The 1,111,655-nt window shown below is 44.3% G+C and overlaps 3 protein-coding genes across 26 annotated transcripts; 1 reads left to right on the plus strand and 2 right to left on the minus strand.

The window, feature by feature from the left end:
- Positions 1-59,413: 59,413 nt before the first annotated feature.
- grb10b (growth factor receptor-bound protein 10b) lies at positions 59,414-332,012 on the minus strand. Of its 13 annotated transcripts, none has more exons than XM_068010950.1 (18): positions 331,862-331,939; positions 271,741-271,899; positions 256,730-256,842; positions 254,412-254,502; positions 227,804-228,020; positions 190,270-190,408; positions 132,495-132,651; positions 124,409-124,530; positions 96,504-96,578; positions 92,731-92,868; positions 89,066-89,176; positions 79,463-79,561; positions 74,376-74,453; positions 74,069-74,185; positions 66,568-66,634; positions 66,367-66,454; positions 63,976-64,069; positions 59,414-62,228 (listed from the first exon to the last, which is right to left on the minus strand). In XM_068010950.1, exons 3-18 carry the CDS (start codon positions 256,814-256,816, stop codon positions 62,082-62,084), a joined length of 1,827 nt encoding a protein of 608 aa, XP_067867051.1. In that variant the 5' UTR covers positions 256,817-256,842; positions 271,741-271,899; positions 331,862-331,939; the 3' UTR covers positions 59,414-62,081. The 13 variants fall into 13 exon arrangements, with proteins under 13 accessions (XP_067867051.1, XP_067867058.1, XP_067867041.1 ...); XM_068010957.1 differs by lacking the exon at positions 331,862-331,939 and adding an exon at positions 331,783-331,861; XM_068010940.1 differs by lacking the exon at positions 331,862-331,939 and adding an exon at positions 331,173-331,298.
- A 68,583-nt stretch (positions 332,013-400,595) lies between these two features.
- Positions 400,596-960,208, minus strand: cobl (cordon-bleu WH2 repeat protein). 8 transcript variants are annotated; one of them, XM_068011098.1, is made up of 17 exons: positions 960,097-960,206; positions 959,300-959,950; positions 818,912-819,103; positions 701,909-702,119; positions 701,155-701,383; positions 698,533-698,580; positions 674,497-674,591; positions 608,579-608,767; positions 563,384-563,495; positions 560,509-560,724; positions 480,501-480,852; positions 474,981-475,075; positions 470,108-471,166; positions 469,134-469,345; positions 468,895-469,014; positions 434,751-434,987; positions 400,596-401,516 (listed from the first exon to the last, which is right to left on the minus strand). In XM_068011098.1, exons 2-17 carry the CDS (start codon positions 959,341-959,343, stop codon positions 401,427-401,429), a joined length of 3,501 nt encoding a protein of 1,166 aa, XP_067867199.1. In that variant the 5' UTR covers positions 959,344-959,950; positions 960,097-960,206; the 3' UTR covers positions 400,596-401,426. The 8 variants fall into 8 exon arrangements, with proteins under 8 accessions (XP_067867199.1, XP_067867146.1, XP_067867150.1 ...); XM_068011045.1 differs by having other exon boundaries at positions 469,134-471,166; positions 960,097-960,208; XM_068011049.1 differs by having other exon boundaries at positions 469,134-471,166; positions 480,501-480,849.
- A 69,691-nt stretch (positions 960,209-1,029,899) lies between these two features.
- hus1 (HUS1 checkpoint clamp component) lies at positions 1,029,900-1,073,092 on the plus strand. Of its 5 annotated transcripts, none has more exons than XM_068011124.1 (9): positions 1,029,900-1,030,008; positions 1,039,812-1,039,939; positions 1,041,040-1,041,084; positions 1,046,124-1,046,276; positions 1,054,820-1,054,927; positions 1,060,856-1,060,930; positions 1,064,981-1,065,080; positions 1,066,489-1,066,620; positions 1,072,300-1,073,092. In XM_068011124.1, the coding sequence occupies exons 1-9, from the start codon at positions 1,029,957-1,029,959 to the stop codon at positions 1,072,380-1,072,382; spliced, it is 876 nt and encodes a 291-aa protein (XP_067867225.1). In that variant the 5' UTR covers positions 1,029,900-1,029,956; the 3' UTR covers positions 1,072,383-1,073,092. The 5 variants fall into 5 exon arrangements, with proteins under 5 accessions (XP_067867225.1, XP_067867255.1, XP_067867265.1 ...); XM_068011154.1 differs by having other exon boundaries at positions 1,072,345-1,073,092; XM_068011164.1 differs by lacking the exon at positions 1,060,856-1,060,930.
- Positions 1,073,093-1,111,655: the final 38,563 nt, after the last annotated feature.

Genomic DNA, 1,111,655 nt, shown 5'->3' on the forward strand with positions numbered 1-1,111,655 from the left:
TTTCTGGACTGAGATGAAGAGAAATTTCTTCACCCAGAGAGTGGTGAGCCTGTGGAATTCGCTACCACAGAAAGCAGTTGATGCCAAAACATTGTATGTTTTCAAGAAGGAGTTAGATATAGCTCTTGGGTCTAATGGGATCAAAGGGTATGGGGCAAAAGCGGGTATAGGTTACTGAGTTGGATGATCAGCCATGATCATAATGAATGGCGGAACAGGCTCGAAGGGCCGAATGGCCTACTCCTGCTCCTATTTTCTATGTTTCAACAGATCAGAAAGCTCTGCATTCCTGCCACATCCAGTTGTGAATGGTGGTGGTCAATTAAACAACTGACCGGGGGAGGAGGAGGTTTCACAAATATCCTCATCCTCAATGATGGGGGAGCCCTGCACATCAGTGCAAAAGACTAGATTGAAGCATTTGCATCCATCTTCAGCCAGAAGTGCTGAGTGGATGATCCATCTCAGCCTCCTCCTGAGGTCCCCAACATCTCAGATGCCAGCCTTCAGCCAATTTGATTCACTCCAGGTGATATCAAGAAATAGCTGAAGGTACTGGATACTGCAAAGTCTATGGGTCCTCACAACATTCTGGCAATAGTACAGGAGACTTGTGTTCCAGAACTGGCCGCGCTACTAGTCAAGCTGTTCCATTACAGCTACAACACTGGCAGTTACCTGACAATGTGGAAAATTGCCCAGGTATGTCCTGCACACAAAAAGCAGGGCAAATCCAACACAGCCAATTACCGGCTCATCAGTCTATTCTCGATCATCAGTAAAGCGTTTGAAGGTGTCGTCGACAGTGCCATGAAGCAGCACTCACTCAGCAATAACCTGCTCAGTGACGCTCAGGGCCACTCAGCTTCTGACCTCATTACAGCCTTGGACCAAACATGGACAAAAGAGCTGAACTCTTGACATCACAGCAGCATTTAACTGAGTATGGCATCAAGGAGCCTGAGCAAAACTGGAGCCAATGGGAATCAGGGGAAAACTCTTCATTGGTTGGAGTTATACTTGGCACAAAGGAAGATGGTTGTGGTTGTTGGATCATCTCAGTCCCAGGACATCACTGTTGGAGTTCCTCCGCGTGGTGTCCTAGTCCCAACCATCTTCATCTGCTTCATCCATGACCTTCCCTCCATCATAAGGTCAGAATTGGGGATGTTCACTGATGATTGCACAATGTTCAGCACCATTTGCAACTCCTCAGATACTGAAGCAGTCCATGTCCATATGCAGCAAGACCCGGACAACATTCAGGCTTGGGCTGATAAGTGGCAAGTCGCATTCGCGCCACACAACTCCCAGACAATGGCCATCTCCAACAAGAGAATCCAACCATCTTTCTTTGTCATTCAATAGCATTACCATCGCTGAATCCCCCACTGTCAACATCCTGGGAGTTACCAGTGACAAGAAATTAAACTGGACCAGCCATATAAGTACTGTGTCTACAACAGCAGGTCAGAGGCTGGGAATTCTGCGGTGAGTAACTCACCTCCTGACTCCCCAAAGCCTGTCCACCATTTACAAGGCACAAGTCAGGTGTGTGATGGAATATTCTCCATTTGCCTGGATGGGTGCAGCTCCAACAACACTCAAGAAGCTTGACACCATCCAGGACAAAGCAGCCCACTTGATTGGCACCTCATCCACAACCTTCAACATTCACTCCTTCCATCACTGATCCATTGTGGCAGCAGTGTGTACCATCTACAACATGCACTGCAGCAACTTACCAAAGCTTCTTCAATGGCCCCTTCCAAACCCACGACTTCTACCACCGAGAGGGGTGAGGGCAGCATGGGAACACCATCACCTGCAAGTTCCCTTCCAAGCCACACACCATCCTGACTTGGAACTATATTGCCGATCCTTCACTGTCACTGGGTCAACGTCCTGGAACTCCCTTCCCAACAAGCACTGTAGATATACCTACACTACATGGACTGCAGCAATTCAAGAAAGCAGCTCACCATCACCTTCTCAAGGGCAATTAGGGATGGGCAATAAATGCTGGCCTGGCCAGCGACACCCACATCCTGTGACAGAATAAAAAGTAGCCAATCTATGTCCTGTTGCAGTTGATTGGTATTATCCTCACTGTCTGCCCTACCTCCAAGTTTGTTATCATGGGAAAATTGTGAAATTTTGCTCTGTATTTCAATATCCGAGTCATTTAAGTATATCAAAAAAAGCAGTGGTCCTGGCATTGAACCTTGGGGAAAGTCTACCATCCTCCAGTCAGAAACAGAATCATTTACCATGACTCACTATTTTCTGTCATTTTGCCCGACGTCATTTTGACAATTTCCAGTTTCCTGGTCCCAACTGCCTCCTCTTCACTATGGACGTCCAATCGCTCTACACCTCCGTCCCCCACCAGGATTGTTTGAGGGCTCTCCGCTTCTTCCTGGAACAGAGGCCCAACCAGTCCCCATCCACCACCACCCTCCTCCGCCTGGCTAAACTTGTTCGCACATTGAACAACTTCTCCTTCAACTCCACGCACTTCCTTCAAGTAAAAGGTGTCGCTATGGGTACCCACATGGGTCCTAGTTATGCCTGTCTTTTTGTGGGATATGTCGAGCATTCTTTGTTCCAGTCCTACTCAGGCCCCCTCCCCCAACTCTTTTTCCGGTACATTGATGACTGTATCGGTGCCGTTTCCTGCTCCCGCCCCGAACTGGAAAACTTAATCAACTTTGCTTCCAATTTCCACCCTTCTCTCACCTTTACATGGTCCATCTCTGACACTTCCCTTCCCTTCCTCGACTTCTCTGTCTCCATCTCTGGGGATAGGTTGTCTACTAATATCCATTATAAGCCCACCGACTCCCACAGCTACCTGGACTACACTTCTTCACACCCTACCTCCTATAAGGACTCCATTCCATTCTCCCAGTTTCTCTGTCTCCGACGCATCTGCTCTGATGATGCTACCTTCCATGACGGTGCTTCTGATATGACCTTTTTCCTCAATCGAGGATTTCCCCCCACTGTGGTTGACAGGGCCGTCAACCGTATCCGGCCCATTTCCCGCACCTCTACCCTCACCCCTTCCCCTCCCTCCCAGAACCGTGACAGGGTTCCCCTTGACCTCACTTTGCACCCCATCAGCCTCCATATCCAAAGGATCATCCTCCGCCATTTCTGCCACCTCCAGCGTGATGCCACTACCAGTCGCATCTTCCCCTCCCTTCCCCTGTCAGCATTCCAAAGGGATCGTTCCCTCCGCGACACCCTGGTCCACTCCTCCATTACCCCCACCACCTCGTCCCCATCCCATGGCACCTTCCCCTGCAATCGCAGGAGGTGCAATGCCTGCCCAGTTACCTCCTCTCTCCTCACTATCCCAGGCCCCAAACACTCCTTTCAGGTGAAGCAGCGATTTACTTGTACTTCTTTCAATGTAGTATACTGTATTCGCTGCTCACACTGTGGTCTCCTCTACATTGGGGAGACCAAGCGCAGACTGGGTGAACGCTTTGCGGAACATCTCCGCTCAGTCCGCAAGCAGGACACTGAGCTTCCGGTTGCTTGCCATTTCAACACTCCCCCCTGCTCTCATGCTCACATCTCTGTCCTGGGATTGCTGCAGTGTTCCAGTGAACATCAACGCAAGCTTGAGGAACAGCATCTCATCTACCGATTAGGCACACGACAGCCTGCCGGACTGAGTTCAATAATTTCAGAGCATGACAGCCCCCCATTTTACTTTCATTTTTAGTTATTTTTTCTTTTTTACATTTTTTACTATCTTTTTTTTGCATTTATTTCATTTCATCTTAGTTTGTTCAGTTTGCTTACCCACTGTTTTTTTTCAGGTTTGCACTTGCTGCTGTTCAATATTCAGTCCGTTAACACCTAATCTGTACTAATGCTTTGTCTTTCAACACACCATTAACATATTGTTTGCCTTTGCTCCATGACCTTTTGGTCAGCTATGTGGCCTTGTCCAATCTACACCTTCTCCTTTGTTATCTCTTGCCCCACCCCCACCTCACTTGCTTATAATCTGTGACTTTTCTAATATTTGTCAGTTCCGAAGAAGGGTCACTGACCCGAAACGTTAACTCTGCTTCTCTTTTCACAGATGCTGCCAGACCGGCTGAGTGGTTCCAGCATTTCTTGTTTTTATTTCTGCCTTTTACAAATCTGTGCTGGCTCTCCTTAATTAGCTCAAACCTCTCCAAGTACATGTTTTTTTTGCTTCTTTTTGATTTTTCCCATTGTGAAAAGCAAGTGGTGGAAAAGAGTAAAGGAAGTATTTTTCATGAAGCTGCCCGCGAAAATCACAAACAGAGAACCATAGAAAATGGGAGCAGGAGTAGGCCATTCAGTCCTTCAAGCCTGCTCCGCCATTCATTATGATCATGGCTGATCATCCAACTCAGTAACCTGTACTCGCTTTCGCCCCATATCCTTTGATCCCTTTAAACCCAAGAGCTATATCTAACTCCTTCTTGAAAACATACAATGTTTTGGCATCAACTGCTTTCTGTGGTAGCAAATTCAACAGGTTCACCACTCTCTTTGTGAAGAAATTTCTCCTCATCTCAGTCCTGAATGGTTTACCCTGTATTCTTAGACTATGACCCCTGGTTCTGGACTCCCCCACAATTGGGAACATCCTTCCTGCATCTACCCTGTCAAGTCCTATTTGAATTTTATAGGTTTCTATGAGATTCCCCACTCACTCTTCTGAACTCCAGGGAATATAATCCTAACCGACTCAATCTCTCCTCATACGTCAGTCCTGCCATCCCAGGATTCAGTCTGGTAATCCTTCGCTGCACTCCCTCTTGAGCAACAACATCCTTCCTCAGAAAAGGAGACCAAAACTGCACACAATATTCCAGGTGTGGCCTCACCAAGGCCCTGCATAATTGCAGCAAGACATCCCTGCTCCTGTACTCGAATCCTCTCGCTATGAAGGCCAACATACCATTTGCCTTTCTTACCGCCTGTTGGACCTGTATGCTTACCTTCAGCGACTGGTGTACGAGAACACCCAGGTCTCGCTGCATATTCCCCTCTCTCAGTTTATAGCTTTTCAGATAATAATCTGCCTTCCTGTTTTTGCTACCAAAGTGCATAACCACACATTTATCCACATTATACTGCATCTGCCATGCATTAGCCCACTCACTCAACTTGTCCAAATCACCCTGATGCCTCTCTGCATCCTCCTCACAACTCACCCTCCCACCCAGTTTTGTGTCATCTGCAAATGTGGAGATATTACATTTATTTCCCTCATCTAAATCATTAATATATACTGTGAATAGCTGGGGTCCTAACACCGATCCCTGAGGTACCCCACTAGTCACTGCCTGCCATTGAGAAAAAGACCCATTTATCCCTACTCTTTGCTTCCTGTCTGCCAACCAATTTTCTATCCATCGCAATACACCACCCCCAATCCCATGCGATGTAATTTTACACGCTAATCTCTGATATGGGACTTTGTTGAAAGCCTTCTGAAAGTCCAAATAAACCATATCCATTGGCTCCCCCTCATCAACTCTACTAGTTACATCCTCGAAGAATTCTAGTCGATTTGTCAAGCATGATTTCCCTTTCGTAAATCCATGCTGACTCTTTCTGATTCTACCACTGTTCTCCAAGTGCTCTGCTATAAAATCTTTAATAATGGACTCTAGAATTTTCCCCACTACCGACATCAGGCTGACTGGTCTATAATTCCCTGCTTTCTATCTCCCTCCCTTTTTAAATAGTGGGGTTATCCTCCAATCTGTAGGAACTGTTCTGAGTCTGTAGAATCTTGGAAGATGACCACCAATGCATCCACTATTTCTCGGGCCAGTTCCTGAAGTACTCTGGGATGCAGACCATCAGGCCCTGGGGATTTATCGGCCTTCAATCCCATCAATTGCCCCAACACCATTTCTCTACTAATACTGATTTCACGTTATGTTCTTCTTCAGGACATTCACTTTATGCTTTTTAAGCAGCTAAACATCTCGATTGAAAAATTACAATTCTACAAGTCAAATTTCTCATCAGCTCTGCAGTATGTGGTTCTGAATTTTAGGATGGCAACTGCTGCAAGAAGGAAAGAACTTATATTTATACAGCACCAATCACAAGCTCGGCACATCACAGAGTAATTTTGAACTACAGGCACTGATGTAATGTAGGGAAACAATACATAGTTGTGCACTGATATTGACCTGATAATTTGTTTTAGTATTGTTGATTGAAGGACAAACTTTGGTCAGAGCAGTAGGAGAACGCCCTGCTCTTCTTCAAATAACAACAACTTGTATTTATGTTGCAGCTTTAACAAAGTAAAATAGCCCAAGGCACTTCACAGGAATGTTATGAAACCAAATTTGATGAAAGCCACATAAAGAGATATTAGGGCAGATGACCAAAAGTTTGGTCAAAGAGGTAGATTTTAAGGAGTATCTCAAAGGAGGAAAGAGAGGTGGAGAGGTTTAAGGAGGGTATTCCAGAGCTTCATTCCTTGGCAGCTGAAGGCACAGCCAGCTCTGATGCAGTGACTAAAATTGGTGATGTTCAGGAGGCCAGAATTGGAGCACAGATATCTCGGAGCATTATAGGGCTGAAGGAAAATACAGAGATAGGGAGGGGTGAGCCATGGAGGGATTTGAAAACAAGGATGAGAATTTTCAAACACAAAAATTGCTTAACCGGTGATGATGTAGGTCAGCAAACACAGGGGCTGATAGGTGAACTGAACTTGATGTGAGTTAGGACACAGGATGCAGAGTTTTCAATGACCTCAAGTTTATGGAGGGTAGAACGGGGGAGGCCAGCCAGGAGTGCATTAGAATAGTCAAATCTCAAAGTAACAAAGGCTTGGATGAAAGTTTCAGCCAAAGATGAGCTAAGGCAGGAGAAGAGTCAGGCGATATTGTGGAGATGGAAATAGGCCACCTTAGTAATGGTGAACGTATGTGATTGGAAGCTCAACTCAGAGTCAAATATAACACCAAGATTGCGAACAGCCTGGTTCAATCTCAGACAATTGACAGGGAGAAGGATGGAGTCAGCGGCCAGGGAATGGGGTATGTGGGTGGACAAAAGACAATGGCTTTGGTCGTCTTGATATTTAGTTGCAAGAAATTTCTGCTCATCCAGTACTGGATGTTGGAAAAGTATTCTGACAATTTAGAAATAGTGGAGGGGTTGAGAGAGTCGTGGTGAGATAGAGCCGAGTGTCATCAGCATACATGTGGAAACTGGCACCATATTTTTAGATGATGTTGCCGAGGAGCAGCATGTAGATGAGAAATATAAGGGGACCAAGGATATACCTTTGCGGGGCACCCAAATTAACAGTGTAGGGGCAGGAAGAGAAGCCATTGCAGGTGACTCTCTGGCTACAACTGGATAGATAAAAATGGAACCAGGCGAGCGCAGTCCCAGCCAACTGGACAAGAAGGATGAGGATGTCACCTTTGTCACAGTCATATAGGATGTCATTTGTGACTTTGATAAGAAACATTTCAGTACAGTGGTAGGGGTGGAAACCTGATTGGAGTGATTCAAATATGGAGTTGCGGGAAAAATGGACACACATTTGGGAGGTGACAGCATACCCAAGTGCTTGAGAAGAAAGCGAGGTTGGAGATGTGGTAGTAGTTTGCGAAGATGGAGGAGCCAAAAGTTGGTTTTATGAGGAGGAGTGATGATGGCAGATTTGAAGGGTATGGGGACAGTCCCTAACAAGAGGGAACTGTTAACAATATCAGCTAACATTGGAGCCAGAAATGGAAATTGAGTGGGAATAGGATCAAGTGAGCAGGAGCTGGGTCTCATGAACAAGATGAGCTTGGAGAGGGCATGAGAGAATATAAGTTGAAAGTTAGTCAAAGAAGTGAGTTCAGGGATTAGGGCAGGGAGTGCCTGAGAGGAAGTTAGGCCCTTTGGGCTAGGTGAAGGAGGAAAGCAGCAGAGGTAGCTGCTCAGATGGTCTTAGTGTTCGTGACAAAGAAGTCCATTAGCTACTCTCGCATGTTGTTGGAAGTGTGCGTGGAGGTTTAAGAAGATGGTTTGCAATAGACAAAGGAAACTGCAGGTTATCTCTGTATTCCAAGATGATTTGGAAATAGTGAGCGGTTTTGACAGACAAGAGCAGGATCTAATAGCGATTTATGTGGTCCAGCCAGTGCTGGCAGTGAATGACTAAGTCAGTTGTACGCTAAGAACATTCAAGCCTGCATCCCTTGGAATTAAGGGAACATCGATGAGGACCGACCAGGGTGAAAGAAAATCATAGTTTTATTGAGAACTAGGGTATCAAATGTGTAGGTCAGGGTGCAAGTGAGCCGAAATGTTATATATATATATATCCATTCAAGTGTGTTTCAGTGCTGTATCTCTAATCTAATCTAATCTAATCTAATCTGCATCCCTTGGAATTAAGGTAGCGGAGATGAGATCTGAACTGGGTGAGCATACAGGGTGACAGCAAGTACTATTTTTAATGGGAACCAGGGCATCAAAGGTTGTGGTGAGGGTGTGGTTGAGAATATCAGTAGCCGTAGAAATGTTGTGGTGAATGGAGGGCTTAAGGCGAAACAGTTGGGATTTTGAAAGTGCAGTTCGAAGAGAAATGTGAGAGTTACCAGGGCACATACAGAAGGAAGTGGAGTTGAGAAGGGGAAAGGGAATGTGGGTGGAGAGTAATACAAAGAACCTATCAGAGATGGCATTAAATATGATTGACACAATGGGAGTAGCGAGGCCACGAGATGGGAAGGTCAAGGGGGGGGTGCCATGAATATGGGTTGGGTAGTTTATATAGAGGGAGAGATCAAGGGAGAATAGGAGGGCAGTAAACTCAGAGGAGGGAGAGGATGATGACTTGAGATGGAGGTTGAAATCAGCAAAGATCAGAATTCATTGAGTGCAGAGGCTGAGGGAGAAAAGCAGTGAAGATACCTCGGTCAAAAATTGTTCATGTTATTTGGGTGGCAGTAGAGAATGATGATTTTAAATGAGAGACATGGAGCGGTGGAGCAAGGTGAGATGATCAAAGGAAGAGAAAGTGTCAGAGGAGTAGGGGGTCAAGCCAAGGCATAATTTGTTGATAAGAGCCACACAGTTGTTAACAGTGAGGTGGAGTGTCTTGGGTTACAGGAAGATATCGAAGGGATGGTCAAATGGGCAGAAAAGTGGCAGATGGAATTTAACGCTGAAAAGTGTGAGGTGATACACTTTGGAAGGAGTAATGTGACACGGAAGTATTCAATGAATGCCCTGACACTGGGAAGTTCTGAGGAACAAAGGGACCTTGGCGTGTTTGTCCATAGATCTCTGAAGGCAGAAGGGCAGGTTAATAGGGTGGTGAAAAAGGCATATGGGACACTTGCCTTTATCAATCGAGGCATAGATTACAAAAGCAGGGAGGTCATGTTGGAGTTGTACAGAACTTTGGTAAGGCCACAGCTGGAGTACTGTGTGCAATTCTGGTCGCCACATTATAGGAAGGATGTGATTGCACTGGAGGGGGTGCAGAGGCGATTCACCAGGATGTTGCCTGGGATGGAACATTTTAGCTATGAAGAGAGGTTGGATAGGCTTGGGTTGTTTTCACTGGAGCAGAGAAGACTGAGGGGTGAGCTGATCGAGGTGTACAAGATTATGAGGGGCATGGACAGGGTGGTTAGGGAGAAGCTGTTCCCCTTAGTTGAAGGGTCAGTTACGAGGGGTCACAAGTTTAAGGTGAGGGGCGGGAGGTTTAAGGGCGATTTGAGGAAGAACTTTTTTACCCAGAGGGTGGTGACAGTCTGGAATGCCCTGCCTGGGAGGGTGGTAGAGGCGGGTTGCCTCACATCCTTTAAAAAGTACCTGGATGAGCACTTGGCACGTCATAACATTCAAGGCTATGTGCCAAGTGCTGGCAAATGGGATTAGGGAGACAGGTCAGGTGTTTTAATGCATCGGTGCAGACTCGAAGGGCCTCTTCTGCATTGTATGATTCTGTGATTCAGTCACCAGAATGGTCTGGGTGAGGCAAATAGTGGAAGGTATAGCCATTTTGGAGGAAGATGTCATCACCCCTCAGCCAGGCTTCTGTCAAGGCTATGATGTTGATACAATCGTCTACAATAGACTCATGGATGGCAAGGGCCTTTTTCACAAGTGAACAGACATTCTGGAGGGAGATGAGGAGAGAGGCAGTGATCGCTGATCCTTTGACAAGGTCCACAGCGTCAGCATCGTGAAGGAACAGTTGGACAGGAAGTAGATTGTTAAGATTAGACCCCAGTGGGCGCGCTGGGCTGGAAGTTTGGCAGGACAATGGAATGGGGCAGTTGCAGTGCTGCTTGACAAGTGCCTCGATGGGGTCCTTCAGAGGATACCAAAAGAGGCATCAAGGGAAGATGTGGTTGTCACTGGCAATGCCAGCATTTATCACCCATCCCTAATTGCCCTTAACCGAGTGGCTTGCTAGGCCATTTCAGAGAGCAGTTAATAGTCAACCACATTTCTGTGGATCTAGAGTCACATCTAGGCCAGGCTGCATAAGAAAGACAGATTTCCTTCCTTACAGGACATGAGTGAACCAGATGTGAGTTTTTTAATGACACTTTAGTAGCTACATGGTCACCATTACTGATACTATCTTTTTATTCCAGATTTAGTTATAGGATCAGAGAACGGTTACAGCACAGAATGAGGCCATTCGGCCTGTCATGTCCATGCCGGCTCTCTGTAAGAGCAACTCACTTAGTCCCACTGTCCCATTTTCTCTCCGTAGACCTGAACATTTTTTCCCTTCATATTATTGTCTAATTCTCTTTTGAAAGACATGATGGAATCTGCCTCCACCGCAGTCCCTGACAGTGCATTGCAGATCCAGACCACTCACTGCATAAAAATGTTTTTCCTCATGTCGCTGTTGCTTCTTTTGTAAATCACCTTAAACTGGTGCCCTCTGCTTCTCGATTCTTCCGCCAATGGGAATGGTTTCTCCCTATCTACTCTGTCCCAAGTCCTCATGATTATGAGCACCTCAATCAAATCACCTCTTAATCTTCTCTTCTCCAAGGAGAATAGCCCCAGCTTCTCCAATCTATCCATGTAACTGCAGCTCTTTGTCCCTGGAACCTTGCTCGCGCATCTTTTCTGCACCCTCTCTAATGCTTTCACATCCTTCCCAACGTGTGGTGCTAAAAACTGGACACAATACTCCAGTTGAGGCCGAACCAGTGTTTTATACAGGTTTATCAAAACTTCCTTGTTTTTGTACTCTATGCCCCTATTTATAAAGCCCAGGATCCCATATGCTTCATGACCGCTTTCTCAACCTGCCCTCTCACCTTAAATGATTGTGCACATATATCCACAGGTCCCTCTGCTCCTGCATCCCCTTTAAAATTGTATCCTTTATTTTATATTGCTTCTGCTCATTCTTTCTACCAAAATGAATCAATTCACACCTCATTGCATTAAATTTCATCTGCCACTTGTCTGCCCATTCCATCTGCCTGTCTATGTCTTCTTGAAGTTTATCACCATCGCCCTCACAGTTCACAATATTTTCAAGTTTTGTCAGCCACAGATTTTGAAATTGTACCCTGTACACCCAAGTCTAGGTCATAGAGTCATAGAGTTTTTTTTTATTCTTTCAAGGGATGTCGGTGTCACTGGCAAGGTCAGTATTTGTTACCCAACCCTACTTGCCCTTGACAACTGACTGGCTTACTAGGCCATTTCAGAGAGCAATTGAGAGTCAATCACATTGCTGTGGATCTGGAGTCATATGTATGCTAGACTAGGTAAAGTCGGCAGATTGCTTTCCCTAATGAACCAGATGGGTTTTAAGACAATTGTTGATAGTTTCATGGCACCATTGCTGGGACGAGCTTTCAATTCCATATTTTTATTAATCAATTAAATTGAATTTATTAATTAAGTGAATTTAAATTCCACCAGCTGCCATGGTGAACTCATGACCCCAAGGTATTAGCCTGGGCCTCTGGATTATTAGCTTAGTGACATTACCACTATGTCATCGTCATAGAGTCATAATGGCACAGGAGGAAGCCATTCAGCCGATCAGGTCCATGCCAGCTCTCTGTAGAGCAATCCAATCAGGCCCATTCCCCAGCTCAATCCTCGTAGTTAAGTTCATTTCATTTACGTTCCCATCCAATTTCCTTTTGAAATCATTGATTGTCTCCATTTCCACCACCCTCATGGGCAGTGAGTTCCAGGACATTACCACTTGCTGCATAAAAAAGTTCTTCCTCACATCCCCCCTGCATCTCTTGCCCAAAACCTTAAATCTGTGTCCCCTCGTGCTTGTACCATCAACTAATGGGACAACATTTCTTTGTCCTCTCTGTCCAAACCTGTCAGAACCTTGACCACCTCTATCAAATGTCCCCTCAATCTCATTTACTCCAAGGAGAAAAACCTTAGTTTCTCCAACCTAACCATGTAGCTAAAATCCCTGAACCCTGGAATGATTCTGGTAAATCTCCTATGCACCCTCTCAACAACCCTCACATCCTTCCTAAAGTGTGGTGACCAGAACTGGATGCAATACTTCTATTTGTGGCCTAACCAGAGCTGTTTAAAGGTTCAGCACAACCTCTCTGCTTTCGTACTCAATACCTCTATTTATGAAGCCCAATATCCCATGTAATTTGTTAACTACTCTCTCAGTATGTCCTGCCACCTTTAAAGTTCATTGCACATGTACTGCTAGATCCCTCTGTCCCTGTACACCCTTTAGAATTTGCCATTTAGTCTATATTGCCTGTCCCTATCCCATTTGTCAAAATGCATCACCTCACATTTCTCTGTATTAAATTCCATCTACCGCTTGTCTGCCCATTCTGCTAGCCTATCTACGTCCTGTTGTAGTTGATTGGTATCATCCTCCCTGTCTGCCACACCTCCAAGTTTGTTGTCACTGGCAAAGTTTGAAATTTTACTCTGCGTTCCAATATCCAAGGCATTTATGTATGCCAAAAAAGCAGTGGCCCTGGCACGGAACCTTGGGGAACACCACTGTCTACTATCCTCCAGTCTGAAACACAACTATGTATCATCACTCACTGCTGTCTATTCCTAAGGAATTTTTCATCCAAGCTGACACTGACCCTCCTCTTCCATGAGCCTCAATCTTGATATGCAGCCTTTTATGTGGTACTTTGACAAAGGCTTTTGTTATGACCCTGTATTTTTTTTTCTGTGAAGAATGTGGTGTACCTTTAAGGCTGGAAAAGGAACAGTACTGCTTTCAGGCAACAAGCTCCAGAGACTGAGTCAAAGAATGCATTCTTGTTGCTCCGGGATACAGCCACTCAGAGACTGTGATTCAAAGAGTCCATGCTGGTTGCCCTGTGATACAGCCGCTCAGAGACTGAGGATCGAGAGATACATTGTGCGGACATGTTGTGATGAGGACATAAGGGGATATAGATAGGCTGAGTGAGTGGGCAAAAACTTGGCAGATGGAGTTTCGTGGAGGAAAGTGTGAAGTCATGCACTTTGGTAGGAAGAATCAAAAGGCAGACTATTATTTAAATAGAGAGAGACTCCAAAAAAGTGCAGTACAGAGGGATCTGGGTGTTCTTGTGCATGAAACACAAAAAGTTAGCATGCAGGTGCAGCAAGTAATTAAGAAGGCAAATGGAATTTTGGCCTTTAGTGCGAAGGGATTGGAGTTTAAAAATAGGGAAATCTTGTTACAACCGTGCAGGGTGTTGGTGAGGCTGCACCTGGAGTACTGTGTATAGTTTTGGTCCCTGTATTTAAGAAAGGATATACTGGCATTGGAGGCAGTTCAAAAGAGATTCACTAGGCTGATTCCTGGGATAAAGGGGTTGACTTATCAAGAATGGCTATGCAGGTTAGGCCTTTAGTCATTAGAGTTTAGAAGAATGAACGGTGATCTTTTTGAAACGTACAAGATTCTGAGGGGGCTCGACAGGGTAGATGTTGAGAAGATGTTTCCACTAGTGGGGGAATCTCAAACTAGGGGACATAGTTGCAGAATAAGGGGACACGTATTTAAAACTGAGATGCAAAGGAATTTCTTCTCTCAGAGGGTAGTGAATGTCTGGAATTCTCTACCCCAGAGAGTTCTGGGAGGCTAGATCACTGAAAGTATCTAAAGAGGAGGTAGATAGAATTTTGAAATATCGGTGAGTTGAGGGCTATGAGGAGCTGACACGAAGGAGGAGTTGAGGTCTGGGGCAGATCAGCCATGATCTTATTGAATGGCGGGGCAGGCTTGAAGGTCCGAATGGCTGACTCCTGCTCCTATTTCTTATGTTCTTATGATTGACATTTGAAACTAATTGAAAAACTGGCTTTTGAGACATAGTTAAGAGACAGACACAGACTGTCAGCCAGCAAATACTGAAGAAAAAGAGAACTCTCTCAGTTTATTTAAACCCTATTTATTATACTCTCAGAATTCTGATGTCAAGCCAGATTAATTTCTTAAAAGAAAAGAAAAATTCCTTGAACTACTGAACTGCAATTGTTGAAATTAATCGCTGGAGAAGAAGAGCATCAATTCAACTGCTGAAATAGACTACGGACTGTTCTACTGTTGAAGAACCTTTTTTCCCCCATTGAACGGCTGTGAGGACTTCAAGCAACGTTGGACTATTCCACATTGGATGAGTTCACTTCGGCAGGAGCATAAATATGCAAGGGACACTAATGTTTTCTATTTTAATCTTAGTTGTTTATATCTTAGTAGTGTTTACAAATTTTGTTTTTGCTAATTTAACAATTAATTTGTTGATCTAAAGGCACCTGGTTTGGTCAGCCTCATACGGGGGTTAATAGATGGTACAATTTGGCTGGGTCTTTCTTTAATTTGGATAGTTTAAAATGAAACGTTAGGTCATCTGTGGCACAGCGTGACTGAATCAACAGTGCGTTTCTCCCACCACAATCAGAATCGTATATTTTGATTGGGGGCTTTGACTTGAGCAGTCGGTCATAACATATTAATTGGGGGCTCATCCAGGATTGAATCATATTTAATTCAGTGGCTCGTGTCTGGGATCAGAATCACACTGATTTGGGGGTCTTGCGTTTGGCCTCATATTTAATTGCTCTCGCGTCTGGGATTATATCAATTGGAAACTCGATTGTTGGAATCTAAATCTAACGCCAATTACAATGAAATAAAAGAAACAGGTCTCTTGTATATAAGGGACAATCTATACTATTGTAATGGCATAAGTGTTTGTAGCAGTGTATTTGGGAAAGCAGAATGTTTCCCTGAGTGACTTAATAACTTTAACTAAGAACAAGTTAAAGGAATTGGCAGCAAAATTGGGGTTGGAATTGAAATCAGGTGCCAAAAAAGTAGAGATAATTGACATAATAGTCGAACATCTGGAATTAGTAGAAAAAGATGATGATGATGAAGATGAAGGGGAATATGCGGAACAGGAAAGGGAATACGAGAGACAAGAAGGTAATAGGTCCGAGAGTGATGCAGTGGTATTGGCTAGGATTCAGTTAGAAATGAAAAAACTTGAGGCAGAAAAAGAATTAAGAAAACTTGAATTGGAAAAAGAGGAAAGGGAAAAAGAAAAAGCAATAACAATAAGAAAACTTGAACAAGAGAAAGAAACAGCAATAGCACTGGAAAGTCCTAAGCTTAAATTCCAGAAAGAGGAAAGGGAGAGAGAGAATTTAAGTTAAGAGATGGAACTAAGACAAAAGGGTAGTCTTGAATCCAGGGAAAATTCGGGTCAGGAAGAATCTGAATTTTGATCAGGACTCAGCGAAATTTTTAAAAAATTTAAACAGGCTTTTCCTAAGATAGAGGCATTTTTCATATCTTTTGAAAAAATAGCCAAACAGATGAAATAGCCGAAAGAAAGCTGGACACTGCTTATTCAGGGCAGGCTGGTAGGCAGAGCTCATGAAGCTTATGCCATGCTTCCTGAAGAGGATTCTGCAGATTATGAGTTGGTAAAAAAGGCTATTCGCGCAGTGAATGAGTTAATCCCTGAAGCTTTGAAATTTACGGAGATTCTTTGGGAAGACATATTTAGAATTTGAGACGGTGAAGCAAATGAATTTTGACTGTTGGTTATGGGCATTAAAGATAGAAACCACAAATGAGAACCATCGAGAATTGATTCTCTTAGAAGAGTTTATAATCTCCATTCCTTCAGTAGTGAGAACTCATATAGATAACCTGAAAGTTTTGAAAACTAGGCAAGCAGCAGAGATTGCTGATGATTTTGTGCTTGTGAATAAGCCAACCTGTTTTGTCTGTCACCCCTACAAACCCGAGAAGGATAGAACGTGGAAGAGCGAAAGGAAGGCAAGTAGCCGTGGACAAGAAGGAACAGCTGGGAATGCCCCAGGATCATCTCCTCGATTCAGTAAAGAAGCTGCTGAGGGTAGAAGTGAGGGTCACAAGCCAAAGTGTTATTATTACAACAAAATGGGTCATCTTTGTTCAAAGTGCTGGAAATTGCAAGGTAAACCCATAGGACTTGTTGGGGTATGCAAAGTTAGTGCAGAGGAAAAGACTCAGACGGAGAGTATAGCAGACCAGGCGATAGCTTTAACAACAGCTGTGAATGTGAAACCAGATACTAAAACTAAAAGGAGTGTAGAGGTTAAGAATAAAATACCTGAGAGTTATAATGAATTTTTGTCAAAGGGCAGAGTGACTCCATATCCTGTAAGTGTGGCAGGAAAGCCTATCATTATACTCAGGGACACAGGAACAACCCAAACACTCTTGCTGGGGAAAGATATAAGGTTTCCACCAGAGAGTGCCTTGAATGCTAAAGTTTTAGTTAATGGAATTGGTGAGGAGTATATACCCATACCTTTGTATAAAGTATGCCTAGAGAGTGACTTAATATCTGGGATAGTAACTGTAGGTGTTGGCCACAGTTTACCATTAAAGGGAATTAATCTACTTCCAGGAATGATTTGGCTGGATCAAAAGTATCAGGTTATCCTATAGTTACAGAGGAACCAAGTAAATCTAAGGAAATGGAGCAATTATAGGAACAAGTTCCAGGAATATTTCCTGCGTGTGTAGTTACCCGAGCAATGGCTAAACAGGATCCATTGTCGGAGGTGAAAGGAGCATCACAAATAGATAGTCAAGTATCTGAAATCTTATTTGGGGATTTAGATAATCCAAATGAGATGTTTAACAGATCGTCTATCATTACAGCACAGCAAGCTGATCCCGAGATATACCGAATAGCACAGACGGTTCTGTCAGAAGCTGAGGCAGAAGGAGCTCCAGAAGGCTATTATATGGCAAACAGGGTTTTGAGGAGGAAATGGAGACCGCCTCATAGACCTGCCGATGAAGACTGGACAGTTGTTGAACAGATAGTGGTACCACCTAAATATTGACAAGGATTATTAAGGTTAGCACATGGCATTCCTTTTGCAGGACAGGGGAATTCGGAAGATCAAATCACACATAAGCAAACATTATTACTGGCCAGGTCTTACAAAGGATGTGAGACAATTTTGTAGGACATGCCATACCTGTCAAACAGTGGGAAAACCACAACCTACCAGAAAACTAGGGGATGATGTATTTGTGTTCTTACCATCACAGGGAGAACCATTAAAAGCACGGTTCAGTGGCCCATATAGAGTGATCAAAAGAGTGGATAAGGTAGATTATTTGATTGACACCCTTGATCACTGGAAGAGGAACCGGTTGTGTCACATTAATATGCTCAAACAATACTACCGCAGGGAGGAGGATAAGCCACTACAGGTATGTCAGGTAATCGGGATTGTTGAGAAGGAAAAGGATAGTGAGGATGAGACAGAAGCAGGCCGAGGAAATTCTCAGACTGAACCTCCAACTATCCAATTAGTGAATGCAGAATTGCGAGGAAAATTAAAGACTTTTACACTTAGAGGAAAACAGCGTGAAATCCGAACCAGGGTTTTCACAACATTTCAAAAAGTTTGTAGGGATAAGCCAGGATGTACAACCTTAGCCACCCATGACGTGGGTATGTGGGGAACCATTTCTTTAAAACAACTTCCTCATCGCTTAGGTCCAGACAGACAGGCCCAAGTGAAAGCAGAGGTGCAATGCATGCTGAAAGGCAGCTTAGTTGAACCTAGTCAGGACAGCTGGAATTCGCAAGTGGTCTTGATGTCTAAACCTGGTGGGTCAGCTCAGACTTGCATAGACTCTAGAAAATCCACTGTGGTAAAGAATGCAGACTCGGACCCAAATTCTTACTTGAAGGACTGTCAGGACAGAGTGGGCAACACAATGTGTCTTAAAGAGACAGATGTGTTGGAGGGATACTGTCAAATTCCTTTGACACCCCAGAGTAAGAAGAAATCAGCTTCTGTTACACTGGATAGGGCTTTCCAGTGTCAGGTGATGCCACATAGGTTAAGGGGTACTTGAGAAACTTCTTAGAGAATAGTAAACCCAGTAGTGGCCACTTCTCCACGCTGTGCAATTCACCTGGCTGAGGTGATGGACAATATGGACATTTGGAAGGAAAACACAAAATAACTGGAAGAAAATCCTTGGAAATTTGAAATGAGTTAATTGGGACAATCTTTTTGCAAATTTAAAGCTGATAATGTTCTGGTGGAACTTGTTGTTGTCGTCCTAATATTTTAGAAAGTGTATGCCTGTAAATGTGGGAAAAAAATGTGTTCGTTTTTTTTCAAATTAAATTTTTTTTACACATTGTAATGAAACACATTTCAGGAATGGCATTACACTCTGCTGGGCGGAGGTGTTATGATCCTTTAGGTTTTTTTTTCAAAGGAATGTGGTATACTTTTCAGGCTAAAAAAGGAGCAGTTCTGCTTTAAGGCAACAAACTCTAGAGACTGAGTCAAAGAATACATTCTCTTTGACCCAGGATACAGCCACTCAGAGACTGTGATTCAGAGAGTGCATTCTGGTTGCCCTGGGATTCAGCCACTCAGAGACTGAGGATCGAAAGATACATTATTGCCGATTGACATTTGAAAAACTGCCTTTTGAGACACAGCTAAGAGACAGACACAGATTGTCAGCCAGCATAAACTGAAGGAAAAGAGAGCTCTCGCTCAGTTAATTCAAACCCTATTATGCCAGGCCAGCATTTATTGCCCATTCCTAATTGCCCTTGAGAAGATGGCGGTGAGCTGCCTTCTTGAACCGCTGCAGTCCATTTGGGGTAGGTAGACCCAAAGTGCTGTTAGGAAGGGAGTTCCAGGATTTTGACCCAGCGACAGTGAAGGAACGGTGATATAGTTCCAAGTCAGAATGGTGTGTGGCTTGGAGGGGAACTTGCAGGTGGTGGTGTTCCCATGTATTTGCTGCCCTTGTCCTTCTAGTTGGTTGAGGTCGTGGGTTTGGAAGGTGCTGTCCAAGGAGCCTTGGTGCATTGCTGCAGTGCATCTTGTAGATGGTACACACTGCTGCCACTGTGCGTCGGTGGTGGAGGGAGTGAATGTTTGTAGATGAGGTGCCAATCAAGTGGGCTGCTTTGTCTTGGATGGTGTCGAGCTTCTTGAGTGTTGTTGGAGCTGCACCCATCCAGGCAAGTGGAGAGTATTCCATCACATTCCTGACTTGTGCCTTGCAGATGGTGGACAGGCTTTGGGGAGTCAGGAGGTGAGTTACTCACCTCAGGATTCCTAGCCTCCGACCTGCTCTTGTAGCCACGGTATTTATATGGCTACTCCAGTTCAGTTTCTGGTCAATGGTAGCCCCGAGGATGTTGATAGTGGGGGATTCAGCGCTGGCAATGCCATTGAATGTCAGGGGGAGATGGTTAGATTCTCTCTTGTTGGAGATGGTCATTGCCTGGCACTTGTGTGACGCGAATGTTACTTGCCACTTATCAGCCCATGCCTGGATATTGTCCAAGTCTTGCTGCATTTCTACACTGACTGCTTCAGTATTTGAGGAGTCACGAATGGTGCTAAACATTGTGCAATCATCAGCGAACATCCCCACTTCTGACCTTATGATTGAAGGAAGGTCATTGATGAAGCAGCTGAAGATGGTTGGGCCGAGGACACTACCCTGAGGAACTCCTGCAGTGATGTCCTGGAGCTAAGATGATTGACCTCCAACAACCACAACCATCTTCCTTTGCGCTTGGTATGACTCCAGCCAGCGGAGGGTTTTCCCCCTGATTCCCATTGACCTCAAGGGCTCCTTGATGCCATACTCGGTCAAATGCTGCCTTGATGTCAAAGGCAGTCACTCTCACCTCACCTCGAGTTCAGCTCTTTTGTCCATGTTTGAACCAAGGCTGTAATGAGGTCAGGAGCTGAGTGGCCCTGGCGGAATACAAACTGAGTAGGTTATTGCTAAGCAAGTGCCGCTTGATGGCACTGTTGATGACACCTTCCATTATTTTACTGATGATTGAGAGTAGACTGATTGAGAGGAGGGCGGTAATTGGCTGGGTTGGACTTGTCCTGCTTTTTGTGTACAGGACATACCTGGGCAATTTTCCACATTGCAGAGTAGATGCCAGTGTTGTAGCTGTACTGGAACAGCTTGGCTAGGGGCGAGCAAGTTCTGGAGCACATGTCTTCAGTACTATTGTCAGAATATTGTCAGGGCCCATAGCTTTTGCAGTATCCAGTGCCTTCAGTCGTTTCTTGATATCACCTGGAGTGAATCTAATTGGCTGAAGTCTGGCATCTGTGATGCTGGGGTCTTCAGAAGGAGGCTGAGATGGATCATCAACTCGGCACTTCTGGCTGAAGATTGTTGCAAATGCTTCTGCCTTATCTTTCGCACTGATGTGCTGGGCTCCCCCATCATTGAGGATGGGGATATTTTTGGAGCCACCTCCTCCAGTTAGTTATTTAATTGTCCACCACCATTCATGGCTGGATGTGGCAGGACTGCAGAGCTTCGATCTGATCCGTTGGTTATGGGATTGCTTAGCTCTGTCTATTGCATGCTGCTTACGCAGTTTGGCATGCAAGTAGTCCTGAGTTGTAGCTTCACCAGGTTGACACCTCATTTTGAGGTATGCCTGGTGCTGCTCCTGGCATGCCCTCCTGCACTCTACATTGAACCAGGGTTGGTCTCCTGGCTTGATGGTAATGGTAGAGTGAGGGAAATGCCGGGCCATGAGGTTACAGATTGTGGATGAGTACAATTCTGCTGCTGCTGATGGCCCACACCGCCTCATGGATGCCCAGTTTTGCATTGCTAGATCTGTTCGAAATCTATCCCATTTAGCACGGTGATAGTACCACACAACACAATGGACGGTATCCTCAATGTGAAGGCGGGACTTCGTCTTCACAAGGATTGTGCACTGGTCACTCCTACCAATACTGTCATGGACAGAAGCATCTGCAGCAGGCAGATTGGTGAGGACGAGGTCAAGTATGTTTTTCCCTTGTGTTGGTTCCCCCACCACCCGCCGCAGATCCAGTCGAGCAGCTATGTCCTTTAGGACCCGGCCAAATCGGTCAGTCATGGTGCTACCGGGCCACTCTTGGTGATGGACATTGAAGTCCCCCACCCAGAGTACATTTTGTGCCCTTGCCACCCTCAGTGCTTCATCCAAGTGGTGTTCAACATGGTGGAATACTGAGTCATCAGCTGAGGGAGGGTGGTAGGTGGTAATCAGTAGGAGATTAACTTGCCCATGTTTGACCTGATGCCATGAGACTTCGTGGGGTCTGAAATCGATGTTGAGGACTCCCAGGGCAACTTCCTCCCTACTGTAGACCACTGTCCCGCTACCTCTGGTGGGTCTGTCCTGCCGGTGGGACAGGACATACCTGGGGATGGTGATGGCAGTGTCTGGGACATTGTCTGTAAGGTATGATTACGTGAGTATGACTATGTCAGGCTGTTGCTTGTCTAGTCTGTGGGATAGCTCTCCCAACTTTGCCACAAGCCCCCAGATGTTAGTAAGGAGGACTTTGCAGGGTCGACAGAGCTGGGTTTGCTGTTGTAGTTTCCGGTGCCTAGGTCGATGCCAGGTGGTCCATCAGGTTTCGTTCCTTTTTATTGACTTCGTAGCAGTTAGGTGCAACTGAGTGGCTTGCTAGGCCATTTCAGAGGGCATGTAAAAGTTAACCACATTGCTGTGGGTCTGGAGTCACATGTAGGCTAGACCAGGTAAGGACAGCAGATTTCCTTCCCTGAAGGACATTAGTGAATCAGATGGGTTTTTACAACAATCTACAATGGTTTCATGGCCATTAGGCTAGCTTTAAATTCCAGATTTATTAATTAAATTCAAATTCCACCTTCTGCTGTGGTGGGATTCAAACCCATGTCCACAGAGAAATTCCCTGGGTCTCTGGTCCAGTGATAATACCACTACGCCACCGCCTACCCAATTCAACTGCTGAAATAGACTACAGACTGTTCTACTGTTGAAGAACTTGTTTATCCCCCATCAGACAGCTGTGAGGACTTCAAGCAACCTTGGACAATTCCACATTGGAAGATTCCACTTCAGCAGGAGCATAAATATGCAGAGATACTAATGTTTTCTATTTTAAATGTTGTTTATATCTTAGTAGAGCTTAAGAATTTTGTTTTTTTAATTAAACAGTTAATTTGTTGATCTAAAGACACCTGGTTTGGTTAGCCTCATTCAGGGGTTCGTAGTTTGTACAATTTGGCTGGGTCTTTCTTTAATTTGGAAAGTTTAAAATGATATGTTAGGCGATCCAAGGCGGGATGGAACTGAATCAACAGTGCATTTTTCCTACCACAATCAGAATCGTATAAGTTGATTGGGGGCTTTGACTTGAGTGGTCGGTCATAACACTTTAATAAAATCCATATAGACAACATCCATTGCTTTCCCTTCATCAACCTTCTCTGTTATTTCATTAAAAAATCAACAAGATTAGTCAAGCACAATCTGTCTTCGACAAATCTGTGCTGGCTCTCCCTAATTAACTCAACTCTCTTCATGTGTCTGTTGATTTTTCCCTGATTATTGGTTCTAAAACCTTACCCAGCACAGATATTAAATTGATCAGCCTGTAGTTACTTGGAATGGGTGTCACTTTTGCCACTCTCCAATCCTCGGGCACATCCCCCATATCTAGGGAAGATTGGAAGATTATGGCAAGCCCTTCCTCTATCTCCACCCCCACTTCCTTTCGCAACCTGGGAGAAAAGCATCCAGACCAGATGATTTATCCACTCTAAGCATAGCCAGCCTTTCCAGTACATCTTGCCCATTAATTTTCACCTGATCCACTACCTCTACCATCTCTACTTCTACTGATATTTTGTCAGCATCCTCTTCCTTAGTAAAAATCGATACAAAGTACTCATCAAGTATTTAAGCCTTGCCCTACACCTCTAAGCATAATTTAATTTCAGAATTGAATTTTTTAAAATGCAAACCAAATGAGAACACCTGGTTTGAGAAGCCAGGAAACAAGCCTACGGTGGTTACAAATCAAAGTGGCCGATGTTCATTCAGTAAGGTCATATTGGGAAGTATAAAGACAATCTCACTTTGAAGAGCTGGAACGTGTCATCGCCACTAAGCGCATTGCACCGTTGAACTACAAGAAAGCCCCCAGTGAGTTAACATCTGTAGCACTTAAAGTAGCCAGACGCGCTGCACAAAGAACAGCCAGGCGCCGCGCAAATGACTACTGGCAATACCTATACAGTCGTATTCAGCTGACCTCCGACACTGGAAACATCAGAGGAATGTATGATGCCATTAAGAGAGCTTTTGGGCTAACCATCAGTAAGATCGCCCCCCTCAAGTCTAAATCAGGGAAATGATCGCTGACCAACGGAAGCAAATGGACAGCTGGGTGGAGCACTACCTAGAACTGTACTCCAGGAAAAATGTTGTCACTGAGACCACCCTCAATGCAGCCCAGTCTCTGCCTGTCATGGATGAGCTGGACGAACAGCCAACAAAATCGGAACTCAGTGATGCCATTGATTCTCTAGCTAGTGGAAAAGCCCCTGGGAAGGACAGCATTACCCCTGAAATAATCAAGAGTGCCAAGCCAGCTATACTTTCAGCACTCTACGAACTGCTTTGCCTGCGCTGGGATGAGGGAGCAGTACCACAGGACATGCGCGATGCCAATATCATCACCCTCTATAAGAACAAGGGTGACCGTGGTGACTGCAACAACTACCGTGGAATCTCCCTGCACAGCATAGTGGAGAATGTCTTCTCTCAAGTCGCTTTAAACAGGCTCCAGAAGCTGGCTCAGCGCGTCTACCCTGAGGCACAGTGTGGCTTTTGAGCAGAGAGATCCACCATTGACATGCTGTTCTCCCTTCGCCAGCTACAGGAGAAATGCCGAGAACAACAGATGCCCCTCTATGTTGCTTTCATTGATTTCACCAAAGCCTTTGACCTCGTCAGTAGACGTGGTCTCTTCAGAATACTAGCAAAGATCGGATGTCCACCAAAGCTACTAAGTATCATCACCTCATTCTATGACAATATGAGAGGCACAATTCAACATAGCGGCGCCTCATCAGACCCCTTTCCTATCCTGAGTGGCGTGAAACAAGGCTGTGTTCTTGCACCTACACTGTTTGGGATCTTCTTCTCCCTGCTGCTCTCACATGCTTTTAAATCTTCAGAAGAAGGAATTTTCCTCCACACAAGATCAGATTGCAGATTGTTCAACCTTGCCCATCTTAGAGTGAAGACCAAAGTATGGAAAGTCCTCATCAGGGAACTCCTCTTTGCTGATGATGCTGCATTAACATCCCACAGTGTGTCTGCAGAAATTCATCGACAGGATTGTGGCTGCCTGCAACGAATTTGGCCTAACCATCAGCCTCAAGAAAACAAACATCATGGGACAGGACGTCAGAAATGCTCCATCCATCAGTATCGGCGACCATGCTCTGGAAGTGGTTCAAGAGTTCGCCTACCGAGGCTCAACTATCACCAGTAACCTGTCTCTCGATGCAGAAATCAACATGGGAAAGGCTTCCACTGCTACGTCCAGACTGGCCAAGAGAGTGTGGGAAAATGGTGCACTGACACGGAACACAAAAGTCCGAGTGTATCAAGCTTGTGTCCTCAGTACCTTGCTCTACGGCAGCGAGGCCTGGACAACGTATGTCAGCCAGAAGCGACGTCCCAATTCATTCCATCTTCGCTGCCTCCGGAGAATACTTGGCATCAGGTGGCAGGACCGTATCTCCAACACAGAAGTCATCGAGGCAGCCAACATCCCTGGCATATACACCCTACTGAGCCAGCGGCGCTTGAGATGGCTTGGCCATGTGAGCCGCATGGAAGATGGCAGGATCCCCAAGGACACATTCTACAGCGAGCTCGTCACTGGTATCAGACCCACCGGCTGTCCATGTCTGCGCTTTAAAGACGTCTGCAAACACGACATGAAGTCCTGTGACATTGATCACAAGTCGTGGGTGTCAGTTGCCAGTGATTGCCAGAGCGGGCGGACAGCCATAAAGGTGGGGCTAAAGTGTGGCGAGTCGAAGAGACTTAGCAGTTGGCAGGAAAAAACAGAAGCGCAAGGGGAGAGCCAACTGTGTAACAGCCCCGACAACCAATTTTATCTGCAGCGCCTGTGGAAGAGTCTGTCACTCTAGAATTAGACTTTATAGCCACTCCAGGCACTGCTTCACAAACCACTGACCATCTCCAGGCGCTTACCCATTGTCTCTCGAGACAAGGAGGCCAAAGAAGAAAAAGAAGAAAGGCCATACACAATGGGAACCCTTCTCAACTTCTTGATGGTGATAGTCTGGCTGCAGCTTCTGCTTTCAGGGGTTAAATTATTTGTATAATTTCCCAGAACAAAGAGAAGATTTGGAGTTGGTAACAATTAGTCTAAATTGCTATCTGGGATATCCCATATGTACCACTTGCCATGGAGATACATGATGCAGAGGCTGCCTGTTGGGTTTTTGATCTGTTTGCTTGCAGACATAATGGGCTGAATTTTACAAGTCTGCCGCCGATTTGTTGGCAGCCCGCCTGTGCGGGCCGCATGTCGAAGCCAGGGCCAGCCGCTCCCCCCCAATCACGTGGAGAGGCGGGCAATCCATCCCTAGCAATGATGTCAGCTGCCTGTGGGCAGGCGCTGACACCATTTTTAAAGGGCTTTGAGTCCTACCATTAAATTTAAATATTTAAAGTTGCAGCGAATAAAGAAAAATACGTTTACTTTGCTACTCTCTCACCCCTCCCCCCCACCATAACCATAAAATTAATTACTTGCCCTCTCTCCTCCCAAAACAAATACCTTGTCAACCTGACCTTCCCCCCACCCCCCAAAGCATAAACTTTCACCTCAAACCCTTCCCTCCATCCCCTAGACCAATGAAGTTACTTTGACCCCATTCACCCACCTCCTGCATTGATAAACTTACCTCATCCCCTCTCGCCACAAATGTTCCGTCTCGCTTCCCTGGATGGGGATCGGAAGGCACGGGAGTGCCGGCCAGTGGAAGAAAGATCGCAGGAGAACGGGTGTGATCTTTGTATCACGAGAAAGTTGTCGTGTTAAGTTTTGCTTTGTTTAGCTCTTGCACAGTAATATTTTTGCTTAAAACATAAAATATTGTGGCATAATTCTTTCAGTAATAACTGGGAATTCAACTTCCTCTTTTTAAAAGTTAATGGTCCCTAATGGGATTGTAACAAATTGGGGACTTGTCCGGGATTTTGGATCCACAGACTGAGATGGGTATACTGGAATTTTCTAAAGTTTAAGCAAACAAGATTTCATGGTGGATTTTACTGCATTTATTGAGAAGTAGATGGCTTTATCAATTGCTAATACTTTTCTAGGATGGGAAGATTTATCCTGAGTGTTTTGCAATAATCAACAATGGTTAGGTTGATGGCCTTAGCAGAAGAGTTGAAGATAGAGGTAAAAGCAGGGGCTAAAAAAGCAGAAATAGTGGGCAATTTAGCACAGCATTTGAAATTTGAAGAGGAAAAGGTTGCGCCAGATAAAATGCAGATTGAGTTAGCTATGATTCAGTTGCAAATGAAACAACTTGAATTGTAAAAAGAAATGAAGCAACTCAAATTGGAAAGAGATAGAGGAATGCAAAAAACTGAATTAGAGGTTCAAAGAGAAAGGGAAGTGAGAGAATTTGAATTGAAAAGAGAAAAGCTTTGTATATGTGGACAGGGAATAACTGATAGTTTGGAAGATGATTCGAGTTCAACTCTGGGTTTTGATTTAAAAAGGAATATTCCCCTAGTGCCTAAATTCAGTGAGGAAGGGGTTGAGAGAAATTTTGCCTCTTTTGAGAAAATTGCTGCAAGGTTAGCATGGCCATGACAAACATGGACTATTCTTTTGCAAAGTGTTTTAATAGGAAATGCATTGGATGTTTATTCAAGTCTTTCAGAGGAAAAATCTGCAGATTATGAGACAGTTAAATATGTGGTACCTAATGCGAGTTGGTTCCAGAAGATTATCAACTAAAATTTAGAAATTCAAGGAAGAGATAGAATCAAACTTCTGTAGAATTTGTTAGATTTAAAAAAATGATTTTTGACTGTTGGTATCATTCAATGAAACTTGAACAGAATTTTGAAAATGTGAGAGAGATGTTGTTAAAAAGCTAGTCTAATGGTGATCACAAAACCATTGTCGATTGTTGTGAAAACCCGTCTGGTTCACTCATGTCCTTTAGGGAAGGAATTCTGCTGTCCTTACTTGGTCTGGCCTACATGTGACTCCAGACCCACAGCAATGTGGTTGACTGTTAAATGCCCTCTGAAATGGCCTAACAAGCCACTCAGTTCAAAGGCAATTAGGGACGGACAATTAAATGTTGGCTGAGCCAGCGATGCCCACACACCCATGAATGAATTTTAAAAAAGGAGGAATTTAAAAATAGTGTTCCAGCAAGTATTAGGACATGCTTAGATAACCATAATGTTTTGAATATAAGAGAAGCTGCTGTTTCAGCTGATGGGTATGATTTGTCCCATAAACAGCTATGGGGTAGCAGATCCTCATTTGCAAACCACACAGGTGTTGGAGGGATGGGCAGAATGTTATTGAACCAGTTTCTGAGTGCAAAGAGGGGGATGGCAGGAATGAGAACATAGTTGCTTCCCAAAGTGGTAAGAAAGATTGTATGGAGGACAAGAGTGAGCTAAAAAGACTAACATGTTTTCATTGCCTTAAGGTTGGACATGTAAAAGCAGTGTGTTGGAAGTTACAACTGAAAGCCATAGCTTTCACTGGGCGGCACAGTGGCGCAGTGGTTAGCACTGCAGCCTCACAGCTCCAGGGACCCGGGTTCGATTCTGGGTACTGCCTGTGCGGAGTTTGCAAGTTCTCCCTGTGTCTGCGTGGGTTTCCTCCGGGTGCTCCGGTTTCCTCCCACATGCCAAAGACTTGCAGGTTGGTAGGTTAACTGGCCATTATAAATTGCCCCTAGTATAGGTAGGTGGTAGGGAAATATATAGGGAACGGTGGGGATGTTATTGGAATATGGGATTCGTGTAGGATTTGTATAAATGGTTGGTTGATGGTCGGCACAGACTCGGTGGGCCGAAGGGCCTGTTTCAGGGCTGTATCTCTAAACTCTAAACTTTAGTGAGCTTGGGTAATGTTTCTTCAAAGAGTGAGGATGGTGAAAAATCAGTACCATCTAATATATTTACAGTGGGTTTTATATTTGAAGGGGAATTCACTCCATTTTTGTCTAAAGGAAAGACCCAGGAAGAATGTTATCCTGAGAGATACTGGTTCAGCTCAGAGTTTAATGTTAGAAACAGATTTAGACTTTTCTTCAAAGAGTTTGCTGAATAAAAATGTATTGATATGGGGTATCGATGGGAATTGTGTGTCCATCCCATTGTATAGAGTGAATTTAAACTGTGATTTGGTAAAGGATCTGTTATTGTTGGTGTTGTGTCTAAATTACCCGTTAATCAGGTTGATTTTATATTAGGAAATGATCTCGTGGGAGATATGGTTTTGCTGTTTTCTGGAATGGTGGGCAACTCTTGCTGTGGGTAAAGAGCCCTCACCTATTTGCATCCTTTTTGGGCTAGAGAGTAAATTAATTAAAGATACCGGTGTATCCGCACCATTAATGGACTTTGCAGAGGCAGCAAAAGCACATAAAGAATTTCAAATTAAAAGTTCTCCCCAAGAAGGACTGAGCCTTCAGACTAACCCTGAAGGGTGAATGGGACCTGATACTAAATTAAAGGTGCCTGACAATGCTGATACAACACAAGGTACAACAGCAGGAATTCAAGCAAATGGGCCGGTTACAGGAGACCATTGAAAATCCCAAAGTGAATGGGATGATATTATCTAGGAGTTGCATGAAAAGACCACAGTATTAGAACAGAAAGTGGAAGTCCAAAATGAAGAAGCTATCAACCGCACTTGCAGAGTTTTAAACAAGGCTTGTTCTGAATGGGATCAACAGAAATTGAAGGATTAGAACATTTTTAAGGATCAAACCAAACAGGAATATCAAGCATTTTTATTTAAGAATCAGGATAATTTGAATAACCTTCTTAAAGTGGCTAAAGAAAATTTTGACCAACTAAAGAATGAGTTGCTTGCACAGAAAGAAGCAATTTTAAATTTGCTATCTCAAAAAGAGAACCCTGAATGTTTGGCTCTGGGGAATTGACTTAAAAATAAAGATACATATGCAGTTAAGCAGAAGGAGGACAGTTTAACTATGGAATTAATTGGAACATTCTTTCAAACTTGGATATGCACCTCAAGTGCCATAAGCTGCAGGGCTACGGACCAAATGCTGGAAGTGGGAATAGAATGGGTCAATCGTTTTTTTGGCCGGCACAGACACGATGGGCCAAGTGGCCTCTTTCTGTGTCTTAAATTTTCTATGATTCTAAACAATGAAGAACCTGGAAATAGGAAAGAGAATAAAGTTCAGAAGGTGACATCTGAATCAACTGATTCAAAGACGGAGTTTGAAAATTTGCATGTGGATGACCATGAGAAATCACTGCTTACGGAAGAACCTAATGGATTGCAATTCACATCTACTGGGATGCAAAAGGCAGAGGGCTATCAGAATCATCATTTACCCAGAGACATGGTAAAAATTTGGATATTCATACCCCGAAGACAACTTTCAGAAAACACCACAAAATGAAACATTAAGTCTTAATTGGATCATGGTTTCTGGTTACGGATTCAGCAAAGGAATATTATCAAGATGGACTATCTGGTGGACAATGGGGAAGACTGTTATGTGTATGTCATGTGATAAGGTAGCTGCTTAAGTGTACAGCATACTATATGTTATTTTATGCTTGTTGGGGTAAATGAAAATACATCACTATGGTGATGAATTTCCATTTTATCCTAGGGGGATGGTGTTACAATCACCTGGTTCATGGTTTGTATTAATTTTCAAGAGGTAACTTTTAATTTGGGAATTGAATTTTTTAAAGCAAGACTAATGAAAACACCTGGTTTGAGAAGCTGGGAAACAAGCCTAAGGCAGTTGCAAATCAAAAGGTGACCCATGTTTAATTAGTAAGGTCACATTGGGAAGTATAAAGACCCGACACAATAGAAACTCTTCTTAACGTCTTGATGGAGACGGTGTGTCTGCAGCTGTCATGATCATGGGTTTAAATTATTGATATGATTTCCCAGAACAAAGAGATTTGGAGTTGGAAATAATTAGTTTAACTTGCTATCTGGGACATCCCATATGTACCACTTATTATGGAAATAGATGATGTAGGGGGTGCCTGTAGGTTTTTGATCTGTTTGCTTGCAGACACAGTCAGTTGGCTTTTGGAAAAGCAATTGCCTTTTGGACAAACTGTTGGTTTCAGACAAGCAGTTGGCTTTGGAAATCAGCTGGACTTAAGAGCAAAGAGGCCTTTGGAAACCAGGGGCATTTCTGTTTTGAGTAAGGCCCGTACTCAAGCAGGGAAGTCCAGATTCGGGAGGTGATCTCGTACCTCTGAAGACAGCTGAGAAATTAAGGAAATTGAAGTAACTTCCTAAGAGCTGTGATACACTTTGCATTAGTCCCAGGAGAAGTGAACAAACCACCAAGATCGTGTGAAATATGGGGATTCCTGGGGTAGAAGTAAATGTCAAACAGAAGTGTTCCGTTAGATTTTAATTTTAAAATATAACTGTCTCAAGTTAGTGTTAATAGTATTTTACTTTGTTTAACTCTTGTACAGTAATGTTTTTGATTAAAATGTAAAATCTTGTGGCGTAAATCTTTCACTAATAACTGGGAACTCGACTTCCTCTTTTTAAAAGTTAATGGTCCTTAACAGCATTGTAACAATATATCACCCTCTTTGTCCCTAACAAGCACCAACCCCCCTCTCACCACCCCCACACCTCTTACTACCTGTTTAATATTTACATGCCAATAGAATATTTTTAGGTTCCCTTTTATGTTAAATGCCATTCTATTCTCGTATGAACACAGGAACAAAGGAGCAGGAGTAGGCCATTCAGTCCATCGAGCCTGCTCCACCATTCAATTAGATCATGGCTGATCATCTTCCTCAATGCTGCTTTCCTGCGCTATCCCCATATCCCTTCACATCATTAGTATCCAGATAGCTGTCGATTTCTGTCTTGAACTTGCTCAATGATTCCACAGCCCTCTGGGGTAGAGAATTCCAAAGATTCATCACCCTCTGAGCAAAGAAATTCCTCCATATCTCAGTCTTAAATGGCCTACCCCTTATTCTGAGACTATGGCCCGTGGTTCTAGACTCACCAGCCAGGGGAAATACCCTATCTACATCCACCCGCCCTGCCCTGTAAGAATTTTGTATGTTTCAATGAGATCACCTCTCACTCTTCGAAACTCTAGAGAATACAGGCCCAGTTTCCTCAATGTCTGCTCATAAGACAATCCTACCATCCCAGTGATTAGTCTGGTGAACCTCTGTTGCACTCCCTTTATGGCAAATATATCCTTCCTTAGATGAGGTGACCAAAACTATACATAATACTCTATGTGTGATCTCAACAAGGCTCTATATAATTGCAGCAAGACTTTACTCTTGTACTCAAAACCCCTTGCGATGAAGGCCAACATACCATTTGCCTTCCTAATTGCTTACTACACCTGCATGTTAGCTTTTAGTGACTCATGAACAAGGACACCCACAGCCCTTTGGACATCAACACTTCCCAACCTCTCACCATTTAAGAAATAGTTTGTTTTTTCTACCAAAGTGGATAACTTCACACTTTTTTACATTATATTCCATCTGCCATGTTCTTGCCCATTCACTTAGCCTGTCCAAGTCCCCTTGAAGCCTCCTTGCATCCTCCTTACATTCCCACCTAGTTTTGTGTCATCGGCAAATTTGGAAATACTACATTTGGTCCCCACATCCAAATCATTTATACAGATTGTGAACAGCTGTGGTCCCAGCACTGATCCTTGTGGTGTTGTAGGGTCTTCCCAAGCGCAGAGGCACCTGCAGTAAATATCATACTGTTTAAATATTATTTGAATAACTAGTAACATATATTAATGAACAGTGACATTTCAAATAATGAAAGTGTTTGTAGTACATATGGTCAGTGGATGTTAGAACAAACGAAGGAAAATTGGAGGCAAATTGGTGCAGGACAGGTACCAGTTTGGATAAATTACACCCAGTTGGAGGATTTAGCTAGTCACACAAATGATAAAATTACCAGGTGCCAAATCAGAAAATTTAAAGTATGGAAAGATCAGGAATGTGTAAATACAGGATCTATGAGTATTGGAGTAGTGTTGGGAATACCTGTAATTCTGAGAGATAAGTTAGGGATGCAATTATACGATGTAGAAAATACAATGATATTTTACCCTATGTTATGGAAATTGGAAAAGAGGTAATTGGAACAATATTGTCCATTGTCTGAGTGTAGTCTGGAAAACCAGGTGGTCATATGTCCTCATCCTATAGATAAAATGGCAGAATCATTTATCTCGTCAATCTCATCTTGTTGCATCTTCAACTGTTGCTCCAAATTGTAGTACACTACAGCAATGACTTCTAGCTGCTGTCTCTCTTTACCCAAGCGTGTGGGCAATGGCTGAATAGTCAAATCCTCCTTAATACTTTCTGTCACAGTTATTGTTTCTGTCTTTTGCTTATGTATCTGTACCAACTCCATCTTCCCTACTCGGGTTGGTATTTGTGGGTTGAACCAAAATGTACTGTTGCTCACCGGACAAGTCCGTTTATGTCCATACTGGTACTCCTTCGCTGTGGTGGTTAAGCGATATCTCCCCTTTCCCATATAGGTCACATGGGTTAGCTCTGACAATGCTTTCCTAGTCTCCATGGTGTAATTTACAGTGGCATTAAACCCACATTTATCCAATTCTCCCTGTCCCACTGAATGGGGACATACTGTAATGTCTCCCCTCTGCTTACATTCTGTAAGTGAAATTCCATATAGCGTGTTATTTCTAAGTATGGCACAGGCTTCAGTTAGATAGTATCGGAGGGAGGTGTTATCACGTACAACCCCAATATTTTCCACCTGGTAGTGGGGGAATGGCCCAGAGTCCTGTGTGACTATAGGGATCATCAGGACCATTCCCACTCCGGTGGATTTACCCAACTCACAGTCTGGGATCACTGGGTACACTCTGGTGAGTCCTTTCAGTGTACAGTTGTCCAGTGTCCCTTTCCTCTCGGCCAGCTGAGCCAAATGTAGGCTGTCTATCCAGTCGGGCACCTGGTAATTTTATCATTTGTGTGACTAGCTAAATCCTCCAACTGGGTGTAATTTATCCAAACTGGTACCTGTCCTGCACCAATTTGCCTCCAATTTTCCTTCGTTTGTTCTAACATCCACTGACCATATGTACTACAAACACTTTCATTATTTGAAATGTCACTGTTCATTAATATGTTACTGGTTATTCAAATAATATTTAAACAGTATGATATTTACTGCAGGTGCCTCTGCGCTTGGGAATACCCTACAACAGTGGTACCCCACTAGCAACAGCCTGCCATCCTGAAAATGACCTGTTTATTCCTACTTTCTGTTGTTAACCAATTCTCCGTCCATACTAGTATATTACCCCCAATCCAAATCTAACTTCCTGTATGGGATCTAATCAAAAGCATTCTGAAAATCCAAATACAGCACATCCACTGGTTCTTCTTTATCTTTGTTACAAGTAACATCCTCAAAAATCTCCAACAGGTTTGGCAAACATGATTCCCTTTCATAAATTCATGTTGATTCTACCCAATCATATCATTATTTTCTAACTGTCTAGTTATCATATCCTTTATAATAAATTCTAACATTTTCCCTACTACTGACATCAAACTAACAGGTCTGTAGTTCCCTGTTTTTTCTCACCCTTCTTCCTTAAATAGGAAGGTTACATTTGCTACTTTCCAGTCTGCAGGAACCTTTCCAGAATCTATACACTTTGGGAAAGATAACCATCCACTATCTCTATAGTCACCCCTTTCAACACTCTGGGATGTAGCTCATCTGGTCCAGGGGATTTATAACTTCAATCCAGTTAATTTTTTGTTTACTGCCTCTTTATCAATATCAATTTCTTTCAGTTCCTCATTTTCACAAGTCCCTTGCTTCCCTAATATTCCTCCGTGAAGACAGACACAAAGTAATTGTTTGGTTTCTCCACCATTTCCCTATTCTGCATTATAAATTCTCCTGTTTCTGCCTGTAATGGACCCACATTTGTCCTTGCTAATCTTTTCCTTTTCGCATACCTAAAGCAGCTTTTACAGTCTGCCTTTTTGTTTCGCGCTAGCTTGCATTCATATTCTCTTTTCCCTTTATTTATCAGTTTCTTGGTTATCTTTTGCTGGATTCTAAATTACTCCCAATCTGGGGCTTACCACTTTTTCTGGCAACTGTATAAACCCCTTCCTTTGATCCAATGCAATCCTTAACTTATTTTGTTAGCTACAATTGATTCATCTTTCCTGTTGTGTTTTTGTGTCTTAGAGGAATGTTGTAGACCATGTAATACTTCTTTAAATACTAGCCATTGCATGTCTACTGTCAAATCTTTCAGTGTATTTTCTCAATCCACCACAGCCAACTTGCCCCTCATACCTTCACAGTTTCCTTTGTTCAGATTTAAGACCAAAGTTTCAGAATGAACTATCACTTTCAAACTTACTGTAAAATCCTATCCTTTTATGGTCACTATTTCCTAAAGGCTCCTTTATGGCAAGGTTATTAATTAGCCCTTTCTCATTAAATACTAAATCTAAAATAGCCTGATCCCTAGTTGGTTCTTCAATCTACTGCTCCAGGAACCCATCTCGTACACATTCCAGAAATTCATCATCTACAGTATTAGCGCTGATTAGGTTTACCCAGTCTATATGTAAATTGAAATCACCCATTTTTACTGTATTATCCATGTTACATGCACCTCTAATTTCCTGATTGATACCATGCCCAACATTACCACTACTGTTAGGTGGCCTATAAACAAATCCCACCAATATTTCCTGCCCCTTACTGTTTCTTAGCTCCACCCAAATTGAGTCCACATCTTGATCCTTTGATGTAAGATCCTCTCTCACCAATGTACTGATCTCATCCCTGATAAAGAGTGCTACCCCACCCCCTTTTCCTTTTTGCATATACTTTCTAAATGATGAATATCCTTGAATATCCAGTTACCAGTTTGGTCACCCTGTAATCACATCTCTGTAAAGGCAATTAAATCATGCCTATTTACCTCTATTTGTGCCTTCAAATCATCTACCTTGTTGCAAATGCTGCATGCACTCAGACAGGGTTCCCTTAACTTTGTGTTTTTAACATTATTCTACATTGTGATCCTATTTGATGTGTGCCTTCACTTCGTCTGTTTTCTAATTTTGCTTACTACTTTTCTACTTCCTGTTACCAGTTTTGCTTCTCTCCAATCTTCCCTTCCTGCCACACTCAGATTATCAATTCCTTATTGCTACCTTGCTCTCTTGCCTTCTCCTCGCTCTTTAAATTATTAATCTTCCCTCACTTGATCCCTCACCCCCACTATTTAATTTAAAGTCCTCTCTACTACCCTGGTTGTACGACTCGCCAGAACACTGGTCCCAGCACAGTTCAGTTGAAGACCATCCCAATGGTCCAGCTCCCACTTTCCCTAATACTGGTTGCAGTGCCCCATAAATCGATGTTGGCTATCTATCTATGTTGTTGGTACCTATGTGGACCACAACATCCTCCCCCTTCCACTGCAAGTTCCTCTCCAGCCCTGACCAGATGTCCCGAACCCTGGCACTAGGCAGGCAACACAACCTTCTGGACTCTCGCACATGGCTGCAGAGAACTGTGTCTATCCCTCTGAATATACTGTCCCCAACTACCATTACATTCCTATTTACTCCCCCCACTTGAATGGCTTCCTGTACCACGGTGCCATGGTCAGTTTGCACCTCCACCCTGCAGCCCTCACTCTCATCCATACAAGCTGAAAGAACCTCAAACCTGTTGGGAAATTGCAATTCCTTCTTTTGCTAGTCTTATTTTCCTCTTCACCTCCCCTCGCAACTTATTGTATTTGGCTTGGTTCTCAGTCGAAGAATTCACCTGCCATGCATCATCCACCATCTTTTTTTGTTGCATCATATTCTCTCTCTCCCTCATCATCCAAGAAGCTCTGGCTTTGGTTCCCCTACATTTCACCCATGTTGGAATGTTCCGAGCCAGTACCTGAATCATATCCCCCTTAAAGATCACCCATTGCTCCACTATATTTTTTCCTGTCAATCTTTGGTTCTATTTTACCCTGGCTAGATCCCCTCTCATCCCATTGAAGTTAGCCCTCTTCCAATTTAGAAGTTCTATTTTAGGTTGTTCCTTGTTCTGCTCCATTCCTCAGTTGAACCTTATGATACGTTGATTACTCTTACCCAAGTGTTCCCCCACAGACATTTGGTCCACTTGGCCAGTATCATTCCCCAGCATCAGATCCAGCAATGCCTCCTGCCTAGTTGGACTGAGAACATAATGGTCAAGGAAGTTCTCCTGAACACATTTCTGAAATTCCTCCCCCTCTTTTCCCTTTACTCGAACATTATCCCAGATGGTATTTGGGTAATTGAAGACCCCAATATCACCACTGTATAGTTCTTCCACGTCTCTGTCATTTCCCTGCAGATTTTTTCCTCCATCTCTCTCTCTCACTATTTGGAGGCCAGTAGCATGATCATCCCTTTTTGCTTCTCAACTCTAACGAAATGGATTCTGTCTTTGCCCCCTCAAGTACATTGTCTCTTTCCAACATTACAATGTCTTCCCTATTCAGTACTGCCACCCCACCTCTCTTTTTTCCCTTCCCTATTTTCTCTGTACCTTTTGTATCCTTGAATATTAAGTGCCCAGTCCTCACCATTTTAAGCCATATTTCTGTTATTGTCACTATATCATACTCCCACACAGCTATTTGTGCTTGTAGCTCACCTATCTTATTCACCACACTTTGTGCATTTACATACCTGCATTGTAAATCTGTCTTTGTATTTCTCACAGTCCTTCTTAGTCTGCTCCTATCTAATATGGCACTACTACCTTCTCTAGTACTATCCAATACTCTCACTCCTTTATGCATCTTATTCCTCTTTTCTGCTTCCATATGCTGGTGTCCAACCCCCTGCCAATTTAGTTTAAACCCTCCCCAATCACGCTAGTGAAGCTCCCCATGACGTCATTAGTCCCGTTGTTGAGGTACAACCCATCCCATTTGAATACGTCCCTCCTACCTCAGAACTGGTCCTAATGATCCATGAATCTGAATCCCTCCCTCCTACCTACACATTGATCCTCCCTATCTTCCTATTTCTATTCTCGTTAGGGCATAGCACTGGGAGTAATCCAGAGATTACAACATTTGAGGTCCTACTTTTTAACTTCCTCCATCATTCCTGAAAATCTGACTGTAAGACCTCAATACCTGCTCTCTCTATATCATTAGTACCGCCATGTCACACAACCTCAGGCTCAGTCTCTTCCCCCTGCGGAATATTATGCACCCTCTCCCTGATGTCCTTTACCCTGGCACAGGAAGGCAACACACTATGCGGACTCACGATGACAGTAACAGAAATGCCTGTCTGTCCTCCTAACTATGGAATAAAAGCAAAATACTATGGATGCTGGAAATCTGAAATAAAAACAGAAAATGCTGGATATACTCAGCAGGTCTGGTAACATCTGTGGAGAGAGAAACAGAGTTAACGCTTCAGGTCAGTACCTTTCATCAGAACTCAACCCAAACTATGGAATCTCCTATAATGAAAGCATTGTTACTCTTTGCTGTTATGTCTTGTGCAGTCCCACACCAATTGAGGCCACAGTCCGGACTGCACTCCTTCAAAGTGTTGTTACTCCCAGCAGTCTGCAAAGCTGAGTACCAGTTTGAAAGTGGCACACCCCCCACCTCCCCTCCCACCCCCCACAAAGACTCCTGCTCTTCCTGCCTCTTCCTTCTTCTGGATGGCCACCTATCTAATTAGATTAGATTAGATTAGAGATACAGCACTGAAACAGGCCCTTCGGCCCACCGAGTCTGTGCCGACCATCAATCACCCATTTATACTAATCCTATATTCCTACCAAACATCCCCACCTGTTCCTATATTTTCCTACCACCTACCTATACTAGTGACAATTTATAATGGCCAATTTACCTATCAACCTGCAAGTCTTTTGGCTCGTGGGAGGAAACCGGAGCACCCGGAGAAAACCCACGCAGACACAGGGAGAACTTGCAAACTCCACACAGGCAGTGCCCAGAATCGAACCCGGGTCCCTGGAGCTGTGAGGCTGCAGTGCTAACCACTGCGCCACTGTGCCGCCCTCCTGAACTCTCACTGTCTGTGGGGTGACCACCTCCTGGAATGTATGATCCCTGATGCTCCACAGTGATTCCAGCTGCCGCTCAAGATCAGAAATTCTGAGTTTGATCTAAAGGAACTGGAGACACTTTCTACAAATGTGGTCCCCCAAGACACATGAAGTGTCCTTAAGTTCCCTCATGGTGCAGGAATTGCAAGCAACAGGTCTCAGCTGCCCATTGTTATGAGTGTTTCCATTTTTTGTGTTAAAATTTGAGAATTTGTGTTTTTAAACTGAAAAGGATTCCATAGATGCTGGAACTTTGGGTGTTTTTTTTTAAAGGAGGGCACCAGAAGGTTTGGACTGAGTTTGAACAGTAAACAGCTACTGGAGGGAAACTATTTTCAAATAACCCAGCAGGGGTTGTTATTGACTCAGAGAGATGTTTACAAAGGAGTGACAGGCTAAGAGTTATGGATGTCAGGAGACTTGACTTCTGGAACCCCAGAACAGTACCTCTTCCTTCACTGACCAAATTCCCCGAGTGACGTACTCTGTTGCAGCAGTAATCCATCAAGCTGGACTTCATGCTATTTTGTGCATGAGCAAAAACCTCCTGCATTTATACTAGTAGAAATTCCAAGACCTGTGTCAGCCCTTGCTGACCAGGTAACCAGTTCTATCTAGCCACCTAATTAACTAACTGTGCAGCTGCCATGAGCAAGCAGCTTGTTTACCACTGACTGTGAAAGAAAACAACATTACTCTCTGCTTCCTGTCATTCAGCCAATTGCTTGTGCATGCTGCTACTGTCTCTTTTATTCCATGGGCTCTAACTTTGCCAACAAGCCTGTTATGTGGCACGTTATCAAATGCCTTTTGGAAGTCCATGTGCACCACATCAACCACATTACAGTCATCAACCCTCTATGCTACCTCATGAAAAATTACATTAATTAAATGTGATTTGCGCTTATCAAATTTGTGCTGGCTTTCCTTAATTAATCCATGCTGACTTTCTTCAGTTAATCCAAATTGTCCAAATAAGTATTAGTATTGTCCTGAATTATCATTGCTAAAAGCTTTCCCACCACAGAGGTTAAACTGACTGCTCTGTAGTTGCTGGGCTCATCCTTCCACTCTTTCTTGAACAAGGATGTAACATCTGCAATTCTCCAGTCCTCTGGCATCACCCCTGTATCTAAGGAAGTTTGGAAGATACGGCCAGTGTCTCTGCAATTCCACCCTTACTTCCCTCAGTATCCTTGAATGCATCTCATCCAGATCCAGTCCTCGTGACTTATAACAACAACATCTTATATTTATATAGCGCCTTTAATGTAATAAAACGTCCCAAGTCGCTTCACAGGAGCATCATAAAACAAAGCCACAAAAGGAGATATTAGGTCAGATGACCAAAACTTGGTCAAAGAGGTAGTTTTTAAGGAGTGTCTTAATGGAGGAAAGTGTGGTAGAGAGGTGTAGGGAGGGTATTCCAGAGTTTGGGGCCTAGGCAACTGAAGGCGCAGCCACCAATGGTGGAGGAATTAAAATCAGGGATGTTCAAGAGGGCAGAATTAGATGAGAGCAGATATCTCAAAGGGTTGTGGGGCTGGAGGAGATTACAGAGATAAGGAGGGACGAGGCCATGGAGGGATTTGAAAAAAGGATGAGAATTTTAAAATCAAGACGTTGCTTGACTAGGAGCCAATGTAGGTTAGTAAGCATTGGGGTTATCAACCTTCAGTACAAACCAGCCTATTTAATGCATCCTCTTTATCAATGTTTAGCCCATCCAACATCTCAACTATCTCCTCTTTCACAATGATGTTGCCAGCATCTTTTTATTTGGTAAAGACAGGTACAAAGTACTCATTTAGCACCTCAGCCATGACCCTGGCGCCATGCATAAATCCCCTTTTAGGTCTCTAATCAGCTCAACTCCTTTTACTGTTTCTATGCCTGTAGAAGACTTTTAGATTCCCTTTTATGTTAGCTACCAGTCTCTTCTTATACTCATTGCTTTTTGTCCCACATAAATTAATTGAATTTAAACTCCTCAGCTGCAATGGTGGGATTTGAACTCACATCTACCAGATAATTAATCTGAGCATCTAGCTTACTAGTCCTGTAACAAAACCACTAGGCTACCATTCTCTCAAAGAGAAACTCAAGCCTGAGAGGGCAGCAGGAGAGGAAGAAGGTCAAGGAATGCTGAAGGATTATGGTAGAGATATGGAAGGGCAGAGTACCAGAGAGGGGAGAAACGAAAGGAAGCATGGCAACAGGAGAGAGGGATCTTGGAGGAGTAAAGAGAACAGAAGGAAAAAGGAGAAATAAAACTGATGGGTTTGGTTTAGGAGCAGCAGCCAAAATGCACATGTGAATGGACATAGGGAAAATTCAAGTTATATAGGCCTGGTTATGTACTATTTATTGGGATACATATATCCTGGTAGTAATAGTGATGAGACAATAGGAGGGAGTACAGGGTTAATGTCAGAGATTCCATGGTGGGACAACATAAATGTAGATAGTGTAGAGTTGGCATGGGGCATTGATGAACTGTTGTTTATGTTCAGAGACAGTTGCAGTGGGCAAGTGCAGTCGAGAAGCTATTTGGAGGGTAGAGTATTGGAGGAGACACTGATGGAGGTGTTTCTGTGGGAATGAAGATCCAGAAAGTGTGCAGAACCAATTGCAGGACAGAAAAATTCTGGTGAAGTTGGAGGTCACCATAAGATTGCAGAGAAATGCACTTCGGCCCAGGACTGTGAAACTCTAGCCAGGAACCAGACCTTAGCTGAAGCTGAAAAGCCAGTCAGCCAGTTATAGGCTCAGCAGGAAACAGCAGCAGTGGGGGAAAGGCTGTAAGCTGATCAAAGTTACTATAAAATTTAAGCAAGAGCAGATCAGAGTCACAGCAGCTGAATCTAATGGGGTAGTTTAGTACAGAAGGTAGTTTTGATGTCCAGAGAAGTTCAGAAATTTGGATGCCAAATTTGAGAAAACATCAGTGCTCACTGAAGATAGGAAAGAGCAGTTATGGTCAGGGGATGGACAGTGGTGGTTTAAACTAGAGGATAACTAGTAGCGAGGGAAAAAATGCACCCATTATTAGAGCTGGGGAACTTAAACAATGGAAGAGATTGGGGGATAAGGGGCAAAGGATGGCAGCAGATGGTCAAGGATAGAGGGTGCATAGTAAGGAACTCCCTAGGAAACTGACCATCCAGGAACCATTGTTATATTCCTTCCATGCATGAATAGTATCATGTGATCTTTTATGTCCTGCTGAGGTGGTGAAAAAGATTTGGGACTTCCTCAGTACATGGAGTGGGACTACAGCTCGCAACCTTCCAACGCAGAGGGGTCAATGCTTTTACTAAGTCAAAGCTGCACATTACATAGGAACATAGGAACAGGAGTAGGCCATTCGGCTCATCAAGCCTGCTCTGCCATTCAACTTGGTCATGGCTGATCTTCTATCTCAATGTCATTTCCCCGAACTATCCCCATAATCCCTTGATATCTTTAATATTTAGAAATCTATCGATCTCTGTCTTGAACATATTCAATGACTGAGCCTCCTCAGCCCTCTGGGAAAGTGAATTCCAAAGATTTACCATCCTCTGAGTGAAGAAACTCCTCCTCATCTCAGTCCTAAATGGCCTATCTCTTATTTTGAGACTGTGTCTGCTGGTTCTGGACAGCCCCAGCCAGGGGAAATATCCTTCCTGCATCTACCCTGTCGAGCACTGTGCACATCTTTCCTTGACCATCTGCTGCCATCCTTTGCCCCTTAACCCCCAATGCTTCAATGAGATCTCCTCTCATTCTTGTAAACTCTAGAGAATACAGGCTCAGTCAGCTCAATCTCTCCTCAGAGGACAATCCCGCCATCCCAGGAATCAGTCTGGTGAACCTTCGTTGTCCTCCCACTATGGCAAGTATATTCCTTCTTAGGTAAGGAGACCAAAACTGTACACAATACTCCATGTGCAGTCTCAATAAGGCTCTATGCAATTGCAGCAAGACTTATTTACTCCGATACTCAAATGCTCTTGCAAAAAAGGCCAACATACCATTTGCCTTCCTAATTGCTTGTTACACCTGCATGTTAAATTTTAAGTAACCTATGAACAAGGACACCCAGATCCCTTTGGACATCAACACTTCCCAATCTCTGCATTTCTGTTTTTCCTACCAAAGTGGATAACTTCACATTTTTCCACATTATATTCCAACTGCCATGACTGCAACAACTACCGTGGAATCTCACTGCTCAGCATAGTGGGGAAAATCTTCGCTCGAGTGGTTTTAAACAGACTCCAGAAGCTGGCTGAGCGTGTCTACCCTGAGACACAGTGCAGCTTTCGAGCAGAGAGATCCACCATTGACACGCTGTTCTCCTTTCGCCAGCTACAGGAGAAATGCCGCGAACAACAGATGCCCCTCTACGTTGCTTTCATTGATCTCACCAAAGCCTTTGACCTCGTCAGCAGACGTGGTCTCTTCAGACTACTAGCAAAGATCGGATGTCCACCAAAGCTACAAAGTATCATCACCTCATTCCATGACAATATGAAAGGCACAATTCAGCATAGCGGTGCCTCATCAGACCCCTTTCCTATCCTGAGTGATGTGAAACAGGGCTGTGTTCTCGCACCTACACTGTTTGGGATCTTCTTCTCTCCTGCTGCACTCACATGCTTTCAAGTCTTCAGAAGAAGGAATTTTCCTCCACACAAGATCAGGTGGCAGGTTGTTCAACCTTGCCCGTCACAGAGCGAAGATCAAAGTATGAAAAGTCCTCATCAGGGAACTCCTCTTTGCTGACGATGCTGCAGTAACATGCCACACGGAAGAGTGTCTGCAGAGACTCATCGGCAGGATTGTGGCTGCCTGCAACGAATTTGGCCGAACCATCAGCCTCAAGAAAACGAACATCATGGGACAGGACGGCAAAAATGCTCCATCCATCAGTATCAGCGACCACGCTCTGGAAGTGGTTCAAGAGATCACCTACCTAGGCTCAACTATCACCAGTAACCTGTCTCTCGATGCAGAAATCAACAAGCGCATGGGAAAGGCGTCCGCTGCTATGTCCAGACTGGCCAAGAGGGTGTGGGAAAATGGCGCACTGACATGGAACACAAAAGTCCGAGTGTTTCAGTACCTTGCTCTACGGCAGCGAGGCCTGGACAACGTATGTCAGCCAAGAGCGACGTGTCAACTCATTCCATCTTCGCTGCTTCCAGAGAATCCTTGGCATCAGTAGGCGGGACCGTATCTCCAACGCAGAAGTCCTTGAGATGGCCAACATTCCCAACATATACACCCTACTGAGCCAACGGCGCTTGAGATGGCTTGGCCATGTGAGCCGCATGGTAGGTGGCAGGATCCCCAAGGACACATTGTACAGCGAGCTCGTCACTGGTATTAGACCCACCGGCCGTCCATGTCTCCGCTTTAAAGACATCTGCAAATGCGACATGAAGTCCTGTGACATTGACCACAAGTCGTGGGAGTCAGTTGCCAGTGATCGTCAGAGCTGGCAGACAGCCATAAAGGTGGGGCTAAAGTGTGGCGAGTCAAAGAGACTTGGCAGTTGGCAGGAAAAAAGACAGAAGTGCAAGGAGAGAGCCAACTGTGTAACAGCCGCGACAACCAATTTTATCTGCAGCGCCTGTGAAAGAGTCGGTCACTCTGCAATTGGCCTTTATAGCCACTCCAGGCGCTGCTTCACAAACCACTGACCACCTCTAGGCGCTGACCCATTGTCTCTCGAGACAAGGAGGCCAAAGAGAAGATGTTCTTGCCCACTCACTTAGCCTGTTTAAAACCCTTTGTAGCCACTTTGCATCCTCCTCACAACTCACATTCCCACCTTGTTTTTGTCATCAGTAAACTTGGAAATATTGCATTTGGTCCCCACATGAAAATCATTGATATAGATTGTGAATAGTGATCCTTGCGGTACCCCACTAGTCACAGCCTGCCAGCCTGAGAATGACGCGTTTATTCCTACTCTCTGTTTTCTGTCCATTAACCAATTCTCAATGCATGCCAATACATTACCCCCAATCCCATGTGCTCTAATTTTGCTTACTGACCTCTTGTTTGGGACCTTATTGAAAGCCTTCTGAAAATCCAACTACACCACATCCACTGGTTCCCTCTTATCTATTCTGCTAGTTACATCCTTAAAAAAGTCTAACAGGTTTGTCAAACATGATTTCTCTTTCATAAATCCATGTTGACTCGGCCCAATTCTACCATTATTTTCTAAGTGTCCAATTATCACATCCTTTATAATAGATTCTAGCATTTTCTCTACTACTAATGCCAAGCTAACGGGTCTGTAGTTCCCCTTTTCTCTCTCTCTCCTTTCTTAAATAGTGGCACTTATACAATTTATACCATTTTACAGCTCTTCCCCTCTGCATCTTCCATGCTCATTCATCACACACTATTTTAACTCATTTTTTCCCAGGACCTCAAAACTCAAACTTCTTGGCCTAAAAATTCAGTCAAGCTGTTCATTTTTCTGGCACCAAACAGGCTAAGCTTCCAATATTGCAGGCAGAAAGCACATGCTCATCGCAAGTCAGACCCCCATGCATATGCAAGTTTTGTTTTCCCTGTGGTAGAAATCTTGGACTCAGGAAAGCCAGCTCTACAAGCAACTTAACAGATAGCCTTTATGATTTTAAAATATACTACCTGAATGTGCAGCTGGGAGCAGCACTCCACATTCGGAAGAATGTGGGTCTTTGCTGCCTGTCTCACCACTGCCCCCCACCCTCACCTCTGATTGTTATGGCCACCACCATTACCTCCTGACCCAGTTGCTCCCCTTCATTACTTACCCGAGGGCAACTACTGGCTTTGCAGCAGCCCGAGACTCAAACCTGCTTCACTGATAAATTGCAAATGCAACACTACTATTCAAGAGAGGGAGAGAGAAAACAGGGAAATATAGGCCAGTTATCCTGACATCAGTCATTGGGAGAATGCTGGAATCAATTATTAAGGAAGTCTTAACAATGCACTTAGAAAATCATACCTGCTTGACCTAACCCTCACCAATCCACCTGTGGCACATACAACTGTCCATGACAGTATTCATAGGAGTGACCACCGCACAGTCATTGTGAAAATGAAGACCCAACTTCACAGAGGATGCCGTCCATCGTCTTTGTATGACACTACCACCATGCTAAATGGGCAAGATTCAGAACAGATCTCACAGCACAAAACTGGGCATACTGTGTTACGACCAGGTGAGAAAGAGGTCTAGGGGTCCCTTTCAGCCTTCACCTCGTCTTACTGTAACAGGGTTTTATTTTTAAACACACTGTTTTTAGCTCCCACTTGGTGAACCCTTGTTCATCGCTTTCCAATTATAAGGCAATGAATGAAACGAGCACAAACAGGCTTTATTAGGTTTAAAGAAGGTGAAATTTTATTAAACTTAAACTCCAATTCAGTTGATGCCTACGGATACATGATGCGCCCATGCTAGCATGCATACGCGATACACACATGCAAATAGAGACAGAAAAGAGAAGAAAAATAAAGTGGAAAGTTTTGAGCAATATCTGAAGAGTTGTTGTTACGGTTCTTCGAGCTCACTGTAGAGTCCTTGTTTGTCGGTGGATCTTGCTTTTCGTTGGGGCCCAATATTCTTCCTAGACCTTGTTCACTGTAGGAGACTTTTCTCTCTTGGGGTTCATGTGGCTTCAGTCGGTTTTTGGAGTTCCGTGAAAAAGAGATGGGAGCAGACAGACAGGCTGTGGTGAGCCAGCCAGGTCTTTTCAATTCAGGAGCAAAGAGCTTTCTGTTCAAACTGTACAATTCAGAAAAAAACCCAGACTGCCAGAGGTTAGTGATGTGAATAACTGGTTTGACTGTGTCTGTTTGTGGATTGTATTGGAGCAGGGGGTAGCTCTTTTCTTCCAAGCAGTGTCTGTTAATATGCAAAAATGTCTTTCCAGCCAGGGGCCTGGCAACCCCTTATCACAGGCCTTCTCTTCTTCCCAGCAACAATTTGAAATTTAATGTCCATGTGGCGAAATTTATGTGCCCCATTCATGGTAGGTGGGGGCCTGCATGACACCTAGCACAAAGGAAGCTGGTTGTGGTTGTTGGAGGCCAAACATAAAAGCTCCAGGACATCACTGCAGGAGCTGCTCAGGATTGTGTCCTTGGCCCAATCATCTTCAGTTGCTTCTTCAATTACTTTGCCTCCATCATAAGGTCAAAAGTGGAGATGTTCATTGATGATTGCAGTGTTCAGTAACATTTGCAACTTCTCAGATACCGAAGCAGCCCGTGTCCAGATGCAGCAAGCAAGATTGGGCAAAACAAATTAGCAATAATACTGCAGAGGAGGAATTCCTGGAGTGCATACACGATGGTTTTTTGGACCAATATGTTGAGGAACTAACTAGTCAACCGTGTCTGACCCATTCCCCTCCCTCCCAGAACCGTGACAGGATTCCCCTTGTCCTCACTTTTCATCCCACCAGCCTCCATATCCAAAGGATCATCCTCCGCCATTTTCGCCACCTCCAGCGTGATGCCACTACCAGTTGCATCTTCCCCTCCCTTCCCCTGTCAGCATTCCGAAGGGATCGTTCCCTCCGCGACACCCTGGTCCACTCCTCCATTACCCCCACCACCTCGTCCCCGTCCCGGGGCACCTTCCCCTGCAATTGCAGGAGGTGTAATACCTGCCCATTTACCTCCTCTCTCCTCACTATCCCAGGCCCCAAACACTCCTTTCAGGTGAAGCAGCGATTTACTTGTACTTCTTTCAATGTAATATACTGTATTCACTGCTCACAGTGTGGTCTCCTCTACATTGGGGAGCCCAAGCGCAGATTGGGTGACCGCTTTGCGGAACATCTCCGCTCAGTCCGCAAGCAGGACCCTGAGCTTCCGGTTGCTTGCCATTTCAACGCTCCCCCCTGCTCTCATGCTCACATCTCTGTCCTGGGATTGCTGCAGTGTTCCAGCGAACATCAACGCAAGCTCGAGGAACAGCATCACATCTACCGATTAGGCACACTACAGCCTGCCGGACTGAACATTGAGTTCACTAATTTCAGAGCATGACAGCCCCCCATTTTACTTTCATTTTTAGTTATTTATTCTTCCTTTTTTTTACATTCCTTTTTACATTTTTGACAATCTTTTTTTGCATTTATTTCATTTCATCTTAGTTTGTTCAGTTTGCTTACCCACTGTTTTTTTCAGGTTGTTTTTCTTCAGGTTTGCACTTGCTGCTGTTCAATATTCAGTGTATTCACACCTAATCTGTACTAATGCTTTGTCTTTCAACACACCATTAACATATTGTTTGCCTTTGCTCCGTGACCTTTTGGTCAGCTATGTGGCCTGGTCCAATCTGCACCTTCTCCTTGGTTATCTCTTGCCCCACCCCCACCTCACTTGCTTATAATCTGTGACTTTTCTAATATTTGTCAGTTCCGAAGAAGGGTCACTGACCCGAAACGTTAACTCTGCTTCTCTTTCCACAGATGCTGCCAGACCTGCTGAGTGATTCCAGCATTTCTTGTTTTTGTTTCAGATTTCCAGCATCCGCAGTATTTTGCTTTTATTTTAGTGTTTAATTCACTGCCACTTCTCTTCCAGGAATGCCTACCTTGAAGAAGTTCTGCTCCTCTCCGACGGGATTTTCGTTTGTCTCTTTTACCTTGTTCACCTTCATTGCTTTCCATTTCCCTCCTGGTGTTTGATAAGGTATCTACCAAAACTCGTTTTCACAGCCACATCTCCTTCCTCAGTGACTGTCTCCGGCTCCGACTTATTCCACGTGGATTCCAACTGCAGTTTCACCCATCATGCTTTGAAACCACCCAGGATCACAGGTATCTCCGAGAAATACAACGTTCCTCGGACTGCTACTCTCGCCGCATCCTGAGATCCACACTCAGTGCTATGCACCGCCACATGCACACACTGGACCTCTCTCTCCAGCAGCACCGTCTCACCTTATCTCAAAGCTGTTCTACTCCGCAGTTTCATCTCATCTTACGTCTCATCCAACGCATTAACAAAAAACTTTTTTTCTTCCTTTCAGATGTTAAGGAACGCAAGCTCCAGCAAATGATGGAGACTAATGCCCCTCCAGATCCTCCTTCCGCTTCACTTCCCTCTGACCCCACCCCTTCTGATCTTACCCCTTGCCGTGTATTCACTATACTCTCTGACATCCCCCACTCTGATGCTGAGCGTTCTGTACTCAGCAAAGGTCTCAGTTTTATCCCCTTACGCCCCCACCTCAATGAATTTCGTGCTTGGCATGACGTTGAGCTCTTCTTCCGTCGCCTCTGCCTCCGGGCTCACTTCTTCGACCAGGAGTCCTCCCCCCGACCAGCAGACCCATTCACCCGCCTCCAGCATTCTCCCTCTACCTGGACCCCTCCCCCTGGCCTCTTACCCGCTCTTGATCTCTTCATTGAAAACTGTCGGCGAGACATTGGTCGTCTCAATTTCTCTGCCCCCTCACTCACTCTAACCTGTCCCCCTCTGAACTTGAGGCACTCCGTTCTCTCAGGTCTAACCCCGACATGGTCATCAAATCTGCAGACAAGGGTGATGCTGTTGCTGTATGGCGTACCGACCTCTACCTTGCAGAAGCTCAACGCCAACTCACAGACACCTCTTCCTACCTCCCTCTGGACCATGACCCCACCACCGAACATCAAGCCACCGTCCAAAGGACTGTCACTGACCTCATCTCCTCTGGAGATCTTCCCTCTACGGCTTCCAACCTCATAGTCCCACAACCCCGGACAGCCCGCTTCTACCTCCTTCCCAAAATCCACAAACGGGACTGTCCCAGCAGACCCATTGTGTCAGCCTGCTCCTGCCCCACTGAACTTATTTCTTTCTATCTAGACTTTAGGGTCATGAAATATCTTTAGCAAACAGGGTTAAAGAAAATCCCAAAGCCTTTTATTCATATATAAGGAGAAAGAGGGTAACTCGAGAAAGGATTGGCCCACTAAAGGACAAAGGAGAAATGTTATGCTTGGACTCAGAGAAAATGGGTGAGATTCTAAACGAGTACTTTGCATCGGTATTCACCGAGGAGAGGGACATGACAGATGTTGAGGTTAGGAACAGATGTTTGATTACTCTAGGTCAAGTCGGCATAAGGAGGGAGGAAGTGTTGGGTATTCTAAAGGGCATTAAGGTGGACAAGTCCCCAGGTCCGGATGGGATCTATCCCAGGTTACTGAGGGAAGCGAGAGAGGAAATAGCTGGGGCCTTAACAGATATCTTTGCAGCATCCTTAAACACGGGTGAGGTCCCGGAGGACTGGAGAATTGCTAATGTTGTCCCCTTGCTTAAGAAGGGTAGCAGGGATAATCCAGGTAATTATAGACCGGTGAGCCTGACGTCAGTGGTAGGGAAGCTGCTGGAGAAGATACTGAGGGATAGGATCTATTCCCATTTGGAAGAAAATGGGCTTATCAGTGATAGGCAACATGGTTTTGTGCAGGGAAGGTCATGTCTTACCAACTTAATAGAATTCTTTGAGGAAGTGACAAAGTTGATTGATGAGGGAAGGGCTGTCGATGTCATATACATGGACTTCAGTAAGGCGTTTGATAAGGTTCCCCATGGCAGGCTGATGGAGAAAGTGAAGGCGCATGGGGTCCAAGGTGTACTAGCTAGATGGATAAAGAACTGGCTGGGCAACAGGAGACAGAGAGTAGCAGTAGAAGGGAGTTTCTCAAAATGGAGACGTGTGACCAGTGGTGTTCCACAGGGATCCGTGCTGGGACCACTGTTGTTTGTGATATATATTAATGATTTGGAGGAAAGTATAGGTGGACTGATTAGCAAGTTTGCAGATGACACTAAGATTGGTGGAGTAGCAGATAGTGAAGGGGACTGTCAGAGAATACAGCAGAATATAGATAGATTGGAGAGTTGGGCAGAGAAATGGCAGATGGAGTTCAATCAGGGCAAATGCGAGGTGATGCATTTTGGAAGATCCAATTCAAGAGTGAACTATACAGTAAATGGAAAAGTCCTGGGGAAAATTGATGTCCAGAGAGATTTGGGTGTTCAGGTCCACTGTTCCCTGAAGGTGGCAACGCAGGTAAATAGAGTGGTCAAGAAGGCATACGGCATGCTTTCCTTCATCGGACGGGGCATTGAGTACAAGAGTTGGCAGGTCATGTTACAGTTGTATAGGACTTTGGTTCGGCCACATTTGGAATACTGCGTGCAGTTCTGGTCGCCACATTATCAAAAGGATGTGGATGCTTTGGAGAGGGTGCAGAGGAGGTTCACCAGGATGTTGCCTGGTATGGAGGGCGCTCGCTATGAAGAGAGGTTGAGTAGATTACGATTATTTTCATTAGAAAGACGGAGGTTGAGGGGGGACCTGATTGAGGTGTACTAAATCATGAGAGGTATAGACAGGGTGGATAGCAAGAGGCTTTTTCCCAGAGTGGGGGATTCAATTACTAGGGGACACGAGTTCAAAGTGAAAGGGGAAAAGTTTAGGGGGGATATGCGTGGAAAGTTCTTTACGCAGAGGGTGGTGGGTGCCTGGAACGCGTTGCCAGCGGAGGTGGTAGATGCGGGCACGATGGCGTCTTTTAAGATGTATCTAGACAGATACATGAATGGGCAGGAAGAAAAGAGATACAGAACCTTAGAAAATAGGCAACATGTTTAGAGAGAGGATCTGGATCGGCGCAGGCTTGGAGGGCCGAAGGGCCTGTTCCTGTGCTGTAATTATCTTTGTTCTTTGTTCTTTATCTCCGCTGGTCCAGTCTCTTCCCACCTACATCCGTGACTCTTCTGATGCCCTACGCCATTTTGACAATTTCCAGTTTCCTGGTCCCAACCGCCTCCTCTTCACTATGGACGTCCAATCGCTCTACACCTCCATCCCCCACCAGCATGGTTTGAGGGCTCTCCGCTTCTTCCTGGAACAGAGGCCCAACCAGTCCCCATCCACCACCACCCTCCTCCGCCTGGCTGAACTTGTTCTCACATTGAACAACTTCTCCTTCAACTCCATGCACTTCCTTCAAGTAAAAGGTGTCGCTATGGGTACCCGCATGGGTCCTAGTTATGCCTGTCTTTTTGTGGGATATGTCGAGCATTCTTTGTTCCAGTCCTACTCAGGCCCCCTCCCCCAACTCTTTTTCCGGTACATTGATGACTGTATCGGTGCCGTTTCCTGCTCCCGCCCCGAACTAGAAAACTTTATCAACTCTGCTTCCAATTTCCACCCTTCTCTCACCTTTACATGGTCCATCTCTGACACTTCCCTTCCCTTCCTCGACTTCTCTGTCTCCATCTCTGGGGATAGGTTGTCTACCAATAACCATTATAAGCCCACCGACTCCCACAGCTACCTCGACTACACTTCTTCACACCCTACCTCCTGTAAGGACTCCATTCCATTCTCCCAGTTTCTCCGTCTCCGACGCATCTGCTCTGATGATGCTACCTTCCATGACGGTGCTTCTGATATGACCTCCTTTTTCCTCAACCGAGGATTTCCCCCCCACTGTGGTTGACAGGGCCCTCAACCGTGTCCCACCCATTCCCCGCACCTCTACCCTCACCCCTTCCCCTCCCTCCCAGAACCGTGACAGGGTTCCCCTTGTCCTCACTTTTCATCCCACCAGCCTCCACATCCAAAGGATCATCCTCCGCCATTTTCGCCACCTCCAGCGTGATGCCACTACCAGTCGCATCTTCCCCTCCCTTCCCGTCAGCATTCCGAATGGATCGTTCCCTCCGCGACACCCTGGTCCACTCCTCCATTACCCCCACCACCTCGTCCCCGTCCCAGGGCACCTTCCCCTGCAATCGCAGGAGGTGTAATACCTGCCCATTTACCTCCTCTCTCCTCACTATCCCAGGCCCCAAACACTCCTTTCAGGTGAAGCAGCGATTTACTTGTACTTCTTTCAATGTAGTATACTGTATTCGCTGCTCACAGTGTGGTCTCCTCTACATTGGGGAGACCAAGCGCAGACTGGGTGACCGCTTTGCAGAACATCTCCGCTCAGTCCGCAAGCAGGACACTGAGCTTCCGGTTGCTTGCCATTTCAACACTCCCCCCTGCTCTCATGCTCACATCTCTGTCCTGGGATTGCTGCAGCGTTCCAGCGAACATCAACGCAAGCTCGAGGAACAAATTTCAGAGCTTGACAGCCCCCCATTTTACTTTCATTTTTAGTTATTTTTTCTTCCTTTTTTTACATTCCTTTTTACATTTTTTACAATCGTTTTTTGCATTTATTTCATTTCATCTTAGTTTGTTCAGTTTGCTTACCCACTGTTTTTTTCAGGTTGTTTTTCTTCAGGTTTGCACTTGCTGCTGTTCAATATTCAGTGTATTCACACCTAATCTGTACTAATGCTTTGTCTTTCATCACATCATCAACATATTGTTTGCCTTTGCTCCGTGACCTTTCGGTCAGCTATGTGGCCTGGTCCAATCTGCACCTTCTCCTTTGTTACCTCTTGCCCCACCCCCACCTCACTTGTTTATAATGTGACTTTTCTAATATTTGTCAGTTCCGAAGAAGGGTCACTGACCCGAAACGTTAACTCTGCTTCTCTTTCCACAGATGCTGCCAGACCTGCTGAGTGATTCCATCATTTCTTGTTTTTGTTTCAGATTTCCAGCATCCGCAGTATTTTGCTTTTATATGAGACAACAGGTCATCCTGCACTGGGTATTGTGCAATGAGAAAGGATTAGTTAACAATCTTGTTGTGTGGGGGCACTTGGGGAAGAGCGACCATAACATGATAGAATTCTTCATTAAGATGGAGAGTGAGAGAGTTGATTCCGAGACTAGGGTCCAGAATCTAAATAAAGGAAACTATGAAAGTATGAGATGCGAGTTGGCTATGATAGACTGGGGAACGTTACTCAAAGGGTCAACAGTGGATAGGCAATGGCTACCATTTAAAGAGCACATGGATGAATTACAATTGTTCATTCCTGTCTGGCGCAAAAATAAAACAGGAAGGGTGACTCAACCGTGGCTTACCAAAGAAATTAGGGATAGTATTCGATCCAAGGAGGAGAAATATAAAATAGCCAGAACAAGCAGCAAACCTGAGGATTGGGAGCAGTTTAGAATTCAGCAAAGGAGGGCAAAGGCATTAAGAAGGGGGAAAATAAAGTATGAGAGTAAGCTTGTAGAGAACATAAATACTGACTGTTAAAGCTTCTATAGATATGTGAAGAGAAAAAGATGAGTGAAGACAAATGTGGGTCCCTTACATTCAGAAATGGGGGAATTTATAATGGGGAACAAAGAAATGGCAGATCAATTAAATACATACTTTGGTTCTGTCTTCACAAAGGAGGACACAAATTACCTCCCAGAAATGATGGGGAACATAGGGTCTAGTGAGAAGGAGGAACTGTATGAAATTAGTTTGAGTAGAGAAATGGTGTTAGGGAAATTGATGGGATTGAAGGTTGATAAATCCTCAGGACCTGATAATCTATATCCGAGTACTTAAGGAAGTGGCCCTTGAAATAGTAGATGCATTGCTGAACATTTTTAAAAAATTCTATAGACTCTGGAACAGTTCCAATGGATTGGAGGGTAGCTCATGTAACCCCACTATTTAAAAAAGGAGGTAGAGAGATAACAGGGAATTATAGACCGGTTAGCCTGACATCAGTTGTGGGGAAAATGCTGGAGTCCATTATAAAAGATGCAATAGCAGAGCACTTGGAAAACAATGACATGATCGGACAGTCAACATGGATTTACGAAAGGGAAATCGTGCTCGACAAATCTACTGGAATTTTTTGAGGATGTAACTAGTAGAATCGATAAGGGAGAACCAGTAGATGTGGTGCATTTGAACTTTCAGAAGGCTTTCGATAAGGACCCACACAAGAGATTGGCATGAAAAATTAAACCACATGGGATTGGGGGCAACGTACTGACATGGATCGAGAACTGGTTGGCAGACAGGAAACAAAGATTAAGAATAAACGGGTCTTTTTCCGAGTGGCAGGCAGTGACTAGTGGGGTACCGCAGGGATCAGTGCTAGGACCCCAGATATTCACAATATATATTAATGATATAGATGAGGGAATAAAATGTAATATATCCATGTTTGCAGATGACAAAGCTGGGTGGGAGTGTGAGCTGTGAGGAGGATGCAGAGAAACTCCAGTGTGATTTGGACAGGTTGAGTGAGTTGGCAAATACATGGCAGATGCAGTATAATGTGAATAAATGTGAGGTTATCCACTTTGGTGGCAAAAAAAGGCAGTTTATCTGAATGGCGATAGATTGGGAAAGCGGGAGGTGCGGCGAGACCTGGGTGTACTTGTGCACCAGTCGCTGAAAGTAAGCATGCACGTGCAGCAGGCAGTCAAGAAGGCAAATGGTATGTTGGACTTCATAGAGAGGGATTCAAGTACAGGAGCAAGGATGTCTTGCTGCAATTATGCAAGGCCTTGGTGAGACCACATCTGGAGTACTGTGTGCAGTTTTGGTCTCCTTATCTGAGGAAGGATGTTCTTGCTATGGAGGGAGTGCAGTGAAGGTTCACCAGACTGATTTCTGGGATGGCAGGACTGACGTATGGAGAGAGATTGGGTCGATTAGGCTTGTATTCGCTAGAGTTTAGAAGAATGAGAGGGGATCTCGGAGAAACCTACAAAATTCTAACCGGACTGTGAAGACCAGATGCAGGAAGGATGTTCCCAATGGCAGGGGAATCCAGGAGGGGGTCACAGTCTAAGGATAAGGGGTAAGCCATTTAGGACTGAGATGAGGAGGGATTTCTTCACCCAGACAGTGGTGAACCTGTGGACTTCACTTCCACAGAAACCAATTGAGGCCAAATCATTAAACATATTCAAGAAAGAGTAAGATATACTTCTTAGGGCTAAATGAATCAAGGGATACGAGGAGAAAGCGGGAAAAGGGTAGTGAGTTTGGGCGATCATCTATGATCGTATTGAATGGCAGTGCAGGCTCAAAGGGCCAAATGGTCTACTCCTGTTCCTATTTTCTATGTTTCTAAGATCCAGACAACATTCAGGCTTGGCCTCATAAGTGGCAAGTAACATTTGCGTCACACAAATACCAGGCAATGACCATCTCCAACAAGAGAGAATCCAACCATTTCCCCTTGATGTTCAATGGCATTACCATTACCACCAACATCTTGGGGGTTACCATTGACCGGAAACTGAACTGGATCAGCGATATAAATAACGTGGCTACAAAAGCAGTCTGAGAATTCTGAGGTGTGTAGCTCACTCTTGACTCCCCAAAGCCTGCCCACAATCTACAAGGCACAAATCAGGCATGTGATGGAATACTCTCCACCTGCCTGGATGACAGCAGCTCCAACAACACTTAAGGGGCTCAAAAACATCCAGGACAAAGCAGCCTGCTTGATCGGCACCCCATTAACCACCTTAAATATTCACTCCCTCCACCACTGGCATACAGTGGCAGCAGTGTGTACCATCTACAAGATGCACTGCAGCAACTCGCCAAGTCTCCTTCGACACTACCTTCCAAACCCATGGCGTCTAGCAACTAGAAGGAGAAGGACAGCAAACACATGGGAACATCACCAGCAAGTACCCCTCCAAGCCACACACCATCCTGACTCGGAACTATATCACTGTTCCTTCACTGTTGCTGGGTCAAAAACCTGGAACTCCCTTTCTAAACAGCGTCGTGGGTGTACGTACACCAGATGGACAGTGGTGGTTCAAGAAGGCAACTCACCACCACCTTCATTTGGGATGGGCAACAAATTCTGACCTTTCCAACGATGCTCACATCCCATGACAGAATAAAGCATCAAAACAGTATCAGATAAAGTCAACATGGTTTTACGAAAGGGAAATTGTGTTTGACAAATTTATTTGAGTTTTTTTTAGGATTAACTAGTAGGGTAGATAAAGAGGAACTAGTTGATGCAGTATATTTCGATTTCCAAAAAGCATTTGATAAGGTGTCACACAAAAGGCGAATACGCAAGTTATGTGAGGCAAGGGAAGAGATTGTAGGGGCACTGACACATTTTCAAATCCTCTCTGGCCACAGGAGAGGTGTCAGAGGACTCGAGGACAGCGAATGTGGTACCATTATTCAAGAAGGGTAGCAGGGATGAACCAGGTAATTACAGGCGGGTGAGTCTAACATCAGTGGTAAGGAAATTATTGGAAAAAATTCTGAGACAGAGGATTAATCTCCACGTGGAGAGGCAGGGATTAATCAAGAATATTCAGCATGGCTGTGTCACGGGGAGATCGTGTCTAACAAATTTGATTGAATTTTTCAAAGCGGTAACTAGATGTGTAGATGACGGTAAAGCAGTTGCTGTCTACATGGACTTCAGTAGGGCTTTTGATAAGGTCCTGCATGGGAGATTGGTTAAGAAAGTAAAAGCCCGTGGGATCCAGGGTAATTTGGCAAATTGGATTCAAAATTGGCTTAGTGGAAGGAGGCAGATGGTGATGGTAGAGGGTTGTTTTTGTGAATGGAGGCCTGTGTCCAGTGAAGGCAGCAGCACAGGTAGATAAGGTAGTTAGGAAGGCATATGGGATACTTGCCTTTATTAGCCGAGGCATAGAATATAAGAGCAGGGAGGTTATGATGCAGCTGTGTAAAACGCTGGTTAGGCCACAGCTGGAGTACTGTGTACAGTTCTGGTCACCACACTATAGGAAGGATGTGATTTCAATGGAGAGGGTGCACAGGAGATTCACCAGGATGTTGCTTGGGCTGGAGTTATGAAGACAGATTTGGATAGGCTGGGGTTGTTTTCCTTGGAGCGGAGAAGGCTGAGGGGGGACCTGATTGAGGTATACAAAATTATGAGGGGCATTGATAGGATAGGAAGAAACTTTTTCCCTTAGCCGAGAGGTCAATAACTAGGGGGCATAGATTAAAGGTAAGGGGCAGAAGGTTTAGACGAGAGTCGAGGAGAAATTTTTTCACCCAAAGGGTGGTTGGAATCTGGAATACACTGAAGAGCTGGTAGAGGCAGGAACACTCACGACATTCAAGAAGTATTCAGATGAACACTTGCAATGCCATAACATACAAGACTACGTGCCAAGTGCGGGGAAATGGGATTAGTTAGGATGGGTGCTTGATGGTCAATGCAGGTGCGTTGGGCCGAAAGGCCTGTTTCTGTGCTGTAAAACTCTATGACAATAGATGAAGAGAAGAGTAAAAAAAAAGCAAAGCAAAACACAGAAGGGTGAAAGTTAAAAAGTAATTATAACTAAGTTAAAGACAGTGAGAAATATTCTCCCATTTGTCAAACCAGTCAGATAATTTACAGATCCCTGTCACAAATAGTCCTTCCTTCAGGCATGTGGAGTAAGTGCTATAGTTTGGCTTTAAAAATGTTTTATTGGGACAGCACTACATGGTGTATTACCAGCTCAGACAGACTAGAAAGCCCTAACTTTAACCCCCAGTTTGTGCTGAGCAAATTAATTTCAGCTAGGATACAAGAATGCCACAATTACATTTGCAACTTCATCAAATGAGGAAGTGTGGCCAGATTTCCAGTTCTTTGTTCAGAAACTACTGTAGGAAAGTGCATTAGCATGAATGTCAGGTCAGGACAAGACTCAGTTTAGACATACAGGCTAGAATTTTACATCGGGGCACAGGCCCTGCCCACAGGCCAAAAGGTCAGGGGAGAGCTGCCTCCACTGGGTCTGGAAGCCACACCATGATTTTACATGGCCCAGACCTTTAATTGATCTCAGTCGGGACTTCCACCCCTGAGGCAGTAAGTCTCGTCTCCAAGAGCTGCCAGCCAGACAGCTCTTCAGTCCCAGCAGCACCCCAGGAGCGGTGTCCACTGCTGGAACTATGTCCAGTGTGAGGAACAGCAATGGAGGCGGCCCCGGAATTAAGGCAAGTGTGCTGGGCCTCGCTGGGCCCAGGCAAGGCAGTGGGGGGGGGCAGCTTGTGTCATGGGAGGGGCCCTCAGTGGGGCACAGGCTGCCTGATCAGGAGAGCCCCCCCAGCCTGAAAGGAAGCCACCAGGTTTTATTGGCCCATGGGAGGAGGCCCTCAGGTGGCAATTAATTGGCCACCTAAGGGCCTTCATTGGCCTGGGGCAGACAGGCCATTTGTCACCTCCCCCACTGTTCGTAAAATTGCAGTAGGGGTCGGAATGCGACGGGAATGGCACCCCCCCCCCCACCTCCCACTCAATTTTTCTGCCACCCCTGCTTCCAGCCCACTCCCGTGGGGATAGTAAAATTCCGGCCGATATTCCCTACGAGCATGTTGGCCTGCCAATACTTACTACCTTGGCTCACACATGAACAAAAGCATCCAGTGTCCACAGAAAAATAATCTAACATTGAGACAACTTCAAGAATAGAGGGGATTAGGAGAGAAAATGGTAGAACATAAGGGAAAAATTATCTCTCGAATTGAGGAGGACCAAGGCATATTTTCCCTGCTCGAGCCACCACTTTGTGCTTGAAGATTCTCTGAAGATTTGCACAGAGATGAGACAAAATTAAGTTATAGGAGATCAAAAGGAAGAGTCCAAAGATCTGAACCAAGTAGTTGTAAATGAGTAAGTTTGCATTAATGTTTATTACTAATTACAATAAACAGAATATATCAGTCCCTTATTTATACAAAAATACCTGAACAGTTACAGTTAAGTTCACAAGCCTTACAGCTATTTACATCAAGAAGCAAAGCATATTATGAATACAGATTTTCATTTAAAAAGTTAATACCTTCAAGCATTCCCTGAAAAAAGGTTTGCTGTATTCCATTTTATAGTCATCAGTTTTTGCATTGAGTTAAATTTAATCTGTGATAAGCAAATCCTATCACTGGAAAAGGTGCATTGATTGGTCAAATGGCTGGTTAAATCCTCATGCAGAAAAACAATGAGGAGCAGATAAATTGAAGCGCATTACCTATTTTCAGTTTGATAGGTGAATTAGCTTGCTGTTAAAGGTAGACACGCAAGTTAACAACCAAAAATGTTTGGTACATTCTTCTTAAGCCAAATATGATATGGTATTTAGTTTTCATCACAGGCCAAGAAAAAAAAATCAACAGGCTTCATCAACCCTGAGAGTCCCCTTTTACTATACATTCATAATCACAAATACAAAAATAAAATATCAGTCATTGGCTTCTGTACTGACAGCTGACTGAACCTGTTGAGCCCAGTCAAATTGAAGAGCCTGCCATAATTTCTGTAGAGGAACTCCGTTAAGCTGATAAGAAGAATATAATTAATAGTATATGCACATTATCTGCTGAACTAATAGATAAGACTAATTGATGAGTAACTATTGAGTGTTCAAACCATCAGATACCACACTTTATCATAAGGCATCCTAAACACCTTTTCCTCCTCTAAATTTAAATATAGTTTACATTCATAAATATGCAAAAAAGTTGCAATACTGATTTAAAAATTCTGGCTAAAAGTTTACAAATAAAAGGTATCTGGAGCCCAGTTTCAAAAATACTTGGCAAGTTTTTAAAGAGTATCTTTTTTGGAACCAGTGATATTTTGCTAAATTCAAATGCCTTCAGACCAGCATTGGTTGTGTGGAGCAGTTTATGCAAATTATTACAAAAGCGTGTATGTACATTCTTGTGTGGAGGTACATTAGGCAACCCTTTCTTTGAAAGGAGTACTTTGCAACAAACACAACACAGCATAAAACACATGACAACTATTTACTTGTAATAAAGGCAAGTGTACAATGTCCTTAAACTAAAATCAAGCCTCACCTTCAATAAGTTGACAGGTTTTGAAAGAAAATCAATACAACAAATACTAACTGAAATTGCAATTTGTAAACTATAGTGTTCTACTTCTACACATTCTCTTAAAACAGGGCTGCCTTAATAGTTGCTTCATTAGAATTGCATTTGAAAATCAGTTTGGTAGTTTTATAATGCTGTTTCATCTAAAATACATGAGCTTGTAAAAAATATTATAACATACCAATTTTAAGAATGGGTTTTGTACATTTTGAAAACATTTGTTTGATAGTGCTCCCGTGCAATCTAAATAATGAAGTTTTATTGCTGTGGGCCAATAACAAAAGGTCACTAAACTGCACAACATGAATGATCTTGATTAGCAGGGCTAGACAACAGAACTCTCTTGCAGATAGAACACTGCAGTAAATCAACATGTGGTTAAACAATTGGTTAAATCTCAGCAGAATGGCAATGGTATCTAGTGCTGAGGAGCAAATTCTCAAAAGAGCAGATTAAATCTGAATACCTGTCAAAGATCTGGACTAGTCCAAGAGTGTTGGAGGCAATTTTCACTTTGGGTAAACTGGCAGTTGCCAATTGGTCTCCCATTTTACATCGCATGTGATTTTCCACTCCATTGAAGTCAATGATGGGCGACCAATCAGCAACTGCCAGTTTTCCACCTGCACATAAAGTAAAACTTACCCCTGTACTGTCTAAATCAATAGTTATTAAATATTTGTCAGCTTTTCAGTTGTCTCCAGAAAGAAAGTACTTAAAATTGATTTAACTTTAATGCATCATTGTTTCAAAACTTGATTTAAACACAGTAGTTTATAGCAGTAAAATGGGTTGGATCTGCATTCTTCCTCGACCTGCTCTATGACGAGAGCGTACACATTGCAAATGGCTGTACGTTAACCTCCAAAAGCAGCAGTCATATGAATTGTGCTATTCTTTCATGATGTCTACATTTGAACATGACTCACAATAAGCTGCATTCAGGAAGTAAAAGAAACATTAAGTGCTGTAGGAAATGAAATTCTCTTTAGCAATAAGGTGATGTCTATGATGTCTAGTTTTCGTATTTTGACTGAGCAAATGAGTAGCCCATTTAAAAAAATACAAAGTCACTTCTCTTCAATTCAAATACAGTATCAAGATTACTACACAACAGGTGCTATGGTCAAGTTTCTGTTGTAATGAACTTTTTTTTGTTTTAGTTCATCTTGCAGATCTTTCTCAGTTTCTACAAAGTGACTATTAAAACTTGCAAATACTCAATTGCTGAGCCCATCTTTTCTTCTGTATTACTACATATTTTGTCAACAAGAAGTTACAGTCTTAATTTATTTAAGTCTTCAATTTATGCTTTTATTGGATTTCACAGTTCTGTTAAATGAATGCAGTTCATTTTCTTCAGAACCCTCCAGAGTTGACGCAGGGAATCAGGTGGCAATTCCAGTCTGTTACAGTTAATTCAAATCAGTAAACAAAAATCAATGGTTATAAGGAAATCTGGGCACAGTAATGCTTTAGTTTGCAAGGAAGGATTCCTCGGTTCAGTTGATAAAATTCAACAAGCTGGATAAGATCAGTAAATCTGGTATTGCCATCATCAAGGCTGAAGACAAGCTGTCCATTATCTTCACACTAGGAAAGAATAAAAATTGACCGAATAAAAAAACATATGCAATAAATATTGCAAAATCTATAAATGCTTAAAACTGGTATCACACATATAAAACTGCTGTGATTTATAAGATAGACACACACGTTTTATTTGTTACAAGAGATGACCGAATCCTACTGACAGAAGAAATTTGTTAACTAAACTGTAGACTCATATTGAACACTCCTTATAGAGTATAACATATAGATAAGGTTAATATCTTATTCCATCAGCATTAAAGTGTATAAAATAGTATGTCTTAAGTTATAACGGATTCCCTGAAGATAATGACTCAAAACACCTGCCGCAAGTAACTCACCTCCTGTCTACCCAATGTCTGTCCATCATCTGCAAGGCACAAGTCAGCAGTGTGATGGAATACTCTCTACTTGCCTGGATGGGTGCAGCTCCAACAACACTCAAGAAGCTCAACACCATCCAGGACAAAGCAGCCCATTTGATTGGCACCCCATCCCCCACCTTCATCACAGACGCACAGTGGCAACAGTGTGTACCATCTACAAGATGCACTGTAGCAACTTGCCAAGGATCCTTCGACAGAAACTTCTAAACCCGGGACCTCTAGCACCTAGAAGGACAAGGGCAGAGATGCATGGAACACCACCACCTGCAAGTTCCCCTCCAAGCCACACACCATCCTGACTTGGAACTATATTGCCGTTTCTTCACTGTCGCTACCTAAACCCCAAAGACTGCAGCGGTTCAAGGCAGCTCACCACCACCTTCCCAAGGGCAATTAGGGATGGACAATAAATGCTGGCCTAGCCAGCAATGCCACATCCCATGAATAAAAAACCCCCCACAATATTTAACTATCAGTACAGGTCCTCAATTCCATCAATCTCTAGTTCATGCACTATTGAAGAGGGCAAGAGTATTTAAACACCCTGAGCTTGAGGCCCTCCCCAGGCCAAAAGCAGAATGTATCAGATTGCACACAACCTTCCATCCATCCACCAAACCGCCATCGCGCCCCCAACAGAAATAAGAAGCCAGTACCCTTAAACTTTCAAATGAGGCTCAAAATATGATGAAGTGCCTCCTGGGTGTTGTTAAAAATCACAACTCTGATACTCCCAACCCTGATAAAATTAGTTCACAGATCCACAACCCATCAATGATGCAAAATAGTCACAGCAGCCCCCCACCCCCAGCTCTTGCACCTCCTTCCTTTCTCTTTTCCTTTTCGTCTCCCCTCTGTTTCTCTACTAGTCTCACCCCTCGCGCTTCCTTTTCCCCCATCTAAACTCATCTCACCTTTTCACTTCTTTCCCTTCCCCACTTTCCCCCCTTCCATTCATTCCCTACACTCCTCAACCCCTATATTCCCTTCCACTCCACTCCCTGATTGCTTCCCCAGTCTCCCTCCCCCATTGGCATCCTTACCTTTCTTCCTATCTCACCCTTCCTTCCTCTACCCTCTTTTTTCTTTCTCTGCCCTCCCAACATCTATACCTCTACTTCTCTCCTCTCTGCATTCCTTTCCTCCTCAACTCCTCTCTCCCTTTTCCTTTCCTCTCCCCCTCTTCTTTCATCTTTCCCCCTTACATTGGTTCAATTATCTCCCTGTCCTCTAACCTAGAAATACCCACTGGTCTTGACTCTGTTTGCAATGCCAGAGATCAAATAGTGAACTTAAATAAGCAAAAACCGACCATACTAAAGAAAAGGCTGAGAAATGTTAAGTGATAATAATCAAAAACTTACTGGTAATATCTGGAAATGCCTGATCTTCTGTTGGCAGTACAATGTTAGTACAAATGTCTTTGGGTTACTCTGACTATCTCTCAAAAGAAATAACCTGCATGAACAAAATCAAAATTCTAATCACTTGTTAAAATTGTAGGTACAACACACTGTACCGTACTGAAAAAAAATTCCAGTGAAGGCAGTATACAGAGCAACAATGGCCCCATTTGATGCTACCATTTCTGAATTAAGCAATACCCAAAATACCTTGGTAAAAATGGTTAAGCAATTGAATATATTCTCTCCTCTGCAGCTCGTGGGAGAAATGAGGAAGATGTTCTCAGACTTCAGGAATATTGCTAAGGTTAGACTACGTGGGATGAGTCAGTTGAATTTTGTTTTGTCTTTAAAATTATTTCAAACTGGAGATATTTTTGGGATCAGCATCTCATACCATTCATGGACTGAGCTCTTGCCCTTTATGTTTCACAGAGCGCTTTCACTTGCCCAGATATCTACGCAAATTTATAGCACGTACAGGGATCAAAGAATTCTCTTTATTTTGGCTTGCTGATTTTATTTAGTGACCTTTGGCAATCTCCATCGACTTCACAATGCAGCAGAATAACGCATGACTTTGACTTTAATCGTCAAAAAATTGTAATGAAAGAACAAGTGAAGAGTTATTTTTTCCTCACCACCTACAAAGGATCTTTTGTTTCACTGTATTTCTCTGAAGATTTCAGAGAGACTCTTCAATTTGAATCATAGAGGTTGAGAAATACCTTCCAAAAACAAATTTAAATAACTATCTGCTAAATTCCAAAAGAGCTGCCAAAAATACCTTTATTCAAACCTGCCCCATAAAATGTTTGTATTTAAATTCAATAGCTTGTCACCTCTTTTGGGCATTTGTTCATACAAATGACTGATTGCCTCGTTGATTAAGTGAAACTTGCTTTGAAACACCATGACAGAATTAGGCTTATGCCAATACCTACTCCAAATATATACCTACCTGTGCGTGTGCATGAGGGCTAAGAAAATAAGGAGCTTTAATATCTCAATTTGTAGATAGAATTACTTCATTATTGGTTAAGACTTGGTTTTTATAATAAATAGTCAATTTTGTTGTTGATTAAAGAAACCTGGTTGGTGTGCTTTATTCTGGGGACAAATAGAGTATTTAATCATTTTCGGTAAGTGGGAAAACTTATTGATGTGCTGTGACCCGTGGAGAAGTAGGACTGAATTAACAGTGCACACCACCCACCTTGGTCATAACAGTTCACAGGATGAGGTAACCACCAGTATCACAAGGGTAGCTGCAGAGTTATCTCATGACAGAACATGAAGAGGTACAGAACAACTTCCATTACAGAATGGATGCCATTGTCCCATTAATTGCCTGTGGATGTGATAAAATGCTATAAAAATGTACCTATATTTTAAAATGACAATGATCACATAATATTTACTGAGTTATTTCATTGTGTATAGGCTAACAAAACTGGAAGTGCATTGGACAGCTTAGGCACTTGGATAAATAAATAGGAATGGCATACTAGACTTTCTGGCTGCAACTCAGTTTCATCTTCTACTGTTGATCGTAGCAGTTTGGCCTCCTAGTCACCTTCTCCAAGCTAACTGCTGTTTGAAAGGCAAAGTTATGCAAGATACATGCAATGACTTTGGAAAACTTTGCTGGTTTAAACACAACATCAGCTGAATCTGTTTTAACATGTCAACTGTATGATTAACCATTTGGAGACCAAATGTTGCGTGCAGCTGCAACTTAAGGTGCAAAAAAAAAAGTGGAGGAAGAGTGGGATAAACAAACAAAAGCAAGCTAAATTAAACCTACAAGTAATGCAACAAGAAATAATCCATACAACTAAAAGGAACAAACTTCAGCTGGAACAGGAAATATAATAATTAGAATCCAGTACTTAGGGACGAAAACATGCAGTCCCTCCAGCACACAGTAAAGGTAACTGTGCAAAGCTGTGAACACATTCCCAGAGAAAACTATGCCCATTTTTGTTTTTGCTGCCATGAGATCATGCATTATATGGGTCAGGTGAGAATCAAGCATATGGTCTAATTTCATAATATTACAGGCTCCCAATCACTTTCATTACAAATATACTAGCTTGGAAGATTTTTGAAAACCGTTTGTTATCAATTGAAACATTAATATAATGTTTAAAGAGTAAAAGAATTACATTTCGAATAATTTGAATAATGTTTGTGCAAACAATGCAAATTAAGTTTCTATTGAATTACTGATCTTCAATAACTTCCTGAAATGTTTGCTTTCAATTGATAACAGAGTACGTGGACGCAAGTTGCAGAATACAGATTTTTTGGACTACACTGTTGTAATTACTGTTTTGTATTTCTCCTTACCCATCCACAGGCCCCTGTTTTTCAATCATGCTATGAGCCTCTTTTCGAGAGATGTGTCCGTGAAACCATGGTTGAGTTCTGTGAATAGCTGGATATTTAAACAAATTAGTGACACAGGTTTCAAGTTTCATCAAACTTTCAGTGTGGATTTCACTAAGAAGTAGGTTAATAACAGAAATTTTCAATTTACATGCAACTTACTGTGACCGAGTGTGGGTGGATGTAAAGGACTTGAACTACCCAAAGTGTTCATCCGTTGACTACGTTTCTGTAGGTAAAACCATTTGAAACATCGCTGTCATTATACCATTACAAAATACTTTATTTTAACATTTAAACATTAACAGTATTTTAACATATATTTAAAGGATATAAGCCCTTTCAGCTGGCTCAGTAGCCAAAGCATGTGGAACTGAATCACACAGAACAGTAAAGATCTCTTAAGTTCTGATGAAAGGTTATTGACCTGAAATGTTAACTGTTTCTCTCTCCACAGATGCTGCCTGACCTGCTGAGTATTTCCAGCATTTTCTGTTTTTATTATATGGTAAAGATGTCTAGTTTGATCCTTGGCTACTTCAGTGATAAATGTGCCAACCTATGAACAATTTTTTTAAAAAAGCATCACAGCTTGTTACGCCCTTTTCGCCTCATTTAAAATAGTTCTCCACTGCTCACCCAAGTACAACAAATTTCTCACCAAAATATATTATGTTCTTCCCTCAGACTCTGCACTGGGCAACTTCTCATCCTCAATGATTTCAACTCATCATGCTCTCTCTTCTCTGAGCTCACTGCCCTCTTACTCTCCCTTAATCTCCCCCTCCAAATAAACTCCCCTATTCATGATTGACACAAAGGGAATAGTGAAGCCGTGTGAGATGGCCATCCCCTTTACCTTGCAATCACAAACGAAGTTCTCTTTGATCACTTCACTGTATTGCTCTCCACCCACATTCCCCTTTCAGCTCCATTTCCTTTCTCTGTGTCCTCCCCTTGAAAACACTCTTCCCTAAGGCACTTTCAAATCCCCAAATGTCCAGCCTGCCATGCACCATAACATTTCCACTCACTCACACACTCACCTACACCTTTGGTACCCTAGTCCCCATTAAAAGCATCACTCTCCCTCATCCTGGTCACTCCTACCTATGCTCCCTCAAATCCAAAGGATGCAGGCTTAAATATTTATGGCATATAACTGGCTTAGCCATTCATCGCCAGATTTGGGTGGACCCCATAAAGCATGATTGGGCCCTGCTCTCCTCTGTCACAATTGCTCTATTTCAGGATTATCATGAAATTCAAAGAAAGCCCCGGATTCTCTTCACTACAAACAGTGCTCCCTCCATCCTCATCTCCAACAAGTGCAAGGAGCGCCTGTATTTGTTTGTCACTAGGATTGAGACCACCCATTCAGCTACCTTCACTGCTTCCCTGCCTTCCGCTAGCTCATCAGGCCAAACTTCCTCTGAGGTTGCTCTGCCCTACTCCTGAACTCGCATCTTTCTCTAGTTTCTCTGCCCTTCTTTGCCAAAGTCCTTGAACATGTTGTCACCTCCCAAATTTGTGCCCATCTGTCCCGGAATGCCATTCAGGTTTCCACCCTTGTGGCACAGCCCTGAAATGGCACTGATCAAAGTCATGAATGGCATCCTACATGACTGTGATTTTTGCCCTGTCAGCAGCCTTTGACACGGCTGACCACACCATCCTCCTCCAAAGTTTGTCCATCGCCCAGCTGGGTGGGATTGCTCGCCTGGTTCTATTCTCATCTATTCAGCGTAGCCAGCAAATCATATGCAAGGGATTCTCTTCACGTTCCCGCACTGCTACCTCTGGAGTCCCCCAAGGATCTATCCTTGGGCCCCTATTTCTTATTTACATGTGACCCCTTGGTGACATCATTCAAAAATACAAGGCAGATTCCACATGTCTGATGACACCCAGCACCACCTCTCTCCACTGCTCCACTGTCTCTAAATGGTCAGGCTGCTTGTTCAGCATCCAGTAGTGGATGAATAGAAATTTCCTCCAATTAAATATTGGGAAGGCCAAAGCCATTTCCTTGCTGCTGCCCGAATCCTAACTCACCACAAGTCCCATATACATATCACTTCTGTGCTCACTGACCTTCACTGGTTCCCAGTTGGGCAATGCCTCGATTCAGAAATTATCATCCTTGTTTTTAAATCTCTCAATGGCCTCACCCCTCTGTAACCACCTACAGCCCAACAACCCTTTGAGATCACTATGCTCCTCCAATTGTTACAAGGTTTTGTTTTTGTATTAATAACAAGAATTGTGTTTTAAAAAATCTGAAAATAGGATGTTCAGTGGACACTGAGGAAACCTGCAAATAGTTGGAATTTTTGCAATGTTTTGAAAGCAAGTTCATAACAAAAGCTGAACTTTATGGGTGCTTTGAAAGGAGGTTGAACTTGTACAAGGACAGGAAAGCAAGCAATTTCAAGGAAACCACAAGGGTTTGATCTTCCTCAAAGCAATTTTTTGAATAACAAGGGAGAATCTATGTCTGGACATGTGACCATGTTCAGGAAGATTTTTTTTCACTTTGGACCCTTTAAAAGCCAGTGAGTTGGACGAAGAGCAGGCAGTTGAAATCTGGCTGTGACCTGCCTGGAGAGTGGAGAAAAAGACCCAGAGAAAAAAAAGTGTTACTTCTCTCTGTAGAGGAAGACTACTTTTCAGAGAAGAAACCCCTGTATGTCAGAGGTTGCAGATTCCTACTGCCTCCAGTCTTTGAAGAATTCCCGCCTCAAGAGTTATCCTGTTGCCTCCTCTGTTTTGGGAAATCCTAAAATCTCAAGAAAGCTTCTACTGCTAGACTGCTGCTTCAAAACCCAAGCGGACCTGTTGCTGCACCTTTGCTGAAAGACCTGTGTGACACCTGCTGCAGACAAATTGCCTTGAACGCCTATCCATCACAGACTGTTCAACAACCTCACCTAGAGAGACTTCGAGTGGCATCTGACAGAACGTGATAACTCAATTATTTTTATTATTCCTTCGATTCCTAACAGCTGTAAACCACTAAATCCTTTTTCCCCAGTTAATCATTTTTTTTAATGTATGTGCATATGCATGAGAGTGAAGGAAATAAGGAGTTTTTCATATTTATAGATTTATCTCATTAGTAGTTAAGACTTATTATTTCTTTTCTAATAAATAATGTTGTTGTTTAAAGAAAACTGGTTTGGTGTGCTTTATTCTGGGGGACAAAGAGTGTCTAATTTTGCTATTCTTTGGTAGGTGAAAAATTTTCTTGATATGCTGTGACCTGTGGAGTAGTGGGACTGAATTAACAGTGCATTACTCTCGCCTTGGTCGTAACACAATTCTGGCCTCTTGTACACCCCTATTTTAATTGCTCTACTATTGGTGGCTGTGCTTTCAGATGCCTAAGCTTTGGAATTCTCCCCCAATCCTCTCCACCTCTCTCTGCTCCTTTAAGATACTCCTGCAAACCTACCTCGTTGACCAAGCTTTTGGTCATCTCTCCTAATATCTCATGTGGCTCGGCATCAAATTTTGTTTGAGAAGGCTCCTGTGAGGTGCCTTGGAATGTTTTACTACATTAATGACGCTATATAAGATATAGGAACGTAGGAAGATAGGAACGTAGGAAGATAGGAACAGAAGGAGGCCATTCAGCCCCTCGAGCCTGTCCTGCCATTCAATGAGATCATGACTGATCTGTGGCCTAACTCCATATACCTGCCTTTGGCCCATATCCCTCAATATCTTTGCTTAACACAAATCTATCTATCTCAGATTTAAAATTAACAACTGTTCTAGCTTCAACTGCTGTTTGTGGGAGAGAGTTCCAAATCTCTGCTACCCTTTGCGTGAAGTGCTTCCCAACATCTCTCCTGAACAGTCTGGCCTTAATTTTTAGACTATGCCCTCTAGTTTTAGAATCTCCAACCAGTGGAAATAGCTTATCTTTATCTAGCCTGTCTTTTCCTGTTAATATCTTGAAGACTTCGATCAGATCACTCCTTAACCTTCTGAATTCTAGCGAAAACAGGCCTAATTTGTGTAATCTCTCCTCGTAACTTAACCCCTGCAGTCCAGGTACCATTCTTGTAAACCTACGTTGCACTTCCTCCAAGGCCAATATATCCTTCCTAAGGTGTGGTGCCCAGAACTGCTCACAGTACTCCAAGTGGGGTATAACCAGGGTTTCGTACAGCTGCAGCATAACCTGTGTCTTTATACTCCAATCCTCCAGATATAAAGGCTAGCATTCCATTAGCCTTTTTGATTATTTTCTGCACTTGCTCGTGGCATTTTAAAGATCTATGCACCTGAAGGTTTCCATCTGAGGGTGTTAAAGGAAGTAGGGGAGCACATTGCAGATGCCCTAACTATAGTCTTTCAGAGTTCCCTAGATTCAGGAGTGGTCCCTCTGGATTGGAAAGTTGCACATGTCACTCCACTTTTTAAGAAGGGTGAAAGGGGGAACCAAGGAAATTACAGATCGCTTAGCCTGACATCTGTGGTAGGAAAGTTGCTGGAGTCTATAATCAAGGATAGGGTGACTGAACACCTAGAAAAATTTCAGTTAATCAGGGACAGCCAGCATGGATTCATGACGGGAAGGTCATGCCTGACAAATCTCTCTGAATTTTTTTCAAGAGGTGACTAAGGTAGTGGATAGGGGAATGTCTATGGGTGTTATTTATACGGACTTCCAGAAGGCATTTGATAAAGTCCCACATAAGAGACTGTTAACTCCATGGGCTTCTACTTTAGTTGAGGGGAAATTATTGACGTGGTTAGGAAGTTGGCTGAGTGGTAGGCGACAGAGAGTGGGGGTAATAGGTAAGTACTCTGATTGGCAGAATGCAACTAGTGGTGTCCCACAGGGATCTGTGTTGGGGCCTCAATTATTCACATTATTCATTAACGACTTAGATGATGGCATAGTAAGTCATATATCCAAATTTGCTAATGATTCAAAGTTAGGCGGCATTGTAGACAGTCTAGATGACAGCATAAAATTGCAAGGAGATATTGACAGACTAGGTGAGTGGGCAAAACTGTGGGAGATGGATTTCAATGCGGGCAAGTGTGAGGTTATCCATTTTGGACCAAAAAAGGATAGAGCAGGGTACTTTCTAAATGGGAAGAGGTTAAGTACAGTGGATGTCCAAAGAGACTTGGGGGTTCTTACCTATTTTTGAGAACTTACCTATTATCCCCACTCTCTGTCGCCTACCATTCAACCAACCTCCTAACCATGTCAATAATTTCCCCTCAACTCCATGGGCTTCTACTTTAGTTAACAGTCTCTTATGTGGGACTTTATCAAATGCTTTCTGGAAGTCCATATAAATAACATCCATAGATATTCCCCTGTCCACTACCTTAATCACCTCTTCAAAACATTCAGTGAGATTTGTCAGGCATGACCTTCCCGTCATGAATCCATGCTGGCTGTCCCTGATTAACTGAAATTTTTCTAGGTGTTCAGTCACCCTATCCTTGATTATAGACTCCAGCAACTTCCTCACCACAGATGTCAGGCTAATTGGTCTGTAATTTTCTTGGTTGCTCCTTTCACCCTTCTTAAAAAGTGGAGTGACATGTACAACTTTCCAATCCAGAGGGACCACTCTGAATCTAGGGAACTTTGAAAGACTTTAGTTAGGGCATCTGCAATGTGCTCCCCTACTTCCTTTAACACCCTCAGATGGAAACCTTCAGGTCCTGGGGATTTCTCACTCTTTAGTTCCATTAATTTCCTTGTTACTGATGTTTTACTTATGTTAATTGTATTAAGTCCCAGTCCCCTATCAGCTATTAATTTTTTTGGGACTTCCGGCAAGTTATCCTCCTTTTCAACTCTAAATACTGAAGCAAAGTAATTGTTCAACATGTCTGCCATTTCCCCATTATCAATGACAATATCTCCATTTTCTGCTTTTAGTGGGCCTACATTGCTCTTGACCACCCGCTTGCCCTTTATGTAACTATAAGATTTCTTCTTATTGATTTTGATGTCCCTTGCTGCTTGATTCCACTTTTACTTATCCAATCAGAGCTTCTCCAGCAATAGCTTCTCTTTCCACCCCTGAACAGTCAACTCTAGATCACTTAGAATGAATCTTTTTCTCATCCACATGCTGTCCCTTGGTGTGATCAACCACACAGAGGTTTTTAGACACACAGCTCTACCTCTCCTTTCCACCACTGACAGTGCCATCTGACTGCTTGCTCGACAGCAAATTTTGAATGCGGGAAGACTGAAACCAATGGCTTTGACAACTGGCACTCTGTACCCTTGCTGCTGACTGCAGCCCCTCCCCAACCACTATTTCAGGCTGCATCAGACTGGTCATAATTTGTTGCCATATTCAACTCCAAGATGATTGTCTTACCCATATCATCTCAGACTTACGATCATCTTAACTGCACCTATAATAGTACCTCACCTGCTCCTACACCAGTCCATCTTTAGCTTGGACTCTCGATCATTCCAGCGTCATCCCCTATATTATTTCAATGCTCTCTTAATCGGCTTCCCATCCTCCAATCACCATAAATCTCAGCTCATTTCAAACTCTACTTCCCGTATGCTATCCCAACACCAAGTCCCATACATCCATCACCCATGTCCTCACTGACCTACAGTCAGTCCCGGTCCAATGCTTGAAATTTAAGCTGATCACCCTGGTGTTTAAATCTTTTTATTGCCTCGTCCCTGCCCATCTCTGTAACCCCACAAACTTCCCACACCCCCACCCACAAACTACAGTTGCCTGATTTCAGCCACTTGCAAATCCATTCTCCCTTTGCCCTGCCATTAATGGCAATGCTTTCAGCAATCCAGGCCCCATTCTCTGGAATTCTCTCCTTAAACTCCACTACTTATACACCTCCCTTGCATCCTTAAAACCCATTTCCCTAACCAATCTTTTATTCACTTGGCCTAATCTTTAGTCTTTTGCCTTGATAGCAATTTTTCTTTATGCCTCTGAAGTCCTCAGTTAAAGGCACAGTGCATCAGTTGCCTGCCATGATTATTAGCTATGCAAAAGTTGATACATTTGAGGTTGTCAGCTGAAAACTAATCACTGAAGCACAATACCTTGACGATGAAAGGCTATCATAAACAATCTAAAGTTGGACTTCACAGACTTTCTGTTCTCTTATGGCAAGGATTTCTCCAACACATCAGTGAACAGTTTCATGATATTAATTATTCAACCAGTCAGTAAATTCTGGATATTGATTGGAATGTTGACAATTCTAGGCAAGGCTTGTGGGAGGCTGACAGGGGGATGTACATCGCACTGTCACAGGCATCATTTGAGACTTTTCCAGTAAGTTGCAAAATATTCTCAATGAAAGATATCTTTATGAGTATGGTCTGAGAGCATAATACAACCCTACATGCAGCAAGTGTTAAAAATAAGGTTCTTATGAGAAAGCAAATAACACTGCTGCTAAAAAAGACAACTTTTTATAGTAGAGGATAAAAGATATAACCACTCAGTCCTAGACTGACATTTTCTGGAGACACCATTCTTGTGATTCTTTCAAAGATATTCATATAATATACGGAATGCAACAAATGAAGGCAAGACTGAGCTGCTGTCGTCTGAAATAGACAGACTTTTGAAACTTCTCAGTAAATTCCTTTGAACAGAAAAAAGTTTGTGAATGACTCTACCCTCCATGTTTGGCCCTCTTCCATGGCAGCACTTTGGGCCTCTGCAGGATTTTCAATGACTCGACCTGTGTGTCCAGAAAAATCCATAGCCACCAAGGAATTTTCTGATATGCTTCTCTGAAAAGAATGACGACATAAACAAAGTAACATTATAAAAGTGCATGATTCACTGAACATTGCAAATACTTCTTAAAAAAATGAATAATTTAAAGCCTTCAAAAATATACCGCAATAATGGGAAAGAGAGAAAAAATCAGGAGGAGGGGACAAAATAGAATCCATAATTTCTTTTGAAAAGGCAACCTACCACTGGTGTGGAGAAGTGGGATAATAAAGGTTTGCTTTGTTGAGGAATCCGATAGTTCTGGTACAATAGGATGCCATACTACAGAAAAAAAAAGAGAAAAAAATGCTAACTGCATTCTTTAGAAATAGGAAACTTTTAGATATTACAATGACTCTTCATTTATTTCCTAACCAAAAAGTTTAATCATTAAACATACCAGCGCAAAATTCGGATGTGCAATACTGAGTGGCCTCAGAAGTCCAACTGGCGCCTGCAATGCGTGCATAAATTTCTGGTGCGAGTCACATGGGAAGTCATATTGGTTTGGGCATTAGCCCACATCCAGCTGGAAGTATGCAGTCTTGATGTCAATCAGCGACTAATGCTGATTTGACATGAGTGCTGCCATTTTGGAGCTGAATGCTCCAATTAATACCCTCTCTTCATCACGCAGGAGTAAACATATGTTCAGAAACAGGAAGAATCTCCACCAGCGTTGTTTAAAGGGATCATGAACTACTTTCAGGTCAGTTGCTTAGATCGTACAAGCTTGGTGCTTTCTAGAGTTCTTTAAAGTTGCGAAAGTCTATAGAGAGTGGTGTGGTGGTGTTGAAGGACTTGGACCTGACTTCAAGGCTTCTGAACAAATTAGTTGCTCACAGACATGGGTGCAGAAGTAGGCATTCCCCTTTGAATACAGCATGACTGGGAGAATGAGCAGAGGGAAGGCAGAGCAGAACAAGCTGCTACAGGAGGGTGGAGGTTGGGGAGGTTTGCTCTCAGCAGCAGGCCAGACCCAACCAGGGTGTTCAGGGAATTTCTAAATCTCAGCAAGTAACAGTGTGAGACATCTGAGCTTCAGAAAGTCTGTCTTCGCTGAAATCTGCCACCTCCTGTAGCCATGACTGCAACCTCAGAGCAGGGCAAGGACCACATTGCCAGTGGTTGTGTAGGTGACTGGGGTCATGAACCTTTATGCATTGGGTGCCTTCCAGGCTGGAGCTGGGGATACATGCAACAACTCACAGTTTGCTGTCCACTGTTACATAAGGGAGGTCAGTAGCGTTCTGCATTCAAACAAAGCAGATTACATTTCATTCTATCTTGCCAGAGAACAGCAGGCGGAGCGAGCACGTGGCTTCACTAGGATTGGACCTTCCCCAAGTTGCAGGATACCATCAACTGCACCCACCTCACTTTGCAAACGCCCTGCGTCAACTGAGATGTACCACAACTGAAAGAGACTCCACTCCTTCAACGCCTAGCTAGCATGCGATCATACAAAGCAAATCGTGCAGGTCAATTCCAGGAAACCTGGCAGCAATCATGTTGCTTTCACCTGCAGCAGTCTTCTGTGCCATTTGCATCTGAGCCACCATAACAAATTAAAAGGGGTGGCTACTGGTCAACAAGGGCTATCCTGCTGATGACATGGCTGATGACTCCAGTACGCAACCCTCGCACACATGCACAGCATCTTTTTATTATTCGGTCTTGGGAGGTAAGCGTTGCTGGCAAGGCCAGGATTTATTGGCTATCCCTAATTGCCCTTGAGAAGATGAGCCACCTTCTTAAACTGCTGCAGTCCATGTGGTGTAGGTACACCCAAAGTTGCAGTTTGATACAAGCGAGTGGCTTGCTATGCCATTTCAGAGGGCAGTTAAGGGTCAATCGCATTGGTGTGGATCTGAAGTCATGTGTATGTCAGCTAATGATAGCAGATTTTCTCCCCGAAGTACATTAGTGAACCGGGGAGTTTTACGACAATCCAGAAGTTTCATGATCGCTATTAACATAAACATAGAAAATAGGAGCAGGAGGCCATTCGGCCCTTCAAGCCTGCTCCGCCATTCATTATGATCATGGCTGATCATCCAACTCAGTAACCTGTTCCCGCTTTCCCCCCATATCCTTTGATCCCTTTAGATCCAAGAGCTATATCTAACTCCTTCTTGAAAACATACAATGTTTTGGCCTCAATTGCTTTCTGTGGTAGCTAATTCCACAGGCTCACCACTCTCTGGGTGAAGTAATTGCTCCTCATCTCAGTCCTGAAAGGTTTACCCCGTATCCTTAGACTATGACCCCTGGTTCTGGACTCCCCCACCATCGGGAACATCCTTCCTGCATCTACTCTGTCAAGTCCTGTTAGAATTTTATAGGTTTCTATGGGATCCCCCTCACTCTTCTGAGCTCCAGCAAATATAATCCTAACCTACTCAATCTCTTCTCATGCGTCAGTCCCGCCAGTAAACCTTCACTGCACTCCCTCTGTAACAAGAATATCCTTCCTCAGATAAGGAGACCAAAACTGCACACAATATTCCAGGTGTGGCCTCACCAATGCCCTGTATAATTGCAGCAAGACATCCCTGCTCCCGTACTCGAATCCTCTTGTTATAAAGGCCAACATACCATTTGCCTTTTTTACCACCTGTTGCACCTGCATGCTTACCTTCAGCGACTGGTGTACAACACCATCCAGGTTAGGTTGCATATTCCCCACTCGGTTTATAGCCGTTCAGATAATAATCTGCCTTCCTGTTTTTGTTACCAAAGTGGATAACCTTACACTTATCCACATTATACTGCATCGGCCATGCATTTGCCCACTCACTCAACTTGTCCAAATCACCCGAGGCCTCTCTGCATCCTCCTCACAACTCACCCTCCCGTGTTATTCAGATTTATTAATTGAATTTAAATTCCACCAGCTGCCATGGTGGGATTTTAACTCTCGTCTCTGGAGCATTAGTCTAGGCCTCTGGATTATAAATCCAGTAACATTACCACTACGCTACCATCCTGCTATTGTATACATGCATACAATGAAAGCCATGCTGCCACATGGAATGCGTTAGAGCAGACCAACACCACTTGCTGAAACAACACTTCTGCTGCCTGGACTGCTCTGAAGGAGCCCTTAAGTACTTAGCAGATTGGGCACCAAGATTCATGGTGGTCTGCGGTATGCTGTACAACCTCATCATGTGGGCATGACCCTTTCTACCAGCTAAAGCACAGGCAGCTGAGGAGCAGGAAGAGGAAGGTGAAGGGAGGAAGTAACCTGGACAGCCCCTTTCTGGCCGGGCGGTCAGTGAGCAACTCACACAACTGTGATACCAGTGGACGCAACCCCAATTCTCCACTCACCAATAGTCCCACACCTTACCTTCCCTCTGTCACTAACCATCACAGTGTCTGCTTGGCCACAATGAAAAAAATAAACTAAATTTATAAATCAAATCATGTTATATTGTGCATTCCCTTACTGCTGGTCTTTCATGCGTCTGTCCTAGTGCTCCTATGTGGTGCCAACCCAGTGGCTTCAGCATGGCTAGTGAAAAGCTGCTGACTTTCAGTGCAGGAGATTGCAGATTGCCTTCGAGAGTGTTCTTGAGCAGCTCTGGGCTTGCACCACCTTGGCATGGGTAGCAGCAATCTGGGCTCCCTGGCTGACAGGCAACAGCAAAGGCACTGGGCAGAGTGGCAATGGTATGAGTATGAATGCTGAGATAGGACAACAGGTTCGTGCTCCATGGAGCCACTGCCACTCCCCTGGAGTGTCACTGCAGTTGGCCGACAGATTGCTGGGTTGTTGAGACACCCGGCAAGCCCCTTTGAACAGTAGTATCTGCAGTCATGGTGGCAGCAGTCTCAGCTTGCACATCGGCTTTATGGCAGGCTTGCTAATGGACCGAGCAGTTCATTGTGCATACCCATCAACCTCCTTCTGTCACCTGCCACATGGAAATGCTCACTTGGGTCCTCTGCAGCAGAATTTGTGTGTGATGCCTGGGAAGCTTGCATCTGCACTATCCTTGCTCCCTGCCTAGGTGCAGGCCATTTGCACCCAGTGGCTTAGCAAGTGTGCATTCCGTCTCTTAAGTTATCCTCTAATTACACACAGTGTCATATCTAAGCTGGTGGCTGTGCTTGAGCGATCGAGTGACAGTGTTTCTTTACCATCGCTGTCTTCTTGTCCTTCCACCTTTGCCTGGCCAGATTGCAGCTCTTGGATATATGAAAGGAGAAAGGCACAATGGTAGGGTTGTGGTGAGAGGAGGAAGGGAAAGTAAGCAATGCATGCTTACACCATCTGCAACTTCTAAACCAGGAGAGATTGCAGGATGAGGAGGATGTGGGCAGTGTGGAGGAGCGTTAGATATGAGGAGATGGTCATTTTCTATAGTTTCAGCCTGGCCGCTGGCCACAGCCATGGCCACTCCAGTGATGTCAAGCACCATCTGCTCATTGAGGGCAAGGAAATGCAGCCCTGTGTGAGGGTGAGGTGAAACAATGAATGTGAAGTATGAGTCCTGATTGATCGAGACTGTTGGTGGATGAGTAACAGAGGGGTGTGGTGCATTAAGTAGTGTCTGGGGCTGCTGGCGCTCTAGGTGGGGTATGGTACTTGATGCATTCACTGACACTGACCACTCGTGTGAGGTCATTGACCTTTGTACGACACTGCACCCAGGTCCTCAGGACTTGAATCCTGGCATTGACCGGCATGGCTATCTGGTCCCACTGCCTTCGGACCGTTTTCCTGGAGGGCTGCCTAGTTCCCTGTGGACAAAGTACATCTCTTCTTCTCTGCCCCTCCTTGACCAAGGTTTCCAGTGCTCTTGCATGTGGGTGCCATTCTTCTGTCTTTCTCAGCTCAGCATCTATTATAGAATGGCCTCTAGCACCTGCTCGAGTCACAATGCACACCCCTTTAAGTGGTGCAGGTTGGTTTTAACTGTTGCTAGCCTCTCGCAATTTTGAGTCCTCTGCTGAGGCGTGCAGCTAGTCAACAGCATCATTAGTGCTGGCTGCATGCTGTCATCATGTTAATTAGCAGGCAGCATGAAATTGATGTGTTGCCTGTATCGGAAACAACCAAATTTAGCCCCTTACATTTATAAAACACAAAATATTGTTACAAATGAGCAAGGGAGAACCAAGCTGTATGATTTTATTAAACACCGTTTACAAAATGTAATTTAATAAGCAGTGAAGTAGCAAGTGGACTAGCTTAATTTAGATGAAAGAAACAGAAAATTTTAAGAAGGATATGGTGATCGCATCATTGAGCAGTTACAGTAACAGTAACAAAGGAGTACCTTGAGGAGTCGAAAGGCTGTCATCCAACATGTCCTGCTCTGCTCATCATCTGCACATAATAATCGAAGGTCCCTTGTTTCATTCCTCATTTTTATGGGCTGCAATGGACAAGGAAAACTGCAGTCACATATACTATTACTTCTTACAGAATGCAAAAAATTTCATTTTAATACATTCATGCTGTGAATAAGCGTCCATCAACTTTCACTGCTCAAATCAAATTATAAACTAACTGAATCTCTTCTAAAAAAAAAAAATGATGTGAACCTGACAGCTGTGCACAGAACTGGAAGTATCTACTAAACAGAATGGCAACAGGAATTTGGTGCAGAGGAGAAAGGAACTCCTAAGTGCTTTAAACCAAGGGGCAACAGTAAATATATAAATATTCAAAGTAATGTAGATCCAAAGGAATTTTAGGCAAAATGAGACCCGCTGCCTGCAATTCCTGTGCCACGTGGAAACTTCAAGATGCTTCATGTGTCCCGAATAGCCATGTGTGCAGGAAGTGCCTCCAGGTTCTTGAACTTGAAGTCAGGATTTCTGAGCTGGACGAGCGGTTGGAGTCACTGCAGGGCATACGGAAGGCTGAGAATTTCCAGAAGTGCACGTTCCAGGAGGTATCACCTTGCAGCTACAGAGGGTCCATGAGAATACTAAGTGGGTGTCGATCTGACAGGATAGGAAGAGGCAGGCAGTGCAGGAATCCTCTGGGAGTGTGGCACTCTCAAACCAGTTTTCAGTGCCAACATTGGTGAGAGTGACAGAGGGCAGTCAATGGGGCAAATGACTGCACAGTTGGTCACAGAAAAGTGTAGAAATGGAGTGGTCATAGAGGATTCGACAGTCAGGAGGGTTGACAGCAACCGTCGATTTGAATCCCACAGGCTTTACCGTCTCCCTGGACCATTTTGTGCATTTAAGGGTGGGGGGGGGGGGGGAAAAGAGAAGGGGAACAGACAGAAGTCATGGTCCATGTGAGTACCAATGACACATGAAAGGACTGAGGTCCTGCAGTTAAAGTTTAAGGAGCGAGGGAGGAAGATAAAAAGCAGGAACTCAAAAAGTAGTCATCTCTGGATTAATCACAGTGCAATGTGCTAGTGAGTAAAGGAATGGTAGGTTAAGACAGGTTAATGTGTGGCAGGAGGAAGGGCTTCAGACTCCTGAGGCATTGCAACCTGTTCAAGTTGGACGTGTTGCATCCTAACAGAGCTGGGCCCAATGTCCTCGTTAGAAGGTAAACTAGTACCATGTAGGAGAGTTTAAAGGAATATGGCAGGTAGCTGGGGCATCAGGATGACAAATTAGAGAGCAGAGACAAGGTGCAGAGGACTGGGAAAGGCAAATAGCACTAGAGTAGAGTTCAGAAATAGAAGGCATCAGACAAGGGAAAATTGCAAAGCAGTCAAAGATTGGTTTGGAGTTAATGCACATAAATGCACAGAACATGGTAGATAAGGTCCAGTAGTGGTAGTCACAAGTCACTACATGTGATTATTATATAGTAATAACAAGAGAAACCTGGCTCAAAGAGGAGAAAAATTGGGAATTTAATACTCCTGGCTACAAGGTTTTCAAGAAAGATAGGGAACAATAATAAAGAGCTGGGGATGGCAGTTCTGATCAAAGGATTATAACACTGGAGTGGACAATGTAGTAGAGAGGCTAAAGACTGTCAATTTCGTTAGAGTAAAGAATAAAAGAGGAGTTATTGTGATACTAGGTGCATACTATAGGCCACCAAATAGTAGGACAGTGATGAGAGAAATTTTGCAGGAAAATTACAGAAACATGAACTAGGAACATAGGAGCAGGAATAAGCCATTCAGCCCATCGAGCCTGCTCTGCCATTCAATATAATCATGGCTGATCATCCACTTCAATGACATTTTCCCACACTATCCCCATATCCCTTATTGTCCTTGGTATTTAGAAATCTGTCAATCTCTGCTTTAAACCTACTCAATGACTAAGCATCCACAGTCCTCTGCGGTAGAGAATTCTAAAGATTCACAACCCTCTGAGTAAAGAAATTTCTCCTCATCTTGTTCCTAAGTGGCTTCCCCCTTATTTCAAAATTGTTTCCCCTGGTGCTAGACTACCCAGCCAGGGGAAACATCTTACCTGCATCTACCCTGACAATCCCTTTAAGTATTTTGTAGGTTTCACTGAGATCACCTCTCATTCTGCGAAACTCTGGAGAATACAGGCCTAGTTTCCCCAATTTCTTTTCAAAGAACAGTCCCCCCATCTGGAAACAAGTCTGGTGAACCTTTGTTGCACTCTCTCTATGGCAATAATATCCTTCCTAAGGTAAGGCAACAAAAACTGCACACAGTACTCCGGATGTGGTCTCACCAAGGTGCTAGACAATTGAAGCAAGACTTTGCTACTCCTGTACTTAAATCCTCTTGCGATAAAGGCCAACATACCACTAGCCTTCCTAATTGCTTGCTGCACCTGCACGTTAGCTTTCAGTGACTTTCTGACGAGGACACCAGGTCCCTTTATACATCGATGCTTTCTAATCTCTTAGCATTTAAGAAATACTTTGCACATCTATTCCTCCTACCAAAGTGGATAACCTCACATTTTTCCACTTTATATTCAATCTGCTATGTTCTTGCCCACTCACTAAGTCTGTCTAAATCCCCTTGAATCCACTTTGCATCTTCCTCACAACATACATTCCTAGTTTTGCGTCATCCGCGAACTTGGAACCATTACATTTGGTCCCCACATCCAAATCACTGATATCTATTGTGAACAGATGGGGCCCAAGCACTGATCCCTGCAGTACCCCACTAGTCACAGCCTGCCAATTCAAGAATGACCCATTTATTCCTACTCTGTTTTCTGCCTGTTAGCCCATCCTTAATTCATGCCAGTATATTTCCTCCTATCCCATGTGCTTTAATTTTGCTAACCAACCTCCTGTGGGGACTTTATCAAAAGCCTTCTGAAAATCCAAGTATACTATGTCCATTGACTCCTCTTTATCAAGTCTGTTAGTAACATCTTCAAAAAACTCCAACAGATTCGTCAAGCATGATTTCCCATTCATAAATCCATGTTGACTATGCCCAATCAGATAATTATCCAAGTGTCCATTTATCACATCCTATAGAATAGATTCTAACATTTTCCCTACTACTAATGTAAGGCCATAAGTCTGTAGTTCCCTGTTTTCTCTCTGCCTCCCTTCTTAAATATCTTCCAATCTGCAGGAACCATTCCACAATCTATAGAATTTGGAAGATAATCACCAATGCATCCACTATCTCCACAGCTACCTCTTTCAACACTCTGGGATGTAGAATATCAGGTCCCGGGGACTTATTCAGCCCCATTAATTTCTCCAATACAACCTTCTTACTAATACGAATTTCCTTCAATTCCTCATTCTTCCTAGTCCCTTGGATCTCTAATTCTGAGAGATTTCTTGCATCTTCCTCAGTGAAGACAGAACAAAGTAATCATTTAGCTTCTCTGCCATTTCTCTATTCCCCATTATAAATTCTCCTGATTCCGTCTGTAGTGGAACCACATTTGTCTTAGCCAAACGTTTCTTTTTTATGTATCTATTTTTTATGTTTTTTTGCTAGTTTACATTCACATTCTATTCTCGCTTTATCAGTTTCTTGGTCCTCCTTTGCTGTATTCTAAAATCCTCCCAATTCTCAGGTTTACTACTATTTCTGGCAACTCTATAGGCCTTTTCTTTTAATCTTATACAATCCTTAACTTCCTTTGTTAACCACGGTTGACTGACTTTTCTTTTTGGGTTCTTGTGCCTTGAAGGAATATGTAATTGCTATAAACTATGTAATAATAGTTTAAAGACTATCCATTGCCTATGTAATGTCATACCTTTTAATGTGTTTTCCCAATCCACCTCAGCCAATTTTCCCCTCATACCGTCATAATTTCCTTTGTTCAAATTTAATACTCTGGCTTCAGATTGAACTACCTCCCTTTCAAACATAATGTAAAATTCTATCACATTATGATCACTCATCCCTAAAGGTTGTTCTACAAGATTAATTAGCCCTTTCTCATGACATAATACTTGATCTAAAGTAGTCTGTTTTCTAGTCAGTTCCTCAATATACTGCTCTAGAAAACTATCCCTAACACACTCCAGAGACTCATCCTCCACAGCATTAGTGCTCATTAGATTTACCCAGTCTATATGCAGATTGAATTCACCAATGATTACTGTATTACCCAACTACTGGAGTAGTCATAGTGGGGAACTTCAGTCATCCTAATATGGACTGGAATAATAACATTGCGAGCAGCAAAGAGGGAGGAATTCTTGAAATGTGTACAAGAGAACTTTAAAAAAAAATCAGTCTAGTTCCAGCCTAACAAAGAAGGAAATAGTGCTGGATTGAGTTCTAGGAAATGAGTCGGGGCAAGAAGAGCATGTTTCAGTGGGAGTATATTTGAGGAACAGTGATCATATCATCCAGTTTAAAATAGTTATGGAAAAGAACACTGTAAAATCAAGCATCAAAATACTTAACTGGAGGAGGGCTAACTTCACTGGGTTGAAAAGGTATCTGGTCCAGATGCACTGGAATCAAAAACTGGTAGGCAAAACAACAAACAATGGGAGGCCTTCAAAGAGAATCCAAAGCCAGAGTTCCCTGGATGATTAAATTTGTTTACACAGGGCCAAGTGGCGCTATGTAGACTACATCAATTCCCCAGGTGCAGACAGCGCCACAAACTGCCACCTGAGTGGCCCATGTGGGTTTCTTCCAAGATATCAATAAGGAACACCGTGCAGGCTAAACAGGTGGTAGTCAGCAGCACTGTCTGCCCTTGGGGCATAGTCTATGTGCAAATGAACTTATCCCCCATTGAGGTTAAAATGAAACTCAAAAAAAGGAGGCTTATGGGCAATGACAAGGTACCTAATAGAGTGGAGAACCATGCTGAACACAGAAAGTACAGAAGAGATGCTAAAAAAGGGAATAAGAGGGGTGAATAGATATGTGGCTAAAAGGGAATTGGATAACTATCTTAAGAGAAAAGACTTGCAGGGCTACAGGGAAAAGGCAGGGGAATGGGACTAGCTGAGCTGCTCTCGCAGAGAACCTGCGCAAACACGACAGGCCGAAAATGACTTCCTTCTATGCTCTATGATTCCATAATATAAAAGGGAACCCAAAAGGTTTTTTTTAAATAAACAAGTAAACAGTAAAGCAAGTCAAAAGATAGGGTGGGGTCGATTAGAGACCACTAAGGAAACTAAATCCCGGTCCAGTTGGGATACAACCTAAGTTACTGAGGGAAGTTTAGAGTGGAAATTGAAGAGGCTCTGGCCACATTCCTCCTTGGATATGGATGTGCTGCCAGAGGGCTGGAGGATTGCAAATATTAACCCCTGCGGAGAGGAATACGTCCTACAACTACAGGCGAGTCAACCCAATGTAAGCAGTTGAGAGACTTTTAGAGACAATAACACAGGACAAAATTAATTGGCATTTGAAAAAGTATGGTCTAACAAATGAAAGTCAGAGATTTGTTAAATGCAGATTTTGACAAAAGTAACACAGAGGGTTGCTGAGGGTACTGGAGTTGATATTGCTTGGACTTGCAAAAAACATTTTAACAAAGCACCACATAATAGACTTGTTAGCAAGCTTAAAGGCCATGGCATTAATGGGATAGTGGCAGCATGGATACAAAATTGGCTAAGGGACAAAAAGCAGAGAGTAGTGGTCAACAGTTATTTTTCAGATTGAAGAGAAGTATCCAGTAACGTTCAGTATAAAGATCACTGCTCCTAATGTATTAATTACCTGTACTTGAGTAGACAGGGCATAATTTCAAAGTTTGCAGTTGATATGAAACATGGAAATGTACTCAATGACAAAGAGGACAGTATGAGTCTTCAGGAAGGCTCAAGACAGACTGGTAAAATGGCAGACACATGGCAGATAAAATTTAACAGAGAAGTGAAACATTTTGGTAGGAAGAATGAGTAGAAGCAATATGAACTAAATGGTATAATATTAAAAGCGGTGCAGGAACAGAGACCTGGGGAACATGTACACAAACTTTTGAAGGTGGCAGGACAGGTCAAAAAAGCATGTGGAATTCTTAGCTTTATTAATAAAGTAGATTTGATAGAAATGTTGAGAACATAAGAAATAGGAGCACAAGTCGATCAGATGGCCCCTCGAGCCTGCTTCCTCTTTCAATACGCTCATGGCTGGTCTTCTGCCACAACTCCACTCCCCCGCCCACTCCCCATATTATTTGATTCCGAGAGAGCAATAAATCTAGATGCCTGGAATATACTCAACAATGGAGCATCCACAAACCTCTTGTGTAGAGAACTCCAAAGATTCACAACGCTGAGTGAAGAAATTTCTCATCTCGGTCCTAAATGCTCGACCCCTTATTTTGAGACTGTGCCCATGTTCTAGATTCTCCAGCCAGAAGAAACAAACCCTTCAGAATCTCCTATGTTTCAATGAGATCACCTCTCATTCTTCCAAACTCCAGAGCATATAGGCCCAGTTTACTCAGCTTCTCATTATAGGTCAACCCTCTCATCCTAGGAACCAATCTGGCGAACCTTCGCTGTACCACTTCCAATGCAAGTATATCCTTCCTTATATATGGAGACCAAAACTGCACACAATATCCCAGGTGTGGTCTCACCAAAGTCCTATAAATTGTACAAAGACTTTATTATTCTTGTACTCCAATCCCCTTGTAATAAAGGCCAACATGTAATGTGCCTTCCTAATTGCTTGCTGTACCTACATGATAACTTTGTGTTCCTTGTATGAGTACACCCAAGTTTCTCTGAACATCAAATATATGAAAGTTCCACGCCTGTTAAAAAGTTTTCTGCTTTTCTAGTCTTGCTATCAAGGTAAATTAACCTCACATTTCCCCACATTATACTCCATCTGCCACCTTACTGCCAACTCACTTAATCTGTCTATATCGCTTTGCGTCCTCCTCACAGCTTACATTCCCACTTATCAGTGTACTGTCAGCAAACTTGGATATGATACACTGTCTCTTCGTCTAAGTTATTAATACAGATTGACACTCCACGTCACAGCCGGCCAACTTGAAAATGTCCTATTTATTCCTACGCACTGTCTCCTGTCTGTTAATCAATTCTCCACCCAAACTAATATATTACTCCATACTCCAAGAGGCCGTATCTTGCATATTAACCTTTTCTGTGGTACCTTATGCAATGCCTTTTGGAAATCAGAGTATACTTCATCATCTAACTCCCCTTTATATAACCTACTAGTTCCATCTTCAAAAAACTCAAATTTGTCAAACACTATTTCCCTTTCGTAAAACTATGTTGACCCTGTGTGATTATACTATGATTTTTTTGAAAGTCCATTGTTAAGACTTCCTTTATAATAGATTCCAGCATTTTCACTATGACTGATATCAGGCTAATTGGCCCATAGTTCAGTTTTCTTTTTCCCTTTCTTGAATAGCAGTATAACATGCTAACTTCCAATCTGCTGGGACTATTCTAAAATCTAAGAAATTTTGGAAAATCATAACCAGTGCATTCAATCTCTCTGCAGCTACCTCTTTTAGAACCCAAGGATATAGGCCATCTGGTCCTGGAGATGTGTCAACCTTTCGTCCCTTAAGTTTCTCCACTACTTTTTCCTCTGCTGATATCAATTATTTTAAGTTCCACTCTTATTAGTTCCTTGGTTACTCTTTATTTCTGGTATGTAATTTGTGTCTTATACTGTGAAGATAGACTCAAACTATTTATTCAACATCTCTGCCATTTCTTCATTCCCCATGATAATTTCTCCTGTTTCTGCCTCTAAAGGACCAACATTCTCTTTGGCTACACTCCTTTTTATATACTTGTAATTGTAAGAGATTTTACATTCCTGGCCAGTTTATTCACATATTTTCCCCTTTTTATCAACCTTTTAATCTGGTTTCTAAAATTCTCCCAATCCTCAGGGTTACTACTATTCATTGGAACATAGGCTTCTTTTTAATTTAATCCTTTACTTAACTTTTCTAGTAAATCATGGATGGATCTTCCTCGCTGGATTTATTTTTTAATGAAATACATTTCTGTTGCAGATTTTGAATAATCTCTTCAAATATTTCCCACCATTTATTTACCACCATAACCTTTAGCCTATTTACCTAATCAATTGCAGCCAACTCTCTCCTCATACCTATGAAATTGGGTTGCTTTAAGTTTAAGATTCTTGTTCAGGATCACGTCATGTATGATTTTGATACAGTAAATGAGAAGAAACGGTTTCCAGTGGCAGAAATGTCAGTAACCAGAGGGCACAGACTTAAGGTGGTTGGCCGAAGATCCAGAGACGACATGAGGAAACTTTGTTTTCAAAAAGCACAGCGAAATGTTGTGATCTGGAAGGTGCTGCCAGAAGGGTGGAAGCACATTGAATACTAACAAACAGTCAAATGAGAACAGGATAAATATTTGGAGAAAAAAATTTACAGGGCTTTTTATGGGGAAAAAGCAGGGCAAGTAGGATTAATTGGATACTTCTACCAAAGAGTCAGCACAGGCATGAATTGCCTCCTTCAGTGCCGTATCATTCTATGACTCTGAAGTACTTCAGTCAAAATGAAGAATTTATACTTCCAAATAAAATGCAATCTTCCAAAGTGTTTCAAACAATTAATTATTCAAAAGTATTGACTGATTTAGTCAAACATGGCAGCTATTGTGGCTTCCAGCAATTTTCACTAGCTGAAGATGGCTCGCCCTATCAAGACAACTCCCAGTTTCTTGTAAATATTACCATAGGATTTTTAATGTCCATTAAAACTGTTGGAACAGGCAACAAGTTGTATTTATATAGCACCTTCACCATTTTAAAATATCCCAAGGCACTTCACAGGAGCATTATAAAGTAACATTTTACACCAAACCACATAAGGCAATACGAGGGCAGATGGCCAAAAGCTTGGTTGAAGAAGTAGGTTTTAAGGAGCATCTTAAAGAAGGAAAGAGAGGCAGCGAGGACGACAGGTTGAGGGAGGGAATCCCAGAGCTTATGGCTTAGGCAATTCCTCACACTTGTTGGAGGTGAGGATGGAGGAGACAGAGGAAAGGGATTGAAGAAGACAGTTTGCAGTAGAGAAAAGAAGCCTGGGGTTACCTTGGTATCCCAGGTAATTTTAGCAATGAGAGCAGGACGCAGGAGTGTTTCACCTGGTCCAGCCAGATCTGGCAGCGAATGGCTAAACCAGTTGCATTAGATTTGCAAAAATTATTCATTCCATAGCTGTTTTCACCAAAGCAGGCCAAAAAATGCTTTCAGAATACTTCATGTGGCATGGACAATTAAACGAATATTTGATCGAATGTAATAGTGAAACATTTCATCATATGCTCAATATGGAATTCTGAAGTCATGGGAAATGTACAGAATAGAGAAGTAATTCACTAAATTTCATTTTTATTGTAGAAATTCAGTTCTGCACGGAGGAAAAATTAGATATTTATACATAATTCAAAAATCGCAGGTTTATATGTGAAACAAAACACAATGAAGTATTTTCTCAAATAATCTAGTTAGAAAAAGTACCTTAAGACAAAAACCATAGTCAGTTGGTGCACTGTATGTCTTTTTGCCAGCTACTAAAGCAAATACATTATTATCTTCAATGTCAGCTAACAGCTGCAGATGTCTTGGTTCCTATGCAAATGACAAGATGAAAAACATTTAGCATTTGTGAAATAGTTGTCATAATTAATACAAACTTTATTTTTTATTCATTCATTGGATGTGGGCACTGGCAAGGCCAGCATTTATTGTCCATCTCAAATTGCCCTCGAGAAGGTGGTAGCGAGCCATTTTCTTGAACCGTTGCAGTCTGTATGATATAGGTAGACCCTTGTGCCGTTAAGGAGGGAGTTCCAGGATTCTGACCCAGCAGCAGTGAAGGGAAGGCGATATTGTTCCAAATCAGGCTGGTGTGTGACTTGGAGGAGAACTTGCAGGTGGCGGTGTTCCCATGTGTCTCTTCACCTTGTCCTTCTAGGTGGTAGAGGTCACAGGTTTGGAAGGTGCTGTAGAAGGAGCATTGGCAAGTTGCTGTAGTGCATCTTGTAGATGGAAGAGACTGCTATGACTGTGCACCAATGGTGGATAGAGTTCAATCAGACAGGCTGCTTTGTCCTGGATGGTGCTGTGCTCTGTGAGTGTTGCAGGAGCTACACTCATCCAGGCAAGTGGAGAGTATTCCAACACACTCCTGACTTGTAGATGGTGAACAAGCTTGGGGAGTCAGGAGGTTAGTTACTCGCCACAGTATTCCCAGCCTCCGACTTGCTCTTGTAGGCACAGTATTTATATGGCTGGCCCAGTTAAGGTCAATGGTAATTCTTCGGATGTTGATGCTGGGGGATTCAACAATGGTAATGCCTTTGAACGTCAAGAGGGGATGCTTAGATTCTCTCTTCTTGGAGATGGTTGTTTCCTGGCATTTGTGTGGCACAAATGTTACTTGCCACTTATCAGCCCAAGCCTGAATTGTTGGCAACGTCTTGCTGCATGCAGGAACGGACTGCTTCAGTTTTTTAAAAAAAGAGTTGCTAATGGTCCTGGACCCTTTGCATTCATCAGCGAGCATTCCCGCTTCTAACATTATGTTGGACGGAAAGTCATTGAAGAAGCAACTAAAGGTGGTTGGGCCTAGGACACTACCCTGAGGAACTCCCGCAGCAATATCCCGGACTAAGGTGCTAGGTATGAATCCAACCAGCAGAGAGTCCTGTTTCCCCCCCAACCAAACTATTCCAATTGACTTCAATTTTGCTTGGGCTCCTTGATGCCACACTTGGTCAAATGCTGCCTTGATGTCAAGGGCAGTCACTCTCATCTCACCTCTGGAAGAGAGCTCATCTGTCCACGTTTGGACCATGGCTGTAATGAGGTCTGGAGCGGAGTTGCCTTGGCAGAATCCAAACAGAGCATCGATGAGAAGGCTGTTGCTGACTAAGTGCCGCTTAATCGTGCTGTCAGCGACACCTTCCATCAACTTGCTGATGGTTGAGAATAGACTGATGAGGCGGTAATTGGCTGGATTGAATTTGTCCTACTTTTTGTGAACAGGACATACTGGGTAATTTTCCATATTGTTGGGTAGATGCCAGTGTTGTAGCTGTACTGGAGCAGCTTGGCTAGGGGCATGGCTAGGTCTGGAGCACAAGTCTTCAGTATTACAGCAGGGATGTTGTCAGGGCCTATAGCCTTTGCTTGAGAAAGTGACGAACAAAACACACTTTTAAACTTCATGCAATTGTGCAACAAAACCATCAGTTTTCCGACTTGAGCATTCAATTGCCAATGAAGTGATTAATGTTTACAGCAAGCAAATTCTTTCAAGTTGTACAATGGAAGTATTTAACAGTGATTAAATTATTAGATCCACTAGCAAGCAGTATGGTATCCAACATAGGAATTACACCTCAGACCTAAATTTAATATTTTCTCAAACTAAATTTTTAGAATACAAAAAAGTTTTCCATCATAACTATTTTTTTTTTTATAAAGAGTACACTTTTGATTGTTGGTATTAAACTGTCAAAAGTTCTGAAACTGAGTTTAATGTTTGTCACGGGAAAAGGCAGTATTTCTGTTCTCTTCAAACCTTTATGTTGTTGGCACAGACCTTGCATTTCTGAAAATATAAAAAAGTAATCCTCATTCCTAAAACAACAAGTGTCCTACTTTGAACCTTACCCTCCTTTTATCCCATCCCTCTCCTGAAGGTGGTGCTGGAAATCCTTTGGTACCAAACAATGATTTACATATGTGAGGCTTAACAATGATGGTCAGAAAGTGATTCAACTAAGAGACTTCACGGGAAATCGGACTCTGGCATCAACGCATGTTCATTTCCAGAAGGAAGTCACCAACACTGCTGTCCTTTCACTTTATAAGGTCCTTTTTGGCAAACACCTTGTTGCCTTTTCAATTTTGACTGATGAATACATTATTTTGACATTCATTTCTGTGCAAGTTATCGAGAGGTGAAGCCCAAGTACTGAATGTTTATAACATTTGAACTGAATGCTACAGAAACGATAATAAATCAACTTCTTTGAAAACTACACAAGGCATAATGTTTCCCCAATTTTACTGAAAACTCTGGAAATGAGCACATGTCACTGATCACATGGCAATTTTCAAAAAGAGCAGGGAGTTCTGAGTGTCCTCCTTCAACTACTAACAGGAAAAATTCTTGTCAGTTTGTTGTTTATGAGACCTTGCTGTATATAGATTGGGTGCCCCATTGCCTATATAATAGCAGTGACTATAGTGTCAAAAGCGATTAATTGGTTGAGATGTACACAGGGACCTCCTGAGGAAGTAATAAAGCATAATAAAAATGCAAGTTCTTTCTTGCTTTATGGATGGGGTTTTGATTGATATCTTCTAACCACGTGGTAAGCCACCACATAGTTAGTACAGACCAGTCAGAAAGCAAGTAGGAAATCCAGCGCAGACACTAATGTTATAGTAATGCAAAATGCCACAGCTTAATGCACGCTAAATTCCAGTTTTAACAGCACTCCTTCTGATAAAATTGACTTCTCCAAGCAAAGTCAATGAAGGCCAATGAGATTAAGTGACATGGAGCCCATATACAGGTCACTGAAACAACAAGCACTAGTTCTCTATGCAATGCATACACCAAAGGTTTCCACTGATCATATAGCCCAGTACCATCAAGAGAAACTGCAGATTTTTAACCAGAGACATAGGAATGCAGCTGTCACCTTATTGGCCAGTACAATCCAATATTTTACCATGTGGTGTATTTAACCATTGAATCATCTGGTGAGTTCAAGCCTTTAGGAAAAAAGTTTAGGGCACAATTTTGATCGAATATACAATTTCCAGAATCAATTTAAATGTGCCCATGTTATGTACCTCAAAACTGAACAGATCTGTAACCTCTCGGTTTCCCCTTACTCCTACAGTCCACAGGCTCCTAGAACTAAAATCTTGCATCATATTGCAACAGCTTTCATATTTGGCTTATCAGATGTCATGGAAGCACACAAGGAGGCCATCTGGCCCATGAAGTATGTGGTGGCTCTTTCATTCACTGTCCTATTCATTTCAACCTTGGTACTATCCTCCACTCTGAGCCTTGGGCTCTCGGTGACAAAAAAATCACTAGAAGTAACCCGCATGCTCAAAACCTTTCTCAATTTCAAACACTAAAAACTGTTGCTTACCTTTGAAGTTCCTTTTGAGGAAAAGTAAAATCCTGATCTTCGCAAAAATACATACAGTTTCTTCCAGGACTTTCGTCCCACTTCCCTTACATGCAAGGATCCTTGAATTTCTGGGCAACTGCTAGAGTTCAAGAAGTTCTGTAACAAGATCAAAATATAAGTTGTCTTTTTCCAGAATGAACGGTCAGAGTCCAAGCAACAGAAACTTACCATCACTATACAACTGTTGAAGACTGGTGGAAAGTCTTGACCTGAGGCATCAGTAACCAGCAATAGAGTTTGTGGACAGCAAACGTATACCACATGCGAGATTTAATAGACCCGTAGATCTCTCATTACATTGCTCACAGTCAATTTTTTTTAATATTACTCTTTCATGGGATGTGGGTGTCACTGGCAAGGCCAGCATTTGTCGTCCATCCCTAATTGCCCTTTACAACTGAATGGCTTGCAAGGCCATTCCAGAGGACAGTTAAGTGTCAGCCACATTGCTGTGGGTCTGGAGTCACATGTAAGGCAGACCAGGTAAGGATGGCAGATTTCCTTCCCTAAAAAACAGTGAACCAGATGGGTTTTTACAATAATCGATGATAGTTTTATGGCATCATCAGATATTTAAGAGCAAGGTTGTCATGCCAGGGAAACTGACCTACATGTATAGAAGCGAGCCTCAAGCATCTGGGAGCACTGGGATACAGCACTGAGATGGAGTTTTACAGTCTAGCTGTATTTTGAGGGCAGCTCCAAGGTCCAGAAGCACACTAGAGTTACAGGACTTTGGGTATAATGGAGGGGAAACTTCAAGGAAGGTCATCCACCTGAAAGGTTAACTCTGCTTCTCTCTTCACAGATGCTGCCAGATATGCTGAGTATTTCCAGCATTTTCTGTTTTTATTTCAGATTTCCAGCATCCACAGCTTTTTTGCTTTGGTGAGGGGTTTTGCAGTAGGGAGAAAGAGACTAGCAGTATTTGGAGCTGCTGGGAACTGGCAGCATTGAGGATTTAACAGCCCTGTAGGGGAGAAGCTGGTCACGGACCACTGTCTCAAGTGGAGTCAGACTGTTCACAACCTCAGTGCTGTATTTGACCCCAAGCTGATCTTCTAATCCATATTCTCTCCATCATAATTACATCCTACTTGCATCGCCAGACCTGACTATTCCAATACAAAAGCAAAATATTACCCTTCTCTTTCCCGATAGCCCTGCAAATTTCCTACTTTTTTCTTCATAAACTTGGGAAGCAATATTAATAAAAGATATCAATAAAGAGCAGGAACTGGGATTAAAAAAGATAAAGAGCTGCCATAGCAACACAAGCAGGCTCAGTGGACGAAATGATCTGTTCTTATATCCCTATATCTGGGAGACTCTACTTCATAGAATAGTTACTGTACAGAAGGGGGCCATTCGGCCAGTCGTGTCTGTGCTGAGGGGATGTGCGAGGCATGTTTTTTTTTTACACAGAGGGTGGTGAGTGCCTGGAACTTGCTGCCAGGGGAGGTGGTGGAAGCAGATACGATAGCGATGTTTAAGAGACATCTTGACAAATATATGAATAGGAAGGGAATAGAGGGATACGGGCCCCGGAAGTGCAGAAGGTGTTAGTTTAGGCAGGCATCAAGATTGGCGCAGGCTTGGAGGGCCGAATGGCCTGTTCCTGTGCTGTTCTTTGTTCGACTCTCTGCAAGAGCAACTCACCTAGTACCACTCCATCATTTCCCTGCAGCCCTGCAAATTTTCTCTTCAAATAATTATCCAATTCCCTTTTGAAAGCCACAATTGAATCTGTCTCCATCACACTCTCATGTAGTGCATTCTAGACTGTAAAAAAGATTTTCCTCATGTTGTCATTGCTTCTTTTGCCAATCATTTTAAATTGGTGTCCTCTGGTTCTTGGTCCTTCTGCCAACAGGAACAGTTTCTCACCATCTATTCTGTCCAAACCCCTCATGATTTTGAACACACCCCTATCAAATCTCCTCTCAACCTTCTCTTCTCTAAGCAGAACAGCCCCAACTTCTTCAACCTATTCACATAACTGAAGTTTCTCATCCCTGGAACCATTCTCATGAATCTTTTCTGCACCCTCTCTGATGCCTTCATATCCTTCCTAAAGCAGTGCCCAAAACTGGGCACAATACTCCAGTTGAGGCTGAACCAGTGTTTTATACAGCTTTATCACAACTTCCGTGCTTTTGTACTCTATGCCCCTATTTATAAAGCCCAGGATCTGTATGCTTTATTAAACTCTTTCTCAACCTGCCGGCCACCTTCAATGATACCTTATATTATCGCTTATTTCTGGACAGGATACTTTTGTCCAAATTGCAGTCCCTCTCACCTCTATCCTCACTCTCGTTATTTCCTTTGTTTTTCTGTATTTTGTGGAGATAATGGATGGCCCTGGTCTGAAATTTGTAATGTTTCTTTTAATTATTTAAAATTAATCTATACATTCTTCCTGCTAAATCTTCACCGTCTTGGAAATCAAGTCTTTGCACAAACTCCTGCTGTATCTCATTGTTTCACAGAGCCCTAAAATTGTGCAATCCTTACCTCCCTCGGTCTTGGCTTCCTCCTAGATTCTTTAGGCATTTAAAACTCATTGTTGTTTTCATCTAATCACTGCCTCCTGATTTACCACAATTTCTTTCAAGCTTACTATATATTGTGATGGACAGGTGGGAGAGGATAGGTATGGCTCTCCTATTTCACCTTTCAACTGAATGCAGAAAGTGTTTTGAGTAGAATTGTGTTTAACCTTTGAATATTTTTAACAGTCAATAGACAACTGATATCTTTCTTTAAACCTACAAGAAAACCTAAGTGTTTATTAACCAAAAACCCGAAAATTTGCAACTTCACCCGCTCACACATGCACACACACAAGAAAAGATAGAAATTTAAAGACAGAATGCATTGAGGTCTGGTATTTCTAAAAAGTGTTCACTGCAAAATTTTATTTTCCTGGGAGGAAAATTTAAACAGGCCTGGCTTTGCTCATCCTGGTTCACTGAAGTCAACCTTGGAAAGTTTCAGATGGACAGATGCTTCGCTGCAGACTTCTTTGGTTAAATCTCAGCAATAGTCAGATGGCGAAAAATCCTCTCAGGTAGCGAGTTTTCAAGGTCACCAACCATCTCTGCCTTGAGATTGTTCTAAAATGGTACTAGGGCAGGGTCTTCTTTTTCTTTGCTGGAATAGATCCCTCTCAGCCTCCTGGCTTCTGGCTTTCTGTTTTAGCAATGTTTTTAATTAAAACTTCCTTATCACGGGCTTGGTTTCTGTCAGGTGACCAAGGTTTCTCTCATTGTGTTTTCACAAATGGCTTGATGGTGTGGCCATTGTTAGACAATGGATCCGGATGTTCCTCATCTCTATGCCATCTTGATATAGTGCTTTTTCACACCTGTTATCCAGAGTTTGAGTCTGGAGACTCTATGTCTGCAAAGTCATTGTTCGTCCAACTGCTTGAAAAAGGTGGCCATTAACATTGAATGGGCTATTACCATTTTTAATCTTCAACACTTGACCAGACCAGAGTTCCGGTTCAGAGTTCCAGCAGTTACCAACCATATTTACAGTACAGGAGAGGTCACCTGACCTCTTACTCCATTTTGTCTTGTAGTAAAAGTGTCCATTTTGGAGTTCAATTCCTCAGTTCATTATTGCTCCTTGCGTGAGTGTGACAATACCTTGCCTTGATTAGCAATTTTAAAAATTCCAGACTCTCAAAAACAATTTGTGCAACATACCCAAAACCTTCTTACCTGCAAGAACTGCGAATGTGGGTTACTTCCATTTAACTCCTGGCAACAGGCCACCATTTGCTCTGGAAAGAAGCTCTGTCCAAACAAACAGTATATTTCAAACGCTGGCCAATAGACATGTTTCATTAAAGGCTCTACATTTTTAATCAAAACTCCTTACCAGTAGTTAGATTTAATTAACAAAAACCTAATAAACTCTAAATCATTTAATTCAGCCGAGGAGGTGGTTGCCTCCCAACTTATCCATTCATCTCAGTAGAACATGTTTAACCAGGGCATGCAGAAAAGATACTGCAAAGAATTAAAAGATCATATCACAAGTAGGTGATTTGACTTCCGTCATTTATCCTTTACAGAGATTAGGATAATGTCAAAGACATGCCATAAACTTGAAACTAGCTACATCTGATTTGATGCTGAAGCTTCAGTATATTTTAGCTAGTGGTGAAAATCAAGCGCTCTTGATTGCTATCCAATAACCTCAGCTGTAAAGTACATTTGCATGGATTGGTTGAAAAATTCCTAACATGTTACAAGAAAACAGCGACTTCAACTGCAGGATCTTTCATAATAGCTTTTCTAAAACCCAATTCTGAAAATTAGATCCAATACTCTATCCTCCATACAATGTCCATTAAGAAAATAAGGCATTGAATAGAATCATAGAATAGCTCCAGCTGGAGTATTGTGTCCAATTCTAGCCGCCACTTTAGCAAGGACAAGAAGAGTTTGGAGAGGGTGCAGAAGAGATGTGCCAGAATGGTACCAGGGATGAGGGATTATAGTTATGTGGATAGAAGGGAGAAGCTGCAGTTGTTCTTTTTTGAGAAGGCGGCTAAGATGGCCTGTAATTACCAAGTTTATCCTCCTCTCTTTTTTGAATAAGGGTGCAACATTTGCAATCCTTCAGTCCTCTGGCATCACCCCTTATCTAAGGAGGACTGGAAGATTACTTCCCTCAGCAACTAGGATGCATCCAAACCAGACCAGGTGACTTATCCGCTTCAACTACTGCCAGACTTTCTAGTTCCTCCTTTTTATCTATTTTTATCTAGTTCAGTTTCCCAACATCATCCTTGTTTACTGTAGCTTTGGCAAAGTCCGCTTCCTTGGTAAACACCTAGGCAAAGTACTCAATTAGTACCTCAACAATACCTCCCCTTCCTCCACCAATAGATCTCTATTTTGGTCCCTAATCGGCCCTACCACTCCTCTGACAACTCGTTTTCTATATGCCTATAGAATACCTTTGGATTCCCTTTTATGTTGGCTGCCATTCTTGTACTGTCTCTTTGCCTCTCTTACTTCCTTTTTCACTTCACCTCTGTACTTTTTATATTTAGCCTGATTCTCCCTTGCATTACCAAGCTGACATCTGTTATATGCCCTTTTTTTTTTAAAGAAAACCTTCATCCTTCTGTCTAACTCCATCACCCAGGAAGCTCAAGCTTTGGTTACCCTTCCTTTTCCTCTTGTGGAAATATACCTGTATGGTACCCGAATCATCTTTTTGAAGGCTGCAAATTATTCCATTACATTTCTGGCTGCCAGTCTTTGACTTCAATTTATGCAGAACACATCTCCACTTAATTTATTGAAATTAGCCATTCTCTGGTTAAGTGTTTAGTCTGGATTGCTCCTCATTTTTCTCTGCAACTCGTATAAACCACATGATAACTACGATCACTATTCCTGAGATGCACACTGTGAAATTCTCCACTTAACCCACTTCATTCTCCAGGACTAGATCCAGGAATGCTCCCACCTCATTGGACATGAAACATACTGATCAAGAAAATTCTCCAGAACACATCTTAGAAATTATTCTCCCCTTCACTTAATACAATCACTGCCCCACTCAATATTCAGGTAAAGTCCCCTATTACCACTACTCTATAGATTTTGCACCTCTCAGTAAGTTACTTACAAATCTGCTCATCTAAAAACATAAGAAAAAGGAGGAGTAGGCCTCTTGGCCCCTCGAGCCTGCTCCGCCATTCAGTAAGATCATGGCTGATCTGATTGTGGCCTTAACTCCACTTTCCTGCCTGCCCCCCATAACCCTTGTAGATCAAAAATCTGTCTAACACAGCCTTGAATATGGCCCAGCCTCCACTGCTCTCTGGGAAAGAGAATTCCGAAGATTAATGACCCGCTGGGAAGAAATTCCTCCTCATCTCAGTCTTAAATGGGAGACCCCTTATTTTGAAACTGTGCCCCCTAGTTCTAGATTCCTCCACAAGGGGAAACATCCTCCCAAGATTTACCTGGTCAAGCCCCCTCAGAATCTTTTGTTTCAACAAGATCACCTCTCATTCTTCTAAACTCCAATGAGTATAGGCCCAAACTTTCCTCATAAGACAATTCCTTCACCCCTAGAATCAATCCAGTGAACCTTCTCTGAGCTGCCTCCAATGAAAGTATATCCCTCTTCAAGTTGAGGCCAACTGTACGCAGTACTCTAGGTGTGGTCTCACTAATGCTCCGTACAGCTGTAGCAAAACCTCCCTACTTTTATAATCCACACCCCTTGCAGTAAAGGTCAACATTCCATTTGCCTTCCTAATTATTTGCTGTACTTGCACGCTAACTTTTTGTGATTCATGCAGGAGGACACCCAGATCCCTCTGTACCGCAGCATTCTGCAGTCTCTTTATTTAAATATTATTCTGCTTTTCTATTCTTCCCGCCAAAGTGGACAACCTCACATTTTCCCACATTACATTCCATCTGCCAAATTTTTGCCCATTCAATTAACCGTTCTGTATCCTTTTGCAGACTCTGTGTCCTTCTCAAAACTTGCTTTCCTTCATTTCTTTGTAGTGTCAGCAAATGTGGCCACAATACACTCTGTCCCTTCATCCAAGTCATTAAGATAGATCGTAAACAGTTGAGGCCCCAGCACTGATTCCTATGGCACTCCACAGTTTGCCAACCTGAAAATGACCCATTTATCCCAACTCTATTTCCTGTTAGTTAGCTAATCCTCTAACCATGCTAATATATTATCCCCAACACCATGAGCTCTTATCTTGTGTAATAACCTTTTATGTGGCACCTTATCAAATGCCTTTTGGAAATCCCAATACACTACATCTACTGGTTCCCCTTTATCCACCCTGCTTGTTACATCCTCAAAAGAACTCTAATAGATTTCTCAAACACAATTTCCCTTTCATAAAACCATGTTGACTCGGCTTGATTGTATTATGATTTTCCAAATGTCCTGCTACTACTTCTTTAATAATGGATTCCAGCATTTTCCCAACAATAGATGTCACTGGGGAGTTGCTGCAGTGCATCTTATAAATGGTACACACTGCTGCCACCATGCGCCGGTGGTGGAGGAAACAAATGTTTAAGGTGGTAGAAGGGGTGCCGATGCAGCAGACTGCTTTGTCTTGGATGTTGTTGACCTTCTGTTGTTGGAGCTGCACTCATATAGGCAAATGGAGTGTGTTCCATCACACCCCTGTATGGTGCCTTGTAGACAGTGGAAAGATTCTGGGGAGTTAGGAGGTGAGTTACTGCAGAGATTCCAGCCTCTGATCTGCTCTGGCAGCCACAGTATTTACATGGCTAGTTCAGTTAAATTTCTGGTCAATAGTAATCCCCCCCAGAATGCTGATGGTGGGGGATTCAGTGACGGTAATACCATTGAACGTCAAAGGGAGATGGTTAGTTGCTCTCTTGTCGGAGATGGCACGACTGTTACTTACCTCTTACCAGCCCAGGCATGAAAGTAATCCAGGCCTTGCTTCATGTGGGGACAGGCTGCCTCAATATTTGCGGAGTTGCAAATGGTACTGGGGTTATGGGCAGGAGCGTAGCAAAGTAGAGGAACAGTGAAGAGCTGGGGTATGGATTTAGCTTGGCAAAGTACTCAAGAGTGGAGAAATGAAAGGTGGTATGACTGGGTGACGGAAAGGGGAAGAGACAAGAGGGAAATGCCCAACTGCTGCGATGAGAAAGGAGAAAAGGGAGATGGAAGGAATGGGTTTGGATCTAGAGCTTCACCTAGATACTTATTTTGAAAGTCAATAGGTTAAATTACTTGTAATTTTACATCTACCAACTAGTTTCTTGGTCTTTGAACCCAAAGCGTAATTCGGTCAACTTCATCCCGCCATAGAACCTCCGCCTTTTACCTATGGACTCTCCCTGATCAGCTCCTCCCTATCCTATATTTACAACCAGGATATATTCATCCTACCCTTTTGCCATGTCTTTTTAACCTTAATTTTATGTTATCAATGCAGGTGTGGATTTTGGTTGCTGCTCTAGACCATCTCTTTTGAATGAGTCCACAGTTTCCCACTGTGTCTCCTGGCTTTCTTGGAAGGACACCAAGACACTCATCTCTATCTCCATACGAGAAGCAACCCCAACCGCTCCACCCTTTTTTATCCCCCCAGAGTACTTGATGGGCCTAATCTCACTGGCCTCCTTCCTGTCTTGCTCACCAATTCCACCATCAGCGAACCCTTCGGATCTGCCAGACCACAAAACTCCACCCCTCACTTCATCTCCAAAACTGCCATTCATGCCCTAATTGGGGATGATTGCATCGACACTAGACCCGTGGCAAATAGCCAACTGTTCACGGCCGACACCTTTCCCTGACTTATGCCTCACCAACTGACTACATTTTTTACCACCTGCCATACCCAAATAGGCAGCCATGCGACACAAATCACCCAATAGTTGTGGATAGTGCGAAGGATGTTGTAGGGTACAGAGGGACATAGATAGGCTGCAGAGCTGGGCTGAGAGATGGCAAATGGAGTTTAATGCGGAAAAGTGTGAGGTGATTCACTTTGGAAGGAGTAACAGGAATGCAGAGTACTGGGCTAATGGGAAGATTCTTGGTAGTGTAGATGAACAGAGAGATCTTGGTGTCCAGGTACATAAATCCCTGAAAGTTGCTACCCAGGTTAATAGGGCTGTTAAGAAGGCATATGGTGTGTTAGCTTTTATTAGTAGGGGGATCGAGTTTCGGAGCCACGAGGTCATGCTGCAGCTGTACAAAACTCTGGTGAGACCGCACCTGGAGTATTGCGTGCAGTTCTGGTCACCGCATTATAGGAAGGATGTGGAAGCTTTGGAAAGGGTGCAGAGGAGATTTACTAGGATGCTGCCTGGTATGGAGGGAAGGTCTTACGAGGAAAGGCTGAGGGACTTGAGGTTGTTTTCGTTGGGAGAGGAGGAGGAGGAGAGGTGACTTAATAGAGACATAAGATAATCAGAGGGTTAGATAGGGTGGATAGTGAGAGTCTTTTTCCTCAGATGGTGATGGCAAACACGAGGGGACATAGCTTTAAGTTGAGGGGTGATAGATATAGGACAGATGTCAGAGGTAGTTTCTTTACTCAGAGTAGTAGGGGCGTGGAACGCCCTGCCTGCAACAGTAGTAGACTCTCCAACTTTAAGGGCATTTAAGTGGTCATTGGATAGACATATGGATGAAAATGGAATAGTGTAGGTCAGATGGTTTCACAGGTCGGCACAACATCGAGGACCGAAGGGCCTGTACTGCGTTGTAATGTTCTAATTCAATACCTCACGCTGGTCTCTTTCTCCTATTCTCTGGCACCTTCTCCTTCTTTGTGCACTTAGTGCAGAATTATTACAGTGCAGGAGGCCATTCTGCCCATTGTCTGCGCACCGGCTCTCCGGAAGAGCTATTCACTTCATGCCATTCCCCCGCCTTCTCCCCGTAACCTGCACATTCTTCCATTTCATATAACAGTCTAATTTCCTATTGAATGCTTCAGTTGAACCTGCCTCCACTGCACTCAGGCAACGCATTCCAGACCTCAACCACTCGCTGCGTGAAAAAGTTTTTCCTCATTTCGCTTTTGCTTCTCTTACCCATTACTTTACAGCTGTGCCCTCTCGTTCTCGATCCTTTCATGAGTGGTAACAGTTTCTCCCTATCTACTATGTCCAGGCCCTTCATGATTATAATACCTATATCAAATCGCCTCTCAGCCTTCTCTTCTCCAAGGAAAACAGTCCCAACTTCCCCAATCTATCTTCATAACTCAAGTTGTTCATCCCTGGAACCACTCTCGTGAATCTTTTCTGTACTCTCTCCACTGCACTCGCACCTTTGCTAAAGTGTGGTGCCCAGAGCTGGATGCATTACTCCAGGGAGGTCAAACTAGTATCTTATAGAAGTTCAACATAACTTCCTTGCTCTTGTACTCTATGCCCCTATTAATAAAGCCCAGGATACTGTATGCTTTATTAACCGTTCTCTCAATCCGCCCTGCCACCTTCAATAACTTCTGCACATATATATCAAGGTCCCTCCGCTCCTGCACCCCCTGTAGAACTGTACCCTTTATTTTATATTGTCTCACCAAGATATTTTCACTCACCTTCTGCACTGAGCGACTCCTCATCCGCAGGTGATTGCAACCGCCACCTCAACTCACCTGTCCCTCTCTCCTGTACTTCTGTAACCTCTTTCTCGATATAAACTCTCCTACACCTATTCATGACCGCCCCCTCAACCCTGTAATCTCACGTGGCTTCTCTGTTCTCATGGTCTTGACAGACACAGCCATTTCTAATCATGTCCTTGTATCCCTCATTGCCGTCATTCCTGTCTCCCTTATAACCCACTTCATTCTACATCCACCCCCCAAAAAAACTCTCAAGTCATTTCCAACTGCACATTCAAATGCCTAGCTGGCAAGCTGTTGGCCCCCTGATCACTACAATACTCTGCAGCTGTTGATTTACTCAATCACTCCCTCACCTTTGCCTTTGATGCCAGTAAACCACTTACTCTCTCATACTCTGGTCATTCCCTCAGTATGGCCCCTACCTTAACTCAAGTCCAAGAGCACAGACCTGAACACAGTTTGTTGCCCAATTGGTTCAGCCCTTCATTACCAGAGCTGGTTGGACCAGATGAAGCACTAACAGATCCTGATTCCTCTGCCAAAACTACTCTATTCCAGCATTATGCTGGAATGCAAAAATAATCTCTACTTCCTTTCCTCAACTAACAATTGTCTCCTTAAACAGCAACCCACCCCCAACCTTCATCCGCATCTTCAAAAAGCGTGAGGACGTCATGGAGTCTTTGGTTTTAAAAATAAGATCATTTGTTCAGCTACCTCTGCTGCATCCTTCCTTTCTCCACCATGTTCCTAAGGTTTTCCCTGGCCTAGCCTGAAGCCCTCATCTTTCCCTAGTTTCTCCCCATCTCCCCTCATGCCCTCTCCAAAGTTACCTTGCTCATGATACAAGCCTCTCGCTTTCTCAACTCTATTCCCACTAATGTCTTCCCTGGCCCCTATACTAGCTGACACTGTAATCAGTAATCCAAAATGTTCTGTATGTATATGGTAACACCCAACTCTACTTGCCCACCATCTCTCTCGACCTCTGAGTTGTCACAACTGCTTTTCTAACATCCAGTCCTGGATGAGTCAAGACTTCCTCTACGGTGGGAAGACTGAAACCAAGGTCTTCGCCCCTCCCTCCACTACTGATACCATTCTTTTCCTCAGCCACTGTCTCAGGTTGAATCAGACGGTTGATAAATTCAATGAACTACTTGACTGAGCTGAGCTGTTGACCCTAGATCCTTTCCATCACAAAGATCACCACCCCATATCATCCATCTCTGCCCTTTTCTCAGCACATCTGCTGTTGAAACTCTCATCAATTCTTATGTCACCTCCAGGTTTGACTATCTCAATACTCAGCTCCTATCCTCCACGCTCCATATAAAACTAGAGTTCATCTGAAATGCTGCTGTCACTATACTAATCTGTACTCATTCCCACTCACACATCACCCCTGTCCCAGCTGATCTACATTGGTTCTCAATCCACCAATGCCTCAAATGTAAAATTCTGATCCTCATGTTCAAATCTCTTCATGGCTTTGCCCATCCCTAGCTTTTTAACTTTTCCAGCCCCTCAATCCTCCCAGAAATCTGTATTCCTCCAATTCTGGCCTCTTAGGCATTCCGCACTCGCTTTGCACCACAATTGCCAGTCATGTTTTTAGTCTGGTCCAAAACTTTGGACTTTTCTCTGGACACTTCTATGCCTCTCTCCCCTCCTTTAGGATTGCCTTAAAACCATGATGAAGCTTCTCATCCTCTAATTGGCTAATTTTACTAATAAAATTAGAAGTGCATAAATGATGATGCATTATAGATATCCAACGTTAATCCCTATTTTCCCTGTTTGGCAGCGCTCTGAAAATTGCTTCAACCAAAAATTACATACAAAATTACAACAGGGAAACAGGTCACTCAGTCCAATCAGTGTATGTTGTTGTTTGTCCCCCACATGAGCAGTAGCACAAATCCCAGATGCTTTCTCTGCTCTCATCACCCATGTCATCTAATCTTAGTCAGCCCAAAACTGAACACAGTAATCCAACTGTTGGTCTTATAGATTCACCACTACATTTCAATCTTTATATTTTACACCTCTTGCCATAAAACCTAGTATTCTTTAGCTATTTTTATGGCCTCAAACCACTTGAAGTGCTTTTAATACCCTTGTCTGAATGTCAAATTTGCCTGCTCTTGCACACCAACAAGCATTCTCCCAGAGGACTTTTTTGAACCAAAATTTACTGAAATTGAATTCTCTACCAATTTTTTGCCCATTCCACCATTTTTTTTCAGAATCCCCTTGTCGCTTGCCTTGATTCTCAGAATTAGTCACTACCCTCCTATTTTCATGCTGTGTGCAAGTTTAGTCCCAATACTTACTACCTTATACTGAAATCACTGCTGCACAGAAAGCCCCCAGTGAGTTAACATCTGGAGCATTTAAAGTAGCCAGAAGTGCTGCACAAAGAACAGACAGGCGCTGCGCAAATGACTACTGGCAATACCTATGCAGTCGTATGCAGCTGGCCTCCAACACCGGAAACATCAGAGGAATGCATGATGGCATTAAGAGAGCTTTTGGGTCAACCATCAAGAAAATCGACCCCTCAAGTCTAAATCAGGGGAAATGATCACTGACCAACACAAGAAAATGGACCGCTGGGTGAAGCACTACCTAGAACTGGACTCCAGGGAAAATGTTGTCACTGATACCACCCTAAATGCAGCCCAGTCTCTGCCAGTCATGGATGAGCTGGACGAACAGCCAACAAAATCGGAACTCAGTAATGCCATTGATTCTCTAGCCAGCGGAAAAGCCCCTGGAAAGGACGGCATTACCCCTGAAATAATCAAGAGTGCCAAGCCTGCTATACTCTCAGCACTCCATGAACTGCTTTGTCGATGCTGGGATGAGGGCGCAGTATCACAGGACATGCGCGATGTCAGTACCATCACCTTCGATAGAACAAGGGTGACCGCGGTGACTGCAACAACTACCGTGGAATCTCCCTGCTCTGCATAGTGGGGAAAGTCTTCGCTCGAGTCATTTTAAACAGACTCCAGAAGCTGGCTGAGCGTGTCTACCCTGAGTCACAGTGCGGCTTTCGAGCAGAGAGATCCACCGTTGACGTGCTGCTCTCCCTTCGCCAGCTACAGGAGAAATGCCGCGAACAACAGATGCCCCTCCACATTGCTTTCATAGATCTCATCAAAGCCTTTGACCTCATCAGCAGACATAGTCTCTTCAGACTACTAGCAAAGATCGGATGTCCACCAAAGCTACTAAGTATCATCACCTCATTCCATGACAATATGAAAGGCACAATTCAGCATAGCGGTGCCTCATCAGACCCCTTTCCTATCCTGAGTGGCATGAAACAGGGCTGCGTTCTCGCACCTACACTATTTGGGATCTTCTTCTCACTGCTGCTCTCACATGCGTTCAAGTCTTCAGAAGAAGGAATTTTCCTCCACACAAGATCAGGTGGCAGTGTGTTCAACCTTGCCCGTCCTGGAGCGAAGACCAAGGTACGGAAAGTCCTCATCAGGGAACTCCTCTTTGCTGATGATGCTGCACTAACATCCCACACAGAAGAGTGTCTGCAGAGACTCATCGACAGGATTGCGGCTGTCTGCAACAAATTTGGCCTAACCATCAGCCTCAAGAAAATGATCACGGGACTGGACGTCAGAAATGCTCCATCCATCAATATCGGGGACCACGATCTGTAAGTGGTTCAAGAATTCACCTACCTAGGCTCAACTATCACCAGTAAGCTGTCTCTCGATGAGAAATCAACAAGCACATGGGAAAGACGTCCGCTGCTATGTCCAGACTGGCCAAGAGGGTGTGGGAAAATGGTGCGCTGACACGGAACACAAAAGTCCGAGTGTTCCAAGCCTGTGTCCTCAGTACCTTGCTCTCCGGCAGCGAGGCCTGGACAACATGTCAGCCAAGAGCGACGTCTCAACTCATTCCATCTTCGCTGCCTCCGGGGAATCCTTGGCATCAGGTGGCAGGACCGTATCTTCAACGCAGAAATCCTCGAGGCGGTCAACATCCCCAGCATATACACCCTACTGAGCCAGCGCCGCTTGAGATGTCTGGGCCATGTGAGCTGCATGGAAGATGGCAGGATCCTCAAGGACGCATTGTACAGCGAGCTCGTCACTGGTATCAGACCCACCGGCCGTCCATGTCTCCGCTTTTAAGACGTCTGCAAATGCGACATGAAGTCCTGTGACACTGACCACAAGTCGTGGGAATCAGTTACCAGTGATCGCCAGAGCTGGCGGACAGCCATTAAGGCAGGGCTAAAGAGTGGCGAGTCGAAGAGACTTAGCAGTTGGCAAGGAAAAAAGGCAGAAGTGCAAGGAGAGAGCAAACTGTGTAACAGCCCTGACAACCAATTTTATCTGCAGCGCCTGTGGAAGAGCCTGTCACTCTAGAATTGGCCTTTATAGCCACTCCAGGCGCTGCTCCACAAACCACTGACCACCTCGAGGCACTTACCCATTGTCTCTCGAGACAAGGAGGCCAAAGAGAAGATAAAAGATGATGCACAGTAAACAGAAGTGGTCACAGAACAGAATCCTGTGGACCACCACTACCCACTTACAACCAGTCTGACAAATGACTCCTTCTCCAATTCTCTCTTGCATGGCACCATGTCTAAGATTTTCCGAAAGCATTTGTACATCACATCTATCGCATTTCCTCAATCAGTATATCTGTCACTTCCTGAAAGAACGCCATTGTCCAGCACTATCTTCTTTACTGAAATTTGTGTTGGCTGCTTCTAATTATTTTCTCTTCAAGATATTTAGTAATTTCACCTTAAATTGAGGATTCCAAAATTTTCCCAACCACAGTTGTTAAACTAAATGGTCTGTGACGACCCAGATTAACTCTGTATCCCTTTTTGAAAATGATTAAACTGGCCACTCTCCACTCCTCGGCAGACACTCACTCTCAATAGGATTCTAAAATGTTACTTCTAGACTCTCCGTTATTTCTTCCCCCATTTCCTTCAGGATAAGTGAATGCATCTCGCCAAGTTGTGGCACAAAGCTCTCCTTTAGCCTAACTAATTTCCATAGTACTTTCCCTTTTATTATTTTAATATATCTCATTTTGCTTTAAAACAATTTAGGATTTGCCCGCCCCCCAATATCTGCTGTCGTGTAAACACCAAAGCGAAGTACTTGTTAAGTATGCCCACCAATTTCCATTCACCCTCTTTGAACTCATCCTCCTCTCCTTTTAGGGTCCCACCTCATAATTAACAATTCTCTTTCTAATCTATTTGTAGAACAATTTAGTATTTTGTTTGGTTTTTATCCTCATTCTTCTTCCTTCCTGTCCTCTCCTCTCTCAACTGGTCTCCAATTTCTTATACTCTCTTAGTTATTCTACCCATAGGCTCCATATGCCAACTTGTAAACTTTTGGTATGTTCCTAATTTGTATATGAGGGGATGTAGCCTTTCATCTGAAAGCAAAGTTGATTATAACAGAGAAGAAACTACGTCAGTCAATTGCTGGTGTCATGCTAGGCCCCCACCTGCCAAGAATGAGGCACACTAATTTTGTCATGAACATTGATTTTAAACTGTTACTGGAGTGAAGGAGACTTGTTAAACAGCTCAGCCGTGGCTGGAAAAGACATTTGCATATTAACAGATTGTGTTTGGAAGGACAAAGCAGCCATTCCCTGACACATTCAACCCACAGTGGACTTTTGATCACCAGATGCTGAAGGTGGGGTCCTCGCATTCCAAGTTGTCTGCTAAGATGGCCGAACACACAAACAGACATGGTCAAACAAGGTAGTCACATGACTAACCTGCTGGACAACTTGAGTGTTTTCAATTTGTACAAACAGTTTGGGGAGAAAGCTGTTTGCTCCTGTAAGATCTCTCTCCTGTCTGCTCCCATCTCTTTCTCACAAGCCTCTGAATCCACTGAAGACACATGAACCTCAAGACAGAAAAGTCTCCTACAGCGAACAAAGGTATAAAAAGAATACTGGGTCCTAACGAAAAGCAAGATCTACCTACAATCAAGGACTCTACAGTGAGCTCCAAGAACTGTAATAACAACTCTTCCGATATTGCCTCAAACCTTTCCACTTCATTTTTTTCTTCTGCTCTTTTCTGTCTTTATTTGCATGTGTGCATCGTGTCTGCATGCTAGCTTGGACGCGTTGTGTATCTGTAGGCGATAACCCAATCAGAGTTTAAGTTTAATAAATTTCAACTTTTCTTCTTTAAAGGTAAGAAAGCCTGTTTCCACTGGTTTCTTTGCCTTATAATTGGAAAGCGGTGAACAAGGATTCACCAAGGAGGAGCTTAAAAACATGGTGTGTTAAAATTAAACCCTATTACGGTAAGACCAAGTAAAGGCTGAAAGCGAACCCTAGACCTCGTTCTCACCTGGTCGTTAGTTGCCAAGGGGGAAAGAGATGAGAATCATAGAAAAGTTACTGCACAGAAAGAGGCCATTAAGCCCATCGTGTCGGCGCCAGCCGCCCATTCTAATCCCATCTTCCAGCACCTGGTCCGTAGCCTTGCAGGTTACAGCACTTCAGGTGCAGGTCCAGGTACCTTTGAAATGAGTTGAGAGTTCCTGCCTCCACCACCGATCAGGGCAGCGAATTTCAGACACCACCACCCTCTGGGTGAATGTTTTTCTTCATGTCCCCTCTAATCCTTTTACCAATCACCTTAAATCTGTGCCCCCTGGTAATGGACCTCTCCGCTAGGGGAAACAGGTCCTTCCTGTCCAATCTATCTGGGTCCCTCATAATTTTGTACACCTCAATTAAGTCACCCCTCAGCCTCCACTGTTCTAAGGAAAACAACCCCAGCCGACCCAATCTTTACTCATAGCTACAACTTTCAAGCCCTGGCAACATTCTTGTAAACCTCCTCTGTACTCTCTCCACAGCAGTTATGTCCTTCCTGTAATGTGGTGACCAGAACTGTATGAAATATTCCAGCTGTGGCCTAACCAGCGTTTTATACAGTTCCAGCATTACATCCCTACTTTTGTATTCTATACCTCAGCCAATAAAGGAAAGCATTCCATATGCCTTCTTCACCACTTTATCTACCTGTCCTGCCACCTTCAGGGACCTGTGGACATGCACTCCAAGGTCTCTCACTTCCTCTACCCTCTCAATAGCCTCCTGTTTATTGTGTATTCTCTTGCATTCTTTGCCCTCCCCAAATGCATTACTTCACACTTCTCTGGATTGAATTCCATTTGCCACTTTTCCGCCCACTCAACCAAACCACTGATATCAGTCTACAGTTTAAAGCTATCGTCTTCACCAACTACATGGTCAATCTTTGTGTCAACTGCAAATTTCCCAATTATGCCTCTCACATTTAAGTCCAAATCATTAATATATACTACAAACAGCAAGGGACCCAACACTGAGCCCTGTGGAACGCCACTGGAAACCGCCTTCCGTCGACCACTACCCTTTCACTGAGCCAATTTTGGATCCAACATGCCACATTGCCCTGTATCCCATGGACTTTTATTTTTCTGACCAGTCCGCCATGTGGGACCTTGTCAAATGCCTTACTAAAATCTATGTAGCCCACATCCACTGCACTACCCTCATCAATCCTCCTTGTTACTTCCTCAAAAAATTCAATTAAGTTAGTAAGACATGACCTACCCTTAACAAATCCATGCTGACTATCCCTGATTAATCTGTGCCTTTCTAAGGGGCAGTTTATTCTGTCCTTCAGCATTGATTCTAATAATTTAGCCACCACTGAGGTCATACTGACCGGCCTGTAATTATTTGGCCTATCCCTCACACCCTTTTTAAACAATGGTACAACGTTCGCAGACCTCCAAGCCTCTGGTACCTCGCCTGTATCGAGTAAGGATTTGAAGATGATCCCCAGAGCATCTGCTATTTCCTCCCTGGCTTCCTTTAACAGCCTGGGAGACAATCCATCCGACCCTGGTGATTTATCCACTTTCAAGGATGTCAGACCCTCTAAAACTTCCTCTCTCAATATGCTCATCGTATCTAATATTTCACACCCCTCCTCTTTTACTACAATGTCTGCATCAAACCTCTCCTTTGTGAAGACAGAGTCAAAGTACTCATTAAGACCCCTGCCCACACCATCTGCATCCTCGCATAAGTTCCCTTGTACATCTCTGATAGGCCTTACCCTTTCCTTAGTTATCTTCTTGATCTTAATATACTGATAAAACATCTTTGGGGTTTTCCTTGATGTTACCTGCCAATAATTTTTCATGATCTCTCTTTGCTTTCCTAATTTCTTTTTTTAACTTCACCCCTGCACTTTATATACTCCTCTAGGCTTTCTAACGCATTAAGCTTTTTGAGCCCGTCATAAGCTTTCTTTTACTGCTTTATCTTACCCTGTATGTCTCTAGATATGGCCGTACCACCCTTTATCTTTGTGGGGACATGTCTACACTGTGCCCATAGAATATTGTTTTTGAATGTCTCCCACTGGTTTGCCACTGATTTTCCTTCAAGTAGCTGTATCCAGTCCATTTTTGCCACATCACCCCTCAGCTTTGTAAAAGTAGCCTTCCCCCAATTTAGAACTTTTAGTCCTGTTTTATCCTTGTTCTTTTCCATGATTATGCTGAAACTAACTATATTATGGCCGCTATCTCCAAAATGGACACCCAATGCTATTTCATATACTTGCCCAGCTTCATTTCCGAACACTAAATCTAGAATTGCACTCCTCTCGTTGGGCTTGTTATGTGCTGCCTTAAAAAGTTCTCTTGAATGCAGTTCAAGAATTTTGAGCCCTCTGTACCCTTCACACTGTTTGTATCTCAGTTGACATTAGGCTAGTTGAAATCCCCAAATATTATTGCTCTATTGTTTTTGTTCTCAGAAATTTGCCTATACATTTGTTCTCCTATCTCCCTCTCACTATTTGGGGTCTATAGTACAGTCCTAGTAGTGTGGCTGCCCCTTTTTAAATTTCTGAGCTCACCAATATGGCCTCATTTGATGATTCATTTAGCATATCATCCCTCCTCACAACTGTTATTGATTCTTTAACCAATAATGCTACACCCCCTCTTTTTTAATCCCCCATCTCTATCCTGCCTGAAAACTCTATATCCAGGGATGTTGAGCTGCCATTTTTGCCCCTCTTTAAGCCATGTTTCTGTTGTAGCAATGATAACGTGTTGCTATGTATCTATCTGTGCCCTCAGCTCATCGGCATTATTTACTATACTCCTTGCGTTTAAATACCTTTTAACACTGCCAAATTCCTTTGCTGTACACTTTTTAACCTTTGCTTCTTCTGTCTTTCAGAGTCACTCACTAATCAGCTGCCTCCTGTTCCCTGCCCTGAATTTATCCTATCTGAAGTTGCCCTCAGGTTCCCATCCCCCTGCCAAACTAGTTTAAACCACCCCCAACGGCACGAGCAAACCTTCCTGCAAGGATATTAGTCCCGGTCCTGTTCAGGTGTAGACCATCCGGCTTGTACAGGTCGCACCTTCCCAGAACCGGTCCCAATGTCCTAGGAATCTGAAGCCCTCCCTCCTGCACCATCTCTCCAGCCACGCATTTATTGGCATATTCTCCTATTTCTCTACTCACTAGCATGTGGCCTTGGGAGTAATCTGGAGATTACTACCTTTGAGGTCCTGCTTGCTAATCTCTTTCTTAACTCCCTAAACTCAGCCTGTAGGACCTCATCCCTTTTTCTACCTGTATCGTTAGTACCAATGTGGACCACAACCTCTGACTGTGCACCCTTGCCCTCCAGAATGCTCTGTAGCTGCTCGGTGATATCCATGACACTTGCACCAGGGAGGCAACATGCCATCCTCGAATCACGGCTGCGACCACAGAAGCGCGTGTCCGTTCCCCTAATTATAGAATCCCCTACCACTATTGCTCTCCTGTTCTTTCTCCTCCCTCCCTGCACAGATGAGCCACACATGGTGCTCTGGTCTTGACTCTCACTGCACTCTCCAGAGAAACACTCTCTCCCATTGGTACTCAGAACTGAATACCAGTTTGAAAGTGGGATGCCCTCCAAGGACTCCTGCACTACCTACCTTGTCCTTCTTGTCTGGCCTCTGCCACCCAGTCCCTCTCTGCCTATGCTCTCTTAAGCTGCGGGGTGACCACCTCCTGAAACATGCTATCCACTTAGTTCTCTGCCTCATGGATGCACCTAGGTTGGGAACACAACACCAATGCTTAAAATAGGGCATATGGGTGACCAACTACAAACCACTGAGGCCAACATCTGTTGTGGGTCAAGTACATAGGAACAAGACTGCAGCATTCAACCCCTCGAGCCTGTTCTGCCATTCAGTGAGATCACAGTTGATCTTTGTTAACTTTATCTACCTGCCTTGGCTCTAGAACCTTTTATATCCTTGTCTGGCAAAAACCTATCAATCTCAGATTTAAAATGATTAATTGAGCTAGCATCTGCTGCTGTTTGTTCGTGAGTGTTCCACTCTTCAACCACCTTTTTCTCCTGAATGCACTAGCTCTGATTCTAAGGTTGCCTTGTCCTTGCTCTAGACTCTCCCTCCAGTGGAAAAATTTTCTCTTCACCTACCCTTTCAAGTTCTGTCAAAATCCCAAAAACTTCAACCAAATCACCCCTTAACTGCTATATTCCAGGGAATACAAGCTTAGTTTGTGTAATCTCTCCTCACAATCTAACCCTTGCAGCCCTGCTGCTCTCCTTCCAAAGCCAATATATCCTTTCAAGGTGTTACGCCCAGACTGTGCACAGTACTTCAAATATGTCCAACCAGTACTTTGTATGATGGCAGCAAAATATCCTCCCTTTATATTATATGTTAAAGGCGCACATTCCATTTTTTGTACCTGACAACTACATTTTAGTGATCTGTGTACATGGACCCCTAAATCTCTGGAGTATTTGTAAGAATCCTAACAGAGTAAATAATGAAATACCTAGACTGGTGTGGAATGATGAGGGGGAGTTGGCATGAATTACAGAAATGGAAGGGAGGTCTTTTCTAATAAATTTACTGGAATAAATATGATGAGCACTATTTGCTCGGTTAGAGGGTACATGTTGATCTGGACTAATTGCATTCTAACCTCTATGTATTCTCATCTCTTTATCCATGACATCCTAAAACTTGAAGTAGTCTCTTTCTTTGTTAGTCTGTGTATCTGTTTGGCATATTTTCAATCATTTTTAAAACTATATTTACAAACAAAAGTGAAAAATTAATAAGAGACACTGAACTATAATCAAAAAGGTGATATCAGCAACTGGAGTTCACTTAAGTTAAGGTCTTGGAGCATCACCAGCAATGACTGATGTGTAGAATAGCACAGGAGCTTTTATTTGCCTGGAAGTAAACAATCAAGCTTTTTTCTGCACAGCAGGAGGGAAAGGTTGGCCTTGGCACAGAGGCAATTGGTGACAAATGGCCTGGTCTAAGCAGCACCGCAGGAACGGTGCCCATTATGAATCAGTTACTTGGGCAGAAGAAATGAGCAGTTAGTCTGAACAGGAAGCCTGTAATTGAGGTGCGTCGCTTATTGAAGACAATTTGCAAAAAACACCTTCCATCTGCATTACTAATGGCAGTGAAGGCCACCAATGACATTAACTTTTGTGTCATAAAATCCATACAAACAACCACAGGAAATATTTTGAGTGGTCAGCTGCTTCACTGATTTATGCACCCAAATAATTGTATGGCATACCTAAAAATCATCGAACTACGCAAGAAAATACTACCTATCAATGCATAATTCTGTGGGTAAGATAATGCTTTCTTTCAGAGGTAATTAAGTGTACTGCAGCATTTTGAATGAAGAATGAAAGAAAGGCGGTCTTTCTTGCAGAAACTTGCTAGGCACGTCAACCATGGCTGATGACTCTTCTGCATAACGCTGGACCTGAACAATCACAGTTACAAGTAACATTGGGTTTGATTCAACATAGATTTGGAATGACATTACCCTGGTAATATGTCCCATATGTGCAAACTGAGAGTATTCAGGAAGCTGTACCATATCAACTAATAAGCAACTGCAAGCAACGGATAAGCTGGGCAATGAAGGTGTGCAGTGAACTAACTAGTTCATGGTATAGTAGATCCACTGGTGTATGCTAAGGCCACGACTCATTGCTGTTGAACTTCTGTAACTTAAGGTATTGTGTCCATTCATGTGTGCATTTTGGCTGCCACTCTGGACCCAAATCCATTACTTCTATCCCACAATCTCCTTCACCTCCTTGGGCCTCTCTCCTTGGCTTTCTGTTACTCAGCCAGGTGTCCTTTAATTTCTCCTTTCTTAGTTTCTTTGCTCACCACATCCCTCGCATCATCCCCCGCCCCCTGCCTTCCCACACCCAATCCTACCCCAGTCACTATTTGTCTACCTCCCTACTCTCTTGCCACCAAACTAGGCTCGACTCATCAACCTTCCCATCCAGCATATCCGCGGGGGCTAATCATATCAACCTTCTTCATGTTCCACTCACTGTGGACTTTATCAGCGGATCAACAATCATCAACCCTCTCCAAATCCCCCGCCAGAATGGTCCTGCACTTGAGAAGGCGGCCCTTGCTGTTCATGAACTAATTGTGGATGAATGCATTATCATGGCCTTGAAAGAAACTTGGCTCACAAGACGCCTTTCCCCTTACTGAGGCCTCACTGATTGGATCCACTGCCCAAACTGCTGTGGCCTCAACACCAATTCCATCCTTGTCTCTCCCCATACAGCTCTGGCACCTTCTCTTCCTTTGAGCAGGTCAAATTGTTCCTCCCCTCTCTCCTCTCCTTTAAAATCCTCATTCCGAATAGCCCATCAAAGCCACATGCCATGTTTCTCACCGAGATATTCTCATAGCTTTTCTCCTTTAGCCTCTGAACTTAACAATTCCTTTCTTCTTCTTTGGGCCTCCTTATCTCGAGAGACAATGGATATGCGCCTGGAGGTGGTCAGTGGTTTGTGAAGCAGCGCCTGGAACTTAACAATTCCTTATCCTCTGTGATAACAGCCTCTATATTAAGGTACCTTGCCATCTCTCCGCCGAATTAATTACACTACACTCCATGCAACTCCACATAACTTTGCCTAGTCAATGAGGGCCATCCCCTCCACTGTGCCACCTTACATGGCTTCTCTATTCCCGCCATCTCAATTACAGATGAGGTCATCTCTGATCACTACTTTGCATCCCTGGTTGCGCCTTCTAACCCCACTTCCTTCTGCACCCGCCCCGATAAAAACTCTTTCCCAAGTCACTAATAACACACTTTCAAACTTAAAATTGTCTAGCTTTTAACCCTCTGTCCACCATGTAGTTATTGCTTGGCTCAATTACACCTTCACCTCCATCTCTAATGCCCTTGTCCACAGTAAAACACTTTTTCTCTCCCACGCTGATAGTTCCCCTGGGTACACCCCTCATCTTTGCTCCCTTAAGTCCAAGGGCCATACATTTGAATGCTTATGGTGCACAACTTGTTTTGCCATCGAGCACCAGATCTGGCTGGACCATTTCAAGCACTCGGGTCCTGCTCTCCACTGCTAAAACTTCTCAATACTTCAGAATCATCCTGGAATACAAGATAACGACTGCCTTCTTTTTTCTACCAACATTCATCTCCTTAAACCCCTCTCACCTGGCCCCTCCACCCTCACCAAGTGCAAATAACCTGTGGACATTAGTCAATGATCGACTTAGCTGCCTCTGCTACACCTCCCCTTCCCCTTGGCCATCAAGTCAAGCTTCCCCTACTGTTTCCCTCTGCCCTAGCCTTAATGATGCATCTTCCTCAAGTTACTTCCTCCCCTGCCCACACATACTCTTCAAAGCTCAACATGCATTAGCCAAGATTTCCTCCAAGTAAATGCTGGGAAGTTCATAGCTATTGTCTATGGCCCTGTCGCAAATTCTGTTCCCTCATCACCGATTCATTGTTTCTCTCTGGCTAGTATCTCAGGCTGAACCAGACCGTTCAAAACCTTGGCGACCTATTTGATCCCGAGCAGTGCTCCTGACCACTACAAGGTTGGCCTATTTCCACCTCTGTGATATCCTATGCCACCTTCCCTGCCTTTGTCCATCCACTGCTGAAACCGTCACCCACCATATAACGGTAGAAGTGAGAAGATAAAACAGTGTAGCGATAGGGGTAAAGACAAACAGATGGGACAGGTAGGGACAGAGAGATTAACAGTACTGGGAACATTGGATCAGCAGCAGGCCATTCAGCCCATCGAGCCTGCTCTGCCATTCAATACGACCATGGCGGATCAGCCACTTCAATGCCTTTTTCTCACACTAACCCCGTATCCATTTATGTCATTGGTATTTAGAAATCTGTCAATATCTGCTTTAAACATACTCAATGACTGAGCTACCATAGTCCACTGGGGTAGAGAATTCCAAAGGTTCACAACCCTCTGAGTAAAGAGATTTTTCCTCATCTCGGTCCTAAGTGACTTTCCCCTTATTTTGAAATTCTGTCCCCCGGTTCTAGACTCCCCAACCAGGGGAAACATCTTAGCTGCATCTACCCTGTCTATCCCCTTTAGTATTTTGTAGGTTTCAACAAGATCACCGCTCATTCTCAAACTCTAGAGAATGCAGGCCCAGTTTCCCCAATCTCTCTTCATAGCACAGTGCCGCCATCCCGGAAACAAGTCTGGTGAACCTTGGTTGCACTCTCTCTATGACAATAATATCCTTCCTCAGGTAAGTTTAGAGATACAGCACTGAAACAGGCCCTTCAGCCCACCGAGTCTGTGCCGACCATCAACTACCCATTTATACTAATCCTACACTAATTCCATATTCCTACCACATCCCCACCTGTCCCTATATTTTCCCTACCACCTACCTATACTAGGGGCAATTTCTAATGGCCAATTTACCTATCAACCTGCAAGTCGTTGGCATGTGGGAGGAAACCGGAGCACCCGGAGGAAACCCACGCAGACACAGGGAGAACTTGCAAACTCCACACAGGCAGTACCTGGAATTGAACCCGGGTCGCTGGAGCTGTGAGGCTGCGGTGCTAACCACTGCGCCACTGTGCAGGGGACCGAAACAGCATACAGAACTCCAGGTGCGGTCGAACCAAGGTTCGATACAATTGAAGCAAGACTTTGCTACTCCTGTACTCAAATCCTCTTGCAATAAAGGCTAACATACCATCAGCCTTCCTAATTGCTTGCTGCACCTGCATGTTAGCTTTCAGTGACTTATTCACAAGGACACCCAGGTCCCTTCTGTACATCTACACTTTCTAATCTCTTACCATTTAGGAAATACTCTGCACATCTATTCCTCCTACCAAAGTGGATAACCTCACATTTTTCCACATTACATTCCATCTGCCATGTTCTTGCCCACTCACTAAGTCTGTCCAAATCCCCTTAAAGCCACTTTACTTCTTCCTCACAGCACACATTCCCATCTAGTTTTGTGTCATCCTCAAACTTGGAAATATTAGATTTGGTCCCACATCCAAATCATTGATATATATTGTGAACATCTGGGGCCCAATAGTACATCAGCGAATAAAGTCCATGCAAAGATTAGTAGTAAAAAAAAAAGTAAAGGCTCTTTATCTGAATGCACAAAGCATTCGCAATAAGATTGATGAACTAGTGCCACAAATAGATGGCACAAATGGTGCCATCACGGCAGTACTTGGAGAGAATATCCCCGGGTGAATGTCCAGCGAGGCCATATGGGTAGAACGTAGAAATAAGAAAGGGGTGATCACTTTGATGGGATTATACTACAGGCCTCCAATAGTCAGAGGGAATTGGAGGAGCATATATGTATGGAAATCACAGATCGGTGTAGGAATTATAGGGTTGTAATAGTAGGTGATTTTAACTTCCCTAATATTGACTGGGACTGCCTTAGTGCTATGGGATCAGATGGGGAAGAATTTGTTAAGTGTGACCAGGATAATTTTCTGAAGCAGTATGTGGATGGCCCGACTAGAGAAGGGGCTACACTCGACCTCCTCTTAGGAAATGAGGATGGGCAGGTGGTTGTGTCAGTGGGGGAACACTTTGGGACTAGTGACCATAACTCTATTAGCTTCAAGATAGTTATGGAAAAGGATAGGACTGGTCCTCAGGTTGTAGTCCTAAATTGGGGGAAGGCTAATTTCGATGGCATCAGACAGGAAATCTCAAAAGTTGAATAGGAGAGGCTGTTTACAGGTAAAGGGACGTCTGGTAAGTGGGAGACTTTTAAAAGTGAGATAGGAAGAGTTCAGGGCCGGCACGTTCCTGTTAGATGGAAGGGCAAGGCTGGCAAGTTGAGGGAACCTTGGTTGACGAGGGATATTGAGGGTCTGGTCAGGACAAAGAAGGAGGCATATGTCCAGTATAGGCAGCTGGGATCAAGCGAGTCCCTCGAGGAGTATAGGGGATGTAGGACTACACTTAAGGAAATTAGGAGGGCGAAAGGGGCAATGAGGTTTCCCTGGAAGATAAGATAAAGGAGAATCCTAAAAGATTCTATAAGTATATTAAGAGTAAAAGGGTAGCTAGGGAGAGAGTAGGTCCCCTTAAGGATCAGTCTGGTAATGTGTGTGTGGAGCCACGGGAAATGGGCAAGGTCTTAAATGAATACCTCTCATCTGTATTTACCGTGGAGTTGGTCATGGAAGCTAGTGAGTTCAAGGGAGGGAACAGCGATATCCTGGAGCATATCAACATTACAAAGGAGGAAGTGTTGGAGGTTTTGAAGCGCATTAAGGTGGATAAATCCCCAGGGCCTGACCAGGTGTATCCTAGGATGCTATGGGAAGCAAGGGAGGAGATTGCTGGGGCCCTGGCAGAGATTTTTGTATCGTTAGCCACAGCTGAGGTACCGGAAGACTGGAGAATATCTAATGTCGTGCCTTTATTTAAGGAGGGCAGCAGGGATAAGCCAGGGAACTACAGACCGGTGAGCCTTATATCAGTGGTGGGAAAGTTATTGGAAGGGATCCCGAGAGACAGGAATTATATGCATTTGGAAAGGCAAGATCTGATTAGGGATAGTCAGCATGGCTATGTGTGGGGGAAATCATGTCTCACGAATTTGATTTGAGTTTTTCGAAGTGACCAAGAGGATTGACGAGGGCAGGGTGATGGACGTCGTCTACATGGACTTTAGCAAGGCCTTTGACATGGTCCTGCATGGTAGGCTGGTCCAGAAGGTTCAAACACATGGGATCCAGGGTGAGCTAGCCAAATGGATACAAATTTGGCTTGGTGATAGGAGGCAGAGGGTGGTAGTGGAGGGTTGTTGTTCAGATTGGAGGCCGGTGACCAGTGGTGTGCCGCAGGGATCGGTGCTGGGCCCTCTGTTGTTTGTCATATATATTAATGACTTGGATGTGAATGTAGGGGGCATAATTAGTAAGTTTGCAGATGACACCAAAGTTGGTGGTATAGTGGACAGTGAAGGTGGTTGTCTCAGGTTACAACAGGATATAGATAAACTGGGAAAGTTGTCAAGGGATTGGCAAATGGAATTTAAATGCAGACAAGTGCGAAGTGATGCATTTTGGGAAGTTAAACCAGGGCAGGACATATACAGTAAATGGCAGGGCCCTGGGGAGTGTTGTTGAGCAGAGAGACCTTGGGGTGCAAGTACATAGTTCCCTGAAAGTGGCAACACAGGTAGACAGGGTGGTGAAGGCGGCGTTTGGCACGCTTGCCTTCATCGGCCGAGGCACTGAGTACAAGAGTTGGGACGTCATGTTACAGTTGAACATAACATTGGTTAGGGCGCTTTTGGGAGTACTGTGTGCAGTTCTGGTCGCCGCACTACAGGAAAGGTGTGATTAAGCTAGAGAGGGTGCAGAAAAGATTCACAAGGATGTTGCCTGGTTTGGTGGGCTTGAGTTATAAAGAGAGATTGGATAGGCTGGGTCTGTTTTCCCTGGAGCGAAGGAGGCTGAGAGGCGACATGATAGAGGTATATAAAATTATGAGGGGCATAGATAGGGTAGATAGCCAGAGTCTGTTTCCCCTGGTAGAGGTGACTAAAACTAGAGGGCATAGATTTAAGGTGAGAGGGAGGAGGTTTAAAGGGGATCAAAGGAGTAAATTTTTCACACAAAGAATAGTGGGTATCTGGAATAAGCTGCCTGAGGAGGTGGTGGAGGCAGCAACAGTAGCAACATTTAAGAGGCATCTCGACAGGTACTTCAATGAGCAAGGCATAGAGGGATATGGAATTAATGCAGGCAGGTGGGATTAATATAGATAGGCATTATGGTTGGCATGGACACGGTGGGCCGAAGGGCCTTTTTCTATGCAGTATGACTAAATGGTTTCGATCTAATCATCGTTACCAGAGGCATGGTTACAAGGTGACCAAGGTTGGGAAATAAATATTCCAGGGTACACAACATTTTGAAAAGACAGACAGAAAGGAAAAGGAGGAGTACTAGCCCTGATAGTAAAGGATGACACAAGGACAGTAGTGAAAAAGGATTTTAACTCAGGTGATCAGGAAATAGAATCAGTATGGGTGGAGATTAGTAATAGCAAGGGTCAGAAAACACTGATGGGAGTAATTCATAGACCTTCTTTGGCCTCCTTATCTCGAGAGACAATGGATAAGCGCCTGGAGGTGGTCATAGACCTCCTAACAATAATTATACCATTAGATAGAGCATTAAGCAAGAAATAATTGGTGCTTGTAACAAAGGCAACGTCATAATTGTGAGGGACTTGAACCTTCATACAGACTGGACGAAATTGACAAAGGTAGTCTGGAAATTGAGTTTGTAAAATACTTTCATGACAGTTCCCTGGAACGATACATTGTGTAACCAACTAGGTATAAAGCTATTTTAGATCTAGTATTGTGCAATGAGGCAGGGTTAATTAGTAATCTCACAGTTAAAGATCTGCTGGAAAAAAGTGATAATACAATTGCGGTCCATATTAAGTTTGAAAGCAAAAAACAGTCCCAAATGTTATGGTAGTAAATAAACAGTGAGAAACATTGAAAGAAACAATTCAAAATGTTCAACAAAAATACATTCCATGAAAAAACAAAAACTCAGCAAGAAAGATCCAGCCATGGCTTACTCGGGAAGTTACGGTTAGGATGAGATTAAAAGAAGAGGCTTATAACGTTGCAAAGAACGGTAGTAAACCTGAGGATTGGGAGAGTTTTAAAAACCAGTAAAGGGCAACCAAAAAGTTGATAAAAAGGGAAAAATAGAATGACAGTAAACAAGCCAGGAATATAAAAACAGATTGTAAGAGTTTTTACAAGTATATAAAAAAAAGGAGTAACTAAAGTAAAAGTTGGCCCCTTTTAGGCAGAGCCGGGAGAAATTATCACGGGGAATGAGGAAACGGCAGAGACATTGAACAAATATTTTCTGTCTGTCTTCACAGTAGAAGACACAAATTACCTACCACAAATAGAAGGTAACCAAGGGGCTAATAAGAGTGAGGAACTTAAGGTAATTAATATCAGCAGAGAAAAAGTACTGGAGAAATTTAAGGGACCTGATGGCCCATACCTTAGGGTTCTAAAAGAGATAGATGCAGAGATGGTGGATATAGTGGTTATGTTTTTCCAAAATTCCCTTGATTCTACAACAGCCCCAGCAGATTGGAAGCTAGCAAATGCAATACCATGATTCAAGAAAGGAGGGAGAGAGAAAATGGAAATACAAGCTAGTTAGCCTGTCACTGGGAAAATGCTGGAATCTATTATTAAGGAAGTCTTAACAATGGACTTAGAAAGTCACAGTATGATCAGACAAAGTCAACATGGTTTTACAAAAGGGAAATTGTGTTTGACAAATTTATGAAAAGGTTTTGGAGGATGTAACTAGCAGAATAGATAAAGAGGAACCAATGGATGTAGTATACTTGGATTTCCAAAAGGCATTTGATAAAGTGCCATACAAAAGGTTAATAAGCAAGATAAGGGCTCCTAGAGTTGGGGTAATATATTAAGAGAGAGAGGACTGGTTAACTGACAGAAAGCAAACAGTAGGGATAAACGGGCATTTTCAAGTTGGCTGTAGCTATTCGAGTGTTGCAAGGATCAATGCTGGAGCCTCAGCTATTTATAATCTATATTAATGACTTACACAAAGAGACCAAGAGTAATGTATCTAAGTTATCTAACGATAAAAAGCTAGGTGGAAACGTAATCTGTGAGGAGGACACAAAGAGGCTGCAAAGAGATTGACAGGTTAAGTGAGCGGCAACAAGGTACAGATAGAGTATCATGTGAGGAAGCAAGAGGTTATTCACTTTGATAGTAAAAATAGAAATATGTTTTCAAAGGCATGAAACTTGTAAATGTTGACCTTCAGAGGAACTTGGGTGCACTCTTACAAGGAACACAAAAAGTTGGCAGGTGCAGCAATCAATTTGAAAGGCGAATGACATATTGGCCTTTATTGCAAGGGGACTAGAGTACAAGAAGGAGGAAGTCTTGCCACAGTACAAAGGGCTTTGGTGAGACGACACCTGGAGTACTGTGCGCAGTTCTGGTCTCCATACCTAAGAAAGGATATACTAGCATTTGAAGTGGTACAGCGAAGGTTCACTGTGATTCCTGGGATGAGAGGGTTGTCCAATGATGAGAGGCTGACTAAGTTGGGCCTACACTTTCTGGAGTTTAGAAGATGAGAAGTAATCTCATTGAAACCTACAAGATTCTGACGGGGTTTGACAGAGAAGACACTGGAGAGGTTGTTTCCCCTGGCTGAGGAACCTAGAACATGGGGACACAGTCTCAGTTTAGGGGGCCGATCATTTAGGACGGAGATGAGAAGTTTCTTCACTCAAAGGTTGCGAATCTTTGTAATTCTCTACCCCAGAGGATTGCAGCTTCTCCATTATTGAATATCTTTAAGGCTGAGATAGACAGATTTTTGGTCACTCAGGAAATTGAGGGATATGGCGAGTGGGTGGGAAAATGGAGTCGAGGCAGATGATCAGCCATGATCGTATTGAATGGTGAAGCAGGCTCTAGGAGCCGTATGGCCTACTCCTGCTCCTATTTCTTGGGTACTTATAGGTATTCTGGTACATTTCACATTTGAAAACTTCAAGATTTAGGTCTTTTTAAATTTTTAGAAAAGTATAGCAAGCCACTGATGACTCAACACCTGGAATACTCAACGATTGTAAGCCTGCGTTATGCCGCAAGATTCAAACCTGCACATTTGTATTTTGAATAATAAATCTGACTTTTCAAAAGTCAGAATTGATTTAAATTGAGAAATTAACTATAACAGGAATAAGTTGAGTCACCTCAATTTAACTACTTGTGCAGGCATCTTTCCCTAAATAGATCCACAATATTGCAGAAAAAGATACTTCCCTAATGTCATACCAGCCGTAATCCTCTATGATACAAGTCTGTTTAAAAATATATACTGAATCACGTTCAAAAACAGATGACTAGTTGGGGTATAAATGATTTAAAAATATGGCTAAGGCATTTTAAATTAATTACATAATGAAAAGTTACTCACCCCTGGATGTTTAAAAAATTCATATTTGGCATAGTTTTTTCTGAATAAAAATCTGCTTTCATTTCCCATTATCCACGTGGATTGAACTTGTATTACCAATTCATGGTCTTCCAAACATCTTTCTGGAAAAATGATTAAGGGAATTTGTGTGGTGAATTTCTCTACTGAATACGACAAAAGGAATCACGAAGATACTTCCCTATAAATAATAGATATTACACTACCATGCATAGCAGCACATTTAAGATAGGTTCACACAAACTGGTGTCCATGTTAACCCACGTGACTTTTTATTGGAATCATATATATAGTTTCTTTATTCATGTTGGAACAAACATATATTTTGTACCCCACAGTCAATCATAACTTAAACAGCTTGATAAAAAGTTATTAGGAAGTTATGAAGTAGCGGACCAAGTTTTACATATGTAAGAAACCAACTTCAAAAGGACTTTTTAAAATTCGTTCCTGGGATGTGGACGTCGCAGGCTAGGCTAGCATTTATTGCCCATCCCTAATTGCCCTTGTGAAGCTGGTGGTGAGCTGCTTTCTTGAACCGCTGCAGTCCATGTGGCGTAGGTACACCTACAGTGCGGTTGGGAAGGGAGATACAGGATTTTGACTCAGCGACAGCAAAGGAATGGCGATACAGTTCCAAGTCAGGATGGTGTGTGACTTGGAGGGGAACTTGCATGTGGTGGTGTTCCCATGCGACTGCTGCCCTTGTCCTTCTTGGTGGTAGAGGTCACAGGTTTGGAAGGTGCTGCATAAGGAACTTTGGTGCATTGCTGCAGTGTATCTTGTAGGTGGTACACACTGCTGCCACTGTGCGTCAGTGGTGGAAGGAGCGAATGTTTGTGGATTCGCGTGCTAATCAAGCAGGCTGCTTTTTCCTGGATGATGTCGAGCTTCTTGAGTGTTGTTGGAGCTGCATCCATCCAGGCAAGTGGACAGGATTCCATCACGCTGCTGACTTTTGCCTTGTAGATGGTGGACAGGCTTTGGGGAGTCAGGAGGTGAGTTACTCGCCACAGGATTCCTAGCCTCTGACCTGCTCTTGTAGCCACAGTATTTATATGGCTACTCCAGTTCAGTTTCTGGTCAATGGCAGCCCCTAGGATGTTGATAGTGGGAGATTCAGCGATGGTAATGCCATTGAATGTCAAGGGGAGATGGTCAGATTCTCTCTTGTTGGAGATGGTCATTGCCTGGCACTTGTGTGGCACGAATGTTACTTGCCACTTATCAGCCCAAGCCTGGATTTTGTCCAGGTCTTGCTGCATTTTTACACGGACTGCTTCAGTATCTGAGCAGTTGTGAATGGTGCTGAACACTGTGCAATCATCAGCGAACATCCCCACTTCTGACCTTACGACTGAAGGAAGGTCATTGATCAAGCAGCTGAAGATGGTTGGGCCTAGGACACTACCCTGAGGAACTCCTGCAGTGATGTCCTGGAACTGAGATAATTGACCTCCAACAACCACAACCATCTTCCTTTGCGCTATGTATGACTTCAACCAGTGGAGAGTTTTCCCCCTGATTTCAGTTTTGCTAGGGTTTCTGATGTCATACTCGGTCAAATGCTGCCTTGATGTCAAGGGCAGTCACTCTCACCTCACCTCTTGAGTTCAGCTCTTTTGTCCATGTTTGAACCAAGGCTGTAATGAGGTCAGGAGCTGAGAGGCCCTGGCGGAACCCAAACTGAGCGTCACTGAGCAGGTTATTGATAAGCAAGCGCTGCTTTATGGCACTGTTGATGACACCTTCCACCAATTTACTGATAATTGAGAGTAGGCTGATGGGGCAGTAATTGGCTGGGTTGGATTTGTACTGCTTTTTGTGTACAGGACATACCTGGGCAATTTTCCACATTGCAGGGTAGATGCCAGTGTTGTAGCTGTACTGGAACAGCTTGGCTAGGAACACAGCAAGTTCTGGAGCACAGATCTTCAGTACTATTGCCGGAATATTGTCAGGGCCCATAGCCTTTGCAGTATCTATTGCCTTCAGTCGTGTTCTGATGAAAGGGCACATACCTGAAACATAACTCTGCTTCTCTCTCCACAGATGCTGCCAGACCTGCTGACTATTCCCTGCACTTTCTATTTTTATTTCAGATTTCCAGCATTCGCAGTATTTTGCTTTTATTTCTACATCTTCAAAATATTTGACATGAAGTGTCACCTCACACAATTTGTTATTAATTTCATGCAAGTTCATAACCACAACCTTACTACTACCGAATAGAAGCATTGCAAATGACTCGTCACAAGCTTGTAGCACCACAATACGAGATCTAAGATAGCTTTATCTCTAGTCGGTTCTACAATGTATTGCTTCAAGAAACTGTCACAAAAACATTCTACAAACTCATCATTGCAGGTTGATAGGTAAATTGGCCATTAGCAATTGCCCCTACTATAGGTAGGTGATAGGGACAGGTGGGGATGTGGTACGAATATGGAATGAGTGTAGGATTAATATATAAATGGGTGGTTGATGGTCGGCACAGACTCGGTGGGCCGAAGGGCCTGTTTTAGTGCTGTATCTCTAAACTAAACTAAACTAAGCAATTTGTGCACCACTGGAAATGCTTTCATGGGGTCATGATGAACACAAATTTTGCAACAATCAAATGAATCAAATTCCTGTGCACATTTCACCAATGGGCTAGAACTGATTTGAATTTTTTAGCTTGTTAATTCCTGTAGCATGGCCAAAGCATTTTGAGCCGAAATGCTTCATGTTTCCATATTACAAATAGAGGTAAATGATCTAGATCTATTTGCCATTACTGAGACATGGTTATAAAAGGAGATCAAGGTTGGGAAATGAATATTCTAAAGTACACAATTTTTCGGAGAGACAGACAGAATGGCAAAGGAGCAGGAGTAGCCCTGGTAGTAAAGGATGACATACAGACATTAAGGAGTGGGGGGCGGGGGTGCGGTGGGGGAGATCTGGCCTCAGAAGATCATGAGGTAGAATTAGTTTGGGTGGAAATTAGGAATAGCAGGTGTCAGAAAACACTGGTGGGAGTAGTTTACAGGCCCCCTAACAGTATTTATATTATTGGACAGAACAGTAAACAGGAAATTATTGGAGCATGTATGTGGGGGACTTTAATCTGCATATAGACTGGGATAATCAAATTGGCAACAGCGGTCTAGATGATGAGTTTGTAGAATGTTTTTGTGACAGTTTCTTGGAGCAATACGTTGTAGAACCGACTAGAGATAAAGCTATCTTAGATCTCGTATTGTGTAATGAAGCAGGGTTAATAAGCAAAGTCATAGTAAAAGATCTCCTGGGAAACAGTGACCATAATATCATTGAATTTCATGTTAAGTTTGAAAGTGACACATTTCAATCACAAAGAAGAATCTTAAACTTAAAAAGTCAATTACGAAGGTATGAGGGGGGAACTGGCTAAGGTTAATTGGGTGAATAGGCTGGAAGGTATGACAGTAAATGAACAGTGGGAAACATTTAAAGAAACAATTCAAAGGGTTCAATAAAAGTGCATTCCGTTCAAAAACAAAAACTCGTCAAGAAAGACCAATCCGTGGCTCACTCAGGAAGTTAAGGAGAGTATTAGACTAAAAGAAGAGGCTTACAATGTTGCAAAAAAAGTAGCAAATCGGAGGATGGCAGTGTTTTAGAAACCAGCAAAGGGCCACCAAAAAGTTGATAAAAGGGAAAAAGTAGAATGAGAGTCAACTAGCCAGCAACATAAAACAGATTGTAAGAACTTTTATAAGTACATAAAAAGAGACCAGCTAAAGTAAACGTTGGTCCTTTGGAGGCAGAGATAGGAGAAATCATCATGGGGAATGAGGAAATGGCAAAGGCATTGAACAAATATTTTGTGTCTGTCTTCACAGTAGAAGACACAAGTTCAATACCAGAATCACCACATTATAGGAAGGATGTGATTGCATTGGAGGGGGTGCAGAGGCGATTCACCAGGATGTTGCCTGGGATGGAATATTTAAGCTATGAAGAGAGGTTGGATAGGCTTGGGTTGTTTTCACTGGAGCAGAGAAGACTGAGGGGTGACCTGATCAAGGTGTACAAGATTATGAGGGGCATGGACAGTGTGGATAGGGAGCAGCTGTTCCCCTTAGTTGGATCGGTGTAGACTCGATGGGCTGAAGGGCCTCTTCTGCACTGTATTATTCTGTGATTTAAGTGGGCGGCACAGTGGCGCAGTGGTTAGCACCGCAGCCTCACAGCTCCAGGGACCCGGGTTCGATTCCAGGTACTGCCTGTGTGGAGTTTGCAAGTTCTCCCTGTGTCTGCGTGGATTTTCTCCGGGTGCTCCGGTTTCCTCCCACAAGCCAAAAGACTTGCAGGTTGATAGGTAAATTGGCCATTATAAATTGTCACTAGTGTAGGTAGGTGGTAGGGAAATATAGGGACAGTGGGGATGTTTGGTGGGAATGTGGGATTAGTGTAGGATTAGTGTAAATGGGTGGTTGATGTTCGGCACAGACTCGGTGGGCCGAAGGGCCTGTTTCAGTGCTGTACCTCTAATCTAATCTAAAATCTAAATAGGCAGTAACCTAGGGGCTGAAGAGTGAGGAAATTAAGGATATTGATACCAGTCAAGAAAAAGTATTGGAGAAACTCAAGGGACTAAAATCTGACAAATCCCTGCGACCAGATGGCCTACACCCAAGGGTTCCAAAAGAGATAGCTGCAGAGATAGTGGATGCCCTGGCTATGATTTTCTAGAATTCCTCAGATCTGGGATTGGTCCCGTCAGATTGGAAGTTGGCAAATGTTACACTGCTTTTTAAGAAAGGAGGTAGAGTGAAAACAGAGAACTATAGGCCAGTTAGCCGAACATCAGTCGTTGGGAAGATGCTGGAAACTGTTATTAAAGAAGTCTCAACATCGCACTTGGAAAAGCATAGTATGATTAGAACAAGTCAGCATGGTTTTACTAAAGGGAGATCCTGTTTGACAAATTTATTAGTTTTTTTGAGGATGTAACTAGTAGGGTAGATAAAGGGGAACCAGTAGGTGTAGTATACCTGGATTGCCAAAAGGCAAATCGATAAAGGTGCCACATAAAAGATTAATAGGCAAGATAAGGGTTCATCGTGTTGGGGGTCATATATTAGCGTGGATAGAGGATTGGTTAACAGACAGGATGCACAGTGTGGGCATAAATGAGGCATTTTCAAGTTGGCAGACAGTGAATTGTGGGGTGCCGCAAAGATCAGCGCTGGGGCCTCAGCTATTTACACTCTATATTAATGACTTGGATGAAGAGTCAGAGAGCAATGCATCTACGTTTGCTGATGATACGAAGCTCAGTGGAAATGTAAGCTGCGGGGAGGACCTAGAGAGACTGCAAAGAGATATAGACAGGTTGAGTGGGCAACAAGATGGCAAATGGAGTATAATGTAGGGAAGTGTGAAGTTGCTCACTTTGATCATAAAAACAGAAAAGCAGAATATTTTTAAAAGGAGGAGTGAAACTGGTTAAGTGTTGATGTTCAGACAGACTTGGGGGTACTCATACAAGGAACGCACAAAGTTAACATAAAATAAAAACAAGAAATGCTGGAACCACTCAGCAGGTCTGACAGCATCTGTGGTTCCTGCTGAGTGGTTCCAGCATTTCTTGTTTTTATTTCAGATTGCCAGCATCCGCAGTATTTTGCTTTTATTTTAGCACAAAGTTAACATGCAGGTGCAGCAGGCTATTAGGTCCCTCATCCCAGAGACCAATTTAGTAAATCTTCGCTGCACCACCTCCTTAGGCATGCATTCTGCTTCCTGTCTGTTAACCAATCCTCTATCTATGCTAATATATGACCCCCAACACCATGAATCCTTATCTTGCCTATTACTCTTAAGTGGCACCTTATCAAATGCCTTTTGGAAATCCAGGTTTACAACATCTACTGGCTCCCCTTCTTAAATGTGGAGACCAAAACTGGACACAATATTCCAGGTGCAGTCTCACCAAAGCCATGTACAATTTTAGTAAGACTTCTTTATTCCTGTACTCCAATCCCCTTGCAATAAAGGCCAACATGCCATTTGCCTTCCTAATAGCCTGCTGCACCTGCATGTTAACTTTGTACGTTGCTTGTAACCTCAAGTCTCTCTGAACATCAACACTTAACAGTTTCACACCTTTTGAAAACATATTCTGCTTTTCTATTTTTACGACCAAAGTGAACAACTTCACACTTCCCTACATTATATTCCATTTGCCAACTTGTTGCCCACTCACTTAACCTGTCTATATCTCTTTGCAGCCTCTCTATGTCATCCCCACAGCTTACCTTTCCACCGAGTTTTGTACCAGCAGCAAACTTAGATACATTACTCTCTGTCTCTTCATGCAAGTCATGAATATAGAGTGCAAATAGCTGAGGCCCCAGCACTGATCTTTGCAGCACTCCACTATTCACAGACTGCCAACTTAAAAATGCCTCATTTATGCCCGCACTCTGCTTCCTGTCTGTTAACCAATCCTCTATCTACACTAATATATGACCCCCAACACCATGAATCCTTACCTTGCCTATTACTCTTATGTGGCACCTTATCAAATGCCTTTTGGAAATCCAGGTAAACTACATCTACTGGTTCCCCTTTATCTACCCTACTAGTTACAGCCTTAAAAAACTTTAATAAATGTGTCAAACAGGATCTCCCTTCAGTAAAACCATGCTGACTTGTTCTAATCATACTAGTTCCCTGTTTTCTCTCTACCTCCTTTCTTGAAAAGCGGTGTAACATTTCCCAACTTCCAATGTGACAGGACCATTCCTGAATCTAAGGAATTCTGGAAGATCATAGCCAGCGCATCCACCATCTCTGCAGCTATCTCTTTTAAAACCCTTGGGTGTAGGCCATCTGGTCCTGGGAACACATCAGATTTTAGTCCCTTAAGTTTGTCCAATATTTTTTCTCGACTGAAATCAATTTCCTTAATTTCTTCACTCTTTTTAGCCCCTAGGTTACTGCCTATCTCTGGGATGAGGGGATTGTCCTGTGATGAGAGGCTAAGTAAATTGGGCCTATATTCTCTGGAGTTTAGAAGAATGAGAGGCCATCTAATTGAGGCATACAAGATTCTGAAAGAGCTTGATAGGTTAGAAGCTGAGATTGTTTCCGCTGGTCGGGGAATCTAGAATGTGTGGGCACAATCGCAGGCTAAGGGGCAGATCATTCAGGACTTAGAGGAGGAGAATTACTTCATTCAAAGGGTTGGCAATCTTTGGAGTTCTCTACCCCAGAGGTCGTTGATACTCCATTGTTGAATATATTTAAGGCTGGGATGGATAGATTTTTGGACTCGCAGGGAATCAAGGGATATGGTGAGCGGGCAGGAAAGTAGAATTGAAGCCCAAGGATCAGCCATGATTGTATTGAATGGCAGAGCAGGCTCGATGGGCCATATGGTCCACTTCTGTCCCTATGTGTTCTAATTGGTGAAAAATATTAAAATGCGTAACTTAAAAATGATTATATCACATGTACTTTGGAGGTGGTACACAAGAGTCACAAAAATCTCCATGGGGTACTTCAAAGATTTTTCAAGCTACCAACTCCATGCCTTTTGTTCCCGAGTATTATTTTACCATCAATACCATTTGAAGAAGAAACTTAAAATAATAAATCACTGGTCCCCACAGCCTGTGGGACTCCATATATGATGTGAACTCAGCTACTACTCCCTGATGTACACCATCTCAACTACTAGGTAAAAAAGCAACACTAAACCATGCACCAATAAGTGAAAAAATGACAATTCAAATAAAAAGGTTCCAAAATTAATTTCAAAATAAATTAGATGCACAAATACATGGTGTAAACAGAATAAACAAATTACAAGTTAAAATGTATTCCAAAAAAAAAACACTTCAGCCCTAACTCACTTGTGCATACAGTACTTATAACCTTAATCAACATCCATAAATACTGAACTGCATTGATGTGAAAAATATCTATGAAGCCATGACAGAAAGTGGTTTTGTGTAAGCTTTACTTTTCTACACTAAATGAGAAAAATGAATGATGGTTCCTAAATTCATTTATTATATGACATTCTTACCTAGACCTAGATGTGGATGATGTTCGATTAGTGTCCAGCTGTTGTCATCAACACAATGACATTTATATATCAACAGCTGGCAGACATCTCTGGCAGTCATGTCAGATGGAAGTTCAATTGCCTTGCTTGTTCCATCTTCGCTGAAAACTTTAATGACCTACCAAAAAAGAGGAACCACTGATTGTTATACAATAAAAGTTGAATAAGCAATGCACACTACATTGTTCAATATTTTAAATATGGCTATTGGAATAATTAAATCAGGTAATGCTAGAAACACAGATGCATTTTTACATTATCCCATGGTTCAAAATTTTGAAAATAATTTCCACTCTATTAATTTTATTCAAAACCACAAGATTCACAACTGCAGACAATGCTTTCCCTCTTCCATACATTTCAAATGAGAGTCATTCTACAGCACTTTTAAAGAAATTTTTAAAACAGTCAACTGTGGTAAACTAATCAGCTGCATGGAAATAATTTCCTTTTCTGTCCCCCTCCCCCTGATAATTGTAACGGAAGGAAGCCATTGAGTGCTAATATGAACTGGATTTAGACAGTCTTTTCTATTTCTGCTAGTATTATCAGCTCACACCAACAAAGACACATGACATCAGAACACGAAGGAAACTTTAAGGGTAATTTGCTGTGAATATCTTACCTCAGCTTGGAAAAGGTAGCAGTTAGGAGAACAGGATGGCATTTTAAAATTAAGCCTGCTGCTTTAGCTAGAGTTCTTTGTCTCTTGTAAACCCTTTCAGTAATGTAGCACACTCAGGATGTTATAATGTATCAAAGGATTACTGTACCTGTCACATACTCCAAGCACTGACTAGTATTGTAAGAGATTACATTTCTCTAGGGTGTGTACAGGACTCAGTGAGCTCCACAAAGGGTTAGTGCACACAGTCAGTTAGGTAGTGAATCAAACCATGCATGCTGACCAATCAGAATAACCTTTTCTGGCTGATGTAATCAGTTCCCACACAGATCATTACAGTGTTCCAATTTACTTTGCCATTCCAGCCAATTTGAGAAAATGGTTTCAAGAGAATCCACATATGATGTCATGAAGAATCTCAGACTTATTAACACATTAATGAAAACAAAAAGGTTTAGAAATCAGTATAAAAACAAACTATGAACTTTACAATCTAGCATCTTTGCCAACTTTCCCACACAATGGAAGCTTTGTGGTAACTAATGTAATCAAAAGCAATTCAAGCACCTGCACTTCTGCAGCAGTCAGGTTTAGTCACCTGTAGCACTAACTGATTCTGGATAGCTAGAAATCACAAACGATTAATTTATATCCTTTGCAAAACCAATGTAAAAACGCACCCTTATTTCACTTTTAAGCAGCAACTGCACACAGCAGTTAGGTACATTTGAATATTTTGTTTCAAAACTGCCCTTCCCTACCTACATAAAATTAAGGACTGGAAAGGATGAACTTATTGTTGAATTTGGCTTGTTTATACTGTGTGATGCATTTGCTAACAATGGATAACTAAACATGGAGGAGATTTAGAGTGACCCATAAAGGGCAGCGCAGTGGTTAGCACCGCAGCCTCACAGCTCCAGCGACCCGGGTTCAGTTCTGGGTAATGCCTGTGCGGAGTTTGCAAGTTCTCCCTGCGACCGTGTGTGTTTTCGCCGGGTGCTCTGGTTTCCTCCCACAGCCAAAGACTTGCAGGTTGATAGGTAAATTGGCCATTGTAAATTGCCCCGAGTATCGGTATGTGGTGGGGATGTGGTAGGAAATATGGGACTAATGTAGGATTAGTATAAATGGGTGGTTGTTGGTCAGCACAGACTCGGTGGGCCAAAGGGCCTGTTTCAGTGCTGTATCGCTCTATAACACAAGAGTTTAAAGCAACTACGCATGTGAAATTTACCACTTTGTCAGAGCTTTCCTTGATTTCAAGGAAAAGTCTATACTGGCCAAATTCAGACATTTCATTAAAATAAAAACAAAATACTGCAGATGCTGGAAATCTGAAATAAACCAAAAAGTGCTGGAAATACTCAGCAGGTCCGGCAGCATCTGTGGAGAGAGAAGCAAAGTTAACGTTTCAGGTCAGTGACCTTTCATCAGAACTGATGGGTTCTTTGCTTCAGAAACTTCATTGCTGGACTAACCGAGTAGACAGAGATGTCAAGAGATCTAAAACCAAAGTGGCAACAGTAAACTATTCTCCACTTTTTATATTTTCTGCCAATATACACTTGGAAGCACCAGCAAAAAAACTCTCTCTTAAGGGAGGTCTAGATGCATCTGTGTCAGATCTCCAAGATCTAATCTACTTGAGTTGGTACTAGACTTTTCTTAAAAATACCAGCTCTCCAAAATTTCTAAACACAAACAGCAGATGACCAAGCTCTCTGTGCTGGATTAACACGCCATCAATTTTTTTTGTGGAGTTTCTGGGGGATAGTAAGAGTGTGACCTCAATTTTTTTTTGTGCAACTGCGCACATGCATTAACTTAGAGGCCAAATTGTAGACAGCATAGCGGTAATGTTAGGGACCAGTAATCCAAAGGCCTGGGATGAATGCTCCAGAGACATGAGTTCAAATCACACCATGGCAGCTGGGGGAATTTAAATTTAATTAATAAAATCTGGAATACAATGCTAATCTCATTAACAACAATCATGAAACTATCAGATTGTCAAGGGAGGAAATCTGCTGTTTTTTTTTAACCCGGTCTGGTCTGCACCTGACTCCAGAATGACTCTGAACTGCCCTCGGAAATGGCTGCGATATCAAGAAATGGTTGAGTGCACCAGATACACAAAGGCTATGGAGCCCTGACAACATTCCAGCTGTAGTGCTGAAGACTAGTGTTCCAGAACTAGCCGTAGCCATAGCCAAACTGTTCCATTACAACTACAACAGTGGCATCTACTTGAAAAAGTGGAAAATTGCCTCACAAAGCAGGACAAATCCAAACCGGCCAATTATCGCCCCATCAATCTTCTCTCAATCAGCAGCAAAATGATGGAAGGTGTTGTCAACTGCGCTATCAAGCGGCACTTATTCACCTAACCTGCTCATTGATGCTGGGTTCGGGTTCCACCAGGACGGCTCAGCTCCAGATCTCATTAGAGTCTTGACCCAAACATGGGCAAAACAGCTGAATCCCAGAAATATTGAGAGTGACTGCCCTTAACATCAAGGCAGCATTTGACCCAGTGTGGCATCAAGGAACCCTATTAAAATTGTCAGTGGAAACTTGGGGTGGGGGGGGTGGGAAACGTCTGCTTGCTGAAGTCACACCTAGCACAAAGGAAGATGGTTGGAGGACAATCATCTCAGCCCCAGGATGTCACTACAAGAGTTCCTCAGAGCAGTATCCTAGGCCAAGCCGTCTTCAGCTTTTTCATCAATGGCCTTTCCTCCATCATAAGGTTAAAAGTGGGGATGTTCAGTGATCATTGCACAGTGTGTTCAGTGATCATTGCACAGTGTGTTCAGTTCCATTTGCAACTCCTCAGGTAATGAAGCAGCCTGTGCCCACAGGCAGCAAGACCTGGACCTTGGACAGATAAGTGGCAAGTAACATTAGTGCCACACAGGTGCCAGGCAATGACCACCTCCAACAAGAGTCTAACTACTTCCTCTTGACATTCAATGGTATTAACACCGAATGTCCCATCATCAACATCCTGGGGATTACTATTGACCAGAAACTAAACTGGAACAGCCACATAAATAGTTTGGCTACAAGAGGGCAGCATTTGTGTATACTTCACAAGTAACACCTCCAAACCCCCCAAAGTCTTCCCACCATCAACAAGGCACAAGTCAGAAGCGTGATGGAATATGCTCTGCATGTCTCAATGAGTGCAGTTCCAACACTAAAGAAGTTCAACACCATCCAGGACAAAGCAGCTTGCTTGATTGGCACCCGATCAGTCACTTTAAACATTCACTCTCCACAACCAACACACCCTGGTCGCAGTGTATACCATCAACAAGGTGCACTGCAGCACCTCCCAAACCCACGGCCTCTGCCGCCTAGAAGGACCTAGTGCAGCAGGTGCACGGGGACACCACCCACCTGCAAGTTCCCTTCCGAGTTACACACCATCCTGATTTGGCAATATCTGGTTGTTCTTTCATCGTCACTGGATCAAAATCCTGGAACTCCCTATCTAACAGTACTGTAGGAGTACATATACCACATGGACTGCAGTGGTTCAGAGGCAGCTCATCACTACTTTCTCACAGGTAATTAGGGATGGGAAATAAGTGCTGGCCACGCCAGCAACATGCACATCCCAAAGAAAATTGATAGTTAAAGAACCTCTTCTTATGGTAGAGGACAAAAGCTCCAAATGCAGACATCAACTTTTATATGAATGTAAATTTTTTTAATGCTTTCATGGGACAAGTGTAGCTGGCAAGGCCAACATTTGTTGCCCATCACTAATTTCCCTTTAGAAAGTGCTCGTGAACCACCTTTTTGAACTGCTGCAGTCCTTCTGGTGCAGGTACACCCACAGTGCTGTCAGGAAAGGAGTTCCAGGTTTTTGACCCAGCGAGAGTGAAGAAATGGCAATACAGACCCAAGTCAGGATGTGAGATTTGATGGGAAACTTGCAGGTGGTAGCATTCCCATGTCCTTTTAGGTGGTAGAGGTCATGGGTTTGGAAGGTGCTGTCGAAGGAGGCTTCGCGATTTACGGCAGTGCATTTTGTATATGGTACACAGAAACATTGACAACTTCAATACATACTATTATTACAGAAAGATTAAAAAGTGGTCCAAGTATTCATTTATATAGTGCCTTGGCACATCTCCAAAAATGTATTGGCATTTAAGAAATATACTTTGTTACGTAGGCAAGTACAGCAGGCAATTTGCATGGAGCAAAGTACCACAAATAGCAATAAAATGAATGCCCAGTTGATCTGATCTTCGTGTCAGTTGAGGAATTAATTTTGGCTGATATGAAAGTGATGGACTGGAAAAGACTTACTGGTCCAATTAGCCTGTCCCATGTAAGAACGATGCCCTAAGCATCATGATACAGACACTTCCTATCCATTTGGAGCCATTTAATCTCCTGTGAGAGGCAAAGAAACTGATTAAAAACTCAAGCCAATTGGGGAAAAAGAGCAAAATTCCTCTCCGACCCCTTTATATGATTGCGACCTCCTGGAACAGTTTCATTGACCCTGAATTATATCTCATGGTACTTACCTCTTGTGCACAGTTTCCACCCCAACCAAAAACAGGCCCATCTCTCAAAAGAATACAGTGAATCAGCATTCACCACACAAGCTGCCAATCTGATCCACAGGTCTACGACTCAGAAGAACACAACATTCAACCTAGTTCTGCCTTTACTTGTAAGTGTGGCCCCTGGTCCTCACTAACTAGTCCAATTGAAATAATTGCCCACTTAAGCACTATACTAGTCCCACCACTGGGAGAATCCGTTGCTTTTCTTCAACTAGTGACCTGGGATCTTTAACAATTCTATTAATCTCTTATCTAAGGGACAGCACTTGTAATGATGCAGCACACCCAGAGATGCACTGAAGTGTCAGTCTAGATGACATGCTTAGGTCCTGGAACAGGATTTGAACCCTTATCCTTCTAACAGTGCTACCAAAAAAGCTAAACAGATACTGGTCATTAATGATTGTTAGGAATAGTTAACAAACTGTCCAGATTTTTTCTAATGTGTAATGTTGTCAATGTACAAACATATCACAGTACACTGCATACTATGAAACGTATAACTGAATAACTACCAGATCCAAAGCTAATTGATTGTGTTGCCATACTTACTGTAAGAATAGGCAATCTTTAAACCAGTTTACTCTGTTACCATACTTTATTTTGCAATTGTTTAAACTCATCTGAACTCATTTATACATTTAAAATAAAGTTGCAATTATATAGTATTTTTCACAACCTCAGGATGTCCCAAAGCACTTCATAGCCAATGAAGTACTTCTGAAGCATACTCATTGCTATATTGTAGGGAAATGTGGCAGCTAATCTGTGCAGAGCAAGTTCTTATTGACAGTAATGAGGTAAATGAGCAGATAATCAGTTTTAATTGTGGTGGATGAAGGATAAATGTTGGCCAAGACATGAAAATATCCCTGCTCTTGTTTGAATAGAGCTATAGGATATTTTACATCCATCCAACAGAGAAAGCCAGCTATCTGTTTAATGTCTCATTTGAAAGACAGAACCTTGAACATTATAACACTACCTCAGCACTGCATTAGATCATATGCTGGTGTCTGGAATGGGGCTTGAATGCACAACCTTCCCACTTCGAGGCAAGAGTGTTACCAAAGCCAAGTTTGACAACTTCATTTAAACCAGTTGCTGTTATCTGTTACTGTACAGTATTATAGACTGCTTAAACAAAGTCAGTGAGTCATCATAAAAATACAGCCTATTGCAGTTACTCAGTAACATGATTTCACAGCATTGTGTTCCTCGCAAAGTCTCAATTTTTCAAAATTTTATTGCATTAATCTCCCGATAGAGGGCTTTGATAGATCGAGGTTTTCTTGATTGTTGTATTGACATTTTCTCCTTAGTCCTTTAAACTTTAATATATAGAGATTGCACTGTATAGAGGTCCAGTTTAAAAACTTGATAACAGCAAAAAAATGAGGAAGGATGCATTGCTGGATCTGGGTCTGTGGAATGAGGTGGGTCAAGTGGATGAAGTGTCAGTACGGGAACATTTAAGGGACAGTGACCATAATAACATAAGGTTTAGATTAGCTATGGAAAAGGACAAGAAACAATCTAGCATAAAAATAATTAGTTGGGGGAGGGCCAAATTCAATGGGGTGAGAATGGATCTGGCCCAGATAAATTGGAATCAAAGACTGGCAAACAAAACCGTAACGGAACAATGGGCTGCCTTTAAAAAGGAGATAGTCTGGGTACAGTCAAGGTACAATCCCACGAGGCGGAAAGGTAGGGTAAACAAATCCGGAGCTCCATGGATAACGAAAGAGATAGAGAGTAAGCTGAAGCAGTAAAAGGGTGCTTATGACAGATGTCAGGTTGCTATGTGGCACTTTATTAAACACCTTTTGGCAGTCCATGTACACCATATCAACTGCATTATCTTCTTCAACCCTCTCTGTTATCTCAGCATAGATACGAAATTGGCAGTGACATCACAGGGTCAAAATCCTGGAACTCCCAAACTAACAGAGGGTAGCAGAGAATAGTTGTTTCGTACCAAAGCATGGTATAGTAGAGTTCCCCAGGGACATGTTAGGATCGCTGCTTTTCTTGATTTATATTAATGACCTAACCTTGGGTGCACAGGACACAATTTCAAAATTTGCAGTGACGCAAAGCTTGAAATGTTACTGTAGAATCAACATTCATGGCAGATTTTGACTGAGAATGAACACTAAAACAGGCCTTACTTTCCAAATAAGCAAACTGTAAACACATCACCCCTCCCAACACACAAAATAGTGCCAGAAATGCTTTTTCAACAGATTAATATATTATGAAGCATTTGTTAATCATTAACTCAGTTCAATAATGATAATTCTGCTTTCAGCAAGCCTCTCAAACTGGCATTGCTCATCACATTACGAAATGAACACATGAAAGGAGCATCCCAATGATTACCTTTCTTTCTCCACCCACCAAAAACACCAATGAAAGAATTACAAGAAAAAAAATCTAGTAACACACCTCCAAAAACTCAATGGAAATAATAGCTAATAAAAGACACAACTTTTCCAGTCTATTTTACTTTTGTTACTTGAGAAGTGGTCTGGTTTACTGAGAAACATAGTGGTATTGGGAATGCTGAGAATTATTTGTTCAATGCAGTCACAATTTTTTTTTCAGCACAGAAGGAGGCCATTCAGCCAGTCGTGTCTGTGCTATCTCTCCAAAAGAGCAATTTACCTCGTGCCACTCCCCCTCCTTCTTCCCGTAGCCCTGCACATTCTTCCTTTTCACATAACAATTCAATTCCCTCGAATTCCTCGATTGTACCTGCCTTCATCACAAACTCAAGTAGTGCATTACAGATCCTAACCATTCACAGTGTGAAAAAGGTTTTCATGTTGCTGTTGCTTCTTTTGCCAATTGCCTTAAACCTGTGCCCTCTTGTTCTTGATCCTTCCACCACTGGGAAAAGTTGTTCCCTATCTACTCCATACAGACTTTGAGTACCTCTACCAAATCTCTTCTCAACTTTCTCTTCTCCAAGGAAAACGGTCCCAATTTCTCCAATCTATCCACATAACTGAAGTTCCTCGCCCCTGGAACTATTCTCATGAATCTTTTCTGCACTCTAACGTCTTCACATCTTTCCGAAAGTGTGGCGCCACAAGTGGACACAATACTTAAGTGAGTCCGAACCAGTATTTTACAAATGTTCACTGTAACTTGCTTGCTTTTGTGCTCTATGCCCCTATTAAAATCAAGGAGGTCGTATGCTCTATGAACCCGCTCTCTCAATCTGTCCTGCCACCTTCCATGATTTATGCGCATATACAATCAGATCTCTGTGCTGCTGCACCCCCTTTAGAATTGCACCCTTTTCTTCCTACTGAAATGAAGCACTTCACACTTCTCTGCATTAAATTTCATCTGCCACTTGTCTGCCCATTGCACCAATCTGTCCACATCCTTTTGAAGTTCTACACTATCCTCCTCACAGTTCACAATGCTTCCAAGTTTCATATGATCCACAAATTTTGAAATTGTGCCCTATGCACTAACGTCTAAGTCATTAATATACATCAGGAACAGCAAGCGTCCTAACACCAACCCTTGGAGAACTCCGCTACAAACCACAGAAAAATTATGGCACAGAAGGAGGCCATTCAGCCCATTGTGTTTGCGCCAGCCAGAAGAACTAGCCGCCCAATCTAATCCCACCTTCCAGCACCTGGCCCATAGCCTTGCAGGTTACAGCACTTCAGGTGCATGTCCAGGTACCTTTTAAATGAGTTGAGGGTTTCTGCCTCCAACATCGTTCCTGGCAGTGAATTCCAGACACCCACCACCCTCTGGGTGAATAAGTTTTTCCTCATGTCCCCTCTAATCCTTTTACCAATCACCTTAATTCTGTGCCCCCTGCTAATTGACCTCTCCACTAGGGGAATCAGGTCCTTCCTGTCTACTCTATCTAGACCCATCATAACTTTGTACACCTCAATTAAGTCACCCCTCAATTTCTCTGTTCTAAGGAAAACAACCCCAGCCGATCCAATCTTTACTCATAGCTGCAACTTTCAAGCCCTGGCAACATTCTTATAAATCTCCTCTGTACTCTCTCAGATTAATTATGTCCTGGTCACCACATCACAATAAAAACGGTACGCAATACTCCAGCTGTGGCCTAACCAGAGTTCTATACAGTTCCAACATTACATCCCTCCTTTTGTATTCTATAACACGGCCAATAAAGGAAAGCATTCCATATGCTTTCTTCACCACTCTATTTACCTGTCCAGCCACCTCCGGGGACCTGTGGACATGCACTCCAAGGTCTCACACATCTTCCACCCCTCTCAATATCCTCCCGTTTACTGCGTATTCCCTCGCTTTGTTTGCTCTCCCCAAATGTATTACCTCACACTTCTCTGGATTGAATTCCATTTGCCACTTTTCCACCCACTCAACCTTCTTTCTTCTTTGGCCTCCTTATCTCAAGAGACAATGGGTAAGCGCCTGGAGGTGGTCAGTGGTTTGTGAAGCAGTGCCTGGAGTGGCTATAAAGTCTAATTCTAGAGCGACAGACTCTTCCACAGGTGCTGCAAAAAAATTTGTTTGTCAGGGCTGTTACACAGTTGGCTCTCCCCTTGCGCTTCTGTCTTTTTTCCTGCCTACTAAGTCTCTTCGACTCGCCACACTTTAACCCCACCTTTATGGCTGCCCGCCAGCTCTGGCGAACGCTGGCAACTGACTCCCATGACTTGTGATCAATATCACAGGACTTCATGTAGCGTTTGCAGACGTCTTTATAGCGGAGACATGGACGGCCGGTGGGTCTGATACCAGTGGCGAGCTCGCTGTACAATGTGTCTTTGGGGATCCTGCCATCTTCCATGCGGTTCACGTGGCCAAGCTATCTCAAGCGCCGCTGACTCAGTAGGGTGTATAAGCTGGGGATGTTGGCCGCCTCGAGGACTTCTGTGTTGGAGATACGGTCCTGCCACCTGATGCCAAGTATTCTCCGGAGGCAGCGAAGATGGAATGAATTGAGACGTCGCTCTTGGCTGACATACGTTGTCCAGGCCTCGCTGCTATAGAGCAAGGTACTGAGGACACAGGCTTGATACACTCGGACTTTTGTGTTCTGTGTCAGTGCGCCATTTTCCCACACTCTCCTGGCCAGTCTGGACATAGCAGTGGAAGCCTTTCCCATGCGCGCTTGTTGATTTCTGCATCTAGAGACAGGTTACTGGTGATAGTTGAGCCTAGGTAGGTGAACTCTTGAACCACTTCCAGAGCGTGGTCGCCAATATTGATGGATGGAGCATTTCTGATGTCCTGTCCCATGATGTTCGTTTTCTTGAGGCTGATGGTTAGGCCAAATTCGTTGCAGGCAGCCGCAAACCTGTCGATGAGATTCTGCAGACACTCTTCAGTGTGAGATGTTAAAGCAGCATCGTCAGCAAAGAGGAATTCCCTGATGAGGACTTTCGGTACTTTGGACTTCACTCTGAGACGTGCAAGGTTGAACAACCAGCCCCCTGATCAAGTGTGGAGGAAAATTCCTTCTTCTGAAGACATGAATGCATGCGAGAGCAGCAGGGAGAAAAAAATCCCAAAAAGTGTGGGTGCGAGAACACAGCCCTGTTTCACGCCAGGGGTCTGATGAGGTGCCGCTATGTTGAATTGTGCCTTTCATATTGTCATGGAATGAGGTGATGATACTTAGTGCTTTGGTGGACATCCAATCTTTTCTAGTAGTCTGAAGAGACCACGTCTGCTGACTAGGTCAAAGGCTTTGGTGAGATCAATGAAAGCAATGCAGAGGGGCATCTGTTGTTCGCGGCATTTCTCCTGTATCTGACGAAGGGAGAACAGCATGTCAATGGTCGATCACTCTGCACAAAAGCCACACTGTACCTCAGGGTAGACGCGCTCAGCCAGCTTCTGGAGCCTGTTTAAAGGACTCGAGCAAAAACTTTCCCCACTATGCAGAGCAGGGAGATTCCACGGTAGTTGCCGCAGTCACCGCGGTCACCTTTGTTTTTATAGAGGGTGATGATATTGGCATCGCGCATGTCCTGAGATACTGCTCCCTCGTCCCAGCACAGGCACAGCAGTTCATGTAGTGCTGAAAGTATAGCAGGCTTGGCACTCGATTATTTCAGAGGTAATGCTGTCCCTTCCCAGGGGTTTTTTCGCTGGCTAGAGAATCAATGGCATCACTGAGTTCCAATTTTGTTGGCTGTTTGTCCAGCTCATCCATAACTGGTAGAGGCTGGGCTGCATTGAGGGCAGTCTCAGTGACAACATTCTCCCTGGAGTACAGTTCTAGGTAGTGCTCAACCCAGCGGTCCATTTGCTTGCGTTGGTCAGTGATTATGTCCCCTGATTTAGATTTGATGGGGGCGATCTACTTGATGGTTGACCCAAAAGCTCTCTTAATGCCATCATTCATTCCTCTGATGTTTCCGGTGTCTGAGACCAGCTGAATATGACTACATAGGTGTTGCCAGTAATCATTTGCGCAGCGCCTGGCTGTTCTTTGTGCAGTGCTTCTGGCTGCTTTAAGTGCTACGGATGTTAACTCGCTGGGGGCTTTCTTGTAGTTCAACAGTGCAATGCGCTTAGCGGCTATGACAGGTTCCAGCTCTTCATTGAGATTGAAACCAGTCTGCATTCCTCTTCGCACGTTTGCCGTAGGTGGTCAAAGCTGACTCATAGATGGCGTCTCTGATGTGAGCCCACTTAGTCTCAGCATCCCCTGTGGGAGTGTTTTGAAGGGCTGTTACAAGTGAATTTAGAAATTTTTGTAACAGCTGTGGATGAGAAATTCTGCTCGTGTTGATGCGCGGGTGGCCCTTCTGCTTGGAATGATGCAACTTCTTTGGTCTGAGTCTAACCTTGCTGCACACCAGGGAGTGGTCGGTGTCGCAGTCCGCACTGTGGAAGCTGCGTGTGATTTGAACACTGTTTAAGGAGGCTCGCCTTGTGACGATGTCTAGCTGGTGCCAACGACGCGATCTTGGGTGCCTCCATGAAACCTGGTGACAGGGTTTAGTGTGAAAGAACGAGTTGGTGATGCAGAGGTTATGATAGGTACACAACTCAAGCAATCTCTGCCCATTCTCATTCATCCTTCCAACGCCATAGCACCCAAGGCAGGAGGGCCATGAGTCATGGTCGGCCCCAACCCTGGCATTAAAGTCCCCCAGCAGGAACAGGTGTTCGGGATGCTACTAATGATATTATGGAGTTCCTCGTAGAACTGGTCTTTAGCTTCAGGTGGGGAGCAGAGTGTTGGAGCATAGATGCTGAGTAGGTGTACTGGGCCAGAGGTGGTGAGCAGTCGGATGGACAGTATGCATTCCGAGCCATTTGAGGGAGGCTCCATCATGCTGAGCAAGGGGTTTCTGATGGCGAAGCCCACTCCATGCTGTCTTGGTTCTTCAGGATCCCTGCCCTGCTAGAAGGTGGTGTAGTCTTGCTCTGCTGGAGATCCACTCGCGGGGAGGCGCGTCTCCTGAAGTGCTGCAATCTCTGCATTGAGTCCACTGAGCTCGTTGTTAATGATGGCAGTCTTCCGAGAATTGTTGATTTGTGTAAGGTCTTCCGACAGGCCAGGACACATAGTTCTGACGTTCCAGCTTTCAAAGCGAAGGGCTGGTACCTTCTTTCCTTTTTTCTTGTTGTTTGGTGCGGTGTTGCAGTCCACTTTTCGGGCAATGACCCTGAGCTCCAAGCACCCATTGAAGCAGGTGGACTGTGGCGGGACAGAACCTTATTGACTGGGGGCTGCCCGGTTTGAGGCGGGCGGTAGCTGTCCATTGAGGTGCGATGATCTCTCCCACTGACAAAGGCAACCCGTGGCGCCCAATCTCTATGCCAATTTAGCTGGACTTATAACCTGTAACTGCTGCCTTCCGTGTTGTTTCAGTCGCTGTGAGGCGACTATTGAGTGACCTCTCCATGGCGCATGCCTGGGCGAATGTATGGAGGTTGAGAGTTGCCCAAGCGTCAAAACCCCCCTCTCGGCCTTTCAGGTGGGGTCCAAAGGAGTGCAGAGCACGATGTTTGGCCACTCAACCAAACCACTGATATCAGTCTGGAGTCTACAGCTATCCTCTTCATCAACTACACGGCCATTTTTTTGTCATCCGCAAATTTCCCAATCATGCCTCCCACATTTAAGTCAAAATCATTAATATATACAACAAACAACACCGAGCCCTGTGGAACGCCAGTGGAAACTGCCTTTCATGCACAAAAACATCTGTCGACCACTACCCTTTGTTTCGAGTCACTGATCCAATTTTGGATCCAACCTGCCCCAATGCCCTGTATCCCATTGGCTTTTATTTTTCTGACCAGAATGCCATGTGGGACCTTGTCAAATGCTTTACTAAAATCCATGTAGACCACATCCACTGCACTACCCTCATCAATCCTCCTCGTTACTTCCTCAAAAAATTCAATTAAGTTATTAAGACACGACCTACCCTTAACAAATCCATGCCGACTATCCCTGATTAATCTGTGCCTTTCTAAGTGGCAGTTTATCTTGTCCCTCAGAATTGATGCTGATAATTTATCCACCACCAAGGTCAGACTGACCGGCCTATAATTATTTGGAACAAAAACAAGAAATGCTGGAACCACTCAGCAGGTCTGGCAGCATCTGTGGAAAGAGAAGCAGAGTTAACGTTTTGGGTCAGTGACCCTTCTTCGGAACTGACAAATATTAAAAATGTCACAGGTTATAAGCAAGTGAGGTGGGGGTGGGACAAGAGATAACAAAGGAGAAGGTGCAGATTGGACAAGGCCAGATAGCTGACCAAAAGGTGATGGAGCAAAGGCAAACAATATGTTAATGGTGTGTTGAAAAATAAAGTATTAGTACAGAATAGGTGTTAACGGACTGAATCTTGAACAGCAGCAAGTGCAAACATGAAAAAAAAGTGGGTAAGCAAACTGAACAAACTAAGATGAAATGAAATAAATGCAAAAAAAAGGTTGTAAAAAATGCAAAAAAGAAAAAACTAAAAATGAAAGTAAAATGGGGGGCTGTCATGCTCTGAAATTATTGAACTCAATGTTCAGTCCGGCAGGCTGTAGTGTGCCTAATCGGTAGATGAGATGCTGATCCTCGAGCTTGCGTTGATTATTTGGTCTATCCCTCACACCTTTTTTAAACAATGGTATAACATTCGCAGATCTCCAATCCTCTAGCACCTCGCCCATATCCAGTGAGGATTTGAAGATGATCCTCAGTGCATCTGCTATTTCGTCCCTGCTTGCCTTTAGCAACCTGGGATGCAATCCATCCGGCCTTGGTGATTTATTCACTTTCGAGGCTGTCAGACGCTCTAGTACTTTCTCTCTCATTATATTTATCGTATCTAATATCTCACACTCTTCCTCTTTAACTACGACGTCTGCATCATCCCTCTCCTTTGTGAAGGAAGTGCCAAAAAACTCATGAAGAACCCTGCCCACATCTTCTGTATCCAGCATAAGTTTCCATGTACATCTCTGATAGGCCTTACCCTTTCCTTAGTTATTTTCTTGCTCTTAATGTACTGATAAACCTGCCAATAATTTTTCAAGACCTCTCTTTACTTCTCTAATTTCCTTTTTTACTTCACCCCTGCACTTTCTATACTCCTCTAGGTTTTCTAATGTATTACGTTTTTTGTGATCATCATAAGCTTTCTGCTTTAACTTAACCTGTAAGCTTCTAGAAACCCAAGGGGCACTAGATTTGGCTGTACCGCACTTTATCTTTATGGGAACATGTTTACGCTGTGCCAATATAATCTCTCTTTTGAATGCCTCCCACTGGTTTGCCACTGATTTTCCTTCAAGTAGCTGTAGCCAGTCCACTTTTGCCAGATCACCCCTCAGTTTTGTAAAATTTGCCTTCCCCCAGTTTTGAACTTTTACTCCTGCTTTATCTTTATCCTTTTCCATGAATATGCTAAAACTAACTGCATTATGGTCACTATCTCCAAAACAGTCACCCACTGTTATTCATCCACTTGCCCAGCTTCATTTCCTAAGACTAAACCTAGAATTGTGCCCCCTCTCGTTGGGCTTGTTACGTGCTGGCTAAAAAAGTTCTCTTGAATGCAGTTCAAGAATATTGTGCCCTCTGTGCCCTTCACACTGTTTGTATCCCAATTGATATTAGGGTAGTTGAAATCCCCAACTATTATTGACCTATCATTTTTGCACTCAGAAATTTGCATCCACATTTGTTCTTCTATTTCCCTCTCACTATTTGGGGTCTACAGTACATTCCTAGTAGTGTGGCTGACCCTTTTTTATTTCTGATCTCCACCCATATGGCCTCATTTGATGATTCATTTAGTATATCATCCCTCCTCACAACTGTAATTGATTCCTTAATTAATAATGCTACACCACCTCCTTTTTTATCCCCCTCTCTATCCCGCCTGAAAACTCTATATCCAGGGATGCTGAGCTGCCATTCTTGCCCCTCTTTAAGCCAACTTTCCATTATAGCAATGATATTGTGTTGCTATGTATCTATCTGTGCCCTCACTTCATCGGCATTATTTACTATACTCTTTGCATTTAAATAGATACCCTTTAACACTGCCAAATTCCTGTGCTGCACACTTTTTAACCCTTTGCTTCTTCTTTCTTTCAGATTCACTCGCTAATTTTCTGCCTCCCTTTCCCTGCCCTGAATTTGTCCTATCTGAAACTGCCCGCAGGTTCCCATCCCCCTGCCAAACTGATTTAAACCACCCCCAACAGCACAAGCAAACCTTGCTGCATTTTTGTCCCAGTCCTGTTCTGGTGTAGACCGTCTGGCTTGTACAAATCCCACCTTTCCTCGAAAAGGTGCCAATGTCTAGAAATCTGAAGCCCTCCCTCCTGCACCATGTCTCCAGCCACGAATTCATCTGGTGTGTATTTTTCTATTTCTATACTCACAAGCACATAGCCTTGGGAGCAATCCGGAGATTACTACCTTTGAGGTCCTGCTTGCTAATCTCTTTCCTAACTCCCTAAACTCAGCCTGCAGAACCTCATCCCTCTTTCTTCCTATATTGTTGGTCCCAATGTGGACCATACCCTTTGACTGTCCACCCTTGCCCTCCAAAATGCTCTGTAGCAGCTCAGTGATATCCATGACCCTTGCACCAGGGAGGAAACATACCATCCTTGAATCACGTCTGTGACCGCAGAAACACCCATCTGTTCCCCTAACTATAGAATCCCTTACTATTGCTCTCGTCTTCTCTCCTCCCTCCCTGCACAGCTGAGCCACCTATGGTGCTCTGGTCATGACTCCAGAGGAACCTTCTCTCCCATAGTTACTCAGAACTGAATACCGGTTAGAAATTAGGATGCTCTCTGGGACTCCTGCACTACCTGCCTTGACATTTTTGGCTGGCAGCCACCCAGTCCCTCTCTGCCTGTGCTCTCAAGCTCCAGGGTGACTACCTCCTGAAATGTGCTATCCACGTAGTTCTCTGCCTCATGGATACACCACAGTGACTTCAGCCACCGCTCGAGTTCCGAAACAGAGCTCAAGCTTCTGCAGCCAGTGACACTTCCTGCACATGTGTTTGTCAAGGACACATGGTGCATCCACGACTTAACACATACCACAGGAGGCACATTTCACTTGGCCCAGCTGCCCTGCCATTACTTAGCTTTACAAAAAATTATTGCGTATGTAATAAGTAGACTAACTTAGCAGTTACTTGCTAATCAGCTTCTTCCCCTGTATTGTGGAGGGTGAAAAGGCAGAAAAGACTGCAGAGCACCTCCTTCCCCTAGTCAGTAAAATCCCTCATTCACATCCTTACTCTCTGTCCAAACAGCACTATTCTAATTAGTAATTATTAATAAATTACATTAAAACCTTAGTAGTACCAACCTTACCACTTACAAGATAGCTATTTGAGGGTTTTAGAAACAGTAGGCATCTGTTGGAGCCTGGAACTTCATTTTACCTCTGATCTGCTCCTGTCAATGAATGCAAGGGAGATAAGGGTGCAGCAGATCGGCATGGTCACCCAGCATTCAACTCTTGACTTGCTAGATATCAGCAAATAATGGGTGCATGGTGGGCTGACGCAAAATGAAGACATCATGCCTACTGCCAGAGAAATGTACATTCACGTGCCTTATTCTGTTAATGACACCACAAAAGATAAAAGCTGATCAAATGGAATCCCCTGCTTACAAGTATGGGATACGGATATTTGCGCAGTATGTAAAGAACAGTCCCCAGTACATGAACAGTCTACTGATGTTCAGTGTTTAGGCATAGATATCAAAAATGCTAACATGCCATCATTCATGATTTGCATTTTTAGAGCATTTTATATCCTCAAGACATTCCAAAGCACTTCACCACCAATTAATTACTTTAGTGCAATTACTGTTTTGTAGACAAATACAGCTGACCAATTGCACACCTTACGATCCCACAAATAGGAAAAAGTGTTGGCTGGGATACTGGTGATACTTGCTGATCCTTTTCCGAATGTGCCCTGGTATCATTTACGTCCATCTGAGCGGACAGGTAGAGTCACAATTTAACATCTTTTGCTGAAAAATGCGTGCCTGAGAATGCAGCACTCCCTCAGTAGAGCAGTGATAGTGTCAGTTAAAATTATGTACAAGTCTTTTAGGAATTAAACTCACTATCTTGAGGAAAGTATGCCACTAACTGAGCCAAACATCATTAGCAAAGATCCTTTATCTCATCTACATGAATACCCAGTTTCCACAATACATTAACTGAGCAATAATTAGTTTTCAAAAGAAGAAATGTGAAATGATTTGAAATTGTAATGTCCTGACACAAGCAAAGCTCAAAATAACTTTAAAAAGAGAATGCAGTGATAGAAAAGCCAAACAAGGTATGTTGACCCTGATTTTAAAGTCAGGGAGCAGGAAAAGTGCAAAGTTGGGAGCGAACCTAGGGTATTTTAGCTGAAGAACCACATTTGCAATTGGTGAAAGCCAGTGGGAATGATGTAAACAGCCATTGGGTGGGAGTGTGAATTAATGTGAGAGCCTGTCATCATCGGGGACCTGAAGGAATGAGCCCTGGCATAAAGTGAACGCTGAGGATGCGGGAGCTTCTCAGACAGATACCAGCATGGGAAGGGAGGGGGAGGAGACGGCAAGAGATAAACAAGGATTCCTTCCTACTGCTCTTGGCTTCCAAGGGTTCTGACCAAGAATTTAAAAAAATCTTACCTGGCTTGATAGCTTCTGGCTCCCCAGCTGCATCTCACCAAGTTTACTAGCAAGTTTGACAGTAAGTCATGGTTTAAAAAAAAAAATCATTGCAGCACTGATGACAGGATCGGACTTTTAAATTTAAATTAGGCATTGCCTGCGTTCAAAGTCAGTGAAGATCTGGCGTCACGGGGAAGAATGGTGGGGCCTTGGGCGGTTAACTGGACTCAGCCTGATCTTAACTCCTCTCACCCACTAATCTTACTATACAAGAGGAATTAAAATCGAACCAGTTATGTCTATTATTAACCAGAGAAGCTGATTAAGTGAAGTGATGAATGACTAGATTTGTAGGAATGATGTGTACCCAAATTAATCTGGGGATCCATAGGTGTACAAAATGATTTCAGTTCGTCTACAAAAAGGGAGGCGGTGGCATAGTCGGATTGTCATTGGACAAGTAACCCAGAGACCCAGGGTATTGTTTCAGATCATGGTGGGCCCTTTTTATTTTTAGTTATTTTTTTTTATATTTGCTTATTTTATTTTATTTCAGTTTGTTTCGACTGTGCCTACCCACTGTTCTTTTTCATGTTTGTGCTTAGGACCAGGCTGTTCATTTTTCTTTCAATTAACATCCTCTCTGCACTAACGCTCTGTCTTTCACAACACCATTAACATGCCATGACCTTCTGGTCAATTATTCTCTATGACCTTGTCCTATCAACACCTTCTCTTTGGTTATCTCTTGCCCCACCCCCACTTTATTTGCTTAAAACCTATTACATTTCTAATATTTGCCAGTTCTGACGAGGGGTCACTGACCTGAACTTAACCTTAACTCTGCTTCACTCGTCACAGATGCTGTCAGACCTGCTGAGTATTTCCAACATTTCTTGTTTTTATTTTATATTGCTCTGTGGACATGGGTTCAAATCCCACTACGGCAGAAGGTGGAATCTGAATTCGATTAATAAATCTGGAATGAAAAGCTAGTCTAATGATGGCCATAAAACCATTGTCGATTGTTGTAAAAACCCATCTGGTTCACTAATGTCCTTTAGGGAAGGAATCTGCTGTCCTTACCTGGTCTGGCCTAAGTGCGACTCCAGAGCCACAGCAATGTGTTTGACTCTTAAATGTCTTCTGAAATGGCCTAGCAAGTCACTCAGTTGTATCTAACCGCTACAAAGTCAATAAGGAATGAAAGTGGACGGACTACCCTGCATCGACCGAGGCACTGGAAACGACAATGGCAAACCCAGCTCTGTCGATCCTGCAAAGTCCTCCTTACTAACATCTGGGAGCTTGTGCCAAAGTTGGGAAAGCTATACCACAGACTAGTCAAGCAACAGCCTGACAGTCATACTCACCGCCATCACCAGCCCGGACACGACCTGTCCCAACGGCAGGACAGACCCAGCAGAGGTGGCGGCACAGTGGTATACAGTCGAGAAGGAGTTGTACTGGGAGTCCTCAACATCGACTCCAGACCCCATGAAGTCTCATGACATCATGTCAAGCATCCATCTACAGCCAGAAGTGCCGAGTAGATGATCCATCTCGGCCTCTTCCTGAAGTCCCCAGCACCACAGATGCCAGACTTCAGTCAATTTGTTCACTCCACATTATATCAAGAAACGACTGAAGGCACTGGATACTGCAAAGGCTATGGTCCCTGACAACATTCCAGCAATAGTACTGAAGATCTGTGCTCCAGAACTTGCTTCGTCCCTCGACAAACCGTTCCAGTACAGCTACAATACTAGCATCTACCATGCACTGAGTGCTGCTGGAGGGCACAGAGTGTGAAGAAGGGAGTTTCGTAAGTGAGGGAGTTCGGGAAGGAGGGGAACTATAAATTAAGAAAAAAAAAATTGACTGCACTCAGTCGGAGCAGAGCGAATCAGTGAGACCAGCGGGGCTAGCTGTCACCTGTAACCAGTCGGATCCCACATCCGAAAGAAAAAAAAAAGGTGAGAGTTCACAGGGAAGCAGGTAGGTGATTGGCTGGTGAGTATTGCAGCTTAGGGTGGGCGTCTCAACAATTGGCATACTAAAAACGAGAAAAAAATTAAGTATTAATAATAAGGAACAAGTGCGTAGCCAGTGAGTATTATCTTTTTGGAGTAAGGTTAATCTTAACTAGTGCACTGTAATGTTTAGTATTCAGATTTATCGGTACTAGTAAGGCTTTATTAATAGTTGTAAGCTGTTTCAGTATTGGTAACATTTTTTTTTAAGCAGTAGCAAAGGGTCAACTAATAAATAAAGGTATGGCAGGGTTGCTTCAACCTCGAGAGTGCACCTCCTGTGCTATGTGGGAGCTCCAGGATGCGTCCCGTATCCTGGATAACCATTTGTGCAAGAAGTGTCGTAAATTGAAGCAGCTTGAGCTCCGGGTTATGAAGCCTGAGCAGCAGCTAGTGACACTGCAGTGCATTCATGAGGATGAGAACTACGTGGATAGCATGTTCATAGATGTGGTCACCCCACAGCTTAAGATTATGCAGGGAGAGGGGGAATGGGTGACTGCCAGGCAGTCAAAAAGAAATGTGCATTTAGTGCAAGAGACCCCTGATTGCATCTCACTCTCCAACAGGTATTCAGTTCTGAATGTTGATGAGAGTGATGGTTCATCTGGGGAGTGCAGCCAGAGCTAAGTCCAAGGCACCATGGGTGGCTTAGCTGCACAGGGGGGTACAGGGAAGACTAGAAGAGCTATAGTGATAGGTGATTAAATAGTCAGGGGAACAGACAGGCATTTCTGTAGCCGCAGACATGAATCCAGGATGGCGTGTTGCCTCCCTGGTGCCAGGGTCAAGGATGTCACTGAGCATCCTGAAGGGGGAGGGTGAACAGGCAGCAGTCGTGGTCCACATCGATCGAAAGAGGGATGTGGTCTGGTCCTGCAGTCAGAATTTAGGGAGCTAGGTAAGAAATTAGCAAGCAGGACCTCAAAAGTAGTAATCTCCCAGTGCAAGTGAGTACAGGAAGAGAAGGATAAGACAGATGAATGCATGGCTAGAAAGATAGTGTAGCAGGGAGGGCTTTAGATTCTTGGGACATTGGGACTGGCTCTGGAGCAGATGGGGCCATTACAAGCTGGATGGGTTGCACCTGAACTGAGGCGGGGCTGAGTTCCTTGCGGGACATTTTGCTAGTGCTGCTGGGGAGGGTTTAAACTAGTGTGACAGGGGGATGCAGACCTGAGGGTATACTCACTTGGGACAAAATCAGAAATGAAAATGGAAGGCAGAAAATTAACGGATGAGTCAGGAAGACAGAGGAAACAAATATTAGAAAATAAAAATAAAAAGTTTGGCAGTGCTCACGGATATCAAGGAGTATAGCAAATAAAGCAGATGAGCTGAGGGCACAGATAGACACGTGGCAGTATGATATCGTAGCTATTGCAGAAACACGGCTTAAGGAGGGACAAGAAAGGAAGGAGGGGGGAGTGGCAATTTTGGTCAAAGAAACTATTACAGCTGTGAGAAGGGATGATATGTTGGAAGGTCCATCAAATGAGGCCATATGAATTGAGCTAACAAAAAAAGGGGCAACCACACTGCTGGGACTGTACTATAGACCCCCAGTCAGAGGGACACAGAAGAACAGATATGTAGGCAAATTTCTGAGAAGTGCAAGAACAATAGGGCAGTAATAAGGGATTTTAACTACCCCAATATTAACTGACCTAGTTTTAGTGTGAAAGGAATTGAGCAAGTAGAATTCTTGAGGTGCATTCAGGAGAACTTTTTTGGCCAGTATGTAGAAAATGAAGATGGTCAGGTGAAAGGGGTGGCAGTGACCATAATTCAGTTGGTTTTAACATAATTATGGAAAAGGACAAGGATAGAACAGGAGTTAGAGTTCTCAATTGGGGCAAGGCAAATTTTACTAAGCTGAGGAGTGATTTAGCCAAAGTGGACTGAACACAGCTACTTGAAGGTAGTGTCAGAGCAGTGGGAGGCAAAGGGGAGATTCAAGGGATTCAGAATAAACATGTTCCCACAAAGAAAAAGGGTGGAATGGCCAAATCTAGAGCCCCACGGATGTCAAGGAGCTTACAGGGTAAGATAGGGCAGAAAAGGAAAGCTAACGTGTGACACCATGAACTCAGTACTACAGAAAGGGGAGGAGTATAGAAAGTGGAGGGATAAAATCGAAAAGGAAATTAGAAAAGCAAAGAGAGGGCATGAAAGAATATTGGCAAGCAAAATCAAGGTGAACCCAATATCAATACATGAAGAGTAAGAGGGTAATTAAGGAAAGAGTAGGGCCCATAAAAGACCAAAAAGGTAACCTATGTGTAGGGGTGTAAGATGTTGGTATGGTTCTGAATGAATACTTTGCGTGTGTCTTCACAAAAGAGGGGGACGGTGCAGGTATTGTAGTTAAGGAGGAGGAGTGTGAAGTATTAGATGTGATAAACATAGGGAGAGAGGAAATATTAACAGAATAGCATGCTTGAAAGTTGATAAATCACCACGGCTGGATGAAATGTCCCCAGGCTGTTAAAAGAAGCAAGAGAGGAAATAGCAGAAGGTCTGACCATCATTTTCCAGTCCTCCTGGGATACAGGTGTGGTGCCGGAGGATTAGAGGACTGCTAACGTTGAATCTCTGTTTAAAAAGGGAGCAAGGGATAGACCAAATAATTTTAGGCCAGTCAGTCTAACCTCAATAGTGGGGAAATTACTGGAATATATTCTGAGACAGGATAAACTGTCACTTAGAAAGGCTCAGATTAATCAAGGATAGTCAGCATGGATTTGTTATGAGAAGATCTTGTGTGACCAAGGTGATCGACTTTTTTACATAAGTAACAAGGAAGATAGATGAGTTGATATGGTCTACATAGATTTTAGCAAGGCCTTTGACAAGGTCCTACATGGCAGACTGGTTTAAAAAAAAATAAAATTCCATGGGATCCAGGGAAATGCAGCAAGGTGGATACAAAATTGGCTCAATGGCAGGAAACAAAGGGTAATTGTTGAAAGGTCTTTTTGCGACTGGAGGGCTGATTCCAGTGGCGTTCCGCAAGGCTCAGTACTGAGTCCTCTGCTTTTTGTGGTATATATTAAAGATTTAGACGTAAACGTGGGGGGCATGATCAAGAAGTTTGCAGACGACATAAAAATTGGCCGCGTGGTAGATAGTGAGGAGGATAGCTGTAGGCTGCAGGAAGATATTGATGGTCCAGTCAGATGGGCAGAAAAGTGGCAAACGGAATTCAACGTGGAGAAGTGAGAGGTGATGCATTTGGGGAAGTCAAACAAGGCAAAGGAATACACGATTAATGGGAAAATACTGAGAGGTGTAGAAGAAGTGAGGGACCTTGGAGTAAATGTCCATAGCTCCCTGACAGGACAGGCTGATAAGGTGGTTAAGAAGGCAACTGGAAGCCTTTCATTTATTAGCCAAGGTACAGAATTATAAGAGCAGAGAGCTTATACTGGAACTGTATAAATCATTGTTTAGGCCACAACTTGAGTACTGTGAGCAGTTCTGGTCACCTCATTACAGAAAGGATGTAATTGCACTAGAGTAGTACAGAGGAGATTTATGAGGATGTTGCTGAGACTGAAAAAATGCAGTTTTTATGAGGAAAGATTGGATACGCTGGGGTTGTTCTCATTGGAACAGAGAAGGCCGAGGGGAGATCTGATTGAAATGTACAAAATTTTGAGGGGCCTGGATAGAGTGGGGGTGAAGGGCCTATTTACCTTAGCAGAGAGGTCAGTGACGAGGGGGCATAGATTTAAGTGATTGGTAGAAAAATTAGAGGGGAGATGAGGCAAGGTTTTTTCACCCAGAGGGTGGTGGGGGTCTTGAACTCATTGCCTGAAAGGGTAGTTGAGGCAGAAACCCTCAACTCATTTGAAAGCAGAGAGATTCACCAGGATGTTGCCTGGGCTGGAGCATTTCAGCTATGAAGAGAGACTGAAAAGGCTAGGGTTGTTTTCCTTGGAGCAGAGAAGGCTGAGGGAGGACATGATTGAGGTGTACAAGATTATGAAAGGCATTGATAGGTTAGATAGGAAGAAACTTTTTCCCTTAGTGGAGGGGTCAAGAACCAGGGGGCATAGATTTAGGGTAAGGGTGGATTTGAGGACAAATTTTTTCACCCAGCAGGTGGTTGGAATCTGGAACGCACTACCTGAAGAGGTGGAGGAGGCAGGAACCCTCAACATTTAAGTAGCATTTAGATGAGCACTTGAAACGCCATAGCATACAAGGCTACGGGTCAAGTGCAGGAATATGGGATAAGAATAGTTGGGTGCTGGATGGCTGGCACAGACACGATGGGCCGAAGGGCCTGTTTCTGTGCTGTACAACTCAATGACTCTATGAAAGAGGTCTGGATATGCACCTCAAGTGCTGTATTCTGCAGAGCTATGGACCAAATGTTGGAAGGTGGGATTAGAATGGGTCGATCGCTTTTCGGCCGGCACAGAAACGATGGGCCAGGTGGCCTCTTTCTGTGCTGTAAACGTTCTATGGTTCTACATCTGGCAATGTGGAAAATTGCCCAGGTATGTCCTGTACCTAAAAAGCAGGACAAGTCTAACCCGACCAATTACCGCCCCATCAGTCTACTCTTAATCATCAGTAAAGTGATGGAAGGTGTCGTCAACAGTGCTATCAAGTGGCACTTGCTCAGCAATAACCTACTCAGGTGATGCTCAGTTTGGGTTCCACTCAGCTCCTGACCTCATTACAGCCTTGCTTCAAACATGGACAAAAGAACTGAACTCAAGAAGTGAGGTGAGAGTGACTGCCCTCGACATCAAGGCAGCATTTGACCGAGTATGGCATCAAGGAGCCCCAGCAAAACTAAGGTCAATGGGAATCAGGGGGAAACCCTCTGCTGGCTGGAGTCATACCTCGCGCAAAGGAAGGTGATTGTGGTTGTTGGAGGTCAATCATCTGAGCTCCATCACTGCAGGAGTTCCTCAGGGTACTTTCCTTGGCCCAACCATCTTCAGCTGCTTCATCAATGACCTTCCTTCAAAGATTAGGTCAAAAGTGGGGACGTTCGCTGATGATTGCACAATGTTCAGCACCATTTGTGACTTCTCAGATACTGACGCAGTCCGTGTAGAAATGCAGCGAGACTTGGACAATATCCAGGCTGATAAGTGGCATGTAACATTCGCGCCACACAAGTGGCGGGCAATGACCATCTCCAGCAAGAGAAAATCTAACCATCTCCCCTTGACATACAATGGCATTACCATCACTGAATCCCCCACTATCAACATCCTAGGGGCTACCATTGACCAGAAACTGAACTGGAGTAGCCATATAAATACTGTGGTTACAGGAGCAGGGCAGAGGCTAGGAATCCTGCGGCGAGTAACTCACCTTCTGACTCCCCAAAGCCTGTCCACCATCCACAGGGCACAAGTCAGGAGTCTGATGGAATACTCACCACTTGCCTGGATGGGTGCAGCTCCAACAACACTCAAGAAGCTCGACACCATCCAGGACAAAGCAGCCCGCTTGAGTGGCACCCCATCCACAAATATTCACTCCCTCCAGCACCGACACACAGTGGCAGCAGTGTGTACCATCTACAAGACGCACAGCAGCAACACACCAAGGCTCCTTAGACAGCACCTTCCAAACCCGCGACCTCTACCAACTAGAAGGACAAGGGCAGCAAATGCATGGGAACACCACCACCTGCAAGTTCCCCTCCAAGTCACACACCATTCAGACTTGGAACTATATCGCCGTTCCTTCGCTGTCACTGGGTCAAAATCCTGGAACTCCCTTCCTAACAGCACTGTGGGTGTATCTACCCCACATGGGCTGCAGCGCTTCAAGAAGGCAGCTCACCGCCACATTCTCAAGGGCAATAAATGCTGGCCTGGCCAGCAATGCCCACATCCCATGAATGAATAAAAAAAACCTCTCCACTTGCTTGGATGGGTGCAGCTCCAACAACACTCAAGAAGCTCGACACCATCCAGGACAAAGCAGCCCGCTTGAGTGGCACCCCATCCACAAATATTCACTCCCTCCACCACTGATGCACAGTGGTAGCAGTGTGTACCGTCTACAAGATGCCTGCAGCAACGCACCAAGGCTGCTTAGACAGCACCTTCCAAACCCACGACCTCTACCAACTAGACGGTCAAGGGCAGATGATGTATGGGAACACCACCAAGTAAGGGACACAAGGGATAATTTGAGCACAGACTAGAATAAGCAGCCAACTCCTTCATAATTATACTATCAGGTATGCAGCAAGTCAACAGTTGGCCACTTTCACGGTCGGAGGCAATCTTCTCTTGTGCATATGCGCATCATAGGTAAAGCCAGTGTCATGACCGAGAAAGAGGCAGAAGTCCACTTAATGCCGCTGGCCATATGATACAGGCTTTCAATCATTGTTAATATATCAATTAAGGAGTCAAGAACTTTTCATAGTTGGGAATTCTTCAAACACCACCTTGCTATTTCTCTTCCAAGAAGATTTTAAAAAATACATTTATTCCTGGGAGGTGGGCGTTAGTGGCAAGGCCATTTTTATTGCCCATCACTAGCTCCCCAGAGAAGGTAGCGATGGTGGACCTTCTTGAACCATTTTAAGCTCTTGTGCTGATGGTACTCCCACAATAGTCTTAGGAAGCTCATTCCAGGTTAGTGATTCAGCATTGATGATTGAACAATGAAATAACATGCAAGTCAGAATGGTGTGTGACTTGAATGTGTATTTGCAGGTGATTATGCTCGCGGGATATTGCTGCCTTGCCCTTCTTGATGGTAGAAGTTGCAGGCAAGGGAGGTGATCTGTTTGGTGTTACTTGGTTTAACCAGTCAATGAAAAAAAGGAAATGGCAGACATGTTGAATAATTACTCAGTGTCAGTATTTACAGTAGATGCTGAGGTCAGCATGCTGGAAATCCCAAGGAAATTAATATTGAATCGGGCAGGGACTTGCCAAAATTATCAAAATAATAACACAATGAGGAAAACACTGGCAATGAAGAGTGACATAGCCCCAGGACCTGATGGTTTTCATCCCAGGGTCATAAAGGAAGTACGTGAAAACATCGAACCATTATAGTTACGGCATTTACAAAGTTCTCTTGATTTGAGAACCATTTCTTTAGATTGGAAAACTGCATAGGTCATTCTACGATCTATGAGAAAGGCAGGAGAGAAGAAACAGGGAATTTAGACCCGAGAGCCTGGCATCTGTTGTCAGGAAATTACAAGAGTCTATAATTAAGGATAAGGTAACTGAACACCTTGAAATTTTTTTTCAGATCAGGGACAGCCAACACAGATTTGTAATGAGTAGATCATGCTTGACAAACCAGATTTAAATTTTTTGAACATAAGAAATAGAAGTAGGCCATTCGGCCCCTCAAGCCTGCCCTGCCATTCAATAAGATCATGGCTGATCTGTCCCAGACCTCAACTCCTCTTTTGTGCAGCTCCTCATAGCCCTCAACTTCCCGATATTTCAAAAATCTATCTACCTCCTCTTTAAATAGGTGACTGAAATAGTGAACAGGAATGTCTCGACATTATTTACATGGACATCCTGAAGGAATTTGATAAAGTTTCTCATGAGAGGGTTAGCTAAAGTTGAAGCTCATTGAATTGAAGGCAAATTATTGACCAAGTTAGGAAACTGGCTGAGCAGCAAGAGACAGTAGGGATAACGGGCAGGTAACTATTTGACAGGATGTGATCACTGGCGGTCACAGGGATCTGTGTTGGGGCCTCAAGTATTCACCAGATTTATTAGTGACTTAGATGATGGGATAGAGAGGCATATATCCAAGTTTACCAATGCCACAAAGACAGACGACACTGTAGGCAGTGTAGACGGAAGCATAAAATGACAATGATAGGAACAAATTAAATGAATGGGCAAAACTGTGGCAAACAGATTTCAATGGAGGCAAATGTGAGGTCATTCACTTTTAACCTATAAAGTATAGAAAAGAATGGCGAAAAGCTAGAAACAGTGGAGCTCAGAGACTTGGGAGGGTAGCTTGGGACATTAGCCTGGGCCTCTGGATTCAGTGACATTATCACTACGCCAACGTCTCCCTATGATATACTGATATAAATGACATACTGGCCTTGGAGGGAGCGCAGCGTAAATTTACCAGAATGAGACCTGGCCTCCAACGATTAAATTACAAGGAGAGATTACACAAACTAAGGCTGTAATCCCTGGAACTTAAGGTCAATGGGTGTTGTGATCTAAATTTAAGATATGAAGGAGAACAGATATTTTTTCTCTATCTACCCTGTTGCAGGTTGGGGAGTCGAGGACGAGGGGAAATAGCCTAAAAATTAGAGCCATATCTAGAAGTTTAGAGGCATTAATCAGGCGTGCAGAGAGATGTTTATCTATATTACAAAGAGATATCTATATTACAGCAGCAGACCTGGGTGGAGAATGAACACAGAGACCAAGGAGTTAAAGCAGGAAAGAGAGCCTCCAGCAAACTCTGACAACAAAAGTAAAACAGCTATAGTGAAACCCCAACCAGGGAAGGAGCTGACAGGCGAGTAGCTGGCAAGTGTCTACTAATAGTCTAGAAAGTAAAGGCATGGCAGGAAACCACAGCCCCGTGGAACGCACATCCTGTGTCACATGGAAAATCCTAGACAACATGTGCAGGGAGTGTCGCCAGCTAGAGCAGCTCGAGGGGCATCCGTGAGGCTGAGGGTATGGGCAATTGCCAAAAGGACAAGGACGACCAGGCAGGTAGGTGGGGCAGGTATCCCATGAGTGCATCTCGCTCCCCAACCAGTATTCAGTTTCAGTTCTGAATAACAGAGATAAATAGCTCCTCTAGGGAGTACAGGCAGAGCCACATCCACAATACCATGAGTGGCTCAGCTGCAGACGGTTTTTGTGGGGGGGGGGGGGGGGGGGGGGGTGGGAAAAAGAGAATGTGGTGACAGCGGTAGGGGATTTGACAGTAAAGGGATCAGACAGGCTCTTCTGTGGCCGCAGACATGACTCCAGAATGGTATGTTGCCTATTGGTGCCAGGGTCAAGGATGTCACTGAGTAGCTGCAGGACATTGAGAGGGGGAGCGTGAACAGCCAGAGGTCATGGTCCATATCAGCAACAATGACATAGGCAGAAAGGGTGATGAGGTCCTGAAGGCAGAGTTTACGGAGCTGGGAGAGAGATTGAAAATCAGGACATCGAAGGTAATAATTGCTGGTTCCTGGTGCCATGTGCTAGTGAGTACAGAAATAGGTATAGCTGATGGGTGGCTGGAGAGATGGCGGAGGAAGGAGGGCTTTAGATTCCTGGGGCATTGGGACTGCTTCTGAGAAAGGTGGCACCTGTACAATCTGGACTAAGTTTCTTGCAGGGGTTTTACAAGTGTTGTTCAAGAGGGTTTAAACGAGCTTAACAGGAGGATGGGAGCCTGAGAATAGAAAAGTTGGAAATGGAAGGCAGAAAATTACTAAACATGTTTGCAAGGTAGAGGAAAGAAAGGGTAGGCAATAGGCAAGGGAGTTTGGCAGTACCAAAGAGGTATATACTTCAATGCAAGAAGTCTAGGGAATAAGTCAGATGAGCTGAGAGCTCAGATTAATACTTGGGAATACAATGTTATAACTATTACTGAGATATGACTGAAAGGGCAGGAGTGGCAGCTCAACATTGCTGGTAACTGGATTTTCAGACGAGATAGAGAGGGGGATAAAAAAAAAAGGGGGGAAGGTCGAAATATTGATTAAAGAAACAATTATAGCTGTGAGGAGAGAAAATATGGTAGAAGGATCAAATGAGGAGATATGGATTGAACTGAACAACAAAAAGGGGCAATCACACTACTGGGAGTGTATATAGACCCCCAAAAAGTCAGTGGGAGATAGAAGAGTAAATACGTAAACAAATCTCAGAACACAAAAACAATAAGGCAGTAATAGTGGGGGATTTCAACTACCCGAATATTAACTGGGATAGTAATAGGGTGAAAAGCACAGATTGAGCAGAATTCTTAAAATGAATTCAGGAGATTTTTTTTAAGCAAGTACATGGCAAACCCAACAGGAGAGGTGGCAGTTCTCCACTTAGTTTTAGGAAAGGAAGCTGGGCAGGTGGAAGGGGCATCAGTGGGAGAGCACTTTGGTGGAAGCGATAATTCAGTTAGATTTAGGGTAGTTATGAAAAAGGCCAGCTATGGGCCAAATAATAAAATCTTCGTCAGCTGATGGCATGGAAGGACACAAGCAGTGTCAATGGACTGGATGGTGATGGAGAAAGTGCAAGTGAGGCTCACCAGCTTGATTAGCAGCTTATCTAGAAGGACAACTCCAAAACTAAAATGTACATCCATGCAGCTGCTGCGCTTGTGGTGCACGTTGCACCAGTAAAGCATTAGCTGCCTTGGACAAGAGAGTGGGAGCGGCTTTGCACAACCCTCACCACTTAAATATAATCATTGTGCAGGTTGTTCAGCAATCAAATCAACTAACATATCAGACTACCGAGCCCTGTGGCGATAGGGAGGGGTACAGGATGCTACAGACAACCTTCAGTCATGACCCGGCGCATAGATGGCCTCAGCGTGATGGTCGCTCTGCAGATTGGGACAGATGTGGAGTTCATATCCTGCTAAGACGACAGAACAGACCTTTTTTTTTGGTACAGTGCTGCTCTCCCCAATCTGCGGAAGGGGAAATAAAGGAACCCTAAACACTGCCTGCCCTCCTTGCACCTGCCAGATCACCAATCACTGCGGTCAAAACAAAGAAAACTCAAATTCAATTGAATGACTCTCGCCTTATGGAACATCAGAACGCTTTTAGACAATAACACAAGACTAGAGTGTAGAACAGCCCTCATTGCCAGAATGCTGGGCAGGTACAATATTGACGTAGCCGCTGTAAGTGAATAAAGGTTTGCACAGGAATCTCATCTTGAGGAAGTAGGCGCAAGCTAGACATTCTACTGGACGTGCAAGTCCAAGGACCAGCCTTCGCAGTCAGGTGTGGGCTTTGTCAGTTGATCTGAATTGGCACGTAAGCGCGACTCATTTCCCAAGGGTATCAACAATCGACTCATGGTACTTTGACTAAAGCTGGATAGAAATGCAACACTCATCAGTGCCTATGCGCCAACAATGACACTGTCATTCCAACGCAACGTGCAATTATGAACTTATAAAAATGAACTGATGGATTAAACTCCCAATATGGACACACATTTGTGATAAGACAAAATGGAGTAAGAGGTCAGGTGACCTCTCCTGTACTGCGATTATACATAGTGACTGCTAGAAACTGAAACCATCATGTCTGGACCAGCCTTAAGAAAGCATTAGAAAAGTTAATGGCCCATTCAAAGGTAATGCCTACCTTTTTCAACCTTTGGACTAACAATGACCTTTGCAGTCATAGAGTCTCCAGATTCAAACTCAGGATAATAGATGTGAAAAAACACCACTTTATCAAGATGAGCAACATTCAAACAGCATTGTCTAACATTGGCTACACATTCAGAGACAAAATATCAGGGGAGAGCAACTTTGGTGACCTGACAGGTTTTTTTTTAAAAAAGACTTTCTGTGCAGAAAGCAGAGAAGACAGAAAGCCAGCAGCCAGGAGACAGAGAGATCTATTCCAGCCAAGAAGAGGACCCTGCCGAATATCATCTTTAAAAACTACCTAGAGGCAGAGGTGAAAAGGTGACCTTTGAAAACTCTCCATCTGAAAGACTGAAACAAGATCTTTTAACTGAAGAAGTCTGCAGCAAAGCATACATCCATCTGGAATTCTCCAAAGCTTGAATCCAGTGAACCAGGAGAAAAGGGAAGACTAAGCCTGCATAGTTTAAATTTTCCTACCGGCCAGTTCTGATGAATGGTCAAAGACCTGAAATATTAACTGTTTCTCCCTCCATAGATGCTGCCACGCCTGCTGAGTGTTTCCAGCACTTTCTGTTTTTATTTCAGATTTCCAGCATCCACAGTATTTTGCTTTTATGAGATTCTCTCAAACTGGGCAGAGCGTTTTAACGATTTCCTGAACCAAGAATCCACAGTGTATGATGACACCATTCCACAGTATTGTGTTCTAGATGAGCTTTCCCTCTATCTATCTCCGGCTGAAGTCACCAAGTCCATAAAGCAACTGTCTGTGCTTAAGTCTCCATGAGCTGATGGCATTCCATCTGAAGAATTTAAGTAAGGAGGAGCTCACATGCTTAGGAAACTCATTAGCCTCTTCTGCTTAATCTGGAACTAAGGCATTGTGCTCCAAGATTACAAGGATGCTTCCACAACTCACCTCTACAAACAGAAGGGAAGCAAGTCCACGTATGACAATCATCGCACTATTTCACTTCTTTCCACAGGGGTAAAAGTGTTGCAAGGGTTATTCTCAACAGGATTGTCACTCATCTTACAGACTTGGTGTACCCAGAATGAGTGTGGCTTTCATGCTGGAGGACTATATCAACAATTTGGATGCGGGGACCAAATGTAATATTTCCAAGTTTGATGACACAAAACTACATGGGAATGTGAGTTGCGAGGCGGATACAAAGAGGCTTCAAAGAGATTTAACAGGTTCAATGAGTGGACAAGAACATGGCAGATGGAATATAATGTGGAAAAATGTGAAGTTATCCACTTTAGTAGGGAAATCAGAAATGCAGAGCAATTTTTTTTAAAGAGTGAGAAATTGGTAAGTGTTGATGTCCAAAGGGACTTAGGTGTCCTTGTTCATAAATCACTGAAAGCTAACATGCAGGTGCAGCAAGCAATTAGGAAGGCAAATGGTATGTTGGCCTTTATTGCAAGAGTATTTGAGTACAGGAGTAGGTCCTGCTGCAACTGTATAGAGCCTTGGTGAGACAGAACCTGGAGTATTGTGTACATGTTTGGTCTCCTTACCTAAGGAAGGATCTACTCGCCATAGAGGGAGTATAACAAAGGTTCACCAGACTGATCCCTGGGATAATGAGACTGTCCTATGAAGTGAGATTAAGGAGACTGAGCCTATATTCTCTCGAGTTTCAAAGAACGAGAGGTGATCTCATTGAAGCATACAACATCCTTACAGGGCAGACAGGGTAGATACAGGAAGGATGTTTCCCCTGGTTGGGGGTTCTAAAACCAGGGGGCACAGTCTCAGAACATGAGGTAGGCCATTAAGGACTAAGATGAGGAAATCCTTCACTAAGAGGGTGGTGAATCTTTGGAATTCTCTATCCCAGAGGGCTGTAGAGGCTCAGTCATAGAGTATATTCAAGACAGAGATCATAGATTTCTAGATGCTAAAGATATCAAGAGATATGGGGATAGTACAGGAAAGTGGCGTTGAGGTAGATCAGCCATGATCTAGATGAATAACAGAGCAGGCTTGAGTGGCTGAATGGCTTACTCCTGCTCTTATTTCCTACGAGCCTATGAACCGAGGGCTTAATACTGCAGAAAACCTAGAGCAGTATAAAAATGTAGGGGGGAATTTAAAAAGGAAATTAGGAAAGTAAAGAGAGGGCATTAAAATATTGGCAAGAAAAATAAAGGAAAACCCAAAGATTTTTTTATAAATTTATAAAGACCAAGAGGATAACTGAAGAAAGAGCAAGGCCTATTAGTGACCATAACATTAAACTGTGTTGAGGCAAAGGGCATTGATGCGGTTCTTAATGAATACTTGAGGTCTGTTTACACAAAAGATGATAAAGACATTGCAATCAAAGAGGAGAGTGAAGTATTAGATGAAATTAACAGTGAGAAAGGAGGTTTAACATCTTAAGGGGTTTAACATCTTTAAAAGTGGATTAATCCGCAGGTCTGGATGAAATTTTTATTTTATTTTATTTATTTAGAGATACAGCACTGAAACACGCCCTTCGGCCCACCGAGTCGGTGCCGACCAACAACCACCCATTTATACCAATCCTACATTAATCCCATATTCCCTACCACATACCCACCATTCTCCTACCACCTATCTACACTAGGGGCAATTTACAATGGCCAATTTACCTATCAACCTGCAAATCTTTGGCTGTGGGAGGAAACCGGAGCACCCAGTGGAAACCCACGCGGTCACAGGGAGAACTTGCAAACTCTGCACAGGCAGTACCCAGAACTGAACCCGGGTCGCTGGAGCTGTGAGGCTGCGGTGCGAACCACTGCGCCTAGGCTGTTAAGGGAAGCAAGAGAAGAAATAGCAACGGCTTTGACCATCATTTTCCAATCCTAGCTGGATGTTTGTGTGGTGTCAGAGGACTGGAGGACACCTAACATTGTACCATTGTTTAAAAAGGGTGAAAGGGCTAGACTGAGTAGTTACAGGCCAGTCAGCCTAATGTTGGTGGTAGGAAAATTATTTGGGTAAAATTCTGAGGGATTGAATAAATCTTCATTTAGAAAGACAGAGATTAATCAAAGAGTCAGCACAGTTTTGTGACAGGAAGGTTGTGTCTGAGATGGGTGAATTTTATGAGCAGGTAAAAAGGAGAGGTGATGAGGGTAATGCATTTGATGTAGTCTATATGGATTTTAGCAAGGCTTTTGATAAGGTCCCACACGACAGACTGGTTATGAAAATCCAAGGCAAAATGGCAAGTAGGATCCAAAATCGGCTCAGGCAAGCAGCAAAAGATAATGGTCAATGGGTTTTTGAGTGACTGGAAGGTTGCTTCCAGTGGGGTCCCACAGAGCTCTGTACTAGGTGCCTTGATTTTTGTAGTATACATCAATGATTTGGACTTGAATGTAGGGGGTATGATTAAGAAGTTTGCAGACAATACAAAAATTGGCCGTGTGGTTGATAATGAAGAAAGCTACAGACTGCAGGAAGATATCAATCAACGAGTCAGGTGGGTAGAGTTCAATCTGGAGAAGAGCGAGCATTTGGGGATGGTTAACTAGGCAAGCCAATACACAATAAATGGTAGGATACTGTGAAGTGTAAAGGAACAGAGGGACCTGTGTATGTCCACTGATTCCTGAAGGTGGCTGAACAGGTAGAAAAGGTGGTCAAGACGGCATACGGGTACTTGCTTTTATTAGCTGAGGCACAGAATATAAGAGCTGGGAGGTTAGGCTGGAACTCATAAAACACTAGGTAAGCCACAAGCTGAAGCAATAAGTGCAGTTCTGGTCACTGCACTATAGGAAAAAGGTGACATCACTAGAGAGGGTACAGAGGAGATTTACAAGGATATTGCTTGGACTGAGGAATTTTAGATATGAGGAAAGATTGTATAGGCTAGGGTTGTTTTCTTTGGAATAGAGGAGGCTGTGGGAAGACCTAATTGAAGTGTATAAAATTATGAAAAGTCTAGAGAGAGTGGATAGGAAGGCCTTGTTCCCCTTGGTTGAGGAGTCCAAAAGCAGGGGGCAGAGATTTAGCGTAGGAGGTTTAGAGGGGATTCCAGGGGAAATTTTTTCACTCAGAGGGCAATTAGGATCTGGAACTCACGGCCTGAAACAGTGGAAGAGGCAGAAACCGTCACAATATTGGAAAAGTACGTGGATATACGTACTGTGGTTAGCACCGCAGCCTCACAGCTCCAGCAACCCGGGTTCGATTCTGGGTACTGCCTGTGAGGAGTTTGCAAGTTCTCCCTGTGACCGCGTGGGTTTTCACTGGGTGCTCCGGTTTCCTCCCACAGCCAAAGACTTGCAGGTTGATAGGTAAATTGGCCATTATAAATTGCCCCTAGTATAGGTAGGTGATAGGAGAATTGAGGGAAGGTGGGGATGTGGTAGGAATATGAGATTAATGTCGGATTAGTATAAATGGGTGGTTGATGGTCGGCACAGACTCGGTGGGCCGAAAGGCATGTTTCAGTCCTGTATCTCTAAATAAATAAAATAAATATACACATAAAGGGTTGTAACCTACAAGGCTACAGACCAAGAGCTGGAACATGGGATTAGGCTGGATGCCTAGTTGGCAGCCGGTGTAGATACAATGGGCAAAATGGCCTCCTTCCGTGCTGTAAATTTCTTTGATTCTATGATCTTTCAGGAGCGAAATTAGGAAACACTTCTACACGCAAAGTTTGGAACTCTTCCCCATAAGGCAGTTCATGCTCAGACAACTGCTCATTTGAAATCAATAATCTGGTAAGATGGGCGGAGCTGTGGCAAATGGAATTTAATCCTGAGAAGTGTGAGGTGATGCATTTTGGGAGGACTAACAAAGCAAGGGAATATACAATGGATGTTAGGACCTCAGGAAGTACAGCAGGACCTTTGTGTACTTGTCCATAGATCACTGAAGGCAGCAGCACAGCGAGATAAGGTGGTTAGGAAGGCATATGGGATACTTGCCTTTATTAGCCGAGGCATAGAATATAAGAGCAGGGAGGTTATGATGGAGCTGTATAAAACGCTAGTTAGGCCACAGCTGGAGTACTGTGTACAGTTCTGGGCAGCACACTACAAGAAGGATGTGATTGCACTGGAGAGGGTGCAGAGGAGATTCACCAGGATGTTGCCTGGGCTGGAGCATTTCAGCTATGAAGAGAGACTGAAAAGGCTGGGGTTGTTTTCCTTAGAGCAGAGAAGGCTGAGGGGAGATATGATGGAGGTATACAAAATTATGAGGGGCATTGATAGGTTAGATAGGAAGAAACTTTTTCCTTTAGCAGAGGAGTCAATAACCAGGGGGCACAGATTTAAGGTAAGGTGCAGGAGGTTTAGAGGGGATTTGAGGAAAAAAATTTTCACCTAGAGGGTGGTTGGAATCTGGAACGCACAGCCTGAATAAGTGGTAGAGGCAGGAACCCTCACAACATTTCAGTAGTATTTAGATGAGCACTTGAAACGCCATAGCATACAAGGCTACGGGCCAAGTGCTGGAAAATGGGATTAGAATAGGTAGGTGGTAGGGATTATGGGATTACTACAGGGTTAGTATAAATGGGTGGTTGTTGGTCGGCACTGACTCAGTGGGCCGAAGGGCCTGTTTCAGTGCTGTATCTCTAAATAAATAAAATAAAAAATAAAAAAGGTGCTTGATGGCCGGCACAGACATGATGGGCCTAAGGGCCTATTTCTGTGCTGTATAACTATGACTCTATGATAGATTTTTGTTAACCAAAGGTATTAAGGGATATGGTACAAAGGCATGTATTTGAAGTAAAGGCATGTATATGGAGTTAGGTTGCAGATCAGTCACGGCCTCAATGAATGGCGCAACAAGCTCAAGGCATTAAATACCTACTTCTGGTCCAATCTTCCGTAACATGAGGTTTTCAATTGGTTACAGCACCATCTGCTGGTAACTTCAGCAACGAGATCAGTCACCATTTTAATATGCATCAGAGAGGAAGTGCTAAATTATGATATTTCCTGCTTAAATTTCATTGTATCCATGTGCACCCAAAAACAGGTTTGTCAAAAAGCAAAGGACTATGGTTTTCAGGTGTTATCTGAAATAAAAGGAATGCTGATTAGAAAGTAATGTGATGGACTAAGTGAAAGAAATAAATATAGGAATGAAATTAATTTGATTGAAAAATGAAATTACATTGAATACTTTACGATTTACATACAATTTAAGGTTTATGAATAGGCAATGAATGCAAATTAATAGAAAATATCAAGTTATATTTTGAATTTGCATATCCATTTATAATTTCCACATTTTACACATTAACTATATCTAAGTACTTAAATTCCATTAAAAAATTGAGTGTTAGTCTGCCTATGTTGTATTGATGTTGATGAGCTTCGAACATTGAGTGCTTTTAATACTTCCTCAACTCCATGCTTCTCTTTTTTTTAAAAATCTGATCATGCTTCTGTGAAGCGCTGACTTGTTTTCATACACTAAAGGCCCTATATAAATGCAACTGATGCGGCAGTATATTGGAACTTTGGTTTTCAAAGAGGATGGCATCATGTTGGAATTTGTTAGAAGAGTTCAAAATTGGGTTGAATGATGGAGAGGAATAAAATCTTGCTGGTAGGAGAAAGAAAGCATCTGGAAGCAGTGTGGTTGTTGGTGAGTGGGAAGAGGTTGGTGGTGAATAGGAGGGGCTTTGGGTAATAAGCAGGTAGTAAAACAGGATTTGAGTGAAGGGGATGAAAATGATGGGTTCCACTGATTTTCAGTGGATGCAAGAGACTGGTGGGATGAGGTGCAAATAGGAAGCAGAGTATTACAGAGTAATAAAGCAGAATTTGAATGGGTGAGAACTTGAGGACAATTCTAGTTGGGGAGAAGTTTCAAGGGTAGGGGAGGACTTGACAAGATTGCACGGGGTGGTGTGGGGGTTGCTTCACAATGTGAATAAAGCAAGTGATGGCTCCCAGATCCCAAAGGCCATCCTAAATACTGATAAAACAGTGTCCCTGATGATACAATGTTATAAAACAGGGTTGTCCAACATATGGCCCATTAGCAGAATTTGGCCTGTCAAACGTGCAACCTGTACTGAGGCCATTACTCATCCTCGCCAGGGCTCCATGACTGGAGATGAGAAATCTCCCATTGTCGTCTTCTTGCAGACCGACCTTTTTAAAAACGTTGCAAGTCAGTTTCACAGCTGACAGCGGGAACAGCCGTTCCCCAAATTTGGGTTTTTTTAAAAGCCCGTCGGAAATCCCCGAATCTGTCCGAAGTTGGGGAACGGCTGTTCCCACTGTCAGCTGTGAAACTTGCGATGTTTTTTTTTTAGAAAACTGATCAACCATCTGCTGACTGTTCCTGCTCTCTGCAACTTGAGAGAGAGGGAGAATACAGAGATAGAGTGATCAAGAAAGTAAGTCAATAAATTAATCTTCTCATTTAAAGCTTCTTCACAAAAATGTACATTTGCTGCTGTTTTGATTAATAGTAAGATAAATTTTAATGCCTTTATTTTTCAGAAATTGCCTCACCAGCCCCCCATGTAAGACAAAAACTGTGATGCCCCTCATGCGAAAAGGTTGGACAACCCCGTTATAAAACCTCCAACTGAATGAACAGTGCCACAGATCCACAACTATTTACACATTAGCACTCTTGCATCTAAATCCACCTTGTTATGCACTTACTTTCATCAGTCACTCTCCTGTCATGCTATCACCAACAGAAAGTTGGTGACCAGGATGGAGTAAGTAAAAAATGTGACCTGACTAGTGTTGCTCACATGCCAATTTTAAAAAATGCACTGTTATGGAACAGTAATGCAATGTTCTTTCTGTTCTTCCACTAACAGCAATTGACACCAGATAAATTGTTACTTTAAAATGAGAATGATTTTCATTAAGGACAGAGGCAGGTATATGGAGTTAAGTCGATCAGCCACAAGCTCATTGAATGGCAGAACAGGTTAGGGGGCTAATGGCCTGCTCCTCTTCTCTACGTCCTATGGTTCAGAATTGGTAAAGAACGTTTGAATATACCCAATTTGTTTGGTTAATGCAAGTCACCCAGCAACAACAAGCACTTATTTGCATCTTTAATACAGTTAAGCATCCCAAGGAGCTTAGAATCATAGTAAGGTTATGGCACAGAAAGAGGTCATTCAGCCCATCATGTCTGCGCTGGCTGAAAAAACTAGCTGTCCATTCCAATCCCACCTTCCAGCACCTGGTCCTTAGCCTTGCAGATTACAGCACTTCAGGTGCAGGTCCAGGTACCTTTTAAATGAATTGAGTGTTTCTGCCTCCACCACTGATCCGGGCAGCGATTTCCAGACACCGACCACCCTCTGAGTGAAAAAGTTTTTCCTCATAAATCCTCTAATCCTTCTACCAATCATCTTTAACCTGTGCCTCCTGTAATTGACCTCCCTGCTATGGGAAATGAGTCCTTCCTGTCTACTCTATCTAGGTCCCTCAGTTTTTTTACACCTCTATGAAGTCACCTCTCAGCCTCCTCTGTTCTAAGGAAAAACAACCCTAGCCGATCCAATCTTTCTTCATAGCTGCAATTTTCAAGCCCTGACAACATTCTTGTAAATCCCCTCTGTACTCTCTCCACAGCAACCATGTCCTTCCTGCAAAGTGGTGATGAGAACTGTATGCAATAATCTAGCTGTGGCCTAACCAGCATTTTATACAGTTCCAGCATTACATCCCTGCTTTTGTATTCTGTACCTTAGCCAATAAAGGAAAACATTCCATATGCCATCTTCACCACTTTATCTACCTGTCCTGCCATCTACAAGGACCTGTGGACATGCACTCCAAGGTCTCGCACTTCCTCTACCCCTTTCAATATCCTCCCGTTTATTGTGTATTCTCTTGATGTGTTTGCCCTCCCCAAATGCATTATCTCACACTTCTCCGGATTGAATTCCATTTGCCACTTTTCCATCCACTTAACCTAAACATTATCAGTCTGGAGTCTACAGCTATCCTCTTCACTATCAATTACACGGCCAATTTTTGCGTCAGCTGCAAATTTCCCAATCATGCCTCCCACATTTAAGTCAAAATCATTAATATATACCACAAACAGCAAGGGACCCAACACTGAGCCCTGTGGAACGCCACTGGAAACCACCTTCCATTCGCAAAAACATCCGTCAACCATTATCCTTTGTTTCCCGTTATTGAGCCAATTTTGGATCCAACTCGCCACATTTCCCTGTATCCCGTGGGCTTTTACTTTTCTTACCAGTCTGTCAAGTGGGACCTTGTCAAATGCCTTACTAAAATCCAGGTAGACAACATCCACTGCACTACCCTCATCAATCCTCCTTGCTATGTCCTCAAAAAATTAAATTAAGTTGGTAAGACATGAGCTTCCCTCAAATCCTTGCTGGCTATCCCTAATTAATCTGTGCCTAAGTGACAGTTTATCCCATCTCTCAGAATTAATTCTAATATTTTGCCCACCACCGAGGTCAGACTGACCGGCCTATAATTATTTGGCCTGTCCCTCGCACCTTTTTTAAACAATGGTACAACATTCGCAGAACTCCAATCATCTGGTACCTTGCGCCTTTTTCCAGTCAGAATTTGAAAATGAGCCTCAAAGCATCCGCCATTCCCTCCATGACTTCCTTTTTAACAGCCTGGGATACAATCCATCCGGCCCTGGTGATTTATCCATTTTCAAGGATGTCAGACCCTCTAGTACTTCCTCTCTCATTATGCTCATCATATCTAATATTTCACACTCCTCCTCTTTAACTACAATGTCTGCATCACCCTCTCCTTTGTGAAGACAGAGACAAAGTACTCATTAAGAACCCTGCCCACATCTTCTGCATCCACGCATAGGTTACCTTGTATATCACTGATAGGTCCTATCCTTTCCTTAGTTATCCTCTTGCTCTTAATGTACTGATAAACATGTTTGGGTTTTCCTTGATTTTACCTGTCAATATTTTTTCAGGTCCTCTCTTTGCTTTCCTAATTTCCTTTTTTACTTCACACCTGTACTTTCTATACTCCTCTAGGCTTTCTAAAGTATCACTTTTTTGTGATCATAAGCTTTCTTTTTCTGCTTTAACGTAACCTGTATGCTTCTAGGTAACCAGGGAGCTCTAGATTTGGCAGTACCAGACTTTTCCTTTGTGGGGACATGTCTATGCTGTGCCCATAGAATCTCTCTTTTGAATGCCTCCCACTGATTTGCCACTGATTTTCCTTCAAGTAGCTGTATCCAGTCCACTTTTTCCAGATTACCTCTCAGCATCGTAAAATTTGCCTTCACCCAATTTAGAACTCTTACTCCTGTTCTATCCTTGCCCTTTTCCATAATAATGCTAAATCAAACTGTATTATGGTCACTATCTCCAAAATGGTCACCCACTGCTACTTCATCCACTTGCCCAGCTTCATTTCCTAAGACTAAATCTAGAATTGCGCCCCCTCTCGTTGGGCTCATTACGTGCTCGCTAAAAAAGTTTCTCTTGAATGCAGTTCAAGAATTTTGTGCCCTTCACACTGTTTGTATCTCAGTTGATATTAGGGTAGTTGAAATCCCCTACCATCGTCGTCCTATTGTTTTTGCCCTCAGAAATTTGCCTACATATTTCTCCCTCACTACTTGGGGATCTACAATACACTCCTAGGAGTGTGGCTGCCCCTTTTTTATTTCGGAGATCAACCCATCTGGCCTCATTTGATGATTCTTGTAGCATATCATCCCTCCTCACAGCTGTTATTGATTCTTTACCCAATAATGCTACATTCCCTCCTTTTTTAAAAAAAAAATTCTTCTCGCTATCCTGCCTCAAAACTATATCCAGGAATGCTGAGCTCCAATTTTTCCTCCTCTTGCAACCCACTTTTCGTTATAGCAATGATATCACGCTGCCATGAGTCTATCTGTGCCCTCAGCTTATCAGTTTTATTTGCTAGACTCCTTGCATTTAAATAAATACCCTTTAACACTGCCAAATTCCTGCGCTGTACAAATTTTAACCTTTGCTTCTTCTGTCTTTCAGAGTCACTCGCTAATCAGCTGCCTCCCATCCCCTGCTCTGAATTTGTCCTATCTGAAACTGCCCTCAGGTTCCCATCCCCCTGCCAGTCTAATTTAAACCATCCCAAACAGCACTAGCAAACCTTCCTGCGCAGGGATATCCATCCCGGTCCTGTGCAGGTGTAGACCGTCCAGCTTGTACAGGTCCCACCTTCCCCAGAACCGGTCCCAATGTCTAGAAATCTGAAGCCCTCCCTCCTGCACCATTTCTCCAGCCACACATTCATCTGGTGTATTCTCCTATTGCTGTACTCACCAGCACATGGCCTTGGTGGTAATCTGGAGATTACTACCTTTGAAGTCCTGCTTGCTAATCTCTTTCCTAACTCCCTAAACTCAGCCTGCAGGACCTCATCCCTTTTTCTACCTATATCGTTGGTATCAAAGTGGACCACAACCTCTGGTTGTGCACCCTCACCTTCCAGAATGCTCTGCAGCCGCCGAGTGATATCCATGACTCTCGCACAAGTGAGGAAGGACAACATCCTGGAATCACGTCTGCAACAACAGAAACGCATGTCTGTTCCCATAACTATAGAATCCCCTACCATTACTGCTCTCCTGCCTTTTCTCCTTCCTCCCTGCACAACTGAGCCACCCATGGTGCTCTGGTCATGACTCTCACTAAAGGCCTGCTCGGGCATGAAATTGAAACCCGACCCGACCACATCCAACCCGAACCCGACCTAGGCCCAAGTCCTTTGATTTTTTCTCGCGCCTGACCACTGTAATAAAGTTAATTATATAAAACAGGTTATTGTGCTCTACCTTGTCCAAATGTTGTGATCATCCATTCTGGCATCATGTTTCCCGCCTTGACGTCCCAACTGAATGTTCAAATTTTGAAGATTACTTCCCTCCCCGAGCAAGGCAGCATTGTCTCCACGTCTAGCCCGACCTTACCCGAGCCCGAATGCCGGACCCAGAAGAGAGACCCGACCCGACCCAAATCTGATACGTCATCAGATCTGGTCGGGTTCGGGTAGGGTAGCTATGCTTTAACTCTCGCTGCATTCTCCAGAGGAACCCTTCTCTCCCATTGGTATTCAGAACTGAATACCGGTTGGAAACTGGAATTTTCACTGGGGATTCCTGCACTACCTGCCTTGTCCTACTTGTCCGTCTGGCAGCCACCCAGTTCCTCTCTACCTGCACTCTCTTAAACTGCAGGGTGATCACCTTCCGAAATGCACTATCCACGTTTCTCTCATCCTCACAAATGCACGTCAGCGACACCAGCTGCTCCTTGAGTTCCAAGATTCAGCACTAGAGTTTTTGCATTTGGTGGCACTTTCTGCACATGTAGTTGTCAAGGACATTAGTAGGGTCCTGGAGTCCCCACATGGCACAGGATGCGTGTTCGACAGGTAAGAGCAGCCCCGCCATGCCTCAAATTATTTATTTAGTACACTAAACTTGGAATTTCAATAAATAAAATGGTTAGAAATAGAATGAACAAACGAGTAACCACCTACCGACGACTGGTATTTCAGCTTCTACTTAGTAGATAGATTTAAATAAAAATCAGCAAATAAAATAAAAACCACCAGTTACTCACTGACTAGCTCCCCGTGCCTTGCTGCTCTCTCTCCCCTCTCGCGCTGCTTGTAGCTCCGACGTTTTACCCAGCTAATCACTTACCTGTTTCCTGTGATGTCACACCTTTCTGATCGTATGCTGTGCTGTTGGAGATGTGGAGATGTGCTCTACTGCTGTGTCTCTGACAGTGGTTCCCGTACTCATTTTAAACTGCTCTCTCATGATGTGCTCTGCTGCTGTGGCTTCACAGGAGGGTTCTCAAACAAAATTCGACACTTAGCAACATAAGGAGATATTAGGACGTGACCAAAAGCTTGGTCAAAGTGGTACATCTTAAGGACCATCTTAAAAGGAGAGAAAGACAGAGAGGTTTAGGGAAGAAATTTCAGAGCTTCAGGTTTAGGCAGCTGATGGCACAGTAACCAATGCTGCAGGATTAAAATCAGGAATACACAAGAGGTCAGAATTGAAGTAATGCAAAGATCTCAGGCGAGGCAGGTGGTTAATAGGGCTGGAGGAGGTAACTGTATTAGGGAGAGACAAGGCCATTAAAGTAGGAATTTTAAGAATCTAGGCATTTCTGGACTGGGAGCCAATGCAGGTCAGTGCGTAAAGGGATGATGGGTAAACAGGACTTGGTCAGAGTTAGAATATGGCCAGCAGAATTTTGGATGAGTTCAGTGCATAGTGGGAGGTCAGCCAGGACAGTATTGGTATAGTTGAGTACAGAGGCAACAAAGGCATGGATGAGGTTTTCAGCAGCTGAGACAGAGGCAGAGACAGGCAATGTTACGGAGGCGGAAGTAGATGGTCTTGGAACTGGAGCAGATACGTGGTTTGAATCTTACAGTAGGGTCAAATAGGATGCCAAGGCTGCGAACCAGACAGAGGTCGGGGAAAGGGATGGAGTCGGTGGTTGGTGAATGAGATTTGTGGCAGTGACTGAAGGCAAATCTGGTTGTTATATAAGAGTGATACAGAGACACTGAAAAGTGTGTAAAAGAGATTTACAAGGATGGTACCAAAAATGACTGGTTATACCCATCAGGAAAGGATGAATAGGTTGTGTCTATTTTCTCTTGAAAAGAGAAGGCTGAGGGTGAACCGAATGGAGGTCCTTAAAATTATGCAAAGTTTTAATAGGGTAGAGACAGTGAGTGTTTCCACTTGTGGGGAAGAGCAAAACAAGAGGTAATAAAAATAGTTACCAAAAAAACAAAATGAAAATTCAAAAAAAAAAATCTTTACCCAGAGTGTCATGAGAATGAGAGAGAAGGGATTAGAGGGTCATACTGATAGAGTTAGATGAGTTCAGGCAGGAGGAGGCTCGAGTGGAGCATAAATGCCAGCATGGGCTGGTTGGGCTGGAGGGTCTGTTTCTGTGCTAAATATTTTATGTAATTCTCCATACTTAGTTGGAAGAAATTGCTGCTCATCCATTGCTAGATGTCAGACAAGCAACATGACAAATCAAAGGCAATGGAGATGTCGAGTGATGGTGGTGAGATAAAGCTGGGTATCATCAGCGTACATATGGAACCTTCACATTTTCTCCTTAGACGAAAGTGTACTTTTAATTCTGATCTGGTACCATGTACCACAATTTCTTTGACCTCCTAAGCGCTTGACATCGGAGCTTTCACCACTTCTTTTCACTACTGATGCCTGGATAACAGCTGCAGTATGAATTGATTCTGCATGATTGTAAGCATGTGATTTTATTCAGTTCAAGGACTGTTAAAAAACTGAACTATAAGTTACAGTTAAAAATCCGAGATGAAAGCTACAATATTGAGGATCGTATCGCTGGAGTAAATGCATAGTCTGAACTGAGCCTCATTTAAAAGTGAATCCTCATATCTGCTCTCAGCAATTTACAAAGTTCAATCATGGTACAACAGAATGTAAGAAAACTAGAAACACAAGCCATTTGGACTTATTTAAGCACATATCAAACTTTTTAAACCCACATAAGTCACCAGGTCTATTTCTATGCTCTGGCTCACTCCCCATATATGGCCTTCCAATATTCTTTTTCAAGTAACTACTTAATTCCCATTAAAAATCATTTACGAACTTTGCTTCATCAATAGCCTGGGACAGAATTTCCACTTAAGATATTAACTTGGGACAAACAGATGCATTTATATTAAAAATTACACTTGTATGAATAGAAACTAATGCAGCGCATGTTTTTTCCAATATTCCAGATGCATATTAACAGGTAATCAACTACAATTTGAGCTGGCATACACACCACAAAATAATTTTAAGCTTACCTAACACAAAACAAATTAAAGCAGTAAAAAGTCTAATCAATAGTGTTATCAATTTAATTAAAATAGAACCTCAAAAATTTCAAATAATCAGTTTCAATAAGCAGTCTTGCTGTAATAATGTTGCATTTTAAATTGAAACTTTACTTTTGATCAGAACTCTGTTGAAAGATCACAGAACTGAAACATTAACTCTGCTTCTTTCCACCACAGATGCTGCCTGACCTGGTGAGTATTTCCAGCACCTTCTGTTGAAATTAGAGAAAAGATGGACTTTTCATTTTAAGAGTTTTTTTTTAATAAATTGATTTGCTATTAAATGAAAGGTGTTTTTTTTTTTAAAGTTCACAAAGACCTCCGAGCAGGGTTTCACTTGTTGAACTATTCTGTGATGTCCCTGAACAACACAATAGCAATACAGCTAGTCTGGGGCCTTAGCTATTCACATTCTATATTAGTGACTTAGACAAAGAAATCAAGACTAATGTATATCCAAGTTTGCTGATGATACAAAGCTTGGTGGGATTATAAGATGCGAGGAAAACACAAAGAGGCAGCAGAGAGATATAGGCAGGTTAAGTGAGTGGGCAGCAAGATGGCAGATGGAGTATAATATGGGGAAGTGTGAGGTTATTCACTTTGGTACTAGAAAAGCAGAATATTTTTTAAAAGATGAAAATTTTTTAAATTTTTACATTCAGACAGACTTGGGTCTACTCGCACAAGGAACAAAGTTACCATGCAGGTACAACATGCAATTAGCAAGGCAAATGGCATGTGGGCCTTTATTGCAAGGGGACTGGAGTGCAAGAATAAGTAAGTCTTGCTATTGTTGCGTAGGGCTTTGGTGAGACTGCACCTGGAGTACTGTGTGCAGTTTTGGCCTTCATATCGAAGGAAGGATATACTTGCCTTGAAGAGGTTACAGCGAAGGTTCATTAGATTGGTTGCTGGGGTGAGAGGTCTATCCTATGATGAAAAACTAATAAATTGGGCCTATACACTCTGGAGTTTAGAAGAATGAGAAGTGATCTCATTCAAACAAACAAGATTCTGAAGGGGCTTAAAGTCAACATTGAGAGGTTGCTTCTCCTGGCTGGGAAATCTAGAACACGGGGGGCACAGTCTGAGGATAAGGGGTCAAGGAGAAACCTCTTCACTTAAAGAGTTGTGGAATCTTTGGAATCATCTACCCCAGAGGGTTGTGGATGCGCATCGTTAAGTAGATTCAAGGCTGAGACACAGACTTTTGTTTTTTCATGGAAACAAGGGATGACATGGGGACTGGGCAAGAAAGTGAAGTTGAGGTAGATCAGATATGGTCATAGTAAATGGCGGAACAGGTTCAAGGGGCTGTATGATCTGCTCCTGCTCTTATCTATGCTCTTAATGCCACTGCAAGTGGTTTAATATTTCATCCCATACATATAATTTTCAGAACTCTTTCCAGAAGCCTGCAGAACTCCAAGGTGCAGAGGGATCTAGGTGTTCTAGTGCATGAGTCACAAAAGTTAGTATGCAGGTACAGCAAGTAATAAAGGTGGCTAATGGAATGCTATCCTTCAATATGAGAGGAATTGAAAATAAAAGGATGTTATGCTTCAGTTATACAGGGCATTGGTGAGACCACATCTCAAATACTGTGTGCAGTTTTGGTCATATTTAAGGAAGGATGTGAATGCATTGGAGGCGGTTTACAAGATTGATACCTGGAATGAGTGGGTTGTCTTATGAGGAAAGGTTGGACAGACTGGGCTTGTTTTCACTCGAGTTTAGAAGAGTGAAGGGAGACTTGATTGAAGTGTACAAGATCCTGAACAAGGTGGATGTGGAAAGGATGTTTCCTCTTGTGGGTGAGTCCAGAACTAGGGAGCACTGTTTTAAAATTAGGCATCGCCCTTTTAGGTCAGAGACGAGGAGAATTTTTTTTCTCAGAGGGTTGTGCGACTTTGGAATTCTATGTCTCAGGTGGAGGTGCAGGCAGGGTCATTGAATATTTTTAAGGCAGAGGTAGATAGATTCTTGTTAGGCAAGGGAATCAAAGATTAATCGGGGGTAGATGAGAATGTGGAATTCGAGACAGAAATAGATCAGTCATGATCTTATTAAATGGCGGAGCAGGCGCGAGTGGCCGAATGGCCTACTTCTGCTCCTAATTCATATGGCCGTAGGACTTGGACAATAGTTAACAATGCCAAACAACATTTTCTTTCATTAAGAACACACCATGTAAAATACGTCATTTTCCATCTGAACGCGCTTTTAAACAAATAATGCTTTCCCAGAACCGAAACCATAAAAATGTGATTTTAAAAAATAAAAATCAATGATAAATAAGTCAAGCTAATGCATCAAAATTCTATGAGTCCTCTTAAATCACTTCTAGTGAAAAATGGAGAACCAATGCAGATTTATAAGTTTTAACTTCAAGGTCATTATTTAAACGAAAACTGATTAATTTTCAATATAAATTCAAGCTTTTTTCCCCCACAATGAGATTTCAGATTGCCTAGTATACTGCCAAGTGGCTTTTTATATTAATTGCAACCTAGAGATCAAAGCAAAAATCATTTATTCAATAAACACATAGAGCATTTGAAAGAAATTTCAGCATCTAAATATATAAACAACAGCAGGTAAGCCATTTTGTCAGGGTAAAACTTCCACAAGAAAACAATTCCATTTCCAAGACTAGTACTGAAATATAAATCTAGAAACTATTAAAATTTGCATGATAAATGAATTTAACACATATGTAACTGCAGAGCAAAGAAATGTACAAGTTTTTTTTTAAATGTACCAAACAGATGATTTTGATTCAATGGGGGAGAAGAAAAAGAAAAAGCCTGACTGGAAAGAGGGTGCTACATGAATTGTCTAATTAAATATTATCAGCGAGCTTCAGGCTTTGACTGAATGCTCACCAATTGGTGAGTGAGAAATAGCATATAGCTGCAGAAGCAGAAGGCTTACAGCAGTAAGCACCCGTACAATTTTAAAATTTGCAAGCTAACAAGCTTAGAGAAAAAATGCTTCTAAGTGGAGTTGACCAGCACAACTGGCTCCAGAACCATCAAGCTTCTTCTGCATTAAGTAAAGCCATGGGGTGAGTCTCAGTTTGGCACTTGGTTCCAGATCTTAGCACTTCAACTTCCTTTGGCTTGACTAACTTCCGTAATATTTGAATTTTACTTATTGGCCTGGATTTTGCGATCAGTGGTGAAGCATTGCTCCTTGCCATTGATGTGGAGGAGAGATGCCCACAAAGATCAAGCAATCTCTATGGCATGGTTTTCACCTTTCCCAAAGTTAATTTGAATCTGGCGCTAAGTCAAGGGATCTTCAGGCCTCCAGCAACAGTGATGTCATCAAGTAAGATAGGTAACCAGTCATACTGAAGAATTCTCAGACAATAAAACGAGGAATTAAAATTATGCTTCACTCATTGTAAATCTTACAGAGCAAAATAAATGATTGGGACATGCATGTTAGGATACGGGGTAAACCTTTCAGGACTGAGATGAGAAGAAATTATTTCACTCAGACAGTGGTGAGCCTGTGGAATTCACTACCACAGAAAGCAGTTGAGGCCAAAACATTGTATGTTTTCAAGAAGAAGTTAGATATAGCTCTTGGGGCGAAAGGGATCAAAGGATATGGGGGGAAAGCGGGAACAGGTTACCCAGTTGGATGATCAGCCATGATCATAAAGAATAGGCTTGAAGGGCCGAATGGCCTACTCCTGCTCCTATTTTCTATGTTAGAAGCTGAAATACCAAAAAGCATGAAATCAGAATTTAAAAATGACATTACACAAACATAAAATTCGTTTTCCAAGGTGGAAAGACTGCAGCAGCAGCTATAACTTTGCATGTAATTAAAAACCAAGTTACTCCTCATTAACAAGGGGTTTTTAGCTGCATTATAGGATAACAGGGAAATTTCTCATCAGTATTTCTAAAGATTGCCATCAGTGGAGACAACAGCACATCCTGTGGAGGAACAGAAAAATTACTGACCTAATCAGAGACATCAGTAACGACAGTAAAGGAAAAGCTCTCCTCAAACCCCCCACCCACCCAACCCCTTCTCTCTCTCGCTTATCCTCTGCCGCCCGGTGGGGTTGGGGGGGGGGGTTGTTGTGCCCACAGAGAGGAAGGGGTGGCAGGGTGAGGCAAACAAGCAGGGCAACAGCGTGGCCCACATCAGAGACACCAGCAGCGGTGGCAGGGAATGGAGAGTGAGAGGGGGGAGCAGCATGGAGCTGATTTGTGTATTTCCTAAAAAGTAGATAATTGCTTGGTGATAATTAGTTTTTAAAAAAATCTAGGGCAGTAGTTTAAACTAGGACCGGGAAACTATACGGTACAGTAAATTTATAGCTTAACTAGTTAAACTAATGAATAGAAATTTCAAATCAGGGTCCATAGAACAGTAAGGGAATTAGTATTATGAGTTAAGTTGGAGAAGTTGGAGCTGTTCTCCTTGGATCAAAGGAGATAGAGGGAAGATCTGATTGAGGCATACAAGATTATGACAGGTTTAGATAAGGTAGACAAAGAAAAGATGTTTCCATTAGCTGATGGTTCATGGACTAGGGGACACAGATTTAAGGTTTTAGGCATGAGATGCAGGGGGATGTGAGAAAGAACTTATTTATTCAATGAGTGGTAATGACCTGGAACTTGCTGCCTACAAGGGTGCTGGAAGCAGAGACTATCAATGATTTCAAAAGGAAATTGGATGGGCACTTGAAGGAAATAAACTTGCAGGGCTACAGGGATAACGCGAGGGAACGGTACTGATTGGACTGCTCTACAGAGAGCCGGCATGGACTCAATGGGTCAAATGGCCTCCTTTTGTGCCGTAATGACTATGATAAAGAAAGTTCTTGATTTCCACCTTTAACTGCAAGTGTGTGGGTGCCAGAAATTGCTGTTAGCTTCACAGCATAACAGCAGCAAATGCTGACAGCCTTGCTGTCATTACAACTGCAGTGCATCTTTCAGTTTGCATTGAACCAATTCATGATTAAGTTGTCCTCGATATTCTCTTTTGTAAGAATTTAAATCAAGTATTTAAATATTGCCACCAACTTTCATTTTTACTGATTTACACCTACACACCCACAACGCATGCACGTTGTTACAACTGAGATGGGAGTAATGCACTCCCAATACTCCAGAGTATTAAAGTTTTCCCACCTAACCAGAAAACAGCCAAATTAAAACACTTTAGTAACCCCCAGAATAAAACAGACCAAACCAGATATCTTTAAACAACAAATTAACTAATTAATAAACTAAGATAAATTTATGTTTAAAGACCTTATAAATTCTTATTTAACCTCACCCCCATGCTCACACATATCATGATGCTAGGCCCCCAACTGCCTAGAATGAGGCACATTAATTTCACCACATGGACATTAAATTTCAAATTGTTGCTGGGAACAAGAGAAGGCCTGTGACAAAGGGTGGCCAGCCCCCTAGCTGGAAATACATTTTGCATATTAACAAACACTGCTTGGAACAAAGGAGCTATCCCCTGCTCCAATACAATCCACAAACAGTTGTGGTTGAACCAGTTAGTCATATGACTAAAATAAAAACAAGAAATGCTGGAATCACTCAGCAGGTCTGGCAGCATCTGTGGAAAGAGAAGCAGAGTTAACGTTTCGGGTCAGTGACCCTTCTTCGGAACTGCATATGACTAACCTGCTTGGCAGTCTGTTTTTTTTCTGAATTGTACAGTTTGAACTGAGAATCTGCAGAAAGCTGATTGCTCCTGGATTGAAAAGACCTCTCGTCTGCTCCCATCTCTTTCTGACAGAACTCCAAAAACTCACTGAAGACACATGAACCCCAAGAGAGAAAAGTCCCCTAGTGAACAAGGTTTAAGAATAATACCAGGCCCTAACAAAAAGCAAGATCTACCTACAATCAAGGACTCTACAGTGATCTCAAAGAACTGTAACAACTCTTCAGATATTGCCCCAAACTTTTACACTATTTTTCTTCTGCTCTTTTCTGTCCCTATTTGCATGTGTATTGCATGTGCATGTCGTATATCCGTAGGCATTAACGAAATTAGAGTTTAAGTTTTAATAAATTTCACTTTTCTTCTTTAAACCTAAGAAAGCCTGGTTATGGTCATTTCTTTGCCTTTTAATTGGAAAGTGAAGAACAAGGATTCACCAAGGGGGAGCTCATCAGTGTGTTTAAAAAAAAACCCTGTTATAAGAAGACCAGGTGAAGACCCCTAGACACCTTTCTCACCTGGTCCCAACGCTGTGCACTGATGGTGCCCTGGGTACAGTGTATTATTGCTCTTAAAAAAAAAAACCTTAATTGCCCAACAACCACCTTGAGACCTTGCAGGCTTTTCTGGAATAGTGAACTACCTGAAAAAGAAAGTATTGTGACAGCTGCCTTGGAAGATGACATGCATTATGTTCTGATGGCCATGGACAAGCTGGACATTTAATATTCAATGTAGATCATTTATATTTCGAACACTGGTCTTAACACTAACCCCAGGTGATCAGGCTGCCCATATCCCTCCAATTTAAAAACATCTACTGAACACTATCGCTTCCTATCCATGTTGCTACAAACCATTTAATACTATGCAGCTTAATATCAAGAACCTTTACACGCAACATCTTACCAAATCCCTTTTGAAACCTACATAGACAAAATCCTATTTTTTATCTTCATCAATAACGGATTTCCTCCAAATATGCTAACACATTTCCCAGACAAAACTTTTGTAAGTGATTATTTACTTGGATTTCATATGGTGGCTTTTCGAAGTTCGCATGCAATTCATCTTCGGTTAGCTAATTTAATGTTACGTGATTTGCGCCCGTCTACCTTGAGTGTTTCTACACTGGCAACCTTACAATCGTCTGGCACAACTTCCACATACTGGCTGGTTGAAAGATTGTAGTCAGGGCCTCTGCTTTCCATCGTGACCTTACCTCAGCATTTCAGTATTATGGCCTGGTCCCTTTTGAACTTAGCAACACTACCTCTTTATCTACAGTCATCTTATCTGGTGCTGTACCTTTACCTTTTGTACCCTTGCATTTCCACCACACATTGAATACCAAGGCAAAGTGGTCATTTATGTATATCTGCTTTTTCTTTTCTGCAAAGATCTATCTTTTCAGTTTTACTCTTTCATTTTGCATATGACTTCATTTTTTGTACTCATCTTTTAAAAACTCTTAACCCTTTATACTTCACTGTCTTGTTTCCTACCATTCATCCTGCCTCACAGCAATATCTGGTCACCTAGCGAGGGCACTGGTCCCAGCACTGTTCAGGTGAAGTTCAACCATTGAGCATGGGCCAGTTCTGCTGAGAACTAGTCCCAATATCCCAGGAGTCTGAACCCTTTCCTCCTAGACATTCTCTCCAACTACACAAAATGTTTTCAATTCCCACATGTGAATCAAAAAACTGATCTTGTGCTAATTACAATTAGTTGGGGATTGTGTTAGCTTGTGGGCCTCCATTTGAGGTGGAGATTTTTTTTATTCTTTCATGGGATGTAGGTGTCATTGGCAAGGCCAGCATTTGTTGCCCAACCCTAATTGCCCTCGAGACGGTGGTGGTGAGCTGCCTTCTTGAACTGCTGCAGTCTATCTGATGCGGCTACACCCACAGTGCTGTTAGGGAGTTCCACAATTTTGACCCAGTAACAGTGAAGGAATGGTGATATTTTTCCAAGTCTGGATGGTGTGTGACTTGGAGGGGAACTTGCAGGTGGTGCTGTTCCCACATGCTGCTGCCCTAGTCCTTCTAGGTGAAAGGAGATTGGAAGGTGCTGTCAAAGGAGGCATGGTGAGTTGCCGCAGTGCATCTTGTAGATACTGCTGCCACTGTGCGTCGGTGTTGGAGGGAGTGAACGTTGAAGGTGGGGGATGGGGTTCCAATCAAGTGGGCTGCTTTGTCCTGGATGGTGTCGAGTTTCCTGAATGTTGTTGGAGCCGCACTCATCCAGGCAAGAGGACAGCATTCCAAAACATGATGGAATGTCTGATGAAAGGTCACTGACCTGAAACGTTAAACTCTGCTTCTCTCTCCACAGATGCTGCCAGACCTGCTGAGTAGTTCCAGCATTTCTTGTTTTTATTCCATCACACTCCTGACTTGTGCCTTGTAGATGGTGGACAGACTTTGGGGAGTCAGGAAGTGTGTTACTCGCTGCAGAATTCCCAGCCTCTGACCTGCTCTTGTAGCCACAGCATTTATGTAGCTGCTTCAGTTCAGCTTCTGATTACCCCCAGGATATTGATAGTGCGTGATTCAGCAATGGTAATGCCGTTGAATGTGAAGGTGAGATAGTTAGATTCTCTCTTATTGGAGATAGTCATTGCCTGGCACTTAAGTGGCAAGTAACATTCGTGCCACACATCAGCCCAAGCCTGAATATTGTCCAGCTGACATAAGCACATAAATAAGAGCAGGAGTAGGCCAGTCGGCCCCTCAAGCCTGCTTCGCTATTCAATAAGAGCATGGCTGATCTGATTGTAGCATGAACTCTACTTTCCTGCCCGCCCCAATAACCCTCGACTCGCTTGTGGATCAAAAATCTGTGTAATGCAGCCTTGAATATATTCAATGACCCAGCCTCCACTGCTTTGTGGGGTAGAGAAATCCAAAGATGAACGGCCCTATCACGCCCACGCGAAGTGCAGTGACTGAAAATACAAGAACTCAAACTGAAGCGTTATAAAAGATGGATTTTTCTTTTAAAGACTGGACAATGTGCTGGAAAAAATGGACGCCAAAGGTCAAAAGACCTGGCCTTGCGTATTCAAACTGTCTACTGTCTGGCGAGGACAAAAGAATACTTCCCAAGCTAAGAGGTGTCAATTATACCCATCCTGAACCAATCAAGAGACTTTTTTGAATTGAATGGGTTCTTATGAAACAAAGAAGGCATGAAGTAGCCACATCCGCACATCCTATTGTCATTCACCACTGTGAGAAAGACAGAGACAGGCGAGAGACCGAGCGCGGGCACCCGCGTGAGACAACCACCACCAAAGACTGTCCAGCTGAGAGCTGGGGAAAAAAAATACAGCAAGCCAAAAAGAAGATGCCCTGCTGTGAATTCTACACTTCAATTGTGCAGCAGAGAACTGGAAGTAATCTCCTGCCTTCAGACGGAAATTTCAACCAGAGAAATCTACAAACAACCCAGGCCTGCAACTTAAAAGAAAAATTGACCTCCGAGAAGATTCAATAGGTTTACCATGAACCCCGAAACCTGATCTCACTTCAAACCACTAATCCCTTTTCCTCTCTGTTGTTTCTCGTGTGTATGCGAGTGAATGCGTGTGCAAGTTCAGTTGCAACCATTTCGGGAGTGAACATTCCCTCAACAGACAATCTTCTGTTTTAAACTTACAAGAAAACCTGTCGCTGTCTATTTATGTGACCAATAAAACACAAAGGGGTTATAACCGTAGGCACAAAAACACTTGCTATAGTCAGTTGGGAGTTGAACAGCAGGGACCACACACACCTCTCCCCACGAGGACATAACACTTACAAGAAATTCCTCATCTCAATCTTAAAAGTTATTCTGAAACAGTGCCCCCTAGTTCTAGATTCCATGAAGGGATACATCCTCTCAGCATCTACCCTGTAGATGGGCTTGCCCCCCATCAGAATATTTTATTTTTCAGTTAGATCACCTCTCATTCCTCTAAAATCCAAACAATATAGGCTCATTCTTTCCTCTTAGAATATTCATTTTAAATGGAATGCTTACAGCCAGCAGAAAGAGTAGACTTTCATCCCATGAATCTCAATTCAGTGTAAACACATTGAATCATAGTTTTTCCACAATACCCTAAACGCCAGGGACATCGGAGTCTGCCCAGGTAACATAGCTAGACTACGTGGATTAACAAAAAATCTACGTCTAAGCACACGCCTGTGAAGAAAGCCATTCAATGCTCCTTCTATTAATTTAAATGGAAACAAATACAACTGAGTTCCTTTAGAGGTGTCCTCCCCCTGCCCAATCTTCTGATATTCAATGTACTTCAGCACAGGCCCAGGAAAATTGCTCATTGATAAACAAAAATGTATGACTTTTGGAAATCTGAAGTTGGAGATACACAACACTATCGGAACAAGTTAAGTAAATATCAGAACAATCCTTCATCAGATGAGTTCTGTGTTGACGTCTTTTTCAAATGGTATATTGAATTTATATTTTCAGTTTTTATTTCAACGTTAATATCAAACATACACAATGTATCTTAGATCAAAAGAGCATGAGTTGGAGGAAACGCAAAATGGGAACTCGACAGCATTATCTCTTATCAAATGGATCGGTATTAACAGTTGCCACGGTCAACCTTATTGCTTCATAAACTCATTTGGTAGCGATCTTCTGCATTAAAGGAAACCTGCGACAAGTACCTGGAGATACAGAACTAATAATTTGATTCCAGCAAAAATGACAGAAAATTCAAGTTGGCTCAGTGGTGCAAGGTGAAATGGACTGCTTGGAAACTGCCTTACCGTCCAGACTCGGCGATCTGATGGCTAAGTTCTGTTCCAACAGCTTAGCACAAAGTTCAGTTACTCTATTCCAATTTATATATAACCAAGAATTCTCTAAACTCAAAGTTTTGAGAGGTACAACTATATTGATAATTAAATCCAACAATCATTGAGTAAAAGCATCTACCACTGAAAATAACCAAGAGCAGACGAGACAGCATTTAAACTAAACATGGTTATATACAGTACAAATAAGTCACATATATGACAACTTTATTAATACAGATGAGCTGCAGAAAGACTGCTGGAACGCAGGAATATTCAAGAAGATGCCATTATTATATACACAAATAGTCACAAACAACATGACATTAGACCTTAAGAGGAGTCACCACTGCCATTTTGTCCCTGTTGACCTATTACATTCACATTTTACTAAAAGCAAATCATTTGTTTTCAACGTAAAATGAAAATGTTAATTTAAAACTTCATAGGTATGATCAGGAAAATGAAGAAATTAGTTATAGCACTCGACATACGGTGATTCATGCATCTGGAAAGCAATTCACATTTTAAAACAGCATTAAATGCAGATATACTCACATGATTATGGGTAGGTGGATTCTGAGGCATTGAACCAGGAGTCAACACTGGAGAGCTGGCAGGGCTGCATAGCTCTGGAAAAGGGTTTGGGATGGCAGGCAAAGATGATGTACGGAATTGATCATCTTCCTGAAGTCTTCTGTACATTAAGATTGCACACAAAAATTGAGCTGAATAATTCACACAAGTCAAATTTTGCATTAATCTGTGGGCATCAGCACAATTTACATTGTTCTACCACCTGTAATACAACTTATTTTTGAAAAACCTTGATACAGGCCAGTGAGTTTAACATCAGTGGTAGGGAAACTATTGCAAAAAATTCTGAGGGATAGGATTAATCTCCACGTGGAGAGGCAGGGATTAATCAAGGATAGTCAGCATGGCTTTGTCAGAGGAACAAATTTGATTGAATATTTCAAGGAGGTGACTAGGTGTGTAGATGAGGGTAAAGCAGTTGACGTAGTCTACATGGACTACATTCAGTAAGGCTTTTGATAAGGTCCCGCATGGGAGACTGGTCAAGAAGATAAGAGCCAATGGGATCCAGGGGAATTTGGCAAATTGGATCCAAAATTGGCTTAGTGATGGTCGAAGGCTATTTTTGCAATTGGAAGCCTGTGACCGGTGGGGTACTGCAGGGATCAGTGATGGGATCCTTGCTGTTTGTAGTGTACATGAATGATTTAGACAAGAATATAGGAGGTACGATCAGTAAGTTCACACGAAAACTGGTGGTGTCGTAAATAGTGAGGAGGAAAGCCTTAGATTACAGGATGATATAGATGGGCTGGTAAGATGGGCAAGCAGTGGCAAATGGAATTTAATCCTGAGAAGTGTGAGGTGATGCATTTTGGAAGGACTAACAAGGCAAGGGAATATACAATGGATAGCTGGACCCTAGGAAGTACAGAGGGACCTTGGTGTACTTGTGCCTAGATCACTGAAGGTAGCAGCACAGGTAGATAAGATGGTTAGGAAGGCATTGCCTTTATTAGCCGAGGCATCGAATACAAGGGCAGGGAAGTTATGATGGAGCTGTATGAAACCTTTGTTAGGCCACAGCTGGAGTACTGTGTACAGTTCTGGTCGCCACACCATAGGAAGGATGTGATTGCAATGGAGAAGGTGCAGAGAAGATTCATTAGGTAGTTGCCTGGGCTGGAACATTTCAGCTATGAAGAGAGACTGGACAGGCGAGGGTTGTTTTCCTTAGAACACAGAAGGCTGAGGGGGGACCTCATTGAGGTACACAAAATTATGAGGGGCACAGATAGGGTCGATCGAAAGAAACTTTTTCCCTTAGCGGAGGTGTCGATAACTAAGGGGCATAGATTTAAGGTAAGGGGCAGGAGGTTTAGAGGGGATTTGACGAGAAATCTTTTCACCCAAAAGGTGGTTGGAATCTGAAACACACTGCCTGAAAGGGTGCTAGAGGCAGGAATCCTCACAACATTTAAGTAGTATTTAGATTAGCACTTGAAACGCCATGGCATACAAGGCTATGGGTCAAGTGCTGGAAAATGGGATTAGAATAGATAGGTGCTTGATGGCTGGCACGGACACGATGGGCCGAAGGGACTGTTTCTGTGCTGTATAACTATGACGACTCAATTTTTAGGTTTTACAAAACTATTTGAATGAGCAACATCAAAAGGGGAATTGTGTTAAAAGTTTGAATCAAATTGTTTCAATTGAGTAATTCTGAATCAAGAGCAAACTGTAATGCTCTCCTGTGCCATTGCTCATGTTAAGTAATGAAACAATACAGCATGAAACACTTTATAAAATATAATCAGTTGATCTTGTGGCAAAATGTATGGACAAAATATTTATTAATTCTGCCACGCTACTGCATGTGAAAAACTTCAGTTTAAAAAAAAAATTTGTTCATGGGATGTGGGCATCGCTGGCAAGGCTAGCATTTATAGCCATCCCTAAGTGCGCTCGAGAAGGTAGTGTGAGCCACCTACTGAACCGTTATAGTCCATGTAGTGCAGGTACACGCACAGTGGTATTAGGAGGGAGTTCCAGGGCTTTGACCCAGAGACGGTGAAGGAACGGTGATATAGTTCCAAGTCAGATGGTGAGAGACTTGGAGGGGAACTTGCAGGTGGTGGTATTCCCATGCAACTGCTGCCCCTGTTCTTCTAGGTGGCAGAGGTCACAGGTTTGGGAGGTACTGTCGAAGAAGCCTGGATGAGTTGCTGCAGTGCATCTTGTACATGGTACACACTGCTTCTATTGTGCACCAGTGGTGGAGGAAGTGCCAGTTAAGCGGGCTGTTTTGTCCTGGATGGTGTTGAGCTTTGAGTGTTGTTGTAGCTGCACTCATCCAAGCAAGTGCAGAGTATGCCATCACATTCCTGACTTGTGCGTTGTAGATGGTGGGCAAGTTTTGTGGAGACAGCAAATGAATTACTCACTGCTGAGTTCGCAGCCCTGACCTGCTCCTGTAGTCAATGTATTTATGTGCCTGGTCCAGTTAAGTTTCTGGTCAATGATAACCCCCCCCACCCATGGATGCAGTTGCTAGTGGATTCAGCAATGGTAATGCCACTGAATAGCAAGGAGATGGTTAGATTATCTTGTGGGAGATGGTGACCAGCTGGCTCTTGTGTGGCACAACAGTTACTTGCCACTCATTAGCCCAAGCCTGAATGTTGTTCAGATTTTGCTGCATGCAGGCATGGAATGTTTCATCATCATGAGGAGTTGCAAATGGGACTGAACACTGCAAACATTCCCACTTCTGATGGAAGGAAGGTCATTGATGAAGCAGCTGAAGATGATTGGCCCTGAAGTACTCCTGCAACAAATTCCTGGGGCTAAGATAATCAGCTTCCAACAACAAAAACAACCATCTTCCTGTGTGCTAGGTATGACTCCGACTAACTAGGAGTTTTTCCCGATTCCCACTGACTTCAATTTTAGTAGGGCAAATGCTGCCTTGATATCAAAGACAGTTGTATTGGTATCGTCACTGGACTAGCAACCCAGAGACCCAGGGTATTCCTCTGCAGACATGGGTTTGAATCCCAACACAGCAGAAAGATGGAATAAATCTGGAATTAAAATCTAGTCTAACGATGGCCATGACACCACTGCCGATTGTTGCAAAAACCCATCTGGTTCACTAATGTCCTTTAGGGAAGGAAATCTGATGGCCTTTCCTGGTCTGGCCTACATGTGACTGCAGATCCACAGCAATATGGTTGACTCTTAAATGCCCTCTGAAATGGCCTAGCACACCACTTAGTTGCGTCTAACTGCTACGAAGTCAATAAAAAGGAATGAAACCGGACGGACCACCCAGCATCGACCTAGGCACCGGAAACTACAACGGCAAACCCAGCCCAGTCGACCCTGTGGAGTCCTCCTTACTAACATTTGGGAGATTGTGCCAAAATCGGGAGAGCTGTTCCACAGATTAGTCAAGCAACAGCCCGACATAGTCATACTCACGGAATCATACCTTACAGGCAATGCCCCAGACACTGCCATCACCATCCCCGGGTATGTCCTGTCCCACTGGCAGGACAGACCCAGCAGAGGTGGTGACATGGTGGTATACAGTCAGGAGGGAACTGCCCTGGGAGTCCTCAACATCGGCTTCGGACCCCATGAAGTCTCATGGCATCAGGATAAACATGAGCAAGGAAAGCTCCTGCTGATTACCACCTACCGTACTCCCTCAGCTGATGAATCAGTACTTCTCCATGTTGATCACCACTTGGAGAAAGCACTGAGGGTGGCAAGGGCGCAGTATGTGGGGGACTTCAATTTCCATCAAGAGTGGCTCGGTAGCACCACTACTGACTGAGCTAGCAGAGTCCTAAAGGACACAGCTGCTAGACTGGGTCTGCGGCAGGTGGCAAGGGAACCAAGAGGGAAAATCATACTTGACCTCGTCCTCACCAATCTCCCTGCCGCAGATGCATCTGTCCATGACAGTATTGGTAGGAGTGACCACTGCACATTCGTTGTGGAGATGAAGTCCCGCCTTCACATTGAAGATACCCTCCATCGCGTTGTGTGGCACTACCACCATGCTAAATGGGATAGATTTCGAACAGATCTCGCAATGCAAAACTGGGCATCCATGAGGAGCTGTGGGCCATCAGCAGCAGCAGAATGTATTCAACCACAATCTGTTCGTTCACAGTCCGGCATGTCCCCCACTCTACCACTACCATCAAGCCGAGGGACCAAACCGGGTTCAATGAAGAGTGCAGGAGGGAATGCCAGGAGCGGCACCAGGCATACCTCAAAATGAGGTATCAACCAGGTGAAGCTACAACACAGGACTACTTGCATGTCAAACTGCGTAAGCAGCATATGAAAGACAGAGCTCAGCGATCCCATAACCAACAGATCAGAACTAAGCTCTGCAGTCCTGCCACATCCAGCCGTGAATGGTGGTGGATAATTAAACTAACTGGAGGAGGTGGCTCCACAAATATCCCCATCCTCAATGATGGAGGAGCCCAGCACATCAGTACGAAAGATAAGGCTGAAGCATTTGCAACAATCTTCAGCCAGAAGTGCCGAGTTGACGATCCATCTCGGCTTCTTCCCGAAGTCCCCAGCATCACAGATGCCAGTCTTCAGCCAAATCGATTCACTCCACATGATATCAGGAAACGACTGAAAGCACTGGATACTGCAAAGGCTATGGGGCCCTGACAATATTCCGGCAATAGTACTAAAGACCTGTGCTCCATAACTTTCTGCACCCCTAGCCAAGCTGTTCCAGTACATCTACAACACTGGCATCTACCAGACACTGTGGAAAATTGCCCAGTGACACTCAGTTTGCATTCCGCCAGGGTCACTCAGCTCCTGACATCACGACAGCCTTGGTTCAAACATGGACAAAAATGAGCTGAACTCAAGAGATGAGAGTTACTGCCCTTGACATCAAGGCAGCATTTGACCAAGTATGGCATCAAGGAGCCCTAGCAAAACTGAAGTCAATGGGAATCAGTGGAAAAACTCTTCGCTGGTTGGAATCACACCTAGCACAAAGGAAGATGGTTGTGGTTGTTAAGGTCAATCATCTCAGCTCCAGGACATCACTGCAGGAATTCCTCAGGGTAGTGTCCTAGGCCCAACCATCTTCAGTTGCTTCAATGACCTTCCTTCAATCATAAGGTCAGAAGTGGGGATGTTCGCTGATGATTGCATAATGTTCAGCAACTCCTCAGATACTGAAGCAGTCTGTGTAGAAATTCAGCAAGACCTGGATAATATCCAGGCTTAGACTGATAAGAAGCAAGTAACATTCGTGCCACACAAGTGCCAGGCAATGACCATCTCCAACAAGAGAGAATCTAACCATCTCCCCTTGACATTCAAGGACATTACAATCGCTGAATCCCCCACTATCAACATTCTAGGGGTTACCATTGATCAGAAGCTGAACTGGAGTAACCATATCAATGCTGTGGCTACAAGAGCAGGTCAGAGGCTAAGAATCCAGCGGCAAGTAACTCAACTCCTAACTCCCCAAAAGCCTGTCCACCATCTACAAGGCACATGTCAGGAGTATGATGGAATACTTTCCACTTCCCTGGATGGGTGCAGCTCCAACAACACTCAAGAAGCTCGACATCATCCAGGACAAAGCAGCCCACTTGATTGTTTGTGGATGGGGTGACATTCACTCCCTCCACCACTGACGCACAGTGGCAGCAGTGCACACCATCTACAAGATGCACTGCAGCAACACACCAAGGGATCCTAAAGACAGCACCTTCCAAACCCGTGCCCTCGACCAACTAGAAGGACAGGGGCAGCAAATGCGTGGGAACACCACCACCTGCAAGTTCCCCTCCAAGTCACACACCATCCTGACTTGGAACTATATCGCCGTTCCTTCACTGTTGCTGGGTAAAAATCCTGCAACTCCCTTCCTAAAAGCACAGTTGGGTGTCCCTATCTCACATCAACTGCAGCAGTTCAAGGCAGCAGCTCACCACCACCTTCTCAAGGGCAATTAGTGATGGGCAATAAATGCTGGCCTAGCCAGTGACACCCACATCCCACTACTGAATAAAAAAAAACCCTCACTTCTCGAATTCAGCTCTTTTGCCCATATTTGGACCAAGGCTATAATGAGGCCTGGAGCTTTGTGATCATGGTGGAACCCAAAATGAGCAAGGAACAGGTTACTGGTGAGTAAGTGCTACTTGTCAACAACACCTTCAATCATTTTGATGATTGACAGTAGACTGATGAGGCAGCAACTAAATTGGATTTGTCCTGCTTTTTGTGGACAGGGCATACAAAGGGCAATTTCCCACATTGCCAGGTAGATGCCACTGTTGCATCTGTACAGCAGGGGCATGGCTAGTTCTGGAGCACAAGTCTTCAGTACTACAGCTGGAAAGTTGTCAGCAGCTCCGAGCCTTTGCTGTTTCCCGTGCGCTCGGCCGTTCCTTGATATCACGTGTAGTGAATCGAATTGGCTGAAGAATGGCATCTGTGCTGCTCAGGACTTCGGGAAGAGGCAGAGATGGATCATTCACTCGCCACTTCTGGCTGAAGATGGCTGCAAAAGCTTTAGCCTCATCTTTTGCACTGACGTATTGGGTTTCACCATCATTCAGGATGGGGATGTCCGTGAAGCCTGCTCCTCCTGTTAGTTGATTAATTGTCCACCACCGTTCATGGCTGGATGCGGCAGGACTGCAGAGCTTTGATCTGATCTGTTGGTTGTTGTATTTCTTAGCTTTCTATAGCATGCTTGTAGTCCTGCCATATTGTTGCCTGTCATATCCGCAAGAGATCAAAAAACCTCACATCTGACAAATTACTTTTGAAGCGATCATTTATTTTGAAGAACATGATAGTCAATTCATGCACAGTAGGGTTTCAAACAATGAGATACATTACGCTAATCTGCTTTCGTGATGATCTTTGATGTGTAAGTACCATCCCCCACTCGATCTTTCACATTTTTCTCTCCATTATTTCCTCCTTTCTGATGCTCATTTGTTCAGTTGTTTTTTTTATTAAAAATCTTTAAAGCATCTCCATACCTTCTCTTCCTTTTGTCTTGCCCAATACATGATGCACTAGGTTTTAAGCCTCACGAAAGAAAACGACAAATGCAAATGACTTTTCCTAAGATTCGCTGAATCTTTCCCTTGAAAGAGGAATGGATTAAGACTGACTTGTCAACCATCCTGTTCAGTGTTCAATGAGGAAGGAAATCTGCCATCTTTACCTGGTCAGGCCTATATGTGACTCCAGACCCACAGCAATGTGGCTGATGCTTAAATGCCCTCTGATATGGCCTAGCAAGCACTCAGTTCAAGGGGAATTAGGGATGGGCAATAAATGCTGGCCTAGCCAGCGATGCCCACATTCCATGAACGAATAAAAAAAGTGTTGACTGAAATTACAAGAGAAAATCTCTTGTGGTCAACTATGACAAAAACTTATATTTATATAGTGCCTTTAATTTAGTAAAACGTCCCAAAGGGCTTCACAGGAGCGTCATCAAATTCAACACTGTCACATAAGGAGACATTAGGGCAGATAACCAAAAGCTTGGTCAAAGGAGGTGGTTTTGAAGGAGCATCTTAAAAGGAGAGAGAGATTGAAAACGCAGAAATGTTTAGGGAGGGAATTCCAGAGCTTACAGCCTTGGCATTTAAAGGCACGGCCACAATGGTGCAGCAATTAAAATCAGGGATGCCCAAGAAGTGAGAATTGGAGGAGCACAGATATCCAAGGGTTGTGGGGCTGCAGGAAATTACATAGATAAGGAGGGGTGAGGCTATGCAGCGATTTGAAAACAAGTGAGAATTTTAATATTGAGGTATTGCTTAAATGGGAGCTAACTTTAAGTAAACAAATAGAAGCGAAAATGTAGTAGTCGGTTTCAGTTATAAAATAGTTTACACAATTGTTCCAATGATTTGGAAGCACAAACCTCCCACCACTCGCCCCACGCCCCCTCCACTTGCTTCCCCTCCACCATTAAATACTGGCAATTTTCTCTCTCTGCCTTTCCCAAAGGCAGCAAGGCCTAGGGGACTTTTTGGGTCTATTTATACTGACTACTTCACTATCTTTAATGTTAACTTGTTTCACAACTTAATTATCTTTTGGTTGAAAAAGCACTGCCTAATTTCCTTATTAACTTTTAACTTGCATCTCCTACTACTTGAACAATTCATGTGATGTGATTGAGGTTTAGCAAATAATTGTTATTGCTGGTTTGATACAGATGTGATTTCAGTACCGGTGGTGGGAACAAACTAATTTGTTATGAGGTGATGACATCAGTTTCATTTACTACAAGCAACTGTAATCTACCTTTGATTTACCTTCTCAAGTACAACTTAAAATGACAATTTCAATTTGCAAATGTTTATAGGGCCTTAACAAGCCATTGATGCAAGAATCCACAAATAAAATTCCTTAATTGTTTTTGCCCTCAACATTACCATCAGTGCAATTTTGAGGGAGAGCTGCATTGTCGAAAGTGCTGTCTTTCTGATGTGTGAAACGGGAGTCCAATCTCCTCAATAATAAAAGCAAAATACTGCTGATGCTGGAAATGTGAAATAAAAACAAAGTGCTGGAAATAAACAGCGGGTCTGGCAGCATCTGTGGAGAGAGTTAACATTTCAAAGTCTTTCACCAGAACTAGCAAAAGTTGGAAATGTAAGAAGTTTTGAGCAAGTGAAAGAGGGAGGCAGGGAAGAACAACAAAAGTGAAGATGTGTGATAGGCTAGAGGCAGGAGAGATTAAATGACAAAGATGTCATGGAACAAAGGCAATAGTTGGAGTGAAAGAAAGCATTAGTCCAGAGAAACTGTTAATGGCAGAATAATGAGCTGCTCTGTCCAAAAGCACAAACATGAAAAACAAGTTTAAGACAGGCACAGTTAAAAAATAACATTTAAAAAAAGCCGGTCAAACTCAAATTGTTGAACTCAAGGTTGAGTTCAGAAGGCTGTCGAGTACCTTATCGGAAGATGAGGTGCTGTTCCTCAAGCTTCCGTTGATGTTCACTGGAACACTGCAGCAGGCCGAGGACAGAAATGTGGGCATCAGAGCAGGGTGGTGAATTGAAATGGCAAACAACAGGAAGCTCGGGGTCAGGTCTGTGGACTAAGCAGAGGTGTTCCGCAAAGCGGTCACCCAATCTGCACTTGGTCTTTCTTGTGTAGAGGCAACCACATTGTAAACAGTGAATACAGTACATTAAATTGAAAGTACAAGTAAATCACTGCCTCACCTGGAAGGAGTGTTTGGAGCCTTAGATGCTGAGCAGAGAGGAGGTAAAAAGGCAGCTATTACACGCCCTGCGATTGCATGGGAAGCTGCCGTGGGAAGGGGACGAGGTGTTGGGCCTGATGGAGGAGTAGGCCAGCGTGTCGCTGAGGGAACGATCCCTTTGGAATGCTGACAGGGGAGGGAGGGGTGGTGGTATCATATTGGAGGTGGCAGAAATGGTGGAGGATGATCCTTTAGATGTGAAGGCTAGTGGGGTGGAAAGTGAGGACAAGGGGAACCCAGTTGCAGTTTTTGGAGGGAGGGGAACACGTGACAGCAGAAGTGCAGGAAATGGGTCAAACACAGTTGAGGGCTCTGCAAACCATAGTGGGGAGTGGTGGGGCAGCCCTCAGTTGAGGAAAAAGGAAGAAATATCAGAAGAACTGGCGAGGAAGGTTGCATGATCACAACAGATGCGTCGGAAATGGAGAAACGGGGCGAATGGAATGAAGTCCTTACAGGAGACAGGGTGTGAGGAAGTGTATTCAAGGTAACCATGGGAGATGGCAGACTTGTAACGAATATTAGTGGACATCCTATCCCTAGAGATGGAGACAGAGAAGTCGAGAAAGGCAAGTGTTGGAGATGGACCATGCCAAGGTGAGAGAAGGGTGGAAACTGGAAGCAGAGTTGAAGTTTTCCAGTTCGGGGCGAGAGCAGGAAAGAACACTGATCGAGTCATCATTGGATACAGTCCAATCTCCATTGTTTTAAGCACATTTTCTGTGTTGGGCGGCACAGTGGTTAGCACCGCAGCCTCACAGCTCCAGGGACCCGGGTTCGATCCTGGGTACTGCCTGTGCGGAGTTTGCAAGTTCTCCCTGTAACAGCGTGGGTTTTCGCCGGGTGCTCCGGTTTCCTCCCACAGCCAAAGACTTGCAGGTGATCGGTAAATTGGCCGTTGTAAATTGCCCCTAGTGTAGGTAGGTGGTAGGGAATATGGGATTACTGTAGGGTTAGTACAAATGGGTGGTTGTTGGTCGGCACAGACTCGGTGGGCCGAAGGGCCTGTTTCAGTGCTGTATCTCTAAATAAAAATAAAAGAGTCCATGACAATACCTAAAAGAGCTGGGAGCTCACACCCTGTGTCCTGGTCAACATTTAACCCTTTAACACCACCAGTGAAGCAGATTAACTGGCCATTTGCTTCTGGTTGTAGAATCGTATGTGTAAACTGGTTGCCATGTTGGTCTGCAGAGCAAGTAACTACTTCAAAAGTGCTTTCTTGGCCACTAAGTGCTGTAGGACATTCTAAGGATGTGAAAGGCAATATATACATGCAAGTCTCCTACAAATTAATTTTTTTTTTTATTAGTGTCGTAATGAAGCAACTGGCAAAACACTAGGTCAAATGTAACCTACTTTTGTTGCTCTGACAAGCATCAAACTGGGATGAAAAGGTCCTTTTGCTAAATGCATCTATTTCATGTACTAACCTCAATAGTTTTATCTGAAGACAATTCACAGGCCTGCTATTTTCAGCAACTTGGGTACCTTCACAAAACAATGGTCCAAATTTTGCAGTTGTAATCATGACAGAACAGTCAGCATCTGTCATTACAACTGAAACTGACAGCAACTTCTGATGTTGGTACATGTAGTGTTAAATGCAGAAATCCAGACGTTGTCAATTATTCCCTGCTCCTCCACATTGCGCCAATAGAAATCTTAGATATCACTTAACTTAATGTAAACTTCCTCTTTTTTGGCAATTAATCTGGTCATAAAATCCCTTGATATAATTCTGGGCTTTTAGAGGCATACAGAGTCATTCTTCCTGAAAACCTAATTTTATATATGTGGAATGTCAAATTTCTCAATGATAAATTCCAGAATATTAAAATATGTACCTTTTTGAAGTTTGATATTTCAGTTTTTACCTTAATTCCATATGTATGTCACAATCTTTATTTTGCTCTTTGTAGAATCATTAAAAAGTGAAGGATAATCAGTACTTTTTAAACTTCCTGGCTTGCTGTCTGAGAGAATTCTTCAATGTGATTGGCTGCTTATCCTGCTTGATGACATCACTATTGCCGGATGCCAGCGATCCCCACAGCTGATACCAGAATGAAATTAATGTCGGGAAAGGTAGAGTCTATATCAGAGAGATCACTAGATCTTGGTAGGCAACTTTCTTCAAAGTCAGGGATGAGTGCTGTCATTTTACCGCTGAACGCAAAATCAGAACCAATTTCTCAGATCTTTGAGCTGTAGATCACGCAACTTGCTCCAGAACAAGGAATTCTACTTCCTAGCCAAAATTTCATAGGTGAAAAATGTTTAAATTAAGTAGATTCCTCAATATTTCAACTCCACAAAAAATAAGAAATCCTCAATCATTGGGAAAGTGCCAATCAACAGTCACATCTGATGTGGAAAAATGTTCTGTCTCAGCTCCACTTGAACTAAAACCTCAATTTGAAGTAAAACCCCAGCTCCTTTGTCAATAATCATATCTCAGTCTACACAGAACATCTTCTCCCCACTGCCTCCACCCCGAACACTGTTTCTTTCTCTCCTGCCTCATCAGACACATCATCTCCCCCAACAAGATACCTGTCTGTCCATTGCATTCTGACCCACACCCAACAGGGTCCTCTAGATATATAGCTAATTACCCCTTTATGGTGGATTGTGGTATTGCTAAGTGCACTTAACACTCACTTTAGTTTTACTCCCTCTTCAGTTTTATTTCTCTATGCACTGGCTGTTTAAATTATGTTTTTTTCTTGTTTCTCAATTTATCTATTTCTAACTGTTTCTCAATTTATATCCAGCTTATTCAGTATTGTCCTCTTCCCTCTAATATTTCCCAGCTCCATCTGATCTGTTCTTAGCATATTTCAGTATTTCCTTCTAGTTTCTATCTCCAGTGCCAATGAAGCTTTTCACTTTCAGGGGAGTTGCTGAAGACACATTTCAAAATCCTTCAAATCTGTTGCGACCATTATCTGAGACAGATAGGCGTTTTAGCAACTGAATTAACACCTACGCAATCAGATGTTTTTTCACTTCCTACCTCTGCCACAAAAACCTATGATCTACAAATTCAACACTTCCAGCAGAGCAGTGATACCACAGGGAACCACTCAGCACCGTCATTTTGTTTTAAAACTATTTCTTCCTGGGATGAACATTATTGCCCATCCCCTGTTGCCCCATGCTGGCGATGCGCCATCTTCTTGAACCACCAGAGCCATTTGGTGATGATGCTCCTAAAATGACAAAGTAGGATACTATAGGATTTTGACCTACAATGAAGGAATGACATCATGTGCCTGTGATAGAGTGAACTTGCAGGTGATTGAGGTTGCTGTGCACCTTTTGGTGGAAGAAATTGCAGAGTTAGGAGGCAGTGTTGAAATAAGCTTGTAAAGATCCTAAAGTACTTTCTGTATATAGAACCTACTGTAACGACAGTGCACCAGTGGTAGAGAGGATGGATACTGAGTTCAGTGAAGGAGGAAGGGCTGATCAAACAGAAGACTTGGTGCTGGATGCCACTGAGCTTGTTCAGTGCTGTTGCAGCTATACCCAAGTGGGCAACCATTGAGTATTTCATTGCACTCCTGCCTTCAGCCTTGTAAATAGTGTAGAATTTTTTTTTTTAAATGTGTCAGCAGTTACCACCCAGCCTCTGCCCTACTTCCGTAGCTACAGTATTGATGCTAGTCAGTTCAGCTTTTAGGCCAATGTTGATTCCCAGGATGTTGTTGATGGGGATCCTGTGGCAGTAATGCAGTTGAAGATTAGGGAAAGGCAGTTAGATATTTTCTTAATGAATATAATTATGCCAGAATTAGCCTTGACTAAGTGGTAATACTCTCACCTCTTGAGCTGACGGTTGTTGGTACAATACCCAGCCCATGAACTTAAGCTCTGTTCGAGGCAAGCACTTCGGTGCAATTGAGGAACAGCTCCACTGTCAGAGAGGGTCATTTTTCAAATTAACCTATAAATCAAGGCCTTCTTTCTCAGGTGGGCATGAAAGATCCCATGTTATTACTCAAAAGAGCAAGGAGTTCTCCTAATGTCCGAGCCAACATTCATCCTTTTAATGAATACCACCAAAGCAGATTATCTGGTCATTGTTCTCACTGCTGTTTGTGGGACCATGCTCTATGAAAATTGGCTACTACATTTGCCTGTAAAACAGTATCTACACTTCAAAAGACTCAAACTGTGAAGAACTTTGGAACTTAGAGAGCTAGCATAGATGCCAACTTTTCCTCACACACAGATGCAGACTGTTACACTTGGAGTCTCATGGAGCCTCCCATCAGTTTCCTGATTGTCCATGACTATTCTCAACTTGATGATAGGACTAGACCCTCACTCAGATCTCTTCGTCACGGAACCGCTTAGCTGTCTATAGCCTGCACTTGTGATACTAAACTTGCTAATAGCCCTGTGTTGTAGTTTCACTAGGTCAGTGCCTCATTTAAGGTATGAATGGTGCTGCTCTTAGCACACCCTTCTCCCCTCGCGATTTTATTTGGGTTGATCAACCAACTCAATGGAGATGGAGCAGGGGATATGGTGGGTCACAAGGTTACTGAATGCAGTGGTATATAATTCTGCTGCTGCTGATGGGTCTATAGTACCTCGTGGATTCCCAGTTTTGGACTGCTAGATATGCCTGGCTCTGTCCTACTTAGCATAGTGGTCTACTTCAGTAATATTACCTACTTACATTCCTAAGTTTCTTCATCTGCTGCTGAAACCTTGGTTCATATCATCAACTCAAAGATTGACTTCTAGAATGGGATTAGCAGCCTTTCCTCCTCCAGCTTTCACAACTCTTAGTGAATACAGAATTATGAGACTGAGTCCCCTCTCACACCCCAAAACTACGCAACACCCCCAACTCATTTTTTCTTGAAAAATCTTTCTTCCCCCAATCGTATCATTTGCGCTCTTGCCCTCTCCTCTTAATCATTCCACCATTCCTCTACTTGCTAGTGTTTTATCCTGTTTCATCATCTGAAGCTGCTGCTATAAGTTGGCTAGAGTAAATATGGAGATATAGCAAAACAGAATGAAGAATAAGGTAAGCCAGAGATGATATAATTCTGTGGAAAGAGCAAGAACTGAATGCAATCACAAAACTATAGTTCAAATTTCTTGAAAGATACAGCACTGAAACAGACCCTTCGGCCCACTGTGCCGACCATCAACCACCCATTTTATACTAATCCTACACTAATTCCATATTCCTACCTCATCCCCACCTGTCCCTATATTTCCCTACCACCTACCTATACTAGGGGCAATTGCTAATGGCCAATTTACCCATCAACCTGCAAGTCTTTCGCATGTGGGAGGAAACCTGAGCACCCGGAGGAAACCCACGCAGACACAGGGAGAACTTGCAAACTCCACACAGGCAGTACCCAGAATTGAACCCGGGTCGCTGGAGCTGTGAGGCTGCGGTGCTAACCACTGCGCCGCCCCCATAACCGTGTACACCTTTATTTAATCTTCCTCACAGCATTATAAATCCAATAGTTGTCACCTGGATATAAATTGTCGCCCAAATGCTCAGCTGGTCAGATTCCTTCTCAGAAGGAACTGAAACTTTTCCCAGACAGCAAATGTGCCAATTTTTATCTATCTTCAAATGACTGCAGGGTCTGACATTGGCAAGTAAAATGGTAACCTTCCAATACTATATTAAATTATAAAGCTTATCTGGCATGAACACTACTAGAACTGCCCGGAATTAATGAGGACAGATAATCTTTGGTGTAGCTCGTACAAGCAGTGGTAACAAACACTACAAATAAACAATTATTACACCTACTCACTATTTATTTACCCTAAGATGTGCCTACAATAGCAATCTCCATTTGGAAGAAACCTGGTATATATTAAATATACCATTCAATTGGTTATGCAAGGACCACAGCTCCAGGCCTCATTATAGCCTTGGTCAAAACATGGTCAAAAGCAATGAATTTCAGAGGTGAGGCGAAAGTGGTTTCATGCTATCAAAAGCAGCATTTGAGCAAGCTCGGCAACAAGGAACCCGAATAAAATTGAAGTCAATTGGAATTGGGAGGAAAGTCCCCATTGTTAGGAGTCATACCTAGTACAAAGGAAGATAATTGTTGTTATTGGAGGCCAATCAACTCAGATGCAGGATATCGCAATAGGAGTTCCTCAAGGCAGTACCCTAGGCCCAACCATCATCAGCTACTTGAGGAATTAAGAGGGCTAAAAGGGGTCATGAAATATCTTTAGCAAACAGGGTTAAGGAAAATCCCAAAGCCTTTTATTCATATATAAGGAGAAAGAGGGTAACTAGAGAGAGGATTGGCCCACTACAGGACAAAGGAGGAATGTTATGCTTGGACTCAGAGAAAATGGGTGAGATTCTAAACGAGTACTTTGCATCGGTATTCACCGAGGAGAGGGACATGACGGATGTTGAGGTTAGGAACAGATGTTTGATTACTCTAGGTCAAGTCGGCATAAGGAGGGAGGAAGTGTTGGGTATTCCAAAGGGCATTAAGGTGGACAAGTCCCCAGGTCCGGATAGGATCTATCCCAGGTTACCGAGGGAAGCGAGAGAGGAAATAGCTGGGGCCTTAACAGATATCTTTGCAGCATCCTTAATCACGGGTGAGGTCCCGGAGGACTGGAGAATTGCTAATGTTGTCCCCTTGTTTAAGAAGGGTAGCAGGGATAATCCAGGTAATTACAGACCGGTGAGCCTGACGTCAGTGGTAGGGAAGCTGCTGGAGAAGATACTGAGGGATAGGATCTATTCCCATTTGGAAGAAAATGGGCTTATCAGTGATAGGCAACATGGTTTTGTGCAGGGAAGGTCATGTCTTACCAACTTAATAGAATTCTTTGAGGAAGTGACAAAGTTGATTGATGAGGGAAGGGCTGTCGATGTCATATACATGGACTTCAGTAAGGCGTTTGATAAGGTTCCCCATGGCAGGCTGATGGAGAAAGTGAAGGCGCTTGGGGTCCAAGGTGTACTAGCTAGATGGATAAAAAACTGGCTGGGCAACAGGAGACAGAGAGTAGCAGTAGAAGGGAGTTTCTCAAAATGGAGACGTGTGACCAGTGGTGTTCCACAGGGATCCGTGCTGGGACCACTGTTGTTTGTGATATACATAAATGATTTGGAGGAAAGTATAGGTGGACTGATTAGCAAGTTTGCAGACGACACTAAGATTGGTGGAGTAGCAGATAGTGAAGGGGACTGTCAGAGAATACAGCAGAATATAGATAGATTGGAGAGTTGGGCAGAGAAATGGCAGATGGAGTTCAATCAGGGCAAATGCGAGGTGATGCATTTTGGAAGATCCAATTCAAGAGTGAACTATACAGTAAATGGAAAAGTCCTGGGGAAAATTGATGTCCAGAGAGATTTGGGTGTTCAGGTCCACTGTTCCCTGAAGGTGGCAACGCAGGTAAATAGAGTGGTCAAGAAGGCATACGGCATGCTTTCCTTCATCGGACGGGGCATTGAGTACAAGAGTTGGCAGGTCATGTTACAGTTGTATAGGACTTTGGTTCGGCCACATTTGGAATACTGCGTACAGTTCTGGTCGCCACATTATCAAAAGGATGTGGATGCTTTGGAGAGGGTGCAGAGGAGGTTCACCAGGATGTTGCCTGGTATGGAGGGCGCTAGCTATGAAGAGAGGTTGAGCAGATTAGGATTATTTTCATTAGAAAGACGGAGGTTGAGGGGGGACCTGATTGAGGTGTACAAAATCATGAGAGGTATAGACAGGGTGGATAGCAAGAGGCTTTTTCCCAGAGTGGGGGTTTCAATTACTAGAGGACACGAGTTCAAAGTGAAAGGGGAAAAGTTTAGGGGGGATATGCGTAGAAAGTTCTTTACGCAGAGGGTGGTGGGCAACTGGAACGCATTGCCAGTGGAGGTGGTAGATGCGGGCACGATGGAGTCTTTTAAGATGTATCTAGACAGATACATGAATGCGCAGGAAGTAAAGAGATACAGAACCTTAGAAAATAGGCGACAAGTTTAGAGAGAGGATCTGGATCGGCGCAGGCTTGGAGGGCCGAAGGGCCTGTTCCTGTGCTGTAATTATCTTTGTTCTTTGTTCTACTTCATCAACGACCTTCCCTCTATCATACCAGAATTGGGGGCGTTCTCTGATGACTGCAGTGTTTAGCTTCATTCACTACTCCTCAGACAATGAAATAGTCCGCATTTGCATGGAGAGAGACCTGGACAACATTCAAACTAAGGCTGATAAGCGGCAAGTATCATCTGAGCAACACAGGTGCTGAGCAATGACCATCTCCAACAAGAGGAAGTCTAAAGCTCGCCCCTTGACATTCAATGGCATTACAATCACTGAAACCCCCACCAACAGCCTGGGGGGTCACAAGTGACCAGAAACTTAACTGGATCAGCCACAAATACAGTGGCTACAAGAACAGGTCAGAGGTTGGGTATTCTGCAGCGAGAGATTCACCTCCCGACTCCCTCAAGTGTTTCCACCATCTCCACAAGTCAGGAGTGCGATTCTCCACTTGCCTCCATGACTACATTTCCAACACCACTCAAGAACCTTGATACCTTCCAGGACAAAACACCCCATCCACTTCCTCAAACATACACTCCCTCCAACAGCAGCGCACTGTGGCTGCAGTGTGTATCATCCACAGATGCAATGCTGCAACTCACTAAGGCTTCTTCAACAGTAACTCCACCACCTAGAATCACAAGGGCAACAAGCACAGGGGAACACCACCACCTGCAAGTTTCCCTCCAACTCACACACCATCCTGACTTGTAAATATATCACTGTTCCTGCATTGTCGCTGGGTAAAAATCCTGGAACACTCTACCTAACAGCACTGTTGGTACCTACACAACATTGACTGCAGCAGTTCACCACCATATTCTTGAGGGTAACTAGGGATGGCAATGAATGCTGGCCTCATCAGCGATGAAAATAAAAAAAAAGATGTACAGTGAGTATGCACCCAACAACTTGAATTTATATAGCATCTTTAATGTAGATAAAACTTACCATGGTATAAAAAAAAGAAATGGAAGTTGAGTCAAAGTAGTAAAGACTTGGAGGGGCTCAACAAACCTTGTTCAGAGAGATGCATTAAAACATGGGTTTAACGGGGACAGCGAGATGGGAAAGCATATCTGTTTAGGATAGGAATTCCAGAGAGTGGAATCTAGGCTGCTGAAAGCATGGTTGGCAACGGTGCAAAGAAAAAATGAAAAATGGCAGGACGAAAGAAATTAGCGGGCACATAGATCAGTGTCAAAGAGAAGCGTGTTTGCTGAGATTTGTTGTCCTATCCAAGACGACACTACCATCGGTTTTAATATTTAGAATTTTATTGCACATAGAACATCCCACAGCTGGAAACTTCATCATTCACAAGCGTGTAGGCCGACATGAAGTAATCATTTAATAGCTCAGCCACAGCCTGGGAATCTCAAGGCTGATCAGGGACTCCTCAAATGATACAACTGCTGAATCAGAAATTCAACCAAGGGGTTCAAACAAGCTATGACTAATGTTACATGGTGGCACTCCAGACACACTGGTGCCATGGTAATCAAGGCTGAACTATAATCCGCAAATGAATTCCCTGAGCATGATCCATGCTTACATACAATTCTCTATCTAACCTGGGAATGGAGGAGTGCTTCTGAGTTGTACTAAACTCCATTATGTCTCAATACAAGAATCATCAAGCTGTGACACTCAACATTCTGGTCTTCATAACTGTTTTTTTTGCAGGCAAGTTAAGCACAGTGAGCCTTTAATGCTGAGTCCAGAGCAGACTGCATATTTCATAACTGTGTATGATGGAAGACAGTGAAGAGTCAGTTGCTAGGAGTGCTGTAGCACTGACTGCAAATTTAAAAGCCAGGAATTGGGAAGTGCCAGCAGCTACAGTGGAACCGACATGCCAAGAATCCACACAACGTATTTAAATTGCTAGCATCCAACAGCAAGCTAATATGAAGGGTAACAGCTTTCTAGAGCAAACAGACATGCCATTCCCTTTTTTGGTAAAGATTAACCATGTTATTGTTTTGTAAAAGATCCATTAATATTCATTAAACTCTTCAATCCAGTCAAGAAATTTGGAGGTTGCCATTTAAAGGCCATTATTGGACAGGTAACTATTCGGCTTTCAGAAGACAAAGGCACGTGGGTGCAGACAGAAGTGGAAAACAGCAACTTGTTACTTCTGAACATCCTTGTTTGCATGATTCCACATTCTGCAAGTTTAAATAATTCTCTACATTGTTATGGGAGTCCCATTTATTGTTAAAACTTGGAAAGCTATATTTAAAAAAAATAAAAACAGGATTTCGTGGACATCTGGAGATGGATGAACTTTGTGGAGTTTTTTTTTAAAAAGAAAAAAAGGTTTGGGACTAAGTTTGACCTGAGAGTGGAATGTAAACAGTTACGAGAAAACACTTGTTTACAAAGAACCCAATTGGGGCGGGGGGGAGGCGGCTGCTTTCTGACCTGAAGGGACTGATGTTCAAAAGCAAGTGACAAAGGAGTGATTTATGGTGGCCATGTGACTAGCTCCTGGAAAAAACGGAGTTTCATTTTCAACTTTAAAAGTGGATTTGGACTGAAGCAGGCAATTGGAATTTGAAATGGACCTGCCAGGAGATTAGAAAAAGAACCAGACAAGTATTACCTTTCTGTAAAGAATCCTTGCTCTTGAAAAGCAAAAGCTTGTATGAAGTGGTACTGTTGCCTCCTACGTTTCTGAAGAAACCCTGAATGCTTGCAGAAACTTGCATCTTAAAAAAAAAACAGACTTTTGCATCGAATGTGAGAGAGAACTGACAACTGTTGCTCCACACCTGATGGAAGACCTATGTGAAGCCTTCTACAGCTGACTTTCTTTGAACACCTACCCAAACCAACTGCTCAACAACCTCACCTGGAAAAATTCCTAGTGGCAGCCAACTATTCGACTTTGGGACACCTCGCCAAACCAAAGAACTGCCTTCCAGATCATTGCAGTCTAAGTTTTTGTTTTATTCTTTTTATTCCTTTGAAACAGCTGTAAATAAAAATCCTTTTATTTTCAGTTAACCTGTTTTTGGATATACGTGCTTGCGCGTGAGGGCTAGGACAGTAATAGGGGCTTTAATATTTCGATTTGCATACATATTTACTTCATTATTGGTTAAGGCTTGGTTTTATAATAGATAATGCTGTTATTTATTATAGAAACCTGGTTGGTGTGCTTTATTCTGGGGACAAAGAGAGTATCGAATTGGCTGCTTTGGCGAGTGGGAAAATTTATTGATATACTGTGATCTGTGGAGAAGAGAGACTGAATTAACAGTGCACTCCTCCTGCTTCAGTCGTAACATATTAATTGGGGGCTCATCCGGGATTAAATCCAAAACCGATAACGTTTAATTTTAAATGGAGTAATAATAATTGAAAAAGGAAAATAAAAGAACCAGGTTTCCTGTGTATTAGGGTACCGTCTACACCACTGGAATATCTGTTGCAATTGCTGAAACTTGTCTGGGGAAGGAGAATATATCCCTCAGTGATGTGTATCTCAACTCAAGTTAAACTAATGGCACTGGCAGTGCAATTGGGGTTAGAATTGAAATCAGGTGCTAAAAAAGCAGACATAATTGAAGTAATAGCCCTACATTTGAATCAGCAAGTCAGAGGGAAATGCAGTTGAATTAGCTAATTCAATTACAACTGAAACAACTTGACAAGGAACAAGAAACGGGAAAACTCAGGCTTCAACAGGTAACAGAAAACTTAACAGAATTAAGAAAACTTGACATGGGAAAAGATAAACAAATAGAATTGGAAAGACATAGGCTTGAATTTCAAAGAGAAAGTGCAAAAGAGGCAAGGGAATTTGAATTTAAAAAGATGAAACTAAGACAAAGGGGTGATCTTGACTCCAAGGAAAATTCTTGTCAGGTAGAATCTGAATCCAGCCCAGGAACCAGCAAAAAGCTGTCTAAATTTAGACAAGTTCTCCCTAAGGTTGCGTAAAGGGACACAAAGGCATTTTTCACTTCTTTTGAAAAGACAGCCAAACAAATGAAGTGGCCAAAGGAAATCGGACATTGCTTATGCAAAGCAGGTTGATGGGCAGAGCTCATGAAGTTTACGCCACGCTTTCAGAAGAGGCTTCTGCAGATTATGAGATGGCAAAAAAAGGCTACTCCCGCAGCGTATGAGTTAGTTTCTGAAGCATACCGAAAGAAGTTTCGGAACCAGAGATTGGCTGAGCAGACTTGTATAGAATTTGAGAGGGTAAAGCAAATTACTTTTGATCGTTTGATACAGGCACTAAAGATGAAAGCCACGTATGAGAACCTTAGAGAACTGATTCTCCTGGAAGAATTTAAAAATTCACTCCCTCCAGTAGTGAGAACTCATGTCGAGAACCAGAAGGTTTCAAGAGTTAGATAAGCAGCGGAAATCGTTGATGATTTTGAGCCTGTGTATAAGCCTAAACCGTTTGTCCGTCACCCCCTACAAATCTGAGAAGGATAGAAGGTGGGAGAGTGAAAGGAAGTCAAGAGGCTGAGGACAAGAAGGAACAGCTGTGAACGCCCCAGGAGCCCCTCCTCAGGCCAGAAAGGAAGGTGCTGGGGGCAGAAGTGAGATCTACAAGCCGAAGTGTTAACATTGTCACAAGGTAGGACATCTTCTTTCAGAACGCTGTAAGTTGCGAGGTAACCCCATGGAACTTGCTGGGGTACACAAAGCTAATGTAGAGAAAGGGGCTCGGACTGAGAGTACAGCAGATCAGGCTGTAGCTTTGACGGCACCTGTAAAGTTGGATACAAAAACCAATGTGAGTGCATGGGTTAAGAATAAGATGCCTGAAAGTTACAGGGAATTTTTGTCAAAAGGAAAAGTAACTCCTCATCCCTCAAGTGAGGCAGGCAAACCTATCGTTATACTTTGGGATACAGCAGCCACCCAAACTCTTCAGCTGGGGTAAAGCATAACAGTTTCACCAGAGCACAATGAATGCTAAAGACTTAGTGAATGGTATTGGCGGCGAGTATATACCTGTACCTTTGTATCGAGTGCAACCAGAATGTGACCTAATGTCTGGGATGGTAACTGGAGGAGCTCTCTATAATTTGCCAGTAGATGGAATTGACCTACTCATAGGGAATAATTTGGCTGGAGCAAAAGTATTGGTTTCTCTATGAATACGGGAGAAGCTAAGTTAAAAGACAGAACAGTTACAGGAAAAAGTTCCAGGAACTATTCCTTCGTGTGTCGTCACCTCAGCAATGGCTAAACAAGTTCCATTGTCAGAGGTAAAATTGACACGACAGACAGCCGAATATCTGAAACTTTCTTTGGGGAGTTAGATAACCCAAATGAAAAGTTTAATACATCACCTCTGATCACAGCACAGCAAGCTGATCCAGATTTAAATAAAGTGGCACAATCAGCTACGACAAAAGCTGAGATAAAAGGAGTTCCTGAAGGCTATTATGTTAAAGATAGGGTTCTGATGAGGAAATGGAGATGGTTGTTTAACAGGTAGTTCTTCTTTGGCCTCCTTGTCTCGAGAGACAATGGGTAAGCGCCTGGAGGTGGTCAGTGGTTTGTGAAGCAGCGCCTGGAGTGGCGAAAAAGGCCAATTCTAGAGTGACAGACTCTTCCGCAGGTGCTGCAGATAAAATTGGTTGTCGGGGCTGTTACACACTTGGCCCTCAACTTGCGCTTCTGTCTTTTTTCCTGCCAACTGCTAAGTCTCTTCGACTCGCCACGCTTTAGCCCCGCCTTTATGGTTGCCTGCCAGCTCTGGCGATCACTGGCAACTGACTCCCACGACTTGTGATCAATGTCACAGGACTTCATGTCGTGTTTGCAGACGTCTTTAAATAGGAGACAAGGACGGCCGGTGGGTATGATACTAGTGACGAGCTCGCTGTACAATGTGTCCTTGGGGATCCTGCCATCTTCCATGCGGCTCACATGGCCAAGCCATCTCAAGCGCTGCTGGCTTAGTAGGGTGTATAAGCTGGGGATGTTGGCCGCCTCAAGGACCTCTGCGTTGGAGATACCGTCCTGCCACCTGATGCCAAGGATTCTCCGGAGGCAGCGAAAATGGAATGAATTGAGACGTCGCTCTTGGCTGACATACGTTGTCCAGGCCTCGCTGCCGTAGAGCAAGGTACTGAGGACACAGGCTTGATACATGCAGACTTTTGTGTTTTGTGTCAGTGCGCCATTTTCCCACACGCTCTTGGCCAGTCAGGACATAGCAGAGGAAGCCTTCCCCATGCGTTTGTTGAATTCTGCATCGAGAGACAGGTTACTGGTGATAGTTGAGCCTAGGTAGGTGAACTCTTGAACCACTTCCAGAGTGTGGTCACTGATATTTACGGATGGGGCATTTCTGACGTCCTGTCCCATGATGTTGGTTTTCTTGAGGCTGACGATTAGGCCAAATTTGTTGCAGGCAGCCGCAATCCTGTCAATGAGTCTCTGCAGGCACTCTTCTGTGTGAGATGTTAATGCAGCATCATCAGCAAAGAGGAGTTCCCTGATGAGGACTTTCCGAACTTTGGTCTTCGCTCTGTGACGGGCAAGGTTGAACAACCTGCCACCTGATCTTGTGTGGAGGAAAATTCCTTCTTCTGAAGACTTGAACGCATGTGAGAGAAGCAGGGAGAAGATGATCCCAAACAGTGTAGGTGCGAGAACACATCCCTGTTTCACGCCACTCAGGATAGGAAAGGGGTCTGATGAGGCGCTGCTATGCTGAATTGTGCCTTTCATATTGTCATGGAATGAGGTGATGATACTTAGTAGCTTTGGTGGGCATCCAATCTTTTCTAGTAGTCTGAAGAGACCACGTCTGCTGACGAGGTCAAAGGCTTTGGTGAGATCAATGAAAGCAATGTAGAGGGGCATCTGTTGTTCACGGCATTTCTCCTGTAGCTGGCGAAGGGAGAACAGCATGTCAATGGTGGAACACTCTGCTCGAAAGCCACACTGTGCCTCAGGGTGGACACGCTCAGCCAGCTTCTGGAGCCTGTTTAAAGTGACTCGAGCGAAGACTTTCCCCACTAGGCTGAGCAGTGAGATTCCACGGTGGTTGTTGCAGTCACCGCGGTCACCCTTGTTCTTATAGAGGGTGATGATATTGGCAACACGCATGTCCTGTGGTACTGCTCCCTCCAGGCAAAGCAGTTCGTACAGTGCTGAAAGTATAGCAGGCTTGGCACTCTTGATTATTTCAGGGGTAATGCTGTCCTTCCCAGGGGCTTTTCCGCTGGCTAGAGAATCAATGGCATCACTGAGTTCTGATTCTGTTGGCTGTACGTCCAGCTCATCCATGACTGGCAAAGACTGGGCTGCACTGAGGGCAATCTGTGACATTTTCCCTGGAGTACAGTTCTAGGTAGTGTTCCACCAAGTGGTCCATTTGCTTGCGTTGGTCAGTGATTCTGTCCCGATTTAGATTTGAGGGAGGCAATCTTCTTGATGGTTGGCCCAAAAGCTCTCAATGCCATCATACATTCCTCTGATGTTTCCAGTGTCGGAGGCCAGCTGAATATGACTACATAGGTGTTGCCAGTAGTCATTTGCGCAGCGCCTGGCTGTTCTTTGTGCAGCGCTTCTGGCTGCTTTAAGAGCGACGGATGTTAATTCGCTGGGGGCTTTCTTGTAGTTCAGCAGTGCAATGCGCTTAGCGGCTATGACAGGTTCCAGCTCTTCAGTGTGAGATTGAAACCAGTCTGCATTCCGCTTCACACGTTTGCCATAGGTGGTCATTGCTGAGTCATAGATGGCGTCTCTGATGTGGGCCCACTTGGTCTCTGCATCCCCTGTAGGAGTGTTTTGAAGGGCTTTTCCAATTGAATTTAGAAACTTGCATAACAGCTGTGGACGAGAAATTCTGCTCGTGTTGATGTGCGGGCGGCCCTTCTGCTTGGAGTGATGCAGCTTTTTTGGTTTGAGGCTAACCTTGCTGCACACCAGGGAGTGGTCGGTGTCGCAGTTCGCACTGTGGAAGCTGCGTGTGATTTGGACACTGTTTAAAGAGGCTCGCCTTGTGACGATGAGGTCCAGCTGGTGCCAACGACGCGATCTTGGGTGCCTCCAAGAAACCTGGTGACAGGGTTTAGTGTGAAAGAATGAGTTGGTGATGCAGAGGTTATGATAGGTACACAACTCAAGCAGTCTCTGTCCATTCTCATTCATCCTACCAATGCCATAGCACCCAAGGCAGGAGGGCCATGAGTCATGGTCGGCCCCAACCCTGGCATTAAAGTCCCCCAGCAGGAACAGGTGTTCGGTGTTGGGGATGCTACTAATGATATTATGGAATTCCTCATAGAACTGGTCTTTAGCTTCAGGTGGGGAGCAGAGTGTTGGAGCATAGATGCTGAGTCGGTGTACTGGACCAGAGGTGGTGAGCAGTCGGATGGACAGTATGTGTTCCAAGCGATTTGAAGGTGGTTCCATCATGCTGAGCAAGGAATTTCTGATGGCAATTTCTGAACCACTCCATGCTGTCTTGGTTCTTCAGGATCCCTACCCTGCCATGAGGTGGTGTAGTCTTGCTCTCTCAGAGATCCGCTCGCAGGGAGGCGTGTCTCCTGAAGTGCTGCAATGTCCACATTGAGTCTACTCAGCTCATTGTTAATGATGGCGGTCTTCCGAGAATCGTTGATTTGTGTAAGGTATTCCAACAGGACAGTACACATTGTTCTGACGTTCCAGCTTGCAAAACGAGGGGCTGGTACCTTCTTCCCTTTTTTGCTCGTGCTGTTTGGTGCAGTGTTACAGTCCACTTGTCGGGCATGACCCTGAGCTCCAAGCACCCATTGAAGCAGGTGGACTGTGGCGGGACAGAACCTTACTGACCGGGGGGCTGCGGGCGGGCGGTAGCTGTCCAGTGAGATGCGATGACCTCTCCCATCGACAAAGGCAACCCCGTGGCGCCCAATCTCTACACCAATTGAGCTGGACTTATAACCCGTAACTGCTGCCTTCCATGTTGATTTGGTCGCTGTGAGGCGACTATGGAGTGACCTCTCCATGGCGCATGCCTGGGCGGATGTATGGAAGTTGTGAGTTGCCCAAGTGTCAAAACCCCCCTCTCGGCCTGCCAGGTGGGGTCCAAAGGAGTGCAGAGCACGACGTTTGGCACCGGAATGGCTACAGGAACTGCCGGAAACATGCCAAAGGTGACACATGACTGCCTTCGGGGTTCCACTCCGGATTTTGTTAGGGTTTACTTCCTTAGCCTTGGTCTCTCCCGTGATGCCCACAAGGCAGTGGGGTTGTTAGTGCCCCTACACAGGGGTAGGTGGATGCCGGTGGGAGGAGGTGGGGGAAAGGGGGTGCGAGAAGGAGGGGTGCGGTGGGAAGGGGGTGCGAGGGGGGGCTGGGAAGGGGGCTGCAGGGGGTGCAGGGGCAGATGGTGCGAGGGGGAAGCTGGTGCGAGGGGGGAGCTGGGAAGGGGGTGCGAGGGGGGAGCTGGTGCGAGGGGGTGCGAGGGGGGAGCTGGTGCGAGGGGGTGCGAGGGGGGAGCTGGTGCGAGGGGGTGCGAGGGGGGAGCTGGGAAGGGGGTGCGGGTAATATAAGATTTCATCAGCTCCCACCATTGTCCCTTTTACAATGATGTACTGCTACTGGGATCAGGATCCGGGAGCCGAGCCGGAGTTGTGGGGAAAGTTTGTGTGATAACAGCGCGGAGTCGCAGAGCGAGCGGGAGCCGCTGCCGGGATCATGTGGCCGCTCTTCCTCCTGATCGCCACCGTGGACGGGCTCCCCGAACACAGCCATGTGGCCTTCCTGTCCAGTTGGCCAAGCTTTGTCCACTGGCAGGGTCTTCATCAGCATTTCTATCCCGGATTGCCAGCCGTTCACCCAGTGGTACCAAAGTAGCACCGGGAATTAAGGTTAGCGCATGAAATTCCATCGCAGGTGTTATGACCCGGTGAGAATGGTGTCGAGGGGTCCTTTTCAGCCTTCACCTGGTCTTATTGTAACAGGGTTTTATTTTTAAACACAGTGTTTTGAGCTTTCTCTTGGTGAATCCTTGTTCACCGCTTTCCAATTACAAGGCAAAGAAATGAGCACAAACAGGCTTTCTTAGGTTTAAAGAAAAAAAGTGAAATTTATTAAAACTTAAATTCTAATTCAGTTAATGCCTATGGATCCACGCCGCACCCCACACTAGCACGCACATGCGATACACACATTCAAATAGGGACAGAAAAGAGAAGTAAAGTGAAAAGGTTTGAGGCAATCTCTGAAGGGGATTTGTTACTGTGCTTCGAGATCGCTTTTCATTGGGGCCCAGTATTCTTCTTAAACCTTGCTCACTGTAGGAGACTTTTCTCTCTTGGGGTTCATGTGTCTTCAGTTCCGTGAGACAGAGATGAGAACAGGCAGGACAGGCTGTGGCAAGCCAGCCATGAGACATCTTTTCAGTCCAGGAACAAACCGCTTTCTCTCAGTTTCAAACTCTGTGGCAAGTTTAAATTCAAAAAACTCCAACAGCCAGTTAGTCATGTGATTAAACTGGTCTGACCACATCTGTTAGTGTATTCGGCCATCTTAGCAGTCAACCTGGAATACCAGCTCCTCCACCATCAATGTCTGGTGATCAAAAGTCCATTGTGGATTAAATTGGAGCAGGGAATGGTCCTTTGTGCCCTTTAAGCACGGTCTATAAATATGCAAATGGACTTCCGGTCAAGTGTCTGGTGTTGCTTTCTTTTAAAAAGCAAGTTCTTTCTTTACTCCATTAACAATTTAAAAGTCAATATTCATGTGGTGAAATTAATATGCCTCATTCTTGGCGGGTGGGGTCCAGCATGACCCAGGATATATGGGGATCCGGAAGAACAAATCACATATAAGTCAACATGATTACTGGCCAGGTCTTACCAAGGACATGGTGCAGTTTTGTAAAACATGCCATATGTGCCAGATTGTGGGAAAACCGCAACCTGCCATAAAACCGGCACCTATAATTCCCATACCAGTTATTGGGGAACCATGTAGTAGGGTGTTGGTAGACTGTGTAGGACCCTTGCCGAAAACAAAAGTGGGGCACCAATATATACTCACTATCATGTATATGGCAAGTCGATTGCCAGAGGCAATTCCTTTGAAGACAATAACTAAGGTGGTAGTGGTAGAGAAGTTTACCCAATTCTTTACTAGATATGGATTTCCAATTGAAGTTCAGCCAGATCAAGGTTCTGATTTCATGTCTAAAATATTTCAAGGAAGTTACGGGTAATTTGGGTATCTCACAGTTACAGTCTTCAGCATAGCACCCAGAGACACAGGGGTCTTTAGAAAGGTACCATCAAACGCTCAAAACAATGATTCGGGCATACTGTCATGAATATCCATGATTGGGAGAAAGGATTAGATTTTCTTTTATTTGCCATGAGACTCTCACCAAATGAGTCTACAGGTTTTAGTCCTTTTGAATTAGTCTACAGACATGAGATAAGAGGTCCTCTAAAACTAACCAAAGAAAAGTTTTTAGAACAGAGGGATGAATCTTCTATACTCGACTCTATATCCTTGTACCAGGAAAGGCCCACAAAAGCTTGCAATGTGGCTCAGGAACACCTGAAAGCATCCCAAACCACGATGAAAAAATGGGCAAACAGATGTGCCAAGACCTGAACATTTCAAACAGGGGATGAAGTATTAGTATTATTACTTTTACAGGGTGAATTAAAAGCATCGCTCAGTGGTCCGTATAAAGTGGTTAAAAGAATTGATGTAAATTATTTGATCGCCGGAAAAAGAGTCGACTGTGTCTGTTACGGCCAGGTGAGAAAGGGGTTCCCTCTAAGCCTTTGCCTGGTTTGACCATAACAGGGTTTAATTTTTAAAACTGTGTTTTTAGCTCTCCCTCAGTGAATCCTTGTTCACTGCTCTCCAATTGTAAGGTGAAGAAATCAACCAGACAGGTTTTCTTACATTTAAACAAGGAAGGTGGAAGTTTATTAACCTTAAACTCTAATTCGGTTAACAACTACGAACACGTGACGCGACCATGCATACAGAAAAGACACAGGCAGATAGAGACAGAAAAGTAGAAAGAATGAACGGGAAAAGTTGAGGCAATAGCTGGGATTTATTTACAGTCTTCTGAGTTCGATGTAGAGTCTTTGATTGCGGCTAAGTTTTCCCATTTCGTTGGAGACCAGTGCATGCTTTAAAACTTGTTTCGATGCAGGAGTCTTCTCTCTCTTGAGGTTTAATGACTTCAGTGGATCTGGAGATTCGTGAGAGAGCACTAATTAGGAAAGAGGCTCTCTTCTTCCAAGTTCAGTTGTAATCTGACCCAAGCTGTCCTGTGAGCAGTTCAAAACCAAACCTGGGCCAGCAGGTTAGTCATGAGTCTAGTTGTTTTTTTTTTTAAACAAACTCCTGCGTTTGTGGATTCTCCATCTTATCAGACACCCTGGAATGCTGGCTTTCTTAAACATTCAATGTCTGGTGGTCAAAGTCCATTGGATCAGGGAACTGTTCTTTTGGCTCCAGGCACTGTCTTTTAGTATGCAAATGTTTTCCAGCCACTGCTGATCTCTTTAAACAAGTCATCTCTTCCTTCCAGCAACCGTTTAAAATTAATGTTCCTACGACGAAATTGATATGGCTCATTCTTGGAAGGTGGGGTCTTCATGACAGTGTCATATCAATATGTTAAAATATCACAGGGAGGAGGATAAGCAAGTACAGGTATGTCAGGTAGTAAGGCCAGTTAAGAATGAAAGGGATAGTGAAGATGAGGCAGGAGGCGGCCTAGACAATTCTCAAACTGAACCTCCTACTATCCGGTTAGCTAATACTGAATTGCCAGAAAGATTGGACACCATGATTTCATATTTAGATGCAGAACAAAGAAGACCAAACAAGGCTACTCACAGCATTTAAAACAGTCTGTAGGGATAAGCCAGGATGGACAACCTTAGCCACATATGATGTGGATGTAGGGGAATATGTTCCTATAAAACAGCATCCTTATTGCGCAAGTCAAGACAAACAGCCCCAAGTTAAAGCAGAAATCCATACATGTTGGAAAAAAACTCAACTGAACCTGGTCAGAGGAGCTGGAGATCACCAACAGTATTGGTGCCTAAACCTCATGAGTCAACCAAACTTTGCATAGACTGCAGAAACGTCAATGCAGTCACAAAGGGAGGCTCCTACCCAATTGCTCCACAAATATCCCCGTCCTCAATGACGGGGGAGCCCAGCACATCAGTGCAAAAGATAAGACTGAAGCATTTGCAACAATCTTCAGCCAGAAGTGCCGAGTGGTTGATCCATCTCGGCCTCCTCCTGAAGTCCCCAGCATCACAGATGCCAGTTTTCAGCCAATTCGATTCACTCCATGTGATATCAAGAAACGACTGAAGACACTGGATACTGCAAAGGCTATGGGCCCTGACAACATTCCAGCAATAGTAATGAAAGACCTGTGCTCCAGAACTTGCCACGCCCCTAGCCAAGCTATTCCAGTACAGCTACAACACTGGCATCTACCCGGCAATGTAGAAAATTGCCCAGGTATGTCCTATACACAAAAAGCAGGACAAGTCCAACCTAGCCAATTACCGCCCCATCAGTCTACTCTCAATCATCAGTAAAGTGTTAAAAGGTGTCATCAAGAGTGCTATCAAGCAGCACTTGCTTAGCAATAACCTGCTCAGTGAAACTCAGTTTGGGTTCAGCCAGTGCCATTCAGCTCCTGACCTCATTACAGCCTTGATTCAAACACAGACAAAAGAGCTGAACTCAAAAGGTGAGGTGAGAGTGACTGCCCTTGACATCAAGGCAGCATTTGACAGAGTATGGCATCAAGGAGCCCGAGCAAAATGGAGTCAATGGGAATCAGTGGGAAAACTCTTCGCTGGTTGGAGTCATACCTAGTGCAAAGGAAGATGGTTGTGGTTGTTGGTCATTTGGCTCAGCTCCAGAACATCACTGCAGGGGTTCCTCAGGGTAGTGTCCTGGGCACAACCATCTTCAGCTGCTTCATTAATGACCTTCCTTCAATCATAAGGTCAGAAGTGGGGATGTTCGCTGATGATTGGACAATATTCAGCACCATTCGTGACTCCTCAGATACTGAAGCAGTCCGTGTAGAAATGCAGCAAGACCTGGACAATATCCATGCTTGGGCTGATAAGTGGCAAGTAACATTCGCCCCACACAAGTGCCAGGCAATGACCATCTCCAACAAGAGAGAATCTCTCCTTGACATTCAATGGCATTACAATTGCTGAATCCCCCATTATCAACATCCTAGGGGTTACCAATGACCAGAAACTGAACTGGAGTAGCCATATAATTACAGTGGCTACAAGAGCAGGTCAGAGGCTAGGACACCTGCGGTAACTCACCTCCTGACTCCCCAATGCCTGTCCACCATCCACAAGGCACAAGTCAGGAGTCTGATGGAATACTCTCCACTTGCTTGGATGGGTGCAGCCCCTAGACTCAAGAAGCTCCACACCATCCAGGACAAAGCAGCCCGCTTGATTGGCATACCATCCACAAACATTCACTCCCTCCACCAGCAACGCACAGTGGCAGCAGCAACACACCAATGCACCAAGGTTCCTCAGACAGCACCTTCCAAACCCGCGACCTCTACCAACTAGAAGGACAAGGGAAGCTGATGCATGGGAACACCACCAACTACAAGTTCCCCTCCAAGCCACACACCATCCCGACTTGCAAGTATATCACCGTTCCTTCACTATCGCTGGGTGAAAATCCTAGAACTCCCTTCCTAACAGCACTGTTGGTGTACCTATCCCACATGAACTGCAGCGGTTCAAGAAGGCTGCTCACCACCACCTAGCCAGTGACACCCACATCCCTTGAACAAATAAAAAAAAAATCCTTGCTTGGAAGACTATCGACAGAGTGGGCAGTGCCATATAGAGTCAGAGTCGTACTGCATAGAAACAGGCCCTTCGGCCCACCGCTTCCATGCCGACCATAAGGCCTATCTAAACTAATCCCACCTACCTGCATTAAATCCATATCCCTCCATGCCTTGCTCGTTCAAGTACCTGTCCAGATGCCTCTTAAATGTTGCTACCTCCACCACCTCCTCAGGCAGCTCATTCCAGATACCCACCATTCTTTGTGTGAAAAATTTACTCCCTTGATCCCCTTTAAACGTCCTCCCTCTCACCTTAAATCTATGCCCTCTAGTTTTAGTCACCCCTACCATGAGAAACAGACTCTGGCGATCTACCCCATCTATGCCTCTCAATTTTATATACCTCTATCATGTCCCCTCTCAGCCTCCTTCGCTCCAGGGAAAACAGACCCAGCCTATCCAATCTCTCTTTATAACTCAAACCCTCCAAACCAGGCAACATTCTTGTGAAACTTTTCTGCACCCTCTCCAGCTTAATCACATCTTTCCTGTAGTTCAGCGACCAGAACAGCACACAGTACTCCAAATGCGGCCTAGCCAACGTTATGTACAACTCTAACATGACATCCCAACTCTTGTACTCAATGCCTTCTTCACCACCTTGTCTACCGGTGTTGCCACTTTCAGGGAACTATGTACTTGCACCCCAAAGTCTCTCTGCTCAGCAACACTCCCCAGGGCCTGCCATTCACTGCATATGTTCTGCCCTGGTTTAACTTCCCAAAATGCATCACTTTGCACTTGTCTGCATTTAAATTCCATTTGCCAATCCCTTGCCCACTTTCCCAGTTTATCTATATCCTGTTGTAACCTTAGACAACCTTCTTCACTGTCCACTATACCACCAATTTTGGTGTCATCTGCAAACTTACTAATCATGCCCCCTACATTCTCATCCAAGTCATTAATACATATGACAAACAACAGAGGGCCCAGCACTGATCCCTGTGGTACACCACTGGTCACCGGCCTCCAATCTGAAAAACAACCCTCCACCACCACCCTCTGCCTCCTATCACCAAGCCAATCTTGTATCCAATTGGCTAGCTCACCCTAGATCCCATGTTTTCGAACCTTCTGGACCAGTCTACCATGCGGAACCTTGTCAAAGGCCTTGCTAAGGTCCATGCAGACAACGTCCATCACCCTGCCCTCGTCAATCCTCTTGGTCACCTCCTCAAAAAACTCAAATTAGTGAGACATGATTTCCCACGCACAGAGCCATGCTGACTATCCCAAATCAGACCATGCCTTTCCAAATGCATATAAATCCTGTCTCTCAGAATCCCTTCCAATAACTTACCCACCACTGATGTAAGGCTCACCAGCCTGTAGTTCACTGGCATATCCCTGCTGCCCTTCTTAAATAAAGGCACAACATTAGCTATCCTCCAGTCTTCTGGTAGCTCACCCATGGCTAACGATGACACAAAAATCTCTGCCAGGGTCCCAGCAATCTCCTCCCTTGCTTCCCATGGCATCCTAGGATACACCTGGTCAGGCCCTGGGGATTTATCCACCTTAATGCGCTTCAAAACCTCCAACGCCTCCTCCTTTGTAATGTTGATATGCTCCAGGAGATCGCTGTTCCCTCGCTTGAACTCGCTAGCTTCCTAGACCTTCTCCACAGACAAGAAGTATTCATTTAAGACCTCGCCCATTTCCCGTGGCTCCACACAGATTACCAGACTGATCCTTAAGGGGACCTACTCTCTAGCTACCCTTTTACTCTTAATATGCTTATATATTCTTTTAGGATTCTCCTTCATCTTATCTGCCAGGGAAATCTCATGGCCCCTTTTCCCCCTCCTAATTTCCTTAAGTGTAGTCCTACATCCCCTATTCTCCTCGAGGGACTCGCTTGATCCCAGCTGCCTATACCGGACATATGCCTCCTTCTTTGTCCTGACCAGACCCTCAATATCCCTCGTCAACCAAGGTTCCCTCAACTTGCCAGCCTTGCCCTTCCATCTAACAGGAATATGCCGGCCCTGAACTCTTCCTATCTCACTTTTAAAAGCCTCCCAACTTGCCAGACGTCCCTTTACCTGTAAACAGCCTCTCCCATTCAACTTTTGAGATTTCCTGTCTGATGCCATCGAAATTAGCCTTCCCCCAACGTAGGACTTCAACCTGAGGACCAGTCCTATCCTTTTCCGTAACTATCTTGAAGCTCAGAGTAATGGTCACTAGTCCCAAAGTGCTTCCCCACTGACACAACCACCTGCCCATCCTCATTTCCTAAGAGGAGGTCGAGTGTAGCCCCTTCTCTAGTAGGGCCTTCCACATACTGCTTCAGAAAACTATCCTGGACACGCTTAAATTCTTCCCCATCTGATCCCTTAGCACTAAGGCAGTCCCAGTCAATATTAGGAAAGTTAAAATCACCTACTATTACAACCCTATAATTCCTACACCTGTGATTTCCCTCCATATTTGCTCCTCCAATTCCCTCTGACTATTGGGGGCCGGTAGTATAATTCCAAAGTGATCACCCCTTTCTTATTTCTAAGTTCTACCCATATGGCCTCGCTGGACGTTCCCCCCCAGGATAACCTCTCTAAGTGCTGTCATGATGTCCTCCCTAATCAATAGTGCAACTCCCCCCTCCTCTCTTACCTCCACCTCTGTCACACCGGAAGCATTGGTACCCTGGAACATTGAGCTGCCAGTCCTGTCTATCCCTCAACCATGTTTCCGTAATAGATATATCACAATCCCATGTACCGATCCATGACCTGAGTTCATCTACCTTACCTGTAAGGCTTCTTGCATTAAAATAAATACAGTTTAGCCTACCTGACCTTCCACGCTCCCTGTCCTGCCCATGCCCAGCCTGCCTACTGGACTTGCTTGCTTTAACCTCTACATTTGCCTCAACTATCTCATCGGAGAGACTACTACTTTGGGTCCCACCCCCCGCAAGACTAGTTTAAACCTTCCCGAATAGTACTAGCAAACCTCCCTGCAAGGATATTGGTCCCCTTCCAGTTCAGATGCAACCCATCCCTCTTCTGCAGGTCACCTCTGCACCAGAAGAGATCCCAATGATCCAAGTAGCTGAAGCCCTCCCGCCTACACCAGCTCTTCAGCCACACATTCATTTGCCTTATCCCCCTATTCCTACCCTCACTAGCACGTGGCACAGGAAGTAATCCTGAGATTACAACCCTAGAGGTCCTTCTTTTTAACCTTCTGCCTGACTCCCTATATTCACTTTGCAGGACCTCATCTCACTTCCCGCCTATGTCGTTAGTACCAATATGGAGCACGACCTCTGGCTGTTTCTTATAAAGATAGATTTGTTAAAGGAATACTGGCAAGTTCCTTTTACATCCTGCACCCCGAGCTGAAGAAATATCAGCTTGTGTCACATTGGACAGGTTTTTCCAGTGTCAAGTGATACCATACAGGTTAGTGGGTACTCAAGAAACTTCTCAGAGACTAGTGAACCCAGTAGTAGCTAGTGTTCCCAATTGTGCAGTTTACCTTGCTGAGGTGCTGGTATATTGTGATTCTTAGAAAGAACACATGAAACAACTGGGAGGCTATGTTTTGAAGGCTGTAATTGGCTGATTTGGATAACCTTTGTGGAAAAATTTAAAACCCTGAATGCCAGAATATTCCGACAGTTTACTGTTGCAGCTCTATCTCTTAAAGATTGCCCATATTTCGGGTAAAAATTTTATTGCAGATGCTTTGTCGCTAATCTAACCTTGATGAGTTATATGAGTAAAGATAATACAACGCAAAACTGTATTAACTATAATTATAGAGTGAATGGGGGGGGGGGGGGGGGGGTGAGTGTGGAATGTGTTTTAAAATCTTTTATTACATTGTAACGAAACATTTCAAAATGGCATTTCATTTCGCCAAAAGCAGAGGTGTTACGAAAGTTCAATTTTTTGTTAAAACTTGGGAAATATATATTTAAAAAAAAACTAAAAAAGAATTTAATGGACATTGAATCACCTGGAGATGGCTTAACTTTGTATTTTTTTTCAAAGAAAAAAGGGTATGGGACTGTGTTTGACTTGAGGGTTGAATGTAAACAGTTACTGGAAAACACCTGTTTACAAAGAACCCAACACGGGGGTTGTTTTCTGACCTGAAGGGACAGATGTTTATAAGCAAGTGACAAAGGAGTGATTTATGGTGGTCATGTGATTTGTTCCTGGAAAAAATTATGTTTCATTTTCAACTTTAAAAGCTAGTGGGTTTGGACTGAAGCAGGCAATTGTAATTTGAAATGGACCTGCCAAGACATCAGAAGACGAACCAGAACAAGTATTACCTCTCTGTAAAGAATCCTTGCTCTTGAAAAGCAAAAGCTTGTATGAAGTGATACTGCTGCCTCCTCCATTTTTGAAGAAACCCTGAATGCTTGCAGAAACTTGCATCTTTAATAAAGGACTTTTGCATCGAATGAGAGAGAACCAACACCTGTTGCCACACACCTGATGGATGACCTCTGTGAAGACTTCAACAGCTGAATTTCTACCCAACATTCTACCCAAACCGACTGTTCATCAACCTCGCCTGGAAAAATTCCTGGTGGCAGCCAACTATTCGACTTTGGGACACCTTGCCAAACCAAAGAACTGCCTTCCAGATCATCGCAGTCTACATTTTTAAAGTTCTTTTTATTCCTTTGAAACAGCTGTAAACAAAAATCCCTTTTTTCCGGTTAACCGGTTTTTGGATGTATGTACGTGAGGACTCGGATAATAATACGGGCTTTAATATTTTGATTCATGTACATATTTACTTCATTATTGGTTAAGACTTGGTTTTATAATAAACAGATAATTTTTTTGTTTATTAAAGAAACGTAGCTTTATTCTGGGGATAAATAAGAGTATCTAATTGGATGTTTCGGTAAGTGGGAAAATTTATTATGTTGTGACTGTGGAGAAGTGGACTGAATTAACAGTGTACTCCTCCCGCCTTGGTCATAACAATATGCAAATATTGCTTCGCAATTACCTTCTAATGCATCACTAACTTACAAATGAGGTAGTTCAAGGTTATACCTTCAATACTTTACTTATAGTGCCTGTACATGACAATTACTACACTAATTCCTGAATGATGCAAAATATTCAAGTAAAAAAATCAGCTGGGGATAAGAAATTTTATCTTATGAGTGTGTGAAAATTAGGGCTTCACTTTTAAGTATTCTTTTAAGTGACAAGAACTTATACTATTCTTCCAATTGTACATAAATGTAAACTAAATACAGTAGAATAAGGAAAAATTGAGGTGTTGTCTTACCTGACTGCCAGAATGTGCATTGGCTGAGAACGTCGCAGCTTCTGCCTTGGTGATGTTGGCTGTGGTGAATTAGTCCCTGAATTTGCCAAGTGACTACAGGTAAGCTGACCATTTTGAATAAGTGGGGCTGTTTCTGACTGAGTACAGCATACAGAATACAAACTGTCAAATGAAGAGTTCATGTCATTCACCAAAGCCTCCAGGTCTACATCATCTTCTGGAAGTTAAAAAAAAAAGTAGCATAACATTTTTAAAGCTGTTTTAGTATGTTACTGATAAATTATTTTATTGAATATTTTCAGTAAACCACTTGCACTAGGGAGTGTCCTTATTAGAACCTTTCTACAGTTCATTAATCTGTACTCACACTTCACACAAGCTTGTGTGGTCAACAATTGTTATTTGGATTGGTAAGAGTCAACCCATCTTAAATGCTCAAGTTCCATAAGCAAAACAGTACTTCCATTTTTTTAATGAAAGCAGCATCTCCATTTCCTGGGACAAATACAATCTATAGCAGAAAATTAGATTTGTAATTTTATGACTGCATCCAAGCTGGAAAGGAGGAGATAAGATGAATCTAGACCCTCTGAGCAAAGGTTTATCACAAGGTGTCCTAGATTAACAAGGATCTGACAAGCTTGTTCACATTAAATCAAGCACTGCCTTACCTCAGTGGTCACATTCTCACCTTTGAATCAGTCATGCGTGCATGTCCCACTCGAGTCTTGAACTAGATGGACATTTCACTGCAGTACTAATGGAGTGCTGCATTGTTACAGATGGCATCTTTTGGGCGGGATGCTAAACTAAGACTTTGTCCACTGGCTCAGGTGGAAATCAAAGATCAGACAGCACTATGTGAAGAGGAACAGGGAAGATCTCTGGGTGCCCAGGCCATCATTTAACCTTCAAGCAACACCATAAAAAAAATTATCTGGAATTTCTCTCATTACGGTCTGTACATAAGCTTATTTCTGCAGTAGTGACTACACTTCAAAAAGTATCTCATTGGCTGTGAAGTACTTTAGGATGTCTCAGTTGTGAACAGCACATTTACATGCAAGTTCTTTCTTTTTTTTTTTAATAGTCTTTAACCTAGTCATGAACTTGGATACTGTTGAACATTCACAAAATAATTCTCCTTTCGAAACCAACATGATAATAATTCGCAAAGTCACAGGAAAGCCAAAGACATATCTCTCCTGTCAGCAAATGTTCCCAAGCCACATCAGGAACAATTGTGAAAGAATACAGAGCTCAAGTAATTGAGACAAATATAGATACATTTAAGTGAAATAGTTAAAATGAGGAAAAAAAAAAGAATAGGACATGTTGATAGGATGTGATGAAGTAAAGCATGAGGAGCCCCTGTGGAGCATGAACATAGGATTGCTGGGCTGAATGGATTTTTTTTTTTGCGCTGTAAATACTACACAATATAGGGCAACACCCTGATCTTACTTGTTTGGGAAACTGTGACAAATGAACCAATTTCCCCAAGGGAATGTGAAATGGACGACATCTTTTCAAATAGAGCATCTCCATTTAGTTAAAAATTGAATATATAATTTTTCTCTGTTCATTTTAGCTTTCAATGAAGAGGAATTCATGGTCATGTCAATGAGGCAAGTAGCTGAGAAGAGGTGCTGGAGCTGCAAATAAGAAAATCAATGTTATCTGGCACAGTAGATAGTGAAGTATCCCCGAGTTTCCCTCTACATCTGGACATTTTTCCCCCCAAACATTTGAGAGGTGACCAAAGTGAGAACAGTGTTCAAACAGCGACCCACAATTTCATTTATGTCTTATAGGATGAAAACCAACGACTGAGGAGGGAAATGCAATCCAGCTCCATGCATTTAGAGGCAAGGACAGGTTAGTTTCCAACACAATAAAAATGTGAATGATCCTATTTTATATTGTGTATGCATCAATAACATACAACATTTGATTGTACTTTGATAGAAGTGCCTTAAATTTCCTTCAATTTAGTCAGCTTTAACAACTTCCTCAAACTAGTAACAACAAAAATCACTTTTTACATACAACAAATATGAATAGTGAATAAAAGGACAATGATGATTTTTTTTTTAAGAAAGGAATCCAGAATGTTGCCATTCCTTATAAGCTCCTGAAAGAAAACAAAATGTAAATATTTCTGATACATGCAAAATTTACAGTTCAACTAAAAAGGAGTTATTTTACTTCCGTGTGAAACCATATTTACTCTCACACAGTAAACACTATAATGCACCTTACCTGTGTAGTATGGCCGAGATGGAACACAAACAGGTTGAAGAAAAACCATTATTATTACTATTTCCCGACCTACAGTCACTCATCTATCCAAAAAGAAACAAGGTGCCTTATGTCTGCCCCACAAATTAATCTTACTGAGACTGGGCTCTTTTCATGTTTGATGCAGCAACATTTCAAATTAATACTTGTTAGATATATTGACTTCCAAAGATCACAAATATCTGTGTATTACTAGGAGACAATCCAATCCAAAGGACAATTTAGATTTAGCCAAGCAGGAGTGGGGACATGGCCCGTAGTAAGGGAGAAAAAGGGCAAGAGTGCAAGGGGGGGGGAGCAGAGAGAGGGAGTGAACATGCACCATCACATACCCAACAAAATCTTGGTGACAACCTTCACATTGAGTTCAATCATCCTCTAGCGGAAAGTAGATCAAAACAAGACCACCCTCTTGAGCTTACAGCAGCTCTTCCATGCCTTTGACATAATTCCCTCAACTTACTCGACTGTCCTCTCATGTTCATTGAAAAAAAGGTGTGCAGTTGAGCATGGCTATAGAAGTAAAGTTTCTCAATGCTAATGTGTAGTTGAGTGGGATTTCATCGGAATCCATGTTGAGGCATTTCACTTAGCTGAAATTAAACTGGACTTGTATTTGAAAAAAGTATTGAATTTGGCTGATGACCCCAAATAGGGGGTATGGCCAATGGAGTCATAATTGTGAAAGAGTAAAGGGACAGGAAACACACTAAGTGACAAGACACTAATTGGAGTGCAGTAGCAAAGGTACAAATTATGAAAAGTGACAGTGCAAACAAACCAAATCACAGAAAGGCAAATGGAATCACGGATTTTGTATCTAGAGGCATTGAATACAAAAGCCAAGAAGTCTTGTTGAACTTGTGGAGGGAGCGAATGTTGAAGCTAGTGGATGGGGCCCCTCGAGCCTGCTCCGCCATTCAATAAGATCATGACTGATCTGTTTGCATTTCAAATTCCACACTCCCATCTACACCCGATAACCCTTAATTCCCCTGCTTAACAAGAATCTATCTAACTCCATCTTAAAAATATTCAATGTCCCCACCTCCACCACCTTCTGAGGCACAGAGTTCCGAAGTCTCAACCCTCAGAAAATATTTCTCCTCATCTCTGTCCTAAAAGGACGTCCCCTCATTTTAAAACAGTGCCCCCTAGTTCTGGACTCACCCACAATAAGAAACATCCTCTCCACATCCACCTTGTCAAGACCATTCAGGATCATAAAACTTCAATCAAGTCTCCCCTCACTCTTCTAAACTCCAGTGAAAACAAGCCCAATCTGTCCAACCTTTCCTCGTAAGACAACCCGCTCATTCCAGGTATCAATCTAGTAAACCTCCTCTGAACCGCCTCAACGCATTTACATCCTTCCTTAAATGAGACACCAAAACTGAACACAGCATTCGAGATGTGGTCTCACCAATGCCCTGAATAATTGAAGCATAACATCCTTTTATTTTCAATTCCTCTCGTAATAAAGGATAGCATTCCATTAGCCTTCTTTATTACTTGCTGCACCTGCATACTAACTTTTTGTGACTCCTGCACAAGAACACCTCGATCCCTCTGCACCTTGGAATTCTGCAGTTGTTCTCTGTTTAAATAATACTCTGCTTCTTTCTTCTTCCTGCCAAAGTGAATAACTTCACATTTTCCCACATTATACGCCACCTGCCAGATTTTTGCCCACTCACTCAACCTATCTACATCAATCTGCAACCTGCTTATGTCCTCTTCACAACATACTTTCCTACCTATCTTTGTGCCATCTGCAAATTTAGCTACCATGCCATCACTCCCCTCATTCTAAATCATTGATATAAATTGTAAAAATTTGAGGGCTCAGCACAGACCCCTGCGGGATTCCACTCGTCACATCCTGCCAATCAGAAAAGGACCCATTAATGCATACTGTCTTTTCTGACAGCCAGCGAATCTTCTAGCCATGCTAATGTTACCCCCTACACCATGAGCTCCTACTTTGCACAATAACCTTTTATGTGGCACCTTGTCAAATGCCTTCTGGAAACCCAAATACAGTACGTCAATGGGCTCCCATTTATCCACAGCACATGTCACTCCTTCAAAGAGCTCCAATAAATTGGTTAAACATGATTTCCCTTACACAAAACCATGCTGACTATTCCTGGTCACCTTGAGTTTTTCTATGTGCCCAGCTATAACCTCCTTAATGATCGATTCTAACTTTCCCATGACAGACATCAAGCTAACTGGCCCACAGTTAGCCATTTTCTGCCTCCCCCCTCATTGAATAGAGGGATTATATTTGCTACTTTCCAGTCTGATGGAACCTTACCAGAATCTAGCGAGTTTTGAAAGATTAACACCAACTACTACCTCATGAGCCATCTCTTTTAATACCCTAGGATGAAGCCCATCAGGACCCAGGGACTTGTCAGCCTGCAGCTCCCTGGTTAGTATCGCTTCCCTGGTAATTGTAATTTCACCAAGTTCCTCTCTTCCTTCCACCTCCTGATTTACAGCTATTACTGGAATGTTTTTTGTATCCTCTATAGTGAAGACAGAAGCGAAATATTTGTTCACTGCATCCGCCATTTCCTTATTATCTACTATTAGCTCCCCATTCTCACTCTCTAGAGGACTAACACTCACTTTACTTACCATTTTCCTTTTTAAATCCCTCTAGAAACTTTTGCTATCCGTTTTTACATTTCGAGCTAGCTTCCTCTCATGCTCCAATTTCTTTCTCCTAATTAACCTTTTAATAATTCTCTGCCGGTTCTTTATATTTTGACCAATCATCTGAACTGCCACTAATCTTTGTGCGCAATTATATGCCTTTTCCTTTAGTTTGATGCTTTCCTTAACTTCTTTTGTTAACCACCAATGGTGGGTCCTCCCCTTAAAATTTTTCTTTATACTAGGAATATACTTATTCTGAGTATTCTGAAATATCCCCGAACTGTTTGCCACTGCTTCTCTATTGATCTATCTCCAAGCCTAGTAACCCAGTTCACTTCAGCTAGCTCAGCTTTCATGCCCACATAGTTGCCCATTTTCAAGTTTAAAATACCAGTCTTAGACCCACTCTTCTCTCTTTCAAACTGGATGTAAAATTCAATCATTGTGGTCGCTGCTACCTAGAGGTGCCTTTACTCTGAGGTCATTAATTAATCCTGTCACATTACACAATACCAAGTCCAATATAACCTTCTCTCTGGTTGGTACCAGAATGTGCTGCTCGAAGAAACTGCCTCGAAAGCATTCTATGAACTCCTCATCCAGGCTACTATTGCCAATCTGATTTTTCCAGTTTATATGTAGATTAAAATTACCCATGATTATTGCTTTGTCCTGGATAGTGTCAAGCTTCTCGAGTGTTGTCGGAAATGCGCTCATCCAGGCAAGTGGAGAGTATTCCATCACACTCCTGACTTGTGCTTTGTAGATGGTGGACAGGCTTTGGGGAGTCAGGAGATCAGTTACTCGCTGCAGAATTCCCAAACTCTGACCTGCTCTTGTAACTACATTACTTATATGGCTGGTCCAGTTTAGTTTCTGGTCAATAGTAGCCCCCAGGATGTTGATAGCTGGGGATTCAGCAATGATAATGCCATTGAAGGTCAAGGGGAGATGGTTGGATTCTCTCATGTTGGAGATGGTCATTGCCTGGCGCTGGTGCATGGGCACCGTGTGGAACGCAAATAGAATACAAAGGTGTAGCACAAATATTACCAGGGGTTAGGATTTTCAAACAAAAACTCCATGTAGGTAATGCTGGAAAGGCTGCATTTATTCCCTACCCTGTCCTGAGGTGGTGCTGGTAGGCCTTCATGAACTCGTCTTGGATTAATGGTGCTCCCACAATGGTGTTAGGTAGGCAATAAGAAACACAATTCATCAATAATGAAGAACTGATGATATACATCCATGGCACGACAGGGTGTGGCTTAGAAGGAAGCAGGAGGATTTGTGTTTCTAGGATATTACTGCTCGTTCTTTTTGATGATAGAAGTTGAATGGACTACAAGGTGCCACAAAAATAAGCTTGGTGAGTGGCCTGTAAATTGTACATGCTCTAGCCACAGTGCTGGATTGGGTGATACTGAGTTCAAAGGCAGGAGTATGTAGCATGTAGACTATTGTGCTCTGGATAACTAAGTTTTTCAGCTACATCTAAAAATATGAGTATTCCATCACACTCTTATTTTGACCCTTGTAGATAGTGGAGTCAGGTTGTGAACTACTCAGAGCAACTGTCTCCATCATGTCTCGTAGCCAGCGTTGATAGAATTGGTCTAGTCAAGGCTCTGGATGTTGATGATTGTGGCGCTGAAGGTCAGAAGCAGTGATCCAGCCTGCCTCATATTAGAGTTGTTAATTGCCTGCCACTTGTCAGCCAAAGCTGGATGTTGTCCAGGTCCTTCCGTATGCTGCCATGGGCTGCTTCATTCTTGGACGTGGTATAAACTGAGGGAGGTGGTGGCATGCTGGCATTGTCACTGGATTAGTAAGTAACTCAGAGACCCAGAGTATTGCTCTGGGGACATGGGTTCGAATCACACGAAGACAGAAGGTGGAATTTGAATTCAATTACTAAATCTGGAAGTTAATAAAAAGTTAGTCTAATGATGGCAGTAAAAACCCATCTGGTTCACTAATGTCCTTTAGGGAAGGAAATGTGCTGTCCTGACCTGGTCTGGCCTACAAGTGACTCCAGACCCACAATAATGTGGTTGACTCTTAACTGCCCTCTGAAATGGCCTAGCAAGCCACTCAGTTGTATCTCTACAAAATCTAACCGCTACAAAGTCAATAAGGAATGGAACCGGATGGACCACCCGGCATCAACCGAGTCACCAGAAAAGACAACGGCAAACTCAGCCTTGTTGACCCAGCAAAGTCCTCCTTACTAACATCTGGGTGAGCTGACATAGTCATACTCACAGAGTCCACCTTACACTGTCCCAGAAACTACCATCACCATCCCCAGTTATGCCCTATCCCACTGGCAGGACAGACCCAGCAGAGGTGGCAGCGCAGTGGTATATAGTCAGGAGGGAGTTGTCCTGGGAGTCCTCAACATTGACTTCAGGCCCCATAAAGTCTCTCAGAATCAGGTCAAACATTGTCAAGGAAACCTCCTGATTACCACCTACCGTCCCCGTTCAGCTGATGAATCAGTACTCCTCCATGTTGAACACCACTTGGAAGAAGCACTGAGGGTGGCAAGGGCACAGAATGTACTCTGGGTGGGGGACTTCAATGTCAACAAAAGTAGCTAGGTAGCGCCACTACTGACCGAGCTGGCCGAGTCCTAAAGGACATAGCTGCTCGACTGGGTCTGCAGCAGGTGGTGAGGGAATCAACAAGAGGGGAAAACATACTTGACCTCGTCCTCACCAATCTGTCCGCCACAGATGCATCTATCCATGACAGTATTGGTAGGAGTGACCACCGCACAGTCCTTGTAGAGACAAATTCCCGTCTTCACGTTGAGGATACCCTCCATTGTGTTGAGTGGCACTACCACCATGCTAAATGGGATAGATTTCCAACAGATCAAGCAATGCAAAACTGGGCATCCATGAGGCACTGTGGGCCATCAGCAGTAGCAGAATTGTACTCGACCACAATCAGTAACCTCATGGCCCGGCATATCCCTCACTCGACCATTACCATCAAGCCAAGGGATCAACCCTGGTTCAATGAAGAGTGCAGGAGGGCATGCCAGGAGCAGCACCAGGCATACCTCAAAATGAAGTGTCATCTAGTGAGTGAAGATACAACCCAGGGCTACTTGTGTGCCAAACAGCATAAGCAGCATGCGATAGACAGAACTAAGCGATCCCAATAACCAACTGATCAGATCTAAGCTCTGCAGTCCTGCCACATCCAGCCGTGAATGGTGGTGGACAATTAAACAACTAACTGGAGGTGGCGGCTCTACAAATATCCCCATCCTCAATGATAGGGGAAGCCCAGCACCAGTGCAAAAGATAAGGCTGAAGTATTTGCAACAATCTTCATTCAGAAGTGACGAGCTGATGATCCATCTCAGCCTCTTCTTGAAGTCCCTAGCATCACAGATGCCAGTCTTCAGCCAATTTGAATCACTCCACATGACATCAAGAAAAGACTGAAAGCACTGGTTATTGCAAATGCTATGGACCCTGACAACATTCCGGCAATAGTATTTAAGACCTGTGCTCCAGATCTTGCCGCACCCTTAGCCAAGCTGTTCCAGTACAGCTACAACACTGGCATCTACCCAGCACTGTGGAAAATTGCCCAGGTATGTCCTGTGCACAAAAAGCAGGGCAAATCCAACCCAGCCAATTACTCCCCCCACCAGTTCTCAATCATCAGTAAAGTGATGGAAAGTGTCGTCGACATTGCTGAGCAATAACCTGCCCAGTTTGAGTACCGCCAGGGCCACTCAGCTCCTGACCTCATTACAGCCTTGGTTCAAGCATGGCATAAAAGAGCTGAACGCAAGAGGCGAGGTAAGAATGACTGTCCTTGACATCAAGGAAGCATTTGACCGAGTACTGAATCAAGGAGCCTGAGCAGAACTGGAGTCAATGGGAATCAGAGGGAAATCTCTCCAATGGTTGGAGTCGTACCTAGTGCAAAGGAAGATGGTTGTGGTTGTTGCAAGTCAAGGACATCATTGCAGGAGTTCTTTAGGGTAGTATCCGAGGCCCAACCACCTTCAGCTGCTTCATCAATGACCTTCCTTCAATCATAAGGTCAGAAGTGCGATGTTCACTGCTGTTTGGACAATATTCAGCACCATTCGCGACTCCTCAGATACTGAAGCAGTCTGTGTAGAAATGCAGCAAGACCTGGACAATATACAGGCTTGGATTAATAAGTGGCAAGTAAAATTCACACCACATAAGTGGTGACCATCTCAAACAAGAAAGAATCTAACCCTCTCCCCTTGACAATCAATGGCATTGCGATCGGTGAAACCCCCGTTGTCAACATCCTGGGGGTTACCATTGACCAGAAACTGAACTGGGAGTAGCCATATAAATACCGTGGCTACAAGAGCAAGTCAGAGGCTAGGAATCCTGCAGCGAGTGACTCACCTCCTGACTCCCCAAAGCCTATCCACCATCTACAAAGCACATGTCAGGAGTATGATGGAATACTCTCCATTTGTTTGGATGGGTGCAGCTCCAAAAGCAATCAAGAAGCTCGACACCATCCAGGACAAAACAGCCCGCTTGATTGGCACCCCATCCAGAAACATTCACCCCCTCCACCAACAACGCACAGTGGCAGCAGTGTGTACCATCTACAAGATACAACGCACCAAGCTCCTTAGACAGCACCTTCCAAACTCGCGACCTCTACCAACTAGAAGGACAAGGGAAGCTGATGCATGGGAACACCACCACCTGCATGTTCCCCTCCAAGCCACACACCATCTGACTTGGAACTCTCTCACCATTCCTTCACTGTCACTGGGTCAAAATCCTGGAGCTCACTTCTTAACAGCACTGTGGGTGTACCTAGCCCACATGAACTGCAGCAGTTCTAGAAGGCAGCTCACCACCACCTTGTCAAGAGCAATTAGGGAGGGGCAATAAATGCTGGCCTAACTAGTGACACCCACATCCCTTGAACAAATAAAAAAAAAATTCCTTGCTTGGAAGGCTGTAACAGAGTGGGCAATGCCATGTTTCTTATGAAGATAGATTTATTAAAGGCATACTGCAAGTTCCTTTAACACCCTGCACCCCGAGCTGAAGAAATATCAGCTTGTGTCACACTGGACAGGTTTTTCCAGTGTCAAGTGATACCATACAGGTTAGTGGGTACTCAAGAAACTTCTGAGACACTAGTGAACCCAGTAGTAGCTAGTGTTCCCAATTGTGCAGTTTACCTTGCTGAGGTGCTGGTATATTGTGATTCTTAGAAAGAACACATGAAACAACTGGGAGGCTATGTTTTGAAGGCTGTAATTGGCTGATTTGGATAACCTTTGTGGAAAAATTTAAAATCCAGAATGCCAGAATATTCCGACAGTTTACTGTTGCAGCTCTATCTCTTAAAGATTGCCCATATTTCGGGTAAAAATTATGTTATTGCAGATGCTTTGTCGCTAATCTAACCTTGATGAGTTATATGAGTAAAGATAATACAACACAAAACTATACAATAGAGTGAATGGGGGAGCGTAAGTGTGGAATGTGTTTAAATTTTTTTTTTATTATATTGTAATGAAACACATTTAAAAATGGCGTTTGATTTCGCCAACAGCAGAGGTGTTACGAAAGTTCAATTTTTTGTTAAAACGTGGGAATCTATTTTTAAAAGAAACTAAAAAAGAATTTCATGGACATTGAATCATCTGGAGATGGCTGAACTTTGTATTTTTTGTATTAGCCAGCGACGCCCACATCCCATGAATGAATTTTTAAAAAAATGGAGCTACACTATGAACAGCACTACTTTTTCTTACGATGAGGACATCCATTGAAGGTGCCGGTGGTGCAACTGCAGATGAGGCTCTGGGCTGCAATGATTGGCCGTGAACCGCCACAAACATCTTTTTCATCAGGTAGGTCTCCAGCCGCTGGAGAATTTTCCTCATGACCCTCACTGACTTTGGTTTCGGAAGGGCTCCCTGGTGACAAGGTCAGTCAGTGTTGGCTTGATGTCGAAACCATTTATTGTCCGCTTTCCTTTGATATTCAGCTTGAGTCTATAACTGGATGGAGGCTGAGAGATATGGATTGAAGCGGTTCTGTTAGTACCCAAGCTGAGTATCAAGCAAGTTATTGATGAGCAGGTGCCAGCTTACACTCCTATCGATGGTTCAGTTATCACTTTGCTGCTGAGCGGGAGAAGGCTGCTAAAGCTGCAATTCACAGAGTTGGGTCTGATCTGTTTTTTGTAGATAGGACAGACTCGGTTTTCATATTGCAGGGTAGATGCCAGTGCCGTAGCTGGACTGCAAGATCTCCGATTCAGCTCACAATTTGGCTGGTGTGCAGGTCTTAAGCAACACAGATGGCACATTTTCAAAATCTATAGTTTAAGTAGTGCCCAGTTTACTCAAGCTCTTCTCAATGTGGTGGTGTAAACTGGATTGGCTAGACAATGGCATCCATGATGATGGAAACCTTGAAAATGGGCCAAGTAGGATTGGCCACTTGTTAATTTTCTTTTTTTTTTTAAAAAAGATGCTTGAAAACACTTCATCCTAGTTTCATGCAGTGTGCGCTAGGGTCTGACATAGCTGAGGAAGGAGATCTCAGTTAGTTACCTTACTGCTCATAACCACACTCAACTAAATGCAATACGGCTATAGCTTTGTTTGCACTTAGAAACTATATCAGTTATGCCTTTTTTCAGTTCAGATTAAAAGCAGCTTCAGATTATGGAAAGTCTAATACTGACCTGGCAGGAAAGCAGTCTCCCAGGGACAACTAAGTTCTGAGTGTGAAGATCTTCGTCGGCGGTGGCAGATTGAGGACAGCGGCGAAGACGACGTTTGAGCTATGGCTGCCTGAGCTCCGGGCCAAGGGGTGCGCAATACTGTCAGGGTGACAGAAAAGACCTCGGCCGAAGGAGTGCCCGTGGACCACACCTTCTTTGTAAAGCGGGTCCTGTTGAAGTGCTGTGGGTTTGAAGCCACGGATATCTTCTGCCTGCAGGATTTCCCCAACGCTGCATACCTTGATGTAACATTTAAAAACGTCGCGGTGTGCGTCAAACTCCTGAACACTTTCAAGCAGAAAGGAAGCCAGGCACCATTGTCGATCCTCACTACGGAGCCCTTGTTTAGTTTGTCAACACAGCGAAACAGAGTGGTGACCATTCACATGTATAACCCCCATATCCCTGTGGTAGATGTGCTCACCTTCCTCAGCTGGTAAGTTGAGGTGGCTGGAAACAGTACAGAAGTCAAGGACACTTTTAGGATCTGACAAGCAAAAGGCAGGTCACTGTGACGTTGAAGGTGGATGCTAATGGAGCCATCCTCCATCCTCTTTCCAGCTTTGCCATGAAGAAGTCGAGGTTACTTAGTATATGCGGGGCAGCCTGCGGCAAAACTGTGCACCTGCGGCAAAACTGGTCACTTGGCAGTCAACTGCAGTGCAACCTTTTGCCGGAACTGCAAGCAGGAAGGGCATTTGACAAAGGACTGCAAAGACAGCAAGTGCTGCAACCTGTGTGGGGAAGGTGGCCATCTTTACAAGGCCTGCCCAAAATGCTCTGCAACCTATGCGCAGGCCATAAAGGGAGGCGCAACAACCAGGGCTGCTGCGATGGAGATTCGCCCACCCCACCCTCCACCTCTAGTGCACAAGGTAATGGAAAAGAGAGCATGGCATGCAAACAAAGCTCGAAGTACACTTCAGAAATTGGCCACAAACCCCTCTGTTTCCTCCAGAGAAAGCAGATTCAATGGAAGAGGCAGTACCAGAAGGAGAGTGGAAAATAGTTACAAGGAAATATACAAAGACGACGACAGAAAAGAAAGGGAAAGCCACCCTGCAAAGTAACAGCAAGAAGCGGCTGATGCCCCTGATAGATACCAGTGGCTGTTCCTCCTCTGATGAGGAAGGGCAGGAGGGCAGCCAACAAAAGAAGCGGCAAAACACTGAGCAGACAGAGGAGACAAATGGCCCCAAGCCGAGAAACACTGGAAGCAGTGAAGGACCCAAGGAACACCCGTTTCGGGACACCAGTAGCAGCAATGCAACCAGCGCCCCCCAGCTCCAAGAAACCGGGAGAAGCAAAAGCCTCGGCGAGGAGCAACATGAAAATACACGACCACCTGAACACAAGGAAACTCTTCCCGAATACATACCCTCTCCTCACCCCCCTGACGTCACTCAAACGGTACAACTCTCCTGTGGTACAGCATATCTGTTTTCTCAGCCCAACGGCTGTGGACAATTTCTTAACCGCCACAAGTATTGCAGGAGCACACCCAGGAGCTGAAACTTGCATAGACATTTGAATGTATAATCTAAAATGGGTTTAAAAATTGCCTCTATTAATGGGTGTAGTGTTACATCCACTACGCGATGTGTTTCGACCTGAGGTTACCCGGTCAATGTCAAGACTGACCTGCTATTTTTGCAGCAGTGGGTGATACTGCATCTCAGCACTTACAGGCAATGGTCAAGGTGGTAGTCCCATGGGTCATCAATCTGGTCAGGGGGAAATGGTTCCTGTTCCTCTGGCCTGGGTATTCTGCTGTGGGAGGCAACTTCATCTCTGAAGTTAAGGAGGCAGTGGGCAGTCGCCTTCTCGTAGCAGAGGAAACATACACCAATGCTGCGCTTCGGTTAATCAACATGTACACCCTGGTCCAAATATGGTGAACAGCTGACTGTCCTTCCGCAGCTCCCACTGCTGTGGCGACGTCCAGGCCGGTCATTCTAGGCAGTGACTTCAACTGCATCATCGATGCAGCTGGACCATCAGGCAGTGACATCAGCAAACTGGATGCTACATCCAGATTCCTAATAGAAACAGTAGAAGATGCCAAGCTGAACGATGTCTTCAGAAACCCTGCGGATGGAGCACAGTGTAAGATACACCGAGTCAAGACTGGAGGGGGTCTGCCCGTTCCAGGATTGATTTCTTGTTTGTGTCCCATGCCTCCACGGTCAGATCCACCGAGGTCAAGCCCGTTTTTCTCTGACCACTGCCTCCTACTGGCTGATTGTCACTTACAGGATGACCAGCGGGTTGGCAGGAGGACATGGAAGCTGAACATAAAACTGCCGAAGAACACTGAGGAACTCAAAAGGGATTACAAAGGTTGGAGAACCCTGAAACCCCTCTGAGTCTCTGGCGCACTCGTGGAAAGCGATCAAGGCAAACATCATGAGGTTCTATATCCTCAAAGGTGTTCAGAGGGTGAGACAGAGGGACAATGTCCAGACTCCAGAAAAGAATGCAGAATCTGCTCCTGCTGCAGTCGATGGGGGTCGAGGTCAAGGAGGATCTATCTCCAAGAGGCGAACAGCCAGAAGACCTCATGCTTTGTCACGGAGGCCTCCAAGATCATCTTCCAGTTCACAGTCCGCTCCATTGAGCAGGATGAGACGTGCTCGCGTTTCTTCTTCCAAAAGGTGCACAGAGTGCTCTGTGATCAGCAGCTGAAGGAACAGGACGGCTCAGTAACGTCATCGCAGTCTGACACATTGAGTATCAACAACTCCTTTTATGCTGGGCTGTACGACATGAAATCCACGGACAGCACAGCCTCCCAATCCTTCCTGTCCTCTATCACAGAGGTCTTAGATGACTGTCCAGACTCTCCCGCGTACTAACAGCTAACTCTGGACGAGCTGACAAAGGCAGTCAGACGAGTAAAACTACTGGAAGCGACAGCTTGCCAGTTGAGTTGCATTCAACTTTGTGGGACTGGATTGGCCCAGACCTGCTGGAAGTGTACGAGAATATGCTTCTGGCCGGCAGCATGTCAGAATCCAGGAGGAAAGGCATCATCAACCTCATCTACAAGCGGAAGGGGGAGAGGGCAGAAATCAGAAATTGGCAGCCCATCTCACTGCTTACTGTACACTACAAGATTCTATCCAAAGTCATCGCCAGTTGGGTCAGATCTGCTCTGGAGTTGGTGATTCACCCTGATCAGACCTGTACTGTAGCTGGCAGGAGGATCTCTGATAGCTTCACGCTACTCAGGGATACGATCGCCAATGTGCAGGACAGGGAGGCGGATACCTGCCTCATCAGCTTGGACCAGGAGAAGGCTTTTGACAGGATATGATGGATGTGCTCTGCAAAATGGGGTTGGGGAGGGAATCCGCTGGATCAAACTGCTCTACATAATCAGTTGCACAGTCTCAATTAATGGGTGGGAATCAGAGAGTTTCCCGATCAAATCCAGTATCAGACAGGGCTGTCCTCTCTCCCCTGTCTTGTTTGTTTGCTGTATCGGACGTTTTGCTGAATCCATTAGGAAGGATGCAGGCATAAGAGGGGTGACAATCACAGGCAACGGAGGCACTCAGGTCAAAGCCTCTCTGTACATGGATGATGTCACCGCCTTCTGCTCAGATCCGCTGTCCATTCGCAGGCTGATGAGCATCTGCGACCAGTTCGAACTGGCCTCGGGAGCCAAAGTAAATCACGGCAAAAGCGAGGTCATGTTCTTTGGGAATTGGGCGAACTGATGCTTCACCGTCAGGTCAGATTATTTGAAGGTTCTGGGGATATGTTTCAGAGGGGCTAGGGCATGCGGTAAAAACTGGAAGGAGCGAAAAGCCATGGTAAAATATAAATTGAGCATGTTGGAGCAGCATTCTATCTCCATTGCAGGTAAGAACCTGGTCATCAGGTGCGAGGCGCTCAAGTTGTTACTGTATGTGGCGCAGGTCTGGCCCATACCCCCATACCCCACTCCTGCACCGCGGCAGTCACCCGAGCCATCTCCTATTTTATCTGGAGATGAAAAATGGACCGGGTTCGCAGGGGCACGATGCTCAAACCTCTAGGTAAAAGGGGGAGAAAAAAAAAGTACCCAAAGTTGCCCTCATCCTGATGGCCAACTTTGTGTGCGGCTGCATCAAGCTGTGTGCAGAACAGCAGTATGCAAACAACAAGTGTCACTACATGCTGAGGTTTTATCTGACCCGGTGTTGCGAAGGATGGGTCTGGCCACATTGCCACTGAATGCTCCATTCAGTTGGACTGCGCCATATCACCTGTTCATCGTGGAAAGTTTGTGGAGAAAAACAGCTTTGACTGCAAATCCATCGGGTAGCGGTCTGCACGGAATGTTCTCAAGGCCCTATGGGAAAAGGAGATGGATCCTGTCGGATGGTTCCCAGAGCAGAATGCCAAAATCATTTGGCAGAATGCCTCATCGCCAGAACTCTCAAACAAACACCAAGACATAGCTTGGCTGGTGGTGAGAAGGGCCCTCCCCGTCAGATCATTCCTGCATGCCCAGAGTCTCACTACCTCCGCAAGCTGCCCTCAAGGTGGCTGTGATGGGAAAGAGACCGGCGACCACCTCGTTCTGGAATGTATAAACAAAACCTGCTGGAAATACTCAGCTGGTCAGGCAGCATCTGTGGAGAGAGAAGCAGAGTTAACATTTCAGGTCTGTGGCCTTTCATCAGACCTGGCAAAGGTTTGAAAAGAATTAGGTGGGGAAGAGAACAAAAGGGGAAGTGTGTGATAGGGACGGAGAGATTAAATAACAAAGGTATCCTAGGACAAAGGCAAAAGTGTGTTAATGCTTGTGGTGAAAGACAATGCATTAGTCCAGAGAGAGTGTCAATAGCGGAATAATGAGCAGCTCTGTCTTGATGAAAAACAGGCACATGGTTGAAAAATAAAATTTCTGAAGTTATTGAACTCAATATCCAGTCCACAAGGTTGTACAGTGCCTAATTGAAAGATCAGGTGCTGCTCCTCGAGCTTGCATTGATGCTCACTGGAACACTGGAGCAGGCCAAAGACAAATGCTGGCAGGAAAGCGGCCAGGCGGGGGGGGGGGGGGGGGGGGGGGCGTTGAAATGGCAAGTGACCGGAAGCTCGGAGTCATGCTTTCGGACTGAGCGAAGGTGTTCCACAAAGCGGTCACCCAATCTGCATTTGGTCTCCCCAATATAAGAGGTGACCACATTGTGAGTAGCGAATACAGTACACTAAATTGAAGGAAGTACAAGTAAATCACTGCTTCACCTGGAAGGAGTGTTTGGGTTTTGGATGGTGAGGAGAGAGGAGGTACACCTCCTGCAATTGCATGGGAAGGGGACAAGGTGTCGAGGTGATGGAGGAGTGGACCAGGGTGTCGCGGAGGGAACGATCCCTTTGGAATGCTGACAGAGCAGGGGAGGGGAAGATGTATTTGGCGGAAATGGCAGAGGATGATCCTTTAGATGTGGAGTCTTTTTTTATTCTTTCATGGGATGTGGGCTTCACAGGCCAGCATTTATTGCCCATCCCTAATTGCCCTTGACAAAGGAATTCAGAGGGCATGTAAGAGTCAAACACATTGCTGCGGATCTGGAGTCACATGTAGGCCAGACCAGGTAAGGGCAGATTTCCTTCCCTAAAGGACATTAGTGAACCAGATGGGTTTTTACAACAATCGACAATGATATCATGGCCATCATTAGACTAGCTTTAACTTCCAGATTTATTAATTGAATTCAAATTCCCCCTTCTGCTGTGGTGGGATTCGAATCCATGTCCCCAGAGCAATACCTGGGTCTCTGGGTTACTAGTCCAGTGACAATACCAGTACGTCACCGCCTCCCCGATGGTGGGGTGGAAAGTGAGAAGGGGAACCCTGTTGCGGTTTTGGGAGGGAGGGGAGAGGGGAGAAGTGCGGGAAATGGGTTGGACACGGTTGAGGGTGCTGTCAACCACAGTGGGAGGGGGGAAATACTCGGTTGTGGAAAAAGGAAGACATGTCAGAAGCACGGTTATGGCAGGTTGCATCATCGGAACAGATACATCGGAGAGGAAGAAACTTGGAGAATGGGATGGAGTCCTTACAGGAAAAAGGGTGTGAGGAATTGCTCTTTTACCTCCTCTCTCCTCACCATCCAAGGCTCCAACACTCCTTCCAGGTGAAGCAGCGATTTACTTCTACTTCCTTCAATTTAGTATACTGTATTCACTGCTCACAGTGTGGTCGCCTCTATATTGGGGAGACCAAACGCGGATTGGGTGACCGCTTTGTGGAACACCTCCGCACAGTCCGAAAGCAAGGCCTCCCCGAGTTTCCGGTTGCTTGCCATTTCAACACACCCCCTCCCGCTTTCATGCTAACATTTCTGTCTTTGGCCTGCTCCAGTGTTCCAGTGAACATCATTGCAAGCTCGAGGAGCAGCACCTGATCTTTCGATTAGGCACTCTACAGCCTTGCGGACTGAACATTTAGTTCAATAACTTCAGAGCATGACTGGCTTTTTAAAAAAAATACTTTTCTTTTTATTTTACTTTTTCAACCATGTACCTGTTTTTCATATAGACATAGCTGCTCATTATTTCGCTATAAACAGTCACTCTGAAATAATGCTTTGTCTTTCACCACAAGCATTAACACACTCTTTGCCTTTGTCCCAGGACAGTTTTGTTATTTAATCTCTCCTGCCCTCTGCCCTATCACACACCTCCAATTTTATTCTCTTCCCTACCATTCCCCGCCACCCCCCCCCCCCCCCCACCCCAACTCCCTTCACTTGCTTAAAACCCAATTCTTTTTGAACCTTTGCCAGGTCTGATGAAAGGTCACAGACCTGAAATGTTAACTCTACTTCTCTCTCCACAGATGCTGCCTGACCTGCTCAGTATTTCCAGCACTTTGCTTTTATTTCCGATTTCTCGCATCTGCAGTATTTTGCTTTTATTTTATCTTTCTGGAATGTGCCTTTGCAAAGCATTTGTGGAAAGAGATGCAGTGTTTTTTGTCGAAGTTCATCCCGAGCAGCTCCGTAACGGAGGACTCTGTGCTCTACGTGCTACTCTCAGGGATGCACACCGAGATAAACATCAACTGTTGCTGGAGGACCATCAACTCGGTGAAACGCGTTCTTTGGTCTGCCAAAACTTGCTGGTTGCAAAGAGTTGTCTATGACTGAGTGTTGCAGTTCGGCACATTCCAAGGTCTAGGACTACGTGTTGAGGGACACCCTAAAGCTTGGAGCAGCTGCCGCACGGCTGTATGCACCAAAAGTGTTTTTGCATATAAATTATACATTGCATATAAAATGGAATGACAAGAGTTGTGAGGCAACTCATGGTCTGTATCGAAGGTATCTGATTTCTATTGTACTTACCAAAATGTGAAATTTGAACAGTTTTATGTACTTTTCTTTTACAAATTTATGAATAAAGTATATTTTTGGAAAAAAATTATGGAAAGTTAAAAGGTAAACATTGATACATTATTGTCTCAGACGTGTGGAAACAATGAGGATACATTCCAACAGGGCAAAAGGTAAGGAACCAAAAATAGGGCTCCTAGGATGACGAGGGAGATAGAGATTATGATGAAACAAAAAAAAAAGGTGACGACTTCATCTGACATGCATTATACAAGTGATACAATATAGTTGAGAGGGGAGGTGAAGAGGAAAATAAGACTGGCAAAGAGGAAAATAGAATGGCTGTCAACATAAATGGAACCCAAAAATTTTCTGCCAGCATGTAACTAGTAAGTGGGTAGTAAGAGGTGGAGTGGAGGATATTAGGGACAAAGAGGGTAATATATGCTTAGAGGCACAGAGCAAGGTTAATATACTTAATGAGTACTTTGTATCAGTGTTCACTAAGGAAGTGGAATCTGACAAAACATCAGTAGAAGCAGTGAGAGTAGTGGCAATGGATAGGGTAAAAATTGAGAGGAAGGTGGTACAGAAAAGGCTAGCTATACTTAGGGTAGGTAAGACAACTGGTCTGGATGGCTTGCATTACCAGGTTGCTAAAGGAAGTGGAGGTGGAGATAGCGGAAGGGCTTGCCATAATCTTCCATGAATACGGGGGCTGCAGGGGGTCAGAGTGGGGAGAGAGGGACAACTTAAGAGAATTTAACCTCAGAGAAAATTCAACAGGTTTACCATGAACCCCAAAACCCTACTTCACTTAAAACCATTTACCACTTTTCCTCTGTCTGTGTGTGCGCGCAGCACGAGTGAGTGCATGCGTTTGCCACAATTTCAGGTTAAGTCATATTGCTCAATAAATAATTAATCTTCTGTTTTAAACCTACAAGAAAACCCATCGCTGTCTGTTTATTTGATAAATAGAACACAAAGAGGTTAAAACCCTAAGAACAAAAACATTTGCTGTGGTCAGGTGGGAGTTGAACAGTGGGAACCACCCACACCCATCACCATGCGGTAGTAACAGTACCACATAAAAGGCTGGTTAACAAAATTGAGGGTCATAGAATAGGAGTGTCAGTATCCAACTGGTTAAAAAAAATTGGCTTAAGGACAGAAAACAACAAGTCATAAATTGGTTGTTTTTCCAGACTGAAGGATGGTGGTAGACAGCGGTGTTCCCCAAGGGTCAGTGCTGGGACCATTGCTTTTTTTGCTATATATAAATGACTTGGATCTTGGAATACAGAGTAGAATCTCAAAACTTGCCGATGACACCAAACTTGGAGGTGTGGCAATGAGGATATGAACTGCCTGCAACTGGACATAGATCAACCAGAATGGACAGAGGGGTGCCAGATGGAACTTAATACTGACGAGTGTGAGGTGATGCATTTTGGCAGAAGGAATAGGGAGAGGCAATATATGCTTAATGATACAGTTCTAAAGAGTCTGCAGGAACACAGGGACCTGGGGTGCATATGCATCGATCTTTGAAGGTGGCAGCACACATTGAGAGTGTGATCAGCAAAGCATATGCGACCTTGGGTTTCATAAATAGAGACACGGAGTAAGAAAGCAGGGAAGTTATGCAGAACCTTTATACATCTCTGGTTAGACCCCAATTGGAGTACTGTATCTAGTTCTGGTCAGCACACTTCAGGAAAGAGGTGATGGTCCTTGAGAGGGTGTGGAGGAGATTTACCAGAATGGTTCCAGGGCTGGGGATCTTAATTACAGGGTTAGGTTGGAAAAGCTGGGGTTGTTCTCCGAACAGCAAAGGATATTGAGGGGAGATTTGATAGAGGTGTACAAGATTAATGACCAGCTTAGATAAGTTAGACAAGAAAAAACTGATCCCATTAACTAATGGTACAAGATTCAAGGCTTTGAGCAAGAGATGCAGGGCGAATATGAGGAAGAACTTTTTTAAGCAGCAACTGATAATGACCTGGAACTCGCTGTCCACAAGGGTGTTAGAAGTGGAGACAATAAATGACTCAAAAGGAAACTCAATGGTCACTTGAAGGAAATAAACTTGCAGGACTACAGGGATCGAGCAGAGGAGTGGGACTGACTGGATCGCTCCATGAAGAGCCTGCACAGACTTGATGGGCTGAATGGCCTCCTTCTGACTCTAAATGACTATGACTCTAAATTTATGATCAAAAATAGGTTAGAAAAAAAAATCTTTACACAGGATGAACAGAATGTTGAACACTGCCACAAACCACTGCTCAAGCAGAGCTCAAATTCTGTCTAGGAGAATTAAGATAGTTGCTACCCATGTTCATTTTGAAGCAATGAAGAAAATCTAGCCAAGACTTGATCAGCCAAATAGCTTATTTCTGTGCTAGAATATCCACAGTTCGGATGCTGCCAAGTCATTGGACAATTAGTACAAATACACCTTCATCCGAAGTACTGAAGTCAGATTTTGTAGTCCATGTTAACGATAGAAATAATTTTGATTTCAGGCAAAACATCAAAAATCAGACAAACTTTCAGATCATGCCAGCTAAAACAAACAGGAGGAGGAACTGGTTAAAAGTTGGCTGGAATACAGCTTTTAGGATCAGATTTAAAGCTAGTGTAGGTTGACTCAATTACAAATCTTTACCATCTAAATTAAATTGTGTTAGGTTTCCTAGTAAACGTATAGCATGTTCTACCCATAATTCAACAATTTGATTTTACCCAAGTGGTAATGCGGATAAGAGGCCTGGCAATGGGGGTGAAAATTCCTGCACCATGCAAACAAGACATTACTGGGGCAGGACAAGAAAGTTTTACTTTGAAACCATCTTATGACACGCAAAGAAATACAGAATCAACAGTAGGCCATTCAGCCACTACAGTCTGTTCTATTCTGTTCAATTAGATCAGAGATGATGGGCTGAATTTTACCAGCACACCTCGCTCCACGGTGGCGCGCTGTGAAGTCGGCAACTTTCCAACACGGAAATGCCCCCCGCAATATTACGCACGGGGTCTCATTTAAATGGCGGGGGTGGAGCGGCCATCCCCTATGACGTAGAGGGGGCAGCCGCCATGCCCCCGGCAACAGCGTCCAGTGTCGGCACCATTTTTAAAGGGCTTCAAGCCCTTAAGAATATATCTAAATATTTAAAGGTGCCGGTGTGCTAACAAAAATGACTACATGTTTAATGCAACATTGAATCCCCTCTCTCACTGAGGCCACAATACATAAATTGACCTATCCCCCTAAAAATACACTTTTTGAAATTACGAACTTCTCCCCCCCCCCCCGAGCTTCAGTATCTTTGACCCTCAACCCCTTCCCACCATCCTCACAACCAATAGGAAGTTTTCCCTGCTCCCCCTCGTCGCCCTGATAATTTCATTCCTCCTGCAATGGAGTTCCGGAGGCACGCGAGTTGCGGCCAGTTGGCCGTAAAATCGGCATGGATAGCTGCCGTTGGCAGGTATGTTCGTCTGCATTTTAATTATTCTCATTTTAATATTTTAATGAAGGTTCCACCGCTATGCAGCAGGGGGGGGGGGGGGCTACACCGAGGCTCGCCGCCGCCGCCACGCCACTAATATCCGGCGTGGCCTTCTCAGCGTCGTGTGTTGTGGCAGGCCATTCCTGCCAGCATTTTATGGGCCTCCCCGCCACAACCCACGGCGTCGAGGGGCTGTTAAAATTCAGCCCGATCTGTACCTCACTTAGATTTACTTATCTTTTGTTCCATATGCTTGCATAAGGTTTTGAAACAAAAATCTATTGATCAGGGTCTTGAAAATTTCAATTCACCCAGCATCCACAGCCTTTAAGGAGATAAAAACAGCAAGTGCTGGAAATACTCAGCAGGTCTGGCAGCATCTGTGGAGAGAGAAGCAGAGTTAATGTTTCAGGTCTGTGAACATCAACTCTGCTTCTCTCTCCACAGATGCTGCCAAACCTGCGGAGTATTTCCAGCACTTTATTTTTACTTCAGATTTCCAGCATCTGCAGTATTTTGCTTTTACTTTAGGGAGATAAATCCAGAATTACATTATCCTGTGAGAAAAAAATGCTTCCTCTTTTCACTCCTAACTGGCCTAGCTCCAATTTTAAAATATGTTAAGCAAGGAGTCAGGAGGCCTAAAGGGGTTCTGAGAAGTCATTGGCAAACAGGATTAAGGAAAATCCCAAGGCTTTTTATACGTATATAAAGAGCAAGAGGGTAACCAGGGAAAGGGTTGGCCCACTCAAGGACAGAGAAGGGAATCTATGTATGGAGCCACAGGAAATGGGCGAGGTACTAAAGGAGTACTTGGCATCAGTATTCACCAAGGAGAAGGACTTGGTGGATGAGGAGTCTAGGGAAGGGAGTGTAGATAGTCTCAGTCATCTCATTATCAAAAAGGAGGTGGTGTTGGGTGTCTTGCAAAACATTAAGGTAGATAAGTCCCCAGGGACTGATGGGATCTACCCCAGAATACTGAGGGAGGCAAGGGAAGAAGTTGCTGGGGCCTTGACAGAATTCTTTGCATCCTCATTGGCTACAGGTGAGGTCCCAGAGGACTGGAGAATAGCCAATGTTGGTCCTTTGTTTAAGAAGGGTAGCAAGGATAATCCAGGAAATTATAGGCCGGTGAGCCTTACGTCAGTGGTAGGGAAATTATTAGAGAGGATTCTTCAGGACAGGATTTACTCCCATTTGGAAACAAATGGACTTATTAGCGAGAGGCAGCATGGTTTTCTGAAGGGGAGGTCGTGTCTCACTAATTTGATTGAGTTTTTTGAGGAAGTGACGAAGAGGATTGATGAAGGAAGGGCAGTGGATGTTATCTATATGGACTTCAGTAAAGCCTTTGACAAGGTCCCTCATGGCAGACTGGTACAAAAGGTGATGTCACACGGGATCAGAGGGGAGCTGGCAAGATGGATACAGAACTGGCTCGGTCATAGAAGACAGAGGGTAGCAGTGGAAGGGTGCTTTTCTGAATGGAGGGATGTGACTACTGGTGTTCCGCAGGGATCAGTGCTGGGACCTTTGCTGTTTGTCGTATATATAAATGATTTGGAGGAAAATGTAGCTGGTCTGATTAGTAAGTTTGCGGACGACACAAAGGTTGGAGGAGTTGCGGACAGTGATGAGGATTGTCAGAGGATACAGCAGGATATAGATCGGCTGGAGACTTGGGCGGAGAAATGGCAGATGGAGTTTAATCCGGACAGATGTGAGGTAATGCATTTTGGAAGGTCTAATGCAGGTGGGAAGTATACATTAAATGGCAGAACCCTTAGGAGTATTGACAGGCAGAGAGATCTGGGCATACAGGTCCACAGGTCACAAAGTGGCAACGCAGGTGGATAAGGTAGTCAAGAAGGCATACGGCATGCTTGCCTTCATCGGTCGGGGCATAGAGTATAAAAATTGGCAAGTCATGCTGCAACTGTACAGAACTTTAGTTAGGCCACACTTACAATACTGTGTGCAATTCTGGTCGCCACACTACCAGAAGGACGTGGAGGCTTTGGAGAGGGTACAGAGGAGGTTTACCAGGATGTTGCCTGGTCTGGAGGGCATTAGCTATGAGGAGAGGTTGGATAGACTCGGATTGTTTTCACTGGAACGATGGAGGTGGAAGGGCGACATGATAGAGGTTTACAAAGTTATGAGTGGCATGGACAGAGTGGATAGTCAGAAGCTTTTTCCCAGGGTGGAAGAGTCAGTTACTAGGGGACATAGGTTTAAGGTGAGAGGGGCAAAGTTTAGAGGGGATGTGCGAGGCAAGTTCTTTACACAGAGGGTGGTGTGTGCCTGGAACTTGTTGCCGGGGGAGGTGATGGAAGCAGGTACCATAGAGACGTTTAAGAGGCATCTTGACAAATACATGAATAGGATGGGAATAGAGGGATATTGACCCTGGAAATGCAGAAGGTTTTAGTTTAGGCAGGCATCAAGATCGGCGCAGGGTTGGAGGGCCGAATGGCCTGTTCCTGAGCTGTACTGTTCTTTGTTCTGTTCTCTTGTTCTGAAGTGGCACTTGAATCTATGTCCTTCTGACTCAGAGGTACGGGTGCTAGCATTGAACCAAGGCTGACACCCAGGTAATCTATTTTTTCCTTCTAATTGCAAGATCCGTTATCCACATGACACTTAAGGTAATGTCATCAGTTTGTGCTGAATTATAGATGGAAGTGCGATCAGTTTACTAGGGTACAGATGTACAACTATACAAATTTATTGAATGCAACTGATAAAAGCTTTCTCATCTCATCAGTTTGCATTAGTTTCAAACGCTGACCCTAAAACTGAAAAGAGAGAGATTCAACCAACCTCTGACCAGTTTCCTCATCTGCTTATGTTAGAGGGCATTATGAATGTTGGACCTTGTGGCATTATGTCTTAATAAATTGTGATTTTTAAAAGTTCAAGATGGAGTCCAGTCAGCTGACCTTACCTCAACTCTGCCAAAGGTTACCAGGATAACACAGATTACAGGTCAAACACAGTCTTCTAAAAACAGAAATTACAGCACTAACACCTGAAGTTTCACCTTCCCAGACTTTCAGGTCATAAAACAAGGAGTCAGCAATTCTGAACATGCAAATGAACTGTGCAGGTGTTGACACCTGGGGACAATGGAAAGCTCAGAGTACCTTTGTGAATGCAGACTGATGACCTCTGCATTTTGGAGCAGAACAACGAACTACTGACTTTTAAGTCCACATAAATTTTACAGACTTTCTGGAGAAAAAGAGGCCACAAGTGAAGGAATCAGTGGTTTTGGCCTCAAACAGGATGCAAGAAGGGAACCCATCAGGGTGCGGCCTCAAGGCAAGCTGTAAGAGAAGACACCCAGCAGTGACAGCTGGAGAGAGAGAAATGCCTGCTCTCTGAAGATTTACAGCCGAAGGTTGTGAACACTGGAACCTGCTGTAGAGAGTCGAAGCTTGCGGAGGGTCCACGGGATCACCAGAAATCACATTATCCATAGATGTCCGGGTCAGAAGTGCTTGGAGAAGTGAGCAAAGAGAATACTGATTTTTGTTCAGTCTGGGAGATTCAACGCACTGCAACTGCAAGGAGTTTAGGGACTTTCAATCGCAAAGAATTTTGTAATCAAAAAGGACTGTGTAAAGTATAAGTGGGGTGCAAGATTTTCAAGTGTTTGAATAAGTAAAGAAAATTCTTTTACTCGTAATAAGCTACTTACAAAGTACTAATTAGTTAATTGGGGATTTCTTTTAGTTTAGTTGTTACAAGAAGTCTTAATACGTGAAATCTTGTTGTGCAATTTGTTAAATTGCTCTGGGGGGGGGTTCACAGCTTGTATTTTTCACAATAACTGGCTCTGAGGTCATAACAGAGGGCATGATGTGATTGTTTTTCTTATTTTGTTTCTTGACCACGGAATGCTCACTTCTGCCATGGGTCCCAAAGATTTCATTATACAGTACTGACAATCCCTCACCAGAGATTTTTTTTTAAAATCATAATCACGCTACCAATACTGACCTTGATGATTAGGTGAATTTTGACTGCAGGTTGCTTGAAAACTAGGTCCAATCGCTTCTCCAGGCCTGAGGGGGGCCCGGTCGACATTGTCCTGAAACAAAAAAGCAAACAATAAATGCACAGCCATGTTTAAAAATGTATTTTAAATATCACAAACAAACCAGATCTCCCATATTGTTACTTGCAGTGACAGAGTAAACATTTTATGATGGAATCCTGTTACAATTTTTTTTATTAAAAGTGCATTCATTAGCACCATGATTCATTGCACGTGAAACAAAAACACACTTGCACAAACGTCTGTTTGAGGTGTGAAAAACTGTATATAATGCTGCTCATAAAAAGAGCAGCCATTAAAAAATATTGCTTGCGCAAAGAGAATTTTTTTTTAAAACCAAGTACAATACCACAGCCAAGGAAAATTGGCTTTTGTAGAAATGGCGGGGAATTTTTGGAATAAGTAGAAACCATAATTGTGTATAAAAGAACAGAGAATGGGGGGGGGGGGGGGGGGGGACATATGCACGTCCATGGGTAGCTCCTGGCTGTATGGCAAAAATTGCCGTCCGCAATACTGAATAAACAGCATGGAGCAAATAAAAATGGGGGCAGTAATCTGGAGTCAGCCACAATCGCTGAAGCACAGAAGTAATTTTTAGACTGTGGGTAACTTCAGTCTCTCCCCACGACCCCAACCCAAGTTATTGAATTTTCTGTTTTTAATCTATTTTATGTGAACAGTACATCTAGAAAAGCCTTCCAAAGCACAGGACTTTTACAAATTTGTGCAATATATTGATAATTGATTCAAGTTTGCCCTGTCTTTATATAAATCTGTTCAATGTGATTATATACAAATTTATTGATTGCAATTCTTATAAAACGCAAATTTCTTAAAAGGAAAGGCATACCAAATGGCCCAAATAATTTTTGATTACCATTTAATTGTCATATTGCTGCCAGCTCCCAGGACCATGATCTGAGTGCTACTACAATCTAATACCCATTTGAATGCTGCTGAATCCCAGAACCTTCCCATTTTCTTCAGTGCTGAACACCCCATACCAACCTCCAACCTGGTGCCTTACCTACTATACTGTTGTGCATTCTGGTCTTTCAAAAAAAGATAAAATGAAATAGCATGTCTACATAAAGGAAACATGTATAGCAACAGCCACTGGTAATTCTTTTAGGGAGAACACAAGAACACGGAGCAGTAGACGACCATATGACCCATCGAGCCTGCTCCGCCATTCAATATGGTCATGGTTGATCTTAAGCTGCAACTCTACTTTCCTGCCCACTGGCCATATCCATTGATTCCCTGAGACCAAAAATCTGTCTATCCCAGCCTTAAATGTATTGAACTACGGAGCATCCACAACCCTCGGGGATAGAGAATTCCAAAAATTCACAACCCTGTGAGTGAAGTAATTGCTCATTTCAGTCCTAAATGATTGACCCCTTATCCTGAGACTATGCCCCCCATGTTATAGATTCCCCGACCAGTGGGAACGATGGCCGGAATTTTACGCGACCCCAGCGAGCCGGATGGTGGCCGGTGGGGGGGGGGGGGGGAAGGGAGGGGGACAAAATTGAGCGCGAGGCTCCTGGAGGCCTTCCCGTCCCGCTCCCGCCTCCGCACTACTTTACGTGAGCCGGGGGCTGGGGGGGGGGGGGGGGGGGGGTGTGGAGGGGCGAGAAACGGCCACCCGCCCCAGACCAATCAAGGTACTTAAGTGGCCACTTAATGACCAATCAAGGGCCTTCGTTCAACTCCACGGGGATTTTACCCATGGCAAGCGGGTGCCCGGGAGACGTGAAAGGCCACCCAGTGAAAGTTGGCAGCCTCTCAGCGCCCCAGGGGTGGGCCCTGACAAACGGGCACAGGGTGCCCAATTGAGGGCTGCTCCCACTTCCCCAACCACCCTCAGGACCCAAGACGCCCCCCCTTCTCCCCACACGACCACCCTTGCCTCGCCGGGACGCGACCGATCACCCCAGCGAGGCAACTTTAACTTACGTGTAGCCCAGGCTCCATGTCTTCGGCTGGGCTGCAAGCCCAGCAGCGGCCACCGCTCCCAGTTACTATTTTAGTGTCATCTGCATATTTGGCTATAGTACCTTCCATCCCTGCATCCAAGTCATTAATATATAGAATATAAATAGTTGGGGCCTGAGGACCGAACCCTGTGGCATATCACTCGTTACATCTTGCCAACCAGAAAAGGACACATTTATCCCGACTCTTGGCTAACCAACAGAAAACAATCCTCTATCCAAGCTAATAAATTGCCCCTAACCCCATGTGATCTTACCTTGTGTATTAACCATTTGTGCGGCACCTTATCAAATGCCTTCTGGAAGTCCAGATATACTACATCTCCAGGATCCCTGTTATCCATTTTGCTTGTTACATCTTCGAAGAACTCTAGCAAATTAGTCAAACATGATTCATCCTTCATAAAACCATGCTGACTCTGATGAATTGGGTTTTGATTTTCTAAATGTCCTGTTATTACTTGCTTAATAATGGATTCTAACAATTTCCCAACGACAGATGTTAAACTAACTGGTCTATAGTTTCCTACTTTCTGCCTCCCTTCCTTTTTGAATAAGGACGTTATATTAGCATTTTTCCAATCCACTGGAACCTTTCCCGCATCCAGGGAATTTTGGAATATTAGAACCAATGGATCCACGATCACTGCTGCCACTTCCTTTAAAACCCGAGGATGCAGGCTATTAGGCCCTGGGGACTTGTCTGCCTTCAATCCCAATAGTTTGCTCAGTACTTTATCCCTAGTGATGATGTTGTTCTAAGTTCCTCTCTTTCTATAAACTCTGCATTACCTGTTACTATTGGGATGGTACTAGTGTCCTCCACCATGAAAACAGAGGCAAAATACTGATTTCGGTGTCTCCGCCATTTCTGTGTTCCCCACTATTAACTCCCCAGTCACATCCTCCAAGGGACCAACATTCACTTTAGCTACTCTCTTCCCTTTTATATACTTATAGAAGCTTTTGCTATCTGCTTTTATATTTTGCGCTAGTTTTCTTCCATAATTTACCTTTGCTCTTTTTATTACTTTTTTAGTAACCCTTTGTTGATCTTTAAAAGTTTCCCAATCTTCCAGCCTGCCACTGGACTTTGCAATATGGTATGCCTTAGTTTTTGTCTTTATGTTATCCTTAACTTCCTTGCTTAGCCATGGATGTTTTTCCCCCTCCTACAATCTTTCTTCTTCTCTGGAATATATTTTAGTTGGGAGGAATTGAATATTTGCTTAAATATCTGCCCCTGCTCATCAACTGTCCTACCTTTTAGTCTTCCTGCCCAATCCACTAGGGCCAAATTTGACCTCATGCCTATGTAATTACCTTTGTTCAACTCTAGAATGCTAGTGTGGGACTCTAGTTTCTCACCCTCAAACTGAATTTGAAATTCTAGCATGCTATGATCACTCTTCCCTAGAGGATCCTTAACTATGTGATCAATAATTAATCCCACCTCATTACATAATACCAAATCTAGAATGGCCTGCTCCCTAGTTGGTTCCACAACATATTGCTCCAAAAAACAATCTCTAATACATTCAATGAACCCTTGCCAATTTGATTAATCCAGTCTATATGCATATTAAAATCACCCATGATTATTGCTGTACCTTTCTTACACGCCCCCAGTATTTTCTGGTTTATGCTGTGCCCCACTGCAGAACTACTGTTCGTGGAGCTATAGATTATTCCCACCAGGGACTTCTTTCCCTTGCTATTGCTTATTTCTACCCAGACTGATTCTACGTCTTGATCTCCAGTGCCTATATCATTTCTCACTACAGCACTGATCTCTTCCTTAACTAACAAAGATACACAACCTCTTTTTCCTTCCTGCCTATCCTTACGAAATACTGAGTACCCTTGGATATTCAATTCCCAAACCTGGTTTCCCTGCAACCACGTCTCAGTAACTGCCACTAAATCATACCCATTTGTCTCTATTGCACTGTTAACTCATTAATTTTATTCCGAATGCTTCGTGCATTCAGATACAAAGCCTTTAAGTTTGTTCTATTATCAAATTTCCCTACTCTTGTATGATTCCTTGGCGCAATACGACGTTCACACGTTCTCTCCCTACCTTTTATTTTCTGTTAACAATCAGATCACTAACCTGCACTTCTCCCTTCTCCTTAAACTTTGATTTCCTAATTTCCCATGCAACTGAACCCTCACCCCAACTATTTAGCTTAAAGCCAGAGTTATGCGATTCGCCAGGACTCTGGTCCCAGCATGATTTAGGTGGAGCCCATCTAATCGGAACAGCTCCCTCCTTCCCCAGTACTGGTGCCAATGCCCCATGAATTCGAACCCCATTTCTCCCACATATTAAAGAAAATGTATGCATAAAAACTTGGAGGGAAATGTAGTACAAGGACCTGAAAGCGTTGATGTTGGAGACAGTCAGAGCAATCCCTCCCACACTAGTGATGTAACAGTCACATGGTAATGGGCTTGGGAAGAACAGGTTAGCAGCACGAAGGATGCTAGCTAGAGAGGCTTGTGGAGAGTATAAATAGAGATGTGTAAACAATAAGATATTAGTTGACCTTATCCAGACTCCGAAACTTTAATAATGCCTTAGCGTGTCTACAACTAAAACACAATTTTTATTTTAAATGACAAATTGATCAGTACACCAGAGGGCGCTCATTTCAAAGATTTCTCTCAATTGTGAAATTAAAATACCAGAATGCATATTAGTGATACAGTAATTTGAAGTTTCCTTCTGATCTTTTGCCACAGTAAGAGATTAACTAACATTTACTTTGATTTAAATTCAGGGGACCTTCAGTGCTACTTGTCTGCACTGAGTGCTGCTGGAGAGTACAGTATGTGAAGAAAGGTATTTGGTAAGTGAGTGGATTTTACAGGTTAATCTCTCAAGTATAGTTTTTGTTTTGATACATTAGCAATTAAGTGAAATTACTCTTAAGTTCAGAGGCAAGTTAGGTTTCTTACAGTTTCAAACAGGGGTATACAAACTCTGAGTAGCTGCAGCTGGTTAATTAGGTAGCTGACACATCAATGTTTTCAGAGGGTATAAATTCAGGGGGCTCTCAGTGCTGCTTGCCTGCACTGAGTGCTGCTGGAGGGCAAAGTGTGAAGAGGGAGTTTGGTAAGTGAGGAAGTTTGGTAAGGAGGGGAACTATAAATAAATTAAGAAAAAATTAATTTAATTAATTTAGTACAATAGGGATGGCAAGACAGGTGATCTGTCACAGATGCAGCATGTGGGAGTTCCTGGATGCCACTGCAATCCATGGCAACCACGTCTGTGCTAAGTGTCTGCAGCTTGAGGAGCTTGGGCTCAGAGTCATTGAGCTGGAGGCTGCGCTGCAGACTGCGATGCATCGGGGAGGTGGAAAGTTATCTGGACACTTTGTTCCAGAAGGCCGTCACACCCCTTAGTAGAGGGTAATCTGTTTTGGTCAGCGGTCAGGGACAGGAGGATGTGACTGTGAGTCAGGCAGGTAAGGGGATCAAGAAGGACGGAGCAGAGACGCCTCAGCCCTTGCAATTGAGCAATAAGTTCAAGGTTCTGGCAGCATGCATGGACAAGAGCAAGGGCGATAGTGTGGATGAGCAGACTGACCATGGCACAGGAAGCCATTCAAGTGGGGGGTGCAATAAGGAAAGTAGCGGTAGTAGGGTGACAGCAGAGTGAGGGGGATTGACACTGCTCTCTGCAGCAAAGAGCGAGAGTCCAGAAGGCTGTATTGCCTGGCCGGTGCCAGGATTCGGGACATCTGCTCAGGGCTGGAGAGGAACTTACAGTGGGAGGGGGAAGATCCAGTCGTCGTGGTCCATGTAGGTACCAACGACATAGGCACGACAAGGAAGGAGGTTCTGCATTGTCAGTGTGAGGAGCTGGACACCAAATTAAGCAGAACTTCAAAGGTAATAATCTTTGGATTATTGGAGTAGAGCAAATAGGATTAGAGAAATGACTGTGTGGCTCAAAGACTAGTGTGGGAGAAATGGGTTCCGGTTCGTGGGGTACTGGCACCAGTACTGGGAAAAGTAGGGGCTGGACCGTTGGGACAGTCCACACCTGAACCGTGCTGGGACTGGTGTTCTAGCGAGTCACAAAACTAGGGAAGTAGAGAGGGTTTCAAACTATATAGTGGGGGCAAGGGATCAAATTTGGAAAGACGTGGTAAATCCAAGAGTAGGGACAAGGCAAGAGAAAGGTATTAATATGGGAAAAGATAAATGGACTGTGACAGGAAGGGACAGTGATTACAAATCTAAGAGTAAATCAGCAGACAAGGCTAGAGGTTACAAAAATAATTCTTTGGCCTCCTTATCTTCAGAGACAATGGGTAAGCGCCTGGAGGTGGTCAGTGGTGTGTGGAGCAGCGCCTGGAGTGGCTATAAAGGCCAATTCTGGAGTGACAGGCTCTTCCACAGGTGCTGCAGAGAAATTTGTTTGTCGGGGCTGTTACACAGTTGGCTCTCCCCTTGCGCTTCTGCCTTTTTTCTTGCCAACTGCTAAGTCTCTTCGACTCGCCACACTTTAGCCCCACCTTTATGGCTGCCATCCAGCTCTGGCGAACGCTGGCAACTGACTCCCACGACTTGTGATCAATGTCACAGGACTTCATGTCGCGTTTGCAGACGTCTTTAAAGCGGAGACATGGACGGCCGGTGGGTCTGATACCAGTGGCGAGCTCGCTGTACAATGTGTCTTTGGGGATCCTGCCATCTTCCATGCGGTTCACGTGGCCAAGCCATCTCAAGCGCCACTGACTCAGTAGTGTGTATAAGCTGGGGATGTTGGCCGCCTCGAGGACTTCTGCGTTGGGAGATACGGTCCTGCCACCTGATGCCAAGTATTCTCCGGAGGCAGCGAAGATGGAATGAATTGAGACGTCGCTCTTGGCTGACATACGTTGTCCAGGCCTCGCTGCCCGAGAGCAAGGGACTGAGGACACAGGCTTGATACACTCGGACTTTTGTGCTCCGTGTCAGTGCGCCATTTTCCCACACTCTCTTGGCCAGTCTGGACATAGCAGTGGAAGCCTTTCCCATGCGCTTGTTGATTTCTGCTTCTAGAGAGACAGGTTACTGGTGATAGTTGAGCCTAGGTAGGTGAACTCTTGAACCACTTCCAGAGCGTGATCGCCAATATTGATGGATGGAGCATTTCTGACATCCTGTCCCATGATGTTAGTTTTCTTGAGGCTGATGGTTAGGCCAAATTCGTTGCAGGCAGCCGCAAACCTGTCGATGAGACTCTGCAGACACTCTTCTGTGTGAGACGTTAAAGCAGCATCGTCAGCAAAGAGGAGTTCCCTGATGAGGACTTTCCGTACTTTGGACTTCGCTCTTAGACAGGCAAGGTTGAACAACCTGCCTCCTGATCTTGTGTGGAGGAAAATTCCTTCTTCTGAAGACTTGAACACATGGGAGAGCAGTAGGGAGAGAAAAAAAAATCCCATAAAGTGTGGGTGCGAGAACACAGCCCTGTTTCACGCCACTCAGGATAGGAAAGGGGCCTGACGAGGTGCCGCTATGTCGAATTGTGCCTTTCGTATTGTCATGGAATGAGGTGATGATACTTAGTAGCTTTGGTGGACATCCAATCTTTTCTAGTAGTCTGAAGAGACCACGTCTGCTGACGAGGTCAAAGGCTTTGGTGAGATCAATGAAAGCAATGCAGAGGGGCATCGGTTGTTCGCGGCATTTCTCCTGTATCTGACGAAGGGAGAACAGCATGTCAATGGTCGATCTCTCTGCACGAAAGCCACACTGTGCCTCAGGATAGACGCGCTTGGCCAGCTTATGGAGCCTGTTTAAAGCGACTCGAGCAAAGACTTTCACCACTATGCTGAGCAGGGAGTTTCCACGGTAGTTGTTGCAGTCATCGCGGTCACCTTTGTTTATAGAGGGTGATGATATTGGCATTGCGCATGTCCTGAGATACTGCTCCCTCGTCCCAGCACAGGCAAATCAGTTCATGCAGTGCTGAGAGTATAGTAGGCTTGGCACTCTTGATTATTTCAGGGGTAATGCTGTCCTTCCCAGGGCTTTTCCGCTGGCTAGAGAATCAATGGCATTACTGAGTTCCGATTTTGTTGGCTGTACTTCCAGCTCATCCATGACTTGTAGAGGCTGGGCTGCATTGAGGGTGGTTTCAGTGACAACATTCTCCCTGGAGTACAGTTCTTGGTAGTGCTCAACCCAGCAGTCCATTTGCTTGCGTTGGTCAGTGATTATGTCCCCTGATTTAGATTTGAGGGGGGGCGATTTTCTTGATGGTTGGCCCAAAAGCTCTCTTAATGCCATCATACATTCCTCTGATGTTTAATAAGACATAACTAAAGGCACTGTATCTGAATGCACGTAGCTTTCGAAACAAAACAGATGAACTGATAGTGCAAATACAAATAAATAAGTACGATCTGATAGCCATTACAGAGACATGGCTGCAGGATGGCAGAGATTGGGACCTGAACATGGAAGAGTACATAACAGGAAGCTAGGAAAAGATGGAGGGGTGGCTCTGTTAATTAATGATGGTATTAGCACAATAGAGAGGGATGACCGAAGTTCAGGAAACCAGAATGCAGAAGCGGTTTGGTCGAGATGAGAAATGATAAAGGGAAGAGGTCACTTGTGGGAGTGGTGTAAAGGCCCCCTGACAGAAACCACACAGTGAGATGAGCTTTAAGGGAAGAAATAATATGTGCTTGTCAGAAAGGTACAGCAGTAATCACGGGGGATTTTAATCTACATACATAGAGATTGGAAAAATCAGATGAACAAAGATCGCCTAGATAAGGAGCTCATAGAATGTTTTTGTGATAGTTTCTTAGAACAGCACGTTCTGGAGCCAGAGAGCAGGCTATACTCGGACCTGATATTGTGCAACGAGATAGGATTAATGACCTCATAGTGAAGGCACCCCGAGGCAGTAGCGATCATAATATGACTGAATTCACATTCAGTTTGAGGGAGAGAAGAGTGGGTCATAGTGTTAAACAGCACAGAAACAGGCTATTCGGCCCATTATGTCTGTGCCGGCCATGAAGCACCTATCTATTCTAATCCCATTTTCCAGCACTTGGCCCCATAGCCTTGTATGCTATGGCATTTCAAGTGCTCATCTAAATACTTCTTAAATGTTGTGATGGTTCCTGCCTCACCACCTTCAGGCAGTGTATTCCACATTCCAACCACCCTCTGGCTGAAAATACTTTTCCCCAAATCCCCTCTAAATCTCCTGCCCCTTCCCTTAAATCTATGGCCCCTGGTTATTGACCCCTCCGCAAAAGGAAAAAGTTTATTCCTATCTATCCTATCAATGACCCTCATAATTTTGAATACCTCAATCAGGTTCCCCCTCAGCCTTCTCTGCTCTAAGGAAAACAACCCAACCTATCCATTCTCACTTCATAGCTGAAATGCTCCAGCCGAGGCAACATCCTGGTGAATCCCCTCTGCACCCTCTCCGGTGCAATCACATCCTTCCTATAATGTGGTGACCAGAACTTTAACAGTACTCCAGCTCTAACATAACTAGCATTTTATACAGCTCCATCATAACTTTGCTGCTCTTATATTCTATGCCTCAGCTAATAAAGGCAAGTATCCCATATGCCTTCCTAACCACCTTATCTACCTGTGCTGCTGCCTTCAGTGATCTATCGGCAAGTACGCCAAGGTCCCTCTGACCCTGTGTACTTCCTAGGGTCCTACCAACCATTGTATATTCCCTTGCCTTGTTAGTCCTCCCAAAATGCATTACCTCACACTTCTCAGGATTAAATTTCATTTGCCACTGCTCCGCCCATCGTACGAGCCCATCTATAATCATCCTGTAATCTTAAGGCTTTCCTCCTCACTATTTACAACACCTCCAATTTTAGTGTCAAATGCGAACTTACTGATCATGCCTCCTATATTCACGTCTAAATCATTCACGTACACTACAAACAGCAAGAGTCCCAGCACCGATCCCTGCAGCACACCAGTGGTCACAGGTTTCCAATTGCAAAAACAACCCTCGATCATCACCCTCCGCCTCCTGCCACTAAGCTGGTTTTGGATCCAATTTGCCAAATTGCCCTGGATCCCATCTCCAATGTGGGACCTTATCAAAAGCCTTACTGATGTCCATGTAGACTACATCAACTGCTTTACCCTCATCGACACACCTAGTCACCTCCTCAAAAAATTCAATCAAGTTTGTTAGACATGATCTCCTCCTGACAAAGCCATGCTGACTATCACTGATTAATCCCTGCCTCTCCACATGGAGATTAATTCTGTCCCTCAGAATTTTTTCCAATAGTTTCCCTACCACTGCTGTTAGACTCACCGGCCTGTAATTACCTGGTTTATCCTTGCTACTCTTCTTGAATAATGGTACCACATTCGCTGTCCTCCAGTCCTCTGGTACCTCTCCTCTGGCCAAAGAGGATTTGAAAATTTGCATCAGCCCCTGCTATCTCCTCCCTTGCCGCACACAACAGCCTGGGATACATCTCATCTGGGCCTGGGGATTTATCCACTTTTAAGCCCACCCAAACAGATAATACTTCCTGCCTTTCAATGCCAATTTGTTCAAGTATATCATAATCCCCCTCTCTGATCTCGACACCTACATCTTCCTTCTCCATCGTGAACACAGATGAAAAGTAATCATTTAAAACCTCACCTATATCCTCCGGCTCCACACACAGATTGCCAGTTTGGTCCCTAATGGGCCCTACTCTTACCCTGCTTATCCTCTTGCCCTGAATATACTTGGAAAACGCGTTTGGATTTTCCTTTATCTTGCCCGCCAGTGTTTTTTCATGCCCCTCTTCGCTCTCCTAATTACATTTTTAAGTATCTCCCTACACTTTCTATACTCCTCTGGGGCCTCTGCTGTTTTCAGCGCTCTGAATTTGCCATAAGCCTCCTTTTTTCCCTGATCCAACCCTCTATATCCCCTGACACCCAGGGTTCCCTGGATTCGTTGGTCCTACCCTTCACCTTTACGGGAACATGTTGGCCCTGAACTTTCACTATTTCCTTTTTGAATGACTCTCACTGATCTGATGTTGACTTTCCTACAAGTAGCTGCTCCCAGTCCACTTTGGCCAGATCCCGTTTTAACATATTGAAAATCGGCCTTCCCCCAAATCAGTACTTGTATTTCCAGTCCATCTTTGTCCTTTTCCATAACTACCTTAAATTTTAGAGTTATTGTCACTATCCCCGAAATGTTCTCCACTGACACTTCTACCACTTGTCCGGCTTCATTCCCTAGGAATAAGTCCAGTACCGCCCCTTCTCTTGTCGGACTTTCTACGTGCTGGCTCAAAAAGCTCTCCTGTATGCACTTTAAGAATTCTGCCCCCTTTAAGCCTATGGGGGTCTAAGACTAGTATTTTAAAGTTAAATAAGAGCTACCAAAAATGAACTGGCAAAGTAGGTTAAGGGATAGGCCAATAGAGTTGCAGTGGCAGACATTTAAGGGGACATTTCAGAATACACAGAAAAGACACATTCCAACAAGAAAAATTCCAAGGGAAGGACCCACCATCCGTGGTTAACTAAAAAAGTTAGATCGTATCAAACTTAAAGAAAAAGCATATAATGGTGCAAAGATGGGTGGAAGGTCAGAAGATTGGACAGAATATAAAAATCAGCAAAGAACGACTAAAAGATTAATAAGGAGGGAAAAATTAGAGTACGAGAGGAAGCTGGCGAGAAATATAAAGACACATAGTAAGAGTTTCTTTAGATATTTAAAAATAAAAAGTTAACTAAGTGAGCGTCGGTCCTATAGAAAGTGAGTCTGGCGAATTAATAAGGGAAAATAAGGAGAAGGCAGATGAACTGAGCAGGTATTTTGCATCGGTCTTCACCATAGAGGATACAAGTAACATCCCAGAAATAGCTGTAAATCAGGAAATGGAAGGGAGGGAAGAACTAAAGAAAATTACAATCACCAGGGAAGTGGTACTGAGCAAATTGTTGGAGCTGCGGGCTGACAAGTCCCCGGGTCCTGATGGACATCATGCTAGGGCCTTAAAAGAAGTGGCTAGTGAGATAGTTGATGTGTTGGTTTTAATTTTCCAAAATTCCCTAGATTCGGTGAAGGTTCCATTTGATTGGAACATAGCCAATGTAACTCCTTTATTCAAAAGAGGGACACAGAAAGCAGGAAACGACAGCCAAGTTAGCTTAACATCTGTCTTAGGGAAAATGTTAGAAGCCATTATTAAAGACGTTATTAGCAGTGCACTTAGAAAAATTCAAAGTAATCAGGCAGAGTCAACATAGTTTTGTGAAAGCAAAATCATGTTTAACCAACCTATTGGAGTTCTTTGACGAAGTAACATGTGCTGTGGATAAAGGGGAACCGGTGGATGAACTGTACTTAGATCTCCAGAAGGCATGTGATAAGGTGCCACATCAAAAGTTATTGCGGAAAATAAAAGCTCATGGTGTAGGGGGTAACATATTGGCATGGAGAAAAGATTGGCTAGCTAACAAGAAACAGAGAATCGGCATAAATGGGTCATTTTCTGGTTGTCAGGATGTAACGAGTGGTGTGCGACAGGGATCAGTGCTGGGGCCTCAACTTTTTACAATTTATATAATTAACTTGGATGAAGGGACCGAAGGTATGGTTGCTAAATTTGCTGATGACAGAGATAGGTAGGAAAGTAAGTTGTGAAGAGGACATAAGGAGGCTACAAAGGAATATAGATAGGTTAAGTGAGTGGGCAAAGGTCTGGCAAATGGATTAGAATGCTGGAAAATGTGAAATTGTCCATTTTGGCAACAAGATTAAAAAAGCATATTATCTAAATGGTGAGATGCAGAGGGATCTGGGTGTCCTCGCACATGAATCACAAAAGGTTAGTCTGCAGGTACAGCAAGTAATTAGGAAAGCTAATAGCATCTTATCATTTAATGAGAGGGGAATTGAATACAAAAGTAGTGAGGTTATGCTTCAGCTATACAGGGCATTGGTGACACCACATTTGGAGTACTGTGTACAGTATTGGTCTCCTTATTTAAGGAAGGATGTAAATTGCTGAAAATACAGACATGCTGTCGAAGCTTTTCGTCTTGCACTCATCAGGATAATCCTCACGAATGCGAATGTAAGGGAAACAACAACTTTATACTGTATGAGAAGAGAGTGCTGATTTGTTGGCAAGTGAACTCTGGTCGAGGTGTTGCCACAGAGAATGCACCAGTTTACGGTGACAGGTAACTGCCAAACTTTGTTTGAAATTTAAACCAAGTCGCTTGACTCTGATTGGTCAAGGCGTTGCCCTGAGGAATGAACCAGTGAATGGCTGTCACTTATTTTGTTTAGCTGAAACAAGTGCAATGTTTGTACATGTTCTTTCTGTCTACAAAGAACAGGGCCTTGTGTATTAATAGATGTAGCTTCCAGTACACGCAACTGCGCCATACTGCAAGCCCTGCTGACAATCTTAAATTGGTTGTCAGCATAATTCTTAGCACACTGAGGATTATTTAGCAAATGTTGCCCAATCGCGGAATCACATCTAATGTTGGACACTGTGTTTTGAGTTTTGTAAGCACGAGCTGGTTGGGTGCAGGCTGTACCTTGCCCGTTGCGAACAGCGGCCTTATCGGCAATCTCGTACATAGGGCCTGAGCCATTTGCTCACCATGCAAGCCTGATACTGAAATATGGCAAATCAAAGACAACCTGTGAGACAATGGCTACTCTGAACAGATCATTTCTCACTGTATATCGCACAAACTGATGAACGGGCCTAAGGCCGTAATTTTCAACCCTGAAAAGTGCACAGTCTACCTCAAATTACCCTAGAAGGGTAATGTACCCCAAAAATTTGAGCAACAGGGAAGCTAACTGTTTCACACTGCTACTATGCAGTCGCAACACGTGTGGTGTTCGCCACTAACAGGATGCTGTCATCAAGCCAAAAAGATGTCCTGCCTATAAAAAAAAAAAAATCACACAAATAAGTAATGTGATATATGAATTTCAATGCCAGTGTGATGCTAGGTATATAAGCCATATGTCCCAAAAACTGGCAGATTGTAACAATACGTCCCTTCCGCTGTTCACAAAGGGCAATGTACAGGCCCTACCCAACCAGCCCATGCTTGCAAAACTCAAAACACAGTAAAGGCCGGCAAGGGTCTGCAAATGAAACCCGACTCGAACCCGACAGAAGCACATCCGACCCGAGCCCGAACCAGCCAGAGTCCTTTCATTTTTCCCTGCGCTCGACCTGACCATCAGTTAACCTACCTTCCGTTTTTCACTTCGTTACTTATCTGCACAAGCTTAAAAAAACTGTAACTAAACAACCTTTCTAGTCCAAAATGTACATTAACATTGGAGCCACTTACCGGAGTGGTAGAGTGTGTCCGGCCTGGCCCGACCCGAGCCCGAATGCCGGACCCGGAAGAGACACCCGACCCGGACCAGACACGTCGATGGGTCCCGTCGGGATTAGGTCGGGTAGCCATGCTCTAAAATACAGTGTCCACCAGTATATGTGACTCCTCGATTGGACAATATTTGTTAAATAATCCTGTGTGCCAAGAATTACGCTGACAACTAATTTAAGATAGTCAGTAAAGCTCGCAGTGTGGCACATTTGTGCGTACTGGAAGCTACATATATTAATACACAGGGCCCTGTTCTTTGCAGACAGAAAGAACATGTATGAACATTGCGAATAAGCGACAGCCATTTGTTGGTTCATTCCTCAGGGAAATGCTTTGACCAGAGTGTCAAGCTGCCTGGTTTAAATTTCAAACAAACCTTGGCAGTTAACTGTCAGTCACCATAAACTGGTGCATTCTCCATGGCAATGCCTCTACTAATCAGAATTCACTTGCCAACCAATCAGCACTCTCTTCTCATACAGTATAAGTTGTTGTTTTCCCTTACATTGATATTCTTACTGATTGTCCTGATGAGTGCAAGATGAAAAGCTTCGACAACACGTCTCTATTTTCAGCAATACGCAAGTTCTGTACTACCAAAGGATGTAAATGCGTTGGAAGCAGTTCAGAGAAGGTTTACTCGACTAATACCTGGAATAGACAGTTTGTCTTATGAGGAAAGGTTGGACAGGCTAGGCTTGCATCTGCTGGCGTTTTGAAAGGTAAGAGACGACTTGAATGAAACACATAAGATTCAGAGGGGTCTTGATAGGGTGAATGTGGAAAGGATCTTTTCTCTTGTGGGAGAATCTAGAACTAGAGTTCACTGTTTAAAAATAAGGGGTCGCCCATTTAAGACAGGTGGGGAGAAACAGTTTTCTCTCTGAGGGTTGAGAGTCTTTGGAACTCTCTTCCTCAAAAGGGGAAGCAGAGTCGTTAAATATTTTTAAGGCAGAGGTAGATAAATTCTTGATAAGCAAGGGGATAAAAAGTTATTGAGGGTAGGTGGGAATGTGGAGTTGAGGTTACAATCAGATCAGCCATGATCTTATTGAATAACTGAGCAGGCTCGAGGGGCCGACTGGCCTACTCCTGCTCCTAATTCGTATGTTCGTATGATTTATCTTCAGTTTCATAATTATAGTACAGAATGCAAATATGTAAAATACACTGATTAGCATTTCTGAATAACATGACAATCAGTCTGGAAACTGAACCAATCAGATCTGATGACTACTGGTGAAGTTATGGGAAGTACTTTTTGTTGAAAGTTTTCCCACTGTATATTCAATGTATTCAACATTTCAAAACTGAAATATTATGCTCCAGCCAACAGTTAGAGGAATATAGGAACAGGAGTAGGACATGCAGCTGCTCAAAGATCTTTCACCATTCCATGAGATCATGGTTGGTCTGTATCCTAACTCCATTTACCTGCTTTGGTTCCATATCCCTTAAAACCTTAGAATTGAAAAGCTATTGATAATAGATTTAAAATGTATTGAGCTAGTATTGTCTGCCTTTTGTAGGAGTGTGTTTCACAGTTATATCACTCTGTGTAAAGTAGCATTTCCTAACTTCTCTCCTGAATGGTCTGATGATTTAAAGATCATGTCCCCCTGTCCTAGACGCCCCCATCACTTCTGGAATGCATGTTGACTATTACAATCAGCTTTTAGATATTCTATTACATCTTTGAGTAAGAATTTCATCCATCTTTCCTACCAACGTTAAGCTAATTGGTCTATAGCTCCCTGGACTTGTTCCATCTCGCCTTTATAGGAATCACATTCACTGTCCACCCAAACTTCTTTTAACGTAAGGATGCAATCCAACAGATGAGTAGTTTTATCGTCTTTAGATAGGATTTATCTATCAATTATCACCCTGCTTTCTATCTTAAATGTCATCATATGTGTTTTGTTCTCTTTTAATGCCATGTCCACTATGTTAGTCTCCCCGGTAAATAATTACTTTGTCTCAGTATTTAATTCCTGGTATTTCTCCAATTACCTGTGAGGTTATCAGGTGCATTCCTTAGTGGTCTGAAAAATGATCAGGAGAGGGTTGTATGTCTGTAGAATACATTTATACTCCTTGATAGTTTAATTTCATTGTTTCTCTTTGCTTTCCTAATTGTTTATTTGACTTTTTCCCCCCCCCAACATTTTCATATTCGTTTTGTAATTCTCTCCTTTATTATCTATGCACTTCGTGTATGCATGTTTCTTCAGTTTCAACTTTACCTACATTTCTTTGCTCATCCATAGTATGCATTACTGGCTAGTTTGTTCTTGCTTTTTCATGGGATGTCTCTCTCCTGGACTCATCACAATTGTAAATGCTTTCTACTGCTGTTTTATATCTATTTGTGCTGAATTTTTTCAGTTCTTTCCTTTGAAATCAGCTTTCTCCAATTTATTACTGTGGACTTTGCCTTATTTTATGTCCTTCTTAATCTTTATCTTAAACCTTATGTTGTGACCGCTGTTGTCCAGATGTTTCCCTACACTTCTCTCAACTTGTTCAAATCTTAGAACTACACGGAGATACTATTTGGAATGTTCGGCACTATACCTTCAAAAAGGGAAAGGTTCACTAAAGGGGGCTCAACTAAATGACCAGGATAAATTTTGAACTCAAGTGCTTTAAGTTATGAAAAAATTTGCAGAGCTTCTCTTGAAATCACAACTTCAGTAATTTTTGAATCACAAGTGGGCGTTTCCACAGGCTCTGATGACTAGCAATTAACAGAGCTAAGATTAGGTAGCCATTATCCACGATTATTTATACATTCATTAGTTAAGAGGGTATAGAATAAAATATTACACTGACAAATATAAATAAGTAATGGCCCAACCTGATAGTAAGGATGGTGCAGAAACGAGTCTGGACAGCCAGCCAAAGCCATGTTGATTTCTCTCTTCAACTAAATTTCCCACATAAATGACATCCACGTCGTACAGCAATATTTAGAATCTGGTAATTTTGAAGGAAATGGAATGAATCAGGGAGTCACCTGTCGAAACAGACAACATTGTGAATTTATACTTCTTTACAGTAATGATTTGGCTACAAGGATAATGTTAACTTTTGACCATGCAAATGGTTCAAAAATACACTATCTGCTTATCGGAGATGAGCACAAGGTCAGGATGAATGGGTTGAAATTTTTGTTCAAGGAACAGCTATTCTTAAAAACCAGGAAAAATGGTTTCATGCTGACACTCAGCAGGCATGTAAATGTTTCACTTTCCATGCAACTCTTGAATTTAGTGTGAAGTACATCATTCAATAGCAGCTTACCAGACAATCAACGTCATGGCTACAAGAGAAGGGCAGAACCTTGGTTCTTAGCAACTAGTGACTACCCACCCCTGACCCGCTCAAACCTATAAAATCTATAGGGCTCAAGTCAGGAAGACGATAGAATACTCACCTGGATGGCTGCAGCTGCAGCAATCCGAGAAACCAGACACTATCCAGGACAAAAATATCCTACTGATTGGAATCCTTGCCTTTGGACTTAATATCTCTACTGCCCACCGCTGACACAACGTGGTTGCAGTACGTACTATCTACTGAATGCAATGCTGCAGCTCACCTAGCTTACAACAGTACTGCAGACTCCCATGACCTCTACCAATACAAAGGCCAAAGGCAGCAGGACTTTGGGAAAACTGTTACCTCATCTCGAGTCACATGTTGACTTAACTTGCACATTTCCCATTACTAGATCCAACAGTGTTCGCTCTCTCAAACATTTACATACTGAGTAATAAAGGGGCCCTGCACAACTTCTAAAAATTTAATTCCTCTAACCTTTTTCCAACCTAACAGTTTATTTGGGGGTAGTTAAAATATCCCACAATTATTATTCCATGTTTACCTAAAGAAAAGAGTGGGCATAAAAAGAAATGAGGATTGATTTAGAAGTAACAGTTAACAGCTCAGTTATCTGATAGATTTGTTTTGGGATAAGTCATAAAATTAACCACGGAGAGCAAATACATAGAAATTTATTTGGACTTTTTTTGAAGGCATTTCATAAAGCTGCACGTGAGAATTTTGACGAGGATCAAGTCTCAAATTATATATCGATTCGACTACTTGGCTGCAGCCCCGAGTCCTATAGAGTTCATACAATAGAAAAAGATATTAAATTTCACTTTATAACCAAGCTTTACGCTGAGGTGAAAAACAAAGTGAATCCTGACAACGCAGCAGCCCACTGACATCATCAGAGCGCTCCAAGCTGCGCACATGCACAAAGGGTCTCCTGCGCTCAGTGCGACGCTGCGCATGTGCAGCCTGTATCTTGCCAGTACTAACTGGCGCATGTGCAGGAAAACACTAACCCCCCCTCGGCCACACGCTCCAGGCTGCTCGCTCCCCCACCCCACCCGCCTTCCAGGCACTCGCTCCCCACCGCCACCCTACTCTCCAGTCGCTCGCTCCCCGATTCCCCCCACCGCCCCCAACCTGCTCTCCGGCCGCTCACTTCCCACTTCCTACCAACCTCCCATCCTTCCAAATGCTAGCTCTAGGCCCCACCGCTTCCCTCCTCTCGGCCATTCAGTCCAACGTTCGATCGTTCTTCACCGCACGGCGGGCCGCGAGGGGTGATGAGGAACAGGCTGCATTTGCGCATGTGCCAGTATTCCGCCACCTAGTGGTTGCGTTGTCAGGAAACACAGCCAAAAACAAATAGATCAAGTAGCATCCAAAAAAGATCAATGTTAAGAAAAATGGGCAAAATTGAAATTCCCATCCAGCACCATTGGTACCAAAACTACAGTGGTTTAAGGTGGTGTCTCACCACCAACCAAGAATAACTAGGGATGGGCAATAAATGCAAATTTGCCAGAATCACAGATTCCATGAATAAAGTAGGTCACTACAAAAGGTTCTGGGAAATTACATGAGCACGCATCGGAAAATGTTAAAAATTTCCTTCTCAAGCAGAGAAGCTAAATAGTATATTGCCTCTGTCACAGTACCAAAATGACTCTGAATGTCACAACTGACATCCTGTATGACTGTGACACAAGTAAACTATCCCTCCTTGTCCTTCTTGACCTGTCTGCATCCTTTGACAGTTTTCCTACACAATCCTGCTCCAAAGCCTCTCCACCATTGTCCAGCTGGGAGGTACTGCTCTCACCTGGTTCCATTCTTATCTATCTAATCGCAACCAGAGAACCACTTGCAATGGCTTCTCTTCCTGCTCTTGCATTGTTATCTCTGGTATCCCCCAAGGATCTAAACTTGCGCCCTATTTATCATCTTCATGCTGCCCCTTATGATCATCAGAAAACAGTAGGTTTTCACGTGTATACCGATGACACCCAAATGTACCTCATCGCCACCTCTCCACTGTTGTTAAATCAGACAGTATGTCCAACATCCAGGACTGAGAACACCAAAGCCAGCGCTTTTGGCCCACACTACAAACTCCACTCCCTAGCTACTGATTCCATCCCTCTCCCTGGCAACTGTCTTGAGGTTGAATCAGACTGCGCGCAATCTTGGTGTCATATATGACCCTGAGATGAGCTTCCAACCACATATCTGCGCCATCACTAAAATTGCTTATTTCCACCTGCTTAACATTGCCCAACTCCACACTGCCTTAGCTCATCTGCTGCTGAAACCCTCCTCCGTGCCTCTGTTGCGGCTAGACTGTTCCAACAGGCTCCCGGCCAGCCTCCCATATTCTACGCGATGTAAACTTGAAGTCATCCCCAAAACTCTTGTGTCTTTACTTGCACCAAGCCATGTTCACCCATCACCATTGTCCTCGCCGACTTACACTGGCTCCTTAAAACCAACCTCTTTGACCAAGTCTTTGGACACCTGGCCTAATATTGCAATATGCAGCTCAGTATCAATTTTTGCTTCATAACGTTCCTGTGAAGTGCTTGGGACGTTTTATTACTTTGAAGTTGCTATATAAATACAAGATGTTGTAGTAAGAGCTAAGGGTAGTCTTTTCTATTTAGCATGTGGTCATAACAATGTCACAAATTAACAAAAGCAAAATATTGCGGATGCTGGAAATCAAGAACAGAAAATACTGGAAACACAGATCAGGCAGCATCTGTGAAACAGATTTAACGTTTCAGGTCAATGACTGTTCAACAAAACCGAGATGTAAAATGTTTTAAACAAGTAGAGGCAGGGCAAAACAGGGGGGTGGGAGAAGAACAAAAGGGAAGGTCTGTGATAGGGTGGAAGGCAGAAGACATTAAATGACAAAGGGATGATGGTGCAAGGTAAAAGGGGCTGGGATAAAGGGACAAGTAAAAAACAAAAATAAGAGCAAAGCACTGCGGATGCCAGAAATCTGAAATTCTGACAAAGAGTCATCGACCTGAAATGTTCATTTTGTTTCTCTCCACAGATGCTGTCAGACCAGCGGAGTATTTCTGGAATTTTCTGCTTAGATTGAAGAAACAAAGGTGTGTCTAGAGGTGGTGTAAATGGGTAAAGCATCAACAGCTGCCATCCAAAAACAAAAAAAACCTAAATAATGGGAACAGTGGTTATGATCTGAAATCACTGAATGCAATGTTAAGTCCAGAAAGCTGTAAAGTGCCTAATCAAATGATGAGGTGCTGTTCCTCGAGCTTCACTGCAATAGTATAGGAGGCAGAAGACAGAAAGGTTGGACTGGGAGCAGAGAAATAAAATTACAGGCCACCAGAAGCTCAGGGTCATGCTTGCGGACTAAATGGGGGGTGTTTTGCAAAGCAATCACCCGATCTGAGTTTGGTCTCCACAATGTAGAGGAGACTGCATCATAAGCAAATGAATACAGTATGCTAAATTGAAACAAAGAGTAAATTGTTGTTTTAACTGGAAGGAGTGCTTGGTGCTCTGAATGGTGAGAAGGGTGGATTTTAAGGGGCAGTTGTTGCATCGCCTGCGCTTGAATGGGAAGGTACCATGGGAAGGGGAGGGGCTGATTAAGGAGAGATGGGAATGATCCCTTCGGAATGCTGAAAGGGGATAGAAGGTAAGATGTGCTTGGTGCTGGCATTGTGCTGGAAATGGCAGAGGATGATGCATTTAATGTGGAGGCTGGTTGGGTTGAAGATGAGGACAAGGACCACTCATACACAGACACACAAATAAATAAAATAAATAAAAGTCTTGGATATTGGAATACAGTAAAATTTCAAGATTTGCTCATACCAAACTTGGAGGTGTGACAAACAGTGAGGATATCAATTGAATGCAACAGGACAGATAGGCTAGCAGAATGGGCAGACAAGTGGCAGATAGAATTTTATACAGAGAGGTGTGAGGTGATGGATTTTGGCAGAAAGGACAGGGAGAAGCAATATAGACTAAATTACAGTTCCAAAAAGCATACAGGAACAGAGGGACCTGGGGGGTACCTGTGCATAGGTATTTGAAGGTGGCAGGACATATTGAGAGTAGTTAGCAAAGCATGTGGGATTTTGGGCTTCATAAATTGAGGTACTGAGTACAAAAGAAGGGAGGTTATGCTGAACATTTATAAAAGCTCTGGTTAGGCCACAACTAGAGTATGATGTCCAGTTCTGATCACCACACTTCAGGAAGGATGAGAGAGTCCTTGAGAGGGTGCAAAGTAGCTTTACCAGAGTGGTTCCAAGGATGAGGGATTTTAGCTACAAGGTTAGGTTGGAGAAGCCAGGGTTGCTCTCCTTGGAGCAAAGGAGGTTGAGGGGAGATTTAATGGAGGTGTACAAAATGACAACAGATTTAGAGAGAGACAGAGAAGGTGTTACCATTAGTTGGTGGTACAGGACTAGGGGGACACAGATTTAAGGTTTTGAGCAAGGAGGTACAGGGGGATGGGAGGAAGAACTTTTTTTTAAAAAAAACAGTGAGTGGTAATGACCTGGTACTTGCTGCCTGCCAGGGTGGTGAAAGTGGAGATGATTAATGATTTCAAAAGGAAATTGCATCACCACTTGATTTAAGGTAGTTATGGAAAAGGACAAAGACAAACCGGAAATAGAGATACGGAATTGGGGGAAGGCGATTTCAGCCTGATAAAACAGGATCTGGCCAAAGTGGACTGGGAGCAGCTACGTGTAGGAAAGTGTACATCAGAACAGTGGGAGTCAAAGAGGAAATAGTGAGAGTTCAGAGCCAACATGTGCCCGTTAAGGTGAAGGGTAGGACCAACAAGTCCAGGGAACCCTGGATGTCAAGGGATATACAGGATTGGATCAGGAACAAAAAGGCAGCTTATGGCAAATTCAGAGTGCTGAAAACAGCAGAGGCCCCAGAGGAGTATAGAAAGTGTAGGGAGATACTTAAAAATGTAATTAGGAGAGCGAAGAGGGGCATGAAAAAACACTGGCGGGCAAGTTAAAGGAAAATCCTAAGACATTTTATAAGTATATTAAGGGCAAGAGGATAAGTAGGGAAAGAGTAGGGCCCATCAGGGACCAAACTGGCAATGCATGTGTGGAGCTGGAGGATATAGGTGAGGCTTAAATGATTACTTTTCATCTGTGTTCACTATGGAGAAGGACGATGTAGGTCTAGAGATCAGGGAGGGGGCTTGTGATATACTTGAACATACTAGTATTGAAAGGGAGGAAGTATTAGCGGGCTTAAAAGTGGATAAATCCCCAGGCCCAGATGAGATGTATCCCAGGCTGTTGTGTGAGGCAAGGGAGGAGATAGCAGGGGCTCTGACACAAATTTTCAAATCCTCTCTGGCCACAGGAGAGGTACCAGAGGACTGGAGGACAGCGAATGTGGTACCATTATTCAAGAAGGATAGTAGGGATAAACCAAGTAATTACAGGCTGATGAGTCCAACATCAGTGGTTGGGAAACTATTGGAAAAAATTCTGAGGGACAGGATTAATCTCCACGTGGAGAGGCAGGGATTAATCATCGATAGTCAGCATGGCTTTGTCAGGAGATCATGTCGACCTAACCTTGATTGAATTTTTCGAGGTGGTGACGAGATGTGCATATGAGGGTAAAGCAGTTGATGTAGTCTATATGGACTTCAGTAAGGCTTTTGATAAGGTCCCGCATGGGAGATTGGTCAAGGTGGTAAGAGCCCAAGGGATCCAGGGCAATTTGGCAAATTGGATCCAAAATTGGCTTAGTGGCAGGAGGCAGAGGGTGATTGTCAAGGGTTGTTTCTGCGAGTGGAAGCCTGCGACCAGTGGTGTACCGCAGGGATTGGTGCTAGGACCCTTGCTGTTTGAAATGTACATGAATGATTTAGATGTGAATATAGGAGGTATGATCAGTAAATTCGCGGATGACATGAAAATTGGTAGTGTTGTAAATAGCAAGGAGGAAAGCCTTAGATTACAGGACGATATAGATGGGCTGGTAAGATGAGCGGAGCAGTTGCAATGGAATTTAATCCTGAGAAGTGTGAGGTAATGCATTTTGGGAGGACTAACAAGGCAAGGGAATATACAATGGATGTTAGCACCCTAGGAAGTACAGAGGGTCAGAGGGACCTTGGTGTTCTTGTCCACAGAAGGCAGCAGCACAGGTAGATAATGTGGTTAGGAAGGCATATGGGATACTTGCCTTTATTAGCCGAGGCATAGAATATAAGAGCAGGGAGGTTATGATGGAGCTGTATAAAATGCTAGTTGGGCCACAGCTGGAGTACTGTGTACAGTTCTGGGCACCACACTGTAGGAAGGGTGGGTTTGCACTGGACAGGGTGCAGAGGAGATTCATTAGGATGTTGCCTGGGCTGGAGCATTTCAGCTATGAAGAGAGACTGGATAGGCTAGGGTTGTTTTCCTTAGAGCAGAGAAGGCTGAGGGGGGACATGATTGAGGTATACAAAATTATGAAGGGCATTTATAGATTAGATAGGAAGAAACTTTTTCCCTTAGCGGAGGGGTCAATAACCAGGGGGCATAGATTTAAGGTAAGGGGCAGGAGGTTTAGAGCGGATTTGAGGAAAGGTTTTTTCACCCAGAGGGTGGTTGGAATCTGGAATGCACTGCCTGAAGAGGTGGTAGAGGCAGGAACCCTCACAACATTTAAGAAGTATTTAGATGAGCACTTGAAGCGCCATAATATACAAGGCTACGGGCCAAGTGCTGGAAAATGGGATTAGAATAGGTAGGTGCTTGATGGCCGGCACAGACATGATGGGCTGAAGGGCCCGTTTCTGTGCTGTATGACTAACTCGAGGGAAATAAACTTGCAGGGCTATGACTATGAGAGTGGAGAGTGGGAATGAATGGATTGCTCTACGGAGAGCCGGCATGGACTCAATGGGCCGAATGGCTTTTTCTGTGCCGTTATGACTACAACCTCAAGTTTACGGAAGGTAGAATGTGGGACACCAGCCAGGGTGTGCTGGAATAGTCAAGTCTGGAAGTAACAAATACATGAATGAGGGTTTCAGCAGATGAGCTGAGGCATGGGCAAAGTCAGGTGATGTTATAGATGTGGAAATAGCAATGGTGCAAGTGTGGATGGAAATTTATCTCGAGGTCAGATATGACCCACAGTTGCGAGCAGTCTGGTTTAACCTGTTTCCTGACAACTGATTGAGTTTGGAGCAGGGACCAAAAAATGGCTTCAGTCGTCCCAATATTTAATTGGAGAAAACTTTGCACATCCAGTACTGGATGTCGGATAAGCAGTCTGATCATCTACTGACAGTGGAGGAGTCAAGAAAGATGACAATGAGGAAGAGCTGGGTGTTGTCAGCGTATGTGTGAAAGCTAATGGCTGTGCTTTCGATGATGTCACCGAGAGGCAGCATGTAGATGAGAAACAGGAGGGGGCCAAGGTTAGATCCATGGGGGATATAGGTGACAGGGCAGGAGCAGAAGAAGCCAGTGCAAGTGTACCCTGGCGATGAATTAGGAAAGCAGATGGTATGTTGACCTTTTATTGCAAAGGGATTGCTGTACAAAAGTAAGTAAGTCTTGCTGCAATTGTACAGGGCTTTAGTGTGCCAAAGTACAGTTTTGATCTCCTCACCCAAGGAACAAAACACTTGCCCGAGAGGAGGTACAACAATGGTTCACTGGATTGATTCCTGGAATGAAAGGAGAGATCAAGTTTAGAAGCATAAGAGGTTCGTCAGGGGAAGGAGAGGGAACCAGCAGGCAGTGCAGGGATCCCCTGTGGCCGTTTCCCTCAACAACAGGTATACCGTTTTGGATACTGTTGCGGGGGACGACTTACCAGGAGTAAGCAATGGGGTACAGGTCTCTGGCACAGAGTCTGTCCCTGTTGCTCAGAAAGGAAGGGGGAAGAGGAGCAGAGCATTAGTCATTGGGGACTCCATAGTTAGGGGAACAGATAGGAGGTTCTGTGGGAACGAGAGAGACTCACGGTTGGTGTGTTGCCTCCCAGGTGCCAGGGTTCGTGATGTCTCGGATCGTGTTTTTGGAATCCTTAAGGGGGAGGGGGAGGGGGAGCAGCCCCAAGTCGTGGTCCACATAGGCACCAACGACATAGGTAGGAAGAGAGATGGGGATTTAAGGCAGAAATTCAGGGAGCTAGGGTGGAAGCTTAGAGCGAGAACAAACAGAGTTGTTATCTGTGTTGTTGCCCGTGCCACATGCTAGCGAAGCGAGGAATAGGGAGAGAGAGGAGTTGAACACGTGGCTGCAGGGATGGTGTAGGAGGGAGGGTTTTGGTTTCCTGGATAATTGGGGCTCTTTCTGGGGTAGGTGGGACCTCTACAAACAGGATGGTCTTCACCTGCACCAGAGGGGTACCAATATCCTGGGGGGGGGGGAAAAAGAGATTTGCTAGTGCTCTTCGGGGGGGGTTTAAACTAATTCAGCAGGGGAATGGGAACCTAAATTGTAGTTCCAGTGCATAGGATGTTGAGAGTAGTGAGGTCAGGGATAAGGTTACAAGGACGCAAGAGGGCACTGGCAAGCAAGAACCTGGTTTAAAGTGTGTCTACTTCAACGCCAGGAGCATCCGGAATAAGGTGGGTGAGCTTGCAGCATGGGTTGGTACCTGGGATCTCGATGTTGTGGCCATTTCGGAGACATGGGTAGAGCAGGGACAGGAATGGATGTTGCAAGTTCCGGGATGTAGATGTTTCAGTAAGAACAGAGAAGATGGTAAAAGAGCGGGGGGTGTGGCATTGTTAATCAAGGAGAGTATTACGGCGGCAGAAAGGACGTTTGAGGACTCGTCTACTGAGGTAGTATGGGCCGAGGTTAGAAACAGGAGGGGAGAGGTCATCCTGTTGGGAGTTTTCTATAGACCTCCGAATAGTTCCAGAGATGTAGCGGAAAGGATAGCGAAGATGATTCTCGACAGGAGCGAGTGTAACAGGGCAGTTGTTATGGGGGACTTTAACTTTCCAAATATTGACTGGAAATACTATAGTTCGAGTACTTTAGACTGGTCAGTGTGTGCAGGAGGGTTTTCTGACACAGTATGTAGACAGGCCAACCAGGGGCGATGCCACATTGAATTTGGTACTGGGTAACGAACCCGGCCAGGTGTTAGATTTAGATGTAGGTGAGCACTTTGGTGATAGTGATCACAATTCGGTTAGGTTTACCTTAGCGATGGGCAGGGACAGGAATATACCGCAGGGCAAGAATTATAGCTGGGGGAAAGGAAATTATGATGTGATTAGGCAAGATTTAGGATGCGTAGGATGGGGAAGGAAACTGCAGGGGATGGGCACAATCGAAATGTGGAGCTTATTCAAGGAGCAGCTACTGCGTGTCCTTGATAAGTATGTACCTGTCAGGCAGGAAGCAAGTTGTCGAGTGAGGGAGCCGTGGTTTACTAAAGAAGTTGAAGCGCTTGTCAAGAGGAAGAAGGCTTATGTTAGGATGAGACGTGAAGGCTCAGTTAGGGCGCTTGAGAGTTACAAGCTAGCCAGGAAGGATCTAAAGGGAGAGCTAAGAAGAGCAAGGAGAGGACACGAGAAGTCATTGGCGGATAGGATCAAGGAAAACCCCAAGGCTTTCTATGGGTATATCAGGAATAAAAGAATGACTAGAGTTAGATTAGGGCCAATCAAGGATAGTAGTGGGAAGTTGTGTGTGGAATCAGAGGAGATAGGGGAAGCGTTAAATGAATATTTTTCGTCAGTATTTACAGTAGAGAAAGAAAATGTTGTCAAGGAGATTACTGAGATACAGCCTACTAGGCTAGATGGGATTGAGGTTCACAAGGAGGAGGTGTTAGCAATTTTGGAAAGTGTGAAAATAGATAAGTCCCCTGGGCCAGATGAGATTTATCCAAGGATTCTCTGGGAAGCCAGGGAGGAGATTGCAGAGCCTTTGTCCTTGATCTTTATGTCGTCATTGTCGACAGGAATAGTGCCGGAAGACTGGAGGATAGCAAATGTTGTCCCCTTGTTCAAGAAGGGGAGTAGAGACAGCCCTGGTAATTATAGACCTGTGAGCCTTACTTCGGTTGTGGGTAAAATGTTGGAAAAGGTTATAAGAGATAGGATTTATAATCATCTTGAAAAGAATAAGTTCATTAGCGATAGTCAGCACGGTTTTGTGACGGGTAGGTCGTGCCTCATAAACCTTATTGAGTTTTTCGAGAAGGTGACCAAACAGGTGGATGAGGCTAAAGCAGTGGATGTGGTGTATATGGATTTCAGTAAGGCGTTTGATAAGGTTCCCCACGGTAGGCTATTGCAGAAAATACACAAGTATGGGGTTGAAGGTGATTTAGAGCTTTGGATCAGAAATTGGCTAGCTGAAAGAAGACAGAGGGTGGTGGTTGATGGCAAATGTTCATCCTGGAGTTTAGTTTCTAGTGGTGTACCGCAAGGATCTGTTTTGGGGCCACTGCTGTGTCATTTTTATAAATGACCTGGATGAGGGTGTAGAAGGGTGGGTTAGTAAATTTGCGGATGACATGAAGGTCGGTGGAGTTGTGGATAGTGCCGAAGGATGTTGTAGGTTACAGAGGGACATAGATAGGCTGCAGAGCTGGGCTGAGAGATGGGAAATGGAGTTTAATGTGGAAAGGTGTGAGGTGATTCACTTTGGAAGGAGTAACAGGAATGCAGAGTACTGGGCTAATGGGAAGATTCTTGGTAGTGTAGATGAGCAGAGAGATCTTGGTGTCCAGGTACATAAATCCCTGAAAGTTGCTACCCAGGTTAATAGGGCTGTTAAGAAGACACATGGTGTGTTAGCTTTTATTAGTAGGGGGATCGAGTTTCGGAGCCACAAAACTCTGGTGAGGCCGCACCTGGAGTATTGCGTGCAGTTCTGGTCACCGCATTATAGGAAGGATGTGGAAGCTTTGGAAAGGGTGCAGAGGAGATTTACTAGGATGTTGCCTGGTATGGAGGGAAGGTGTTACGAGGAAAGGCTGAGGGACTTGAGGTTGTTTTCGTTGGAGAGAAGGAGGAGGAGAGGTGACTTAATAGGGACATATAATATAATCAGAGGGTTAGATAGGGTGGATAGTGAGTCTTTTTCCTCGGATGGTGATGCAAACACGAGGGGACATAGCTTTAAGTTGAGGGGTGATAGATATAGGACAGATGTCAGAGGTAGTTTCTTTACTCAGAGTAGTAGGGGCGTGGAACGCCCTGCCTGCAACAGTAGTAGACTCGCCAACTTTAAGGGCATTTAAGTGGTCATTGGATAGACATATGGATGAAAATGGAATAGTGTAGGTCAGATCGTTTCACAGGTCGGCGCAACATCGAGGGCCGAAGGGCCTGTACTGCGCTGTAATGTTCTAATGTTCTAAAAATAAAGGTGGTGATCTCGATAAAATGTAAAGTGCAGATCTTAACAGGGTAGATGCTGAGACTGTTTGTCATGGCTGGAGAGTCTAGAACTGGGGGCATCGTTTTCGGATAAGGGGTCAGCCATTTAGGTTTGAAAGTAGGACAAATTTCTTCATTTAAAGGGCTGTGAATCTTTGTAACACTCTACACCAGAGGGCTGTGCTCAGTCATTGAATATATACAAGGCTGAGATCAATAGATGTTTGGAGCCAAAAGGAATCTGGGGATCAACCGGAAAAATACAGCTTGTGAAGATCTGCCACAATCTTACTGAATGGCGAACAGGCTTAAAAGGATCAGTCTTGAGACCCACCTGTGGCATTTTATACAACAGTGGTGCACTTATATTTTGCATGTGAAAGTTAAAAAAAAAAAATCACTTCAGGTTATGTTCTGCATGTACTACTTTGCCTTGAGATGTGGAGGTTGTCAGTTTTGTAAGGTTTTAAACTCTCATTTGGTGATGAACAAGTCCACTAAAGTACAAAATTTACCTCCTAGTCTAACCCTCTTTTGTTCCCAGCCCTTGGACTGGAAAAGATTGCAACCCAGACTCCCCATGGCAGAAGTGCTCTTCTAACCCACACAGCACCGCAATTTGGAAATCACCGAGTGGTAGAACAGGAGGAGATGTTTTTAAATTCTGAAATCATGATGGCAGCGGAGTCCTCAGATGAAGGCAATCCTCATCTTAAAAGACAACTTATTTCTTATATGAGCAGCATCCTGGTGATATGCTGAACTGTCATGGTCCTGTAGTTTTTTTTTCCTGGATGTGTGGTTTGCCTTTAAGGCTTGCAAGGGATCAGTATTGCTTTAAGAGCAGGCAAGCCTTAGGAGTTTTAGGAAGGTGCATTTTCGTTGCCTTAGAAACAGCCATTTGGCGACTGTGATTCAAAGGGTGCATTCTCGATACCATGGAAACAGCCACTGGGAGTGAGCCTGATGCGATACATTTGTTACTAACTGCCTGTTCAAACTGAATTTTAAGACGGTTTGAACACAGACAGAAGACACAGAGGACACAGCTGTGATGAGCACACCTGAAAAAAGAGAGCTCGCAACCATTTCAACTGAAGGACGAAGATTTTAGTCTGATTATCATCTCAAAATTCTAAAAACATCAAGCAAAGACAGATCTCTGGTTAATTCAATTGAAGAAAGGTAAGTTAGACTGTGAATCTTCTTTCCCTCAAAAACTCTAAAGTCAGATTGATTCTATTGAAAGTGTTCGCGAGTCATTAACTGTTGAATTCTGCGGGGACTTCGAGCAACATTCCACAGGGACTTCGAACAACATTGGACTGTAATTTTGCAAGAACTCTAATTTTTCTATTTTTAAATGTTCACACTGTTTAAGAATTTAGTTCTTTTAATTAAAGAGTTAATTTATTGATTTAAAGACACCTGTTTTGGTTACTCTCATTCGGGGGTTAATAGATGGTACAATTTGGCTGGGTCTTTCTTTAATATGGAAAGTTTTAAATGATATGTTAGCCAATCTGTGGAACGACGGAACTGAATTAACAGTGCGTTGGTCCCACCACAATCAGAATCGTATATTTTGATTGGGAGCTCTGACAGGTGGTTCGTAACAGAACCCATCTCAGCCAGAAATGGGTCCTTTTAAAAAATTCTCCAGTGTTCTTTTTCTGGTTGCCCAAAATAGGCATTCCATTAACCTTGTATAAAATATTTAAACAAAAATAAAACAGAGTTCTTCCTTTCGGAGAAGTTCAACAGGGTAGAGTTTCCACTTTGCACACAATCAGGACACAAATTGTGCTAGTTTTGAGATGTGCTATTTTTCCTGGAGTTCCTGTCACAGACAAATGCAAAATCTGCCATGAACCAAAACAATCAAGCAGGGTTTTAACAAGTTAAAAAAAAACAATTTAGCTTCAAATATTCTGATATATTGACAAGTAGTACGTTGGTGCAGATTGGTTTATACCGAAGTCAGTTTAACAAAAAAAAAGTATTTTTAAATCAGTGTCAATCCGCCAGAGTGTGACAATTTTAAATACGGAAAATATACAGAATCACAAGCGCAGATGTGAGTTTCAGTTTATATATTTTTTAAATTACATTTTTTTTTAAAAACTTTTAAAAAGGTGCTTAATAGTGTCCTCGCACCCAAAAGAACCACCTTAATTTTTAGGACTTCTTTGAAAACCTACAAGGAAGTGCCATGAGGAGAAACTCCCAATGGTGATTAATTTATCCTGGAGGCATGACCAGTTGTGGGGGCAGGGCCAGCTTCCACCACTGTGCTTTTTTTAAACTGGTGCAAAAGATGGCAGAAATTTGATTTGCACCAATTGTAATTTGCGCTCGAAACACCTCAATCTTTTGCATGGTTGCAACAATTTTGAGCGGGAACTGTGCAAACAATGGGTAAACAATGGGTAAACAATGGGACAACGTTAGCAGTCTTCTGACACTACGCCTGTAACGGGAAGAGGTTTGAAAATGACAGAACCGCTGCTGTTTCCTCCCTTGCTCAACAGTCTTGGGATACATTTTATTGAAACCTGGCAATTTATTCATTTTCAAAGATGCTAAACACCTTTAATATGTCCTCTCTTACTATGTTTGTCCTTTTCAATACATCACCCTTCTCAACGATAATGTTTGCATCATCCCCCCGTTTTGTGAAGACAGACTAGTATTTATGAAGAACCATGCCCACATCTTCTGCCTCCACACAGAAGTTACCTTTTTAGTCTCTAATCGGCCCTACTCATCCTTAGATATCCTCCTGCTCTTATGTATTTATAAAATATTTTGGGGTTTTCCTTGATTTTACTTATTTTCTTCATGCCCTCTTTGCATTCCTAATTTCCTTTTTAATTTCACCCCGGCACTTCCTATACTCCTCTCATCTTTCTGTAGTACCGAGCTCTCAGTATCTGACATAAGCTTGCCATTTTCAGCTGAACCTACTCTTATGGCATTTAACATCCAGGGAACTCTAAATTTGGAAGTCCCACCCTTTTTCTTATCAGCAACGTATTTATTCGGAACCCCACCATCCCTTCTCCTCCTTGAAAATGCATCTCCCCACCACCCCACCCCGCTTTGACACTGATTTACATCACCTGCCCAGCTTCATTCCCTAAAACCAAGACCAACACTGCCCTTCTCTTGCTAGGCTTGTGATATACTTGTTTAAAAAAAAAAGGTCTCTTGAATGTATTTTAAGAATTCTGGACCCACACCTGAGGTGCTGTAATCTGCAAGACTACCAACCAGGTGCTGAAAGGTGGAATTAAATTGGACGGCCAGTCTTTTTAGCCAGCACAGACACAATGGGCTGAATAGCCTCTCTGTGACGTAACTTTTCTATGGTTTTAACTGTGTGGAAATCTATTACTGCCCTATTTTTTATGCACTTCTCAGCAATTTGCCTACATATTTGCTCTTCTATCTCCCTTTGGTTGCTCCGGGGTATATTGCACACTCTAAGTAGTGCAACTGTCCCTTTTTTTGTTCGTCCCATGTGGCCTCATTTGATGATCCTTTGAGCATATCATCCCTGCTCACAGCTGAGATTGCTTCCTTCACCAATATTGTGACTTTTTTTTCCTGCTCTCTATCCCCTCTGAAAACAGTCCAGCCAGGAATGTTGAGCTGCCATTCCTGTTCTTCTTTAAGCTATAGCATTCCTTCAAGTATTTATTTCTGCCCTCAACTCATCTGTCTGATTCACTAAACTCCTTGCATGCAAGTATCACTCACTGAGCAACTTTGCTGTCTATTTTCTAGCCTTTGTTTTCTCTGCCTTCCTTATCCGCTTACTAATTTCCTGCCAAGAGCAACGTCTCAATTCATTCCACCTTCGCTGCCTCCGGAGAATCCTTGGCATCAGGTGGCAAGACCGTATCTCCAACACAGAAGTCCTCGAGGCGGCCAACATCCCCAGCTTATACACACTACTAAGCCAGCGGCGCCTGAGATGGCTTGGCCATGTGAGCCGCATGGAAGATGGCAGGATCCCCAAGGACACATTGTACAGCGAGCTCGTCACTGGTATCAGACCAACCAGCCGTCCATGTCTCCGCTTTAAAGACGTCTGCAAACGCGACATGAAGTCCTGTGACATTGATCACAAGTCGTGGTAGTCAGTTGCCAGCGATCGCCAGAGCTGGTGGGCAACCATAAAGGCGGGGCTAAAGTGTGGCGAGTCGAAGAGTCTTAGCAGTTGGCAGGAAAAAAGACAGAAGCGCAAGGAGAGAGCCAACTGTCTAACAGCCCCGACAACCAATTTTATCTGCAGCACCTGTGGAAGAGTCTGTCACTCTAGAATTGGCCTTTATAGCCACTCCAGGCGCTGCTTCACAAACCACTGACCACCTCCAGGCACTTACCCATTGTCTCTCGAGACAAGGAGGCCAAAGAAGATTTCTAGCTTTCCTTCTCTTTTTTTCTGAATCTACCCGCAGCTCCCCATCCCCGTGCCAAACTCATATGAACCCTCTCAGACAGCATTCGCAAACCTCTCCACCATGCTACTCATCCCAGCCTTGTTGAAGTGCAAGTCATCCGACTTGTATAGGTCCCATCTCCTCCAAAACCGGTCTCAAATGTCCCAGGAATATTCAGCCCTTGCTCCTGTACCAGCTCTTCAACCACACATTCATCGACACTATCCCTTGTACTCAATAGTGCATGGCCAGGAGTATTCCATAGATTACAACCTTAGAAGTCTTACTTTTCAATTGCTTTCCTAGCTCCCTATAATCTGCCTGCAGGACTTCATCCCTCTTCCTTAGAGGATGGTTGATCATCGCCTCTGTACAATGGCTTGGTTCACAACCAGTTGAGGCTCTGTCACTCTCCTTGAAAGCCATCTATACCCAAGAGAATTCGAAGGAGGTAATGTAAACACCATAGTGCCAGTTGGAAATGAATGAAATGGTCACAAATAACATTATCAGAGTTAGAACACGATGGTTAAACTGATTTGTGACCAGTGCTGCAGTAACTTGTGGTTTTTTTTTTTAAATCCCTGCTGCCTGCCTGCACAGCTTGTGGCAGCTGGCCGTGGGTACTTTTAAGACTGAACATTCTGCACATACTGCTTCAAGATTGATTTTGTGTACAACTTGCATCATGCAACTATCCTCCACTCACTGCATTTTGCTTGAGAAATAATCCTGCTTTTCATGTCCACAACAGAACTAATCGGATTGGCCACAGTCCTTTGACAATGAAACCCAACCTTCACTCTGAGGACACACTCCATTGTGTTGTGTGGCACTACCACTGTGCTAAATGTGACAGATTCAAGACAAATCTAGCAACTCTAAATGGGCACCCATGAGGCACTGTGGGCCATCAGCAGCAGAACGATATTCCAGAACAATCTGTAATCTCATGGACTCTCTCTCAAACTACCATCACATCACCATCAAGCCAGGGGACCAAGCCCGGTTCAATGAGGAGTATAGGACAGTATGCCAGGAACAGCACCAGGCAATACCTATAAAAAAAAGGTGCCAACCTGGTGAAGTTACAACACAGGGCTACATGCATGTTAGCTGTATTTATAACATGCAGTTTAAGAAATCCTACAACAAATGGATCAGATCAAAGTCCTGCAGTCCCGCCACATCATCGTAAATGGTGGTGATGGTTAAATAATTAACAGAAGGAGACGATTCTGGAGTAGCCACATAAATATCGTGGCTACAAGAGCAGATCAGAGGCGCTCGTGGTCGCCATCCAGCTGACGGTAGAGCTTCTTTCCCGACTCCTAGCAGTGACGGCGGAAGGACGACCGAGGCTGGATTGAGGCCCTAAGCCTCGACGACCGCCTCAGGGGCGATCGGGCTGCCTTTCACCCGGCATCCACCTATCCCTGAGCAGGGGCCTGAACAACCCCACTACCTCATGGACGTCTCGGGCGAGACCAAGGCTGAGGGAGTAAACCCCAACAGAAAATCCAAAGCGGAACCCCGAAGGCGGTCATGTGTCACCTTTGGCATGTTTCCGACAGTTCCTGCAGCCATACAGGTGCCAAACGTCGTGCTCTGCACTCCTTTGGACCCCACCAGGAAGGCCGACAGGGGGTTTTGATGCTTGGGCGACTCACAACTTCCATACATCCACCCAGGCATGCGCCATGGATAGGACACTCCATAGTCACCTCACAGTGACCAAAACAACACACGAAGGCAGCAGATTCTGGTTATAAGTCTAGCTCAATTAGCGTAGAGATTGGGCGCCACGGGTTACCTTTGTCAGTGGGAGAGGTCACCGCATCTCACCGGTCAGCCACCGCCTGCCTCAAACCGGGCAGCCCCCGGCAGTAAGGTTTTGTCCCGTCACAGTCCACCTGCTTCAATGGGTGCTTGGAGCTCAGGGTCACTGCCCGACAAGTGGACTATAACACTGCACCAAACAGCATGACAAAAAAAAAGGTACCAGCCCTTCGTTTTGCAAGCTGGAATGTTAGAACTACGTGTCCTGTCCTGTTGGAATACCTTACACAAATCACCAATTCTTGGAAGACCGCCATCATTAACAACGAGCTCAGTAGACTCAATGTGGACATTGCAGCACTTCAGGAGACACGCCTCCCTTCGAGCGGATCTCTGAGAGAGCAAGACTACACCTTCTTCTGGCAGGGTAGGGATCCTGAAGAACCAAGACAGCATGGAGTGGGCTTCACCATCAGAAACTCTTTGCTCAGCATGACAGAGCCACATTCAAATGTCTCGGAATGCATAATGTCCATCCGACTGCTCACAGTCTCTGGTCCAGTACACCTACTCAGCATCTATGCTCCAACACTCTGCTCCCCACCTGAAGCTAAAGACCAGTTCTATGAGGAATTCCATAATATTAGTAGCATTCCCAATACTGAACATTTGTTCCTGCTGGGCGACTTGAATGCCAGGGTTGGGGCTGACTATGACTCATGGCCCTCCTGCCTTGGGCGCTATGGCATTGGTAGGATGAATGAGAATGGACAGAGACTGCTTGAGTTGTGTACCTATCATAACCTCTGCATCACCAACACGTTCTTTCATACTAAACCCGGTCATCAGGTTTCTTGGAGGCACCCAAGGTCATGTCGTTGGCACCAGCTGGACCTCATCACAAGGCGAGCCTCTATAAACAGTGTTCAAATCACACACAGCTTCCACAGTGCCAATTGCGACGCCGATCACTCCCTGGTGTGCAGCAAGGTTAGACTCTAACCAAAGAAGCTGCATCACTCCAAGCAGAAGGGCCACCCACGCAACACTAGCAGAATTTCTTATCCACAGCTGTTACATAAGTTTCTAAATTCACTTGAAAAAGCCCTTCAAAACACTCCTACAGGGGATGCAAAGACCAAGTGGGCCCACATTAGAGGTGCCATCTATGACTCAGCAATGACCACCTAGGCAAACGTGTGAAGCAGAATGCAGACGAGCTTCAATCTCACTTTGAAGAGCTGGCACCTGTCACAGCCACAAAGCGCATTGCACTGCTGAACTACAAAAAAGCCCCCAGCGAGTTAACATCCGTAGCACTTAAAGCAGCTGGAAACGCTGCACAAAGAACAGCCAGGCGCTGCGCAAATGACTACTGACAACACCTATGCAGACGTTTTCAGCTGGCCTCCGGAAACCTCCGAGGAATGTATGATGGCATTAAGAGTGCTTTTGGGCGAACCATCAGGAAGCTCGCCCTCATGTCTAAATCAGGGGACACGATCACTGACCAACACAAGCAAATGGACTGCTGGGTGGAGCACTACCTAAAACTGTACTCCAGGGAAAATGTTGTCACTGAGACCACCCTCAATGCAGCCCAGCCTCTGCCAGTCATGGATGAGCTGGACAAACAGCCAACAAAATCGGAACTCAGTGATGCCATTGATTCTCTAGCCAGTGGAAAAGCCCCTGGGAAGTACGGCATTACCCCTGAAATAATCAAGAGTGCTAAGCCTGCTATAACTTTCAGCACTCCACGAACTGCTTTGCCTGTGCTGGGATGAGGAAGCAGTACCACAGGACATGCGCGATGCCAATATCATTACCCTCTATAAGAACAAGGGTGACCGCGGTGACTGCAACAACTACCGTGGAATCTCCCTGCTCAGCATAGTGGGGAAAGTCTTTGCTCGAGTCGCTCTGAACAGGCTCCAGAAGCTGGCTGAGCATGTCTACCAAGGCACAGTGTGGCTTTCGAGCAGAGAGATCCACCATTGACATGCTGTTCCCCCTTCACCAGCTACAGGAGAAATGCCACGAACAACAGATGCCCCTCTACGTTGCTTTCATTGATCTCACCAAAGCCTTTGACCTCGTCAGCAGACGTGGTCTCTTCAGACTACTAGCAAATCTGATGTCCACAAAAACTAAGTATCACCACCTCTTTCCATGACAATATGAAAAGCACAATTCAGCACAGCACCAGCTCAACAGACCCATTTCCTATCCTGAGTGGCGTGAAACAGGGCTGTGTTCTCGCATCTACACTGTTTGGGATTTTCTTCTCCTTGCTGCTCTCACATGCGTTCAAGTCTTAAGAAGGAATTTTCTTCCACACACGATCAGATGGCAGGTTGTTCAACCTTGCCCGTCTAAGAGCGAAGTCCAAAGTACGGAAGGTCATCATCAGGGAACTCCTCTTGACTGACAATGCTGCATTAACATCCCACACTGAAGAGTGTCTGCAGAGACTCATCGACAGGATTGCGACTGCCTGCAACTAATTTGGCCTAACCATCAGCCTCAAAAAAACGATCACGGGACAGAATGTCAGAAATGCTCCATCCATCAATATCAGCGACCACGCTCTGGAAGTGGTTCAAGAGTTCACCTACCTAGGCTCAACTATCACCAGTAACCTGTCTCTCGATGCAGAAATCAACAAGCGCATGGGAAAGGCTTCCACTGTTATGTCCAGACTGGCCAAGAGAGTGTGGGAAAATGGCGCACTGACACGGAACACAAAAGTCCGAGTGTATCAAGCCTGTGTCCTCAGTACCTTGCTCTCGGGCAGCGAGGCCTGGACAATGTATGTCAGCCAAGAGCGACGTCTCAATTCATTCCATCTTCGCTGCCTCTGGAAAATCCTTGGCATCAGGTGGCAGGACCGTATCTCCAATGCAGAAATCCTCGAGGTGGCCAACATCCCCAGCATATACACCCTACTGAACCAGCGGCGCCTGAGATGGCTTGGCCATGTGAGTCCAATGGAAGATGGCAGGATCCCCAAGGACACATTGTACAGCGAGCCCGTCACTGGTATCAGACCCACCGGCTGTCCATGTCTCCGCTTTAAAGACGTCTGCAAACGCGACATGAAGTCCTGTGACATTGATCACAAGTCGTGGGAGTCAGTTGTCAGTGATCGCCAGAGCTGGCGGACAGCCATAAAGGCAGGGCTAAAGTGTGGTGAGTCGAAGAGTCTTAGCAGTTGGCAGGAAAAAAGACAGAAGCGCAAGGAGAGAGCCAACTGTGTAACAGCCCCGACAACCAATTTTATCTGCAGCACCTGTAGAAGAGTCTGTCACTCTAGAATTGGCCTTTATAGCCACTCCAGGCACTGTTACACAAACCACTGACCACCTCCAGGTGCTTACCCATTGTCGCTCGAGACAAGGAGGCCAAAGAAGACGACAAGAGGTCAGAGGCTAGGAATCCTGTCGCGAGTAACACACCTCCTGGCTCCCAAAGCCTGTCCACCATCTACAAGGCACAAGTCAGGAGTGTGATGGAATACTCTCCACTTGCCTGGATGGGTGCAGCTCCAACAGCACTCAAGAAGTTCGCCACCATCTGGGACAAAGCAGCCCGCTTGATTGGCACACCATCCACAAACATTCACTCCCTCCACCAACGACGCACAGTGGCAGCAGGGTGTACCATCCGCATGATGCACTGCAGCAACGCACCAAGGCTCCTTAGACAGCACCTTCCAAACCCACGACCTCTACCACCTCGAAGGACAAGAGCAGCAGATGCATGGGAACATCACCACCTGCAAGTTCCCATCCAAGTCACACCATCCTGACTTGGAACTATATCACCGTTCCTTCACTGTTGCTGGGTCAAAATCCTGGAACTCCCTTCCGAACAGCACTGTGGGTGTACCTCCCTCACATGGACTGCAGCAGTTTAAGAAGGCAGCTCACCACCACCTTCTCAAAGGCAATTAGGGATGGGCAATAAATGCTGACATAGCCAGTGACACCCACATCCCATGAATGAATTAAAAAAAACATCCTCAACCTCAATGATGGCAAGCCCAGTACAAGTACAAAAGGACAAGGCTAAAGTGTCGCTTGCGACCATGTTCAGCCAAAAGTGCTGAGTGAATGATTCATCTCTGCCTCCTCCTGAGGTTCCCCACAATTACAGAGGTAGTGAAGACTGGCTTTGATGTGATAAAGGAAATGGCCAAGCCCATTGGATACAGCAAAGGCTACATGCCCCATCATCCCAGCTTTAGTGCTATGTGTGTTCCAGACATGCTCTACCAGTACAGCGAAAACACTGACATCCACTCGACCAAATGGAAAACTGCCCAGATCATATGCCCTGTCCACAAAAGGCAGAACAAATCCAATCTGGCCAATTACTGCCTCCATCAGTTTATTCTCTATCATCAGCAAAGTGATGGAAGGAGCCTTCAACAGTGCTATTCAGTGGCTCTTACTCAGCACTAACCTGCTCAACGATGCACAGTTTGGGTTCTGCTAAGACGACTCTGCTGCAGACCTCACTACAGCCTTGCTCCAAAAATGGACAAAAGAGCTGAATTCCAGAGATGAGGCGAGAGTGACTGCCCTTGCCATCAAGGCAGCATTTGACAAAGTGTGATACCATGGAAGTCTTGTAAAATTGAAGTAAACGGAAATCAGGGACAACTCTCCACAGGCTAGTCAGATCAAGCACAAAGCTTGTTGGAGACCAATCATCTCAGCCAGGAATTCCTCAAGACAGTGTCCTTGGCCCAACCATCTTCAAGGTGTAAAATTAATAGGGTAATAACAGTTGGGGATTTCAACTTCCCCAATATCAACTGGAATAGTCTTAGTGCAAAAGGCTTAAAGGGGGTGGAATTCTTAAAGTGCATCCAGGAGAGATTTTTGAGCCAACACGTAGAAAGTCCTACAAGAGAAGGGGCGGTACTGGACCTAATCTTAGGGAATGAAGCCAGACAAGTGGTACAAGTGTCAGTGGGCGAGCATTTCGGGGATAATGGCCATAACTCTAAGATTTAAGGCAGTTATGGAAAAGGACAAAGATGGACTGGAAACAAAAGTACTGAATTGGGGAAAGGCCAATTTCAAAATAATAAACAAAATAATAAAAGCAAAATACTGTAGATGCTTGAAGTCTGAAATAAAAACAAGAAATGCTGGTAATACTCAGCAGGTCTGGCAGCATCTGTGGACAGAGAAGCAGAGTTAATGTTTCAGGTCAGTGACCCATCAGAATTGGCAAAGGTTAGAAATGTAATAGGTTTTAAGCAAATAAAGCAAAGTTGGGGCAAGAGATAACAAAAGGCAAGGTGTTGACAGGACAGGGTCGCAGAGAAGAACTGACCAGAAGGTCATGGAGCAAAGGCAAACGGTATGTTAAAGGGGTGTTGAAAGACAAAGCAATAGTGCAAAGAGGGTGTTAATGGACAGAAAAATGAACAGCCCTGGCCCAAAGCACAAACATGAAAAAAAACAGTGGGCAGGCATATGGTAAGAAAAATGATGAAACATACTAAATTAAAAAGTAACTGAAAATAAAATAGGGCGGTGGGGGGGGGGGGGGGGTGGGGGGTCCATCATGCTCTGAAATTACTGAACTCAATGTTCAGTCCAGCAGGCTGTAGCGTGATAACCGGTAAATGAGATGATGTTCCTCGAGCTTGCGTTGATATTCACTGGAACAATGCAGCAAGCCCAGGACAGATATGTGGGCATGAGAGCAGGGGGGTGCGTTGAAATGGCCAGCAACCGGAAGCTTGGGGTCATGCTTTTAGACTGAGTAGAGATGTCCTACAAAGCGGTCACCCAATCTGCGTTTGGTCTCCCCAGTGTAGAGGAGACCACATTGTGAGCAGCAAATACAGTATACTAAATTGAATGTAGTACAAGTAAATCGCTGCTTCACCTGAAAGGAGTGTTTGGGGCCTTGGATAGTGAGGAGAGAGGAGGTAAATGGGCAGGTATTACACCTCCTGCGATTGCATGGGAAGGTTATTATATATTGGGGCGGCACAGTGGCGCAGTGGTTAGCACCGCAGCCTCACATCTCCAGCGACCCGGGTTCAGTTCTGGGCACTGCCTGTGCAGAGTTTGCAAGTTCTTCCTGTGACCGCGTGGGTTTTCGCCGGGTACCCCAGTTTCCTCCCACAGCCAAAGACTTGCAGGTTGATAGGTAAATTGGCCATTGTAAATTGCTCCCAGTGTAGTTAGGTGGTAGGAGAATTGAGGGAGGGTGGGGATGTGGTAGGGAATATGGGATTAATGTAGGATTAGTATAAATGGGTGGTTAATGGTCGGCACAGACTCAGTGGGCCGAAGGGCCTGTTTCAGTGCTGTATCTCTTTATGACTCTATATTATTAAACAGCATCTGGCTAAAGTGGACTGGGAGCAACGACTTGTAGGAAAGTCTACATCAGATCAGTGGGAGTCATTCAAAAAGGAAAGAGAGTTCAGGGCCAACATGTTCCCGTAAAGGTGAAGGGTAGGACCAACAAGTCCAGGGAACCCTGGATGTCAAAGGGATACAGAGGGTTGGATCAGGAAAAAAAAAAGAGGCTTATGGCAGATTCAGAGCGCTGAAATCAGCGGATGCCCTACAGGAGTATAAAAAGTGTGGGGGGGTACTTAAATAATTAGGAGAGCGAAGAGGGGACATGAAAAAACACTAGCGGGCCAGATAAAGGAAAATCCCAAGGCGTTTTATAAGTATATTAACAGCAAGAGGATAACCTGGGAAAGAGTAGGGCCTATTAGGGACCAAACTGGCAATCTGTGTGGGGTGCTGGAGGGCGTAGGTGAAGTTTTAAATGATTACTTTTCACCTGTGTTCACTATGGAGAAGGATGATGTAGGTGTAGAGATCAGGGAGGGGGATTGTGATATACTTGAACAAATTGGCATTGAAAGGGAGGAGGTATTAGCGGTTTTAGCGGGCTTAAAAGTGAATAAATCCCTAGGCCCAGAGGAGATGCATCCCAGGCTGTTATGTGAGGCAAGGGAGGAGATAGCAGGGGCTCTGACACAAATTTTCAAATCCTCTCTGGCCACAGGAGAGGTGCCAGAGGACTAGAAGACAGCGATGTGGTACCATTATTCAAGAAGGGTAGCAGGGATAAACCAGGTAATTACAGGCCGGTGAGTCTAACATCAGTGGTAGGGAAACTACTGGAGAAAATTCTGACAGAAAGGATTCATCTCTACTTGGAGAGGCAGGGATTAATCAGGGATAGTCAGCATGGCTTTGTCAGGGGGAGATCATGTCTAACAAATTTGATTGAATATTTCGAGGAGGTGACGAGGTGTGTAGATGACAGTAAAGCAGTTGAGGTAGTCTACATCTACTTCAGTAAGGCCCCGCATGGGAGATTGATCAAGAAGGTAAGAGCCCATGGGATCCAGGGCAATTTGGCAAATCGGATCCAAAATTGGCTTAGTGGAAGGAGGCAGAGGGTGATGGTCGAGGGCTGTTTTTGCGATTGGAAGCCTGTGACCAGTGGTGTACTGCAGGGATCGGTGCTGCTATCCTTGCTGTTTGAAGTGCACATTAATGATTTAGACGTTAATGTAGGAGGTATGTTCAGTAAGTTCACAGATGACACGAAAACTGGTGGTGTTGTAAATAGTGAGGAGGAATGCCTGAGATTACAGGACGATATAGATGGGCTGGTAAGATGGGCAAGCAGTGGCAAATGGAATTTAATCCTGAGAAGTGAGAGGTGATGCATTTGGGAAGGATTAACAAGGCAAGGGAATATACAATGGATGGTAGGACCCTAGGAAGTACAGAGGATCAGAGGGACCTTGGTGTACTTATCCATAGATCACTGAAGGCAGCAGCACAGGTAGATAAGGTGGTTAGGAAGGCATATGGGATACGCCTCGATTAGCCGAGGCATAGAATATAATAGCAGGGTGATGATGATGGAGCTGTATAAAACCATAGTTAGGCCACAACTGGAGTACTTTGTCCAGTTCCGGTCGCCACACTATAGGAAGGATGTGATTGCACCTGAGAGGGTGCAGAGGAGATTCACCAGGATGTTGCCTGGGCTGGAGCATTTTAGCTATGAAGAGAGACTGGATAGGCTAGGGTTGTTTTCCTTAGAGCAGAGAAGGCTGAGGGGGGACATGATTGGGGTGTACAAAATCATGATGGGCAGAGATAGGGCAGATAGGAAGAAACTTTTTCCCTTAGCAGAGGTGTCAATAACCAGGAGGCATAGATTTAAGGTAGGAGGCAGGAGGTTTAGAGGGAGTTTGAGGAAAAAAATGTTTTACCCAGAGAATGGTTGGAATCTATAACACTGCCTGAAGGGGCGGTAGAGGCAGGAACCCTCACAACATTTAAGTAGTATTTAGATGAGCACTTGGAATGCCATAGCATACAAGGGTATGGGCCAAGTGCTGGAAAATGGGATTAGAATACTTGATGGCCGGCACATACACGATGGGCTGAAGGGCCTGTTTCTGTGCTGTATAACTCGATGACTTGATCTGCCTTCCACCACGAGGTCCGAAATGGGGATGTCCGCTGATAATTGCAGTGTTCCATTCACAACTCCTCTGATAATGAAGCAGTCCGTGCCGCGTACATCAAGACCTGGATAGCATTCAGGCTTAAGCTAAATGGCAAGTAACATGCGCACCATAGAAGTGCCAGGCATTGCCCATCTCCAACAAGAGTGTCTAACCACCAGCCCTTGGCATTCATCATTAGCATCACAAAATCCCCAACATCTGGGGGGGCAGGGTCACCACTGACCAGAAACTTAACTGGACCAACCAGTGTGGCCACATGAGCAGGGTAGAGGTCAGATATTAGAATCATAGAATGAACATAGAACATTACAGGCCCTTCGGCCCACAATGTTGTGCCGAACCTTTAACCTACTCTAAGATCAAACTACCTACATACCCTTCATTCGACTATCATCCATGTACCTATCCAAGAGTCGCTTAAATGTCCCTAATGTAACTGCTTCTACTACCACCGCTGGTAGTGCATTCCACGCATCCACCACTCTCTGTGTAAAGAACCTACCTCTGACATCTCCCCGAAACCTTCCTCTAATCACCTTAAAATTATGCCCCCTGGTGATAGCCCTTTCCACCCTGGGAAAATGTCTCTGGCTATCCACTCTATTTATGCCTATCATCTTGTACCCCTCTATCAAGTCACCTCTCATCCTTCTTCGCTCCAATGAGAAAAGCCCTAGCTCCCTCAACCTTTCTTCGTAAGACATGCCCTCCAGTCCAGGCAGCATCCTGGTAAATCTCCTCTGCACCCTCTCTAAAGCTTCCACATCCTTCCTGTAATGAGGCGACCAGAACTGAACACAATATTCCAAGTGTGGTCTAACCAGGGCTTTATAGAGCTACAGCATAACCTCGCGGCTCTTAAACTCAATCCCCCTGTTAATGAAAGCCAACACCCCATATGCCTTAACAACCCTATCAACTTAGGTGGCAACTTTGAGCGATCTATGGACATGGACCCCAAGATCCCTCTGTTCCTCCACACTGCCAAGAATCCTGTCTTGTAGCCTGTATTCCGCATTCAAATTCGACCTTCCAAAATGAATCACTTCACACTTTTCCAGGTTGAACTCCATCGGCCACTTCTCAGCCCAGCTCTGCATCCTGTCAATGTCCTGTTGCAACCTACAACAGCCCTCCACACTATCCACAACTCCAGCAACCTTTGTGTCATCGGCAAACTTACCAACCCAGCCTTCCACTTCCTCATCCAAGTCATTTATAAAAATCACAAAGAGCAGAGGTCCCAGAACAGATCCCTGCGGAACACCACTGGTCACCGAGCTCCAGGCTGAATACTTTCCATCTACTACCACCCTCTGTCTTTTATGGGCCAGCCAATTCTGTATCCAGACAGCCAAATTTCCCTGTATCCCATGCCTCCTTACTTTCTGAATGAGCCTACCATGGGGAACCTTATCAAACGCCTTGCTAAAATCCATATACACCACATCCACTGCTCTTCCTTCATCAATGTGTTTTGTCACATCTTCAAAGAATTCAATAAGGCTTGTGAGGCATGACCTGCCCCTCACAAAGCCATATGACTATCTCTAATCAAACTATGCTTTTCCAAATCATAAATCCTGTCTCTCAGAATCCTCTCTAATAATTTGCCCACCACCGACGTAAGACTGACTGGTCTGTAATTCCCAGGATTACCCCTATTCCCTTTCTTGAACAAGGGAATAACATTTGCCACCCTCCAATCATCTGGTACTACTCCAGTGGACAGTGAGGACGCAGAGATCATCGCCAAAGGCGCGGCAATCTCTTCCCTTGCTTCCCGTAATAACCTTGGGTATATCCCATCTGGCCCCGGGGACTTATCTATCCTCATGTCTTTCAAAATTTCCAGTACATCCTCCTTATCAACCTGTTCGAACATATCAGCCTGTTTCACGCTGTCCTCACAAACGACAAGGTCCCTCTCACTAGTGAATACTGAAGCGAAGTATTCATTAAGGACCTCCCCTAGCTCCTCTGACTCCAGGCACAAGTTCCCTCCACTATCCCTGATTGGCCCTACCCTCACTCTGGCCATCCTCTTGTTCCTCACATAAGTGTAGAACGTCTTGGGATTTTCCTTAATCCTATCCGCCAAGACTTTTTCATGTCCCCTTCTAGCTCTCCTAAGTCCATTCTTCAGTTCCTTCCTGGCTACCTTGTAACCCTCTAGAACCCTATCTGATCCTTGCTTCCTCAACCTTAAGTAAGCTTCCTTCTTCCTCTTGACTAGCTGTTCCACATCTCGTCATCCAAAGTTCCTTCACCCTACCATCCTCATCGGGACAAACCTATCCAGCAGTCGCAGCAAGTGCTCCCTAAACAACCTCCACATTTCTGTCGTGCATTTCCCAGAGAACATCTATTCCCAATTTAAGCTCCCAGTTCCTGCCTAATAGCATTGTAATTCCCCCTCCCCCAATTAAATATTTTCCCATCCCGTCTGCTCCTATCCCTCTCCATGACTATAGCAAAGGTCAGAGAGTTGTGATCACTATCACCGAAATGCTCTCCCACCTGGCCTGGTCCGTTACCAAGCACCAAATCCAACATAGCCTCCCCTCTAGTCGGCCTATCTACATATTGAGTCAGGAAACCTTCCTGGACACACCTGACAAAAACTGCTCATCCAAACTATTTGCACTAAGGAGGTTCCAATCAATATTAGGGAAGTTGAAGTCACCCATGACAACAACCCTGTTACTTCTGCACCTTCCCAAAATCTGCCTCCCAATCTGTTCCTCCGTGTCTCTGTTGCTATTGGGGGGTCTATAGAAAACTCCCAATAAAGTGACTGCTCCTTTCCTGTTTCTGACTTCCACCCATAATGACTCAGTAGACAAACCCTCCTCGACGACTTCCCTTTCTGCAGCTGTGATACTATCCCTGATTAGCAATGCCACTCCCCCACCTCTTTTACCTCCCTCCCTATTCCTTTTGAAACATCTAAAACCCGGAACATCCAACATCCATTCCTGCCCCTGTGATATCCAAGTCTCTGTAATGGCCACAACATCGTAGCTCCAAGTACTGATCCATGCTCTAAGTTAGTCACCCTTATTCCTGACACTTCTTGCGTTAAAATAGACACACTTCAACCCATCATACTGGCTGCAACTTTGCCCTGTCAACTGTCTAACCTTCCTCACAGACTCTCTGCCCTCTGTATCTGCCTGTTCAACAGCTACCCCATCCACTGGTCCGTAGCTCCGGTTCCCATCTCCCTGCCAAACTAGTTTAAACCCTCCCGAAGAGCTCTAGCAAACCTCCTGTAAATCTAAGTTCTTTTTGCCTTCAGTCTGGTTCAGTAAATATACCGAGTTGAATGTGTAGGTAAAATCAATTACTTTATTTGCGCATTTAGCCGGCTGACTTACTCTAATACGACACTGACTCCACCCAGAGTCTGTCTGGTCCACTAGAGTAAGTGTTGTTCGTGATACAGATACTACTGTTTATACATTAAGATTCATGCTACACCCCCTTGTTTAACCAATCAGTGTGGTACAATTTAAATTTCAACCAGGTGATAACGTGGAGTACATTTGTTACTGAGGTTAACAATACCCTCTATTCTCAATACATACTTGCTACTAACATAATATTGTTCTGCATCAGCAAGATAAAAGAAAACAGACAAGCAAGATAATTAGCAAAAGCAGAGGTATGAGAAACAACATTCTGGTTTCGCTTCCCACAATTGTCATGAGTCCTGTGATCCTGTTATCTTTATCAAGTTGCAGCCTGCAGTAACACCAAGCAGTAGTCGTATCATATACGAGGGGCCCTATATTCCTCATCATCACTCACAGGGATGGACAGCATGTTTCACAGGAGTCCATTTGTTTCAAACCACAGGGAGTCACACAATCAGGCCATAAAAGAACCGATGTCCTTGCAATTACCAGTGTCGGCTAGTCTTTACAATCTCTCACACTCTGCCTTTACTTGTAACTATTTCATTGTGGTTTCTGCCACTTAAAATCAAAGCTTAGCAAAGCTACTATTCCTAACTTGGCTATATTTCCCATTAAGCATAGGGCCATGCCTTTCTGCTCACTTCCACACTCCCACCCAGGATATTGGTGCCCCTCCAGTTCAGATGCAATCCGTCCTTCTTGTACAGGTCCCACCTTCCCCAGAAGGTATCCCAATGATCCACATATCTGAAGCCCTCCCTCCTACACCAGCTCTGTAGCCACGTGTTCAGCTGCACTCGCTCTGTTTCTAGCCTCACTAGCACGTGGCACCGGTATCAATCCTGAGATTACTATCCTGCTCGTCCTGCCTTTTAGCTTCCAACCTAACTCCCTATATTCGCTTTTCAGGTCCTCATCCCTTTTCCTAGCTATGTCATTGGTACCGATGTGTACCACGACTTCTGGCTGCTCCCCCTCCCCCTTAAGAATCCTATAGACTCGATCCGAGACATCCCTGACCCTGGCACCCGGGAGGCAACATACCATCGGGAGTCTCGTTCGCGACCACAGAATCTGCTGTCTGTTCCTCTAACCATTGAATCTCCTATCACTAATGCTCTCCTATTCTCCCCCTTCCCTTCTGAGCCACAGAGCCAGGCTCAGTGCCAGAGACCTGGCCGCTGTGGCTTTCCCCTGGTAGGTCCCCACCCCCAAACCATATCCAAAACGGTATACTTATTATTGAGGGGAACGGCCACAGGGGATCCCTGTACTGTGCGCCTATTCCCTTTCCCTCCCCTGACGGTCACCCAGCTACCTTTATCCTGTAACTTAGGTGTCACTACTTCCCTATAATTGCTCTCCATCACCCCCTCAGCCTCCTGAATGATCCGAAGTTCATCCAACTCCAGTTCCCTAACGCGGTCTGTGAGGAGCTGGAGTTGGGTGCACTTCTCACAGGTGAAGTCAGCAGGGACACAAGTGGTGACCCTTACCTCCCACATCCTGCAAGAGGAGCATGCAACTGCCCTAGCTTCCATCCCCTCCGCTGTAAATTGACAAAAGAGAGATATAAAAAAAAATAAAGGAAAACCTTACCTTACCAAACCCTCCACACAAAAGAGTCCTTTTTTTTTTTGGTTCGAGGAGGAGGATGGTTGGGAGACACTAGACGTGTCGCGTTTCGGGTTTAGCCACTGCCCGAATATATATGTTCACTTATCCAGCAGTCCCCGTCCGCCGAATCACGAGGCAAGTACGTTATAGCTCAACTTACCTTCCCGGCTGCCCCCTGGCTCGCGCTCTTACCGCTCCCGCTGCTCAAATGGAAGAAATACCCACCTATCACTTACCAGCTCTCCTGTGACGTCACACTTCAATTTTTGCTGGTCAAGCAGGTCCACAGAACAGAACAGGGCGCTCTTGCTGCTGCTTCTGGTCTCTGGCTTCAGCTCCTTTTATCTCCCGGCTCCTCTCGCCAGTTCCCGCTCTCGCTGCCGCTGCTCTCGCTGCTGCTTCTGGTCTCTGGCTTCGGCTCCTTTTATCTCCCGGCTTCTCGCCTGTTCCCGCTCTCGCTGCTGCGAGAACGGTTACAGCAGAGGAGGGCATTCAGCCCATCCCGGCTCTCTGCAAGAGCAATTTAGCTAGTCCCCTCCCCCACCCTTTCCCTGTCGCCCTGCAATTTTTTTTCCCTTCAGGTGCTTATCCAATTCCCTTTTGAAAGCCACAATTGAATTTGCCTCCACCTCACTCAAATAGCATTCCAAATAGTAACCACTTGCAGTGTTAAAAGTCTTTCCTCATGTCACATTTGATTCTTCTGCCAATTAAATATGTGTCCTTTGGTTCTGGACCCTTCCACCAATGGGAACAATTTCTCTCTATCCACTCTGTCTAGATTCATGATTTTGGACAACTCTATCAAACCTCCTCTCAACATTATCTTCTCTAAGAAAAACAATCCCAGCTTCTCCAATCTACCATCACTGAAGTCCCTCACACTTCAATCATTCTCATAAATGCTTTCTGCAACTTTTCTAAACACTTCACATCCTTCCTATAGTACGGTGCCCAGAATTGGACATAATTCTCCAGTTGAGGCCGAGCCTGTATTTTATAAAGATTCATAGCCTTCTTGCTTTTGTATTCTATAACTGTATTCATAAAACCCTGGATCCCATTTGCCTTTTTAACCACTTTCTCAACCTGCCCTGCCACCTTCAACAATTTGTGCATATGTACCCCAAGGTGTCTCTGTTCCTGGACCCCTTTTACAATTGAACCCTTTATTTTATATTGCCTCTCCTCATTCTTCCAACCAAAATATATAACTTCACACTCCGCTCCATTAAATTTCATCTGCCATAGGTCTGCCCATTCCACCAACCTGCCTATGTCCTCTTGAAGTCTATCACTATCCTCTGCATAGTTCACTATACTTTCAAGATTTGTATCATCTGAAAATTTTGGAATAGTGCCCTGTACACCCAAGTCTAAGTCATTAATATATATCAAGAGAAGCAGTGTTCCTAGCAACCACCCCAGGGGAACACCACTGTATACCTTTCTACGTTCCGAAAAACAACCATTCACCATTACTACAACAGCAAAATACAGCAGAAGCTGGAAATCTGAAATAAAAACAGAAGAGGTGAGTGACACTTCTTCTAACTGCCCAAAGCATTTCCACCATTTACCTGCAACCTCTACCACTAAGGATGACAAGGGTAGAAGGCGTGGAAATATATTGTCCTCCATTCTTCATCACCGGGTCAAAATCCTGCAACTCCCTAACAGCAGTGTAGGTGTAGCTTGATCACACAGACTGCAGCAGTTCAAGGCTGCTCACCATCTTCTCAAAGGAGTTCATCAGGATGGACAATAAATGTTGGTCGTGCCAGCAACATCCATCTCCCATGAATGAAGGAAAAAATTAACTTGCATAAAACATGCTCTTTTGGGTCACATTCAGTCTCCTGTACATTTTCAGAGCATTACATTTGTCATCATTTATTTTGTCGGAACCTACGCAGGTCAGTCAGCCACTCAAGCTTGTTACACCATTCAATTAGTTCATGATTGACTTTTACCTCAACTCATTTTCACACCTTTTGTTGCATATCCCTTCAGAAAGTGCGCAAACAAAAATCTTGAAAATCTCAATTGACCAAGCATCCACTACCTTTTGTTTAAAAATGCTCCCTGATTTTACTCGATTACCTAACTCTGATTTTAGATACAGCCCTCTTGTGGATACTTGTACCAAAGGGAATAGTTTCTCTGTATTTACCTTATTGAATCCTTTTATCATAAATACCTTGATTTGAGCACCACTCAGTCTTCTAAACTCGAGGAAATAGAATCCAAGTTTATGCAACCCGTTATCACAATTTAACCCTTTAAGGCCTAGCAAACTTTGATGCACAATTCTACTTTTTCATCAAAGTCATTTACGTGTGTGTTAAAAAAAAAAATTGAGGCCTCAGTACAGATCCCCAGGCAACCACTTGCCACATCTCATCAGAGAACGCTCACTTCACTCCCAACCCATCTACTACCTTCCAACCAATTACAGATCCATGTCATAAGTTAGCTCTAATTCTGTGTGCTGCTGTACAGAACTTACCAAAAGCCTTCTGGAAGTCCATATAGATAACATCCATAGACACTTCCCTATCCACTATGCTAGTGACCTCCTCAAAACATTCAACCAAGTCAGACATGACCTACTTTTCACAAATCTACACTGATTCTCTGATCAGCTTATAACTGACCAAATGCTCAGTCACTATCTCCAATGACAGATTCCAGTAAGTTCCACACAACAGATGTTGAACCGACAGATCTGTCGGTTGCAAAATTTAGTTACACTGCTGCTAGACTCCACCCTTTGAAGCTTTTTAGGCAAAACAGGAAGAAACTAAACTTAAATAAAAGCAAAATACTGCGGATGCTGGAAATCTGAAACAAAAACAAGAAATGCTGGAATCACTCAGCAGGTCTGGCAGCATCTGTGGAAAGAGAAGCAGAGTTAACGTTTCGGGTCGCCAGAGCTGGCGGGCAGCCATGAAGACAGGGCTAAAATGTGGCGAGTCGAAGAGACTTAGTAGTTGGGAGGAAAAAAGACAGAGGCGCAAGGGGTGAGCCAACTGTGCAACAGCCCCGACAAACAAATTTCTCTGCAGCACCTGTGGAAGAGCCTGTCACTCTAGAATTGGCCTTTATAGCCACTCCAGGTGCTGCCTCACAAACCACTGACCACCTCCAGGCGCATATCCATTGTCTCTCGAGATAAGGAGGCCCAAAAGAACAAAAGAATCAATCGGACAGGCTGTCTTGGAGTTCATACAGAAAGAGATTAACTTTATTGTAACCTAAAGCGAACTAATAAAATAAAAAAACCGACAGCTTTCACTCTCGCACACACTCAAATAGGTTACAAAGTGGAGAAAGGTAGATTGGTTGAGTTAATGTCCACAAAACAAACATATACACTCTGGAGTTTGGTGATTCAGCTGGCTTAGAGCTAAATTCAGTGGTGGGCGAGGAACGAGTGGGAAAGTATGGGCGGGCGAGGGGCGAGAGGGAAAGCGCGGGCGGGTGAGGGGGTAAGTGCACATATGCGCGCGAGAGGGAAAGCGAGCAGCCGAAAGGGCGAGAGATACACGTTGACTACCTAATTTTCAACACTCCATTGCAAGGATGATTTTGCTGGCAGCTTTTTTTTTTTTAAATGTCTTTTAAAAAATATAATTTCATATCTCCAGTCCCTGGGTTAAAGAAAATTTCATTCAGCAAAACAGATCGGCCTAACACTGGGGAATCAAGAACACGGGGTATAGGCTCAGGATAAGGGGTTGATCTTTTAGGATCCAGATAAGGAGAAACTTCTTCTATCAAAGGGTTGTAAACTTGGAAATTCTCTACCCCCTCGGGTTATGGATGCACTATCATTGAATATACTTATGGCTGAGATATGAAGATTTTTGGTCACTCAAGGAATCAAGGGATAGGGGGAGTGGGCAGGAAAGTAGAGTTGAGGCAGAAGATAGGTATGATCGTATTGAATGACAGAGCAGTCTCAAGGGGCCATATGGTCTAATTCTGCTCCTATTTGCTTTAAGTGTGCCCTGCTGCAAGAGAAATGGTGTGTGGTAATAGTGTAGTGGCTATGTTAATGGAACAGTAATTTAGATGATCCAAGTTCAAATCCCATCGTGGTAGTTTGAGAATGTGAGTACAGTTTAAATAATCTGGAATTATAAATCTGGCATCAGTTAAATTAAAAAAGGACCATGAAGCTGTTGAATTGTTGTAACTTAATTGATTTATCCATTTCCTTCAGGGAAGGAAACCTGCCACTCTTAACTGATTTGGTCTATATGCGACACTAGCTCCACACCATGGTTGACTCTTAATTGCCTTAAGTGACCTAGCAAGCCGCTCAGTTCTATCAAACCACTTGCAGTGTTGCAAGAAGACCCATCACTACTTTCTCAGGGAACCTAGGGTTAAATGCTGGCCTGGTCAGTAACATCCATATACCAAGAATTAATATACAATAAAAATTAGTTGTTTATTTTTGTGGGTATGATTAGAATACCGCATCTGTAGGGAACAAGTACTTGTGGTCATGGAACACAACACTGAAGCAATCCATGGTAAGAAATGTGGTAATTACACAGGAAAGTTGTGTGAAGAAAACTTTCTGAAATAGCAATCATTGGAAAAACAATGTTTACTATTGCTTGCCATCTAAGTGGTATTGCTGTTTAAGCAAGCTATGTGATTGTAAAATTGCTGTGGGTGACAATTTGATCGAGCAATTTGATTCCACATTTTATAATCAAGATCATAAAGGGGAAATGCAATGAGGATATGCAAAACATATAAACCACTTTGGGCTGTAGATATAGTGTCCAGTTTTGGGCATCTTTAAGAATGTCGAGGTCAAGGAAAAGATGCAGAATAGATTACACCAGGTATATAGGACATTAGTGAGGATACACAAAAAAAAAAAACTGGGGTTTGTCATTTGAAAAAAAAATTAGGTTGATAGATACATGATTGAGGTGTACAAAGTTATGACAGATGGTGATTCGGCAAATTGGGAAAAGCTATTCCCAGGGGTCTGTAAATTTTCAAAAGAATGGAAGGGAGAGATGAGTAATTTAAGAACATAATGGGTCATTAGTATAGAGTGGAAATAATGGTTAGAAATAGCTAACTAGAAACAGTGGAAACAGAATCCAAAATAATTCTTAAAATAAATGGATGTGTATTTGAAGACAATTTTACAAGGGTAGGTGAATGGGACGAAGCCGATAGCGCTTCCAAGAACGCTGGCAGAGACAACAGGACAAATGGCCACCTTTGGTAGTCTAAATCTCTGATTCCACCAGGCACACGCCATTAAATGGTAAGATGACTGAAAAATCAGTTTGTAACACAAATGAGGTTACTAAATATATCTTCCCTCCTTCAGATTTCCTGCAAACCCTGGGTATGAGGAAATTCAAAAATTGCACAACACACAATTCCAAGAGAACAGAGAAACTCTCACAATCTTCATGCTAAATTGTTCACTCCACTGAACAGAAAAGCAGAAATTGGGGATGCCAAGAGGTCTGTCAATGGTTCATTCAAATCTCATATTCTAGCCTAGTTTACTTTGGATATCCTATTTATTCAAGAGAATTTTTATTAGGTCTCAGTATTTGACATTGGTCAGACCATGGGTCATCCTGAAATAATGCTGGTCAGTCACTGTCTTTAATCATTGTGGTTCTTGTGGTGACAGTTCTAGGTAGGGAATTAAAGGATGTTAACTCAGGAACAAATGAATGAACAGCATTATATGTCCAAGTGAAGATGGATGTGATGGTATTCCAATTATATTACTGCTCTTGTCCTTCATGGTGATAAAAGCTGAATGCCATCATTCAGGATGGCAAGTTGCTGCAGTGCTGTGCATCAATAGTACCTACAGTAGCCATATTAAGCTATAGAGATAGTGGATGCATTGGTGGTTATCTTTCCAAATTCTATAGATTCTGGAAGGGTTCCTGCAGACTGGAAAGTAGCAAATGTAAGCCCACTATTTAAAAAGAGAGCAAGAGAGAGAAAACGGAGAACTACAGACCTGTTAGTTTGAACGTCAGTAGTAGAGAAAATGTTAGAATCTATTAAAAAGGATGTAATAACTGGATACTTGGAAAATAATGATATGATTAGGCAGAGTCAACATGGATTTATGAAATGGAAATCATGTTGACAAACCTGTTGGAGTTCTTCGTGGAGTTTACTTGTAGCATCGATAAGAGGGATCCAGTGGATGTGCTGTATTTGGATTTTCAGAAGGCTTTTGATAAGATCCTATACAGGTTAGTAAACAAAATCAGAGCACATGGAATTGCAGAAATATACTGCTATGGATTGGTTAACAAACAGAAAAGAGTAGGAATAAATGGGTCACTATCAGGATGGCAGGCTGTTACTAGTAGGGTACCGCAAAAATCAGTGCTCAGGCCACAGCTGTTCACAATCTATATAAATGATTGTGATGTGGGGACCAAATGTAATATTCCAAATTTGCTGATGACAAAACTAGGTGGGAATGTGAGTTGTGAGGAGGATGCAAGGAGGCTTCAGTGGGACTTGGACAGGCTCAGTAAATGGGCAAAAACACGTGTTACGACCAGGTGAGAAAGACGTCTAAGGTTCCCTTTCAGCCTTAACCTGGTCTTACTCTAACAGGGTTTTATTTTTAAACACACAATGTTTTAGCTCCCCCTTGGTGAATCCTTGTTCACCACTTTCCAATTATAAGGCAAAGAAATTAGCACAAACAGGCTTTCTTAGGTTTAAAGAAAAGAATGTTGAAATTTAAACTCTAATTCGGTTAATGACGCGCCCACGCTAGCATGCATATGTGATACACATATGCAGATAGGGACAAAAAGAGAAGAAAAAAAGTGGAAAAGTTTGAGGCAATCTCTGAAGAAGGTTTTTTTTTGTTACTGTGCTTTGAGCTCACTGTCGTCCTTGATTGTAGGTAGATCCTGCTTTTCGTTGGGGCCCAGTATTTTTCTTAAACCTTGTTCACTGTAGGAGACTTCTCGCTCTTGGGGTTCATGTGTCTTCAGGGGGTTTCAATTCCGTGAGAAAGAGATAGGATCAGACAGGCAGACAGGAGATCCTTCTTCAGTCCAGCAGCAAACAGCTTTCTGCCAGTTCAAACACTGTCTCTACAACTGAAAACTGAAGTTGGCCTGCAGTGTGGTCACGTGTCCAACTGGTTTGACCAGGTCTGTTCTGTGTATTGTCTGGGAGCAGGGGATAGCTCCTTTGTTCCAACAGTGTCGGCTAATATGCAAAAACGATTTTCCAGCCAGGGGCCTGGCAATTCTTTGTAACAGGCCTTCTCTTCTCAGCAACAATTTGAAATTTAATGTCCATGTGTCGAAATTAATGTGCCTCATTCTTGGTAGGTGGAAGCCTGAATGACACACGGCAGTTGAAGTATAATGTGAATAAATGCAAGATGATCCACTTTGATAGAAAAAACAGAAAGACAGAGTATTTCTTAAATGGAGAGGGGTTGGGAAGTGTTGATGTCCAAAGGGACTTGGTGTCCTTGTTCATGAATCACTGAAAGCTAGTATGCAGGTGCAAACAAGCAATTAGGAAGGCAAATGATATTTTGGCCTTCACTGCAAGGCGATCTGAGTACAGCAGTGAAGAGGTCTTGCTGCAATTGTATAGAGCCTTGGTGAGACTGCACCTGGAGCATTGAGTACAGTTTTGGTCTCCTTATCTAAGGAAAGATATACTTGCCAAAGAGGGAGTGCAGTAGAGGTTCACCAGACTAATCCCTGGGATGGCGGGATTATTTTACGAGGAGAGATGCAGAAACTGGACCTGTATTCTCTAGCGTTTCGAAGAATGAGAGGTGATCTCATTGAAACTTACAAAATTCTTACAGGGCATGACAGGGTAGATGTGGATCAGACGTCTCCTCTGGCTGTTGAGTCCAGAACAAGGGGACACAGTATCAAAATAAGGGACAGACCGTTTAAGACTGAGATGAGGAGGAATTTCTTCACTCAAGAGGGTGGTGAATCTTTGGAATCCTCGATAGATTTTTGGATACGAATGACATCAAAGGATATGGGGATAGTGGGGAAAAAATGGCATAGAGGTAGATGATCAGCCATGAACTGATTCAATGGCGGAGCAAGCTCAATGGGCCAAATGGTCTACTCCTGCTCCTATTTCCTATGTGCCTATGTTTCCCTTGTAAACACTAAAGAAAAGTAATTAAGTGTTTCTGCCATTTTAACATCACTGCCTGTGATTCTTTTTATATAGATACAGCACTGAAAGAGGCCCTTCGGCCCACCGAGTCTGTGCCAACCATCAACCACCCATTTATACTAATCCTACATTAATCCCATATTCCTACCACATCCCCTCAATTCCCCTACCACCAACCTACACTAGAGGCAATTTACAATGGCCAATTTACCTATCAACCTGCAAGTCTTTGGCTGTGGGAGGAAACCGGAGCACCTGGCGGAAATCCACGCAGTCACAGGGAGAACTTGCAAACTCCACACAGGCAGTACCCAGAGTCGAACCCGGGTTGCTGGAGCTGTGAGGCTGCGGTGCTAACCACTACGCTACCCATTTATCCTATCCATTCTTTAGTGGCCCTATTTCCATCCAGACTTTACATTGGGGAAACCAAATTAAAAGGAGAGAAAATGGCAGTGAACAGCAGATGCGTATACCAAGTCTGAAGTAGAAGTCAGAGTCATAACTGCACAAGAGGTCATTCGGCCCATTGAAAACATGCCAACTGAAGCAATCCCATTCCCCCTCCCTACCCCCGTAGCCTTGCAAGTTTATTTCACTCAAATGCCCATCCTTTTGAAATTGTTCATTGTCTTCACTTCCACCACCCTCATAGGCAGTTAGTAAAACCCTATTTCACCAGGAAGGTGTGTTTGGGGCCCTCGATGGTGGGAAGGGGAAGGAAAAAAGAAACATATCGGAAGTGCTGGTATGGAAGGTGACATCATTGGAAGAGATGCAATGGAGAAACTGGGAGAACGGAAGAGTCCTTACATTAAGTGGGGTGAGAGGGAGTTTAAGTATTGTACCTATGGGAGTCTGTGGACTTGTAGATAGTGGTGGACAGTCTATACCCACAAATGGAAATAGAGAACTTGAGGAAGGCAAGACTCAGATATAACATGTGGAGGCAAGGGAGGGGTGGAAATTAGAAGCAAAGTTGATGAAATTTTCCAGTACAGGGAGAGACCAGGAAGCAGCACCAATGTACTAGAAAAGATGAGAGAGAGGACCAGAGTAGAACTGAAGAATGTTCCATGTATCCCACAAAAAGACAGGCGTAGCAAGGACTCTCAGGTTCACACAGCAGTAGCTTATATTTGGAGCAAGTGAGTGGAGTTAAAGAAGTTGTTCAATGCAAGAACACAGGGGTGAGAGCGTGGCTAAGACCAAAAGGTCTGAAAATTAGTGGCCAAAGATAAAAAAGCCTGAATTTTTTTTGACAAGGAACCATGTAATTATAAGCACTGTTAATGATTATAAATGCAAATGCTTCCAGGCCACTTCAAATGTGCAGAAACACTGGCTTTCTGTTTACCTTTGATTACAGTCAAGATGGTGGAACAAAACATTTACATAAAATCACCAAAGTGACCTCAGCATTTAATAGCACATCATCTAATTATGAAGGATGAAGTAAATTTTAACACCAGAATTGTCAGTTCCAATTTTTTTTTTTTTGAAGGCCCGCTGGAAAGCACAAAGCTCTCCCAAAGGTCAGAAGCAACAGCTGCTTCTCAGCAACTGTCAGTTCCAATTTTTTTTTAAATAAAAGAATTGGTCTTTTGGGTCTGACGGTCAGAAACTGCAGGGGTGTCCAACCTTTTTGTGTGAGGGGTCACATTACAAATTTTGTCCTACATAAGGGGCCAGTGAGCAAATTTCAGGAAGATAAAGGCATTAGGAATTTATTTTACCATTATTTAAAACAGAAAAATGGGCATTTTTGTGAACAAGCTTTAAATGAGACTAAATTATTTACTTACATTCTCGTCACTATGTTGAACACCGAACTGATTTGGTGAGATACTTGGCATTGACAACTTGTGTAAGCCAAAATAACATCCGATACAGCAATGTGGATTATTCTGGATAGATGTCAATCTGTCAGGAGTGAGCTTGATCGCTCTCTCCCTTCCCCAGTGTCCGTCTCTCCCTCCACACCACGCCACCAACAACCCCCCCGGCCCCACCAAGTGTCCGTCTCACTCCCTCCCCGTCTGCGCGCCCGTCTCTTCCTCCCTCCACATCCATCCCTCCCTGCCCTTGCGTCTACATCTCCCTCCCTCCCCATGCATCCGTGTCAGTCTCTCTCTCTACTCCCACCCCTGCTCACAAAGAACAAAGAAAATTACAGCACAGGAACAGGCCCTTCGGCCCTCCAAGCCTACGCCGATCCAAATCCTCTATCTAAACCTGTCGCCTATTTTCTAAGGGTCTGTATCTCTTTTCTTCCTGCCCATTCATGTATCTGTCTAGATACATGTTAAAAGACGCTATCGTGCCCGCGTCTACCACCTCCACTGGCAATGCGTTCCATGCACCCACCACCCTCTGCGTAAAGAACTTTCCACGCATAACCCCCCTAAACTTTTCCCCTCTCACTTTGAACTCGTGACCCCTTGTAATTGAATCCCCCACTCTGGGAAAAAGCTTCTTGCTATCCACCCTGTCTATACCTCTCATGATTTTGTACACCTCAATCAGGTCCCCCCTCAACCTCCATCTTTCTAATGAAAATAATCCTAATCTACTCAACCTCTCTTCATAGCTAGCGCCCTCCATACCAGGCAACATCCTGGTGAACCTCCTCTGCACCCTCTCCAAAGCATCCACATCCTTTTGGTAATGTGGCGACCAGAACTGCACGCAGTATTCCAAATGTGGCCGAACCAAAGTCTTATACAACTGTAACATGACCTGCCAACTCTTGTACTCAATACCCCGTCCGATGAAGGAAAGCATGCCGTATGCCTTCTTGACCTGCGTTGCCACCTTCAGGGAACAATGGACCTGAACACCCAAATCTCTCTGTACATCAATTTTCCCCAGGACTTTTCCATTTACTGTATAGTTCACTCTTGAATTGGATCTTCCAAAATGCATCACCTCGCATTTGCCCTGATTGAACTCCATCTGCCATTTCTCTGCCCAACTCTCCAGTCTATCTATATTCTGCTGTATTCTCTGACAGTCCCCTTCACTATCTGCTACTCCACCAATCTTAGTGTCGTCTGCAAACTTGCTGATCAGACCACCTATACTTTCCTCCAAATCATTTATGTATATCACAAACAACAGTGGTCCCAGCACGGATCCCTGTGGGACACCACTGGTCACACGTCTCCATTTTGAGAAACTCCCTTCCACTGCTACTCTCTGTCTCCTGTTGCCCAGCCAGTTCTTTATCCATCTAGCTAGTACACCTTGGATCCCATGCGCCTTCACTTTCTCCATCAGCCTACCATGGGGAACCTTATCAAACGCCTTACTGAAGTCCATGTATACGACATCTACAACCCTTCCCTCATCAATCAACTTTGTCACTTCCTCAAAGAATTCTATTAAGTTGGTAAGACATGACCTTCCCTGCACAAAACCATGTTGCCTATCACTGATAAGCCCATTTTCTTCTAGATGGGAATAGATCCTATCCCTCAGTATCTTCTCCAGCAGCTTCCTTACCACTGACGTCAGGCTCACCGGTCTATAATTACCTGGATTATCCCTGCTACCCTTCTTAAACAAGGGGACAACATTAGCAATTCTCCAGTCCTCCGGGACCTCACCCGTGTTTAAGGATGCTGCAAAGATATCTGTTAAGGCCCCAACTATTTCTTCTCTCGCTTCCCACAGAAACCTGGGATAGATCCCATCCGGACCTGGGGACTTGTCCACCTTAATGCCTTTTAGAATACCCAACACTTCCTCCCTCCTTATGCCGACTTGACCTAGAGTAATCAAACATCTGTCCCTAACCTCAACATCCGTCATGTCCCTCTCCTCAGTGAATACCGATGCAAAGTACTCGTTTATAATCTCACCCATTTTCTCTGACTCCACGCATAATGCGCTCTGTCTGTCCTGTGCTCTCGCTCTGGGCCCCCGGACCCCTCCCAGCCCTTACCTCGCCTCCCCCTTGTTGCCCCCCACCCCTCTCTCCCTCTTCACCCCCGCCCTCCCTCCCTGTGGTTGGAGAGATGGTGCAGGATGAAGGGTTTTAGATTTCTGGTGCATTGGGAGCTGTATAAGCCCGACAGTTTGCACCTCAACAGGGCTGGGACAAATATCCTTGCAGGGAAGGTTTACTCGTGCTGTTGGGCAGGGTTTAAACTAGCTTGGCAGGGGGATAGGAACCTGAGGATGAAGTCAGATGGAACAAAACCAGAAATGGAAATGGAAGGCTGAAAATTAGTGAATTAGTCTGTAAGGCAGAGCAAACAAAGGTTAGAAAGTGAGAGAGTTTGGTCATGCTCAAGGGTATAGCAAATAAAATCAGACGAGCTGAGGGCACAGATAGAAACTTGGCAGTATAACATAGCTATGATGGGCTGGCAATTTTGGTCGAAGAAACAATTACAGCTGTGACGAGGAATGATATGTTTGAAGGATCATCAAATGAGACCATATGGATTGAGTTAAGGAAAAAAGGGGGGCACACTACTGGGAGTGTGCTATAGTTCCCCAAACAGTCAGAGGGAGATAGAAGAGCAAATATGTAGGAAAATCTCAGAAGTGGAAAAACAACCGGGCAGTAATAGTAGGGAATTTTTAACTATCCCAACATTAACTGGGATATAGTTTTAGTGTGAAAGGAATGGAGGGAGAAGAATTCTTGAGGTGCAACTTTTCTGGCCCATATGTAGCAAGTCCAATAAGAAATGGCATGGTTCTGGACTTAGTTTTAGGAAATCAAGCTGGGCAGATGAAAGGAGTGGCAGTGGGACAGCATTTTGGGGTAGAGATTTTAATTCCGTTAGTTTTACATAATTATGGAAAAGGACAAAAAGAACAGGAGTTCAAGTTATAAATTGGATAAGGCCAATTTAACTAAGCTGGGGTTTCGCAAAAGTGAACTGGAAACAGCTACTTGAAAGTCAATCAGTGTTCGAGCAATGGAAGGCAAAGGGGAGATTCAGGGGATTCAGAGTAAACATGTTCCCACAAAGAAAAGGGTTGGACAGCCAAATCTAGAATTTCCTGGATGTTAAGCAGCACAGAGTATGATGAGGCAGAAAAGGAAAGCTTGTGTCAGACACCGAAAACTTAATATTGCAGAAAGCCGAGAGTATATAAAGTGCAGGGGTGAAATCAAAACAGACATTAGGAAAGCAGAGAGGGGGTAAGAAAGAATATTGGTAAACAAAATCAAGGTGAACCCAAAGATGTTTTATCAATACATTAAGAGGACAACTAAGGGAAGAGTAGGGCTCATAAAAGACCAAAAAGCTAACCTTTGTGGAGTAGCAGATGTGGGTATGGTTCTTAACGAATACTTTGCATCTGTCTTCACAAAAAAAGAAGGGAGGATGCAGATATTCTAGTTAGAGAAGAGGGATGTGCAGTATTGGATGTGATAAACATAGGGAGAGAGGAAGTATTAATAGGATTAGTATCCTCGAAAGTGGATAAACCACCAGGGCCGGATGAAATGTGCCCCAGGCTGTTAAAAGCCAGAGGAAATAGTGGATGCTGTGACCATTTCCCAATTCTCAAAGGATGCTAGTATGGTGCCAGAGGATTGGAGGACTGCTAACGTTATGTGCCTTTGTTTAAAAAGGGAGTGAGGGATAGACCGAATAATTACAGGCCAGTCAGTCCAACATCACTCGTGGGCAAATTATTGGAATCAATTCAGACACAGGATAAACGGTCACTTAGAAAGGCACAGAGTAATCAAGGGCAGTCAGCATGGATTTGTTAAGGAAAGATTGTGTCTGACTAACTTGATTGAATTTTGTGAAGAGATAACAAGGAGAATGAGGGTAGTGCAGGTGATGTGGTTTACATGGATTTTTAGCAAAGGTTTGAACAATGGCAGACTGCCATTGGCAGAATGGGATCCATGTGAATGTAGCAAGCTGGATACAAAATTGGCTTAATGGCAAGAAACAAAGGGTAATGGTTGACTGGTGTTTTCGCGAATAGAAAACTGCTTCCAGTGGAGTTCCATAGGGCTCAGTACTAGGTCCCCTGCTTTTTGTAGTATATATTAACAACTTCCACATAAATGTAGGGGGCATGATCAAGAAGTTTGCAGGTGACAAAAACTGGCCGCGTGGTTGATAGTGAGGAGGGAAGCTGTAGACTACAGGAATGTATCAATGGACTGGTGGGGGCGGGGGGAGGGTGGCGGAGTCAAAAAAAGTGGTAAATGGAATTTATCCTAGAGAAGTGTGAGGTGATGCATTTGGGGAGGTCAAACAAGGCAAAAAGGAATACACAATAAATGGGAGGATACTGAGAAGTGTAGAAGAAGCAAGGGACCTTGGAATGCATGTCCACAGATACCAGAAAGGTAGCAGGACAGGTTGCTAAGGTGGTTAAGAAGGCATTTGGATCCTTTCCTTTATTAGCCGAGGCACAGAATACAAGAGCAGGGAGATTATGCTGGAACTATATAAAACACTAGTTAGGTCACAACTTGAGTACTGCGCAGAGTTCTGGTCACCTCATTACAGAAAAGATGTAACAGCACTCGAGAATTTACAGAGGAGATTTATGGGGATGTTGCCAGGACTGGAAAATAGCAGCTATCAGGAAAGATTGGATAGGCTGGGGTTGTTTTCCTTGGAACAGAGGAGGTAAGGGATATTTGATTGAGATGTACAAGTTTGTGAGGGGTCTGGATAGAGTGGATGGGAAGGACCTATTTACCTTAGCAGAGGAGTGGGTCAGTGACTAGAGGACATAGATTTAAACGTGATTGGTGGATAGATTAGAGGGGAGATGAGGAAAAATATTTACACCCAGCAGGTGGTAGGGGTCTGGAATTTACTGCCTGAAAGAGGAGCAGAGGCAGAAATGCTCAACTTTTTGTTTAAAGGAGGTGTCTGGATATGCACCTGAAGTCCTTTAACCTCCAGGGATATGGACCAAGTGCTGGAAAATGGGATTCGGATGGGCGGCTCTGTCGATCGGTGCAGACACGATGAGCAGAGTGGCCTCCTTCTGTGCCATCAATTTTTCAACATTTTCTCAATATTTTTTTTATTTTTTATTTATTTAGAGATACAGCACTGAAACAGGCCCTTCGATCCACCGAGTCTGTGCCGACCAACAACCACCCATTTATACTAACCCTACAGTAATCCCATATTCCCTACCACCTACCTACACTAGGGGCAATTTACAAGGGGCAATTTACAATGGCCAATTTACCTATCAACCTGCAAGTCTTTGGCTGTGGGAGGAAACCGGAGCACCCGGCGAAAACCCACGCGGTCACAGGGAGAACTTGCAAACTCCGCACAGGCAGTACCCAGAATCGAACCCGGGTCCCTGGAGCTGTGAGGCTGCGGTGCTAACCACTGTGCCACCCAAATTCTAAACGTGAAAATGAGGAACGTGCAGGAAGTGGGGAGGGGGCAGAGTGACAATACATGAATTGCTCCTTAGCAGAGTCAGCACTGACACAATGGGTCAAATGGTCTTCTTGAATGCTGTAAAGATTCTATGATTCTAAGTTCAGCGAAGAGGAGGGGGGTGGTGGGAAATGCTGACTGTTTGGGCCTCCATTTAAAGAAAGCAAAGTGACTCCTGGCAACGCATCCGGCATGCTAACGCATCAAAGCACTCCCAGCTGCGCACATGTGCAGAACAGTCTCTTGCTGTCAGTAAGGTGCTGTGCATGCGCAGCCTACGTTCTTGCCAGAACTAATTCGCGCATGTGCATGAAAACGTCATCGCGCAGCCGTACTGGAACGTCATCCAGCCCCACCACCCAGCAGGAACCCAGCTTCCCTCCCTCCACCAGTCTCTCGTTCACAATCTCCCTCCCCTGCCTATCCCCATCATGGCCACTCGCTCTCTCTGTCTTTCTCCCCATTTCCCCCGTGGGGAGCAGGAGCGGGGGGTGGGAAGAAGTGGGAGGGAGCATGCGGAGGTGGGGTGGAAGCGGGAGGGAGCAGGAGCTGGCGGGGGTGGCAGGAGTGAGCAGCTGTTGGAGATGAAGTGGGGAGGCATGGAGTAAGTAGCCGATGACAGTGGGGGGGGTTGGGGGCAGATGATTTGAAGCGGTGAGCGGAGCGAGCGGCTATGGGGATGAATCAGCGTACAGGAGCGAGTGGATGACACGTGTGGAATTTGAAGCGGTGAATGAAACAAGAGGCTGACGCGTGATGAATCGGCAAGGGGGAGCGGGTGCCCGCCTCGTGTGGGGGAGTTTGAAGCGGGGAACGAGTGGCTGGAGGAAAGGCAGCAGCGAGGCTGGGAGAGTGGCAAGCAGAATGACGCAGGAGGCAGCACCGGGGAAGAGAAGCAGGATATTGTTTGGAGTGGGATTGCAGCGATTCAATTTAATTTGGTTTTTTTGAGATAAATTGAGCAGCAATACCTTTAATTCTGGCACCTGCCTAAAATGCTGCAGGCAATGACATTTTAGTGCATGAGGCTGCATTTGCGCATGTGCAACTACTGCACCACCTAGTGGCTGCGTTGTCAGCAAACATAGCCTTGAAGAAAGCAGCAGAGAGAGAGGTGGAGAGCATGTATGCGACAGCACATGGCGTCCAGTGTGGATCTCGAAGTGCCGAGAACCATGGTTCGAAGAACACAATATCATGGGAGGCAGGTAGGCAATGGTGTAGTGTTAATGGCACGCGACTTCTAATCCAGAGGCCCAGGCTAATGCTCTGGGGACATAGGCTCAAATCCCACCACAGCAGATGGTGACATCTGAATTCAATTAACAAACCAGGAATTAAAAGCTAGTCTAATGGTGACCATGAAACCATTGTCAATTGTTGTAAAAGGCCATCTGGTTCACTAATGCTCTTTAGGAAAAGAAATCTGTCGTCCTCACCTGGTCTGGCCTACATGTGACTCCAGACTCACAACAATGTGGTTGACTCAAATGCCCTAGCAAGCCACTCAGTTGTATCAAACTGCTACAAGGTCGAAGAATAGGAATGAAACCGGATGGACCACTCGGCATCAACCTAGGCACTAGAAATGACAACAGCAAACCCAGCCCAACCGACCCTGCAAAGTCTTCCTTACAAACATTTTGGGGGTTGTGCCAAAGTTGGGAGAGCTGTCCCACAGACTAGTCAAGCATCAGCCCGACAGTCATACTCACGGAATCAGAGATGGCAGCACAGTGGTATAGTTGGGAAGGAGTTGCCCTGAGTCCTCAACATTGACTCTGGATCCCATGAAGACTCTCAGCACCAGGACAAACATGGACAAGGAAACTTCCTGCTGATTACCACCTACCATTCACCCTCAGCTGATGAATCAGTGTTTCACCATGTTGAACACCAATTGGAAGTAGTACTGAGGGTGGCAAGGGTACAGAATGGGTGGGGATCATCAATGTCCATCACCAAGAGTGGCTCAGTAGCATCACTACTGGCTGAGTTCTAAAGGACATAGCTGCTAGACCGGGTCTGTGGCACGTGGTGAGGGAACCAAGAGAGAAAAACATATTTGACCTCGTCCTCGCCAATCTGCCTGTCGCAGATACATTGTCCATGACAGTATTGGTAGGAGTAACCACCACACAGTCCTTGTGGAGACAAAGTCCCTTTTCCACATTGAGAATACCCGTGTTGTGTGGCAGAACCACAGTGCTAAACGGGATAGATTTTGAACAGATCTAGCAATGCAAAACTGACATCCATGAGGTGCTGTGGGCCATCAGCAGTGGCATTATACTCAACCATAATCTGCAACCTTGTGGGCCAGCATATTCCCCACTCTACCATTCCATCCAGCCGAGGGACCAAACCTGGTTCAATGAAGAGTGCAGGAGGGCATGCCAGGAGCAGCACCAGGCATACCTCAAAATGAGGTGTTAGCCTGGTGAAGCTGCAACACAGGAGTACTTGCATGTCAAACAGCAAAAGTAGCATGTGATAGACAGAGCTAAGCAATACCACAACCAACAGATCAGACCTAAGCTCTGCAGCCCTGCCACATCCAGTTGTGAATGGTGGTGGACAATTAAACAATTAACAGGAGAAGGCTCCACAAATATCCCCATTCACAATGATGTTGGAGCCCAGCACATCAACGCAAAGGACAAAGCTGAAGCATTTGCAACAAGCTTCAACCAGAAGTTCCAAGTGGATGATCCATCTCAGCCTTTTCCTATGGTCCCCAGCATCACAAATGCAAGTCTTCAGCCAATTCAATTCACTCCACGTGATATCAAGAAACGGTTGAAGGCACTTTATACTGCAAATGCTATGGGCCCTGATAACATTCTGGCAATAGCACTGAAGATTTGTACTCCAGAATTAGCCGTGCCGCCAGCCAAGCTGTTGCAGTACAGCTAGAACAGTGGCATCTATCTGGCAATATGGAAAAACTGCCCAGGTATGTCCTGTCCACAAAAAGCAGGACAAATCCAATCCTGCCAATTACTGCCCTATCAATCTACTCTTAATCAGTAAAGTGATGGAAGGGGTCATCAACAGTGTTATCAAGCCGCACTTGCTCAGCAATAATCGGCTCACTGATGCTCAGTTTGGGGTGCGCCAGGGCAACTCAGCTCCCAACCTCATTAGAGACTTGGTCCAAAAATGGACAAAAAAAAGCTGAACTCAAGCGGTGAGGCGAGAGTGACTGCCCTTGACATCAAGGCAGAATTTGACAGAGAACGGCATCAAGAAGCCCAAGCAAAACTGGAATTAATGGGAATCAGGGAGAAAACTCTTTGCTGGCTGGAGTCATACCTAGCACAAAGGAAGATGGTTGTGGTTGTTGGAGGTCAGAGGGCCAACCATCTTCAGCTGCTTAATCAATGGCCTTCCCTCCAACACAATGTCAGAAGTGGGGACGTTCACTGATTGCACAATGTTCAGTACCATTCACAATTCCTCGAAGATACTGAAGCAGTCCGTGTCCACATGCTGCAAGACCTGGACAACATTCAGGCTTGGGCTGATAAGCAGCAAGTAACATTCGCACCACACAAGTGCCAGGCAATGACCATCTCAAACAAGAGAGAATATAACCATCTCCCCTTGATGTTCAATAATTACCATCACTGAGTTCCCCACGAACATCCTGGGGGTTAACACTGACCAGAAACTGAACTGGCCACATAAATACTGCGGCAACAAGAGCAGGCAGCTGCGAATTCTGTGGCAGGTAACTCACCTCCTGTCTCCCCGGTGCCTGTCCACCATCTACAAGGCACAAGTCAGGAGTGTGATGGAATACTCTCCACTTGCCTGGATGGGTGCAGCTCCAACAACACTCAAGAAGCTCGACACCATCCAGGACAAAGCAGCCCACTTGATCGGCACCCCATTCACACCCTCCACCACCGCACAGTGGCAGCACTGTATACTATCTACAAGATGAGCTGCAGCAAATCGCTAAGGCTCCTTCGGCAGCTTCTTCCAAACCTGCGAACTCTACCACCTAGAAGGTAGAGGGCAGATGCATGGCAACACCACCACCTGTAAGTTCCCCTCCAAGCCAGACACCATCCTGATTTGGAACTATGTCGCCATTCCTTCACTGTCGCTGGGTCAAAATCCTGGAATTCCCCAACACCGCTGTTGGTGTATCTAAACCTCAAGGAATGCAGCAGTTCAAGAAAGCAGCTCACCACAACCTTCTCAAGAGCAATTAGGGATGGGGCAATAAATGCTGGCCTAGCCAGCGATGTCCACATCCCATGAACGAATAATTAAGGCTGGACCCAAAACATGAAGAAAATGAGGGAATGTTGTTACCCATTGTACTCTCGCATTAATCCCTACCAACCTCAAAAGCAACGGGGTAGAAGACACAAAACACATTCCAGAAATAGAAGTGAATCAAGGGCAGAGTGGAAATGGAACTGAGGGATAATAAAGAAATAGTACTAAAGGAATTAATGGTACTTAACAGTCCTGCTGAAAATCCCCTGGACCTGGTCACTCGCATCCTAGGATTTTAAAAGAGGTAGCTATAATGATAGTGAGTGGATGCATTGGTTTTGATCTTCAAGAATTCCTTCCCAGTTAGCCTGGCAACAATAGCGTGGAAAATGCTAGAATCTTATGAGGGACACAGTTACAGAGCACTTAGAGAAGCATAACACCATTCAGGCAGGGTCAAAACAGATTTATAAAAAAAAAAGGAAACATTTTTTTTTAGGTTTTTTGAAGTTGTAACGGATCCAGAATATTTGGATTTTCAAAAAGTATTCGACAAAGTACCACACAAGAGGGAGGTACACAGATTTAAGGCTTCAGTTTGGGGGCAAAATTAGCATAGGTTGTTTTCTGTCGATTAACCAATCCTCAAAGAGGAGGAATAAATGGGTCACTTTCAGGTTAATTGACCGTAACTAGCATGGTACTACAAGGATCAGTGCTTGGGCCTCAGCGATTTACAATCTAACTCAATGACTTAGATGAGGGGGCTGAGTGTAATGTACCACATTTACTGACGATACAAACTCAGGTGAGAAAATATTCTGTGAATATCCCCATTCTCAATGATGGGGCAGCCCAGCACATCAGTGCAAAAGTTAAGACTGAAGCATCTGCAACAATCTTCATCCAGAAGTGCAGAGTGGATGATCTATCTCGGCCTCCTCCCGAAGTCACCAGCATTTATTGCCCATCCCTAATTGCCCTCGAGAAGGTGGCGGTGAGCCACCTTCTTGTACCGCTGCAGTCCATGTGGGCTAGGTACACCCACAGTGCTGTTAGGAAGGTAGTTCCACGATTTTAACCAAGCGAGAGTGAAGGAACGGTGATACAGTTCCAAGTCAGGATGGCGAGAGAGACCTGGAGGGGAACTTGCAAATGGTGGTGGTCCCATGCAACTGCTTCCCTTGTCCTTCTAGGTGGTAGAGGTCGTGGGTTTGGAAGGTGCTCTCTAAGGAGCCTTGGTGCGCTGCTGCAGTGCACCTTGTAGATGGTACACATTGCTGCCACTGTGCATTGGTGGTGGAGTTAGTGAATGTTTGTGGATGGGGTGCCAATCAAGCAGGCTGCTTTGTTCTGGATAGTGTCGAGCTTCTTGAGTATTGTTGGAGCTGCACCCATCCAGGCAAGTGGAGAGTATTCCATCACACTCCTGACTTGTGCCTTGCAGATGGAGGACAGGCTTTGGGGAGTCAGGAGATGAGTTACTCGCCACAAGATTCCTAGCCTCTGACCTGCTCTTGTAACCACGGTATTTATATGGCCACTCCAGTTCAGTTTCTGGTCAACGGTGACCCCCAGGATATTGATAGTGGGGGATTCAGCGATCGTAATGCCATTGAATGTCAAGGGGAGATGGTTAGATTCTCTCTTGTTTGAGATAGTCAATGCCTGGCACTTGTGTGGGGAGAATGTTACTTGCCACTTATCAGCCCAAGCATGGATATTGTCCATGTCTTGTTGCATTTCTACACAGACTGCTTTAGTATGAGTCATCGCGAATAATGCTGTACATTGCATAATCAGCGAACATCCCCACTTCTGACCTTATGATTGAAGGAAGGTCATTGATGAAGCAGTTGAAGATGGTTGGGCCTAGGACATTACCCTGAGTAGCTCCTGCAGTGATATCTGGGATCAGATTGACTCCAACCAGCTAAGTGTTTTCTCCCCAGTTAGTTGTTTAATTGTCCACCACCATTCACAACTGGATGCAGCAGAACTGCAGAGCTTAGATCTAATCGTTGGTTGTGCCACTGTGCCGCCACCTCTGCTGGTGGGACATTGTAAGATATGATTCCGTGAGTATGACTGTCAGGCTCTGCTTGACTAGTCTGTGGGACAAGCCTCCAGATGTACATAAGGAGGACTTTGCAGGGTCGACAGGGCTGGGTTTGCCGTTGCCATTTCTGGGTGGTGCATCCCGTTTCATTCCTTATTGATTTTGTAGTGGTTTGATACAACTTAGTGGCTTGCTAGGCCATCTCGGAGGGCATTAAGAGTCAAGCACAGTGCTGTGGGTCTGGAGTCACATGTAGGCCAGACCAGGGAAGGACAGCAGATTTCCTTCCCTAAAGGACATTATCGACCCAGACGGGGTTTTTTTTTTTTTTTACAACAATCGACCATGATTTCATGGCCATCATTAGATTAGCTTTTAATTCCAGATTTATTAATTGAATTCAAATTACACCTGGAATATGTACCTGGAACCACGACACCCACCCCCCCCCAAAGTCTCTTTGGACCTCCAGTTTCTAGCTTTTCACCACGGCAAAAGTACCCTGTTCTATCCTTTTGAGGTCCAAAGTGGATAACCTCACATTTGCCTACACTGAAATCCATTTGCCAGAGTTTTGTCCATTCACTTAAACAACTATCTCAATGTTATGCATCCATCTCCATTGCTTACAATGTCGCCTATCTTTGTCTCATCGGCAAATTTAGCTCTGTGGCCAACTTGCCCACCATCCAAGTTGTTTCTAAATAGAGTGAATAACTGAGGACCCAACACAGAGCCTTGCAGGACACCACCGGATATATCCTACCAATTGAAGTACCTGTGCATTATCCCTATTTGTCACCTACTGCTCAGCCAATTTCATAATCAGGTCAATAATTTGGCTTTGATTTTAGCGAACAGTCACTCATGAGGGACTTTATTAAATGCCTTCTGGAAGTCCATATCATGAACATCCATAGACATTCCACTGTCCACTACTTTAGTCACCTCTTCAAAAAAATGTAATCAGGTTTATCAGGCTTGACCGACCCTTTCCAAATCCATTCGAACTCACACCGATCAGTTGAAAAAATAGGGAGAATTTTTTTTTTTCAAATGGCAAAAGACTGGGAAATGTTAGTATTCAGAGGCACCTGGGTGACCTTGCATATGCATCACAAAGTTAACATGCAGAGACAGCAAGTAATTAGGAAACCAAATGCTGTTAGCCTTTATTACAAAGGGGTTGGACAATGTACGAAGCAGTCTTCCTGCAATCGTTCGTATAGGATCTTGACAACACCTGGAGTAGCGTACAGTTTTGGTCTCCTTAACGAAGGAACGATATACTTGCCTTGGAGGGAGTGCAAAAGAGGTTCATGAGACTGATTCCTGGGATGAGGGAATTGCTCTATGAGGAGAGATTTATTTATTAAATGCTTTTGAATTGCCCTTTAGGAAGGACATGATGGCTTTGGAGAGAGTACAGAAGAGATTTATTAGAATGGTCCCGGGGTAAGGGATTACACAGTTCCACGAATAGACTGGAGAAGTTGGGGTTGTTCTCTTTAGAGCAGAGAAGGCCAAGAGCGCATTTGATAGAGGGGTTTAAAATCATGAAGGGTTTAGGTAGAGTAAATAAAGAGAAACAGTTTCCAATGGCTGAAGAGTCAATAACCAGAGGGCACTGATTAAGGTGATGGCAAAAGAACCAGAGGTGACATGAGGAAAAATGTTTTTATGTGAGTGGTTAGGATTTGGAATGTCTGCTTAATAGGCCGGTTGATGCCAATTTAACGGTATCCTTCAAAAGGGAATTGAATAAATATTTGAAGGAGAAAAAGAAATGTGAGTATATGAGGAAAGCAGGGAAGTGGAATGAAATGGATTGCTTTTCAAAAGAGCCTCGACGGGCTGAATGGCCTCCTTTTGTGCTGTACTATTCTACGATGCTCAGAGTCCAAGTAGACTGGGCCTATATTCCATACAGTTTTGAAAAATGAAACCCGAGATCTCATTGACAGATAAGATTCTTAAGGGGCTTGAGGCTGAGAGGATGTTTCCTCTGTCTGGGGAGTCTGGAACTAGGGGGTCACAGGCTCAGTTGGCCATTTAGAACTGAGATGAGGTGAAATTCCTTCATTCAAAGGGCAGTGGATCTTTGGAATTTTATACCCCAGAGGGCTGTGGATGCTCAGGTCATTGATAAATGATTGGACACTTAGGGAATTAAGGGAAATGGGGTTAGTCCAGAAAGATGGAATTGAGGTAGATCAGCCATAATCATATTAAACGGTGAAGCACACTCAAAAGGGCTGAACAGCCTACTTCTCCTTATGGTGTAAGGCTGAGAATCAGGTTGTCTGCAAGGAATGTTAAGCTCATGGAGACAAATGGATGTCTATTTTTATTTTCCCACATTTTCAATATACATACAAAAATTAGCACCTATAAAAGTTACACGTTACTACATTCTTTATTGAAAAACTATTGCTAAGCTTCACCGTTAAACCAGCAATATTTTTCGAATACTGTATGGTATCAATTTCACATCGGTTCTGTATAATGAATGTATTACTAATCTTTGTGCTAGAGATTCATTGAAGACAAGTGAAATCACGATGCCAACCGCAGCACAATAGTTACCGTTGTGTCAAAGTTCAAACTCCATTCTAAATTATACTTCCTTTGAAAAAAAGAGAATTGACAACTGAGCAATTAGCTCAAAGTAGTCTAAAAATCACAGTGAATGATCACACTTTTGTGATGACATTTAGAAAAGAAATGTTCTTTAGCAGTTATGCTTAGGAATCTTACATCATTGATCACAATAAGGATGTCATATGTTCAGGACTATCCCAATTGACCATTCTTTTGTGGTAAAGTGAGAACTTTTGAAAAGGGAAGATGGACAGAACATCAGGAAGCAAAAACTAACACTCCAAGATACTGAAGATTTAAAGTGGCAATTAAACACTAACCAGCAGTCATATATATATATATATATATAGTCGAGAAATTGAAACGCTGACAAAGCTACATTTTTAGAAGCAGCCATGAAAATTTTAAACAGCCGCAAAAAACTGCATAGGTAACACTAACCGACTCCAGCATAGTACCCATGCTTGCAGCACACGTCCTTGAACAAGTTAAGCCATTTCAAATATTAACTAATTAACTGTTCGTTTATGATTTTCATGAAAAAATTATAACCCCACTGGTATGGCAGCAGTTTAATATGGAACTATAAAAACTGTGACATGACAATCTCGACGTCAATATACAGAACTGTGGAATGTCATCTCCAAATTGTATCATTCACCTGGTGTTTAAGTACCTTAGGTAATTGCTTGATTGTCACTCATTTACTTTCCATTAAACTAAGACAGAACTATTCTCTACAAAACTGTTGATTCGGCTGTTCTTTTGAACCAATATACATCAAGGAACAAGTTGGGAAATACTTTTCCGGCCTTTGAAAATTCCTCAACAAAACTTTTTTTTTAAGGCTTCATAAAACTAACTCTGTATTCAAGTTTTTTAAAAAAGGTAAATAATTAAGATCAGTAAATATGCACTTTTTAAAGAGGCTCCCATGTGAAACAGTTTGGCTTCAGTACCTTGAATCAATAGTTCCACAATCTTATCTACCATTGCCAATCTTCACTTTACTTATATCCACCCCCAAAACAAACCAAATACAATCAAGGGAAAGTAGAACTGACTGCTTGAAACATAGCTTCATATAGTCAGACTTTTTTCAAATAAAATTGTCTTCCATCCATTTTGCACCTATAAGCCCACATTCATCACCAAGTCTGAACGTCAATGATACCAAGGGTGTTTAGCGAAGCTTCAGCTGTTCAAAACTTAAATTGTCATTATATAGCTACCAATTCCAGTCCTTTGCAGTTAATAGCTGCAGTCTGACTTCATTTAAAGGATATCAATATCAAATGCAGCTTTCCACCCAAGAGGAAGTGACGGTAAAGTTTTTAGAACAGAAGTTGTTTCTTCATTTGCTGTAACATGCAGTCACATTCTCCACAGTAATGTGCAATTCAAACATCACACATCATGAGTAAAGAAGTTAGAACCATAGAATGTTTAAAGCACAGAAAGAAGCCACTTGGTCCATCGTGTCTGTGCCAGCCGACAAGCGATCCACCTATTCTAATCCCACTTTACAGCATTTGGTCCGTAGCCCTGCAGATTACGGCACTTGAAGTGCATATCCTGACTCCTTTTGAATGAGTTGAGGGTCTCTGTCTCAACCACCCTTTCAGGCGGAGTTCCAGACCCCCACCACCCTCTGGGTGAAAAGGTTTTTCCTCATCTCCCCTCTAATTTCTCTACCAGTCACTTTAAATCTATGCCCCCTCATCACTAACCTCGCTGCTAAGGTGAACAGACCCTTCACCTCCACTCTATCCAGGCTCCTCAAAATTTTGTGCATTTCAAGCAGATCTCCCCTCAGCCTTCTCTGTTCCAAGGACAACAACCCCAGCCTATCCAATCTTTCCTCATAGCTGCATTTCTCCAGTCCTGGCAACATCCTCATAAATCTCCTTTGTACCCGCTCTAGTGCAATTACATCCTTTCTGTAATGAGGTGACCAGAACTGTACACAGTACTCAAGTTGTGGCCTAACCAATGAGTTATACAGTTCCAGCATAACCCGTGTTCTGATGAAGGGTCACTGATCTGAAACGTTAACTCTGCTTCTCTCCACAGATGCTGCCAGACCTGCTGAGTATTTCCAGCATTTCTTGTTTTTATTCCAGCATAACCTCCCTGCTCTTATATTCTATACCTCGGCTAATAAAGGAAAGAATTCTTTTTAACCACCTTACCAACCTGTCCTGCTACCTTCAGGGAACTGTGGATATTCACTTCAAGGTCCCTCACTTCCTCTATACTGCTCAGTATTCTCTCATTTATCGTGTATTCCTTCGCCTTGTTTGACCCCTCCAAATGCATATCCTCACACTTCTCCAGGTTGAATTCCATTCGCCACTTTTCTGCCCATCTGACCAGATCATCAATATCTTCCTGCAGCCTGCAACTGCCCTCCTCACTATCTACCACACGGCCAATCTTTGTATCAACTGCAAACTTCTTGATCATGCCCCCTACGTCCAAATCATTAATATATACCACAAAAAGCAGGGTACTGAGCCCTGCGGAACGCCATATTCCCACAAAGAAAGTTAGGCTTTGTAAGTAATATCTTTGATGTCACTAAAAAAAACGCATATATGAAGCAGGTTAACCCTATCATCGCTTCCCTTTTCCTATTTCAAAGCACCAAACAGTACGCTCCCTCGTTATTCTAGGGCCCAGTTTGTAAACTCCGTTGAAAGGGATACCTGTAGTATTTCAGATTCACGAGGCCCTGCTCAGGCTCCAATTAACGAAGAATCTCAAAGTCACGCGAATACGTTATCGCAAAACAGGTTTGCGGAAAAAAGTTTTGCCGGAACAGCACAATCCGGAGTAATTAAGCCTCCTTCACCAGCGTAACTTTTCTTGCTCCTTTTCATCTACCCGATAAAGTCAAAAGCTTGCTTTAAAAAAAAAGGTTTTTTGTGTGCACGCGCTGTATTTCTTTAAACGAAGATGAATTCAGGTTTGTAGTTCCACTGGATGCCGAGTGTATCTCACTAAGCCCTGCGTACGTGCAGTGACCGCAGCAGCGCCTCTTCACCGAAACTGCATATGATGCGGGCTTTTAAACACTGCGAGACACCCTTCACCACTACTACTTTACACACTGCACACAAATAGCCGGACATTCCACAATGCACCAAAACACTTTCCAACTGTTCCTCTCCTCTCAGGCACACACACGCTCTCGTGCAGATTATTCACAAGGGAGCAAAAAGAAAGTAAAGATAAATTAAAACAAGCACTTACTTAAACCCTGGTTCCTAGTCCTGCCAAGATGACTTTTTTTTTAAATCCTTCCTTGCCCTGAGTGACTAACCGCCTGCCCCTAAAAACCCCTCACTCTCCCTCTGGCTCGCGACTCACTCGTTAACTCCTCCTCACCGCGCGCATACCCGCGCGCTACGGCCAGTTCAAAAAGAAAATGACGACGCCTCGTCTGCGTGCGCGCTCAACCACCCTAACTTTTTTTTCCCCAAGAAAAAGTAACTGCCGCTGCGCGTGAGCACACGCGGCTGAAGCAACTGACCCCACCCCGCGCGGCCAACAGAGAAACTGCCCCCGAGTAACTCGGGGAGAAGGATGGTCACCGTGCGTTAGCAGCAGCACCCTGGGCACATTCACGGGCTGAGGGAAGGGGAGCGACAGACGGAATAAACTGTATCTGAAATTAATCAACCTTCTCCCACTGCTCCCTCCCTCCCCTCTCCTCTCATCAAAAATTTCCTTGCTACAAATGGTGAAGAAACCTGGTAGCTGCATTATTTTGTTTTCCACAACGCGTGGGAAATTACACAGTTAAACTGAGGGGCGCACGCCGAGGGGGGCAGGGGTTAAATTGTGAAGCTTTCCTTCTTGCCTTGCAAAATGCCAGTGGTGATGGTGCAATTTCAGGAGAATACGTATAATGTGGTGTCCAAGACGTCAGCATCGCTCACCTCCTCGAATACTTGCGGTCGGCCGTAGGTGTAATGTAGAATTTCCTGCGTGCCCAGATCTGAATCATGTACGTATATGGTTACAGTCGCTAAGCTCCACGTCTTAATGCTTCCCTGTAATAGTCCACTCTGACATATGTTTGGGCTTCCAAGGTTCTATATTATTTTTCCGCTCTGCTTTTTTCCCTGCAAATTTCCGGTTGAGTTGTGCAAGCACATGGCAGCATTGCAGGCATCCTTTGGAATAAGGCGTTAGCCCCGAGAATAACCATATCCACTACGGGACAGTAATGAGCAGCCAAAAAGGACAGCAACACTCAAGTTTATCCTGCCTTTAGAGCTCTTCCTATGCAGCTCCAACGGAAAGTTTCCTTTCGGGTCCAAAAGTTTAAACCGAGCCATAATTGACCATATCTGGAACGGCCCAGTTATAAATTCTCCGCTTTACTCTTTTTCCAACTCGGATTTCCACTTTCTTAAGACCCCAGAATTCATTTGCACGGAGGTTATTTATCTCTGATTTGATAGCTCTTTCCAATCGCCTTGCAGACTCGGCGTGTTAGTAGATTGAACAGTTCTCCAGCAGTCGACGAATTACTACCAGCTGGGGTCTGCTTCTCTGACGTCCATAGTTGATGCGAAAAGACACTTATTCGCTGTTCTAGTCTCAAAAGTAAATGTGTTTTCTCCGTCAAGATTTTAAAAAAAGATAGGCCAAACGAAACCTTTCAAAAAAAATTACAGAATAAACTAAAGTGTGTATTCTGAAGGTTATGCTGTTTTGTAAAGCTACACTATAAAAGCAGTGTTCATTTTGAACGATACGTCGATCTGGCTTCACAATGAAGGTCAGTAGCAATATCCTGATCAATGTGTAATCAACACAGGGAGAGCTGTGAACAACTCAGAATTGACTGTCTAAAAGGTAAATTAGTCGTCACCGTTTGAGGTCGGTGTGGATATATTTCCAAACGTTAAACTATCATGGAAATATGCTTGGTAGATTTAAATTAGCATAACATCCAACTATTAGAATGATAGAAAACTGCGCTTTTTACTATGTTCTCAATTGATCTCAGATACTAGTTGCCCTCAGCACTGCTAGATTTGGAAAGGGGAAAAAAATCTCCTGGAAAGTGTGCATGTGAGAATATTAGATGAGAATATAACCAGGTTCAAGTGTGATGCCCGTTCACAACTGAATAATCTGCACACATCCGCTCATGTGATTTAAAACCTACTTAGCAAGAGGGCTGCTGCGGGTCTCCTGCAGGAGAGGGGAGAAGTTTTTATTTAAATTAGTTATCAGTTTTATTTTCAGAACCGAATTTAAACATAAAACATTGTTTAGTATGTTCCTGATAAGTTAGAAGTGTCTATGCGTCAAAGACGAAATTAGCCCCTTTCCGAAACAAATGTCTAGCTCATGAATGGAGGACCGGTTGATAACAACCAAAAGTTATAAGTGCTCTCGTTTGAAAAGCTATTACTTTGTGAATTATTTTTTAAAAAAAATTATAGGCAGGGAAATGGAACTGTATCATGAAAGCATCACCATTTACTCTGTAACCCCTTCTTTTGGCCTCCTTATCTCGAGAGACAATGAGTAAGCGCCTGGAGGTGGTCAGTGGTGTGTGGAGCAGCGCCTGGAGTGGCTATAAAGGCCAATTCTAGAGTGACAGGCTCTTCCACAGGTGCTGCAGAAAAATTTGATTGGCGGGGCTGTTACACAGTTGGCTCTCCCCTTGCGTTTCTGTCTTTTTTCCTGCCAACTGCTAAGTCTCTTCGACTCGCCACACTTTAGCCCCGCCTTTATGGCTGCCCGCCAGCTCTGGCGAACGCTGGCAACTGACTCCCACGACTTGTGATCAATGTCACAGGATTTCATGTCGCGTTTGCAGACGTCTTTAAAGTGGAGACATGGACGGCCGATGGGTCTGATACCAGTGGCGAGCTCGCTGTACAATGTGTCTTTGGGGATCCTGCCATCTTCCATGCGGCTCACATGGCCAAGCTATCTCAAGCGCCGCTGACTCAGTAGTGTGTATAAGATGGGGATGTTGGCCACCTCGAGGACTTCTGTGTTGGAGATACGGTCCTGCCACCTGATGCCAAGTATTCTCCGGAGGCAGCGAAGATGGAATGAATTGAGACATCGCTCTTGGCTGACATACGTTGTCCAGGCCTCGCTGCCATAGAGCAAGATACTGAGGACACAGGCTTGATACACTCGGACTTTTGTGTTCCATGTCAGTGCGCCATTTTCCCACACTCTCTTGGCCAGTCTGGACATAGCAGTGGAAGCCTTTCCCATGCGCTTGTTGATTTCTGCATCTGGAGACAGGTTACTGGTGATAGTTGAGCCTCGGTAGGTGAACTCTTGAACCACTTCCAGAGCGTGGTCGCCAATATTGATGGATGGAGCATTTCTGACATCCTGCCCCATGATGTTCGTTTTCTTGAGGCTGATGGTTAGGCCAAATTCATTGCAGGCAGCCGCAAACCTGTCTATGAGACTCTGCAGGCACTCTTCAGTGTGAGATGTTAAAGCAGCATCGTCAGCAAAGAGGAGTTCCCTGATGAGGACTTTCCGTACTTTGGACGTCGCTCTTAAGACTTCTGAAGACTTGAACGCATGTGAAAGCAGTAGGGAGAAGAAAATCCCAAAAAGTGTGGGTGCGAGAACACAGCCCTGTTTTACGCCACTCAGGATAGGAAAGGAGTCTGATGAGGAGCCACCATGTTGAATTGTGCCTTTCATATTGTCATGGAATGAGGTGATGATACTTAGTAGCTTTGGTGGGCATCCAATCTTTTCTAGTAGTCTGAAGAGACCACGTCTGCTGACGAGGTCAAAGGCTTTTGTGAGATCAATGAAAGCAATGTAGAGGGGCATCTGTTGTTCGCGGCATTTCTCCTGTATCTGACGAAGGGAGAACAGCATGTCAACGGTCGATCTCTCTGCACGAAAGCCACACTGTGTCTCAGGGTAGACGTGCTCGGCCAGCTTCTGGAGCCTGTTTAGAGCGATTCGAGCAAAGACTTTCCCCACTATGCTGAGCAGGGAGATTCCACGGTAGTTGTTGCAGTCACCTCGGTCACCTTTGTTTTTATAGAAGGTGATGATATTGGCATCGCGCATGTCCTGAGGTACTGCTCCCTCGTCCCAGCACAGGCATAGCAGTTCATGTAGTGCTGAGAGTATAGCAGGCTTGGCACTCTTGATTATTTAAGGGGTAATGCTGTCCTTCCCAGGGGCTTTTCCGCTGGCTCGAGAATCAATGGCATCACTGAGTTCCGATTTGGTTGGCTGTATGTCCAGCTCATCCATGACTGTTAGAGGCTGGGGTGCATTGAGGGCAGTCTCAGTGACAGCATTCTCCCTGGAGTACAGTTCCAGGTAGTGCTCAACCCAGCGGTCCATTTGTTTGCGTTGGTCAGTGATTATGTCCCCTGATTTAGATTTGAGGGGGGCGATCTTCTTGATGGTTGGCCCAAGAGCTCTCTTAATGCCATCATACATTCCTCTGATGTTTCCAGTGTCTGAGGCCAGCTGAATATGACTGCATAGGTGTTGCCAGTAGTCGTTTGCGCAGCGCCTGGCTGTTCTTTGTGCAGTGCTTCTGGCTGCTTTAAGTGCTGCGGATGTTAACGCGCTGGGGGCTTTCTTGTAGTTCAACAGTGCAATGCGCTTAGCGGCTATGACAGGTTCCAGCTCTTCATTATGAGGTTGAAACCAGTCTGCATTTCTCCTCGCACTTTTGCCGTAGGTGGTCAAAGCTGACTCATAGATGGTGTCTCTGATGTGGGCACACTTGGTCTCTGCATCCCCTGTGGGAGTGTTTTGAAGGGCTGACACAAGGGAATTTAGAAATTTTTGTAACAGCTGTGGGTGAGAAATTCTGCTCGTGTTGATGCGCGGGTAGCCCTTCTGCTTGGAATGATGCAACTTCTTTGGTCTGAGTCTAACCTTGCTGCACACCAGGGAGTGGTCGGTGTCGCAGTCTGCACTGTGGAAGCTGCGTGTGATTTGAACACTGTTTAAGGCAGCTCGCCTTGTGACGATGAGGGCTAGCTGGTGCCAACGACGCGATCTTGGGTGCCTCCATGAAACCTGGTGACAGGGTTTAGTGTGAAAGAACGAGTTGGTGATGCAGAGGTTATGATAGGTACACAACTCAAGCAGCCTCTGCCCGTTCTCATTCATCCTTCCAACGCCATAACGCCCAAGGCAGGAGGGCCATGAGTCATGGTTGGCCCCAACCTTGGCATTAAAGTCCCCCAGCAGGAATAGGTGTTCGGTGTTGGGGATGCTGCTAATGATGTTATGGAGTTCCTCGTAGAACTGGTCTTTAGCTTCAGGTGGGGAGCAGAGTGTTGGAACATAGATGCTGAGTAGGTGTACTGGACCAGAGGTGGTGAGCAGTCGGATGGACAGTATGCATTCTGAGCCATTTAAGGGAGGCTCTATCATGCTGAGCAAGGTGTTTCTGATGGCGAAGCCCACTCCATGCTGTCTTGGTTCTTCAGGATCCCTGCCCTGCCAGAAGAAGGTGTAGTCTTGCTCTGCTAGAGATCCACTCGCGGGGAGGCGTGTCTCCTGAAGTGCTGCAATGTCTACATTGAGTCTACTGAGCTCGTTGTTAATGATGGCGGTCTTCCGAGAATCGTTGATTTGTGTAAGGTCTTCCGACAGGCCAGGACACATAGTTCTGACGTTCCAGCTTGCAAAGCGAAGGGCTGGTACCTTCTTTCCTTTTTTCGTGTTGTTTGGTGCGGTGTTTCAGTCCACCTTTCGGGCAGTGACCCTGAGCTCCAAGCACCCATTGAAGCAAGTAGACTGTGGCGGGACAGAACCTTATTGACTGGGGGCTGCCCAGATGGCTCCTGGGCTGTAAGCTCCCTAGGAAGCTCCCTTGCTGTTCAACTCTATCCATGGCCACCTGCTCCCATTCTTAGTGTTTTCTCCCCCAATCTACCCTCTTAAACTGTTTAAACTCCCCTGACTCTTTAAATCAGTTCATTTCAGCCCTAACTAAAAGCTAACAGTTAGTTTAGTGTATGTTACCTGGATCCACTGACCTCCCCCAGCCACACACCTGCTCTTTGTTTTCTCAACGAAATTGATCCGGACCAAACTGGAGAGCACAGCTGTCGATACTTTAATCTCCGATCCTGCTGTCTTCACCGCCCGGAGTGTCTGCGGCCACGGCGTGCGGTAAGTCCATTGAGGTGAAGAAGGAGCAGCGGGACCCTAGGGAAGCCTTGAGAAAAGGTGCTCTGAACACCCAAAAAATCCATGAACGGCTCCTCGGCCGCAACTTCAAAGCACCCGCGGGAGATGGCTCGGAGAGCATCTGCAGCGCACTGTCGACAATGTAGTATGCCTTTATTTAAACCACATCAAAAAACCCTTAGCAAATATAACAACCTTTGTAAGTCTGCCCAAAGATGCTTCACCTCCCGAAGGACGCGGATGAGCTTTCCGGACGTCGATGGTGGGAACTGAGGAAATGGCTTATTACCTGCACCCGCTTTCCCCTCCCTTCCCCTTTCCACCCCCCCCCCCCCCCTTCCCCTTCCCCTTCCCTGCTCCACCCTCTTAGCTCACCCCCTCACAGCCCCCCCCCTCGCACCATCTTCCCCCGGCTCCTCCTCGCACCCCTCCTCCCACTGGCATCATCCTACACCTGTGTAGGGGCCCTAACAACCCCACTGCCTTGTGGGCGTCTCGGGAGAGACCAAGGCTAAGGGAGTAAACCCTAACAGAAAATCCGGAGCGGAACCCTGTAGGCGGTCATGTGTCACCTTTGGCATGTTTCCGGCAGTTCCTGCAGCCATACCGGTGCCAAACGTCATGCTCTGCAGTCCTTTGGACCCCACCAGAAAGGCCGAGAGGGGGGTTTTGATGACTGGGCAACTCTCAACCTCCATAAATTCACCCAGGCATGCGCCATGGAGAGGTCACTCCATAGTTGCCTCACAGCGACTGAATCAACATGGAAGGCAGCAGTTACGGGTTATAAGTCCAGATAAATTGGCGTAGAAACTGGGCGCCACGGGTTGCCTTTGTCGGTGGGAGAGGTCATCGCACTCTGTAACCTCTATTCCTAATATTCACATAATGCAATGGGAAGTGTATTCAGAAAAGGTCTGATCTAACAAAAATAATTCAGTAGCGCTCAAGCAGGAGCCCTTAGAGTTGGTTAGATGGGTCAAATATCTTCCCCATCATCCTGAGATTTTAAACCTTTCTCGCTCATGAAAATAAATGCAGTGTATAACCTCAATAAATTGAATTCTAGAGTTCCCTGAAGAAGATGACTTTTCAGTTGTTTAAGACTGTGCAGCTCACTGGTCAAAGCCAGTGACAAATATGTGAAATTAATGACAATGTGAATGATAATAAGAAATACATTGTTAACACCACATAATTTTGTTTTACATTTTTCTTATACTTCAGAACCATTTCATTTGGCTCTCATTTGCTTTTATTATCTATTTTGATTAGTTTACTTTAGTGTACTTTTTTTTAATGAAAAACCCTAAATTCATATAACTGGAAAAAGAATATTTAGAAAATTGTTTGCTGGAAGTTAACAATATGTATTACATATATTGTTACAATCGAGGCAGGAGGAGTGCACTGTCTTTTCTAGTTCCACTTCTTTACAGGTCACAACATCTATTTAAATGTTTACCCAGTTACCCATACAGCCGATCATATACTGTATTTGTTATCCCAGAATAAAATACACCAACCAGGTTTCTTTAATAAACAACAAAATTATCAGTTTATTATAAAACAAGACTTAACCAGTAACAAAGCAAAGTATTAACACACCGATTAAAATATGAAAGTTCCCTTTTTAAAAATTCCCCAATTACACACACACACACACACACTGGAAAAAATACAGAAATTCACTCTGCAGAGGTTTGTTACTAAAAAAGAGACAAATAATCTACTTTAGTCAAATACTTGCTAATTCTTGACGAAAAAAGAAAGAAGATATAGAAGGAAGCCAGTTGTCCCTTTTTTGGTCTGGCATCCAAGGGTGGGTCATTAGCATCATTTCAGAAGCAGTCCGTTCTGGAGATGTTGAGAATTATTCTAGTAGGCTTTTGAGGAGAAATGTGGTATCAAGGTTTTTCCGCCAGCACACACTTGAATTGCAGGATTTTATTTCAGCTGTTCAGGAGCTATATGGCACCAGAATTCTTTTGCTCTTCCACGCTGAATCTTGGCAGGATTTCTTCAAAAAGGTAGAGAAGGAGGTGAGCTGGATGATTTCATTTTCCTTGGCAGGGAAACACCAACTGTCTTCAAACAGTTCACACCACAACTAACTGAAAACTCCAAACCCCAAGTCAAAGAGTTGACCTCCTGACCTCCGTAACCCTTGACATGTGGCTTCTCTGTAACCATTTTTCCCCAAGTCACCAAGGGTTCTGCTGTTTACTGAGCCTAAATGACAGGTGGCCTCCAGCAGAGGTGACTTTCAAATAACATCTTGTACTGTTGGTGAACTTGGTTAAAAAAAAACACATCCAGGGAACCTCTTCAGTTTTAACACAAGTCCTCAAAAAAAATTAAAAATAATGGAAGCACTTCCCGAACAATATATTTGAAAATATTCCATTTAACATTGATTATTTTTGATCGGTTGTTTCAGTTGAACAATTATGGTTCCACGCTGCCAAAACTGAGATAATTAATAAGTAACAATGGTCGCTGATTGTTTTGTTGACCATTACTTCTTGGACTGCTATGTGAATGTTTTAATGAACTTGACAGTCTGAGACTGGATGAACATGCCTTCCTTACTTGAAATAAGTGCATGCGTCCTATTGTATGGAAGTAAATAATTTCCATGGTGAATGTAGGATGCAGTTTAAGCCTTAGGGGCAACTGGTTTTCCAAGCACAGTCCTCCATTCTCCACTCAAAGATTTAACATATCAAGAAGCACTGAAGTGTACAGACAAGCAATTAATACAGGTGACGTAAATCTGAAGCCTCTAGTGGTGTCACAGGTGTCAGGCAAACCCCCCCACCTGCCTAGACTGAGACCACATTATTTCGCCACATGAACATTAAAACTTAAAATTGCAAGCCCTGACTGGAAGGACATTTGCATAGTACCAGACAATGTTGAAACAATGGGGACCCAGCAGTTGCTTCCCCAGTACACAGAAGTCACATGACTAACTGGCCGTTGAGATTTGAACTTCCAGCAAAGGATTTGAACTCAGAACAACATGTGCTCATGGACTGAGAACATCTCTCCTGTCTATCTGTTTCCATCTCTTCCCACGGAACTGAATCTTGTGAAAACACCTGATGCTCAAAGAGAGAAAGGTTTCCTACATGAGCAAGGTTTTAAGAAGATTACTGGGCCCCAAAGAAATGCAAGACCATATCTTCAATCAAGGACTACAGCGAGCTCAAGAAACAGTAACAAGATATTGCTTCAAACTATTCTACTTATCTTTTCCTCTGCTCTTTTCTGTCCCTATCTGCATGTTTATATCACGTGTGCATGCTAGCGTGGGTGCGTCATATATCCGTAGGCGTGAACCATGTTAGAGTTTAAGTTTAAGGTTTAATAAATTTCATCTTTCTTCTTTAAACCACAGAAAGCCTGTTTGTGCTCATTACTTTGCCTTATAATTGGAAAGTTTTGAACAAGGATTCACAAAGGGGGAGCTCAAAACACAGTTTGTTTAAAATTAAATCCTGTTACAATAAGATCAGGTGAAGATAGTAACAGACCCCGTGACACATTTCGCACCTGGTCATAACACAGGAAAACAGGTATTGAACTACTGGATTCTCTCATTGAATATTGTGTGGTGAATTACAATTCAGACTGTACCTAAAGACACTCCTAGTCATAAAAAGTGCTCAATCAAGAAGTCACTACTTCTATGCATATGTTGCTTCTGTTTATCTTGCTTCTTACCCTGATCCAATCAAAGCCCATTGGAGCCTGAAAATCTATGATTCACACAGCTGAAAGGGAGGAAACCATACACCATATTTAATTATAAATGGAGACCTGATGGTACCTCATAATACCCACAAAATTCCAGGTCTCTTCTAATTGGGTCTCCAAAGCTCAGGTCTTTAATATTAAAGAGTGCCATCAATTTTAGGAGTGCCATGTTTGTGATCAACAGTATCCTTTCAATGTAATATTTAATTAAAGGTGAGTCTGTAGGACAGCTCCTTTCAAGCTGAACCATCTTGGCTATCCATTTGCAGAACTGTTGGCCTTCTGAATACTGAATTCTCCAAAGTAGATGATCAGACCTGATGTACTATTTCCAGAGGTAGCAAGCATTAGGCATGTGTGGTTTTCAATGGATAGATGGGATAGGTTCCAATAGGCTTTTGCTGAAATCTACAGAATTCCAAAAAGCAATACAAACAATACACTTATATCCTAAAGTTAAGAGTATTCCATGCTCAGAGCACATATAGTGCCTTTTTAATATTACATATTAATTTAAAATAGAATTGGTGATGGTGATCTTGACAAAAATGTCATGCAGCTTCTTGAAGGACTCTCTTGGAATGAGAGCAACAAAGATCTGGTGGGTTCCGCTTCACTCAAGAAAGTTTTTGTAACAAAGCATGCAAAAACCCCAATGGTTGTACCTCAGTATCAAACTTCTGTTTTGGATAAAAGGCTCAAGCTGATAAAAGCACTTAACCATGTGAACGATGTCTTTGATTCAACTGTATCATTTCGTTATTAATATATGCTATCATTATAGAGGGTAGAACATTGTGCCTGCTTTCCAGAGTCTCTGAAACCTGGAAGAGAACTGGAATTTTTTTTCCCCATGACAAATCATTCCATCTACTATACCTGCATGATGCAAGCTCATGTAACCATGCCTGCGATTGTCTATAAGCTGACAGACAGTTTGTTCATCCTCCAGCTAATTTAACAAGTTTCAGCTAGATTATAATAACCCGGATATAATGAAGGTCTGTGAATCTCTCCTCAGTAATGTACCTCCCCACCAAAGAGTGTATGGAGACAGGTTTGTGAGTTAGCAATACAGAAGACTATTGTTACGACAGAGGTGGGAGGAGTGCACTGCCTTTTCTAGTCCCACTTCTCCACAGGTCACAACATATATTTTAAAACTATTTGCCCAGTTACTGATTCAGTCAGTTATATACTCTTTATCCCAGAATAAAATACACCAACCAGATTTCTTTAATAAACAACAAAATTATCAGTTTATTATCAAAAAAGACTTATCCAGTAATGAAGCAAAGCATTAACACACAGATTGAAATATGAAAACTCCCTTTTTAAATTCCCCAAACACACACACTGGAAAAAATACAGTAATTCTCTCTGCACAGGTCTGTTACAAAAAAAAAAGACAAGAAAAGAATACTTTGGCCAAATACCTGCTAATTCTTGAAGAATTTTTTTTAGAAAAGATATGGAAGGATGTCAGTCGTCCCTTTTGGTCTGGCATCTGGGTATACAGTGACAGGTCACTGGGGCCTTTTCTAAAACTGTTCTGATGAAGAATCGCAGAGCTGAAACATTAACACTGTTTCTCTTTCCACAGATGCTGCCATATCCGCTGAGTATTTCCTGCATTTTCTGTTCTCATTTCAGAGTTCCAGAATCCGCAGTATTTTGCCCTTCTTTTCTAAAGCAGTTCTTTTCAGGTGGCATTGAGAATTAATCTGGCAGGTTTTTCCAGCTTCTTAGGAGAGATGCAGCACCAGGGATTTTAGCTCTCCCACATTGGATCTCTGCAGGTTTTCTTCAAAGAGGTAGAGAGATAGGTGAGCTAGGTGTTTTTTCCTTGGCAAGTTTATCTCCAACTGTCTTCAAGACATTTCACACCCCAACTGAACCAAAACAAAATCTCAGAAGCAAAATCCACAAACAGAAAGTCCACCTCCTGACCTCCATAAACCTTGACATGTAGCTTCTTTGTAAACATCTTCCCCTGGTCACCAAGATTTCTGTTGTTTATTGAGCTTAAAGCACATGATTTCCAACAAAGGCTGTTTTCAAACAACATCTCAGTATCCTTTCAGTGACCTGTCAAGAACAAAACAAAATCCAGCTTTTATGAAATCTTCAGCCTTCCAATGAATCCATCTCCACAATTTAAATATGAGTCCTCAAAAAATACTTAACAAAAAATATAGAAGCACCTTCATAACACTATGTGAGAAAATATGAATTCTAATTTATAAAAAGGTTTATTAAAGAACCTAACATCAGTTGGTGAGACAGTCAATTGCAACATTAATTTTCCAAGGAAAAGATAGAAAGTACAATCTTATTTCTGGTAGAGAATCCAATTTTTATATCTAAATTTTGTTACAGTTAAACATTTCAGTAGGATATTCATCAACTATTAAAGCAACATTTACCTTAATCCCCAAGTAGAAGACTACAGAATTAGCAAGATCCCTCTGTCCCAGTTAAAGGGAGACTTATCATCGCCTCACTCCAATAGTCATACCTTTTACTGTGAGAGGTGTTGGAGCAAGTTCAATGAATCTAAAAATCCAACGTGTGCTTCCAATATTTATACTGTTCTTCAAGTTGCATAACCTATTTCTTACGTATTGGGGTGTTACCTCAACTGTAAGTAAGTTCGATCCCTTTATTCCCCAAATAAGGCTGTATAACTGTTAATTTCTAGGTAAGGTCTATCCTCTTTGATTCCTAAGGAAGGTTGTATAACTATTAATTTCGAGGTAAGGTCTGAGCCTCTTTGATTTCTAAGGAAGTGAAACTACAAGCCTCATGATGGTCAATTTTTCATTAGTCACCTAACTCAAGATTATAATTCAGCTTTTGGGTTTGGTTCGCTTTGTCAAAAATTCAGTTGCCTGTGGTTTAGGGCTATCAGCATAAAACCATCTTATCAACTATTACACTGATTGGTTTTGTGACAGTTTGCAAAACAATGTTATCAATGTTTTACCGTGTGGTGAGGTTTGTGACATTAGGAGTGAAGTATTATAGAGATGAACTTTTTTAACCTTTTAGGAAGATTAACCCTTTTTAAACATTTTTAATCCATCATAAATAGGAAAATAACTCTTCTAACCTTATAACCCCTTAGTATGGCTGGATTCCTTCACACCCCTCTCTTGACCAGCATGAGTATGAGCAGCAAGGGCAGGCAGTCTTAACCAAGTGATGTCCACAAGCAAGACAGTTAACAGAGTGCCAGTATTTATCAAACAAAGTTTATCTCCGCACTACTGCAGGAAATTGCATAGTGCAAGGTGTTTAAGTAATAAGACATTTCTGGCATTTCGCATGCTCTGCCTGTGTCTGGATAGTCTTTAACACGGAATCGTTCAGTACCATTGGAATTCCAATCACAGGGCAGGCAAGATCCATCAAGACAATACTTATCATTTGACAAATTGGAATTTTTTGTCTTGCAGTCGTCAACGAGCATTTGATCGATCTCATCTATCCTGTCATAACTCCAAGTGTTCTTAAAGGAGTCAGAGTAAAATTTTGAGGAACAAAATATTGTGAGGAAATCTTCCATCAGCAGGGAGTAAAATCATGGGTTTATTATGCTGCCAATGATGGAGCTGAATTAGAAATTACATATTGCCAAATAGGGGGAGTGGATCTGAACACACCTGATACTTGGGGTCATTCACAACGATTCCAAATCATTCCCTTATCGAAATATGTCTATATTCATGAAGATGTCATAGTCGTGGGGAAAGCAATGGTCAAAGATGTAGACGGGGGATGTTTTCTAATCCCGTCAGTGTGAGGATAATTTTTCTGCTTGCCCCAGTCAATGAAGTAGCAATGTCCCACCTGCTCAAAGCATTACTCATGCCTTGTCTTTCCACCAGGGTCTCCAACTGACATCTGGAAGGCTGGGTTTTCTTTTTGAAGGTTGCTCATGGTTGCATTGAGTCTTGTAACTTGTTCATTTTCCTTTTGAACTGATTTAATTTCAAAAGTCTTAGCTAATATTGTGGTGTCCAACTCGACTTGTGGGGGCTGATAAATAGAGCCATGTGACAACACAAGTGGTTGAGGTATTGAAATGATGCCAAAAGGAAGTGAAACCTTGGTAAGGGGAGATGTGTCATTATCAGTTGACGTAGAACGACATGGTCTTGAAACAAATCTTCTGTCTCTTGAGTTTGGATATAAGCACCATATTAAGCTATAGTGCAGGAGGGCATGCCAGGAGCAGCACCAGTCATACTTAAAAATGAGATGTCAACCTGATGAAGCTACAACACAAGGACTACTTGCATGCCAAATAGCAGAAGCAGCATGCAATAGACACAGCTAAGCAATCCCACAACCAGTGGATCAAATCAAAGCTCTGCAGTCCTGCCACATCCAGTTGTGAATGGTGGTGGATGATTAAACAATTAACAGGAGGAGGAGGTTCCATAAATATCCTGATCCTCACTGATGGGGGGAGCCCAGCACATTAGTGCAAAAGAAGAGGCTGAAGCATTTGCAACCAGCTTCAGCCAGAAGTGCCAAGTGGATGGTTTATCTCAGACTCCTCCTGAGGTTCCCTGCATCACAGATGCCAATCTTCAGCCAATTTGATTCACTCCACGTGATATCAAGAGACGGCTCAAAGCACTGGATACTGCAAAGATTATGGGCCTTGACAACATCCCGGCAGCAGTACTGAAGACTTGTGCTCCAGAACTAGCCATATCACCAGCCAAGCTGTTCTAGTACAGCTACAACACTGGCATCTACCCAATAATGTGGAAAATTGCCCAAGAAGGTCCTTTACACAAAAAGCAGGACAAATCTAATCTGGCCAATTAACATCCCATCAGCCTCCTCTCGTTCATCAGCAAAGTGATGGAACGTGTCTTCGGCAGTGCTATTAAGTGGCACTTAATCAGCAATAACCTGCTCACTGATGCTCAGCTTGGCTTCTGCCAGCACCACTTGGCTCCTGACCTCATTACGGCCTTGGTCCAAACATGGACAAAAGAGCTGAACTCAAGAGGGGAGGTGGGAGTGACTGCCCTTGGCATCAAGGCAGCATTTGACTGAGTGTGGCATCAAGGAGCCCTAGACAAATTGAAGTCAATGGGAATCAGGGGGGAAAACTCTCCACTGGTTGGAATCATACTTAGCACAAAGGAAGATGGTTGTGGTTGTTGGAAGTCAAATCATCTCACCTCCAGGACATCACTGCAGGAGTTCCTTAGGGCAGTGCCCTAGGCCCAACCATCTTCAGCTGCTTCATCAATGACCTTCCCTCCATCAGAAGGTCAGAAGTAGGGATGTTTGCTGATGATTGCATAATGTTCAGTACCACTTACAACTCTTCAGATACTAAAGCATATGCAGCAAGAACTGGACAACATTCAGGTCTGGGCTGATAATTAACAAGTAACATTTGCGCCAGGCAATGACGATCTCCAACAAGAGAGAATCTAACCATCGCTCCTTGACATTCAATGGCATTACCGTCGCTGAATCCCCCACTATCAACATCCTGGGAGTTGCCATTGACCCGAAATTGAACTGAACCAGCCATATAAGTACTGTGGCTGCAAGATCAGATCAGAGACTGGGAATTCTGAGGTGAGTAACTCACTTCCTGTCTCCCCAAATCCTGTCCACCATCTACAAGGCACAAGTCAGGAGTGTGATGGAATACTCTCCACTTTCCTGGATGAGTGCAGCTCCAACAACACTCAAGAAGCTTGACACCATCCAGGACAAAGCAGTCCGCTTGATCGGTACCCTATCCACCATATTAAACATTCACTGCTTCCACCACCGATGTACAGTGGTAGCAGTGTGTACCCTATACAAAATGTACTGCAGCAACTCACCAAGGCTCCTTCGCCAGCACCTTTCAAACCTGTGACCTCTACCACCTAGAAGGACAAGGGGAGCAGAGGCATGGGAACATCACCACCTGCAAGTTCCCCTCCAAGCCAAAACACCATTCCTTCACTGTCGCTGAATTAAAATTCTGGAACTCCCTTCCTAATAGCACTGTGCGACTACCTGCACCAGATGGACTGCAGTGGTTCAAGAAGGTGGCTCACCACCTGCTTCCCAAGGGCAATTAGGTATGGGCAACAAATGCTGGCCTTGCCAGTGACACTCACATCCCATGAAAGAATAAAAATAAGTATTAGCCTGGTGACCCAATTTCCTGAGCATTAACCTTAACCACTCATTATAATTAGTAGAACGCATAGTATTACACCTCGAGCTATCACAGAACATGTAGACGCGATACCATAGGTGCTCTCCCACGGTTCCATAGGTGCTCTACACCATTTCCCAGTAGTCAAACTTTCCTAATTTACTAATTGCATGCCCTCCTGCACTCTTCATTGAACTAGGGTTGATTCCTTGGCTTGATGGCAGTAGTAGAGTGAGGGATATGCCAGGCTATGAGGTTACACATTGTGATTGAATACAATTCTGCTACTGATGATGACCCAAAGTACCTCATGGATGCCTAGAGCACCTCATGGATGCCTAGTTTTGAGTTGCTAGATCTGTTCTGAATCTATCCTAATGGTTTGAGAATTCACAGGAGCATTATCAAACAAATTTTGACACCAAGCTACATGAGATACTAATGACCGAAATTTGGTCGAAGTGCTAGGTTTTAAGGAACATACGAAAGGAGGCGGGGGAGGCGGAGAAGATTACAGAAGAAATTCCAGATTTTAGGACCTAGGCAGCTAAAGGCACAGCCTCCAATGGTGATTTAACATTGGGGATGCATCGGAGACCAGATTTGGAGGAGTGCAGAAATCTCATGATGGTTGGAGGAGATTACAGAAAAGTAGGGGTGGGGGGCAGGGTGTGAGGCAAGATCATGCAGGGATTTGAAAACAAGAAAGCGAACTTTAAATCTGAGGCATTAGCAGGTCGGGAGCCAGTCAGCAAGCACAGAGGCGATGGGTGAATGGGACTTAGTGCATACAGTAGGCTAGGGTGCACTGTTACTTCTACTCCAATATCTGGATTCAAATTTAACGCAGACTTCATGCCGGTTCTTTCATGGGAGAATACCCTGTTGATTCTTGTCTGATGTCAGTGACGTCACAGGAAAACTGTGACCTGATTGGCTGGTAGGGAATCTGCACTGAATTTGAAAATAAAACATTGATTAAAATTGATTAAAACCCCAATTAACTAATTAATTAATAAGTAGAGGAGGAACTAAACCGGAGGGAGGAGATTACTGTATTTAGCATTTAATATTTATAGTAGAAATCTAGCGCTAGGGACCATATAGTTAATTGTAACTTAATTTAGTAAGGATTTAATAAGTATTTAAGTATTTATTTTAAATTAACTTATGAATTATTGCTAGAAATGTCGTTTCAAGCGTTTCACCTGTGAGATGTGGGAGGTCCGTGACGCTTCCAGCGTTCCGGACGACTACATCTGCAAGAGGTGTACCCAGTTGCAGCTCCTCACAGACCACATGGATCGGTTGGAGCAGCAATTGGATACTCATAGGAGCATGCAGGTGGCAGAAAGCATCGTAGACAGGAGTTTTAGAGAGGTGGTTACACTTAGGAGCATGCAGGTGGCAGAAAGTATCATAGACAGGAGTTTTAGAGAGGTGGTTACACCCAAGGTGCAGGCACATAGATGGGTGACCGCTAGAAGGGGCAGGCACTCAGTGCAGGAATCCCCTGTGGCTGTCCCCCTCTCTAACAAGTATATTGTTTTGGGTACTCCTGGAGGGGGGGGGGGGAGTGGGGGGGTGGCCTATCAGGGGAAAACAACAGCAGCAGCCAGAGCAGTGGCAGCACGGCTGGCATTGTTGTTCAGGGAGGGACAAAGTGCAGAAGAGCAATAGTGATAGGGGACTCTATAGTCAGGGGCACAGATAGGTGCTTCTGTGGACGTGAAAGAGACTCCAGGATGGTATGTTGCCTCTCTGGTGCCAGGGTCAAGGATGCCTCTGAACGGACAGGGGACATTCTGAAGGGGGAGGGTGAGCAGCCAGAGGTTGTGGTACACATTGGTATTAACGACATAGGCAGGAAGAGTGACAAGGTCCTGCAGGGGGAGTTCAGCGTGTTAGGTAGAAAGTTTAAAAAAAAAACAGGACCTCTAGGGTTGTAATCTCGGGATTACTCCCTGTGCCACGTGCCAGTGAGGTTAGAAATAAGAGGATAGTGCAGCTAAACACGTGGCTGAACAGCGCTGGTGTAGGAGGGAGGGTTTCAAATATCTGGATCATTGGGATGTCGTCCGGGACAGGTGGGACCTGTACAAGAAGGACGGGATGCATCTAAACTGGAGGGGCACAAATATCCTGGCTGCGAGGTTTGCTAGCGTCACTCAGGAGGGTTTAAACTAGTGTGGCAGGGGGGTGGGAACCAGAGCAAAGAACAGTACAGCACAGGAACAGGCCATTCGGCCCTCCAAGCCTGCGCCGATCTTGATGCCTGCCTAAACTAACACCTTCTGCACTTCCGGGGCCCATATCCCTCTATTCCCTTCCTATTCATGTATTTGTCAAGATGTCTCTTAAACGTCACTATCGTATCTGCTTCCACCACCTCCCCTGGCAGCAGGTTCCAGGCACTCACCACCCTCTGTAAAAAACTTGCCTCGCACATCCCCTCTAAACTTTGCCCCTCTCACCTTAAACCGATGTCCCCTAGTAACTGACTCTTCCACCCTGGGAAAAAACTTCTGAGTATCCACTCTGTCCATGCCGCTCATAACAGTAGGAGAGCAGGTGGAATAACTGAGGGGGAGCTAGTAAATCAGGCCAGTAAGACTAAGAGGAAGAGCAGGCAGGGAGATGTTGCTGAGCACAGCGGGACTGGTGTTCTGAAATACATTTGTTTCAATGCGAGAAGTATAACAGGTAAGGCAGATCAACTTAGAGCTTGGATTAGTACTTGGAACTATGATGTTGTTGCTATTACAGAGACGTGGTTGAGGGAAGGACAGGATTGGCAGCTAACTGTTCTGGGATTTAGAAGCTTCAGGCGGGATAGAGGGGGATGTAAAAGGGGTGGGGGAGTTGCATTAGTGGTTTAGGAGGATATCACAGCTGTACTGCGGGAGACTTAGTAGTTGGCAGGAAAAAAGACAGAGGCGCAAGGGGAGAGCCAACTGTGCAACAGCCCCGACAAACAAATTTCTCTGCAGCACCTGTGGAAGAGCCTGTCACTCTAGAATTCGCCTTTATAGCCACTCCAGGTGCTGCTTCACAAACCACTGACCACCTCCAGGCGCGTATCCATTGTCTATCGAGATAAGGAGGCCAAAGAAGTACTGCGGGAGGACACCTCGGAGGGCTCATGCAGCAAGGCAATATGGGTAGAGCTCAGGAATAGGAAGGGTGCAGTCATGATGTTGGGGGTTTACTACAGGCCTCCCAACAGCCAGCGGGAGATAGAGGAACAGATATGTAGACAGATTTTGGAAAGATGTAAAAGCAACAGGGTTGTTGTGGTGGGTGATTTTAGCTTCCCCTATCTTAACTGGGACTCACTTAGTGCTAGGGGCTTGGATGGGGCAGAATTTGTAAGGAGCATCCAGGAGGGCTTCTTGAAACAATATGTAGATAGTCCAACTAGGGAAGGGGCCAGACTGGACCTGGTATTGGGGAATGAGCCCGGCCAGGTGGTCGAAGTCTCAGTAGGGGAGCATTTCGGGAGCAGTGACCATAATTCCGTAAGTTTTAAGGTACTTGTGGATAAAGATAAGAGTAGTCCTCGGGTGAACGTACTAAATTGGGGGAAGGCTAATTATAACATTAAGAGGCAGGAACTGAAGAATTTAGATTGGGGGTGGCTGTTTGAGGGTAAATCAACATCTGACATGTGGGAGTCTTTCAAACGTCAGTTGATTAGAATCCAGGACCAGCATGTTCCTGTGAGGAAGAAGGTTAAGTTTGGCAAGTTTCGGGAACCTTGGATAACGAGGGATATTGCGAGCCTCGTCAAAAAGAAAAAGGAAGCATTCGTAAGGGCTAGAAGGCTGGGAACGGACAAAGCCCTTGAGGAATATAAAGAAAGTAGGAAGGAACTTAAGCAAAGAGTCAGGAGGGCTAAAAGGGGTCATGAAAAGTCATTGGCAAACAGGATTAAGGAGAATCCCAAGGCTTTTTATATGTATATAAAGAGCAAGAGGGTAGCCAGGGAAAGGGTTGGCCCACTCAAGGTCAGAGGAGGGAATCTATGTGTGGAGCCAGAGGAAATGGGCGAGGTACTAAATGAGTACTTTGCATCACCAAAGAGGAGGACTTGGTGGATGATGAGTCTGGGATCTACCCCAGAATACTGAGGGAGGCAAGGGAGGAAATTGCTGGGGCCTTGACAGAAATCTTTGCATCCTCATTGGCTACAGGTGAGGTCCCAGAGGACTGGAGAATAGCCAATGTTGTTCCTTTGTTTAAGAAGGGTAGCAAGGATAATCCAGGAAATTATAGGCCGGTGAGCCTTAAGTCAGAGGTAGGGAAATTATTAGAGAGGATTCTTCGGGACAGGATTTACTCCCATTTGGAAACAAATGGACTTATTAGCTAGAGGCAGCATGGTTTTGCGAAGGGGAGGTCGTGTCTCACTAACTTGATCTAGTGTTTTGAGGAAGTGACGAAGTTGATTGATGAAGGAAGGGCAGTGGATGTTGTCTACATGGACTTTAGTAAAGCCTTTGACAAGGTCCCTCATGGTAGACTGGTACAAAAGGTGAAGTCACATGGGTTCAGAGATGAGCTGGCAAGATGGATACAGAACTGGCTCGGTCAGAGAACACAGAGAGTAGCAATGGAAGGGTGCTTTTCTGAATGGAGGGATGTGACTAGTGGTGTTCCTCAGGGATCAGTGCTGGGACCTTTGCGCTTTGTAGTATATATAAATGATTTGGAGGAAAATGTAGCTGGTCTGATTAGTAAGTTTGCGGATGACACAAAGGTTGGTGGAGTTGCGGATAGTGATGAGGATTGTCAGAGGATACAGCAGGATATAGAGCAGTTGGAGACTTGGGCGGAGAAATGACAGATGGAGTTTAATCCGGACAAATGTGAGGTAATGCATTTTGGAAGGTCTAATGCAGGTGTGACCACCTCTAGGCGCTTACCCATTGTCTCTCGAGACAAGGAGGCCAAAGAAAGAAAGAATGCAGGTGGGAAGTATACAGTAAATGGCAGAACCCTTCGGAGTATTGACAGGCAGAGAGATCTGGGCGTACAGGTCCACAGGTCACTGAAAGTGGCAACGCAGGTGGATAAGGTAGTCAAGGCGGCATACAGCATGCTTGCCTTCATCGGTCGGGGCACAGAGTCTTAAAATTGGCAAGTCATGCTGCAGCTGTACAGGACCTTAGTTAGGCCACACTTGGAATATTGCATGCAATTCTGGTCACTACACTACCAGAAGGACGGTGGAGGCTTTGGAGAGGGTACATAATGCTCTGCTCCTCTTACCCCTTCCCTTCTGAGCAACAGGGACAGACTCTGCGCCAGAGACCTGTATCCCATTGCCTACCCCTGGTAAGTCGTCTCCCCCAACAGTATCCAAAACGGTATACCTGTTGTTCACCAATGCCCTGTATAACTGAAGCATAACATCCTTACTTTTATTTTCAATTCTTCTCATCATAAAGGATAGCATTCCATTAGCCTTCTTTATTCATTGCTGCAGTTTTGGTCACCTTATTTAAGGAAGGATATGAATGCGTTGGAGGTGGTTCAGAGGAGGTTTACTAGATTGATACCTGGAATGAGCGGGTTGTCTTTTGAGTAAAAGTTGGACAGACTGGGCTTGTTTTCACTGGAGTTTAGAAGAGTGAGTGGAGACTTGATTGAAGTACATAAGATCAAGAATGGTCTTGACAAGGTGGATGTGGAAAGGATGTTTCCTCTTGTGGGTGAGTCCATAACGAGGGGGCACCATTTTAAAATTTGGATTGCCCTTTTAAGACAGAGATGAGGAGAAATTTTTTCTCTGAGGGTTGTGCGACTTTGGAGCACTCTACCTCAGAAGGTGGTGGAGGCAGGGTCATTGAATAATTTTAAGGTGGGGGTAGATAGATTCTTGTTAGGCAAGGGAATCAAAGGTTATCGTGGGTAGATGGGAGTGTGGAATTCCAGACACACACACATCAGCCATGATCTTCTTGAAAGGCGGAGCAGGCTAGAGGGGTCGAATGGCCTACTTCTCATAATTCGTGTTCGTATGTTTGTATCATGGGATATCTCTCCCTGCTGCACAAACTCCTTAGCATTAAATGTGGCCATTTCTTTTGTTCCTAGCACTGTAGAGGAAAACAGAAGAGTACAAGAAAACCTGTTTGTTTACCCTTCCACAATTTAGAGGTCAATTTTCCCTCCCGTTTTCCAAATTTCCCGTTTGTCTGGCAGTTCAGATCCCAGACAAGCCCCCAATTGGTTACGGCCACCTGGTGAGGGTGGTTTGCACTGTTCAACTCCCACCTGACTGCAGCAAGTATTTTTTGGTTATGAGGGTATAACCCTAACTTGTTTTATTTGTCAAATGAACAGCTGCCTTGTGGGCGTCTCGGGAGAGACCACGGCTAAGGGAGTAAACCCTAACAGAAAATCCGGAGTGGAACCCCGTAGGCGGTCATGTGTCACCTTTGGCATGTTTCCGGCAGTTCCTGCAGCCATACCGGTGCCAAACGTCGTGCTCTGCACTCCTTTGGACCCCACCAGAAAGGCCGAGAGGGGGGTTTTGACGCTTGGGCAACTCTCAACCTCCATACATTCGCCCAGGCATGCGCCATGGAGAGGTCACTCCATAGTTGCCTCACAGCGACTGACACCACTGACCACCTCTAGGCGCTTACCCATTGTCTCTCGAGACAAGGAGGCCAAAGAAGATTAAGCTATAGTCCACAGGGTAGTAATTTATTCTACAAGTAGAAGGGTAAGTAAGGCTGAAGTAAAACAACAGCATCTCAGTATTTTCCTCAGTCGAGGGTTAGTCCCATTATTAAGAGACTTTGGTTTTCTTTTTCCTCTTTCAGGCCTTGCTAGAAGCATGGGTGATTTTTCTCATCCTATGGAGCATTTTCTTTCTTCATTGTCATGACTTGTTTGTCTTGTGTCAATTGTGGTTTCCGCGCTATTGCCAAGTACTGTGTAGAGGAGGGGGAGTCAGTTATACTGTCGTCAGTAGTTCAATCACTTCTTCTTCCTGTATTTCAAGCTGGGTCTTGGAAGACAATGTATGACTGCACCTTGTACTGTTCCACCATTCTTGTATCCCTCAGAACACCTTTTCAGATTGTCTACAGAGACAAGTTTAAGAGTTTGCTTGCCATTTGGCTGATCAGTGAATATTTTTACAGTTCTTTCATTAATAACAATGCATTTGAATAGGCTTTTTCCACTTAGGTCTCAAACTAGGTCTTTGTTTGAACTTCCTTTGATAAACCCATTCCCCTGCTAAGGGCTGCTGTGCTTTGTTGGTTAACTGTTTTTGCCTATTTGTCTCCCTTATCCTCTGATCTATCTTATGTATCTCATCTGTTATTTCTTGTTTTAAATCTAACTGTTGCTGTCAGGTCAAGGAGTCAGAAAGTGTACCATGGGTGTATGCATCTCAACTTCATATATTAAATAATATGGAGCTTTAGGGGACACTGTCCCTGATGCAGCTGAGGGCACATTATTAAGCGATAGTTGCACTTCTGGTATGATGGTGATGCATTTATTTCCCTGATTCTCAACAGTTTGACCAATAGTTTTTTACTTCCTGGCTTTTATGTTTTTATGTGCTGTACTCTAACCTAATACCCCTTTGTTTACAATAGTCTTTGAAGACCTTGGAAATAAAGGCTCTGCTTTGATCGGAGTGCAGGATTTTAGGTGCACCAGCTACAGTAATGATGTCAGTAATAGCATTGACAAGTGCATTTCTGAAACAGTTTTTGTGAGGACCAGCCAACAGAAGGAAGTGCATCCATCAACATTAACAAAAACATGTTTATATCCCAATGATGGGGAAAGTGTACCAACGAAATCAATAAATAATTTTTCCATTGGTTTAGTAGGCTTTACAGGAGCCAATGGCGGTGGTTTAATAACTGATAACTTATTAGTTAAATTACATGACTCACAATTAGCCTTGTAGGTTCACACACATTAAGAAAGCCTGGCCACCAACATAAGTCAATTTGTGGAATGTTGTTTTGGCACCACAATGTGCTTGATCTATACCTCATGAGCTTCTTTTTCAAGCTATTCTCGTTTGTGACTCAGGGGACTTCTTGATTTCCCTTGGGCAACTTAACTACCACAACACCAGTAGGGGTCTCCAAGCAAAAGTAATTTGGTGGATATTCTGGTGGATTCTCTTTTGTTGGGACTAATAGTCGAATCAGTTCCTCATCCTGATTAGCTGCCATATCTGCTCTAGTGAAAACACTAACTTTGGCAGGCCCCTCTTGAGGGGATGTCATGTAGTCCAAACATTTCGCTTGTTCATCTGTAAGACTGTTGCCCTTCGCATGTACTGTCCCAGTGGTATGCCTGTGTACATGAATTACCTGACAATATGGAGCAACCTTCCTCAGCAAGATCTACCAGCAGACATCCTTTGGATCAAGGAATGGGAAACACGGGAAGTTACTAACAAGTTCCTTGTGACAAACCCCATCTGTCGAATGGCAGGCTTTAAACTACCACGGCGAGAGTGATCCTTGCTGAACAGGTTCAGGACAAGCAGGGCCCCTGCGCAACCAACCTCCACCACTGATGCCTCAGTACAAACCCCTTATGCATTTGTGGAGAGACACAAACAATGCTGCACATTACCAAGGAGTGTCCCCTCTACAGACTAAGTGTGGAACTGATCACCTTAAATTCAGAAAATGAGGAGGCTCCAGGGATTTGCATCACTAAATAAATACCCGACAATTTTGTTTTTCTGTCCTCCAACATTTCCACAATGACTTATGTTGTATGGGATTACCCTTATGATTGGTAAATCCTGTTTGTTCCCAGAACACTAGGTCCTAGTTGTATCCTCTTTTACAAGAGTCGCTATCCGTACAGATTAATATGCGTTTAATAGGGTCTGCCTTTTCTAAAGCATACTGCAGTGCTGCTGCTTCAGCATATTGTGCTCAAGTAATTCTTCTGGATAAAAAGAACAGGAATCTCAAAAAGTCCCGACTACTATCCCCATCCCAGCTGAGGATTGTTGGGATGTCCCTTTTTTAGTCATCATCGACGACCCATCACAGTAAATAACTTGATGGTATTCTGTAAGTGACCTCATAGGCAGTTGTTTGATTCCCTCCTCCATACCATCACCCTCAATAATGGGGAGGTACACTAAATCCATGTCTGAGGATAGGAACTTAAAAATGAGTGTAGGATCATTCAGGAATGATGCCCATATATTGCATCAGATCTGGGTGGCTCTTTTTTCATCAGAGGCCAACCTCAGTACTGATCTGAAGTCAGGTAGCTTAGTATAGATAGTAGTGGGGTGTTCCGTTTGAAGAGTTCTTGCCTTAATGAGGCATTGGACTACCATAGTCATGACCCTTTCCTTTTTTTATACACCTCCTTTCAACATTGGAGAAGTTATAAGAATGGAACTGAACCAGCACAATGTTTTTTTCATTGTAAAAACAGCAACTGCCACTTTAGGTGACATCCTGATGTGAATATTGAGGGGGACTTTTAAGTCCCTTTGTTCCAGGTCTATAACCTGTACCTCTCAGCATAATTGCTGCAGTTCTGAGTAATCATCTGGTGAAAATATGAATGGTCCTTTCGCTGCTTCGCCCACTCTAACATGGGGTGTTGAGCTCGGCGAAGGTTAACATAAAAGATCTAGCTAAGCTTAGGAGTCCTAAAGTTGCTTGTAGGTTTTTCAGAGTTCTAAGGTATTGAATAGTGGCCAATTTCACTTTATAGGATTGAGTTAATCCTCTACTGTTTCCGGTTATTCGTAGGCCCAGAAAATCTGCCTCTTCCCTAACCAGTTGACTCTTTTTGATGTTGATTAGGTACCCAGCAGTAGTAAGTCTGAATAAAACTCTATCAATGGTTTTCAAGTGATCTTGGGAATCGTTGTGTGAAATGTATATATCATTTACATAAGAGTTGATTTGGGTAGGTCTTTCAAAAGATCAATAACTTGAGCAGGAAAGAGATCAGGGCTGTTTTGAAATCCCTGGGGCAGTCATAGATGTTTTTGGCCAATCAGTCTGTTTGATTGGAAATGACCAAAAGCCATTTGCTAGGTCAATGCAAGATTTATATTTCTCCCTCTTGATTTCAGAGAGAAGGGCTTTGAAATTCTGCTGTTATTGCAGTATGTCTGGATATCACCTTATTTAAGGCTATATAATAATATGCATCTCAACCTTCCATCTGATTTGGCAACACCAAACAGTGGTGAATTAGTTCTAGATCCAATTTTTATTAGGACACCTTGTTCTAATTCTTTAATGGTTTTCAGGAGATCCAATTTTCCCTTGTGGTCCTGGATGGGCCACTGTTTTTTGGGCTTGTGCCAGCTGGCATCAAGTGAATGAGGTTCGATGTTTACTTTGCAACATTGATTTGGATGGAATTGTAGATAAGGGTAGTATTTATTAATGAGTTGATCTGGAAGGTCTTTTTCTCCCCCCTCTAGGCAAGTTTGATTATTTTGGGTCTGAATGTGTTATCACTTGTGATCTTGGTCTGTGAATGCTTCCAAAGGCCTGGTTGAGATTTTACAGTAATGTTTTATGTCTGTTTGTCCTATAATGAGAGACCAGGCCAATTTTGGTACCAATCCTACCTTTAGGGTAGCTGTGATTCCACACACTTAAATAGATATTTTGGCAAATTCAATTATTTGTGTCTTACATTGTGCAAACCCCCAATGGCATTTTGAAAATTGGGCTCCCCAAATCTGCCCACTAAGTTTTTATAATTCTGCGATCCATTACGTTGTAATCAACTCCTATATCAAACAGCGCCTCTGCTTGTTCGTTGGTGAGCAAGGTTGTTAAGGCATAGGGAAATTCAAGAGGCCCTGGCTGGGTGTCAGGCTTTCAATCATGAGATTTGTAATCCTCAGAATCCTGAGTTTTATTTTTGGTCTTGCGTTCGACCATTTTGACTGATTTTTGTGCCTTCCTTAAGTTCGAACAGGAAAAAGAAATGAAAAAAACTTGAACTACAATTTCAAAAGGAAAGAGAAGAGAAGCAGGAGAGAGAAAAAGAAAGAGGAAAAGAAAAAAAAGGAGCAAGAAAGTTCGAATTGAAAAAGCTAGAGCTAGAAAAAACTGGGTGGCTTTGACCGATGAAAATTCTGGTGAGGAAAGAACTGACTCCTGCCCAGGACGCAGTGGAGAGCTGTTTAAATTTGTGCAGGTTCTCCTGAAGTTTGAGGAAAGAGACATAGAGGCATTTTTCATTTCCTTTGAAAAGATAGCTAGACAGATGAAATGGCTGAAGGAAAGCTGAACACTGCTGAGGCAAAGCAATTTGATTGGCAGAGCTCATGAAGTTTATGCCATGCTTTCTGAGGAGGCTTCTGCACATTATGAGATGGCAAAAAAGGCTATTCTCACTGCTTATGAGTAAGCCCCTGAAGCTTATAGGCAGAAATTTCAGAACCTCCAGAAACAGCCTGGGCAGACTGAGATAGAATTTGTGAGGGTAAAGCAAATTAACTTTGATCGTTGGATGCTGGCACTAAAGGTAGAGGCCACGTATGAAGCCCTTAAGGAAATAATTCTCCTGGAAGAATTTAAAAGTTCACTCCCTCTGTTAGTAAGACACCATGTAGAGAACCAGAAAGTTTCAATAGCCAGAAAGGCAGCTGAGATCACTGATGATTATGAGCTTGTTTACAAGCACAAACCCTTCGTCCGTCACCCCCACAAACCTGAGAAGGATAGAAAGTGGCAGGGTGAAAAGAAAGCAAGTAGCCAGGGACAAGAAGGGGTAGCTGGGAATGCCCTGGGATCTCCTCCTCAGGTCAGAAAGGAAGATGCTGAGGGTGGAAGTGAGGTCCAAAAGCCTAAGTGTTTCCATTGCCACAAGGTGGGACAGGGTCGTGCAGAATACTGGAAGTTGTGGGATAAACCCATGGGACGTATTGGGCTACACAAGGCCAATGCAGAGAAAGGAGTCCTGACCAAGAGTACAACAGAGCCGGCTATAGCTCTGACTGCAGCTGTAAGGCCAATTACAAAAAACGCTGTGAATGCGGAGGACATGAACAAGATACCTGAGAGTTATAGGGGATTCTTGTCAAAAGGAAAAGTAACTCCGTATCCCTCAAGTGAGGCAGGTAAACCTATAGTTATGTTATACTGAGGGATACAGGAGTCACCCAAACTCTTTTGCTGGGGCAAGGCATAACTTTTCCACCAGACAGCATACTGAATGGCAAGATTTTAGTGAATGATATCGGCAGGAGTATATATCTGTACCTTTAAATCGAGTGCACCTGGAGTGTGACCTAATGTCTGAAACAGTAACTGTAGGAGTTGTCCATAGTTTGCCTCTAGATGGAGTGACTTACTTCTGGAGAATGATTTGGCTGGAGCGAAGGTAGTAGTTTCTCCAGTAGTTACGGAAAGCCCAAGTGAAGTCAGAGACACAGAGCAGTTGCAGAAAAAGGTTCCAGGAATTTTTCTTTCATGTGTAGTGACCTGAGCAATGGCTAAACAAGTTCCATTGTTGAAGGTCAAGTTGGCACCACAGAAAGATAGACAAATATCTGAAACTTTCTTTGGGGATTTGGATAATCTGAAGGAAATGTTCAGTCAATGTTCTCTGATTAAGGTTCGGCAAGTCAATCCAGAGTTAAGCAAAGTGGCACAATCAGCTCTAACTGAAGCTGAAGCAAAGGGAGTTCCGGAAGGCTACTATATTAAAAGTGGGATTCTGATGAAGAAGTGGAGACCTCCTCACAGGTCTGCGGATGAAGAATGGACGGTAGTGCACCAGATAGTGGTACCACCCAAGTATCACCAGGAAATATATAGCCCATGAAATTCCTATGGTGGGACAAATGGGAATCCGGAAGACCCAATCACGTATAAGTCGACATTTTTACTGGCCAGGTCTTTTCAAGGACATGGTGCAATTTTGCAAAATGTGCCATATGTGCCAGATTGTGGGAAAACTGCAACCTGCCATAAAACCGGCACCTCTAATTCCCTACCAGTTTTTGGGGAACCATTTAGTAGGATGTTGGTCGACTGTATGGGGCATTTACCAGAAACAAAAGTACGACATTAATATATACTCACTATTATGGCTACCCGGCTCCCAGAGGCCATTCCCTTGCGAACAATTTCTGCTAAGGTAGTGGTAGAAAAGTTAACTCAGTTCTTCACTAGATATGGATTACCGATTGAGATCCAGTCGGATCAAGGTTCCAATTTTATGTCGAAAATTTTTCAGAAATTTATGAGTAATCTGGGTATATCACAGTTAAAGTCATCAACCTACCACCAACAGATATAAGGGGTTTTAGAACAGTACCATCAGACCTCAAAACAATGATCAGGGCATATTGTCATGAATTATCCCCATGATTGGGATAAAGGGTTGGAATTTCATTTGTTTGTCACCAGGGATTCTTTTGTTGGGGAAAGGCATAACTTTTCCACCAGAGAGCTCTAATGAGTCTACCACTTTTAGTCCTTTTGAATTAGTTTATGTACATGAGGTAAGACTAATCAAAGAAAAGTCTTTAGAACAGAGGGCTGAATTTTCCGTGTTAGATTATGTATCCATGTTCCAGGAATGGCTCATGAGAGTCTGCAAAATGGCTCAGGAATACCTGAAAGCTACCCAAACAACCTTGAAGAAATGGGCAGACAAGGATGCCAAGACCAGAACATTTCAACTAGGGGATGAGCTCTTAGTATTATTGCCTTTACAGGGCAAATCACTGAAAGCACAGTTCAGTGGACCATAGAGAATAGTCAAAAGGATTGGTAAAGTAAATTATTTGATTGATACCCCAGATTGCCAGAAAAAGACTTGACTGTGTCACATCAATATGTTGAAACAATATCACCACCGGGAGTTGGATAAGCAAGAACAGGTATGTCAGGTAGCAGGGACAGTGAAGGATGAAAGGGATCGTGATGATGAGGCAGAAGGAAGCCTGGACAATTCTCAAATTGAACCTCCTACTATCCAGTTAACTAATACTGAATTGTTAGGGAGATTAGGCACTATGCTTTATATTTAAATGCGGAGCAATGAGAAGGCCTAACAAGGCTACTTATAGCATTTAAAGGAGTCTGTAGGGATAAACCAGGATGTACAACCTTAGCCGCACATGATGTGGATGTAGGGGAATCCTTTCCGATAAAACTTATCACTTAAGTCCAGAGAAACAGGCCCAGGTAAAAGCAGAAATCCAATAAATGCTGGAAAACTGCCTAATTGAACTCAATCAAAGCAGCTGGAGTTCCTTAGTGGTGTTAGTGCCTAAATCTGATGGGTCCACCAGATTCTGCATAGACTACAGAAAGGTAAATGCAGTAACAAAAGAAGACTCCGAGCCAATTCCTCACTTGGAAGACTGTATTCACAGATTGGGCTGCGCCACGTTCCTTACAAAAATAGATTTGTTAAAAGGACATTGACAAGTTCCTTTAACACCCTGAGCTGAAGAAATATCGGCCTTTGTCACACCAGACGGTCTTTTCCAATGCCGAGTGATGCCATATGGGCTAAAAAAAAAATGCACCAGCAATCTTTCAAAGGTGACAGGGAGAGCGAGGTGGCAGCTGGGTAAGTGAGTTTCAACTTATATAAACTTACCTTTTTGTTTCAGCAGTTTCTTTTTGCAGCGGCGACAGGGAGAGCGAGGTGGCAGCTGGGTGTGAGTTTCAACTTATATAAACTTACCTTTTTGTTTCGGCAGTTTCTTTTTGCAGCGGCGACAGGGAGAGAGAGGTGGCAGCTGGGTAAGTAAGTCCTATATATTTGGGCAGCGGCTGAACCCGAGACACTACACCTGTAGTGTCTCCCACCCGCCCTCCTCCTCTAACCAAAAAAATAAAGGACTCGGTGGTGTGTAGATAAGGTAAGGCTTTTTCTATTTCTTTTTTTTTTCATGTATTGGTAAAAGCTTTTCGTTCCTTTTTCATTTATCTAAGTTAAGACTAAGTTAAGCTTAAGATTAAAAATGGCAGGAGATCTCAGACCCATATTATGCTCCTCTTGCTCAATGTGGGAGCTCAGGGACACGGCTGATGTCCCTGACTCCTTCACGTGCTGGAAGTGTGTCCAGCCGCAGCTCTTGTTAGACCGCATGACGGCTCTGGAGCTGCAGATGGACTCACTTTGGAGCATCCGCGATGCTGAGGAGGTCGTGGATAGCACGTTTAGTGAATTGGTCACACCGCAGATTAGGATTGCTGAGGGAGAAAGGAAATGGGTGACCAAAAGGCAGAGAAAGAGCAGGAAGGCTGCGCAGGTGTCCCCTGCGGTCATCTCCCTCCAAAACAGGTATACCGTTTTGGATACTGTTGAGGGAGATGGCTCACCAGGGGAAGGAAGCAGTAGCCAGGTTCATGGCACCGTGGCTGGCTCTGCTGTTCAGAAGGGCGGGAAAAAGAGTGAAAGGGCTATAGTCATAGGGGATTCGATTGTAAGGGGAGTAGATAGGCGGTTCTGTGGTCGAAAACGAGACTCCCGAATGGTATGTTGCCTCCCAGGTGCACGGGTCAGGGATGTCTCAGATCGGCTGCAGAACATTCTGAAGGGGGAGGGTGAACGGCCAGTTGTCGTTGTGCACATAGGCACCAATGATATAGGTAAAAAACGGGATGAGGTCCTACAAGCAGAATTTAGGGAGTTAGGAGCCAAGTTAAAAAGTAGGACCTCAGAGGTAGTAATCTCAGGATTGCTACCAGTGCCACGTGCTAGTCAGAGTAGAAATGAAAGAATAGTAAGGATGAATGCGTGGCTTGAGAGATGGTGCAGGAGGGAGGGGTTCAGATTTTTGGGAGATTGGGACCGGTTCTGGGGGAGGTGGAACTATTTCAAATTGGACGGTCTACACCTGGGCCGGACTGGAACCAATGTCCTTGGGGGTGCTTTTGCTGATGCTGTTGGGGAGGGTTTAAACTAATGTGGCAGGGGGATGGGAACCAAATGAGGAGGTCAGTGGACAGTAAGGATGTCGTAACTAAAGCCTGTAAGGAACTAGATAATGAAGTCAGCGTGACTAAGGGGAAGAGTAGGCAGGGAGCAGATGATGAACGCAAAGGGACTGGTGGTCTGAGGTGCATTTGTTTTAATGCAAGAAGTGTAGTAGGTAAGGCAGATGAACTTAGGGCTTGGATTAGTACCTGGGAGTATGATGTTATTGCTATTACTGAGACTTGGTTGAGGGAAGGGCACGATTGGCAACTAAATATCCCAGGATATCGATGCTTCAGGCGGGATAGAGAGGGAGGTAAAAGGGGTGGAGGAGTTGCATTACTGGTCAAAGAGAATATCACAGCTGTGCTGAAGGAGGGCACTATGGAGGACTCGAGCAGTGAGGCAATATGGGCAGAACTCAGAAATAGGAAGGGTGCGGTAACAATGTTGGGGCTGTACTACAGGCCTCCCAACAGCGAGCGTGAGTTAGAGGTACAAATATGTAAACAGATTATGGAAAGATGTAGGAGCAACAGGGTGGTGGTGATAGGAAATTTTAATTTTCCCAACATTGACTGGGATTCACTTAGTGTTAGAGGTCTAGATGGAGCAGAATTTGTAAGGAGCATCCAGGAGGGTTTTCTAGAGCAGTATGTAAATAGTCCAACTCGGGAAGGGGCCATACTGGACCTGGTGTTGGGGAATGAGCCCGGCCAGATGGTTGAAGTTTCAGTAGGGGACTACTTTGGGAATAGTGATCACAATTCCGTAAGTTTTAGAATACTCATGGACAAAGACGAGAGTGGTCCTTAAGGAAGAGTGCTAAATTGGGGGAAGGCCAACTATACCAAAATTCGGCAGGAGCTGGGGAATGTAGATTGGGAGCAGCTTTTTGAAGATAAATCCACATTTGATATGTGGGAGGCTTTTAAAGAGAGGTTGATTAGCGTGCAGGAGAGACATGTTCCTGTGAAAATGAGGGATAGAAAGATTAGGGAACCATGGATGACAGGTGAAATTGTGAAACTAGCTAAGAGGAAAAAGGAAGCATACATAAGGTCTAGGCGGCTGAAGAAAGACGAAGCTTTGGAAGAATATCGGGAATGTAGGACCAATCTGAAACGAGGAATTAAGAGGGCTAAAAGGGGTCTTGAAATATCTTTAGCAAACAGGGTTAAGGAAAATCCCAAAGCCTTTTATTCATATATAAGGAGCAAGAGGGTAACTAGAGAAAGGATTGGCCCACTCAAGGACAAAGAAGGAAAATTATGCGTGGAGTCAGAGAAAATGGGTGAGATTCTAAACGAGTACTTTTATTCACCGAGGAGAGGGACATGACGGATGTTGAGGTTAGGGATAGATGTTTGATTACTCTAGGTCAAGTCGGCATAAGGAGGGAGGAAGTGTTGGGTATTCCAAAAGGCATTAAGGTGGACAAGTCCCCAGATCCGGATGGGATCTATCCCAGGTTACTGAGGGAAGCGAGAGAGGAAATAGCTGGGGCCTTAACAGATATCTTTGCAGCATCCTTAAACACGGGTGAGGTCCCGGAGGACTGGAGAATTGCTAATGTTGTCCCCTTGTATAAGAAGGGTAGCGAGGATAATCCAGGTAATTATAGACCGGTGAGCCTGACGTCAGTGGTAGGGAAGCTGCTGGAGAAGATACTGAGGGATAGGATATATTCCTATTTGGAAGAAAATGGGCTTATCAGTGATAGGCAACATAGATTTGTGCAGGGAAGGTCATGTCTTACCAACTTAATAGAATTCTTTGAGGGTGTGACAAAGTTGATTGATGAGGGAAGGGCTGTAGATGACATATACATGGACTTCAGTAAGGCGTTTGATAAGGTTCCCCATGGTAGGTTGATGGAGAAAGTGAAGTCGCATGGGGTCCAGGGTGTACTAGCTAGATAGATAAAGAACTGGCTGGGCAACAGGAGACAGAGAGTAGCAGTGGAAGGGAGTTTCTCAAAATGGAGACGTGTGACCAGTGGTGTTCCACAGGGATCTGTGCTGGGACCACTGTTGTTTGTGATATACATAAATAATTTGGAGGAAAGTATAGGTGGTCTGATTAGCAAGTTTGCAGACGACACTAAGATTGGTGGAGTAGCAGATAGTGAAGGGGACTGTCAGAGAATACAGCAGAATATAGATAGACTGGAGAGTTGGGCAGAGAAATGGCAGATGGAGTTCAATCCAGGCAAATGCGAGGTGATGCATTTTGGAAGATCCAATTCAAGAGTGGACTATACAATAAATGGAAAAGTCCTGGGGAAAATTGATGTACAGAGAGATTTGGGTGTTCAGGTCCATTGTTCCCTGAAGGTGGCAACGCAGGTCAATAGAGTGGTCAAGAAGGCATACGGCATGCTTTCCTTCATCGGACGGGGTATTGAGTACAAGAGTTGGCAGGTCATGTTACAGTTGTATAAGACTTTGGTTCGGCCACATTTGGAATACTGCGTGCAGTTCTGGTCGCCACATTACCAAAAGGATGTGGATGCTTTGGAGAGGGTGCAGAGGAGGTTCACCAGGATGTTGCCTGGTATGGAGGGCGCTAGCTTTGAAGAGAGGTTGAGTAGATTAGGATTATTTTCATTCGAAAGACAGAGGTTGAGGGGGGACCTGATTGAGGTGTACAAAATCATGAGAGGTATCGACAGGGTGGATAGCAAGAAGCTTTTTCCCAGAGTGGGGGATTCAATTACTAGGGGTCACGAGTTCAAAGTGAGAGGGGAAAAGTTTAGGGGGGATATGCGTGGAAAGTTCTTTACGCAGAGGGTGGTGGGTGCCTGGAACGCGTTGCCAGCGGAGGTGGTAGACGCGGGCACGATAGCGTCTTTTAAGATGTATCTAGACAGATACATGAATGGGCAGGAAGCAAAGAGATACAGACCCTTAGAAAATAGGCGACAGGTTTAGATAGAGGATCTGGATCGGCGCAGGCTTGGAGGGCTGAAGGGCCTGTTCCTGTGCTGTAATTTTCTTTGTTCTTTCTTTGTTCTTTGTAGTAGTAGCCAATGTTCCTAACTGTGTGGTTTATCTTGATGATGTGCTGGTGTACAGTGACACTTGGAAGGACCACTTGGAACAACTATAAGCCCTGTTTCGAAAATTACAATCAGCTGATTTAGTGATAAACCTTGCCAAAAGTGCATTTGGAAAAGTGAGAGTAACCTATTCAGGCATTTAGTAGGGCAAGGACAAGTGTTGCCAAGAATAGCAAAAGTACAAGCATTGTAGAGTTCCCTCCCCCTAGGACTAAGTGAGAAATCATGAGGTCTTTGGGGATGTGTGGCTTCTACTGCAAATTTGTACCAAATTTTAGTACTATAGCTGCTCCACTGACAGGTTTGCTGCAAAAAATGAAAACTAAGGTAGTGTGGTCAAGGGAATACCAAGCATCTTTTGAGAGACTGAAAGCCACTTTGATTAATGAACCAGTGTTGACTGCTCCAAATTTCACTAAGCCCTTCAAGGTAGCAATTGATGCTAGTGACCTGGGGGTCGGTGTAGCCCTGTTACAAGACGATGAATCAGGTACAGAAAGGCCAGTGGGATACTTTTCCAAAAAGCTAAATCGACACCAAAAATGATATTCAACAGTGGGAAAAGAAACCCTGGGCTTACTACTAGCTCTTAAGCATTTTGAAGTCTATATCTGCCACGACTACAGAGAGACTCAGGTATATACTGATTATACCCCCCTGGCCTTTGTGGAAAAATTCAAAAACCAGAATGCTAGATCGAAGGAGTTTACTATTGCAACCTTATCACTTAAAGATTATCCACATTGTGGGAACAAATAATGTAATTGCTGAATCTTTGTCTAGGATCTAACTTTGCTTTGAGTTATTAGTGCAAAAATAGCTACAGATAAAGAGTGAATGAGAATGAGTGTACAAATACATTTTAATATTTTTCATTTTTTTTCACTCTTTGTAATGAAACACACTTAAAAATTGTGTTTCATTCCACCAAGGATGGATGTGTTACGAAACTGCTTCCATTTTTTAATATTTTATTTTTTGAGGATTGGTGTTAAAACGGAAAAGATTACATGGATGTTTTTTTTTTAAGTTCACTGAAAGGACACTTGAGATGTTCGAAAACAACCTGTGCTGGAAATCATGTGCTTTAAGCTCAATAAACAACAGAAACCTTGGTAACCTCGTCAACTATTTAAAGGACCAAATACAAAAATGGAATTTGTATGGAGCTAGGAGGTGTTTAATATGAATTAACGAAGAACAAGGCCAGCACCCAGATTCAATGATGCTTCCCTTGAATTACTGCTTGGAGCTGGAGGGACATATTTTCCCCCAGAAATGGGAGGAAGAAACCTGCTGCTATTGCAAGAAGGTATGGTTGGAGATGGCTGAACAGCAGCAGCATTGTGTAGTGCTCAGTTCAATGAAAAGTGAGTACAGTTGTTGATACTTACATCCTGTTGTATGCATCCCCTTCCTACCCACATTTGTCAAGTGTGCTCCATCACATGATTCCTCACACCCACTTTAGTTTCAGCAGCACCCATCCTTCAATTTCTGTGCATTTTTTAACCTCTCCATTTATGCATCCACGGCTGCTACTCATCCCAGTCCTTATACAATGCGATGCATCTGTCTGATATTCACCCTCACCAAATGCACAACATCCATTCAGTGACCCTAACTCAATCAGTCCTTGTAGCAGACGAGAGACAAAACGCAAGGGAGAGGGAGATGACTGTAGGTGGCCCACCACAAATTGCACAGCTCACAGATGCAGAGGAGGAGGCCCTGGAGAATATCAGCATTGCTATCAATCAAAGATGGGGACCCGAAGAAGTTACAGAAGCCTGGTGACAGAATTAAAAATATCTTTGACCCACGTTGACATTATTTCATTAATGACTGAAGAAGCCCGATTATGGTGATTATCAAGATTGTTACTTTGCCAGGACTAATTCATGTCTCTTTTTGCCTTACAGGGCTTTCCCGTGCAGAGAAGAGTCTGCCTGTATGACGACGTTTCCTCAGAGGATCTTATCCCTCTGAGGATATACCCTCACAGGAAGTACAGTCATGTACCAGAGCAAATGGTCACACTTTGGTGGGTCCAATTCGTGAGTTAGTTGGGTTTTCACCAAGTGATTCACAAGTGAGCACAAGCAGACATTGTTGGCAGTGCCAGCCATGGAGAGTCTGTGTCGGCTGGAGGATGATGCACTCCTCTCTGTTTTGTCAAGCTGGGTACAGACGCTGAACCCTGGGTGCCATCATTGAGAAGGAGAGGTACAGCATCAACTTTGCGAGGTACTGAGAACTGCAGAGAGCTGGAAGAGTTCAACTCCAACAGCAGTGGATTGGTGTCGCAGGTAATTGCAAAAATATTTACCATGGAGAGAGTGACCGCCTCCATGGAGTTTCAAGCATGCCATTCAACTGAGTCTATGTGGATGATGGCCACACCCATATGGGAGATGTCTACTGCCTTAAACAGGATGGCATATACCCTGTAAAATCATAAAAACATAGAAATTTTATGGCACAGAAAGAGGTCATTTGGCCCATCGTGTTGGCGATGACCGAGAAATGAACCACCCAGCTTTAATTCCACCTTCCAACATTGGGTCCATAGTCCTACAGGTTAAGGCACTTGACGTGCATATCCAGACACCTTTTAAATGATGTGAAGGTTTCTGCCTCTACTACCAAACGCGTGAAGTGGAATGCAGACTGGTTTCAATCTCACTTTGAAGAGCTGGAACCTGTCATAGCCGCTAAGCGCATTGCACTGCTGAACTACAAGAAAGCCCCCAGCGAGTTAACATCCGTAGCACTTAAAACAGCCAGAAGTGCTGCACAAAGAACAGCCAGGCGCTGCGCAAATGACTACTGGCAACACCTATGCAGTCATATTCAGCTGGCCTCAGACACCGGAAACATCAGAGGAATGTATGATGGCATTAAGAGAGCTTTTGGGCCAACCATCAAGAAGATCGCCCCCCTCAAATATAAATCGGGGGACATAATCACTGACCAACGCAAGCAAATGGACTGCTGGGTTGAGCACTACCTAGAACTGTACTCCAGGGAGAATGTTGTCACTGAAACCGCCCTCAATGCAGACCAGCCTCTGCCAGTCATGGATGAGCTGGACGTACAGCCATCAAAATCGGAACTCAGTGATGCCATTGATTCTCTAGCCAGCGGAAAAGCCCCTGGGAAGGACGGCATTACCCCTGAAATAATTAAGAGTGCTAAGCCTGCTATACTCTCAGCACTCTACGAACTGCTTTACCTGTGCTGGGATGAGGGAGCAGTACCACAGGACATGCGCGATGCCAATATCATCACCCTCTATAAAAACAAAGGTGACCGCGGTGACTGCAACAACTACCGTGGAATCTCCCTGCTCAGCATAGTGGAGAAAGTCTTCACTTGAGTCGCTTTAAAAAGGCTCCAGAAGCTGGCCGAGCGTGTCTACCCCGAGGCACAGTGTGGCTTTCGAGCAGAGAGATTGACCATTGACATGCTGTTCTCCCTTCGTCAGCTACAGGAGAAATGCCGTGAACAACAGATGCCCCTCTACGTTGCTTTCATTGATCTCACCAAAGCCTTTGACCTCATCAGCAGACATGGTCTCTTCAGACTACTAGAAAAGATCGGATGTCCACCAAAGCTACTAAGTATCATCCCCTCATTCCATGACAAGATGAAAGGCACAATTCAGCATAGCGGCATCTCATCAGACCCCTTTCTTATCCTGAGTGGCGTGAAACAGGGCTGTGTTCTCACACCTACACTGTTTGAGATTTTCTTCTCTCTGCTGCTCTCACATGCGTTCAAGTCTTCAGAAGAAGAAATTTTCCTCCACGCAAGATCAGGTGGCAGGTTGTTCAACCTTGCCCGTCTAAGAGCGAAGACCGAAGTATGGAAAGTCCTCATCACGGAACTTCTCTTTGCTGACGATGCTGCATTAACATCTCACACTGAAGAGTGTCTGCAGAATCTCATCGACAGGATTGCGGCTGCCTGCAACAAATTTGGCCTAACCATCAGCCTCAAGAAAACAAACATCATGGGACAGGACTTCAGAAATGCTCCATCCATCAATATCGGCGACCACGCTCTGGAAGTGGTTCAAGACTTCACCTCCCTAGGCTCAACTATCACCAGTAACCTGTCTCTCAATGCAGAAATCAACAAGCGCATGGGAAAGGCTTCCACTGCTATGTCCAGACTGGCCAAGAGAGTGTGAGAAAATGGCGCACTGACACGGAACACAAAATTCTGCGTGTATCAAGCCTGTATCCTCAGTACCTTGCTCTACGGCAGCGAGGCCTGGAGAACGTATGTCAGCCAAGCGCGACGTCTCAATTCATTCCATCTTCGCTGCCTCCGGAGAATCCTTGGCATCAGGTGACAGGACCGTATCTCCAACACAGAAGTCCTCGAGGCGGCCAACATCCCCAGCTTATACACCCTACCGAGTCAGCGGCGCTTGAGATGGCTTGGCCATGTGAATCGCATTGAAGATGGCAGGATCCCCAAGGACATATTGTACAGCGAGCTCGCCACTGGTATCAGACCCACCGGCCGTCCATGTCTCCGCTTTAAAGACGTCTGCAAACACGACATGAAGTCCTGTGACATTGATCACAAGTTGTGGGATTCAGTTGCCAGCGATCGCCAGAGCTGGCGGGCAGCCATAAAGGCAGGGCTAAAGTGTGGCAAGTGGAAGAGACTTCGCAGTTGGCAGGAAAAAAGACAGAAACGCAAGGGGAGAGCCAACTGCGACACAGCCCTGACAACCAATTTTATCTGCAGCACCTGTGGAAGAGTCTGTCACTCTAGAATTGGCCTTTATAGCCACTCCAGGCGCTGCTCCACATATCTCTGACCACCTCCAGGCGCTTACCCATTGTCTCCCAAGACAAGAAAGCCAAAGAAGAAGAAGAGAAGAAGAAGACCCTTTCAGGCAGTGAGTTTAAGACCCTACCACCCTATGGGTGAAAAAAGTTTTTCTCATCTCCCCTATAATTTTTCTACCAATCACTTTAAATCTATGCCCCCTAGTCACTGATCTCTCTGCTGAGGTAACTAAGCCCTTCACATCCACTCTATCCAGGCCCTTCACAATTTTGTCCATTTCAATCAAATGTCCCCTCACCCTTCTCTGTTCCAAGGAGAACAACCACAGCCTTTCCAATCTTTCGTCATAGCTGCATTTTTCCAATCCTGGCAACATCTTCATAAATCTCTTCTATACTATTCTAGTGCAATTACATCCTTTCTGTAATAAGATGACCAGAACTGCACACAGTATGCAAGCTGTGGCCTAATTAATGATTTATACAGTTCCAGCATAACCTCCCTGCTCTTATATTCTATACCTCAGCTAATAAAGGAGGAGATTCCATATAAAATAAAAACAAGAAATGCTGGAACCACTCAGCAGGTCTGGCAGCATCTGTGGAAAGAGAAGCAGAGTTAACGTTTCGGGTCAGTGACCCTTCTTCGGAACTAGTAAATATTAGAAATGTCAAAGGTTATAAGCAAGTGAGCCGGGGGTGGGGCAAGAGATAACAAAGGAGAAGATGTAGATTGGACAAGGCCACATAGCTGACCAAGAAGTCATGGAGCAAAGGCAAACAAAATGTTAATGGTGTGTTGAAAGACAAAGCATTAGTACAGATAGGGTGTTAACGAACTGAAGATTGAGCAGCAGCAAGTACAAACATGAAAAAAAACAGTGGGTAAGCAAACTGAACAAACTACAATGAAATGAAATACAGTTCAATAATTTCAGAGCATGACGGGCCCCCCATCTTACTTCTATTTTTAGTTATTTTTTCTTTTTTACATTTTTGTACAATTTTTTTCTTTGGTTTATTTCATTCCATTGTAGTTTGTTCAGTTTGCTTACCCACTGTTTTTTTTTCATGTTTGTACTTGCTGCTGCTCAATGTTCAGTTCGTTTACACCCTATCTGTACTAATGCTTTGTCTTTCAACACACCATTAACATATTGTTTTCCTTTGCTCCATGACTTCTTGGTCAGCAATGTGGATTTGTCCAATCTACACCTTCTCCTTTGTTATCTCTTGCCCCACCCCCGGCTCACTTGCTTATAACCTTTGACATTTCTAATATTTGCTAGTTCCGAAGAAGGGTCACTGACCCGAAACGTTAACTCTGCTTCTCTTTCCACAGATGCTGCCAGACCTGCTGAGTGGTTCCAGCATTTCTTGTTTTTATTTCAGATTTCCAGCATCCGCAGTATTTTGCTTTTATTTTAGGGGATTCCATATGCCTTCTTAACCACCTTATTGACCTTTCCTGCTACCTTCAGGGATCTGTGGACATTCACTCCAAGGTCCCTCACTTCCTCTGCACCTCTCAGTATTCTCCCATTAATCATGTGTTCCTTTGCCTTGTTTGACCTCCACAATTGCATCACCTCACAGTTCTCCGGGTTGAATTCCATTTGCTACTTTTCTGCCCACCTGACCAGTCCATTGATATCTTCCTGCAGTCTACAGCTATCCTCCCTGCTATCACTGCACAACCAATTTTTTTGTCGTCTGCAAACTTCTTGATCATGCCACTACATTTACATCTAAATCGTTAATGTGTACCACAAAAAGCAGGGGACCTAGGACTGAGCCCTGCAAAATGCCACTGGAAACAGTCGTAAAAACACCCATTAACAGTTACTCTTTGTTTCCTGCCACTGAGACAATTTTGTGTCCAGCTTGATACATTTCCCTGGATCCCCTGGGCTTTTTTTTTAACCAGTCTGCCCTGTGGGACCTTGTCAAAAACCTTGCTAAAATCCATGGAGATCACATCAGCTGCACTACCCTCATCTATCCTCCTTGTTATTTCTTCAAAAAATTCAATCAAGTTAGTCAGACATGATCTTCCCTTAACAAATCCATGCTGATTACACTTGAATACTCCATGTCCTTCTAAGTGACAATTTATCCTGTGTCTCAGAATTGATTCCAATAATTTGCCCACTGACTGGTTAGACTGACTGGCCTTTAATTATTCGGTCTATCCCTCAATCTCTTTTTAAACAAAGATACAGCATCAGCGTCCTCCAATCCTTCAGCACCACATCTGTATACAGTGAGGACTGGAAAATAATGATGGTCAGACCCTCCATTATTTCCTCCCTGGCTTCTTTTAACAGCCTGGGGTATATTTCATCTGGCATTGGTGATATATCCACTTTCAAAGATGCTAATCCCATTAATACTTCCTCTTTCCCTATGCTTATCACATCCAATACTTCACACTCCTACATAACTACAATATCTGCATCATCCCCCTCTTTTATGAAGGCAGACGCAAAGTATTCATTGAAAACCATACCAACATCTTCTGCCCCTACACATAGGTTACCTTTTTGGTCTTTTATGGATCTGACTCTTTCCTTAGTTATCCTCTTACTCTTAATGTATTGATAAAACATCTTTGGGTTCACCTTGATTTTGCTTGCCAGTATACTTTCATGTCCTCTCTTTGCTTTCCTAATTTCCTTTTCGATTTCACCCCTCCATTTTCTATACTCCTCTCAGCTTTCTGTAGTATTGAGTCCTTGGTGTCGGACATAAGCTTTCTTTTTCTGCCTTATCTTACCCTACAAGCTCCTTGACATTCATGGGGCTCGAGAGTTGGCCATCCCACCCTTTTTTGTGGGAACATATTTACTCTGGACCCTTTGAATCTCCCCTTTGAATGCCTCCCACTTGTCTGTGGGCTTACAACACTTTACTGATCTTCATCAAGCTGCTCTCCAGCAGAGTGATGGGAGTAGTGTGGGCAAGGCCAGGGAGAGGGATGAAAGGGGAAGGAAGTGGGAAATCCAAAGTGTTCTCACTTCTCATCTGTTGCCTTCCCCTTAAGCCAGTACCCAACAGCCTTGTCTCTCCATGGCTGAGTCTGCCCCTGCACAGGTGCAGATGGAGCAGTCTTTGGCAGGGCCTCCAAAACCTGAATGACGAGCAAATTGGCACAGGGTAAATGTGATCAGAGAGTTGAATGTGTGACTCGAAGGTTGATGTGGGAGAAATGGGTTTTGATTCATGGTACACTGGCACCAGTGCTCAGGAAAGAGGGAGCTGTACCGTTGGGACAACCTTCAACTGAACCACACTGGGACCAGTGTACTGGTGAATCATATAACTATGACTGTAGAGAGGGCTTTAAACCAAATAGTGGGGGGCAGGGGGGAGAAGGTCCAGATGAGGGGAAATTTAGGAAGTTAACGAGAAAGGACAAGGCAATAGTGCAAGGTAGTGATACGGGTAATGATAACCAGAGTGTGACAGGAAGGAACAGAGCATACAAACATCAGAGTGCACCAGCAAAAAAGGTCAGAGTAGGGAAAAGTAGTAAAAAGACAGAATTAAAAGCTCTTTATCTGAATGCATGCAGCATTCGTAACAAGATGGATGAACTGATAGCACAAATAGAAATAAATGGGTTTAATATGATAGCCATTACAGAGATGTGGTTGCAAGGTGACCAAGGCTGGGACCTAAATATTCATCAGTATTCGACATTTCAGAAGGATAGGAAGAAAGGAAAAGGAGGTGGGGTGGCTCTATAAGCAAAGATTGAGATCAGTACACTAGTGAGAAATGATCTTGGCTCGGAAGATCAACATGTAGAATCCGTTTGGGTGGAGATAAGAAATAGCAAAGGAAAGAAGTCACTGATGCAAATAGTTTATAGTCCCCCAAACAGTAGCTACAGTATAAGGCAGAATGTAATTCAAGAAATAATGGGGGCTTGTAGGAAAGGTATTGCAGTAATAGTGGGTGATTTTAATCTTCATATAGATTGGATGAATCAAATTGGCAAAGGTAGCCTGGAGGATGAGTTCATTGAGTGTATTAGGGACAGCTTCTTAGAACAACAAGTTCTGGAATCAAGCTATTTTATAACTGGTAATGTGTAATGAGACTGGATTAATAAATTACCTCATAGTAAAGGATCCTCTAGGCAAGAGTGATTATAACATGATAGAGTTTCACTTTCAGTTTGAGGGTGAGAAGTTTGGGTCTGAAACTAGTGTCTCAAACTTAAATAAAGGCAATTACAAGGGTATGACAAGAAAGTTGGCTACAGTGGACTGGGAAACTAAGTTAAAAGGTAAGATAGTAGAGAAGCAGTGGCAGACATTTAAGGGGATATTTTATAATTCTCAACAAAGATATATTCCATTGAGAAGGAAATACTCTATGAGAAGGATGCACCATCTGTGGCTTAACTAAGAAAGTTAAGAATAGTATCAAATTGAAAGGAAAGGCTTACAATGCTGCAAAGGTTAGTGGTAGGCCAGAAGATTGTGAAAATTTTAGAAGCCAGCAGAGGATGGCTAAAAAATATATAAAGAGGGAGTAATTAGAGTTTGGGAGTAAACTGACAAGAAATGTAAAAACCGACAGTAAAAGCTTCTACAAACATATAAAAAAGAATAAAGATGCTAAAGTAAGTGTTGGTCCCTTAGAGGATGAAACTGGGGAATTAATAATGGGAAACAAGGAAATGGCAGAGACTAAACAAGAATTTTATATCTGTCCGACTGTGAAAACACAAAAAGCATCCCAAGAATAGCAGAAAATCAAGAGGCAAAAGGGAGGCAGCAACTTAAAACAATCACTATCACTAGAGAAAAAGTACTAGGAAAACTAATAGGACTAAAGACTGACAAGCCCCTGGACCTGATGGCCTGCATCCTAAAAACAAGTGGTTGCAGAGATAGTGGATGCATTGGTTGCAATCTTCCATAAATCCGTAGATGCTGGAAAGATCCCGGGGATTGGAAAACCATAAATGTAACACCTCTATTCAATAGAAGGTAGGGGTCAGGGGGTGGGGGTGGGGGTAGGGGCATGGGGAGGTGGTGGATGGACAACAGAAAGCAGGAAATTATAGTCAGTTAGCCTAATAGCTGTCTTTGGGAAAATGCTGGAATCCATCATTAAGGAAGTAGTTCCAGGACATTTAGAAAATCATAACACAATCAAGCAGAGTCAGCATGGTTTTATGAAAGGAAAATCATGTTTGACAAATCTAAAGAGTTCTTTGACAATGTAACAAGCAAGGTGGATAATGGGGAACCAGTAGATGTAGTGTATTTGAATTTCCAAAAGGCATTCGATAAGGTGCCACATAAAAGATTACTGCACAAGATAAGAGCTCATGGTGTTGGGGCAATCTATTAGCATGGCTAGAGGATTGGCTAACTAACAGGAAACAGAGAGTCAGGATACATTTTCAAGTTGGCAAACTGTAACAGGGATCAGTGCTGAGGCCTCAACTATTTATGATCTATATTAATGATTTGGATGAAGGGATTGAGTATTGTAGTCAAATTTGGGGACGATACAAAGATAGGTGGGAAAGCAAGTTGTGAGGAGGACACAAAGAGTCTGCAAAGAGATGTAGATAGGTTAAGTGAGTAGGCAAAAATTTGGCAGATGGAGTATAATGTGGGAAAATGTGAAGTTCTGCACTTTGGCAGGAAGAATAGAAAAGCAGAATATTATTTACATAGAGAAAGACTGCAGAATGTTGCAGGACCAAATATCTGGGTGTCCTTGTACTTGAATCACAAAAAGTTAGCATGCAGGTACAGCAAGTAATTAGAAAGGCAAATGGAATGTTGGCCTTTATTGCAAGGGGGATGGAGTATAAAAGTAGGGAAGTCTTGCTACAACTGTACAGGGCACTGATAAGCCCACACCTAGAGTACTGCATTTTGTTTTGTTGTTCTTACTTAAAAAGGGATATACTTGCATTGGAAGCAGTTCAGAGAAGTTTCACCAGACTGATTCCTGGGATGAAGGTGTTGTTTTATGAGGAAAGGTTGAGCAGGTTGGCCCTATACTCATTGGAGTTTAGAAGAATGAGAGGTGAGCTTATTGAGACATATAAGATTCTGAAGGGGTTTGACAGGGTAGACGCTGAGAGGATGTTTCCCCTTGTGGGGGAATCTATTACTCATGAGCACAGTTTCAAAATAAGTGGTCTTCCATTTAAGACAGTGATAAGGAGGAATTTCTTCTTATAGGGTCGTTGATCTTTGGAATTCTCTTCCCCAGAGAACAGTGGAGGCTGTGTCATTGAATATATTTAAGGCTGTGTTACAGATTTTTCATCTACAAGGGCGTCAAGGGTTTTGGGAGGCAGGCAGGAAAGTGGAGTTAAGGCCACAATCAGGTCAGCCGTAATCTTATTGATTGGCAGAGCATGCTCGAGGGGCCAAATGGCTTACTTCTGCTTCTATTTCTTACATTCTTATTTGGAAGCCAAAAGCATCTCAGCAGTCAGGGCAGGGATCTGAGTAGCCTGCTTCTACCTCTGCTGAAGCCACATGGGATGCACCATATAGAAGTGGTAGGAGGCAAACATTAAAGCAATTGCAATTCTCCAAGGGTATTCACATGGATGTTTGACAATATGTTATGTTGGTAAGTTTCCTTACTTTTGTAATGACACATAAAATTTATTAATTAGCACCACTTTCACCTCTTACCCATTGTGTCCCAAGTGCCAGCTTGCCCTTTCACTTGCTTCATGGTGAATGTCAATACATGATGAGGCCCATTGGTTAGATGTGCAATGGGTGTATGGGTGATTGAAGGACTGTTTTATGCAAAAGGAGAGAGGAGGATGGTGGAATGGTGGTCGATCACATCAGAGGTGAGTCACCACTAGCTAAACTTTCAAGCTATTAGGGCATCCCAGGCAGTAATATACACAGCTGGTCTGGTGATGGGAATCCCATCTTAATATTGCTCCTTGTTCTTCTCTTCTTCAATGTTCTCCTCATCAGAAGATACTTGATGAGCACCTTGTTTGACCTCCACCTTTAATCCTCTCTACTGCATACTGCTATGCAAAACACAGCAACCACTATGATTCCGGAGACCCTTACTGGCGAGTACTGAAATGCACTTCAAGACCTATCTAAGTATCAGAAACACATCTTCAACATGCAATGGCTTGCTTGATGACATACCTTATGGTCATGTGGTTCTGGTAGCACTCTTGCACCTCACTTGTGGGGTTCCTTACAGAGTGTAAAGCTAAGTTTAAAGGGGTATCCCTTTTCTCCTACAAGCTAGACCTTAATTCTGTTTTTTCCTAGAATTGGGTTGGAATGTTGGATTGCTGCAGTATAATAGTATCATTGAGAATTCATAGGGATTATGGTGCATAACTTGTGGTGCACACCAGCTGTACCTTGATGCAATGAAATCCTTGGGGTTTGATAAAACACTGCTGGTTAATCTGGTGGCTCTTGTATTGCCACGTGTGTGCAATTGATGGCATCCTGTACCTATGGGAAGCCAGCCAAGAAAGCAAATCCAATTGCCCATTCCGGCTATTGTCATCATGAAAAAGTTGACATGTCAATGTCCTGACAAACAACCCATCTGTCATGCAGACCCCCACCTGCCAAGAATGAGACACATTAATTTCGCCAAATGAACATTGATTTTTAAACTGTTACTGGAGTAAAAAAAGAACTTGTTTTAACAAAAAAAAAAGCATCAGACCCTTGACGGGAATGATATTTGCATAATAACAGACAGTACTTAGAAAGGACAAAGGGGCCACTCCTTGCTCCAATTTAATCCACAATGGACTGTTGATTACCATACATTGTAGGTGGAGAGGTGAGTATTCCAGGTTAACTGCTGAGATGGCTGAATACACAAACAGGTGTGGTCAGACCAGTTTAGTCACATGACTAACTGGCTGCTGGAGTTTTTTGAATTTGAACTTGTCACAGAGAACTTGAACTCAGAAAGCTGTTTGCACCTGGACTGGAAAAGACCTCTCTCCTGTCTACTCTCATCTGGTTCTCACCAGCTTTGGAATCCATTGAAAACATGAACCCCGAGAGAGAAAAGTCTCCTATAGTGAACAAGGTTTAAGAAGAATACTGGGCCCCAACGAAAAGCAAGACTACCTAAAAAAGGACGACAGTGAGCTTGAAGCACAGTAACAAGAAACTCTTCTGATATTGCCTCAAACCTCTCTTTTTTTCTTCTGCTCTTTTCTGTCTCTATTTGCATGTGTGTATCACCTATGCATGCTAATGTGGGGCGCGGCATGTATCCATAGGCATTAACCGAATTAGAGTTTAAGTTTCAATAAATTTCACTTTTCTTCTTTAAACCTAAGAAGGCCTGTTTGTGCTCCTTTCTTTGCCTTATAATTGGAAAGCGGTGAACAAAGATTCACCAAGGGGGAGCTCAAAACACAGTGTGTTTAAAATTAAACTCTGTTACAATAAGACCAGGTGAAGGCTGAGAAAAACCCCTAGACACCTTTCTCACCTGGTCGTAACACCATCCTTCACCTGCTTTATACATTTATATGCAGCTGACTGAGAGACTCATGAGACGTCTCTGGTGGCACACTGGAAAGAGCCAGAGGCCAAGAAATTAAGACGGTGGTGACTTTCACAACAACGGGCAATATGTGGCCACCAGGGCCAGCAGGAAGCTTCCTGAAGGATGCTGCAGGTGTCTGCGACCACCTGCCATGTCAATCTGTCCCTGCAGAAGCACTGTAGATAGGTCAAGGAATCTGAGCCTCTGTATGTAGGCCTTCTCATGTGGGTAGCACATCCTGTGACCTCTGCCCTTCTGTTGCTTCCCTCTCTGCTGTTCTCCACTCTCTATGCTGTTTTCCACTCTGTTCTGCTCTCTGTTGTTCTTCACTCTGTTATGCAGATTTGTGTTTGCCAGCTTTGTGTTGTGCACCTCTCCCTTGTGCATCTGCAGATCCCACCACAGTACGGCATTGTTGCGGAAGATGGTGTTTTCCTCATCCGATGTCCTATCAAAGCAACCATGGTGCCCGCCCTCCACAATCCTAATGTTCCCTCTTTGAAAGCCTCCAAAGTTCTTAAGAACTTCTATCTTCACAAAAACCCTTCACAAAACATTTGCCTGATGTAACTGACAAAGCAGTAATAGGTAATGAGCCTTCATTTAAATTGGACAATCTTAACTTTAAACACCCCGTGAAGTGCTGCTCAATCTTGCCTCCAATTCATTGATGAATTTCCTGAGCCCTGGGAAAATCATGCTGGGGCATTAAATTCAAATCCCAGTTCCAATCATTCGAAAATCGCTTCATTATCACGTTGACACGCAAACAATAAGTGTGATGATACAACAATCATTAACAAAATCTGATGAATTATAAAAATGAATGTCTTTTAAAAATTAATCCTTCTTTTAAAAAGTGAATAATACTCCAGTATGGCAGCCAAGGAAAAAGGCTTGACCTTTGTGTATTCAAGCTGTCTGACAAGGACAAAGGACAAATGTTTAAAAATAAGTGGTTTCAATTGAACCCATCCTACACCCATTCTAAAACATTCCAGAATTGAATGTCTTCTTCTGAAACAAAGAAGGTGTGAACTAGCCATGTCCTGGACTATTGTGCAATTTCCATGGGGAAGAGACAAAGAACAAAGAACAGTACAGCACAGGAACAGGCCATTCGGCCTTCCAAGCCTGCACCGTTCTTGATGCCCGTCTAAACTAAAACCTTCTGCATTCCGAGGTCCGTATCCCTCTATTCCCATCCTGTTCATGTATTTATCAAGATGCCTCTTAAACGTCGCTATCGTACCTACTTCCACCACCTCCCCCGGCAGCAAGTTCCAGGCACTCACCACCCTCTGTGTAAAAAACTTGCCTCACACATCCCCTCTAAACTTTGCCCCTCGCCTTAAACCTATGTCCCCTAGTAACTGACTCTTCCACCCTGGAAAAAAACTTCTGACTATCCAATCTATCCATGCCACTCATAACTTTGTAAACCTCTATCATGTCGCCCCCCCACCTCCATCGTTCCAGTGAAAACAATCCAAGTTTATCCAACCTCTCCTCATAGCTAATACCCTCCAGACCAGGCAGCATCCTGGTAAACCTTTTCTGTACCCTCTCCAAAGCCTCCACATCCTCTGGGAGTGTGGCGACCACAATTGCACGCAATATTCCAATTGTGGTCTAAGGTTCTGTACAGCTGCAGCATGACTTGCCAATTTTTATACTCTATGCCCCGACCGATGAAGGCAAGCACGTCGTATAACTTCTTGATTACCTTATCCACCTGCGTTGCCACTTTCAGTGATCTGTGGACCTGTATGCCCAAATCTCTCTGCCTGTCAATACTCATAAGGGTTCTGCCATTTACTGTATACTTCCCACCTGTATTAGACCTTCCAAAATGCATTACCTCGCATTTGTCCGGATTAAACTCCATCTGCCATTTCTCCGCCCAAGTCTCCAACCGATTTATATCAGGTGATCAGACCAGGTGACCCCTACCAGGAGGTGAGAAGTAACACAGCTGGACATTTTTAAAAATGCAGCCTAGCGAGAGACTCCAGAGAAAGAGAGAGCAGAAAAGCAACATCCAGCAGCTTTTTTTCCATTAAAGCAGAAGGCACATGCCGTGCTGTATAATCCTACATCTACACTAGACAACGGTGAACTAGAAGTGATTCACTGTCTTCGACTGAACTTTCAATCAAGAGAGAAACCTACAGTCATCTCAGGCCTGCACCCAACGAGAACGCGATTTCCAAGAGAATTCCACAAGTTTATCTTGACCTCCCCCTACCAACTAAAAATCACACTCTCTGTTCTTTCCTCTCTACCTGTCTCTTGTGTGTGTGCAAGCAAATGTGTGAGTGGATGTGGTTGTGACAATTTTGGGATAAGGCATATTGATCAATAAAGAACTGATTTTCTGTTTTTTAAACCTGCAAGTAAACATGTCGCTATCTGTTTATTTGACACATAAAACACCAAAAGAGTTAAACCCTAATAACAAAACACACTTGCTGCAGTCAGATGGGGAGTTGAACAGTGGGAACTACCCACATCTTACCATGTGGCCATAACAATGTGCTAATGATTGGGCAGGCTGGTGCTCAAATGGAGAGGAACTTTGATAGTGGCTTTTACAATTTTAGGTGACAACACATCTAGATCCTCCCCTCCATTGACTGCTCATGTGCCAAAAAACAGGCAGGGCTATAGAACCAGACCAGAGCTCATGGACCAAGCCATTTACAAGAGCCTTTTGCTGCACAGCATCTAACTATCTCACATAGTCCTGCCCCTGGGGACCAATAGAGAAGGAGCATTTAATTATGTTGAACACATCAGTTGCACACTCTTATCAAGGGGAAGCACAGAGTGTCAAATACATGTACTACACTGTTCACAATTAAGAACTAAAATTTATTTGCACAGAAGCAGTGCTGTTTCTGGAGATTGCTCTTGCTATGGTGTTCAATAATGCATCCTCAATAATATGGCAGGGCCAGTATCTTTGCCATTTCAGCAGGAGGTGAAGGAGTCTTTGTTGAGAGTGTCATGAAGAGGTAAGGGAGAATTGTTCATGCAGTGAATGTATTGGTTGATTATATTAAGGCAACCTTAAAGAGTGCTTTGAAAACAGTCTAGCAGTTGCCAAAGGTAGTTCAGCATTTGCTATTCATCTTCCACCAAGTCTACATTGTCTTTCTATTCATATTGACGCAATTATAATGCAGCCGATTATACTTTGAGTGGGTTGTGTTGTGGGACACTGCATGATCTAAGCATTTCAATCTCTGCTTTAATGTGCATGTAGTATGTTTGATAATGACTCTGGTAAATGGATTGTACTTGTGCTCAGCAATTGTATGTAGCTTTCATAGAGATGTCATAAACCACTTTTGTCACTGGTGCTAGGGGAATTGATTTAAAATTAAGGCATCATGACTACTGTTTGCCATGAAGACATTCATCTGCATGATCTTGTGCAGATACTGACAAATCTTGCAACTTACTGCACAGTTGTTGTGTGAAGGAATACTTAGAACAAGCATTTGTGGTTGCAATTGATGATTCCCTGGGCTTTGAGGAATCCTGCAGCTTGGAAAACAAAGTTCTCTCTGATGTTGTGTCAGGTTCCCAAGGAAAAGTGAAGAATTTGCTAATATTGGTTGTGATGAATGCTGGACCTTGTAACATGATAATGTTTTAAAAATTGTGATTTTTAAAAGTTCAAGTTGGAGTCCGGAAGGTCGGGTGGCCTCACCTCCACTCTGCGAAAGATTACCAGGATAACAAAGAATACAGATCAAAGACTTTCTTTTGAAAAACAGGCTGCAGGGCTAACACCTGAAGAACAATGGGTTTCACCTTCCCAGACTTTCAGGTCGTGACACATGCAGTCACTAATTCAGAAGATGTAAATGTACCAGATAGCTGTTAGCACATGGGAACAATGGAAAGGCCCGAGTGGCTTTGTGAAACCAGCCTTCTGGACTATGCATTTTTGGAACAATACAATAAGCTATTGACTCCTGAGTCCAGATAAATTTAACAGACTTCCTGAAGGTTATAAGAGAAGAAGCCAGTGGTTGTGACCTCAAGGCTGGCTGGAAGAAAGGAACTCAGTGGTTATCGCCTCACAGCAGGTTGTAAGACAAGAACCCTGTGGTTGCGGCCTCGATAGAGAGAGGAGACACCTGCTGTCGGAAGCCTGTTACAGTAAAAGGCAGCAAAGACATGAACCTGTATTGAAAGTTGAAGCTTGCAGAGAAGTAGAAGACTAGCAGGATCACCAGGAAATGCCTTATTTATGGATGTTTAGGTTGAAAGTGCTTGGAAAAGTGAGCAGAGAGGACATTGATTTTTGAAAAAGTCTTGGAGATCCAACCCATTGCAACTTGGAGGAGTTTGGGACTTTTAACTGCAAAGGATTTTGCCATCAAAAAGGACTGTGTAACATATAAGTGTGGTGTGAGGTTTTCAAGTATTTTAGTAAGTAAAGAAAATACTTTCTTTGTAACTTGGGGTATCAACAACTTATAATAGTCTTTTACAGCACTTCTTGTCCACTAAGATTGGCAGGTGTGCTCCCCTGTCCCCTCAATGAAGCCTTTGTTGATTGCGGATTCCCCTCTGCTGACTATCCGCCCCCCCCCCACAGGCGTTGACCTCTCTTCCTCCCCACTCTTGAGCTCCAATTGCTGATGTCTCCATGCCACCGTCACAGCTGACCTTGCCCATCTGTCCCCAGCACTGAATGCCAATCTTCCCCCTTCCCAATTGCTGGGGACTGTCAGTAAGTGTTCCTGGCTGCAGCCTTCTGCTGATGGTGTTCCTTCCCAGCCACTGGCCAAGCTGTCAATTTGGCTGGCTTCCAGGCAGGAAATAGAAGAAAACAAAGATAATGAGGAGTAAAGACAGAAACTGCTGGAAATACTCAGCAGGTCTTGCCGCATCTGTGGTAAGAGAAACAGAGTTAATGTTTCAGGTCGATGACCTTTCATCAGAGCCCTGATGAATCTCTGGGGAACACCACTGTATATTTCCATCCAGTCTGAAAAACAACCATTCATCATTACCGTCCCTTTAATCCCATGGGTTTTAATTTTACTAACACGTCTATTATGTGGTACTTTGTCAAACACCTTTTGAAAGTCCATACACATAACATCGACTGCACTACCCTCATCAACTCACTCCATGAACTGAATTTTCAGGCCCCGTCGAGGTCGAGAACAGGGCCCGAAAATACCGGCACTGGCTGGCGTGTCCTTTCCCGACGCTGTTCCTGGTACTGGCTATGTTCACCAGGGCGGGAGGAGAGTGGCCTTGCGATCCCGCCAGATCCCTCATTAAGGCCAATTAAGGTGTTTGAAGATTACATTAAAAATTCATTAATGGAGGGTGTGAAGAGCTTCACGGGGGTTCACGGCCTACATGCGCTTTCTGGGGCAGATCGGATCAAGGGAGGCGGGTACACAGTGGGCCACCCCAGACAATTATCCCGGACACATCAAAGTTTAAACGGTGCAAAGAGGGACTTGGCCATTGAGCAACAGGTGCCTTGGACCTGCGCAAGGGCCGGGCACAGCGGACAGCAAGCACTGGGGCAGTGCGGGGGTTGTCACCCTCCTGGCGGCATGGGGGCAGAAGAGAAGAGAGCAAGGTTTCCAAGGACAATTAGGCAACTGTCTGACCACAAGGAAGGCAGCAAATGGCAATGGGGGCATGACTCTTGAATTTTGGGCCCAATGGCAATGAGTAGCAAGACCTTTCACAGGAAGGACAGAGCCCCAGGCATTAAGAGAACAGGGGAGAGGAACGAGTGGCAGGAAAGACACCGAAGCCGTACCTTCTGCATAGGATTTACAGCTGAAGAAGGAGCCACATGGAGATGACCAAGAACCAGTGCCACTGCACACTGCGACTCTCCAGGTAGATGGTCACCAAAATCTGTGCCCTCATTGCCAAAGACCACACAACTAGCAGCAATGGTCATCATGCCCTGCCAGTAGCTGTCAAACTCACTGTGCCTTGGAATGTCTTCACTTCTGGCTCCTTCCAAGTATCAGCTTTGAACCTTGGTGGCCTTTTGCAAATGGCTGCACATCAGTGCATCTTGCAGGTCACTGATGTCCTATATACCTCAGCTGGACAATGCATTCATTTCACAACAGATGAGGCCTCACAGGCACAGAGGGCATAGGGTTTCCCTGCCATTGCTGGATTCCCTCAAGTACAGGGCATCATCAATTGCACCCATGAGACCATCAAGGCACCAGTGACTGCCCAATCAAGTTCATTAACCAGAAGGGCTTCCACTCCTTCAACGTCTGCGAACACAATAACAGCTTCCTCCATGTGTGCTTGCTTTCCTGGCTACTGCCATGACTCCTTCATCATCCGCCAATCCAGCTGCTGCAGATCTTGACTCCACCACACAAAGTCTGTGGATGGATCCAAGGAGACAAGGGATATCCCTTGAAGAGATGGTTATTAACCCCTCTAGGAAAGTCCCAACTCGAGGCACAAAAGCAATAGAACCATTTCCACATACTCACGAGGGCACCCATTAAGGAGGTCATTTGGCTTCTCAAAATGTGATTCCGGTGCCTGGACCAGTTGGCTGCTGCTCTCCAAGACACTCCTGCAAGGATATTGCTCATTATGGTAGTCTGCAGAGAGGTGTGGACCTTGAGGGTGGTGAGGTCCTAGAACCAGATAGCTCATCGGAGGAAGTAGGAGGTGAGACAGAGGAAGTGGAGGTGGAGGAGGAGGAGGCAGAACAACTAGGTGCCCCTGCTACACAGGAGGTGGCTGGGCTCGGCATGAGGTGCGAACGTTTTGTCAGGATGTCATGAATGTCAAGGATCCTTTGATCCAGGAGTGTTTCAACTGAGTCCCTTTGTCTCAGGATGAAGAGCATGGTAGGGAAGGCAGTCTGAGTTACCTGTGCTAACACATCCATTCAAGATGCTGGCTGAAACATCTAAACTTACTGCCAGTGCATGATGCACATTTGCCCAGAGGCTTTGCCCTCAATGTAGAGGAACCCTTGATCTCCTTCAGCACGTCATACCACTTTTCTTGTCACGTCAGCAATGAAACTTGTCTCAGATATGTGGCTTAAAGTGTCATCATTTATGCTGTGCAAAGAAAGGGAAATAGTGCACAGAGAAAGAAGACAGCCTTAATGAACCACTCAGTGCTCCACACGAGCGGTAGCCTCCGTGCTCAGCCACTCCTATATGGTGTTCCCCTTGTGGCCTCGGAGGAGGTGGAGGCAGCCTGCTCACGTCTCTGCTTGCAGCTGAGATGCATGTGGTGGTTGTCTTCATCATAGAGGTGGCTCTGGGGGCATCTCCAGAGGCTGCTGCACCTGCATCATTGCAGGAGCAAACGCTGTCACTTAGCCCTGCTGCATAGAGGCTCAATGTCAGAGAGGCCAAGGAGGCTTGGACAATGAAGGCACGCTGTGAGGGGTGGCACACTCATACTCCTCTGTGACATCCACAGCCCTTGGCGGGCGCACTGGATACCTAAAGGGGAACACCAGCTAGGACGCAAACATCTCTGCGCCACCAGTGCCATGGAACGGTCCAGTCTACACAGTGTAATGTGCATCCTGCAGACATCAGTGTGCATTTCCTGCATACATTCCAAGTGCTGCTGCATATGGCTTTCCAAGAGATTGGCCACTCTTTCAATGGAAGAACTCATGCGCACATAGCCCTGAGCCTCGGTGGCGCATGTGGATTAACTCCTTCATCCTCAGTTCATGACCCTGCACAGCGTCAGGGAAGTCTTGACATGTGAGAGCACATCTCCTGCTGCTGTTCAAGGTACAGCTTCCATTCGTGTGATGCCTGAGGCCCTATATCTGTGCCCAGCTGAGCAGGGCTATGTCCGTCCTCCATCCTCCAAGGATTCTGGCACTTCCTCCTGCCCACTAGTGCCATGCTGCTCACCCAGTGACAAACTCTGTAACCGTGTGTGAGGGCCCACCGAGGTGGCAGTATTTGCACTGCTGGACGGTGCACTTGTAAGGTGTGATGGTGCTTCTTCTGTTTCCTGCTGCTGCTCTTGGGCCGCTGCTTGGTAGGGAGAGGGTCTCCATGGATGGATGTCTGCACCTGTGGGAGACATAAGAAAAGATCATGAGGGATGGCCTTGGAGAGCAGAAGCCTGTGCAGTGCTGAGACTTCCCAATGCAACTGTGTTTGGCATGCTGTCGGACGCGGTGGAGTGCAATGCACACACTTAACGAGTGCATTGCTCTCTCTAATCATCATCTCCACCATCTGTGTCCATTTTGCTAGGCCTGACTTCCTTCTAGTCCGCGATATTGGCTATTTCCATCACTTGATTGTCCATGAGCATTATCACCTGAAAGTAGGGGGCACCTGCTCCCCTTTGGGCCCTCTCCCTGGCATTGTGTGCCCATTTCTCCTGCAAGGACAAAAGAGAATGAGATAAGGCACTGCTGTCCCGTATGACAATGTCATCCGCTTCTATTCATTAGCAGCTGCATTTTTAAAAATTTATTCCTGGGATGTGAAAGTCACTGGCAAGGCCAGCATTTGTTGCCAATCCTTAATTGCCCTTAAGAAGGTCTCTGTGGTGACATGTCCTCAGCAGCACTATGGCCGTGCACCATTCTGTAGTGTCATTAAGTGCCTGGGAATGCACTCCTCCCATTTTCAGGGGCAGCATGTGCCCTGGGACTCCTCAGCAGCTGCATTTGCTGGAGGGTGAATACCCAGGGACCTGTCCTCAGGGTTGGGGGTGGCACTCATCTTGCCAGAATGTATGCGGTCATTGAACTGTTTCTGGCACTGAATTCAGGATCTCTGGATGACACCACCATACCGGTTAGTCTGTTTACCCAATCAACTTTAGCCAGCTCTCCCTTCATATCTATCTAATTTGTTTTGTTTAAGTTTAAGGTTCTTGTTTTGGACTGGAGTATGTCACTCTCAAACTTAATATTGTTAAGGCCACGTGATGAGGGGTGTGGGTGGTTCCACTGTTCAACTCCCACCTGACCGCAGCAAGTGTTTTTGTTATTAGGGATTTAACCTTTTTGTGGTTTATTTGTCAAATAAACAGACAGCAACAGGTTTTCTTGTAGGTTCAAAACAAAAGATTAATTATTTATTGAGCAATATGTCTTATCACAAAATTGTCAAAACTGCACTTACTCACACACACACACACACACACACATACAAGAACAGACTGATAGAAAGGAGATGGTGTAAGTGGTTTGAAGTGGGGTAGAGTTTTGGGGTTCATGGTGTACCTGTTGAATTCTCTAAGAGGTCAGGTTCTTTTTAGTTGCAGGCCGAAGGTGTTTGTAGATTTCTCTGTTAGTTGAAAATTCAATTTGAAGACGGGGAGCACATCCAATTATCTGCTGCACAGGTTGAAATGTAGAATTCACAGCAGGGTATCTTCTTTTTTGACTTGCTGGATTTTCTCCCAGCTTTCAGTTGAACAAGGTTTGGTGATGCTTTTTCCTGGGTCTCCCATTCTCTTTCCAGAAAGCTACCTTTTAAGATAAAAGTCCCTCACATCTCGCCTCTGTTGGGAGACAGAGATTTTCCTCCCTGTGGTGACTGAAAATGGCCCAGGATGTGTTTACTTCACGCCTTCTTTGTTTCAAAAGAACCCATTGTCATGCAGACCCCCACCTGCCAAAAATGAGGCATATTAATTTTGTCATATTAACATTGATTTTAAACTGTTGCTGGAGTGAAGAAATGACTTGTTTGAAGATCATCAAACACTGGGCTGGAAGGACATTTGCATACTAAGAGATGCTGCTTGTTGAGACAAAGGACTATTCCCTGCTCCAATTAACCCAAATGGATTTTGATCACCAGACAATGAAGGTGTAAGGAAGCACATTCCAGGCCCTACTAAGATGATACAATCCACAGAGCCAGGACTGGTTAAACCAGCTGGTCACATGACTAACTGGCTGGTCCAGGTTTTTTTAACTAGCCACAGGACAGTTTGAATTCAGAAGGCAGTGTGCAACTGAAGCTGGAACAAGGAAGCCTCTCTCTCGCTCGCTTTCTCCCAAGCTACCAGACCCACGGAAGACACGTAAACCTCAAGAGAGAAAAGACTCCTACAAGTTGAAGCGTGAACAAGGCCCAAACGAATTGCAAGACTTACCAGCAACCAAAGACTCCACATTGAACTTAAAGGACTGTAACTACCAGATATTGCCTCAAACTTTTCCCCTTTATTCCTTCTATTTTTTCTGTCTCTATCTGCGTGTGTTTATTGCGCATGCATGCTAACATGGTCGTGTTGCATATTCATAGTCATTAAGCAGATTAGAGTTTAAGATTAATAAACTTCTACCTTTCTTGTTTAAATGTAAGGAAACCTGTTTGATTTCTTTGCCTTACAATTGGAGCAGTGAACAAGGATTTACTAAAGGGGAGCTAAAAACAGTGTTTTCAAACTAAACCCTGTTATGGTTAAACCAGGCAAAGTCTGAGAGGGATCTCCTAGACCCCTTCTCACCTGGTCGTAACACCATTCAATTCAAAAATGTCTTTTTATGGGTTCAGGATGGGTGTAATTGACACCTCTTAGCTTTGAATGTATTCTTTTGTCCTTGCCAGACAGTTTATATATACAAAGAGGTCTTTGGACCTTCGATGGCCATTTTAAGGACTTTGTCCAATTAAAAAAAAAAGTCAATTTTTATAACTCTTCAGGTTGAGTTCTTGTAGTTCGAATTACTGCACTTTATGTGACATCACAATATGGAGTCCGAGTAATCTTTTGGAGGGCAGATTGCAGGACTGCTGTGAGAGCCTGCATGCCCCTTTGAGTACTGGTATCTGCAACTATGATGCAGCAGTCTGAGCCTGCATGGCATCAAGGTATACTTGTGTGACCACAAGCATTGATCTCATGACCTCAGTCTGAGCTTTCACTGCAGCATTGTGACATTGGGTGGCTTCTGCCTGTAGTGCAATGGAAACTAAGACATTGGTGAACAGATGTTGCCTCACAGCTGGGCCCTTAAGTGCTTTCATGGAGTTGGCCACCACATCCACACTGGAAAGGATGAGCTCCAAGCTCTGTGTGAAGCCCTATGCCAAGTTTGAGCTGAACTTCTTCATGCTCCTTGACTGTGACAAGAGGCTCGGTGGCATGTCTGTCAATGCACCAGGCATCTCTGTGTGCATGCCTAGTTATCTTCTCCTGTATGGCGCACTATCGAAGTCCTCATCTGAGTCTTCTGCAGCAGAACTTATGTGACCTCGCCCTCAAGTGAGATGGCACGTGTGCTATCCTTTCTCCCAGCCTGGCTGAAGTCCAATCATGCCCAAGGAGTAACCATGTGTTGATCCCACCTCTCTATTACCCTCTAAAATATGTGCAGTTACTGTATCTGAGCTGGTGGCTGCAAGCGTCAGATCAAGTGACAGTGCTTCTTCCAAAGGGCTCAGGAGATACAGGCATGCCTATTCTCCACCAGTTCTCTGCTGCTCCCTTCTGTTAGCTGCGAACTTGTCCTGCAAGATGGAAGATTGCCAGTGAGTGTATTGCAATCTGTTTGGTTGATATATCTCATATAGCTGAATAGTTTCAATTATGTGTTTGTTACAAAATGTGGCTGTGAGGCTAGCAGCATTAGTAAATGTGTGAAGGTGAGGAGCATCTGAATGGTAGGCATGAGTCCTTATAGCTATTGCTGAGTGATGGAGCTCTGGTGCATTGAACAGTGTGAGAGATTGGTGGTGTTGGGGGTAGGAAACGTCATTGGATGATGCATTCACTGAGGTCATTGAACTTTTTCCAGCACAGGTCCTTGGGGCCAGACTCCAGAAATTTACCTCCCTGTCCACCTGCTCCCATTCCCTTCACAGAGTATGTCTGGATGGCCTCATGGCTCCTTGTGGAAACATGACCGCTCCCTTTCAATTTCTTGGACTAAGGGCTTCAGCGCAACATCAGAGAACCAGTGAGCCCTCTTTCAGGACTGTTGCTCCATTGGCAGTCTTCTTCCTTCAGAAACAGTTCCACCAACTGCTACAACCTGAGTGCACCTCCCCTCTAAGAGAAACAGATTGCCTTTCAGAAGTACAGGCGAGCAGTACATTTTTCTAGACATGCACGCACCTGGATCCCCTGCTGAGCATGCAGCCAGTCGCATTGGGCTGCATGCCACAATCATGTTCATGAGCAGGCAGCACAACAGGCCCTATATCTTTAGTCATCTTTGGAGTTCTAGCTTTGGATACCCTTTCTTTCCTCTCATGGGAATGTGTCTACTTTGTACCTGAATCATCTGCCTACCAATTTTTGATACCAGAACACCTGGGCCAGATCCTTTCCAATTCATTGAAGTTAGCTCTCCTCCACTTAAGTACTTTTATGCTTAATTCGACCTTGTCCTTTTTCGCAACTATTCTAAACCCGATGATTTTATAATCACTGTTCTCCAAATGCTGTTCCTCTGAAAGATAATCCTTAAGTTGAAGTGTTTCCAAACTATAGATTTTGTTTTAGCTAAACTTGGTTTTCTAAAATTATAAATCTTTGTTCCACCAATTTTCTCCCCTTAATTTTCTACACATGTTGATTCCTTGCCAGGATACAATTCTAAAGGCACTGATCACACTCAATTATCTTGACATAGTGATTATTCTTAATATATGAATTGAGAAAGTAGTGTCTGCATGACCCATTGGAGCTGAGATGGATCCTATCCTCTACTGACATCTGCACACAGGTTCCTTTTCTAACAGGTTGATGGATAGCAACTGAGAGCAGAAATCCCATTGATTTTCCCCTCTCCAGCTCATATCAATTCAGATCAATATTTAATCTGGGATGTTTCTGTTCTGGGTTGTTTGGGTGTTCTTTGAACTGGCTGAACCATCAGGGGAGCTACAACTACAACTTAATTTTTGTTCAAAGTATTTGGAAATAGTGCATACATATTTGGAGTATCAGGAATCTTGCTAATCTTGACATTAAGATGATTTTTTAAAGAGTTTTAACACCACATTGCACATTCCAGGATATATATCTATATTTATATATATAGATAAAAATCAATGATTACCATCAGGGAACTAAAAATACCAATAACATAACTTTAAAGCTTAAAAAAACAGCACTGTCTCTGCACTGTTTTAGGGGCAACAATTTTAGCGCCACATTGTCACTCAAATGGGAGACTGGTGGGCCTCTCAGAAAACAACAAGATCCAGTTAAGATGGGGCTCCATTGTCTCTGGGTGTTTCCAATTTGCCACGCAGTATGACATCACAATCACAGAATTGTTACAGTGCAGAAGGAGGCCATTTGGCCCATCGTGTCTGCACCAGCTTTCTGAATTAACAGTTCACCTCATGCCATCCCCCCACCTTCTCCCTGTAACCCTGCACATCCTTAATTTTCAGATAACAGTCTGATTCCCTTTTGAATGCCTCAATTGAACCTGCCTCCACCATACTCTCAGGCAGTGCATTCCAGATCTTAACCACTCACTGCGTGAAAAAGTTTTTCCTCATGTCGCTTTTACTTCTTTTGCCAATTACTTAAAATCTGTGCCCTCTTATTCTTGATCCTTTCACAAGTGGGTACAGCTTTTCCCTTTCTACTCTGTCCTGACTCCTCATGATTTTGAATACCTCTATCAAATCTCCTCTCAGCCTTTTCTTCTCCAAGGAAAACAGTCCTAACTTCTCTAATCTATCTTCATAACTGAAGCTCTTCATCCTTGGAATCATTCTCGTGAATCTTTTCTGTACTTTCTCTAATGCCTACACATCTTTCCTAAAATGCAGCGCCCAGCATTGGACGCAATATGCCAGCTGAGACCAAACTAGTGTTTGATACAAGTTCAACATAACCTCCTTAGTCTTGTACTCTATGCCCCTATTAATAAAGCCTAGGATACTGTATGCTTCACTAACCCCTTTCTCAACCTGTCCTGTTACCTTCAACAACTTATGCACATATACACCCAGGTCCCTCTGCTCCTGCACCCACTGTAGAGATTTACCTTTTACTTGATATTGCCTCTCCATGTTCTTCCTATTAAAATGAATCACTTCACATTTCTCTGCATTAAACTTCATCTGCCACTTGTCCGCCCATTCCAACTCGTCTATGTCCTTTTGAAGTTTTACACTATCCTCCTCACATTTCACAATGCTTCCAAGTTTCATATCATCCGCAAACTTTGAAATTGTGGCCTGTACACCAAGATCTAGGTCATTAATATATATCAGAAAGAGTAAGGGTCCCAACACTGACCCCTGGGAAACTCCACTACACACCTTCCTCCAGCCTGAAAAACATCCAGGGAAATTTTATGCTCGTCCTCGTGGCAGGTTTGGAGGTGAGGACAGTATGGAATCGGGACCCTACCACCTTCCTGCCTCTGCCAAAATTAAGGCCCAATTAAAGGCCTCATCCTGCTGCCGCCGCCCAGTGGCGGATGGGCCTGTCGCTGCACGTGCAGCACAGCAAGAAGAACTGTGCAAGTTTTTGCTGGGGTGGGGGGGGGGGGGGGCGGCAGTTTCCTTGTTATCAGGCATTTTGTGCTTGAACGAGGAACCTGGCATTGGGAATGGGGTCCTGCTGAGAGACACCCCTTACCTTTACTATCGACCCCCCCATACCCCCTCCATGTGACCCTCACCCCACTAAATCCCTCACACCCTGACCTACCTGTGGCCTGAGTCCAGTGCCCCTCCTCGGCCTCGGGTGGATGCTCCACTGGCAGCAGACATTGCCTCTGTGGTGGCGCTGCTCAGTTAAAGAGCTGGCGGCAGCTTTCAGAGGTAGGACTTCTGTTGACAGGGTCCTTGATCCCGTGGAAGGCCCGCTGCAGTTCAGTTAAGTGCTAACTGGCACTTGATTTGGTGGGTCTCCCAGAGAAGAGGCAACGTGGGGTTCTCACCGATGCTTTTTCCAGAGATTGACATCCCCATCGCCTGGATAAAATCCTGGCCATCCCATTAACCACTATGCTCTGTTTCCTGTCACTCAGCCAATTTTGTATCCATGTTGCGACTGTCCCTTTTATTCCATGAGCTATAATTTTGCTCACAAGTCTGTTGTGTGGCACTGTATCAAACACCTTTTGGTAGTCCATGTACACATCAAGTGCATTGCCTTCATCAATCCTCTCAGTTACCCCTTCAAAAACTCTAGTAAGTTAATTAAACATGACTTTCCATTGCTGGCTTTCTGCATTTGTCCATGCGATTATTAATTTTATCACAAATTATTGTTTCTAGAGGTTTCTCCACCACTGAAGTTAAACTGTAGTTGTTGGGCTTATCTTTACATCCTTTTTTGAACAAGGGTGTAACATTTGCAATTCTCCAGTCGCCTGATACTACCGCTGAGTCTAGACTGGAAAATTATGTCAGTTCCTCTGCAATTTCCATTTTCACTTCTCTCAGTGTCCTTGGATGTATCTCATCCAGCCCTGCTGATAGTGCATCAGCAAATAAGGTCCACTGAAAGAATAGTGGCAAAAATAAAATTAAAGGCTCTTTATCTGAATGCACTAAGCATTCGTAACAAGATAGACAAAATAGCAGCACAAATAAAGATAAATGGGTTTGATATAGTCACCATTATACAGACATTGTTTCAAGGTGAACAAGGTTGGGAAATAAATATTCCAGGGTACTTAACATTTAAAAAAGACAGCCAGAATGGAAAAGGAGGAGGAGTAGCTCTGATAATAAAGGACAACAGAATAACAGTCATAAGAAAGGATCTTGGCTCAGAAGATCAAGAAGTAGAATCAGTATGGGTGGAGATTAGGAATAACAAGGGTCAGAAAACCCTGGTGGGGGTAGTTTATAGGCCTCCTATACTACTGGACAGAGCATTAAGCTTTGAGATTGTAACAAAGACAATGCAATAATCATGGAGAACTTAAAATTTCATATAGACTGGATAAATCAACTTGGGAAAGATAGTCTGGAAGATGACTTTGTAAAATGTTTTTGCAACAGTTTCCCAGAATACATTGTGGAACCAACTAGGGAAAAAGCTACTTTTGATCTAGTATTGTGTAACGAGACACAGTTAATTAGTAATGTCATGGTAAAAAATCCTCTGGGAAAAAGTGATCATAATAGAATTGAATTCAATATTAAGTTTGAGAGCAACATACTTGAGACCAAAATAAGAATCTTACATTTAAACAAAGCCAATTACATTGGTATGAGGGGAGAGCTGGCTAAGGTTGATTGGGTAAACAGACTAAAAGTTATGGCAGTAAATCAACAGTGGCAAAGATTTAAACAAATGTTTCAAAATTTTGAACAAAAATATGTTCCATTAAAAAACAAAATCTCAGTGAGAAAGACCCATCCATGGCTTACCAAAGAAGTTAAAGATTATATTAGATTAAAGGAAGCAGCTTATAATGTTGCAAAGAATAGTGGTAAGCCTGAGGATTGGGAGAATTTTAGAAACCAACAAAGGGTAATCAAAACGTTGATAAAAAGGGAAAAAATTGAATGAGAGTAAACTAGCCAGGAATATAAGCTTCTAAGCTTTTAAAAGTACATAAAAAGGAGAGTAGTTCATGTAAACATTGGTCCCTTAGAGGTAGAGACATGAGAAATTATTATGGGGAATGAGGAAATGGCAGAGACGTTGAACAAATATTTTGTGTCTGGCTTCACAGTAGAAGACACAAATTACATACCAGAAATACAGAGTAACCAAATGGCTAATAAGAGTGGGGAACTTAAAATAATTATCAGCAGAGAAAAAAAAATTAGAGAAACTTAAGAGGCTAAAGCTGACAAATCCCCAGGACTGGATGGCCTACATCCGAGGGTTCTAAAAGAGGTAACTGCAGATAGTGGTGGTACTGGTTATGATTTTCCAAAATTCCTTAGATTCTAGAACGGTCCCAGCAGATTGGAAGTTAGCAAATATAATAACGCTATTCAAGAAAAAGGAAATTACAAGCCAGTTAGCCTGACATCAGTTGATGGGAAAATGCTGGAATCTATTAAGGAAGAGCTTTTTGAGGATGTAACTAATAGGTAGATAAAAGGGAGCCACTAGATGTATTATACTTGGATATCCAAAAAGCATTTGATAAGGTGCCACACAAAAAGATAATACACAGGATAAGGACTCATGGAGTTGTGGATAATATGTTAGCATTGATGAAGGATTGGTTAATGGACAGAAAGCAGAGAGTAGGCAAAAACGGGGCATTTTCAAGTTGATAGGCTGTAAAAAGTAGAGTGCTACAAAGATCAATGCTGAGGTCTCAGCTATTTACAATCTATATTAATTACTTAGATGAAAATACAAAGAGTAATCTATTCAAGTTTGCTGATGATACAAAGCTAAGTGTGAATGTAAGCTGTGTGATGCTGCAAAGAGAGAGAGACAGGTTAAGTGAGTGGGCAACGAGTATAATGTGGAAAAGGGTGAGGTTATAGACTTTGATAGTAAGAAAAGAAAAGCAGAATATTTTTTCAAAAGGTGTGAAAGTTTGAAATGTTGATGTTCAGCGCGACTTGGGTGCACTCGTACAAGGAACGCAGAGAGTTAGCATGCAGGCACAGCAAGCAATTAGAAAGGCAAATGGCATGTTGGCCTTTATTGCAAGGGGATTGGAGTACAAAAATAAGGAAGTCTTGTTACAATTGTATAGGGTTTTGGTGAGACCACATCTGCAGTACTGTGCACAGATTTGGCCTCTATATCTAAGGAAGGATATGCTTGCCTTGGAGACAGTACAGCAAAGGTTGACTAGATAGGGTCCTGGGATGAGAGGGTTGTCCTATGATGACAGGCTGAGTAAACTGGGCCTATGCTCTCTGGAGTTTAGAAGATTGAGAGGTGATCTTATTGAAACATATAAGAATCTGAAGGGGCTTTACAGTGTAGACACTGAGAGGTTGTTTCTCCTGGCTGGGAAATCTAGAACATGGGGGCACAGCCTCAGGGTAAGAGGGTGATCATTTAGGACTGAGATGAGGAGAAATTTCTTCAGTCAGAGGGTTGTGAGTCTTTGAAATTCTTTATCCCATCAGGTTCTGGATGCTCCATCATTGACTATATTCAAGGCTGGGATAGATAGATTTTTGATCTCTTAGGGAACAAGGGATATGGGAAGTGAGTAGGAAAGTTGAGGCAGAAGATCAGCCATGATTGTATTGAATGGAGGAGCAGGCTAGTGGGACCGTACGGTCGACTGCTGCTATTTCTTATGTTTTTATCCTTCTCAATCTTTCTGCAGCCTTTGACACTGTTGACTACACCATCCTCCTCCCATGCCTCTCGTCCGTTGTTCAGGTAAGTGGGAATGGCATAGCTTGGTTCCATTCTTATCTATCAAGTTGTAGCCAGAGAATCTCTTGCAATGGCTTCTCTTCCTGCTCCCACACTGTTCCCTCTGAAGTTCATGGCTGTATCCTTAGCCCCCTCCTATTTCTCATCTACATGCTGCCCTTTGGTGACATCGTGGGAAACATGACACTGACAACACCGAGCACTAGCTCATCACCTCTCGACCCTTTCACTATCTCTGATTCATCATCCTACTTGTCTGACTTGAGCAGAAATTCCCTCCAATTAAATATTGGGAAGACCAAAGCCATAGTCTTCAGACCCCATCACAAATTCTATTCCCTGGGCACCTATTCTATCCCCCTCCTAGCCATAGTCTGAGGCTGAACCAGACTGTTTGTAACCTCAGAGTCCTATTTGACCAAAGATGTTGCTCCATCACCAAGAATGCAAACTTCCACCTCCATAACATTACCTGTCTCTGCACCTGCCTCAGCCCATCTAATACTGAAACTCTCATCCATGCTTTTGTTACCTCCAGACTCTACTATTTCAATTAACACTTGGCCTGCCTTCCATATTCCACCCTCTGTAAACTTGAGCTTATCCAAACCTCTGCTGCCTGTATCCCAATTCAAGCTAAGTCCTATTCACCCATCATCTCTGATTCTCACTGATCTACATTGGTTCCCGGCCCAGCAATGCCTTAATTATAAAATTCTTATCCTTGTATTCAAATTCATCCATAGCCTTGCTCCTCCCTATCTTTGTAACCTTCTCCAGCCCAATAATCGTCCAAGAACTCTGCATACTTCCCATTCTGGCCTCTTGTGCATCCCGATTTCCTTTACCCCATCACTGGTGGTTCTGCCTTCAGTTGTGTTGGCCCTAAGTTCTAGAATTCCCTGCTTATACCTCTCTAACTCTCTTTCCTCCTTTTAAGATGCTCCTTAAAACCTACCTGTTCTAATATCTTATGTGGCCCAATATCAAGTTTTGGCAGATAATGCTGCTGTGAAGCGCCTTGGGACGTCTTACTATGTTAAAGGCATTTTATAACTGCCATTGTTATTGAGCATGACTGCTTAATTATCTGAGGAAAACTGATTGGAGCTGAACATCATGCAATCATCAGCTAACTGAACAACTTCTGACCTTATGATGGAAGGAACTTCATTGGTGAAGCAGTTGGAAGACATTTGGGCCTAGGGTGCTGCCTGAGGAACTCCTGCAACAATGCTCTGGGATTGAGATGATTTGCCTCCAACAACTATAAACAAATGCCTTTGTGACAAATCTGGCTCCAGCCACTGGAGAGTTTTCCCCCAATTCTCATTAACTACAGTTTTACTAGGGTTCATTGTGGTATTATACTTGGTTAAATGCTGCCTTGATATCAAGGGCAGTCACTTTCAGCTCACCTCTTTTGTTAATGTTTGGAGCAGGGCTGAATGAGGAACCAAATTGAGCATCACTGAACAGATTATTGGTGACTGTACCACCCAATAGCATTGTTGATGACTCCTTACATCATTGATGATGACTGGGAGTAGACTGATAAGGTGGTAATTGACTGGTTGGATTCGTTCTGCTTTATGTGGACAGGATGTAGCTGGGCAATTTTCCACATTATCAGGTAGATGCCAGTATTGTAGCTTTACTTAGCTGGGTGCATGGCTAAATGTGGAGCACAGGTCTTAAGCACTACAACCGGGATGTTATCAGAACCCATAGCTTTTGCTGTGTCCTGTGCACTTACCTGGCTCCTGATGTTAAGTAGAGTGAATTGAATTCGATGAAGACTGGCTTCTGTGATGGTGGAACCTTACAGTAAGTGGAGAAGGATCATCCATCTTGCATTTCTGGCTGTAGATGGTTACAAACGCTTCAGGTTTGTCTTTTGCACTCTCGTTCTGTACCTGCCATTGTTGAGGATGTTCTTGGACCCTCCTGCTCCCATTAATTGCTTAATTATACACCACCATGTATGACTGGATGTGGTAGGTTGCAGAACTTTGACCTGATTCGTTAGTTGTGAGATTGCTTAGCTCTGTCTATAGCATGGTGCTTTCACTATTTAGAATATAGATGTTGTAGCTTCATCATGTTGGCACCTCATTTTATAGGGGTGACAATGGCATAGTGGTAATGTCACTGGACTAGTAATCCAAAAAGGCTAATGCCCTGAGGACACGGGTTCAAATCCCACCATGGTAGCCAGTGGGATTTAAATTCAATTAAAAATTTAATTAACTAATAAATATCTGGAATTGAAAGTTAGTCTCAGCAATGGTGCCATGAAACTATCATCGATTGTTGTACAAACCCATCTGGTTCAGTAACGTGTTTTAGGGAAGAAAATCCACTGCCCCTACTTGGTCTGGCCTACACGTGACTCCAGACCCACAGCAACATGGTTGACTCTTAACTGCCCTCCGAAATGGCCAAGCAAGCCATTCATTTGTCAAGAGCAACTAGGGATGGGCAGCAAATGCTGGTCTTGCCAGTGATGCTCAGGTATGCCTGGTGCTGCTTCCACATGCGCTTCTATACTCTTCATTGAACTAGATTTGGCCATCTGACTGCATGGTAATGGCAAAGTAAGGGATCTGTTTGACCATGAGGTCAGATTATGTTGGTATACAATTCTGCTGCTGCTGATGTCTCACAGCACTTCAAGGTTGAACATTTTCAGTTGCGAGATGTAGTCTTACTCTATCCCACTTCGCACAGTGGTAGTGCCACACAACACAATGGAGGGTGCCCTAAGTGGCAATTTTAATTATCATATACAGAATATTAATGTATTGCTAATTTTTTGCTTTGTGTGCATTCTAATTTAAAACTTTCAATAGGTTAGTATTGTAATAAAACTAGACAATAAAACAAAAAGTCTGTACTAAGTCACTTAAGTAAATGGACATATTAATTATATCAATTTTTAACTGTGGCACAAGTTACATTTAGTAATACTTATAAACATTATACAGAATCAACTACATCTTTCTCTCTTCAGAAACTGTTAAATCACATCTATTGTTTCCCATGTTACCAGCAAGCAATCATTTATACCAAATATAGAAAAATAGCTCCATCACTGCAAATTTATAGGACCACCGTTTTGATTCTTACTTTGTCAAAAGAAAAAAAATCAGTTATTGTAGATAATTACAAAGTCAGATCACAATATATATATAAATTAAAAAATGTATGCTATAGTTTACATTAGATACTTGTTAAATACTGGCAATGCAAATACTTTGAATTAAATGCCAAATAATATTTCAATTCAATGGCAAGACTGCAATTTTGTTTTAGAAAAGCAACATAGCTTTTGGCACAGTTAACACAAACCTATGTCTAGAAGTACTGTTCAATAATATTTTGTGAGATTATGCTTTGAAATCAGTTCAGCTGTTGAAAAGTTATTGCAGAATATCCACTATGTACGAATTAAGTAAGAGGTCCTGCTGCTTGCAACGGCTTCTCAACAACAAATGCATCTGTAGTGTTAGTAATACACTGGTGTAGGTCATTTAAATACTTAGTTTTAATAATGAGTTCTATTCCAAATATATCTGCATTGGGTGACATGCACAATAAAGGACCACATTATGCAGAACTGTCATATATAGGTGTGCAATAAAATTGTTTCCTTATTTCATCTGTGCTGTCTTACAATAAATGTTCTGAATAAGAATTTAAGGCCATCATTCAATTATTTCCAATGTTGCTCATGAAGAAATGTAAGGGTTCCAGCAGCTTGATTTTTGTACAGAACTTGTCCTTCCATTGACTTGCATTGTATTTGAGGGAACAGAGACCTAAAATAGAAATAAGCTTAAAATAACATGACAGTAACAGTACAATTTTTTTGTATTTATGTACAACAGGAGAGCTCACATCAGTAATAGCTTCCATTTCTAGAGTGCCTTTAATGTAAACTAATGCTTCACAAATAAGCCGAGGGAAAATGGAAGCTGAGCAAGGAAGCGAGATCAGGAGAAGTGATCTAAACATTGGTTGAAGAAAGGCATCTTGGGAAGGTTTTAGAAGGTTAAGAGGCAAAGGAGGGTGTACCAAACAGTAGGTTGAAGGCATCTGAAGTCTTTATTCTGGGACAAAGGAAGAGAGGATGCTTGAAGACCAAAGTGAAGAACATAGAATTCAGGAGGTGTGACGAGAGGATATTGCAGAAATAGATGTGCAAGACTGTGGAGGGAATTATAGACAAATACTGATATTGAATTTGTGCATTTTAGGCAGGAAGTTGATGTAAGTGAGTAAGAATGGGGGTGTTAGACGAGCGGGACAGGATTTGTGTGACAGAATTTTGGACACATTGGAGTTTATGGAGGGTAGGGGATGGGAGTCTAGCAAGGACAGTATTAAAAGTTGTTGTGTTTTGGAGTGACTAAAGCAAGTATAAGGGTTTCAGCCACAAAAATGAAGAGCTTGGAGTGGAGGTGGGAAATGTTCTGGAGGTGTAAGTAAACTGTTTTGGTGATAGATAGAATGTGGGGTTTAAAGCTCAACTCAAGAGTTTGTGGCAGAGGCCAAAGCCAATTGATTCAGTACTTCTGATGTTGAGCTAATGGAATTTGTAATTTATCTAAGACTTGGGGTCACTTTGAGCCCACCTCGCCTGGTGGAAACACAGTGGGGGTTGGCCTTTAAAATTGAACATTTTGCCTTGTTGCTCCGTTCCCCCCTGTAATTCTACTGGCCACCACTGCTACTGCTCACTATAGTTAGGTGGCTGAGGTGCTCACCAAATATAGGTGACTGCTTCATAAACACTTGCAAATCAGGGTCCTACAATAGCATTGAAACTTTGACATGATTTTAATTGGGTGGTCAGAAGCCTGCCCAGTGGTCATACCACTGAGTTAAATCTCATAGGATTGGCTTCAAGTGCTGATTGATTCACTGGAAGCAATATTTAGGTTTTGGTGCCTAGAGGTTGCAGTCACTCAGATCATAGGGATCTGTGTGCTATTGTGGTTGGTGGCTTTCCAGACAATATTTGAACGCGAAGATTGCTTGTTTCCGTCTTTATGTTGCTGTATTCACCTTATTCATAGCTTTCAAGATGGCTCCTGGGCTGGAAGCTCCCTTGCTGTTCAACTCTATCCATGGCCATCTGCTCCCATCCCTAACGTTTTCTCCCCCAATCTGCCCTCTTAAACTGTTTAAATTCCCCTGGCTCTTTAAATCAGTTCATTTTAGCCCTATCTAAAAGTTAACAGTTAGTTTAGTGTATGTTACCTGGGCCCACTGCCCTCCCCCAGCCACACCTGCTCTTTGTTTTCTCAATGAAATTGATCCGGATGAAACTGACGAGAACAGCTGCCGATACTTTAATCTCCGATCCTGCTGTCTTCACAGTCCAGAGTGTCTGCAGCCACGGCATGCGGTAAGTCCATTGAGGTGAAGAAGGAGCTGCGGGACCCGAGAGAAGTCCTGGGAAAAGGTGCCCCGAACACCCAAAACATCCACGAACGGCCCCCCCGGCCGCAACTTCAAAGCGCCCGCGGGAGATGGCTCGGAGAGCATCTGCAGCGCACTGTCGGCAATGCTGCATGCCTTTATTTAAACCACTGCAAAAAAAAAACCCTTAACAAATGTAATCACCTCTAAGTCTGCCAAATGATGCTTCACCTCCCGAAGGACGTGGATGAGCTTTCCGGACGTCGATGGTGGGCACTGAGGAAATGGCTTATTACCTGCACCAGATTCCACCCCCCCTCCCCCCCCCCCTTTACCCCCCTTCCACCCCCCCCCACCCCCGTCCCCTTCCCTGCTCCACCCTCTCAGCTCACCCCCTCACAACCCCGTCCCATCCCGCCCCCCCCTCGCACCATCTTCACCCCGCACCCCCTTCCCCTGCACCCCCCCCCACCCCCTCCCTCTACCCCTCCCCCTTGCATCCCCTCCTCCCACCAGCACCATCCTACACCTGTGTAGGGGCCCCAACAACCCCACTGCCTTGTGGGCGTCTCGGGAGAGACCAAGGCTAAGGGAGTAAACCCTAACAGAAAATCCGGAGCGGAACCCCGTAGGCGGTCATGTGTCACCTTTGGCATGTTTCCGGCAGTTCCTGCAGCCATACTGGTGCCAAACGTCGTGTCCTGCACTCCTTTGGACCCCACCAGAAAGGCCGAGAGGGGGGTTTTGACGACTGGGCAACTCTCAACCTCCATAAATTTGCCCAGGCATGCGCCATGGAGAGGTCACTCCATAGTTGCCTCACAGCGACTGAAACAACACGGAAGGCAGCAGTTACGGGTTATAAGTCCAGATAAATTGGCGTAGAAACTGGGCGCCACGGGTTGCCTTTGTCGGTGGGAGAGGTCATTGCACCTCACTGGACAGCTACCGCCCGCCTCAAACCGGGCAGCCCCCGGTCAATAAGGTTCTGTCCCGCCACAGTCTGCCTGCTTCAATGGGTGCTTGGAGCTCAGGGTCATTGCCCGAAAGGTGGACTGATTCACCGCACCAAACAACATGAAAAAAGGAAAGAAGGTACCAGCCCTTCGCTTTGCAAGCTGGAACGTCAGAACTATGTGTCCTGGCCTGTCGGAAGACCTTACACAAATCAACGATTCTCGGAAGACCGCCATCATTAACAACGAGCTCAGTAGACTCAATGTGGACATTGCAGCACTTCAGGAGACTCGCCTCCCCGCGAGTGGCTCTCTAGCAGAGCAAGACTACACCTTCTTCTGGCAGGGCAGGGATCCTGAAGAACCAAGACAGCATGGAGTGGGCTTCGCCATCAGAAACTCCTTGCTCAGCATGATAGAGCCTCCCTCAAATGGCTCGGAACGCATACTGTCCATCCGACTGCTCACCACCTCTGGTCCAGTACACCTACTCAGCATCTATGCTCCAACACTCTGTTCCGCACCTGAAGCTAAAGACCAGTTCTATGAACAACTCCATAACATCATTAGCAGCATCCCCAACACCGAACACCTATTCCTGCTGGGGGACTTTAATGCCAGGGTTGGGGCCGACCATGACTCATGGCCCTCCTGCCTTGGGCGCTATGGCGTTGGAAGGATGAATGAGAACGGGCAGAGACTGCTTGAGTTGTGTACCTATCATAACCTCTGCATCACCAACTCGTTCTTTCACACTAAACCCTGTCACCAGGTTTCATGGAGGCACCCAAGATCACGTCGTTGGCACCAGCTAGACCTCATTGTCACAAGGCGAGCCGCCTTAAACAGTGTTCAAATCACACGCAGCTTCCACAGTGCGGACTGCGACACCGACCACTCCCTGGTGTGCAGCAAGGTTAGACTCAGACCAAAGAAGTTGCATCATTCCAAGCAGAAGGGCCACCCGCGCATCAACACGAGCAGAATTTCTCACCCACAGCTGTTACAAAAATTTCTAAATTCACTTGTAACAGCCCTTCAAAACACTCCCACAGGGGATGCTGAGACCAAGTGGGCCCACATCAGAGACGCCATCTATGAGTCAGCTTTGACCACCTACGGCAAAAGTGCGAAGAGAAATGCAGACTGGTTTCAATCTCATAATGAAGAGCTGGAACCTGTCATAGCCGCTAAGCGCATTGCACTTTTGAACTACAAGAAAGCCCCCAGCGATTTAACATCCGCAGCACTTAAAGCAGCCAGAAGTACTGCACAAAGAACAGCTAGGCGTTGCGCAAACGACTACTGGCAACACCTATGCAGTCATATTCAGCTGGCCTCAGACACCGGAAACATCAGAGGAATGTATGATGGCATGAAGAGAGCTCTTGGGCCAACCATCAAGAAGATCACCCCCCTCAAATCTAAATCGGGGGACATAATCACTGACCAACGCAAACAGATGGACCGCTGGGTTGAGCACTACCTAGAACTGTACTCCAGGGAGAATGCTGTCACTGAGACTGCCCTCAATGCAGCCCAGCCTCTACCAGTCATGGATGAGCTGGACATACAGCCAACCAAATCGGAACTCAGTGATGCCATTGATTCCCTAGCCAGCGGAAAAGCCCCTGGGAAGGACAGCATTACCCCTGAAATAATCAAGAGTGCCAAGCCTGCTATACTCTCAGCACTACATGAACTGCTATGCCTGTGCTGGGACGAGGGAGCAGTACCCCAGGACATGCGCGATGCCAACATCATCACCCTCTATAAAAACAAAGGTGACCGCGGTGACTGCAACAACTACCGTGGAATCTCCCTGCTCAGCATAGTGGGGAAAGTCTTTGCTCGAGTCGCTCTGAACAGGCTCCAGAAGCTGGCCGAGCGCGTCTACCCTGAGGCACAGTGTGGCTTTCGTGCAGAGAGATCGACTATTGACATGCTGTTCTCCCTTCGTCAGATACAGGAGAAATGCCGTGAACAACAGATGCCCCTCTACATTGCTTTCATTGATCTCACCAAAGCCTTTGACCTCGTCAGCAGACGTGGTCTCTTCAGACTACTAGAAAAGATCGGATGTCCACCAAAGCTACTAAGTATCATCACCTCATTCCATGACAATATGAAAGGCACAATTCAACATGGTGGCTCCTCATCAGAGCCCTTTCCTATCCTGAGTGGTGTGAAACAGGGCTGTGTTCTCGCACCCACACTTTTTGGGATTTTCTTCTCCCTGCTGCTTTCACATGCGTTCAAATCCTCTGAAGAAGGAATTTTCCTCCACACAAGATCAGGGGGCAGGTTGTTCAACCTTGCCCGTCTAAGAGCGAAGTCCAAAGTACGGAAAGTCCTCATTCAGAGAACTCCTCTTTGCTGACGATGCTGCTTTAACATCTCACACTGAAGAATGCCTGCAGAGTCTCATCGACAGGTTTGCGTCTGCCTGCAATGAATTTGGCCTAACCATCAGCCTCAAGAAAACGAACATCATGGGGCAGGATGTCAGAAATGCTCCATCCATCAATATTGGCGACCACGCTCTGGAAGTGGTTCAAGAGTTCACCTACCTAGGCTCAACTATCACCAGTAACCTGTCTCTAGATGCAGAAATCAACAAGCGCATGGGTAAGGCTTCCACTGCTATGTTCAGACTGGCCAAGAGAGTGTGGGAAAATGGCGCACTGACACGGAACACAAAAGTCCGAGTGTATCAGGCCTGTGTCCTCAGTACCTTGCTCTACGGCAGCGAGGCCTGGACAACGTATGCCAGCCAAGAGCGACGTCTCAATTCATTCCATCTTCGCTGCCTTCGGAGAATACTTGGCATCAGGTGGCAGGACTATATCTCCAACACAGAAGTCCTTGAAGTGGCCAACATCCCCAGCTTATACACACTACTGAGTCAGCGGCGCTTGAGATGGCTTGGCCATGTGAGCCGCATGGAAGATGGCAGGATCCCCAAAGACACATTGTACAGCGAGCTCGCCACTGGTATCAGACCCACCGGCCGTCCATGTCTCCGTTATAAAGACGTCTGCAAACGCGACATGAAATCGTGTGACATTGATCACAAGTCGTGGGAGTCAGTTGCCAGCATTCGCCAGAGCTGGCGGGCAGTCATAAAGACAGGGCTAAATTGTGGCGAGTCGAAGAGACTTAGTAGTTGGCAGGAAAAAAGACAGAGGCGCAAGGGGAGAGCCAACTGTGCAACAGCCCCAACAAACAAATTTCTCTGCAGCACCTGTGGAAGAGCCTGTCACTCCAGAATTGGCCTTTATAGCCACTCCAGGCGCTGCTTCACAAACCACTGACCACCTCCAGGCGCGTATCCATTGTCTCTCGAGATAAGGAGGCCCAAAAGAATTCACCTTATTAAGCTCTCACAACTTATTCTGGGTGCCATTTTTACTTCATTGCTTTGGATGGAGGAAAACCAACAGTGCCAGCCTCAGCAACCACAAAAAAAGCAAGTGGGCCTGTTAGAAGATAGCACATAAGCGGGGATGCTGGTTAAAGGCCTTACCCAATCCACAGGGTCTATAGTCGAACCACTTTCCTGGATACGACTGAGAACATCAGGATATTGCATTTCACTGGACAGGCTGCTGTTGATCTACAAAGCCTTCAGCAAAAGCTGCTGCCAGCTGCCCATGATTTGCCAGTGGCTGTCAAAGTCACCACTATTAACATTTTTGCTTCAGGCTCCTGCCAGGATGGGAATATCATCTGCATTTCCCAGTGTGCAGTACAAATTAACAACACTCTGTGATTTGCAACGATGGTTAGCCTCCTTTATTTCCAGGTTATTATAGTCTGCATTCACGTAGCCATCAAAGCACCAGAAGACAAGCCAGCAGCTTTTATCAGCAGTTGGTATGTGATCTCTGCAGGAGGATCCTGCAAATCTGTACCAGCTCCGCAGGGAGCTGTTACAACATCTTCATCCTGAGATATTAGTCTATATCCCACCATTCCACCCTTTCAGGAAGGTAAGAAGTTGGCTGCTTGGGACAACGGATATGCCCTTTATATATGGTTGATGACATCCATTTGCAACCATGTCTGAACAGCTCAGATACAATCACAGCCATGGCACCAAATGGAATATCATTATGCACACTATTAAAGCAAAGGTTTCGGTGCATGGATGGGTCTGGAGGATCCCTACATATGCCCCACACAAAATCTGTCATTATTATAGCATGCTGCATGTTGCACAATATGCAATAAAGAAAAGATTGGAAATAGATAAGCCAGAGCAACAAGACGAGTCATCATCTATTGAGAAAGAATTGGATGAAGACAAGAGAGAAGTAGAAGAAGGAGGGCGAGCACAATGCACTGCAGCCAAAGAGGCCAGGAATCAATTTCTGGTGACCTGCTCATTCCCCTCCACTTAAAAGTTAAACAAAGTCTCTCTGTATTAACAGTACTTGTTACCCCCTTCACCGCTCCCTGAATGCTGCATTGAAGAACACTGGAGGTGAAATTTGTCTTGGCCATTAGTGCAGTATGGGTGATAGTGCATTGGCAGCCTGGTTTACACTCTGCCCGATTTTCTTTTCTAATGACTACAATTTAAAAGCAAAGCTGTTGGAGTATCAAGGCTGCCGATGCATTATCACTCATTGCATTACTGCCCAAGACACATTTCACCCAACAGAAACCATTCAGCCAACTTTATATGAATGGCGTACTGACAAACCGATTCAGAAGGTGCTATCAAAAGATGCCACAGACCACATGTGATAAAATTTAATGACTAACGCAATTACTGCTTTGAATTTGTCTATCGCCCAAATGCCAACCCATAGTCCTTCTTTTAAAACAAGGATAACTAACTCGACTACTGTTACGAGGCTGTGCCCCAGTGGCTTCAGAAAAGTTGTCGAAAGGGTGCTCTCACTCATGTTGGGACCTTTGAGATGCTCATGGCTGGCAGCTTCTAGGTGCTCATCCAGGTGTGAGGACCTGGATGCAGACTACAGCACTTAACCTTCTGTCAGTGAAGTCTGACCAAACTAGCTTTCTGGCATCATGATATGTGCTAGTTGAGGGAGTGGCATAGGAAGGGGCATGCTGACAACCTGATAGAGGGCAACACGTACCGCACTCATTTCATCACTGCCACTCCCACAGGTTGAGACTCATCACTCACTGACCAGCAGGAGGCCAAACTGCAGGAGATGAATGATGTCTTGAAAGCCCTATGTATTCAGAACACTAGTTTTATCAATGTGGAGCCCAGAATCAAAATGGTAGCCATTTGAGTTTCCACCAAAGCTGCAAAGGCTGGTAACATTGATTCCTGTTGTGGGAGAAGCATCCCTGGAGCTGGCCAGATGGTCCAAGGTAGACGGAAGAGTGATGAAGCCATGCTAGCTTGAAGCAGAATCCTCCAGAAGTTCTGCCATGATGCTGAAACTTCTTGTACCTCATATAACTACTGTATGAGGCATAGCTGGGCCCCTGACGTCTGCATCTCTGTGTGTTTCAGCAGAGCTGGGAAAGGGTTTCATTCTGTTGGGGTGTTACGACCAGGTGAGAAAGGTGTCTAGGGGTCCCTTTTAGCCTTCACCTGGTCTTACTGTAACAGGATTTAATTTTTAAGCACACCGTGTTTTGAGCTCCCCTTTGGTGAATCCTTGTTCACCGCTTTCCAATTATAAGGCAAATAAATGAGCACAAACAGGCCTTCTTAGGTTTAAAGAAGAAGAGTGAAATTTATTAAAACTTAAACTCTAATTTGGTTAACGCCTACAGATACACGCCGCGCCCCACGCCAGAAAGCATACTAGAGACAGAAAAGAGCAGAAGAAAAGTAGGGAGGTTTGAGGCAATCTCTGAAGAGGGGTTTTTGTTACTGTGCTTCAAGCTCGCTGTAGTCCTTGCTTGTAGGTAGATCTTGCTTTTTGTTGGGGCCCAGTATTCTTCTTAAACCTTGTTCACTGTAGGAAACTTTTCTCTCTTGGGGTTCATATGTCTTCAATGGTTTCCGAAGCTGTTGAGAGAGATGAGAGCAGACAGGCGAGAGGCGGCAACAAGTCAGCCACGAGAGGACTTTTCAGTCCAGAAACAAACAGCTTTCTCTCTTCTAAAAACTCTGGCAAGTTCAAATTCAAAAAAACTCAGGTTGCCCAGCAGGTTAGCCATGTGACTGGGTGGGGCTGTGTGACCACGTCCATTTGTGTATTCAGCCATCTTAGCAATCAACCTGGAATGCGAGCTCCTCCACCCTCAACGTCTGGTAATCAAAAGTCCATTGAATCAGGAAATGGTCTTTTGTCCATTTTAAGCACTGTCTGTAAATATGCAAATATCTTTCCAGTCAAGGATTTGGTGTTTTTTTTTTAAACAAGTTCTTTCTTTACTCCAGTAACAGTTTAAAATCAATGTTCATGTGACTAAATTAATATGCCTCATTCTTGTCAGGTGGGGCCCTGCATGACAGGAGTCATCTCGTGGGCTGTTCCTTCCACCACCACCTGCTCCTGCTCATTCATTCCAGGTGCACACTACATGTTGATCCATGTAAGTGTCTCATGGGGGTCCTAATCTTTGGTTTGCTGGGATGAAATGCATGATGGTGCCTCCTCAGAAGGATTTTTCTCCTCTGAGGTCCATTCTTCTGCAGGGTCTTGCTGCTGAGAAGGGCCTGAGGAACGTGAATAAGAACAAGAGTTAGCATGGAATAAAAACAGAAAATGTTGGAAAGACTCAGCAGGTCTGGCAGCATCTGTGGAGAGGGAAACAGAGGGTTGGATTTTACCGGGTACCAGGAAGTTCCGCCGCCAGGCCCGATAAAAACCTACATTTATATAGCACCTTTCATGACCACCGGATGTCTCAAAACACTTTACAGCCAATGAAGTACTTTTTGAAGAGTAGTCACTGTTGTGGTCCAGGAAACGTGGCAGCCAGTGTATGCTCAGCAAACGGTAATATGATAATAACCAGATAATCTGTTTTTATGATGTTGATTGAGGGATAAATATTGGCAGGACACCAGGCTTAACTCCCCTGCTCTTCTTTGAAATAGTGCATGGAATCTTTTACACCAATTCTAGCAAGCAGATGGGGCCTCGGTTTAACATCTCATCTGAAAGATAGCACCACCAACAGTGCAGATCTCCCCCAGTACTGCACTGGAGTGTCAGCCTTGACTTTTGTGCTCAAGTCCTGGACTGGGACTTGAACGCAGAACTTTGTGACTCGGAGGTGAGAGTGCTACCAACTGAGCCATGGCTGACACTCGATTCAGCAGGTGGTGGGACCTCGGGTGGCATATTGCTGGCGGTGTCCAATTACCAAGCTGCTTTTGGGCCGCCGTCCAATTAAGGATGGCAGCCCATGTCCAAGTGCAGCCAGCCTTATCAGAGGGCTAGCAGCGCCACTGCTAGCTGTGACCACTGCTGAGGCTGCAGTACCAGGGAGAGGGCACCTCAATTGTGGGGCATTTTCCAAGAGAGCTAAAGTAGGCTGGGGGAAGCCGGGCCTGGCGATTGGTGGGGGGATCATAGAGCGCTGTTGCCGCAAGGTCGGCCATTGCTGCTGGTGGGCCCCTCCGTGGGCCAGGCTTCACTGGGTGGCGGACTCTCCCGATAAATGCCTGCAGAGGCGGTAAGTGACCTTTAACTGGCCACTTATGTGGCTCAATTGGCCATCTGGGGGGTGGTCGAGCCGACAATTGTCTCGTCGCTGGCAAAATGGCATGGCAGCGGAAAGATGTCAGGCTCCCCTCCCAATGCCTTTGTCCCACTATTTGCCAGCCCTCCTGCCTATCAGCCCGTTGCCAGTGGGCCAGGAAAATTCAGCCCAGAGTTAACATTTCAGATCTGTGACCTTTCATCAGAATGTCACTGACATGTTGCAGAAAAGCAGATGATAAACTTCACAATGTTGTTCTGAGGTAATAGTCAAAGTAGAAACCCTGCTCAGATAAGCTTCCAGCCTCAAAATCCCCAATGCAGACAGCTCTCAAAGGGTTTCTGATCTCAAGAACTTCCTGCTTCAGCTGGGAGAGGATCATGATGCTGGGTGTTCCTTTCCCATTCTTGCTCCTCTCTCTCTCTTGTGTTGTGCATTGTTTTCTCTGGCAGAAAAAGAAAGTGAGAGTTAGTATGTACTGAAAAGGAGAGCACATTTGTGGAGCTTCTGACTGTTGTGCATATCATGAAATCATAGAAATTTACAGCACAGAAGACCATTTGGCCCGTCATGTTTGTGCAGGCCAAAAAAGAGCTACCCAGCCTAATCCCACTTTCCAGCTCTTGGTCCACCGTCTTGTAGGTTTGGTACTTCAAGTGCTTTTTAAATGTGGAGTGTTACTGCCTCTACCACTCTTTCAGGCAGTGAGTTTCAGACCCCCATCAATCTCTGGTTGAAAATATTTCTCAACACCACGCTGATCCTTCTACCAATTACTTTAAATCTATATCTGTATGGGCGGCACAGTGGCGCAGTGGTTAGCACCGCAGCCTCACAGCTCCAGGGACCTGGGTTCGATTCCGGGTACTGCCTGTGTGGAGTTTGCAAGTTCTCCCTGTGTCTGCGTGGGTTTTCTCCGGGTGCTCCGGTTTCCTCCCACAAGCCAAAAGACTTGCAGGTTGATAGGTAAATTGGCCATTATAAATTGTCACTAGTATAGGTAGGTGGTAGGGAAATATAGGCAGGTGGGGATGTTTGGTAGGAATATGGGATTAGTGTAGGATTGGTATAAATGGGTGGTTGATGTTCGGCACAGACTCGGTGGGCCGAAGGGCTTGTTTCAGTGCTGTATCTCTAATCTATACCCCCCTGGTTCTTGATCAACTAAGGGATTTAAGGATTTGGGTAAGAGATAGAGGGGTGATGTGAGGAAGAACTTATTTATGCAGCGAGTGGTAATGACCTGGAACTCACTGCCTACTAGGGTGATGAAAGTGAAGATGAAAAAGGATTTCAAAAGGAAATTGGATAGGCAGTTGAGGGAAATAAACTTGCAGGGCTATGGGGATAAAGCGGAAGAATGGGACTGACAGGATTGCTCTATGAAGAGCATGGACTCGATGAACTGAATAACCTCCTCCTGTGCCATAATGACTTCATGACTCTGCTAAGGTTAATAGATCATTCCTATTCACTCTACTTAGACCCCTCATAGTTTTATACACCTCAATTTAAATCTCCCCTCAGCCTCCTCCATTCCTAAGAAAACAACTCCAGCCTATCCAAAAGCAAGATAATGCATATGCTGGAATTCTGAAATAAGAAAATACAAGCGTGATTTGAACATCATGTTCTTGGACGTCAGCACTGGGTCCCGTTGCTTCTGGAATGCAATGCTATTTTTAAACTTCAGCTGGCATGGAGGGAATGGGTTGGGTGCCGCGTCCAATTCTTTGCCTATTGGGCTCATTAAAGAACTTATTTACAGGCTTATCAAAAGTAAGGAGCTATTTTTAAATGCTGGGAATGGGGAAAACACCATGGCGGGAACACGACAGGGTAGTGAAGACGTGAGCAATTTGGAGGGAGATGTGGGCAATGGAAATGGCTGTTTAATTTACAGCCGAGGCAGCAAATAAAGCTTAGCTGCCTCACAGGTATCTCATTGAGGGTATTGTTGCAAATGTAGGAGTTAAATGTTACATTGGAGACTGGATAGGGAGTGAACCCACTGGCATCACTGTGGCAGCTAGGCTTGGCATGGGAACGCCCGATGAGCATTAAAGACCCAGCTGACAGAGGTCAGACGACTCTGACATTGGACAGAGCAGCCAGGATGAGCAGTGGCATATGTATCCTCCTGGGCAGCAGGAGGCCAGAGGAGCACAGAGAGAGGAGTGGGGGGGGGGGGGGGGGGGAAGATGCAAGGGGAGGAAAGTGCTACTCAAGGCATCGTGTGCACAGCCCAAGAGTTAGCTACCTGTAAGTGACAGAGTGCCAGGACCGTAGGAGGCTACACCTATCCAGGCAGATGGTCTCAGTCCTGTGTACTCTGATAGACAATGACCAGAGGCCTCACGGCTCCATGGCAGTCCCCCACCTGCAGCCGTCAAGATGCTCTGAACCTCTATGCTTTCCAGGGATCGGCTGTGGACCTAGGTGGCATCTCGCAGTTGGAATCTCATTAGGCCATCAGGCAGGTCACAGATGCTCTTTTCAGAAGGGCAGGGACTACATTCACTTTGACACAGATGGACCTGCACTGACACAGAGGACATTGGGTTTTGACACCATTGATTGATTCTTTCTGGTGCAGGGCATCATCGATTGTACCCATGTAGCCATCAAGGCACCCAGTGACCGGCCAGTGAGATCCATCAACGGGAAGGGCATCCACTCCCTCAACATCCAAATGGTTACTGAGCACAACAACAGCTACCTCCATGTTTGTGCTCACTTTCCTGGCAGCTGCCATGATTCCTTCATCCTCCCGCAGTCCAGGCTGCCTGAGACCTTCACTCCATCCCCAAAGTGTGCAGATGGATCCAAGGGGACAAGGGAAATCCCTTGAAGAGATGGCTACTGACATCTCTAAAGGAGCCCCAGACAGGCGCACGGAGGTGAAACAACCAATGCCACCTGCTCAGCAGGCCAACCATTGAGCAGGCCATCGGGTTTCTGAAGATGTGATTCCTGTGCCTAAATCGGTAGTGTGACACGCTCGAATGCCCACCTGCTAGGGTCTTGGCCATTGTGGTGGTCTGCTGCACTCTGCATAACATAGCCCTCCAGAGAGGTGTGGATCTGGAGGACAATGAGGCCCTGGAAGGAGACAGCTCATCAGGGGAGGAGCAGGAGAAAAGAGAGGAGGAGTAAGAGGGGGGTGGGGGGATAACACTGAACAGAGAGGTGCTCCTCGCACGATGAGGTGGCCTCCTCCTGTTGCCTTCTGGGAAGAGGACCTTCCTTCTCTCCCTCATGGTCTGCAGCATTAGATCTAGGTAGACATCGACGAAACAACGGTCTGCTCTGCCCCTAGTTCCAGGTCTCCTGTTCCCCTGTGGCATCGTGCTTCCCTCTGGTGCTGTGAAAGGCAGATCTCTCCCTCAGGACAACCAGCAACCTCAGTGATGACTTCCATGAAAGTCCAAGTGAGCCCCAGACTTGATCTGACCCACTGCCATTTTCAATCCCAAAGGCTCTATGAGGACAGGAAACCAGTCTCCATACCAAATTAGGCTTTCTCGATGAAAATTGCAATCTGAATCAGTTTCCCAAGAGGTGGCAGATTTAAGACCAAAAATCAGACCAGGCTCCTGTTTCCCGACTCCATAAATCCAGCCCAATATTTCAGATCAATAACCTTTCATCATAACTGGGAAATGTTAGAAATATATTAGGTTTTAAACAGGTGAAATGGGGTAGAATAAAAGACAAAACTGAAGATCTGTGATAGTGTAGAAGAGGAGAGAGATTAAGTGACAGAAGAGTTGGCGGTGCAGGGCCAAAGGGCGTGGTAACAGAACGTAAAGAAACAAAAGATGTGTCCAGAAGAGTTTGTGAATGGAAAAATGATGAATAGCTGTTGTCCGAAAGCAAAAACAAGACAAAAGTGAAAGACTGAAACATGCAAAGAAAAGGAAACAAAATGGGGGCAGAGATTACAGTGTGAAATTGTTGAACTCAATGTTGAATCCGGAAGGCTGTAAAGCGCCTTCTCTTCCCACCTACATCTGTGACGCGTCTGATGCCCTCCTTCACTTTAACAGTTTCCAATTTCCTGGCCCTAACCATCTCTTCGCCATGGATGTTCAATCTCTCTACATGTCTACCTCCAACCAGGACGGTTTTAGGGCTCTCCACTTCTTTCTTGAACGGAGGCTCAACCAGTCTCCATCCACCACACCCTCCTCCACTTGGCTGAACTTGTTCTCCTTTAACTCAACGCACTTCTTCCAAATAAAAGGAGTTGCTATGGGTAGCCGCACAGGTCCTAGCTATGTCTGCCTTTTTGTGGAAGATGTGGAAACATTCCTTGTTATAGTTCTATTTGGGCCCCCTCCCTCATCTCTTTTTCTGGTACGTTGATGGCTGTGTCGGTACCATTGCCTGCTCACACCCTGAACTGCAAAACCTCATCAACTTTGCTACCAATTTCCACCCTTCTTTCACCATCACATGGCCCATTTACGACTTTCCCTGACTTCTCTGTCTCCATTTCTGGGGATTGGGTATCAACAAATACTCATTATAAGCCCACTGACTCCCACAGCTACCTTGACTAGACTTCCTTATACCCTGCTTCCTGTAAGGAACTCCATTCCGTTCTCCTAGTTTCTCAGTTTCCATCACATCTGTTCCGATGATGCAACCTTGCATACCAGCACTTCCGGTATCTCTTCCTTTTTCCTCAACTGAGGATTCCCGCCCCACCATGATCGACAGGGCCCTCAGTTGTGCCCGTCCCATTTCCCACACTTCTGCTCTCACCCATTCCTCTCCCTCCCAGAGCTATAACAGGGTTCCGCCTGTTCTCACCTTCCACCCCGCCAGTATCCACATTCAACTGATCATCCTCTGCCCGCTCCACCCTCCCCAATGTGATGCCACCACAAAACACATCTTCCCCTTCCCTGTCAGCATTTTGAAAGGACCATTCCCTCCGTGACATCTTGGTTCAATCCTCAATCACCTCCAAACATCCTGTTCCCTTCCCACCGCACCTTTCCATACAAGCGCAAGAGATGCAACACCTGCCCTTTTACTTGCTCTCTCCTCACTGTCCAAGGTCCCAAATACTCCTTCCTGATGAAACAGTGTTTTACGTGTACTTCTTTCAATTTACTATATCGTATTCGCTACTCACTGTGTGATCTTCTCTACACTAGGGAGACCAAATGCAGATTGGGTGACCGCTTTGCGGAACACTGCCATTAAATCTGCAAGCATGACCCCGAGCTCCCAGTCCCCTGTCATTTTATTTCTCCACCTAGCATTCACACTGACCTCTCTGTCCTCTGCCTACTGCAGTGTTCCAGTGAAGCTCAACACAAGCTCAAGGAATAGCATCTCATCTTTTGATTGGACACTTTACAGCCTTTCAGACTCAACATTGAGCTCAACAATTTCAGACAGTAATCTCTGCCCCATTTTGTTTCCTTTCCTTTGCATCTTTCGGTCTTAATCTTGTTTTTCTCTTGATTTTACTTTTGGATGGCAGCTGTTCATCATTCTGACATTCACACTTCCTCTAGACACATCTTTTGTTTCTTTACTTGTCCCATTATCACTCCCTTTGGCATTGCACCACCAACTCTTTTGTCATTTAATCTCTCCTGTCTTCCACCCTACCACAGACCTTCTGTTTTGTTCTTTTTCCATCCTCCCCATTTCACCTGCTTAAAAGCTATTACATTTCCATCTTACCCAGCCTATCCATTCTTTCCTCACAGCTAAAATTTTCCAATCCTGGCAACATCCTCTTATATCTCCTCTGTATCTTCTCCAGTGTGATCACATTGCTGCAATGTGGTGACCAGAACTGTCCACAGTACTCTAGCTGTGGCCTAACTTCTGTTTTATAAACTGAGAGAGAAAAGAAGCAAGATGCAATCAAGATGGGGAGGGTACTGAATGGAAAGCAAATGGCTGGAGTTTGAAGTGAGGAAGGATTCATGAGAGGAATTCTATATTAATTACGATGTGAGGACAGAATGCTAGTGGTTGTTGTGAAGGCAACAGACAAGGGGCGAGTGGATGTTTGGGCGAAGAATGAGCTAGTATAGTGTGCCCATGGGATGGGCAGTGAAGAATGTGCTGCAGGGAAGGGAACTGTTACGAGAGCTGGGGGAGTGGAGGGAAAGGACAGTTGCCAGTTATTACTGATAAGTTGAGAAATGAACAGCAGTAATCATCCATTCTGCTCGTCAGGTAATTAAAACACTTTCTGCATTAAACTCAAGCTCTGGGGGTGATGCTCCTAGAGCTGATGACTTTGGCTAGCTTTCTCCAGGCTGAATGAACATCCATTTTGGGTTTCTTCCTTCCATGGGTGAGAAAGAGAACTTCCAGTCTCACTCTCACCTCTTCCACCAGGATCTTCAGTAAGTCTGCAGAAAACTTGCAGATTTGCTTCTGTCTCATACTTTGCAGCAGTAAGACGGCAACATCACTAAGAACATAAGAACTAGGAGCAGGAGTAGGCAATTCAGCCCCTCGAGCCTGCTCCGCCATTCAATACAATCATGGCTGATCTCATCTTGGCCTCAACTCCACTTTCTTACCCATCCTCCATAACCCTTCAACCCATTACTAATTAAAAATGTGTCTACCTCTTCCTTAAATTTACTCAATGTCCCAGTATGCACCAGCATTCAGTAAAGTGAATGCAACCTCCTTTTAAGAGGTGCAATACACTTGAAATAGGCCTCTGGAGGCCCAATGAAAATTATGTCCAGAAAGTGGCAGACTTCCCATTCTGAAAGCGATCGGGTGGAAAACCTGCCAGTCAAATTTAAATGAGACCTGGAATTAAAATACACGGGCCGGATACCTAGGTCAGTGAATGTATTTTGCACTTGCCTTGTTCTTCCCCCTCAAAGCATGATTTGGGTTAAAATCAAGGCCTTACTATCAGACTAACCATCAGACATTTGCGAAAAGACATCTTGGAAAAACACCATTTATTTAATACCAAAAGCTCGAGGTCAGACTGCAGTGATATGTCTCAATTCATATTGATAAATTAGTTAATAACCAGCTTCCAGGCGAGAATGACCCAGCTGTGTAAACAATCCCCATCTTGTTATCAAACAAGTGATTCTATTATACATCAATTGGAATTGTTGGGAGATATTCTTGAACTAAACATTAGAAAATATTAAGATACCGAAGGAAACTCTTATCACATCCCTTTTGCAGGTCTGTCTCCTGGCAGGGCCTTAGTCATAGAGTTATACAGCACAGAAACAGGCCCTTCAGCCCATTGTGTCTGTGCCAGCTATCCAGCACCCAATTATTCTAATCCCATATTCCTACACTTGGCCCGTAGCCTTGTATGCTATGCCATTTCAAGTGCTCATCTAAATACTTCTTAAATGTTGTGAGGGTTCCTGCCACCACCACCTCTTCAGGTAGTGCGTTCCAGATTCCAACCACCCTCCGGACAAAATAAAATTTCCTCAAACCCCGCCTAAACCTCCTGTCCCTTACCCTAAATCAATGCCCCCAGGTTCTTGCCGACTCCCATAATGGAAAAAGTTTCTTCCTATCTAACCTATCAATGTCCCTCATAATCTTGTACACCTCATTCATGTCCCCCCCATCAGCCTTCTCTGCTCCAAGGAAAACAACACTAGCCTTTTCAGTCTCTCTTCATAGCTGAAATGCTCCAGCCCAGGCAATATCCTGGTGAATCTCCTCTGCACCCTCTCCAATGTAATCACATTCTTCCTATAGTGTGGTGGCCAGAACTGTACACAGTACTCCAGCTGTGGCCTAACCAGCGTTTTATACAGCTCCATCATAGCCTCCCTGCTCTTATATTATATGCCTCGGCTAATAAAGGCAAGTATCCCAATGCATTCCTAACCATCTTATCTACCTGTGCTGCTGCCTTCAGTGATCTATGGACAAGTACACCAAGGTCCCTCTGACCCTCTGTACTTCCTAGGGTCCTACCAACCATTGTATATTCCCTTACTTTGTTAGTCCTCCCAAAATGCATCACCTCACACTTTTCAGGATTAAATTCCATTTGCCACTGCTCCGCCCATCTTACCAGCCCATCTATATCTCCCTGCAATCTAAGGCTTTTCTCCTCACTATTTACAACACCACCAATTTTCGTGTTATCTGCGAACTTACTGATCATACCTCCTACATTCACATCTAAATCATTAATGTACACTACAAACAGCAAGGGTCCCAGCACTGATCCCTGTGGTACACCATTGGTCACAGGCTACCAATCGCAAAAACAGCCCTCGACCATCACCCTCTGCCTCCTACTACTAAGCCAATTTTGGATCCAATTTGCCAAATTGCCCTGGATCCCATGGGCTCTTACCTTCTTAACCAATCTCCCATGCGAGACCTTATCAAAAGCCTTACTGAAATCCATGTATACTACATCTATTGCTTTACCCTCATTGACACATCTAGTCACCTCCTCGAAAAATTCAATCAAGTTAGTTAGACACGATCTCCCCCTGACAAAGCCATGCTGACTATCCCTGATTAATCCCTGCCTCTCCAAGTGGAGATTAATCCTGTCCCTCAGAATTTTTCCAATATTTTCCCAACCACTGGTGTTGGACTCACCGGCCTGTAATTACCTGGTTTATCCCTACTACCCTTTTTGAATAATGGTACCACATTCGCTGTCCTCCAGTCCTCTGGTACCTCTCCTGTGGCCAGAGAGGATTTGAAAATTTGTGTCAAAGCCCCTGCTATCTCCTCCCTTGCCTCACATCACAGCCTGGGATACATCTCATCTGGGCCTGGGGATTTATCCACTTTTAAGCCCGCTAAAACAGCTAATATTTCCTCCCTTTCAATGCTAATATGTTCAAGTATATCACAATCCCCCTCCCTAATCTCCACACCGACATCGTCCTTCTCCATAGTGAACACCGATGAAAAGTAATCATTTAAAAACTCACCTATGTCCTCCGGCTCCACACAAAGATTGCCACGTTGGTCCCTAATGGGTCCTACTCTTTCCCTGGTTATCTTCTTACCCTTAATATACTTCTAAAATGCTTTGGGATTTTCCTTTATCTTGCCCGCCAGTGTTTTTTCATATCCCCTCTTCGCTCTCCTGATGCCACCCTACACTTTCTATACTCCTCTAGTGCCTCCACTGTTTTCAGCACTTGGGATCTGCCGTAAGCCTCCTTTTTTTTCCTGATCCAATCCTTTATATCCCTTGACATCCAGGGTTCCCTGGGCCTGTTAGTCCTACCCTTCACCTTAACGGGTACATGTTGGCTCTGAACTCTCACAATTTCCTCTTTGAATGACTCCCACTGATGTGATGTAGACGTTCCTACAAGTCGCTGCTCCCAGTCCACTTTCCCAGATTCTGTTTTATCATATTGGAATCGGCCTTCCCCTAATTCAGTACCTTTATTTCCGGTCCATCTTTGTCCTTTTCCATAACTACCTTAAATCTTACAGAGGTATGGTCACTATCCCCAAAATGTTCCCCCACTGACACTTCTACCACTTGACCGGCTTCCTTCCCTAGGATTAAGTCCAGTATTTATTTATTTATAGATACAGCACTGAAACAGGCCCTTCGGCCCACCGAGTCTGTGCCGACCATCAACCACCCATTTATACCAATCCTACATTAATCCCACATTCCTACCACATCCCCACCTTCCCTCAATTCCCCTACCACCTACCTATACTAGGGGCAATTTTATAATGGCCAATTTACCTATCAACCTGCAAGTCTTTGGCTGTGGGAGGAAACCGGAGCACCCGGCGAAAACCCACACAGTCACAGGGAGAATTTGCAAACTCCGCACAGGCAGTACCCAGAATTGAACCCGGGTCGCTGGAGCTGTGAGACTGCAGTGCTGACCACTGCGCCACAGTACTGCCCCTTCTCTTGTAGGACTTTCTGCATACTGGCTCAAAAAGCTCTCCTGTATGCATTTTAAGAATTCTGTCCCTTTTAAGCCTTTTGCACTAAGACTATCCCAGTTAATATTGGGGAAGTTGAAATCCCCTACTATTATTACCCTATTATTTTTACACCTCTCAGAGATTTGCCTACATATCAGCTCCTCTATCTCTTGCTGACTGTTTGGAGGCCTGTACTGTACAGTAAATGAGGGCAGAGGAACATAGGGAACATAGGAAATAGGAGCAGGAGTAGGCCATTCAGCCCCTCAACTCTACTCCGCCATTAAACCAGATCATGGCTGATCTTCTATCTCAATGCCATTTTCCTACATGATCCACATATCCCTTGATTTCTTTAATATACAGAAATCTATCAATCTCTGTCTTGAATATACTCAATGACTGAGCCTCCTCTGGGGTGGAGAATTCCACACATTCACCACCCTTTGAGTGAAGAAATTCCTCCTCATCTCTGTCTTAAATGGCCTACCTCTTATTCTGAGATTATGTCCCCTGGTTCTAGACCCTCCCCAGCCAGGGGATACATCCTTCCTGCATCTACTCTGTTGAGCCCTGTAAAAATGTTGTATCCCTTAATAAGATCACCTCTCATTCTTCTAAACTCTAGAGAATACAGGCCCAGTCTCCTCAATCTCTCCTCATGTGACAATTCCGCCATCCCAGGGATCAGTCTGGTGAACCTTTGCTGCACTCCATCTATGGCAAGTATATCCTTCTTCCTTAGGTAAGGAGATCAGAACTGTACATAATGTTCCAGGTGCGGTCTCACCAAGGCTCTATACAATTGCAGCAAGATTTCTTTACTCCTGTACTCAAATCCTCTTGTAATAAAGGCCAGCATACAATTTGCATTCCTAATTGCTTATTGCACCTACATGTTAGCTTGCAGTGACTAATGAGCAAGGACACCAAGGTCCCTTTGGACATCAACACTTCCCAATCTCTCACCATTTGAGAAATACTCTGGATTTCTAATTTTCCTACCAAACTGGATAACTTCACATTTTTCCACATTATCTTCCATCTGCCATGCTGTTACCCACTCACTTGGCCTGTCTAAATCCTCTTTGCACCCTCCTCATAACTCACCTTCCCACCTAGTTTTGTGTCACCAGCAAACATGGAAGTATTACATTTGGTCCCCACATCCAAATCATCGCTATAGATTGTGAATAGCTGGGGCCCTAGTACTGACCCTTCCGGTACCCCACTAGTCACGGCCTGCCAACCTAAGAATGACCCATTTATTCCTATTCTCTGTTTTCTGTCTGTTAACCAATTCTCAATCCATGCCAATATATTAGCCCAAATCCCATGTGCTCTAATTTTACTTACTAACCTTGATTTAGACTTAAATGTGGGAGGCGTGATTGGGAAATTTGCAGATGACACAAAAATTGGCCATGTAGTTGACAGCGAAGAGGATAGCAGGAGACTCCAGAATTATATCAATGGTTTGGTTGAGTGGACGGAAAAGTGGCAAATGGAATTCAATCCAGAGAAGTGTGAGGTAATGCACCTGGGAAGGGCAAACAAAGCAAAAGAACACACAATAAACAGGAGGGTATTGAGAGGGGTAGAAGAAGTGAGAGACCTTTGGAGTGCATGTCCACAGGTCCCTAAAGGTGGCAGGACAGGTAGATAAAGCAATGAAGGCATATGGAATGCTTTCCTTTATTGGCCGAGCTATAGAATACAAAAGCAGGGATGTAATGCTGGAACTGTATAAAACGTGGGTTAGGCCACAGCTGGAGTGTGTACAGTTCTGGTCGCCACATTACAGGAAGGACATGGTTGCTCTGGAGAGAGTGCAGAGGAGATTTACAAGAATGTTGCCAGGGTTTGAAAGTTGCAGCAATGAAGAAAGATTGGATAGGCTCGGGTTGTTTTCCTTAGAACAGAGGAGGCTGGGAGGTGACTTAATTGAGGTGTACAAAAATACAAGGGGCCTAGATAGACAGGAAGGACCTGTTTCCCCTGGCAGAGAGGTGAATTACCAGTGGGCACAGATTTAAGATGATTGGTAGAAGGATTAGAGGGGACATGAAGAAAAACGTTTTCACCCAGAGGGTGGTGGGTGTCTGGAATTCGCTGCCAGGAATGGTGGTGGAGGCAGAAACCCTCAATTCTCTTAAGAGGTACCGGGACATGCACCTAAAGTGCTGTAACCTGCAGGTGCTGGAAGGTGGAATTAGATTGGGTGGCTCGTTTTTTCAACCGGCACGGAAACAACGGGCTGAAAGGCCTCCTTCTGTGCTGTAATTTTTCTATGGTTCCTGAGTGGGACCTTATCAAAAGCCGACTGAAAATCCAAATATACCGCATCCACTGGTTTCCCCCTTATCTATTCTGCTAGTTACATTCTCAAAAAACTTCAACAGGGTTGTCAAACACGAAATCTATGTTGACGCTGGCCAGTCCTACCATTATTTTCTAAGTGTCCAGTTATCCCATCCTTTATAATAGATTCTAGCATTTTACCTACTACCGATGCCAGGTTAACAGGTCTGTAGTTCCCCGTTTTCTCTCTCCATCCTTTCTTAAATAGTGGGATTACATTTGATGAACTCCAGAAAACTTGCTATGGAAGGATAATGCTGGAGCCTCTCTTTCCTCAGTTTCACATTTATTGTGCAGAGTAAAAGGATAACAAACATGCCGCTCCTCACTCAAAACCCTTCACCAGTCTCAGTATGTGTCTGCTTATAAGTGTTCAAGTAAGACCCCAGTTAACACCCTCCATCTGCATATAATCAAACAATTGCTACACAATTAACAGATTAACAACATTTTCTACCTTCCAATCTGCAGGAACTGCTCCAGAATCTATAGAATTTTGGATGACCACCAATGCATCCATTATCTCTACAGCCACCTCTTTCAACACTCTGGAATTTCCATCATCAGATCCAGGGCATTTATCAACTTTCAGTCCCAATAATTCTTCCAGTACTACTTTTTTACGAATACTAATTTCTTTCAGTTCCTCATTCTCACTTGTCCCGTCGTTTTCTAGTATTCCAGGGAGGTTTTTGTATCTTCCTCCATGAAGACAGACACAAAGTATTTGTTTAGTTTCTTTGCCATTTCCTTATTCCCCATTACAAATTCTTCTGTCTCTGCCTGTAGTGGGCCCACATTTGTATTTGCTAATCTTTTCCTTTTACATACCTATAGAAGCTTTTATAGTCTGTTTTTAATATTTCTCGCTAGTTTACTTTCATATTCTATTTTCTCTTTCATTATCGGTTTGTTGGTCCTCCTTTGCTGAATTCTAAAATGCTCTCAATACTCAGACTTACTACTTTTCCTGGTAACTTTATAAGCCTCTTCCTTTGATCTAATACAATCTTTAACTTCTCTTGTTAGTCATGGTTGGATCACTTTTTCCTGCTGAGTTTTTGTGCCTCAAAGGAATGTAAATTTGTTGTAAAAATGTAAATTAATTATTTAAATGCTAGCCATTGCCCGTCCACCATCATACCTTGAGAAGAAACCCTGTCCACTGGCCATGGGGCTTTCTGTCAGAAGGACTTCAGGCCCAAAAAACAAAGTTTAAAAAAAAATTACGACCTACTTTCAGCCCAGTTTTCAGCTTGCTGCCAGGCCACTTCAAACCCTTTTGATCAATGGAAAGCTTTGGCGCAAGCACCCACCATCAGTTTTGTGGGGTGTCTAGGTTTCCAGAAATTGAGGTGGGAAGGCCAGGAGTGTCTCCTCCTATTTCATTTAGATTTGTCACACAGCTCATAGTAGAAGCACAATGGTAGCCTTTCCTCCAACATAAGGTCGGAAGTGAGTATGTTCGCTGATGATTGCACAGTGTTCAGTATCTGCCCTCCCTGCAGGCAGCAACACCTGGACAACGTTCAGGCTTAGCCTGATAAGTGGCAAGTAACATTCGTGCAACACAAGTGCCAGGCAATGACCATCTCCAACAAGAGAGAATCTAACCATCTTTCCTTGATATTCAATGGCATTACCATCACTGAATCCCCCAACATCAACATATTGGGATTACCACTGACCAAAACTTAACTGGATCAGCCATATAAATACTGCAGCTGCAAGAGCAGGTCAGAGGTTGGGAATTCTGCAGAGAATAACTCACCTCCTGACTCCCCAAAGCCTGTCCACCATCTACAAGGTACAAGTCAGAAGTGAAATGGAATACAATCCACTTGCCTGGATGAGTGTCGCTTCAAAAACACTCAAGAATCTCAACACCATCCAAAACAAAGCAGCCCACGTGATCAGAATCCCATCCACCACCTTAAAAAATCACTCCCTCCACCAACAGTGCACAGTGGCAGCAGGGTGTACCAACATGCACTGCAGCAACTCGCCAAGGCTCCTTCGACAGCATCTTCCATATCCACAACAGCGCCTCTGACATGTCTTCCTTTTTCCTCAAACAACGAATCCCCCGCACTGTGGTTAACAGGGCCCTCGACCGTGTCCGACCCATTTCCCGCACTTACGCCCTCACCCCCTTCCCCTCCCTCTCAGAACTGCGACAGGGTTCCCCTTGTCATCACTTTCCACCCCATCAGCCTCCACATCCAAAGGATCATCCTCCGCCATTTCCACTACCTCCAGCGTGATGCCACCACCAAACATATCTTCCCCTCTCCTCCCCTGTCAGCATTCCGAAGGGACCGTTCCCTCCGCGACACCCTGGTCCGCTCCTCCATCACCCCCGACACGTCATCTCTTTCCCTTGAAACCTTCCCATGCAATCGCAGGAAGTGTAATACCTGCTCTTTTACCTCCTCTCTCCTCATCATTCAAGGCCCCAAACACTCCTTCCAGGTGAAGCAGCCATTTATTTGTATTTCTTCCAATTTAGTATACTGTATTCGCTGCTCACAATGCAGTCTCCTCTACACTGGAGAGACGAAATGCAGATTGGGTGACCACTTTGCAGAACACCTCCACTCAGTCCGCAAGCATGATCCCGAGCTTCCAGTTGCTTGCCATTTTAATTCACTACCTTGTTCTCATGCCCACATTTCTGTCCTGGGCCTGCTGCAGTGTTCCAGTGAACATCAATGCAAGCTCGAGGAACAGCACATCATCTTCCATTTAGGCACTGGATATATATATTCTTTTTTAAAATTTATATTTATTTTTTTAACCATGTTCTAGTCTTAAACTTGTTTTTCATGCTTTTGCTATCGTACAGAGCTGTTCATTATTCTGCCATTAGCACTCTCTCTGGACTCATGTTTTGTCTTTCACCATCACTATTTGCACTCCATTTGCATTCTGTTCCATGACATCTGTCATTTAATCTCTCCCCCGTCCGTCCTATCACAGACCTTCCCTCTTTTTCTTCTTACCCCCCCCATCCCCTTTCACTCGCTCAAAGACTGTTACCTTTCTAACTTTTACAAGTTCTGATGAAGCTTAAAAGACCTGAAATGTTAACTCTGTTTCTATCTACACAGATGCTGAGTATTTCTTGCACTTTCTGTTCTCATTCCAAGCCCACAATCTTTTCTGCCTAAAAGAACAAAGGCAATAGGCACATGGGAACACCACCACCTACAAATTTCTCTCCAAATCACACACCATCTTGACTTGCAACTATCTCACCATTCTTTCCCTGTCGTTGGGTCAAAATCTTGACACTCTCTCCCAATTCTGTAATAAATGCTGGCCTTTGCAGCGATGCTCACATCCCAAGAATGAATAAAAAAAAGCAGGCACTAGGGTCACAGACACCTAGCTATTTCCTTGATGAATGATTCAGCCACAACTGTTGCCCAGTTTGCTGAGTTTCATTGCAGGGGCTGAGATGTGCAAAGAGAAATGGTGATGAGCAAGGTGGGCTGTTGAGGATTCTCATTATCGGGGGACAGGGAATATGGTGTTTGTAGTTGGATGGTGAGAGTTATTCTGTCTGGAATAAAGCATCCTGTATTAGGCCATGGACAATCTCTGGCAAAGAGCTTTGCAGGGCAATCTCCTGTGCTTCTTTGGCCTCCTCAAGATTGCGATGATGTGTATGTCCTCCAAGCGCATACCTTTCTATGGTGATGTGCAAAATGCATCAAGTCACAATGATCCTGGATATTTTGACTGGCTGATACTGCAGAATGTCCATGTTGTATCCAAGCACCAGATGTACTTCTTCAAAATACCAATTGTAAATTTATGATGGCCTTGTGTGTATAGAAGCTAAAGAGAAATAATACACTAAGAGATGAGTGGGTAGCCTTGATGCTCCAGGAATCAGCCCTCTGTCATGAAAATGTGCTAGGTCGAATGATGATATTTTTAATCCACCGGCTGGAAACCTGAACATTAAACTGGTGGAGATGAACCACTCAAACATTGCAAGCTTCAAACTCTGTCTGCTGACTGTGAGCACCAAGGCATATTCCCTGCTGCAGACTGTAGTGTTCAGTGGTTTAATCGATCTGTGTTTTATTGTGTGAGTCTGTTCACTGATCAATGCTCACTGTGCTTAATGGATTAAGCCTGATAGGGGAGCTGCTGAGAGTAGAGAACTTTACGTAAATAACAGGCAGAGATCCCCCCCCCCACTTGAAGGAGATCAGCCGCATTGCTGTCTCCCGGAGAACCAATGAATCAGTGCCCACACCTACAAACCAGAAGCCTCAGGACCATCAAAGGAAAGTCGCACAACCACAAAATTCAGCCTGAAGCCAGCTGAGTCACCAACCTCCACATACTATATATTCCTTTTATTTCTCTGGACTCTAATTTGACCAATCTATCTTTCTCCACCCTGTAACCTATTTGTGTGCGTGTGTGTGTATGTATGAAAGTTGGAGCATATTTTATTGTTAGATTGGTTTAAGTACAATAAAGCTAGCCTCTTTCTTAGTAAAACTCAAGAAAACCTGTCCGAATGGCTCTTTTTATGATCACGTGCGCAAAAAAGTCAACATGAAATGAATTGGCAAGTATATCCACATTAAAAAAAAATCTGTTGTGGTCAAACAAGGAGAGGGAAAACTCCTCCTTAACAGATTATAAAAAAAATTTGGGAGCTCTATGTCACGATCAAATCCAAAGACAAATGACAAACTGGAAGCAAGAAACCAAATTGATCCCAGCAATAATTTTTTAAAAACTTCAATACAGGCTTTCTTGTAGTTTTCAGTGCTAGAGTACTAAAATGTCCACATTCGAGGCCAGTACCTTCCTAGAATAAGTGAAATAACTTGATCTATCAGGCAGTTAGGAAAGAGGAGGGCGAAAGGGACAGTGAGGATGAGTTAGGCGGAGGCCTGCAGGATTCCCAAATCAAACCTCCCTACCGTCCAGTTATCTAACACTGAAATGTTAGGGAAATTAGTACATCGTACTCTCCTATTTAAACACAGAACAGAAAGGAGACCTAGCAAGGCTGTTCATGGCGTTTAAAGAGATCTGCAGGGACAAACCAGGGTGCACGACCCTAGCCCTACATGATGTGGAAGTACGAGATACCCCTCCCATAAAGCAAAATCCCTATCGCCTAGGACCCGGGAAACTGACCCAGGTTCGGGAGGAAATTCAGTGCATGCTGGAGCACAAGCTGATTGAGCCCAGTCAGAGCAGCTGGAGTTTCCCAATTGTGCTTTTACCGAAGCCCGATGGTTCAACAAGGCTTTGCATTGATTACAGCGAGGTTAATGCAGTGACCAGAGATGACTCCTACCCAATTCCCCACCTGGAAGACTGTATCGTTAGAGTAGAAAATGCCCTCTACATAACAAAAATAGACTTGTTAAAAGTATACTGGCAGGTTTCCTTAACCACCCGAGCTAAAGAGATCTCGGCTTTTGTTACCACAGGCAGCTTATTCCAGTGCCAGGTGATGCCATTTGGTTTACGAAATGTCCCAGTCACCTTCCAAAGGCTGATGAACCAGGTAGTGGCTGGCCTACCCAACTGTGTGGTGTACCTGTATGATCTGTTAGTAATACAGTGATACCTGGGGGGAAATCACCTAGACCAGTTAAAAGCCCTCTTCTGAAGGTTACAGTCTGCTGACCTAGTGGTAAATCTTGCAAACAGCGAGTTCACTAAAGCTCAGATAACCTCCTAGGGCATTTTGTGGGTCAAGGGCGGATGCCACCCAGATCAGCAAAGGTACAGGCATTGATGGATTTTCCTGTCCCCTTGACCAAACGGGAAATAATGTGATGTTTGGGGATGTGTAGGTTTTACCGCAAGTTTGTCCCAAACTTCAGCACTATAGCTGCTTCACTGACAGACATGTTACAGAAAAGAGTGAAAGTAGTTTGGTCAAGGAGGTGCCAAACAGCTTTCGAGAGGCTGAAAGCCATTTTAACCAATGAGCCTGTGCTGGCAGCTCCAAACTTTAACAAACCATTTAAAGCTGCAGTTGATGCTAGTGACTTAGGGAGGTGCCATCCTGCTCCAAGATGATGAGTCAGGCATTGAGAGGCCAGTAGGGTATTTTTCCAAGAAATTAAACAGACATTAAAACAGATACTCTACTGTGGAGAAGGAAACTCTGGAACTGTTACTGGCTCTTAATCACTTTGAAATATATGTCCGAAATGGATATAGAGAGACCGTAGCTTATACCGACTACAATCGTTTGACATTTGTGGAGAAATTCAAAACCCAGAATGCAAGGCTATTTTGATGGAGCCTGCTTTTGCAACCTTACCATCTAAAGATTATCCACATTGCAGGGAAAACCAATTTGACAGCTGATGCTATCTTCTTCTTCTTTGGCCTCCTTATCTCGAGAGACAATGGGTAAGCGCCTGGAGGTGGTCAGTGGTGTGTGGAGCAGCGCCTGGAGTGGCTACAAAGGCCAATTCTAGAGTGACAGGCTCTTCCACAGGTGCTGCAGAAAAATTTGTTTGTTGGGGCTGTTACACAGTTGGCTCTCCCCTCGCGCTTCTGTCTTTTTTCCTGCCAACTGCTAAGTCTCTTTGACTCGCCACACTTTAACCCCGCCTTTATGGCTGCCCGCCAGCTCTGGTGAATGCTGGCAACTGACTCCCACGACTTGTGATCAATGTCACAGGACTTCATGTCGCGTTTGCAGACGTCTTTAAAGTGGAGACATGGATGGCCGGTGGGTCTGATACCAGTGGCGAGCTCGCTGTACAATATGTCTTTGGGGATCCTGCCATCTTCCATGCGGCTCACATGGCCAAGCCATCTCAAGCGCCGCTGACTCAGTAGTGTGTATAAGCTGGGGGTGTTGGCCGCCTCAAGGACTTCTGTGTTGGAGATACGGTCCTGCCACCTGATGCCAAGTATTCTACGGAGGCAGCGAAGATGGAATGAATTGGGACGTCGCTCCTGGCTGACATACGTTGTCCAGGCCTCGCTGGCATAGAGCAAGGCACTGAGGACACAGGCTTGATACACTCGGACTTTTGTGTTCCGTGTCAGTGCGCCATTTTCCCACACTCTCTTGGCCAGTCTGGACATAGCAGTGGAAGCCTTTCCCATGCGCTTGTTGATTTCTGCATCTAGAGACAGGTTACTGGTGATAGTTGAGCCTCGGTAGGTGAACTCTTGAACCACTTCCAGAGCGTGGTCGCCGATATTGATGGATGGAGCATTTCTGACGTCCTGTCCCATGATGTTCATTTTCTTGAGGATGATGGTTAGGCCAAATTCGTTGCAGGCAGCCACAAACCTGTCGATGAGACTCTGCAGATACTCTTCTGTGTGAGATGTTAAAGCAGCATCGTCAGCAAAGAGGAATTCCCTGATGAGGACTTTCCGTACTTTGGACTTCGCTCTTAGACGGGCAAGGTTGAACAACCTGCCACCTGATCTTGTGTGGAGGAAAATTCCTTCTTCTGAAGACTTGAATGCTGATATATAGCTGATGCTATATCCAGAGCCTAACTCAGCACAGAATCATCCCGAATGAAAACTAAACCACAATACAGCTATGGCAGTGTCAGATTGATAAGATTATTTGAGGATGAATGTGTGCGCAACATTTTATTAATTTACAACCTTGTAATGAAATGCTCCTATCATTGCATTTCATTTTGTGTGGTGTGGAGGTGTCACAAAATGGTGCTAGGTTGAATGATGATTTTATTAATCCACCAGCTAGAAACCTGAATATTAAAGAGGTGGAGACGAACCACTCAAACATTGCAAGCTTTGATCTCTGTCTGTTGACTGTGAGCATCGAGGCATATTCCCTGCTGCAGACTGTAGTGTTCAGTGGTTTAATTGATCTGTGTTTGATTGTGTTCGTCTGATCACCAATCAATGCTCACAGTGCTTAATGACTTAAGACTGACAGGGGAGCTACTGAGAGCAGAGAATTTTCCGGAAACAACAGACAGAGACTGCCTCGCGAAGGATATCAGTCACATTGCTTTCTCCTAAAGAAAGGAAAGTCGCACGATCACCGAATTCAGCCTGAAGCCAGCCGAGTCACCAACCTCCACAGCCTGTTTACTCTTCTTATTTCTCTGCACTCTAATTCGACCAAACTATCCTTCCCCACTCTGTAACCCATTTGTATGTGTGTAAAAGTTGGAGTGTATTTTATTATTTTACTTAGATTGGTTCAAATACAATAAAGCTAGCCTCGTTCTTTGTTAAACTCAAGAAAACTTGACCAATTGGCTCTTTTTATGATCACATATGCAAGCAACTTAACACTCACTGAATTAGCAAGTATATCCACTTAAAAAAGAAATAAATCTGTTGTGGTCAAACAAGGAGAGGGAAAAGAGGGGAGCTGTTTGACCCCTCCTCACCTGATTGTAATACCTCCCTAATATGAAATCGAGACTGGTGAATGGTGGATTGGTGTAAAAAGAAGAAATTATGAGTTCTACCTGGAAATTTGGCTGTGACTTGCATGAGCTGGTGTAAATAATTATATACAACTTGCACACTAATTAGGTAGAAGCTCATATGGTTCATGTAGGGACACCCCTTTTCAGCTGAACCATGGGTGGAACCAACTACTCCATGGACTCTGGAACATCCTACTATTCTGGAGAACCTGATGGCATAAACATGCTGCTCCGAAAGGTGGCTCTTTACAATCGGGCATCACTAATCTATATTATGCAGCAATGTACTGCTGACTGATAGATATCACTTATTTCAGTGGACCCTGGAGATAATTGTAAGGTGAAAATATTTAAGCCTGTAGTGACCTTGATTGTCACCAACTGTACTGCGCCTGGCTAGGGGTACAGTTGTATGTTCTCTTGCAGCAGGTTGTGGAATTCTTGCACTACTTCCCTGGAAGGTTCAAATCAGTTAGGCTACTGCTCCTTTAAAATTTCCAGAAACATTCTGCATGACAGGACAATTTCGTCCCAAGAGGGTTATAACAAAAAAGCCCCCGCCATTTCCAGGTTCCCGACCCGCATTTCATCCCAACATTGGGATCGTGACCGGGATTGAAAATTCTGCCCAATACCTCACCTCCATAGCATTCAGTAGTGCACTATGTCCATCTTTCTCCAAATAAGCCAACAATAACAGTACCTTGGAACATCAATTCTGCTGAGAGGATTGTAGACTTCAATTGCACTGAACACCCCCAAGGAACAGTACAAAAGAATGAACCCCCAATTTTGCAGATTCTTTTTCCAGCTTAGAAACAACAATACTCCCAAAATCAATAAATTCAGCCTCTTCACCACTTGTTGCCTCTCCCTTTAAACCATGTCAATATGACCACAATTTAAGGAAGAGAAAAAGAAAAATGAGTTGTGAATCTTACTGCCCCATGCTGAAGAAAAAAATATTGACCATGTAACTATGTTAAACCTGGCCCTGAAATTCCTTGGCTCATAATCCTGAGGATTACAATGCTATTGTGTACAATATTGTGTGCCCTTTGCTTAAAATCTTTCTAGAGTTTGCAGAATCAGTAGGAAGCATATGCCATTCCAATAGCATGTGTCTAGCAGGTGCAAGCATGACTTTGGGCATATCTCCAGCACCTACCTGCCCAAAGCGGCAGTGTCTGCATAAGGGGGAGAGGCATGGCGTTTTGGCCACGGTTTTCCAACCCCTGATCGTGGTCCTATCAGCCACCCAGAACAAGCAAGCTGATCTGTCAAAATCTGCACCTTGGGAGTCCAAGCAGCTTGCTTTGCCTGGTGGCACCTACATACACTCTTGTGGAGGCCTGTAATCCTGCACTCACACAGCAAACCAGCTACTGCTAGTACACCAAGTCCCCTTTCAGGCTCAGGAAAGGGAAATCCCAGTTTATGTTGTAACTACTCCTCGTACCCCTCCCACACCCCCATCACCACCCCGCCCCCCACCCCTCCACCCCCATGCCGACGCCCTGGCTGTTTTTACATTGTAAGGAATGGATCAAGGTAGAGGAAATTTCTGAGACAAGTTCTTCCCCATTTTCCTTGGGATTTTAGCAAACTTAGGCTAGAGGCACCCATAGAATTTTGGCCCCAAGATTATTTTTCTGAGGTTTCTCCATTTTCCCTTACTAATTCAGCCTTGCGTGCACATCATCTAACCTGCTCCCTGTCCTCCAGCAATGCAGGTCTGAAGTTGGCAACTGGGAAATGGGTGAAATGGAAGTGGGATATACTATCTCTGGATAACATTCTTCAACTATTATTTATTTATTTTATTTAGAGATACAGCACTGAAACAGGCCCTTCGGCCCACCAAGTCTGTGCCGACTATCAACCACCCATTTATACTAATCCTACACTAATCCCATATTCCTACCGCATCCCCACCTGTCCCTATATTTCCCTACCACCTACCTATACTAGGGACAATTTATAATGGCCAATTTACCTGCCAACCTGCAAGTCTTTTGGCTGTGGGAGGAAACCGGAGCACCCGGAGAAAACCCACGCAGACACAGGAAGAACTTGCAAACTCCACACAGGCAGTACCTTGAATTGAACCTGGGTCGCTGGAGCTGTGAGGCTGCAGTGATAACCACTGCGCCACTGTGCCGCCCGAATTCACCCCTCTCTGTGGGAACCACCTAATCACCAATTAACCAGGAGGATTTAATTAGGTAGAGGAGAAGAAAACAGTGCAAGAGTTATGAACTTACGTTCCAATATATAAAACCATGTGCACTTTTTAAAGAAATCATACCTTTCTTAGGCGCGCTGCACCAGTGCCAGACTGAATTGCTTCCAATAATGCGGTTCGTGCCTCTTCTGCGGTAGCAACAGATTTGCTAGCAAACTTTTCAGTTTTTGGGAAGTCTGGAGGAGCAGGAGGAGAAGGAGGAGCAGAAGGAAGGACACTGGAAGATTCTGTTGTGAGTTGTCTAATTTCAGAACATTCTCTTGTTATATCATGTAGTTCTTTCGATATTGTGGAAGTTGTCTGTCAAAATAGTAAGTAGTTCTTGTTACCAAAGATATGGAGCAATTTGCATGATAATTATTAATGATCAAAATAGAAAGTTGCAGTGATCTGTTGCAAGTAACCTGTGAACAAAACTGGTGTATTCTAAAAAAAGCAATTCTTGATATCAAAAACCCAATTATTTCAATTTTAGGAAAGGTCAATGATAAGTACACAAACTTTAAAGCAGTGGTGTGCATTTTTGAATTTTACTATGTTAAAAAACTGTTGTTTTGAAAGTACAGTATTACCTTATTGCAAGTCACTGGTTCAAAAAAATTATAGTTCTGCTCAGTACATCACAAAATTTGCTTGTCCAACTTCTTTCAGAGGCTGGTGCGACAGATACTATTGTATTTGGCATACTACCACATATGCCCTAGAAACTGCTACAAGTTTTTGTGTGTACACCTGCGATTTGCTTATGTACCAAACTGAAAATGTGCCCATTACAAGTTTGGTTACTCCCATGAACATCTGAACAAAATGCGTTTAGGAATATGCCAGTACTGGCCAATATCTAATTATGACAGTGCAAACCCATGGGTGTAACACCAGGATCTCCCATGGTCTTAACTGGACAATGTGTCCTTTACATGTTCCCATGCATCCTTCTTCTAACCTTTCAAAATTGGACTAAACCACTTGGGTGGGACAAGACTAGATACAAATGATGGAGCTGCTTTATTTCAGACAGCAAATGAACATACAGAGTAACAGTCAAAGCAAATTCTACTTACTTAACTCAACCTTACCTTAATCCTCAAAAATTGGAGAGGAAATAAGACTGAGCTCTACCTTTTGTGAGCTGACTTCCTTTTTTTGGCATATCTTTCTCTCTGATTAACTGTTAACTGTAATAGTTAACCTTCTGCATTTTAACTTTCAGCTCCAGGCCAAGAGCTGCATAGCACAGTCCTTTGTTCAGAATCTGATTGCCCCTAAACCCATCAAAATCCTCCTCACAAACATATGGGGACTTGTGCCAAAATTGGGAGAGCTGTCCTATGCATCAGCCCGACATAGTCATCCTCACTGCACCATACCGTACAGTCAATGTCCCAGATTCCTCCAGCATCATCCCTGGATACGTCCTGTCCCACCGGTGAAAAATAAAAGCTCATGGTGTAGGGGGTAACGTATTGGCATGGAGAGAAGCTTGGCTATCTAACAGGAAACAGAGCAGACATAAATGGGTCATTTTCTGGTTGACAAGACGTAACGAGTGATGTGCCACAGGGATCAGTGCTGGGGCCTCAACGTTTTACAATTTATATAAATGACTTGGATGAAGGGACCGAAGATATGGTTGCTAAATTTACTGATGACACAACGATAGGCAGGAAAGTAAATTGTGAAGAGGACATAAGGAGGCTACAAAGGGCTATAGATCAGTTAAGTGAGTGATGAAAGATCTGGTAAATGCAGTATAATGTGGGAAATTGTGAAATTGACCATTTTGGCAGGAAGAATAAAAAAGAAACATATTATCTAAATGATGAGAGCTCTGAGATGCAGAGGGATCTGGGTGTCCTAGTGAATCGCATAAGGTTAGTCTGCAGATACAGCAAGTACTTAGGAAAGTTAATCCGAATGTTACTGTTCATTGCGAGGGGAATTGAATACAAAAGTAGGGAGATTATGCTACAGTTATACAGGGCATTGGTGAGACCACATCTGGAGTTCTGTGCACAGTATTGGTCTCCTTATTTAAGGAAGGATGTAAATGTGTTGGAAGCAGTTCAGGGAAGGTTTACTAGACTAATACCTGGAATGGGCAGGTTGTCTTATGAGGAAAGGTTGGACATAAGAACATAAGAAATAGGAGCAGGAGTAGGCCATTCAGCCCCTCAAGCCTACCCCACCATTCAATAAGATCATGGCTGATCTGTCCCAGGCTTCAACTCCGTTTTCGGGCATGCTCCACATAACCCTCGTCTCCGAGATTTCAAAAGTTTATCTACCTCCTCCTTAAAACAGGCTAGGCTTGTATCCACTGGAGTTTAGAAGTATAAGAGGCGACTTAATTGAAACATATAGGATTCTGAGGGATCTTGACAGGGTGGATGTGGAAAGGATGTTTCCTCTTGTGGGAGAATCTAGAACTAGGTTCACTATTTAAAAATAAGGGGTTACGCATTTAAGACAGAGATGAAGAGAAATTTTTTCTCTCAGAGGGTCGTGAGTCTTTGGAACTTTAGATTTTAGATTTAGAGAAACAGCACTGAAACAGGCCCTTCGGCCCACCGAGTCTGTGCCGACCATTAACCACCCATTTTATATTAATCCTACACTAATCCCACATTCCTACCACATCCTCACCTGTCCTTATATTACCCTACCACCTACCTCAAAAGGCGGTGGAAGCAGAGTCCTTGAATATTTTTAAGGCAGAGGTAGATAGATTCTTGATAAGCAAGGGGGTGAAATGTTATCGGGGGTAGGTGAGAATGTGGAGTAATCAGTTCAGCCATGAACATACTGAATAGCGGAGCAGGCTCGAGGGCCTAGCGGCCTACTCCTGCTCCTAATTCGTATGACCCACCAGGTCACTTCAGAGGGCAGTTAAAAGCCAACCATGTTGATGTGGGATGAGGGGTGGGGATTGCTCAGTTGGTTTAATGGCAAGTGTAGAAAGATGTCAACAGTGTGGGTTCAATCCCCAATCCAGTTATGGTAGTTCTGGAGGCCTGCCTCCTCATCTCGCCCCGTGCTTGAGGAGTGGTGCCCTCGAGCTATACATTACCTACTGTCTCTCTCTAATAGAGAGTGATGTCTATGGTCCTTTGGGATCATGGCTAGAACAACAACAACATTGCTGTCGGTCTGGAGTCACAAGTAGGGTCAGACCAAGTAAGGATAGCAAAATCCCTTCCCTGAAGGGCATAGTGAACCAGGTGGACTTTTGCAAAAATCCAGTAGTTTCAGTCTCAGGGGTGTCAGAACAGCTGTTTCCAGTCAGGAGTGGCTCTGGGAGTTTTCAATATTGACTCAGAACCCCACGAAATCTCATGGTATCAGGTCAAACATGCGCAAGGAAACCTCCTGCTGACTACCACCCACCTTCATCTGATGAATTAGTACTCCTCCATATTGAACACCACTTGGATGAAGCACTGAGGGTAGCAAAGGCATAGAATGTACTCTGGATAAGGGACTTCAACATCCATCACCTACAGTGGCTCATTAGCACCACCACTGACTGAGCTGGCCGAGATCTGAAGGACATATATGCCACACCGGGCCAGTGCCAGGTGGTGAGAGAACCAACAAGGAGGAAAAACTTCAACTCGTCCATGTCAATTCACCTGTCACAGATGCATCTGTCCATGACAATATTGGTAAGAATGACCACCGCACAGTCCTTGTGGAGACACAGGACACTCTCCATCGTGTTGTGTGGTGCTAAATGAGACAGACTCAGAACAGATCTAGCAATTCATAACTGGGCATCCATGAGACGCTGTGGGCCATCAGCTGCAACAGAACTGTATTAACCAGAATCTGTAATCTCACGGTCCAGCATATCCCTCACTTTAACATTACCATCGAGCCAGATGATCAAACCTGGTTCAGTGAGGAGTGCATTCCAGGAGCAGCACGAGGCATACTAAAAAAGAGGTGCCAACCCGGTGAAGCGACAACAGAGGACTACATGCATGCTAAACAGCAATAGACAGAACTAAGTGATCCCAAAACCAACGGATCAAATCAAAGCTTTGCATTCCTGCCGCATCCAGTAGTGGACAATTAAACAATTAACTGGAGGAGAAGGCTCCAAAAACATCACCATCCTCAATGATGGCAGAACCCAGCACATCAGTGCAAATGTCAAGACTGAGCATTTGCAACCATCTCAGCCTCCTCATGAGGTCCCCACAATCATAGATGCCAGTCTGCAGACAGTTCGATTCACTCCACGTGATATCAAGAAACGGGTGAAAGTACAGGATACATAAAATGCTACGGGCCTGACAACATTCCGGCTGTCGCGCTTGTGCTCCAAAACTAGCCTCACCCTTAGCCAAGCTCTTATTGTACATCTAAAACACTGGCATCTACACAACAATGTGGAAAATTGCCCAGGTATGCCCTATCCACAGAAAGATTTTGTCTCGCCAACTGAATCGAATTTTTTGAAGAAGTAACAAGGAAGATAAAGAGGGTAGTGCAGTTGATGTGATGTTAATGTCACCTCATTACAGCCTTGTTCTAAACATGGACAAAAGAGTTGAATTCAGAGGTGAGGTGGGAGTGACTGCCGTTGACACCAAGCCAGCATTTGACCAACTGTGGCACCAAGAAGCCCTGGCAAAACTGAAGTCAACAGGAATCAAGGAAAACTCTCCATTGGTTGGAATCATATCACACATACAAGAAGTGCGACAATATAAATTATGGACTAAAACTGAAGAGTTATTAAAATTGACTTTGTCTTTTAAAATTGCACCTTTCTTTTCTTTTGAAAAGTGAACAATGTGTTCCAAAATGGCTGCCAAAGGAAACGGACTTGGCCTTTGTATATTCAAACTATCTGACAGGGACAAAGAATACCTTCAAAGCTAAGAGGTATCAATTACACCCATCCTGACACATTCCTGAATTGAATGCGTTCTTCTAAAGCAAAGAAGGTGTGAAGTGGAAACATCATAACCAGATTATTCTCATCCTGAACCCATCAAGAGACCCTTTTGAATTGAATGGGTTCTTCTGAAACAAAGAAGGTGTGAAACAGCCACATCTTGGGACATTGTGTGATCACCATGGGCGAGAGTCCAAAGAGTCTCCTACCAGAAGAAGATGTAACAAACATTTTACATTGAAAGGGCAGCCCTCGGAGGGGAGAGAGAGAGAAACCCAGAAACCAGCATCCAAGAAGCTTGTTTCCAGCAAACCAGAAGGGGAGCACCCTGCTGTAGATTCGACATCTACACTTTATACGGCAGTGAATTAGAAGTGATCCACTGTCTTCAACTGAACTTTCAACCAAGAGAGAAATCTACTAACCCCTCAGGGCTGCAACCAACAAGAATTTGACATTCAACAGAATTCAACAGGTTTATAATGACCCCCCGAAAATTTATACCCCCACTTAGAATCGCTTACCCCTTTTTCCTCACTATCTCTCCCTTCTTGTCTGTGTATGTGCAAGCGAATGCATGAAAGTGTCAGCGATAATTTCAGGAATTTTTTTTATTCATGGGATGTGGGCGTCGCTGACCAGGCCAGCATTTATTTCCCATCCCTAATTGCCCTTGAGAAGGTGGTGGTGAGCTGCCTTCTTGAACCGCTGCAGTCCATTTGGGGTACGTATACCCACAGTGCTGTTAGGAAGGGAGTTCCAGGATTTTGACCCAGCAACAGTGAAGGAACGGCAATATAGTTCCAAGTCAGGATGGTGTGTGACTTGGAGGGGAACTTGCAGGTGGTGGTGTTCCCATGCATTTGCTGGCTTGTCCTTCTAGTTGGTAGAGGTAGCGGGTTTGGAATGTGCTGTCTAAGGAGCCTTGGTACATTGCTGCAGTGCATCTTGTAGATGGTACACACTGCTGCCACTGTGCGCCGGTGGTGGAGGGAGTGAATGTTTGCAGGTGGGGTGCCAATCAAGCGGGCTGCTTTGTCCTGGATGGTGTCGAACTTCTTGAATGTTGTTGGAGCTGCACCCATCCAGGCAAGTGGAGAGTATTCCATCACATTCCTGACTTGTGCTTTGTAGATGGTGGACAGGCTTTGGGGAGTCAGGGGGTGAGTTACTCGCCTCAGGATTCCTAGCCTCTGACCTGCTCTTGTAGCCACGGTATTTATATGGCGACTCCAGTTCAGTTACTGGTCAATGGTAACCCCTAGGATAAGGCATATTGATCAATAAATAATTGATTTTCTGTGTTAAACCTACAAAAAAACTTTCGCTGTCTGTTTATTTGACAAATAAAACACAAAGGGGTTAAATCCTGACAACAAAACACACTTGCTGTGGTCAGGTGGGAGTTGAACAGTGGGAACCACCCAAATCTCACCACTTGGCCGTAACACCTGGCACAAACAAAGATGGTTCTGGTTAGTGGAGGCCATTGACCTCAGCCCCAGGACATCGTGCAGATGTTCCGCAGGGTAGGGTCCTAGGCTCAACCATCTTCAGCTGCTTCATCAATGGCCTTCCCTCCATCACAAAGTCAGAAGTGGGGATGTTCGCTGATGATTGCATAGTGTTCAGTACCACTGGAGACTCCTCAGATACTGAAGCAGTTCATGCCTGCATGCAGCAAGACCTGGAAAACATTCAGGCTTGGCCTGATAATTGGAAAGTAAAACTCACGCCACACAAGTGCCAGGCAATGACCATCTCCAACAACAGAGAACCATTTCCCCATGACGATTCAATGGAATTACCATTGCTGAATCTTCAACCATCAACATCCTGTGGGGTTACCATTGACCAGAAATGTAACTGGACCAGCCATATCAATGTTGTTGTAACAAGGCAAGGCAAAGGCTGGGAGGCTGGGAATTCTGTGGCAGTAACTCACCTCCTGACTCCCCAAAGCCTGTCCACCATCTTCAAGGCACAAGTCAGGAGTGTGATGAAATACTCTCCACTTGCCTAGATGGGTGCAGCTCCAACAATGCTCAAGAAGCTTGCCATCATCCATGACAAAGCATTCCATTTGATTGGCATTCATCCACTACCTTAAATATTCACTCCCTCTATGAGTGGCGCACAGTGTCAATCATCATTGAGGGAAGATGGGGATCTGGTAGGGAATATGGGATTTATGTAGGATTAGTATAAATGGGTGGTTGATGGTCGGCACAGACTCAGTGGGCCGAAGGGCTTGTTTCACTGCTGTAACTCTATGACTCTATGACTATCTACAATGTGCACTGCAGCAACTTGCCAAGGCTACTTTGACAGCACCTTCCAAACCCGCAACTCTACCAACTAGAAGAACAAGGGCAGCAGGCACATGGGAACACCACCACATGCAAGTTCCCCTCCAAGCCACACACCATCCTGACTTGGAACTATATCACCTTTCTTTCACTGTCACTGGGTCAAAATCCTGGAACTTCGTTCCTAACAGCACTGTGGGTGTACCTACACCACATGAACTGCAGATCATCACCACTTTCTCAAGGACCATTTGGGATGGGCAACAAATGCTTGTCTTGTCAGCGACGTTCACATCCCATGAAAAAAACAAAGATGCTTGATACATGAGCAAGTCTGTCACAGAACCTGTTGTCAATGTCACGCAACATGGAGGAGTCTGGCTCCAACTTGGCACAGAGCTTTGCAGAGAGCTTGGAGCCCATCCATTTCAATGTGGAAATGGTGGCCAATTCCATGACAGCACTTACAGACCCAGCCGCGATGGAATGTCTGGTGGTTGCTGTCTCAGCTTCCACCGCAGCACAGGTCTGTCTGAATGTTGCAGTGGAGGCTCAGATTGCGATCATGAGATCCATGCTTGTTGCCATGCAAGCTCAGTTGATTCCATCATGGTTATGGATACCACTGCTCAAAGGGGCATGCATGCTTACACAGCTGTCTCGCAATTTGTGCAAACGATTGTGAGCATTTAATCAGACTCCAGTTTCTCTAAAATCACCCCCACATAACTGCAATTGCCCACCCATCCCTCTCTCTGCTTCCGACCAGCTTACTCAAAATCCTGGAATAAAAGATAGCCCCCAAAAAAATTCAATAACAACTTTATCTGACAACACTTCCAATAATACATACTATTTACTCTTGTGTATTCCCTTAATGTTTACTAGGATTGCTGAGGTGTCCTGGGGGCATGGCTGTGGCTCCATGGTGCATGAACCTCCTGTCCACTCTCAGGATGACAGCATTCATACTCCCACCACTGGCACTCCACCAGTGTCCTTGCTGTTGCCTGTCAGCCAGCCAGCCCAGAAGGTTACCACTCATTTTTTTAATTCTTTCATGAGATGTGAGTTGAAGTGGTGCAGTCCAAAGCCAGGCCCACAAGAGCCAGGGTCGCTTGAGGGCCTCCTGCAAGGCCATTTGTAGTCTCCCCCACTGAAAGTCTGCAGCCCTCCACCAGTCATACTGCCACTGAGGTAGACTGGCGTTGCAACACTAGCCCAAGCGAAAGCACCACAAGACAAACACTAAGGGAATACACAACAGCAAACAATATGTATTATTGGAAGTGTTGTCAGATAAAGTTGTTATGGAATTTTTTTGGGGGCTATCTTTTACTCCAGGATTCTGAGTAAGATGGTCAGAAGCAGAGAGATGGATGGGTGGGCAATTGTGGTGATGTGGGGGTGATTTTAGGGAAACTGGAGTCTGATGAAATGCTCACAAAGCAATGGTGTCCTGGATACCTCCTCCCTTCCTCTTCCTCCTCCTCTTGGGGTCCTCACTGAAGGCCTGGTGGCAAGGTCTGTGCCCTCATGACAGACCGGTTGTGTAGCACACAGAAGACCACCACACATTTGGAGACATGCTCTGGCGAGTATTGTAGGGCTCCCCTCAGGTAATCCAGGCAGCAGAACCGCTGCTTTAAAATGCCAATGGTTTGCTCCATGATCTTCCAGGTGACAGCATGGTTCTCATTGTATGAACGCTGTTCACGTGTGTTCAGGTGGCAGAGGACTGGCATGAGCAACGTGTAGAGTGGGCAGCCCATGTCACCAATCATCCAGCCTCTAAGAATCACAGAAACAGTACAGCACAGAAGGAGGCCATTCAGCCCAATGAGTTCATGCCAGCTCTCTGCAAGAACAGTTTAGCTAGTCCCACTCCACTGCCCTTTCCCTATAGCCTGCAATTTCTTTTCCTTCAAGTACTTATCTAATTTCCTTTAGAAAGCCATAATTGAGCCTGCCTCCACCACACTCTCAGGCAGTGCATTCCAGACCTAAACCACTCACTGTGTAAAAAAAGTTTTTCCTCATGTTGCCTTTGGTTCTCTTGCCAATCACCTTAAATCTGTGTCCTCTGGTCTAGACCCTTCTGCCAAGGGGAACAGTTTCTCTCCATCTACTCTGTCTAGGTCCGTCATGATCTTGAACACCATTATTCTCTGTTTCTTGCCCATGCTGACACTACCCCTTTTATTACATTGGCTTCAACTTTACTGACATGCCTATTATGAAGCACTTTATCAAAGCACTTTTGGAAGTCCATGTACACCACATCAACCACATTACCCTCATCAACCCTCTCTGTTATCTCAATAAAAACGCAATCAAGCTACTTAAACACGATTTGCCTTCAACAAATCGATATTGGCTTTCCTTAACTGATCTACATTTGTCCAAGTGACTGTTAATATTGTCCAGGTTAATTGTTTCTAAAAGTTTCCCCACCACGAAAGTTAACCTGACTGGTCTGTTGTTAATGAGTTCCTCAGGCTGAGCGTGGTCGCTCGAATATGGCAGGAACTGATGACTGGAGCAGGATGAAAGCATCATGACTGCTGCTAGGATAGCGGGCATTCACCGACATGATGTTCTGCACATGATCACACCACTAACTACATATTAAGGGAGTGGTACCTCTTGTGGTTTGTGGTACATATCCCCTTTGAGATGTGGCACCTGCAGAGCCACATTTGTGCAGCTGATGGCTCTCCGCACCATTGGGAATCCCACAACCCTGGCAAAGCCATGTGCTCATTCCTTGTGCTTCTCTCTGGTTAGAGAGAAAACTGTGATGTCCCCTCTCCTTGTGTACAGGGTCTCTGCTTCGTCCTTGATGCACTGATGTATGTGAACTGTGAGAAGTTGGCAATCTCCTTGGCTCCAGCCTGGAAGGATTTGCTGGTGTCGAAAATGAAGACCATTGTTGATCTTCATAGTCAAGGGCAGTACCTTACTCACCCTGCTCTGCTGCTACAATCCGGTTCGAGGAGGTGACTCAATTGAGTGATCACTGTTTTGGTGAATCTTATCTACCTCAGACACTGCCCCTGGCTGAGGTGGAGATAGGAGATATGCTCCCTGAAGACCCTGGTACAGCCTTCTAATGAGAGCCGACCTCCTCCTTCCTCAGCTCACAGCTTCTCCTCTCTGCTGCCTATGCTCCATATCCCTGCCATGCTGCAGGCCAAGAGAGACTGCAACTATAGCTCCCATGACAGATAGTAGGCTTTCTGCTGATCGGCCTTCAAACTCCAATGAACTCATTGAAAAAAATCCAGCACCACTCCCTACTAACTCCAACTACTTTTCAAAACTTCTCCAACAACACAGTACACAGTACTTCCATTACCTCTGCAGCAACAAATGAAAGTCAAAAGCACCTTCACCTGAAACCTCCATGGTGATGCTTTTAAATAGCATATGTGGGGGGCAGGGGGGTGGTGGGGTCCCTCAATCGGCTGAGTAAATATTAAGTTGATAGTGTTTAAGAAAGGATGTTATTAGAACCTGCGAGGTCCAAAATGGCAGGTTGGGCACCAAATCAGCATCAGACAGAGTGACATCACGATGTGCCCAATCTGCATGCTTCCACTGTGTGCACAGCACAGCCACGCGAGTACCCTTACAAGCATGGTGTGCTGCACCATAAGTGGCTGGAAGCAGATCGGTCGCCATTTTCGGCTTCTGTAGTGTCAATGCCCATTTTGTGGATAAAATAGTTTTTTCTAATCTCAATATGGAGCTTGCTTGTTTTAGCCTGCTATTCTCAGTTTTAGTCTAATTACACTTACATTTATGTTTCTGAGCATTTCAAAGATCAGGATTATGTCCTCATTCTTAAATCAACTCTGAGTCTGTCCTCATGCCTTAAAATTCTAAAAGCCTTTGTTGCCCAATATTACTTTCCCACAATTTTCCAAATGTAGCTTCATTGGTGATCTATATAAGCTTAGAATAATTTCTTTTGGCTTTTAGTCAAACATCCTAGGATGTATTTGTTGTTAGTAGGTTCATCACGACTGAAGACATTAAGTGAGTGATCAAAAAGCACACCATTTTGTTTTCCTCTCCCTTCCTTACCTTTGTTAATAGACAATCTTGTTGTGTACACATTGACTATTTCTTGTTCCATTAAGCATAACCTTATATGTGAATTTATTTCTCATTAAAATGTTTCTCCTGTTCCTTACTTCATCAGCTTAATTGTTCCAGATACCTTTTAATACTATTTATTTCCCTTATGCTTGTCAATCAGCCACATTGCTTGCTAACACTAGCAATTTTAATATCACAAGTACGTTCTGCCAAGTGATTTATAAATAGTGTGAACAACAAGAGACTCAAAAAAGCTTGTGGAACTTCACTCATCACTGCCTTTAGACAGAGCTTTTTTTTTACATTTATCATTCTTGCAGTTCCTATTGCCAAATCACTTTCCAAACCAGCATACTAATTTTCCATTAATTCCACGAGCCTTAATCTAAAAACAAATTCACGTGTATAACATTCTCAAATGTTGATTCTGAAAACCAAAGTAAGTTATGCACAGGGAATAACTCTCATCCAACTGTTTTATCACCTCTCAAAGAATTTGAGCAGATTATTGAAGCAAGTCAGATTTGCAAAGCGGCTGCTGAAGCAGTAGGATCAGACTGCACACTCTTTGGCTGAAGGCCAGTAGCATGTGATTTCTCCTGGTTGGTTGAGTTAGACAATGTCAATTTATTCAGTCAAGCACCTGATCCTGGATCCCTGCTGACCCACATCTTGCAGAGTCACCTCTCTATGATCATTACCAAGTACCAGAGCTTTGAGATACGATTGGTGATACCATGGCAGGTGTGCCTAATATGGCACTGGTGCCAATTGATCTTCCTGTCATGCACTCTTTCATCCCGTACCATGAAATACTTTGATAGGGCTACTTTCAAAATATTTCCCAATTGTATGTAACAGTGACGTGTCCAAGGGCAGTGCACTTGGCATAGTTTCCAGTTAGAATGGCGGAACACTGTTGAATTGGCAGCAACATCGATATTATGGAATTAATTAAATAAATTTCAATTAATTAACAAATTCAATTTATTAATCAAAATTTGGAATTGAAAGCTCGTCTCATTAATAGTGTCATGAAAATATCGATTGTCATAAAAACCTATCAGGTTCACTAATGTCCTTTAGGGAAGGAAATCTCCTGTCCTTACCTGGTCTGGTCTACATGTGACTCCAGACCCACAGCAATGTGGTTGACTCTTACCTGCCCTGTGAAATGGCCCAGCAAGCCACTCAGTTGTCAAGGGCAATTAGGAATGGGCAACAAATGCTGGCTTTGCCAGTGACACCCACATCCCATGAAAGAATTAAAAAAAAGTCACTTTACAGATCTTGTCTTCTTTAAGGATCTTCCAAGTATACAGAACTCTTGGAAAGAATTTTGTATGGTCAAGTTTCTGAGTGATGTTTGCAACAAAGATTTTGCTACTTCTCATATTACATAAACGTATCTACCACGGCCTGATGTGGAAAATCGATGGAAGAAATGGAAGGAGCTTTACTCTGTTATTAACCCATGCTTAACTTGCTCTGGAAATGTTTGATGGGACAGTCTAGAGGGAGCTTTACTCTGTAATTAGCTCATAATGTACCTGCTCTAGCAGTGTTTGATGGGACCTGATCTGGAAAATCCATGAAACAAGTAGAAGGAGCTTTACTCTGTACCCAACCTGTGCTATACCCGAGCAGAGCTGTATCTGAGCAGAAAAACTTGTATACCTAGCAGCCACAAAAATAAAGACTGACAAAATAAAAAAAAATATATATAATTGATAACAAAAACAATTGACTTGGACCTCATTGTGCCTGCTGTGCTGGTACAGTTGATGTACAATACAGCAAAAAATATAAAACATAAAGGTTTGGCAGAGACAAGGAAAGCACAGATTTGTGTTAACAAAATAAAGTTAGCAACAATAAATGTGGGATGGCAGATGAGCATAGGAAGTAAAAGGTATGAATTGGATTTATCATTGATACATTCTGCCTTTTCAAAAAAAAGTTGTAGGTGAGGACCCAGATCCTTACTGCAAGATACTAGTCAGGTTGAATAGTAGGTGAGAGATGACTACGTACATCTTGATGTAGTTATTAAGTGACACCAAACTTGGGTTTTAAAAACCTCTAGATTGTAGTGGGAAAGGAATATTAAGGAATTACATCTGGTTCAGGCCCAAGGAAAGAGTGAGTTACAATAGAAAACAGTACGATAAATCCCAATTTCAGCATAATGACAATGTAGACAGAAGGACGATCATTTGTAAGTAGGTTTTGCTGGAGAAAAGGTCAGAGGTGAGTGAAGTTAGAGATAAGAGAAGGATTGCCTATCAGGAGGGAAAGTACATTATTACTTAAATCTGCTGAGAAAACAAAATTTTCACAAGCTGCAGGACTTAATATACAATTATGGTACTCTGGTAGCAAATTGCATTATACATAGTCAGTTTAAGAATTTTCAGGATTTGCTGAAGGATGCCATGCCATAACAGATCACTTGCCCAACCTATCATATGATGAGACGTTTTCTTATATCTTGTTCAGCAGTGAAACAGCTTGCTCCTATATGGGAGCAGTAAAGTCTTTGACAGAGACTTTCCAAAGACTGAAACTCATCTGGGAACTATTTTTAGCACACTGGTTAATGAATTTAAATTATTTGCTGGGTTATAGACTTAATTAACAAACAGGAACTTGACACAAACATAATACATCAACTCCTTAGAGTTAAAGAGAAAAGGTATTTGGCAAAGAAAAAAACTCAAGCTTCTTGAAGGCTTTTCTAATGGAAATGTTGTAAAAGTTTATTTTGAGATCAGAAGATATACTGAAGCCAAGAATATTAACAGACAAAGAACTAATATTGGAGCCATCTAACACATCAAGTAGGTGCAGTCGTTGGGACTTGTAAATACATGAAGTAATTGTATCTTTGAATAACTGATAAACAAGATATTCATTTCATATTAAAGGACATTGAAAGGTACTTTGTTTTTTTTTAATGGACTAGTAATCCAGAGACCTGGACTAAAATTCCAGATAATGCAAATTCCAATCTCACCATGGCAGCATGAGAATTTGAATTCAGTGAAAAAAAAATCTGTATCAGTAGTGACTACGGGCTTGTAGGAAAAACCTCATTGTTCACCAATGTCCTTTAGGGACGGAAACCTGCCATCCTTACCCCAGTGTGACTCTAGTCTCATACCAACATGTTGACATGATAAATTTTAAATGGATAGAGAAACCCAAGGAGCTCACTGAACTCTAGGCCCAAATTCCTGAAAAATGCTCTGAGTTGGAGAGAGCACACATTTGTAAAATCTACTTTTTATAGTCTTATTTATGTAAAGAAAATGTATCCCTGATTTAACAATTTCCATCACACTCTTAAAAGCTTGAATTTCGCAAACTAACTTTTTTTTAACATTTGTAATTACAACTGCCCTAGATGCACGTGGCCTTTTAAACACCTCCATTAATACATACCCATATAAACAGTCATGACATTTGAGATAATCATTTAATCCCTTCCTACTTGGGCAAATTTTGCTCCCATATTTTTCGCATTATTTATTTGACCTTCTTGCTGTGCTGTACATTTTAATTTCTTATTTTATACCTATCTTTTAATAAACTCTATTCAATGTCATAACCTACTTCATATGACATGCTTGAGTGGCAAACTGAGCAACATAAGATAACTTCTTTGGTATAACAACATTCTTAATTTTGCAAAAACTTCCCACATGCAAGGTCAGACATAGTAATATCCACTTTCGGAGACCTGATAATCCACAGTTGAAGACTGATCACTTTACTGTATTATCAAATGACATTATATTTATATTTTAACATTTATATTCTGGTTTAAAATGTTTATAAATGTCCACGTTAAAAAGGTGGAATACTTTATCTTTTAATAGGTTTATTTCAGAGTTGCTGATTCCACTGTTTGCACATCTGTTGCTGTTCCCTGTCATTACACTGTCACATTTGATCAAAGTTTTGGCAGTGATGTGCTTCGAAACATGATCTGTATTTCTTCAGAGCACAGGATTCTTTCAATTCCTTCCAGTATGGCGGAGAAGAGGATGTGTTTTGAAACCAAGTATTTCTTTTCTGGGTCAACAATAGTTTGAGCTCCACAAATGAGACTCTAATATCTTCAAATGTCACATTAATTTTTATCTGCCAAACACATTTTTTGTTTTACTCTTATGATTGCAGATGAAACACACTGGCCAGAATTTTATGCCCTCCCAAAGAGCGGGCTGGTGGTGGGGCGGGGTGTAAAATGGAGTGGGAAGCTTGGAGGGGCCCTTCCCAACCCGCTCCCGCCTCCGCCGCCAATTTACGCCGGGCAGCAGCGGTGAGAAAAGGCCCACACGCCCCAATACAGTCAGGGCCCTTAAGTGGCCAATTAACAAGTATTTTACCCTTGGCTGATGGGTGGCCGCACCTCAGAAAAGCTGCCTGACCAAAGCAGGTAGCGTTCTGATGATCTGAGGGGTCCCTCATGATCGGGCACAGGCCCAGTGGAGGCGGGATCTCCACCAACTTTTCAGTCAGTGTACGGCTCCCCTCCACCCACTGTAAAATTCCGGCCATTCAAACTGTCAACAAAATAATTGAAGCTCCAGTTTGCTGATTGCATTTTCTCCACTTTTTTTGTCAGGTATTTGTAAAATACTGCTAATGAAGGACTGTTGAGGATTAACTATTTGCTATTATAATTAATTTAGCAAATTCCCCCATTCCACTTAACCCCCAATATTGCTGTTTTTAGCTCCCATCGCACAGTAGGCTGGACATCATCATACAGAGAAGCTGTTATGTGACTTGAGCAAATAAAGAGCTTGTACTTATGTACATGGAACCTATTAAGACCAGCTAAGAGAGCAATCTTAAGGGGAAATTTTATGCAGTCCGCCGCGGTGGATATGTTGGCATGCGGGACGATATAATTAGGTGGGAGGTGTTTTATCGGATTCTCGACAGTGGGATATTTTAGAGGAATTAAGTGGGCGGCAGGTTTGCAGCATTCTGGGATTTCCCCAGTGTGGCAGTGGATTGCAGCTACGCATAGTTACATTTTAGTCCTGCCTGCCAAATTAACTGAACGGCGAGCGATATTCCCATGCCCGCGGTTCACGAATGTTTCAACGTGGTGTGCAGCAGTCGGATTTGTGCAGTTGAGTCTCAGGATTGTGCTCTTCTCTCTTTCACTCAGCTGCTAAACTAATGGCAGTATTGGAATAGACGTTTGCCTCCAGGCTCGGCACTAGTAAGGGTGAATCATCTCAGAGGATGGCTGCGAAGCTATGGGCGGGGGCTACATAGAGGAGCAGGGCAGGGTAGTTGGGGAGGGAACAGTGGGGTTGATTGGGCGCATTGATTAGCAGGGCGGGGCAGTTGGGGAGGGAAGGGCTGGGTTGATCGGGTGCATCAAAGAGTAGGGCAGGGTGGAGTGGAGTGTCCAGGTTGTTGAATGGTTGATGTTGATGGTGAAGATGAATTTTTTTGACTGGGAGGTGGTGGGTGGATTAGATCAGTACTGTGTGAAGATATTTGGCAAGGGCTTAAAGGGAGGGATGAGTGCTGGCAACGTCGGGGAGCTGTGGGGAAAATTGAGGGCACTGGCTAGAAGAGGGAATGGTCACAGTCATGGGTTCTGTAGGGGGAAGGTCAAGACTAATGGGTGGGTATTCAACAGCTTCATATGGAGGGGAATGGGACTCGGCAACAATGTTCGGTTCGATGTGAGGAGGTTCAAGGGTAAGAGTCAACATGTCAATAGTAACAGAAGTAGGAACCTGATGAGGGATGGCATGAATAAATGATGATGACATTGTGCAAGGTAATGGGGGGAGGCTCAATGGTTAAGGAAGGAAGGGTAACGGTAACATTGTGTGTGTGTCAAGGGTGATGGGTTCAAGCTGGAAGGTTGCAGGAGGAGATTGGAAGACGGGGAGACTTGCCCTGAATTCCATGCACACCATCTTCTCAAATGATAATGGGAACCACGTGGAGATTCAAGGATTACAAGGAGAGTGAGAGGAGGCAAACGACAGTGGGTGTGTCTTCTACCTGGCTGCAATTTGAAGGTAGATATAAGGGAGCTGTTCATTACCTCAATGTTTCAACTCAGTATCAACAGAGGGCTGAATCTCCACGCTCTGCCTATGTATTGTTTAGAAAAGCCACAGCGATAATGGTCTCATACACCCAATATTTGCCTAGTACCACGGGAAAAAGAACAAAGAGAGAGACGAAGGAGGACTCTTTTCCCTCAACTCATTATGCTTGAGCATCAGCAACAGGCAGAACAGGAAGTCACAGATGCTACAAATGATAACATCCAGGAATGTCCTTGCTGAAGATGGGTACTGGCACATCGTCGCATCCTCAGGACAAGGACAAATTATCTTCAAATGTCAGAAATGCAATGCCAGCAACACCTAAGGATGTCACGTGAAACAGTCACAGAAATTTGTAGGATCCTGCAGCATGACTTGCAGCCGCTCAGCTTCAGTGTGAATCCCATGCCAGTTGCCCTCAAGGTGACTGCTGCACTCAATTTTTACTCTAGCAGCTCCTTCCAGGGATCCACGGGCAACATATGTCTGCAGTCTGCATCTTGCAGTCTGCAACCCACAGGTGCATCAAAGAGGTGACCAATGCCCTTTTTCGATCTACTTTTCATCTACTTACCAGTAGATAAGGACAGCCAGGCAGCAAAGGCTGCGGCCTTCAGCGCCATCGTTGGCTTCCCTAGAGTGCAAGGGGGATCGACTATTCTCCCGTGGCCATTAGAACTCCCTGGGACCAGCTTCCTGTCTTGGTTAATCGCAAAGGCTTCCACTCTTTAAATGTACAGCTGGTTTGCAACCACAGAAGAATCATGCATGTTTGTGCACATTTCGCGAGTTCTACATTTTGAGGTACACCCAGCTGGCAGCAGTTTGAAAGGAACCAGCTGAAGTGGACAGATGGATCCGGGGTGACAAAGGTTACCCACTTTGTACATGGTTGATGACCCCAATATGTCATCCCCAGAGCGCTGCTGAAGAGAGGTACAATGTCGCTGACGCATCCACCAGAGTCATCATTGAACACACCACTGGCATGCTGAAAATGTGATTCCATTACCTTGAGTGGTTGGAGGGGCTCTTCAGTACACGTCACAGAGGGTGTCACGAATACTTGTTGTCTGCTGTGCCTTGCACAACCTTGCAATTGGATGTGGCGACATTCTGCAGGCGGAAGAACAAGAGGAACACCAGTCCTCCTCAGATGAGGAAGACTATGAAGAGGATGAGGAAAAGGTCAATAATGCCAACAATGCCATCATCGATATGAAGGCCATGGAGAGACATGCAAGGGACATCAAGGAGAACCTCATTTATGCACGTTTCAGCCAACAATAAGCCACATCATCAAGGAACATTGTGAGGAGAAACATAACAATTCCTCACAGAAATTCACTTTTGCATGAGGTCTTAATCATCTCTGCAATCTTAACGCAGCGTTGCAGCACTTTCATGTGATTGGCATTTGAAATCATCTACGGGCTACAATGAATGCGACAACACACAACTGCAAGCAACATTAACTTATGACTATAGAAAACAAAAGTAAGGCATGCCAGTATTGGAAAAAGTTACTACTCATCAAAGTTACTACTCAGGAAAACAGCCACCATTGAAGAGTGACGGCTCAAATTCCAGTGAGATATCGACACTGGACATTTCCTGAGATGCTTTGCAAGTATCATTGCGTTCCTGCCATAGGCCTCCAAAAAACTTATTGTATCCATCTGTAACCAGGCAAAACATTACCTAGAGTTGAAACTGTTTCAATTTTCTTTTTTTCCCACTATGTCCAGGTGCTACCCTGACATGAGCAGCTGGGGTGGAGGCAGTTTGTTCACTGCGCTGCACCTTTGCTGTGAATGACCGTGGCAGGCGTTCTCTGGAGGAATGGGGCCTTGATGGAGCCATCCCACTGGGGGTCTGCAGCAATGGGGCTAGAACATCCCCCATGTGCTCGCCTGCTGGAGGTAAGGGAGTCAATGTCGGGGGAGGGGAGGACGAGACACCACTTACCCTGGGGGTGTCCTGAGAGGAAGGCCCCCGGGCAGCAGGCATGCACTCCTCCTCCATCTGGGTGTGCAATGGCCCCTGCCTGTCTCCCTGAGGGGAAGGAGCACCTGGAGGGAGGTCCAGGTTCCTTGTCCCCCTCTCGCTTAGACTCTGCTGCATGGAGTCCATGGCAACAGGGATGGAGTGTAGGTCAGATTGCATATGGCTTGGGTGCTCAACCAGACGTGCCATGGAGCTCACCAGACTCTCTACTGAGGAAGCCATGTGCTCAAATGCCTGGGACATGGCAGATGTCATGGCTCGCATGGATTCCTGCATGGCACACACAAAGCCACGCATGAGCTTAGGCGGCTCTGACATATTTTCCACATGGCTTTGCTGCACATCCAGCAGACTTCTCATAGCAACAGAGGATCATGAGTGTGGGGCTGAGCAGGGGCCTGGTCACCAGCAGTCTGCCGACTGTCAGAGGATCCAGCTGGCACATGGTCCCACAGCTGCTGGATGTGTCTGTGTCATGACCACCAGCCTGTGACTCAGATTCTAATCTTAAACCCTTGCGGACTGTGTGGATGTATCTGCGCTGGCGGAGGTGGAAGCAGAGGCAGGTGATGGTGCACCCCCTGGGGCATTGGCTTCTTTTTCCTCCCCAGAGAAGGATTCTTGGTCCATGTGGTGTTCTGCGACTCGAGTGTGGGCACCTGCAGTGGAGAGACAAATAGAGGCACTTTCAGCATGTGCTTCGCATGAGTTCACACAATCTTTGTCCAGTTTCCACATACGGCTGCAAGAGCAGAGATGACACTTCATCCTTATGCTTTGTGGCTCCTGCCTCGCCATCTCCGAATGCCCTGCCCCCCTCCTATCTGGTGATCTCTGAAGCCTCCTCCTCAACCCTGGTCAGCAGCCTGATGTCAGGGACCCCTCCTCCCGTCTTAGCATGCTCACACTGGTTGTGGCTTTGTTTATCCTGCAACAGACAGTGCAGATTTAATGACATGGCAAATGATGCATGACAACCATTGCATACATTCATCAACATCACTCATTCTGCATTGACTTTTGCATGACATATCCAATCACAGAAACGATGCCAATCTTCATCATTCAGTAAATGGTACCAAGGCTGCTCACGCATTCCACTGCATTCCTTGCAAACCCTCTACCTTAAAGACTCAGAGCCATGGAAGAAATCAATGGAGCAGCCTTGTCAGGACCACTTACCCTCGCTGATCTGAGCGAGTCATTGATTCACTTGTGGCACTGTACCCATGTTCTTCCAGTTACCCCACAGTTTGAGACCTCCTCCGCTACCTCCATCCAGGAAGCCTCGGTGAGGTGGGAGGGTCTTCTGACTCCATCTGCAGGTAATAGGACCTCCCACCTTTCCCTGACAGCCTGGAGGTGAACCTGGAGGGAGGCATCACTGAACCGTGGGCAGGACGCTACACTTTGGTTGCAGGGAAAATAAATGATATGAAGTTGGTGATGACTTTCACAAAATCAGGGAGACAAAAACATTTTGATTTAAGTAAAAGCTTCAATTTAAGTTAGTCTGAAGATACTTACATGAAAGCAAGGCTGCTGATCCTTAAGGCTACAAGCACAGAATGTTTTATATCTGTGACAATCATGGTGCTTGGAGCAGTGACGGCGGGTTCCATCAATGAAAGGCCGCCCCCGCTGCAAGATCCCAGGTGTTTTCTGTGTCCGTTGTCACAAGGCTAATTTAAATACAAAATTGCATGGGAAATGGGATTTGCGATGGGAGTGGAAGTTACGACAACTTCTGTTCCTGCCATTCGGAATACCACGGCACTCATAAGATTCCGCCCTTAGAGTTTGGTTCAATGTCTCATCCAAAACTCAACAACACAGTACTCCCTCAGTACTGTACAGAAGTCATCATAGCTTATATGCTTATATGCCATGCACAGCATTCAATCACATAAAATCATATTTGCAAATTAAGGACAAAAGAAAATAGGAAACACAGGTGCAAATTTTTAGTAAAATAGTGGTAAGTATGTGAAATAGATTCCTGGCACGGGTGATGGCACAAGAAACTTTAACAGGTTTGAAGTAGGAATTAGACAGGTTCTTGGCAGCAAATGCAATTCAGAGTTATTAGAATTTCACCTAAGGAATACTGTGGCTAGGTGGGCTAAATGGACAAAAGGGGCTCCACCTTCCTAAAATTGTTACTATAGGATGATTTTAACACCGCCCCCCCCCCACAACTTCCCCATCTCCTGCAGAGAACGTTGTGGGAGGTGGTGTTCCATGGTTGTGGGGGGTGGGGGGGGGAGGGTTTCTTCCAGTGCATTTGATGGCCTCCCACCATCTGCAATTTTCACTTGCCTGAATTCAAGCACAAGAAGGTTGCCCACCCTAGAGGTCGTTTACCACCCACTTTGGCCCACACACCCATAAGGCTTGGCCCAAGTTCAAATAAGCTCTTAAGTCTCTGGAGTGGTGTGTGAACCTATGACATTCTAATTTAAGGTATTTAAACCTGTACATTTTGTTATGAAAGTGCTTCCATTTTTTAATATTTTTGAGGACTCGTGTTTTAGAATTATGGAGATGGGATTCATTGGAGGACTGAAGTGATTCCATAGATGCTGGACATTTTTTTAAAGGGTCACTGGAAGGACTCTGTTTAAAAACAACATTTACTAGATGACACATGTCTTCAGCTAAGTAAAACAACCGGTACCTTCTGTATATGAGAGTTTTTACAAGAGATGTGACATGTCAAGATTTACGGTGCTCAAGAGTGGGTTTCATTTTTGAATACTGTTTTGAGTCAGTTGGGTTGGTAGCCTGCTGAAAGAAACATCCAGCTCATACTTACTCCACCTCTCTGAGAAACCCTGCAAAACATCCAGTGTGTGATAGCTATAATGCCTGATGTTGCATTTTTCCTGAGAAGCTCTTGGAAGACTTCCTCTCGACATCTCCTGAATGAACTGCTTCTATAAAGATTCCAGTGACCTGTCTACGTGCACTCAGATACCAGACTGTATGCCATCTGAAACATAACATATCTTATCCTTTTTCTTCAAGAATTAACAAGTACTTTGGCCAAAGTACTGTGTGTTGGGGATTTAGAAGGGAATATATATATATTTACTGTGATATTTCAAACTGTGTTAAAGCTTTGCATCTTGATTGACTAAGTTTTGTTTTATAATAAATTAATACTTTTGTTGGTTATTATAGAAACCTGGTTGGTGGATTTTATTCTGAAACTAAAATAGATGGAGTATATAATTGGCCGCATCGGTAACTGGGTACACATTTAAATACATGTTGTGACCTGTGGAGAAGTGGAACTAGAGAAGGGCAGTGCACTCCTCCCACCTTGGTCATAACAATTTGCACAAGGGAAAGCAGGCCAGGATTTTTCTTTCCTGCATCATTGACATGACAGGGTGAGAATGATTTGATGACAAAGCTGGAGGTTATTATTCAGGAAGTTTGGCAAAAGAATGTTGTAGATGGTGGATGGGGTGCCAATCAAGTGGGCTGCTTTGTACTGGATGGTGTCGAGCTTCTTGAGTGTTATTGAGCTGCACCCATCCAGGCAAGTGGGGAGTATTCCATCACACTCCTGATTTATGACTTGTAGATGGTGGACAGGCTAGTCAGGAGGTGAGTTACTCGCCACAGTATTCCTAGCCTCTGACCTGGTCTTGTAGTCACAGTATTTATACGGCTACTCCAGGTCAGTTTCTGGTCAATGGTAACATCCAGGATGTTGATAGTGGGGGATTCAACGATGGTAATGCCATTGAATGGCAAGGGGAGATGGTTGGATTCTCTCTTATTAGAGATGGCCATTGCCTGGCACTTGTGTGGCATGAATGTAACTTGCCACTTATCAGCCGAAGCCTGAATGTTGTCCCGGTCTTGCTGCATATGGACAAGGATTGCTTCAGTATCTGAGCAGTTGTGACTGGTACTGAACATTGTGCAATCATCAGCGAACATCCCCACTTCTGACTTTATGATGGAGGGAAGGTCATTGATGAAGTAGCTGAAGATGGTTGGGCCCAGGACACTAGCCTGAGGAACTCCTGCAGTGATGTTCTGGGACTGGGATGATTCACCACCAACAACCACAATCATCTTCCTCTGCGCTAGGTATAACTCCAACCAGTGGAGAGTTTTCTCCCCGATTCCCATTGACTCGAGTATTGCTAGGGCTCCTTGATGCCACACTCGGTCAAGGGCCTTGATATCAAGGGAAGTCACTCTCACCTCCCCTCTTGAATTCAGCTCTTTTGTCCATGTTTGGACCAAGGCTGTAATGAGGTCAGGAGCTGAGTGGCCCTGGCAGAACACAAACTGAGCAGGTTATTGCTAAGTAAATGCTGCTCTATAGCACTGTCGACAACACCTTTCATCACTTCACTGACTGATGGGGCGGTAAGTGGCCAGGTCGGATTTGTCCTGCTTTTTGTGTACAGAACATACTTGGGGCAATTTTCCACATTGCCAGATAGATTCCAGTGTTGTAGCTGTATTGGAACAGCTTGGCTAGGTGTGCAGCCAGTTCTGCAGCACAAGTCTTCAGTACTACTGCTGGAATGTTGTCAGGGCCCATAGCCTTTGCTGTATCCAGTGCCTTCAGCCGTTTCTTGATATCACATGGAGTGAGTCGAATTAGTTGAAGACTGTGATGCTGGGGACCTCAGGAGGAGAAGATGGATCATCCACTCAGCACTTTCGGCTGAAGATGGTTGTAAATGCTTCAGCTTTGTCTTTTGCACTGATGTGCTGGGCTGCCCCATCCTCCTGTTAATTGTTTAATTGTCCACCACCATTCACAACTGGATGTGGCAGGAGTGCAAAGCTTAGATCTGATCCATTGGTTGTGGGATCGCTTAGCTCTGTCGATCGCATTCTGCTTCTGCTGTTTGGCATGCATATAGTCCTGTGTTGTTGCTTCACCAGGTTGGCTTGTCATTTTTAGGTATGCCTGGTGCTGCTCCTGGCATGCCCTCCTCATTGAACCAGGGCGGTCCCTTGGCATGAAGGCAATAGTCGAGTGAGGGATATGCTGTTGATGGTCCATAGTGCCTCATGGATGCCCATCTTTGAGCTGCTAAATCTGTTCTCAGTCTAACACATTTAGCATGGCGGTAGTAACATATAACATGATAGAGGGTGTTTTTAATGTGAAGAGGGTACTTCGTCTCCACAAGAACTGTGCGGCAGTTACTCCTACCAATGTTGTCATGGACAGATGCATCTGCGACAGGTGGATTGGTGAGGGCGACGTCAAGCAGGTTTTCCCCTCTTGTTCGTTCTCTCAGTACTTGCCACAGGCCCAGTCTGGCAGATATGTCCTTCAGGACTTGGCCAGCTCAGTCAGTAGTAGTTTTACTGAGCCGCTCTTGGTGGTGATCATTGAAGTCCCCTTCAATGCCAGGTGCTGGAAGGTGGGATTAGATTGGGACAGCTAGTTTTTTTTCAGCCAACACGGACACGACGGGCTGAATGGCCTCCTTCTGTGTCGTAATTTTTCTATGGTTCTATGATTCTGTGCCCTTGGTACCCTCAGTGCTTCTTCCAAATGGTGTTCAACATGGAGAGGTACTGATTCATCAGTTGAGGGAGAGTAGTAATCAGTAGGAGGATTCCTTGCCCATGTTTCACCTGAGACTTCACCATGAGACTTCCTGGGATCTGGACTCAATGTTGAGAACTCCCAGGGCCACTCCCTCCTGACTGAATATCACTGCGCTGCTATCTCTGGTAGGTCCGTCTTGCCGGTAGAACAAGACATTCCCAGGGATGGTAATGGACTGTCTGGGACATTGGCGATAAGGTATGATTGTTTGAGTATGACTATGTCATTACTTGACTGGTCTGTGGGACAGCTCTCCCAAGTTTGGCACCAATCCCCAGATGTTAGAGAGGTGGACTTTTCAGTGTTGACTGGGCAGAGTATGCCTTTGTTGTTTCCAGTGCCTAGATACAAGCCAGATCGTCTGTCCGGTTTTATTCTTATTCTACTTTTCTGTAGTGGTTTGATGCAACTGAGCGAGCCATTTCACAGGGCTGTTAAGGATCAACCACATTGCTATGGGTTTCAAGTCACACGTAGCCCAGACTTGATAAGGACAGCAGACTTCCTCCCCTGAAGGGCATTACTGAACCAGATGCGTTTGTACAACAATCCTGTAGTTTCATGATCATTATTACTGAAACTACCATTTTATTCCAGATTTATTAATTAATTGAATTAAAATACCCCCATTTGCCATGGTGGGATTTGAACTCATATCTCCAGAGCATTAGTCTGGGTTTCCGGATTACCAGTTAAGCAACATTACCACTATGCTCTCATCTCCCTAATACAGGATACCAGTCTCCCGAATCCAAGTTAAAAGAGCGCCATTTTTGTTTAGACGAGTCCTCTAAAAAGGCCCTCTTATCTTCCTTTTTCCAGTACTGACAAAGTGAACATGATTTTCTCTTGCGGGCTTCTGAACCCCGCCATCAGGCTGAAGTGTGACCCATTAATGGTCAAGGGCAGGCTCGCCATATAATTAAGGCTTTCCAGCTTGAAAGGAGCAGCAGCCCTGCAATGGAGGGTAAGTAAAGGAGAGGGCGCTCAAAATGGATGTGCCCTCTCTCCACATGTTTTAAATTTAAACTAAAAAATGGGTTTTGCAGCCAGGCCACCACTTTGGGTGGGGGAGCCCCTCTACAGGGTGGCCTGCGGCTGCTGTAGCAGCCACGTAGGTAGAGAACACCTCTCGGCTTGCCGAGAACGCTGGCCCCTCCCCCACAGCCTGCCATTGGGAGGCCGCCTCTAAGCAGCTAAACTAGCCCCTGCTGCCTGTGGGAACCTGGAGACTGACTGTAAAATTCCAATCAGCCTCTTTTAATTGGCATTAATAAGCTCTTAACAAGCTGGATTGGCTACGCACCATGTGTGGGTGGGTAACCGTGCCGCAATACCTTTCCCTCCCACCCCCATCCTGCTCGCAAAAAATGACCCGGGGCTGGGATAGAGCCGGGGAACCGGTACGCTAGCCGGCACTGGTATTTTCATCACCCGCCCATGCTGTCTCCATTCCCAACCCCGGTGGGGCCTAAATATCAAGCCCAGTGTCTCTCTTCCGAATCTTAACCCGCCTTTTCTTCTTTCAAATTTTGATAGGTCTTATCTGTATTTTCAGCAACTTCTGTTTTAATTTCTCATGGAGCGTATGTACTGCTATGATCACAAAGGAAACCTTGGGTTTTAGGACAGTGTGAGCAGGATATCCTTCTGAACACTCCCAATATTTGTATATAGCAACAAAGGTTTTAGAAATAAAGGTTGTCAGTGTTGGCTCAGTGGAGTACTCTCAACTCTGAGTCAGAAGGTCTAGGGTCAAATCCTACTCTAGAGACATAAGGACATAATCCAGGCTGACATGTTAGCGCAGTACCAAGGAGTGTTGCATTACTGAAGGTGCTGCCTTGCAAATGTGATGCTAAACCGAGACCCTGCCCACCCTTTCAGACGAACATGAAAGAACTCATGACATTATGCATAGAAGGGGGGGTGGTGAGCTTCTTCAATTGTTGCGGCCAATATCTATCCTTCAACCAACATTATTGGTTATATAATTTCTGTTTGTGGGTCTTTATGTGCAAATCAGTGGCCACATTACTTACAACACAACAGTGATTACAATTAAAAAGCACTTAATTGGTTGTAAAGTGCATGGACCATCCTGTGGCTGTGAAAGGCATGACATAAATGCAAGTTCTTTCTTTCTAAAATTCTGCTCTCACATTCAGAATTCCAGGTTTGCTAAACTGAACTGAGGTAGAAACAGCAAACTTGTCAAATATATCCTTTTTAAGTTTGTGTTTATATCACTTCACTTGCATTACGTCACAGCGAACATTTGACAAAAAATTCTGAAAAAGTGTTTCCTCCTTTGACTACTTTTCACAGTATTGGGATGCCTCTTGACAAGTTCTGTACACAATTACATTCATGATCTTTTCTCCCATAGATAAAATTCAGCAACTCCCTCTGTATTTGATCTCCAAGAATTTGCAAGGTTTTAAAAAAATAGTTTTAATTATAAATAAAAACAGAACATTCTGAAAACACTCAGGTTACACAGCATCTGTGGACAGAGAAACAAATTTAACATGTGTGATTTTAATCCCCTCACCCCCCAGGACGGTTGGAAGAGAGGCAGTGGGGGTTTAAATTTGAAAAAAATTGGAAACCAGACCCCAACCAGCCTTCAATGCCTGTTGGGAGACAGGCAACTAATCTGCTCTCCAGATGCAGGACCATAATTTAAATATGATGATGAAACTGCATCCGTCAAATGTTACCACAATTTTAAATTTAACTGCTGCAGACAAGGTTTCCCAGGGCTCAGGAAACCTGGCAGCTGAAGGGAGGCAAGATCGGCTGGATCTAAATGCCTTTCCAGCACTATTTGTGGGCTAGGAGGAGCAACAGTGCTTCTCCACTGGCCCACCGAGCTAACTGTTAAAGAAGAACAAAGAAAATTACAGCACAGGAACAGGACCTTCGGCCCTCCAAGCCTGTGCCGAACCAGATCCTCTATCTAAACCTGTCGCCTATTTTCTAAGGGTCTGTATCTCTTTGCTTCCTGCCCATTCTTGTATCTGTCTAGATATATCTTAAAAGACGCTATCGTGCCCGCGTCTACCACCTCCACTGGCAACGTGTTCCAGGCACCCACCACCCTCTGCGTAAAGAACTTTCCACGCATATCCCCCCTAAACGTTTCCCCTCTCACTTTGAACTCGTGACCCCTAGTAATTGAATCCCCCACTCTGGGAAAAAGCTTCTTGCTATCCACCCTGTCTATACCTCTCATGATTTTGTACACCTCAGTCAGGTCACCCCTCAACCTCCGTCTTTCTAATGAGAATAATCCTAATCTACTCAACCTCTCTTCATAGCTAGCGCGCTCCATACCAGGCAACATCCTGGTGAACCTCCTCTGCACCCTCTCTAAAGCATCTACATCCTTTTGGTAATGTGGCGACCAGAACTGCACGCAGTATTCCAAATGTGGCCGAACCAAACTCTTACACAACTGTAACATGATCTGCCAACCCTTGTACTCAATACCCCGTCCGATGAAGGAAAGCATGCCGTATGCCTTCTTGACCACTCTATTGACCTGCGTTGCCACCTTCAGGGAACAATGGACCTGAGCACCCAAATCTCTCTGTACATCAATTTTCCCCAGGACTTTTCCATTTATTGTATAGTCCACTCTTGAACTGGATCTTCCAAAATGCATCACCTCGCATTTGCCCTGATTGAACTCCATCTGCCATTTCTCTGCCCAACTCTCCAATCTATCTATATTCTGCCGTATTCTCTGACAGTCCCCTTCACTATCTGCTACTCCACCAATCTTAGTGTCGTCTGCAAACTTGCTAATCAGACCACCTATACTTTCCTCCAAATCATTTATGTATATCACAACAACAGTGGTCCCAGTACGGATCCCTGTGGAACACCACTGGTCACACGTCTCCATTTTGAGAAACTCCCTTCCACTGCTACTCTCTGTCTCCTGTTGCCCAACCAGTTCTTTATCCATCCAACTAGTACACCCTGGACCCCATGCGACTTTACTTTCTCCATCAGCCTACCATGGGGAACCTTATCAAACGCCTTACTGAAGTCATTGTATATGACATCTACAGCCCTTCCCTCATCAATCAACTTTGTCACTTCCTCAAAGAATTCTATTAAGTTGGTAAGACATGACCTTCCCTGCACAAAACCATGTTGCCGATCACTGATAAGCCCATTTTCTTCCAAATGGGAATAGATCCTATCCCTCAATATCTTCTCCAGCAGCTTCCCCACCACTGACGTCAGGCTCACCGGTCTATAATTACCTAGATTTTCCCTGCTACCCTTCTTAAACAAGGGGACAACATTAGCAATTCTCCAGTCCTCCGGGACCTCACCCGTGTTTAAGGATGTTGCAAAGATATCTGTTAAGGCCCCAGCTATTTCCTCTCTCGCTTCCCTCAGTAACCTGGGATAGATCCCATCCGGACCTGGGGACTTGTCCACCTTAATGCCTTTTAGAATACCCAACATTTCCTCCCTCCTTATACCGACTTGACCTAGAGTAATCAAACATCTGTCCCTAACCTCAACATCCGTCATGTCCCTCTCCTTGGTGAATACCGATGCAAAGTACTCGTTTAGAATCTCACCCATTTTCTCTGACTCCACGCATAACTTTCCTCCTTTGTCCTTGAGTGGGCCAATGCTTTCTCTAGTTACCCTCTTGCTCCTTATATATGAATAAAAGGCTTTGGGATTTTCCTTAACCCTGTTTGCTAAAGATATTTCATGACCCCTTTTAGCCCTCTTAATTCCTCGTTTCAGATTGGTCCTACATTCCCGATATTCTTTCAAAGCTTCGTCTTTCTTCAGCCTCCTAGACCTTATGTATGCTTCCTTTTTCCTCTTAGCTAGTCTCACAATTTCACCTGTCATCCATGGTTCCCTAATCTTGCCATTTCTATCCCTCATTTTCACAGGAACATGTCTCTCCTGCACGCTAAGCAACCTCTCTTTAAAAGCCTCCCACATATCAAATGTGGATTTACCTTCAAACAGCTGCTCCCAATCTACATTCCCCAGCTCCTGCCGAATTTTGGTATAGTTGGCCTTCCCCCAATTTAGCACTCTTCCTTTAGGACCACTCTCGTCTTTGTCCATGAGTATTCTAAAACTTACGGAATTGTGATCACTATTCCCAAAGTAGTCCCCTACTGAAACTTCAACCACCTGGCCGGGCTCATTCTCCAACACCAGGTCCAGTATGGCCCCTTCCCGAGTTGGACTATTTACATACTGCTCTAGAAAACCCTCCTGGATGCTCCTTACAAATTCTGCTCCATCTAGACCTCTAACACTAAGTGAATCCCAGTCAATGTTGGGAAAATTAAAATCTCCTATCACCACAATCCTGTTGCTCCTACATCTTTCCATAATCTGTTTACATATTTGTACCTCTATCTCACGCTCGCTGTTGGGAGGCCTGTAGTACAGCCCCAACATTGTTACCGCACCCTTCCTATTTCTGAGTTCTGCCCATATTGCCTCACTGCTCGAGTCCTCCATAGTGCCCTCCTTCAGCACAGCTGTGATATTCTCTTTGACCAGTAATGCAACTCCTCCACCCCTTTTACCTCCCTCTCTATCCCACCTGAAACATCGATATCCTGGGATATTTAGTTGCCAATCGTGCCCTTCCCTCAACCAAGTCTCAGTAATAGCAATAACATCATACTCCCAGGTACTAATCCAAGCCCTTAGTTCATCTGCCTTACCTACTACACTTCTTGCATTAAAACAAATGCACCTCAGACCACCAGTCCCTTGTTTCCCTCCCCACAATTGTAAGCCCCCATGATCAGCCAATCACCCCCTCCGATCCAATCTCCCCCGCCCTGACTCACGATCTCCCCCCCTCCCCCGCCAGCCTTTCTGGTCTTCACCAATCTCTAATTTCACCCCCACAGCCTTTTTGATCTCTCCCCACCCTCGCCTCCATGATCACTCCCCCCGTCATCTCCACTCCGCAACTGCGGCCTGGTGTTGCAGGCCTTCTCACGCAGGCCTTTTCTTCATCTGGCTGGCTACTGACCAGGAAACAGATTTTTTAAAAATAAGGTACTGCCATATTCTCTGGGTTATTTGCATTTCTGGGTTTCCAGGCTGCAACGACTCCCTTCACCTACCCATAAATATCAGGACAGATGTTTCAGATTGAAGACTTTTTATCAGAACTGGAAGATATTTGAGATGAACAGTTTTTAAGCCAGTACAAACCCAGGGAAAAGCCAGGCAAGGAAAGAACAAAACAAAGATGTCTATGACTGGGTGGAGGGCAGGAACAGGGACGACGGTGCAAGGCAAAAGGAAAAGTCACCCTAATGTCACTGGACTAGTAATCTAGATGCCCAGGCTAATGCCCTGGGGACATGAGTTCAAATCCTAACCTGGCAGCTGGTGGAATTTAAATTAATTAGTAAAAAAAATCTGGAGTTGAAAACTAATTTCAGTAATGATGCTATGAAAATATCATCGATTGTTGTAAAAACCCTCTGGTTCACTAATGTCCTTTCGGGAAGGAAATCTGCCATTCTTACCTGGTCTGGCCTACATGTGACTCCAGACCCACAACAACCGCCCTCCGAAATGGCCTAGCAAGCCAATCAGTTGTGCCAAACCACTACAGAAAAGTCAAAAAGGAATAAAACAGGACAGACCACTTGGCATCGACTTAGGCACTGGAAATGACAATGGCACATCTAACCCTGAAAAATCCTCCTTACTTGTGACAAAATTGGGAGAGCTGTTCCACAGACTAGTCAAGCTACAGCCTGACACGGTCATACTCATAGAATCATACCTTACAGCCAATGTCCCAGACACCACCATCACCATCCCTGGGTATGTCCTGTCCCACCGACAAGACAGACTCAGCAGAGTCGGTGGCACAGTGGTATACAATTGAGAGGGAATTGCCCTGGGAGCCCTCACCGGTGACATCGGACCGCATGAAGTCTCATGGCATCAGGTCAAACACGGGCAAGGAAAGCCCCTGCTGATTACCACTTACCGCTCTCACTCAGCTGATGAATCAGTACTGCTCCATGTTGAACACCACTTGGAAGAAGCATTGAAGGTGGCAAGGGCACAGAATGTACTCTGGGTGGGGGACTTCAATGTCCATTGCCAATAGTGGCTAGTAGCAACAATAGTGAACGAGCTGGCTGAGTCCTAAAGGACATATCTGCCTGACTGGTCCTGCAGCAAAAGGTGAGGGATGTCATGCAGACCCCCACCTGCCAAGAATGAGGCATATTAATTTTATCACATAAAGATTGACTTTAAACTGTTGTTGAAGCGAGGAAATGACTTGTTAAGCAGATCAGCCGTGGCTGGAAAACATTTTTACATACTAACAGACAGTGCTTGTGGAGACAAAGGACCATTCCCTGATACAGTCAACCCACAATGGACTTTGATCACCAGATATTGAAGGTGAGGAAGCTCACATTCCACGATGACTGCTAAGATGGCCGAATCCACAAACAGATGTGGTCAAACCAGCTAGTCACATGACTAACCTGCTGGGCAACCTGAGTTTTTTTTGAATTGTACAGACAGTTTGAGAAAGAGAGAGACTGTTTGCTCCTGAACTGTCAAGACCTCTCCTGGCTAGCTCGTCACAGCCGCTCCTGTCTGCTCCCATCTCTTTCTCACAGAACTCCAAATCCAAATCCAATGAAGACGTGAACCTCAAAAGAGAAAAGTCTCCTACATCGAACAAGGTTTAAGAAGAATACTGGGCCCCAACGAAAAGCAAGATCTACCTACAATCATGGACTCTACAGCAAGCTTGAAGAACAGTAACCAAAATCATCTTCAGATATTACCTCAAACTTTATTTCTCCCTGTATTTTGAGATTTTACACCTCACCAATCAAAATATTCTTGCTTTGCTGGCTCACAGTATCTTGCTGTTTGGCTGTCACAAATTCTTGCTAGCAGGCCAAGACTCTAAGATCCCTACTTTATAGCCATGCCTAAACTAGCTTCATAGGCATCAGTTCAATACTGACAACATCAAGCCTCAGCACAAAGAATAAACCAACCTTCTTCCTTCCGAGAATGTCAATATGGAACAATTTCCTAACTACCGTCTGGAAGGAATTAATTAGTTGGTTCATGCAAGACTTCATAAAGATAACTTTCCTCTAATCAAGTCTTTTGGGAGCAAAGGGTTGGTGGAGACACCAGGCAAAGGCTGCACAAATGTACCTCATACAAGTTTTTAGTGGTTTTTGGTTGATGTAGTTGTTTCTTCGTTGGCAGTGGCTGTTCCTGAATGTCTGGGATTATTTTAATGGGCCTCGCAACATTTTCTACATTTTAATTCAAATAAAAATTTCAGTATCTGGATCTAATATTTAAAAATTCTCTCCATGGAAAAGCACAATTTCCACTTGGCACGGAAATGTTAAAGGCGATTGTATATAATGTAAAAAAAATTTCTATCGTCTATCTCAAAAGGTTAGGTTCGAACTTTGGCTTACATATCACCCATTTGCATTAGATATACATTTGTTTCAGTATTTCCCAGTTTTGGTTAATTTAGATCACACATATTTAGCTTCAAAATATAACAGGATAGTTGTACTATATACTGTGCCGATGGGCGGCACAGTGGCGCAGTGGTTAGCACCGCAGCCTCACAGCTCTAGCGACCTGGGTTCAATTCCAGGTACTGCCTGTGTGGAGTTTGCAAGTTCTCCCTGTGTCTGCGTGGGTTTCCTCCGGGTGCTCCGGTTTCCTCCCACACGCCAAAGACTTGCAGGTTGGTAGGTAAATTGGCCATTATAAATTGCCCCTAGTATAGGTAGGTGGTAGGGAAATATAGGGACAGGTGGGGATGTGGTAGGAACATGGAATTAGTGTAGGATTAGTATAAATGGATGGTCGGCACAGACTCGGTGGGCCGAAGGGCCTGTTTCAGTGCTGTATCTCTAAACTAAACTAAACATACCTAAATGTAATGCTGAATAAAAGGCGCAAATCCTTGGATCTCCAGCTTTCAATTTTAACTGTTGAGATTTATACAATCTTTATTGTTTTTGAAGAATTTTACAGGAAAATGCTAGATTTTGCAACATTCTTAATTCGAAACAAAACAACGCCTGCAAAACGATTTTTTTTCTGAATTTACTAGAACAATATGCATAGCCGACATTGTTCCTACCTTTTTCAGTTTTGAAAGCCCATTGTGCGCTCTAATTGATGCCAAGAGTGCAGAGTGTTCATCCTCTGTCGCAGTGATTGAAGATTTGTTCAGGTTACCATTTATCACTGTATCAGAAATCTAGCAAAAATAAGGTACAGAAACAGTACCTTTATCAGAAATGACATATTGAAGCAGCTGAATTTATCATGAAAAACATGCTTTGTATCAGAACTAAACAACCAAATGGAGATTTATACCTTTCTAAGCCGTTCTTTGTTTTGACTTGATTGGATAGCTTCCATTAGAGAACTGTGTAAGCACTCATCTTTCTGTACTGGCTTCTGAATGATGGGTTTAAATTTCTTGACAGGCCCAAACATGGTATTGGGTTTGATATTGAAGCAATTTGTGTGACTGGAAGGGGAAGGTTCTGACTGTACTGCCAATACTGAAGAGGCTGTAGTAGACACTGTTGACAGATTCGAGGCAGACAAATTATTTGAGATGGAGTCACTCTGTCTCATAGCAGTAGTGTGATTTTTAACAGAATCTGAAAATGATGTTGAAGCCGGAATGAATGTAATAGTCATAGATGTATTAATTGACTGATTGTTTGGGGGGCTGGAAATCACACCTTTCACAAAAGGTGAATGCAATGTACTTTGTGCAATCTGCCTATTTGCAGTGGGACATCGCTTGTCAGTGCAAAAGGCTTCCTTTATGATTAACTGCGAATGTTGGGATTGGGAAGTAAATTTGTTAAAGGAACTTGTTTGATTTGACACATCTTTAATTAACCAATTCTGATTTGGAACAGCGTTAGCTTCTTTATGCTTGATCACAGTTCCAACATTTTCTGTGTTGTAGTTGGAGTGGTGTGTAAACTCTCTGTTCAATTGCCTTCCCATGCAATTTCTTTGTGAGGGCTTCAGAGAAGACTTCTCCTCAGCAGGTCTGAATTTATGTTTTTCCTCAAATTTACTCTCAAATCCAGTGTTACTCTGAGCATTAAATTCATTCCCAGCTCCAGTTTTTGTTGACTGTACACCTGTGTAGCGGCAAATTGCTGAGGCAACATATTGACTTGATGTTCTTCTGCAGGGCCTGATAAAATTACTCTCTGCTTTGGGATGGATATTTGCTGGTATGCTTGCAATTTTTACATTCAATGGTATAACTGGCGCAAATGGTTTTTCTTCAGTGGATTGCAAGTAGGTTTTAAGTGACTTACTACTTACAGTTGTAGTCTGCGCAATAACTGCTTCAGATTCCGGGGATATATTTGTCAACTGCTTTGCTGGCTCTTGTAGTTGCAACTTAACAGCTGTGCAACCTGCTGTATTTTTTGCCATATTTGTAGTTGGGTTGGCACACTGCAGACTATCCTTATCAGTACTTTTCACATTCCAGAATGCCTTTGCCCTCCCTACAAGTGATTCTTTGTCACTGGCTGAGCTGTCTGTTGTAGTCTCTTTGCTTTTTCTTTCACTGATCGCTGTATGTATTAAATTGCCCTGATCATCAATCTTGATTGCGCCTGTGGTTACTGGCAAGCCTTCTCTTCCCTTAGGCTTTACAATTGGTTTTGGTGGAATAACTGTGAATGTTCTCATGCCTACTTTTGGAACACATTCATTGGTAATTTTGCTGGCAGTGTTTAGCCACCTGCCTGATATACGTTCGTGTTCTGGAGCACGGTTTGCTGCTGAACAATTCCTATCTTGTGTCAGATATTCTGCTTGGATGCTCTTCAGTACTTCCACACAGTTTCCAGCTTTCAATGTTACTGGGTCAATCTCCACAGGTGCAATGTTGTGCACTTCATTCCTACCATTCCCTTTAACCTGCATATTATACTTTAGTTCAGTTGCAGGCAAAATCATTTTAAATTTGTTCTCTCCTGGCTTCATTTCATCTCGATCATCGTTAATCTCCCCCTGCAAATTTTCTATTGCTTTTTTAATGGGCTGTTGTTCGATGTCTGTATAGCTGACAACACTTGTAGGATAGCATGTGCGAAGTGAAACATCAGAGAGTGACTGCTCATGAATACTGGTTAAGTAACTTGCCGTTATCGTCTTTGAGTTTGTTTGCATACTCCTATCTGTATCATGTGCTTCTTTTACTTCTGTAGGCTTTGGTACTTTTTCCAGGAATATCTTCTCTTCACTTTCCTCGTGGCAAGTCAATGATACTTCATCAATGATTGTCACTGGAACTATTTCCTGTTCATCAATGGTTCTGTCAAACAATGTGGAAGATTTTTTGAAGGCCAATTCTTCTTGCACAGCTGCCGAAGAAATAATCAAAAACTGTTTACAAGTCTTAAAAAAAAAATCGGTTGCAAACAGCAAGGTACAAACAAAGGTTGAACAGGTTGTTTTAAGATCACCCTCCCACAGTCCCCACCCTCACCCACCGTTCAGGGAGTAATATGCTATTGCTGAATTTTCATCATTTAAGTAGTTTTAAAACCCTCTGATTTACAAAATGCCTACAAATCATTGATATTTGTTGGGAGAGAAGGTCTGGTGTAAATCCAGTTAATCTAGAACATTACACTATGGAGAGAGAGCTTATAGAATTAGCCAGCAAGTGGTTTAAAATTCATACTCAATCCTATGGCTTGTCTTTGTCAGAACTTTCATGTTTTTCAGCAAAACGTACAATCTAATTGCAAGAGTGAATTTACGAGCATACAAATTAGGAGCAGAAGTAGGCCATTCGGCCCCTTGAGCCTGCTCTGCCATTCGATAAGATCATGGCTGATCTGTTTGTGTTTAGAATGCCACACTCCCATCTACCCCCGATAACCCGTGATTCCATTGCCTAACAAGAATCGATCTACCTCCGCCTTAAAAATATTCAATGACCCGGCCTCCACCACCTTCTGAGGCAGAGAGTTCCAAGGGCCGGAATTTTACCCCCCACTCCCAACAAAGAGTAGGATGGTGGCGGGGTGGGCAGGGCGACTCCACGATGGGACATATGATAGCTTACCTTCACCTCTTTTGGATCTGATGTTGACAGACTCTCAGTTTACACTTTCACTTTCCAACAGGAGTCACTGGTTCTCACTCAGAAGTGAGAAATATGGTTGATATTACCCTCCCCAGCCAAGGGGCGCTGACTCACACTGCTGTGCTCCTCACACTGCCCTTTTCACTGATAATATAGAATTTCTTGTGTCACGACATCAGTATGTTGGAAACAAACACAAGAGGTGTTCCAGTAATTTAGAATGTCGATGCTGTGCACCACACTGTTGCTACAACCAAAATAGAACCTCTGATCTTGAAGATGCAAGTAAGAAAAACTGTGCCATGGATGCATGAACAATGCAGCATCAATTATGCAATGTAATGCACCAATGTAACTGGGCATCCATGAGGCGCTGTGGGCCATCAGCAGCAGCAGAATTGTACTCAACCACAATTTGTAACCTCATGGCCCTGCATATCCCCCACTCTACCATTACTATCAAGCCAGGAGACCAACCCTGGTTCAATGAACAGTGCAGGAGGGCATGCCAGGAGCAGCACCAAGCATACCTCAAAATGAGGTGTCAACCTGGTGAAGCTACAACACAGGACTACCTGCATGACAAACTGCGGAAGCAGCATGTGATAGACAGAGCTAGGCGATCCCATAACCAACGGATCAGATCTAAGCTCTGCAGTCCTGTCAAATTCAGATAAGGCTGAAGCATTTGCAACAATCTTTAGTCAGAAGTGCCGAGTTGATGATCCATCTCGGCCTCCTCCTGAAGTCCCTAGCATCACAGATGCCAGACTGCAGCCAATTTGATTCACTCCGCGTGATATCAAGAAATGACTGAAGGCACTGGATACTGCAAAGGCTATGGGCCCTGACAATATTCCGGCAATAGTACTGAAGACCTGTGCTCCAGAACTTGCCGCACACCTAGCCAAGCTGTTCCGGTACAGCTACAACACTGGCATCTACCCTGCAATGTGGAAAATTGCCCAGGTATGTCTTGTACACAAAAAGCAGGACAAGTCCAACTTCTCCTATACCTTCCACCAGCACAGATACTTTCAGCTCGGTGGGTAACCGCCTGGCTTTAGAATCAGGGTCACAAGCTGGTGAGAGCACTATACACGCATGTGACCAGCTGGCTGAGGCTGAGACTGCCGAGGCCTCTGACAGTCAGGGGACTGTGGGTGTCCAGGCCCATGCTGAGTCCCAAGGTGTTGACGAGCCTCTGGTGCTGGCAGCACAGGACATGCTGGAGTTGCAGGGAGAGGTAAAGCAACATCTGGCGGAGATGCCAGAAGCCGTGTGCAGCCATGAGTGGACAAAGGAGAAGTCCATCCATGTCATGAATGCTGCCATGTCTTGGGCATGTAAGTGTATGGCTTCCTCCATCGAGACGTTGGAAACCCTCATGGACAGCCAGATTCCACAGATGTGATTTCCACTGACAACATTCAGGCAATAGTACTGAAGACCTGTGCTCCAGAACTTGCCGCACACCTAACCAAGCTGCTCCAGTACAGCTACAAAACTGGCATCCACCCTGCAATGTGGAAAATTGCCCAGGTATGTCTTGTACACAAAAAGCAGGACAAGTCCAACTTGGCCAATTACCGCCCCATCAGTCTACTCTCAATCATCAGTAAAGTAATGGAAGGTGTCATCAACAGTGCCATCAAGCGGCACTTGCTTAGAAATAACCTGCTCAGTGGCTCTCAGTTTGGGTTCCACCAGGGCCACTCAGATTCTGACCTCATTACAGCCTTGGTTCAAACATGGACAAAAGAGCTGAATTCCAGAGGTGAGGTGAGAGTGACTGCCCTTGTCATCAAGGCAGCATTTGACCTAGTCTGGTATCAAGGAGCCCTAGCAAAACAAAGTCAATGGGAATCGGGGGAAAACTCTCCGCTGGTTGGAGTCATACCTAGCGCAAAGGAAGATGGTTGTGGTTGTTGGAGGACAATCATCTCAGCTCCAGAACATCACTGCAGGAGTTCCTCAGGTAGTGTCCTAGGCCAAACCATCTTCAGCTGCTTCATCAAAGATCTTCCTTCAATCATAAGGTCAGAAGTGGGGATGTTCGCTGATGATTGCACAATGTTCAGCAACATTCACGACTCCTCAGATACTGAAGCAGTCCGTGTCGAGTTGCAACAAGACCTGGATAACATCCAGGCTTGGGCTGATAAGCGGCAAGTAATATTCACGCTACACCAGTGCCAGGCAATGGCCATCCCCAACAAAAGAGAATCTAACCATCACACCTTAACATTCAACGGCATTACCATCACTGAATCCCCCACTATCAACATCCTAGGGGCTACCACTGACCAGAAACTGAACTGGAGTAGCCATATAAATACCGTGGCTACAAGAGCAGGTCAGAGGCTCTGAATCCTGCGGCGAGTAACTCACCTCCTGACTCCCCAAAGCCTGTCCACCATCTACAAGGCACAAGTCAGGAGTCTGATGGAATACTCTCCACTTGCTTGGATGGGTGCAGCCCCAAGACTCAAGAAGCTCCACACCATCCAGGACAAAGCAGCCCACTTGATTGACACCCCATCCACAAACATTCACCCCCTCCACCACCAACGCACAGTGGCAGCAGTGTGTACCATCTACAAGATGCAGTGCAGAAACGCACCAAGGATCCTTAGGCAGCACCTTCCAAACCCATGACCTCTACCTGCTAGAAGGACAAGCGCAGCAAATGCATGGGAACACCACCACCTGCAAATTCCCCTCCAAATCACACACCATCCTGACTTGGAACTATATCGCCGTTTCTTCACTGTCGCTGGGTCAAAATCCTGGAACTCCTAACAGCACTGTGGGTGTACCTACCTCACAAGGACTGCAGCGGTTCAAGAAGGCAGCTCACCACCACCTTCTCAAGGGCAATTAGGGATGGACAATACATGCTGGCCTAGCCAGCGACGCCCACATCCAATGAATGAATAATAAAAAAAAAATCACTGAAAATATTTGGACTCATATTTTGTATAACAGTTGCATCAGATGGGATTGCTTGTAGAAAAATAAACTTCTTTTGGTAATTATTTCTTACAAATTCATGTAAAAGCGCAAAGAGCTTGCATTCTTACCTGCCAGTTCTGCATCCAATCCTGCCAATGTTAGCTGTGCCTGACCTTCAATGGAGATCTCATCTTCCTCCTTCCAGTTAAATACAGTGCTTGTGCTAGTTTCAAATTGAAGTTACACAGGTAAGGATTAGAAACATAAATGCAACTTCATTAAGTATACAACTGCTCCAGCAGAACAATATGAAAGAATGAAAGCAAAATACTGCAGATGCTGGTAATCTATCAACACCTTTACTTTTGTTAGCTCTTGCCCCACCCCTGCTTTATTTGCTTAAAACCTATTACATTTCTAACCTTTGCCAGTTCTGATGAAGGGTCACTGATCTGAAACATTAACTCTGCTTCTCTCTCCACAGATGCTGCCAGATCTGCTGCGTATTTCCAGCACTTCTTGTTTTTATTTTATATAATATGAAATAATGTTTTGCTTTCGGATGGCAGCTGTTCTTCATTCTGCCATTCACACCTCCTCTTGGCATATATTTTGTTTCTTTCCTTGGCCTATTACCACTCCTTTTGGCCTTGTACGACCAACCATTTTGTCATTTAATCTCTTTTGCCTTCCACCCTATCACAGACCTTCCCTTTTGCTCTTTTTCCACCGTCCCCACCCCCTTTCACTTAATTAAAACCTACTACACCTCTAACCGTTCTCAGTTCTAATGAAAGGTCATCAACCTGAAACATTAACTCTGTTTCTCTCTCCACAGATCTTACCAGACCTGCTGAGTATTTCCAGCAGTTTTTTTATTTTACGAATGTTCATTCAAATACAATATCCTAATTCAAATATTTGCAAATCTTTGTTATATGTAAGGTTTTGTCTTGCCCCAGTTCTTTCATTGTGATTTAAAATGTGCCTTCAGTTATCAAAGTCTGGTTATGGAACTAGTTTGTCTGATACAACATGTTATAAATAACATCAACCAATGATGTGCATAGATCTTCTTACATTTTATTTGTGAAATCTACTTGCTGTGTTTAGAATATTCAAATAGTCACCATAGCAGTAACGGCTAGTTGTCTTCTTATATAAATATATATTTTATAAAAATTACTGAAGTCCGTATACTGAAAATTAAAAATAACATTTGATATACGAACAGAAAATCACAGAAGATTTTAGTAGTGGTAATATCTGTTACAAAATTGCCCCTCATGGTTTCAGTGAACACCTTAGCTGGAGACATAATATGAGCAGCATGGGGATTATTTGTTTTTTTCATTTGTTCCGTCTACACAGTTGTCTCCAATTAAAAAACTTTGCTAAGTTTTGGATTTGTTCGCACTCCTTTATGTAAGGTACTGATTGCATTTATATAGTGCCTTTCACGACCACAGGACGTCCAAAAGTGCATTACAGCCAAAAAAGTACTTTTGAAGTGTTGTCACTGTTGTCGTGCAGGAAATGCGGCAGCCAATTTAAGCACAGCAAGTTCCCTCAAATGGCAATGTGATAATGACCAGTGTTATGACCAGGTGAGAAGAGGTTCCCTCTCAGCCTTTGCCTGGTTTAACCATAACAGGGTTTAATTTTTAAACACTGTTTTTAGCCCCCCCTTTGTGAATACTTGTTCACTGCTCCAATTGTAAGGCAAAGAAGTCAAACAGGTTTCCTTAGATTTAAACAAGAAAGGTAGAAGTTTATTAATCTTAAACTCTAATCCGGCTAATGACTACGAATATGCGACGCGACCGCGCGTGCAGACGTGATAAACACACATGCAGATAGAGACAGAAAAAGTAGAAGGATAAAGGGGAAAGGTTTGAGGCAATATCTGGTAGTTACAGTCCTTTAAGTTCAATGTTGAGTCTTTGGTTGCCGGTAAGTCTTGCAATTCGTTGGGGCCCAGTTCACGCTTCATCTTGTTCCAATGTAGGAGTCTTTTCTCTCGAGGTTTACGTGTCTTCCTTGGGTCTGGTGGCTTGGGAGAAAGCGAGAGGGAGAAACAGCCAGGCGAGAGACCTGCTTGTTTCAGCTTCAATTGCACACTGCCTTCTGAATTCAAACTGTCCTGTGGCTAGTTCAAAAAACCTGGACCAGCCAGTTAGTCATGTGACCAGCTGGTTTAACCAGTACTGGCTCTGTGGATTGTCTCATCTTAGCAGGGCCTGGAATGCGCTTCTTCACACCTTCAATATCTGGTGATCAAAATCCATTTGGGCTAATTGAAGCAGGGAACAGCCCTTTGCCTCCATAAGCAGCATCTCTTAGCATGCAAATGTCCACCCAGCCCAGTGTCTGATGGTCTTCAAACAAGTCATTTCTTCACTCCAGCAACAGTTTAAATCAATGTTCATATGACAAAATTAATATGCCTCACACTTGGCAGGTGAGGGTCTGCATGACACCAGATAATGTGTTTTTATGATGTTCATTGAGGGATAACTATTCACCACGACACCAGGAATAACTCCCCTTCAAAATAGTGCCCTTGGATCTTTTATGTCCACCTGGGAGGGTAGACTGAGCCTCAGTTTAATGTCTCTGAAAGACAACACTTCCGACAGTGCAACTTTTCCCTCAGTACTGCACTGGAGTCTCAACCTTGAATTTTCCAGGCATGGGACTTGGGCCTCCAACCTTACAACTCACAGGCAAGAATGCTACCTACTGAGTCACAGCTGAGACTGTAGCTAGATATATTTCAGGAGATGCATTATTTTTAAATAAAAGAGAAAGGTGCACATTTTAATCGAAGTTGATTTATGATAACAAAATATTAAAGATGCAAGTTCTGAATTTTTAGTTTATAATTACAGTGAGTATTTGATAGGATACTTTTGATATGGTGGATTAGTGTTTCAAAATTGGGTCGGTTGCATTTGTTTTGAAAAGCTCCCTTATCTTATATGGACAGACATGCTTTGGTTGTTCTCCAACAAAAATATAAAAAATGTTTTTGGAGGTTGTTGCATTTAACTATCACACACCCAAAACACAGATACGTTTGACTGTTCAGTCTTATACAAACACTTCCCTTGCTGCTCAACAGTTGATTCAAATGCTGCCTGATATCAATATTATACTAATAAAGAGTTTAATATACTACGATTGGGAAAATATTTGTCAGCCTGGGAATAGCTGTTGCTGCACCAATGAGAGATTAACTGAGGGTTACAAGGAAAGCTAATTAACACATGATTTTACTGTTTATAGTACATGAACTGAAAAGTAGGCAGCACCTTTCCTGCTTTTTCCAGTCCTCCTCCTCTGCCGCCAAGTCTAGATCTAATGGAATACGATTTTTTTTTTGTTCATTCACAGGATGTGGGCATCGTTGTCAAGGGCAACATTTATTGCTCATCTTTTATTGCCCTAAAGAAGGTGGTGCTACCTTCTTGACAACTGAGTGGCTTGCTAGGTCATTTCAGAGGGCAGTTAAAAGTCAACCACATCACAGTGTGCAAATAAAAACTAATGGTGGAATTTTAACCCCCCAGGATGGGCAGGAGAGGGGATTAAATTGTAAAATAAAAATCACTGATACAGTAGACATTAAGCTTAATGCTGATGGCAATTTTCAGGCTATGGTATTAGCTTTCAACATTTTAATTACCCACTTTGATCTTTCAAAAACTTCCATGGGTGGGAATTCTAGCTTTTTGAGATGTTTCAGGTGGAGTTAAAAAAAAATTCATTCACTACTAAGGCCTCAATTATGTTTGGCATAGATGCACCTTTGATCAGCAATTCTACTCCATCTTCTTTGCTGTTATTTACAAATTGAGGTAGAATTCCAGATAGTGGATGCAGTTTTTCTGCTAGAGTTTCAACTACATTCAGCTCATTCACTAGATATTGTCTTTCTAAGATATCTCAGGTTGACCAGCCTGTGTGTGGAAAGGTTTGCTGTAAAACCTCGAAAATGACAATATTTAATGCAAGTCTTAATCTGCCAGCACTGATTGTTGTACACTTGTATTTATTAAGCTCAAGATTTTCATGGATAAATTGATTTTCATGGGAGAGGCAGCTGTGGTTCACTCTGAACTTCAATATCACTAAAAACCTCTGTTCAAAGATATATACTATAAATATAACTAAACTCAGGCTTTTTTAAATTAGTAACTCAACAAATTATAACAGTCGCTTGGTAGTACACAACTTGAGTATTGCTGAGAAAAAAGTCGTGCTGTCGAAGCTTTTCATCTTGCACTCATCAGGACAGACACAGAATGCCAAATTTCAAAGGCAACAACAATTTATACTGCATGAGAAAAGGGTGCTGATTGGTCTAATGAGCTCCCTTTCCTCGACATGCTAGTTGAGAAATCCACTAATGGGTTCTCTATTGCTGTCTACCACAAGCCTACCTTCACTGGTCAATATACCCATCTCTTCCTCCAGCTCCATGCACTATAAGATTGACCTTATCGGCAATCTCGTAAATAGAGTCCGAGCCATTTGCTCACTGTGCAAGTTTGACGCCGAAATTTAGAGCACATCAAAGCTATCCTGCAGGATAATGGCTACCCCGATCAGATCATTGCTCGCTGTGTAACGCGCACACTCACAAAGAGGCCTAAGGCGACCACTTTTAGACTTGAAAAGTACCCAGTCTACCTCAAAATACCCTGGAAGGGTAAGGTATATCAAATATCTGAGCAACAGATAAAGTTATCCGCTTCGCGCTGCTACTATGCAGTAGCAACACAAGTGGTATTTTCCACTAACAGGATGCTACCATTAAGCCAAAAAGACATTCTGCCTAGCACATAAATGAGTAATGTGATATATAAATTTCAGTGCTGGTGCATTGTCAGGTGCCTAGGCCATACATCCCACCGACTGGCGGATCATATTAAACAGCACGTCCCTTCGGCTGTTCGCAATAGGCAGAGTTTTGACCGTACTCAACCAGCCCGTGCTTGCAAAACTCAGAACATAATGTCCAACATTAAATGTGATTCCGCGATTGGACAGCACTTACTGAACAATCCTGAGCATGCTAAGAATTCATCTCAGATTATCAGTTGGGTTCGCAATGTGGTCCACTTACGCTTGCTAGAAGCTACATATATTCATACGTAGGGACCTGTCCTCTGCAGGAAAAAGGAACATGTCCAGGCTTTGTGCCTTTTTTGAAGTAAATGAAAGCATGTGGGACAATAGTTCTGTTATGCATTTTCCATGGCAACGCCTACACCAATCAGAGTTATCTTGCCAATCATTCAGCACCCTTTTCCTATGCAGTATAAATTGTTGTTCCCTTTGAAATTTGGCATTCTTGCATCTGTCCTGATGAGTGCAAGACAAAAAGCTTCAATAGCAAATCACAGTAATAGAGATCTGCTCAAATACACTAATTTAATAGATAAAAGTACACACCAAGTACTGCTCTCAGATTGAAACTACAACACCAAACACATTTTGAATATGGATTGTTCAGGTAGTCTGTGGTTGTGCAAAGTTATTAGGAAAAGTTGTTATTCTAACTCTGTAGTGTGAATTTAGGCTGCACCAAATTATATTTCAATTTGTACAAAATATGTAGGTATTGACATGGAAACCCATACCTGATATTGTAGTTCCCAGCAAAATTTGATTCATCTTCAGCAGAAGACCGATCACTACTCCATGCTGAGTTTTCTTCTGTGCCACTGACCTTATATGAGGCACTTGGAATCTCATCAGTACTAGTTTTGTTTCTCAAATTGAGGCTGCCACTGAGGGAGACTGGCGAGGTTACATCAGACTGCAAGTTTACTGTTCCAGAATCATCAGCATTCAACAGTTCATCCTCTGATGCTGGAGTGTATTCTGAACAACTTTGGTGAAAACTGTCACTACTTCTTACTGATGCAGTCTCTTCCCTATCTCCAGATTCTATTTCCATTATATCATCACCTTGTTCTGATCCCAGCCCTGCTGATATAGAATTCAGGACAGAAAATAAAAAGAAGTCATACTATTAAAATAGTTAAGTTAGAAAGTGCCTTCAGATGACAATATTTACTAATCATTTGATTAGCTACTGAATTTACGTTTTAGGTAAACATATAATGCAAACAAAATTCGACAATATTAACTTAGAGGAAAAGCTCATAATGCACATATTTGGTTTTATTAATATGACTATAACATAATTATAACATTTTCCTAATAAATTACTGATATTTAGACATTAAGCAAACTACTTGTGGAACATATTAAATTTATTGTATCTTGAAATATAGTCAGAATAAACATGAACATTTATAACAGAACATATAAAATACTACTTTAAATAAATATATACGTAGGAAGATTATAAAAAAGCATCCAGCTTGGGTTGTAGTTTTCCCCTTTGAAGGATAGAGCGTGTATCTCCAATTAAAGCTTTGGAATAGGAAACCATCATTTAAGGGACGCCATGCACATTAGAATCTCATCATATTTTCCACAATGCAGAGAGTTGTTCAGTATTGCCAGAAAGCTGTTTAATGGTTCAAAAATGAGTTATGTGAGCTCATTTACCAAAATAACTATCACTTTGTCCTCACATTATTAATGCATGTTTATTGGTGCATCTCTTTTTTCTTGATTAACAACAGTTATAATCAAATGCAAATATGTTCTTGAATTGGATAATAAACTGTGATTTGAGAAAAGCAGGCAAATAAAGTTGTTAAAAATTGATTCAAACCTTCTGTAAATTGTATGAGATCACAGATAATATTGTAACGAGTGGTATTTATATGAAGAGCTTAATATGCAAATAGAAGTTTGTTTTAATTGTATTGTGTCATATATACTGTAAGAAACGACTTAAATGCATTCATGAACAAAGTGCAGCTGCCTACCTACATAAGAATATATAAATTAGGAGGAGTAGGCCACTCGGCCCCTCGAGCCTGCTCCGCCATTCAAGAAGTTCATGGCTGAACTGATTACTCCACATTCCCGCCTACCCCCGATAACCTTTCAACCCCTTGCGTATCAAGAATCTATCTACCTCTGCCTTAAAAATAATTAAAGACTCTGCTTCCACTGCCTTTTGAGGAAGAGAGTTCCAAAGACTCATGACCCTCTGAGAGAAAATATTTCTCCTCATCTCTTTTTAAAACAGTGATCCCTAGTTCTAGATTCCCCCATAAGAGGAAACATCCTTTCCACATCCATCCTGTCAAGACCTCAGGATCTCAAACAAGTCGCCTCTTACTCTTCTAAACTCCAGCAGATACAAGCCTAGCCTGCTCAACCTTTCCTCATAAGACAACCTGCCCATTCCAGGTATTAGTCTGGTAAACCTTCTCTGAACTGCTTCCAATGCATTTACATCCTTCCTTAAATAAGGAGACCAATAATGTACACAGTACTCCAGATATGCTCTCACCAATGCCATGTACAACTGAAGCACAACCTCCCTACTTTTGTATTCAATTCCCCTTGCAATAAATGATACTTAATGAAGTAGACCCACTAAAGTGAATAATAAATCAGAAATACTAACTTTTTAACAGTGTTGTATTAGAAAGATTTGACTATAAGCTTAGCATGTTTGGGAGCTAAATATTTCAGGTTGCAGGATCTTTAGAAAGGACAAGGAAATTGGGAAAGGAGTGTACCAATATTGATTTTTAAAAAAGGGTTAAAATGAATAGCTCCAGAAATCAGGCATGGGGTTTGTGATGCATGAGTAACAGTGATGCAGGCAGCACGCAAACCTCGTGTTGTTTGCTAATTATAGTGATTGTGATGTACAGCCCAGTGCTAAGTGAGTTGTTGAATGGCTGTACGCCTCAACACGGGCCCAAGTTCATGCAAGACCAGCAGCATTTAAAGCGTGCCTGCACTACTTATAGCCAGCCTGCACGCCTTAAAGGTGAGGTGCATTCTGGCTGCAGCAGGGTCTGGAACTGGTAAAAGAAAAATTGGAAGACCAGGAAGAACCTACAAAAATGGTGCACAAGCCAGAGACATATTCCAAGGTTTCTGGATGTTGCACTGGAGGCCTTTGTGTAGGAGGTGTGAAGGAGGAGAGAAGTCCTCTTCCCTCAGGGGGCCAGGAGACCCTCTAGACAGATACTGAGAATGTACTGGGAGCAGGTAACCATTTCAGTCAATACCAGCAGTCCAGACCCAAAGATCTAGATGCAGTGCTGAAAGAAGTTTAATGACCTCGCACATAGCCTATATCCTATCATATCCTATAATTGCACAACTACCCTCACGTATTGTTTCATTTTAAACAGCCCTTCGCTTGCCTACCAACAATAGATATCAACCATAAAAGCTCAATCTCTACCACCTGGAAGAGCAAGGGCAGCAGATGTTCTGGAACTGGTGGGAACACCACCACCTGAGGGGCATGGACAGGGTGGATAGGGAGCAGCTGTTCCCCTTAGTTGAAGGGCCAGTTACGAGGGGATACAAGTTTAAGGTGAGGGGCAGGAAGTTTAAGGGGAATTTGAGGAAGAACTTTTTTTACCCAGAGGGTGGTGACGGTCTGGAATGCACTGCCTGGGAGGGTGGTAGAGGTGGGTTGCCTCACATCCTTTAAAAAGTACCTGGATGAGCAATTGGCACATCATAACATTCAAGGCTATGGACCGTGCTGGCAAATGGGATTAGGTAGACAGGTCAGGTGTCTTTAATGCATCAGTGCAGACTCGATGGGCCGAAGGGCCTCTTCTGCACTGTATTATTCTGTGATTCTGCCAGGTGGGAGGACCACTTCTTGCCATAGCTGGGGAAGAGAACCTCCCGCCTTTCCCTGGCAGCCTGGAGGAGAATCTGCAGGGAGGCATCCTGAAGTGTGGCGACACCCTTTGTCTTGCCTTGGCCATCGTTTTAGGCCTCCTCGGGGGGTTGGGGATGTCTGGGAACCAGTCATGATAATTTTAATGATCCTCCAAGCTGCCAATGAATCTAAGGCAGGGCTGGCAGGCTTTTAAATATGGCGATATGGCGCAAGCACCTGCACTGGATTTATACGACGCCGTAATCAGCAACTCTCATTCCACCCCCGCCACATGATTGGTGGGGGGGTGGGGGCCTGCATCTTAACAATTCAAAATGGTCGCCCGCCACGTGATCGCAATGGAGCAGCCGCCCACATGACAGATGGGAATGGCGCCCATTTCTGGGCCTGCCACCAGTCTCGGCGGAGTTATCACTAAATTCAGCTATCTCTCTGCCTTTCTTTCCTTTCCTATCTTTCCCAAACGCCTGTACTGCCCTTGTTTGTGCCAGGTTTCTGTTGTCACCAACCGTCACATTCACATGTCCCTATTTGAGCCTGCAGCTCACCAACGTTTTTCACCACGCTTCTTGCATCTTGTTTACATGCACTGTAAACCTGAATTAGATCTGACCCCCTTAGTCCGACCCGTGTAATAGCTAACTATTTCGTACTCTTGTGTTATCTGTCTCTCATAATCCTATATGCACCTTGTTTCTCCTTCTAATGCTACATCCTGGTTGGCATAATGAGATCTGCACAGCATAACCCACACATGTTTGTATTCTCTCATGCAGGTGCGCGTGCGTAGGAGACCGCAACCACAGGGGGACAGTCGTCCACCTCTAAGGAGGAGGACCACTAAAAGGATGCACCATTCCATGATTCTCCTGCACCTTCCACCAGCGCAGATACTTTCAGCTCGGTGGGTAACCGCCTGGCTTTAGAATCAGGGTCACAAGCTGGTGAGAGCACTACACATGCATGTGACCAGCTGGCTGAGGCTGAGACTGCCGAAGCCTCTGACAGTCAGGGGACTGTGGGTGTCCAGGCCCATGCTGAGTCCCAAGGTGTTGATGAGCCTCTGGTGCTGGCAGCACAGGACATGCTGGAGTTGCAGAGAGAGGTAAGGCTACATCTGGCGGAGATGCCAGAGGCCGTGCGCAGCCATGAGCGGACAAAGGAGACGTCCATCCATGTCATGAATGCTGCCAAGTCTCGGGCATGTAAGCGCATGGCTTCCTCCATCGAGACGTTGGAAACCCTCATGCAGAGCCAGATTCCACAGATGTGATTTCCACTAACAATATTCAGGCAACAGTACTGAAGACCTGTGCTCCAGAACTTGCCACGCCCCTAGCCAAGCTGTTCCAGTACACCTATAACACTGGCATCCACCCGGCAATGTGGAAAATTGCCATGTATGTCCTGTACACAAAAAGCAGGACAATTACAAGCCAGCCAATTACTGCCCCATCAGTCTACTCTCAATCATCAGTGAAGTGATGGAACGTGTCATTTACAGTGCCATCAAGCAGCACTTGCTTATCAATAACCTGCTCAGTAACACTCAGTTTGGGTTCCGTCAGGGCCACTCAGCTCCTGACACATTACAGCCTTGGTTCAAACATGGACAAAAGAGATGAACTCAAGAGGTGAGGTGAGAGTGACTGCCCTTGACATCAAGGCAGCATTTGACCGCGTATGGCATCAAGGAGCCCGAGTAAAACTGGAGTCAATGGGAATCGGGGGAAAGCTCTCCGCTGGTGGGAATCATACTTAGCGCAAAGGAAGATGGTTGTGGTTGTTGGAGGTCAATCATTTCAGCTCCAGGACATCACTGCAGGAGTTTCTCAGGGCAGTGTCCTCGACCCAACCATCTTCAGCTGCTTCATCAATGACCTTCCTTCAATCATATGGTGAGAAGTGCGGATGTTTGCTGATGATTGCACAATGTTCTGCAACATTCGCGACTCCTCAGATACTGAAGCAGTCCGTGTAGAAATTCAGCAAGACCTGGACAATATCCAAGCTTGGGCTGATAAATGGCAAGTAACATTCGCACCACACAAGTGCCAGGCAATGACCATCTCCAACAAGAGAGAATCTAACCATCTCCCCATGACATTCAACGGCATTACCATCGCTGAATCCCCCATTATCAACATCCTGGGGGTTACCATTGACCAGAAACTAAACTGGAGTAGCCATATAAATACCATGGTTACAAGAGCAGGTCAGAAGCTCGGAATCCTGTGGCGACTAACTCACCTCCTGACTCCCCAAAGCCTGTCCACCATCTACAAAGCACAAGTCAGGAATGTGATGGAATACTCTCCACTTGCTTGGATGGGTGCATCTCCAACAACACTCAAGAAGCTCGACACCATCCAGGACAAAGCAGCTCGCTTGATTGGCACCCCATCCACAAACATTCACTCCCTCCACCACCAACGCACAGTGGCAGCAGTGTGCACCATCTACAAGATGCACTGCAGCAATGCGCCAAGGCTACTCAGGCAGCACCTTCCAAATCCGCGACCCCTACCACCTAGAAGGACAAGGGCAGCACCTGGAAGTTCCCCTCCAAGTCACACACCATCCTGACTTGGAACAATATCGCCGTTCCTTCACTGTCGCTGGGTCAAAATCCTGGAACTCCCTTCCTAATAGCACTGTGAGTGTATCTAACCCACATGGACTGCAGTGGTTCTAGAAGGCAGTTCGCCCACCACCTTCTCATGGGCAATTAGGGATGGGCAATATATCCTGGTCAGTGCCGTCTACATCCCATAAAACGAATAAAAGAAATGTGCACACACCATCACCTTGACCATGAGCTCGACGCAGCAGTGGAAAGGCAAGAGAAGGAACAGGAGCCTGGTGATTTCTCCCACTCCTTGTCCTTGTCTGGTGAGTAGGGAAGTTCAAGTCAGCCTTCAAAGGGAGGAGGAGAGGCTGCCCTCCATATCGAAGGGCAATACCTCAGGGAAATCCGAGCGTGGACACCGGTTCCTCAGCCCCTCCGCCAGTGATATGAGCATATGAGTCTGCCCGCCATTCACACAACTGAGAGCCTATCATTAAATTGTAATTAATTATATTTAAATGTATTTAAAAGAGCAGTTAAGCAATTTAAAAGAGCTCTCCGTCACGTCAGAGCATCAATGCCACCATGGTGCTTTCTTGCCGCTGATAAAATCCGGAACCGATGTCACAACGTTGGATTTCCGGGCCAACGGCTCTGATGCGATTCTCCGTTCCCACCCCCCCCCCCCCGCCTCTCCACTTATATGGCTGCATTAAATTCTTCCCACAGTGGGCTGGATTTTGTTCAGTGGTTCCGTGGTGGGGGGTGGGGTCGGAGAATCAGAGCGGCAGCAGCTTCCACAGAGCCCGATGCTGGGATTACCTGGCCCAACCTTTCCACCGGTGGCGAGGCTCTGTGGCAGCACCTCCGCCGCTCTGCGACGGCACCCTACTTTAAATATTTAAAATAGCTCTTTGCATAAATTTAAATTTAATTCCCCACAATCTTACCTTCAGATCGCATTCTTGAGCACTTTGTGTGGCACTCATGCGCCTTCACTTTCCCGTCCAGAAGCTGATGCCACCGAGGTGTGGAAGGAGTCAACTCTGCACGATTTAGTGTATAGCTAAACTCTACATATTGTTTTAATGTGTGCAGGGCTGGCAGCCTTTTAAAAATGACCAGCACCTGCTCCTGCACTAGGTGACACCATGAACAGCGTCACCAATGCTGCCCCCGCTGAATGATTGGGAGGGCAGCCGCCGTCAATATGTTAAGTGGCCGCTCGCTGTGTGATCGCAGTGGTGCAGGTCCCTGGGGGATGGCCGCCATGTTCCACACCCGCCGCCTCTCCCAACAGTGGGACCACAAAATCCAGCCCAGTGTGTGCAGGCAGAATGTTTTGCAGACAAACTGCAGAGAGTGGAAGCTGAATCTGGGAGTCTATTTTTGTTTTGTTGTACCTGATAATTAACCTGCAATCTGTAAAATATATATTGACCATGATTTGTCTTATTTTGTGTTTAATTTCTGTTGATTTTGGTTTGATTGTTAAAGTAAAAATGATCAAAGTGAAATCTTGTCCATTTATTTTTTTTGTTGGGCTCGTTCGGTAAATTCGGTTCTTTCGGTTTGTTGATCTCCACGGGCATCATAACAACTTCAGATGGGAGTAGTGGGCCTGAATTGCTCTTGCAGAGAATCAGATTAGACTCAATGGGCTGAATGACCTCCTACTGTGCTGTAACTATTCTATGAGCCCGGTGAAGAGTGGACTGCCCTAGTCACCCAGCAGCCACCCTCTGCATTCTTTCAGCGCACACTCATAAATGCCTGCGTTAACACCCTCACCAAGATGGCGCTTGACATGTACTGCACCGTAAGTAGGTAAAGTGTCACAGATACCATTTTGTTACTAAACCAACACCTGTAGCGCTGAAACTATGGGCACTACGGAGTCGAATATTGCGGCTACAATTCCTGCTGTGGAAGGGTTTTCAGTAAGGATGAACTGGCAGTGGAATTAGTATGGGTGTAGTTAGCAATGAAGATTTCAAATTCCACATCAACTGGGAGAAGCAGAACAGCTCATGCAGTAAAGACAATGGCCACAAAATGTGATAAAGCCCGGAAACGTGCGCAGGGTTCGCAATATCTGATTAACTCAGACCTGCTGCTCCTGATGCAGGCGGAATCCAAGCTTCATGTTGCCTGCTCATTTACATGATTGCAGCTTGCAGCCAGTGTTAAGCCCGCTGTTGAGTGGATGCAAAATTGTGACAAGTGAGGGCAAGTTCAAGCTAGCCTGTGCTACTTAAGGCCAGCTGGCAGCTCTTAAAGGGGAGGTGCAATTTGAGTGGAGCAGTTGCTGGAAAGCATGATAACAGTAAGTTTCCCCTGAGAAAGAGACAAGACTGGCACAGCATGGCAAAGAGAAGGCTCCAAGTTCTCTGACACAGCACTGGAGGCCTTAGTGCAGGAGGTGGACAGGAGGAGAGTAGCCGTCTATCCAGAGGTGACTAGGAGGCCCTCCAGATTGTCACTGTGAAGGCAATGGGAGCAGGTAGTCATCGCAGTCAATGCCAGCAGTCTAGCCCTGAGGACATGGATGCAGTGCTGCAAGATGTTCAATGACCTCACACGAATGGTCAAAATGAGTGAATGCATCTTTAAATGCCATATCCTCACAACTGAACCACTAGCCTCACACACTGTTCAATGCATCACCCCTACTTCACTTGCCTGCCAACAATCTCCATCAACCATGACTCAAAGATTCACCCCATCCTCACATACTTATCACTGCAGCAAGCCTCACACCCACATCTCACAGCCTGCATATATTTCCAGCTGTTCAATCATGCTAGGCACATCATCCAAACAGATTGCATCCCACTCACTGACACACTTCCCTCTTTCTTCCAAGACAAGGTGCTGCACAACCACAAGTAGTACCTCCTAACCAGTGCGGCCCTACAATCTCTTCTGATGTACAAGTTGCAGATGATCTAATCTTGCACCTCATGGTTTTGCTTCATTTGCTGCAACCCTACCTTTGTGCCTTTCTCCCTTCATATACCTAAGGACTTCCAACTGGCCAGGCAGTGATGCAAAAACAAGATGTGGAAGAGAGACTGATTATAAAGAAGCACTGTCATTCACTTGCACACTCACAAACAGCACAGAGGAGTCTAGCACCGGCACAGTGCTTGTAGCCCATTGTTTCCAGCATGGAATTGTTGGACGACTCCATTAGCACACTGCGAACACAAGCATGATACAGAGCCTGATGTCTCAGCTTCAACTGCAGCACAAGCAGAAGTCACCCACCATCTAAGTGCTGCAGTGGAAGCTCAAATTGAAGTCATGCAAGCTTAGCTTCTGTCATCAACGTTTGGCCTGCTGCCATCATGGCTGCGGATACCAGCGTTCAAAGGCACTTGCAGCATCTCACAGTTGTTCAACATTCTGTTCTCCAACAGATTATTAGGGTTGTTGAGGTGCTGCCCTGGGGAGTGGCAGTGGCACCGTGGAGCACGAATTTGCTGTTCCCTCTTCGGTTAACAGTATTGGTCCTCCCAGCACTGCCACTCCTGCAGAGCCTGTCAGCCAGGCAGACCTGGCTACTGCCACCCATGCTGAGGTGGTGCAGTCCAAAGCCAGGCCTTCTAGACCCAAAACTGTGTGAGATCGTCCTGCAAGGCCATTTGCAGTCTCTCCCAGCGATAGTCAGTAGCCTTCCACCAGCCATGCTGCAGCCACTGGGTAGCATTGCGTTGGAGCATTGGACAGGCAAAGGCACATGGAAGACAGGGCGTAAGTGATGCACAAGCATGTTGAGTTGACTTTTGTATGGAATATTGGATGGTTTTATTGATAAAGTTGGCTTGGAATGTTGGTTTTGTGGTGGCTTTTATTTCAGCATTGTGGCCATCAGGACTGATGATCCACAACAGAGGGGAGAATGTGGCATAGTGGTAAGGGCACCAGTAATGCAGAGGCCCAGGATAATTCCCTGGGGACACGGGTTCAAATCCCACCATGGCAGCTGGTGGAATTTAAATTCAAATAATCAATAAAAACCTGGAATTGAAAGCTAGTCTCAGTAATGGTGCCAATAAACTATCAATTGTTGTAAAAACCCATCTGATTCACTAATGTCCTTTAGGGAAGGAAATCCTTACCCAGTCTAGCCTGCACTTAACTCCAGATCCACTGCAATGTGGTTGACTCTTAACTGCCTTCTGAGAAGGCCTAGCAAGCCACTCAGTTTTCAAGACCATTTAAGGATTAGCAACCAATGCTGGCCTTGCCAGCAATGCACACATCCCATGAAGGAATTAAAAAAAAAACAGGGCTGTTGGTGAATGGGGAATTGGGGTTGTGTGCACTAGTACTGCTGTCAGACGAGCCAATCAATGGCAGCTTGGCTGGAAACAGGCTGTGTTGGTTTCCTCCTCCTTCTTCCTCTTCCTCCTCCTCAGCTGCTCATCATATACCTGTTGATAAGGGCAGTGTCCTCATAATGGCAAGATTGTACAGGATGTAGAAGACGACGACGAATCATGACAATGGCTCTGGAGTGCACTGTTGGACATGAGAGCGATCCAGGCAACGGAATCATTGCTTAAGGACCCCAATGGTCAGCTCAATGACATTTTGTGTGGCAGCATAGCTCTTGTTATATGAATGCTACACACGTGTGCATGGGTCAGTGGATAGCCCTTGTCACCCAGTAGCCACTCTCTGGTTTCTTGTGGTGGCTCAAATGCTGATGGTATAGTGGACTGGCGCAGAATAAAGGCATCATGACCACTGCTAGGATACTGAGCATTTACCTACAAGATGCTCCGAGTATAGTCACACATCAGTTGGACATTGAGGGAGTGGAACCCTTTGCAGTTGCGGTACATTTCAGAATCTGAATGCAGCACCCGCAAAGCGACAAGCATGCAGTCAATGGCACCTTGCCTGTTATCCTGGCGAAGCCATGTGCTCACACCACATGCTTCTCTCTGAAAAGAAAGAAAGCAATGTATTCCCCTCTCTTTGCATACAGAGCCTCAGTAACATCTCTTATAAAGTAGTGGACAGCGCACTGCGAAATGTTGGCTATGTCCAGCCTGGACGGATCCCAATGCTAAGAATTTGACAACCATGGTCACTTTTACAGCTATTGGCAATGCTGTCCTTGCCCTGCTCTGAGACTGCAGTTCTGGATTTCAGTGAGCACCTCCTCAGTGAAGCAGGGACATGTGATGATGCACTGTTCCTTGCTGAAATTTGAGGTAGGATAATTGCTCATGAGGTTCCTGGGCGGATATGGCCTCCTGCTGAGAGCCCTTCATCCCTTCCTGCTCCTCCCTTTTACAAAATTCTTATTAGGCGTGTCAGGGTGTATGTAAATAGGAAGTTTCCCCTGGTGGGTGAGTCTAGAACCAGGGTACATAATTTCAGAATGAGGGGTAGGCCATTTAAGACAGATGAGGAGGAATTTCTTCACTCAGAGGGTGGTGAACCTGTGGAATTCTCTACCCAGAGGGCTGTGGAAGCTCAATCATTGAGCATGTTCAAGACAGAAATCGATAGCTATCTGGATCCTAATGACATCAAGGGATATGGGGATAGTGTGGGAAAGTGGCGGTGAGGTAGATGATCTGCCATGATCTAATTGAATGGCAGAGCAGACTCGTGGGCTGAATGGCCTATTCCTGCTCCTATGTTCCATCTTTGAGCAGCTTGTCCTACTCTGTGTTGCCTCTCCTCATTTTCCCTACCATGCTGCCAGGGGAATAGAAATGACAGCTTCCATTACTGGGAGCAAGTGTTGTGAACAGAATGCTTCAATGAGAACCAAGGCCTTCATCAAGTGTCACATCACTCCCTATAGACTTCAACCACTTTACATAACAATAAAAACACTGAAAAGTTCTAATAACTCAGTAACATCAAGCAGAAATCAATCAGCAACTAACCTGAAAGTGGTTGATGCCCTTAAATAGTACTGATGGTGTGTCTTCCTGCTGCTGAATGCATGTTCAGCTGTGCGAGGTTAAGAGGTGTTAACAGGAGAGTTGAGGTCAAAAATGGAACTGCTACAGTCAAATCAGCATTACGTGTTGACTGACATCACCAACTGCCCACTCTGCATACTTCTGGCGCATGCACCTAGTGCCCACAATAACGACTTGCTCAAAATGGCATCCAGCACCAGAAGTGTGTGTGTGCTGCAGACATCATTTTGGACACGAAACAACACCCACAGTGCAAAAAATAGGGGCAACCAAATTTTGTGTGCAATGCATTTCTAGAATTATTTTTCCTGAGACAGGCAGTTTTTAAAAACTATATATTGTATAACCGACAAAGGAATAGATCATACTGGATTTGGCGATAATCAATGAACCAGAATTCCAGAATTAGTTAACAACCTGATAATAAAGGCGCATCTTGCAAATAGTGACTACAATATGACTGAAAAGAATATTAGGTTTGAGAGCTAGAAGGGGTGTCATAAACCTAGGTTTTAAATTTAAGTACAGGAAACTTCAAAGGGATGTGATGGTCATCAAAAAGGAGGGCTCACTGAATTGGAGGTAACCCTGTGACATGGGCTGGTAATTGGTTGGGAGATTGGAGACAAAACGTAGGGATAAAGGATTTGTTCTCTGATTAGTGGTGCGCCCCAAAGATCTGTAGTGGGGCCTTGGCCTTTCACCATACACACTAATGATTTGGATGAAGAAATAAAGAGCTAGAGTTTCAGCCTCATTGGGGCTGGGATCAGAGGCAGATGGGAGCTAAAAATAGCCCCGCCAGCTGGTCGTCTGCCAGTTACCCGGCTCCACCCCATTTCTTAACCATTTTTTCAGAGGCAGGATGGGTCTTTTTTTCTTAATTGGTTCATGGGATATGGGTGTTACTGGCTAGGACAGCATTTATTGGAGGGGAATTTGCAGGTGGTGGTGTTCCCATGCATCTGCTGCTCTTGTCCTTCTAGATGGTAGAGGTCATGGGCTTGGAAGGTGCTGTCTAAGGAGCCTTGGCGCATTGCTACACTGCATCTTGTAGATGGTACACAGTGCTGCCACTGTGCGTCGGTGGTGGAGGGAGTGAATGCTTATGGATGGGATGCTAATCAAGCGGGCTGCTTTGCCCTGGATTGTGTCGAGCTTCTTGCATGTTGTTGGAGCTGCACCCATCCAGGCAAGTGGAGAGTATTCCATCACACTTCTGACTTGTGCCTTGGACAGGCTTTGGGGAGTCAGGAGGAGGTGAGTTACTCGCCACAGGATTCCTAGCCTCTGACCTACTCTTGTAGCCATGGTATTTATATGGCTACTCCAGTTCAGTTTCTCGTCAATGGTAACCCCCAGGATGTTGACAATGGTGCATTCAGCGATTGTAAGGCCGTTGAATGTCAAGGGGAGATGGTTAGATTCTCTCTTGTTTGAGATAGTCATTGCCTGGCACTTGTGTGGCACTAATGCTACTTGCCACTTATCAGCCCAAGCCTGGATATTTTCCAGGTCTTGCTGCATTTCTACACAGACTGCTTCAGTATCTGATGAGTCGCAAATGGTGCTGAACATTGTGCAATCATCAACAAACATCCCCACTTCTAACCTTATGATGGAGGGAAGGTCATTGATGAAGCAGCTGAAGATGGTTGGGTTGAGGACACTACCCTGAGGAGCTCCTGCAGTGATGTCCTGCAGCTGAGATGATTGACCTCCAACAACCACAACCATCTTCCTTTGCACTAGGTATGACTCCAACCAGCAGACAGTTTTCCCCTGATTCCCATTGACTAGTTTTGCTAGGGCTCCTTAATGCCACACTTGGTCAAATGCTGCCTTGATGTCAAGGACAATTACTCTCACTTCACCTCTTGAGTTCAGCTCCTTTGTCCAAGTTTGAACCAAGGCTGTAATGAGGTCAGAAGCTGAGTGTCCCTGGCAGAACCCAAACTGAGAGTCACTGAGCAGGTTATTGCTAAGCAAGTGCTGCTTGATAGCACTGTCGACAACACCTTCCATCACATTACTGGAGATCGAGAGTAGACTGATGGGGCGGTAATTGGCCGGGTTGTATTTGTCCTGCTTTTTGTGTACAGGACATGCCCGGACAATTTTCCACATTGCTGGGTAGATGCCAATGTTGTAGCTGTACTGGAACAGCTTGGCTAGGGGCGCAGCAAGTTCTGGGGCACAGGTCTTCAGTACTATTGATGGAATGTTGTCAGGGCCCACAGCCTTTGCAGTATCCAGTGCCTTCAGTCATTTCTTGAAATCACGTGGAGTGAATCGAACTGGCTGAAGACTGGAATCTGTGATGCTGGGGACTTCAGCAGAAGGTCAAGCTGGATCATCTGTGATGGAATAATAGGCTTGATAAAGTAGAATTTGGAATGAGTTAATGTATTATGCCTTTAGAGTTAAAGATTGAATAAATGGTTAGTTTTCAGAGCTCACTGAAGTTCCCCTTTAAGATGGTAGAGTTAAATATTTCAAGGTCCCTGCTAGAATAGAATTGCTGTTGTCAGGGACATGGAAGATAAAAACACACATTGAAATATCCTGTCAGTAAGAGGTAGCAACAAACTTAACTGGTTTGTTCAGACAGGTCGGCTCTGGAGGTTGCTGTGGGTACCATGGAAAGGGCAATTAATAATGCATGAGTCATAGAGTTATACAGCACAGAAACAGGCCCTTCGGCCCATTCTGTCTGTACTGGCCATCAAGCACCTAACTATTCTAATCCCACTTTCCAGCATTTGGCCCATAGCCTTGTATGCTATGGCGTTTCAAGTGCTCATCTAAATACTTCTTAAATGTTGTGAGGGTTCCTGCCTCTACCACCTCTTCAGGCAGTGTGTTCCAAATTCCAACCACCCTCTGGGTGAAATTTTTTCCTCAAATCCCCTCAAACCTCCTGCCCCTTACCTTAAATCTATGCCCCCCGTTTTTGACCCCTCCACTAAGGGAAAAAGTTTCTTCCTATCTACCCTATCAATGCCCCTCATAATTTTGTATACCTCAATCAGGTCCCCCCCTCAGCCTTCTCTGCTCTAAGGAAAACAAACTTAGCCTTTTCAGTCTCTCTTCATAGCTGAAATGCTCCAGCCCAGGCAACATCCTGGTGAATCTCCTCTGCACCCTCTCCAGTGCAATCACATCCTTCCTACTGTGTGGTGCCCAGAACTGTACACAGTACTCCAGCTGTAGTCTAACTAGTGTTTTATACAGCTCCATCATAACCTCCCTTCTCTTATATTCTATGCCTTGGCTAATAAAGGCAAGTATCCCATATGCCTTCCTAACCACCTTATCTACCTGTGCTGCTGCCTTCAGTGATCTATGGACAAGTACACCAAGGTCCTCTGATCCTCTGTACTTCCTAGGGTCCTACCATCCATTGTATATTCCCTTGCCTTGTTGGTCCTCCTAAAATGCATCATCTCACACTCCTCAGGATTAAATTCCATTTGCCACTGCTCCGCATTATCAGACCATCTATATTATCCTGTAATTTAAGGCTTTCCTCCTTACTATTTACGACACCATCAATTTTCGTGGTACTCAGGAACGCGGGGTCAAGTAAACACAATTATACACATTTTGACCAGATAAAAGCTCACAATTTCAAATTCCAGTAAAACATTAAGTGGAGATGGTAATTAAATATACAGATTTTAAAAGGAACACAGGAAGGTCACATTTAATGCAAAAGTCATATGACACCTTAGAAATAGTATAAAATACAAGGTTTTGAAGCAAATACTTAAGAGGTGTTGTATCCTCAAAGAACACTGCTCATCCCATGCCTTATTCGGGGATTTAAGATACAAGTTTACTTTACATTTTGATGGATATTCTAAGATAACTTTGCTGTAACATTAGCAAGGTTAAACTTTTGGATTCTATGTTAAAAATAAGATGTGTTACATCTCTCAGTAATATTTGATATTGTGATATACTTATACACTTAAGAAGTTTATTGCATTTAAATTCTTTAATAAATATATCAAAATTAATAAATCGTCTCATGTAGTATTCTGTATAGAACTACAAGAACCCCCTCTCTGTGTCTCTTTAAGTGGAGAGAAACGTATTGAAGTGAGTTTCCCAGACCCTTATATTATCTGGGATATTTATGACTTAGCCATAAAATATTAGAAATAGGCTATCCGAAAGATGGTAAAATTCTCTGTTGGTTTTCTTACTTTGAGGAAAAGTTAATGCAATTCTTTGGACCCAAATAAGTGTGTAAGAATTTGTCTGGTTTGAACTTGATTAAAGGAGATTCATAGGGATATACTCCTGATTTGGTTTAGTCCCTATAAGGGGTTAAAGTCATAAATCACTTCACATCCACTCAGCACTTCTGGCTGAAGATTGTTGCAAATGCTTCAGCCTTATCTTTTGCACTTATGTACTGGGCTTCCCCTTCATCTAGAATGGGGATATTTGTGGAGCCTGCTCTTCCAACTGGTTGTTTAATTGTCCACCACCATTCACAACTGGATGTGGTGGGACTGCAGAGCTTAGATCTGATCCTTTGGTTGTGGAATCACTTAGCTCTATCACATGCTGCTTACGCTGTTTGGCATGCAAGTAGTCCTGGGTTGTAGCTTCACCAGGTTGACACCTCATTTTGAGGTGTGCCTGGTGCTGCTCGTGGCATGCCTTCTTGCACTCTTCATTGAACCAGGGTTGATCCCCCGGCTTGATGGTAATGATAGAGTGGGGGATATGCCAGGCCATGAGGTTACAGATTGTGGTTGAGTACAGCTCAGCTGCTGCTGGCCAGTTTTGCATTGCTAGATCTGCTCGAAATCTATCCCATTTAGCACAGTGGTAGTGCCACACAACACGATGGAGGGTATCCTCAATGTGAAGACGGGACTTAATCTCCACAAGGACTGTGCGGTGGTCACTCCAACCAATACTGTCATTGTCATAAGAGATTTTTTTAAACTAGGTGGTCTGTGTGCCTTTAAGACTGATAAATAAGACTTTCTGTAAACAATAACTACAGAGGCTTAGTATTTGAAGTGTAGGCTACAGGGCAATTTGTATCCAAGCAACAGGAAGATTTTATGACAGTCTTATGACTTCTGTGGAAAGACTTTAGTTTCAGTTCTGCAGAGGGAAACAGTAGCTTGAGCTATGATTTGCTGACAGACCAGACAAAAAGACCGATTCTCTCTGAAAATAAGCTCTGCATTTCAAGGCAAAAACTGCTACATGTAAGGTGAGGCTTTGACTTGCCTGAAGAGAGAATCCCCTGTGGCTATCACCCTCTCTAACAAGTATACCGTTTTGGATACTGTTGCGGGGGATGGCCTATCAGGGGAAAACAGCAGCAGCCAGAGCAGTGGCACCACGGCTGGCACTGTTGTTCAGCAAGGAGGGACAAAGCGCAGAAGAGCAATAGTTATAGGGGACTCTATAGTCAGGGGCACAGATAGGCGCTTCTGTGGACATGAAAGAGACTCCAGGATGGTATGTTGCCTCCCTGGTGCCAGGGTCAAGGATGTCTCTGAACGGACAGGGGGCATTCTGAAGGGGGAGGATGAACAGCCAGACGTTGTGGTACACATTGGTACCAATGACATAGGCAGGAAGAGTGATGAGGTCCTGCAGGGGGAGTTTAGGGAGTTGGTAGTAAGTTAAAAAACAGGACCTCAAGGGTTGTAATCTCTGGATTACGCCCTGTGCCACGTGCCAGTGAGGCTAGAAATAGGAAGATAGTGCAGCTAAACACGTGGCTGAGCAGCTGGTGTATCTGGACCATTGGGCTTTCTTCAGGGACAGATGGGACCTGTACAAGAAGGACGGGTTGCATCTAAACTGAAGGAGCACTAATATCCTGGCTGCAAGCTTTGCTAGCGTCACTCGGGAGGGTTTAAACTAGTGTGGCAGGGGGGTGGAACCATTGCAGTAGGACAGCTAGTGAAATAAATGAGGAGGACATAGTAAATAAGGCCAGTAGGACTAAGAGGAAGAGCAGGCAGGGAGATGTTGCTGAGCACAGCGGGACTGGTGGTCTGAAGTGCATTTGTTTCAATGCGAGAAGTATAACAGGTAAGGCAGATGAATTTAGAGCTTGGATTAGTACTTGGAAATATGATGTTGTTGCTGTTCCAGAGACTTGGTTGAGGGAAGGACAGGATTGGCAGCTAAATGGTCCAGGCTTTAGAAGCTTCAGGCGGGATAGAGGGGGATGTAAAAGGGGTGTGTGAGTTGCATTACTGGTTAAAGAGAATATCACAGCTGTACTGCGGGAGGACACCTCAGAGGGGTCATGCAGCGAGGCAATATGGTGGAGCTCAGGAATAGGAAGGGTGCAGTCACGATGTTGGGGGTTTACTAAAGGCCTCCCAACAGCCAGAGGGAGGTAGAGGAGCAGATATGTAGACAGATTTTGGAAAGATGTAAAGGTAACAGGGTTGTGGTGGTGCGTGATTTTAACTTCCCCTATAATGACTGGGACTCACAGTGCTAGGGGCTTGGATGGGGCAGAATTTGGAAGGAGCATCCAGGAGGGCTTCTTGAAACAGAATGTAGATAGTCCAACCAGGGATGGGGCCATTCTGGACCTGGTATTGGAGAATGAGCCCGGCCAGGTGGTCTAAGTTTCAGTGGGGGAGCATTTCAGGAGCAGTGACCATAATTCCATAAGTTTTAAGGTACTTGTGGATAAGGATAAGAGTAGTCCTCGGGTGAAGGTGCTAAATTGGGGGAAGGCTAATTAGAACAATATTAAGCAGGAACTGAAGAATTTAGATTGGGGGCAGCTGTTTGAGGGTAAATCAACATCTCACATGTGGGAGTCTTTCAAATGTCAGTTGATTAGAATCCAGGACCAGCATGTTCCTGTGAGGAAGAAAGACAAGTTTGGCAAGTTTCGGGAAGCTTGGATAACACAGGATATTGTGAGCCTAGTCAAAAAGAAAAGGAAGCATTTGTAAGGGGTGGAAGGCTTTTCCCAAGGCTTTTTATACATATATAAAGAGCAAGAGGGTAACCAGGGAAAGGGTTGGCCCACTCAGGGACAGAGATGGGAATCTATGTGTGGAGCTAGAGGAAATGGGCGAGGTGCTAAATGAGTACTTTGCATCAGTATACACCAAAGAGAAAGACTTGGTGGATGATGAGTCCAGGGAAGGGAGTGTAGATTGTCTGGGTCATGTCGCTATCAAAAAGGAGGAGGTGTTGGGCGTCTTGCAAAGCATTAAGGTAGATAAGTCCCCAGGGCCTGATGGGATCCACCCTAGAATACTGAGGGAGGCAAGGGAAGAAATTGCTGGGGCCTTGACAGATATCTTTGCATCCTCATTGGCGACAGGTGAGGTCCCAGAGGACTGGAGAATAGCCAATGTTGTGCCTTTGTTTAAGAAGGGTGGCAAGGATAATCCAGGAAATTATAGGCCGGTGAGCCTTACGTCAGTGGTAAGGAAACTATTAGAGAGGATTCTTCAGGACAGGATTTACTCCCATTTGGAAACAAATGAACTTATTAGCGAGAGACAGCATGGTTTTATGAAGGGGAGGATGTGTCTTACAAATTTGATTGAGTTTTTTGAGGAAGTGACAAAGATGATTGATGAAGGAAGGGCAGTGGATGTTATCTATATGGACTTTAGTAAAGCCTTTGACAAGGTCCCGCATGGCAGACTGGTACAAAAGGTGAAGTCACATGGGATCAGAGGTGAGCTGGCAAGTTGGATACAGAACTGGCTCGGTCAAAGAAGACAGAGGGTATCAGTGGATGGGTGTTTTTCTGAATGGAGGGATGTGACTAGTGGTGTTCCGCAGGGATCAGTGCTGGGACCTTTGCTCTTTGTAGTATAAATGATTTGGAGGAAAATGTATCTGGTCTGATTAGTAAGTTTGCGGACGACACAAAGGTTGGTGGAGTTGCGGATAATGATGAGGATTGTCAGAGGATACAGCAGGATATAGATCGGTTGGAAACTTGGGCGGAGAAATGGCAGATGGAGATTAATCTGGACAAATGTGAGGTTATGCATTTTGGAAGGTCTAATGCAGGTGGGAGGTATACAGTAAATGGCAGAACCCTTAGGAGTATTGACAGGCAGAGAGATCTGGGTGTACAGGTCCACAGGTCACTGAAAGTGGCAACGCAGGTGGATAAGGTAGTCAAGGAGGCATACGGCATGCTTGCCTTCATCGGTCGTGGCATGGAGTATAAAAATTGGCAAGTCATGTTGCAGCTGTACAGAACCTTAGTTAGGCCACATTTAGAATATTGCGTGCAATTCTGGTCGCCACACTACCAGAAGGACGTGGAGGCTTTGGAGAGGGTACAGAGGAGGTTTACCAGGATGTTACCTGGTCTGGAGGGCATTAGCTATGAGGAGAGGTTGGAAAAACTCGGATTGTTTTCATTGGAACGACGGAGGTGGAGGGGCGACATGATCGAGGTTTACAAAGTTATGAGCGGCATGGACAGAGTGAATAGTAAGAAGCTTTTTCCCAGGGTGGAAGAGTCAGTTACTAGGGGACATAGGTTTAAGGTGTGAGGGGCAAAGTTTAGAGGGGATGTGCGAGGCAAGTTCTTTACACAGAGGGTGGTGAGTGCCTGGAACTTGCTGCCAGGGGAGGTGGTGGAAGCAGATACGATCGCGACGTTTAAGAGACATCTTGACAAATACATGAATAGGAAGGGAATAGAAGGATACGGGCCCCGGCAGTGCAGAAGGTGTTAGTTTAGGCAGGTATCAAGATGGGTGCAGGCTTGGAGGGCCGAATGGCCTGTTCCTGTGCTGTACTGTTCTTTGTTTGAATAGCACCAGAGAAAAGAAGAATTGCTGCACTCTGTGGAGGAACACTGCTTTGGAGAAAGGAAGTCTGTGTTTCGGATGTGGCAGGTTGCTGTTGCCTCCAGTCAAGAATCCCCGCCTCAAGAGTGAGTTCTGTAGTTGCTCTGTGCAGAAGGCTCCTTTTGCTGAGAGTAAGCCCTGTTGATTTTTACGTTTTGAAAGTTGCTGAACTCTCAACAAAGTTTCTATTGTTCGACTGCTACTTTAAAATTTAAGTAACCCTGTAGCTACAACCAGTTGCTGAAAGATCTGTGTGACGCCTGCTGCAGATGAACTACCTGGAACGCCTACCTGCCACAGACTGTTCATTAATTTCACCTGGAGACTTTGAGTGGCATCTGACTATTCGGCTCTGGGACACCTCACCAATCCAGAAAATATGACCAGAAGTTACAACCCAGTTATTTTATTATTTCTACGAAACTGCTGTAAAGACAATATTTCCATTTTCCCCGGTTAACTGTTGGTAATTGAATGTATGTGTGTGTATGAGAGGCAGGAAGATTAAGGAGTTATACAATCTTTTCATACATATAGATTCATCTCATAATTGTTTAAAACTTCGTTTATGAATAAGTTAATTTTGTTGTTGTTTAAAGAAACCAGGTTTGGTGTGCTTTATTCTGGGGATAAATAAGGTGATTAATTTGGCTATTTTTCCGGTAGGTGGGAAATTTTACTGATATGCTATGACCTGTGGAGTAGTGGGACTGAATTAACAGTGTACTACTCCCACCTTGGTGGTAAAATCAAGGACAGATGCATCTGCAACAGGCAGGTTGGTAAGGACGAGGTCAAGTATGTTTTTCCCTCTTGTTGGTTCCCTCAGCACCTGCTTCAGACCCAGTCTAGCAGCTATGTCCTTTGGGACTCAGCCAGCTCGGTCAGTTGTGGTGCTACCGAGCCACTCTTGGTGATGGACATTGAAGTCCCTCACACAGAGTACATTCGGTGCCCTTGCCACCCTCAGTGCTTCCTCCAAGTACTGTTCAACATGAAGGAGTACTGATTCATCAGCTGATGTGGGGCAGTAGGTGGTAATCAGCAGGAGGTTTCCTTGCCCATGTTTGACCTGATGCTATGAGATTTCATGGGGTCCAGAGTCGATGTTGAGGACTCCCAGAACAATTCCCTCCCGATTGTATACCACTGTGCCACCACCTCTGCTGGGTCTGTCCTATCAGTCGGACAGGAAATACCTGAGGATGGTGATGGCAGTGTCTGGGATATTGTCTGTAAGGTATGATTCCGTGAGTATGACTGTGTCAGGCTGTTGCTTGACTAGTCTGTGGGACAGCTTTCCCAACTTTGGCACAAGCCCCCATATGTTAGTAAGGATGACTTTGCAGGGTTGACAGGGCTGGATTTGCCGTTGCTGTTTTCGGTGCCGTCGTCATTGCCTAGGTTGATGCCGGGTAGTCCGTCCGGTTTCATTTCTTAGGGGCAGGGCTACCCAGCCTCACGGAGTGGGTAGCCAACACGGCTCTGTAAGAGCCACACAAGGCCAATGAATGGAAGCCAACGGGAATTTTCCAGTTGGCCTCCAGGCTCCTGCAGGCGGCAGGGACCAGTTTAGCTACCTAGAGGTCCTCCCAGCCTGTCTGAGTGCTGGAATAGCCACAGGCTGCCCTGTAGAGGGCTCCCCCCCCAACCACCCAAAAGTGGTGGCCTGGCTGCAATATCCATTCTTTAGTTTAGATTTAAAAATGCTGGAGAGAGGGTACCTCTATTTTGAAGCACTCTCTCTCTTACTTACCTTCCATCACACCCTGCTGCTCCTTTCAAGCTGGATGGCCTTTGATTTGACATCCAACTTCGAGAGCCCGCCCACCATCCTTAATTAGATGGTGAGCCCATCTCCAGGCCAATTAAGGGGGTGCCCCTGTGAAAATCACAATGAGTTACTTTTTCCCCTCGGGGGTGCGTTCAGAATCCAGAAACTGTCCCGACCTCTGTTTCCCACCCCCAGAGGGAAAATTCTGACCAAAGAGTTGCATCTCCAAGTTTTCAGATGACATTAAGTTGGAAGGCAAAGTAAGTTGTGGGGATGGGAGCAGGGAGTTATAAAGGGTCAGAGGCAGACTAAGAGAGTGTACAAAACCATGACAGGTGGAGTTCAATGACGAATTATGAGGTCATCTACTTTGGATCTGAGAAAGACAAATCAGAATATCTCTGAATGGTGAGAGGTTAAATGCTGTGGAGGAAAAAAGTGTTCCAGGTTTGTGAAAATAAATGACTAAAACCTGGTGGACAGGCACAGAAAACAATCATAAAGACTAATGGCCTTCATCTCAAGGGGGCTGGAATTCAAAATGAGGAAGTTATACTTCAGTTGTACAGAACCTTGGTGAGAATCCTATGTAAAATACTATGGTAAGGTTTGAGTACCAAACCACAAGAAACATATAATGGCCTTAGAATGGTGCAGATTTACCAGAACATAAAGAACTAAATTATGAGGACAGGTTACATAAGAATGGCTTGTATTTCCTTCAGTTTAGGAAGTTGAGGGTGATCTAATCAAGATATTTAAAATAATTACAGGATTCGATAGGGGTCATTGGGACAAAGGAATGTAGGACATAGGAGCAGCAGTAGGCCACTGGGCCATTTGATAAGATCATGGCTGATCTGGTTGGGTCTCAACTCCACTTTCCTGTCTGGATCCCATAACCCTTGACTCCCTTGTCTACCAGAAATCTATCTGTCGATGCAGAGAAACTATTTTCTCTTGAAGGGGAATCCTGAACAAGAGGGCATAATCTTAAAATTAGAGCTAGGCCATTTTGCAGCAAAATCAGGAAGAACTTTTCACATAAAGGGTAGCTAAAATCACTCCACCAAAAGACAATGGGTGCCTTATCAACAGAAATGCTCAAAACTGATATTGCTAAGATTTTTGTTAGGGAAGAGTATCAGCAGCCAGAATTTTAGGGGATCTTTTGGAACGGGCCCGGGGACAGTGGTGGGATATTGGGGGGGGGAACGTCAAATAGCAACGGGAGACTTTGGACCAGAGGTCCGATGTCATCACGCTATTTCTGCATTTTGCCGGTGGCAGCCAACATGTAGGGCGGACTTCGCACATCGACACAGCAGCAAGGTAATTAAGGCAATTAACTGGCCAATTGACAGCAATTTTTGAATTTTACTAACAGTGGATAGGAATCACAGGGCCTCGGTGAAAGGGGCCAGCAAGCAAGCGGGAGCTCGGTACTATCTCTCTCTGGCAGCCATCAAGAGAGCCAGCGTGCCGTGCCAGGGAGGGTGAAGCAGTGCGGGCACCAGCAAATGAAGCCAGGACGGGGGAAGAATAAGGTGCCAGCACTGCAGGGGCGTGGTGCCAGAGTGCCATCGGGGCAGTGGCACTTGAGCAGAAGGAACCACGGGGGAAAGGGGGGCTGCCGTTTGCTTAAAAGGCCTTGCACATGGAGAGAAGCCACCTCCATGTGCCTCATTCACCCAGGCTTAGGGGTCTCCGCTGAGGAGGAGGAGCAGCAGAGAGGGACGGAGATCCAGGCACAGGCACTGGGAGATCAGCAACCTCAGGGCCAACAGGTAGGCCTGCCTTGGGCTGGGCACAGGAGAAGGGTGCAGAGGGGTACGCGAACAGCCTCCTGCGTGCCGAAGAGGTTACTCTCAAGAGAGGGTCTACCATGCGAGGCTCAACTACCTGCAGATGTCTGAGCGACAGTGTCTCCGAACACTCTGTCTCTCCAGGGAGGCCATCACTGATGTATGTGTCATGCTACAGGATGAGCTGAGCCCCAGAGGACTTGGTGGAAATCCAATGCCGGTGGCGCTGAAGGTCACCGTAGCACTGAACTACTACACCTCCAGATCTTTCCAAGGATCCACTGCAGATATGTGTGGGATCTCAGTGTGCAGCACATTGAAGCATCAAGATAGTGACCAATGCCCTTTTCAAGAGAGTTGGCGACTATGTGTGCTACTGCACCGATCTAGACTGTCAAGCCGAGAGGTCCACTGGGTTTGGGGCCAGTGTGTCATTGACTGCATGCATGTGGCCATCAAGGCTCCCTCTGACCAGCCAGCGGCCTTCATCAACAGGAAGGTCTTCCACTTGCTCAATGCACAACTGGTCTGTGACCACCACAGATGGATCCTTCAGGTGTGTGCATGGTTCCCGGAAAGCAGCTGCAACACATACATACTTTGGCAGTGCCACAGCTTTTCTGGTTCCTCCCCCACCCCGCCATGCATCTTCAAGGATGGATACTCGGAGAAAAGAGCTACCCACTGATGGCTACTTACACCTGTGAGGAATCCATACATGGATGCAGAGGAGAGTCACAATACCTGTCACGGGGCAAGCCGAGCGCCAATCAAGCAGGCCATTGGTTCCCTGAAGATGTGATTCAGGTGTCTCGATCACTGGAGCAGTTCAGTATGCTCCAGCGAGGGTCTTGCATATCGTGGTGGTCTGGTGCTGCAGAAGGGGGAGGCAGTCAACAACGAGGATATTGTGTATCACGATGCTTCTTCCAATGATGAGGATATGAAGGAGGCTGCTGACCAGGTGATGCAAGATGAAGGACCCCAGGGACTACAGGCAAGACGCACTGAGATATATACAAGGGAGGTTCAGGACGCGCTGATACATAGACGTTTCATATGATCCTTACTACCTGTTAGAACCGTACCAATAAAGCCTCACCTTTATGCAGCCCTGCTGTCACCCCCTGTATTTTTCTATCCATCGCCCAGCGCCCAGGTGCACAGTGTACAGTGGCAAGGCTGAAGCACTGACCACGTGACGTGGTCCCTCGGATCCAGCCACTTGAGGGAGCCAGGGTGTAAGTGAAGCCCCAAAGGGCAGTATGAAATGGAAGAGATGTAGCACCAATACATTAATCCTTTCTTAAGTGGCACTACAGACACAAGGCTTAACACTATTCACCTGTGAACCCCAACTGCAGCCAGGGGCTCTTATAGCATCTCTTACGATTGCTGCTACGTGGTGCCACTCCCATCTCATACTTGCAGTTGAAATGGAGACACACTGCTGACATTGCTGCTCCAGGGCTGGGGATGGCCTTGGCAGTCGTCCTCTGGCTGCCTGAGGCCTGGAGGGTCCCGGCATGCTGAGCAGCTCCTGCACAAGTGCAGGATCCTCCTCTGTCATCTTAGCTAGTCGAGGCGCTGGTGACACTGGCAGAAGGGAGGAGCTGCTGTCCACACTAGGGGCACCCTGAAAGGAGCCCCCAGATGCAGAAGGCAGCTTCTCCCCCTCCCTTGCAAGGCTGACCAGAAAAGTGCGAGGACCTGGCGGAGACTCCAGGCACCTCGTTCCCCCCTCACCTCATTACTTCTGCATAGTGCTCATGGATGAGATGACGGCATTCATGGTCTGTGTATATCTCAGGCTTCCACTGACTGGTCTGCTGGATCTGCCTCTCCATGAGGGTCATCAATCTCTTGATGGAGGAAGCCAAGCACGCACCCATTAGAGAAATGGCAGCACTCAAGACCTGGATGGACTCCTCCATCATCTGCGCTTGGATGCGCATAGCCTCTGGCAGCTTTGCCAGATGTTCTCTTACCTCATGCTGCAGCTGCACCACTTGCCGCGTTGCCGACAACCTCAAAAGCACATCATCGGCTTGGGGCTCAGAATGGGCCTGGCGTCCCACAGTCCTCCAACTGTTAGTGGTCTCGGCTGTCACAGCCTGTCAGCAGCATGGGCTCGCCTTTGCTGTGCTCACCAGGTTGTGTGCCTGAATCTACATGTGAATGTCTACCCACTGGCATGACAGTATCTGTGATGCTGAAGGGTGCGAGGGAATAATGTGATGGTGCACCCTATGAGGCTCCCTCCTCCCCATCAGAGGAGGCCGGCTGTCTCCTAGACTCACCAGCTTGCCACTTGGGCCTGACTGGGACCTGCATTACAGAATAGATAGATTGAAGGGTTATGGGATTCCCTTTGCATCATTCCAACTATCCCTCCTGTGGTGCTCCATATATCCAGTGGTGGAAACAAGTAATGTGCCTTGTGTGCGCCAGATGTCTCATTGTGCCACCGCGCTCACCATTCGTCCCCTTGGACTGGCACTCCTGTCTCATCATCAGTGATGGAGCGGCCGCCGTGCTGACCTGCCAGTTCTAAGGCTAACTCCTCCTTGGGGGTCAGAAAGGAAAGAAATGGCACCTCTCTGCCTGTCTTGGCCACTTCCTTTGTGTTATGGGCTGTCTCCTCCTGCAAGCACATAGATCAACACTGTCAGTCACCCCACAGAGACAAGCACAACACCTGTGCTGGTGCGAGCACACAAATACACCCTGCATGCGGCCAATCTTGATGACCTTGTGGGGGTCAGCAATGACAGACAGGCGCCTCTCACCGAGATGCAGCCATGCCTCTAGCAGCATATGCAACTGCGTGACCCCAGCCCACTGACTGGGTGGAGGCCACATCCTCTCCACCAAACGCACCCTCTTGCATTGCCACATGCAAGGCCCAAAGGGAAAATAGGTAAGGAATGCTCACCTTGACAGACTGAATAAGGTCACTGACATGCTTACTGCACTGTATCCAGGTTTTTGGGATCCGTCCATGGCTGCTGAACCTGTCTGCAGTCTCGGTGCAGGCTTGCTTGGTCAGGCAGGCCGGTGTCCTCCTCTTTGCCCTCGCAGCCTGGAGGAGAACCTGTAGGGAAGTATCGCTGAACCTGGGCAGGGGTGGTTGGTGGTGGTACTCGGGATCTTCCTTCTGCCATTGTGGGTTGCAGGTTTCCTTTTAATGTTCAGCTGTCCAGGCAGGCAGGCAGTCAGCAGTCAATGGCAGGCAGTCAACCTTTTAAATATGGTGCCAGCACCTTTTTATTCTATTTTTTGTGGGCATCACGGCAAGGCTAGCATTTGTTGCCCATCCCTAATCGCCCTTGACAACTGAGTGGCTTGCTTGGCCATTTCAGAGGGCAGTTAAGAGTCAACCACATTGCTGTGGATCTGGAATTATAGGTAGGCCAGACCAGGTAAGGACAGCAGATTTCTTTGCCTAAAGGACATTAACAAACGAGATGGGTTTTTCTGACAATTGATGATAGTTTCATGGCACCATTACTGACAGTAGTTTTGAATTCCAGATTTTCATTAATGAATTGAATTTATTAATTAATTGAATTTAAATTCCACCAGCTGCCATGGTGGGATTTGAATCTGTGTCCCCAGGGTATTAACCTGGGCTTCTGGATTATTAGTTCAGCGACATTACCACAACACCACCATCTCCCCAGCTGACACCGACTCGCTTCTCGGCTCCACGTGAACGGCTCCTGCACCTCCCCAATTTTAATTGGCCGGCCTCCAAAAAATCATTGGGACATACGGCCTAGCCGCAAAATTCAACCAAAGGAATAAAGCACAAAGATGGGCAAAGGGAGTTGGAGTACAGATCAGCCATGAATCATGAACAGGTTCAATGGGCTGAATGGCCTACATCTGCTACTATATGTACTGCAATACTGTCTACAGGCAGACACATCATGTAAATATGAGTTGTCCAGTCTAGTCACTTGAATTGGTTGCGTACTTTATTGCCGCTAAAAGTATCTTCCTCCTGTTTCTTCCTATTTTGTCTGGTGCTTTAGAACTACATAGGATTAGACAAGCACTGTGTAAAGGAAAACATCAGATCTTGTATGGCATTGCTCACAGGTAGTGTGAAGTCTACTGAATTGTTGTGATCTGGTCATTTATTTCATTGCTGTTTATGGGAGCTTGCTGTGCACAAATTGGCTGCCGCATTTCCTACATTACTACAGTGACTATACTTCAAAAGTACTTCATTGGCTGTAAAGCACATTGGGACACCCTGAGGTCATGGCGCTATATAAATGCAAGGTCTTTATTTCTTTTTTTAGATGGCTATGGCAGAAAAAAAGGAAGCATGGCTTTCTTTATCTTTTTCCAAAAAAGTGGATTTTGGATTTTTAACAAATAGTGATACTTGGCAGTGTGACAGATACTGTATAGGTGACAGATATGCTCTTGACGCAAGACTTTTATACATTGTTGAGCTCATCAGATGAGGAATGCCACTGCTGTGGAGTGGAACATTTCTTCAATTTATGGCTCACAGTGCCAGGCTCAAGCACTCCTGGATTAGGTATTATAACAGATCTATAAAATAATGAAAATAATGAAAAATATAAATAAGGCTGAAATAAGCCAGATAAGTGACTTCAACTATGAGCTGAGGACTGGAGCACATGTATAAAATTCACAAAATTACAGACTGCAATATTGGATCTTTAGATCTGACTCCCAGTAAAGATACTTGATTAGTGGTCAATTAAGAAGAAACTCGATGAATATTTGTTGATAAAAGAGATGGAGGATTCTATAAATATTAAAAGCACTGCTTGATTGTAAATATCAAAGTGGATGCAGATATAATTCAGGAAAAAATAAAGAGTCTCTGACTATATCACCCAAGGGGCTCAAAGAGATGAAAGTTGTGTCAGCAAGCTCCATGCTTATATATTTAACAGCCCACTAGGATTAGAGATTTTTCCCAGTGACTGGAGTAAGGCCCATGTTTTTCCGATATTCAAAAAAGGCAACAAACTAGACCCAAGAAACTATAGGCACATAAGCTTCACTTCAGTTATGGGCAAGTTATTAGAAAGAATCATTGGAGATACTCTCTATAACCAACTAGACAGAGGAGCTAATAGAGACTCTCAACTTGGCTTCTGCAAAACAAGGTCAAGTCTTTTTTTTTTGAGGAATTTACTGGCTTGGTGGACTGTGTACTGGGATTTTCAAAAGTTTTTTGACAACATACCACACAATAAGCAACTGTGCAAGAAACAGTCCAGTGGGATTGGAGGACAGATCTTGGGTTGGATAAGGAATTTGTTACATTCACTTAAACAGAAAGCAGATCAGTGTTAGCACCATTGCCCTTCACAACCTTCATTTTTGATCCTGATGAACATTTGCAGGTTTGCGGATTATAGAAAGATTTGCACAAGCATTAGAACCTTGTGTGAGAATAAACAACTACAATCAGATCTAGAGACAATGGGAAATGGGCCCGTGTCCTGCAAATATCAATCAATATAGACAAATGTAGAGTTATGCACATGGGTAAAAACCAATGCCAACTATGTGTACACCATGCTAGATTCTGAACTAAAAGTCTGTGAATAGGAAAGAGACTTAATATATGAATCTCTAAAAGTTTCATGATCGTGCCACGAGGCAATAGCAAAACTAGAGTATTGGGATGTATTGCTAGGGCAATCCAATATAAAACAAAAAGCACAATATTTTTAAAAATTCATTCTCAGGATGGGGTGTTTCTGAAATGGCCAGCATATATTGCTCATTCCTAGTTGCCCTTGAGAAGGTAGCGCTGAACTGGATTTTCAACTGGAACCACTGCAGGCCAAGTGGTGAAGGTACTCCCGTCATGCTGTTAGGCAAAAAGTTCCAGGATTATGACCCAGTGATGATGAAGGAATGGCAATATACATCTAAATTGGGATGCTGTGTGACTTGGAGGGTAACTTGTAGGTGATGGTGTTCCTGTGCAATTGCTACCCTTGTGGTGGAGGAAGTCGCAGATTAGGAAGGTGCTGTAGAGAAAGCTTTGGGGTGTTGCTGCAGAGCATTATGTAGATAGTACACACTGCAGCCATGATGGAGAGAGTGGATATTTAAGGTGGTGGATGGACTGCTGATTAAGTGGACTGCTTTGTTCTGGATGTTGTTGAGCTTCTTGAATGTTGTTTCAGCTGCACTCATCCATCCAAGTGGAGTGTATTCCATCACACTTCTAACTGGCGGCGAGCCTTTGGGGAGTCAGGAAATGAGCAATTCACTATAGAATACCCAGCCTCTGACCTGCTCTAGTAGCCCTAGCATATAGGTGGCAAGTCCAGCTGAGTTTCTGGTCACTACCCCTCCCCCCTCCCACACACAGGATTTTGACGGTGGGGGATTCAATGAAAGCAATGCTATCGAATGGTAAAGGGAGTTGGTTAGACTCACTCTTTTTGGAGATTGTCATTGCTTGGCACTTGATTGATGTGTGTTACTTGCCATTTATCAGCCAAACCTGAATGTTATTCAGATCTTGCTGCATGCAAGCGTAACTGCTTCATTTATCTGAGGAATTGTTAATGGAGCTGAACATCGTGCAATCATCAAAAACAGCCCCATTTCTGGTACAATGCCAGGGTGGGGAGGAGGCGGGGGGGGGGGGGGGGGGGAGGGGGGAGGGGAGGCCTTTGATGAAGCAGCTAAAGTTGATGAAGCAGCTAAAGATAGTTTGGCCTTGGGTGCTGCCCTGAGGAACTCATGCAGCAATGTTCTGGGGCTAAAGTGATTGGCCTCTAACAACCACGACCATCTTCCTTTGTATAAGACCTTGGTTAGGCCTCACCTAGAATACTTCATAGTTTTGGTTCCCTTACACAGTGGATGAAGTAAAGGCCCTGAAAAAGGTACAGAGGAGAGCCATGAGATAGATACCTGGATTAAAAGCCCTTAGTTTCCAGGTATAGAGACCTGTGTCTTAAAACTTTAGAAAAGATTTGATTGAGATGTTTAGACTATTTGAATTAGATAGGTTAGGGAGAACTAAGTTATGCAAGCATAGAACTAAATTAGATGTCATCAGGTTTCTTTTCACAGAATCATACAGTAATAGTCATTTACAGCACAGAAGGAGGCAATTCGGCCCACCAAGACCATGCCAGCTCTCCGCAGAGCAGTCCATTCAGTTCCATTCCCCTGCTCTATCCCCATAACCCTGCAAGTCTATTTCCTTCAAGTGCCCCTCCAATTTCCTTTTGAAATCATTAATAGTCTCTGCCTCCACCACACTTGTAGGCAGCGAGTTCCAGGTCATTACCACTTGAAGCATAAAAAAAGTTGTTCTTCACATCCCCTCCGTATCTCTTGCCCAAAACTTTAAATTTGTATCCCCTAGCTAATGGGAACAATTTTTGTCTACCTGATCCAAACCTGTCATAATCTTGTACACCTCTATCAAATCTCCTCCTTTATAGCCTTCTGGACTCAATATTGAGTTCAAAAATTTCAGGTCATAACCTCTGGCCCCATTTTTTGCTTTTTGTGTTTTTCTGGTCTGCAACTGTTGGTGATGATTTTGCTTTCCACATCTACAACTCCTCTTGAGCCATCTTTCGTTTCTTTACTTATCCCATTAGCACCCCTTTTGCTTTGCACCATTATCCCTTTTGACATTTAATTACTCCTGCCTTCTACCTTATCACAGACCTTTCCCGCTTCCTGTCTCTGTACCTCCAGAAAACATTTACATCTCTAACATGTGCCAGTTCTGATGAAAGGTCATCAACATGAAACATTCATTCTATTTCCCTTTCCACAGATACTGTCTGACCTGTTGAGTGTTTCCAGCATTTTCAGTTTTTATATCACATGAAGTAGTTGCCTTAGTTTCATTTGAAAACCATAGCTCCTACAATGGACAGAAGCATGGCAGATGGAGTTCAGTGTGGAGATGTGTGAAGAAATGCACTTTGGGAGGACTAATATGGTAAGACAGTATAAATTTTGAAAAGTGCAGATGAGTAGAGAGACCTTGATGTCCATATACACAAATCCTAAAAGGTGGAAGGGCAAGTTGATAAGGTGGTTAAAAAAAAGCATTTGGATTACCTGGGTTTATAAATAAAGGAATACAATATAAAAGCAAAGAGATCATGCTAGAACTTTATAAATCACTGATCAGGCCTCAGTTGGAGTACTGTGGACAATTCTGGGCACCACACTTCAGGAAATATGTGAAGGCATTTGAAAGGGTCCAGAGGAGGTTTAGCAGGATGTTATCATATTATCAGGGATAATGGATTTCAGTTATGAGGAGAGGTTTCTCCTTGGAAAAGACAAGATTAAGAGATGACCTAACAGAGATTTTCAAGATGAGACGTTTTGATAGAATAGGTAGAGAAAATTATTCTCTCTGGTGAGTGAGTCAATAACTAGAGATCATAGATTCAAAGCCATTGCAAAAGATCTAGAGGGGAGATGAGGAGAAATTCTTTCACTCAGAGTTGAATCTGGAATGTCCTACCTGAAAAGATGGTGCAGGCTGGCTCCATAAATAATTTTAAAAGGCAGCTGGACAGGTACTTGAGGATCAGGAACTTATATGGTATCGACAAAAAAACAGGGATATGGGACTATATTTTGTTTTAGCAGAGGAGGCATGAGTAATGTATCATTTAGCGCTGCCTTACTCAAATGGATCTGACAATGTAATGCTAATAATATAATTACAACAGAAGCATGAAATCTCAGCAGGCTGGGTGTGAAGTTCAGCAAAATACAACATGATGTAGATGGCAAAAATACAGAGAAATGAAGAAGAGAAATATTTAAAATAGTTGCATTTCTTTTCTTTTTTTCTTTTCTTTTGGGCCTCCTTATCTCGAGAGACAATGGATACGCGCCTGGAGGTGGTCAGTGGTTTGTGAAGCAGCGCCTGGAGTGGCTATAAAGGCCAATTCTGGAGTGACAGGCTCTTCCACAGGTGCTGCAGAGAAATTTGTTTGTTGGGGCTGTTGCACAGTTGGCTCTCCCCTTGCGCCTCTGTCTTTTTTCCTGCCAACTACTAAGTCTCTTCGACTCGCCACAATTTAGCCCTGTCTTTATGGCTGCCCGCCAGCTCTGGCGAATGCTGGCAACTGACTCCCACGACTTGTGATCAATGTCACACGATTTCATGTCGCGTTTGCAGACGTCTTTATAACGGAGACATGGACGGCCGGTGGGTCTGAGACCAGTGGCGAGCTCGCTGTACAATGTGTCTTTGGGGATCCTGCCATCTTCCATGCGGCTCACATGGCCAAGCCATCTCAAGCGCCGCTGACTCAGTAGTGTGTATAAGCTGGGGATGTTGGCCGCTTCAAGGACTTCTGTGTTGGAGATATAGTCCTGCCACCTGATGCCAAGTATTCTCCGAAGGCAGCGAAGATGGAATGAATTGAGACGTCGCTCTTGGCTGGCATACGTTGTCCAGGCCTCGCTGCCGTAGAGCAAGGTACTGAGGACACAGGCCTGATACACTCGGACTTTTGTGTTCCGTGTCAGTGCGCCATTTTCCCACACTCTCTTGGCCAGTCTGAACATAGCAGTGGAAGCCTTACCCATGCGCTTGTTGATTTCTGCATCTAGAGACAGGTTACTGGTGATAGTTGAGCCTAGGTAGGTGAACTCTTGAACCACTTCCAGAGCGTGGTCGCCAATATTGATGGATGGAGCATTTCTGACATCCTGCCCCATGATGTTCGTTTTCTTGAGGCTGATGGTTAGGCCAAATTCATTGCAGGCAGACGCAAACCTGTCGATGAGACTCTGCAGGCATTCTTCAGTGTGAGATGTTAAAGCAGCATCGTCAGCAAAGAGGAGTTCTCTGATGAGGACTTTCCGTACTTTGGACTTCGCTCTTAGACGGGCAAGGTTGAACAACCTGCCCCCTGATCTTGTGTGGAGGAAAATTCCTTCTTCAGAGGATTTGAACGCATGTGAAAGCAGCAGGGAGAAGAAAATCCCAAAAAGTGTGGGTGCGAGAACACAGCCCTGTTTCACACCACTCAGGATAGGAAAGGGCTCTGATGAGGAGCCACCATGTTGAATTGTGCCTTTCATATTGTCATGGAATGAGGTGATGATACTTAGTAGCTTTGGTGGACATCCGATCTTTTCTAGTAGTCTGAAGAGACCACGTCTGCTGACGAGGTCAAAGGCTTTGGTGAGATCAATGAAAGCAATGTAGAGGGGCATCTGTTGTTCACGGCATTTCTCCTGTATCTGACGAAGGGAGAACAGCATGTCAATAGTCGATCTCTCTGCACGAAAGCCACACTGTGCCTCAGGGTAGACGCGCTCGGCCAGCTTCTGGAGCCTGTTCAGAGCGACTCGAGCAAAGACTTTCCCCACTATGCTGAGCAGGGAGATTCCACGGTAGTTGTTGCAGTCACCGCGGTCACCTTTGTTTTTATAGAGGGTGATGATGTTGGCATCGCGCATGTCCTGGGGTACTGCTCCCTCGTCCCAGCACAGGCATAGCAGTTCATGTAGTGCTGAGAGTATAGCAGGCTTGGCACTCTTGATTATTTCAGGGGTAATGCTGTCCTTCCCAGGGGCTTTTCCGCTGGCTAGGGAATCAATGGCATCACTGAGTTCCGATTTGGTTGGCTGTATGTCCAGCTCATCCATGACTGGTAGAGGCTGGGCTGCATTGAGGGCAGTCTCAGTGACAGCATTCTCCCTGGAGTACAGTTCTAGGTAGTGCTCAACCCAGCGGTCCATCTGTTTGTGTTGGTCAGTGATTATGTCCCCCGATTTAGATTTGAGGGGGGTGATCTTCTTGATGGTTGGCCCAAGAGCTCTCTTCATGCCATCATACATTCCTCTGATGTTTCCGGTGTCTGAGGCCAGCTGAATATGGCTGCATAGGTGTTGCCAGTAGTCGTTTGCGCAACGCCTAGCTGTTCTTTGTGCAGTACTTCTGGCTGCTTTAAGTGCTGCGGATGTTAAATCGCTGGGGGCTTTCTTGTAGTTCAAAAGTGCAATGCGCTTAGCGGCTATGACAGGTTCCAGCTCTTCATTATGAGGTTGAAACCAGTCTGCATTTCTCTTCGCACTTTTGCCGTAGGTGGTCAAAGCTGACTCATAGATGGCGTCTCTGATGTGGGCCCACTTGGTCTCAGCATCCCCTGTGGGAGTGTTTTGAAGGGCTGTTACAAGTGAATTTAGAAATTTTTGTAACAGCTGTGGGTGAGAAATTCTGCTCGTGTTGATGCGCGGGTGGCCCTTCTGCTTGGAATGATGCAACTTCTTTGGTCTGAGTCTAACCTTGCTGCACACCAGGGAGTGGTCGGTGTCGCAGTCCGCACTGTGGAAGCTGCGTGTGATTTGAACACTGTTTAAGGCGGCTCGCCTTGTGACAATGAGGTCTAGCTGGTGCCAACGACGTGATCTTGGGTGCCTCCATGAAACCTGGTGACAGGGTTTAGTGTGAAAGAACGAGTTGGTGATGCAGAGGTTATGATAGGTACACAACTCAAGCAGTCTCTGCCCGTTCTCATTCATCCTTCCAACGCCATAGCGCCCAAGGCAGGAGGGCCATGAGTCATGGTCGGCCCCAACCCTGGCATTAAAGTCCCCCAGCAGGAATAGGTGTTCGGTGTTGGGGATGCTGCTAATGATGTTATGGAGTTGTTCATAGAACTGGTCTTTAGCTTCAGGTGCGGAACAGAGTGTCGGAGCATAGATGCTGAGTAGGTGTACTGGACCAGAGGTGGTGAGCAGTCGGATGGACAGTATGCGTTCCGAGCCATTTGAGGGAGGCTCTATCATGCTGAGCAAGGAGTTTCTGATGGCGAAGCCCACTCCATGCTGTCTTGGTTCTTCAGGATCCCTGCCCTGCCAGAAGAAGGTGTAGTCTTGCTCTGCTAGAGAGCCACTCGCGGGGAGGCGAGTCTCCTGAAGTGCTGCAATGTCCACATTGAGTCTACTGAGCTCGTTGTTAATGATGGCGGTCTTCCGAGAATCGTTGATTTGTGTAAGGTCTTCCGACAGGCCAGGACACATAGTTCTGACGTTCCAGCTTGCAAAGCGAAGGGCTGGTACCTTCTTTCCTTTTTTCATGTTGTTTGGTGCGGTGTATCAGTCCACCTTTCGGGCAATGACCCTGAGCTCCAAGCACCCATTGAAGCAGGCAGACTGTGGCGGGATAGAACCTTATTGACCGGGGGCTGCCCGGTTTGAGGCGGGCGGTAGCTGTCCAGTGAGGTGCAATGACCTCTCCCACCGACAAAGGCAACCCGTGGCGCCCAGTTTCTACGCCAATTTATCTGGACTTATAACCCGTAACTGCTGCCTTCCGTGTTGTTTCAGTCGCTGTGAGGCAACTATGGAGTGACCTCTCCATGGCGCATGCCTGGGCAAATTTATGGAGGTTGAGAGTTGCCCAGTCGTCAAAACCCCCCTCTCGGCCTTTCTGGTGGGGTCCAAAGGAGTGCAGGACACGACGTTTGGCACCAGTATGGCTGCAGGAACTGCCGGAAACATGCCAAAGGTGACACATGACTGCCTACGGGGTTCCGCTCCGGATTTTCTGTTAGGGTTTACTCCCTTAGCCTTGGTCTCTCCCGAGACGCCCACAAGGCAGTGGGGTTGTTGGGGCCCCTACACAGGTGTAGGATGGTGCCGGTGGGAGGAGGGGATGCAAGGGGGAGGGGTAGAGGGAGGGGGTGGGGGGGGGTGCAGGGGAAGGGGGTGCGGGGTGAAGATGGTGCGGGGGGGGGGGCGGGCTGGGACGGGGTTGTGAGGGGGTGAGCTGAGAGGGTGGAGCAGGGAAGGGGACGGGGGTGGGGGGGCGGGGTGGAAGGGGGGTAAAGGGGGGGGGGGGGAGGGGGGGTGGAATCTGGTGCAGCAGGAGCTGCGGGACCCGAGAGAAGTCCTGTGAAAAGGTGCCCCGAACACCCAAAACATCCACGAACGGCCCCCCCGGCCGCAACTTCAAAGCGCCCGCGGGAGATGGCTCGGAGAGCATCTGCAGCGCACTGTCGGCAATGCTGCATGCCTTTATTTAAACCACTGCAGTTGCATTTACTCTTGATGAAAACATATTCTGTCTCTCTCTGTCAAGCACAATGAGTAGTTTATCCTATTAACATTTCCAGTTGTTTATATCAACTCTAAACTGCATTTTATTACTTAGTTACAGGACCAGAGTACATTTCATCATGGAATATCATGTTTGTCATTTTACAAGGGCTTAATGAAATGTCTCTCTGAATAGCTTAGGTCCAAACATGTATAGACCAATTTTCTGAATCTGTCTTTTCTCAGCATTAAACATTGAGTGATGTGATGATTTACACGGTGTTTATTTTTACAGAGTGCTGTTAAAAAGAAATGCAAAAAGGAAACAAGTCATAGGTACATAGAAATGTTCATGTTACAGTAATGGCAAAATCAAAAAATAAAGCTGGCTGTGTCCAACCATATGCATTTATTTATATTGTAGTTACATTATGACTTATTTGTAATTTAGAGACAAGTTTGGTAAGTTTTGGATCATGATCTTGATTGCTACAAATGATCAGATCAGAACCCATACTCCAAAAGCTTTTGAACATTTTCAAAAACATCCCATTTTCCACATTTTTTTCTGCCTTTATATCCCTTTCCATTAAAGACAAAAGAATATCCATACAGGTTTGTTTTAATATTTTGCCGATCACATCTGCTTGCGAGCCTGTCGCAGGTCCTGGCGGTGGACCCAGAAAGTGCACCGTTCCCGTTAGTCACATGGGCAGCCAGCCCATCGTGATTATGTGATGGGCGGCCACTTTACATTACGGAGGCACATGGCCTGGCCCATCACGTGGCGCGGGCGGGATCCAATATACCAAATACGGAGTCGGATGACTCCGGAGCAGTTGTTGGCGCCATATTTAAAGTTCTGTCAACCCTGTTTGCATTGCTGCCTTGAACTGATTTGCTATTCTTGCTGAGACCAGTGTTGGAGTGACACCTGGAGCCCCCACCCCACTGAGACGGATCCCGCATGATGGCAGAGGTAAGACACAGGGTGGCCCCACGGTTTGGCGATGCCTCCCTTGGGATTCTCCTCCATGCTGCAAGGGAAAGGCGGGAGCTCCTCTTTCCCAGCGATGGCAAAAAGAGGACCTTCCGCCTGACCAAAGAAGCCTGGCTGGAGATTGTTAAGGTCAGCAGCCATGAGATCAACACTTGAACATGGATACGGTGCCACAAGAGGGCCAACTACCTCCTTTGTTCTGCCAAGGCGACTGCTCCATACCCCTCTCTTTTTTAGGGATTGAAAGTGGCTACGCAGGAGGATGCAAGACATGGGGAGGGAGGCACTGCAGCTGTGCTGGCAAAGGGGCTAAGGCATCACCTCATCCTGACAGATGCATGGCTGCATCTCGGCCACAGGCCACCTTCTTTCACAGCTCACCCCCCATTAACTTCCCTGAGAGTGGATGGGAGCATGAGCTATATGTGATAATTCAGTAGGGGACATGAGGCTGCCACTAGCAGAACTGTCATGTTGATCTCTCTACAAAGTATGACTATTTCCCTCTTTTGACTTGCAGGACAAGAGCGCCCATAACAGGAGGGAGACAGCCCAACGGCATCCCAGATCTGCTGCTTCTCTCCATAGCTGAGGCGGAGGCTCTAGAATTAGCAGGGACCCAGGGTGGCTACACCATATCTGATGGAGAGACTGGGGCTTCTGCACATGTGAGTGAGAATTGTCTTCCATCGACATACAGTTCACTTCTGGAGAACCACATCATGCATGGTTGGCATGACGAGATCGGCACAGCCGAACACATACGTTTGTGTTCTCTCATGCAGGTCAAAGTCCACAGGAGACTCAAGCAGAGGGGACACAGCAGTCAACCTCTGAGGAGGAACCGCAGTCAGATGAAGCACCGTCCCATGACTTTCCTGCACCCTCCACGAGCGCAGATACTTTCAACTAGTTGGGTTTCCTTCGGCTGTAGAATCAGGGTGTCAAGCTGGTGAGAGCACTGCACATGTGCCCGAGCAGTTGGCTGAGGCTGAGACAGCCAAGGCCTCTGATAATCGGAGGACTGTGGTAGCCAAGCACATGCTGATCCCCAGGCTGATGACCAGCTGACGGAGGGCTGAGGCAGGTTCTCGCCCCGTCTTCTAGACTGCCATCGGGACCCCAGCGTTGCAATACACTCCAGCAACTCATGAGAGTGCAAAATGTAATTTCTGTGTATTACAGTGGTGTTGAGGCAACAACATCAAGTTTCTTGTAATAACATGACACACATATTCAGACATACATAATATTCCCACTATGAGGAAGCTTCTCACTTTTATATTTGAATAAGTGTAAACATTTGAATCTTATGCCATCATTTTAGGGAAACTGAAAGTACCAACATGGATGAAGAAACTCGGAATTGCTTTGATACAGGAAAGGTTTCTGCATACTGCAATTGCTACATGTCCAAACAATTCAGAAGTTTATGAATTAATCCATTATAGATAATAACATGTTCTTTACTGAGATAATATGTTTACACATATTTGAAAAATGAATTTACTTGTAATTTTATGACTTTCCAGCTATGTGGGAACTCCGCACCACATGCTTTAATTATGATGAGTAGGCATCTGTGAGGAGAAAACTCATAAAATCCTCCGTTCAGGACAAGGAGAACAAATTTACAATTTACATACCAAAGATTAGCAAATGCTGCCTAAACGAAAGTGATGACCTTAAACAGATTAAGATAATCATAAGAAGTGAAGTAACTGGCAGGGAAGGAAAACTATTGCAGTCAATAGAGGAATCTCCAAGGCACAATAGAAATATTCAAGCCCTAAGAAGAGAATGCAGGGATAGGCTCACAAAAGCAAAGTCTACCATGGAAGACTTGTGGCTAAAGCTAACGGTCCTGAGGTTGAAGATGGCATAAGCTTGTCAAGTGGCTGTGTAATTGTAAAGTGAATGCATTTTTTTAATGGCAATAGTTGTAATATGTCAGATGTGACAGGGAGAATACCCTTTCGTTCAATCCTGGAATCTCTCTTGTTTGTAAGATTTAAGGAATGATTCAGTTGTCTGGCATTGGAGCAGGAATTAATGTATGTAGGGAGCACAGTTGCACAGCCTGTGATTCCGAGATGTGATCCTGAAGTTCTTTCCCCACTGTGAGCCCTGGATGTAAGAATTACCCCTAAGGTACTGTCCTAAATGGAAACTAAGTAAAATTTCAAAGTTTGCAGATGAAATAGAGCCGTGTAAAACAGCAGACTTACCAGAGATTGATATCATTGCAGCATTAGCTGGAGTCATTTTTGCAATGAACGACAAGCATTTCATATAAAGAAATGCATCACCAGTAAATGAAATCAACAAATATGATTATCATTCTGTCGAGAGGAAGTCGACTACAAGACTAATGATATTGGAGGACAAGGCAATAACCAATTCAGTCTTGGAGAATGACTGGGAACAAAAGGAGGCATGTTGAGGCATGGAAATATTGGAGGGATTGAACTGAAAAGAAATAAGATGGCCTGTTCATAAAACCTACACCATTTGTTTTACCTCTAATTAAACTATTACCAACAAAAGAGTTCACCACGAGAGGAATTTGTCGTGACTTTAACTACTTGTGTGAATTAGAGACAGAGTAAAAGACAGTGGGATACATGCTCAATGATAATTCAGAAGAAACGAGTCAACATTCACTCACATTAATTAATTACTAAATATACTTGCAACATGAAAATTCAATGTTCCTGTGAAAGGCACAGTAAGTACAGAATGCCCTGCCAGCAAATTTCAAGTACTTCAACAGAATAAGAAGTACTGGCAAATCACTCATTTAATCCTGATAATTACGTGAATGGAACAGAGGCAGTGTTAATTGTACAGATGTTCAAAAGATATAGTACAACACTGAATTCAAAGTTATGTAATCTCATTGCAAAGCATTTCATCATTCTCAAAACAGTAGCAAACAGCAATCCAGGCAATGAATTTTACATTTTAAAAGAGAAGTTGCGCTACAGAAAAAGATATCCCCCGATAACCTTTTATTCCCCAAAATCTATTTTTTAAAATAAGTTCTTGAACGGGCACCTCCCCAGAGTTAGAAATTTGATCCCTATGGTGCGCGAACATTATGCATCCTGGCACTGTCGTCAGGGTATTCAATCTGTATGGAATAGAATAAAAAAGACACAAATCAAAACTGATAGATCTTAAAACAGACCAAGATGGTGTTGGGAAGCAGACTTGTTCCAAATAGACTGAAGATCACCTGACAAGTAACTTACTCAGGCTGATTCAGCAATCCTGATAATATAGCTGGGATTGTTGGGCTCCCATCATCTATCACACAAATTGAGAGGTGAGTTGACTTTCCCAGATTCAGCAAAGTGAGTTTTTTATCATCAATTGTAAATGAGTTTTCCGTACATGCAAAGAATGAAAAGAGGCAGGGACTTCTGAGAGCAATAGTTCTTAACTTAGCTAGTTGCTCTGACTGCAATGAAGAGCAGCTATGGAAAGTCAGCAAGTGGGCAGTGGTGGAACTGTCCATTTCAATGATGATGACTTGAGTGATCTTTTGTTGCAACTCTTCTAGCAGAAGACAGCCATATCTGGGGCTGGGGACTCCTCCTCTGTAGCACAAGATGCAACAAGCATTGCAGGAGGTGGTGAATAAAATGAATGTCACCTCCATATCTATGAATGGTGAGATCAGACGAGCAAAAGGAAATTCTCAGACCAATGAAAACTTCCATGGTGAGGCTGCTCAAAATTTGACATTTGGGAGGCAAAGTTCGGCTCATTTGCACCTGTATTTTTGGTACTACAAGTGCTGTTTTGGTTCCAAAATGGTGACTGCGCCACACAGTCCTGGTGTGAGCAGCACAGTCACCAACTTGGTGAAGGCATTAGCATGCACGTAGGGAGCATCTGCTGGAAGTTTGCAGGATAGGCAGATTGTACGTCAAGTGGTGTGTAACGCTGATCTGACATCAGTGCTGCCATTTTGGAGCTCAATGCACCAGCTAACACCATCTCTTAAACAGGCACTGCTGAACTTGAATTCAGCAATGGGAATGACATCCACCAGAGCTATTTCAAGGGATCATCAACTACTTGAAGGTTAGTTGCTAATTGATTTCTACCGGCTGTTGCTGCGATTGTAGAAATGTTTGTTGGTTTTTACAGCTCCTTAAAAGTTGTTAAAGTCGACAGGAAATGGTGTGGCAGGTGCTGAGGGACTTTGTGCTGACTTCAAGGATTCTGCACAAACTACCTGCTCCGAGACATGGGTGCAGCAGTAGGCATTCCCTGTGGACTACAGCAGGACAGGGAGAATGAACAGAGGTGACACAACCGCATGCTAACAGTGACCAGTTATGGAGCAGGAGGAGGAGGAGGAGGAAGAAGAGGAGGCAAACTAGATAACCTAGACTTTTCTGACCAGCCTGTCTGTGAACGACTCATCCGACTGCAATACCAGTAAACACAATCCCAATTTCCCATTCACCAAGTGTCCCGTACCTTAGCTTCCCTCTGTTACTAACCATCACAGCATCTGCTTGGCCACAAGGTAAAAATTAAAACCAACACAAAATAACCATTCCAAACCAAATTTACACATGAATATACGAATTAGGCGCAGGAGTAGGCCACTCGGCCCCTTGAGCCTTCTCCGCCATTCATTCAATAAGATCACGGCTGATCTGACTGTAACTTCGACTCCACATTCCTGCCTACCCCCGATAATCTTTCACCCACTTGCTTATCAAGTGCCTTAAAAATATTCAAATACTCTGCTTCCACTGCCTTTGGAGGAAGAGAGTTCCAAAGACTCACGACCCTTTGAGAGAAAGAAAATTCTCCTAGTTCTAGATACTCCCACAAGGGGAAACATCTTTTCCACATCCACCCTGTCATGACCCCTCAGGATCGTATATGTTTCAGTAAAGTCACCTCTTACTATCCTAAACTCCAGTGGATACAAGCCTAACCTGTTCATCCTTTCTTCATAAGACAATCCACCCATTCCATGTATTCGTCTTATAAACCCTATCTGAACTGCTTCCAAAGCATTTACATCTTTACTTAAATAAGGATACCAATACTGTACACAGTACTCCAGATGTGATCTCACCAATGCCCTGTATAACTGAAGCATAACCTCCCTATTTTTGTATTGAATTCCCCTCGCAATAAATGATAACATTCTATTAGCTTTCCTAATTACGTGCTGAACCTGCATAGTAATCTTTTGTGATTCACGTACTTCTTTGGCTTCCTTGTCTCGAGAGACAATGGGTAAGCGCCTGGAGGTGGTCAGTGGTTTGTGAAGCAGCGCCTGGAGTGGCGACAAAGGCCAATTCTAGAGTGACAGACTCTTCCACAGGTGCGGCAGATAAAATTGGTTGTCAGGGCTGTTAGACAGTTGGCTCTCAACTAGCGCTTCTGTCTTTTTTCCTGCCAACTGCTAAGTCTCTTCGACTCGCCACTCTTTAGCCCCGCCTTTATGGTTGCCCGCCAGCTCTGGCGATCACTGGCAACTGACTCCCACGACTTGTGATCAATGTCACAGGACTTCATGTCGCGTTTGCAGACGTCTTTAAAGCGGAGACAAGGACGGCCAGTGGGTCTGATACCAGTGACGAGCTCGCTGTACAATGTGTCCTTGGGGATCCTGCCATCTTCCATGCGGCTCACATGGCCAAGCCATCTCAAGCGCCGCTGGCTTAGTAGGGTATATATGCTGGGGATGTTGACCGCCTCGACGACTTCTGTGTTGGAGATATGGTTCTGCCACCTGATGCCAAGGATTCTCCGGAGGCAGCGAAAATGGAATGAATTGAGACGTCGCTCTTGGCTGACTTACGTTGTCCAGGCCTCGCTGCCGTAGAGCAAGGTACTGAGGGCACAGGCTTGATACACGCGGACTTTTGTGTTCTGTGTCAGTGCGCCATTTTCCCACACTCTCTTGGCCAGTCAGGACATAGCAGAGGAAGCCTTCCCCATGCGCTTGTTGAATTCTGCATCGAGAGACGGTTACTGGTGATAGTTGAGCCTCGGTAGGTGAACTCTTGAACCACTTCCAGAGTGTGGTCGCCGATATTTATGGATGGAGCATTTCTGACGTCCTGTCCCATGATGTTGGTTTTCTTGAGGCTGATGGTTAGGCCAAATTCGTTGCAGGCAGCCGCAATCCTGTCGATGAGTCTCTGCAGACACTCTTTTGTGTGGGATGTTAATGCAGCATCGTCAGCAAAGAGGAGTTCCCTGATGAGGACTTTCCGAACTTTGGTCTTCACTCTTAGACGGGCAAGGTTGAACAACCTGTCACCTGATCTTGTGTGGAGGAAAATTCCTTCTTCTGAAGACTTGAACGCATGAGAGAGAATCAGGGAGTAGATCCCAAACAGTGTAGGTGCGAGAACACAGCCCTGTTTCACGCCACTCAGGATTGGAAAGGGGTCTGATGAGGCGCTGCTATGCTGAATTGTGCCTTTCATATTGTCATGGAATGAGGTGATGATACTTAGTAGCTTTGGTGGGCATCCGATCTTTTCTAGTAGTCTGAAGAGACCACGTCTGCTGACGAGGTCAAAGGCTTCGGTGAGGTCAATGAAAGCAACGTAGAGGGGCATCTGTTGTTCACGGCATTTCTCCTGTAGCTGGCGAAGGGAGAACAGCATGTCAATGGTGGAACTCTCTGCTCGAAAGCCACACTGTGCCTCAGGGTGGACACGCTCAGCCAGCTTCTGCAGCCTGTTTAAAGTGACTCGAGCGAAGACTTTCCCCACTAGGCTGAGCAGTGAGATTACACGGTAGTTGTTGCAGTCACCGCGGTGACCCTTGTTCTTATAGAGGGTGATGATATTGGCATCACGCATGTCCTGTGGTACTGCTCCCTCCAGGCAAAGCAGTTCATACAGTGCTGAAAGTATAGCAGGCTTGGCACTCATGATTATTTCAGGGGGAATGCCGTCCTTCCCAGGGGCTTTTCCGCTGGCTAGAGAATCAATGGCATCACTGAGTTCTGAGTTTGTTGGCTGTACGTCCAGCTCATCCATGACTTGGCAAAGACTGGGCTGCAATGAGGGCAGTCTCAGTGACAACATTTTCCCTGGAGTACAGTTCTAGGTAGTGTTCCACCCAGCGGTCCATTTGCTTGCGTTGGTCAGTGATTGTGTCCCGATTTAGATTTGAGGGGGGCAATCTTCTTGATGGTTGGCCCAAAAGCTCTCTTAATGCCATCATACATTCCTCTGATATTTCCGGTGTCGGAGGCCAGCTGAATATGACTGCATAGGTGTTGCCAGTAGTCATTTGCGCAGCGCCTGGCTGTTCTTTGTGCAGCGCTTCTGGCTGCTTTAAGAGCGACGGATGTTAACTCGCTTGGGGCTTTCTTGTAGTTCAGCAGTGCAATGCGCTTAGCGCCTATGACAGGTTCCAGCTCTTCAGTGTGAGATTGAAACCAGTCTGCATTCCGCTTCACGTGTTTGCCATAGGTGGTTATAGCTGACTCATAGATGGCGTCACTGATGTGGGCCCACTTGGTCTCTGCATCCCCTGTGGGAGTGTTTTGAAGGGCTTTTTCAAGTGAATTTAGAAACTTGCATAACAGCTGTGGATGAGAAATTCTGCTAGTGTTGATGTGCAGGCGGCCCTTCTGCTTGGAGTGATGCAGCTTTTTTGGTTTGAGGCTAACCTTGCTGCACACCAGGGAGTGGTCGGTGTCGCAGTCCGCACTGTGGAAGCTGCTTGTGATTTGGACACTGTTTAAAGAGGCTCGCCTTGTGACGATGAGGTCCAGCTGGTGCCAACGACGCGATCTTGGGTGCCTCCAAGAAACCTGGTGACAGGGTTTAGTGTGAAAGAATGAGTTGGTGATGCAGAGGTTATGATAGGTACACAACTCAAGCAGTCTCTGTCCATTCTCATTCATCCTACCAATGCCATAGCGCCCAAGGCAGGAGGGCCATGAGTCATGGTCGGCCCCAACCCTGGCATTAAAGTCCCCCAGCAGGAACAGGTGTTCGGTGTTGGGGATGCTACTAATGATATTATGAAGTTCCTCATAGAACTGGTCTTTAGCTTCAGGTGGGGAGCAGAGTGTTGGAGCATAGATGCTGAGCGGGTGTACTGGACCAGAGGTGGTGAGCAGTCGGATGGACAGTATGCGTTCCAAGCGATTTGAAGGTGGTTCTATCATGCTGAGCAAGGAGTTTCTGATGGCAAAGCCCACTCAATGCTGTCTTGGTTCTTCAGGATCCCTACCCTGCCAGAAGAAGTTGTAGTCTTGCTCTCTTAGAGATCCGCTCGCAGGGAGGCGTGTCTCCTGAAGTGATGCAATGTCCACATTGAGTCTACTGAGCTCGTTGTTAATGATGGCGGGCTTCCGAGAATCGTTGATTTGTGTAAGGTATTCCAACAGGACAGGACACATTGTTCTGACGTTCCATCTTGCAAAACGAAGGGCTGGTACCTTCTTCCCTTTTTTGCTCGTGCTGTTTGGTACAGTGTTACAGTCCACTTGTCGGGCATGACCCTGAGCTCCAAGCACCCATTGAAGCAGGTGGACTGTGGCGGGACAGAACCTTACTGACCGGGGGCTGCCCGGTTTGAGGCGGGCGGTAGCTGTCCAGTGAGATGCAATGACCTCTCCCATCGACAAAGGCAACCCGTGGCGCCCAATCTCTACGCCAATTGAGCTAGACTTATAACCCGTAACTGCTGCCTTCCGTGTTGATTTGGTCGCTGTGAGGCGACTATGGAGTGACCTCTCCATGGTGCATGCCTGGGCGGATATATGGAGGTTGTGAGTTGCCCAAGCGTCAAAACCCCTCTCTCGGCCTTCCTGGTGGGGTCCAAAGGAGTGCAGAGCATGACGTTTGGCACCAGAATGGCTGCAGGAACTGCCGGAAACATGCCAAAGGTGACACATGACCGCCTTCGGGGTTCCGCTCCGGATTTTCTGTTCGGGTTTACTTCCTTAGCCTTGGTCTCTCCCGAGATGCCCACAAGGCAGTGGGGCTGTTAGTGCCCCTTCAGAGGGGTAGGTGGATGCCGGTGGGAGGAGGTGAGGGGAAGGGTGTGCGAGGAGGAGGGGTGCGGTGGGAAGGGGTGGAGGGAAGGGGGTGCGAGGGGGAGCTGGGAAGGGGGCTGCAGGGGATAGGGGTGCAGGGGAAGGGGGTGCGAGGGGCAGATGGTGCGAGGGGGGAGCTGGGAAGGGGGTGCGAGGGGGGTGGGGGGAAGGGGGTGAGCTGGAAGGGGGGCTGGGGGGGGGGGGTGGGGGAGGGGGTGCAGGTAAGAAAACATTTCATCAGCTCCCACCATTGTCCCTTTTACAATGATGTACTGCTACTGGGATCGGGATCCGGGAGCCGAGCCGGAGTTGTGGGGAAAGTTTGTGTGAAAACAGCGTGGAGTCGCCGAGTGAGCAGGAGCCGCTGCCGGGATCATGTGGCCGCTCTTCCTCCTGATCGCCGCCGTGGACGGGCTCCCCGAACACAGCCATGTGGCCTTCCTGTCCAGTTGGCCAAGCTTGGTCCACTGGCAGGGTCTTCATCAGCATTTCTATCCCGGATTGCCAGCCGTTCACCCAGTGGTACCAAAGTAGCACCGGGAATTAAGGTTAGCGCATGAAATTCCATAGCAGGTGTTACGACTCGGTGAGAAAGGTGTCAAGGGGTCCCTTTCAGCCTTCACCTGGTCTTATTGTAACAGGGTTTTATTTTTAAACACAGTGTTTTGAGCTTTCTCTTGGTGAATCCTTGTTCACCGCTTTCCAATTACAAGGCAAAGAAATGAGTACAAACAGGCTTTTTTAGGTTTAAAGAAAAAAAGTGAAATTTATTAAAACTTAAATTCTAATTCGGTGAATGCCTATGGATCCACGCCGCACCCCACACTAGCACGCACATGCGATACACACATTCAAATAGGGACAGAAAAGAGAAGTAAAGTGAAAAGGTCACCCAGATCCCTCTGCATCGCAGAGCTCTGCAATCTCTCACCATTTAGATAATATGCTTCTTTTTTACTCTTCCTGCCAAAATGGACAATTTTAAATGTTTTCACATTATACTCCACTTGCCAGGTCTTTGTCCACTCACTTAACCTATCTATATCCCTTTGTAGTCCCCTTATGTCCTCTTCACAACTTACTTTCCTACCTATCTTTGTGTCATCAGCAAATTTTGCAACCATACCTTCGCTCCCTTCATCCAAGTCATTTATATAAATAGTAAAAAGTTGAGGCCGCAGCACTGATCCCTGTGGCACACAACTCATTACATGTTGCCAACCAGAAAATGCTAGTTAGGCCACAGATGGTGTACTGCGTACAGCTCTGGTCACCGCACTATAGGAAGGATGTGATTGCACTGGAGAGGATGTAGAGGCGATTCACCAGGATGTTGTCTGGGCTAGAGCATTTCAGCTATGAAGAGAGACTGGATAGGCTAGGGTTGTTTTCCTTAGAGCAGAGAAGGCTGAGGGGGAACCTGATTGAGATCTACAAAATTATGAGGGGCAATGATAGGATAGATAGGAAGAAACTTTTTCCATTAGCAGAGGGGTCAATAGCTGCTCCAATGATCGCACACTCCATGGGGTCTCCTCCACAGGGTTAAGGACTTACAGCTGTGTCTGCCCATGCCGGTTAGTTCCTGCTGCCTCCAGTTTTATACTAACTTGTTCTGCAAGGGAGAGTGAAGTGGATCAGTGAGTTTGGTGCAATGTTTTGGACGATGTGGCTATCATGGGTGAATAGCTGGCAGTGTGTGTAAGCTGTGAGATATGGATGTGAGGCTTACGGAAGGTCGATGCTATGAATGCTAGTTATGGGCATAATTTATAAAAGGTGAGTGATGGGGGTGTGATGCATTAAGCAGAGTGTAAGACTCATTGTACAGTTGGTGGAATATGGTATTTGAAGATGAAATCACTGACTTTAATATTCGTCTCCGGTCACTGAACTTCTTCCAGCACTGCATCTAGGATGTCAGGGCTTGAAGGCTGGCATTAACCACCATGGTTATCTACTCCCACTGCCTTCGCACAGTTTGTCTGGCGGGCCTCCTGGATTCCTGTAGATAGAGGATCTCTCCCCCTTCCTCTCCAACAAAGTGTCCAGTGTGGCACTGGAGAACCTTGGAGCTTGCTCTCTCCCCTGTTCTATAATAATTCACTCTTGTTCCTACTCAGATACTCTTCCACAAACAGTTCCAGTAGCTCTCTTTTCAGAGATGCAGGCTAGCTTTAAGTTGTGCTAGCTGGACACAAAACTGGGACCCACTTGGGCGCACAGCCATTCAACAGTAGCTTCAGTGCTGGCTGCACAGAGCAAATATGGAAATTAGCAGGCAGCAGAAAGCTGACATGCTGCCTGCATCGGGATCAACAGGTACAACTTAATCGCACATTGCAATCCTACACCTGTTTTCAGGAACTATCAAATTTTTTCCCCTTTAATTTTAAGTCTCGAGTCATGCTACACATGTCTTCCGATTATGGTAGAGAATCAGCAATGGAGCATGAGAAGCAATTATAAATCCTCATGCTTCTTCCACACTTGCACTGTCATATCCATTAATCAGAGAAACTGGACTGGTGGTAAACTTGTTTATCTTGGAGTTCAGAATTGACGGGAGAAGGTAGTCCTTGGAATTGTAGGCATTGAAGTAATGAGCCAGGGAGAACTTAGCACGCAAGAGTCTGCTCTAAGAACCTCTCATTTATCCCCCATTAAACTCACTCACTAACATGAAGATGCATCGCACTTCATGCATTGAGATTAGGACTGAACTCATCCATTTCATGCAGGCTCCATGCGGTACATTCCCTTTCTTTGTGCAGATTCCTCCCTACTACCCTGCCAGCAGATATGAGGATAAATCTGGGTATAGCACCAATGAGAGTGCCAGGATGAGGTGTTCTTCTGCTGCGCAGCCCACGAACTCCTACTTTAGGGAAGGTGTCTACACAGAGAAATACATCAATGAGCAGAAGCACTTAGAATTAGGGGTTTTGAGCACAGAAAGAGGTCATTTAGTCAACTGTGTCCTTTCTGGTTCTTTGCTTGAACAATCAAAAACTAATCCCAATGACTGGTGGTCTGCATTGTCCTGTATCTTCATCTGCTTCAAATATTTATCCAATTTTCCTCTAAAAGACACAATAGCCTCTGCTTCAACCACTCCCTGTGGCAAGCATGCTATAGGCTAACAACCCCCTGTGTAAAAAAAAATTTCCTTGCTTCTCTCCTCACTCTTCATGGCAATTTTAAATTAATAATCCCTTCCTAACCGGAGGAAAGTCTTTCAGTACTCATGCTATAAAAACCTTTCATAATTTTATAAACTTTGATTACATCTCATCTTGGACTTTTCTGTTCCAAATGAAATAGATACAGTATCTCAATTCTTTCTTAAATATAGTCTTGTCTCTGCCATCACCCTGGTGAATTTATGCTGTACGCTCTTTATGGCTCCAATGCTCATTGTTTTAGTTTTAGAGATACAGCACTGAAACAGGCCCTTCGGCCCACCGAGTCTGTGCCGACCATCAACCACTCATTTATACTAATCTGAGAGTATGGTGGGGGCAGGTTCAGTGTGTGTTCAGGATCTGGAATACACTGTCTGAGAGTGTGGTGGAGGCAGGTTCAGTGTGTGTTCAGGATCTGGAATACACTGTCTGAGAGTGTGGTGGAGGCAGGTTCCACATTCCTACCACATTCCCACCTGTCCCTATATTTCCCTACCACCTACCTATACTAGGGGCAATTGCTAATGGCCAATTTACCTATCAACCTGCAAGTCTTTGGCATGTGGGAGGATGTTGTATGATGTTGTACCCAAATTGCACACAGTACTCTAACAATGTTTTATATAATCAATGATTTGTACAAATGCATTTACTCTTGTACTCCGTGCTCCTGTTTATAAAAGTCAAAATGCAGTTGGTTTTCTTTATGACTTCATCTACCGGACTTTCAGGGAATTATGTATTTAAATCACTCGGTGTTTCTGTTCATCAGCATCCTTCAGTCTTTCCATTGAGTGTAAACTCCCATTCCTTGTTTTCGTCCTGAAATGTATTACTTCACACTTCTCCACATTAAATTTCATCTGCCACCTGCCAGCCCACTCCATTAACTTGTCTATGTCTCCCTGAAGCCTTTTACAATCCTCCTTGCTGTTTGTTAATCCCTAATTTTGCAGTCAACAAAATTTGCGATCATGTTCCCTTAATCATCTATATATATGAAGAGCAAAAGTGGACCCAATGCTTATCCATAGGGCACACCATTCCAACACTTTGATGACTCATTTACCCTACGTCTTACTTGTCTATCAATCAATTTCTATTAATGCTGCTACATTTCCTCGGAACGTATGCCTACATTTTTCTAACACTTCTCTTGTAAAACACCTTATCAACACCTTCTAAAAATATGTATTTGTTATATCTACTGCTTGCTACTATTTATCTAATCAGTCACTAGGCAAAAAATGCCAGCTGTTCATCCATTTTTAAATGCTCAATTTTATGGTAAATTATGGACTCCAAGAGATTGGCCGTAAGTGATATTCAATTAACTTGTGTATAGTTACCCTGTTATCCTTCTACCCATTCTTAAACAAAGTTGTTACTCTCCAGTCAGTCGCACAGCACAATTTACATATTCAAGGTTGATTGAAAAATTGCAATGGGAGCCTCTGACATCTCCTCTCTGACTTCCTTCAAAAGCCTAACAGGGTCTGGTGACTTATCCACCTGGCGTTCCACAAATTTTTTAAAAACTACTTCATTTTCTAAATTATTTATAACAACTGTTCCACATTCTTCTCTACATACACAAATTCTTATTTCTGCCATCATTTAATACCTCTACCATTCCTTCATCCTCCACAATTAGATTCTCTCCTGCATTCTTGAGTGGGCCAACCCTCTATCTATTTTACTTTTTATATTCTTATAAAAGCCCATATAGTCTTTGCGAATCTTCACAACGTTGTGCATAAATGTTGCTCCAATATCTGTGTGGCAATGTGAGAAGGACTAGGAAAATCTGCAGGCCACCATGGAACCTGTGACAACTCTAGAGGCATCAGCAGGGGAGCTCTTAAAGGACAAATGTCCAAATAATAGATGCAGTTTCCTTGAAGAACACTTCAGCTGTGATTATTGAGACCTGGAACTTATTTTGCAGTAGACTATCAATTCTGGCTTTGAAATGCTGGGAAATCTGCTTGAATGAACCTTGATGGTATGACAGAAAGAGGCATTGGTGAAAAAGCTATTTCTTAGTGATACCACAGGCACTTAACCAGCCCCCTCAGAGGACTGAAAATGGGAGATATAACAGTGAGGATTAACCAGCCATTGCTTAGAAATGCTAGAAGTAGTTCTAAACCCAGCTAATAACCAAGCACTACAAGAGTGTCAAAAGAACACACCCCACCCATGCCAATGAGAAGCAGTGAATGTGACATCCAAATTAAAGTGCTATTGGGATAGCTCTAGGAGTTTACATCACACATCATCAGCACAGGCAAGCATGATAAAAGCAAGCCGTAACAGTACATGCACGGAGCAGAAAAAAGAAAGACTTGCATTTATATAGCCTCTTTTAAGACCTCAGGACATCCTAAAGCAGTTTACAGCCAATGAAGCACTTGCGAAGTGTCGTCACTGTTGTTATGTGGGAAACATGGCAGCCAATTTGCATACAGCAAGCTCCCACAAACTACAATATGATAATGACCAGATAATCTGCTTTTTAGTGATATTGATTGGAAAATAAAGTGGTTGCACCTTCCTTGGAAGACAATAAGGAAGTTTATTTTCAGGAGTAGAAGGTGGCGGGTTGATAGGTTTTTTAAGCATGATATTTGAGGTAGTGTTGATTAAACAGAGCATGAGATCAATATACTGTGCTAAAGATCCTAGCATTGTTCATGCAGACATATTTTGAGAGTTTAAGTAAAAGTCCTGTCACTCACTGTCAGATGCACCAATCCCCCTGGCTCCATATCACCTGTACCTACTTCCTCATCCTTTTCCTCCTCTTCTGGCTGAGTATCATACTATCCTCTACAAGATCCTATATCCACCAAAAAACTGTCAGGGACAGTAGAAACCCTGGGCCAAAATCTCCATAGATCTAAATTTTTGTAGATTTGTGCCATTTAAATTTTAAAGTAGGTATGTATGAGTGTTTTCTTTAAAAATAAATAAATAAATGAGATAGTTGGACTACCATAGAACTACCTACATTAATATTAGCCATTTTTCATTCTGCTGATCATGAATTGCCCCATAATGCAGAGGGCTTCAGTCCAAAAGCAAACCTCAACTTCAAATTTAATACCTCACACAGCTAAGTATTTTTCCATAGTAATGAGATAAGTTATCCGGGTATATTGATAAGACAGTCAAAACCTGCAACTCAGTGCTTGTCATTCAAAACATACACAATTCCCCTATAACGTGGGAGGGAGATGAACTGCATTATAACTTTTATTACAATGAACATGTGAACCAATCAGTTTACTTGCACCTGGAAGGTTATACCAGCTCCACACAAATGGTCATTGTGGAATCTTCCAAACTTAATTTTCTCTATTGTCAGTGTAAGCACAATGGGAAAATCTCGAGTATGATGGAGAAAAAGGTCTCATATATTCCACAAATGAATTTGCATTGTTGTCACTGTATCACAGGAAACATACATTATAGAATTATGTTTAAAGCACAGCTGGAATACTTTTATGACACCTGAGTATTTTTGGCTTACAAAGCTAGAATTTTTCGCATATTAGTTTGCTGGATTTTTCTGTCTTTCTTTCCCTCAGTACTCGTATCATTCACTTTCTCTGGCATGATCAGTCTTTTAGTTTCATGTTTTCTTTCTCCCAGCTCGCTGCTGTTCCTCATTCCTCTCCATTCTTTATTAATTCTTCCATTTAATTCTTCGTTAATCTGACTCACTGACTTTGCCTGAATCTTGATGGATGTCACTTTCCTTTCTTTGATTTGACTTCACAGTACTGAATTTTGTAGTATCGCCAAGAGCGGCCGAGGGGGCGGAACATTGCAGCCATCCCCCACGGGACCCACGCCACTGCATCGCCGCGTATCATGTGGCGGGGGCAGCCTTGGCGACGCTGTGAACTGCATTACCTGATGCAGGAGATGGTGCTGGCGCCATTTTTAAAAGGCTGCCAGCCCTGCATTCAATCTCTCCCTGCATTGCAGTCAGAATCATTGCAGCAGCATTGTTGGAGTGTTAAAGAAATCCCAAACTCAGCAAGCAGCCCTACTGAGTAACCTTTGTGTGATGGCTGAGATCCGGGCAAGGGTGGCCTCACGGTTCAGTGATGCCTTCCTGTTTATTCTCCTCCAGGCTGCAAGGGAACGGGGAGAAGTCCTTTTCCCCAGCAATGGCAAGAGGAGGTCTGGAGGTCTCCTGCCTGACCAAGTAAGCCAGAACCAAGATGGCAGAGGAGGTGAACAGCTGTGAGGTCACCCAATGAGACGGGTGCAGTGTCGTAAGAGGTTGAATGACCTCCTTCGTTCAGCCAAGGTAAGTGTCTCGGCGTGATCTTGTTCGCACGTGGTATAGCACACGGGTGCCACTGCTATTTCAGAGACAGGGAGATCAGGGAGGGTTTATGGCACATGACTGGCTGCATATGTGAGTCAAGTCTCCCTCATTAGGACCTCAGAGCACGTCAGACCCATGACAGGGTGAGTCCGTACACCAGACAAAGCATTCCCCAGGTGTTGATGAAGCGCCCATGTTGGTACAACCATAATGTTGACGTTTGCCAATGTTCAATACCTGCATCTTTGCTCTTTCAGAAGAGGGCCCACAATAGCAGGGAGTTGGCCAGGACCAGAGGCAGGGTGCCCGATCTGAGGCTGCAGTCACAGGTCAAAGATGAGGCACTGGAGCTAGCCGGGAGACAAGGAGCATGTGCCATTTCGGGCGTGGAGCTCGGGGTCCCAGTTGACGAGAGTGATCACTGCCAAACAAAGAATGATTCAAAATTACATCTCCTATGCTGTCATCATCGCGACATGTGTACCATAACACCTAAATGTCTGTTATGGTACACATGTCTGTTCTTCTCACTGTAACTTTCAGGTGACGCTTGCCAATGCCCTATGGACTGTGGGAATGATGGCCACCTCTGAAGACGAGCAATGCTTAGAGGGTGCACCATCCCATGACTCTCCTGCACCTTCCAATCACCTCAGTGGGTATCCAATCAGCATTATAATCAGGGTCACAAGCTACTGAGAGCACCACACATGCGCCTGAGACAGCCAAGGCCGCTGACAGTTGGAGGACTGTCTGTGTTCAGGCCCATGCTGAGCCCCAGACTGATGTTGAGCCTCTGGTGTCGGCAGCACGGGACATGGTGAAGTTGCAGGGAGAGGTAAGGCAACATCTAGTGGATAGGTAAGGCAACATCTGTTGCTGGGTCAAAATCTTGGAACTCCCTTCCTAACAGGACTGTCAGTGTACCTACACTCCAAGGACTGCAGCAGTTCAAGGCGGCAGCTCAGCACCACCTTCTCAAGGGCAATAAATGCCGGCCTAGCCTGCAACGCCCATATCCCATGACTGAATAAAAAAATGCGCAGCCTTGAGCAGACGATAGAGGAGTCCATCCATGCCATGAGTGCTGCCATGTCCCAGGCATTTGAGTGCATGGCTTCCTCCATCAAGAGGTTGGCGACCCTCATCGAGAGCCCATTCCAGATATTCAATCACCTGCAAACCCTCGCCTCGGGCAAGACTGCAATTTAACAGTGGCTGGGCAATAGAGAAGGACCAGGAGCATGGAGAGTATTCCCGCTCCTGGTCATTCTCCAGAGAGCAGGAAGGTGCCAATGAGTCTTGAGAGGGAGGAGAGGCTGCGCTCCACATCTGGGGTCTCCCCTCAGGGTGATCTGAGTGTGGACACCGGCTCCTCAGCCCCTCTGCCAGTGAGTCCAGCTCCAGCAGCCGTGATGCCTCAGGACAGCTCTCCACTGATGCAGGAGGCCCACAGGCAGCCGGGGCCCTCCAGGCCTCAGGCGCATAGAGGACGACCGCTGAAGTCATTCCAGGCCAAGGGGCAGCCTGATCAGCAGCCTGCCGCCAGTTCAGCTGCCAGTGCAGGGGTTACACCGCAAAAGAGCACCTGCAAACATTTTTTAAAAAGCACCTTGACACATATGAGCATTCACAGGTGAGACGAATAGGTCATGTTTCATTTAATTAAATGTGTTGTCCTGCCAATCATCAGCCTTTATTGTCTGAATAATGCATGTCACCATGTATTATGTGTCTTTCCATTAGTGCCAATGTAAGCAATAACATCATTGCCATGCCAATATGCATGATGTGACAATGCATGGATTAAGTCTTATGGTCAATGGCTCAATTAGCTGCTGCCAGTCATGCTGGAGAGATGGATGTTACAGAGGCAGAAGACTTCAGACGAGATGCAGGATGGTACTTTGCATTCTGAGGAACATGTGTTGACCTTCAGGGATTGTGGAGTGCTCAGTTATCAGTCATTGCCTTGCCTCCCTTGCTCGCTGTTTGCCATGTTGGCCCTCCATCACTGCTCTCTGTACTCCCATGAGTGATTGTCCTTCGTTGCCCTCTGTGTCCTCATCATCAGAGAATGTATCTTGCTCCCGTACCTCTTCATCCTGCAAGGCCTCCCCCCTCTGGACCATGATGTTGTGTAGAAGGCAGCAGACTACAACTATGCACCCAACCCTGTGTGGTGCACACTGTGGAGCTCCACCAGACCTATCGAGGCATGGAAGCGCATCTTCAGCATATCGATGGCCTGCTCGATGGTAGCCGTGTCAGGCATTGTAGCGCTCTTCAGCATCAATGGTGGTGTTCCTCACTGGTGTCAGAAGCCATGTCATTAAGGGGTAGCCCTTATCCCCAAGAGGCCACCCCTGAAGTTGAGCATGGGGAGTGAACAGAAGCAGCACCTGTGACTGGCGCAGTATGAATGAGTCATGGCAGCTGCCTGTGAAGTGGGCACACACTTGCAGGAAGTGATTCCTGTGGCCGCACACGAGTTGGACATTAATGGAGTGAAATCCCTTCCTGTTTATGAAGGTGGCTGGTTGCTCCGTGGGAGCCTTGATGGCTACATGCATGCAGTTGATGACACCCCGCACCTGTGGGAATCCCACAATGGCCCAAATCCACCTGCCACCTCGGCCTGAGTCTCAGGGTCCTTCCTGAAGTGGACATAGTCGCTGGCCCTCCTGTACAAAGCATCAGTGACCTCCTTAATGCAGCGGTGTATTGTGGATTGAAAGTCACCACACATGTCGCCAGTTGATTCCTGAATGATCCACAGGTGTAGAAGTTTAGGGCCACAGTCACTTTGAGGGCCACAGGCACAGAGTGACCGCTAAAGCCCATTGGTTGCAAATCATCATTATTCAGCAGTGCGCATAACTGTGTGATGGCCTCTCTGGTCATCCGCAGTCATCTCTGATACTGGTGCTCAGACATCCGGAGGTATGTCATGCAAGTCCTATAGACTTACTGGCATTTGTGGGCTACTCTGTGCCTCGGTGACTGCTGCTGCCTGCGTCTGGGAGGTTCCTCGTGGGCCGCAGCTGCCTCTTGGGCTTACCATCGGCAGGGATGCCTCATCACAGCAAGGGGATCCAGGAAGACAGGGTGGATCATACCCATCTCTATACTCCTCGTCACTTCAGGTTCCTTTAAAAGGTTACTTTCACCTGTCTGTGCAGAGATTTGTGTTAATTTCTACTTCAGCAGTGTTCCAGCATGAGGTGTATTTTATGGCATGACGCTTCGCGCACAAACTTTAGATAGGTGCGAGCCAATCATTTTATTTCCCTGCATTGGACCACCAACAACAGCAGCCTGTACAGTTTCTAAGTTGTTCCCCCTACCGCCACCCCACCCCACCCGTTCCCCCCCCCCCAAACAGTTTATCCACTTGCAGAGCAGGCCCCTGCCCCTTGACAGAAATGCAGAGTTGACCCTTTCCCCCCTCCCCTTGCTAACAGACAAATTCAGAGTTGACCCTTTCCCACTCCCCTTGCTAACAGACAAATTCAGAGTTGACCCTTTCCCACTCCCCTTGCTAACAGACAAATGCAGAGTTGACCCTTTCCCCCCCGCCTTGCTAACAGACAAATGCAGAGTTGACCCTTTCCCCCCTCCCCCTGCCAACAGACAAATTCAGAGTTGACCCTTTCCCCCCTCCCCTTGCTAACAGACAAATTCAGAGTTGACCCTTTCCCACTCCCCTTGCTAACAGACAAATGCAGAGTTGACCCTTTCCCCCCGCCTTGCCAACAGACAAATTCAGAGTTGACCCTTTCCCACTCCCCTTGCTAACAGACAAATGCAGAGTTGACCCTTTCCCACTCCCCTTGCTAACAGACAAATGCAGAGTTGACCCTTTCCCCCCGCCTTGCTAACAGACAAATTCAGAGTTGACCCTTTCCCACTCCCCTTGCTAACAGACAAATGCAGAGTTGACCCTTTCCCCCCGCCTTGCCGATACACGATAAACGGATGCAGAGTTCCAACCACCCCTCATTTCTGGCGATTTCACTTCACTGCAAATGTCCGAGTTTACTACTAAAATGAATAACAGCAGGGAATTACTTAACAACCTTTGCAGGTCTCTTGCCTCAGTGGCGCCAGCTTTTCGAGGACTGGATAGTGAAGGCACATGTCGAGCTCAGAATTGGAAATGGCTGGTAGGATTGCAGCGCATTCCATTTAAATGAATGCAGAGAGGTAATTTAAATATGCTAATTCGGGTCCCAATACAGAGTGGCAGAGGAGCCCCCACGGAGCTTCCCCACCGCCAGGAAGATCAGGCCCGGCAATACCGGCGCGGGTTCCGGAGCCACTCCGATTCTCCATCACCCTCGCCACGGAACCAGACGTCTTACTCCAAACTAGCACTTGCCTCTTGTCTGGAACCAACTGAACGAGCACACAGGTATAAAATAACTTAAGGGAGAAGGGGAAACCAAAAAACTAGATAAGATGTTGTAAATATAAACAGATAAAAGTATCAATGATGAGAACTTAAGAAACAGGAGCAGGACAAAAAATATCCAGAGGAAAAGTGAAAGCTCCAAGAAGCAACTGATAAGACAGAAAGTAAATAATACAAAACAAAACAGTGAAAGTATAAAAGTTGAACTCTTGCAAAATGAAATTGAAAAATGGCTCAACCTTTCAGTTTAAAGAAGCAAAAACAAAGAAACAACAACTTTCATGAAACATCCTAAAAAGAGTCTGAATAGAAAAGGAAAAATCAAAACTATGAATGAACAAATTTAACAGTTTACAGAGAAAATATATATTTAATTGAGCAGGCTTGTGTCTACGTGTATGTACAACAATTTCAAATTGTAATCTATGGCTCAGATTCACAATGCTCATATTTGACTCATTTTTCTGATTTTGACTGATTTTCCCTTTCCTATTCAGACTCTTTTTAGGATGTGAGGAACCCTAGAAATACTCAGCAGATGGGGCTCTGGCAAACAAGTTCTCAACGGTAGAACAGGCGAAGGAAGATGTGCCATCTGAAATATCTCAACAGCTGTTCTGGCAGACGAAGGCTGCAGCAAACAAAACCCCCCAATTGTCTTGCCATTGGATCAAGGTGTCGTTCTGTCAAGATACGTGTGGAAGCTGGTGTGCAACGGTTTCTCCAGGTTAAAAGATGTCACGCACAGGCGTCTTCCTTTCTGAGTACATCCTCCAAGCCCTTTGGCGACCAGCAAATGGCGACGGGAGCAGTATTGTATTGTCCAGAAGCTTCTCGTCATGATCTAGCACGGAGGCGGCAATTACAAGATGGTCGTCTAACACTTGTATGAGGCAGGGGTGCCTTTCGGCAGCTGTAACTGTGACTGAGCAGTCCTGTTTAGGATCCGCTCTGCTCACCCCCTATTGGGAAGGGGGCTAGAAAAGGTGCCCTAAACATAGTTTGCCTCAACTCTCCCAACTGGATATCTACATGCAGAGGGATCATCTTCTGCAGTAGAAACACACAAAAGGCACAAGTAATAAAGTTTGGGACCTGGAACATCAGGACCCTAATGGACACACCCGCGAGTGAATGCCTGGAGCGTCGCACTGCGTTTGTCGCCCGGGAACTCCAGCAATATGACATTGACATCACCGCTCTGAGTGAGACCTGGCGAGCTGGAGAAGGGCAGCTCACGGAACACTGAGGCGGCTATACTTTCTTCTGGAAGGAAACATCAGATGAAGAACGTAGAATTCACGGTGTTAGATTTGCCATCAAGGCTAAACTTGTTAACCAGCTTCACGAGCTCCCCCTTGGAACCAATGAGCTCCTCATGACTCTTTGTCTCACCACCATGATCAGTGCATTTGCCCCAACTCTAGATGCTGACAACGAAACCAAGGAAGATTTCTATGCCAAACTTCACCAAGCTCTCTGTGGGGTTCCGAACGAGGACAGGCTTATTCTTCTTGGAGACATCAATGCCAGAGTTCAAAGAGATTCCAAACTCTGGAATGGAAGCATAGGAACATAGGAGCAGGAGTAAGCCATTCAGCCCATCGAGCCTGTTCCGCCATTCAATACGATCATAACTGTTCATCCTCTTCAATGCCTTTTTCCCACATTATCCCCGTATCCCTTTCTGTCATTTGTATTTAGAAATCTGTCAATGTCTGCTTTAAACATACTCAATGACTGAGCTTTCACAGCCCTCTGGGGTACAGAGAATTCCAAAGATTCACATCCCTCTGAGTAAAGAAATTTCTCCTCATCTCTGTCCTAAGTGGCTTCCCACTTATTTTGAAATTGTGTCCCCTGGTTCCCCAACCAGGGGAAACATCGTAGCTGCATCTACCCTGTCTATCCCTTTAAGTATTTTGTTGATTTCAATGTGATCACCTCTGATTCTTCGAAACTCCAGAGAATACAGTTTCCCCAATCTCTCTTCATAGGACAGTCCCGTCATCCCGGGAGCAAGTCTGGTGAACCTTCATTGCACTCCCTCTATGGCTATGATATCCTTCCTAAGGTATGGGGACCAAAACTGCACACAGTACTCCAGATGTGGTCGAACCAAGGCTCTCTATAATTGGAGCAAGACTTCGCTACTCCTGTACTCAAATTCTTTTGCAATAAAGGCCAACATACCATTAGCCTTCCTAATTGCTTGCTGCACCTGCATGTTAGCTTTCAGTGAATTATTGACGAGGACACCCTTTGTACATCTACACTTTCTAATCTCTTACCATTTAGGAAATACTCGGCATTTCTGTTCCTCCTACCAAAGTGGACAACCTCACATTTTCCACATTAAATTCCATCTGCCATGTTCTTGCACACTCACTCAATCTGTCCAAATCCCCTTGAAGCCGCCTTGCATCTTCCTCACAACACACATTCCCACCTAGTTTTGCGTCATCTGCAAACTTGGAAATATTACATTAGGTCCCCACATCCAAATCATTGATATATATTGTGAACAACTGGGGCCCAAGTACTGATCCTTGTGGTACCCCACTAGTCACAGCCTGCCAATGCGAGAATGACCCGTTTATTCCTACTCTCTGCTTTCTGCCTGTTAACCAATCCTTAAACCATGCCAGTATATTACCTCCTATCCCATGTTCTATAATTTTGCTAACCAACCTCCTGTGGGGGACTTTATCAAAAGCCTTCTGAAAATCCAAGTATACCACGTCCACCAACTCCCCTTCAACAATTCTGTTAGTAACATCCTCAAAAAACTCCAACGGGTTCGTCAAACATGATTTTCCATTCATAAATCCATGTTGACAATGCTCAATCAGATCATTATTATCCAAGTGTCCATTTTTCACATCCTTTAGAATAGATTCTAGCATTTTCCCTACTACTGATGTAAGGCTAACAGGTCCGTCGTTCCCTGTTCTTTTTATTTGTTTATAGGATGTGGGCGTCGCTGGCTATGCCAGCATTTATTGCCCATCCCTAATTGCCTTTGAACTGAGTGACTTGCTCGGTCATTTCAGTGGGCATTTTAATTATTAACCACATTGCTGTGGGTTTGGAATCACATGTAGGCCAGACCAGGTAAGGACAGCAGATTTCCTTCCCAAAAGGACATTAGTGAACCATATGGGTTTTTACAACAATTGACAATGGTTTCATGGTCACCATTAGACTAGCTTTTAATTCCAGATTTATTAATTGAATTCAAATTTCGCCTTCTTCCATGGTGGGACTCGAACCAATGTCCCAGAGCATTAGCCTGATCTCTGGATTACTAGTCCACTGACATCACCCCTATGCTGCTGTCTATTGTTTTCTCTTTCCCTCCCTTCTTAAATAATGAGGTGACATTTGCTATCTTCCAATCTGCAGGAACCATTCCAGAACCTATAGAATTTTGGAAGATGATCACCAATGCATCCACCATCTCCATAGCTACCTCTTTCAACACTTTGGGATACACAAGAACACAAGAAACAGGAACAGAAGTAGACCATACGGTCTATCGAGCCTGCTCCGCCATTCAATACGATCATGGCTGATCCTTGGGCTTCAATTCCACTTTTCTGCCTGCTCCCCATATCCCTTGATTCCCTGTGAGACCAAAAATCTATCTATCCCAGCCTTAAATGTATTCAGTGCTGGAGCATCCACAACCCTCTGGTGTAGAGAATTCCAAATATTCACAACCCTTTGAGTGTAGTAATTTCTCCTCATCTTAGTCCTGAATGATCAGCCCCTTATCCTGAGATTGTGCCCCTGCATTCCAGATTCCCCGACCAGCAGAAACAATTTTTCAGCTTTTACCCTCTCAAACCCTGTCAGAATCTTTTATGTCTCAACGAGATTGCCACTCATTCTTCTAAACTCCAGGGATGTAGAATATCAGGTCTCCATTCCCCATTATAAATTCTCTAGACTCTGCTTGTATTGGACAAACATTTGTCTTAGCCAAACGTTTCCTTTTTACTTAGCAATAGAAGCTTTTACAGTCAGTTTTTATGTTTTCTGCTAGTTTACATTCATATTTTATTCTCCCTTTCTTTATCAGTTACTTGGTCCTCTTTTGCTGTATTCTAAAATCCTCCCAATTCTCATGTTTACTATGATTTCTGGCAACTTTATAGGCCTTTTCTTTTAATCATATACAATCCTTAACTTCGTTGTCCACGGTTGACTGCCTTTACTTTTGGGGTTTTTGTGACTTGAAGCAATGTATAGTTGCTGTAAATTATGTAATATATCTTTAAAGACTATCTGTTGCCTATGTACTGTCATACCTTTAATTTTCCCAATCCACCTCAGCCAATTTGCCCCTCATACCGTCATAATTCCCTTTGTTCAAATTTAACACCCTGGCTTCAGATTGAACTTCTCACTTTCAAACATAATGTAAAATTCTATCATATGATGGTCATTCATCCCTAAAGGTTCTTTTACAACAAGATTATTAATTAAGCCTTTCTCATTCCATCATATTAGATCTAAAACAGCCTGTTCGCTAGTCGGTTCCTCAACATACTGCTCGAGAAAAACATCCCTAACACACTCCAGAAACTCATCCTCCACAGCATTAGTGCTCATTAGGTTTACCCAGTCTATATGCAGATTGAAGTTACCCATGATAACTGTATTACCCATGCTACATGCTCCTCTAATCTCCTGATTAATACCATGCCCCACTCTACCACTACTGTTTGGTGGCCTATAAACAACTCCTGCCAATGTTTGTTGCCCCTTGCTGTTTCTTAGCTCCACCCAAACAGATTCCACATTTTGTTCTTCCAATCTGAGATCCTCCCTTACGAATGTACTGATCCCATCCTTTATTTTCAGCGCAACACCACCTCCTTTTCCTTTCTGTCTGTCCTTCCTAAATGTCAAATATCCTTGAATATTCAGGTCCCAGTCTTGATCACCCTGCAGCCACGTTTCTGGAATGGCAATTAGATCATACCCATTTACCTCTATTTGTGCCTTTAAATCATCTACCTTGTTGCATATGCATTCAGGTAAAACACCCTTAACTTTGTCTTCTTGACATTATTCTGAAACGTCTCATTACACTTGCTGAAGAGCTACTCCCTGAATCTCAATGTGGGTTTAGACCACCAACAAGAGGCACTGCTGACATAATTTTCACAGCTCGCCAACTACAAGCAAAATGTCACGAACAACATCAACTTCTCTGCATAGCATTTTTTGACTAGACAATAGTCTGTAAATCATAAGGCACTCTGGAAGAGTCTGTTGCAATGTGCATGTCCTCCAAAATTTGTCACCATCCTTCGCCTGCTTCATGAAGATATGTGAGTGGTGATCCTTAACAACGGCTCCATTACAGACCCCTTTGAGGTTAAGACAGGCATTAAACAAGGTTGTGTCATCCCCCCAACTCTTTTTTTGATCTTTCTAGCAGCCATGCTCCATCTGACTAGGGACAAGCCCCCTGCTGGAGTTCAGCTTATTTATCGAGTGGACGGTTAGCTATTTAATATCGGGCGAATCCAATCAAAAACTAAGATAACCCCGACTTCAGTCATTGAGCTCCAATATGCTGATGACGCTGCAGTCAGTGCTGTGTCGGAAACAGATCTTCAGAGAATTGTCGACATATTTACTGATGCTTACACTGAACATTCAGAAGACCAAAGTCCTCCATCAGCAAGCTCCAAATGCACATGCCCCAGCCCCATTGATTAGGATTCATGCTTGCCTGGAAAATGTGGAACACTTCCAGTATCTTGGAAGTTATCTTTCACAGAGGCTGACATTGATGAAGAAATCCAGCATCGCCTGAAGTCTGCTGGTGTAGCCTTTGGCCACCTGAGGAAGAGAGTGTTTGAAGATTGCGACATCAAAACTGAAACCAAGCTCATGATCTACCATGCGATTGTGATCCCTACCTTACAGTACGGGGCTGAAACATGGACAATGTACAGGAGGCACCTCAAATCACTGGAGTCACATCATCAATGCTGCCTGTGGACGATCCTACATATCAAGGGGGAAGGCAGGCGCACCAATATCAGTGTCCTCTCAAGCAGGCACTACAAGCATCAAGGCTATGATTATCCACCATCAGCTTCGTTGGGTTAGTCATATAGTTCAGGTGTCAGATACCAGGCTCCCAAAACAGGTCTTCTTCTCCCAGCTCAGTCAGGGCAGAAGTACCAGAGGAGGACAGAGGAAGTGCTTCAAGGATATGCTGAAAGCCAACATGAAGAAAAGCAACATTGACATCAACTCCTGGGAGACCATCACCCTGGACTGAACCAGATGGAGGCAGAGTCTGGGGGAAGGATCCCAGCATTTTGAGACACAATGATGACAAAATAAAGAGGAAAAGCGAGAATGATGAAAAAAACAAGCCATGAACCCAAACTAATAATAGACCAGACATCGCACCTGACAACAAATACCCGACGTGCCATAAAGTCTGTAGATCCTGAATCGGCCTCATCAGCCATCTTCAGACTCACAGAAGACTCGCCTGCAAGGGATAGCCAATAATAATAAAAATTTGACTAATAAATGACATGGAGTGAAACACAAAAATGTCAAATGCCAAGCATACAAGCCAGTCGCAAAGTTTGATCCTGACGTCTTTCAACGTTTGATCAGAAGAACAGTGATTTAAACTAATTGGGTTAATTATTCCTTGGTTTTATCCATTTGAGTTTTATGGATTATATAATTGGTAAAGAATTTAAATGGAAAGTTACATCTATTCACAAGCATTGCAGAAGACAAAAATGCTGTTGTAGGTGAGAAAATATTCCATTGTAATGGGGCAAATAAAGTATGCTTTTACAGTGCAATCAAGTATTTTAAATTAGGGAGAAACAGCATAAAGTATGTCACGAATAAAAAGTGACCAGGAACATAGGACTGGACTATTTGGCTCATGTGGAATAATTGATGAAAGTCAATGAAAACTTTGTAATTTTGTAATTTATTTAAGTTCTCTATACAAACTAATTATTAATTTGAGATAAAGCAAGTACCTGGACAGAGTAATTTTTGTTTCTGAGAACTCCTTACAATACATCATATTTTTGGAAAACAGCAGCTTTGCTAAAGCAGCCACAAACAGCACAAAATTCAGATAGCACCCAATTTTTGGGCACTACAAGTGGCCATAGAGGTCCAAAATAATGTCCACGGTGCACACAACCACACACACTTCAGTGGGTCAGGCTGGACACGATATTGGTAAATGCAGTAGCACATGTGCAGTGAGCATCCAGTGGAAATATGCAGATGAGGCGGCCCTGCCATCTTGGAGCTCAGTGCTCCAGTTAACACCCCAAAGAGCGCCAAAAAGTGCCGTTGAGTCAGAAACCTGACATGATCCTGCCCAGTTCTGGATTTGCAGACAAGTGGGGAACCTCCATGGAGCTCAGGTAAATAATTAAAATATTTAAATTCCCAATTAACTCAGAATTTAACCCTAAATTCTGACTTTAACAGCCTGCACACGGGTTTCCCAATGGTCAACCAGGCTAGAGCACAGAGGGGAGTGCTTGTTCAGTGAGACTGACAGGCTGTGAAGACTTCAAAGCGTGACTGAATAGAAGCAGCCCTGCCTAGGTGAGAAGCTGGTGCACACAACACTTCTGAGAGTGCTTTCACTGCTTGACAGATGATTTCTAACTTTGTGGCAGTCAATTCACTTGTCTTGGACTTCACTCACCTTGATCTGCACTTCCCTACTGTCAGCCTTCATCGTGGCATGGGAGCAGCTTTTTGCAGCTCTACCTCGGACCTCTGATGAGGAGCAAGAGCAGCAACCACACCATGAACAGCAGGAGAAACACCAGCAGCAGCACCAGCACCCGGTGCCTTCTCCTCACCCACATGCTGTTCCACAGGGCAGAGGGGATGGACACAGAGATCCAGCTTGATGGAGGCAAGACACCCAACACAGACTCTACAGGCAGAGGATGAGCTCTCTCGGCAGGTGTGAGAACCAGTGCCTCAGGATGTTCGGGCATTCACGGCAGGTTGTTGTTGTTGATATTTGCAACCTTCTGGAACAAGACCTCCTTCCCAGTAGTGCACTCATTGCCAGTGGCTGACAAAGTGGCTATCGCTGAAGGCCCCCCACCCAACAGCCCAATTCTCTGTCTCTCCTTGGAGTTCTGCACTCTCTTCTCCTGAAAGGAGAGAAAGCACAGAGTTTGTGTCTGAAAATGGAGAGAAGGGAAGGACAAAATGTGTGGAGGATGACTGTGAGGCATGGGTGTGAGATGGCACAACAACGAGGGTGCGTGTAAGTGTTGGTTATTCAGATGGGGATGTAAGGGAGTGCCTGGAGAGAGAGGAATGAGTGGATCTGTAGGTTTGTTGGTCTGAGGAGTGCTGTGCAGGAGAATGCTGGGAAAGTTACAGTGTGGGGCTTGGCACCTGAAAGTGAAAGATCTTTAAACCTCTTGGGGCACTGCATCCAGGTTCAAGCAGCCACACTATATGTCTGCTTGATTTAAGAGGGTAACCTCTTCCTCCCATCCTTGGGAAACTTCATCTCATTTTAGTCCCTCAGATCCCAGATTCCGCAGCAGAACGTTCAGGTAAGAGACAGAGACCCAGGGGGCAACCTTGCCAAGTCTCCTTTCTATTCCTGTGGCTGTTAAAGCCTCAGGAATCAATGTACAGTTCAGCTATTCTGACCCCTACTGGGGTCCCTTTAACTGGAAATCTTTATAATGGATGTAGGGCGTCATCACACTCGCCTTCTGCCAATGCTTGGGCAATCTGGAAGTGGGATGTTAATAATGTGGCTGAGTTAAGAGCCATGGCAAAATCCACTTCAATTACAGTCAGGTTCCCAACCTGCTACTGCCCCTCCTGTCCCCACTGCATGCGAGTCCATTATGTTAGGGTTCCAGCCTTAGTTTGAGATATAAAAATTTAACATGTTGTTACGACCGAGGTTGGAAGAGTGCACTGTATCCCTCTAGTCCCACTACTCCTCTGGTCACAACATACATTTAAAAATATTTTAACCAGTTATGGAAATGGCCAATTATATACTTTATCTATATTAGTTTCAGAATAAAAATCCACCAACCAGCATTCTTTAATAAACAACAAAATTATTAATTGATTATAAGACAAGACTTATTTAATAAAGATGCAAAGTTTATTAACACACAGGTTGAAATATGAAAGTATAAATATATTCCCTTTTTAAACCAGATGCACACACACACACACCAGTTAAAGAAAAATAAAGAAGCTTTCTCTGCAGGGATCAACTGTACAAAAACAAAAATACTTTGGCCAAATACTTGTTAATTCTTGAAGGAAAAAGGATAAGACATGAAATGTTCCAAATGACTTTTGGTCTGGCATCTGGGTACGCGTAGACAGGTGTCACTAGACACATGCAGTTGTCATTGGAATCTTTCTGGTACAGTTCTGTTCAGGAGACGGCGAGGAGTAGTATTGCAGGCTTTTCGGAAGAATTACTGCATCAGTGAGTTCAGCTATCACACTAGATTTTCAGAAGATTTTTCAAAATTGGTGGTAAAGGATGAGTTGGGTGGCTTCTCTCTTAGCAGGATACACACCAACAATCCATTCAAACAGTCCAAAACAAAACCAACACTCGTGACCACCATAAATCTAGACATGTGACTTCTCTGTAAACAACTCAAAATAGTTCCATAGTTCATAGGGCTCCGGCTGTTTATTTAGCTTAAGACATGTGACTTCCAGTAAGTGTTTGTTTTTAAACAAAGTCCCAAGTGTCCTTCCAGTGCCCCTTCAAAAAAACTAAGTCCAGCATCTCCTCAGGTATTTTCCACAGTCTTTTAAACACAAGTCCTCAAAAAATATTAATAATGGAAGCACATTTATGAGAACGTATATTAACACCTCTGATAATGCATAAAGTGCTCTAGTACTGGTGCATTGGTTGGACAAAACACTAATAAGTATATAGGGTATTGCATTTAATACTCAAATAATATCCATTTGCAAACATCTTGAAGTTACTTATTGCTTTGTCTTGTTTAAGTAAATGTAATAAAAGTATCATAGCTTTAAATTAATACACATTAATTTGATGATGTTTGTTGAATTCACAAGTTTTTGAATAATACAAAAAATATTCATAGTCTCATAAAATTTGCTCCAATTTTGTTATATTTTCTTGATTTATCTGCAGGAGAATATTGCTGATGAAGATTACAAATCTAATCCAAGAGTTCATTATTAAACTGCAAATCATAAACTTTAAGCCACATAATGCATCAAACTACCAAACTGCCTGTCACTCCTTAAATGTCAAAATTCTTGCTTGTTTTCTGAGGTGTAAATTGAAATCCAAAAATGCACCTGCAGCTAAATGCAAACAGTATTCACGTCAGTCAATACAGTTGCCCTTCTGAAAATTGCCAATTTGTGCATGAAATGCAATACACAAACATGTTTTATTAACTTCTAAGAACACTTAAAAAACTGCTCAGCTCATTTCTTTATGAAAAGGAAGCCAACAAATTCTATTTCAAACTATGACACTTCTTGTGAGTTAAGGGTTTTGCTTCATGACTGCAGGTCATTTCAAATAACACTACTATCTTATCCATTACTTGCACATGATCTTATCTCAGACTGTTCTATTAATATTTTATAAATGTTCTTTTCAAAACTCTTGCATCTAAATTCAATTTTACCAGTTCATTACTAAGTCATATGCAGATGCAATGAAAACGAGTTAGTACTATTAGTTAGATTTGTTAAATAAATATATGGGTAATTAAGTTTTAGGATGGATAAGGTTTTTTTAATGTGCAGACAACTGCTTCATGAGTTTACTGGCATCATAATTCAATGCACTGCCTTCCAAGATTGCATAAAATTCTTCGTATGTCAACAACGTAGAGAACTTATTCCTTCTACTTCCACAGTCAATACAATTGTACAGATACAAAAATTAATCTTCCATATCCAAATACTTCTGCACAAAGTAAAATTGTACATTCAATTCATACTTTTTGCCCTTGTTCAAACCGAAGCTTTGACTTGGATTTCTTCCAAAATCTAAATGATTATTAGCAGTTAGACAAGCCCATTAGTCACTAATTAGTTTTAACCTTATGAATAGTCACATAAAGAAACAGCAGCTCGGAGCATGGAAAGCCTCTCAGTTAATAGCTACAACATCTATAAAAACGTCACCACAATGGGCACATTTCCAATGTGGGGATGTATTCACCTGGAAAACTGAAGGACTGGAATAAAAAGAATAAACTGTCATACAAAAATGTTAAATTTACAATCACATGAAACAATTTATGAAGCATCCAACACTAAATCAAGGGCAGCCTCTGCCTTAATACCATTTTTTTCCTAAATTATTTGCAATGCAATTATTGTGATATCAAAATTATAAACACAAAACACTAAAGAAGACAGATTGATAATAGCAATTAATCACAAAAGAAAATGTTAAATACAGTACTGCATAATTTCAGGAGTAATTTTACAAATGTGTACTCCTGGTGCACAGCTGCTCAGAGAGTACTGAGAACTTGGGCACAGAGGTGAGTTATTCCTGCATGATTTTTCATCCATTAGTAAATGGGGAATACTGCACAGCCTGCTGAGTTCCCACTCAAATTCCCAATTTGCACTTCCAGTATGTCAAGCTCCATGCCAAGATCATGAATTTGTAAAATTTACCCTGAATACATTTAATGAACTGACCATTTAAAGTATATAGAACACAAGATATTGTGGAAAAAAAACGAGAAATACTGATGTACAAAATTAAAGGTGTTCAACCTACAGCACTAGCGATACATGCATGTGTCCCTCGAGTACTGGCAATATAGTTCTTGATGCCAGGCAAATCTGATTTTTTTTTATGCTTGTATATCTTTAATTCAATTGTCCTGTTTGAATTTCTCAAGTCTGGAAATTTGGAAATGACAGTTTTTACCACTAATGCCTCATTGGTGGATAAATCCTGATTAGAATACCATGATTCTGAAGTATTAACAAAATGATATATGCATTTAATGGAACATGTTTTTTAATTTGATTCGTGGTTCTCAATGCTCCATAGTATATGCCTATGCAGCCCACAAGGCGGAAGTTTGGACACCTCTTTACCAGACCATTTCATTGCAGCAAACTATTCATTCAGAAGCCTTTCACTGAAAAAGTTGCAAATAATAGCCTTGGTAAGTGATCACACTTAAAATAATAATAATATATTAACAAACAATCAGCCCAAGGTCTTTGTAGGTGAAGCAAGTCCCATCAAGAGGAAAGTATGATCAAAGATCAGATGGTGACAGGAAAGGTCACTGCTGGAGGAGTTCAGAGGTAGAAGCAAAAGTTGTCAGAGGCGATTGACCCGCATAGACACAGGTGCACAACAGGTGACTGGAAAAGAATCAGAGGATAGTAAAGGTAAAGTTAAAACAAACATTCACAGGTATATAAAACAAAAAAATTCCATGATTGACAGAAATTATGCATCAACATAAATTGCTAATGAGAGCTGCTTGAAATAGAATGGAATTGAAATGTCATAAAACCAACCTTAGGAAGCAAACTGGAGTCAAATTAACCCACAACAGATCCCTTAATTTCCAAGATATACTTCTGTAGTGTATGATCCAACTTTCCAGAAACTAAAACTTTCATCACTTTCCTGCCAAGTCAATTACTGATAGTACCAAAAGCAAAGGCAAGAGATAAACTATATGGCTGCCACCAGCCTGAGTTGTAGAAACCCTCTTATTCTCCCGTTCCCTCAAACCAGTGTCATGGCTTACCAATATGGTGCTTTCCAGTGATGGGAGTTTTCTGAGCAATAGGGTGTGGAAGGAGGAGAGGAGCACTTAAAAAAAATACTGCTAATGCATAAGCACGCACAAAAATAATTGCAAACATTTCACTTCACTGAAGAAACACTACACAAGTAAGAACAACTAAAGCATTTCTGGTCTCTGCAGGGAGTATGTAAGAAAGTAAGAACAATTCACCAGTCAAGTTAGTTTGCAGGTAGACTCAGCCTGATAAATGAGGAGAGCAAAAACTCCAAATACAATTTTTAAATCAGCTTTGTACTGTAAATTAGGCTGGGGAGCAAAAGTAACTAAATTTTAGTTATGTAACACAGAATCTGAATCCTTACCAGGATTGATTTATGATGAAAGTGATGGCCAAGGAGAACAGGATGACTCCGGATCATGTGAAACTAGTTCTTTTACCATGGCATGTCCAAAAATTAATCAGGGATATGAAGTGGTTTTATCCTTATAAATTCAGTACCAATAAAAATAAATGCAAATGTTAAATGAAAGTTTTATTTTCAATATTAACAATGGGTATAAAATAAGCATAAGGCCTTTCATTATTTTTTTAAATTCTTCCATGGGATGTGGGTATCATTGGCAAGGCCAGCATTTGTGCCCATCCCTAATTGTCCTTGACAATTGAGTGGCTTGCTAGGCCATTTCAGAGGGCAGTTGAGAGTCAACCACATTGCTATGGGTCTAGAGTCACATGTAGGCTAGACCAGGTAAGAACAGCAGATTTCCTTCCCTAAAGGAAACCAGATGGGTTTTTATGACAATCAATGAAGCTTCGTGGTGCCATTAATGAGTCTAGCTTACAACTGGAGTTATTTTATTAATTAAATTTATTAATTGAATTTAAATTCCACCAGCTGCTAGGGTGGGATTTGAACCCATGTCCCCAGAGAATTAACCTGGGCCTCTGAGTTATCAGTTCAGTGACATTACAACTATGCCACTGTTTCCCTATCTGAACACTCAATCTCAATTTTCTAACTTGTAACATGAGAAATACCTGAGGTACAAATGTGCCATTCATAACTTCATTGTCATCACCACCTACAACAGTCCATAAGATAATGTGCCTTTTTAAAGTAAAGTTATACCTTGAATTGTTTATGTCACTTGGTGGATGTATTATGTCAACTTAATTAAGATAGCATGTGAGATGGCAAGAAATTTTTCATTCTGTTTCCTAAAGACATTACTTAATGGATTGGATTCCATGGATTAACATGGACAGTTGTTTTCCTACTATCTATTGCAGAACAGAAAGGGAAACAGTGGAAGATAATAGGTTTCAGGAAGGGAGGAGAATCGAAAATGCACAGATACACAGTACTACCTACTTGCATGATTATATTGTGATGTTGTCTATAATTCTGGATTAGAGTAAAATCAAAGCTTTTGACACATTAAATCTAAGGTATGTTGAGTTCCCTTTGTTTGTGAAGACTTCCCAAGTGTTTACTGCTGTGTCTCCTGACCTCATACCCTCCTAAATCTTTCAGTGAATATTGTTACTTTACAGTAGGTTAATTTGTATCATATTTCTTCAATCTAATATGATAAATTTAAATTTTCTCAATTTTAGTTTAAACAGTGTTGAAAAAACATTTCAAATGAGATTAAGTTCATATTCATAGTAAGCAAAAACTAATTTAAGTAGTTTTTCAACAACCACATATTTTTATTTTTTAACTTTCTTAATGAAAAATAAGGCTTATTTTTCTGTGGATATCCAGGACCAGAGTTCAAATTCCTATACCATTGAGGGAACTCTTAAGGAGCATGAAAATGAAATTCAAAGAGACATGATTTCTGTAGAGGAACATGGCACAAACAACTTGGCTCATCATTTCGGTAGTGGAGTGTTCACAGTACTACATACATGAAGGTGTGAATAGATATCTTATCTCATTTTTAAACAATCTTTTATCTTTAAAAACAGTAAAAGTGTTGCTTTTTGTGAAAAGAGAAAACAGAAAAGGGCAATTATTAAACAATAGATTTGACTCCAATCTAATGAGCCCATCCTTTCAACACTTGAGCCTTTTAAAAATATAAGCAATGTTAAAAATAAATTTAACGTGAAATTGCATAGGTACAGAATATTTATCCAGCATGTTCAGAAATTATTGCCATGAATTAACACATCTCTGGATAGCCCTTTCACAACAATTTAAAATGTTTTATATTATACTATGATAATAAACATAACAGATTCATCTTCTCCAATGTATAGCACGTTATGATGTAATGTTTTTGGAAAATTGTACTTCATCACATTACTACTGTAGTTAAATGGTTAGTAAAAATAGCAATTTTATTAAATTTGGTATCATTCTAACAAATCATAATATTCCCCGCACCAAACTTAGTACAAACTATATTAAACGTGTCAAAGAACTTGTTCTTTGAAATCACTTCAAAGTATAAAAACAGTGCTATACCTCAACTTAATTAATAGTATTCTAGCGAAAGAATATGAAATGCCAACAATAATAGAAATAGAAAAGTTTTACTTTCTGAAGTCAATCTTTCAACAGTACCACAGAAAGTAAATGGTCCAAGAAACTTAAAAACTATTGCAAACATTCATATTTTGTAAATTAATACAACACATCTAATGCAATTTGGTCAATTATACATTGGTGCCTAAGCCACCAACAAATAGATCAGGAAATAATGCAGGAAACCTACCAAAACATGAATTGTATAATTTCTTCACCCCACTTCTAACCCTGCACTAAATTTGGCTGCACATTATTTCTGTGGTCGGGAAGAAACTGTTTAACACATTTTCCTGGACTGTGAGGGGTTGCAGCCGCTCTTCCATTATTTAAGGGATGTGCTCCTCAACTTCTGGAACCACATGAACCAAATCTACTAATCTTTGGTCAGCCGGTACTTGGTGGGGGAGGGGGGATGGGTGGGTCGAAGGACCTCTTCGTGGGTCTGTTACTTCGGCTGAGCAAATGCTGCCATTCACAGCTTCAGGATGCACAGGATCAGTGGGGAAAGTTGTACTGACAGCCTGGCACTCTTCTACTGTCTTGTGCATTCCTGGTTGGCCCCTGAGAGGGATCACACGGTGCCACCAGGAGGCTTGAAGTTTTTCACAACTAATGGGTACAGCAGGATGTAATCAGAATTGTAATTTGCGGACATTTTGTTTTAGAGCTTCTTTTAGTTTAATTGGACTATTAACATTTCATTCCTGCTGCCCTCATTCTTGGTCAGTGCCACCTTGTCTCGGCTGTGGTACTGAGACTTGTGCTCCAGAACCAGCCAAAACTCTAGCCAAGTTACTCCAGTACAGTTACAACACTGGCATCTACCCGACAAAGTGGAAAATCGCCCAGGTATGTCCAGTCCACAAAGTCCAATCCAGCCAATTACCGCCCCATCAGTCTACTCTCAATCTTCAGCAAAGTGATGGAAGGTGTCATTGTCAGTGCTATCCAGTAGCACTCAGTCATCAATAACCTGCTCACAGATGCTCATTCTGGGTTCTGCCCAGGGTACTCAACTCCAGACCTCAAACATGGACAAAGGAGTTAAATTCCAGAAGTGAGGTGACAGTTACTGGAATTGACATCAATGCAGCATTTGACCATGTGTGGCATCAAGGAGCCCTAGCAAAACTGGAGTCAATGAGAATCGGGGGAAAACTCTCCACTGGTTGGAATCATTTCGAGCACAAAGAAAGATGGCTGTGGTTGTTGGACGCCAATTATCTCAGCCCCAGGGTATCATTGCAGGAGTTCCTCAGGGTAGTGTCCTAAGCCCAACCATCTTCAGCTCCTTCATCAAGGTAGCAAGGGCACAGAATGTACTCTGGGTGGGGGACTTCAAAGAATGGCTCAGTCGCAACACTACACACCAAGCTGCTTGTGTCCTGAAGGATGTAGCTGCCAAACCAGGCCTATGGCAGGTGGTGAGAGAACCAACACGAGGGAAAAACTTAATTGAACTCATCCTCATCAATCTATCTGTCAAAGTGCATCTATCCATGGCAGAATTTGTATGAATGACCACTGCACAGTTCTTGAGAAGATGAAGTCAGGTCTGTACACTGATGCCTCCATCATAAGGTACAAAGTGGGAATATTCTCTGATGATTGCCCAGCAGTCAGTTTCATTTGCAACTCCTTAGATAATGAAGCAATCTGTACCCACATGCAGCAAGTAACATTCATGCCATAGAAGAGCCAGACAATAACCACCTCCAACAAGGGAATGTCTAACTACCTCCAACTGACATTCAATGGCAATACCATTGCTGATTCCCCCACCATTAAAATCCTGGGGGTCACCATTGACCAGAAACTTAACAGGACTGGCCACATAAATATTTTGGCTACAAGAGCAGGTCAGAGGCTGGATATTCTGTGGTGAGTAACTTACCTCCTGATACTCAAATGGTTGTCCCATCTACAAGGCCCAAGTCAGGAGAGTGATGGAATACTCCCTGGAGGGATTCAGCTCCCACAACACTCAAGAAGCTCAACAGTATACAGGATAAAGCAGCTGCTTGATTAGCACATCATCCACCAGATTAAACATTCATTCTCTCCACCACTGGTGCACAGTGACAGCAATGTGTACCATCCTCAATATGCACTACAGGAACTAACCAAGGCTTCTTTGACCTTCCAAAGCACCTTCCAAACCCACGGTCTTTACTACCTAGAACAAAGGCAGCAGGCACATGGGAACACCATCACCTGCAAGTTCCCTTCCACGCCACACACTATCCTGACATGGAGATATATCGCTGTTCCTTCATCATTGCTGGGTCAAAATCCTAGAACTCTTGTCTCTAACAACACTGTGGGTGTACCTACCCCGTATGGACTGCAACGGTTCCAGAAGGCAGCTCACCACCACCTTCTCAAGGGCAATTAGGGATAGGCAATAAATGCTGGCCTAGCCAGTGAAACCCATATATTCTGAACAAATGAAAAACATTTAATGACCTCACATGAACGGTCAAGGTCAGTGAATGCCATATCCTTATCAGCTGCACCACCAGCCTCAGACATTGCTCCATTCACCACACCCACTTCACTCTCCTACCAACAGTCTCTAGCAACCATGACCAAAATCCCACATTCATATGCTTCCACATACCATTCAACTGTGGCAAGCACATCATCCAAACACATTACAACACATTCGCTGAAACACTTCCTTCCCTCTTGCAGGATAAGGTGGCCATAATTGGCAGATGGTTTCCATCTCAGGGTTTTAAAGGAAGTAGGTGGAAACATTGCAGATGCCTTAACTTTAGTCTTCCAAAGTGCTCTCGATTCGGGAACCATTCCTTTAGATTGGAAAAACGTGCATGTCACTCAGCTATTTAAGAAAGGCAAGAGAGGAAAATCAAGGAATGATACGCCAATTCGCCTAACATCTTTTGCCAGGAAATTATTAGAGTTTATCATTAAGGATAAGATGACTGAACACCTTGAAAATTTTCAGCTAATCACAGAGAGCCAGCATGGATTTGTACAGGGTAGGTCACACCTAACGAATCTGATTGCATGTTCATAGTGGACAGGGGAATGTCTATGGATGTTACTTATGTGGACTTCCAGAAGGCATTTGATGAAGTCCCTCATAATAGGCTTTCAGCTAAACTTGAAGCTCATGGAACTGAAGGTAACTTATTGACCTGGTTAGGAAATTAGCTGAGCGTAAAGAGAGACAGAGAGTAGGGATAATGAGGTACTCTAATTGGCAGGATGTGACTAATGGTGGCCTGCAAGGATCTGTGTTGGGGCCTCAACTATTCATCAACGACTTTGATGATGGGATAGAAAGTCACATATCCAAATTTGCTGATGACAACTAGATCGGAGGAATTGTAAGCTATGTAGATGGAGGCATAAAATTACAAAGAGGTATTGCTAGATTAAATGAATGGGCAAAATTGTGGACAATGGATTTCAATGTAGGCAAATGTGAGTTCATCAACTTTGGACCTAACAAGGATAGAACAGGTTACTTTCTAAATGGTGAAAAGCTAGAAACAGTGGAGGTCCACAGAAACATGGGAATCCAGATATGCAGATCAGTAAAATGTCATGAATAAGTACAGAAAATATTCAAAATGGCTCCTGGAATGCGGCCTTTATATCTCTCCAGGACTAGAATATAATGGGGTAGAAGTCATGCTTCAGCTATACAAATCTCTGGTTTGACCACATCTAGAATACTGTGAGCAGTTCTGGGCACCACGCTTTAGGAAGAATATAATGGCCTTGGAGGGAGTGCAGCATAGATTTATCACAATGATATCTGGACTCCAAGGGTTAAATTGTGAGAAGAAATTACACAAACTAGGGTTGTATTTCCTTAAAATCAGAAGTTTAAGAGGCGAACTGATGGAAGTCTTCAATCTATTAATTGATAGACTAGATAGAGAGAAACTATTTCCATTGGTTGGGGCCTCCACGACTTGAGGGTATAGTCTGAAAATTAAAGCCAGACATTTCAGGAGTGAAATTGGGAAATGCTTCAACATGCAAAGGTGGTAGAAGTTTGGAACTCTCTTGTGCAAATGGCAATTGATGCTAGATCAATTGTTAATTTTTAAATTGAGACTGATAGATTTTTGTTAGGCAAAGGTATCAAAGGATCTGCGGAAAAGTGGATATATGGGGCTGAATTTTACTAGCGTTGGAGATCGTGACGGGGGGGCCTGGAAAATTCTTCTGAGAGAGGCCTGTCATGAACCCTGATGCCGAGAAGGCCTTTTACTGGTGGCAGTGAGGCCTTGGTACTCCTTCATTTCATTATTAATGGATGCAGATGAACTCACCTTGTCCCGGCAGCCATCACACACCGATATTCTGGCTGCCGGCTGGAACTCCTGCGCCTCCAGAACTCCGTTCGGAGTTCAGAGGTGAGACACTGCTGGGGACGGGTGGAGGAGTGAAATTATCAGGGCCGGGGTGGTGGGGGGGGGGGCGGCTGGTGGGGAGCAGGAAAAACACTTTGCATTGGCTGTAGGGATGGTGGGAAGGGGTTGAAGGGCAAATGTGAATTGGTTGGGGGGAAAGTTCAGGTTGGAAATAATGTTAATTTTCGTGATAAAGGCCAAAAAAAAAACATTGGGGGGATGGGAAAGGGCCTCCAGCTTTTAATTATTTTTTTTAAGAAAATGCACAATAATATAACTTTAAAAAATTAAATTTTTTTCTAAGGGCTTGAAGCCGTTTAAAAATGGTGCCGCGCCTGCGCGATGACACTGGATGCTGTTGCCGTCATCGGGGGCGGCCGTTCTGCCCCTCCCATTTAAATGTGCCCCTGCGTGGTATATTGCGGAGGCTCAGCGGCGCACAAGTCGTACGTGTGCTGTGCCTACTGAGAATGGTGGCGAAGTTATAATATTCAGCCCATGGAGTCAGGTCAGAGATCAGTCATGATCTCATTGAATGGCGGAACAGGCCTCCTGTTCCTAAGTTACAATTTAAGTACCCGATAGTGCTATTTCAGTGTTGTGTTGTGTTATGAGCTATTGCTCAGTCCCAGCTGGAACGGATACTGCCCAAACTTATTTTATTTTTGATCCTTTTGGCAATCAGAAAGGAGAGTTTCATATTACCCATCTGAGTTGGCCTCCAACTCAGGGTTTAGAGAGGAAAACACGATGATTGAATTCAAAGCATGATCAAGGCAAGTTCCCCAGTCTGATTTATAATCCTTCAAAAATATATTAATATATCTAATATATGAATCATACCATATTCCCAGGCTGACATGCAAGCAGAGTTAACAAAATAGCTATCACAGCATTTTGTTGATAATACTTCATCAAATGAACAGACAATAAAGCTGTAGGTAATTCGGAAAAAACAAGTTCCTAAATTTGAAATTTATAGAAGAAAGTTTGGAAACAGGTGATGAAAACCAGAGAAGTACTCAGTATTAACATATGATTCACGTGTTACGACTACACAGGATAGAATGTACTTTTGAGAGGACCTACATTCAGGCATCGATTCACCATGTTCAGTAACATCAGGCACCGCGTTAGTGAAATCGTACTCTGGTGACATTCCTGGCTGGTTGGTAATCTCAATGTCTGGAGAAGGTGGGTATGGTGGGGGAGGAGGAATCGTTAACTGGGGTGGACTACGTGGTTTGCCTGACACTGGCGACGTGCCCCTTGGAGGCTTAAGTGGCACTTGATGTCCATCAATACCTAGATAGGGGATCAAGTAGGGTAATAAGTATGTCTGGGGTATATATATTGAAAGCCTCTAGCAATCTGATGCAACATTTTAACAGAAACTGAGGAAAAGAAGCTATAACAGCATTAATTAAATACACCATATAACTGAAGCTCCCAGCAACATGATCTGAACATTAGGAACAATATAGGATTTGGTACAGTTTTATAAATATGATTTAATTGCAGATATGTTCTAAACTAGTTATGCCATGAGCTACTCTGTCAAAAAAAATTCAGTTACTTTTGCATCTACCTATTGATTGAATAGGAGGCAGAGAGAAATGTCTAGCTCAGACATGGCAACCTCTTTTTTACCTTAAGAGCCCTTTTTAAGAAATTTCCGAAAATACAAATTGTCAGAGCCATAAGACAAATAAAGTTTAAAATGAGCAAAACACCAATTTTCTACTTGGAGTAAAACATCAATAACAAATTTACTTATAAAAATGAAAGAATGTTTTGTACCTTTGTATTTTTATAATAAACGTTGTAATAAATAAAATTTTGTTTTTTTATTTTAGATTTGTCAGTAAGACTCGAGGCTGTCACACCCAAGGTACCACTCATTCCTGCTACTAGGGACTTAGGCATCTCTCGAATTTGCTGATACTATCAGGTTCCAATGCCTCTCTTGGTGGTCCAGTCATATATCCAGCAGACTGAATGTTACAAAAGTTATATCCAAGCAGTGTCCTCATCATCGGCCTCTAATAGTGGCAGGAACGCTCTGACTATCAGACAGCTGCTTTATGTCAAGTTTACATATCTATTTTTTTCATTTCAGATTGTTGTATTTGCAGTTTTGTTCTCCTTTGTATCTTTTTATCTGAGATTACTGCATTTACATGTTTTCCTTTCATAGGTCATTTCTGTTTATATTTTTAAAAATTACAGATTTTGCATTTAAAAGAAATTCAAAAAATGCAGTGACTGCGGCTCTTTGACAGATCTCTCTCGCTCCTGGGCAGCTGCCTCCCATCACGTCATAAACTATGTTTACATGCTGACGTCATCATCTCGTATGGTACAGAAGGACATCATGCATGTGCCACACTGACACTAAGCACGGTTGTCTTAGCACAGACATGGCCTGGGTAGTGGGCTAAGGATGATGGTGGTGGCCTCGAGTCGGAGGGCACTGTGCTGCACCCTGGGAGCGCTGCTGTGGGTGGGGTGGGAGGGGGGGGGGGTGGTGGGGAGGCCTAAAGAGAGTGGGTAGCAGGCTGACACCCGGGAGCAGCCTGGGCCTCGGGCCTTTAACTGGCTCCTCCAACTTCCCGATGCTATTTTTCATTAAGCTAATCATTTGTAATTGTAAAGTTTATCATAATTATTAACCTTTGATTCCCACAGGAAATTTGTGTTACTCTCTAGTTCTCTGAGTTCACATTCTCTCGACTTAATACTTCGAGACTCTTTCACAAAAATGAGAACAGGTCGATAAAGGTTAGGAGCGGAAATGAGACACTAAGGAGCCGCATGTGGCTCCAGATCTGCGGGTTCCTGACCCCTGTCCTCAGTCCCCCATCTCAGTGTATTATAGAGATGAGCTGCATAATGTGTCCCTCTTTGATCTCTCTGCCAGTGGCCACTCACACTTTTCCAATGAATCTCAACATAAACTTGAGGAGCAGCACCTCATCTTTCAATTAGACACTCTAATACCTTCTGGACTCAACATGAGTTCACCAATTTCGGATCATAACCTCCACCCCCAATTTTGCGGATGGCAGCTGGATAATGATTTTGCTATTGCCATTTACACCTCCTCTCGACCATCATTTGTTTCTTTGCTTGTCCCATTAGCATCCCATTTTTCTTTGCACCATCATCCATTTTGTTATCTAATCTCTCCTGCCTTCCACGCAAAGACCTTCCCTTTTGTTCTTTCCTATCCTCCCACTTATCTCCCTGTGTATTTGTTGAAAACCTGTTACATAGTTTTTCAAGTTCTGATGAAAGGTCATTGACCTGAAATGTTAACATTGTTTCTCTCTCCCCAGATGCTGCGTGAGTTGCTGAGTAACATCACTGACTTTCACAAAATGGTGTTCTTTATATGCTTTAAGCTGAAAACACTGCTTTGACAATGCCACATTCACTTGAGTAGCCCAAGCTAGCAGAACAAAGTTAATGCAGTCTGCTCTGCACTCCAGCAAAATGAAGATCTGCACTTTCAGAGCTTTACTCATCGATACTGATTGTGCTGGTGACATTTTTAATATCAGCAAGAGTATATTTTGAAAGCTTGCATGTTGCAGTTTATTGCACCTGTTATAAAGACTCACAGGTGCTAATGCTGAAGCTTGCCAATTTGCAAAGTACCCACATGTCTGTGACTTGAAGCTGCAATTATGCCGTTTTTGCAAACCACAGTATAGAAATTTAGAAACAGCAGTGTTAACGGGCTAGTTATACATGTTAATAGTTCATGTATTATCTAAAAGTATTAATATGTATAGCTGAGTTACTAAGATTTCACTTTATTACTTGATTAAATGGTATTCCTTTCAGAAATGAAAACAAGCTCACCAATTTCTTTTTTAGATTTTACTCATTCCCAAAAACTCTTGGTCATCAAGCTATTATTTTCCATTCTGTATCCCGATAAGGAATCACTGTCACTTACCAAAGGTATTGCTTCGATCAAATTCCGTTCCTTCTAATTTATTCGGCACACGAGGTGGTGGGGGTGGAGCACGTCGTTTTTTCTCTGTAGAATTTAGGGATTCAGTACCAGTCTACACATAAAATGGAAAATACAACATGAAGAATTCTTACATTGTGTTTGAACCAGGTTGAAATCTATACATGCAATTTTACCCCTGCTCTCAACTTTGTAAATGTCAAGAATATTGTTCAACAATAGATCAAGTTAGATCTTTATTATTCACCAAGTTATATTCTATACAGTATTTACAAATTATTTCAGTGCTCCTAAATTGCTTTATATGGAAAATGTAATACAGTGGGAAAGGTAGCATAGTGGTAATGTTTCTGGGCTAGTAAGCCAGAGACAAAGACTGGAATTTTCATTACGGGGTCGGGAACCCGACGCCCAGAATATTTCCGGGTCCTGACCCCGTGCCAGGTCAGGATTAGTGATGTGACGTTATTTTCAAATGCAAGGTAGTTAATTGGCCTGGGGATGAGTCCAGTACCCAATTAGAGGCGCCAGAAGCATCATGGAGATGGGAACAGGTCACTGAGGGCAATTTTAAAAGGCAAGCGGCATCCATAACTGGGCATGCCATTACCTTCAGAAATGCAGCACCAGGGAGATCGGAGGGCCTGTGTTAGCATGGGCATGCATCCGGGTGGCACCCGTTCCTCTGATGCCTCCTTGGAGGCACTAATTGATGCAGTGTCAAGAGAGGAGAGTGCTGATCTTCCAGGCCTCAGGGAGGAGAAATCCGCCCAGCAAGACCAAGGGGGCTTGGAAGCAGGTGGCCACTGAGATCTGACCCCTTTGTAGAAAATGGTTCAATGACCTCTAGCGATCTGGTCAGGTGAGTGGCCACTGGCACCCTGTAGATTGGGCATCAGCTATCTAAGCACCAGAATGCAAGCGAGCTGAACTCAGAATATCCATAGTTCTCCCTCACATTGTCAGAGTAGGTGAACAGTCGCAACACTGAGATGCAGCCACTCTCACATATGAGGCAACAGTCAGATGGGGACACAACTGAGGGGAACATCAGCCCTCCTGTATGTCATGCTGAAAGAGATGAGGGATGGCAGCCTACTGATGAATCATTATCCTCTCATCCTGAAGAAGAGAGCCCATAATACACAGGAGAGATGGCCAGAATGGGAGGTCAAGTGGCCTAGCGCCGGGCTTTGACAGCAGTGGAGGAGGCAGCGCTGGAGATCGCCAGAGTGCCATTGTGGCATTCTGTGGGATATTGAGACTGAAGGCTGTGAGCAACAGGATCATTGGATAGCTTTTTCTTGAGGTGAAGGCCATGGAGGAGACTCCTGCACAATGCGTACAATAGATCTGTCACAAGAGTTTTGTTTTTTTACTGAAAGCTAAGAATTCTGTGTGTTTTTAAAAACTAAGAAAAACAGAGAGCAAGACACCTGTTCCAAACAACAGCAAGGGAAATGAAAGGTCACATGACTTGATTGTTAAGAGTTTCAGTTTCTCTTTTGCATTGTGGAGATCAGTAAGCTGAACAGGCAGGAGGCAGAACAAACTGGCTGGATCCTGCTTTTTGCAGACCAGATAAAAAGACCTCTCCCTGAAAAAGGTTTGCCTCTCTTGTAAAAAGAATTCCTACATTTGAGGTGGTAGCTATGGTCTGTCTGGAGAGCGGAAAAGACCCCTGGAGAGGAAGAGACCCAGGAAAAGAGGAGTTGCTGCTCTCTATGGAGAAAGGCTCCTTTGCTGAGAGGAAGCCATTTTAAAAGGTAGCAAATTCCTATTGCCTCCAGTCTCTGAAAAATCTCTGCCTCAGGAGTGATTCCTGTGGCCTCTTATAGAACATAGAACATTACAGCGCAGTACAGGCCCTTCGGCCCTCAATGTTGCGCTGACCTGTGAAACCATCTGACCTACACTATTCCATTTTCATCCATATGTCTATCCAATGACCACTTAAATGCCCTTAAAATTGACGAGTCTACTACTGTTGCAGGCAGGGCGTTCCACGCCCCTACTACTCTCTGAGTAAAGAAGCTACCTCTGACATCTGTCCTATATCTATCACCCCTCAACTTAAAGCTATGTCCCCTCGTGTTTGCCATCACCATCCGAGGAAAAAGACTCTCACTATCCACCCTATCTAACCCTCTGATATTTTGGGAGATCCTGAAAGCTCAAGAAAGGTTCTATTGCCAGACTGCTATTTAAAAACCCAAGTAGATCTGTTGCTGCGCCCTTTGCTGAAAGATCTGCGTGACGCCTGCTGCAGACTAAGTCCTGAGAACGCCTACCCATCACAGATTGGTCATCAACCTCTCCTAGAGATACTTCGAGTGGCATCTGACTATTCGACTCTGGGACACCTCACTGACCCGGAAATATTTGGCCAGAACTTGACAACTTAATTACTTTATAATTCTTAAGAAACAGTTGTAAACCAAAACATCCTTTTAAAACTAGTTAGCCATTTCTTTTTGAATGTATGTGTGAGCATGAGGGTTTGGAAGAATAAGAAGTTTTAAAAGAATCCTTTCACATATAGAGTTATCTCATTATTGTTTAAAACTTATTTAGTTAATAAATAGTTAGTTTTGTTTTTGTTTAAAGAAACCTGGTTTGGTGTGCTTTATTCTGGGGACAAATAGAGTGTTTAATTTGGCTATTTTCCAGTAGGTGGGAAACTTTATTAATATGCTATGATCTGTGGAGCAGTGGGACTGAATTAACAGTGCATTACGCCTGCCTTCGTCTTAACAGATCTTAGACCGCTATCATTTGAGAGGATGGTTGTGCTGGGGTACTTGTTGAGTAGAATGAGTTCTCATTTCCATTTTCTTGTGTCTCCCATAGGGACAGTTGCAGAGCAGAAGCAAAGCAGACCTGCCGAATTGGCGCCACCAGCCTTGGTGGTGGGGTATACTCCATGGAAACTGCTCCAACACATTATACCTCAGAACCTTCCACCAGCGCAGCCACATGCACCTCAGTTAGGCCACAGATTAGTGTAGAAAGGGGAGCACTAGGTGAACCTCATAGCCTGCGTGAACAGGAGAAGGAGGGTGAGGCAGTCAGCTGTGGACAGTCACCCTCAGAGGACGGAGGACAGACACAGAAATGCTTCGTTGGGTAAAGATGCTGGACCTCGGGTGTCACAAACAGGGAGAGCCTTCCTCGAGAACCAGAGGCAGATAACTTTTGATTTGTTGGAGTTCTCTGAGGCCTTGATAAGCCATGGGCAGGCATTGGAGGAGTCCATGCAGCAATTGTGCTCTGTCGTGACTCAGGGATTCTATCGCATGAGCTCCTTCGTTGAGAGTTTGGGCTACCTCTTGGAGAGCCATATACTGCAGGAGCAGCGCGCTGCTATGTACAGAAAGAATCAAACTTTCTGTAGCACTGACCACTCAGTGTCACTGATGGGCAGAGATGCTTGGAGAGGATGCCATCTCTGTCCCAGTTGGTGGCCACATCCAGCATCCAAGAGTGCCAGGAAAGGGCTGAGGCAGTCGTAGTGGCAGATGAAGAGGCCACCCCTTGGGCACCATCATCACCCTTTGGCCCCTCACCCCCTCTGACTCAGGAGCCATCTGTGTGCCAGGGCTCTGTGACAGAGGCAGCCCTGCTATGACGCAGTCACGGCAGCCTGTGGAGGATCCTTCCGGGCACCACCAAGTCGAGGACGGAAGCCACGGGCATCTCAGCCAGAGGCAGAGAGTAGGGAACAGACTGCCTCCAGCTCATCTTCTGCCACGGGGGAGCAGCCTGTAGCAGTGTTATGGAGACTGCCACGCCGCTGAATTCACTTAATGGGTCACATGGGTGTTACTGTCTAGATGTTTTTTGTTTGCCTCACAATATAACATCTTTATGTCATCACTCTGACAGATGTGTTGTTGATGTTTAATCTCAGAAGGGGGACATTGCATCATGGGCTGGATGGCGGGCAAGTGGGACCCTGGGAATGTTATGTGCCCATGCCTTATGATGTAGGACAATGTTGGCGGAGGGACACTCAGTATGCATGCTCACAGCTGGCAATTGGACCTCGTTCTTAAGGGTCATAGAAGTAAAACAGCTCTGTATGCTGGAAGGTGTATTTAGGGGTTTTCATCTGCAATGGCTCTGGGGCAATCAGGTGAAGCACTGCTGAATCAGCATGTCCTTGCTGCCATGCCAGCCTGTCATTCACCCTGAGGTCTGCGACACTGCTGACGGGTCGTCCGCTGCCTGGACGCTGGCCACCACTTGAACGATCCCTTCCTCTTCCTCATTCTCCCAGTCCTCCTCCGAGGTGGAGTAGCATTCCAGCTCATCCTCTTCATCCACCTCCAGGCTTCTTTGCAGTGTCATGTTGTGCAGGGCACCACAGATGACCATGATACTGGCTGGCTCGTACTGGAGGGCACCACCTGACCGATCAAAGCAATGGAAGTGCATCTTCAAGAGGCCAATGCAGGTCCATGTTAGGAGATGGCTCTGGTTGTAGTGCCTCTCTCCATCTGTGTCTGGGTTTTGGATGGGTGTCAGGAACCATCTCTTTAGGAGATAAACTTTATCCCCCAGCAGCTACCCACGGAGTCTGGATGTGAGCCTGAAGAGGTGCGGCACCTGGGACTACCACAGGATAAAGGAGTCATGACAGTTGCCAGGGAATCTGGCGCAGACCTGCATGATTAACTTCCTGTGGTCACAGACCAGCTGGACATTCAATGAGTGGTAGCCTTTCCTGTTCAGGAATCTGACTGGCTGGTGTGTCGGTGCCTTTATGGCAACCTTATTGAAACAATGCTTCCAAGTTTCGTATCATCCACAAACTTTGAAATTGTGGCCTGTACGCCAAGGTCCAGGTCATTAATATATTTCAGGAAAAGCAAGAGTCCCAACACTGACCCCTGGGGAACTCCACTACAAACCTTCCTCCAGCCTGAAAAACATCCATTAACCACTACTCTTTGTTTCCTGTCACTCAGTCAATTCTGTATCCATGTTGCTAACGTCCTCTTTATTCCATGAGCTATAACTTTGCTCACAAGTCTGTTGTGTGACACTGCATCGGACACCTTTTGAAATTCCACGTACACCACATCAACTGCATTGCCCTCATCAATCCTCTCTGTTACCTCCTCAAAAAACTCCAGCAAGTTAGTTAAACATGATTTTCCCTTAAGAAATCAATGCTGACTTTCTTTAATTAACCCGCATTTGTCTATGTAACTATTAATTTTGTCCCAAATTATTCTTTCGAGAAGTATCCCCACCACCAAAGTTAAACTGACTGGCCTATCTTTACACCATTTTTTAAACAAAGTTGTAATGTTTGCAATTTTCTAGTCCTCTGGCACCACCCCTGAGTCTAAAGAACACTGAAAAATTATGGCCAGTGCCTCTGGGATTTCCACCCTCACTTCCCTCAGTATTCTTGCATCTTATCCAGTCCTAGTGCTTTATCTACTTTAAGTACAGACAGCCTATCTAATTTGTCCTCCTTACCAATTTTAAACCCTTCAATGTCTGAATTACCTCCTCTTTCACCATTGCCTGGGTTGCACCTTCTTCCTTGGTAAAGACAGATGCAAAGTATTCATTTAATACCTCAGCTATGCCCTCTGCCTCCATGTGTAATTCCCCTTTGTAGTCTCTAATTGGCCCAACTTCTCCTTTTACCACCCTTTTTCTATCTATATGTTTATAGAAAACTTTGGGATTCCCTTTCACGTTAGCTGCCAGTCTCATTTCATGCTCTCTCTTTGCTTCTCTTACTTCCTTTTTCACTTCTCCTCTGGACCTACGAAATTCAGCCTGGTTCCCAATCGTATTTTCTACCTCCCATCTGTCATAAGCACACTTTTTCTTCTCTATCTTAATCGCTACCTCTTTTGTTATCCAGGGAGCTCTGGATTTGTTTACCCTACCTTTCCCCTTCAAGGGAATATACCTTAACTAGTTATACAGGACATTGGTGAGACCACATCTGGAATACTGGATACATTTAAGGAAGGATGTAAATGCGGTGGAAGCAGTTCAGAGAAGGTTGACTGGACTAATACCTGGAATGGATGGGTTGTCTTATGAGGAAAGGTTGGACAGGCTGTGCTCGTATCCGCTGGAGTTTAGGAGAGTAAGAGGCGACTTGATTGAAACATATAAGATCCTGAGGGGTCTTGACAGGGTAGATATGGAAAGGATGTTTCCCCTTGTGAGATAATCTAGAACCAGGGGTCACTATTTGAAAATAAGGGGTTGCCCATTTTGATGGATTCTCTCAGGTGCAGGGGAGTGATCGATTGCACCCACATCATACGAACATATGAATTAGGAACAGGAGTAGCCTATTTGGCCCCTTTGAACCTGCTCCACCATTGGTGGCTCGATGCTCAGTATTGTCTATGGACTGTTGTCTATAGGCCACCAACTAGTGGGAAGGACATGGAGGAACAAATTTGCAAGGAAATTACAGACAGGTGCAAAGATTATAGGGTAGTTCTAATGGGGGACTTATCCAAACATAGACTGGGATAGTAGTACTGTAAAGAGCAGTGAGAGGCAAGAGTTTCTAGAGTGTGTTCAGGAAAATTTTCTACAGCAGTATGTTTATAGTCCAACGAGAAAGGAGGCATTGCTAAACCTGCTTCTTGGGAATGAGGTGGGCTAAGTGGATCAAGTGTCAGTAGGAGATCATTTAGGGGACAGTGATCATTGTATCGTAAGTTTAGGCTGACTATGGAAAAGGACAAAGAACAATACAGAATAAAAATAATTAACTAGGGGAAAGCCAACTTCAATGGGGTAAGAATGGAGCTGAGACGAATAAATTGGAGTCAAAGGTTGGCTGAACAACGGGTTATCTTCAAAGAAGGGATAGTTTGGGCACATACGACCATATGAATCAGGAGTAGGAGTAGACCACTCGGCCACTCGAGCCTGCTGCACCATTCAATAAGACCATGGCTGATCTGATTGTAACCGCTACTCCACATTCCCGCCTACCCCCACTATCCTTTCACCCCCTTACTTATCAAGGATCTATCTACCTTTGCCTTAAATATATTTAAAGACTTTCCAAACTCCTACTGACAAGCCTGTTAATGGACTCCACAATGAGCTCAACGGGCAATTAATTGGAGGCATGCGGGCTTGCCATTCTCTCCCTCCTGGTGCCCTTTAAAAATAGCTTTGCATTGCTGATGCAGTTGGACCTGGTGCCGACCGAATATATCTGGAACAAAAAGCAGCATCAGTAATGATGACCAAGCAACTAGTCGATTGTCGTAAAAACCCAACTGGAAATCCACCAGCCTTACCCAATCTGGCCTACATTTGACCCCAGACCCGCAGCAATATGGTTGACTCCTAACTGCCCTCTGAAATGGCTTAGAAAGACACTTAGTTGGAACAAACTGCGACAACAAAGTCGAATAAAAATAAAACAGGACAAACCACTCGGCATTGACCGAGGCACCAGAAACAACAAAGGCACACCCTGCCCAGTTGACCCTGCAAAGTCCTCTTCACTAACATCTGGAGTCTTGTGACAAAATTGAGAGTGCTGTCCCACAGACTAGTCAAGCAATAGCCTGACATAGTCATACTCACTGAATCATACCTTGCAGCCAACTTCCAGACTCCTCCATCACCATCCCTGGGCATATCCTGTCCCACCAGCAGGACAAACCCACCAGAGGTGATGGCACAGTGGTATACAGTCAGGAAAGATTGGCCCCAGGAGTCCTCAACAATGACTCTGGACCCCATGAAGTCTCATGGCATCAGGTCAAACATGGGCAAGGAAATCCCCCTGCTGATCACCACCTACTGCCCTTCCTCAGTTGGTGAATCAGTGCTGCTCCATGTTGAACACAACTTTGAAGAAGCACTGAGGATAGCAAGGACACAGAATATACTCTGGGTGGGGGATTTCAATGTCCATCACCAAGAGTGGCTCAGTAGCACCACTACTGACCGAGTTGGCCAAGTCCTGAAGGACATAACTGCTAGACTGGGTCTGGTGCAGGTGGTAAGAGAACCAACAATTCTTGATCCAAATATGAACAAAAGAGCTGAATTCAATAAGTGAGGTGAGAGTGATTCCCCTTGACATCAAGAAAGCACGTGACCAAGTGTGCCATCAAGGAGCCCAAGCAAAATTGAGGTCAATGGGAATCAGGGAGAAAACTCTGCATACCTAGCACAAAGGAAGATGGTTGTGATTGTTGGAGGCCAGTCATCTCAGTTCTAGGACGTCGCTGTAAGAGTTCCCCAGGGTAGTGTCCTTGGCCCAACCATCTTCAGCCGCTTCCTCAATGAACTTTCCTTCATCATAAGGTCAGAAGTGGGGATGTTCACTGATGAATGCACAGTATTCAGTACCATTTGCGACTCCTCAGATATTGAAGCAGTCCTATGCCTGCACACAGAAAGACCTGTACAACATTCAGGCTTGGGCTGCTGAGTGGAAGTAACATTTGTGCCGCACAAGTGCAATGACCATCTCCAACAAGACAGAATCTAACAAACTCCCCTTGGCAGACAACAGCTTACCATCGCTGAATCCCCCACCATCACTCTTCTGGGAATCACTACTGACCAGAAACTGAACTGGACTAGCTATATAAATACAGTGGCTACAAGAGCAGGTCAGAGGCTGGGAATTCTGCAGTGAGTAACTCACCTCCTGACTCCTCAAAGCCTGTCCAACCTTCTATAAGGCACAAGTTAGGAGTGTGATGGAATATTTTCCATTTGTCTGTATGAGTGCAATTCCAGTAGCACTCAAGAAGCTTGACACCATCAGGACAATGCATCCCACTTCATTGGCACCCCATCCAATACCTTAAGCATTCATTCCCTCCACCACTAGTGCATAGTGGCAGTAGTGTCTACCATCTACAAGATGCATTGCAGCAACTTGCCAAGGCTCCTTCAACAGCACCTTCCAAATCTGTGACCTCTACCACCTAGAAGGATAAGGGTAGCAGGAGCATGGAAACACCACCTCCTGCAAGCTTCCCTCAAAACCACACACCATCCTGACTTGGAACTATATCGCTGTTCCTTCACTGTCACTGGATCAAAATCCTGGAACTTCCTCCCTGAAGGCACTGTGGGTGTCTCTACACCACATGGACTGCAGCATTTCAAGAAGGCAGCTCACCACCACCGTCTCAAGGGCAATTAGGGATGGGCAATAAATGTTGGCTTTGCCAGCGACACTCATATCCCATGAACAAATAAAAAATAAGCTATTCTGATCAGTTAATTCATTTCTGTACCGCATCAAACTTCATATTGAGAATATTTCTTTCATGTCTATAATCTGCATAGTTTAATGAAGCCTGGCAAATCAAAACAAGGCTGGTACAGCACCACACCACACAATGAGCATTCTGTGCCAGAAGAAGAAAGTTAATCAGCCCTTTAATTAAAAATAAACCAGACCACCCACAAAGGGGTCACACTACATGGTACTGAACACCCTGAGAACTTGGATAGCCTCTTATGAAAAAAATCATTAAAACCCAACGATGATTCATTATCAAAATGAATTAGAATGATGTCATGCACAATAAATTTAACAATGTTAAAACTTGTTTTAATCAGGGTGGCCTGTAAGAGCAGACAGCAGGATGCCTACTTCCCAACCAGATGACCAAAGGTCTGAGTCTCTGGTCTGCAAGTCCCTGCTGACACTGCATTTTGTCAGTTCTTGACCAGAGCACAAGAAGGACCATCTCAATACGATGAAACACTATCTTAAGAAAGGGAAAAAGAGACACATTTGGTTTGTTTCACTGCATATGCACCCCAAGCCAGTCATTATTTGAGTGGCATTCACAGCAGTCACGATACTCTTCCTTCTTTTGATAAAATAGACAAAATAGGAACATTTGGGAAATATTGCACATGGCTTTCAGGAAATAATCCAAAACTTGAGTTGTTTGAACTTGAGGCAAAGAATCCTTTCAAATTCAGATGCTTTGTCACATTTTAACTAAATTTAGCACAGAAATGTTTCAGTAAATGCGTATACAAATAATGCAATACAAATTTCAATAAATGTTTAAAGGTTGGGAAATTTTAGCAAAATGTGTTGCATTCATCTGACACTGCAATTGTCAGCAGTTACCGATATGGGGCAAAAGAAGTCGATGATCAGTTAACCTGCGCTCTATGGGTGCACTCCTTGATGTGAAACAAATTCTAAAAACCAACCCATTATACACAGACAACAAGAAAGCTACATATAAATAATGTACTATGAAGAAACTTTATTTTAGGAGATGTGCAGGATGTTGCACAATTCTTCTAACTTCTGCTCAGTTTAGTAGCTTTTAAAAACTCATTCTGCCGATGCTTTTTCTGCACTTCTTAGTTTTAAAAGAACTCTGAATATCAGTCATGTTGGATAGAGTTCAATGGATTTGTTCAGTAGTCTGCTAGATCAATTAGGGTGGCACCCTTTGTAAGTTCTAACAAGATTAGAAAAATTGGTTCTTGGTCTAGATTCCAAAAAAAACAACTGATTTTTGTTTAGTGAACGAATTATGCCCTTGCCAAAAAACTAGGAAGCCAAAATCCAACAAAATAATACATCTTTCATTTGCACTCTTGTGTTTCAAAACAATAGTCATGGAAGTCATTTGTTATGGCTTATTGCATCCTTTATGGAGAATTCAGTTCTTAACAATCTTATCTGAAATAATTCCCTTACAAACCTTTAAAACCACAACTTCCATTAACAGATTGGCTGGAATGTCTCAATTATTTATGTTCCTGTTTTCAAGCACTTCTCACAAATTAATCTTTATATTTTCAGCATTTTTGAGTAATTAATAGTCCTGAAACTGGAAAAATTTCATCCCCAAATGAATTTTTACAAAGCATAAGTCAATTATGTTCTTCATAACATTACCGCATGACCTAATTCTGACAGTTCAGGATTATCCACAGAATAAAGAGAAATTCTTTATTGATTCTGTAAGTACAAAATGTCCTACTTTCATGCCTTTGTAAAGGAACTTGAACAGAGATTTGAATTTTAAGTGTAAATAAATTTAATGTGGCATACGACTGAGTACCTCAATAGTTTATGGCAGTCGGAATGGGTGATGGAACAGACCCCAGCTGGGAACAGATATGGGAAGTTCAAAGCTGAGATGGTGGCTTTTTTGAAAAAGACCCAATGGTTGCAGCTGTCAAGAGCTAGCAGGGTGGAGAAATTAAGGATGAAGTCTCATGGCATTAGTGACAAGCATGGTTATGACTGAAAATCCAGAGGGATTCTTTCTTTACCATGTAAACAGAAGTATGGGCTCAAAATTCCATGGAGGTTCTCTCAAGCTGCCACTCTATTTCCAGCAGGAGATCAGTGGAACTCAAGGAGAACAGTCCTATAGCTATCTACTCAGCTTCTCTTAAACTTCTGCTGGTCTCTCACCGAAGTTAGAGTAGATAATCAGGAGAAACCCAGCAGAATTCTTAGGCATCGAACTTCAGAGGTCAATAAATTCCAGAAGAGACATTATGAAGCTAAAAGAAAGGGCTTATACGAATGCAACAAACAGGTGGAAATCTAACAAACTGGGAGAGCTATAAAAAGTAACAAAGGCATTCAAAGAAAATAAGAGATACAAATTGGGATATTAACAAACTTAATTAAAGCTGACAGAAAAATATTTTTATCAATATATTAAGAGAGAGTGGTAAAGTGGGGTGTGGATCAATTAAATTCAGATGAAGGCAGGACTATAATGGACAATAAACAAATTGCAGTCTTGTTAAATATGTGCTTTGTATCCATTTTCACAATGGAGGAAGAGGACAAAATAACAGCAGTATAAGGGAACCTAAAAATAAGTTAATGGAAGGAACTTATTGGATTTTATATAAGTAAAAAAAGGGTAATGGAGAACATAATAGGACTTGGAATAGATAAATCTCAAGGTCTCCACCCAGAGGCTGGGGCCGCCGTCCAATTGAAGATGCGATATGTCCCCTAGAGCGGCTGACCAAAATAGAGGGCAGCAGCTCAGCAGCTCAATAGGAAAGCACCTTCGAAGAGCAGGTAAGTTTTTGTGAGGAAGCTGGGGCCAGGAAGGCAGGCCCCAGCGATCGAGGTGGGGGAGGGGTAGCGGTCGCAGTGCACCGGCAGCCATTGCCGCCCAGCGGCCCTCGGTGGGCCATGACGTGCCCACCAAGAAGGGAACCCAACCAACCCTGGGAACCCACTGGGAGGTCACCAGGGTTTACCTGGTGATCTCCTCAGATGATGGAGGGCCCTCCCGACGTAGGCAAAATGCCCGCCTTTGGCAGGAAGCAGCTCTTAATTGGGTCCTTAGGTGGCTTAATTGGCTGTCCAGTGGGCAGTCAAGTTGTTAAGGTGCCCGCTGCTGGCAGTATGCCATCGTGGCAGGAAAACGTCAGACTCCTGTCCCCTTGCCTTCCCTCACCATTTTGCCAGCTCTCCTGCCTCTCAGCCTGACCTCGATGGTTCGGGAAAATTCAGCCCCGAGTGATTGAGCACTTGGACATGTATATTCTATTTCCTCCCTAATTTCCTTCTGCATTCTGCGATTCAAGTTTTCAGGGCCAAGTGTCATTTACATTTCAAATTCCACCAATTGTTTAGATTATTTTTTATATAGCTATCCTACATAATTGCTCTACCAATTCTCTTCTATTCTTTCATTCCCTCGACCACTTTCCACTGTTAAACACCAAGATGGAATAAACATTTATTATCCCCAGCATTCCTTCATACTCTAGAGTTGATTTTTTCACTGCTTGTCGGCCATATCCTTTCTTTTAGCTATTATTCAACTTTTTATGTACTTAGAAAATTCTGTACTATTCCTGTTTATGCTACCTTCCAGTCTTTCTTTATACCCTTTCTTGGACTTCCTACTTTTGCTTTCTCACCATATTTTTGGTTGTTCCAAGTTCTTGTCAGGTTTTACACTGAACCAAATTACATTTCCGAGTGCTCCTCAATCCTTAAATTACCTACTTATCCCACTTCAGTCTTCAGAACCAGAGCCAGAACTACTTTCTTTCTTGTTGAACTGAATACATGCTGATATAGAAAGCAGTCCTGGATACAGAGTAGAAATCCTTCCCATGCTTTGGCAGTTAAGTTACTTTTGCCTCAAACTAACTTTGGATATGTTCCTTTTGTTTTTCATTTTTCTCTAACTTGTCCACATAACTCTTTCTTGTCAGTACCATGTGGCAGTCTATAAAATACTCTCAGTGTAGTAATAATATTCTTCTTATTCCTTAATTGTAACCAGTTTTTTCTGCATAATATGATAGAATTTTACTTTAAGTTTGAAAGTGATGTAGCTCAATCTGAAACTTGAGTCTTAAATCTAAGCAAAGGAAACCACAAAGGTATGAGTGGGCGGCGCAGTGGTTAGCACTGCAGCCTCACAGCTCCAGCGACCCGGGTTCGATTCTGGGTACTGCCTGTGCGGAGTTTGTAAGTTCTCCCTGTGTCTGTGTGGGTTTCCGCCGGATGCTCTGCTTTCCTCCCATCTCCAAAAGACTTACAGGTTGATAGGTAAATTGGCCATTGTAAATTGCCCCTAGTGTAGGTAGGTGGTAGGAAAATGGTGGGGAATGTGGTAGAGAATATGGGGTTAGTGTAGGGTTAGTATAAATGGGTGGTTGTTGGTCGGCACAGACTCGGTGGGCCGAACGGCCTGTTTCAGTGTTGTATCTCTAAATTAAAAATAAATAAATAAGTTGGCTATGGTAGATTGGGAAACTACATTAAAAGGTATGAAGGCAGACAGGCAATGTCTAGCATTTAAAGAATTAATACATGGGTTACAACACATTCACATTCCTCTGAGGCACAAAACCCAGCAGAAAGAAGTGATCCAACCATGGCTAACAAGAAAAGTTAAAGATTGTATCAGATCAAAGGAAGAGGCTTAAAAAGTTGCCAAAAAAGTAGTAAGCCTCAGGATTGGGAGCATTTTCGAATTCAGCAAAGGAGAACCAAGAAACTGATAAAGAGCAAACAGAATATGAAAGTAAACTAGCAAGTAACATAAAAACAAAATTTAAAAGCTTTATATGTATGTAAAAAGGAAAAGATTACAACAGACAAGTGTGGGCCTATTATAGGCAGAGACGGGAGAATTTAAAACAGGCAATAAGGGAATGGGAGAGAAATTAAACAAATACTTTGGGCTAGATTTTGTGCTGGAGGCGGGGCTCCTGGGCCCAGGCCAAAAAGGCAGAGGAAAACCCACCTCTGCCTTTTCGTGCCCCTCCCCACCGAACCCCCTGGAGTGATCCTCCGGTCTTTTTAAATCAAAATTTCAGGAGCAGGGAACTCCATCTCTTTAAAGATGGGGATCCTGCCTCCAAAAGCTGCCGGCCAATCACAGGGCTGGCAGCTCAGCAGTATCAGCAGCGCCACCAGGAGCAGTGGCCACTGCCAGTACTGCAAAGGCCTTGGACCCAGACCCAGTGCTGGGAGCCCGGACCCAAGATGAGTGAAGCGGGGTCGCCAAGGCCCGTCTGGAAGGCTCCGGGGTGGTGGGAGGGTTGGTCATGTAGTCCAAGGAGAGGGGGGCTCCCAGGGGTAAAATGGTTCCTGGCGGGAGTCCTCCGTGAGCCACAGATAGCCCACGGAGGAGGGTACATCCTCTGCAAGTTTGCAGGGAGGGCGCCTCCTGTTATAAGGCATCCTTCCCGCGTGGCAGAGGCACCCCCCGCCGCTGGTAAGATACAAGCGGCGGCAGAAAGAGGCCCTTAATTGGCTGTCAATAAGCTACTTAGGGAGTCAATTGGCCTCTGGAGGTGGGAAGGCCATTTTCGTTCTATCTCACCCCCGGGCGATAGGCCCTCTTGGCGAGGGGCCCTCCAACCCCGCTCCCCCCACTATGATACTCTGTGTACCCCCCGACATCCAACCTCACCTCAGGGGGCCATACAAAATCCCAGTCTTTGTGTCTCTCTTCACGGAGGAAGATACAAAAAGCCTCCCAGAAATACTAAAAAATGAAGGGACTAGTGAGAATGAGGAACTGAAAGAAATTAGTACTAGTAAAAAAGTAGTACTGGAGAAATTAATGGGACTGAAAGTTGATAAATCCCCTGGACCTGATGATCTACTTCCCAGAGTGTTGAAAGAGGTGGCTATAGAGGTAGTGGATGCGTTGGTGGTCATCTTCCAAAATTCATTCGATTCTAGAGCATTCCTGAAGATTGGAAGGTAGCAAATGTAGCCCCACTATTTAAGAATGGAGGGAGAGAGAAAACAGGGAACTACAGACCTGTTAGCCTGACATCAGTAGTAGGGAAAATGCTAGAATCTATTATAAAGGATGTGATAACTCGACACTTGGAAAATAATGTAGGATTGGGCAGAGTCAACAGATTTATGAAAGAGAAATCATGTTTGACAAACCTGCTAAAGGTTTTTAAGAATGTAACTAGCAGAATAGATAAGGGGGAACCAGTGGATGTGGTGTATTTGGATTTTCAGAAGGCTTTTGATAAGGTCCCACACAAGAGGTTAGCAAGCAAAATCAGAGCACATGGGATTGGGGGTAATATACTGGCATGGATTGAAAATTGGTTAACAGACAGAAAACAGAGAGCAGGAATAAACAGATCATTTTCAGGTTGGCAGGCTGTGACTAATGGGGTACTGCAAGGATCAGTGCTTAGGCCCCAGCTATTCACAATCTATATAAATAATTTGGATGTGGGGACCAAATGTAATATTTCCAAGTTTGCTGATGACAAAAAACTAGGTGGGAATGTGTGTTGTGAAGAGGTTGCAAAGAGGCTTCAAGGGGATTTAGACAGGCTAAGTGAGTGGGCAAGAACATGGCAGATGAAATATAATGTGCAAAAATATGAAGTTATCCACTTGGGTAGGAAAAATGGAAATGCAGAGTATTTCTTAAATGGTGAGAGATTGGGAAGTGCTGATGTCCAAAGGGACCTTGGTGTCTTTGCTCATAAGTCACTGAAAGTTAGCATGCAGGTGCAGCAAACAGTTAGGAAGGCAAATGATATGTTGACCTTTATTGCAAGAGGATTTGAGTACAGGAGTAAAGAAGTCTTGCTGCAATTGTACAGATCCTTGGTGACACTGCACCTGGAGTATTGTGTACAGATTTGGTCTCCTTATCTAAGGAAGGATATACTTGCCATAGAGGGAGTGCAACAAAGGTTCACCAGACTGATTCCTGGGATGATGGGATTGTCCTATGAGAGACTGAGGAGACTGGGCCTGTATTCTTTAGAGTTTAGAAGAATAAGAGGTGACCTCATTGAAGCATACAAAATTCTTACAGGGCTCGACAGGTAGATGCAGGACGGATGTTTCCCCTGGCTGGGTGGGGGGCATGGGGTGGGGGTGTCGATCTAGAACCGGAGGACACACTCTCAGAATAAGAGGTAGGCCATTTAGGACTGAGATGAGGAGGAATTTCTTCACTCAGAGGGCGGTGAATCTTTGTAATTCTCTATCCCAGAGGGCTGTGGAGACTCGTACGTTCAAGACAGAGATTGATAGATGTCTAGATATTAAAGATATCAAGGGGTATGGAGATAATGTGGGAAAATGGCATTGAGATAGAAGATGTGCCATGATCTGGTTGAATGGTGGAGCCTCAAAGGGTCAGATGGCTACTCCTGCTCCTATTTCCTATGTTCCTATGCATCTCCTATATCATTCCCATGTTCTAGTGCTTTAATGGAATCTTTAACACTGCTACCCAACCTAAATATTTTCTAACCAGTGCCATTTAGTTTCCAGTCCTGCCCTAGTCCATGCCACATCTCCAATACAATTACATCACATACCTTTAGTAGTTGGTACTGTTACGATCTCTTTGAGACTGTTAACATTAAAACATGAGATATGAACTCCACAGACCAATTAAAAGAATTGTACAAGATTTCACGTTTTAAGACTTTTATTATAACAAATAAATGGAAATTAATACCCATGAATTAAACAGTACTTTGTAAGTAGCCGATATCCCAAATTACAGAGAAAGGTATTTTTTTCACCTATTTAAACACTTGAAAACCTCAGACAACACTTATACGTTACACGGTCCTCTTTGATGATGAAATCTTTGCTGTTAAAAGACCCAAACTCCTCCCAGTTGCAATGCGCTGGATCTCCCAGACCTTTCTCAAACTTAATGGCCTCTTTACTTACTTCTTCCGCGCACATTCGACCTGGACATCTGTGAATAAGGCGATCTCTGGTGATCCTGTTGGTATTTTACTTCTCTGCAAACCCCAACTTTCAAAACAATTTTCAAGTCTTCACAGCCTTTCGCTGTATCAGTCTTCTGGGAGCAGGTGTTCCCTCTCTCTCTCCTCTCTGAGGCTGCCACTGCCAGTCTTCCGGTCATCCTCACAGCCTGCCTGCCTTCTGAAAATCTGTTGAATTTATCTGGCATCAAAGGTCAATAGCCAATTGTCTTTTCCAATATGGAAAATCCACAAGTCTGGCTTCAGTAGAGTCCCCCAGGCTTTCCATTATTTCTAGGCATTAGAACTAAATGTTCAGAACTACTAACTAAAATCTGGGAGGGTGAAACCCATTGCTTTTCAGGTGCTATACCCCTGCAGTTCCTGCTTTTCAAAAAGGTCTTTGATCTGGGTTCTTTGTTGTCCTGGTAATCAAGATCCCTGTCTTATCTTAAAACAGAGTTGATGTGAGATCACCTGACTTCTCTGATTCAATCTTAAACTACCTTAAAAATCAGTTTTTAAAACATAATCATGCTACAAAGTCCAGCCTTCATAAGAGTACATACAGCTCACCACTTTTGTTCACATATATCCAATTCAAATCATTCTTATCTGTTTAGCAATCACTCCCAGTACCTTCTGCTCTCTTTATAACATTTCTGTTTTTCTCTTTTCTGCCATATTTTCCCCTTTTGTTTTTCTTTCTGCTTCTTCATCCTGTTCTTTTTAAAACTGACAATATATCTCATCTGGGATCTAGTTTTCTCTCTTTCCATGCATCTCCCCCCCACCCCCCACACATCTATTTACATAATTTTCTATTGCTGCCTTAATGTTCCTCACTGGTCGTTTTGTCTCTACTTTGTTTAAGCCTAGCTTGTCTCCTGTAGCAGTCTTTTATTCGAGGATTCCCAGTAACCCTTTTAACCTTGCCTCAATATTTACTCCTCTACATCTCACCATCCTGTCGATACCACCTTTACAACACATATGGCCATGCACCTTCCCGAGCAAAGAATAATCAGCTTAGGCCTATAATAGCTTGCAAACTCTATCTTTGGCCAGGCTTTCCTAGCTGGTTTTGTAACTACCTTTACTTCAAGGACATTATTACCTTTTACTTGCTTACCTTTTACAATGTTGGACACTGCCTAATATCCCTGCACTAGTATCTCCTCACCAACATTAATTCATCCAGTATGCTCATTTCCCTTCCTTCCTTCAGTACTTATCCCCCTCTCATGATAACTCTTCCTAATTTTACTGGTTATTGAAAACTCACACTCAAAGTTTGATGCTACCCCTGTCATACCCAAGATAACTCACTTGCTCAGTTGAAAACTATCCACTCAACCGCAAACCACCACCCCGGCATCCCCTCCACCACTCCACACTGCATAACGCTTGCTCTTTAAGGCCATAACTTTTTCTTAAATTAAAATAACTAACAGGCACACCTCTACTTTATTGGGCTCACTTATTTTAGATCATCCCACAGCAAACACATTTCATGGTCTGTATCTCAGTTATACACTTCTCAGCAGTTTGCCTTTCTTGTTCTATTTCTCCCATTACCCCTTTATAGTTTAACTTTCTTTCCTCGTGGGTGCTCCCTTTTTAGTTAGTTTTTATAAAGTGCCCCCTTTTAATTTTATTCTCTGGGACATTTTTATTTAGTTTGGCTTGTGTCAGGTACTATCCTTTATCATTTACAATCCACAGGTGTTTCCTTTCACTTCAGATTCTCTCCACTTTACTCTATTAACTTCTCAAGTGTTTTCCTTTTAAATCGACTTCTGCCGATACTGCTCTTAAATAAAATACCGAAAGTTTTTGATCTGTTATCTTTCTTGCTAGCCTATAATACTACACGATTGCTGAAGGCTTTGGAAAATTGAGTTCTCCCAGTGATGAAGTACTTCCCGTTAGTTTACCTTAGTAAATGTTTTAGCTCCTGGTGGAGTTCATTATCCACTATGGCCGGAACTTTACGTTAGGCTGGAGGCCCCGCCCATTGGCCAAGAAGTCGGGGTGAGCCCGCAAGCCACGCTATGATTTTAGTGGCCCAGGCCCTTAATTGGCCTCGGGCAGGAATTCCACTTGTGAGAACTGCCGGCCAATCAGCAGCTGGCAGCTCTCAGTCCCAGCAGTACCATCGGAAGCAGTGGCCACTGATGGAACTGCACCCAGACAGATGAGCAAGAGGGACGTCGGCCCCAGAATGAAGTTAAGTGTGTGGAGCCTCGCCGGGAACAATCAGCCGGGCCCCGGCGAGACAAGCAGGGGGGGGGGGTGCTGGTTTTGTGGGTTTGGAGGGGCGGGGGGTGGGAATGTAGTGCAGTGGGGCGACTTGTGACGTGGAGGGCCCTCCATGGAGCATAGGGTGCCCCATCAGGAGGGCCCCCACACCAGCCTGTAAGGAGGCCACCAGGCTTTACTGAGCGGCCTCCTGAGATCTTGAGCCATCTGCAGTTAATTGGACAGTTAAGGGCCATAACTGGCCTGAGCTGGGTGGGCTGCTTCTCGCTGCTGCCATTTGTAAAATTGCAGTGGAGCAGGAAGGCGACAGGAATGGACCCCCATCCCCCCACCCCGCTTCCAGCCTCCGCCTGTGGGGTGTGTAAAAATTCCAGTCGATGTCTTTGAATGCGAATCAATCTTCACACTGCCCACTTCAGTGTTGGCAGCTTGTTGTGAAAGTGGCAGAGAAAAATATTGCAGACGCTGGAAATCTGAAATAAAGACAGAAAATGCTGGAAATACTCAGGTCGTCTGGCAGCATCTGTGGAGACAGAATCAGAGTTAACGTTTTAAGTCGATGACCTTTCATCAGAAGGTTATCGACCTCAAACATTAACACAGTTTCTGTCTCCACGGATTTGCCAGACCTGCCGAGTATTTCCAGCATTTTCTGCCGTTATTATGAAAGTAGCTTTCCTCCACATTCTCCTTAGACTTCAATTTGTTTGTAACTTTGCTTTTGCCTGTCCTATACTTTATAAGCTTTTGGGACAGAAATATCTTAGAAGTTCTATCTCTCATGCTGTAGCAGGATTGCAGGAATTCTCCTGGTTTAGTGCTGTCTTACTATATCCTATTAATTTTTAAGCAATATTTCCAACCCTCACTGGAGTCTATGATCCTTTTAATGTACTTCTGCCAATACTTATTTCTGTTGTGTAGCCTGGTGTTTATTGATGCTTCTGAAAACTTTGGGAGTCTTCTGTAGCAGCTGCAATACTCAGAAGGATCTGAAGCACTCATGATGTAAAAATGTAATGTACATCTGCTGTTCACGTCTAGTGACTTCAGTAACTAAGACTTTGGTTATATCCTCATTTACAAATCTATTTCAATTTCATACCTGGCCCTTCTAGGTTTTCCATCTCTTCCAATTTCTTGCATTTTCCTCAGATTTCACTTCAGCTAATTACAGGTCTTATTTTCCTCATTGCTACTTGAATGAGTAATATTTTCTCCATCTTCTGATCCGCCATTTCCACCACCTCCAGCGTGAGGCCACCACCAAACACATCTTCCCCTTCCCTCCCCTGTCAGCATTCTGAAGGGTTGTTCCCTCAGCAACACCCTGGTCCACTCCTCCATCACTCTCGACACCTTATCCTCTTCCCACAGCACCTTCCCATGCGATCACAGGAGGTGTAATACCTGCCCTTTTACCTCCACTCTCCTCACCATTAAAGGCCCCAAACATTCCTACCAGGTGAAGCGGTGATTTACTTGTAATTCTTTCAATTTAGTATACTGTATTCACTGCTCACAATGCAGTTGCCTCTACAATGGGACGACCAAACACAGATTGGGTGACTGCTTTGCGGAACACCTCCACTCAGTGCGCAACCATGACCACTTGCTTCTGGTTGCTTGCCGTTTTAATTCACCACCCTGCTCCCATGCCAACGTCTCTGACCTCGGCCTGCTGCAGTGTTCCTGTGAACATCAACGCAAGCTCGAGGAGCAGCATCGCATCTTCCGATTAGGCACTCTACAGCCTTCTGGACTCAACATTGATTTCAACAATTTCAGAGCATGACTGCCTTTTTATTTAATTTAATTTAATTTATTTTATTTTTTAACCATGGGCCTGTCTTAAACATGTTTTTCAGGTTTTTGCTTTTGGACAGAGCTGTTCATTATTCTGCCATTAACACTCTCTCTGGACTAATGCTTTGTCTTTTAATACAACCATTAGCACTCCCTTTGCCTTAGTTCTGTGACATCTTTGTCATTTAATCTCTCCTGCCCCCTGCCCTATCACAGACCTTCCCTTTTGTTCTTCTTCCCCCCTCCCTCTTTTCACTTGCTCAAAGCCTACTGCATTTGTAACCTTTGCCAACTCTGATGAAAAGTCACAGACCCGAAATGTTAATTAGGTTGTCTACTAATATCCATTATAAGCCCACCAACTCCCACAGCTACCTCGACTACACTTCTTCACACCCTACCTCCTGGAAGGACTCCAATCCATTCTCCCAGTTTCTCCGTCTCCGACGCATCTGCTCTGATGATGCTACCTTCCATGACGGTGCTTCTGATATGACCTCCTTTTTCCTCAACCGAGGATTTCCCCCCACTGTGGTTGACAGGGCCCTCAACCGTGTCCGACCCATTCCCCGCACCTCTACCCTCGCCCCTTCCCCTCCCTCCCAGAACTGTGACAGGGTTCCCCTTGTCCTCACTTTTCACCCCACCAGCCTCCATATCCAAAGGATCATCCTCCGCCATTTCCGCCACCTCCAGCTTGATGCCACTACCAGTCGCATCTTCCCCTCCCTTCCCCTGTCAGCATTCCGAAGAGATCGTTCCCTCCGTGACACCCTGGTCCACTCCTCCATTACCCCCACCACCTCGTCCCCATCCCAGGGCACCTTCCCCTGCAATCGCAGGAGGTGTAATACCTGCCCATTTACCTCCTCTCTCCTCACTATCCCAGGCCCCAAACACTCCTTTCAGGTGAAGCAACGATTTACTTGTACTTCTTTCAATGTAGTATACTGTATTCGCTGCTCACAGTGTGGTCTCCTCTACATTGGGGAGACCAAACGCAGACTGGGTGACCGCTTTGCAGAATATCTCTGCTCAGTCCGCAAGCAGGACCCTGAGCTTCCGGTTGCTTGCCATTTCAACACTCCCCCCTGCTCTCATGCTCACATCTCTGTCCTGGGATTGCTGCAGTGTTCCAGTGAACATCAACACAAGCTCGAGGAACAGCATCTCATCTACCGATTAGGCACACGACAGCCTGCCGGACTGAACATTGAGTTCAATCATTTCAGAGCATGACAGCCCCCCATTTTACTTTCATTTTTAGTTATTTTTTCTTCCTTTTGTTTTACATTCTTTTTTACATTTTTTACAATCCTTTTTTTTGCATTTATTTCATTTCATCTTACTTTGTTCAGTTTGCTTACCCACTGTTTTTTTTTCAGGTTTGCACTTGCTGCTGTTCAATATTCAGTGTATTTACACCTAATCTGTACTAATGCTTTGTCTTTCAACACACCATTAACATATTGTTTGCCTTTGCTCCATGACCTTTTGGTCAGCTATGTGGCCTGGTCCAATCTAGACCTCCTTTGTTATCTCTTGCCCCACACCCACCTCACTTGCGTATAAGAACAAAGAACAAAGAAAATTACAGCACAGGAACAGGCCCTTCGGCCCTCCAAGCCTGCGCCGATCCAGATCCTCTATCTAAACCTGTCGCCTATTTTCTAAGGGTCTGTATCTCTTTGCTTCCTGCCCATTCATGTATCTGTCTAGATACATCTTAAAAGACGCTATCGTGCCCGCGTCTACCACCTCCGCTGGCAACGCGTTCCAGGCACCCACCACCCACTGTGTAAAGAACTTTCCACGCATATCCCCCCTAAACTTTTCCCCTCTCACTTTGAACTCGTGACCCCTAGTAATTGAATCCCCCACTCTGGGAAAAAGCTTCTTGCTATCCACCCTGTCTATACCTCTCATGATTTTGTCCACCTCAATCAGGTCCCCCCTCAACCTCCGTCTTTCTAATGAATATAATCCTAATCTACTCAACCTCTCTTCATAGCTAGCGCCCTCCATACCAGGCAACATCCTGGTGAACCTCCTCTGCACCCGCTCCAAAGCATCCACATCCTTTTGGTAATGTGGCGACCAGAACTGCACGCAGTATTCCAAATGTGGCCGAACCAAAGTCTTATACAACTGTAACATGACCTGCCAACTCTTGTACTCAATACCCCGTCCGATGAAGGAAAGCATGCCGTATGCCTTCTTGACCACTCTATTGACCTGCGTTGCCACGTTCAGGGAACAACGGACCTGAACACCCAAATCTCTCTGTACATCAATTTTCCCCAGGACTTTTCCACTTACTGTATAGTTCACTCTTGAATTGGATCTTCCAAAATGCATCACCTCGCATTTGCCCTGATTGAACTCCATCTGCCATTTCTCTGCCCAACTCTCCAACCTGTCTATATTCTGCTGTATTCTCTGACAGTCCCCTTCACTATCTGCTACTCCACCAATCTTAGTGTCGTCTGCAAACTTGCTGATCAGACCACCTATATTTTCCTCCAAATCATTTATGTATATCACAAACAACAGTGGTCCCAGCACGGATCCCTGTGGAACACCACTGGTCACACGTCTCCATTTTGAGAAACTCCCTTCCACTACTACTCTCTGTCTCCTGTTGCTCAGCCAGTTCTTTATCCATCTAGCTAGTACACCCTGGACCCCATGCGACTTCACTTTCTCCATCAGCCGACCATGGGGAACCTTATCAAACGCCTTACTGAAGTCCATGTATATGACATCTACAGCCCTTCCCTCATCAATCAACTTTGTCACTTCCTCAAAGAATTCTATTAAGTTGGTAAGACATGACCTTCCCTGCACAAAACCTTGTTGCCTATCACTGATAAGCTCATTTTCTTCCAAATGGGAATAGATCCTATCCCTCAGTATCTTCTCCAGCAGCTTCCCCACCACTGACGTCAGGCTCACCGGTCTATAATTACCTGGATTTTCCCTGCTACCCTTCTTAAACAAGGGGACAACATGAGCAATTCTCCAGTCCTCCGGGACCTCACCCGTGTTTAAGGATGCTGCAAAGATATCTGTTAAGGCCGCAGCTATTTCCTCTCTCGCTTCCCTCAGAAACCTGGGATAGATCCCATCCGGACCTGGGGATTTGTCCACCTTAATGCCTTTTAGAATACCCAACACTTCCTCCCTCCTTATGCCGACTTGACCTGGAGTGGCTTTTCTAATATTTGTCAGTTCCGATGAAGGGTCACTGACCCGAAACATTAACTCTGCTTCTCTTTCCACAGATGATGCCAGACCTGCTGAGTGGTTCCAGCATTTCTTGTTTTTATTTCAGATTTCCAGCATCCGCAGTATTTTGCTTTTATTTTAGTGTTAATTCTGTTTCTCTCTTCACAGATGCTGCCAGACCTGCTGAGTATTTCCAGCACTTTCTGTTCTTATTTCAGATTTCTAGCATCCGCAGTATTTTTCTTTTAATCATCTGATTATGCTTCCTCTCTGATATATTTATCGACAGACAGAGACAATCTGTTCAGTCTGTTCTCTGCTGATTGACCTGCTGTTTCCAGCCTTTTCTGTTTTTGTTTCAGATTTCAAACAACAGCAGTATTTTGATTTATGCTTGCACAACCGTCTTGCTTGTTAAAAGTACAGTGTGTTTTTATTATTCTGAAAAATTATTGGCAATGCAAACTGACAGCATTGCTCCAACCTTGGTTAAACATTGATTATTCTACCACCTTCCAGCACAAGGACAAAATAGTCATTATATTCTTTACTGAGCATGTCGGAACACAGCTCTTAAATGTAACCAGTTTGGATAAAACAGGATTTCTGAACGAACATTAATGATGTTAATATATGACTGGTTGTGCATCCTATTAATCGTTGGTTAGTCCTGTAACTGGTAATAATTTAGGTAATGGTTAGTGTTGTCTTTGAGTCTGTTTACATGTGTTCAAATATATTTCCCAATTGGTTTTGACTGATTTACAAGCCTGTAAGGCAACTCGCAGGTTCAGGGGTCATGGACTACAAAAGCAAAGTATCTTGAGATTGAATTACAGCCCACAATTTATTCCAACACACCTGTTTTTTAGATCACATATAAAGGATTTGCAACTTGTTCACTTGTAAGTAGTTATTTAAGAGTATAGTTAACTGTCGTCCAGCAGGAGAAAGAAAATCATCACAACAGTTGTTTGCAGATGACTGCAGTTTTTACATTAGAGAACAAGGTTGGGGGGGGGGGGGGGGGCTCAAAAAAGTTAAGAGTTGTGTTCTGTGCCTACCTATGAGAAAAGAAGGGCCAACTACTGAAAAACTCTTCATCTTGTGATGCAAATATACATAGATGTGTTACTGTTACTGATTCATACAGATTAATAAAGTTTTCATTAATTTAACTAAGAATAAAGACCACAAAGGTAAAAAAGTAACTAATACCATAAGCCAAACCAAACAGCACCAGAAATAGAGTCAAAATGTATTTTAAATATTTTTTGCACCATGTCCATTATGCAAGTATTTAGTAATTAAAAGGATTCAAATCATCTTCAGCTAGTTCAACTTTGCTCTGTTTCAGGGTAACACAGGAAACTTCCCATAAACATCCAAGTCATCTAAATGTTGAAAATAGCTGGGATTTCCTCTCTGTACTGGATTCCATTATTACTGAACATTTCCACTGAGGAAGTTGTGCTGCAACACCAAATATTTTCACATGAATTAAAACTCTTGGAACATAATGGCCCAAGGATGTTTGCTTTGGTGGAGGAATACACTTCCTCTGTTCTGCAGAATACAATGTAATCAACTCCACTACCCAAATTAAAAATGTAATGTGTAACTGTATATATTGTAAAGTGAATCTGATAAGGAACTGGATTTGTGATACGTAAGTAATGTTTAACATTTTTATAAACATTAACTGAAGAAAAATTCTAGCAACACGCTTAAAATTTCTGATGAAACTCTTAGAATAAAAAAACTTCTGACATGTTAATTTCATTAAAGAACATTATTTCATAGCACATAGGTTTAAAACAAACAAGGATAATATAGTCAAGTTTATTGAAAATCCAAGCTCCTTTATGGCAACCCAACCACCCCCCCACTGCCCTGCTTTCTGAAGGCATTGATCCACTAGTTGGGAGATGGTTTCACAGTGCTGACTGCCCTCTTGTACATCCCCGAGTGATTCATGTTGAGCTTTGACAGAGTAAGAGTCAGCAGTTTATTCAACCATGGGTGAGTGGGGAGGCATTGTAACCTTCACCTGATATTCACACACATGCACTTCCAACACAGATCACTACATGGTGAATAGAAGTGAGCAGTCCAGCCAATTTTCTAGTCTGTAACTCAGGGGCACTGAGCCAGGCCAGTTGAGATCAACCAATTCAGCACATATCAGGAATCAAAACCAAGATGCTCGTGGTCTGTACTGCTCAGCTGCTTGCTTGGTAAATTTGCTGAGCCATTGCTCCTGTTGGAACTCTACATCCCGAGTCTATTATCTTCACTACTATGAGAGTGAAAAATAAACAACCCATGTCTATAGCTCATTTGGAACTGTTACCATCATACCACCAACAGAATGTCATGTTTATGTAACGTTCTCTGCACACCAAGAAACAGGAAAGTATCTAATGAAATTCAAGGATTATAACAGTACATTTTAATAAAGTTTCAAAGGCTTAGAGATCAGAGCTCAATGGCTTAAACTAACTTTGCAATAAATGTAGTAGGCTACATTGATAATATGTATGATAAGTATCGACTGGAAAGATTTATCATTAAGAAATGCACAATAACATTCCATTTGAGGCATCACTGAGAATTCACTCATTTGTAATTATTTATTTTGTAATTAAATTCACAGCAATTTTTTTTAAAGTACAGGAGCAGAAATATGCCTTACACACATCACTGCTTTGTAATGAGAAGGCACACAAATTTGAATTCGCAAAAATAAAATTCCAATAAGTCAAGATGAACAAAGAAGAGAACCTTCTCCCTCATTCTTTGCCTGAGACACTGCCAGACATACAAGTTGGAACAATCTCAAATTGCCAATGGGTAAAATGTGCTTTTCAGATAGTTTTGATGCAAACTCTGTTGTTAATTGATTTTCTCATAAGTATTTGTGTGACTATAATTGGCAAGAAGGTGACAGCAAATACACTACTTTTTTCAAACAACCCGATTATTCGAGAGGGAGAGCTTAAAGGAGGTTTGATTGGAGAGAGCTCAGTAAGTCAAAGATGCTTTCCATTCAAAGAACAAGAATGATCTACTTTGAAGGATCTGTGTGCTTTCTTCTTCACTCTCCCCATACCATCTGTTCTGATTCAGCAGCACCTTGAAGAATGGGGTTGTGTTTTCTCCCAGACAAGACCTCTGCATTCAATAAAGATTTATTACTAAATTTATGACTTGCTTTTGTTGATAAATACCGGCAACATTTTGTATGAGCCTTGCTCCAATAAGCAGTTTGGCAGGTGTTATTCAAAGCAAGGTTTTTAAGACTAGCTAAGGAAATGGTCATTTTCTTACTTGATCACCTTTCATACAACTCAAAGGGTTTGGTACCAGGTAGCAATTTTATTAACTTCTATTTTGAGATAGCAATTTAAACATCAACAACTTTCTGGTTTGCAAATGGGACTTAAATTTATCCAGTAAAATAAAGCTCATGTAGTAGTCAAGAGCTGCAAAATTCAACTCCTTAACGCTGCTGGGGCTGATGCTATGGAAGCTGGAGGTCCTCAAGATGGTGTACACAATGCTTCTAGCCACAGCCTGCACATACTGGAAAGGGTGCGACTGCTGGCATGTCATAGATGTGCTAGAAGCTTTCACACTGGGCAGATTGTGATGCCAAACAGTCCTCAGGCTGATTTGATCCACCTTCTGCAAACCTGGACCACACAGGTCCCCTGAACACCCAGAATGCTAACCCAGCTGCACGAGGGTCCCTCCTCCCACCACCCCCCCCCAACCCCGCACCTCCATTAGCGCTTTTTAAAGATGCTTTTGACTTAGTGCTGCTCTGGCAAAGTTTGTGAAAGTACTTTGGTGTGTTTTGGACTAGTTCTGATGATATTCTGGATTTGTAAGGGAGTGATGCTGCATCCTGACTGGGACAGCAGAGGAGTTTTGTGACTTGTCCACAGAAAGGCTGCAATATGACAGGGAAATGGAACTGAGGCTGCAGAGAGGAGAAGCTCTGTGCACAGGGAGGAGGAGGAGGGCTCTCCACAAAGGGCCCTACTCACCAAAGCTTTTCAGGGAGCACTTCTCCACCTCATTCAACAACAATGCCTAAGGCACCTGAGATTCATCAGGGAGGTGGTTACTGAACTGTGCCATGTCTTTCAACAGGAACTGCAGTCTCACAGCAAGGTGTGGTCAGTGCTGCCAAAGTTATTGTCATTCTGAATTTTAACACAACCAGATCCTTCCCAGGCTGGAGCAGGCAACATTGCAAACATATCCTAGTTCACCGTTCATCACTACATCCAGAAGGTGACAGAGGCTCTGTACGCGAGGAGAGGAGAGCTCATCATTTTCTCTCTAGCTGGAGAGACGCAGGATGATCGGGCATGTGGCTTTGCCTGAGTAGCGAGATTCTGAATGATGCAGGGAGTAACAACTGCGCACATGTGGCTCTACAGACCCCACATGTCAACAGGGAGAGGTACAGGAACCGCAAAGGGGTTCCACTCCATTAATGTGCAGATGGTGTGCGACCAGGCCCAAACCAACATATCGGTTAATGCCCACTATCCTGGCAGCAGCAACAACACCTCATCCTGAGGCAGTCAGCAATTCCTGCCACCTTTGGGCTACTATCAAGAACCAGTTCCGAAGAAGGGTCACTGACCCGAAAAGTTAACTCTGCTTCTCTTTCCACAGATGCTGCCAGACCTGCTGAGTGAATCCAGCATTTCTTGTTTTTGATCAAGAACCAGAGGCTGGCTGTTTGGAGACAAGGAATACCTCATCTACCCCTGGGTGATGACTCCCTCTGCCAAATGACCAGGTGAGGACAGTGGGCCTACAACAAGAATCATGCTGCCACCAGAAACATTGTGCAGCAAACCATCGGCATTCACAAGCAACAGTTCTGCTGCCTGAACTGCTCGGCGGGCACCCTACAATACTCGCCAGTGCGTGTCTCCAAGTTCATGGTAGTTTGCTGCGTCCCCCACAACCAGGCATATGGAGGTCACGTCGTGGGGAGCAGGAGGAAAAAGAAGAGAAGGAAGGGAGGAGGCATCTGGAACTTCTTCGCTTAGAAGAGGCTGTCAATTAGCACCTACTGAGACTGAGGTGCCCTTAGGATATCATTCCTTCACCATCATTGCTCCACATTTCCCCACCTTCCCATACATCTGTAACATCCCATCACAGCATCCTCTTGGCCAAAATCCTGAAATAAAAGACACCAACAACATATCTAATGATACAAAAATAACTCTACTATTCGCCCTTGTGCATCCCCTTAGCGCCTGTCTTGCGAGTGCCTTTGCCTGGCCTGGTTCTCCTATGCAGTGGCTGCAGCATGGCTGGTGAAAGACCGCTGAATTTCACTGGGGAAGAGTGCAGGTGGCCTTATAGGACACCTTCAAGTAGCTCTGGGCTTTGAGGGCCCAACTTCGTACTGGCGTCAGCAGTCTGGGCTGGCTTGCTGAGGCATCAGCAAGGGCACTGGTGGAGTCGCAGTGATGGGAGCATGAGTGCTGTCATCCTGAGAGAGGGCCACTGGGTTTGGATACCAGGGAGCCATTACCACTCCCCTGGGGTGGCTTCTCAGCAATCTTAGAAATCTGTTGGAGCACAGATTGCTGACCTGCTAGGGGAGCCTGCACACCCCTTCGAGCACTGGTATCTACTGCCATGATGGCAGAAGGCAGAGCCTGCATGTAGCAAGTATGCATCTCATGACTTCAGTCTAAGCTACCATGCAGCACTCAGATTTTGTGTGGCTTCCGCCTGTGCTGCTGTTGAAGCTGAGAAAGCAGCCACGAAACGCTGCATCATAGGTGGGACCGCAAGTGCTGTCATGGAGCTGACCATGGGCTCCAAGCTCTGGCTGGTGCCCTTTACAATGCTGGAGCTTGATTCCTCCATGTTCCTTAACAGTAACGAGAGGTCTCCTGGCAGGCCTGCCAATGCACCAAGCATCTCGGTGTGCACGTCCATCAGCGTTCTCCTGTAGGCCACCCCATCAAAGTCCTCATCTGAGTCGCTTGTAGTAGAATTCATCTGCAACTTTGCCCTCTGGGGAGCTGGCACAGAAATAGTCCTGTACCCCAGCCTGGTTGCAACCCACTCGTGCCCAGTGATTCACCACATTGTTACAACCAGGTGAAAAAGGGGTCTAGGGGTTCCCTCTCAGCCTTTGCCTGGTTTGACCGTAACAGGTTTAATTTTTTAAAACACTGTGTTTTTAGCTTCCCCTCAGTGAATCCTTGTTCACTTCTCTCCAATTGTAATGGCAAAGAAATCAACCAAACAGGTTTTCTTAGATTTAAACAAGAAAGGTGTAAGTTTATTACCCTTTCAACTCTAATTCGGTTAAAAGTACTACGAAAACGCGATGCGACCCTCCAGCATGCATACGCGATAAACACACACACAGATAGAGACAGGAAAGGAGAAAGAATCAAGGGGAAAAGTTTGAAGCAATAGTTGGAGTTCATTTACTGTCTTTTGAGTTCGATGTAAACTCTTTGAGTTGCAGTTAAATCTTGCCATCTCGTTGGGGCCCAGTGCACGCTTTCAAACTTGTTTCAATGTAGGAGTTTTTTCTCTTGAGGTTTAAGTGGCTTCAGTGGGTCTGGAAATTTGTGAGAGAGAGAGAGAGAGAGCCAGAGAGAGACCTTCCTTCTCTTTTGTCTTCAAATTGCAGTCTGACCCAAACTGTTCTATGAACACAATTCAAATCCAAACCTGGGCCAGCAGGTCAGTCATGTGAACAGCTTTTTTTTGGACAAACTCGCCTGTGTTTTTGTGGATTCTCCATCTTAGCAGACACCCTCAATGGGGGGGGGTGGGCGTGGGGAGATGGAATGCTGGCTTTTTACTCATTCAGTGTCTGGTGATCAAAATCCATTTGGTTAATCAGATCATTAGGAGTTCCATTGTCTTCTCCAGGCAACTGTTTCTTAGAATGCAAATGTTTCCAGCCACTGCTGTAATCTCTATAAACAAGATATCTTTTCAGTCCAGCAACAGATTAAAATTAATGTTTCATATGAAAAAATTAATATGTCTCATTCTTGGCAGGTGAGGTTTTCATGACAACATGCAAATCCCGAATTTATACTAACCCTCTAAGATATGTGCAGTGCCAGTATCTGAGCTGGTGGCTGCAAGTATCAGATCAAGTGACAGTGCTTCTTCCTCAGTGGTCTGTATCAGCTTTCATCCTTTCTCATGAAGCTGGATTGGCTGGCCTGATGGCAGATCTTGGGTATCTGAATGCAGAAAATCAGAAGGAGAGGTCTGGGGTAAAGTGAGGTGAGTGGGGTGAAAAGTAAGAAGTTCATGGTCACAAAATCTGCAGCTTGCACTTCATTCCAGAATGCAGGATGAGGCTGAGGTGGGTTGTGGGAAGGGTATAAGCTAGAAATATACAGTCCTCCTGAATGTTCTCAGTGGTACTGGATACAACGGGCTCTGTGACAGCCTGTCTCATGGTGCTGAGCATAGTCTCCTCCAGTGGGCTTAGGTGATGTAGAGGTTTGTCCCCCTCCAGCTCTGCTCTGTTCCCTATGGTTATCAGCCACCTTGTCCTGCAAGAGAGAGGGAGGAATGTCAAGTTAGTGTTTGGGTGATGTGCCTGCTACAGCTGAATAGCTGGAAGTACGTGGAAGCAGAAAGAAGTGAGAGCACAATTCATGTAGAGACAGCCAACAGCAGTTTCCTTACAATTTTTGCAGCTCACATTTAAGAAGGGCAGGCTGCCTTTAAGTAGCATGCATGCTACTGGGCCCCCGTTCAGCATTTGGCCAGCCAGTAGATGGGTTGTGCTCAGCTGACACTACAATCTTGGAATGAGGATGCAGCATGAAGTCTACATGCTGCCTGCTTCAACTGGACTAGGCATGGGCTGTTCGGGAATTTTGACGCCAACCAGCACCCCCCGATACCCCAATAAATGGGAACAGTTTAATTTTTAGCCCAATGCTTTCTGTAGAAGTGTATGGAGTAAGTCAACAGGTTGACTAAACAAGATGAAGTCTGAAGCTATCTTGCAAAGAAACTTTGGCCGAAAAGTCGGGAGTGAGCCCGCTTTCACTCCCCAGGCCCTTAATTGGCCTTGGGCGGGACTTCCACCTCCTTGAGGCAGGAAGTCCTGTCTTTTGGTGCTGTCGGCCAATCAGCGGGCTGGCAGCTCTTAGTCCCAGGAGTGCCACCAGGAGCGGTGGCCATTGCTGGGACTACACCCAACCATCACAAGCAAGGTGAAGGATGGCCCCGGAACAAACGTAAGTTTTTGGGGCCTCACCGGGGATAATCAGTCGGGCCCTAGCGAGGCAAGGGGGGGTTATTTGGGGGGGGGGGAGGAGTTTTTATGGCGTGGGCAGTTGGGGCCTTGGGTGCTCAATCAGGAGGGAACCCTGCTAGCCCGTAAGAAGGCCGCCAGCTTTTATCTGGCAGTGTTCTTGCAGGCTTTGCTGTCCGCCCACCGTGGGTAAAATACCCGCAGTGGCGGGAGGAGGCCCTTAAATGCCAGTTATTTGGCCACTTAAGGGCCTAGATTGGCCTGGGGCGGGCGGGCCATTTCTCGCCGCCGCCGTCCCGTGTAAAATTGCAGTGGGGGCGGGATGGCGTCGGGAATGGTCCCTCCCTCTCCCCCCCCATTCAATTTTATGCCCCCTCCACCACCAGGCTGCTCGTTGGGGAGCCATAAAATTTCAGCCTTTGATTTCTAACTGCTCTACTTCGCTCCATGAGCCGCTGAAGTGAAGCATTCTATAATTCTTTTGAATGAAAGCTATAGGTACAACAATTTTCCACTTTGGTTGTAATGTTGCATCAGATTCAAGTTGCACGCCAACAGAGAAGGTAACCAAATCGGATTAATCTTCCACTCTCCTTTCATAAGATTAGGAGCCACAGACTGGTCCCCTATTGAACCAATAATGGAGAAATGAAAAGCTGTGGTAACTACAGTTTGAATCCATACTGAAATTGGTTTCCTTGCAATGTTGAAATGATGCTTTAAACCAAAGCATGGTGAGAAAGCAAGATGCCAGAGACAGCAGACTGTACACCTACAGCTAGAGTACAGCATACAACTCCATCAGCAGCCAAAAGTCCCGATCACTGAGGCCAGGGAGGCAGCTAATTAAGCCTTGCTGCAGGTCACCAGAAGTGATCCATAACAAAAAAGCTTGAGGAAAAAGAAGTAAAAGATAAGGCTGTGTTATGAGATAGTCAAAGAATTGAAACTGCTCCATTGAAAAGGGCCTCTTGAGTCAATACCTTCAAACTCTTTGATATCTGCCAATTACAATGCTAAACATACAGAGCAAACTAAGCTATTAACACAAGCTCAGTATGGTCCGCTTGGTAGATGGGCTGCTCATGATTTGATTGGTGCAATAAAGTGAACTGATCCTTATATGTCCGGCATAATGACCAAAATGGGATATCTGAAAGGATGACATACATTTGGTTTGTAACCTCCTTAGCACATGATACAGAACTTCTTATCAGTGTGTCGCTTTCCTCCTGCTATGGAGGTCATGGGCTGCAGTGAAGTGCCAGGAAGAGGGCAGCATTCTGTAGACTCTGAGGAGATTGGAGCAATGACCCCATGCTCAGAGGAAAATCCAAAGTAGTCAGTGATGGCACCCAAGTATCAGACAGGATCCTCAAGATTTGCCTATTGAAAGAGCATGGAAGAAGAACCAGAACAGTGCAATCCTTCATATTTACAGTTCAATGTTTGAGGCTGTGATATACCAACATGTTATGTTCATTTATTTAATAGCTTTCTGCTTAAATAATTTTCAAAACAAACTGTATCAGTATTATGACTTAACAAAAGCATAACAACGTTTATTTTCTTAAGAATTTTTCATGCAAAATAGATGTTTTGAACATTCGATGTGAATTTCATTATTTAAGACTGGTAGGTAGAATGTTGTGTACTTGTGCATTTACTAGCTTTAGTGAAAGCACTCAACAGACATCAGGTGTGAATTTTATATGATTTGGATGTGACCTGATCAGACATTCTGCACTGGTCCAGTTGCCTTGATAGGTCGAACTTGCATTCAGTGGTAGTTGGCTGCTGATCAAAGTCCCCAGCTATTTAAACATTATTTAAAAATTAAGTGCATTTCTATTGATCATCTTGAGAAAATAACAGATGCCATTTTATCCACTATTCTCCACTACCTACATCTGTTTCTGTTACATGGCAATATCTGACAAAAGAACATTTACAGAGGATCATGTGATATGATTTGCTAATTCAGTTCCAGATGCAGTTCTCATACTGGTCTTTATGCAGAGTGTTTAGAAATTTTAACAACAAAGCCCTCTTTTAGGAAATGAACAAAAATATTAATCCTTTAGAGTCAACATTCAATGGTCAATCTTATCATGAAATAAACAACTAACAGCTTGTTTTCAATGGAAGGAGAGCTTGCTGAGTACAGAAATCTCATTTGTTATTAATATTTTGCATCATAAAGCAAACATGTTTCGGACTTTCATTTTAAATAACAGCTTAAAACACGTGGACCTTAAGTTCCATACAGGTTCTCCTAATCTTCATGCACAACTCTCATGGGAGATCAGCTGAACTTGCCAAGAAACAGAATAAATGGCCAAAAATGGCCAACTTTCTTGAGGTTCTACTAATCTCCTGCTGGGAGAATAGGAAATCGCCCATGGAATTCCAGGCCTATCTACGTATAGCTTGCTGGCTGTACTGTGGCAAGTATACACATACTGATCATTTGACAAAACTATATTATGCTGACCAATACAACTATTGTTCCTTCTTCTGTTAACAAGTATAAACAACATGATTTTTTTATAACTCCTTTCAGCAGCAGATGTACTGTTGAACAAAAATCACCTTCAACAGCATTACGCTATAGCGCTTACTGGTTTGAACAACATCTATATCCAACATAAATGCTGCTGAGCAATGGAACTAGTGCAAATAGGATGAGCATTCAAAAACATGTTTTTACTTTTGTGTTTATCTATTTTCTACTGCGTTGTTTCCTCGGCAAAAAAGGGTACACTGACGTAATTTGTACTTTCCTTAAACCTAGAACCATATAATCATAGAATGGTTACTGCACAGAAGGAGTTTGTTCAGTCTGTCTTGTCTGTGCCAGCTCTCTGCAACAGCAACTCAGCTCCTCCCACTCCCCTGCCTTTTCCCGTTAGCCCTGTAATTCTCTTTCTCTTCAGATAATCATCCAATTTTCTTTTGAAAACCATGATTGAATTTGTCTCCACCACACTCACAAGCAGTACATTCTAGATCCTAACCATTTGCTGCATAAAAAAGATTTTCCTCATGTCGCCTTATATTGGTGTCATAAGAACATAAGAACTAGGAGCAGGAGTAGGCAATTCAGCTCCTCGAGCCTGCTCTGCCATTCAATACGATCATGGCTGATCTCATCTCGGCCTCAACTCCACTTTCCTGCCCATTCTCCATAACCCTTCAACCCATTACTAATTAAAAATCTGTCTATCTCCTCCTTAAATTTACTCAATCTCCCAGCATCCACAACTTCCTCCGGTTCTCGACCCTTCCGCCAAAGGGAACAGTTTCTCCCTATCTACTCTGTCCAGACCCCTCATGATTTTGAACACGTCTATCAAATCTCCTCTCAACCTTCTCTTCTCTGAGGAGAACATCCCCAGCTTCTGCAATCTATCTACGCATCTGAAGTCCCTGATTCCTGGATCCATTCTCGTAAATCTTTTCTGCACCCCCTCCAATGCCTTCACATCCTTCCCAAAGTGAGGTGCACAGAATTGGGCATAATACTCCGGTTGAGGCCAAACCAGTGTTTTATAGACTTTCCAGACTTATAGACATTCCAGTTCCGAAGAAGGGTCACTGACCCGAAACGTTAACTCTGCTTCTCTTTCCATAGATGTTGCCAGACCTGCTGAGTGGTTCCAGAATTTCTTGTTTTTATTTCAGTGTTTTATAGGTTCATCATAACTTCCTTCCTTTTGCTTCGATTTATAAAACCCAGGATCCCGTATGCCTTCTTAACTGCTTTCTCAACCTGCCCTCCCACATTCAACGATTTGTGCACACATACCTTCAGGTCCCTCTGCTCCTGCACTCCCTTTAAAATTGTATCCTATATTTTATATTGTCTCTCCTCATTCTTCCCAGTAAAATGTATCACTTGGCACTTGTCTGCATTAAATTTCATCTGCCATGTGTCCACTTATTCCACCAGCCTAGGTCATCTTGAAGTCTATCATTATCTTCCTCACAGTTCACAATACTTCCAAGTTTTGTGTCATCTAAAAATTCTGAAACTGTGTGTCCTGCACTCCCAAGTCTATGTCATTAATATAGATCAAGAAAAGCAGTGTCCTAATACCGACCCCTGGGGAGCACCACGATATACTTTCCTCCAGTCCGAAGAACAACTATTCACTACTACCCTCTGTTTCCCGTCACTCAGCCAACTTTGTATCCATGCTGCCACTGTCCTTTTTATTCCATGGGCTTTAACTTTGCTGACAAACTTGTTATATGGCACTTTATTAAATGCTTTTTAGTAGTCCATGTACATCACATCAACTGCATTACACTTGTCATGCAGGCTCCCACGTGCCAAGAATGAGGCACACATTATTTCGCCACATGAACATTAAAACTTTAAATTGTTGCTGGGAAGAAAGGAGGGCCTATTACAAAGAACTGCCAAGCGCCTGATTGGAAAGTCATTTACATAGTAACAGACAGTGCTTGGAAAGGACAAAGGGACCACTCACTGCTCCAATTTAATCCACAATGGACCTCTGACTACCAGACGTTGAAGGTGGAGGAGCTAGCATTCCAGATTTACGGCTAAAATGGCTGAATACACAAACAGACGTGGTCAGACCAATTTAGTCACATGACTAACTGGCTGCTTTTTTAAAATTTGAACTTGCCACAGAGAATTTGATCTGAGAAAGCTCTTTGCTCCTGGACTGAGAACATCTCTCTCCTGTCTGCTCTCATCTTGCCCTCACCAGCTTCGAAAACCATTGAAGATACATGAACCCTGAGAGAGAAAAGTCTCCTACAGTGAACAAGGTTTAAGAAGAATACTGGGTCCCAACGAAAAGCAAGACTACCAACAATCAAGGACTCTACAGTGAGCTTGAAGCACAATAAAAAAAAAACCTCTTCAGAGATTGCCTCAAACCTCTCCACTATTTTTCTCCTGCTCTTTTCTGTCTCTATTAGCATGTGCGTATCGCATATGCATGCTAGCGTGGGGTGCGGTGTGTATCCGTAGGCGTTAACTGAATTAGAGTTTAAGTTTTAATAAATTTCAATTTTCTTCTTTAAATCTAAGAAGGCCTGTTAATGCTCATTTCTTTGTTTTATAATTAGAAAGTGGTGAACAAGGATTCACCAAGGGGGAGCTCAAAACACTGTGTATTTCAAAATTAAACCCTTTATTTTAGAGATACAGCACTGAAACAGGCCCTTCGGCCCACCGAGTCTGTGCCGACCATCAACCCATACTAATCCCATATTCCTACCACATCCCCACCTGTCCCTATATTTCCCTACCACCTACCTATACTAGGGGCAATTTATAATGGCCAATTAACCTATCAACCTGCAAGTCTTCGGCATGTGGGAGGAAACCGGAGCACCCGGAGGAAACCCACGCAGACACAGGGAGAACTTGCAAACTCCACACAGGCAGTACCCAGAATTGAACCCGGGTCGCTGGAGCTGTGAGGCTGCGGTGCTAACCACTGCGCCACTGTGCTGATCATGGCTGATCTGTACTTTAACTCCATTTATCTGCCATAGGTCCATATCCCTTGGTACCCTTACCCCCAAAAAATTATGTGATCTCAATCTTGAGAGCTGCGATTGTTCGAGCATCCACAGCCTCTTGGGGGAAAGAGTTCCAAATCTCTACTGCAATTTGTATGAAAACGTGCTTCCAGATTTTTGACCTAAAGGACCTACCACTAATTATTAGGTAATATCCCCTCGTTCTTGTAGTGTTTTGAAATTCCAATTCCAATACATTCTAGAGGCTGCTGCAGAACATTCATGCCAGCAAAGTGAAAGTGAAACTATGACAGAAGAATAAAAGGAGAAGCCTTTGTGTTCAGCTGTTGTTGTCTTTGTCTCAGTCTTTATCTTATATCTTATACCAAACTCCACTAAACCTCACTCAAGTTCTGAGGACAGTTTTTGATTCCCTCACCGGAGGAAAGAGTGGGTTGGATTTCAGCACCCCCCCCCCACCATCCCTGCTCAGGTTTCGTGGCGAGAGGTGCTGGAAGATGCCTCCAGGAGACGGCGGCCACACACCACGGCCCAATAGCCACTCGCGACGGGACCCCAATTTGAATATTTAAATAAATTTAAATGATTGATTTAATTAAGCTCACATCGCCGCCTGATGTCCTGCTGTGATCTTCAGCCCAGTGGCCAGCATTCCATGCCTTCGGATCCCCGTCCAGTGAAATGAGGTGCAGCTCTGGTGGGGGGGGGGGGGGGGGGGGGAGGCGGGAACGGGTGAGGTAAATTTATCAGTGTGGGAGGGCGGGGAACGGGGTCAAATTAAACATCATGGGTATAGAGATGGTGAGAAGGGTTGTAGTTGAAAGTTTGTGCAGTTTGATGGGGTGAAGGTCAAATGGTAAAGGTAAGTGTTTTGGGGGGAAAGGGCAAATAATTTAACTGTTATTGGGGGGTGGTGGGAGAGAGAGAAAAGTGATGTATTTATTTATTTTAATTCAATTTACCTTTAAATATTTAAATTAGCAGGTAGAGCTGACAGCTCTTTAAAAAATGGCGTCAGTGCCAGCGCACAGGCAGCTGACACCATTGCCGGTGATGGACAGCCTGCCCCCACCACGTGATTGGGTGGGGGGGGGGGAGCGGCCCGCCCCGGGAATGCAAATGAGCTGCCGCATTGGAGATTGCGGTGACTCTATGGCGTGCGGCCCGCGGGGGCAGGCTGTCATTTTTTCAACTCGCTGACCTCAGTGGCGAGATTATAAAATCCTACCCAGTTTCTTTGTATCTACTCTATCAAATCCATTTAACATTTTAAACAGCTCGATTAGGTTACCCTTTAATCTTTTGTACTAAAGCCAAATTTATGCAATCTATCCTCATAATTTAACCCTGTAAATCCCAGTGGAATCTGTGCTGTACCCCTTTCAGTCCTGAGATGCAGTGCCCAAAGAGGAATGCAGTACTCCAGCTAGAATCTGATCAAAGCACTATGCAACTGAAGCATAATTTCCTCCCCTTCATAATCCAGCCCCCCCTTGAGGTAAAGGGCCAACATGCCATTAGCCTTAATGATTTATTTTTGTACCTGTCTGCTTGTTTTAAATCATTTGTGTACTTTGACTCCCAAATCTCTTTACTCCTCTACTGTTGCTAATTTCTCAACATTTATAAATACTCACTTATCTTTCTTAGATCCAACGTGGATGACCACACATTTACCAACATTAAACTCCCACCTGCTATAGTTTTGCCAACTTAATCAATTTGTCTATGTCCCTTTGCAACTTCCTCCTCCCATCTGCGCTACCTACAGTCCCTTCTATATTAGTGTCACCTGCAAACTTGCATAAAAACCCTATTCCTTCTTTTAAGTTATTGATAAATATAATGAAACATTGAAATGTGGGAACACCACTTGTCACATCCTACCATCAAGTACCTATCCTTCATCCCCACTTTTTGGCTCCCATCTCCCAACAAATTTCCCTCTTGTCACAAAGCTACCCCCAATTCCATATACTCTCATTTTTGCCAATAATCATTTGTGTGAAACCTCATCAACTGTCTTCTGAAAGCCCATGTAGATAGCATAAATAGCTATTCCCTTGTCAACCTTATTAGTGACCTTAAAAAATTCAACTGGATTAGTCAGACGTGATTTAACTTTACCAAAGCCATATTGGCTGTCTCTGATCAGCTCATATGTGTTCAAGTGCTTAGCCACTCTATCCTTAATGACAGATTCTAGTAACTTCCCACAATTGACATTAAACTGACAGCTCTGTAACTACTTGCTTTTTCTCTCCCACTGTATTAAAATAATGGAGGGACATTAACAAATTTCCAATCTAATGACATAGTTCCGAAATCAAGAGAGCATTGAAAGATTAAGGTAGTAGATTTGAATTATTTACCTAATGTCTGGTTGTCATAACTTACTGTCTGGTAGATTTAGAAGTTGTGTATCAGAATTTACAGGGTATTCAGCTGACAAATGTAACCACTTGCTGCCAGAAACCTGTCTAAATGTCCACATGCCTATAAGTCTGGGTATTGCCTCCTTCAAGTAATGTCTACTTTTGATTTCCACACTTTAGGAAAAAGGGCAACAAAGAATATGAATGGAAGTCTACTGAGATAAAACAAATGGGGAAAATGAAAGAATTGGTGTAAAAGGCCATTTGCAGATGGAAGTTTTGATTGCAGAACTGGTAGAAGCAGGAAAAATAAACTGGAAAATGGGAGCTAGACTTAAAGAAGTACTTTAATTAAAATCATTTAAGTTTTGGGTATTTAATTGGCAAAATAACAATCTTTGCACTTATTTTGGCTAATAAAAGCTTAGCTTCTGACCTGCCAATGCATTTGTTAGAATTGTTAGAATTAAGAGGTCACACTTTTTTGACTGTCATTCCTTGAGTTGTTGGAATTATTAGTTCCTAGGAAACAGGTGTATGAAGCTAAGAGATTGAAAATAGGCATTTTGCTTTGTGCATTGGAGGAATAAATTTAGAAGGAATGATTGCAAAATATAGGAGCGTGTATTGAGAAATTTCATACATGAAAAGGCTCAGCAAATGTTATAGACAGATTTTCTAAAAGTACTCACTTTAGAGATTTTGAAAAATCAACTTCTCTCCCATAATTTCATGATGTAGTTAACAATTCTCAATTGCTCAGCCTGACATTACAAATGTATCAAAACTTTAAAAGTGTTAGAGAGATTTATCTGTTACACACATCCAACTGTTACATCTATCTGCTATGCGGAAGTAGATTATGCTTTCAGTACGGTTTGTTGAATGACTCTTTGCTAAGGAAATCAAAAATTTGCAGGAATAAAATTAGAATCCCAATTTTTTCCTGCAGATTTCCGTTCTACTTGTCCCTAATGAAGCATAACTCTGCAGCTGGGCGCTGTAATTAACCAGACTCAAAAATTAACAGACATTTCAGATGCCTACTCCCTTTTTAATGTTACAATTTCTTTGTAGGTCATGATTTCGAAATATGTTGTAATTTGTGTAGATGTTTATTTTTTAATGAAATAGTATTTTGCCGCCATACCTATCACTATTCCACTTGTTACGACCCAGTGAGGAAGGTGTCTAGGGTTCCCTTTCAGCCTTCACCTGGTCTTACCGTAACAGGGTTTAATTTTAAACACCACCGTGTTTTTTGCTCCCCCTTCGTGGATCATTGTTCACCGCTTTCCAATTAAAAGGCAAAGAAACCAGCTCTATCAGGTTTTCTTAGGTTTAAAGAAGAAAAGTTGAAATTTATTAAACTTGAACTTAAACTCTAATTTGGTTGACGCCTATGGATGCACAACGCAACCACGCTAGCATCCATACACGATACACACGTGCACATAGAGACAGAAAAGAGCAGAAGAAAAATAAAGTGGAAACGTTTGAGGCAATATCTGAAGAGTTTTTGTTACAGTGCTTCGAGCTCACTGTAGAGTCCTTGATTGTGGGTAGATCTTACTTTTCGTTGGGGCCCAGTATTCTTCTTAAACCTTGTTCACTGTAGGAGACTTTTCTCTCTTGGGGTTCATGTGTCTTCAGTGGATTCAGAGGCTTGTGAGTAAGAGATGGGAGCAGACAGGAGGGAGGTCTTATCATGTCCAGGAGCAACAGTCTTTCTGAGTTCAAACTCTCTGGGGCTAGTTCAAAAGACCCTGGAGCAGCCAGTTAGTCATGTGACCAGCTGGTCAAACCAATACTGGATTGTAGCACCTTATCAGTCTCTGGAATGCTCCTCTTACACACAATACCTGGTGTTCAAGATCCATTGTGGGTTGAATGTGTCAGGGAATGGTCCTTTGTCCTACCAAGCACTGTCTGTTATTATGCAAATATATTTTCCAGCCACGGCTGTCATATTTAACAAGTAATTTCCTCGCTCCAGCAACACATGGAGACTTTGTTTTTTAATTTACATAGATTCCTAATAGAGGATACCACTAAGGTTGAAATGATTAGGAAAGAAAACAAAATAAATCAAGAATTTGATAATGCCAAGCTTGAATTTAAAAAGCCTGCCAATTGTCGGAGAAATGGCAGACTAATAAAGTTAAGAACTTCCACAGTTTTGAAGTCCTGGGGAAGAATGACTTTGAAAAGGACAGTGTAACAAGTCTTTATTTTAACACAGTAAAGATGCAAGCAGGAGAAACAGTGTGCAAATCAGTAAATATGCAAGATGAAAAAGTGAACGGGAGCAATAAAATCAATATATAGAATATCAATCTCTTTAATAAAGAGAAAGATTACTAAGATTTCGACAGGAGGGGTTGGAGTCCAGAGGTGAAACACAAGCTGTTCCTTCTGTTCCCTGAAAGGATTCAAGCTGGGTATTAAAAGTTCACCAGATATGGGGTTGGAACACAAGCATGTGATGGCATTGCCTATACATAGTGATGCAAAATCATTTTCACATGCCTCTCTCAAAGGATAAAGTTTTTAGAGGGACCTTTGCCTTTCCCTTGGCTTTACTGTAGGTCCTATTATCCCTTACTCCCTGGTTATTGAGAAACAGCTACCCAAGAGACTACCAGTGCTCTTGAAGGGCTCAGTCCCAGCATAATTCCTCCTTTAAAGTATTCGGCACCTATAACTGCAGTGTGGCCTAGACTGTGTATGTGGGTACCTCTAAAAAATCAACCCTGGCAGTGGACCTTTTGGTCTACATCTTACAGAGCTTGATCACTGTAACTCCATTTCCAACCCTGACACAGCACTGAAACACTCCTGATCAGTCATAAATGACATCCCTGTTACAATAAGACAGAAAGACCAGGCGGAGGCTGAAAAGACCCTGAGACACCTTTCTCACCTTGTCCTAACACACTCAACAACCTTTTCTGTTACATTTTCAAAAAACGCAATCAAGTTAGTTAAACCCAATTTGCCCTTAACAAATCTGTGCTGGACTTCCTCAATTAATCCACATTTGTCCAACTGACTGTTAATTTTGTTCCCGATTATTGTTTCTAAAAGCTTTCCCACCACTGAGGTTAAATTGACTGCCCTGTAGTTCCTGGGCTTACCCTTACACCCTTTTTTGAACATTTGCAATTCTTCAGTCTTCTGGCACCATCCCTGCATCTAACTGCTTGTTTTATTTTACAGTTGTCACCAATGCCAGAAGTGCAACTATAAATAGAGTTACTATGAAAAAGTATCAACCAGGGAAGGAAATTCGTTTCTATTGACGTTCTTCCTTTCAACAACTTAATATTTCCATAAAAATGATAGCTGCAACAATGGTTTGACATTTTCATTATTGACCTTAAAATTTCCAGTATTCGTATGCCATATATTAGAAATTCCACTCCTTATAACTATCAGTCGGACTGCTTGTATATTACAAGATCCTATATTTTTAATAAACTGTGCCTTTAAGCGTGTACACATACCGTTTTTTCTCTCCCATGTTTTGTAACCTTCACCAATTTTCTCCTTCCCTTCCCTCTTCCCCTGATGGCAATGGTTCATTACTGGGATTTGGTTCTATGGTTGTCAGTTAGCTTCTCATCCCTCGCACAATTGGCCATTATTCATGTGTGAACTTTGAGGGTGAGCATCAGCAGCCTATTCAAGCTCAGGGAGCATCATAGCACAGGTCGTGTTCGCACCCAATATTTTGTGCACTTCAAGCAAGGGTCACAAGTTGTGATTTGGAGTAAGTACCATAGTCAATATTTCCTTTATTATCACAAGGGAACTGAGACGAATTGCAACACCCTTATTGTTGCCTTGAATTAGTTCAGCTAACTCATTAAAGACTGGTCATTGGACATCAGAGGTTTCTCAGATACGCACTGGATAAAACTTGCTGAACCACATATCAAATTATGGAAAATGGTTATCCAAATTAGTATTGTGATGTTCATTACACCAGTATAAATTCAAGATTTATTTAAAAGACAGACCTTTTCTTCCTTTAGTATCACTTATTTTATCCATTGATTTTGGACTGGATTTCTCCCTTTTCTCCTAACTATCCATTTGAGTCTACCTATCCCTTCTATCTCTATTTCTGCTCATATTTCTGTCCTGAACTCTCACATGTTTCTGTCCTGAACTCACACATGTATCACTCATTCTCTCTTGCTTCCATTTACTTTTAGTCTTTCTCACTTTAGCCCATTTCAGTTTTCTTTCTATTCATCTGAACCATACATTAGAAAAGCACACAGTAACAGAATGAAAAGCATAACTGCAGGCTTGCCAGCAATTCATGATTCAAAGAGAAGGGATCCTATGCAAACCTATGCTTTTCTCATTTATTATAATTAATCTAGTTATGACTGGGGGAAAACATGACAAATTGCTTGATTCATATTCCATGCAGTCAGAATGTATCATTACCTCTTGTGAACTCTGATCCACACTCTTTATGCAGATGTGTTCTGGACGAGCCGATGGTGGAGGTGGTGCTCTGCGTTTCTTTACGTCCGTCATTTGAGATATTCTCAATATGCTACTAGCAGACAACGATGGATTCAAAGTAGCTGATCGTGAATTAACAGTTGGTGTAGATGGAGCTGTTGAATAGCCCTGTAGTTAGTACGTAAAGATTTGATTAATCAGCGATGGACAAAAATAATGTATATACAACCACATAAGGTGTAAAAATTACTTAGCTATTAAAATGTCATATCAACTATTTGCAATATTGGATGATTATTTTGGGTTAGAAATGATTTTCAATTCAAGAAATAACATAAAATTACATTATTCTTGCTTTAATACCAATAGGTTCTCACATAAGAGTTCAGAATAGTGAGATTCTCAAAGTGGTTCTTGGAGGTGATGGGCATTCCCATAATGATACTGCTCATCCTTCTCCTAGCCGGGGTGGCGGGGGAGGGGGATACTGTTGAAGCGACCTTGGTGAATTGCTGTAGTGCATCCAGTAGATCATATTCACTGCAGCTAGGCAATGGAGGGAGCAGAGCTGGTAACAGGGGCACCAATCAAGCAAGCTGGATGGTGTTGACTTCCTTGACATGTTTTGTAGCTGCATCAATCCAGGCAAGTGCTGAGCCTTGCATCACACTCCTGACTTAAGTCTTGTAGATAGTGAGAAACCACTTGTCACAGAATATGCAGCTTCCACCTGCTCTTGTAGCCTCCTTATTGATATGGCTGGACCTGTTCAGCTTCAGGTTAATAGTAATCTCCAATAACTGATCAATAAGGCAACTAATTTACAGAACAAAGGTTGGGGAAGATTACCTTGTTCCTGTAAGCCTACAGCAGACTAATCTGTAAAAGAATACTACCCATGTATCACACATGTATGGTTACAGACTATTCAAATGTGTACGACAGAGAACCAAACATGTAAGATTCTGGGCTGAATTTTGTGCAGACCTTGGGAGAGGAAATGGGGGGGGGGCATAAAATCATGATGGGAGATGTAGAAAGTCCAACATCATTAAATCCCATCCTGATTTTGTCCATGGTGACAAACATGGTGGGCGGAGATCAGATGACGATGCAACGGGCAGGCAAGGTATTGAAGAGCAAGAAATGCTGGAACCACTCAGCAAGTCTGGCAGCATCTGTGGAAAGAGAAGCAGAGTTAACGTTTCGGGTCAGTGACCCTTCATCGGAACGATGACCCGATGAAGGGTCACTGACCCGAAATGTTAACTCTGCTTCTCTTTCCACAGATGCTGCCAGACCTGCTGAGTGGTTCCAGCATTTCTTGTTTTTATTTCAGATTTCCAGCATCCACAGTATTTTGCTTTTATTTTAAGGTATTTAAGAGGCCTACTGACAGCAATTTTACTCGTGGTTTTAAACTTACAAAACAGCTCATGGGATTCATGGGACTTCAGAGCTTCACCTGTTTCATGGAGGCTACATGGAGGCGGGAGCTCATTGCTGGCTGCAAGGGGAAGCCATCGGGAGAGGCAGCATCGACTGCCAGGCAGGGTGGAGAAGGGAGGGCATCATCTCAAGAGTGGGGGCAAAGGTCCCAGAACTGTGGGGTGGCATTCCAAGGGGGGGGCAACAGGTAAGTACCACTTCATCAGAGATGTCAAGTGGAGGGAAGGAAGGGGGCCACTGGCAGGGAAGGCTTGTACTCAGGGAGATGCCACCTCTCATGGGCCTCATTCGTCCAGGCTTTGGGGAACCCATCGAAGTGGAGGTGCAGCAGAGTGGGAGGGAGGTCCAGGCACTTGCTGTGGCACTGCAACAACCTGTGAGGCCACAGCAGGGTCAGCATCAGCCTCCAGTCTATGGAGAAGGGTGCCGAGAGGAAAGTCATATGGCTCCCCCATGCAGAAGGAGGTACCCTCTAGAGTGTGTCTACAGGTCGAGGCTCAACTTCCTGCAGATGTCCAAGAGGCCTTATCAATGTAGACTGTGCCTCTCCAGGGAGGCCATCACTGACCTTTGCGTTATGATGCAGGATGAGCTGTGCCCCAGGAGACTTGGTGGAAACCCAAAGCCAGTGGTGCTGAAGGTCACCGTGGCACAGAACTTCTACGCCTCTGGGTTATTCCAGAGATCCACTAGGAACATGCATGGGATCTCACAGTCTGTGGCCCATCGGTGCATCAGGGAGATCACCAATGCCCTTTTCAGGAGGGCCAATGACTATGTGTGCTTCCATTCGGATCCCAACTCTCAGGCTGAGAGGGCCATCGGGTTGGGGGCCCTCGCTGGATTCTCCCAGCTGCAGAGTGTCATCAGCTGCATGCATGTGGCCATCAAGGCTCCTGAACACCAGCTAGTGGCCTTCATCAACAGGATAGGCTTCCACTCCCTCAATGTACAACTTGTCTGTGACCACCGTAAACGAATCCTGCAGGTTTGCGTACACTTCCCGGGAAGTTGCCACAATGCCTACATTTTGAGGCAGTCCCAGGAGCCAGAGCTTTTATGGCCTCTCTCCTGCCTTCAGGGATGGATCCTTGGAGACAAGGGCTACCCACTGAGGACATGGCTACTGACACCCATGAGGCACAAATGCAGAGCAGAGGTACAACTCCTGCCACAAGACAACGTATGCGACCATAGAGCAGGTTACTGGTCGGCTGAAGATGAGATTCAGGTGCCTTGATCGGTCTGGTAGAGCCCTTTAGTGTGCTCCATTGAGGGTTTCATATATTGTGGTGGTCTGCTGTGCACTGCACAACATGGTGCTACAGAGGGGTGGGTCTTGAGCAATGAGGAATGTGAGGAGTGCGACACCTCCTCGGACATTGAGGACGTGGAGGAGGAAGTTGACCAAGCATCGCCAGATGAAGGACCCAAGGATCAACAAGACAGACACCATAAGATACGTGCACCTGGGACTACCGAAGTATGTAGGTGACAAAGAACAAAGAACAGTGCAGCACAGGAACAGGCCATTCGGCCCTCCAAGCCTGCGCCGATCTTGATGCCTGCCTAAACTAAAACCTTCTGCACTTCCAGGGTCCGTATCCCTCTATTCCCATCCTATTCATGTATTTGTCAAGATGCCTCTTAAACGTCGCTATCGTACCTGCTTCCACCACCTCCCCCGGCAGCAAGTTCCAGGCACTCACCACCCTCTGTGTAAAGAACTTGCCTCGCACATCCCCTCTAAACTTTGCCCCTCTCACCTTAAACCTATGTCCCCTAGTAACTGACTCTTCCACACTGGGAAAAAGCTTCTGACTATCCACTCTGTCCATGCCACTCATAACTTTGTAAACCTCTATCATGTCGCCCCTCCACCTCCGTCGTTCCAGTGAAAACAATCCGGGTTTATCCAACCTCTCCTCACAGCTAATGCCCTCCAGACCAGGCAACATCCTGGTAAGCCTCTTCTGTACCCTCTCCAAAGCCTCCACATCCTTCTGGTAGTGTGGCGACCAGAATTGCATGCAATATTCTAAGTGTGGCCTAACTAAAGTTCTGTACAGCTGCAGCATGACTTGCCAATTCTTATATTCTGTGCCCCAACCGATGAAGGCAAGCATGCCGTATGCCTTCTTGACTACCTTTTCCACCTGCGTTGCCACTTTCAGTGACCTGTGGACCTGTATGCCCAGATCTCTCTGCCTGTCAATACTCCTAAGGGTTCTGCCATTTACTGGATACTTCCCACCTGCATTAGGCCTTCTAAAATGCATTACCTCACATTTGTCCTGATTAAACTCCATCTGCCATTTCTCCGCCCAAGTCTCCAACTGATCTATATCCTGCTGTATCCTCTGACAATCCTCAACACTATCCTCAACTCCACCAACCTTTGTGTCATCCGCAAACTTACTAATCAGACCAGCTACATTTTCCACCAAATCATTTATATATACTACAAACAGCAAAGGTCCCAGCACTGATCCCTGCGGAACACCACTAGTCACATCCCTCCATTCAGAAAAGCACCCTTCCACTGCTATCCTCTGTCTTCTCTGACTGAGCCAGTTCTGTATCCATCTTGCCAGCTCACCTCTGATTCCGCGTGACTTCACCTTTTGTATCAGTCTGCCATGAGGGATCTTTACTGAAGTCCATATAGATAACATCCACTGCCCTTCCTTCATCAAACATCTTTGTCACTTCCTCAAAAAACTGAATCAAATTAGTGAGACATGACCTCCCCTTCACAAAACCATGCTGCCTCTCGCTAATAAGTTTGTTTGTTTCCAAATGGGAGTAAATCCTGTCCCGAAGAATCCTCTCTAATAATTTCCCTACCACTGACGTAAGGCTCACCGGCCTATAATTTCCTGGATTATCCTTGCTACCCTTCTTAAACAAAGGAACAACATTGGCTATTCTCCAGTCCTCTGGGACCTCACCTGTAGCCAATGAGGATGCAAAGATTTCTGTCAAGGCCCCAGCAATTTCATCCCTTGCCTCCCTCAGTATTCTAGCGTAGATCCCATCAGGCCCTGGGGACTTATCTACCTTAATGCTTTGCAAGACACCCAGCACCTCCTCCTTTTTGATAATGAGATGACTGAGACTATCTACACTCCCTTCCCTAGTCCACCATGTCCTTCTCTTTGGTAAATACTGATGCAAAGTACTCATTTAGTACCTCACCCATTTCCTCTGGCTCCACACATAGATTCCCTTCTCTGTCCTTGAGTGGGCCAACCCTTTCCCTAGTTACCCTCTTGCTCTTTATATATGTATAAAAAGCCTTGGGATTCTCCTTAATCCTGTTTGCCAATGACTTTTCATGACCCCTTTTAGCCCTCCTGACTCCTTGCTTAAGTTCCTTCCTACTGTCTTTATATTCCTCAAGGGATTCGTCTTTTCCTTGCCTTCCAGCTCTTCCGAATGCTTCCTTTGTGTTTTTGACGAGGCTCACAATATCCCACGTTATCTAAGGTTCTGGAAACTTGCCAAACTTATCCTTCTTCCTCACAGGAACATGCTGGTCCTGGATTCTAATCAACTGACGTTTGAAAGACTCCCACATATCAGATGTTGATTTACCCTCAAACAGCTGCCCCCAATCTAAATTCTTCAGTTCCTGCCTAATATTGTTATAATTTGCCTTCCCCCAATTCAGCACCTTCACCCGAGTACCTTAAAACTTACGGAATTATGGTCACTGTTCCCAAAATGCACCCCTACTGAAACTTCGACCACCTGGCTGGGTTCATTCCCCAATACCAGGTCCAGTACAGCCCCATCCCTAGTTGGACTATCTACATATTGTTTCAAGAAGCCCTCCTGGATGCTCCTTACAATTTCTGCCCCATCCAAGCCCCTAGCACTAAGTGAGTCCCAGTCAATATAGGGGAAATCGGGCACACCTCTGAAGGATCTGCTTTCTGTGGTTGCAGACCTGTTGGACATTGATGGAATGGATCATTTTCCTGTTGATGTAGGCCACTCCCTGGTACGTGGGAACCTTGATGGCCACGTGCGTGCAATTGATGACACCTTGCACCTGGGGGAATCAGGCGATGGCCCCAAAGCCAATGGACCTCTCTGTCTGGATCCAGAAGAGCACATTGTCGCCCACCCTTTTGAACAAGGCATTGGTCCATTTTGATGCAGTGATGAGATGCTGCCTGGGAGAGCCCACACATGTCCCCAGTGGAGCCCTGGAAAGAACCGTATGTGTTAAAGTTTAGTGCCACGGTGACTTATCAGGCCTACGGGCATTAAGTGTCCACCAAGGCCTATAGGTCGCAGCTCATCCTGCAGCATGTGCCTAACATGGTGAAAGCCTCCTTTGAGAGCCACAGTCTTTGTCGATACTGTTGCTCGGACATCTGCAGGTAGTTTAAGCGAGTTTGGTGCACTCCAAGCTGCGGATCATCCCTTCTTGGCTCAGCTGCCTGCTGCCGGTCTCCTATGTGCCCTTCCCCAGCTTGTCGAGCGCAGGCTGGCACTCTTGCTTCTCCTGCTGCTCCTGCAGTGGAGCCTCTAGTGCCTGGTCTGCCTTCCCTTTGTGCTGCTCTTGCTCTGCACGGGGGTCCAAGAAGTCTGGGTGTATAAGTCCCATGACTGTTGATCCCTCCCTTTCTTGTGCGCTGCCCTTGGCGTGTACCTCCCCTGGGACCTTGTCCTTGTCACTCCCCTTTGCACCTGCACCAATGCCCCCCTGCATCTTTTCCTGAGAGTCCACCATCAGACGAGGTTCCCACTGCTGATGTCAACCCGCCAGCACACTAAACTCCCACTCTTACATGCCTGCCACTGCAGACCAGCAATGGCATCTGCTCCCCTCACTTCCACCTCAGGTCAACCAGGAACCAAGCAACCACCTCAATATGGCTGACTTCCATAGGCGACGCTGAGGCCTGGCCTCAGTGCCACAAGCTTTAACCGGTTGATTATCTGAAGGGACCCGTGATCCCTGTTCGCCACTTGTGAAATCCCAAACTCTGCATAAAATCACATACAATTGCATGCAAATCACTTCAAAATACCTGCTCAACATGCTCAATTGCCTTCCTGTCATGTCATAGTGGCAACGCCGCCTTGGAGCTATGCCGCTGCTGGTGAAATGCAGAACCAACATCACAACGTCGGGGTTTCAGGTGAGTGCATCTCTTTCTGATTTTTTGGCCCATCCTGCCTTCTATCCTGCTTCTCAGGGCCCCATAAATTCAGCCCAGACGATATGAATAACCATCAGGTTCTTGAGATTTATATACCCTAAGTCCCATTATCTTTTCCATTACCACTGATTTTATTTATCCAGAATCCAATAAGTTCATCTAAGAATCATCGAAAAATTACAGCACAAAAGGAAGCCTCTCTGATAGAGCAATTCAGTTTGTCCCACTCCCCTGCTTTTTCCCGGTAGCCCTGAAATCTTTTCTCTTCAGGTGCTTATGCAACACCCATTTGAAAGCCATGAATGAATCTACCTCCACCACACTCTCAGGCAGTATATTCCAGATCCTAACCACTCGCTGCGTAAAACAGTTTTCCTCCTGTTGCTTCTGGTTCTTTTGTCAAACACTGTCTATCAGCATCCTCTGCTTCTCGACCCTTCTGCCAACAGGAACAATTTTTCCCTATCCATTCTGTCTTGTCCCCTCATGATTAGAACCCTCGATCAAATCTCCTCTCAAACTTCTCTTCTCTCAGGAGAACGACCCCAGTTTTAACAATCTATCCACATAACTGAAGCCTCTCATCCCTGGAACCATTCTCGTAAATCTGTTCTGCACCCTCTCTAAAGGCGCCATATCCTTCCTAAATGAGGTGCCAGAACTGAACATAATACTCCATCTGAGGCCAAATCAGTGTTGAATAAAGGTTTTTCATAACTTCCTTGTTTTTGTACTCGATACTTTTATTTATAGAGCCTGTATGATTTACTAATCACTTTCTCAATCTGCCCTGCCACCTTCAACGATTTGTGCATATATACCCCCAGGACCCTCTGCTCCTGCACCTGCTTTAGAATTGTATCCTTTATTTTATATGCCCTTTCCTCATTCTTTCTACCAAAATGGAACATTTCACACTTCTCTGTATTAAATTTCATCTGCCACATGTCTGCCCATTCCGCCAGCCTGTCTTTGTCTTCACCTCACTATCCCCCTCACAGTTCATACTACTTCTAAGTTTTGTATCATCTGCAAATTTTGAAACTGTGCCCTGCACCTGCAAGTCTAAATAATTAATATAGATCAAGAAAAATACCGACCCTTGGGGAACCCCACTATACCTTCCCCCAGTCCAAAAAAAACTGTTCACCACTTATCCCTATTTCCTGTCACTCATCCAACTTTATATCCATGCTGCCGTTGTCCCTTTTATTCCAGGGTTCAAATTTTCTGACAAGCCTGTTATGTGACACTTTATCAAACACCTTTTGGAAGTCCATATATACATCAACTGCATTACCTTCATCAACCCCCTCTGTTACCACATCAAAAAACCCAATCAAATTAGTTAGGCATGGTTTGTCCTTAACAAGTCCATGCTGGCTTTGCTTAATGAATCCACATTTGTCCACTGACTTAATTTTATCCTGAATTATCGTTTCTAAAAGCTTTCCCACCACTGGGGTTAAACTGACTAGCCTGTAATTGCTGGGTTTATCCTTACACTTTCCAGTCTTCTGGCACCATCCCGATATCTAAAGAGGATTGGAAGGTTATGGTCAGTGCCTCCGCAATTTCCACCCATACTTCCCTCAGTATCCTCATACGCATCTGATCTGGTCCTCGTGACTTATCAACTTTTAAGTTTAGCCAGCCTTTCTAATATCTCCTTTTTATCAATTTTTAGCACATCCACTGTTTCAACTGCTTCCTCTTTCACTTTGACTTTAGCAGCATCTTCTGTAAAGACAGGTGCAAAGTTGTCATTTAGTACCTCAGCCATGCCCTCTGCCTCCATGCATAAGTCCCCTTTTTGGTTCTTAATTGGCCCGACACCTCCTTTTCGCACCCTATTACGAATTATATGCTAATAGAAGACTTTTGCATTCCCTTTTATGTTGGCTGCCAGTCTCTTCTCATACTTATTACTTTTTTCACTTCCTCTCTGAACCTTCTATCTTCATCCTGGTTCTCACTTGTATTGTCAACCTGACATCTGTCATTCGCACCCCATTTCTGCTTCATCTTATTCTCTATCTCTTTCAACATCCAGGGGTCTCTGGCTTTGCTTGTCCTACCTTTCCCCCTTTTGGGAATGTACCACCACTGGAGCCAAACTATCTCCTCTTTAAAGGCAACCCATTGTTCAATTATAGTTTTGCTTGTCAATCTTTGATTCCAATTTACCTGGAGCAGATCCGTTCTCACCCCACTGAAATTGGCCCTCCCTCAATTAATTACTTTTACTCTGAATTGCTCCTTGTCCTTTTCCATAGCTAACCGAAACCTTATGATACCATAATCACTGTCTCCTAAATGTTTTTCCACTGACACTTGATTGACTTGATCCACCTCATTCCCCAGAACGAGATCCAGCAATGTCTCCTTCCTTATTGTATTGGAAACATACTGACGTAGGAAATTCTCCTAAAAACACTTCAGAAACTCTTCCTCCTCTCTGCCCTTTACACTATTACTATCCCAGTATACAGTGGGATAAAGTCTCCCATTATAATTACTCGATAGTTTTTGCACTTCTCTGTAGTTTCCTTGAAAATTTGTTCCTCAATATCTTTCCTATTAGTTGGTGGTCTATAGAATACACCTAGCAACACCTCTATTTTTGTTTTAGCTCTATTCAAATAAATTCTATCCTTGACCCCGCTAGGACATCCTCTCTATCCAGCACTGTAATATTATCCTTAATCAATACTGTCACCCCTCCTCCTTTCATTCCTTCCCTAATTTTTCTGAATACGTAGTATCCAGGAATGTTTAGAACCCAGTTCTGCCCTTTTTTGAGCCAGGACTCCATTATTGCCACAATATCATACTCTCACAAGGCTACTGGCACCTGCAGCTCACCAATCTATTTACCACACTCCGTGCATTCACACACATGCACTGTGAACCTAATTTAGATTTAATGCATTCCCTCTTATTCTGAGCCCAACTAATACCTTACCATTTCTTACTCTAGTAATATCTGTCTCTGCCTATTCATTGTGCACACTGTTTTTCCTCTCTCATGTTACCTCCTTGCCATTCCTCCTGCCAACAACACTAGCAAACCACCCCGCAAGGAAATTGATTCTGGCTCTGTTCAGGAGCAATGTGTTGTGTGGCACTACCACCGTGCTAAATGGGATGGATTTCAAACTGATCTAGCAACTCAAAACTGGCCATCCATGAGGCACTGTGAGCCATCAGCAGCAGCAAAAGTGTATTCAATCACAATCTGTAACCTCATGGTCCAGCATATTCCCTACTCTACCATGACCACCAACAACCCTGGTTCAATGAAGAGTGCAGGAGGGTGTGCCAGGCGCAGCACCAGGCAGACCTAAAAAGAGGTGTCAGCCTGGTGAAGCTACAACACAGAACTACTTGTGTGCCAAACAGCGGAAGCAGCATGCGATAGACAGAGCTAAGCGATCCCACACCAACAGATCAGATCTAAGCTCTGCAGTCCTGCCACATCCAGTAGTGAATGGTGGTGGACAATTAAACAATTGACAGGAAAAGGAGGCTCCACAAACATCCCCATCCTCTACGGTGGGGGAGCCCAGCACATCAGTGCAAAAGACAAGTTCCGAAGAAGGGTCACTGACCCGAAACGTTAACTCTGTTTCTCTTTTCACAGATGCTGCCAGACCTGCTGAGTGGTTCCAGCATTTCTTGTTTTTAGTGCAAAAGACAAGGCTGAAGCATTTGCATCCATCTTCAGCCAGAAGTGCCGAGTGGATGATCCATCTTGGCCACCTCCTGAGGTCCCCAGCATCATAGATGCCAGTCTTCAGCCAATCCGATTCACTCCACATGATATCAAGGATCGGCTGAAGGCACTGGATACTGCAAAAGCTATGGGCCCTGACAACATTTCGGCAATAGTACTGAAGACTTGCACCCCTAGCCAAGCTGTTCCAGTACAGCTGCAATATTGGCATCTACCCGGCAATGTGGAAAATTGCCCAGGTATGTCCTGTGTGTTACGACCAAGGCAGGAGGAGTGCACTGTCTTTCTCTAGTTCCACTTCTCTACGGGTCACAACAGAGATTTAAATGTGTACCCAGTTACTGATACAGCCAATTAGACATTCAATTTCTATTTCAAACTAAAATCCACCAACCAGGTTTTTTTAATAAATAACCAAAATTATCAATTAATTATTAAACAAGATGTCTTCAGTAAACATGCAAAGCATTAACAGATTGAAATATAAAAATTCCATTCTGCCTTAGCCCAACACATACACACAGCGCCCCCAACGCCCCCCCCACCACCCTCGCAACCCCCAACCAGTTAAAGAAAAAATAAAGAAGTTTTCTCTGCAGAGATCTTTTTACAAAAAAAGATGAAAAAGAATACTTTGGCCAAATACTTGTTTATCCTTGAAGGCAAGGGAGAAGACATGGAACGATATCAGTTGTCCCTTTATTGTGGCTTCCCAAATATGCGTAGACGGCTGTCACTTGGACTTTTCTGGAGCAGTTCTTTTCAGGCGGCATCGAGAATTAATCTGGCAGGCTTTCCAGGAGAAATGTGACATCAGGGGTTTCAGTCATCACATGGTGGATTCTCAGGGTTTCTCAGAGAGGTGGAGAAAAGATGAGCTGGGTGTTTCTCGCTGAGCAGGCTGACCCCAACTGACTCAAAACAATATTCCAAAAGGAGACCAACTCTTGACCACCACAGATCTTGACATGCCATTTCTCTGTAAACAACTCCCCCTAGTCACTAAGTCTTCTGTTGTTTATTTATCTTAAGACATGTGACATCCAGAAAATGTTGTTTTTAAACAGAAAGCTCAAGTCCCTCCAGTGACCTTTTTTTAAAAAAAACAAAGTCAGCATCTATGGAATCACTTCAATCCCAAATGAATCCATCTCCACAATCTTCAACCACGAGTCCTCAAAAAAATATTAAAATATAGTACTTTCATAACATGCGCACAATATCACAACTGTACACGTGGCTGAACAGCTGGTATAGAAGGGAGGGTTTCAGATATCTGGACCATTGGGATGTCTTCAGGGACAGATGGGACCTGTACAAGAAGGACGGGTTGCATCTAAACTGGAGGGGCACAAATACTCTGGCTGCGAGGTTTGCTAGCATCACGTGGGAGGGTTTAAACTAATGTGGCAGGGGGGTGGGAACCATTGCAGTCGGACAGCAAGTGAAATAAATGAGGGGAAACGAGTAAATAAGGCCAGTGAGACTAAGAGGAAGAGCAGGCAGGGAGATGTTACGGAGCACAGCAGGACTGGTGGTCTGAAGTGCATTTGTTTCAATGCAAGAAGTATAACAGGTAAGGCAGATGAACTTAGAGCTTGGATTAGTACTTGGAACTATGATTGTTGCTATTACAGAGACTTGGTGAGGGAAGGACAGGATTGGCAGCTAAATGTTCCAGGATTTAGAAGCTTCAGGCGGGATAGAGGGGGATGTAAAAGGGGTGGGGGAGTTGCATTACTGGTTAAGCAGAATATCACAGCTGTACTGCGGGAGGACACCTCAGAGGGATCATGCAGCAAGGCAATATGGGTGGAGCTCAGGAATAGGAAGTGTGCAGTCACGATGTTGGGGGTTTACTACAAGCCTCCCAACAGCCAGCGGGAGGTAGAGGAGCAGATATGTAGACAGATTTTGGAAAGCGGTAAAGGTTGTAGTGGTGGGTGATTTTAACTTCCCCTATATTGACTGGGACTCACTTAGTGCTAGGGGCTTGGATGGGGCAGAATTTGTAAGGAGCATCCAGGAGGGCTTCTTGAAACAATACGTAGATAGTCCAACTAGGGATGGGGCCGTACTGGACCTGGTATTGGGGAATGAGCCCGGCCAGGTGGTCGATGTTTCAGTAGGGGAGCATTTCGGGAACAGTGACCAAAATTCCATAAGTTTTAAGGTATTTGTGGATAAGGATAAGAGTAGTCCTCGGGTGAAGGTGCTAAATTGGGGGAAGGCTAATTATAACAATATTAGGCAGGACCTGAAGAATTTAGATTGGGGGCGGCTGTTTGAGGGTAGTCTTTCAAACGTCAATTGATTAGAATCCAGGACCAGCATGTTCCTGTGAGGAAGAAGGATAAGTTTGGCAAGTTTCCAGAACCTTGGATAACGCGGGATATTGTGAGCCTCGTCAAAAACACAAAGGAAGCATTCGGAAGAGCTGGAAGGCGAGGAACAGACGAATCCCTTGAGGAATATAAAGACAGTAGGAAGGAACTTAAGCAAGGAGTCAGGAGAGCTAAAAGGGATTATGAGAAGTAATTGGCAAACAGGATTAAGGAAAATCCCAAGGCTTTTTATACGTATATAAAGAGCAAGAGGGTAACCAGGGAAAGGGTTGGCCCACTCAAGGACAGAGAAAGGAATCTATGTGTGGAGCCAGAGGAAATGGGCGAGGTACTAAATGAGTACTTTGCATCAGTATTCACCAAAGAGAAGGACTTGGTGGATGATGAGCCTAGGGAAGGGAGTGTAGATAGTCTCAGTCATCTCATTATCAAAAAGGAGGAGGTGTTGGGTGTCTTGCAAAACATTAAGGTAGATAAGTCCCCAGGGCCTGATGGGATCTACGCCAGAATACTGAGGGAGGCAAGGGAAGAAATTGCTGGGGCCTTGACAGAAATCTTTGCATCCTCATTGGCTACAGGTGAGGTCCCAGAGGACTGGAGAATAGCCAATGTTGTTCTTTTGTTTAAGAAGGGTAGCAAGGATAATCCAGGAAATTATAGGCCGGTGAACCTTACGTCAGTGGTCGGGAAATTATTAGAGAGGATTCTTCGGGACAGGATTTACTCCCATTTGGAAACAAATGGACTTATTAGCGAGAGGTAGCATGGTTTTGTGAAGGGGAGGTCGTGTCTCACTAATTTGATTGTGTTTTTTGAGGAAGTGACGAAGCTGATTGATGAAGGAAGGGCAGTGGATGTTGTCTATATGGACTTCAGTAAAGCCTTTGACAAGGTCCCTCATGGCAGACTGATACAAAAGGTGAAGTCACATGGGATCAGAGGGGAGCAGGCAAGATGGATACAGAACTGGCTCGGTCATAGAAGACAGAGGGTCGCAGTGGAAGGATGCTTTTCTGAATGGAGGGATGTGACTAGTGGTGTTCCGCAGGGATCAGTGCTCGGACCTTTGCTGTTTGTAGTATATATAAATGATTTGGAGGAAAATGTAGCTGGTCTAATTAGTAAGTTTGCGGACGCCACAAAGGTTGGTGGAGTTGAGGATAGTGATGAGGATTGTCAGAGGATACAGCAGGATATCGATCGGTTGGAGACTTGGGTGGAGAAATGGCAGATGGAGTTTAATCAGGACAAAAGTGAGGTAATGCATTTTGGAAGGTCTAATGCAGGTGGGAAGTATATAGTAAATGGCAGAACCCTTAGGAGTATTGACAGGCAGAGAGATCTGGGCGTACAGGTCCACAGGTCACTGAAAGTGGCAACGCAGGTGGATAAGGTAGTCAAGAAGGCATACGGCATGCTTGCCTTCATCGGTCGGGGCACAGAGTATAAAAATTGGAAAGTCCTGCTGCAGCTGTACAGAACTTTAGTTAGGCCACACTTAGAATATTGCATGCAATTCTGGTCGTCACACTACCAGAAGGACGTGGAGGCTTTGGAGAGGGTACAGAAGAGGTTTACCAGGATGTTACCCGGTCTGGAGGGCATTAGCTATGAGGAAAGGTTGGATAAACTCAGATTGTTTTCACTGGAACGACGGAGGTGGAGGGGCGACATGATAGAGGTTTACAAAGTTATAAGCGGCATGGACAGAGTGGATAGTCAGAAGCTTTTTCCCAGTGTGGAAGAGTCAGTTACTAGGGGACATAGGTTTAAGGTGAGAGGGGCAACGTTTAGAGGGGATGTGCGAGGCAAGTTCTTTACACAGAGGGTCGTGAGTGCCTGGAACTTGTTGCCGGGGGAGGTGGTGGAAGCAGGTACCACAGAGGCGTTTAAGAGGCATCTTGACAAATACATGAATAGGATGGGAATAGAGGGATACGGACCCCGGAAGTGCAGAAGGTTTTAATTTAGGCAGGCATCAAGATCGGCGCAGGCTTGGAGGGCCAAATGGCCTGTTCCTGTGGTGTACTGTTCTTTGTTCTTAAAAAGCTGGAAAAATCCAACCCAGCCAATTACCACCCTATCAGGTTACTCCTGATCATCAGCAAAGTGATGGAAGGTGTCGTCGACAGTGCTATCAAGCGGCACTTGCTCAGCAATGATCTGCTCACTGACGTTCAGTTTGGTTTCCACAGGGCCACTCAGCTCCTGACCTCATTACAGCCTTGGTCCACAAATGGACAAAAGAGCTGAACTCCAGAGATCAGGTGAGAGTGACTGCCCTGGACATCAAGGCAGCATCTGACCGAGTATGGCATCAAGGAGTCCGAGCAAAACTTGAGTCAATGGGAATCAGGGGGAAAACACTCTGTAGGTTGGAGTCATTCCTAGCACAAAGGAAGATGGTTGGGTTTGTTGGAGGTCAATCATCTCAGTCCCAGGACATCACTGCAGGAGTTCCTCAGGGTAGTGTCCTAGGCCCAACGATCTTCAGCTGCTTCATCAATGACCTTCCCTCTATCATAAGATCAGACGTGGGGATGTTCGCTGACTCCTCAGGTACTGAAGCAGCCCATGTCCAGAGGCAGCAAGACCTGGACAACATCCAGACTTAGGCTGATAAGTGGCAAGCAACATTTGCATCACACAATGACCATTTTAAACAAGAGGGAATCTAACCATCTCCCCTTGCCGTTCAATGGAATTACCATTGCTGAATACCCACTATCAACGTCCTGGGGATCACCATTGACCAGAAACTGAACTGGACCAGCCACATAAAGGCTATGGCTACAAGAGCAGGTCAGAGGCTGGGAATACTGCAGCGAGTAACTCACCTTCTTTCTCCCCAATGCCTGTCCACCATCTCCAAGGCACAAGTCAGGCGTGTGATGGAATACTCTCCACTTGCCTGGATGGGTGCAGCTTCAACAACGCTCAAGAAGCTCGACACTATCCAGGACAAAGCAGCCTACTTGACTGGCACCCCATCTAGAACCTTCAACATTCACTCCCTCCACCACAGACAAACAGTTGCAGTAGTGTGTACCATCTATAAGATGCACTGCAGCAACTTGCCAAGGCTCCTTCGACAGAACCTGCCAAACCCATGACCTCTACCTCCTAGAAGGACAAGAGCAGCAGATGCATGGGAATACCACTACCTACAAGTTCCCCTCCAAGCCACACACCATCTTAACTTGGAACTATATCGCCGTTCCTTCACTGTCGCTGGGTAAAGATCCTGGAACTCCCTTCCTAACAGCACTGTTGGCGTACCTACACCCCAAGGACTGCAGCAATTCAAGAAGGCAGCTCACCATCACCTTCTCAAGGGAAATTAGGGATGGGCAATAAATGTTGGCCTAGTCAGCAATGCCCATCTCCCCCAGAACTGATCCCAGTAATCTAAAGCCCTCTCTTCTGTAGCATCGCTCCAGCAAGACATTCATTTGCTCTAGTCTCCTATTTCTATATTCAATAGCGCATGGTGACAAGAGTAATCCAGAAATTACTACCTTTGAGGTTTCTTTCCTAGCTCCCTAAAATCTGTCTCATCTTTCTACCTATGTTGTTGGTACCAAAACCGCTCATGACCACTGTCTGCTCACCCTCCCTGCTAAGAGACCTCTGAAGCCACTCAGTGACAGCTTTGCTCCTGGCACCCCGGGGGTAACATACCACATGCATTCACCTCTGCAGCCACAGAAACGCCTGTTTTCCCAATTTTCCTCCTGTCCCACAGTACAGCTGAGCCAGCCGTGGTGCCGTGGACTTGGCTCTGGCTGCACTACCCACAGGAAACATCTCTCCCAGCAGTATTCAGAACTGAATGCCAGTTGGAGAGCAAGAGGCACTCAGGGGACTCCTGCACTACCTGCCTGGTCTTTCTTGACAGCCTGGCGGTCACCCATTCCTTTTCTGCCTGCAAAACCTTCAGCTGCGGGGTGACCAGATCCAGAAATGCGCTATTCACGAAACACCTGAACTTGCATACACACCACAGTGACACCAGCTGCCGCTCTAGCTCTGAAACCTGGAGCTCCAGGACGTGAGAAGTGTCCTAGAGTTCCCACATGGAACAACAAATTGATTTACTTTTAGTTTACCTTCTACCACTGGTATTTTATCCTCATTACTACCTTGTTATCCATTACAGTATTACCTATGTTTGTCTCTAATGGGCTGACATCTTCCTTAGCCACTCTCACAATCTATTAATAAAATATTTTACCATTAGCCTTTATAATTAATTGCAAGTTTTTCGTATTTTCTTTTTGCAGGTTTTAATAATTTCTTTGTCCCTTTTTTGCTTTCGGCATTTCTTCTCGTTCACTGGATTACAACTTTTCTTAGTATTTCTGTGAGTCACTTCCTTCAGCTTTATACTGCATCTTACTTCATATGTTTACAATGGTTGCTTGACTTTACAAGTGGAACTTTTTCTCTCTAAGGGTATATAGTGGCCTAGCATTGTTCTAAAACTTCATTGAATACCTCCCACTATTAATCTGTCGGTTTACCTGTTAACTGCTTCGCCCAGTTTAACAGTTCTTGTGACTCATTTTTCAAAGTGAGCCTTACTGAAGCATAAAACCTTGGTTTGTGTGTCATCTTTCTCCTTCTCAAAGTTAATGTAAAACTCTATTCATGTTATGACCAGTTTGCTAAGTGCATCTTAATGTCAGGTTATTAATTTAAAAATTCTAGCCGTTATTCATTACCACAGTATGGCCTATTCCTTTGTCAGTTCTAAAACGTGTGGGCCCCTTAGGGATGAGAACGGAGACAGGTAGCCCATAAAATTGCGTGTGAAGGCGGGTGGGCGGGGTGGAGTGCCCATTGCCTTCAAATTTAGTCCAGGGGATGGCCTTCATACCCCAGGCCAATTGAGGCTATTAAGTGGCCACTTAAGGGTCTCTTCCTGCCTCAAATTCAATTTTGTGTAGGATTGAGGGGCCCATCACCGTGGGGAGACACTGCCAGATAAAACCTGGCAGCCTTCTAGCAGGGTTGGGGGTCCTTCCTTTGGGCATATTCCATGGCCCAGAGAGAGCTCCCCCAGCGGCTATCACCACTTCCCCCCTCCCCCCCCCGCCAAGACCAGTAAGACCTGCCCCCACCGATTCCCCCCCTACCCCATTGCCAGGGCCTTACTGAATGGCCCCAGCGACCCCAACCCCACTGACCTCTCCCGGGGACTCCAACATACCCGTACTGCAGGACGTCCTGCAGAACTGGCAGTGGCAACGGCTCAGAGGCGCTGCCGGTACTGCCGAGCTATCGGTCCTCCGATTGGCTGGCAGCTCTGGAGGTGGGAGCTCATCCCTTAAACAGACAACGCCCCAAAGGCAGGCAGTTAATTGGCTGCCCACCGTGGAACTGCAACAGGGGTCTGACAGATGCCTTCCCCCACCTTCAGGTCTACCGTCAGGAACCTATCACGAGAATAGAATTCAGCCCATTGTTTCAGAAAACTAAAGCAATTCATTGCCTTTACAACTTGACCTGTTTTGCATCTCCTAGTCTATGTGAAACTTAAAATGTCTGAAATAACCACTTTTCCTTTGCTACATGTTTCTCTGATCTCTAAATTTATGCAGGCCACTTTTACATCACTGCTGTCAGGTGATCTGTACACAACTCCTCATGGAGACTTGCATCTTCTCAATTCTACCCAAGTGTTTCCACTGTCTGCTCACTCCTACAGACATCCATTTTTAACCTGCTGTAATGATTTCTTTCAGCAGTTTTGCTACTCCTCCTTTCCCAATCCTTTCTAAACATCCTATAGTCTGGTATTAAGTAAGCAACACAGCGTTTGATCGTGAGTGCGGAGAATCTGTTGGACAGGACCAGATTCTGCAGTTCCTGCTTCCCTGCCTCCTCTAAGTTCCCATTACCTTGCTATCAATCACACACTCCGAGAAACGAAGAAAATGTACAGCACAGAAGGCAATTTGGCCCATCATGTCTGTGCTGGCCAAAAAGAGCTGTGCAGCCTTATCCCACTTTCCAGCTCTTGGCCTGTAGACCTGTAGGTTACAGAAATTTAAGTGCCTATCGAAATATTTTTAAATGCAATGAGGGTTTCTGCCTCTACCACCCTTTCAGGCAGAGTTCTAGACGCCCACCACCCTCTGGACGAAAAAATTCTCAACTTCCCTCCAATCTCTCTGACAATTACTTTAAATCCATACCCATTGGTTACTGATCTCTCTGCTAATGGAACAAGGTCCTTTCTATCCACTCTATCTTCTTTGGCCTCCTTGTCTCGAGAGACAAGGGGTAAGTGCCTAGAGGTGGTCAGTGGTTTGTGGAGCAGCGCCTGGAGTGGCTATAAAGGCCAATTCGAGAGTGACAGACTCTTCCACAGGTGCTGCAGATAAAATTGGTTGTCGGGGCTGTTACACAGTTGGCTCTCCCCTTGCGCTTCTGTCTTTTTTCCTGCCAACTGCTAAGTCTCTTCGACTCACCACACTTTAGCCCTGCCTTTATGGCTGCCCGCCAGCTCTGGCGATCAATGGCACCTGACTCCCACGACTTGTGATCAATGTCACAGGACTTCATATCGCGTTTGCAGACGTCTTTAAAGCGGAGACATGGACGGCTGGTGGGTCTGATACCAGTGATGAGCTCGCTGTACAATGTGTCCTTGGGGATCCTGCCATCTTCCATGCAGCTCACATGGCCAAGCCATCTCAAGCGCCACTGGCTCAGTAGGGTGTATATGCTGGGGATGCTGGCTGCCTCGAGGACTTCTGTGTTGGAGATACGGTCCTGCCACCTGATGCCAAGGATTCTCCGGAGGCAGCAAAGATGGAATGAATTGAGACGTCGCTCTTGGCTGACATACGCTGTCCAGGCCTCGCTGCCATAGAGCAAGGTACTGAGGACACAGGCTTGATACACTCGGACTTTTGTGTTGCATGTCAGGGCGCCATTTTCCCACAATCTCTTGGCTAGCCTGGACAAAGAAGTGGAAGCCTTTCCCATGCACTTGTTGATTTCTGCATTGAGAGACAGGTTACTGGTGATAGTTGAGCCGACGGAGGTGAGCTCTTGAACCACTTCCAGAGCGTGGTCGCCGATATTGATGGATGGAGCATTTCTGATGTCCTGTCCCATGATGTTCGTTTTCTTGAGGCTGATGGTTCGGCCAAATTCGTTGCAGGCAGCCGCAATCCTGTCGATGAGTCTCTGCAGACACTCTTCAGTGTGAGATGTTATTGCATTATCGTCAGCAAAGAGGAGTTCCCTGATGAGGACTTTCCGTACTTTGGTCTTCGCTCTTAGACGGGCAAGGTTGAACAACCTGCCACATGATCTTGCGTGGAGGAAAATTCCTTCTTCTGAAGACTTGAACGCATGTGAGAGCAGCAGTGAGAAGAAGATCCCAAACAGTGTAGGTGCGAGAACACAGCCCTGTTTCACGCCACTCAGGATTGGAAAGGGGTCTGATGAGGCGCCGCTATGCTGAATTGTGCCTTTCATATTGTCATGGAATGAGGTGATGATACTTAGTAGCTTTTGTGGACATCCGATCTTTTCTAGTAGTCTGAAGAGACCACGAATGCTGACGAGGTCAAAGGCTTTGGTGAGATCAATGAAAGCAACGTCGAGGGGCATCTGTTGTTCGCGGCATTTCTCCTGTAGCTGGCGAAGGGAGAACAGCATGTCAATGGTCGATCTCTCTGCTCGAAAGCCACACTGTGCCTCAGGGTAGACAGGCTCAGCCAGCTTCTGGAGCCTGTTTAAAGCGACTCGAGTGAAGACTTTCCCCACTATGCGGAGCAGTGAGATTCCACGGTAGTTGTTGCAGTCACCGTGGTCGCCCTTGTTCTTATAGAGGGTGATGATATTGGCATCACACATTTCCTGTGGTACTACTCCCTCGTCCCAGCACAGGCAAAGCAGTTCGTAGAGTGCTGAAAGTATAGCAGGCTTGGCACTCTTGATTATTTCAGGGGTAATGCCATCCTTCCCAGGGGCTTTTCCGCTGGCTAGAGAATCAATGGCATCACTGAGATCCAATTTTGTTGGCTGTACGCCCAGCTCATCCATGACTGGCAGAGACTGGGCTGCATTGAGGGAGGTCTCAGTGACAACATTTTCCCTGGAGTACAGTTCTAGGTAGTGCTCCACCCAGCGGTCCATTTGCTTGCGTAGGTCAGTGATTGTGTCTCCTGATTTAGATTTGAGGGGGCGATCTTCTTAATGGTTGGCCCAAAAGCTCTCTTAATGCCATCATACATTCCTCTGATGTTTCCAGTGTCAGAGGCCAGCTGAATATGACTGCATAGGTGTTGCCAGTAGTCATTTGTGCAGCGCTTCTGGCTGCTGTAAGTGCTATGGATGTTAACTCGCTGGGGGCTTTCTTGTAGTTCAGCAGTGCAATGTGCTTAGCGGCTATGACAGGTTCCAGCTCTTCAAAGTGAGATTGAAACCAGTCTGCAATCCGCTTCACACGTTTGCCATAGGTGGTCATTGCTGAGTCATAGATGGCGTCACAAATGTGGGCCCAATTCGTCTCTGCATCCTGTGTAGGAGTGTTTTGAAGGGCTTTTTCAATTTAGAAAACTTATATAACAGCTGTGGACAGGAAATTCTGCTAGTGTTGATGCGTGGGTGGCCCTTCTGCTTGAAATGATGCAGCTTCTTTGGTTTGAGTCTAACCTTGCTGCACACCAGGGAGTGGTTGGCGTCGCAGTCCGCACTGTGGAAGCTGCGTGTGATTTGAACGCTGTTTAAAGATGCTCGCCTTGTGACAATGAGGTCCAGCTGGTGTCAACGACGTGATCTAGGGTGCCTCCAAGAAACCTGGTGACAGGGTTTAGTATGAAAGAACGAGTTGGTGATGCAGAGGTTATGATAGGTACACAACTCAAGCAGTCTCTTTCCATTCTCATTCATCCTTCCAATGCCGTATCGTCCAAGGCAGGCGGGCCATGAATCATGGTCGGCCCCAACCCTGGCATTAAAGTCCCCCAGCAGGAACAGATGTTCGGTATTGGGGATGCTACTAATGATATTATGGAGTTCCTCGTAGAACTGGTCTTTAGCTTCAGGTGGGGAGCAGAGTGTTGGAGCATAGATGCTGAGTAGGTGCACTGGACCAGAGGCGGTGAGCAGTCGGATGGACAGTATGCGTTCCGAGCCATTTGAGGGTGGCTCTATCATGCTGAGCAAACAGTTTCTGATGGCGAAGCCCACTCCATGCTGTCTTGGTTTTTTAGGATCCCTACCCTGCCAGAAGAAGGTGTAGTCTTGATCTCTTAGAGATCCGCTCATCGGGAGGCGTGTCTCCTGAAGTGCTGCAATGTCCACATTGAGTCTACTGAGCTCGTTGTTAATGATGACGGTCTTCCGAGAATCGTTGATTTGTGTAGGGTCATCCGACAGGCCAGGACAAATAGTTCTGACGTTCCAGCTTGCAAAACGAAGGGCTGGTACCTTCTTTCCTTTTTTTGTCGTGCTGTTTGGTGCGGTGTTACAGTTCACTTGTCGGGCAATGACCCTGAGCTCCAAGCATCCATTGAAGCAGGTGGACTGTGGTGGGACAGAATCTTACTGACCAGGGGCTGCCTGGTTTGAGGCGGGCGGTAGCTGTCCAGTGAGATACGATGACCTCTCCCACCGACAAAGGCAACCCGTGGCGCCCAATATATACTCCAATTGAGCTGGACTTATAACCCGTAACTGCTGCCTTCCGTGTTGTTTTGGTCGCTGTGAGGCGACTAAGGAGTGACCTCTCCATGGTGCATGCCTGGGCGATGTATGGAGGTTGCAAGTTGCCCGATTTACCTGATGAGGTCATTTCTTAAGTGTATTACTACTAACCAATTAATGAAGATACCCTACCAGCATTCCGATCACTACAGGACAATGTTGGGAGCTGATGAAATGTTTTATTACCTGCACCTCCCTCCTCCACCCCCTCTCCCCCTTCGCTCCCCCTTCCCAGGTCCCCCCTCCCAGCTCACCCCCCTCACATCCCCTTCCCCCCACCCCGCTCACACCCCCTTCCCAGCTCCCCCTTGCACCATCTTCCCCTTGCACCCCCTTCCCCTGCACCCCCTCCCGTACCCCCCTGCAGCCCCCTTCCCAGCTCCCCCTCGCACCCACTTCCCTCCACCCCTTCTCCCCCGCACCCATTTCCCCCCACCTCCTCCCATCGGCATCCACCTATCCCTGAACAGGGGCCCTAACAACCCCACTGCCTTGTGGGCGTCTCGGGAGAGACCAAGACTAAGGGAGTAAACCCTAACAGAAAATCCGGAGCGGAACCCCGAAGGCGGTCATGTGTCACCTTTGGCATGTTTCTCGACCCTGCATAATTATATTCCCTCAATTCAATCTCCTGTCAGCCTCCTCTGTTCCACAGAAAACAACCCCAACCTATCCAGTCTTTCCTCATAGCTAAAATTCTCCAATCCTAGCACCATCCTTGTAAATCTTCTCTCTACTCTCTCTCATGTGATCACACTCTTCTTGTATTTTGGTAACCAGAACTGTCTGCAGTGTGCTATCTGTGGCCTAACTATTGCTTTATACCATGGTTGTCCAACATACGGCCCACATGCCAGAATCCGGCACTCCAAAGGTTTCCACCTGGCCTGCGGATGTAAACTGCCAGAATGTCAGGCACCTCAGCGGACCCCGCTCCTGAAACCACATGGCTGCATCCAGTGGAGAGGCGGCGTTCACAGCCTGCCTCTATTATCCACATTCACAGTGAGCACAAAGACAGTGAGCCGAGCAAAGAGTGGGGAGCGAGAGAGAGAAACAGAAAGAGAGCAGAGAGAGAGTGGAGAGAGGCAGAGAGAGGGGCAGAGAGACACAGGGCTGAATTTTACAGACCCCGCAACATCAGGGGTCGAGGTCGGGGTGGGGGGGGGGGCCAGAAAATGCCTCCGGGAGAGGGCCGCCACGCACCCCAACGCCGGGAGGGCCCGACCTGATAGTGCCAGCGGTGTCGAGGTCTTGTGGCGGCCCCAGGTAACGGGAACGCCGCTTAAATATTTAAATAAATTAAAATCAATTAATTAATTATATTTACGTTCCTGCCATCTGTCCCGGTGCGATTTTCGTGCCGCTGGCCGGCACTCCCGTGCCTTTGGATCCCTGTCTGGGGAAATGAGGTGGAACACTGGTGGGGAGGGGGGAGGTGGTAATTTTCTCAGTGCGGGAGGTGGGGGGAACAGGGTCAAAATAACATCCTTGGTGTAGGGGATGGTGTGAATGGTTTTAGGTTAAAGTTTATGCACTTTGTGGGGGGTGGGGGGGGGGAGATGGTCAGGTGGTCAAGGTAAGTGTTTTGGGGGGGGGGAGAGGGTAAGCAATTATTTTTATGGTTATGGAGGGGTGGTGGGAGAGGGGCAAAATAAATGTATTTAATTTTTTCTACTGTTTCTTGAAATATTTAAATTAAACGGTATGGCTCGAAGCCCTTTAAAAATGGTGTCAGCGCCTGCGCATAGGCAGTTGACGCTATTTTCGAGGACGGACAGTCCACCGCCGCCACATCATTGGCGGGGGGGGATGAACCGCTGTGCTTAATATCACGGCGGCTTCGCAATATGCGACCCATGCGGGCGGGCTGCCATGGTTTTCGTCCGCCGCCGATTTCAGGGAAGGAAGTATAAATTTCAGCCCACAGAGAGAGAGGGGGAGAGAAAGAAGGGGAGAGAGAGAGAGATAGAGAGGGGGGAAAAAGAGACAGCGAGAGATGGAGAGAGTGACAGAGAGGCAGAGAGATAGATGCTGAGAGGGAAGAGAGACAGAGAGAGGGAGGAGAAAAAGTTCAAGATCATTCCTGACAGATGAACATCTATCTGGAATACTCTGCATCGCTACATCAAGTGTGCGGGCAGAAATTGACTACTTATGCAAGCAAAAACAATGCCAGATATGTTGCTAAATCAGTGTTCAACATAGTGACGAGAAATTAAGTCAATAAATTAGCCTTCTCAGTTAAAGCTTCTTCTCAAAAATGCACATTTGTTGCTGTTTTGATTAATCGTAAGATCAATTTTTAATGCCTTTATCCTTCTGAAATTTTCTCACCGGCCCCCTACGTGGGGCAAAAATTTTAATGTGCCCCCCCCATGCAAAAAGGTTAGACACTCTTGTTTTATACAGTTCTAGCATAACCTCACTGCTCTTATATTCCACACCTCAGCTAACAAATGAAAATATCCCACATGCCTTCTTATAACAACCTTACCTGCTACCTTCAAATATTTGTGGACATGGACTCCAAGGTCCCTCTGTTCTGTTACATTTTTCAGTATCCAACCATTTATAGTGTATGCCCTTGCCCTGTTTGCCATCCTCAAATGCATCACCTCACGCTTCTTCAGAGTGAATTTTATTTGCCACTTTTCTGCCCACCTAACTAGTCCATTGATATCTTCCTGCAGTCCACAGCCTTTTTCCTCACACACAATTTTCATATCATCTACAACATTTTTAATCAGGCCTCCTACATATAAGTCTAAATCATTGATATATAACCATGAAAAGCAAGAGGCTGAGTACTGAGCAGTGTGGAACCTCACTGGAAACTGATTTCCAGTGACAAAAAATACCCTTTGACCATTGTTCTTTGCTTCCTGACACTGAGCAAATTTTGGATCCAGTTTGCCATTTTCACTTGGATCCCACAAGCTTTTACTTTTCTGATCAGTCTGCCATGTGGGATCTTGTCAAAAGCCTTGCTAAAATCCATGTCGACTACATCAAATGTGCTACCCTCATTGACCCTTCTTGGTACCTCCTCAAAAACTTCAATCAAGTTAGTCAGACATGACCTTCACTTAACAAATCCCTGCTGCCTGTCCTTCTTTAATCCGTGCCTTACAGTGTCCATCCGAATTTTTTCCAATAATTTACCCAACACTGAGGTTAGGCTAACTGGCATGTCATTACATGGTCTATCCTTCCCCGTTTTTAAACAACAGTACAATGTCAGCAGTCCTCCTGTCCTCCAGCACTACACCTGCAGCCAGTGGGGCCTCCATTATTTTGTCCCTTGCATCTCTTAGCCAGGTCTCTGTTATGGCCACAGCATCATATGCCCTGGTGTCTATCTGTGCCTGCGCTCACCAACCTATTTACCACACTCTGTGCATTCACATATAGGCACTGTGAATCTAATTTAGGCCTTATTGCATTAACTCTTACTCTGACCCCACCTGATGCATTACAATTCGGAACCTTTTCTATCTCTTCCTTGAAAACCTCCTACTGCTCTGACACTGATTTCCATTCAAGTAGTTGTTTCCAGTCCATTTTTGCCTAATCATTTCTCAGCTCAGTAAAATTGGCCTTTCCCCAATTTAAAACTTCACTCTTGATCTATCTTTGTCCTTTTCCAGAACTACACTAAATCTAGTTGAATTATGATCCCTCCCACCACTGACAACCATTTCACCTGCCCAGCTTCATTCCCGAAAACAGGACTGAGGCAGACAGATAGGGAATCCAAACGTCTTCCTTTGGCATATAAATAGTTAACGGGTGGTAAAAGAAGGGGTGGGGCCGATTAGGGACCAAAATGACGATATATGCATAGAGGCCAAAGGAGTGGAAAATTGCAAATGTTACACCCTTGTCCAAACAGGCTGTAATGATAAGCCCAGCAACTATAGGCCAGTCAGTTTCAGCTCGGTGGTGGGAAAGATTTTAGAAACGTTAATTTGGAATAAAATTAACAGTCACTTGGACAAATGTGGATTAATTAAGGAAAGCCAGGACATTAAAGGCAAATTATGTTCAACTAACTTGATTGAGTTTTTTGATGAGGTAACAGAGAGTTGATGAGGAAAATGAGGTTGATGCTGTGTATATAGACTTCCAAATTTGATAAAGTGCCACATAACAAGCTTGTCAGCCATGTTGAATACCATGGAATAAAAGGGGCAGTGGCAGCATGAATACGAAGTTGTCCGAGTGACATGAAATAGAGAGTGGTGGTGAACGTTTGTTTTTCAAACTCGAGGAAGGTAGAGAGTGGGGTTCCTCAGGGGTTGGTACTAGGACTACTGCTTTTCTTGATCTATATTAATGACATTTACTTGGGTATGCAGAGCATAATTTTGAAATTTGTGGATGGCACAAACTTAGAAGAATTGTGAACTGCAAGGAGGATAGTGATAAACATCAAGCGGATATAAACAGGCCAGTGGAATGGGAGACAACGTGGCAGATGAAATTTAATGCAGAGAAATGTGAAGTGATATAGTTTGGAAGGAAGAATGAGGAAAGGCAATATAAAATAAAGGATGCAATTCTAAAAGGGGGTTAAGGAGCAGAGGGACCTACGGGTATTATGTGCACAAATCAAAGAAGGTGGCACGGCAGGTTGAGAAAGTAGTTAATAAGGCATGTGGAATCCTGGCTTTATAAACAGAAGCATAGAGTATAAAGGCAAGGAAATGATGGTGAACTTTCATAAAACACTGATTCAGCCTCAGTTGGAGCTCTGTGTCTAATTCTGGGTAGCACAATTTAGGAAGGAGGTGAAGACATTTGGAAAGGGTGCAGAAAGGATTTATGAGAATGGTTCCAGGGATGAAGGACTTCAGTTACGTGCATAGATTGAAAAAGCTGGGTCTGTTCTCCTTAAAGAGAAGGTTAAGGTGAGATTTGATAGAGGTGCTTAAAATTTTGAGGAGTCTGGACAGAGTGGATGGAGAGAAACTATTCCTGTTGGTGGAAGAGTCGAGAACCAAGGGACACCTATTTAAGGTGATTGGCAAAAGAGCCAAAGGTGATATGAGGAAAAACCTTTTTATGCAGCGAGTGTCTAATAATTGGAATGCACTGCCTTGTGCAGGCAGATTCAATTGTGGCTTTCAAAAGGGAATTGAATAATTAGCAAGAGAAAAACTTTGCAGGACTACGGGGAAAAGGCGAGGGAACGGGACTAGCTGAATTGTTCCTGCAGAAAGCTGGCCTGGACACAAAGGGCTGAATGGCCTCACTCTGTGCTGTAACCATTTTATGATTCTATGAAACTAAGTCCAAAACTGCCCCTTCTCTTATTGTGTTTGCAACACACTGGTTAAAAAAAGTTCTCCTGAACGAATTTTAAGAATTTTGCACCCTCTATACCTTTTGCATTGATTTTATCCCAGTTAATATTAGGATCATTGAAATTCCCTTCTATTACTGCCCTTTTGATTCTGTACTTCTTAGCAATTTGCCTATATATTTGCTCTTCTATCTCCCTCTGGCTGTTCATAGGTCTATAGTATGCTCCCAGCAGTGTAAGTGCCCCTTTTTTTGTTTTCCATTTCAACCCATATGACCTCATTTGATAATCCTTCTAACACTTCATTACTCATCGCAGCTGTGATTGTTTCTTTAACCAATGTTGCGATCCCCATGCTTTTTTATCTCCCTCTCTATCCCATCTGAAATTCTGTGACCAGGAATGTTGAGCTGCCATTCCTGCCCTTCTTTCAGCCATGTTCCATTAACAGCTATATCATACTTCCAAGTGTTTTCTGTGCCCTCAGCTCAGCTACCTTAATCACCATATTCCTTACATTGTGTTATATCATTAATATCTGAATAATTCTCCTTTCTTGTCTATTTTCTTTCATTTGTTTTCTCTGTCTTCCACACTCACTTACTAATTTTCTGCCTTCCATTTCTAGCTCCTCATCATGTATCTGCATCTGTCTACCTGGTGTGACTGTGTTCTGCAGTAAATTATCCAGATATTTCTATTGCTACCTTACATGTCGGGAGTTTCTCCAACTCACACTCAAGCTCAATGATTATAAACTGGAGTGAGTCAAGGCAAAGCTATTTCCTGCAGAAATCATCCGGGACAGTCTCACACTCTGCAAATTCACACATTGTGCAATCCTGACACATTGCATGTGCTCCTATTCTCTATTCTTATATTAATAGATTATTTAACGATTATATAACAGTTATTTATCAGTAATGCCTAGGCAGCTGAAATCATGGCTGCCAATGTTACAGCAATTAAAACTGGGACTTAATATCTGACTTAATAATTTGTCAAATATTTTGCAGTTTCACAATGCAACAAAATACAACCAGAAAAGGTGTTGTTAACTGAATTAGCTTCATATGATAAGCAAACTACTTCTGACCAAATTTAAATAGTTTCAGTGAGTCTAGATCAACTGGAAAATGGAATTTCAGCATATAACTTTTTATCCTAAGTAAATATTGGGACATACTAAATGTACAAATGCCTTTAACTGCCTGCACATTTAAACATTTGTATTCAGTTCCCACATTTTGTTTGTTATGTTAATAAATGTTAAGTCTTGGCATTTTTGTAATGCTAAGCAGATCTGCTTTTTTAAACTTCTTCAGTACTCCTCAAAGTCTTGAAACCATAAGCTGCCATCTTTGTCGGCATTACTCTGATTTGGATGGTGCCATTCTCTTCATTCCAATAGCTTCCCACTGTTAACTTTTACTTAATTTTGAATCTCATATCAACATTAGTATAATACACTGAGGTATGGGTTCAAGGTATCCAGCTATCTTGACAATTAGAATAGATACAATCTGTGTATGGTTTCAGCTCTTTGTAACCTTAAACATTAGGCAACGTAATTCAATATAGAATTTTTGAACCATTTCTAAGAAGCAGAACCACTTCCTTCTATTCTGTTGAACTGTAATTTCTTTTGTGCCTGGAAAAGTTTCCCTTTTGCAGATTGTATTGTAAAAGTTGGCCCACCCATCAGCCAGTATCTTGTGGAGAGGGCAGGGCTCCCACCTCAGCCTTTTCGCGCCCCACCCTGCATGATCCTCCGCTGTTCCAGAGGCGAAGATTCCGGCACCTGGACCTCCATCCCTCTAAAGACGTGGAACACGCTGCCAAGAGCTGCCAGCTCAGCAGCATCGCAGCGCCACTGGGAGTGGTGGCCACTGCCGGTACTGCAGAGGCCTCAGACCCAGGCCCAGCGGTGGAACTCTGGACTTCAGTTAAGTAAGGCGGGGTCGCCGGGGCTGGTACAGAAGACCCCGACAAGGGTGAGGGGGTGTGAAGGCAAGGGAGGGGGGGTCCATGGAGGTGGAGCTTTTGCCAGCGGGGTTCCTCCATGGGCCACAAACTGCCCATGGAGGAGGGACACACCCCACCAAGCCCGCAAGGAGGGCACCTCATTTTACAAGACATCCTCTCTGCATGGTGGAGGCACCCCCCCACTGCTGGTTAGATCCCAGTGGCAGTGGGAAGAGACCCTAAAGTGGCCATTAACAGCCCACTTAAGGGCCTTAATTGGCCTCTGGCTGCGAAGGCCATCGTTGGCCAATTCCACACCCAACAAAATCACTTGGCGATGGGGCGGCAACAGGCCCTCCGCCCCCCGTCACGATTCTATGGACACCCCTACCTCCGACTCTGCCTCAGGGGGGCCCATAAAATTCAGGCCATCATACAAATTCAACTGGAGTTGTTTTTTTGCCATAGAACTACATTGAGGTTTTCCTCTGAAAAAAGAAGAGCCAGATTTAAACTACAGAGAAGACAAATCTAGGTAAAGCAGAAAGCAAAACAGAAAGACAAATAGTAAATGCTGGTAGAAAACGTTGTTCCAAAAACAACAAAATAGTGAAATAGTGAGAAAGTGAGCAAGATAGCAAGAAGGATAGCATACAAGCATGAGAGAAAATTAATGAGTGAGATAACAAAAAAGCGAGAGGCAGCATGCGAACAAGCAATCGTGAGAAATAGCAAGCGAACAAGAGATCGTGAGAGAGTACGAGAGATAGGACGAGGTAGCAAGAAAGAGCGAGATAGCCAGTGAGTGGAATAGTAGGAAAGATGGCACATGAGAGAGATATAGTAAGCAACAGAAGAGATAAGGTGAGACAGCGCAAGATATGGACAGCAAGAGGAAGAGCGCGGGAGAGAGAGCGGGAGACAAAAAGAGTAGATTGTATACAAACGTAGGGGAGGCTAGATTGGATAGCTCCCGAATTCATTTGTAGGGATTGCGATGTGTGATTATGCAGCACCTGATTGAAGTGATGGAGGCAGCATACAAACTTTGTGCTGCCTGCTCATTTCCATGATTGTGACGTGCATCCCAGCACTAAACATACTGCTGAGTGACTTCACACCTCAGCAGGGAGGCCAAGTTCATGTGAGGCTAGCACCAATTAAAATTAGCCTGCACTACTTAAACCAGACCGCACTTCTTAAAGGCAAAGTGCATTTTGCTGCAGCAGGGGGCCAGTAGGCCCTCTAGACAACTGCTCAGAAAGCAGTGGGAGCAGTGGCCATGGTGGTCAATTCTAACAGTCTAGCGCTGAGGACATGGATACAGAACCGGAAGAACTTTAATTACCTCACATGGGAGATCAAGGTCAGTGAATGCATCCATACCTGCAAAGTCCAACTAACTTCACCACCAGCCTCACGCAATGCTCTAATCACCATAGCCTCTTTACTCACCTACCAGCAATCTATACCAACCATGATTCAAACCTCACATTCATATGCTTCATCTTACGCTCACACACTTAGCACTGCTGGACGCTGCACACTAACATTTCACAGCTTCCACCTACTGCTAGTTATTCAACTATGGGAGGCAATTCACCCAAACACATTGCAACACATTCACTGAAACATTTTCCTCTCTTTTGTAGGTCAAGGTGGCGCATAGCAGACAGCAGCAGCAGCAAACCAGTGGGGGTTGGCATGGCTGCATGTGATCATCCCCATGGAGGAGAGAGTGCTGGAGATAATTGGAGCCGCCCTTATCGAGGCCGTGGCCAGCGGCACCACTGAAACCATCTAGGCTGATGGTATGTTTCTGCACTATGCAGCTTCTCAAATCCCACTTTATACTCAGCCCACAATCTGGTTTGATGTACAAGCTGCAAATGGTGTAATGCTGTAACCACGCACCACTTGCTTTTCGCTCAATCCCACATTCCCTGACCCCAAACCTCCCCTTGTGCATTTATACTTTCAGAAACCCAAGATCTGCTACCCAGCCAGTTAGTGGTGTTGAAGTTGAAGCCTTGGAGGAACAGCAGACCTCTGAGGATGAAACATCTCACTTGATTTGACACCTGCAGCCACCAGCTCAGATACTGGCATTGCACATACCATAGAGGGTAGTACGGAGGTGGGATCTGCACGTGGTAGGTGGCATTTAATGGGCCCACGGGAGACAGGCAGGGAGGCTGATAGAATAGTAATGGAAGGCGGGGAGCAGAGGGTCCATCACCTTCCGTCGCCCTGCAATTAAGGCGAGGAAGGGAAAGGCGGAAGACAGCCTTCCCTCCCAGAGGCCAATTGTGGCCCTGAAGTGGCCAATTAACAACCAGCTAAGGGCCACTTCCTAGAACTATAGAACCATAGAAAAGTTACGGTACAGAAAGAGGCCATTCAGCCCATTGTGTCTGCGCAGTTGAAAAAACTAGCCGCCCATTCTAATCCCACCTTCCAGCACCTGGTCCTGAGCCTTGCAGGTTACAGCATATCAGGTGCAGCGACAGGTACCTTTTAAAATGAGTTGAGGGTTTTTGCCTCCATCACCGATCCAGGCAGCGAATTCCAGACATCCACCACCCTCTGGGGAAAATCGTTTTTCCTCATGTCACCTCTAATCCTTCTTCCAATCATCTTAAATTTGTGCCTCCTGGTAATTGACCTCTCCGCTAGGGGAAACAGGTCCTTCCTGTCTACTCTATCTAGGCCTCTCATAATTTTGTAAACTTCAATTAAGTCACCCCTCAGCTTCCTTTGTTCTAAGGAAAACAACCCTAGCCTATCCAATCTTTCTTCATAGCTGCAATTTTCCATCTCTGGCAATATTCTTGTAAATCTCCTCTGTACTCTCTCCAGAGCAATTATGTCCTTCCTGTAATTTGGTGACCAGAACTGTATGCAATACTCCAGCTGTGGCCGAGCCAGTATTTTATACAGTTCCAACATTACATCCCTGCTTTTGCATTCTATACCTCGGCCAATAAAGGAAAGCATTCCATATGCCTTCTTCACCACTTTACCTACCTGTCCTGCCACCTTCAGGGACCTTTATACATGAACTCCAAGGTCTCTCACTTCCTCTACCCCTCTCAATATCCTCCCGTTTATTGTGTATTCCCTTGCTTTGTTTGCCCTCCCCAAATTACCTCACACTTCTCCGGATTGAATTCCATTTGCCACTCTTCCGCCCACTCAACCAAACCATTGATATCATTCTAGAGTCTACAGCTATCCTCTTCGCTATCAACTACACGGCCAATTTTTGTGTCATCAGCAAACTTCCCAATCATGCCTCCCACATTTAAGTCCAAATCATTAATATATACCTCAAACAGCAAGGGACCCAACACTGAGCCCTGTGGAATGCCACTGGAAACCGCTTTCCATTTGCAAAAACATCCATCAACCATCATCCTTTGTTTCCTGTTACTGAGCCAATTTTGGATTCAACTTACCACATTTCCCTGTATCCCGTGGGCTTTTACTTTTCTTACCAGTCTGTCATGTGGGACCTTGTCAAATGCCTTACTAAAATGCATGTAGACAACATCCACTGCACTACCCTCATCAATTCTCCTTGTTACTTCCTCAAAAAATACCATTAAGTTAGTAAGATATGACCTTCTCTTAACAAATCCATGCTGACTATCCCTGATTAATCCATGCCTTTGTAAGTGACAGTTTATCCTATCTCTCAGAATTGATTCTAATAATTTGCCCACCACCGAGGTCAGACTGGCCAGCCAAGTATTTGGCCTATCCCTTGCACCCTTTTTAAACAAGGGTACAATGTTCGCAGACCTCCAATCCTCCGGTACCTTGCCTGTATCTAGTCAGGATTTGAAAATGATCCTCAGGGCATCTGCTATTTTCTCCCTGGCTTCCTTTAACAGCCTGGGATACAATCCATCTGGCCCTGGTGATTTATTCACTTTCAAGGATGTCAGACCCTCTAGTACTTCCTCTCTCATTATGCTTATCGTATCTAATATTTCACACTCCTCCTCTTTGACTACAACGTCTGCATCATCCCTCTCCTTTGTGAAGACAGAGACAAAGTACTCATTAAGAATCCTGCCCACATCATCTGCACCCACGCATAAGTTACCTTGTACATCTCTGAAAGGCCCGACCCTTTCCTTATCCTCTTGCTAATGGAATGTTATCCTTTATTACAAGAGGAATTGAAAATAAAAATAAGGATGTTATGCTTCAGTTATACAGGGCATTGGTGAGACCACATCTCGAATACTGTGTGCAGTTTTGGTCTCTTATTTAAGGAAGGATGTAAATGCGTTGGAAGCTGCTCAGAGGAGGTTTACTAGATTGATACCTGGAATGAGCGGGTTGTCTTATGAGGAAATGTTAGACAGACTGGGCTTATTTTCACTGGAGTTTAGAAGAGTGAGGGGAGACTTGATTGCAGTATATAAGATCCTGAACAATCTTGACAAGGTGGATGTGGAAAGGATGTTTCCTCTTGTAAGTGAGTCCAGAACGAGGGAGCACTGTTTTAAAATTAGGGGTTGGCCTTTTAGGACAGAGATGAAGAGAAACTTTTTCTCTCAGAGGGTTGTGCGACTTTGGAACTCTCTGCTTCAGAAGGTGGTGAAGGCAGGGTCATTGAGTATTTTTAAGGCGGAGGTTGATAGATTCTTGTTAGACAAGGGAATCAAAGGTTATCGGGGGTAGATGGGAGTGTGGAATTCGAGACACAAACAAATCAGCCATGATCTTATTGAATGGTGGAGTAGGCTCAAGGGGCCGAAAGGCCTACTTCTGCTCCTAACTCATATGTTCGTATGTTCATCATGTACAGATAAACATCTTTAGGTTTTCCCTGATTTTACCTGCCAATATTTTTTCATGGCCTCGCTTTGCTTTCCTAATTTCCTTTTTTACTTCACCCTGCACTTTCTATACTCACCTAGGCTTTCTGAAGTATTAAGTTGTTTGTGACTTTCATAAGCTTTCTTTTTCTTACACCAGCAGCAGAGACGACCTCCCTGTGGGTTTGGTGGGGGGTAGACCTCCTCCATGGGCAATATGTGGCCCACAGAGGGTACCCAATGGCAAAGGCTGCCCCTCCGCTAACCCCTCCCTCCCACCCTCAATGACCACCCTCGGAATCCCCCTCGCCAGGGCCTACCAGATTGGCCCTGGCGATCCTGCCATACTTAACTGGGGTCCAGGGCTCTAGCGATGAGCCTGGTCCCACGCCTGGTTTAGTACCAGAAGTTAATTGCTCGAGCGCCATCGAATTGCACCAGGGGGCTCCACAAGGCTGAGGTGGGGTTCCCCTTGCCTTTTCGGCACAGTGTCAGGACACCTGCCTGCTCCACCAAATTCAGTCCAGAGACTCACCGGGCATGAATGGGCTGCAGCTAGGCCAGAGGGAAAGGATAGTTCATGTGCCACCTTCCTTGCAGAACAAGGTTGCACATGAGTTCTGCTGATGAGGATTCAGATGAGGACATTGATGGGGGTGGCATACAGGAAAAGACTGGGGTATGCACACAGAAATGCTTGGTGCATTCGTAGGCCTGCCAAAGAGCCTGTTGTCGCTGTCAAGGAACATGGAAGAGTTTGGTTCTAACTTGACACAGGTCTTTGCGCAGAGTCTGGAGCCCGTCCTCTCCAGTGTGAAAGTGGTGGCCAACTCCATGAGAACAATCGTGGACCCAACCATCATGCAGCAGCTGATGGCTGACGTCTCAGCTACCACTGCAGCACAGAGAGAAGCCATGCAATTTCTGGGTACTGTAGTGACAGCTCAGGATGAGGTCATGAGAGCTCTGCTTGTTGCCATGCAAGCCCAGGGTGGTGCCATGCAGGCTCAGACTGCAGCCATAATAGCTGGAGACATCAGTGCTCAAAGAGACTTGGAGGGTCTCTAAGCAGTCCAGCAATCTGTGCTCTATCAGATTAATAGGATTGCTGAGGTGTTGTCCTGGGGGAGTGGCAGTAGCTCCATGGTGCATGGACCTGATGTCCTCTCTCAGGATGACAGCATCCGTGTTCCCACCATTGCCATTCCATCAGTGCCCCTGCTGTTGCCTGTCAGCCAGCCAGTCCAGACTGCTGCCACCCATGCTCAGGTGCAGCAGACCAATACCACCAATGCTGCAAGGTCCAAAGCTGCTCAAGGGTATCCTGTAACATAAGAACATAAGAAATAGGAGCAGGAGTAGGCCATATGGGCCCTCAAACCTGCTCCACCATTCAATAAGATCATGGCTGATACGATCTTGGCTTCAACTCCACTTTCCTGCCTGCCCCTCATAACCCTTGACTCCCCTATAATTCAAGAATATGTTTAACTCAGCCTTGAATATATTCAATGATGCAGCCTCTACAACTCTCTGGGGTATAGAATTCCAAAGATTCACAACCCTTTGAGAGAAGAGATTCCTCCTCATCTCTGTCTTAAATAGACGACCCCTTATTCTGACTGAAACTATCCCCCCTAGTTCTTGATTCACCCGCAAGGGGAAATATCCTCTCAGCATCCACCCTGTCAAGTCCCCTCAGAATCTTATACATTTCAGTAAGATCACCTCTCATTCTTCAAAACGCCAATGAGTATAGTGCCAACCTGATCAATCTTTTCTCATAAGACAACCCCTTCATCCCAGGAATCAGCCAAGTGAACTGTCTCTGAACTGTCTCCAATGCAAATATATCCCTCCTTAAATAAGGGGACAAAACTGTACACAGTACTCTAGGTGCAGTCTCACCTACGCCCTGTACAGTTGTAGCAAGACTTTCCTACTTTTATACTCCATTACCTTTGCAATAAAGGCCAACATTCCATTTGCCTTCCTAATTACTTGCTGTACACCTGCATGCTAACTTATAGTGATTCATGTACGAGGACACCCTGATCCCTCTGCATTTAAATAATATTTTGCCTTTCTATTCTTCCGAATAAAGTGGATAACTTCACATTTTCCCACATTATACGCCATTTGCCAAATTTTTGCCCACTCACTTAACCTATCTACATCTCTCTGCAGACTCTTTGGGCTGAATTTTCAGGCCCCGCTAACGTCAGGAACGGAGGCGATGGGGCCCAAAAATTATGAAGTCGGCTGGTGCAACAGCTTCCCGACCCCATTCCAGGCATCAGCCATTATGTCTACAAGGCCCGGGAAGGCCACCCACCCCCATAAGGCAGGCTGGCAATTAAGCTCGTTAAGATCGTTGTAAAAATAGTAATGGAGGTCGACTGTTCCCCAACTTGGCAGAGGGCAAATCAACTGCCTGGAGGCAGTCACCCAGCGGCAGGTTTGGGTGCCAGCAGTCCTGGTGGGCCTACAGGTTCTCCCTGCCTACATGGGTGGGGGTATAGCCAAAGGCTGCGCTCTAGAGCGGCTCCCCCCACCCCACAGTGGTGTCTAGCAGCTCTTGGTTTTTTAATTACAATTTGACTTAAATGGCTGAGAGCACCTTTTTGTTGAAGTGCCCTCCCAGTTACTTAGCTTGTACTGCAGCTGGGTGCGTCTCTGAAGCTGAAAGCTCTCTGATTTTTTTTTATAGATGTGGGTGTTGCTGTCTAGGCCAGCATTTATCGCCCATCACTAATTACCCTTAAGAAGGTGGTGGTGAGCTGCCTTCTTGAACCGCTGCAGTCCTTGGGGTCTGGGTACACCAACAGTGCTGGTAGGAAGGGAATTCCAGGATTTTGATCCAGCGACAGTAAAGGAACAGTAATATAGTTACAAGTCAGGATGGTATGTGACTTGGAGTTGAACTTGCATCTGCTGCCCTTGTCCTTTTAGGTGGCAGAAGTCGTGGGTTGGGAAGGTGCTGTCGAAGGAGATTGGCGAGTTGCTGCATTGCATCTTCGAGATGGTACACACTGCTGCTACTGTACTTCGGTGGTGAAGGGAGTGAATGTTGAAGGTGGTGGATGGGGTGCCAATCAAGCGGACTGCTTTGTCCTGGATGGTGTTGAACTTCTTCAGTTATTGAAGGTGCACCCATCCAGGCAAGTGGACAGTATTCCATCACACTCCTGACTTGTGCCTTGTAGATAGTGACAGGCATTGGGGAGAGAGGAAATGAGTTACTCGCTTCAGAATTCCCAGCCTCTGACCTGCTCTTGTAGCCACAGTATTTATGTGGCTACTCCAGTTCAGTTTTTGGTCAATGGTAACCCCCAGGATGTTGAATGTGGGGGAGGCCTGGACAACGTATGCCAGCCAAGAGCGACGTCTCAATTCATTCCATCTTCGCTGCCTTCGGAGAATACTTGGCATCAGGTGGCAGGACTATATCTCCAACACAGAAGTCCTTGAAGCGGCCAACATCCCCAGCTTATACACACTACTGAGTCAGCGGCGCTTGAGATGGCTTGGCCATGTGAGCCGCATGGAAGATGGCAGGATCCCCAAAGACACATTGTACAGCGAGCTCGCCACTGGTATCAGACCCACCGGCCGTCCATGTCTCCGTTATAAAGACGTCTGCAAACGCGACATGAAATCGTGTGACATTGATCACAAGTCGTGGGAGTCAGTTGCCAGCATTCGCCAGAGCTGGCGGGCAGCCATAAAGACAGGGCTAAATTGTGGCGAGTCGAAGAGACTTAGTAGTTGGCAGGAAAAAAGACAGAGGCGCAAGGGGAGAGCCAACTGTGCAACAGCCCCAACAAACAAATTTCTCTGCAGCACCTGTGGAAGAGCCTGTCACTCCAGAATTGGCCTTTATAGCCACTCCAGGCGCTGCTTCACAAACCACTGACCACCTCCAGGCGCGTATCCATTGTCTCTCGAGATAAGGAGGCCCAAAAGAAGCTGTTGAACATCAAGGAGTTTTGGTTAGATTCTCTCTTGCTTGGGAGAGTCATTGCCTGGCACTTGGGTGGCGTGAATGTTACTTGCCACTTATCAGCCCAAGCTTGATTTTGTCCAGGTCTTGCTGCATCTGAACACGGACTGCTTCAGTATCTGAGGAGTCGCGAATGGTGCTGAACATTGCGCAATCATCAGTGAACATCCCCACTTCTTACCTTATGATGGAGGGAAGGTCATTGATGAAGCAGCAGAAGATGGTTGGGCCTAGGACACTACCCTGAGGAACTCCTGCAGTGATGTCCGGGACTGAGATGATTGACCTCCAACAACCACAACCATCTTCCTTTGCGCGAGGTATGACTCGAACCAATGGAGAGTTTTCCCTCTGATTCCCATGGACTCCATTTTTGCTCAGGCTCCTTGATGTCATACCCGGTCAAATGCTGCCTTGATGTCAAGGGCAGTCAGTCTCACCTCACCTCTGGAGTTCAGCTCTTTTGTCCATGTGAGGACTAAGGCTATAATGAGGTCAGGAGCTAAGTGGCCAGGGCGGAACCCAAACTGAGTACCAGTGAGCAGGTTCTTGCTTAATAAGTGCTGCTTGATAGTACTGTCGACGACACCTTTCATCACTTTGCTGATGATCGAGAATAGACTGACAGGACAGGAATTGGCCAGGTTGGATTTGCCCTGCTTTTTGTGTACAGGACATGCCTGGGCAATTTTCCACATTGCCAGGTAGATGCCAGTGCTGTAGCTTTACTGGAACCGCTTGGGGAGGGCCGCAGCTAGTTCTGGAGCACAAGTCTTTAGTACAATTGCTGAAATGTTGTCAGGGCCCATAGCCTTTGCAGTATGAAGTGCCTTCAGACATTTCTTGATATCACGTGAAGTGAATCAGATTGGCTGAGGACTGGCATCTGTGATGCTGGGGACCTCAGGAGGAGGCCGTGATGGATCATCCACTCGGCACTTCTGGCTGAAGATGGATACAAATACCCTCATCATTGAGGATGGGGATATTTGTGGAGCCTCCTCCTCTTGTTAGTTGTTTAATTGTCCTTCACCATTTATGACTGGATGTGGCAGAGTTTAGATCTGATCCATTGGTTGTGGGATCGCTAAGCCCTGTCTATCACATGCTGCTTCCGCTGTTTGGCACGTAAGTAGTCCTGTGTTGTAGCTTAACCAGTCTGACACCTCATTTTTAGGTATGCCTGGTGCTGCTCCTGGCATGCCCTCCTACACTCTTCATTGAACCAGGGTTGGTCCCCTAGCTTGATGGTAATGGTAGAGTGGGATTGTGCCAGACCATGAGGTTACAGATTGTGGTTGAATACAATTCTGCTGCTACTGATGGCCCACAGTGCCTCATGAATGCCCAGTTTTGAGTTGCTAGATCTGTTCAAAATCGATCCCATTTAGCACAGTGATAGTGCCACACAACACGATGGTGGGTATCCTCAATGTGAAGACAGGACTTCATCTCCATCAGGACTGTGCGGTGGTCATTCCTAGCAATACAGTCATCAACAGATGCATCTGCAACAGGTAGACTGGTGAAGACAAGGTCACGTAGGCTTTTCCCTCATGTTGGTTCCCTCACCACCTGCTGTAGACCCAGTCTAGCAGCTATGTCATTTAGAACTCGGCAAAGCTCGGTGAGTAGTGGTGCTACCAAGCCACTCTTGATGATGGACATTGATGGCCCTCAAACTTCAAGAGCCCACCCACCACCCTCAAGTGGATAGGGCTCCTGTCTCCATGCCAATAAGCGCTCACTCACATGAAAATCTTGACTTTTTAATCCTTTTCCACCAGAGGCCGGTTCGGGACCTGAAAACCATCCAACTCCTGTTTCCTTCCTCTGTGGGGAAAATTCAACCTTGTGTCCTCCTTACTAACTGCTTTCCCACCTATATTTGTATTGTCAGCAAATAAGCCCACCAACTCCCACAGCTACCTCGACTACACTTCTTCACACCCTGGCTCCTGTAAGGACTCCATTCCGTTCTCCCAGTTTCTCCATCTCCGATGCATCTGCTCTGATAATGCAACCTTCCACAACAGCGCTTCTGATATGTCGTCTTTTTTACTAACCATGAATTCCCCCCCACTGTGGTTGACAGGGCCCTCAACCGTGTCCGGCTCATTTCCCACAACTCTACCCTCACCCCTTCCCCTCCCTCCTAGAACCCTGTCAGGGTTCCCCTTGTCCTCACTTTCCACTCCATCAGCCTCCACATCCAAAGGATCATCCTCCGCCATTTCCGCCACATCCAGCATGATGTCACTACCAAATGCATCTTCCCCTCCCCCCCCTCGTCAGCATTCTGAAGGGATTGTTATATCCATGACACCCTGGTCCCCTTCCCATGCAATTGCAGGAGGTGTAATATCTGTCCTTTTACCTCCTCTCTCCTCAATATCCAAGGCCCCAAACACTCCTTTCAGGTGAAGCAGCGATTTACTTCTATTTCTTTCAACTTAGTATACTGTATTCACTGCTCACAATGCAGTCTCCTCTACATTGGAGAGACCAAACGCAGACTGGGTGACTGCTTTGCCGAACACCTTCGCTCAGTCCGAAAACATGACCCTGAGCTTCCTGTTGCTTCCATTTAAACACCCCCCACCCCCCACCCGCTCTCATGCCCACATCTCTGTCCTGGGCTTGATGTTCCAGTGAACATCAATGCAAGCTTGAGGAACAGCATCTCATTTACTGATTAGGCGTGCTACAGCCTGCCGGACTGAACATTGAGTTCAATAATTTCAGAGCATGACTGGCCCCCTTTTTTGATTTTTATTTGTTATTTTTATTTTATTTTAGTTTGTTTCATCATTCATTTTTTTTACCATATGCCTGCCCACTTTTTTTTTCATGTTTGTGCTTTTGGCCAGGGCTGTTCATTAATTCTGTCATTTAACACCCTCTCTTTGTCTTTCACCACATCATTAACACACCCTTTGCCTTTGCTCCATGATCTTCATGTCAGTTATTCTCTGTGACCCTCTGTCCTATCAACACCTTACCATTTGTTATCTTTTGCCCCACCCCCACTTTATTTGCTTAAAACCTATTGCATTTCTAATCTTTGACAGTTCTGATGAAGGGTCATTGACCTGAAACATTAACTCTGCTTCTCTCTCCACAGATGCTGCCAGACCCGAGTATTTCCTGCATTTTTTGTTTTTATACACCATAAATCAGTGTCCTTTGGTGTTCAACCTTTCCACCAATGGGAACAGTTTCTCCCTATCTACTCTGTCCAGACCTCTCAAGATTTTGAACATCTTTATCAAATCTCCTCTTAATCTTCTCTTCTCCAATTAGAACAGACCCAGCTTCTCCAATCTATTCAAGTAACTGAAGTTCCTCATCTCTGGAACAATTCTCATGAATCTTTCTGCACCCTCTCTAGTGCCTTCATATGTGGTGCTCAGAACTGAACACAATACTGCAGTTGAGGCTGAACCAGTGTTTTATGCAAATTTATCACAACTTCCTTGTTTTAATATTCCATACCCCTCTTTATAAAGCCCAGGATCCCGTATGCTTTATTAACCGCCTTCTCAACCTGCCCCGCCATCTTCAATGATTTGTGCATATATACCCCCAGGTCCCTCTACTCCTGCGCCTGCTTTAGAATTGTACCCTTTAATTTATTTTGCCTCTCCTCATTCTTCCAAAAACGAATCACTTCACACTTCTCTGCATTAAATTTCATGCCACTTGTCCATCCATTCCACCAGCTTGTCTATGTCCTCTTGAACCTATGCACCTCACAGTTCAGAATATTTCCAAGTTTTGTGTCTGCAAATTTTGATTTGTGCCCTGCACACCCAAGTATAGGTCATGGATATCTATCAAGATAAACAGGGGTCCTAACACGGACACCTGGGGAACTCCACTATATACCTTCCTCCAGTCCGGTTCACAACTACTCTCTGTTTCCGGTCACTCAGTCAATTTCATATCCATGCTGCTACTGTCCCTTTTATTTCATTGGCTTTAACCTTGCTGACAAGCCTGTTATGTGGTACTTTATTGAATGCCTTTTCCAAGTCCATGTACATCACATCAATCGCATTCCCCTCCTCAGCCTTATCTGTTACCTCATTAAAAATTCATGCAAGTTAGTTTAATATGATTTTCCCTTAATAAATCTGTACTGGCTTTCCTTAATTAATCCACATTTGTCCAACTGGTAATTTTGTTCCAAATTATCATTTCCAAAAGCTTTCCCACACTGAGGTTAAACTGACTGGCCTGTACTTGCTGGGTTTATCCTTACACCCTGTTTTGAACAATGCATCTGATCTGGTCCTGTTGACTTATCAACTCTAAGTACCGCCAGCCTACCTAATACCTAATCTTTATTAATTTTTAGCCCATCCAGTGTCTCAACTACCTCCTCTTTCACTATAACTTTGGCAGAATCTTCTTCCTTGGTAAAGGCAGATACAACGCATTCATTTAGTACCTCAGCCATGCTTTCTGCGTCCACACATAAAACCCCTTTTAGGTCCCTAATCGGCCATACTGCGCCTTTTACCACCCTTTTACTATTTATATGCTGATAGGAGACTTTTAGATCCCCTTTTATGTTAACTGCCAGTCTCTTCTCATATTCTCTCTTTACTTTGTTTATTTATTTTTTCACTTCCCCTCTGAACCTTCCATAATCAGCCAGGTTCTCAATTATATTATCCCCTGACATATGCCACATGCATTCTTTTTCAGCTTCACCTTACTCTTAATCATTCTTGTCATCCAGGGAGCTCCGGATTTGTTTGCCCTACCTTTCCCCCTCGTGCGAATGTACCTTGACTGTACCCGAATCATCTCCTCTTTAAAAGCAGCCCAATGTTCAGTTACAGCTTCCCTGCCAATCTTTGATTCCAATTTACCTAGGGCAGATCCATTCTCACCCCACTGAAGTTGGCCCTCCCCCAATTAATTATTTTTACTCTCCATTGCTCCTTGTCCTTTTCCGTAGCCAACCTCAACCTTACGATACCATGATCACTGTCTCTTAAATGTTCCCCTCCTGACACTTGATTCACTTGACCCACCTCATTCCTTAGAATCGGATCCAGCAATTCCTCCTTCCACGTTGGACTGGAAACGTACTGCTGTAGAAAATTCTCCTGAACACACTCCAGAAACTCTTGCCCCTCTCTGCCCTCTACACTATTACTACCCAGTCTATATCAGGATAACTAAAGTCCCCCATTATAACTACTCTATAATTGTTGCACCTCTCTGTAATTTCCTTGCAAATTTGTTCCTCTATATCTTCCCCACTAGTTAGTGACCTATAGGAAACACCCAATGTAATGGTACCTCTACTGTTTCTTAGCTCTAACCAAATAAATTGTGTCCTTGACCACTCTAGGACATCCTCTCTCTCCAGCACTGTAATATTTTCCTTAATCAATACAGCTACCCCTCCTCCTTTGCTTCCTTCCCTATATTTCCTGAACATCTCGTATCCAGAAATATTTGGTACCCAGTCCTGTCCTTATTTGAGTCAGGTCTCTGTTATCACAAAAGCATTATATTTCCACGTGGCTAGCTGTACCTGCAGCTCACCATACGTACATACAAACAGTCCACACATACACATCCATGCACAGTAAACCTAATTTAGACCTCATTACATTCCCTCTTAGTCTGACCCCACCTAATGCCGTACTATTTCCTATTCCAGTGCTATCTGTATCTCCCAATTCTCTATGCAACTTGGTTTTTCTCTCTAATATTACCTCCTGGTTCCACACTCCTGTCAAGTTAGTTTAAACCTTTCCAAATAGCACGAGCAAAACACCCTGCAAGGACGTCGGTTCCGGCTCTGTTCAGGTGCAACCTGTCCAGCCTGTCCAGGTCTCAGCTCCCACAGAAATGGTCCCAATGCCCCAGGAATCTAAAGCCACCCCTCCTGCACCATCTCTTGAGCCACGCATTCATCTGCTCTATCCTCCTATTTCGATACTCAGTTGTGTGTGGTAATGGAAGTAATCTGGAGATTACTACCTTTGAGGTCCTGCTTGCTAGTTTCTTTCCTAGCTCCCTAAACTCTACCTGCAGGACCTCATCCCTCTTTCTACCTATATCGTTAGTGCCAATATGGACTACCACTGCTGGCTGTTCACCCTCTCTCTCAGGATGCTCTGCAGCTGCTCAGTGATATCCTTGACCTTGCAAAAGGGAGGCAACATACCTTCCTGGATTCATGTTTGCAGCCACAGAAACGCCTGTCTGTTCCCCTAACTACTGAATCCCCTAGCACTAAAGCTTTTCCAATCTTCCTCCTGCCCCACTGTACAGCTGAGCCAGTCGTGGTACCATGGACTAGACTCTCTGGCTACACACCCCAGAGGTACCATCACTCTCACCAGTATTCAGAACGGAATACTGGTTGGAGAATCAGATGGACTCAAGGGATTCCTGTCCTACCTGCCTCTTCCTTCTTGACTGCCTGGAGGTCACACATTCCCACTCTGCCTGCATACCCTTAAGCTGCACGGTGACCACATCGATAAACATGTTATCCACAAAATTCTCAGCCTCCCGAATGCACTGCAGAGAGCAACTGGGATCTGCATCCTCTTGATGGCCGGGATGCAGCAGACCACCACGAATCAGGAGACATGCTCCAGTGAGTACTGGAGGACTTCCCCTGAGCAGTCCAGGCAGTGGAACTGTTGCTTCAGAATGCTCATGGTTCGATGTGGTGGCTCAAAGATGGCTGGAACAGTAAACTGGCACAAGATGAAAGCATCATGACTGCTGCCATGATAGCAGGCATTCGCCAACATGATGTTCTCGGCATGGTCACACACCAACTGTATGTTGAGTGAGTGGTACCCTTGTGGCTTTGGTACATCTCCCCACTGAGATGTGGCTCCCACAAGGCCACGTGTGTGCAGTCACTAGCTCCCTGCACCATGGGGAACTCCGCTCTCCTGGCAAGGTCACGTGCCCACTCCTCCTGCTTTTTTCTGTTTAGATAGAAAACATTGAAGTCTCCTCTACTGGTGGTCAGGGCCTCTGTGATATCCCGGATGGCACAATTCTGTGACCAACTCCTTGGTGAAGCACAGCCACCGAACACACTGCTTCTGGCTTAGGTGGAGTCAGGATAAGTGCTGCCTGCAGACCCTTGATGGGTAAGGCTTCCGGCTACAGCACTCCTCCTCCTCCCTCTGCGAGCAGCTTGCCTTCTCCGCTACCTCTGCTTCATCTCCCTCTGATGCGCCTTTCACAAGCACTAGACGTCTCAAAGCACTTTATAGCCAATGAAGTACTTCGTGAAGTGTAGTCACTGTTGTAATGCAGGAAACATGGCAGCCAGTATGCGCACAGCAAACTCACATAACCAGCAATATAATAATGACCAGATAATCTTTTTTTATTGTGATGTCGATTGAGGAGTTAATATTGGCCAGGACACCAAGAATAACTCCCCTGCTCTTCTTCAAAATAGTGCCGTGAGATCTTTCACATCCACCCGAGCATGCAAATGGGGCTCGGTTTAACGTTTGATCCGAAATGGGAACTGAAACTCCAGCCCCCATCGCTTGCAGCAAGTGGTGTACTCAGAAGCTTTTCAGAAGCACACAGCTCCTTCCAAACATCCAGCACCACTCTCTTCTCAGTTGAATAACTTCTCAGAACTCCTCCAACAACACAGTACTTCCATTAATGCTGCAACAAGTAGATAGTCAAGTTCAAGTTGAATATTGATGCCTTTAAACAGCACTGGTGAGGGGGCAGGATCTCTCAAGCAGCTGAACATATGTTCAGCTGTATGTGTTTGAGAGAATGCGTTAACAGGAATAGCAAGGTCCAAAATGGGAGGTTGAGCGTCAAATTAGCATAAACGCTTATTGATGTCACAATCTGACCATTTTGCATATTTCCGGTGTAAGCATATGGCGCTCCTGTTAGTCTCGTCCACAATATGCATTTTGATGCAGCCTTGCCGGAAGTGGTCGGAAGCAGCCTCCTACCACTTTTTCACCTCAAATGGCTCCCATAGCAGAGAAATCACCAGTGCTCCAGAGCCAAATTTTGCAGCCAGAGACTTTCCACTGCTCGTTAAGAATAACACTGATCCAGCCGAATAAGCAGGCACATGAGGTGGGAACAGGTCAAAATCTTCTTGTTTTAGCTCTATCTGATTAGTTAAAATGTAATCTAATTAAAATGTCATAATGCATTTTAAATATAGCATCTGCCGTCACAAAAGAGGTTTGTTTTTTAAACAGGAAGAAGAGCATTAGCAGTATTATAATTTATTTCAACACTCCTGTGTGGTGTTTGGTCAAAGTGACAGATGAGAAATGAGTAAACTCCATCAGAGTTCTTTGCTATCTACACATATTTCATTGATTTTAAATCAAAGAATAAATATATTTAAATGGTCCATCTATTTGAACCATATGGCCACCAATCACCTCCATGTGAGCTTTTGGTTAAATTTAACAGCTTCACACTTGTCAACATTAAACTATTAAAAGAAATCTTAATAATAAAAACAATATTTAGAGCATTCAAATAATAAACATGTAGAAGTGCCTTTCAAGTCAGCAACACATCTCCAGGTTCAGTTCATCTGATTACAACAAAAAGGAAGAATAAAAAGAAGGCAAGTTCAAAGAAGAAAGTTGCTTTTCAATGTAAAGTGTGTCCTTTGGCCTCTTCAACTTCTGTACAAGCTTAGTTTTAAAACTTATAGGACTTCCACTTATAGGAGAGCTATTAAGAATATGAGAAGAGAAGTAGTAGTCCATACAGCCCTCGAGCCTGCTCTGCCATGCAATAAGATCATGGCTGAACTTCTACATCAACTTTACTTTCCTGTCCTATCTCGATACCCCATAACCTCCTAATTGCCTAAAAATCTATCGATCTGAGTTTTGAATATACTCATTGATGGAGCACCCACGGCTCTCTGGGGTAGAAAAATCCCAAGATTCAAAACCCTCTGAGTGAAGAAGCTTCTCATCACAATCCTTAAATGTCCAACTCCTTATCCTGAGATTATGACCCTAGTTCTCGACTCTCTAGCCGGGGGAAACATTTTCTCAGTTTCTACCCTATCAAGCCCTCAAAGAACATTAGACATTTCAATGAGATCATCTCTCATTCTTCTAAACTCCAGAGGATATAGGCCTAGTCTACTCAATCTCACAAGACAGTCCTCTCAACCCTTCTAAGACAAGTATATCTTTCCTTAGGTAAGGAGACCGGGGGCAGGATTTTCTGTGGGCTTCTGAACCCTGCCATCAGGCTCAAATCGGGGTCAGAAGCCCATACTGTGTGGGAAACAGTCACTCACCTTTGTTTTCTTCCCCCAAATTGGCCAATTAATGGCTAGAGGGCTGTCATAGAAACATAGAAAATAGGAGCAGGAGTAGGCCATTCGGCCCTTCGAGCCTGCTCCGCCATTCATTATGATCATGGCTGATCATCCAACTCAGAAACCTGTTCCCGCTTTCTCCCCATATCCTTTGATCCCTTTCGCCCCAACAGCTATTTCTAACTCCTTCGTGAAAACATACAATGTTTTGGCCTCAACTGCTTTTTGTGGTCGCGAATTCCACTGACTCACCACTCTCTCGGTGAAGTAATTTCTCCTCATTTCAGTCCAGAAAGGTTTCCCCTGTATCCTTAGACTATGACCCCTGGTTCTGGGCTCCCCCACCATCGGGAACATCCTTCCTGCATCTACCGTCAAGTCCTGCAGTCCCATTAAGGGCAGCGGGCAGGCTATCAAAGCTGGAGGGCCAATAGGAGGCCTTCCAGCTTGAAAGAAGCAGCAGGATGCCATGGTAGGTAAGCGAAGGACAGGGTGCCCTCGAACATTTCTCTAACATTTTCAAACATAAAATAAATAATGGATTTTGCAGCTGGACCACCACTGTTGGGATGTGGGGGGGGGGGGCAGGAGGGTGGTGCGAACATCTGTACATGGTGGCCTGTGGCTGCTGCTGCACCAAGTCAAGCAGGGAGGGCCTTGAAACCTGCCTGGAGCGCTGTCCCCCCAGTCTGCCACAGGAAGGTCACCTCCAGGTAGTAAAACCATCCCCCGCCGCCTGCAGGGACCTAGAGGCTGACTGGAAAATCCCACTTGGCCTCCTTTAAGACACCTTGCCATACGTGGTCATTAACTATCTAATTTGGCCCTGTCAGCACCATCCCCCATCCCCACCTTGCCTCTGTGAAAATGGCCTGAGGGTGGGATGGAACTGGGGAACCAGCATGCTGACCAGCAGCGCTATTTTTAGCACCCACCTAAAAGGTCCTCCCTCAAAACTCTACACAATACTGGCAGGGCTGGATTTTATGCTCATCCCGATGGCAAGTTCGTGGTAGAGGGACGTAGAATCAGGGTAGAGTCGCCCACCAGAGAACATGACGCTGGGAATCCCGGTTGAGATTCTCCCAGGGGTGGGATGGGCTGCCGATGGCCTTCCCGCCAGAGGCCAAATAAGAGCCTCTTCTCGCCATCACTGGGATCTCACCAGAGGTGGGAGAGCCTCCGCTGTGCGGGGAGGGGCTTTGGAAAATGAGGCCCCCCTCCCTGTGGACTTGGTGAGGGGCGAACGGGTTGCCGCTTCGTGGACCCCCACTGGAACAAATGTATCCCTGGGAACCCCTCCCCCGGACCGAACGCCCACCAACCCCCCACTCGCTGGGGCCTTCCGGACTTACCTCAGCAACCCCACTTCAACTACCTGTGTTCCGGGGTTCCACTGCTGGCCTGGGTCCGGAGCCTCTGCAGTACCGGCAGTGGCCACCGCTCCCAATGACGCTGCCGATACAGCTGAGCTGCCAGCCCTGTGATTGGCCAGCAGCTCTTGGGGGTGGGATCCCCGTCCCTATTAAGTATTTAAAGGGACGGGGATCCCACCTCCTTACGCTTTGACCCCAAAAGACGACAGGATCGCTCTGGTGGGGGCGGGTGGGGGGGGTCAGAAAAAAGGCAGAGGCAGGGCTCCCCCCGACTTTTCGGCCTGGCACTGGGAGCCCCAGCTCCTGCACAAAATCCAGCAGCAAGACTTCCTTACTCTTATACTGCAACCTCCTTGCAATAAAGGCAAAGATACCCTTCAAATTGCTTGCTGTACCTGCATTTTAGCTTTCTGTCATTCGTGTACCAGGACACCTAAATACCTCTGAATCCCAACATTTACGAATCTTGTCACCTTTTAGAGCATATTCTGTTTTTCCATTCTTCCAACCAAAGCGAATAATTTCACTATTGCCCACATCTCCTTCATCTGTCACCTTCTTGCCCAATCACTTAACTGGCCTATATCCCTTTGCAGTCTCTTTGTGTCCTCAATACAGCTTACTATAAGAAGATAAGAACTTAAGAAACAGGAACTGGAATAGGCCATACAACCCCTTGAGCTTGATCCGCTATTTACGATGATCATGGCTGATTCTCAATCTCAACTCCACTTTCCTGCCAATTACCAGATCCCTTGATTCCCTTAGAGTCCAAAAATCTGTGGATCTCAGCCTTCAATATACTCTATGACTGACCCTCTGGGGTAGAGAATTCCAAAAATTGATAACCCTCTGAGAGAAGGAATTTCTCCTCATCTCAGTCCGAAATGGCTAGCCCCTTATCCAGAGACTATGACCCCTAGTTCTGGACCCTCCTGCCAGGGGGCACAGCTTCTCAGCATCTACCATGTCAAGCCCTCTCAGAATCTTATATGTTTCAATGAGATCACTTGTCATTCTTCTAAACAAGAAGTCACTTGTGAGAGTGGTGTACAGGCCACTTAACATTAACCACACTGTAGGATGGGATATAGAGGAAGAAATAATGGCAGCTTGTCAGAAAGGTACAGAGATAATTATGGGGGATTTTAACTGACATATAGACTGGAAAAATCAGATGGGTAAAGGTAGCCTAGATGAGGAGTATATAGAATGTTTTCAGGATAATTTCTTAGAACAATATGTTCTGGAGCCAACCAGAGAGCAGGCTATACTAGACCTGGTTTTGCGCAACTAGATAGGATTAATTAATGACCTCATAGTTAAAGTGTCCCTAGGTAGCAGCGAGCATAATATGATTGAATTTTACATTTAGTTTCAGGGAGAGAAGAGTGGGTACTAGACTAATATTTTAAACTTAAATAAGGGCAATTATGAGGGCATGAAAGCAGAGCTAACTAAAATGAACTGGCAAATCAGGTTAACGGATAGGTCAATAGAGATGCAGTGGCAGACATTTAAGGGGCTATTTCAGAATACACAGAATAGATACATTTCAATAAGAAAGAAAAATTCCAAGGGTGGGACTCGCCATCCGTGGTTAACTAAAACTGTTAAAGATAGTTTCAAACTTAAAGAAAAAGCCTAAAATTGCGCAAAGATGGGAGACAGGTCAGAAGATTGGACAGAATATAAAAAACAGCAAAGAATGACTAAAAGATTGATAAGGAAAGTAAAATTAGAGTACGAGAGAAAGCTAGCTAGAAATATAAAGACACATCTTAAGAGTTTCTATAGACATTTAAAAAAGAAAAATTAATGAAGTGAGCGTTGGTCCTATAGAAAGTGAGTCTGGAGAATAAATAATGGATAATGAGAAGATGGCAGATGAACTGAAAAGATATTTTGCATCGGTCCTCACTACTGAAGATACAAGTAACATCCCAGTATTAGCTGTAAGTCAGGAAATAGAAAGGACGAAGGAGCTCAAGATAATTACAAGCACCAGGGAAGCGGTACTGAACAAATTGTTGGAGCTGCAGGCTGACAAGTCCCCAGGTCCTGATGGATTTCATCCTAGAGCATTAAACGAAGTGGCTAGTGAGATAGTTGATGCATTATTTTTAATTTTCCAAAATTCCCTAGATTTGGGGAAGGTTCTATTAGATTGGAAAATAGTGAATGTAACTCCTTTATTCAAAAAGGGAGACAGAAAACAAGAAACTACAGGTCAGTTCGCTTAACATCTGTCTTGGGGTAAATGCCAGAAGCTATTATTAAAGATGTTATAGCAGAGCATTTAGCAAAATTCAAGGTAATCGGGCAGAGTCAACATGGTTTTGTGAAAGGGAAATCATGTTTAACCAATTTATTGGAGTTCTTTGAGGGAGTTACATGTGCTGTGGATAAAGGGGAACTGGTGGATGTATTGTACTTAGATTTCCAAAGGCATTTGATAAGGTGCCACAACAAAGGTTATTGCAGAAAATAAAAGCTCATGGTGTCGGGGGTAACATATTGGCATGGATAGAAGATTGGCTAGCTAACAGGAAACAGAGAGTAGGCATAAATGGGTCATTTTCTGGTTGGCAAGATGTAATAAGTGGTGTGCCACAGGGATCTGTGCTGGGGCCTCAACTTTTTTACAATTTATATAAATAACTTGGATGAAGGGTCGAAGGTATGATTGCTAAATTTGCTGATGACACAAAGATAGGGAGGAAAGTAACCTGTGAAGAGGTTATTAGGGGGTACAAAGGGATATAGATAGGTTAAGTGAGTGGGCAAAGACCTGGCAAATGGAGTATTAGGTGGAGAAAGTGTGAAATTGTCCACTCTGGCAGGAAGAATAAAAAAGAAGCATATTATCTAAATGGTGAGAGATTGCAGAGCTCTGAGATGCACAGGGATCTGGGCGTGAATTGCAAAAGGTTAGTATGCAGGTGCAGCACGTAATTAGGAAAGCTAATAGAATGTTATCGTTTATCGCCAGGGGAATGGAAACAAAATTAGGGAGGTTATGCTTCAGTTATGCAGTGGCGCAGTGGTTAGCACCGCAGCCTCACAGCTCCAGCGACCCAGGTTCAATTCTGGGTACTGCCTGTGTGGAGTTTGCAAGTTCTCCCTGTGTCTGCGTGGGTTTCCTCCGGGTGCTCCGGTTTCCTCCCACAGCCAAAAGACTTGCAGGTTGATAGGTAAATTGGCCATTATAAATTGCCCCTAGTATAGGTAGGTGGTAGGGGAATATAGGGACAGGTGAGGATGTGGTAGGAATATGGGATTAGTGTAGGATTAGTATAAATGGGTGGTTAATGGTCGGCACAGACTCGGTGGGCCGAAGGGCCTGTTTCAGTGCTGTATCTCTAAATCAAATCAAAACCACATCTGGAGTACTGTGTACAGTACTAGTCTCTTTATTTAAGGATGTAAATGCATTGGAGGCAGTACAGAGAAGTTTTACTGGACTAATACCTGGAATGGGCAGACTGTCTTACAAGAGAAGATTGGACAGGCTAGGCTTGTATCCGCTGGAATTTAGAAGAGTAAGAGGTGACTTTCCTGAAACATATAAGATCCTGAGGGGTCGTGACAGGATGGATGCGGAAAGGATGCTTCCCCTTGTGGGAGAATCTAGAACTAGGGGGTCATTGCTTTAAAAAAAGGGTCCCCCAGTTTAGACAGAGATGAGGAGATGTTTTTTCTCTCAGAGGGTCGTTAGTCTTTGGAATTCTCTTCCTCAAAAGGCAGTAGAAGCAGAGTCTTTGAATATTTTTAAGGCAGAGGTAGATAGATTCTTGATAAGCAAGGGGATGGAAGGTTATCGGGGGTAGGTGGAAATGTGGAGTAATCAGTTCAGCCATGAACATATTGAATGGCGGAGCAGGCCCGAAGGCCCGAGTGGCCTACTCCAGCTCCTAATTCGTATGTTCGTATTCATTAAGGCCTATATTCGGACACAGGGACATGCCAAGACACACTGAGGCAGGCAGCAGGCAAACGTCGTACTGCCTCCTCATCTAAAATGATTTCAGTGTGCAGCCCAGTGCAAAACGCGCTGCTGACTGCATGCAGGCACTAAAGGGGGTCCAGCAGCATGCATGACTTGCATGACGCACGTCTAGCCTGCACCACTTAAAGACAACCTGCCCCTCCTAATGCGGAGCTACGCTCTTTCTATAGAAGCAGCTGTGAACTGTCTGTGAAAGACTTGGAAAGAAGGAAAAACACATCAGCAACAGGCAAGAGAGAGGGCTCTCAGGTTTTGCGTTGTGATGCTGAAGGCATGAATCCAGGAGGTGAAAAGGAGAAGAGATGTCATGTTTCTGCAAGGGGCAAAGAGGCCCTCAAGGCACAACCAGAAAAGGGGATGGGAGCAAGTGGCCGGAGAGCTCAATTCCTAGAGTCTGGCCCTGAGAAACTGGCTGCAGTCTGGAAGAAGTTCAATGACCTCACACAAGTGTTCAAGGACAGTGAATGTACCTTCACATGACATCTCCTACCCACTACACCATCAACCTCTCATGCTGCTCAAGACAGCACACCCTCATCACTCATGCATCTGCAATCTCTAGCAATCAAGACTCAGGCCTGATATTCAGATACTCCACCTCATCCTCACACACATACCAATGCAGCCAGCCTCACACCTACCTCTCGCTGCTTCCAAATACCTCCAACTATTCAGTTCTGGTAGGCACATCATCCAAACAGATTGCAACACAGGCATTGCCATTCCTACCTTTTTCTTGCAGGACAAGTAACAATAACCATAGAAAGCAGCGCAGAACCAGCACGCCAACATCACCCAGCCCTCTGGAGCAGACGGTGCTCAAAATCATGAGGTCGACTGTGACTGAGGCCGTTGCATTCGTTGTAGCCGATAAACTTCAGGATGACGGTATGATCCTGCCTTATGCCCCTTCTCAAATCCTACCTCATCCTCATTCTGCTATGTAACATGAAGTACAAGCTGCAAATGGTATGACCGTGGATCTCTTGCTTTCCTGTCTACAACTCTTCCCTCACCCCAAACCTCCAATTCGGCATTTATGCTTTCAGATAGGCAAGAACTGCAGCCTGACTGGCCACAGCAGCCTCATGAGGATGGGTGACAGCTACACCTGACCTCCGGTGAAGAAGCACCATCAGTTGATCTGACAATTGCAACCACCAGCTCAGATACTGGCACGCTGGAAACTTTATATGGTAGTATAGGATCAAGTTCAGCATGTGCTGAGTCACTGGGCACAAGAGTGCTGCAGCCAGGCTGGGGAAAGCGATAGTTCATGTGTCAGATCACCAGAGGGCAAGTCGTAGATGAGTTCTGTGGCAGAAAACTCAGATAAGGACTTCCATGGGGTGACGTACAACAGAACGCTAATGGACTTGCACACAGAGATGCTTGGTGCATTGGCAGGGACGTCGAACAACCTCTTGCCACTGTCAAGAAGCATGAAGGAGTCCAGTTTCAACTTGGCAAAGCACTTCATGCAGGGCTTGGAGCCCATCCTTTCCAGTGTGGAAATGGTTAGCAACTCCATGACAGCCCTTGCAGACCCAGCTGTGGATCACAGGATAGTAAGAAAAAGGAGCAGGAGTTGGCCATTCAGCTGTCGAGCCTGCTCTGCCATTCAAACAGATCATGGCTGATCATCTACCTCGATGCCATTTTTCCCCACTATCCCCATTGACAATTTTCCATATCAATCATTCTATGATCCCTGAAGTCAGATTGGCAATGCATTTACAATTAGTCTTTTCCATGAACCATCAAAACTCAAGTTTTGTGTTCATACCCACTAGGAATTGAATAAAGCCCAAAAAAAGACACGTGTAGGACACTCATGTCTAGCATAGGAGACTTTCATCCCATCAGTCTGGTTGACATTGAACCCAGGTCACAGAGGTCATTAGACAATGTCGAACACAATCTCCCAGCTAGTATTTGTTTAGAAAGGAACACAGCGCTCAACACAACTGCAGCCATAAAAATGTAATGAATTCTACTTTCCACTATACTTTCTAAATCCTCTTTTTAATTTCAGATTTTTATTAGTTTTGCAAGAACTTCAATAAGCACTGCATTTGTATACTCAAAAATATATCTGCTACATTAAAAGCTAAATAGACTATGTAATGCAATCCTTGTACAAGGCTTCAAACGATATATCTCCCGTCAATCCCTTGCTTTGTTAGTACTCATATCACTAACTAGCAAGATTAGTGGAATAAAAACAAGAAATGCTGGAAACACTCAGCAGGTCTGGCAGCATCTATGGAGAGAGAAGCAGAGTTAACGTTTCAGGTCAGTGACCCTTCTTCAGAACTGGCAAATATTAGAAATGTAAAAGGTTTTAAGCAAATAAAGCAGGGGTGGGGCAAGAGATAACAATAGAGAAGGTGTTGATAGGACAAGGTCACAGAGAATAACTGACCAGAAGGTCATGCAGCAAAGGCAAATGGTATGTTAATGGTGTGGTGAAAGACAAAGTGTTAGTGTAGACCGGGTGTTAACTGACAGAAAAATTAATAGCCCTGGCCCAAAGCACAAATATGAAAAAAACAGTGCGTAGGCACTGTCAAAACAAACAAAACAAACTGAAATAAAATAAACAAATAAAAGATAAAAGAGAAAAATAACGAAAAATTAAAATAAAAATAAAAAGGGGGGCCCGTCATGCTCTGAAATTATTGAACTCAATGTTCAGTCCGGCAGGCTGTAGTGTGCCTAATCGGTAAATGAGATGCTGTTCCTCAAGCTTGCGTTGATCTTCACTGGAACACTGCAGCAATTCCAGGGCAGAGATGTGGGCATGACAGCAGTGGGGAGTGTTGAAATGGCAAGCAACCGGAAGCTCAGGGTCCTGCTTTCGGACTGAGTGGAGGTATTCCGCAAAGCGGTCACCCAGTCTGCGTTAGGTCTCTTCAATGTCGAGGAGACTGCATTGTGAGCAACGAATACAGTATACTACATTGAAAGAAGTACAAGTAGATCACTGCTTCACCTGTAAGGCGTGTTTGGGGCCTTGGGTAGTGAGGAAGAGGTAAATGGGCAGGTATTACACCTCCTGCGATTGCATGGGAAGATGCCGTGGGAAGGGGACGAGGTGTCGGGGGTAATGGAGGAGTGGACCAGGGTGTCGCGGAGGGAACGATCCTTTCGGAATGCTGACGGGAGGGGAGGGGTAGATGCGTTTGGTAGTGGCATCACGCTGGACGTGGCGGAAATGGTGGAGGATGATTCTTTGGATGTGGAGGCTGGTGGGGTGGAAAGTGAGGACAAGGGGAACCCTATTGCGATTCTGGGAAGGAGGGGAAGGGGTGAGAGTAGAGGTGCGGGAAATGGGCCGGACACGGTTGAGGGCCCTTTCAACCACCGTGGGAGGGAACAATCCTCAGTTGAGGAAAAAGGAAGACACATCAGATGCGCTGTCGTGCAAGGTTGCATCATCAGAGCAGATGCATCGGAGATGGAGAAACTGGGAGAATGGAATGGAGTCCTGACAGGAGGCAGGGTGTGAAGAAGTGTAGTCAAGGTAGAAGTGGGAGTCAGTGGGCTTATAACGAATATTAGTAGACAGCCTATTCCAGGAGATGGAGTCAGAGAAGTCAAGGAAGGGAAGGGAAATGTCAGAGATGGACCATGTAAAGGTGAGAGAAGGGTGGAAATTAGAAGCAAAGTAGATAAAGTTTTCCAGGTAGGGGCGGAAGCAGGAAACGGCACTGATACAGTCATCAATGTACCGGAAAAAGAGTTGGGGGAGGGGGCCTGAGTAGGACTGGAACAAGGAATGTTCGACATATCCCACAAAAAGACAGGCATAACTAGGACCCATGTGGGTACCCATAACAACACCTTTTACTTGAAGGAAGTGAGTGAAGTTGAAGGAGAAGCTGCATCTGCAGTATTTTGCTTTTATTATATGAATCTGATTAAGACCAGTTTTATCTGAATTACGCTTTTACTGGTGAATATGTTTTGCCCCACCAATGACAAGAACATAACTAGCTTCTCATTTAGTTGTAGTTCCATTGGCTAATTTAATTGTAATTTTCCTCAATATTATCTAATATTCTTCTCCATAAATATCCAAGGTCTAAACACCCCATGACATCTTGATCACACCAGCCCTAACCTACCAACATTTGCTACAATCTTTAATAACTTGTAGTCCTGAGGAAGGGTTTAAGGCCTGACACATCAACTGACTCCTGTTTTTTCACATTTCTAATATTTGCCAGTTCCGAAGAAGGTCACTGACCCGAAACGTTAACTCTTCTCTTTCCACAGATGCTGCCAGACCTATTATTTCCAGCATTTCTTGTGTTTATTTCAGATTTCCAGCATCCGCAGTATTTTGTTTTTATTTTCCTGTTTTTTCACAAATGTTTCTTGACCAACTGAGTGTTTCCAAGTTCATCTGTTTTTATATTCTTATTTTCAGCATCTACAGTATTTTGATTTCAGTTATAATACCTGAATATGTTTTCAGTGCCATATACTCTTCACATACAGTACCCTGGAATATTAAATTTTAATTTGTGAAGACATAAAAATTGACATTTAAGTTAATAAAATACACTACCCTCATTTCAACCACAAATAAAGTTTCGACAGAATGTGCAAGGAAAATTAAATCTTGTTTCTGTCCATCAACAGGCCTTGAGATTAAATTGCAGTTGATTAACACATTTCACAACACTGACAGCTGGTGGCTAAAAGAGACATTTCAGACCAACCCATTACTGAGTCTTTAAAATAGAAGATGCAGCATTTGAGGACTGAAATTTGATAGTCCCCAAAAACAGTTGCACCAAACTATACCTGTCTGCTGTTTTAAATGATTCAGCATCCAGCCAGCGCTAACTGCACTATTGACTGGCTGGCTACATGGGCAGGGCACCAATATTGTGACTGGCTAGCAACAGTTAGAGCTAGCCCGCATTGCTTAAAGTTAGTCTGATCCCCTTAAAGGGAAGATGCAATGCGTTTGGAGCAGGTTCTGGCAGTCATGCAGCAAATGAATCCACCTAAGAACATAAGAAATAGGAGCAGGAGTAGACCAATATGGTCCCTCGAGCCGACTTTGCCATTCAATATGATCATGGCTGATAGTCTGCCTTAAATCCATTTTCCTGCCCGTTCCCCATATCTCTTGATTCTCTGAGTGACCAAAAATCTGTCAAGCTCAGCCTTAAATATATTCAATTATGGACCATCCACAACTCTCTGGGGTAGAAAATTCCAACGCTTCACAACCCTTTGAGTGAAGAAATTTCTCCTCATCTCAGTCCTAAATCTTCGGCCCCTTATCCTGATACTGTGCTCCCATGTTCTAGATTCCCCAGCCTGGGAAAACAACCTCTCTGTGCCTACCCTGTAAATCCCCTTCAGAATCTTAAATAAAAGCAAAATATTGCGGATGCTGAAACTCTGAAATTAGAACAGAAAGTGCTGGAAACACTCAGCAGGTCTGTGTAGAGAGAAACAGAGTTAACATTTCAGGTCTGTGTCCCCAGCAGTGATCTTTGCGGCACTCACTAGTCGCAGCCTGCCAACTTGAAAATGCCCTGTTTATCCCTACTCTTTGCTCCCTGTTCATTAACCAATCCTCTATCCATGATAATATATTACCCCCATATCCATGAGTCCTTATCTTGTGAATAACCTTTTGTGTGGCACCTATTCGAATGTATTTTTGAAATCCAAGTATACTACAGCTACGGGTTCTCCTTTATCTATCCTACCAGTTACATCCTCAAAAAACTAATAAATTTGTCAAACACAATTTCCCTTTCATAAAACCATGTCGACTTTGTCTGATCATACCATGATTTTCTGAGTACATTGTTTAGACTTCCTTCGTAATAAATTCCATCATTTAGTTGTGAAGAGGTCATAAAAAGGCTACAAAGAGCTATAGATAGGTTAAGTGAGTGGGCAAAAGATCTGGCAAATGGAGTACAATGTTGGAAAATGTGAAATTGTCCATTTTGGCAGGAAGAATAAAAAAGAAGCATATTATCTAAATGGTGAGAAATTGCAGAGCTCTGAGTTGCACAGGGATCTGGGTGTCCTAGTGCATGAATCGCAAAAGGTTAGTATGGAAGTTCAGCACGTAATTAGGAAAGCTAATGGAATGTTATCGTTTATTGCAAGGGGAATGGAATACAAAAGTAGGGAGGTTATGCTTCAGTTATACAGGGCATTGGTGAGACCACATCTGGAGTACTGTGTACAGTATTGGTCTCCTTATTTAAGGAAGGATGTAAATGCATTGGAGGCAGTACAGAAAAGGTTTATTGACTAATACCTGGAATGGGCGGACTGTCTTACAAGGAAAGATTAGACAGGCTAGGCTTGTATCTGCTGGAATTTAAAAGAGTAAGAGGTGACTTGATTGAAACATATAAGATCCTGAGGGGTCTTGACAGACTGGATATGGAAAGGATGTTTCCCCTTGTGGGAGAATCTCAAACTAAGGTCACTATTTAAAAATAAGGGGTCCCCCATTTTAGACAGAGATGAGGAGATGTTTTTTCTCTCAGAAGGTCGTGAATCTTTGGAATTCTCTTCCTCAAAAGGCAGTGGAAGTAGAGTCTTTGAATATTTTTAAGGCAGAGGTAGATAGATTCTCGATAAGCAAGGTGGTGGAAGGTTATCGGAGGTAGGTGGAAATGTGGAGTAATCAGTTCAGCCATGAACTTGTTGAATAGTGGAGCAGGCTCAAGGGGTCAAGTGGCCTACTCCCGCTCCTAATTCGTATGTTCGACATACCTAGGCAAGCTTCCAGAGTGTCAGGTGGATGCCAGTGTCACAGTCGTACTGGAATAGCCTTGCGAGGAAGAGAGTTAGTTTGTTATGGCACAAGCAAACTCAGTTTGAGAAGAGGATAAAATATTCCAAAATACTTCAACCTAAAAAAATTTTCGTGCCCAATTTTCATCTGTTTTCTTCTCCATGTTGGACCCCCGGGTGCACACATGCATAAGCAATACATAAACTACAAAAAAAGCTGAGAGGTGCTTAATGGAGCTATTTACCAGTATAAACAACAGAGCCCCAATGAATCTGGATGACTGCTTTCAGAGACCTGGACTTTTTTATGATTCAAGGATTCAGCATAACTAAGTTTATTCTACTTTGAAATGAACTTTGGTTTGTGGGGTTTAAAGCAATTGCTGGTAGGAACTCTGCAGAAGCATGTATTAGTATTTACAACAGACAGGCATTCAGTTGTGGTTAGACATGTACCACCATAATCATCATTCTCCAACATCATCAATTCACCTTTCTGAAACAAAAGTAAACATGCCAGAAGCAGATGAACAGCACAAAACCAAAAATAAAATCACACTAGTTGCTTGGTGAACTCCACCTATTGGCCTCATTTAACTGTAACAGAAGGAAAGTTCATGAGGCATATTCCCTCTTTTTATTGAAGAAAATAATATTCATCTTCAATTCCCTTTATTATTTTGAAAACAAGTCCATTTTCTGCCAACTAGAATAATCTTTTAAGTAGTCTCTAGTCCTGTGAAGTCTTTCCAGGGATGCCAACTACAGGCAATATCTCCATAAATAACAAAGCAGTTCCATTTAAAACAGAAGGAAGTATGTACGTTAGGGGGGAATCTTTTTCAAAATGGCTCAAGAGCCATTCTGCATACCCTGACCATAAGAAACTGCACAAGCTTGGAAATTTGAGTGGCTCCAGGGCACTTTGAAATTGTACCTCCTTGACCCTCTTCCTTTTAGTAAGAAAACTGATAAAAAAAAATGGAAAAAATCTGTTAGGGTTTTTATTTTCTTATAACTCACTGCTTTTATACAACAGACTTGAGCATATCTGGATTAGCCATCCATCACAGATCTCACTGGACTGAGGTTTTGACTGAGTCAATAGGGAGGAACTGCTTCTGCTGGTTGGAGGGTCAATAATCAGAGCACACGGATTTATGGTAATTGGCAAAAGAATCAGGAGAGCGGAGGAGAATTTTTTTAATGCAGCAAGTTGTTATTATCTGGAATGCACTGCCTGAAAGTGTGGTGGAAGCAGATTCAGTGATAACTTTCAAAAGGGAATTGAATAAATCAATGCAGAGCAAAAAATTGCAGGGTTATGGGGAAAGAACAGACGATTGGGACAAATTGGATAACTCTTTTGTAAAGACAGCTTAGGCACAATGGGCCGAATGGCCTCCTTCTGCGTTGTAAAACTGTCCACTACTCCAGGTCATCCTGAAGACCAAAGATAACTCTTGGCTTCTTTTCTCCACTGCCAACCATCTCCTTAAACCTATCTCCCCTGACCCATTCACGCTTACCTGCAACAAATGCAAGAAGCTCATGGATGTGGTCACCAAAATTGAGACCATCTCTTCAGCTGTCTCTGCTGCTGTCCCCCTGCTCACCAAGCATGTCACACCAGGCTTCCATCTGTCCTAGCCCTTGTCCTGCATCTGAGTCTACTTAATCTCCTTTCTCTCTTCATCCCTTCTTCAAGTTCATCTTGCCCCTGAGACCCACTCACTTGTTTCCCTGCCCCTATTCCCACTAAACTGCTAATTCGCCCAAATTCTTATCCTGGCCCCCATGTTTCTTGACATTTTAAATGATTATCTCCCCTCAGATAATGTGCTCCTCCCTTTCAAAATCACCTCCTCAAGAACCCAACCTCCATGTGCCCCGTGCTCACAAACTACCACTCCATCTCCAATCTCCCTTTACTTTCCAAAGTCCTTGACTGTTTTGTTGCAGATGAAATCCATGTCCACCTTTTTGTTAACTCCACATTTGAGTCACTTAGGTTTCAGCCCCTGATACAATGCCAAGTAGTGTTAATAGAAGTCACAAATGACACCTTCTGTAACTGTGACCAAAGTTTTCTACAGCTATTGACAACATCTAGCACCCTATCCTCTTCCAAGGCCTCTCCTTCATTAGAGAGATAATTCCATTGTCCATCTCAGTACCACTACCCTCACTTGGATTCACTCTTACCAATCCGATCATATCCAGACCAGCTCCAACAGTAGCTTGTCATCCTATTCTATATCATTATCTCTGGAGTGCATTTACAAAGATCTATCCTTGGTGACAACATCTGAAGACATGGGATCAACTTCAATATGTATGCTGATGTGACCCCAATTGACCTCTCTACCACCTCTGTCAACTCCTCCACTAGCTCTGTACAATAACTGCTTGTCCAACATCCAGTCTTGCGAAGTCAATTGTTAATTTTAAGTCTGAGACTGATAGATTTCTGTGAACCAAAGGTATTAAGGGATATAGTGCAACAACAGATATATGGAGTTATGTCACAGATCATCCATGATCACACTGAATGGTGGGACAGACTCGAGGGACTAAATGGCCTATTTCTCTTAAGTTCCTAATTTCCACTCTGTATTTGGCCTCTGCTACAAACTCCGCACCCTCTTCACAGATTCCATTCCACTCCGCAGTTAGGTTGAACTAGACTGTTCACAACCTAGTCCATCCTGGGCCAAGCTTCTGACTATACTTCCTCTCTGTCACAAAAACTGCCTACTTCCCTCTCCTCTGCCAATCTGCTGTTGAAATTTTCATTCCTTCCTTTGGATCAATGTTCTACTGGCCAGATTCCCATCCTTCACCATTTATAAACTTCAACTCATCTAAAATTTTTCTACCCATATTCTGTCCTACTGATTCACCACTCCTGTCCTTGTCACATTCGTAAGAACATAAGAAATAGAGCTGGAGTTGACCATATGGTCCCTTGAACCTGCTCCGCCATTCAATATATTCATGGCTAATTGTCTAACTCAAATCCACTTATCTGCCTGCTCCCCATATCCATTGATTCCCTGAGAGATCAAGAATCTATCCTAGCCATGAATATAGTCAATGATGGAGCATCCCAAACCCTCTGGGGTAGAGTATTTCAAAGATTCGCAACCCTGTGAGTGAAGAAGTTTCTCTTCATCTCAGTCCTAAACGATCACCCCTTTATCCTGAGGCTGTAGTCCTATATTCTAACTTCCCCAGCCAGAGGAAACAACCTCGCAGTGTCTACCCTATCAAGCCCCTTTGGAATCTTGTATGTTTCAATAAGATCACCTCTCATTCTTCAAATCTTCAAAAAGTATAGGCCCAATTTACCCAGCCTCTCATCATAGCTCGGGGTCCCTCAAATTTAAGGTTCTCATCCTCAAGATTAAATCTCTTCATGGCTTTTCCCCATGTCATCTCTAACTTCTTCCAGCTATACAATTCCCACCTCACCAACTCTCCAGTCCCCAGACTCTGGTTTTTTGTGCATCCCCTCTTGTTTTGGCACCCCATTGGTGCCTGTGCAAATAGTAAAGGATGGGAAGCTGGCCATCTAAGCTCTAGGCAATGGAAAACCCTTCCCAGACCTTTTAGCCTTTCCATCTCCCTCTCCTCCTTTAAGACCCCTCTAAAATTCACTTTTGACCAAGCTTTTGGTCACTCTTCCTATTATCTACTTCTGTGGCTTGGTACTCATTCTTGTCTGATTATGTCACTGTAAAGTACCTTGGGATAAGTTTCTATGTTAAAGATGCATTATAAGTGGTCATGGTGATGGACTGGAAGTGGGGGGCTGGGGGTTTGAAGCTCAGCTCAGAATCAAAGGACTCCAAAATTGTTGGGCTCAGTCTGAGTAAGCAGTTGAGAAGAGGGCTGGGAGCAGTAACTAATTCCTAATTAAAATTGAACTAAAAATGTAATGAAAAATTAGCTAAGTTCTGGAATTCCCTCCCTAAACCTCTCAGCCTCTCAACTTCACTCCCCTCCTTTAAGATGCTCCTTAAAGCCTGCCTCATTGACCAAACATTTGCTCATCTGTACTGAACTAGTAATCCAGAGGCCCAGGCTAATGCCCAGGAGAGATACGGATTCAAATCACACCAGGTCAGCTAGTAGAATTTAAATTCAATTAATTAACAAAAAAATCTGGAATTGAAAGCTAGTCTCAGTAATGGTGCCATGAAACTATCATCGATTGTTAGAAATCCCATCTGGTTCACTAATGTCCTTTAGGGAAGGAAATCTGCTGTCCTTATCTGGTCTGGCCTACATGTGACTCCAGACCCAAAGCAATGTGCTTGACTCTTAACTGCCTTCTGAAATGTTCTGGCAAGCCACTCAATTGTCAAGGGCAATTAGGAATGGGCAACAAATGTTGGATTTGCCAGTGACGCCCACATCCCATGAAAGAATAAAACAAAAAATTGTCCCAATATCTCCTTCTGTCCTTCTGTGACTCTGAAGAAAGATGCAGCTTCTCCATGTGGAACCAAGGCAATACAGTGATAGTTAAAGTCAAGCATAGTGGGGGAAAAGGTAAATTTGATTATCATTGGTGTACATATAAATTTTGAACCTATGTTCATAGATCATTTCCTCAAAGGGAAACAAATAGGTGAGGAACAGGAGAGAGACAAGGATGCAGCCCACATGTCAGGTGACCATTCAGGCATGGGAGGGATGTCACTGAAGGAGGAGTACTTTTTTACATTCGTTCATGGGATGTGTGCGTCACTGGCAAGACCAGCATTTATTGGCCATCCCTATTTGTCTTCGAGAAGGTGGTGGTAAGTCATTTTCTTGAACCGCTGCAACTGAACGGATTACACTGTTCCTGGAAGGAATGGAATCATGATTAAATGATGCACTAAAGGGGAATGAAGGATAGAGTAAATCAAACATGTCAGGAGCTGTGGAGAGACTGGAAAAGATGAGAGAGAGTGTGCCACAGCACCAGTTAACACAGATATGGCTGATGAATTTGACCAAAACATCTTGATGCAAGATGGAAACCAGGCTGAAGGGATGTAAACAGAGTGTGGTGGGCATGGAATTGGACAATAATGGTGCATTTGAAGACCTTAGAAAGGAAGGGGAGAATAGATATGGGTAGTATTTTGACAGAAGGGAGGAGCTGAAGGTCAGGTTTAAATGAAGAGTACGAAAACAGCAGTTTTAACAGTGAGGTAAAGAATGCCCAAAAAAGGGAAAGGTTGACAAGCATTACTCGAAGGAGAAGTAACTGAATGGTCAGGGGTAGAGTGGGAAAAAATAGAGGAAACCAGTGGATTTCAAGAAACTGGAGTTGATGAGGGCTGGAAATGCAACTGATGTGGGGTGGATCAGGGAGGGGGTAGCTTTATAGAAGAAATCCATAAGCTGCTCAGACCTGCTGTCGCAAATAAGGTTGGTCGGACAGGGGAGCAAAAATAAAGGAGGCAGTTTTGAAGAAAATAAATTTGGGATTTCTCTTGCTCTCGGGTTGCATATCTAGGACAATTTGACCACAGAGACAGTCAATAATGCCTTTGCAGCTCCGTTTAAATGGATAAAATAATCACCAAATTACAGTAGCAATTATTGCGACTCCTTTTAACCTACCATTGACTTTACATTATTGACAATAATTCTCAGTGTGAATTGCTGTCATCATGTTATGGTTACGTCATACTTACCAGCATCTTTTTGTCTGAGAAATAGGAAAGAACAACAGCCTCATGGATCCATTGTAGAACAAAATGGACAATATTGACAATAGGTCAAACAGCTGAAGAATATTTTACTGACACACAGAGTGAGAGATGAAAAAATTCTTGCTTACCTTTGTTTTCTTTTTGCCAATTTTGAAGAAGCCCAATAGCCCTTTCTCTTCCTTTTCATTCATGCCAGTGATAGTTAAAGCACTTTGACTCAACTCTGTAAAAATAAACCTCAATTAAATTAAATTCATCATCTGCTTCAGTTAAAATACATGTCTCCATAGAGTAAGGTTTCCAACTGTCCAGAAGTTTAATGTACCATCTATTATACTTACATATGTTAGTAATATTTTGCATTCAATCGCCACATATTGCACAAAAGCTTTTGAATCTGCACACATGACTTTTGTTAATTTGAAATGACCTCTTATGTGAATTGTGAAACAGCCATAAGTATATGCTTTGTCCTTTTGGTTCCCTTTTTTATGTTAACATTTTCTTCCATTTAAGCACTTCTCATGTTCAAATCTTTACAAAGGAAAAATCGAACATTCTGATTGTGGGTGTTGTTAACTTCCTTCAGATTGATAAAACAAGCAATCTTAATTTTCTTCACTCCCTCCATGGGGACAAAATATAAGGCCTTCTATGTAATATACAGACTCACAACCCAGCCAAGAATTGAAAAGACCCCAGCTAACTGAGATGGGCAGATCCAGTGATCGGCAACCCTGGGAGATAGGAATGCATGACCAGGCTCCTGTACATTATAAGTTGAATTCCCAGTAATGGGCACCATTCCCGTCCATCACATGGCAGACAGTCATTTTGCATATTGGAGATGTGGGCTCCCCCCTCTCAATCAGGTGATGGGGACGGGATGAGAGTTGCTGATTACAGCGTCAGATAACTCACAGGTGCTGATGCCATATTTAAAAGGCTGCAAGCTCTGCATTCACTGCTGCCTTAGATTCATCAGCAGCTTGGAGGAGCTTTAAACTTATCATGACTGGTTCCTGGACACCCCCCACACACACCCCCAGGGATGGCAGAAAATGATGGCTAAGGTAAGACAAAGGGTGGCCCACAGTTCAGTGATGCTTCCCTGCAGATTCTGCTCCAGGCTGCCAGGGAAAGGCAGGAGGTTCTCTTCCCCAGCAAAGGCACAATAAGGTCCTTCCCCCTGACCAAACAAGCCTGGGTGGAGATCGCAGAGGAGGTCAGCAGCTGTGGGGTTACCCAGCGCAACTGGGTCCAGTGCAGGAAGAGGGCCAATGACCTCCTGCGTTAGGCCAAGGTGAGTGCTCCATACCACTTGTCTTTTTGGAGATTGCATTTGACTATGCGGGAGGATGTGCGACATGCAGAGGGTGGCACTATTAAGCGATGGCAGAGGGGTGAGGTTAGGACCTCATCCTGACAGATGCATGGCTGCATCTCGGCAACAGGAAAATGTCCTTCATGGCTGACCCTCATTAACTCCCCTTACAGCGTGTGTCAACATGAGAGATATCAGATCCCCCAGCGGGGCACGAGGGTCTGACACTAGCAGAAATGTCATGCTGATCTCTCTGCCAATCTCTACTATCTCCATCCTTCCTCTTGCAGGACAAGAGGGCCCACAATAGGAAGGAGACAGCCCGGACTGGCAGTGGAGTTCCTGACCTGCATCTTCTCATCGCTGCCGAGGAGGTGGCCATGGACTTGGCGGTGACCCAGGGCGGTCGTGCAATTTCAGACAGGGAGACTGGAGTCCCTGCACAAGAAAGTGAGGATTGGTCTCCATCGACATACTCTTTAATGATGGTGAACCACATCCCGTATGGGTGACATGATAAAGCTCTGCACAGCCTAACCCACACATGTTGTGTTCTCTCATGCAGGTCAGCGTAAGCAGGAGACCACAGCCACAGTGGGACAATCATCCACCTCCGACACAGCAGTGGCAAGGCGAGAGAAGGAACATAAGTCCGGAGAGTTCTCCCACTCCACGTCCTTCTCTGGTGAGCAGGGAGGCTCAAGTGAGCCTTCAAAGGGAGGAGGAGAGGCTGCCCTCCATATTTAGGGGCTCCCCTCAGAGTGCTCAGAGTGAGGACACCAACTTCCCAGCCCCTCAGCCAGTGAATCCAGCTCCAGCAGCTACGATGCCTGAGGAGAGACCTGCATCAGTGCAGGAAACACAGGCAGCCAGAGGACATCTGCTAAAGTCATCACAGGCCAAGGGGAAGCCTGATAAGCTGCCTATCTCCAGCCCAGCTGCTGTCACAGGGATCACATCGCTTAGAAGCAAACATTTTAAGAAAACCACCTAGTCACACTTTGGGATTCACAGGTGTAGATAATATGTAATGTCATCAATTAAAAGTTCCTTTTTGCAAATCATTAGCCTTCATTGTCTGAACGCCATGTTCAATTTTGCCTGAATTGTGAGCTGCTGATTTCCCCCTTCCCCCTTAGTGCAATGCTAATGAGACCATACCCTTCATTAACATATGTTCTCCCATGGACATTAATTGGACACTAATGCACACTACAATTGGTCATAAGTCAGAGAACACAAATGGAAAGGAGGCAATAGAATTCGTGCCTGAAGGTGAGTCTTTATTGCTTTCTCAGTGAGTGGACTTCAGGCTGGTTGGAAATGGGTAATTATGAGGTTGACTCTTGCCGCCTTTGTGTGTCGCTTAACCTGTCTGGCCTCCAGCAACATGTCTTCAACATCCATTGCTCCTTTCCCTCCTCTGCATCCTCCTCATTGGTGGATGAGTGCTGCTCAGGCATCTCATCATCATGTAAGGCCTCCCCCTTCTGCAACACTAAATTGTGCAGAGCACAGAAGACCATCACGACATGCAAGATCCTCGCGGGGGCATACTGCAGGGCTCCACCAGGAATCTCAACTTCAGCAGCCCAATGACCTGCTCGATGGTCGCTCGAGTGGAGCCGTGGTGTATGAAGCCAAATCTTAAATGGAAATCCCTTTACCCGAGAATCTAACCCTGAAGGTGAGCCAGGGGTCTGAAAACCTGTGGCACCTGAGACTGTCCAAGTATAGGCATCGTGGCTGCTTCCCGGGAAGCGGGCACACACTGCAGGAAATGCTTTCGGTGGACGCAGACCAGTTGAATGTTGATTAAATGGAGGCCCTTCCTGTTGATGAAGGCGGCTGGCAGGTCCGTGGGAGACTTGATGACCACATGCATGCAATCTATCACACCTTGTATCTGGGGGAATCCAGCGATGGCCCCAAACCCGATGGCCCTATCGGACTGATTGTTAGGGTTGATCCGTTACCTCACATAGTGAAGTACCTCTTGAACAGGGCGGTTGGTCACCTCTTTGATGCAGCAAAGGGCTGCTGCCTGGGAGACTTCACACATATCCCTGGTGGATCCCTGGAAAGATCCAGGAGTGTAGAAGTTTAGTGCTACTGTGATCTTCAGGGCCACTGGCATGGGCCGACCTTCGAATTTCATAGGTCGTAACTCATCCTGAAGCAGGGCGCATTGGCTGGTGATGGCCTGCCTGGAGAGCCATAGTTTTTGTTCGCAATGGTGTTCAGACATATGGAGGTAGCTGATCGGAGTCTGGTGCACTCTCTGGAGAATGTTGGCCCTTCTTGGCATGGCTGGCTGCTGCTGCTCTTGTCGTGGAGCTTCATGGATAGGTGCAGCTGCCTCATGGCCCTCCTTCGATTGGAGGCGCCACATCACGACACGGGGGTCCAATAATAGTGTATGAGACCCATGCCTGTAGTCCAGATCGCTGTCGCTGCAGAGACAACCCTGCCTTTACAACTGAGCTCTTGACAATTCTCTCGGCAGAGCCCCTGATGGAGCTCAGAGTCCAACCTTGTTGATGGCCCACTCTTTGTTCCAGAAGTGTGACCAAACAGCCAAGTCACACCACTGTTTATTAACCCAATGCAGCGACCCACCCTCTCCCCACCCAAAATCACACTGAACCCTTGCAGAACCCCTGAGACCCCGAACCCCCTTGCAGAGCCCCCGAAAACTCTTGCAGAGCCCACAGCAACACAGTCCGACATTGGCCTCCGAACCCCTCCCCCCCCGCAAAGTAGCAATGTTCAGGATTGCTTCCCCATCGTGGAAATATGGCCTCTCCTCTCGGTGCTGCATCGTTTTAACAGACGTGAACCCAAACGCACATGAGTGTCGCCCACTGTTCACACAATCGAGAGCCTATAATTTGTTGCAGTTGTCATCATTCCATCTACGAAAGATGATGGACTAGTAGCAAACAATCTGTTTAGGTGGGGTGTCTTCTCTGGTTGCACCTTTGTTGATGGCTGTGAAGGCCAATCCTTGAGAGGCAGTTCTGCCACAAGTGCCACACGTGACGCTTTGAGTTGTTGTTTTTGATGTCGGTGCCTGTTGCCAAGCTGCTGTTGCAACTGGTTGTCGTGGTAATGCAAACCATCGCCATTTCCCTCTTTCGCCAGCTAGTGACTCCCAGGTACAACAGTCGACATTTAGAGCCTTTATGTCACACTTGCAAGCATCCTTGAAGTGGAGCTTTGCATACCCCACTAGTTGTCTGGCCCCGGCTACCTCACCATACAGAGGGTCGTTGGGTATGCGGCCATCTTCCATCATGCGGACATGTCTGATCCACCAAAGCCACCTCTGTTTGATTAGTGCCAACACACTTGGGAGCTCTGCCTTTGAGAAGACTGCCACATATGTGATTTTGGCCAGCCAGGATATACCCATAATACGCCATAGATAGCGAAGATGGAAATTATTGAGCTTCGTTTCTTGGTAGTTGTCAGCCTATCATTAACTTGCAATTGAATATATTTAAATGCATTTAAAAGATCAGTTCAGCAATTTAAAATAACTCCCCATTGCGACAGGGTGTCAATGCCGCCGTGGTGCTTTCTCACTGCTGACAAAATCTGGAACTGCCTCCGATGCAATTCTCCGTCCCCCCCAAGCAACCATACCCCACATTAAACAGCCACATTAAATTCTGTCCTATTAGTTTTTAATATAATGAACCCCACATTTACTGCCAATTTAATTTAGTTTAACACTGAAAACTTTTGATATGCATGTCTGAGTCAGTTAATTAAATTCTAAGCTAATTTTTACTGTGTGGCTAAAAAGCATTTGGTAGCACAGATATTAGGTAGAAATAAAACCAGGACTTAAAAGTACTATAAAGGAACCCACAAATAACCAATACATAATGGAGAATAGTGGAGGAACTAGCAAGTTAAAAAAATATATTCTGGCAGGAATTTTACATTGTGGTACCAACCGGCTAAAATGTTAGGGGCGAGCCTGCCTCCACCAGGCCTGGAAGCCCAGGCCTTCAATTGACCTCTGTGGTGACTTATACGCCTCTGATGTAGAAGACCCGCCTCCAAAAGCTGCCAACCAATCAGAGGACTGGCAGTTCTTCAATCCCAGCAGTGCCACTGGGAACAGTGGCCACTTCTGGGACTGCAGCTAGCCAGGAGCAGCAACAATGGAGGAGGCCCCGGAAAAGGTAAGTAGGGATCAGGCCTCGCTGAGGACAATCGACGAGGCCCGGTGAGGCGGGGGAGGGGGAGAGTTGATCACGAGGACAGTGGAGGGGTGGCATGTGTCACTGGGAGTGTCCTCCATGGGGCACAGGGTGTCCGATCAGGAGGGTCCCCCAACCCGCAAGGAGGCTGCCAGGTATTACTGGGCAGCCTCATCAAGTGCTGAAATGAGGAGGCCCTTAAGTGGCAATTAATTTACAGAACAGGATTCATACCGGTGGATCCTATGCACTCAGTGTTCATTAAGCTCCCAAAGAAACCAAAAGCCCTACAGTGTTCAGAACACAGGACAATAAGCCTCATAAGCCATGTGCTGAAAATGATTTTAACAATCAGTTTGGAAAGAAATGACCAGTCTATGGAAGCATGGCAGTCAGGATTCAGACCAAAGTAAGGAACAAGAAAGGGCATCTTTAACTTGAGAGTAATGATCGAAAGATATCTGGAAGTACAAAACCCTGCGTATGTGTGCTTCATAGAGAAGGCATCTAATAGAGTCTACAATCAGAAAATAATGGAGTACTTAAACAAACTAGAAATTGACAAAAACGATAAAAGGATAATTCGGAATCGATATTGGAAGCAATCAGCAGTGATGAGACTTGATAGCAGTTTGTCAGACAGTTTCCCAATCAAGAGGAGTACGTCAGGGATGTGTTGTCCCCAAAACTGTTCAACCTGTACATGGAAGCTATCTTCAGAGACACAAAACATCTACCAGGTTGCAATATTGGTGCGTTGAACATTAACATCTTGAGATACGCAGATGTCTCTGCACTGATTATAGAGTCAGAAGAGGCCCTACAGGAAACTGTTCACAAAGTGAATGCAAGGAGTGTGGAATATGGATTAAGAATGAATGTGAAGAAAACCAAGACAATGGTGATAAGCAGAGACCTATCCCTGGAAGTGAAAATTTAAGTAAATGGACAAGTCCTGGAACAAGTGAAAAGGTTTACATACATAGATGATGGGGGATCTGATTGTGAGATCCGAAGGAGAATTGAGATAGCCAAGTCAGAATGAAGGAATTGTTAATATCAAAGAAACTGAACCTGAATCTTATGAAAAAATGCTGAAGTGCTATATTTTGTCATCTATATTACATGCTTCGGAAACATAGACAACAAACAAAGACACTATTGATCAGCTGAATGCATTCAAGATGTGGACATATTGGAGGATGCTCCGCATATCTTACACAGACTGGAGATCTAATGAGGAAATAGCTGGAAAAAGAGAAAATCAGTGCATAACATCAAAGAGAGAAAGATACAATACTTCGGGGTCACATCATTAGAGCAGAAGGTAGACAAAGACAATTATTCGAAGGGAAGATCGATGGAAAACCTAGGAGAGAGAACCAGAGAAGAAAGTGGATGACAGACATAATGGACTGGATGCAGCTGACCTATGCAGAATGTATAAGGACAGCACAAGACTGACAGAGGTGGAGATCCATGGTAATCAACCTTCTGGGAAGATGATGACACCAACAAACTAACAAATAAGGGCCTCATTGACCCAGGGCAGGCAGGCCATTTGCCACCTTCCCCGCCACTGGTAAAATAGCAGCAGGTCAGGTAGGCAATGGGAACACCACCTCCCTGACCGCCGCACCCCCCCCACCATTTCCCAGACCGCTCCCGATGGGGGGGGGGGGGGGTACCTAAAATTCTGGTCTTTCTGTACTTGCCCCGATTTCAGGTATATTGGGCACTGACACTCAGAAGAATCAAGTCCATCATAGGACTCAATCAAATATAACTCACTCCACTGCGAACTTGGTCTCTCTATCGAATGTCCACTTGACCCTAGGAAGGGCCAAATATTCTGCTTCTTGTATTTTGGCAAATTGCGCAGTATTCTGATGATGTGAAGCTGATGGCAGTGGTATGGGTTGTATGTGGGGCGTGTGCAGAGGTGCTGCCCTTGTCCTTCTAGTTGATAGCGGTTGCGGGTTTGGAAGTGCTGTCTAAAGAGCCCTGGTGCGTTGCTGCAGTGCATCTTGTAGATGGTACGCACTGCTGCCACTGTGAATCGGTGGTGGAGGCCCCCTCTTCATCTCCTTTCAAGGCTAAAAGCCCAAGCTGCTCCAGTCTTTCCTTTAACACTCTGCAGACGTCAGTGATTAACCTCTTGGCTCACCATTACTTCCAAGCTCTGAAGATTTCTCTTGTGCCTCAGTGAACATAAATGGAAGCAGTATTTAAGTTGCAAACTGACAAGGGCACTGGACTGTTTCAACATAATATTCTCTCACATGTACACACTGTTCTGGCTGTACAGTTCAGTATTCCATTTCGTCACGCTCAGAAGGAACCATGATGAAATAAACAATGAATTGGAGGAATTATGACAACTGTTAAACTGAACCATAAGAAAATTGGCACATCCGTATCTCAGTCAAAATGGAGTACAGGTCAGGTGACTCCTCCTGTACAGGCAATAAATAAGCCTGTCTGTAAAGACGAATTAACTGCATCTGAATTAGCTCTGGGGAAAACCCATTGAAACGGAAAGAAGCACATTACATATTAATGACTCCTATCTACAGGAATGGGAATAACAAAGGTTCTGTAGACAGACTGACACCACAACCCAAACCCAGATGAATGGGTGTGAAGTAGCACCATTGTAACAGAATGGTCCCCGTTCAGATGCTAAGAAAGCAATGGTTTCCATATCCTGGACCATGGGAGAGGGCCCTGTGTCACCTGCCAGACCCAAATGTGATGGATTTTTACCTTCAAAAGATAGCCTTCTGGAGTGAGAGGGGAGATCAAGAAAAGACCACAGAAAGCCAGTTCCAGCCAAAGGCTGTAAGATCAGTCCAGCACAAGGAAGAAGCACTGCTGCTGATACTATACTTCAACTTGCTGCAGCAGAGAACTTAAAAAATGACCACCATCTCCAGTCTGATGTTCTACCTACCAGAAATCTGCACCTCAGGAAGTTCATGCACAGTGGCAGCAGTGGATACCATCTAAAAGATGCACTGCAGCATCTCACCAAGGATCCTTAGACAGTACTTCCAAACCCGCGACCTCTACAAACTAGAAGGACAACGGCAGAAAATGCATGGGAACACCACCACCTACAAGTTCCCCTCCAAGTCACACACCATCCTGACTTGGAACTATATCGCCGTTCCTTCACTGTCGCTGGGTCAAATCTGGAACTCCCTTTCTAACAGCACTGTGGGTTTACCTACCTCACATGGACTGCAGCAGTTCAAGAAGGCAGCTACCACCACCTTCTCAAGGGCATTAGGGATGGGCAATAAATGCTGGCCTAGACAGCAATGCCCACATCCGATGAATGAATAAAAAAAAACTACAAACATCCAGGCCTGCATCTTTGAAAAGACTTTTCTCCCAAGAAGATTCAACAGGTTTCTGTGAACCACAAACTCTTACAACACTTTGGATTTTAATTGCATCCTACCCCTTTTTCTCTCTATCTATTCTTGTGTATGCGTGTGTATGAATGTGTGAGTGGGTTAAGGTTGCGAACAATTTGAGTTTTTGCTGTTTAAATAAAAATTTAACCTTCCTTTTTTTAAACCCAAGAGAACACCTGTCATTTGACTGTTTATTTGACCCTAAAGAACTCAGTTTTTAATAAAACACTGTTGTGGTTAGTTGAAAAGTGGAAGTTACCCACACCACTTACCAGCTGTCCGTAATAATTTGTTTAGTTCATTGTTGCTGCACAGTGAACTGCTAACATGCCAAGCTTTCCTTTAACCTCATCCCTGGTAATTTCAACACTATTCACATAAAGTATGTGTGTTGCCAATTTTTGTCTTTCCATATGCAGTAATTTCCACCTGTACTAACCAAATTTCATCTCCCACAGGTCTTCCCCCTTACTCATTTTGTAGGTGTTTGACTGCCTCATAAGATTCAGCTGCCTCTCCCTCTTAGTCTGGAATCGATTGTGATTTTTAATCATGTTGCACCAGGCTTCTGAATCTAGTTCATGAATGTAAATTAGAAATAGTAGGAGTTGTGACACTGATCCCAGAGTCATACTAATCAGGCACAGGTCACAGACTTGAAACGTTAACTCTGCTTCTCTCTCCACAGATACTCCCCGACCTGCTGAGTATTTCCAGCACATTCTGTTTTTATTTCACACTAATCAATAGTAGGTCTGATGTCCCTCCCCAAGGCGCCATCTATTGCTTCCTACCCTTCAGCCAATTATTTGAATCAATTCCCAGTTTTTTCCATGAATTCCTATTACTTCATGCTTAAGTAGCAGAATTCGTTTTGAAAGTCTAGATATTATCAGGTTACAAGGCTTTTGGCTGTCTAAAAATTGGAGATTTATCAGGCTGGATATTCCCTTGCTGAAGCTACCTTGACTACAATTAACTCAATTACAGTAGGCTGTTTCCATGATGACTCCTGGGTGGTCAGCTCCCTAGCGAGCGCCTTACTGTGCACCTCTATCCTGGACTTCTCTGAAGATCATGGCTACGAAATTCATTTGCCCCAATATTTGGGCACAAGTGTCACGATTCGTGGCATGCTCGTGCCCATTGGAAATGAGGTGGCTAAGACATCAGATTCGTCCACCTAACTAATTTCCATGATTATGGTGTGGCCACGTGGGGCTCCCATGCAGCCCCAATCTCCATTTCAGTGCAGGCGACCTCCCTCTCTAAACACTCCAGGGGGCCGAGTAGCATTCTTCAGAAGTCACGTGCTCTTGGAAGCTTTCCCTTTTTAAAGTCTGCATAAAAGGGGAAGTTGCAGCATTGCACTGCAGGCTGCTGGATAATTGTTTTTTTTACCGTTCAGGGAGAAGCAAGGGAAGGAGAGAGCTCAAAACTTTGTGACACTGCCCTGGACTTACTCTGCCATCAAATCCAGACCAGGAAGGAGGCCATGTTTCCAGCAGGGGTTGGAAGCCCTCCAGAGTAAGCCTGCAAAAGGAGTGGGAGCAGGTGGCAAGAGTCGTGAATGCCTAAAGCGTGGCACCATGACATGGCAGCGGTACTGCAAAACGTTTAATGGCCTCACTCAGATGGTCAAGGTGAGTGAATGCCTCTGCATATCAAATCTCTTACCACCACACCACACATCTCTCACACTGCTCAATATACAACACTCCCATCACACACCTAGCACCTGGCTCTAGGACTCACCCCTAACATACTTTTACTGTACCCCACCCACACATGCCTTCTAAGCAGTGGTGCAAAATCCATTTTTTAATTTTAAGTTTAAAAAAGTTGGAGAGGGCCCCTCCATTTTGAAGCGCCCTCTCCCTTACATAGCCTCTATTGCAGCCTACTGCTCCTTCAAGCCAGAAGGCCCCTGATTGGCCCTCCAGCTTCGAAAGCCCATCTGCGAACCTTAATTAGACTGCAAGCCCATCTAGAGACAAATTAAGGGGGGACTCCTGTGAAAATCAGAGCCAGTGACTGTTTCCCCACTCCAACCGCCCCCTCCCGCCCCCCCACCGACTCCCCGGCAACTAGTCCCAACTTCTGTTTCCCACCCCCGGAGGGAAAATCCTGCCCATAAACACTGACATTCTGCCCTCCCTCTTGCATTAGGAGATCGCTCACAACAGGCGGGGCAGGCAGACGATGGGCGGAGGACCACCAAGGATCCTCACCCTCAGCACCCAACAGATGGTCCTGAGAATTTGTGGTAACAGGTGGCACGTAGCACTGCCATGACCATCCAGGATGGTGGTAGGTTGCTGCCTTATGCACCTTCTCCACTAATTCCTCAGCCTCATCTTGAAATTTGCTATGAAATGGAAAATGCAGATTAAGTAACCGTGGACTGCGTGCTTTCCTTCCCACCCTCCTTTTCCTCACTCCCTATCCTCTCCTTACATTTCTGTCCTCTCAGATGGCCAAGAACTGCCTGCTGCTCAGCCCCAGCCGCCTTAGGCAGCAGGGCAAGAGGAGGAAGAGAGCTCTGAGGAAACTGCACTGTCACTCGACCTAACACTCGCAGTGACTAGCGCAGATACTGGCACTGCACAAACGTTAGAGGCTACTTTAGAGTCGGGATCTGCGCATGGTAAATCAACGGCCAAGACAAGGGGGTAGGTCAGCTTGTGTGTGAACTCCCCAGTGGTGCCCCTCTCTGCATCCTCCTCTGCAAATCATGGGAACATAAGAAATAGGAGCAGAAGTAGGCCATTCGGCCCCGCGAGCCTGCTCTGCCATCCAACCAGATCATGGCTGATTTTCTACCTCAACACCATTTTCTCAAACTATCCCCATATCCCTTGATATCTTTAATATCTAGAAATCTATCGATCTCTGTCTTGAACATACTCAATGATGGAGCTTCCACAGTTCTCTGGGGTACAGAATTCCACAGATTCACCACCTTCTGAGTGAATAAATTCCTCCTCATCTCAGTTCTAAATGGCCTACCTCTTATTCTGAGACTTTGTCCCCTGGTTCTAGACCCCCCAGCCAGGCGAAACATCCTTCTTGCATCAACTTGTGAAGCCCTGCAAGAATTTTGTATGTTTCAATGAGATCACCTCTCATTCTTTGAAACTCTAGAGAATACAGGCCCAGTCTCCTCAATCTCTCCTCATAGGACAATCCTGCCATCCCAGGAATCAGTCTGGTGAACCTTCATTGCACTCTCAATGGCAAGTACATCCTTCCTTAGGTAAGGAGGCCAAAACTGCATGCAATACTCCAAGTGTGGTCTCACCAAGGCTCTATACAATTGCAGCAAGACTTCTTTACTCCTGTACTCAAATCCTTTTGCAATAAAGGCCAACATACCATTTGCCTTCCTAATTGCTTGCTGTACCTGCATGTTAGCTTTCAGTGACTTTTGAACAAGGACACCCAGGTCCCTTTGGACATCAACATTTCCCAATCTCTCACCATTTAAGAAATACTCTGCATTTCTGTTTTTCCGACCAAAGTGGATAATTTCACATTTTTCCACATTGTAATCCATCTACCATGTTCCTACCAACTCACTTAGCCTGTCTAAATCCCCCTGAAGCCTCTTTGCATCCTCCTCACGACTCACATTCCCACTTAGTTTTGTGTCATCCGCAAACTTGGAAATATTACATTTGGTCCCCACATCAAAATCATTGATATAGATTATGACTAGCTGAAGCCCAAGCACTGATCCTTATAGTACCCCACCAGTAAAAGCCTGCCAACCTGAGAATGATGCGCTTATTCCTACTCTCTGTTTTCTGTTCGTTAACCAATTCTCAATCCATGCCAGTATGTTACCCCCAATCCCAGGTGCTCTAATCTTGTTTACTAACCTCCTGTGTCAGAACTTATCGAAAGCCTTCTGAAAATCCAAATACACCACATCCACTGGCTCCCTCTTATCTATTCTGCTAGTTACATCCTCCAAAAATTCTAACAGGTTTGTCAAACATGATTTCCCTTTCATAAATCCATGTTGACTCTGCCCAATCCTACCATAATTTTCTAAGTGTCTAGTTGTAACATTGTATAATAGATTCTTGCATTTTCCTTACTACTGATGTCAGGCTACAGGTCTGCAGTTCCCTGTTTTCTCTCTCCATCCTTTCTTAAATTGTGGGGTTACATTTGTTACCTCCATCTTCAGGAACCATTCAGAATCTATAGAATTTTGGAATGCATCACTTCCTTTCAACTCTCTGAGATGTAGACCATCAGGTCCAGGGGATTTATCAACTTTCAGTCCCATTTATTTCTCCAGTACTACTTTTTTACGACTACTAATTTCTTTCAGTTCCTCATTCTCACTTGTCCCTTGGTTCTTTAATATTTCTGGGAGGTGGTGCAGATGTTCATGTGTTCCTGCTCATGTTGCAGAGCCACCAGTACTACAACTACCGCCCCCAAACCGATGCAATATTATTTTCTCCCTTGCTGTGGTCAGCAAACACCCCCAAATTCCTCCAGCAACTCAACACAGTGCTTCTACCAACTTTGCCTGAAAACAAGTAAGCTAAAAGCACCTCAGCTACAACTTGTTGACTGGCCCTTTTTATCGCCCCAGATTAGGGAAATTGAGGAGCAAATATGCGCGCAATTTGCAGAGGTTTGTAAAAATAATAGGGTAATTATATTAGGTGATTTCAACTTTCCCAACATTAATTGGGATAGTCATCGTGTTAAGGGCATGGATGGAGTGGAGTTCTTAAAATGTACACAGGAGAACTTCTTAGCTCAATATGTAGAGGATCCAACAAGGGAGGGTGCAGTGCTGGACCTAATTCTGGGGAATGAAGCCGGAAAGGTGGTTGATGTGTTGGTGGGGGAGAATTTTGGTGATAGCGACCATAACATGGTACAATTTAAGCTTATTATGGAGAAAGAATTAGACAAGTTGCAAAAAAAGGTTTTGGATTGGGGGAGAGCGAATTTTAGTAAAATAAGGCAGGATCTGGCCAAGGTAGACTGGAAATAGTTACTTGTTGGGAAATCTACAGAAGAGCAGTGGGGGGCATTCAAAAAGGAAATGGGGAGGGTACAGGCCCAACATATTCCCTCTAGGGTACTAGGTAGGCGCAACAAGCCCAGAGAACCATGGATGACCAGAAACATTCAGGGTATGATGAGAAGGAAAAGAGAGGCTTTTAGCAAATGCAAGGAGAGCAAATCAGTGGAAGCATTAGTGGAATACAGAAATTGTAGGATGGAGCTTAAGAAAGCAATTAGGAGAGCAAAGAGGGGATATGAGAAAGCTCTGGTAGGGAAAATCCCAAGATATTCTATAAGCATATCATGGGAAGAGGATAACCAGGGCAAGAGTAGGACCCATTAGGGACCAAGGGGGAAATTTGTGGGTGGAGCCAGAGGACATTGGTAGGGTGTTGAATGAATACTTCACATCTGTCTTCACCCAAGAGAATGAGGAAGTAGATATGGAACTCAGAGACTGTGAGGTTCTTGAGCAAATTGTCATAGGGAGTGACAAGGTATTGGAGGTTTTGGAAGGCTTAAAAGTGGACAAATCTCCAGGTCCTGACGATTTGTGTCCCAGGATGCTGTGGGAGGTGAGGGTGGAGATTGCAGGGGCTCTGACCCTAATTTTTAATTCCTCTCTGGCCACGGGGGAGGTGCCAGAGGACTGGAGAACAGCTAATGTGGTCCCACTATTGAAGAAAGGTTGTAGTGATAAACCAGGGAACTACAGACCAGTGAGTCTCACGTCAGTGGTAGGGAAACTATTGGAGAAAATTCTGAAGGAGAGAATCTATCTCCACTTGGAGAGGCAAAATTTGATTAGGAATAGTCAGCATTTCATTGTCGGAGGGAGTTCATGCCTAACAAATTTGATTGAATTTTTTGAGCATGTGACCAGGTGTGTAGATGAGGGTAGTGCAGTTGATGTAGTTTACATGGATTTCAGCAAAGCCTTTGACAAGGTCCCACATGGGAGACTTATCAAGAAAGCAAATGCACATGGGATACAAGGTAACTTGATAAGGTGGATTCAAAATTGGCTTAGCTGTAGGAGACAGAGAGTGATGACAGACGGCTGTTTTAGTGACTGGAAGCCAGTGTCCAGTGGCGTACCACAAGGATCTGTGCTGGGTCCCCTATTGTTTGTCATTTATATAAACGACATAGATGACTATGTGGGGGGTAGGATCAGTAAGTTTGCGGATGACACAAAGATTGGCCGAGTGGTTAACAGTGAGGTTGAGTGTCTTGGGTTACAGGAAGATATAGACGGGATGGTCAAATGGGCAGAAAAATGGCAGATGGAATTTAACGCTGAAAAGTGTGAGGTGATACACTTTGGAAGGAGTAATGTGACACGGAAGTATTCAATGAATGGCCTGACACTGGGAAGTTCTGAGGAACAAAGGGACCTTGGTGTGTTTGTCCATAGATCTCTGAAGGCAGAAGGGCAGGTTAATAGGGTGGTGAAAAAGGCACATGGGACACTTGCCTTTATCAATCGAGGCATAGATTACAAAAGCAGGGAGGTCATGTTGGAGTTGTACAGAACTTTGGTAAGGCCACAGCTGGAGTACTGTGTGCAATTCTGGTCGTCACATTATAGGAAGGATGTGATTGCATTGGAGGGGGTGCAGAGGCGATTCGCCAGGATGTTGCCTGGGATGGAACATTTAAGCTATGAAGGATAGGCTTGGGTTGTTTTCACTGGAGCAGAGAAGACTGAGGGGTGACCTGATCAAGGTGTACAAGATTATGAGGGGCATGGACAGGGTGGATAGTGAGCAGCTGTTCCCCTTAGTTGAAGGGTCAGTTACGAGGGGTCACAAGTTTAAGGTGAGGGGCGGGAGGTTTAAAGAGGACTTGAGGAAGAACTTTTTTACCCAGAGGGTGGTGACAGTCTGGAATGCCGTGCCTGGGAGGGTGGTAGATGCAGGTTGCCTCACATCCTTTAAAAAGTACCTGGATGAGCACTTGGCACGTCATAACATTCAAGGCTATGGACCAAGTGCTGGCAAATGGGATTAGGTAGATAGGTCAGGTGTTTTAATGCATCGGTGCAGACTCGATGGGCCGCAGGGCCTCTTCTGTACTGTATTATTCTGTGATAGGGCCCATCTTGCTTCCTCATGATTGTTGTTTCAGGACTGAATAAGGAAGGCATTCCCTGCACATTCAGTCAGCCAATTTTATTATTTGTGTGCTGCTTCAGCCCATCATGATTTTGCTCTTGCAACCTCCCACGCTTCAACTCTGCAAGTATGCCTGTGTAGTGCCAGTAGAAGTGGTGCCATTTAAAGGAATTTCACAGCCTAAATCTGCATTTCTGCACTGGACTACACTGTAATCCTTCACTGCTGCATCTCAGCTGTTGTTCAGTTGCTTAAATTTTGAAGTAACTTTGAATAGCTTACAGCCCTTCAAGCCACAGCTGCTGTTCCCTGCTGAGCCTGTGACTGGCTAACTGGTTTCACTGGTTTTTCAGCTTCAGCTACATTCTGATTCCTGGCTAGAGTTTCATGTTCCTGGGCCAAAGTACATTTCTTGGTCACTTCTGGATCTTATGGTGACCTTTATCTTCACGAGCGTTTTTTTCTGCTCCACACCCAATTCTGCACACCACCTGGATCTTCATTCCCATGGAAATATCTCCAGCTCTGCATCTTCCAATACTCCACCTTTCACATAGCTTTTGCACTTCATTCGTCCACCAGACCAATCTCTGACTTGGACAACAGTTCGTCAACGGTCCATGCCAATTTCACTCTGCCTACACTAACTTTATCCCAGTGTGGGACACCTAACTTTAATTCTGGACATTCTCCTATTGTCTCCTCCCTATTCCCCATTTACCACTAGGATAAACGTATCCTGATCTTGCTACATAAATTGAGTTTTCCCTGTGTCAATTTGTGTGCACATTTTGGCTGCTGTTCCAGACCGGAGCCCAACACTTCTATTTTGACTTTTTTCTCCCACTTTTTTATGACTTTTCTCATTACCTCTCCTGGACCCCTCTCTAATGTCATCATCCCTCCTTTCATTTCTCCCCTTTCAGATACGCTCTCCTCCAAAATCCCTACCCCAACCGTTCAGCACTCCTCGCTCGACCTTCCAACTCTCCTACCGCTGTCCCCGTCTCAACTCCCTCAGATAAGCCTTAAGCTTCTCTCTGCCTCTCCCTTGGCATCCTCCAAAAGGCCCATTAAGGCACTCATTGTTACTTCCTTACGAGTGTCAACGCCAAATGCCCAGCCTACTCTCTCACTGACCTACCCACCCAGCGTGCCCTCTGGGGGCTAATCTTGCAAATCTCCTTTCCGTACAACTCACCCTTCCCAGTCCTGACCCTGTGGACTCCCCTTTCCTTCACTTCCAATATCACTTTTCCTGGTAATTGCCCATGACTGGATACACTGCAGGATTCCCATGATTTTTTGAAATACATCTCAGCCCATTAATAGCTTGTTTGGTGCCAGCTACAGGTGAGACAATGTCATGGAAGCCAACTACTCACAATGAGGTCCCCGAAGTCTGGATGTGAGAGGCCCATGATAGGTGGCCTCTCCTTAAATGCTAGTCCTTCACTGCCAGTGACCCCCCCCCCCTCCTCCCCACCCACCTTGTCACCTCTGGTGAGGTGGCACTTGCCCACTGGCCCCCTTACAATGGTCCTTCGCAGTTCTGAGATCCTTGCCTTCACTCCTCACACCATGTGTGATGCCCTCCCTTCTCCACGCTGCCTAACAATCAATTGTTGCCCTCCTAATATGGCTTCCCCTTGCAGCCAGCCATGATCTCCCGCCTCCATGTCACCTCCTTAAAGGAGGCAAGCCTCTGAAGCCCCGTGAAACTCGTGCACCGTTTAGAAAATTCAAACCCAACTAAAAATCGCTTTCAGGTGGCCTCTTAACTATCTTAATTATCTGCCTGCCATGTCACCATCGGAACTTCCAATCGCAGGTATCCCATCCCGATTTTATGTCCTACCCCACCCCCGCCTCCCTTCCTGTCCCTGGTTTAGGGGTGATGACATCTTCCCTCTTAATGAAGCCTCCCCGCATGACTATACCTTCAACCACTTACCTTGCCCAGACCATCGCGGTGGCAGTGTGGCTCTGATCACCAACTCATGCCTTTGTCTGTTTCCCTACTCCTCCTTTGAGCATCTCACCTTGTTCCACCCCTTTTGCCTCTGATTTAAAATCATCATTCTCTACTGTCCATACCATGAAATTTTTCTCGCCAAGATATCTTTACCGCTTTTCTCCCTCAGCCTCTGCACCAAACAAATTCTCATCCTTGATTTCAACCTCCATCTCAATTCACCATCCTCTCTCCTCTGAGTTCACTGCCCTCCTATCCTCCCTTAGTCTCTCTATTCATATCAACTCCCCAACCCATATTCACAGCCACCCTCTTGACCTCGCCTCAGACCTCCCATTGTGTCAATCACAGATCAGACCATGTCTGATCACTTCCTTGCATCACTCTCCATCCATATCTCTCTTTCCTCTCCCAATCCTAATTTCTTCTGTGTCTGCCCTGTAAAAATCTTTTCTCACAATTCACTTATAACTATATGTTCAAAATCCCAACTGTTCACAACCCTTTTAATGAAGAAATGTCTCCTCACCTCAATCCTAAATAGCCCCCCCATTATTCTGAGACTGTGATTCCTAATTCTAGGCTTTCGCCAGCTCGGGGAAACACCCTCCCAGCATCTACTCTGTCAAGACTCTTAAGCATTTGTTATGGACAAGTGGTGAGGGGTGTGGGTGGATCCCACTGCTCACCTCCCAACTGACTGCATCTTGTTTTGTTAAATGATGAATTAGCCCCTGCGTGTTTTATTTCCCAATAAACAGACAGTGACAGGTTTTCTTGTAGGTTTAAAACAGAAGATTAACTATTTATCAAACAATATTCATTCCCCAAAATGTTTGCAACACCACATACGCATTCACTCTCAAGAGAAGACAGCTTGCAGGTAAAGGGTAAGAGTTCAAGGTGTGGTAGGTGTTCGTGATTTACAGTAAACCTGTTGAATCTGCTAAGTAGGACAGTCATTTTTAAAGATGCAGGCCTGGGTGTTAATAGTCTTGAACTTGTTGAGGTGTTATAGATTTCTGGTGATTAAAATTTCAGACTGGAGGTGGCAGTCACTTTGCAGTTCTCTGCTACACCAAGTTGAAGTGTAGAATTAGCAGCAGGGTTTCTTATTTTGTCTGGATCTTTCCACAGCCCTTGGCTGGACTGTTTTTCTGTGATGTTGCTCTGATCTCTCTTTCTCTCAGCCATGCTGCAATTCAAGATAGCTTTAGATGCTTACCCTCTGGCTGAGAAAAGACGAGACTGATCTTGATGCCTAAGCTTTGTACTGGCAAGACCCCTTTGTTCCTCAAAGCGATTACTTTCTAAGGTGAACTTACAAGTATTAACTTCACCCATGTGACTTGAGGTTTCAGTTCTTGCTGGGCTACACAATGGCCTTTTGGTGGCCCCATTTTGAGGAGATGAGGGCTGTTCACACTGCATTGCAATGAAGGTTAGCTGGAGACGGAAAGTCTGAGGAAGGTCTTTGTTTTCGCTTGTTTGAGTATAGCTCACATCTATTTGTGATTATCTGTCTTATTTCCATGCAGAGGGGGCTGATTGGTTTTTCAGTCGTAGTGGACAATGAGTGTGGTCTACCAGGCAGGAGGTGGTATGATTTTGTTGACAGCCAGTGTCCCAATATTTAAAAATTGTTCTAAGTTTTATAACTTTTCAGTATGTTTCAGTATTTTCATCGCTACACTTCACGTGAGCGTGGCACATTTGATGTTTCAATGAGAGCACCTCTCGTTGTTCTAAACTCTAGGGAATATAGGCCTAGTAATTTGTAAGGACAGAGAGTCATAGATTCATAGAGTTATACAGCACAGAAATAGGCCCTTTGGCCCACCGTGCTGGCCATCAAGCACTTATCTATTCTAATCCCATTTTCCAGTACTTGGCCCGTAGCCTTGTATGCTATGGCGTTTCAAGTGCTCATCTAAATACTTCTTAAGTGTTGTGAGGGTTCCTGCCTCTACCATCACTTCAGGCAGTGTGTTCCAGATTCCAACCACCCTCTGGGTGAAAAAACTTTTCCTCAAATTCCCCCTAAACCTCCTGCCCCTTACCTTAAATCTTTGCCCCCGGTTATTGACACCTCCGCTAAGGGAAAAAGTTTCTTCCTATCTACCATATCTATGCCCCTCATACTTTTGTATACCTCAATCAGGTCCCCCCTCAGCCTTCTCTGCTCCAAGGAAAGCAACCTTAGCCTATCCAGTCTTTCTTCATAGCTGAAATGCTCCAGCCCAGGCAACATCCTGGTGAATCTCCTCTGCACCCTCTCCAGTGCAATAACATCCTTCCTATAGTGTGGCGAACAGAACTGTGCACAGTACTCCAGCTGTGGCCTAACTAGCATTTTATACAGCTCCATCATAACCTCCCTGCTATTATATTCTATGCCTCGTCTAATAAAGGCAATTATCCCATAAGCCTTCCTAACCACCTTATCTACCTGTGCTGCTGCCTTCAGTGATCTTTGGACAAGTACACCAAGAACCCTCTGACCCTCTGTACTTCCTAGGGTCCTACCATCCATTGTATATTCCCTTGCCTTGTTAATCCTCCCAAAATGCATCACCTCACACTTCTCAGGATTAAGTTCCATCTGCCACTGCTCCGCCCATCTTACCAGCCCATCTATGTCGTTCTGTAATCTAAAGCTATCCTCACTTTTTACGACACCACCAATTTTCATGTCATCTGCGAACTTACTCATCATATCTCCTATATTCACATCTAAATCATTAATGTACACTACAAACAGCAAGGGTCCCAGCTCCGAACCCTGTGGTACACCACTGGTCACAGGCTTCCAATTGCAAAAACAACCCTCGACCATCACCCTCTGCCTCCTTCCACTCAGCCAATTTTGGATCCAATTTGTCAAATTGCCCTGGATCCCTTGGGCTCTTACCTTCTTGACCAATCTCCCATGTGGGACCTTATTAAAAGCCTTACTGAAGTCCACTTAGACTACATCAACTACTTTAGCCTCATATACACACCTAGTCACCTCCTCGAAAAATTCGATCAAATTTGTTAGACATGACCTCCCCCTGACAAAGCCATGCTGAATATCCTTGATTAATCCCTGCCTCTCCAAGTGGAGATTACAGACTCAGTGGCCTGTAATTACCTGGTTTATCCCTACTACCCTTCCTGAATGATGGGATCACATTTGCTGTCCTCCAGTCCGCTAGCACTTCTCCTGTGGCCAGAGAGGATTTGAAAATTTGTGTCAGAACCCCTGCAATCATCACATTGCAGCCTGGGATACATCACATCTGGGCCTGGAGATTTACACACTTATAAGCCTGCTAAAACTGCTAATACCTCCTCCCTTTCAATGCTAATTTGTTCAAGTATATCACAATCCCCCTTCCTGATCTCTACACCTACACCGTCCTTCTCCATAGTGAACATAGATGAAAATAAATCATTTAAAATCTCACCTACGTCCTCCGGCTCCACACACAGGTTGACGCTTTGGTCCTTAATGGGCCCTACTCTTTCCCTGATTATCCTCTTGCCCTAATATACTTATAAAATGCCTTGGGATTTTCCTTTATCTTACCTGCCAGTGTTTTTTCATGCCCCCTCTTTGCTCTCCTAATTACTTTATTAAATACCCCCCCTACACTTTCTATACTCCTCTGGGGCCTCCTCTGTTTTCAGCACTCTGAATCTGCCATAAGCCTCCTTTTTTTCCTTATCCAACTCTCTATATCCCGAAACATCCAGGGTTCCCTGGACTTTTTGGTCCTACCTTTCACTTTTACGGGAACATGTTGGCCCTGAACTCTCACTATTTCCTTTTTGAATGACTCCCACTGGTCTGATGTAGATTTTCCTACAAGTAGCTGCTCCCAGTCGATTTTGGCCAGATCCTGTTTTATCATATTGAAATTGGCCTTCCCCCTAATCAGTACCTTTATTTCCGGTTCATCTTTGTCCTTTTCCATAACTACCTTAAATCTTAGCGTTATGGTCACTGTCCCCGAAATGCTTCCCCACTGACACTTCTACCACTTGTCTGGCTTCATTCCCTAAGATTAGGTCCAGTACCGCCCCTTCTCTTGTCGGACTTTCTATGTGTTGGCTCAAAAAGCTCTCCTGGATGCATTTTAAGAATTCTAGCCCCTTTAAGCCTTTTGCACTAAGACTATCCCAGTTAATATTGGGGAAGTTGAAATCCCTACTATTATTACCCTATTATTTTTACATCTCTCTGAGATTTGCCTACATATCTGCTCCTCTATCTCTCCCTGACTGTTTGGAGGTCTGTAGTACAGTCCCAACAAAGTGATTGCTCCCTTTTTGTTTTTAAGTTCTACCCATATGGCCTCATCTGATGAAACTTCTAAGATATCATCCCTCTTTACTGCAGTGATTGACTCTTGATCAATAGTGCAATGCCACCTCCTCTTTTACAACCACCCCCCCCACACCACCACCCCCCCCACCACCCCTACCCCCGCTTCATGCCTGAAGATTCTGTACCCTTGAATATTAAGCTGCCAGTCCTGCCCCTCCCTCAACCAGGTCTCTGTGATTGCAATACTATCATATTCCCATGTGTTAATCAATGCCCTCAATTCATCTGCCGTACTTGTAACACTCCTTGCGTTAAAAAGATGCAATCCAGCCTTGCTTTATTCGCTTGTGCCTTAACAGGTCTATATTTGCTCTGCCTTCCAGACTGACTTAGTTTCTCTTCTAGGTTTGGCTGTGCATCACCCTCTACTCTGCCTCCCCTCTGTACCCCATCCTCTGGACAAATTAATTTTAACCGCCCCACCAACAGCATTAGCAAACCTCCTGACAAGGATAAAAGCAAAATACTGCGGATGCTGGAAATCTGAAACAAAAACAAGAAATGCTGGATTCACTCAGCAGGTCTGGCAGCATCTGTGGAAAGAGAAGCAGAGTTAACGTTTCGGGTCAGTGACCCTTCTTCGGAACTGACAAATATTAGAAAAGTCACAGATTATAAACAAATGAGGTGGGGGTTCTCCTTTGTTATCTCTTGCCCAACCCCCACCTCATTTGTTTATAATCTGTGACTTTTCTAATATTTGTCAGTTCCGAAGAAGGGTCACTGACCCGAAACGTTAACTCTGCTTCTCTTTCCACAGATGCTGCCAGACCTGCTGAGTGAATCCAGCATTTCTTGTTTTTGCTCCTGACAAGGATGTTGGGCCCGTTCCAGTTCAGGTACAACCCGTCCGACTTGTACATGTCCCACCTTCACCAGAAACAGACCCAGTGAGCCAGGAAACTAAAGCCCTCCCTCCTGCACCATCCCTTCAGCCACGCATTCATCTGCTCTATCCTCCTGTTCCTAAACTCACTGGGAGGTGGCACTGGGAGTAATCCAGAGATTATAACCTTTGAGGTCCTGCTTTTTAATCTGCTACCTAGCTCCCTAAATTCTTGTTGCAGGACCTCATCCCTCTTTCTCACCTACGTCGTTGGTAGCAATGTGAACCACAAGCTCTGACTGTTCACCCTCCCCCTTCAGAATGTCCAATGGCTGTTTTTTTGAGCAGAGGGGTGAGCGACTATGGCAGATATAATCGGAAGGGGGACAGTATCTGAGGAGAGAGAACCATTGAGAAAGATGTGAGTTCAGGGCGAGGGCAGAGGGGAATCTTAGATGAAGTTTGGGGAGGTGCGTTAGGAGAATGGAGGGAAGCAGCAGAGGCAGCTGAACAGACGGTCTCAATCTTGGTGACAAAGAAGTGTATTAGCTCCTTGTTCGAGGTGAGGGTGCAGGAGGCAGAGGAGGGGAGTTTAAGAAAACAGTCTGCAGTAAAGAAAAGAAGCCTGGCATTATGTTTGCATGCCAGGATAATCCTGGAATAGCGAGCAGCTTTGGCACAGTGTAAAATACTCTTAACAATAATAATTTACAATGCCTTGTGCCTCACTCTGATGTTAATATAAAGCAAGAAGTTATCATCATTTCTCACACCCAACTGCAGCCATCAAGCTTTTAATTTCTACAATGGGAGATTTATACTAGATCTGCTACAGCAGAGCAATAAATGAAGAAACAACGCATCGAGCATACTATACCTTTGTAATTGAGAGCTGAAGCAGCAGAGTGTGTTTGAGACTGAAGGACTACAAAAAGGGCACATAATTAACAAAAAAAACATAAATTGGAATTTCTTAAAAAACATCAATCATTTTAAATGGGCTTTAAGGCCACAGATCTAATATAAACAGTGGCGCAGTGGTTAGCACCGCAGCCTCACAGCTCCAGGGACCCGGGTTCGATTCCGGGTACTGTCTGTGTGGAGTTTGCAAGTTCTCCCTGTGTCTGCGTGGGTTTTCTCCGGGTGCTCCGGTTTCCTCCCACAAGCCAAAAGACTTGCAGGTTGATAGGTAATTGGCCATTATAAATTGTCACTAGTATAGGTAGGTGGTAGGGAAATATAGGGACAGGTGGGGATGTTTGCTAGGAATATGGGATTAGTTTAGGATTAGTATAAATGGGTGGTTGATGTTCGGCACAGACTCGGTGGGCCGAAGGGCCTGTTTCAGTGCTGTATCTCTAATCTAATCTAATCTAATATAAGATGACAAAAAAGTCAATCTTGTAAAAATGGGATGTGTTTTATTTCAATCTGTGCAAGAGTCACTTAAATGGAAAGGTTCTGGATTAGAGAAATGCAAGTTCTTTCTTTCTTTACATGCTTGCTTGAAGTCATAGTACAGTTTAGTCATACATAAAGCTGCACCAGAACTAAGGTGATGAAAATTTCCCACAGCCCATTCAGTAAACAGGCATCACTTAACATTAGACTGTAAACCAATGATCCCTCTAAATTTTCTTTGTTGTGTGTGGCCTGGTTATTTCAATGCACGGTACCTCAAAAATATTTTGTACAGCCACACGCACGTAACATCTTAAAAGGGACAACTTGTGAGCAGACTGCACAATACCTTAACGATTGCTCTGCAGTCGCATTCTTGCACAGCTTAAAGGGAACATTGCTGCAAACTATATTTAGACAAAGCAACAGTTCACTGGAATTTAAGATGCAAATGTGCTTCTGGTTGATTTGGTAAGATAATCCAGGAGCTTTGTGAAGAGTTATAAGACTGAACACTCATTTTCGGCAAGTGTTCGGATTTTAAAACTTTGGACGTAGATTTCTGGCATTATTTTTTTCCATAAACTAAATCTGAAGTCAAACAAGTAAATTAAAGAAAACTGAATTACAGAACCCTGGTGCACAGAGTACTTTTGATCCCTTGAGTGTTTCAGCATATAACATAGGGTTGGATTTTAAGCTGCCCTCGATGTCGAGAGGCGTGGCAGGTGGGGGGCGGGGGGTGCCTGAAGATGGTTCTGGATGAGGACCGCCATGACTTCGGCGCCGGCAGGGCCCGGCCCTATCCTCCCGGTAGCAGCGAGGCACCGTGGCAGCCACCCTGCTGCTCAGCAATGGGACCACGATCACCATATTCAAATTAATAAAATTAATGCATTTACATATACTTACCTCAGATCTTGAAGGCCCGCTGCGATTTTTGGTGCGGCGACCAGCACTCACGTGCCTTTGGATCCCCGTCCAGGGAAACAAGACGCCACATTGGTGGGGAGGAGGGAGGAGGTAAGTTTATCAGTGCAGTGGGGGGGAGGGTGTGGTCAAATAAACGTCATGGGGGTAGGAGATGGTGGGAAGGGTTGTACCTTAAACATTGTGCACTTTGTTGAGGGGGGGGAAGGTCTGATGGTAAAGGCAAGTATTTTGGGGAAGGTGGGCAAATATTTAATGTAATTGTGATTGGGGATGGGAGAGGGGCAAAAGAAATGTATTTATTTAATTTTACTGAATACTTAAATAAGCCGGCAGGGCTGACTGCCCATTCAAAATGGCGTCAGTGTCTGCTCACAGGCAGCTAACACCATTGCCAGAGATGGACAGCCCGCCCCTTCTCCAGCATTGGGGGGGGTGGGGCGGGCCACCTCGGCTATTTCAATGAGCCACTGGGCTTAAGACTGCGGTGACTCTTCGGCGTGGGGCCCACACAGGTGGGTCACCATTTTTTGAGCGGCCAGCTCTTAAAATCCAGCCCATTGTGTCCTAATCCTGTCTTATAACAATGTCGCCTCTTAGCAGTCCTATGGTATGGTATTAGAATAGATCTTAAGCATTAATTTTTAAAAATGCCATCACGAATGGAACAATCCCAATGGTACAACACAGGATATCCTGCCTTCAAAGACAGAAACATCTTAATTTTAATACTTTACTGAAGGGAAAATGTTATCACAATACATAGTAAAGTAAAAATACAGTAACATATTCTTTACTACAATGTTGCAGAAAAGACTTCCTTGCAAACAGGGCTCCCACCTAATGTGTAGTCCGAAAGTTAACCCTATACTCAACTCTTGGTGCTCCATTTGAATTAATGCGATAAGTTTATTATTCACCTTTCATTCAGCAGAAAATTGCTACTCAGGTCAGGTTCGTACATATGCGTTACATAAAATTGGGATTAAAAATTTCAAACATTTTCCAAAAAGTTAATTTACTATGCAATCATTTTAGGTTAATCTTCCTCCGGGAGCAAAGTGCTCAGACAAACATTAAGTATCAGTCAAACAGCTTGAAAGTAAATATGTTTTGGCCAAAATACATCATGGTCTCCTGTCGCTGTTGTGTTTCTGCACAAACTCACCTCTGCTGGTATCCAGAGCATACAATTCCCGGGTTTCCAAATCATTCAGCGATTTTGAAAGATCCACCTTTTCCCTTCTGATGCCGTCTTTCAGGAGTACAAGGTGATCTGAATTGAAGTCACACTTTTCACATATGACTGGCAGCAGATCTCGCAAAGGCACAAGTGGACTGACTCGCACCACAGTTTTTTGTGCCCTGAGGAAATTCACCACCAACCTCACAGTTTTCTGTAACATCAAACATTTTACATTCAGAATTTGGACAAGTGATAACAATGTGTCAACCAAAATAGATAAATTCTTCATTTATTGACTTTTAATTTTCCCTGTCATTTTACTGGCATGAAAGCACTTTCAAGAGCTCGGCGTGTAGAACACAGTAAAACCACACAAATTTACGCAGCAAAAGAGGTAGAAACCATGGATCAATATATCTTATCCATCAATTTGATGAATAAAGGAGCATTCATAAATTGCCAGCTTTTCAAAAGCATTCTGGTTTATCCGTCATCCTTCACATGCCCCCAAACCCCTTATTTTTTATCCCTCCTTCCTTTTCTTGCTATGCGTTATCTGAAAATTTTGATAAATGGAGATAAATGTTAAATAGGAACTACATACAGTTAGCACAGTAAATTCAGCGAGCATCTCATTTTGGGTGCACTGAATCATCCTACTAATGGCAAGCCACAATTAATATAAAAGGATTTTTTTTTTAATTAAGTGCAACAATGCTTTTGATTTGTTACCTACTTCAGGCACTACAGGTGGGGGTCTTCTTGGCTTCTCCTCAATAACTTTCTGCTTTATGAGCACTTTGTCTAGATCCAAAACGCCTACTGGAGTATTTGGCTTGAAGCCTAATGGTTTGTGTGTCTCTCTGGATTGCAGTTCAAGAGTATGATGGGTTGGATTTAAATGATATTGGCTGCACAGATCAATCAGTAGATCCATCACCGCTTTACTGTAGTGAAAAAAAATCCCATTAAAATTAAATATTACATATGCAACACTTCAAATAAACATGTCTCCAGAGTATTTTGAAGATCATTAAAGAAAAACTAAACTGTTACCAGAACATTCCATTAATAACTTTATGGCTCATTCTCTTGCTTGATTTTGTTAGTAGTCATTAAAAGTTTCATTTTTAATTGATTGGCATTACAAACTTGGGTCTGCATTAGATATCTTCTCAGGTCCAGGCCACTCCCAGAAGCAGTTTGCCTATAATACCTTTATGGGAACCGACCCACCTTGCTCTCTCTATATATACGCAGAGAATCAAAAATGCTGGCAAGAAACAACAGAACCCCCTTGTGACCAGAATTGGATTACTGTATCTTTTGCATGTGTGCTTGTTTAATCTCTCTGAACATGGGGTGGAGTTTTGTTTCAAATGTGCACTGCTTTATTCAACAGTGAAGTGAAACATATATGTATGATCAGAGTTGTTCAGTTCAACTGAGACAATTTTGCTTCATATAATAACATTAAAATAGTGAATGTGATGGGTTGTCTGACTTAATGTAATCAGAACAACCCTCCTACATTCTTTACAGTCCCAGGGCAGAACCTCTTCTTTCTGAGGTTTCTTGTCTTTTGCAGGCTTTTGCTGTGCGATTGCTCTTGTAGTCTCATTTCCAAAGAACAGGCCTTGTCTCTTAATCCTCACTGCAGAATTGAGTCAAACCTGACTATACACAATCTCCAACCAGCATAGAGTTCACCAGCCTAACTTGGCAATGACCCCTTTGCAGTTCAACTGAATAGAGTTGTGAGATGCTGGTTCTGACACCCCATCTTAGTATGTATCTCAGAGCTCTGCTTTCCTGTGAATTAAATCCTTTGAATGCAAACTTCAACGGAAAAGTACTTTTTAAGATGACTCTCATCTCAATCCTTTCCATGAAAAATGATCACAAAATTTAGAAATGTGACATATGGAAATGTATTTCAAGAGTTCATTCATTGTGAAATGGTTACTAATTTAGCACACATGAAACATGGAACAATAAATGAAGAAAATACAATTAAAAAAACAGGAACAGTTAGAGAATCTCCATGAGCCAGTTAAAATTTACATTTTATACCTTTCATTTATTTCCTGTCCTGTTTTAATACTACATGGAAATCTGATTCATACATACGAACATACAAATTAGGAAGAGTAGGCCATTCGGCCCCTCAAGCCTGCTCTGCCATTTGATAAGATCATGGCTGATCTGATCCTGTCTACACACTATAACCTTTAACTCCCCTCTCAATCAAGAATCTATCTAACTCAGCCTTAAAAATATTCAATGGCCCAGCCTCCACTGCTCTCCGGGGAAGAGAATTCCACAGACTAACAACCCTCTGAGAGAAAAAAAATTCTCCTCACCTCCATCTTAAGTGGGAGACCTCTTATTTTTAAACTGTGTCCCCTGGTTCTAGTCTCTCCCATAAGGGGAAACATCCTTTCACCATTCACCCGGTCAAATCCCCTCAGGATCTTACATGTTTCAATAAGATCACCTCTCATTCTTCTAAACTCCAATGGATAAAGTCCAACCTGTCCAATCTTTCCTCATAAAATAAGGCCTTCATCCCAGGAATCAGTCAAGTGAATTTTCTCTGAACTGCTTCCAATGCAATTTTATCCTTTCTTAAATAAGGAGACCAAAACTGTGCACAGTACTCCAGATGTGGTCGTACCAACGCCCTGTACAACTGTAGCAAAACTTCCCTACTTCTTTATTCCATTCCCCTTGCATTAAACAACAACATTCTATTTGTCTTCCTAATCACTTGCTATACCTGCATACTAACTTTTTGTGAATCATGCACCAGGACACCCAGATCCCTCTGTACCGCAGAGTTCTGCAATCTCTCTCCATTTAAATAATATACTGCTTTTCTATTCTTCATGCCAAAGTGGACAAGTTCACATTTGCCCACATTATACTCCATCTGCCAATTTTTTGCCCATTCACTTAACCTATCTATATCCCTTTGCAGATTATTTATGTCCTCTTCACAACTGACTTTCCTACCTGTCTATGTGTCATCAGCAAATTTAGCAACCATACATTCTGTCCCTTCATCCAAGCCATTGATACAGATTGTAAATAGTTGAGGCCCCACCACTCATCCCTTTGGCACTCCACTAGCTTGCCAACCCGAAAATACCCCATTTATCCCTACTCTCTGCTTCCTGTTAGCTAACCAATCCTCTATCCATGCAAATATGCTACCCGCTAAACAATGAGCTCTTATTTTGTGTAGTAACCTTTTATGTGGCACCTTATCAAATACCTTTTGGAAATCCACGTACACCACATCCAGAGGTTCCCCTTTATCCACATTGCATGTTACTTCTTCAAAGAACACTAATAAATTAGTCAAACAAAATTTCCCTTTCACAAAACCATGTAGACTCTGCCTGATCACATTAAGAGTTTCGAAGTGCCCTGCTATAACCTCTTTAATAATAGATTCTAGCATTTCTCTTGTGAAAGATTTTAGGCTAACAGGCCTGTAGTTTCTTGCATTCTGTGTCTTGACTAGAGGAGTTACATTCACTGTTTTCCAATCTGATGGGACCTTTCCAGAATCTAGGGAATTTTGGAAAATTACAATCAATGCAGCTACTTCTTTTAAGACCCTAGGATGCAGACCATCAGGTCCTAGGGACTTGTCAGCCTTTAGTTCTCATAATTTTCTCAGTACCCTTTCCCTGGTGATTGTAATTGTTTTAGGTTCCTCCCTCCCTTTCACTTCTTGATTTATAAGTATTTCTGGGATGTTATTTGTGTCATCTGCAGTGAAGGAAATTATCATTCAAGCTACATAACATGAACCTATAAAAAATCTCTGGTTGGCAAAGAAACACTGGAAACCTTGGCCAGGATTTTATCTTGGTGACGGAGGTCTCGACCACCGGCTAAAGTACCAGGGAGAGCCCCGTGTTGCCTGCTCTGGGGAAGGCCCGCCAGATTACGTGCCAATTAGGCACTTAAATGGATTAAGGACCCCGGTGAAGGAAGTTCCGCCTACTGACAGTTGTCGGCCAATTAGAGATCAGCAGCTCTTTAACTAAACAGAGGCGGTGGCTGCTGCAGGTACTGGAATCACCGGAGGCGCCAGACCCAGGCCACAGGTAAGTCAGGGCAGGAGGGGATTCGCAGGGTGGGGATCGTGGGGGAGGGTGGTGTAGAGCTTTGCAGCGCAGGCTGTGGGGATGATCACTGATGATTGCACAATGCTCAGCACCATTTGCGACCCCTCAGATACTGAAGCAGTCAGTGTAGAAATGCAGCAAGACCTGGACAATATCCAGGCTTGGGCTGATAAGTGGCAAGTAACATTCGCGCCACACAAGTGCCAGGCAATGACCATTTCCAACAAGAGAGAATCTAACCATCTCCCTTTGACATTCAATGGCATTACCATCGCTGAATCCCCCACTATCAATATCCTAGGGGCTACCACTGACCAGAAACTGAACTGGAGTAGCCAGATAAATACCGTGGCTACAAGAGCAGGTCAGAGGCTAGGAATCCTGCAGTGAGTAACTCATCTCCTTCTCCCCAAAGCCTGTCCACCATCTACAAGGCACAAGTCAGGAATGTGATGGAATACACTTGACTGGATGGGTGCAGCTCCAACAACATTCAAGAAGCTCGACACCATCCAGGACAAAGCAGCCCGCTTGATTGGCCCCCATCCACAAACATTCATTCTCTCCACCACCGACACACAGTGCAGCAGTGTGTACCATCTACAAGATGCACTGCAGCAACACACCAGGGCTCCATAGACAGCACTTCCAATCCCGCAACCTCTACAAACTAGAAGGACAAAGGCAGCAAATGCATGGGAACACTACCACCTGCAAGTTCCCCTCCAAGTCACACACTATCCTGACTTGGAACTATATTGCCACTCCTTCACTGTCGCTGGGTCAAAATCCTGGAACTTCCTTCCTAACAGTATTGTGGGTGTACCTACGCCACATGGACTGCAGCAGTTCAAGAAGGCAGCTCACCACCACCTTCCAAGGGCAATTAGGTCTAGGCAATAAATGCTGGCCGAGCCTGCGACGCCCACATCCCATGAATGAATTTTAAAAAACATTAAAAACATATTTCTCTTTGGCCTCTTTGTCTCGAAAGACAATGGGTAAGTGCCTAGAGGTGGTCAGTGGTTTGTGGAGCAGTGCCTAGAGTGGCTATAAAGGCCAATTCTAGAGTGACAGACGCTTCCACAGGCGCTACAGATAAAATTGGTTGTCGAGGCTGTTACACAGTTGGCTCTCTCCTTGCACTTCTGTCTTTTTTCTTGCCAACTCTTAAGTCTATTCGACTCGCCATTCTTTAGCCCCGCCTTTATGGCTGTCTGCCAGCTCTGACGATCACTGGCAACTGACTCCCACGACTTGTGGTCAATGTCACAGGACTTCATGTCGCGTTTGCAGACGTCTTTAAAGCGGAGACATGGACGGCCGGTGGGTCTGATACCAGTGACGAGCTCACTGTACAATGCATCCTTGGGGATCCTACCATCTTCCAAGCGGTTCACATGGCCAAGCCATCTCAAGCACCGCTGGCTCAGTAGGGTGTATATGTTGGGGATGTTGGCCGCCTCGAAGACTTCTGCATTGGAGATACGGTCCTGCTACCTGATGCCAAGGATTCTCCGGAGGCAGCGAAGATGGAATGAGTTGAGACGTCGCTCTTGGCTGACATACGTTGTCCAGGCCTCGCTGCCGTAGAGCAAGGTACTGAGGACACAGGCTTGATACACTCGGACTTTTGTGTTCCGTGTCAGTGCGCCATTTTCCCACACTCTCTTGGCCAGTCTGGACATAGCAGCCGATGCCTTTCCCTGCGCTTGTTGATTTCTGCATCGAGAGACAGGTTACTGGTGATAGTTGAGCCTCAGTCGGTGAACTCTTGAACCACTTCCAGAGCATGGTCGCCGATATTAATGGATGGAGCATTTCTGATGTCCTGTCCCATGATGTTCGTTTTCTTGGGGCTGATGGTGAGGCCAAATTCGTTGCAGGCAACCGCAATCCTGTCAATGAGTCTCTGCAGACACTCTTCTGTGTGGGATGTTAATGCAGCATCGTCAGCAAAGAGGAGTTCCCTGATGAGGACTTTCCGTACTTTGGTCTTCGCTCTTAGACGGACAAGGTTGAACAACCTGCCATCTGATCTTGTGTGGAGGAAAATTCCTTCTTCTGAAGACTTGAATGCATGTGAGAGCAGCAGTGAGAAGAAGATCCCAAACAGTGTAGGTGCGAGAATACAGCCCTGTTTCCCACCACTCAGGATAGGAAAGGGGTCTGATGAGGCGCCGCTATGCTGAATTGTTGTCATGGAATGAGGTGATGATATTTCGTAGCTTTGGTGGACATCTGATCTTTGCTAGTAGTCTGAAGAGAGCACGTTTGCTGACGAGGTCAAAGGCTTTGGTGAGATCTATGAAAGCAACATGGAGGGGCAACTGTTGTTCGCGGCATATTTCAGGCATTGTCTCAACATCTATCTTTCTTTTTAACTGAGGGAAAACCTGTCATTTGTCTGTTCTTGATAACTAAAGCACTCAGGCATTAAAAAAACCTTTTTTAAAAGGAACCGCTGTCTTCAGTCAGTCGAGAGGTGAAAAACGGGAACCATTCCCCATCATCTCTCATCCTGTCCGTAACAAAAGGCATGACGGTAAAGTTACTTTGCAGGGAGGGGATGAAAGTAATAGGTGCATGCTTACTTGGTCTGCAGCTTGTAATTCAGAAAGGAGTGTGGGATGAGGAGGAAGTGGAATTTGAGAAGGAATATTAGGTATGAGGATGTCATCATCTTCAATGGTTTAAGCCCTGTTGCTGGTTACAGCCTCAGCAATAGACATCCTTCAGAGGGATTAGAACATGCAGGCTGTACACCTCTGGCTGGCACTCACTGCCTCTGGTTTTGCACCACCTTGTCTTGCAAGAAAAACGAAAGTATGTCAGTGAGTATTGTGCAATCTGTTTGGCTGATGTGGTTGCCATGGTGAATAGCTGGCAGTGTGTGCAAGCTGTGATATGTGGGTGCGAGGTTTGCAGCAGTATTAAGTGTGTGAGGGTGTAGTGAAGCATATGCATGTTAGGTATGGGCCCTGATTGATAGAGCTATGTCTGAGGGTAGTAGTGCAGTTGTGGGACATAGCATTTGAAGATGTATTCACTGACTTTGACCTCTAATGTGAGGTCATTAAACTGCTTACAGCACTGCATCCATTAGCTTGACATCTGGCACTGAGCTCAATGGCCATCTGTTCCCACTGCCTTTTGAACATGTCTAGAGGGCCTCCTGGCCCCTTGTGGATACAGGACAACTCTCCTATTTTCCAACTCCTCTGCTAAAGCCTCCAATGCAGTGTCTGAAAGCCTTGGAGGTTGCTTGCTCACATCTTGTGCCATGCTTCACTGTTTCCCAGGTCAGTATCACTTACTGCGCCATTGCCCGCAACTGCTCCTGCCACAATGCACCTCGCTTTCAGAGGTGCAGAATAGCTTTAAGCAGTGTCGGCTAGCTTTAAGTGGTGCCAGCACGTTATGATTTTGGGCCACCTGCTGATGTGTGCAGCCAGTGAACAGCACCGTTAGTAGTGGCTGTATGCAGCAATCGTTCAAATGAAGTATGTAACATTAAGTATGCAGCATGAAGTATGTATCATGAAGTTGGGCACGACCTACATTACATTGAACAAATGCGGGTTTGATCCCCACACCCAATTTCAGGGGCTATCCAGTTCTGATGAAAGGTCACAGACCTGAAACGTTAACTCGGTTTCTCTCTCCACAGATGCTGCCAGACTTGCTGAGTATTTCCAGCACTTTCTGTTTTAATTTCAGATTTCCAGCATCCGCAGTATTTTGCTTTAATCTATCCAATTTAGCCCTCTGTAAGTCAATGTTGCGATTTGCTTCCACCAAAAGCTATCAAATTGCATCACTTTTCTGGGCCATATACAATTCAAGTTGTTAACTGTATATTAAATGTGTTTAATTGTATGTAGGGGAGTCACTTGAGCCCCTATAAATACAGACAGACTAAAACTGTGACTGTTGGGCTTAGAGGTATATGCTTGTAATGCTTCCCTCAGTAAATAAATGTCAGACTCAGTAAAGATTGGCTCCTGTTCTATTCTTCACCAACTGGCTTTCTGGAATAGAACACAAATGACTGCATATCTGTAGCTTTCTCACTAGTTTGATTTAATCCAAAAGATGTAACTGGTAAACTGTGAAATGGTGAATTCTGAGAGTTGGATCCAAATACCCTCTGTCCAACCCAGACAGTTTTTACAGCATTTTAAACCAACTAGAGAGCATGTAAATAATCTGCAGATTACAGAACTGACTGCATGATTGACTGCTATTGCTAAGAAAGAAAAACAAAATTGACATTTATATGACGTTTTTCACAACCACTGGACATCTCAAGGTGTTTTACAGCCAATGAAGTACTTTTGAAGTGTAGTCACTGTTGTAATGTAGGAAATACAGCAGCCAATTTGCACACAGCAAACAACCATAAACAGCAATGCGATAATGAACAGATAATCTGTTTTTGTGATATTGATTGAGGGATAAATATTGGCCATGACACCAGGGAGAACTCCCCTCCTTCGCAACAGTGCCATGGAGTCTTTTACATCTACCTGAGCAGGCAGATGTGGCCTTAGTTCAGTGTCTCATCCGAAAGACAGCACCTCCGGCAGTGCAGCACTCCCTCAGTACTGCACTGGAATGTCAGTCTTGATTATTGTGCTCAAACCTTGGAGTGGGACTTGAATCCAGAACCCTGTGATTCACAGGCAACCAACTGAACCACTGACACCAAGCAAAATTAGAACATGATAACAGATTGTATTTATCAACACACTGCCAGGAATTTGCTTTAAAGTGGTTTGGATTTATGTGCATTCTACTGGATGTCTTCAAAAGTATTAGTTTGTGTTTTTAAGTTAAAAATAACTGGTTCACAATTCCGTACTATCTGCTAGAAAGTAATGACAAGGTAAACTCTTCTTTAAAGAAGAATAGGAATTGAGCATTTACACACCAAATATTTATCCAAATATAAGCTACATGTTATTTTTCACTTTAGAAACTAAGAGATCTTTTTCCTGATCAAAAAGTCATTAAAATAAAAGGATCATTAAAAAAACATTTCCCACTGGATTGATTGAATTTCATATATTGCTCGCCGTACCCAAGAACAGTTCATGGGCCTTGAATATGTGTTCACCATTTCATTATTACCTATATCAGAATTTGATATTTTCAGATGTCAAGCATCTCTTTTGAGGCTGAAGGCTCAGTACTGAACGTTTATCATGTGGCATTGACCTCATACCAAGACAGTTAAATTCTGACAAACTGATGACAATTTTGTCAAAAATTGTGGTACAAATTCTAGATAAAACATGGCCTATCTTTGCACCACAGCCTATGTATTGTTATTTTAGCAATGGACTGTTTTGAGTATGCTACTGTGTCTATTAGTGAGACAGTGGGCCCTCTCAGCTTGTGTACGGACCATAAAGACAAGTAAACATAGTCAGCAATGGGAGTTGGTGGTTGTTGGAATTTTATGGCTCTATTTGATATTTATTTATCGACCAAGTGTACAGGTACGATATTGATTCAGGGAGCCATCGGGCAGTCCTTCCAAAGCGCACCATGTGTCATTTGTATTTTGTTTTAAAAAAACAGCTTCAACAACTTGTGTTCCCACTTTTAAAGATCTGTGTGCCGAGTCTCTCTGGTTCTCAACACCTATCAAAGTTTTGCCATTGAATGTTGCTGTTCTCTCCTCATTCAGCCTCCCAAATTGTATCACCTCCCAATTCTCAGCATTAAATTTTGTCTGACTTTTTTTTGTTCTTTCATGAGATCTAGGTGTCGCTGGTAAGGCCAGCATTCATTGCCCATCCCTAATGCCCTTGAGAAGGTGGTGATAAGCCACCTTCTTGAATCACTGCAGTCCATGTGGGGTAGGTATACCCGCAGTGCTATTAGGAAGGGAGTTCCAGGATTTTGACCCAGTGACAGTGAAGGTACAGCGATACAGTTCCAAGTCAGGATGGTGTGTAACTTGGAGGGTAACTTGCAGGTGGTGGTGTTCCCATGTGTCTGTTGCCCTTGTCCTTCTAGACGGGAGAGGTCGCGGGTTTGGAAGATGCTGTCTAAGGAACCTTGGTGAGCTGCTGCATTGCATCTTGTATATGGTACACACTGCTGCCATTGTGCATCGGTGGTGGAGGGAGTGAATGTTTAAGGTGGTAGATGGGGTGCTGATCAAGCGGGCTGCTTTGTCCTGGATGGCGTTGAGCTTCTTGAGTGTTGTTGGAGCCACACTCATCCAGGCAAGGAGAGAGTATTCCATCACCCTCCTGATTTGTGCTTTGTAGATGATGGGCAGGCTTTGGGGAGTCAGAAGGTGGGTTACTCGCCTCAGAAGTCTCAGCCTCTGACCTGCTCTTGCAGCCATGGTATTTATATGACTGGTCTAGTTCAGTTTCTTGTCACTGGTAATCCCCCAGGATGTTGACAGTGGGGGATTCAGTAATGGCAATGCCATTGAATGTCAAGGGGAGGGGGGGTGGTTAGATTCTCTCTTATTGGTGATGGCCATTGCCTGGCACTTATGTGGTGCAAATGTTACATGCCACAATCAAGCCTGAATGTTGTCCACGTCTAGCTGTATATTGGCACGGGACTGCTTCGGTATCTGAGGAGTCGCGAATGGTACTGAACATTGTGCAATCATCAGCGAACATCCCCACTTCTGACCTTATGATGGAAGGAAGGTCATTGATGAAGCAGTCGAAGCTGGTAGGTCTCGGACACTACCCTGAAGAACTCCTGCAGTGATGTTCTCGGACTGAGATGATTGGCCTCTAACAACCACAACCATCGTTCTTTGTGTTAGGTATGACTCCAACCAGTGGAGACATTTCCCCCTGATTCCCATTGGCTTTGATTTTGTCAGGGCTCCTTGATGTCATACTGGATCAAATGCTACCTTGATGTCAACGGCAGTCACTTTCACCTCCCCTCTTTAGTTCAGCTCTTTTGTCCATGTTCGAAACAAGGCTGTAATGAGATCTGGAGCTGAGTGGTTTGCTTGTGTATGTCCTCCTAAAATGGCTCTTATTTTTAATTTATGTAAGATGTTCCTGCCCTTCATAATCCACAACCTTTAGTCAAATAACACAAGAATTTACTTAGTGGACACTATCCATGACATCCATTTTATAATGCTTTTTTCTCTATTTTCTGCCATCTGTCTCCATGGCAGTCAATTCAGAATCACTCATGTTTTATCAACCTTTAATGTAGCTTGGCAATTTTATGTGTCAGGAGTTCACAAACAATAAAACCCTGATAAAGTGTCAGCCTTGGCTCACTGGTGGCAACTTTGTCTCTTAGCCAGAAGGTGTAAGTTCAAGTTCCAATCCATAGATTTGAACACGTAATCTGGTTTACCATTGAGGGAGTGCTGCACTGCTAGAGGCACTGACTTTTGGATGAGATATTAAACCAAGGCCCTATTTGCCTTCTCAGCTGAATGGAAAAGAACTGATGGCACCATTTGAAGAGGAGCAGGGGTGTTCTTCTAGTTTCCTGGCCAACATTTATCCCTCAGCCAACGCTTAAAACAAATGATTCAGTCATATATTTAATTGCTGTTTGGCCTTCCATACACACTTACTAATTTTCTGCCTTCTAATTCCAGCTTTGCTTCTCTCCCTTCTGAATTTATGCTCAGGTTCCCATCCCCCTGCCAAGCTAGTTTAAACTCTCCCCAACAGCATGAGCAAAACCTCCTTGACACAATAATGGTCCCAGCCCTTGTTTCCATCTTTCTCTCTCACACTCACAATCTACATTAATTCCAGTCAGCTTCCTATATTCCCATTCTATCAACAGTCTCAGGATAGATTATTCATGACATTAGGAAACCAAATTTTTAATTCCTATCAAACAATGAAAACATGTTTATGCATGGAAACCCTTATGACATGAATTATAAACTTGGCTTGAACAAATTTCTGTCAGAAACGTCAAGAAGAATAAAGGAAAAATGAAAGTTAGGGTCAGGCTTTGCCTTTAACTTGTTCATATTTTGTATAATCAACCCTTATGCTCAAAAGGTGAAGCATTTTGGGAGGACTAACAAGGCAAGGGAATATACAATGGATGGTAGGACCCCAGGAAGTACAGAGGGTCAGAGGGACCTTTGTGTACTTGTCCATAAATCACTGAAGGCAGCAGCACAGGTAGATAAGGTGGTTAGGAAGACATATGGGATACTTGCCTTTATTAGCCAAGGCATAGAATATAATAGCAGGGAGGTTATGATGGAGCTGTATAAAACGCTAGTTAGGCCATAGCTGGAGTACTGTGTACGGTTCTGGTCACCGCACTTTTGGAAGGATGTGATTGCACTGGACAGGGTGCAGAGGAGATTCACCAGGATGTTGCCTGGGCTGGAGCATTTCAGCTATGAAGAGAGACTGGATAGGCTAGGGTTGTTTTCCTCAGAGCAGAGGAGGCTGAGGGGGGACCTGATTGAGGTATACAAAATTATGAGGGGCATTGATAGGATAGATAGGAAAAAACGTTTTCCATTAGCGGAGGGGTCAATAACTAGGGGGCAAAGATTTAAGGCAAGGGGCAGGAGGTTTAGAGTGGATTTGAGGAAAAGTTTTTTCACCCAGAGGGTGGTTGGAATCTGGAAGACGCTACCTGAAGGGGTGGTAGAGGTCGGAACCCTCACAACATTTAAGAAGTATTTAGATGAGCATTTGAAACGCCATAGCGTACGTGGCTATAGACCAAGTGCTGGAAAATGGGATTAGAATAGATAGGTGCTTGATGGCTGGCACAGACACAATGGTCCGAAGGGTCTGTTTCTGTGCTGTATAACTCTATGACTCTAAAATGAAACAGCGCAAGTAACCCCTTCAGCTTTTTATCTCTTCAGATGCACCAAAATATTAAAATAGTGGGTTGAGATTAAGCAGTCCTTGTAGAAACCAAAAAAGTTCCTTTTACAAGATTATTTAGATCAAAAACATAATAGTCACAGTCATTGTCCCAGGATCTGTACTAATTGAAATACAAACAGTAAGTGCTGGAAATACTCAGCTGGTTAGGCAGCATTTGTAGAGAGAGAAAAACAGTGTTAAAACTTCAGGTCGATGATTTTTTGTCAGATGCTGCCAGGCCTGCTGAGTATTTCCTGCACTTTTTGTTTTTATTTCAGGTTTCCAGCAACTGCAGTAGTTTGCTTTTGTCTGTGTTAATGGACCCTGTTCACACATATCTGGCCATTTAAGATGGCTAATAACAATGGAGACAGTCTCTGACATCTCTGCTTCTCATAACAAATTGCCACAAAGTTGTACCATCTGGTTCCCAAAGACTTACAAACAACACGTGGCTATGGTACAGCTCCACCTGTACAAGTGAAGCTTACTTGAACATGAAGCTTTCATGCTACCGGATCCTTAAAAGTCATCCCAGGAGACATTTGCTATGTCAGGCAGTTTGCAGTGTACATGTATCAAGCAAGAGTTAGGCCCCAAGTGGAGTATTGCATCCAGTTCTGGTCACCACACTTCAGGAAGGATGTGAGAGTCCTTGAGAGGGTGCAGAGGAAATTTACCAGAATGGTTCCAGGGATGGAGGATTTTAGTTACAAGGTTAGGTTAGGAAAGCTGTGTTTGTTCACCTTCGAAGAAAGGAGATTGAGGGGAGATTTAAAAGAAGTGTACAAGATTATGACAGGCCTCTCTCCCTTCAGATACCCAAAAACTACAACCTGGTCAGGAGTAATGGAAAAGCAAGAGATGGAAGAGCAGCAAGACAGTGATTAAATTAGACAAGGAAAAGCTGTTACCATTAACAAATGGTACAAGGACTAGGTGACACAGTTAAAAAGTTTTGGGCAAAAGATGCAGGGGGAATATGAGGCAGCACTTTTTACACAGCAGGTGGTAATGACCCGGAACTTGCTGCCCACAAGGGTGGTGGAAGCAAAGACGATCAATGACTTCATGAGGAAGTTGGATGGCGACCTGAGAAAAATGGACTTGCAGGACTATGGGGATTGCGCTGGGGAGTGGGACTGACAGCATCGCTCGGTGGAGAGCCGGCATGGACTCGATGGGTTGAATGGCCTCCTTCTGTGCTGTAAATGACTCTGTGACCCAAATATATTGCACCGCATTCACTGACACACGTCCCTCTCTCTTACAAGACATAGTGCTCCATATGCAGTACAGCATATCATCACCCCGATTGAGGAGAAGGTGGTTGCTATCATTTGAGTGGCCTTCAGTGAGGCCGTGGCCAGCGGTGAGGCTGAAACCATCAAAGATGATGGTATCATGGAACCTAATCCTCCTTCTCACATCCCACTTCCCCCTCATCTCACCATCTTTTCTGATTTACAAGCTGCAGATGGTGTAAGCATGCATCATTTGCTTTCTTCCACCAACTCCCCTCAACCACAACCCTACCCTTGTTCCTCTCTCCCTTCAGATACCCAAAAACTGCAACCTAGCCAGGAGTAGTGGAAAAGCAAGAGATGGAAGAGCAGGAAGACAGTGATGAAAAGAAACGCTCTCACTCGTTATCACAGTTGCAGCCACCAGCTCAGATACTGAACACTGGTGTTAATTTACTGGATAGAATAGCAACAGGATTTGCACATGATGAGACACCAGACACAAGTGGCTTGCAGCCAGGGCAGGGGGCAAGGGTAACACAGTTGCCAGCCTGCAGGAGGGCAAAGTCTCCTATCAGTTCTGCAGTGGACTGGAGTCAGTACTTCGATGGGAAGGCTACAGAAAAAAGCTGATGGATATACACAATGAAATGCTTGGTGCATTTGCAGGCCTGCCAGAATGTCTGCTGTCAATGTCAAGGAGTATGGAGAAGTCTGGCACTAACTTGCCATAAGGTTTGCGCAGAGCTTGGAGGTCAACCTTTCCAGCATGGAAGTGGTGGCTAACACCATTAGCACACTTGCAGACCCAATCATGATGCAGCCGTTGGCTGATGGCCGTTGTCTCAACTTCCAGTACAACATTAGCAGAAGCCACCCAACATTTGGATGCTGCAGCAGAAACTCCTACTGAAATCAGGGAAGGTTAGCTTGCTGCCATATGAGCTCAGCCTGCTGTCATAATGATTGCAGATACCAGTATTCAAAGGGGCTTGCAGGTGTCACAGCAGTCCAGGAATCTCCTCCAACAGATTACCAAGATTGCTGAGGCACCCCTCTGGGGAGTGGTAGTAGCTCCGTGGGGTACAACTCTTGGAGATAGCAATCAAACAAGAAGAAATGAAAACTATACATCTACTTGCTATTCCTTCATGGCCATCACCACCTATCAATAAAGTGTAACATGCAACTTAGACACATGGAAAGAGTGTTTGTCAAATAGCAGCAGCTGTGCACAATGCTTGAAAAGGCACCTTCCAGAGGAAACAGCAATTCCTAACTTAGGTTTGTGTTGCGGTTGATGGGCCTCAGAAGAAAGTCTGTAAAAGTGATGAGAAGACTTAATTTCATCTGCCCCCAATATAGAAAATGCCTTCCTTATTTGTAGCCATATACATGGATCCTAGGTGTCAATATTGATTCTGTTGGCACTCTCCGTCTATCTAGATGGCACCAAGGTATATTTTAGTCCCAAAATGGGCTTCCTTTGCTGCCCCTCCAACTATATCAAAAGGTAATTGTATCATCCATCTGTGCCATTGTGAACACTTAACCTGCTCCTCTGTTGCCACAGCTTTTCCTTTGTTGGTGATCTGCAGCTCTGTAAGAGCTGTTGTCACGTCATTGTTTGCACTGTTGGAAAATACAGTTTCTGGATTATAAGAGACAAGGTATGATTACAAGAACTTCAATTAAACAATTCAGAGAAAAGCTTGTTCTGTGAAAACAAGTTATGAGGCTAAATGAGCAGTTAAGGAAGACCAAAACCATACAGAGAAATCTGTGCTAATAATTAACAAATTGAATATAATAAATATATGTGTTACCTTATTGGAATAGAAATCATTCATATAATAGATAGATGACCAATGGCAAAGGTGGAAAGGGAAATGTGTGATTATCAGCATTTATCAATGACTGGAATGTATGTCAGAAAATGTGAATGCAAGTCAAAAGGGTTAATGCCATTACTTTCGGAAGGCCACATTTGAAATCGGCACCCTATCCTATTCTATCCCCAAAAGAATACTGATGCACTGTATAGTTTCAAAGATGACTCTAGAACTCAGAAAATTGAGTTACAGGGGCAGACCGACAAGAATGCACTTATCCAAATGCAGGAAGTGAGACATGAAGCATATCTGTAAAGCATTAAATGCTTGGATTTTGTCATTATAAGCAAGTGTTTATTTGAAAATGTGAATGCAGAACCAGGACACATAAATAACTAGGTTTGCAAGACTTAAGGGAGAGCAGAGAGCAGACAAAACTCATTTTTTCATCACCCATCCCACAGACTAGTATATGAGGAACATATGGAATAGAAGGGATAGGTGGCAAAGAGTTGTGGTGAATAGATCTTTTTGACTGGAAAAAAGCGTGCTGCCAGGTCCCTTAGGGGTCAGTATTAGCACCACTGATTTTCTTGGTACATGTAAATGACCTGGACCTAGGTATAAGAAGTACAATTTCAAAGTTTGCCGATGATGCACATCTAGTCAAATCAGTATCTAGTGAGCATGATAGTAGAAGTCTTCAGGAAAATACAGGCAGACTGGTGAAATTGGCAGATACATGGCAGATGCCATTTAATGAGGGCAAGTGTGAAGTGCTGCACTTTGAAAGAAGCAAAATGGAGAAGCAGTCTCGAACCAGGCACAGTTTGAAAATAAGGGGTCTCCCTTTTAAAATGAAGATCAGGAGGAATTTCTTCTCGCAGAGGGTCATTGATCTTTGGAATTCTCTTCCCCAGAGAGCAGTGGAGGCTGGGTCATTGAATATATTCAAGGCTGAGTTAGATTTTTCATCTACAAAGGAGTCAAGGGTTATGGGGGGACAGGCGAGTCGAGTTAAAGTCACAATCAGATCAGCCATGATCTTAATGAATGGCACTGCAGTCTTGAGGGGCCAAATGTGCCTACTCCTGCTCCTAATTCTTATGTTACATTAAAGGAGCAAAGAGAGGTAGAGAGGTTTATGGACGGGAATTTCAGAGGTTAGAGCTTTGGCAGCTGAAGGCATATCCGCCAATGGTGAAGTGATTAAAATCAGGGAAACTTAAGAAGCCAGAATTGAAGGAGCACAGATATCTCGGAGGGTTGCACGGCTGGAGGAGGTTTCAGAGTTAGGGAGGGCCGAGGTGATGGAGGGACATGAAAACAAGGATCAGAATTGTAACATTGAGGTATTGCTTGTGGGTTAGAGAACACAGGGGTGTGGAGCGAATGGGACTTGGTACAAGTAAGGACACAGGCAGCATAGTTTCGGATGACCTCAAGTACACGGAGGGTAGTATATGCGCGGCTGGCCAAGAGTGTATTGGAATGGTCAAGTCTCGAGGAAACAAAGGCATGGATGAGCTTCAGCAGCACATGAACTGAGGCAGTGGCAGGATCAGATGATATTACAGAGGTAAAAATAAACAGTATTATTGATTGTGCAGATATGTGGTCAGTAGCTCATCTCGGGGTTAAACATAGAGTCATAGAGTTATACAGCACAAAAACAGACCCTTCAGCCCACCGTGTCCGCGCTGGCCATCAAGCCTATCTATTCTAATCCCATTTTCCAGTACGTGGCCCATAGCCTTGTATGCTATGGCGTTTCAAGTGCTCATCTAAATACTTCTTAAATGTTGTGAGGGTTCCTGCCTCTACCATCCCTTCAGGCAGTGTGTTCCAGATTCCAACCACCCTCTGGGTGAAAAAACTTTTCCTCAAATCCACTCTAAACCTCCTGCCCTTTACCTTAAATCTATGCCCCCGGTTATTGACACCTCTACTAATGGAAAAAGTTTCTTCCTATCTACACTATCTATGTCCCTCATAATTTTGTATACCTCAATCAGGTCCTCCTTCAGCCTTCTCTGTTCTGAGGAAAACAACCCTAGCCTATCCAGTCTCTCTTCATAGCTGAAATGCTCCAGCCCAAACAACATCCTGGTGAATCTCCTCTGCACCCTCTCCAGTGCAATCACATCCTTCCTTAAGTGCGGTGATCAGAACTGTACAGAGTACTCCAGCTGTGGCCTAACTAACGTTTTATACAGCTGCATCATAACCTCCCTGCTCATATATTCTATGCCTCGGCTAATAAAGGCAAGTATCCCATATGTTTTCCTAACCACCTTATCTACCTGTGCTGCCGCCTTCAATGATCTATGGACAACATGATACCCAGGTTGCGAAAAGTCTGGTTGAGCCCCAGACAGTTGCCAGGAAGAGAGATGGAGTGGGTGGCTTAGGAATGGAGTTTGTGAACAGCTTTCCAATATCTAACCGGAGGAAATTACTGCTCACTGAGTACTGGATGCTGAAGAAGCAGTCTGACAACTAAGAGACAGTGGAGGGGTTGAGAGAGGTAGTTATGATATAGAGCTGTGTGTCATTAGCATACATATGGAACCTGACATTGTATTGTCACTGAGGGGGAGCATGTAAATGAGAAATAGAAAATATGTCAAGGCCTTGAAGACTGTACTGAGGAGATTTATCAGGATGATACCAGGGATGAGGGAATTCAGTTATGTGACAGATTGGAGAAGCTGGGACTATTCTCCTTTGAGCAGAGAAAGTTAAGGTGAGAGGTCATTAATTCAAAATGACGAAGGGGTTTGATAGAGCCAGTAGGGATAAACTAATAACGTGCGGCTCAGTAACCGCAGGTCACAGATTTGAAATAATTGGCAAAAGAACTGGAGGGGACATAAGCAAAAATGTCTTCGCACACATCGGAACTTTTCAAAGGCAATTGGTCATGTACTTGTAGAGGACTAATTTGCAGGATTATGGGGAAAAGGCTGGGGTGTGGGTCTAAATTGGACAGCTCTTTCAAAAAGCTGACATAGGCATGACTGACTGAATGGCTTCCGACCATGCTGTAAGATTCGATGATTTTAAACTTTTTGTACACAATTAATGCTAAGTCAAGTAACACCTTTAAAAATGTGCTGCACCTAAAGCTGATTAACCAAGTATATTAAATAACAGTAGAAATAGATTTTAAAATATTTTGGTTCAGTTGAGGCCTTGGGAATGTCATTTCTGCAGTCAGTGAGGTGAATAACTTGGATTCAATGCGAGATTGATGTTCTGTAGTTTTCACTCAATTAACTTCGAGTAAGGAAGAAATTTCAAACTTCTTTTCTTTTTGCAAGTTTTACTTATAGGGCGAAAAATTTGTTAAGGCTGTTTGTTGTGCATGATGGTCACAGTTCACAATTTGCCTGTGCCCATTCCTGTTGAGGCAGGCAGCACACAAACTTTGTGCTGCCTCCTCATTTTTATGATCTCTACATGTAGCCTAATGTGACCCATGTTGCTGGCTGGTTGCACACACAACAGGGGCCTAACAGCATACAAGGCTAGCATGTGTTGCGGCAAGCCTCGTGCTCTTAAAGGTAGTCTGTCACTCTTAAAGGGAAGCTGCACTGAATCAAAGGAGGCTACTGCTGATTGTCACTGCTGCAACTGGACAGAAGGGAACTGCCAGGACAAAGAGACGGCTCTGTGGTTCACTGATGCGGCACTCAGGCCTGAGTCATGGAGGTGATCAGGAAGAGAGATGTCATGTTTCCATGGAGGGCTAGGAGTCCATCAAGGAACACCCTCAGAAGGGAATGGGAGCAGGTGATTCGCGAGGTCAACTCCTTGAGTCCAGATCAAGGGCCTGGCAGCAGTGCTGGAAGAAATTTAGTGACCTCACACGTGATCAAGGTCAATGAATGTATCCTCACATGAAATCTCATAGCCATCACACCATCAGCCTCTCACTGCTCAATGCATCACACCCCCATCACTCACCCATCAGCAGTCCCTAGCATTTCGGGCTCAGATGTAACATTCAGGTACTCCATCTCACCCTCACATACCTTCTAATGATGCCAGCCTCATGCCCACTTCTTGCTGCTTCTACATATCTCCAGCTATTCAGCTATGGCAGGCACATCACCTTAACACTGCAACATAATCACTGACTTCAGTCCTCTCTTTACAGGACAAGGTGGTATGAAATACCATTGAGCAAGAGATAACTAGCGGGGTCAGGCACGCCTTCATTTCCCAAGCCAGTGATGATCCGGTGATCCGCATCATGGGGCTGGCTAAGAGAGAGCGCCCGTAGCATCCAGCATCGCTGAGAGCACTCAGGATGACAGTATGTTCCGGTCATGTGCCCCTTCTCAACTCCCACTTCGCCCTCATCCTGATTATCCATGAGGTGCAAGCTGCAGATGGTGTGACCATTGTCTCTTGCTTTACACCCACCACCCCTCCCCTTCTGATTTTATATTTTCCTATACTGAAGAACTGTATAGATCCTTTTCCATGTGGAAATGGTGGCCAACTCCATGGCAGCACCCGTGATGCAGCATCTGATGGCTGCTGTATCAGCTTCCACTGCATCACAGGCAGAAGCCACCCACTGGCAACACTGTCCTTGCCCTTGTGCAAGGATCCAGGTCAGGTTGAAGGAGGTGGCACAGTTCTGTTCCCACCTCCTTGTTGAACCTGAGTTGCCTCAGGCATTGCTCCTGAGTGAGGTGGAGGGAGGAGAAGTACTCTCAAAGAACCCGTGAGGGGTTAGAATTTTATGTGGAGTGCCCTCCTCTTCCCCGCTCCCTTTTTGCAGAGCTTCCCCTTTCTGCAGCCTTCACTCCATTTACTGGTCATGTTGTAGACCCAGAGGTACTGCAACCACAATTCCCATTCCTCCCTGAATGTATGCAGCAGCTCATCAAACACCTCCAAACACGATCCATTGTGTTACAACCAAGGTGGGAGCAATGCACTGTTAATTCAGTCCCATCACTCCACAGGTCGTAGCATATTATTAAAGTTTTCCCACCCAACCAGACAACAGCCAAATTAAACATTCTAGTAACCCTCAGAATAAAACAGACCAAACCAGGTATTTTTAAACACTAACAAATTAACTATTTATTAAAACTAAATCTTAAACACTATTAAGATAACCCTATGTCTAAAGACTTCTTATTTTAACCTAACTACCCAATTCACACACATACATTCAAAAATAGTAATAACAATATCAGTAACATGTCCTTCCAGATTTACACTTCCTGAAGATCAGTCCTCTGACTCAAAGTCCACTCACAATCTTCCAGGGTCCAAAGAGGTAAGGAAATTCAGTCCAACATCTGAAGCTTCAAACTCCTCTTCCTTCCAGCGATGACCACAGCAGATCAATAACTCGCAACCACTTTCAAAAGAATCAATCTGGCTTAACTTTTAGAATTTTGAGAGGTAAAAAATAGTCTAAATTTACTTCCTTCAGTTTAAATTGACAATGATCTCTTTTCAGTTCATGCTGGCCCAGCTGTGTCTGTGTCTGTTAGAACAGTCTGTCTCAACTGCCTCTGCAAAAGCCAGTTTTTCCAACTAGTTTCAAAGTTAAACGGCAATATTGTGTATATCCTGTCCTTGGTCTCTGAATGGCTGTATCTGGGGAAACCAAGATGCACTTTCCTTGCTATCTTCTGGTCTTGCTGTCCTAAAGCTGTACTGATCCTTTGCTGTCTGAAAGACACACCGCATATTTCCCAGAAGAAAAAACAGGATCATGACACTTATTAGGGTACACAAAGCCAATGCAGAGAAAGGCACCCTGACCGAGAGTATGATAGATCAGACTGCAGCTCTGACTGCAGCTGTAAGACCAAATGCAAAAACCACTGTGAGTGCAGGATTCGTGAATAAGATACCTGAGAGTTATAGGGAATTCTTACCGGCAGGAAAAGTAACTCCTTATCCCTCAGGTGAGGCAGGTAAACCTATAGCTAAACTCTTTTGCTGGGGAAAGGCATAATTTTTCCACCAGACAACACACTGAATGCCATGGTTTTAGTGAATAGTACTGGCAGGGAGTATATACCCGTACCTTCATATCGGGTGCATCTAGAGTGTGACCTAATGTCTGGAACGTTAACTGTAGGAATGGCCCATAGTTTGCCAGTAGATGGAGTTGACCCATTCCTGGGAAATGATTTAGCCGGAGCGAAGGTAGTAGCTTCTTCAGTAGTCACAGAAAAACCAAGTGAAGTTGAAGAGCCAGAACAGTTGCAGGAAAAGGTTCCAGGAATTTTTCCTTCATGTGTAGTGACCCGAGCAATGGCTAAACAAATTCCATTATTGGAGGTCAAATTGGCACAACAGACAGATAGCCGAATGTCTGAAACTTTCTTTGGGGATTTGGATAATCCGAAGGAAATGTTTAATAAGTCTTCTCTGATCAAGGCTCAGCAAGCCGATCCAGAGTTAAATAAAGTGGCACAATCAGCTCCAACTGAAGCAGAGGCAAAGGGAGTTCCAGAAGGCTACTATATTCATAATGGAATTCTGATGAAGAATGGACAGTTGTTCACCAGATAGTGGTACCACCTAAGTATCACCAGGAAATATTAAGGATAGCGCATGAAATTCCTATAGCAGGACGTGTGGGGATCCAGAAGACCCAATCATGTATAAGTTTACATTTTTACAGGCCAGGTCTTTCCAAGGAATTGGTGCAGTTTTGTAAAATGTGCCATACGTTCCAGATTGTGGGAAAACCGCAACCTACCATAAAACCAGCACCTCTAATTCCCACACCGATTTTTAGGGAATTATTTAGTAGGGTGTTGGTAGACTGCATAGGACCTTTATCAAAAACAAAAGCAGGACATCAATAAGGGATATGGCTACTCAGTTCCCAGAGGTCATTCCCTTGAGAACAATTTCTGCTAAGGTAGTGGTAGAGAGATTAACCCAGTTTTTCACTAGATATGGATTACCGTTTGAGATTCAGTCAGATCAAGGTTCCAATGTTATGTCTAAAACTTTTCAGGAAGTTATGGGTAATTTGGGTATAGCACAGTTAAAGTCTTCAGTATACCACCCACAGACACAAGGGGCTTTCGAAAGGTAATATCAGACCCTCAAAACAATGATCAGGGCATACTGTCATGAATATTCACATGACTGGGATAAAGGGCTAGAATTTCTTTTGTTTGCCACTAGGGATTCACCTAATGAGTCTACCGGTTTTAGTCTTTTTGAATTAGTTTATGGGCATGAGATAAGAGATCCTGTAAAACTAATTAAAGAAAGATTTTCAGAAAAGAGGGACTAATCTTCTGTGCTAGATTATGTATCTGTGTGCTGGGAATGGCTCCCAAGAGCCAGCAAAGTGCCTCAGAAACACCTGAAAGCTTCCCAAACAACCATGAAGAAATAAGCAGACAAGCATGCCAAGACCCGAACATTTCAACCAGAGGATGAGGTGTTGGTATTACTGTCTTTACAGGGTGAATCATTGAAAACACGCTTCAGTGGTCCATATAAGGTGGTCAAGAGAATTGGTAAAGTAAATTATTTGACTGACATCCCCAGATCACCAGGAGAAAAATCGGCTGTATCACAGCAATGTGTTGAAACAATATCATTGCCGGGAGGAGGATAAGCAAGAACAGGTATGTCAAATAGTAGGGACAGAAAAGGATGAAAGGGATAGTGAGGATGAGGCAGAAGGAGGCCTAAAAAATTCTCAAATTGAACCTCCTACTCTCCGGTTAACGAATACTGAATTGTTAGGGAGATTAGACATTATGTTTTCATATATAGATGCAGAACAAGGAGAAGACCTAACAAGGCTACTCATGGCATTTAAAAGAGTCTGTAGGGCCAAGTCAGGATGTACAAATCTAGCCACACATGATGTGGATGTAGGGGAATCCTTTCTTATAAAACTGCATCTTTATTGCTTAAGTCCAGAAAAGCAGGCCCAGGTAAAAGCAGAAATTCAATATATACTGGAAAACCACTTAATTGAACCGAGTCAAAGCAGCTGGAGGTTCCTCATGGTGTTAGCACCTAACCTGACAGTTAAACAAGACTACAGCAAGGTTAATGCAGTAACAAAGACAGAGTCCTATCCAATTCCTCGCTTGGAAGACTGTATTGACAGTGGGAAGTGCCACATAGAGTCATAGAGTTATACAGCACAGAAACAGGCCCTACGGCCCATCGTGTCCATGCCAGCCATCAAGCACCTATCTATTCCAATTTCATTTTCCAGCACTTGGCCCGTAGCCTTGTATGCTATGGCGTTTCAAGTGCTCATCTAAATACTTCTTAAATGTTTCTTACAAAATTAGATTTGTTAAAGGGATACTGGCAAGTTCCTTTAACACCCCGAACTAAAGAGATATCGGCCTTTGTCACACCAAATGGTCTTTTCCAATGCTGATTGATGCCATTTGGGCTAAAAAATGTACCAGCCACTTTTCAGAGCTTAATAAACCAAGTGGTAGCCAGTGTTCCTAACTGTGTGGTTTACCTTGATGATATACTGGTATGCAGTGACACTTGGAAGGACTGCCTGGAACAACTGGAAGCTCTTCAGAAAATAACGATTGGCTGATTTAGTACTAAACCTTGCCAAAAGTGAATTTGCAAAAGCCAGAGTAACTAACATTGGGCATATAGTAGTGCAAGGACAAGTGTTGTCAAGAACAGCAAAAGTACAAGCATTGGTGGAGTTCCAGAGGATTTTGGAGATGTGTGGTTTCTACCGAAAGTTTGTATCAAATTTTAATACTGTAGCTGCTCCAGACAGATTTGCTACAAAAAAAGAAAACTAAGGTAGTGTGGTCAGGGGAATGCATCTTTTGAGAGGCTGAAAGCCATTTTGATTAATGAATCAGTGTTGGCTGCTCCAAATTTCACTAAGCCCCTTCAAGGTAGCAATTGATGTTAGTGACCTGGGGCTCGATGTAGTCCTGTTACAAGATGATGAACTGGGCATCGAAAGACCAGTGGGATACTTTTCTAACAATATTCAACAGTGGAAAAAGAAACCCTAGGTTTATTATTGGCTCTTAAGCATTTTGAAGTCTATGTCCGCCACGACTACAGAGAGACACTGGTACATACAGATCATAATGCCCTAGCCTTTGAGGAAAAATTTAAGAACCAGAATGCCAGACTATTCCGATGGAGTTTACTATTGCAACTTCATCACTTAAAGATTATTCACATTGCGGGCAAAAATAATGTAATTACAGATGCTTTATCTAGAATCTACCTTTGCTTTGAGTTAGCTGAATGCAAAGATGGTACAAAGCAGACTTGTATTAGCTACCAGTAAAGAGTGAATGAGTATGAGTGTTACGACCAGGTGAGAAAGAAGTCTAGGGGTTCCCCTTCAGCCTTCACCTGGTCTTACCGTAACAGGGTTTAATTTTGAACACACTGTGTTTTTAGCTCCCCCTTGGTGAATCCTAGTTCACCACTTTCCAATTATAAGGCAAAGAAACCAGCACAGGCTTTCTTAGGTTTAAAGAAGAAAAGTTGAAATTTATTAAACTTAAACTCTAATTGGGTTAACACCTACGGATACATGACGCGCCCACGCTAGCATGCAAATGCAATACACACATGCAAATAGAGACAGAAAAGAGCAGAACAAAAGTAAAGTGGAAAAATTTGAGGCAATATCTTAAGAGTTTTTGCTACGGTTCTTCAAACTCACTGTAGAGTCTTTGATTGTAGGTAGATCTTGCTTTCCGTTGGGGCCCAGTATTCTTCTTAAACCTTGTTTGCTGTAGGAGACTTTTCTCTCTTGGGGTTCATGTATCTTCAGTGGATTCAGAGGCTTGTGAGAAAGAGATGGGAGTAGACAGGAGGGAGATCTTCTCAGTTTAGGAGCAAACAGACTTTCTGCCCAAACTATTCATACAAATTCAAAAACCTCAGGTTGCCCAGCAGGTTAGTCATGTGACTAGCTGGTTTGACCATTTCCGTTTGTGTATTCGGCCATCTTAGCAGTCAACCTGGAATGCAAGCTCCCCCACCTTTGACGTCTGGTGATAAAAAGTCCATTGTGGGTTGAATGTGTCAGGGAATGGCTGCTTTGTCCTTCCAAACACTGTCTGTTAATATGCAAATGTCTTTTCCAGCCATGGCTGATCTGTTTAACAAGTCCTTTCTTCACTCCAGTAACAGTTTAAAATCAATGTCCATGACAAAATTAATGTGCCTCACTCTTGGCAGGTGGGGGCCTAGCCTGACAATGAGTGTGAAAATTGTTTAAAATTTTTTTCTTATTCTATATTTTTATCCACACTTTGTAATAAAATGTATTTGAAAATGGCATTTCATTCCTCCAAGGGTGGAGCTGTAACGGGTGCTTCCATTTTTTGTTAAATTATGAGGATTTGTGTTTTAAAACTGAAAAAAGATTGCATTGTGTTTTTAGAAAGAGGTCATCAGAAGATCTTTTGGACTGAGCTCTGTTTGAAAACAAACAATTACTGGAAGAATCAAGGAGTGCTAAAAATAAGCCCTTACTGGAAGGCATCTGTCTTCAGATAATTACCCAGCAGGGATTTTTTTGACTTGGGGAAAGTTGTTTACAAAGAAGTGACAGGTGAAGATTTATAGGGATCTGGAGGCTTGACTCTTGTGACATTGTTTTTGGTTTTTGGACAGTGAGTTGAGATATGGACAGTATTAAAAAAGACAGTTGGAGGAAACTTGCCAAGGGAGCAAACCCCAACTCAGTCTATTCTAGCTCTTTGAAAAGCCTGCCAATTTTCTATTTCTTTGAGAAGCTCTGAGAAGCAAGTATAAGGAACAGACTGAAACTGTTGCTGCATTTTTCCTGGAAAGCCTGCCCAAACTGATCTCCAACGTCGCCAGACAAGAACAGTTCTAGGAAGATCCCAGTAACAGCCGTCTACGCATATTTGGAATGCCAAGCCAAAACAAAGGACATCTGACATCTTTCCATATCTTCTCTTTTTCTTCAAGAATTAGCAAGCATTTGGCCAAAGTATTCTTTTTGTCTGTTGTTTTTGTAATAGAGCTCTAGCGAGTAAATCTCTTTATTTTTTTGGATAACCAGTGTATGTCTCTGTGTGTGTATGTGTGAGGGGCTAAGGTAAAAAGGGAACTTTTATATTGCACTCTCTGTGTTAATGATTTGCTTCATTACTGGTTATGTCTTGTTTTATAATAAACAGATAATTTTGTTGTTTATTAAAGAAACCTGGTTGGTGTATTTTATTCTGGGATAAAAATAGAGTCCATGATTGACCGTACTGGTAACTGGGAAAAAAAATTAAATGTATGTTGTGTCCTATGGAGAAGTGGAACCAGAAAACAAGTGCATCCCTCCCGCTTCAGTCGTAACAATGCACAGACCAAGTTGAGTGTCAAATCAGCCGAAATGGTTGTTTGCATGGCATGCCCAGAAAAGACACAAAGAAACAAACTTTGTTCAATGTGGACTCTTAGAAATTGACTTCTCCTTTAAAAAAGTGGACAATATGCTGCAAGGTGGCCACCGAAGGTTAGATGACCTAGCCTGTGCATTTAAAAACTGTCTCACTGTCTCGAAAGGACAAAAGGATACATTCCAGACTAAGAGGTGTTGACTACACTCATCCTGGAACCATCTAGAGACATTCCTGAATTGAATAGATTTCTTCTGAGATGAAGAATGTGTAAAGTAGACATCATAACAGAATGATGTTTATCCAGACATAAATAGATAACCATGGATTCCACATCCTGGTCCACTGTGTCGTCACACCAGAGCAGAAGGCCATGTGTCAACAGACAGAAACTCTAATTTGATGGATTTTAACCTTAAAAGGTAACGCTCTGGAGAGAGAGGGAGAGATCACAACAACCTCACAGCAGACAGTCCAGCCAAGGGCTGTGGAAAGATCCAGCCTAAACAAGAACCCTGCTGTTCATTCTATACTTCAACTTGGTGCAGCAGAGAACTTAAAGTGACCGCCACCTCCAGTGTGAAATCTTAACCACCAGAAATCTACGACACCTCAACAAGTTCAAGACTACAAACAACCTAGGCCCGCACCTTTAAGAGAGACTTTCCTACTTAGAAAAGTCAAAAAGTTTTACCGTAAACCACAAACACCTACCCTCCCCTAAACTCTTCCCCTTTACCTTCTATCTTCTCTTGAGAGTGTAAGTGAGAGTGAATGCGTGCATGAGTAATGTTGCAAACATTTCCAGAAATGAATAATGTTCCATAAATATTTAATCTTGTGTTCTAAACCTACAAGAAAACCTGTTATCCGTCTGTTTATTTGACCATAAAAACACTCAGGGGCGAACTCATCATTTTAAACAAAACAGAATTGCAGTCAGTTAGGAAGTAAACAGTAGGAACCACCCACACCCCTTGCCGCTTGTCCATTGCAGGCATCATAATAGGACCTCTCCTGTGGCTTCCAATGCACAGAGGCATACTTGCGCTAGCACCCTTCACAGTATGCAGCACCACACTGGCCACAGCGCAAGCAGTTAGAAGCATGGCTGGCACCATCTTAGGCCCTCAGAGCATTGTAGCACCGGAGCTAAAGTCCAATTTCCCAGCCATAGTCTTTCAACAACTTCAAAAAAATTAGGCCGTGCCTATGACAGTGCAGATTAAGGAACATGCTCTTTTAATGCATATTTTCTCTTGATATTAGAGTGTATATTAATTTTTCATCCACTGTTTAAGTCACGGGTCTCTGAAATATGACAACTGGATAAGAGCAATAACTTGTCCGTCTTTATCACGCCTGATGGTCACTTGTTAAATTTAAATTTTCCCAAATCTACTGGAAGTACATTCATTGTGCACTTTTAACACTGCTCAATAGAATACTTATTTCTTCAAATCTTGAGAACAACAGGAGCCAATTAACTGTGTCATGTAATGTCAAATCTCGTTAAACAAAATAGTTCGCTTGGGTGCCTTTTGTTCAACCTGTCCATGGCTCCACTGCAGCTTTCTAAAGTTATGGCTTTTGGAGTCATAAAAAAAATATTATGAGGGGCATGCTACAGAAAGGGTTTTCATACAGCTTTTCGTTTACTGAGGGAAGTATAAGTAATGGCTGCCATTATCACAGAGTGTTCTAGGGAGGGACTATTGTACTTGGAAAAAGTAGTAATGACTGGGGTCAATAAAGTAATTATTCATGATTTCTACAGAAATAATTCTATCAGGAAACTTGCCAGGTGAAATAAAGAGCATCATGCTGCCTGCTTGTTGCTTTGAGGGAAAAAATGGCTTTTTAATGATATCGCATGATGTGTGAAGCAATCCAAATCTAGCAAGAATGAAAGCCAACACTGTACATAAGTTTATCCTCTGTTGCACTCTCCATTTGGATAGATTCAAAGGAACACCAGCATGTTCTAAGAATCTTCTCAAAGACAAAGATGAGACTGCTTATAAAAGTAGAAAACGTTCATGTCCTTGATTAACTTACACCAAAATGAGTTTTTTTCAGCTAATGGGCAATTCCCATCACTTAGAATATTCTTTGGAGTATTACATTTGAAGCAGTGGTGGTCAGTTGCCAAACTCCAATTCAGATTATATGGTCAAACAGACAGTGAACTCAAGCAATCAGTTCCCAAACCTATAACCATATTTATTAGTCTCCAAAACAGCGTACAGTCTAATCAAATTCCCAGGACAAGATGGTTTCCATCCCAGGGTTTTAAAGGAAGTAGGTGAGAACAACCCAGATGGCTTAACATATAATTTGGCAAAGTTCTCTCAATTCGTGAACCGTTCCTTTCAATTGGAAAATTGTACATGTCACTCTGCTATTTAAGAACGGTAACAGAGAGAAACCAGGGAACGATAGACCAATTAGCCGAACATCTGTTGTCAGGAAATCACTCGGGTTCATAATTAAGCAGAGGGTGACTGAACACCTTGAAAATTTTCAGTTTATCGGAGACAGCTAGTGTGGATTTTTAAAGGGCAGGTCATGTCTCGTGAACTTGAATGATTTTTTTGAAGAAGTGACTAAAGTAGTAGACAGGGGAATGTCTATGGATATCATTTATATGGACTTCCAGAAGGCATTTGAGAAAGTCCCTCATAAGAGTCTGTTAACTAAAGTTGAAGCTTGTGAAATTGAAGGCAAAATATTGACCTTGGTTGAAGAGCAGGAGACAGAGAGTAGGGATAATGGACAGATTCTCTAATTGGCAGAATATGACCTGTGGTGTCCTGCAAGGGTCTGTATTAGGATCCAAACCATTCGCTATATTTACTAATGACTTGGATGATGTGATAGAAAGTCACACATCCAAATTTGCTGAAGACACATAGATAGGCAGCAATGTAAGAGGCTTAGACGGCAGCATAGAATTACAAAGAGATATTGATAGTTAAGTGAATAGTAAAAACTGTGGCATATGAATTTCAATGTAGGAACATATGAGGTCATCAACTTTGGACCTATAAAGTATAAAACAGGGTACTTCTTAAAAGGTGAACAGCTAGAAACACTGGAGGTCCAAAGGAACTTCGGGATCCAGGCACATAGATCATTAAAATGTCATGAACAGACTGTCATTCAGACACTCACCTGCCAAGAATGAGGCACATTAATTTCGCCGCATGGACATTACATTTCAAATTGTTGTTGGGAAGAAGAGAAGGCCTGTGACAAGGAGTTGTCAGGCCCCTGGTTGGAAAGACATTTTTGCATATTAACAGATAGTGTTTGGGAACAAAGGAGCTATCCCCTGCTCCAAAACAAGCCACAAACATGACAAATCACATGACTGGCAGTCTGGGTTTTTTTCTGAATTGTACAGTTTTGAACTGAGAGTCTGCAGAAAGCTGTTTGCTCCTGGATTGAAAAGACCTCTCCTGGCTGGCTCACCACAGCCTCTCCTGTCTGCTCCCATCTCTTGTTCACGGAACTCCAAAACCCATTGAAGACACATGAACTCCAAGAGAGGAAAGTCTCCTACAGTGAACAAAGTTTAAGAAGAATACTGGGCCCCAATGAAAAGCAAGATCTACCTACAATCAAGGACTCTACAGCGAGCTCGAAGCACAGTAACAAAAAACTCTCTTCAGAGATTTGCCTCAAACTTTTCCACTTTATTTTTCTTCTGCCCTTTCTGTCCCTATCTGCATATGTGTATCACGTATGCATGCTAGTGTGGGCGTGTAGTATATCCATAGGCGTTAACCGAATTAGAGTTTAAGTTTAATAAATTTCACTTTTCTTCTTTAAACCTAAGAAAACCTGTTGTGCTGGTTTCTTTGCCTTCTAATTGGAAAGCGGTGAACAAGGATTCACCAAGGGAGAGCTAAAATCAATATGTTTATAATTAAACCCTGTTACAGTAAGACCAGGTGAAGGCTGAAAGGGACTTCTAGACCCCTTTCGCAGCTGGTCATAACAGAAATTTGGGTGCTAGTGTCCGGAATTTTAGCCACAGTTAAATGAAAGAAATTGGAAGTGGGAAGCCAAATTGTTCCCAATCAAAAAAAGTGCAAGATTTGAATACAGGTTTTCTTGCGGTTGTGTGTGCCAGAATACTAACATATCTGCAACTGAAGCTAGTAGCTCTCCAAGTCAGGGTGAAGTAACTTGGGATAAGAAAAAAGCACTGCCTATGGAGGAGTTGAGAAAAATGGCTGAGCAAATTGGGATCACTGTACGTGGCAAGGCTAGGAAGTCTGACCTCTGAAGGCTAGTGGCCAACTATTTTTCCCTTGAATCTGACGAAGCAGAAACAGGGTTAGAAGCAGATCCTGACAGGGTATTGTTAGCAAAGATACAATTGGAACAAAGGAAACTTGATTTAAAGGAGAGGGAGAAAGAGAGAGCCTTCCAGAAGGAACGTGAAGTAAATGAAAGACAGGAGAAAAAACGAGAGAGGAGACAAAGAGAAAAAGAATATTCCTGAAAGAATGCGAAGAAAGAGAGCTGAAGCGGCTTAAATTAACTAGTGGGCGACAGAGTAACCCCAGTGAAAGCATGGCCAATATGGAGCAGCATAATTCAGGGCTGAGTACAAAACTGTTAAAACAAGCTCAATTAATTCCAAAATTCAATGAGGAAGATATAGAATAATTTTTTGTGTCCTTTGAGAAACTGGGAAGGCAGCTAAAATGGCCATCTGAGACCTGGTCTCTTTTATTACAAAGCAAGCTAACTGGAAAAGCCTATGAGGTTTATTCCCTGTTGCCAGATGAGAGTTCATCAAATTATGAACTGACCAAAAATGCTATCCTCAGGGCATATGAATTAGTACCCGAAGCCTATCGCCAAAAGTTTAGAACCCTCAAGGAGCAAGCTAATCAAACTTATCTGGAGTTTAAAAGAAGCAAGCAGCTGGCTTTTGACCAGTGGCTGAGGATTCTTAAAGTACAGCTCAGCTATGAGAATCTCAGGGAAGTAGTTCTGTTAGATGAATTTAAAAACTCTCTCCCACTCTCCATAAAGACCCATGTAGAGGAGCAGCAGGTTGAGAGAGCCCGGCAAGCGGCCATTCTAGCTGATGATTTTGCTTTAATTTATAAGTCAGTTTCCCAGGTAAGAACCTTTCCTAATCACCCACCACATATCCGAAAAGGACAAAGAATGGGAAGGTGACAGAAGTTCACCTGTTAGTGGTGCTGCAGAGGTACCAGAAGAAATATTAAGAAGGGCCCACAAGACTACAGTAGCTGTACATGCCGGTATATGAAAGACCAAAGCCTGCATAAGACAGCAGTTTGACTGGCCAAAACTCCACAAAGATGTGGTAGAGTACTGCAAGAGTGGAGTACTGCAAGAGCTGCCACCTGCGCCAGGTTGAGGGGAAACCCCAACCTACAGTGAAACCTGCACCTCTATGTCCTGTACCGATGTTCGGAGGACCCTCCAGCAGAGGGCAGGTGAACTGTAAGGGACCTCCGCCGAGAACAAAAGAGGACAAGCAGGCACACGGCTGGCAAAAGGTTAGACAGGGAAGAGGAAAAAATGACCAAGAGGGTAGGTTAAAAGAAATCTGGGAAGAATCCCGGATGATCACCCCTATAGTCCAGACAGCCAACCCCGAAAAATGTGCAAAGTTAGACCCCACATCCTCCTACATAAAGGCAGACACAAGAAGCACCCCATCAGAGTTGCATTTAGAGGAACCTGCAGAGACAAAGAAAGACCTCTAGGGGGCAGAGAAACCGTGAGGATGATGCCTCACCTAGTCAAAGTTTTAGGAAATGAAGATGGTCAGGTGGAAGTTGTGGCAGTGGCAGAGCATTTTGGTGGTAGTGATCATAATTCAATCAGTTTTAACATCATTATGGAAAAGAACAAGGATAGAACAGGAGTTACAGTTCTCAATTGGGGCAAAGCCAATTTTACTAAACTGAGGAGTGATTTAGCGAAAATGGACTGGACACTGCTACTTGAAGGTAAATCAGTGTCAGAGCAGTGGGAGGCATTCAAAGGGGTGACTCAAGGGGTTCAGCGTTAGTACATTCCCACAAAGAAAAAGAGTGAGATGGTCAAATCTACAGCCCCATGGATGTCAAGGAGCCTACAGGGTAAGATAAGGCAGAAAAGGAAAGCTTATGTCCGACACCGAGAACTCAATATGTAGAAAGCCGAGAGGAGTATAGAAAGTGGAGGGGTGAAATCAAAAAGGAAATTAGGAAAGCAAAGAGAGGGCATGAAAGAATATTGGCAAGCAAAATCAAGGTGAGCCCAAAGATGTTTTATCAATACATTCAGAGTAAGGGGATAACTAAGGAGAGAATAGGGCCGCAGGGTTCAGTACTGGGTCCCCTGCTTTTTGTGGTATATATTAACGATTTGGACGTAAATGTATGGGGCATGATCAAGAAGTTTGCTGACGGCACAAAGATTGACCATGTGGTAGATAGCGAGGACGATTGCTGAAGGCTGCAGGAAGATATTGATGGTCTGGTCAGATGGGCAGAAAAGTGGCAAATGGAATTCAACCCGGAGAAGTGGGAGGTGATGCATTTGAGGAGGTCAAACAAGGCAAAAAATACACGATTAATGGAAAAATACTGAGAAGTGTAGAGGAAGTGAGGGACCTTGGAATGAATGTCCACAGATCCCTGAAGGTAGCAGGACAGGTCGATAAGGTGGTGAAGAAGGCATATAGAATCCTTTCCTTTATTAGTCGAGATATAGAATGTAAGAGCAGGGAGGTTATGCTAGAACTGTATAACTCATTGGTTAGCCACAACTTGAGTACTGTGTGCAGTTCTGGTCACCTCATTACAGAAAGGATGTAATTGCTCTAGAGAGGGTACAGAGGATATTTACGAGGATGTTGCCAGGATTGGAAAAATGCAGCTATGAGGAAAGATTGGATGGGCTGGGTTGTTCTCCTTGGAACAGAGAAGACTAAGGGGAGATCTGATTGAAATGTACAACATCTTGAGGGGCCTGGATAGAGTGGAGGTGAAGAGTCTATTCACCTTAGCAGAGAGGTCAGTGACGAGGGGGCATAGATTTAAAGTGATTGGTAGAAAAATTAGAGGGGAGATGAGGAAAAACTTTTTCAACCAGAGGGTAGTGGGGATTGGAACTCACTGCCTGAAAGGGTAGTTGAGGCAGAGACCCTCAACTGATTCAAAAGGAGTCTGGATATGCACCTCAAGTGCCATATCCTGCAGGGCTATGGACAAAATGCTGGAAGGTGGGATTAGAATAGGTGGATTGTTTTTCGGCAGGCACAGACACGATGGGCCAAGTGGCCTTTTTCTATGCCTTAAACGTTCTATGATTCTATGATTTGTTTAACATCACTGCCATTTCCTTATTCCCCATTATAGCTTCTCCTGCCTCAGTTTCTAAAGAACTCACATTTACTTTCACTACTATCCTCCTTTTAACATACTTGTAGAAGCTCTTACAATCGTTTTTATACTTATGGCTAGTTTACTCTCAGTCTATTTTCTGCCGCTTTATCAATTTTTTGGCCATCCTTTGATGGTATCTAAAACTCTCCCAATCTTCAGGCTTACTACACTTCTTGACAATATTATAAGCCTCGTCTTTTAATCTAATACTATCCTTAATCTTTTTAGATAGCTGAGGGTGGTTCTTTTCCTTTGGAGTTGTTATTTCTCAATGGAGTGCAGGTTCGTTGAGTATTATGAAATATTTTAAATATTTGCCATTGCTCATCCACCATCATATCTTTTAATCTAATTTCCCGATCTACCTTAGCCAACCTATTTAATTGGCTTTATTTAAGTTCGATACTCCAGTTTTGGACTTAAGTATGTCACTTTCAAACTCAATGTGAAATTCTATCATATTATGATCACTCAAAAATAGTTTCCCAGAAGATCCCTTACGATGTGATTACTAATTAAACCTGTCTTTTTACACAAGATCTAAAATAGCATCTTCTCTGGTTGATTCCATGACATATTGTTCTAGGAGACTGTCTCGAATGCATTCCATGAACTCGTCCTCCAAACCACTTTTACCAATTTGATTTGTCCAGTCTATATGAAGATTAAAATCACCCACATTCATTGCATTGTCTTTGGAACAAGTTACTCTTATTTCTTAATTCATTCTCTGTCCCACAATGTAATTACTGTTAAGGATGCATGATGTACTAAGCATGGTCGCACACCAAGTGCACAATCATGAATTGGAGCCCTTTGCGGTTGCAGTGGATTTCTGCATTTAGATGCCGGCCTCTCAAAGCCACCTGCGTGCAATTTCTGGTACTCTACATCATGGGGAATCCCGCTATCCTGGCAAAGCCATGCGCATGCTCCAACTGCTTCTCTCCGGTCACTTCCCCTTTGCAACAGTGGACGGAGAACTGGAAGATGTTAGAGATGTCACCTGCGCGAGCCCCAACGCTAAGAAATTCATGGCCACAATCACTTTCACAGCCACTGGCAGTGCCGTCCTTGCCCTGATCTGAGGTTGTAGATCTGCTTGCAAGAGTCAGCTGATTTCAGTGAGCACCTCCTTTGTAAAATGGAGATGATGTGCACACTGCTCCTAGCTTGGGACCAGGTAAGGGATGGCTCCCTGAAGATCCTAGGTGGATAAGGCCTCCTGCTGAGAGCCCCACTCCTCTTGCTACAAACAACTTGGCCTGTTCTACCTCTGCTCAGACTCTCTTTCATGCTGCAGGTCATGGGGGATGCAGTGGTATAGTGGTATTGTCACTGGACTAGTAACCCAGAGTCCCAGGGTATTGCTCTGGGGACATGGGTTCAAATCACACTACAACAGAAGGTGGAATTTGAATTCGATTAATAAATCTGGAATTAAAAAGCTAGTCTAATGAAGGCCATGAAACCATTTTCGATTGTGGTAAAAACCCATCTGGTTCACGATTGTCCTTCAGGGGAGGAAATCTGCTGTCCTTACCTGGTCTGGCCTACATGTGACTCCAGACCCACAGCAACGTGGTTGACTCTTACATGCCCTCTGAAATGGCCTAGCAAGCCACTCAGTTGTATCTAACCGCTAAAAAATCAATAAAAAGGAATTAAACTGCATCGACCACCTGGCATCGACCTAGGCACTGGAAAAAATGACAACAGCAAACCCATCCCTGTCGACCCTGCAAAGTCCTCCTTACTAACATCTGGTGGCTTGTGCCAAAGTTGGGAGAGCTGTCCCACAGACTAGTGAAGCAACAGCCTGACGTAGTCATACTCACGGAATCATACCTGACAGACAATGTCCCAGATGCTGCCATCACCATTCCTGGGTATGTCCTGTCCCACTGGCAGGACAGACAGAGCAGAGGTGGCGGCACAGTGGTATACAGTAGGGAGGGAGTTGCCCTGGGAGTCCTCAAAATCGACTCCAGACCCCATGAGGTCTCAAGGCATCAGATCAAACATGGGCAAGGAAAGCTCCTGCTGATTACCACCTACCGCCCTCCCTCAGCTGATGAGTCAGTACTCCTCCATTGTTGAACAGCACGTGGAGGAAGCATTGAGAGTGGAAAGGGCACAAAATGTACTCTGGGTGGGGGACTTCAATGTCCATCACCAAGAGTGGCTCGGTAGCACCACTACTGACCGAGCTGGCCGAGTCCTAAAGGACATAACTGCTAGACTGGGCATGCGGCAGGTGGCGAGGGAACCAACAAGAGGGGAAAACATACTTGACTTCGTTCTCACCAATCTGCCTGCCACACATGCATCTGTCCATGACAGTATTGGTAAGAGTGACCAGCGCACAGTCGTTGTGGGACGATGTCCCGCCTTCACACTGAGGATACCCTCCTTCGTGTTGTGTGGCACTACCACCGTGCTAAATGGGATAGATTTCAAACAGATCTAGCAATGCAAAACTGGGCATCCATGAGGCACTGTGGGCCATTTGCAGCAGCAGAATTGTACTCAACCACAATCTATAACCTCATGGCCCAGCATATCCCCCACTCTACCATTACCAGCAAGCCAGGAGACCAGAATAAAAGCAAAATTGGTGTTCCGAAGAAGGGTCACTGACCCGAAACGTTAACTCTGCTTCTCTTTCCACAGATGCTGGCAGACCTGCTGAGTGGTTCCAGCATTTCTTGTTTTTATTTAAGCCAGGAGACCAACCCTGGTTCAATGAAGAGTGCAGGAAGGCATGCCAGGAGCAGCACCAGGCATACCTCAAAATGAAGTGTCAACCTGGTGAAGCTACAACACAGGACTATCTGCGTGCAAAACTGCGTAAGCAGCATGCGATAGACAGAGCTAAGCGATCCCATAACCAACGGCTCAGATCTAAGCTCTGCAGTACTGCCACATCAAGCCGTGAATGGTGGTGGACAATTAAACAACTAACTGGAGGAGATGGTTCCACAAATATCCCCATCCTCAATGATGGGGGAGCCCAGCACATCAATGCGAAAGATAAGGCTGAAGCATTTGCAATAATCTTCAGCCAGAAGTGCTGAGTTGATGATCCATCTTGGCCTCCTCCTGAAGACCCCAGCATCACAGATGCCAGACTGCAGCCAATTCGATTCACTCCACGTGATATCAAGAAATGACTGAAGGCACTGGATACTGCAAATTTCCTGACAATATTCCAGCAATAGTACTGAAGACCTGTGCTCCAGAACTTGCCGCGCCCCTAGCCAAGCTGTTCCAGTACAGCTACAAAACTGGCATCTACCCTGCAATGTGGAAAATTGCCCAGGTATGTCCTGTACACAAAAAGTAGGACAAGTCCAACCCGACCAATTACCGCCCCATCAGCCTACTCTCAATCATCAGTAAAGTGGTGGAAGGTGTCATCGACGGTGCCATCAAGCTGCACTTGCTCAGCAAGAACCTGCTCAGTGACTCTCAGTCTGGTTTCCGCCAGGGCCACATTACAGCCTTGGTTCGAACATGTACAAAAGAGCTGAACTCAAGAGGTGAGGTGAGAGTGACTGCCCTTGACATCAAGGCAGTATTTGACCGAGTATGGCATCAAGGAGCCCTAGCAAAACTGAGGTCAATGGGAATCAGGGGGAAAACCCTCCGCTGGCTGGATTCATACCTAGCGCAAAGGAAAATGGTTGTGGTTGTTGGAGGTCAATCATCTGAGCTCCAGGACATCACTGCAGGAGTTCCCCAGGGTAGTGTCCTTGGCCCAACCATCTTCAGCTGCTTCATCAATGACCTTCCTTCAATCATAAGGTCAGAAGTGGGGATGTTCGCTGATGATTGCACAATGTTCAGCACCATTCGTGACTCCTCAGATACTGAAGCAGTCCGTGTAGAAATGCAGCAAGACTTGGACAATATCCAGGCTTGGGCTGATAAGTGGCAAGTAACATTCACGCCACACAAGTGCCAGTCAATGACTATCTCCAACAAGAGAGAATCTAACAATCTCCCCTTGACATTCAATGGCATTACCGTCGCTGAATCCCCCACTATCAACATCCTAGGGGCTATCAATGACCAGAAACTGAACTGGAGTAACCATATAAATACCGTGGCTACAAGAGCAGGTCAGAGGCCAGGAATCCTGCGGCGAGTAACTCACCTCCTGACTCCCCAAAGCCTGTCCACCATCTACAAGGCACAAGTCAGGAGTCTGATGGAATACTCTCCACTTGCCTGGATGGGTGCAGCTCCAACAACACTCAAGAAGCCCGACACCATCCAGGACAAAGCAGCCCACTTGATTGGCACCCCATCTACAAACATTCACTCCCTCCACCACCGATGCACAGTGACAGCAGTGTGTACCATCTACAAGATACACTACAGCAACGCAGAAAGGCTCCATAGACAGCACCTTCCAAACCCGCGACCTCAACCAACTAGAAGGACAAGGGCAGCAAATGCATGGGAACACCACCACATGCAAGTTCCCCTCCAAGTCACACACCATCCTGACTTGGAACTAGATCGCCGTTGCTTCACTGTCGCTGGGTCAAAATCCTGGAACTCGCTTCCTAACAGCACTGTGGGTGTACCTACCCCACATGGACTGCAGCGGTTCAAGAAGGCAGCTCACCACCACCTTCCCAAGGACAATTAGGGATGGGCAATATGGCCTGGCCAGCGACGCCCACATCCCATGAATGAATAAAAAAACTACAACTTTGATGACTGAGAGCAAGTGGCTTGACCAGACACTTGAAGTCACAACCAAGGCCTTCTCCATACACAACACCACTCCCTGTCAACCTCACCAACTTTAAGCAGCAGAAGAAAATTCACAGCACTTCCACAAACTCAGAGGCAGTAGAAATCAATCAGCAGCTAATCTGAAGCTAGTTGATGATTCCTTTAAATAGCATTGGTTGGGGAATCCTTCCTGCTGCTGAACGCATGTTAAGCTGTGAGTGTTTAAGAGGGGGTGTTAGCTGGAACGACAAAGTCAAAAATGGCAGTGTTGATGTCAAATCAGCATTACACCCTGACTGATGTCATGATTGGTTACGCTGCATACTTCCAGCGCATGGTCCTAATGCCTGTGCTAACGCCTCATCAAAACAGCACCCGTAGCGTCAAAACAATGGGCGCTATGGAGTCATATTTTACAGCCAAACCAATGTAAATGAAGCTGAGGTGGGTGGCCAAACTCTCTCTTTTCTTTCATGTGGAATATAATCACCAGAATGCACCAGTTGAGCTGAATGGCCTGTGTCTGTGCTTAGATTCCATGGCCACCATCTTGTTGCAATTAGACAACAGCATCTAGATGATCTCTAGGCCTGAAGAACGCTGTGGTGCTGAGGAAAAACATTTGGACATTTATCTTCTGTACTTCTTTGCTCTCGCATGCTTCCCTCAGACTTTAGAGATTTCTAGATATTAAAGATATCAAGGGATATGGGGATAGTGCGGGAAAATGGCATTGGGGTAGAAGATCAGCCATGATCTAGTTGAATGGCAGAGCATGCTTGAAGGGATGAATGGCCTACTCCTGCTCCTATGTCTTGTGTTCCTATGTACGATGTGAGGGCACTCTCCCAGGGCAAGAACTGTTGCCTGCTTCTTGGGAGTTCCCATTCATCAGGGTATACCTGGACTGGGAAAATGGTAGCCGAGAATATCCACTCCAGTTTCTTTTACATTGGTATTCTGGATCTGCACCTGCAATAGTTATAGGCTCTGCTGCTGCCTCAAGGAAAGCCTCAGCAATCCTGGGCTAATATAAGCAAGATTGGACCTTGGTGTCAAGGGTACCTGCACATTTTTTCCTGTTTATTGCCTATAAAGTGTCTATTTACCAGGTTCAAAAGTCAGGAAAATTGTCCTCTAAATTTCAGACAATGTGCATAAGCGCATCTTAAGAGTTCTGGCAAACATTGAGCAAGCCTAAAAGTACTATTCGATATGTAATCCACTTTCTCTTCACCAAGTATTCCACTTTATCCCTGGCAGCCAAAATTATATTGGTTTTCCTTTAAATGAAATAAAAGCAAAGATGATATGCATAGTTTGTGCAGCAAATAAATTAACTTCTGTTGATTCCCAATAACATAAACCATGACAGAAAATACTAGTTAGTTACACAACAAAGGCTGTAATACTGTACCTGCACCAAATCAATTACTGAGCATAACCAAGATTATAGTTAAGTATGAGTGCTAGGATTGAAAAATGCACTGCAGCTCTGTATATTTTCTCATATTTTCTTCCAACTATGCAACAAATCTGTGATAAATGTGATAAAATAAATTATGCACTGAGAAATTCAAAAGAATTAACAAAATGTACTGCAGCTTCCCAGTTATGTACATTCCCAGCTGGAAAAGGCAGTAAATCTCAGCTCACAAAATATGTCACTGTATTTTGATCTTAAGTTATTTGATTACTTTAGCTGTTGTACAAAATATTCGTTTAGAAGCTTGTAAAAATATTTGCATCCAAAAGCTGCCAGATTGATGTTTGTGAACAAGAAATTCAATCTTATTGCACGGGAACAGATGATCTGGTTGTGGGCTTTTTACACAATGGGTTTAATTATTGCTTTGTTTCCATTTCATACAAAATGCTGAATAACAGTGCAATTAGTAAGAATAACTACAGGAGCATAGAGGTCTGTCTAATGATTAATGGTTGCTTGCCATGTTGTTTTTCTGCATGAGTGATGTGCATCAGATTGAGTGCTTCCTATTGGACAGATGTGTAACAGACTTCAAGTCCAGACTGTATTGCTGGGACACTTGATGGATTATCACAGAACTGTACATAATGGTGTAGGCTTGCTTTTCTCTTAATGCCCAGTGATCTGGCCAATGCTCAATATGCAGTCACAGCATAGATGCAGTATATGAAAAACTGCTCAGCAGATATATTTATTGTTTCATTATCTGAAATATATCAAGCACATTTGAGAGGGGGCTCAATAAAACAGGCAGCGCTTTTATAGATGCAGTTTCAAAAGTTATTTAGAGGAAGATTGCAGTGAATAGTGATGAACTCACAATTTTTCCAAAAGGTCTACCAACCCAATGAACAAGATGGGTGACGCAATCATTGATAAATAGATGGGTAAGTTTGATACTGCATGTTCTGACACAGTGATATCATGATAACGACTGGTTTATGGACCACTATGCCATTTGCAGATGTTTGGAGGAGCTGGCTCACAGCTTCTCCAGCACCGAGCCACTTAGGCAGTCTTGCTGGAAACAGAGGAGCAAAATCAAAGAGGAGTTCTAATTAGGACTTGCATACCAAATTATGCTGTGGTCAGCATAAAGCTGGCATAAAAAGCATAGAACAAGGTTATTATTCTCTCAATCTGGGTGCAGTGCATGAAATAAAGTTACAAAAATCTGCTCACTGAAGTAAAAGCACTTGCAGCAACTGCTGTTGAACAAGAAGGGAGCTATTTCAAAGTTTGAACATCCATAAAAAATGTTTTTACTTTAGTTTATCTTTGGGCTTCCACAAAGCACAATCATCCTGAAGTAGTGGTTTCCTACAGTCCTCTCTTTTGAAACCATGTATGCTGAAGTAGTATGTGAAAAAGATGCTCCTGACAATTTTTTCAAATCTATATAGATGTGGAAATAAAGGAGGAAAAGGAAGGAAAGAGAAAGAACGCTCCTTTGGCACTGATAGATGCCTCAATATTAAGGTATTCTGAAGAAAATACATTACCTTTGTTCCTGAAAAATTTGCATTGAAAATGTTAGTACAGCAACAAACTCCAATGAAAGGTCAATATGTATCAGTGCTCAAGCTGAAAAGTTGCAACTGTGTCAAAACATCATATTTGTGCTATAGCTTTTTATCATGATATACTACTTTGAACTATGCTTTTTGACTAGGTTGTGTAAAAGGCCGTCCTTAGTGTGGTACACACAAAGAATGACTGAAATGGCAGTTGGTGCTATCTGAAGATTATTGTTGCTAGATTTACTTTCCATCCATCCAGTGATAAAATACTGCCTGCAGGCTCTTTTGCCCTTTGAGCAGGAAGCCCTGAAGCTGCTGGGCAGGCAGACTGGGAAACCTGTGGCAGATGGAGAAGCAGGAAGTGACATCGCAGCTGCAGTTTGGCAGCAAAATTTTTTCAATATATCAGGTGTCACCAGTTCCTGGCACTCAATTGCAATCTATTGACATAACTAACCGCTATGTTTAAACCAAACTTGGCTGGAATTTGCTTTTGGCATTTTTTCTGTTTACATCAGCATGGTGGCCTCCTATTATTTCCTTCAAGGAGAACTTCTGCAACATTAGGAAGGGCAGATGTCACAAGAACCAGGGCCCTCATCTTCCCTCCCCTCTCCTCCAGCCCGCCATGTACAACTCACACACTGTGTCATCACATTCCTATATACTGGGCATCAGCTCAGTGACACCCACTTCAGTGTTCATGAGTGTAATTAATTGGTAGGGCACAGAACACAAGAGGAGGATGGTGAGTTAACTGTCATTGAGTGAGTTAATGGCATGGGTGATTTGATATTCAGAAGCGGCAGCTGAAGGGGTCCTGAGCCAGCAAGCAACACTGTGGAAGACAAACTTCCCCGTCTCCTGCCTCAGAATGTGGCAGTGCAGGCAGCAGCAGCGAACAGGCAAGGGACAGGCATGGATGTACGCTGTCATGCTTACAAGAAGTACAAGGATGAAAAAATACAGACTCAAACTGAAGAGTTATAAAAATAGACTGTACCTTTTTTAAAAAAATGGACAATGCTGCAAAAGATGGCCACATGTGTATTTGAACAGTGCCATACTGTGTTTAGAACGAAGGATGCCTAATCAGGTTGACAGGTGTCAATCACACCCATCCTGAAACATTCCTGAATTGAATGGATTCTTCTTAAACCTTCTGAGAAGTTATGAAGTATGGCATCATAACCAGATTATTCTCGTCCTGAGCCACTGCATGATCACCACGGGGGAGAGACCAAACAGTCTCTTACCAGAATCTGATATGACAAACTTTTTACCTGAAAAAGGCAGCTCTCAAGACAGAGAGAGAGAGTGACCCAGAAAGAAGCATCACCAAAAGTTTATCCAGCTAAGAGATGGGAGAAAATCCAGCAAGTCAAAAGGGAAGGCGCCCTGCTGTGAATTCTACATTCTCAACTGTACAGCAGTGAACTGGAAGTAATTCGCTGTCTTCAAACTGAACTTTCAACCAACAGAGAAATCTACAAACCCCTCAGGCCTACAACTAAAGAGAACTTGACTTCTGAGAGAATTCAACAGGTTTACCGTGAACCCCGAAACCCTACCTCACTTGAAAACTACTTACCCCTTTTCCTCTCTGTCTGTCTCTTCTTTTGTGTGTGTGCGTGTGTGTGCGAGTAAATGTGTGAGTGGATGGAGTTGCGACAATTTCGGGATAAGGCGGATTGCTCAATAAATAATTGATCTTCTGTTTTAAACCTACAAGAAAACCTGTCACTGTCTGTTTATTTGACAAATAAAACACAAAGGGGTTAAACCTTAATAACAAAAAACACTTGCTGCGGTCAGGTGGGTGTTGAACCAACACCCCTCACCACATGGCCATAACAACGTCATTACACCCATGAAGGTGACAATGCTTTCCATCATTGCAGCAACCATGACTGAGGGCATACCCAGTGGTGAGGCTGAAACCATATAAGATGACAGTATGCTCATACCTAATCCTCTCTTAGAACCCACTTCCCCATCATCTCACAAACTCCTCTGATGCACAAGCTGCACATGGTGTAGGCGTGCAGTTCTTGCTTTCCCCATAGCCTCCCCTCAGCATAACCTGACCCTTGTGCCTTTCTCCTTTCAAAACTCCAAGAACTGCAACCTGGCCAGGCAGTGGTGGAGGAGCAAGAGATACAATCATCAAATGGTTACAGCACAGAAGGAGGCCATTTGGCCCATCGTGTCCATGCAGCTCTTTGCAAAAGCAACTCAACTAGTCCCACTCCCCTGCCCCTTCCCCATGCCCTGCAATTCTTTTCTCTTCAGGTACTTATCCAATTCCGTTTTGAAAGCCACAATTGAATCTGCCTCCAACCCACTCTCAGGCAGCACATTCCAGATCTTAACCACTCAATCCGTACAAAAGTTCTTCCTCATGTCACCATTGCTTCTTTTGCCAATCACCTTAAATCGGTGTCCTCTGGTTCTTGATCCTTCCACCACTAGGAACAGTTTCTCCATATCTCCTCTATCTAGACCCCTCATGATTTTGAATACCTCTATCAAATTTCCTCTCAATCTTCTTTACTCAAAGGAGAACAGCCCCAGATTCTCCAATCTTTCCAAGCATTTGAAGTCCCTCATACAGTATTTTGTAAGTAGCTGATATCCCAAATTACAAAGAAAGGGATTTTTTTCACTGACTAAAATACTTGAAAACCTCATATTACACTTATGCGTTACACAGTCCTCTTTGATGGCGAAAACCTTGTGGTTAAAAGTCCCAAACTCCTCCCAGTTACCATGGGTTGGATCTCCCACACCTTTCTCAAAGTCGATGTCATCTTTGCTCACTTCTCCAAGCACTTTCAACCTGGTAAGGTGATTCCTGGTGATCCTGTGTGGCTTTTACCTCTCGGCAAACCTCAACTTTAAAAACAAGTTCAGGTCTTCGCAGCCTTTTGCTCCATCAGTTTTTCTCTTGAGAACAGGTGTTCCCTCTCTCTCCCTTGAGGCTGCCACTGCTGGTTACCTTTCATACAGCCTTCTCTGAGGCGGCCACCACTGGTCTTCTGTGCAGCCGAGTCACCTGGACCTTCCATTCTTCCGAGGTGTTAACATCTGTTGGGTATATTTGCTTTCTCAGAATCACTGACTCCTTGTTTACAATTCAAATGTCTGGGAGAGTGAAACCCATCGTTCTTCAGAACTTTTCGCCTGCAGTCTGTTTTTTTAAAAAAAGTCTTTGATCTGTGTTCTCTGTTGTCCTGGTAACTAAGATTTCTGACTTGTTCCTAAGCAGTGTGGATGTGAGGTCACTTGACTTCTCAGACTCCATCTAACTTTCATAAACTTAAACATCATAACACTTACCTCAGATCTTGGATCCTTACCTCAATACTTACTCTCAATCACGATCTTAGCTCTCTCAGGTTCTATCGTACATTCCTCACTGCAATAATTCTGCCTCTTCCAATTTTTGCCTCTGCTCCTTCTGGACAAGCCTGCTACACCGCCACGTATTTTATCCTGCTCCACTCTCAATCAGCTCGCTCAATGGAAGAGCAAGAAGACAGTAATGACGGTGAAACCCCGTCACTTGCTCTCACACTCGCAGCCAACAGTTGAGATACTGATACTTACTTTAAAGCATAACTTAGAGGGGTGGTGAGACACCTGGCACAAGCAGTCAGCAGCCAGAGCAGGGGACAAGGGTAGCGCAGGTGAAAGCTCGCTAGAGGGCGAGATTGCTCACAAGTTCTGCTTTAAAGGACGCAGATGAGGGCTTCGATGGAGTGGGCTCCAGAAAAAGACTGATGCATATACACAATGAAATGCTTGGTGCATTGGCATGCCTGCCAGAAAGCCTGTTGTCAAGGAGCACGGAGAAATACTGCACCAATTTAAGGAACTTGACAGGGTAGATGCTGGGAGGATGTTTCCTCCGGCTGGGTTGTCTAGAACTAGGGATCACAGTTTGAGAATAAGAGTTTGCTCATTTAGAACTAAGATAAGGAAAATTACTTCACTCAAAGGATTATGAATCTTTGGAATTCTCTACTGCAGAGAGCTGTGGATGATCAATCATTGAATATATTCAAGCCAGAGATGGAGTTTTGGATACTAAGGGATATAGGGACAGTCCCGAAAGCTGTAGCTGAGGTAGAAGATCTTATTGAATGGTGGAGCAGGTTCAGGATGAATGGCCTACTCCTACTCTTATGTTTTTTTGTTATTATCGAAGTTGGCACAGGGCTTTGTGCAGACCTTGGAGCTCATACTTTCAAGCGTGCAAGTGCTGAACAACTCAATGAGAACACTTGTGGCTGGTGTCTCAGCTTCCACTGCAGCACAAGAAGCCATCCAACGTTAGGGTGCTGCAGCAGAACCTCAGTCTGAAATCATGCAAGCATGGTGCCATGTGCTAGTGAGTGCAAAAATAGGAAGATAGAACTGCTGCATATGTAGCTGGAGAGGTGATGCAGGAGGGAGGGCTTTAGATTCCTGAGACATTGTGATAATGTTCTGGGGGAAGTGGGACCCATACCAGACAAACTGGTTGCACCTCAACAAGACCAGCACCAGCAGCCTCACAGGGGGTTTTGCGAGTGCTGTTGGGAAGAGTTTAAACAAGCTTGGCAGGGGCATGGGAACCTGAGAGTAGATTCATAAGGCAGGGGGGGAAGAAAAGTTGGAAATGGAGGTCAGAAAATTACTACGCGTGTTTGGAATGCAGAGGAAACAAAGGCTAGAAAATAGACAAGGGAGTTTGGCAGTACGAAAAGGTATATACTTCAGTGCAAGAAATCCAGGGACTAAGGAAGATGAGCTGAGAGCACAGGTGAACATATGGGAGTATGATATTCAAGCTATTACTGAGACATGACTGAAAGAAGGGTAGGAATGGTTACACGGGTTTCAGATGAGATAAAGAGGAGAATGAAAAAGGCGGGGGATGTGTTGCAATATTGATTAAATAAACAATTATAGCTGTGAGGGGGGTGGAATGGTAAAAGGATCATCAAATGAGGCCATATGGGTTGAAATGAACAACAAAAAGAGGCAATCACGTTACTGGGAGTGTATTGCAGAACCCCCAAGTAATCAGAAGGAGATAGAAGAGTAAATATGTAGGCAAATCTCTGAGAAGTGCAAAAACAATAGGTCACTAATACTGGAGGATTTCAACTACTCTAATATGAACTGGGATAGAATTAGTGTGAAAGGCACAGAGGGAGCAGAATTCTTAAAATGCATTCAGGAGAACGTTTTAGTCAGTATGTAGAGAGTGCAACAAGAGAGAGGGCGGTTATCTGCTTAGTTTTAGGGAATAAAGCTGGGCAGATGGAACGGGAATCAGTTGGGGAGCACTTAGGCAAAAATCATCATAATTCAGTTAGATTTAGGGTAGTCATGGAAAAGGACAACGGTAGACCAGGAATAAAAATACTCAATTGGGGAAAAGCTAATTTTACTAAGCTGAGATGTGACTTAGCTAAAATGGACTGGTAATGGCTACTTGAAGGTAGATCAGTGCCATATCAGTGGGAGATATACAAGGAAGAGATAGTGAGAGTTCAGAGTAAGTCTGTTCCCTTAAAGAAGAAAAAAGGTGAGACTAACAAATCCAGAGCCCCCTGCATGTCAAGGGGCTTCAAGGAGAGGATAAAGAAAAAAAGAGAAGCTTATGACAGATACTGAGGGCTCAGAGAGTCAGAGTTATACAGCACAGAAACAGGCCCTTCGGCCCATCGTGTCTGTGCCGGCCATCAAGCACCTAACTATTCTAATCCCATTTTCCAGCACTTGACCCGTAGCCTTATATGTTATGGTGTTTCAAGTGCTCACCTAAATACTTCTTAAATGTTGTGATGTTTCCTGCCTCTACTACCTCTTCAGGCAGTGCGTTCCAGATTCCAACCACCCTCTGGGTGGAAAAAAAATCTTTCCTCAAATCCACTCTAAACCTCCTGCACCTCACCTTAAATCTATGCCCCCTGGCTATTGACCCCTCCGCTAAGGGAAAAAGGTTTCTTCCTATCTAACCTATCAATGCCCCTCATAATTTTGAATACCTCAATTATATCTCCCCTCAGCCTTCTCTGCTTTAAGGAAAACAACCCTAGCCTTTTCAGTCTCTCTTCATAGCTGAAATGCTCGAGCCCAGGCAACATCCTGGTGAATCTCCTCTGCACCCTCTCCAGTGCAATCACATCCTTTCTATAGTGTGGTGCCCAGAACTGTACACAGTACTCCAGCTGTGATCTAACTAGCATTTTATATAGCTCCATCATAACCTCCTTGCTCTTATATTCTATGCCTCGGCTAATAAAGGCACAGTGGCGCAGTGGTTAGCACCGCAGCCTCACAGCTCCAGCGACCCGGGTTCAGTTCTGGGTACTGCCTGTGTGGAGTTTGCAAGTTCTCCCTGTGTCTGCGTGGGTTTCCTCCGGGTGCTCCGGTTTCCTCCCACATGCCAAAGACTTGCAGGTTGATAGGTAAATTGGCCATTATAAATTGCCCCTAGTATAGGTAGGTGGTAGGGAAATATAGGGGACAGGTGGGGATGTGGTAGGAATATGGAATTAGTGTAGGATTAGTATAAATTAGGTTGATGGTCGGCACAGACTCGGTGGGCCGAAGGGCCTGTTTCAGTGCTGTATCTCTAAACTAAACTAAATATGCTTTCCAACCCACCTTATCTACCTGTGCTGCTGCCTTCAGTGATCGATGGACAAGTACACCAAGGTCCCTCTGACCCTCTGTACTTCCTAGGGTCCTACCGTCCACTGTATATTCCCTTGCCTTGTTGGTCCTCCCAAAATGCATCACCTCTCACTTCTCAGGAATAAATTCCATTTGCCACAGCTCCGCCCATCTTACCAGCCCATCTGTATCGTCCTGCAATCTAAGGCTTTCCTCCTCACTATTTACGACACCACCAATTTTCCTGTCATCTGCGAACTTACTGATCATACCTCCTGTATTCACGTCTAAATCATTAGTGTAAACTACAAACAGCAAGGGTCCCAGCACCGATCCCTGTGGTACACCACTGGTCACAGGCTTCCACTCGCAAAAACAAACCTCAACCATTACCCTCTGCCTCCTGCCACTAAGCCAATTTTCGATCTAATTTGCCAAATTGCCCTGGATCCCATGGGCTCTTACCTTCTTAACCAATCTCCCATGAAGGAGCTTATCAAAAGCCTTACTGAAGTCCATACAGACTGCATCAACTGCTTTACCCTCATCTACACATTTCGTCACCGCCTCAAAAAATTCCATCAAGTTAGTCAGACACGATCTCCCCCTGTCAAAGCCATGCTGACTATCCCTGATTAATCCCTGTCTCGCCAAGTGGAGATTAATCCTGTCCCTCAGAATTTTTCCCAATAGTTTCCCAAACTTTAATGTTAGACTCACCGGCCTGTAATTACCTGGTTTATCCCTGCTATCCTTCTTAAATAATGGTACCACATTCGCTGTCCTCCAATCCTCTGGTACCTCACCTGTGGCCAGAGAGGATTTGAAAATTTGTGTCAGAGCCCCTGCGAACTCCTCCCTTGCCTCACATAACAGCCTGGGATACATCTCATCTGGACCTGGGGATTTATCCACTTTCAAGCCCACTAAAACGGCACAGTGGTTAGCACCGCAACCTCACAGCTCCAGCAACCCGTGTTCAATTCTGGGTCCTGCCTGTGCGGAGTTTGCAACTTCTCCGTGTGACTGCGTGGGTTTTCGCCAGGTGCTCCGGTTTCCTCCCACAGCAGGTTGATAGGTAAATTGGCCATTGTAAACTGCCCTTAGTATAGGTAAGGGAAGGTGGGGATGTGGTAGGAACATGGGATTAATGTAGGATTAGTATAAATAGGTGGTTGATGGTCGGCACAGACTCAGTGGGCCGAAGGGCCTGTTTCAGTGCTGTATCTAAAAAATAAAAGAAACAGCTAATACTTCCTCCCTTTCAATGCTAATATGTTCAAGTATATCACAATCCCCCTCCCTGATCTCTACACCTACATTGTCCTTCTCCATAGTGAACACAGATGAAAAGTAATCATTTAAAACCTCACCGGTGTCCTCGGGCTCCACACACAGATTGCCACTTTGGTCCTTAATCGGCCCAACTCTTTCCCTGCTTATCCTCTTGCCCTTAATATACTTAGAAAACGCCTTAGGAGTTTCCTTTATCTTGCCTGCCAGTGTTTTGTCATGTCCCCTCTTCGCTGCCCTAATTACCTTTTTAAGTACTCCCCTACACTTCCTAGACTCCTCTAGTGTTTCCACTGTTTTCAGCACTCTGATCCAATCCTCTATAATCCCTTGACATCCAGGATTCCCTGGACTTGTTGGTCCTACCCTTCACCTTAATGGGTACATGTTGGCTCTGAACTCTCACTATTTCCTCTTTGAATGACTCCCACTGATCTGATGTCGATTTTCCTACAAGTAGCTACTCCCAGTCCACTTTGGCCAGATCCTGTTTTATCTTCTTAAAATCGGCCTTCCTCCAATTCAGTACCTTTATTTTTGGTCCATCTTTGTCCTTTTCCATAACTACCTTAAATCTTACAGAGTTATGGTCACTATCCCCGAAATGTTCCCCCACTGACACTTCTACCACCTGTCCAGCTTCATTCCCTAGGATTAGGTCCAGTCCTGCCCCTTCTCTTGTAGGACTATCTACGTACTGGCTCAAAAAGCTCTCAGTTTAAGAATTCAATACTGTAGAAAACCTAGAGCAGCATAAAAAGTGTAGGGGTGAAATTAAAAAGGAAATTAGGAAAGCAGAGAGAGAGCATGAAAAAATATTGGCAAGTAAAATCAAGTAAAATCCAAAGATCTTTTTTATAAAGATCAAGAGAATTATTAAAGAAAGAGTAGGGCCTATTAGGGACCATACGGGTAACCTGTGTATGGAGGCGGAGGACATTGGTATGATTCTTACTAAACACTTTATGTTTGTTTTGACAAAAGAGAGGGACAATATGACATTGCAATCAGGGAGGAGGAGTGTGAAATATTAATTGAAATTAACATAGTGAGAGAGCAAGTATTAAGGGGTTTGAAAGTGGATAAATCCCCAGGCCCGAATGGAATGTATCCTAGGCTGTTAAGGGAGGCAACAGAAGAAATAGCAGAGGCTCCAACCATCATTTTCCAAACCTCTCTCGCTACAGGTGTGTTACCAGAGTTCTGGATGACAGCTAACATTGTAACCTTATCTAAAAAGGGAGCAAGGGATAGACTGAGTAATTGCAGGCAAGTCAGCCTAACCTTGGTCGTGGACAAATTATTGGAAAAAATTCTGAGGGACAGGATAAATCTTCATTTAGAAAGACACAGATTAATCAAAGACGGTCAGCACAGATTTGTTAAGTGAACGTTGTGTCTGACTAACATGCTTAAATTTGTGATGAGGTAACAAGGAGGGTGGTGGGGGTAGTGCATTTGATGTAGTCTATATGGAGTTTTAGCAAGACTTTTGATAAGGTCCCACATGGCAGACTAGTCACCAAAGTAAAAGCCCATGGGATCTAAGTCAAAGTGGCAAGTTGGATCTCAAATTGGCTCAGAGGCAGGAAGCCAAGCGTAACACTCAATGGGTGTTTTTGTGACTGGAAGGCTGTTTCCAGTGGGGTTCCACAGGGCTCAGTACTAGGTCCCTTTCTTTTTGTGATATATATCAATGATTTGGATTTGAATGAAGGGGGTATGATTGACAAGTTTGCCGACAATACAAAAACTGGCCGTTTGGTTGATAATGAAGGAGAAAGCTGCAGACTGCAGGAAGATATCTATGGACTAACCAGGTCGACGGAGAAGTGGCAAATGGAGTTCAATCCGGAGAAGGGTGAGGTAATGCATTTGGGAAGGCTTAACAAGGTATGGGAATACACAATAAACAGTAGGATACTGAGAAGTGTAGAGGAACAGAGGGACCTTGGAATGTATGCTCACAGATCCCTGAATGTGACTGGACAGATAGATAAGGTGGACAAGAAGGCATTCAGGAAATTTCCTTTATTAGCCAAAAAACAGAATATAAGAGCTTGGCGGTTATGCTGGGACTGTATAAAACACTAGTTAGACCACAGCTGGAGTACTGCATGCAGTTCTGGTCACCGCACTATAGGAAAGATGTGATTGGACTGGTGAGGTTACAGAGGAGAGTTACAAAGATGTGCCTGGACTGGAGAATTTCAATTATGAGGAAAGATTGGATAGGCTAGGGTTGTTTTCTTTGGAACAGAGGAGGCTGAGAAGTTTCCTAATTAAAGTGTAGAAAATTATGAGGATTTGAGATAGAGTGGATAGGAAGCCCCTATTCCCCTTTGTTGAGGCGACCATAGCAGGGGACATAGATTTAGGGTAAGAGATAGGAGGTTTAGAGAGGATTCAAGGGTTAACTTATTCACTCAGAGGGTGGTGGACATCTGGAACTCACTGCCTGAAATAGTCGTAGAGGCAGAAACCCTCACAATACATAAAAATTACTTAGATATGCACTTGAAGTGCCATAACCTATAAGGGTACAGGCCAAGAGCTGGACAGTGGGATTAGGCTGGTTAGCTACTTGTTGGCCAGTGTGGACACAATGAGCCGAGCAGTCTCCTTCCGTTCTGTAAATTTCTGTTATTGATATGAGTCCCACAAGCTCAGACTGCTGCCATCATAGCTGTGGATACCAATGTTCAAAGGGGCTTTCAGGTCTCATAGCAGTCCAGCAATCTGTCCTCCAAGAGACTGCTAGGATTGCTGAGTCGCCACCCCATGGGAGTAGCTGTGCACCGTGAAGCACAAATCTGCTGTCCTATCTCAGGGTGACAGCATTCATCCTTCCACCATTGCCTGTCAGACAGTCAACCAGCTAATACTGCTGCCTCACATGACAAGGGAATGCAATGAAAAACTGGGCTGTCTCCTCCCATTGAAAGTCAGTCGCCTTCCACCAGCCATGCTGCAGCCAATGGGATAGCACTGCATGGGCGCACTAGGACAAATACAGATATAAAGGGAATGCACAAGGGTGACCTTTGTACAGAATATTGGGTGGCTTGATTTATAAATGATTTGGAATATCTGTTTTGTGGTGCTTTTTATTACATTGTGACCAAGAGGACACTGTGATGGCCAGTAACAGAGGAAGGTAAGTTGGTGGGACTGTTTGTGAATGGGGAATTGGAGTTGCTCTTACTGGTACTACAATCGGATGAGTCAATCATGAACAGCCCGGCCAGAAAGAGGATGTGTTGGTTGTCTCCTCCTCTTCCTTCTCCTCCTCCTCTTCCTTCTCCTAGCTGCCTGCTGTATACTTGATAGCAAGGACTGTGTCCTCATGATGGCGAGGTTGTGTAGCATGCAACAGACGACAATGAAACATTGCACATGCTCTGTCGAGTACTGCAGGGCTCCTCCAAAGCAGTCCAGACAGCGGAAAAGTTGTTTAAGTGCCCCAATAATCTGCTTAATCATATTTTCTATGGCAGCCTAGCTTTCGTTACATACATGCTTCCCACGTGTGCGCACACCAAAGTCATGAGGCAGGTGGTCAGCGGCTAGCCTTTGTTGCCCATCCTCTGGTTTCTCCTGGTGGCTCAAATGTTGATGATACAGTGATTTTCCACAGAATGAAGACATCATGACTACTGACAGAATACCAGGCATTGATCTGCCTGATGCGCTGAGTATAGTCTCACACCAGCTGGACATTGAGGAAGTAGAATCCTTTCTAGTTGTTGTACATCTCAGAATATGCATGCAGTGCTCGCAAAGCAATGTGTATGCAGTCACTGGCACCTTGCACCGAGTGGAAGCCTGCAATCCTGGCAGAGCCACATGCTCCCTCAGCTGTCTTCTTGTCGGCATGGCAGAATGAAATGTATTCAGCTACCTTTGCATTTAGAGCCTCAGTGACCTCCTTTACGCAACACAGAACAACGTACAGTGAGCTGTCGCAAATATCACCTGCTCCAGCCTGAAAGGAGACCAACCCATAAAGTTAATGGCATGGTCATGTTCACATCCAGTGACAATGCCATCCTTGCCCTGCTCTGAGACTGCAGTTCAGGCTGCAACAGGTGGCAGATTTCAATGAGCTCTTCCTTAGTGAAGCAGGGACAGCTGACACACTTCTTTGCTGAGATCTGAGTTAGGACCCTGGGCAGATATGTCCCCTGGCTGAGAGCCATTCTCTCCCTCTGCCTTCCTCTTCGAGCAGCTTGACCTCCTCTGTGTTGCCTCTACTCATTCTCCCTCTCATGCTCTAGGCCAAGGGGAATGGAAATTACTGTACCTGACTGGAACCAAATGGTGTGAGCGAATACCTTGACGATAGAATCAAGGCCTTCACCATGTGCCACACCACTCCCTGCAGACTTCAGCAACTTTAAAAAGCAGTATAACCTCAAAACACCTCTTCAAACTCAGCAACAGCCAGTAGAAATTAATCAGCAACTTAGCTGCAAATAGTTGATGATCCCTTTAATTAGTGCTCGTGGAATGCCATGTTCAGCTGTGCCAAGTTAAGAGCAGGTGTTCAAGTCGAAAATGGCACAGTTGGCGTCAACACGCTGACTGACGTCATGATCTGCCTATTCTGAATACTTCCAGTGCACGATCCCTGCACACATGCTAATGCACTTAGCAAAATGACGTCTGGCACAGCCAGCACCAGAAGTGTACACGAGCAATGCAGACACCATTTTGGACCCAAAATGGCACCCCAGCATTAAAAATATGGGCACTACGCAACCGAATTTAGCAACCACATTGTATTGTAAGGTGATTAAATGATAGAATAATCAATTTGTAATTTTGATATAATTATATTTCATCCACACTTCTGGACTCCAATTGTAATATATACATGAACTCTAATTATAATCAGAAAATAATATCCAAATAATTTCATAAATTGATACGACAGGGCATAGGTTCCCAAACTTCACTTATTGCCTATCCCGTTCCAGATTTCCCAGCTGCCTGTGTACCCCTACCAACGTGCAGATTTAATCCATTAGCCCCTTTGTCATCTGTGGCTCAGTTGGTAACACTCTTATCTCTGTGTCAGAAAGTTGTGGGTTCAAGTTCCATTCCAGGACTTGAGCACAAAAATCAAAGCTGACACTCCAGTGCAGTACTGAGGGAGTGTTGCACTGTCAGAGGTGCTGTCTTTTGGATGATACAATTAATCAAGGCTCTATCTGCCCTCTCAGGTGGATGTAAAATATCCCACGGTGCTATTTCAAAGAAAAGTAGGGGAATTCCCCCCAGTGTCCTGACAACATTCATCCCTCAATCAACATCACAAAAACAGTTTAACTGATCAATATCACACTGCTGTTTATGAGAGCTTATGTGTGCAAATTGGCTGCTGCATTTCCTACATTACACCAGTGACTACACTTCAAAAGTACTTCATTGGCTGTAAAGCACTTTGAGATGATCCATGATTGTAAAAGGTGCGATATAAATGCAAGTCTTTCCTTCACGGCCAAGCATTGTACAAAATGTACAAACAGCCTTAATACTGTCATCAGCAGCAGCAAACACAAAACTGTCTTACTGCCACTAGCTACATCTTCGTCTGCTTAAAAACTATGGTGGTTTGTCCATGTGTTTATGTTTTGTTTCCAGGTCTCTGTGTAGATGAGATAGTTCTAGGCTGTTATTCAGCAGGACTTCACCACAAAACACACATTGCAGCTGAGCATAATTCCCGGTTCCAGTCCAAGTAAATTCCATTTCAATGTAGCCTAGTCCCATTGTTTCACTTCACAGTCTAAGATTCGCATATTGGGTCAGCAGTCGTTATCTCACCAGCCATTTCAGCAAGTGCACTGGTACTGGAAAGACAAATTTCACTGGTTCGCTTCTCATCACTAATACTTTGTATGTTTTTCTTAACACTACCTGTGTTTAGCCATCTGTCCATTTTACCCAGTTACATCCTGACAAATATGGCAGATATAATGCAATGTATACAACTGAAAGAAAACCTGATTTAGCTCTGACCTCAGTTAGACTGGACAGTTGCTGGGCAACTGCAACCACGTTGTAGATACAGTGATTGGAGGGGAGGGCTCTGTATGCCATTATCTTTGTGTATCTGTGTTCTCGTTGGTACATCTTCAAGTAAATTAACTGATTTATATAACAAATTCCCACAGAGTTTTAAAGCTTTGTCTGAGTGGCCTATTATAAAAATAAAAATAAAATTAATAATTAAAGTCCACCATTAGACAACCTCTCCTTCACATCCCCAGAGATGTCTAGCGTACCCCAGCTGTATGCAGACTGCAGTTTAAGAACCCATTGAAAAACTCATTGATGAAAAAGGGCCACGCAGTATTTTTGTGGCACAAAGGAGGATCTGAAATTAATTGAATATGAATTCTTTGGGTAGGTTGTTTTAAAATCATTACAGTCTAGTAGATTCAGTTGGGACCAAATTGAAGAGGGTTGTACTAACTTTACCAAATGAAAAGTAAACAGGCTTTGAAAAACATTGATCCCTAATGCTGTTAGACAGAAAGAGGGGTTTGTTATATACTAGTCTTGCAACTGAGATAGTGGTCAAGGCCTGTAGGTGGAGATACAGAGGGAAAATGGAGTAGGACCTTAGAGTAAGACTGCAGGAAAAGGAGGCCAAACAACTCAAATCAAGAACAGAGGAAAGGCTGTGTTTGCTGACAATGCAACCACTAAGTGGTACAGTACTTGCACATATGCAAATACAGCCTCTTCCACTGAAATGACTATGTCTGCGACATTTAAGGCAGCTGCCAGGATTAAAGATGGCGCTGCTCAATTTATCACAAGAAATTAAATTCAATCGCTGCGATCCTACTCCACCCCCAACAATATCCCGCTTCTCTTCCCCGGCGCTGCCTCCCGCGCCAGTCTGCTGCTGTCCCCTGCCTTCCCTCAGCCACACGCTCCACACTTCAACCAATCCATCCCACCTGTCGGCCACTCGCTCCCCCTCGCTGCTTGCTTCATCCCCATCAGCCACTCGCTTTGCTCACTGCTTCAAACCCCACCCCCATCGTCCACTTGCTCCCGGTTCAACCCCCCTCATCGGCCACTCGCTCCAGGCCTCACCGCCTACTCCCCCTTCTGCATCCCACGGCGAAAGCGGGGGAGAGAGAGAGAGAGTGGCAAGACAGGGATAGGCACGGGATGAGAAGGAGACTGCAAATGAGAGACTGGAGAAGAGGGGGAAGTGGGAGGGAGTGGCGGGGGGAGAAGCAGGAGGGAGTAGGAGTGGGGTGGAATGATGCAGCAAGGCTGGAGCAAGTGGCCGGCACCACTGACGTGGGGGGGGTGGTGGTGGTTTGAAGCTGTGAGCAGAGCGAGCAGCTGATGGGGATGAAGTGGCGATGGGGAGCGAATGGATGATGGGGGTGGGGGTGGAGGGTTGAAGCGGGGAGCGTGTGTCTGAAGGAAGGCAGCAGCGAGGCCGGAAGCGAGTGGCGAGCAGACAGGCGCAGGAGGCAGCACCGGGGAAGAGGGTGACTTTCCAGTACGTGATGACGTCTTCGTGCGCATGCGCAAATTAGTCCTGGCAAGAATGTAGGCTGCGCATGTGCAGCACCTTATTGACAGCAAGAGACCGTTCTGCGCATGTGCGTAGCTGGGAATACTCTGATGACGTCGGGGCGCTGATGTGTTGTCAGGAGTCACTTGTAGAGGAAAAGGACAGAGTGAGGAGGAGATTGGAGTAAGAAACTGGCCAATCAACTGAGAGCAGTGGGACAAGGCTGGGAAAGGGAGGGAGCAGACTGGGATGCTGGAGTAAGACTGTGGCAGTAGGAACAGAGGCAAAGAGCTGAGTGGGAGGCTAACTGGATAATAATGGAGGCCAAGGGAGAACATTGTAACAGGACAGAGGACCTGGCAAGAGCAGGGAGCTAACATGCAAAGTTGCAACTAGGTCAATTTTAATTGGAACTGAGGCCCTAAAAAAGAGCAGGGAACAGATTAGTGACTCCAGACTAGTCACATTTTACACAAATAGTTTTTACTTTAATTTTTTAATTGGTTTGTAGCTTTTTAAAAGTTGTATGCAGGATTTTAAAATTAACTTGGAGCTTAACATCACTTTGCAGATTATAGATTTGTGCAATTCCTAATTCTTTGCACAGCAGATTTTCAGACTGCAGTAGTACCATCAGGTGGCCAGAGGAATGTAACTACAGCATGACAATGCTGACTCACTCATTTGGAATTTGTCCCATTTGAAATAACATGAAAAAAGGGGACAGGAAGTGAGAACAAAAATTGAGGTAGTGGATAGGAATTGCATGTGATAGGCAAAACCTTTAATATATTATCGGATGCACATCATTTAAAAGCGAAAATTCTATCAGCTACATATAGTGAAAACTTAAAATGTTTAGAAATGTATTTTTATCATGTTTCAGAAACACAATTATCGTAGATTCATAGAAAAGCACAGAAGGAGGTCATTTGCACTGGTGTGTCTGTGCCGGTTCTTTGGTAGACCTATACAATTCGTCTTACTCCCCTACTCTTTTCCCATAACCCTGTAATTCTTTTCCGTTCAATTCTTTATCAAATTCCCTTTTGAAAGTTATTATTGAATCTGCTTCCACCACCCTTCTGCTTAGTGCATTCATGATCATAAAACAATGTATAAAACAATGTTCCTCATGCTGGCTCTCGTTCTTTTGTCAATTGCCTTAAATCTTTGTCCTCTGGCATTAACTCTTCTGCCACTGAAAGCAGTTTCTCCTCATTTATTTTACCAAAACTGTTCATGATTTTGAACCTCTCTACTAAATCTCCTCTGCTCTAAGGAGAACAATCACAGCTTCTCCAGTTCCTCCACATAACTGAAGTATTTCATCCTTGTACCATTCTAGTAAATTTCTTCTGCATCCGCTCCAAGGCCTAGAAAACCTTATATGGTATTTGGTGAAATGTCTTTTGAAAGTCCATACACGCACTATCAACTGCATTATCCCAATCAATCCTCGCCGTTTCTTAATCAAATAATACAATCAAGTTAGTCAAACACGATTTGCCTTTAACAAATCTGTGCTGACTTTCAATTATCAGCCCATCCTTTTTCCAAATGCCAATTAATTTTGTTCTGCTCTAATGTATTAAAATTTTTCCCCAAATTGGACTAACTGTTCTGTAGTTTCCGGGTTTATCCCACTCCCATTTTTTAAAACAGCTGTGTAACATTTGCAACCCTCCAGTCCTCTCGCACCACTCCGATATCCAAGGAAGTTTGGAAAATTGTTACCAGAGCTTCCACAATTTCCACCCTTCCCACAATAACCTAGGATGAATCCCATCTGGACTGGATGACTTTCCTACCTCGAGGACTGCCAATCTTAAAATACCGCCTCTTTATTTATTTCTATCCGATCCAATGTCAATATTATCTCCTCCTTTACTGCTACATTGGCAGCATCTTCCTCTCTAAAGAAAACAGATGCAAAGGATGCATTTAGGACTTCAGCCATGCCTTCACAAGAAGATCTCCTTTCTGGCACCAGATCAGCTCCATCCTTTTATCTATAAAAAAAACTTTTGGGTTCCCTTTTGTTAACCTCTAACCAATTCTTATATTCTCTCTTTGCCCCTCATTCTCTGTTTCAGATTTCCTCTGTACTTCCTGTATTCAGCTTGGTTCTCTATTGTAGTATGAACCTTATATTGTCATAAGCCTCCTTTTTCTGTCTTATTTTAATCTCAACATTTTTTTGTCATCCAGGAGCTCCAGCTTTGGACGTCCTTTGTTCCTCCTTGTGGGAATGTGCCTACTCTGTATCCAAACCACCTCTCTTTGAAGATCTCCCACTGTTCAACCACCATTTTGCCTACAATTTTTTAATTCCAATCTGCCTGGGTCAGATCCCTTTTCAACTCACTGAAGTTAGCCCTCCTCTAGTTAAGCACTTTTATGCTTGATTGTATCTTGTAATTTTCCACAGCTATTCTAAACCTGATGATATTGTGATCACTGTATCCCCAAATACTCTCATGCTGAAACATGCTTCAGTTGTCCCACCTCATTCCCCAGAACTAGATCCAGCACTGCATCCTTCCTCATGGGGCTAAAAACACACTGATGAAGAAAGTTCTGTTGTACACATTTCAAGAATTTGTCCCCCTCTTTGCCCTTTGCATGGTTATTATCCCAGTCTATTTTAGGGTAAATAAAGCCCCTATTATCACTCCTCAATCGTTCTTGCACTTTCTGTAATTTGCCTGCAAATTTGCTCCTCTAACTCCTCCACACTATTTGGTGGCCTAAACTATACACCCAGTAGCAAAATAGCTCCTCTATTGTTCCTCAGTTCTAATTAAATGGATTCTGATTTTGACCCCTCAATTAAATCGCCCCTCTCTGACCAATACTGCCACTCCCTACATTTTTTCCTTCCCTATCTTTCCTGAATACTTTGTAGCCAGGAATATTAAGTTCCAAATCCTCCCTTTCGTTAAGCCAGGTCTCTGTTATTGTCACTATATCACAGACCCAAGAGGCGAGGTGTGTCAACAGCTCACCAACCTTATTTCCCATGCTCTGTCCATTTACGCAAATGCACTCCAAAGTATCTTTGAGTGCTTCACATTTGCCCACTGCCTGATCACTTCTATGTCTGAACTATTGTTACTCTAGTGCTATTTGTCTCTCTGTACACTTTATTTCTCCTCTCTAATGTTTCATCCTGATGCCAATCCTCCTGTAAAATTAGTTTAAACCCATGCCCGTAGTGCTAGTTAACCTTCCCGCAAGGACATCAGTCACAGCCAGCTCTGTTGAGATAAAATCCATCACCTTGAATAGGTCCCTTTGGCACCAAAACTGGTCCCAATACCCCAGGAACTTGAACTTTTCCCTCCTGCACCATTTCTCCAGCTGTGTATTGACCTGTTTTATCCTTGTAGTCCTATACTCATGAGTAGATAGCACTGAGAGTAATCCAGAGATACTACCTTTTGAGTCCTGCTCTTTAATTTACTCCCAAGCTCCTGCGACTCTGCCTGCAGAACTTAAACCCTTTTCCTCTCTAAGTCATTTGTTGCCACATTGACTGTGACTTCTGGCTGATCCCCATCCCTCCTTCAAAATGTTCCCCTAGCATGAGGAAGATAAAACACCATGCAGGATCAAGTGGTGCTTGCAGAAACACCTGTCTATAACCCTATTGAATCTCCAATGACAAATGCATTTCTACACTTCGCGTTTCCCCATGCAGTCACTTGCTCCACGATGCCATGGATGCGCTCTTGTGCCGTCATTCTCACCGATAGTTTTGACAGTGCCACTCTCCTGGAGGATTCTTGCACTACCTGCCTCTTCCAACCTTACTGGATGGCCACTTACTTAGTATTCTCCTGAACTCTCTGTAGCTGCAGGGTAAACACCTCCTGGAATCTGCACTCCAAGAAATTCTTAGCCCTGCAAATAGGTCCCACTGCTCCTCAAGCTCAGAAACCATTCAGGAGCTGGAGGAACGTCCTGTGCACGTGGTTATTCAGCACAGATGAAGTATCCTGGAGTTCCCATAGCACAGAAATTGCAGGCAACGAGTTTCAACTGTCCCATCATTTTTATTAAAAGTCTATCTGCTTATGTTATATATATAGGTTTTCATTTAGTATCTTATTCTTATTTATTATTCAATTATTTATGTATAGCAGATTTTTATTCAATGCAATTCAAATCCCTTTAGTTCTCTAGTTAATTTTCATGTTATCCCCACAAATCTAAATAAATAGTCTGATTATATATTCACTGTTGCTTTTTGACTTAAAATACTTAGCACTTCATTCCTGATCTGCACTGAATTACCACACTTACAACATTCCCATTGCCACACTGTTTAGTGGATTCACACAACTCTGCACATGAGCCTGGAATCTGATGATGTCAAAGGCGAAGGTTAGTCATAGGGTCATTTATATCACAGAAGGAGGCCATTCAGCCCGTCAAGTCCATGATGGCTCGCCACAGAGCTATGCAGTCAGTCCCACTCCCCCACTCAATCCCCATAGCCCTTCAAATTAATTTCCTTCAAGTGGCTATTCAATTTCCTTTTGAAATCACAGATTGCCCCTGTTTCCACCATACTTGCGGGCAGCGACTTCCAGGTCATTACCACCCACTGTGCAAAAAAGTTCTTCCTCATATTCCCCCTTCATCTCTTGGCCAAAACCTTAAATCTGTGACCCCTAATCCCTGTGCCATAGTTAATGGGAACAGCTTTTCCTTGTCTAACTTATTTATGCCTGTCATAATCTGGTACACCTCTATTAAATCTCTCCTCCATCTCTTTTGCTCCAGGGAGAACAACCCCAGCTTTTCCAACCTAACCTTGTGTCATGCAGGCCCCCGCCTGCCGAGAATGAGGCACATTAATTTCGCCACTGTTTCTGGAGTAAAGAAAGAACTTGCTTTAAAAAAAAAGACCCTTGACTGGAAAGACATTTGCATAGTAACAGACTGTACTTGGAAAGGACAAAGGGGCCACTCCCTTCTCCATTTTAATCCACAATGGACTTTTGATTACCAGACGTGGAGAAGCTGGTGAAGCTAGCATTCCAGGTTGACTGCTGAGATACTCCCAATACACAGAAGAGACCTAGTCAAACAAGTCAGTCACATGACCACCTGCTGGCCAACTAGGGAAATTTTAAATTGGAGAAATAGTGCTTGAAGTCAGAAAGCTGTTTGCTCCTGGACTGAAAAGTCCTCTTGTGGCTGGCTTGCTGCCGCCTCTCTCCTGTCTGCTCTCATCTATCTCACCAGCTTTGGAAACCATTGAAGACATATGAACCCCAAGAGAGAAAAGTCTCCTACAGTGAACAAGGTTTAAGAAGAATACTGGGCCTCAACGAAAAGCAAGATCTACCTACAATCAAGGACTGCAGTGAGCTCGAAGCACAGTAACAAAAACCCCTCTTCAGAGATTGCCTCAAACCTCTCTACTTTAATTTTCTTCTGCTCTTTTCTGTCTCTATTTGCATGTGCTTATCGGGTATGCATGCTAGCGTGGGGCGTGGCGTGTATCCTTGGGCGTTAACCGAATTAGAATTTAAGTTTTAATAAATTTCACTTTCTTCTTTAAACCTAAGAAAGCCTGTTTGTGCTAATTTCTTTGCCTTATAATTGGAAAGTGATGAACAAGGATTCACCAAGGGGGAGCTCAAAACACAGTGTGTTTAAAACAAAACCCTGTTACAGTAAGACCAGGTGAAGGCTAAAAGGGAACCCGAGATACCTTTCTCACCTGGTCATAACACTTGTAACTAAAATACCCCATCCCTGGAACCATTCTGGTCAATCCCCTCTGCACCCTCTCAAGGACCCTCACATCCTTCCAAAAGTGTGGTGACCAGAACTGGACACAATACTCCAGTTGGGGCTGAACCAGAGCTTTATAAAGGTTCGGCATAACTTCCCTGCTTTTGTACTCATGCCTCTATTTATGAAGCCCAAGATGCCGTATGCTTTGCTTCCACTCTTTCAATATGTCCTGCCACCTTCGAAGTTTGATGCACATGCCTCCCCAGATCCCTCTGTCCCTACACACTCTTTAGAACTGTGTCATTAGCACTATATTGCCTCATCCTATTCCCTATGCCAAAATGCATCACCTCACACTTGTCAGTATCAAATTCCATCTGCCACCTGTCTGCCCATTTTGCTAGCTTATCTATGTCCAGTTGCAGGCGGTTCATATCCTCACTGCCACACACCCAAGTTTGGTGTCATCGGCAAATTTTGAAATTGTGCTCCGTAATTGTACTCCAAGTAATTTATATGTAGCAAAAAATGCAGTGGTTCCAGCATTGACCCTTGGGGAACACCACTGTCTACCATCCTCCAGTCTGAAGAACCAGTTACTATGACACGCTATTTTATGTCCTTAAGCCAATATTTTTTATCCAATTGGAACACTGGAACACCCTCCTATTCCATGAGCCTCAATGTTGTTAACCAACCTTTCATGTGGTACTTTATAAAAGGCTTTCCTAAAATCCATATAAACAACATCCACCATATTAGAGGCCTGCTTTAGGTCGGGAAAAAGAACCTGGCCCGAACCTGACTGAACTACAATGGACTTGAGCCTGACCCGGCCCGAGTCCCTCCGATTTTGCCCCAAGCCCAACCCGACCCGAACCCGCCACTACTCGACCCGACCCGAGCCCGACCCGACCATCCCTTCACTTACCTTCCTGACACCGAACTTGCCAGAAGCTGCAGCGCATGCGCAATGACGTCATAGTGATGTCAGTCGCTCACTGCACAAACTCAGTTTGTCCCGGACTCCCAGTTCAGGTAAGTTTTTTTAATACCAATACTTACCAGCAGAGCACTTACCGTGTGTGTCTGGCCCGACCTGGACTCGGCCCGACCCGACCCGAGCCCGAAAGCCGGCCCCGGAAGATGGGGCCGACCCGACCCGAACCTGACACATGTCGTCGGGCCCCGTTCAGGTTCGGGTCGGGTAGCAGGCCTCTGCACCATATCCCCTTCAACAACCTTCTCTGTTACTTCATCAAAAAATTCAATAGAATTAGTCAAGCATGATCTCCCTTTTATAAATCCGTGCTGGCTCTCCTTAATTAACTCAAACCTCTCCAAGTGTCTTTTGATTTTTTTCCCTGATTATTGTTTCCGAACCCTTACCCACCACTGATGGTAAACTAACTTGCCTGCAGCTGATAGGACTGTCCTCACACCCTTTCTTGAATAAGGGTGTCATATTTGCCACTCTCCAATCCTCTGGTACCTCCCCCGTATCCAAGGAAGATTGGAAGATTATGGCGAGCCCTTCCACTATCACCACTCCCACTTCCTTTAGCAACCTGGGATGCAAGCCATCTGGACGAGGTGACTTATATACCCTAAGCGCAGCCAACCTTTCCAGTACCTCTCCATCTCAATTTTTACCCTATCCATTGCCTCTTACTCTCTCCACTTCTACTAATATTTTTTCAGGTTCGTCTTACTTAGTGAACACTGATACAAAGTACTCATTAAGTATATTAGCTTTGCCCTGCGCCTCTAAGCATATATTACCCTTTTTCTCCCTTTAATTGGCCGGTAGCTCTCAGATCTCGGCACAGGACACCTAGGCAGAAGAGCAATGCAGGATTGCTCCAGGGGACATAAAAATGTACTGGAAGACCCGCCTCCTCCACAAAGTCCAGCCCTAAGAATTCACTTCACATGCATCATGCACCTTCTTTTTGTTTCATCATATTCTCTATCAGCATATTCGTTATAGAAGGAGTCCTGTTTTTGGTTCAACTACCTTTTGCCCTTGTTGGAATATAACAAGCCTGTACTTGAAGCATCTCTTCCTTAAAAATAACCCATTGTTCTGATACAGCCTTTCCTGTCAGCTTTTGTTACTGTCAAGCAAGGAGGAGTCAAAGGGCTTCCCTCTTTTCCCTCTCCTTGTTAGACCACAACAGGTTTAGTTCTTTCTTAAAGTGGATGTACTGGCCAATTCTGTAAGTATTTGATTCTGTAATTCTGTAAGTTGCGATGATCATAACAAGAACCAATCTGACAGGTTTTCTTGAGTTAACAAAGAAAGAGATTACTGCACCTCAACCAAAATAATAAACAACGTGTCAACTTTGACACACACACTCTGGAGGTTTACACACAAATGAATAGGTTTCAGAGTGGGAAACAGTAGATTGGTTGAGGTAGAGTCCATTAAAAAATGTATACAGTCTGTGGATTTAGGTGATTCAGCTGGCTTCTAGCTGAATTCAGTGTCCTGAGGCTTCTAGTTAGAAGCAGATGACTGGTTCAGTGAATCTCTTAGTGATGCGGATGATTTCCTCCAACGGGGTTTCTGATTGTAGCGGAGTACACAAAGGTGGTCAGTCAACAAGCAGGATTTGAAAGCTTTCAAGTTGGAATGGAGCAAGAAACAGAGAGGGGGCCCCCACTTATAGTCTGCTCATGTCAGAATCCAGTTGCTTCTCCTCTGCTGCAGAGAAAACACCAGCTTAAAACCACAGATGGGGAGGGACCTGTCACATGACAGTCACTCAGTCATTCAAACACAGCAATTAACAGTATTTCTTCTTCTTGCTAAAAAAAAGAGAACAAACAGTTCCCTTAAACTTCCTGGGTCTTAGTTCTTGCTGGGATATTAGCAGACATTTCATCTCTCTCTTCACAAGCACTCCAGTGTAGGATACAGTGTGGCAAATTAGGTGATCATCTTAAGGCGAAAGGATGACTTTGCTGGCAGCTTGTCTTTTAAAAATGTCTATTTTTAAAAATACATAAATTCAGATCTCTAGCCAATGGACCAAGAAAATTATCATTCAATAAAACACATTGGCGTAATGTGCTTCCATTTTATCCTGGCTAAATCCCTTCTCATTGCGTTGAAATTAGCCCTCTTCCAATCTAGACATTCTGGGCTGAGTTTTACAAGCCCTCTGGCGTCAAGGATCGTGGCAGGGGGCCCGGAAAATTCTTCCAGGAGAGACCCGCCACAACCACCAACGCCGAGAAGGCCCTGCCGCATTTTACCGGTTGCAGCGAGGCCTCGGTGCAGCCCCCAACCGTTCAGCGGTGGGGCTTTCATTTCAATGTGTTAATAAAGGTAATGCATGCAAATAAACTTACCTGGTTCCGACAGCCATCCCACGCCAATATTCCAGCCACCGGCCGGAACCCCTGAGCCTCCGGATGTCCGCACGGACATCTGAGGCGTGACACTGGTGGGGAGGGGGAGCAGTGAAGTTCTCAGGGCAGGACGTGGGTGTGGCAGTGAAAACTGATTCAATTGGCTGAGGGGACGGTGGGAGGGGTTGAAGGGCAAAGAGTGCAAAGTTTGGGATTGAAAGGTCGAGGCGAGCAAAAATGCTTTCTGGGGGGGGGGGAGAGGGAAATAAATATATTGTTTGATCATTGGGGAGGGGGGGTTTAAGAAGGGCATTGGTGTTCAATTTACTGTTTTTATTGAAATTTAATGTGCTGGTCTCTTCAAAATTTTACATCAGCTGTCAGGGTTTGCAGCCCTTTAAAAATGGCACCAGTGCCGCTCCACCCCCTCCATTTAAATGAGCTCCCGCGCGAAATATCATGGAGGCTTAGCAACGGTGGATCCATATGAGTGGGCCGCTGAGATCTGAGTGCACCGCCGCGATTTGCAATGCACTCATAAAATTCAGCCCTCTACCACATTTCGTTCCTTGCTTTTCTGCATTACTAGTCCAAACCACTCTCACCCAAGTGCTCCCCCAGAGACACTTGATCCATTTGGCACACTTCATTTCCCAGCACCAAATCCAGCAATGCCTCCTTTCTAGTTGAACCGAGAACATATTGATCTAGGAAGTTCTCCTCACCACATTTCAGAAATTCCTCCCCCTCCTTACCCTTTACTCCAACATTATCCCAATCGATATTTGGGTAATTAAAGTCCCCCAGTATCACCATTCTACAGGTCTTGCACATTTCTGTGATGTCCCTGCAGATTTGCTCCTCCATCTCTCTCTCACTATTTGGAGCCCTGTAGAATACTCCCAGTAAGTGATCCTACCTTTTTTGCTTCTCAATTCTAACCAAATGGATTCTGTCATTGCACCCCCCCTGCCCCGACCACCACCACCACTCCCCCCACCTCAATGGAAGTCCCTCTTTCCAACACTGCAATGTCTTCCCGAATCAGCAATGCTACCCTACCTCCCATTTTTCCTTCTTGATCTTTTCTGATCACTTTATATCCTGTTATATTAAGTCCTCAGTCATCGCCATTTTTAAGCCACATTTCCGTTATTGCCACAACATCATATTCCCATGCAGCTATTTGTGCTTGTAGCTCACCAACTTTCTTCACCACTTTGTGCGTTTACATACATGCATTGTAATCCCGTCTTTGCATTCCTCATAGTCCTTCTCAGTTTGCTCCCATCGAATACGGAACAAATCCCTTCTCCAGTACTGTCCAACGTTTACGCAATATGCACCTTATTCCTCCTTTCTACTTCAGTATGTTGGTGCGCATCCCCCTGCCAATTTAGTTTAAACCCTCCCCAACCACACGAATGAATCTCCCCACAAGGACATTGGTCCCAGTTCTGTTGAGGTGCAACCCATCCCTTTTGAACAGGTGCCTCCTGCTCCAGAACTGGTCCCAATGCCCGAAGAAGCTGAAGCCCTCTCCTGCACCATGCCTCAAGCCACACATTTAACCTTCCAATCTTACTATTTCTACTCCCACGAACACATAGCACTGGGAGTAATCCAGAGATTACTACTTTTGAGGTCCGACTCTTTAACTTCCTCCCTAGCTCCTGAAAACCTCAATACCTGCACTTGCTATGTCATTGGTACCAACGTGTACCACAACTTCTGGCTCACTCCCTTCCCCCTGCAGAATATCCTGCACCCTCTCCGTGATGATCTCCAGGAAGGCAATACACCATGCGGGACTCAAGATAACGGTTACAGAAATGCCTATCTGTACCCCCGACTATGGAATCACCTAGAACAACTGCATTTCTGCACCTTGCTGCTCCCTCCTGTACAGCCCCACGTCCATTGGTGCTATGGTCTGGACTACACTCCTTCAGGGTGTTATCACTCCCAGCAGTCTACAAAGCTGAGTAACAGTTTGACAGTGGCACACACCCTGAGAGCTCCTGTACTTCCTACTCTTTTGGATGGCCACCCACCTACCATTCTGTACTCTCACTGCCTGTGGGGTAACCACTTCCTGGAAGGTACAATCCAGGAAACTCTCCTGCTCCCTAATGCTCCATAGTGACTCCAGTTGCCCCTCAAGCTCGGCTTACTCTTCTGTATGGGCACCCATCTGCTATCCTGAACTCTCAGAAGGGTAGCAGGGATAATCCAGGTAATTACAGACCGGTGAGCCTGACGTCAGTGGTAGGGAAGCTGCTGGAGAAGATACTGAGGGATAGGATCTATTCCCATTTGGAAGAAAATGGGCTTATCAGTGATAGGAAACATGGTTTTGTGCAGGGAAGGTCATGTCTTACCAACTTAATAGAATTCTTTGAGGAAGTGACAAAGTTGATTGATGAGGGAAGGGCTGTAGATGACATATACATGGACTTCAGTAAGGCGTTTGATAAGGTTCCTCATGGTAGGTTGATGGAGAAAGTGAAGTCGCATGGGGTCCAGGGTGTACTAGCTAGATGGATAAAGAACTGGCTGGGCAACAGGAGACAGAGAGTAGCAGTGGAAGGGAGTTTCTCAAAATGGAGACGTGTGGCCAGTGGTGTTCCACAGGGATCCGTGCTGGGACCACTGTTGTTTGTGATATACATAAATGATTTGGAGGAAAGTATAGGTGGTCTGATTAGCAAGTTTGCAGACGACACGAAGATTGGTAGAGTAGCAGATACTGAAGGGGACTGTCAGAGAATACAGCAGAATATAGATAGATTGGAGAGTTTGGCAGAGAAATGGCAGATGGAGTTCAATCCGGCAAATGCGAGGTGATGCATTTTGGAAGATCCAATTCAAGAGTGAACTATACAATAAATGGAAAAGTCCTGGGGAAAGTTGATGTACAGAGAGATTTGGGTGTTCAGGTCCATTGTTCCCTGAAGGTGGCAACGCAGGTCAATAGAGTGGTCAAGAAGGCATACGGCATGCTTTCCTTCATCGGACGGGGCATTGAGTACAAGAGTTGGCAGGTCATGTTACAGTTGTATAAGACTTTGGTTCGGCCACATTTGGAATACTGCGTGCAGTTCTGGTCGCCACATTACCAAAAGGATGTAGATGCTTTGGAGAGGGTGCAGAGGAGGTTCACCAGGATGTTGCCTGGTATGGAGGGCACTAGCTATGAAGAGAGGTTGAGTAGATTAGGATTATTTTCATTAGAAAGATGGAGGTTGAGGGGGGACCTGATTGAGGTGTACAAAATCATGAGAGGTATAGACAGGGTGGATAGCAAGAAGCTTTTTCCCCAGAGTGGGGGATTCAATTACGAGGGGTCACGAGTTCAAAGTGAGAGGGGAAAGGTTTAGAGGGGATATGCGTGGTGAGTTCTTTACGCAGAGGGTGGTGGGTGCCTGGAACGCGTTGCCAGCGGAGGTGGTAGACGCGGGCACGATAGCGTCTTTTAAGATGTATCTCGACAGATACATGAATGGGCAGGAAGCAAAGAGATACAGACCCTTAGAAAATAGGCGACAGGTTTAGATAGAGGATCTGGATCGGCGCAGGCTTGGAGGGCCGAAGGGCCTGTTCCTGTGCTGTAATTTTCTTTGTTCTTTTGTTCTTCTCACTGCCTGTGGGGTAACCACCTCCTGGAATGCACGATCCAAGAAACTCTCATCCTCCCTGATGATCCACAGTGACTCCAGCTGCCCCTCAAGCTCAGAAATCAGGACCTCTAGGGTTGTAATCTCCGGATTACTCCCTGTGCCACATGCCAGTGAGGCTAGAAATAGGAAGATAGTGCAGCTAAACATGTGGCTAAACAGCTGGTGTAGGAGGGAGGGTTTCAGACATCTGGATCATTGGGGTCTCTTCTGGGGCAGGTGTGACCTGTACAAGAAGGACGGGTTGCATCTAAACTGGAGGGACACAAATATCCTGGCTGCGAGGTTTGCTAGCGTCACTCGGGAGGGTTTAAACTAGTGTGGCAGCAGGGTGGGAACCAGAGCAGTAGGTCAGCAGGTGAAATAAATGAGGGGGAACTAGTAAATAAGGCCAGTAAGACTGAGAGGAAGAGCAGGCAGGGAGATGTTGCTGAGCACAGCAGGACTGGTGGTCTGAAGTGCATTTGTTTCAATGCAAGAAGTATAACAGGTAAGGCAGATGAACTTGGAGCTTGGATTAGTACTTGGAACTATGATGTTGTTGCTATTACAGAGACTTGGTTGAGGGAAGGACAGGATTGGCAGCTAAACATTCCGGGATTTAGATGCTTCAGGTGGGATAGAGGATGATGTAAAAGGGGTGGGGGAGTTGCATTACTGGTTAAGGAGAATATCACAGCTGTACTGCGGGAGGACACCTCGGAGGGAATCATGCAGCGAGGCAATATGGGTGGAGCTCAGGAATAGGAAGGGTGCAATCACAATGTTGGGGGTTTACTACAGGCCTCCCAACAGCCAGCGGGAGGTAGAGGAGCAGATATGTAGACAGATTTTGGAAAGATGTAAAAGCAACAGGGTTGTTGTGGTGGGTGATTTTAACTTCCCCTATAATGACTGGGACTCACTTAGTGCTCGGGGCAGAATTTGTAAGGAGCATCCAGGAGGGCTTCTTGAAACAATATGTCGATAGTCCCACTAGGGAAGGGGCCGTACTGGACCTGGTATTGGGGAATGAGCCCGGCCAGGTGGTCGAAGTTTCAGTGGGGGAGCATTTCGGGAACAGTGACCATAATTCCGTAAGTTTAAAGGTACTTGTGGTTAAGGATAAGAGTAGTCCTCGGGTGAAGGTGCTAAATTGGGGGAAGGCTAATTATAACAATATTAGGCAGGAACTGAAGAATTTAGATTGGGGGCGGCTGTTTGAGGGGAAATCAACATCTCACATGTGGGAGTCTTTCCAACGTCAGTTGATTAGAATCCAGGACCAGCATGTTCCTGTGAGGATGAAGGATAAGTTTGGCAAGTTTCGGGAACCTTGGATAACAAGGGATATTGTGAGCCTAGTATATAAAGAGCAACAAGGTAGCCAGGGAAAGGGTTGGCCCACTCAAGGACAGAGGAGGGAATCTATGCGTGGAGCCAGAGGAAATGGGCGAGGTACGAATGAGTACTTTGCATCAGTATTCACCAAAGAGAAGGACTTGGTGGATGATGAGTCTAGGGAAGGGCGTGTAGATAGTCTGGGTCATGTCGATATCAAAAAGGAGGAGGTGTTGGCGTCTTGAAAAACATTAAGGTAGATAAATCCCCAAGGCCTGATGGGATCTACCCCAAAATAATGAGGGAGGCAAGGGAGGAAATTGCTGGGGCCTTGATAGAAATCTTTGTACCCTCATTGGCTACAGGTGAGGTCCCAGAGGACTGGAGAATAGCCAATGTTGTTCCTTTGTTTAAGAAGGGGACCAAGGATAATCAGGGAAATTACAGGCCGGTGAGCCTTACGTAGGGAAATTATTAGAGAGGATTCTTCGGGACAGGATTTACTCCCATTTGGAAACAAATGGACTTATTAGCGAGAGGCAGCATGGTTTTGTGAAGGCGAGGTCATGTCTCACCAACTTGATTGAGTTTTTTGAGGAAGTGGCGACGATGGTTGATGAAGGAAGGGCAGTGGATGTTGTCTACATGGACTTCAGTAAAGCCTTTGACAAGGTCCCTCATGGCAGACTGGTACAAAAGGTGAAGTCACATGGGATCAGAGGTGAACTGGCAAGATGGATACAGAACTGGCTCGGTCATAGAAGACAGAGGGCAGCAGTGGAAGGGTGCTTTTCTGAATGGAGGGCTGTGGCTTGTGGTGTTCCGCAGGGATCAGTGCTGGGACCTTTGCTGTTTGTAGTATATATAAATGATTTGGAGGAAATGTAGCTGGTCTGATTAGTAAGTTTGCGGACGACACAAAGGTTGGTGGAGTTGCGGATAGTGATGAGGATTGTCAGAGGATACAGCAGGATATCGATCGGTTGGAGACTTGGGCGGAGAAATGGCAGATGGAGTTTAATCCGGACAACTGTGAGGTAATGCATTTTGGAAGGTCTAATACAGGTGGGAAGTATATATCTAGGCGTACAGGTGCACAGATCACTGAAAGTGGCAACGCAGGTGGATAAGGTAGTCAAGAAGGCATACGGCATGCTTGCCTTCATCGGTTGGGGCATAGAGTATAAAAATAGGAAAGTCATGCTGCAGCTGGACAGAACTTTAGTTAGGCCACACTTAGAATAATGCGTACAATTCTGGTTGCCACACTACCAGAAGGATGTGGAGGCTTTGGAGAGGGTACAGAAGAAGTTTACCAGGATGTTGCCTGGTCTGGAGAGTATTCGCTGTGAGGAGAGGTTGGATAAACTCGGATTGTTTTCACAGGAACGACGGAGATGGAGGGGCGACCTGATCGAGGTTTACAGAGTTATGAGTGGCATGGACAGAGCAGATAGTCAGTAGCTTTTTCCCAGGGTGGAAGAATCAGTTACTAGGGGACATAGGTTTAAGGTGCGAGGGGCAAAGTTTAGAGGGGATGTGCAAGGCAAGTTTTTTTACACAGAGGGTGGTGAGTGCCTGGAACTTGCTGCTGGGGGAGGTGGTGGAAGCAGGTACAATAGTGACGTTTAAGAGGCATCTTGACAAATACATGAATAGGATGGGAATAGAGGGATACAGACCCCGGAAGTGCAGAAGGTTTTAGTTTAGACAGACATCATGATCGGCGCAGGCTTGGAGGGCTGAATGGTCTGTTCCTGTGCTGTACTGTTCTTTGTTCTTTGTTCTTGAGCTCAAGCAGCTGGAGACACTTCCTACAGACATGGTCCCCAAAGACACATGAAGTGTCCTGAAGTTCCCACAGGTGCAGGAATTGCAAGCACAGGTCGCAGCTGCCCATCCATGATTTAAAAATAAATCCCTCTATTCCCTTTTTTAACCATGTATTGTTTTTTGTTACTCTACAGCCCATGAGGTCCAACAGTGTAATGCTGTCGGACAAGGATTCTGTCACTATAAGCCATCTGAGTTATATGCATGTTCCAACTCCTTTAGTGACAGAAAGTAGGAGCAACATTTATTATGCAATTCTAACAACTTTGAATGCAATTAAGTATTTTCTGCAGGATTTGATCTCATACCTGGGGAATTTTCATAAATACTTTGGTATCATTGAATTGGGCAAAAAGGGGCAGAGACCCACATTCAAAAAATGAGAACAACTGACATGTCAGTAGTGAACTAATTTTTGACTTTGCATATGCAGGCAACAGTCAGGGTGGAAGTCACACTACGTTCTGTCATCTTCTATTTAACGGTGACAGTTTGCAACTAAGAGTCTGGAAAACAGATGCTAAAATTTAATTTTCTGAGAACATAGACATTAAAATGCCACATAGAAACAGATGTAACTTTCATGATTAAACAAAGGGGGATCAGTTATTTGGAAGTACATCAGAGTAAAGTACACAACAGAAAAAGAAAATGTTTGCTAGAGCAACCAGGCATCAGCTTTTACAATACTATTTTAGCAGTTTCATGTGATTACTTTGAACATTTCAGTTGCCTTTTCCTCTCCATTCCTCATTCACATTCAGTGACGTTTTACTGATTTATATGATTTGTTTATAGTGCAAATTTTAAAAGTTGCAAAATAGGCCGGAAACACATTTTTAAAAATCCTTTCATGGGATGTGAGTGTCGCTGGCTAGGCCAGCATTTATTGCCCATCTCTATTTTCCCTTGAGAAGGGAGTGGTGAGCTGCCTTCTTGAACCGCTGCAATTCATCAGGTGCACGTAGACCCGCAGTGCTGTTAGGAAAGGAGTTCCAGGATTTTTATCCAGCGACAATGAAGGAATGGCAATATAGTTCGAAGTCAGGATGATGTGTGGCTTGGACGGAAACTTGCAGGTGGTGGTGTTCCCATGCATCTGCTTCCCTTGTCCTTCGAGGTGATAGAGGTCGTAGGTTTGGACTGTGCTGTCGAAGGAGTCTTGGTGAGTTGTTGCAGTGCATCTTGTACATAGCACACATGGCTGCCATTGGGTGTCGGTGGTGGAGAGAGTGATTGTTTAAGTTGGTGGATGGGATGCCGATCAAGCGAGCTGCTTTGGCCTGAATGGTGTTGAGTTCTTGAGTACTGTTGGAGGCAAGTGGAGCGTATTCCATCACACTCCTGACTTGAGCCTTGTAGATGGTGGACAGGCTTTGGAGCATTAGGAGTTGAGTTACTCGCCTCAGAATTACCAGCCTCTGACATGCTCTTGTAGTCACAGTATTTATACGGCTGCTTCAGTTCAGTTTCTGGTCAATGGCAACCCCCAGGATGTTGATAGTGGGGGAATCAGTCATGGTAATACCACTGAATGTCATGGGGAGATGGTTAGATTCTCTCTTGTTTGAGATAGTCATTGCCTTGCATTTTTGTGGCACAAATGCTACTTGGCACTTATCAGCCCAAGCCTGAATGTTGTCCAGGTCTTGCTGCACATTGGCACAGACTGCTTCAGTATCTGAGGAGTTACGAATTATACTGAACATTGTGCAATCATCAGCGAATATCCCCGCTTTTGGCCTTATGATGGAAGGAAGGTCATTAACGAAGCACTTGTAGATGGTTGTGCCTAGGACATTACCCTGAGGAACTCCTGCAGTGATGTCCTGGGATGGAGACGATTTGACTTCCAACAACCACAACCATCATCCTTTGTAATAGGTATGACTCCAACCAGTGAAGACTTTTTCTCCTGATTCCCACTGACCTCAATTTTGCCAGGGCTGCTTGGTACCACATTTGATCAAATACTGCCTTCATATCAAGGACAGTCATCCTCACCTCACCTCTTGAGTTCAGCTATTTTGACCATGTTTGGATCAAAGCTGTTCTGAGGTCAGGAGCTGAGTGGCCCTGGTGGAACGCAAACTGTGCATCAGTGAGCAGGTTGCTGCTGTGTAAGTGTCGCTTAATAGCCCTGTCAATGACACCTTCCACCACTTGCTGATGATCGAAAGGAGGCTGATGGGGTGGTAATTGGATTTGTCCTGCTTTTGGTGGACAGGCAATGCCTGGGTAATTTTCTACATTGTCAGGTAGATACCACTGTTGTAGCTGTACTGGAACAGCTTGGCTAGGGATGCAGCTAGTTTGGGAGTACAAGTTTTCAATACTATTGCTGGGGCCCATAGGCTTTGCAGCATCCAGTATCTTCAGCAGTTTCTTGATCATCTGGAGTGAATCGAATTGGTTGAAGACTGACATCCTATGATGCTGGGAACCTCAGGAAGAGGCCGAGTTGGATCATCCACTCAGCACTCTGACTGAAGATGGCTGCAAATGCTTCAGCCTTGTCTTTTGCACTGATGTGCTGCGATTCCCCATCATTATAGATAGGGATATTTGTTGCGCCTCCTCCTCCAGTTAGTTGTTCAATTGCCAAACATCATTCACAACTGGATGTGACAGGACTGCACATCTTTGAGATGATCCATTTGTTGTGGGATCACTTAGCCCTGTCTATTGCATGCTGCTTCTGCCATTTGGCATGCAAGTAGTCCTGTGCTGTAGCTTCACAAGGTTGATACCTCTTTTTTTAGGTGCCTGGTGCTGCTCCTGGCCTGCCCTGTTGCACTCTTCATTGAACTAGGGTTGATCCCTTAGCTGGATGGCAATGCTAGAGCGAGGGATATGCTGGGCCCATGAGGTTACAGATTGTGGCTGAATCGAATTCTGCTGCTGCTGATGGCCCACAGAGTATCATGGATGTCTAGTTTTGAGCTCAATGATCTGTTCTGAATCTATCCCATTTAGCACGGCAGTAGTGCCACACAACAAAATGGAGTGAATGTTCAGTGTGAAGACAGGACTTTGTCTTCACAAGGAGTGTGCTGTGGTCACTCCTACCAATATTGTCATTGATAGATGCATCTGCAACAGGTAGATTGGTGAGGACAAGGCCTAGCAGGTTTTTCCCTCTTGTTTCCCTCACCACCTTCTGCAGGCCCAGTCTGGCAGATATGTACTTCAGAACTCGGCCAGCTCGTTCAGCAGTGGTGCTACCGAGCCACTCTTGATCTTAGACATTGAAGTCCCTCACTTAGAGTGCATTCTGTGCGTTTGGCACCCTCGGTGCTTCCTCCAAGAGGGATGTTCAACATGGAGGAATACTGATTCATCAGCTGAAGGAGGGCGATAGGTGGTAATCAGTAGGAGGTTTCCTTGCCCGTTTTTTATATTTTTTTTGTTTTCGTGGGTTTGGAGTCAATGTTGAGGACTCCCAAAGAAATGCACTCCTGACTGTAAACTACTGTGTCGCTGCCTCTGCTGGGTCTGTGACCTGCCAGTGGGCCAGGACATACCCAGGGTAGTGATGGTGGTGTCTGGGACATTGTCTGTAAGGTATGATTCTCAGACTATTACTGTGTCAGAACATAGAACAGTACAGCACAGTACAGGCCCTTTGGCCCACGATGTTGTGCCGAACCTTTAACCTACTCGAGGATCAAACTACCTACATACCCTTCATACTACTATCATCCATGTACCTATCCAAGAGTCGCTTAAATGTCCCTAATGTATCTGCTTCTACTACCACCACTGGCAGTGCATTCCACGCACCCACCACTCTCTGTGTAAAGAACCTACCTCTGACATCTCCCCGAAACCTTCCTCCAATCACCTTAAAATTATGCCCCCTGGTGATAGCCCTTTCCGCCCTGGGAAAAAGTCTCTGGCTATCCACTCTATCTATGCCTCTCATCATCTTGTACCCCTCTATCAAGTCACCTCTCATCCTTCTTCGCTCCAATGAGAAAAGCCCGAGCTCCCTCAACCTTTTCTCGTAAGACATGCCCTCCAGTCCAGGCAGCATCCTGGTAAATCTCCTCTGCACACTCTCTAAAGCTTCCACATCCTTCCTATAATGAGGCGACCAGAACTGAACACAATATTCTAAGTGTGGTCTAACCAGGGCTTCATAGAGCTGCAGCATAACCTCGCGGCTCTTAAACTCAATCCCCTTGTTAATGAAAGCCAACACACCATACACTTTCTTAACAGCCCTATCAACTTGGGTGGCAACTTTGAGCGATCTATGGACATGGACCCCAAGATCCCTCCGTTCCTCCACACTGCCAAGAATCCTGTCTGTAAGCCTGTATTCTGCATTCAAATTCGACCTTCCAAAATGAATCACTTCACACTTTTCCAGGTTGAACACCATCTGCCACTTCTCAGCCCAGCTCTGCATCCTGTCAATGTCCTGTTGCAACCTACAACAGCCTTCCACACTATCCACAACTCCAGCAACCTTCGTGTCATCGGCAAACTTGCTAACCCAGCCTTCCACTTCCTCATCCAAGTCATCTATAAAAATCACAAAGAGCAGAGGTCCCAGAACAGATCCCTGCGGAACACCACTGGTCACCGAGCTCCAGGCTGAATACTTTCCATCTACTACTACCCTCTGTCTTCTATGGGCCAGCCAATTCTGTATCCAGACAGCCAACTTTCCCTGTATCCCATGCCTCCTTACTTTCTGAATGAGCCTACCATGGGGAACCTTATCAAACGCCTTGCTAAAATCCAGATACACCACATCCACTGCTCTTCCTTCATCAACGTGTTTTGTCACATCTTCAAAGAATTCAATAAGGCTTGTGAGGCATGACCTGCCCCTCACAAAGCCATGCTGACTGTCTCTAATCAAACTATGCTTTTCCAAATAATCATAAATCCTGTCTCTCAGAATCCTCTCCAATAATTTGCCCACTACCGACGTAAGACTGACTGGTCTATAATTCCCAGGGTTATCCCTATTCCCTTTCTTGAACAAGGGAATAACATTTGCCACCCTCCAATCATCTGGTACTACTCCAGTGGACAATGAGGACGCAAAGATCACCGCCAAAGGCGCGGCAATCTCTTCCCTCACTTCCCGTAATATCCTTGGCTATATCCCGTCTGGCCCCGGGGACTTATCTGTCCTCATGTCTTTCAAAATTTCCAGCACATCCTCCCTCTTACCATCAGGCTGTTGCTTGACTCGTCTGTGGGTCAGCTCTCCCAATTTTGGCACAAGCCCCCAGATGCTAGTAAGGAGGACTTTGCAGGGTCTACAGAGCTAGGTGTGCCGTCGTCATTTCCAGTGCCTAAGTCCATGCCATGTGGTCCGTCCAGGTTTTTATTCCTTTTTGACTTTTCTTTAGCAGTTTGGTACAACTGAGTGGCTTGCTAGGCCATTTATGGTGTTTGTTAATAACTCAAAACTCTAATAATTGTTGGTATTATCTTCTTTATAACAAAGTATCAAATTAGGTTTTACAAAATTAATTCCAGCACTTATCAGTTAAATAATCTGTACCATCATCCACCAGAATCGCTAACATCATGTTTCTCTGGCTATTGGAAACATTGTTTCTCTTTCCCATCTTCCTTTTCTATTCTTCCCATGCTCATCAGCGATATATAGTTGCTATCTCAAGTTCTCATTAGCCTAAAATTTGCATCAATCTTCTCTGCTTTGCTGATTTGGTACTCTCTTGATTCTTTACGTCTGAGCAACTCTACCTGAAATTTTGAATCATTAGCTTCAACAGTTAAAATAGCTAACTTCTTTTCTAACCAAGATATATTTTGTAAAGAATGGAATTTGCTAATGTGTCTTCTTTGTTTCATAACTTCACTTCAGATGTACGAGAGTTCTGAGAATCGCCTTGTTGCCAGCACTTAGGTTTTGGGGTCTTTTGTACTCTTATTTAGTGCTGATTTTTCAGCTTTCCTATCTTGGATCACCCTACAAGGGTTGCCATTGAATAATAAAACTTTACAGCACAGAAAATAAGCCAAACAGTACATTGAGCTTGTTTTTTGAAAGAGCTATCCAATTAGTCCCACACCCCCACTTCTTCTCCATAACACTTCAAATTTTTCCTTTCAAGCAAAAATTCAATTCCATTTTGGTTGTTGGGGGTCCCAACTCCTTACATCTCAAAGTGTTTTCACAAGCCTTATCAGCGAGGTAAAATATCCAGTGACATACCCAGGACGATGTATATCCTTGTCGGTTAATTATTTTTAAGATACAGGAAACACTTTTAAGCCTACACAAAATCAATGTCAACAACAACAAAACTTGCATTTATAGGTCAGCATTTAATGCAACCGTTTAACACGAGTATGGTGGCGTGGGGGAACAGAGAATCACTCCAGAAACGTCTGCCTGGAAAGCCGGAATCATGATGTAATTTCCAGATTTTGACAGCGGCAGGAAAGCACCAAGGCAGCAATGGGAATCTATTTTAAATTGCTGAGAGGTTGATCATAATACATTTACATCTCATTATTTGCAATTTAATGATGGGGTCTTGATTTAGTGGACAGCGGGCGGCACTCACATGCCTTCGGGTTTACGACCGTGAGAACTTGGCGGCAGCAAGGCGAGAGACTTCAGTGCCTCTATGAGGGGGGCAGACCGAGGCATTGCTGCATAGATAAAGAACAGTATTAGCAGGCCATGTCGGACGGTGTTGCTGTGTGCTGTGCAAGGGGGTTCGGGGTCTCAGAGGCTCTGCAAGGGTTTTGCATGGGTTTGAGGGGCCTGAAATGGGTTACCAAACAGCTGTGCGATATGTTTATTTGCTCATACAGCTGGAATAGAGGATTGCCTTCCTACAAGGATGGGCTTTGAGTGCCATCAGGGTCTCCACAGAGAGCATTGTCAGACGTTCACAGAATCATAGAAAGTTTACAGCACAGGAAGAGACCACTTGGCCCATCATGTCTGTGCTAGCCGAAAATGAGTTGCCCAGCCTAATCCCACCTTCCAACATTTGGTCCGTCGCCCTGCAGGTTACGGCACTTGAGGTGCATATCCAAACACCTTTTAAATGAGTTGACGGTTTCTGCCTCTACTAGCCTTTCAGACAGTGAGTTCCAGACCCCCACCACTCTCTGAGTGAAAAAATCTTTCTTTATCTCCCCTCTAATCTTTCTGTCAATCACTTTAAATCTATGCCCCGTGCCATCACTGGGGAAGAGGACCTCCAGCCTTTCCCTTGCAGTCTGGAGGAGAATCTCCAGGGAGGCATCACTAAACCATGGGGCCACCTGTTGTCTTCCTTCTACCATGATCGATGCAGGCTCAGTTTCAGCTTCCATGTCTATCAATCTGATGCAGGGTTCCAGGGGCAGCAAGGGGCTGCTGAAGGGGTCCTGGGCAAGCAAGCAGCAGTTGAAGGGGTCCTGGGCCAGCAAGCAACACTGTGGAAGGCAGTCATTCTTCCAAACCCGTGACCTCTACCACCATGAAGGATAAGGGCAGCAGATGTATGGGAACACCACCACAGGCAAATTCCCTTCCAAGCCACACACCACCCTGACTTGTTTTTCATTTGTTTCTGGGATGTGGGCATCACTGCCTAGGCCTGCATTTATTGCCCATCCCTAATTGCCCTTGAGAAGGTGGTGGTGAGCCACCTTCTTGAACCGCTGCAGACCTTCGGGTGTAGGTACACCAACAGTGCTATTAGGAAGGGAGTTCCAGGATTTTGACCCAGCGACAGTGAAGGAATGTCGATATAGTTCCAAGTCAGGATGGTGTGTGGCTTGGAGGGGAACTTGCAGGTGGTGGTGTTCCCATGCATCTGTTGCCCTTGTCCTTCTAGAGGTCGCGGATTTGGAAGGTACTGTCGAAGGAGCCTTGGTAAGTTGCTGCAGTTCATCTTATAGGTGGCACACACTGCTGTCACTGTGCATCCGTGGTGAAAGAAGTGAATGTTGAAGGTGGTGGATGGGGTGCCAATCAAGCGGGCTGTGGTGTCCTGGATAGTGTCAAGCTTCTTGATGTTGTTGGAGCTGCATCCATCCAGGCAAGTGGAGAGTATTCCATCACACTCCTGACTTGTGCCTTGTTGATGGTGGACAGACACTGGGGAGACAGAAGGTGAATTACTCGCCACAGAATTCCCAGCCTCTGACCTGCTCTTGTAGCCACAGCATTTATGTAGCTGGTCCAGTTCAGTTTCTGGTCAATGGTGACCACCAGGATGTTGATAGTGGGGAATTCAGCGATGATAATGCCATTGAAGGTCAAGGGGAGATGGTTGGATTCTCTCTTGTTTGAAATGGTCATTGCCTGGCACTTGGAACTATATCGCTGTTCCTTCACTATCACTGAGTCAAAATCCTGGAACTCCCTTCCTAACAGCACTGTGAGTGTATCTACACCCCAAGGTCTGCAGTGGTTCAAGAAGGCAGCTCACTAACACCTTCTCAAGGGCAATTAGGGATGGGCAATAAATGCTGGCCTAGCCAGCAATGCCCACATCCTGTGAAAGAATAAAAAAATGACAGGAGTGAATGCAGGGCTGGCAGGCCTTTAAATATGGCGGCAGCACCTGTTCTGAGGTCATCTGACGACGTGATGATCATCTCGCCTCCTGCGCCCGCTGTGTGATTGGGCGGTGGGGGGGGGGTTGGCATCGCCTCCAGTACGTAAAATGGCTACCCACTGCAACATCATGGTGAGTCAGTCATACACGTCGCATTCGGGAATGGCGCCCATTCCCCACTAAATTCAGCCCATATAGTGCCTTTAACATATACACAATTACACATCAGTAATTGAGGAGCATTACATCAGACCTCTATCTGTGCTTAAACTGTAACACATTTTATTAAACAATGAGCAAGCAAATATGTAACAATATAACAGATATTGAACACACAAATATTTAAGGTATAACTTCTATCCAGTTCCTTGAAGGAAAAAAAATAACAAAAAGGTAGCATATCGAAAGCAGACAGAGAGGAGGAAGAGAGAGAGACAGACCGACAGACAGGAGGGAGAGAGACAGACAGACAGGCAGAGTGCGGGGGAGAGAGACAAACAGAGGTGTGTGGAGACAGGGAGGGGGGAAACAGAGAGAGAGAGAGTGAGAAACAGACAAGGGGGGAAGAGAGAGAGAGAGAGACAGAGAGAGGGAGGAGAGAGAGAGCGAGAAAGAGACAGAGGGGGGAGAGAGACGGCAGAGAAGTGGAGAGAGGGGAGAGAGAAAGAGAGAGGGGGGGGGAGAGAGACCGAGAGAAACAGATGCGGGTGGAGAGAGAGATACAGAGAGACAGATGGGGGGTGGGTCGGGGGGGGAGAGAGAGAGAGCGACCGAGAGACAGAGCGAGGGAGAGAGAGAGCAAAAGGGGGAGGGGGCGTGGAGAGAGACAGACAGACAGAGAGGGGTAGAGAGAGAGAGTGAGCCAGAGAGACAGACAGACAAAGCAGGGGTGGGGAAGAGAAAGACAGCCAGATGGGGGGAGGGGAGAAAAACAGACAGACAGAGAGGGGAGAGAGAGACAGACAGAGAGATGAGGAGAGAGAGACAGAGAGGGGGGAGAGACAGAGAGCGAGAAATACAGACAGACGGTGGGAGAGAGAGAGACAAACAGACAGAGATGGGGGAGAGAGGGACAGACAGACAGAGAGAGGGGGAGAGCGAGAGACAAAGAGATGGAGGGAGAGATGCACAGAGGGGGGTAAAGAGAACGAGAGAGACAGACACACAGAGGTGTGGGGAGAGAAAGAGACAGACAGTGGGGAAAGAGAGACAGACAGACAGACATGCAGACAGATAGATGGGGGACAGAGACAGGCAGACAGAGAGGGGGAGAGAGAGACAGACAGAGAGGCGGGGAGAGAGGAAGACAGACAGACAGACGGTGGGGGGAGGCAGAGAGAGAGAGAAAAAGACAGACAGAGAGGAGAGAGAGAAACAGAGAGCCGCTGAGAGGGATAGAGAGAGGGGTAGAGAGAGATAGACAGACAGTGGGGGGGGCAGAGAGAGAGAGAGAGAAGCAGAGAGATGGGGGGACGGAGAGAGACAGGCAGAGAGATGGGGGGGGAAGAGACAGACAGACAGAGGGGGAGAGAGAGACAAACAGATATAGAGAGGGGGAGAGAGAAACAGACAAAGGGGGTGAGAAAGAGACAGACAGAGAGAGGGGAGGGAGAGAGAGAGAGAACCAGACAGATGGGGTAGGGGGGGGGGTGAGAAAGAGAGACAGACAAAGAGAGGGGGGAAGAGAGAGTGAGACAGAGAGACAGAGGGAGGAGAGAGAGAGAGTTAGATAGACAGAGAGCAGGAGAGAGAAGGAGGTAAAGATCATTCCTGACAGATGGACATCTATCTGGAACACTGCATTGCTTCATCAAGTGTGCAGGCAGAGACTGAGTTTTATGCAAGCAAAAACAATGCCAGGTATGTCACTAAATCACTGTTCAATATAATGACAAGAAAGTAAGTCAATAAATCAGTCTTCTCATTTAAAGCTTCCTCACAAAAATGCACATTTGTTGTTGTTTTGATTAATAGTAAGATGAATTTTTAATGCCTTTATCTTCCTGAAAATTTCTCACCAGCCCCCTATGTCGGACAAAAATTGTAATGTGGCCCCTCCCACACAAAAAGATTGGACACCCCTGCTCTATGTAGATAGTATTTGCTATTGCAGAGTGTGGGGTGCAGAGTGGTCGTAAAAGAGTACTTTGTTAACAGAGTGCTAAAGGCAGGAACCTGGTGCAAGTGGGAATTTGGTGCACAGGGGACATAGAGGCTGCTTTTTATTCCCTTTTTTTTACCTCCAGTAGCTGGTGAGTTTTTCTGTTTGCCTTTAAGCTTGGAAATTGTAACTTTCTATTACTTCACTTCAATAAACAAGTAATTTATTCAGATAAACCCATGAAATAATATAACTAAAATAATTGATTCAAATAGAAAACAATTCATGAACCAATTCACTAATCAAATAAATATGGTTAGGTAGACTGGTATGGCCGGTGATGTGCCATAACTGCAGCATATGGGAGTTGGTGGAGAGCATTGGGATCCTGGACAATCATTTCTGCAGTAACTGCCTGCAGCTCGAGGAACTTCAGCTCTTGAGCTTCTTGAGCTGGAGTTCGAGCTGCAGACATTGCATGGCAACAGGGAGGGGGCGAGCTACCTGGACACTTTGTTCCAAGTAGCAGTCACACCATAATGTTAAGTGGAACTTTAGAGTTGGTCAATGGTCAGGGACAGGAGGGTGTGACCTTGAGACAGGCAGGTATAAGGATCCAGGATGTAGGGTTGGACAGCCCTTGACTTTGACCAACAGGTACAAAGCACTTGCTACCTGTATGGATGAGAAAAAGGACTTCAGGGTAGATGGGAAAACTGATCATAGCACCATGATGCAGGAAGCCATTCAAGTGGGGGAATGAAAAGGAAATCAGGCAGTGACAACAGTCAGTAAAGGCAGGGGAATAGAAACTATTCCCTGCAGCTGCGGCTGGGAGTTCCAAAGGTTTAGTTCCATGCCTGGTACCAGGGCTTCAAGACATCTCCTCAGGACTGGATAAGAACTTGGAGTGGGAAGAGGGGGATCTAGTTGTCATGTTTGAAGTAGGAACCAACGGCATAGGTAGAACTAGGAATGATGTTTTGCTGAGAGAGTTTGAGGAGTTAGGAATCAAATGAAAAAGCAGAACTTCAAAAGTAAAAATCTCTGGATTATTACTGTAGCGACAGGGCAGTGGCATAGGAATAAAGAGGTTAGAAGGTTAAATGTGTGACTGAAGGAGTGGTGTGGGAGGCAGAGGTCTCACTTCATGGGCCACTAGCACCAGCAGGATCATAGGAGTAGCAGTAGGCCATTCAGCCCATCGAGCCTGCTCTGCCATTCAATACGATCATGGCTGATCATCCACTTCAATGCCTTTTTCCCACACTATCCTATTATCCCCTTATGTCATTGGTATTTAGAAAACTGTCAATCTCTGCTTTAAACATACTCAATGACTGAGCTTCCACAGTCCTCTGGGGTAGAGAATTCCAAAGATTCACAACACTCTGAGTAAAGAAATTTCTCCTCATCTCTGTCCTAAGTGGTTCCACCTCATTTTGAAATTGTGTCCCCTGGTTCTAGACCCGTTTATTCCTATTCTCTGTTTTCTGCCTATTAATCAATACTTCATCCATGTCAGTATATTACCTCCTCTCCCATTTTGCTAACCAACCTCCTGTGGGGGATTTTATCAAAAGCCTTTTGAAAATCCAAGTATACCACATCCACCGACTTCCCTTTATCAATTCTGTCAGTAACATCCTCAAAACACTCCAACATGTTCGTCAAACATGATTTCCCATTCATAAATCCATGTTAACTATGCCCAATCAGATCATTATTATCCAAGTGTCCATTTATTACATCCTTTAGAATAGATTCTAGCATTTCCCCAACGACTGATGTAAGGCTAACAGGTCTGTAATTCCATGTTTTCTCTCTCCCTCCCTTCTTAAATAGTGGGGTGACATTTGCGACCTTCCGATCTGTAGGAACCGCTCCAGAATCTATAGAATTTTGGAAGATGATCACCAATGCATCCACTATCTCCATAGCTACCTACTTCAACACTCTGGGATGTAGAATGTCAGGTCCTGGGGACTTATCAACCTTCAGCCCCATTAGTTTATACAATATGGGCGGCACAGTGGTTCGCACTGCAGCCTCACAGCTCCAGCGACCGGGTTCAGTTCTGGGTACTGCCTGTGCGGAGTTTGCAAGTTCTCCCTGTGACCGTGTGGGTTTCTGCTGGGTGCTCTGGTTTCCTCCCACAGCCAAAGACTTGCAGGTTGATAAGTAAATTAGCCATTATAAATTGCCCCTACTGTAGGTAGGTGGTAGGAGAATGGAGGGGATGTGGTAAGGAATATGGGATTAATGTAGGATTAGTATAAATGGGTGGTGTTGGTCGGCACAGACTCGGTGAGCCGAAGGGCCTGTTTCAGTGCTGTATCTCGAAATAAAATAAATACAACCTTCTTATTAATACTAATTTCCTTCAATTCCTCATTCCCCTAATCCCTTGGATCTCTAATTCTGGGAGATTTCTTGTATCTTCCTCAGTGAAGACAGACGCAAAGTAATCATTTAGCTTCTCTGCCATTTCTCTATACCTCATTATAAATTCGCCTGACTCTGCCGGTAATGGACCCACATTTGTCTGAGCCAAACATTTCCTTTTTACGTGCCCATAGATGCTTTTACAGTCCTTTTTTATGTTTTTTGCTAGCTTACATTCATATTCTATTCTCCTCTCATCCTCCTTTGCTGTATTCTAAAATCCTCCCAATCCTCAGGTTTACTACTATTTCTGACAACTTTATAGGCCTTTTCTTTTAATCATATACAATCTTTAACTCCTTTGTTATCCACGGTTGACTGCCTTTAATTTTGGGGATTTTGTGCATTGACGGAATGTCTCTCTTTGGCCTCCTTATCTCGAGAGACAATGGGTAAGCGCCTGGAGGTGGTCAGTGATGTGTGGAGCAAAGCCTGGAGTGGCTATAAAGGCCAATTCTAGAGTGACAGGCTCTTCCACAGGTGCTGCAGATAAATTTGTTTGTCGGGGCTGTTACACAGTTGGCTCTCCCCTTTGCCTCTGTCTTTTTTCCTGCCAACTGCTACGTCTCTTCGACTCGCCACACTTTAGCCCTGCCTTTATGGCTGCCCGCCAGCTCTGGCGATCACTGGCAACTGACTCCCACGACTTGTGATCAATGTCACAGGACTTCATGTCGCGTTTGCAGACGTCTTTAAAGTGGAGACATGGACGGCCGGTGGGTCTGATACCAGTGGCGAGCTCGCTGTACAATGTGTCTTTGGGGATCCTGCCATCTTCCATGTGGCTCACATGGCCAAGCCATCTCAAGCGCCACTGACTCAGTAGTGTGTATAAGCTGGGGATGTTGGCCGCCTCGAGGACTTCTGTGTTGGAGATATGGTCCTGCCACCTGATGCCAAGTATTCTCCGGAGGCAGCGAAGATGGAATGAATTGAGACGTCGCTCTTGGCTGACATACGTTGTCCAGGCCTCGCTGCCATAGAGCAAGGTCCTGAGGAATGTATAGTTGCTGTAAGCTATGCAATAATTCTTTAAAGACTATCCATTGCCTATGTACTGTCATACCATTTAATGCATTTTCACAATTCAACTCAGCCAATTTGCCCCTCATACCTTCATAATTTCCTTTGTTCAAATTTAACACCCGTGCTTCAGACTGAACTACCTCAATTTCAAACATAATGTAAAATTCTATCATATTATGGTCACTCATCCTTAAAGGTTCTTTTACAACAAGATCATTAATTAGCCCCTTCTCATTACATAATTTTAGATCTAAAATAGCCTGTTCTCTAGTCAATTACTCAACATACTGCTCTAGAAAACTATCCCTAACGCACTCCAGCAACTCATCCTCCACAGCATTAGTGCTCATTAGGTTTACCCAGTCGATATGCAGATTGAAATTACCCATGATTACTGTATTACCCATGCTACATGCTTCTCTAATCTCCTGATTAATGCCGTGCGCCACACTATCACAACTGTTTGGCGGCCTATAAACAACTCCTACCAATGTTTCCTGCCCCTTGCTGTTTCTTAGCTCCATCCAAACAGATTCCACATTTTGTTCTTCCGAACAAGAGATCCTTCCTCACTAATGTACTGATCCCATCCCTTGTTATCAGCACAGCACCACCTCCTTTTCCTTTTTGCCTGTCCTTCCTTAATGTCGAACATCCTTGAATATTCAGTTCCCAGTCTTGGTCACCCTGTAGCCACGTTTCTGTTATGACAATTAGTTCATACCCATTTATCTCTATTTGGGCCTTTAAGTCATCTACCTTGTTGCGAAGGCTACGTGCATTCAAGTACAGTGCCCTTAACCTTGTCTTCTTGACACTATTCTGCATTCTAACTCTAGTTGATGCTCGCCTTTGTTTCGCCTGCCTTCTAATGTCACTTGCTACTTTTCTACCTCCTGTTACCAGTTTTACTTCCTTCCAATTTGAGCTACCCTTCAGCTTCCCATCCCTCTGACAAGCTAGTTTAAACCGTCCCGAACAGCACTAGCAAATCTCCCTGTGAGGATGTTAGTTCCGGTCCCATTAAAGTGTCGCCCATCCATCTTGTACAGGTCCCACCTACCCCAGAACTGGTTCCAATGCCTCAGAAATCTGATGCCCTCCCTGGTACTTAGGCTTCACCTAAGCCCTGCTGGGACCAGTGTCCTAGCAAGTCGAATAACTTTAAACTAATAAACTAATAAAGCTGGGGTAGGAGGATTTTGGATAGGTAAATCCAAAAGCAGAAAGGGAAATGTCAAGGATCCAGAGCACAGCAGCATTGTGGGTAAAAATAAGCAGAATGGGTCAGAAAGGGACAGGGAGACTAAAAACGGTAATAAGGCACGTGACTTAGGTGACATCATCGAAATTTTTTTTAAAAGTCAAAGCTAAAGGTACTATATCTGAATGTGTGAAGAATTCACAACAAATTAGATGAATCAATAGCACAGATAGAAATTAATAGGTTTGATCTCATAGCTATTACGGAGATGTGGTTGTAAAGTGACCAAGCTTGGGAACTAAATATTCCAGAATACTTCTTTTAGAAGAGATAGACAAATTGGAAAAGGATAGTGTGGCGCACGGCATAATAAAGGATGTGATAAACCCATTAGACAGAAAGGATCTTAGCTCAGAAAATCAAGAAGTAGAATCAGTTTGGATGGAGTTACAAATCAACAAGGGGCAGAAAATATTGGTGGGACTTTTTTATAGGCCCCAAAACAGTAGTTGTAGTGTAGGAAAGAGTATAAATCAGGAAATTAGAAGTGCATGTCATAAGGGTAATATAGTAATCATGAGGGACTTTTATCTTCATATAGACTAGACAAACCAAATTTGCAGTAATAATGTGGAGGATGAGTTCATGGAATGCATACAAGATAGTTTTCTAGCTCAGTGTGTGGAGGAACCAATTAGGGAACAGGTTATTTTGGATCTGGTAGTGTGCAAAGAGAAAGGGTTAATTAATACCTAGTGGTAAAAGGGCCTCCAGGGTAGAGTGACCATAATATCATAGAATTTTCTTTTGAATTTGAGTGTGATTTAGTTAAGTCCAAAACTTGGGTCTTAAATCTAAACAAAGCAAACTACGTAGGTCCAAGGAACAAGTTGGCTCAAGTAGATTAGGAAACTATATTAAAAGATATGATGGTAGCCAAGCAATGCTGGGAAATGAGGTGGGCCAAGTGGACCAAGTGTCTCTGGGGGTGAACTTGGGTAACAGTGATCATCGTATCATAAGGTCTGGACTAGTAATGCAGAAAAACAAGGAAAGATATAAGATACAAACGGCTCGATTGGAAGAGGGCTAATTTCAATGCACTGAGAAGGGATCTAGCCAGGGTAAAATGGAACTAAAGACTGACAGGAAAAACTGTAACAGAACAATGGGTTATCTTTAAGGAAGAGATGCTTCAGGTACAGGCTAGGTACATTCAACAAGGGTGGAAGGTAGGAAAACCAAAAGTAGGGCTCCTTGGATAACGAGGGCGATAGAGACAATTATGAACCAAAAAAAGAGGGTGTATGATGCATGCTGTTATGAAGGTGTTTACATGTTTTAATATTTTGTGAGGACTTGTGTGTAACAGTCTGTGGAAATCTGAAGAGCTGCTGGACTTTGTTTTTTTTTAAAAAAGGTCACTGGAGGTGCTTTGGGACTTGAGCTTTCTGTTTAAAAACAACCTTTACTGGATGTCACATGACTTAAGATAAATGAACAACAGGAGCTTTGGTGACCAGGGGGAGTTGTTTACAGAGAAGTGACATGTCAAGATTTATGGTAAGAGCTGGTTTCATTTTGAATGGTTTTGCATCAGTTGGGGATCAGCCTGCTAAGAGAGAAGACACCAGTTCATCCTTTCTCCACATCTCTGAGAATCCAGTGTGTTATAACTGAAACCCCTGATGCCACATTTCTCCTGGAAAGCCTGCCAGACTAATCCTTGAAGTTGCCTGAAGAGAACAGCTCCAAAAAGATCCCAGTGACATTCGTCTACGTGTATCTGGGAGGCCAGAATAAAGGGACAACTGACATCATTCCATATTTTCTACTTTTCCTTCAAGAATTAACAAGTATCTGGCCAAAGTATTTTTTTTGTCTTTTTTGTAAAGAGATCTCTGCAGAGAAAACCTCTATTTTTTCTTTAACCGGTGTGTGTGTGTTGGGCTAGTTTTAGAAGGGAACTTTCATATTTCAATCTGTGTGTTAATGCATCTTTACTGAATAAGTCTTGTTTTATAATAAATTAATAATTTTGTTGTTTATTAAAGAAACCTATTTGGTGGATTTTATTCTGAAATAAAAATAGAGTATATAATTGGCCCTATCAGTAACTGGGTAAACATTGAAATCTATGGTGTGACCCATGGAGAAGTGGAACTCGAGAAAGACAGTGCACTCCTCCCGCCTCCGTTGTAACAATGCCAGATGAATTCTTCAAGTGAGAACCAGGCCATATACAATAAGTTGCGAGGGGAAGTGAAGAGGGAAATAAAACTGGCAAAGAAAGAATATGAGAATAGAATGGCAGTCAACACAAAAGTGAACCCAAGAATCTTCTACCAGCATGTAAATAGTAAGTGGGTAGTAAGAGATGGAGAGGGACCTATTAAAGACAAAGAGGATATATGCTTCGAGGCACAGGGCAAAGCTAGGATACTTTATGAGTACACTGTATCGGTGTTCACTAAGGAAGAGGAATCTGACAAAATATCAATAGAAGCGGAGAAAGTAATGGCAATGGATAGGGTAAAATTTGAGAGTGAGGAGGTACTGGAAAGGCTGGCTATGCTTAGGGTAGTAAGCCAGCTGGTCCAGATGGCTTGCATCCCAGGTTGCTAAAGTAAGTGGGGACAGAGATAGCGGAAGGGCTCGCCATAATCTTCCAATCTTCTTTAGATATGGGGAGGTGCCAGAGGATTGGAGAGTGGCAAATGTGACACCCTTATTCAAGAAAGGGTGTAAGAACAGTCCGAGCAACTACAGGCCAGTTAGTCTAACATCAGTGGTGGGTAAGGTTTTAGAAACAATAATTAGGGGGAAAAATCAACACGTACTTGGAGAGGTCTCAGTTAATTAAGGATAGCCAGCATGGATTTGTTAAAGGCAGATCATGCTTGACTAATCTAATTTTTTGATGAAGTAACAGAAAAGGTTGATGAAGGGAATGCGGTGGATGTTGTCTATCTGGATTTTAAGAAAGCATTTGATAAGGTACAACATAAAAAGCTGGTTAACAAAATTGAGGCTCATGGAATAGGAGGGTCAGTGTCCAATTGGATAAAAAATTGGCTCAAGGCCAGAAATCAGTGTGTCATGGTAAATGTTTGCTTTTCAGACTGGAGGATGGTAGACAATGGTGTTCCCCAAGAGTCAGTGCTAGGCCAACTGCTTTTTTTGCTACATATAAATGACTTGGATCTTGGAATATGGAGTAGAGTTTCAAAATTTGCCAATGATACCAAACTTGGAGGAGCGGCAAATAGTGAGGATGATCAGAACCGCCTGCAACAAGACATAGATAGGATAGCAGAATGGCCAGATACAATTTCATACAGACAAGTATGAGATGATGCATTTTGGCAGAATGGATAGGGTGAGGCAATATAGACTTATTGGCACATTTCTAAAGAGTGTGGAGCAATAGAGGGACCAGGGGGTGCATGTGCAATGATCTTTGAAGATGGCAGGACATACTGAGAGAGTGATTAGCAAAGCATATGGCATCTTGGGATTCATGAATAGAGGCATTAAGTACAAATGCTGGGAAGTTAGAAAGCTCCGGTTAGGTTCCAACTAGAGTGTTGCGTCCAATTCTGGTCACCACACTTTAGGAAGGATGTGAGGGTCCTTGAGAAGGTGCAGAGGAGGTTTACCAAAATGGTTCCAAACATGGGGGCTTTTAGTTACATGGTTTGGTTGGAAAAGCTGGGGTTGTTCTCCCTGAAACAAAGGAGATAGAGGGGAGATTTGATAGAATTGCACAAAATTATGACAGGCTCAGATAAGTTCAGCAAATAAAGACTGTTCCCATCAAATGATGGTACAGGGACTAGGGGACACAGATTTAAGGTTTTGGGCAAGAGATGTAGGGGACAGTGAGTGGCAATGACCTGGAACTCGCTGCCCATGTGGATGGGGGAAGTGGAGACAATCAATGATTTTAAAAGGAAATAAACTTCCAGGGCTACAGGGATTGAGCAGGGAAATGAGACTCCCTGGATAGCTCCGCCGAAATCCGGCATGAACTCGACAGGCTGAATGGCCTCCTTCATACCAGAAATGTTGGGGAGCACAGGGCTTAGTGAGAGAGAGGAACTGAAAGAAATCAGTATGAGTAGAGAAAAGGTGTTGGGGAAATTGATGGGATTGAAGGCCGCTAAATCCCCAGGGCCTGATGGTATGCATTCCAGAGTACTTAAGGAAGTGGGCCTAGAAATAGTGGATGCATTGGTGGTCATCTTCCAAGATTCTATAGACTCTGGAACAGTTCCTACAGATTGGAGGGTAGCTAATGTAACCCCACTATTTAAAAAGGGAGGTAGAGAGAAAGCAGGGAATTATAGACCAGTCAGCCTGACATCGGTAGTGGGGAAAATTCTGGAGTCCATTATCAAAGATCTTATAGCAGAGCACTTAGAGAACAGTGGTAGAATCGGGCAGGGTCAGCATGGATTTACGAAAGGGAAATCATGCTTGACAAATCTACTAGAATTCTTTGAGGATGTAACTAGTAGAGTTGATGAGGGGGATCCAGTGGATGTGGTTTATTTTGACTTTCAGAAGGCTTTTGACAAAGTCCCCCATAAGAGATTAGCATGTAAAATTAAAGCGCATGGGATTGGGGGTAGTGTATTGCGATGGATAGAAAATTGGTTGGCAGACAGGAAACAAAGAGTAGGGATAAATGGGTCTTTTTCCGAATGGCAGGCAGTGACCAGTGGGGTACCGCAGGTTTCGTTGCTAGGACCCCAGCTATTCACAAAATACATTAATGATTTAGATGAAGGAACTAAATGTAATATCTCCAAATTTGCAGATGACACAAAACTGGGTGGGAGGGTGAGTTGTGAGGAGGATGCAGAGAGGCTTCAGGGTGATTTGGACAAGTTGAGTGAGTGGGCTAATGCATGGCAGATGCAGTATAATGTGGATAAATGTGAGGTTATCCACTTTGGTAGCAAAAACAGGAAGGCAGATTATTATCTGAATGGCTATAAACTGAGAGAGGGGAATACGCAGCGAGACTTGGGTGTTCTCGTACACCAGTCACTGAAGGTAAGCATGCAGGTGCAACAGGTGGTAAAAAAGGCAAATGGTATGTTGGCCTTCATAGCGAGAGGATTCGAGTTTAGAAGCAGGGAGGTCTTGCTGCAATTATATAGGGCCTTGTTGAGGCCACACCTGGAATATTGTGTGCAGTTTTGGTCTCCTTCTCTGAGGAAGGATGTTCTTGCTATAGAGGGAGTGCAGCGAAGGTTTACCAGACTGATTCCTGGGATGGCGGGACTGACGTATGAGGAGAGATTGAGTCAGTTAGCATTATATTTGCTGGAGTTCAGAAGAGTGAGCGGGGATCTCATAGAAACCTATAAAATTCTAACAGGACTTGACAGGGTAGATGCAGGAAGGATGTTCCCGATGGTGGGTGAGTCCAGATCCAGGGGTCATAGTCTAAGGATACGGGGTAAACCTTTCAGGACTGAGATGAGGAGAAATTTCTTCGCCCAGAGAGTGGTGAACCTGTGGAATTCGCTACCACAGAAAGCAGTTGAGGCCAAAACACTGTATGTTTTCAAAAAAGAGTTAGATATAGCTCTTGGGTCTAAAGGGATCAAAGGGTATGGGGCAAAAGCCAGAACAGGCTCCTGAGTTGGATGATCAGCCATGATCATAATGAATGGCGGAGCAGGCTCGAAGGGCCGAATGGCCTACTCCTGCTCCTATTTTCTATGTTTCTATGTTTCTTCTATGCTGTAAATGACTATAATTTGCAATATATATTCCTTTAAGGCACAAAAACCCCACAGAAAAAGTGGTCCAACAGTGGCTCGCTCACAAGAGGATTTCAAGATAGTATTAAATCAAAGGAAGAGCCTTATAATGTTGCCAAAAACAGTAGCAGGCCTGAAGATTAGGGAGAATTTTAGAATTCAGGAAAGGACAAGTAGGAAATTGATAAGAAAAGAGAATACGCGAGTCAATTAGCAAGAGACATAAAAACAGATTGTAAATGCTTCTACAGATCTGTACTGGGGAATAAGGAATGTCAGAGACATTGAAAATATACCTTGTATCTATCTTCGTGGTAGAAGACACAAAAAACATTCTGGAAATAATGGGGAACCAAGGGTGTGGCAAGAATGAGAAACTTAAAGAAATCAGTATAACAAATAGTAATGGAGAAATTAATGGGACTAAGTGGCAACAAATCCTTTAGACCTGATGGCATGCATCCTCAGGTTTTAAAAGCTGTAGAAATAGTGGGCTGAATTTTACAGGCCCCCTGACATCATGGCGGGGAGGGCCCGGAAAATGTCTCCAGGAGAGGCCCGCCACGGGCCTCAACACCAGAATGGCACAGCCTGATATTGCCAGCGGCAGCGAGGCCTTGAGGCAGCCTCCCCGCTGCTCGGCAACAGGAGGCCAAGCTAAATATGTAAATTTATTAAAATAAATTAATTAAATACTTACCCGTTCCCGCTGTCCATCCCCCTCCGATACTGTAGCAAGTGGCCGGCACTCCCGCACCTTTGAATCTCCATTCGGAGATCCGATGTGGGACACTGGTGGGGAGGGAGGAACAGGTAAGTATTTCAGTGTGGGGATGGGGGGGAGCGGGGTCAAACTAATATGATTGGTGGAGGGGATGGTGGGATGGGTTAATGACAAAAGTTGTAAACTTTGGTGGGGGGGGGAAGGTCAGGTACACAAGTTAAGTATTTTGGTGGGAGGGAGGGAGAGGACACAGAATGAAGTGTATGCTTATTGAGGGGCTGGGAGAGGGGCTACAAACATTTATTTGATGTTTTAAATTTAATTTATAATGTCTTTATCTTTAAATATGGAAACAAAATGGAAGGGCTTGAAGCCCTTTAAAAATGGCATCGGCACCTAACGCCATTTGCATGGATGGAGCGCCCGCCCCCTCCACGTCATTGCTGGGTTGGGGGAGTGTAGTCCGTCCCAGCAATGTAAATGAGCCGCCGCGTTTAATATTAGGGCGGCTCCGCGGAGTAAAGCCCGCATGTGCGGGCCGCCATTTTTTACGGCAGCGGCAACATAAAATTCAGCCCAGTGGATGCATTGGTGTTGATGTTCCAGAATTCCTTAGATTCAAAAACAGTTCCCAAGGATTGGAAGGTAGCAAGCATAATAATGCTTTTTAAGAGAGGAGGGTGAGCAAAAACAGGGAACTGTAAGCCAGTTAGCCTAACATCAGTAGTAGGCAAAGTGCTAAAGCTATTATTAGGGATGTGGTAACAGGACACTTAGAAAATCATAATGTAATTAAGCAGAGTGAACACTGATCTATGAAAGGGAAACCATGTTTGACAGACCTGATGGAGTTTTTTCAGGATGTAACTAGTCGGATTGATAAGGGGGAAATCAATGGATGTTGTGTATTTGGATTTTCAAAAAGCATTTGATAAGGTGCCACACAAGAGGTAATTACACAAAATTAAGACTCATAGGATAGGGGGTAATATATTAGTATGGATTGAGGACTGGTTCATGGATAGAAAGCAGAGAGTAGGAATAAATGGGACATTTTCAGATTGGCAGGCTCCAAGTAGCAGGGTACAACAAGAATCAGTATTAGGGTCTCAGCGATTTACAATCTATGTTGATGACTAATATGAGGGGACTGAGTGTGACATATCCAAGTTTGCTTATGATACAAAGTTAGGTGGGAAATTAACTAGTGAGAAGGATGTGAAGAGGGTGCAGAGGTATCTAGACAAGTTGGGTGAGAGGGCAAGCACATGGCAGATGAAATTCACTGTGCCAAAATGTGAAGTTATCCACTTTGGCTGGAAAAATAAACAAGCAAACTATTTTTTGAATGGTGAGGGACTGGGAAATGTTTGCATTCAAAGGGACCTAGATGTGCTGTACATAAATCACAGAAAGTTAACATGCAGGTACAGCAATCAATTACGAAGGCGATTGGTATGTTAGCTTTTGTTACAAAGCGATTGGGATCTATGAGTAAAGAAGTCTAACTACAATTGTGCAGGGCACTGGTGAGGCCACAACTGGAGCACTGTGTGCAGTTTTGGTCTCCTTATCTAGGGAAGGATATACTTACCCTTGAGGGAGTGCTGTGAAGGTTCACTGGACTGGTTCCTGGGATGAGGGGATGGTCCTGTGAGGATAGATTGAGCAGACTAGGCCTATATTCGCTGGAGCGTAGAAGAATGAGAGGTAATCAAATTGAAACATACAAAATTCGTCAGGGGCTTGACGGGATAGATGCTGAGAAAATGTTTCCCCTGGCTAGGGAATCTAGAACACGGGGCTGCATTTTACAGAACCCCCCCCCAACTCCGGGGGTCCTGGCGGGGGTGGGGGAGCAGAAGATACCTCCGGGAGCGGGCCGCCAAACACCCCAATGCCGTGAGGGCCCGGCCTAACATTGCTGGCGGCGGCAAGACCTTGTGGCGGCACCCACCCCACGCCCACCCCCCCGGCCACTCAGCAATGGGACCGCTATTTAAATATTTAAATACATTTCAATTAATGAATTAAGTACCTTTACATTTCCGCCGTCTGTGCGGTGCGATTTTCATGCCGCTGGCCGGCACTCCCACGCCTTCGGATCGCCGTCCGGGGGAACCGAGCCGGAACACTGGTGGGGAGGGGGGAGGAGGTAAGTTTCTCAATGCAGGAGGGAGGGGGAGAGGGGTCAAAGTAATTTCATTGGTGGAGGGGATGGTGGGAAGGGTTATAGTTTAACGTTTATGCACTTTGTGCGGGGAGAGGGGAAGTAAGTAATTTAATTGTTATTGGGGGAGTGGGAGAGGGGCAGAATAAATGTATTTAATTTTTTTATTAAATGTCTCTTTAAATATTTAAATGGAACGGTAGGGCGCGAAGCCCTTTATAAATGGCGTCATTGCTTGCGCACATGCAGCTGACGCCATTGCTGGGGACGGTCAGCCCGCCCTCTCCTCGTCATCGGGGGTTGGGGGGGGCCGTCCGCCCCGGCTATTTAAATGACCCACCGCACTTGATATTGTGGCAGCTCCGCGACGTGCAGCCCACACGGGCGGGCCGCCATTGTTTTCGCCTGCCACTGATTTCGGCAGCGAGAATATAAATTTCAGCCCGGGGTCACAGTCTTAGATTAAGTGATCAGCTATTTAGGACTGAGATGAGGAGAAATTTCGTCACTCAAAGGGTTGTGAATCTTAGGCATTCTCTACCAACGAGAGTTATGGATGCTCAAATGTTGAATACATTCAAGACTGAGGTCGATAGACTTTTAGGTACAATGGAAATTGAGGGATATGGGGCGAATGTAAGAAAGTGGAGTTGAGGTAGAAGTTCAACCTTGGTCTTGTTGAATGGTGGAGCAGGCTCGAAGGACTAAATGGCCTACTCCAGCTCCTATTTCTAATGTGCTTAGGTAAAATGCTAAACCTGCATTTCGATACACAACTGTTACACACACAGCTCCTCTTTTTTCTGCCTATGAGCTGTAGAAACTGGCTAAAATTAATCTCTCTCATCATGCATACCAGAAATGCGATGCTACAACAATCCTGGACTAACTCTGAAGAGTTATGAAAAAAGGAATTTGTCTTTAAAAATTAATCTTTATTTTTTAAAGTGGACAATGGTCCAAAATGGCCACCGAAGAAAAGGGGATTAGCCTTTTGTGTATTCAGTGTGACAAAGACAAAGGACAAATCTTCAAAGCCAAAAGACGTTAACAAAACCCATTTTACACCTATCCTAAAAAAATTCAAAAATTGAATGTCTTCTTCTGAAACAAAGGAGGTGTGAAGTAGCCACGTCCTGGACCATTGTGCAATTACCATGGGAAAGAGAGGAGAATGTCTCCTACCAGGTGAGAGGTGACATAGTTTTACCTTAAAAAAAGACAGCGAGAGAGAGAGACTAACCCAGAAGGTGAAGCTACATCTGACAGCTTGAGTTCCAGCCAAGCCAGAAAGCACAGCGCCCTGCTGAAAAAATACGACATCTATGGTATACAGCAATGAAAACTAGAAGTAACCAACCATCTTCAACAGAACCTGCAATCAAGAGAGAAATCTACACTCATCTCAGGCCTGCATTCATCTACAACTTGATTCTCAAGAGAATTCAACAGGTTTATCATAACCTTTCCCCCCACTAAAAGCCACTTTCCTCTTTTCCTTCTCTATCTGTTTCTACTTGCGTGTGTGCGAGCGAATGCGTGAATGGATGCGGTGCAACAATTTCCGGATAAGGTGACTAATCAATAAACAATTGACTTTCTGTTTTTTTTAAAACCTACAAGAAAACCTGTCACTGTCTGTTTATTTGAAAAATAAAACACCAATGGGGCTAAATTCAAAAACAAATACACTTGTTGCAATCAGTTGGGGAGTTAAACAGTAGGAACCACCCACGCTACATCACGTGACCATATCACCCTCCAAAAAGATCGAATTTTATCTGAGGACTGCTCACATTTCGCTACTTTTCATCACTCTTGGCCTGCTGCCAAACTCATCTGAAATGTCAAACTGCAGCCTTATTCAAAACATAAGAGGCTGCCACCTTTATAAATGAACAAATGACAAAGCCCATATTTATATATTTTTATTAGGCTCTTGCCTGGCGGACTATAGCGACAAACCTTAGAACATATGTCACCAAATGGGTGGAGCCTGTAGTCATTTTCTAAAATCTCGCAGTGTGCCTGATTTAAAGGGACAATTACCGGATTAAAAGATAGGCAGAAAAGGAGTAAGCTATTTAGCCCTTCAAGCTTGTTCCCCCATTCAATGAGATCATGACTGATATGTGACCTCATTCCATATACTCATATCCCTTTCGGCCCACCTGGACTATTGTGTCTAGATCTGGGCACAACACTTCAGGAAGGACATGAAAGCTTTGGAGAGGGTACAGAAGAGATTTACTACAATGGTTTCAGTGAGGGATTACAGTTTTTTTTTATTCATTCATGGGATGTGGGCGTCACTGGCTAGGACAGCATTTATTGCCCATCACTAATTGCCCTTGAGAAGATGGTGGTGAGCTACCTTCTTGAACTGCTGCAGTCCATGTGAGGTAGGTACACCAACAGTGTTGTTAGGAAGGGAGTTCCAGGATTTTGTCCCAGCGACAGTGAAGGAACAGCGATATAGTTCCAAGTCAGGATGATGTGTTACATGTTACAAACTGGGTTTGTTATCCTTGGAGCAAAGAAGGCTAGAGGAGATTTGATAGAGCTGTTTAAAATCATGTAGGGTTTAGACAGAGTAAATAAAGAATAACTGTGTCTAATGCCTGAAGGATTGATGACCAGAAGGCACAGATTTAAGGCGGCTGGCCAAAGAACCTGAGGTGACATGAGGAAAAACTTCTTTACACAACGAGTGGTTAGGGGCTGGAACATACTGCTGATAAGAGTTGTGGATACAGATTCAATAGTAGCCTTCAAAATGGAATTGGATAAATACTTGAAAGGGAAAAAATTGCAGGTATATGGGAAAAGAGCAGAAGAATGGGACTAACTGGACTGGTCTTCAAAAGAACTGGTGCAGACTTGATGGGCCGATTGGCCTCCTTCTGTGCTGTTCAATCCTTTGATTCAATGAACATCTTGGGTTAAAACAAGAAAATTGTTTCATATTTACTACAGTGGGTTTTGTGGAAGAGATTTTTCTTGGCCAACTGAACACAAGAGTAAATTATAGTGTGACAGTAAGAAAATATTTATCTCTATGTGGAAGCAATTCAAGAACATAGAGGATTCATTTCAAGCAAACATGGGGTTATATAAAGCAGATCAGATCAGAATTATTTTTTATATCACTATGGATTTCCTTTGGCAATGAACCCAGGATGGCGAAGGATATGGTTTGCCCTCTTGGCATCTATTCCCCTGCCATTGGCCAGAGAAAAATGTAGTTCAATAGTTGTGGGCTGGCATGCTGAAACAAAATATTTATTTAAAAAAAGTTGGGCCCAGGAAGAGCCAGTAGCAATCAGCAGGCAGGCACTCGGACTATCCATGCTGAAGCTGAAAGTTGTTGAAGGATTGCACAGGAAAACTCTGACTAATTTTTTCCAGTGCAGTAATCTGAGAGGAGTGGTGGTGAAAAAGTTGCAAGAAAAAGACTTGTGCTGAGACTGGGAATGTTTGGGAAGGTGGAGACAGGCACAAAAGTGAGGCAATGATAGCAACAAGGGAGAGCTGCCAACAGCCCGAAGCATTATGAACAAGCTGGTGTTGGTTTCTGGTGCTGAGGGAAGACACCAGGGGACAAAGAAGGTGAGCCTCACAGGGTGATGCAACAAGCCTAAGAGGAGGAGACTGGGAATGTGCAGCAGCTGGAGCTCAGAGGGAAGAGAATTTGAACTGTGCCATTTATAATAGTAAAAGTTAAACAGGTGAAATTAAATTATGAAAATAAAATTAACTAACCGTGGGCAGGTGAGAGGGGTTGAGGAAAATGATGAAAATATTGAATGTATGCAGGACTCAGGTGACTCACACCAAAGTGCTATCAGTGACGGGAGGCCTGCAGCTACACGCAGATCTGATTTATATACATGCCTTCCTTTTGTAAAAGGTTTTGCAGCTGTTCTGCAGGTCCACCCACAACTTCTGGCCTGCGCCTGATACCAAGTGTTACTAAATATTTCTCTGGCCTATGTCAGGGAATAAGGGTCAAATGGGCAATCAGACAGGATATGCAAGGCAGAAGGTGAGGCTCAAGGGCCAAGACAGATAGGACTACAGTGGATAAGGCAATTGAGCTCAGAAGTCAGGTGTTGGGGAATACAGAACAAATGAAGGGCTGAAGGTATTTTTTCTTCAGTGTACCTATTATCCCCACTTAATTATTCTTGTATGCATACACATATCAACTGAATTATCAAGAAACTGAAAGATCGGCAGTGCAACTGAGAAGTTTCGACGAAGTCAGCAGGTTTGTTGTAAGTAGCTAGTACTTGTCGAAAGAAAATACTAACTTTCTATCCTTTACACAAAAAGAGTCCATAACTCTCACAGAACAACCAGTCAATTTTTATTTAGAGATACAGCACTGAAACAGGCCCTTCGGCCCACCGAGTCTGTACCGACCATCAACCACCCATTTATACTAATCCTACACTAATCCCATATTCCCTACCACATCCCCACCTTCCCTATATTCCCCTACCACCTACCTATACTAGGGGCAATTTATAATGGCCAATTTACCTATCAACCTGCAAGTCTTTGGCTGTGGGAGGAAACCGGAGCACCCGGCGAAAACCCACGCAGTCACAGGGAGAACTTGCAAACTCCACACAGGCAGTACCCAGACTTGAACCCGGGTCGCTGGAGCTGTGAGGCTGCGGTGCTAACCACTGTCACCTGATACAGGTTTGAAGTTGTAAATATTCAAAATATTTTAGGCATGAGAGCTATTTTTGCACCCATTTAGCTTATATATACTGCATTTCACAACCTCAGGACATCCCAAGGCAGTGCACAGCCAATGACATACTTTAAAAACATATTAACCCCAATGGGCTGAATTTTGTCAGCCCGTCGCAGGTCCTGGCGGTCACACCTGAAGAGGGCGCTGTCGCCACTTGTCATGTGTGCGGCCGACCCAGCAGCCAGCCAATTAATGTAACCGAGACGCAGGGGCCGTCCTATTGGTGGAATCAGCTGAAGAAAACGCAGGTGCTGGCACCATCTTTAAAGTGCAGCCAGCCCTGCTTGTAGGACTGCCTTTCACTGGTGCGGTGAATCTCCGACTGCTGCTTTTTAAAAATTCTTTCATGGAATGTGGCGTCACTGGTAGGCCAGGATTTATTGCCCATCCCGAATAGCGCTTGACAACTGAGTGGCTTGCTAGGCCAATTCAGAGGGCAGCTAAGAGTCAACCATATTGCTGTTGGTCTGGAGTCACATGTAGACCGGACCAGTAAGGACAGCAGATTTCCTGCCCTAGTGAACCAGATGGGTTTTTACGACAATCAATGATAGTTTCATTGCACGATTACTGAGGCTAGATTTCAATTCCAGATTTTTATCAATTAATTGAATTTAAATTCCTTCAGATGCCGTGGTGGAATCTGAACCCGTGCCCCCAGGGCATTAGCCCACTGTTCCCCCCTCTACTGCTGTGACTCTTAAGACACCCCGAACCCACTGCTGCAGGACCTCCCTGCACACCTGCACCAGGACTGCGGACTGAACGGACAGAGCGGGAGCCAAATGGGACCATGTCCAAGGCAAGACATTGAGTGGCCCTACGGTTTAGCAATGCCTCCCTGGAGATTCTCCCCCAGGCTAAAAGGGAAAGGCAGGAGGTCCTCTTTCCAAGGGATGGCTAAAAGAGACCCTCCCGTCTGACCAAGCAAGCCTGAATGGAGATCGCAGAGGAGGTCAGAAATCATGTAGTCACCCCCGGAATTGGATTCAGTGCTGCAAGAGGGTCAATGACATTCTTTGCTTCACCTCGTTGAGTTCTCCATATTCATCTCCTCTTTGGGGCTTGCATGTGGCTACGCAGAAGGGAGTGCTACATGGGGAAGGAGGGACCACAAAGGCTGTGGCAAGGGGGTGAGGCATCACCACTTGCTGTCAGATGCATGGCTGCATCTATTACATCCCCTGAGAGTGGACATAGGGAGGAGCCATTTGGGAGACCCAATCAGGGGATGAGGGGTTGCCACTGGCATAAGTGTTCTGTACGCTGCCAGCTTATTTAGTTTAGCCACAGAGATTCTTAGGCTGTAGTAGTTAAACATGAATCTTTATTGCATTACAACTATTTACACTCCACACTAGCCTGTGTGTGCCTCCAATGTCACGCTGCAACTGTTATCGAGTGTCTCACACATGTGAGTTTTTACATCAACATGGTAGGAGGTATTCTTTACACACTCTCAAGATTATTCCTTTCAGACTCTTATACTACATCTTCTCCCCAAGGCTTCATCCAAATATACATTTATATATATTCACTTTTTTATTTACATACTACCCCATCTCCCCCCAAGTCTCTGACTTCATAGATTCAATCTGTCAGGAGGCTCCACAACTCTCCCTGATCATGTTGTCATCAGATGTGGAAGATTGGTAGTCTTTCTCTGATTTCTTGTGTCTTGACTTGGACGGCCTTCATTAAGGGTTGTTGTATTCGGTGATTTCTGAATTTCCAGTTCAACATCTGATTCATCTAAATGTATTACCAATTGACGTCTTTGCTGTAAAGGAATAAGATTCCTTCGATTTCTTCTGATAGCACCTTCTGGAGCTCTTAGTTAATAAGATCGCTGTTGATTTTCCTCTTTCTGGAGAATTACTACTTCTCTGTTTTGGTCTCATACCCCTACCTTTTGCCCTTCCAACAACTTTGGTAGCTTTCTGGTACAGTATTTTCTGTCATAATTATGGGCTTGTTTCTTTTGATACAACTTTTCTTTGTCTTGTACTCTCTGATAATCCTTGCACTGTAACCAGGAAGTAATTTCTTGGGTAGAATTGGAAGTTGCATTCAAAGTTTTCTTCCCATTAAAAGTTCGGATGGTGCTAATCCGCATAATAATGGAATAATACTCTACGTCAGAAGTGCTAATTGGAAATCTTGTTCTTTCTTCAACATAGCTTTAATAGTTCTGACTGTTGGCTCAGCTTCTCCATTAGATTGTGAATACCAAGGAGAACTTGTTATATGAACAAATCCACATTTTCCCACAAACTGCGTGAAGTAATCGTTTGCAAATTGTGGTCCATTATCGGATACTATCTGATCAGGTATACCATGTATTGCGAAAACGTTTTGTAAAACTCTGATGACTGCTTCAGTCATTGTTGTGTACATCCATTTAACCTCAATCCATCTTGAGAAGTAATCGATTATAATTAGATAGGATCTTCGATCAAAGAAGAATAGATCCATTGCCAACCATTACCACAGTCTAGTTGGGAATTGGGTTGAAATTAGAGGTTCTCTCTGATCCAGTCTGTGAACTGCAAATGTCACAATTCGAAATCAATTCTTCGCTGTCCTTCGAGATTCTTGGCCACCACACGGATGGCTGAGTCTGTGCTCTCCATTTAGTTATGTCTATATGTCCCTGGTGTATTTTCTCCAAGATATCTACTCTGAGTGACTCTGTAATCACCAATCTCTCATCATATACCAATAAATCATCCATTATGATAAAGTGTCTTCTGTGTTCGAAGAACATTTTCATCCACTTACCCTTGGGGCTCTGTCGTGACCAACCTTGCTTGCAATTTTGAAGGACATAGATGCATTCTTCATCTTGCCTCCGTGCCTGACGAATTTGTTGGAGTCTAGTTGAACTTGCCAGCCAATGTGATGCAGTGAACTGTGAATATGGCTCAATTTCGTTAATAAATTTAACATTGAGTAGGATGGTCGACAGTCACTTAAGACAATGCATCTGCTGTCGCTTGTTGCTTGCCCTGTATGTATACTGTTTCGTAGGTGAACCTCATGAACCAGAATTTCTGGAACCGTGGTGGCATCCTACTAAGTTCCTTTTCATCAAGTAAGGAAACTAGGGGTTTATGGTCTGTCTCAATGTTGACCTTTAACCAATAAGCTCAAGTGACCGTGAGAGCTTCCTTCTCTATCACAGCATATCTCATCTCTGCGTCAGATAGCGCTCATGACACATAATAAACAGGTCTTTGACTTCCATCAGACTGTTCTTGGAAAAGGACTGCCCTATCCCTGTGGACGAGGCATCAACTCCAATTGTAGTTGGAAGTGAAGCGTTGTAATGGGCTAAAACATCCAACATAATCAGCATCTCCTTGATCTGTTGGAATGCTTATTTCTAATGTGCATCTCAGCACCACGCTTGAGCTTTCCTCAGCAGTTGTCGCAAAAGTTTGGTAACTTGGGCTAAATTAGGTAAGAATTTTGCCAACATTGACAGATTGACCATGCCAAGAAACCGTTAGAGATCATGGACAGAAGTAGGAAGTGAAAATTTGCCAATACCTCTCGTCTTTTGTGCGTCTGCCATTATACTGCTACTGCTGACGATGTGTCCCAAAAAATGAATGGACGTTTTTGAAAACTTGCACTTCTTATTGAGTGTTATACCTTCGTCCTGCGTTCGGTTATTTCTTCAATGGACTCGCCGTGAATTAGGATGTCATACATATGGCATATTACAGCTTTAAGGCCCTGTAGAATATTTGACATAGTTCTCTGGAATATTTCCGGTGCTGAAGTGATACCAAATGGAAGACAGTTAAAACAAAATCTTCCAAAGGAAGTAATGAAGGTCATCAATAACCTTAACTTCTTATCTAATGGAACTTTCCAAAAGCCACTATTCATGTCAAATTTCATGAAGACAGTGTTTTTTGGATAACTTTGCCAAACTTTCATCCACAGATGACATCGGATGCATTTCTTATGCCACAGCCTTATTGAGTTCAATCTACACAAATGCGAAGATCACCGTTTGGTTTAGGAACTGGAACCATTCCTGAACACCAATCTGTAGGCTCAGTAATGGAAGAAATGACTCCTATCTGGTCAAGTTGTCATGAAAGTGCTTCTGTTTTTTAAATTTTTTTTTGAGGACCCGTGGTTGAAGATTTTGTAGATGGATTCATTTGGGACTGAAGTGATTCCACAGATTTTAGAATTTGTTTTTCTTTTGAAACAAGGTCATTGGAAGGACTTGAGCTTTCTGTTTCAAAACAATATTTACTGGATGTCACATGTCTTCAGCTAAGTAAATAGCAAATGCCTTCTGACTATAGGAGTTTTTTATAGAGAAGTGACATGTCAAGATTTATGGTGGTCAAGAGTTGGTTTCGTTTTGGACTGTTTTGAGTCAGTTGGAGGTCTGTCTGCTAAGAGAGAAGACTTAAGTTCATCCTTTCTCCACCTCTCTGGAAAGCCCTGAGAATCCCCTGTGTGATAGCTGAAATCCTTGATACCACATTTCTCCTGGAAAACCTGCCAGATTAATCCTCAACACCGCCTGAAAAGAACTGTGTCAGAAAGATCCCAGTGACAGCTGTCCACATGTATTTGGAACGCCAGAATAAAGGGACAACTGATATAATTCCAAATCTTCTCCTTTTCCTTCAAGAGTTAACAAGTATTTGGCCAAAGTATTCTTTTTTGTGAAAAGATCTCTGCAGAGAAAATTTCTTTATTTTTCCTTCAACCAGTGCATGTGTGTGTGTGTGTGTGTGTGTGTATGTGTGCGCGCGTGTGTTGGGTATTTAGAAGGGAATATATATATATTTACTGTCATAATTCAAATTGTATGTTCAAGCTTTGCATCTTTATTGACAAAGTCTTGCTTTATAATAAATTAATAATTTTGTTGTTCAATAAAGAAACCTGAATGGTGGATTTTATTCTGAAATAAAAATAGAGTATATAACTGGCTATATCAGTAACTGCGTACACATTTAAATATATGTTATGACCTATAGAGAAGTGGAACCTGAGAAAGACAGTGCACTCCTCCTGCCTCGGGGGTCGTAACAATGTCTTCTAGTTCATATTGGACTGGCTTCATTAGTGGGTGTGGAATCTTCCTAGGCGTGAAAAGACATACTGGTTTAGCATCTTTTCACAAAGTAATACTATTTTCGGTCTTCAGACTCCCTAGACCTGTAACTTCCCATTTTCTTCAAGTTCAACTGCTCCTGGGCCATGTAACTGAGGTTCCATTGGTTGCAGAAAGCGTGTGGATAGCCAAGTCTCTTTGTCTGATAAGAACATTACACTTGCTCCGGTGTCGACTTTGAAATTAGTGATATGTCCGTTGACATATATGTCTGCAGGTCAAAAGGCTTGATTCAGATCATCGATCTCACGAAGAAAATGTTTCAATTGCTCTGCTGCGGGAGGTTGTTTAACTTCGTTAACCACTCTATTCTTAAATATTTTTTCTTTAGAATTTGATGTAGTCGTGGTTTTATTTTGGTACATTTTACTGAAGTGCCCTATTTTTCTACAATAAAAGCATTCTGCTCTATTTGCAGGACATTGTTTGCACCTGTGGGGGGTACTTTTGGCGCCACATCGCTGGCAGGGTTTAATGGCGCCTTTCGCTCCCCCCTGCCTGCCCCCCAAAGTGTACCCTTTTTCCAGGTGCCTCTTTTTTAGCCTTCCGGTGAAGGAGAAGGTTTCCTGAACCAAGGTCTTTTCACCTCGCAGGATTTCTCTGCTGTTCTTTCAGACCTCAGCCTGCCTCACCAGCTGAATAGTTTTATCCAGGATGAGGTCTCTTTCCACTGCAAATGATCCGATATGGATTCATCAGCAACATCCACAACAATACGATTTCTTATCAATGTTGCTTTAAGGTTTCCATACTCACATCCTTCAGCTAGTCCATAAAGGTCATTGATAAAAGCATTGACTGTTTCCCCTGGTTTCTGCTCTCGAGTGTCCCTGCTGTTTTAATAGGCTATTTTAGGGTTTTCCCCTTTGCTTGAGCACTTCACTTTTTTTATTCAACTTGCCTTAATGGAATTGACACTGCTGCTTGAGAGTTCCCTGCGGTTTTGACAGACAGTTTCCCCTTTGAGAACTTCAGTTTATTTATTATCCTTCAGGCTTGGCTGCCTGAATGGAGTGCCCCTGTTTGTTTGGGGGTTTCTTCTTCTGCTTCTCAGCAGTTAGCGCACTTTCAGGGGTTTCCCGTTCTTCAACCTTGTGTTCAGCCCAGTGAAGGATTGCGTTTTTCCCCATTTTGTTTCTTGCACGATTCCTTCAGAAAATTACTTTAAGCCCTTCAAAAGTTTTTAACACCATTCCTCAACCGTCAGCAGTGTAACTCACCCAATCAATGGAATTGATCTGCAGGCAACCACACCCATTCTGTGGAGTTTCTCTCAGCCTCTTCTCAACATCTGCAGTTTTTTCTAGGTGAGGCATTTTCTGCTCGTTGCTTCAAATTTTTCTTCTGGGTGTAATATGTCTGTTGTTTTCAAACCTACTGCTGAGCACCGTGTTATATGTTGGTTCTATAAAGCTACCACCTTATTTAATTGAGCCAAAGATTCTTAGGCTGTAGTAATTAATCTTTATTGCATAACAACTATTACACTCAACACTAGCCAGTGTGAGTCCTCCAAAGCCATTTTATATCTGTTCTAAAGTCTCTCTTACATGTGATCTCTTATGTCATCATTATGGCAGGAGGTATTCTTTACACACTCTCAAGATTAACCCTTTCAGACCCTTAAACTACACTGTTGTTCTTCATGTAAGGTCTACTGTGTCCCTCTTTCCGCTTGCAGGCGAAACAGGCCCATAACACCAGGGAGGCATCGAAGACTGGCGGTGGGATCCCTGATGTGGTCCTTTGACCTCAGCAGAGGATGAGGCTCTGGAGGTAGCGGGGACCCAGGGCAGCCGTGCAATTGCAGACGCTGAGATGGAGACATTGTGATCATGTGTCCTCCACCACACTTCTGGAGATCCACCTGACTCATGGTTGGCATGAGGAGATCGGAACAACCTAACACATAGATATTTGTGTTCTCTATTTGCAGGTCATGGCACTTTGAAGTAAAGGCGTGCTCAGGTCGGGAAAAAGAACCCGACTCGAACCACAGCGGACCCGAGCCCGAGCCGGCTCTAATCTCTCCAATTTTGCCCCAAGCCCGACCCGACCATCCCTTTACTTACCTTCAGACTCGGAACCTCCAGGAAGCTGCAGTGCATGCGTGATGATGTCATAGTGACATCACTCGCTCACTGCACAGACTCAGTTTCATCCCGGACTCCAAGCTCAGGTAAGCTTTTTAATTCCAATACTTACCAGCAGAGCACTTACCATGTGTGTCCAGCCCAACTCGACCCGACCTGACCTGGACTCGGCCCGACCCAGCCCGACCTGAGCCCAAAAGCTGGATCTGAAAGAGGGGCCCGACCCGACCCGAACCCGACACATGTCGTCGGGCCCCGTCGGGTTCGGGTCCGGTAGTAGGCCTTTACTTTGGAGGCAAGCACAGCGGCTGGGATACGTGCCGCTGACCTCTGAGGAGCAGGAGCAGTCTGAGGAATCACCATCACATCATTCCTCTGCACCTTCGACCAGTGCAGATACTTTCATGTCGGTGGTAATGTGTTCAGACTTAAATTCAGGATCACAAGCTGTTGAGAGCACCATCTATGCTCCCAAACAACTGACAAAGGCTGTGTCAGGCAAGGCCACTGACAGTCGGAGGTCTGTGGGTGTCCAGGCCCATGCTGAGCCTCAGGCTGATGACGAACTTCTGATGTCAGCAGCACAGAATATGCTGGTGTTCCAGAGAGAAGTAAGGGAACATTTGGTGGAGATGCCAGAGGCAATGCGTGGCCATGAGCAGATGATGGAGGAGTCCATCCATGCCATGACTGCTGCCACATCTCAGGCCTGTGAGCACATGGCTTTCCCCATTGAGAGGTTAGCGATCCTCATCGAGGTTCATAACCTGCAGATGCATGCAGACCTGCACACCATCGCCTTGGCCATGAGCTCAACACAAAAGTGGCAAGATGAGAGAGCGACGAGGCACCTGGAGTCTCCACCAGGTTCTCGTCCATCTCAGGTTAGCAGGGAGGTGATAGTGAGCCTTGAAAGCGAGGAAAAGCTGACCTCCACTTCTTGGGACTCCCCCAAGTGTGCTCTGAATGTGGACAGCAGCCTCTCAGCCGTGACCTCAGCTCCAGTAGCTGCGACGACTGAGTAGACTACTGCACCTGTGCAGGAACCTCTCAGCACGCCGGGCACATCCAGGCTGCAAGCAGCCAGAGGACGCCCACCAAAGTCATCCCAGGCCAAGGGACAGTCCGATCAGCAGCCTGCCTCCACCTCAGCTGCCAGAGCAGGGCGTCACACCGCGTAGAAGCACACAAAAGCGTATAAAGAAAAGCACCATATACAAGATGCACTGCAGCAACTCACCATGCCTCCTTCGACAGCACCATCCAAACCCGCGACCTCTTCCACCTAGAAGAACAAGGGCAGAACACCACCACCTGCAAATTCCCCTCCAAGCCCCACACCATCTTGACTTGTAAACATATCGCTGTTCCTTCACTGTGGCTGGAACGAACTCCTGGACCTCCCTCCCTAACAGCACGGTGGGTGTACCTGCAGCAAATGGACTGCAGCTCACCACCACCTTCTCAAAGGCAATTAGAGGTGTGCAACAAATGCTAGCATTGCCAGTTTTGCTACATCCCATGAAATGATTAAAAAAAAACCCTAGACACACTTGGGCTTCATGGGTTTATTAATTGTGGCCTTTGCATTGGTTCCTGAAACTGTGCTAATACATGGAGTTCAGATTCATTGCTGTAAATGGCTCATGCTTTCATTGCTGACTTGTGAGATGCAACCTTCACCCTTGCTCCCTCCCTCGGCACAGTGGCACAGTGGTTAGCACCGCAGCCTCACAGTTCCAGCAACCCGGGTTCAATTCTGGGTACTGCCTGTGTGGAGTTTGCAAGTTCTCCCTGTGTCTGCGTGGGTTTCCTCCAGGTGCTCCGGTTTCCTCCACGTGCCAAAGACTTGCAGGTTGATAGGTAAATTGGCCATTATAAATTGTCCCTAGTATAGGTTGGTGGTCGGGAAATACAGTGACAGGTGGGGATGTGGTAGGAATATGGAATTAGTGTAGGATTAGTATAAATGGGTGGTTGATGGTCGGCACAGACTTGGTGGGCCGAAGGGCCTGTTTCAGTGCTGTATCTCTAACTAACTAACTAACTAACTAACTAATGGGCTGCCAATGTTGGCATAGGACGTATTTGGTCAGCATCTCAGATGTTTCAGAATGCGAGGTGAAGTTGGGCGCAAGGCACTGATGTGCGATAGGAAGGAGGCAACAGGCGGAATACAGTGAGGTGAGCCTTTGTTGAATTCACTTTGAGAGGCCATCATGGTGGCAGGAAGTGGGTATCTAAGAGATTGTTTTGTGTTTCCCTTGCGAGTCTCTCAATATCCTATGCAAGGGGTTCAAGATCCAGTGCTGCCTGCTCAGTAATCCCGTCGGTTGAGGACTGGCGATCAATCATGTCCTCTTCGTGCAAGGTCTTCCTCCACTGCTGTGCTAGATTAGACAGAGCAGAACAGACCACCACAATATACGAGACCCTCGCTGAGGCATACTGCAGGGCTTCACCAGATCGATCAAAACACCAGAATCTCATCTTCAGCAGCCCAATGGCCTGCTCGATGGTTGCTCGGGTGGACCTATGGCAAGTGTTGTACCTCTTTTTTGCTGCAGTATGAGGATTCCTCACAAGACGTCAGTAGCCATGTCTTTAATGGGTAGCCATTGTCCCTGAGAATCCATCTCTGAAGGCGAGTGGGGGGCCTGAAAAGCTGTGGCACCTAGGACTGTCGAAGTATGTAGGCACTGTGACTGCTTCCTGGGAAGCGGGCACACACCTGTGGGATGCTCTTCTAGTGGTCACAAACCAATTGTACGTTGATGGAATAGAAGTTCTTCTTGTTGATGAAAGGCACTGGTTGCTCTGTGGGAGTCTTAGAAACCATAGAAATGATAGGGCACAGAAAGAGGCCATTCAGCCCATCGTGTCTGCGCTGGCCGGAAAAACTAGCCGCCCAATCTATTCCCACCTTCTAGCACCTGGTCTGCAGCCTTGCAGCTAACAGCACTTCAGCTGCAAGTCCAGATACCTTTTAAATGAGTTGAGGGTTTCTGCCTCAACCACCAATATGGACAGTGAATTCCAGACACCCACCATCCTCTGGGTGAAAAAGTTTTTCCTCATGTCCCCTCTAATCCTTCTAACAATCACCTTAAATCTGTGCCCACTGGTAATTGACCTCTCTGCTAGGGGAAACAGGTCCTTCCTGTCTACTTTATCTAGGCACCTCATAACTTTGTACACCTCAATTAAGTCACCCCTCAACCTCCTCTGTTCTAAGGAAAACAACCCCAGCCTATCCAATCTTTCCTCATAGCTACAACTTTCAAGCCCTGGCAATATTCTTGAAAGTCTCTTCTGTACTTTCTCCAGAGCAATTATGTCCTTCCTGTAGTGTGGTGACTAGAACTGTATGCAATACTCAGCTGCGGCCTAACCAGCATTTTATACAATTCCAGCAATACATTTTGTATTTGCCTTCATGGCCATATGTGTGCGGTTGATGACACCTTGCACCTGGGGGAATCCAGCAGCCCCAAAGCCAATGGCCCTCAAAACATGACTGCCAGGGTCAGACCGATATCACACACAGTCACCAGCCCTCTTGAATAGGACACTGATTAGCTTCTTGATACAGCAACGGGCTGCTGCCTGGGAGACCCCACACATGTCCCCAGTGGATCCCTGGATAGAACCAGATGCATAAAAATTGAGTGCCACGGTGATCTTTAGGGCCACAGGCATTGGGTGTCCACCGAAGCCCATGGGTCGCAGCTCGTCCTGCATCAAGGTGCATAAGTCTGTGACAGCCTCCCTAGCAAGCCGTAATCTTCCCTGACACTGCCACTCCGACATTTGCAGGTAGTTAAGATGAGTCCGGTAAATTCTCTGGAGCGGTTAGATCCGTCTTGGCATGGCCAGCTGCCACTGCTCTCTTATTGAAGCTTCATGGATGTGCCCGGCCAAATCCTGGCCTTTCCTCCCTCTGAGTCGCTACTGCATGGCATGGGGAACCACAAAGCTGATTTCTGCCTCTCCGATGCGCTGTTCTTGGAGAGATGAACTTACTTTGGGACCTTCCCATTGCTACTCCGTTCTGAATACGCGCTAATGTCCCTCAGCGCCCAGCCTTGCAAACAGAACACCACCCAAGACTATGCCCACCCTTACTTCCGGAAAGGCGCCCACCATTGCAGAGAGCCAGCACCCGAGACTGCGCCCACCCTTACACCCAAAACTGCGCCACCCTTGCAGCCAAGACTATGCCCATCCTTGCAGAGAGCCCAGCACCTGAGACTGCGTCCACTCTTTGACCTGAGAGTGCGCCCATCCTTACACTTGAGACTGCGTCCACCCTTGCAAAAGTCCCAGCACCATAGGCTGACAATGGCCTCCGCTCCCACCTCATCCCCTATCCACTGCTCACCATGGCTGCCTTCCCACAGCAGCACTGCCTCGTCTCTGTGCCACCCCCTTTAAATGGCCGGAGATCTGAAGGCACATGATCCCCATGCACCCCTGACTAAATTTGAAATCTCCCCGCCCACCCCCCAATAAAACTGGGTTTGATTTAATGCAAAAGCATTCGAATTAACAGTTCACCAATTCAAATTGCAACACCTTGGAGCTTCCCAGCCAGACAAAATTCGGAACTGATGTCACAATGTCGGGTTTCCAGGCTAGCATGTCCACCCTGATTTTTCGTACCCCACTCCCGCTCCTGCTGGCTGAATAAAATCTAGCCCAATATGTGCCCAGCCAGCTCCCACAAACAGCAATGTGACAATTAGCAGATAATCTGCTTTAGAGATCAATATTGGCTACCTATGGGATGTGCCAGAGAGCAATTTAATCTAATTATTTCCAACTCCAAATCTTCTCTTTGATTCCTGATATCCACATTAATAATTGATATTGCTAACGACAGAACAAATTCTAAAGCTTCTTGTTCCAACTGCCCAACTAAATGAAGCCACATGCAGTGTTATGGCTCTCACCTCTCTAACTTTGTCACTGTTGTCATGCTCATGGAGTGAACAGTGATGAAATATGAAATGAACTGGAGGAATTATGAAATAAAAGTTAACTGTCGAACTAAGCTACAAGAAAATGGACACTTTGCTACCTGGCAACATGGAGGGGGAGGTCAGATGATTCTCTCCTGTTTTGCCAATCAACATGTTTGTCTGTTGACGATGGGACCATTATTAACGTCTGGAATTGCCTTGAGGGGACATATTGTGTATGTAAAACAGCCCATCCCACGCTAGTAACTCCTGTCATCAAAAATTGGACTAGCAAATGCTTTTGCACAAAGCCAAGGCAAAAATAATCGGTGTGAAATAACACATATTTCTCAAAATGGACCACATTCAGACGCCATTATGTAACAATGGTCCCCACATCCTAGGACACTCTATGAATACCCCAAGGGAGAGTGTCTTGAGTCACCTGACTAAAACCAAAACCTTCCAAGTTTTTACCTTAAAAGTAGTAACTGCTCTGGGAGAGGGAGTCAAAAAGCAATTTCCAGCCAGAGAAGCTGTGAGATCCATCCAGCTGAGCAATAAGCCCTGCCGCCATCATCTTTAAATTGCTGAGGCAGAGACTGCAAGGTGACCTTGAAAATGTCCCATCTGAAAAATTGAACCAGGATTTCCCCCACTAACTTTGGACTGAGTTTTAACGAAAGGAGCCTGTGACACTTCATCAGTTCCAAGACAAGTAACTTTCAGGTCTTCAACGCTGTTAAAAATTCCTACCAGAAAACAATGAAGTAATGGATGTATTGTTCTAAGCTGAAGCACAGTCAAACGAACAACACTCTGATGATGCCGAACTAAATACCTATGCTTAGCAGATGTTTTCTTGCATGCCAAAGAAGCTCAAACAAGATTTCTGCTTTGAGGAAGTGTCAAGCAGTGAAGAAAAAGCAGCTCAGAGGTTTCAACGACCTTCAGTGGCATTCCTGAAAGCTGTGCATATCTTATCCAGCACAAATGCATCTGTTGATGATCAATTTCAACTTATTTGATGTGATTCTTAGCTTTGACAAGAACTGTAGGCTGGATTCCTGGTTATAAAAGCATTGCAAGAAAAGCAGATTGTAATTTGCTTGTGCTGCAGTTTTGGAACTCTGTGGAATGCAGAATACCCCCGTCCCCGCATGCCTCCCCACCCCACCACCTTGCAAGGCTAGCACGATGCTGTCTGACAATTCCAACAAACTCTGTGGATGGGGAAAGAGTTGTGTCGAAACATAGACAGGTGTTCACAGCACAGGGATAGGGAATGAAGAAAGAGACTGTTTTTTTTATTCTTTCATGGGATGTGGGTTTCGTTGGCAAGGCCAACATTTGTTGCCCATCCCTAATTGCCCTTGATAACTTAGTGGTTTGCTGGGCCATTTCAGAGAGCAGTTAAAGGTCAACCGCATTGCTGTGGGTCTGGAGTCACATGTATGCCAGAGCAGATAAAGACAGCAGATTTCCTTCCCTGAAGGACAGTTGCAGGTTGCTCCATGCTCACATTCAAACACTGACTTCAGTGAATATTCTGTTTATATTCCTATTGTAAAAATATTTGTTGTGAACTCTCAGCACATGGTGCAGGAAACATTCACAGGCACATAATGAAAGCAATTATCCAGGAAAAAAAAAATAGGTTACAAACTCCCACCATCACCCATCCAATTGTCCCTGGCTGCAAAGGTAAAAATTATCATTGAGCTAATCTGAACACCTGACCTGAATCACCCATGGATTAAGTAGTAAATTAAAGCCACACATGTGCTTGTTAGCAATTTAATAACTCTAAATGCATGACTGGATGCTGTGCAGGTTTTAGTACAATTCCATAGTGAGATGACATTTGATTTGGGTCATCATGACCCAAACTGAATGCAGTCAGAGTTCTGCTGTCTAGATGAAGCTTTCGACTCTCTCTTGCAACTTTTTGTTTCCGATGAAGGCCAGTCACAGCAGTAGGAACCAGGATTGCAATTATTGTTTAACACTGTTCAGTCATAGTGCCTTTCCATATCTACATAAACTGTTTAAAATGCCAACTATCAAGTGTTGATTTCTTAAAATGTTTAGTCTGAAGCAAGAGTCCACTTCAGTTGTTATGCTACCTTATCTTTCAGATGCTGACAAGTCTGCTGCAGATTTCTAGCATTTCGGTTTCTATTTTGTCCTTTAATTACTGCAAATCGCTTGCACAAACTAGTTTCGCCAAGCAAATGGCAGATGCTACATCTTATAATAAATGTAAATTCATTTGTCAGAATTCTATATTGTTGCAGCGCGTGTCTTGCTGTACAAAGAGTAACTTACTGACTCCTCAAATTTGCCCAACTATTTCAAACATCTGAACTGGTTACACACTGCTATAACCAATTTCTCATGTGTCTGCCAATAATCCATAATGAGAAGCCTTTAAGAACATGAGACTTAAGCTGTTTGGGAAATTAAAGTTCAAATGATATGATGACCTGCATTCATCCATTAGCTATCTAAGTGCAAAGCTCAACTTAACTAATATTTTATTTCCAGATGAATGTGATATTATTGCTATTTCAAATATAATTTAGTTTACACAGTTTTCAGCCCAATGACTGAAGAGATTCTCATTCATTGCTTACCTTCCACTCACTTCAACTGTTTTTTCTGCACCATTTGGTAAGAAAACCAGTATGTTCACTGTTCCAGGCAATACATTTTCTTTCATGTCTCCAGGATTCTGCTCATTATGTTTAACTCTACAATTTTGGGTAGCAGTGAGGATCCTGCGTGGAGCTGGCTGAGGTGGTGGTAGTGGAGCTCGACCCTTCATTCTAGTGAAAAAACAAAAACATTTATAAATCCAAAGAATAATATACAAAATTAAATTCCAAAATAGTAATATCTGTGTGTACTTTTATTTTACAAGCAATGAACCAGAAGTCTACACAAACTTTTTCCCAATCACCTGATTGCTAGTTGTAGTATGGCAGCTTGCCGCTCATATCAGTCTGTGATAGTTTGCCTGAGTTTTGCCCATTGTCTGTCACAGTGGAACTAGAAACACATGTTACAAGTTTTCTTTCTGACCAATTAAGTGCATACACTCATTGAGAAGAATATAATTATGGCCAACATTGACCAACACTGGATTTTACATAAATGTGGCTGTAGAGTGAGGCAAGAAGCATAATAAGTAACAAATCAAATGTAATCATTCTGAAGACAATCATCTTTGATGCTAGAGCTGGAAAATAGTTTTACTTGTCACCAACATCAGGGTACTTGGTCATAGAGCTCACCAGTGTTGAATATACCATTGCTTTTTAATAAGTAACTTACAATGTCATAAAAAATGGCTATGTAAACTACACACTTTAAAAAACTAAATTACTTGTGTTCAATTTTAAAATAATTAATTTGAAGTTTCATTCTTCTAGCCAATATTGGCACTTTCATTAAATTAATTATTGAAACATGAAAATTATTACATTTTAACATTTTTGTAAACAAACAACTACAAATGAGACAGTGGCCTACACATTGGATTGTGCAGCACCTATTTTCCAGGGTAAAAAACAAGCAATGAAAGGTTCAATTTGTTTTTTGTGCTCAGTCCATGCCATCAAGCACTATGGGCTGGATCTTATGGGCCCCACGCAAGGTGGGATTGGAGACGGGGGGGGTGGGCACAGAGAATCATGACGAGTAAAGGGGGGGGGGGGGGGGCGGCAGAGAGCCACGCAATCTTACTGGGAATGCCAGATAGGCCGAAAACAACCTTCTTGCTCAGAGGCCAATTGAGGCCCTTAAGTGGCCAGTTAACAGGCTGTGCGGGACACTGAAAATAAACCAGATGATTGCTGCGGGGTGGGGGCGGGGGAACGAAAAGGCCAAGGTTGGGTTCCCCACTTGCCTTTTCCGCCCGGCGCTGGGAGACCCGCCTCCTACACAAAATCCAGCCCTATATATCAAACTGGTTAGGGAGCCCCAGCACGGTCCAGAGTGCCTGTCTGAAACTAACATTAGACCCAAGGTCTATGCAAAGGGAGGTCCAAATTTTTCAGGCCCCTTTGGAAAATTGGATCATGACTGATAGCAGCATGCATTGTGCAAGCTGAAGCCAGTTTGCTCAGATCTTAAAGCAGCCAAACCAGCAGACCTTAAAAGGAAAGCTGGAGGCTACCCTGCCAAAAAAAAAATAAGGTAAAGAAAAATGTTACTTACCTGAATGTGGAGCCACGGGAAACTGGACTGGTCACCATTGACCCACCTCCTGATCTCCCACCCATCCTCCGCCCCACCCCCCCAGACTTACTGTATCCCTAATGTTGGGGACTCTCTGGCTGACATTCCGCCTCTTTGTGACCTAGGCACCAACTAGCAACAACCAGAATGCCAGTTGCGTTCTGATGCTGCAAGAGGGCTAATTTTGCCTGCATCAGTTCCAGCGAGGCATTTGTTTTCACCATTGGGTTCATCATTAAACTCAGGCACAAACCAATTTCTAGGCCAGTATCTCAAAACTAGTGACCTTATCCTTACCACCAAATAAAACCAGAAGAAGAAGGTCCTCTTTCTCCCAGTTACAAGCACAAAAGAGGCATACAATTTAAAAGAACATGTGCCAGGTCACTGAAATATGGTTTCCCATGAGACAACAGTAGCACACAAAGTACTGTTAAGATTTGAAGAAAATGTTCATCTTTTTGTCCACCTGAAAAAGATTACAGATTCAGGGGATGAGCTAATTACCAGACATAACTTCATTCCCACCATTGGTCCTGGGCAAACTTCTATTACTAAAATTGATTCCCACTTAATCTGAAAAAAAATCAAATTTTGTACAAAATTATCTTTCAGCCAAAGTTTCCATCTTTAGCAAAGGGAGGTTTATAGTCTAAACAGACTACATTTATTTGTAACTTTCAAAATTGGAGACTATTTCATGTCAGCCACTCTCAATTTTGAACGAGTAGACATATGTGGCTACAAATAAGTGTGAATCTTTTGAAGTCACCAGTTAATCTCCTCAGCATTGCTTAATGGGAACTCAAGATGAGGAGTACTTTTCAGGTCAAGCGGGGTTAATGGATAAAAAGGGGAAAACAGTGAAGGGGACAGGGGAAGGTGAAGGGGGGAGCCATGGAAAGGTGGAGATCAACATTAGTCTCAGCAAGGTTGGGGTTGAGTTTGACTTAGCATGTGTGGTGGAGGATAGCACCATTTTTGCATCAGCTGTAGAGGAGTTCAGGGATGTTCTCTTGCATATTTTTTGAGATTAGTTAATTACTTTTGCTCTAGCTGGCCTTGTCACATAACAATGTGCCGCATAACTTATGCTAACAATGTGAATGTTGTGGCCACATACTGTTGTATTATATTATACGAAACAGATAATTTTAATCTGAACTCTAAAATGTTATGATGATATCTAAAACACCTGGCATCTGTGGAGTGCAACCCTTAAGTGAAACAGAGTTGCAACACAGAGGGCACAGAGGCAGTGACAAAATAGTATTGCACCTCGCTCTTGTAAATGTGGAGGACTTCGTCACCAATGCACAATTCTTATTGTTAGGGGAAAGTGAATGCTCCTACCCCATGCTCTCCTAATTTTAAACCATAAATGTTCAGATTTTTGAAGTTGGAAGGAGGTCCAGACTAGATTATAAATATACAATGCCTGACTGCAAACTTGAAACAGGATGAGACTACCTGTTGGAGATTATCACCTTCCAGTATCAATCAACTGGAGACAGACCGCAAACCAGATTCCTCACCTCGACTGTCAGTTTCACATCGATGCATACCAGCAGAAACTACTTAGAAACATACAAAAGTAGCAGTATGACTGAAACCAAACTTGCTCATTCAAAAGGGACAAAGGTTTGCTTTCAATTCTAGATTGGCAATTATACGAAGTGTTTGTATAGTTTGATGCATCAGTATGAAGAGAAAATAGGTTTGATTGAATGCCTCATAGGCAAACAGAATTATTGACTGTAAAAGCACCATCTATAACAATCTATAACTTTGAGTCAAAGCAAATCTCAACACATGTTCTTTTTTCTTTTCTTTCTTTTGGGCCTCCTTATCTCGAGAGACAATGGGTAAGCGCCTGGAGGTGGTCAGTGATGTGTGGAGCAAAGCCTGGAGTGGCTATAAAGGCCAATTCTAGAGTGACAGGCTCTTCCACAGGTGCTGCAGAGAAATTTGTTTGTCGGGGCTGTTGCACAGTTGGCTCTCCCCTTGCGCCTCTGTCTTTTTTCCTGCGAACTACTAAGTCTCTTCGACTCACCACATTTTAGCCCTGTCTTTATGGCTGCCCACCAGCTCTGGCGATCGCTGGCAACTGACTCCCACGACTTGTGATCAATGTCACAGGATTTCATGTCGCGTTTGCAGACGTCTTTAAAGCGGAGACGTGGACGGCCGGTGGGTCTGATACCAGTGGCGAGCTCGCTGTACAATGTGTCTTTGGGGATCCTGCCATCTTCCACGCGGTTCACATGGCCAAGCCATCTCAAGCGCCGCTGACTCAGTAGTGTGTACAAGCTGGGGATGTTGGCCGCCTCGAGGACTTCTGTGTTGGAGTCAACACATGTATAGAATCAATTATTGACTAGGAACTACAACCATAGTTCATCTTAACTGTAGAACTTTCAACATGGCAACAAGTTATTGGGGTTCCGAAGAAGGGTCACTGACCCGAAACGTTAACTCTGCTTCTCTTTCCACAGATGCTGCCAGACTTGCTGAGTGATTCCAGCATGTCTTGTTTTTGTTTCAGATTTCCAGCATCCGCAGTATTTTGCTTTTATAACAAGTTATTAATGTTCCACTGGGTCTTTTATCCAAAATGTTACCGAAATAGTTCAGTTGATTTTGAACTAATGCTAGCCTTAACCCCAGCAAAAACATCGGCCGGAATTTCCAAGCTCGCTGTCGATCTCAGCGATGAGCTTCAAAAGCAGCAGGGTGCATGCACACGACATTCCCCGCAGAGCCGCCGCGATATTTCGCACGGCAGCTCATTTACGTGTCTGGGGCAGACCGCCCGCACCCAATGACATAATCCCCCACCAGTGTTCCGCCTCACATTGCCAACCAGAAATCCAGAAGGCGCAGGAGGTCTGGCCATTGGCCAGAATATTAGAGCGGGACGGCCATCACGACAAGATAGGTCTTTATTCATGTAATTTAAATAAATTTAAATATTTTAATTGGGTTCCCGTCGTCGAGCGGCAGGGTAGGGCAGGGGAGGGGGGCCAAAAGGCCTCACTGCCGCCACTAATATGGGGCCGGGACTTCCCGGCGTTGAGGGCTGTAGCGGGCCTTTTTCTGGGACCCCTGCCACGACCCCCGACTTTGGGGTGCTGGTAAAATCTAGTCCATCACCTTTCCTATTTAAAAAAAAGTAGCAGAATAAACTAGGCTGGAAAGATGGAGTTAGGGACTTTTCTTACCTAAGAAATCTCACTGGCGTTTCTTTTGTAGTATATAATATTTTTCCTATTTCATAAATAATTATATTAAAGAATCTATATTGCTCATTACAGTTATTAGAGGCTGAAAGCTGTGCTTCACTGATAGAGGTACCAACAAATCTTGTAGTATTATACATGCTTTACAACATGTCGTGTGCATGCCAACTCCTGTAATATGCAGTGAAACAAAATTAGATTTCTTTTCAAAAAGTGGTACAGCAGAACCTCAGTTCAATAACATGAATCAACTGTGGGCGTCACCTGTCCATGACATCCACTGCTGGAATAAAACAAATCATACAGAATATAGAGTATTTGTATGCTTAATATATTTGTCTGAATTTCTCCTCTTAGTTCTTTGCCAGAGCATGAACACATTTAAGACATTTAACCCTTTCATGTTCAGAGTTTGTATGCTAGTATCCCATGGCATTATATTCTTTCAAACAGCAACATTAGCTGAAATGTTTTTCAATGATGCAGCTTATCTCAGGGTTCACATACTACTGATAAAATGTTCAAGACTGCTGCCCAGTTTAGGATTTTATCTGAATCCAGGTGGATTGTGCATTGTAAAACATTCAGCTTATTTGTTATCATAAACATTTCTTATGAATTATGTTGAGACAGTAACACAAACAAGGTAGAAGCAGCAAGAGGTTGCAGCAATAAGGATAGAAACAGACAGAAAATCCAAAAACAGTGTCCGAAGAGAGCACCAACTTTCTCAGTCTTCACAATATTAACAAAATTGCTTGTGTAGCAAGAATGACTGAATGAGAGCTAAAATTATGTTGATAAATTAAGTGCACAAGTGTACATATGCACCTTTTAATGTACGAGCAAATCTACTATAGCGCTATTTTGTGGCAAGTCAAGTACCTCTCCGATTTTTGTACATCTCTGATCTCATTTGTCACTTTTCCTTGCCCATCTCGTTGTTTCGAAATTGAATTCTATGTCCTAGGATGCCTTTCTCTCGCCCGGATCTTTTGTTACCATCTCTCGGTAAGCAGATTGGTTCTCCTGTCTCTACGCCTATATTTTCTCTCCCTCCTTCTACTTTTTCCGGATTGGTCTATATCTCTCGTCTCTCTGTTCCTGCACCCCCTTTAGAATTGTACCCTTTACTTTAAATTGCCTGTCCTCACTCTTCCTACCACAATGAATCACTTCACACTTCTCTGCATTAAACTTCATGTGCCATGTGTCCGCCCTTTCCACCAGCCTATCTATGTCCTCTTGAAGTCTATCACTATCTTCCTCACAGTTCACAATACTTCCAAGCTTTGTGTCGTCTGCAAGGTGTCCTTTCCACCTGTTCAATTGAACAAATAAAAAAATCTCCTCTGCTCCCTGTGCGTCCAACTCCTGAGGAAGACTTTAACTGCCCACTTGACCAGTCTCTGCCAGATTGGTAGGGTTAAAATTACCCCCAGTGACAAAGTTTACTATTGTACAAATGAAAGGTGTTCCAAGTGCACATTTCAACAATGCTCTGACGTTTTTGTGTGTGTGAGCGGAAGGAAAAGAGAGGAAGGCAGACAGACACAGACTAACAGATAGACAGGACAAAGCAGCAGATTAGAACAGTGACCTATTGTCTCTGAGACGTCCAGATAGGAATGACAGGCTCTCCATCTGTTAACTCTAAGGGCTGAATTTTGTTCAGTTCCCAACATCGGGCTCCATGGCGGGGGGTGCCGGAACATCACAGCGGGACTGGCCGCCACGGAGCCTGAGGCCGGGATTGCCGGGCCCGATCTTCCCAGCAGCGGTGGCGAGGCTCCGTGGCGGCCCCTCTGCCACTCGGCAACGGGACCCAACTTTAAACATTTAAATGGGGTGTTTGCATGCATTAAAACCTAACCCAAAGCAATCATACCAGCAGTTCCGGATCCTCAGTGCAACGGGCGGCAGTCACACGTCTTCCCTTTCCCATCCAGGGAAAGCGGCGCCACCATGGTAGGGAAAGGGGGAACCCAGCATTATTAGTGTAGTGGAGGAGGCAACTCTGCATTTATAGTGTTGGGGGGAGGGGGGAAGATGTAAACTCTGCACTTTGTGCAGTTGAGGGGAGAAGGAGTCAACTCTGCAATGTTAGTGTGGCGGGGAACTGGGCAAACATTTGTTTTCAGTGTAGTGGGGGGGGGTGCAACTCTGCATTCTCTAGGCAGGGCTGGCAGCCCTTTAAAAATGGCGCCACTGCCTATGCAGAGCCAGCTAACGCTGTTTGAGGCATCGCCGAGGCCGTCCTGCCGTGTGATTGGTGGGGGGCGGCCACTCTGCATATGGTAATGAGCTGCCAGGCTCAATATCGTGGCGGCACACGGCCCATGCATGCCGGAGGCCATTTCTTTCGCCTGCCGCCGCTCCTGGTGGCAGGAAAACAAAATCCAGCCTGAGGTCTTTTCACATGAAATTATTTTGGCCAATCTCAGCCCAGTCCCTCGCAAGAATAATTTGGAACTAATTGCCAATTTTACTCAGAGACTGCAAGATCTGAGTGGAGAACAGAAAGTGTTGTGTGACATAGTACTGGGAACCCTTGAGACTAGGGCACAGTACAAGCAGCGACAGGGTATCCAAGCATAAATATTCCTGAATCTTCGAAAGCACAAAAATTCTATTATCTATCTCTGTTTAAAAAAAAAATAATAAGAGAACCAAACAAAAGAAACCTGAGCAATATTTCTGCTCAGTGTTATATTGGCCTGGATTTTGCAGTCAGTGGCAGAGGAACGGTGCTTGTCTTTCTCCACGCTGACAGTTGTCTACAGACTCTTTGTGTGCTTCTGAGCATGAACTATTGTTACAGGGCATCTATAGGGGATCTATAGCTTCTGTGAGCAGAGCAAAAAAAAGCTAAGCTTCTCAACCAGATTGAAAAATTCTCACTAAGACACACAGAGTCCAAACCATGAAGTATAAAACAGGAGATAAAAATGTCATTTAAATTATGTACGGAAGGAGAAATATACATGGAATTAAGGAGGATAGATAAAAGAGGCAGACAGAAAAAGTAAAAAGAAAAAATTTTCTGTGAGGGAATGAGATTCCACAATTGTAAAATTAATCTTTCAGGGTCAAAAAGATTGTTCAGCACTAATTATCCCTTATCACGGTGTTAAAAACTCATTTATTCCTGAATGCACCAGCCCTGACTTTTTCAACTGTTGTTAGTGCAGAGCTAGTGGACAAGTACCTCAAGTTCACACTGTTGCATGAAATTCAGTGCCAAGCCTATCAGTGAGGAATGCAACACCACACTCAGTGGACAGGCAGGGTATCACTGACAGCAACTTCAAGATGTGCGTGTTTAACTGCTCCTGTGCAAACACTGGAAGTCATGGACCGAACTACCCTATTATAATGGTGAATGCTATTACCCTCACCATTAGACCTATCGCAAAATCTGACCCAATATTAAATGTGTTTTATAGTACAGCACTGTACTCCCAATTTCACCAGATGCCATTTATCCATCACTTTTTTCTCAACTATTTAATTAAAAAGTTTTTTAACATCTATATGCAAACGAATCATGAACGGAATATGATTTGCAAAATCTAACAGTTGCCTTAACACATACAGTCATAGAGTTATACAGCAAGGAAACAGGCCTTTTGGCCCATTGTGCTGGCCATCAAGCACCTATCTATTCTAATCCCGTTTTCTGGCACTTGGCCCATAGCCTTGTATGCTATGGCATTTCAAGTGCTCATCCAAATGTTGTGAAGGTTCCTGCCTCTACCACCCCTTCAGGCAGTGTGTTCCAGATTCCAATCACCCTCTGGGTGAAAACATTTTTCCTCAAATCCCCTCTAAATCTCCTGCAGCTTACCTTAAATCTATTCCCCCTGGTTATTGACAACGCCACTAAGGGAAAAAGTTTCTTCCTATCTACCCTATCAATGCCCCTCATAATTTTGTATACCTCAGTCAGGTCCCCCCTCAGCCTTCTCTGCTCTAAGGAAAACATCCCTAGTGTATCCAGTCTCTCTTCATAGCTGAAATGCTCCAGCCCAGGCAACATCCTGGTGAATCTCCTCTGCACCTTCTCCAGTGCAATCACATCCTTCCTATAGTGTGTCGACCAGAACTGTACACAGTACTCCAGCTGTGGCCGAACTAGCGTTTTATACAGCTCCATTATAACCTCCTTGTTCTTATATTCAATGCCTCAGCTAATAAAGGCAAGTATCCCATATGTCTTCCTAACCACCTTATCTACCTGTGCTGCTGCCTTCAGTGCTCTATGGACAAGTACACCAAGGTCCTTCTGATCCTCTGTACTTCCTAGGGTCTTACCACCCATTGTATATTCCCTTGCCTTGTTGGTCCTCCCAAAATGCATAACCTCACACTTCTCAGGATTAGATTCCATTTGCCACTGCTCTGCCCATCTTACCAGCCCATCTATATTGTCCTATAATCTAAGGCTTTCCTCCTCACTATGACACCACCAATTTTCATGTCATCTGCGAACTTATTGATCATACCTCCTATATTCACATCTAAATCATTAATGTACACTACAAACAGCAAGGGACCCAGCACCGAGCCCTTGGTACATATAGTAAATGGAATTAAGTCTGTACTATTTTGGCTGCACAATACATCAATATTAAGTCAATGAAGCATGTAAATATTTAACTTTACCATGTCCATTTTAGTAGAACAGTGCTAATAAGGTAATTACACAGATTCCTGCATTATCTTTGTAATTCATAATTATGTTCCAGTTAAAGCAGCACTACTAGATAATGGCAGCAATGTTATTGATTCAGCCAGAGAAACAGAATTTGTTCCTTATGTAGAAGTACACCAATGTATGGAGCACTTGAGACATCTTACTGGTACAAATATTGATCAGAGCATGTTATTTCACATGCATTGTATTTAAATAAAAAGCTGCTCTAAGAAATAGAAGTGGCATTGTTAACATTAATTGACAAGCAAACTTAGGTACTTCTGAACAATTTAAAATAAAGATATCCCCTCCCCACAAATTAAGTCCCATTACACTGCATTGTTCTTCAGCTGAGTGTGGCACATGATCTACTTCAAGGCTGTTTCTTCTGCCTGTCACTAGGTGGTATTCAAGAGTAGCTAAGAACTGGATATTGATTTTCCACACCCATTCCTGAAAAGAGCATGGCAGGAATGGATAAAGTTTCATTTGACTGTAAAATTATGCAACAATGCAGGAAGAGTACCGATTAACTTATCTGAACAAATTTGCCGTAGCATTAAATGCCAGCCGCGGCAGTTGGTACTACCCTTGTCTGAGGTAGAAAGTTGTGGATTCAAGTTTCTTTCCATTCCAGGACTTGAACATAAAAATCTAGGCTGACACTCCAGTGAAGTACTGAGGGAATGCCCCACTGTTGGAGGTGCCATCTTTTGGATGAGATGTTAAACTGAGGCTCCAACAACTCTCTAAGGTGGACATAAAAGATCTCATGGCACTATTTCAAAGAACAGGGGAGCTATTCCTGGTTTTCTGGCCATCATGTATCCCTCAATCAACATCACAAAAAACAGATTATCTGCTAATCATAACATTGATTTTTGTATGTACTTGCTCTGCACAAATTGGCTGCTGCATTTCCTACATTACAACAGTGACCACACTACAAATGTACTTCATTGGCTGTAAGGTGCTTTAGGATATCATGAGGTCACAAGAGGGACAATATAAATGCAAGTCTTTCCTTTTTCTTTTTCTAAATAGGGTCACAAACTTACTTTTTATTTTATCATTTCCATCAATGGCTGATAGCACGTGCCAATGAGATTTAGAAAGAGATGTCAAATCATCTGTCACACAAAACTGCAGCCATCACAGCTGGATGAATCAATTCCTTGTTGTTGTTAAATGGAGCACAATTTAAAATAAAGTGATAATTTAGGAGAAAAGAGACACTGACATTGTCAAGTTGCTCCTATAGAATCAACTGCGCAGATCTAGACACTGCATCCACATGCCAAATAATCGGCTTCCGAAGCAGATCTTCTCACAAATTAAGGATGGCACCCAGTCTCAAGGAAGACAGAGTAAATGTTTTAAGGACACTGAAGGCTTCATAAAAAGGGGACAAATAGACATCGGTGTGTGGGAGGAACTTGCCACAAACTGTACCATGTGGCAGTGCCTCATCCAACAAGCCGTAACACAAAAAACTGACCGCATAAACTCTGCTGCGGAGAAGCAACAAAACTGAAAGGAGAGCAGAACCCTGGTTTGAGAACCCCCTTCCTCAGGGCAACTCGTGTCCTCTCTGTCCAAAGACCTGTGGCTCCAAGATTGGCCTGCTGAGTCACCTGAGGTCAGACAAAACATGAAGCCTGACAGATGTCATTCTCATTTTGATGGATCAGTAAGAACAACAATAGAATTATGCTTCCTATCAGATAATAATGTCTACATTAAGGGCAGTCAGCGGAGTCTGCCAAGCAGACTTTGCTTCTGTCTCGACTGGAATTTGGTGACATCAGCCAGCTCGAAATTGGGTGGGAGGGGGTGGGTTGGAGGAAATTAAAAGTCATTCCTTGTATATTCACATATCTTGCATGCAATTTTCAAATCAGACAGTTGCTCCCAAGCATTTCCAGGTATTCTGCCAGTTTAAAAGTTACATGCTGAATGATCTAATGAGATAATCTGAGCACCAAGTGACACAACATGCAATCACTGTTGTCTGCACAAAAAAACCTTGCCAACACACTCCAGGGTTTTAAGAAACATAGAAAGATTGACAGCACAGAAGGAGGTTGTTCAGCCAATCATGAGTTTTATTATTTTTATATTAATCCTAGGTGTTAACAAGAACCTTTTACACTGATTTGAAAAACAGTCACATGCAAACCATAACATTAGCATATATAGTATACATATATATAGCTATAAACATAGCACATTCTATTCAAAGATTGCTAATTATTCTGCAAGGAAACTAAAAAAGAAACTTGCAGCTACTGAAACACAGCATAATGCTATCACACAGCATAATGCTATCACACAGCATAATGCTATCACATGCATCTTACAGAAACTAACCTCATGGAAAGTTGAACAATTGTATTTCAACTAAATGCTGGCTTTTATTTTGAGCAAGATGTTCTCAACTCAAAGAATGCAGAGCCAACAACAAAACTCACCATCCTAAATAAAACATGTAATGCATTGAAAATATCTCAACATTACAGGAATAGGTTTGGAAAAACACATGACATTGATTCAGCTATTACTCTACACGTGAACAAGCCACAGAGGCGCCATTGTATTCCACCAACCACAATGACCGTACAAGTAAATCAAAGTGCCCTTTCCCACATAATACCAAATTTCTGTTAAAGATAGGAAACTTGGTAGTAATCTCTCAAAATTTTAATTTTAAACCTTACCCAATTTTGATCTTATCCACATTCTATAATCACCTCAAAATGAACCAAGACAGTCAGATTTGCAATCTCGTTAATTCATTTGTGCCCATCATAAAAAAGCATTGTAGAGATAAATATAACAGGATAGTGTAGGCTGTGTTAATGCACAGTACAGCCAGACATTTCAAGAAGGAGCTTCAGCAGAAAAAGCAAGGGGGAAAAATTCGATTAGGTCCGATATCGGGCACGATCCCCACACTCGGACCCACTGAGGCAAGCAGCACACAAACTTTGTGTTTTCAATCAGGACTCATGCCTAACATTGAGAAGCTCCACCTCACCCTCACACACTTACCAATGCTGTCAACCTCACACACACCTCTCTCAGCTTCCACATACCACCAGCTATTCAGCTTTGGGAGATACATCACCCAAGCACATTGCAACACACTCACTGACATTCTTCCCTCTGTCTTGAAGGGCAAGGTTACACATAATAACCACAGGGAGAAGCAGAGAATCAGCAGGGACAGGGACAGGCACACCTGTATTTACTGAGTCCTTTGCAGGAGATGGTGCTTCGCATCATGGGGCCAGCTGTGACTGAGGCCATTGTATCCAGCGTCACCGGAAACATTCAGGATGATGGCATACACCTGCCTTATGCCCCTTCTCAAATTCCACCTCACCCTCATCCTGCTATCTGGCATAAAGTGCACAGTGAGATGGAGTGAACATGGACCTCTTGCTTTCCACCCCACCCCATTTCCCTCATCACAACCCTTCTGCATCTATGGGGTTTCAGATTTGCCAGTGCAGCCTCATCATGAAGGTCCAACCTCTGATGAAGAAGCACCATCACTTGATCTGACACTCACAGCCACTAGCTCAGATACCAGCACTGCGCATATTTAAGAGGGTAGAATAGAGTTGGGATCGGCACATTGTAAGTCATCGGACATCCTTTCCAGCAAGAAAGTGGTGGCCAACTCCATGAGAACACTTGCAGATCCACTCGTGATTTAGTGTCTGATAGTTGGTGTCTCAGCTTCGATTGCAACACAGACAGAAGCCAGCCAACATCTCAGTGCTTCAGTGAAAGCTCAGACCGAGGTTACAAGATCCATGCTTGGTGCCATGCAACCTGCTGTCCTCTCTTAAGATGGCAGGATTCATCCTCCCACTACTGCCACTCAGCCACTGTCCTTCCTGTTGCTTGTCAGCCAGCCAGCCCTGACTGCTGTCACCCATGCTGAGGTGGTGCCATCAAACGCCATGCTCTCAAGGCACAGGGCTGCTCAAGGTCTTCCTACAAGGTTTTTTCCGTAGTCTCCCCCAATGAAAGTCAGCAGCCTTCCACCAGCCATGCTACAGCCACTGGGATAGTACTGCAAAGGAGCATTAGGCCAGGCAAAGGCACCTGCAAGATAGGCACTAAGGGAATGCATAATGGTGAATAGTTCCGTTTTATTAAATTAGTATAAATGTTTTTGGATAAAGCTGCTACGGAATGGTTTTTTGTGGTGGCTTTTATTTCAAGATTTTGGCCAAAAGGACACTGTGATGGTCCGTAAAAAGGATGGAAAGGTGGGGAATTGTGGAGCAAAGATGATGTGGGGATGAAATTTCAGGGTAACTGGAGTCTGAGTAGCTACTCAAGGACAGCCCCTCTGCAGCAAATGAACTCCAGGTGCCTCTTCCCTTCCTCCTCCTCCTCCTGAGGTGCCCTCCAAAGGCCTGGTGGCAAGGGCTGTGCCCTTATGAGAGTGAGGTTGTGGAAGACACAGCAGACCTCCATATACTTGGAGGAATGCTCTGAGCGAGTACTGGAGGGCTCCCTCCAAGTGGTCCATGGCAGCAGAACCACTGTTTCAGAATGCCGATGGTTTGCTCCACGATGTTCCTAGTGGCAGCATGGCTCTCATTGTAAGTGCATTCACACATGGTTGAGTGGTGGAGGGGAGTAATGAGCCAGGTGCAGAGCATGTATCCCTTGTTTCCCAGCAGCCAGCCTTTGGTTTGGCGTGGTGGCGTATATATGGTGAGTACAGCTGACTGGTGCAGGATAACTGCACCGTGGCTGCTGCCAGGGTAGCGGGCATTCACTGATAGGATCTTGTAGGTATGGTTAGATACCAATTGCATGTTCACGGACTGGTAGCCCTTGCAGTACATCTCCCCGGTGGGGTCTACAGAGTCATGTGCGTGCAGCTGATGACACCCTGTACGACTGGGAATCCCACAAGCCTGGCAAAGCCACATGCCCACTCCTCCTGCTTCTCTCTGGTAAGAGAGAAGATGAAGTCTCCTCTCCTTCTATACAGGGACTCTGTCACCTCCCTGATACAGCGATGCACAGCGAACTGTGAAATATTGGAAATGTCCGCTGGCATAGAAAATGAGGGCCATGGTTATCTTCCCGGCCACTGGTAGTGCCATCCTCACCCTGCTGTGTGGCTGTAAGCCGTGTTGTAGGAGGTGGCACAGTTCAGTCACCACAATATTTTCAAGCTCCCTGCATCACTTCCGTTGGGTGTGATGTAATCGTGCATTGCAATTCCCACACCTACTAATGGACCTTAGCTAAATTTTAACAGCAAAACAGGGCAGATATCGTTGCCAACTACAAATTTAAATACTGCAGAAGACTTCAATCAACATTATGGGAACTTCACACATACTTACAACACAATTCATTTGAGATAAATATTCCATTTTCAAAAAATTGTTGTTACACAAACCTGCAAATGACTCACCATCCACATACTGCAAGTAGGGTCATTAAGAAAAAAGCCATAAATCAAGCAAGCAGCAGAGGTCCGTAGTGTTGACTGACAGTAACCATATTGCATGGCTTCATTCTAAGTGACGGAGATATTCACTGGACCTCACCTGATACCTGGTTAAATGAGAATGTCACCTGCAATCCAGAGTTGGTGGGTGTCATTCCTGACCTCGATTCAGATCTTCAGTGCCCTGTTTGTGGCAACTATCTCAAAGATGAATGATTGCCCAACAGCAATGATTAGTTCAATCTTCTTAGCTCCAGTTATTGTTGTTACATCTGTGCTGCTGTCAAAAGCAACTGCTAATTCCCAGCAGTCACCGCTGACAGCACATAGGAAATGCTTTCAGTCTGATGACATTTTGCTTAGAAAAACAGTTGTGAATATCAGATGCTTAAAAACTCAAATAGGCATCACTTTAGCTATTTTAAATCATTCCTGACATTACTGGAGCCTAGGTTATTTTTGACCTTCCCTGGAAACTTTATATTTTGTAAACAAACATTATGTAAATTACAATCAGATGAAAAGGAGCACTTAGTTACAAGAATGGCCTCATTATATTTGGCAGAGATTTTGAAGCCAACTTATAATTCAAGTATTCTGTTAATACGAAGAGTCAAACTCAAAGTCAAATTAACTTTGCTGAAGAAAGAGTTCTTGAAGATGCAGTCAAAGAAAAGATTTGGAATGCTCCACAGAATAGAACCTCACCCACAGGAGTATTACAAATGTACCTTACTCCGCTGATGAAGATACTACTAAATGTTCCGTGTATAAACCTGATCAAACAACTGTCCTCAAACTTCAGTTAAAGAACTGAAGGTAAGTAAACTTTAAGAATTGGACAACATTGGTGTAATTGAAGAATATTATAGTGCCATCAATGGTGAACAGGAACACTTTATAAAACACCACAAAAAGTATTGGAGAAACTTTGATAATTAATTTCTAACAAAATGAATAGAAACAATGTTTCAGTGAACACTGGCTGACATAATTCCTTGTACGAGTCATTCGCATAACGGTTGGAATTCAAAGTTCCTTTCTCAAGGTCTAAGTGGGCGTGGTTAAAATAAAAATGGAATTCAACAAGCATAACTGAAATATGATTACCAAAGCCTAGCAACTGAATATTTTATAACTGAGCACAGCTCGACAACTATGGAAGGAAAGTGGGTGGGCAGATGTGTTTTCAGCAGCTATCAAGTATCAGTTATAAAACATGATTTATTTGCTTATTATCCAGATCATCACTTTTCATAACATTGGGCTGGTCACAGATGGAAGGACAACTTTGCTCATGGATCACTCAAGGCTCCAGTAAGCCTGCACACATCGGGAAAGCTTTGATAGGGGCCAGGTGAATCAGCATGGAGCATCAAGGGAGTCTCCCAGCATGTTTTAAAAAGGAGCAGCAGTGAGGGAGAATCCTCAGTTAGCATGGAGGACCAAGGCAGTAACTCAGCGTGTTTAACATGGAGTGGCAGTAAGGGAGAATCCCCAGTCAGCGCAGAGAACCGAGGGGGAGTCGTCTAGCACAAACACCAGTGGATCCTCGGAATTCTGATAGAGTATCGTCAACATTGGCGTCAGAGTGAATACACAGGAGCACAGAGGGTGAGTAAATCGGATGAGTAAACAGCAAGTAATTTCTTTCTTTCTTTAACAAAAGTTGTCTTCAAACAGAGAGCGCGGAGATAAGGGAGCGTAAGGTGAGTAGCTGGTGAGGTTTTTTTAAATTTGAAAAGAGTGGGAGCTGAGAGTCAGAGCGGAGAGTTGAAAAGAGCAGTTCTTTTTCTCTCTAAACTAGGAAACTGTACCTTGCTCTCATCTTAATTTACTAAATTAGTAACTTAAACTAGATAAACCAACTAATTAATAGAATTAAAATAATCGATCCAATGAAAAAAAATTAACGAACGAACTGATCAAATAAATAAATAAATACGGTTAGACAAGGCATGGCATGTAGTGTGCCATAGCTACAGCATGTGGGAAAATCATGTTTAACTAACTTGAACATGAAGAGGTAACAGAGAAGGCTGATGAGGGCAATGCTGTTGATGTGGTGTATATGTACTTCCGAAAGGCATTTGATACAGAGCCACACAACAGACTTGTGAGCAAAGTTATAGCTCATGGAATAAATGGGACAGTAGCAACATGGATACAAAATTGGTTGAGTGACAAGAAACAAAAAGTAGTGGTGAATGGATGTTTTTCAAGCTGTAGGAAGGTTTGTAGTGAAGTTCCCCAGGGGTCAGTGTTGGGACCCTTGCTTTTCCTGATATAAATTAAGGCTGCGTTTGCTGACAACACAACCACTAGGTGGTGCAGTTCTGGCACATGGACAAATGCAGCCTCATCCACTGAAATGTCACTGTCTGCGACGACTCAGGCAGCTGCCAGTAATAAAGATGGCGCTGCTCAATTTGTCACAAAAAACAAATTAAGCCCAAACTCCTTCAATGGCTGCGATTGCCACCTCCATCCCACCCCCAACCAGAACCCCCTCCCTCCTGCCATCGTGCTTCTCTTCGCCGATCCCTCACAGGTCCACCTGCTTGCCGCTCACTCTCCCCTCGCCACTGCCTCCCCTCAGCCACTCGCTCCTGCCCTTGCCGCTTCCCTCCTCTCGGCCATTCACTCCCGTTTTGCCCCATCACCCCTTAGCCGCCTGCTCCCCGCCTTGCCTCTTCGGCGACTCATTCCCCACCTCCCGCCGCTTCTTCGGTTGGCACCGTGAGGAGCAATCGGCCGAGGGGGGAAGGGCGAGAGCGGAAATAAGCAGCCGAGGGGGGAAAGCGGCGAGGGCGGGAGCAAGTGGTTAAGGGAAGGCAGTGGCGAGGCAGGATGGAGTGGGAAACTGAAAGCGGCAATTGAAGCAGGGATATTGGAGGGAGTGGGGTACTGTTCGGGGGAAAGGAGCCGGCGATCACGGCTATTGAGGGGTGAGGACGTCATTGTGTGGTGACATAAGTGCGCGCATGCATTCTGGCAAGCTGGCAAATGTTCGGAAGCACTGATGACATCCACGATCACTCAGCGCATGCTCTGCATTGTCAGGAGTCACTTTGATATATTAATAACCTAGGCCTTTGTGTACAAGGCACAATTTCAAAGTTTGCAGATGATACGAAACTTGGAAGCATTGTGAACTGTGAGGAGGATAGTGTAGAATTTCAAAAGGACATAGACAACTTGGTGGAATGGGCAGACAGGTGGCTGATGATGTTCAATGCAGAGAAATGTGAAGTGATACATTTTGGTAGGAAGAACATGGAGATACAATATAAAAGAAAGGCTACAATTCTAAAGGGGCTGCAGGAGTAGAGGGACCTGGGTGTATCTGTGCATAAGTCATTGAAGGTGGCCAGACAGGTTGAGAGCGCAGTTAATAAAGTATGCAGTGGCCTAGGCTTTATTGCTTTATTAATAGAGACATAGAGTACAAGAGCAAGGTGGTTATGTTGAACTTGTATAAGACACTAGTTTGGTTCAGCTGCGGTATTGCATCCAGTTTTGGGCGTCGCACTTTAGGAAGGATGTGAAGGTGTTAGAGAGGGTGCAGAAAAGATTCAAGAGACTGGCTCCAGGGATGAAGCACTTCGGTTATGAAGATAGATTGGAGAAGTTGGATTGCTTTCCTTGGAGAAGGGAAGGCTCACCACCACCTTCTCAAGGGCAATTAGGGATTGGCAACAAATACTGGTCTTGTCAGCAGTGCCTACATCCCGTGAAAGAATTTTTTAAAAAGGCAGTTTATAACATTGCCAAAAAGAGTAGTTAGCCTGATGTTTGGGAGGATTTTAGAATTCAGCAAAGGAGAACCAAGAAATTGATGAGGAAAGAGAAAAGGGAATATGAGAGTAGACTTACAAAGGGCGTAAAACCAATTGTTATACATATGTAAATAGGAAGAGATTAGTGAAAGTAAATGTGAGCCATTAGAGGCAGAGGCAGATGAAATTGTAATAGGGAATAAAGAAATGTCAGAGATATTAAACAAAACATTTGGGCAAGATTTTCCCTCCGACGTCGGGATACTGACGTTGGGACCATTTCCTGCTCCTGAACCCACCAAGGGCGATTTTTGCAGAGGCAGGCTGCTAATTAGAGTGTAGTGCAGAGGAACTGGGTGCAGTGCCGTAAAAGGTTCAATGACCTACTTCAGTCTGGCAAGGTGAGTGCAACACCAGACACGGATGACAGGTCTCTGGGTGTTCAACCTCCAGCAGACACACCAGCTGAGGAACCTAAGGGCACATGCTGCCCCTGAACATGGGGAGAATGTGTGCCCAGGGTACTTACTGACCCCTCAGCATGGTTCAGAGTCCGAGCACTGTTGAGGACTTGTCAGCACTGATGCTTGCCATTTCTTATTTATACGATCCACTGGCATTGATGAGAAAGGCCGGCAGTTCCTTATCGCTCTTCTGTCCTTGATGGAAAAAATAGCGCACAATGCCTGGGAGAGGGCTGTGACTGGAGGAGCTCCCCATCTCCACATCATCACTGGTGGCCCCACGAGAGGAAGGTGGAGAAGGAGAGATAGGGTGAAAAGATGTTGCAATCTACAGATGAAGGGGCAGGAGTACACTCCTCCCCGCCCAACAGCACGCCAAAGACTCAGCTACATTGGGAAGCCGCAGCACTGCGGAGTTTCCCGCTTTCAATGGCTAGGTCTCATGATGCATTCTTGTGTCTCCCACAGGTTCTGACATGGAGAAAGAACGACTGAGTCCGGTAACGACACTGGGACGATAGCTAGAAACGGAGACAGCACCGTCACATCTTAGAAGCGCACGCTCCACCAGTGCCGATACCCTCACATCGGTGGGTTCTTGCGCGCGCTTAGAAATGGTGACACTAGGTGAAGAGCACGGTGCTAGTGAGTAGGAAGAGGTGAGGGAGGCAGATGCAGCTGTGGGCAGTCCCCCTCGGAGGATGGAGGACAGACACAGCCATGCTCAGCTGGACGCAGAGGCAGGGCCTCGGGAGTCACTGGAAAGGAGGCTCTACTTAGACCAGCAGTAACACATGTTAGAGGCAGTGCGGGGTCATGGGCTGAAAAGGGAGGAGTCCATTCACCTCACGTTCGCCACCATAGTTCAGGGTTTTGAACACATGAGCTCCTCCATTGAGGGAATGGTGAACAACCATATGCGGTCGCACTCTGAGTGAATGCAGGAACAGTGCACTGACATGCACAGAATGCATGCAGTGCTCTGTAGCATCAAACAGTCAGTGGTGCTGGTGGTGCGAAGCTGTCTGGAGTAGATGCCAGTTGCACCCCAACTGGTGCTCCCCTCCAGTGATCCAGCACGTCAGCCAAGGACTGAGGCAGTCACCAAGGATGATAACGGTGCCACCCATCATTGTCAGTGGCCTCCTTGGCCCCTCATCTATGCAGCAGGGCCTGTGAGGGAGGCCGCCCCTGCACTGACACCAGTGCAGCAGCCTCTGGTGGTGCTCCCAGTGACACCTCCATGATAAGGACGACCGCCACGTGCACCTCAGTTGCAAGCAGAGACAAGTGAGCAGACTGCCTCTACCTCATCCGAGATCACAAGGGAAGCACCGCGTGGAAGTGGCTGAGAGCAGAAGCCACCATGTCAGGCAGAGCTCTGAATGGCTCACTGGCGATTGATTCACTTGCTTATGTGCACTTTGTAACTTTTGGAAGACACTGTAAACATGAACACAGATGTGTGAGCTTCCATTTTTAATAGCGAGATTGGAAAAGAGGGAAGAGGTAGTGAAGGGAAGCAAAGGCCTTTGAGGGATTCAAGGAGACCTCTGGATAGATCTGCATCATTCATTAGAGGTAAGAGTGGATCCAATCAAGGCTGTGTCTTCAAAGGAAGTGTTCTCACAGGCAGCTCAAAGTGAGTTCCAGACCATGCTGTCCTGTTCGGTTCGAAGGCCTCAGCTGAAATGTGCCTGGATCAGATGACCCCTGACATTGACAGCATCGTGACGAGATCCTCGAGTGTTGCGCCAGGCCCAGCCACCTCCATGTGCAGCTGGGCACTTCTCTGTTCTGCATCTTCCTCCTCCTCTTGCTCCTCTTCTTCCTCCTCCTCTTCTTCCTCCTACTCTTCCTCTGATGAGCTGTGTCAGTCCAGGGCCTCACCCTCCTCAAGCTCCAGACCTCTCTGGCCTGCTCGATGGTGGTCATTGTTCTGGAGTGCACAGCAGACCACCCTGATGCACAAGACCCCTGCAAGAGTGTACTGCAGTGTGCTACCCAACCGGTCCAGGCACCGAACCGCATCTTCAGAAGCTTGATGACCTGCTCAATGATCCTCGTGAGCAGGTGGCTTCAGTTGTAGCGCATCTGTGTCTCCGTCTCAGGGGTGAGTAACCATCTCTTTAAGGGACAACACTTGTCATCTAGAATTGATCCATGTAGTATGTGGAGCTGGAATGAAGAGCTGTGGCACCCTGGGCTGCCAGAGGCTGAAGGAGTCATGGCCTGCACTTTTGGGAATCCAGCGCTGGAGGTGAAATCCACTGCCCTTTGTGCCTGTGATGGCCCATCTGTTTGAAATTGAATGTACTGCCCAGCTCTCACAAACAGGGCATCAGTGACCTGTGAGATGCAATGGCTGCTGCTGCTTGAGAGAAACCACCAAGGTCCACCAAGGTCCATCCTAGGAAGGAGCCAGAGGCAAAAAAGGTCCAGACCACAGTGACTTTGACGGCCAATGGCAGGGCATGGCAAGCAGGGCTGCGAGGTGTGAGGTCTTACGCAACGAGAAGACAAATCTCAGTGACCATCTGGCTGGACAGGCAGGGTCTCCTGCGGCGCTGGTTCTCCGGCATGTCCAGGTAGTTCCATCATCAGCAGTATACCATGCCACCATGTCTCTGTAATGCCTATCAGGTCATACATATTTATTTCAGATACAAAATAGCCTGCTCCCAGGTTGGTTCTAGAACATACAGCTCTAAGAAATTGTCCCGAATACACTCTATGAACTCATTTTTCAGGCTACTTTTGCCAATCTGATTTGCCCAATCTACATGCAGATTAAATTCACCCATGACTATTATGGTACATTTCCTACATGCCCCATTTATTTCTTCCTCTATACTCTGTCCTATAGTGTAGCAACTGTTAGGGAGCCTGTAAACTACTCCCACAAGTGACCTCATACCTTTCCTATTTCTTATCTCTACCCAAACAGATTCTGCATTTTGCTCTTCCGAGCTAAGGTCGTCTCTCGCTACTGTACTAATGGCATCCTTAATTAACAAAGTTACCCACCGCCTTTTCCCAGATTCCTGTATTTTCAAAATGTCGAATACCCTTCAATATTCAGGTCCCAGCCTTGGTCACCTTGCCACCATGTCTCTGTAATGGCTATCAGGTCATACATATTTATTTATTTCTGCGCCAACAATTCACCAATTTTGTTACAAATGCTGCGCACATTCTGATACAGAGCTTTTAACTCTTTTTACCATTTCCACAATCTTTGACCTTTTCTGCTGGTGCACTCTTTTTGTACACTCTGTCCCTTTCTGCCACACTCTGGTTATCATTACACAAAACGCTACCCTGCTCTATTTCCTCGGTGTTTCCCTTTAATTTACTACATCTCCTCTCACATGATCCCTTCCCCCCACTATTTAGTTTAAAGCCCTCTCTACCACCTTAGTTATATGATTCGCCAGAACACTGGTTCCATCCCAACCAGAGTGTGAAGACCATCCCAATGGCACAGCTCCCACTTTCCCCAGTACTGATGGCAGTACCCCATGAATTGAAACCCATTTCTCCCACACCAATCTTTGAGCCACACATTTAACTCCCTAATCTTATTTACCCTAAGTCAATTTGCTCATGGCCCAGGTAATAATCCAGAGATGCTGCAAAGATAGTGGGCACTCACCAGCATGATTTGCTGAGCATGGTTGCACACCAATGACATATTCAGGGGGGATTTTATGTAGGCAACGGGGGTAGGGTCTTGGCCACTGGCTGAAGAGCCATCAAGAGTATTGCCTCCTCTGGGGAAGGCGAAACACATTACGTGCCAATTAGGCACTTAAGTGGAAAGCGACGGGCCTTCCTGTAGGACCGACAAGTCCAGGGAACCCTGGATGTCAAGGGATATAGAGGATTGGATCAAGAAAAAAAAGGAGGCAGATTCAGAGCGCTGAAAACAGTGGGGGCATGACAGGAGTATAGAAAGTGTAGGGGGGGTACTTCAAAAAGTAATTAGGAGAGCAAAGAGGGGACATGAAAAAACACTGGCGAGCAAGATAAAGGAGAATCCTAAGGCGTTTTATAAGTACATTAAGGGCAAGAGGATAACCAGGGAAAGAGTAGGGCCCATTAGGGACCAAAGTGGCAATTTGTGTGTGGAGCCGGAGGATGTAGGTGAGGTTTTAAATTATTACTTTTCATCGGTGTTCACTATGGAGAAGGACGATGTAGGTGTAGAGATCAGGGAGGGGGATTATGATATACTTGAACAAATTAGCATTGAAAGGGAGGAAGTATTAGCTGTTTTAGTGGGCTTAAAAGTGGATAAATCCCCAGGCCCAGATGAGATGTATCCCAGGCTGTTATGTGAGGCAAGGGAGGAGATAGCAGGGGCTCTGACACAAATTTTCAAATCCTCTCTGACCACAGGAGAGGTACCAGAGGACTGGAGGACAGCGAATGTGGTACCATTATTCAAGAAGGGGAGCAGGGATAAACCAGGTTATTACACGCCGATGAATCCAACATCAGTGGTTGGGAAAATTCTGAGGGACAGGATTAATGTCCACTTGGAGAGGCAGGGATTAATCAGGGATAGTCAGCATGGCTCTGTAAGGGGGAGATCGTGTCTAATTAACTTGATTGAATTTTTAGTGGTGGTGAATAGATGTGTATATGAGGGTAAGCCAGTTGATGTCGTCCACATGGACTTCTGTAAGGCTTTTGATAAGGGTCTACATGGGAGATTGGTTAAGAGGGTAAGAGCCCATGGGATCCAGGGCAATTTGGCAAATTGGATCCAAAATTTGGCTTAGTGGCAGGAGGCAGAGGGAGATGGTCGAGGGTTTCTTTTGCGAGTGGAAGCCTGTGACCAGTCGGGTACCAAGGGATCGATGCTGGGACCCTTGCTGTTTGTAGTGTACATTAATGATTTTGACATGAATATAGGAGGTACAATCAGTAAGTTCGCAGATGACATGAAAATTGGTGGTATCGTAAATAATGAGGAGGAAAGCCTTAGATTACAGGACGATATAGGTGGGCTGGTAAGATGGGCGGAGCAGTGGCAAATGGAATTTCATCCTGAGAAATGTGAGGTGATGCATTTTGGGAGGACCAACAAGGCAAGGGAATATACAATGGATGGTAGGACCTTAGGAAGTACAGAAAGTCAGAGGGATCTTGGTGTACTTGTCCATGGATCACTGAAGGCAGCAGCACGGGTAAATGAGATGGTTAGGAAGGCATATGGGATACTTGCCTTTATTAGCCGAGGCATAGAATAAAAGAGCAGGGAGGTTATGATGGAGCTGTATAAAATGCTAGTTCGGCCACAGCTGGAGTACTAAGTATATAGGAAGGGTGTGATTGCACTGGAGAGGGTGCAGAGGAGATTCACCAGGATGTTGCCTGGGCTGGAGCATTTCAGCTACGAAGAAAGACTGGATAGGCTAGGGTTGTTTTCCTTGGAGCAGAGAAGGCTGAGGGGGACCTAATTGAGGTATACAAAATTATGAGGGGCATAGATAGGGTAGATAGGAAGAAACCTTTTCCCTTAGCAGAGGTTTCAATAACTGGGGGCAATGATTTAAGTAAGGGGCAGGAGGTTTAGGGGGGAATTGAGGACAAGTTTTTTCAACCAGAGGGTGGTTGGAATCTGGAACACACTGCCTGAAGGGGTGGTAGAGGCAGGAACCCTCACAACATTTAAGAAGTATTTAGATGAGTACTTGAAACGCCATAGCATACAAGGCTACGGGCCAAGTACTGGAAAATGGGATTAGAATAGATAGGCTTGATGGCCGGCGCGGACACAGTGGGCCGAAGGGCCTGTTTCTGTGCTGTATAACTCTATGAATCTCAGAATCTATAAGATGATGGAGAGAAAATATAACATAAAATAATACAGAATAAAGGGTACAACTCTAAAGTGGGTGCAGGAGCAGAGGGACCTCGGTGTATATGTGCATACGTCACTGAAGGTGGCAGGACAGGTTGAGAGAGAGGTTAACAAAGCATTCAGCATCCTGGGCTTTATTAATAGGGACATAGAGTACAAGTCCCTCATCAGGGAACTCCTCTTTGCTGACAATGCTGCTTTAACATCTCACACTGAAGAGTGCCTGCAAAGTCTCATCGACAGGTTTGCGGCTGCCTGCAATGAATTTGGCCTAACCGTCAGCCTCAAGAAAACGAACATCATGGGGCAGGACGTCAGAAATGCTCCATCCATCAATACTGGCGACCACGCTCTGGAAGTGGTTCAAGAGTTCACCTACCTAGGCTCAACTATCACCAGTAACCTGTCTCTAGATGCAGAAATCAACAAGCGCGTGGGAAAGGCTTCCACTGCTATGTCCAGACTGGCCAAGAGAGTGTGGGAAAATGGCGCACTGACACGGAACACAAAAGTCCGAGTGTATCAAGCTTGTGTCCTCAATACCTTGCTCTATGGCAGCGAGGCCTGGACAACATACGTCAGCCAAGAGCGACGTCTCAATTCATTCCATCTTCGCTGCCTCCGGAGAATACTTGGCATCAGGTGGCAGGACCATATCTCCAACACAGAAGTCCTCGAGGTGGCCAACATCCCCAGCTTATACACACTACTGAGTCAGCGGCGCTTGAGATGGCTTGGCCACGTGAGCTGCATGGAAGATGGCAGGATCCCCAAAGACACATTGTACAGCGAGCTCGCCACTGGAATCAGACCCACCGGCCGTCCATGTCTCCGCTTTAAAGACGTCTGCAAACGCTACATGAAGTCCTGTGGCATTGATCACAAATCGTGGGAGTCAGTTGCCAGCGTTCGCCAGAGCTGGCGGGCAGCCATAAAGGCAGGGCTAAAGTGTGGCGAGTCGAAGAGACTTAGCAGTTGGCAGGAAAAAAGACAGAGGTGCAAGGGAAGAGCCAACTGTGTAACAGCCCCGACAAACAAATTTTTCTGCAGCACCTGTGGAAGAGTCTGTCACTCTAGAATTGGCCTTTATAGCCACTCCAGGCGCTGCTCCACACACCACTGACCACCTCCAGGTGCTTACCCATTGTCTCTCGAGACAAGGAGGCCAAAGAAGAAGGAGAGTACAACAGCAAGTGAGTTATGTTTAAATTGTATAAGACACTAGTTCGGCCTCAGCTGGAGTATTGCATCCAATTCTGGGCACCGTTCTTGAGGAAAGACATGAGGGCATGGGACAGAGTACAGAAAAATTCACGAGAATGGTTCCAAGGATGAGGAATTTCAGTGATGAAGATAGATTGCAGAAGTTAGGACTGTTTTCCTTGGAGCAGAGAAGGCTGAGAGGTGATTTGATAGAGGTATTCAAAATCATGAGGGGTCTGGACAGAGTAGATAGAGAGAAACTGTTCCCACTCAGGAAAGGATCGAGAACGAGAGGGCACAGATTTAAAGTAATGTGGAAGAGAAGCAAAAGTGATATGAGGAAAAACTTTTACACACAGCGAATGGTTAAGGTCTGGAATGCTCTGCCTGAGAACATTGTGGAGGCAGGTTCAATTGAAGCATTCAAAAGGGAATTAGACAGTTATATGAAAAGGAAGAATATGCAGGGTTACGGGGAGAAGGCAGGGGAATGGAATTGAGGGAATTGCTCTTTCAGAGAACCGGTGCAGACATGATGGACCGAATGGCCTCCTTCTGCGCTGTAACAATTCTGTGATTCTGTGAACCTGGCAAAGCCACCTGTATGTCTGCCTGTTTCTCTCTGGTCGGAGAATACATAACGTGTTCCACTCTCCTGGCCTAAAGTGTGTCTCTGATGCAGCAGTAGATGGCGAACTGGGAGATGTTACAGCTGACCGTGCTCCAACCAGGAAGGAACCTGACGTGAAGAAATTCAGGGCCATGGTCACTTTAACATTTTAAAATGCTGCCCAATTGCACTGGATCATGGCAGATTGTGCAGTCAATGATATACAAATGAGTTTGAATAAAAACCTGGGAAGAAAAATTACAAATTTCTAAACAGATGCAATTTGTTCCCGTTTTACCAATTACACCCAAATGGAAAATCTACCTCATGTTTATAATTTCAATGTAATCAAAAGCTAGTGTGTGTAATGAGTACATTATCATGTTTAAAATGGGGCTGTATACATCTTTCTTTATCCCTTTTCTTTCCCCCAACCCCGCTCCATCGTCAGCTTAAAAAGGAACACTTCTGTATAAACTCTACATCATATGAATCTTTGGGAAATCAATCTCTCAAAGGTTCACATGATGTGAAGGCACTCCCTTTGCTTCAACTTAAGAACCTACTGATGCATGCTGAAACATTCTGCAAATGCCAAGGTCAGAATTCACAGCTGTGGTGAGAAACTTTTGCTCAGGGGAACTAATATCCAGATCAAGTCAAGTTCTTAGGCCTTTAGTCAAACGTTAATGGAAACATTAAACTCATTTCCTGAATTGTCTTTTCTGACTTCTGATAATTCTACCGTGAAACGTAATTTTGGATCAACACCTTATTTAAAAAAAAAGACTTGCATTCACATGGCGCCTTTCATGACCTCAGGACGTTTCAAAGTGTTTTGCAGCCAATGAAGTAGTTTTGAAGTATACTCACTGTTATAAGTAGAAAACAGCAGCTAATGTGTGCACAGCAAGCTCCCACAAACAGGAATGTGATAATGACCAGATAATCTGTTTTTGCAGTGTTGACTGAGGGATAAATTTTGGCCAGGGATAACTCCCCTGCTCTTCTTCAAAAAAGTACCATGGGAACTTTTGCGTCCACCTGAGGGCAGACAGGGCCTCGATTTTAACATCTCAACCAAACTACAGCACCTCCAATAGTCCAGCACTCCCTCATTACTGCACTGGAATGTCACATTTGACTTTTATACTCAACTCCAAGAACAGGACTTAAACTTCTGACTCATGGACAACAGTGCTGTCAACTGAGGTACGGATGGCATTTTGGGCATTATAAATTTGTGTTAACAAGAAAAAAAAGACTTTTTCTTTGAAAAAGCATTTTGAGTAATCCTCCTACACTTTCGCAACCCCCACTTTACTGTCCCCTTTGGACCTCTTCTAGTTATTCCACGGCACTGTTCCAATTATTCCACACCACATAACTGCACTTGACCTGAAAAATGCACTTGGTCTCAACTCCCCATGTGCAACAGCATGAAAGATCAAGAAACTTTTTTAAAAAAATCAGTTTTCCTTCTGCTGTTTCCTAGCCCGAGCTGAAAAACACCAAACGCCATTCTATGGCCCTGTTGCCTAACCTTGGAATGATTTGCATTAAAAAATTAGGCCTCCTCCCTTGTTCCTATCTCCAGGTTCCTGCTCACCTGCTCAAAATTGAATGAACCAGCCCTACACCTAAAGCCTCTGACCCCAATTCCAAATATTGTGCACACCTACTAGCCGCGACTCCTACACCCACATTTGCTCCAGCTACTTCAAGAAATATATTTGTTCTCTACTCTTGAAGGTTTCCATCCCGAGCTCATCTTTATGCCACCTTAGGTCCCACTCTCCATTCTCGCCAACCGCCTACGCTGCTTCATGTGGAGTCCTGTTCTAATTTCGGCCACTTCTATTCTTCTTCTCACCTCTTTGCCACTTCACACTCTCCCCTAACTCCACCAAAACAATCTTCAAAATGATCAACACCAGTAAAGCAAAAGCCAATACGTAAGATAATTAAACAAACCTTCCTATCTTTATGACCTCACTCACCCAGTTTGAAATTCCCATTGATTGTCTCACTGAATCACTGGGCCACACAATATAAATCCAGCACCCAGCTATATCAACATTATTCAAAATCACTCTTCACAAACATTAACTACTATAACCAAAAAGCTAAAACAATTATTTCAAATCAGGCCTATCTATACCACAAGGTTACCTTTTCTTTTAATAAAAGTCTATTACATTTTGGTACAAAATCCTCCATTTCTACTAAGTACACACAAGTTATCCTACTTTTCAAATTCTGCAATAACTTAATTTCATCAAGTCACAGCTGCAACATCATCCAAAATCAAGGTGTCAGTTTCCACATGTACCCTGACGAAACCCAGCTCTACCTCTCCTCCACCTATCTTAACCACTCCATTGTCTCTAAATTGTCTGGTGACTTGTCCGACATCCAGTATTGGTTCAGAAGAAACTTCTTCCAATTAAATACTGGAAAGAGCAGTCGTTGTCTTTGGCCCCCGTCACAAACTCCATTCTCTCCCACTGATTCCATCCCTCTCCCTGGCAACTATCTGAGGCTGAGCCAAACTTTTCGCAAACTTGGTATTATATTTGACCCCAAGCTAAGATTCCAACCACACATCCGCACCATCACTAATCCTGCCCATTTCCACCTCCATAACATCGTCTGACTTCAATCTTGCCTCAGTTCATCTGCTGCTGAAGTACTCAACCATGTCTTTGTTACCTCTACACTTGATTATTCCAATGAACTCCTGGCTAGTCTTCCACATTCTACCCTCCACAAGTTTGACGTCATTCAAAAATCTGCTGCCTGTGTTGTAATTCGCGCCAAGTCCCTTTCAACCATCTCCCTGTGCTCACTGATTTACATTGGCACCCGGTCAAGCAACGCCTCGATTTTAAAATTCTCATCCTTATTTTCAAGTCTTCCCATGGCCTCGCCCCTCCCTATCGCTGTAATCTCCTTCAGCCCTACAACACCACCGTGCAGCAGCACCCACCACCGCCCCCCCACCCCATCCCCCCAATCTGTGCACGCTGCCAATTCTGGCCTCTTGAGCAATCCCGATTTTAACCACTCCACCATTGGTGGCCGTACCTCCAGCTGCCTAGGTCCTGTGCTCTAGAATTCCCTCACTATATCTCTCTGCCCCTCCTCATCTCTTTCCTCCTTCAAGATGCTCCTTAAAATCTAACTCTTTGGCTAAGCTTTTGGTTATCTGGCCTAATATCTCCTTATGTGTTTTGATGTCAAATTTTGTTCCATCATGCTCCTGTAAAGCATCTTGGGACATTTTATGACGTTAAAGGTGCACTATAAATTCAAGTTGTTGTTAAAGTTTCATGAATAACCCAAATCAGTTATCCTCAACACTAATTTCTCCAATCACCCCAATATTTGCAACCCACAATATTGTCTAGCCTCTCAACAACTCACTATCACTTTACCACTCAGCACCGTACTTCAACTATCCTTCCTGCACCAAATTTTCAATACTTTTCTCTTCAACTGCTGATACTTTCCCCCAGCTACTCTGTACCCTTCCGTATATGATTCACTTCCCTGGTCCCATCCTACTCCGCTAATTCACTCTACGTCCCTCTGAACTTGCAGCACTCCATTTTCTCAGTTCCAACCCTAATATTGTCATTAACTCTTCTGACAAGGGTGCACTGTTGGCAAACGGACCTCTACCTTGCAGAGACTGAATTCCAACTCTTTGACACCTCCTATCTCCGACTGAAATGTGACTCCACCACCGAACATCAAGATATTGTTTCCCAGACAGTCGCTGAGCTCATCTCCTCTGCAGATCTTCCCTCCACTGCCCCAACTCATAGTCCCCCAATCCCACACAGCCCACTTCTACCTTGTTCCAAAGTTCCATAATCAGGAAAGCCCTTGTCGACCAAATGTTTCAGCCTGTTCATGCCCCACAGAATTTATTTCTTCCTATTTCAACTCTATTTTCTCCCCTTGTTCAGTCTCCTAACACCTGCACCCGTGACTCTTCCCCGCCCTCCACCACTTTGACAGTTTCCTGACCTTAACTGCCTTCTTTTCACCATAGACATCGAGTCCCTCTAAACCTCCAGCTTCTTACTTGAACTGAGGACCAACCAGTGCCCATCCCCCACCACATTTCTCCTCCTGGCTGAACTGTTGCTATGAGAACCCATATGGGTCCTAGCTCTGCCTGCTTTTTTGTGGGATACCTGGATCTTCTTTGTTCCAGTGCGACTCTGGTCCCATCTCTCACTCTTTTTCTGATTCATTAATGGCTGCATTGATGCCATTTCCTGCTCTCATCCCAAACTGGAAAATGTCATCAACTTTGCTTCCAATTTCCATCCCTCCCTCGCCTTCACATGGTCCATCTCCAAATTTTCCTAAATTTGACTTCTCTATCACCATTTCTGGGGATAGGCTGTCAAGCAGTATCTAATACAAGCCCAAAGCTACCTTAATTACAGTTCCTCAGACCCTGCTTCTTGTAAGAACTCTATTCCATTCACCCAGTTTCTCTGTCTCTGTTGTATCTGTTCTGACGATGCCACCTTCCATACCAGTGCTTCCAATATGTCTTCCTTTTTTCTCAGCCAAGGATTCCCCTCCACCATGGTAGACAGGACCTTCAATTGCATCTGTCCCATGTCACATGCTTCTGCTTTCACCCCTTACCCTCCCTGCAGAACCACACTAAGGTTCCGCTTGTCCTTACCTTCCACGCTACCAGCCTCCAGACTCAACAGGTCATCCTTTACCATTTCCACCACCTCCAGAACAATGCCACTACCAAGTACATCTTCCCTTCCCCTTTCAACATTCCAAAGGGACCATTCCCTCCACAACACCCTGGTCCACTTTTCAATCTCCCTCAATACTGTCTCCTTGTCCCACAGCGCTTTCCCATACAAGTACAGGAGATGCAGCAGCTGCCCTTTTACGTCCTCCTTTCCCACCATCCAGGGCTCCAAATGCTCCTTCCAGGTTAAACAGTGACTTATTTACTTCCAATTTAGTATACTGCATTCATTGCTCACAATGTGGTCTCCTCTCGAATGGGACAGTCAAATATTCAAACTTATATTGGGTGATAACTTTGCTGAACACCTTTGTTCAATCTGCAAGTGTGATCCCGAGCTTCCAGTCACTTGTCATTTTAATTCTCTATCCCATTTTCATTCTGACCTCTCTGTCCTCAGCCTCTTACACTGTTCTAATGAAGTTCAATGGAAAATTTAGGAACAGCACCTCATCTTTCAATTGGGCAAAATACAGCTTTTCTGACTCAACACTGAATTTCACAATTTCAGATCATAACCACAGATCTCATCTTTTTGCAGACAGCAGGTTCTGGAAATGATTCTGCTACTGCTATTTACAGCAACTCTGGACCCATCTTTTGTTTCTTTTCTTGTCCCAATACCACAGCCTTTTACTTTACACCACCATCTCTTTTGTCATTAAATCTCCCTTGCCTTCCACCCTGTCACAGACCTTCCCTTATGCTTTCTTCCCCCCTCGCCACTTTCCCTGTCTCTGTACTTGCTTAAAACTTGTTACGCCTCTAACTTTTTGCCAGTTTATGATAACAGGTCATCCACCTGAAACTCCGTTTCGCTCTCCACAGATATTGCATGACCTGCTGAGTATTTCCAGTATTTTCGCTTTTATTTCATCCTAAACATCACTTACCAAGACCACACTATACACACTTGCTTTTACACTATTTCCTCTTACTTTTTATTAGCAATGCAATGGCAGGCCAAAACTGTTTCTTTTTACACAAAAACTCAAGCAGTACATTTTTTCACTTAAGAAAATAGAGCATCCCTCAGGACTGTGCTGTGAATACCCTACTGGCAATCCTACCCCGAGCCCACACGTGAAGAGCTATGTTCTGAGCTTTACTCGAAATAGACTTAAAATTCTTTCAGCTTTCAGAACAATAAGGAAGATTTTAAAAGCACTAAGTATGTAAAGATCTTTACTCCAGTTCCCAATAGCAGCCAAGAATGCATTTTCTTGGGTTGGGGATGTGGGTTTGGTTGCTGCTAAGGGTGGGGTTCTGTAGCAAAGGCAATGTAATATAGACTGGGACAATGAAATTGACCGGAGTGGTCTGGAAGATGAGTTTGTAGAATGCTTCAGGGACAGTTCCTTGGAGCAATGCATTGTGGAGCCAAATAGGGATAAAGCTATCTTAGATCTAGTATTGTGTAATGAAGCAGGGTTAATTAGTAATGTCAGAGTAAATGATCCACTGGGAAATAGTGATCATAATAGCACTGAATTCCATGTTAAGTTTGAAAGTGACATACACCAATCACAAACAAGAATCTTAAACTTAACCAAAGCCAATTACATAGGTCTGACGGGAGAACTGGCTTAGGTAAATTGGGTAAAAAGGTATGGCAGTAAATGAACAGTGGGAAACATTTAAACAAACAATTCAAAATGTTCAACAAAACTACATTCCAAAAAACTCAGCACGATAGGCTCAGAAAGTTAAGGATAGTATTAGTTTAAAAGAGGAGGCTTAGAATGTTGCAAAAAAACAGCAGCAAGACTGAGGATTGGGAGTGTTTTAGAAGCCAGCAAAGGAACACCCAAAAGTTGATAAAAAATGAAAAAACAGAATGAGAGTAAACTAGCCAGTTATATAAAAGCAGATTGTAAGAGCTTTTATAGGTATATAAAAAGGAAGAGGGTAGCTGAAATAAACACTGGTCTCTTAGAAGCAGAGACAGGAGAAATTATCATGGGTGATGAGAAAATGGCAGAGGTATTGAACAAATAGTTTGTGTCTGTCTTCACAGTAGAAGACACAAGTTCCACACCAGAAATAGACAGTAACCTTGGGGCTAAAAAGAGTGAGGAAATTAAGATCAGCAGAGAAAAATCATTGGAGAAACTTAAGGGACTAAAATCCGACAAATCCCCGGGACCTGATGGCCTACACCCTGGGGTTCTAAAAGAGATAGCTCCAGAGATAGTGGATGCACTAACTATGATTTTCCAAAATTCCTTAGATTTGGGAACTGTTCCATCAGATTGGAAGTTGGCAAATGTTACGCCACTTTTCAAGAAAGGAGGTAGAGAGAAAACAGTGAACTACAGGCCAATTAGCCTAACATCAGTAGTTGGGAAATGCTCCAATCTATTATTAAGAAAGTCTTAACAATACAGTTAAAAAAGCACAGTATGATTAGAACAAGTCAACATGGTTTTCCTAAAAGGAAATCCTGTTTGACAAATTTATTAGAGTTTTTTGAGGAGATAAAGGGGAACCAGTAGATGTGATGTTCCTGGATTTCCAAAAGGTATTTGATAAGGTGCCACATGAAAGGCAATATAAGGGCTCATGGAGTTGGGGGTAATATATTAGCATGGATAGAGGATTGGTTAACGGACAGGAAGCAAAGAGTGGGCATAACCGGGCATTTTCAAGTTGGCAGGCAGTGAATAGTGCAGTGCTGCAAGGATCAGTGCTGGGGCCTCAGCTGCTTACAATCCATATTAATGACTTAGATGAAGAGACAGAGAGTATTGTATCTGAGTTTGCTGATGATACAAAGGTAGGTGGAAAGGTAAGCTATGGGGAGGACACAGAGAAGCTACGAAGAGATATAGACAGGTTAATTGAGTGGGCAACAAGATGGCAGATGGAGTATAATGTAGGGAAGTATGAAGTTATTCACTTTGGTCCTACGAACAGAAAAGCAGAATATTTTTTAAAAGGTGTGAAACTTGTAAGTTCAAAGAGACTTGGGTGTGCTTGTACAAAAAAGGCAGAAATTTAGCATGCAGGTGCAGCAAACAATTAGGAAGGCAAATGGCATATTGACCTTTATTGCAAAGGGATTGGAGTACAGGAATAAAGAAGTCTTACTACAATTACACAGAGTTTTGGTGAGACCACATCTGGAGTACTATGTGCAGTTTTGGTCTCCGCATTTAAGAAACAATATACTTGCATTGGAGGCGGTACAGCAAAGGTTCACTAAATTGGTCCCTGGGATGATGGGGTTGTCCTATGATGAGAGGCTAAGTAAATTGGGCCTATACTCCCTGGAGTTTAGAAGAATAAGAGGTAATCTCATTGAAACATACAAGATTCTGAAGAGGCTGGATAGGGTAGATACTTGAGAAAAGCCATGTTGACTTGTTCTAATCATACTCTGCTTTTCTAAGTGCATTGTTTCTGCAGTTTGGGGAATCTAAACCACGAGGGCACAGTCTCAGAATAAGGGGCCGATCATTTAAGGCTGAGATAAGGAGAAATTACTTCACTCAAAGGATTGCACATCTTTGGAATTCTCTACCCCAGAGGGTTCTGCGGATATAGCAAGCGCGCAGGCAAGTGGAGTTGAAGCCTAAGATCAGCCATCATCGTACTGAATGGTGGAGCAGGCTCGATGGGCCATATTGTTTAACTCCTGCTCCTATTTCTTGTATTCTCGTGTAGTGATTTGTGATGGCAGACCCTTGAGGTAGCACCTGGGAGGGGCAGACAGCATCTTGCCAGATTTCCCAACTTTAGAACCTCCAAGGTAGGTTGCACTCCCAAGTTTGTCGTCCAATGTTCAATGTTAATTTTCTTTGAAATAAAAGCAGGAGCACCATCTATCTTAAAAACAGGCATGGGGTTCTCAATGAATTAAATAGGCAATTTTCTTAATGATGTGATGGAAATAGTGTTACCAAAATAAATTCACACTTACAGAAAGTGCATGCTATATGCAAGACTATTGAAATGGAAGGATAAATGGACAGATGACAAATAGTTGTAGCAAGAGTCACAGCAGACCTGTCAAGAGGAGCTACTATTTGCTTAAAATCTTAACTAATTGGATGTATGTAACTGGGAAATCAGCACAGTTCTCTATGTTCAAGTGCATTTGAAATATGGGTCACTGTACTGATAATAAATTTCAGTAACAGTTCCGGACCCTTGGCAGCTTTGCTGTACAAGCTGCTTCTATTGTTCAAAGTGGTTCCAATTGCAAAATTAGGCTACTGCCAAGAAAGGCTTCCTCAAACATTTCTAAACTGCCCTCTGTGTAACAATCCAATAATTGCACTGAATGAAGCAATGGATGGAAAATAAATTGAACTTTTTTTGCTAGTCAGCTGAATCGACCACTACAAGGGCAGCGCAAAATTTATGACGGTTAACCTAGCAACAAAAATACATTTAATATTTCTAAGGAGCTATTTCAAAGCTTCCACCAACATGTTTTAATATATTGAAAAATGTACTACAGTAGCAGTCAACAAATTCTGTTTTTTAATAGCTGTATTCAAACCCAATCACATTTTCTGATTATAATGTAATAGTGAAAAAAAGCCTTTGTTTCTTGTGTTAAGTTTACGCAAGACAAATTTTCTCCCCTTCTCCTGAAGATACTCACTCATGCAGGGTTATGGTCATGTGCTGGAAGTTCTCCAGCACCTCACCAAAAAGGCCCTCCTTCCTGCAGAGCCTGGGCAGTGAATGCTGGCAGACAATTTGACTATGGGAGCATTATGTCCTCACCTAAGGTTCACTTACAAACTTGACAATCTGATCACTACATAGCAATCAGGAGCATGATCCTGGCTGACTTCTTTCCCCTCCTGAACCAAACAGCACACTGCCCAATTTTATTGTCCTTGTTTTCAACTCAAGTGAGGTCACTAACTCAGCACTGACAATGGGCTGAACTTGAAACCTTCTAAGTGTGTAGGGTTCAGCACATGATCATGTGGGACACTTGCCCAATAATCTATCAGGAGTCTTAAATTACATTCAAGCAGTTTGGTTTGCTGATAGTAACATTTCCACTAAGATCACACTATTTTTAAAAGTTTAAGTACTGATTTTAGCATTGAAATTCGCAAGTTCTTCTGGAACTTACAAGAAATGCTTTCAGACTAGATACCATGAGAGAAAAGATATTGAAGACTAAAGAGATATAGAATCAACCATTTTCGTGTGGAGGATCCTACCACTACTTTTCAAAGTGTTTCTAACTTTTTGCAAAGGCATCTGAAAAATCAGTAGAGTGGATTTGGAGGGGCTGTCTCCATTTAAAGTACTCAATAATGAACCTGAGCACTTTCAGAACCAGCACTGAAGACTTTACAGATACCATGTAATACATTGCTATCCATCTGAGAGAGCCTTATAATGTATCTGGACTCTGATGTACTTCGCATCATTTCAAAGTGGTTAAAATAAAGGCTGCAACTGCCAATACATGAAAAACAAATATAGAAAAAAACCCTGTTTCTAGAAAAACTGATGACGTGCATCAAGTGTTATATCAGATGTTCAACAGGAACGTTTTAAACTCAGTGTTAAAATGAAGTATAAATACCTTGTTTACCATAGACTATATTTAACTTCTGATCCATTTTTATGAGAATCATCTGATAGAAATAGTATTAGTACACCAACAACCAGCCAGCAGCAACAGTGCACATGTCCAGCTTACATTACCAAGAAACAAGGGAGACTTTTAAGACCAAGAGGCAGATACAGAAAAGGCCAAGCTCTACTGTTGGAGAACTTAACTATGGAGAGAGAATGGAACAATGGGAATGGTGAGAAGGATAACTGGTGAGAGGATAAACATTAGGCTTTAATCTCTGGAAACCAGATTCAAATCCAGCATGCACAAGTTAGATGAAAGTCTCCTCTTGTTTGGTCCCTCAAGGATCCTATGTTTTCTTCCAACACACATTTCACAAACACACCAAAGAGAAAACATATATCAGTATTTTTGTCATTATATTAGAATAGTGCATTGTCTGCGAAAATTCATTCTACTCTCCACGAATCCTGTTCATGTTCGAGTAAACACTAGTCTTCCAGATTCTCAGCTAACTGAATGCTATTGATGCATCCTGAAAAGTACAAAGCACTGGCTACAACTGCACAATTTGTATTCAGGTAGCAGAGTCACAGCTCTGGGTAAAAGTAGTCAAAACCTCGTGTTGGGAGAAGTTGATGCTTTCAGTAAGCCTTAATAAAGGCACTAAACAACATAAACAAAATGACAGTGGATAAATTGAATTGGGTTAATGCAGTAAATGTACTTTTCAGTTCTTGAGAAAAATTTGTAGACATCTTTGCAGAAAGCATTAAGTGATTTGTGAGGAAAAAAAACACATGATGAAATAGCAGTTCAATAAGGAGCCACGAGAGTCCACAGTTCAAACTAACCCTAGAAATCCTACCACTTACTGCCATCACAGGGCAATGTAACAGATAAGTGCGACATTTTTGCAATGGAATTCCCACCATATAAAGTTTTTAATACAAGATAGGTATAGACAGAAGTAACAAAAAAGATTATTTTTAAATCACAAAAAAAATCTTTTTCATGTTAGAAATGTCTCCAACTATTTTCCCCACATCGGCCTGCTCCTCAGGACTCAGTTATCCTTCTCACCATTCCCATAGCTCACACCCTATCCTCCCTATTCTTAGGTGGGTCTCATCTCCAATTCGTCCCTCTCGAAAACCCGAGCTGCAATTCCCAAATTCTCCTTCATCCCAGGCCTCTGAAAGCCAAGTATTGGGAGGCCCCTGTCTCAATCCAAATTTCCTCCCATGTGCCAACTGGGGCCCCAAATACACACTTCATCCCACCATAAATCCATTCACTCCTCCCCAGGCCAAACCGTGTCCACTTTCGCTCTCACCCACTATTCTCTTTTCGAAACAGTTCTGGACTGGTGAGTATCATTCAATTGCACATCTTTCAACACAGGAAGATTGAATAGTTCAATGCACAATCACACAATATTAGGAGCACTTTACTACCATAACATTTAACAGTACCATCTCAGTATCCATTAGTTACAGGTAGTCTCAAGAGTTTAAATTATTAAAAGATTTGATAAGGTATATACAGAGAAGCTATTTCCCCTGGTGGGGAATCCAAAAAAAGCCACATTCTTAAAATTAGAGGTAGGCCAGTTAGGAGTGACAGATGGCACCTTTTCAAACAAGGAGTAGTGGAAATCTGGAACTCATTCTCCAAAAACACTAGCTGTCAATTGAAATTTTCAAGACTGAGAGCGATGAGATTTTTGTTAGATAAGGGTATCTAGGGATATAGAACAAAGAACAATAAATGGAAAGCTGAGTTATATATCAGTCATGATCTAACTGACAGGTGGGTCAGGCTTTGAGGGTCTGAACGACCTACTCCTGTTACTGTGTTTCTATCACCATGGCAGCACTCAGTCTGTCCCCACTGCAGACACAAGCTAAGCTCCGACCTACCCAAGCCTCCCACACCGCTTCAGGGAAAACGCCCAGAAATTCCCAGGCATAAAAAGGATGACAAGCTGGTGTAATGACTCCCTTTGTTCCAGCAGAATAAACACTCCAAATGTTAATCAACATCCAAATCTCTCCACAACTGCTCGCTAAATCTCCCAGCATGAAATATTTGCTTTGCTCATAAATGGATAACTAAGCTACTATTTTCATTCCAAGAGAATTGGGGCTAGAAATTGATCCACGCTGGTTTTGTTGGGCACAGGGATCATAACTCGTGACCTACCCGCACCTGTTCCTGTGGAGGCAGGCAGCATGCAAATTTGGTGCAGCCTCCTCCTCTACCTGATTGTAGTGTTGGTCCAAGCAGGGCCCATGCTGCTGGCTGCCTGAGTGCTCAGCAGGGTGTCAAGCAGCATTTGCAGCGAGCACATAACAAAGACAGCCTGCTCCTCTTAAAGGCAGTCTATCCCTCTTAAAGGGAAGCTGTAAATGAATCACAGGAAGTTGCCGCTGAATGCTATTACTGCAATCCTAAACATGAAAAATGGAACAGCAGGAAAAAGAAACTGCTAACTGAGACATGGATCTGGATTGTATTTCGGCAGTGGGGGTCCCAGCAACGGACCAGAAGGCTGAAGGGGTGGGTGCGACCCCACCAAGGCCATTAATCAGAATCACGGCCAAATTCAATGGTGGGCAGGCAATTAACTGCAGGAGGCCATAGAGGAGGCCCCGGAAGATAGATGCGTGGGGTCAGGCTCACCAGGGTCACTCAGGTAGGCACCAGCGAGGGGTGGGGGGTCGCTACTTAGGGTGCGGAGGGTCTTTCAGCAGGGGACGGGTCCTTGCCACCAGGGTCCCTCTGTGGGCCACAGGGTACCTGATCATGAGGGCCCTCCACTCCCCAACGAGGGGGGTAAAAGCAAGGAAGCTTTTACTGGGCGGCATTCCCACAAGGTGGAGCCCCCCCCCCCCCACCCCCCAATGCTGGTACAATACCAGTGGTGACAGGAAGAGGCCCTTAAGTGGCCCTTAATTGGCCTTTGGGTGGAAATGCCATCCTCAACATTCCCCGCCCCTGGTAAAATTCCATGGTGTTGGGAAGGCCATGATCACGCCACTCTCCTCACCCCGCCCCCACCACCTGCACACACCTTTTCTCGCCATTTTATACACTCGCCCCAAGTCCAAGGCAATCGCCAGAGGGCTGGTAAAATCCAGCCCATAAAACTTCGATCTTAACTCTGTGTTAAGTGGATGGGCTTTGAGTGAGTTAAAATCTTGCTCATCGCTGTGTTTATATACCATTTAAGCCACATGCATTAAGTTTAGTGGAAAACGCCTGACAAAAACACACACAAGATACAAGTAAATCTACGTGTATATTTACAAATATCAACCATTATTCAATAACCAAGGAAGAAAGCATTCAACGATCAAAGAACAGACTGCTTTTCTTTCCACCATTTTAGCAAAAACACACTCGAAAAAGTTGAAATATATATGCATAGATGATGTAAAGGACAGAGCTCACCTGGAAAATAGTGTCTATTAAACATTTACTAAGTGGAAATGCAATTAGTCACATCTGGATTCCAAATTATCCACATGTGGTTGGTAGCTAATATATTGGTCAACACTGCCCTAAGATACAGCAATTATTCTATCAAAAACAAAACAGCTGATGCTGGAACTAAAACAAAAGCAGAAAATATTTGCACAACAGTTTAGCTGGTTTTTGTCACTTTCTTCCCACTTAATTTCTTCTTCCTAACTCATCCTTGAAGAGATGTTCACTATACCCTCGCTGACCCAAAGTAATGACTTGTATTTTCCATCTAAGCACCCAATAGAGGTAGCTATGTGTGCATGTGTGAGTCTTTCTCAGTTCTATTTTAAAAATCTGTTAGTCCATAGGGGAAGGGGCAGAGAATCAGAGGCCTAGGCAGAGGAAGCAGGGCCTGGGGGCAAGAGATAAGGGGGATAATCAGAGGCCTGGGAGGGGAATGAGAGACCAGAGGGGTGCGGTACGGGAAGGCCTGGGGGGAAGGTCAAGGGGAAGGATCAAGGCCTCATGGGGTGGGGATCAGAGGCCGAGGGGGCGGGGGAGGGTACCCGATCATGGGGGTTCTTCAGGCAGGCATGCTAGGTCCAGGGGGTAGATATAAAGACACTCACCTCCTGAATCCACCAAATCTGCGCATCAATGAAGCTGCCAGGTTTCCTGAGGCTTAGGAAACCCAGCAGACAACAGTTAAATTCAAAAAGCTGAGTGACAATGAGGCTCATAGCCTCATCATCATATTTAAAGTACCAGCCTACCTCCTTGAATCTGGTTGGTCGCCCATCCACCTTGCCACCTCAGTTAAGGTGGGAAGGGGAGGGCTGGGGTCGGGATTCTGATTAAGCCTTTAAAACCCCCACTGTACCCAAACCCGCCAATTTTTTTCTTTCCCCCATTAATGTATGTGGTATCCCCAAAAATGTGGTCTGATCTGCTCAGAGCTTTACCATTTTCTATTTTTACATAAATACAACTGATTAATTACCAAGTGCAATTCTGACATCTACTGGAAAAAGGAAACAACTTCCTTTCTTCATGCTACCATGGAGTTAGACCAGAATCCAGTGACACAGAAGGCAGATTATTAAGTTATGATGCCATGGCAGTAACTGTAGGATATCACTTCCTATTTTTAGTCAGAGAAACTGCGAAAGTAGAAGTGAATTATTCAAATCACAGAAAACCTAGAATCCAACGATACATCCCAACATTTATTGCCCATCCCCAGTTTCCCTGAGAACATGCTGGTGAGCCTTGGTGAAGATATTCCAATAATGATTTGTTGTGGTGGTTTGGCACAATTCAGTTGGTTGCTAGGCCACTTCTGAGGGAAGTTAAGAGTCAACCATGTTGGTGTAGGGCAATAGCCACATATTGGTCAGACAGCGCAAAGATAGCTGGCAGGTTTCCTTCCCTAAAAAGGACATTCCAGAAACAGCTGGGTTTTAGCTTCATTGATAAACTTCATTAACTTTAATGATTACTAGTCTTTTCATTCAAAAGCAAATTCAGTTTCTCAAACTGCCAGGGTAGGACTGGAACTGGTGTTCTCTGGATTATTAATCCAGGCCTCTGGGCTACTAGTCCAGTAACATAGAGCAGCATTTTCCCATGGGCTTCGTGATCCCAACATCAGGACCAAATGGGGGTCCCGAGCCCACGGGAGGTGGCAGCCAGACCAACCGAGGGAGCTACTTTCCTGGAGGCGGCCTCCTAATTGCCCGCCTCTGCACTCGCCGTCCAATTAAGGACTGCAGATGGCTCCTGATGCTGCTGGCCCAATCAGAAGGCTGGCAGCTCTACAGCCTTAGCAGCCCTACTGAAATGGAGGCATTCTCAGAGGCTTAATCAAAATTAGCTTAAATCAAAATATAGAGGGGTCAAAAAGGCAGGATCCGCGAAGTTAAGACAAAAACCGTCCGGCAGCTGCATTTGGGCCATAAGTGCAGCCTTTGCTGCCAGCAGTCCACTCCTGGGGGATGAAGCCTTCGGCTCCAATCGCCACTCACCCTGCCAGAGGGAAGCCACCTCCATTGAGGTGGCAGCCTCCTCGCACGGCAGGGGGTCACTCCACTGCCAGCAAAATGCCAGTGGGTCCTCTAAATCGCCCCTAATTGGGGCCTAAATTATTTAATATAAAATAAAAACAAGAAATGCTGGAAACACTCAGCAGGTCTGGCAGCATCTGTGGAGAGAGAAGCAGATTTAACGTTTCAGGTCAGTGACCCTTCTTCAGAACTGGCAAATATTAGAAAAGTAAAAGGTTATAAGCAAGTAAAGTGGGGGTGGAGCAAGATATAACAAAGGAGAATGTGTAGACAGGACAAGAAGCTGACCAGAAGGTCATGGAGCAAAGATATGTTAATAGTGTGTTGAAAGACAAAGCATTAGTACAGAAAGGGTGTTAACAGACTTAAAACTGAACAGCCGCAAGTACAAACATGAAAAAAACAGTTGGTAAGCAAACTGAACAAACTAAGATGAAATAAAATAAAATAAACACAAAAAATTTTTTAAAAAGGAAAAAGAAAAAAATAACTAAAAATAAAAGTAAAATGGGGGTCACGTCATGCTCTGAAATTATTGAACTTAATGTTCAGTCCGGTAGGCTGCAGTGTGCCTAATCGGTAAATGAGATGCTGTTCCTCGAGCTTGCGTTGATGTTCACTGGAACACTGCTGCAATCCCAGGACAGAGATGTGAGCATGTGAGCATGGGAGTGTTGAAATGGCATAAATTATTTAAATTGGCTACCCACCAGCTTGCAGCAGGCAGCCAATCCGCATTCCTACCCATCCCGGAAAACTTCCCGGGCGGCGGGAATGCATCGGGGAGTTGTCTCGTCGCTGGTTCCCACTATTTTCCCAACCCCCGCCTCCAAGCCCCCCACCCAGGGTCAGGAAAATTCTGCCCATAGTCAATATACCACAAACAAAAGAAGTTAAGCCCAACTTCATAGAATAAAATCATAAAATGCGCCAGCACGAGGCTTAAAAATGGTGAGCACTGAGCACTTAATATACAAGGATATAAAGCATTCAGAAAATATAGAGTACAGAAAAAGGGAGGTGGGGTGGCAGTACTGATTCGGGAAGACATTGCAGTGTTGGAAAGAGGGAATGTCGTAGAGGGGGCAAAGACAAAATCCATTTGTTAAGCTGAGAAGCAAAAAGGGTATGATCCCGCAACTGAGGGAATTCTGAAGATTTCCAAATGGGGAGAGATATAGAATAGCAAATCTGCAGGGAAATTACAAAGATGTGCAAAAACTACACAGTGGTGATATAGGGGAACTTTAATTACGCAAATATTGATTGGGATAACGTTGGAGCAAAAGGAAAGGAGGGGGAGGAATTTCTGAAATGTGTTCAGGAAACCTTCCTTGATCAGTACGTTCTCAGCCCAAGTAGAAAGGAGATTACGCAGGATCTTGTGCTGGAAAATGAGGTGGGCCATGTGGACCAAGTGTCCGTGGGGCAGCACTTGGGTAAGAGTGATCATCGGATCATATGATTTAGACTGGTAATGCAGAAAAGCAAGGAATGATATGAGGTAGAACGTCCAGATTGGAAGAGGGCTAATTTCATTGCGATGAGAAAGAATCTAGCCAGAGTAAAATGGAACCAACGATTGACAGGAAAAACTGTAATGGAGCGATGGGTTATCTTTAAGGAAGAAATGCTTCAGATACAGGCTAGGTACATTCCAACAAGGGTGAAAGTTAGAGAACCAAAAACAGGGCTCCGTGGATGATGAGGGAGACAGAGATTATGATGAAACAAAAAAGAGGATGTATGATGCATGTCAAGTGAATTCTTCAAGGGAGAACCAGGCCAAATATAATAAGTTGCAAGGAGAAGTGAAGAGGAAAATAACACGAGAAAAGTCAGAATGTGAGAATAGAATGGCAGTTAACACAAAAAGGGAACCCAAAAATCTTCTACCAGCATATAAATAGCAAGCAAGTAGGAAGAGGTGGAATGAAGGTAATATATGCTTAGAAGCGCAGGGCAAGGCTAGAATGCTTAATGAGTACTTTGTAGTGGTGTTTACTAAGGAAGAGGAATATGGCAAAATATTGGTGGAGGAAAGACAGTATAGGCAATGGAAAGGCTAAACATTGAGAGGGGGGGGGTACTGGAATGTCTGGCTACTGTTACGGACAGAACTTAGAGAGAACTGAAACCCCAGTTCTTTTTCCCTTTTCTGTCTGTAATAAGTGTGTTTTTGAAAAGGATGATGGGTGTGTTTCTTAACCCCTGAGTGTATGACCAATTTGAATAACCAGCAGCACACTTTTCATGGGTTTAATAAAAGAGGATCATTTCTATTTACATGTTTACCCCGAAAATCAAATGCTACATCACTGACTCACCAAACACACACGCACACACACAGACACGCACACGAGAAAGAAAGCCATTAAAAGGATAGTACACGTCTATAAACTACAAGCAAAGGAATAATTCATAAGTCACGTGATTTGGCTCGCCTTGGGGAAAAGGCATCTGCTGTGGGCCTGGTGAAGAAGGCATTTTCACTCACAAGCGTAGTTAAGTGAATTCGATAGCTGGAGTTGTAAATCAAAGCCATTGCAGGATTCTCTCGAAGAGGTGGATTTTAGTTAGTTTCTTGCAGACTTATTACTAGGAGGTTGGTTTTCTGTACTGGTGGACTTGAAAAGGAACAGGTTTGGAGAGTCTAAGATGTTACAGTCTCCAGTTCATCTAAGGCACAATGGTATTGGCTTGTCTGCTCTTTCCTGCCTTAAAGATTTTTAAAAAGAGACTAACATGGCTGCCCCACCATGTGACTTCTCACATTTCCTTTTCCAAGTATGATGGGGGGAGTCTAGGTTGATTAGCCTCATCCTGTTTATCGCTCTAAGATATTCATCCTGAAGAGGATTAAGACCTTCTTTGTGTCAGGAGAAACCCATTCAATTCAGAAATGTCTCGCTCTGGTTTCAGGATGGGCGTTGATGACACCTCTTAGGGTGGAAGCTATTCTTCTGTCCTTCAGACAGTGAGTCAGTTCTTGAATACACAAGCAAAAGTCATCTGACCTTCGGCAGCCACCTTTACAGCCCATATCCACTTCTAATGTCCATTGTGGTTCATTTAAAACAAAAAGAAAATTCATTTACAGAAGTTAAGCTGAAGTGAACTGGCAAATTAGGTTAAGGGATAAGTCAATAGAGATGCAGTGGCAGACATTTAAGGGAATATTTCAGAATACACAGAATAGATACATTCCAACGCGAAAGAAAAATTCCAAGGGGAGGACCCACCATCCTTGGTTAATTGAAAAAGTTAAAGATAGTATCAAACTTAAAGAAAAAGCATAAATTGCGCAATGATGGGCGGCAGGTCAGGAGATTGAACAGATTATAAAAAACAGCAAAGAATGACGAAAAGATTAATAAGGAGAGAAAAATTAAAGTACGAGAGAAAGCTAGCTAGAAATATAAAAACAGGTAGTAAGAGTTTCTATGGATATTTAGAAAGTGAGTCTGCAGTTTTAATAATGGACAATAAGGAGATAGCAGAGGAATTGAACAGGTATTTTGCATCGGCCTTCACTATAAAGTGATACAAGTAACATCCCAGAAATAGCTGCAAATCAGGAAATGGAAGGGAGGGTGGAACTCAGGAAAATAACAATCACCAGGGAAGTGGCATTGAACAAATAGTTGGAGCTGCGGGCTGACAAGTGCCCGGGTCCTGATGGACTTCATCCTAGGGTCTTAAAAGAAGTGGCTAATGAGATAGTTGATGCGTTGATTTTAATTTTCCCTAGATTTGGGGAAGGTTCCATTAGATTGAAAATAGTGAATGTAACTCCTTTATTCAAAAAGGGAGAGACAGAATGCAGGGACTACAGGCCAGTTAGCAAATCATCTGTCACAGGGAAGATGTTAGAAGTTATTATTAAAGATGTTATAGCAGGGCACGTAGAAATGTTCAAGGTAATCAGGCAGGGTCAACATGGATTTGTGAAAGGGAAATCAATTTATTGGAGTTCTTTGAAGAAGTAATATGTGCTGTGGATATAGATGAACTGTACTTGGATTTCCAGAAGGCATTTGATAAGGTGCCACATCAAAGGTTTATTGCGAAAAATAAAAGCTCATGGTGTAAGGGATAACATATTGGCATGGATAGAAGATTGGCTTGCTAGTAGGAAACAGAGAGTAGGCATAAATGGGTCATTTTCTGGTTGGTAAGATGTAACGAGTGGTGTGCTACAGGGATCAGTGCTGGGGTCTCAACATTTTACAATTTATATAAATGACTTGGATGAAGGCACCAAAGGTATGGTTGCTAAATTTGCTGATGACACAAAGATAGGTAGATAAGCAAGTTGTGAAGCGGTCAGAAGAAGGCTACAAAGGGATATAGATAGGTTACGTGAGTGGGCAAAGACCTGGCAAATGGAGTATAATGTGGGAAATTGTCCATTTTGGCAGGAAGAAAGAAAAAGAAGCATATTATCTAAATGGTGAGAGATTGCAGAGCTCTGAGATGCAGAGGGATCTGACTGTCCTAGTGCATGAATCACAAAAGGTTAGTATGCAGGTTTGCTAGCGTCACTTGGGAGGGTTTAAACTAGTGTGGCAGGGGGGTGGGAACCAGAGCAGTAGGACAGCTAGTGAAATAAATGAGGAGCACATAGTAAATAAGGCCAGTAGGACTAAGAGGAAGAGCAGGCAGGGAGATGTTGCTGAGCACAGCGGGACTGGTGGTCTGAAGTGAATTTGTTTCAATGCGAGGAGTATAACAAGTAAGGCAGATGAACTTAGAGCTTGGATTAGTACTTGGAAATATGATGTTGTTGCAATTACAGAGACTTGGTTGAGGGAAGGGCAGGATTGGCAGCTAAATGTTCCAGGCTTTAGAAGCTTCAGGCGGGATAGAGGGGGATGTAAAAGGGGTGGGGGAGTTGCATTACTGGTTAAGGAGAATATCACAGCTGTACTGCGGGAGGACACCTCAGAGGGGTCATGCAGCGATAAATATGGGTGGAGCTCAGGAATAGGAAGGGTGCAGTCACGATGTTGGGGGTTTACTACAGGCCTCCCAACAGCCAGCGGGAGGTAGAGGAGCAGATATGTAGACAGATTTTGGAAAGATGTAAAGGTAACAGGGTTGTGGTGGTGCATGATTTTAACTTCCCCTATATTGACTGGGACTTAGCGCTAGGGGCTTGGCTGGGGCAGAATTTGTGAGGAGCATCCAGGAGGGCAACTTGAAACAGTATGTAGATAGTCCAACTAGGGATGGGGCTATTCTGCACCTGGTATTGGGGAATGAGCCCGGCCAGGTGTCGAAGTTTCAGTGGGGGAGCATTTCGGGAGCAGTGACCATAATTCCATAAGTTTTAAGGTACTTGTGGATAAGGATAAGAGTAGTCCTCGGGTGAAGGTGCTAAATTGGGGGAAGGCTAATTATAACAATATTAGGCAGGAACTGAAGAATTTAGATTGGGGGCGGCTGTTTGAGGGTAAATCAACATCTGACATGTGGAAGTCTTTCAAACGTCAGCTGATTAGAATCCAGGACCAGCATGTTCCTGTGAGGAAGAAAGACAAGTTTCGCAAGTTTCGGGAAGCTTGGATAACGCGGGATATTGTGAGCCTAGTCAAAAAGAAAAAGGAAGCATTTGTAAGGGCTGGAAGGCTAGGAACAGACAAAGCACTTGAGGAATATAAAGACAGTAGGAAGGAACTTAAGCAAGAGGTGAAGAGGGCTAAAAGGGGTCATGAAAAGTCATTGGCAAACAAAATTAAGGAAAATCCCAAGGCTTTTTATACATATAGAAAGAGCAAGAGGGTAACCAGGGAAAGGGTTGGCCCACTCAAAGACAGAGATGGGAATCTATGTGTGGAGCCAGAGGAAATGGGTGAGGTGCTAAATGAATACTTTGCATCAGTATTCACCAAAGATAAGGGCTTGGTGAATGATGAGCCGAGGGAAGGGAGTGCAGATAGTCTCATTATCAAAAAGGAGGAGGTGTTGGGTGCCTTGCAAAGCATTAAGGTAGATAAGTCCCCAGGGCCTGATGGGATCTACCCTAGAATACTGAGGGAGGCAAGGGAGGAAATTGTTGGGGCCTTGACAGAAATCTTTGCATCCTCATTGGCTACAGGAGAGGTCCCAGAGGACTGGAGAATAGCCAATGTTGTTCCTTTGTTTAAGAAGGGTGGCAAGGATAATCTAGGAAATTATAGGCCGGTGAGCCTTACGTCAGTGGTGGGAAATTATTAGAGAGGATTATTCGGGACAGGATTTACTCCCATTTGGAAACAAACAAACTTATTAGCGAGAGACAGCATGGTTTTGTGAAGGGGAGGTCGTGTCTTACTAATTTGATTGAGTTTTTTGAGGAAGTGACGAAGATGATTGATGAAGAAAGGGCAGTGGATGTTATCTATATGGATTTTAGTAAAGCCTTTGACAAGGTCCCGCATGGCAGACTGGTACAAAAGGTGAAGTCACACGGGATCAGAGGTGAGCTGGCAAGATGGATACAGAACTGGCTCGGTCATAGAAGACAGACGGTATCAGTGGATGGGTGTTTTTCTGAATGGAGGGATGTGACTAGTGGTGTTCCGCAGGGATCAGTACTGGGACGTTTGCTGTTTGTAGTATATATAAATGATTTGGAGGAAAATGTAGCTGGTCTGATTAGTAAGTTTGCAGACGACACATAGGTTGGTGGAGTTGCGGATAATGATGAGGATTGTCAGAGGATACAGCAAGATATCGATCGGTTGGAGACTTGGGCGGAGAAATGGCAGATGGAGTTTAATCCGGACAAATGTGAAGTAATGCATTTTGGAAGGTCTAATGCAGGTGGGAGGTATATAGTAAATGGCAGAACCCTTAGGAGTATTGACAGGCAGAGAGATCTGGACGTACAGGTCCACAGGTCACTGAAAGTGGTAACGCAGGTGGATAAGGTAGTCAAGAAGGCATACGGCATGCTTGCCTTCATTGGTCGGGGCATAGAGTATAAAAATTGGCAAGTCATGTTGCAGCTGTGCAGAACCTGAGTTAGGCCACACTTAGAATATTGCGTGCAATTCTGGTCGCCACACTACCAGAAGGACGTGGAGGCTTTGGAGAGGGTACAGAGGAGGTTTACCAGGATGTTGCCTGGTCTGGAGGGCATTAGCTATGAGGAGAGGTTGGAAAAACTCGGATTGTTTTCACTGGAATGATGGAGGTGGAGGGGGCGACATGATAGAGGTTTACAAAGTTATGAGCGGCATGGACAGAGTGGATAGTCAGAAGCTTTTTCCCAGGGTGGAACAGTCAGTTACTCGGGGACATAGGTTTAAGGTGCAAGGGGCAAAGTTTAGAGGGGATGTGCGAGGAAAGTTTTTTACACAGAGGGTGGTGAGTGCCTGGAACTTGCTGCCAGGGGAGGTGGTGGAAGCAGATACGATAGCGACGTCTAAGAGGCATCTTGACAAATACATGAATAGGAAGGGAATAGAGGGATATGGGCCCCGGAAGTGCAGAAGGTGTTAGTTTAGGCAGGCATCAAGATAGGCGCAGGCTTGGAGGGCCGAATAGCCTGTTCCTGTGCTGTACTCTTCTTTGTACAGCAAGTAATTAGGAAAGCTAACAGAATGTTATCATTTATTGCGAGAGGAATTGAATACAAAGGTAGGAGGTAATGCTACAGTTATACAGGACATTGGTGAGACCACGGGCTAGATTTTACCTTAGGCTGACAGGAATTCGCTACCGACGTAAAAGTCATTGGCGGACCCGCTTCCCCCTAGCCCGGGGATCCGTCCCGCATTTTACCAGTCCCCGGGCTTTAAAAGTCCCGAGGCGGGACTTCCACCCACTTGAGGGAGGAGGTCCCGCCTCAGTGAACTGCCGGCCAATCAGTGGGCCAGCAGCTCTTAGTCCCAGCAGCGCCACCGGGACTAGTGGCCACAGCTGGGACTACAGCCCAGCCGATGCCATGGAGCCTGGAGACGAGATAAGTTGGGATCGGTCCTTCCCTGGTGAGGCTGGAATGGTCATTTGGGGTGGGGGGGGGGGGCGTCATGGATCTCGGCGATGGGTTGGGAGGCAGGGGCGGCCCTCAATCGGTCGCTACCCATGAGGGTGGTAGAAGCGGAAACAATCAATGATTTCAAAAGGAAATTGGATGGGCACTTGAAGGAAATAAACTTGCAGGGCCACAGGGATAGCACGAGGGAATGGTGCTGATTGGACATCTGTGACCTCTGGTTACCGACAATTTTGAACACCTCAATCAAATCTTCCCTTATCCCTCTATGCTCGAAGGAGGACAACCCCAGCTTCACCAGTTTCCCCAAATAACTGAGTACCTCATCCCTCGTGCCATTCTGGTAAATCTTCTCTCCACCCTCTTGAAGGTCTTCACATCCTTTCTGATGTTTGGTGTCCAGAAGTGGGCACAGTACTTAAAACGATTTACCATAACTTCCATGCTTTTGTAAAATAGATTCTGTGAAAACGCTGTGTTTAGCACATGAAAATATTACATTTTCAATAGAATGTTAGCCCATATCCTCTCCCCAACTCTATAACCTGCTCCACCCTCTCCCCCACCTCCACTGCCATCCCCACTCCCTAACTGGCTCCAGAACTCTCCATTCCCCGATTAACCTCTTGTGCATTCCTCCCTTTACCCCTGCTGCCTGGGGCCCATATTCTGGAATTCCATTAAGTCTCTATGCCTTTCCACTTCTTTCATTTCATTTACAATCCTTCTTAAAACTTTGATCAAGCTTTTGGAAACCCTTCTTCATGACTCCTCCTGAGACAAGCAAGGCCTTAATATAAACGTCGAAGTCGCAATCTGATGAAGTCTTTCAGATGCACATGCCATTTTAATTGCAGGCCAACTAAGGCAGGCAGCATGATGGCAAGAGACCCAGACGAGTTCTTTCATAATTTTTAAAAGGCTTCTCCTAGCCCCACAAAGAGACCTTGAATCACCCTTGCTTCTTCCATTGCCTCCCCCGACTGCAATAATTGCACAGTGGCGCAATGGTTAGCACCGCAGCCTCACAGCTCCAGCGACCCGGGTTCAATTTTGGGTACTGCCTGTGTGGAGTTTGCAAGTTCTCCCTGTGTCTGCGTGGGTTTTCTCCGGGTGCTCCGGTTTCCTCCCACCACCAAAAGACTTGCAGGTTGATAGGTAAATTGGCCATTATAAATTGCCCCTAGTATAGGTAGGTGGTAGGAGAATATAGGGACAGGTGGGGATGTGGTAGGAATATGGGATTAGTGCAGGATTAGTATAAATGGGTGGTTGATGGTCGGCACAGACTCAGTGGACTGAAGGACCTGTTTCAGTGCTGTATCTCTAAATAAAAAAAAAATTATGCCACACCTCACACTCTCCACTTCCTAACTTCCACTGCCAGGGACTATTATTTTTCCATCTTCCTACCACAACACAACTTCACATTCCCACCCACCAGCCTTCACAGCGCTTTAGGCAGGAGCCAGCATATGCAGATGCAAATGATGCACACAAGTTAAAATCTCCCAGGCCTTACACACAAGGGGAGCTGACAGGTCACTGCCCTCTTCGGCCCTGTAATCCCGATTCCCATACAGAGTTAAAATTGACCCCTCTGAATGTCAAATACTATTTCAGTAGTGCAGTTGGAAGCAGCCTCTGCAAAAGGAACCGTAACATCAGCAAATAGGATAAGTCAAAAAAATTATATGCACCAACCAAATCCCGGCAGTTGCAATAATTACTCCATATGGCAGTGTTGTAAATACCACCAGAACCCGAATAACAAAATGTTTAGGGAGCAGACATGGAGCAATGGTATGACCCTTTAACCAGCCCCTGGACAACTCTGCTGCAAGATGGTAGCAGTGACTTTAAGTTAGGCAAGACTTCCAGAACTGCTTTGTGCAAGAAACGCAATAGATTTATATAGTGAAAACCAAGCTCTCTTTTTGACTTGTGAGACAGTGGGTAAATTATATTAAATCTAGGTTTTCCAGTGCCTGAACCTCCTGCCAGTGGAAAGAGTTTCACCCCATCTACTCGATTAAAACACCTCAATTTTGAACATCTCTATCAAATCTCCCCTTAACAATGCATTAATGCACAAAAATGCCTTCATCAAATGAAACAGAGTACCAACTCTTGATAGGAATTCCAGATTCTAGAGAGATACCTGGTAAGAATGCCATAACAAAATAGATGGCTGTCAAGGGTTTGCAGTTCACCAACCCTGAGAACCAAAACTAAAGCTCAGAACAGCGCAGTTGCTGTGTAAGAAAATTATCGCACGTATATTGAGATTTAAATTTATGCATTTTATCATTATAACTTTAGATACAGCAACATCTAATTTAAATTAACTTCAATTAGCTATGGTTGTAACAGATTCTCACCAAGATATATCAAAGTGGCCCTGAAATTCCACAGATTGCAATTCCAATGGCTGTGGTTGGATCATGCTCAGCAGTGTCCTCCAACATGAACCTCTGCCTGAGTTTGAGGGTGTCAATGGCAGTGCACCTCATTTGCATGAAGCAGGCGGGCCCAAATGCCCTTGTGGCTTGATCTTTTGTGCTTTCCTGTTCCTAGAGGTGGGGGGCAGCAAGAGATAAAGGCTGCTCATTAGATTGGATTAATTTTTCTGCATGTCTTGCTTTATTAGCAGATTATTTCTGTTGCTGAACAATAACTTCTGCATTGATGCAATTGTTTTCCTTTTTGATAGCAGACCGGATGAGCTGAATTTTACGCTGCCCCAACGGCCTACCCGCCCTGCTTCCGCCTCTGGCCACGTTTACGGCGTCGGGCAGGGAGTGGGAAACGGCCCGCCTGCCCGAAACCAATCAAGGCCCTTAAGTGGCCACTTAACTGCCACTTAACAGCCCTCACCCGCCTCCATGGGTATTTTACCCATGGCAAGTGGGCGTGCTGAGGAAGTGAAAGGCTGCCCAGCGATAGCTGCCGGCCTTTCCGTGCCTCCTGGGGAGCACGGCAATCAGGCACAGCTTGCCCGATTAAGGGCTGCCCCCACCTCCCAACCCACCCCCGGGATCCAAGACGCCCCCCTCCCCCCAAACGACCACTCCATCCTCACCAAGAAAGGACCAAACACCCTGGTGAGGCATGGCCCTACTTACCTTCCCTCCTGGATCCATGGCTTCGGCTGGGCTGCGGTCCCAGCAATGGCCACCGCTCCTGGTGGCGCTGCTGCGACTAAGAGCTGCCGGCCCGCTGATTGGCCGGCAGCTCAATGAGGCAGACCTCCTCCCTCAAGTGGGTGGAAGTCCTGCCTCGGGACAATTAAAGCCCAGGGACCCGTAAAATGAGGAACGGATCCCCAGGCTAGGTGGAAGCCCACATCAGTTGCAAATTCCCATCCGCCTAAGGTAAAATCCAGCCCGATCTTTCAGAAGGTAGAAGAGCGAAGCCCAGGGAGCATCATTATTCCCCACAGATTCAGGGAGTTCTAAAAAAAAAATTGCAGTGTATCTGGAATGTAAATATTAGAAAGCCACTACTGTACAACAAGTATGGCACAGTCAGATAAAATTTAGTTTTACATTTCGTCTCTTTGGTAAGCAATATAAAATCTTCAAAAAAATATATACAGCATCAGCAACATTTTTGTGCTTTGCCTGTATAGCAGATCTTTAAACAAGATTCTTCTGTTTAAAACTTAGGATTCTGCCAAAAGAAAATAGAGTAGTTCCTGGCATTGGGGATTTATGGTTACTGAATTTTATCGATATTAATCTGACAGGAAAAAAGGAAGATAATCTGCAGACTAGATGAGTCAATGATGTCCAGAAATGTCACAATTAACATTTATTACAATCTCCAATCTTTAACACAGTTTTCTAAACTCAATGTTATGATCCCCGCGCGACCAAAAAACCAAAAGAACCGAATTTACTTAATGACCCGAATGGGCAAGATTTCACTTTTATAACTTTTAATTCAACAAGCAAACCAAAATCAACATAAATTAAACATGAATTACCAGACAAATCACAGTCAAGGTAATACAAATTACCCATTCACTCACTATCAGATACAACAAAGATGGATCTCACAGATTTACTGGGCAGTCCACTCAGCATGTATGGCACCAAATTACACTCACACAGTTCTTCAAAACTCTGAAATTCCTCAAGATCTCCAGATCCTGTCTTCCAAGATGCAGCCACCAAGTCCCAACTGACAGCAGTTCCCCTTTAATCCCAAACTCCAAAAAGGCATACTTCTCCAGAACCCTCTCAGTTCTGCTCACAACAGGCTTGATGGCATGGATCCACCAGTAGTCCCTTTATCTGTGCCCATTACTGACGACCCTATGTGCTGTATGGCCTGGTCTGGTTATTCAGTTCCTCTAAATAACAGAAGCTGCTCCTAGTTCCAGTCTTCACCTTCACAATGCTTAAGAGGCACAGGGCAAGGCTAATATGCTTAATGAGTACTTTGTATCAGTGTTCAAGAAGGAAGAGGAATCTGACAAAATATCGGTAGAAGCGGAGAGAGTAGAGGCAATGAACAGGGTAACAATTGAGAGGGGGGAGGTACTAAAATGGTTGGCTATGCTTAGGATAGATAAGTCACCTGGTCCGGATGGCTTGCATCCCAGGTTGCCCAAGGAACTGCAGGTGGAGATAGCATAAGGGCTTGCCATAATCTTCCAATCTTCCCTAGATACAGGGGACACGCAGAGGATTGGCGAGTGGCAAATGTAACACCATTCCTTAAGAAAGGGTGTAAAGACAGTCCTAGCAACTACAGGCCAGTTAGTTTGACATCAGTGGTGGGTAAGTTTTCAGAAACAATAATCAGGGGGGAAAAAACAGGCATTTGGAGAGGTTTGAGTTAATTAAGGAGAGCCAGCACGGATTTGTAAACAGGAGATCATGGTTGACTAATCTAACTGAATTTTTTTGATGAAGTAACAGAGAAGTTTGATGAAGGGAATGCGGTGGGTATTGTTTATATGGATTTTATGAAAGAGTTTGATAAGATACCAAATAAAAGACTGATTAACAAAATTGAGGCTCGTGGAGTAGGAGAGTCAGTGTCCAATTGGATAAAAAATTGGATTAAGGACAGAAAATAGTGAGTCACAGTCAAATAGTGGTTTGCTTGTTGAATTAAAAGTTATAAAAGTTGTTTTTCAGACTGGAGGATGGGACAGTGGTGTTCCCCAATGGTCAGTGCTTGGACCACTTTTTTATTGCTATATATATATGACTTGGATCGGAATGCAGAGTAGAATTTCTAAATTTGGCAATGACATCAAACTTGGAGGTGTGGAAAACAGTGAGGATAATAGGAACCGCCTGCAACAGGACAAATATAAGCTAGCAGAATGGGCAGACAGGTGACAGATGGAATTTAATACTGACAAGTGTGAGGTGATGCATTTTGGCAGAAGGAACAGGCAGAGGAAATATATACTTAATGGCACAGTTCTAAAGAGTGTGCAGGAACAGAGGGACCTGGGGGTCCATGTGCATTGATCTTTGAAGGTGGCAGGACATTTTGAGAGAGTGGTTAGTAAAGCATATTGGATCTTGGGCTTCATAAACAGAGGCACTGTGTACAAAAGCAGGGAGGTTCTGCGATGGTCACCACACTTTAGGAAGATATGAGGGTTCGTGAGAGGGTGCAGAGGCGATTAACCAGACTGGTTCCAGGGATGGGAGATTTTAGTTATAAGGATAGATTGGAAAAGCTGGGGTTGTTCTCCTTAGAGCAAAGGAGATTGAGGGGAGAGTTAATAGAGGCGTGCAAGATTATGACAGGCTTTAAGTTAGACAAGGAAAAACTGTTCCCATTAACTAATGGTTTAAGGACTAGGGGACACAGATTGAAGGTTTTGGGCAAGAGGTGCACGGGGAATATGAGGAAGAACTTTTTATACACAGTGGGTGCTAATGACCTAGAACTCACTGCCCGCAAGAGTGGTGGAAGCAAAGACAATCAATGATGTTCAAATGAAACTGGAGGGGCACTTGAAGGAAATAAACTTGCAGGGCTGCGGGGAGCAAGCGGGTGAGCGGGACTGACTGAATTGCTCTATGGAGAGCCAGCATGGACTCGATGGGCTGAATGTCCTCCTTCTATGCCGTAAATGACTCTATGGGCTGCATTTTAAGACTCCACTGCTGAAATAGGCAGCAGGTGTAAATAAATGCGGCCCGCACGCACAGGGACCACGTCGTGGAGCTGCTGCGATTTCAAACGCCGCGGATCATTAGCATTGCCGTGGGGCCCGCCCCCCGTAATGACGAAGTAGGGGTGGGTGTGCCGTTGCTCCCCGCCCCTCCAGAACACCGAACATTAAACATTGACCTCCCCCCGCAACCCCGGCAAAGTTCGAGGCCTTTGTCATTTACCCCTTCCCATGACAACCCCTGACCAATCCGAAGCGTTATAACCCCGCTCCCCCCACATGCACAGAGAAAATCACCTCCTTCCCCCTCCCACAGGTGTTGTATCTCATTTCCCCGAATGGGGAGTCGAAGGCGTGACATTGCCAGCTGCTAGAATAAAGATTGAAACCTGCTGGCAGAATCACTGCAGCCTGCATAGTAAGTAGGTATTAACATATTTTCATGCGGGTCCCGTCACCAATCGGTGGAGGGCCGCCATGAGGCCTCGCCACCACTGGCGAGATTGGCACGGGGCATGGTTGCTGTTGGATTCGGTGGCGGGCCTCTTCCATACTGATCCTCATTGCCCACCCCCCCCCCACCCCCCCCCGCCACCACAACCCCCTGCTACCGTTCCCACTGGTGGAGAAGCTTTAAAATCCAGCCCAGTAAGTCTATGGGCTGGATTTTATGGGCCCCCTCCCCGCAACCCCCCCATCCCCAAGATGGGGTCAGAGGTGGGAGTGGCCCATAGAATTGCAGCAGGGGGAATGGAGGCTCCCTTAAGGGCCCTCTTTTTTAGCCCGGCGCCAGAAGCCCCGCCCGCTCCTCAAAATCCAGCCCTATGACTCTATGACCTTCTCTATGACTCTTCAACCTGCCTAGAAAATGCACCTTCCTGCCATCTGAGCTTGGATGCCTCTGTCTTCTTTTTATCTGGTTCCAACCAGTTTTAGTTCCCCCAGAAACCTGAAGTTTTTGTTTAAATTTCTGTTAGGCCAGTCTGTTCCAAAAAAAACAATCTTTGCAATCAAGGTCAGTACACCTAACAGAACATTTGAAAAGCCATCTGTTCAGAGGACAGCTCACACACACTCCCCAGGATCCCGCAGGCCACATATCCCATTGCTCGATTTACAATTTTATTTTCCAAAGGACATTTTTTATTAATTGGTCATGGGGGCTGTGGAAAAGAGAGGGGACCATTGACGTGGATTTCATGGCCTCCTGGGAGCAGGCTAGGAGGCAGGGAGGCAGTAATATTTAGCGGGAGGTGGGGGGGGGGAGCGCTGCACTCGCCTCCTACCCATGCCCTCTGCCAGTTCACCAGTGGCGTGGGAGCTGGCAAGTGGTCCAACCAGCCAAAGGCCAATTAATGGCCATTTAAGTGCCTCTTCCCACCGCCGCTGGTATTTTACAAGTAGTGAACAGCCACTTCACCACCTGAGGAGGCCACCCGGTAATACCTGGTGGCCTCCTTGCGGGCTGGGGGGAGTGCTCTCCTGATCGGGAACTCCCCCCAGCCCCACATAGGGCCCCCCGCTCCAGCAGCCAGGGCCGTCCCCGCTAAAACTAACCCCCCCTGCCCTGCTCTACAACCTATCCCCCCCCTTGCCGGGGCCCAGCTGATTGTCCCTGTGTGTCCCAGCCCCCACTTATCCCTTTGAAGGTGACATCCATCTTTCCTCTTCTTGCTGGGTGCAGTCCCAGCAGTGGCCATCACTCCCAGTGGCACTGCTGGGACTGAAGTGCTGCCAGCCCTCTGATTGGCCGGCAGCTCTTGAAGGCAGGAACTCTTGCCTCAGAGGAGCAGAAGTCCAGACTCCTTCCAATTTATGGGCTGGGCCATGCAAAATAGCAGCCTTGCTTCTCGGGTTAGCGGAGGTGGGCTCTCCCCCGAATTTTCAATCAGAGGGCAGGATTACTGCCTCCCCGTGAAATCCTGGCCATTGAGTTTCTAGCCATAAATGTCACTATTTCCAAAGTAGAATCTGGATATCCGTGCAGAACTAGCCAAAATCTCTTTTGAGCTGTTCTTGATTTAAAGTTAGCAGATAAATTACCTTCAATATTGATGCAAGAAAATGATGCAGACCAAATCTCTCAAGCATACAGAATCCTTACAAAAGCTTTTAATCAGTCTTGATCACTATTACTTTTACCTGCACTACTCCCTCTCATCAACATTGCATTTTGTAAGTTGTAATAATGCCACTTTCTGAAACTACATGGTACCCCTTTCCTCAACAAGCTACTGAATCACTTCCACCTCACCCTGCACTACAACCAGGCTGAATAGAAACTGCTTGTTGTGGCTGTCACACTATTGGCAGTTCCAGCAGTCAGTGACTGTTGCAGAGTTCAGTACAGTAGTAACTAAGCACACTTGTAACTGTTGGTTTATTGTGCTTGGCGTCTGGTCTTGTATTTAAATGAATCCTAAATTGGGTTAGAGCCACATACTTGGGCTCAGCAGGATTTCCTTCAGCTCATCCAGCTTGAGTAAAGAGGGGAGGTGATTGTATGCTTAAATTTAGCAGTTATGTGGGTGAACACATGTGGTTAGTTGCCTAGCAGTTTGAATAAAAGAGCACAACATTTTATTACGTAGAAGGCCACAAAAATGGTTGTGGGGATCGCCCCTTCAGTGGAATGCAGGCAGCATGCCAACTTCATGCTGTCTGCTCATGATAATATTTTCTGCATGCAACCAGCACTTATCGCGGTGTTCACTGGTTGCATGCATTAGCAGGGCCCCAGTATGGTTACCTCCTTAAAGCTAGCCTGCACTACTTAAAGCTCACTTGTACCTCTTAAAGGGAATAAAAACAGAAAATACTGGAAGAATACAGAAGATCAGGCAGCATTTGTGGAGAGACAAACAATTATCATTTCAGGCCGATGATCTTTTGTCAGCACAATTTCAGCCTGAAATGTTAACTCTGTTTCACTTTCCACAGATGCTGCCAGACCTGCTGAGTATTTGCAGTATTTTCTATTTTTATTTCAGATTTCCAGCATCTGCAGTAGTTTATTTTTCCTCTAAAGGGAAGCTGCATTGTGGCTGCTGAAATCACTGAGAATAATGCAGTGCAACAAAGAACAATGGCTGACCATGGCAGAGGGGGCACCAAGGTTTTTGGACGCTGCACTACAGGTCTTGGTGGAAGAGGTCAACCAGAGGAGAGATGTCCTGAACTCTCAGGGAGCTGCTAGAGGCCCTCCAGACACATGCTCAGAAGGCAGTGGCAAGTGACAGCAGAGGACATCAATCCCCTGAAATGCATGCAGTGCAGGAGGAAGTTTGATAATCACACACGAGCAGTCAAGATCTGTGAATGCATTTCAAATGCCATATCCCACCAACAGCACTACGAGTATAGCCACTGCTCCATTTACCACACTCCCATCACTCACCTACCAACAATCTCTATCAATCACGACTCATTCCTGACATTCAGATGTTCCACCTTACCCTCATACACTTACCACTGCTGCAAACCTCACACTCACATCTCACAGCTTACACACAATGTCAGTTATTCAACCTTGACAGCCACATCAGCCAAACAGAGGTGATGAACAACCAGAGGCAGCAAGAACTGTTCAAACCCCATGGCGAAGACGGTATTGGCCATTATGAGAAAAGCCATTGCTAAGCCCATGGCCACCGGCAGGGCTGAAGCCAGTGAAAATGAGGGTATTTGCATACCTAAGCATCCTTTCTCATCCCACTTCTCCCTCATCTCACAATCTCTTCTGACAGAAAAGCTGCAAATGGCGGAGGCAGGAATTTCTTACGTCCTTCTCTACCCTCCATGGCAGAGCCAAACTGGACATCGGTGAGCAGGTTGTTGCGGAGTAAGTGCCGCTTGACAGCACTGTCAACAACACCTTCCATCGTTTAGATGATAATTGAGAGTAGACTAATGGGGCAGTAATTGGCCAGATTGGATCCTACACAGCTGGGTAATTTTCCACATTGTCAGGTAGATGCCAGTGTTGTAGATGTACTGTAGCAGCACGGCAAGGGGCGTGGCTAGTTTTGGAACGGAAGTCTTCAGTACTACTGCCAGATATTGTCAGGGACCATAGCCTTTGCAGCATCAAATGTCTTCAGCTGTTTCTTGGTATCACCTGGAGTGAATCGAATTGGCTGAAGACTGGCATCTGTAATGCTGGGGACCTCAAGAAGAGGCTGAGATGGATCATCCACTCAGCACTTCTGGCTGAAGATGGTTGTAAATGCTTTAGCCTTATCTTCTGCACTCATGTGCTGGGCTCCCCAATCATTAAGGATGGGGATGTTTGTGGAGCCTTCACCTTCATTAGTTGTTTAATTGTCCACCACCATTCACAACTGGATGTGGCAGGATTGCAGAGCTTTGATCTGCTCCTTTGGCTGTGGGATCGCTTTGCTCTTGTCTATAACATGTTGCTTCTGCTGGTTAGCCTGTGTTGTAGCTTCACCAAGTTGGCACTTCATTTTTAGATATGCCTGGTGCTGCTCCTTGTATGCCCTTTGCACTCCTCATTGAAAGAGGGTTGGTCCCTTGGCTTGATGGTAATGGTACACTGAGGGAGATGCCGGGCCATGAGGTTACAGATCGTGGTTGAGTACAATCCTGCTGCCGATGGCCCACAGCACCTTACAGATGTACAGTTTTGAGATGGGACACCGTCTCTACCAGGAAAGTGCGGTGGTCACTCCTATCAGTATGGTCATGGCTAGATCCACCTGCGACAGGTAGATTGGTGATGGCAAGGTCAAGTAGGTTTGTCCCTCTTGTTAGTTCTCTCACCAGAAAGGCCCAGTTTGGCAGATATGTCCTTCAGGACTCCGCCAGCTCGGTCAGTAGTGGTACTACCAAGCCATTCTTGGTGATGGACTTTGCAGTCCCCCACTTAAGAGTACATTCTGTGCCCTCAGTGCTTCTTCCAAGCGGTGTTCGACCTGAAGGAATACTGATTCTTCAGATGAGGGAGGGCGGTAGGTAATTATCAGCAGGAGGTTTCCTTGCCCGTGTTGGACTTGATGAGATGAGACATCATGGAGTGCAGATTCAATGCTGACGACTCCCAGGGCCACTGCCTCTTGACTGTATACTGCTGTGCCACCACCTCTGGGGGTCTGTCCTGCTGGTAGGACAGAACATGCCCAGGAATGGTGATGGAGGAGTCTGGGATATTGGCTGTAAGGTATGATTTGGTGAGTATGACTGTCAGGCTGTTGCTTGACAGCTCTCACAATTTTGGCACAAGTCCCCAGATGTTAGGAGGACTTTGCAGAGTCAACTGGACAAAGTGCGCCTTTGTTGTGTCTGCTGCCCAGGTTGATGTCAGATGGTCAGTCCAATTTTATTCTTTTTCAACTTTTCTCTGGCTGTTTGATACAATTGCGTGGCTTGCTAGACCATTTCAGAGGGCAGTTAGGGGTCAACCACATTGCTGTGGGTCTGAGTCGCATGTAGGTCAGCCCAGGTAAGGACGGCGTATTTCCTTCCCAGATGAATTTTAAATTCCAGTTTTATTAATTATTGAACTTAAATTCCACCAGCAGCCATGGTGGGATTTGAACTCGTGTCTTCGAAGCATTAGTCCTGACCTCTGGATTATTAGTCCAGTAACATTACCACTATGCTACTGTCCCTATGTACTGTATACATTCTAAAATGCTTGGTGCACTGGTAAACCTGCCAGAAAAACCTGTACATAATGTCAAAAAGCATGGAAGAGTCCAGCACCAACTTGGCACAAGGTTTTGCTCAATGCTTTCCAACAAGGAACAGGTGGCTACCTCCAGCAGCACACTGGTTTAACCAACCATGGTGCAGCATCTGATGGCCACGTTTCAGTTAAAATGGAAGCTCAGAGTGCTGTAATCCAATCTCAGCTTGCCGCCACTGAAGCTCAGACTGTTGCATCATGGCTTTGGATACCAGAGTGCAAAGCGGCATCACAACCCTCGAACGCTCCAACACATCTGCTTTTTCTTTTATTCTTTCATGGGATGTGGGCGTCACTGGCAAGGCCACCATTTAATGCCCATCCCCAATTGTCTTGACAACTGAGTGGCTTGCTAGGCCATTTCAGAGGGCAGTTAAGAGTCAACCACATTGCTGTTGGTCTGGAGTCACATGCAGGCCAGATCAGGTAAGGACATCAGATTTCCTTCGCTAAAGGGCAAGTTAAACTAGATGGGTTTTTAAGACAATCGATGATAGTTTCATGGCACCATACTGAGACTAGCTTTCCATTCCAGATTTAATGAATTAATTAAATCAATTGAATTTAAATTCCACCAGCTGCCATGGTGGGATTTGAACCCGTGTGCCCTGGACTCATTACCCTGGACCTCTGGATTACTAGTCCAGTGATGTTACCGCTATGCCATCACTCCCTAAAGGCCTCCTGCAGATTTGGCCTCTTACTCAGAGCCGTTCTCCCCCTCCTACCCCTCTCTCTTCTAGATTGTCTTGCTCTGCATAGCCTCTGCTTAATGTCCCAGTCATGCTCATGCCAAAGAGAGGAACCACCGGTCCACATATGTCTCTGAGCAACTGGTTTGTGCACAAGCCTTTAAGTCAGAATTAAAGTACTTTAGCACCTGCCAAATCAGTCCCTGTACACAACTGAAATTTTAATTAACTACAGAAAGCACCCAAAGCTCACAGAATTGCAGTAACAGTCAGAAGAAATAAACCAGCAATTAACCTGCAAGTGACTGATGATACATTAAATAGCACTAGTTGGGGTGGGGGGGAATCTTCATGCTGTTGAACATGTGTTCAGCTTGTGCAAGGTTACAAGAGCCAATAGGCAGGAGCGTGGAGCTCCGAAGTGGCAGCGCTGGCATCAAATTACGCTGTTGACATCGGGATCTGCCTGCTCTGCATGCTGCCGGCAGACATTAAGTACAGACACGCTAACCTCTTGAGCTAATGGCGCCCGATACATTTCGCATCAGATGTCTGCACGCGCAATGTGGACACCAGTTTGAAACTTTAAGAGGCCTCATAGCGCCTAAAAAACAGGCGCTTCTAAGCTCAATTTTGGCCCCTGATCTTTTTATTTTGCTCTTCTGTGAGATGTTAGTGTGGACTGCAGTACACAGTTGCAGGGCTGCATTTTCGCTCTCGGAGAGGGAAACTGTTTCCGGATCCCGAACCCACCCCTGGAGGTGGGGTTATCTGTTGGAATTTTGAGCGGGGTGCCCCCTTAATTGGCATGGAGACAGGTTCCCTGTCCAACTAAGGGTGGCAGGCGGACTCTTGAAGCTGCAGAGCCAATCAGAGGCCTTCCAGCTTCAGAGGAGCACCCAGCTACAGTAAAAGGTAAGTAACAGAGCGTGCACTTCAACATGAAGATGCACTCTTCCCAACATTTTTTAAAATGTAATTAAAAAATACAAAGCAGCCAGGCCACCTCTGTGAGGTTGGAGAGGTGGCAATAGGTGGGGGGAGTCCCTCTACAGGGGACCTTTTGAATGCACCCCCACCCAGGCAGGCTCTGAGGGCCTGTCTACCACCTTTATTAGACAGGAAACCTGACTCCATGCCAATTAAGGAGGTGCCTCCGTGAAAATCCCAGGTCAGTGACTGCTCCCACCTCCCCACCAGGGGTGGGTGCAGGACCCGGAATCAGTTCCGACTCTTGTTTCCATCCCCCAAAGTGAAAATGAAGCCCCAAATTTTTGCTCTAAAAAGCCTTTTTTTCAAAGTTGTTAAAGATGATGCAACAGGCTTCCTAAAAGTATTTTGTATAAATACTGATCCTGAACGTGACATTTCTTCCTGAGCACCTGCTTTACACTCTCCCACTGTCAAATCCATACCTGACACAATAACAAATAAAATATTTAGGTATTTTGAACAAACTTGGTACATTACGAATGTAAGTGATTGAGCATGGTTTTACACACACTAGATTATAGCTTTCCTTTCAAAAGTACGAATCTTGCCCCCAGCATAAAGGCCATTCAACACAAAGTTATTTTCTGCTTAGCATAAACAGTTATACTTCTAATCCAGGCTCCCTTTATAATGTGTTGCAAAATAACAGTCTTTCAATTATCATTTACGTTTTGCTGCTATCTGCCTTAATTGGGCTCGATGTAAGCTCTGGCCTTGAGGCTTAAAAAATAATTCATTTCTTACATTATGCATAATGTAGCCTCACAGAGGGTTAAATTCACTGCATTCCTGGAGTTTGCATCAACTTTCCTGCTGACGTGGAGGGCCAACCAGGCAGTGAGCTGAACTCCTACCAGCATGATTCTGTAGATCAGAGGAGTATTGTCTATTGCTGAAAATGTGGTGGGATGTGCACATGCCTTCCAAAATTGTAAGTGGCATTTCAGTCAATATCCCCTTTTAGTACCAATAATAAATTCTGGTGCTTTTGAGAAACATTTGATTGGATAAACAATTTTGCTCCATCTCCAGATGCAAACTTTAGACTGGAGAAAATTTTCTCTCTGAAAAGCTGCCAACACAGTATGTTCCAAATGCTACTGTACAGATATCGGGTGGGATTTTTAGGCCACGCTGAGCTCAGGAAAACAGGCGGATGAGGCCCAAAAATACCAGCACCAGCCGGCGTCAGCCATTTTGGGGAAGGCAGCTTCAGGGCCCTGTAGGGACAGCCAGTTAGACTCGTTAAGAACCTTGTTAAAGGTAAGTAATGGAAGCCAACTGCAATTTTCCAGTCGGCTTCCAGTTTCCCAACGCAACGGGGGGGAAGTTCAACTGCCTGGAGATGGGCACCGAGAGGCAGGCCAGGGTGTGTAGTTGCAACCAAAGGCTGCCCTTTAGAGGGATTTCCTCCTCCACCCCCCGCACCCCACGGGGCTGGCCCGGCTGCTTTTTCTATTTTTTTACTTTTTTTTGAAAAGGTTGCTCAGAGAGCATCTTCACAATGAAGTGACCCCTCAGTTACTTGCCATTGACTGCAGCTGACTACTTCTCTGAAGCTATCCAGCTTCGCGAGCCTGCCTGCCACCCTTAACTGGATGGGGAACCTGTCTCCATACCAATTAAGGGGGTGCCCCAGTCAAAATCCCAAAATGCGACTGTTTCCCTCTGCTGCAGAGGACTCAGATGAAGACTTTGATGGGCGGCCTAGAGAAGAAGGCTAATGCATACACACAAATAAATGCTTAGTACATTGGCAGGCCTGCCAGAAAGCCTGTGTGCAATGCCAAGGAGAATGGAGCAGTACAGCACCAATTTGTCACAGAGCTTTGTGCAGATCTTCTCCACAAGTGGCCAACTCCATTCGCACACTTGCAGACCCAACATGGATGCAGCATTCGACGGCCGATGCCTCAGCTTCCATTGAAGCACAAGCAGAAGCCAACAAATATCTGGCTGCTGTAGTGGAAGCTCAGATTTCTGTAATGCAAAGTCAGCTTACTGCCAAGATAGCTCAGGATACTGTCATGCCAGCTGAGCTTGCTGGCTCATAAGCTCAAACTGCTGCTACCATGGCTGCAGATATCAGTGTTCAAAGAGGCTTGCAAGCGGACACGGCAGTCCAGCAATCTGTCTTTCAACAGATTCCAAGGATTGCTGAGGCAGTGCCATGAGGGAGTGGAGTGCTTATGTGCAGTATGCACCTACTGACCTCTCTCAGGCTGACAGCATTCTTCCACCCACCACCGCCACTGCACCAGTGTCCTGCTGCTGCCTGTCACCGAGCCAGCCCAAAGTGCTGCCACCTGTGCTGAGATGGTGGAGTCCACAACCAGGCTATCGAGGGCCAGAGCTGCTTGAGGTCATCCTGCAAGTCCATCTGCAGTCTCCTCCACTGAAAGTCGGCATTCTTCCACCAGCCATGCTGTTGCCACTGGGGTAGCACTGCATAGGAGTATTATGACAGCCACAAGCCACGGAAGATAGGCACTAAGAGAATGCACACGGGTTATTAATTGACATTTGTATGCAATGTGGCATGACTTCAATTATAAATTTGGTTTGGAATGCTTATTTTGTGGTGACTTTTATTTTTGCATTGTGGCCAAGTAACAGAGGAAAGGTAAGGTGTAGGACTGTTGGGGTTGCATTTACTGATATTGTACTTGGATGAGTCAATCACAGACAGCCCAGATAGAAAGGGGCTGTCCAGGTAGCCTCCTCCCTTTATCCTGTTCTTCCTCCTCCTGCTCCTCCTCCTCAGCCATATAGCTGGTGGCTGGAACTGTGCCTCATGATGGTGAGGTTCTGCAGCCTGTAGCAGACCACCACAAAACACGAAGCACGCCCTTCTGAGTACTGCAGGGCTCCTCCAGAGCAGTCCAGGTAGCGGAAGCAATGTTTAAACATCCCAGTGGTATGCTCTATCACATTTCGTGTGGCCACATGGATTTCGTTGTATGAAAATGGAAAAGCAGAATATTTTTTAAAAGGTGTGAAATTTGTAAATGTTGATGTTCAGAGAGACTTGGGTGTACTTGTTCAAGGAAAACAGAAAGCTAGCATGCAGGTACAGCAAGCAATTAAGAAGGCAAATGGCATGTTGGTCTTTATTGCAAGGGGATTGCAGTACAAAAATAAGGAAGTCTTTCTACAGTTGTACAGGGTTTTGGTGAGATCACACCTGGAATACTTAGTGCAGTTATGGTCTCCATATATCAGGAAGGATATACTTGCTTGGAGGCAGTACAGCAAAGGTTCACTAGATTGGTTCCTGGGAAGAGAAGGTTGTCTTATGATGAGAAGCCTATACTCTCTGGAGCTTAGAAGAATGAGAGATGATCTCATTGAAACATACAAGATCTGTAGGGCTTGACAGGGTAGATACTGAGAGGTTGTTACCCCTGGCAGGGGGATCTAGAACACGGGGGCACATTCTTAGGATAAGTAGTCGATCATTTCGGACTGAGGTGAGGAGAAATTTCTTCAACCAAAGGGTTGTGAATCTTCAGAATTCTCTATCCCAGAGCGCAGTGGATGCTCCATCATTGAATATATTTAAGGCTGAGCTAGACAGATTTTTGGTCTATCAGGGAATCAAGGGGTATGGGGAACAGGCAGGAAAATGGAGTTGATGCAGAAGAGCAGTCATGATCATACTGAATGGCAGAGCAGGCTCAAGGGGCCATATAGTCTACTCCTGCTCCTCCTTCTTATGTCCTTATGCTTTCTACATGTGTCTCGGCTGATCACCGGAGTCATCAGCCTTGTTATCAAAGCATAGCCCTTGTCACCAAGTAGCCATCCTCTGGTTTGCTGCGGTAGCTCAAGTACAGCTGGCACAGCGGAAGCCGCATTCAGAGAATGAAGGAATCAGGACTGCTGCCAGGATACCAGGCAGTGACCTGCATAATATGCTGCATATGGTTGTACAGCAGCTGGACTTTGAGGGAGTGGAATCCCTTTCAGTTGCAATACATCGCAGAGTTGACATACGGAGCCCGCAAAATGACACCCATGAAGTCAATGTCACCATACACCATGGGGAAGCCTGCAATCCTAGCAAAACCATGTGCTCAATCCCCCTGTTTCTCTCTGGTCAGAATAAAACATTTCAGCTTTACATACGAATATACGAATTAGGAGCAAGAGTAGGCCAATATTGCCAATTCTTGCAATACAGAGCCTCAGTAACCTCCCTTATGTAACTGTGGATGACAAACCAGGGGATGTTGCAAATATCACCTGCTCCAGCCTGGAAGGAGCCAGAAGCATAAAAGTTCACTTTCAGAGATCCTTGCAATGCCATCCTCGCCCTGCTCTGAGGTTGCAGGTGTGGCTGTAGCAGTTGGCAGATTTCAGTGAGGACATCCTGAGTGAAGCAGAGACATCTGACACATTGTTCCTCGCTAAAGTTCAGGTCAAAGAATTGCTCCCTGAACAGATATGGCTTCCTGCTGTGAATCTTTCTGCTCCTCCTCTCTTCCAGCAGTTTCTCCTACTCTGTGTCACCTCTCCTCATTCTCTATCATGCTGTAGTCAAGGGGAGGTTAGATACTATTGCATCTATGTTTGGGAGTAAGTGGTTGTGCAGAATCTTTGAAGTCAGGTCAAAGCCCTTCAGCATGTGCCACACCACTCTCTGCAGACATCAGCAACTTTAAACAACACTAGAAACACTTCTACAATCACAGCCACAACCAGTAGGATTCGATCAGCAACTAACCTGAAAGTAGTTGATGATTCCTTTAAACAGTGCCTGGTGGGGGTTCCTTCCTGTTGCTGAATAGATATTCAGCTGTGCAATGTTAAGAGCTGGCATTAGCTGGACCTCTGAGCTCCAAAATAGGCACAACGGCGTCAATCCTGCATTACACGCTGATTGTCATCATGATCTGCATACTTCAGACGGACACTCCCTGCATTCATTAACAGCCTCACCAGAATGGCGACTGCCACAAATAGTAGAAGCATGCAGGCACGTGCCTGCGCTGCAGATGCCAGCTTGGAGGCAAAACAGTACTTGCAGCTCGAAAAACTGGCGCAAAGGGGATTTTTTTTGCAGACTTCCAGTTCTAGTTTTCACACCCTCTCAGTCTCTGCTCATTCCCTAAAACCTACCCCTTGACCAACCATTTGGTTATCTGTCCTAATATCTCTTCACCTGGTTCAGTGTCAAATTTTGTCTGAAAACACTCCTGTGAAGCGCCTAGGGATGTCTTTACTATATTAAAAGTTGCTATACAAATGAAAATTGTTGTTGTTGCCATGGAGGAATAACTATTCCATATTCAAACTTATTTTCGTTACAGCTCAACACATGCTTCAAATGATTGCTCTTTTGGAATAACACAAGGATCAAAAGAATATTTTCAGGATTTAAATATAGCTTGTCCTTGCTGCCTCCCACATTCAGTCTCTGGCTAGCAGTGTGGTTTCTGATTTCCAAAGTGAAGGTTCTTTGGCAGAGAAGTAGGGCTGATACAGTTAGTACTGCTGTCTTGTATCCACGTCCAAGTTAAAGATACCCAACGGTAAAACTATTTTTCAGAGATGTAGGCTGCAGAATTGGGGTCCATAATGTCACTAGAGTCGGTGATATGGAAGCCGGAAGCCCTCTAAGTGCTTCCAGCGCAGTCTGCATGTTGCCCCCATGTTGGGAAGGGGGCTCGTGCGGGCGTGCTATGTATGCGCCTGTAGCTTCCTAACTAGTCAGATCGTGAGGTCAAATGGCCTTACTGGCTGATTTGATGCACGACTTACAAACTTGGATCACACAGTCCACCCAATGTATTTGCTTGTCACTCACCAAAGAACATTCTTATAACAGATGAACAGATATGGCTTCCTGCTGCGAATCTTTCTGCTCCTCCTCTCTTCCCTCTTCCAGCAGTTTCTCCTACTCTGTGTCACCTCTCCTCCTGTGACACCCAATCAGCAACTAACCTGAAAGTAGTTGATGATTCCTTTAAACAGTGCTGGTGGGGGTTCCTTCCTGTTGCTGAATAGATATTCAGCTGTGCAATGTTAAGAGATGGCATTAGCTGGACCTCTGAGCTCCAAAATAGGCACAACGGCGTCAATCCTGCATTACACGCTGATTGTCATCATGATCTGCATACTTCAGACGGACACTCCCTGCATTCAGGGTGTTACAGTGGCGCAGTGGTTAGCACTGCAGCCTCACAACTCCAGCGACCCGGGTTCAGTTCTTGGTACTGCCTGTGAGGAGTTTGCAAGTTCTCCCTGTGTCTGCGTGGGTTTTCGCCGGGTGCTTCGGTTTCCTCCCACCTCCAAAGACTTGCAGGTTGATAGGTAAATTGGCCATTGTAAATTGCCCCTAGAGTAGGTAGGTGGTAGGAGAATGGTGGGGATGTGGTAGGGAATATGGGATTAATGTAGGATTAGTATAAATGGGTGGTTGTTGGTCGGCACAGACTCGGTGGGCCGAAGGGCCTCTTTCAGTACTGTATCTATAAATAAATAAATAAATAAAACTGCAAGAGGGAACCTCAACAAGTGTTATTTAAAGGGCCAGGAACCCAACCTGCAGATAAGGTAGTTTAGACTAATTTATGCTATTGAGAAGTCTCGGAAAGTACTCTGGAATGTTTTTGGAGGTGGTGTGGTGAGTTGCTGGATTTGGTAGGGAGTGTTGCTGCATCCTCACAGAGAGAGCAGTGGACCCCATGGCCAGTCCACACAAAGTCTGCAACAGATATGGGGACTGCAGTTGTAGAGCCTCTGGGTCTGCAACATGACAGGGAGATGGAGCAGAGGCTGCATAGAGGGTAAGCTGGGTGTGATGCCCTCTGCCAAGATGGAGCAGAACTCCTCCAGGCTTCTTGATAGCGACTGGAGGCTGTCTGGCAGGCCAGCTAACACACCCAATATCTCCATCTTCATCAGCATTCTCATGTATGCCGCCCCATCGAAGTTCTGGTCTGAGTCCCCTGTAGCAGAACGCATCTACGACCTTACCCTCCAGTGAGCTGGCACAAGAACTATCCTTTACCCTTTGCCTACCTGAAGCCTACTCATGCCGATGACCCATCACAAGCAAATCCCAACTCTAAATTAGCATCTAAGGTGCATACAATGCCCGTATCTAAGCTGGTGGCTATGAGTGTCAGATCAATTGCGGGGCCTCTTCAACTGTGCTGCGGTGTTGCTCCCTCTCTTCCTCCGTGAGCTGCTGCAGTTAGGAAGGTGGCAGTTTTTGAGTGACGAACGGCAGAAACTCAGAAAGGGGGAGGTTAGGGTGAATGAAATGGTGTGGAGTGGAAAGCGAGAGGTCTACGGTGACACCACCAGCTGCTTGCACATCATGCCAGATAGCTGGATCAAGGTGAGCTGGGAGTTGAGAAAGTGTGTAAGGCAGGAACATACCATCATCCTGAATGGTCTCAACAATGCCAGATGCCACGGGCTCTCTCGCAGCCAGACCCGTGATGCAGAGAGCCATCTGCTCCTTAGGGCTCAAGAGATGCAGGTCTCCTTGTCCCCCACCAGATCTGCTCTGCTCCCAGCAGTTATAGGCAACTTGAGAATGTCAGTGGTTGTGTTGCACTGTGTTTGGGTGATGTGCTTACTACAGCTGGCTGTATGTGGAAGCAGCGGGAGCTGGGTATGAGGCAGGCATCACTGCAATGTATATGAGGTAGAGTATCTAGATGTTATGTGTGAGTCCTGAGTGCGAGGAACTGCTGATGGGTGGGTGACTTGGCAGTGAGAAATGTTGGTGGTGTAGTGGCAATGAAGTCCTTTGAAGATGCATTCACTGTCCTTGATCACCTGCATGAGGTCATTAAACCTTTCGCGGCACTGCTGCCAGGTCCTCAGAGCCAGACTCCTTCATTGACCTCCCTGGCCACCAACTCCCATTCCCTTCTGAGGGTGTTTCTTGATGGCCTCCTGGTCCCCCACGGAAAACTGGCCTCCCTCCTCCTGTCCACATCTATGACGAAGGACTCCAGCACCACATCTGTGAACTTAAGAGCCCTCTCTCTTTCCTGGTGCTCATTTATGCAGCTCCCACATACAGTACAGACAGCCAGCAGCAGCTCCCTTCCACTAAGAGGGCCATACTGCCTTTAAGACAAGCAGGCTGTCTGCACCATGTACTATCAGCGTGCACTGCTCGGCCTCCTGTTGAGCACTCAGGCAGCCAGCAGGACGGACCCCGCTGGGACCAACAGTACAGGTAAATGAGGAGGCAGCACCAAGTTTGTGTGCTGCCTGCCTCAACGACACAGGCCTGAAACCAAGACATTATGAATTTTTAGCCTGTAACCTTTCGGAGCGATCTTATATCCAGGAGTTTTCAACCATTTTTAAACCTGTTCTCAATATCATAATGTATCATGTAAGGAGGCTTGAATTACCGTAACTAAATACCACCACAGCAATTAATATTGGCGCATGGGTTAGCTCATAGTTTGTAGTTAGCTTACAGAAGTGACAGTACACAGAAAACCAACTCATTCTGTAAAGAATTTTGAGATGTTTTGACAACATGATTCAGCACTATATATATACAAGTATTATGCTTCTATCTTACTTCAGTTTGAGTTTGCATATAAAACTTATACTCCGGATAGGCTCACATCATGAATAAATTCCACAAGCTGCAGTGTTTAGCCAACTGTCATGTGTCTTTTTCACAGATTTTAGTGAAATTGAACCTGTAATTCTGTTTTGACTTGGTGCTATCACCTCCACTGTCCATTACTCAAGGATCTGAAATGGCAATGAAGTAACATAATAGTACATTTTGAAGGGCGACAACAGTTATGCAGGCAAACATAGCAGCCATTTTAACGCACAGCTAGATCTCACATTAGCACCAAGATAAATGACTCATCATCTGGTTGCGGTGGCATTGACCAAGGGAGAAATTTTAGCGAAGACACTGGGTTAACTCTCTGCTCTGTTTATTAGCGCCTTTTTTTTTTAAAGTTAAGGAACTTTAACATCCACCGGTACAGGTGACAGAAATTTGGCCTTTGGAGGATTATGGTGATTCCTGCAGGATTCCTCCGTCCTCTAGACAGTCAGCATTCATGTCAGTTGTATGGTTAGTTTGATATTCTGGAATCTGGTTCAATAGTGTTTTGGAATTAGGACGACATTTGAAAAGCTCTTTTATTGCGTTATTTTAGATTAGAGATTTGGTATTCTGTTGCGAGTATTTCAACTACTGTCTCCCCAATGCATTTCCACCACCTACATGGCACGTCAGGAGTGTGACAGAATACTCTCCACTTGACTGGACGGGTGTAACTGCAACAAAGCTCAAGAAACTTGACAAAGTAGTCCTTATCATCAGCACCTCCCCATTAACCTAAACATCCACCCCCTCCACCACCAACATACCAAACCTGCACTATGTACTATTTACAGGATGCACTGCAGCAGCACACCATGGCATCTTCAGCAGCATCTCCCAAACTTATGAATCCACCACCCAGAAGGCCAAGAGCAGCAGGTGCATGGGAACACCATCACCTCCAAGACACCCTCCAAGTCGCACACCATCCTGACTTGAACACAGACTGCTGTTCCTTCATTATTGCTGGGTCAAAGTTCTGGAATTCCCGATCAAACAGCATTATGAGATCAGCTTTGTCATACAGACTACAGTGGCTCAAGGGGCAGTCCACTGTCCTTTTCACAGGGTGAGAGGAATATAAATAGTAGAATAAATTAGTTCATGATACAGTGTATTGTACATGATCTGTAAAAGAAAGTTTATGCATTACTGCATTTCACTGAAAAAAATTGCTTCAAAATTCTACGGTAATAATGTATAATAATGGCAGTCTTGCAGCCAAATATTTAACTGTGAGAAAGGTTATGACAAAATGACTCTCAATTTCACTTGCAATGTTTTAGACTTTGTCTTACAGGCCTTATTGAGCCTTCATAGCAACAATCTGTTGTGTAAACATCAAACTTGTGATCCCACGCAGGGTGAACAAAGGTATCTTTGATTCCCTGAAGTGTTGATGTAAAATAATGGTGATTGATGTACCCTAATTTAGTAAGCTATTTAAAATAGTTGGATGGATCTGCAGCCTGCCACAGTATACCGTAGTGCACAAGAAATATGGTAAGCCTTTTAGGGACCCACACTGGTTATTAAGACCATCCTTTCTGGATGATTCTATTTTAGCTAAGAGATATGATCACTTACAAATGGGAATGTCATCTTTATCAGTTAAATGCCTTCCTTCACTGATGTAAAGATATAAACCAGTACAAAGTACACTATTCCACAACTTAATTATAATGCATGTCAAAAGTATTGAGTGTTTTTATCTTTAAGGAAACAGTCTGCTGAATTTTCATTCTTTGATGAAACCTACATTTTTCACTATAAGCAATGACCTAAATTTTCTAATTGGTGACATCTCTTGCAAGAGAATTGCCTCCAGCCCCATGATCTAAGAGGTAGTTTTCCTCGTGTCTCTGCTGGAGAGTCAGAGGGGGAGCTGGCAGAGTGATGACACATCAGATCTTCGGCCTACTACTGTAACTGTATTCCACCAAGCTGTTGGGGGAAAAAGTTAAAAAGCAACCAATCTTAAATTTTGTCCTCAGGCTTGTGCAAGGCTGTATGAGGGCTTGCATAAGAAAGCTGACAGAGGGAAACCAGGGAATTATAGACGAGTTAGCCTAACATCTGTTGCCAGAAAATTACTGGAGAAAATTTTCAAGATGTTTAGTCATCCATTCCTTAATTATAGAGAGGAATATAAATAATAGAATAAATTAGTTCATGATGGAGTGTATTGTACATGATCTGTAAAAGAACTCATTAAGTTTATGCATTATTGCATCTCACTGAAAAAATTGCTTTTGTATTCTACGGTAATAATGTATAATAATGGCAGTCTTGCAGCCAAATATTTAACCGTGAGGAAGTTTATGACAAAATGATTTTCAATTTCACTTGCAATGTTTTAGACTTTGTCTTACAGGCCTTATGAGACTTTACGGCAACATTTTCAGCTGATCAGAGAGAGCCTGGATGGATTTGTAAAAGATAGGTAATGCCTGACAAATCTCCTTCATGGAGTCATAGGGCTGAATTTTATGGGCCCCCAAGGGATGAGTACAGAAGCAGGGAGGCCCATGACATTGTGTCGGAAGGCTGGGGGTGGGGAGGGGGAAGAGTGCCATCACCTTCACACCTTCCAATTTAGTCAGGAGTGGGAAAAGCTGAGAACAGCCTTTCTGTCCCAGGCCAATTGAGGCCCTAAAGTGGCCAATTAATGCCATTTAAAGGCCTCTTCCTGCCTCCACCTCAATGTATATGAAGGCCCCAGTGACCCCAACCTCACTCACCTCTTCCAGGGTCTCTGGATCATGGGGCAGGAGGCAATTCTGTTGCAAGCGATGTCACCAATTAGAAAATTTAGGTGATTGCTTATAGTGACAGGGTCAACAGAGCTACTGGCCTTACGACTGGCTAATCCTCGTGGAACACAGGAACATAGGAACAGGAGTAGGCCATTCAGCCCATCAAGCCTGCTCTACTATTCAATACGATCATGGCTGATCATCTACTTCAATGCCTTTTTCCTACACTATCCTCATATCCCTTTATGTCACAAGTGTTGAGAAATCTGTCAATCTCTGCTTTAAACATCGAAACATAGAAAATAGGAGCAGGAGCAGGAGTAGGCCCTTCAGCCTTTCGAGCCTGCTCCACCATTCATTATGATCATGGCTGATCATCCAACTCAGTAACCTGTTCCCACTTTCGCCCCATACCCTTTGATCCCTTTAGACCCAAGAGCTATATCTAATTCCTTCCTGAAAACATTCAATGTTTTGGCCTCAACTGCTTTCTATGGCAGCAAATTCCACAGGCTCACCACTCTCTGGGTGAAGAAATTTCTCCTCATCTCAGTCTTGAAAGGTTTACCCCATATCCTGAGATTATGACCCCTGGTTCTGGACTCCTCCACCATCGGGAACATCCTTCCCGCATCTACCCTGTCAAGTCCTATCAGAATTTTATAGGTTTCTATGAAATCCCCGCTCACTCTTCTGAACTCCAGCGAATATAATCCTAACCGACTCAATCTCTCCTCATACATCAGTCCCGCCATCCCAGGAATCAATCTGGTAAACCTTCGCTGCACTCCCTCTATAGCAAGAACATCCTTCCTCAGATAAGGAGACCAAAACTGCACACAATATTCCAGGTATGGCCTCACCAAGGTCCTGTATAATTGCAGCAAGACATCCCTGCTCCTGTACTCGAATCCTCTCGCTATAAAGGCCAACATACCATTTGCCTTTTTTACCACCTGTTGCACCTGCACGTTTACCTTCAACGACTGGTGTACGAGAACACCCAGGTCTCGCTGCATATTCCCCTCTCTCAGTTTATAGCCATTCAGATAATAATATGCCTTCCTGTTTTTGCTACCCAAGTGGATAACCTCACATTTATCCACATTATACTGCATCTGCCATGCATTAGCCCACTCACTCAACTCACTCAAATCACCCTGATGCCTCTCTGCATCCTCCTCACAACTCACCCTCCCACCCAGTTTTGTGTCATCTGCAAATATTGGAGATATTACATTTAGTTCCCTCATCTAAATCATTAACATATATTGTGAATAGCTGAGATCCTAGCACCAATCCCTGCGGAACCCCACTGGTCACTGCCTGCCATTCGGAAAAAGACCCATTTATCCCTACTCTTTGTTTCCTGTCTGCCAACCAATTTTCTATCCATTGTAATACACAACCCTCAATCCCATGCACTTTAATTTTACATGCTAATCTCTTATGTGGGACTTTGTTGAAAGCCTTCTGAAAGTCCAAATAAACCACATCTACTGGCTCCCCCTCATCAGCTCTACTAGTTACATCCTCGAAGAATTCTAGTAGATTTGTCAAGCATGATTTCCCTTTCATAAATCCATGCTGACTGTTCTCTAAGTGTTCTGCTATAAAATCTTTGACAATGGACTCTACAATTTACCCCACTACCGAAGTCAGGCTGACTGGTCTATAATTCCCTGCTTTCTTTCTACCTCCCTTTTTAAATAGTGGGATTACATTAGCTATCCTCCAATCTGTAGGAACTGTTCCAGAGTCTACAGAATCTTGGAAGATGACCAGCAATGCATTCACTACTTCTGGGCCCACTTCCTTAAGTACTCTGGGATGCATACCATCAGGCCCTGGGGATTTATCAGCCTTCAATCCCATCAATTTCCCCAACACCACTGCTCTACTAATACTGATTTCCTTCAGTTCCTCTCTCTCACTAAGCCCTGTGTCCCCCAACATTTCTGGTATGATATTTGTGTCCTCCTTTGTGAAGACAGAACCAAAGTATGCATTTAGTTGGTCAGCCATTTCTGAATTCCCCATAATAAATTCCCCTGTTTCTGACTGTAAGGGACCTACATTTGTCTTCACCAATCTTCTTCTCTTCACATACCGATAGAAAGTTTTACAGTCAGTTTTTATGCTCCCCGCAAGCTAGCTCTCGTACTCTATTTTCCCCTTCCTAATCAATCCCTTGGTCCTCCTTTGCTGATATAAACTGCTCCCAATCCTCAGGTCCGTTGTTTTTTCTAGCAAATTTATATGCCTCTTCCTTGGACCTAATGCTAACTCTAATTTCCCTTGTAAGCCATGGTTTGGCTACCTTTCCCGTTTTACTTTTGCACCAGACAGGGATAAATAATTGTTCCAGTTCATCCATGTGCTCTTTAAATGTTTGCCATTGCCTATCAACCATCATCCCTTTAAGCAAAGTTTCCCAATCCGTCATAGTCAACTCGCGCCTCATACCTTTGTAGTTTCTTTATGAAGACTCAGGACCCTAGTCACTGAATCAACTACTTCACTCTCCATCTTGATGAATTCTTTCATATTATGGTCGCTCATCCCCAATGGGTCTCGCACCACTAGATTGTCAATTATTCCTCTCTCATTACACAATACCCAGTCTAGGATGGCCTGTTCTCTAGTTGGTTCCTCAACGTATTGGTCCAGAAAACCATCCCGTATACACTCCAAGAATTCCTCCTCTACGGTACTGTGACTAATTTGATTTGCCCAATCTATAGGCAGATTAATGTCACCCATAATTACAGATGTTCCTTTATCACATGCATCTCTAATTGCCTGTTTAATGCCATTCCCAACATCACCACTACAGTTTGGGGGTCTATATACAACACCCACTAACGTTTTTTGCCCCTTAGTGTTTCTCAGCTCTACCCATACAGATTCCACATCGTCAGAGCTAATATCTTTCCTCACTATTGCATTAATTTCCTCTTTAACCAGCAATGCCTTTTGCTTTTTGTCTGTCCTTCCTAAATACTGAATACCCCTGGATGTTCATTTCCCATCCCTGGTCACCCTGCAGCCATGTCTCCGTAATCCCGACTATATCATACCCGTTTACATCTATTTGCGCGATTAATTCATCCACTTTATTGCGAATGCTCCGCGCATTAAGGCACAAAGCCTTAAGGCTTGTCTTTTTAACATTACTTGTCCTCTTCCCACTATTTTTCACTGTGGCCCTGTTTGATTCTGGCCCTTGATTTCTCTGCCTATCATTTTTTTATTCCCCTTACTGTCTTTTGTCCTTGTCTTTGATTCCCCCCTCCTCTGACTCCTTGCAAAGGTTCCCTGCCATTTTAGTTTAAACCCTCCCCAACCACTCTCGCAAATACTACCCGTAGGACATCAGTCCCGGTCCTGCCCAGGTGTAACCCGTCCAGTTTGTACTGGTCCCACCTCCCCTAGAACCGGTCCCAATGTCCCAGGAATCTAAAACCCTCCCCCTCACACCATCTCTTCAGCAACGTATTCATCCGATATATCCTGCTATTTCTACTCTGACTAGCATGTGGCACTGGTAGTAATCCTGAGATCACTTCCTTTGAGGTCCTACTTTCCAACTTACTTCCTAGCTCCCTAGATTCTGCTTTTAGGACCTCATCCTTTTTTTAAACCTATGTTGTTTGTACCAATGTGTGCCACGACCATTGGCTGTTCACCCTCCCCCTTCAGAATGTCCTGTAACCTCTCTGAGACATCCCTGACCCTAGCGCCTGGGAGGCAACATACCATCCTGGACTCTCTTTTGCGGCCACAGAAACGCCGATCTATTCCCCTTACAATTGAATCCTCTATAACTATTGCATTCCCACACTTTTTACTCCTCCCCTGTGCAGCAGAGCCAACCGTGGTGCAACGAATTGGGCTGTTGCTGCTTTCCCCGAGAGGCCATTCCCCCCAACAGTATCCAAAGCAGTATATCTCTTTTGCAGGGGAATAGCCAAAGGAGATTCCTGAACTGCCTGCCTAATCCTCTTGCTTTGCCTGGTGGTCACCCATTCCCTTCCTGCCCAATATCACCACTCTATAGTTCTTGCACATCTCTGTGATTCCCCTGCAGATTTGTTCCTCTCTCTCTCTCTCACTATTTGAAGGCCTATAGAATACCCCCAGTAGCATGATTATGCCCTTTTTGCTTCCCAATTCTAACCAAATGGATTCTGTCCTTGCCCTCTCAAGGACATCTGCTCTTTCCAACACCACAATGTCTTTTTCCCAGGGTGGAAGAGTCAGTTACTAGGGGACATAGGTTTAAGGTGAGAGGGGCAAAGTTTAGAGGGGATGTGCAAGGCAAGTTCTTTACACAGAGGGTGGTGAGTGCCTGGAACTTGCTGCCGCGGGAGGTGGTGGAAGCAGGTACGATAGCAACGTTTAAGAGGCATCTTGACATATACATGAATAGGATGGGAATAGAGGGATACGGTCCCCGGAAGTGCAGAAGGTTTTAGTTTAGGCAGGCATCAAGATCGGCGCAGGCTTGAAGGGCCGAATGGCCTGTTGCTGTGCTGTACTGTTCTTTGTTCTTTGTTCCCTAATCTGTATTGCCACCCCACCTCCCTTTTTGCCTTTCCTATTTTTTTGAACACTTTGTATCATTGAATATTAAGTGCCCAGTCCTCACCATTTTTAAGCCATGTTTCCATTATTGCCATCATATTCCCACACGACTCTTGCGCTTGTAGCTCACTAACCTTATTCATCACACTTTGTGCATTCACATACATGCATTGTAAACCTGTCTTTGGATTCCTAGAAGTTCTTCTTGGTCTCCTCCTATCTAACATGGTACTACTCCCTTCTCTGGTATTATCCAGAACTCTCACTTTGTGCACCTTATTCGCCTTTTCTACTTCTATATGCTGGTGCCTATCCACCTGCCAATTTAGTTTAAACCCTCACCAACCACACTAGTTCCACATGGACATTGGTCCCAGACCTGTTGAGGTGCAACTCGCCCCTTTTGAATAGGTTCCTCCTGTCCCAGAATTGGTCCCAATGCCCGAAGAATCTGAAGCCCTCCCTCCTGCACCATGCCTCAAGCCACACATTGATCCTCCCTCTCTTCGTATTTCTAATCTCGCTTGCGCATGGCACTGGGAGTAATCCAGAGATTACAACCTTCGAGGTCCTACTTTGTAACTTCTTCCCTAGCTCCTGAACACCTCACCGACCGTAGGACCTCAATACCTGTGCTTTCTATATCACCAGTACTAAAATGGACCACAACTTCTGGCTCACTCCCTTCTCCCTGCAAAATATTTTGCACCCTCTCTGTGATGTCCTTCACCCTGGCAGCAGGGAAGCAACACAACATGCGGGACTCGCGACGACGGTTACAGAATGCCTACCTGACCCCAAATGTCTGTCTGTCCGCCAAATGCCTGTCTGTCTCAAGAGGTAACTAAAGTAGTGGACAGAGGAATATCTACAGATGTTATTTATATGGACTTCCAGAAGGCATTTGATAAAAGTCCTTCATAAGAGACTGCTAGCTAAAGTAGAAGCTCACAGCACTAAATGCAAATTAGTGACTTAGTTAGGAAACGGTCTCAGCGGAAAGAGACAGGGGGTAGGGATAATGGGCAGGAACTCTGGAACTTAGAGGTTGAAGAGATGATTTGTTCAAAGCTTTCAAACTATTAAGGGAAACAGATAGGGTACATTGGAAATGATGGATAGCCTAGGACTGAGGGGCTTAGTCTAAAAATTAGAAACAGGTCTTTCAGGAGCACAATTAGGAAACACTTCTTCACACAAAGGGTGGTAGAAATTTGCAAGTCTCTTTTGGAAACGGCAATTGACGCCAGATCAACTGTTAATTTTAAAACTGAAATTGATAGAATTTTGTTATCCAAAGATATGAAGAGATATGGGGCAAAGGCGGGTACATGGAATTAGGTCGCAGATCAGCCATGATCTGATTGAATGGCGGAACAGAGTCGAAGGGCTAAATGGCCAACTCCTGTTCCTTTGCTCCTCGATCATGCTTCGTCCCATAGAATAACAAGTTAAACAAATTTTGAAACTAGGACAAGGAATGCAGATTAAAGATAATAAAAAGTAAATGGATGATTGAGGGGAAATAATTTTGATACAGTTTTCAACATCTGAAATAGATATCACAGGAACAGCAGTGAACCCAAAAACCCTGGAATCTTTAAGAATTGGATGGTAAAATTGCACGTGGGAGGATGGGCTTTAATTGCTTTCCTGATCATAACGATCATGATATCGTATCATTTGCTCTCTCAAGAGTTCTCTCTTGGCATTTCTTCACAGATGAAGATTTTGGGAAGGTTGCACTCATTGGTTGCAGGCCCGCTGGTGACTAGTCAGGCCTATCCATGACTGGCAGATTCTCCCACAGCGGGTACAAGTGAAGATATAGTTGCTGCTGGGGGCAATTGGATCTAAACTTCTCCTTTTCTCTTTCATGCTGGTTCTTCGCTCAGTCTCAAAGGTGCCTGTAGCATTCCTGATGTAGCATCTCCCAGCATAACGATCTACGGCCCGCGCTTCTCACTGGCAATGATTGATGTGGCACACAGAGAGGGAATTCTGCAGTGAGTCCTTGAAACGTTTGCGTGGTGCCCCTCTGTTCCTTTTACCAGTGGTCAGCTCTCCATACAACACGATCTTGGGCAGGTGACTGTCGTCCATCCAGGCAACATGACCCGCCCAACGTAGTTGGCTTTGCAGGAGGATGGCCTCGATGCTGGTGATGTTGGCTGTTTCCAGGACTTCAATGTTTGTGATGCAGTCCAGCTAGTGGATCTTGAGGATGTTGCGGAGGCAACGCTGATGGAAACGCTCTAGAAGGCGTACATGACGGCGGTATAGGACCCATGACTCGGCGCCATATAGAAGGGTGCTGAGGACTACAGCTTTGTACACTTTGAGTTTGGTCTGTGCTCTGAGATTGTGATTGCTCCACACTCGAATTTCTTCCCCACTTCCTTGTCTATGGTGGCATCAAACGAGATGACGCTCCCCAAATAAGTAAATTGCTTGATGGCATTTAGCTCAGATCCTCGATGACAATGCTTGGTAGTCTATATTCTTCTTGGGGTGCAGGCTGATGCAGGACTTCAGTTTTTTTAAAACTGATTTTTAGTCCGAAGAATTGTGTCGCCTCGGAAAAATGTGTTGTTATACATTGCAGGTCTGACTGACTGTGGGCCAGAAGAGTGCAGTCATCGGCGAAAAGAAGTTCACGGATGAGTTTTTCTTGTGTCATTACGTGAGTGTTATGACCCAGTGAGAAAGAGGTCTAGGGTTACCTTTCAGCCTTCACATGGTCTTACCATAACAGGGTTTAATTTTAAACACATTTTTTTTTTAATCTTCGTTCACCGCTTTCCAATTATAAAGCAAAGAAACCAGCACAAACAGGCTTTCTAGGTTTAAAAAAGAAAATGTGAAATTTATTAAACTTAAAACTCTAATTTGGTTAACGAGTACAGATACACGAAGCGCCCAAGCTAGCATGCATACGCGATACACACATGCAAATAGAGACAGAAAAGAGCAGAAGAAAAATAAAGTGGAAAAGTTTGAGGCAATATCTGAAGAGTTTTTGTGACGGTTTTTTGAGCTCACTGTAGAGTCCTTGATTGTAGGTACAGCTTACTTTTTGTTGGGGCCCAGTATTCTTTTTAAGCCTTGTTCACTGTAGGAGACTTTTCTCTCTTGGGGTTCATGCATCTTCAGTGGATTCAGAGGCTTGTGCGAAAGAGATAGGAGTAGACAGGAGAGACCTTCTCAGTCCAGGAGCAAACAGACACTCTATCGGAGTTCAAACTGTTCGTACAATTCAGAAAAACCCAGGTTGACATGCAGGTTAGTCATATGCCTAACTGGTCTGACCATGTCTTGGATTACAGTAGTCTCTGGAATGCTCCTCTTACACACAATACCTGGTGATCAAGGTCCATTGTGAGTTGAATGTGTCAGGGAATGGTCCTTTGTCCTTCCAATCACTGTCTATTAATATGTAAATGTCTTTTCCAGCCACAGCTCATCTGTTTAACAAGTCATTTCTTCACTCCAGTAACAGTTTAAAATCAATGTTCATGACAAAATTAATGTGCCTCATTCTTGGCAGGTGGGGACCTAGCATGACAGTGAGCCTGAAGACACCTGAGGTTGAAAAGGACTCCATCAGTCCGGAACAGTACATAAACTCCCTCCTTAAGGTCTTCTGTTGCCTGCTGCAGTATCATGCTGAAAAAGATGGTGAATAAGGTCAGGGCCAGCACACATCCCTGCTTCACGCCATTGGAGATTCGGAAGGGATTCGAGAGGTCGCTGTTTTGTTTGACTTGTCCGTACTGATTTTCATGAAACTGCTTCACCATGGTCAGGAACCCTGGTGGGCATCCAAGTTTTTCAAGGATTTTCCAAAGTCCATCTCTGCTCACAATGCCGAATGCCTTGGTGAGGTCTACAAAAGCGAGGTACAGACCTTTGCTTTACTCATGACACTTCTCTGAGAGCAAATACCATGTCAGTGGTGCCTCTGTTTGCTCTGAAACCGCACTGGCTCTCTGGGAGGTTTTCTTCCACAATAGTCGGCACAAGCCTGTTCAAAAGTATTCTAGCCAGGATCTCCCCAGCAATAGAAAGGTGGGTGATCCCACAGTAGTTGGAGCAATCTGATTTTTCTCCTTTTTTTGTACAAGATGATGATAATGGCATCACAAAGATCCCGTGGAATCCTGCCCTATTCCCAGCAGGCTGTGAAAAACTCATGGAGTTTGGTGTATAGGGCAGGGCCACCATGCTTCAAGGCTTCGGGTGGAATTCCACCAGCTCTTGGGGCTTTGTTGTTCTTCATCTGGTTGATGGTGGTCACAGTTTCCTCCAGATTTGGGCTCTCATGCAGTTCTTCTTTGACAGGCTGTTGTTGGATGCAATTGATGGCAGGATCATGCACTGTGCACTTGGCGCTGAGTAGTGTTTCAAAGTGCACCGTCCAGCAATCAAGGAGTCATCCTTATCGGTGTGTACGGTCTTGCCATCAGCGCTGCTCAAGGGGTTTTGGGTTTGATGTGCTGGTCCATAGGCAGATTTTAATGCTTCACAGAAACTTCTTATGTCACCAGTATCAGCATACATTGATTTTTTCCACAAGTGCAATGCATCAGTCATTTTGGATGTTCCTCAGTTTACACTGAAGGCTGCTGCATGCTTGATGGTAGACTGTCTTTTTCTCTTGGCTGGCCAGCTGAGCCTGCTAAATTGACTGTTTTATTGTTAGCACATCTTGAATTTCCTTGTCATTTTCATCAAACCAGTCCCTATTCTTCTTGGTGCTGGGTCCGATGACCTCATTGGAAGTATCCAGTACTGAGCTTTGATGTGTTCCCAGAGTTCTTCTGGAGTGGAATCAGCAGTGAGATCAGGAATGTTCCAGTCTCGTGTGCAAGCTTGCTTGATATCTATCTCTGCAAGATGAAGTTTGCAGGTTGCTGACTTGAAATTTCTTTGATGGGTTGTCTCTAGGCCTGTCCTTGGGCTTGGGCTTGAAATGGAAGTTCAGCTTTGAGCGAACGAGCCGTGGTCTGTATGACAGTCAGCATTAGACATGACTCTAGTATGCAGGACGCCCTTTAGGTCACACAGGCACACCAAGATGTAATCTATCAGGTTCCAGTGCTTCGAGCGGGGATGCATCCATGTGGTCTTGAAGCGATCTTTGTGTTGAAAGAAGGTGTTGGTTATGGACAGCTGCTTTTCTGCACAGAGTTCCAATAGTAAACGTCCGTTTTCATTATAGTTTCCAACTCCACGGTTTCCGAGCACTCCTTTCCATGCCAGGCTGTTACGACCCACTCTGGCATTGAAATCACCAAGGGTGCCAATTTTGTCCTTGGGAGGGGCATTCTGAATGAGTTCATGGAGATCTGTGCAGAACTTATCTTTGTCAGCTGGATTAGCCTTCAGGGTTGGAGTATAAACGCTGATGAGAGTTGCATGATGCTGGTCTTGGAGGGGGAGGCGCAGGGACATGATGTGTTCGGAATGGCTAATTGGAAGGCTTGAAAGTTGAATGGCGATAGTCTTCTTCACCATGAAGCTGACACTGAAGAGGCGTTGTTCACCTTGAGATCTACCTGACCAACAGAGGGTGTCACCAGCTTTGTGTTCCGTCAGGCTGCCTTCTCCGAGAAGCGGACCCCACTCAGAGCCGCTATATCAATGTCTAGTCTGGCTAGCTCATGGACCACCAGGGCATAGCGTCATTGGGAGCAGCTGTTGTCACCAGAGTTGAGCATTGTTCTCACATTCCAGCAGGCGAGTTTCAGAATTTTTCTTTTTTTCCCACCTTTTGAAGCGAGGTTAAGAGTTCGCGTTTTATTTTCTGTTGCAGTTTGGCCGCATTAAGAGATGCCCATTGACCATGGCAAGCCAAATGGTTGGTGGGGAGGTGAGCATTTGTTTCGGCCACCTTTTCTAGGCCCCTCTCCAATTCAAGAGCAAGCAGTGCTGTCCTTCAAAAATGCTGCTTGATTGCTCAGGGTGCTACAGGGTGATAATGTCGTCTCTAGGTCATCATCAAAACCAACAATATCCTGAGCCGCCTGCATGCAGGATTGGAACTGCAGCTGCCAGTGCCATGTTGCACCTGTCGTTTTCACCCCTTTGCCGTCACTACAGGACTTACTTGTTGAGTTATAGTTGGGGTGAATTTCCTTCCTTCCTGCGCATTGGTGCTTTAAGGTGGAGTACAGTTTGCGCTGACTGACCCCACCCTTTAAGCCTGGAGCTCATCTGTCATGAGCTAGGATGGCATCAGCAAGGTCTCCAAGCCATAGGTTTGCATTCAGAGTTTCCCTCTCCTAGGTGGGTTGCCGACCAAGGCTTTAAAGGACCCTCCTCCTTCCCTTGCTATTTTATCCATAGCTAGTATACCAACAAACGTACTCCACGCAATATGGTGTGATACGCCTTTGGTCCAGAACATGATGGTCAATTGAGCCGCTTGGAATCCTTCCGCCCTGGCCGTTACCTTTATCAAGAAAGGCATCCGCCAAGGTGGTGTCATGATCATCATTTCTCCCCTCACTACATTTTGCCCGTCAACTGAGACGGTGTGCCAGGGTGTGGCACTTGGAGCCAGCAGTGAGAGCTTGGTGTAGATGAGGACCGTGATACTAGTCCATCCTACAAATAGGATGCAGCTGACTGAAAATACAAGGGTACTACCTCTATCTGAATACCCCATATACGAAAAAGATGGTGGAGGCTGTATTTACACAAGTTAAAATTTATTTTCTACATATGGGTGGAATCATTTTAACCCAGCAATACCAAAAGATTGGCAAGGATATGTGGAAAATCTAGCCCATTAAGTATTAGGGTTTCAGACAGCACATATTATAATATATTCTCCAATCGCAACTTAAAAGTACAAATCCGTAATGCCCTTGTACTACATTCCTTCGAGTTACGAATAATAATAAAATTTTAAATAGTTCTTACAGTCCCACTGCCAACACCGCTGGTATATCCAGGGTCAGGGACGAGTCATTTTTATTAAATATCTCAGGTGGGCACCCATGCCACAAGGGTACAACATTGGACATTTGTGGGTAGAAGAAAGATGTTGCTTGAAGTGGGGGCAAGGTGACACTGAAGCTTTTCTTATCCTTTTGTTAGTCGACTTTCTTTAAAAAGGGGCAAAATTGTCAGGTTGCTTTTGGCAATTAGTGTTCAGGCTAAGACATCATAGGTGGCCTCTTTTACACCCCTCCATATACCAAGACACCAATTTCTTACTGGCGTTCAGATTGATGAGCACAAAATTGACGGGAGATGTAAATTCTGGGTGCTGGGGAGGCGTGTATGGAAGACACCTTTCTGTCAGCCCCATTTCCTTATGGAACTTTTGTCTTCTCCAGCAGAAATTTGCATTATCTCCACTTCTGGGAAGAATCTCAGTATTTCTGGGTCCCACCAAATTTAGCATCCGCACCACGTTTCCTGTGCCTGCATTACCCTTCACTTGCTCCCACCCTCTTTGCACCCAGGCCCTCATGAACTTCGGGGCCAGGAACATAATTGTCACTAAATGAGGTATAGTTAGAGTGCCTCTGTGTCCTACTCACTCTTTGATGCCTCTCACAGTATAAGGAAGGTTTAAGTTGTAATTCCCTCACTGTTGCACCACAGTTGTACTGTATACAGACCTGGCTCCATGCTACAAATTTTAGCTCTGCCTTGGATATTGCCTCAGGTTCAGAATGGCTCCTTCACCTTATATATGTCAATATTTAAATCATATGATCTGAACTGGATCCAAAGTCCCAGATTTTGCGGTAGGAATAACAGTGAGACTATCAATGCTAGCCAATATTAAGGAGTAAATCGGACAGCAAATCCCGCATCCGCAAATGGGCAGTTAAACGCAGAAATTATGAGGTTGCTGTCCGAGCTGTTCTGCTCCTCCAGATGCTTCACCCTAACAGTATGTCACCAAGAGGTTCAGTAGTCAAACACATAAAGAGGATGAAGTTGCTGTCCTTAACCAGTAAGCTAGTAAAAGTTAGGGCTTGTCCAATCAGGTGTAAGTGAATTTTTAACAGTCTGATAAGTCTTATTTGCTGCCAAACAGCCTCTTTGACACTGAAAATTTATTTTACAAGTGTGGAATCTCGCTCCTTCAGATTTTAATTATTGTTGCAGACTTTAAAAAATTAACATTAATTTTTACTTTTCCTTTCTGTCTTTTATCTCTCTCTTAATCCCATCCTTCTTTTCCTCTCTTTATTTTTTTTTCTATACCTGGTTTAGAATCTAATTTACATTTCTGGTTTAGCCTCTGGAAGCCCAATTTTAACACTGTATAAGTGAATGGGTTTTGAGTGAGTTCAAACCCCGTGTCACAGTAAGGATTCTTTAATCCGATTGGTTGAGGAGACACACCATCACTTGCCCTGCTCATACAAGTCCCAAATCCCCTGTTTTGACTCTTTAATTACTGCAAGTCTCAATGCAATAGCCCACTGACTGTTTAAGTGTAATGAATGGCTAGTGTGTTCATTCACAGCTGACCACAAAGCTGGGCCTATGTCCTTCACAAATGGCCTCCTCCTATTTTCCATCAGGCAAACAGATATGACATGAGCCCAGATATAAAGTGTTTATTTTATATTTACCTTTTACAATATATAGAAGACAGAAAAGGAGACATCATGCACGCACCCAAGTGTCAAGAGGACTGTGCCCTCTGATGTTTCCCTGTGTTCGAATATCCTGCTGACGATCATTGTCCCGGCTCAGCAAGAGTGATCACTCGGGCTCCAGTGTATGTGGAGCTATACCTCAGCATGAATCACTCTTTCAGGATATGAGAAGGGAGAAACATTGGAAAAGAAAACAGCTCAGCATAGCTATGAAGCATGCCAAGTCCAAAACCGCACTTATCATTTGTAAAGGTGAACATTAATTCATAGCAGTCCCTTCAGAGACTTCCAGACATATTTCCAAACACCACAAACAAAGCCTACATTATGCCTACATAAAAATGATCAGCTCAGAATAAATGACAAGGTTCTCCTTACCAAAAGCTGCTTATCCTTGATATAACTACTGATCTTAAATATTGGGGAGTCTGCTCACAAATGGAAAATTTACATCATCAAAACTGAACAATCAAATTGAGTTTGAGTCACTCTTTTCTAAACATCAACATTGTACCAGTAAAACTACACATCACCTTGGTGCGCTCATTGGTGCAGTGGGTTAAATACTGTTTTCTTTTTATACACTGCTGACTTCTGGATTCATATCCAAACCAGACTGATGGAATGAAGTTTGCCTTGTGGCCATAAGGATACTGAGAAAGATGTATTTCAGTCCTCAGTCAAATTTTTTAATTAGCCCAAAGCACAAAACTGCCTTTGACTTTTGCATTACCAACAAAACTCTCTCAAAAGGCCACAGGATGGGAGATGCAGGATGATGAGACACCAGTGAGGTAGTGGGTGCTTTCAATGGTGCTTGTATGTGGTAGATATTCCTCTACTCTACCTCAACATTTTACTCTTTATGCAATTGTACTAAACCTAAGCAGAAGTGCTTGAAGAAAGCACTGGATGCCACTAAAAGAAAATGTTCCAACTCTCCAGCATTAACGTCCTTCACCATTGATATTACAAGGCAAAAAACAACTTTACTGATATAAATCATAACCACAAAGTACTCTACAAAAAATGTCTTTGCATTTCAGTCTTGGACTACCAGGAAATCCTCAATCGAGGATTTCCCCCCACTGTGGTTGACAGGGCCCTCAACCGTGTCCGGCCCATTCCCCGCACCTCTACCCTCACCCCTTCCCCTCCCTCCCAGAACCGTGACAGGGTTCCCCTTGTCCTCACTTTTCACCCCATCAGCCTCCATATCCAAAGGATCATCCTCCGCCATTTTTGCCACCTCCAGCATGATGCCACTACCAGTCGCATCTTCCCCTCCCTTCCCCTGTCAGCATTCCGAAGGGATCGTTCCCTCCGCGACACCCTGGTCCACTCCTCCATTACCCCCACCACCTCGTCCCCGTCCCATGGCACCTTCCCCTGCAATCGCAGGAGGTGTAATACCTGCCCATTTACCTCCTCTCCAATCACTATCCCAGGCCCCAAACACTCCTTTCAGGTGAAGCAGCGATTTACTTGTACTTCTTTCAATGTAGTATACTGTATTCGCTGCTCACAGTGTGGTCTCCTCTACATTGGGGAGACCAAGCGCAGACTGGGTGACCGCTTTGCGGAACATCTCCGCTCAGTCCGCAAGCAGGACCCTGAGCTTCCGGTTGCTTGCCATTTCAACACTCCCCCCTGCTCTAATGCTCACATCTCTGTCCTGGGATTGCTGCAGTGTTCCAGTGAACATCAACGCAAGCTCGAGGAACAGCATCTCATCTACCGATTAGGCACACTACAGCCTGCCGGACTGAACATTGAGTTCAATAATTTCAGAGCATGACAGCCCCCCATTTTACTTTCATTTTTAGTTATTTTTTCTTCCCTTTTTTTTTACATTCTTTTTTACATTTTTTACAATCTTTTTTTTTGCATTTATTTCATTTCATCTTAGTTTGTTCAGTTTGCTTACCCACTGTTTTTTTTCAGGTTTGCACTTGCTGCTGTTCAATATTCAGTGTATTAACACCTAATCTGTACTAATGCTTTGTCTTTCAACACACCATTAACATATTGTTTGCCTTTGCTCCGTGACCTTTTGGTCAGCTATGTGGCCTGGTCCAATCTCGACCTCCTTTGTTATCTCTTGCCCCACCCCCACCTCACCTACATATAACCTGTGACTTTTCTAATATTTGTCAGTTCCGAAGAAGGGTCACTGACCCGAAACGTTAACTCTGCTTCTCTTTTCACAGATGCTGCCAGACCTGCTGAGTGGTTCCAGCATTTCTTGTTTTTATTTCAGATTTCCAGCATCCGCAGTATTTTGCTTTTATTTATCATTTGAATATCTGCTGTTTCCAGCTTTTTCCCCCCACATGGAGTATGTCATCATTCCACTCCCTCTTTCAGAGAAATTCAGCAGGAATTTTTTTTTTTAATCACGTCTCAAAATGTTAATTGGCACTTGCTCATTATTGCAGACAAACCCTTTGGCATTTAGCAAGACTACCTTCAGAGAGAATGCCCCCGACTGAACAGAAGGCAACACAAGGAAAGCATTTCTTTAAGAAAATTATTTAATGGAAGGTGATCCCACTTTTTTTCAAAGAAAAACTACGTTTTGGGATCTGTAGGCATATTTTCAGTAAACTCTGGCTCATTATTAGGAAGATCAACCAAAAGATCTATTTGAAAATTAGCATTGGTCCTAGAATATCACTCAGTCAATTTGTGACACTAAATGGGCTTGGAGTAACCTCGTAATAAGTACATACAATTTCTACCTTCAAGTCTGTTCACACTGTTTATCTTTTACGCACATCAGAATTTCCTAAAATGCCTACAGATCATTTAGCTTTGTTTGAACCATTGGCTTCTTAGGCCCTGATGGGGGCAAGCATGAATTCGGGCAGGCGTGTAAATTTGCACCGCTAGCCAGCAGCCGGTTTGTCGGCTCCATCCTGCTCCTGGGTCATTTTCCCGGAGGCGGGATGGGAGCGGGTAGCCACTTTATGATACTAAATGGCCTACAAAAGCCGAGTGGAAGTTTATGCTCTTCCCGCAGTAGGTTTGGCAATGGAGAACATATAATAAGGTGGGATGGTGGCAGGGGGGGACCCTGCCACCTTGTGCCTTCGCCAAATTAAAGTCCAAGGCAGGAAGGACTGTAAAAGGCCTTCCCGCCCCATCACCAAATGAGGCCCTTAACTGGGAAATTTAAGCCCAATTAAGGGCCTCATCCTGCCACTGTCGCAATTAGCCCAGCAGCCGGCAGGCCTGTCCCTGCACGGGAGGCAAGGCATGAAAAACCGTGCGGGCTGCTTGCCGGCTCCAGGGGATTCCTCGTTAAAAGGCACATAGTGCATGAACGAGGGCCTGGCATTCGGTAGAGTGGGCCCCGTTGCAAGCCACCCCCCCACACCTGCCCTTGCTGCCGACCCCCCTACACCCACTGCATTTGCTGCCAACCTCCCTATATAGGGGCGACACAGTGGCGCAGTGGTTAGCACCGCAGCCTCACAGCTCCAGCGACCCGGGTTCAAATCTGGGTACTGCCTGTGTGGAGTTTGCAAGTTCTCCCTGTGTCTGCGTGGGTTTTCTCCGGGTGCTCCGGTTTCCTCCCACCGCCAAAAGACTTGCAGGTTGATAGGTGAATTGGCCATTATAAATTGCCCCTAGTATAGGTAGGTGGTAGGAGATTATAGGGACAGGTGAGGATGTGGTAGGAATATGGGATTAGAGTAGGATTAGTATATATGGGTGGTTAATGGTCGGCACAGACTCAGTGGGCCGAAGGGCCTGTTTCAGTGCTGTATCTCTAAAAAAAAACCCCACCCTGCAAGACCCCTCCCGCCCTGACCTACCTGTGGCCTGGGTTCAGCGCGGCTCCTGGGCCTCAGGTGGGTGCTCCATCAGCAGCAGCCACCGCCACTGTGGTGGCACTGCTCAGTTAAAGAGCTGGTGCCTTTGATTGGTCAGCAGCTCTCAGAGGGCGGGTCTTCTGTCGCTGGGGTCCTTGATCCCATGGAGGGCCCGCTGCTGTCCAGTTAAGTGCTTAATTGGCACCTAATTGGGCAGGCCTCCTAAAGAAGGGGTGGCGTGGGAATCCCGGGGGTTTGCCGGAGTTCGAGAACCCGGTGCCCAGATAAAATCCTGGCCGAAGTAAACTCAGCACAGAAAATTAAGTGAAGTTATTTCAAGTCCAAGTACCCTCTTAAAGACATGATAACTGTTAATTATTGTCAATCAACCTCTCAGGCATTGAAAATAAAATAGTATAATTGTGGAGTCCCATTTCTTCAGGTTTTAATTGTTGGAGATTTTTAAATTTAAACTTAACTTTCTTTAAAGATTTTTCTTTTTTCTCTTAATTCAATATTTCGTCTTTATTTCTCTGTTGTATCTGATTTGACACAGACTTCACTATTCTAAATTACACTTCCTTTACAGTCTTTACTCTGTCAATTTCACACATTTTTCAACCTGATTGGTTAAGGAGCTAGACGGTTGCTTGCCCTGTTCACTCAAGATCCCAGATGCTTAATTTAGCATCAGTTTACCTTATCCAGTTACCTGGCATCATATTGCAACTTTGCATCACAAAAAGTAAATCGGAGACATGACACTGAAATACTGCACAGACTTCAATAACTAGTTTGTGTCATTTACAAAGGAATGGTGTACCGTTTGTTTGCTTCATGGAATCTTCAAGATGCTGACCAGACGAAGACATTATATTTCTATGTGAAAAGCATCACTGCGCAAAGATAATTTTTTGGCAGTTGCAGTTAGTTTTATGTTCAGCAACAAGTTGAAACTGGTGAAGCACAAAGGCAGACTTTGGAAAGTGGATATTATCTTTCTACTCTATGATGTCAATGTAAATTGTAGCTTCAAAAGAAACCCACTTTTAAAAAATGGTGTTGAATTTTTGCATTGAAAGCAGAAAACAGAAGTCAGGGCTGCTTCCGGGTCCTGGGGGTAAATAGATTAAAGTCACAATTTTCATGGGGGCAACCTCTTAACTGGATTGGGGTTGGGTTTAACGGCCAATTAGAGGCTGCGGGGTGGGAACGGAAGCGGGCCAGATGAAGTGCAGGCCCGATTTAAATTCTCATGGCAGCCATTACTATGGTTGCCATTTGAATCTGCAAGAAGTAACCAGAAGAACTTCTGTGAGCTTTGAATCGAACAGAAGTGTTCAAAGATGGCACTGAAAAGCTGATGGCCTGGCATCCAGGGCAGAGCAGACCCCCGGTTCTCAGATAGCGACCTGGAGATGATGCTTGCGGCGATGAGGGAGAGGAAGAAGGTTAACTTCCTGGAGTGTCACAGGAGAAGGCCACCCATCCAAACTAAACAGATCTGGGTTGAGGTACCGGCCACTGTCAGCAGCAGAAGCATTAATACAAGAAATTGGACCCAGTGCCCGAAGAGGATTAACGACCTGATACCCTCTGGCAAGGCGACTGCTACCCCCAAAACAGGTCTCCGGGCTTGCCCCCTCCAGCAGACACAAGACCTGAGGACCCTCAGGGCGCATGCTGCTCCTGAATATGCAAGGGGTGTGTGCTGAGGGAACTAATGACCTCTTAGAATGACAGAGCCACCATGCTGCTCAGGACTGTTAGCACTGAGACATGCAGCTTCAAATGGATAGAGGCAAATGCCATTGATGATCGAGGAACTTGTGCCTTATCTCGCTCACTTTTGTTGTTGCAGAAATAGGCTCATAACGTGCAGAAAAAGGCGATGATGGTTGGTAGGGTTCCCTATTACTCAAGGATAACGCCAAGGGAGGAGAGAGCAATGGAGATAGCCAGGATTCCGGACAAGGAGGAAGTTGGGCCTGGCAAGATGGGAACCCATGGGGCAGATGGTGATTAAAGAGGGTGAAACGCTCAACAGTCGGGGGGGGGGGGGTACAGTGAATGCCACCTTGTCCGGTAGCATACCGAGCATCGAGTTGCATCGAGTAGCCCCAGCACTGCGGTGGCTTCTTCACTCCTAGGCTGGTTCTTGTTATCTCTTATGTGTCCCACAGGTGCAGGCATCCACCCGAGGACACCCTCTCCCACCACGGCCCCAGAGGAAGCACCGTCACACCTGCCAAGTGCACCGTCCACCAGAACAGATACTCTCACCTCGGTGGGTCCTGGTGCTTGTTTAGATAAGGTAGCACTGGGTGAGAAGCAAGGCACAAGTGTGCAGGAAGAGGTGCCAGAGGCAGAAACAGCTGTGGGAAGTCCCCTCAGAGGAGGGAGGACAGACACAACCTTGCTCAACTGGACACAGATGCAGGGTCTCAGATATCACTGGAAAGGAAAGCAGGTGTGCTCCAACATGTCGAAGTTCCCTGAGGCAGTGCATGGTCATGGGCAGAGAATGGAGGAGTTCATCCAGCTCATATGCGTGACAATGGCTCAGGGCTATGAGCACATGAGCTCCTCTACAGACAGAGTGGCCAATCTCATGGAGAGACATATGCAGCATCACTCTGAGTGGATGCAGGAGCAGTGCACTGACATGCACAGGACACATGCTACACTGTGTAGCCTGGAGCAGCAGTGGCCCCCCACCACCACCACCCCCGCCATTTGCCCGCTCTTTGAGGGGGCATAAAATTCCGGCCTATATTTCTATTTCAGAAATGGAATACCTACAGTATCAGAAAAATATGCTGGAAACTTCAAAAGAATATTACAAAATAGCTGATCTACACCGCAGCTCCAAGGAAGTATCACCTTCGCAGGTTTAGTTAACATTTTGAGCCTCCAAAAAAGTTTGAATATTTACCAGTTACAGAATGAGATTGTTGTTGAGAAACCTTTCTACTTATATCTGTTATGCACAGTAAAGGGATTTGTTTTTCTTAAAAAAAGATGCATGACAAAGCAAATTTGTTTGATTTTGGAAAATAACTGATATTGACAGATCGATTGCCTTTGAAATACAACACCACAACCTGTACCCTGTAAAGACCCTGTTAAAGACACTTTGTCAGGGGGAGATCGTGTCTAACAAATTTGATTGAATTTTTCTAGGAGATGACAAGGTGTGTAGATGAGGGTAAAGCAGTTGATGTAGTCTACATGGACTTCAGTAAGGCTTTTGATAAGGTCCCGCATGGGAGATTGGTCAAGAAGGTAAGAGCCCATGGGATCCAGGGCAATTTGGCAAATTGGATGCAAAATTGGCTTAGTGGCAGGAGGCAGAAGGTGATGGTCGAGGGTTGTTCTTGCGATTGGAAGCCTGTGACCAGTGGTGTACTGCAGGGATCGGTGCTGGGACCCTTGCTGTTTATAGTGTACATTAATGATTTAGACATGAATATAGGAGGTATGATCAGTCAGTTCGCAGATGACATGAAAATTGGTGGTGTCGTAAATAGTGAGGAGGAAAGCCTTAGATTACAGGATGATATAGATGGGCTGGTAAGATGGGCAGAGCAGTGGCAAATGGAATTTAATGCTGAGAAGTGTGAGGTGATGCATTTTGGGAGGACTAACAAGTCAAGGGAATATACAATGGATGATAGGACCCTAGGAAGTACAGAGGGTCAGAGGGACCTTGGTGTACTTGTCCATAGATCACTGAAGACAGTAGCACAGGTAGATAAGGTGGTTAGGAAGGCATATGGAATACCTGCCTTTATTAGCCGAGGCATTGAATATAAGTGCAGGGAGGTTATGATGGAGCTGTATAAAACGCTAATTAGGCCACAGCTGGAGTACTGTGTACAGTTCTGGTCGCCAAACTATAGGAAGGATGTGATTGCACTGGAGAAGGTGCAGAGGAGATTCACCAGGATGTTTCCTGGGCTGGAGCATTTCAGCAATGAAGAGAGACTGGATAGGCTAGGTTTGCATTCCTTAGAGCAGAGAAAGCTGAGGTATGCAAAATTATGAAGGGCATTGATAGGGTAGATAGGAAGAAATTTTTTCCCTTAGCAAAGGTGTCAATAACATGGGGGCAAAGATTTAAGGTAAGGAGCAGAAGGTTTAGAGGGGATTTGAGGAAAATGTTTTCACCCAGAGGGTGGTTGGAATCTGGAACACACTACCTGAAAAGGTGGTAGAGGCAGGAACCCTCACAACATTTAAGAAGTATTTAGATGAGCACTTGAAACGCCACAGCATACAATGCCACGTGATGGAAAATGGGATTAGAGTAGAAAGGCTTGTTGGCTGGCATGGACACGGTGGGCCAAAGGGCCTGTTTCAGTGCTGTATAACCCTATGACTCTAAGTACTAATAGGCGAGATCCTGGAGCTTATGTTGCAATACACAGCATTGCTGAAAGAAATCAGATTCTCTATATTAGTGTCAGTATAGCATCTCATCAACCTTACTTTGACAGTCTATCCCAGCCCAGCAACCTATAAGTGCCAAGAAGGGCAACCAGCAGTATCACAGAAACACCATCATCTCTAAATTTACCCCTGAATCACACACTATCCTGACAGATGCCAATCACTGAGTCAAAACCCTTGCTACATAACATCATCATAGCAGCACTGTCACCACAGCCTTAGAACTGCAAAGGCTTCTGCTCTCAAACTCGAATTCTCATGATCTCTTCTTGTGTCTCCCACAGGTTCTGTGGAGGAGGAACACCTGAGTCCTGTGATGGCTCTGGGGCCATCAGAAGAAACTGAGACAGCAAGGACAGCATCCGTCACAATGTAAAAGCGCACCCTTCATCAGCGCAGATGCACTCACATCAGTGGGTCCTAGCGCGCGCTTAGATATGGTGGCACTGGGTGATGAGCACGTCGCTGGTGTGCAGGAGGTGAGAGAAGCAGAGGCAGCTGTGGGCAGTCCCGTTCGGAGGATGGACAGGTCATTGTGCAATCTCCTCTGCATTGAGGAAGAGAAACACAGATTAAGCACCGCTTTGCCGAAGACTTTGGTCTTTGTGCAAATGCGATCCCTGTGTTCCCAGTCACCCGCCTTATCAATTTCTCATCTCAGCCAAACCTGTGTCGTTGGCTTTATGCAATGTTCCAACAGAACTAAAGAACTCAACTATACTTGTAGAACTGCACTTAATCTTTCCATTCGGCACTTTGCAGCCCTCTGGTCTCAATGGTGTATCCAGGCTCCTTGCAGCAACATGAAATTTGAAATGGCTTATTTTAGTTTGTGCACCTGCTACCATAGTAATAATAAAAGTCCTGCTCTCGAAAGCAGACTGCAATCAAAAAAGGGAATTTAAAAAATTGTTTACCCAGGACAGCATAGCACCATGGGACTGTTAAAAATAATTAAGTAAGAGTCTTGCTAAAATCATGGGTACACCCCAGGCAGAAACATGTTCCACAGGGAAGAAGGTAAGAAAAGAGGGAAAATTTACCAAGTCACACTCACATATCCCATGGCCTAGTTTCAAATCAGTATTGGCAGAGACCTGGAGTGGATTTTACCAAGCCCACAACGTCGGGCTCCATGGCAGGGGGTGACGGGGGCGGAAGGGGCGGGGGGTGCAGAAGATTATTCCAGCAGAGGCCTGGCACAGAGGCCGACGCTGGGAGGGCCCGGCCCAATTCTCCCAACAGTGGTGAGGCTCCATGGCAGCCCGCTGCCGCTGGGTGACAGGACCTGGATTTAAATATTTAAATTACTGACATGCATAAATTTAAATCAATTTACCTTAAATCTTCCAGGACCACTGTGATCTTCAGCACAGCAGCCGGAACTCCCGCATCCTCAGTACAACGTCCGGGGAAAACCGGCGTGACACTGGTGGGGGGGGTGGGGGGAGGAGGTAAGGTTTTCAGTGTGGTGGGGGGAAAACGGGGTCAAATAAGCATAATGTGTGCAGGGGATGATGGGAAGGGTTGTACTTTAAACTCTGTGCAGTTTGGATAGGAAAGGTTGATGGGCCCAGGGACGCACACTGAGACAAACATCAACTGCTGCTGGAGGACTATCAATTCGGTGAAAGACGCCCTTTGGTCTGCCCGAAACTTTCTGGTCTTCCAGCGCAAAGAGTTGTCCACGACCAAATGTTGCAGACTGGCACATTCCAAGGTCCAGGACTACGTGCTGAGGGACGCACTAAAGCTTGGGGCAGCCGCAGCAAAGGCTCAATGGGGAAAGACCACAGTGTAAGGTCCCCCCACCAAGCTGAACGGAGGGGCTGGATCCATGGGAAACCCCTTGAACTGTATCGGGAAAATTGTGTGTGCTGTAAAATGTAAAAATGTATCTAGCACGACAAATGAAATGGAAGAGTTGTGAGGCAACTCATGATTGTATTGAAGGAAACGGACCTCCTTTGCACTGTTTGTAATTTTTGACTTGGTGCTGTTTGAAACTGTTTGGTAATGTATTTTTTACAGATTTTTATGAATAAAGTATATTTTGGAAATAAAAAAAAAGATCTTGATCTTGATCTCCAAGAGGTGAAGAGCCAGCAGGCTTCGCTACCTGCCATGGAGGCCTCCAAGATCATCTTCCGGTCTAGAGTCTGCTCTGTGGAGCAGGATATGTGCTCACGTTACTTCTTTCAAAAGGTACACAGAGAGAGCTCTGTGATCAGCAGCCTGAAGGAAGAGAATGGTTCGGTAACATCTTTGCAGTCCGACATACTAAGGATCAGCAAATACTTTAATGCTGGGCTGTACGACGTGAAGCCCACGGACAGCATGGCTTCCCAGTCATTTCTGTCATCTATCAAGGAGATTTTAGATGACAGCATGAGGGAGCGACTGGACAAACCGCTAACTCTGGATAAGCTGACGAACGCCGTCAGGTCCTTCAAGACGAATAAAAGTCCCAGAAGTGACGGCTTATCGGTTGAGGTGCATTCGGCTCTGTGGGACTGGATCGGCCCAGACCTGCAGGAAGTATATGAGAGTATGCTTCTGGCCGGCAACATGTCAGAATCCATGAGCAAAGGCATCATCACCCTCATCTACAAGCGGAAGGGGGAGAGAGCGGAAATCAGAATTTGGCGGCCCATCTCACTGCTTAATGTTGACTGCAAGATTCTGTCCAGTCATCGCCAGTCGGGTCAAGTCTGCTCTGAAATTGGTGGTTCACCCTGACCAGACCTGCACTGTAACCAGCAGGAAGATCTCTGATAGTCCTGCGCTATTCAGGGATACGATCGCCTATGTACGGGACAAGAGGGTGGACACCTGCCTCATCAGCTTGGACCAGAAGGCTTTTGACAGGATATCGCACACCTACATGATGGACGTGCTCTCCAAAATGGGGTTTGGGGAGGGAATCTGCAATTGGATCAAACTGCTCTACACAAACATCAGTAGTGCAGTCTCAATCAATGGGTGGGAATCAGAAGGTTTCCTGATCCGAGCTGGAGTCAGACAAGTCTGTCCTCTCTCCCCTGTCTTGTTTGTTTGCTGTATCGAACCTTTTGCTGAATCCATTAGAAAGGATGCAGGCGTAAAAGGGGTGACAATCCCAGGCAGCGGAGGCACTCAGGTAAAAGCCTCCCTGTACATGGACAACGTCACCGTCTTCTGCTTGGATCCGCTGTCCATTCGCAGACCGATGAGCATCTGTGACTAGTTCAAACTGGCCTCGGGAGCCAAAGTTAAACATGGCAAGAGCTAGGCCATGTTCTTTGGGAACTGGGCCCACCGATCCTTTGACCCCTTCACCGTCAGGTCAGATTACCTGAAGGTGCTGGGGAAATGGTTCAGAAGGGCCGGGGCATGTGCCAAAACCTGGAAGGAGCAAGTAGCCAGGGTACACCATAAACTGAGCATGTGGGAGCAGCGATCTCTCTCCATTGTGGGTAAGAACCTGGTCATCAGGTGCGAGGCGCTCACATTGTTGCTGTATGTGGCACAGATCAGGCCCATACCCAACTCCTGCGTCGTGGCGGTGACCCGAGCCATTTTCCACTTTATCTGGAGATCCAAAATGGATCAGGTCCAGAGGGACACGATGTTCAAACCTCTGGATAAGGGTGGGAAAAATGTACCCAACGGCGCCCTCATCCTGATGACCACCTTCGTGTGTGGCTGCATTAAGCTGTACATAGAGCGCCAGTACGCAAATACCAGGTGTCACTATGTGCTGAGGTTCTATCTGTCCCCAGTGTTGTGAAGGATGGGTCTGGTCACATTGCTGTGGAAAACTCCATCCAGTTGGACCGTGCCGTACCACCTATCCTTCGTGGGAAAGTTTCTGTGGGAAAACACCTTTGACCACCGAATGTCTACACGGAAAGTCCTCAAGGCCCTATGTGAAACGGAGATGGTGGATCCTGTTGGATGGCTCCCCGAGCAGACTGCCAAAGTCATTTGGCAGAACGCCCAATCACCAGAACTTTCAAACAAGCACCAAGCCATAGCTTGGCTGGTGGTGAGAAGGGCCCTCCCCGTCAGATCCTTCCTGCACGCCCGGAGTTTCGCCCCCTCCACACGCTGCCCTCAAGGTGGCTGTGGTGGGAAAGAGACAGTTGCTCACCTCCTTCTGGAATGTGTCTTTGCAAAGCAGGTGTGGAAAGAGATGCAGTGGTTTTTGTCATTGTTCATCCCAAGCAGCTCTGTAACACAGGAGTCTCTGCTCTCCGGGCTTTTCCCAGGGATGCACACCGAGATAAACATCAACTGCTGCTGGAGGACTATCAATTCGGTGAAAGACGCTCTTTGGTCTGCCCGAAACTTGCTGGTCTTCCAGCACAAAGAGTTGTCCACGACCGAGTGTTGCAGACTGGCACATTCCAAGGTCCAGGACTATGTGCTGAGGGATGCACTAAAGCTTGGAGCAGCCGCTGCAAAGGCTCAATGGGGAAAGACCACTGTGTAAGGTCCTCCCACCAAAGTCAACTGAGGGGCTGGACCCATGGGAAACCCCTCGGGCTGTATATACCAAATATGGGTTTGCTGTAAAATGTACATGGCAAGTAAAATAGAATAGAAAGGTTGTGAGGCAACTCATTCCTATATTGCAGAAAACTGATTTCCTTTGCACTTTTTGGAATGTCAACTTGGTGCTGTTTTGAACTGTTTTGTAATGCATTTTTTACAGATTTTTATGAATAAAGTATATTTTTGGGGGGAAAAAAGTGTTTTGGGGGAGGGAGGGCAAATAGTTAATGTAATTGTTATGGGAGGGTGGGAAAGGGACGTTAGAAATTTATTGTATAAATTTTGTGGGGATACTGCTTTAAAACTTCAAATTGACCAGCAGGGCTGGCTGCCCTTTAAAAGTGATGCCAGCGCCTGCACACAGGCAGCTGATGTCATTGCCAGGGACAGACAGCCCGCCCCCTCCATGTGGTTGCGGGGGTGGCGGGTCACCCTGACTATTTAAATGAGCTGCTGCACAGGAGATTGTAGCGGCATGCGGCGCCCCATTTTTTTGAGCTCGCCACCAAGATCGGCAGCGAGCTCTTAAAATCCAGCCCTGGAATGGTTTGCATTTTATAGACTAAGGAGCCAAAAAATGGAAAACACTTTAACTGCGTTAGTTTCACTCTTAAAATGACAATAACATTTCTACAATTCATATTTAGTGTTCTTTAAAAAGAAAAATGAAAGCAGCAAGAATGTTTTGAGGAAAAATAGCACAAATCAAGTACAAAACCTTAACAATAAATAAGTTGCAATAGCTGCATGTTCAGATATTTGGCAGCTTACCAAATGTACCAATGAACTGCCAAACAGGATGTTAGATTGCACACAGGACACAGGTACTGAAGGATAAATGTAGTTTAACATTTCTGTCCCATGGGCAAAAGGAAGCAACAGGTTAAGAATGGAGAGGACAGAACAAAGATGAGCGACTGAAGTGCCCCTTCCATTGGGATACAAAGTCAGCCTGAAGGTCTGCCACATTAGGTATCATTCTTGGATGTGAAGTAAAGCTCCTTTTCTTCCTCCCCAACAGTACCAGCATGACATTTTCCGTACTGGACACCCACACCAGTTAAGGGTGAAACTAACCTGACTTCTTCCAATGGGTAGTCAAGATAGTTAACAACCATGTGACTGCAAGCCTGAAATCAACCTGAACCTCTTTGGCTGATACGAGGAATAGAACTGCATTTTATAATCCTTTATTCAGTACATGGTATATTTTTTTTAAGCTAAATAAATGGGCCAGAATGCCTGGCCAGGTGAATTGTACAGCATCTGTAAAAGCAGGAGACTTGAAGAGCTAAACTGTGTTTTCTCATTCCATGCTTTCCCAAATAGGTGAGGTTAGATTTAAAAGAATTAAAATTAGAAAGGGTAGATTTTCCAAATGGAGAAGTAGCATTCACGCGCTTGACACACTCTTACTACATTCTTCTGAGCACTATTTTTGAGCAGATTTTAACTAGTTTATTTTAAAATGGATTAATACCTGCCTAAAATAGTTTGGAAAGCAATGCAGTTTTCAATGATCCAAAATATATTATATAGTTCCAGCTGAAAATTTGTATTTGCAATTAGGAAGCCAGATCACAGAAGTCAGAAAAGTAATTTTATTATTAGCCAAAGAGCAACTTGGAGGGGCAAAAAAAAACTCTGCAATTTTGATGTGCTTCCTGCGAGCACTGCACACTACTTGAAATGCAAAGTCATTCTTCTTCACCCCCAAACTGGCTACTTTTTTTCACGACTGGAATCCACAACCTCAATTGCAAAATTCAAAAGTTACTGAAGTGCTTTAAAATACAATATTATTTAGCTCTTGCGCTGATTTGAAAGGTTAAAAGATGCCAGGGCGATGCAAAATTAAAAACAACCTTTACATTTAGTCCTGTAACTTATTTTATCCTTTCCACTCTCTGGACAATAAAGTTGCAAGCTGCATTTCTTGCTTTTTTGGAATATTACTCCCACTAAGATGCTCATCAGAACGTCTAGAATTGAAGGAATAAACGCACCCATTTTAGAAACAAATGCAATTTTTTTGTTTGTTTATTCACACTTGATTTTGACTTTGAATTCTTACTGGTGTTTAAAAGCACTTAAATAGGAAACAGTTTAAATTCTGTGTGAGAATTAACAATTGGGAATTGAAGCATGAAGGAACAAAACAATAGGCAAATCAGAATTCCTCATAGCAATGCAAAACCGTAAATTACTAGGGATACGAAACTATAAAGTAAAAGCAGAAACAAAAAACAAACAGGAAATTCCTTGCATAAACCAGAAAATTTTGCTTGCAACCAAAAAAGAAAATTGAAAGAAATTTCTCCTTCAACAAGCTGATTTCAGCAGTGAAATATTACAGCTTCAGTTCTCCGGCATATTTCTTTGGGCAACATATTTCCCAAGAGATTTAGGAAAAAGGTTAAAAATAAAAGTTTGAGAACAAAAGAATTCCTGAAGGAGGAAATCAGGATTACGGGCTGGTAAAACAACTCCTCCAAAGTTTTCAGTTCAGGTTAATTATGTGGAAACTTAAATGAAATCTTAGCAGTAATGCATTAAATAAGTTACAACCATCATTAAATTCACAACCTATAAATAGCACCAAGTAACCAGAAAGGTATAGTGAACAGCAAACTGTTCAATAATTATTTTCGTCATTTAAAACAAAAACTTGATCCCTTCCCTTTCACTTTTCTGAAATTAACAATTTTTACCTTTTCTTTAAAAAAACTGTATTTTAAGTCTCTTACTGCTCCTGAAGCAATCTAGCTTCAATAACTAGCGGATCAAGTCTAATCTTTTTATTATTTTGACAATAATAACTTCTAAGTCCACGGATGGTGTCACTAAGAGGCAGCACGTGGATGAGGAAAAGAGGCCAAGGATATATCCCTGAGTGATGAAAGGAACAGGACGTTCAAGAACAAGATAACTCAAGGATGGCATCAGAGGAGAAAGGAAACTGGAGAAATCATGGAATCACAGAATTATTACAGCACAGGAGAAGGTCATTCAACCTATCGTGTCCGTCCTGGCCCTCCTAAGGAGCAATTCACATACCGCCACAGCCCCACCCTCTCCCAACAGCCCTGCACATTCCTCCTTTTCAGATATTTAGAATATTTAGAAAATGTAGAAACATTTAGGGCACAGAAGGAGGCCACTCTGCCCATCATGTCTGCGCCTATTGAAAAACAAACCATCCAACCTAATCACACTTTCCAGGACTTGGTCCATATCTCTGGAGGTTACGGGACTTCAGGTGCATATCCAGACATATCCTTTTATATGAATTGAGCATTTCTGCCTCTACTACCCTTACAGGCAGTGAGTTCCAGAGCCCTACCACCCTCTGGGTGAAAAATCTGTTCCTCCTCTCCCCTCTAATCCTTCTACCAATCACTTTAAATCTATGTCTTCTAGTCACTGACCCCTCTGCTAAGGGAAATAGGTTCTTTCCATCCACTCTATCCAGGCTCCTCACAAATTTGTACGTTATGTGTTGTTGTATTTAGCAGTGTAACAGGGGCATTCTGGAGAAAGTTGCAGACTCAGGATAAGCTCAACTAAGAACTGTTTATTATTTACATGATACTCTTTAGACTCTCATCAAGCCTCCTAAGCTAGCATCTTTCGTGCTGCTTGCTCTTCTCTCCAGCCTAATCTCATGTGACTATGACATCATCACTCTTACAGTGGGAGGGGTTCTCACTGTTTTCAGCATTAACCCTTTACATCCTTATACTACATCTCCCCCCACAAGTCTTTATCCAACATTTTATCAAATATTTACATACTTAACTTATCTACTACCCTCTCTCCCCCGAAGTCTCTGACTTCACAGATTTACTCAGTTAGGAGGTTTGACAACTCTCCCCGATCTGGTTGTAGTCTGACTGGGACCATCAGTTGTCTTCCTTGTACGTCTGGATCACGGACTTAGTTGTTCTTCACTACGGACTGTAACCTTCTGTTCGGATTGGGTTTGTTTCTCTTCTTCTGGATCTTCCAAGTGAACGACTGGCTGTTGCTTTTAAGGAATAGGGATGATACTTCTCCTATTCCTCCTTACATTTCCTTCAGTCGTGTGTATAACATACAATCGCTGGTAGTTCTCCTGTCTATGGATTACTGTACCTTCTCTTTCCAGGTCACATATCCATACTCCTTGACCATTTTTTTAGCTCAGGAAGTTTCTTGCTCGAAAATTTCTATCACAATGCTGGGTTTGTTGCCTTCTGTAAGAGTTCTCCCTGTCTCTTGCTTTTTCGTAGTCCTGGACATTCATTCCGGGAAGCTGGTTCTTCGGCATTTTTGGAAGCTGTGTTCTTATCTTCCTGCCCATCAGTAATAATCCACACATCAGCGGCACAGATTATAAATTAAAAGTGAAATTGAAAGACCTTCATTCTATTTTAGTAATGACTTAATGGTTCTTACATCTCTTTTCGCCTCGCTGTTTGACTGTGGGTACCTTGGCAAACTCGTGAGATGTCGAAATCTCATCTTCTCTCCAGCCTAACCTCATGTGACTATGACATCATCACTCTTACAGTGGGAGAGGTTGCTCTCACTGTCTTCAGCATTAACCCTTTGCATCCTTATATTACAGTATGCCTCAATCAAATCTCCCCTCAGTCTTCTCTGTTCCAAGGACAACAACCCCAGTCTATCCAATCTTTCCTCCTAGCTGTATTTTTCCAGCCCAGCAACATCCTCATAAATCTCCTCTGTACCCTCTCTAGTGCAATTACATCCTTTCTGTAATGAGGTGACCAGAACCGCACACAGTACTCTAGTTGTGGCCTAACTAGTGTTTTACATAGCTCCACCATAACCTCCCTGCTCTTATATTCTATGCCTCAGCTAATGAAAAGTATTCCATATGCCTTCTTAACCACCTTATCGACCTGTCCTGCTACCTTTAGCGATCTATGGACATGCACTCCAAGGTCCCTCACTTCCTCTACACCTCTCAGTATCCTTCCATTTATTGTGCATTCCTTTGCCTCGTTTGACCTCCCCAAATGCATCACGTCACACTTCTCAGGGTTGAATTCCATTTGCCACTTTTCTGCCCACTTGACCAGTCCATTGATATCTTCCTGCAGTCTACAGCTTCCCTGCTCATTATCAACCACATGACCAATTTTTGTGTCGTCTGCAAACTTCTTGATCATGCCTCCTACATTTAAATCCAAATCATTAATAAATACCACAAAAAGCAGGGTTCCTATAACTGAGCCCTGCAGAATGCCACTGGAAACAGCCTTCCAGTCGCAAACACATCCATCAACAATTACCCTTTGTTTCCTGCCACTGAGCCAATTTTGTATCCAGCATGCTACATTTCCCTGCATCCCATGGGCTTTTTTTTAAACTAGTCTGCCATGTGGGATCTTGTCAAAAGCCTAGCTAAATTCCATGTAGTCCACATCAACTGTATTTTCCTCATCAATCTTCCTTGTTACTTCCTCAAAAAATTCAATCCAGTTGGTCAGACACGATCTTTCCTTAATATATCCATGCAGACTGTTCTTGATTACTCCATACCTTTCGAAGTGACAGTTAATCCTGTCTCTCAGAATTGATTCCAATAATGTGCCTGCTACCAAGGTTAGACTGACTGGCCTGTAGTTATTCAGTCTATCCCTCGCTCCCTTTTTAAACAAAGGTACAACATTAGCAGTCCTCCAATCCTCTGGTACCACACCTGCATCCAATGAGAATTGGAAAATGATGGTCAGACGATAGGCTTTTTCCTCCCTGGCTTCTTTTAATATCCTGGGGTACATTTCAATTAACAGCCTGGTGCCAGGATCCCCAATTCTTTAAATACAGGGGATCCCGCCTCCAAGAGCTGCTGGCCGATCACAAGGCTGGCAGCTCAGTAGTATTGGCAGTGCCACCAAGAGCTGGTACTGCACCAGGCCTTGAACCCAGGCCCAGCGCTGGAGACCTGGACCTCAAGTAAGTGAGGCACGGTCGCCAGGGCCAGTCTGGCAGGCCCTGGCAATGGGAGAGGAGGATAGGTCTTGAGTACAGGGGGAGGGGTTTCAGGGAGTTGGGTTGTTTGCTGGTGGGGGCCTTTGTGAGCCACAGATTGCCCACAGAGAAGACCCCCCCCCCCACCACCCAGACCCCCAAGCCCATAGGGAGGTCGCCTTGTTTTACTGGGTGACCTCCCCGCATAGCGGAAACCCTCACCCACCGCCCTCCCCCCCCACCCCGCCACTGACATAATGCTAGCGGCAGTGGGAGGATGACTTGAGGAGTTCTAATGCCCATTTCTCTCGCCTTAGAATGCAATCTTCTGACTTCTATCCACCTTGAGAAGTAATCAATGAAGATCATGTATGACTTCCAGCCAAACATAAATAAATCATACCCAGCCTTTGCCACGGTCTAATTGGAAACTGTGTGGTTAACAGGTGTTCACATTGTTCTGGTCTCTGTACTGCGCATGTCTGACGTTCTTGATATCCTTAGATATTTCATGCCACCATACCGAAGATTGTGCTCCTGCTCTGCATTTGGTTATACCCAAATGACCTTGGTGTAAATGATCTAAGATCTCTGCTCTCAGTGGACTAGGAATGACTAGTCTGTCGTTGTATACTAACAAGTCGTCTATAATGATGAAGCATTTCCAATACTCATAAAACATTTTCATTTTTCTCCTAACTGGACGTTCTTGTAGTCACCCTTGTATACAATACTGCCTTATATGACTACGGCCTTCGTCACTCTTTTGGGCTTGGCATATTTCCTGCAACTCCTGTGTGCTCGCTGGCTAATTTTGGTGCTGTATGGTGAGAATATGATTCGATCTCGCATACAAAATTCACATCCTGCTGTGTTGGATGGTCTATCTTCGCTCTAGAAAGTGCATTGGCTGATGATTGCAACTTCCCTTGGACATATACTGTCTCATATGTTAACAGAATCAACCTTAGACAAAATCTTTGCATCCGTGGAGGCATTTTTGCAATCTCCTTCACATCTAACTAAAATAGCAAAGGTTTATGGTCTGTCTCGATGACACTCAATCCAACGATGTAGTCTGAAAATTTTTCACATGCCCAAGTAACGGCTAGCGCTTCTTTTTCTATTACTGTGTGTGTCTCTGTATCTGACAAAGCTCTTGATGCATAGAATATCGGTCTATGGGAATCTTCAGGTTACTCCTGAAAAAGAGCGGCCCCTAAACCATTTGAGGAGGCATCAGCTGCTATCATCGTAGGTAATGTAGGGCTGTAGTGTGCCACAATATCTGGTGATATAAGCACCTCTTTTATTCTCCTGAATGCTTGTTCCTGGGGGGAATTCCAGCACCACACTTGCTGTTTTCTGAACAGCTGTCTCAGTTGGATCAGTTATCTGTGCTAAGTGAGGTAGAAACTTTACAAGTTGGTTTAGCATTGACAGGAATTTTTTTTATATTCTTTCATGGGATGTGGGCATCACCAGCAAGGCCAGCATTTGTTGCCCATCCTTAATTGCCCTTAACAACTGAGTGGCTTGCTAGGCCATTTCAGAGGGCAGTTAAGAGTCAACCACATTGCTGTGAGTCTGGAGTCACATGTAGGGCAGACCAGGAAAGGAAAGCAGATTTCATTCCCTAAAAGACATGAGTGAACCAGATTGGTTTTTACGACAATTGATGATAGTTTCATGGCACCATTACTGAGACTAGCTTTCAATTCCAAATTTTTATTAATTAATTGAATTTAAATTCCATCAGCTGCCATGGTGGGATCTGAACCCATGTCCCCAGGGCATTAGCCTGAGCCTCTGAATTACTAGTTCAGTGACATTACCACCAAGCTCTCCCTCAGCTTGGGCAATGTTAAGGAGACGGAAATAGGCAGACTTCGTGATGGCGCAAATATGTGGTCGGTAGCTCTTCTCAGGGTCAAATAGGACACCATGGCCAGGTCTGTATGCTGGCAACGGGGATCTTGACGTCTGGAAAAAGGCGACGCTGAGAACCCCGCATTGCCTCTTCTGTGGAAGGCCCGCCGAATCAAGTGCCAATTAGGCACTTTAGTGGACAGCGGCAGGCCTTCCACAGGATCAAGGACTCTGCCACCTTCCTTCCTCCACCAAAATTAAGTCTGGGGCGGGAAGGCCCAATTAAGGGCCTCATTCTGCCACCACCGCAATTAGCTGTGCGGCGGGTGGCCCTGTTGCCACACGGGAAGTACATCACAAGAAACCGTGTGGGCTGCTCTCTGGCTCCGGGTGGTTGTCCCTCGTTAAAAGGCACTTAGTGTCTGAACGAGGGATCCAGCTTTGGGAAAGTGGAGGGGCCCACTGAGAGCCACCCCACTGCCCTTGCTAACAATCCCCCTACATCCCCTGCCCCACAACACCCACCCAATGAGACCCCTCCCGCCTAGACCTAACTGTGGCCTGGGTCCAAAGACGCTCCTGGACCATCATCCCACCTGATTTTACGCTCTCCCCTCCTCCAAACCTGCCGCGGGGGAAGAGTATAAAATTGCCTCCCCCCCCCCCCCGACCAATATTATGAACAGACTGACTTAGTCTCAGACAGATGCCAGGTTGAGGGGTGGAGTCGGTAGCTAGGGAACTGAGTTCAGAGCAGGGACCGTAAACAATGGCTTCAGTCTTCCCAATATTTAATTGGAGGAAATTTCAGCTCAGCTCATCTAGCACTGGATGTCAGTTAAGCAGCCTGATAATTTAACAACAATGGAGGAGTCGAGAGAAATGGTGGTGAGGTAGAGCTCAGTGTTGTCAGCGTACATGTGAACACTCATGCTGTGCTTTTGGAAGATGTCATCGAGCAGCTGCATGTAGATGTGCAGTAGGTGGGGAGCAAGGATAGTTCCTTGAGGAACACCAGATGTAACGGTGCGGGAGTGGGAAGAGAAGCCACTGCAAGTGATACTCTGGCTACAATTAGATAAGAATGGAACCAGGTAAGAACAATTCCACCCAGCTGGACTGATGGTGTGATCAACTATGTCAAAGGGTGCAGACAGGTCAAGAAGGTCAAGGAGGGATAGTTGACCTTAGTCACAATCGCATAGACTGTTATTTATGACTTTGGTGAGAGCTGTTTCGGTACAGTAACAGGGGTGGAAACTTCATTGGAAAGATTCAAACATAGAATTCCAAGAAAGACGGGCATGGATCTGGGAGACGACAATACGTTCAAGGACTTTGGAGAGAAAAGGGCGGTTGGAGATGGGCGGTAGTTTGCAAGGATGGTGGGGTCAAGCGTTAGTTTTTTAAGGGGGGTGATGATGGCAGAATTAAACAAGAGACGGACAACACCTGAGGGAAGAGGACCATTAACAATATCGGCTAACATGGGGACCAGAAGGGGACACTGGGTGGTCAGCAGTTTAGTGAGAATAGGGTCGAGGGAGCAGGAGGTGGGTGTCATGGACAAGATGAGCTCGGAGAGGGCATGAAGGGAGACAGGAGAGAAACTAGAGAAAGATGCACATTCAGAGCTAGGGCAGGGGGAAACTTTGGAGGAAATTTGGCCCAGTGGGCTAGTGGAAGGGACGGACGTCGCAGATGCAGATGACTGAACAAAGAAGTCCATGCATATTGTTGGAAGTGAAGGTGCAGGACACAGGGGAGAGGGGTTTAGGAAGATGGTTGGCAGTAGAGAAAAGAAGCTGGGGTTACCTCTGCATTCCAGGATGATCCTGGAATAGTGAGCAGTTTTAGCAGATGAGAGCAGGACCAGGTAGTGTTTTATGTGGTCCAAACAGATCTGCTGGTGGATGACTAAATCCGTTGTCCACCATATCCTTTCAAGTCCTTTAAAGGAGTGGAGATGAGGGCCAAACTGAGGGGAATGACCAGGGTGAGATAGACTCATGGTTTTATTGGGAACGAGGGCATCAAAGGTGGAGGTGAGGGTGCAGTTGAGCCAATCAGTAGCAGCAGAAATCTTGTGGTAAACGGAGGGCCAAAGGTTAAATAGTTGGAATTTTGAAAGTGCAGTTGTAAGTGAATTGGGGGAGAGTCTTTTTCCAGGGGCAGATATAGAAGGAAGTAGGGTTGGGGTGTGAAAGGAGCTATGGCTGGAGAATGATACAAGGAACTGATAAAAAGAATGTTTTGAACCCCTGAAAGAACACCCTTTACATCAATAGACATAATCAAAAGTAACCCAAAAAGTTTGAATTTTAAAAAAGCAGTATTTGAAGTAACAGGACTACAGCAGTCTGGAAATTTGCTGTTCAAAGAAAGCTAACAACTGGAATACAACTGGAATTCAACAGATGCCACTTTGCAAGGTTATACTTGCTGACATTTGCTTGGCTGCATCCTGAATTGTCAGAATTTCCCTTCACTGGGCAGAGTGTTATACACGCAAGCATTACCCCCCAAAATGTCTCATTAAGTGCTCCAAGACTTGTCACCTGTCTGGGTAATAGAACTGTTTTCATAAGATCTGAATACTCACTTCTGTGCCAATATTTTTCTGTAAAATAGCATCTAAAAGACTGTTTAAAATAGGCATTGCATACAGTACCACACCCAACCGGTCAATGCTGAAAACACATAGTCAGCATCTGAAAAGAAAGGTTTAAAATTTCAGTATTCTCATGGAGGGTCCCACCCCAAATGGCAGAAGTCTTTATTAGACCACTGAAACCAAACTTGCTTTCAGATGCTGACAGACTTGTTTTATAATTCCAGAATTCTCTATATTTAACTCATTTCCAGAGTGGACAATGCTCTTTTTTATTTCCAATGCAGAATATAAATATACTTTGAGCTTACAGCATTCCTGAAGTCACCAGATCATTTACTGCAATCTGAAATTATTATGCTCCACATCCTTTATGCTAATCTTTCGTGAAGTTTATGGAAACCGACAAGCACAGAAAAAATGAATCACGGGCTTCTCTGGATTCTCTGCCGTAACTTCAGCAGAAGATCTCCCAAAAACCTCAGAGAACTGAGGCACTGTTTCTGTGGATTTTCCACCGAACTTATGAGAAATCCTGCAAAAATTTAACCCCTTAGTAAGTTAAAAACTGCCATGATTTACAGGAAGAAACATGTTCACAAACAGCAAAATTTACAAAATGAATATAATACATTGGGACATTTTAATTTTCAGACTGTACTATTGTCTCAAGAAGGAAATGCACAGACCGACAGACATTTTTCTATCTTAGTTTATGACGTCAAATCACCTTGATTAAATTACATCCTTGCAATCACTCCTATCTAATTATTCTTGTATAAATGCACACTGTATGCATTTTACCCCATTAGAGGACATGACAAAACAGTGCCTTGTTAAAGTTTCTCTCTTCTTCAAGGTAGTTTTTAATGCCATACTTGAATAAATGCCAGAAACCCTCCTAAGTCACCAAAATGGCCATTCTACAAGAACCTAGACAGTAAGAACTAGATTCTTCATCTTTGGCCTGGTAGGGGAGATGGGAAAGGGAAGAGAAAGAAAAAATGTTAAAACCACATCTGATCCTGTTGTTTACATGCATCACAACCAAGGTGACAAGATAATGAAAAGAAGTAAAATCGTGCCAGAATTTGACTCTCTCTAGCCAAGGTATTAATGTAAAATGTAGAAACACTATTATTTTGACTGTCAACAGCTTGTTCAGCCCATTTTTATTTATTTGGGAAAAGAACACAACAATCATTAATGCCTCTTATGCACAGATATCTTCACTATGCTCAACTTGCTACTGCTACATGAAAACTTGTGTCGAAAGGAACAAACTAACAGATTATTCCAATGTAACAAGAAACAAATGCTCCTGCATTTCCACTTTCAACCAAAACAAATCATCAAAATGGCACTGAAATGATTTCCCTCATAGACAACCATCAACAGCAAAATCCATCTCTTTAGTTAAAAAAAATACATTGCACATGAATGAAAAACAAATACCAAGGAATGAGTGGGAAGTCAACTACCACATTGCGGGATTCAGGAGACATTCATAAGCCAATCCTTATTTTTACTGTTGAGTACACAATCTGTGCAACTCCAAAGAACAACATTACTTGCAACTTCTTTCCAATATCTAAAATTCTTGAGATTACCTTCTGATATCAAACATAATTCTATCCTTACATAGAGCCATCAAAGTTTGCGACAAAGGAGTCCATTCAGTTCATCATGTCTGTGTCAGCCAGCTCTTTGCTAAGGCAAGCCAAAACCAATCCAATCCATGGTCCATCCCTTCCTCAACTTCCCTGTCTCGATTTCTGGGGATAGACTATCAATGAATATTCGCCATAAACCCATTGTCTCTCACAGCTGCATTAACTACACTTCCTCACACCACGTTTCCTGTAAGGACTCTATTCCATTCTCCCAGTTTCTCCATCTCATCTGTTCTGATGATGCAGCCTTCAACACCAGAGCTTCTGACATGTCGTCCTTATTCCTCAACCAAGGACTCTCCCCCCAACGTGGTTGACAGAGCCCTTGACAATGTTCATCCCATTTCCCGCACTTCTGCTCTCGCCCCATTCCCTCTCTCCCAGAACCATGATAGGATTCTCCTTGTCCTCACACCTTCCAGCCCACCAGCCTACGGATTCAAAGGATCATCCTCCGCCATTTCCACCACCTCCAGCATGACTCTACAACCAAATATATCTTTCCCACCCTCTCCTTTCAGCATTCCGAAGGGATCGTTCCCTCTGTGACACTATAAGACCATACGAATTAGGAGCAAATGTAGGCCATTCGGCCCCTGCTCCGCCATTCAATAAGATCAGGACTGATCTGTTTCTGACTCGAATTCCACACTTCCATCTACCCCTGATAACCTTTAATTCCCTTGCCTAACAAGAATCTATCTACCTCCACCTTAAAAATATTCAATGACCCCGCCTCTACCGCCATCTGAGGCAGAGAATTCCAAAGTCACACAACCCTCTGAGAGAAAAAATTTCTCCTCATCTCTATCCTAAAAGGGCGACCCATAATTTTAAAACAGTGCCCCCTAGTTCTGGATTCACCCACAAGAGGAAATATCCTTTCCACATCCACCTTGTCAAGACTGTTCAGGATCTTATAAACTTCAATCAAGTCTCCCCTCAAACTCCAGTGAAAACAAGCCCAGTCTGTCCAATCTTTCCTCATAAGACAACCCGTTCATTCCAGGTATCGATCGAGTAAACCGCCTCTGAGCTGCCTCCAACGCATTTACATCCTTCCTTAAATAAGGAGACCAAAACTGCACATAGTATTCGAGATGAGATCTCACCAATGCCCTGCATAACTAAAGCATAACATCCTTACTTTTATTTTCAATTCCTCTCATAATAAAGGATAGCATTCCATTAGCCTTCTTTATTACTCGCTGTACCTACATACTAACCATTTGTGACTCATGCACCAGAACACCTAGATCCCTCTGCTCCTCGGAATTCTGCAGTCGTTCTCCGTTTAAGTAATACTCTGCTCTTTTATTCTTCCTGCCAAAGTGAACAACTTCACATTTTACTACATTATACTCCATCTGCCAGATTTTTTGCCCATTCACTCAATCTATATATATATGTCTGCAACCTCCTTATGCTCTCTTCAACCTATCTTTGTGACATCTGCAAGTTTAGCTACCATGCCATCGCTCCCCTCATCTAAGTTATTGATATAAATTGTAAAAAGCAGAGGCCCCAGCACAGACCCCTGCGGGATTCCACTCGTCACATCTTGCCAATCAGAAAAGGACTCATCGATCACCCCCAACAACCCCTCCCCTTCCCATGGCATCTTTGCATGCAAGCAGAGATGCAACACCTGCCCATTTACCTCCTCTCTCCTCACCATCCAAGGCCCCAAACACTCCTTCCAGGTGAAACGTGATTTACGTGTACTTCTTTCAATTTACTATACTGTATTCGCTGCTAACAATGCAGCCTGCTCTGCACTGGAGAGATCAAATGCAGATTGGGCGACCATTTTGCGGAACACCTCTGTTTACTCCACAAGCATGACCCCGAGCTTCCAGTTGCCTGTCATTTCAATTCTCCACCTTGCTCTCACACTGATCTCTCTGCAGTGTTCAAATGAAGCTCAACATAAGCTCAAGGAACAGCACCTCATCTTTTGATTAGGCACTCTACAGTCTTCTGGGCTCCACACTGAGTTTAACAATTTCAGACTGTAATCGCTGTCCCCATTTTGTGTTCTTTTTCTTTGCAGATTTCAGCTTTAGTCTAGTTTTTCCCTTGTTTTTGATTTTGGACAGTAGCTGTTCACTATTCTGCCCTTCGCACCTTCTCTAGGCGCATCTTTTGTTTCTTTACTTGTCCCATTACAACTCCCTTCGGCTCTGCACCACCAACTCTTTTGTTGCTTAAACATAAATATAGAAAATAGGAGCAGGAGTAGCCCATTCGGCTAAATGCTTAATCTCTCCTGAGTTCCATCTTACCACACACTTCCCTTCTACTCTATTTCCACCCTCCCTCCCTTTCACTTGCTTAAAACCTATTACTTTTCTAACTTTTCCCAGTTCTCATGATAGGCCATTGTCCTGAAACATGAACTTTGTTTCTCTCTCCACAGATGCTGCCTGACCTGCTGAGTATGTCCAGCATTTTCTGTTTTCTTTCAATCCAATCCATCTTGCTCTGCTTCAAATATTTATCTCATTTTCATATATTATGCAATGGTCTCCACCTCAATCACCCCCAGTGACAAAGCATTCCATGTTCCAAAAACGCTCAGCATAAAGAAAATTTAACTAATCTTTCCACACTCAGTGAGGATTTTAAACTGACAGTCCTCTTGTTAGCAACACCCCAACCAGAACAGAATAGTCTTTCTCTATTTATTATATTTTCTCTTACCATTCCCTGCTCCAGTAAATCAGGTCTCACCTCATAACAATCCTGGTGAATCTATGCTGTATGCTCTCTGCTGTTTCAACGTCCGTTCTATAATGGGGCACCGAAAACTGCACACAGTACTATAGCTATTTTAGTTCCCCGACCTCCTGGTTTCTGATGGGCGAGTAAGATTAACCGACATGCCGACTCTCACAAATTCATAGTGAGAAACATGATTTCAGAACCTCATTCATGATCTTACGCTAAGACTTTCAAATAGAATTATAGAATGGTTACAGCACAGAAGGAAGCCACTCAGCCTGTTGCATCCATGCCAGCTGCCTGCAAAATCTTGCGATTTTTTGTAACTGGACCCAAAATGTATAACTGGAGGAATAAGCAGCGCCTGGAGCTGGGAGCCGGATCAAAGCGTGCTTGGCACCCTCAGATGGGGTAAGTGACAGGCTGTGAAAAGGGGGAGGAGCCACTGATTGTGGTCAGCAGATGCTGTGAACAGTAGCCGCATTAATCAGGAGTAAAGTTCTGGAAGGCATTTTGTAGCTTTAGTTTACATCAAAACAACAAAAATCAGCAACAATCCCCCCTCCCTCCCTGGAACTGCTGCATGTGCCTGGGCACACACACAAGGACAAGCCACTAGTTCATATATCAGCCCCCACTATCACCGTCACTTCTTTCTAAGGCTGGGCAATGAGTTGTGGCTGAAATCCCTGGCTGTTTTCAAACAGTATCCACAAAGGATTTATTGATGATGTCCCTAAAACCCAGAGATTCCACTTTCATAGCCACACTGCTGGTGAGATGGTGCTATATTAATGCATGTTAGTCAATCTCAGCCATTACTTTAATACTTCTGATCACAGTCTACCTTGTTAGTTTATCAGTGGCACTACTGCCACTTCTGCTTAAAATGGTTATTTATGGTTTTAAATGTTTTTCCACTAAATAGTTCAGAAATTCTATATTAATAGATATAAATTCATTATTAGTATCAAATTTAGATGGGGGGAGTAGTGTCGTGATTATTAATCCATTTGAAAAGGGGTCTTTCAAACAAAAAAAGTTTGAGAACCACTGTGCAAGGACAGTAGTTCACAAACTGGGATCCAAGGACCCCTGGGCGTCAGAAGTGACTTTCCAGTGTGCCTGCAAAATGGTCTTTCTAGCAAGCAAGGGAGAGAGAAAAACACAGAAAGGGAAACGAGAAGAAAGAAGAACAAGACAAGCCTCCCGCTTTCTATTATTTAACACTAGTTAGTCATACCCAATTTTAGGAGGTTCTTGGCTACAGAACTGTCAATAAAAATAGAATATCCCCCAGAAAGCTGTCTCATTCACCAACTCCACAAATCAGAGATATTTGGCTGCTAACCATGTCTTATGAGATTTTTGTAAAGCATTTTCAGATGCAGGAATATAGGACTGAATTTTGTCAGTCCATCGCAGATCCTGGAGGCGGCACTAGAAGCAGGTACCGTCGCTGCATCACACGGCAGCCAGCCAATTAACCTAATCGAGGCACGGGCGGTCCTATTGTAGGACGGGGGTGGGGGGAGTCACCCCCGGAACTGGGTGCAGTGTCGCAAGAGGGTCAATAGCCTCCTTCGCTCCGCCAAGGTGAGTCCTCCATGCCCATCTCCTCTTTGGGGCTTGCATGTGGCTACGCGGGAGGGCACACTCCATGGGGAGGGGGTAACCACAAAGGCAGTGGCAAGCAGGTGAGGTATTACCTCATCCTGCCAGATGCATGGCTGTGTCTCGGTGACAAGCCGTCTTATTTCCGAGCTCACCCCCGTTATGTCCCCTGAGAGCAGATGTGGGGAAATGCCATTTAGGAGAGCCCATTAGGGGATGAGGCTGCCACTAGCAGAAGTGTTCTGTTGTTCTTCGTGCAATGTCTAACGGTGTCCCTCTTTTAAGAGAAGAGTTGCAAAAGAAATGGACCCATAACACCAGAGAGACATCAAGGACTGGTAGTGGGGTTCCTGATGTGCCTCCTCTGATATCAGCAGAGAAGGAAGCTGTGGAGCTTGCAGGGGCCCAGAACGACCATGCAATCATGGACGGTGAGACCGGAGTGTCCGCACAAGAAAGTGAGGAGACACTGTGTTCCTGTGTCCTCCACCACACTTCTGGAGATCTACATTATGCAAGGTTGGCATGTTTGTGTTCTCTCATGCAGGTCATGGCACTTCAGCGATAAGAGCATGTGCTGGGATAGGGGGCCTGCCAGTGACCTCTGAGGAACAGGAGGAACAGTCAGAGGATGCACCATCACATCATTCCACTGCACCCTTCACCAGCACAGATACTTTCACTTCAGTGGGAATGGGCTCGAGCTTAGATTCAGGGTCACAAGCTGGTGAGAGCACCACACAGGCGCCCAAGCAGCTGGCTGAGGCTGTGACAGCCGAGGCCTCTGACAGTCGGAGGACTATGGGTAGCCAGGTCTATGCTGAGCCCTAGACTGATGACGATCCTCTGGTGTTGGCAGCACAGAACATGAAGAAGTCACAGAGAGAGGTAAGGGACTGTCTGGCAGAGCTGCCAAGGGAATGTGAGGCCATGAGCGGACGATGGAGGAGTCTATCCATGCCATGCACGCAGACCTGCACAGCACATCATCGCCTTGGCCATAAGCTCAACACAGGAGTGGCAAAGCAAGAGAAGGACGAGGCACCTGAAGACTTCTTCAGGCCCTCATCCTTCCATGGTAAGCAGGGAGGTTCAAGTGAGCCTTGCAAGGTCGGAGGAGAGGCTGACCTCCATAGGTGATGGCTCCCCTCAGGGCATTCTCTGAGTGTGGACAGCAGCTCCTCAGCCCCTCCGCCTGTGACCCGAGCTCCAGTAACCACGACAACTGAGGAGGCTCTTGCACCTGTGCAGGAAACCCTTAGCCAGCCAGGGCCCTCCAGGCCTCAGGCAGTCAAAGGAAGCCCGCTGAACTCATCCCAGGATAAGGGACAGCCCGATCGGCAACCTGCCTCCACCTCAGCGCAGAGGTCACACTGCATAGAAGCTCATGAAAGCGTATAAAGAAGAGCATCAAGATGTATTTGGAGCTTTGCAGGTGTATTGTGGCCTTTGCATTGGTTTCTGCAATTGTGGTAATAAATAGAGGTCAGAATCATTGCTGTAAGTGGCTCATACTATCATTGCTGATTGTGAGATGCGACCTTCACCCTTGCTCCCTCAATGGGCTGTCAGTGTAGGCACAGGCCACGTTTGGTCAGCGTCTCAGATGTGTCAGAGTGCGTGATGAAGCTGGGCCCTAGGCACTGGAATGCAATAGGAAGAAGGCGACAGGTGGAATACAGTGAGGTGACTCTTTATTGAGCTCACTTTGAGAGGACATCATGGTGGCAGGAAGCAGGTATGTATGAGGTTGAGTCATGCCTCGCTTGCGCGTCTCTCAAAGACCCTGGCCGCCAGTGCAAGGGAAGCAAGGTACAGTGTGGCCTGCAAGAGCAGGTCAGAGACTGGGAATACTGCAGCGAGTAACACACCACCTGACTTCCCAAAGCCTGGCAACCATCTACAAAGCACAAGTCAGGAGTGCGGTAGAATACTTTCCACTTGCCTGGATGAGAACAGCTCCACCAACACACAAGAAGCTCAACACCATCCAGGACAAAGCAGCCTATTTGACTGGCAGCCCATCCATCACCTTCAACATTCACTCCCTTCACAACCAGTGCACAGTGGCAGCAGTGTGTACCATCTACATGATGCACGGCAGCAACTCACCAAGGCTCCTTCGGCAGCATCTTCCAAACCCATGATCTCTACCACCTTTAAGGACAAGGACAGCAGATACATGGGAACACAACCACCTGCAGGTTCCCCTCCAAGCCACACATCATCCTGACTTGGAACTACATCGTTGTTCCTTCACTGTTGCTGGGGCAAAATCCAGGAACTCCCTTCCTAACAGCACCATGGGTGCGCTGACGGTTCAAGAAGGCGGCTCACCACCACCTTCTCAAGGGCAATTAGGGATGGGCAATAAATGGTGGCCTAGCCAGCGATGCCCAACCTCAGCGATGGCTCCGCCTGACCATCAGGGTCAGTCCGGTCCCAAGCATAGTCGCCGGCCCTCTTGAACAAGGCATTGATCACTTCATTGATGCAGGGGTGGGCTGCTGACTGAGAGGCCCCACACATCCCCATTGAATCTCTGGAAAGAGCCAGATGTGTAGAAATTGAGTGCCAAGGTAATTTTCAGGACCTCAGGCATTGGGTGTCCACCAAAGCTCATACTGCATCATGGCACATAAGACAGTGATGGCCTCCCTGGAGAGCCTAAGTCTTGGTTGACGCTGCCATTTGGAGGTAACCAAGGCAATTTCGGTACACTTGCTGGCACAGATAGGCGACTCTTGGCGTGGCCAGCTGGTGCTGCTCTCCTATTGGAGCTTCACAGCTGAGCCCAACCAGATCCTGGTCCTCCCTTCTGTTATGTCCGACCGCTCCAGTCAAAGCCCCCAATCAAAATATACGATTCTGATTGCAGTGGAAGAAACACACTGTTAATTGACATCATCTGCGCATGCGCCAACCAGTCCTGGCATAGCGGAAGGCAGCGCATGCGCAGAGGGTAGGAACCAATCTGCGCATGTACGCAGATTGGCGCAGTCGGATGATGTAAGCTGCCGGCTGCATTGTCAGTAATCACTTTGTAGTATAAATGGGTGGTTGTTGGTCGGCACAGACCCGGTGGGCCGAAGGGCCTGTTTCAGTGCTGTATCTCTGAAATAAAAATAAAAATAAAAATAAAATAAAATTCAATCCTGTCCCTCCACAGATCGCCTAACATATCTTATTAAACTTTCCAAATTAAAGACCCAGCCAAATTGTACCATCTATTAACCCCCGAATCAGGCTAACCAAACCAGATTTAAATCAACAAATTATCTCTTTAATTATAAAAACTAAAATCTTAAACACTACAAAGATATAAACAACACAGAGCGGCACAGTGGTTAGCACCGCAGCCTCGCAGCTCCAGCGACCCGGGTTTGGTTCCAGGTACTGTTTGTGCGGAGTTAGCAAGTTCTCCCTGTGACCGTGTGGGTTTCCGCCAGGTACTCCGGGTTTCTCCCACAGCCAAATACTTGCAGGTTGATAGGTAAATTGGCCATAGTGTAAGTAGGTGGTAGGAGAATGGTGGGGATGTGGAAGGGAATATGGGATCAAGTTGGTTAGCACAGACTCGATGGGCTGTTTCAGTGCTGTATCTCTCTCTATAACTCTAAAATAAAAAAAAATTACAGTCCTTGCAAAGTTACACTTCCCGATGAATAAAGTCCACGTGCAATCTTCCAGGTTCCGATGAGGAAAGGAAAACAATCGAACACCCGAAGTTTCAAACTCCTCTTTCTTCCAGCGATGACCACAGTAGATCAACAACTCGCAACCACTTTCAATAGAATCAATCTGGCTTTAGAATTTTTGAGGGATAAAAGATTGTCACAGTCTGACTTCCCTTCCTTCAGTTTAAATTATCAGATATCTCTGTTTTGGCTTGATTTTTTAGAATTTTGAGAGATAATAATAAATTAACAGACTAAGTTCTCTTCTTTCAGTTTAAATGGGCTGAGAGCTCTTCTTTCAGGTGCTAACACACAGCTGTCTAACTGTGTCCTCGGTTAGAACAGGCTATTTACACTATAAGCCAGTTCAAAATTAAATTGTAACAAATGTATCTCTCGTTACTCAGTCCGAGTGGCTGTATCCAAGATAACGAGGATGCATTCTTTGATGCAGTCTTTAGAGCTTGCTGCCTTAAAGCAGTACGGCTCTTTTTCCAGCCTTAAGGGCACACCACATTCTTCCCGGAAAAAAAAACTACAGGATCATAACACATCCTCTGAGCAGCTGCTGTGCATCATGGGGATCCACAGAGACAGGGTGTAAGTGACCCATGCCATGATTTTTACCTCTCCCGTGCTCAGTTCTTCCAGACAAGAACATGCCTCGGGACCTTCCTGTTGCTACACCCCTCTGAATACATGATAATGCCCCTCAGTGCCCACCTTGCAGAGAGCCCAGTACCCGAGAGTGCACCTACCCATGCAGGACGTCCAGCACCGCAGGCCAACAATGGCCTCCGCTCCCCCTCTTCCCTTATCCATTGCTCCCCATGGCTGTTTCCCATGGCGTCACTGAGGCCTTGCCTCAGTGCCGCTATCTTTAAACGGCCGGGGATCTGAAGGCACGTGATCCCAGTGCACCATTGACTAAATATGAAACCTCCCATAAAATTGGCTTCAATTCAATGCAAATGCATTCTAACGAGCTGTTCACCAATTCAAATTGCAGCTCCGCCTTGGAGCTTTCCCGCCACTGACAAAATCCAGAACCAACGTCACAATGTCGGGTTTCCAGGAAATCATATCCACCCGAATTTTTCATCCTCGCCATGCCTCCACGCCTGCTCCTGCCAGCCAAACAAAATCCAGCCACAGTTTTTGTGAATAGTTCTGACCAGTTAGAGATTAAATAAGCCACTAATGAGGTTTAAACACCAACTGTCAATCTGTTTTGGTTTATCTTTGGAAAAACAAACCATCTTATGATTTTTATACCAAATCTCTTGACTTTTTACAGTGTCTCAGAGAGTTGTAGAATCATTACAGAACAGAATGGGGCGGCACAGTGGCGCAGTGGTTAGCACCGCAGCCTCACAGCTCCAGGGACCCGGGTTCGATTCCAGGTACTGCCTGTGTGGAGTTTGCAAGTTCTCCCTGTGTCTGCGTGGGTTTTCTCCGGGTGCTCCGGTTTCCTCCCACAAGCCAAAAGACTTGCAGGTTGATAGGTAAATTGGCCATTATAAACTGTCACTAGTGTAGGTAGGTGGTAGGGAAATATAGGGACAGGTGGGGATGTTTGGTAGGAATATGGGATTAGTGTAGGATTAGTATAAATGGGTGGTTGATGTTCGGCACAGACTCGGTGGGCCGAAGGGCCTGTTTCAGTGCTGTATCTCTAATCTAATCTAAAAAAAAAGGCTTTTCAGCCCATCAAGCCCATGCCGACTCTCTTTAGAGCAATCCATTCCTCCACTCTATCCCCAGAGCCCCAGGAGTTTATTTCCCTCAAGTGCCCATCCCATTTCCTTTTGAAATCATTCATCGTCTCCACTTCCACCACCCTCATAGGCAGAGTTCCAGGTCATTACCACTCACTACTTAAAAAAAATTCTTCCTCACATTCCACCTGCATCGCTTGCCCAAAACCTTCAATCTGTGTCCCCTAGTCCTTGTACCATCAGCTAATGGGAACATCTCTTTGTCTATCTTATCTAAGGCTGTCATAATCTTGTATGCCTCAATTAAGTCTCCCCTCAATCTGCTTTGCTCCAAGGAGAACAACCCCAGCTTCTCCAACCTAACCTTGTAGCTAAAATCTCTCATCCCTGGAACCATTCTGGTAAATCTGCTCTGCACCCTCTCAAGGACCCTCACATCTGTCCTAAAGTGTGGTGACCAGAACTGGATGCAATATCCTAGTTGGGGCCTAACCAGAGCTTTATAAAGGTTCAGCAGCACTTCCCTGCTTTTGTATTCAAAACCTCTATTATGAATCCCAAGATCCCATATGTTTTGCTAACTACCCTCTTAATATGTCCTGCCACCTTCAAAGATTGATGCACATGCACCCCCAGGTCCCTCTGTCCCTGTACACTCCTTAGAACTGTGCCATTTAGTTTCTATTGCTTCTCCCTATCCCTTCTGCCAAAATGCATCACCTCATAGTTCTCTGTATTAAATTACAACTGCCACTTGCCTGCCCATTCTGCGAGCCTATCTCTGTCCTTTTGCAGTCGATTGGAATCATCCACACTGTCTGCTGCAGCTCCAAGTTTGGTATCATCGGCATATTTTGAAATCGTACTCTGTATTCCAATATCCACATCATTTCTTTATATCAAAAAAGGCAGTGGTCCTAGCACTGACCCTTAGAGAACACCAGTGTCTACTATCCTCTAGTCTGAAACACAACCATTTACTGCGACTCGTTGTTTTCAGTCCTTCTTATCCAAGCTGACACCGACCCTCCTATTCCATGAGCTTCAATTTTGTTCACCAGTCTTTTATGTGGTACTCTGTAAAACGCTTTCTTAAAATCCATATAGACAACATCTATTGCTTTTCCTTCATCAACCTTCTCTGCTACTTCATCAAAACGGCACGATCTGCCTTTTACAAATACTGCTGGCTCTCTTTAATTAACTCTAACCTCTCCAAGAGCCTGTTGATTTTTTTCCCTGATTATTGTTTTTTTCCCTGTTTATTGTCTCCTAATTTATGAGGCAATTGGGTTAACGTAACTGGATTAAGAATTTGGCTTTATGCAGTGGCAAAAATGTAGCCTCACCCAAGTCAAAAGATCAAAAGACTATTTCTTCCAAAAGTCTTACAAACTATTTAGACACTTGCAAAATATCTTCTGAAGAAGATTTTTTTCTTTTATTGAATGTTTTAATCTTTGTTCTTGAAAATATTTGCATAAATTCTAGCTGTAATGTCCTGCTTTGGTGGAATTATTGTATTTCTAATTACATTCAATTAGTTTTAGGCTGAACAAAATAGTCTACCATTTACAGTAGATAGCACAGTATGGTAAGTTTAAATAGTTTCAATTTTATTTTTTTCTTTACATGGACACAAGAAATGACGATGGAAACTGTTGGCACAGAAATGTCACCACAGGAAGTACTATTTTGTAGACAGGAAAGGTCCTGCCTTGCACCCAGATTCAGTGCTGTGGAGGCTACTGGCACCTTCCACACCCATCCCCCACACCACCCCCACCCCCCCCCCCCCACCCCCACAACTCACCACCAACCTCAACCAAAATGGACTGTCCTGAGCAGAACAGAGCAAGAACATTAATTAAAATTTAACTCATGCCCTGTTGAATAATTAATTCCATGCAGTTAACATGACAATCCTGTGCCACAGTATGCAGCTGGAGTACAGACTGGAATTTTTCTCTGTAACCAATGCTCAGGATGGCTTTTCAGATAGCTTGCTGTATATTCCATCCAGATCTTAGTAAAAACCTTGCTGCTCCACAGATCTGGTCTACAAAATCTTTCTTTCAGGTATCACATTTCTCTGCCAACGTTTTTCCGTGATAAATTCATATGTCCACTTATGTAATCTAACTAATGCCATTTAAAATTTTCGAGTATTTTTTCCTCAGTAAATAACACTTCTCATGTCCAAAGAGTTTAAACAAAAAATGCAAAAAAATTACCTATTTTACTATAACATTGATGAAATTTATCCAGTGAGTTCCATTTTGTATCTTTTAATGTTTTCATTAACGTTTTCTCTTGAAAGCCTGGGTGGCAGGGGTCAATGTCTGAGTCTTTGCAATGCAATTAGTTTTTTTTACGAAAGTTAAATTTTTCAAGCAAAGCCTCAGGAAAATGGATAACAGACAAATTTGGAAAAGAAAACAGAAACACTTTGAGAGTTGAGCAAATGGAGGGTTCAGGGTGAGGTGAGTGACAGCTGAGCGAGGAGGTAAGAATACGGATGTTAATCGGACAGCGAGGCCGGTGTGGAGGATAAAAGAGCGGTCCCAGAGAGCAAGAGCATACTGAGGTGTGTGGAGGATAAAAGAGTGGCATGGAGGGTGAGAGCAGAGTGAGACTGGTGTGGAGGATAAAAGAGTGGCATGGAGGGTGAGAGCACAGTGAGACTGGTGTAGAGGATAAAAGAGTGGCATGGAGGGTGAGAGCACAGTGAGACTGGTGTGGAGGATAAAACAGTGACATGGAGAGTGAGAGCACAGTGAGACTGGTGTGGAGGATAAAAGAGTGGCATGGAGAGTGAGAGCACAGTGAGACTGGTGTGGAGGATAAAAGAGTGGCATGGAGGGTGAGAGCACAGTGAGACTGGTGTGGAGGATAAAAGAGCTCTGGGAAGGATTGAGAATGGACCGTCAGTGGACAAAAAAAATCAAAATATGACATTACAGGAGAGCAGGTAACTGATTAGTTGGTGAGTATTACTCTTTTTGCTCCCTCCAAACTAGAGCAATCTTTAAAATTAGGAGCCAGGAAATTAATAATTAATAACCTCAATCAGGATGAGTATAATTATTAAGAGTAGCACAGACAGGTCTAGAGGCATTAATTAAAATTAATAGTTTAAATAAGGTACCAAATAGATTCTAAAAGAAGGAATAGTGTTTTTAAGATCATGATGGGCAGCTGCGACCTGTCACTTGCAATTCCTGCACCATGTGGGAACTTCAGGATACTTCATGTGTCATCGGGGATCACGTGTGTGGGAAGTTCTCCAGCTGCTTCAGCTCAAGCTCATAATTTCTGAGTTTGAGATGAAGCTGCAGTTGCTGCAAAGCATCAGGGAGCAGGAGAGTTTCCTGTATCGTACATTCCAGGAGGTGGTCACCTCACAGGCAGTGAGAGTTCAGGATAGTAGATGGGTGGCCATCCAGAAGAATAAAATGAAGCAGGAGGTGCAGGAGTCTTCGGAGTGTGTGCCACTCTCAAACCGGTACTCAGCTTTGGAGACTGCTGGGAGTGATGACACCTTGAAGAAGTGCAGTGAAGAGCATGGCACCAATGGCATGGGACTGTACAGGAGGGAGCAGCAAAGAGTAGAAATGCAGTCATTGTAGGAGATTCCATAGTTAGGGGGACAGACAGGCATTTCTGTAACCGTCATAGTGAGTCCCACATGGTGTTTTGCCTCCCTGGTGCCAGGGTAAAGGACATCACGGAGAAGGTGCAGAATATTCTGCAGGGGCAAGGGAGTGAGCCAGAAGTTGTGGTAGATGTCAGTACCAATGACACAGAGATATTGAGGTCCTACATTAACAGCTTCAGGAGCTAGGGAGGAAGTTAAAAAGTAGGACTTTGAAGGTAGTGGTCTCTGGATTACTCCCAGTGCTGCACGGGAGCAAGAGTAGAAATAGGAAGATATGGAGGATCAATGCAAGGCTTGAGACACGATGCAGGAGGGACAGCTTCATATTCTTAGGACATTGGGACCAATTCTGGGGCAGGAGGTACCTATTCAAAAGGGACAGGTTGCACCTCAGCAGGACTGGGACCAATGTCCTTACAGGAAGGTTCACTAGTGTGGCTGGGGAGAATTTTAAATAAATGGGCAAGGGGATGGTCACCAACATATAGAATTAGAAAAGAGGAAGAAGGTGCACAAAATGAAAGTGTTGAATAGTACTAGAGAAGGGAGTAGTACCACACTAGATAGGTGCAGACTAAGAAGGACTTTTAGAAATACAAAGACAGGTTTACAATGCATGTATGTAAAAAAAAAATTGGGGCTGGATTTTATGTGTGTTGGAAGGAGGGTTTTCTGGCGAGGGGGCCCGGAGAATCGACGCAGATTCATCCACCGAAAAACACACGTCGTAATGCGAAACGACGGGATTGTAGTTTAAGTATATTAAATACTGTTTTGCATGCATTAGTATGTAATTCGCAAGGATCCTACCAGGCATTCGTCATCTTCTGCATGACGTGCGGAACTCCTGCGCCTACACTTTACCGTCTTTGAAAAGCTGGCACCACCGAGGCAGGGGTCCTCGGTGCCTGCAAAGGGCAGGTCAGTTATGCCTTGTTATCTTTACGAATTTTGTTTCGGCATCAGACATTGCCACTAAGCTCAATCTGCAGATGTGAGGGGAGGGGGGAACTCTGCAAGTGGGTACTGTGGAGGGGAAATGGGGGAAACTCTGCAAATGGGTACTGTGGGTAGGAAGGGAGGAACTCTGAAATCCAACAGCAGGGGGTTCAGGTGAGTGGGGTCAGCAGCAAGAGCAGGGGGTGGCCCTTGGCAGGCCTCCCTAGTCTTGATGCCGGGTTCCTCGGTCAGGCACTAAGTGCCTTGTGAACGAGGCACACCCCCACACGCACCCCCCCCCTCCCAACCCCCGGAGCCGGGAAGCAGCCCGCATGGTTTGTCAGCGGAGGCAGGATATTGGCAGGGAGCACCCCCCCCCCCCCGCCCCCACCAAACATCACCCCCCCTCCCACCACCATCATCCCACCCAATTTTATGCTTTCCCCGCCTCCAAACCCACCACAGGAGTGAATATAAAATTCGCCCGATACAGTCATTACAGCAAAGAAGGAGGCCATTTGGCCCGTTGAGTCCATGCCAGCTTTCTGTACAGCATTCCAGTCATTACCTTTACCACAAGTACTTGAGATTTTGTTGTGGGATGGCATAACGGTTGTTCGAAGAGCAGGACCTCAGAACAGCTAGAAGGGTTTTGTTGGGGAAAACCATGTTTGGCCAATTTATTGTGTTTATTTGCAGTGGTTACAGATATGTTGGATAATGATAAGGCAGTGGTGGATTTACTATATGATTATGTTTATGTAGAAGAAATAACAATATGAATTTCATATTAATTGGCACGGTAAAAAGAGGAGAAGATATCTCACCAACCATCAGTTCAGTGGTCATGGGTTGAAAAATCACAAATAAAACTTTAAACTGTAATACTAAGAGCACTATTTATAACCGATCAAAGGTAATGTGATGTAAATACAAGAAATTCTGGAGATACTCATCAGTTCTGATGAAGGGTCACTGACCTGAAACGTTAACTCTGGTTCTCTCTCCACAGATGCTGCCTGACCTGCTGAGTATTTCCTGCATTTTCTCTTTTTATTTTAGATTTCCAGCCTCCACAGTATTTTGCTTTCATTTTATGGCAGCCATTGCTCACAGAACTGAATCGAGAAACAAAGCCAGTTTGTACTGGGGTGGGTGTTGGATGCAGAAAGTCTCCCCGGTCTCCTTTGTAGGACTTTTTATTGCATCAGTTTGAGCTGCAGTGCAGATGAAGGAAAAGCTGCTGGGTTTAACTCAGTCAGGCCCAACAATTCCCAATGCGAGATTGTCAGGGGAGGTAGATTCCAGGGGGAGATGATATTGTTAAACGGACACCAACCACTCAATGAAGCCACTGCTGGGCTTTTGGACACCAGCAAGTACAGTGATCTCTTGACTAGACTTGCATGCAGCGTCAAGTATCATATTGAAATAAAGTTAAGATCAGTTTTCCTTCATATTAAATACAATATTATAATGTAATTATAATAGCTACATATTTAGTTTGCATTTATCTATCCAGATTTTTTCATTATATGTTTAAGTGGCTTGTAATATTTCTCGTTTATCAAAGAAGCCTCATAAGAAAAAGATTAGCAATCCCCATAAAAGGAATTCACATCCGCAGCAGTTTTGTTCAACACAGGATTTATGGACTGGGGACATAGTTTAACGTTAAGGATGCAAAACAAAATAGGAAATTTGGGCAACATTGTTTAGTCAGACAGTAAAAGAACTGCAGAACGAATTACCAGCTGAGATAGGGAAAACAAAAAGCCTGGGCAAGTTGGAAAGAAAATCATCAACTAGCTGAATGCCTATTAAGAAAATGGATACCTGGCAATTAATTCCAAAATCGCAGTTAAGGAAACAGATGGGTTGGTCAGAAAGTTAAGTTTTCTCAAAATGAAAACAGCATTAAAACGCTGATGATTTTCTTTACAACTTGCCATAGCTTTCTGTTTCCTTAAACTCAAACTGTGTTGAATATTTTATTTGTGTTTTTTCAAACTATGACCACTGAACACATGGTTAGATAATTATTAAAACCCCCAAATATTTCCTGCTCTGGTTACTTGAACATTGTACCAATTAATATGAAATCCATATTGCTTTTTCTTCAACCTAAACATAATGATTTACTAATTCCACCACTTCCCTGTGCTGAGTGTGTTTTAAGTTTTCCTTTTAAAGTGACACCAAGTAAGAAACATGCTGCACACACTTGGTTGGTATCTCATTTCCAACCACATTTATATTTGCCCCAGTCTCAAATCAAAATTAAATATTTTGTTGATAGAGGGTTTTAAGGTTACAGGTACAGATAATTAAATGTTTAATGAAACACTGTGGTTCTGCACTAATGGTACCACAACATTAGTAAAATACAATTGCTGTACATTATCACCCACTTTGTCTGTGGGGGGGCTGGTTACTGTCTGAGAGACGGTAATGTTACACTGTTGGCGTTTATTAAATAGCTTTCTGAAGTTATAAAAGCTATCGGAATTATACAATAGGAAGCAATATCTTTATGCAGAAGTGCTCAAGGGACAATTATAGCTCAAATATTTCAAGTAATGATGTCAGGAATTTTAAAAAGGCACACAACGGGTTGCAATTTACATTTCCGCTGCGGACGTAAACAATGGCAGTCCACCCGGGCGGACCGCACATCAGAGCTGCCACAATATTAAATGCAGCGGCTCATTTAAATGGCCGAGGCAGACCACCCCCTCCCACGCACCCCCCCCCAGCCCCCGATGATGTGGAGGGGGCAGGCAGTCCGTCCCCGGCAATGCGCCAACTGCTTTTGCGCTGACGCCATTTTTAAAGGGCTTCCAGTCCTATCATTACATCTAGTTCTTTAAAAGAAAATGGTTTTTAAAAGATTAAATTAATTGATCTTGCCCCTCTCCCACACCCCCCAACAACCATAGATTTAATTCCTTGCCGTCTCCCCTTAACCAAAATACTTACCTGGTGCACCTGACCTTGCTCCCACAAAGTTCATAAACTTTAATCTTTACCCCTTCCCACCATCCCCTACACCAATTAAATCACTCTGACCCCGCCCCTCACCCCGCACTGAAAATCTTACCTGCTCCCCCCTCCCCACCAGTGTTCCGCTTCGGATCCCCAGATGCAAATGCCTGCCACTGGCACCAATATCACTCAGGAACGGACAGCGGGAGTAGGTAGGTAATTTATTTGTTGATTTACATTATTTTACATATGTAAATTTGGCTTCCATCGCCGAGTGGTGGGGGGGCCGCCACGAGATCTTGCCACTGCCGGCAATATCGGGCCAGGCCTCCCGGCGTCGAGTCCTGTGGCGGGCCTCTGCCAGAGGCATTTTGCTTAGTTCAATATGTTGGATCAAATTGAAGAACAGACATATATTTAGATAACAGCAAAATACTGCAGATGCTAAAAATCTGAAATAAAAACAGAAAATGCTGGAAATACTCAGCAGGTCTGGCAGCATCTGTGGAGAGAGAAACATAGTTAACATTTCAAGTCAGATATGACTCTTCTTCAGACCCCATATATTTATATTTAGTATTCAGTAAATGAGCCACTGCCAATAGGCGAGATAATAGCGTGCAAATTCAGACCATTCCATTATAAAGATGTACAACATGCGCTCTATCAAGATTACAATAGCATGCCATTTTAAAAAGGCTTAATTTACAGTCGTTAAAAAAGACTTAGCAGCAGGAGATGAATGCAATGCTCAAAGATGGAGCACTTTTGAAAAGTCAAAAGGAAAAGTAAGGCTTATATCTATGAAAATATGGAAGAAGTCTCAATGAGTGAAAGGAAGCTCATTTGGCAAATGACAAAAGGATATACTTTAGGACTTATAAACAGTAATGATGAAGTGGATGAAAGAGAAAAAGCTAAAAGCAAGAAAACTAGTAGAAATGTTTTTAATGAATTCAGAGGCCGATCACAGAATCATAAAATGATATAGTACATAAGGAAGCCATTTGGTCTATCCGCCTTACTCTTTGAAAGAAGTATCCATTTAGTCCCACTCCCCTGTCCTTTCCCCATTGCTTGCAAATCTTTACCCTTCAAGTATTTATACAATTCCCTTTGAAGAACTAATACACAGTTTACAACAAAAATACATTCCTCTAATGCAAATAATCCAAACAAGGAAAGTGTTCCAACCACGGCTAACAGAAGAAATCAAGATCAAAGGAAGAGGCTTATAAAGTTGCCCAAAAAAATGGTAAGCCCAAGGATTGGGAGCATTTTAGAATTCTGCAAAGAAGGACGAAGAAAAAGATTAAGAACGGGTAAACAGAATATGAGAGTAAACTAGCGAGAAACATAAAAACAGAGTAAAAGCTTCTATAGATATGTAAAAAGGAAAAGATGAGCAAAAACAAATGTGGGTCCATAGCAAGCGGAGTCAGGAGAATTTATAATGGGGATTAAGGAAATAGTAGAGAAACTAAACAAATACTTTGTGTCTGTCTTCATGAAGGAAAAAACTAAAAACCTCCCAGAAGTAATGGAGAATCAAACAACTAGTGTAAACGAGGAACTACCAGGTATTAATATTAGTAAAAAAAAAGTACTGGAGAAATTAATGGGACTTAAAGTAGATAAATCTCCTGGACCTGATGATTTACATCCCAGAGTGTTGTAGAGATAGTAGATGCATTGAGGTCATCTTTCAAAATTTTATAGACTCTGGAATGGTTCCTGCAGATTGGAAGGTGCCAAATGTAACCCCACTATTTAAGAAAGGAGGGAGAGTGAAAACGGGGAACTACAGACCTGTTAGTCTAACGTAAGTTGTAGGGAAAATGCTAGAATCTATAATAAAGGATGTGATAACAGGAAACTTAGAAAATAATGGCAGGATTGGGCAGAGTCAACATGGATTTATGAAAGGAAAATCATGTTTAATAAACCCGTTGGAGCTTTTTTGAGGATGTAACCAACAGAACAGATAAGGGGGAACTGGTGGATGCGGTATATTTAGATTTTCAGAAAGCTTTTGATAAGGTCACACACAAGATGCTGATAAACAAAATTAGAGCACATGGGATTGGGGATAATATACTGGCATGGACTGAGAACTGGTTAACGGACGGAAAACAGAAAGTAGGAATAAATGGATCATTTTCAGGTTGGGAGGCTGTGACATGTGGGGTACTACAAGGATCAGATCTTGGACCCCAGCTATTCACAATCTATATCAATGATTTGGATGTGGGGATTAAATGCAATATTTCCAAGTTCGCAGATGACACAAAACTCGGTGGAAGTGTGAGTTGTGAGGAGGATGCAAATACGCTTCAATGGGATATGGAGCGGCTAAGCGAGTGGACAAAAATTTGGCAGATGGAATACAATGCAGAGAAATGTGAAGTTATCCACTTTGGTATGAAAAACAGAAATACAGAGTATTTCTTAAATGGTGAGAGGTTGGGAAGTGTTGAAGTGTATTCCCAGGGCAGAGGCACCTGCAATAAATACTATGTGAATAACCAATAACATATAATTCTAGCTAGCAATGAAATGTTTGCAAGGCATCATGGGACTCAGCTAACTTGACCACATTCCTTATAAGGGATGATTCACATAAATTCAGCAGAGTCTAATCAAGTGGCCTCTAGCCGATGCCCTTATGAAATGTCGACAAAGATGGAATGCTGACAAAGTCACCCGCCTGTAACAAGGTTAAGATAAGATGTTACGTATACATAAGGCACAAGGACGGTGAAGCAGGGGATCTGGAAGACATCGTCTACGCATGAGTAACCCCTAGCTGTCCAAGAGCACGAGCTGACCACGCAGTCCCCCAATGTCTAGTAACCCATTTCATTGGTTCTACTAATCAATGTATATAATTTATAATCACGATGATTGGATCGTGTCCAGCCAGGATAGGCTGAGTAACTGTTTGAAACTGTATAAGTATTGATGATTTACCTTTGTTCGGTGGAGAGGAATCTGAATTACCCAGTGACCTGCTCCCCGCTGGCGTAACCCAATAAACTGTTTGACGTTTGGAGCGGACCCGAGTGTCGAGTGATTCTTTCAGATTCATTCCCACTAACAGGAAGTGTTGAATTTCAAAGGGACTTGGGTGTCCTTGTTCATAAGTCACTGAAAACTAACATGCAGGTACAACAAGCAATTAAGAAGGCAAATGGTATGTTGATATTTATTACAAGAGGATTTGAGTACAGGAGTAAAGGTGAGGTGAGAGTGACTGTCCTTGACATCAAGGCAGCATTTGACCAAGTATGGCATCAAGGAGCCCCAGGAAAACTGCAGTCAATGGGAATCCGGGGGAAAACACTCCCCTGGTTGGAGTCATACCTAGCACAAAGGAAGATGTCTGTGGTAGTTGAAGGTCAATCATCTCAGCTCCAGGACATCACTGCAGGAGTTCCTCAGGGTAGTGTCCTAGGTCCAACCATCTTCAGCTGCTTCATCAATGACCTTCCATCAATCATAAGATCAGAAGTGGGGATGTTCGCTGATGATTGCACAATGTTCAGCACCATTCGTGACTCCTCAGATACTGAAGCAGTCCATGTAGAAATGCAGCAAGACCTGGACAATATCCAGGCTTGGGCAGATAAGTGGCAATAAACATTCGTGCCACACTAGTACTAGGCAATGACCATCTCCAACAAGAGAGAATCTAACTATCTCCCCTTGACATTCAATGGCATTACCATCGCTGAATCCCCCACTATCAACATCCTGGGGGGTTAGCATTGACCAGAAACTGAATTGGAGTAGCCAATGTAAATACCATGGCTACAAGAGCAGGTCAGAGGCTAGGAGTCCTGCGGCGAGTAACTCACTTTCTGACTCCCCAAAGCATGTCCACCATCTACAAGGCACAAGTCAGCAGTGTGATGAAATACTCTCCACTTGCCTGGATGGGTGCAGCTCCAACAACACTCAAGAAGCTCGACACCATCCAGGACTTGATTGGCACCCCATTCACGAACATTCACTCCCTCCACCACCGACGCACAGTGGCAGGAGTGTGTACCATCTACAAGATGCACTGCTGCAATGCACCAAGGCGTCTTAGACAGCACCTTCTAAACCCACGACCTCTACCACCTAGAAGGACAAGGGCAGCAGTTGCATGGAAACACCACCACCTGAAAGTTTTCCTCCAAGCCATACACCATCCTGACTTGGAACTATATCGCCATTCGTTCACTGTCGCTGAGTCAAAATCCTGGAACTCCCTTCCGAACAGCACTGTGGGTGCACCTAGCACACATGGACTGCAGCGGTTCAAGAAGGTGGCTCACCACCACCTTTTCAAGGGCAATTAAGGATGGGCAATAGATGCTGGCATAGCCAGCGATGCCTACATCCCATGAATGAATTAAAAAAATCTTACTCCAATTATATAGAGTCTTGGTGAGACTGCATCTGGAGTATTGTGTGCAGTTTTGGTCTCCTTACCTAAGAAAAGATATACATGCCATAGCAGGAGTGCAACAAAGGTTCACCAAACTAATTCCTGGGATGGAGGGATTGTCTTCTGAGGAAAGATTAAATAGACTGCGCCTATATGCTCTGGGGTTTAGAAGAATGAGAGGTGATCTCATTCAAATATACTAAATTCTTACAGGGCTCGATGGGAAGATGCAGGAAGGATGTTTCCCCTGGCTGCGGAGTCTAGGACCAGGGGACACAGTCTCAGAATAAGTGGCAGGTCATTTAGGACTGAGATGATGAGGAATTTCTTCGCTCGGAGGGTAATGAATCTTTGGAATTCTCTGCCCCAGAAGGCTGTGGAGGCTTAGTCAATGAGTATTTTCAAGACTGAGATCGATAGATCTCTACACATTAAAAACATCAAGTGTTACAGGGATAGTGCAGGAAAATAGTGTGAAGTAGACGATCAGCCATGATCTAATTGAATGGCGGAGCAGACTCGAAGGGCTGAATGGCCTGCTCCTGCTCTTATTTCTTATGTTCTTATGAAAGATAATACTGAATCTGCTTCTATCATCATTTCAGATAATGCTTTCCAGATCATAACAACTTATGTAAAATAATTTCCTATCTCACCTCTGATTCTTTCGCCATTTACCAACTTCTGCCACTGAAACCAGTTTCTCCTTAATCTATCATGGTTTTGAACACCTCTATTAAATCTCCGTGTAACCTTCATTGTTCTAACGAGAACAACCCCAGCTTGGCTAGTCTCCCAACATAACTGAAGTCCCTCATCCCTCGTACTATTCTGGTAAATCTCCTCTGCAAACTCACTAAGGCCTTGACATTCTTCCGAAAGTGCGACGCCCAGATCCGGTTCCAAATCTGAAGAAGAGTGATATCTGATTCAAAACATTAACTCTGTTTCTCTCTCCACAGATGCTGCCAGACCTGCTGAGTACTTCCAGCACTTTCTGTTTTTATTTTAAAAGTTTCATGCCATGTTTTTCTTTTCTGACAACCAAAGTGAATAATCTCACACTTCCCACATAATAGTCCATCTGCCACCTTGTTGCCCACTCAGTTAACCTGTTTATATCTCTCTGCAGCCTCTTTGCATTCACCTAACTTTGTACTGTCAGCAAACTTGGATACAGTATTCTCATTCTCTTCATCTAAGTCACTATTTACAGCCTGCCAACTTGAAAATGTCCCGTTTATCCCTACACTCTGCTTCGTGTCCATTAACCAATCCTCCATCAACACTAATATATTAACCCCAACTCCGAGCCCTTATCTTGCATATTAACCTTTTGTGTGGCATTTTATCAAATGCCTTTCGGAAATCTAAATATACTATAATCTACTGGTTCCCATTTATCTACCCTAAAAGTTACATCCTCAAAAAACTCTAATAAATTTGTCAAACACAATTTCCCTTTCATAAAACTATGATGATTTTGATCACTCTTGGCATTTCTTCGCAGACGAAGATTTTGGGAAGATTGTACTCATCGGTTGCAGGCATGCTGGTAGCTAGTCAGGCTTATTCGTCACTGGCAGATTCACCCACAGTGGGTACAGTGAAGATGTCGTTGCTGCTGGGGGCAATTGGATCTATCCTTCTTTTTTTCTTTCATGCTGGTTCTTCGCTCAATCTCAAAGGTGTCTGCAGCCCTCCTGATGTAGCATCTCCAGGCATCATGATCTATGGACTGCGCTTCCCACTGGTGGTGGTCGATGTGGCACTCAGAGAGGGACTTCTTCAAGGAGTCCTTGAAATGTTTGTATGGGGCCCCTCTGTTCCTTTTTACCAGTGGTCAGCTCTCCATACAACACGATCTTGGGCAGGTACAGTCATCCTTCCGGGCAACATGACCCGCCCACGCAGTTGGCTTTGCAGGAGGATCGTCTCGATGCTGATGATGTTGGTTGTTTCCAGGACTTCAATGTTTGTGATGTGGTCCTGCCAGCGGATCTTGAGGATACTGAGGACTGAGGAGGCAGCACTGATGGACATGCTCCAGAAGGCGTACATGACGGCGGTATAGGACCCATGACTCAGCGCCCTACAGAAGAGTGGTGCGGACTACAGCTTTGTACACTTTGAGTTTGGTCTGTGCCCTGAGGCTGTGCTTGTTCCACACTTGTTTGTAGTCTGCCAAATGTACTGTTTGCTTTTGAGAGCCTATTGTCCACATCCATGTCTATGGTGGCATCAAACGAGAATACGCTCCCCAAATAAGTAAATTGCTTGACGACATGCATCTCCATTCCCTCGATGACAATGCTTGGTGGTCTATATTCTTCTTGGGGTGCAGGTTAATGCAGGATTTCAGCTTTCTTTGAACTGATTTTTTTAGTCCAAAGAGTTGTGCCTAGGTCCTAGGCTATAGTGCTCAAACACTTCATTACAAAACAGGGACCTCAATAACAGAACTATATGAGGCTTTGATGTGGCCTCATTTAGAGTACTCTCGAGTTTTCATTCCCCTCTAAGAATCCAAGATCGTTGAGCTATCGAGATAGACTGAAGGCCCTGAGTCAGTATGTATTTGTTAAAGGGCAGAACTGTTGGTTGGGGAGGAGGAGTGGAGAGGGTAGATAATCTGCTTTAAGCATTTAGGATTATTAAAAGGCATGGATTTAATGCAAGTACATAATGTAAGATGGTGAGGTCAGGTAGAACTCAGGGCTACCCATTAGAAGCCAAGGAAGCAAATTGTGAGGTTGGATCTCTGCAAGTTTTACTTTTTGTAAAGAATGACTGACTTGTAGTACAGGATATCAGAAGTGGTAATGAACATAATGTTCTTACAATTGGTTACAAATTCAGGGCAGCTGCAGATACCTTTTTGGGTTCAGTGACACCAGACTCAGTGTCCGAGTGCCTTACTTTTATGGGAGTTTCCCAAAAAAATGAACACTTTAAAACCTTTAAAGATTTTAAGCAACAATCACCTGTCCAACATTTCAATATTCTACTATAATTGTGTACTACCATGAAAGTTTCATGACTTTTCTTATCACCCCCACCCCCGCCGACCCCTTGCCCCACAAGATACAATGATCAGAAAAGTTTAAAAGTGAAAAATGGTGGCAATCTATACATTACTCAAAGTCAATGCTTCAAGTTGTCCTGACGGTCTAATGGCTAAGTGTACTGCCTTGTGTAATAATAACATAAACACAGCCCAGGTGATCTCGGGTTAGGTATAAACTTTAGCTGTACCTTTCTAACTGATCTCAGCTGGAGCAACAGCTGGAAATTACAAGGCTCTTCAATTACTCATGGTTATTAAGGGGCTAACCTAGTCAAGGTTGTTACTCTGGACTGCCAGCAAATAATTCCTGTTGAAATGTATTAATTTGTGAACACAGGACTGTTGGCAGCCTATTGACCATTCTACAATCCAACCGGCTTCTGGCACTCATTGTTCATGTGGAAGAGAAAATTATAGAAAAGGGCCATTAAGGTGAACAGAGAGTGTTTTAAACACAAATGAAGCAGTTTCTGGTCTTTCACAGCACAAGCTGAAAACAAAACCAATTGCCCTGGGATACGCGAATTCACTGAATCTACCTGAATACAAGAATTAAAAACCTTCTTCTATATGTTCTGAAAGTCTGCACTGTTAGAAAGGCACAACTAAAAGAAAATAAACCTTCTTCAAAGATGAATGTGTACAGATTATACAACTGACTCATTGTTTAAAAGTTTGCCTTTGCTTGCGAAAATAAATAGTTCATTTAACGGATATAATGGCTTCCTTTTGGGCAAAACCTTGAACACACTAACATCTATCATTGAAAAATAAATAAATTTCCCAAAATAAAAAGGAAACTAAATAAAAATTGTTTGTGTCTTTTGGTATTAAGGGCTAGTTCAAACTAGGTGAATTTCACTAAGAACGGCTGGGAATCTTAAAATACAGCAACACTTCAGAAATTCAGAACGAATTAAACCGCTTTAGCAGCTTATGAATCTCGGTGTTCAAAGTGCTTGGTAAAAGTTCTGTTTAATTGCATTACAATGTAAGTCTCTCCCTGAACACCAGCATCCTCTGTTCCCGTTATCACGTGACATGACATAGAGCACATTCATGACGATACCAGTATGATAATAGCTCAATAAAGTACGAAAAATAGACATGAAGAATTGTATTTTTCTGCAGAAAAAAAGTGTCCATTAGATTAAGTTATGTCATTGTTTGCAGGTGATTGAAGTCGATTTAAGATTTGAAAAACATCCAACATACTTTACGTCTACTTCAATGAAATTCAATGGTGAAATGTACACAAAGCGGCACATTTTTGTTAAAGTAAATAGGCTCTTTTTTTTAAAGTGTACTTTAAGGCCATACAGCAATTCAAGGATCCTCCCGCTTCTCCCTGCCCTGTGTGCAGACCCGAGCGGCTGACAGGTGTCAGGACCGCGGCTCGTGAGCCATCCCTCCCGGGGAACGTTCCACCGCCGCCTTGCGCGCGGCGTTTCCAGGGAAACAGGCAAAGCGCAGCACAACTGGGCGAGAATCTGAGCGCTCCGGTAACCTTTGCACACTTAGCCAACCATTCACAAGGTCATTAATTGTTTACACTGCTTAACCGACCCCCTCCCCCTCGTTTTCATTCTCGGAATGCGCAGTTGCATTATTTATTTAGCCGACCACAAATATTCTGCAGCGAAGTCCAGGTGTTACACAATGAAGTTTTAGAAAAGTCAACATACCCTGTCGGTGGTCGAGCAGCTGTCGCGATCCTCGCCGTCTCCATGGTTCCAAACTCCTCTTACTGCACCCTTTCCCTTTTTACTTCGTCCAGATCCAACATCGATCTAGGTCACAGTCAAATGTCTTTGAACAGCCAAACGATGAATTTTACAAAAAAAAAATCACTTGACGTTTTCTTTCTTTGGACTTTGGTGATGTATTTCTGCACGAAAATGCACGTTATCGTACGGCCACAACTAACAATTCCAAAAGTGAGACTCACATTTGACAGGCTGTTCGCTCTCTCTCGTACAAACACTCACGACAACTGTCTGCAAAATTAGCCCAGTGAATAAGCAGTGAACTATGCACACTCACCGCACATCAGTCACTGCCAAACCCTACTCCAAATAGAGGCACTTACACTGGCAACAATTTCACACAGCCAGCTCTTCGCACTTTCTCTTTCCCTTTCCCGCTTTCTCGGCGTCGTCCTTGTTTAATCAGTGAAAATAAAGCGCGTTTTATTTTTGAATACGCTCTTCTCTCTCTGCCATGGTCTCCGAACCCTTGTATGTAATTAACCGCCTTCCTCAGGGCTCACCTGTCAATCACCGCTTTGTCCGACCCAGGCTGTTGGTGGGGTTGTGGGCTGGTAGTTGAGTTGTGGTCTGTAAAAATACATTGTAGTTACTGCTCATACTCAAATTGCTTTCTTTTTATCATTGTTTTAGTACGAATAAATTGATTGCACAGCACTGAATGCAGAAAGACAAGAAGTTATAAAACTAATTTTCTCCGATCTTAAGCAAAGTACTCCTGTGATCTAACAAAATTATAGGTCCGGATTTTCAAAGTGGAGGTGGGTTTTTGATCTGAAAGCTGCCACCTCTGGGAAGCTGATTCAGATTGCAATTTTCAAGTAGGAAAGCCTTAATTGATATGGGTTTTCTGTCTTCTGACAGCCAGTGGGATTGAAAATGGCAGTGGGTCCGATCAAGTCTGGGTTTTATGTAGACTTCCACGGCAGTCATCACTGAGGCTGCTGGTTGTCCTGAGGCAGAGATTTGCCTTCCACGGCACCAGAGGGAAGCGAGATGTCACAGGAGAACTAGAGGGCTGGCAGTAGGGGATGGGCAGACCCTCACTTCACCAATGCCCACCTGGATCTAATGCTGGAGGCAGTGAGAGAGAGGAGGGCGGTCCTCTTCCCAAAGGGCAGCAGGAGGAGGCCACCTCATTGTGCAGCAGGGACACCTTTCTGTTCAGTGTTATTCCCCTTCTGCCCCCTCTTCCTCCTCCTCTCTTACCTCCTCCTTCCACGATGAGCTGTCTCCTTCCAGGGCCTCACTGTCCTCAGGGTCCACACCTTGTTACGGGGCCATGTTACGGAGAACGCAGCAAACCACCACAATAACAGAGACCATTGCAGGAGGATATTGGAGGTGCCAGAATTGCATCTTCAGAAACCTGATAGCCTGCTCAATGGTTGGCCTGCTGAGCCGGTGACATTGGTTGTTTCACCTCCGTGCCTCTGTCTGAGGCTCCCGTAGAGGGGTCAGTAGCCATCTCTTCAAAAAATTTCCCTTGACCCCTTGAATCCATCCATGCACTTTGGGGGATGGAGTGAAGGATCGAGGCAGCCTGGACTGGCTAAAGATGAAGGAGTCATGGCAACTGCCAGGAAAGAGAGCGCAAACATGGAGGAAGCTCTTGTTGTGGTAGTGGGCCATTTGGACGTTGAGGAAGTGGAAGCCTTTCCTATTGATGGATCTCACTGGCCAGTTGCTGGGTGCTTTAACGGCCACATGGGTACAATTGATAATGCCCTGCACTTGAAGTAATCCATGAATGGCATCAAAACCCAATGCCTCTGTGCCAAAGTGCATGTAGTCCCTGCCCTTCAGAAAAGGGCATCCTTGACCTGCCTGATGGCCTAATGAGATGCCAAGTGCAAGATGCCACCTAGGTCCACAGCTGATCTCCAGAATGACCCAATTCTATGGACATTCAGTGCACCTGAGATTTGACGGCTGCAGGTAGGGTCTGCCATGGAGCCATGAGGTCTCAGGTCATTGTGGATCAGAGCACACAGGACTGTGACCATCTGTCTGGAGAGGCGCAGCCTTCTATGGCACTGGTGGTCTGTCATTTGCAAGTAGATAACTGTCTCTTGGTTTCTTAAACGAGAAATTATTGGAGCATGTAAAAAAGTTAAAGTATTAATTGTGGGGGACTTTAATCTGCATATAGACTGGGACGATCAAATTGACAACAGTGGTCCATAAGATGAGTTTATAGAATGCTTTCATGACATTTGCTTGGAGCAATACTTTGTAGAACCAACTAGGGATAAGGCTATCTTAGATCTTGTATTGTGTAATGAAGCAGGATTAATAAGCAATGTCAGAGTAAAAGATCTACTGAGAAATAGTGATCATAATATCATTGAATTACATGTTAAGTTTAAAAATGACACATTTCAATCACAAGCAAGAATCTTAAAGCCAATTACAATGTTATGAGGGGAGAACTGGCTAAGGTTAATTGGGTGAATAGACTGGAAGGTATGGCAGTAAATGAACAGTGAGAAACAATTAAAGAAACAATTCAAAGGGTTCAATAAAGGTACATTGCATTCAAAAACCAAATCTCGTCAAGAAAGACCCATCCATGGCTCACTCAGGAAGTATTAGACTAAAAAAAGAGGCTGACAATGTTGCAAAAAATAGTAGCAAGTCTGAGGATTGGAAGTGTTTTAGAAACCAGCAAAGGGCCACCAAAAAGTTGATCAAAAGGGAAAAATTAGAATAAGAGTAAACTAGCCAGCAATATAAAAAAGATTATAAGAGCTTTTATAAGCACATAAAAAGGAAGAGAGTAGCTAAAGTAGACATTGGTCCCTTAGAGGCAGAGATAGGAGAAACTATGGGGAATGAGGAAATGGCAGAGGCATTGAACAAATATTTTGTGTCTGTTTTCACAGTAGAAGACACAAGTTCTATACCAGAAATAGGCAGTAACCTAGGGGCTAAAAAGAGTGAGGAAATTAAGGATATTGATATCAGCCAAGAAAAGTATTGGAGAAACTTGAGGGACTAAAATCTGATAAGTCCCCGGGACCTGATGACCTACATCCTAAGGTTCTAAAAGAGATAGCTGCAGAGATAGTGGATGCGCTGGCTATGATTTTCCAGAATTCCTTAGATTCAGGAATGGTCCTGTCAGATTGGAAGTTGGCAAATGTTACGCCGCTTTTCAAGAAAGGAGCTAGAAAGCAGGGACCTACAGGCCAGTTAGCCTAACATCAGTCGTTGGGATGATGCTGGAAACTATTATTAAAGAAGTCTTAACATTGCACTTGGAAAAGCATTGTATGATTAGAACAAGTCAGCATGGTTTTACTAACGGGAGATCCTGTTTGACAAATTTATTGGAGTTTTTGAGGATGTAACTAGTAGGCTAGATAAAGGGGAACTAGTAGATGTATTTGGATTTTCAAAAGGCATTTGATAAGGTGCCACATAAAAGATTAATAGGCTCATGGTACTGGGGGTAATATATCAGCATGGATAGAGGATTGGTTAACAGACAGGAAGCAGAGAGTGGGCATAAATGGGGTATTATCAAGTTGCCAGGCAGTGAATAGTGGGGTGCCACAAGGATCAGTGCTGGGGCCTCAACTATTTACATTCCATTTTAATGACTTGGATGAAGAGACAGAGAGTAATGTATCTAAGTTTGCTGATGATACACAAAGGTCAGTGGAAAGGTAAGCAGTGGGGAGGATGTAGAGAGGCTGCAAAGAGATATAGACAGGTTTAAGTGAGTGAGCAACAAGATGGCAAATGGAGTATAATGTAGGGAAGTGTGAAGTTGTTCACTTTGGTCATAAAAATAGCAAAGCAGAATATTTTTTAAAAGGTGTGAAACTGGTAAGTGCGGATATTCAGAGAGGCTTGGGGATACTCGTACAAGGAACGCACAAAGTTAACATGCAGGTGCAGCAGGCTATTAGGAAGGCAAATGGTATGTTGGCCTTTATTGCAAGAGGTTTGAAGTACAGGAATAAAGAAGTCTTACTAAAATTGTACAGGACTTTGGTGAGACCACACCTGGAACACTGTGTGCAGTTTTTGTCTCCACATTTAAGAAAGGATATACTTGCACTGGAGGCAGTGCAGCGAAGATTTACGAAAGTGCTGTTCCCACTGTCAGCAAATGGTCAGATGGCCTTCTAGGCAGACACTGAGAAGACAGTGGGAACAGATAGCTATTGTTGTCAATGCAAGCAGTCTAATCCCAAAGACCTGGATGCAGTGCAGGAAGAAGTTGAGTGGTCAAGGTCAGTTAATGCATCTTCAAATACTATATCCTTACAAATAAACCACGAGCCTCACACACTGCTCCATTCACCACGCCCCCCTTCACCCAGCTACCAAAAGTCTCTATTATGCATGACTCATACCTAGCATTGAGAGCTTCACTTCATCTTCACACACTTAGTGCTACTGCAATCCTCACACCCACATCTCTCAGCTTGCACACACTGCCAGCTGTTCCACTATAACTGGCACATCACCCAAACACAGTGCACCACATTCACTGATACACTTCCCTCTCCCTTGCAGAACAAGATGTTGCACAAGCACAGGTAGAAACACCTAACCAGTGGGGGACAGACACAGCTGCATGTCCTCACCCCCATAGAGGAAACAATGTCGACAATCAGTGGTGCAGCCCCAACTGAGGCCATGGACAGCGGCCATGTATAGAAATAGAGAAAGGTTTATGGCACAGAAAGAGTCCATTCAGCCCATTGTGTCCATGCTGGCCAAAAAAGTGCAAGATCTGGCGTTTGCTTTAATTTAATTGTAAGAATTAGGTCAATTACAATTACAGACTAAGTTGGGAGAGCAGATCTAAAAGTGACTTGCAGTTCAGACTGGTTATAAAACCACATGGGTAAAAGGGTGCTTTCACAAGCTTCACAGAATTTATTAAGTTTTCCACAACAAGCACAAAATCGTGATATTTAGCAAAGGCCAGTGGTCCTATCTTCTGTCTTTTTCTTGGTGATGATGTGCGCTTAGTATCTTACAAATCCTTATTTTATACACTGTTCTCAGCTTGGCTTTGTGCCATGTTTAGGTAAAATCCCATTTCTGTCCATCTGATTGGTCAGTCTTACCTAACTGCCCTTCTATGCTGGTACCTTGAGTCTGGTTTAAGACATTGTCATTGGCATTCAGGGGGGCTCCTGATTCATATTTCCTTGCTGTTTATTCATCAGCAATGACCACTTAACAGGATTGATATGTGCTTGTCCCGTTTCACAGCTGAACATGTCTTTTACCAGTTAAAAAACTAACAGTCTTCTGGAGTAATCCACAGTCTAACGACTTTTCAATAAAGGGTCTTTACATAGTCTGAATTAACGCTTTCCATCGCTTCTCAACATGTCATGACTTGTACAGAACTTTAGCTAACATCATACTTTCTGGTTATGTTACATACGGAATACAATTTTAACCGTTATACTTAAGGATATAACAACTAAGCTTAAACAGTCCTATAATAAAATAAACTCAACCCTACAATATCCCCAACTTTTTTTTAAATTTGTTTGTGGGATGTGGGTGTCGCTGGCTAGGCCAGCATTTATTGCCCATCCCTGATTGCCCTTGAGAAGGTGCTGGTTAGCTGCCTTCTTGAACTGCTGCAGTTCCTGGGATGTAGGTACACCAACAGTGCTGTTAGGAAGGGAGTTCCAGGATTTTGACCCAGCAACAGTGAAGGAACAGCGATATAGTTCCAAGTCAGGATGATGTGTGGCTTGGAAGGGATGTTGCAGGTGGTGGTGCATCTGCTGCCCTTGTCCTTCTAGCTGGTAGAGATCGGGGGTTTGGAAGCTGCTGTCGAAGAAGCCTTGGTGAGTTGCTGCAGTGCATCTTGTAGATGGCACACACTGCTGCCACTGTGCATCTGTGGTGAAGGGAGTGAATGCTGAAGGTGGTGGATAGGGTGCCAATCAAGTGGGCTGCTTTGTCCTGAATGGTGTCCAGCTTCTTGGGTGTTGTTGGAGCTGAACCCATCCAGGCAAGTGGAGAGTATTCCATTACACTCCTGACTTGTGCCTTGTAGATGGTGGGCAGGCATTGTGGAGACAGGAGGTGAGTTACTCGCTGCAGAATTCCCAAGCACTGACCTGCTCTTGTAGCCACATATTTATGTGGCTTGCCCAGTTTAGTTTCTGGTCAGTGGTAACCCCCAGGATGTTGATAGTGGGGGATTCAGCATTGGTAATGCCATTGAACATCAAGGGGAGATGGTGAGATTCTCTCTTTTTTAAGATGGTCATTGCCTGGCACTTGTGTGGCACAAATGTAACTTGCCACTTATCAGCCCAAGCCTGGATGTTGTCCAGGTCTTGCTGCATCTGGACATGGGCTGCTACAGTATCTGAGGAGTTGCAAATAGTGCTGAACATTGTGCAATCATCAGCACACTTTCCCACTTCTGACCTTTTGGTGGAGGGAAGGTCATTGATGAAGCAGCTGAAAATGGTTGGGCCCAGAACAATTTGAGGGTGAAGGAAACTGATCTCTAATAATCAGGGTTTGAAAATATCGTAAAGTTTTCCATAACAATACACTACATCCTTCTACTATCATTTACATTAAATCCCAGTGCTTTTTAGACCCTTGTTCGCATTAATTTTTCATTCCATTGTACAGATTCAGTGACCAATATTCTCCTTCTCAGATTCTTAATCCTACCTCTCGTCTACCTGAGGATAATCATCAATACCACCAAAATAACTAGCTGCATACACACTAGCACATGTGATGCTATCCTTATCCAAGAGGGTACCTCAATATTTGAACCTATGTCCCACCAGCTGCTATCATCGCCTATTGCTGCTAATTCCTTCTCCATTTCCCAATCTAAAAATGTCTTCTTATTATACTGGCCACCTGAACCATTTTGTGCAATTGTCCAACAGCTGAACATGGTTAGGACGTATTCTTCACTTGCTTTTTTCATTGCAGCAGCTTTTTCGGGAGCAGAGAGTGCGAGCGAGTGAGCAGCTGGGAAGGTCAGTTTAAAGTAAATTTAATTTCTTTTTGTTTTCGGTGGAGACCAGGGGGCTGCTGGGTAAGTAAAACCCTATATATTTGGGCCGTTTAAAATAACTTGCCTTTCATTGCAGCAGCTTTTTCGGGAGCAGAGAGTGCGAGCGAGTGAGCAGCTGGGAAGGTCAGTTTAAAGTAAACTTAATTTCCTTTTGTTTTCGGCGGAGACCAGGGGGCTGCTGGGTAAGTAAAACCCTATATATTTGGGCCGTTTAAAATAACTTGCCTTTCATTGCAGCAGCTTTTTCGGGAGCAGAGAGTGCGAGCGAGTGAGCAGCTGGGAAGGTCAGTTTAAAGTAAACTTAATTTCCTTTTGTTTTTGGCAGAGACCAGGGGGCTGCTGGGTAAGTAAAACCCTATATATTTGGGCCGTTTAAAATAACTTGCCTTTCATTGCAGCAGCTTTTTTGGGAGCAGAGAGTGCGAGCGAGTGAGCAGCTGGGAAGGTCAGTTTAAAGTAAACTTAATTTCCTTTTGTTTTCGGCGGAGACCAGGGGGCTGCTGGGTAAGTAAAACCCTATATATTGGGGCCGTTTAAAATAACTTGCCATTCATTGCAGCAGCTTTTTCGGGAGCAGAGAGTGCGAGCGAGTGAGCAGCTGGGAAGGTCAGTTTAAAGTAAACTTAATTTCCTTTTGTTTTCGGCAGAGACCAGGGGGCTGCTGGGTAAGTAAAACCCTATATACTTGGGCCGTTTAAAATAACTTACCTTTCATTGCAGCAGCTTTTTCGGGAGCAGAGAGTGTGAGCGAGTGAGCAGCTGGGAAGGTCAGTTTAAAGTAAACTTAATTTCCTTTTGTTTTCGGCAGAGACCAGGGGACTGCTGGGTAAGTAAAACGCTATATATTTGGGCCGTTTAAAATAACTTGCCTTTCATTGCAGCAGCTTTTTCGGGAGCAGAGAGTGCGAGCGAGTGAGCAGCTGGGAAGGTCAGTTTAAAGTAAACTTAATTTCCTTTTGTTTTCGGCGGAGACCAGGGGGCTGCTGGGTAAGTAAAACCCTATATATTTGGGCCGTTTAAAATAACTTGCCTTTCATTGCAGCAGCTTTTTCGGGAGCAGAGAGTGCGAGCGAGTGAGCAGCTGGGAAGGTCAGTTTAAAGTAAACTTAATTTCCTTTTGTTTTCGGCAGAGACCGGGGGCTGCTGGGTAAGTAAAACCCTATATATTTGGGCCATTTAAAATAACTTGCCTTTCATTGCAGCAGCTTTTTCGGGAGCAGAGAGTGCGAGCGAGTGAGCAGCTGGGAAGGTCAGTTTAAAGTAAACTTAATTTCCTTTTGTTTTCGGCGGAGACCAGGGGGCTGCTGGGTAAGTAAAACCCTATATATTTGGGCCGTTTAAAATAACTTGCCTTTCATTGCAGCAGCTTTTGCGGGAGCAGAGAGTGCGAGCGAGTGAGCAGCTGGGAAGGTCAGTTTAAAGTAAACTTAATTTCCTTTTGTTTTCGGCAGTGACCAGGGGGCTGCTGGGTAAGTAAAACCCTATATATTTGGGCCGTTTCTGAACCTGAGACACTGCACCTGTGGTGTCTCCCACCCGCCCTCCTCCTCTAACCAAAAAAAAAGGACTCACTGGTGTGTAGATAAGGTAAGGCTTTTTCTATTTCTCTTTTTTGTTTTATAGTGTGATTGGTTAAAAACTTTTCGTTCCTTTTTCATTTAAGTAAGTTTAAGTTTAAGATTAAAAATTGCAGGAGATCTCAGACCCGTGACATGCTCCTCTTGCTCAATGTGGGAGTTCAGGGACATGGCTGATGTCCCTGATTCCTTCACGTGCAGGAAGTGTGTCCAGCTGCAGCTCTTGTTAGACCGCATGACGGCTCTGGAGCTGCGGATGTACTCACTTTGGAGCATCCGCGATGCTGAGGAGGTCGTGGATAGCACGTTCAGCGAATTGGTCACACCGCAGATTAGGATTGCTGAGGGAGAAAGGGAATGAGTGACCAAAAGGCAGAGAAAGAGCAGGAAGGCAGCGCAGGTGTCCCCTGCGGTCATCTCCCTCCACAACAGGTATACCGTTTTGGATACTGTTGAGGGAGATGGCTCACCAGGGGAAGGCAGCAGTAGCCAGGTTCATGGCACCGTGGCTGGCTCTGCTGTTCAGAAGGGCGGGAAAAAGAGTGGAAGGGCTACAGTCATCGGGGATTCGATTGTAAGGGGAGTAGATAGGCGGTTCTGTGGTCGAAAACGAGACTCCCGAATGGTATGTTGCCTCCCAGGTGCACGGGTCAGGGATGTCTCAGATCGGCTGCAGAACATTCTGAAGGGGGATGGGTGAACAGCCACTTGTCGTTGTGCACATAGGCACCAATGATATAGGTAAAAAATGGGATGAGGTCCGACAAGCAGAATTTAGGGAGTTAGGAGCCAAGTTAAAAAGTAGGACCTCAGAGGTAGTAATCTCAGGATTGCTACCAGTGCCACGTGATAGTCAGAGTAGAAATGAAAGAATAGTCAGGATGAATGCGTGGCTTGAGAGATGGTGCAGGAGGGAGGGGTTCAGATTTTTGGGACATTGGGACCGGTTCTGGGAGAGGTGGGACTATTACAAATTGGACAGTCTACACCTGGGCCGGACTGGAACCAATGTCCTTGGGGGTGCTTTTGCTAACGCTGTTGGGGAGGGTTTAAATTAATGCGGCAGGGGGATGGGAACCAAATGAGGTCAGTGGAGAGTAAGGATGTAGTAACTAAAGCCTGCAAGGAACTAGATAATGAAGTCAGCATGACTAAGGGAAAGAGTAGGCAGGGAGCAGATGATGAAAGCAAAGGGACTGGTGGTCTGAGGTGTATTTGTTTTAATGCAAGAAGTGTAATAGGTAAGGCAGATGAACCTAGGGCTTGGATTAGTACCTGGGAGTATGATGTTATTGCTATTACTGAGACTTGGTTAAGGGAAGGGCATGATTGGCAACTAAATATCCCAGGATACCGATGCTTCAGGCGGGATAGAGAGGGAGGAAAAAGGGGTGGAGGAGTTGCATTACTGGTCAAAGAGGATATCACAGATGTGCTGAAGGAAGGCACTATGGAGGACTCGAGCCGTGAGGCAATATGGACAGAACTCAGAAATAAGAAGGGTGCGGTAACAATGTTAGGGCTGTACTACAGGCCTCCCAACAGCGAGCGTGAGATAGAGGTACAAATATGTGAACAGATTATGGAAAGCTGCAGGAGCAACAGGGAGGTGGTGATAGGAGATTTTAATTTTCCCAACATTGACTGGGATTCACTTAGTGTTAGAGGTCGAGATGGAGCAGAATTTGTAAGGAGCATCCAGGAGGGTTTTCTAGAGCAGTATGTAAATAGTCCAACTCGGGAAGGGGCCATACTGGACCTGGTGTTGGGGAATGAGCCAGTCCAGGTGGTTGATGTTTCAGTAGGGGACTACTTTGGGAATAGTGATCACAATTCCGTAAGTTTTAGAATACTCATGGACAAAGACGAGCGTGGTCCTAAAGGAAGAATGCTAAATTGGGGGAAGGCCAACTATACCAAAATTCGGCAGGAGCTGGGGAATGTAGATTGGGAGCAGCTGTTTGAAGGTAAATCCACATTTGATATGTGGGAGTCTTTTAAAGAGAGGTTGATTAGCGTGCAGGTGAGACATGTTCCTGTGAAAATGAGGGATAGAAATGGCAAGATTAGGGAACCATGAATGACAGGTGAAATTGTGAGACTAGCTAAGAGGAAAAAGGAAGCATACATAAGGTCGAGGCGGCTGAAGAAAGACGAAACTTTGAAAGAATATCGGGATTGTAGGCGCAATCTGAAACGAGGAATTAAGAGGGCTAAAAAGGGGTCATGAAATATCTTTAGCAAACAGGGTTAAGGAAAATCCCAAAGCCTTTTATTCATATGTAAGGAGCAAGAGGGTAACTAGAGAAAGGATTGGCCGACTCAAGGACAAAGGAGGAAAGTTATGCGTGGAGTCAGAGAAAATGGGTGAGATTCTAAATGAGTACTTTGCATCGGTATTCACCGAGGAGAGGGACATGACGGATGTTGAGGTTTGGGACAGATGTTTGATTACTCTAGGTCAAGTCGGCATAAGGAGGGAGGAAGTGTTGGGTATTCTAAAAGGCATTAAGGTGGACAAGTCCCCAGGTCCGGATGGGATCTATCCCAGGTTACTGTGGGAAGCGAGAGAGGAAATAGTTGGGGCCTTAACAGATATCTTTGCAACATCCTTAAACACGGGTGAGGTCCCGGAGGACTGGAGAATTGCTAATGTTGTCCCCTTGTTTAAGAAGGGTAGCAGGGATAATCCAGGTAATTATAGACTGGTGAGCCTGACGTCAGTGGTAGGGAAGCTGCTGGAGAAGATACTGAGGGATAGGATCTATTCCCATCTGGAAGAAAATGGGCTTATCAGTGATAGGCAACATGGTTTTGTGCAGGGAAGGTCATGTCTTACCAACTTAATAGAATTCTTTGAGGAAGTGACAAAGTTGATTGATGAGGGAAGGGCTGTAGATGTCATATACATGGACTTCAGTAAGGCGTTTGATAAGGTTCCCCATGGTGGGCTGATGGAGAATGTGAAGGCGCATGGGGTCCAAGGTGTACTAGCTGGATGGATAAAGAACTGGCTGGGCAACAGGAGACAGAGAGTAGCAGTGGAAGGGAGTTTCTCAAAATGGAGACGTGTGACCAGTGGTGTTCCACAGGGATCCGTGCTGGGACCACTGTTGTTTGTGATTTACATAAATGATTTGGAGGAAAGTATAGGTGGTCTGATTAGCAGGTTTGCAGACGACACTAAGATTGGTGGAGTAGCAGATAGTGAAGGGGACTGTCAGAGAATACAGCAGAATATAGATAGACTGGAGAGTTGGGCAGAGAAATGGCAGATGGAGTTCAATCAGGGCAAATGCGAGGTGATGCATTTTGGAATATCCAATTCAAGAGTGAATTATACAGTAAATGGAAAAGTCCTGGGGAAAATTGATGTACAGAGAGATTTGGGTGTTCAGGTCCATTGTTCCCTGAAGGTGGCAACGCAGGTCAATAGAGTGGTCAAGAAGGCATACGGCATGCTTTCCTTCATCGGACGGGGTATTGAGTACAAGAGTTGGCAGGTCATGTTGCAGTTGTATAGGACTTTGGTTCAGCCACATTTGGAATACTGCGTGCAGTTCTGGTCGCCACATTACCAAAAGGATGTGGATGCTTTGGAGAGGGTGCAGAGGAGGTTCACCAGGATGTTGCCTGGTATGGAGGGTGCTAGCTATGAAGAGAGGTTGACTAGATTAGGATTATTTTCATTAGAAAGACGGAGGTTGAGGGGGGACCTGATTGAGGTGTACAAAATCATGAGAGGTATAGACAGGGTGGATAGCAAGAAGCTTTTTCCCAGAGTGGGGGATTCAATTACAAGGGGACACGAGTTCAAAGTGAAAGGGGAAAAGTTTAGGGGGGATATGCATGGAAAGCTCTTTACGCAGAGGGTGGTGGGTGCATGGAACGCATTGCCAGCGGAGGTGGTACACGCGGGCATGATAGCGTCTTTTCAGATCTATCTCGACAGATACATGAATGGGCAGGAAGTAAAGAGATACAGACCCTTAGAAAATAGGCGACATGTTTAGATGAAGGATTTGGATCGGCGCAGGCTTGGAGGGCCAAAGGGCCTGTTCCTGTGCTGTAATTTTCTTTGTTCTTTGTTCTATTCTATCATGCATTTTTGCATGTTAGTCACTTCACATGCGACAGAAGAACACTCATCCAACCACAGACGCATTGGGATCCCAATATCATGCCGCCCTTTCTAGACTTCAGGTGATCTTATCAAAAGATCAAGGTGCTTTTTTGTCAGGGGGTGCGGGAGGGGAGGGGGAGGAATCTGTTGCAGAGTCTTTGCTTACCTCCCACTGCATGGCCCCAATGCCTTGTAATCCCTCATATTGTAGCGGGGTGCTTAATTCTTATAAGGATTAAGTAGCATCCTACTTAAGTCATTTAAAAAAAATTCTTACAACCTCCCGTTTCCCAGACAAGATCTTACTCTTGTACTATCTGATCATTGTTGTTGACCACTCTTTCTTTTCTCTAGTCCACAAGTGACGTGATCTGCACAAACTTGACTTTTTTTTAAAATTTTGTTTCCATTCCCTAACTCCAGATGACTAGTGATGGTTAACAATTCTATTATCCGTTGCAACTTCATTGACACTCTCCAGATTTAACACTATCTCCCCACCTGCAGATCACCTCACTCAATAAGATTCCTTATTCTTTTACAGGGTGCTGTTAATTCCTAAGCTAGTAAGTACATGCAATTAAAACAACACATGCATGTTTGCTTATTCTTTACTTTAAATGACATTTTACTATTTCTAGGTAACTCACCAAATTTTACTGATATTGTTTTTATTTATATATCAAATCCCAAATTCAAATATGGTGTCGTTGATTGACAATATCTTCAATTTATTGATCTTAGATAAAAAGACTCTTCCTTGATACTCAGAAACCACCTAGACTGTCTTTCCATTTACTTTTTTTCTGAAAATGAAAATTTATTTATCCCCTTAAACTTCAAGTAACTTCCCTTTGAGTGCCTGGAATAGCAACTCATATCAATTCATTTTATCAATTTTAGCATCAGGAACAATTATGTCCAGGCTTGGTGGTTTTAAAATCGATTTATCAGAGACAATAGTGTTTACAGTTTTTACGGAAGTTGGCTGTAAACTAATTCCAAGCACTTTGCCTCGAAAGATAACCAATGATAACAAACAGTCTGAATGAGTTAAGGCCAAATCCCTTTTTAAAAAAACAAAGCTTTCAATCCAAATTATCACCAGGCTATGTTTTTTTTTAATTCTTGAAGCTGCTGGAGATCTTGTCACACTTGCTGTTACCTATGTTAAAAAAATACAAAAGATCCCTTCTCCACGGGGCCGAATCGGTTAATTCATCTGGACATATCAGACAGTTCAGAAACTTAAAATCTTATAATGCCTAATATATATATAATTTTCCATTTCGCAACCTTAAAGTTGTTTGGTGAGCTTAAGCTGCTAGCAGAAAGAAATAACTCTCTGCTTGTTTGAAAGAGGGCAGGGCAAATGTCATCAATGGACTAGGAATGATGTCACCACCCTTTTTTTTCCCAATTCTCTTCTTTTTGACAGTTTGAGCTTAAAATACCCAGGCTGTTTCAGACCCAAACTGTTTGTTTTTAAGTTTCAATTAGCAGTATCCAATCTCAAAATTTTCCCTTTTTCTTTACGAGAATTTTGCTCAGTGTAAAGTTCCCAAATGTCTATCGTAATACCCTCGAAGCGTGATCCTGGCCAGTAATCATGACTCAAGGTTAAATAATTCACAACATTTAGTTTATTTAAATTACGTTGCCTTTTACTCCAGCTCACAATCATCATTGTGAGTTTCTTTTTTCCTCAAAGTGCTGAGAAAAGCAAAATCACAATTTTAGGGAAGAAAACACATCAAACTTAAGACACATACACTATCCACACATTCTTTATTACATACATTCACTGAAAGCTTCCCATACTGCACTTTGCACTTTCCATTCACAACACTTATCTGAACAACTTAAAACTTAAGTCAAAAGAACAGAAGAGCACGTGCTTTGAAAAGAAAGAAAACAAAGGAAATAAATTATGTCAGTGATTTTGATTCGTCCTTTCTTCAAATATCTTTCAAACAACTGGAATTAAAACTAAAGAAAATGTGAATTCTCACAAGAAAACTTTCTCACTCCAAACAAAATGTTTAAATCTGCAGGACACTTCAACCAGTAGTCATCCACAGCCATGGGCAGGGGGAGGGGGGTTTTCAAGCTTTTCACCTACAGCAAAAGGACAGAGCTCACATTTCCTCTGCCCCTGAGTGTCATTACTCATTATACCCCTGGAGGAACTCCCCCCTCTCTTTCTCTCTCTCTCTTTCCCAGCACAAAGCAATTGCTTTTTAAAACTTCAACATCCATGTTATCATAACTTATTTTTTCATCACTCACACCAATTTAAAATAAAACAATACACACACGTTAAACAACCAACTACTTTAAGACAACATGCAGGACTAGATCATAGAGGGTTAACTGACCCTTACTAGACACTGGCCTGCAAACACACAAAGAAATCAAACAGGAAACTTAAAATACACAAACAGAAATTTACTCACACACAAGTTTTTCCTCTTTTTTTCTCATACAGCATTTCAGCCTCACTGAGGGTTCCAAACATTTCCTTTCCTTTTATACCTCAACCTTGGGGCAGCGCAGTGGTTAGCACCGCCGCCTCAAAGCTCCAGCGACCCAGGTTGGGTTCTGGGTACTGCCTGTGTGGAGTTTGCAAGTTCTTCCTGTGATGGCGTGGGTTTCTACCGGGTGCTCCAGTTTCCTCCCACAGCCAAAGACTTGCAGGTTGATAGGTAAATTGGCCATTGTAAATTGCCCCGAGTGTAGGTAGGTAGTAGGAGAATGGTGGGGATGTGGTAGGGAATATGGGATTAATGTAGGATTAGTATAAATGGGTGGTTGTTGGTCAGCACAGAAACGGTGGGCCAAAGAACCTGTTTCAGTACTGTATTTCCGATGACTCACTCATGGCTTGGTGGGATTAAGAGCAACAGATTGTTCTTCTCTGTGCTGTCGTTACCTTACCAGGACATACTGGCAAAGGTTTGTCCTCCTCTGAGGTCTTCTGCCCCGTTTCAGTATTACCTCCTTGATAGAGCCATAGAAAAAGTATGGCACAGAAGAGGCCATTTAGCCCATCATGTCTTGCTGGCTGAAAAAACTAGCTACCCAAACTAATCCCACCTTCCAGCACCTGGTCCATAGCCCTGCAGGTTACAGCTGTTCAGGTACCTTTTAAAAGAATTGAGGGTTTCTGCCTCCACCACCGATCCTGGCAGCAAATTCCAGACACCCACCACCCTCTGGGTGAAAAGGTTTTTCCTCATGTCCCCTCTAATCCTTCTACCAATCACCTTAAATCTGTGCCCCCTGGTAACTGACCTTCCTGCCAGGGGAAACCGGTCCATCCTGTCCACTCCATCTCGGCCCCTCATAATTCTGTACACCTCAATCAAGTCACCCCATAGCCTCCTCAGTTCCAGGGAAAACAACCCTATCCTATCCAATCTTTCTTCATAGCTGCAACCTTCAAGCACTGGTGGCATTCTTCTAAATCTCCTCTGTACTCTCTCCAGAGCAATTATGTCCTTTCTGTAATGTGGTGACCAGAACTGTATGCAAAACTCCAGCTGTGGCCGAACCAGCGTTTTATACAGTTCCAGCATTGCATCCCTGCTTTTGTATTCTATACCTCGGCCAATAAAGGAAAGCAATCTATCTGCCTTCTTCACCACTTTATCCACCTGTCCTGCCATCTTCAGGGACCCGTGAACATGCACTCCAAGGTCACTCACTTCTTCTACCCCTCACAATATCCTCCCATTTATTGTGTATTCCCTTGCATTATTTGCCCTCCCCAAATGCAATACCTCACACTTCTCTGTATTAAATTCCATTTGCCACTTTTCTGCCCACTCAACCAAACTCCTGCTTTTTGTGACATCTGTTACAATCGACTGCCTGCTGCTTTCCCCTCTGGATTCGCAGCGACTTAATGTTAGACCTGCACTGTACATGGTCTGCCTCCCAGTTGGGATTGCTCCTGTAACTCCCTAAGGGCACCCCTAGAATCCTCTAACTTCTGGGTTAACTGGACATTTTCCTGTGTGAGAGTGACAACATGCTTCTCTGCTAACTCTAACCGCTGCTGAGCTGCACCAGCCTGTACTACATTAAATGTCTGTTGCTGTATAGTGGCAGTAAAAGACACTAGTTTATTGTGTAACTCATGTTAAGAACATGTGTAACTCAACACAAGAAATTAACAAATGGATATGGATAGGTTAGGTGAATAGGCCAAAATTTGGCAGATGGAGTTTAACATGGATAAGTCTGATGTTATCCATTTGGTTGGAAGAATGGAAAGGCAAATTATTATCTAAATGGAAAGAAACTTTAGAGTGCTTCGGTGCAGAGGGATCTGGGTGTCCTCCTGCATGATTCGCTGAAAACGAGTATGCAGGTACAGCAGGTAATAAGGCAGGCAAATGGAATTTTGACATTTATTGCTGAAGGAATAGAGTATAAAAGTAGGGAAGTGTTGCTGCAACTGTACAAGGCATTAGTGAGACCACAGCTGGAGTCTTGCATACAGTTTTGGTCCCCTTACTTGAGGAGGGATGTAGTTGCATTGGAGGCAGTTCAGAGGAGGTTCACCAGCTTGATTCCAGAGATGAGGGGTTTGAGTAATGAAGAGAGATTGAGCAGTTTAGGCCTTTACTCTCTAGCGTTTAGAAGAATGAGAGGAGATCTAATTGAGGTATATAAGATGATTAAGGGGATTGACAAAGTAGACGTAGAGAGGATGTTTCCTCTTGTGGGTCAATCTAGAACGAGAGGTCATAGTTTTAGGATAAGGGGTAGCAGATTTAAAACAAAGATGAGGAGAAATTACTTCTCTCAAAGGGTCGTGAATCTGTGGAATTCACTACCCTGGAGTACGGTGGATGCCAGGACATTGAGTAAATTTAAGGAGGAGATAGACAGATTTTTAATTAGTAATGGGTTGAACGGTTATGGAGAACGGGCAGGAAAATGGAGTTGAGGCTGAGATGAGATCAGCCATGATCGTATTGAATGGCGCAGCAGGCTCGAGGGGCTGAATTGTCTACTCCTGCTCCTAGTTCTTATATTCTTATGTGGTTGTGTCTGCTGCTGCGGGATCTGTTCACTTTGAGCACCATTTGTCTCACCTGTGACTGTATCACTTCCTCATCACACTGTGCATTGTGTGATGCTGCATATGCAGTCAGATTTAAAGCCTTGTCACAGAATCAGAGAATAATACAGTGCAGAAGAGGCCCTTTGGCCCATCGAGTCTGCACCAATGCATGAAAGACACCTGACCTGTCTACCTAATCCCATTTGCCAGCACTTGGCCCATAGCCTTGAATGTTATGACGTGCCAAGTGCTCATCCAGGTACTTTTTAAAGGATGTGAGGCAACCCGCCTCTACCACCCTCCCAGGCAGTGCACTCCAGACTGTCACCACCCTCTGGGTAAAAAAGTTCTTCCTCAAATCCCCCTTAAACCACCTGCCCCTCACCTTAAACTTGTGTCCCCTCGTAACTGACCCTTCAACTAAGGGGAACAGCTGCTCCCTATCCACCCTGTCCATGCCCCTCATAATCTTGTACACCTCGATCAGGTCACCCCTCACTCTTCTCTGCTCCAGCGAAAACAACCCAAGTCTATCCAACCTCTCTTCATAGCTTAAATATTCCATCCCAGTCAACATCCTGGTGAATCGCCTCTGCACCCCCTCCGGTGCAATCACATCCTTCCTATAATGTGGCGACCAGAATTGCACACAGTACTCCAGCTGTGGCCTTACCAAAGTTCTATACAACTCCAACATGACCTCCCTGCTTTTGTAATCTAAGCCTCATTTGATAAAGGCAAGTGTCCCATATGCCTTTTTCACCACCCTATTAACCTGCCTTTCTGCCTTCAGAGATCTATGGACAAACACACCAAGGTCCCTTTGTTCCTCGGAACCTCCCAGTGTCAGGCCATTCATTGAATACTTCCATGTCACATTACTCCTTCCAAAGTGTATCACCTCACACTTTTCAGTGTTAAATTCCATCTGCCATTTTTCTGCCCATTTGACCATCCCGTCTATATCTTCCTGTAACCCAAGACACTCAACCTCACTGTTAACCACTCGGCCAATCTTTGTGTCATCCGCCAACTTATTGATCCGACCCCCCACATAGTCATCTATGTCATTTATATAAATGACAAACAATAGGGGACCCAGCACAGATCCCTGTGGTACGCCACTGGACCCTGGCTTCCAGTCACTAAAACAGCCATCTGTCATCACTGTCTGTCTTCTACAGCTAAGCCAATTTTGAATCCACCTTATCAAGTTACCCTATATCCCATGTGCATTTGCTTTCTTGATAAGTCTCCTATGTGGGACCTTGTCAAAGGCTTTGCTGAAATCCATGTAAACTAAATCAACTGCACTACCCTCATCTACATACCTGGTCATATGCTCAAAAAATTCAATCAAATTTATTAGGCATGACCTCCCTCTGACAAAGCCATGCTGACTATTCCTAATCAAATTTTGCCTCTCCAAGTGGAGATAGATTCTCTCCTTCAGAATTTTCTCCAATAGTTTCCCTACCACTGACGTGAGACTCACTGGTATATAGTTCCCTGGCTTATCTCTACAACCTTTCTTAAATGGTGGGACCACATTAGCTGTTCTCCAGTCCTCTGGCACCTCCCCCGTGGCCAGAGAGGAAATAAAAATTTGGGTCAGAGCCCCTGCAATCTCCACACTCACCTCCCACAGCATCCTGGGACACAAATTGTCTGGACTTGGAGATTTGTCCACTTTTAAGCCTGCCAAAACCTCCAATACCTTGTCACCCCCTATGACAATTTGCTCAAGAAGCTCACAGTCTCTCTCTCTGAGTTCCATAGCTACATCCTCATTCTCTTGGGCGAAGACAGATGTGAAGTATTCGTTTAACACCCTACCAATGTCCTCTGGCTCCACCCACAGATTTCTCCCTTGGTCCCTAATGGGCCCTACTCTTTCCCTGGTTATCCTCTTCCCATTGATATACTTATAGAATATCTTGGGATTTTCCCTACTTTTACCAGCCAGAGCTTTCTCATATCCCCTCTTTGCTCTCCTAATTGCTTTCTTAAGCTCCATCCTACACTTTCTGTACTCCACTAATGCTTCCATTGATTTTCTCTCCTTGTATTTGCAAAAAGCCTCTCTTTTCCTTCTCATCGTACCCTGATTGTTTCTGATCATACATGGTTCTCTGGGCTTGTTGCTCCTACCTATTACCTTAGAGGGAACATGTTGGGCCTGTACCCTCCCCATTTCCTTTTTGAATGCCCCCCACTACTCTTCTGTAGATTTCCTAACTCTTTCCAGTCTACCTTGGCCAGATCCTGCCTATTTTACTAAAATTCGCTCTCCCCCAATCCAAAACCTTTTTTTGCAACTTGTCTATTTCTTTCTCCATAACAAGCTTAAATTGTACCATGTTGTGGTCACGATCACCAAAATTCTCCCCCACCAACACATCAACCACCTTTCCGGCTTCATTCCCCAGAATTAGGTCCAGCACTGTACCCTCCCTTGTTGGATCCTCTACATATTGAGCTAAAAAGTTCGCCTGTATACATTTTAAGAACACCACTCCATCTAAGCCCTTAACACGATGACTATCCCAATTAATGTTGGGAAAGTTGAAATCACCTAACATAATTACCCTATTATTATTTTTACACACCTCTGCGAATTGCACACATACTTGCTCCTCAATTTCCCGCTGACTATCTGGGGGTCTATAATAAACACCTAGCAATGTGGCTGTCCCTTTTTTATTCCTAAACTCTACCCATAAAGCTTCATTTGATTCCCCCTCCAAGATATCATCTCTCCTTACTGCAGTAACTGACTCCTTATCTAATATTGCAATGCCCCCTCCTCTTTTACCCCCTCCTCTGTCTCACCTGAAGATTCTATATCCCGGGATATTGAGCTGCCAATCCTGCCCCTCCCTCAACCATGTCTCCGTGATGGCTACTATATCACAATTCCACGTGTCAATCCTTGCCCTTAACTCATCCATTTTACCTGTAATACTCCTGGCGTTAAAGTAGAGGCCATCCATCCTGGTCTTACTCCCTTGAAACTTACTTCTGCTGTATTCCCTCTGACTTGCTTGCTTTCCTGTGTTTAGCTGTGTCCCTATTCTGCTAGGAGTCTGCGTCCCCTCCCCCTGCCAAATTAGTTTAAACTCCTCCCAACAGCACTTGCAAAGCCGCCAGCAAGGATGTTAGTCCCCCTCTGGTTCAGATGTAGACCGTCCCGCTTGTACAGGTCCCACCTTCCCCAGAAACAGTCCCAGTGGTCCAGGAATCTAAAACCCTCCCTCCTGCACCAACTCTTAAGCCACGCATTCATCTGTGCTATTCTCCTATTTCTATACTCGCTAGCGCGTGGCACTGGGAGTAATCCAGAGATTACAACCCGAGAGGTCCTGCTTTTTAGTCTACTGCCTAACTCCCTGAATTCTTGGTGCAAGACGTCATCCTTCTTTCAACCAATGTCATTGGTACCAACATGTACCATGCCCTCTGCCTTATCACCCTCCCCCTTCAGGATGCCCTGCAGCCGTTCAGTGACATCCCGGACCCTGGCACCAGGGAGGCAACACACCATCCTGGAGTCACGTTGACGGCCACAGTAGCGCCTATCTGTTCCCCTGACTATAGAATCCCCTATTATTATTGCTCTTCCTCTCTTTCCCCCTTCCTGTGCAGACAAGCTGCTTGTGGTGCCAGAAGCTTGGCTCTGTCCGCATTCCCTGGAGGAACCAGCCTCATCAGCCATAAAATGGAATACCGATTTGCAAGCGGGACACCAGGGGACTCCTGAACTACCTGCCTGTTTCTCTTGGACTGCCTGGTGATCACCCATTCCCTTCCTTCCTCAAGTCCCTTCAGCTGCGGTGTGACCAACTCTCCAAATGTGCTTTCCACGATGCTCTCAGACTCGCTGATGCTCCACAGTGTTTCCAGCCGCCGTTCCAGCTCTGAAACCCGAGCTTCCAGGAGCTGCAGCTGGACGCACTTCCTGCACACATACTGGTCCCGGGGACTGGAAATATTCCCGGATTCCCACATGCAGATCAGAGGAGCAAACCATGGCTTTAAGCTCTCCTGCCATGACTAAACCCTTTAAATTTAAAACTTTAGAAGACTATTATAATAAAAAAATAAATTAACTAAGTCTTGCTAAAACAATGACTTACAATTCAATCCAGTTTGAAAAATACCCACCAGGACTTACTCCCCAGTCAGCTGTGCTCTTTGGAAACTCTCGGCTCCCCTCACGCTCTTTGAGGACAGGTAGGAAATGAAAGGAGCTCCTTGTCCCCTCCTCACCGAACTCCCTCAGTCACAAAACTCCCACTTTAGCACTCTAATGCAGCCCTAAGTCAGCACTCCAGTGTCACCCTTCTGATGTTTAGCCAAGACCTGCACCTGGATGAACTTCATATCTTTTTAAACGGAATGCTTCTGTATGCATTCTCTTAACAGGGACTGATACTGTCCATGTTAAATTTAGTACTTAGCTTTTCCTCATATGTTTCCCAATGACCCTTCTTCCCATTGTCTCTTGGTGACATAATGTGTACTTTAAAGAGACACCACTGTGTCATTATAATCTGTCACCCCTCAGAAGAGGTTACCCCACAAGAATTATCGTCGGCCAAACAAAGTTCCTACCTTTGTGAAACTTGCTTCAACACCCTCAGTTCACGTACTAATCAAGGTCCCGTGTTTTGGCACCACTTGTAAGATCTGGTATTTGCTTTAATTTATTTGTAAGACTTAGCCCAATTACAATTACAGAGTAAGTTGTGAGAGCAGATCTAAAAAGGACTTCCAGCTCAAACTAGCTACAAAACCACAAGGGTACGTGTGTGCTTTCACAAGCTTCACAGACTTTATTAAGTTTTCCACAGCAAGCACAAATTTGTGATACTTAGCAAAGGCCGATGGTCAGCAGTTGCATTCACAATGGAACATGGTAACTTCTGGTTAACTGGGCGCCTTGTCTCTTGATTGAAGCCTATCCATGGTAGGCTGATGGAGAAAGTGAAGTCGCATGGGATCCAGGGTGTACTAGCTAGATGGATAAAGAACTGGCTGGGCAACAGGAAACAGAGAGTAGCAGTGGAAGGGAGTTTCTCAAAATGGAGACGTGTGACCAGTGATGTTCCACAGGGATCCGTGCTGGGACCACTGTTGTTTGTGATATACATAAATGGTTTGGAGGAAAGTATAGGTGGTCTGATTAGCAAGTTTGCAGACGACACTCAGATTGGTGGAGTAGCAGATAGTGAAGGGGACTGTCAGAGAATACAGCAGAATATAGATAGATTGGAGAGTTGGGCAGAGAAATGGCAGATGGAGTTCAATCAGGGCAAAGGCGAGGTGATGCATTTTGGAAGATCCAATTCAAGAGTGAACTATACAGTAAATGGAAAAGTCCTGGGGAAAATTGATGTACAGAGAGATTTGGGTGTTCAGGTCCATTGTTCCCTAAAGGTGGCAACGCAGGTCAATAGAGTGGTCAAGAAGGCATACGGCATGCTTTCCTTCATCGGACGGGGTATTGAGTACAAGAGTTGGCAGGTCATGTTACAGTTGTATAGGACTTTGGTTCAGCCACATTTGGAATACTGCGTGCAGTTCTGGTCGCCACATTACCAAAAGGATGTGGATGCTTTGGAGAGGGTGCAGAGGAGGTTCACCGGGATGTTGCCTGGTATGGAGGGCGCTAGCTATGAAGAGAGGTTGAGTAGATTAGGATTATTTTCATTAGAAAGACGGAGGTTGAGGGGGGACCTGATTGAGGTGTACAAAATCATGAGAGGTATAGACAGGGTGGATTGCAAAAAGCTTTTTCCCAGAGTGGGGGATTCAAATACTAGGGGTCACGAGTTCAAAGTGAGAGGGGAAAAGTTTAGGGGGGATATGCGTGGAAAGTTCTTTACGCAGAGGGTGGTGGGTGCCTGGAACGCGTTGCCAGCGGAGGTGGTAGATGCGAACACGATAGCGTCTTTTAAGATGTATCTAGACAGATACATGAATGGGCGGGAAGCAAAGTGATACAGACCCTTAGAAAATATGCGACATGTTTAGATAGAGGATCTGGATCGGCGCAGGCTTGGAGGGCCGAAGGGCCTGTTCCTGTGCTGTAATTTTCTTTGTTCTTTGTTCTTTGTTCTGTCTTTTCTTCTTGACGATGATACGCGCTTAGTATCTTACAAATCCCTACTTTATACACTGTTCCCAGCTTGGTTCTGTGCCATATTAGATAAAACCCCATTTCTGTTCATCTTGCAGCTTGTGTGGATGAGAGCAGGGGATTCAATGGCCTTCTACTTTCCCCCCTTTAATATCTCTTGAACCTCACAGAGATATTGCTCATCTACAATCTCTTCATCTGTTCTTCTGCCGACATTCAGGTGGTAGTAAGATCCCTCTAATGAGCCCCAAAATATAATAGGCATAAATAGTTGCCTGATATAGATACATTTCACAACATGGGCTTTCACTCCCAATTTCATCTTTGCATTTTCTTTACCTGTTTTCGCAATTTCTTATTTTTAAGCATTTTGTTTGATTTGCACCACAAGACGCGTAAGTAAATGACAATTCATAATTGCACAATAACCAATGCATGAGAAATAGTTCGGATCCATGGGGGTATTTGTACATTTAAACCAATATCCCATCATGGTGATACAGTGATGTCATTGATTTCATCTATCATACTCTTCACCTTTTGTTCCAACTGATAATAATGTTTCTGGGACAAATCAATCTGCTTCATTAATTCAACATATTTTTCCGGCAATAATGGAACATCATATCCGAACCTTGGCACTTATTCCCTCAGTTCCTCCTCCATAACAGACCCATTGATGGTCAATTTTATCTGTCCATGAAAATGTATGGGCCATATTCAGGTTCCTCCTTTTACTACTTCATATTCGGGATGCAGACAGAATATGAGTGTTTTAATTTGACATTCCCTTTTCCTGTGATATTGGAAACTCCTTTTCCAGGTAGTGATACAATATGTACTGTTTCCTACATAGGATACATGAGGAGGAACATGTGTTTCGGATATGATTTCCATTGTACAATTTTTTTTACCGATCCATTATACCTACAGGAGGCTGCAGTGCTCGGATCCAAATGGAAAGGACACAATACCATGTTAAGTCCCCCCTTTATGGCATCCTTCTAAACTCAGGGTAATTACTTGCACATTCATATCTACAGCGAAGGGGTTGACATGAGCATATTTCACATACATGCCATTAGACTGCACCTGTCCAATGTGTTCCAACCTGTACAGGGTCAGGGCTTCCTCTTTTTCAGGAATAACAGGTATGTGCATAGCAATCCCCAACATTCTAATATTCAGTATTCCTCACTCCATTGGCATTGGATAGGCCTCAGAAGCTGTGAGTAGCTGACAGGGATTCAGACCACTTCCATATTGGCTGAGGGCTTCTAGGTATTGATTATCTATCCAGTCAGGACTCTGACCATTCTCTAATTGTTTTAAGTTTTCCTTGGCCTGCTAGATCAGCCATGACCTGTACATTACGCCAACATCATTCTTTGCTGCCTGTGCGGAAGTATTTTTATCCTCCCGGATCTCGTTATTAACAGTTTTAGACATGTTCTCCATCTTGCCCACTATCACTTTTAAATGGATTGTCATCACCTGATCTTCCCCGAATCCATCTTGCTCGGCCTGATTTTGTTTTAGCAGAATCAACTTTAACCTTTCCTTTAAATTGTTAAGCTGAAACTGTAATGCCACATTGTGTATACTATTTATTGATGATGTCCTGTATTAAATACCATGGCTGCATCATTTAGCAGTCCCCTTTTTGTCAAGTGTGAATACTCTGAGCCTTCCCTTTTTTGTCCTGTGTTCCCATACCATACCAATTTTCAGCAAAACTGGTGTGTGCCTCATGTAGCAGCCTTTTGTACAGGTTTTCGGCTTCCCTTGAGCAAAACTCTGGTAGCCATAATTTGCTTAGATTTAGCATGACAGGTACTAAGTCATAGTGAACATTATGATACAGGACCTGCTTAGTAGGAACCATTATCGCCCCATTAGGAGGTCCCGACACTTGGATTGGGCACTCCGACTCTTTGTCCCTGTGGACTTGCGAATGCTTAGGTGGGGCAGGTTTAGGTTTCAGCATCAACTCCACCACCTTCATGATCATCTTTCGACCATGGGTGATATACGAGTTAACGTTTGTTGTCCAACCTATAAGAGAGTCTTGCCATTGCCTCCTGAGGATCATGACGGGGGTGGATTGACATCCCGATTGCTGCCTTTAATACACAGGCCTGTTTCAGCTTGCAAGCATTTTGTCCAACATAACGTATTCCACCCGCCTTCGACACTACTATTGTTCTGAAACATCTTCCACGAGGAGGTGGGGTCATCGCTATTACTACCAATTTTTCTGGCTCAATTACGATCTCCTGTATTGCCCAGGCTTGCCTGACACTGTATGCACACTGATTTTCCCTCTTCCCTCATACTGAGTGGTTATCACTTTACCTACCCGGAGCGGAGCAGAGGCAGTCGGGATCTGGGAGTGCCATAAGTACACTCCAGGGATTGGAGTGCAGTCTTACCTACCTGGAGCGGGGCAGAGACAGTTGGCAGCTGGGAGCACCATAAGTACAGCCCAGGGATAAGAGCGCGGCCTTACCTACCTGAAGAGGAGCAGAGGCAGTTGGGAGCCGGGCCTGGAGCCATTTCAGCTGCTGGAGAAACTGAGTGAATAAACAACTGTGACATTACAGGAAACTAGTAAGTTGATTAGCCGGTAAGTGCTTCATGTCAGGAATAGCCTGTGAATAGCTAGCTTAGGACACTAGAGTTAAGGTAGATCTATAAAAAGAACTAACACTTGAAAATAAAATAAATAATAAATAAAGAAAAGATAAAATAATTCAAATAAATACCTAAAACACATATCTGTGTAATTAAGAAAAGTATAACTTCAGTTGTAGGTGGTACTTTTATTTAATAAACCCAGTAAATTCTACTATACATAGGAATTATTCGAAGTTAATTAAGAAAATAATTAAAGTAAATTAACTAATAGCATAAGTAACAATGGCAGTTCAGGTGTTATGTTGCAGCTGTGGTATGTGGGTTCCAAGGCAGTCCAGGACAAACACATCTGCAGAAAATGTAAGCAGCTAGAGGAATTGCAGATCAGGATTATTGATCTGGAAGCCAAACTGCAAACACTGCGCAACATAAGGGAGGGGGAGAAATACCTGGACACTTTGTTCCAGAAGACAGTCACACCTCTTAGACCAGGGTCATCTGTTTTGGTCAGCACTGAGGGACAGGAGGATGTGACCATGAGTGAGGCAGGTAATGGGACTAAGCAGACAGTAGTGGAGGAGCCTCAGACTTTGCAATTGCCAAATAGGTCTGAGGTGCTCTCAACCTGTGTGGATGAAAGTGAGGGTTGCATGGTGGATGAGCAAACTGGCCATGGCATTGTGGTACAGGAAGCTATTCAAGTGCAGGGAGCAAAAAGGAATGCAGTGGTAGTAGGGGTCAAGTATAGTGAGGGGGATTGACACTTCTCTGTGCAGCCAAGAGCATTAGTGCAGAAGGCTGTGTTGCTTACCCGGTACCATGGTTTGGGATATCTGCTCAGGGCTGGACAGGAACTTGGAGTGGAAGGGGGAGGATCCCGTTGTCGTGGCCCATGTAGGTACCAACGACATAGGTAGGACTAGGAAAGAGGTTCTGCTTCGACAGTATGAGGAGCTAGGCACCAAATTGAAGAGCAGAACCTCAAGGGTAATGATCTCTGGATTATTACCTGAGCCATGTGCCAATTGGCAGAGGGTACATTAGTGAAATGAATACTTAGCTCAAAGACTGGTGTGGGAGAAGTGGATTTTGGTTCATGGGGCACAGCAACAGTACTGGGGAAAGTGGGGGCTGTACCGTTGGGACCGTGATGGTTCCAATGCTCTAGCAAGCCATATAACAATGGAAGTAGAGAGGGATTTAAACTAAACAAGGGAGGGGAGTGAGGTATCAAGCTTGAGTATGTAGCAAACCAAGGGGTAGAGTCAAGACAGGAGAGCAGAATAGTAAAATGGGAAATGAAGATCAGAGAATGGCAGGAAGAGACAAAGAGAAAAAAGCTAAGAACACACCAACAGTCGAGACCAGATGTTACAAAGATAACAAATAAGACAAAACTAAAGGCTCTGTATCTGAATGCACGTAGCATTCATAACAAAGTAGATGAACTGATAATGCACATGAAGTAAATAAATATGATCTGATAGCTGTTACGGAGATTTGGCTGGATAATGACAAGGATTGGGTCCTGACTACTGAGGGTTATGTGACATTCAAGAAGAATAGGAAGCTAGGTAAAGGTGGAGGTGTAGCACTTTTAATCAAGGATGGCATTGGTGCAATGGTTAGAGATGACCTTGGTTCAGGAGATCAGGATGTAGAATTGGTTTGGGTGGATATGAGGAATAGTAGGGGAAAGAAGTCACTAGTGGGAGTGGTCTACAGGCCCCTGAACAGCAACCGTAATGTAGGACAAGGTATACAAGAAGAAATATTGGGTGCTTGTGATAAAGGGACAGCAATAATCATGGGTGATTTTAACCTGGAAAAATCAGATTGGCAATAGTAGCCTGGATGAGGAGTTCGTTGAATGCTTTCGAGATTGTTTCTTACAGCAGCATGTTCTGGAACCAACCAGAGAGCAGGTTATATTAGATTTGGTATTGTGTAATGTGACAAGATTAATTAATGACCTCAGAGTAAAGGCACCTCTAGGTAGCAACAACCACAGCATGATTGAATTTTACATCCAGTTTGAAAGGGAGAAGAGCAGGTCTAAGACTAGTATTTTAAACTTAAATAAGAGCAACTATGTGGGCATGGAAGCTGAGTTAGCTGAAGTGAACTGAGTTACTAGACTAAGAGATAGATCAATAGAGAAGCAGTGGCAGACATTTAAAGGGATATTTCAGAATACTCAGAATAAGTATATTCCTACTATAAAGAAAAATTCTGAGAGGAGGACCCAGCATCCGTGGTTAACTAAAGATGTTAAGGAAAGCATCAAACTAAAGGAAAAGGCATATAATTGCACAAAGATGAGTGGCAGTTCAGATGATTGGTCAGAATATAAAGAACGGCAAAGAATGACTAAAAGGTTAATTAGGAGAAAGAAATCAGAGTATGAGAGGAAGCTAGCGAGAAATGTAAAAACGGATAACAAGAGTTTCAACAGGCATTAAAAAAGGAAAAGTGTAAGTAAAGTGAGTGTTAGTCCTTTAGAGAGTGAGAATGGGAAGCTAGTAGTAGATAATAAGGAAATGGCGGGTGCAATGAACAAATATTTTGCTTCTGTTTTCACTATGGAGGATGCAAAAAACATTCCAGTAATAGCTGTAAATCAGGAGGTGGAAGGAAGCGAGGAACTTGGTGAAATTACAATTACCAGGGAAGCAGTACTGACCAAACTGATGGAGCTGCGGGCTGACAAGTCCTCGGCTCCTGATGGACTTCATCCTAGGGTCTCAAAAGAGGTGACTAATGAAGTAGTAGATGTGTTTGTGTTAATTTTTCAAAATTTGCTAGATTCTGGAAAGGTTCCATCAAACTGGAAAGTAGCAAAGATTCAAGAAGTGGGAGAGGCAGAAAACAGGTAACTATAGGCTAGCGAGCATGGGGAAGGTGTTAGAATCGATCATTAAGGAGGTTGTAGCTGGGCACTCAAAATCTCAAGGTAATCGAGAATAGTCAGCATAGTTTTGTGAAAGGGAAATCATGTTTAACCAATTTGTTGGAGTTCTTTGAAGGAGTGACAGGTGCTGTGGATAAATGGGAGCCTGTTGATGTACTCTACTTGGATTTCCAGAAGGCATTTGACAAGGTACTACATAAAAGATTATTGTGCAAAGTAGGAGCTCATGGTGTCGGGGGTAACATATTAGCTTGGATAGAAGATTGGCTGGCTAGCAGAAAACAGAGAGTATGCATACGTGGGTCCTTTTCTGATTGGCAGGATGTGATGAGTCCTGCAGGGGTCTGTGCTGGGGCCTCAACTTTTTACAATTTATGTCAGTGACTTAGATGAGGGGAGCGATGGCATGGTAGCTAAATTTGCAGATGACACAAAGATAGGTAGGAAAGTATGTTGTGAAGAGGACATAAGGATGCTGCAGACCAATATAGATGGGTTGAGTGAGTGGGCAAAAATCTGGCAGATGGAGTATAATGTAGGAAAATGTGAAGTTGTTTACTTTGGCAGGAAGAATAAAAAAGCAGAGTATTACTTAAACGGAGCACAACTGCAGAATTCCGAAGTACAGAGGGATCTAGGCGTTCTCATGCAGGAGTCACAAAAAGTTAGCATGCAGGTAGGCAGGTGATAAAGAAGGCAAATGGAATGCTATCCTTTATTACAAGAGGAATTGAAAATAAAAGTAAGGATGTTATACTTCAGTTATACAGGGCATTGGTGAGACCACATCTCTCATACTGTGTGCAGTTTTGGTCTCCTTATTTAAGGAAGGATGTAACTCCTTTGGAGGTGGTTCAGAGGAGGTTTGCTAGATTGATACCTGGAATGAGCGGGTTGTCTTATGAGGAAAGACTGGGCTTGTTGTCACTGGAGTTTAGAAGAGTGAGGGGAGACTTGATTGAAGTTTATAAGATCCTGAATGTTCTTGACAAGATGGATATGGAAAGGATGTTGCCTCTTGTGGGCGAGTACAGAACTAGGGGGCACTGTTTTAAAATTAGGGGTCACCCTTTTAGGACAGAAATGAGGAGAATTTTTTTCTCTCAGAGGTTTGTGTGATTTTGGAATTCTCTGCCTCAGAAGGTGGTGGAGGCAGGATCATTTTTAAATACTTTTATGGCGGAGTTAGATAGATTCTTGTTCGGCAAGGGAATCAAGGGTTGCCGGGGGTAGATTGGAGTGTGGAATTCCACATCATCCATGATCTTATTGAATGGAGGAGCAGGCTTGAGGGGCCGATTGGCCTACTTCTGCTCCTAATTCGTATGTTTGTATGTTGGTATGTTAATACTGTGCTGGAGGTGCAACTCACAGTTGCTCCTCTATGGATGATTTTAACCCCATTCTCTCTGCTTTGCTTGCTCGAATTACTTCCCAGCCATCCTATCCACATTCCGGAATAGGTGTACCATGATGTCCCATTCATTATGTCTATTATTTTCCCTGATTGATTTACTTGCAGGGTCTCTACACATATAGATGAGGGATTGTTCCGCATTCCCTCTAGCACATTGAGCGTAATCAATGTAACTTCCCAAACCCAATATCCACAGGAGGATGATCATCTTGTCCTTGGCAATTCCTCCTGCTGAAAACAAAAGAAAAAGAGAATAGAGATGTCCCTGTGGGGGATTTCCCTTCACAGGTCCTTTCCAACAGCACATATCAATTATTTACAAATGGCAGATATATGTATATACATATTCTATTTCCTCTCCTTCTGCTTAGTACTCTGTTTGGGAGTCCACTGGGGCAGGTGTCTAGGGGTCTCTTGAGGGGACCAAGATTGGTGGGGCTCACGGACTCTAGTACTCCTCCTCCTGGCATCATCTTCATCATCACACACTTCTGGCTGCATCGAGTTGACATACACAGTATCGTAACCTCTGCCCTAACTTGCCTAATGCTTCGGTTTTGTACTGCTTGCAGTGATTAATGTGGAACCATTTCACCAGTTTAGGCAGCTGTATCTCATACACCATTGGGCTAGCTTTGGCTGCAATAGGATAGGGTCCCTGGTACAATGGCTCAAACATCCCTACTTGTGCATAATTTCTGACAATTATCTGGTCTCAGTGTTCCACTCTTGCTCCAGTAAGGAGGTTACAATATCCTCCAAGTCCTTTTCTGCCTCATGACTATATCAACACTGTCTTTGGGGTCTGCTCATAGGTTCCCCATCTATTTACCCTTGCACCCTGCCACAATAATGCTTATGGACAGCCAGTGCTCCTTTATTGATCCTGCATATTTCTCAGTATGGCTCTAGTACCTCCGTCAATAATTTTCCCAGATCATACGCACTCTTGATGGCTTGTGCTATTCTCTCACTTGCGATTATCACTAATTCCTCAGTTTCCTCCTTTGTGTGTCATAGGCATTTGTTGCAAAAATCTACAATTAAGCCCCCAATATTCCCTTCCCAATTTCAGCAGCGTTCGTTAGTATACATTCCCATTTTGTTTTTACTGGTCCAGTCTCGATCTCCAAAGGTTTTGATACAGCCCCAATCTGGGAATTCTCTGTGAAACCTGACAGACTATATATCCTATCGCAAGACCATGATGATGCATGTGGGTTGGCTACATGCAACACCATTCGAGACGCTCCAGTGTCAACCAGGCATGTCTCATCTCTTCCATCAACAATCAGGTGTACCCTGGGTCTTCCCCATGAATCGTACCAAAGGGGGCAGAGGTACGCAGACTGGCAGTGGCCTCTTCATGCTCGAGGGAGTGGTTCCCCTGAATTGGGGCCCTGGGTTCCCTACATGGTGTTCACCTTTCCCCGTTCCTCATTTAGCTGCATGGCAACTGCCATCAGCTGCACCATCAGTCCGGTGGGTTCTTCTGACCCCAGAGTCTGAGGTTCCTTGGGCCTCCCATGGGGTTGTGACCAGGCCCCTTTTATTGAGGGACGGCACTCCCAGGCAAAGTGCCCTACCTTGCTGCAATTATAACATTCCCTCTTGATTCCTCCTCCAGGAGCTGGTTTGGGTGTAGCCCCCTCCTGTTTCCAGGTGGAGCCACTTTGTGTCCCTGTGGTCTGACCTGTGCCCGCCCGAATGGTGTGCACCTTTCCTTTTTCTGGTTTCTTAGCGATGGGAGGGGTTTCTGGTATGCTTTTGTGGATCAGGGTCGCCTTCCGGCTTACTTGAGGCATGTTGACCTACAGATTATATTGGTATTGGTGTAATTCCTCCAGTAAGCAGGAGAAGTCAATGGTGGTGTTCTGATTTTTGGGTCATACCACTGTTCCATCTTTTCCGTCACTGCTGGGTGTAATCCAGATGTCAAAACGCTTAGCCATTTGACTCTGGGGATTCCCTGTAAATCAGCCCGGACTGGGGCTCCGTCCAAAGCATTGTGATACACTGCTCATTTTCGCTCAACGTAGCAATCTACTGTCTCCTGTTCTCTTTGCCTCACGTCATTTAACATCTTGAAGGGGTCACCCACATCCTGTCCCATAGCCTCCCATACAGATTCCTTATAGGCCGCCCAGTCCCTTCCCTCTGTCTTTTTGTCGAAGGGTAAACGGCTGTATATTGAAGGTGATAGCTTCATTATGCAAGCTCTGACAATCTCTTCCTCATCCCATCAGTGTATTGCTCACAATTGTTCCAGCTGGAGGAAGAACATGCTAACATCCCTCTTTTTCTCTAACATTTTAACATCAGACCCTTCAAATCATTAGAGTTATAAGGGATCACATACTGACTCTGAATGGCTCCCCGATTTCCGTTTGCATCAAGTGGCCCAAATCGGATTTGGTGCATCAGATTCATGGGTCAGGGCCGTTGTCCCCCGGGGTCGGGAGCCTGGTCACACCCCTGCTCTGGAGTCCCCCCATCGCCACCCCCCCCCACCCACCATCAGATTAATCATGCCCATTTGCTGTTTTACCTGAGCCTGCAACTGTGCTATGGTTCGCCTGAATTTAGTATGATCCAATTTATCAAAATTACTCTCCTGCAAGATGCAATAGGCTGTCTTCATCCCTTCACACTTTAACTTCAGTTCCTCTATCACTGCCTCTGCCTTACAGAATTTCTGTCTGTCTTCATTTTTTCATCTTCCTCCCGAGAGACCTGTCCCTGTTAGTAGGTCACATGTTGTTCCTTAGTCTGCTCGAGTAAGTCTCTCTCCTCATTTACCTCCCCGACCTCCTTTTCTAAGCGGTTAACAGCTGCCTCTCGGTTGCTAGCTCTTGCTCTCGTTCGTTCTATTTCTTTTCGCAAGTCTAATATTTCTTTTTGTCCCTTAGTTGTTGCTGTTGATAAGCCAATACTAAAGTGCCTTCATTGACTTCTCCCGCTCACTGGAGGAATTACACCAATACCAATATAATCTGTAGGCCAAAATGCCTTAGGTGTTCTTGGACACTAGAATTACTACCGAAATGTGTGGGAACAAATGTAGACTGCACAAATTGGATTGGAGTAGGTCTTGACAGTAGGTGACCAGCGTGCTGTTGCCTCCTGCTTGTCCGCAGACCTGATGTCTTCTTGATGGCTTCTTCTCATTGGTTTCTTCTCCAAAAAAGTGTTTTTGCTTGTGAGGAGGCCAGCTTATATAGGGTCTTTGTTGCATCATCCCATCATTGTTTCTCGACCTTGCTTTTTGCCATCCAGCAGTTTCTTGTTTTTCAAATGTCTACATGTGGGGAGGGGCTTCTCAAGACCACAGTAACACAATCAATTGTCAGAGAACCCGGTAACACAATTAATCGCTGCCTGACTTGGTAACACAATCAATGGTCTGCCTGATCCAATAACACAATTAATTGTTGTTCGGCCAGGCCCAGAAAATTAGCAATATCCATCTGTTTGCGTATCAAAGTCCCATCAGCAAGTTTGCTGAATTTAATGGCTTCCTACAGTAGTTGTAGTAGGGGACAATATAGTTAGGGCGCTATACTGGTCTCTGCAGCCAAGAGCATGAGTCCTGAAGGCCATGTTACCTGCCCAATGCCAGAGTTAAGGACTTCTCCTGGGGCTGGAGAGGAACTTGGAGTGGGAGGGGAAGGATCTAGTTGTCATGGTCCATGTGGGTACCAACAGCATAGGTAAGATAACGAAAGAGGTTCTGCTGAGGGGCTATGAGCAGTTAGGGGCTAAGTTTAAAAGAAGAACCACAAAGATAATAATCTCTGGATTCCAATCTGAACCACAAGCAAATTAGCATAGGGTAAATAAGGTCAGGGAGTTGAATGCATGGCTCAGATATTGGTGTGGGAGAAATGGGTTTTGATTCATGGGACACTGGCACCAGTATGGGAGAAAGAGGGAACTGTACCATTGGAATGGCCTTCATTTGAACCGCGCTGGGACCGGTGTCCTGGCGACTTGTATAACTAGGGCTACAGAGAGGGCTTTAAACTAAATAGTGTGGGGGAGGATTCATGTGAGGGAAAATTTGGAAAGTTAACAAGAAAGGACAAGGCAATAGTGCAGGGTAGCGAAGAAGAATGTGACAGGAAGGGACAGCGCATACAAACATAAGAGTGCACCAGCAGGGTAGGGAAAAATGGTAAAAAGACAAAATTAAAGGCTCTTTATCTGAATGCACACAGTATTCATAACAAGATGGATGAATTGATACCCCAAATAGAAATAAATGAGTATGACATGATAGCCATTGCAGAGATGTGGTTGCAGAGTGACCAATGCTGGGAACTAAATATTCAAGGGTATTTGACATTTCAGAAAAATAGGAATAAAGGAAAACGATGAGATCAGTACAGTAATGAGAAATGATCTTGGCTCAGAAGATCAAGATGTAGAATCAGTATGGGTGGAGATAAGAAATAGCAAAGGAAAGAAGTCACTGGTGGGAGTAGTTTATAGGCCCCCTCTATAGGACAGAGTATAAATCAAGAAATAATCGGAGCTTGCAGGAAAGGACTGCAATAATTGTGGGCGATTTTAATCTTCACATAGATTGGACAAATCAAATTTGCAAAGGTAGCCTGGATGATAAGTTCAGAGAGTATATTCGGGACAGTTTCTTCGAACAATATGTTCTGCAACCAACCGGGGAGCATGCTATTTTGGACCTGGTAATGTATAATGAGACAGGCTTGATTAATGACCACATAGCGAAGGATCCTCTAGGCAAGAGTGATCATAACATGATGAATTTCACATTCATAGGAACATAGGAGCAGGAGTAGGCCATTCAGCCCTTCGAGCCTACTCAGCCATTCTTGATCAATGCTGATCGTCTACCTCAATGCCATATTGCCGCACTATCCTCATAATCCCTTTATGTCATTAGCGACTAGAAATCTACAAATCTCTGTCTTGAACATAATCAGCGACTGAGCTTCCACCACCCTCTGGGGCAGAGAATTCCAAAGATTCACCACTCTCTGAGTGAAGAAGTTCCTCCTCATCTCAGTCCTAAATGCCCTTTATTCTGAGATTGTGTCCCCTGGTTCTAGACCCCACAGCCAGGGGAAACATCCTTTCTGCATCTACCCTGTCTATCTCTTTAAGAATTTTGTATGTTTCTATGAGAGCGCCACTCATTCTTCTAAACTCCAGAGAATACAGACCCAGTTTCCTCAATCTGTCCTCATAGGACAATTCCACCATCCCAGGAATCAGTCTGATGAACCTCTGTGGCACTCCCTCTATGGCAAGTATATCTTTCCTCAGGCAAGGAGACCATAACTATAGACAATATTTCAGGTGTGGCCTCACCAATGATCTATACAATGAAGCAAGACTTCTTTGCTCCAGTACTCAAATCCTCTTGCGATAAAGGTTAGCATATCATTTGCCTTCCTAATTGCTTGCTGCACCTGTATGCTAGCTTTCAGTGACTTATGAACAAAGACATCCAGGTCCCTTTGCTCATCAACACTTTCCAATCTCTCACAATTTAAGAAACATTCTGCACCTCCGTTCCTCCTACCAAAGTGGTTAACCTCACACTTATCCACATTATATTCCATCTACCATGTTCTTTCCCATTCACTCAGCCTGTACAAATCCCCTTGAAACCTCTTTGTGGCCTCCTTACAACTCACATTCCCATCAAGTTTTGTGTCATCCGCAAACTTGAAAATACTACAATTAGTCCCCACATCCAAATCATTGATATAGATTGTGAACAGCTGGGGCCCAAGCACTGATCCTTGTGGTGCTCCACTGGTCACAGCCTGCCAACTTGAGAATGACCCATTTATTCCTACTCTCTGTTTTCTGCCTGTTACTCAGTCCTCAGCCCAAGCTAGTACATTACCCCCAGTCCCAAGTGCTTTAATTTTGCTTATTCACCTCTTATGTGGGACATTATTTATTTATTTAGAGATACAGCACTGAAACAGGCCCTTTGGCCCACCGTGTCTGTGCTGACCATCAACCACCCATTTATACTAATTCTACACTAATCCCATATTCCTATCACATCTCCACCTGTCAAAAGCCTTCTGAAAGTCCAAATACACCACATCAACTGGTTCCCCCCTATCTACTCTGCTAGTAACATCCTCAAAAAACTCTAACAAGTTTGTCAAACATCATTTCCCCTTCATAAATCCATGTTGACTCTGCCTAATCAGACCATTATTTTCTAAATGTCCAGTAAGCACATCCTTTATAATAGATTCTAGTATTTTCCCTACTACGGACATCAGACTAGCAGGTCTGTAGTTCCCCATCCTCCTTTCTTAAACAGCGACATTACATTTGCAACCTTCCAATCTGCAGGCACTTTTGCAGAATTTATAGAATTTTGAAAAATGATCACCAATGCATCCACTATCTCTGTAGCCATCTCTTTCAAGATTCTAGGGTGAAGATCATTGGGTCCCGGGGATTTGTCAACTTTCAGTCCCATTAATTTCTCCAATACTTTTTTACTAATCCTAATTTCTTTCAGTTCCTCATTCTCACTAGACCCTTGGATCGCAATTATTTCAGGGAGGCTTCTTGTATCTTCCTCCATGAAGACAGACACAAAGTAATTATTTTGCTTCTCTGTCATTTCTCTATTTCCTATTATAAATTCTCCTGACTCTGCCTGTAATGGACCCACATTTGTCTTTGCTAAGTTTTTCCTTTTTACATACCTAAAGAAGCTTTTACAATCAGTATTTATATTCCTTGCTAGTTTACATTCATATTCTATTCTCTCTTTCTTTATCAATTTCTTGGTCCTCCTTTGCTGGATTCTAAAATTCTCCCAATCCTCCAGCTTACGACTTTTTTGCCAACTTTATAAGTCTCTCCCTTTGATCTAATACTATCTTTAACTTCCTTTGTTAGCCATGACTGACTCATTTTCTTACTGGGTTCTCTCGCTTTAAAGAAATGTATGTTTTTTGAAAACCATGCATTAATTCTTTAAATACCAGCTATTGCCTATCTACCATCAAAGCTTTTAATGTATTTTTCCAATCAACCACGGCCAACTTGCTCCTCATACCTTCAAAATTGCCCTTATTTAGATTTAAGACCCTAGTTTTGGATTGAACTACATCTTTTTCAAACTTCATGGAAAATTCTATCATACTATGGTCACTTTTCCCTAAAGGTTCTTTGACCACCAGATTATTAATTAGCCCTTTCTCAGTGCACAATACTAGATCCACAATAGCCTGTTCCCGAGTTGGTTCCTTAACATAGTGCTCCAGAAAACCATCTCAGACACATTCCAGGAATTCTTCTTCCACAGCATTGGTGCTCATTAGATTTATCCAGTTTATTGGCTGAATTTTACCAGCCCCTCAACGCCGTGGGTCACAGCGCGAGGGCCGGTAAAATTCTGCGGGAAGAGGCCTGCCTCAACCTGTGACACCGAGAATGGCCTGCCACATATTACCAGTGGCAGGGGGGACCTCGGTGCGGCCCCCCCACCGCTTGGCAGTGGCACCCCAATTAGAATATGTAAAACGCTACTTACCTCTGTAGATTATGCATCCTGCTGCCTCTCGCTGCACACTTCCTCATTTTACACAGAACGGGAGGCCATCACATGCCGTCCCGTTCACAACCAGAAAATCAGATGGGGCATCAGAAGCAGGAGTACTGGACAGTGAAGGTAAGTGCAGATTTACAGAGGTCTCAGCTCTGCATTCTTAAAGGGAGGAGAGAGGGGGGGAACTACAGGGGTCTCAGTTCTTCATTCTTAAAGGCAGGAGGAAGGGGGAGATTACACGGGTCTCAGCTGTGCATTCTGGAAGGGAGGAGGGAGTGGGGTCTGGGATTACTGGAGGGAAATCGCTGCAGGTATGAAGGGAGGTACTGTGTACCCTCCCTCTGTAAACAGTTACGCTCTGTGTTTGTGTGTGTGTAGGAGCAATGGTGCTCTAGTCACCCTGTGTGTGGGGTGGGTGCCAGAAAGGGTAGGAGCGTTAAGGTTATATGGATGGTGGGGGCAATCGATGCAGCTGGTAGGATCTTGATGTGGTCATGCTGTGCCACTCTGAGTGTTAGTCAAGATGGGCAATGCCATGCCATGCCACATACATAGTTGATCCATGAAAGCACCTGATGTATCCGACAACACCAATTCCTGCCCTGTTAAGAACTTTCAAATAAATGAAGGATACAACTTTATCTATCACATAGAAATGGGTATGGCTCGTCCTACATTGTGTGATCCACTTCTTCTGAGGATCCATATACCCAAGAGGCAAAATCAACAGGCAGGTGCGGTCCACGTAAAGCCCCCAGTTCGTGTGCAGCAGCCCCCAAGGGGAGCTCGCCATTATGGTGGCCGTGCATCTACAGGCCATAGAATAGACTTCAGGAACTCCTTTTGCCTCAGCTTCTCCCAGAGACGTCTGTGCCATTCTGTATAACTCTGGATCAGCTTTCTATGCTGCAATTATAGAAGATCTGTTAAACATCTCATATCGATTATCTAAATCCCCAAATAAGGTTTCAGATACTCGGCTATCTGTTTGTGGTGCCACTTTTACTTCCGACAATGGAACCTGTTTAACCATTGCTCGGGTGACTACACATGCAGGAAATATTCCTGGAACTTGTTCCTGTAATTGTTCCATTTAGAACATAGAACACAGAACATAGAACAGTACAGCACAGTACAGGCCCTTCGGCCCACGATGTTGTGCCGAACCTTTAACCTACTTTAAGATAAAACTAACTACCTACCCTTCATTCTACGATCATCCATGTACCTATCCAAGAGTCGCTTAAATGCCCCTAACGTACCTGCTTCTACTACCACCACTGGCAGCGCATTCCACGCACCCACCACTCTCTGTGTAAAGAACCTACCTCTGACATCTCCCCGAAACCTTCCTCCAATCACCTTAAAATTATTCCCCCTGGTGGTAGCCCTTTCCACCCTGGGAAAAAGTCTCTGACTATCCACTCTATCTATGCATCTCATCATCTTGTACCCTTCTATCAAGTCACCTCTCATCCTTCTTCGCTCTAACTTCACTTGGTTTCTCTGTAATTATAGGAGAAACTGATACTTTTGATCCGGCCAAATCATTTCCGAGGAGTAGATCAATTCCCGCTACTGGCAAACTGTGGACAACTCCCACAGTTACCATCCCAGATATTAGGTCATACTCTAAGTGCACTTTATATAAAGGTACATGTATATACTCTCTGCCAATTCCATTAACTAAAACTTTAGCATTCAGGTGTTCTCTGGTGGAAATATTATACCTTTCCCCAGCAAGAGTGTTTGGGTTGCTCCTGTATCCCTGTGTATAATTATAGGTTTTCCTGCCTCACTTAAAGGATATGGAGTTACTTTCCCCTTTGAGAAGAATTCATTGTAACTTTTGGATATCTTGTTCTTAACCTCTACACTCTCTTTAGTTTTTGTATCTGGTTTTACAGCTGACATTAAAGCTACAGCCTGGTCTGCTGTAGTCTCAGTCAGAGCTACTTTCTCTGCATTAGCTTTGTGTACTCCAACAAGTCCTATGGGTTTACCTCACAATTTCCAGCATTCTGAACGAAGATGACCTGTTTTGTGGCAATAATAACACTTTGGCTTGCGAACCTCACTCCTACCCTCAGCACCTTCCTTTCTGGCCTGAGGAGATGATCCTGGGGCACTCCCAGTTGTTCCTTCTTGTCCCTGGCTACTTGCCTTCCTTTCACTCTCCCATTTTCTATCCTTCTCGGGTTTATGGTGGTGACGGACAAAAGAGTTTGGCTTATTCACAAGCTCAAAATCATCAGCAATTTCTGCTGCTTGCCAAGCTTTCTAAACTTTCAGGTTTATCTACATGAGTTCTCACTACTGAAGGGATGGAATTTTTAAACTTTTCCAAGAGAATCAATTCTCGAAGGTTCTCATATGTGGTTTCCATCTTGAATGCCCGTATTCAACTGTCAAAATTAATTTGCTCCTCCTAAATTCTGCATACGTCTGCCCAGCCCATCTCCGTAAGTCCCAAAACTTCTGACGGTAAGCTTCAGGGACTATCTCATATGCAGCAAGAATAGCCTTTTTTGCCATCTCATAATCTGCAGAAGCCTTTTCAAGAAGCGTGGCATAAATTTCATGAGCTCTGCCTATAAACCTACTTTGCATAAGCAGTGTCCAGCTTTCATTTGGCCATTTCATTTGTTTGGCTATTTTTTCAAAAGATATGAAAAATACCTTTACGTCCCTTTCCTAAAACTTAGGAAGAGCTTGTATAAATTTAAATAGCTTTTCACTGGGTCCTGGGCTGAATTCAGATTTTCCTGACCAGAACTTTTCCTGGATCCAAGACTACCCCTTTGTCATAGTTCCATCTCTTTTAACCTAAATTGGCTCTCTTCTCTTTCTTTCTGGAATTCAAGCTTAAGTTGTTCCAATGCTATTGCTGTTTCTTTTTCTTGTTCAAGTTTTCTTAGTTATTTTTCAGCCTCTAGTTTTTTTGTTTCTAACTGAATCCTCGCCAATACCACTGCATCACTCTCTGACTTATTATCTTCTTCTTCTTCTTCTTCTACTAATTTTAAATGGTGGACTATTGCATCAAACATCTCTACTTTTTTAGCACCTCATTTCAACTCTAACCCCAATTTTTCTGCCAAATCTTTTAGTTTATTTTTAGTTAAAGTTGTCAAGTTACTGAGGGACACATTCTCCTTTCCCAGAAAATCTGCAGCAACTGCTAATGCCATTCCGATGGTACAGCCTTTACCTTATTATACAAGAAACCTGGTTCCTTTTATTTTTTCTTTCAAATTACTACTCCCCTTATAATTAACGTAATTGGTGTTAGATTTGAATCTCGACAATCGAGCACCCCAATTAATATGATCCGAGAACAATTAATATTATCCCTGACGCAAGAGAAATTATCCCAGATGCAAGCCCTCAATTAATATGTTACGACTGAGGGAGAAGCAATGCACTGTCAATTCAGTCCCAATACTCCAAAGGTTGCAGTATAGTTCTTTCAACGAGAAGCACAGCAATAGGTATACTAGGATTTTAAAATTGGCAGTCTTTTGGTAGAAACTTTACTGAGAATTCCAGCAAACACAAACAGGCAATAGAGAGTGTTACTTCTGTGACAGACTTCTTAGAGTTTCGAAGTAAAATGGAATTTACTATCTCTAACAATGAAAATGTTCTTTCCTTTCTCCTTAGGCTAACACAATGAGCTCAATGTAGATTTTCTCTGCTGAGAAATAGACAGCTTCTTCCTTCAGTATATAGCACGCTTTGTTTGTCTCCAGTTCAAAGCAGTTACAGCCAATCTTTTACACACAATCAGATTGATACAGTAACAGAACATGGCTTCTCTCTCCTGCTGTTGCTTCGGAAACAGGTGCAGTTGGCACACAGAATTTTAAGCTTCTCTCAGTCTTAAAGGTACACCATTTTAGACAGCATCTTAAAGGCACACTGTTTTAAACAGAGGAGAAAAAAAATAGTTCCATGACACAATTTAGAAGGTAAGAGTTAATTGGAGGGCTTAAAGAAGACAATTCTGACAATCATAGTAGTGCAGCAGTGAACAGATTGAAAGCATTATCTGCCTGTAGTCAGGTGAGATCTTTGAAAGTTTTTGTTTCATGTAATTCTGAAAAGGCTGTGTTTGCTGACAATGCAGCCACCAGGTGGCGCTGCACTGGCACATGCGCAAATGCAGCCTGTTCAACTAAAATGTCACAGTCAGCGACGTTCAGGCAGCTGCCAGGACTAAAGATGGCGCTGCTCAAATAATCACACAAAGGCAACGTAAACACATGACAGCACACAATGGCCGGAGAGATCGACTGGCTGGGGAATGGCCAGAGAGCGCGGGTGGAGGGTGGGGGTGAATGCCCGGAGAGAGCGGGCGGTGAGGGGGGGAATGCCTGGAGAGAGTGGGCGGGGGAAATGGCCGGAAAGAGGGGGCGAAGGGACAGGAGGAGAGTGCACCTGCTGCCACCAAGGTCTTCGGCCGCTCCCTCCCCGTTCCCCCCCCACACCCTGCTTCCCCCTCACACAGCTCTCTCCCCGCTTCTTTGCTTGCTGTCTATCCCGTGTTATGTGATGACGTCATCTGGGCATGCGTGTACCAGTACTGGCAATTTACGTGATGACATCATCCGCGTATGTGCCAAACTGTCCTGGCAATGCAGAATGCAGCGCACGCGCAGAGAGCAGGAACCCGTTTGCGCATATGCACAGGTTGGCGCAGTCGGATGACATCCCCGCTGGCTGCATTGTCAAGAATCACTTTGTTCTGAAAAGCAGGCTTGAAAGCAAAGGAAATGTTTTAATTGCAAAGAAAGGAATGTTGTGTTGCCTTGCAAGGCATTGTGAGGTTTGGAGTGAAAAGGAGTGTCTGAAAATTTGATGACGAGCACATTTGAAGGAAATAAGAGCAATATATTAGCAGTTGAGTGAGTAAATTGTTGTGAGAATGGAGGGAGGCCGAGGGTGCCTTTGGTTGGCTGACATGCTGGCTCTTAGTCCGATGTGAAAGACTGCAATGAATTTGGAAGGAAGCATGGCCTGAAGTGAAAGAGAAATGGAGCCACATGGGAAGAATTGCAATCTAGAGCATGTGGAATGATGGCTTTTACACATAAGCCACAGAGTGGCACAGCAGAAGCGTGCTGGGCTTATAACCCGGAGGTCAATGGATTGAAACCATTCTCTGCTATTGTGGTGTTGATTTTTTCTGCAAATCATTCAATTGCATTCCACAAGCATTGCATTAAAGCTGAGACTGAGGAAGCAAAGGGGAGAGAGAGAGAGAGAGAGCAGCAACAGTGAAGATTTAAAAAGCGCGCAAAAGAGTTGGAGAGATAGAGTGGAGATTTAAATACGCACCAAAGAGTCAGAGACTGGAGAGTGAGAGAGAGAGTGCGCGGAAATTTAAAAAGCACGCCAAAGAATCAGAGGCTGGAGAGAGAGAAAAAGAGCGGAGATTTGAAAAACATGCCAAAGAGTCAGAGGCCGGAGAGAAAGTGGAGGTTTAAAAAGTGTACCAAGAGTCGGAGACAAAAGAGAGAGAGCAGAGATTTGAAAAGCGCGCCAAAAGAGTCGAAGGCCAGAGAGAGAGAGCGGAGATTTAAAAAGCGTGCCAAAGAATTGAAGGCCAGAGAGAGAGAGAGCAGCGAGAGCAGAGTGGGGGAAAATCGAAAAGTGACGTTGAGTGATGTCACAATCAACAGAGAAAGCAGGGGAACAGAAAGTCAGGGGGTGAGTACACCGGTAAGCTTTTAATTTAATCTCAATCAAATATTAAATAAGACTTGATCGATTCATTACTATATAAATTAAAAACTAAAATGGATTTTATAATTTATCACTTCTGCAGAAAGAGTAAGGAGCGAGAGGAATTCTGGATCAGGATTATTGATCTGGAAGCTGAACTGCAAACACTGCGCAACATAAGGGAGGGGGAGAAATACCTGGACACTTTGTTCCAGAAGACAGTCACACCTCTTAGAACAGGATCATTTGTTTTGATCAGCACTGAGGGACAGGAGATGTGACCATTAGTGAGGCAGGTAATGGGACCGAGCAGACAGTAGTGAAGGAACCTCAGACTTTGCAATTGTCAAATAGGTTTGAGGTGCTCTCAACCTGTGTGGATGAAAGTGAGGTCTGCAAGATGGATGAGCAGACTGGCCATGGCACTGTGGTACAGGTAGCCATTCAAGTGGAGGGAGCAAAAAGGAATGTAGTGGTAGTAGGGGATAGTATTCTTCTTCTTCTTTGGCCTCCTTGTCTCGAGAGACAATGGGTAAACGCCTGGAGGTGGTCAGTGGTTTGTGAAGAAGCGCCTGGAGTGGCTGTAAAGGCCAATTTTAGAGTGACAGACTCTTCCATAGGTGCTGCAGATAAAATTGTTTGTCGGGGCTATTACACAGTTGGCTCTCTCCTTGCACTTCTGTCTTTTTTCCTGCCAACTGCTAAGTCTCTTCGACTCGCCACTTTTTAGCCCCTCCTTTATGGCTGTCTGCCAGCTCTGGAGATCACTGGCAACTGACTCCCATCACTTGTGGTCAATGTCACAGGACTTCATGTCACGTTTGCAGACGTCTTTAAAGCGGAGACATGGACGGCCAGTGGGTCTGATACCAGTGACGAGCTCACTGTACAATGCGTCATTGGGGATCCTGCCATCTTCCATGCGGCTCACATGGCCAAGCCATCTCAAGTGCCACTGGTTCAGTAGGGTGTATATGCTGGGGATGTTGACTGGCTCGAGGATTTCTGCGTTGAAGATACGGTCCTGCCACCTGTGGCCAAGGATTCTCCGGAGGCAGCAAAGATGGAATGAGTTGAGACGTAGCTCTTGGCTGACGTACATTGTCCAGGCCTCGCTGCCATAGAGCAAGGTACTGAGGACACAGGCTTGAAACACTCGGACTTTTGTGTTCCATGTCAGTGCGCCATTTTCCCACACCCTCTTGGCCAGTCTGGACATAGCAGCGGACGCCTTTCCTACAAGCTTGTTGATTACTGCATCGAGAGACAGGTTACTGGTGATAGTTTGAGCCTAGGTAGGTGAACTCTTGAACCACTTCCAGAGCGTGGTCACCAATATTGATGGATGGAGCATTTCTGAAGTCCTGTCCCATGATGTTCGTTTTCTTGAGGCTGATGGTTAGGCCAAATTTGTTGCAGGCAGCTGCAATCCTGTCGATGAGTCTCTGCAGACACTCTTCTGTGTGGGATGTTAATGCAGCATCGTCAGCAAAGAGGAGTTCCCTGATGAGGACTTTCCGCACTTTGGTCTTCGCTCTAAGATGGGCAAGGTTGAACAACCTGCCATCTGATCTTGTGTGGAGGAAAATTCCTTCTTCTGAAGACCTGAACACATGTGAGAGCAGCAGGGAGAAGAAGATCCCAAACAGTGTAGGTGCGAGAACACAGCCCTGTTTCATGCCACTCAGGATAGGAAAGGGGTCTCATGAGGCACCGCTATGCTGAATTGTGCCTTTCATATTGTCATGGAATGAGGTGATGATACTTAGTAGCTTTGGTGGACATTTGATCTTTGCTAGTAGTCTGAAGAGACCATGTCTGCTGACGAGGTCAAAGGCTTTGGTGAGATCTATGAAAGCAAAGTAGAGGGGCATCTGTTGTTTGCGGAATTTCTCCTGTAGCTGGCGAAGGGAGAACAGCATGTCAATGGTGGATCTCTGCTCGAAAGCCACACTTGCCTCAGGGTAGACATGCTCAGCCAGCTTCTGGAGTCTGTTTAAAATGACTTGAGCGAAGACTTTCCCCACTATGCTGCGGAGGGAGATCCAACAGTAGTTGTTGCAGTCACCGTTGTCATCCTTGTTCTTATAGAGGGTGATGATATTGGCATCGCGCATGTCCTGTGGTACTGCTCCCTCATCCCAGCATAGGCAAAGCAGTTCGTAGAGTGCTGAAAGTATAGCAGGCTTGGCACTCTTGATTATTTCAGGGGTAATGCCATCCTTTCCAGGTGCTTTTCCGTTGGCTAGAGAATCAATGGCATCACTGAGTTCCGATTTTGTTGGCTGTTCGTCCAGTTCATCCATGACTGGCAGAGACTGGGCTGCATTGAGGGCGGTATCAGTGACAACATTTTCCTTGGAGTACAGTTCTAGGTAGTGCTCCACCCAGCAGTCCATTTGCTTGCGTTGGTCAGTGATCGTTTCCCCGATTTGGACTTGAGGGGGGGGGGGCGATCTTCTTGATGGTTGGCCCAAAAGCTCTCTTAATGCCATCATACATTCCTCTGATGTTTCCAGTGTCAGAGGCTAGCGGAATACGACTGCATAGGTGTTGCCAGTAGTCATTTGCACAGTGCCTGGCTGTTCTTTGTGCAGTGCTTCTGGCTACTTTAAGTGCTACGGGTGTTAACTCACTGGGGACTTTGTTGTAGTTCAATAGTGCAGTGCGCTTAGTGGCTATGACAGGTTCCAGCTCTTAAAAGTGAGATTGAAACCAGTCTACTTTCTGCTTCTCACGTTTGCCAAATGTGGTCATTGCTGAGTCATAGATGGTGTCTCTGATGTGGGCCCACTTCGTCTCTGCATCCCCTGCAGGGGTGTTTTGAAAGGCTTTTTCAAGTGAATTTGGAAACTTATGTAACAGCTGTGAATAAGAAATTCTGTTAGTGTTGATGCGCGAGCGGCCCTTCTGCTTGGAGTGATGTAGCTTCTTTGGTTTGTGTCTAACTTTGCTGCAAACCAGGGAGTGGTCGGTCTCTTAGTCCGCACTGTGGAAGCTGCGTGTGATTTGGACACTGTTTATAGAGGCTTGCCTTGTGACGATGAGGTCCAGCTGGTGCCAATGACGTGATCTTGGGTGTCTCCATGAAACCTGGTGACAGGGTTTAGCATGAAAGAAATAGCATAGTGAGGGGGATTGACACTGTTCTGTGCAGCCGAGAGAGTTAGTCCAGGAGGCTGTGTTGCCTACCTCCTGCCAGGGTTCGGGACATCCGCTCAGGGCTGGACAGGAACTTGGAGTGGGAGGGGGAGGATCCAGTTGTCATGGTCCATGTAGGTACCAACGACATAGGTAGGGCGAGGAAACAGGTTCTGGTTCGATAGTATGAGGAGCTAGGCAGCAAATTGAAGAGCAGAACCTCAAAAGTAATGATCTCTGGATTATTACCTGAGCCACATGCCACTTGGCAGAGGACACATAAGATTAGTGAAATAAATACGTGGCTCAAAGACAGATGTGGGGGAAGTGAGTTTTGGTTCATGGGGCACTGCAAGAGTACTGGGGAAAATGGGCGCTGTATCGTTGGGACGGTCTGCACCTAAACTGTGCTGGGACCAGTGTTCTAGCAACCATATAACTAGGGAAGTAGAGAGGGCTTCAAACTAAATGGGGGGAGGGGAGTGTTGAGGGATCAAGCTTGGGTAGATGTAGCAAATCAAGGGGTGTAGATTCAAGGCAGGAGAGCAGAATAGTAATATGGGAAATGAAGGTCAGAGAATGGCAGGAAGGGACAGCGAGAAAAAACCTAAGAATACACCACAGTCAAGACTAGATGTTACAAAGATAACAAAAAGACAAGACTAAAGGCTCTGTATCTGAATGCACGTAGCATTCATAACAAAGTAGACAAACTGATAGCGCACATTGAAGTAAATAAATATGATCCAATAGCCATTGTAGAGACGTGGCTGCAGGATGACAAGGATTGCATCCTCAATATTGAGGGGTATATAACATTCAAAAAGAATAGGAAGCTAGATAAAGTTGGAGGTGTAGCACTGTAATCAAGGATGGCATTGGTACAATAGTTAGAGATGACCTTGGTTCAGGAGATCAGGATGTAGAATCAGTTTGGGTAGAGGTGAGGAATAGTAGGGGAAAGAAGTCACTAGTGGGAGTGCTGTACAGGCCCCTGAACAGTAATCACAATGTAGGACAAAGTATACAAGAAGAAATATTGGGTGCTTGTGATAAAGGGATGACAATAATCATGGGTGAATTTTATCTCCATATAAACTGGAAAAATCAGATTGGCAATAGTAGCCTGGATGAGGAATTCATAGAATACTTTCGAGATCATTTCTTATAGCAGCACGTTCTGGAACCAACCAGAGAGCCGGTTATATTAGACTTGGTATTATGTAATGTGACAGGATTAATTAATGACCTCAGATTAAAGGCACCTCTGGATAGCAGCGACCATATTATGATTGAATTTTACATCCAGTTTGAAAGTGAGAGGAGTTGGCCTAAGGCTAGTATTTTAAACTTAAATAAGAGCAACAATGTGGGCATGGAAGCTGAGCTAGCTGAAGTGAACTGAGTTACTAGGATAGGAGTTGGATCAATAGAGAAGCAGTGGCAGACATTTAAAGGGATATTTCAGAATACTCAGATAAATATATTCCTACTATAAAGAAAAATTCTGAGGGGAGGACCCAGCATCCGTGGTTAACTAAAGAAGTTAATCAAACTAAAGGAAAAGGCATATAATTGCACAAAGATGAGTGGCAGTTCAGATGATTGGTCAGAATATAAAGAATGGCAGAGATGACTAAAAGGATAATCAGGAGAAAGAAATCAGAGTATGAGAGGAAGCTAGCGAGAAATGTAAAAATGGATAGCAAGAGTTTCTACAGGCATTTAAAAAGGAAAAGTGTAAGTAAAGTGAGTGTTGGTCCCCTAGAAAGTGAGCATGGGGAGTTAATAGTAGATAATTAGGAAATGGCAGATGAAATGAACAAATATTTTGCTTCTGTCTTCACTATAGAGGATACAAAAAACATTCTAGTAATAGCTGTAAATCAGGAGGTGAAAGGAAGAGAGGAACTTGGTGAAATTACAATCACCAGGGAAGTGGTACTGACCAAACTGATGGGGCTGCAGGTTGACAAGTCCTTGAGTCCTGATGGGCTTCCTCCTCGGGTCTTAAAACAGGTGACTAATGAGGTAGTAGATGTGTTTGTGTTAATTGTTCAAAATTCGCTAGATTCTGGAAAGGTTCCATCAAACTGGAAAGTAGCAAATTTCATCCCTCTATTCAAGATGTGGGGGAGGCAGAAAACCTATAGGCCAGTTAGCTTGATGTCTGTCCTGGGGAAGTTGTTAGAATCAATCATTAAGGAGGATGTAAAAAGAAGAAATGCTGGAAATACTTAACAGGTCTGGCAGCATCCTGTGGAGGGAGAAGCAGAGTTAATGTTTCAGCTCATAGACCCTTCTTCAGAACTGGCAAATATTAGAAATGTGAAAAGTTATAAGCAAGTAAAGCGGGGTTGAGGCAAGAGATAACAAAGGAGAAGGTGTAGGTAAGAGTCACTGACTCGTAACGTTAACTCTGCTTCTCTCTCCACAGATGCTGCCAGACCTGCTCAGTATTTCCAGCATTTCTTGCTTTTATTTCAGATTTCCAGCATCCGCAGTATTTCGCTTTTATTAAGGAGGATGTAGCTGGGCACTTAGAAAAACTCAAGGTAATCGGGAATAATCAGCATGGTTTTGTGAAAGGGAAATCATGTTTAACCAATTTGTTGGAGTTCTTTGAAGGAGTGACATGTGCTGTGGATAAAGAGGAGCCTGTTGACTTACTGCACTTGGATTTCCAGAAGGCATTTGACAAGGTGCCACATAAAAAGTTATTGCGCAAAGTAGGAGCTCATGGTGTCGGGGGTAACATATTAGCATGGATAGAAGATTCGCTGGCTGGCAGAAAACAGAGAGTATGCATAAATAGGTCCTTTTCTTATTGGCAGGATGTGACGAGTGGAGTCCTGCAGGGGCCTGTTCTGGTGCCTCAAATTTTTACAATTTATATCAATGACTTAGATGAGGGGAGCGATGGCATGGTAGCTAAATTTGCAGATGACACAAAGATATGTCGGAAAGTATATTGTGAACAGGACAAAAGGAGGTTGCAGACCAATATAGATGGGTTGAGTGAGTGGGCAGAAATCTGGCAGATGGAGTATAATGTAGGAAAATGTGAAGTTGTTCACTTTGGCAGGAAGAATAAAAAAGCAGGGTATTACTGAAACGGAGCACGACTGCAGAATTCTGAGGTGCAGAGGGATCTAGGTGTTCTAGTGCATGAGTCACATTTGTCGGTCAGTTTGTAGGTACAGCAAGTAATAAAGAAGGCAAATGGAATGCTATCCTGTATTACAAGAGGAATTGAAAATAAAAGTATGGATGTTATGCCTCAGTTATACAGGGCATTGGTGAGACCACATCTCTTATACTGTGTGCAGTTTAGTCTCCTTATTTAAGGAATGATGTAAATGCGTTGGAGGCAGTTCAGAGGAGGTTTACTAGATTGATACCTGGAATGAGTGGGTTGTCTTATGAGGAAAGGTTGGACAGACTGGGCTTGTTTTCACTGAAGTTGAGAAGAGTGAGGGGAGACTTGATTGACGTAGATAAGATCCTGAACGGTTTTGACAAGGTGGATGTGGAAAGGATGTTGCCTCTTGTGGGTGATTATTGGGGGTAGATGGAAGTGTGGAATTCGAGTCAGGAGCAGATCACCATGATCTTACTGAATGGCAGAGCAGGCTCGAGGGGCCGAATGGCCTACTTCTGCTCCTAATTCGTATGGTCATATGGTTGTAGGTCATGATTAAGTCCAGTCTTACATGTCTGAAGTGCAGACTCCCTTATGAGATGGTCAGTAGACCGTGCTGGCCAAGACAGGTTTTTGCAAACTAGGGGGCATTCTTGGCTCTCAAGTTCAATTATTCACAAGCTTTGCAGTCCTGTCTTTTGTACAGATTTTGCCAATCGCCTGATATAATCCATCTCACCCACTCAAAGAGGAGGGCAGACGTTGACTTGTGCCACAGAGGCAGAGGGCATTACAATGGTACTAAATGAGTTCTTTGTATCCGTCTTTACCAAAGAAGAAGATGTTGCCAAAGTAAGCATGAAAGAGGGGGTTGTTGAGATATTGGACGGCCCAGAAATTGATAAAGAGGAGGGATTAGAAAAACTGGCTGTATTTAAAGTTGATCAGTCATCAGGACTGCATGGGATGCATCTGAGGATGCTGAGGGAAGTAAGGGTGGCAATTGCAGAGGTACTGCCCAGAATCTTCCAACTTTCCTTCGATATGGGTGTGGTACCAGAGGACTTCAGTTACATGGATAGATTGGAGAAGCTGGGATGGTTCTCCTTAGAGAAGAGAAGGTTGAGAGGAGTTTTGAAAGAAGTGTTCAAAAGCATGAGGGGTCTGGACTGTGTAGATAGAGAAAGAAACTGGTCCCATTGGCAGAAGTGTCGAGAAAGTCAAGACACCAATTTAAGGTGACTTGCAAAGCAAACAACGGTGACAAGAGAAGAAACTTTTTCCACTGTGAGTTGAAAGGGTCTGGAATGTACTACCTGAGTTTGTGGTGAAGTAGTTCCAGTTGAGGCTTTCAAAAGGCAATTGGATAAGCACCTGAAAAGGAAAAATTTGCAGGGCTACAGAGAAAATGGAAAGTGGAACGAGCTGAGTTGCTGTTGCAGAGAGTTGGTATTGACAACGATGGGTCTAATGGCCTCCTTCTGTGATGTAACCATTCTATGATTCATTCTGTGTGGAATGGCTGCATCAATTTAGAAAGTACAAGTTACTCGATGGGACGGCTTCAAGGTAAGAGATGCCAGAGTGAATACTGCACAATGTGGGTGGAGGGTTTAAGGAAGATAATTCTGGCCATCATAGTGGTGCAGAAGTAGGCAGCCATAGCGCAGCAATGAACAGATTGAAAGTATAAAGTCGAAAAAGAATAAATCTGGATGGACCACCTGGCACCAGCCTCGGCACCAGAAACGATGGAAGCACACCCTGTTCCATAAACCCTGCAAAGTCCTGCTCACTGACATCTAAGGACTTGTGCAAAAATTGGAAGGGCTGTCCTACAGACTAGTCAAGCAACAGCCTGACATAGTCATTCTCACCAAATCATACCTTACAGCCAATGTCCTGGACTCCACATCACCATCCCTGTGTATATCCTGTCCCACCAGCAGGACAGACCTACCAGAGTTGCTGCCATTGTTGTATACAGTTGGGAGGGAATGGCCCTGGGAGTCCTTAACATTGATTCTAGACCCCATAAAGTGTCATGAAATCAGGTCAAACATGGGCAAGGAAACCTCCTGCTGATTACCACCTACTACTCTCCCTCAGTTGATGAATCAGTGCTCCTCCATGTTGAACACTGATTGGAAGAAGCAAGGGCAACAAATGTATCCTGGGTGTGGGCCTTCAATGCCCAGTACCCAAGAGAGGCTCGTTCACACCATTACTGCCAAGCCCTGATTGACATCTCAGCCACACTAGGATTGTGGCAGGTGGTGAGAGAACTAACAAGGAGGACAAATATAATTAACCTTGCCTCACCAATCTACCTGTTGCAGATGCATCTGTTCATGACAGTATTGGTAGGAGTGACAACTGCACAGTCCTCATAGGAATAAATCCCCATCTTCACACTGAGGACACCCTCCATTGTTTTGTGTGGCACTATCACCATGCTAAATGGGACAGATCTAGCAGCTCAAAACTGGGCATCTATGCGGCACTGTGGGCCTTGAGCTTCTGCTTCAGTTGTGTCTGCATCACAGAATAACATTTCTATTCCGCCAACAAGAGCAGAGCAAAGAAGCAGGCCCCCAAGAGTACCTCAGTCTAGACGGGAATTGAGCCCACACTGTTGGCGCTATTGAATCACACACAACCCATTTAGCCAACTGAGCCAACAAGCACCAGCAGCAGAAGTGTATTCAACCACAAACTGTAACCTTATGACCTGGCATATCCCTCTACGATTATCATTATGTCAGGGAATCAACAATGGTTCAATGAGGAGTTGGAGACCATGCCAGGAGCAGCACCGGGCATATCTAAAAATGAGGTGTCAACCTTGTGAAGCTACACCACTGGACTACATGCATGCTAAATAGCAGAAGCAGCATGTGATGGACAGGCTCGAGGCCCACACTTACCTGGGAGTCGAAGAGGCACACTTCAGAAGCTCCTTGGAATCAACGCGTGCTGAGTTTGAAAAAAATCCGCGACGTCACAGCAAAGTCCTAAGCTGATGGTTAGTGAGTATCTAGTGTAAGTGTCTGTAAAGAGCTTGACACATTCAATACTTTTAGGAAAGATGGATTAATAATCGGATTATAGAAAAAAAGGTAGAAGAAAGGTAAAAGTTTTTTTTCTTGAACTCTTAAGTACCTATCTTATACACACAGAAGGAGCTGATTGGTGAGTAATTTTACTTTCTACTTTCTAGTCTCCAGTTTAAAGTAAATAATCTGAAAGCAAGCTTAAGGCATGGAAGGACAGCTCAGCTGCGTGGAATCCCCATTCTGTGACATGAGGGGAGTCGTGGGCACTTCACATGGCTGAGGCGATCACATGTGCAGGAAGTGTCTTAAGCTGCAAAAACTTGAGCTCCATGTTTAGGAACTCAAGCGGAGCTTGGAGTCACTGTGGTGCATCCCTGAAGCTGAAAACTACATGAATAGCATGTGTAACAAATTGGTCACACTGCAGATTAAGAGCATGCAGGCAGGGAGGGAATGGATGGCTGCTAGGCAGTTTAGAAAGATCAGGCAGGTAGTGCAGGAGTCCTCGGAGTCTATCTCACAATAACGAGTTTTCCGTTTTGAATACAGATGAGGGCAATGGTCCATCAGAGGAATGTAGCAAGAGCCAAGTTTGTGGCACTGCAAGTGGCTCAGCTGCACAGGTGGGGAGGGCTAAGAGTAGAAAGGCAATAGGAGGGTGATTCAATAGTTAGAGGAACAGACAGGTGTTTCTGTGGCCATAGATGTGACTTCAGGATGGCATGTTGCCTCCCTGGTGCGAGGGTCAAGGATGTCATGGAAAGGCTGCAGGACATTCTTTCGAGGGATGGTGAATAGCCAGAAGTCATGGTCCACATTGGCACCAATGAGATAGGTAGAAAGAGGGATGAGGTCCTGAAAGTAGAATTTAGGGAGCTGGGAAGGAGATTGAAAAGCAGGATATCTAAGGCAGTAATCTCAGGATTACTCCCAGTACCATGTGCTAGTGAGCATAGAAATAGGAAGATTGAAAAAATGAATGAGTGAATGGCTGGAAAAATGGTGTCAGAGGGAGGGCTTTAGATTCCTGGGGTAGTGGGACTGGTACTGGAGCAGGGTGGGACCTGTACAAGATGGACGGGTTACACCTTAACAGGACCAAGACTAATATCCTCACAGGGAGATTTGCTAGTGTTGTTGGAGAGGGTTCAAACTAGCTTGTCAGGGGGTTGGGAACCTATGAGGGAGTTCAGATAGGAGAAAAACAAAGCTGGTTATGGGAAGTAGAAAAGCTGTGAATGAAAGTGGAAGACAGTTGAAACAAATGCTAGAACCAACCAGGGTCAAAATACAGAAGAGTGTTAAAAAGGCAGAATTAAAGACACTCTATTCGAATGCATGCAGCATTCACAACAAGGTAGATCACTTGATGGCGCAAGTAGAAATAAATGGGTATGATTTAATTGCCATTATAGAAACGTGGCTGCAGGGTGACCAAGACTGGGAACTGAATATTAAAGGATATATTTGACATTTAGGAAGGACAGGCAAAAAGGAAAGGAGGTGGAGTAGTGCTGATAATAAGGGATGGGATCAGTGCATAAATGAGAGAGGATCTTTGATCGGAAGAACAGGATATAGAATCTGTTTGGGTGGAACTAAGAAACAGCAAGGGGCAACAATTACTGGTAGGAGTTGTTTACAGGTCACCAAACAGGAGTGGTAATGTAGGGCATGGTATAAATCAAGAAATTAGAAGTGCATGTAGTGTTATGACCGAGGCAGGAGCAATGTACATCAATTCAGTTCCATCACTCCACAGGTCGCAGCATATTATTAAAACTTTCCCGCCCAACCAGAAAACAGCCAAATTAAACACTCTAGTGACAGTCAGAATAAAACAGACCAACCAGGTATCATGAGCCAACAACAAATTAACTATTTATTAAAACTAAATCTTCAACACTATTAAGATAAATCTTATAACTTCTTATTTTTAACCTATCTGCCCCATTCACACACACTCAAAAATCAACGGTTAACCGGTTTCTTAAAAAAAAATGCTGTTTTTAAAATGAGCTGTTTCTTAAGAATAAATAAATAGCTGCGTTGTTAGTCTTTGTGAGTTACGTTCCTGATGGGTGAGTTATCCTCGTATAAAAATAATCAAATGCCACTCGAAGTCGCCACGCGAATTTGGTGAAACAGTCTTTTCTTGATAGGCATTCAAAGCATTTTGGCTACAGCAGGCATCAAACAGTTCTTTCAACAAGGAATATAGCAATGAGTCCACTTGAATTTTAAAACTGACAGTCTCTTAGTCGAAATTTTACTGTGAATTCCAGAAAACACAATCAGTCAAGAGAGATTCAATTTTGAAGCCAAGACTTCTTGGATTGGAAGTAAAGAAAAGGAATTTTGCTCCCTCCAGCAATACAAATGGTCTCTTCAAAAGGTTTTTTCCTCCTTTGGCAATTAACATGGCCTGTCGCACAGAAAGAGGCCACTTGGCCCATCGTGTCTGTGCCAGCCAAAAAATGATCCACCCATTCTAATCTCACTTTCCAGAATTTGGTCCGTAGCCCTGCAGATTACGGCACTTGAGGTGCACATCAAGACTCCTTTTGAATGAGTTGAGGGTTTCTGCCTCAACTTCCCTTTCAGGAAGTGAGTTCCAGATCCCCACCACCCTTTGTGTGAAAAATATTTTCCTCAACTCCCCTCTAATCTTTCTACCAATCACTTTAAATCTATGCCTCCTCGTCACTGACTTCTCTGCTAAGGTAAATAGGCCCTTCACCTCCACTCTATCCAGGCCCCTCAAAATTTTGTACATTTCAATCAGATCTCCCCTCAGCCTTCTCTGTTCCAAGGAGAACAACCCCAGCCTATCCAATCTTTCCTCATAGCTGCATTTTTCCATTCCTGGCAACATCCTCGTAAATCTCCTCTGTACCCTCTCTAGCGCAATTGCCTCATTTCTGTAATGAACTGACCAGAATTGCACACAGTGCTCAAGTTGTGGCCTAACCAATGAGTTATACAGTTCCAGCATAACCTTCCTGCCTTTATATTCTATACCTCAGCTAATAAAGGAAAGGATTCCATATGCCTTCTTAGTCACCTTATCGACCTGTCCTGCGACCATCAGGGATCTGTGGACATTCACTCCAAGGTCCCTCACTTCCTCTACACTTCTCAGTATTTTCCCATTAATTGTGTATTCCTTTGCCTTTTTCAACCTCCCCAAATGCATCACCTTACACTTCTCCAAGTTGAATTCCATTTGCCACTTTTCTGCCCATCTAACCAGGCCATTTTCCTGCAGGCTATAGCTATCCTCCTTGCTATCTACCATACGGCCAATCTTTGTGTTGTCTCCAAACTTCTTGATCATACCCCCGACATTTATGTCCAAATCATTAATATATACCACAAAAAGCAGGTGACCCAGTACTGAGCCCTGCAGAACGCCACTGGAAACAGCCCTCCAGTCTCTAAAACACCTGTCAACAATTACCCTTTGTTTCCTGCCAGTGAGCCAATTTTGTATCCACCTTGCTGCATTTCCATGGAGCCCATGGGATTTTATTTTTTGAACCAGTCTGCCATGTGGGACCTTGTCAAAAGCCTTGCTAAAATCCATGTAGACCATATCAACTACACTACCCTCATTTATCTTCCTTGTTACTTCTTCAAAAAATTCGATCAAGTTGGTCAGACAAGATCTTCCTTTAACAAATCCATGCTGACTATTCTTGATTAACCTGTGCCTTTCTAAGTGACAGTTTATCCTGTGTCTCAGAATAGATTCCAATAATTTGCACACGACTGAGGTTAGACTGACTGGCCTGTAATTATTCGGTCTCTCCCCTGCTCCCTTTTTACACAGAGGTACAACGTTAGCAGTTCTCCAATCCTCCGGCAGTACATCTGTATCCAGTGAGGATCGGAAAATGATTGTCAGACCTTCCACTATTTCCTCTCTTGCTTCTTTTAACAGCCTGGGGTGCATTTCATCCAGCCCTGGTGATATATCAAATTTCAAGAATGCTAATCCCATTAATACTTCCTCTCTCCCTATGTTTATCACATCCAATACTTCACACCCCTCTTCCTTAACTACAATATCTGCATCGTTCCCCTCTTTTTTGAAGACAGATGCAAAGTATTCATTAAGAACAATACCAACATCTTCCACTCTTACACAAAGGTTACCTTTTTGGTCTTTTATGGGCCTTACTATCTCCTTAGTTATCTTGTTGCTCTTAATGTATTCATAAAACATCTTTGAGTTCACCTTGATTTTGCTTGCCAATATTCTTTCATGCCCTCTCATTGCTTTCCTAATTTCCTATTTGATTTCACCGCTCCACTTTCTATACTCCTCTCGTCTTTCTGTGGTATTGAGTGCTCGGTGTCGGACATAAGCTTTCCTTTCCTGCCTTATCTTACCCTGTAAGCTCCTTGACATCCATGGGGCTCTAGATTTGGCCATCTCACCCTTGTTCTTTGTGGGGACATGTTTACTCTGAACCCACTGAATCTCCCCTTTGAATGCCTTCCACTACTCTGACACTGATTTACCTTCAAGAAGCTATTTCCAGTCCACTTTTGCTAAATCACTCCTCAGTTTAATAAAATTGGCCTAGCCCCAGTTGAGAACTCTTAACTCCTGTTCTATCTCTGTCCTTTTCCATAATTATGATCACTATCACCCACTGCCACTCCTTCCACCTACCCATATCCGTTTCCTAAAACTAAGTCTAAAACTGCACCCTCTCTTGTTGGACTTGCTACGTACTGAGTAAAAAAGTTCTTCTGAATGCACCTCAAGCATTTTGCTCCCTCAATTCCTTTCACACTAAAACTATCCCTGTTAATATTAGGGTAGTTAAAATCTGCTACTAATACTGCCTTATTGTTCTTGCACTGCTCAGAGATTTGCCTGCATATTTGCTCTTCTTTCTCCCTCTGATTGTTTGGGGGTCTATCATACACTCCCAGCAGTGTGATTGCCCCTCTTTTGTTCCTTAGCTCAATCCATACAGCCTCATTTGATGAACCTTCCAACATATCATCCCTCCTCACAGCTGTCATAGTTTCTTTGACCAAAATTGTCACTCTCCCTCCTTTCTTATCCCCCTCCCTATCGCGTCTGAAAAACCTGTAACCAGGAACGTTGAGCTGCCATTCCTGTCCCTCCTTAAGTCATGTTTCTGTAATGGCTATGATTTCATACTGCCATGTGTCTATCTGTGCCCTCAGCTCATCTGCTTTATTTGTTATACTCCTTGCATTGAAATAGATACCCTTGAGCACTGTCAAATTCTTTTTTTATTTTCTAACCTTTGTTTCCACTGTCTTCCAGATTCATCCATTAATTTATTAATTTTCTGCCTTCCATTTTCATCTCTAATTTTGTCCCAACTGAGTCTATCCTCAGGTCCGCATTCTCCTGCCAAACTAGTTTAAACCCTCCCCAACAGCACTAGCAAAATATGCCATAAGGAACTCAGTCCCGGCTCTGTTCAGGTGCAACCTGTCTAGTCTGCACAGGACACATCTCCCCCAGAGCTGATCCCAATGTCCCAGGAATCTAAAGCCCTCCCTCCTGCACCATCTTTCCAGCCATGCATTCATCTGTCTTATCCTTCTATTTCTATACTCACTTGCATGTGGCACTGGGAGTAATCCGGAGATTACTACTTTTGAGGTCCTTCTTGCTAATTTCTGACATAGCTCCCTAAATTCTGACTGCAGGACCACATTCCTCTTTTTACCTATGTTGGTTCCGATATGGGCCATGACTGTTGGCTGTTCACCCTCCTCCTTCAGGGTGCTCTGCAGCCGCTCAGTGACATCTTGCCCATGGCAGCATGATTTGTTACAGGAAACTTGTAGGAATTTTAGTACTGTAGCTGCTCCACTACAAAAAAAAGAAAAACGAAGTAGTATGGTCAGATGAATGCCAGCCAGCTTTTAAAAAGCTAAAGGCAATCTTCGGTAATGAAGCAGTGTTGGCTGCTCCAAATTTTGCTGAACCCTTCAAAATAGCGATCGATGCTAGTGACCTGGGGTGAATCGGGCATACAAAAACCGATAGGGTACTTTTCAAGAAAACTAAATTGCCATCAAAAAAAGTATTCCACTGTGGAAAAAGAAATATTAGGACTTTTGCTAGCCCTCAAACATTTCAAAGTGTATGTCTGCCAAGATTATAAAGAAACACTAATATGCACTGGCCATAACCCATTAACATTTGTGGAAAAATTTAAAAAACAAAATGCTAGAATATTTAGATGGAGTTTGTTGTTACAGCCTTATCATTTGAAAATTGTACATATTTTAGGGAAAACATTGTTATTGCTGCACTTTGTCACAAATTTAACCTTAAGTTACATGGATGGCGATGGTACAAAGAAAATTTCAGTTAATTATCTGTAGAGTGAATGGGAGCATGAATCTGAAAAAATGCTTAGAGATTTTTCAGTTTTTATTTTTTGCATTATAATGAAATGCATTTTTAAGAATGGCATTTCATTTTGTCAAGGGTGGAGGTGTCAGGAACTATTTTTTTTCTCTTCTGTTTAAAACAATGTGCCTTTAAGACTCTGTCTTCAAACAGTGTACCTTTAAGACTGACAGAAGCTTTTATATTCTGTGTGCCAGCTGCACCTGTTTCCTAGGCAACTGCAGGAGAGAGAAGCCACGTTCTGTAATTGTATCAATCTGACTGTATGTAAAAGATTGGCTGCAACTTGTTTGAACTGGAGACAAACAAACCATGCTGTACACTGAAGGAAGAACCTGTCTATTTCTCAGCAGAGCAAATCTACATTCAGCACAGACTGTGTTTGCCTAAGAAGAAAAGAAAACCCTAGAAAGAACATTTTCATTGTTGGAGGTAGTAAATTCCACTTTACTTGGTAACTCTAAGAGGTCTGTTATAGAAGTAACACTCTCATCACTACAGCCTGCCGGACTGAACATTGAGTTCAATAATTTCAGAGCATGACAGCCCCCCATTTTACTTTCATTTTTAGTTATTTTTTCTTCCTTTTTTTTTTACATTCTTTTTTACATTTTTTTTTACAATCTTTTTTTGCATTTATTTCATTTCATCTTAGTTTGTTCAGTTTGCTTACCCACTGTTTTTTTCAGGTTTTTTTTCAGGTTTGCACTTGCTGCTGTTCAATATTCAGTGTATTTACACCTAATCTGTACTAATGCTTTGTCTTTCAACACACCATTAACATATTGTTTGCCTTTGCTCCGTGACCTTTTGGTCAGCTATGTGGCCTGGTCCAATCTGCACCTTCTCCTTTGTTATCTCTTGCCCCACCCCCACCTCACTTGCTTATAATCTGTGACTTTTCTAATATTTGTCAGTTTCGAAGAAGGGTCACTGACCCAAAACGTTAACTCTGCTTCTCTTTCCACAGATGCTGCCAGACCTGCTGAGTGATTCCAGCATTTCTTGTTTTTGTTTCAGATTTCCAGCATCCGCAGTATTTTGCTTTTACTCTCTATTACTTGTTTGTGTTTGCTGGAATTCTCAGGAAAGTTTCTACCAAAAAACCTGCCAATTTTAAAATACAAGTAGACCTATTGCTGTGCTTCTCGTTGAACTGTGTGATGCCTGCTGCAGCTGAAATACTTTGAATGCCTATCAATTAAAGACTATTTCGTCGAATTCACCTGAAGACTTCAAGTGGCACCTGAGTATTCCTCTCTGGGAAACCTCATGAACTGGGAATGTAACCCACTAGGACTTACAACCCAGCTACTTATTTTATTCTTAACAAACACCATTTTTAATAGCAGCTAATCATTGATTTCTGAATGTGTGTGCATGTGCATGGGGGTTAGGTTAAAATAAGAAGTTATAAGGTCTTTAGACATAAATTTATCTTAATAGTGTTAAGATTTAGTTTATCAATAAATAGTTAATATGTTGTTGTTTAAAGATACCTGGTTTGGTGTATTTTATTCTGGGGGTTAATAAAGTGTTTAATTTGGCTGTTTTCCAGTTAGGTGGAAAAACTTGAATAATATGCTGTGACCTGTGGTGTATTGGGACTGAATTGACAGTGCATTGCTCCTGCCTTGGTCTTAACAATTGATACAGCCATTCCACATCGAATGAATCATAGAATGGCTGTGGCACAGAAGGAGGCCATTCGACAAGTCATTGCCGAATCTCAGCAACTGCAACTCAGCTAGTTCCACTCTCCTTCCTTTTCCCTGTAGCCCTGCAAATATTTCCACTTCAGATGCTTCTCCAATTGCCTTTTGAAAGCCTCAATTGGACCTACTTCACCACACACTCAGGTAGTGCATTCTAGACCCTTTCAACTCACTGCAGAAAAAGCTTCTCCTCTTATCACCGTCGTTCGAATCCCTCCTCTTTATCAATTTCTAGACCATCCAGTACCTCAACTACATCCTCTTTCACGCTCACTTTCGCAGCATCTTCTTCTTTGACAAAGTACTGGTTTACTACCAGTGTCATGCCCTCTGCCTCTGTGGCACAAGTTAACTTCTGCACTCCTCTTTTAGTTGGTGTGATCGATTCTGTCGGACGTCTGGCAAAATCTGTTCAAAAGGAAGTATTGCAAAGCTGGTGAGTAATTGAACCTTAATGCCAAGAGTGCCCACTAGTTTGCGAAAACCTCTCTTGACTAGCACTGTCTGCTGATGGTCTCATAATGGAGTCTGTACTTCAGACGTGTAAGACTGGACTCACACATGGCATAACTTGAGCCTTTGCTTGTGGAATGCAGTTGCCTGATTTACAGAAAAATCAGCACTACAATAGCAGAGAATGGTTTCAATCCATTGACCACTGGATTATGAGCCCAGCACACTTCTGCTGCACCACTCTGCTCACCTGGTTCAAAATATCATTCCACATGCTCTAGATTGCAATTTTTCCTGTGTAGCTCTGATTCTCTTCCACTTTCAGCCCTCCTTCCTTCCAAATTTATTGCGTTCATTCACATAGCACTAAGTGCCAGCATGTCATCCGACCAAAGGCACCCTTGGCCTTCCTCCATTGCTTCTCACAACAATTTACTCACTCAACTGCTAATATGTTGCTCTTATTTCCTTCAAATGCCCTCAACATCAAATTTTCAGACACCCCTTTTCACCCCAAAACTCACAATGCCCTGCAAGGCAAACACAACTTTCTTCTCTTTGCAATTTGAACATTTCCTTTGCTTTCAACACCACTTTGCAGAATTACGTTCAGCAAAAACTTTCCGAAAGCTCACCTGACTACAGGCAGATAATACTTTCAATCTGTTCTTTGCTGCGCTATGGCTAATTACTTCTGCACCACTATTATTGCCAGAATTATCTTCTTTAAGCCCTTCACTCACATTGTGCAGTATTCACTCTGGCATCTCTTACCTTGAAGCGGTCCCATCGAGTAACTCTTGGGTTCTAAATTGTTACAGCCATTCCACATAGAATGAATCATAGATTGGTTGCAGCACAGAAGAAGGCCATTCGACCCATCATTGTGAATGCCGGCTCTCTGCAACAGCAACTCAGATAGTTCCACTCTCCTTCCTTTTCCCCGTAGCCCTGCAAATATTTCCTCTTCAGGTGCTTATCCAATTACCTTTTCAAAGCCTCAATTGGATCTACTTCACCACAAACTCAGGTAGTGCATTCCAGACCGTTTCAATTCGCTGCAGAAAAAGTTTCTCCTCTATTCACCATTGCTTCCTTTGCAAGTCTCCTTAAATTGGTGTCTTGACCGTGACAGTTTTGGCAATGGGACCAGTTTCTCTCTCTATCTACACAGTCCAGACCCCTCATGCTTTTGAATACTTCTATCCAATCTCCTCTCAACCTTCTCTTCTCTAAGAAGAACAAACCCTGCTCCTCCAATCTATCCACGTAACTGAAGTCCTCTGGTGGCACACCCATATCGAAGGAAGATTGGAAGATTCTGGGCAGTACCTCCACAATTGCCACCCTTACTATCCTCAGCATCCTCAGCTGCATGCCATGTAGTCCTGGTGACTCATCAAATTAAATATAGATGGTCTTTCTAATCCCTACTGTTTATCAGTTTCTAGACCATCCAGTATCTCAACTACCTCCTTTTTCACGCTTACTTTGGCAGCATCTTCTTTTTTGATAACAACAGATGCAAAGTATTGGTTTAGTACCAATGTCACGCCCTCTGCCTCTGTGGCACATGTTAATTTCTGCACTCCTCTTTTAGTGGGTGAGAGCGATTCAGGTTGTATGTTCCAGATCCTTTTAACTTGTTGTGCACAAGAGCTTTTCCCCTTGTCATCGTGACTTCTTTTGCCAATCAGTGTCCTCTGGTCCTCGATGCTTCTGCCAATGTGTACTTTTACAACCCAGGCGGGAGTAATACTCTGTTAAGTCAGTCCCACTACCTCACAGGTGACAGCATATTAGTAAAGTTTCCCACCTACCAGAAAAATAGCCGAATTAATCACTTTATTTATCCCCAGAATAAAGCACGCCAAACCAGGTTTCTTTAAACAACAACAAAATTAACTATTTATTAACAAACCAAGTTTTGAACGATAATGAGATGAATCTATACGTATGAAAAGATTTTGCAACTTCCCAATCTTCCTAGCCCACATGCACACACATACATTCAATTACCAACGAAGAAGTCGGGATGTTCGCTGATGATTGCACAATGTTCAGCACCATTCGTGACTCCTCAGGTACTGAAGCAGTCTGTGTAGAAATGCAGCAAGACCTGGACAATATCCAGGCTTGGGCTGATAAGTGGCAAGTAACATTCGCGCCACACAAATGCCAGGCAATGACCATCTCCAACAAGGGAGAATCTAACCATCTCCCCTTGACATTCAACGGCATTACCATCGCTGAATCCCCCACTATCAACATCCTCGGGGCTACCATTGACTGAAAACTGAACTGGAGTAGCCATATAAATACCATGGCTACAAGAGCAGGTCAGAGGCTAGGAATCCTGAGGCGAGTAACTCACCTCCTGACTCCCCAAAGCCTGTCCACCATCTGCAAGGCACAAGTCAGGAGTCTGATGGAATACTCTCCACTTGCCTGGATGGGTGCAGCTCCAACAACACTCAAGAAGCTTGACACCATCCAGGACAAAGCAGCCCGCTTGATTGGCTCCCCATCCACAAACATTCACTCCCTCCACCAGCGACGCACAGTGGCAGCAGTGTGTACCATCTACATGATGCACTGCAGCAATGCACTAAGGCCCCTTAGACAGCACCTTCCAAACCTGCGACCTCTACCAACTAGAAGGACAAGGGCAGCAAATGCATGGGAACACCACCATCTGCAAGTTCCCCTCCAAGTCACACATCATCCTGACTTGGAACTATATCGCCGTTCCTTCACTGTCGCTGGGTCAAAATCCTGGAACTCCCTTCCTAACAGCACTGTAGGTGTACCTACCCCACATGGACTGCAGCGGTTCAAGAAGGCAGCTCACCACCACCTTCTCAAGGGCAATTAGGGATGGGCAATAAATGCTGGCCTGGCCAGCGACGCCCACATCCCGTGAATGAATGAATAAAAAAAAATTTTAAAAGCTGGGTAACGGAAATTGATTTTACAAGAGTCTCTTCGGAATAAATAAATAACATTTGGTTGTATTTTCCTGGATCAGTGAGGTCGCAGAGATGAACAGTCATATGCCACTTGATGTCTCTCCAGGTGAAATTATTGAAGAGCTCTGATGGTAGGTGTTCAGGATTAATTTTGTCTGCAGCAGGCGTCACACAGATCTTTGAGCAACCGGTTGTAGCAACAGGGCTATTTAAATTATTAAAAGTAGCAGTTTAACAGTAGAAATTTTCTTGAGATTTCAGGAACTTCCAAAAAGTACAAAAATGCAACAGGACTCACACTTGAAATTGAGGTTTTTCAGAGTCTGGAGACTACCTTCAACAATGCAGGCTTCCTCTCAGCAAAACAGCCTCTCTCCATAAACTAGTGTTCTTCCAGTGTATAGCAGCTTCTCTTCCTCTGAGTCTTTTCTCTCTCTTCAGGCATAAACAGCAACAAGGGTTTTATCTCCCACTCATTAGCTTTTTCCCCAACTCCTTCAAAGTTCTTTTAACTTAATGAAGAAATCAGAATTTCATTTGTTCCAGGAGTTATTTTCCAAGAGAAAGTGTTTTCTGGGCTGTAATCCTGGCCAGTTCCAGCAGTAACTGAAACTAAAAAGCCTTCTGCAGTGGAATCACAAGATCATTGTAAATCTTTCTGTTGCTTAGATACTAGCTTTACAGCCTGCTCTCTTTAAGCCAAATGTCAACATTCAATGCACAGAAGGTATTTTTTTCTCCTCAGTTTTAAAGGCACATAGACCTTTTCTTTTTGTTACTAAACCAAAAGCGCTTATGACAGTACCCCTTCTATCAGTATCTACTCTGTTCTGACCCCTAATGCTTTTGAACACTTCTATCAAATTTCCTCTCAACCTTGTCTTCTTTAAGGAGAATAACCACAGCTTCTTCAATAAAAGCAAAATACTGCAGATGCTGGAAATCTGAAATAAATACAGAGGGTGCTGGAAATACTCAGCAGGTCAGGCAGCATCTGTGGACAGAGAAGCAGAGTTAATGTTCCAGGTCAGTTCTAGTGAAAGGTCACAGACCTGAAATATTAACCCTGCTTCTCTTTCCACAGATGCTGTCTGACCTGCTGCGTATTTCCAGCACTTTCTGTTTTTATTTCAGATTTCCAATATCTGCAGTATTTTGCTTTTCTTATACCGTCCATCGTGTTGTGGCAGTACCACCATACTAAATGGATAGATTCAGAACAGATCTAGCAGCTCAAAACTGGGCATTCATGACACTAAAAGGTTATCTCACCCAGTTGCCTGGTATAAATCGACAAGCTTTTCTCTTATCCAGTCCAGCTTGGGCCTTTTAGTCTTTGTTCCAATTCCCACTCCGGGTGATGATCTACGCCCCAGGCGGTGGTGAGGAATTTTTTTTGTTTTATTTCCAAAATATACTTTATTCATAAAAATCTGTAAAAATTACATTACCAGTTTCAAACAGCACCAAGTCAAAAAATACAAACAGTGCAAAGGAGGTCCATTTGCTTCATTACAATCATGAGTTGCCTCACAACCCTCCCATTTCACATTTGTCATGCCAATTACATTTTTACATTTTACAGCAAATGAAAATTTTCCCGATACAGTTCGAGGGGTTTCCCATGGATCCAGCCCCTCAGTTCAGCTTGGTGGGGGGACCTGACACTGTGGTCTTTCCCCATTGAGCCTTTGCTGCGGTGGAGAGGAATTGTTGCTTGACACGTTGACCAATGATCCAGCTGCACAGCAATGAAACAAAGGTATAAGGCCCTTTTATCCACTTCCGTGCACAACTTTCCTTGGGCTCAGATCTTGTGGCGATCAATGATTGGTTTCCTCCTTGCATGTTCGGCGCCGTGAATGGTCAGGTATGATATCACCCCACATGTTAGGGTCTCTCACCCGGGCTGACACTAACACAATAGGACAAGACCCCACTTCTGGCTGTTACAAGAACTCACAATGGGGCCCATCCTGTAAATGTTTTGATATGCATACATCCAGGATGTCTGTTATCAGGGCAAATGCTTTAACAATTACTGATGATCATTTTAACCATTACTGTTAATCATATGTGTCTGGGATGCTGGTAAATGCTTGGTGGTAAAACACATCTCCTGCCTCCAGATATTGAGAACAAGTATGCAAACAAAGGATTTCCTGTGACTGAGGGTTTAACCAGACATGCTGTCTCATCACCGTTTGGATATACAAATTCCACAACATAGCAGGCATAGTTCAGAGAGAGAGAACAACTGATTACTTTTTGACACTTTAACATGTACAGTGACTCAGCTAATCAATTCTTCATGTTCCTATTAATTAGCTCATATATTTAAGAGACCACTTCACAAGTTACCATTGATGTAGCGGAGGATGGCTTCAATCTATGGACCTTTGGGTAATGGACCCAGCACACTTCCACTGCACCACTCCTCTCACATGCTTCTCTCAAAATTCTGCAGATACTGTCTGACCTACTGAGTATTTCAAGCATTTTCTGTTTTTATACCACTCTGCTCATACGCTTCACATGAATACTGCAGATGGTCTGCAATACAATCCATCCTCTGTAGCTATCTTTGTCTTTAACTGAATGTCATCTTTTTTCCCAAATTGACTGCAGATAATCACATACTACTCTGGCCTCGTGTGCATTGCCCACTTCCTTTGTTCCAGCACAAGCAGCCATTATTTAGCTGTCTAGCTCCTAATGTCTGAAATTCCTTCCCTAAACCTTTTTGCCTCTCTTTCCTGTCCGTCTTTAAGACAGTTCTTAAAACCTACTTCTTTGTCCAAGGTTTTAGTCACCCATCCTAACACTTCCTCACTTGGATTCATTTCAATTTTTATCTGATTACACTGCTGCGACATGCCTTGGAGCCTTTTACAACATTAAAAGCACTGTACAAATGCAAGCTGTCATTGGTCAAAGTAACAGTAACTGCAATGTGGTAACAGGCCTTATCCTCATTGATCTCTCTCTGTGGTGTTCAATGTAGGTGACTATGTCTTTTTCCCCTGCTCCAGGTCCTTCAAACTGTATTGACTGGTTTCAGCCCTACTTGTCAAAACAGTACTACCTCATTTACAGAAATTCTTTTCGTCCTGCTTCTTTACTTTCATCTTGTAAGCTTCCCAGAAATCCATCCGAGTTACTTCTTTTCCTCAAATACATGTTAAACCTTGGTGAAATCTATATGCATGACATCAGCTTCCACGTATACATTTTCTCTCTATCATAATGTTGACAAATTGTGAATAGCCATCTAAATCTTAACTGCTGGAGTTCCACTGTCACTACTATCGGTGTCATGTTGACTCAGAATCACAGAATCGACACAGCGCAGAAAGAGGCCATTCGATCCATCATGTCTGCACCGGCTCTCCGAATACGCAATTCACCTAATGCCATTCCCCTGCTTTCTCCCCGTAACCCTGCACATTCTTCCTATATAGAAAACAGTATTATTCCCTTCTGAAAGCCTTGATTGAACCTGCCTCCACTGCACTCTCAGGCAGTGCATTCCAGATCCTAACCACTCGTTGCATAAAGAAGTTTTTTCTCAAGTTGCTTTTGCCCTCTCGTTCTCGATCATTTCACAAGTGGGAACATTTTTTCAATATCCACTCTGTCCAGACCCCTCATGATTTTGAATACTTGTATCAAATCTTTTCTCAGCCTTCTCTTCTCCAAGGAAAACAGTCCCAACTTCTCCAATCTATCTTCATAACTGAAGTTCCTCATCCCTGGAACCATTCTCATGAATCGTTTCTGTACTTTCTCTAATGCCTTCACATCTTTCCTAAAGTGCGGCGCCCAGAACTGAATGCAATACTCCAGCTGAGGTCGAACTAGTGTCTTATACAAGTTCAACATAACCTCCTTGCTCTTGTACTCTATGTTCCTATTAATAAAGCCCGGGATATTGTATGCTTTATTAACTGCTCTCTCAACCTGTCCTGCCATCTTCAATGACTCATGCACATATATCCCCAGGTTCCTATGCTCTTGCACCCGCTTTAGAGTTGTACCCTTTATTTTGTCTCTCCATGTTCTTCCTACTAAAATGAATCACTTCACATTTCTCCACATTGAACATCATCTGCCACTTGTCTGCCAATTCCATCAACTTGTCTGTGTCCTTTTGAAGTTCTACACTATGCTCACAGATTCCCAGTTTCATATCATCTGCAAATTTTGAAATTGTGCCCTGTACACCATGGTCTAGGTCATTAACACATATCAGGAAAAGCAAGGGTCCCAACACTGACCCCCTGGAGAATTGCACTACAAACCTTCCTCCAGCCCAAAGAACATCCATTAACCACTACTCTCTGTCTCCTGTCACTCAACAAATTTCGTATCCATGTTGCTGTCAATTTTATTCCATGACTATAATTTTGCTCATGAGTCTGTTCTGCAGTACTGTATCAAATGCCTTTTGGAAGTCCATGTACACTACATCAACAGCATTGCCCTCAACAACCCTGTCTGTTACCTCTTCAAAACACTTCAGCAAGTTAGTCAAACATGATTTTCCTTTAATGAATCCAGGCGGACTTTCCTTAACTAACCCGCATTTGTCTATCTGCCTGTTAATTTGGTCCCAAATTATTGTTTCTAGAAGTTTTCCCACCACCGAAGTTAAACTGACTGGCCTGTAGTTGCTAGGCTTATCTTTACATCCTTTTTTGAACAAGGGTTTAACATTTGCAATTCTCCATTCCTCTGGCACCACCCGAGCCTAAGGATGACTGGAAAATTATGGCCAGTGCCTCCGCAATTTCCACTCTCACTTCCCTCAGTATCCTTGGATGCATCTCATCCAGGCCTGGTGCTTTTTCAACTTTAAGCATAGACAACCTATCTAATACTTCCTCCCCATCTATTTTAAATCCTTCTAGTGTATTAATTACCTCCTCTTTCACTGTGGCCTGGGTAGCATAGTCTTTCTTGCTAAAGACAGATCCAAAGTATTCATTTAATACCTCAGTTATTCCCCCTTTTGGTCCTTAATTGGCCCTTCTCTACCTTTTCCTGTTTATATGCTGATAGACAACTTTGGGATTCCCTTTTATGTTAGCTGCCAGTCTCTTTTCATACTCTCTCTTTTGCTTCTCTTATTTGCCTTTTCAGTTTCCTTCTGAGCCTTCTATATTCAGCCTGGTTCTCCATTGTATTATACACACTGTTTTGCTCCTGGTGCTGTGTTAGCCCCATACTCACCATGGAAAGGAACAACAGTAAGCCATTCAGCCTCTTGGCTCCTTGTTTGCCCCTATCCTGTTGCCCAGGTGGCTCCGTGTTTGCCCCTGCTCATGGTGCCCAGGTGACACTCTCTCTGGCGCAGCTGCAGCTGTTACCCTGGCAACCAAATGGCGTCCTGCCCGAAGCGGAGGTGACGTAGCCCGCGTGGACCGGAAGCTTGGTGCTGTGAGGAGGCTTTATTGCTGGTCCGTTTGGCGATGAAGTTCCGAGCTAAGATCGTGGACGTCGGTTGTTTAAATCATTTCACCCGTAAGTGAGCCCGGGGTGCTTGTGTGGAACCAGGCAGGTGAAGCACGTTGCAGGTTACTGGCGGCCCATATTATTCTCTCGCTTCCGTCGAGCTGCAGGCCTGTCGCATCCTCTGTCAGGATGCAGCTTCACCTGCTGACCACTTCCCTGTTGTCTCTGCTACAATTACTTGTAAGAAAAATCCACGCAATCATTTTAAGTTTCTTGACCATTGACTCAATTTTCTTCTCGGATCAATCATTCTTCTCTCATTGCAGTTTCAAACCCTATCCTTTATCCGGACAATTTCCACCTTTAGGCCGCTGTTGACTGCTACCGTTCCTGCCACTGCTGCTGAAACGTTTATCCACATTCATATCTACTCAATTTTTCCAGCACCTATCCTTGCAATCTTCACAAACTCTCATTCATCCCAAACGTTTCCTTTCCATCTTGCCGTTCACATGCGACCAGTTGCTGCTTTTTATATAACGCCACTCAATGCAGATTTACCAAAATGACACTGGGTTAAATTATGGGGATGGGTTGTATTCCCTTGATTATAGAAGATTAAGGGGGTGAGACAGTTCAAGCATATTCAATGATTAAACAGAATCACAGAAAGTTTATGCTCAGAAAGAGGCCATGTGGCCCATTGTGTCTGCGCGGCTGAAAAACGAGCCTCCCAACCGAATTGCACTTTCCAGTGTTGGGTCTGTAAGCCCTGCAAGATACGGCATTTGACGTGCATATCCAGGCACCTTTTAAATGAGTTGAGGCTTTCTGCCTCCACTACCCTTACAGGCAGAGAGTTCCAGACCTCTACCAGCCTCTGGGTGGAAAACCTTTCCTCCTCTCCCCTCTAATCTTTCTACCAATTACTTTAAACCTATGCCCCCTAGTGACTGACCTCTCTGCTAAGGTAACTAGGCCCTTCCCATCCACTCTGTCTGGGCCCCTCACAATTTTGTACATCTCAATCAAATCTGGTTCAATGTGATAGATAGAAACTGTTTTCTCTGGTAGGAGAGTCCAGAACAAGGGGTCATAACCTTTAAATTAGAGCTAGGCTACTCAAGCGTGATGTTAGAAAGCACTTTTCTTTTAGACATGGGTTGTGGAAATCTGGAATCCTCTCTCCAAAATAGCTTTTGAGGCTCAATTGAAAATTTCAAACTGGGAATGAGAGTTTTTTGTTGGGCAAAGGTATTAGAAGTTATGAAACTAAGGTGGGTAAATGGAGTTAACATACAGATCAGCCATGACCCAATTAAAATAGGGAAACACATGAACTGATTTATGCACAGCACAATCCCCAAAACAGCAATGAAATAAAGGTTGGACAGGATCACCAGGAAAACTCATCTGTCCTTCATCCAAAAGTCTCATCCAAAAGATAGCATCTCCAACAATCCACCACTTTCTGAGTTTTACACTGAAGTGTCAACCTATATTCTGTGCTTAGGTTTCTCGAGTGGAGCTTGAACCCATTATTTACTGAGTCAGAGGTGACAGTAGTGCCACTGAAACAGTTTTGATGCTTCGGTTGGGCAGTAGCCTGTTTGGTGGCCATTGGGAGGGGGGTGGGAGAATAGTTGTAAGGCAACCTGTTCTAGGGTTTTAGAAAGAAAGGGAAGGTTGATGGTGGAGTGGTAATTGGAGAGACTGGAGGATATGAGCATAGGTATTTTGAAGAACGCATTATGGTAACATGTCCCTCTCTTTCAGATTTGTCGTCAATATCTCCCTCCCCTCAAAAAACACCACCCCCGACCCTTCTCATAGAGTCACAGAGTTATACAGCACAGAAACAGGCCCTTAAGCCCATCGTGTCTGTGCCAGCCATCAAGCACCTAAATATTCCAATCCCATTTTCCAGCACTTGGCCCGTAGACGTGTATGCAGTGGCATTTCAAGTGCTCATCTAAATACTTCTTAAATGTTGTGAGGGTTCCTGCCTCTACCACCACTTCAGGCAGTGCGTTCCAGATTCCAACCACTCTCTGGGTGAAATTTTCTTTCCTCAAATCCCCTCTAAACCTCCTGCACCTTACCTTAAATCTAAGCCCCTTGGTTATTGACCCCTCTGCTAAGGGAAAAAGTTTCTTCCTATCTAACCTATCAATGCCCCTCATAATTTTGTATACCTCAATCATATCTCCCCTCAGCCTTCTCTGCTCTAAAGAAAACAACCCTAGCCTTTTCAGTCTCTCTTCATAGCTGAAATGCTCCAGCCCAGGTAACATCCTGGTGAATCTCCTCTGCACCCTCTCCAGTGCAGTCACATCCTTACGATGGTGTGGTGCCCAGAACTGTACACAGTACTCCAGCTGTGGCCTAGCTAACATTTTATACAGCTCCATCATAACCTCCCTGCTCTTATATTCTGACCCTCTGTACTTCCTCGGGTCCTACCATCCATTGTATATTCCCTTGCCTTGTTATTCCTTCCAAAATGCATCACCTCACACTTCTCAGGATTAAATTCCATTTGCCACAGCTCCGCCCATCTTACCAGCCCATCTATATTGTCCTGTAATCTAAGGCTTTCCTCCTCACTATTTACGACACCACCAATTTTCATGTCGTCTGCGAACTTACTGTTCATACCCCCTATATTCACGTCTAAATCATTAATGTACACTACAAACAGCAAGGGTCCCAGCACCGATCCCTGCAGTACACCACTTGTCACAGGCTTCCACTCGCAAAAACAACCCTCGACCATTACCCTCTGCCTCCTGCCACTAAGCCAATTTTGGATCCAAATTGCCCTGGATCCCATGGGCTCTTACCTTCTTAACCAATCTCCCATGTGGGATCCTTATCAAAAGCCTTACTGAAGTCCATATAGACTACATCAACTGCTTTACCCTCATCTACACATTTCGTCACCGCCTCAAAAAATTCTATCACATTAGTCAGACATGATCTCCCCCTGACAAAGCCATGCTGACTATCCCTGATTAATCCCTGTCTCTCCAAGTGGAGATTAATCCTGTCCCTGAGAATATTTTCCAATATTTTCCCTACCACTGATGTTAGACTCACCGGCCTGTAATTACCAAGTTTATCCCTGCTACCCTTCTTAAATAATGGTACCACATTTGCTGTCCTCCAATCCTCTGGTACCTCTCCTGTGGCCGAAGAGGATTTGAAAATTTGTGTCAGAGGCCCTGCAAACTCCTCCCTTGCCTCACATAACAGCCTGGGATACATCTCATCTGGGTCTGGGGATTTATCCACTTTTAAGCCCGCTAAAACAGCTAACACTTCCTCCCTTTCAATGCTAATATGTTCAAGTATATCACAATCCCCCTCTCTGATCTCTACACCTACATCGTCCTTCTCCATAGTGAACACAGATGAAAAGTAATCATTTAAAACCTCACCTACATCCTCCGGCTCCACACACACATTGCCACTTTGGTCCCTAATGGGCCCTACTCTTTCCCTGGTTATCCTCTTGCCCTTAATATACTTATAAAACGCCTTAGGATTTTCCTTTATCTTGCCTGCCAGTGTTTTTTCATGTCCCCTCTTCGCTCTCCTGATTACTTTTTGAAGTACCCCCCCCCCCTACACTTTCTGTACTCCTCTAGTGCCTCCACTGTTTTCAGCACTCTGAATCTGCCATACGCCTCTTTTTTTTCCTGATCCAGTCCTCTATATCCCTTGACATCCAGGGTTCCCTGGACTTGTTGGTCCTACCCTTCACCATAATGGGTACATGTTGGCTCTGAACTCTCACTATTTCCTCTTTGAATGACTCCCACTGATCTGATGTTGACTTTCTGACAAGTAGCTGCTCCCAGTCCACTTTGGCTAGATCCTGTTTTATCATCTTAAAATTGTCCTTCCCCCTATTCAGTACCTTTATTTTCAGTCCATCTTTGTCCCTTCCATAACTACCTTAAATCTTAGAGTTATGGTCACTATCCCCGAAATGTTCCCCCACTGACACTTCTACCACTTGTCCGGCTTCATTTCCTCGGAATAAGTCCAGTACTGCCCCTTCTCTTGTAGGCCTATCTACGTACTGGCTCAAAAAGCTCTCCTTATGCATTTTAAGAATTCCGCCCCCTTTAAACCTTTCGCACTAAGACTATCCCGGTTGATATTGGGGAAGTTGAAATCCCCTACCATTATTACCATTTTATTTTTACACCTCTCTGAGATTTGCCTACATATCTGGTCCTGTATCTCTCCCTGACTATTTGGTGGCCTGTAGTAAACTCCCAGCCAAGTGATTGCCCCCTTTTTGTTTTTAAGTTCTCCCCATATGGCCTCATTTGAGGAACCTTCTAAGGTATCATCCCTCCTTACTGCAGTAATTGACTCCTTGATCAACAGTGCACTGCCACCTCCTCTTTTACCCCCTCCCCTGTCATGCCTGAAGATTCTATATCCTGGAATATTGAGCTGCCAGTCCTGCCCTCCCTCAACCATGTCTCTGTGATAGCAGTAATATAATGCCATGTGCTAATCGATGCCCTCAATTCATCTGGCTTACTAGTAAGACTCCTTGCATTAAAATAGATGCAATCCAGCATTGTATTTTTCACTTGTGCCTTAACAGTTCTATATTTGCTCTGCCTTCCAGACTGACTCATTTTCTCTTCTATATTTGACTGTGCATCACCCCCTACTGTAACTTCACTCTGTATCCCATCCCCCTGCCAAATTAGTTTAAACACCCCCAACAGCACTAGCAAACCTCCCAGTGAGGATGTTGATCCCGTTCCAGTTCAGGTGCAACCCGTCCAACTTGTACAGGTCCCACCTTTGCCAGAAACAGACCCAGTGATCCAGGAAACTAAAGCCTTCCCTCCTGCACCACCTCCGCAGCCATGCCTTCATCTGCTCTGTGCTCCTATTCCTGTACTCACTAGCACGTGGCACTGGGAGTAATCCAGAGATTACAACCTTTGAGGTCCTGCTGTTTAACCTGCTACTTAGCTCCCTAAATTCTTGTTGCAGGACCTCATCCTTCTTTCTACCTATGTCGTTGGTACCAATGTGTACCACGACCTCTGACTGTTCACCCTCTCCCTTCAGAATGTCCTGCAGCCGCTCCGAGACATCCTTGACGCTAGCACTAGGGAGGCAATTTACCATCCTGGAGTTGCGTTTACGGCCACAGAAACGCCTGTCTTTTCCCCTTACGATTGAATCCCTTATCGGTCTTTTTCAGCCCCTCCTGAGCAGCAAAGCCATCCGTGGTGCCATGAACTTGCTGTTGCTGCTTTCTCCTGGGAGGCCATCCCCCTTCAACAGTATCCAAAGCGGTATATCTGTTTGAGAGAGGGATGGCCACAGGGGACCCCTGCACTACCTGCCTGCGCCTACTACTCCTCCTAGTGGTCACCCATCCCTTTTCTGCCTCTGCAGCCATTACCTGCGGTGGGACCACTTCGCTAACTTGCTATCCACGACATCCTCAGCATCGTGGATGCTCCACAGTGAGTCCACCTGCAGCTCCAGCTGCGCAATGTGGTCAGCTAGAAGCTGCAGCTGGGCACACTTCCTGCACACATGGTCGCCATGGCTTAGCCTGAGATTAAGCTCCTTAGTTACTTCCTTTAATTTTGAGTACTAATTACGATAGGGACCTTATTCTACTCCAAACACTGCCTACTACAATCTAAATTCCCTACCTTTACTTTTACTTCGGCTATTGAAAGGAGTAAAAAAAGGGTAGAAATACTCACCTATTCCTACTTACCAATCAGCTGCCTCCCCTTGCAACGTGTCACTTTCTGAACTGTGACGTCAGTCCTGAAACTCTCTCGCTGTCCTTGTGAAAGCGTGTGAGAGTATCTTGAGCTGCTGGGACTCCCGCTCGGCAGTGCCTGTCTCCTCGCAGGTCTGCTCAGTCTCGCCTCTCTCCTTGCAAACTACCACCCTAGTCTCCCTTTGCTTTCTAAATCCATGTCAATCTTTCCCATAATTCCATGTTTGAAAGTCATCAATGAGGTTTCGGCCATGGCTATAGCCATTATCACAGTCACAAATTACATTCAATGTGACTGACCTATTGCGCTATCCCTCCTCATCCTTCTTCACCTCTGCAACTTTTGACAAGGCTGACACTGTTGACCATATCATCCTCCTCCAATGCCTCTCCTTTGCTGTCCAGCTGAGTGGGACTGGCCTAGCCTGGTTCCATTCTGATTTATCAAGGCATAGCCAGATATGGCTTCTCTTTCCACACCTTTACCTTACGTTACAATCAGGCAAGGCGGAGTCGTAAGGAGGGGTCTTGTCCTTCCTCTTATTTGATCGCACCGTTTATTCCTTTTTAAACAGTGGATGTGCTTGTTATGATCGTAAAAGCACCAGTTGGACAGGTTTTCTTGAGTTTGAACAAGTAAAAGGTGAGTTTATTATACTTAATCTAAACCTGAACTAATAAAATAATAACATTACAGTACACTCACAAACACAATCACGAGAATCACACACAAACAGATAGATTAGAGTGATGAGGAGTAGATTTGCGGTTGGATTAGAGTCCAGAACAAATAGAAATTAATACAAAGCTTGTGGAGTTGGGTGATTCTGTTGTCCTCCGGCTGAACAAAGAAAATTACAGCACAGGAACAGGCCCTTCGGCCCTCCAAGCCTGCGCCGATCCAGATCCTCTATCTAAACCTGTCGCCTATTTTCTAAGGGTCTGTATCTCTTTGCTTCCTGCCCATTTATGTATCTGTCTAGATACATCTTAAAAGACGCTATCGTGCCCGTGTCTACCACCTCCGCTGGCAACGCGTTCCAGGAACCCACCACCCTCTGCGTAAAGAACTTTCCACGCATATCCCCCCTAAACTTTTCCCCTCTCACTTTGAACTCGTGACCCCTAGTAATTGAATCCCCCACTCTGGGAAAAAGCTTCTTGCTATCCACCCTGTCTATACCTCTCATGATTTTGTACACCTCAATCAGGTCCCCCCTCAACCTCCGTCTTTCTAATGAAAATAATCCTAATCTACTCAACCTCTATTCATAGCTAGTGCCCTCCATACCAGGCAACATCCTGGTGAACCTCCTCTGCACCCTCTCCAAAGCATCTACATCCTTTTGGGAATGTGGCAACCAGAACTGCACGCAGTATTCCAAATGTGGCCGAACCAAAGTCTTATACAACTGTAACATGACCTGCCAACTCTTATACTCAATACCCCGTCCGATGAAGGAAAGCATGCCGTATGCCTTCTTGACCACTCTATTGATCTGCGTTGCCACCTTCAGGGAACAATGGACCTGAACACCCAAATCTCTCTGTACATCAATTTTCCCCAGGACTTTTCCATTTATTGTATAGTCCACTCTTGAATTGGATCTTCCAAAATGCATCGCCTCGCATTTACCCTGATTGAACTCCATCTGCCATTTCTCTGCCCAAATCTCCAATCTATCTATATTCTGCTGTATTCTCTGACAGTCCCCTTCACTGTCTGCTACTCCACCAATCTTAGTGTCGTCTGCAAACTTGCTAATCAGACCACCTATACTTTCCTCCAAATCATTTATGTATATCACAAACAACAGTGGTCCCAGCACGGATCCCTATGGAACACCACTGGTCACACGTCTCCATTTTGAGAAACTCCCTTCCACTGCTACTCTCTGTCTCCTGTTGCCCAGCCAGTTCTTTATCCATCTAGCTAGTACACCCTGGATCCCATGCGACTTCACTTTCTCCATCAACCTACCATGGGGAACCTTATCAAACGCCTTACTGAGGTCCATGTATATGACATCTACAGCCCTTCTTGAAGTTTTCTTGAAGTCTTTGGCTGGTGGAAGTGCACTTTATAGCTGGCCCACCTAGGTCAGGGCTTTCTTGGAGGCAGAACTGTAGGTGGCTTTCTTCCCCTGGTGTCTTTATCCTGGAACTGGCAGCTCGGCTTCACATGCCCCACCAGGCCTTCTGGAGAGAGAGAGAGAGAGAGACAGCCCTCCTGTCTTCTGCACACTTTGAGTCACTGGCTCATCTGCCTTTTCCAAAAGAAACTTCCAGCTTTCACAGTGATGGAAGATGATCACATGACTGCCTCTGCATTCTCTGGAACCTTCTAATGAGATTCAAGTTTGGGAATTTCAGTCTCTCAGGCCTCTGGATATTTATATTTGGAAGGGTTGATCTTTCAATGTTCATGTCCCCGGATAGCTTTGAATGACTTGCTAATGAAAGCAATCTCCTGTTGTTCAATCAATAGAACAAGCCATTGTTTTGGGTACAGGCTCATCAGACTCGTGTCTCCTGTTTTATGCCTTGGAATGTGCAAGGTGATCAAATGCAAATTGTGGTGGCCATCTTGGCTGTCAGACTTTTCTGAAAGTTAACGGTAGGATTCTAGCTCTTTTTGTTTCATTAAAAGTTTAATGTAGGCTTCCAATCGCTGAATTAAAAAATCCTTCTTTGGCATAGCAGGTTTTCTTGACAATTCTGGGAGTTCCCCAAGGATCCATCCATTCTATTTCTCATCTGTTCATCGGCGACATCATCCAATACATGGTAAATTCCACGTATTGACTAACGACACCCAGCTCCTCCTCGCCACCACCTCTGTTGTCCCCTTCACTGCTTATGAATTGCCATGCTGCTTGTCTGATGAGCAGAAATTTCCTCCAATTAAATATTGGGAAGATCAAAGCCATTCTTTTAGGCCCTCGCCAGAAACTATATTCCAAAAGCACTAATTCCCTCACCTCTCTGGTCACTTTCTGAGACTGAACTGGACTGTTTGTGACAGAGTGGATCACACACTCTGCTTTGAGCTGAAAGGCTCAAGTCCCAATCCTGAGACCTGAGCACACAATCTCGGTTGACACCTTCGTGCAGTATGGAGGGAATGCTATCCTGTCAAAGGTGCTGTCTTTTGGATGAGATAGTAAACCGAGGCTCCTTTCAGATGGATGTAAAATATACCATGGCACTGTTTTGAAGAAGAGCAGGGGAGTTCTTCCCAGTATCCTGCCCAATATTTTTCCCTGAACCAATATCACTAAAAACAGATCATCTGGTCATTATCAAATTGTTGCTTGTAGGACTTTTCAGAATAGTGACAAAGCACTCGCTGGCTTTCAAACACTGAGGATATGAAAGGTCCTATATAAATGTAAGTCTGCCTTTCTTACATTGTAAATTCCCCAAAGATGTGGAATTAAAAATTATTACTGAAACTTGATTCTTAAATGTATGTAAATTGTGCCTAATTTTTATCTGCTTAAAGTGTAACAATACCTTCCTGCTGCTCAATTAAGTTTCAACATTTTTCTTTAATTCCACAGTATCATGTTAAAACCTGGCCTTCCCATACACCCAGCCACAGTTGACAATGATGCCAATAAAGCATGCTTTGAGCAAAGATAATTTAATGAGTAAACCTATTGCAGGGTGTGGTGTGGGCCATAAAAAAAAGAAATGTACCAAATTTTATCCCCAGTATTTTCTGAAATAGCTGCTCTGAAGTGGATCAGTAATTAGGGAATTACAACTGGCATCTGTGTCTATTGTCAAGAAAGTGGGGGAAATCAGCCTGGTTGATCATATCTGTTCATTATCCAGTGATCTGTCCTGAAAAGTGGGCAGATGTAGACATCAGATGAGGACAGAAGCAGCCTGAACGGTACAGTCTATTATGCTTAATTCAAAGTTGAATAATTGAAATTATTCGATGATTCAAATTTTTGGAGCTACACGTCATTACTTTCTTGGAAAAATTCACATTTTCAATGTAAAAATTAGCTTGGAGTTATCGGTGAGTAAACTATAGTGGATGTGTTTTGTGAATCATTGGATTGGTTTATATTTTCAGGTGTTGTGAACACTATCTCCAAGCTCACCAAGTCATGTATTCTAAGACTTACCAGTGACAAGCTCTACTTTATCCTTTCTGACAAAGTGGCCAGTGGAGGTGTTGCAATGTGGTGTCAGCTATTTCAGGTAAACTAGGGTTTAACAAAAATGCTTGTGCTTTATGGTTAAATGTGTGGTCCCAGCTTGTGTGTCATTTGTGAGATATATTTTTGTTAATTTGTATTACTTTCGGGTGGGAGGTGGGGAGCTCAGGAGCCACCAACATTTCGACTGGGCAAACCATATTAGCAAATGTGGCTTGTAGGACGAGTTCTGGAATGAATTTGAGACAGTTTTCTGGAGTAATGTGTTGAGGAACCAACTGGGGAACAGGCTAATTTACATCTAGTGCTGTGGTAATATGATTGGGTTAATTAATAATCTGATAATGTTTAGAGTAATGCGGTTAAGTCTGAAATTAGAGTCTTAAATTTAAGCAAAACAAATTACAGAGGTGTTTAATTTTGGCCTCTTGAGCACCTTGATTTTAATTGCTGCCCCAATGATGGCCATGCCTTCAGGTGCCTAGGCCCTAAACTCTGGAATACTCTCCCTACATCTCTCTGCCTCTCTACCTCACTTTCTTCCTTTAAGTCAGTTGGTAAAACCTACCTCTTTGACCAGGCTTTTTACATAAGATCTCCTTATGTAGCTCAGCGTCATATTTTGTTTTATAATGCTGCTGTGAAGTGCCTGGGAACATTTTATGAGATTAAAAAGCTATATAAGTATAAATTCTTGAGGGGTGAGTTGGCTGTGGTACATTGAGGAATTAGTTGAAAAGATGTGATGATAGATTAGCAATGACAAACATTTCAGGAAATAATTAGTCATTCTCAATAAATATACATTCCCTTGAATAAAAACGCCACTGGTACAGTCAAGGGTAACAAGAAAAGTTAAGGATAGTTTATTTTTTATTCATTCATGGGATGTGGGCGTCGTTGGCTCGGCCAGCAATTATTGCCCATCCCGAATTACCCTTGAGAAGGTGGTGGTGAGCTGCCTTCTTGAACCGCTGCAGTCCATGTGAGGTAGATACACCCACAGCGCTGTTAGGGAGTTCCAGGATTCTGACCCAGCGACAGTGAAGGAACGGTGATATAATTCAAAGTCAGAATGGTGTGTGGCTTGGAGGGGAACTTGCAAGTGGTGTTCACATGCATTTGCTGCCCTTGTTCTTCTAGGTGGTAGAGATCGCTGGTTTGGAAGGTGCCATTGAAGGAGCTTTGGTGAGTTGCTGCAGTGCATCTTGCAGATGGTACACACTGCTGCCACTGTGCGTCGGTGTTGGAGGGAGTGAATGTTTGTGGATGGTGTGCCAGTCAAGTGGGATGCTTTGTCCTGGATGGTGTCGAGCTTCTTGAGTGTTGTTGGAGCTGCACCCATCCAGGCAAGTGGACAGTATTCCATCACACTCCTGACTTGTGCCTTGTAGATGGTGGACAAGCACTGGGGAGTCAGAAGGTGAGTTACTCCCCGCAGGATTCCCAGCCTCTGACCTGCTCTTGTAGCCGCGGTATTTATATGGCTATTCCAGTTCAGTTTCTGGTCAATGGTAACCCCCAAGATATTGATTGTGGGGGAAATCAATGATCGTAATGTCATTCAATGTCAAGGGGAGAAGGTTAGATTCTCTCTTGTTGGAGACGGTCATTGACTGGCACTTGTGTGGCTCAAATGTTACTTGCCACTTATCAGCCCAAGCCTATCATATAATAAAAACAGAAAGTGCTAGAAACACTCAGCATGCCTGGCAGCATCTGTGGAGAGAGAAACAGAGTTAATTTTATGTCTGTGACCTTTCATCAGAACTGGGAAAGGTTACAAATGTAATAGGCTTTGAGCAAGTGAAAGATTGGGGGGTGGGGAAGAAGAATAAAAAGGAAGGTCTGTGATCGGGCGGAGGGCAGGAGAGATGATGTCATGGAACATAAGACAAAGGGAGTAATAATAGCCGTAGTAAAAGACAAAGCATTAGTCCAGAGAGAATGTGAATGGGATAATGACGAACAGCTTTGTCCGAAAGCAAAAACAAGTTTAAAGCTGGCACATGGCAAAAAACAAAAACAATTAAAATGGCAGTCATGGTCTGAAGTTGTTGAACTCAGTGTTGAGTCCAGAGGGCTGTAGAGTGCCTAATCGGAAGATGAGATGCTGTATCTCAAGTTTGCTTTGAGCTTCATTGGAAGACTGCAGTCGGCTAAGGACAGAAATGTGGGAGTGAGGGAGTGAGTTAAGGTCAAGTGAGGAGGGGTCGAAGGGCTTCCCTCTTTTCCCTCCTTGTTTGAGTACTACAGGTTTAATTATTTCTTAAAGTGAATGTACTGGCCAATTCAGTAAGTGTTTGCTTGATTCTTGTTATGATCATAGCAAGTAAGTAGTCAGACAGGTTTTCTTGAGTTAGCAAAGAAAGAGGTTAACTTTATTGTACCTAAACCAAACTAATAAAAATAATAAACAACGCACCAACATTCACTCTCACACGCACACAAATAGTTTACAGAGTAGGGTAAGGTAGATTGGTTGAGTTGGAGTCCATAGAAAAAAGGTATACACTCTGTGGTGTTTGGGGATTCAGCTGGCTTCTAGCTGAATTCGGTGGTCTTGAGGCTTTTAGTCGAAGAGGTAGATGACTGGTTCGGTTGGTTTCTTGGAAACAGCAATGCGAATGATTTCCTCGAACGGGGTTTCTGATTGTAGCTTGATATGCAAAGGTGGGCAGTCAAAAAGCAGGATTTGAAAGCTTTCAAGCTGGAATGGAGAGAGAGAGCAATAGGAAGGGACCCCCACCTAGGATCTTCTCATGTTAGAATCCAGTTTCTTCTCCTCTGCTGCAGAGAAAACACCAGCTTAAAACCACAGATGGGGAGGGGCTTGTCACATGACAGTCACTCAGTCATTCAAACATAGCAGTTAGCAGTATTTCTCTGCTTGCTGAGAGAACAGATGGTTCCTTTAAACTTGCTGGGTCTTGGTTCTTGCTGGGGACTGAGTAGACATTTCATCTCTCTCCTCACAGCATTACAATGCAGGATACAGTGTTGCAAACTAGGTGATCGTGTTAAGCTGGTAGCTTGTCTTTTTTAAAAAAATATATAAATTCAGATTTCCAGCCAGTGGACCAAAGAACATTCAAGAAAACACATTGGCGTGACAGCAAGGTGGTGAATTAAAATGGCAAGCAACCAGGAACTCGAGGTCATGCTTGCAGTCTGAGCGGAGGTGTTCCACAAAGCAGTCACCTAATAGGCGTTTAGTCTCCCCTGTGTAGAGGAACCCGCATTGTGAGCAGTGAATACAGTATACTAAATTGAAATAAGTGCAAATAAATTGCTACTTCACCTGGAAGGAGTATTTGGGGCCTTGGATGATGAGAGAGAGGAGGTAAAACGGCAGGTATTACACCTCCTGCGTTTGCATGGGAAGGTGCCTTGGAAAAGGGTCGAGGTGTCTGGGGTGATGGAGGAGTGGACAAGCGTGTCATGGAGGGAACGGTCCCTTTGGAATGCTGACGGGAGAGGAGGGGAAGATGTGTTTGGTGGTGGCATCATGCTGGAGGTGCTGGAAATGGCGGAGGATAATCCTTTGGATGTGGAGGCTGATGGGGTGGAAAGTGAAGACAAGGGGAACTCTGTCACGGTTCTGGGAGGGAGGGGAAGGGGTGAGAGCAGAAGTGCGGGAAACGGGTCAGACACAGTCTAGGCCCTGTCAACCACAGTGGAGGGGATGGGGGCGGTGGCGCAGTCCTCGGTTGAGTCAAAAGGAAGACATATCAGAAGTGCTGTTCTGGAAGGTTGCATCATCAGAACAGATGCGTCAGAGACGGAGAAACTGGGAGAATGGAATGGAGTCCTTACAGGAGGCAGGGTGTGAAGAAGTGTAGTCGAGATAGCTGTGGAAGTTAGTGGGCTTATAATGAATATTAGTGGACGGTCTATCCCCAGAGATGGAGACAGAGAAGTCAAGGAAGGGAAGAATCAGAGATGGACCATGTAAAGGTGAGAGAAAGGTGGAAATTGGAAGCAATGTTGATGTTTTCCAGTTTCGGACGAAAGCAGGAAACGGCTCCGATACAGTCATCAATGTACTGGAAAAAGAGGTGAGGGAGGGTGTCTGAGTAGGACTGGAACAAAGAATGTTTGACATACCCCACAAAAAGACAGGCATATCTTGGACCCATGTGGGTACCCATTGAACCACCTTTTATTTGGAGGAAGTAAGTGGAGTTGAAGGAGATGTTTTTCAAAGTGAGAACAAGTTTAATTGGGCAGAGGAGGGTGGTGGTGGATGGGAATTGGTTGGGCCTCTGTTCAACACTAAAATAAAAGCAAAATACTGCGGATGCTGGAAATCTGAAATGTAAATAGAACGTGCTGGAAACACACAGCAGGACTGGCAGCATCTGTGGAGAGAGAAAGAGTTAACATTTCAGGTCTGTGACTTGTCATCAGAACTGGCAAAGGTTAAAAATGTAATAGACTTTGAGCAAGTGAAAGAGGGGAGGGTTGGGGAGGGGAGGTGAAGGGGGGGAAGAAGAGTAAACAATTGTCAGTACTTGTTGGGTTTCCCTATTGAGCGACACAGTGGCGCAGTGGCTAGCACTGCAGCCTCACAGCTCCAGTGACCCGGGTTCGGTTCTGGGTACTGCCTGTGCGGAGTTTGCAAGTTCTCCCTGTGACTGCGTGGGTTTCCTCCGGATGCTCCGGTTTCCTCCCACATGCCAAAAACTTGCAGGTTGATAGTTAAATTGGCCATTGTAAAAATTGAACCTCGTGTCGGTAGGTGGTTGGAGAATTGAGGGAAGGTGGGGATGTGAGAGGGAAAATGGGATTAATGTAGGATTAGTATAAATGGGTGGTTGATGGTCGGCGTGAACTCGTTGGGCCGAAGGGCCTGTTTCGGTTCTGTATCTCTCTATGACTCTATAAAAATTGGAAGTAAGTGTAAATAAAAAAGACATATTTGCCCATCTCTCTCTCTCCCTCTCAAATCTCTCCTCTCCCCTCTTTCTGTTATTCTCCACACTACTGTGTCTCCTTTGTCTGTAGACGGCTAGTTCCAAAAGTCCCTCCCCACCCGTCGAACAGGCAGTCACACCTCGACTGCCCAGTGTAACAACTAAGATTGATGAGAGAGATTAGCGAATGATTTTTCCATCTCATGCATGTTCTCTCTCTTACCCTATCTCACCTCAGCTCCCTTTCTTTCGCCCATCTCCCTCTCCCTTGCTCTATAGAATCATTGAATAGCACATTACTACAGAGGGAGGCCATTCTGCCCATCACATCTACACTGGCTCTTTTGAAGGGCAATCCAGTTCATCCCACTCCCCTGCTCTTGCTCCATATTCCTGTAAGTTTCTCTCAAGTATGTACCCTTTAGAAGGCTATTGTAGAATCTGTATCCATCACTCTATAAGCCAGTGCATTCCAGACTTTTTCCTCATATCGCCACTGGTTCTTTTACCAATCATCTTTAATCTGTGCCCTCTGGTTATCGACCCTTCAGCCGTTGGAGACAGTTTCTGTTTATTTACTCTGTCTAAACACTTCATGATTTTAAACACCTCCATTAAATCTCCTTTTAGCCTTCTCTGTTCTAAGAACAACCCCAACGCCTCCAGTCTATCCACATAACTGTGGTCTCTAATCTCTGGTATCATTCTCATAAATTTCTTCTCTATCATCTCGAAAGTTTTCACGTCCTTTCTACAGTGTTGTGACCAGAATTGGACACGATACTTCAGCTGGGGCCAAACTAGCGTTTTATATAGTTTTAGCATAACTTCCAGGCTTTTGTACTCTACGCCTCTATTTATAAAGCCTCAGATCACATATGCTTTATTAGCTACTTTATTAACCCGTCCTGCCATCTTCAAAGATTTGTGTACAGGTAACACTAAGCCTCTCCTTTTCTCTTGCTCCATCTCCCTTTCCCTCAACACCACCCCCACCCGCCCCCCCATCTGCCTTTCTCTCACCCAATCTTGGTAAATTTGGTGCATTGCATATGCTTCGACTGCAACATTTAAATTCATCTCAGACTCACAGCTCATGGAGTCTATCTCTTGGTGAGAAGACATTGGGAAAGTATAGCTGTGGTGTTGTCGGCAGCTACGAGTGAGGTTCCATGCTGTGCGTGAGCCTTGCGAAATGAACTCTGCAAAGCATAGTAGTCTAATTTTTGTTGTAGTTGTGTGTATATATAAGACAATTTAATATATGTGATCTGTTCACTCCTACAGGGTAATTTTTTTGATGAGTTTCAGATTGAAGGAGTGTCAGCACAGCATAACGAAATTTATCTGGAACTAACACCTGAAAACCTCTCAAGGTCCTTGAAAACAGCCCAGAATGCCAAAACTGTGAAAATTAAACTGACTATGAAGCACTGTCCATGTATCACCATTGCTGTAGAACTGGTAAGAGCATCAAAGTTTTGGGAATCCTGACAGTTTTCATCAAGTGACGTCGTCATTTATTGATTAAATGTTATCTGTCCTATAAGTGAGAACATTGTTCCATTCTGCATTCCTGAGGGGGTCACCAAAACTTTACTAAACCTGTGATTTTGTTTACTTTTCAAATTTTTTGATGATTCTTACGACATGGTGTGTCATTCTAAGCGAAGCTCCCCTAGTGACGCTTGTCATTGCTGTGTGCGAGTGGATGCATGGCTTGGCACTGCACGAAATTCCTGGAATCCCCACATCCACAATGACTAGTCTTGGATTCACCAGTAACTGATCATTTGGGCTTATTAGGCCTTGCTGGTGATACCAAACTTGGAGATGTGGCAAACAGTGAGGATGACATGAACTGCCTGCAACAGTACAGAGATAGGCTAGCAGAATGGGCAGACAAATGGCAGAAGAAATTTAATACAGACGTGTGAAGTGATGCATTTTGTCAGAAGGCATAGGGTGAGGCAATATAGGTATAATGGCGCAGTTCTAAAGAGTGTACAGGAACACAGGGACCTGGGAGTGCATGTGCATTGATCTTTGAAGGTGGCAGGATGTATTAGAGAGTGATTAGCAAAGCATATGGGATCTTGCGCTTCATGAATAGAGGCATAGAGTACAAAAGCAGGGAAGTTATGCTGAACCTTTATAAAGCTCTGGTTAGGCCCCAACTGGAGTATTGCATCCAGTTCTGGTCACCACACTTCAGGAAGGATGTGAGAGTGCAGAAGAGATTTACCAGAGTGGTTCCAGGAATAGGGGATTTTAGTTGCAAGGTTAAGGTTGGAAAGCTGGGGTTGTTCTCCATGGAGCAAATGAGATTGAGCAGAGATTTGATAGAGGTATACAAGATTATGACTGGCTTAGATAAGCAAGACAGGGAAAAACTGTTCCCGTTAACTGATGGTACAAGGACTTGGGGACACAGATTTAAGGTTTTAGAATCATAGAAAGTTTAAAGCACAGTAAGAGGACACTTGGCCCATCGTGTCTGTGCCGGCCGAAAAATGATTCACCTATTCTGATCCTACCTTCCAGCATTTGGTCCGTAGCCCTGCAGATTACGGCACTTGAGGTGCATATCCAGACTCCTTTTGAATGAATTGAGGGTTTCTGCCTCAACTTCCCTTTCAGGCAGTGTGTTCCAGACCCCCACCACCCTCTGCGTGAAAAAAAACCTTTCCTCAGTTCCCCTCTAATGTTTCTACCAATCTCTTTAAATCTAAGCCCCCTCATCACTGACCTCTCTGCTAAGGTAAATAGGCCCTTCCCATCTACTCTATCCAGGCCCGTCAAAATTTTGCACATTTCAATCAGATCTCCCCTCAGCCTTCTCTGTTCCAAGGAGAACAACCCCAGCCTATCCAATCTTGCCTCGTAGCTGCATTTTTCCATTCCTGGCAACATCCTCGTAAATCTCCTCTGTACCCTCTCTCGTGCAATTACATTCTTTCTGCAATGAGGTGACCAGAACTGCACACAGACCTCAAGTTGTGGCCTAACCAATGATTTATATAGTTCCAGCATAACCTGTGGGACCTTGTCAAAAGCCTTGCTAAAATCTATGTAGACCACATCAACTGCACTACCTTCATCTATCTTCCTTGTTACTTCTTCAAAAAATTCAATCAAATTGGTCAGACAAGATCTTCCCTTAACCAATTCATGCTGGCTTTCCTTGATTAACCTGTGTCTTTCGAAGTGATGGTTTGTTGGACTTGCTACATACTGGCCAAAAAAGTTCTCCTGAATGCACCTTAAGAATTCTGTTCCCTCAATTCCTCTCACACCAAAACTATCCCAGTTAATACTGAGGTAGGTAAAATCCCCTAATACTATTGCCCTATAAGTTCTTGCACTTCTCAGACATTTGCCTACATATCTACTCTTCTATTTCCGACTGACTGTCTGGGGGTCTACAGTACACACCCAGCAGTGTGATTGCCCCTTTTTTGTTCCTTAGCTCAAACTATATGGCCTCATTTGATGAACCTTCTAACATGTCATCCCTCCTCACAGCTGTCATAGTTTCCTTGACCAAAATTGCCACTCTTCTTTTTTATCTCCCTCCCTATTGCATCTGAAAACAAAGAACAGTACAGCACAGGAACAGGCCATTTGGCCGTCCAAGCCTGATGCCTGTCTAAACTAAAACCTTCTGCACTTCTGGGGACCGTATCCCTCTATTCCCATCCTAGTCATGTCTTTGTCAAGATGCCTCTTAAATGTCGCTATCGTACCTGCATCCACCACCTCCCCCGGCAGCAAGTTCCAGGCACTTACCACCCTCTGTGTAAAGAACTTGCCTCGCACATCCCCTCTAAACTTTGCCTCTTGCACCTTAAACCTATGTCCCCGAGTAACTGACTCTTCCACCCTGGGAAAAAGCTTCTGACTATCCACTCTGTCCATGCCACTCATAACTTTGTAAACCTCTATCATGTCGCCCCTCCACCTCCGTCGTTCCAGTGAAAACAATCCGAGTTTATCCAACCTCTCCTCATAGCTAATGCCCTCCAGACCAGGCAACATCCTGGTAAACCTCTTCTGTACCCTCTCCAAAGCCTCCACGTCCTTCTGGTAGTGTGGCGACCAGAATTGCATGCAATATTCTAAGTGTGGCCGAACTAAGGTTCTGTACAGCTGCAGCACGACATTTCAATTTTTATACTCTATGCCCCGACCGATGAAGGCAAGCATGCCGTATGCCTTCTTGACTACCTTATCCACCTGCATTGCCACTTTCAGTGAGCTGTGGACCTGTACACCCATATCTCTCTGCCTGTCAATACTCGTAAGGGTTCTGCCATTTACTGTATACTTCCCACCTGCATTAGATCTTCCAAAATGCATTACCTCACATTTTTCCGGATTAAACTCCATCTGCCATTTCTCCGCCCAAGTCTCCAACTGATCTATATCCTGCTGTATCCTCTGACAATCCTCATCACTATCCGCAACTCCACCAACCTTTGTGTCGTCCGCAAACTTACTAATCAGACCAGCTACATTTTCCACCAAATCATTTATATATAATACAAACAGCAAAGGTCCCAGAACTGATCCCTGTGGAACACCACTAATCACAGCCCTCCATTCAGAAAAGCACCCTTCCACTGCTACCCTCTGTCTACTATGACCAAGCCAGTCTGTATCCATCTTGCCAGCTCCCCTCTGATCCCATGTGACTTCACCTTTTGTACCAGTCTGCCATGAGGGACCTTGTCAAAGGCTTTACTGAAGTCCATATAGACAACATTTACTGCCCTTCCTTCATCAGCCATCTTCGTCACTTCCTCAAAAAACTCAATCAAATTAGTGAGACACGACCTGCCCTTCACAAAACCATGCTGTCTCTCGCTAATAAGTCCATTTGTTTCCAAATAGGAGTAAATCCTGTCCCGAAGAATCCTCTCTAATAATTTCCCTACCACTGACGTAAGGCTCACCGGCCTATAATTTCCTAGATTATCCTTGCTCCCCTTCTTAGGGCGGCACAGTGGCGCAGTGGTTAGCACCGCAGCCTCACAGCTCCAGCGACCCGGGTTCAATTCCGGGTCCTGCCTGTGTGGAGTTTGCAAGTTCTCCCTGTGTCTGCGTGGGTTTCCTCCGGGTGCTCCGGTTTCCTCCCACATGCCAAAGACTTGCAGGTTGATAGGTAAATTGGCCTTTATAAATTGCCCCTAGTATAGGTAGGTGGTAGGGAAATATAGGGACAGGTGGGGATGTGGTAGGAATATGGAATTAGTGTAGGATTAGTATAAAATGGGTGGTTGATGGTCGGCACAGACTCGGTGGGCCGAAGGGCCTGTTTCAGTGCTGTATCTCTAAATAAAAAAATTAAAAAAAATAAAAAATAAATAAAAAATTAAACAAAGGAACAACATTGGCTATTCTCCAGTCCTCTGGGACCTCACCTGAGGATACAAAGATTTCTGTCAAGGCCCCAGCAATTTCTTCCCTTGCCTCCCTCAGTATTCTGGGGTAGATCCCATCAGGCCCTGGGGACTTATCTACCTTAATGCTTTGCAAGACGCCCAACACCTCCTCCTTTTTGATAATGACATGACCCAGACTATCGACACTCCCTTCCCTGGACTCATCATCCACCAAGTCCTTCTCTTTGGTGAATACTGATGCAAAGTACTCATTTAGTACCTCGCCCATTTCCTCTGGCTCCACACATAGATTCCCTCCTCTGTCCTTGAGTGGGCCAACCCTTTCCCTGGTTACCCTCTTGCTCTTTATATACGTATAAAAAGCCTTGGGATTCTCCTTAATCCTGTTTGCCAATGACTTTTCATGACCCCTCTTAGCCCTCCTGACTCCTTGCTAAAGTTCCTTCCTACTTTCTTTATATTCCTCAAAGGCTTCATCTGTTCCCAGCCTTCTAGCCCTTACGAATGCTTCCTTTTTCTTTTTGACTGGGCTCACAATATCCCGTGTTATCCAAGGTTCCCGAAACTTGCCAAACTTATCTTTCTTCCTCACAGGAACATGCCGGTCCTGGATTCTAATCAACTGACGTTTGAAAGACTCCCACATGCCAGATGTTGATTTACCCTCAAATAACCGCCCCCAATCTAAATTGTCCAGTTGCTGCTTAATATTGTTATCATTAGCCTTCCCCCAATTTAGCACCTTCACCCGAGGACTACTCTTATCCTTATCCACAAGTACCTTAAAACTTACGGAATTATGGTCACTGTTCCCGAAATGCTCCCCTATTGAGACTTCGACCACTTGGCCGGGTTCATTCCCCAATACCAGGTCCAGTACAGCCCCTTCCCTAGTGGGACTATCTACATATTGTTTCAAGAAGCTCTCCTGGATGCTCCTTACAAATTCTGTCCCATCCAAGCCCCTAGCACGAAGTGAGTCCCGGTCAATATAGGGGAAGTTAAAATCACCCACCACTACAACCCTGTTACCTTTCCATCTTTCCAAAATCTGTCTACATATCTGCTCCTCTACCTCCCGCTGGCTGTTGGGAGGCCTGTAGTAAACCGCCAACATCGTGACTGCACCCTTCCTATTCCTGAGCTCCACCCATATTGCCTCGCTGCATGACCCCTCTGAGGTGTCCTCCCGCAGTACAGCTTTGATATTCTCCTTAACCAGTAATGCAACTCCCCCACCCCTTTTCCATCCCCCTCTATCCCGCCTGAAGCTTCTAAATCCCGGAACATTTAGCTGCCAATCCTGTCCTTCCCTCAACCAAGTCTCTTTAATAGCAACAACATCATATTTCCAAGTACTAATCCAAGCTCTAAGTTCATCTGCCTTACCTGTTATACTTCTTGCATTGAAACAAATGCACTTCAGACCACCAGTCCTGCTGTGCTCAGCAACATTTCCCTGCCTGCTCTTCCTCTTAGTCTTACCGGCCTTATTTACTAGTTCCCCCTCAGTTATTTCACCTGCTGTCCTACTGCAATGGTTCCCACCCCCCTGCCACACCAGTTTAAACCCTCCCGAGTGACACTAGCAAATCTCACAGCCAGGATATTTGTGCCCCTCCAGTTTAGATGCAACCCGTCCTTCTTGTACAGGTCCCATCTGTCCCTGAAGAGATCCCAATGATCCAGATATCTGAAACCCTCCCTCCTACATCAGCTGTTCAGCTACGTGTACCTGTAACCAGTAACGTTGAGCTGCCATTCCTGTTCCATCTTCAGCTATGTTTCTGTAATAGCTATTATATTATACTGCCATGTGTCTATCTGTGCCATCAGCTCATCTGCTTTATTTGCTATACTCCAGGCATTGAAATGGATACCCTTGAGCACTGCCGAACTCTTTTTTTTTCCTCAACTTTGTTTCCTCTGTCTTCCAGACCCATCCATTAATTTTCTGCCTTCCGTTCTCATTTCTGGTTTTGTCCCAACTGAGTCTATCCTCAGGTCCCCATCCCCCTGCCAAACTAGTTTAAACCCTCCCCAACAGCACTAGCAAAACGTCCCGCAAGGAACTCAGTCCTAGCTCTGTTCAGGTACAATCCGTCCGGCCTGTACAAGTCCAATCTCCCCCTGAACCAGGCCCAGTGTCCCAGGAATCTAACACCCTCCCTCCTGCACCATATTTCCAGCCACGCATTCATCTGTCTTATCTGTTTTGGGCATGTGATGCAGGGGGAATGTGAACATATTAAATAGGAGCAGGAGTAGGTCATTCGGCCCCTCGAACCTGCTCCTCCATTCAGCTCATCACGGTTGATCTTCCACCACAATGTCATTTTTCTACACTATCCCCATATCTCTTGATATCTTTGCACTCCCTCTATGGCAAGTATATCATTCCTCAGGTATGCAGAGCAGAACCGTACACAATACTCCAGGTGCGGTCCCACCAAGGCGCCATTTAACTGCAGCAAGACTTCGTTACTCCTGTACTCAATTCCTCTTGCAATGAAGGCCAAAATACCATTTGTCTTCCCAATTGCTTGCTGCACCTGCTTGTTAGCTTTCAGTGACTCATGAACAAGGATACCCAGTTCTTTTTTTTTAGAACATTACAGCGCAGTACAGGCCCTTCGGCCCTCGATGTTGCGCCGACCTGTGAAACCATCTGACCTACACTATTCCATTTTCTCTTTGGACATCAGTACTGCCCAGTCTTTCACCATTTAAGAAATACTCTGCATTTCTGTTTTTCCTACCAAAGTGGATTACTTCACATTTTTCCACATTATATTCCATCTGCCATGTTCTTGTCCATTCACTTAGCCTGTCTAAATCCCCTTGAAGCCTCTTTGCATCCCCCTCATAACTCACATTCATACCTAGTTTTGTGTTATCAGCAAACTCGGAAATATTACATTTGTTCCCCACATCCACATTATTAATATAGATTGTGAATAGCTGGAGCCGAAGCATTGATCCTTGCGGCACCCCACTAGTCACTGCCTGCCAACCTGAGAGTGAACTGTTTACTCCTACTCTCTGCTTTCTGTGTTAACCATTCTCAATCCATGCCAGTATATTACCCCCAATCCCATTTGTGCTAATTTTATTTACAAAAGGGTTAGATAATAACCTTGCATTTTTGGAAGAGTGACCATAGTATGTTAGAATTTTATATTTAGTATGCAAATGATTTAGTTAAGTCTGAAACTAGGACCTTAAATCTAAACAAAACAAACTATGTAGGTATGAGGGGCCAGTTGGCTAACTACATTAAAAGATATAATAATATAAAAGCAATGACTATCATTTAAATAATGAATACATAATTTGCAACAAATATACATGGCTGAAAAGAGGAATTAAAGGTAGTATTAGATCAAAGGAAGATGTTTATAATGTTGCAAAAAGAGTGGTAAGACTCAAGATTTGAAGGATTTTAGTATTCAGCAAAGGGCCAAGAAATTGATGAGAGATAAAAGAGACTATTACAGTAGATTAGCAAGAGACATGAAAATAGATTGTAACCATTTCTTTTTTTATTCGCTCATGGGACATAGGCGTCGCTGGCTATGCTAGCATTTATTGCCCATCCCTAATTGCCCTTGCGAAGGTGGTGGTGAGCTTTTTTACGCAGTGAGTGTAATGACCTGGAACTGGCTGCCCACAAGGGTGGTGGGAGAGGAGACAATCAATAGTTCCAAAAGGAAATTAGATGGGCACTTGAAGGAAATAAACTTGCAGGGCTATGGAAATTGAGCGGGGGAGTGGGACTGACTGGAGTACTCTGCGGAGAGCTGGAATTACTTCCTTCTGGGCTGTAAATGACTCTATGGCTACAACACGACTTCTATCTAAAACTAGTGAATGCTGGTTTATGCTGAAGATTTGATTGTGTTGAATTCACACTGCGCAACATCATTTAATTTTATTTCATTTTGAAGGAGCTCCGTGTTTGTGAGTAGAAATGCTGAGTATTGGTGTATTGGACAGAATTAGAATAGGAAGAGGACTGGATGAATCAGTGGATTATATACTGTAGATGAGAGGAAAAAGGCAGATTGAGCGATGAGAAACAGAAACATACTGAGAGAAAATATTCGGGAGTAATCAAAGAGAGAAGGACCTCAAGAGTGCAATTATGTGATGGTATTCAGAAGAGAGAAGCCAGAGGGAAGGCATGGTTTCGAGTTGGAAAGGGAATACAAGTGCAGAAGACCAGAGATGCAGATACAACAAAAAAAGTATGTTGAACATTAAGAGAGAGAAAAAGGGATACAGAGTGGAAAACAAGTGAAATTAGAAAGGAAAATCTGGGATTACAGAATGAGATCCAAGCAGAGTAAAAGTCACAGGAAGAGAGAAGCACGGGCTGATTCCGCGTTGTAATCTGGGAATCAAGGGATTTATTGATGCACTTCTCCTCCTAGCACTACAATCAAACTGCACATTGTTTCATAAAATCTATATTAGAAATAAAACTTTAAAATTTCATTTGTAGAATTGCATGCACAAACAATTGGTTTCACAATTATACAGAAGATCTGATTCTGGAATTTGTTGGAAAAGTTGGACATAACTTGCTTCCTGCTCTTACAGCCATCTCTCTCCAGCCACAGTCGCATTGTTACACATGATATTCCTGTCAGCATCATCCCCAGAAAGCTGTGGAATGATTTTGAAGAACCCAGCGTTCCAGATTTTGATGTAAGTTATTAGGTTACAGTGAGTTTCCTTGTATTGGTTTTGTTCATGTTAGGGAAATATACTTTCATCACACCTTAATTTATTTCATTTACATAATAAATGATAGTTATGGCAGTGCTAGAACAGACTTCAATGCTGGTACTAGGGTTTAGTCCTGGTACATTGGGAGCAGGATGGGGGGATTATTTGCACATATGTGTCGAGGTTTACATCACATACCTTTACATGCTTCCTAATTTGTTGATTTACTCCATTCCCCTGCACCCCCCCCCCAAAAAAAAGTACACGTACCATATCTGTTCCAGTGATTATTCGTATTACACAAAACATCCTTGAAATAGCAGAGTACTCATCAGAACAAATTATATTTGTGGTGGTATGTTGTGTGGCATTGTACTTTGCTGAATATTTTAAGAAAATAGGAGCAGGAGTAGACCATTCAGCTCCTCAAGCCTGTTCCACCATTTGGTTAAGTCCTGGCTGATCTGAACCTCAGCCCCATTTACCTGCCTTTGCACCATATGCTTTTGCTTGAAGGTCTCAACCTCTCCCAGAGGCATGATCTTGGACTTGATGTCTTTGCCCAGAGCTGTGACTCATAGCTGAAGGTACATCCTGCAGTCTGAGCATGCAACTTGTGAACTACTTCCCAAGATGCATCAATAGCACCGGCTCTCTGAAAGAGCAGTTTCCTCAGTTCCATTCCCCCGCCTTCTCCCCCACATTCTCAGGCAGTGCTTAAACTAGCTGAATGATAGAATGCTTCTTACTAGCAAAATCTATTTGATTGTTTTCCAAAATTATGTTAAGAGACACCAGAGGTTGAATTTCAAAAGCTTTGTTCAGATAAAATTTACTTTGGACTTTTTTTAGAACTGGGAAGCTGCTTGAGAGAGTAAGAGCCTAGTATATACCATTCACTACGGATACAAGTAATTTTAGATTGCTATACATAAATGGTTAGAAACCAATTAATATTGAGGACTATAAGAATAATGAAGAAAAACTAAAGGAACATCTAAGAAGTTAAGAGCAGGATAGGGAAAGCTAAGTTGAGGAAAATAATTCCAAAGCATTGAAAGAAATTGTGAAGTATTTTACAAGTCTTCTTTGGGCCTCCTTATCTCGAGAGACAATGGATGCGCGCCTGGAGGTGGTCAGTGGTTTGTGAAGCAGCGCCTGGAGTGGCTATAAAGGCCAATTCTGGAGTGACAGGCTCTTCCACAGGTGCTGCAGAGAAATTTGTTTGTTGGGGCTGTTGCACAGTTGGCTCTCCCCTTGCGCCTCTGTCTTTTTTCCTGCCAACTACTAAGTCTCTTCGACTCGCCACAATTTAGCCCTGTCTTTATGGCTGCCCGCCAGCTCTGGCGAATGCTGGCAACTGACTCCCACGACTTGTGATCAATGTCACACGATTTCATGTCGCGTTTGCAGACGTCCTTATAACGGAGACATGGACGGCCGGTGGGTCTGATACCAGTGGCGAGCTCGCTGTACAATGTGTCTTTGGGGATCCTGCCATCTTCCATGCGGCTCACATGGCCAAGCCATCTCAAGCGCCGCTGACTCAGTAGTGTGTATAAGCTGGGGATGTTGGCCGCTTCAAGGACTTCTGTGTTGGAGATACGGTCCTGCCACCTGATGCCAAGTATTCTCCGAAGGCAGCGAAGATGGAATGAATTGAGACGTCGCTCTTGGCTGGCATACGTTGTCCAGGCCTCGCTGCCGTAGAGCAAGGTACTGAGGACACAGGCCTGATACACTCGGACTTTTGTGTTCCGTGTCAATGCGCCATTTTCCCACACTCTCTTGGCCAGTCTGGACATAGCAGTGGAAGCCTTACCCATGCGCTTGTTGATTTCTGCATCTAGAGACAGGTTACTGGTGATAGTTGAGCCTAGGTAGGTGAACTCTTGAACCACTTCCAGAGCGTGGTCGCCAATATTGATGGATGGAGCATTTCTGACATCCTGCCCCATGATGTTCGTTTTCTTGAGGCTGATGGTTAGGCCAAATTCATTGCAGGCAGACGCAAACCTGTCGATGAGACTCTGCAGGCATTCTTCAGTGTGAGATGTTAAAGCAGCATCGTCAGCAAAGAGGAGTTCTCTGATGAGGACTTTCCGTACTTTGGACTTCGCTCTTAGACGGGCAAGGTTGAACAACCTGCCCCCTGATCTTGTGTGGAGGAAAATTCCTTCTTCAGAGGATTTGAACGCATGTGAAAGCAGCAGGGAGAAGAAAATCCCAAAAAGTGTGGGTGCGAGAACACAGCCCTGTTTCACACCACTCAGGATAGGAAAGGGCTCTGATGAGGAGCCACCATGTTGAATTGTGCCTTTCATATTGTCATGGAATGAGGTGATGATACTTAGTAGCTTTGGTGGACATCCGATCTTTTCTAGTAGTCTGAAGAGACCACGTCTGCTGACGAGGTCAAAGGCTTTGGTGAGATCAATGAAAGCAATGTAGAGGGGCATCTGTTGTTCACGGCATTTCTCCTGTATCTGACGAAGGGAGAACAGCATGTCAATAGTCGATCTCTCTGCACGAAAGCCACACTGTGCCTCAGGGTAGACGCGCTCGGCCAGCTTCTGGAGCCTGTTCAGAGCGACTCGAGCAAAGACTTTCCCCACTATGCTGAGCAGGGAGATTCCACGGTAGTTGTTGCAGTCACCGCGGTCACCTTTGTTTTTATAGAGGGTGATGATGTTGGCATCGCGCATGTCCTGGGGTACTGCTCCCTCGTCCCAGCACAGGCATAGCAGTTCATGTAGTGCTGAGAGTATAGCAGGCTTGGCACTCTTGATTATTTCAGGGGTAATGCTGTCCTTCCCAGGGGCTTTTCCGCTAGCTAGGGAATCAATGGCATCACTGAGTTCCGATTTGGTTGGCTGTATGTCCAGCTCATCCATGACTGGTAGAGGCTGGGCTGCATTGAGGACAGTCTCAGTGACAGCATTCTCCCTGGAGTACAGTTCTAGGTAGTGCTCAACCCAGCGGTCCATCTGTTTGCGTTGGTCAGTGATTATGTCCCCCGATTTAGATTTGAGGGGGGTGATCTTCTTGATGGTTGGCCCAAGAGCTCTCTTCATGCCATCATACATTCCTCTGATGTTTCCGGTGTCTGAGGCCAGCTGAATATGACTGCATAGGTGTTGCCAGTAGTCGTTTGCGCAACGCCTAGCTGTTCTTTGTGCAGTACTTCTGGCTGCTTTAAGTGCTGCGGATGTTAAATCGCTGGGGGCTTTCTTGTAGTTCAAAAGTGCAAGTAGATTTTACAAGTAGATCAGTACAAAGAGAATTGTTAAAAGCAAGGTAGGGCCTGTGAGAGGAGAGAATTTTCAACTTATCAATGATGATCAAAAAATGGCAGATGTATGTAATAATTATTTACCTTTACTAAAGAAAAAGATATTGGAGCGGATATGAATCTTGAAGTGATTGAGGATGAGATAAGTAATATTATGCTGGATGAAAGGAATATTCGAGATAGGTTAGTTCAGTTAAAGGAAGACAAGCCACTAGAGACCATTGGGATATATCTTTCAATCCTGAGGGACGAAATTGCACTGACCCTGGAAATTATATTTTCTGGCACTATTTAGTGTAGCTGTGTGCTAGTGGACTGGAGAGTGGCTAACGTAGTACCAATTATTACAAGATGAGACAGCACTAATCTGAGTAATTAGAGGCCAGTTAGCTGAATATCTGTGGTTGGGAAAATTTGAGTTTAAATTAAGGATCACATTACCATATATCCAGATAAAAGGAAAATAGTGAGACATAAACAGCATGGATTTCAAAGGTGGTAATCATGCTTGACAAACCTCAATTTTTTGAGGAGGTAACCGACAAGGTAGATTGGGGAAATGCAGTGGATGTAGTGAATGTGGATTTTGGGAAAACCTTTGACAAGTTACCATACAAGAGATCATTAGAGAGGATAAAGGGGTCTGGAATTAGTTGGCAAGCTGAATTAAACATTGGGCGGAAGGGAGAAAGCAGAGTGTAGGCATTAAGAGCAGATTTTCAGAGAATGTGGAAGTGGGTAATGGTATTGCACATGGTTCAGTTCTTCTGTCACTTCTGTTCACATTGTATATAACAGCAACAATTTGTATTTTTATTACGTTAAGGGAGCTTTATAATGTCGCAAGGTGCTTCACAGGGATATTGCAAACTAGAATATGACACTGAGCCACATGAGATTATTAGGGCAGTTGATCAAAAGCTTGGTCAAAAAGGTAGGTTTTAAGGAGCATCTTAAAGGAGGATGGAGAGGTTGAGGGAAGGTATTTCAGAGTGTAGGACCCAGGCAGGTGAAGGCACTGCCACTAATGGTGGAGCGATTAAAATTGGAGATACTTAGGAGGCCAGAATAACAAGAGCACAGATATCTCCAAGATTTCTGGGGCTGGAGGAGATTATAGAGATAGGGAGGGATGAGGCCATGGAGGGATTTGAAAGCAAGGATGAGAATTTTAAAATTGAATACCTGAGGAGAGAGAACCTTTAATAATGTAAGCTAACATAGGAGCCAGGAAGGGAAATTGGATGATTAATAGTTCAGTGAAAATAGAATTCAGAGAGCAGGAGATAGCTCTCATGGACAAGATGAGCTCAGAAAAGGCATGAGGGGAGATGGAGAGGAACTAGAGAAAGATGCAAGTCCAGGACGAGGGCAGGGAATGAAGCATAGAGGAAATTTACCAGCCATTTACCAGCATGATGGCCAGGAGGGAAATGTTTTCAGAGATCTTTTTGAAAGTGTAAGCAGACCCCTATCTCTGCCCTCATCCTGTGCTATCAGGTCCATACCCTCCTCTGTATGCTGACAGACACCAGGAATCCAGCAGTGAGCCAGACCATGTTTTCTATCCCCTTCCCAGTTCTGTCAAATCCCAGGTTTCCCATCATCGTCATATCTGATCAGATCGTTTCCCCCCACCTATGCTAGAAAACCCCTTCAGTCCCCCCAGAGTCCTCCACAACACTAGTTCTGCCAAAGCCCAAGGATCCTTTACTGCCGAATAGCTCGTGTCTGCCTCTATTTAGCCCAACTTGCATCTTGGTGTTTTCGCGACTTTAAAATTGGTGAAGGATAGAAATTAAATACTAATAAGATATCCTATTCATGGTTTTAACAGTATAATAGTGACAATTCAATTCCTGAAAATCCCAAAATATTTAATAAAATGGAATTTGCCTTTTCAGTTACAGTAAATCATCGACTCATTTTGTTTTTACTGGCACTTACACCCCTATTGTTAGAAAAATAGAATATCCTCTGGCTCACACTGAGATCTGCTATTTTTTCGGAAGTATTTTGAACTGATAGCTATTCATGCTAGGGTGCTTTCAGAATATAAAATCTAAAGCCAACTATTCCCACTCGTGAAAGGATTGAGAACGAAAGGGCTCAGATTTAAAGTGATTGGCAAAAGAAGCAGAAGTAACATGAGGAAAAACTTCTCCATGCAGTAAGTGGTTAGGATCTGGAATGCACTGCCCAAGAGTGTGGTGGAGGCAGGTTCAATCGAGGCATTCAAAAGGGAATCAGGCTGTTATCTGAAAAGGAAGAATGGGGAGAAGGCGGGGGAATGGCATTCGGTGAATTGCTCATTTGGAGAGCCGGTGCAGACACGATGGGCTGAATGGCCTCCTGCTGCGCTGTAACAATTCTGTGATTTTGTAACTAGCTTATTTTAGTATCTGATTCTTCTGTAGTATCAACATATCATATTGGCTCTTGCATCATATTGACTAGTCACAGAAGCCTCAGTTGTTTCCAAAAGTGATCTAGTACACTTCATAGTTTTCAAGCTTTTAATATTTAGTGTGTCTGAATAGAACTATTATCTAAATAATTGCAACGACTCTTTGTATTTTCTACATTTATAAACCGACTTGTCATTGATTTTAAAGGTCAGTATTTATTTACCAGTACTGAAGATCATGAAGAGTGTTGTGGAAAGAATGAAGAATCTTGCAAACCATGTTGTAAGTTTGTATCTTAAATGCTACATTGGTTAAGTTTTTTTCTCGTTTGTTGAATCCATTGCCACCTTAATTGTTGAGGACAGCATAAATAAAATTATTGAAGTATTCCATTTTCTTTTTAAGTACAGACAATGAATCAGGGGTATGGGGTCAGCCATTTAGACTGAGATGAGAAATTTCTTCACTCAGAGGGCTGTAAATCTTTGGAATTCTCTAACCCAGAGAGCTATGGATACTCAGTCAATGAGCATATTCAAGACTGAGATTGATAGTATTTGGGCACTAAGGGAACAAGGGATGTGGAGATAGGGCAGAAAATTGAGGCGATGTAAAAGTTCAGCCAATATCTTTTTTTTTGTTCATTCATGGGATGTGGGCATTGCTGGCTCGGCCAGCATTTATTACCCCTCCCCATTTGCCTTTGAGAAGGTGATGGTGAGCTGCCTTCTTAACTGCTGCAATCCTTGGGGTGCACGTAATCCAACAGTGCTGTTAGGAAGGGCGTTCCAGGATTTTCACCCAGCGACAGTGAAGGAACGGCGATATAGTTCCAAGTCAGGATTATGTGTGGCTTGGAGGGGAACTTGCAGGTGGTGGTGTTCCCATGAATCTGCTGCCTTGTCGTTCTAGGCGGTGGAGGTCACGGGTTTGGAAGGTGCTGTCAAAGGAGCCTTTGGGCATTGCAGTGTAGATGGTACACACTGCTGCCACTGTGTGTCGAAGGTGAAGGGAGTGAATGTTGAAGGTGGTCAATGGGGTGCCAATCAAGTGGGCTGCTTTGTCCTGGATGATGTTGAGCTTCTTGAGTGTTGTTGGAACTGCACTTATTGAATGGCAGAGCAGGCCCGATGGGCCATGTGGCCTACTGCTACTCCTATTTCTTACATTCTTTTGAGGCTGTTATTCTGTAAGACATAGTATTTATTGTAGGTGTCACATTAGTCTTGTATTGATATGTAAACTAAAGGTGGTAGGCAACAAAATAGTTGGAGTTACGTAAATGTTTAGACAAGGTTATGATCTTATGATGAAATTCATGTACCAGTGCCTATATTGTGCATTTTTAGTGCCAACTCAATCTGTTGGTATGAGTGATGAACAGTTTTACATCAGTGTGCTGTGCTGTTGAGTTGCATGTATTACCATTCTCTGTAGTAGAGTGGTGGTTACAAGCACATCTCTGATTTGCAAAACTGATTTCACTGAATGGAATGTACTGCTGACCAACTATTTATCTCTCTTTTGGTTGGTCTTCTGAACCAGTGCTGTGTTTTTGTATTTTGATTCGGAATCTATGGATTTATGTCATACTAGAAGATCACCTGTGGAATTGCTTATGGTGAAACTGAGGACACACTGTTTTATAAGAATGCAGTGTATATCCTATGTAGTAGCACATAGGGAAATGAATGTCACGTGCTATTTTTATTCAGTGGCATGAAAGAATTTTTGTTGGTGGTTTGGAGAATAAATTTCATGACTGACTGTACACTGTAAATGAGTGGTTTAGATGGATGGAATTTATTTAATTATCTGATTATTTACTTATTTATTTAGTTATTCATTTATCTAATGATTTATTATTTATTTGTTTGAATATTTATTTCGTTATCTAGCAGTCATAGGTAGGGCATTGGATAGCACTGTGCCTTGGACCATCCTTCTGTGCTAGTGAAGCCCAGGACTATTCCCTATTACAGGATGTGTGGCAGTGCTGCCCTAAAGCTGTTGAAGTGTAAGAGCATGAGGGTATCCTTTGATCTAAAACCAGTGTGAAGCAGCAATCGGCTGTTTTTGCCAAACTGGGCTGGGATGTAACTTTTGGCTCACTGGTGGATTCCTGGTAACTGTCAGTGAGGGGAGTCATGAGCCTCAGGTGGGGATGTTCCAGAGGTCTGGCAGCACTTGGGGAGATCTCTGCAATTTGGTTGTTTGTGATTGGTTCTTGGAAGTGCATTTATGCATCTATCTGTCTCTTTCACACTCACATTCTCTTTTTATGTCTGTCTACCACTCTTTCACTCTTACAGGTGTTATTGATTAGAATGCTTGTATTTTGTAATTATCAGAAAAATAAACTATAACTAGAGACATCACTTTCAAAGTCTTAATTCATTTTTTTTCTAAAATGAGTTCAGATTAGGATGAGGAAGACACTGCGTGTCTCAACTTAAAATGCAATCTGATGTTTATGCAGTATTTATCATTGTACTGTGATTACTGTGGAAGAGCCTGTTACTCCAGAATTGGCCTTTATAGCCAATCCAGGCGCTGCTTCACAAACCACTGACCACCTCCAGGCGCGTATCCATTGTCTCTCGAGATAAGGAGGCCCAAAAGAAAAGAAAGAACTGTGATTGCAACTTCAGAGTTCCAATCAGTGCTGTCAATTATGTATTCTTTCACCCACGCACACTCTCTCTCTCTTTCTCTCTCCTGTAGTCTTAAATAGCACCTGAAAAGAGCTTTCGAAATTTTCCCTCCGTTTTAAAAAAAAATCATTTTGAAAAGTAACCAGATTTTGTCAGAGTCTGAGAAGCATTTTATCATTTTCCTTGCATAAATTCTTCTTGTGCATGGGAAATTGTGCACATGACACCTGCTCAAACTGCAAGATCTATCTTCTGCTGACAGTCAAAAATTCAAGTCCAAACCTAGGCTTTTGGGAAAGGTTGAGGCTATCGAGTAAAAACGTTAAGTGAAAGTATGAAAAGCCACAGTAGACATTTGAGTGGATACACTTTAGTATGTATTATGAAATATGCATTTTTAAAAATGTTTTAATTTGTTCAAAACCTTATTGTGGGACTCGGCAATCTAATTACTGAAGGGGAAATGGTAACCAAATATCTTTTGAACAGTTTGTAATTCGATTGATTAATCAAACTGTAGCAATATGTTTACATATAGTTTTACATAAAACGTTTACATACAGAATTCCATTCTAAATGTTTACACAGAATGTTTCCATTTTCAATATTTTACATTACAAGAAGCATTTTTGTACACAGGAAGTGTGTACCATATCCAAGATTTGCGTTAGTATGTTTTTACTCTTTTAAGTTAATTACCATGAAATCCATTGGAGTTGGCATGAAACTGTGTTGTAGAGTCTTCATCACTTCGTCTTCTGAATGTTGCTGCTCTAAAGGAAAAAGTCAACAAAATTCTAAATATATTAAACAATTTTCTTTTACTTATTTTGCAAATTGATTTTTTAGAATATAATGAAACTGATAATATCCCAAAAGATAGAATCAGTTCACAACAAAATACAGTGATTTGTATCTGTTAATGAAAGTAGGGTCCACCCAACTATTTAGTGCCTCCTTATGCTGTTGCCATTTGGTCAGTGTTAGTATGTTGGTTTAATGTAACTCAAACATAATATAATTGGCTAAAATGACATCATCAATTTGTGCCAAACTTCAGTAAAGACATAAATACACTTGTCAAATTTGGAGATTTTCAGATTTTCATTCAAGGTGTTTCCTGTATGTACATTTTCAGTTCATTTATCATGAATAATAGAGGGGAAATGAGAATTTTTCATCTTGTTTGAAAATCCCACTTATCAAGAGTATCATCATTGTTTTGGTTGGAATTCAATTTATACTCCAATTTGAGCTAAACATTAAAGGTGGGGTGTCAAAATTACAGATTGTTGGCCTATAAAGTGCTGGCAACTCAATTTATATTTGCACATCTATATTTAGTGACTTAATTAATTTGGCATACACATCTTTTGTGGCTGAACAACTTTTGAATACCTGGTGGTTTAGAAAGATCTGTGCCTTTGTTGGTGCATTTGGATTCATGAAAGGGAACAGCAGTGGGACCAGAATGCTGCTATTGAGAGGTGAAGAATCCAGCAACGATCGGTGGAACACATTATTATTGCTATCATAAATTTGGCCAGAGGCTCTAGAGCTGTAGTGTTAACTCAGTCACTTGACTTAGGAGAAGTATGTGTTGAGTAACTTGGAGAGTTTTCAGTATTGGCCTTAATGAAAAGTTTAAATGAAAGACTTGATAATTTTTGCATTTCAGGTAATTGAAGCCAATCAGAATGGAGAAATGAATTTGAAAATTGATACTGATTTGGTGTCGGTGACAACACATTTTAAAGAACTTGGGAATCCTCCTTGGGGTATGTAAATGTATAAAAATATTTGTACAAATTGAAAAACAGAATATGCAAAACTTTAAAAGTTATTTGTCAAATTGCTGAATGACAGTGGAAAATTTAAAACTCTTGGGAGAGGAATCTACCACCCAACATCGATAGTGATTTTCTAAATTGAGAAATAAACTTGCAATAAAAACAGAAAGTGTTGGAAAAACTCAGCAGAAGTTGATGAAAGAACTGATGAAAGGTCACTGACCTGAAACGTTAACTCTGCGTCTCTCTACAGATGCTGCCAGACCTGCTGAGTTTTTCCAGCACTTTCTGTTTTTATTTCAGATTTCCAGTATCCACAGTATTTTGCTTTTATTTTAAATAAACTTGCAGTTCACCGAGATGAGTCAGTGTATTATTGGAAGGATGTTATGCTTTCATCCCCATTTATATACTTGGAACTTGCATTTTTTCTGCTCACTATGTTTTATTTTCTCTACACTGTTCTACTTAGTACCCAAAGGTATGTATATAAATCTACATATATATGTGCACACAAAATGCACTTCCTACCTGTCGGAGAGTTTCCTCTTCAATAAAACTATTGTATGGACCATGGTGAAAAAAACATGTTTTTATTTATTGGCTATTCTCAAATTGTTGTACTTTCTATTTTGTCATAACTTGACTTATGTTCTGTCATCTTAATTTCTTGAAGAACTTTAGTTGCCTTGGAAGTCACCGTTGAATGCTAAATTATGGAACAAACAATGGGGAAAACACAAGCATTGCAAGCTCAGTATTAACACTGTATCATGCACATTAAGTTTTGTATATCTAGCAAAGAAATTGATTCCCTCAGCCATTGCCATCCTACCAGGCTGAATGAGATAAACTGACGTTCACTTACTTGGAGCTGGTGTGGAAATATATGTCTCTGTCCAAGCTACCTGTCACCTACTGGGAGCTACTAAAAGTGTGGAACTTGGATTCCAACCGAGACTCTGTCTGACGAGACGGTGAATCTCGCAGAGTCTGCTAATTTGAAAACCCCAAGCTGTGTGTGCCCAGTTTTGGTAGCAGATAGCCCAGAATAACCTTTGCTGCCAAGGCACAAGAGTCAGGGACATACTGGATAGTGGAAGATTGATATCACTAGAGATAATTGGTGCCTGGATGTCCTGGCATTGAGTTTAGCCTGTGCCTTCCACAAGCTAAAATCCACAGTTGACCACTAGGTATGTCAAGGAGACCTGAGCATGGAGCAGTTCCTTCTTTGAAAAAAATGACGTTGGCTGAATTATTACAATTACCATTGCAATTTGAAAAACATGCTGTTAACTTCTGTTTTAGAGACCATAAAATTGATTTTTGAGCTTACACTTTAGCATAAACTTTATAATCTAACTGATAATGTGTTGAATATTAACCATAACAGTTGAAGAAGGTACACCACCTGGTTCCTTCCAAATAAGGGATCCAGCGAACATGGCTGAAGCAAGGATAGACATAAAGAGACTTCTGCAGTTTCTTGCTGGACAGCAGGTCAATCCAAGCAAGGCCATATGCAGTGAGTTAACTTTATTTTTCTCCAGTTTTTACCTATTTTGACTAACAATGTTGGATTTTAAGTTGAATTTACAGCACAGAAGCAGGCCATTCAATCTTCATTTATGCCACTCTTTATCTCCACATGAGCCTCCTGACGCTGTTATTTATTTCATCTTACCCAATCAACATATCCACATCCTTCTATTCCTTTCTCCCTCACTTACTTAATCCAGCTTCCCCTTAAATGCACCTCTGCTAATCACCTCAAGCACCCCATGTGATAGCAAGTTCCACATACACAGCACTCTGAGCAAAAAAGTTTCTCCTGAATTCTTTAAATAAAATTGAGAATGGCTATGTTGTCTGTCATTCATATTGTAGTATCAGTTGTCACATAAGGATTATTTTGCATCCTCCACACAATGTAGGAGTGTATGCTAGTTTGGTCCTGGGGTCCACTGAGCATGTGCATAACATTGTAATGACATTGCATGTAAGCAGTGTTGCATTAGGGTGGGCCTAGTCTCCTCCTCCCATACCATATAAAACCATTGCACCAGTTACTTTTTCTCCAGTTATTATAAGCGCCAATTGCGCTTTCAGAACTGAAGTGCCGGTTTACCAGCCAAGTTGACTGGTGAAGCATGTATCTTCGGAGACAGCAGAGAAGACCACAAGCATTCCAGGGCAGCAGATATAAGGCAGCAGACCTCAACCCAATGCTGTACCATCATGGTAGGTACACACTAAACTGGAAATATGAGTTGCAGCAAAGAGAAAAGAATGGGGTATTAAAAATTCAAGACCTGCTGTCTATGTGTGCGTATGTGTGTGTGTCTGTGTCCCAGTGTGTGGATATAACATTTTTTAACTGACTGAAAAAAATAGATTCCGTGCCACACCCTGGGGCAGCAATAATGTGCGTACACTGTTGCTTCTGAATTTTTAATACCCCATTTTTCTTGCTCTCTTGCAAACTCATTTTCCTAGTCTTGTCTTCACATTTTAATGATCAAATTTTTAGAACCCTAGAAAAAGTACAGCACAGAAGGAGGCCATGGGTCTGGGACAGATCAACCATGATCTTACTGAATGGCGGGGCAGGCTTCAGGGGGCTGAATGGCCTACACCTGCTCCTATTTCTTATGTTCTTATTAAGCCCATCGTGGCTGCGCCGACTGAATAAACTATCCGCCCAAACTAATCCCACCTTCCAGCGCCTGGTCCATAGCCTTGCAGGTTACAGCGCCTCAGGTACATGTCCAAGTACTTTTTAAAAGAATTGAGTGTCTCTGCCTCCACCACCATTCCTGGCAGCGAACACCAGACCCCCACCACCCTCTGGGTGAAAAGGTTTCCCCTCATGTCCCCTCTAATCCTTCTACCAATCACCTTAAATCTGTGCCCCCTGGTAACTGACATCCCCGCCAGGGGAAACAGGTCCTTCCTGTCCATGCTATCTAGGCCCCTCATAATTTTGTACACTTCTATCAAGTGACCCCTCAGCCTCCTCAGTTCCAGGGAAAACAACCCTAGACTCTCTAATCTTTACTCATAGCTGCAACCTTCAAGCCCTGGCAACATTCTTCTCTCTTCCTCTCAGTTTTTTGATACCCCATTTTCTATTTCACCCTATCTCTTTGATTTTTAGTGATCTTGTTTTCTACTTTAGTCACATTTTTATTTAATTGGCTTCACTGTAAATGAAAATGTATTCCCTCAATCTCTCTAAACTTAATTTGTACTTTTCACAATAAATCTCTTACGTTTAACCCTAATCAGCACTTTTTTCTTTCACTGCTCATCTGTTGAAAACCCCACCATGCAGTTTTTAAAACATCATTTTTGTAAAGTCCATATTGCTTCAAAGCAACTCTTCAACTCACTGAGCAACTCCATGGAAAATGTGTGAATATTTAAAAATTGTGTAAATGTGCCTTTATTGTGCTGTTCTGCTTATCACACTTTTCAGTTTCATAAAACTGCAATGAAATCTTAAGTCTTGCAGTTGGCATTTTGGTCACATTCATCTGCAAATGCGAGAATGTCAGTACATGATTTTTTTTTATATTCATTCCTGGGATGTGAGCGTTGCTGACAAGGCTATCATTTATTGCCCAACCCTAATTGCGCTTGAGAAGGTGGTGGTGCGCTGCCTTCTTGAACCACTGCAGTCCATGTGGTGTAGGTACGCCCACAGTGCTGTTAGCAAGGGAGCTCAAGCTTTTTGTCCCAGCGACAGTGAAGGAACAGCGATTTAGTTCCAAGTCAAGCTGGTGTGTGGCTTGGAGGGGAACTTTCAGGTGCTGGTGTTCCAATGCGCCTGCTGCCCTTGTCCTTCTATGTGGTAGAGGTCGCAGGGATCAGAAGGTACTTGGTGACAGAGGCTTAGCGAATTGCTGCAGTGCATCTTGTAGATGGTACACACTGCTGCCACTGTGCGCCAGTGATGGAGGGAGTGATTGTTTAAGGTGGTGGAAGGGGTGCCAATCAAGCAGGTTGCTTAGTCCTGGTTGGTGTCGAGCTTGTTGAGTGCTGTTGAAGCTGCACTCATACAGGCAAGTGGAGAGTATTCAATTACAATCCTGGCTTGTGTCATGTAGATAGTGGATAGGCTTCGGGGAGTCAGGAGATGAGTTAATCGCCGCAGAATTCCCAGTCTGACCTGCTCTTGTAGCCACAGCATTTATGTGGCTGGTCCAGTTCAGTTTCTGGTCAATGGTAACCCCCAAAGGAGCTGATGATGGGGGATTCAGCGATGGTTGTGCCGTTGAACGTCACGGGAAGATGATTAGATTCTCTCTTGTTGGAGATGGTCATTGCCTGGCACTTATGCAGCCCATATATTACTTGCCATTTATCAGCCCAAGTCTGAATGTTGTCTAGGTCTTGCTGTATGTGGATACAGACTGCTTCAGTATTTGAGGAGTTGCGAATGGTACTGAACACTGTGCAATCATCAGCGAACATCCTCATTTCTGATCTTATTTGGAGGGAAGATCACTGATGAAGCAGCTGAAAATGGTTGGGCCTAGGGCATTACCCCGAGGAACTCCTGCAGCAATGTCCTGGGGCTAAGACGATTGCCCTGCAACAACCATAACCATCTTCCTTTGTGCTAGGTATGACTCTAACCAGTGGAGAGTTTTCCCCCGATTCCAATTGACTTCAATTTTGCTTGGGGTCCTTGATGCAACACTCGGTCAAAGGCTTTCTTGATGCCAAGAGCACTCACTCTCACCTCACCTCTTGAATTCAGCTCTTTTAACCAAGGCTGCAATGAGTCTGGAGTCAAGTGGCCCTGTTGGAACCCAAACTGACCATCAGTAAGCAGGTTATTGCTGAGTAAGTGCTGCTTGATAGCACTGTCAATGACACCTTCTAGAACTTTGCTGATGATGGAGAGTAGATTGATGGGGTGGTAATTGGCTGGATTCGATTTGACCTGCTTTTTGTGAACAAAACATATCTAGACAAGTTTCCACATTGTCATGTAGATGCCGGTATTGTAGCTGTACTGGAAGAACTTGGTTCGGGGCACGGCTAGTTCTGGAGCACAGGTTTTCAGTACTACAGCTGGAATGTTGTCAGGGCCCATAGTTTTTGCTGTATCCGGTGCTTTCAGCCATTTCTTGATATCAGGTGGAGTGGCTTGCAGTAGTATAACCTTTATAAGACTTCACCCAAAGCAGGGAATTAATTAATGGCTCAACTGTAAATGTGGAGCAATTGAAACTTTTCAAATTTTTAAATTAAAATTCTTCTTGATGTTTGGTTTTGTTAATCAAGTTGTGGATGTGTTCCAATTATTTATGCACATAAGATAAAGTATTTTAATTAGACAGAAGTGATTTTTGTATTATTCTGAGGCACTGATTGTGTAACTATGAGATTAAATTTTTTCTTCTGTGTTTTATCAGATGAAGCAGTTTTTTATCTCAGATGAGGCAAGGTTGGGAAGGCAAGGTGTTACCTTGTATTATAATGGGAAATAGGAAATGGCATTTATTAAACAAATAGTTTCAATCTGTCTTCATGGTTGAAATATTCCAGAAATAGTGGGGAACCAAGGGTCTAGTGAGGATGACGAACTCAAAGAAATCAGTGTAACTACTGAACTAGAAATGGAGAAATTAATGGGACTAAGTGCTGACAAAACCCCTGGACCTGATTCCCTGCATCCTAGGGTTTTAAAAAAGGTAACTGCAGAGTTAGTAGATGCATTCGTTTTGATCTTCCAGAATTCCTGAGATTTTAGAACAGTTCCCAAGAATTGGAAGGTAGCAAATATAACCCTGCTATTTAAGAAAGAAGGAAGAGAGAAGCCAGTTGGCCTAACAGTCGACAAAATGCTAGAATCTATTATGAGGGACGTAGTTGCAGGGGAGGAAGAAAATCATAATATGATTAAGCAGAGTCAACATGGATTTATGAAAGAGAAATCGTGTTTGACAAATCTATTGAAGTTTTTTTGAGAATGTAACTAGCAGGATAGATAAGTGGGAACCAGTGGATGTAGTGTGTTTGAATTTTCAGAAAGCATTTGAAAAGGTGCCACACGAGGTTATTATATAAAATTAGGACTTGGGGGTAATATATTAGCATGGATTGAAGATTGTTTAGTAGCTAGAAAACAGCATAGGAATAAATGGGACGTTTTTGGGTTGGCAGGCTGTAAGTAGCAGGGTGCTACAAGGATCAGTACAATCTATATTAATGACTTAGATAAGGAGAATGAATGTAATGTATGCAAGTTTGCTGATGACACAAAGTTAGGTGGGAAAGTAGCGGTGAGGAGGAGCAAAGATGCTGCAGAGGGAATCGACAGATTGAGTGAGTGGGAAAAAAACATGGCATATGGAATGCAATGTGCCAAGTGTGAAGTTATCCACTTTGTTTGGAAAGATAAGAAGCAGAATATTTTTTGAATGATAAGGGACTGGGAAATGTTTGCATTCAGAGGGACCTGGCTGTGCTTGTACATGAATCACAGAAAATTAACATGCAGGTACAGCAAGCAATAAGGAAGGAAAATGGTATGTTAGTGTTTCTTACAAAGGGATAAGGTATAAAAGTTAATAAGTCTTACTACAATTATACTAATGCCACACCTGGGGTACTGTAACACAGTCTCGGAATAAAGGGTCCACCATTTAGGACTGAGATGAGGAGGAATTTCTTCACTCAGGGTTGTGAATCTTTGGAATTCTCTATCCCAGAAAACTATGAATGCTCAGTTCATGACTATATTCAAGACCGATGTCGATAGATGTTTGGGAACTAAGGGATATGGGGTTGGTGTGGGAAGGAGGAGTTGAGGTAGATGATCAGCCATAATCTTGTTGAATAGTAGAGCAGGCTTGAAGGCCAAATGGCCTACTCCAGCTCCTTGTTTCTTATGTTCTTATGTACTCATGTGTCTCAAAGACCTCCATCCAGTTTGGCACAGGTCATCAGACTCTTTCTGTGAGGACTAGTAATGATCTAACACACATGAAAAGTGAAGCAAATTATACGCTTGTCTTATAACTGTAAAAACGTACTTCCTGTGTATAATGGCCTAGGTTTCTTAATTGTCATACTGACGGTAACCTATTTAAAATGAATGAGCTAATGCTTGCTTTATGAGTGTATGTTTAAAAGTTGTTAAATTTGAGTGTTAGTTGCAGTTCATTAAAATTATGCATTTTCTTTACAGATATTGTGAGTAAAAAAGTTATTCATTTTGTTTTGCTACATGAAGATGTGTCTCTTCAGTACTTTATACCAGCTCTTGCTTGAGAAACATCCCATTAACATTTAACAGTATCGTGGACACCTGCAGAAGTATCATCCTTGCTTGAAAAGAATGAACATCCTGCCTGAAAAGTCCACCTTGCGACAAGACAAAACCTCTGGTTTAGAAATGGTGCAAACATTTGGACTTGCCACTACAGTAACCTTTTAATTTTTAGATCTTTGAAAAGTTGCTGCTCACGAAATGGTACCTGATAAAATCTCAGATACAACACAGATAGAATGTTTCAATATTTTTTCTACTTTGCTTGAGAGGCTTATCTGATTGATTTTGCTACGAAGTATCCACTTTCAACAGCTACTGAAGATGAAACTCCATTTTTAAGCTATCTTTTCAATGTGTTGTATTGATTTCAAAGTGGAAAAATTGTATCTATTTTTGAAAAGCTCAAAAGCTTGTTTTCTGATGTGAGTGTTCACTTTCTGTGGAGTTATTGCTTTGCTGTATGTTCTTTATTTTTCATATTGAATCAATCGATGCAGTTTCGAGACAAAGTTCCAGTAATTTAGGCACAATTTCTTACAATTTCACTGTACAGTTATGGCCTTGTTTGTTTTTTCTTCCTGCATTGTATTACTGCCAATTTGGTTAACTTATTTATTGAAGTTACAAAATCAGAAAAGTTCAAACAAAAGAATTATTTTTACTCTTTTCTGTTTCTATATTTTCAATAAAGACATGAAAAAGAACATTATACAGTTACTAGAATCATAGAATGGTTACAGCACAGAAAGAGGCTATTTGGCCCATTGTGTCCATGCCAGCTCTCTACAACAGCAACTCAGTTAGTCCCACTCACCCGCCCTTTCCCTGTAACCCTACAAATTCTTTCTTTTCGGATGATCATCCAATATTCTTTTTCAAGCCACAATTGAATCTGCCTCCACCACTCTCTCAGGCAGTACATTCCAGATCCTAACCACTGCCTGCGTAAAAAAAAGTTTTTCCTCATGTCACTGTTGGTTCCTTTGATAATTAATTGAAATTAGTGTCCTCTGGTTCTGAACACTTGCACCAATGGGAACAGTTTTTCTCTCTCTACTCTGCCTAGTCACGCTTTTGAACACCTCGATCTAATCTGTTCTCAACATTCTATTCTCCAAGGGAGAAAAGTTGACATTGCTGTAATAGAGAATGGTTTTCAATCCATTGACCTCTGGGTTATGGGCCCAGCATTCTTCCACTGCACCTCTCTGCTCACTTGCTTTGAGCTACTGTCAGTTGTCAACATATTATTATGCCAAAAGTCAACTTCTGCCCTCTTCTAGTCGTCGAGAACAATTTTGCCAGCTGACTGCAATTACACCAGTAAATATGTTCAAAAACCAATGGCGCAGAACTAGTGAGCAATTGAACTTGTGTGCCAATAGTGACCCCAACTTGTGAAAAACCCACTTGGCCAGAATTTTCTGCTGAGCCTTCCTGTACGACTGTCTTTAGTTTACAAATGGAGGACTGGAATTGTTTATCCTAACTGTTGCCAACACTTCGCCCTTTGCTGAGTATCTCTGAGCTTTGCTGCGTTGATTGTGGACTGCAATTGAATGATTTGTGAAAAACGTGACGTTGCAGTAGCAGAAAATGGTTTTGATCCATTACAATTATTAATTTCCTATTTAATGTTACTTGACGTTTCAGTTAACTACAACAGAAAAAACATTCCTTTATTTTTCCAAAATATACTTTATTCATAAAAATCTGTTAAAAAAAATTTCAAAACAGCACCAGGTTGACAATACAAAAAGTGCAAAGGAGATCTGTTTCCTCACAACCCTTCCATTTCATTTTACATGCCATGTACATTTTGCAGCAAACCCATATTTTCTGGATACAGCCCGAGGGGTTTCCCATGGACCCAGCCCCTCAGTTCACTTTGGTGGGGGGACCTTACACAGTGGTCTTTCCCCATTGAGCCTTTGCTGCGGCTGCCCCAAGCTTTAGTGCGTCCCTCAGCACATAGTTCTGGACCTTGGAATGTGCCAGTATGCAACACTCTGTCGTGGACAACTCTTTGCGCTGGAAGACCAGCAAGTTTCGGGCAGACCAAAAGCGTCTTTCACCGAATTGATAGTCCTCCAGCAGCAGTTGATGTTTATCTCGGTGTGTCTCCCTGGGCACAGTCCGTAGAGCACAGACTCCTGTGTTACAGAGCTGCTTGGGATGAACCGCGACAAAAACCATTGCATCTCTTTCAACACCTGCTTTGCAAAGACACATGCCCGAAGGAGGTGGGCAACTGTCTCTTGCCCACCACAGCCACCTCGAGGGCTGTGTGCGGAGGGGGTGAGACTCCGGGCATGCAGGAAGGATCTGACGGGGGAGGGCCCTTCTCACCACCAGCCAAGTTACATCTTGGTGCTTGTTTGAAAGTTCTGGTGATGAGGCATTCTGCCAAATGACTTTGGCAGTTTGCTCGGGGAACCATCAGATTAGATCCACCATCTCCTTTTCCCGTAGGGCCTTGAGGACATTCCATGCAGACCACTGCCTGATGGATTGATATCCATGAAGGATAGGTGGTACGGCACGGTCCAACTGGATGGAGCATTCCACGGCAATGTGACCAGTCCCATCCTTCGCAACACCGGGGACAGATAGAACCTCAGTATGTAGTGACACTTGGTATTTGTGTACTGGGGCTCTATGCTTGATGCAGCCGCACACGAAGGTGGTCCTCAGGATGAGGGCGACATTGGGTACATTTTTCCCACCCTTATCCAGAGGTTTGAACATCGTGTCCCTCTGGACCCAGTCCATTTTGGATCCCCAGATGAAGCGGAAAATGGCTCAGGTGGCTGCCATGGCTCAGGAGTGGGGTATGGGCCAGACCTGTGCCACATACAGCAACAACATGAGCGCCTCGCACCTGATGACCAGGTTCTTACCCACAATGGAGAGAGATCGCTGCTCCCACGTGCTCAGTTTATGATGTACTCTGGCTACTCACTCCGTCCAGGTTTTGGTGCACAGCCCGGCCCTTCCAAACCAGATCCTAAAGTTGGAGCGATAGAAGTGTTCTTTTTGTAAAATTACTAAACTTGTTGAGGAAATGCTTTTATACTTGCATCAACAGCACTTCAAAGGAATACCGTCTAGATTGAATTCGTGAATAATTTTAGATCTCTACAGATCTAGTTTTTATTTCTCCAAAATTTCCAAGAACTTTTTCAAAAAATGTTTTTGCTAAGTAGAAATCCAATTTAATTTGGCAACAATTATGCACTATTACAAAGCTATCATCATTCTGTCGATCTCTTGATTTGCATCTGTGGTAATCAGCTTTTGTAAGTTGTCAGCAATTGTTCTGAAGCTAGGTCATGTTCAAAAATATAAATTCAATATCTGCAGAATCAGGTGGAAGAAACCTGAGGTACATGTGTCTCTGGTTTGGCAGCACATTAACATCTAATAGAATCCAAATGTGTGAAAATAGCAACAGCACCAAGCATTCCTTTGCAGGCAATGAATTCAGGGTTTTGCCTCCTACTGAAGAATTGTGAAATCCTGGAGTACTCATTCTGCCTTTCTGCATAATCAAGAGAATGTGGCTGCTATGCTATGCCAATTTAAGCTTGAACTTTGGATTTCAGTTTAGCCTGTTGCTTGCTGACAATATGTTCTCCTGATTCACTCCACTGAGGTGTCACTATCAACAGAACAAAAAATTGTGTGCTAGAGTGAGTTTCTTGGCCTAAAACTTTCTACATCCTCTTGATTCAAACCATACTGTATTGCAGCCTTTTATTTTCTAGTTTTATACCCACGGTTATCCAGCAATACAAGTGACAGTATATTTGCCTTTTACTACTTTGAACCTGTGTCCTCTTGTCTTACTGTTGCAATTTAGTATAGTTTTCCAGATCTTTGCCATACAGTTTACTATCACATATCTTTATAAGAAAACCTCTCAGTTGCCTCCTTTCAAGACTGCAAAGCCACAAATTTTTCAGTCTTTCCTCAAACCTCACCCCGCCGAAATTAAGGATAAGTCCCCTGGCTCTTTTGTGAGCGTCCTTGTGTCACTGGAACATTGACAGGATACATTATTTAAGGTGTAGGCTGATAACATTGGAGTTGGAGCGTGACTTTCTGGAGAGCTGGAGCAGTCAACTTGTTATAGAAGTGTACCTAGTGTGTTTAGTTAAACTTCACAAACATATTTTCATGTTGTTCTTCATAATCAATAATTAGGGGGTTAGCTTACAAATATATTAATAACACCCAGTTTTACCTTATTTCCACTGTTGACTACTGGACTGTTATCATTCCATTCAACTGTCCATCAGAAAGAAGTAATGTATTTAATTAGTGTCTTATGATGTCCTTTGGAAGTGCCAAAGTGCTTCCCAATCAGATTTTAGGTGAATGGTCAGTTCATCTGTTTGGATAGTGTTGGTCGAGGGAAGGATTTTGGGTAGAGCACTTGAACCTCTTGCTCTTCACTAGTGCCATGGGATCTTTTATGTACACCTGAGCCACTGAAATAGGCAGAAAGGGCCTAAATTTAAAGCTGCAGATGAAAGAGCATCTTCAACATTGCTCCGTTCTTGGAAGAGAACTTTTTTTTTTAATATACTTTTCTGTGGTGTCCTGCGGCTATGTGATTGGCCTCCAACAACCACAAACATCTTCCTTTGTGTACTATATGATTGCAACCACTCAAAGATTTCTTACTGACTTTGAGTTTGCTATGGTTCCTTGGTGCAGTAGAACAGTGCTGTGGTGTTGAGGGTAGCTACTTTCTCTTGGCATTTATGTCTTGTGACTGCCTGGATCGAGGCTTTGGTGAGGTTTGAAGCCAAGTAGTTCTGTCAGAACTTGAACTTTGCATCTGTGAGCAACTGAATTGATGTTGCCATTTGCAATATTGTTGTCTCCTTCCATCACTTTATTGTTGATTGGGAGAAGGCTGACCATCGCAATCCTTGGTCAGGTTCAATATATCCTGCCTGTTGTATTGCAGGGCAATCTTTCACATTGTCTGGTTGATGCTAGAGCTCAAGCTGCACACAAGTAGCTTGGCTAGTAGAGCAGCTAGTTCTGCTATACAAGTCTGCAGTTGGGACATCATCAACTTTGGCCGACAGTGAGCTCCTACTCCATTGTTAATGCAGAGCTTTGATTTGTCATAACCCAGCATTAGCCTATCATCCTAGATTATCCAGTCTTTCGTAAGTTGCTCAAACATACCATGCAAGACTAAATAGAGGCATACATGGGAATATGAGGAAATATTTATGCATACCTGTGAAAGTGCTAGGATAGCATCTGGAGGTTTCCTGTTCATATACAGTACATCAAAGTGAAGTGTTTGACATGAAAGATGAAAATAACTAATGCAAAAGGCAGTGAAGTTAAGAACGTCATTGGGTGAAGATGAAGTAGACCCAGTTTGATCTCTGCTCTCTTCTAAGTTAGCCAATCTCAAATGTATTAACTATTGTAAATAGCTTTAGTTTTATTTTTTATTTTCTCTGATACTTGCTTCATTCTTAACCTCGACTAAGAAATTGGGCTAATACAAATTCCTGTAGATTATGCACAGGGGAACATTCAATCTTTTAGTCAATATTGCTTTGGAGTGTGACCTGATTTGAAAATAGGAAATTTGGGGGGGAATCTCAAATTCAAGAAGAATTTGAATTGATTAATCATTTGCAAAAAAAGGAATCCAGCAGTAGAAAGTGTAAAAACTAATTTTAACAATTTCTTAACAATGTACTCACCACATACAATTTATACAGCAAAATAATACAACCAATGCACGAAGAAGGAAACTTCCTCTGAGACAACTCCTCCACCCCCTCCCTAGCTCTGAACTTGTATCTTTTAATAGTTTCTCTCCTATCCTCCTCATTCCCACTCCGAGCTCATCTTGTTCATGAGAAGTACTTCTGTTACCACTAAATTTCTGACCAGTCAATTTCGCTTCCTGGCTCCCATTGTGGAAGAAACTAGAGCAAAATAAATCAAACTTCCTCGGATGAGTACTCGCAAACTACTTTATTAACTTGTGCACAAGGAGAACAAACACAGTAGAGCTCACATTGAGACTCAGTGCGATGTTCTAAAGAATTACAGTCAAACAGTGGCAATTATACTATTCTGCAACCAATAATCTTACAACAATATTTCAATCCTTAATTTGCATTGTAAAGCACCAATAATATTACAATTTAATTCTTGCTCTAAACGAATAAGATACAGTAATTTTCAATCCTTCGTTTGCATATCTATCTCACCATTGGCCTTGCAGCTGGTACAGCGCAACAAGAGAAAGAGACATCAGGCTTCAACAACACTCTTCTTATCTCATCAGCCAGACATGGCACATTCCTAAGGAGCAGTTTGCGTGAGAAACATACTGACCAAGCAAACTCACACCCCTAGTCCAAGGATGGCTCACCTCAGGTTCCGCACCATGTTAGCTGATATTGTTAAATTCTATCTCTTCAGTTACTGTCTCCCCTCTCCTTCAAATCTGCTGTTATCACCCCTCCCCTCAAAAACCAACCTTTGACCCACTGTCCTTGCAAACTACTGCCCCATCTCCAACTTCCTTTTCCCCCTCCAAAGTCCTTGAACTTGTTGTTGTCTTCCAAATGTGTGCCGATCTTTCCTGGAACTCCATGTTTGAATCCCTCCAAATGGCATTCTACCGAAACGGCTCTTATTAAAGTCACAAATGACATCCTACTGACTGTGACAAAGGTAAACTATCACTTCTTGATCTGAGTGAAGCCTTTAATATTGTTGATCACACCATCCTCCTCCAATGGCACTCCCCAATTTGTGCCTTTTTACCTCTAGACCTAACTATTCCAATGCACTCCTGACCAGCCTCCCACATCCGACCCTCCGTAAACTTGAGGTCATCCAAAGCTCTGCTACCTGTGTCCTAACTCACATCAATTCCCATTGACCCATCGCCCCTGTGCTCACTGACCTACAGAGGCTCCCTGTTAACTAATGCTGTGCTTTTAAGATTCTCATCCTTTGTTTTCAAATCCCTCCATGGCCTTGCTTCTCCCTATCTCCCTCCAGCCCCACAACAGTCTGAAATATTTGCATTTCTCTAATTCTGGCCATTTGGGCATTCCTGATTTTAATCGCTCCCCCATTCATGGCCATGCCTTCAGCTGCGAAGGCGCTAAGCTCTGGAATTTCCTCCCTAAACAGCTTCACCTCTCTACCTCACTTTCCTACTTTAAGATAGTCCTTAAAACCTACCTCTAACCAAACCTTTGGCCATCTGCCCAAATTTGAGAGGGGGGAGTGAGAGGAAGATGAGACTGCAAAGAGAGAATATGAGAATAAAATGGCAGTTGACATAAAAGGGAACCCAAAAATCTTCTACCTGCATGTAAATATTAAATGGGTAGTTAGAGGTGGGATGAGACCCTTTAATGACAAAGAGGGTGATCTATGCTTAGAGGCACAGGGCAAGGCTAGAATACTTGATGAGTACTTTGTATTGGTGTTTACTAAGGAAGAGGATGCTGACAAAATATTGGTAGAAGTGGAGATGGTAGAGGTAATGGATGGGGTGCAAAATTGATCTTAAGGATGTACTGGAAAGGCTGGTTATGCTTAGAGTAGATAAGTCACCTGGTTTGGATGGCTTGCATTCGAGGTTGTTGAAGGAAGTGGGATTGGAGATAGTGGAAGGCTTGCCATAATCCTCCAATCTTCCCTAGATATGGGAGAGCTGCCAGAGGATTGGAACATGGTGAATGTGACACCCTTATTCAATAAAGGGTGTAAGGACCTTCCAAGTAACTATAAGCCAGTCAGTTTAACATCAGTGGTGGGTAAGATTTTAGGAACAATAATCAAGGAAAAGAAAGTCAACAGGCACTTGGAGAAATTTGAGTTAATTAAGGGGAGCTGGCACAGATTTGTAAAAGGCAGATTGTGTTTGACAAATCCAACTGAATTTTTTGATGAAGTAACAGAGAAGGTTGATGAGGGGGATGCGGTAAACATTGCCTATATGGCTTTTACGAAAATGTTTGACGAAGTACCGCAAAAAAGGCTGATTAACAAAATTGAAGCTAATGGAATAGGAGGATCAGTGTCAGCTTGGACAAAAAAAAATTGGCTTAAGGATAGAAAACTGCGAGTTGTGGTTCTAATGAAGGGTCATCGACCTGAAACGTTAACTCTGTTTCTCCCTCGTCAGATGCTGCCAGATCTGCTGAGTATTTCAAGCATTTTCTGTTTTTATTTCAGATTTCCAGCATCCATAGTATTTTGCTTTTGAAGTGGAGTTGTGATAAATGGTTGTTTTTCAGACTGGAGGATGGTAGACAGCTGTCTTCCCAAAGGGTCGGTGCTGGGACCACTGCTTTCTTGAGGTATATATATAAACTGACTTAGATATTGGAAAATGGAGTAAACGTTCAAGATTTGCCAATGATACCAAACTTGGAGGTGTGGCAAACAGTAAGGATGACACCAATCGACTGCAACAGGACATAGCTAGGTGAGCAGAGTGGGCAGACAAGTGGCAGATGGAATTTAATACAGAGAAGTGTGAGGTGATGCATTTTGGCAGAAGGGATAGGGGAAGGCAATATAGACTTAATGGCACAGTTCTAAAGAGTGTACGGGGACAGAAGGATCTGGGGTTCATGTGCATAGATCTTTGAAAGTGGCAGGACATATTGAGATAGTAGTTAGCAAAGGTTCTTGGGTTTCATAAATAGGGTATTGAGTACAAAAGCAGGGAAGCTATGCTGAAGATTTATAAAGCTCTGGTTAGACCACAATTAGATTATTCTGTCCAGCTCCAGTCACCACTCTTTAGGAAGGATATGAAAGTCCTTGAGAGGGTGCAGAGGAGCTTTACCAGAATGGTTCCAGGGATGAGGGATGTTAGCTGCAAGGTTAGCTTGGTGAAGCTGGGATTGTTCTCCTTGGAGCAAAGGAGATTGAGGGGAGATCTAATAGAGACGTACAGATTATGACAGGTTTATATAAGGTAGACAAAGAAAAGCTGTTCCCAATAGCTGATGATACAAGGACTGGGCAACACATATTTAAGGTTTTGGGCAGGATATACAGAGGGAATGTGAGGAGGAGCTTCTTTATGCAGCAAGTGGTAATGACCTGGAACTCGCTGCCTACAAGGGTGTTGGAAGCAGAGACGACCGACGATTTCAGAAGGAAATTGGATGGGCACTTGAGGGAAATAAACTTTTAGGAGAGCAATGAATAGGACTGACTAGATTGCTCTACATGAACTCAATGGACCTAATGGTCTCCTACTGAGGCACAATGACTAAGACTCCTTTTGTGGATTAGTGTCATATCTTGTTTTATAATGCCCCTGTGACGCACCTTGGGACATTTTATTATGTTGAAGGTGCGTTATAAATAGAAGTTGTTGAAATATCTTCAGTCACTATGTTAAGTTGGGCAAAATTGCACGTACTGGGGACAAGACCTGTTACACAAACAGGTTTTCTTGTTCTTCAGGACGGTGGTCAAAAATGTTCTGCAGAAATTAGAGGGAACGCAACATTGTGAACAAAACTTACTTTAACATTTTTTATCCTATGATGCAATAGTGCTGTAGTAAGGGATAGGTATTCTGCACAAAGCCGTGCAATCCTTCTGTCCTCTTGCAAAGTTGTTGAATGATGAAAAGTAAAGTTTCTTTACTTTCTTACCTACATACATAAACACAGAGTGCTCACCAGGTTTTGATTGCCTGTAATTTTTTTTCGTTTGGAAAAAAGCAATTGGGAGAGTAAGCTGATTAACTTTCGAAATTTGTAAGAAATACAGGGGCAAACTGAGAACTTTTGTTTAAAAGTCTGCTACAAAAAACAAGAAGTGAGTGTTTATGCTTCCACCTCCATAACTATTTGCATTTTCTTATTCAATCTGATTCTTTGTAGCCTATTAGAACTGGTCCTTTTCTGCAATAACTGGCTTCTCGTCTGTACCGAAAAATTGATATATTAGTTGCCACTGAGTCAATTTGAAATAATAGTTTTTGTTGAGTGCAAGTGTAATTTAGATATGTAAAATAATTTAGGGCCATAGGAACAAGGAAACAGGAGTAAACCATTTTGCCCCTCAAGCCTGTTTCACCATTCAGTGAAATTATAGTTGATCTGCAACCTAATTCCATGAGGCATCCATTTGCCCCATATAGTCATAGAGTAAACAGGGCACAGAAGGGGACCATTCAGCCCGTCAACTCCTTGCCGGCATTTTGTAGAGCAATCCAATCAGTTCCATTCCTCTGTTCTATCCCTGCAACTGTGCAAGTTTATTTCCCTAAAGTGCCCATTCAATTTCCTTTTGAAATCATTCATTGTCTCCGCTTCTACCACCCTTGTAGGCAACGAGTTCCAGGTCATTACCACTCGATGCGTAAAAACATTCCTCCTCATATCCACCCCTGCATCTCTTACCGAAAACCTTAAATTTGTGTCCCCCAGTCTTTGTACATCAGCTTTTCTTTGTCTATCTATTTGTATCTAAACCTCTCATAATCTTGTACACCTCTATTAAATCTCCCCTCAATTTCCTTTGCTCCAAGCAGAACAACCCCAGCTTCTCCAACCCAAACTTGAAGCTAAAATCCCTCATCCCCGGAACATTTCTGGTAAATCTCCCCTGCACCCTCTCAAGGACTCTCACATCCTTCTGAAAATGTGGTAACTAGAGCTTGATGCAATACTCGAGTTGTGGCCTAACCAGAGCTTTACAAAGGTTCAGCATAACTTCCCTGTTTTTGTACTCAATACCTTTATTTATGAAGCCCAAAATCTCATATGTTTTGCTAACTAATCTCTCAATATATCCTGCCACCTTCAAAGATCTATGCACATGAACTGCAGGTCCCTCTGTCATTGTACACTCTTTAGAACAATGCTGTTGTGGTACAAAAGCCAATTCAGAGTCAGGAGTGAGCCGAACTGCAAAAAATCTTTATTACAAGCAAGCAGTGGAGACATGCCAAAGTCTCTCGACAAATCAGGGTTACAGCAGAGATATTTATACAATGACTTTATGTGAAATTAATACAGCTGGTTACTCATATTTGGTTATCTTAGAATTTCAACTTTTTACAATACCAGATTTTCTTTGCAATTTCTCCCTCTCTAATTTTTATCTCTTACAATAGATACACAGACCAAGGCCTCATGATGGAAAAGGTTCAGTGAAAGAAAAAAAAGCTTCAGCTGTGCGAACCTTAATAACCCTATTAACCCTTCATTTTCCACATCAATCCCTCCTGTTGGCCCCTGGACAGATTATATCTGATCCAGGGGGCACAACCTAAACCATTTCCCGGATTCTCCGCCGGGAGAATTGCCCAGGGATCCTACTGGTCTTCTGTAGTCTTCAAATCCTAACAATTTGGAGTCCTCTTAGAATTTCACTGGATGTCATAATGATGACCAGCTTGGTTTGGAATGCTGCTGGTAAAATTAGATGGGGTAAATGTCGTTTTGATTTCCCTTTTCTGGGGTGGTACGAGGGTGGCTGCCACTGGGGCATTCCCCTTAATGGATATCGTAGCCAATTTTACCCATTATATAATGCATCTTAAGTAACAGCAAATGCCAAAGCAAATGATCAGGATGAGTCCTGATGCAACAGCAGCAGCCATTCTGCCTATTTCCACCAATTGTATTGCATACGGCGGCCGCGGCACTGGCGCTGGCCGAGACCCCAATACCTTAATGGTTCCCTTGGCAAAGTTCTTTTGGTGATGGCCTGCCAACTTAGATCAACGTGATCTACAACTGTAGCCAAAGCCCTTTTGATTGCTTCTCGAGCCGCTTTCCCTGGTGCATCATCTACGTTTAGCTTATAATCCCACCAAGGGCTGAAGACCATACCTGTCAGAGTCCTTCCTGCCAGGTGAAAGCCTCTCAAGGTGGATGAGTCTGCAACTTGGAGACAGAATGTGTGATTATTTGTACATACCAGTCCTTCATAGAGGTAACTCTTCTCATCGGTCAGGAAACACCACTGGGTTGGGGACGCCGGAACCACCTTGAAAGCTTCCTTCATGGACTCAACCGTAACCACTACCGTGGAATTGCCATCTATAGGTCTTAGAGTGTTACATGTGCATACTATATAATGTTGTGACTCATACAACACTCATCTGTGGCCATGAGCAAGGTGCTATTAGTGCCTTTTGTCACATATTCATGTGACCCCACCCTATATACTGATTCACTCTTGGCCACTCCCAGAGATTCTGTTCTATATCTCCCTGGATATGTGCCATTCTTAGTGCCTTGTAGCATTATCAGCAGAAACTCAACCATGTCTTCCCCACTGCCACTAGTTGGTCAGGCCACTTGTAGTTCTTCTTGACCTGGTTCCAAATTCATCAAACTTAGACCACGAACCTCCCCATGTGTGTGTCTGGGCATGGCGCCAAATCGAATATCATTGCTATCCAATTTTCTGTTGCCAATTAAGTCTCGAGCCATTACATCACATGCCCATCCCGTAGACTGTGAGCCAGTCAAATTCATTATGGCTTCTCCCAGCAAAGTTAACCCTTTCACCAACCCTGCTCCTTGCAGATCTACGGATATGAGTGCATATTTTGTCCCACAGGTCACAAATTGCAAGCCTTTAGTGCTTTCTCGCGCCACCCATGAGGTGTAATCATTGATATTCGAAATACCCCATGAATTTAGGACAGGGTTAGTACTGTCAAACAGGCTCCATATGTCTCCAAATATGCTCTGCTGCTTCATTCCCTGTGGGTTCTTTGTTCCAGGGGCTACCTGATTCTTATAATCACTGATCAGCTGCTGCAATTTGTGCTCTGCCCAGACAATTGACTCAAGATGGTTACTACAGTTGGCTTTTAATGCAGGAATTACACACTAGGTTCCGCCAGGGCCACTCAGCTCCTGACCTCATTATAGCCTTGGTTCAAACATGGACAAAAGAGCTGAACTCAAGAGGTGAGGTGAGAGTGACTGCCCTTGACATCAAGGCAGCATTTGACCGAGTATGGCATCAAGGAGCCCGAGTAAAATGAGTCAATGGGAATCAGGGGAAAATTCTCCACTGGTTGGAGTCATACCTGGCGCAAGGACAATGGTTGTGGTTGTTGGAGGTTAATCATCTCAGTTCCAGGACATCGCTGCAGGAGTTCCTCAGGGTAGTGTCCTAGGCCCAGCCATCTTCAGCTGCTTCATCAATGACCTTCCTTCAATCATAAGGTTAGAAGTGGGGATGTTCGCTGATGATTGCACAATGTTCAGCACCAATCATAACTCCTCAGATACTGAAGCAGTCCATGCAGACATGCAGCAAGACCTGGACAACATCCAGGCTTGGGCTGATAAATGGCAAGTAACATTTGCGCCACACAAGTGCCAGACAATGACCATCTCCAACAAGAGAGCATCTGACCATCTCCCCTTGACAGTCAATGGCATTACCATTGCTGAATCCCCCGCTATCAACATCCTAGGGGCTACCATGGACCAGAAACTGAACTGGAGTAGCCATATAAATACTGTGGCTGCAAGAGAAGGTCAGAGGCTAGGAATCCTGCGGCGAGTACATCACCTCCTGACTCCCCAAAGCCTGTCCACCATCTACAAGGCACAAGTCAGGAGTGTGTTGGAATACTCACTACTTGCCTGGATGGGTGCAGCTCCAACATCACTCAAGAAGTTTGACACCATCGAGGACAAAGCAGCCTGCTTGATTGGCACACCATCCATAAACATTCACTCCCTCCACCACCGACACACAGTGGCAGCAGGATATACCATCTACAAGATGCACTACAGCAAAGCACCAAGGCTCCTTAGACAGCACCTTCCAAACCCATGACCTCTACTACCTAGAAGGACAAGGGGAGCAGATGCATGGGAACACCACCACCTGCAAGTTCATCTCCAAACCACACACCATCCTGACTTGCAACTATATCGCCGTTCCTTCACTGTCGCTGGATCAAAATCCTGGAACTCCCTTCCTAACAGCATTGTTGATGTACCTACACCACATGGACTGCAGTGGTTCGAGAAGGCAGCTCACCACCACCTTCTCAATAGCAATTAGGGATGGGCAATAAATGCTGGCATAGCCAGTGATGCCCACATCCCATGAATGAATAATAAAAAAAAACTTGAATTATCGGTCACTTCTAATGTAATCATGGTAACGTCATGCAATAACATCGGGTTCCCTATCCTCATCATACCATCCTCAGGAGGCGGCACAGTTGTGGGGTACTGCGTCGGCTTCCTATAACCACATGTCATTAGATTAAAGCATCTTACATCAGTATATCCTAGCCAGTTAATAATATTTATTTATTTAGAGATACAGCACTGAAACAGGCCCTTCGGCCCACCGAGTCTGTGCTGACCAACAACCACCCATTTATACTAATCCTACATTAATCCCATATTCCCTACCGCATCCCAACCATTCTCCTACCACCTGCCTACACTAGGGGCAATTTACAATGGCCAATTTACCTAACAACCTGCAAGTCTTTGGCTGTGGGAGGAAACCGGAGCACCCGGCAGAAACCCACTCACAGGGAGTACTTGCAAACTCCGCACAGGCAGTACCCAGAACTGAACCCGGGTCACTGGAGCTGTGAGGCTGCGGTGCTAACCACTGCACCACTGTGCCGCCCTATCAATACACAATTGTGTATCAATACACAATTCTTGACAATATTGTCCTTCAAGGCCTGGCTCCCATATGAATGGGGGTAAATTATTCCATTCTGATCACATCTCGACTCCTCTGTAAAATACTATGTTTGGAGCATAATTCAGTCCGCACGCAAACCAATACTCTCCAAGTCCCAAGTTGCTGTCATACATCCCAGTTATATCTACAGACCCATTCGAATTATTGCTAAATGTTATATTGGTCTGGCCTAAAAGTATTCCACAACCTGTTGGTTCTACACATGCCTGTGGTAGAAAAAAAACATCCAACTGCAACACCCTTTGCCTGATTGTAAAATATTGTAACCTCGTCACACCCTGAGTTCGGTAGATGGACTGTCATGCCAGGCTGCTGCAAGGTGACCGCTGGGCCATTCCTTGCCAGGTCTGAATCTTTAGTTTTTTAGTTTTATTACAGTCATTTGAAAAGGTACCTGAAGACTGAACATGAAAAATGATGTAATTTACCTTTTCTTTAAAAAAAGGCACGTGCTATTCTTCTCTGTGTGTAGTTAATAAGCATTGGTTTGAATTACGTTTAAATTATTAAGGTTAACTGATCTGTTAAGTTGGGAAAACTGGAATTTCATTATTGACCACGATAAACTTCCAAATTATCATGTCCTGGTGTGAGGGAGTCTTTACTTCTGGATATAAGGCTCACTCATATAACATTGGCAGTTTTGAATTTTAAATGATTGCTGTGAATTGGACTTTGAAAGCATCCTGGTTGTATCAACAAAAAAAAATCCTTGTGTTAGATACCTCTTACAAAAGATGTTAATGTTTGGAAACAATTGGAGTTTAATCTAAAAATGCTGCCTTTCCTGATGGAGATGTTTTCCTTTGAAGTTTAAGAGGATAATCAAATTTAGAAAATCTAAAAAAAACTCTAATAGTCTCGGTGGTTTCCAGGAATGTAGAGAAATAGGTTTCTTTTGGGGAGAAACCAATGGAACATTAACAAAACCTGTCACTCCAGCAACACTGGAAAAAGTCAAGTGTAATTTAATAAGTTACTTTTAAGAAACTAAAATATCATCTAAGAAAAAGAACAAACAAACAAAATATGGTAATGCCTGGAATCAAATGGAAATGTTTGATTTCTGTTTTAAAGATATAATGAATACTGGACTGTAAAGTTTTTCCAGGGCTCATGAATGAAATAGAATGATAATTAATGGGAATCAGAAGTCAGATCTGACTGATGCAAGAGCTAATAAGGAATTTTGGGGCCAAACAATGGTGAAATTAGAATTCAAACCGTGAAACGAATATAGTGTAGAATTTCTAAGAAGTCCAGAACTTTCCAGTGAAAGTCAGGAAGATGTAGATAAGACTGGTAATTTGAGAGCTTTTTCTTGGAGATATTTGTATCCTTGCCCATGAGTTTCTTTTTAAAGAGAACCACATTTGATAGTTTGACCACTCCCGAAACGTCAGGACCATGCACGGTGAGATAAGCAAAAGTCTCAGACAGACACCACACCCTTTTTTATCTTGTGATAAGATCACCTGACAGTTGAAAATGTGTGGCATGCTATTGGGTTACTGGTGTAAGAGTGCAGATGTGATTTGTTACATGCGAAGCAACTAACATGCAAAATGCATGGTGAAATGCACTGAAAAATGGGTCTCAGATATGCGAAGCAACTTGACCAACAGTAGAGTGAGACATTTTAAATTATCAAGGCATTGACACATACTCCATAGAGAAAATAACTTTACAATAATCAGGACAAAATAAACACATTGGTAATGATCAGAGGGAGTAAAATTAAAGTTCAGAGAAGCAGCTGAAGGGCTAGGAAAATAATACTTGGCAAGAATTATCCACAAGATCCTCACAGAAACACAGCGAAAATGATGCAGAACAATGACCGTAGTTTGTAGGTAATGCAATGGCTAGGCAAACCCCAAGTTGTTGTGGGACAAAACCAACTTCAGAGTTAGGAGTGAGCTGAATTAAGAAAAATCTTTATTACAAGCATTCGGGGAGAGATGCCAAAGTCTCTCGAAAAATCATGGTTACAGCAGAGATATTTATACAATAACTTTATGCAAAATTAATACAGCTGGTTACTTATATATCCATATTTGGCTATCTTATTATTGCTTATACACTTGTTATGCCAATATGCTCTGTTGAATGATAATTTTCTTTAATCCACTGACTGGAGATCTAAATTTATATTTTTAAAAAAGACATTTTTAAAAGACCAGCTAAAAGGATGGTTTTGCTGGCAGCTTTAGTTGGCTACCTAATTTGCAGGACTGTATCCTACACTGCACTGATTGTGAGAAGGGAGATGAAATTTCTGCTAATTCCTCAGCAAGAACCAAGACCCAGGAAGTTTAAAGGAACTACTTGTTCTTTTTTGCAAGAGAGAAATACTGCTAACTGCTATTTTTGAATCACTGAGTGACTGTCATGTGCTAAGCCCCTCCCCATCTATGGTTCCAAAGAAGGGTCACTGACCTGAAACGTTAACTCTGTTTCTCTTTCCACAGATGCTGCCAGACCTGCTGAGTGGTTCCAGCATTTCTTGTTTTTATTTCAGATTTCCAGCATCTGCAGTATTTTGCTTTTATTATTATGGTTTTAAGCTGGTGTTTTCTCTGCAGCAGAGGAGAAGCTTCTGGACTCTGACATGGGCAGACTCTAAGTGGGGGTCCCTCTCTCTATTCCAGCTTGAAAGCTTTCAAATCCTGCCTGTTGACTGACCACTTTGCATACTCTGGCTACAATCCCAAACCCCGTTGGAGGAAATCATCTGTATTTCTATCTCCAAGAGACTCACTGAACCAGTCATCTACCCCTTAAAACAAAAAGCCTCAGGACCACTGAATTCAACTCAAAGCCAGCTGAATCATCAAACTCCACAGATTGTATACCTTTTTTATGGACTCTAGCTCAACCAATCTACCTTTCCCCACTCTGTAACCTATTTGTGTGTGTAAACCTCTGGTGTGTGTGAGAGAGTGAAAGTTGGTGTATTGTTTATTATTTTATTCGTTTGGTTTAGGTTGAATAAAGTTAACCTCTTTCTTTGTTAGTTCAAGAAAACCTGTCCGATTGGTTCTTGTTAGGATCAAAGCAAGTAAGTAATCAAACCCCTACTGAATTGGCCAGTGCATCCACTTTAAGAAAGAATTTAAACCTGTTGTGGTCAAACAAGAGGCGAGAGACCCCTCCTCACTTGATCGTAACATAAATTTGGGGGCTCATGTCTGAGATCAAACTCGAAGATAAATGGGAAATTGGAAGCAGGAAACCAAATTGATCCCGAGCAATACTTTAAAAACTTCAGTACAGGTTTTCTTGTGATGTTCAGTGCCAGAGTACTAAAATGTCCACTTTTGAGGTCAGTACCTTCCTAGAACAGAGTGAAGTAACTTGGACCAGCCCTATCTTGTGAAGAGTTGAGGAATGTAGCTGAGCAATTAGAGATTACTATCCATCCAAAAGCTATGGAGCCTGAAATCCTAAAACTTGTGGCCAACCATTTTAAAATTGACACTGAGGAACTGGAGACAGGCATAGAATGTGAAACAGACAAAGTTACATTATCTGAGGTACAACTAGAACAGAGGAAACTAGAATTAGAATTCCAGAAGGAGAAAGGGCAGAGAGAGTTTCAGGAAAGGGAGAAAGAAAGTGCTTTCCAGGAATGGAGTAAGAAAGAGCTTTCCAGAGAAAGAGGAGAGAGAATTCTAGGAAAGAGAAGAAGAAAGAGAGAGAGGGAAAAAGAGCTTTCCAAAGGGTGTTAAGGCAGCTAGAACTGAATAGAGGAAGACCCAGTGTGTCCAGTGAAGGCACCACTAGTGAGGGAGTTACCCCAAGCTCAGGACCGGGTGCTGAGCTCTTAAAATTCACCCAGTCAATACCAAAGTTCAATGAGAGGAATGTGGAAGCATTTGTCATCTCTTTTGAAAAGCATGCAAAACATTTGAAATGGCCAGTTTACAGCTGGACACTGTTATTGCAAAGCAAACTAACAGGAAAAGCCCATGAGGTTTATTCATTTTTTCCTGATGAGAGTTCATCAGATTATGAGATGACTAAAAATGCTACCCTGAGTGCATATGAGCTAGTACCGGAGGCCGACTGTCAAAAGTTCCGAACTCTCTGAAAGCAGCCTGAACAAACTTACATTGAGTTCAAAAAGGTTGAGAAATTCGTTTTTGACCGATGGATATGGGCACTTAAGATCGAGTCCATCAATGGAAACCTCAGAGAGGCGATCCTGCTTGAAGAGTTCAAAAACACACTTTCCCTTTCCATAAGAAACCACATGGAAGAACAAAAGGTTCTATGAGTTAGGCAGGCAGCAATCTTGGCTGATGATTATATACTTATTCACAATCCCTTTCCCCAAGGGAAACACTTCCCTAGTCACCTCCAAAAACCTGAAAAGGATAGAAGGTGGGAGAATGATAGGAGGATGAACAGTTATGGGCGAGAAGGGAGAGCTGAAAACACAGGGGACCCTCCTCAGGTCAAAAAGGAAGGTGCTGAGAACAGGAGTGATGCCTGGAAGTCTGTCTGTTTCCATTGTAACAAAGCAGGTCACCTTCAAGCAGACTACTGGAAGTTACGGAAAAGCCCATAGGATTAATCAGGGTACACCAGACCAGTGCAGGAAAAGGGGCCCTGGTGGAAAGCACAGCAGACCAGGCTGTGGCTTTAACTGTGGTAGTAAAACCCAGTAAACCTACCGCTGAGAGTGTGGGAAAACGTAATAAAATCCCTGAGAGGTATCAGGATTTTGTGTCCAGAGGAAAAGTGACCCCATACCCCTCGAGTGAGGCGAGTAAGCCCATAGTCATATTTAGGGACACAGGGGCCACCCAATCCCTTCTGCTGGGAAAAGGCATGACCTTTCCTCCGGAGAGTGCATTGAATGCTAGAGTGCTAGTAAACAGTATCGGAGGAAAGTATATGCCCATATCTTTATACTGGGTGCACCTGGAGTGCGACCTTGTTTCAGGACCAGTAACCGTGGGGATTGTCCCTAGTTTACTGTGGACGGGGTTAACATGCTCCTGGGTAATGATCTGGCAGGGGCGAAGGTGGTAGCTTCCCCAGTGGTTTTAGAGAGATGAAAAGAGGTCAGGGAGAGAGAGCAATTACAGGAAAAGGTCCCTGGCACTTTTCCTAACTGTGTGGTGACCCGGTCCATGGCCGAACAAGCTCCGTCAGAGGAGGCTGAACTGGCACTGCAGACAGATGACCCTACTGTCTAGTTATCTGAAACCTTCTTTGGGAAGAGGACCCAAAGGATTGTCAAGGCTCAGCAAGCCAACCCACGGTTAAAAAAGTTAGCACAGACAGCCCAAACTGAAACTGAAGCACAGGGAGTTCCAGAGTGCTCCTATTTAAAGGATGAAGTGCTGATGAGGATGTGGAGACCTCCTCACTCACCTGCAGTGGACAGTGGTTCACCAGGTAATGGTGCCACCGAGGTACCGCAGGGAAATATTGAGACTAACCAATGAGATTCCAATGGCTGGGCATGTCGGTATCAGCGGTAGGTTTACTGGGTTTTACTGCCACAGTTAAAGCCACAGCCTGGTCTGCTGTGCTTTCCACCAGGGCCCCTTTTCCTGCACTGGTCTGGTGTAACCTGACTAATCCTATGGGCTTTTCTGTAACTTCCAGTAGTCTGCTCGAAGGTGACCTGCCTTGTTACATTGGAAACAGACAGACTTCCATGCATCACTCCTGCATCAGACAGCATTTTCACTGGCCCTAGCTCCACAGGGATGTAGTGGAGTTCTGTGAGACTTGCCACATGTGCCAGTTGTGGGGAAGTTTCAACTTGCAATAAAACCTGCACCCCTAATTCCCATACCGGCTTTTTTTAAATTTCCAAAATATACTTTATTCATAAAAAACTGTAAAAAATACATTACAAAACAGTTCCAAAAAGCACAAAGTCAAAAAATACAAGGAGTGCAAAAGAGATCAGTTTCCTTCAATACAGGAGTGAATTGCCTCGCAACCCTTCCATTTCATTTTACATGCTATGTACATTTTACAGCAAACCAAATATTTTCTGGATACAGTTGAGGGGCTTTTCATTGGTCCAGCCCCTCAGTTCACCTTGGTGGGGGGTACATTTTGGGGAATCATTCAGCAGAGTGCTGGTGGATTGTATGGGACCCCTGCCGCAAACAAAAGGGGGCTACCAGCATCTTCTCACCATTATGGATGTGGCGACTCGATTTCCAGAAGCTATCCCTCTAAGAACTATCTCTGCCAAGGTAGTGGTGGAGGGGCTAACCCAATTCTTCTCCGATATGGACTGCCTGCTGAGATTCAGTCGGATCAGGGCACAAATTTTATGTCCAGTGTTTTTCAAAAGGTCATGGGTAATCTGGGCATAACCCAACTAAAGTCCTCAGCCGACCACCCACAGTCACAAGGGGCTTTGGAGTGGTACCACCAGACCCAAAAGACAATGATCAGGGCATACTGCTCTGAGTACCCCCATGGCTGGGACAAAGGGCTGGGATTTCTTCTATTTGCTACCAGAGACTTACCCAATGAGTCCACTGGCTTTAGTCCCTTTGAATTAGTTTGTGGACACGAGATGAGAGGTCCTCTAAAACTAGGGAGAGTTCTTGGGACCCAGGGACAAATCTTCCCTGTTAGACTACATCTCCATGTTCCGAGAATGGCTCACAAGAGCCTGTGCAGTGGCTTAGGGACACCTAAAAACCTCCCAGACAGCTATGAAAAGGCAGGTGGATAAACATGCCAAGGCCTGAACAGTTCAGACCAGAGACCATGTGTTAGTGCTATTACCAATACAGGCAAAGCCATTGAAAACCTGGTTCAGTGGCCCGTACAGAGTAATAAAGAGAATTATCCAAGTGAATCATATAATTGACACCCCAGATTGTAGGAAAAAGCAAAGGCTGTGCCACATCATTAGGCTGGATTTTATAGGGGCCTCGACATCAAGACCCATGCGGGAGGGGGTGGTGCATGAAGATTGTCCCGGATGAGGCCCGCCACAGACCTCGATGCCAGAAGGGCCTCGTGGCGAACTGCTGCCTGGTGACAGGATCTGGATTTGAATATTCAAATGAGTTAACTCACCTGCATTAATGACGTTCCCGTCACCTCCTGAAGTGCCGCCGAGATCTTTATCATGGCGGCCGGCATTGCCACGCCTTCAAATCCCCATCCGGGGAAACGAGGTGCAACACCTGTGGGGAGGGGGGAGGAGGTAAATTTCTCAGTGTGGGAGGAGGGAACAGGTTCAAACTCTTTGGATTGGTGTGGGAGGATGGTGGGAAGGGTTGAGGGTTAAAGTTATTAAAGGTCGGGGGGAAAGGTCACAATCTGAATCAAAGTTTTTTTTGGGAGGGGATAGGCTATTAATGACTCAATTATTCCTTGTGGGTGTGGATGAGGGGAGTGCAGATGTAATGTAATGTGTAATGTCTTACTTCAGTAAGGCGTTTGATAAGGTTCCCCGTGGTAGGCTGATGGAGAAAGTGAAGTCGCATGGGGTCCAGGGTGTACTAGCTAGATGGATAAAGAACTGGCTGGGCAACAAGAGACAGAGAGTAGCAGTGGAAGGGAGTTTCTCAAAATGGAGACGTGTGACCAGTGGTGTTCCACAGGGATCCGTGCTGGGACCACTGTTGTTTGTGATATACATAAATGATTTGGAGGAAAGTATAGGTGGTCTGATTAGCAAGTTTGCAGACGACACTAAGATTGATGGAGTAGCAGATAGTGAAGGGGACTGTCAGAGAATACAGCAGAATATAGATAGACTGGAGATTTGGGCAGAGAAATGGCAGATGCAGTTCAATCAGGGCAAATGCGAGGTGATGCATTTTGGAAGATCCAATTCAAGAGTGAATTATACAGTAAATAGAAAAGTCCTGGGGAAAATTGATGTACAGAGAGATTTGGGTGTTCAGGTCCATTGTTCCCTGAAGGTGGCAACGCAGGTCAATAGAGTGGTCAAGAAGGCATACGGCATGCTTTCCTTCATCGGACGGGGTATTGAGTACAAGGATTGGCAGGTCATGTTACAGTTGTATAAGACTTTGGTTCGGCCACATTTGGAATACTGCGTGCAGTTCTGGTCGCCACATTACCAAAAGGATGTAGATGCTTTGGAGAGGGTGCAGAGGAGGTTCACCAGGATGTTGCTTGGTATGGAGGGCGCTAGCTATGAAGAGAGGTTGAGCAGATTAGGATTATTTTCATTAGAAAGACGGAGGTTGAGGGGGGACTCGATTGAGGTGTACAAAATCATGAGAGGTATAGACAGGGTGGATAGCAAGAAGCTTTTTCCCAGAGTGGGGGATTCAATTACTAGGGGTCACGAGTTCAAAGTGAGAGGGGAAAAGTTTAGGGGGGATATGCGTGGTGAGTTCTTTACGCAGAGGGTGGTGGGTGCCTGGAACGCGTTGCCAGCGGAGGTGGTAGACGCGGGCACGATAGCGTCTTTTAAGATGTATCTAGACAGATACATGAATGGGCAGGAAGCAAAGAGATACAGACCCTTAGAAAATAGGCGACATGTTTAGATAGAGGATATGGATCGGCGCCGGCTTGGAGGGCCGAAGGGCCTGTTCCTGTGCTGTAATTTTTTTTGTTCTTTGTTCTTTCTTTGTCCCTTTAAAAATTTAAATTTCTTCTAAGGGCTTGAAGCTCTTTAAATATGGCGACGGTGCCTGCACTGTGGCGTCGGATGCTTTGCCGGGGACGGCATGCCCGCCCTCTCCATGTCATCGGTGGGGAGTCGGGAGGCGGTCCACCCCGGCCATGTTAATGAGCCGCTGTATATAAGATCGCGACGCCTCTGCAGAGTAAAACCTGTGCGTGCGGGTCGCCATCGTGGCAACGTAGAATCCAGCCCAATATGTTAAAATGGTATCATGCCCCTGAAGGGGACAAACAAGCACAAGTCTGTCAGGCAATCAGGAAAGAGGAGGGCAAAATGGACAGTGAGAACAAATTAGAGGGAGGAGTGGAGAAATCCCAAATTCGAACCTCCTACTGTCCGGTTAGCTAACACTGAAATGTTAGGGACATTAGACACCTTACTCTCTTATTTAAATGCAGAACAGAGAGGAGACCTAACAAGACTGCTCACATTGTTTAAAGGAATCTGCTGGGACAAACCAGGGTGTGCAACCCTAACACTACACGATGTTGATGTAGGAGAGACCCCTCCCATAAAACAAAATCCCTATCGCCTACGATTGGGAGGAAATTCAGACTGAAGACCTAGAAATTAAAGATTTAAATTCTGAAGGGAGACAAAGAAAAGCTCATCAGCCAAAGGAAAATCCTGAGCCCAAAAAGGGCTTTGTGGTGGATTTGGAGGCGATGTGATGGTGGTGGTGACTGCAAGTCAAGTATCTTAACTGAGGAAGAATTGTGGGCCAGGCTGGATGAGCATAGAAAAAAAAATATGTACAAAAAGCACTGGATGATCTTCACAAAGTTATGAACAATTTTGAATCCAGGGTTTAGTTCAATTATATACAGAAACTGGAAAAGGAAGATATTGTAGAAATACACAAGGAAATTCAGTAAATGCTGGATCACAAGTTGATTGAGCCCAGTTAGAGCAGTTGGAGTTTCCCAGTTGTGCTCGTGCCTGTTAACGTGGGATAACTAAATGAACCACTCAATACGCAGATCTGTTCCAATTATCAAATGGTTTATTGCCTTTACACCGGCAGGGAGCAAGACGCTGGGCTCACTATGCACTTCTCCACTGAACAAAGGAAAATCCACAACAGATATACAGTTAATCAGCCCATCCCGGCTGGACACAATCCAATCATAACAGTTATTGATTACATACATTATATTCATTAATAATAAAATTACTAATTATGCATCATGTGGTTGTGGGGCTCGCTCATGGTATGCCCCTGACCATCTCAACATGTTTACCAAACCCCTTATTAACTATCCTTGAGTCTTCACAATGAATCTTTCTACCTTTATCAGGCCTGCATTCCTAGTTGCTTTGTGCAGCCAGCAATTACCCAAAGCAGCTGTCTTATGTACTGATATGAGTGGCCCTGCATGGTCAGCCTAACTGTCTGTGTCTAGCAGTACCATTCTCAGGGAGGTGATTTAGCCAATCTGGTCCCACAATGCCTTGGGTAAATACTCCATTTTGTAACAATATGTGGCTATACTTTCATCTTGTATATGAATATATAAGGTTAGCTGCATCGGCCACAATTTTCCCCCAACAATCCCCCCTATCGGTAAAGGACTGCCCCTAGTCCTATCAACTGACATACCTTACCTGTTTTGTTATCCCTAATTTGGTACCGCCCGGTATTCCCTGCCTCCACGTGCTGGCCAGTCAAGTGATTTCAGGAATCCCGGTCACCTAGATCAAATCAATATGTCCCAAATTATCATGTCCCTTTGAGGTTAGCTTCTTCCGTTGTTCCCTCACCAGAGTCTTTGCCTTCTTCCGCAGGGTGTATCGTCTGCATGACCTACAAGCCAATATTCCCGAGGCGGGAGACAGTATCAATTGCACCCCCACCAACACATGTGATATTATCCTAATCCAAAGGTGGATGTTGACATTCATCCCCCAATCCCATACTTTCTCCCACCAGCTTGGGCTTTGAAATTCCCATTCAGATTCTTCTTTGAGAACCTTTATTTTACTCTGCAGCTGATGGTAGAGCTTCACTGACTGACCTACTCTGTCCCTTAACTCACTCAGCTCTTCCACTAGCTGTGGGATTGGGGCCTGCTCCAACTCTTTTTAGTCTTGAAGATGATCATGGAGCTGATCAGTTGCATTAATGGTTTTCAGCCCCCGCTGTTGGATATAAACTATCCAGGCTTGTCCTATAGTGACTGGTCGTTGAGGGGTAAAACAGGAGTCTGGGTATGGTATGGGGCAGCATAAACTTCTGTAGCAGTATGATGTTTCGGTGGTGGACATGCAGTACTTTCCTTTTCCCTGGTAACCTGACCTTGCAAATTCCCCCTGTCCCACCAGATGAGGGCACACGGTGATGCCACCTTGGTGCTTACACCCCAGTAAGGAAGGCTCCATACAGAGTCTGGTTTCTCCGTCCCGCATGAGTCTCTGTCAGATTATATCGGAGGGAGGTATTGCCCTGTATAAGTGGAGGTCTGGCCCGGTATCGTTGGGGACACTGGATATACCCTGGCCAAACCTTTTAGGATACAGTTGTCCAGTATTCCCCTGAGCCCAGCTAACTGAGCTAGCCTTGTGCTATCGATCCACTCTGGTACTTCCCCCCTTTAGATCTGATCGAGGTTGTGTCTCATTTGTTCCACCATCCACAGCCCATAAGCGTGGCACAATTGTCCGTGCCAGAGTTTTCCTGCATCCTTTCGTTTTCTGTCGATTAGGCGATTCATGGTCTTGGCATGCGCCTCGAGCGCTGCTATCCCATCGAACTGAATTTCCATTGTTCTCTGCCTCAGACCTGTTTGATCCAATTGGGTCCCCTCAACCCATGATGTGAGGTCTCTTATTACTCCTCTGAGCTGTTCCATCTTTTCGTTCACTCCTTGTATATCTAAAGAATTGATTAAAGAAGTCCCAGTATTGATCCCTGTTACTACATCATTTAATATTTTTCTCTTGTATCTATGAAATGGGTTATGCCCCGTTAACCTAGTGGTCCCTGTGGCATCAGCAGCTTGCCTTATCACAACATCAGTTAACATATTATACATATTCTTGGCCTGCTCTGAACACTGCTCCAGCATCCGAATGCCTGAGACATTGATCAGCACGGGCACAATTTCATGCTTTACATTATCGTACAAAATCTCTCCCTCATTTAACAGGACTATTCCATTGTTCCGAAGAAGGGTCACTGACCCGAAACGTTAACTCTGCTTCTCTTTCCACAGATCCTGCCAGACCTGCTGAGTGATTCCAGCATTTCTTGTTTTTGTTTCAGATTTCCAACATCCGCAGTATTTTGCTTCTATTCCATTGTTGGGTCCTTTTGCTAGTTCCGGACATTTAAGTTCTTTAGGGGTTGTGGATAGTGTTAAAGGGCGAGGTGTTGTCAGATCAGGGGGAAAACATATGTACACTTCCCATCCGATGTGTTGTACAATGCTCCATAGTTCATATAGTCCATATTAATACTCCTTTCATTAATATCCGTTATCGGATCTTTGTTCTTCCTCTCCAGTTGTTATCCCAAGCCTCCGGATATTAGCATCAGGCCCCACAGCCACTGTAATCCGTTCCTTCCCATTCTCCACTAGTGGTTATATCTGTAATTTAAACACACCGCCCTGGTAGTCACCAGGTGTTAGTACTTGTCCATGTTGTGAGTATCCCCTGACGAGGGATACATGTCTACCTGTGGGTACCAAACACGTCCTGGGGAATCCAGGAGTTAATTTATATTCTTATCATGTCTACTCTTACGAAATTATCTATATTGGCCTGCTGTGCTCGGGCTTCGTTCCCCACAATCCTTGCCCAGTTAGTAGCCCATCTAATAATAATCCAAATGCCTATCAATACTACCATTATTCCCAGCCCCCCGAATAGTCCATTCTCAAGTGTATTCTTTCATTCCCGGTATCTCTTTGCGTACCAGGTGGTGTTTATTTCAGGGTCTATCATTTGCTGTTGTCTTTATATACCTTCAGTTGGGACCAATGTTTCCATCGGCCCTTCCCTTTACCATTACTTTGTCTCCCACAACAGGCACCTTCGTCTGTTCCTCTTTCATGTCTGTTTCTATAGAACCTCCTGCCTCACCTCATACAGTTGTCTGCACAACTCTTTCAAAAATCTTTTAACCCTTTCTCTTTCGGGTCCTATTTCCTCACGACCTGCTACGACATCCCCTGGCAACCTCATTGCCCTTCCTGTCATTATTAATGTGTTTAATTTATCCTGATTATTGTAAAGTTTTTCTCTATGTGAGTGTGTGTCAATAGCTTGATGATGCAATATATTGTCTCACCCTACTGGCTGCATTAACCATTTCATGCCATGCTGTTTCTCAAGTCAGTAAACATGTTTGAGACCCGTTCGTCAGTGCATTTCACCATGCATTTTGCATGTTAGTTGCTCTGCATGAAACAAATCATATCTACACACCTACACTGGTATCCCAGTGTCATGCCTCATATTCTCAACTCTCAGGTGATCTTATTGAAAGATCAAAAATGGCCAGACTTTCAAATGTAGCTCTCTTAAAAACTCATATCTCCAAGAGAAACTAACAATTGCCAGTCTTATCTACACTTTCCTGACTTTCACTGGAAAATTCTAGTCTTCTTGGAAATTTCACACTGTATTAATTTAGCTGTTTGAATTCTAATTTCACCATTTGTTCATCCCCAGAATTCCTTTATTAGCTCTTGCATCAGCCAGATCTAATTGCCAATTCCCATTAATTATAATTCTATTTCATTTTGAGCCCTGGAGAACCTTTACAATCAATATTCACAATTCCTTAAAATAGAAATCAAAATTTCTGCTTGATTCCAGGCGTTACAATATATTGTTTGTTTGTTTGTTTTTACCTTAGATGACATTTTAATTCCTTAAATAACTTGCTAAATTAAACTAGATTTTCAACATCTCAGATTATTCCAAATTCAAATAATAGTAAGTTTTCCTTTGAGTGCTTTAAATAACCACTCATATCAATTTAATTTTGTTTATCGATTCCAATTTCTTATGCCCAGACTTGGTGATATTGCAGTTTTGTTTACATTAAAGACAGAAGTGCTTGCAACTATCTCTCCTTCTCAAGCACTTTGTCTCATTGATAAAGATAGCTGCAGTAAGGTTAATTTCTTTGTTTGTCTCCAAGGGGGCGGAGCAAAGCATTCTCAGCTGCGTCGCTTTACATAACCCTTTTTTTCCTTATCAAAAAGAACTAAACTCCATTTCAAATGTTTTTTTGGTATCCTTAGGTTTAAAACAACAAAATCTTTAGTAACATTATCAACTTCAAAGGAAACTATCTCCATCAGGAAAGATAGCATTTTAGATTAAACTCCAATTGTTTCCAAACTTTTAGCATCTTTTGTAAGAGATTTCTAATCCAAGGATTTTTTGTACGACCAAGATGATTCCAAATTCTGGTTCATGTCAATAAATATTTAAAAGTTTTCCTCAACTTAACAGGTTAGTTAACCTTAACAGTATAAATTTAATTCAGACTTCTTAACTTATAATACTTATTAACTACACGCAGAACAGAAATGCACGTGCTTTTTTTTAAAAGATAGGTAAATTACGTCATTTTTCTTGTTCTTTCTTCAGACCCCTTTTCAAATGACTAATAAAACCAAAAACTAAAGAAAAAGTTATTTAACATTCTTACAACAAAAGACTTAACACCAGCTTCTTACATAAACTTTAATCTTTCCCATATCTCCTTTGGTTATCCTTCTCTCCCTTAAAACAATATACAAATTTTTTGACATTTGCTACTTAAAAACAGTCAGTAAAACATGTCTTCAAGTTTAGACTGCAAAATAAAGCAATAGCAGAGTTTCCAATTAAAGCAGTGTTTTAAACTTCAAATTGGATTTCTGCCAGACATTTTCAGACCTTCAAGGCTGAAGCTTATCTCTTAGAAAATTGTTTATTGCCTTTTCACAGTTGCAAAACCAACTTTTCTTAAAAAAATAAAAATAAACTTTAACTTAAAATATAATTCAAGTTTATATCCCATCCCTGGGTGCGCAATCTTAAACTGAAATGAACACACTGAGCAATCACTTTTCACACTCATTCAATTCCAGACAACTTAGCAGACTCGTGTTTTCAACATTAAAGCCAGACAACAAAGAGTTAATGACAGTCAGTTCTACAGAACACAAGTTCTACGGAACACAAGCTGCACATCCCAAGGGCATTAATTTCATTCGTGAAAGCTTCCGATATTCACACATTCGAATCAAAAGACACAGTAGTTTGTTCTTAGGATTAGTACCGTTATAAAGTTTACTCTCAGAGGTCCACTTTTCAGTCCAGCGCTACTTGCAGTAAACTGTCACGTCACCCCACCAACTATCGGGTCACAAGTCTGTCACAACCGTTGCCAAATGGCATGTAAGAAAACCCTCTGGTCCCCACTCGAGCTCTGCTTTTTCACTGGCCATGCTTGGGTAGGATCAGCACCTTTCTTTTTTACTCTCAGAGGTCCACCTTTCAGTCCAGCGCGACTTGTAGTCAACTGTCAACTCCTGCGACTATCGGGTCACAAGCCTGTCATAACTTAAGAACAAACTTATGGTAACTCATACAATACCCGATAACACGTCCTAATGAGCTGCCTGCCACCGTTTGGCGACAGGCCAGACCCCTCTACAATTTGGATATCCTAGTCGCTGAACACCACCACCCGGTCCCGGGTAGAATGAATAAACATACTCACCCGGTACTCCATCGATGGTGGGCGGTCTTCGATATCCTGCTCATCCCAAGTTCGGAATCAGGCTCCAGCCAACTTCCCCTTGGCCCCTTAGTTCCCTTCGCCCACTTGATCCTGGCTGTCACATGGGACTAAGTCCTCTTAACTCAGGCTCAGGCTGGGTGATTGGGATAGTGGGGTTACAGAAGAGCTGACCTACATCTGATCCTGCCGACTACACCAATTGTTAAAGTGGGTTAACTAAATGAACCACTCAATACTCAGGTCTGTTCCAATTGTCAAACGGTTTATTGTTTTTACACCGGCAGGGAACAAGAAGCTGGGCTCACCATGTGCTTCTCCGCTGAACAAAGGAAAATCCACAACAGATATACAGTTACTCAGCCCATCCCGGCTGGACACAATCCAATCATAAGTTATTGATTACATACATTATATTCATTACCAATAAAATTACTAATTATGCATCATGTGGTTGTGGGGATAGCTCATGGTACACCCCTGACCATCTCAGCACGTTTACCAAACCCCCCTTATCAACTATCCTTGAGTCTTCACAATGAATCTTTCTCCTTCATCAGGCCTTCATTCCTAGTTGCTTTGTGCAGCCTGCAATTACCCAAAGCAGCTGTCTTATGCACTGATATGAGGGGCCCTGCATGGTCAGCCTAACTGTCTGTGTCTAGCAGGACCATTCTCAGGGAGGTGACTTAGCCAATCTGGTCCCACAATGCCTTGGGTAAATACTCCATTTTGTAACAATATGTGGCTATACATTCATCTTGTATATGAATATATAAGGTTAGCTGCATCGGCCACAATTTTTCCCCAACATGCCCAATCTTGGATGAAAAACAAACTAGAGTATGGCTTTGACAGTGAGACTGATGAGTGTGTGTGTAGTTTCTTCTTAATTTGTGGCCTCATAATGAAATGTTCCTGTTGTCACACTTCATTTTGCATGGTGGAGAGGTGTTAAACCAATGTGTTCTGTTGAATGATAATTTTCTTTAATCCACTGACTGGAGATCTGATTTTATTCTTTTTTAAAAAAGAGTTTTTTAAAAGACCAGCTAAAAGGATGACCTTGCTGGCAGCTTAAGTTAGCTACCTAGTTTGCAACACTGTCTCCTACACTGCAATGCTTGTGAGGAGGGAAACGCAAGGTCTGCTAATTCCCCAGAAAGAACCAAGACCCAGGAGGTTTGAAGGAACTACTTGTTCTTTTTTGCAAGAGAGAAATACTGCTTACTGCTATTTTTTGAATCACTGAGTGACTGTCATGTGACAAGCCCCTCCCCATCTGTGGTTTTAAGCTGGTGTTTTCTCTGTAGCAGAGGAGAAGCTTCTGGACTCTGACATGAGCAGACCCTAAGTAGGGGCCCCTCTCTCTCTCTCTCTCTCTATTCCAGTTTGAAAGCTTTCAAGTCCTGCTTGTTGACTGACCACATTTGCATGCACTGGCTACAATCCCAAACCCCATTGGAGAAAATCATCCGCATTTCTATCTCCAAGAGACTCACTGAGCCAGTCTTCAAACTAAAAGCCTCAGGACCACCGTATTCAGCTGAATCACCAAACTCCACAGACTGTATACCTTTTTTTGTGTTCTCTAACTCAACCAATCTACCTGTCCCCACTTGTAATTTATTTTGCGTGTGTAACCTGTAGTGTGTTTTTGAGAGTGAAAGATGGCATGTTGTTTATTATTTTATTAGTTTGGTTTATGTACAATAAAGTTGACCTCTTTCTTTGTCAACTCAAGAATACCTGCCCGATTGGTTCTTGTTATGATCATAGCAAGTAAGTAATCAAACATCTACTGAATTGGCCAGTACATCCACTTCAAGAAAGAATTAAACCTGTTGTGGTCAAACAAGGAGAGGGAATAAAGGAGGCCCTTCGACCCCTCCTCACTTAAACAGAACACACTTCTTTTCAACACTTTACAATATCAGGTTTTCTTTGCAATATTGCCCTCTCTAATTTTTATCTCTTACAACAGATACACAGACCAAGGCCTCATGATGGAAAAGGTTCAGTAAAAGAAAAGAAAACTTCAGTTGTGTGAACCTGAGTAACCGTATTTACTCTTCATTTTCCACATCAAGTGCCCTTAGTCTATATTGCCTCTCCCTAGCCCTTCTGCCAAAATGCATCACCTCACACTTCTCTGTATGAAATTCCATCTGCCATTTGTCTGTCCATTATGCTATCCTATCTGTGTCGATATTATCCTCACTGTCTGCCACACCTCCAAGTTTGGTATCGTCGGCAAATGTTGAAATTTTACTCTGTATTCCAATATTCAAGTTATTTATGTATATGTCAAAAAACAGTGTTCCTAGCACTGACGCTTGGGGAACACCACTGTCTATCATCCTCCAGTTTGAAAAACAACCATTTGCCACGACTCACTGTTTTATGTCCTGAAGCCAAATTTCATCCAAGCTGACAGTGCCCTCCTATTCCATGATCCTCAATTTTGTTAACCGGCCTTTAATGTGGTACTTTGTCAAACACTTTCCTAAAATCCATATAGACAACATCCATTACTTTTTCTTCATCAATCTTCTGTTACTTCATCACAAAAAACAGTTAGATTAGTTAAGCACAATCTGCCATTTACAAATCTATGCTAGCTCTCCCTAATTAACTCAAAGCTCTCCAAATGCCTGTTGATTTGTTTGTCCCTGATTATTGTTTCTAAAACTTGCCCACCACTATGTCCGCTGGCACTTTCCCCATATTTGGGAAGATTGGAAGATTATGGAAAGCCCTTCCACTATCTCCTATCCCACTTCCTTTCACAACCTAGGATGTAAGCCTTCCAGAGTAGGCCACTTATCCACCCAAAGCATAGCTAGCCCTTCTAGTACAACCTGACGAACAATTTTCACCCCGTTCATTGTCTCTAACATCTCCACTTCTATCCACATTTTGTTAGCTTCCTCTTCCTTAGTAAACATGGATACAAAGTATTCTAGCCTTATCTTGTGCCTCTGAGGATATATCACCCTCTTTGTCCCCAACAGGCCTCACCTCACCTCATACCATCCACTGACTATTTACATGCTGGTAGAAGATTTTGGGGTTCCCTTTTATGTTAACTGGCAATCTATTCTCATGTTCTCTCTTTGCCAGTCTTATTTTCCTCTTCACTTTCCCTCTTCACTTATCATATTTGGCCTGGTTCTCACTTGAAGAATTCACCTGACATGCATCATACACCCTCTTTTTATATTTCATTACATTCTCTATCTCCCTCGACTTCCAAGGAGCCCTGGCTTTGGTTCCCTTGTTGGAATTTACCTAGACTGCATCTGAAACACCTCCTCCTCAAAGATCAGCCATTGTTCCATTACAGTTTCTGTTGTCAATCCACTTTACCCTGGCTAGATATCATTTCATCCCATTGACGTTAGCCCTCTTCCAATTTAGAAGTTCTGCTTTGGGTTAGCGTCATAGAGTCATAGAGATGTACAGCAGAGAAACAGGCCCTTCGGCCCACCGCGTCCATGCCGACCATAATGCCTATCTATGCTAATCCCACCTGCCTGCATTAATTCCATATCCCTCTATGCCTTGCTCATTCAAGCACCTGTCCAGATGCCTCTTAAATGTTGTTACTGTTCCTGCCTCCACCACCTCCTCTGGCAGCTCATTCCAGATACCCTCTATTCTTTGTGTGAAAAATTTACCCCTTTGATCCCCTTTAAACCTCCTCCCTCTCACCTTAAACCTATGCCCTCTAGTTTTAGTCACCCCTACCATGGGAAACAAACGCTGGCTATCTACCCTATCTATGCATCTCATAATTTTATATACCTCTATCATGTCCCCTCTCAGCCTCCTTCGCTCCAAGGAAAACAGACCCATCCTATCCCATCTCTCTTTATAACTCAAGCTCTCCAAACCAGGCAACATCCTTGTGAATCTTTTCTGCACCCTCTCTAGCTTAATCACATCTTTCCTGTAGTGCGTCGACCAGAACTGCACACAGTACTCCAAATGCCGCCTAACCAACGTTATGTACAACTGTAACATGACGTCCCAACTCTTGTACTCAATGCCTCGGCCGATGAAGGCAAGCGTGCCATACGCCTTCTTCACCACCCTGTCTACCTGTGTTGCCACTTTCAGGGAACTATGTACTTGCACCCCAAAGTCTCTCTGCTTAACAACACTCCCCAGGGCCCTGCCATACACTGTATATGTCCTGCCCTGGTTTAACTTCCCAAAATGCATCACTTCACACTTGTCTGCGTTAAATTCCATTTGTCAATCCCTTGCCCACTTTCCCAGTTGATCTATATCCTGTTGTAACCTTAGACAACCTTCTTCACTGTCCACTATACCACCAATTTTGGTGTCATCTGCAGACTTACTAATCATTCCCCTTACATTCACATCCAAGACATTCATACATATGACAAACAACAGAGGGCCCAGCACAGATCCCTGCAGCACACCACTGGTCACCAGCCTCCAATCTGAAAAACAACCCTCCACTACCACCCTCTGCCTCCTATCACCAAGCCAATTTTGTATCCAATTTGCTAGCTCACCCTGGATCCCATGAGTTCGAATCTGCTGGACCAGCCTACCATGCGGGACCTTGTCAAAGGCCTTGCTAAAGTCCATGTAGACAATGTCCATCGTCCTTGCCCTCGTCAATCCTCTTGGTCACCTCCTCGAAAAACTCAATCAAATTCGTGCGACATGATTTCCCACGTACAAAACTATGCTGACTATCCCTAATCAGACCATGCCTTTCCAAATGCATATAAATCCTGTCTCTCAGAATCCCTTCCAATAACTTACCCACCACTGATGTAAGGCTCACCGGCCTGTAGTTCCTTGGCTTATCCCTGCTGCCCTTCTTAAATAAAGGCACAACATTAGCCATCCTCCAGTCTTCCAGTACCTCACCCATGGCTAACGATGATACAAAAATCTTTGCCAAGGCCCCAGCAATCTCCTCCCTTGCTTCCCATAGCATCCTAGGATTCACCTGGTCAGGCCCTGGGAATTTATCCACCTGAATGCGCTTCAAAACCTCCAACACCTCCTCCTTTGTAATGTTGATATGCTCCAGGATATCAGTGTTCCCTCCCTTGAACTCACTAGCTTCCATGACCTTCTCCACGGTAAATACGGATGAGATATATTCATTGTTCAATTATTTCAATTCAAGGATTGTTCCTTGCTATTCTCCATTGCTCATCTAAACCTTCTGATACAGTGTTTATTCTTACACAAGTGTTCTCCAACTGAAACTGGGTCCACCTGATTCCCCAGCACCAGATCCAGCACTGCCTCTTTCCTAGTTGCACCGAGAACATACTGGTCAAGGAAGTTCTCCTACCCACATTTCAGAAATTCCTCCCCGTCCTTATCCTTTACTAACATTATCCCAATTGATATTTGGGTAATTAAAGTCTCCCAATATCCCTGCTCTATAGTTCTTGCATATCTCTGTGATTTCTCTGCAGATTTGCTCCTTTCTCCATTTCATTATTTGGAGACCTACAGAATCCCCTGCGTGATCAGACCCTTTTTGCTTCTCAACGCTAAACAAATGGATTCTGTCCTTGCCCTCTCAAGCACATCCTCCCTTTCTAACATTACAATGTCTTCCCTAATCAGTAGTGCCACCTCACCTCCCATTTTGCCTTCCTTATCTTTTCTGAACACTTTGTACCCTTGTATATTTAGCAGCCAGTCCTCAGCATTTTTAAGCCACGTTTCCATTATTACCACTCCATCATATTCGCACACGGCTGTTTGTGCATGTTGCTCACCAACCTTATTCACCACACTTTGTACATTTACATGCATGCATTGTAATCCTGTCTTTGTATTCCTCATAGCCCTTCTTAGTCTGCTCCTATCTAATATGGTACTACTCCCTTCTCGACTACTATCCCTTAATACTTTTAGTTAACAAAAATCTATCAATCTCAGATTTAAATTAACAATTGATCTAGTACCAATTGTCATTTGTGGAAGACAGTGCCAAACTTCAACCACCTTTTGTGTGTTGAAGTTTCCTAATGTTACTCCTGAAAGGTCCAGCTCGAAATTGTTAACTATAATCCCTTAGTCCCAGACTCGCCAATCGGTGGAAATAGATTCTCCCAATCTACCCTATCCTTAGTATCTTGAAAACTTCAGTCATATCACCCCTTAACCTTATAAATTCCAAGGAATACAATCCACGTTTGTGCAATCTCTCCTTGTAATTTAACCCTTGGAGTCCAGGTATCATTCTGGTAATTCTGCGCTGCACTCCCTCCAAGGCCAATAAATCTTCCCGAAGGTGTGGTACTCAGAACTGCTCTCATTACTCCAGGTGTTGTCTAACCAGGGCTTTGTTATAGTGGAAGCATGACTTCTACCCCTTTGTATTCTAGTTATCTTGATATAAAGGCCAGCATTTCATTAACCTTTTTGGTCATTTTCTGTACCTGTTCATGACATTTTAATGATCTATGTACCTGAATCCTGAAGTCTTTTTAGATCTAACCACATCCAGCTCTACATCACCACCATTCCTCTCAACCCCTGAACAGTCTCTAACTTGTCAGACTGCATGTCCAACATCCAGTGTTGGACGAGCAGAAATTTCCTCCAATTAAAATTTGGGAAGACCAAAGCTTTTGTCTTTGGTCCGCACCACAAACTCCATTCCCGAGCCACCAACTCCATCCCTCTCCCTGGCAACTGTCTGAGGCTGAACTGGACTGTTCACAATGAGAACTGAAAATGCCAAAAATATTCAGCAGGTCTCACAGCATCTGTGTCGAGTGGATCGGAGTTAATGTTTCAGGTCTTTCATCAGAACTGGCAAAAGTTAGAAATGCAGCAGTCTTTGAGCAAGTGAGAGGGGAGATGGGGAAGAAGAACAAAAGGGAAGGTCTGTGATAGAACAGAAGGCAGGAGAGATTAAATGACAGTCATGGAATGGAATGCAAATGAAGTGCTAAATAATTGTAGTGAAAGACAAAGCATGAATCCAGAGAGAGTGCTAATGGCAGAATAATGAACAGCTCTGTCCAAAAGCAAAAACATGAAAAAAAAGTTTAAGACTAGCACATGGTTAAAAAATAAATAATAACAACTGAAAATATATAAAAATATTAAATAAATAAATAATGGGTCTCATGGTCTGAAATTATTCAATAGTGAGTCCAGAGGGCGGTAGAGTGCCTAATCGGAAGATGAGGTGCTGTTCCTTGAGCTTGCATTGGGCTACAGTGGAACACTGCAGCAGGCTGAGGACAGAAATGTTGGCATGGGATCAGGGTGGTGATTTAAAATGGCCAGCAACCAGAAGCTCGGGGTCATGCTTGCAGACTGAGTGGAAGTGTTCTGCAAAGTGATCACCCAATCTGTGTTTGGTCACCCCAGTATTGAGGAGACCACATCGTGAACAGCGAATAGAGTATAATAAATTGAAAGACGTACAAGTAAATCACTGCTTCACCTGGAAGGAGTGTTTGAGGCCTTGGATGGTGAGGAGAGTGGAGGTAAAAAGGCAGGCATTACAGCTGCTGTGATTGCATGGGAAGGTGCTGTGGGAAAAGGCAGAGGTGTCAGAGGCAATGGAGGATGTCACAGAGGAAACAGTTCCTTTGGAATACTGACAGGGGAGGGGAGGAAAGATGTGTTTGGTGGTGGCATCATGCTGGAGATGACGGAAATGGCGAAGGATGATCTTTGGGATGTGGAGGCTGGTGGGGTGGAAAGTGTGGACAATGGGAACCCTTTCGTTGTTCTGGGAGGGAAATGGCGAAGGATGATCTTTGGGATGTGGAGGCTGGTGAGAGCAGAAGTGCGGGAAATGGGGTTGACATGGTCATGGGTCCTGTCAATGACAGTGGGGCGAAACCTCAGTTGAGGAAAAAGGAAGACCCATCAGTAGCATTGTTGTGGAAGGTTGCATCATCAGAACAGATGCATCAGAGACGGAGAAACTGGGAGAATGGAATAGAATCCTTACAGGAGGCCGGGTGTACGGAAGCGTAGTTGAGGTAGCTGTGGGCTGATAATAAATATTACTGGACAGCCTATCCCCAGAGATGGCAACAGAGAAATCGAGGAAGGGAAGGGAAGTGTCGGAGATGAACAAAGAACAAAGAACAGTACAGCAAAGGAACAGGCCATTCGGCCCTCCAAGCCTGCGCCGATCTTGATGCCTGCCTAAACTAAAACCTTCTGCACTTCCGGGGTCCGTATCCCTCTATTCCCATCCTATTCATGTATTTGTCAAGATGCCTCTTAAACGTCTCTATGGTACCTGCTTCCACCACCTCCCCCGGCAACAAGTTCCAGGCACTCACCACCCTCTGTGTAAAGAACTTGCCTCGCACATCCCCTCTAAACTTTGCCCCTCGCACCTTAAACCTATGTCCCCTAGTAACTGACTCTTCCACCCTGGGAAAGAGCTTCTGACTATCCACTCTGTCCATGCCGCTTATAACTTTGTAAACCTTTATCATGTCGCCCCTCCACCTCCGTCGTTCCAGTGAAAACAATCCGAGTTTATCCAACCTCTCCTCATAGCAAATGCCCTCCAGACCAGGCAACATCCTAGTAAACCTCTTCTGTACCCTCTCCAAAGCCTCCACGTCCTTCTGGTAGTGTGGCGACCAGAATTGCACGCAATATTCTAAGTGTGGCCGAACTAAAGTTCTGTACAGCTGCAGCATGACTTGCCTATTTTTATACTCTATGCCCCGACCTATGAAGGCAAGCATGCCGTATGCCTTCTTGACTACCTTATCCACCTGCATTGCCACTTTCAGTGACCTGTGGATCTGTACGCCTAGATCTCTCTGCCTGTCAATACTCCTAAGGGTTCTGCCATTTACTGTATACTTCCCACCTGCATTAGACCTTCCAAAATGCATTACCTCACATTTATCCGAATTAAACTCCATCTGCCATTTCTCTGCCCAAGTCTCCAACTGATCTATATCCTGCTGTATCCTCTGACAATCCTCATCACTATCCGCAACTCCACCAACCTTTGTGTCGTCCGCAAACTTACTAATCAGACCAGCTACATTTTCCTCTAAATCATTTATATATACTACAAACACCAAAGGTCCCAGCACTGATCCCTGCGGAACACCA

Source organism: Heterodontus francisci, chromosome 2, assembly GCF_036365525.1.
Source record: "Heterodontus francisci isolate sHetFra1 chromosome 2, sHetFra1.hap1, whole genome shotgun sequence".
Classification (NCBI taxonomy): domain Eukaryota; kingdom Metazoa; phylum Chordata; class Chondrichthyes; order Heterodontiformes; family Heterodontidae; genus Heterodontus; species Heterodontus francisci.

Bases quoted from the DNA above. Each gene is read 5' to 3' on its own strand.
- cobl (XM_068011045.1), bottom strand. From the start codon at position 959,343: ATGGAGACGGCGAGGATCGCGACAGCTGCTCGACCACCGACAGG. The intron at 701,384-701,908 runs GTAGGTAACAAA...TTGATGTTACAG, and splicing joins CCCCACCTGTAGTGCCTGAA to AAAACTGTGAGGTTGGTGGT. The intron at 434,988-468,894 runs GTAGGAACAATG...CTATTTTGACAG, and splicing joins GGCTTTCAAAACTGAAAAAG to ACAACTTCCACAATATCGAA.
- hus1 (XM_068011124.1), top strand. From the start codon at position 1,029,957: ATGAAGTTCCGAGCTAAGATCGTGGACGTCGGTTGTTTAAATCATTTC. The intron at 1,039,940-1,041,039 runs GTAAACTAGGGT...TTGTTCTTCTAG, and splicing joins TGTGGTGTCAGCTATTTCAG to GTGGTAGAGATCGCTGGTTT. The intron at 1,065,081-1,066,488 runs GTATGTAAATGT...TAACCATAACAG, and splicing joins ACTTGGGAATCCTCCTTGGG to TTGAAGAAGGTACACCACCT.
- grb10b (XM_068010950.1), bottom strand. From the start codon at position 256,816: ATGGATAACAGGGATCCTGGAGATGTAGTATATCTGGACTTCCAGAAG. The intron at 96,579-124,408 runs GTGAGTAACTTT...TTGTTTGGACAG, and splicing joins AATTTTTTAAACATCCAGGG to AGCTTCTTTCCAGAGCAAAT. The intron at 89,177-92,730 runs GTAAGCAACAGT...TCATTTGCATAG, and splicing joins CCTCAAAAGGAACTTCAAAG to GAACCAAGACATCTGCAGCT.